General features: G+C 38.3%; 2 protein-coding genes across 2 annotated transcripts; both read left to right on the forward strand.

Moving 5' to 3' along the window:
* Positions 1-245,017: 245,017 nt before the first annotated feature.
* LRP1B (LDL receptor related protein 1B) lies at positions 245,018-832,373 on the forward strand. Its single transcript, XM_059820081.1, has 91 exons — positions 245,018-245,132; positions 362,457-362,594; positions 452,234-452,353; positions 453,738-453,866; positions 461,730-461,987; positions 483,972-484,134; positions 526,615-526,837; positions 529,744-529,915; positions 532,496-532,639; positions 534,068-534,304; positions 542,469-542,649; positions 545,545-545,764; positions 548,441-548,630; positions 554,891-555,013; positions 556,617-556,757; positions 560,961-561,086; positions 562,975-563,091; positions 567,128-567,208; positions 568,486-568,653; positions 570,481-570,663; positions 577,461-577,661; positions 580,055-580,300; positions 587,454-587,651; positions 589,313-589,517; positions 593,619-593,783; positions 594,715-594,959; positions 607,269-607,400; positions 608,618-608,845; positions 612,100-612,274; positions 612,586-612,680; positions 618,258-618,407; positions 631,332-631,472; positions 633,640-633,765; positions 635,674-635,805; positions 641,865-641,999; positions 642,423-642,552; positions 647,545-647,671; positions 647,825-647,976; positions 648,268-648,392; positions 651,454-651,825; positions 667,412-667,601; positions 668,963-669,167; positions 683,069-683,261; positions 683,727-683,852; positions 689,369-689,497; positions 692,196-692,315; positions 693,360-693,473; positions 693,671-693,820; positions 697,675-697,797; positions 699,606-699,725; positions 701,987-702,115; positions 703,085-703,207; positions 708,137-708,277; positions 709,401-709,588; positions 711,020-711,203; positions 713,240-713,325; positions 716,837-716,959; positions 718,734-718,915; positions 722,301-722,500; positions 738,445-738,633; positions 739,429-739,577; positions 742,677-742,770; positions 744,376-744,492; positions 744,659-744,778; positions 747,318-747,437; positions 753,706-753,822; positions 760,837-760,943; positions 761,591-761,720; positions 762,762-762,868; positions 763,771-763,903; positions 767,195-767,317; positions 767,859-767,981; positions 768,240-768,377; positions 768,869-769,003; positions 770,039-770,158; positions 772,405-772,646; positions 779,229-779,452; positions 779,719-779,825; positions 783,098-783,214; positions 785,632-785,805; positions 786,321-786,446; positions 793,433-793,597; positions 805,193-805,354; positions 809,778-809,952; positions 811,043-811,147; positions 813,202-813,315; positions 823,685-823,761; positions 825,891-825,981; positions 828,377-828,521; positions 829,562-829,660; positions 832,233-832,373. Exons 3-91 carry the CDS (start codon positions 452,257-452,259, stop codon positions 832,371-832,373), a joined length of 13,545 nt encoding a protein of 4,514 aa, XP_059676064.1. The 5' UTR covers positions 245,018-245,132; positions 362,457-362,594; positions 452,234-452,256.
* Positions 832,374-978,298: 145,925 nt separating this feature from the next.
* LOC132317401 (von Willebrand factor D and EGF domain-containing protein-like) lies at positions 978,299-1,152,482 on the forward strand. The gene is made up of 29 exons (XM_059820504.1): positions 978,299-978,395; positions 1,017,119-1,017,303; positions 1,027,279-1,027,507; positions 1,030,072-1,030,304; positions 1,037,829-1,037,918; positions 1,039,210-1,039,345; positions 1,042,660-1,042,877; positions 1,045,554-1,045,627; positions 1,052,406-1,052,676; positions 1,055,681-1,055,859; positions 1,059,932-1,060,860; positions 1,075,980-1,076,116; positions 1,077,014-1,077,175; positions 1,081,713-1,081,817; positions 1,084,146-1,084,260; positions 1,087,720-1,087,970; positions 1,089,199-1,089,418; positions 1,094,987-1,095,124; positions 1,097,192-1,097,344; positions 1,098,807-1,098,971; positions 1,113,877-1,114,758; positions 1,122,933-1,123,028; positions 1,123,802-1,123,897; positions 1,126,823-1,126,918; positions 1,128,486-1,128,581; positions 1,143,091-1,143,186; positions 1,144,459-1,144,554; positions 1,151,664-1,151,761; positions 1,152,297-1,152,482. Exons 1-29 carry the CDS (start codon positions 978,299-978,301, stop codon positions 1,152,480-1,152,482), a joined length of 5,829 nt encoding a protein of 1,942 aa, XP_059676487.1.
* The last annotated feature ends 951 nt before the right edge of the window (positions 1,152,483-1,153,433 follow it).

Consider the following 1,153,433-nt stretch of genomic DNA (forward strand, 5'->3'; position numbering starts at 1 on the left):
TCTCCATATGAATGGCATTTCAAAATCGAATTCAAACGTTATGCTGTAATTCCCTGTGAAGATTCTCTTTCACATACTACACACTGAATAATAACCAGAAAGGACTCCATATTTCTAAAACTAAACTGTTTTTTTTTATTGTGATAACTATTTACAGAGAAGCTGCGTGCTCCACATACAATACACTGACTTTCTGATTCGGCCTGAACTTCTTTTCTCTGCTAACCTATGCTCTTGCTTAAGCTCCTTGTTGGCTGATACAAATTCCTTTCTAACGTTTGCTGTTTGAATTTCACACAAATGTCTGCCAGGGACAGAAGCTGTATGACTCAATAGGATTCATCTTCTAAAGCCACTGACTTCCCAAGTGACAGAAGGGACACTTGTGCCTAAAATTATTAGTTTCTTTACTCTTGAAAATTCAGTTTTGTACCTCTAACCTTTTTCAGGTTGCATTATAATGTGCATACGATTGTGTTTGTACCAAACCCATCTGGAGAGTAGGAAGGAACCAGACTCCTTTCATGCTTTTGTCTCTGTTTTCTGGACTCTCAGCACAGCCCTTCTGAAGTCAGAGGCATAGGAGGCCTCTTTAAGAATCAAAATAATTTGTTATTATATTCCTAAATTATATTCTGTTTTCCTCACAATCAGAATGACACTAACTGTAGCTTGAACTACAAGGGAAGTAGAAGTCCTCCCAGCACAGAGCTTCTGCAAGAGCTCCTGGACCCCATCGGCATGCATGCTGAAAGAGACACCTTGAAAGATGCCGTCAAGTGGCTCCGTGACTCCAGAAGATCAATATGTCAGAAGTCACCAAGAGCAAACACATTTGTTCTGCATAGGTCAGACAGTCTGTCCGCCAAAACTGATAATGAATAGTCATTTCTGTTTGCTCTTTGTTCAGTGATAGTGGATGAATTCAAAACCAGCCTACCCACAAAACTATCATCTGGTTTGCAATACCTTCAGTAGACATATTTTGCCTTTCCTTGCAGGTTTCCAGCTTCCCTTCTGCTGGATTTTACTAGAATTGGTAGGAGCCTATATTTCAGTTGTGTGTCAAGTTGCTCTTGGGAGGCAACTGCAGAGGGAAGTTCGTTGTTTCTAAGTGTTGCTTGCCCTCCAGGAGTCCCTGAACCAGGTGCGTACTTTCAGTAGGCTCGGCAAAGGGTGACTGCTCTCTCATGTTGAGAACTGTATGGTATAATCAATAAACCCCACACCTTATATCGCTCTACTGCCACACGGTTGAGTAGACTCTACTCTTGTGCATCTACTTCAGGCAAATACGTGTTCAGACGAGCGGTATATATTACACTTGTTGGATTTTTCCAGGTAGCCTCAATTTTGTCACTAGTCTCAGAATACTTTTAGTATACATCACTGCTACTTGGCCATATTTCTTCACATTGCTTCTGGGATTGTATTGTTTCTTGCTGCCCAGTAGAGCTGGAATTAAATGATTTGAGAATAAGTAATTGCAAATACTACCTCCAAATATCTAGCAACTTTTTTTCCTGCATTGTACTTATTACCTATGTCACTTATTACATTGTTTTTGTCAGTCACTGCATATTTTTTTGCCTTTCATGTTACTTTATGGAATGTATATACTTGACATGAGTATCTGTCAGTGTGTCTAGCTCTTCACCGAATATTCTAGCCATGAGCACAGAAACCAGCTTGGGGAAATATTTTCCAAACATTTCCTTTCCGGTTTTCTCTTGAAGTACCACTTACAAAAAACTAGAAAGAACTGAAAGCAATCGATCAGGAAAATGGACCAAATGTACTTGGACAAAAAGCCCTCATGATTGGAGACATTGGTATCAGACTGTTGGGGCTTTAGTTATGTACCCAGGCAGAGTACATGCCCTAATAAAGCAGATAAAGCAGTGAGGTTTTGAATTATTTCATTCAGGTAACGATTTTTATTGGTATGTGCAATGAGTTATGTGGTATTTTTTCTGTACTAATGAAGAACAGCACTTTCATGTACATAGACAAGGTGCTTTTGCAAAAGAGACACATGATGACACACATTGGGATTTGAGAATATAGCGTTAGAGTTTCATCTCTAACCACACTAAACCTACATTGTAGGACACTTTTTTCCAAGATACGCATTAGTAGTATGTCCTATATCCTCTCTGTGTACAAGTCAAAAGTAGGTGATAGCTCCCAATCACAGAGAAGGAAGAATCTCTTGAATAATCAAAGAAGATTTGTGACTACTTAGTATTTCAGAGTTGTTTCTAAGTAGGGGAGAGCACTAAGAGCCGCTCAGGGAAAGGTGGCATACTGTAATACACAAGCAAGATAAAGACTCATACCTGGTTTTAAATATATATAAGAACAACTGCAGATAAAATAAGTATTCACACATTTAATGTATTATGCTTGAGGGCATTCAAGCTCCTAGCCGATAGGTATAACAAGAAACTTGCCATTTAGCTGTGATATTGTTGTGCTGTAGAGTGTTTTTCCACCTTTCTCTGAAGCATCTGGTATGGGTTATTGTCAAAACCCTACTTTGAGCATCGCTTTGGCTTAACATAGTAATTTCTATGTTTCTGAAACTGGGACATTCTAATTATCTTTCAAAATTATGGTACTGTGCTACTTAAACCACTTTAATGTAAAATAATAACAGAAAAGAATCATAAGCCAAAAGACTGTTTACAAGTTGACACAAATGACCTAATCTTTGCAAAGAGCCATAGTGGAAAAAGTGTGAAAAATGTACTTCACAGAAGCATCCTTGGCAGAAGAAGTGAATTCAGTGAAAAGGTTTAATACATTTTAACGAAAGCCTGAATTGGATGACAGAGCTATAAGAAGTGTATCTTGTACCAAAAAAGTGGCCAGAAAAGATCTTGGAAAATGTAGTACATATCTGCTATGTTACTGAACTCAGTTTAAAATAGCAAACATAAAAACCAGACAAATAGCAAGAAAATGCCTAAACACAACAAACTAACCTCTGCAAGATTCTTCATGGCTTTATCCCCTTGTATATGACCTGTGATTTGAATGTATATCAATATTCTTCTAGCAGTTGTAGAGGTCCATTAGCCAAATGCTATTCTTCATAACAAAACCATTATAAATATATGGCCACAAAGTGCTTTTGGCCTGATTCCAGCTGATCCCATATTTCAGCAAGCCATTTCAATATAGGGAAAAGAGAAAGAAAAAGGGAAATCTTTTTTTGAGCATGTCATATCTCCAAATCTAATAATGTGTAGTGGGACAGACTGGGCAGATTTCTGCATTGTCCAAAAGTTATAAGTTAAACCTGGGAGAAACTGTTTAATGACATATGAGTGCTACCTGGCTTCAGCACAATATGAAACCATGCTGTTAACCTCAATACTGCTGTCTCAACAGCATTTAGTTTTCTCTGTGGAAAGAGAAGGGAGATTTGAAATTCCATACTCAAAGAAGAAATGCCCAGTAATACTGCAAACTAAAAGACGACAAATAGAACTGATTATTTTATAAAGTCTTATCAAGAATATTATTATTTTATTTTTATTTTGTTTAAGTAAGAGAAGGGAGAAAAATTACTGTCACGTCACCCTGAAGTAAACTGTACTTACAAGAGAGCTTAAAGCAAGCCCAACACAGTTCACCAATACTTAGTCTCTGAGAACCGATCTTTCTTAGCAAAATAAAGGGGAGGGCTGTCTCAGGCAGCATCTGTTATGGCACAAGTATAACTTAAGTGCTGGAAGGAGAAAAGTTAATGTGGGTAAAGCAAAAGGCCAAGGCCACATTTTCTTGACTATCGTTTCCCAGATGTATTGTTGTGCCCTTGTGCAGATTCCTTAATTTTTACTTCGCCTCCAACTTCCACATCTATAAACTAGGCATAATTTGCCTGAGCTGCCTTGTGTATCTATTCAGTCTAACTCATTTTCACTGAGTACCCAGGTACACAGAGATGAGTACTATCAGCAGAAGCCTTCTCTGCCTAGCTGATACTGTTTTGTCACTCACTATTGAATTTTTTTCTCATTTCCATAGGAATTGCTGTTGAGCTGTCGAGCTGTTGAGCAAGTCTTCTCAGAAGGTTGATCTGCAAGACAGCGTGAGCTTCTGCACACAGCAAGCAGCAGCTGACCACTTCTGGTGGCCTAATGGCAGCAAGACTGTTGGGTGAGAAAACCCTCTGCTACTTTAAAAGAAATCTGACAATCAGAGCCAGGCTAGGGAAAATATTTATTTTTGCATGTTAGCAAACATATGTCAACATTCTAGCATAAGCAGAATGTAATTCTAATTGCAGACTCGTTAAAGTAAAATATATTTATATGGGTTTTGTTTGGTTGGTTTTTTCTTAGAACACAAGGTACAATGTGAAATCAAGTAATTCCAGTAATGGTAATGGGCTCATGAAGAATCAGCTGATCAACAGCTGGGATTTCCCCCCCCGAGGGTATCAGATGTAGCATGGATTAAGGCAAAAAAGTGCTAGCAAGATGCAAAAGTTCTTGACAGCATATAGACACTATGTAATATAACGATAAACAGATGTAAACAAACAATTGAAAATATGAGGAGATTAAAAAATCAGGCATCCCTACACTTAGGGCCACAAAAATAAGACTTCTAAAAATGGAGAACTTCTTGGAAAGGTCTTGCCTTTCAAATTGCTTGAAAACTCCCTAATTCCTTTTCTCTTTCCCTAGCCCCTATGTTTGTTCTCCCTCCCGCCAAGAAAGCCGAAAAAAGACCAATACACGGAGGAAAAAAATCAACACAAAAACAAATAGCACAGATGAAAAAAATAACTCGAGGGATTGAAATTTATCTTATACAGTTGGAGCAAAGCACAAATTCCATGATTCGGTTCAGCAACAAAAGGCAGGTATCAGCGAGGGCTTAGCTAGCTCCATCCAAGACAAAGACACTTTAGCCAGAGGTCTCAGAATAATGAGAGATTCCACAAAAGCAATCACTGGAAGTAAACAAATATTTGAGCCTGTAGTAAAAGGGGCTTTGCATACATGCGTGACAAGAAAGCCAATGAATAAACAAATTACATATAAACACTGCAAAAGCCCTCAGCTCTGCAGAAGTTCTGAAGCAATTTGTGGTTGCCAAAACATTTAGAGAGCAGGAGAGCTCCAGGGCCAAGACACCTTTCCCTGTTCCAGTTTAAAAGGTAGCTTGGCACTGGGAAAATAAGGCTCATAGGCGTTAATCACCCCCAGAGGCTACAGGTCAGCTGCTGGCTTGGTCCCTGCCAATTTAGGTTAAGAGCATGACAAAACAAAGCCACTTTAACCCAATCTGGAGTGTCCAGGCAGCAAGAAATTCCCTGACATAGGCTCTCCTCTGGCCCAACCATTATGGTACTGGGCTTTATGCAATGCAGACCCATCCGTTTCAAAGTTGCCTTCCAGCAAACCAAATACTGCAGCAAAAGTAAAAACCAGGTGTGCTTGCATAAGGGCTCCAAAGTGCCGAGCACCAAATCCCCACCACATGATGAGAGAAAGTGTCAGGTTTTCAGCTAAAAGCCTATTTTTATTGTCTGAACCATCAGGTTAGAGTTACCTTAGCAAGGCACTAGCATATGAGATGAGGAAGATAGGAAAAGAATATGCATTCATTTCAGTTTATGATTTTGCAATTTTTAATTTGGTTTTAAAGATTTCTCATCAATAGCATATTCCCTAATTTTTCCAGTGTCTGAACCAAAGCCAGACCACATGTACTGTCTCAGATTAATGAAACAGGTGAAATAAGAAAGTTTTGTTTCAAGTAAACCAAATAAGAAAGCTCTGTTGCAAGTAAAACAAATCCACAAGCAAAACCCAAGCAAGCTGAATGCATTCTTAACAGTTCTGAGAATCACATATTTTAAAGAAAAGCATACAGTTTTCAAAAAATATCTCAATCCTATTAAAAAAAAAAAATAAAATGCTTTGGAGCCCAATTCCCAAGCTCCATTGTGGAATTAGCTACATTGAGTAATTATATCCACGACCATAAGTTCAGCTACGGTGACTCAGCCGTGTTGCACCAAATGAGTGGGCCTTTACGCCAGCTGAAGATAAGGCTCAGTTCAAGAGACGTTTATTTTTCTTTTAGAAACTCGTGAAAACATGATGCTTAGATTGAGACACTCATCTTGAGAAACAGCACTTTCTTTTCAAATCTGCAGAAGTTATTTGGGTAGCGTGTACTTTCTGGCCCTTCATATTTAGTGGCCACAATACTTCCATTGTACAGTTGTCATTAAACATAGCATAGCCTTCCGACCTTTGAATCACCACTAGAAGCCACCATGAACAATTTATATGCCAATCTTGATTCCCAGAGAGGGCTCAGGCACAATTTTTTGTAGCCTCTCCTTTTAAAATGTCCAGACATGCTTTGTATCAAAATAGAAAGGAATATATTTGTGAAGTGCTTACCATCGATTACAAATATCTGTTGCAAAATTAAGTTGGTGGAAGGTTCTTTTATGCCCAGAAACCTTCAAGATTTGCCAAAAGCTGAAATCTGTCAGATATTTTAAATAGGTTTATAACAGAATACCGTGTCTTCAGCTTTAGCATATCATAAGTATAAAGCTAAACTGACAGAATTAAAGCTATTCATACTGGAAAAACCCACAGTGTAGTTATCAAACTCCAGGACTAATATGCATAATGAAAGAAGTCTTATAATCAGAGGGGAATTAAAGAAAAAAGTTTGAGGAAAAACTCATTAAAGGACTGATCCTCAATGCCGATATGTCATTAGTACACGTGGGTGCTACGCGCCTTTCCAGACCAAAGCCTATAAACATTAGATGCTTCAAATGCCTTTTATAATCAGGTAAGGATATTCTGTACTTCACAAATGTGTATGAACCATTCGCTTTGTGCAGGATTTTGATAGTGGGAAGTGTTATGAATTACTTTTAATAATTAGCCTTATTTTTTAAGCCTTTAAAATTGCTTTTGTGCCATTTGCAAAGGGTTTTGTCTTTTTTTAGTATTTCTCCTCCCATCCACCTACCAAAGCACTTTCAATCCATTTATTCTAAAGAACAATGTAGTAATATCTTCTGTTTATATGAACAAGCATGGCTCTTTTAAGCATCTTGAGCTCTTGTACAGACTCCACATCTTACTCACCGAGTACCAGGAGAAGTGAGATGGGTGTTGATGCATGTACATTAGGTATTACGTGCTGCTTGCAGGATCCCTTTCAAATTAGGAGACTGGGAGATGTTCCCCATGGGCCCATGCCTTGAGACAGTGCTGCATATGAGCACAGGAATAAAGTAGTTAGAAGAGCCAAAATGCCCCTGTGCTCTGCATATTTTATGTGGTTTAATTGTATTATATTGATTTGAGTCCATTATAGTCTGGTTTGTTACTCTAATAAATTACATTGTTCTTTGAAACAATGATGGCTTAAGATTGAAATATTACATTAAATCTTATATCTGACTGGCATGCTTCAAATTTGATATTTACCACTGGCTACGGAAAAAGTAATCCTTGAAAGATTTTCACTCTTTAAATAAAATCTCTAAATAAGAACCTAGAAGATTAAAAAGGGTCCCCAAGCATTGGTTAGAGTGGGAGGAGAACAGCAGAGGGAACAGCTACTTTTCAGACTGAGGTTTAGAAACAGGACATGTAAGCAAAAGGAAAGAAATAATTTCTCATTTAGAGCTGAGGAACAGAAAAGTTTTAGCTTTTAAACCCCAAATAAAGCTTTATTTAAAGAATTGATCTCCAATGCTAATGCCTTTTTGTATATATCTTAAGTTGGAGCTTCGGAAGAGTTAAAAACAATTTTCCAAAAACATATCTGTATTAAAGATATAATTTATTATTGATTGCAGGCTTTATGTGGCAATTCACATGAAATCTGAAGCTAGAAGAATTTGCATAAGACAGCATATAAAGATGAATGATTTTTATGACCGGTATTGATTTTTATTAAAAACACAACCAAAAGTGAACATTTTCAAAGTAAATACCAAAACAAGGCTGAGAAATTACATTTTTTTAAAAACCTGCTAGGCAACATACATTCCACTCAGTCTATGTGTTTTTCTGGAACTACAAAGTTTTTTTAGGTGAGGTAAAAGGGAAATGGGGTATTGCTGGAATGGAAAACAGTGTAAGCAGGAGCTCAGAGTAGATTAAAAAATGAAATTTTCTGACATTGTAGGTATTGATAAATAGTTAAATAAATTGTTAAATAGTGAAGGTGAATCATCACCATGATACCTTATCTTTTAGACCCTTTGGGACTCCTCTTTGATGAGCAGCAGCATAGTCACTGCAGGTAGGTGCATGTTGAGAGGCGAAGTGCTGCATTGCACTAACTCGCTGTGTCAGAAATTCCCACCATAGCACTGAGGTGATATTCTTGCGGGATCTAGCTCCTGGGATGCAGCAAGTCTGGTGAGGGGACCCTGCAGAAGGAGGTGTTCAGTGGCAGAAGTGGAAGCTGCTACTAAATAACGAAAGTGTCTCTCTACAGCCCAGACAAATTACTGAACAGTACCCTCAGATGTGCAGAATTTTAAACTTTGTGTAAACTTATTCACAAAAATGAACTTCATTTCAAATACTCATACACCTCTTTTAAAAATACCATAAAAGGTGTAACTTACAGAAATGGAATTTCTGTAATGTGTTCAAACCTGTTCATATTTTGGTGCTTAGTTTGAAAACACATATATAGTCATCTTCTTCGTTGATTACTTATTTTGCCTTCTAATGAGTTTGACAAATACACGCATCACCTGACAGCAAGTGTAAAAGCAACTCTACATCCTATCTCTGAGCCGGACAAAGTGGGACTGGATTACTTGCTCCAAGCTCCTCCACTTTGAACTGAAGCAGGACTGAAGCCGAGGAAGTCTGATGTCCTGCATTACGCAGACAAGAGGGGCTGATGCCCGTAGTCCCCCTTGGTCCTCTCCCCAGCTAGCTTTGCAGACAACCCGGGGTTTGGTGTGTTGTGCCATTGCTGGAATTACCACTGGGACTGACATTACAGAATTGGTCATTCATCATGCTTGACACCGGGGCTATTTCAGAAAGTACTGCTTTGGCACATTCAGGAATAATTATATCAAAGTTGGTGCTGCGCATTGCTTCAGAGGGAGGTCATGCAGACAATAATAATGCATCACATTTTTTTCTTTATTGTAATGCTACATATGTCTTATATATGTCTCTTGTTATTCGTCTGTAACCTTCTGGTTCTGTGTGCCCGGACTGTGTGACTTCAGAGAGAGCCTGCATGCAGATATCAGTCAAATAGCAGAGAAAAGCAGAGAGCAATACAGATGAAAACAAGAAGAAACAAACAAGCAAAAAATATCCAAAAAAGTAGGATTCTTACACAAAATAATGTATGTTAAATATATTCAAAAGAATTCATAAGAAAAGTCAATGTGACTTGCATACATCTAAAACTTATAGAACAAAATGCAAACTACCATTACGCGTTCAAAACAGATATTGTGTTTCATTTATAAAGGCATATTTCACAGTCACAGGAACAGACACTACAAAATGATCTGATTTACACAAAGTAAAATATACACAAACCCAATTATCAATATAAACCAGAATATTTTAAATGCAATCAAAAGGCCTATCTGTACACCTTTCGTACTAATAGCAACAAAATTGTGTTTCCAGTAGGCATAAGATTGGCTCATAATGGCCTAATGCCGCCAATGTTACTTGCCTTGGCATAGTCTGACGTCAGCCTTATGAATAATTCTATGGGTGTCAGGAAAGATGCAGTTGTTAAAATCATTAGATTAGCCTGAAAACAGTGGCTTAAAAAAATGGGAGTTCTCACAATTAACTTCTGATGTTAAACCTTTAGGATCACAGATATCTTTCTCAAGCTTTTCTCCACCAAAACGTAAAATTAGGTTTTCTTCTTTTTTCTTTCTCACTCTCTTCCCTTTTGAAAAGCTCAATTTTCATCACTAACCGTAACTTATATGGGAGATTTAAGGGGAATATCAACCAAGACAAGATTAACAATAAACAGGCAAGAATCAGCAACATGGAGTTTGCAAGACATCTCTTCATTTACTGAGTACTGTCTTAAGGAGACACAAACTACTCAGTACCACACAAATAACAATATTATATCTTTCCGTATTAGTACAAAGTGACCTTCAAGCTCAAGAAACCGTATCGACCTGGTTATATTATGACCTGTTCACAAAGATTATTTACTTGACAGCCAAACCAGCAGAATCGAGACGATTTCAGTCCTCGCATGCATGCAGTACCTCAGTTTTAACAGTCAGGGTGCATCACAGACAAACACCTTAAAACATAGTTAATTATACCTACTGCTGCGTGCTTCAGATGATACAAAAATATAAATCTGTTTATTAGGAAAGGCATTAGGACTTTGACCTACTGGCAGTTTACACTGAAAATAAAGGCTCAAACAGCCCTCTAAACACTTAAAGATCAGGTATTCTCATGTCAGGTAAGAGCAATATTAAAAGTGCTGGTTATTATTTATACTTTTATCTTCTTTATAATGACGATGAAAACAGGACATGAAAATAGTTCCAGAAAAAGCCTTAAGAAATATCTTTATGCATTTTATTTTTACAGCTGTAGATTACATATTGAATATTTCATCATTACTGTCCTTGATTTCTGATAAGCAAAGCACTCCCAGGAGTTAAACTGCACACAAAAACCTAACAACTGTACTTGCTTTCACTGCACTGGCATGACTGCTTTAAGATTTCGTAAAGGATTTTTTTACCCTACAGAGTTATGGCTGAACATACACCACTGCATCATAAAGTTACGTTTAACATTTTAACCACAACCAAAATATTCCATTTCTGACACAGGAGCCACACAAACCTTCCCGGAGAAACACAGAGTAGCAGCTGATAATGAGGATAACTCTTTGTTTTAGGCACTAGTAGCTCCGAAAGAGGAGTCACAAAGATACAGGCATTAATGACAGCGAAAGGCAGAACCGGGAGCGGGAGGAAAGGTAATGTCTGAGGATGAGGAAGGAGGAGACGATGTAGCACTGCAGACAAGAACCGACCTTCCTCCAGTACGTGTGCTCCTCTGGGACCCTTCAGACAAAAGGAGAAAGGGTTTGTTCTAATTTAAGAAAACTGCCAGACAAAATTCCACGTAGAGAAAATATGACAATCTGTTTGAGACCCCGGAGAAACTGAGCATGATTTAGTTTCCCAATGAGAAAATGTAGGAAGTCAGAATTATGGCTATACCTGGAGAAAACCATGAAGTTTGAAACTACCCAGTTAAGACCAACAAAACAATCTCCGTACTACATCTCAATCATTAACTGAAAAACAGTCTCCGTACTACATCTCAATCATTAACTGAAAAACATCCTTAAAAAGGCACTTCTTCCCCATTTCTGGTGTCAGGAAGCAATCTGCCTAACTTGCTATCTGGCTCCACTGCTTCCAACTGACTGTAATAGTCGGCTGAAGGTGTGCCTGCACCCATCTGTTCCTGACACTTTTAAGACCCTACATTGCTTTGACAAAATGAAACGGTTTTCCTTTTTTAGCTGTTTTTTTTTTTTTTTTACCATTTCAGTGCAAAATCTGAGGATAATTATCCTCAGATAAAGGAGAGGTGAAATTCAAATCTGCTCTCATGTTTTGAGACTTAACGTGTACTCCTAGGTATCAACCGTGGGATCCTATCTGCTGGGTGGTCACCCTAACGTACATTGCATAATAGATGTTCAGCATAGCAGTGACGATACTTGGCAAGCATCAGATTTCCAGCTGAAGTTACACATCCCAGAGCTTGTTAGAACCATATCAAATTAAATCAAACAAAACTGATTCAAGTATTGTGTAAAAAGCCTCCTAAATACTAAAAACCCCTCCTAAAATATTAAAAAATATACTATGTAAAATTTTCCTCTGAAAGAAGGGTGACAATATTCTTTGTCTGACCTTACCTACAAGGATAACCCAAAGCAGGCCCCGGATTTTCACTTTTGAAAATAAGCCCATATTTTGAAATAAAACTCTGAGAAAAAATGTGAATGAATACTTAGCAAAACAAAAAGTCCCTTTTAGGTCGATTCTTCCCAATAGCTATTAAGAAAGGCAAAGGAAAGTTTTTGGAACATAAATAATACAAAAGCCCATTGCTTACACCACAGGTTTTCCTGGAACAAAAATGAAAGTCTTATGTTTGATGAGCACCAGGAGCTTCAATGTCTATGTGGCATAATTCTTTTCAACTCTCATGTCAAACAAACAAAAAAGAGGAAAACTGGCATAAAATCCTCCAATAATATACTGTAACACTTTGAACTTATTCAAGAGGTACCAGGTAGAGAACCAGTGACTTTGCTGAAACTGAAAGAAATTAGCACATATATTGAATAGTAATGCCAGAACTTCATTTGGATGAAATGCTAATACTTTGATGAAGCATCCATCGACTTATACAAGAAGGAATTTTTACATATAGATTTGCTGGCTCACACATTTGCCCAGAGTCACCATGAACCACCATGCAAAATTGCATCTGTAGCCTGGAATTACCCTGTTTTACCCATGATATTCCACTCACAAAATCAGAATATAATTTAAGCTTTCTTACCCTTATGCTAATCAAACTGACACAGCTCTATTAAAATGTATACAATCTAATAAGAGCATTTCAATGGACGGGAAATACATTTGCTTGTTTTTCTTAAAAGACAAGAAGGGGGAAAAAGATATTTTTGGGTTGACTAAACATCTATTCCCAACCCATAATAAGGTTGTTATCAACCAGAAAAGCCTATTAAGCTAGAAAATGAATACTGAAAGCTTTCTAATTAAACACTTTCCACTTACATGATACTGAAAGAATAGAGTGGGAGATGGTGGTACTGATACTGTATTAGTCATTGTATCACTCATATCATGATGTTGTAATCAGCTTTCGGGATAGTGTACATGAATAGCCCAGGTGCTCAAGCTGTGCTGCAATTTGTAATTGGAAATATCTTTAGATAATAGGTGTCTCATGAGTTGTTTTCTCTTCCTGTCATATTTTTTAATGATATGTGACTTATAATTGAGTTTTTTATTAACTGTCATGGAATTGTTTTTTAAAACTCTGAGTCTGATCCTGCCAAGCTGCTCTGTGCAGATTTGTTCTGGGCTGGAGTGGAGTATCACCATGGAAATTGTACGGCATGGGTCCTGTCCCTCTGAAGCAGCCGGTAGGATTAGGGCAGCAAGCTTTTCATTCTTTGATGGGTGATAGAATTTTCATATCTATCCAAAAAGATCCCCACAATGGGGTGTATACCCTGATATTGGTATTAATTTATTCTAATAGCAACAAAGCTAAACCAACAACTGCACTCCCCTTCTTCAGATGGATATCTCATATCACTTCTCACCAAAATTTTACGTAGCAGAGGATGCCATGAGTTACAAAGATTTCATTACATTGAAAGAGTAATGCAATATTCCAAAATGTTACCAACAAGAAGTGTAACTTTTGCCACACCTGCCAATAAGTTCATGATTCTACATATCTGGTTTGTTTAAAACGTTGTCATAACTTTTGTCATTACAAGACTTCCAAGAAAGGGGGAGGATTTGGTGGCCAGGCTGAGTTGAAAGAAGCCTGAGAAATGCAGAAATTAAATTTGGTCTGAGTGGAAGGTTAAAAATCATACCAGCTCAGCTACATGAAAACTGCTGGTACGTTGTAGATTCAAAACAGAGCCACAGTGAAACCCATAGTGTTTCAATTTACATAATTTATATCCTTCATATTTTTTGTTAGATATTTCCAGAGATCTGCTGCATACTCTTCATGCGCTTTACCAAGACACAGCACAAGTCTATACAACAAATAATCTTGATTGAAACACAAAAATCATGATTAGCTTTAATGTTCTCAACCATAAACTGTTTCTAATATATATTCTTCTATGTAGTCTAGTCAAAAGTTTTTAAATTATGCAATAAATAGGGTACTACAGGCATACTGGTAACGGCATGGATGTGAGAGCACTTGATGCATTACTTTCACAGAGGTGAAGCAGATTAAAAAGTTGGATATAAATATACAGTCAATCTATTAAATACATTAACTATGGTTCATTTTAAAGCGCTTGATGCTTTGTGGGAGAGTACCCCTACCACAGGAGCGCATGGCAGCTTGCACGCAGGAGACCAACGCTCCTGCAGCACAGCGGCCTGCAAGGAGAGGATGATTTAGAGAAGTTCCTGTCTGTTGTGGTTCTTCCAAATCCCTTTCTAGGGATGTTTGTCCTTCAGTTTTAGGAACGTGACTGTACTCGGTGGCTGTTTATTCTCTTGGCTTTCCCCCACAGCCAGTGGTAATTCTCCAAGTACACATAGCAAGGATGAACAACGGTAAGGGCTCCTTTTTGGACACAGAAGAAGTGGAATTGGCTGTGGTAATATTGGATTATGGTGATTGTTGAAATCTTTCTGAAATTTTAGATAGTGGTTTGGTTTTGACCCAGAAGAACAGCGGCTCTCTGGCAGTGCTGCCCTGCAGAGAAGCCTGTTTGTATCACCAGCCTTTCTTGGCTGATTAACTACAGGGTGACATGTAAAACTGCAGTCCAGGTTTTAATTGCACTCTCCTTTGGAGGAGATGGCTGCGGACTGTTGAATACAAGCCTCATGGCTTCCTCACCCGGTTTTGCTGGATTGACTCCTTTGCTTCACTCCCCTCTATGTTTGGTTACATGCAGAGATACATCTAACACTGCCTTATGCTGTACAGTGGCAGAGGCTGCCCAAAAAATTATCCTCACTAGCCAAACAATTTCTGTGAGGCAATGTAGCTAATTCTTGTTCTAAATTCTATCATCATCACACCCAAGGTCGCTATCTCCATCCCTGTGAATCAATGTACAAGATGGGAACCAAAATACATTCTGTTGGCCAAAACATTTAGATTTAAATTGTAAATGTGCAAGGAAAGCACCAGCTCAGTTCTTTAATTGTTGGTAAAATAAAGAAACCTACATTGTTTCCCTTAGATGCAAATTCTTCAGTGTTCAACAGTGCAAAAGGTTCCTTCCCTGGGAGTTTGGAAACTTAGTTAACCATGCAACCATGTGGTCATTTATTCTAATTAATGGGAATACATTTGCATTTGCAGATCTATCAGCTTTTGCAAGCCCAGAAACAGCCCACAGCGGTTTTACACAATGCACACAAATGTGCCGGTGGAGCACAGGACACAATGGTCAATGTAGGTACCCCGTGCTGGAGGCCCCAGACCTCCTCACACTGTGGATCAGTTCTACGTCTTAGGCACCATAAAGACAGGCACTCTTGAGATGCATTGCACTTGTGTCACCTGGGGAATATAAAGGTGCACACACATGTGCACTGTTCATCTGTTTGGCATACCGAAGAGCTTGGCAGCCCTACAGCTCACTGCTCGCACCGGTAGAGCGCTGGGCTGGGCAGTGGCATCTCACCAAAAATCACTAATCGCAGCAGCAGAACTTGGGTCTTTAGTGGTAATGAAACTGATTTGACTTTTTATTAGTTCATTAATAGCTATATATTTTATTTCTGGTCTGTTAATGGTGGAAAAAAATTTAAACAGACTTGAATGTGAGCTGAAAGAACAAATGATAGACTAGAAGGGCGGTGGAAGGACAAACAGGGTGGTGGATTTGAAGAGTGGGCATTGACTTGAAAGAAGCATTAGTGGGCAGAAGCTATAGTCTCAGAAGCTGAAGAGGAAGATTTTGTGCAATGTAGAAGGTTGAAATACCTTGTATAGGCAGCAGGCAAGAGCAGCCCTATGATCAGTTACAACACCTGGTCATCCTTAAAAACTGTAAATGAGGACAAGCTGGTAGAAGAGGTGGTATGAATTTGATAAAAGAAATACACGTACTGCTATAATACAACTGGGCTTTCTGTGCACTTCCTATGTACTTCCTATGCACTCCGTTCTCAGTAGATGTTTCCCAACATCTTTGACCCATGAGAACCTGAAGTTACTGTGTAACAGTAGTGGAAACATTTTGTTCTGACAGAGGCAGATATCAGAAACTTGACTTAATTCTTCACATTTAAAAAAAAAATAAAAATCAAGCACACAGATGAGCCTCCTTGAACCTGTATGAATTAGAGCTGGCCTATTGCTTTGTGCTTTGTTCCCAATTGCTGTTACTTTCTTCTAGAGACAGGATTTTATTTTGGAAGTCACAAGTTCTTAGTTAAAACAGGTTTAACTATTTAGCATCAGATTCACCCACCTACATAAAACTCTCCAACTGTTGGAGTTGTTAAAGGGACACTGTCAGTTTTAAAACTGCACGTCTGTTTAAAAATCGTTTACCTTCTGTTGTTAGGAGGGAGCCCTAAGGTTGTATACTTGACAGGCATTAGAGAGAAAATATCTCCTTTGACAGTATTTTGGGTGTCATTCATTTCACTGGTTTTCTTCTTAACTTGCCTAGGCCAGATCCTGCAACGACATGCACTGGTGTCTCCATGTGGCACTCAGGCTACAGTGTAACTGCTCTACCTTTAAATAGATTTTTTTTCCCTAAGTGATTGCCTGTCGAGGGGATACTCTTCTGTTAGTTCAAATGCAGGATGAACTACAGTGCAAACTTTTAACAGTGTCAGTTAAAAAGATCTGCAAGAGGCAAAGAGTTAACTTCAATATTGCACCCGTTGCTTGATACCGCATCCTCTCTGAGTCCCTACGGCTTGAACCCCGCCCTTGATCAATGACTCCACATCTTCCGATACTTACCAAGAATTAATTCTTCTACTAGTACTGTGGGAGTTATATTACCGATTAGAAGGGCAGACATCTAACGAGACTGATAAGGCAGTGTTTGAGAAGGCTATATGACAGTGTGAGAGGTCAGCAAACACCCATGAGTTACTGGAGGCGGCGAGACACAGGCTGCGGGATGAGAAGGTGGACGGGGTGGAGAGGGACGGGAGCATAGGAGAGGAGATTTCGGTGGTTTCAGGGATGTGGAAGAAATAAGGAGAGAAAAGTAAAGGTGAATGAAGAGGTAAAAAGATTTAAGGACAGGGAGACTAATACTGTGAAGGAGTGAGGGAGAGGTTTTCTGGAAAAAGGTATGAAAAGCTGTTGTTAAAGACATTATATTTCATATGCAGAAGGAGGCTTAATCTGAAGTGGCATGAGGTAGCAATGTTTTTCTATGGCATTTCCAAGCTTCCAAGTGTTTGACTTTGCTAACTTAACATTCTTTTAATGTATTTTTGTATATGCAATATAGAGATTTAGGGTGGTTTATTTTTTGTGAATGTGATGTATAATTCTGAATGACTCAGCTCTTAACCAATTTCCTCTTGATAGTTCACATTAGAGGACTTAAATGGAGCTGTACAATATAAGTGAACTTCCTATCCTGTAACTGCAAAGGCATGGGAGATTTTGGCAAATATAGCTTTCATACAGTTTTATCTCTGGCAGAATAACCAGAAAGAAGCAGTGTGAAACACTGAGGAGATGCTGGCAGGCGGTCAAGGAGCACCCCACACCACCAATGCCGCAGGCTTCCTGGGCAGCACAGCAAGGAGCAGCCACTGGAGAAGCCAAAAGAAACTCCCAGGATAAATTCTCTCAGCGGTTCATCTCCATATTTTTGCATACTGATGCGTGCTAAAGGGCAGAGAAAGTTTTGTTGCTGCTTTGAGAAGTAGAACTGGCTCCCAATGCATTTTAGCTGTTGTGTAAATTACCTAGGTAAAGCTGTGTTGTCCTCATGTGACCCTTTGAATGTTTCTAAATAAGCAAGCCAATGTGTCTCAGCAGTTGCATTTTTGGAATGAAGTCTAAGTGGGCGCACATCATTGTGCTCCTAACGTGTAAGAGAAGGTAGGAAGTGTATTCAGAAAATGAGGAAAAAGGAGCATTTGGTTACTTTCTTGTCTTTCTAGGATGTTCTGTCTTTCTAGGATGTTCTGTCTTTCTACAGTTTTGTATTTTTAAGCATTGTGCATTGGAATAATGAAGACTAACGTCCTCTTCCACTTCCTAACTTTAACTAAAGAAGATATGAGTAAACTAATATTGACTCTGATAGACAGATGGATATAATGGCTATTTAGAGGAACAAGAGAGAGAAATAGACATAAACACATATTCACAATCACAGTTCACTATCTGTCAGTAAAACTGCCTGAATAAATGCAAGCATCTAATGGGACTCCTCTTCTGAGCAGAATGACTTTCTCTGTATAAACACCTGAAGAAAAGGGATATCAGCTACCTGATACTTCTCTTCAGGACCATAGCAAGGGATCCTCATTCTGATTTCACTATCCCAGTCTACAAGATAGCAGAATTTTTATCAATATCATGATGTTTTTCTAAAAGACCTGATTTTAAAGGTGAAATATGCATACTTAGAAATGCAGGAAAAAGGAAGACTGACTGTCTATGTGAAGAACTTTTGCTCGTATTCTGCCATAAGCAAGAATATTAACAAATTTTCTGAATAAAGGAAAGAAGTTCTGTATTAGATGACATTCATTTTTCCAAAAGATATAACTGCTTTATTTAATGCCTGATCTAAAGCCCTGTGAAATTTTACTCACTTCATTGTACTCCCATCTTCTCTGTGGAAGACATATTTGGTCAAACAGTTAACAATTAATTAAGGAAATTAAGTACTTTGGCCCCAACTTCTTTCCAGTAAGACTTGAGTAATAATAATGGTATCAGTGCGTGACATATGTGCAGTGAAGTCAGCATTTGATATAATGCTTCTAAAGAAAATTTTAGTGAAGTATGTATCGTTAATGATGATAAAGCTAAGAGAATAGGCATAAAAACTGCATTCTCTTACTTAGCAGATCTGATCCTGATGATCACCGGGAGTCTGTTAGATATATGTTTGACTCCAAAACATATGTGCCTCACAGTTGCTGAAAGGCAATAAAAAAAAATGCTTAATGCCATTTTTTCATAGTGTATCTTCACAGGGACTTCAATGAGAATGAGGCAAGTTTATGGGAATGGGGAAGTTAGTTATTATCACTTAAATATGGCATAGTTTTAGTTGAAAGGGAAAACAGAATCAAGCAGAAAAAAAATCCACAGAAGTCTCCAAGCACAACATAATGGAGTGACAGACATTTCAGATGAAAGAGATGGAGAAAAGTATTTTCTGAGCTATAATATGAATGAGAGATATTCTAAATGGTCCAGAGAGAGTTGGAAAGAGTTGTGTTGCTTTTGTCGTTGCCATTTTCACTCAAAGTAAGATTTGTGTATTTGTAAATTAAAACAGATTAAGTTAATGTGAACATTTTTCCCTGTTGTAGCTTTATGATGGCTGCTTTACTGGTGAAAAAACTGAACCTGCTCTGGAGGTTTGCTTAAGAGCTGTTAGTGTATACGGTAATTTACAGCTACTCAAAACTATGCATTGAGTTACTAATTGATTGTTAATGTTGATGGGCTTGATTGAATGTCAAGTTACGTGTAAAATTCATTGAAAATAATTTTGTTTCTTTCCTCTCTCTACACCTACAGTCATTAAATCGAGACAGATATGCAGGGTAGTTATATCTATCTCCTCAGGCCTGATCTTTTATAGAACCTCCCATCAGCTAAGACCTTTTCAGACTATACAATCAGAATATCCTAAAATATGTTATTAAGAATAAGCAAAATATAATATTCTTGTGCCCTTTATTCCCCCACTATTTCTCACAAAGACATGAGAAATGTCGATAGCACCCAGTGCCAGAGGAACTATTCCGAGATTTCAAATTATATTCAGTTTAATAAAAGAATAATGAAAAGTCAACAAAATTATGAATTGTAACATGCCCCTTTCATACTAATTTTTCTTTTGTTTTTCTTCTTGGATTTTAAGTGAAAATAGAGCAAATGTGCGGAGCATTTAATTCAAAGATCCAATGTGCCGTCGGGGATTAATGAAAGGTGTCTAAGGCCTCTGTGATAGGAGTTTCTGCAGTAAAAACCCCAGAAAACAGTACAGCTTTTGATTTTCTCAACTTCCATTGACCTGTCTTCAAGCTGCTCCATTACCCATATGAGCGGGTTTAACCTACTGTGCTTTGAAATCAGCTGGAACATTAACTGTGATACTTCTCCTTCCTCTGCGAGCTACTCAAAGTCCCCACGGTCTTTTAAACTGGGAGTTACAGGTGCTGAATTACCTGTGCGAGATGAAAGAGTGATACATCTGAACTCTGTCAGCAGCTCAGGAGGCAGAGAGTATGGCACCCTGGGGAAAAAGCAAACCTGAGAAGCAACGGCATTGCGGATGCCACGGTGTGCTACCAGCAGTGCCGTTCGCAATAGGATGTTGCACGATTTTTTTCCTGGCTTTGGCTGTGCTTCAGGACATGCTGAAAATGATCAACGGAGCAAAAAATTTTTCTAATCCCAGAAGAAATTGCAGCTATGAATGCATATATGTTGACTCCACAGTTGGAAAGCTAGCTCAGGATCAAAACATCTCAAAGTTTACTTTCTCTCTAACTGGTAGAGGGAGAAAAAAAGACATTTTCAGACATTTTAGAACAGTGTTTGTTTCAGTTATTGAGCATTGAAATAGCACTACTAACCATCTAATAAAAGGAATAGTTTAAAAAAGGCTGGACTTTGTGCTCCCTGGCGTGCTGAAAGGCAGGGAGGATTGGAGAGGGGATAGGAGGGACCCATTATTTGTGACAGAGTTGATGCAGAAGCATCGACAGCATTGTTTGCATTCAAGACTGTAGAAATACTTCTGTGTTTGGATGTTCGTGGAACAGGGTACTTTTTAATCTAGAGGGAGGCAAAAGTACAAGAAAAATTTGACAGTGCTTATATCAACTTTTTCCTTTCCTTTCCAAAGATGGGCTAGACAGAAGCGAAGGACTCATAAGAAAAATGAGTTGGGAGGAAAAAGAACAGATTTGATTAAAGTGCGATAAAAAGTGCCCTGCCTTGGAAGAGATGTGGGATGATCTAACCAATACTTCTGTTTTAAAGATTAACTGAAGCATTATTATTACTAAGGAAAAACCAAAACATTTCTTGAAGTCTATGACTTGAAGAGATTAATATTTCTTTTGGGGACTTTTTTTTAATGTCCCTCCTGAGACAGCATCAGGTTTGGAGCACATATTCCCTGTTTTCACAGTAACTTTACACTTTTACCTGCTGACGGCCGTGCTGCTTGTGCTGTGCAGATCCCTCCGCTGCAATGCAGAGCGACAGCAACTCCCCATGGTAAACATTGAAGAGGTCATGCAACACCAACGTACTTCCCAGGAGACCTCCCAAAGGAAAAGCCAAGCTATCCTGTGGAGCCCAATTGAAGACTTTCCCTGAGTTTAAAATGTGTTTTATTTAAGGGATAAGTGATACACAATTGTAATGTAAAAGAGAGAAACTTTACAGAAGTAGGACCCATGTCTGTAACTTATTATTTTAAAACAAATTGCAATATTTTAGATGGATATTTTGAATGAAACATTTTACCAGTTACTGTTGCAGTATTTTGCTGTCTAAACATTCTATTCTGTACTAGCATCCTATCCATTTTTCAGCTTTCAATGGCAAAGACATGCAAATAGCAAAATAGCGGCATGTCCAAATTAGCTTGTATAATCATGAGTAGAGCAGAGTAAATAATTTAATAGGAACTAGGCATTTGGAAAAACTAGCTTTATGTTTTTCTGTTAAGAGTACATTTGAAAGAAGTTCAGAATTTACATGAATTAATTCACATTCTGGTTTTGTATGGAGAATTTTTAGCTTGCAGTCTCATCTTGAATAGCTCTTCATTAGGCTTTAGTAATCCATGTCTGAAAAAAGGACTGCCCCAGCGCTCAGTGCTGCTGCATGGGAACTGGGAGAACAGCATCACATCTCCCAGGGATTTGGCCTTAATTTCTCTGTGCCTCTAATATCCACCTGAAAGAGGATGAGAATATCACAGTCTTTTTCAGAAGCGCAAAGGAAGCCTCTTCCCTTGCAAAACGCTTCATATTCTTGGGTACCACCTAGTGGCACCAACTCGGTTAACGATGGATGTAACTAATGTGCAGAGCACTTTGGTTACCATGATTCTGAGATGAAGTTTATGTCCTTAATAACTGATCTGTTCTGTGTGCATAGAAAGTGACCAAAAATAGTAACCTACTGAAAAGAAATAGGGCGGATATTCACAGACATTATATAGCAATAGTTATTCCAATCTAATCACAACAACCCATGTCCATCACTTCATTATAGCGGTCGCTGCAATTAATCCCGAGTCTTTTTCCTTAAATTGCAACCGATTTACTAGCAGCTGAATAACTTTTAGATAGTTTGTATCAGTTTGCTGCTGCAGACATGGAGAATACTCTCCCATGGAGAATAGCTTCTAACTAAACAGGAGAAGCACACCAGACTCTTTCTGTGGGTTTGATGGTACATCCACCAGCAGTATAAACTATTTGCAGACAATGCAAAATGCCTTCATTTTATAGATTCTTTCCCCGGCGTCCTGAATGAAATGCATATCACTAACCTATTAAGTACAAATCGCTTAAAGATGTAAATTTTTTATGACTTGCTAAATGTTAATGTATGACTTGTAAAATGTTAAAGTAGTAAATAGCTTCTTTGAGCTCATACACACTAAATTTCATTTTGTAGCCCTAAGCATTTAAGGTAACAGTCACAGGGTATTAGTCAGAGAGATTTCCATAATCCTCATTGACTTTAATTTATTATTGTTTTAAAAAAAAGATAATTAAGAGTTAATGTTGGTAGAACAGAAAAATAGGCCATTGTCAAAGGATAATGGTCTTCCACTAATAGGAGACTGTTGAGACATTCACTGAGAATAAATGTTATGAAATATGAAACACATGATACAATACCACAATGTGTAATTATAGCTATTTTATGTCAGCTGTTCTGAATTACTCTAGAAGACGTTATCAAAATCTGATTAATGTTTCCACATTTGATACTTCTTGATTTATTGATGTAATAACCAGCTGAGAAGGACTCCTCACAAACCCAATTTATTTAAAGTTTGCCATAGAAGCTCATATACACCCTGCTTTCCATCTGCTAGAATATTTCCTATATTTAGAATAATATATGTATATAAATGAAAGCCACCAAGTGGATTTTGTTCTGGCTGAAAATATCAGAGGCTGATATGGTTATTTGTTGAGAAGGGAGCAAGCCAGTTTCCAGAGACTATTGATGAATGGTCTCCAGATACACAGCAAAGAGCGAAATTCAGAGGTGTGAAATTAATGTGACTGCACCTGTGAAAACTAGCCATGAATTTGATCCAAAATGATGTATTATGAGTATGTGGAGATAGCAATGATAGCCAGGGCCTTGGAACAAATACTGTAGTAAATCACAAAGATCCTAGCATTAAAAAAAAAAAAAAAAAAGAAATACAGTTGCTTTATCCCCCCTTTGAACAGCTATTTCAAAGTTATTTAGGTATTTAGTAGCAAAGTTTGATTCTGTCATTCATGGAATATTTTAATTTTCAGGGACTGTTTAGGAATTGGTTCTTGCTACCAGTACAGGTTTTCCCTTCAGGTTCCAAGTGAGTGCTAAATACTTTCATCTTCTAGAATAAAGATCATTCTGTTTCAATTTTTAATAACATTTTGAGATCTAATCCAAACAAGTTTCATTTAAATAAAAATCAATAGGTTTAGCCATTTCTTTTGAATCATTTAGGGCAACATTTTTACATTGGCTCTTCATCAGGGGCCAAATTCTGACCTGATTTATGCCCTGATTTACACTGCAACCCATTGACTTTAGAGGATTTGCACATTGTGTAAATTAGCACAGATTTGACTCCAGGGATCTTTGGTAAGTGGCAGAAATTAAGAACAGGGAAATTCTGCTCTCTTTTAAAACCCCATAAAGGTCAATACAAAATTGAGAACAAGACACAGCCCCAAGTCTCTTAGTTAAAATGTATTAAAAGGTTTCATGAAGCCTTTTTATCCTCCCTATTGCAATCTGCCCTCATTCTCCTGTCCCGCGGTGTCTCATTTCACACCCACCCCGCTGGTATGCTGAGAATAATATGAGTCAGATTTTGTCCCCCAGAGAAGCATATTTCGCATACTGTGTTGACTTCTGAATTGGCTGATAGCACCTGGCATCAGCTTAAGTAAAGGTGACTGTGGCTGAAACAATCTTTTTAATCGGCTGCGATCCCACAGGCTGAAACTTCCGTCTGAGGAAAGGATTTATGCAATTGCTAATCTGAGCATTTCATTACAAGTATTAATATTTGAGGACATTTGAGACTTTTTCTGCAAGACAACTGCATAAAAAATTCAGCAATACCAAGGAGCCTTATTTCTTCTGGTTTTTTTTGCAGAGGCTTCCTTCTGGCAAGAGCACCTTCTCTCTCCTGTACCATACAACATACAGGGAATGTTGGCCGGTGCCTGACATCGTGCTCTCTCCAGGTAATCAATCACTTCCCCTTGGTCACCAGGCTGGTCAGGGCAGATTGCCTGCTGCCGTTTGTGCTGACAGGGGCATTTTGGCAGAAGCAGGAAAGCCACTAAAGAAGGTGAGATGTGGACCTTTTGAACTGCGCAGCACATAAGCAGAATGAAAGCTGTGCAGAGCTGTATTGGAATTATTTAGGTTTTTCTTAACAAGCACCAGCACTGTTCCCTTGTAAGACATTGGGTCTCTTTTACAAAGATCACCAACGGCCAAAGCAATGCCCAGCTGTAGACCATCCACTATATATATGAGAAAGACTGGCTAAAAGAATCACTGTGCAGTTGTGATATGCAGTAATCTCACATGGCCTGACTCATGACCGTACCCTAAGTTTATGTGCCCTGTGAAAATACGTTCTACTAGAACATTTCATGTGAAGCTGTAGGTTGCGCATGAGCTTCATATAAGATAAGCAATATCTTTCACCTTTTCTTTCTGAGTATGGAAGCAGTGACTGAGGTGCATATCATGAGATCCCGTCAATGGAATTAATAGGATGAAGAAAATATTTTGGCCAGTATAATCTACAATTCATGTAAAACAAGAACTAGGGGACCAGACATCAAATCTGAAATTAAAATTCAATTTACTCTCAAGGCTGCAGGGAACTAGACTTTCTGATGTGTGAACAGGCACAGCAAATAGTCCTGATGGACTGGGCTGCTTAGTGTATTGTGGACAGCGTTAATCACAGTGAGGTGAGGATTTTTGTGCATTTGATGAATTCATAGAGTGATGAATTCTTTTATGTTTGCTAAGGAGAACTTTTTTTGCAATGTTGAGAGAAGTACAGAGCTTATTACTCACATGATAAGTGATGCAAATAAATGCAAATATTTTGTGTGGGCCACAATAGAGAGAATTTTACCTTTAAAGAATAAGATAAATCCCCTTTTACTCTCAGACATGCAACTATGTGTAAGCATCCAAAGCACTCAGTATATTGACAAGTTCACAAATGCAGGACTCCACAACAGTCCATGTAGTTCTCAAAAGCTATATCCAGTCCTCCAAGGAATGAAGTTAAATTTTCAAACAGAACTGAGAATTTTTGTCCCTTCCTGAGTCATGCTTAACACCTCACTGCCTGGCTTTGCAGGAATTAGCCTACAAAAATTATTTCAGAGGATGCAGAGATCCATTGTAGCTATGGTTTCCAGCATTTGATAAATTAAGTACCTGGTTCTTCTGCAAACAGTAGTCAACAGTAAGAATTGCAAACGTCTTGCTGTAATACTTGAGTAATGGATCTATGAAAATTGCATATTACATCTACATGTATACCAAATGCATTTATAATGAGTATTGTCATTGCAGTGAATAGCAAAACAATGAACTGTGATTAACCTCTTCTTGTGAAGTGTTGCCATTAATTTTGGCTTTTACTATGGAAATACTTTTGAAATTTTACAGGCGATTTGAATAATTCTATTGATATTTTCACGGGCTTTTTTGATTACTGAGAAAAGAATTATCTGAACATTTTAAAGTCATGAATATATAAGAGATGAGGAAATGTGACAATATATATCAAAATGTTCTATCTTATTCATTAAAATTGGCTTTAAGGCACAGGACATAGGGAATTAAAAAGCTGGTCTAGCTAAACTATTTATAACTATCTGATACTCTTTCAATCAATTTAGTTAACATTACGCTATTTTGACAAAGACATAAAATAAAATCCTCATCATGGTTAAATTCACTGACTTCAAAAGCTTCAAGATTTCAACTATGTTCTGATATTTTTAAGGAATAAAAATTGAGTGAAGGGTAAATTAATTAATTCAAGTTCAGCTATTCAATTATACAAATACTTGTCTAGTTTCAGAGAGTTTCCCAAGCTTTTTATCTGGGTTCATTTTCTGAGCTGAAACTGGGCTCAACCAGAGTGGACTTTAGAGGTCCCCCACTTAGGTCAATTAGACACTCATAAAAATTGGCCAATGGATAAGGGGGTAAGGGTTGGGGCTCACATGTTTACAAGAGTCTGACAACATTTCTTATCTGCACTTACAGATGGACTTAGGGTAAGAATTAAGTTGTTTGTTTCTAGTTTGGATCAATGTGAATTTCTAGAAGTTTATACCTTATTGATGTATTTCAGAAAAAAAACCCAGTAAAAATAATCTTATCTAGAGAATAATTCAAACAAGATAGGAGATTCCAGTGTCAAAGAAGTATTTATGACAACACATAGCATTTTATTCAATTAAGGAAAATGTGGATTTGTTACCAGCACTTATAATTTATTCATACAAAGTAAAGGTCCTTTTGGCCTCATGAGTTCGAACGTATGTCAGATGTTTCAGATGGAGGAATGAGCCCTCCATCCTCCTGAGACAAAACACACAAAAAAAGACACTAAATAGATCAGCTGGGAAGTGAGCAATTAAAAGCAATGAGCACATCTCTACAAAACAAACACAAATCAGGAAGAAGACATGTAAAAAGTTTTCTGAACTGACTGCCAACACATTTTACAGTCAACTCGTCCTCTTCAGAGACCCAGTGACCACTGTAGATGAACCAGAGGCATGGAGGGGACAAAGCACTGACAGTGACAGTGATGGGCCACCGGCTGCAGAGCTACTGAGTAGGGGAAGGAAAGAGAGACAGTCTTGACCAGGTTTTCAGAGACTCCAGCTTTCAGACCAGTTCTGCCTCCAGGTTGATAACCCAGAGCAGACCACGCAGCGTAGTGGAAACAGCAGAGTGGGAGCATTCAGTTGATCCTCGTAGATTAATCTCATTTGAGTGTGAGGGTCAGATTAAATTTCTAGATAAGTCAAATGATAATTTAATAGAGTAGATAGTTAGGAAGAAGCAATTCCTGACTTTGTCCTAAAAGCCACTGAGTAACAGGAAGTCTAGCTGTACTAAAGTACTAGCAACTTTATTAAATTAATAAATCAGCCTAATTTTTATACAGTAGTTTTCAAATTTATATATGACATAAGGAAATCTATAGAAAGTTGAAAGAACCTTTTAAAAAGTTGCTAAAAGGGGAAGTCAAAGGGGTGAAATATTTGCAGTAGACAAAAAAACCCACCTTGTTTTTGACTTAAGGTAAACTCTCAGCAAAAATATCTTTAGAAAGGTCAAGAAAAAAAAATAATCATGGGACTTAGTTAAAGAACACTGCACAGGAGGTAATTAGAAAGAATAAGACATCCTTAAAAAAAGTCAAATCCAAATAAAGGAAATAATAGAAAACAGTATGAGCTCTGTCAGTTTAAATGTGAAAGCATGGTCGGGCAAACCTGAGCAATATGAATGCCTTCTGCAAGGAGTAGTGAAAGGATTTCACAGTGCTGAGTAACAGAGCAATAAAATAGCTAAAGAAATTATAGGTGTAGAAGTGTTATGGAAAGTCAGCACTCAAAGTCAGAAAAGCAAACAAAATGCCAGGACGTGTTAAAGAAGGCACAGAAAGTGGAACAGCAAAGTCATACAGCGTTGTGTCACTGCACAAATCCATGGTACACGCACATCCTGAACAAACAGTGTAAAGGCACAGCAGAATGGAAGAGTTCAAAGAAGATGACTAGAGATTTTTTTAAGAATGGGATGGCTGCTATGTGAAGACCAACAAAATGGAATGGCACCTGTGGTCTGGCCAAAAATTCCTTTTTATCCTCTTCTACTCTTGGAAAAGGATAGCAGCAGGTGTCCAGTCTTGTTTGGAGTGTTGGCATTGTTATTCAGTATTTTTTTTTGTATGTGCGATGCCAAACCATTGATAACATATAAAGCAGAGGTAATATACGGGAATTTTCAGTATCATAGCTTGAGCAGAATTTAAACAGTCAATTTGTATGATTCATGATTTAAGGAGCCCTTACATTATCAGCTGGCCTCTGTGGTGTGAATTTATGTTTTTTCATACTTGCACCTCACTAGTAAACAGTAAGATGTAGGTTTCCAAGTTCTCTGCCTTGGTCACTTTGAGATTAGATTCCCGCAAAGTGCTCTCCATGCAAATGCACCTTCAGTCTACCTGGCAATCAACTGAGCTGCAAAAGGCACATGTGGTCCTAAGTGATACCAGCGTTTTACGAGTTCTTCTAATGGCTTCTGGCTTGGATCTGGGGTGGAATTTTGTCATCTATTAATTCCTGAATGCCACATGATCTGCCTCTAGGAAAGGCTGCATCTCCTCCTGAGCAATATCTTCTTGAGGATAGTAAACCCTTCAAAAGTCACTTTAAGTGGTCTCATTCAAATAAGAACTTTCTAATATTTTTGTGTTTATGAACATCTAATCTACTCAGATATTATTCTTCACGGGTAACCGAAAGCATGGTCTAACACTGATTCCCTTGATGGGTTTATATTTGCCAAAGTAAGTACTGCTGTTACCAGAAAGACATTTCAGTGATGTTTCATTCTACCCTTAATTTGCAAACCAGAATAGTCATGCCTAATGTAAATTAAATTGCAGGTTACCCTGAGAAGAAGGTAAACAACTAATAGATTGAACATTTTATTTAACACCATCTCCTCACTGAAAGAACAAACTTTTTACTGCTAACCTCTAACCTGTCCTTTGATTACGCATCCCTAGGTTCCTGTCACACATTAATGAGAGTTACAGGAGTGAAACCTGGACCGTATTTGACCCTTATACACAATATCGATGCACTGTGATTTCTTGTAATTTCAAACACGTAAGAGAAAAAGCTGAATTTTAGACTACCAGATATTTAATTTGAACAAGCAAAGAATTAGTAAGCCCATCAATTTCTGAATAACATTAGGTAATCAAATGAGAAACAGAAATAACGTAATTTAGTCAGAGGGGGCAACACTTTGCAAGCCACAAGTTCTCTCTTTTAATAGCTTTTATAAAGCTTCACTTTAATTTTGTTTCCAAAAAGCAATAAAGCAGAAGTTGTTTTCACAAAGCAGACAGAAAATTGATTTACTAAATGTTGATCATTTTCCAAGGGTAGTTCAAAATTTCTAAACTCTTGCATATTTAATAGTCATTTTGGCTTTATTTTAAATAAAAATCTCAATAAATAGATCAACAGTTAACTTGCTTATGATGTACATATTGATATGCGTTATTGTTTCTGGTACAATTATCCCTTATGTTCTTCTGTTTGCTCATATTTAAAAGTCAGATGTGGGACATTTTTGTCCTTTTTTACATTGATTGCTCTTTTTGCTCACCTCAAGTAAACTACTGTATAGCTGAAAATAAAAATCTGAATATAATAGCATATTGCAAGCAATTTACTGCTTGTACTGCTCATTTCAACTTTTTTTCGGTTCTTTGACAGGAATGCAATTTGCATTTTCTTATTAATACTGATAAGAAGCCGGACATTACAGTTATTGGAAACACAAGTCAATTTGGTTTGCCCTTCAAACAAAATACTCCTTTGTTACGAGATTTGGCAGCTCTGTGTGAGAAGATTGATAGGTCTGAATGCTGAATTCTTTGTAACTGAAAGGTTACCAGGAAAGACTATTTATACTAAAGCTGAGACAGAATCTGATGCTACCTGAAGGAAAAAAAAAAAATTAAAAAAAAGATAAATATGTGCGTGTGTTTCAATTCTAGGTATTTCTGAAACAAATGTGACTATTAATCAGTGCATTCAGTGTACAAGAGAGTGTCATCTCAAAGGAGGTATTAGAAAGATGCTGGAATAGAAAGTACAGATGAATGAGCTACAAGAACAACACACAAGACCTGTTTAAGGCAAGGGGATTTTTTTATGTAGTTCAGATTATAGGATTTTTATAGCCAAGGTCACATAATTTTATAGATAGTAAAACTAGTGCCAAGCAGATAATAGGCTGCTCCTCTCAGAATGTTTGCTTTTCAGAAAAATTTAAAGCATAGTGGTTCCAGTTCTCTTGCCAGGAAACTGGATATTTTATTTGGTACATTTTGACAGAGAAAGACACATTTATTTTTTCACGGGAAGGTTTTCTTCTTATTTCATACCTAAGGACATATCTTGATTCAGAAGTAATATTCACTTAAGCTTCTTAGTATTTTTTTTTAAATTGTAACCTTAAAAATTAATATTTTTATGTCTAAAGAAAAGGCTGAGAGGGAAGAAGGAACAACGAAAGAGATCACAAGAGAGAATGAGAGAAAACTGGAGCTGAACATAAAAATATTTTTTCTTTCTCCTCTCTTTTTATTTTCGTTATTATTAATTCTTCCACCTTAAACTTAGTTTCCTAAAATACTGGAAGAAATATTCACCTCAGAATAGATGTCTCTTTGCCCTTTCAAAACAACCTGCATGCTTTCCCCCTGGATAAAAAAACATACCCATTTTAGGCTGCTTGTTTGTTGGGGTTTTTTCTGCATGCAAAGCAGGAGTAATACAAGGAGTGGTCCGAGCCCATTTCCAGCAATAACATTATGAGTCTCACTACTGAGTTTTTAGGATTCGTATTTTGCAAGACTGTATGCATGAGTTGTTTTCCTCTTGGTTGGAAGTATCACTCAGTGTAAGAGTCAGGTGGGACAATTGAATGACTCAGGCTTTGCACTTCCTTACGACTTATGAGCAGGTCATTTATTAGGGTTTAGCCTGGGCTGTACATCACCATGTGAAGAATGCCTTTATTGATAAAGATACTCTTTTTATTTAGATGCACGCCCCCGGCAAATGACAAAACAAAAAGAAGAGCCAGCACATAGTCCTTTGGTGCTTAAAATAGAGTTTGCTTCTAACTTTATAGAAACACATCAGGGCTTGGGGATCATATGACACCAATTTGATTTATATAAACTAGCTCCAGCGTTTGCCTTTGTAGCTTGTACTAGACTTCAAGGACAGTTTTCATGTTGGAATGACAGAATGGCAGGATTCAAGTAAACAGAACAGTCAGGGTTTTTTTTATTTTGTTCTCCTATTTAATATAATTGCTAGTTTTTTTCTCAGAGTGACCCTCAAAGTCACCCCAGTGGTTATGAAATCGAGCTGCATAAACAAAGCTGTCTGATTTGAAAAAAAAATAAAGATCCTAGTTTTTCACAGCTAAGGAGCCCTTCACAGACTGACGATTTGTTTTTAAATTGACCATCTCCAACTGAATATATGACTTTATCACAAAAAGCACTACTGTTTTCTTGATTAGTGGTTATAGAAGAGAGAAATATGTCTTGATCTACCATGTTTAGTTAACTTAATATATGCTTTCTAACTTCACCACTCCCCTTCATCCTCCAAGCCAGGCAAGTCAGGGCTGGTCCCATTCATTGATCAGTGTAGTGAAGCTCCCACTTAAAGGAGGTGTTAGGAGGGTTTGAATCTACCACGCTGTACATCCAACACCTAAAAGGAACATTAACTGCTTTTTACGTACATATGTTGGACACAATAGGATTTACCTAGTTTGCTGCTTTCAGATATGTGCTCATTGACCTAACAATGCTGGGCATAAGGTTTATGGAGAATGATGGTGATAGGAAGGTGGCTGTATTCTTGCTAGAGTATTGTCACTGCTCCTTTTTAATTCTGCCTTTTATGAAAGAATATGGAGGCATCACCTAGGTCATTCCCTATCTATGATCACAAGGCATGGGAGTGAGAAAATACACAGCTCAGCTCACGCACTTAGTTAATAAGTCTCCATGGGATAATCCTTTTGTAATGGGAGAGAGTTCAGAGTTCCCAAACAAGGAACTCTTGAGTTCACTCCACAGAAGACCTTAAATAAGAACTAACTTGTACACGGGGTAGGGGGCTGTGGGACTAAGACAACACAGAAGGAGGAACTCATTAGCAAGATCATTTTGGTTCAATATCTGAGCTACTAAGTAAAGTTAAAGCCATCACTTCACAAAGTCTGAAACCACATTCGAGGCTGCACCTCGAATACTGTGTTTAGTTTGGGGCTGCCCACTACAAGAAGGACATTGAGGTGCTGGAGCGTGTCCAGAGAAGGGCAACGAAGCTGGTGAGAGGTCTGGAGCACAAGTCTGATGAGGAGCGGCTGAGGGAGCTGGGGTTGTTCAGTCTGGAGAAGAGAAGGCTGAGGGGAGACCTCATCACTCTCTACAACTACCTGAAAGGGGGCTGCAGAGAGGTGGGTGTTGGTCTCTTCTCCCAAGTGACTAGCGACAGGACAAGAGGAAATGGCCTCAAGTTGCTCCAGGGGAGCTTCAGACTGGCTATTAGGAAAAATTTCTTTCCTGAGAGAGTGGTGAAACACTGGAATAAGCTGCCCAGGGAGGTGGTGGAGTCATCATCACTGGAGGTGTTCAAGGAATGTGTGGACGTGGCATTGTGGGACATGGTTTAGCAGGCATGGTGGTGTTGGGTTGATGGTTGGACTTGATGGTCTTACAGGTCTTTTCCAACCTTTAGTGATTCTGTGATTCTGTGATTCACACCCAGTGCAGGAGCTACAGGGACTTCTCTGTCCAATCACAGACATCATCTTCCAAGGGTCCTGATTCCATCTGGTGAAGCTGAAGGAGACAAAGTAACTTAACTGGTTACGCTGAGTGCCTAAATGGAGTGGTGTGGGAAGCTGGGATGGTGGCTCCTGTTTCCCTAGAGGTGTGGGCACTCTCAGCCCTCTCTTCAGCACATTTGCAACACCTTCACTCTCTGAAGTTGCTGCCTTCAGTGCGCTCCTAGGCCACCTTACAACATTAAGACATTTTCATATAGATAAATCCATAATCTCTGAGGAACTAAGCATGTTGTCAAGATGCGAGCGTTCATAAGATATACCTTATTAAAGCTATACGATGTAAATAGTATAGGTTACTCATCACACCCAATTTCTCTAACTTTGGGAAGAAGGACTATGCCTCCTCCCCGCTTGGTCACTGCTGTCTCTTTACCACACTTCTGAACTATTCCTTATCTATTCTGTCATTCTCATATCTGAAATGTTAACAAACAGAAAGTTTGATGCTCTTAATTCTGAAGCAAAGGGATGCTTCACTGCAAGGGATGCAATCAGCTGTAGGTGAATTTGGTCAATTATTTGTAGATTTTTTTGACTTGACTCTCTCCTAGCATTAAGTTTTCATTAAGTTTTTTTAACTGAAAGCAGCCGTGTTGTTTAAGTAACAGAGCCAGTTTGCTTTGGGGTGACTTTTCCAAATTCTGACAGTAGGTGCTACACACGCTCTCTTCAACACAACACCATATCCAGCAGTTACTTCTGTGTTAAGTTTCATCCAGTAATGATTTTTTTCCAGTATCAATCAGAACCATGAAGCAGAATGGCTAGCTAGAAGTAAGAGTCAAGATTTTGATTGGCAGTGAATAGCAAACAATATTTCCAGCTCAATAAATGTCAGTGAGCTTTTGATAAGCAAGATAAACTATAATAATCTCCAGAGTAGAATGTAGTACAAGAATAGTAAAAAAAAAAAAAAAAAAAAAAATCTAAAAAATTTAATTTAGGTGAAAGACGCAAACCCAGCTATTTGAAATGTTGTGATCGTTTCTGTAAAATGTGTTTCACAATTCCATATTAACAGATGTACTTGAAAAAGGAAAGGTAAAGAGCTCATTTTCATGAATTCTGTAGATATAATGAAATGACCTAAAATAAAGGCAGGAATGTAAAGAAAAAAAAAAGGTTAGTTTTATATTTCCAAAATTAATGTTCACTTCTTATACAAAAACTATTAAAAGAGTAAGTTTAATCACCATGTATAATATGTCTATTATTATACCTGGTCTAAATATAAGGGTAATAAAATATGTAACAGGAATCTTTAAGGATCATTCTCAAAAGCTAGAAAAATAAAAAAAAATAAATAGAAGAAACAATAGAAAACATTTCCAAACAGTGCATGAAAACCCTCTTTCTGTTTGTTTGGTGCAGTTGACTAAGTTTGCAGGTGGATATATGTCTGATCTCTGAACATTCATTTCCGTTGTGCATATATTATATGTCTGCAAAACTTGTTAGAGTTAAGTATTGTCATGTATATAATTTTTCTTTCCTTTTGGGGCGGTGGAGAGGGGAAACATGGAGCATTGATTTCTTATGCTTAGAAGTCATCATGTCATCTTCTCATTAATCAGGGGTATGCCCAATCCTAGATGATTACAAATTCTGTAGTCCATCCTTATATTTTCAGTCTCTAGAGATCTTTTGAGGGAGCATGGCAAATCAGCAGTCAATACTCAGACTTAGGTAGACCTAGATTAATAAACAGGATATCTCTTTGCTTTCTGAAACCTGTCATGCTGCACCATAACTTGCTTCAATAACCAAGCACAAAAAAATAGAACCACATCAAAATTTTAAAGCAATTCTAAATCTTGCACTTCTACATGATTTCTTGAATTTATTTAGTAAACCCTTGATTTAAGTAGTGGATTCACACCTTATTCTCAGCTGAATAACAGTTTATATTTTTCCCCAACATATCTTAACAGATTGCAGATAGGAAAGTTTTGGAGAATTTCCCGTGCCTATGAGGAGGTAGGACGTAAGGTGTGTGTGACTGAAAACTAGTTTTTGATGTATAGTAACTTGTATAGATGTTTTGGGGGTAAGAATACATTATTTATTTCCTGATAGAATATTTTTGCACAGTGCAAACTATACTATGATTTATCTGCCTGGTCAAAGTCTAGTGGATATAAAAATCCATAGTGAAACAATGATGTTGATTAGGCTTCTAATGACATATTATTATTTTGGTAGATTCAGGATCGTGATGAATCTAGATCAAGGCTTAAAAGGATGTTTTGTTTTGGTGGTTTTTTTTTTTTTGTGTCATGTATTTCATTTTCTATAAGAAAATGTCAATACTTAGGAAACAAATTTTTCTGGGAGACACAGATTACAGCTATTTAGGAAGCTGAAGACCTTCTGAATTGTGAATATCCTCCTAAAATCTCAGAACCTGTACATGATCTTGACCCACATAAGTTGATAATGTGCCGTCGAGTCACATCGGAGGCTTCTTTGCAGCCTCATTTGCTGCGTTGCTTTGGTCTGGGCCTTGCTTGTATTTAATCCTGTCAACACCTGTGTGAAACAAAAGTGCCTTAAAGCCTTTGTCAAAAAATAGACTACAAAAGAGAAGATGGCTAAGTGTTCACTGATTTCTAGTGCCTCCATTTTGGGGGGGCAGGGAGGGATAGCCACTCATCAGAGACATCTAAAACTTGCTTAGAGATGTAAAAATTACTATGATCAGCCTCTACTCATAATCAGTTTCAGTGAGTAAGCATGCAGCTAATCTAAAAACTGATCTCAAGAGTATGTCTAGCTGCATGTTCAAATGGGACCCAGAATAAGTGAGCACCCTTGGGACTCTGGCTGTGCTGCCTGGCCAGGGCTGGCTGTGGAGGCTTCGGTAGGACGGGGAATCAATCTGCTCCAGTCCAGCCTCATTCTGCATGAAACCCTCCACCTCAATTCAGATCAATTTACATCAGAACCAACTGCTCCTCTATGGAGATTTGCTCCGGGTTGTCACTGCAGGCTAATGCAGATACAGCCACTAAACGCATGCATAAATCTAGGGGGGTTGCATTTACAGCTGTGGTTCTGCACCCAGCACCGGCTATGTATCCTGTTCCTTTTCATTTGGAGAGAGTAGGACGAACAAGATGGTCTTTTCCTCTGACCAGATCATAAGAGATATGATAGTCTGACAAATGCCTGATATATTTTTTTCCCCCACTTGCGGGAGTGTTACAGTTTTAACACATATTTTTTACTAACCAAATTACCATATTTGGTCTCTTATTTATTCACTGTCATCAACTTACCTCAAAATAAAATAAAGAAATCTAACAATTAGAATTCAGTGTCTGGGAACGATGTTGCCTTGACTGAGAGCCCTGGAAATGGCATTGTCGTTTTACCACAAAGAATAGCAACAATTTGTTCAGTGACACTGAAAGGCCACCCAAACTCTTTTACCTCTCACAACATTGATTTGATGGGATCCATCTCAAAGAGAGAGAAAGTAATTTTAGCAATGAAATTCTTGCCTTTTCCCTTTCTGCAAGGCTGGCCACCAGTGATTATTTGGTGTAAACACCTCTCCATCATAACACAGGCTGTGAACACCAACAGAGAGCGTGGCGGATCAACTGGGATGGGGTAATAACAGTCTCCCCTCAGCAACAGAGGTGACCAGATTTAAACAAGACCTCAAGTGAATTGTACCTATATAGGATTGAACACGAATATCCATTTTGGGCTGCTATTAATTTACATTAAGGAAAGAAAAAAGAAAAAAAAAAGATAAGTCTTGGAGTAACCAGAGTTTTGCCTTTCTTACTGTAAGTCACTGAAGTTGAAATTACCTAAAGCCTTTCTCTTAGCTATCAATTTGACAGATTTCTTACATTTTAGGATATCGTCCATTGTAAATAAAAAATGTGGACATCTGTTACAAGATTAAATACTTCTTATCCTGTTACCTATCCCCTCAACTATTAACTGCCTGCCCAGTTCCTTCACAAGTGTCTCATACTTGCACTTTTCCCCTTACATACTGAATGACAACCCTGTATTGATCTGGCAAAAAACCTCTCCTAATTTAAATCTCCTTCAAGCCTTTCCTCTGTCGTGACAACTTTGGGAAATCATCCAAAAAATGGAAAATTATTTGCATGAGGAGAGGCATGAAAAAGAGTATCTCGAAACACGAAGAGTGTATGCAAGCCCCATGTTCTTCCTCTTTTCCGATCTTACGCTGATAAGCCGGCAGCAGAACTGCCTCAATTTCAGAAGCCACTTAGGCAAACTTCAGGGGAGGAGCTCTCTGGCCCCATCCATTGGGAAAAAAGAAGAAATAGGGCTATGTGGAGAATATTGCTTCCATAGACTTTCTGCCCAGAGCCAGCAGTTCCTGCGCTGCAGTGCTGTGGCTGTGCTGCCACACGCACCCACTCCTGGCCAGATGTTGTAACATCTGCAGCTCACCACTGAGTGACGAGCTGCAGTGGGCACGGGGAGCAGAGCTCAGCTCATCATCTGTCCCCCTATTCCCAGTAGCCATTCCCCAACTCCTGTTGGTCAAAAAGGCCAAGCCAAAAGGGACATCCAGCCTGAGAGCCCTGAATGAGGCCAGCACTGCTGCTGGCATTGCTACACCACTGATTCTCGGGAGCTGAATGCAATATCGTGCATCAATTGGGCCGAATTAAACATTTCACAGGTGCCTTTAATGACATCATTCAATCAATTTGGAGTTTGCTTACATTTTTAATGACTCCTAAGTAATTGCCAAGGTTATCTGGGGACAAAGGTTCATATAAGTAACATGGTGCACATAGGCCACTGATGGGGGTGGAAAGCTTCTCCTTCTCTGCGGTCTCTCACCATCTGGAACTCTGAGAAAATAAAGCTTTTTTGTTGTGATACCGTGCTGTAAAAGTTATTTGGGTTCCACTGGAAAAAAATCAAGGTGGGGTTTTCTCTTCTTTTACTTCCTTCATTCTCCATCCCAGAAGATGCTGGAGGCATAGTCTTCTTAATGGAAATATTTCAGTTCCCTTGATCATAACATGCTTCTCTTGCTTTGCATGTTGTTGTTCTTAACTGGACCATTAAGTGCTAATGTATTTTTCTTTTTTTATTGCTTTTTACCACTGTGACTGAAGGAAGAGTCAGATTCTAGAAGAATTATTTTAAATCTGACTTTAAAGGACCTTGGAAAGGATCCTGAATTTGAAATACATCATTCTGCCATCTTAAAAACACATTTTGGCACTCCCTGTTTGAAAATAACATAAACAGCATATATGATCTTTTATTCATAATCTACTGTTGCTGCTGATACAGTTAGATTTAACTATGTTTTTTCTTCATAAATAAATGCATTCTTTAAATGGCTTTGAACCTTTTTAAAGTATGAATGTACCATAAAATATGTTGTGATAACTGGTTAATTAGACCTGGTTTCTTTTTTTTTCTTTTAGAATTTTTCCTTTTGTGTGCACACTAACCTGTGAATTACGTTTACTTTCCAGCATCAGTTGGAAAGTTGTTGTTGGGTTTTTCTTTGTTTTTTTTTTTTTTTTTTTGCATTGGCTTGGCTACCATTTCTGATACATTAAAGAGAGAAATTTGTAGCTATTTATGCACTCCTGCCCTTCCTCAGATGACTTCTGCTGCTCAATGGAAACCATGATAAGGTCCGAGCTAAACTGCTGACTCTAACTACAGCCACAATAATGTAGACTAACACTAAGTTATTATGATAACTGTTATCCTTGAAATCTAAGAATCTGTGGGAAAATTATGAGTTGTGAAAGCAGTTACATACATGAATAAGACAATTCATTTGATCAATCCCAATTTTAGTGCTATTGACTATATATTCCTTTGGAATAAGAAAATCCATATATCGATAGTCGTCATCTCCAAAACCCACCAAATTGAATTAGTGTTAATTCACATTTCATTATAATACTTTTTTTATCTATCATCTAGAGCCTGTTATGTAACAAAGCCTACAGTGTACAACAGAGAGAGTGCCAGGAAATTAAATCAGAAAAACTTACAAAATACATTATCTATATTAAACCTATGATTCTGCAGATATTTAAATTAATCATAAAATTGATCCACAATATGCCAGAATGAAGAAGATTGCATTTTGGTCATAAAAGTACCCAAACTGGTCTCTTCTGTGTTATCATGCAGCTCTTATCTTCCTCTCCTTGTAGGTAAGAGGCATGAGGGATGACAGTAGATGTATACGTCCCATATCTTCCCGAGTACCTTTCGAAAGCAGAAGTACATTAACCAAAATAGTAAGGAATTTCATACATTCTCAGCACTTATGTATTTTGAAAAATAATGATACATCATTAAATCCTGAAGGTGTTTGGGTTTTTTCTCAGTGTATAGCCAGATAAACCCCCATTCATACAGCTATTCACCAAGCCCATGAACTAGTAGTTGCAATTTCTTGCCTTTGACTTATGGATCCTAGAAAGGTCAATTGTAATTTCAATTTTAAGAAAGTTTCTATCTTCTCTTATGTATAGTGATCGCTATAGCTCTGAGTTACCAATTTTACCTAAAATTAGCTCTCAAAAGTTTCTAAAATTTTGAAAAATATGACCTTACATACCTTGATTTTCTGAGAGTATACCAGCTATGAGTCATTTCACCCCTGGTAAAACTGGGGTGGACATGAGCAGTCCCCTGTATTCTCCTGTCTTCCTTGCTTCAGGAAAAAACGTAGCTTGATGGGATTTCTGAGAGCATGAGTTAGAGAGGTGGGCATTGAACTCAGACGCTGTGCCTGAGCTCTTACCCGGGAGACAGTGGGGTCCCTCTCCTCCATATCCTGCTTTTATTTGTGTGGTCAGTTGTACAAATCAATTGTGCAGTTGTGCTCTTGAACTCTCCTTTTTATGACGAAGTTTTGTGTTGGAAAACAAGTTCAGTGAATGTGTTCGTGGTTTCTGGTGGCTTCATGCACCGAGCACCAGCCCACGGGGGGGATTTCACGGGCTGCCCCAACCTTGCAGAGATGGTCATGTAGCAACTCCAGCTACGCACAAAAGGTGTTACAGGGAGGGAGGCTGCAAGGACATTTACAAAGAAATATCTCCTTCTTCTGTTTTCCCAAATATAACTAAATATTCTTGTCTTGCTCAAATTATCTTGAAAATTAATCATTTACAGTGGGTCTGTGTTGTACAATACTGCTCTCTCAAACCTCCACTGCATGCACACACATGCTCACGCACACATCCACTACAAGTCTTTTTGCTGAGAACCCCACCAGCCAAAAAGCATTAGAGCCACTGCTGCTGTGCACATAATCGAACACGTCTGAGTTATAGCAGTTTAACAGATTACACTTATTAGCTGAGTGACTGTGGTTGACTTTGTACATAGTTTGGGCTTTTTTTTACAATGACAAGCATAACACTTTAGCTTAAACCTCTGTGGAGGTGATTTAAGCAAGGTCTACTGCTTTATGATTTCAGCTTTGAAAGTGCCTTTCTGTGGTCTTGGACAAATAATTTAATTTTACCCCATGATGTCTCAACCACTTTCCTCTAAAACAGGGAGAACACTTACTTGACACAAAGGACCATAAAATAATTAGACCTGTTTTGTTACCTGTGTATTTAAAATGCTAAAAGGTGATCAATATGGTGATTTGCGTGAGCAGATATTGATTTGCATGAGCAGATATTTGAGAATGTGAGCAAAGTGTTAATACTTTCCTAACTAATTAATGCCTGCAGAACACTAAAAAAAAAAAAGTCCTACAATTCACTGAATATGGGAGTATTCAAGACTTGAAATTCCCTTCAGTTTATTCAGGCAATTACTGCCAAATTTTTTTTTTTAAAAAAGGCATAAAAGCTTCATCATGATGGAGTCAATGTGGTTACCAGCCAGGACAACCTAAAAACTATTCAATAATGGTACTTTGGGTCCAATTTGAAAAGTAGCCCAAGACAGGAAGTAATTTCCTCATCCCATAAACCATTTTCACATTACAAAAGTCCTATTCTGAGGTGAGGTATAACCAAGAGGCTTCAGAAGTTTTCAGCATAAAGAAAAATTATAAAAACTCATTGTTGGAGGCATTCGCCTAAGGTGAGCCCGAGCCAAGTTCAGCTCTCCCCCTGTCTGGTTCAGGGACTTCAGTCTGGGGCTCCTCCTGGAGCGCGGTGCCTGCCAGGCTATTACGTATGCCTGTGCTGTCCTTCTGGAGGACTCTATTTTTTACAGATAAATAAATAGTTTTTGAACAAGTAGAGGTGTGAGTGTGAGGAAAAGAGGCTGACTAACTACTTGACTCAAAACAATGAGATGATCCTTTTCCCAGCTGGCGACCATAATGAATTGTTCAGAAAGTCTGAACAGTGGTTCCTCTTTGCATAAATGCTATTTTGGAATAGAAAAAAAGAATGAGGCTATACCCCAATGGGGATACATGCTTATATGATATTTGGGGAAGGGTGGGTTCAAGTCCCTAGTTTGCATCAGATAAAAATGGACACTTATTTCTAGAGGCAAATTTATCTCTATATTACCAGAATCAGGATTTTCACCCTCAATTTGTAAAACATTTGAAACAAGAGTTTTCTCAAAACTGGTACTTTTCCATGAAACACTTTGCTTTACTACAGTGAGTCAGAATTTCCTGCCTAAAACATTCTGCTTTAAAAAAAAAAAAAAAAAATCCTGTCTGACTATACTGTAGTTTTTTCTTTCCATCACTAATGCTGTGAAGTGGCGTTTGGTGCATGCTGGAGCCGAGGGTAGAAGACCATTGCCCATATGTAAAATAAGCCACCTAAGTACAAAGTCTGCTATGTACTGAAGTCATGGTGGACTGACTTGACTTATCTTCACTGCAGAGAAGCAACAAACTATTATTTTTCCCACCTCCTGCTCAGTCAGCCATCTCGGCTCCTATTGATTTCGACAGATTCACTTGCTTTAAGGTTTGGTTTCTAAGTTATACATTTTGCATTTGACTGATGACCAAGATACATTTTTACCCATTTTCTCCATTTCTATCCATGCATTTTAATCCAAACAAAATTTTATGAAGGAATAGAGCATCTAATCATAAAAAAAAATCCTTCTCTTTGAAAGCCAAATTAGAAAATAAACAACTTTTAAAATGTTCACAAGGACCCATCATTTTCTTTGTCATATTCCTCTTTTCTATATCATGATCAGAAAATAATTAGCCTTGCCTTCATAACTGAGGAGCATCTTTAGAGAATGGGGTAGACTTCTAATTTTCTTCTTCCACTTATGGCCTGACTTAGGAAATTATTCAGTGTGATTGTGGACAAGATCTAAAAACGATGCAGGTGCCTGAAGTGTGACTTAGGTGAAACTGAAGCATCTAAATCAAAGGTTTTGCTCAAAATGTCCTTCTGGCTGCTAGGCACCTCCCTGGGCATGCAGGGTTTGGCCTCTGCTACTGCCCACAGCTTCTCTCCTCTTGGCAGGGTGGTGCCTACTTCACCCATCAGGCTGATCAGGAATCAGAAATCAGCCTTCTTTCCCCTAAATCTCTTGAGGAATTTGATCTAATAGCTGTTCACAGATCACAGCCAACAAACATGTGAAGAATACAGATGAAGTCACTTTATTTTTAAAACTTGGCCCTCGAGAGCATGATTGGTAGTAGTGCTTATGTGTTATATATGCTAGCTATTTCTTACAGCGTTTGCCCAAGAAATGGAGAATATATATTTAATTTCACCTTCTGCCAAGGAAAGTTCAAGCCCACATTTGCAGCCCCACAGTATAGTTCCTTAACCATTGCACTACAAGCCGCTGGTGCATTTCTGATCTCAGGACCAGAGGTATTTTTCAAAGACAGTTTAATCTAGCAGCAGAGTTTAATTGCTTCCGACCGGGAAGGGAGCTGCACTCCAGGCTTCTGCGTCCGTACAAATGATCAGACCACTTGGCTGTTTCACAGGCGCTGGACGTGACTGCTGGCCCTTCCTAAAACAAACCATGAACCTCGGTTGGTCTGTGAAGGGATGGTCAGAGGTACCTCTCCCAGGCCGAGGGTATCAGATGGACAATTCACCCATCACAGCTGTGGCCTCGCCAGCAGACAGCTAAGCCTGGATGTGGGCAGGATGAGAAAGCCTTCTCCATGCTCAGCGTTTGCTACCACCAAGCACCTCATTGCCCTTACCAGGCTCCTTTCTTGAATAGCCTCTTGGAGACTTTCCACATGGTGTGTTCACCATCCAAAAGATGTTTCATGCAAAACTAGTAGCTCTCAATAAACTGCATTTGTTGAAACACTTCTCTCTGGGTTTTTTTTTTTCCTTAGTTATTTAAATAGTACATTACTATAGCAACTAGTCCCTCACTATCTTTAATGTATTAAACTTCATTACACCATATTGGTGTTGGACTTGATGATCTTAAAGGTCTAAGTGATTCTATGGTATGAGGCAAGGGAATATTATTTCACTTTACAAAGGTGGGAGTGAGATATAGATACTAAATGGGTGTTTACATACAAAAGCTAAGTTAGGATTTCAGCAAGAACGTGTACCCAGGTTAACCCTAATTTAGCAGTCACTGGTAACAACAGCAGCAAAGATGAACAATCTAGTGTGGACTAGTAACTGGGAGCCTGAAACTCCCAGCTCACACTGAAACCCACGCCGTCATCTGCACCCTGCTCACCTGCTATGGGTCCATGTGTCGAACAGACGAAGGCCAGGGGAAACTCGCATTCATGCACTTTTTGCAGCCACGTATTGTTTTGCCTGGGTGATCAGGGGGCCAAGTATGATGGGCATGAGCTTTCCTTTCATGAGTCATAATTCAATATTTCGATCCATTCATTTCTGCATATAGGAACCCAGTTCTGGACAAAGCTGAAGCATCACTCAGCTAAGAGCCGCAGTCCCAACACCACGCTCCATCCCACTCCTGGGTCAATATTGTATTGAGTAGGCAAGCACTATATCACACAGGGTTTTTTGTGTGTGTGTGTGTGTGTATTGTGTATCATACAGCACTATACAATTTAAGACATGTCACTTCTTGAAGTCAACAGTATTTAACTGGGAAAGCACATGAATTGATAGCACTTTATTAGTATTGCTGGCACATCGCTCCTGTAAAGCAGAGTGGCAAATGAGGTCGCTCCCTCACGTGAAGAAATGCGTTATATTATTCCAATACTCATTTTGATCTTTAATTTATTTGCTTCATTTAAAAAAAAATCACTGACAGATATGTTGATTCAGAACATCTGCTAACACTAGTGCTCTGAGGCTTATCAAAGAAAGACATGTTTGAAAAGTGAGCTATATTTTGAAAAAGAAAGAAAAATCAGAAGTCAGATATAACACAAGGGTATTTTTTCTTAAAGCCCTGTCTGAAAATTATCCTCAAAGTTTTAACAGCAGCTGTTGCTTCAAATAGATTTTCAATTTTTTTTTTTTACTTTTTCCATTAAGTAGTTAGAAGAACTAAGTTTAGATTTAGATTTAACTTAACCAGTGAGCCAATAATTGTAAAATACTGCACGTGATCAGGTGATCTAGGACTAACATGATTAGAAGTTGGCCACTCATACAGATAGCTAATATATAGAGGCTTGAGACACGGTCTGCAGAAGTCACCTGAAGTCTCCTTACTGACTTTAGCAAGCTGCAAACAAAAATATTAAATAGAATATTGCAAAGCCTGACTGCGCCCTGCCCCAGAATTTGCATGGAAAACTGTTCTTTACTATGAAATCATATTCTGGAGTCTCAGGTTATGGGTTTTAAATGCTCTGCTGCTAGTTGTGATGGTTACAAAGAAGGGCTTGAAAAAGCTAGCTGAAGGAGATGCTACAAGAACATATCCCTGAGTTTTCAAAGTCTGAAATACTGTTTGTGAAAAGCAGGAATGCAGTGTTCATCTGAAAGGCTTGTTAAATCCCAGACCCTGGGGTAACAGCAGGCAGAGAATTGAATGTGTGGGGACCTGAAGAAACAGTGAATTTCAAATCAATATAAAAATACATAACACAATTGTTACTGTAACTGAATGTTGTTCTTTTTTTCCATTCAAACTCCTCTTCCCCTTTGGCCATATTCCTGTTATTATTCAACTAAGCAGCAGAGATTTCATTAATTTCACTGCCCCAGTAACTAATCTATAACCTGAACTACTGCCACGTACCAGATCAAAATTTGTGTTTAAAAACAGGTGCTTATTACTAGTTTTACCAAAAAAAATTATTATAATTTGTGCAAGCATTTCTTTCCGCATTACAAAGGAAGAAAAGCATAAGTAATGAGGGAGAGTCAATGCTGATACTAGGAAAGGCCTCAGGATGTGCCTTGCTTTGCAGCACACCGTAACACACCGTCAGGGACGCTCTCTCTTTCTAAGGATGCCTGCGTGTGCTTCCCAGAGAGACAAAACCTCCTTTCACAGGCAGCAAGTCCTCTGCTGATAGCAAGGACATAGGACAGAGGGGATTGCTATGAGGTGGAGAAACGTAGGGGAGTGTTTCTGCAACCCAGCTGGGAGGTGAAACAGATAAACTGCTTGTGCTGTTTCTCCTAAGGGAAAAACTCAACACTAGTGAGCAGTTACGTGAAAAGACCTTAATGCTCTTCTGAAGCCTCCGGATAATCTTGTGAGATGTCTGGGGGCACCAGAAAGGAGCCCTGCTTGGAGAACAGGGTCCTGAGGTTGCAAAAATTGTTTCAGCTTTCTTTTTGTAATTTTAAAGGGTATAAGCTGAGGCGGTCTTATTGGTATGTTTGGGAATATTTTTGAGTTTTTAACAGGATTTTTTTTGAGTTTTTAACACATTCAGAAGTTGTCTTCAAAGTATAAACAGGATTAAAAAAAAAAATCTGATTGCGAGGTTTGAAAGGGAATTGCTGTAGGTAGCATGGTACGGCACAAGCAGAACCTACGGAGCCGCTGTCCTTCTTACTCCTTTATTCACCTTATGACACGACCCAGCTAAGGCCGAGTGCTCGACACTCCTCTCACACTCCTCTTCCTCTGCTCTGGCCCTTTGAAATAGTCTGTTTACCTCTGTGCACTGCCTGGGTACTCCTTGTCCACTATATCCATCTTTTGTTGCTTGATATAGAGTGATGTGAACTCTCATAATTGCTGGCTTAAAAGCCCCACTTTTGGGAATCATGTGAAAAGCATTTCTTTTAAAATAAGAAAATGCAAACAAACAAATTTTTTTTTTTTATCAAGGCTATAGAGAAGAGCATGGAAATATGTGAAAGTAACCAGCTTATTGGTGCTGAAGGTGTCTACTTTGGATGGAATATAAAATCCATCTTCAGATATTTCAAGACGCATTTTATAACAGACATTTTACTATTGAAATAATAGTAAAAGCAAAAATAATGGAATAATCTTTTCTTTCTTTTTTTAATCAGGTTGTCTCTTCAATCTGTGACAATATTCCAGTTAATGACTTGACCTATTATATAGTTCTGTTATATGCTAATAAACTTAATATAGTCCCATTTCAAAAGTGCTTTCCAAGATTATTCTATCAATTATTCTTGTTAAAGTCTTCTGATGGTCCTATGGGGTGGATTGTGCAAATTCAAGGTATATTGTCATTATGCCTCCCTAACCTTTTAAAACACAGCTAGCGTAGATGCTGTGTTTTGAGTGTTATTACACTGACGTGTTGCTTTTGCGTATTACCAAACCCTTTCGCAATAACACTGTCAAAGGAAAGTAATGCCATGGTTAGCTGTACATTGAGCAAACTAATGGATCTGAAAGAAATTGCAACATGGTAAATAATCTTCTGTCTACTATAATTAAGGATGTAGTTGAGGAGAGGAAGATTACTTATCTGCTAGCATGAAAGGAAAAGGCTGTGAATGAAAATAAATTGCGTGCAGCCCTCTCCAGCAAAGAGGACTGCCCCTTGGCGCTCACTCCGGGAGATTTATGTATTTCTGCCGACGTTCTTGCATCTGCCCCCTCCCCGGAGCAGGCAGCTGCTCAGGCAGCCACTCCTGCTGGGTGTGAGTCCCGCAGGGCTGGCAGGAGGATGGGGGGGAAACCTGCAACCTGAGGGCTGCCACTGCTCCTCTTCCCTCTACAGCAGGAAAAGGTAACGCCAACGTCATCATGGCACCAGCCTCCTCATGCTGCACCAGTGACCTAACACCTCATTACATGACATTAGCAAATTATTCTCCATTCAGATGTTGCAAGTACTGACACGACACTTCTTTGGCTGACATGACCTGGTGTATGCCTATGTATATATCATGTCATATTGAACCATGGTAACTAAAAGCTCTTGAAAACTGGGAAATCTTAAATGATTCAATAGCAAGTACTGTTTACAACATGTACTATCCTCCTCCTCCCTGCCCTGCCTTTTAGAAGTGTTTATAGGATGTTCATTTCCCAGACCCCTGCTCACAGCACACATTAGGTTTGACAGCAAAACCAGCAGGTAGATGGAGAACAATTTCACTTGGGGATGATTTCACATGAGATTATTTGCAGGGAATGTAGTGTGATGTGTTTTGGAGAGTAGCAAATGACCTATCTACCTGCGTGCAAGCCAAAGAGACTGACTGTATCAATACAGTGCCAAGACCGAACTAAAACAACCATTGCATCTTATCTCCTCTTTATTTGTGGGTTTCCTCCCATCTGCAAAGATAAGGTCCTGACTACCTCCAGTGAGAGAGAGTGCTAGTGAGGAAAGAGCTGGGAGGAATAATTTTTGGAACAAATGGGGTTCAGGGATCGTGTGCAATGTTGCTAATACTTTGGATGCAGAAAAAAATCAAAATCACTTGTATGATGTTTCAGGAGATGTTGTAATCTCACTATGGACCTTGGCATTGTCAAAAAAGCAGTAATTTTCTTCTCTCTAGGACTTGCAAGAAAGACACAAGGACACCTCAGAAGGGACAACAAGGTCGCACAGGGAGTTCTTTTCTAACTAACTCCAGTATGTGGCTGGCTAATTCCATGAAGTGTGAGCATTTTATGAAGTTGTCACTATACATTTGATGGTGGATGCACTTACTATATATACAAACCCTTATGCTTTAGAATCTCAACACTGGGATTCTAAACGTTGAGTTCCAGAGGTTAATAGCATGAGAAGAAGGTGGGAGAGAAGATGTATAATTTTATGTTTTCTTACATGTTTCAAAGGAGAGAGCTTTCAGTTTTATTGAATGTTTTATCCCTCTTACATGAGGAAAGTTTATATGATCTCAGCGTTTACCTCCTGGTAAGTAATATACAGCAGTTAGTATTTTATTTACTGCTTCCTTTTTTATCATTTCTGCACAAGTTAAACCATGTTATTATTTCCTATCTGTCCACATATAAAACCAAAATTATCTAAAGGTTTCTTTTTTTAAAGTTTGTATCTTCACTCAGTATAGCCCTTTATTAGTGTTACACATTCTATGAAATAACCAAAATTGAAGACATAATTACAGGTGGGGCCATACCATTCAGATGATTTGTTGATACTATAACCACTACAGTAGTAAAAAAGGCAGCAGAAAGATATCCTAGTATTTTGTTTGCCTTTCATTCTACCATTATGGCCAGATATAGTATTATACATACCACTACACAACTCAAAAAATCTGAGAGAATGGATTAAAATAGATATGTTTACTTTTACCCGCAACTGTAATGCTTTTAAGAGGCACTTTCTGGTTAAAAGGTGAAGGCTTAGTGGTTCTTTTTGTTCTTTTGCAATCATAGCATCACCTAGGCTGATAAGCATCCTGGCTCTCACAGACCTTAGGAGTAGAAATACTGGCTCATAATCATTCTGAAAGCTCCTGGAGCAATCCAGAGGCCAAACTATATTACTCTGCATTGGTACAATATTGCTTCACAGGAAAACCTGAAGAAATGTAGTAATTTGAATGGATGGGAGTTCAGATGGAGGCTTTCATTGAACTTATTTTATCCAGAAAATCCAGCTGTGTAAACTCTAAGTTGTGACTCCGTGAGCCAGTCTGGGGAACAAACATCCTCTTTAATTGCAAAGCTCAGTTTTCTCAGCGTTGCCTCTTCCTTTTCTCCTTACAGGTTTCCAGATATCCTACAGAGTGCCCCCTCATTGCTGCTTTCTGGAAGAGCAGCACAACACAGAGAAAAACGAAGTACAAATCCCTTCTCTACCTCCAACTTCTCCCATTAGTTTGGCCAAGTTGGCAAAAATTTGGATCTCGTTTCTGATTTCAGGCTATGCCAATGTGTTTTTCTACAAAGCACTGACTGCATGAGGACCCATATGCTGCACATATATGTATATACACACAAACACATATAGATACACAGTGTCAGGTCCTCTGGTCATGCAGAAGCTACACAAATAGCCCAGAAAGTTTCCCAAGAAGGTGAGCTCTTATTTTACTGGAAGTACCAAACTAGTGTTTTTTGCTGTTATTTTTCTCCTCAGTCTAATTTCTAATTTTGTTTACTTTCTTGATAGGACCACTGACATCTGAGGAGAAGAGATTGCTGACTGCAAATACAGCTCTTTTCGTCGGAGTCATCCCAGTAATTTGTGCTGACCATATGAGTATCTAGGTAGTTAATGCAGCAAGGCAAGATTTTATTTTTTCAAAGGGGGAAAAAAAAGCTCTCTCTACATGGTGTTGGGTGAAAATATGGGATCTCCTTGAACAATTCAGTTAGGAAGAAATGTTGAGTTCAAGTGAAAAATGCTTATATTCACTCTACTCCAGTATAGATTTGAAATCACTTTATTGAAGTAAATGAATTTATTTTTGTGTTAGCTTGGGCTAAACACTCAGAATTTAGCCACACTGCACCAGTATGCATTTTTCCCTACTAAAAAGGCAGAATATCATAACTTACTTTTTAATGGTGAAGAAGGAGGCATTAGCACCGTATTTGAAGCAGAAGTTTTAGCTCCTGTGTCACACAATTGCCAGGGAAATGTCACATATGAGCACAGGACTGCAGCCTGCCTACCTCAGGCAGAAATTACTTTCCTGGCTTGCAGTAGTCTGCTTGTGGTGTATTTCCTTTAAAAGAAGGTCTTTTCCATATAAATCTGGAAATATATCTATATACTACAGATACATATACATACATATATGCATGTGTATATATTCTGGCAATGAGAAAAAGCAGTGTAGGAAGTATGCAGCATAAGTGGCATCCCTCCAGTAAGGTCAAGAACGAGACTGAAGACAAGTCTAAGCACACTGAAAAAAACCAACCAACCCCGCAGAATCATGGGACTTTCAGTGCGTGAATTAGCCTAAAGTCAACCGAATTACTGTCTCTCCAGTGTTGATTCTAATTCCTTCTGGATATTTTTATTCATTTCCTTGAGCTTCCCTCAGGCTGATCTCTGAGTTTTTAAGCTAATTTTTAGGTTTGGGGTTGTTTGTTTTGGAAACTTTAGAATATTTGTAGTCTTCATGTAGCAGATATCATGGCTTAATAGACTAAGACCACAGCTCTCTATTTCACACTAAATGAAGGGAAAATAAAAATCTATTAACCACTCATTTTATAATAACCCCTAAATTATGTGAATTATATTTTGGCATAAAAATAGAAAGGTTTTTCAAATCAAAACTAAGGAAGCAATCTCTGTGTGTTCATAATACCTCTTAAATCAAATTATTGTTTTGGGTTTGGGTTTTATTACTGTCGTTAACATTTTCATACAGAAAATGTATGTAAAATAACCCAGTATTCCATTTCAAATCTGTTGAGTTTTATACAAGATCTCTTGTTATTGGAAATAAGCTTGATGTAACTCTGAATGTCCATTGCGGTGTGAATGCAAAGTTATTAGCCTAGCTAGTAAGATTATTTGGATTTGGAGTTTCTTCTAAAATCACTACAAACAGAAGGGAGCAGTAAAAGAAAATATCCTGAAATCTCTGCTTAATAGACAGGAAAAACAAGAGGAAAAGGGAGAGAAGGATGGAGCTGATGATAGATTAAAAACCCTATTGTCCTAACAGTCAACTTTGAAAAAGTTCAAAGAAACATAAAACCATTATAGAGAGAACTTTAAAGAGAAAGGGAATAAAAATTATCGTTCTAAAATTGCTAGTATATTCACTTGTGGCTCTATTACTCCAGCAAGACACCCACAGCTTCCCTTCATGCCAAATGGAGTCACACACATGCATCAGCAGACTGACAAGACAAACTAACAACATTTTATGGAGGGAGCTATATTTGACATTGCTCAATACAGTCTTTTATAATTCTATAAAACTACAGTCATGGTTTTTCAAAATCACCATTACCAAACCTACCTTCTCCATTTGCGCATACTCATCCTGTCCAGGAAAGTACTAAAACTATGTGCAATGATTGTGGGTCCCTTTTTCCTACTTCTAAATTTAACATTGTACCACCAATAGAATCCTGTAGTTTTGGCCTTGTCCTGAAATTCAGACTTACATGAATTCAATGTTACTATTAATGGACGACATCTATAAGGTCCATAGAAGCAAGACCTTGCATAAATTTAAAATATGTCAATAAAATTGGATCCATGCTAATGAAGTAATAATTTGCTAACATTTTCAGGTTTTCTTAATGAGCAGAAGACAAAGGTGTAACTTGAATCATGACTGCATATCGCTATTGCAATATTATTTCATCTTATTCCTTTAAACAAATTGGAGCTACATGAGTCAAAATGAGATTGCATCAGAAATGGGATGGAAGGAGAAGCAGCAGCTATTTTTCTGCAGCATAATCTCTTACAAAATATTCTTGCTGATAACTTTGGGGTGGGTTCTTTTTGTGCCGATGCACACAGTTTAAGCTCTTACCTTGAAGTTAATTTTATACTGCAGTAGGCAGAGCAGTCATTATGTAGGAGCAGAATGAAATTCAGAGAAACTGGTTTCACATGCAAACATACAGGACCTGTGAGTGCTCTTGAGTGCTGCTACGATGCAAAGGTCTGTCTTCCTGAGATGGTGAGGGAGGATGGCTCCACAGGAGGACACTCCTTTATGACCTGTGAAAATGCAAATACATCTTGCTAAACAGTTACAAGTAACTCAAGTCTAGAATTAAAAATAGTGAGAAATAGCAGAACCCGAAGCTGTAGGTATTAGGAACTTGGACTAAAAGTTAAATGCCTCAGAAGTATGAACCAAAAAACCCAATGCACTGAGCAGGGATGCGCTCTGACTTGCAAAAAGAAATACCGATGACAGAGGTAAGTCACTGGATAAAACTGTGAGGAATTCAGGTTTGAATTAACAGTATTTTTTTTCTCTCCTCTCAGTATTTTTTTTGTGAGGACAGGGAGGTGTTTAGGGGAGGAGAGAGGCAGTGCTGTAGTGACTCTAGTTTTTCACCTGGCATTTCTCAGGTGAGAGACAGGTGCTAGGAATTAACCAGAACTCCTGTGCCAAGGTTGCCATTTTTCTTCAAATAAAGCTGCTTTTGCCAATATGCTCCTAATTCATGATATTTACCTTGACCACAACCCAGTTTAGATCTAGTAATTCTTGGCTCATCAGGACTGAAGAAACCAACCAAACTAGTTTTGACATATACAGAGATGAACACCAATACTGGCGTGTGGATTAAAGCCTTATTTGCAGGTTCATAGCTTTGACTGTAGAAGCTGTGGGTGGGATGTTTTTGGCATTTCTGGTGGGCAAAGTAGAAACCAGTATTTATGTACAGGTGCTGCCTGACTGTGTTCCCCCACCCATAGCCTTTTACATAGTTTATTGCTTTTACTGGTATAGGAGTGGAGCAATACTATGCTGGGTTGCTGCCAAGCTAAGGATGCTATTAAAACTGCATTTTAAGGTTTATATTTTGAGTGCTCTTTTATGCAACTTTAGATTTTGGCTGAAATGTTGTAATGCTGGAGAAATGTCTAAAAATAATACCTTATAATTGCAACGTATAAATCTTACATAATGCTGCCTTTCAGCTGAGACAGGTACATTTGCAATGGGAAACTGAAGCCCTTGGTGCTTCTGGCTATAGCAGAGATTCAAATGGTGAGGAAAAAAAGAAAAAACCTTATTCTTTCCTGTAGACTTGTTAGTTATTACTGTCAGTATTCACGTCTATTATGAGAGGCATCTCAAGACCTGAACAAGATGCTAACCATGGCACAAATATGGAGTACATGAATTTACACAAGGACATGGCAGACAGGACTGAGTAAAATGGCAACAAATCTCTTAGGGCTGCAATCTTTTTTTCTCTAGGCTTGAGTAAGGGTTGATCTAAGTGAGTAATGGGGACAGGCTGGGGCAGCAATAGGAAGGTGTGAAAATAGGTGCCAAGGTGAAGAGGCTGAAGGAAGTTGGTAGGATCCTTCGGTAGTAGGACAGGATCAACAGAAATTTTGCATGTCTGAGCTATAAGCAACCAGTGCAAAGCATTTAGCAAGCAGCAGGCTCAAGTTTAAGACTCAGGATTTCCTTTTTCTCATCCTCCGGTTCATACCTTATACTAATTTCTCTGAAATTTAAAATATCATTGAAGTAAGGGAATTATAAGTTAACTAATAATCATTAGACCCAAACTAAATAAGTTTTGTCTGCAAGAAACACAAAAATAACCAAGTATATCTCTGAATATGAAAGAAATTTCAAAACAGAGCTATTATTTAAGCATCTTTAGACTTTAAGCAGAAACACCACTTTTCCTGGTTAATTTGGGTGAGGTTTGAGATCAAGTTTTTACTCTTCTGGATCCACTTTTTAGTACACTTAATTTTTTTGTTTGGTAAAGAAAAAGCATATAAATGCCATAGCTATGGCTATATTTTTGCAATTTAAGGATCAGAACATGCAAATTCTAGCTTGACATTATTGCACATTTTAATCTTCTCATCTAAGGCCTTCAGTATATGATTATACAGGTGTGTACTGACTTCCTAACAAGGTCCAAAATGCAAATCCCTCGCAGTAAGCTGTTTTTCATTCAGGAAAGAAGTAAAACTAATAATTAAATGAATTTTTTTCTCACCATCATTAGGTGGGAGAGGATAATACTGGGCAAGAATAAGACACCTGCTTATTACATTGTAAGATATTTTCATATTCCCCTGTTGAGCATGTTATGAATAACAGCTTTTGATAAATTTCTCCAGCCTTATTCAAGGAAAAATTGTTGTCTTCATCAGCTGAGGCAAAAGAAATCTTTTTCTCTTTTTCCTTTTGCCCAGATCTCATATTTCTGCGGTTGCTATAGAAGCTATTACTGGAACTCATATCTAATAAGTTTTCTTCTCCATCACCAAATAACTCTCTAATACCCAGTGTTCCTAGGTGTTTGTTTTAGATATTGTTCTCCGTGATCTCTTTTTTCTTTTTTTAACCTGTAAAAGGGTCAAGGTTTTCTTGTCTCTCCAGACACCTTCTAACTTCAAAATTTCTGAATTTAATGTAATTCCTCCATTGTCAAGTGACAGCCACCAATATATATAGCAAACCACTCTTACTTGTTTTGCTTTTGCTCTGTTGTGAAGACAGTGTTTCAGATGGATGCTGAATGTTCATGGTTCCTGCTGTAGCTGACAAGGACCACCTTTGGTTGCCTGACATTTTCAGGTGGACTAATTTATGCAAATTTTTGCATCTTTCTTCCATACTAACAGGGATGCTGTTAGCCTCTGCTGGGCCAGTGAGAGCCAGCATGGGAATGGGAAGTGGGGTGGGCAGGAAGAGATTAAAAAAAAAAAAGAAAAAAGTGGCAAAGCACAGAACTAATGTTTTTCCCATTTTCAGACAAAATAGCCATGGCAGCAGCCTTGCTTCTGAAAAACAGATGTAACGTGGGTGACAGGAAAAGGGTGAACTTAAAAGTCTTGAGAGTAGTTCTTGCAAAACATGCGGCACCCGTTTGTACGGGTGACTGGTAAAGATGAAGTTTTGCCTCGGGCAGCAGAGCCCCTCCAGTCTGACCGTGTGAAGGGATTATTCAGGAAAGCTGCTTTTCAGTCAGTGTCAGGTACGTGCAGCAGATGATGCATAACTTGACGATGCATCATTTATACTATTGTCCTATGAGGGTTATGAATTCCAAAATGTAAAAAGCACTGTATGACACATCTACCTTTTTCCACTCCCTTTAGTGAAATACAGGAGTAAAGATGTACCAAAAGCAGAAATTCTAGCTGAATTATACCCCATCAAAAGAATTTTATATATCAAACAAAAAAGATTCATACTTTTAATTATGCAGAGTGAAATGCAATAGTAAACTCAAAGACTTTATCTTAATGCTTAAATGTTAAGCTAGCTATAAAAAGGATGCATAAATAAATGATATATTGTTGATTACTTTGAAAGCTTATTTGAAATTTGTGTATTGTATTGCTAACAGTGAGTGTCCTGAATTGGTCTAACGGATGCAACTTAACGGAGAAAACACCACGACAGCATGTATAGTCACCTGATACCAAGATGGGGGGTTGGGTTGGGGTTCAAAGCACTGAAGTTATTCTGTCCACATGAAAATAAAGCCATTACATCATTTGTTACAACAAGGTTGTGAGATTTCTAACCGAGGAACAGTGAGGAGGAAAAAATAACTCTAAATTCAGCCATTAAATCTGTCCTGGACTTGAAGTTTGCATACAAAAAAATGACCTTGATTTCCCTGTGTTGAGTATTTCAGCGTAGCATAAATCTATGTTTAGCTAGTTCCCCACTCCCTGCCTTCATTTCTACCAAACATTGCATTTGTACAGATGCATGCTCACACTTCACCATATGTACACTCATTCCACAGCATCTTTTAAGGTGCCTGAAATTGGTATAGCAAGTGGCAGAGCATGGGTTTAATGGTCTGACTTCAAAATTATACCTATGCTTCACGCACTGTGCATTCACCCACTTCAAAGAGGGAGCTACTACCCTTAATTGGTCCTTTTCTTCACGTTGTCATCACGTCTTCTTCAATCTGTCCTGGTGTTCTTGCTCAGGTGCTGGCATTTATAGGCTCCTGGCAAGCTCACAAATCCTCTCTCTACCACCCAGCAGGATGAGCATTGTCTTCAACAGCTGAGGGCAAGGCAGGCAGGCAGGCAAACAGCAGCATGGTCCTTCTTTCCACAGCCTGTGGACAGGTCCCATGTTACTGAGAGTTAACACACCAAGGAGTGGGATGTGAAGCTGGCATCTGAATCTCTGTTTGCTTTTACAACTCTCTCTGCTGTTTGATTAGAAAATCAGGGTTAGTCACTTCCCTTGGGAAGCCCCACTCCCCTCCAAGGAAATTGCTGTGCTCTGGAAGTCTACGTGAATATTGGCTTGTGATGCCCTTCTGGGGATATATCTATCTTCAAGCTTTTGTGCGTTTCATGGAAAAGCCAGAGGAACATACTATCACAGCCCTTTCCCTCCACAGCTATTTTATAGAGCCATGCAGGCATTGAAATCAGCTGCTCTTTGAAAAAGCTCGGACAAATGGAGAAAATTTGATCCAGTGATGCATACTTTTCACTAGATTAATTTCGTGCTATTTTGACCTCTCCTGGAGGAACTGGTACACGAGTGGGGCAACCAAAGGCAACACCTGACAATTTTAGCACAAATCCAGCATCCAGTGGAAGAGCAGGACCTTGCCCCATAGGTATTGCCCCATCCGCATTCCCCTTTGAATGACCTTATAGCTGGCAGTCTGGCTCCATCTGTGTTACAGCCTTAGCGGGTTGTGTGCTTCCTATCAGTGCTCTGCAAAATTAGGAAGGCAGTTTTACTTCTGTCTTGAATTGCCATAATTAAGATGCTTTTTGCATCTGATGCCTCTCTGCGTGCCGAACACAGATCACGTTTCCTGGATCGTCCCCCCGCTTCTTCCCGTGCCATCCACCACCCACCTCTGCTTGCGCTGGCTGCCTTCTGCACTGCGGAGGGAAGGGCAACATATGCTCCATAATCAGGAGCATCTTCCCTCCAAAATTTGGGATGGATGGGCGGCCAGCCGCAGTATGACAGGCGACAGACAGAACACAGCTCATGCATAGGACCTAAGGGTAGGGAGAACAACACGTGCCAAAACCTCCGAGGTCTGGGTATGCTCCTGGCGGGTTTTGATGCTGGGACAGACTTGCTGCCCCAGCTGCTTGGCTGCTCTGTGCGCTTACTCCCCCACAGAAAAATGCAATGGGGCTGCTTCTTTAGGAAACTCAGATGAGCCCCAAAGCTGGGGGTTTCACCTTGTGCTGCCCGCTTCCTTGGAGAGGAGCAAACGCTTCTTCCTGACGTGGTAATGAGGAACGCGGGTCCCAAGAAGTGGGATCACGGTGCTGAATGCCACGGCTGACATCCCGCAGCCCTGGGAAGGAGGCCAGCGCGTCTCTTGAATCTGAATTTAATGCTCTAGGCTGCCAGGATTTTGTTAGATATGTCTCATTCTCTATGCACCAGACCAGATCTTGCACTTTGAGCGTATCACTCAAGCTGCTGACAACAGGGTTCAGCGAGCTGAACCTGTAGGATCAAACTCTGCCCGGTATGTAAAGTCTGAGCTCAGGCAGCAGGCTGGGCTTTAAAGGAAGGAAATCTCATATTTATTCATGATTTAATTAAGAGAGATCAGGCTTTTCAGCCTGTTTTGAATATACATGAAAACAAATATATAGATAAGGCTATCGTTCCTCGTATCAGCCCTGTGCTTCTGAACAAAATGTAGCAGTTCCAAATACTGTTGATAGAGTGATTTAATCCATCACCGGGGTCAGACCCTTCTTTCCCATATAGGGATTTAGAGCGTGGTACTACAGGTTTGAATCCTGAACACCAAATAAAAGACACATGAAAAGCAAAAATCCCTCACTGAATTTTGTTCAAGCCTTGTTTGAACACAAACCTCCCTGTGCTCTGGGTTTTATTCATTAAAATAAAGCACACAAAATAACTCTCACCTACTATTATTAATCATAAGGATTTGCCCAGGAAAACAAATATACTTGGGCTTGCAGAACAAATCATTTCAGAGAAAGGGAATATTTTGGCTGCCATGGCAGCCCAGAAGAGGGTAAAAACAAACATCGTTGCTGCTGTTAGTTTGCAGCTGACTCCGAGATGGACTGTTGGTGATGTGTGATGCTATTTTTAAACAGCAATTGTTTAATCACTTCTGTTCCCCTGGGCTGAGACTAAAAATGATGCCTCCAGAGCACTTTGTCTACAAGCAGGTAGAAATAATTTGATCACATCCTTTATGGCTGCAGAGGAGATGGAGCTATATGAAGTATTGGCAACACGTTTAACGGACTATCTAAATATTGAGCAGAAGTGAGAGTGTGTTGATCATGACATCTAAATGGCTTAATGTCACCAAGTGATCTGCTATGAAACATACAGAAATTTTCTCCAACAGAAAAGGGAATAGCTTGCTTAAAACTGTATATTCTTTGCTGACTTTTTTTTCTGCAGAGTTAACTCTTGGGGCTCATGCACCCACTTTACATGAAAGGCATAGATTATTCTGAAGGACATATGTAATTGATGTAAGCATTTCAAGTGTGGGTATTTCTGAAATTGTTTATTGGACTTGCTGTTGGTTTGTAATAGTTGACAGCTCTATTGTGAACTTCTACCAGGGAAGGCATAATTAAATACAGCTGGACTTGCCAGGAAGACAGTGTGACAGTGTCTCACCAACAAGATGTGAACGGTAGCCTCCTCGCAATTCGTTTTTAAAAAAAAAAGTGTTTCTACATCTGGACTTTTACAGCATACCTGGATCTTACTTGTGATACAGAAACAATTCCTAATATTAATGTTAGAGGCAGTGACTCTTGCAGAAAAGCATTAATTTCAGCAAACTGGAGATATTTCCTTGGTCAAACTGTGATGTAACTGCGTGAATCAGCAGCATTATGCAAGCGAGAAACTTGACCCCATAGATAGAGCAAATGCTTAAACCTCCAGCAGATAGAGTAATAGCCCGGCTTCACAGATGTCAATGGGAATTTTACTATTGACTTCCATAGGGCCCGGATCTCACCCATATCTGCATAGATGATTAATAGCTCCCCTGCCTTTCAATATCCTCTCTGGCTAACAATAAATTATCTCTGCCAGTGATTACTTTTAAGATGTAGCTCATAAAAATGCTTGTGAAAAGCAAATAGTTTAGCCTTTGGGACAGACTATATTAAAGTAAGTGTTGGATATTTTTGATATCTTCCCCAGATGGATTGCCATAGGCCACTACAAGATTTTCTTTCCTTAATTTCAAATAATCCCAGCCACTTGTCCTGCTATAGCATTATCCTTGCAGATTTTTTCAGAAAGAAGGAATCAAGCTTTCTATCAAAGTGCATTTAATATGAGTGTTTGTTAAATGGTTTTGCCTCATTCTTTGTTTATGGGTTTGCAGAGATACTTTTGTTTACTTTGAGAAAAGACATAAACACCGTCCTTGGCATCTGTTTTGTTGGGTTTTTTCCATACGCACACACTCCTAAGTAATAGTGCTCAGTACAAGTTGATGGGGGGAATCTGTTATGGTAATTTCATTTTCATTGTCTTAAAGTATCGGCCAAGTGCCAGCTTCAGGATGTATGTGACTACAAAGAAAAAGCTTTACTGATAACAAGTAAATAAGCTCTGATTTTGAAAGCTGTAAGACCCCTTAATTCAATAACCTTCTTGTGGGTCACTGGCTCTTTAACACCTCTTTCTGCCAGATAAGTCATTCCCATTCCTGCCTCTCTTCCCCTTTTTTCATTATTTGAATAAGCTTTTAAGATCAGCTGGAGAAGGCTTCCACCAGGACCTCTGGTCTAACTGGTCCAGCTGCCAGCAAGTTTCTCTTTACTGTTCATTTCTTGGGTTACCCTTTCTGTCTTTTCTTGCTCCCTGCATCGTTTACTCACTCTTCTTCAATCATCTCCTGCATTCTTACTCAGACGAAGGGCACCAAGTTACCGTGTACACAAGGCTTCTGATTGTATTAAGATAGACAAAGTGTAAACTGCAATGTAAGTGATGTCTTCTTGGCTTGTATGTCATATTGCAGAAATATTCAGTCTCCTTGGGGACTCTGGTAGTGACTTCCACTTTCTGCACTGAGAAAATAACAATTTACTGCTACCCTTTGTTTCTTATCTGTTAGTTATTTACCCATGAAAGAACTTCCTCTCTCATCCTGCTGCAATTTTCTTTGAAGACTTCTTTGGCATGAATCCCTAAAAGCCCTTTGAAAATGAACACGCAGATGTTGAACTGTGTCCCTCTTGCATGGAGAAGAGCAGCTGAGCCCCATTTTTCTACATGTGGGGAGAAGAGTTGTCATGTAGTTATCAAGGAAAAAGGGCTGGTGAATAACAGGTCCATATTCATATCCTTGTGATTAGACCTGAAAGTGAAGTCTCAGTATCTCAGGCCAGGTCCCTCACAGTCACAGCCACACACGTGCGTTTTGATACCACCTGCCCTCTTGTGTTGAACAAAAGTTTTGAAGCCCCTGAAGTTATTTTGCACACATAACTGCCATTGGATATTACTTAATATTGAGTGCCCTTTTATTTCTGTATGAGCGCACAGCCTGCTGCTGCTTTCTCTTTAGAGGGGCATGTAGCACACAGCCATGAAAGAGCTTCGCAGGTTATTGAAGTGAGTACCCATATGAACCAGGATCACTGGAACAAGGGATCAGTTTTTCCTAAAGGTATTTCATCTCTCTACTCTTCTCCTTTTCCTCCAGTACCACTGCCTGTATCCTCATCCCAGGTAAAGAACATGGCAGAATTTGCACTGCCCAGAGGAGGAGGATACCCATCCTTTAAAGGAGGGAGGGAGAGGGGAAGAGGAGCAAATCAGCATTTTGAATTACAATCACATTTTTCAAGAGGAATCTAAAGCCCTAAGCAGTGACTGTGAAACTATTACCAATGAACACCTACCTAGCAGCTTGCTTAAGGAACTTTCTTGCAGATCTACTCAGGGTACACTGCAGACCTTGAGAAGGAAAACAGGCTTCTGAGTGTCCCCCTAGATCAGCCATGTCAAGTGAGCAAAAGTCCTCCCTGCGAGGGAAGGCTAGCAGCAAATGAGTTGGACTTCAAACCCAGGAGAGTCAAAGTCATTCTATGGGAAGAGTCACTCTGCAGTTTCAGGACAGGGATTGAATTTAATGTACAGGGTCATGCTATTCTCATTGGTGACCTCACACAGATAGCAGATCTACCTGCTTCTGCTATAAGGAAGAAGAGTCATATAAAGATGAATGTGATCTTTGTTTAGAAGTTCAATTTGAATTTTCAATACCTTGTTGTTTCACTCAGCATCTTTCACTGTATTTTCTCATTTCTAACTCTCTTTCTCATCCACGTAGCATTTTCTGAATTTCATCGTTATTCCATCTACTGACATGAAAGAGTAAATGCTGTGATTCCCTAACAGCATTAGCCGAAGGAGCCTGGGGGAATTAACCCCTCTGAGGGTTTCTGTTCCATTGTGAAGCACCTTGTAACATGTTTCGCAATGACTGCACCTCTTGAACTTCTTTGTTTCATATCACCGTTGAATTTTTTTCCCCAGTACTTTCCTTTGCCCCTTCTGCCACCTTCCTTGTTCAAGCTCCATAATCACATTTATGCAGACATAAGATGATCCAAAGGTAGGCAGGTATTTGACAAGGAGGTATTTGACACTGCCAAGGTCATATGCGTGAAGTTTCATTAGCTATGAAGTGCAATGTTTACTCTAACATCAACCAGCAGATAAAAGGACAATATATTTTAATGTCCTGCCAAAGATAAGTGGAAGGCAGTTATAAATAGAGAGAATATTAACATAACTTTAAAATTCCTACTTTTTAAGTATGTATCATAATTAACTCTTTTTTTCTTGTCTAATAGAATATTCGAATTTATGTCAATTCTGTCATTTTGAGAAGTATATCACTGCAAGTTACAATATCCTTTTGCAGTTTCTATTCCTATAAACCTTGAATTCTTTGTTAATACTGTTGCAAAAGTAACTATTCTGCTTTTTAAAATACAACATAACTACGAGGGAAGACAATTTATCAATTTAAATGAACATACTTAAATAAGTTAGAATTAACTGAAGCCTTAACCCCCTCTATACACACACAGCTCTCAAAAAATAAAATATAATGTAAAGAGTGATTGGCGTCAGAGTTATGTCAACCAGTGTAATTTTCCTTTGTGAGCTATATCTTGACGGGGGGGAAGCTGTTTGTTTTTAAGGTTTTAGGCTCTTTTTCCCCGAGATTGAAAGATTTTCGGTTTCATGCCTAGTTTAAAACAATTATTTGAGCAGTAGCCTATGGGGGGCACTCAAGTACTGCAAACAGAGCCTACTCCTCCCAAACTAGTCCGATTATGCTGCGATGGAATGGGGCAGACCCTGGGGCACATTTTCACATTACCTTTTATATAGAGAACAAAAGTGAGTAAAATAAACTAAAACATTTTCTGTCGCAGCCTTACTATTCCCCGATGAAAGACAAAGTGATATTAAAAGGTGCATTTAAATGACATTCAGAGCCTGATTATGCTAAAAGCGTAAAAGCATCATGTAGACTGTGGAGCTTGTCTGCATTTTTTAAAGTCTAAACAAGGTACCTTGTACATTATGTTTCAATGGTAGATACAATTATTATTCGCCTACTGAGTTTTTGGGATTGTTTTAAACTTTAATGGCAGTCACAGGCTCTGTTCTTGATTTTATGGAGCAAAACAATTATTTATTCAAATTACCTTTGAAAATATTTTTTTTTTGCTATGAAGGAAAATTTTGCCTACTGTTGTAGTCGCGGCTGTTTGCCACAGCAGTCATTTGGACTGCTACTGTAAAGCCTTTATCTGATGGCAAAAACCTTGTACCAGATGTTCCTTTATTTGATCTGTTTTATGATTAATCAGATTTAGCCCAAAACCAGAATGAAAATCCTGCTATGGCACCTGGCTGTCATCCCGCAATAATTTGCTCTGGAGTGGGGGGGAAGGCTCATTTAATCTTTAAAATGCTGTGGTGCAGACCCATAAGTTTTCGTTCCGATAGGTTTTGGAGGAAGATACAGTAAAAGTGAATATAATAGCTGTTGGCAGGATAATTTTCCAAACATCTCAAACTGGTAAATACTACTAATTTCTCCTAAAGGGAATGTTAAAGGAAGTTTGGATAGTAAACAGTTACACATACAAGTGCTCGTGCCTGGCCAGGCGGCACTGATACCGCTGCAATGCAATAGGGCTGGGACAGGGGCTGGTACGATGCACCAGTAGCTGTAGGGCTAAACCCCGGCTAAGTAATAAAATGCAGCTTCTCTTTAGAATAAAAAGTTGTGCCAGAAGGAAAGTGTTTGCACAGGCTTCTTCAGTAACGCATGTGTCCAACATTTATGAAGAAGGGGAAATTTTATGAGTTTATAACGCTGATGAATCAAGCAACATGGAGATACGTTTGGGATGGAAAGGGAGCACTTCCCTTGCGAAAATCACCTGTAATATAACCCCACAACATCAGGAAATGTGAAGTGATATCACTGCTTTGCTCCAAACCAACAGATAGTGGCAACTTCACTTTTTTATAATAAATAAATTTATTAGAATTGATTTTATTGCCATAAGGAGAAGTGATTTATGTATTTCCAGGGCTTGTTAGATAACCACGAGCTTCCCAGGTTTGTCAGTATAGGCACACCTCCTTGTGTGGTATACCATCTTTTTCTTCATGATATGCTGCATGACTGTGAATATGTGATTGATATATGTCATAACAGGATCCATTTACAATACCTATTAAGCGGCACGAATTCTCTCCGATTTCAGTACCGCCAGATGTAAGTCTTAAAAAAATACCTGTTTTTTAAATATTACTTCTAGTTTCTGCGCTTCTGGCAAATGGCAAATATATGCTCCCAGAGAGCAGTAAAATATGGAAACCTAATAGAAGATTGTGGAAATGGATAATGACTTCTGTCAAATAACATTATGCATTATGTATTATTATTATTATTATTTTAATCATTCGCTATCACTGAGAAAGATCCCACTAGGTTATTCCTGATGCCGTGTTTAGGAAATAAAAGAGGTAGATAAAGCTGTACACTTTACTTCACAACACTTACGTGATGAAATTGAAAATTTCATAAATTAGTTGCATTGAGATCTAATAAAAAAAGGATGAATTCTCTCCTTAGGCAATTTTCCTGTAGATTTCTGAATAGGTCCTGCGTGAATGTTATAAACTATGAAATTAATCTAAAGATACTATCGGTAGGACTGGTTACCTCTGCCACCCTTTGGTAGTACTGTAGAGGTACGTAGGTGTCCGAATCTCAACCATTTCAGTAACTGGACCTTCAGGACTAATGATGTAGAATATTTACCTTTGTGTTTAACTTTAAGCATGTGCTCACGGGTATTTGTGTGATGAACTCAAGGTGTCCACTGTCTTGGAAAACCACATTTTATTAAACAAAGGTAATTTTATTATGGTACTCAGAGCTACAGAGTATATTTATTTTGGGATTAACTGGAAAAAGAAGTACTTTGAACTGGTTAATATGTCATATGGTCTTGACACAAATTTTACCACGGGAGTTTGAAACAGATTTAACCAGGTATTTTTCTCTCTTTCTTTTACTTTTCATATTTTTTCTCAGCATTGACCATAAACATTATTTTTTTGGACAAGGAGTTTCTACTCCACTTATTGGAAATACATCTGATCTCTCCCTGCACGTTGGTGTAGCACCTCTGAGTGCAGCAGTGTGCCAGGTAAGAAAGTTGGCTTGTTTTATATAAGCAACTTAATTTATTGGGCAATAGAATAATTTGGAAGTTTCTTTTGAAAGAGATTTTTCTTTTTTTTTCCTCAAAATTGTCCTTTAAACAGACTTCAGAAGGTGATGAGTTATCTTCTGTTCTAATAACTTTCATGAGCCTATTTTTATGAGAAACAAACATTGCAATCAGCATTAAGATCTCCCATTTATGTCTTCGCTAAAGCATATCCACTAAACTGCAAAATGTCACTTGTCCCAAGCAGATGTCTGGGTACCATAAGCTGGCGTTTAGCTGCCTTGTCTTTAGCAGACTTGCATCAGTTCACTGCATTTCCCCTGACCTGGAGTATGGTCCAGTACCACCTCTCAAGAATTTGCAAGCAAAATGACGTAACGGAATTTCTTTATGACTGCTGGAACATGGAGATTAGGAAAAGCTCAAGATCATAGTTTCCAGGTTTAGGACTTTGGGTTTTTCTCGCCCCATTTATTGTTGCACTTTTGAGGCAGGGCTTCACACTGATCCATTTTCATGTGTTTTTTAATACCTCCCAATTTATATATTAAAGCCATGCCAAAACATCTCGAATGCTAGGCAGCAATTTCCATCCATGGCACTTGGTATGCAAATATACACATTGCAGCTCACACATGAAGAACTTTTTCAGCAGCTGTTGAAGATGCACATTCAGAAAGTCTTTAATAATGAAACCACTGTTGCACTGCAGTAATGAAAAATTCCTTTAGGGATGTTTTCTCCAGTAGGGACAGCTTGTAATGCAAAACCCTGAATTCAGATAGGGTGGGTTTTTTTTTTCCTTTTTTTAATCTTTGGTCTTTCTTCCCTTCTTGTTCCCCTCAAATACTTTCTTCCTTCTTTCTGCTCCTGTGTCAGCTGCTGCCTGGCAACTTTTCTCTATCTGGTGGGACAGGGCAAGGCACCCGACCGCCTTCAGACTGGCTGCCAGCACCATCCCCTAGCAACCCGGCCGGGCGCCCGCGATGCTCTCCAAAGGGTCGCACACATCGCCAGCAACCTTTGGACCTACTGCCCTGCGTCCGCAGCATCCCTTAACTCACCCCCTTTCACATCGGGCAGTGGGGGAATCATCAATGCGACCGTCCCTACCTACCTACGCGCCTACTCGAAGGCCATGGCTGATAGACAATGAATAAGTAACGGCATAACCCAATTTTCAGTGATGCAATCGAGGTAGTTTCATAGTGACTAATGTCAGAATTACCTTTGGATGATAATTAATATTCCTGTGTTGTGTTATACCAGCGAGTGCAAATGATTGGTTCTACTTTGTTTAATTTATCTCAATAAGAGATTTCATAATATTCTATAGCTTGATGAATTAATTTATTTAACCTGTCAGTGTTAATAACTCTGATTAGGTGGAAGAAGTTATAAAGCACCATAGGAGCAAACAGATCTCTAACAGCATTTTTAACTTTGAATTTTCTGTCCAGCAGTACTTCACTCTAGTCTCCTATATAATTACCTTTTTTTGGTTGTAGCGAGGAAAAGATATTTCTACACGCTCAGTTCCTTTTTGTCTCTCTCCTCCATATCCATTCTCATTTCAACACCCCAGTGCTTCTGGCTTCGTTGTTTCAAATGGGAGTGGCTGGAGACGTCAATAAATATTTGACAAACCGATCTGGTTCCTGATCTGTGTATCTGCCACCAGTCCTGTGTCTCTTGATGTTCACCCACCACGCAGAGATCCAGATGAAGTCGCGTGCATACAAACAACAGCAAGGAGGCTGGAAGTGCAGCAACTGTATCCAGCTAAAATCTCCATTTCCTTTTTTTTTTTTTTTTTTCAGGGCTGAGGTATAGGAAAAGCATGTTATACAGCAGGTGATTGTTTAAAGCGTTTGAATTATAATATACATACAGATACCAGCTTGGATTCTTTCTCTGGTCACTTCAACTAACATTTTTAGGTTTCTTCATAGAAGATATACACTAAAACTTTCGCACAGCTCTTGGTGCTGCTTTTTTTTGAGGTGGAAAGGAGATACGAGAATGACAGTTACTTGTACACGTTTTCACTGTATTGTTGGAGTCGTCCCCTCCCATCATATAGAGACGTCCCATCGTCCCATCACTTCATAGCGAGGGATGTTTAATGGAAATGGAGCTGAGGAGAATGATTTATCAAAGGTCAACTTGTATTTGTCCAACAGCTTGCGTTTTAAAACCAGGCTTCTATAATAATTATCGCCTCATAGCGCTATCTTAAAGCAAGCTACACTTTTAGACAGCAATTTGAGAAATGATTACTTACAGGTAGTTGCACTTTTAGTCATAATTCTGACTGCTGACTGCATACTCCGTATTGACACTTTATTTCCTGTAAACAAGGAGACCATTGACTTTAATTATAAATATTATTTAAATATTCTAATAAGTTTAGGTGCATATGTGATCTGCAGTATTGAAAGCAAGATCAATTAATTCTTCAAAGACTCTCATAAATGTTAATGTTTAAAATGGGCAGTAAATTGCACCGTTTCATTAAAGGAAATTATTCAAGAAGAGTAGTGAGGACTGTTGTTAAATAAGTATGGAATAAGACTGAAAAGGAGCAAATTAGAACTAAAGCATCAGATGGTTGAAAAGAAGGATTTTAGTCGGGGTTTTTTTGTGAGAAGGCACGAAAGGGCAGCATGCCAATTAACAGATAACGTTTGGGGGAAAAGCATGACCACTTGTAACCTTGCAGACCTTGAGACTTTTGCAGAAGATGCAAGAAGTCAAGATGAAAGAAGACTATTCTGTAAAGATAATTCTGTATCCCGAGAATACAGGGATGGCATGTTCACTTGCAAATGTGTGGGTTTTTATGCCATGTGACTGTCCTGGCATGTGGGAAATGTCACTGATTTAAGCAGGAGTTCCTCACAACTTGGAATTCCCTCGTTTTCCTTCGCACATTTTCTCATTTGGCTCTGGCATCTATGTATTTTCATATTTGAAATGTAAAAGGTTGCTCAGATAAAATCATAATTAATGCGTAAGAGCCATATAGGTGGCTCTGGCGGCTTACAGAAAGACCCAAAGCAGTCTCACCTGTAAATGTGGTGGCATAATGTTTCAGTGTGACATTCAGCACGACTTCATTTTGGTTATAAAAGCAACTGATTTCCAAGACCATGGACACTGCCAGATTTTTTCACCTTAATTCAGATCTGCTCATTTCTGTATTAGCAAAGGTTTTCTACACTGGGATCTCTAATTCCGCTCAGTTATGGCCACATAAATACTAATTGACTGTGGGGGAATTACATAGGCTTTATAGACAGTAGATAAATGCAGAATTTGATCCAACTGGATTTTTCCCCTCAGCTGTAAATTATTTGCAGTAATAAAGCCACCAGCAACCCCCTGTGAGTCCTGCCAGGCCCCGACCCCAAAGGAGTCCCTGGGACCAGGACTGGGCTTTTCAGTTCTTGGGCAACCGTCTCACAGGGTCCTTCCCTCGTTTCAACAGAAATAATGAAGTATTTCATATTTCTCCTAGGTTGTGTATTATTCCGTCCTTCAACACCGCCTGATCTTTCCACCCCTGGAAGTCTCTTGGCTGTACTGCTTCATATAAAAGGCATTTAGGTTGTGCGTTGGGGAATATAAACATTAAGTTAAAAGGACTGAGGCTTTACCCTTGAAATGTAAAGGTCTCAGTAGTCAATTTTAGCACCTTGCCGTCTTTGGAGAAGAGTAGTATCTGAGGGTGATGTAAAAGCTTTACCACCTTCCGTCTGTTAAAGGGCCCGGTTTAAAAAAAGCAAAAAACGCGTGGAAATGTGAGAAGCAAACCGTATTTGCGTTATGCGACAGTTTCAAGGTAATACGCTTATGTCAAGTGAAAGTTACGACTCCGCCGCACAAAGCGGGGAACGAAGACAAGACGTGAGGCCGCTGCCCGCGTGGATGTACTTCGAGAAGCGCCATTACCTGAAGCCAAGCATGCGAGAGCGGCTTTGGATGTCAACTTTAGGTCCAGAGGCGGAAGCGGTACGTGGCCTTCTCACAGCACGCTCATCCCTGCGGCTGAATAACGCACGAGGGGTTGTGGGGTTTGTTACTTTTTTTCCTTTTTGCTGACTCACCCACCGTGCCACCCAAGCCTTCCTGAGGTTTCTCTTCGCGGATTTTAAAAAAATTGCCTCAAATCTTAAAGAAGTACCCCAAGCGCGGCGGGAGGGACCGAGGCGAGAGGCGCTTCCCGCCCGCCCGGGGCAGCCGCGGCTCCCGCCCTCCCCCGCGCGCGCCGCGCGGCTTCGCGCCTGGCGCTCCGCGGGCGCGGGGCGGGGGCGGGGCGGCGGCGCGGGGCGGGGCGGGGGCGGAGCGCGGCGCTGCCGGCCGCCGGCGCCCCGCGCTGCCCGCTCGCTGCGTGAGGCGAGCCCAGCCGCGCTCCGCGTTGAAAAGTGACGGCGCGGCGGCGGCTCCCGCAGAGGCTCCGCGCGCACGGCGGCGCTGCCGCTCCGCTCCGCACCCGCGGCCGGCTCCTTCCGCGGCGCGGTTCGCCGCGATGTCCGCCCTCCTCCTGGTCCTGGCGACGCTCTGGGGATTACCGCCCGTCGCCGAGGCGCTGGCAGCGGGAGCCCGCGGAGGTAAGGCGCGTCCGCCGCGGAACGCGGAGCGGTGCGCCGCACCTCGCCCCTTGCGCGCCGCTCGCTGAACTTTCCGCCGGCGTCTCGCCGGGAAGTTTTCCGGCGCCTTGCGCGCCTCCCTGCCCCTCCGCGCGGCGCGGGGCGGGCGGGCGCGGAGCGCTCCCGTGAACCGGGGTGCCGGGAGCGCCGTGCTGGGCTGCGGCTCTCGGCGGAACGAGGACGGGGCGAGCCCGGCAGCGGCGAGAGGTAGAGGGGGACGGGGGGAGGGATGTGCCCGCCGGCGCTTCGGGTTGAGCGCACCGGCTCCCGGTTAGCGCTCGGCTGTAAGAAAGCCAGGCGGGCGGCAGTCGCGGGGGTCCAGCCCGCCGCGGCAGCGGGAGTTCCCGCTGGGGACCAGCGCCTCGGGCGCGTCCTGGCGAGCGGCACCGGCCGGGGGCTCCGGGGCGAGCGCCGGGGCTGGGCGGCGATGCGCGGCAGGGACGGCGGACGCCCTCCGCCTTCCCGAGTGTTTCCAAAGTTCCCTCGTGTAATTTGGCTGGGTTGCCACCCGCTTCGTTCCCGAACTTGCGTGTCGGCAGCGGGTAGCTGCTGAGCGCGGTAGGGCCGGAGAGGGAGAAGGGGCTGAGGAGCCCTCAGCCGGGGTGCGGGAGGTCTCAGAAGTTGCAACTCTCCTCTCCTCAGAAGTCTCTGACCAAAGCGGCTCGCGGTCCTCCTGCCAGAGTTAGTCTCGGGGTTCCTTGTCGCATTTGGTACCGCTACCAGACCTCGCTTATTTTCCTGGGAGGGGTTTGAGCCGAATATTTTCTCGAGTACAGGTGAAGTCCCCCTTCTGCGCCGCTCAGGTGCGGGAAGGGCGGTGTGCGGCTCTGACTCGGGTTTTCCTACCGCTGTAGAAACCACTGCTAATCAGAAAATAGCCTGTCGGCTTGTTTGTAGCCCTTTAGCTTCAAAACTGCGTGGTCTCAGGAACGAGACTGCTCTGAATGTTGTTGTACCCAATCTGCGAGGATTGAGCTAGATTTCAGTAGCAATACAACTCTGTAAAGCATTGAAGTCTCGCTGTTAGACATCCAGCTCCTCTCCATCACGTACACGCTACCCACTAAATTGTTTACTAACTGCTTACAACTCGTTTGGGTGAGTGCGGATGCCTCTAGATGGTCAGTCTGGGGTATAGATCCCTGCTTCAGTCAAACTACCAACCCTCTCCGGTCCCTTTCCCACCTAGCTATCAAAATTACATAGGTGATTCATGCTGTAAAAATGAGAAATAACTACCTATCCAAGAGAAAAGTATCGCTGCAGCATCACAAACTTGCATGTTTAAAACACTGCATCATAAGGTACAAGGATATTGCAAAGAAACGAGGGTAGTATTCAATATAATGGCACCTGAGCAGCCAGATAAGAAAGGCTCTTAGAAAAATCTATCGGTTTTTATGCATGGTACATATGTTTTTTTACTTTGATACATGAAGATTCGTGGTCGTGATAGTGCTTGTTTGGTGGAAAATATTTCAAGAACTTTCCATGGTATTCACAAAATGGTCAGATTACATTTCAGCAGCTGTAGCGTGCATCTGATCTTATGAATAAAAATCAAACTTTCAAACATTTTGTGGAATTGTTCTGGAAACTGATTTGTCACTCTCTCTTCCTTGATGGAGATAAGCAGGTGCCAATTATTCATGAATAGTAATTTCTGGTGTTTAAATTTTGCTTCCTTTTCCCTTTGTTTTGTTTGTGTAGTTACCTTGCTCTGATTTAGTGTTTCACAAAAAAAGTGCTGTCAGCTTACATTAAAATCATTCCCATCTTAAAAGGCAACATCCTTGTAAATCATACCAGCCCAAAAAGTGGGATAAATCAAATTTACTTAGAATCAACTAACTCATCATATCATAATGTCATGTCTTATCAAAACCGAATGGAGTACAAATTAGGACTTAAAAGGCATTTTGTTTAAAAAATGTCAAGTGGTCTCAACCTAAAAGGGATTCAGGATGAGGCATCCAGAAAGAGAATTACATTTGCACATCAGATAAACTTTATGATACACTGCAAAAATTATTGACCCTACCAAGCTGATTTTCCTTTACAGGAGGAAATTTGGAGTCACTGGAGCATGCTAAGCTTAATGTATGTGAAAGGCATTGAAATTTGGAATGCACTGAGGCTCACCATTGGTAATAAGAGAATTGGGAAAATGTCACGGGTTGTGTTAATAGCAGTGTTGTGGTAGCCATGGTAATATAAAATATTAGTGAGGTGCTGTAGGGAGAGGTAACACCTTCTGTTAGACTGGTGGATAACATCAGTGTCTCCCCCCCCCCCCCCCCCCCCCCCCCCCCAAAGTTTGAATTATCTAAGCCTTTTCTCTAGATTTGAAACACAATGAAATTCTTCCAGTCTATCAGGTCTGTCCTCAGCCAGGTTACAACTCCTCTAATTTTATATATAATATCTATAAAAATTGGGAAGAAAAAATGATGTGGAGCTGGAAATGAGATGGAAAAAGGAAGTGAGGAGAAAGGAATCCATCCAGGAGGGTGATAGGGTAAGGGAGAAGTCCTGTGGTTGAAGTTGTGCTATTTAAGCCATGAAGAGGTATTATGTCCCTATGTTTCAGTCGGTCTCCTCCTGAGGAAGCTGAGGGACACAGATTCCCTTGCAGCTATCCTGTGAAGGCGTTGGCAACTGTTGCAATAAATGAATTTCAGAAGCCTGAGAAACACCATGCTAACAGCTGAGGAAGCTGGGAAGACTGCATTTGTTACCTGCTCTCCCTAAAGACATCCAGGTGAACTTCACTGGTCCCATCTCCACCTCCTGAGTGCTTGAGATGAAGGTGCCTGCAGCTCTGGTGGGCGTATTTCTTTCCCACAGCTTTCTCCAGCCTCGGAGCTTCACCTTGGCTTCATGCCTAGGCTCCTACACCCCTTTTTTTTGTCACACTTCCTTGGTTTTTGTCTCTGCTGCTGTGGAACAGCATTACATGAATCCACTGTACTAACTGGCATGATTACCTAGAGGTTATCCAAATTACACAGATGCCTCAGATAAGAGAAGCTTGATTTGGATCATCTTCACAAATGTGTGGTGTTGTCAGTAAAATGTGTATCCACAGTAGTATTAATGAGTGCGTTGCTCGTTATTAATTGACTTACTGTCTGTGGTGAAGCTGCTGGTTTGTTTGTGTTTGATTTTGGTGGCAGATCCTTTCTGTTGGCAGTACTGAAGTGGGCTATGGGCTCTTTCATGTGAGGTTTTAGTATATGGGATCTGCTGTTCAGGTGCTGGTGTGATGGCACAGCTCGTTAGCAAAGTCTTGCAAGGGGTCCACCTGTAAAGACAGACTTCATACTGAATGGGGAAATTGTTGTTAGATAACTTAAAACTCAAGTTCCCTGGGTGCTGGCATATCACACATTCAATTTCCTCTTTTTTTTGGTAATTTTTAAGCTGTTTTAAAGAAGGAAAGACAAATTTTCATGAACATTACTCCTCTCTGGAGTCACAAACACTTCCAAAACTTCTGTCTTTATTCCACTTAGCAGGGAATTTATTGTTTTCACAGTGTCCTTTGACCATATTTAAGTGAAGGCTGGAAACAAATTACTTTGAAATGGAATTTTCAGGTTTAAGGTTCAGCTGATGTGAGTTTGGATTACTCACCCTGGTAGCAGAAACACAAACCAGGTGAAATAAATCTGTCTCCTTGTGATGACTGCTGATGGCCTTCATTCCCTGGTAAGGTGTCACAGCAGGCAACAGTGAGTACATCACGAGGCTTTACAACTGTCTTGTTATTAGTAGCTAAATGTTTGAAACCGGGTGTACGAAGCACTGCTGTACTTCACCAGACTGAGCTCCAGCTTGGCCATCCGTTGGAAAGTATTCTCAAAAAAAAGCTGTTTCTGTGCTGTACTACAGAGGTGTATGTTCTCATACTTAAGTTATCTAGGTTCAAGACATAACAAATAAGTATTAGTATCTTACATGCAAAAGAGATGCTTCCAAGGTCACAGTGACATTGCCATTTATTTATTCCAAAGAACATTATTACTTAAGAAATTACCTATCATTGGTGAGGCAAAATTACAGAGGAGGGTGAAAATATATCGAGGAATGTAGGACAGTAGTTAGAAGGATGTGTGATAAGAGGTAATTAAAGCCAGAAATTGTGGGAGATGTCCCCAAGTGCAATTTCAGTGACTGGTTTTATAGGCAATTGGTGATGTGTATATGTCCTCATTTGAGTATGTGGTTGCATGCACAAACCCCTGACGCTTCTGGAGACTGAACAAACTGTGTGTGTGGTTTTCTGTGAGCCGACACGCATGCTCCTTTTTACATGGATTGTTATTTCAAGTTCAGTGGTTTTGGAGAGCTTTAGTATAATAAAAGGAAAAGTGGTAGAAACACAAAGTATTTAAAGGGGTAAAATGCATTTTAAAAATCAAAACTAGGTGTTAGATGTGAAAAGACTATGTGTAAAGTTGATTTGTAGCAAACCTTTGACTAATTCATCATAGAGTTTCTGCTGATACTCCTGCAGGTTGCAGTAGCTGTCCTCCAAAGACTTCGAAAGGCTCTTACTTCACATAGTGGCTCTTTTGAAGTGTTACGTGACTGCCTCTATGTAAATTTGAGCATATACATGTCTGTAAGGTTTATATGGTCCCCATTTTTTCTCCACTTAAAGTGGCAAAACTCACATTGACTTCAGTCTGCAACTCGGAAGCACGTGTTCCTCTGTTACATCTCCTTTTATCTGTTGTTTGCGGTTGAAGATAATAGGTTTCTTTATCGTATTGACTCTAAAGGATGTTTGTAATTTTAATTTGTGAATTTAGAAATATGGCTGTCTGTGGAAATGCTAGCAATTTAGATAGCAAACATTGTTTTTGTTACAGTAGCATATTTTGAATCCCAGCATGTTGTTGCTTTTTCCTAGTTTTTATATATTAATCTGTTCTTTAATAGTCTTGTTCCTTCAAATGCAATTGAAAAAATTTGCTTAGAGAAGTCTTTTTAATTGCACTTACCCAAAACATTCTTAATGATGAACAGTGAAGACGAAAATATCAGAGCTTGGCTATTTTTATGCAAGTCATGCAGACTATTGAGTCTGTATTTAGTGTGAGTTTGGGCTAAGCGTAGACACTGCAGAACTAGGTCCTAAATTTGTAAGTGCAATTAGAAACTAATTGGATTCTTTAAATATAATTACTCAAATAATGACTGTGCACCTTCTGTCCAACCCACTAGTTTGTGTTTTAATTAAACAAGTTGATTTTTTTGCCCTTAAATTCTATCTGTTGAAAAGATGAAAATATTTGTAAATGTAGTTATATTCCAGCTAGCTAGTCAGTTGTTGACCATAATGCAAAAAATTCCCAAGACCTATCAAAACTCCCTAGTGCTGTAAAGCAGAATTTTCCTTTTTAGGTAGTTAATAAAGTGAAATAACCAGGACTTGTTACTGTAAAATCAGTCACCCAACCCAGCCGTGATCCTGGTGACAGGGCGCGTTCGCTTTCTGCGTGTGAGGATGCTCCAGAGCCTCGGCGAGCAGGGGGAGGGCTGTTTCCCGTGGGTGCCGGGCTGTGTGTGAGCAGGATTGGACCTCGGTAATGGAATTCCACTAAAACTCAGTCAGTGCCTTTTAATTCGATTTAGTGGGAACTGGGAAGGATCATTAGAGAGACAAACACGTGCTTTTGCCGGTAATATGTTCACTGTATTATTAATCTGATTTAATTTGTAAGAACCTCATAGCAGGAGTAAGATCTTTCTACGTACCTGGAAAGTGTTATATGGGTCTATTATATTTTGTTATTATATGTCATTGCTTCCCAAGCAGTATGTAAACATAAAGCCCAATTCCATGTATAGTGTTTATGAACCCTACCAATCTGAGGATAGAATTGGATGCTAGAAAGAAGGTTGTATGTCTCTTTAGCAACCACATTTTTATTGACCGTTTTATAGTAAATTGCAACTGTGTATTAATAACAAAAGACTGCCGTACCTCAGTGTACTACTAAGTAATAGGGCTTTTTACAGATGATGTAATGCCGGTCTGGAAGTGAGGTACACTTTGAGATTTTTATTTCTATTCAGTTAAAAATACAGTGTAATTCTCTGAGGTGGAAAAATAGAGATTACAGTATTAAGAGTTCTAGATACAGTATGTTGAGTCGTGAAATGTGCTTTCAACAGCTGCCGGATGTTCCCAAACCTCTCGCGTGCTCCATCCTGCTGAATGGTATGGCCTTCCAGAGGAGCCAAACTGTTGAAACTCAGATTCGCTTCAGAAATAAGATTGTACCTATTTCCTTTTCTTGATAATATCAATGTATTTTGGACTATCTATTGCCTTATTGTCAGTAGGACTTCCCTTGGTAACTTTTGTGCGTGACGCTATTGAATGACTTGCGCTTCAACTGTGTAGGGTAAGTGCTGTAAGATAAATGTTCAGATCTGAGAATAAGAAGAATATGTATGATTCCTCGAGACTTCCACTGCCATGGAGCTCTTTTTTAGTAGCAGTTCATAAGCTTCACTATTGTTTTTCCTTGAATGAACAAAGAAAACTTGGAGAATGCAAAGGTGCAGTTGTGTTTTTCAATGATATATTGGAGGGGGAATGGACCATGTGCAAGACAAATGCTGATGCAATGCTTTGCAAATGCAGTATTTTTCATGTGAGGTGTTATATCACGGAGAAAGACTGTTCTGTTAACATGTACGCACACTCCCACAGAACAAAAAATACCCATCCATCTTTTGTATAATATTTAATGATTGCAATTTACCTACCTGCAAACTAGCAAAAAGACTCTTGTCAGCAATTTTTAAAATACAATCCTGATACTGTCAAATGGTTTGTGCTGCTACTTATACTATTCTCAGAGGCTGTGATATGGTGGAGAGCACTTTAGTTTCCACCTGTAGGTCCCTTAACATGCAGACAAGTATTTTTCCTTAAATGTGGAAGCATGTTTTTCTGAGTAATTCTAAGGCACTGGAAGTACCACAACACTGCCATTCCTAATATGTCCTTGTTCAAATGTACTTTTTTGGAGAAATGCTGTAGTGTTGTGTTGTCGTAAAAATACAAATTAAAGAAAGTTACACTAATGCAAGAGGATCATGAAAAATCACAGTGATTATCTACATGATAGATAGGTTTCCCCAAAACACCTGCCTCTCTTCGCTTGCAAATACTGTGAAGATAAAAGATGAGAGAGCAAAGTAAGATCATACTAGTTGCGTGCTCTTTTGCATATGCAAACACACACTGATTTACCCAAAGTATATTGGTATTTGTGTAAAACTGTGTGCTTATGAAATGAAAGTATGTCATTTGCCAATGAAACTCTTTCTTCTCTGGAGAAGAAGGGTTTTTATTTATGTTTTGCTGTGCTAACAAATAGATTACAGACCTGAATCTACACTATTGAAGTCAATGGATTCTTTGTTTTGTCCTTGGTGGTTATAGGGTCAGGCTGCAAGTGTAAGGGAACTTTAGACCATTTTATTAGAATTAAGTCTTAATTAGAAGACAGTTAATTAAATTATAGTCTGTATTGTCCTATGGCTTTTAAGCAAGAAATAGCTATTTCTTGCAATATTTTTATTCCAAACTTCGATTCACTTTTGCCTGGCTTCCTTATATTGAACCCAGTTTTATATTTCCCACATCTGATTTTAAAATATATGGATAAAAGTCTTGATTGTTTTTCATTTCTGAGTTTGTAATAACCCTCTAGAAGATGAGTTATTTAATAAATTATTTATTTTTAATAAATGATAAATTGATAATTTCTCATTCAAAAAAATGAGTTTTTGTGAAGAGACCACCTTCTCATGAGGTCAGAAAACCTCCTCAAAAAGAGGAAATTCTAGGAAGTGTATGGTCTACTACTTGAAGTCATTAGGTTAGTTAAACCTAGTTCTGTGTAATACAGATGAACTGCTGTTTTGTTTAGATGATGTACTGCATTTTTCATTGTGGAAAACTTTCTCTTGCTTTTGGTGGGTTTTGGTTCAGTTCCAAAATGCTGATCTGGAAGGAATGTCCAGGTGGTACCTTCTCATGCAGCACATTGGTGCCCTGTGAATCTTTGCAGACTTATCCAGGGATGAGCATGCTTGAATTTCTTTTGAGACCCATCTTAAAATAGCTATTTTCCCAGCAGTGTTTCATAAAGCATTACTAGGGATGGGTCAAGCCTGTGTGTTCTCCAGTACTGATACTCATGTACCACCTGGAGGGAAACTTCCAAGTTCATCAGAAACACTTGGTTTAAAATATGCTTATTTAGTGTAACTGTATTGAAGTGGTTTTTTTGAGGGATGTTTGTAGGCAGTGGGACTTAAGAACTGGAAGCAAGGGGAGAAGACTGCCAAACTGAACTCACTTCTCTTGGGTCCCATGTTCTAAGCCAAGTGGTTTATTCTTGTATTTGGATTACAGAAGGAACAGTGAACAGCAAATGGTTTCTTCATAGTAGTGTGTTACTCTAGTAGTCTTAGGCAAAACACTTGAGGCTGCGATAATAAACAAGGGAGATAAAGCAAGTCAAGACTACAAAAGTGTGAAAACTGAGGCACTATCCCGTGCCTACAGCTTGTCGGGTAAAATTGCTGTTACGCTTTTGATAGAAATAAAGCAAGGCTACATCAGAGCAAGAAGGTATTTTGCAGGCAGTGTCTTGGAGGTTAACTTGAGCTGCAGCAGTTAACAGTATAGGGCTGCTTCTATGAGAATGCGTTGTGTGTTTATACATGTGTATGTAAAACATGGGGTATATAGGGAGAGCTGTGAAAGGTGGGATTGCTAAGTAGAGCAAAGCCAGGAGTGCCAGGGGTTTTTGAGCAGACAAAATCCTATGCCCTAACCCAAGTGGCTCATTATCACATTTCTTCAAGTTGGAGCAAGCTATTCAGGTCAGCGTGTACGTACAGCCCCATCTGAATGAATTCCTTGGCTTGCACTTGCTAGGTTACATCTTTCTCCGGGTTTCAAATGGCTGTGACTTGAACAGAGTTGACAGTACACAATATTACCTATTTACTCTGTAGATTATACTCCTCTAGAGAATTGGTGTCAGCTAATCTGCCACTTCTACGTTTTCAGAGACCTGTGAACTGCATCTCCAGTAATATTGCAGGAGAGTGTCAGATCTAGGTTTCTGTAATTTTCTTACTTATTTCCCCCAGATTTCAAGGTGTCCAGCCTTTGTCACTTACTTTGTCCTGTGAATAGTTTCCTTTCTGCGTAGAAATTCTGTCAATACCCAATTTTGGCCATTCTTAGGGCAGTAAGAAGTTTGAAGCAGATAGTTGTCAACAGATGATGACTAAATTCTGAAATACTGCTCAAATGCAAACTGTGAGGCTCAGTATTTAAAGCATATTTGAGTGTATAAAACCTGCTTATGTTTCTAATGTCATTACTACCTTTGTTTTGGAATATTCTTGTTACAATTGGTAGGTTTCCGCGACAAAAAATTGTTTCTTTTGCTGAAAACAGCAGAACTCCCCTAACTAGTTAGTGGTATTCAGTAATGAGTAAAATAACATGAACCCTGTTATGGTTTTGTGTCAGTTAGAATCGTTAAATGCTCCTCAATGAAACCGCGCTGATTTACATTAATTGGTGGCCTGGCTTCTCACAATAGTATCGCACTGTGTCAAAAGTGCCTTGCGAGAAGTTGTAATACAACTAAACTCGCAGTTTCTTACGTTCTGCTGTCGGCTGGTGCGCTGAAGACAACCAGTGAAAGACTTGAAAATTCAGCAGAACTTAATATGTGGCTGTGACTCTTAGGAGCGTAACTAAAGCTTTTGCATAAAGTAAGCGCTGAAGAGCTGGTAGGTATGGCGCAACTTGGATTCTGCATTGCGTTTGCAAATCCAGCAACTCGAAGTAATTTAAGTGCATTATAAAAGGCTGTTTATGTGTCTGCGAAAAGCATGATGCAAATATGCACATTTAAGAGACTGTCTTCTACAAGTTTATATATCTTAATGAAAAATGCCAGAGTGTAATAGATCAACAGTCTGTTTAGCACCATAGTAGCCGTTTTTTTTTAAAGCCAGCACAGCAGGTCCTTGGTGGTCACAGGATTAAATTAATGCTGCAGAGAGCTTTCTCTTGATGCCAGCTAAATGGCGCTTACTTTGATTTTTGGGGAGGGAATACCTGTCTGAGGATGGTAACTCTGAAGTGGTCACCACTGCCTTATTGTGTGTACATACAAGTAATTTCCCCTTACTAGTTTTAGAAAATCCCTTTGTTTCATTCCATTTGCTATCCTGTTTTATGTTGAGGGGAAAAGTTACCCCACCTAAGTGGAAATCTTTGAATATTTATCTTTCATGTGACGCTTGAGAAGTGTATGTTGGCCATGGGCTTTGTGTTCGTACCATGGGCAAGCGGAGTGGTAATTCTACTTGTTCGCTTCTGATTTCACATTGGCACCTCGAGAAGGATCTCTCATATTTTTTCTATCAAAATTACAAAATCTCATGCCTGGGAAAATCTCTTACAACTTCAGGTGAGCAGGTGCTGCAGAGCTTATCAGAGAGTAACAGCTTTTGACAATACAGGTGCCTGTTGAACACTGCTTTCATTTGGGATTGCAGCCTCAGGGAGACAAACAGACTAGCAGTGGATAATGGAAGCAAAGAGAGGCAGGGAGGGTTACTGGTTAAATTAGAGGATTATTTTATTTGGTAGGGAGCAAGAAAGGCCAAGTCCAGTACAAAAAAAACCCCAACAGCCTTCCACAGCGCTTCTGAACCAAAAAGAGCTTGTATTTCTGAATAGGTGAGGAGGTAAGCAGCAACATTTGGCATGTGCAAGTATTGTCTTTTTATAAGCCATGGGGAAATCAAGCTTCTTTCTTTCTTTCCTGAAAATACAGGAGCCTCCTTGAAGCACTTGCTTTTGGGAATGAATGTATTACTGAAGAATTCATGGATGATTCGAATCTAATTTTTATAGAAATGAGTGGTAACATGCTGTGGGAGTTCAGGTCTGCATGGGTGTATTTTGCATTCGCCTGCCTTATTCTAGACTTAAAGAATTATTTTTTTTTTGCGACTCATAAATAACCGAAGGCTTAAAGCAGCTCATCCCAATAGAAACTGCTACCACTGTAAAGAAAATAAAATGTCAGCAGTAGTGTAGTGATGTTTCAATAACATGAAGTAATCCCCCCATACTTTAGTAATAAAGTTGCATGTGTTACAGTTAGCTTTCTTGTCAGCATCTTTCTATTGACACCTTTCTGTCAAAAAGATCAAGTGAAGAGTAAAACTGAACTCTGTTTTCTCTTATGTTAAATGTATTCTGCAAAGCTTTTGTGAAAGACAAAGCATATGGACTTTGCAGATAGTGTTTGCATTTGGGACTTGTGGGGAAATTTATGTGAACTTTGTGCTGTGGAAATCGTTGCCCTTTAAAGCGTCTGGTTATATTAAAAATAAGCACATCGCTCAAAACTGTGTTTTGTAGAGTGGTGTAATCTTTGGAGCTCTCGTTTTCTAGGAGCAGGAGCATATAATTATTGGTATAAACTGAGTTTTCAAAATTGGCCACTTTGAATGCATAGATAGACCTACTGTTTTTTCTGAGAAATCTGTTAGTGTTTAAAACCAACAGACAAAATCCAAAGCCTGGCAAACTAAGGCAGAGTACTTTGCAGTTGTGGGCTGAAACTGTCTAATAACATAGTCCAAAAGCTCATTAATATTGATCTTCTTAATTCTCTCAATAACCTGAACATTGTTTCTAATTACAAGAGGAATAAAAAGCAGACTGATATGTTCTTAGATCTCCAAGTCTGATGGACCACAAAACATCCAAAAGGATATCCTTCAAAAGCAGTAAGTAGGAGGTATGCGTATGAATTTCATTAGCTGGTAACAATATGCGTACCCATACTTGGGGGGGAAAAACACTACCTAAAATATGTACTTTCTGCTAGACCAGTGGGGCTCATAGACTTCCCAAGGTTAGACCTTCTGCCTCCCCTTTGCAGCCTTTCCTGTGGAAGTGGCTGAGGCAAGCATTTGCAAAACTGTTCAAGTAAGATTTTTTAAGGAGTCCCTCCCAACCGGAGTGGTTGGGAGTAGGTAAAGGACTGCAGGAAAGATTGGAGTTGGGCTTCAGCTGTGACCATGCTGGTGGTGGAGTGGGGTTGCTCATGGGCATGTTCTTCTAGTATATTGCGTGAGCGAGGCAAGTGTCAGGAATGGGGCAAGTTCTTTGAGCAAAGATAAGTATGCATTTAAATGCACACTCCTTAAGAAAAAAGGAAGCATTTGTGTTTTTCAGGGCAGTGATAAGGGTTATAGAATGGAGAAGAAAGTCTCTCTCCCTTTTCCTTCCTTCTTTGACCTTAGTAACCCTTTGGCTAGATAATCTGATCTGCGAGCCAGAAATGCCTCTGTGCTGGTGATACTGTGCCTGGAGTGTGGGGTCAGGGATGCACTTCTGCGACCTGCCTGCCTGGGCCATATCCTGCCTTTTGCCCGGAGGAGGGTGCCCACTTCTCAAACCTCTTTCCCTGCCAGGGCCAGGCAACCGACTTTGATTTATGTTAGCTTTGAACCAAATAATGAGTTAAATGGGGAGGGGAAACCTGAGCAGACCTTGGGCATGGCAATATTGCCCTTGGGACTGAGGTTGCTCTTCTTTCCATGCTCTCATCAGGTGGATGATGCTAAAGCTTGAGATCACTCTTAAATTTCAGTGGCAGAGATTTGGAGAGGACTGGCTAGTAATAGCCTGGGGAGGAGAAACTGTGTCCCAGAAAAGGCAAAGATATTGCTGAAGGAAAACCCAAGGGATTTCCTTCCCTGAGTGCTCATAGCTGGGCTCTGCCCTGTATGGAGGAACAAAAGGAAAGGCTTCATCAATCTCCCTGTTATTAAATTGGCATGGCTAATATATTCTGCTAAAATGTGTTCATCGTGCTGTTTAAAACAACCAGGTTAGAAATCTACTGACAATAAATGAAGATTTATTGTTTTTGATGTCATTGGGGCACCTAATACAGGTTTGGAATACTAAGTGGAATTTGTGAAAGGGGAAAAAAAATGTCCTGGTGGCACTTAATTAACTATCTGGCCAATATTTCTCCCTCTTTATTGAAAAATCTGTAAGTTGCAACTGGCTGTAAGCACACTCTTGTACAACTCTGCCAACAGTTAGCAAATAAGCACATTAAATACAGAAAGCCTGTACAGCTCCACATGTACCACATAAAATCATGCCTTGAACGGTGGAGATGGTCTGTTGTAACAAACCAGAATATAATAGTTGCATTTTGTAATGAAAAGGAAGCAGAAAAAATTAGTATTTCTTTTATAAGCATAACAGGAGTATCTCCTGGTAATTGTGTCTGTGTGGGATAACTAAGAGATCAGTGCAAATGTGAGCAGTGCTTTCTTTTTAACTTAAAACATACTGTTAGCCTGATGTAAATAACCTATTTTATGCAAGTAACACTGCACAGGTATTTTTATTACTTGTTCTCTATGTTACATTTTTATTGTAAGTGACACTGCAAGCTTTGATCAAAATACAGGAGATGCAAGTCTTGAATTTTCTACAAGAGTTTGAATCAAGTTTCGGGATTAATGCCTTACAAGATTTAATGGAAAAAAAAAATACTGTGTGTATTGTCTTTTTGGAGAGCTGATTTAAATAAGCTTTCATGTAATTTGTCCAAGCAACCTTGAGAGAGAACAGTATGAATTGTGAGTCCTAACTCTCTCCCTGGGATGCCCCAGAAGTTGGAAGTGGAAGCTTCTGTGCTTTGCTGGTAGTGGTGCCTCTCCTGACTCCTGTCCTGGTGCCGCTGCAGCTCCCCGACCCTTTTGGAGATTGTTGGGGGAACTATTAGTGTAAAAGAAAAATTGTGGATTTGTCACTCAAGGTAAAAGCATTGGCATAAAAGGAATAGTTTGGTTTTTAGCTTAAAATGCTGCAGACAGCATTTTGTGGGCACAGAATAAGCAAAGCTCAGCTTCTCTGTAAGATCTACCAAAGAGGAAAAAATCTAAACCTGTCTGGTGACGCATTAATGCCATGTCAAGGGACTGTGTTTTGGGAGATGGAGACCAAGTTTGGAATAGTTTAAAAGGCAACTAAAAGAAGTCTAAAACTACTGAATTTTATCTCTTGCAGTCCCTCTGGTCAGGCTTCCAGCAGTAGCTCTTGGGTTGAAAGGTTAACGACTCACTCACTAAGCGGTGCAGTTTGCTTTCATTTCTCATTTACAATTATCTTTACTGCTTTAAAAACTGAAAGGCCCTTCAAAAATGTATTGTACTTATGCATTATTGCTGTCAATTAAAGCTATTAAATCATAGATCCCTAAAAATGAAATCCAGATATGCAATAATATATTCAGTCTCTGCGTAGCCACTGTGTTATAGAAATGATAAGTATCGTATCGAGGCAGCTCTGGACATTGGCAGATGTTTCTTTCTGAGGATCGAAGTCTTCATTTGAATATTCATTTTGTGGGGTTTCTGGGGGAAGGAGAGACATGGAAGGAAGAGCCTCAAGGATGGCAGAGTAGGAGCAGATCCAGCTGTAGTATTGGCTGTGAGCTGCTGGGCAGGAGCTCCGTGTGAGAGCCAGAGAAAATTAGGATGAGCAGTTGAGATGGTGATGCCTTGTGTGTAGGGGTAATAAAAGATAAGAAAAGAAGAGCTGCATTCTGAGCCCTGGTTAGAGGAGGGATGAGGAGGAAAGAGGAATTGCCAATAGCTTGCAAATTATAGGCCTAAAAGGCTGAAATACTGGTGGTGGTTTCGGGGAATGGAAGATGACAAGGGCAAAAGCCAAATTTTTCACAGCCGTTTGATATGGTATTTGTGTTCGTGCTCTTTTGTGAATTCCTTAAATTAGCAGTTTTACTTTTCTGTAAGTCTACTGTACTTTGACTCTTAACTGAATTAAGTCCCATTATAAATGACATCTTTCCAACAGTCGGAATACAGGTTAGCGCTCCCACGAGGGGTGCTTTAATGAGGTTGTTGCTATGACAGCTCAGCTTCAGGAGGCACATGTGCCACTTTGAAATGCCCTCTCTCCCCTCAAATATTACAGCAACTTCTGTGAGTGCATTTTAAAACTTCCCTTTTAGTGGAATTTATGACCAGCACTTTGTATTTCTATTCTCCCAGTAACGCAGCTGAGGCTTTGACAGTCCATGCTGTTTATTTCTGGTTTTATTTCTGAAATGTTAATAGCAATGCATAGTTTGACAAGGTAAAGAAACAAGGTGTTAACTCTGCAACAATTTCAAAGGATGCTCTAAGGCCTAAGTCAAAAGACTCATAGAAAGAGCAGTGTTCACAGTGGACATGATGGGGCCTGTGTTTCTCAAATTCATGTTGGAGAACTTATCAGTGGATGGAAATGGTTTATATACTATGGCAACTGGCAGGAATACAAGCGTTCCCATTACGATGCAGCCATGTAGGTGGGTGCAACGATTTGCCTCTTCAGAGAGAGCTGGCTTGTGGTCTACAGCTGTGCTGCGTATAATGTCTCTCTATCTCAAGGATGTTAAATCATGCAGTTACGTTTCTCAGAAAGGCTTTACATGTGAGTCTGAGAGGCTAGTATAGAGGCAGATGCCGGGGTAGAAGCCAGTAGTCAGGGGCTGTTTCTGTTGCCCGCAGTGCAAAAGGTGACAGCCGTTGGGATGCCTGGATGGGCGCTGAGGTTGTGTTTGCCTTACCATGGCTGCCTGCCCGAGTCTTGTAGGCTCTGTGGGTAGGGGAGAACGAAGCCTGTCCTCTCAGAAACCAATTCACCCCATCCCTGCCTTTCTCCACTGGCTCTGTTCTTGTCCAATACCAGCTTTTGCATGGTTAAATGTGGGTAAGGTAGTTCCAAGGCCAAGACTTTGAACCTCAGTATGGTCCGGAATAATGTTAATACTAGTATCTTAAATAAACGTAGCAGAAGTCTGAACCACTATTTAACAATGTTATTCTGTGAAAATGTTGTGCCAGCCTTCAGGAAGGATGGTGGCAGGGTAAGCAGTCAGTACTGTGAATAGTTCTCTGTTGTTGCTTGCCTATGAAATAGCAAAATGTCATGTTTAAACTCAAATGAGCAGCTCTCAAATGTATTTCTGCTGCCTCAGTGTTTTCCAGTTGTTTTGTAGACATGAGCAACTTCATTGTTCAGTCTCCTCTTCCTTCCCAGCTTTGAAAGTGAGTTTTTAAATGTATGACTTTGGCATATAGAACGGAGTCATACTCAATCTGATGTGACCTATATAAATATTGCCTGAAACATGGGCCTGGATGAAAAGGCTTATTCCCTTTCCATAGGTGTTCAGTTTTATTGTCTGCTTAGCTGTGACTTGTCGCAGTCGCTTCTCATCTGACATGTGCCTCTACCCACCAGTCGGTGCTCTGCCACCTCACTACCTGTTGAAAACATACTACTTTATCACCTCTCATCTCAGTGAAATTAAACCCAGGGAGATGCTCAGGAACTGTGTGTTCAACCCCAGAAAGCTCCACCTTTTTGAAGTTAATTGGCTTAAAATATTTTTTTGTTTGCTCCTGCTTTTGAAACAGTGCACTATAAAGATCTGGATTTATTTATTTGAGTACTTTATTGTAAGCTAAATACTTTGGTACTAAAGAGTAAAAAGGCTAGCTATATAAATCAATGCTTCATTGTATTTATTATGCTATTTACTAGGCCTCCACGTATGCTAAATTTTTATAAATGCAAAGTCATTCAGCTGCATCCAGATTGGTTCAAAAGATGCTAATGAGAACATTTAAGGTTTTTGCAGGTTCTGATAATACTGTTTGCCATAAGTGTGCTTGTCCCGGTTTCTTTTTATGGCTGAACTGAAAGTGCAATTTCTGTATAATGTTAATGACCAGTAAAGAGGTTCAAACATTCCACACATTATATTCTTTTTCCTAGTCTCTGTTTGGCTTGCTAGGCTGTTAGTGCCACTTATTCCCTGATCATAACTTTGTCCTCTTTAGAAAGAAGGTGAGATGGAGATTAGCAGATGTCCCCCCAAAAAAAACACAAAAGGAAAAGCAAACTCAGCACCCAGGTTGCATCGACAAAAGCAGACCAGATGCAGAGTGAAAGGCACATGGTACGGGTTCTGGCTTCTCGCTACAAAGATTGCTACAAGAACAGAAAACACGCTGTGATTTATTCTCATGGTAAAAAACTGCAAATGGAACAAGAAGTACAGAAATCTCAATATGTTGTTGCTAATACAATTTACATTTAGAACAGTGTGTCCTCCTTCGCCATTATGCTCTGTTTAAACATAGCTAAATTAAACTAGTCTATAGGCAGAGCTTCTTGAACTGCAGTCAGAACTTTCACTAAATGAACATCTAACACTTAATTTAATGGTAATTATACAGCTTCTCAAAAATTTTTCTCATGTGTTATATTTGTTCAGTAGTTATCTCCATGTATAATAATATCAAATTATTATGCTGTCTCTCAAAGTCATAAATCGTATAATTTTTACAGAGACCAGAAAATGACTTGCACTTAAAGATATGTTTATCTCTGTGTATATATATGGTAGATTTTAAATCGAACAGTTCCAGACATAATTTTCCTAATATTGGTTAATCCATCTTTAATTAAAATGTTAATTGCTAATCCAGATATTACACATAGAAAAATCAGCCTACAGTAAACTGTGCCTTATTTTCACAAGGACAAAAAGCATGCAATTACATGGTAATCTGCTCTTTGGAATTGCAATGTAGTCATCATTCATCTGCGATAACCAACTAAAACCACACTGAGTTATTGTACTAATTGTTTACCACCCAAAAAAGGAGAGAGGGTGGGGGAAAAAGTTAGTTTAGTGCTAGTTAAAAATTCCCACTTGGGTCAAATTAGGGCCTGAAATACTCTTCTTAGGGGCGTTTTTGCACAGAACGGGTTATGCCGGTGCTGCTGCTGCTGCCGAAGTTGCCTCTGACGGTTCCTCGGCTAGAAAACACTGCTGAAATCATGTCTCCTATGTAGTCCGGAACAAAACTCCCTCTGTGTCTGAGCAATGTATTTCAGAAGTCAGACCCAGTCAAACTTGTCTTCCAGCCAAGGGTTACAGAAGGTAAAGTTAGCTAGATGAAGGTTGTTCTTGTCATGTAAAAAGCGCATTAAGGCTGCTAACTTGCTTCGGAGGGCTGCGGTGAGGAAGACTCACTTTTGCTTTTCATCGTTGAGATACAGTCTGTGTGCAGCTCAGTTTACAGATTTCCTTTTTTTGTAACACTCTGTACAGAGAGTTAAGCAAGTGGAGTTACAGCATTTCACACTTAGCAAATAATAATCCTGAGATTCCCTGTGCGAAGTTGCATGTGTAACTGCAGCCAATAGGTCTTTGGGGGGCCTTGAATTAAATGATCTTTTTAACAGAAGATAATTACAATCCTAGTGGCTGAAAACTTGTTATTCATGTAAAATATTAGGAAATACTTAATTGCTGAATGGAATGACGTACAGTGCTTAGTACCTCTGAAATCAGTTCATTCAGATCTTTTGGCTTGTGCGTATCTTTTTAATTTGTCAATAATGGCATTGTTAGGGACAACACAATTTAAACCTGTTTCACGCAACTTTTTTGGAGTAGTCATGTTCAAATCACAAACTCTTCAAATCACAGAAGACTTTTCAGTCAAGGCCATCTATTAAATGAGGAAAATAGAGACTTGCTTATAGAGTGCCATCTGTTGATTTTTATTTAATTAGAAAATAATTTTCATAAATCTGTCTCACTTATACAAAGTGTATGCTAGTAGATAGGCTTTAAAAATATCCTCATTTCTCTCCTAAAATCTGAAAGGAAAAACATTCCCCCCAAATAAGTGTAAAGATATTAACTATTGCTAAATAGTATTTAACAAAAATCATGTCTCTTAATTCCAGAAATCTTAACAATCTGTTCCTATTTAGGGCTTGTCTGAATACCATTGGAAAGGCTTGAGCTTCTGGGTTTCAAATGTGCTCTTTTCATATCTTTTTAACCTGTTCATTTTTTTATCAAAGGAGGTCACCTCTTCACCTTTCTTTTTAATCTTTCCTCCCTTTCATTCCCCTTATTCCAGTGTTCTTTCCAACTTGTGAAAGTCACTTAATCTCTGTTTGAAACTGTATCTGATTTGCTCCAGCAGCACGGCTTCTCTTAGCAAGTTCATCCAAATGGATAAAGAGGAAGATGCCTTTGACATTTCTGCTGTACCAGGAGGATGCAGCCGCTCCTTGGCCAAGAGCTACAAAAGAGAGGTTATTTTAGGAATGGTATGGATTTGTATGTATCGCTTTGGCTTGGTTTACAGTCACTCTGTCTTTGAGACGTGTTTGAATATCTGCTATTGATGCATGAATAATACTGCTATTTATAACTTCTTTTCAGGCAAGAAAACTGGCCACTGCCACCAGGAGAGGCAGTCTGCCTGCTTGCATGGAAATTGCCTTCGTTTCGGTTCCTTACAAGGCCAGAATAAATCTTAAAAAAAAAAAAAGTCCAAGCTCCACCACTTTTTCAAGGTGAGGTGGTGTTTTGGAGCTGTGTTACTTGGCCAAGAATAGCTTATGCCAGTTGACCTATCCAGGGAGGTCCAAAGCCAGGCTCTTGAGGGAGCTCTTGTCTTTCACTTTGCCATGTCCTTAAAAGGTCTCTAGTAATAAATGTGAAAATGTGCCATCCTGCCACCTGGTATCCTTATTTCTGCAACCTGCTTGAAAACTGATCTTCTTCCCCATGGTCTCCTAATGTCTGGTCTAGTTAACACAGGTGGGTAGCTGGGGCTCTGGAGCCAGTTTGCTTGTGCCTCAATTATATCATTTCCTTTTCTTAGCTAGACAGAGCAGATTAAGAATTATTTCCTTTTCCTCTTGTGTTGTGTTGTAGCTAGGACTAACAAAATCTAAAGACAAATCTGTTATTACAGCAATTGTCTGTGAGAGAATGGGATGAGTGATAAGGTTCAGGATTGGCGAGGGTGTAGAAACTAATAGACACGTACAACTGATCTTCACAAGATATTCCCAAAGTCATTATTCAGTGAATAATCTTATAAATGAGAGGTTATATAACAACAACTACATTCTCAAGAATACTACGTTTTTCACTTAATTTGCCTTTGCAAGCTGATTTTTCTTGAACCTGCAAAACTGAGTTCTTAAGTGGAGGATCAGTTACAAATAATTATGAAATGCATATTGGATGTATATTGAGTCAGGGGTTATCTGGTGTAGGAAAAGGGATGGGTTTAGGAAGAGAGCATGCAGATAAACCTAAGTTTCTCTTCGAAAGAGATCAGGAGACCCACTCCATGAGCCTGAGGAACTACCAGGCTTCAGATGCCACCCATTAACTGGTGATGAAGTGGGAAGGGGGATGCAAAGGTGAGCTGACTGGAAAACAGTTTAAGTAGGTGTTTAAAATAACCAATGAACAACAAACAGCAAAGGCTGCTGTTAGCCTGATAAAAGGGAAGGATGGGAAGTCTGACTCAGTTGCTTTTAGTGGATAAAGCTGCCAGAAGAGTCCTTAAATTTTGAAGCAAAAAAAGATTAGGGTGAGGTAGGTAGTTCAGCGGAAGAAAAGGGCAGATGAAAAGTAGGAGGTGTCCTCAATTTCTCAAGAATGTTTTCTTTTTCCTTCATTGATCTACATAAGCAGATTCACTCTGGGTCTGTAAAGCTCTCGCATTTATCTTGCAATAACCATCCCCAGAGCTTCAACCTTTTTACTAAACTACCTTTAAAAAAAGCTCTGAGTGAAAGTTTAACAACCCCTCTCCTCCAATAAAGATTGTTCAATAAAATCATAACTGTGTATTTCTTGGCCCAAATCCATGTATCTGATTCTGCATAGATCCGGGGCAAAACCTGCTGAAAGACTAGGAGGACATCTGCCAGATTTACACTGTTTGTTTTTTCTTTGCTTATTTTATCTCTGCCTGCCCCCTTCCCACCCCCCCTTTTCCTTTATATGCTTTTGATGCAGCAGGAGTTTCTGAGACAGCATTGGTGTCTCCAGTGTATGAGCCCTATCTTCACACATTCTTGCCATACGTATTTTAAACCAGCTTTAAAAAAGATCCCTTTCTAATACGGCGCCCATAGTTTTATGATTGGAAAGCTCAGTGTGAACAAAACCCCATTACGTACTTACTGTCATGCAGTTGCTCCTGGACCAGTCTGCCATCAGTCGGGGTTGATGCACTTCTATCCTATGTGGTTCTCTTTGTGGTTAGCTGTTTATTTCCCATTATAGTCTTTAAAATCCTACTAGCTTTGTATTTAATACGCTATGCTTGTCGTCACCAACTTAGAATTTCCTTGCAAAGTAAGCACAACCCTTCTTTTGCTCAGGCAACACCTTAAGACCTAAAGCTGTGAGCGCAGTTGTAGAAAATCATATAGGAGAGAAGTCCCCCTTTAAAAATACATCTAATAACTGTGTTTGTATTTCTTCAGTGGTATAGCAATAACTTCTAAGTGCCTTCCCACTGTGGTGATTTCTAGTTCACTTTCAAAAATCCAGCTTATTGAAAATGTCACTATTAATAGCCTTCTGCTGGTACAATAAAAGATAATTCAATAGGATATCCCAGTTAAGCAGGGTACCATGTTTACATTGGGTTTCTGCCCAGCGGCTGCTTAAACTAAAGCTCTACAAATAATACAGGAATTAATCAAGGTGTAACCATGGGGACAATTTTGTGTTGATATTCACCCCATGCAAGTGTAGTCACCATAATGTGACCTGTGAAGACAAATTACATAATTCATCTGCAATTTGGTGTCATCATAGGTAATAAGCTACAGATCTCTTGACTGCCTTGGGGATATGGTAATGCTGTTGTTGCTGATGCTTCCCAGAAGAGTTGAAGAAAATGGAAAACAGTATGTATTGAATTAGGGCTCCATTTTTTTAGAGGTGTGTCCATAAGGTGTGAAATTAGGTTCCACGTATGGGCATATACAGCAGCATAACCATGTTTCTGGGTGCAAATTCCATGATAAATTGTGCATGTTTTCTGAGGAGAAGGTGCAGGGAAAAACAACTGGTCAGTATTAGTAAGAATAAAGTAATTTAATTGGATTTTTCATACTTATTTTTAGCTTGTAAGATAATTGCCTCATTATGGCCAGTAGATTCCGCTTTTATTATATCAATGTTTATCGGAACTACATGCAGTTCCCAGAAAGCTGTAACCAGTCACAAAAACCTTTTGGATGCTCAGAAATGGCTATTAAGAAAGGAATCGTTCAAATATGTAAAGATGGGATATCTAGCGAAACAGCTGTTTTGGTGAGGGGACAAGGACCGTTATGTTATGTTAAATTAATAGTCGTATTTCAGTTAACTTGGACCTACGTTTAGAGCTCAGACATCTGTGGGAACATATGAATCAGTTTGTTTTAATTGCATTATTTAATTTGATTGTTTAAATTGCTTTTCTATTTTTATATGCAACCATTTTTTACTTGAAAACACTTTCTGATGTGGATTTGCGTGCATGCTTGTTGTGTATGCTCGCTACTTTGGTTTTCCTCCAAACATCTTTTCTTTTTCCTCAGAAAAATAGTGAGAATTAATGTGTTGGCAAAATCCAGCCATGACTTCAGAGAGAGTTGTGAATAATGAATGCAGGATCTTTCTCTTTCCTTGCAATGGCAGTAAAACATTAGCCAGCTTTTTATTAAAAATGCTGCATTTGTAATTATGCCCCAGAAAAGAACAATTGAAGTGCAGAAAACTCTTAGACCCTGACCCACCAATATATTCTGTGCGAGTGGACAGATGGGGCCTGATGTGATGTAAACAGAGTTTGCACTGGTTCAAACAGCTCGGTGTACGTGCTGCTGGATCCGGGTTTAAATATTCCTGGAGAAGAAACAAAGTTAGCTTTCCACCAGGGCTAGTTAAAGGATAAACATGGGAGGGGATGACATGGGGAAAGCTTTCTGACTGTATGTTTCCTTAGTTTTACAGCACAAGGTTGTGCAATTCTTGATGCTGTTCTGTGTCAATCTATAAAACACACTTACCAGACGTGGCTAATAATTGTTTAAACGTGATTCTGGCAAAACCAGGCAAAAGTTTGGTTTGCGCAGCCTAAGGGAATCCTCCTAAACCCTCCTCTTGAAGTCAATGGCAGCTTTGTCATTGACTTAAAGATTAAAGGGTTCAGTAAGGTGAATTGACTTAAATCAAAGCGGTATTGCTCTGATTTCAGCCAACAAGCAGAAAACTTCGATTTAAATAATTGATTTTCATCTTATTGTGAATTTATAGTGTTAGCTGTTTTTTTAGAGACAAATTACACTTGACTGGTGTATCAGTTTAAATGTACTGATTTGTGACCAAAGAGAAATTTAGCAGATATATTTTTGGCCAAACAGTGAAGCACTCCTCTCTTCCCACTTACATGGGTCTTTTCCTGACCAGGTCCGTATTCATCCTTAACGCTACATAAATTTTTAGCTCCTATTTGAAATGTGAATGGGTGAGATTTAATTTGGTGTCTATTAATTCAAGCCATGTATTAGTTTTTATATGGCTTTATTTTAAAACTGGATATGACTTCTTAGCTCTGATTCCATGCACTTTATTGCCGTTTGGAGTGGATTTTTGTGGACACTAGAGGGAGCACATATTGTTTCAGGAACTTAAAATTTTAGTCCCGTCAAACCAGGATGATCTAATCGGGCAACAATATATATAGACAGAGATAGATGATAGTAGTAGTAGTCAAGTCTGTATATCTCGGGTGACTTGTCAAGGGGAAAGCATGCAAAAGATAAAGGAAACTTTTTTGAAAAACCTTCTCTCAAAAAAAAAAAAACCCAACCAAAAGTATTTCTTACATTTCTCTAGGATGCAAGAGTGGTATCTTGCGTTCTCCAGCATAGTTTAGAATACAGATCATGCACAAAGTGGCAAGGCAATACAGGCAGATTTCAGGCATATAGTGCTTTTTCAGTCAATACTGCTGCATGGTTGGGTGTGAGAGGGAGGTACCGGCAACATCTGCCTGCTCTTCTGCCGAACTGTTGTTTCTCACAGGGCTCAGTGTTTTCCTTGCCCCGTCACAGGAAATCCCACAGAAACCATAGCATCCAGGCAATACAGACATGAATTGGAACGTTTTTTTCCCATGAAATTCCTAAAATATGTAGGTAAATTAAAAAAAATACTGAAAAAAAAGGATGTAGTGCAATGCTCTTCACACTTCATCCCTCTTTCTGTATTAAGGAAATCTATTGTCTGACTAAAATGAGATTGCTATGATCCAAAATATCTTTTGGGCAGGGACCTGAAGTTGTTGATACTGCATTAAATTGTTCAAGATGAATGAGGTTAGAATGTTTGGTGATGAAGAAATAGAAAAATTTTGTGTTTTCTGATACATAGTAAGGGTTGGAGCACTGGCAGTATTTTTTGTCTGTTTTTTCTTCTCGTTAGCCTTTTTTAACCAGTTTTAACTTTGAGTTCCAATGACTCTAGGTTGGTTTCAGTAATGTTACATACACTCCAGTGAAAATGTATAGGTTGTAATAAGAATATTTCGTCTCAGTTGTAATTTTATTGGCTTGTGTTAAAATGCATTGATTTTTTTGGCTGAAATATTTGGGCTTCAGGGTAGATACATTTGTTCTGGTTAGGAGTGCACTGGAGTCAGTAGAGCTCTTTGTGTTTCAGCAAATACATTTCCATTTAAAAGCAAATATAACATTTGAAAAGATTAAATGGACATTAATCAGTCAGGCATCGTATTTTCAAACATGCCATTCTTTCTAACATGTAGAACATTATGACACTTGAAAGAATGCTTTCTAATCTTACTCTATTAATCTCATTTTTAATTTATGTAATTGTAAATCTATTGTGTAATGTGATGTTTGTCTTACTAAAATGTGTTTATATTGGTGATTTCTGTCTTTCTGTCTTAACTCAGAGATAATAAGGTTAGCTGACTAATGCCTGTTTAATTTCTCTTACCTCTGCAATGTAATTGAAGTGAGATGTGAACACAATGTCTTTAACCTACCATCAAACAAGAGCCTTCAAGTTTCTGGTCTAAAGCAGTGCTATCAACATCATCCCTGATAGCAGGTAATCAGTTGCACCTATTGATTTGACAGGGATTTCCGTCACTTCTGCCAAGTGTGCTGTAACCCCTCCAAAGGCTCTGCTAGTCTAAAGCTATTGTTTTCTCTTCTGTGCCTCCTTTTCTGTATTTAAAATGGAGATACTTTCCTATCTTGCATAGTGAAGAATAAATAGTAATGTTTTAAAAGCATTATAAAGTTCTAGAGCCTTCTGGCACCGTCAGAGTCCCAAACTTTGTCATTAGTACACAGAGTGAAGATCACTGGTGCTAGTACTGGAAACCAATACCCCTTGCATAAGAAACTACCACCTTTGAACCAGAATCGAGATCTAATATTGAAGCTCAAACCAATGACTATATGGCACTTTTCCAACAAATTACTCTTCCTTGTGTACAGTTATTATGCAAACTGTTTGCTGTGGCCCTTAGCAAATATGTACACACGCTTACATATATATGAGAAATATATATTAAACACATACATAGACCTGTATTTTCCCTTCCCCCACTGAAATCCATGGAAAAGGCTTTACCAGAGTTTTGGGAGGAGCCTGTCCCCCCGCATTTTTTTTCCTCCTTGTAATTCTTCACCAGCCATCTCCCATTGGGAAAAGTTGCTCTTGCTCCTTTCTCCATGACTAGTCACTAGCTCCAGATTTTTGACAGGTCTCTGCCAGAGATGAAAGATCTGTGGAAAATCATGGATGTGTTAATTCCGGATCAGCTTTGGCTGAGTTTGTTGTCCATGTCAGCAGATGGAGCTCTGATGGACCTCAGCTCTGTTGCCAACACTGAAATTGCCTCGCTGGCTGGGCAGCGCAGTTGTTGCTCAACGCCTGGCAGTCTGGTACCAGCTTCACAAATAAAATGCATTATTTTTGTTTGTCATGTTGTTCTTTTCCACAATGGACATGACCAGCTATAACACAGATGGAGCAAGCAGGCTATGGTGGAAACAGCTTATGAAGTCATTGCTTCAGTAAAAGAAATAAACCTGTGTGTGGCTGTAGACTGCTGTGATCTGTGCTGTTTGGCCATGTTGGGGAGGGCAGAAAAGCCTTCCTCCTGCCAAGTACCCTTTCCCCTGATAAATCTGTGCACAGAGTATGAGGAGAGTGACATGAGATTCAAAGATTGCTTAAAATGTGCATCACTAAGCCAACCGCAACTTTTTTAATGAAAGTATGTGTCTGATATATTAATATTGAATACCTGTGAATAAGATATGCAACACGTACCTGTTATGGAAATGTTGTTTTACATACGTACGTCTTGTGAACTTTTTCCACGTTTGTCTGCTCAGCTATCCCTAGATCTCATGCAAGTAGTAGGATAATGTTCAAATCCTGTTACATCTGCCTTTAATTCATGTAAGTGTAAGAATATTTTTTAAGTACTGAAAGAGTCTAGGTACATAGAGAAGTCTTATCAACTAATGGTTGTTACTCAACCAAACAAAGGCAAATAGACTTTTATGTTTTTAAATCCAACTAGTACGTCTATCAACAAATTAATGACTTACAAACCCAAAAGCAATTCTGCTACATTTAATATTCTGCAACTGCAAGCCAGTGCATTATATACATTAATCAATTTGTCATAAATGAACCCCTATTTTGTATATAAGCAAATAAAATAGACATGCTGGAATGTATTTTATTCATAAACCAATATGTAACAAAGAAATGGACATAGATTTAATCTCTCACTTTTTAAATAAAATATGCATACATCAATCTGCTTGTTATATGAATTTATGTAGCCTATATGAATCAATATGTGAGAGAGAGATATATATAAAAAACCTACTTTTAACTCTGACATGTTTGGTACTTCATAATTATCTCAATTTAATGAAAAATTCCTAGTTTTAAGACAGTCCTAGAAGCAACTCAGATTTTAATTAAAAGTTTTACCTTGGTTTTATAAAAGGTCATTTTAGCCAAGGGGAGATAATGTCCTTTTATAGTAGCACATCTTGCTTCTGTTCCTAATTGATGTTATTTGCTGGCTGCTGAAGAATAATTCATGCTGCTGTTAAGGAAGGGGGGGGGGGTGAACAACAAAGAAAAGAATTTCAGTAGTGTTGTTACAATTTTTTTACAATAATGTTTTTTAGTATCAGAATGTTCATGCTCTGTCTTAAGAGGTAAATAGTGTTTAAAAAAGAAATGCATAACAATGTTCTTAATTGGTGGAAAAATGTGATATTTTGCTAACGAAGTTACAGTGACTGCCAGGCTGTGTTTACTGATGAGACAGCAGTGTGCGCTGTGGCCCACTGGAAAATTTTATGTTGAAGCATGTACCTGTCCTTTAGCTTCCACCCCAGTCCTGGCATTTCTTATCTCATTTCTTTTAATTTGGGATGGGAAAGTACACTGTCTGTGACGTTCACTGTGGAGTATTTGCTCCAGCACTATGAATGTATGATTACAGAAAGAGACTGCTAGGTACCTTTAAGAAACCTGCAGATTATTAAAACTAAAAAAAGAGGAAAAAAACCCCCAACAAAACAATGTAACAGTTTGAAGATAATATGTAAAGCAAGAGCTGAGCATAATTAAAAAATCAAAAGGGCCAGTCTTTAAATCCAACAATTTTTTTCTGAAAAAACATCCCCTCTGATGCAAAATACTTTCTTTAGAAGAGTAAAAACTAAAGGGGACAACAAACACTAGAGTGACAAAAGCAGTCAAGGGAACAGTGAGAAAAATAAGGGGAGTATTTCAACATCTTGATCTTCAAGAAATCTCTTCCTAGTCCTCCTAGGGTCTGTAAGAGTGGTCCCGCAATTGTGGTGTGGTACCTGTTTAACTTAAGGGAGACCCAGGGTTGGAATACCAAGAACTTGAAGGCAAAAGCTGATTCTGCTGATACACATCTTCACTAGCCAGATCATAGCCGATAAGGACAAAAAGAACTTTTTGAGATGTTACTTTTCCTTTGCCATGTGCCTGGTAATGTGATGCCCAGCCCAAAGACACAGAGGAATATTTCAGTATAATTCAAGAAACTCGTGCATATGGCTGAATTTATTTAATTTATTGACTCAATCATTACTCCATTACCAATAGCCCTTGTGTTTAAGCCACTTCTTGGTCCTAAAATGCTAAAAAGAAAATTCTTCTCATACTTATTGAAGAAATTGGGTGACTACCTAGCTGTTATTTTCATAAAATTGTAATCGCAAGGATTGAGCACTGCAGTGACAGATGTACATGTAGATTTGTTAAACTTTCAAAAGATAAATTTGGTAAAAAAGAGCTCAGACACCTTTTGTTAAGGCACTTACAATTTAAAAGACAGATTTACAAATACTCGCCTTCGGCTTGCTCTGAGAATCAAGGATCCTGCTGAGCACGAAGAATTATTGAAAATCAATGCATTCTTAGTATGCAGAAGGTCAGATGTGTTTCTAAAGTACAGAGATGTACAATTAAAGTATTACAGCTCATATGTGCCTGGTTTAAAAGATCTCTTTACGACAGATTGTTATTCCCCTCAATCTATCAAGTAGTTAATTTTAAATCCTAAGGAAACAAATATCCATATGTATGTTACTTTGGAAAGTTGTTATGTTGCTTTGAGCATGATAATGCATATTTTTAACGTTGTTTGTGCTTCTGTTTTCATGTCAAATGGCTTTCAGAGCCATTGTTATCTTTTATGCTAATTACACAGTTATCCCCCTTGCTGTTCTATAGTACATCTCATGGAGTTTTACATTTCAACCTCTTTTTCCTTCTTTCTTTTTTCCCCCTAGACAGTATAGTGCTCTGTCTTTACACCCCAAGGAGCCTGACTATTCGTGTATTAACCTAGATTCCTTGATTTACTACCTGATTCACTTGATCTGGAGCCTGGATTTTCAGAAATCTACTCTAAAGCTTAGCATATGAATTCATGCTTAGTTACCAGAATAAGCAATTTGTTCATCAAAATTGCAAAGTTCCTTGCACTTCCCACAAAGTCAGACAAGAACTGCTTGTTATTCGGGGGGCTTGAATTTAGTGGACTGGGGGGGGGTTCTGGTTTTAAAATCTTGGTCTAGGTTCTCACTTTTGCTAGGCCAGTAGAGTTAGGTAGTCTGTCTGTCTGCCCATCTTGGCAGGTACCTGCAGTATCGGATGATGTTGTAGTGTGTGATCACGAATTTTCAATGTATCGTGGAACCGACTGCTGGCACTATGTACTAGAAATCCTGCAGAGTCTGTTCTTATTTTATGTTGACAGTATTAACAGTCATTCTACCACTGCACGTCAATACTCCTTAAATTATCCTAAGAAGTTCTGAATAATCAGTGTAATAATCAGTAAAGAGCTCATTTAAAAAAAAACGTGTGAATTGATCTAAGGGCTTTCCCAGTCTCCCTCAAGGATAGCAGCAGAACAGAGATGGTTCATCCCAAAGCTGGTATCACCACAGTGTGGTTGGTAACCTGTGCCTGGTCTCATTAAAAAAACCAAACCAGCCAACAAAAGGCAATAAGCATGTGTTAATCCCTCTATATGTAATGTGCATGTTTATCTGAAAAATGAAGTTCAGTGATTTGAGCACTGCCCCTGAGCAGTTAGGGGCTGGGTAGAGAGGAGTAGTGTTTCTACCCAGTGGGTGGGAGAAGACTTTCTCTGTTTTTGGCGGTGCACAGCAAAATGACATTAGGAAATGGTCATGAATTGCAGCAAGGGAAACTCCAATTAGGGAGAACAAAATTTCACCATGAGAGGATGTTGAGCGGTGGTACCGGTGCCCGGAGGGGCTGTGATATCTCCGTCTTTAGTAATATTCAACAGTATACTTGACGAGCTCCAGCGCAAGCTCATCTAGTTCTGAATTTAATTCCGCTTTGAGTATGACAGTTGGACAAGGACTTTCAGAGGTCTATTCCAACTTACAGTAGTGTATGATTTCCAAAACAGGAGGGTCCAAACAGTATTATAGTCTTAAAAGATTTTGAAGATTTCCCAGTTAAGTACTTAAAAAATAAAAGGTAGGTTTGTCAGCCACTGAGAAACACAGGAGCTGTGAAAGAAGCCTTTAAAACTTACTTGAAAATTGCACCAAAATAGTAGGCTCTGTGAAAAGGCAATCCCATAGTTGAGGCCAGATATACACGTATTTCAGGTTTGCTTAAATCATGGTTTATTTCAAAAAGATTTGTGAAAGCTGTAATATTTGAGCAAACCATTACTGTTAGATAGCACAAAATATCAAAAGTTCAAGAAGGAGCCACTATGTAAATTTGCAAAGGAAATTTTCAGAATATAAAAGGATTTTCTTCAGAAAAATTGTTTTGTCTGTGAAAGCATTTCTAACCAGCGCAGTAACTGCTACAGGACGTACGTAGGGTAGCTGATAATACAGTGATGGCATTGTAATGTAATGTCAACCTCAGAGGTGCGTTTTCACTGAAAACCAACTTTTGGGTTTCAAAACCGGTTAAGGTAGATATGATGAGCAGCTCGATAAAGTGGTGAAAGACAAGTATTGCTTTGCACAGTGACGTTGATCATACTTGGAAATTTTGCGAAGAACTCTGAGCCTTGCCGACACAAAGCAGCTGGAAAAAAAAACTAGCAGGAAAGGCTCAGCTTCAGAAAGTTCACTTCAGCCTGAGCTAGTCAAAAGTTGTGTTGATCCTCAGGTAAAGGTAGCCTTGACTTTGACTTGTCAAGACCCTGAATGTGAAGTAGAGGACATGATGAGCTGGCTATGTATTAAAGGCTGTATAGCAAAGTTTATCTTCTTGGACTTGGACAACTGTGTAACGGTTGAGCCAACGCTATGGAAGTGTTATTTGGACAACACACCTAGAGCTTTTTTCATCCATAAGGGACCTTCCGAGTGGAAGACGGAGGTCTTTTGACTCAAGTAAAGTGCAAACAGCCACTGAACATATTCAGAAACGGCATTGATTTGAAAGTCAGTGTTGGAATAGGTGGATCAGAGTCAGTCCCAGAGGTCTCCCCCACACCAGTGGTCATTCTTCAATGTGTTTGTCTTGCTCTGTGAGGTACAAACATTTTAGGGAGAAACCTTTTGAAGTGGTAGTATGTGTTCATGGAGCTAGTTGGGACGTAAAACAACCTCACCAGTTATACTGCAGACTATATGTGTTAACAAATTGTTAAAATATCCCATGTAGAAGTTAGCCATAAGCAGAGCTGAGAGTCATCATGACTCTAGACTGACTTTGAGGACCAACATCCATCCAGGATGTTGTGGTGAGAAATAGATACCACTGTGCAGATGCACTGAAGAGACTATGATAAGCCAAGTTACTCATGGGTTACTTCCTACTTTGATTATCAAAGACACAAAAATAGTGGGACAGAAGTAGCCTGTGAGGAGGTAAGAGTCATAGTGACAGCAGAATTAAAGTCAAGTCACTGAGCTTTTGCAGTGGCTATGAGTGATGAAGATTAAGAGAGTCTTAATTATGGTGGTTTAACACAACGATGAGGCCAACAGCCATGGGGGGTCTAATAGGTGCCCTGACCAGGTCCAAGTGACTCGTTACAAAGGTTACTGATAAATACAGCCTGTTCAGGAGGGAATCTGTTTTATGGGTGAAGGAAAAGGCTGTTTTGGTTACTAGAGAAGTAATCAGAAATTGGTCAAAAAACGTGTTTTGCAGCTGTGCAAGTACACCCGGTCTATATTGCTGGCAGAGCAAATTACAGGAGTAACATGGAAAAATAGAGAAAAAGTGAATTGTATATTGAGAAGGCAGGAGTAGAAAGGAAAATTAAGGGGTCTCTCCAGCTTTCTAGCTGGACCAATGGTTTTAATTAACTTGAGGTTTAAGAGGGGGAAAATAAAAAGAGAAATTTGAGAGTAAAACCAAACTATTCTGAAATAGTGCTTGGCAGGGTCAACAAATTGCTGTAAGATACTCAATAGCTGATAGATGAAAATTCTGCTTAGTTGCAGGGGCTGCTTTAGGGACCGCAAGGTTTGAGAGGAGGAAATGCTTCTCTGGGAATGGACAGTAATGTGGAAAAATGTCTGTAAATGCTAACACTCCTCCCGGGGCAAGAGAGCTAGTGAGAGGGGCAGATTTTAATAACTGTTTCTCTGAAAGTCTGTAGAGGTTAAGAAATAGCAGCTTTGTGTTCTTCTGGAATAGCCTGGCTTTAGCAGTGACCTTGTTTTGACTTCTTGTTTTCTTCTTATTTTATATTAGAAAGAAGTTGGAAACTTTATCTCATAATTAATATGTCTAATTACAGAATTTACCTGTTTGAAAATGTTTGTTCTCTTGTTTAGACATCCCTATCGTAGTTTATTATTCTTATAGCCATGGAAAAATACTTAAATATAACCAGTAGAAATACGTCTTGGTAATGGCTCTGGTAATCCAAAATAATTGTATAAAATTGTGCTGTTTAATGAGTGATGGCCTTACCCCACCCATATGGAAACTACTGTTCTGCTGGTTTCCTCATTTTGGACCTGTAATCTCCTATGAACAGGTTTTATTTTCTTTTTGGCTGTGAATGCAATAGGGAAATTCAGAAGAGCGCCGCTTTTCATTAAATTGGTATGTTCATCTAAAAGTTCAGGTTTTAAGTTTTTGACAGCACTTTGGGCCAATTCCTGTTTTTAGTTAAATTGGTTCAGTCTTCCCAAGCTACACTAATATGAATTCCTGCACGTATAAAAAAGCTTTGTGAAGCATAACATGTCTACGGACTTCTCTATAAATGTAGCAATGAAAATCAGACAAGATGGGTACATCAAGGGGAAAAATCCAGGCTAAGCAGTCAACTTGCAGTAAAAATAAGAGAAGTAAAGGCTGTGTAGATTAATTGCTGAAGTAGCACAGTATCCTTTTTGAAGGTGTAGAGGAGAAATGTGAAGGACAAGAGTGACTCAGCTGAGATGTTATAAATTGCAAACTTTAGGCATTCAGTTTCTTTTCAGATTCTGACATATGTACTAATCCCAACCAAACCACTGTTCGTTCAATATTCATGAATGAAAAGCCATTTTGTTCTTAAGTCTGCTTCAAAGAAAGTGTCCCAGTACTGAGAACAGCCTTTGGAAGTTGAACGTTTTGGATGAACAGGTGAGTTTTGAGAGATGGTAAAATAATAGGAAAATGAATAAATGTCAGCCTCAAACATAACTGAAGCAGTTTCCATAGGAACACAGATGTGTGGCTTCTGTGTGTGACATATTTAGCAGTTTGATTGCATGTTTGTTCTGACCTTACAATTGAAAAAGGCCATTTAAGAATTCTAGCATTTGAGGATCCTAACAAGGGATCGTTATGCTAATGGCTCCTGAAATATCCCTAAACTCCTATGTTAAAGATCATAGCTGCAAATGGCTCACAAAGAATCTGAAGCATAAATCATTAAATGACTGAGTTCCACTTTACCCTCAGCAAAGTACTCTACTGACTGTTAGTACAAAGAAAATGTGCATGGAGATGTTTTTTAATGTATGTCATGGTGACCTTGAAAGCCGGTGTAGAAGTAACATTGAGCAGTAACCTTTATCCAGTAAGTACCGTGTTTTTGTAGGTTACGACCTCATCGCTCTCTACAATTACCTGAAAGGGAGTTGTGGTGACGTGGGTGTTGGTCTCTTCTCCCAAGTGACTAGCGACAGGACAAGAGGAAATGGCCTCAAGTTGCGCCAGGGGAGGTTTAGGCTGGATATCAGGATAAACTTCTTTACTGAGAGAGTGGTGAGACACTGGAATAAGCTGCCCAGGGAAGTGGTGGAGTCACCCCCACTGGAGGTGCTCAAGGAACGTGTGGACGTGGCATTGTGGGACGTGGTTTAATGGGCATGGTGGTGTTGGTTGACGGTTGGACTTGATGATCTTACAGGTCTTTTCCAACCTTAGTGATGCTGTGATTCTGTGAGATTCTGTGTGGTGGAGTCACCATCACTGGAGGTGTTCAAGGCACGTGTGGACGTGGCACTGCGGGACATGGTTTAGTGGGCATGGTGGTGTTGGGTTGATGGTTGGACTTGATGATCTTACAGGTCTTTTGCAACCTTAATGATTCAGTGATTCTATGAAATTTACCCTAAGGCTCTTTTTGTGGTAGCCCGCCAGCAGTCGCACGAAGCCCTTCTTGGAGGTCTGCAGCCTCTCCTGCCTCTGATACTCCTCTCCTTACTGCACTATACATTAGAAAAAAAAAAAGTCTCCCAAGGCAAAAGCTACATTTGTAGAGATGTGTAACTCCGTAGAGACCTTTGGAAATATAATTGATTACAAATAACTTACTGATTAGCGTGAAACATTTCAAAGTGTCTAATAACTTAGCTACTTAGGCTGAGCTTTGTAGAGCTTATCGAGTCTACGTGAAACTTTCTAATCTGCGTAAATTTTAGCTTCTACTGATTTGAACACATAGAAATGTGAAAAGCTTTCCATGCTAACTCGTGTGGCTTAGGATTTTTTTTTTGATGTGCAGATTCGCAGTCACAACCTGAGGAATGGCCCCTCTGTTGTGGCACCGTGCCCCAGCAGGTGCTGGGGACACTTAATGGCCTCGAAGGCACCATGCCATGACTTACTCACTGTGAAATTCTCTTATTTCTGCTGTAGTTATAAGGGGTATCTAAATTGGAACATAAATTGTCTCTAGTTAATTATTCCATTAAATGAGCAATGTGGACTGCTAAGCATTATTATTCCCATTTTACAATTGAAGAAACGAAGTTAGCGATGTCTTAGTGATACGGATGTGAGTATTTAGTTGCATATCTGGACTCTCATGAGTATCATAAATAAGACCAAAATCTGGCGTGTTTTGACTGTTCTGGTCATCGAAAACAGACTGATAATGAAGATGAATTCATGCATATGCTGTGCTTGTTCTGAATGTACAATTGCTGCTCATCTCTGCAAGAATCAAATGCGAGGTCTGAATTCTGGCAACCAAATGTTCCAGGGTAATTAGCAAGCCCAAAAAATTAATCCTAAAATGGGCTGATCCCTTTGTTCTAGGAAACTCAGGTGCTCTAACAGAGATCTCTACGTTTAGATCCTCTCTTTCATCTGGCACATGATTTTTCTGGAGATAAGGATACACATTACAATCAGTTTTTTGAGTATTTTTTCAAGGATTTTTGTATGATTTTTTTTTTAACTGAAAAAACCAATTTGTTTTGTGGCAGATCACTTCTTTTAGCAAGATGTACGTTACCTTTCAAAGCAGTGGGAGTATGTGTCCTGTCTGAGTGCTTGTAAGGATTTCCTTACATTCCCGGACATTTTCTTATTAAGTCTTGACAATATGTGGGTTTTAGCACTTATTGCAGTTAATCAAAGATGACTGAATAGAGCATCGAGGACACTTAGCTCTCAGGTGGGTCTGTGACTGCACTTGGAGTACTTGAGTTGTGAAAGAAAGAAATGGATTTCACTAACTTCAACTTTCATGAGAAGACTTATTAAAATACTTTATTTTGGCTCATCAAATCACCTTACAGTGCAAAACCAGAATGTAAATTACCGGTGTAAAATGAGACTGGTGTCAGTAATTTTTTTTTTCCTCCGTTATGCAATGTTTTTCCAGACCCAAATTTTCTTCTAGGCATGCCAGGCTTAGGTGGAGTGGCATTGCCGAAATACCTACATGGGGCGTGCTTATCGTTTCCTTCTCTAGTACAGATGGAGCGAACACAGGGTGTCATATAGATTCAAATGACTATTTTCTCTTAAGGGTCGTTGTCCACATAACATGATGTTATTATTCATTGCAACACATGATTATGTTATTAAAGTATTCAAGGAGTAGAGTATTCACATAGAGCTTTTAGGCACACATACGCTTCGGTGTTGTAATTAGATAGTTGGGCGTTTCTTCTTTGTGACCTACCACCAGCGCTGGGGCACTTGGAGGACCTCGTAGGAAAATGTAAACGTTGTCGACTTGTGGAGAGCCAAGTTCCTCGGCGAGATGTATTTGTGAGATCCTACGGGGAGCCAAGGAAATCTATGTTTCAAATACGCTGTGCCTGCAGAGAGAGCTTTCACGTAGGCACGTGCGGCAGATCTCAGAGAAAACGCTGAACTTTTAAGTACTCACCAGTGTGTGTCTCATCCAGCCCAAGGGAAATAATTGGAAAGTGTTTATAAAATACAGCCTTACCATCAGCATTCAGGAGAGGGTGGGAGAAAATGGCATCCCGTGTTGTAGCAACTGTACTCGTTATTGTAATAAAACAACTAAAGAAAGAGGATTTCTCATAACTAGAGCGAAGATCAGGAGCTGCCACGTCTGCAGGCTTGTTGTGGAATGAATGAGGAATATTTTTATTTCTTATTTTATTATCATTATGCCAATCCGTTAAAAACATTCCTGAAGAGTGGCTCACTGTTAGGAAGACTTACCACTTCGCTGCAGTCAGTTTAGTATGAACATGGGGTGTTTATTTCACATTACTGAAATGTTTGTCATTTTACCTTCAAATCAGAGGCACCATGTATACTTCTGTTTATAAACATACGACTTACAAACTGGCATGTAAAAATGTGATGATTATTTTTAATAGCAAGGGTCACATTTGGTTACAAAAATCTGTCAGTACTTCGTGACCAGCATAAGATGTTTTTGCTTCAGGGCGGTTGAGTTGAGTGGGGCTGATATAAATGAAAGCTCTCATTTATCTGGGTAAAGATGCAAGCTCTGACTTTCAGCCTGGAAAGCAGAAGCAGATAGCTGGAGGGTGCAGGGTTTGGCCTATGCCATTTTGTGGGGTGGGGTGTTAGTGCCGGCGGTCGCGTGAATCTCGTATGTTCTTACACTTCAGATGTGAAAGCCAAGATGATTTCTACAGAGTCCCCGTGAATCCTGCTTCTTCCTTCAGTTCCCCGTGTGTAAATTAGGGGCAGCTCAAGGAAGCTGCAGGGTTTCAGTAATGCAAAATGAGTGCTTCTTTCCCTGAAAGAGTTCCCAACTTCAGTAAAATTTTTCATGTAGCAATATCCACTCCTCTTCACATTCCCGAAATAGAAACAGTCACAGTCTGGTGCCCTTAGCCGAGCTCTGCTGACCATGCTCAGAGTGGTTATGTTAATCACCATGGGAGGGATGCATTTCATGAGAGAACAGAAAACATTTTTTCTTACCATTTTCAGAAAGCCTTTCAAGAAAGACTTCTTCCTTTCAGGTGCTTGTACTGTGTAATCTTGGATATTGTTGAATGTCAGATGGATCCAAAAAGGGATGCTGGGTGATACCAAGAGTAACTGCACCCTCTGAACATCTGGGACGCTTCTGTATGGGAAATGTGCAGATCCCCACCCTGCCAGCCAAGTCTGTGCTGTAGAAGCACGATTTCTAATGCAAAGTAAAGCAAACTCAGAAAAAAAAAAATTACACAGCTTTCTACTTTCATCCTTGCATCTTGTTTTTAGCCTAAATAAGACAGCTACGATTAAGCGTATGCAGATGAATGGTGGGTTTTTATTCTTTGGGTATTTGCTTCATCTACAGCATCTACAGCCCAAGTAAAACATGCCTGACAATAAAAATATCCAAATGCACTAATGCTGTCTCCCACTTACTGAGTTTACAAGCCAGTTTGGTTAAACCCCATTACCAAAACAGCAGTGGCTTAAGGCAAAGCAAATTAGGTGGGAAAAGGCAGTTCTAAATAAACATTTTTCACACCCTCATGCGTTTGGAGTTTGGTATACTGACCTAAATGGTCTTTCCAAGGTAGCTGAACCTCCTCTTGCCCATGGGACAGTAGGCAGAGGAAGGGGTCATGGCTGGTTCGGATGGCAGGAAGCATCTTTGGATTTGCCAGGGCCACAGATGCCCTCCCTTTTCTTCCTCAGAGCTGTGTTTGCTTCACTGTCAAGCTTTGTGTGAGTAATGTTTGAAAGTATTGACATCTACAGAGTAAGGACTGTGATGTATGAAGGGCAGCATTTTGCAAACTCAAGAAGATGCATCTTGCTATTTAATCACAGCTTCAAAATCACAGACCCAAATGTGTTTATGTTTTTTTCATCTTTGCATACAATTATGATAAACTAGAATTTCTTCACAAGGTATTGTATGAAATTCTGGAAAAGGAGGCAAAGGGGATTGTTTTGCGGCTCCATCAAAGTGTTTAAAGAGCATAAATTTGGCTTTCAGGATTTTATCAATCAAATGTTTATTTTGGAGTTGTTGCTATCATCGAAGTCTAGGTTTGAAGATTAAATGAGAAGGTCAAAATTTCACAGACATTTCTCTCCATGGACCTCTTCTGTGCATATGGGTTTTTTGATTCAAAGATAGATGGCTGGATTTTGAAAACTGTTTAGTACATAGCAACTGCGAATGATCTCCAAGGGAAGATTTTTAAAGCCCCAGATGGGCACAGAGCAGCTATACCCTTTAGCAACTTTAGAAAAGTTCATTAAGCGAATGGGTACGACTCCGCTCAGATAAATGGCTACCCTGGGTAGGTGCCTGGCTGTCAGCTAACGTGTTTTTTAATGTCATGGCCAGAATAATACTTTCGAAGTTAGTGAGACTCTGCTTTGAGTATATTTGAGATTACAAGCATATGATCATGGTAAACATTTACCAGTGTCATAGAAAGAAAAATCCGTCTTCTTCAAAGAGAGACCAGGGCACAGATGAAAAAAACCTTTCTTTTCTCTGACATCTCTTACAGGTGTATTGTCATGGTGCTATTCTTTATCCAGCTTCACATTCAGTTAAAAGGAATCTATTTTAATGGTTTCATTATATTTTATTCTTAATTTTTTTAGAATGGCTTTTAGACCATTTATACTTTGTTACTTTTTCAATCTCTTGGTGAATGCAGGAGCAATTTTTTTTAAATTAATAGTGTGGGATTAAGTTGGCCTACTATAAACCAATGCCGGATTGCTTACTGTCCTCTTAGACAAAGTACTGCATATTCCCAGAGGCTTGGTTTGTACATGTCTAAAAAAAGAGGGTGGTATGCTGCAGTATCAACTGATAGTTGGCTTTAAAGTGTGTTCTTTTTGTCTCAAATGAAATACCTTTCCTTTTGCAGTACAAAAGGATGATGGTCTTTTCCTGCAGTCCCTTCCCGTAACACTGGAATGTAAAACTTGCTACCAGCTAATATACAAAGCAGCTGGCACTGAACAGAAAAGACACAAAAGAGTGACTGGAATTAAAACTACCACAAAATGAAATGAAAATAATCTCCTATCAGAAGCATCTCAGAAGTATAGTTTCCTTTCAACAGTGAAAACTAGCATTTAAATTACATAACAGACCTGAAGAGAACCACAGAGCATTAGAGGGAAATATATAACACTTAGGTCAGCTGAGCTCCTCTGAGCTTTTCTTGTCTAAAAGGAAAGGCAATGGCAGATGAATGCACTCAAATACTGTAAAAATAATAAAGCTTTCTGGTATTTAATGCCTTTCACTGGAAGACCTCCAGGTTTTTTTCTTTGAATAATAATTATGCATTGCAACTAATTTTAATATCCCATTAAGGGAGGCTTGATTATGTCCCTTTATAAGTACTAGAAACAGGGTTCTATCCTCATTTATCCCAGGTTAGAAATACGGCGAATGGTAAATTTGAGAATAAAATCAAGGTGTTGTAAGCAGAGCGATTGAACGTTTTCACTCTGGTGTGTCAAAACAGGAGAAATTAATTTGCTTTCCCTTTAAGTTCAAACACCATAAATATCACAGGCTGTCTGATCTTAGATTTATCATGTCATTTCCCAAAGGGGCTCTTTCCCTTCCCGGCAGGTGAGTGCTTGCAGTGGGCTGCTCTTCTGCCCTTTCCTGCCCGGGGGGTGCTCTTCATTTTGCAGAAGCCTAAATCTCCCCAAAAAAGTCATACCTAAATTCACCTGAATATATAAATCAATAAGTTTGAAAAATGGCTGTAATCTGGGTACCTGGTACCTTTTTAAATCACTAAACCATATAATAGGCAAAAGGAAATTAGAGCAAAATGAATTAGAAGTGAGGAAACTAGGTATTTTTTCACCTCTGATTTTTAACAGATGAATTTAATTGAAGATCAATAGTGCTGGCTAGGGTCAGCTTTACTTTAGGAAGGTAGTATGTGCAGTTCTCAACATGGTCTTCTACAGCATCCCAACCATGACCATCAATACCCTTTGATTCCAGTAGTGCACCAGTTTGAAGCAAAAAATGCCAATCATGCTGTCTTGTGCACTGATGTGTGAGGAAATCGATAATAATGGAATTTAGTCATCAAAGCATGTTACAAGGTAGTGTACAAACATTAATTAACCTTTAAAAATAAGTATGAAAAAAATAATATTGTTCCTGTTTCAGAGCTTGTGATAACTGGAATATACGAAGATGAGCATGGCTGGGTCTTATCGAAGGTGAAGGAAGGGGAAGTCTGCAGATCCTGGGGTGCAATTTTTCATGTAAGACATCACTAGAAAATACCAAATTATCACTAAAGGCACCTAGCTTTCCCACCTTCCCCTGAACCAACGGTTACAGTGGAGTAGCACAAGTCGTAGATGGATGCAGAACCCGTGCTTTGGCTTTCCCGTGTGTGATGCAAGACCAGATCGTAGGGAGCGGGCTATACTTAAGGAAATTCATTTTAAAGGAGGTTTTGCTGATAACGGGAGAGGGGTTTAGGTTATTTTGTATACATATTAACAGTGTGGATTTATGCTGGTGTCCAGTGCAAAAACACGGTGACATAAATCCTGAAATAGAAGCTTTGCATGCCCCATTACAACGTATTTTTTTTAAATTGGGTGTGGGTGCAACTCTGTAGACCTGTGGCAGCGTCTCTCCTGGAACTGGATGAACTTCTTGCTTTTTTCCTAGTATATAAAATAATATGTCCTTGTGACATATTATAGGCTCTTTCATTAGATTTAATTTCTCCTCTTGTTTATTTTATTGCACTGACTTAAGAAAAATATGATACCATGCTTGTCTATATAAATATTATCTTTTTGATGATTCCGAGAATTCTGAGGAAAAAAAAATATTGATTTCTCTATGTCAAAAGGCTCTTCTGTATCTCATAAATATTCTTTTTGTCAAGATTCAATAATTCGTTGTCCAAGCCAGTGCTTAAGTGGAATAGATTTATGTTAATACAAACTTTCTTTGGTATTAAGATGATCAATTTTTCAAGTGAGGAAAAAAGGGAAGGTGTCAGGAGCAACAAATGATCGTATGTGCTATGGTTTCCATGTAACCTCAGGTTCAAACCAGATGATTTTGAGGAAGAGTTCAGGGGGTAGATGTTAAAATGCATACAGGGAAAGAGGCGATTTTGCATAGCTACCTGTGGGGAAAGTACTACTGCTCATCAAAGTCAACAGGCGTCAAATCAAAATGTTTGCAAGATGGTATTCCACAGTCGTCTCGGAGAGCAGCTGGGAACAGGATAATTAGAGTAAATATTCAGATTTCAGTAAAGCCTGACAAACCCAATCCAGTGAGCTTAAAAAGCAGTGGGACGGTTTTCCATGTTGTCCGCTGGGCTCGTAGCCAGGCTGCAGGGAGAGGCTCTCCATGGCCTTGAATAGGAGTCCCCGTAACGAGGCAAAAGCATCCCTTCTCCTTACTAGAGGTAAGAGTAATTAGATTTTAAAGGACTTCATGTATCAATGAAACCACAGCGATTCCAGTAGAGTGGATGAAAATGAGACAAGATACTCCATTTTACTAAGTGTGATAAAAGCCAGTTTGGGACTGAGGAGATAAAGATGAGTGTTACAGTATTAATCTTTTTGGGCTGTTTGTGCCTCTTAAAGAAAAGCACTTGATAAATGATGACTGTATGCATATTACAGCCAAGATGAACCCTACAACTTGTGTGGGATCACCTCTGAAAAAGTTAGAAAGAAAAAAGCTGGGTCTGTTGCCTGCCTTCCCTGGCCTGCTTTATTAATGTGTTTTTTCTTATGGGCATTCTTTCTAAATGTAGGCTGAGTTTTGTTGCTGACTTTCTAACCATGAGGAATACAATTTAGAAATAAATCAGTTTTTAATTTAATTACCTGGGCTTTGTTTTTAATTATGTGCTTCTACTAATAGAACAACAAATCGTGTAAAATTGAGAATGGAAAAATAAATTTGCAGGATATTTTTCTCTGTGGTTCTGGTGAGTCATTATGTTATGAAATCCTACCTCATTCATGAACTGTGTTGGGAAGGGAAACCAGAATGTAGGTATTTTGTTACATGTGTATTGATGTTTTGTATTTTAATACGACTCAAAGTTTGAGTTGCTGCCTGACAAAAATAAGAGAGTTCTATTTCTTTCTGCAGCAAAGTTTCAGACCAATGAGCCTTCTGGCAGGATGATCAAAGTCGAGTTTCAGCGACGGCTGTACAGATTGCCAGATTATATTGTATATAATTAGCATATGTTGTTCAAAATTCTTCTTGGTTATACCAGTGAGAAGCCAGAAGTACTCTCCTGAGATCAATGCATTTTCTCTGCTATTTACACTGCTGAAATCACAGTTTAGCTCATTGTGTGTTTTTATAATATGTGGTACACAACTGTGAATATGTATTTGATTATAATAGAAATGTGATTAAATTTCAGCTTTGTTCACTTCACCTGCTTTTGCTCACTATCTCTCTACTGAGATTTTATCCATCATTCGAAACTCTTCAACTGCTTCAGATAGCTGCCAGAAAAATGAAAACAGCAAACAACAAACAAACAAAATCCCTTCTGCCAAGACCTGCATTCCTTTTCCTCCTACAGACATGGGTTTCATCTCTGCCACTGTGGCAAATTTATACATCGGATATTTCTATTCTCTGTAATGACAGAAATAGAGGCTCGCAGCCAAACTATAGGAAGTAGATGGGTCTTCAAATACTAACTTTAAAATAGTGGTCTTTTTACGTAACAGATAACTTCCTGGATTTCACGTGCAGTGGCTTGTTTTCTCGGAGGAAAAATTAAAATTATTCTGATAATTTTAACAGCATTGTAATCTCTCAGAAGAGGCTTTCCGTAGCGCACGTGGCGGTACTGCAGCGCCTTATCGGGAGGCACAGAGGCTGCCTGGCGTGAGTCTCAGCTTTGTCATTTATGAGTACTTCTCCAATCCCAAACACCAAGTAGCTCTAAAATGGTAAATAAAACTTGGCCAGCATTATTGTCCTGTCTTTATACGCGAGAGGCAAGCTCTTGGGGTAAATCAGCACTGTTGCTTTAATGCCTGGCAACATGAGCCAAAGTTCTCTTGCTGCAATTTTTCCTTTAGTATTGCATCCATTTTATGAAGTAAGCTGGTGTTTATGATCATCTTCTCTCCCTGTTTGAAGAAGAAAAATACAAGATATCTTCTCGGAAAAAGAAGGGCAGATGCGGTCACAGAACTTGCTTCTCTGTAGTGCCCTGAATTTGCACGACATAGTTTTCCTTTTTGTTGGAAACAGTGTGCCAGCCACTGACTGGATCAATAAAAATTGATTTTTGAATAGTGAGTAGAAGCAAACAATTGCATAAAAGGGGAAATAATCTTATGCCGAAAGCAATTGGATAATACACATTTTACCAGTAACTGATGGGTGCGCAGAGATAAAAAATAAAGCAGAGTGTTTATGACCTGGAAAAAAGAAGTTAAATGAGGTTTTAATTCTGATTTGTGATATTTTTATGACTGATATAGAACAAATAATCTAATTTTATTCTAAGCAGGGTGGTTTGTTGGGTTTTTTTTCATCTTTGCTGGCTTATTTCTGTTTAGTTGTGAGAGAAGTGTGCTAAGTAGCCCCAGAAGGGCTTTCAAAGGATGGATTGCTATTGCTTTCGGTTGTACAAAAAGGTTAATTATGGAGGTTGGGAAAATGTTGCTGCTTTAATGATAAGGGACTACTATACAGAAATGACTAACTGAGCTAGTTTTCACGGTCATCTTAATTTTAAAATAAATGACAAAACATCAGGCTCCTTGAGCATTCTGAGCATTAAAAATGAAAGGTCCGACATGCATGAGAAATACCTAATGACCAGAAAATCTGGGATAGGTAACAGAGGAGGAGATCAACCAAAAAAAAATTCATTAGAATTCCTATGTAGCGCAGTCTTTCTAAAAACTAATTAAAAAAATGTACAAAACCAAAGTTGTAGAATTTTTGCCAGAGTTTATAGACTGTTAAATAAAAGAGAATTTGTAATAAATTAAACTGTAATGTAAACCCCTGTTTGTTACGCTTTTCTTCATGGATCTTATTCTGCGATTCAAGTCAAGTAGGTACTGCAGGATTTAAAAGGAGAACAGAATTTGGATTTTATTGTTGACACACTGAAGTTGACATATTATCACCATTTTTGCTTTACTGCTGGTCCTGTAATACAAGTTTTCAAATAGAAAATATGTATTTCCCCCCATTTTTTCACTAAGTGACTGAAAAAGGAAAAGGTCTATTCAAGGTTTGTGCAACATTTCTTTGCCAGGGATATGAAGACCTGTAAATAGCAGCGTTTACTAGAAAATACGAGAAAGACTGTACCTGTCAAATTAAAGAATGATTGCTTAAGAGCATCGTCCTTGAAAAGTGTTGAGACCAATGGTGGGTAAACTTCCATAGGTACCAGAAATTCACATTCTGCTTAAATAAGTGTTCTTACATGAATTCATTGAGTCCAATGAAAATTCCTGCGGGCTAGTGAACCTCTGAGAAATCTCGCAATAACCAGCTGTCTTCTGAGATGGTCTCAGCCAGGTGCCCTTGAGGATCACCTTTGGGAGCAGCACTAAATACGGGTTGTTGGGATGCGGGGCTGTTCTGCGTTGGGAATGGTTGGTGCTCTGCTGCCAAGCCAGTCCTGGGAGAATTTCACAGCAGAGGGAAGTCCTCTAGGGCTTAGATGCAATTTATTTTTTAACACCTTCTGTATCTATTACCTTATGGCTTTTGACTACTGTCATTATTATAAGTCATCTGTTAGACTCTGAGTTATGTTTGAGGACCAAGATAATGCAGCCCAGGCTGCAAGAAGTTTGAGTTTTGCGTGTTCCACTCTGTCTTTGGAGTTGCAAGAATTTGCATTGAATTTTGAAGACAGACGTTTTAGTCCTATTCCACCCTACACTGTACTGACTTGAATGAATTGAAAAGCATCCTCCATCTGCCTACTGTGCAAACAGAATATCCGTAGGAAGTGACCAAGCAACATTCTCATCAGTATTCCCAATATAGTTTATTTGGTTTCAATTCTTCAAATTCCAATACCCCAGTATTTAAAAAATTTATAATCCTAGCCCGTTGCTGTTGCAGTCAATGAAAAAATATGTTCAAGTAATGAAGAACTGCTAATACAGTAGAAATTAGCAAAGGTAGGTGTTGGGAAGTTATTGCATTAATTTATAATTCATAAAATTAATGAGTTTTGTATAAAAGTTAATATCTAGAGATACTTAGAATGAAAACAGTTATTAGAAACATTATTAACATTGAAATGAAGAAACATTTAGCTTTTCATATTAATTTTTTGCACATGTCTTTTGCAGTTCCGAAATGTGTTTGTCTTCCAAATTGTGGCGATGCAGGAAAAATAGCTGTGGAAGTTTAGTAATATTGGGACGGTAGTGAAATATGGGATCTCAGCAAAGCATTATCTTTTGCATATTTTACTTCTGTTTGTTCCTTTATTCGTTCTTTAATGTAAGTGAGAAAGACGGTATTTTCCCAGTGTTTGAGAACAGGACTGGCCCTCACTCGGGGTGTGTCTGTGGTAGGTTTTAGTTCAGGTCAGCAGTGGCACTTGCCCCGTGGCATCACGCTATTTCCCTGTGCAGGCACAGACTGAGCTTTAAACTATAGCGGATATCAGGAGGTTGTAGCTATTCCTCCAAATTGCATGTGTATTAAAAAAATAGGTACGTTTGCGAGCTTTTGTGCTTCGGTGGTTTCTTTTCCTGTCTTGTTGATAAGAGCTACAAGACTTATTCCCAAAATTATGTAGAACATTGGCTGCTATAATCTACAACTAAAGAGCAAAACTCTTGCTCGTTCCGAAGAGTCATCGCTGAGACCTTGGCATAGACAAAATGTTGAGATGATGTGGAGTTACAGAAAATACTGCTGGTGAAATAATGTGGGCAAGTTGGTCCTAGAAGCTGATGCTCGTTGTGATGAGAGCAGGAGCTGTAGCTGCAGCGAGGGACTGGTTGGTGGATAGAAAGGGCCATTGCAAACTAAAATAGGCGGCACTGCAAACTAAGACAGGCAACTGAAAGCAAGCCAAAGACCTGGAGGAGGAAAGCATTTAGTAGGAAAACACTGCTGAGCAATGGCTTTAGTGGCTTGTGAGTTTGTAGTTTATCCAAGAGAATCTTGGATGCTGAGAGCAATAAAAATTACAAAGCATCAGAAATGAAAATTGTGGAGATTGAGAGTCTAGAAAATTATGGGGATGAAAAAGACTGAAAGGAGGAAAAGGATTGGGAGGAAAAGCAGTTTGGTGTGACTGTGTTTGCAGTGAATAGACCAAGCCATTAGTGAAGACCCCCCAGTGCTTGAGGTTTGCTTGGGGGAGTAAATACGGAATACCTCTGTGCTCCAGAGATCTCTTGGGCATTAGAGGCCCCTGGCTCGGGCTGGCACTTAGCTCCTTTCTGGTAGACTACATTTCATTTAATTTGTAAATTTTTGCACATGTGAAAATGTAGTGTGTATATAGTCAGTATATAAATGCAGTGTGTCTTTTATTGAAATACCTTCCCCAATAAATCTAAAATATAAGCGGTTGGCTTTGTTTATTCTGAAACATGTAGTTTTGTTATGACAAATAGCTCCATTTGCTTTTGTTTCACATAAATACAGGAAATAAATATTTTTATTCACCGTAGTTATTCCTGACTAGTATATGTTAGTTTGCAGCATAAGCAGCATATATAGATTTAAGAGTTAACCAGGACTTAAGTGTAATTCCTTTTGAGCATTTAGCTGTTAACTTCATGCAAGTAAAACCATTGAGTTGCTTATTTAATGACTTATTTGTTTATATGGAAAATCAATTAGCCTGGCCCCTGTGGTTTCCTTACCTTTTCTCTTCAAGGATTCGCACCAGGAGAGGTACTGACACAGCGTGCTTTTGGCACCCCCGAAGTCCCGCGGTTCGCGGGGGGCTCCCGCGGCGCAGGCACATGCCAAGTCACTGCATCAGAGCAGGGTAGGAGCTGGGGAGTGAGACTTCAGGGCCTTTAAACTCACTCTTAAGGCTAGCATTAATAAATACTGGCCACAGGTATCGATGGGGAAGATGATGTTAATGGAAAGGGAAACATCATTGTTTTGTTCGAATAATTGTGGCTCAAAAAGGCTTGGTTCCAGCCTGTGCTGTATGAGCGCTTGCAGTTGTTTTTTATGGTTTTTTTCTCCTTCCTTCTTTTCTTGAGAGATGGATGTCCTTTAGGACATGAAGTCGTGTATGTACTGGGGAGGAATCTGCTGGAATAGCACCATATACGTGTGGGGATAGAGACGAGAGGCACTGGGCACATCTCTCTCATTTGCTGCCAATTCAGCTGGTTCTGGGCTGTGGTGGTTCCAGGTCTGGGTCTCCTCGGAGCAGGAGCAGCCAAGAGCCAGTGCTTCCAAGCTGTTTGCTGGGCCTTTCTGTCACTGCTTTGAAGCAGGCGTGTATCCTCTCAGGAGTCTCTCCTGAAGCCTCCAGCATTTTTTATGCCGGTGACTATGCCTAAATTGGCCCAGATTTACAAAGAGGTCTGTATATGCTTGCTACGCTGAGATAAATCAGTCTTTTTTTCATGGAAAGTCAATTGTATTCCCATTTATCTGCCTGCATATGGTTATTGATAGGAACCCTTCCAGCCCGGGAAAGCACAAAGCAAAAAGCAGGTGATGGGCAGTGAACCCCATACCTTTCTTCTGGCGATAACATACTGAATCAGCACCAGCATGCGCCAAGATAGCCTTGGAGAATGGGGCTGTTGACAGCAACACGTGCTCGTAGCCACCGAATCCCAGATTAAAACCAAATTGCAGTGACAGCATGAACGAGACATGTGCAATAGTATTAATAACATTATTTTGATACAGCATGTGAAGGAGTGGCAGCGGGGTTGGGTGAATAAAACACAGCCAAAGCACCCGCAAGGGCAGCCTTCGTCTGGCGCAACAAGCCCTCTTGGCCACATCACTCTATTTTCAGTAGACATTCAAGAATACTTGATTTTTAATTCCAGATTCCCTAAACAATCGCTGCAGTTAATAAAGGAAACTCTGGAAATAAACCAGAAATGCCTGATCTTCTAAATTATTTTTAATTTTAATCATTGGTATCAGAGCTTCCTAAAGACCAGGAGATGTTTTGATGGTTCTATTTAGCTTATTTGGAGTCTAAATCTTTAATTTTTTTATTGTAGAAATGGAGAGAGAACATTTAGTTTTAAGAAGGCAGTTGTTGAAATAGTCTGCTTTTGATAGTTTATAATACGTTTGGTGACTTAGAAGGAAAGTGAAAAAATAAGGACTATTTTAACCTGGTTGGAAATACTATGCCTCCAAGTGAATATTGATTTATTTAAATAATTGTGCTCAATTTTGAAACTAAAAATTTTAAAAGGCAAAGAGATTATTATTCATAGAAAGGATGTCATGAGTCATTTCACAGTTTATTAACCCCTGCTGCTCAGCAGAGGAAAGGCGGAGGAAATATCAGGTCCCCGCTGAACAGAGTTTGATCGTTGTGTTGGGTGTTGATGAACTGAAACAGTGACATTCAGCAAACAGGTTTTAAGGCTTTTGTGGCAGATATGAAACGGAGAGTAAATATTCCTAGTGGACTGTATAAGCTTATACCATCAGCATCTCCGATTGCCTCAGTCAATCATAACCCCCCCGAGATAGCGCTGGAATTGGCCTTGTGTAACGCAGGCTCATTGACTTTTATTGTGTAATGTATTTCATCCTCTGCAGGAGGAAGACAGAGGGGCAAACATAGTCTTTGCATTCAACTTGTTCTTAATTGCGAGGAAGGGAGTTTGTTGGAAAGGAAATCAGGACAGCCACTTGCTCTTGGTAGAGGAGGAGATGCTCTGCCTATTTTAGGAGGCATCATCAACCTGAAACCCAATTAATTAATTATATTTTTACAAAACTCCACACATACTTTCAGGTGTTACATCTGTGCCTGGGGTGTCAACAATGTCATTTTTTCTACTTATCTCAATTTTCGGTTCTACAGCACCATGAGAGCCTGACACGTACAAAAGTCAGCCAGACTGAGACTTTATTCTGCTGTCTGCCCCAATGGGAATATGTGCACGGTACCCATTAAAGTGAAGGGTTTTCAACACAGGAGCAGTGGTCTGCTTGGACACAGCTGGAAAAACTGGAGCTTAAAGATACTATTTCAGAACAGCAACTGTGAAGCTGGTGACTCACTGCAAAAAGTGCTGACAGTATCTTACTATGCATGGTTTTTTAACATACACAGTAAAAAATACAGACTATTGGATTACCATTAAAAGAAAGTGCCGTAATTACGGAGCACAGAATTTCTGTAGGAAGGATTCAGGTTCTCAGAATTCCCAAAAGACAAATTAAATAGGTTGCATCACTAATTTTGTTTAAGCTGTGGAGATCCTGGGGTTGGAGATGGCTGCAAAAGGGTGAACAAATGAGAAATTTTGAATGTCCTCGAAAGGGGGAGGTTGGAATAAGTGCTCAGATTCAGAATGGAACGGTCATTTTGAGTGCAAGACTGAGGGAAGCTGGTGGGCTGGGGTAGAGGAACATCATTTTGGGGGAAGCCGTTTTTTAAGCGCTCTGTAAGAAGATACTTTCTTTGTGGGGTTTATCACAGAAAAGAGAGGTTATGCTCATAAATGAGTATGTCTGACAGTGAAAATACCCAATTCTGTGTTATCTGCCTCTTTGCCAAACAGGAGGTGGACCTGCAAGGCCTGTTGGCAAAAGGGTAACACATTTCCATTTAATGGAAATTAAATGATGTCCCGTGTAAGAACTTGGGTGCAGTTGACCAAGAGAAGTAGAAGAAGTAAAAGATTATTTATCATTAAAGGCCATAAATCACCGTGGTTAGATCTCTCTAGAGGGGAGTAGTGCCTCAGCTGGTTGGATGTCGTCCCTGGTGAGCAGTATCTGAGTAACGGCATTCCTGCTAGGGCAAGTTGAACCCAAGGAGAATTTTATAACTGTTCCCAGTTAATTACGGTATTACCAGTTCAGCAAAAATAATAAAAACATTAAAAAAAGGAATGAGTGTAGATACAATTAGCATGTTTTAATGGATTCGTTCTTCGATCATTTGTCTCCTGGTCAGCATTACTTTTAAATACAGTAAAAATGGAAGAGATGTGGAGTGTAACTGGAATAAGTGTGGTTGTGAACGTCTCTTGGAGTGGTGCAGTGCTAACGCTCTTGATCACTACTCACACCTACATGCTGACACCTTAACTGAAACCACTTGCAATTAAAAAATGAATCCAGGTGCCTGTTGGTGTCAAGGAAAAGAGAGAGAGATGTTATATTTTCAAAATATCTGTAAACTTAAATATGACACATCTGGCAGCAGGTGGAAAGATTTGCTACCTGAGTTGTACGAAGAAAATCTTATTTATATTAGCTTTCTTACCTTTCCGATGCTTTTAGAAAGGCTGAAATGCATAGCTCAAAGGAAAAGTCTTCTACCTGAAACTGGGCGGGGGGGGCGGAAAAGTCAGGCCCGTTCCTCTTTCATCTTGCTACAATTAGAATAGAACTGTAAACGATGTATTTCGAAAATTGTTGATGAACTCACAGATCTGAACTGAATAACCATCTGTAAAATTTTAAAAATTAAAATCCCTTTAGGAAATAGTGACCTTGCAGAGCTTAAATTGCTTATAAAATTCTGAAGGCTGAATTAGTTAGGAATAGCGGTGAACTAGATAAAAACTAAGTAAAAAGAAAGTACGAGTTGTTCCTCTCCATCTATCCAAAGGGCTTGATGAAAAACCTGACTTCTCGCTGAACTGTGTATACTGTTTCTTCCTGTTTGCTTCTTATCGTATTTATGATCAGACCCCAGCAGCTTTAGCAAACGACTCGCTCAGTAGCTCAGCTTGGCGTGATGAACTAAGCGTCTCCTGCGACTGCGATCGATGCTGTCAGCGGGATGGACCGGCACGTGCCGGTGGGGAAGGATGAATGCAAAACAGCGCTTACACAACAGAAGCATTTCTTGCAAACCGTAGGTCGAAGCTGGGTTACAGAAGTGGATCCATCCTGTTGAGCACTGGAGAGGTGCTGGTGTTGGGGCTTGTTGGTGTTTAGTTGTTTCCTGTATAGAATTCAAGTCTAGATAAAAGGGGGGACGCTGAATGCCAAGTCTTGCAAACTCAGCTGAGCTAAGGTAATGTTATACCTACTCGTCTGCGTGTTGCAGACCCTACACTGTTAGTAGTAATAGGGTAGTTGTCTTATCTCGGGCGGTGGTGGTCTGCTGCCGTGAGAAAGGTCTCGCTCTACTCTTTCTTCTCTACCTTTGTGGCAAAGGTGATGCTCCTGAGGAAATTTTTGGTGGCAGTAGAAAAGTTCCCAGTGGCCTCCGATTGTCAAACATTATAAAGGAAAGCCATAAAGAGAGAGATCTTGGCCAAAATACCATGCTGCAAAATGGTCTATAAATTAACATGCTGGTTAACTCAAACACCAGCAGAAGCAAAGAAGCTTATATTGGCCATTATGGGGCACTTAGGGGTTTTTACAGCAGGCTGAACTTTCTGCCAGTTAATTTTTATGTTGTTTTTAAACTTGATCATCTTCACTACTGTTGTCCAAATGCCATTAATTTAAAGAACTGTCAATCAAAGCTGATTATTAGTATGCAGGGGTTGTGGTATGGTGCGTATATAGCAGAAGGCATTGAAGGCTGAAATGCTTTAGTCCATTTTGCTTGTGTACAAGATGGAGATCATATATGACAGTGGCTGTTAACAAAATGATGAAGAACCTCACAAAAAGAACGATGTATTTTAAATAGTACTTTGAAGTTGAATTTGGGGTTTTAAAATTCCCTTATTTAATGTTTAACCATTAAAAAAGTACTTTCTAAAGACTAGGTAGCAGTGAGATGATGTAGTCAGCTTTTAAGAGTTTTTCTTTCAGATACAAACCAGAACTTGCCAAATTAAGAGTTTAAATCGGAAATGGACAGAAAGTTGTTCCAGTGGTGGAAAAATAACAATTAAATATCTGTAAGAATGAGCATTACTGTAAGTAGGGAATAAAATGCTCTGTAGAAAACCCCAGGTATAAGATTATTCTACTAGTTGAAAACTTTTACTTGCTTTATCAGAGATCTGATAAATGGCTGAGCCCTGTTGGTTACAAGTTAGGTCTGTTGACTTTCTGCTCTTCCTTATAGGTAGTGTCAGATTTGTACCTAAAACAGAGCATGAAGCAGAAATAAAACTCTGATATAACCATCACAAAATCTCAATAGTGTACAAAATGTCACTTAGGAAGCTCTTTGATGTTTGTGGAAACAGGGTATTAGCTTTATTTGTCAGTTCTTACCATTTGCATTTCTGTGCTCTTTGCTTCCTGAGGAAATCTTTTTCCATTTAATTAGAAAGAAAAGCTAAGATACATACTTGTTAACAGGCTTAATTTGCAGTGCTATGCCAAAGGTTCTTTGCAAGTCTTTGCAGGGAGTGTGGGAAGGGAAGAGCATTTCATATTGTTCCTACTAAGCCTGAACAATAACAGTTATTGCTGCTTTCGTACCACTGTCTCCATTATCTCTGCTATTGAGTTCCACACTTTTTTGCTCGTAATCAAATTTTAAAAAGATCCTGTCTCGTCTGCCTCACCACCTCATGCACCTGCAGATGTGTCTGTAACAACACCAATTCTAGGTGTTGTTAAGCCTGTGACTGTCAGAATCTCGTCACTTCAGTCAGGTACATATATTATCAAAATTTGGGATATAATGTCATGGAAAAAAATTTTAAAAAATTTCCTAAAATTTTAAGTTCACTTAGGATTATGGTCATCTTTTGCCGTTGTTGATTTTTAGAACCACGTGAAAAACAAGAAGGGTGAAATATTATGACATGAATTTCTCTTTTACACAAAAATACATACAATATGAATGTCCTAATTTGCAGTTGTACAAACTTTCATTTGTGTGTGGACTTTCTATACCAAATCATACCGTGCTTGCAGCATGATTTTTCATGCAAAGTAACTTCTTTTTGACAGTTCACATGTCCTGTTAAAAGATATTTTCTCTCTTTTTTATACAGGTAGATTGCATACCAGTATTTTGCAAATAATGGTAAAAAAATCATTTCATCCATCAAGAAGGATTAGGGAAGCTAGAGATTAACAATGACAGAGACAAAATTACGTTCCCCTTTAAAAAAGAATCTATGAACCAAATTGAGTCCTGCTTCCATCAGCTTGTTGATTAGTACTCCAAAAAAATACCATACCGTTGACTGATGTAGAATGTTACTATCCATGGAGAAATTGCCATATTGCAACGCAGAATGTCTCAGCCTGAGAAAGCTGCCCCGTGTAATTCACAATATTCCACCTAATGAAGGACTAACTCTCAAAAACCCCACAAATCTCCACTGTCACAAGCCTGATGGCCAGCAGTAGTTGCTTGTAATGCCAAATACTTGTTGCCGAGCACATTTGTTGCTTTAAACTAGTCACCATCCTAAAACAACAGCAGCGTAATCCCAAAAGGTAGCTTCTAAATCATACAGATTTCCAAGTGCCGGCCAAATGCAGCTGGGAATTTACTCACTTCGGGTGTTTTGTAATAGCAGAAGAATTGTCAGAATTGTCAGAATGGAAACATTTAGCAGCAATAATTGGATTTCAACAAAATGGTGGTGGAATTGAGACAGAATTGATTGTTTTCTGCCAGTTTGCTCACGAATTTCCTTGCAGATCGGCAGAATAGCTGCTGGCTACCGGGAGCCCAGTCAGTCCCCCAGCATCACCCTTGCTTTTTCCAGCTGCCGTCTCCTCTGCGGACATGCTTAGGGAAGGGAATAATTCTTCAGATTTGGACAACAGGCTGATTAAATATCATAGTTCATCTTCCAGCAAAAATTAATGACTTGCCAACCTGTCTGTGAGTTTTCCTAAAACTTCTTTTTATTGCCACACTGAAGGTTTGCAAAACAGCCCCTTATAAGTTTAAGGACCGAGGCAGGCAGCCTGCGGGTCGCTCGCTGTAGCAGCATCCAGCCCGGCTGCTCCGTACAGCACTTCTAGGTGGAATTAGTGTGCAGGTGTAAATTAAGATTAACTCGTTTCTGTTTTGTGTAATCCCTGGCGTTTTCAACACAGTGGATATATGGGCTATTTAGACTATATGTATAAGCTTGGAAGCAATTTAACTCTTTAACTACACATTTTATGTAATGGCAAGTTACTAAAGTATACAAAAGTAATTTACGCATTCAGCAGTAAATTGCCCTCATCCTCTCGTCTTTTTAATTCCCTTCTTAAAAACGACATCTGCAAGTAACTTCTTTATAGGCAAAATCCTCATGTTTTCCAGGATTTGTTGCAAAATAAAATTTGACTATTTTATTTCATCCCTTTAGTTGGTTACTGCCTTTTCACACTCTTAAAGCGGTGATGTATACTGTAGTTCTTGAGACTTAACTTCACAGCGGTCCACTGTACCCATGTTCCCATTGAAATTCCCTGTGTTTGGTGCAGATAAGAGGGTCTCTGCCCCTGGAAACAGCTGCGAGACAGGAGGCCTGGCTTTTCAGATCTTTAAATCACCAGATAATGGTTTGTATTTTAAAGCCCAATGTACATTTATAGTACTGTTTACATGGTAAAGAACTTACAATCTGCACTGAATGTCCTGGAATATGCTAAATGAAAAAAACTACCAAGCGTAAGGACCGTAAAAAAATTAAACTCATTGTATCCCAAATAATTGGTATAATTAATTCTATTTAATTTCACTCCACTGCTAAAAGCTACTCCAAAAGCAGGTTTTATAGCTACTAGGAGTGGAATAGTTGAATTTATTTCTCTAGTGACGCTTGCACTGTGCGTGAAGCGGTTCAGGCTCATGTTCTGGAGACCCGCGATGCGGGCCCGATCCTTGGTCCTCCGCCTGCGCAGCAGCTCGGGTTCAGCGTCTCTCCGTCTAAACCTGAACACCTGCAAACTTTCACAATTTCACAAGCAAAGACTGGGAGTTCGCTTCCATGATGGCAGTTTTTTCCCTCGGTCGATTTTGAATAAAAACCTGTTACTCGTAGGCGCGACTGGCAGTCGGCCGCGCGAGGTGTGATTAGATTCGCGGAGACTCGCAGTGCTCGATTCAGTCCTCTTGGGTTGCCTCAGCAAGGCTTTGGGGAAGATGCTTGCACATCGTTAACACGCCGGTAGCTACAGAGAGAGGTTTCGGAAGCTGTTTGGCAGCCTGGAGGAGTCGTCATGTGTTCCACATAAAAAGCTAATGTAGCCTTCTTTTAGAAGTAACAGCTGGAAATGCCTGCAGCAGGTAGGACAAGCTCTACTTGGACTGGTTTTGCAATGCCCCAGGAAAAATAAACGGAGCATCTACGCTGAGACCTGGGGCCACAGCTCCAGGAAAGGGGATTACAGGGCTCGAGTTCATGGGATGTCAAACTGCACGGGGAGAGGCAGAAATGCCAAGGGGACACCCGTGTCCCAGTCCGCCGGGACCGTTGCAGAGAAGCCACCAAATAACCTTCCCTGCGTCCGGTCGCCACCGTCTCTGCTGGCTCAGTTAGGCCGTGTGAAGTTATCGCATGTCGGGACACTGTTTCAGAGGGAAATCCTGGAAAGTTTTTCCATGAGGCAATGCTGAAACTTCCCATTTGATAATTTTTTTAAAAATGTTTCTGGATTTCAATTTGAAATTATTCTTCTTAAGTGGTTTATTTTGCATTTACAAGATGATACAACACAACAAGGACAGGCCTGATTTAAAATAAATTCTTTGGACCCGCTTAATTTTTTTTTTAGAATGTTCGTTTATGCATAGTTTGAAAATTTAGAGCTTGTCCAGAATTGGAACAAAAATAAGACTTCAAGTATCTAGGTTATGTAGGGTATTAGTTATGTGCTTTGTATCTGATTTGATTAAAATTATACTGTGCTGAATCCAAATGATACCATGCCCCCCCCCCCAAACCAAGCAAGTTAATAAACCACTTTCATTATTATATATTTGTAACATTGTACTGAATATGCTATGTAAATTGAGTTTTTTTGATCAAGAAGACAAATCTTTGGTCATGTCTGACTTACATCTACGCTCACTGTAGCATTTAGAGCTAGGACTGAATACTATTTAATTGAAAAACCAAAAGTATAAGAGATTGTACATCGAACATTTCAGAACCTTCCTATATTTGAAATAAGACTCAATTGTCTGCTGTATCAGGCAATATAATTAATTGCTACTATCCTTTGACCTGTACCGTCACAAATTAGTCATGATTTATATGTGAAGCTACAGACGATGAGTCCTTAACAGTGGCAGTATATCCTATTGTGTATGATATGTATACACTATACATATAAAACACAGAAACCAAAGTGCATACAGATGTATACAAATGCAGAGTTATAACAGTGTATGCATCAGGACGTACCGAATCCACTCCATCTGGAAAAGGATGACCTTCTGCAGTACCAAATGAATTACAAAATCTTTTCTAGCTACTACAAGTGTATAGATCATACTCTTCGAGCACCCATAAAAGTCATAGTTACTGTCAATTTGAGAAATTTTATCTCAGTGCTCCTGTTTCTCTTTTGCTGTCACGGGAGAAAAGAAATCCTTCTTATTAGAAGGACAAGATGTACTACTGGATCATCCCTTGACAAATGACCTTTTTCTGGCTTGAATAGCTCTAGGCAGGGTATCCTTGAAGACAGGCGGGTGTTTACATTTGCCATTTGAATGGGCGAGCATTGCATGTTTTGCTTGGCCTCTTCGGGTAATGTGGGTGAGAATTGCCTTTTGACGTGTTTATCCTATATGTTTCTCCTGTGCTAAGGAGCAGCCTGAAACTTCTCCTGCTGCTTTTGTTTTACTAAACTCTTCAGTTTCGTAAAAATAGATACGGAGTATCTTGAGGAAACAGATTCGTGCAGTATTGCTTGTTGTAATGTTGCATTGCTGCTTAAAGTGAAAAAAAGGCATTATTGCAACTTTTCACTAAGGAAGGACAAAATACATCCTTCCTTATTCATTAGACCCTTTCAGGCTGTGACCGTTCTGTCACAGCTGAGATGACAGGAGGCCATCCTTCACAGCGATGAACATGTCAGCCCGTCCTCTTCTCAGCTGTCACCGTACCATTATGCATATGGCAGAGAAAAAAAAAAAACAGGGTGCAATTTGATTGAAACATGGATTTGTGCAGACATAAGTATTGTGGCTCAACAGATGTGATCCTTACATTTGAAATAGGAATGAGAATACGAATCAGCCTTTATTAAAGTTTGCGCAGCTGCCTCTTATTACCGACGTGTTGGGTGAGAGGGTTCTGTTTCTTCAGCTTTCCTGCACGAAACGCTTTCTGATGCCATTCACTACTTGCTCCCCCACAAACAAGCTCCTTTATTTTTAATAAGACTACAGCTATGTCTTACGGTGTTTGTAATAACAGATACAGCTCCTAGTCCTAACCTTCACAAATTAAAGTAGGAATACCTGTCTGAACCTTTAGAAGGCAAAGTCATTACTGGTTGGAGGAAGAGTTGGTCTCTAAGGGGAATGCTGCTGTACATTGCTGTGCTGGAGCTGAATGCATAGCTTGCAGCAGGATCTTGAGTAAACGGCTGAATCTTAAGAGTCTTTTCATAAACACAGCTCAGATAATGCACATTTTATTTTTTGTGTAAACAATACAAAGCAGCTATACAAATACCTTAAATTAAAATCACTACTGTCGTTAGAAATCTATATTATTCTTAAAATTCACTACATACTACTTTGACTCAGACTATTTATGCAGCTTCTTAGCTTCTTAACTATACCGCTGTCTAGAGAGAATAAAAACATCCCATGCAGATTTCACAACTGCCTGGTGTCAGAAGCAGTGACACTGAAAGCCATTATATTTGAAGTCTGTTTTAGAAAGGGTTTTTGATGCAGCAAAATCATACAGTGAATATACAGTCATTAAGTTATTTGAAAACATGATGATAATGTGACAGAAAAAATAAATGTGAAAACATTGACCTGTGTAGAAAATAAACTGTTGAAGGGAAGTAAATCAGACGTGGTGCCTGTGATGACCACATCAAAGCGTTTGACAATGTGATGTACGAAGAGGAAACAATTTCTGATTCTGACTTTATGCTTTTAGATTAGATTAAGGAAAACCAAAACCAAATCCAAACTCATGACTCCTGAAATTCACATAATGCATTTAGTCTGCTTTGAGATTCACTAGTGATAAAAAAGCTTGCTAGAGGATCCAAGGGCTACCTGAGAAGAAGAAAAAAACCGTGATTCAATGTCCTGGCCTAAACTTGATCTCATTTACTCTAGTTATTGCAAATTAGTGGAAACTAATTTAAGCCTTACTTGCTGCAGAGGTGCTACTCTGGTCTACAGAATCAGGAGGGGAATGTGAACGCCAGTATCAGCCATCTGTACAGTGCTTTTTGTTGAGGCTCTGAGAAACCCCCATACTCAGTACTTTTTTAACTTACATAATGTGTTTCTGTCCCAAATGCTCTATCTATCTATTAACCTATATACGTCTATACTGGGAAAAAGAGTGCAAATCTAAGATGCCATTTGCTATTTCAGTCTGTCCTTGAAACTTCAAAAAAATCAGATGGAATAAGACCACTCTGGTTTCCACCAGCACCACACATAGTAGGGTTTAACAGGGAGTAAGTAGCAGGGCTCTCACTGCAGTAACTCAGTATAGCTGCAGTTATTTAGAGAGGGGTTTTTTATTATTTTCAGATTAAAATGTAGTATCAGTGATAATGCACTTCCTTGTAACCACACTCCAGGCAATAACCCATCTTTTGAGGTATGATCAGTGCTGTATGCAAAGCTTCTTTTTTGAAGAAGAAGAAATGCTGAATATTTTTAACTATGACATGCTTTTAAAATACTACCCTCCACTGTCACTAGGCTTTAATAAGGGCAAACATCACAGAATAAAATAAAAGGTCATTTATGACAAGAATGTAAATATATGGTAAATCCTTAGCAAAGATGTGCCTTGAAGTTTGTTGGGGAAGTTAATTCCAGTCTAGCCTTCATAAGGGTAGAGTATCTTCAGCTATTTGTTTATCAACAAATATTACTCTTCATGAATTTCATACTATGCTCAAATCTTTCTTCCCTGTTTGCTTGGACTGCAAAAGCACACACCGTCCATGGCGTCTTTAAGCTGCTCCTATGCAGTCCCTAGCATAAGGGGCGCTGGTCCAGCTGGGTGTTGGGTTTTTTGGGACAGGTCGGAGTTTTTTAGTTTGTTTACCTTTTTTTCAGGAGCACTTATTTCACTCAGTGAGCCAATATGAGCTATGTTTGGAAAGAAAGAACAGCTGAACAGAAAAACTAAGGTGACTTCATCTGATGTTTAGAGGCTTTGCTAGCAGAGCTGCAGCACTGTGATTGCTGCTGACAGGGCTCGGCAGCGGAAGGCTGGCCCAGCCCAGGAGCAAGGGCACGGGAGCTGCGCAGCTTCCCTGTAAAGCCCTGAAAACTTGCCTGTGGGTCCCTCCCACCCGCTGGTCTCAGGTACTCAGTGGTACCCCAGGGATTAATTACATGGATTGACAATTAGCAGGACAAAACTAGATTCAGCCACACTACTCCAGATTTAAGAATTCCTGCCATTCCCTTAAAATGATGTATTTCCTCAAAGGCTTGGAAATTCATCTGAGTCTGAGCTAAACAACAGATGGGACTAAGAAAAGTATAAACCAAAAGAAAATCCTTGGCCTAAACCCGACCATTCAAAGTTTTACTTTGTGCTTGATTTCATTCATTTCCTCTGTGCCCCGACGGAGGACTTGGTTTTCTCCGTGCATATTAATAACGTCATGCAGGGAGACTAATAAGGTGCAGTGAATGCTTGGGGGAGCAGGTAGGGTTACTTTTTCAATTCATTTCCACAGCAATTACTGTTTTTTTGCTTTTTAGGCTCTGTTCTAAGGCTTTTTTTTTTAGAAGCACTTATATCCAGGTGTCTTTTTTACTTTCCTACCATTCCCTTTAAATAACAGAGGTGTTTCCTTAAGGACAAGTAAGAGGTGCTGGGAGGGGCAGTCATCGTGATTGAACTGTAGGCTCCAAATTGAAAAGACTTTAAAAGTTGGGCGTTATTAGGAGCGCATTTAATCAAGGAAAGTGACAAACAATTTGTTGCAAGACACATAAATACTAGTGGGAAACTAATTTCAGGGACATAAAACAATCAACTCTTGCATGTAAAGTAAACGGGAAGAAGGTACCCCTGCGTGGTATTGCTCCCGCCATGTACCACATTCATTTACAGCAATTGCTCTCTTCTCTTGACCAAAACAGCCTTTTTTTATCCACAAAGTAAAGAAAGCGCAGAAAAATATTCAGAAAGCACAGTAATAGGCAAAAACAGCCACGGGATTGTCCTTTTTTCCTTCTTAGTTGGTCGTATTCAATAATCATGAACTGCCTTGTTGCTTAAGAGCCTGACCTTCTCTGTTAGCAGAGCTCGCACCTAAAAATCCTGCAAAGTTTCAATTTCTAAATGTCACAAAATATCAAATGGGTGCAGAAGACAAGAAGCAAGTCAATAAATGTTTGTATTCTTCTCTTGATGCTCTTTCGTATTTCATTTCATATGGAAAAAAAAAATTAACCCAAAGTTTAATCTCCAAATAAAAGAAAGGGAGCAGAGCCTGGGGTAACAGTCAGTTAAAATATTGATTACAGTGCATAGCAATTTACTGAAAAATAAATAAATAAACCCGAAATGCCTTCAAACGATTTAGGAGAAAGCATACTGTTTCCTATGGTGGGAAGAAGTATAATTAAAAAGCTATCAACAGTCTGGGATTGTCAAAAGTACTCTGTCACCTGAAGCACATTCCTTGTAATTATCTTTCGGGCTTTAAGCTAGATCACCATTAACCTCCAAAGAAGAAGGGTTACTATGCTTTCTGGTGTGAGAAATTGTATCATCATGTAAATTAAACCCTGTTAGGTAGTCAAATTGGATTTGGGAAACGATTGAGTATTAAACCTAGTCATGTATATTATCAACTGACACAAAGCATGAAATGCTAAGAGGAAAACACACAGAAAAATACTTTTTTCCTTCCTTAAAAATGTCAACACTCTGGTACAAAAAATATTTTTTTTGGTGAAGGTAAAAACAAGAAAAGGAAGGAATATGTATATGTATATACATTTTGGTTACATAATTTATTTTTTTTTTTAGATTTCCAGAGAATAGAAAATAGAGACAACCCAGTGCTAGCTGATAATAATATAGCAGTACTTGAAATCACACTCCTCTGTTACTCAGGTTCTCATACCCTGACACATAATTACCAGGGTTGATAGGCAATGGCTGCTTCTACCCGTATAAATCCAGCTGCCCAAATTTCCTGCTGATGCATCTGCGGCAGTAGTGGCTGGATAGAAGGCAACTTTCTTCATCTCTGCAACTTAGTCTAACTGGTATTATGGAACACATGAAAAAGTTTTAACCAAATGCTGAAAAATTACTAATATTCTTTAGAACATTGAAGGTATTATTTAGGAAAAAAGGAAAGGAAAAAAACCGAATGAATTTTCTTTTTATTGTAGTCAGTATATGCCTGAAGAATTTGTGTTTTGAATGCAAGGAGAATAAATGCCTTTCAAGTATAGATTTTTTTTTCTTGTTAGCTTTTCTAGCTGTGTTTACAAAGGTGCAGTATTTCAATGACCAGCATAAATTAAAGGGTGGTTACACTCTGCTTGATAACAAGTTAGTACTTGGCAGTGCTAGAGGTGAGGCTGCAAAGAAGCCAAGTCTGTGAATAGGTTTAACGATTACATGTTCCTGCGGGTGTTTTAGATGGGGCAAGTTGAGGTCTATTATCAACATTTCAGGACTTCACAATTGCTTGCGGTGGCAAACTTGTTTATTGTCCTGTTTCATGCCATCCCCTGTGTCCGCTGCCTGCTCGCTGAAATACCATAAGCCCTTCCAGAAATCTCAAGCTCGTAAGAAACGTCTCCGTATACCAAGCCCAAATGCGGCGATACGAGCTCAATGTGTCCATCAGATCTCCCAGTTCACCTTCGTGAGAGGCCGTGCTCCGCTCGCGGCCAGCGCGATATTTGCACCCAGCACGGCGTGTTCAACAGGCGCCGTTCAGCTGTGCTTAACAAGGCTCCGCCTTGACGTAGGCTTTTTAACATGTAAAAGGAAATCTTTTCCCTTTTGCAAAAACTGGTGTGCAGAAAGGAGAACGCTGAACTTCAGTTAATGGCAAGGGAAGAGCGGATAATATATTTTTCTCAGAAACGAGCGTGAAACCCAGAGCTTTGCAAATTGCTAACACACAGTTCCATCATTAAGGAGCACACGCTGCTTTGTAGTTGCTAAATATAAAAATAATTTGCCAACAATCTCCAAAGCTTTCCGAGAGTTTAAATATTTTTTTTTATTTTGAAGAGAACTTTGTTTTTAAATTTTAATGCCAAATTACTGCGTGTTGACAATGGGCTGTATCCAGCATTTATAGTCTTTCTGCTTTCAACTTGTGGAAAGTGGGTAATTGAAGTGGTGTGCACAATAAATGAGAACATCCATTGGTTCTGTATGAACCTTTTAAAAGCCTCGGAACGGAAGGTAAGGCAGGCTAATATGAATTGCAAAAGGACACAATTAATTTGTACATGAAAGAAGATTTTTAGTATGCCATTAGCCTCTGTAACAGCCAAAAATAAAAAGGCAATCATGTCTAACCTTGCCAAAAGTATGACAAACTGCTTGTCATGAAAAAGTTTTGTCTTTTAAGCAAATGCATAATGTTTTTATAAAAAAATATTCTGTTAACCCTTACTTGCTGCCAATGAAATTAGGTTTAAAAAACAGTATTACAAGGTACAATCATTTCAGGCTAGTCAAAAATATCAAGAGCATCTGCTAAAGCAAGTGGAAGTGCTGTTGCTGTTCGGAAGACTTCTGAACTTTCAACAGACCAATTCTGTCACATTTTCTTTGTGTCCCTGCTCCTTTTCATAGGTCTCATTAATGGAAGCATAAGTTAAAAAAGTCATGAGGAAGTTGTGAATCTCTGTTCTACATCCCATATCTTTAAGAAGCTAATTTTTCCCATCTTTTTTTTTTTTTAAATGAAATGCTCTATTATTCCCCTTTCTTCTCCCTAAATTGCTTAATCTTTTTCAGCATATATTATCTGCATATTATATAGCATGCATTCTATTTTTAGAAAAAGTATGTAAATTCTAACAAATTATTAAGCAGTTTTATTTCTAGATATAGCTAGCCAAGGTCATAAACTGCTCTTGAAGATTCCTGCTAACAATGAAAGTTAAATTACGCTACAGATATTAAAAAGACAAGATTGTGTGACTGATAAAATTATTTTCTGCGTACCGTGAAAAAAATGCATCATGGGATTTCTGTAGCCTGATTGACTCAATAACTCTGTAGTTCCTAGTCAATCATAGCTTACGTTTATCCATCATTACAAGGGGGCAATAATTATTAGACCTCTATGAAAGTATCTGACATCATTAAATAATATAGGTAGAATAGGAGCACTATTCTGAGGGAGCTGGTGTCTTGTCAGTGACTGTGAGCAACCATCATTTATGTTAATAACACTTAAAATACCACAGTAGCTGGAAGAGAGACCCCTGAATCTTACAGCAATAACAGGGATTACAGATTGCGTCTACTGGAAATAAGGTGAGGGATATTTGCTGGAAAAATGTATTTCTCAAATATTGCATGGTTTGCAATGTTTAGTATGTATTTATTTGAAAAAATTCATTATGATAATTTATGGTACAATAAACTGCGGTATGAGTGAATTTTATAAGCCTTTCTCGTCTGCCTGCTAAGGAAGAGTCTTATCGATTATCAGTCTGACTTTTTCATCAGTGCAGCTCATTTGTAACTCCATTCAAAATCATTTGGTAGAAGGGGAAGGGACAGTTTCTCAATGCCTGTGGCAATCGAGACAATTTATCTCCAGGCAGAAATCTCCTCTCTGAGTTGCAGTGCTCCCGTGGCGTCTCAGTAGCTTCTGTGCAGAGTCCTGACCGATCCGAATCTGGTTCCCTCCTTGCTATTTACTCACCTTCATACTCTTCCTAGGCAAAGGTTTCTATCTTTCTTTTGATTTCTGTTTGGTTGCACATGTCTGCACAAATGACTTCTTAAAAAGATCCAGTCATGTCTCTTTGTGTTGGGTAGATGTATGATTGCCTGTGATAGCACTGTAGTCTGGCATGTTTTGCCACATACATATATATATATAGATTAAGAATATTAATTATGTCCTGGGTTTCCCTCTTTCTTTTATCTTCTTTGATGCTGTAAATCTGTAGGAAACAGGACTTATGAGAAACTTGTAGTCAGTGCATCTTGTGTAGCGGAGAATCTGTTTCTCACCTTTACACCCAGGTTTTTCTTCTTCTTCTGTGAACCTTCTTTGCCATTTCTGACAAATTTCTCCACTCCGCCATGGTTTATTTCTCTCATTTTCCTTCCTCTTCTGGATAAATGCTGCCTTCTTCAGCCTCTCGTATTTTCTCCGGTTGTGTATCAATCAAGGCTCTGCTCGGCCCCGGGCAGTATTTCTTCTATCCCGCTCTCTGCTACTGTCTGTTCTCCTCACAGCCGTGGCACAGATTTTGCGTTTCAGTTTTGCAATAACTCACATTTTCTGCCACTTTTCCAGCTGTGGAAAATACCCCTCTTGATGAGCCAGCCGTTGCTATAAAGCAAGTAATGACAGTTACAACCCCATTAAGGATTCCTTCTATATGTTGGCTATCTATAGTGCTAACCCCAGGATTGATTGAATGGCATGACAAAGATCTACAGCCTGATCTAATGTTGAAGTCAGCCCTTGTATGAGCAGGGGGCTGGGCCTCCTGAGGTCCTAACAACCCAAATTATTGTATGGTTCCAAATACAGCCTTTTTTCCCAAAGAATTCTTTATAGAGACGTGTAAGGCTCCCTAAGGATGGGTGAAGCATCTTGTCTTCTTCCCCATCTGGATTTCTGTGCTTCATTTTGTCTCCCAAAGAATCCACACTTGAAAGCACAGCCGGAGTATTAGGCTTCTTTCCAAAAGAGTTAAAGAAATAACAAGTTCCAATTGGTCTTAGATTTCTTGATTTTTTTTTCTGCTTTATGTCCTGAGACAGGGGAAATTAATATTGACTGCTCCCTTATAGAAAACTGGGAATTATATACAAAAGGATAATAGTAATAATCCTGGATTTTACTTGAATGATTCCCTCCAGATCACTTCAATTTTCTTGGCTTATTTATTTAGAAGAAGAAAATTGGTGAAGAATTGCACCATTTGCAGTATAACTTTTGAGAGGACATGTGGCAAGGCAAAGAGTCAGACTCACCCTGGCATAATTTGATCAGTTTCGGTGAAGTTACACCAGGGACTAATTTGGCCCGAGAAGTTGATAATCATGTACCACAGATGTTACAGTATTTGAAGGCAATGGTCCATAATAGCAGAAGGAACAATATTATGCCCCAAAGGCCCTATCAAGTGAATGAGATGTTAGAGAGGTTTTTTACACAAACACTGAATCCATACTGGTTGCAAGATCCAAGTATGCCTAAGAAAATGAAACTTTACTGGATCTTAACATTTTAGATCAAACCTGCTGATGTCTGTTTTAGAGCGACTGGAGGGCACTTTAGTATCATCCCCTGACTGCCTATCTAGAAGTGGACAGTTCATTATGGAAATGGCATTTCTATTTCTTTAGCTTAAAAATTTTGAAGTAACATCTTCATGTATAGCTCAAAATCCTGCTGAATTTTTGTCAATAGAAATGCCTTATTTAAGTTCTTAAAATATTTTCAAATATTTATTGTAAGTAAATGTATGTGAAAGTCCACAGACATTTATGTATTTTGAAAACCAGTTACATAGTTTATCATCTGGAGGATAGAGGTCAGAGACGTATTAGAAGTAGAATAATTATGGTTTGTACTCTGTGATTAAATATCAGAAGCATTAACCAGCCACAGCATTACAGTCATAATGTTAGAATAAAAATGACAGTTACTCTTGTAAAAGGCTAATGAGGTTGTATGTGTATATAGCTCTTCTGTAATTTAAAATCAGATACAGACCTGCACATACTGCTTCATTCCTCCCACTCAAAAAAAGAGGAGACTTCCCAAGTCTTTCGTATGCCCCAAGGTAAACATTGAGTCCTTTCACAGAATCACAGAATCATTGAGGTTGGAAAAAACCTGTAAGATCATCAAGTCCAACCATCAACCCAACCCCACCATGCCCACTAAACCATGTCCCACCATGCCTCGTCCACACGTTCCTTGAACATCTCCAGTGATGGTGACTCCACCACCTCCCTGGGCAGCCTCTTCCAATGCTTCACCACTCTCTCAGGAAAGAAATTTGTCCTAATATCCAGTCTAAACCTCCCTCGGCGCAACTTGAGGCCATTTCCTCTTGTCACTTGGGAGAAGAGACCAACACCCATGTCTCTGCAACCCTCTTTCAGGTAATTGTAGAGAGCGATGAGGTCTCCCCTCAGCCTCCTCTTCTCCAGACTGAACACCCCCAGTTCCCTCAGCCGCTCCTCATCAGACTTGTGCTCCAGACCCCTCACCAGCTTCGTCGCCCTTCTCTGGACACGCTCCAGCACCTCAATGTCCTTCTTGTAGTGAGGGCCCCAAAACTGAGCACAGTATTTGAGGTGAATATATATAATAATATAATGACTATATATAATACTATATATATAAAATATATATATATAATTATGATCCAGCCAAACTCTGAATCACTGGTGGCTCGTTCCCAGCAAACCAGCTAGTTGAAACAGGCAGCTCAATAGCTCAGTCCTTTTGGGTTTCCTTCACCATGCAAGTCATAAGGGACAAAGAAGATGAACCTCAAAAGAAGCTTCAGTTTCCTTATTACTGCTTTAACTGGCAGTGGAAAGAACTTCCCAGGCAGCTTGAAGTATCCGGTAGAGTCCAATTACTTCTCCTGGTGACTGAGTAACAAGATGCTCTATATTCTGAGAAAATATCTTACTGCAATTTCCTTTTTTTTAGCAGTTTGGGGTTTTTTTGCTGGTTTGTTTGTTTTTTCAGAATTGCTCCTGAAAGGTCACGTGAGTCTCAAATTCTGCTCGTCTTGGCATCAGCTCCGGACTTCTCCATTGTGGCTGGTTTGCTATGTGTGTATTTTACTTAGATTAAAAGTCAAAGTACATTCATTCAAGGCTTAGGCAGTTTAGCATAATTAATTGTACAATACAAATAATTCAATTAAGTTTAAACATTGCTAAATTAAAGTTCTCAGAAACCACATTTGCTGTTTTTATACTGCCAGACATACACTCTTCATCTTCACTGGAGATTATTTTTTTCAGCATACTCAGTGCAAGGAAGTGCCAGGGAATAGGCACGGTCCAAAAAAAACCCCAAACCCCAGTGAGGGCCCCTTGCACTTGCAAGAAGGGGGTCAAGTGCTCTTACTGAAAGACAAGTGATTCCCCTTAGCTGTTGGATGGCCATTGCATTGAAAAGGCTGAAATGATTCATGCCTCTCTCTGCCCCTCCAATCCCTCTCCTGGAAAGGTTGCCCTTGCCCCCTGTAACAACGTATATTGGAATACTGCGTTGCGTTTCGCACGTCTGTCCTACAGAAAATGGATTGAACGTGTCTTTCAGCCCCATGCGGTAACCAGACAACTATGATTTCTTCATTACTCTTCCCATGACTGGATGTCAATTAGTGACTTAAAAATAAAGTCTTCATCAAGTTAGCAATCCCTTGGGCTCATGAGTCTCCCAACGCCTCAACCATTTTATCTAATTTATTATACGGATAGAAATGAAGTACTGCTGTCAGGTTGCACTGGGGAGAAGGAGCAAATGAGCTCCTGCATGCTGTGAGGTCTCGGAGACCCAACCTCCATCCAGAGGGATCACGGCATGTCCTCCAAGAGGCTCATCCTTAAACCAACGCACTCCTATCGGCTCGGTGACTGTTTTCACCTACGTAATACGAACGCTGCTGGATATGCCTAGCACTGCATAATTCTGCCTTTTTGCTACGCAAGAAAAAGGTTAAGAATGAAATTTTCTGCCAACTGAGGTCTTTTCAACTGGTTTTTCAAGATAGAGTCCAGCTGAAAGATTTTGTATTGACAGCTAGTGAAACGTTCATAGAAATGACATCTTCCCATTAAAAATATTCCTCTTACTTTTCCGTGTCCTCAGGGATTTCAAGACTGCAAATCATTTTCATGAGAGATGTAACCTTAGATCAAGTTATGTAATAATACATCACTTCCATCAAGTGAAATAATCACAGTATGATACAGGAATATTAAACAACTGCCTTCCCGCATGGTATGCACAGGAATTTCGGGAGTTTCCCTCTGTGTGTCTTCGGTTGTTATTTCGTATTGTGACACCTGTAATTGTATATAGCAATCTAGATTTTAAAATCCTGACAAGGCTGCTGTGGGTTCCACAGCATACATAAATCCATCACAGCGTACGAGATAGATTTTAAATTGATGGTACTACACCAAGCAGTGAAATAAAAGCACTAGCAGCACTTATCCTTGTAGACTAATAGCTGCAAATGATTTTATGAATCATTAGTTCAGATCCTATAGTCCTACCCGTTTTAAACCATTTCTAGATTAATGCTTTTTTGTCTGTGATACGATATTAATAGTCTACTGAAATGCATGCAGTTTCTAGCGGTGTGTCACAGCAACATTTTAGTGATGGAAGGGAGTTTGTGGAATTGCAATAACTGATTAATTGTTCTGATTCGGGTAGCCGGCGCTTTTTCAAGAGACCGTCTCCCGAGAGCTAGTATCCTGTGAACAGATCCAACTTCTGAGCACAGATTACCTGCTACTGACTAGTTATGCCTGGATGACAACATGGGACAAAACCCCCTCAGATTTTATACCCTGAAAGTACTCCCTTAAAAAGCAATCCAGCAAACAGCGTTTCGGCATTCCCCTGATTTTGCTTCGGGTTATGTCAGTAGAGCAGGGAGGACACTCGAGCATCAGTTGTTGCATAGTCTGTTGTTGCTCTTCTCTAACTTCAAGGCAACAGGGACAGCTTTCGGCCAACACGGCGCCAGCAGAACTGCCTTTTTTTGCCTGTAGCTGATGGGTGGGAGCCGGGGAGGGACGGGACACAGGGCCGGGTGTCGCTGCAGCAGGTCCCCACGGTTTCCTCCTGCTCCCTCTCCGAAATGGAGTCTTTCCCTTTCTGATCACATTCAGGACTTTCTGTACGTGCCACAACAAAGAGGTGCTGAGAGATGTTTTCTTCTTCAGCGAGTAAATCAGACCATGAATTCTCAGTTTTGTGGAGGAAGCATCATCTCAGGCCTCTGCTCTTAAGTCTGCAAAAAAGATCCCGTTACACAAAGGTGGATATTTTTTCTGTATGGTAACTGTGGAGTTAACCAGTCATTTTCTTGTTCAAGTCAATTAGTTTTCTCCAGTATTTCTCTGAACACCATGTGCTAAATGTCATCGGGGGTTTGCAGCAGTTAGCTGTGTAGCTCTCGCTAACGTGAGCTGTGTCGTATTGATGAATCCTGATCCTGCTTGAAGTATTTAGCTGCTATTTTCTACCTATTCATCTCTCCAAATGTGGTGAAAAGTGCTTGCTCTGAGTAGGTTTTTTCATAAATAGTGTTTACTACTGATGACATAGGCATGATCCCTACATGATATGTAGGGATGGGCTTTACGGATAGAGTCAGCACAAGGAAGGCTTTGCATTCGGATGCCGGAGGTTCACTGCCCAGCTTTGGAAACTGGGGGTGCGTTTCCCTCCAGGGTGTTAGTTGCAAAATAAAGGATGACAATTTAGAAAATCAACGTTCATCACCCTTGTACTTTACTTTTTCCTGCAGCTAAAGAAGATAGCAGGGGTCTTCCAATACTCCTTCCACCCTCCATACGAATGCCCTTTCCTTGGTGAGCAGCAGTGCCCTGGCAATGACTGTCCTGGCCACAGCTGTGTGGGTTTATCTGCCTCCCATTAGCAGGGACAGTGACCACAGGCCTTCAACTTACGGACTGTGGAAAGGCCATGCGTCCCACTGCCTGCCTAGGGCTTTGTCTAAGCTTGATAATCACAACAGTTTCAAATACAGCTCCGTAAGAGTGATCAATAATTACACAGAATGAGCAAAAGTATTTAAGTGGTTATTTTAAAGTAAATGAGTTTCAACTCCTACCTTTTGGCTTAATAGGTATTTAATATTAATGATACTAAAAAGGTGAAATAGAATTGGGTAGAAAAACAAAACCCGGTGTGCCTGCTCCTACTCAGGCAGGCAGAACAACGCTCGTGTTTTCCACCTCCCTGTCGTCCTCTCTAGAGTAGTCGGGGCGACTGGCCTTTGGAGGAACCTCTCTACTCTCTATTAAGGATACAGAGCCAAGGAGATTAGGCTTTTCATCTTACATATTTAGACAATGATGGTATGATGTCACGTCTTTAACACGATGGCAGAAGAAAATCTATGGATCCGTTGTTACTTAATTGGCTTGCTTTATTGTGCTGTTGAATCCAGGAGGATCAGAGGTTAGTAATAACAATGTGATATAAGGACCTGGAGTGCTGGAGGGCTGACACTTGAAAGGGATGCACTTTCTGTAATGATAAGTTCTTGGAAACTGTTGCAGTTTTAATGTTGTTACTGCTGCATTTAATTTGCTTCTCCTTCTACAGTGGGTAGTAAATGATGTTGAATATATTTTCTTCTGTATCCCAGATGAGAGACTGACATCCATCTATACCTCATTTGAAGTGAAAGTTAGAACCGTAACTTTTTTTTTTCCCTTTTCTTCTACTCTATTCTAAATTCATAGGTTATAGTATCTGGTTTACAGTACTAAAAATAACAGAAGTCTGTGCATTTCCCAGACATCTGTAAATAAAACATGCAGGCATGATGACGTTTTTAAGTCGCAGCTTATAGTGTTATCATATATTAATAGGTGCAAAAGTCAGATTCTGCTATCGACATGTTAACACTTAACTTCTTAGGTAGGTAGATAGATAATTTCATATTTAGATCATGTTACCAGACACATTATTCAATCACTGCACCACAGACCTTGAACACACACACACACACACACACACACACACACACACACACACACAGGCTGACATTGATAGCTGCTGAGCGTGCTGCGGAGGTTACAGGAGAGTTATCTCTATCTTTACGTGCCTCCGCGTTTTTTAAATAAGCTGAAGGAATAAAAGAGGGAAGAAATGCAAGAACAAGATTTCTAGAGGATGACTCTGTAAACCTGGGAAGATGGATGGGTGTTACATCCAGCCCACACGCTCGTGTAGGAGGCTCCTTCAGACCAATGTGACCCACATTCTCACTGGAGGAGAGGAGAACGGCACAAAGTCAATGTTGCTCCCCCTCTTCCTAAGTTTTTTTTTGGTTTTTTCCCTATTCAGGGTTAATCACGGAGGGATCTCATGCCATACAAATTAGAATAACCCGTCAACTTCAGTGGTGCTACCAGGATTTGCAGCAGCTGAGGATCAGTCCTCGAGCCCTTCCAGGGGTTAGCGGGGGGTATCGCATACCTGAGTCAGCCTTCTCTGTCTAGTGCCTTAATCAATTCCTGAACGCTGTGCTCAAACATATCATGATATTCATCAATTCCCCTCTCCAAATAAGCAAGAAAAATTCCAAGAAGGTTTTTCTGTCATTACTGATGTTCATAATGTAGTGAGATTGATGGATTGCACTAAAATCCTCACTGTGGCAATGGCCCATTTTGAAATGCGTTGGAAAACGGCTTTAGTGCAGAGGTATGCAAGAATATTTCAAGGTGTTTTGGTGAAATGTGCTGGGTTTAGAAGGAATATGGGAATATAAGGAAGAAGTTTAAACAAATGTGTAACTAACTCATGAGATCAAAACTTGTTACTGAGCTTAAAAAAACCTGCATTTTTGGAAATGCATCCCTTTTATAGCTTAATTTTTGTAATTTGTAATAAAAAATGTCGTGTGTTGTGGACAGTCTTTGAGAAAACCTTAGCGGTTCTCTAACACACAAAAGCCTTTACAGGAGGTAGTTAAAGGGCTTGTCAGTAAATTTAAAAAATGGGGTTGCATGGAAGTACTTACAGTGAACATCATACATGCAGACGTTTTTGTAGAAGGAAAATTAGCTTTCATATATAATTTGTATCTAAAAATGAGAAAGGAACAAATCACAGGATCAAAGTAAATGAGCTTTTAGATCATGCAGTATGTTGGTGGCAAATGTAACATTCGACAATATTCTTTGACTCTGTATATTAATTAATTAACATGTTTGTGGAAAATGTGCATGTAACCATAAAAAAACCCTCTACATTTGATCCACAAATGACCACTACACAACTGTCCAGTTTGCCTTTATTTGTCACTAAAATTAGGAGAATTTCTTATACAGTAGAGAAAATGATGTCTTTAAAAAGATAGAAGGCATAGATACTAAATCCCAGCAAACATCACTGCCAAAACTAACCCGCCACTTTCATCCGAGAAACAGCATTGCACCTTGAAAACTATTTCTTGGTCTCAAGCATTTGATACTCAGTCCAGCTGTCTTGTATGGTCAACAAGATGAAACTATCAGGGACTTCCATGTAAAATGTCACACAAGGCTATCAAGTCTGCTTTAGCCAAATCTGAACAATCACAGCAAATCAAGCTCCTGAATCCTGTATCGAAAAATTTAATTTCTACCTCCAGGATCATATCTGCCCTAGCTTATTTTTGCAGGAACGTATCAAGCTTCCTTTCAAATCAATTTGCCTATACCGGCGTCTTTGGGAGGGCTGCAAATTGTCAGAAATCTCCTAAATTCCAGTTTAAATTTATTCATGAACAATTTATAACCCCTCGGTCTGGTATGAGTATCAGCCTTTAAAGTTAAATAATTCTTCTCCCTCCCTGCTGTTTACTTCCAAATGCACCTATAAAGAATAATTGTATCCTCTCTCAGACTTCATTTTGCTAGGCTAAACAGACCAAGCTCTTTTTAATTTCCTCCTCCTTAATCATCCTACCAGGACTTAGCTGTACTTTTTCAAACCGAGGTATGGTTTTGAAATGGTTCACAGTATTCTACACTGCATCTTGCTAATGCTTCATGTGGTGGTCTTGTCTCTGCTTAAAACCGACCTTTGTTGAGTTATCTATTGCTAAATTCTGCAAATAAGAGAATGTACTCGCAAATAAGAGAATGTACTCGCAAGTTAATTTCAAAAAACTTATTTGTTATCGGAGTCAGGAGTTAGCCGTTTGATTAGGCTGTTACTGCCTAATTGCTTGAGTTGGACTCAAGCCTTTGCATTCAAACATGCCAAAGCTGCTGAGAACCCTGATTTCTCTAACTAGTTTTGTTGTTGTGTGTTCAAGAAAGAGGCATCTTCACTGTAGAGATGCAGTTTTTAGGTTGAATCGTAACTGCTCTAAAGCCATTGTATGCAGGCTTCCACTTGCTATAAACAGAATAAAACCTCATGTGCCGTCCTACCTAATTTCATCATCTGTGGCATGGGACAAGGTCTTCAGCATGTGCTAAGATCCATAAACTCCCAGTTTCACTTACGTGTTGCTTATTTTTCAGTTTCGGCTCCTTTAGACACCTCGCCTGATTCATCAAATTAATTTAACACTGTAGTCCTTCTTTTGTCCTCTGGGATTTTCACCCAGTGCAAGGAAATTCATTGTTTACGTTGTTCCAGATTGTATAAATATTTGTGAATGAGTATTGCGATCTCAGATGTCAAGTACAGTGCGTAGTATCAGAAATGCAAAAAACCAGACTCGTAAATCTCCTTCCGTGATCTCATTTTGTGATCATTAGGTGACCTGCCAGCCAGCTAGATGGCCATTCAGTGATCTTACAATTTTCTGTCTGCTCCTGAAAGACCAAACGGATAAGAGGCGAGTCTGTCTAGCAGCAGTGTGGACTACCTTCCCAGGTCTGCCTGCCATGACCTGCCCAACCTCTTCATCACCGTAGCTATACATTTGGTAAATTACAGTTCTCTGTCCCCCGGCAGGGACTGGGGACCTTGGTTATTAAGAATCATAAAGAGCAGAGAAATATTACAAGCAGTCAGCAGAAGAGCTGAGATGATAACTCAAGGTCTCTTCGCCTGGACCTCGGTGCTCTTTGTGCCCAAGTCGAGGGTATTGTGGTGGGTGGCTTTCGGAGCAAACGCATGGCATTTTATCAGTTTCTGCAGAAGCACATTGCAGAGCTACAAAATTCATGACACTCCCCCAAGACACATGGCAGGTCTGTATATAAGTGTCTTCAGACTTCCAGCCCTGTGCTTTAACCTCTGGCCATGCACCTTCTCGGGGCTCCGTTCTGGCTAAGATGAGGGTTCAAACGAGTGACCTCTGGGATAAAGAGAGTGAGTTGGTACCTCCTCTGTGGCAGGTCGGGTTCGGCGGCGGGGAGGCGTGATTGACTGCCTGCCCCTGTGCACTGGGCCGGGGGGGTCATCGGATCAGGTGGTGGGAGAGAACCTGGCTGTGGACAGCCACGAGGTCACCCACGGACGGGCTGGTGATAGAGGGTGGCTGAGTAAAGAGGTGGTACAGAAACATAGCATTATCCTGCTGAATGAGTGAGATTATTCTTCTAGTCTGTCAGAGATGGGCAATAAGTGAAGCACTCCTTTGTATTCATGCTCTTACAGATATAAAAGACTCATGAAATCGTATTTATGTTTTCAAAACTAAATGCTGCTTTGTCAGGAATAAAATCTAAGGCCTTAACATTTCATATTGGACCAATAGGTCTCAATTAATATCAATACAGTATTGTACCCGTGAGAGGCCACAGAAGACGGTGCTCCTGAACTGTCCGCTGTTGGGAGCAGAGACATTTTCAACATCAGACCAGCATTCCCTCTCTGCCTGGCTTGGACACCACCGTTACGGCAAGTGGCCACTTCTGTGTCTTCCCCTGTCCTCTCTGCTGTGCCCAGCATCGGTGGAAGGATGCTCACTAATTTCAGTAGGCTTCAGCTCTTGTCCTAAATGATCAGAAAGAAGCCACTTGACTGTAATTCTTTTGTAGTAGATGCTATGAAGAAATTGAATCCGCTCTTGATTATGAAATTCCCCCCTTATCCCTTATTCACAGTATATTAGCTGAACAGAACATGCAAGTGAGGCTACTTTCTAAAACAGTGGGTTTCTATTTTTATTAAGTTAATAATGCAGTACATACCTCAAGAAACATGAATTTCATATGGGATAATCAAACTAGTTTTGGGAATGCACACCTTGGTGGAATCGCACCCGAAAAGAGCTGGTGGATTTTTAAGATTGGAAATTGTATTTCCTCTGCGATCTCCTAGGTAAGGACAGAGCAGTTCTGCTCTCGGGATGTTCCTTGTGCTCTTAATGATGTGCTGCTGGAGGGGCTGCTGATGTCCATGGATGTCAATATGGTTTTCCCACATCTCATCAAACTGCATGTTGGACTTCTTTCTCCGGGTTTGTGAGAAGTTACCTGTGCAGGGGTACCTGCTCTTCCATGATATGCAGAAAACTTGACATTTGAAGACAGTAGATGTCATCCTATTTCCTGTAAATGCAGGTTAGAAGGGTATTAGAGAAACATGCAGGGGATTAGGTGTTGGTTGAGCAAAGGCAGTTAGAAAGTTCCCTGTAAGAACACATACGTGAAGGTGAGATATGTAAGAGATGGAAATCACCGTCTTCCAAACTCACCCAAGAGGCTACCCAGCTTGATTCACTTGATGGGCGGTTCTGTTTTCTGCGGCATATGTGAAATCTTTACATGTGCAGAATAAGAGAATATCTACCATAGGTAATGATTATGTTATTTAAAAACAGTAAAATGCATATTTCCCCCCTGTCCCCCCAGATCATAATTGCAGTCCCTTGAAAAAGGCAAGCTGAAATCAAGTCCCCACCAATGCGTGTAGATGAACATGTGATTTATATGTCTGAAGGCTGCATTGCGGAACTACGACTGGAAAAAACCTACAGAAAAGCATATATGCATTAGGTGGCAAAGACTTCAGTCTGAAAGCAGCCTTTGGAAATACTTTTTTGAAAGACCATATTGACAGGCTGAGTTCTAAGGACAGTTACACTGATTATATGGAATTATAGTCTCCTTTGGCCTAAAATGCGCCGCTATTAGATGGATTTTTATTCAGGTGACATGCGAGTCTCAGAGAATGACAACCAATATACCGGAGCCGTTAGGTTTTCTTTTCTGTTATTAGTGGCAACGTTCTCCTGAATATTGAAAGAAGTGTGCGTATTCCACTGAAAACCTCATGGATAAAAGACAGCAGACAGCAGGGGCTGGCGTGTCTGGAAGAACACATCCCAACAGCAGAGGAAAATGGGGTCACCAAATACCAACTATTCATATTTAAGGGGTTCTCCTACTACCCATATGCTGTCATTGTCTCTTTTGCCACCATGTATGTCTTTAGTTATATGTCATTGCCCGCGAGGCTTATTCAATTTTTCTTAAAGCAATTCTCCAGTTTTTTCTGAGCTGCTCTGTAGAGCTCCTGCCACAATTAGAACTTCACACTTGGGTCCTTTCCTCACACTTGCTTCTGGTGTGGTATTTACAGCATCCTCAATAACAGCCGTGCATTTGCGTGCTCTAGGTGCTGGCTGTGGCACTGATCCTCATCATTTCGCTGTCATGGTGTGCGGCTTTAACCTTTCGTTGTACCCATCTGTTGTCTCTGCCTCACCTTATGCTTTGGTTATGAAATTGTTGTTGTGGGGATTGTCTGTGTGGGATCGCTGTTTGTACAGCACTTAGCATACTTCAGTCCGAATCCCAAACCAGAGCTTTTAATTGTTGCTGCAATACAAATACATTGACAAGGTCAGGCCAGCTGTTATAAAAATTAAAGGTACCTTTTGACTGTCTTCCTCGATGCTCGCGCCCTCCGCTTACAGAGAGAAACACTATTCCTGTGCCCTCAGTTGCCCTCCAGTGCTTCAGTGGGCTTTTACCCACTTCTCTCTCCCAGTTAGGTTCCTCCTGTAGTTTATTTCTGGTACCGTACATTGTGCAACGGTGCCTCCAAGCAGGGAGCACGGCTGAGATGCGGGGTGGTTCCTGCACAGCTCAGGAGACTCCTCGGGTACCACTTTGGGCTCCTTGTCCTAACTCTTCCACACCTTTGGGAAGCCCCATGGAGATGTCTTGGACAGGCACAGCTGTGATGATGGAGAGCCCTCATGCCGGCGATCACGGGTAAAGAATTCATTTCCCTTTGTGCATCTGTGAGTGCTTAGCAACTGTTTTCCCCTGGGTTTTGAAGAACACTTTGCAGGCTACCATGATTTAAAAGGTTAGGTGAAATGGCTGGTGAATTTAAAACTGATAGCATTGTCTCATGTAATTTCTTTATGCTTGTTAATGAGCCTTCATCTCCTTCTGTTCGTATTAGAGGGGTAAAACAGTAGTGGAAGTTGAGATACATAGAAAGGCTTTGACAAAAGCCAGTCTTCCATGAAATAGAATCTCAACTTTAAGGAAAAAATGACCCACTAATAAATTACATTCCAAAATGTGTCTTCAAATAATGCATGAAGCCTGATTTACATAAAAACATGTTTGGGAGCCCTTAAGCTCTCATTGTTCTGCAGCAAGCCAGGATCTCTCTCAGAAAGGCAAATGAGAAGTGTCCCCAGTTGCAATCTTAGCATGGAAAACTGATGATTTTCCTATGTCCTCTGTTCCAAGGAAATTGTTTTCCTAACGTTATTGTGTTGACAGAGCAATGCAGATGATGCTTGGAATATTGGAGTCCAGGTATATTGTATATATCCCCCTAGTATCGCAGAAAATCCCGTGCACCTTTTGACATGTGTGGTCACTGGTAGGGACCACACGTGCAGGATTGAGCCCTTAGAGAAAAGAAGGGGAGACTTTTTTTCCCCGGAGGAATATCGTAGACAGCAGAAGTAAGTGATGATGCCAGCTAATGCCAATTGTGATTAGGGTTTGTAGAAGAACACCCGTTATGGGATTAATCACGCTTCTCCTCTGTGCTGCGAAGGACTCTGCCTGCCTTAAAACTGATGTGTTTTCACTCAGCGTGTGCCCGGGTTTGGGAGCGCTGCACCGGGGCTGTGCACACAGGTTAGCTCTGGGGGAGCTCGTCAGGCCACCTACGGGCAAAATAGTCGATTTTTAGAAAAGCGTTGGTTTTGAAGATCTACAGGCAATTCTGCTGAAGAGCAGCCTAGTACACAGCATTACGGATGCGATGAAAGGTCGTCGTGTCCCACTTTCAGAGGGACTCTTGTTGGGCTCTGTGTTGAGCAGGATTTCTCTCCATGGGCTCTGTAATGCCTAAGTGGCACCCATTCCCTCCAATCTCTGCTCCTAGCCAGGTTTCCGTCAAGTCCATATTGGTTGATTAGGCTCATTCTGTAGAAAATAGCAGTTACGGAAATACTTCAAACCCAAAACTTATGTTAGTTACGGAAAGATAAAGTAAAGAAATCAACAAAAATAAATTATTTCCTTTGTTTTTCTTCATGATTGTGCTTTCCTGGGGTAAGATGCTTTCAGAAAGAGGAGGGACAGCAGCTTAAGCTGGCAAATTCAGATGAAACCTCAAATGAATTAGTATTCAGTCTTGGTATCAGGGACTTTTTAATCCTTCCTTAGCCTAACGTCTCCCCAAAACAGTCTTATGAGAAAAGCAGGCCAGGAAAAAAGGAGCTTATAACAGCAACTTAAAGGTTTTCTTTAAGGTTAATTAATTGCAATTAATTGTGAAGTATTGTAGCAATGAACAGTAGCTTTGAATTTGATAATGAAAACAAAAAAAAGAAGGAAAAAAAAAGAAAGAAACAAGGAAAAACCCATATGGAACAATCCTGAGCTTGCAGATGTGGTTTTTTCCTCCCGTCTCGGTAGGTTCAGTTTGCAAACTTAACTCAGACAATTTACAAATATAATTACAGCGGAGAATTAATTTAGGGGCTGAGCAGCGTGGTGGAAAGAACAAAATGTTTTCATTAGGAAAGTTTAGACTGGCAATTCTGTAAAGGATGTGGTGAGCAAGACCATACCCATGTGCTTCACAAAAAAAGGGTGACTTTAAATGAGTTTGTCCCCTGATTTTGTGTCACTTCTGTTTAGATTAAAATAGATTTTGAATCAGTAGTAAAAGGAATGGAAGGGTCTTTTTTTGCTTTCAGTTGCACTAGAAGAAGAATCTTCTTGGAAAAAGACCTGGCTGGTTTGGGTGGTTCCCCAGAAGGGTGTGCGTCGTGGAGTGCAGAAACAGGACTGGGATAGTCACTGGGAGGGACTGGGATCACTTCTTCCATCTCCTTTTTCTCTTTCCAGTTCAACGCTCTGAAGAGACTGTTGTTTGTTAGCATTAAGGTAGTGCCAAGAAGCTCCAATCAAAATTGTCGTGGGCAAGTAGTTAGGAGACTGTTTCTAACCCAGACAGCTCACCAGTACACAAGGTAGGGGATGGAGATGGTAGAAGATGAAGTGATTTGTTCAAGGTCAATGTCAGTGATGGAATTAAATACAAACCCAGAACCCACTACCTTCGTATCGGTGTGCTGTTCCCTCTCTTATCTCTCTCTCTGCCTCTTGCCTACTGTGATCGCAATGCTTGAGCCGGTGGTTCAGATGAAAGCCTGGTAGCTTGAAAACGCGTGGCCAGGAGCGCCGCATCGCTGTCACACCTCCGGGGATGCAGCGGAGCCCGCGGTGAGAAGGCTCTGGTGCTGATGAGTCGGAGGAATTCTCGGCACTGACTCCCCACTTACCTTGGCCCGAAACAAGAGTCTCACCGTGCAGGGGAATTAATTTCACTTGCTTTCTCATCTGCTGAACTAATAGGGTCAGATCAGTGGGGAAAGCAAAAAATTACTTTCAAGTTTCCCGACTCCCTAAGAAGGCTGCTCTCTGTATATGATGTGGTTACAGCTCCCAAACTGATGTGTTTATTTTACAGCTGTAGCTCTGAGTGTACAGAGCAGGGTTACACAACAAAAAAGTTTACAAAAAGAAGTACTTACCTAGGAAACCTAAAGCTAAAATAGCAGGGTGCAGGTACACTTGGAGATATGTGAGATATAGCTGGTAATGTTTGTTCGTAACAGACTCATCCTGTCATAATAAAGGATCCTTTGAGACATCTCAAAGTCTTATTTCAAAATTTATTATACTATTTAGCATATACAAGGTTAAGAAAATCAGCACCACAGCCAGATGGCTGGGGAATTGTATCATCCTGTTGCTCTCTTCCCTACTGCCAATAAATTTGGTGGCCAAGGCAGTCACCAGATGCAAGATGCTGCCAAGGGGGCCAGCTGTGGGAGTGAGCGCCCGGAGCTCCTCCGGTCTGCTGCCGGTCCCTGGGGACTGCCTTTGTGGTTTGGCTGGATGGTCGCAATCACGTATGGAGTTACTGCTGCAAGAGGAAAGTGCAACAGGGATGGATCAGAGGAATCGGCACTTTACCCACCCGTTAAAGAGGAGAAATATTACCAGTGCCACAAGGTTGTTATGAAATGAATTAGATAAAGAAGAAAAGTCATATTCAATTAAATCATGCCCTTTTTCTCTTCTAGACAACGTGACACTGAGGCTATGCTTCACAGTTTATAGATTTGTATAGAAATTGGTGCTAATAGTTCAATTTTATGTAATTATCATGCTAGTAACATTGAAGATTAAGAATCTGGGTAGAGGGAGGAGGAGACAATACTTTTATAAATAGTTAATATCCAGAGGAGGTAGGCAGGGTAAAAATATATTTAGGAATTAAACTGTCAGCAGAGAAACTCTGCGATCTAATTCCAGCTCCGACCCAGAGATTCTGTCCATCATGAGATGTCACTAAAGCTCTCTGGGTTTGGCTTATTTTTTTTTTTTTTAAATCTTTTACATGAAGATAATACCTTGCTATCTCACCGGGGCTTTGTGACAATTCATGTCTGTATAACGCTTTGAAGCAGAGCTTGTAAAGTGCTAAGTATTATTAAGATGAGATGAGGAGAATCTCTTATCTCAAACATCAAGTTCTTCAGGGATGGGGAAGGAGGCAGCGATCTATTATCCATAATACATCTCTTCGGACTAAGTTTGATCAGCCTTAGTGTGATTCAACAAAACCCTGTTCAACTGTGGACAAATGGACATCTCTATTATAAGTGATGAAATGGAAACCTGTATAAAGGGAGGAATCGCCTGACAGTGTGTCTTTGATCATAATCTATCAGTGCCTCAAAGGAGAACATAATAATACAAACATATTTGCAGGAGAAAGCCAAAAATAACTCGTACTGTTGTTCTGCCTGCATAAAGCCGTCAGGAATGTGCACAGACAGTTGTTGTTGCTGTCAGCGTCGCGCGGTGTTGCCGTGCCAGGTAAGAGGCTGCCAAGTAGCTCACTATCGGGGCCGTATTCTGGTGATGTGATCCCTCTTTGCGAAATTTGTAAAGCACTTAAGCACTTTCCAAGAAGGAAATGAAGACTTATGATAAACTGTCACTTGGTAGTGATAAATGCCCGCTAGACCACCTCTGGGTTAATTTAAAAAATAAACAAAGCCATGTTTTAAGGCAAAAGCTTATTGCAGAGTGAAAGACGGGACAGAGGCGGCTGTGGGGGCAGGTGGCAGTAGGATGGATGTAGATGATTTTTAAGCAGTAGCACAGATTCTCCTCAAGTCTTTGAGGAAGAACAGGAGGGAGTAATTTTGTATGTAAAAATGCTCTTACCTGTCAATAACTGTGTTATGAAGCAGCCCAGAGACACACTCTAACATTCAGAGGCTATGCTTTGCTCTTTCAGCAATTTGAGCTTTCTGGACATTATTTCAAGGTCACACATCACTGTGTCCCCTTTTGTCAATCAAATATGCAGCATCTGGCTCACTCCTCCTCACTCTTTCTGCCGGATACTCCGTTCTGCATCCCCATGCACAGGGTCAGCCTTTGCAGCCTTAGTGCCTTTTACTTATAGGATACCTTTTACTTATAGGATGCCTTTTACTTAAAGGATATGGTGGTTCAAAAAATAAGTAAGACTTTGAAATCTTCTGATTTGCAAATCTTTGAGTATTATGCTTTTCTTTTTAGAAAGAGGGGGGAAAAATGCAGATTCCTAAACTAGCTGTTATTCATTTGTTTTCCTTGTGAATCTGCAGCACCTTTCTGTGAGACATCACACTTGATGAATATCAACATGGAAGTAATGACTGCCCATTGCCACAGTGCCACTTGCGTTATCTGTTCGAACCAATGCCTTCATTATTTCATAAAAATAAACTAATAAAATCCATTGTATCTATTTGCAAGGTGACCTATAAATTGTACCATAAATTCTTATCTTAAATAATCGTATACTTCAAAGAATGAGTGTGCTGATTGGAATGGAGTTTTTAGAGTATTTGTACTCCTTGAAGGATATATTTCAACCAATTTTCATTAATAATTAATCATGACGTACTGGTTCTAGAAGGTTAACAAGAACATAACAAGTATAATACTCCCAGAATTACAAGCTTCGTGTGAACATGGCATGATATGTTGGCATCCTTTGCTGCTTTTATCTGCTGTGGCCACTACTTGGGATGGGAATGGGGATGAATAATGGACAAGCGTATGTTCTGTGTCCTCTCCTGCTGTGTGTCTCTTTCTTCCCAAAGACATTTTTCCATGTCACTAATGATGGACTCATATACATGTTTACTTGTGAATCTCTTGTTTGTATGTAGGAATATATATCTATAGGAAATATATATGGGAAGTACTAGTAGGAGCATCTTCATTTGAGTTTTTACCTTTAAAGGCTTAATCTACTCTCTTCAGAACCCTCCATCGTTGTGAGAGATGGCATTTTTGTATTTCCTACCAGCATAGTATTCCAGGAGTCTTAATTGCGTGCTTCTGCTTTTGCCATGCAGCCTGTGAGCTCCTCCATGTTTGCTAACTAATCCTTTCAGGATAGCTAGGATGCTCCTTGTTATTGATGTATTGTTTTTTCAATATGCACTTTGGAAATTTCAACATACTAGAAGGTGAAATTGCGTACCATAGAAGCTCTTAAAAGTCAGATTTTGCCAACCACAGACTTGTCAAAGGCAAGTATATAAGGCTAATGAAGGAAGAGTAATGGTATCTCGAATCTCACAGTGCTTTATATTAATTGCTCGCAAATGCTGACTGCTGGCAACTGTTCCACAGTCAAAGCATAATGGACTTGAGAGGCCAAACTTGCATTCCTGCAATGTAGCAATTTTTTATAATGCAGTCAAAATAATGGCAGAGGACACCTAAGTGCCTCTGCCCGCCCGGCGTGGTTTGGGAGGTCTGCAGGAGGAGCAGCCTTCCTCCGAGGGCGAGAGAGGAGGAGCAGGGGATGCGCAGCAATTACTCTGCAGACCACCTTTGGTGGTCTTGAAAACCAGCAATGGGCTACTTGCAGCTGGAGAAGGGACGGTTCTGCGCGAGGTCAAAGGCTTCGTTTTCTCCTAGCCCTTGCCTCCCATCGGGTATTTTTCAGACCTGTGCAAGGGCATATCACCACCCCACTGGCGTCTTTTCCATTTGGTACCTGGCAGCCATTAACACCTATGTGGGCAGGTTTTGAAAGCGTGAATTCCCGTATCGGCACATGGGAGGGTGAAAAAGCGTTAAATTCTTGGGATGGTTTTAATATTTGAAATCCTGAGCCGCCAGAGTTCAGGTGAAGAAGAAGATAGATTGATGCTTTTTGCCAGATGGATAGACTAAGGAACACCAGGTCCCGCTGTTACGGTATTGGCTTGCTATTTTGAGACTTAAAACTGAGCGTTCATGCTTATTTTCATACAACGACTTAAAATAGTCCCAGTGGGGAAAGCAAATAGTGTTTTACATTTTTTGGGGAGGTATGAGGTTTCATATTAAGAACATTTTTATTCCACTAAAATTAAAGCTTGTGTTACATTTATACAAACACGAGATCGTACAAATGATACATTATCAAATCTAGAAAACAATAAACAACAAATAATGCTTTTGATTTAATAGTAATAATAAAATAATTGTATAAAGTATTGTAACAACTTACGTAGTGTGTTATGTACACTTAAATTAGCTCTTACCACATCTTTAGATAAACTCTGCAGAGATGCAGGATACGGAAAAAGAAGGTCCAGTATCCCAGCCCTTCTGCTGGCTGTTAAAGTAATTTGTCTCAATTTACCAGCATAGTCATAGATGATACTCACACAAAATGTATTAGTTCAAAAACCAGATCAGATGAATGGAGTTAAAATTCTCAGCTTCAGCCACTCAAAATATATTGTCTGTCTTTTTCAGAAGAAAAAGTAAAAGATGTATTAGGGACAGGGAAACATTGGTTATCTAGTCTGAGAGATTAAAAAATGTTGGGAGACGAGGAGGGAAAAAGGCATGCCTAGCACACAGACTCTGTGAGAGCAATAGTTTGGCTTTATTTGCCTCCTTTTTGTGAGATAGTTTCCAAATTTTCAACAGTCTTCATTAAACTAAGGTGTTTTATCTTGTTTTGTATATCATGGCCTACTTTTAGTCTTTCGTTTTACCCTGAAACGTGTGTTCTGCTACCTACATCAACAAAGTGAATAGGCAGAAATGGAAAGGATAGGATGGCACATTATAACGTGTATCCTTTGCCTTCCTGACCTTTTCCCAGCTCAGAATGTTTTTATGTTTTGCCTGTAGAGGCATGTTTGCAGCTTTTTTGCATATGAAGCCTCAGGAGTTTTTAAGAGCTGCTGATGGACAAGTTAAAAATAAACCAGCAACCATTAAGACTTTGGGGAGTATTCTGTTTATGAAATGTGTTTCCAGCATTTCCCTTTATTCACTGGGAAGTGTTAAGACATTGCGAGTGTGTCTGTTCCAAAAAGCTGATATTTACTCGTAGCTCTGTGCTGTGGAAATGATAATGAAAGAGCCGTCATAACTTCTTATTGAAAGACATGGGGAAAAGCATCAGGAACAATGAGGTTTTAAGAAACTAAACTCCATTTTCTTGCACGTGTGTGGTTAGCAATGGAAAATAAAGGAGAATTTCATAATTACAATAAATTACATTAAAACCTTGCTTCTCCCTTAGGTGTCAGCTCCTCGTAACTGGGTGGGTTAGTTACTAAAGTGACTTGCCGTGTTTTTGGGGTGCCAGCAGTGGAAGGCTGGGGAGGTTCACCACGGACCCACTGCGCGTTGTTGGGGGATCGGCTGCAGTGGCCCCAGCACAGCTCAGTGAGAGTTTTCCAGTTTGACAGGTGACTCATTTGGCTGAAGCCGATCCCCCTTTGACAAATATCCTCTGCTGCCAAATTGCTTCTGTGCAATGCGGGTGCTTAATAACACTGCACTAAGACTTTAGGAAGATGTACGGGCTTGGAAGGCCCTTGTGCAGCACCCATAAAAATCATTCCCTTGACATGGGAAGAGGTGTCTGTGTTAATCAGCTTGTGCTCATCTTTATGAACAGGCTTGACATAGCTGCAGGCTCAAGGTTCAAGGCACGGTTTCAGTCAAAATATGGACCAGAGGATCTGTCTTTACCTGTGGCACGGAGCATTCATAAAAGCCTTTACAAGCATCCTGCAGACCAAAGCAGAATGACTTGTAGCTCTTGCAGAACTAGCCAAAAGATGGATCGGGACAGTCTTGTGCTTTTCACCATGCCTTGTGTACCCAGACCATTGCCCTTAAACAAGCTGGGTGGGCCCCAGGCTTACCTGAAATTTAAGTGTCCCCATAAATAACAGAAGCCTATTACAATAATTCTTTTTTTAAACATTGGAGATTTGTTTTTACTCCAAAAACACTTAAAGGTTTTCTTAAAAGTTTCTAGAAGATGTATGTAAAGTTATTTTTGCTTATGCTAACAGTAAATATGTGGCACTGTGGGACATGGTTTAATGGGTGTGGTGGTGTTGGGTTAATGGTTGGACTTGATGATCTTACAGGTCTTTTCCAACCTTAATGATTCTGTGATTCTGTGTAAATAAGCTCATATGCAAATTAACTTTGAAAAGATCTGAGCATTCCTAGGATGGTTTATGTTATTTTGCCTAAAATACCTACACGAAACCAAGAGTAAATGTTCCTTCCTTTTGTATTTAGATAGAAATCAGGTAGGTTTCCACACTAAGCAGCAAAAATTATGATTCTAGCAGAGCGATGGAGATAAGCTCATTCAACCCAACTAAAATGTTGTCATTTTCAATAACTTTTCTTATTCTGCATGAAGAAAATTATGTTGAAGTCTCAAAAAAATTAAGCAAAATTACAGTTGCATAATGAAGCTAAGCTCTTTATGGCTGGTAATAGAGGAGCAAGAATTTAGAGTTTAGTAAATGCACAGTGGCTCAGAAATGTTATGACAGAAAGAGGGCAATGCAGATACAATAACAGAAGAACTTTCCATCCTATGACTTCATGCTTCCTATGAGCAGATTGCAAGCTCTGGCACAATCTGTAGCAGAAAACATATCTATTTTTCATTTTGCAATTATCAGAAAGATCAGCAGTTCCTATCTTTGTAGGTTTTGCTGGGGGAATTTGGATAAGTAGTTCAGAAGCTAATCCCTAAGTGTTTTTCTAAGTCGCGTGCCCATACGTGCCTCTAGTCGTGGCAGCCCTTTGCTCAGTAAGCAGCCTCAGGCAGATTCACAGTGACAGGAGGACCTTCCCCACCAAGAAGGACCAGCAAAGTGTCACTCTCAGCATCTCCATGGCTCATCCCAAGTTCCTTCACAAGTCCTGGGCTCCTCTCTGCCTCTGCCATCTAACTCACCTGCCTCCTACCTGTCCTGCAGCCTAATCCAGCCACAGACCGAAATACTGTGCAGTGAGACTTGTGCAGTCATTTCATCCCTTCTGGTTCAAAATTGGACTGGAAGGCATAAATAAATAGAATAATATTAATGGATCTTTTCTGAACAACAGGATAGACGTAAGTTTGATTCTGGCAAAGAATCGTGGTCTGAGAGGTACAATTCACCACATTCATTTATTTGTTTCGATTTGCTTATGCATAATCTTGTCAAAGTGATTTTTTCCCTCTGTGAGGCTGTTGTATGAATGGGAGATTCAAAGTCAACAGTACAGAAAGTCAAACACGACTTGGTGTATGCCAAGTCATCTATAAGCAGTAGCTCTTTCACACACAGAGGAGAAAATGAAAACAAATGAAAACATCCTTCAAAGACGGTGTTACTTCTGCATCAAGATCACTGGCTGTGTGACGCAAGGGATGATTTCTGAGATATATTCACAGAGAACAGCGAGAGCTTTGATACCGAACGTACATGGGCTACGGTGATTTTGACATGGCAAGTGCGAAGGAAGCCGTGTACTGGGATTGTTTTTTTAAATTAAGGATTTTAAATTAAGGATTCATTATACTAATAAGCAAAACAGATGCATGGGAAGAGGTGTCCTGTAATGAATGTAGAAGGCTCTGTTACACATAACTTAGCAGAGCATTTGAAAGGCTCTTTGGCTTTCCCTTTGTGGATGCTCAGCTACTTAATGTCAGGCATTTTTATAACCACAAAACAAAGCAAACTCTTCTGTAGTGCCTATTGCCTTGCTGTTCAGAAGACATGCAGAATGACAGAAGGTTGCATATTTCTTACTTTTGTCTTAGCCCGTTCCTGGATGAACCGTGATTGTCACAACTTGGGGACCACTCTGATTTGCATTGAGGACCATCAGTCCCCTCTGCTTTTGCTGAGCAGGCACCAGCAATCCATCCATCGCCATCCTTTTTTCTACAAGCTCTACAGAGATGAGACAGCAGCTCCCGTATCCTCCTTCCTAGCAGAGAGAACAATGGGTTGCCGTAAGCATAAAGAGCGCAGATGGTTTAGTTCTTAACATCTCGAGAACTTTTGATTTCATTTGGGCTAATGACAGAAAAGACAATTAACCTTTCATCATGAGAAGAGTTTCCCTAAATAGCTGCACTACAGGTAAAGTTCAGGACAAGTAGGAAGAAGAAATCTGCTTCACGTCTTTCAGGCCAAAAAGCATGCATACTTGTGCTGAATGCAGTTGCAGTATTTTTTCATGTGCCCAGGCCTCTGGATGGATGTAAGTTGTGGGAAAGTGGTGGGGTTTTTATTATTGCAAGGCACAGAGCATCTGGATGCAGCCTCTAGTAAGCAGGCAATACCGTCTTCAGTTACGTATCATCCATCCCTGGAACGAAATACTGAAGTGCAGCGCTGGTGGTGGTCGTTTCTCTTTTACATCTTTCTTTGTGCAGGTTCAAACAGTATTTACTGCTTCTCTAAAACAAGGTGCTTATAGGAAATCTAAACCTCTGCTATGTTTTCTGCAGAGCATAGAACAATATCCGCAACAAACTTCTTCAACGTTACGTGCCTGAAAGCCTGGAAAGGAGTTGGCCCTGAGGCTCACAATACAATCTCTCACTGTTCCTCCTGCCTGAAAATTTCTCTGTATCTATTCCTTCTGACTGGTCCGTGGCAGAGCTGCTCTCAAGGATTGCTTTTTCAGGTTAATTTTCAGCTCGTGTCATCTGGAGGCTTCATAAGAAACAGCGCAGGCATTCAGGGAACAAAGACTTAACCCCAAACAGGCAGGTAACCAGACAGAGAAAACAGGAGAAGACAGCACGAGATGATATTCTTCACCCAAAGCGTTCAATCACACTACGTCTGACAGTCCATTTCGTAATCCAGCCTGTCCCAAAGCCAGTGCCTCGTGTCCTGGCATGCCCTCCGCTCCCACCCCTTCTGCGGGGTGGCAGTGGTACCAACCTCTCTGTCGCCCATCAACACTAAGTGATGTTTAAGCACATGAGAGAGAAAAGTGGGAATGCTGTTACAAATATGAATGCCAAGTATGACGAGATATTTAAGAAATGGACAGGCTGGATGAGGGAAAGGCTGTCAATGTTGTCTACCTGGACCTTCGTAAAGCCTTCCACACTGTCTCCCACAGTGTCCTCCTGGAGAAGGTGGTGGCTCATGGCTTAGACAGGTGCACTCTTCGCTGGGTAAAAAACTGGCTGGATGGCCGAGCCCAGGGAGTTGTGGTGAATGGAGTGAAATCTGGTTGGCGGCCGGTCACAAGTGGTGACCCCCAGGGATGTTTTGGGACCGGTCTTGTTTAATATATTTATCGATGATCTGGATGAGGGGGATTGAGTGCTCCCTCAGCAAGTTTGCAGATGACACCAAGTTGGGCAGGAGTGTTGATCTGCTGGAGTGTCGGAAGGCTCTGCAGAGGGATCTGGACAGGCTGGATCGATGGGCTGAGGCCAATTGTGTGAGGTTCAACAAGGCCAAGTGCCGGGTCCTGCACTTGGGTCACAACAACCCCATGAAACACTACAGGCTTGGGGACGAATGGCTGGAAAGCTGCCCTGCAGAAAAGGACCTGGGGGTGTTGATCGACAGCCGGCTGAATATGAGCCAGCAGTGTGCCCAGGTGGCCAAGAAGGCCAACGGCATCCTGGCCTGTATCAGAAATAGTGTGGCAGCAGGAGCAGGGAGGGGATCGTGCCTCTGTACTCGGCGCTGGTGAGGCCGCACCTCGAATGCTGTGTTCAGTGTTGGGCCCCTCACTACAAGAAGGACATAGAGGTGCTGGAGCGTGTTCAGAGAAGGGCGACGGAGCTGGTGAGGGGTCTGGAACACAAGTCTGATGAGGAGCGGCTGAGGGAGCTGGGGTTGTTCAGTCTGGAGAAGAGGAGGCTGAGGGGAGACCTCATTGCTCTCTACAACTGCCTGAAAGGGGGTTGTGGGGAGGTGGGTGTTGGTCTCTTCTCCCATATATCTAGCGACAGGACAAGAGGAAATGGCCTCAAGTTGCACCAGGGGAGGTTTAGACTGGATATTAGGAAAAATTTCTTCCCTGAAAGGGTTGTCAGCCAGTGGAACAGGCTGCCCAGGGAGGTGGTGGAGTCACCATCCCTGGAGGTATTTGTAAGACATGTGGATGAGGTGCTTAGGGACATGGTTTAGTGGTGGACTTGGCAGTGTTAGGTTAATGGTTGGGCTTGATGATCTTAAAGGTCTTTTCCAACCTAAACAATTCTATGATTCTATGATTAAATTCATTACTTGCGAGTGGAAGGTTGCACAGCCCTGTGTGACGCAGATAAGAACTGGTACTAGTGCCAAGCCCAGCTCGGAGCTTGTGACTTACGAAAAACTTTTGTCTAATGGGGAAAAAAGCTGAAGCAATCAGTGCTGCAAAGTGCTGACTGGAAGAATAAACATTAAAGAGATAAAGCAGACCAGAAGGCAAAAGCAATCAGATTTGTAAAAGAGAACAGATTCTGATTTTATCTTATGGAAATAAATGCAATAAAAGCTTTCTAACTGGAGTTGTATAGAGTTGCAAATTTTTTTTATGCAATAGGAGAAAAATTGATGCCGGTGGTTGTTTTAATATTTTATGGAAATGCTTCAGCAAATAAATTGAAGTGTTTTTTATTTGCAAACAGAAGGTAAATGGGAGAACTGAAGCTTTTTGCTAAATATATTTTTTCTGTTAGACGACTTCACCCTATGGTTTGGTAGCTTTTTCAAATAGTTTTTAGATACCATTTAAACATCATCTCTGAACATCCAGGACTGAAAGTGTTAAGGGCTAGAAATGGTCGCCTCCCTTTTACTGCAGCGCTGGACTTCGTAGCCACGAAAGCCCATACCAGTGGATCACGAGAAGAGCAGTGCCAGTCGCATCAGGTATTTTGCATTTTGGTGTTCGCTGTCCTGAAGTCACGTTGGCATCCTGGTGATTTCAGAGCCTCTCTGAGCACACCGAGCGTGGACCATCAATCTGACCTGATGGCCAGTATTCAGATCCTGTCTTGACGTCGCTAATGTAAAGCCTGTAGTATAATAAAACTGACGGCGAAACTGCAGCACATACAGACATATATGGCTTTTCCTTTGAAAAGTAAGGGAGCCAGCCCAATGCATTAAAACAGTCATTTCCTTTTATCTGATGGGGGAAAAAAAATTAACCCAACTAAAAATAGTCAGGGCATTTTGCCCTATGATCTCTCTTCATCCTATGGATCAATATGTCCTGAGCTTGCATCCCATACATAAATAGCTTTCATGGGTGAGATGACCTTGCTATGGAATAGATGGATCTTTAATCAACAGACCTGCAGTACAGTAGTGTGAGTAGGGTGGAGGCTAAGGGAGTTTATAAATAACCGAGTTCAATTAAATACAAACCAAGATAAATCAGAAAATATTTCCCCCAAACCTCAATACTTAATGGTCACGGAGACGTCTTGGCCCCATGCGAAAACTTTGTTGATAGTAGCAGGACGTTACCAAAACCTGGCAGTTGTATTCAGTGACTATTGGGTTTTTGGAGGGGGGCGTAAAAATACGCCCTTCTTTCCTAATTTGCCTCTGTCAGGTGGAAACCGGAGGGGCAGGAGAAGCGCACAGCACGCAGGGATGGTGATGAAATAGGAAACTTCGGGGTGGCTGCGAAACACGTCATCACACTAAATACCTTTGGTATTTTACTGTGCAAGGAAGGTTTGCACAGTTTTTATCTCTAAAATTAGTAATATTTGAGGACATCTCTTTCTTTTTGGGAAGTTGTGCTTCTTTCATCAGTAAAGTGCTGGGCACGGTGTCCCACATGAGTCATCAGAAGAACACTGAGACTTATCTGCATGATTTTGTACTTTGGTCGCTTGGTTGTATGCTAGGAGAACTGTATTTATTTTTAAAGTTAAGAAAGAATTATTTTATTTATTTTGAGATTTTGTTACTGAAATGCAGGCTAGGCCCTAAATTAACAGAAAGAAGAACCATTAATTTATTTTATTTATATTATTCCCTTGTCATTTTTCTTTCTTCATAATTAGGAAACAATTTTCTTCAGTAACATAATTCAAGAAGTTCGTAGGAACTGTAAAGTTCTCTGTTTAAGAAACAGAGAGGGCAGACAGGATCGGCATGCCTTGTGCACACGTGCAACGTGTGAGGGTACATATGGGGTACCTGCAGGAAAAAACCCCTTTACACATTTTTCCTTCCTCTGCAAGACCGCACCAGGTTAATGCAGCCAGCGGTGAGGCAAGTAAAAAGCACTTGAAGTGGGGAAAAGCTGAGGGTAATAAATACAGAAACTCTGCAGCAAGTAGTGTCAGACATGTTCCATTCTAAATTACATCTGGAGTATGCCGTGGCTGCTTTGTGAGAAAATACAAGTGGTTGAAAGAGGATGATATGCTTTACACATTCAGACTGCACCAAAGTATGCTACAGAAATGGTCCGAGAGTCCGCAATTACATTGGTACTCCAGCATTCAGCACTGCATTGAATTTTTATGATTTCTGTGCTGTTTGTGAGTCTCAGACTCTTTGCCATTCACAGTGCGTGCGTCAGCCTGCCTGGGGAAAGGGGGACCGATAATTAACCCAGGCCATTAGGACAGCCAAATTCAGTCCAGTCTGACGGGTGTTCTGTCACACTTGATTTATTTAATATCTGCCTTGATTAATATCAACTTTTATTAAAAGTTCAATTTACAATTTTCATATCAGTTTTAAGCAAAGTTCAAGTAAAAGATGTAAAGAATTAGAATTAGGTGAAATCCTTCGTGTCCTGATTTGATTTCTGCCGACAGGAGAGTTGTAAAGGAGAGGAAACATCCATGGAAGTACAGAATGCAAATTGCTCAGCACGCAGCGAGTCCTGACACAAGCTGGGTGTTAATTTATTTAAAGCTCATGATATTGTAATGAATGCAGGGTTTGCTTGCCTTTGAGGGAGAAATTGTGCATATATCAGGTAGCAGTAGGATTCAACCGGTTAGTCTGGCCTCTGCTATTGTGGATAAAGCCCATGCTGCTTCCTCCTTCACCCTTTGGAAGCAGCAGCACAGCTCCTCAGGAGTTGGATCAAATCCTTGTAAAACTGTGCCCTGGAAGGAAGGCAAGAAGGAAGGAAGTCCGTTACGTAGGTGAAACAACATCCTCTCAATGTCGGGCATGCCATGTCTTTTCGTTCAGGTGAATCGCAAACTCGGAGGAGTAAAGGCTGAGCCATTTAAATTTTATAGCCATATAAATTATAGCTAGAAATCACTTCGGGAATAGGGTGAATTACAATTGCCATGTTCAAACCGACCATTCAAATGGCAGCTGACGGTTAAGTTTTGCGAGATGGTGATCACTGGTAATAGTCGCTAGTAATAATTTTATTTAAATTTCAACAATGTCCAGAGACTTCAGTGGAGCTCAGAGCCACTGTGGAAGTCTTTGCGCAAACGCCTGACAAGAGACCTTCACAGCGTTTTAGAGTAGGAGATGAGAATTGTTATTATTCTCATTTTAGAGATTTAGAGAGATCGAGCAATTTGGGAAACGGCTCCTGGGAAGTCTAAGGCAGAGCACTGCACTGCTGTTAGGAAGCAAAGAAGGAATCCAATCGATACTTTGGTGGCTGCAATTTAACTATTGTGCTTTTTAAAGCCATGCCTTTTCTGCCTTTGCTTTTTGGAAATACTTGGTGTTACAGTTCAACTCATGAAAGACTCCTGTTTAAATCCTTTGGCAATTTTTTTCTCGTGATTGCAAAGTTTCCTATATATTAGTCCATAACCACTGTTCAAAGGGAACTTTCTCCTACTTAAAATGCTTGTATTATGGCTTTTGTTCTAGTGTTCTCTTTGAGTTCGGTACATAAATTCTGAAGTTTTCCACCCCAAGTCCATATAAGCAGAACAGAAGAATATAAATATAACATTAAATTACGTACGGCCCAATAGCGTGTTAACCACTTTCATGTTCAGCAAGTAAAATGGAGAACAGCAATTTGTGTCTAAACAAGGGCAGCATTTTTACATTGTGGAGGTCACTGGAACACATTGTACTCATTAGAAATACAGCAACCTCAGTCAGAAGTTGAATCCTAGATAAGCACAAGCAAACCTCTAATGGATAGTCTGCGAATGTATCAGCTGATTTGTAAAATGTAAATGTTTTATGAGTAATAGGGTTTTAAAGCTGATTTTGATTAATGAAATGCAATCTACTTACTCCTTCAGCAGTCAGCCTACAAGCATCTAACCAACTAATTAGTCAGTTTAGGTAAAGTATTAAATCTGCCTTTTGTTTAAAAATAGGAAAAAGAAAAACATTTCAGACCTGCTGTGGAAGGTAGGTGCAGTAAGGAAAAGGCTTCACTGGTGTGAATGACCTCATTAGAAAAGTACAATACTTATATAAAACTTTTCAAGGCTTTGTAGTTCTAAACATAATGACTATTTCAATCTCAGAAGTGAAATTGTTAAGTGGAAAAAATGGGAGGAAAAAAAACCTGCATCTTTCTGTTTTGCAGACTTTTGCGGACTAAGGCAAAGATGGTTTTGTGAAATCAGGTGAGGTCACAAATCTTATAGTCAGTTTAGTGGTCATTAAGTTGGGCAGGTTCTGAAAGTCTAAGGAGTCTTTTCTCATTTATTATTCTAATTCACACCCATGCCCCAGATGCATATAGTGCGATCAGTTATGAACGTTGCAAACTATGGCATTGGTGACTTGGATTCCTTAGATGGTGTGCTGGAGAAGACGCTTCCAATGAGAACTTGCTGAAGGCCATTGACACAGATGTTATCCATGTGGTACCACTGGTTTTGAAGTTCGTGATATTCTCAATGGGAAGCATTAAAATGGATTGCTGGATTTTTGTTCCGGTCTTACCATTCTGCCTACATTTGTTTTAACTTGGTTATACCATTAAAACAAGAAGAGTAATTCCAAATACGTTCAGTTCCAACATATTCCTTTCACAGGGATACAGTCACAAGACTGAAAACTGCAGGCAATAAACACCAACAATGCCTCAATCAACTGCCCACCCTGGGGTTATATTGTTTACATGCCCTGATTAATAAAAAAACAGTCAGAGGCAGAAAAGTGATACCATACTTTCATCCTACACCAATATCCATCAAATATGGCGACTGGAGAGCAAAAGTGCTTTAAAAGGCAGCGAGGTGACACATTCGCAGGGAGAAGAGGCAGGAGCATGGCAGAGACAGTCTGGAGAAGGCAAATGGAGGCTCATCTCATTCCCAAGAACTCTTCAGTTTTCTGAATTAATATACTGGTTGGGCTGTTCCATTGCAATTCACGACGTTGTTCTCTCAACCAGAGCTTGTAATGAAGCCTGAGATTAGATGAGACCAGATACCTGCGTATTGCTGTTAATATGATCATTCCCCAACGCTCAACGTTGGAGCTGTTAAAACACTTCAGAAAGATGGTATTTCATCTCACGCATGTTTGGCCACTGATGATAAGTAATTGTTCACCTACTTCACTGAACTATTGCTCCTTGCATAATTCTTCTTTCACATTTGTTTACTTACTATACCGACAGCTGCTGGGGAGAGATGGTAATTTTCACAAGACATGATCTGGAGTGATAGCAATATTTTACTAAACCCCAATGAAATTGTGCCTTCCCGACTAACTAAAGTCTTCTTTGGGTACAGCTTGAACAAATGTAAAAGCTCTGGTTTGTCTTTAGTCTGGTAAGGTCGTACGTCTGAGTGACAGCTCCTCTGCTGCAGAAGGAAGGTTCAGTCCTTCATCAGTGGTAGAGACTTTGTCGAGAAATTTATCTTATTCCTTTTCACAGCATCTCAAAAATCATATGACTTTTTTTAAAGAATATCTATTTTCTTTGTTAATATTTCCTTTATTTCAGATATATTTCAGATACATCTCTTTTCCTCTGCCTTCCCATTTCCCACTAGTTCTCGCAATACCATGTGTTGATTGTGCTTTACTGATAGTGCCAAGATCACCCTGGCAGTACATCAGCTATTTCCCTTAGGAAACGCATTACTTCTTCCTGGAAGAGAGGAAAGTAGGAAAAAAATATTATATTTCCATTTTATTTCTGAAATAATCTAAATTATCTGCTTCAGTACATGTGCAGACAGTACAGCAGAACAGAGTCAAACCTGTTTTCTCTTGTTTCAGAAATTTTTCATTATTGCACATCGTGATCATTTCTTTAAGTGAAGAAACTTCTGCAAAAAAAGTCACACAAAGTCCCTCTATTTCTCCATTTTGTGTGATTGGAAAGATTTGATACATAAACACCATTTCATGCTGGAACTGTACTAATCCACATATTATTAATTTCAGTGTTTCCTCAATCCTACTTAGAATGACTTTGGTAAAGATCCTCTGGCTGTTATTCAACATGCTTATCCTGCTAATATTTTCATGATTATCCCATTCTCTCTCTTTTGGGTGAGAATTAGGATTTACTCTTCCACTACTCTGGAACCTTCTCACCCTTTCAGATATCCCAGGGGGATCTTTCATAATTCAGCTACTGTTACTCCGCAGCTCTAGCTGTGAAAGCTCAGGCAAAGCTGCTTAGCAAGTAAGTGAGCTCACTTTAGAAAAAAATTGCTGGATTCACCAGGCTTTTATGTTTGACATATCAGTACCACATGTCATTTTACTGGGGTCTCCAACTCCTTCGCTTCCTCGTAGCGTCTGCGTCAGCAGAAATGGGTTGTCAACCAAAAAGTGACATAAGCTATGTATCTTGCCCTTTGCTTTCTGTCAATATATTTATAAAGTCTTTTAGTGCGCTTCTGTTTTATTTCCTGCGAGATGCTTTTAGCACTTGCCCTGTTTAATACCCTCTAGGCATTCAGAACACAACAACTTTACATCAGAAAAGGTTTGTAACTAAGCCCAAGAAGTGAAATGTTGCCATCTTTCCACAGCGGAGTGGCAAATCCTCAGACCAGGACAATGCTTGGAAGTCATTAGTGGTGATGCAAGTGGGAAAACTGCTGCTTTTATTCCCAGCTTTCTGGCGCAATGATATTAAAAAGCCTCTGACCATTGCCCCAACAACCTACAGTGTTTTGGCACTCTTTTTGTGTTCAGACAGGGCAACTGATGCTGCCCATAGAAGCAGTATCCTCCTCTGCAGATGCAGAAGTAAAGGAATCCCAGGAATACCCATGGAAACACAGGACAATTAAGGTCCGTATGAAAATGGAATCCTAGCCAGCGCGCCGTGGTTGGTGGAGAGCCCATCTGAAATGTAGGGATGAAAAAGCACTAAAGGCCCATAGTTAGTTCATGTTGCTGGTCCATCACTAAAATTACTAAACACATTCGTCATTGGGATACATTTATTTTAAAAAATGGACAAATGCTTTTTGCTGCGATGCCGTTAGACCATTTACAAAAGTCAAAATGGTTGTACATTCTGTTAATGTGTTACTGGAATAAAATCGTGCTGCACATTTAGCGCTGGATTATGTGGAGAGCAGCCAATACTTGTAGCATTGATTACGAGGTCTATGCCTAAGTAGTTCTCTTCCTGATTTATGAGCAATGCATTATCATTCATTGAGTGACAGAGTAAGCTACTAGATTTGTTAATTGGACAGTAAACCGCACTTTCATTCTCATGTTCCAGCGTTTTTCATTAAAGAAGAGACATAGCTAACATTTAATGAAATGCTTAAATAAATAAATGGATACAGAAGTGTTGAATATAGACCCTTTGCTTGTTTCAGCAGAAAGGAGTAGTGTACAGTGTACTCATTAATTAGTCTGGCAAAACGTAATTAAAAGGCTGTAAACTCTGTGAGGAAGTGAACCAGCCTTGCAATAAATACCTTTTTGTAGGTACAGTAGCTCAGCTAGCATTAAGTAAAGAGGTAACCTGCACAGAAACTCATTTTTAGCATGGAGACAATATAAATAAGTTATCATCGTGAAAAATATAGCTGACCTTGCAGATTCAAAGGCAGCAGATTGCAATGTTTTCACAAGTTCACGTAGTTTTTTATCTCCTAGCAACTGTATGTCATTTACATATTTTGCCACATCGAACATCTTAAAGAGATTTTCTGCTGTCTGTTGTCGGAAAAAAGTCATTGTAGTGTAGTTCCTGGAAGACTGTTGTTTTTTATAACTGTGCTTAATGTCTTTATGGGAAGCTCTGAAGCTACATAAAAGGTTTTGGTGTAGGAATTTGATATTACAAGCACTTTCAGATATTTTGTGCTGTTTACAGAAACACTGGGGTCTGAGTTCAAGAACTGGTGCGGCTCCTGCTGACATCAGTCTGAGATTCACCAGTATAAAGTATACATATATATATATATGTAAAGTGTGTGTGTATATATATATAATTGTATATACACTTTTTATATATACGTATATATGAAAAGTATAAGAATTTTCTTCATTAGGGTTTTTCTTCACTAGTTTATCAGCAGAGTTCTGCTCATTAATTATCTTATGGCTTCTGCAGTAGCAGGGCTTCAGGTAACAGAGAGGGCTCCCCGCAATGGCAAGGGAAGGGGGCTAGGGCCGTGCTCTGACACATGTAGTAGTGTTTCTGTCTGAAAGGTTAGACATGAATTAGGCTGTACATTTTTATTTGTGTAGGAAATCTTTCATTCTTGTACCACTAATGGTAATAGATAGTGAAATTTCAGAAGACCGTGTAAAAGGCTTGTTCTTTTCCATGCTGATGCCAGGAAAATACTGGATCTAGATGCAGACTTAATCCAAAATACATGAGAAGAACCAAAAGTTTGTTGCTGTATCGTCTGTCCAGTCTTCTCTTTCCTGTAGCTGAGAAGCAGGAAGACTCTTTACAGGACTTGAGCTGCCGGGGTGAAATAAGGGCAGGATAGACCCTCTCTCGCTGTAGCATATGGAACATCATTTGACCTCCTTTGAGCCTCATCACCTGAGCCCATGAAATCACAAGCACTCTGCTCAGTTAGAGATAAATCTGACAAGAGCTGAACTCAATGGCTAAAAATCTCATTCGCTCACAGGGAGAAATGTTTGGGAATTTAAAAGCAGATCATGTGTTTGCAAAAGTTTGTCCAATGACTGAGGGCTGTACCTCCCAAACGAAGTGAACAGGAGAGTAAAGATGCCAATAGCAAAGCTGGTACCAGGCCGGCATCACTCGCAGAGAGCCAGGGAAACAACTCGGGATTCAGCTTCATGGAACGAAACGCAGGCGTTTCAATGCCGAGCTCTGGCTTTTCCCTGCGATACGCACGGGAAAGCTGTGCCATCCTGCTGGAAGTTACCCTAGGCTGATCCGCTGGCACAGTCTATCCAGAATCACTCCTTACGTGATCTGTAACTTAACAGTGAGCCTAAGACGTGAGTCTTGTACCTGTCCCTGCCATTAGGAGTTTAGTTGTGGTTGCTATAAATCACTCTTCGGTCCCACCAGTTTTCTATCAATGATGTAATTGATAGTGTGCTCATTTCTCTATCCTGGCAATTTTGTGTAATCAATTATAGCACCCCAGTCAGAGCAGTTGCTTTGTGAAATTTGTGAGATGACACAGACCTCATGCAAGCAGTACAAAATTACCAATTATGGAGCTACACAATCTTTTCTAGGTTGCCATAAAGTGTCGTTATTTACCCTAGAAAGAGAATGTCTAAACAGATCGGTTTCTCATCAGATGCCATTGCTCAGGGATCTGAAAAATATGGAAATGCCAGAGTTTAAATCATCCGTATGCCTTAAACAGCATAAGAAATTAGTTTCTTGAGCTATTTTTATGTTTTTCTAGCTTACAGCTAAACCATGTATTATGGTGAATCATTAACTACTGACTTTTATAGCTAATCCTTATATAGCCCATTTTTAGCTTCGATGATATTTTTGAAATACAAGATTTTATAGGCTACAAATATGCATCAGACAATGCAATTATCTGTTTTCAACATGTCTCCAAGTTTAGTTTTTCTCTGGAGAAAATATATAGAGAGGCTGACCTTTATTTATAGTGTGCTTTGTACTGTACTTTGATTCCTTCTACAGCCTCACCTTCATGGGGAGTGATTTTCCCATCTTTTGGGAGAGATGCACAATTCAGTTCCTGCTACACATAAAATCCCCGCCAATTTGCTGCATGGACTGAAATAGCCTACATACCAAGCGCTCTGCATTCGCTCCCTGTCACCAGGGAGGGGACAAATCAGTTCAAACTGATTCCTGTCAGGATAAGATTGGAGGGACATATCTGTTTGCTTGCTACATTTCAGTTGAGAATAAGTCAGGCCTTTAAACTCGAATGCAAGTTCTCTTGTAATTTCTTTGTACGGAAATGCAGATAATCAAATCTTTTTCTTGCCAGAGACAATGTAATTTTATGCTTTAATTTATTCTGAAGCATTCGATTTGTAGTGCTCCCTAGTCCTGAAGAGTCCTTTTGGAATTGAATAAAGCAGTGGATAACATCCCAATGAGAGTCTTCTGGAGGGGTATAAAATAAATAAAGGAAACTGCCAGAAAGAGATCCTTGATGAAACCTGGGGCTCGTAGGTGTTTTAGCACATGTAACTCTTGGTGACGGTGACAAAATACAGATAAAACTGGGGATGTAAATAGACAAGTATGTGGGTTTAACTCCATATGTGTACAAACTCGAAGTATGGAGAGATGCAGGAGCCTCATCTGGGTCCACATGAGGTCCACGGGGCGTGGGATCTCCTTATGCTGCCAGCAGAAAATCACAGAATCACAGAATCACTCAGGTTGGAAAAGACCTGTAAGATCAATTCCAACCATCAACCCAACACCACCATGCCCATTAAACCATGTTCTGCAATGCCATGTCCACATGTTCCTTGAACACCTCCAGTGATGGTGACTCCACCACCTCCCTGGGCAGTCTGTTCCAATGCTTCACCACTCTCTCAGGAAAGAATTTTTTCCTAATATCCAATCTAAACCTCCCCTGGCGCAACTTGAGGCCATTTCCTCTTGTCCTGTCACTTGTCACGTGGGAGAAGAGACCAACACCCACCTCCCCACAACCCCCTTTCAGGCAGTTGTAGAGAGCGATGAGGTCTCCCCTCAGCCTCCTCTTCTCCAGACTGAACAGCCCCAGTTCCCTCAGCCGCTCCTCATCAGACTTGTGCTCCAGACCCCTCACCAGCTTCGTCGCCCTTCTCTGGACACGCTCCAGCACCTCAATGTCCTTCTTGTAGTGAGGGGCCCAACACTGAACACAGCATTCGAGGTGCGGCCTCACCAGCGCCGAGTACAGGGGCACGATCCCCTCCCCACTCCTGCTGCCACACTGTTTCTGACACAGACCAGTATGCCGTTGGCCTTCTTAGCCACCTGGGCACACTGCTGGCTCACATTCAGCCGGCTGTCGATCAACACTCCCAGGTCCTTTTCTGCCGGGCAGCTTTCCAGCCACTCGTCCCCAAGTCTGTAGCGCTGCATGGGGTTGTTGTGACCCAAGTGCAGGACCCGGCACTTGGCCTTGTTGAACCTCACACAATGGGCCTCGGCCCATCAATGCAGCCTGTCCAGATCCCTCTGCAGAGCCTTCCTACCCTCCAGCAGATCAACACTCCTGCCCAACTTGGTGTTGTCTGCAAACTTGCTGAGGGAGCACTCAATCCCCTCATCCAGATCATCGATAAAGATATTAAACAAGACCGGCCCCAAAACTGAGCCCTGGGGGACTCCACTTGTGACCGGATGCCAGCCAGATTTAACTCCATTCACCACGACTCTCTGGGCTCGGCTGTCCAGCCAGTTTTTTACCCAGCGAAGAGTGCACCTGTCTAAGCCACGAACCACCAGCTTCTCCAGGAGAATACTGTGGTAGACAGTGTGGAAGGCTTTACTAAAGTCCAGGTAGACAACATCGACAGCCTTTCCCTCACCCACCAGACGGGTCACCTGGTCATAGGAGGAGATCAGGTTGGTCAAGCAGGACCTGCCTTTCATGAACCCGTGCTGGCTGGGCCTGATCCCTTGGTTGTCCTGCATATGCCCTGTCAGCGCCCTCAAGACGAACCTCTCCATGATCTTCCCCGGCACCGAGGTCAGGCTGACAGGCCTGTAGTTCCCCGGATCCTCCTTCCAGCCCTTCTTGTAGATGGGTGTCACATTGGCAAGCCTCCAGTCATCCGGGACCTCCCCCGTTAACCAGGACTGTTGATAAATGATGGAGAGCGGCTTGGCAACTCCTCCACCAGCTCCCTCAGCACCCTTGGGTGGATGCCATCAGGCCCCATAGATTTATGAGTGTCCAGGTGGCATAGCAGGTCGTTAACTGCTTCTTCCTGGATTACAGGGAGTTTATTTTGCTCTCCAAAATGAGGCAAAGAAGGCATTAAGTACCTCAGCCTTCTCCTCATCCTTGGTGACAATGTTCCCCCCCCCCCGTATGCAGTAAAGGATGGAGATTCTCCTTGGCTCTCTTTTTGTTGTTAATATATTTGTAAAAACATTTTTTCTTATCCCTTACTACCGTGGCCAGACTGAGCTCTAGCTGGGCTTTTGCCTTTCTAATTCCCTTTCTGCATGACCTAATGAGATCCTCGTACTCTTCTTCAGTTGCCTGCCCCTTCTTCCTTCTTCTGCCCCCTTTTTTCCTGAGTCCCAGCAAAATCTCCCCATTCAGCCAGGCCGGTCGTCTTCCCCGCCGGCTCTTCTTACGGCACATGGGGACTGCCTGCTCCTGCGCCTTTAAGATTTCCTTCTTGAAGAAGGTCCAGCCTTCCTGGGCCCCTTTGCCCTTCAGGACCGTCTCCCAAGGGACCCTCTCGACCAGTGTCCTGAACAGGCCAGAGTCTGCCCTCCGGAAGTCCATGGTAGTTGTTTTGCTGCCCCCCCTCCTTACTTCACCAAGAATTGAGAACTCTATCATTTCATGGTCGCTAAGCCCAAGACGGCCTCCGACCACCACTTCTCCCACCAGTCCTTCTCTGTTCGTAAACAGCAGGCCAAGCAGGGCACCTCCCCTTGTAGCCTCACTTACCAGCTGTCTCAGGAAGTTATCTGCCTTATCTTAACGGTTGGACTTGATGATCTTAAAGGTCTTTTCCAACCTAACCAGTTCTATGATTCTATGATCTTCCACACAGTCCAGGAACCTCCAGGACTGTGTCCTCTCTGCTCTGTTATACTTCCAGCAGATGTCCGGTAAGTTGAAGTCCGCCACAAGAACAAGGGCTAGCGACTGCCTGCCTGGCATGGCCTGGCCTGGCCTGGCATGGCCAAGGGTTGAAGTCTGGGTCTCCTGCTGAGAGCTGTTCTTTCACATAGCATACTGAAATGGTTAGTAAAATAAAATAGGAAAGTGAGGGAGAGTGGGAGTGAGACTGACGGTGCGGGTGTCAGCTTCATCCCTGGGCTTGGGCAGGAAGGACAGCTTGGGAGCTGCCTGGTCTGGTGCTCCCAGAGCTCAGAGTGCACTGGGACCTGTCTGAGCTGCAGGAGACACTTGATAAAACTAGAAAAATGACGATAAAGTGCTTTGGAGAAAGAAGTTTGTGCTGAAAATGGACAACGTACTGGCCCTGCAGCAGGGCAGGGCAGCAGTGAGGCAGGGAGTGAAAGCTGGCAGGGCCGCTGGTACTTTGCCAGATACAGACACCAGAGGGTCCAAGGGGGCTTCATCCAAATCCTGCTTAAATTTCTCTTTTGAATCTACCTTCCAGATAGAAAAGGACCAGTAAAAGTATGCTGAAAAATATAGCTGTGTTTTTGATTGCTCCCTTCCTAAGAACCTCTCAGCATTACTCACAACTCAGTTCATTCTCTTCATTATATTTAGAAACATTTCACAATATTTTATTTTTTAATGAAAATGAAGACGCCGTGGCGGTTCAGACAGGTTTACGTTAATTTTGAATGATTTGATATAGATTGTCAAATTGAGATGCTTTGGTTAAACTTCAGCTATCTGGAACAAAATTATTTATTTCCATTTTTCAAGGAAACGATGGCAAAAATCAAACTCTATGTAAACTTTATTTCCCTGGAAACTTTACAAGTAGTTCTGCTTTCAGCTGAGTTTCTGGGCTTCACATCTAGGGTTTGGTCAGGATTAATCTAAGTCTGTATGTAGATGATACCTTGGAACCTCATTCTCTGTGCCAACACCACCACGCGCTCCTGTGTGGTAGTCAGGGAACGAAGGAATCGATCTGTTTGAATCCATCCAAAAAAAAGGAAGAAAAAGAATATGAAAAAAAAGCAAGAGAAGATTTCAGCTGGGACAGCTTCTGGATGCGGCTGGTTGCAGAGGATGGGAGTGTGGAGCTGGAGGCAGGGGCAAGGCAGGATCGCTGCAGCAGCTGCAGGGATCCAGGCTGGCGTGGGATGAAGGTTAAACTGTGTCCTCAGACTGGGAATGGGATGGAGGGCACAGGAGTTGGGTGAGAGGTGCTGGGTTGACATCACTTGTGGTATGTGATGGTAAAGAGATGCCAACTCACCTGTGTGTTGGTACCCAGGTGTTGCTGGGCCAGTTCTCAAAAAGGTGGTAACTGGGCCCAGAAAAGTGAAAAAGAAAAATTGACACATGCCAAAGCTGAAGTTCTAATCTTTTTGAGGTGGCGGATATAAAACTAATAAAAAAGGAGAGTTTTGAGCTTAATTTAAAGCTAAGCCTCATCATAAGCACTTGTCCTGCCTCATAAAGGTAAGGCAGGCAATTCATTCTCATATGCAGATGCACCAGCGAGGCTGGGAGCATTATGCAGTAGATGGTAGGTAACGATGCTTTAAGGGAGAGAATATAACATTTTTGAATTTTTCACAGCTCTGCTTTTTGTTCTTTGTGGATAGGAAAACAATTAGACCTACAAAGCGCTGTGATGAGGCACTGGGATGGGCAGCGACATATCAAATGCCTTTTCTCACAGGGAGGTTAAAGCATTGTGGGTGAACTTTTAAATAAACAGAAGATTTATTCACAGTAGTTGGGTGCCTTTCTTCCAAACTGAAGGCATCCTTTTAATAGAAATTATCCAGTTCTCCCTTCCCTTGCGGCCTCTGAGGGTGTGCGTCCCAGGGGCAAGCGCGGGGAGCGCGTTCCCGCTGGCTTTGGATGCCTCACAAGTCTTTCTGTGTGTGCCTTAATAGCCTTCCGAGGGAACTGAGGTCTCATTTTGTGCGACTGTGAATTTAAATCCAGGTCACAGAGATGTTAAATAGCAAATGACACATTTACTGTGCCACCCAGCTGCCTTCTGTAATGCCGCAGGAATGCTTTCTGAGCAGGGACAGTATGCCAATATTAACTTACATACAGGTTGTTTTGTTGTGGATGCTAATGTTAAAAAATAAGGAAAAAAAAAGAAGGGGATACTGCTCACATTTAAATAGCTACTTATTCCCTTTGCACCTTCTCTCCTGAAGTGCTAATGCTCTTTCCTGACTGAAGAATTCCTAAAACATTAGTTCTTTTCAGTTCAGACCTTTACATTTATGTTTATTATACCAAAAAAACGATTTCGGTTTCCAGGTCACCGAAATCAAGATGATACTGTCAATATGCTATTCTAACTCCTCTGCTTAGTTAAAAACCCAAATTACCTCTTCGGTTTATGATACTGTCTGTAATATTCTTCTTTTGTAAAGGCACATACTTTATTTCTCAGGGAGGAAATCGGTTTGTCAGAGGCTTCTCCATTATTGCAGCCTTACGAGCAAATAATGAAGTTGGACACCTGCATTCTGTACAAAAAGGCTTTTATCAGGCAGATGGAGAATGTGCTCCAGAGCATCAAAAAGGCTCATCACAAGATAGAAAAGATAGGGATATTGGGGTATTCGCTACACAGATGTCCTTTCTGGAATAGTATTGCAAAATTCATACCCAAACGTCAGCTAAATTGACTTTTGACCAATAGATGGAGACAAAAAGTGTTTTTCTTCATTAAGCTCCCTGGTTCATGGCTGCTGAGCAGGTCAGTTTACCTGTAGTTCCCTCTCTGGTAGTGAGCTTGTTCAAAGCAGGTGGGTTTCTCTCTTTTTTTTTCCCCCAATAAATATTATCTGATCAGGAATTTAGCTCTGCTGAGTGCTTTCTCAAGCACCACGGTTTCTTTTCCCCGAGTTCGTGATGCTGTGGAACAGCTTTTCAGGTTCAGGACTTCAGGTTTGCTTCAGTCTTTTTAACCTCACGCAGACACTTGCTGAACTTCAAGTGTGGCAGTTGCCATCTTGCTAACCATCAGGGAATTTTCTTTGCGAACTCCAGGACCCGGAGCATGTATCTCCTCAAGACAGGGGAACCCTCCAGCCCCTGGGCCTGACAGTTGGCCTCCAGAATGCTTCGGAGTACACCAGGGTCACCACCCCCCACCCCAGGGGCATGCCCAAACCTCTTAACGTAGGTTTTAGGGGATGAACAGAAGGCCATAAGGACCCGGTACGGGCTGCTGGAGCAAACAGCACCTGACTTCAGCTTTCATCTTGTTAAGCATATCTGTTTGATAGCACCACATATTTGCGATGAATTTCACAGGTGTTTATTCCTAAGTATGGAACAACTCAGCCACCGAAGCCGAGAACGTGCTTTACTTTATGGCTTAAGGCATTGCCCTTGACTGCAGAGGTGTATTTCATACCGGCAGTTGAAAGCACAGACGTCTGTATGTATATGGGTGTGTGCATGTGTACGTGTATTTATTGGTGAGATTTTTAGCTCGCTGTTTGACAGGGTTGAAGGTAGAAAATCAACTAGGTGCTAATCCAGCAGTGTCACGTGCGAAATGCAGCTTCACAGGCTGGACTGGAGCAGCACTGCCGAGGACACCTGGGAGAGGTACTAGCTGTAGCCTCAGTGTAAAGAGTTTGCTTCCGAGGATCTTTTCGTTGTACACTTCAGCTGTATTTCCCTGAATTAGGGAAATGTGGGCAATCATTAGGCTTGGCTTCAGGTTTTTTCTCTGCTCGTTTGCCAGGGTTTTTAATTTAAAAGTCAGTCTCGTGTTGCAACTTACCCTCTTCTGAATCTCTCTGCCTTCTAGGACTGAGTTACCCCAATATCTAAGTTAGAAGTTTCTTCTTCTAGACATCAGGTTCATGGGTTAACCTCTTTCTTCTTTCTTATGTGTTCTAATTGCCACATTTTTAAAACACACATTCATTCCCAAATCCTTATTAAGCTCTGACACCGTTGTCTTATAAATCTAATGTAGATAAATGTGTGCTAGGAAAAAAAACACCAAAAAAACCCCCAAACCCCATAGTGTTCTGCCATCTGTTGATGGTGTTTTGATATGCTGTAGTGAATCAGTACGTATTTCTGATCCATGAACCTAAACATAATTTCAGTTTAGCTCTGGTTTCCTCAACCCTAAACTACTGTGTTTAATTTATAAATGGCTTCTTATATATTCCACTCATGGCTGGTGAATACAATTAACATTTTCTTGCGAAAAACCTTTACCTATGAATATCAAGGCCACAAAACACATTATTAATAAAAAAAAGATGGGGGTTGTTGATTTCGCAAATATATAAATAGCTTTCCAAACATGTGTAATAAATGTTCACGTCCCCTTTCTAATAAGTATAAATATATTTATTTTATGTTTATTAGGAAGAGGATGTGAGAATGCTGTAGTAGTATTTAAGTATCGCAGTAGGATCAAGTTAATGAGACCTGGAATTACGGCTCAGTACTAAAGACCCTTTTCCATGTATACAGCTGATTTCACAGAATCACAGAATCACAGAATCAGTACGGTTGGAAAAGACCTGTAAGATCATCGAGTCCAACCTGGGGGGGGGGGGGGGGGGGGGGGGGGGGAAGAAAGAAAAAAAAAAAAAAAAACCACAAAAAAAAAAAACAAAAAAAAACCCACAACACAACCACAAAAAACCCACGCCACACAACAACAATAACAAGCCACAACCCACCCAACACCACACAGCACCATGTCCATCAAGCTACATCCCACAATGCCACATCCACACGCTCCTTGAATACCTCCAGGGAGGGTGACTCTACCACCTCCCTGGGCAGCCTATTCCAGTGTTTCACCACTCTCTCAGTGAAGAACTTTTTCCTAATGTCTAGCCTGAACCTCCCCTGTCGCAACTTGAGGCCATTTCCTCTAGTCCTGTCACTAGTCACTTGGGAGAAGAGACCAACACCCACCTCTCTGCAACCCCCTTTCAGGTAGTTGTAGAGAGCGATGAGGTCTCCCCTCAGCCTCCTCTTCTCCAGGCTAAACAACCCCAGCTCGCTCAGCCGCTCCTCATAAGACTTGTGTTCCAGACCCCTCACCAGCTTCGTCGCCCTTCTCTGGACACGCTCCAGCACCTCAATGTCCTTCTTGTAGTGAGGGGCCCAAAACTGAACACAGTATTCGAGGTGCGGCCTCACCAGAGCCGAGTACAGAGGCATGATCACCTCATTCTCCTTCAGTCCTGAAGGAGGGCTGCAAGAAGTTTGCATTAAAATATCATTTCTGTCCCCGGATCAAGGCAGTCTGACATCTATACCCTTTCACTATTACTTACTTCTCCTTTGCAAAAAAATACCCTGTTGCCCTTGAAATAATGTTTGTGTTTGGTGTCATTAGAAATTGTCTTTAAACCAAAAGTTAATCAGTTAAAAATTTGTTGGGAGTTTTGAATCTTTTGAGTGACAGTGAAGTGTAAATCCTCAGCATCGGTCTGTCTCAAACAAACCATCAGAAGATGGACTTTAATTAAAACCATACAAGCCAGAGTTTGAATTTCAGTGCAGTCTTCCGTTTCTTCACAGGTTGCAAAATAAACCAACTCATTTCAATAAATTTGAGAAAGCAAAGCCAGAAATAATCTGTGCAACAGCGTTTATAATCGGGACCCTTTGAGTGAATTTGTAAAAAACTCTCTGTGACTGTGATGCAAGCCAGCTGTTAGTGCTGCTCCTTTTTTTTAGTTGCTCCTGGTTTCTTTGGTTTTTTTAGACTTGTCATCTTGCCTTTTTCTCCAAGACTTTGATCCCAGTATCTATAGGTATTCCTCAGGCAGCTGGTATGGGGAGTTCACCTCTTACTGCTCATCTTTTCATAATTAAACACATGAGATTTAAACACAAAGACACAATTTTGAAAACTTACATACAAACAAGCCACAAAAGTCCCTTAAACACCACTATGTTTTAATTACCCGCTTACTATTGATCTTCTCAGGCTTTGGTGGTGGTGCAGAAGCAGCAGCATGCTTTTCTGCCGGCTGAGGCTATAAGTTTGGGAGGATGAAGCGGTTTCAAGTGTCAGACTCTTGCTCCTGGGACTGCATATTCCTCTTTTTTCACTGGCGAGGAGTTCTGATAGATTTTCTTTTCTTGGCTAGATGGCAGATCCTTGAGACCTTTGTTTTCTAGCGTGCACAAACAAGGCTTTTCTTCAATATGAAATATTCATAGAATAAAACACTTACAAAGATGTTAAAGGACAAATAGCATTTAGTCCTGGTCCCAACCCTTCCACCAATTCATTTAACCCCATAAAGGTGAAATTCTGCTGGGAGTTAACATAGACCTATGACGCAGAAATAAGGTAATGAGCTTCAAAACGGGTTGGAGTAAGCATGCTGAGTATGAAATTGCTCATAATTTAGCCCCAAGTACATAAGGGGTTTATTTATAAATGCATTTTACTGCAGGTAAACATGATAGGCTGGGGTTGAGCAATACGAAGTTTTAGCTCCTATTCTAATGTACCCTGCACCCAATTTTCTGCTTGTTATCGTGCCAAACTAAATTTGGCCATGAACAAGCCCAGATCAACTAGGGATTTGATTAGGACAAGAAAATTATTTTTTACTGGGATTTAGGGTTTATTTGAACCTACTAAAGAGCAGGTAGCCCTATATTTCACCTTGATTAAAGAAAAAAAAAAAGTCTGGTATTATACAATTACACCAAAAGTGGCATCACGATTTATTGTGTCAAACCTTTCTTCCTTCTTAGAACACCACAAAGGTCAGTGACAAAACAAGTCTGCTGCATAAGATCAAGGAAGAAACTGATAGCGTACATAAAAGCCAGGAATGTAATTTTTAATTTTCAGTTTCCCTGCTTTTGTGGCGGGGAGCCAGACCATAACATTTCACTAGCTTTTAAAAAAATTATATGCAACGCTTTTTTCAAAGGAGTCCAGCTGAACTCCCTGGAGAATCGGGGTCAGGGCTAGAGGTGTAGTTAGGGGATGTTAGAAAAAAATATTTGCAAACTTTTTTTTATGTCATAACCTGCTCCGATGGGATTCCTAGTCATTAATTTTTTAATGCAGTTTTATGGCAAAACGGGGAAAGACGTTGCTTAGAAAACCTTGCAGTGGCACACGTTGTCATTGCCCTGTTGTGTCATGAAAATTGTTTCTAACTATTCCAACTTGTCATGCAATTAGAAAGCAGAAAGAACGCCAGCCACTTCAGCTGATGAATTTTGTAAGTCAATAGTATTTATAAATTAAGAGTATAAATAGCAGAGGAAATAAACGGCAAACATCCAGAAGTCGAAAGATATTTGCGTATGCAGTGTTCATTGTTGAGTTTCTTCTGAACTGAATTGTTCAGTTGTTTTTAAGACTATTAGTAGTACGATTTTAATACAATCTTAGTGACACTTTACAAAGAATTACAGAAGACACTTGATCATTAAATAAGTAGCTCACTTTGATTACTTTTGTCCACCTCTAATGGTAAATGCAATTATCTTTAATGTGAAGACGCTGTCTTTGGGACGGAGAGCAGCTCGATTCTCATACCTCTTTTTTCTAATCTTCCAAAGTGTTTTATTAAGCGGCATCTTTACATGTCGGACATTGGAGCGCAGTAAGCACATACGCAGAAGATCACCGAGGTTAATAGTGGTTTTTCAGCTGACTGCAGTGATCTTTGATGTGGCTGGCAATATTTAACTAAGTTTTCAAATGCTGTTGTTCCTGCAGGTTAGGTTCAGAAGCCACAATTTGACTAGCTGCAACTAGTCAAATAAACCGATTGTTCTATAAAAACAAGCAATCAGCAAAGTGCTAGAAAATCCCATTCTGGCAAGAAAACACTCCAGCTTTGTTCTTCTGGTGTTATGATGTTATGAACGGTCCTCAACAGACCCATAAATTTGTGTTCCGTGAATGTTTATCTCCGGACCTCTATGCATGTAGTGTATAATTTGAAACACTACCCATGCTCTTTTCTTGCGCATTCGTTGCTTTGCCTCTCCTGGTCTTTTTTCACAGGTCTCCATTTCGTACAGGCTTAGGTGATTCAGATAAATTAAAACAAGCGTCTCTACAGACAGTGTTATTTCAGTTTATATGACATATTCCATTTTACCACAGATTGCCTGTGGTGCAGAAATCTGTTACTCATGGTAACGAGTACCTGTGTCCGAGACTTTAATATCTTTTTTTTTTAAAATTGATTTAAACCACAGTAAAAATGGTTTATGAGGTTTACAAAGTCTTTTCACTAGTTTAGCTAGATTAATTTAAAATCATGCTAAGTCAAATAACAACTTGAGGTAGATAAGCCCTTATTCTTTTCCTATCTTTCTCTTTCACATGTCCCTTGTTCTTATAATCTCTTATGACTATGTATATTACATGACACGTTTTGGTATAATTTAACAACAAGAACTTTTGAGCTCGTTCCCCGGCAGCTGCAGGAGATGGCCAGGTTTTTGAAAGAAGATAGTTGCAGCTCACTGTTGTAAAAATAGTACTTACTATAGTACCTAAAGATCATGGAAACTAACCACATGCCTAGTCAGCTAACTGGCTAGGAAACATCTCAGTCTTTGAAATCCAAAACACAGTGCTCTAAATTTTGTTCTTGTTTTGGTAACTGCGTGTAACTTGATCGACTTCAGTAATACCACATTTGGGAATGAAAATAGGTTGGCTCCATACTAATATTGCTGCACAACTCCCATGATCTCTGGATGGAAACTTAATATACAAAGTTCACATTTCTGGGGATATTTGCACATATATTTTCTCAAGTCAGTGCCTGTGTGATGGGAAGAATGTGGCTGTGGTACAGATAATTATTGACTTGCTCGTACGGTGAAAATGAACGGAGGGACACGAAATCATTGTCAATTGAACCTAGCCAATTTCTAGGTAAGCATATTAAAAAGAGGTAATTTTTGAAGAAATCTTAACTTCAGGGAGTTGCATATAGTGGTATCAGTGCTCAAGAGAGCTTATTACACCATGCTCTGCTCTGAAAAGGGACTTCATTTAGCTCAGCCAGCAGCGCCAAGGTCAGGTCTGCCTCTCAGCAGCATGCGTGTCCAACCTGCAGCGCTGCTGTGACGCCCGCCAGCTGGGTTCGCGTGGCAGGGGGTACCTGAGAGGTGCTTCATGGGTTTGAGATAGGTACTGTACAGTATGTGGGAACAGCGGAGTGAAAGCAGGCAATAGCATGGATTATGTAGGGAAAGTGTGGGAAAACTACAAGAAGGACATTGAGGTGCTGGAACGTGTCCAGAGAAGGGCGACGGAGCTGGTGAGGGGTCTGGAGCACAAGTCTGATGAGGAGTGGCTGAGGGAGCTGGGGGTGTTCAGTCTGGAGAAGAGGAGGCTGAGGGGAGACCTCATCGCTCTCTACAACTGCCTGAAAGGGGGTTGCAGAGAGGTGGGTGTTGGTCTCTTCTCTCAAGTGACTAGCGACAGGACAAGAGGAAATGGCCTCAAGTTGCGCCAGGGGAGGTTTAGATTGGATATTAGGAAAAATTTCTTTCCTGAGAGAGTGGTGAAGCACTGGAAGAGGCTGCCCAGGGAGGTGGTGGAGTCACCATCCCTGGAGGTGTTCAAAAAACGTGTAGACATGGCAGTGTGGGACATGGTTTAATGGGCATGGTGGTGTTAGCTGATGGTTGGACTTGATGATCTTACAGGTTTTTTCCAACCTCAATGATTCTGTGATTCTGTGATTCTGTGAAAACTATTACGGAAGGCTGACTAGGTAAGATTGGTAATCCTGCGTTGCATTAATTGTGTGGTACGGGTGAGTGGGATAGATTAGCATCCCTGGATTAGCATCCCTGTCTTCTTTTCGAGCTTCTAAAACCAGACTGTGATGCCCCTAGAAAAGACAAATACAATGGCATGACCCAAACACTCTTCCTGGGTTCAAACACTGCTCAAGTTAATGTTGAGGAAAAAGAAGTTCAGAAATATTCCGTGAAAAGAGTAGACTCTTTTCCAGAAAAAAACTTTCCAAAACTTCTTAAGTAGTGACTCAACTCCAGGCTCTTTTGATGGGATTCAATACGAGGCTAACTTAAATGTCAGTATCTACATGCAGACAACGTGTCTCATCTGCTGCGCCAGTGGAGACTTGGTCGATAAAGCCAATGAACCCTGGGGAGTGGCTGGGCTCTGGCTCCCCATCGCAGTGCTCTGCAGATTCCTCTGCCCGCATGCGCTGGATCTCTGGTGGTGATGGGGTTTTAGGCATCTGGCTCATATACAGGCATATGCATACTGGCATGGAAATTCAATCTTCTTGTACTGCGGCTTTCTTGCCATGGCCTCAGACAGTCATGCTATTTTTGAGCTTATAAACTTCTGACTCCATCTTAATGAAGTTGAGCTAGTAGAAGGTCCCATATAAATAATTTAATAATACGTCTGAATGAAATGACTGCTATCTAACTAGTAGAAATAACAGAAGTGATTAAATTAAATTCAATATACACATTAGCCACTGAACTACATAGCCATAAAAGAAAGAAGAGTGTGGTCTAAAGAGTTGTCTCTTTTCCTCCCACAGCTTTATAATTATATCTTCAGGGAAATGCCACAGCTCAGCATTTAACGATCTGCCATCAGAGACATTTATGAGGAGATTTTCAGGGAAGGAGGGAGTTGATGGTATCTTTTTCACACAAAAAGCAGTCATTGAATAGTCTGGCAATCTTCTGCTGAGAGGAGCATTGATCTATATATTTACATATCATGTGAAGTTAACAATTGTAAGTTTTTCCCCCAAGAAAATCCACAAGGTCGTGATCTCCCAGGACATGTTTGGAAAATAGAGCATAAATCTTGGATAATGTCAATCTGTCACTGCCCTACAGCAGATCTGTATAGTTCGAAAGAGCACAGCTCATCAATTCAGTGACTCTGAGTATTTTTCATGAGGGGTGGCTCCGGCAAAACCCAGCCCCTTTGCAACGCTAAACAACGGGGTATACTGGAAAAGGGGGAGACATTTGCAATGTAGGAAACAGTGGAATTAAGTATTCATGCAGAATTAACAGATGGCACAGAGTAAAAAATGGAAAAATTAGCAAAATACTTTTCCCATTGCCAGACTGTAAATGAAATTAAAATACCCTTTGTAGCTGTAGCTGGTACGTATATGCAGGTATTACTGTTACTTTTGAGTCTGGATGAAGACTAATCTATTAAGTGCTCAGCATGAAAAATTTCCAGCTTAAATACATATCTAGTTTCCCAAATGGACAAGAAGAAGTCCAGGTTGTGGCTGTCAGGTGTTTCTTAGCCATGTCAAAACATGGCTTGCCTAACTGCTCGTCTCTCTGAGCAGATTAGGTTGTCCAAACAGATTCTGAGATGCAAGAAAAGATCAAGTACCCTTAAGAAGAAGAAGACGACAAACTTAAACAGATCTGTGAGTGCATTTATTTGACTGACTGAAACACTCAATAAGAGTTGAAGAAGTCTCTTTAATTAACTTACATGTGCTCCTAATCTAATGAGACAGGAGTTTCCCAGACGATATTGTCAGATTCCAAGTGAGGTGGTAACAACATCTACTGCTTTGTCATTTATAGTGACCGTTTATCACTTGCGCTTGTTCCAGCATAAGCGATCAAATAGGTAAATCCCAATCATTTCTACTTACAGCAAAAATCAAAATACTTTATTACATTTTATCCATTTTTAAAGTGGTAGCTCCTACGGACGTCATTCATGGACCTGAACCTCGCAGGGTAGCACTGCCGTATGTGTGCGAGTGACAACAGTGTGCTTTTTTCTTTTGGGCATCCTCTGCTGCAGCCCGTGAACAGGCGAGCCCGTCATCGCCGCTGGGATTTTGCAAAGCAGGAAGTAACCAAAAAAGCTGGTTTAATTTCAAGCTCCATTAGACACAGTCTTTGCCAAATGGAAGAATACCAAATTGGTTGGAAATCTTGCCCTGAGACCTCTATGTTGGTATTAAAAATCAGAAAGAGTAGGTAGTAATAAACAAATCACATAATTTATCATCTGAATCATTTACTTTGAAATCACTTTGAGTCTTTTAATGTTGGGGGTTTTTTTCCCCTCATAGAAGTGTAATTACTCTGGGAATATTGGTTACAAAACTGTAGTATCAACCTGGGTTTTCCAGTACCAGGTTGTTGAGATCAGTATTGGAATGACTTAAAGATAATTAGACGTTCTTTCTTTCTTTTATTTACTTTCTTTCCTTTACTTTTCTTTATCCTTCTTTTAAAATGTTGCAAATGCATGCGTAGCAATATATGATTTGAACACTGTAATTAGAGGAAGAAAACAGTATAATTAATAAAGAGTAGAGCTGATTTTAATCCAATCTATTATTTTTACTGTGGTGATTAGTTTGAGTGGCAAGATTTATTCCTCTCTCTGCATACTGAAGTGCTTGTTTTCATGCAGAACTTTTCCCCCAGGAAGCTATATGTTCAAGTCTCATCCGATGCACTGCCGTTGCGACGTTGATGTGTTATTCTTCCGCAAATGTCGCGTTACCACCGATGCCGGGGATGGTGGGCTCCTGCCCGTGAACTGCGAGCCAGGTCCTCTTGAGTAGGTTGAATGATACGTTTTACAATTTCACGTTTACGTTGAAATGGTGAAGTCATACTCAAGTTTCTAAGGTTGGAAGAAGTTGCCGGAGTACCCTGAAATGACATCCAGGAGAATGTGGGCCACAGAAAGTCATCTGCTTGTTTTGTGTCCAGCTCAGGTATTTGTAGGGGAGGTTCGCTAGCTAATGTAAGAAATATCTCACTGGCTCTAATAAGAACAGGGTCGGGCCTCTGCTCTGATGTATTGGCCCAATTGATTCAGCAGCCAGGATGATTGATACGAAGGTATTCGAACCCGGCCCTGCAATTTGGGCTGATAGTCATTAGCTGCGCGCAGAGGCCCTGGCGTGTCATTTGTAGGCCTGCCAAGGCCGGGCGTAGCTGTCAGCCATCTGAACTGTGCGCCTCTATTCTCCATTTGTAAAATTTTCCCCTCGAGAGCAATTACCAGAGTTGCCAGCAGAAGGTAGTGTCAAATATTAAAACTATCCTTAGTTTGGAAAATAGGGACCCTCGAAAGGCGATAGCGACGCAGGATCCCAAGTCACGTCCCCGTGAGGGAGAGGGGGCTCAGGCTGGGGGTGCTGCCACAGGTCGGGCAGAAGAGACGAGCAGGAGAATGAAATTGATTCGACGGAACCGATTTAAGTTGAATCAAATTTAAAATGGATATACGTTTGTGTGCTTGTTTGCCAGGAAAGATGGAATCAGTTCTCAAAGCCACCCTTGGGGGCTGCGCCTGCCGCCCAGGCGGGTGTTGATATGCAGTGCCAGCAGCAGCCTTCTGCCTCCCAGTGCTGGCGAGTGAATGTCAGCTCATTTAATCTTTGTCAGCGTGGTCCTCCCTCACTCCATCCTCCGAAAAGAAACTTTAAAAGGACGCATTTAAAGAAATGTTTTCAAGATTCGGTCAGGGAAGTGTGCTTCTTGGTATCTCTTGGCTTTAGTTTAACCCATTCCCCTCCAGACAAGTGATATCAGAGTCACCTCCAGCGCCGGAGCTGGAGCAGTGAGTTCTTACTGAAGCTCGTAATACAGTGATTGCTCTGTAACTCAGGAGGGACATAGCTGTGTGTATGCTGGGCACTGTTTAAAAAGTCAGTGTTTACCAGGAGGTAGGAAATTCTGGGGCTTGCTGTAGTTAGAGTCAGACCCATCCTTCTCTCTTGCTGAAATTTTGTATATATATGTTGGTGTGCGTGTATGTGTGTATATATATATATATGTATGCCAGTATATCTATCTGTCTGTCTGTCCGTCTGTCTATCTATCCATCTGTCTGTCTATCTATCTATCTATCTATCTATCTATCTATCTATCTATCATCTCTACATGTATATCAAGGTTGGTAAGGAAAGAAATTGATGTGGTCACATATAAAGAACTTTACAATAAATATTTTCACATCCAAGTTTAGCATGAAACAAGCGATTCTCAATACTTTAGTGCTTAAATGTTTTAAGATCTGACTGGTCGTTTTGAGAACATGCTGAATATATTGACGCATTCGCATTTGCTGAATCTTTCGGATGCTCTTTGTCGCTGCGGGAGGACAGGAGACTTTTACAGCCGGGAAAGAGCAGCTCATATAGTCATTCCTACAGAAGCCTCCTCTCCCATACCAGAGATTTCTACTTCCCAGGGAGCGGAAGACGGCACACACTGCTCGGCTTTATTGCAAGGCACTGCACCAGCTGAAGAAATGGATCCACTCATTCAGGACAAGTAAGCAAATTCAGCTGGCTGATGAAAGGAAGCCTAGACAACGGTGTTCAAACACTCGCTCCCGTTTCCTCCCAACACCCCCCCCCCCAGATGTCTGGTTTCAGTTTTAAAACATAATAACATTTCATTAAGGAGCCATAGCAACCCTTCACTAATTTGTGAAGAGTACATCGTGAGCTACATTCTGTACTTATCAACGTTTGAGCACTTTAGATCTTGTTTCATCTCATTAGTGGATGTTTATGGGACCTGAGGGTTTCAGCACTCTCTGACTCATTAGTCAGCCTGTGGTGGTGCGGGTTATACTCTACAGGAAACGATTTCCCCAGCCTTTAAATGCTTGCACAACCTTCAGCAGAAGTTCAGTCGGAAATGTTTTCCCACATTAAACAGTCAGTCAGAAAGGAATGTGCAAAGGTGTGGTGTTTTTCTTTAAAAACCACCGCTTAGTATAACACTGTGTGTATCAAAGTCATACTGTGCTCGGTCGCAGACAGCTGCACTGCCGAAGAGATGTAATTTCAAAGGGCTGGGTATCTAAATTGCTGGCTCTGGAAAATTTAGCCACGGGATGGCATTTACAGGAAACAGCGAATCAGATGAATGTGTCGTGTTGGAAGTTGCTTGGTGTTAAGATCAGAAAGAGTAGGAATCCTGTTTTCCCGCTCATTTACTGGACCAAAGCCTTTTTTTCCCCAAACGCTGCAGTTAATGTAGGTTCATGCATGATCTAATTTGTATGAAAATAAATGTTCTTTTTCCTCTACTAAATTTATTAACCAGTGCCCCATTTAGTAAACTGTCAGTAGCATCTGTTGGAGAAAGGCAAATAAAATACTGATGCAGGAGGAGGTAGTTTGTCCGGATTACTGGCATGTAGTTTCACGTACTATGAAAAAATTCCCTGGGTGCATAATTTAATAGGAAATAATCCACCGATCTGCTTTTCATGGCTTTGTTTCTAATATTGCTTTTCTTACCCATCATGATGTATAGTTTTCTCTGAAATGCACCAACAAATAGGAAAAACAAATACAAGTGTGAATTAACAGTGTGATGTAAATGACGGAGCAGGAAATGGCATCTTAAATTTGTTTACAATATGCTGCAAGTCAAAGCATAGGAAACTGCTTTATTAATAAGCAGTTGATAGTCATGTTAATTAGGAAATCACAGAAAAAAATGTGCCGCTTGCATGATAATTGCCTTATTAACACTGCATAGACTGTATCCATTCTGTCAAGGATTAATGTGGAAGTCAGATTCACATGTTGTGCTTTTGCAAAGATGGTAGGGGTTTGCTTCGTTATAGGTGCAGCTCTGGGACTGTAACTGGGAGATTATAACTGGTGAGGTCCTTAAAAATCTCTGCCAAAATGGAAACGCCATGAAGATCAGTATCAGATCCACTCTGAATAAATATTGCTGAATTTTACAGTTGCTACATGCAAACTGTGCTTATGGAATAATAACTTTACAAATTGGAAATCTCTAGCCTCGCTCGTCAAGTATACCTACACGAGCATTGCATGAGTTTGCTACCAATCTTTTATGCATGAGTCACTGTGCACATTGTGGTTTTGATGGGAAATGAAAAACTGAGGGCTCATTGAGGGGACTTGGATTTGAAAGAAAAAAAGCAATATTTTGTTTCAAAAGGCTGAAATACAGATAGAAGCAACACCAATGCTTTTCTTTCATGCCAATGACGTGGCTGAACAGTTTGTAGAACAACAAGCTATTAAGTTCCAGCACGTTGTCCTCCGAGAGCCTCGTGCTGCTGAAGTTGTCAGAGGACATAGCGGCTCGGCCCCAAAACCCGCTCATGTGAGGCAGAGGCTGTCGGGGATGCTGCAGGAGGACGTGCTGCCGCTCCGGCATCGGGGCAGGGTGCCGGGGCAGCACCAGCGCTTGCTGCACCTGCGGCTTTTCCTTTGCTCGTGTGAATCCAAAGTAATTTGCGGGCGCTGGATGGTTTACAGGAGGGTGAGACCGCTGCACTTAGTCCACATTATATCGTTTTCAGCAATTAGTTCAAGATGACGCTGGTAGTTGTGAGGACCGAACAACTAGTTGCTAATTGAAAACAGCCCAATTCAGTACCTGTGTGCCCGCTGGAGTGGCTGTGCTTGAGAACCAGGCGGCACTTGAGAACATCTTCAAGCTCTAGTGCTTGTTCCATTTTATCCATATTTCTTGATTCATTTCTTCAGCTGCAGATGTTTCTGTAGTTACACGAAGGGTAAAAGCTGTGTTCATAGAGCTGTCTGGCAGCACAGCTTTCCAAGATTTTTTTTTTTTTAATGTTGCTTGAAGCAAAGTGCTTGCTTTTCTGCCGTGTAGAACTGATGCCTCTGTGGCAGAATGGCAGCATCTGCACACACCTGGGCTCCTGCCGTTGCTGTATCATCCTTGTAGAGGTAGCCAGGTGGTGGGCTTCAGAACAGTTTGAGAGGTCCATGAGAAACCTTCTCAAATGGAAGCTGAAGGCTGGAGTTCTCTGGCAGAATTTGGGATAAATTTGATTTTTTCATGGTCAAGATGTAAGCTTGATAGGAACAATTGTAGCTCTGCCTGGAAGCAAAGCGTCCTCTTCCCGTGGTGGGCTTGGAGCTTGACGGAGGGTCATGAGGCAAATGAGTTGAGGAAATCACGAGGGAAAGGGCTGGCAGGTTAGGGAAGATTTTGGGCACTGCTCTATCTTTAGACTTTTGCCCTGGGTTGCCACAGATTGTCCTGTAGCATTTTCTTTCAGAACAGGACAATTCTGTGACTCTGACTTCATGGCCTGACATAAATCTTGTTTAGGTGATCAGCCTTGAAGAACGAAGGGAAGGTGCTCTTCTCTGAAGCATTTAGGGGCAAGAGCGTTTGCTGCAAGAGCATGGAGGACTTTAAAGGACTAAACATTAAATGCTGTCTTAAGCTTGTGCATCTCTTGTTAAGCTTCTTTCTCTGGCTCCTGGTGACATAGTCCTGGCTGTGTTTGTCAGATATTTCCAGTAGTCCAGGCCAAGTTAATAGAGTTACTACAGCTCTTTGCTTTCTGTAGAGGGCATTGAGGCCCCGGAATTTCTCTTTTAAAGGCTGTGGACTTTTCTTTGGCCAATAACCTGAATGAGTGGAGTGTTTAGTCCCGGGCAGCAGCCACCGATTTTTGCTCTTCATGTTGATAAGCTGTGTCACCTGATGACTCAAAAGGGATCTTCTCTAGTCATCTGTGCTGCCTTCTTTCTCGCCTCAAAATCATACCTGTCTGCCCCACCGTCCTTTTCCTGTGTTGCTCTTCTTGCTGTGTCCCTGGTGGGTACCCTCTGGAGGTCAGGATGGGTCTGCAGCACTCTCCAGAGGCCAAGGAGGTGTTGCCAAGAGATGCCTGGAGGATCATAGCAGGCATGTGCAGGACGTGCTCCAGATCTGTCATGCTGGTGGCTGTTGGGGCTATCCTGACACCTTGAGGTCCAGGTGGGAGAAGCCAGTGGGCTGTGCTGGGCCATGCTGGTCGTCATCTCCCCTCCACAGAGAGTCCCACTGCTGGACTTCTGCTAGGAAGGATTCATAACTCCTTCAAAAATACTAATTAAAAATATCAGTGTAGGTAATTTGCCAGAGATTTCCACAATACAAGCATGAGTTCTTATCTAGAATCAAATTTAAACGTTCTTTTGCTAAGTCTGCCTTCTTATGAAGCATTTGTCCTTGGCCATGGTCCATCCAATGTAGTATCCTGGCTGTGGCCTCAGATTTGATTAAGTAGATTACTTACATCTTCTTTACTATATAGTGATACATCTGGACCACAGCTCAGCAGACATTGAAGCATTTTATTAACATCAGAGACATTAAAAATGTATTGCTGAACTGCTGTAGACAAAGTTCTTCGGTGAACTACAAAATGAAGAAGAAGGAGTTGCCGCAGGGGTCTGCTTCGCCGCTCCGCTGTGATTCAGTTGGAATTACTGGAGTCACAGAGGTGTCCGACTGGGTGGCACGGTGCTGAAACTGGTCCCTTGCCTTGCACTTAGAAACGCAGGCTCTGCATTTTCCAGTTCCTTTATGATTTTACCCCGTCAATGCTGAGCAAGGGGAACGGGTGCAGAACTCATTTCCTGTTGTTATCAATAACAGTGGCAGTTCATAACTCCCCGGTGAGTTAGATAATGTTTTTTTTCATTTTTTACTTTTATATAAATGAACAAAAAGAACTAGCAATAAGCACACAGTAGTCAAGAGCATCCTGATGCTCACCATGTGCAAAATTTATACAGTGATTGCAGTAGTAAAAATAAGTGAACATTCCAGTTTAAATCCCCTCTTTACTTTGGTCCGGCTCACCTACACAGCAAAAAATACTTCCCTTAGCTATGATACAGATGGCACTTCCTATAAAGGTATGAGAAAAACCAGTAATTGTTCTAGTCAGCGATGACATTTGTCATATCCCGTTTAGTGAACTCAATCTCTTTACTGGTTCAAAGTGTTGTTTGTGAAGCCCTTGATGTCTGACACATTGATTTGTCCGTGTAAAAAGCAGAAATACCTCACATTTACCAAAGAACAAAGTTTCTCAGCAGGTGTCCAAGCTGGAGGTCCTTCTGGGCCACGTGGTGAGAGTTTGTTTAGCTGCAGCCCAGAGGACGCATGGAAGGGGAGAGAGGAGGCTGCATTTTGGCCTCATCCTGCCACATCCATCCCAGGAACTGAGAACTGCTACCAGGTTCCCGTGTCTAAGCAAAGCCTTAGAGATTACATCTGCTGCTTTCAGCATCAGCTCCTGTAGTCCCTTACTTACAGAGAACATTGTTTATAGAAGGTGCTGTCTCTCAGGTTAAAAAAAAAGCTAATATATAAATGTTGTGATTTTAATTTAATAACATAACTGACACATTTGCTATTTAATATCCTATTCTACACCGAACAAAGTCCCCAGACTCATCATGCACTGTTTATCTAAAGTAATAGCAAAATACATTATTTTCTATTTTAAAGGTCTATAAAGCAGATATTAGCTGATTTAAAAATACTTGTATTCATTCTCTTGTGTAAAGAAATCATAGTCTTCCCAGTTCTGTTTGATTGCAGTTGTACAGAACGATGTTTCTTTTGCTCAGATAATATTTTTTCCTGTGACTGTTTAATCTAGGGATGGGATTTGACTTCTTTCACCATTTAGGGCCCTAGTACAAGTCATGCTGTGCAATGTACATTTTACATGCTATTCTGCTTTCACAAAAAGCTAATGAACATGAGCATTTGGGATTCATTGGAAATGGTCTACTTAATGTGATGCTTCTGTAGCAGATATAGTACTTTCCAAAAGTTACTGCTGCTCCAGTCCTTGCAGCTATTCCTATCACATACACGGGGGAGCACTGGCAAGGACATGTAGTACACTAGCTTTTTTAGTGCCAAAATGACTCTAATTGATCTTAATTCTTATTTATTCTTTGCACGAACATTCGACAGGAAGACAAGCTCCAAATTCTGACTTGTGGCAGCGTCTTCATTGAGACATGAGTGAGGAATTCGGAGAACTTCAGTGCTTGGGACACTTCCTAATAGATATTTCTGAGTATTTCCATGTCAACAGGACCCTAACCTGATCTTACTCTTTCTGAAGCCTACGATGATTTTCTTATTAAATGCGCTGGCTCAGCATTGGCTGGTAATAAAGAAGAGGGCGATTGTCCTTAATACTAAACATTTCAGCCCAGATCATTGTAAAAGTGGTGTTAGTGTGATTAAGAAGAACCAGGCCAAGACTATTTAACTGCTTAATCTTAGAAATGAGATTGCACCGATTGCAGTGCAAATGCCCGGGCTGCAAGATCAGCACAAGATGTGCTTTTTTAAAAAATATACATGTGAAATTGTCTTGTCTGTCCATGAAAAACCTTGGATGAATGTATTTGTCTCATATCTGCTGCGAAGGCAGCAAGAATGAGGGAATCCCTGCCGTCATGCCATGCAGAGAGAGAGACCCAGCCATCCTCCAGTGGGAAGTTTTCTGGGTCCCTCTCAGAGGTGGTTTGGGGGACAGAGATATAACGCAGCAGTTATATAGCTACTATGCCTTACGAAGGGAGCAGACCTCAGCCCTTCCTCTGCCCTCTTGAACCCATCATTTGTGGAACCAGTTCAGTTTTAGGTCAGAGGCTTCATTCACCCAGTCCCAGTTTCCATCCACTTTAGATACCAAAGCCGTGTGCTGCCAGCTCCCTAATGAATCCCTCGCTCTTTAATGTATCAATCTTGGTAAGTCCTCTGTGAAGTTAGGAAAAGCACAGAAATTTTAATTGTGGCATTAAAAGCCACCTAGATCCTTGTACTGAATTCCAAAGGTACCTGTGAGATTTCTAAAAAATCTCGTATCGGAAAATCTGACAGGGAACTGAATCTGCATCCTTTTCATTACAGACTATTGCTGTAATGATTCAAGCATCTTTTCCTCATTAGGGACCGCATATTTACTGTGCTATCCATTAGGGAGACAATTGTTCCTGGAAGATATGCCAAAATACCACTTTTTTGATGTGTGAATGTTCACAGTCACCTGTATAAATAGCAGTGGGCTGCTAGAGAAAACTGTATTGATGCTTTTGCCTTTGCTTCTGGGATTTAGTTCATTTGCCTTTCATGATCAGTGAGAATTTTGTAGAACTGCTTCCCCAGAACAATGCCTGTAAGGAGCAGGGGGGCAGCGGGCGGGTGCCGTGGTCCTGGGGGGCCGAGCCGACAGTCAGAGCTGGTATCTGGCTGAAACTGTGAGCTTAATTTACAAAATCTTCGGCGTTTGCAACAGGTTTTATTTCTAGACCCATACTTCGAGACGAAGAGGGGCAGGGATCGGAGAAGAGTTATCTGTTGTTGTTGCCCCGTACGCTGCTGCAGCAAAGCAGCAATAGATGCCAACAGATTTCCGGTAGATAATTCAATGGTAACTTTCTTTTGAGCGCTGCAGCGTGGGAGCCTTTGAAAGAAAGAGGTTAAGAGACAAGTAAGTAGGACTGGAGTGCTATTATTACAGCTATTTTTCTTTACTTCTAATACATGTCATCCTCTTTTATTAGGAGCTGACTGCTGAACCAGGAAAACCGATGCCGCAGTATAAAAATGATACATAGGCAAGGAAGTATCATTGATAAGTGATCTGAACGGTACTGACCTTTCAGAAAAATTGAATAAAAATATACATGCCTTGAGACTTTCAAAAGTAAAAGATCACCTGCATCTTCTCATTGTGCTCAGAGAGCATGAGTACTTCTAGCAGTGACAAGGAAAACAAAGCCGCCATGATCCCCACCTTAACCTCCCAGCCACGGGAACTAGTACATCAGGCATTGTGTATCGCTAAAATCACAGCTCTCACCACACCGGGGAGCTGGAAAGAGAACTGAGAATACCAGAGATGTCAAATTTGAGTGAATGCTTCCCAAATCCCACTTGTACAGCTGTTACACTCTCAGTATGCTATTCAAATATCAATTAATTAATGTTTGCTATTGTGTGCGATTTAACCATATATTCAGGGCTTCTTTGTTCACTTAGCAGCAGTAAGATGTCACTGCAAGATCTACTGAGAGACTGAGGAGGAAAGTCAATTTTTAAGTGCAACCTTGTGAGCTTTCAGTGATTTCCTATAAATTTGTACCGACGTTCTCCCAAACTCACACTCTCATCTTTCCTAGTTCTCTGTACCCATAGGCACCCAGCCTTCCTCTTTCACATATGAGAACACAGTGTTTGTCTTAAACATTAATTTTTCATAGGTTAGATTTTGTAAATATGTTGTTTTTTCTACTAGTTTGTTTATATGCATTTGATGTGAAACTCGCCTACTTTTCCTTTTCATCTCCATAAACAAGGTTTGTGTGTCCTGTCTGCAGAGGCTGTTACTCTCAGCCTTCCAGGGCTCTGAACAGGGAGTTTTTGGCTGAGATGTCTTTTTGTGAGCTTCTGCTTGGCTGCAGCAAAGAAGTCTGGGGAAAAGACATTAGGCAGCTAATAGCAGCTCCCCACGTCTCAGCTTTCTGGTACTTTATGAAAGAATTCTGTTCAGATTAGAATTTGCAGCAGTGGAGGCATCCTTGATCAGCTGAACATAGCTTGAACAGAGGAGGTTTTAGTCACATGCACCCCATTCTCTAATGTACCCTGAACATGTACCTACAGAAAGAAAATGTAGGTGATGAGGCTGGGGATGAGTACAAGAAAACTTCTTAAACTCCTTTGTGTGGACATTATGTAAGTAGAGTATACACTCACACATATATGCATTTATGTACACTTAGATAAGCTTTCCATTAAGGAATATAGCTAGGGAGATTGGTCAAATATGGTCCTTTAAACCCTCCGTTTGAAGACGACCAATTGCTTTCCGCCTGCGTGTCAGCACAGGGATACCTGCGCATCCATTCGCGGGAGGCTCGGAGGAGCTGGCTGAACGCTGGTGTGGAGCTCCCCGAGGCATGAGAGGTGGCTGCTGGTGGAGAAAAATTATTTACACAGAAAATGGCATTACTCAAAAGACATACAGAAATAACAAAATAGGAATTAAGGAGCTGTAAATCATTCAAACATGGATTTTCTTCTTCTAATGCTCAGTACCATTGGAGAACTTAAGAAGAGCTGATTTCCAGGGAGCGTGCAATGCAGTGTACTGCCAGGTAACTTGGAGCTGCCTGATTTCCCCTTGCTGTTTTCTTCATTTCTTTTTTACACACATTATCCAAACCAATATTGAGACACTGGGAATGAGGAGAGAATGAAATAGCCCCAATGTCACATCTGAATTTGGCTATGCTATGGGCTTTGTGTTATGCTCATAAAAAAATCAACCAACTGAAGCGTTAAAAGATGGATTTTCTTTTAAATGAATTAGGTTGGATTTAGCTTGATGTTCCACATCACAGAACTGTCAATCTTTCTTCTGTGAACCTGGAAGCTGTCGGTCATATGGAAGTGAAAGGCCATATGCATGTAAGGGCGGTGGAAGTTTTTCTTTTTGACCTTCACCAGTTGTTCTCTGGGCAACACAGAACAAAACTGCTGAGGTCTTGGGGGTGGCCAAGGTCTTTGTCTCTGCTGGGATCTCTAAAATAGGGACAAGAACCCTATTTTAGGGACCTGTCTTTCTCTAAGCAGGGGAAAAAAGCTAGCAAGGAAACGGGAAGGTTAAGGGGAGCAGATAAGTACGGAATGAAAGGAGAGCCAAGAGGACTGTCATCAGCCCAGGCTTGACTGTAGTGTTGACTTGGCTCGTCGGAGATGGTATGTGAGTCTTGGCCAAGGAACGGCTGGAGGTCGCATTGGAAATCTGACTTGAGGCTTTGTCCTGCTGTGTACAGGCCATTCTGTCATTTTCTTGGAAAAAAAAAAATTCCTTCACTTCCAGATTGCTAGTGAAAAAAAAATAATTCTTTTTCTACCCAAACCCTCCCCATCAGGACGTTGGGTTGGTGAAAATTACTTGGCAGCAGAGGTCTTGTGTAATGACATTTCATAAGGCATTGGCTCTTCAATAAAGTGGAATTAAAAGCTGATTTAGGGAATCATCACCTAAAGAAGCAGCAGCAGAAGGTACTGACACCTACACGTGTGATATAAAACGATCCCTTCCCAAGCTCCTTGTACGGAGGAGGTCTGAGAGCACCCTAGCAGTTGCCTTACCCCAGGTGTGAATGCAGGTGTGTCAATAGCATGCTGAGAAGTAGAGAGAGAGAAATGGAGAAAACCAATTGTGTTTCTGGGCACAGGTGGTATTTTCAGGAATAGAAAAGTAAGTCAAAATATACCATTTCCGCTGCTAAACAGGGGACTACGTGGCAGTTGTGACTGTTGCTCCAAGGCAGTGCAGGGTCTGACCGTCGACGTTCTCTCATCTCTCCTCCTGAGTAAGCCACACAAAAATGGAGCCTGTTCATTTACTTGAGAGATTGTAGTGTAAAATGAAGGTAGAAATGCAAGCCTTTAGGCCAAGTTTTTTAATCTTCAGGTTCAATTTAAATTGTTGCTTAAAATATCCACCAAAATAGTTAGGTGAGTAATTAGCAAATTAATAGCTTACCATGTTGTGCAGAAATGTCACCCCCTAGAAATGCCATTGCTATTTCTTTATTAGCTTAACTTTTCATTTTTAGACCAGTAATTTTGTCTCTACTGAGAATGTGCTGTCTTGCTGCTGAATAATGGAACAATATTTATAAGAAAGCTAGAATTTCAGCATTTTAAAGACAGCTTAATTGACATTAATTGACACTTCACGTACATAAATACATTTTTTTGCTAAGGTGATGTTCTTCAGCCTGCTGGAGGCAGGGGAGAGGTTCGTATCCCCTCTCCTGCTGCCACAGCTCCCAGATGAAACAGAACGTCCTGGAGGTTTGGATGCTTCAGCCGTCCTCAGGATCTGAAGCACCCAGAGACGTGACTGGCACCTTGTGGAGAGACCCGCTATCGGCCGTCGGCCACGTCTGGGGCTGCATGAAGAACAGGCAGCATACGGGAGTAAGCCATGGCCTTTATTCAGAGAGCTCACACACGGCATGTTCCTCAAGGTGACGAAGGTCCATCCATTTGTTACACACTGGCAATATTTTTTTTCCTTTAGCCACTCTCAGACAACCCCTTTAAAAATAACGATTGGGGTGCGGCAGCACGGATCTGGTGGCACCTGTGAGTAACGCAGCACTTAGTGCTTTAAGTGGCCCTGCGCGACCAGTCAAGCAGCGCTCGTACGGCCCCGCGGACGCGCGCGTGATGTATGTGCCGCCGTTCCTGCCGCTCCCGTGGAATTAATTAGTTCACCCAAAGGGCACGTCGCTGGGTGCGTTGGCTGCACTGATTGAAGAAGTAACAAGACATCTTATTCTCCTTTAAGCCATAGTGATGCGTGTTACAGGTTGTGCTTCTCTGTTACGTGCTCTGGGATGAAAAAGTCAGCTTTGGTTTGCTGTAGGAACCCAGTTGCGGAGCTGGAGCAAACTGGTGAGGGATGAGAGCCTGGACTGTGTCTTCAGTTTCGGGAGAAATCTGCTTTAACTCCATTGCAAAAGACATACTAGAATCTGGTAACTCCGCAAGGAATTCAACTCTGTTACAAAGTGCGCAGCATTATAAAAAAGCAAATGGATTATGAAAATACTGTATTGCATTGAATTATACCTACAGGAAAAAATGCAAAATGAGGCATGATTTTCCATCCTGGTGCCTGCCATTTAAAATTAGTTACCCCCTAGTTAGCATTCATTCTTGTTGGGCTGGATAATTAGATGGCTATTTCGTCTTGTTAGAGCAAGTGCAACAAATTGATGACATTATTTTCAAAATGCTTTGCTTTCTTAAAAGTAATTGAAAAGCTGGGACCAGAAAACCACTATCAATACCTATATTTATCTAATTTAAAGTTGTACAGAAACTTTTCAGGAGGGGAAATGTGTATTAAGATGACTTTTTGATGCAGATGAAAGTAAAACTGGGATTTTCTTTTGTGTGTTTTTTTAAGCCAAACCTCTGTTATATACTCTCCTGTAAGAAGTATATGAAGGTTACCAGGAGATAAACACAAATGGTTGGTAACTCCTTTTTTCAGTTGTTTTATCCTAATTAAAATCCAGAATGTTGTTTACTGCATAATATTTATTTAATTGAGGTTTGCAAACCCCAAGTAACAATTTACTTTTATTGTTTCAGCAGTTCAGCATAGTTTCATTTTGATCACAGAAGAGCTACCAAGTAAACAGATCATCTGCATACCATAGATTATTTTTGGTTTTCCTGGTGGGAATTTTTCCTGGTGGGTTAACTCTTTCAATAGTGACTTTGACATTATTGTAATTACACCTCATATATAACCTAGCACGTCAGTAGGAGGAAAAAATTAAGAGAAACAGCCATTAATTTTGTTCATTCAAATTGTGTTTGCTCGCAAGAAGACAGGCTATTATTTCATCTTACAAAAGCCATAATGAGAAATTTTCTGAGCTGATTGTTCAGATCAAGCAAAGGGCAATGTGCATTTGATTAAAGTCCACCTGAAGCCTTGAGCCCAGGCGTATCAAGTGGGAAAGCAAACTCGGTTTCTAAACCCACGAATTGTGGGATTTTATCAGGAAAAAAATTTGTAGGGCTAGATTGGCTGGACAGGTTAAAGCCAAGTGAGAAGAAAAACCCTGAACCCAAGAAGAGCTATTGTGAGGACTTCGTACCTTGAAAAGCACTGTTGATAAGACCCAGATGAAATCTTTTCTTGTCTAGGGTAAATGCCATTTAGTTTTTGTAAGTTCATTTTATATTCACTTTTTAGAGATTATTTCCCTCCTCCATTGTTCGGACCTCTGTTTCCCCACATGCAGCACCAGGAAAGTAACAAGCAATATGAAATTTGTAAAAATATCAGGCAGTCTGATGCCCCATACTTGATTATATCCATAATCTCCCTGGGTAGACATGCCATTTCACAGGATCCGATCAATAAGGTAGCAGCCGCAGTCTGCGGGCTCCGGCAGTGTGTTAATAAATCCCACTTTTCCGGTGAGCTATATATGAACTCGTGTTGAAGTCACTTGGAGTGTGGTGAGCTGATCAATGTCAGGATTGGACTCAAAAGCCTAATGAAGAGGGAGGAAAAATGTTCTGCCATGCCAAGTATCCTTGCCACCAGGAATATGAGAAAGTTTATGCTTGCGTCGTATGACTTGCCGCACAAAGCAAAGTATTTCAGTATCGACAGCAGAGTTTTGTTGATGCTGAAGACTGCGTGAAAGTTACAGAGAATAAGTTAAGGTGACATACCTCAATCCCAAATGTTTACTGCCACTTACATTTGCAAAGACAAAGGCAAAATATTTCACGTCGCAGTGCGCGCAGAGGAGCTGCTCACCCCCGTCGGGTTACGGCCCTTGTCCGTCAGCGGTGCGGCAGCCCCGGCTGCACGAGCAGTTAAAAGGAGCAGGCAGCAATTTTAGATGTTCTGAAGTGGATTTTTTCCCAGGAAAAAGCTATACACAGAAGTTGAGGGAAAGGGTGACTAAAGAAAGGGTGTCTTTTCAATGCTAGCTAAGCAAGCCATCGAGCGGTTTCACAGTGCTGCACTTGTGCCCTTGCCTGGTGGTACCCTCCCTGCTCATCGAACAGGGCTGTCGGGTAAGACCTGGAACAAAATCTCAAGAAGTAAATTGGTACAACTGTAACAGTGGGATCATGAGCACCATTAGCCATCCCAGTACCCTTCTATTTCGTTTACTTTGCTATCTTTACTTTGTCTTGCCTACCCCAATTAAGTCTACAAAGATTAACCAATGTCTTGGTAAAAAACAGGTGTTGGAATTCGCAGTTAAGTGTGCTGTATTTGTTTTCTAAAGAAAAAACAGAAAAACTTTGCAAACAAGCTAAAGTATCAGATGGAGAACTGGTAAGATTGCTCTCTCTTTAGTTAAAAACTTTCCTATCTATGAAAAGGCTCAGAGGGTGGTGCACAATCTAGGCTTTTTGGTTTAGAAGGACTTGACATTACCATTCAGTACAGAAAAAGCAGTTTAGTAGAAAAAGCAGCTACTGTAGCATCTGCTTCAGCAGAGAGTACTTTGGGTATTTTTTGCGCTGGTCCTAGCATGTGCAGCCTACGCACTGGATCTGCATTGGAGCTCTGATGGATGGCGCGGCAGGGCTTTGTGCGGACGCACGCGAGCTCCGTTAGAGGTAAATCAGGAACTTCACCATATTTTCTCTAATAATACCTGTTATTAGACCAGGTGGCGTTGCAAAGGCTCGGGACTGAGCTCCTGTGTTTAAAAAGGAGCGATGGAAACAGTTCCTCTGAGTTACGCTGGTTGCAAGAAGAGGTGGGAGTGGAGAAGGGCTCGGCTCAGAAGGCTTGCTTGGTGGTGATGGTTACACATGCTGCTTCTTGTTTTCTGGCTAGTCTCTTTCCTGGTGGAAAAGTATGTTCTTTTCAACTTGACCTGCCCGCGATCATGATATTTTGCTTGTGTTTAAATCAAGGATATTTTGTAGCTGAGACTCTATTTGGTGAAAACCACAGTTTTATATTTGTGAAGCCAGATGGGTTCTTCTAATACTTCCAGCTATTTCAGCATAAGCAATTTTGTGTGCATGAAAGGAAGTTTTGGAAACAATAATTAAAAATGTGAAAATGTCAGGTTTCCTGAAGCTGTCTGTGGCCTAATAACCAAAAAAGAAAAAGGACGCAAAGCGGTGTGTCTAGTTGTGATTTCAACATAGGGCTTTGTCTCAAAGCTGTTACGGCATTTGTTACTGACTTGGATATCTCCTTGTACGCTAACAGAAAAAGATGAGAATATATATGTGTAACTGCATCATTTTGAGTTTCTGCCCTATGAGTTTAGTCATTAGTATTCATTGCTCTATATTCTTTTCCCAGGGATTTTTTGCAAAGGACAGTTAGTGAGAAATGTTGAGTGCTTTTGTAGCTTGATATTTGAAATACAAGCAGCTTTACTTGGGTGCACCGGATCATGTAGTACATTTTATTCTCTGGTTAGGTGTCTGCTCCTGTGCCCAGTGAAGTCAAAGAAAGAACTTCAATTGATCTGACAGAGTTTATTATCAGGGTGAGATTATTATGAGGAGGTAGGTGAGTGAAACAAATTGATGATTATTTTTGCATAAGCATGATTATAAATTTAAAATTCACATCCTAATGCTATTCTGTTCATATTCTGGAATATTAATTTTAAATTCACTGCTTCAGTGATTAATCTTGCCTTAAACAAATTTGTTAGAATATTGAAATTTAGGGAACACAAGGGGACAAGAATGGAGTCAAAAGAAATTCTTTTAACAATCTGGATATTTCTAAAATGGTTACTGTTCTGGTACTTACTTAGCACTGGGTTTTTCTCTTTCTAATCTTTTGTTTTGCCTTGTTTTTGAATTTGCTGATTGATTCATAAGTGAAGGCAATGGGAGTTTTTCCATTAACTTCATTGAACTATGAAACAGGCACCGCATGTCGTTGTGTACATCAACCCATCAGTTTAGTCTTAATGTCTTATTTTTTTGAATGAAACAAAGTAATAACTCTACAGGGCAGCTGATCACCTTATTATTTTCCATAAATCTACATTACTGTCACACACAAAACTGCCTCTCTGCCAGAGAAGAGATTCGATTAAAAGGCTGCCAGAACAAACGTACCTGCCCTGCATCCCAAAGTCAGCCACGTTTGGTTCCAGCAAAATACAAGAGCAGCTTTCTCAGATGAAGGCCCTGCACTTGAAATGTCTCGCTTCCATTTTTACAGGGTTTGCTTGAGGAATCAACAGCTGAAGTGTCTTTTTACTGCCCTGATGGATCATAGCTCACTTTTTCTCTCTCTAGACAGGGATCATATCATCGTAGGGTAGAGCTTTTCACTACAGACGATAATGTAGTTTTGCTTTGCCAACTATTTAAGAAAACCTAAATGTGTTACCTTTTGTTTAGTGTAGAAGTTTCCTGGTCCCTCATTACAAGATATCGTAATCCTAGATGGGATCATGGTAGGTGATAATCCAAAAGATACAAAAAGTGAGTTGCTTTTTTCAGGAGCCACCTCTAAATATGGAGAATTTGTTCAGGTGCCCTCTGCTTCCAACAAGGGTCCATTTCTAACGCATTTCTCCAGTCTACCTTGGAAATAAAACCAAACCGAACAGAACATCTAAACCAAGAATTCTGCTTAAGAGTTCCCCATATTTGTGGCAGGGGAATTATGTTAAAGAGCCTTGTACATTGTAATTAGTTACTGGCAGTATATTAAAACTATATTGAAGTCACATCTTTAAAAGCTTGTATTTAAAAAGAATTTCAACTTTCTATTTATTTATGTGTATGAGAGTTACGTTCTTGCACCTGAAGTCAAAACTTACAAGACCGAGCCAGGGTCTGATTTTTTTTTAATTATTACTTATTACTTCTACCTGTTAATAAATTGGCTTTTCCAGGGTTACAGACATCAGCCACCTCTTTCAGTAGCCTTTTGTTTCTTATGTGCAATATCTCAAGGCAGCATAAACCCTCATTGGAATCTCATACTTAGGTTATCACTTGGGTGTATTTAGTAGGCTTTTCAATGCTTAACTTTATTTTTTGTCTTACAGCAGCAAAAATAGATGTCATCTGTCGTCTACTTTCTCTGCACTAAGAGGTCTCATACTTTTTGGTTCTGTAGCTCCTTAGCTATATGCGTATGCAATTTCTGCTAACATTTCTGTGATGCAGTTAGTAACCAGCTTCACTCAGGTGTCACATTATTATTCTTTCATTATTTCTTCTGGTCGTAGTTTATTATTGGTTCAAGTTTGCTCATTTTTTAAGTTGTTGGTGACATTGTAGAAGTAGTTTAGTTTCCTTCTGATGCAATTACTTGTACTACTCATACTTTCCTGACTCTTAGTGAATTTTTTGGGATGAGAGCCATCGCCTCTTCCCTGTGTTCTAGAAGGTGTGGTTGGTAGGGAAATCAGTCGCGTGCCGCTGTACCTTCCAGGTCATCAAATAAAGCTGCTGTTTAATAAGAAAATCTGCCTTTGCGGATTCATAGCAGATTCGTATCAGTACAGAGCTCATTCTGCACCCGTTATTGGTGCAAGTGTCTGAGTGCAAAAAATGACAGGGGTTGGGAGTGGTTGTATCACTGAAATATAAAGAAAAAACACAGGTAGATTTAAAAAAAAAAAATACTTGCATCAGATGCATCTAGAATTAGGGTATTTAAAGGGAAAGCGTTCTGTAATGTCCTACCTTAAGGAAAACTTAAGGAAATCCTTCTGCAGCAATGCGCATCAGCATACAGCAGAGTTTCACGGCAGCAGATGCCAGTAATTGTAACATTAGCTATGCGGCGTGACAGGCAATTTAAGGCTAAGCCCACATATTGATGGTCTTTGCATGTGAGCTTCTGTTCCCTGGGTACCTTGGGGGAGGATGAAGGTATGAGAAATATCCTAGCCTCTTCCCTGAAGCACTCTCCCTCCTGGGAGTAATTAAGCACAGGGAGGCTTGGCGAGGTGTACGGACCTTTTTGTCCCCCTGTCCGCACTAACACACCTCCTGCACCAACGATTTCCTATGCGGAGCGTGTATGCACAGTGTAGGAATGATTTTGCTCTAATCAAAATACGGTACCTAAGGAAGCCTTTGAGAGGTGGCGTTTCCAGCAGGGAAGTCTGCTTCAAGCCTTCCAGAAAGCCTCTGGACACGGCAGGTATTTTATAATGTTTGCCAGCTATCTCATCTCCAAAGCTACAGCAGAATTGGAGGCACAGTTTGGGGAAAACCAGTTTGGTCCCAACAAGCCAATTTAAAATAATTTAAGGGTAAAAAGCAGTGAAGAGCCTGTGTTGATCCTGTTGTAAAAGGCATGTATGTCATACCCGCCACGAGCTCCTCTAAGTTTTCATTTCTCTGAACTTTTGGAAGTAGTTATTACTACGGATATGGTAAAAGAGCAGAAAAGCTCCCCTCGAGCAATATGTAGATATTTTCTGTCCCAGCAAATAAGTAACGATACAAGGATTTCTTTGATGATGTAAAAGATTTATTTAAAACTGCTTTGTCCTTTGGTAGCTCATCTAAAGAAAACGAGACTGGTAGAGGAATACTGCATTTGAAGTCTTTTTTTTTGCCTCCCGAAGTGCCATTGCAGAGCGTGGGCATGAAGCTGTAGCGCTGCAGCGTGGTGCGTGTGCTGGACCTCAGTTACCGTAAAGCAGAGGAGGTGGTAGCAACCGGGGTGTAGTCCAGGAGTAAGTACTCCAAGCTCGCAATTATTTTTTGCATCTTCCTAAAATAATACAGAAAAGGGGACAGTATTATTGCAGAGTAACAGCACATGGCAAACCTGCAAGAGTGAGTACGCTAGGGTCTCTTTGGAGCATGATCCCCTTTACCCCTCTCTACAAGAGTTGTGCATGAGCTTTGCCTCCATCTGAAATCTCATCTCCTGCTCTGGGGTTTCTCTGCCAGCGAGCTGCAACTCTGCCAACTGTTACAGAAACAAAAGCTCTTTCCAGTTCACTTCACCCAGAAACAGCCTGCTGTCTAAATTCCTTCCTAGCCCAGCTTTCTCCTCTCTAGTTTAAAATCCCCCCCCAATTCTGTGGGGAGGGTCCTAAACCTGCAAGGTATTTTTTCCTGTAGGTCTGGCCTCGAGCGCCCTGCGGGCTGGGCTGCAGGGTGCTGTGCCACGGCCTCCTTTCAAGGCATAGGGCACAGAGGCTATTGCAGAGAGAGGTCAGAGCACTTCGTGGCAAGAGATCCAAGGGAAATGCAGCTTTATACACTCTCAAAGCCAAAGTCTTGCAAAGGCTATCAAGAAAACGGATATGTAATATCTCAATTCCATTGTAAAGCTGCCAGACAATAAAATAACACCGGATCCCTGGCCTGATAATCACATTCCAGCCAGAAGGAGACAGAGGAAAAATACTTTTATTTCTCAGGAAGAAGCGTGGTTATGCAGGCTGTACGCTGGTGCCGTGGTTTAACCCCAGCCAGCAGCTAAGCACCACACAGCCGCTCGCTCATGCTCCCGCAGTGGGATGGGGGAGACAATCAGAGAAAAGTTAAAACTCATGGGTCAAGATAAAAATTTAAGAGTTAATAGGACAGAAAAGGAAGAAAATAATAATAATAATGATAGAAGAATATACAGAACGAGTGATGCACAATGCAGTTGCTCACCACCCACTGACCCATGCCCAGCCAGTTCCCAAGCAGCGGCTGTGCCCCCTGCCCCAGCCAACTCCCCTCAGTTTTATTTTTTTTGGTTCAGCATGACATCATACGGTGTGGGATATCCCTTTGGCCAGTCTGGGTCCGCTGTCCCGGCCGTGTCCCCTCCCGGCCTCTTGTGCACCCGGCAGGGCAGTGTGAGAAGCTGGAAAGTCCTTGGCTTAGCGTAAGCACTGCTCAGCAACAACTAAAACATCAGTGTGTTATCAACATTATTCTGTTATCAACATTATTCTCATCCTAAATCCAAACCACGGTACTATACCAGCTACTAGGAAGACAATTAACTCTATCCCAGGTGAAACCAGGACAGCTGACATCCAGAAATGCTCAAAGAGCAGCCAACAGACATTACAGGGCAAAATGTTAGATCACCCGTTTAGTTTACAGATAGCTGGATTTAAAACAAATAGTTATATGAAATGTTACACACTGGTGTAGGCACAGCACAACGGACTGACAGGCTTCCCAAAGTGTATTCTGCAGCAAATAATTTGTGTGTGTTATCTTTGTGTTGTAGACAGAACGGGGTGTCCAGATGATGTGTCGCTCCTGGATCTGGCTCAGGGAAATAGGTGCAAGAATTTTCTTTGGGCAGGCCCAAATTACTGGTGTAATCACTATTATCTGCTTAAATGCGAGTTTGCATAGGAGCTGACGGATTATTGTTTGATAGGAAAAATGGATGAATTGCTGAAAGTTAATTGAAAGTTTGAAATGTTATTTTATTTCAACCTCCTCTGATCAGAAACAGAGCTTTTAGGGGATTTTTTAATGCATTTTCAAATACACCTTTAAGTGTTTCCCATTTAGTTTTAGCAACTAATTACATTAGTTCCACCAGAACAGAATATATCTACCAGATATGGTGAATCCCTGAGCAGCCCTCCCTTCTACATCGCTGGGAAACTTTCTCTTGGAAACTTGGAGATCACGTATGACACTATTCCAGCTACCTACATCAAAATTGCTTGATTGCTTTACAGACTTGGCTTACTTTGCAAATCCTGCAAGTACATTTCAATCAAGCTTGAATTTGACTTAAAAATAAAAATATTTCATCCAAGAAATTGGATTTTTCATTTTATTATAACTTTAAAAAAGATTCAAGGTAGTGTGGATGACCCAATATAGTACGACTATGATGTTTTAAAAATCATCAAAGCAATTCTTTCTTATCGCGTGACTTTGCTTGCAAGTTTGACCTTACTTGCTACGTTTTCTACATGTACTGCAGTGCTTTAACCACACGATTTCCAGTAATCTTTCATGGCTATAGCTCTGCTTAGAAAGTCAGATGGATAATAGCATTTCAATGATGTCACTTTTCTTTATATCAACTTAATCTGAAAATGAAATGCATTGAAATTACAGGGAAATTGAGGGTGAAGCAGAAGCTCTTTTTTCTTATGGAAATTATTTCAGATTTTTAGATACATCTCACCAGCCTGTTAAAAGCTGCAGTAGACAGAATGGTGTTCCTCTCTTCATCTGTGAAATTCAGGAAACTGTAAATGATAGTTCTTGTTTGTGTAACCTTAACGTTGTTGTAAGGAAACGATTACTGTATGTGCTGTACATGTAACCACTCTGGCATTTCCTAGACTGATAAATCAAAATAAGCCTTTTATCCACATTGAAGTGAGACTCTGAAGAACAGATGACTGAACTTACTAAGACTCTGAATCAAGTTAGAAGGGGCTGTGATTCCACCAACACACGGAGAAGTGGTTTCTGAAGTTCCCGGGGAGGATTACTACTTGTTGATCAAAGCTCCAAAAACAAAGTAGAAAAAATAATCTCTTCTTTTTTGCAAGTGTTGTGACTCTTTGTCCTAAAATTATTCTTCTTATGCTCTAGGCATTGTGTAGGACCCCAACACTAGCGGTGAAAGTCCTCCACTAATCAAGGATCTTCCTTTTCAAAGCCGTAATAAAGAATAGTAAGGAGTGTGGCATCGGAAATTCAGATTAACACAGCCTTGAACATCTCCTCAGATATTATTCTCTCTTGTCCTGGGTGTTACTGGCACCAAGATACAAAAAATACCAGTCTTTTTGTAAAAGTCAGATGCAAAGCACAGTGATTAAGTGCTGAATTTTATGAATTAGGAAACTTAAAACCATGAACTCTATCAAACAATCTACTCTCCGTACAGTATTTTACACTTGCTGATTTTACTTAATGCATGGAGTAGGTTTCAGTGTTATAATTACAACTCTGCTGAGTGCATTGTGCTTAAGGTCACAGCCCTTGAGCCATGGTACCTATGAACCTGATGTTTGCAGAGGTTTTGACCCCATTAGCTGGGCAAACCTGAGTGCATTTGAGTCACAGCCGTGCTTTGGGGAAATCTTCGTCTTATTGCAATACAATTAAGGAAATCCAGGCCACAGTAGATCAATGTAGAGTGTTTTATGCTCACTCAAGTAGCATTACAGGGGACTGGTGAAGAGGTGTATTAAGATCTCCAGGATTGTAATCTGTGACTTCGATTGCCAAGAAAAACGCTGAGACAGTTATTTGATGTCTTGAATGTCGCATTTTTCTACTTGTAAAGACTATATTGTCAAACAGGGTAATTTACACTTCTGCAAAAACAAGTTCTGTAAATATAGTTTGGATATAATAACTATATAATATGTCAAATCTTCCAGTACTGCATTTTCTTGGCAGCGTAGCTGGTGCTGCAGGGACAGGCAGCCACGACTCTGCGATGTGAACGGGCAGCCTGTGCGTCGTGACCAGGAGCACACATTGGCCACACACTCCACATCACGAGCTGGAGTTTTACTCTTTGGATCTTTGTGCAGCAAGGGAAGAGTGAAATTTTGCATCATTTTCATGTCTCAAAGGACAGAATTGAAATTCCCACTAGAACAAGGTCAGAATGATAAAGGCGACATGAAAGAGGGTCTTTTTAGAAGGATGTCATTGAAAAACTTGGGCTTTAGAAGGAAAAAATGTCGCAGGGAGTTGGTAATGGGATACGGATTATATTTCCTATAGGTCACTGTCTCTATTCCTGTATAGATCAGTAGTAGCGGCTGAACATCATAACCCGCTAATAGCTGAATTAGGCAGGCGATGTGAATGTACTGACTGTTTCGGTCTGTTTTCTTGCGTGATTATTCACGTCTCAAAAATGCCATCTTGACTCTGAGTAACTGCTGTCCCCATTAGCACTGTAAACAGGGAGGTCAAGGACCCAACTGGAACAAAGGCTGAGCTATTGCCTCCTTTCAGGCTCGACTGAGCCTGGAAGCTCACAGGGAAGATACAGTCTCTCTGTAGTGAGATTTCCCTCTGCAAGAGGCTCTTCTTAAAGTGCTAAAATGTCCAGCTATATATATTTATGCCCTGACTGATTAGAAATTAAAATAATGTGATGGATAGTTTAAAGAAGAGTATTTCAAGCTCACAGAGAGAACAATGAAGGTAACTTCATACCTAAGACAGAAAAATTGCAGCATTATTTTGAGGATGGTTTTCTGCCTCACTCTTGTGAGTAACCTTTAAAAATTGTAATCGTCTTTACATTTCTAATTTTATACATTTATAATCCCATACATTTCAATGGATGTTATGCACTGAAATACGTTTAATCCCATTCTCTCCTCCCCAAGCAGAATCTCCGCTTCAGGGCCCAATGTTTCCCTGGTGGAGAGTTGACTGACACTTTTTTAAGTGATAACATCAAAAAAACCACAATGAGTCTTCCAGTCTCTAAAGCTGTATTTTATTAGAACACAAATCCAATAATCTAGAAAAAGGTAAACTCTGGTTTGCTGGATGACACAAATTGCACGTTAAAAATTAAAAAAAAAAAAAAAATTGGAGGGAACACCATCCCATTTATTTCCAGCCCAGTGACATTCGTAGCTCTGCAGGTTGCTCCAACAGCACATAGTGAGTAAAAGGAGTGAGTAAGTAACGAGCACCTCCTTTCTGCCCCCGAGTTGCACCCTCTTACTGAAGCACGGAAAAAATGCTGCTTATCCACTCAGCTCCGAGCAAGCAAATTAAATGCTTCTACCACCCATCTTCGATGGTAATATTATTTATCTCACAGGGATGCTGATGAAGACATTGAGCACTGCGAAGGACTATTAGGTCTTTGGAAAGGACCTGAGTGCTGTACAGCTCAGCACGGCGGTAGCAAAGCACCCCACCATCTTTTAGTATCCACAGTCCCAGGGAAATGCTTGCCGTCCTTATCGATTGCTCAAGGAGAGCTAAGTGCTGGAAATGGAGTCGGCGGCGCTCCCGCCTGCAGCGAGGGGCCGCGCTGCTCTCTTGGCCGAGGAATAAATTGGTACGTGAAGGCAAAGGTGTCAGCAGGACCCTGCCGCTTTGCAGATGTTATACAGTTAAACAGGGCTCGGGGACTGAGCGCAGGGATCCCCACCTTGCTCGCTGATGAACTCGGTGATCACAATTAGCATTTTGTCTTCTTTATTGCAGATAGCACTTCTTTTCTCTGCTGTCATGGCTGTAGGGTCCAGATGTGCTCTGAAAAGGCATGTCAGGTTTACCTCTGGAGACACGAATATCAATTTTTTAAACACATGTGGCTATTTCTGATCGTTACCGTGCCTGCGCAGTTGTAGATTATTTGGGCAGTTTCATATGAGAAATAAAAGGTGGGTTTAGGATTTGTTTGGACCCGTTTGTGGATCTCGTTCACAGCTGGTGTGGTGACAGACGAAGCCAAGGGGGATGTGGGACAGGGGAGATCTTCCTGGATCGTGGCATGGCCGCATAATCTCTTTTATTAATTAATCAAACTCCATTTTAAGCTGATTGGGTTTATGGTGTACTTTTGTCTCTGCTGTCCTTCCTGGGAGGCTGTCCAAGAAGATAGTGTCTTATAAGGAGCTGTCAACTTCTTAACCTTTGCTATTCCTAGATAAAATACATAGTAACTTCCTCCTTGGCAATGTAATCCTTAAACTTGAATACTCCTGATGTCTACTCCTTTTTCTCCCTATCCCATCCAGCCTTACCTCGGTGTTTAAAGGTATATGACATAAACCTGATTTTTTGGTTTCAGGGTAATTAGTAATATATTGGACCTATTTTTTAAAAAGGAAACCTCAGGTAAGAAGTGTAATATCAACATAAAGTCTAATTTTTATGTCAGTGTTATTTTGGAGTGATTCAGTATATGTGTCTGCAATGTGACTAGAAGGTTGATAAAGTAATTACCGTTTTTATGAATCTTGGAGTTATTATTCCCTTAGTACAAGCCCTTGTAACTTGTCAGCTTCAGGGGGGAACATTCATCACAATTTTTTTTATGGTGACATGATATGAAAATGGCTTATGCAAGAAAATTCAGCTTACATGTTCTAATAACTGCTTTCAATTTGTTCTTCCCATCAGCACCATTAATATGCAAATACGATACAAAATTATGATGTCACATTATAGACCTATTCACTATATTCTACTTTGTATATGATACTTGCTCTTCTGGAAAAATACCAGGTATATGGAAAAAAATAATGATGAACCTAATCATTGTTCACCATAACCATGACAAAAGAAAGGTAGAATAGGAAACATGAACATTGGCAAAAAGAATTGGATCTTTGGGTCAGCCACTGGCAGGCGTCCTTCTTAGACAACTGAATTCTATCAATAATGTCCCTGGAAAGCATTAGTTTATTATATGTTGGTTTTCTGTTACCTGAGCCAGAAGATCATATTGACACTCAGATTTGTGATTTTGTCTGATTTGCTCCGTTGTACTATTTTGCAATATATTTACATACAATTATTTTTAACAATAATATTCCTGTTTGGCTGCAGCGGTAATGCATAAATAGGCTGTTACGATATTTGTATTTATTTGTAAACTTTAACATCTCAATAAGTATGAAACTTTTAAAGTATTCAGATAAATGCTAATTTAGTATCCATCTTTAATCAGTGAAAAGAAATTTCAATAAAACTGTACAGGATGTGCACAGAATCAGCGTGTGTTAAAAACCAGAAAAATAGAAGAAGAAGAAAACAGTGTTTCCAGCTGCTAATTTGAGATGTCCATCCCTGGTCTCTATGAATCCACAGACTGTGGTGTAAAAATAATTTGTTGGAAATATCAATAGGCAGTAAGAAAAAGTGATGTCTAAAACAATACTGGAAAACCAATCTTTAACCGCAGGTTCTAGCAACCTGCTGCTTTTTAAATTTTCAGGACCACGATACCCCACCCGATGATGCGTAACTTTGACATGTTAGTTAAAAATGTTTTTCTTGGGATAAGAAAAACAATGCAAGAAAGGCAGTGCATTAGGTAATACTACAGGAAAGTTGCGTGAACTTAGAATCAATTTTATTTTAAAACCCTATATTAATATCATGTGCAGTCCTGCTTGTTTTGTTCTTTAATAGCCCCACTGGCAGGTGAGCCTGAACATACCTATCATTTTCTTCTAAGCTTCATCTGATGGCGGTGATTATAACTTTCTAAACTCCATCACTGGATCCTCCCTGCAAGACCTAGACACTAATGTGAGATTTATGAAGTATTTAAGTACTCGGTCTAGAACTGAGATCCAACAACCACCCTTCATCTGCTCATTTTTTGGCTAAAGGTTACCCAGACATCTGAAGATCTGCAGAAGCTCCTTGTTCTTCTGGAAAGAGGTACCTGGCTCAAAGCAGATACAAGCCTCCCCCAGCATTATAAAACATGCGGGTACTGGGATCGCACCATTATAAAACACATGGGTACTGGGATCATGCCAGCAACTGGTTTAGTTGCCCTTTCTCCTGCCAGGCAGCCCCAAGGGCTGCTCCTGGCCGGGGTGAGGGATAAGGGCCAGGAGGCACCGCGTATTCTGAGCAAAACACTGCAAAAAGTAGGGATTTCCTCTAACAGTCCCATAATCCAGAAACAGGTACAATTGCTATAAAGCAAGCTAGTTCAATTTTTTTTAATTTCATGTTTATTTACCTTCCCTTATACAGTTTTTAAAAGACCATAGGTAAAGTTACCTGGCATCCTGTAGGATTCCAAAATACTAAGGATGGTAAAAGTTCAGGTCAGGTGCGATTAAAGCGAAGCAGAGGTCAGGTCAGCTGTGATTAATCGGTTGCCTCCTCGTCGGACTTGGTGGAAAACACCTGGACCCTGTAAGGATTCAGGAGGCAAGGATGGAAAGAGAAAAGCAGCGGCTTTTATGGTGCTGTAAGAGAAAGCAGCTTCTGGGATTTAATGTGGGAAGAATGAACAATTGGAAATGCAGAGCTGCACAGAGTGAACAGGGTGAGTGGTAGAAGCTTAACAGTGTTTAGATAAAATACACAGTTGTGGGGGTGAAAGGAGAGAGCCGTCTTAACTAAGGGTGGCTTAGGGTCTGGGAAAAGAGTTGGTTTTTATGCTTAGTGAGGCTGGTCAGGGTCTGGGAAGTGAAATGGGAAAGGACACTTCTTTACAGAAGCCTTGAGGCACTGATTACACTGAAGGAATAGCAAATTTTGTGAAGATAAGGAAGGTAAGGCAGGGGATATTGCCTCTGGGGTAGGGCTCCGGCATTCATGCCCTGGGCCCAAAAACCAAGGGGGCTCCAGTGATCTCAGGTGTGAGGGCTGTTCTGCTGAGAATTCAATGCACTGATACTGTCCACGTTATAAATGATTCTTGAAAATAGGTCTCAGGTTGAACTTGAAGGAAGAGCAAAGATTATTTTCAGTGTTCAGGAAAAGTAACTTGTTGTTCAGGTCTGTTGGTGGGAGAAATTTGCTATTTGCTCACTTGGGGTCCAGGGAAAATGGATGTGGGGGCTGAGGGGGGGCTGGGATAAAAGGGAATGGTTTCTTTTTATGGAAGACCCGTGCAAGCAAGTTTAAATACAAAACAGAGAAACATTCCAATTGTGTCTTATTAGCCATAGTTGAACTGCGACTTCTGAGTGCTGTACAGAAGCAGTGGCACAACAGCACTGTAACAACTGGAGACACCTAAATATGCAAAAGGGAAAAAGGAAAAACCTGCCCAACGTGTCGCTGGGGAAACTTGGACTAGAGCTGGTGTCGACCCTGGCTGATAGAAGTGGCTTACAAAACCTTGCAAGGCTGATTAGGTTTGCAACCTCAGAAATGCTTCTTGATAGTTTCTTTGAAGTGGGCTGTTAAAGCACAGTGCGTTTTGTGTGACACGGAACCGGCTCTGAAGTTTACTTGTGTATTGATAAGGCTCCTTATGAAAAACAATACTGTCTTTCTATCATTTGGAACAAACCATATCAAACAGACATAACTCTTAGCGCAACTTGGATTGAAAAATACCCGTGTACGTTGTTCTGCTGTGTCAGAGCGCTTTTGCCAAGCCAGACTGTATCCCTCGTCAAAGCAGAAGAGAATCATTTAGGTTCTTGGATATAAATGGATAGAGAAATGGGACTGACTGTCTACTTAAAAGTGATTTGTGTGTCTGGGTTGTATCAATTCTGTTTCCTGAGGCTTGATGCAGCCACTTTGAAAAGCAAAGATAGCATATTTCTTAGCTTCGGGCACAGCACGCTGTATCCCTATACCTAGATAACAACTATACAAATTTCCAGCAAAGATCTCGCTCATATTTCCTTTTATTTTCGAGAAGAGGGAAGGGTGGAAGGCAAAGAGGGTGCTGGTGTAGCATCATTTAGTCGATCTGGAACATGCATGGACCTGATCCTGAATTCGGTTAGGTAAGGGTAAATCATGTTGACCCCCATGGCTGAATATTTTGGTTGACAGGTGAACTGCTTTCATTTCCCTGTACTTCTGAATATATATCCCTGCATACCCAGTCTACCTGTTGCGTAATATTTTTTTTCAAGGTCAAACTTAAATTTGCCTCTGCTACTTACTCCATTATATTAAAATAAATGTTTCTGGCAATGTCAGCAAAACGTATCAGTCTAATCAGCATCACAGAGTGGATCCCTTCTTAATATGAATTGAGAAGCACTATCTGGGGTTTGAGGCTGACTGACAGCCGCAGTGCTATTGCGCGATTTAAAATCCCAGGGTTACGTCTCAGGATGTTGTAGTGTTCCCCTGAGTCCCAGAACAATCTAAATTGCCCTTCTCTTTTTCTACCTGTGCTATTCAGCACTGAGCTTTGTAGGCCGGGGCTAATCAAAAGTGTGTTAGCCCAAGGGAGAAGCACTTCCTTCCTTTTAAAGAACTTCAACTGATTGAAATATATATAGATATATATATATATTTAAGCAGATGTAATGGGGGAATTCCTTCCCCAAAATACCTGAAAACTTCTATGATGTTTCAATTTTGTGCTCTGTTGACAAAAAACCATCCTTCAAATGTAGTCATATTTTTATTTATTTGAAAATGGAATTTTGTCAAACTTCCAAAGCCTAGTTTTCAGTAAATGGAAACATAAATATTATTTAAATTTTAGGGAAAAAACCCCAACCTTTGCCACATACTTTAATTTGAAGTAACTTGGTTTTTAGGCCGCTTCTGACCTTACTTATCTGTTGCAATTAATACAAGTGTTGTACCCAAGAAAGCCAAGGTGGAGCATTGAAAGTGGAAAAGGATCACTCCAATTTGTGCAAAACAGTTGTTGTAAAGGATGTGATAACCGCCTTAGAGGTATTTAGAGATTATTGGGAGTGTCCAAGAGAAGGCCCGTGTCTCTAATCAGAATTTTAATTAACAGATGATTATCTGGCCTGTATCCAGTGGCATTTACAAACAGGGTGATAACATGATGCATGTGTAATGCAGTTATGTTAGAAAACTTTAACTAGATTTCCTACCAGCCATTGTCACATAGCTAAACTGCTAAAACCATTTTTAAAATTTATTTTCTAAAAGGCAGTTATGAAAAGGTCAGATGAAATATGTTTTAAAAAATCAGACTGAATGGACTAAATGGTCTCAAGATCGTTGCACCAACATAATAGTTTTTCCTTTGTCTCTGCTTCTCTTGGAGTTGTTTCTTCCTTGCACGTAGCTCGCGTTTGAGTCTGGTAAGACCCTATTAGCCAGTGAGAAATATCAAGGTTTCGAATGCAGAATACCGAGACTTCAGCTGCAGAGTTAATGTAACAAGAGGCTGGCAAGTGGGAGTAATCCGGACCTCCCTATATATTGGACTTCATGATAACGCTGTGTTTTAAAATTCTGTTTCCCACCTCAAAACCTTTGTCCCTTGGTTGCGGAGCTAATGTGAAAGATGCTTTAATGCAGCTTGTATAATTCATTGAGCTTTCCTCCTTTCAGCGGCTGCCAGAATCTTCCATCATCTAATCCTTGGGGAGTAGAACGTAGCGTGAGGGACTGTGTTTCCATTCGCTGATTACAGCAGTTCTGATGTTACTACATTATCTGGACCTTGTTCTGAAGTGTTACGTGTTGCACGTGGCTCTCTGTGATCATAAGCTGTAGGAGGCGGGTCAGCGGCGTGCTGCTGTAATGCGTGGGAGATCTTTTGCTTACACAATTTGTTTCCTGAGGGCTTAATTGTACAGGAAAGTGGCTTTTAGTGAGGAGCAGAATAATTTCATAGAGTTGTAGACTCAATGGTGACTTACCACCAGCTGTTTTTAAGCCTATGTTACTTGTTGGTATTTTCACCTTAAGTTTTCTTTATAAGAACAGCCATGAGTGAAAGATTTTTTTTAAAAAAAAAAAAAAAACAAAAACCCAAAGCATGTGTGTGCCGTATTTGTTGAGTTTTATTTCATTACAGTTAGCTATTGCTAGTGTTTTACTCATTGCAGTGTCTGAAAGGACTAATCGAGTATCTCTTTTTGCAAAAAGTCTGTAAGTGCCATGCCCAGGTGATTTGTTCCCTTCCATCTTTAACAGAAGATGATTTTCTTTTGCAGTTAATTCTTCTTGATGTCTCAAGATAGATTTTGCAGGTTTATTACACTTTTCCATTCATTTTTCTCAGGGAGGTTTGGGCATCCTCCTGGAAAGATGATAAAGAGGTGTAACTGGAAAACACGTTAGGCTTTTCAATGTAGTCGTTGGGTTGTTTTTATTGTTATTCAGTAATTGTTCAATGCAAAACGCTCCTAAGCAGAGGCCAGAGCCCAGTCCTGACAGATGGTTTGTGGTCTGATGGGCTCCTTGGTGCAAATGCTGTCTTGCATAAGGGGAAGCTTGTGTTACCAGCTGCGTGGTGACATGGTTTCACAGGGAAAGCGCAGAGTCCCTAGCCAAAATTTCTAGTTTGGGTGCTGCCCTGGGAGATGGAATTTTTGAGTTATGTCCTCTTCAGGTCTGGAGTTTGAGATGTATGTCAATTGCTTTGACCATTTGACTGCTGTAGAAATGGCCCGTTAGCACGGTTTGAAAGGACAAGAGTAACGCATCTCTTGTTGCTTCTCTAATGGATGTTGATACCATCCTTGAGCAGAAGGCTCCAGTCTGTGGCTCTTGTGTGGATGGAGGCACGTACCAGTGTATTCGATCAGAAGTACCTGCTCCAGAAGGACCAAAGCTTCAAGCCCATACGGATAGCATTTTTCATTAACGTTAATCCTAGGCCAGTCTTTCTACAGTGTGCATCCCTTTAAGCACCAGCACTGGAGTTACTCAGGTGTCCCTGTACGCTGTAAAGAGACCTGCTCCCTCAGCTGGGGATTTCTGTCTCCACTGCTCTGGACCCTTTTTGCACTGCCCTTGATGTCACTAGCAGAGACTGAGATGGCATAATGCAGCATCTTCTGGCTCGGGGCATGGTGCTGTTACCAGTTCAGCATGTTTTTGTTTCTCTGCAAGATCATGAGCAGTGCTGGCAGCATCTATCAGAAGCCAATACACTCATTTGAATGTGAGCGTGTTTGCCCTCTTCATATCCTTGATTTCCTAAAGCTTGTAACAAATAGCCTGAGTGGCCAGGTCTCTTTCTCCTCCTTCCTCCCCCTTTCTTTTGGTGACTGATTTCTCTAACATTCAAATACCGTTAATCCTGTAGCTTAGTTTGGAAAGCGTAAGGCATTTACTTTCTCATCTCCCTTTTTTTAACATATTTTTGTAAAGCTACTAAAACGAAATAAGAAGGTCAGTTTGCTTTTTCACCTAGCTGTAACGGTAAAGTCATTCTGTTAATGAAGACAGTGGTGATGTCAGGAGCTCAGTAAACGTACATGGTGAGGGATGGATCCATATGCTCTGTTCACCGTCGTTTTCTTAGGCATGTTCCAGTGCACCTTTACAAATAAACCCTCTGGAAACATGACGCTGCTGCTCTTGCACTGGAAGCTGGCAAGTGTTAATGTCATCTTGAGCGAAGCTCATTGCTTATTTTCTGCTAATCTTATGAAAGTTTTATAAAAGTAACAACTCCGTGGTTCCTTTGTGTAGAATTTTGCTAAGGGGAAGATCCCAACCCTTTTGAAGTTGGTGGCAAAATGCCATTGACTCGTTCAGCCTTTAAATCTTCAAATCAACAAGACCGTTCAAGTAAATAACTTTTTTCCGTGACTTTGCCTAAACCTCACTACACACGCAAGTTTTGCAGAACGTTAAAACCAGGCAAAATGCAGCACTTTATATGTTGAGGAATTCCAATTTTCTTCAAAGCCAGATCTTCTGCAGTATCATACAATTACTTTCACCTGCATATACGCTTTTATTTCCAGGACTTGCCTTAAATGTGTTTAAAAGATAGGAAGGAATTTCTACCAGCAGATAGCGTGAAAGATCAAATGTTTTCCCTGTCTTCATTTTCTTTATCTCTTTAGAAGGCTTAGAGACAGCAGCAGGTAATTCGGGGTCTACGTTTTTGAAGAACTTCAGCCCCTAGCTGTTCCCATTATCAAACCAAGCCTTCAGAAAAACGTGGTCACTTCATAAGGATGTCTAACAAGAGCTGTCTTCTTTTTTTTTAAAAAAAAAAAGCTGTTCATCCTTAGCCTCTATTTAAATAAAAATGGAAACAACCTAAAAAGAGGAAAAGCAAAAAGTTAATAATATTCAGCAAACATGGAATATATATGATAAGGGAAGTAGCCCCTCTGGTAGGATTATGAAAGAGAGAGGAAAACATGTTTTTGCCTGGCTTCCTCCTGGTGCGCTCGAGTAATTAAAAAGGGGCGGCAGGCTTGGGTTTGGCGAACGGGAGGAATGTGTGCTAGCAGCACTGAGGGGGTTTAATCCTATTTTTAGAGTTCATAAAAGTCCTTTCCTGAGTCTAGTTGGAGAAAACATTACCTGATCCCTTTGGTGGCTCATGACAAATAGCTGCAATCACAAACAGGTCGCTGGTTGTTTAAAAACAAGACGTGAAGTTTGTGTGGGGCAAAAATAGCGAGTGTCTGCTGGATTGTGAAAGTTGGATTTGGAGGAAGTGAGGTTTTTCACTCTGAATGTGTTGTCACACCGAATTTCTCACATACCACGTTCCTCCTCTTCATCCTCCCCTTCGTCTTTTCTCTCAATGATACTAAACAAAACACCATCAACATTCCTTAGAACTAAAAATGTTTGCTACCGCTCCAGCATTTTACTTAAACAAGAAATGTGGTTTATTTTCCTTAGATGGAGGACTTGATTCCTTGCATATGGCTCCTTAAATTTTCCTGTATTATCAAAAACCTATTAAAAATTAAGTAGGCCTTTTAAAAAAGCAATCTAGCTTTTCATAGCTCTATTCCCCGCATTCATCCTCTATCCTCAGCAGCTCCCAGCCTTGCGTTGCTGGCATCCCTCGCTGCTCGGCGCTGGTAACCCTGGCTGCCTTCGCAGCCGAGGGACTGATCATATGGTTCTGCATGTCCCGGGCTCTGTAATGCTGTGTAAATTCAGAAAAGTGGGATAATGAACAGATTTAATTCTGTTTGTTTGAGCTTCGTTTGTGTCTTTGTTAGTATGCAAAACAATGTTGGAAAATATCTGCCCTGTAAAGTGTAGTCCAATAAAGCCATTAAAATCACTTATATTCACTGTGGGTATTAAACGTGTAAGTTTGAAGCTGGTGGGAGGAAGAGCGAGTGAGGTTGAACTTTTCTCCTCTTCTTTCTGAAATGGCACCGCTCAAAATTTCCAGAAGGCTTAAGGAAGAAGCTAATATTTTAATTGCTTTGTATTTCTCCAGCTGAGATTAATGGCTCTGTCAGCGCATGAGATGACGAGAAGCTGAAACACACGCAGGAAAATGCATGGCAAGAAATACAGAGCCTCACTGATTCACTCTGAAGGGCCAAATCCTGCTCCTTTGAGTACGCTGCTGGCTGTGCGTTGCGGAGATTTAAGGCCAGCTGGTCACGGTTGTGTTACACTGCAGCTGGATTAGCTGATTGCTGTAGGTCCCTTCCAACTGAACTATTCTGTTCTATGTCACCTACCCGCAGCTATAATATAAATGTGTGCATATACATAAATACAAGAACTTGCTCAGTAATTCCTAGTGGAAAATCCGTAACTTCTGCAGAAGAAAAACAGATTTATAACTGGGTCCCTGTGCCTGAGTCATCTGCCAGGGCACTGAGGAAGGGGGGAACCGCTGCTGGAGCCAAGTAGCAGGTACGTGCTGCTGTGCGGAGGGGGCCTCCGGCGGGTTTGAAGCTGGCTGCGGGTTTCACTTGTAACCCGGCTTCTAAATCTGGTGCCTCCATTTCTTATACTGAATGGTTCCCCCTGCCAGTTACTGGTCTGCTAGCACGTGTATGCATCATTGCTTACGTTATAAGCCTGAAGGACATCACAAGTAAGTGGGAAGAGGTGTTGCTCTTAGATTTGGGTTTTATTTCCCTTCTAATATGGGTACAAATTCTTCATGTTGACTTTTCAGTGTACACTGGGAATAAAAAAAGAAAAGTCCTATCGGAAGGGAAGAAATATTAATAACAGAGAAAGAAAACATCAAAATGTGGTGTTTGCTCCTCTGAGTGTTTTTAAGGCTGTCAGCTGGCAGGGGGTGTTCAGCCCAAACAGATGTCCCTTTTCTCAACTGGAGACCAAAAGCAGAGGGACGAACTGGATTTTTCATTGCTCATATTTCTCATGAGAAAGAAAGTGATGTGAAACTTAGTTTCTACATTACCAGAGAGAAAACAGCTGTTTCTGCGAGCTTCGGCTACAGATTTCCAGTCGTCCTTCTGCAGAGCAGTGTGTCTAAGCCTTGCTGCCAGCGCGTGCCAGCGGTTGGTACGGCGCGTGGTATGTGCAGAAGGACACAGCAGAAGGTGGGGAGAGCCGGCATTTGTGGGTGCCTTATGGCCTCAATACAGGGTATGAGATTTATTTGTGTAACTAATGGATTTTGTAAATTGAACTTACACTTGAGGTAATGCTCATCTCAAAGTCTTTAGCAATGATGTGTAAGAGGGATGGGGTTTTTAATAATATGTGCAACTAATTTGCATCTCTTACTCAGAGGACTAAACGGCTTAAGATATGGCACAACCATTTCTGTACTTGCTCTTGGAAATGGAAGTTGTCAAAGATCTCTTGGAACAAAGGAGGAAAAGATAGGCTACTTAGAAATAACAAAATATAGCTATGTCTGTACTTTATTGGTCATTTTAGGACATGAAGGGATGAATCTGTGGAATAATGCACATTATTGTGAAGAAGTCCTAATTATAGACTCCTGTTTTTCTGCAGTAGGAGAGATGGATGTGAGCTTAGTCTCCTGCTTTTATTTACCCTGGTGAATTCCAGTCGTGATTCATTCTCACTAATGAGATCAAAGCACAAAGCTCCCCTTGCACTGACACACTACCTCAAAGACATTAATTGCTTCTCCAAAATAAATGTCTGTTGGCAAACCCACACAACTTCATTTTGTTTTTGCAGGTGCTTAACCAACCTTTGAGCTTGGAAAAAATATTATTTATTTTATTGCACTTTAAGCCAAATGAATCGATGAGAGATTACTCTCCAGCTTAGCTGACGTGAAAGCAAACCCTGGCAGATAGCAGCTCTCCGCGAGCGTAGCCAAAGGTCAGTCCCGGGCTGGGTGTGGGAGCTGAGGTAGGACATGCTGATAGAGGCAAGGGTGATGAACTTTTATTTTCTAGCCTGAGAAATTGATAGGGCAATAGAAGTGATAGAATAGTAGCGTAATGCCTTTCTCAATGGGCTTAAATAGGATTGGTGCTGAAAAGGTGTTGGCAAATTACGGCGTATTCACTCCTACCTTTGTGAAATGTATTCCAGTTCCTCTAAATTGATTTTTGACTGCTACCGTGAAACAAAAAGGTTGACCTATAGGGCAATTATTTTCTTTAACTTAAACAGTTCAGATTGTGGACACTGTTATGCTTAAAAGAAAAAAAAAAGGCTGATGTGTATTGCAGGTGTAGATGATCAATGCTTTATGACAATCCTGTTTCTAATTTTCCTCTAATTTCCTTGATTGCTTATGAGTTAATTGTGTGTGTAGTGATAGAAAGACTTCAGAGTGCTGCTTCATCAGTTAATTAAGAATAAATCAACACATTTTAAAAGGTGGTAAAATAGTTTTAGACTTTTATTTATCTTTTGTTGAGCGGTAACTGCTTTTTAAAATGTCTTTTTCTTCTTCTGAACTCGGTGCTCCGCAAACCTGCGGTGTAATTGGCGAGTGGCTACTGAATTGGAAGTTAAATGATCAAACAACTGTTAGCATGCTAATTAAGAGATACTTTCATATTTCTGAATCTCTCGAATACCTTTGCACTGCTTGTGTAAAGAATGCTGAGACTGAGTGATGCTTTGGGTTTAGTTCGCCAAGGAGTTTACACGAGTATAAATATAATTGCACCTCTTTTTGCCAATTGATTTTATTACAGTACTTAATGGTTTGTTGAATAGTTTATAGGATAATGAATGTCATTTCCTTGTATTATACTATAAATAACTTGGCAAATTTTTAATTAGGATAATCATGGTAGTTTTCTCTACTGCTGTAATCAAGCTTTGCTTTTTGCATCCAAGGACTAATGTACATCTATATCGAGTTAGACCAATTATGTTTTTCTAGAGAGTACCAGTTTTTGTTGATTGTATGTTTGGGTTTTTTTAATACCGCTTCCCTTCTTGAATCTTGGCTCTGCTTCTGTTGAAATGATAATTAGCTCCATTGGATGTGTTTTAATTACTTTTAATATTCTGATTAGAAGAATGCAGAGGACAGAAGTTTTGTTCCATGAAAGATTTTGAAGTTTGCCTTTCTGTAGCATGAAGAAAATCGGGCATTTCCTTGTTTAGTGTATAAAGAAATTTTAAAAAACACTAGTAAAGTTAAATGCTTACTTGGGTTTCAGTTGTAATCTTAAAGCTTATTAACAGTTCTAAAAATTAAAACTACAAAAAATAGAAGCAATTCAAGCAAAAGTTTGAAAGTGCTCCAAGTACCACGTGGAACACTCTCCTGTTTGGGCGAACCTGATGTGCGAGCCCGTCTCTCCGGCACAGCTCGGCCATGCCCAAGGGCCCCCAGCTCCGAAGGGCTGGCAGGACGGCATGCCGTGCCCACAGACCCACCCGGCGCTGTTAGCCTGACTCTGGAAGGCATTCCATGGCCACAGCGCTGTATATTTTGAGGGAATAGTTTCCATTTGCTTCTCTGGCCACCTCCACTTTATTTGTTTATTGCCTGTATAATGTTTACTCCATCTGTGGTTAATTAGGGTATGACTGGTCTTTACAAAAAAGGTTTGGTACCAAGGTAGTGCTGTGGATCTTACACTGACAAAAGAGTCACCCAAAAGGGAGCTTTGGCCAAGTAAACACTGCAGGTTGATACAGATACTGCACTATTTTTGTGCGGAATGGTACGCTGTCAATTCCGAGGGATTCTTCTTTACAGCCAGGATTTCACGAGTGCAGTACAGGGCAGATCTGAACCGTGCCACTGTACAGGCAGGTGGATGAAGCCTTGAAGTTGGTGGGAAGCAATGTGTAGCTGCAGTCGAGGGTTTCAGTTAGTATCTCGATTTCAGTTACTTTCTTCTGCTTTCAAAGTTTGGAGATCAACCTGAAGAGGGCAAAAGTGCTCAGGGCTTCTTCAGTGCCTTGAAAAAACTACTTTTACACCCTCAGCTAAGATTGTCAAGAGCTGAAAGCCTTAGAAAGCTGTGTTGTGATTGAAGAGTGAAATATTGTCCTGTGTTTGATGACTTGTTATCTTCTGGAGCTCTTCTGGAGGGATGAGCTAATGAGTTGCACATGAGACAGCAGGACAGACTCTTGCAGTTATTGTTAAATCCCCCCTGCCCCGTGCACCCCTCGTGCTGCTGTACGTTGAGCATTCTCTCTTTGGAGTGTTTCAGAAGTTGCTGGTAGGAATTTTTTTCAATTAAGTAGACTTAATCAGAAAAAAGCCTATTTTTCAAAAAGCGAAACATCTTGCATGTGTGTGGAAAGCTTACCACTTCCTAGTGAAACTTTTAATTAAGAAGAGGGTCCTTGGGTTCATGAAGGAATTCTTGATGAGAAAAAGATTCTAACTCTAATTTTGCTCTTTTGAGCAAGAAGCAGTTTTCTACCACCTACAACTTCATAAAACATTCATGAAGTTTCTGTCTTACCATATATTGCTGTATTGTAAACGATGATAGATTACAGAAAGGCCAACTCCCCTTCTCCACAGAAACCAGCAACTCGGACAGATTCAAGTTTTCTGTTTCCTCTATTACTTTTGTAAAAGTAACAGAGGGACCTAGTTTTTATTAAGGGCTGCCTGATTTCATGCTTCTACTATAGCTGACAATATAAATACCCATTTCCTTGGTAAGTTTTGTAAGTTGTTAATGTGGCTTTCGCTGCATTGCAGAAGGTTTCTTCAGCTCTGCGGCCACAACGCAGCTAACGTGCAGAGCTCTAGCTGCTTGCTCGCTGCAGTTTTGCAATTATGTCATCAAATACAAATCTAAACATATGGTCATTTCTATTAAATACGGAGCCTGAGAAAACTGGAGAGAGCAATGATGAGTCGGAAAAAAATCCAGTGGAAATACAGAGTTAAATGTCAATGTCTGCATTGTGCCTAGTTAATATTTCACAGGAATGCTGTCAACTTGTTATAGAGCCCAAAGGATTTATACATTTTTCTGACAGATGATCATGATTCCCATCAGTACAGTTAATGCCAACATCTGTAGGGTTCCACCTAATTTGGGAAACAAATATATTCTGTCCTCGTCAAAAAAGAATACTTTGTATGTTCCAGGAAATGCTTATTACTTTAGGGTCATTGCAATTAAGTGGAGGACAGAGATTTTTAAAGCGGTACGGCACGGTAACATTATGCTTTCCTTTTGGCTGCTGTTTTTAAATGCAAGATGGCTGATGGAACCTTCTGGTCTTTGTAATGCAATGAAAAAATGCTATGGATAATAGCTCTGAGTAAACACATTAAGTTAAAGTGTAAACATGCTCGTTAGAAAGGCCCGTGGAAAGTTTTGGTCATACGGTCTGTGCTTTATGGATCAAGAATGTTGGGAATGTATTATATATAACAGCTTTATATCCCATTCATAACTTTAAGCGCCACTGTAAATTTATTTATTTATTTATTTTATGCATTTATTGGTCATTAGGGAAAGTCTCTCAAAACCTAGCTTTTCTAACCTTCTTTACATTAAATTGTGGCCAGTTTAGATACTAAAGCAGAAGGACACCTGTATAAACATTGCTTTTTCCTGTGTCTCTTCTCACGTCTTCATAGATGGTGAAGATATTCCTATCAGCCCTTGTTTCGTTCTGTTAAATAAATTTGCTAAATTCTGCTAAATAAATAAATCCCTTCTCTTGGCAATCTTCATTCCCCAGATCACAGTTCAGCAAGCGGGATTTCTTAATTATTTACGTGAGTGTTCGAATACTCAAGGAAAAGTTATACTTCGTGTTGTGCGCGAATTAGTTTCGTATATACAAATGTAGTTGTATGATACCAAAGTAGCATTACTGCAAGTGGAAATGAGGCTTAAGTGCTCTTAGGTCCTTCTGTGGAAAGTGGACCAGAAAACTGAGGGAAGACATGCCTGTCTGGGTTACTGATACAATTGCATGCCTAGAGGAGGTAAAGCATCACCAAAAACTCTGAAAAATTATAACAGACTTTCTCATGAACTCTTTGAAAAATAATAGCAACTGCAGACAGGGGGAAATGTTAGTTTGTATCTGGTAAGACAAAAGAAATGCAACTTGAGTTTATTCAAAGAGGTCGTTACTTTTGGAACACTCATAAAATTACTTTCCTATAGTCTGTGTAGTTCTGCAGATTTTTCTGTTACTCATCACTTCGAAGTTATGTAAAGTAACTATCTAGGTTAAGTTCAGTGTTGCTGAATTTTAATTTATGCAGTGCTTCAAGCAGTTACCTTCAGGGTTGGGGGGAAAATAGGAATTTTTCATGAAGTGATCTCCCTTATGTTGGTGGTATTCAACCAAACCATGATTAGAAAAACTGAGAAGGATTTTTACCTGCCACAGGATGCTAGCTGGGATATTCTTTAAATAAAATGTTCGCTTTTGAATGATAAATGTACTATTTTGTACTGAAATGTCAGCCTTGAGATTGTCTTGGTCCTGTGTTCTTTTGACAAGACAAGGAAGCACAGCGGTGTCTATCGGTGAATCTGATCAGAATAAAAATGAACTTGCAAGCCAATAAAGTGAGTCTAAACCACTTTATTAGAAGCAGCATTGAGTTAAACAGGAGTGATACTGCATTTGGTTTTGAATGATGAATAGGACTTCAGTTTTAAAGGTTATTTTCTCTGTCTACTTGATGCAAACTTAGTGTAGCACTGATAAAAGGTTCCTTCTGACTCACCTGATTCCTCTGCGGATTTTAGATGTGCAGAGGTCCAGTTTCTAAGTGTGTAAAAGACATTTCACACAAGCTAGTAACTCCTTGGACTGCTCTTTGTTTTGCCTTCATCCTGCTGATTTTTAATATCTTTAGTTGTCTCTCTTTTCATCTCTTTCTTGTCTGTCTTATCTCTAACACAATTTCATCTCATTTTTGCTTAACAACAGTCCCATGGTACTGTTGGTCTTTTCCCTCTTCAAATGAGAGAGACTTCTTTCCCGCTGGTGGCTTTTCTGGGGCATCTTTAAGCAATGTCACTTGGTAGAAATGAGAGGGGAGATGGTGTCCGGTGACGTGTTTGGGCCAACACAGAAAACCACGAGGACCAGACAACATCTTTGTTGCCCTTGCTGAGGTCAGGCGCGGTAGGGGAGTGAAACCACTAAAAGCAGTTCTCATGCAGGAGTCCGATAAAAGCCTTAAAGACCTGATTTTTCTGGGGTAATATCAGTGGAGTTTGGAAGAGTCCTGTGGAAACATGGATTTATAACTCACTCGTCTTTGTAAAGCGTAAGAGATTTTACTTTTCCTTCCTAGTGCTCACAAATACACAAGTATTTCTGCTGCAGAAGGTAAAATGCATTTGGACCGGCAGACAAATCTCTGTGGGAGGTTAAACTGGTCACACGTCTGCCCAAAGAGGGAAACTATGGACCCGGCTCTACCTCCTCGCTCCTCAGACTGCCTTGTGTCCTTTTAGCTAAAATGGATTCCCAGCGTGATATTTCTGCTTGAACAAAGGCAAGGAAAGAGCTGCCCCAGGTCCGAGCTGGGGTAAAGTGCTGCTCTGACGCGGATCTCCATCAACACGGCAGGAGAGGGAAAGAGACAAAGTGATCCGACCGGCAAATGTAAGGCAATGGCCAAGGCAGTTTAAAAATTATTTCTTTTGTGAAGCATAACATAGATAGTTTGCATGTTTATGCCTCAGTCTGTGGGGCTGACGGGAGCGGTGTGCAGGGATCTGAGCAGAGCTTTGACTCTTCAGCTACTGGGGCCGTGAGTTACAACTGACCTGGCGCGTCCTCAGGAGGCCTCACGCTGCCTCCTCCAGTGACTGCCTAAAACACATTAGTGTTCCTGGCTGGAGATCTTGGGAAGGTCATGACCACCTATATTTGACTCACCATCTTCTCTGTCATATACTGATAATAATGACAAAAGAGTCCTCAGTCCATTTAGCAAAGTGGTGAACAAAATAATGTGAGACTATGGCATCTTATCCTATTTTTATTCCGAGTTGTGTCTTGGGCTTCAAAATTGTGAATGTTTTGATCAACTGTTTGCAATATTACAATATCCTCTTCTTTCTATTTCTTCCAAAGGCTGGTTTCCAAAATTCTTTCAAGTATCCAGTCATTTTAATGAGTGTCTCAAGGGATCCTCAAAATAACTTTATACAGGTGGTGTGAGTTTAAAAAAAAGTCTTCACGTGTGTGTTCAGCTGTATTCATCACCTTAGGTCTTCTTCAATATTCATGTCTTTTATCTGGAATACTATTTTTGTCCTTAGTGATAACATGTGATTTTCTTCAAAATGAAACATATGGTTTATTTTTCTTGTCAAATTGGCCTTAAAATCTCTTGGATTTTTTCTGGTATTTGTATCTTCCAGGATTTGAGCACTTGTCGCTTAAACTTTCTTTATATTTATGATAGAGATCATTACTAGGTAGCAAATAATAGAAAAAAATATTTTCTTTGTGCAGATGCACAAAGCAGCTGTGAAAACAGCCTGTTTATGTTGCTGGATCTTACCTAATGTTTCCTCTTAACCCATCATAAATTACTTTAGTCTCACAATGAGGTCTTCGGAAATATATCCGAAACCGTTGCTGCTTTTTTTTTTTTCTTTAATGGCACTGCAAAAAATGAATCAAAAAAAAAATGTTTTAAAAATATGTCCTTGAGACATAGAGTGGGATTGGATGGAGAAAAACATATCCTGTATTGTTATCAGTCAAGTAGAAGGTAATTGATGAAAAATTATTAATTCCTAAGCCTCAGTTTAGTTAGACTTGGTTCAATCAGTATCAGTCTTCTGGTATCTGAACTTGTTTGCTTATAGTTTAAAGAAACTCATTGCAAGATGATAATTGTTCTTTATAATCAGCCCTCAATGGCTTAATGAGAAATATATTTGAATAACTTAAAATAGTCACTGGAACAAAAGTCAAAATCTGTGTGAGGGAAAGCATGGACTTCTCTTTAGATGAGAAGATTAATTTCTCTGCTGATCCTATAGTTTAGGCAGATGAAAGGCATGGCTGAGATGGCAAGGGAGGAGTTCCTTCCAGCCGTGGTGGTCTGTAAGGGCACTCAACAATGAAGTCATACAATGTGCTTAATACCAGTTTGACACAACTTTGCGGGCTGATTTAATTGCAGTCCACAAGTGATGGTGTAATAGTATCTCCAATTCAATTGAAGAACAAGGTTTTTGCCACACTTCTTAAGTGGAAATAAATACCCCAGTCTTTGGAGCTATCTTAGGCATTAGTGAGCCTTAGTTAGTGGTGCTTGAACACATTTCAGTGAGCCATATCTATATTTTTTTAAATTTTTTTTTAGATTAAAAAAGAATAGGTGCCACCATTCTACTACAGGTGTGCTTTCTTTGAAAGGGCACTTTAAATCTACTGGAGCATCATTATTGAAGAGACTCAAACAGTTTAGATCTTAATTGATATTAATAGGAATAACCCTCAATGACATGAACTTGGCAAGCCAGGAATTGCAGCTGTTCTCAGCAGTAGTGGCAGTAACAAAGATAATTAATTGTTTTTCCCTGGGAGATATATTTAGATTGTACAATCTAAATATTCCGTTCCCTGAGCCCTAATTCAGGCTTGTATTTGTTCTGCAAATACAGTAAGTGAAACTAAAGTTAATAGTTTTTGAATGTCACACCATAATATGAGGTATTGCAATTATTTTTAAGAAATAAAGTATTTTAAATACTTATTACACAAGTCTTCAAATGATGACTTAGATGATTTTATTAGCATAGAATAAGTACTAATTTGATTAAAAAAAAAAAAGCAAGCTTTGTAAGAGTTGGTTTATAAGAGCCAGTACTTCAGCTGGCCCCAGCAGTAATGTAAAAGGGGTATCATACTGAATATAGCAGAGCATGTGTTCCTGGCAGAGTTTTAGACAAAAGATATTCTTGAGTGAGCACAGCTTCATTTGCTAAGAACTCGCAGTCAGCATTATAATCCTTCTCGGTTATTAAGGAATACGTCAAGGTTCAGTCTTGAAGTGTTAAAGTGTGCAAGGATGCGTTAATGGCACTGTAAAATGTTAAGACTCATCGTGCAAGAGACCTCGTCTTGGGTTGTTGATTGCCAGGCTTTAAATTTGTTACGTTTCGCTTAAAACATTGTTCTGGGTGGTAAGGAATCTTCGTGGGTATTTCCCCCAAAGATAACCCCAAAGTGCAATGACCGTTGAGGTGCTCGGGACTGCGCACACCGCGGCACCTGGCAGGGAGGGACACCAAAGCTGCGCTGCAGCAAACGCCTCCTGCATCCCCTTCTTCACGGGTGTTGTATTGTAAGCGGGCTGTGCGCTTGAGGAGTATTTACTTCTCGTCCTGGTTCTTGAAGCACTAAGAGGTACACTCACAAGAGTGTATATTCATATGCTTTAAATGTGTGGGTTTTATTAACACTTATTTTAATAGGGGTTGTAAAACTCATGCATTTAAATGCTGTTCTATAAAGCGACGTCGTTCTGAGCGAGGGTTTCTTTCACCAGTTATTTATTTCTACAATACGAAGTTGCTAATGTAGGTATAATTTTGTCTACGCTGATAACATCCACCCTGAAAACACAACATGCACGGGATGCTCTATTGCTTGCTACAATAGTAATTTCTATTACAGGTTTAAAATCTGTGTATCTTAAGAAGCAGATAGCAGCCCCTGGGTGGGAGCTGCCGCTGTCGGTGCTGGGCTGGTGATGGAGGCGGCGGTGTGGGCACTTACTGAGGCAAAGCAGGTGCCTTCCAGCAGCTCCACAAAGACATCCCTTCATAGTCAACATATAAGGCTTTATTTCCCCCTAAAATAATATGGCACTAAACCACCAAACTAAACATTTACCTTTGTGATGTAAATATTTCCTAAGCTGAGCTTCTATCAAATCGTGCATTTATTTGCGTTGCTCCGCGAGAGATACAGACTTTGCAGCAGGAAAATCTGTCGTTTATGAATGGGATGAAGCCCTTTTTTTCACTTGCATCTTAAATGAAATCTAAATTATACATCATGCCTTGCATACAGTGAAAGTAATAGGTATAACGAAAAAATGATTGCATGTGATCAGTAGTAGTAGTGATTTGAATGTTTTGTCCTGGATCTTTCCTTCAGCCTACTGCCCAGAAAAACGACTTTGTTAGTGTATTGAAGTTACTTGAGTTCATCAGCTGAGTTATTTGAAAACCCCATTGCTCTGAATCTCCCCGTGTTATTTTGACCATTATATGGGTGGCATATCAATTGTTTAGGTTGCATACTAAAAATATTGCACAATCTAGGTTGGCATTTAGTTCTGCATCTTCTTAACAACAGTGGATTTGAGAGGTACAATTGCTTTTGCGGGTGTCCTAAAGTAGAGTGGACTGCTTTAAGTGAATCCCCAGCTGGGGGAAACTTAGAAATATGGTAACATAAATAACAATACGTTTTAGTGCTTATATATATTTTTATCACTGTGATCATAGATCAGGCCAAACCAGCTCTTTCTGGAGTGTGTGTACGTACACATATGATTCTGAGGAATCGTAAGGATTGAGTTTGCTTCGGTGATTTAGCGCAGTCACTGAGATTCTGTAGAGCAGCTGCAAAGAATAACTAGCGTAGCGCTAAAGAAACAGCCTTCTCACTAATTCCCTGACTTGAAATCACTTGCAAGTAAAATTGTTCTGCTGCAGAGCTCCAAAGCCATGTCTGTCTTCTGGGGAGAATTGCCTGGTTGTATGGTTCTGCATCTCTTTCTTTCCTGCTGCTAGAATATAATTAAAGTTGCTAAAAATACATGCATCCTAATATTGTTTTTTCTGTGTAGGCATCTGCTATTATTCTATTCTCAAGGGAGGAGATGGTATAAAGATGAATGCTACTTAACTCTATTAAGTAGTCCATACTGCATACAGATATGAGAGTTCCTTATTTATGGCCTGATCCAAAGTCCCCTGAAGTCTTTAAATGAAAATATATATATATATTCAGAGGAACCTGCTGGCTTTGTTAGTTTTACAAAAGTATTTTTACCCATCAGAAGAGAGCAGACTTCTGAACTGTGAACTACCAGTTTCATGCTAGCCTGTTAGAATTCACATTTTTAGTGCTGAGGAAATTAGTAGAACAAATGGGGGCATAATTACTGTGCTTTTACAATACTGACATCATACCTAATTATGGTTTAATCTACACAACATACTGTTTGTTTAATAAGTCCCAGCAGAGATAGTTCAAGCATATGTTTTCCCATCACCTGGAGGTAGCTGGGAAGGACTGTGGTAACACTGTCAAGAAAGTGACAGTTTACAAGGTTTTACGTGTTTTACAGTATACGGCATGGCTCACCTTCGATATGCGTGAAATCACTGAAAGGTAAGCAGTAATAAGCATTTAGAGCCAAAGTGGCTCAATGCAAAGAGAGCCTTTGTTCCCCTTTATGTGTATAAAACCAAGGCATAGTTTTCTTAGCCCAATCTCAGCAGCTAGCAAAGCTGATAATAAAATCCTCAGCACCCCTCCTGCTGAAGTGAGATCTAGTTATTGCTAACAAAGGTTAAACATCGATCATCCTTTTGACCTGCTAAAACGATGATATCTGCAGGTTTTTTATCCTGAGCTTACTTCGTGAGGATGTCTTTTCTTGGTTTTTATTTAAAGCTGGTCAGTTTTTCCTGGCTATGAAGCTCTTGGTTTCCTCTCCTGTCTCCTCAGCCATCACTTGACTTTTAATTATTGTTCCCCACATGTGGAAAGTCTCAAAAGTAACTTAAAGATTTTTGGAGAGAGGAGAATAGGGACCTGAGTTTGTATTTGTGATGGTTGTGTTGTAAGGTGGGACCTTCCTCTGCAAAAGCCGTGGTATGTTGTATTTATTCAGGTGCCCGCTAACTCCTTACTCAGCACATCAGGCTTAGGAACCCGATTTCCCTGGCTGCCATGGAAATTTTTAAAAGTTAGGATTGCCTTGGCTACCTTTCAATCCTCAGATACCAGGACAGTTTTAAGAAAGCAGTTACATTAAAAATTAAGTTATTTCATCCTTGCTTTCCATACAACTAAGAACTTCAGCACGTGTGTGGAATCCTGCATACCATCCTATTAATTCTGTTCTAGATGATGTCATTAGTTTTCTAACAGACTGTTTCCATCCTCTTGACCATCCTGTGTGACACACATAGCCCTAGGGATGGCAGTGATCTGAAAAAGCAATGGCTGATGTAAGCCTTCCCACAGGAACACTGCCTTTGAATCCTCCATAAGGATGTGGGTCTCTTTGTTTGTCAAGTGTCCATATGTGTTAGCAGTAAACTTTTTTTTATTATTTCTACAAAGTTGCTTGATAACTTTGTTTCAAAAATTTTTATTTTCCCTTATCTGTTTTGATATCTGTCTTTCTACAGTATTTTTTATAAAGTACAAGTTAACATTTATGAAGGATGATAGAATTTCACCTTAATAAGCCAAAGAAATAATTATCTAAACTGATAGTTCTTTGGTTCTGGTTTTCCTTTGAATAATTCAGTACTTAATTTATACATACGATTGATTTTCAAAAAGATGTTGATGTTTCAAAACATTCAATGAATACATTTTTATGATAACTTTTTGTATAACATTAAATAATTGAGAGCGATAGCACTTGGTCTTCCTTGCATGATGAACCCGACGATCCTAGATGCAACGTAAGACAAGAGCTCCTTCCTGCAAGAAAGGAGATGGGCGATTCCTAGCTTGCTTTAAAAATAAAAGTTTTTGCTATCGGTCCGTCCCTGAGGCCTGTGATAGTCTTCTCATCCTTTTATCAATTCAACTCTTCTCCCTAGTGTCAGAGCTTTGACTGTTTCCTTCTTGTTTCCAAGGAGCAAATGGGTATATGTGCTCATTAATCCTGTGTGTTGTTACTCAAGGCTCACATAACTCACCCAGTGCTATTCCCACTCTCCTGGGTGGGATAATAAATCCAAGCAGGGGTAGTTTCAAAACTTGTTTGTAGGCAGCTGGGTGACACTGTACTGTTCTAGGTGATGCAATATGCGTATATGTTGGCTATACTTTTCCAAAGCGGAAGGGTGCTTCAGGTATGGAGTCCATCCATTATTTTGATGTGATCCTTTGTAACATTGCTGTTTCAGACAGAAAACAAGCTGCCCTTGTAAATGCCGTTTAAAATTTTCTAATAGTAACTTTTTACTAAATATTACATCTTCCTACCTCTAAATAATGTTTGCCTCCTCAGATATTCACATTCAAGGCACACTGACAGCAGCAGCTAAAATCACAATACATTGTTCTCTAGTGGTGTGAGAATTATTATTCAACGAATACATTTCTAAATTACACCTTAAATTATCAGTCTTGGATCATGCTATCAAAAAAGTCAGACCTGAACTGCAGAAGATCACAATTTTAACTACTTCCCCAACTGTTAAATTGCAATTAAGCCTATATTAGGCGACCCTTTGGTATGCCATTGACTTCATTCTTACAATTTAACTTAGAACTGTTGATTGGAGTTATTTAAAATAATGGACATGACTTCAGTAGGGCCCAGCATAAATATAGAGCCATTTGTAGGATTGGAGTCCATTTTAAAATGATTTATATGAAAAATGGATCTTATTTTTTTTGTTGTTGCAAGTTTCTAATGTTAGTACCATATTTCTAATACTCATTCTGAGCTTTTTTGGTATTAAAGTTATGCAGCATCCAATTTGAATTGAATACTTAACCCTGGTATTAAGACTCTCCTTTTAGCTGTTTATGTAGACTGTACTTAGAAAGGAATTTTAGCTTGGTTTTCTGCTAGCTTTTTCATCCTTTTAGTTATTAAGTTTAGTATAAAGTTATCTTATAGTCTTTAACCCCATTTCCCTGTAGATTAATTATTCCAATATAAAATGCACATCTATTAAACATATGTAGTTGCTTACGGTAGCAGATTCAGCTGTTTCATTTCATATAAATCTCTTGTTGCACAAAACCAAACCTTTCTATTTAAGACTTCTCTGGTCATTAAAATGGAATTATGTAATAGGCTTCCATCTGCTATCGAAACCTGTTCATCATGATTTCATGTCATTTTAAGTGAGATCTTTCTGAGATCTGTTTAGTGGCCGCAGGCTTGCCCCTCCTGACTATGAGGGTGTGGTAGGACAGGGCTTCCTTCCTAGCTGCAAAAATACCTTCATGTTTGTTGATAAGGTTTTCTCCAAGAGTTTGGTTCTCACTTCTCCTGCCTTGCCATCCTCGGTGTCATTATGTACTATATTCATGTACTTAAATTGTGTGCAAGTCACAAGTTCTTCCATACATCTCCCCCAGCCCGTTACATTAATCGCTGTGGGATAAAAACCAGCTTTGCTATCCATCAAACTCGGCCACTATCTCCATGACACTCGTCATGGTTAGCAGAGCAGTTAGTATTAAATGACTGGCAATGGAATGACAAAAGAGTGGGCAGAGAAGATGGATAGCCCCGTGTTACTGCCCTTAAGTGTGAGCTGTAAGCGGCAGTTCAGAGCTGGGTAAATATTATCTGATTGCTGTAATGACAGCTAGGCTGCCCGTTATGGCAAATGTTCTCTCCGTAAGAGTAGCTGAGTACTGGAATAGATGAGCTAAGGAGGACAGAAATTTCACTGCAGGATTTAAGAACTGCTTTGATAACTATGTGCTAGATAGGCCTTAGGAAACGAGACTGTGGTTTACATCTAAGGAGCTGGACTGGATAACTTCATGAGGTCACTGCTAACCCTGCGTGTTTTGAGGTTCTCTGAAGTCGCTGTTGACTCCTGGTTGTTCCGCAAGCACACGGGATGGGGGGAAGGGAGAAAAGCCCACTGAATCCAAAAGAAGTAATAGAGTATAGGAGCTCTTGGGATTTTTCATGAACAAACCATTTAGTTGCTGGAAGACTGTACAATTTTGGGATTAAGCTATCTGGTACAATATTGAAAACGTAATTTTTGGCAAACGGAACAAAATTAGCCCTTGAGTCCTAAAACAAAGCAAACAAGCATATCAACCACCAATGATAACAAAGCCTCACGTCCTTCTCCAGGGAAATAGAAAGCAAAGATGATGGTTCAGTTCAGTCCAGATACTACATAGTTCCTTTCATACTGCTTTAGGTTTTGTTCATCCTTTAAGATAACTCGCTGGTTATAGTTCCTGTTTCTGTTTTTTAAGTATAACTTTGTTTTCCCATTATACAGTCATCTGAATTACCTACATCTTACCTAGCTGCATCTTTCCTTCATGAAGTTACCTACACTTTAAAAGAAGACTTAAAACTTTACTTTTATTCAAAGTGATGATAAACAGAGCAGATTTTTTTTATTCCCACAATGTTCCTGGTATCTTCAAATATTGCAGTAGTTTAGTATGTGCTTTTCCTTCTTCACTTGGGCAGATGTCATTCTATTAGAGTTTGAAAAATTCAAAGGAAATGGTTTTGTTATGTTTTACATGGTAATAAAAGTACTGAATTAAAACAATGACATCACTGATTACCCTTTGATATATGAAATTTATCTAAATTAATTATCTTCCAATATTTGCTAAAATGTTAGTATGTGAAAATTCACAATGATAGAACATCTGCTCAACAGAAGACTTATCAAAGATATTGTAATAAGCTATGTAATGAATGTTTTCAACTTTCAAAAGAGAAAATAGTCTGTATGGCATTTATTTAAATAATTTGTCTCAAGTCGGGATTTCCATCCTCCTTTAAGAAAAAGAAGCAATTTTGCTGTGAAAACATTACAGTTAAATTCGGAAGCTTTACAACTAGCAAAGTTAAAAGTGTAACTTGGAAATATCTAAGTTAAAACAGCTAACACAGTAGATGAAAAAGATTTATTTCAGGTCCCGCTTAGGGGCACAGTAAGTGGCACACTGCATCGAATTGGGTTTGAAATCAGCTCAGAGTGACTTGTTCGCAGTCCCAATCCTTCTGCTCATTTCTTCTGCTTTTCAGGAGTTTGTCTATCAGACCTTTTTGTGAATTGATCCTGGGAGGAGCTGAAAGCCTTAGTCTTTTCTCCGTTGAGCCTCCTGAAGAAGCAGCAAGCATGTATGTGTACAAAAACTGTATTATGCAAGTCATCTCTCCTAGAATTTCTTTTGCATGTGAAAGTTTGTGTTGCATGGAGTAGGAAGCGCGTAGTGTCCTCATGTATCAGCTCTTGGGTTTCCTGTGAAGGTTCCTGCCAAGATCCTCAAAATTCCTTATCAAGACTAATTTTTTATGTATGTAGTATTTTTTTCCTTAAGTCTTCTGTTGCAACCATTTCCTTCTTACGCCAGAGCAAATGAAATATTATGAAGATGTTACGATAATATAGATCAAGGTGGAGAGGCTCAGAGGTTTTCACATTCCATATAACTGGTTTCTTCAAAGACATTTTGTTCTGTGATACGGGAAAGAGAGAAGACTTGTTTCAGTGGAAAACTTTGAGGGCTTTCCACAAAGGAGAGCGTTTTCACTCATGTTCACCCTGGCACTGTCTAGCTGTCAGCAGCTGAAAGGGCACGTTGTTGACTCTGTTATGGGGCTTGTCATTCTTCATACTTAGCGGGATAAGTGATGGTCACTTTGACCCTCCATTCTGACATTAACGTTCATTCTAAGTCTGGCTGTTTGGAGAGAAGGACAACTTCACCCCGGGGAACGTGTTTGCATGTTTCCTCCAGTTTTCAAGGAGATAAAAGATAATTGTGAAGAACTGATACGTAGTGAGCTTGTTGGGACTTCAACTTCCTTTCTGTATAGGGCTACTTGGGGTAGGGATTGGCAAATGACATGATTACAGGTATTGCTTTTCTATTAGTATATCTCTATTGTATTAAAGAAGGCATATCTGGCTATTCTGTAGTATTTTTGTGTCATTAGAGAACATCACTATCATGTCATTTCATAGTTTGCTGAGATATGTATTATTGTGTGACCCTTTGCTGATTAGGTAAAAATTGTCTCAGGAATATTTGGGTCTTTCTCATTATCTGAATGTTTCTTAGATTTCTCTGTCCATGAAGTGTGCCAAATTAAGGCTGAATAATAACGTTCTCTGGTTCAAATCCACAGGAGGGGACTTGGGGTCAGCCCCCTTAATGGAAATACTTTTTTGTCAAAGGAAAAGCAAGAATGAGAGGAACAAGGCTGCCCCTAGACGTATCACCTGCCCACCTCCAAAAATACTTCAGGATTTGTACAAAGCAGTGCATGTTTCTAGTAGTCTTGTTAATACTGATCTCTAACAGTATTTGTTCAGCTTGATCCAGAAGATATAGTAGCACTAAGCAAGTCTGAAAAAATATGAAGAACTATTGTAGCTCTGTGATGTAAATAAGGAATTTGAGGGTGAATATTTATGGACTAGGTTATGGGCTGAGAAGTAGGATGTCTGATGGCAATCAAAAGGCTGACCAGACTCTAAACAAGCTATCTATGATCTTGTTGGGGGGATGATGTGTAGACTGAGAAAAGCTTGCATGTGGCATTTAAATGATATGTAGCATAAACTGAACATACGGTGCTTTTAGTGACTGGTACCTGTGCATGTGCTTTGCCTATGGATAAAGCAATTAGTTGGTTAGTAAGTGCTGAGTAAGCGATAACTAACATGCCAGGAACTGAATAAATACACACAAAACATATATATATTCCTATTTAGGAGTGCTACATGTATATGAACATACCCACAGCTGGTTAAGGCCCTTTGCACCACAGAAGCCCAAACCAGGGACTGGTAGGTCTTGAGAGAGACTTTTGAATCCTGTGAATAAAACTTTGCTGTCTGACTTTGAACGCAGTGTCGTACTGAACTGGGCAGGACAGAAGTAAGCGGTAACATTTTTTTTATGCTCTGAATGTAAAACTCTGTTTATTGTTTCGCAAGACTCATTCCAAGGATTTTGTCTGTAGTTTAGTGTGGCCAAAACATAGATCTTTTACTGTATGCTGGGCTCTAAAAATGTAGATTTAACTCAAAAGGTATAAAAGGTTGGAAAAGTATTATATAAAAGTCTGAAAAGTCGTAAGTAGGAAGTGCTGTGCATGCTCTTTCTTCCCATCTCCCTTTCAGTTACAGTAATTTAGGTTTTAGCATATGATGAATTCTATCATAAATTACTACTGGAATATACTTTTCAACTTTTGAGTAAATTTTGCAGAAATTAATCTGCAAACCCTCCATGTTTCAGTGAGAGATCAAAGAAAATCCCAAATGGAAAACATGCTTTTGAGAGGGGGGAAAAAAATGTTCTGGGTTCTTAAGCTCTTGTAATGAAGATAGCTTAATTAAAATCAAAGCAAAACTAATTAAGAACTTTAAAAGTGCAAGTTTTTGGTTGCATAATGTCCCCGAAACATGGCAGAATGGGTTTATTATCATCGGTAGAAGTTCCTGCTCATGCGGACAGGTGATGCAGTTAGCAGTGATTCCAAATGAAAATATACAGCTGGATTACAGTTTTCTGACCGCTTATTGGCCTTTCGGCTCTTTCTTAGTCTCCGTGCTCTTTTGCTTCTGAAAAAAATGCTATTTTGGCAGGCAATTCCCCTTCTTTCCTGGGAGTTTTGTCTGGGTACGCAGTTGGGGACAAACCAGCTGAGCACTTGTATGTGTTTCTTTTTTATTCATGGTTTTCACGGCTCTTTCCTTGATCTTGCTGTTCCCAAATTGAAAAGGAAAGCATGTTTACGCACACATTCCCCCTATTCTATGTGCACCTTTTCTTGCCCTTTTCTTTTCTTGAAAAACAAGAAGAAATAGAAAATTCCAGAGTTTTTTGTTTCACTTGAACCATGGTAAAAATATCTTTTATTTTTTAATGAGTGCAAAATTTAATGAAATTGAATTAATGAAACATTCTTACTTCAAGTTAATCTTAAGCTATTTTTATAAAAGCTTTTAAAAATTATGTTATGATGATCTTTTGTCCCTAAACATTCATTCATATAGTGCTATATCGCATCATTCAAAAGCGTCTGTTTGAATGTGGGTTTTGAATTAGTTTGCACACGTGGTTTTTGAGACTATTTAGTGAAAGCCTAATGAGCAGACTCCCTGCCATAATGGATCAAGACTTTTTTAAGCTGAGTTTTGTTCACTTTGAAGAGTGTTGCCATATGGGAGATTTGTTTTTTTGGGCCCTCAGGTGCTCTTAGCAGATGGAGACTGAAGTGCTCTGAAGACAGCACACCGAGCAACTGCCATCTAAGCGAGGTATGGGGTCACCGAGGCTGTAGTGGAAGCCTGGCAGATCCATAGAGCGCCCAAGCAATGGACTTCTGAAAGTGGGGACAGTGCTGATGCCTGCAGAGAAAAACAATTCTAGAAATCACCAGCTTCTCTGCGCGTCTGGTTCCTTGATGAAGGCAGATATTAATTAGATTCAGAGTGAATAATTTACATTTTCATGATAGAACTGAAGAAGCACTCAATTATATAAATGTTATCTCCTGTATAGTTCTTTTAAAGAACCCTGTTGACCTGCTTTTCATAATTGCATTCCCTCAAATAAGAAGGATCCAGATACCTTTGGCCTCTACTAGTCAATGTGATCACGGACAGTGATCTTTATCCCTTGTCATTTAGGAGCTGAATGCATGTTTACAGAGGCAACTGCCTTATTAAACTAGGAGTATTCCTGTTGTAGGCAGACATTGGCCACTGTCTTGTGTGCTGGGTTTTTTGTTCCTTTGTTTGCCTTTTTTCCCCCCTTGTCTATTGACAGCATAATGGAATTTTGGTTTTCCAAATTTAGTGTAATTGCATAAATAATAATTGTAATTACTTTTCTAATGGAGATGTAAAGCTTTGTCCTCTTAAATATGCCTGTCTTTAAAAAAAGAAGCACAATTTTGGCTCTAGAAACATTGACTTTAAAACAAAGGCACTGGTTTTTGGGTTTGTGGTGTTTTTTTTTTTTTTTTGGAAACTTTCCTTGTAAGAGGCATTGCCAGGTGTTTGCAACATAGGATAGGAGTACTGTCCTTAGGGAGGCCAAGCTTTCATTTACCCATAGCGAGATAATTTCTAACCATCTGCTCTGTATCTCAAAGAATTGGTATGTTAAAAATGTGAATTTTCTCATCCGCTGGGATCCTGCCTGTGCAGCACATAGAATACAGAAGGAAACTGTATGGAGAGGTGTCGCTGAAAAGAACAGTTTTCTTCACTTATAAGGCCATCTTAGATGACCATTTTTTAGGAAGTGTGTTTGTTTTTTTTTTTAAAAAAGCCCACTAATTACTGTGTGTTTATGATTAACTGCTGCAATTAATTTTGTAAAGATGCAGCTGAAAATAAAGGTAATTCTATAGATACGTGAAATAAAACATTTTGAAAAAGCAGTTTCAGATTCAATAAAACCCTGAGCTAATATTAAGCTGCGTTATTCTAAACAAGATTTATTTTTTCAAAGTGTTTCATAAGTCAGTGTTATTTTCACTCTGCTAGGTTTTTCTCAAGCTAGAGAGTATAAAAAGCTTAGATCTCCTTAACTTCTGTACTGTTGCATAAAATATGAACCACGAATTTAATTGTATGGAAATAGCTAAATTATTGCAATTTTTTAAAAAAAAGTAGAAAACAAGCCTTTTTTCTAAGCACACATGCTCAAAACTAAGCTGTATACAAAATAGCTTTTTAGAACTTGTTTATGTCCAGGTAGTCAGGCTATTTTCATAATCTTTGCCCAAAATAAGAACAAATGTAAGATTTATTTGTGTAGACATATGTGACCACCTGCAGATTTAGAAGAACCTGGTGCACTAATAGCAGAGGATAATCATCTACAGCAGTGCTTGCTGACTGCTGTATCCATGTTCCTCCTCCAAAAAAAAAGAAAGGTTGATATCTTATTTCCCATCAGCAACCTACCAGTTTTTTGTGTCAGACTCTCATTACCCTTGAGCACAGTGATAGGATACTTTCCTGTTCCATATAGCTCCTTGTTTGAATGCCATTTACTCAGGCATTTGTGGTGTTACTCAGAGGTTTCTGTTGGATTCCTGTTCATTCCAACTGGTGGTAGCACTGTTTGGATGCGTTTTGACTGGCAGTTGACATTGAGTAGTGAAAAGGGATTTTGTTACGGATAAAAGTATAAAACATAAGGGAATGTTGCAGAGGAGAAAGGTCTTTAAATTAATGGTAGTGTGGCTTTACTGGTTGTCTTTAGCTCTGCTTTAAATCTTACATTTCCAAGGGATTGACGTTACGGACTGTGCAGAATGGGGATCTGTTCCTTTCGTTTCTTGGGTGACAGCCACAGGACTTATGGACAGGGTTTGATATAGACATTGCACCAAAACGCTATAAAAAAGAGCAGTTCTGCACATTTCACTGTGATTTCATTGGATCACTGTAAGGTTTGTTGATAAACTTGAGTAACTAGACTGAACTTCTTCATTGGCTTCAAAAGTGATTTATTTAACGCTGGCCTCTGCTTGCTGCAGTATATAATTAGACTTGGAGTATTACATTTTGGCATAAATGACAGCATTGATTTCTCCTTTTACCCAATTATTGTCAGTTAGGACTTAGGAAAAAAATTATTTCTTTTCCTATAGGTATTTTGCATGTAGATAATTGAGTAGGTTCATGTAGAACTTGCGTAAACTTGACTGTATAAGTGTTTTCGCAACTTTACATTTTTTTATTTATTCATTGATGTTTTTTTCAATTAGCTGCCAGTTTAGAAATCTATAAAAAAATAACATTTTAGAACAATCATAATTTGAAATAATTTGGTCTTACGAATCTTAATTCATGCAAGTTAGCCATTTCAACTGTTTTTTTTCTTTGAGAAATAATTATATGCAAAAAGAAGAAAAAATATTGAATGGATACTGTGAGCATTTAAGTCTTTGTACTATGGTTCTGATACTTAAGACAAGGCCATCAATTAAAATAAAAAGTTCTTGAGTGGCCATGGTAGATAATTGGTTTTGTGCTTGTTTTAATATTCCCAGGTCTATTACGAACAGTCATGTAATACATGGAAAATAACAGTTCACACTGTGCTACAAGGTTTCCATAAGGGAACCGAAATTTATTGTGGATTTCAAGAATATTATAAAAACAAATATTAAAAAACCCGCCCTTCATACAGATTTTGCTCATACAACTGTGTATCTATGAAATGCTGAAGCTTGCCAAACTCCCTTCCTCTTTCTGACTTCCAAGATGGTTTTTCAAGAAGCTCTGTCAAAGCAGGACCTTTAATCATCTCCCTGAAAGATTTAAGCAAAACCACTTCCGTGTGCATGTAAACTTAAACTTTTAATTACACAGTCACTCATTTTTTTCAGAGCAGGTAAACAACTTAAATGACTTAAATGTTTGCTGTTGAAGTAAAGGCAAGGAATTAAAATACAACCAAAATGCTTTGATTGCTAAAGAGTTACAGAAGCCACGTTGCAGCTAGTTTAAGCAATATGAAACATATCTAAATAGCAGTTGCAACTGACTCATTTGAAACTGTAGCCGTCAATAGTTTTAGAGACTGACCTTGAAAATGAGGTGTACACATAAGAAAAGGCAAGTTGATTTTAAGTGTTATTTCCTAGCGTAATAATACATAAATGTCCCAAAACCTGTGCCTTAAGCGTTTTCCTTTGAAGCTCAGAGTCAGCTTTACAAGCATGTTTAGGAACATCTTACAGTGATTAGGCAACACAATATACACATACTGCCTGCAAAATAGATATTTTGTTCAGAAGGCCAGTTGAGTTGTTCTGAGGAACAGTGGTTTTTTGTTATCGTGCTAATTGCTAGTTGACATACCAGGCTAAGAAATGAGTATTGTAACGTTTCTTGAAGAGTCAAAGCGCTTAATCACAAGTTGCAGCAACAAAAGTCCTTCAAGAGAGCAACTCAGTTCAGCAGGCACTGAAGCTAGCGGTGTACAGAGCACCGACTTACAGCATGCTAGCAGCAATAAGGAAAAAGTAACGGTATCAGTTGGCTTTTGGTATGAACTAAACCAATGGATAGATCTACAAGGGGAATTGGGGTTTTCTCTCCTTATTTATACCTGGTTTTATATCTTTGTAATAGTGTTGACTCCAGTGAAGTTATTTCGCCCTTGTATCAGTGTAAGAATAATCAAGAAACCTTTTCCCAGCCATCTGCAATGTAGCCTTGTGGAAGGCACTACTATAATTTATGTGTTGATAAAATGAATATAATATATTGCACAGAGGCTTTGTGAGCTTTAATTAATGTTAGAATAGTTTTACATTAATTAATGATGGAATAGTCTTGAGTTAATTAACTCTAGATCTCAAGGACATCAGACTTCAGTGGTTGAATCCAGCCGATAGTTTGGGTGTGCCAGGCTTCCAAAATTGCCCTCTTTTTAACACCGTTGTTTTCAAGGCGCCTCAGTTGACCTTGAATAAGTAAATCCTTGGTTTGCAACTTTGTCACATGAAATATAAAATAATTTTTATATAAATATGAGATAGGATTTGGTTGTTAATATGTAAAAAAAAAATACATATGTTTATTTAAAAAGACATTTGACTGCTTACAAAAATACATCTTTGAAAATTTGATTACTTGAAGCAACAATTTGAAAATATTTTCTGGGGCAGCGGAGGAGAATGGGGTACCTCCCTGCTGATAATATGAAATCAAAGCTTGTTGATTTCTATCTAGTGAACGAATTTACTTCATGATGAAATAGTTAGAGAAAAATAGAATTCCTTAAATTTCTATTTCACAGAGGTAGTTTATGCTAATGCTGTTCATGTCTGGTTGGAATGGTTATGGGATGCTCCCACTGCAACACTGCAGCTGGATGTTAGGGCTCTGCAGCCTAAGTAAGGGCATTTCCATTAGAGATCTCATTAATTTATTACTTCACATTGTTTGTATTGTTTGCTTCGATTTCTGATTTCAGAATCACTTTATTTTCACTTTTCATTTTCATTGTGCCACTTTATTTTCCTTCATTTTTAATCATTGCATTCTAAAACATTCTCGTTTTCAGAAGAACATCAGTTATGTGACGTAGGAGAGTTTCTGTGTCGTGATGGCGTGACTTGTGTCTCCCAACACTGGCTGTGTGATGGAGAGCCTGATTGTCCTGATGATTCAGATGAGTCTTTAGACACATGTAAGTAAAGAAGGAGCCACTCTTATTTTCTCTTCCTTTTAATGGTAAGATTTATAGTTGCACTTACTATACAATGAAAGAACGGATTCAATTTTTTTTATAAAACCTGAATAAATCTTCATATCAAGGGGAACAGCTTACATTCACTGTGTAGGTGAGAGACAAAAGAAATGGAAGAGATGGAAGGTGTTTTGTTCACGTGCCACTTTGTAATGAACGCTGTCGCCAGAGCATATGTTCACTATGCTCTCTCTGAGCTGTAGATGAGCTGTAGAGGGCAGAGACAAAGTCAGACACAGGAAAAATGTATTCCTCTAAAACGGGGGGAGGTGGGGTGGAAATGAATAGTGCTCAATGTTTTCAGTGAAAGTATGAGAAGCATGCAAACATCAAAGGGAGGAATGAAAGAAAATGTAAAATCTATGAGGGAGAAAGAAGCAAAGAAAGGAAAATGAGGGAAAGCTTTAATAAACCATGTTTAATTATAGTAAAGACCTTGGGTTTTTTTTTTAATGTGGCTAAAAGCTTATGAAGACCAGAGTAGCAACCTTACAGACTTTTTTCTTATCAGCCTTGTAGACTACTGATGAGGTGATATTAAATCTTAATGTTCCCTTGTTTCCTGCGTTCTGAGGAAAATGAGGGAATTTCCTGATTTTATCCCCAAGATAATCACTTAATGTGAGAGAAGAACTGTGTATTTTGTATCAAAGCAATACTGACTATCAGGAAGGCTAGAAATGTGGTTTAGTGCTAAAAGAAAAAAAAATCAAACATCAGACAGTATTTAGGAGTCTAATCTTTAAAATGGGGGACAGAAAGTCAAGATGTCTGGAAACCACTTCTGTCTGGGCAAACATTGCACAGATGATTGCAACCTTCCTGCTCCAGCATTTGTTCTCTGTAACAGATCGGAAAATTGTCTCCGGGGCTGTGGTGAGGGTGCTTTGATTAAGCGCCTTTGAAACACTTTGGGATTCTCAAAAACAAAATGCTGTAGTTGGAAGCATCAGGTACAGTTAAGATTTTATTACTGCATTGATGATTGATTACTGTCGTCTCTAATATAATATTTTCAAGCATAGTGTTAGTATCTGCAGTTAAAAGTTTTTCTTCTAACTGATGAGTATTGTGATAAGAGCACAAAAACGGACACACACAGAGTTTTTTCGTTTGCCTCCTGATATTTAGCACGTAGTTCCATATCTAGCAGCTTGCTGGATGCCTATACATTTTCCTCTCAGGAACTTTGCATGTTTATTGTACCGGACCATATGATCTGTGTTCAGTAATGCCATTCAAAGGCATGGCATATTAGAAACATAATCTTTGAAGTTTATTGATGACTTGAAGAAAGGGGGACGGGGTGGGAAAGCAAGCCTACATTCTTCCTGACATCAGCCAGCCTGGTCCTCTTGGAAACACCCCCTTTGCAAATGCCAAGAGGTTCTGTAGGCTGTGTTACTTAGGCTGTCTTAAGTAAAAGGTAGGAGTTAGCATCATTGCTTTTCTGGTTGTAGAGCAGGGAGATGTTTGAGCCCTTATGCATGTACAGGTTATGCAGCCCTTTTCTGACGAGCTGCTGGTTAATGAGCTGCCTGGGCAAGACCTGACTGTACGGCCAGAGATGTTAATCATGTCGGGTCTGGTGCCCTGTCTCATCCTTTCTGTTCAACTCAGCCCAGGCCTCTGCGTGAAAACTAAGTGACAGAGCTGGGGTGCTGGGTGAAACTTGCTTACATGTTTGCTCACAATTATGTTTTGGTCTTGATGGTTCTGTATTCATTTAGCCAGCGTAATTTAATGTCAAATGTAGTATTTTTTGAAATATGTGTATGTGCTCTAGCTTAGTCAAGTAAGTTGTTTCTCATTAGAGGTGAATACAGCGTTCCTGAATTTTCCTTGCTTTGCATCACGGTATATGTAAGGAGTTATAAACTACCTTAAAAATATTCTTATGAAATATTTGAGGACTCTGGTGTTAATGCGAGGAACACAGCACCTTCCAGTTTTAGTGCACCAAGTCACGTGTCTGTTTGTTTATAGATGAATGCAGCCTGTGTTTGTCAGCTCTTTGCTGACTTATGTACAGTGAATTATTTGGTGTAGCCTGGCAGATATTGCTAGTTGTTCCTATAGCCATAAACAAATGAGGTTTGATTGATTTTTCTGTGGATTTGTGCCTAGTAATAGGGTTTTCTGGGTTCTAATAACATACAAGCATTGATCAAAGCTTTTCCTGCAAGTGGAAGTTCTTAACTTATCTCCTGTGGGGATTTCAAGGTGTCTAAAAGGAGAGAAATTCTCATGCTGCAGCTTTTCCCATGGTGAGAATATGAAAAGTCTTATTAGTCTCATCACTCAACCATCTATTTGCAGAAAACTTTTAGGAACTAAGTACCTTTTGGCCTCTCTCCTGGTGCCATTTTAACTAGGTTTTGCAATAGCACCTGAAAGTTATTGGGCTGTGCAAACACATATGATATGACTGTATAAACTAATTTCCTCAGGAATCCACCTGAAATCATCCAATCTAGTCCCTTTATTAGTGTTAGTAAAGAGATCTAGGATTGGACAGAAAGGAGAAAAAGGTGGCATTCTTTGTTGTCGTTGAGTTCAGTCTTTGCATTGGCGAAGGTTGGGTGGGGCTTTAGGCAGGCACAGCTTCCATGGGTTTTCAACGAATGTGATGGAGGTGTCCTGTCACTGCCTGTGTTCTTTTGAGTCGACAGACAGTTTCCATCACCAGCATGTTCCCCTTCTAATTCCCATCTTCCACCAAATGGTCTCCCAAATAGCTTTGTAAAACCTGAAGTGAATTCCTACAGCACCTATACCTGTGTTCTCTTCTGTTTCTTAGCAGCTGTAATTCTTACTGTTCTCACTGGAGCTGCTGCTTTTTATAGTACCAAAGAACCTGGCTCAGTAATTCGTAATAAATAATTTAGTGAACAAATTTTGTTGCTTTTCTGTGAGTTGTTTGTGAGAAAATTGATTTTAAAAAAAAATGTATTAATAAAGCTTGTGACCAAGTAGTTTCTATCCTTTCTTGGGTGGTAAGTCTCTAGGCTGCTCGTAAGGTTTTTGCAAATAGTCAGGATTCAAAAATCAATTTACTTAACCTAATCGGATGATGCTAGGTTCTTCAGTAGGCTAAATCAGCAAGCTTGCTTGAAATCAATAGAATTCTATCAGATGCCCCAGAATCTGGTCAGATAAGTTTGACTTTTTCAGATAGCTGTTGGTCCGGGGGTTGATGCAAATGTTTAGAAGACTTCCTTACTGTAAAAAGAAGAAGAGAAAAAAAAAAAAAAAAAAAAAAAAATTGCTGTCTGTAGACTCATCTGCCAGACTAGTTTGGTGGGACAATTACAAAAGTCAAACATGCTGTTAAAACTCATAGAGTTTAAAAAACAGAAATAGTGACAACCTTTTGTATCACCTAGTGCCTGTTCACTATTGCCTGCTTTAGGCACTCAGTAGTTGGAAACATCTGTTTAATACTGTTTTTCTTGGGGTTTTTTTGGTGTTTTGTTTTGGTATTTTTGCTAATTTTACCATTCTTGCCACTAGTATTGGTCTTAAGCTGTAAGCATTTGCCTTTCTTAGCAATTTTTATAGGGGCTTAAGTACGGAAGGTCACTAATTGTATCTCAAAGATCCAGTGTAAAAGATTGTCATTTTGGGGTACCAGTGTGTGTTGCGTTCCACAGTTGTACCTCTGAATAACACATTAATCTCTAAATAAGCCATGCAGTTGCCTAAGGAATGTCTAGATTTCAGAAGCCATTGATACTTGATTTGATGTACTACGGCCCGGTTTCCTCCTCAACCTCCTACTAAAAGGATTGAGACGCAAAAAGTATATTGGCAAATGACTCCATTTATTACTTAAGGATTTTTTTTTTGTGTTTGCAGCTTCAGGGTTTGTATTGGCTTGCGTATTGTTTTCTAATCTCAGTTCACAAACTCTTCTCTGTCAGAATACATTGTGCTAAGGCAAGGTGAAACAAAGGAGCAGGAAAAGAAATTGCTTATTTTCTGTATCTTCTTTCTGGAACTGTACACATTGATTGTGTTTGGGTTTTGTAATGCTTGGTTCAGCAGCGGTTCCAGAAAGGGCTCATTTATTGTCTCTTAGCCATGAAGTAGAGGAAGATGCTATCATACCGCCTGATACTTGCCCTGTGAAGTGAGACTTGAGGTCTGCCACAAGTATACCCTGAGCTCTTCCCCTATCCTTCTGTGGCACGCTGCAGGCAGCAGTGCTTTGCTATGGCACAGTTACCCATTAGAACCATCTATGACCCTAAGTATTGTTTAAATATCATGAATATCTTACGAGAGGGGTAAAAAACCACAGTACAATATGAGATCTCCTGCTGCCAAGACATGAAAGCATCAAAATTCTGAAAACAGTTCACTCTGCACTGCCAGACTGCAATTCTGTCTCTTGTATTGTCTGCAACTGCACTTTCTTTGTTATCCTGGCACTGTTGTTCTTGTATGTGAGCTTTCTTAAATGGTATCCAAATGGTTGTTTGAATACATGCCACACACACAATTTATTTGTTGCTGACTGGTCCTGTATTGAAAGAACCCCAGTTTCCATTAGCAAATCATCAAATTTGAATGGTCCCTGTCTCTAGATGTTTGAGTAGATGTAGGCTTATCATAACATGTTGAAATTATCTCTGATAATAATGTTTCTCTGGGATTTTGAGGGAATATCATCTTCTATAATCATGATTAAACTGAAGTTGGAGGAGCAAAAGAAAGGCAGCAACCAAAAAAAACTTGTTTAAAAGCTCGAGTCTCACTTTGTTTGTTAAAATAGCTTCTTTCATTCTCTGGATGCTAATTATGTGAGACTTGTTTCACAAGCTTAAAAATTGTTAATTGGATACCTCAATTGTAGTTCTTTTACCAGCAAAGAATAAGATAATTGGATGTCATGTTGCTCCTGTGGTATGAAACAATAAAGATAAATTTTCCTAAAGCTCCTAATTCTTTTATGAGTGGATTCATTGAAATTCAATAGAAGCCAGGTTCCCAAACTACTGTTAAGTAGCTTTGGAAAATCCCATATCAATAAATAACTTGCATACATTGAAGATGAGCTGCCGTGAGGCTATTGAAGATAAATGAAGAAAACGATGGACATGAGGGAAAAATGTGGTCTTGTGTTTTCACTCTTTATAATTTTGCTGTATGCAGTTACTATTGAACAAGGAGTCTGCTACCTAAAATACCCGCTTACACCTATTCTTCAGCAAGATACTTGACCGTGTTACTGATCATACTAATTTAAACTGCTGTGAGGTGATGAATGTATACTCCCTTTTTCTCTCTGAATTAGGATCTTTCATATCAGTAGCGTAAAACTTAACTTCTAAAGCTCTTGTAGGAAATGAACCACAACCAGATGACAAATGTCAACAAATTTTATGAAACTGCTGCTAGTTTACATAAAATTAAGTTAAATGCTTAATGCAGCAATACAGTATTGCAATGCTTTTATGTTAGCTGGTGAAAAGAAGTGCTTCTGACAGAACAAGATGAATGTTTTGAAGTAGGATTAACTTTCCCAATACCATTTTTACAGACCTGAAAGAAAACACGCTTCCCACCGAGGGTGTCCTTGCAGTTTACCCTGGCAAAGCTACTGTGGTTGGTAGCCGCTGGTAAAGAAAAGATGTATAAAGATGTATTTATTATGGCCAGTGTTTTTGCCATCCTGTTTTTCGGCATACAGCCTCTCAGGTCTGCTGTGCTTGATCCTGTTCAGATAGTTTGCCGTTGCCTGCCCCCTTTACTCCTTGGTGAACATCTGCGTGACTGCTACCTGGGTTTCAGCTTCTGACCTCTGCTTTCTCCTTACTCCATCGTTTGGGAAAACTGCCGTGCTCGGCCCCTCCAGGAAAGGTCGTTTTGCTGGTGTGATGGGATTGCTGATGTTCTGGTAGTTAACCGAATATTAGAGCAAACAGTCTGGAAAGGATGAATGTCGATGGTGCACGTACCCTCTAAGCCTTTTGGAAAGGTTATAGAGAAGCACCCCACTGAGACAAATCCTGCATTGCAGTCGTTCTGGAGGTGTTCAAGTTGTTTCACTGGGGTGTTGATGAGGGCCAGTTGCCGTCCTGAGGGGTTCGTACTTTGGGGATGTTCCCACCTTTCTCCCCACTAACTCTGCTCCTTTTCCCTCTGGACCGCCCCATCCTTGGGTGCAGGGGAGCACCCATCTTGGGCCAGGGAATAACCTGTATGGTTTTGCACTTACTTTCTGTCACAGCCAGCATATAAGCAATGGTATTGAGGCCCTGGAGAACATATAGAGGCAATTCCTTTTTATGATTTCCCAACGGACGGTAATACTACTTCTGAGACGTAATTCATTGTCAGATTACTGGAATATGTGCGTTGTCCTTCTCTGAATAAAACTAGTTCGTTCATTTTGTGTGAGTGCCTTTGAATACTTGTGTGATTAAACCTATGGCTGTGGCCCCTGATACGTGACGCTTCTTCCTAACACCATTGGGACTTGCAGCGGGTGTCCCCGGGCGTTGGCAGCCAGGGCTGTGGGGCCTCCCTCAGGGGAGGCCGGGGCTGCCCCGTGCCGGACACAGCCGGTTCCAGCCAGTTCCGTAATGGCCCCAGGGCAGGGCACAGCTGGGCCAGTCAGAGACACCGGTGGCACCTCTGGGAAAGTGTATTTAAGAAAGGGCAAAGCGCTGCCCGGCAGTGAGGAGTGAGGAAAGAAACGGCCCTGTGAACACCCGGGTCAGAGGAGGGGGTGGAGGTGCTGTGGGCGCCGGAGGAGAGATTCTCCTGCAGCCCCTGGGGAGACCATGGAGGAGCAGGGAGATGTTTCGTGAAGAAACTCTGGCCTGTGGAGAGGAGCCCACGCTGGAGCAGGTTCTCCTGACAGGGACTGCGGTCCAGCTCTGAATTAAATTATCTTCCCAGCCTGTGACGGTAGCTGGTGAGTGATCCCCTTGTCTTTATCTCCACTGATGCACTTTGCCATCTTACTTTCTCCCACGTGCTGTTGAGGAGGGGGAGCGAGTGAGCAGCTGGGTGGGTGTCTGGCAACTGGCCACAGTCAGCCCACCACAGGACTATCTCTAGCTGATCCCAGTATTATGTGGGCTGTGTCTATACAGCCTATATACAGACCTAAACTTGGAACGAATGAAAGCCAAGCAAATGTGCTGGCATAACACTGAATGCTGGTATAACGCTGCACACGAGCTGATGGGTCCCACCCATCTTTTGTGCGGAAGGTTATATGGCTTGGAGCTGCATTGCATTCTGCCATCTGAACTATGGAATGACTAAGCTTGTGCCCTTGGAGTAGGGTACGAAGATCAGATCCACAAGAGGGAACGTTTGAAAGGATAGATAACAAAGTGCTTGAGGAATGCCATGGTATGCTGAACACCTATTGTATGTATCATATACCCTGTCATCCAGTTAACGCTGTGGGAGCTAAAATTTACACCGTACTGAACACAAGGACCTTGCAAGAACAAGGTGTGAGTCTGTCCGATGTATCAGGAATAGAGTGAGTCTCATTTCTGACGACTTGTTGGGCACTGCTGCCTTATCTGTAAAGGGTTAGCAACAGGGGCTTGGCTTCCAGCAGCGTTCCTTTTGTAGGGGGCTGCAATTTCAGTTTTGAATAAAAAATGTTTTTTCTTAAATGATTGTTTTGAAAGTGACATGCTACAGTCAGGTAAACATCGAAATTTGTCAGGGAATAGAATTACTTGCCTCAGCTAATTTTTTTTTTAATAATTTTAAAAACTAAAAGCATTCAATAACTTTTTTTTATAGTTTATTTTCTATTCTGTGTACATTTGTACTCCAGTTTCCAGTCTGAATGTTTTTTAACATTGTCCTTTACATAGTCCATACACCCAATCCTGTTTCAGCCAAACATAATTGCCTTAAAAGGTAGTTGAAGACTTTGCAATGGATTTTAATTATAATTCTGAAGTTAGTGTAAGTGTTATATATGCAGATATGTAAACAATTATTTATAACTTACCAATACAAATAGTCACATTAACTTTTATTACAGGCCAATAGGATTTTGTAAGGCTAGCTCGTTTCTGGTTTCTAGAAACGATTCACGCCTTGGAAATGTGTAGCAGGAGATCTGTGTGGTGCACAAAAAGTTTAAGAAAGAATTCCTTTGTTTTTTAAATGCTTTGAGTTTATGATGTGAAATGATCTTTAGACAAGATTTTCCCTTGTACTCAGGAAAGTGCTAGAGTTTATGTGACCATCTGAGTAAATAAAATGCAGCATTAGATTTCTTTTTGCCTTTCTACATGGGGCAAATTTTTCAAAATGTTTATTTATAAATTTGAGGGTGGGGTGGTGGTGCCAAAATCACAGGATCTCCAGTCTATGTGAATGATGAGAACTACATGGGGAATCACGGTGTCGTTATTGCACAGAAACTTGGCATCCCTGGCAAGAGGTCCAGGTTCAAATAGGTATAATTTCTGTAGCTCTCTGACTGCATATTTGCTTTTGGAGTAAAGTTCAGGATTGAAGGACTTAAAGGTCATTGTATCTCTCAGTGACATGGTCATTAGAAATACTACCTTTTTTTTTGTCTATGGCTGATTATCTTGTGCATGGTTTTCCAAAAGTGGTTCACAGGGAATTCAATTAAATGATTGCTGACAAAATGAGCGTCTTTTAAGTTCTGTGGAAACATGTAGGTATAATACAAGGCCAGGACAGAGCCTTTGAAGGATGATGCCCAATACCTAAAACTCTGAAACAGCTCATTTATGGATTAATTGCTTGCTAAAATTGCACTTCCTACACAGAAGCAGATCTAATGGGATATATACTCATAAGACAAGAAAATGAAAAGATCAGTCTTTTGAAAAACCTATAAAAGTAATTCATACTTTGACCAAGACTTTTGTTTTCAAGTTTTTAACCCAAAGCAATTTTGTTTTCATAGCTAAGCTATAAATTACATCCCCCAAAAAGTGCACATGTGGAGAGAGAGATGAGATGGAAAGACTTTGCACAGTTTCTTTTTCATGAGATTGTGGTGACTGTTAAGCATAACCTAATGACTTCTTTTTGTTCCCAGCATCGACCTTCTTGACAGTATTTGGCCACAAGTAAGACGGGTGTTTCAGAGTTAATCATAGTTTGGCCATGGGGCGTCTTCCAGGTACAGATGCAGTCCTCCCTGGTTTCACAGGAGGGATGTGTCTCCTGCACTGTCAAGGCAGGAGACCCCAGTCAGGGGCTAAACAACAGCACTGTGGTTGAAAGAAACTACACCATGGAGTCTCCAAGATACACTGGGGCAAAAAATGCCTGTCTGCCTGAAAAAGTGGGGAAGTAACTGATCATATAGGCAAGTGACAGAGGGGAGGGATGTGAGGTTGCAGCATGTTTTTTTGTTTGGTTTTTAGAAGCTTTTTATTCAGTTGATATGTACTTTATTTAGGTTTATGTGTACTGATTTGAACTTTTTTTTTATGACATTTTTGTCCCTATTGCCACACACATTTATTTGGAATCCATTTAGTTTGCATTCTCTTTTACAGCTTAACAATTTTATTACTTATTTTCTTTTCTCCTCTTTCATATTTATGTCCTTGCAACTCTTTCAGAGCCTTCTCTATTTGAGTTGTCCTTTCACTTCAGCTCTGCATTTTCCCACAATTATTTTGTTTAGCCCTAATCCTCACTGTTGCTTTATTCATTGTTTTCCCACTTTTCTTGCTTCTTTTTTAGTTATGCTGACAAAACTACTAAAATTACTATGAAAACTATTTTTCTTCCTCTGAGTTCCTTTATTTTTCCCCTGTCATCATCCTAAACAGATTCCTTTTCCTCTCTCATAGGTCTCATCCTTTTCTCTTCACTGACGTCCTAATTCTTATTCCTTCATTTTCTGTCTTAGTTTTTATCTTCCTGTTAACAGTCCTTTGTCTCTTGCTATCTCGTCATGCTGCTGCTGTTCAGTAGTCAGCATCAGGAAAAGAGAGTATTTTTGGAAATGAGGAATGTACCTTAAGCAGGATAATTTAGCCAAATATCAAGATGATTGTGAGAGAGTTGGTTGCTAGGCTGTCATTGCACTCTTTAGCAGCAATAGCTTTGGTAAAACGGAGGTAGAGAAATTACTGTATCACAGCATTATCTATTGATTAGGAATTGATAAAATTTAAAAACATATTTAGAAAAAACCGTAAGTACATAGCATCATCAAAATCCTTTTTGGCTTTGCTGGTATAAAAAGGTAATTTTTGATAATGCAGGGATTTATAAATTACAGCAATCTTATGTATGAAATTTATTGTTGGAAGATTTTTATCTGAGGTGATGCTACTTCACTGTGGGTCCCAATTGCACTGAGACTCATTACAATTGTTTATAATTATAATGATATATCTGGTCTGTAGATCCTGTACTGGGAGAAATGTATTGTATTTAAATAGTGGGCTGGATGGCATCCTTTATTTGTCACTTAAAAAGTGCTAAAGTGCAATAGCCATTTTTCTTCTCAAAATTACTGATGAAAACAACTCTCGTTAGCAAGCAGATGGCTTTCTGGAAGAAAAGTAAAATTGCTCTTTTTGAAAATAGGGCTGTGATTTAAAATAAGAATTTAGATGTGTTATTAGTGATAAAATGCACAGTAGTTTTAGTCAGCAAAGAGGGCACTTTGCTATGGACGAGGAAATAATGCAAGACAAAAACCTTTGCTCACAAAGAATAATGCATAACTATGACAAAAGAGTGTAACTCGCTGTAGCCAGCAGTCTGGATTCAACTGTTCTACATTTTAGCCTTTTAATAAAGCAGAAAAGGAAATGATGGAAAAGATTTCATTTCAAAAAGTATCCTTCAGGGTTTAGTTCCTTATGTTAACTTATGGATGTACAGGTCTAATCCAGACAGTCCATGTTTTAGCAGCTCTTACTCAAGCCCTAGTACTTCTGACTTTAAAATGTTTCATGAAACGTTTTAAAGTCTGCATTGCTTAACGCCTTCATCTTACATTATTCAAAGATGCATCAACAGCCACGTGCACCTACTTTGTAGGACTGTGAGCTGTGCCCTCAGAAATAGGTCTTAAGTTGTATGCAAAACTTGGATATGCCCAATATGAAATAATTTTGAGTTAGTTCTACTCATCACTACAGGTGTTTATAGGATTGGACCCAAGTTTGTATATATATTTCCTCATGGAGAATGCTCAGTTAACTTTTACCATCTGACATTTATAACCTCGTTAAAGGCACAGCTTCTTAGAAGGTATAGCTGTTAATGGTGTATTTGCAATAACATGAGTTACTCCAAAGTAAAGATGTGGTAAGCTTATTTTTCATTATTTACGTGTTGAAACAAAATTGAGGTGGAAAAATATAATTTTTTTTCTTCATCTTAAAATAAAATTACCTCTAAAGTGTTTCTTCTCTTTGTTCCACTTCTTAAGGACTCATAAGTATGCCAAGGCTACAAAGAGTGTCTCTTGCTGACTTTATGCTCAGGCTGTAGAGAATATTGAGATGGCATTTTCTAACTCATTCTGACTTTTTCTGCTCTAATTCTGTACCAGGCTATTTGATATTTTAGGTAATTTTTTAAACTATTTAATCTAAAGTTGTCTAAGGTACATCTCTAATGTGCTGCCATCTTTGGTTTTCTAGCTTCTTGTTGCAAGAGGTAATTTAGTTTACAAGCATGCTCCATAACCTAAAGCCACTGATAAGTTCAACTACAAAAACCAGGTACAAATAATGGATAGTATAAATAATAGCTATCTGCTCTACTATTAAGAGGGACGATATATAGTATTATAATTGTTTGGTACGATAACAAAATAAAGTACTGAAATCTATCTTCTCTGACTCTATTTTCAGTAAATTAAATAGCACTTGTTGTTGTCTTGCCTTTCAATGCATTTGTCTCCAAGCGCCTCTCCCCCTTCAATCCAGAGTGTTGCTCGTGGCCATAGCTCTGCTTTCAGCCCCTGGGAAGTCACGTGCAGGAGAACATGCAGTGAGCTGGGACCACGGGGGCAGTGTGCACTTCGTCCAGCTTATAAAATTAATAAGGGAACCTACTCAGACATTGGATTTTCCATAATAACAAATGCGTTGTTTCCTTGATTTGTAATTCCCTGCTCAAAATTAGACAATTCAGTTTAATAGCAGACTTATTTTCACAGTTGGGTTTTCATTCAGTAATGCAGCAGTAAGTTCTCTATCCAAGATAGAGAATAGTCTTCTCTTTCTCCACCGTACCCAATGCTAGGTTTTTAGTTTTTATTTATTTCTGCGACCTGCACGCAGATGTAAGTGTACTGAAGGCTCACGGTTTTACTCATTAGGCTTCTATAACGCCAAATCTCATTTCACTTTGGCTGCACTGGAGATGCCTCTGAGGTCAGCCAGGTCAAAACTGCAGTTGCTGCAAGGAACTGTATAATTTCTTCTCTGCTAACAATCCTGGGGATTTGAATGCATCTGATGAATAAGGTCAGTTGAACTGAACTATTTTTGTATTTACAAAATTATTTAATTTGCTTTGTTCTTCTCTTCCTTTGCAGTGACTTTGGCCTGGCCTTCCACCCTAGTCACTTCTTGATATGTAGTGGATTTCAGGCGTATCCTGACTATGTGACTTCATAGCAGGAGGAGGGAATTACAACAAGATCATTAAAGTGTGAAATTAAATTCTTAAAGATGAAACATCTAAAATAGCTAAAACAGTACCCCAAAAACAAACAGTGCAATTGATCCTACTTAATTACATGCTTAATAATTTTATACCAATGTAAAGCACATTGATGATGTACTAATCCATTTCACTTTCACTGCCACCACAGATTTCCTCCTTCTTATTTGCTTTGAATCTCATCATTATCCTACACATAAAACTAGTATTCTTAGAATTTTTATAGTATTATTTCCATATAAAATGAGGGAAAGTCTAATAGATGAATACTAAACAGCTCATTAAAATGGTTTGTAATATATCTGTTAATGATAAAAGCAGCTGAGAAATGCTGATATAAAATAGTACTTCAGTCCCAGAGTATATCCAAGATTAGAAGAATCATGCCTTGGATAATAAATACTTAAGGGAAAACAGGAAATCTTAAATACAAATAACATCAAATAAAGAGCTTTGTATATTAATTAAGCATGTTAACAGATGCATTTATTTAAGTTAAATAATTAATATATTACTAGTACTGGCAGCAAGAAATTTTTTGACATTAAAAAAAAATAACCTGAAAAGGTTTTAATTTCAGGAGAAAAAATGCTGCCTTCAAAAGCCATTAAGGATGTTTTTATCTGGAACTGGCACAAAGACTGTTAATGATCGAATTACGCAGCAGGCAAAATGCATGGAAGAAGAGCCTAATCTACCATGTCAAGAACCCTGATCTTTAAATTTGCTCTATATGGGCAAGCCACTGTCTCCAGTCTAAGAAACAGGATGGGCTTTGAAACAGTTTAGGTGATGAATGGTTCCTTCTCTACCCATGTGCATTAAGGTTTGGTCCTTGAAGCTGTTGTCTCTGGCCTTTTAGCCGTGCTTCCTGTGTCCAGGCCGCAGGAACAGGCTGTTGTGAATTACCTGTCCAAAACTGTCCATAGGTTGTGTGACAGAGAAAAATTCTGCATTCACGGCAAGTGTTTGTTGGAGGTTGGAGCTCAAATTTAGGAAGATAAAGTGCAGGATGAAATGATGTATTTGGGGTTTAAGTTATCATGAATTTATATTTTGGTATAGATTTAGCTATGTGCTCTTTCCCTTTCTGCAAACTTTTTGTACTGTCCTAAACCAGACTAGCTTTGCTACTGTTTAGTTGCAGTTGTGTCATAACAATTCAGCTTAAGTTTCGTATTCAACCCCAGGATTCTAACTTAAGAAGAAACACTGCTGACAGCTTTATAAAGGGAAGGGGTCAGGTGTGGTCCTTAACCTTTGCTTAGATACCAAATTATGCAAAATATAAGATCAAGATATAACAAAGTTTGGTCATCTGAAATGTCAGTAAATAAATGTCCCACAAATTATTTATACTGGAAATGCATCTGGTATTGTTGAAAGAAAATATTATGCAATACACTTTCTACACTTCTGAATATTGAGCCTGAAATTGGAAAACTCCCACTGATTTTTTTTTTTTTTTTTTTTTTTTTTTAATGAACGAGAATTTCTCCTGCAGTTTTCAGCATGGTTTGTCAGGGACAAGTCACCAAAGCAGGAAAAATGGGAGATTGCTCAGAGGGAGAATGAATTCATATATAAGCAAGGTAGAATGCATACTTGTGCAGAAGATCAGTACAAGGACCATTCATAATGTCCCTTTTTGCTTCTGATGGAGAGAGCACAATCCTGGTGCTGGGCTTGGGCACAGGGCTGCCCTCCAAGCATCCCTTTCATCATTCATGAGCATTGTTCACAATAATGGTACAGATAAGCAAGAATATTTTAAAAAAAGCCATTTCATAACACTATTCTTTAGTCTGCCACAGAAAAGGATGCTGGAAGAAGGGACTTGGCTAATTTACCGTTACTATGAAGTATGGTGATTTTTTGCTTCAAGTCTGTATATGGATTTAAATGTTTTGTTTAACATTCTTTTTTATTTCCCTAGAAGTACTGGAAAAATGTGAAACAGATAAATGTTTCTTGATAAGCTAGAACAAGGTTAACTTTAACTAAGCTAAGCTTAAAGAAAAAGAGGTTTGGTGGTTGGGGTTTTTTGAGCTGATGATAGGTTGAAATGACGCATATAATATTCCTTGAACTTTAAGACCTGGTCTCTTTGTTTTTTGGCTTGCCGCTGTCAGGAGTAGTACCCAGAGAGATGAGAGCACACAGTAGTTATACAGCCAGCATCTATAATGCAGCCACAGCTTAGTAATGTAGGAAGCACAGCTAATGCCGGTGCACTGATCTGCTGCAGCTGCCCATTTGAAAAGCCTTGGAAGGCTGTGTGGGACGAATGGCTGAGGAAGAGCCCTTGGCCTCGCGAGGGGAAGGTGTAGATGGAGGAGCAACAGGATCTAATCAGTTCCCAAGTCTTCCAGCAGCCTACACAGGTCAATGCAAACCGTGCAACCTTTACACCTCAACCCAGATTACGAATGGCTGCCGCCAAACAGTGACACATGTAGTCTCGCACTCGTGATTCACCTGTCCCTGCCTGATCTGCCAGACACTTAGTCACAGGCTATTGTTGAGCGCTGTTCAGCTCCTTTTCTTACAGTCAAACAGCTTTATCTTGTGGTCCTGTCTGCAGCGTACAGTTTTTTTAAAAAAAGAATTAGTTTTCAAAGTAATTGAAATACTTGGCTCTAATTGGGAGTGATCCAAGCCTGGGAAGGAAGAGAAAATTGCAGTGATCCAGACAGCTCAGTTGCTTTTCTATGGTAAATCAAAAAACTATAAATCATGGGATGTTTATTCTGTTGTTTCCGTGAATCAGCTGTATTTGTGGCCATATTTTAGTTGCCACAGTCTTACAATTTTGAATACATAAAAAATACTCTGAGATTCTTTAAGAGACTTTTTTTCAGTCTGGTTTTTGTATGACAGTAAGTAGTTGAAAAACTTCATGCACAGTCAAGGGGAATGTTTCTTTTCCATTGTGGAGAAGAATGCTAAGAGATGTGTAAAATTGCAACTGAGGAGTCAATCGTGTAGAAAAAGCAGTGATGCAGCACCCATAATTACCTCAAACTTTCATTTTTTTAATCCAGATTTGGACTCCTTGCATGTATCTAAGGTTGCAGAAGACCTGTAAGAACATCAAGTCCAAAATGGTATGAAGGTATCAAGTCCAATGAGGTATGAAGCTCATTGGAAGGGCTTGGTAATTTACTAAAAAAACTCCTAGTGCTTGGAAAACCCATGTGAAAAGTTACTCAAAGCAGAAGGAGGTGTTGTATTTAAGGTGCTTCTCTATGGTTGTCTCTGCTGGGGAGCTCTGTTTTGCGATTGAGCTCTCTTTATATTTTTCTGGCTGTGCAGGGGAGAACTGCATCAGACGTGCTTTTATTTATATTTGAATTTAAAGGTTTCTTTCTATTCTTAGAGCAGTGCAAAAGAACCTTCTTATAAATGTGTGTGTGCGTGGGTGCATGTTTCTATGACAATCCTACTTTTAATTGTATATCGCACATAAGGAGCTCCATGATTGTAAATGCACAGGTAAGTGTACGGATTTAGTTTAAGCCTGAAAGCAGATCTTGTGCTACTCTGGCACAATGCTGGGCTGACACTGAATCCTATTTCTCAGGAAGCGCGTCTTACTACCTTGAGTAAAGCTGTATATGTACGTGAACCATCTGTATCGCTGCAGGTCAGTAGTGTAGTACTAACCTGGTATTACTCTGGTATGGTGCTGTATGTAGTTTTAACAGCTGCGATCAAAGGGTTTGCTCAGGGTAATACTGTTTCCGTGCACAGGGGTAGGCAGGACTCCTTCTCAGGCATAGGCTTATTAGTAGTACAATTTAATGATATTGGGATGTTCTTTGAAGGGATTTTGTCTTATACCAAATATATGCGTCAAGTTGACAGTGAGATCTCTTTTAGCAACTGAAATTGCCAGAATAAAAAGTATATGCAAAAACCTTAACCATTCTCAGCATAGAAACCTGCAAAGTACCAAAGCTAATTCCTACTGCCATGTGATGGCCTTGGTAAACGTATTACACTGTGTGCCTACTTTACTGTCACTTATTTATAATGACAGGTTTGTTTTAGCAAGATGTTTTTAGCTTGTTAAAGCTGCATTAGTTAGTCTGCAGACAGCAGTAATATTTGGACAGTGATCCATGCCTGCCCCAATAAACTGCTCACGAGGCAGTGATCTTTGGTGTAGGCCTCTGTGCATGGTTGCACTGAGCTCATTAAGATGTGTTTGCCTCGTAGAAGGTATCAGCTATATTAAGTACGGAGTTCTGGGAATAAAAACAAATGCGGCACGGCATGGAAGTACATTAACATCCCCTGGTTCACTGTAGCATTGTGTTTTCAGGGAAACAAACAAAGGTGATATAATAAACTGAGCTGGCATCAGCCCAGTTACTCTCGGTGAACTGTAATGGCTTTCACAGGGTTCAGGGTTGAGTCTTCTACATCATTAATATTCCTCTAAAGGCATACAGGATCTTTTTATTGAAATAAGGAGTGAATAAAATAAAAACTAGAAATTGTTGAAGGCTGTATAGGACCTTATGCTGTTGTATTACAGAGAGATGTTTAACAAAATAAAAAGCTCAGAAGCAGTGTAGAAGTTTCTTCTGATAGTTGTTAGGGCCTCCTCCAGCCACCCGCAGCACAGCCAGTCGCTCACGCCACTGCAGTGCTTACTGTGTAGCCACTACTTGTTATTATTGACTGCTCAGACATTAGTTAAGACCAGTATCTTTTGCATGTCTACTTTGCTCAGTGCCTAAGCTCCTGAGTGCTCACTGAGGCTCACTAGTAAACTGTGTAACAGCAGTTTTACATGGCCAAAACATATCAAAATAATAGTCCTCTGTCTTGTATTTCATCAGACAAATGTAATGGCCTGTGGACAAATCAGGAGGAGTGTGGCTTGTGCCAACTAATGATAGCTGGAGAGGGACTTTTTACAAGGGCATGTAGTGTTAGGACAAGGGGTAATGGCTTTAAACTGAAAGAGGGTAGATTTAGATTAGATACTAGGAAGTGATTCTGCACCATGAGGGTGGTGAGGCACTGGAACAGGTTGCCCAGAGAAGCTGTGGATGCCCCAGCCCTGGCAGTGTTCAAGGCCAGGTTGGATGGGGCTTTGAGCAACCTGGTCTAGTGGAAGGTGTCCCTGCCCATGGCAGGGGGGTTGGAACTAGATGATCTTTAAGGTCCCTTCCAACCCAAACCAGTCTATGATTCCATGCTTCTCACTTATCTACGTGGCACCCTCCGTTGCCACCTGGATAGCGGATTTCATCCTCCGCAGCAGCTCTGGCAATCACTGGCTGCTTTTTAGTTGGTGTTGGAAAAGATTTTATATATATGTGGAGTCTGCTTCCAGTTTGGGCTCCAGGAATCCTTTGTCTACAGAGCTCAAGTGCTCAATTCAATGTTTTTGAAGTTCAGCTTGTAAATCCTTTAATGGTAACTAGGTTTTTTTCTTATTTTTTCCCCCCTCTTCCTCCAGAGGGGCTTTTGCAAGGCTGTTCTAGCAAGGATGATACGAGGCTGATTGTGAAGTGCAGCTAATTCTGGCATCTTGTAAATATCAAAACAACACATTTTGGTTTTACAGTAATGCACTAAGGTCAAAATTGCCTTTCTATTTGAATAGATAAGCATTTCATCTTTGGTAATACTTACAACTTAAAAGCTGCAGGAAGAAAACAGGAATTTTTAATACTGATATGTTGATGTCTCAGCTTACTCTCCAAGGAAAACTTCTGAAGACAAAAATATAAAATGACAGTATATCATTCTGGCGTATGCCAGCTCGTTTTGAATGCTACGTATGGAGGTATGTGTGCTGCTTTCTGGCCATGGTACTGTGGAAGGACTGGTTCTTAGAGGTGTTCTTAGCTCTGTGCTTACTCTTGTTTCAGGATGTAATCCCCCTTTAATCAAATCCCTTCAGTTTTCAAACTGTCTATTGAGATTGGAGTTTGATATCCGTTGGACATTTCTGAACAGTAGCTTTTTCATATTACTGACTCAGTTGGCATTATTCCCCCAATATCATTGTGTCTTACTTTATGTGCGCATCTCTTTAGATCTCGTATGCCCTCAGGGCATACAAGATCATTAATCTAAGTCCTCAGTTTTAGCTCACTACTTTCTTATTCTTTCAGTTTGATGTGCAGCATAAATATTGTTGCTTGAGCACTAATGTACAATTTAAAAACAATAAATACCCCATTTGCTGAAGGCTAATAGTCTATTAATTTTGTGCTGTAATATCACCCGTTAATTCTGTGAAGAATTTTTCTTCTGAGGAGGTGATTCTCTTGTCTTTGCTATGCCATGCAAATTCTCGCAAAGTGATATAATTTCAGTTCTTTCACCTCTTTTTTGGCAACCTCAACTGTCTGCCTTTTCATGGATTTAGCCTGATCGCCAGAGTGCCTCTGGATGCCAGGGCAACCACTTGCCCCAGGGCGATGCTTTGAGTGGTGGAAACATGGCAAAACCTGACTCTGGCTCTGGAGGAATTGGTGCTAGTGCTGCCTGGACCCCTGCTCAAGTGGAGGTTGCCTTAAGATAAGGGATAACCGTATGCTGTGGTTACATCCTCAGGTATAAGGCTGGGGCACACAAGCTTTGCCTTATACTCAGCATAGCTTGATTGAATGTTGTGTTACCTCCAACATGTTAATCAGTGCTGTCCATCCATGTGAAATTTAGTCCTTGAGTTTGCCATTTTTATTGTTCTTTTTACTTATTTACCTACTATTTAAGGGCTAATTCACTTTTGAGGAGTGTGGTTCCTCATTTCAGCCTTGCATTACCTTGAATCTCTTCCATGTTTCTACTTTCTTTTTGTACCCTGTAACACAGGAGAAATATGGCTCACTATTTTTTCATCTTTAAGTGGAATGCAATGGTCCTTGAGTTTCATAGTTTGTTTTTATAATGTGAGTCAACTGGAAATTTTTTGCTGTTTTAACATGATTTCAACCCCATATTTAAGAGGCAGTATAGCCTGTAATGGGCTTTATTTCAGCCATGTCATTAAAAAAAAGTTATACAGTTACAAATGTTATGCTTTAGTCACTCAGCCAGGAAGGGTCTGAAGAAAGCTTGGTTGGTTGTGGCAATAAAAATGTGACCAGTATATTGCAATATTAGCTTTGGCATAAAACAACAACCACTTTCACACTCTTCCCAGAGACTTTTAAATGCACAGATTCTCACAGATTCTCACATGCTAAGACCGGTCTGAGTTCCAGGTGTTGTGAGAGAATAAAAAATGTTTTAGCCCCATTTTTTTTAGCTTCAATCTGTGAAGCATGTTGTAACATGAGTAGAAAATAGGAAATGTAAATAGGTGCAATAAAATAACCTTTGCTTGATTTTAAAATGCAAAGTGGGACATAAAGAATATAGGGCTATCTAGAAGGGAAATTTTGAGAAAAATATATGATATTTTATTATTTCCATGATTGTCTCTGTTCAATAGTGAGGGAAAAAAGATTTTTTTTTTCCTTTTTTTTTTTAAAGTAAGGTGAAATAAAGAATATCATCAGCTTTTGTGGTGAGCAGTGGTATAATCAGTTTATCAGCCTATCAGCACTTCATAAATATCTATTGGAGAAGATCTACATATATGAAAAGAAGCTTGTATTAAAAAAAAAAACAAACAAAACATAGCTATATAACCTCTGTGGAGTTCTGTCTGTTAATAGATGTCGCAGGTATCACATGGTAAATGTAACTAAAAGATAAAGTATTTTAACTTCTTTTAAAGGTAATAATCCAGATAAAGATTGACACATACATACACACACGTGTGCAGTCATACCTACATACGTACAAAAAATACCTCTCAGAGTGGTAGGTTATTCTGAAGGTTTATAATGGTGCCAGAAGTGAAGTATGCGGTGAACGTCATGGGTAGGGAAACAAAAGATTCTTTGAATGGTGTGTTAGCATAGTTCTAATAGAACACCAACAAGAAAGCATGGTGTGAAACCTGTGATGTTGCTGCGTGGGTGAGCTGGAGAAGCTGAGCTACCACTGAGGATAAACCAGTTTCTGAGCTTGAATCAGCAGACTTTGGGAATGGCGGTATCTCTTGGTGACCAGTTATTTTGCAAGTAAGTCACAATCACTTAATTTTTCGAACAAATTCAATATTTTAAAAAAGATAATATTTGATTGCCCGTACCCATAGTCTGAGTCAGCAGCATGACTGTCAAGAGAGCACTGAAGTCTATGAACCAAGACAGCGAAAAGCAGCAGTGAAAACGTGCACTTGGCTAGACAAATGGGGACTATTTCCATTCCTTCCACAGGGTCCTTGTACACATGTACCTTGCTCCTGTAGTGTCACTGTAAGCAGTACTACTCTTTTTAAGGCAGGTTTTTTTTCCTGAAAATTTAATAAACAGAATCAGTAATACAGTTAGCTGGTGTTTTTCCAGTAAGTATTTTTATTTCACACTTTAATTAAAAAATTTATGGTGATACTTACGTTATACAGTGGCCTATAAAACAGTATTCAAAATGTTCTAAACACATTTAGGATAAGAACAAAGTATATTGAATGTCAGAAATAGTGGGCAGAAGTAGAGCCTATGGTGACTTCATATTTGGCAGGTATCTATCCCATTTATATTTGTTTATAGGTTTACATAAACATGTTGGGTTTCTTTCTTTGGATTTCAAATCTGTGTTGATTCTGGATCAGCAGTTTGTTAGATGATGGCTTTGCAACAACTGCCAGGCTTCTGTCATGTTGATGACAGAATGATATGATAATTAATCTATTGATCTTACTGGGAATTCAGTCACAATTTAGTGAACTTTATTCACTAATATTCTAGTCAACATATTTCTTTCTCTCTTGTAATCATTATGTACTTCAAGATTCATGTGACAGATTTTGGGATAAGGGGTTGTTAAAACTGTCAGCTAAGAACCACTGCTTTAATGAGATGGTTGGAAACCAGTTGCAGTTTGTAACAGGTAAGAAGTAAATTAAGCTGCCTGCTAACTTGGACAACTCCTTACTCTCTGTATCAGTTAAAAGGGGCCTCACACTATGAGGTGACCTACGTGGTACATTGTGCAAAATATATCGAAAGAATTGAAAAAACTTTTTTAATTTGTTATACACGATTGGTTAACATGGTATAGAGGGTGACTATAAGGACCATTTAATGATAATGATTAATGTTAATGATTTAATGATAATGGTTATTAGTGGTGCACATAAATTGCTAATGAACCAGGAGACACACTCTTAAGTTTTCCTAAGCTTTTTAGAAAGTCTTTTATTTACAAGGTAGCAAATACAGATGCATGCATTTCTTTCACTGATCACGGCAGCATACAATTATTAAAAGAAACTGCTGCAGTATTTGTGGTGGCCTGCAGGCAACCTGTTTCAAAAAGATGCGAGACTCATGCCATAGTGATTTGCCAAAAGAGAAAAATGTGAAGATGAGTTCTCATTTGGAAACCTACACAAGAAAAGTATATGATGGATTTGAGCTTAGGAACAGAAAGGGAAGAGGAGACCAAAGCTTTGATTGGTGTCCCTTTAATCTGACTGGAGGAGTCTGTGTTTGTCTGAGCATTAGGAGTGTTAGAGCAGTGTTGTGCAGAGCACATTGAATGGGCTTATTGGTACAGTTGTATATTTATCTTAATTTCCTCTTATATATGACAGCAAAGGACTTCTTTCCTCAGTATACCAGACTGAGACATTATCACACCTACACGTGTGTTTCTCAGGTAGACAGAATCTATAAAAACGTATTTCAGAAAGAAAGCAAGATGATTGTAGTTATTTAGGGCATTGCACAGTGATCATAACAACACTGAGCTTTCTTTAAAGGCTTTTCTAAAACCTTAGATACTTTCAATGTAAAATATAGTTTTGCTGGTTGTTTACTTTTTTAATTGCATTTTTCACACTAAAACTCTTAAATGCCCTCTTCAGCTTTCTTCGGTAAAGTATCACAAATAAAGTTGAAGACTTAATCTACAAATCCCTTTTTCATGTCCTATAATAAAAAGATGAGCAGAAGGTAGTTAAAGCTATTTATCATCGCATACTTGGCAAGTCTGGGATGTGTTAAGTTAGATAAATTGGCAACTACCTGTTCTTCATTCTTTATCTTTTAAGACAGAGCTAAAACCAAATGAAGCATAGAGCCTTCTTGCTTTAGGGAGATAGTGGGGGTTACTACTGTATTTTTTTATTTATTAAACTCAGAAACTGCTAAAGACAACTTAGGTCACTGTGCCTTTGCTTCTATTAAAAATTATCTCTGTATAGTATCTTTATTTTACAAGTATAATTTGCTTTTCAAAGTGGGGTTTTTTTGGGTTTTTTGGTTCTTTTTTTTTTTTTTGAACTATGTCTGTCAGGAAATTATTACCTATACCTGGTCATTTCAACCACTTATAGTGCATGCTAAATACACTCAATAAGCATTTCATTTAGCATTAATGGGCTAATTATTGTATGTGAAATACTGATTTATGATAAAAGACACATTTACTAGGATCTGACATTTGTTCAATTCATTACTCATGTTAGATAGTAATTAAATTTTACAAGGTTATTTTAAATTGATCAGTACAGAATTTTTGTAACAATAGTTACTATAATACACGTGCAGTGATACATCATCTACAGCTACAGTCCCATGTTAACCAAAGATTAATTTTAACTCATGTCTAGACGTTCAGCTGCTCATTATTTACAATATGTTGTAGCACAGAAGGCAGAGTATCGTTAGTAGGTATAATGGGTATTTTGGCCAAGAATGGTTTTAAACTAAATTCTATTGAAACCAGTGACATGGTGCTTTTGGATCTCTTAATTACGTAGCAAACTGCACACAAAAGCTATGTAGTAGAATGGAAAATACATCAGAAATTTTGTTTCTCTGAACAACTGTGCAGATGGACATAAAGCCATGTGAAAAACATAAAGGTTTTTGTGAAAGGCACTTTTAGCACCTCCAGGTTTACTCTTCTGTTTCCTTAACCTCCTGTACTTTTTGGAAGAGCCTTGGGGAGTTACTGTTTCATTCTAAAATTCCTATTAAATAATGTATAAAGTCCCTGTCTGTCCCATGAGAAGTCAGAGAGAGTGAACACTAAGTTTCATTTTAAGAATAAGGGTGTGTTAGACAAGAAGCTGACCTTCGTGTTGATCACGGCCTTTGAACAGTGAAAGTTCTCAGCATTCCCGTAGAGAAGAGTAATACTGGACTGGGAGAGGGGTATTGAGCTCAGACAAGGGAGGCAAATGAGCAATTGTGTAGCTTGTATGGGACTCCCCAGTGCCTCTAGAGCTTCTGCCAAGATTTCATGGTGGCGAGCTCCCTGTGGCTGTTGAACATCTTGAAGGGAATGGGCAGCTTCAGGCTCCCTATTGCCACTGACTGCCCCAGCAAATTCTTGCTCTTCCAACCAACGGTGACAACAGTTGGTTCTCAGTAGCTGGGGAGCTATAAAACTCCTTCACTTTTGGCTTGTTGCTTGCTATTTCTTTTCTTTCATGTGCTTAGTAGCTGTTGAAATTCCACTACTGCATTGCTTTTTTTTTTTTTTTTCTTGCTTTTTTTTTTTCCCTTCTCCTCCAAAAAATAAAAGGGAGGTATAAAAAGAACAGGATGCTGAAATGCGAGGATACTCCAGAGACTAGAAAAGAGAAAAAAGGGACCTGACTTTGGGAAGGAGTTGAAAGAAAAATATCTTCAGTCCAGCATTAAGTTAGGGCTTTGAATTCAGACAACTGATATTTCCAAGGCTTTAAGTCTGTTTCCTACCAAAGATGCCTTCCTTCTACCAAGATAATTGCTCTTTATTAGAGAGAAAAAGCACAAGCAGGATTTGCAGTATTTGATTGTGGAACCAAAAATATATACTTTTGGGAAATGGTGTGAATAACCTTTAGTTAGCTGGCAGCTCTGGTATCTAAAGGAAATCACTGTTGCACACAGATTTTTAAGTTGCTATTTTACTGATTAATAGCAATGGGATAATGCTACAAATTGTTGAAGACTTGTGGAAAATAGTTAGGAAAATAATACCGGGTACTTAATCATAATTGGCAGGGTTTTTTAATATTGTGTTTTGATTTTAAAAAGGGGGAAAAAACCCAAACTTTTTTTGGGCAATAAATTGGAGGAAGGTGCTCACACGTAAGCCCTAAGTATATAGAGAAGAACAGCAAAGTGCAACATGTTTGTAAGAAGTGGGTCTGGTAGAGCATCTTCATGTAAAGTGCCCGAATTAATTCTGTATGTGAAAAGGGAGGACTGGGAAGGAGAGTGGTTGTCATCAGAAAACTTGGATTTTGAGGTCAACTCCTTTGATCACAATGCATTTTCAGTTGTTCTATTAGAACAGTTAAAGAAAATATATGGGGCTATATTCTTAAATACAGTACGAACTCTTTACAATTACTGTGGCTGACCCTTTGTATTGCTCTGTTTTTTTAGGAATGTTTGCCATAACGCTTGGTTGTAATTTTGTTGTAATCATGATGATATCTAATAGATTAAGATACAAAAACAAACCACAGAAAGGTAAATGTGCATTTAACTCTATGCACTATACTTGCAATGATACTTACATGCAAATATTTACAAATTCTAAGCATTTGAAGGAGGTTTTTTTAAGTGAGTATTTTCTTGATGCTATGAAAGACTGTATGCCCATGGTTTAGCATGGTGTGGTATGCTAACTTTCTTACATTATTACAAGTTACTTGTCTTCTAAAATTTCCCAGGATTAAAAAAAAAATAAAATCTTTTGTCAAAGTCAGATGGCTTCCTCACAACTTTATGTATTAGAGAACTCCCTTTTTTGAAGCACTTGGAAATTGGAAAAAATTCTTGAAGAGAAGAACTCTAATCTCTTGCTCTGATTTATGTAACATAGAAAATGTATCCATTCTTTTTAAACTTCCAATTAAATAGATTCTCACTTACTGTTACAATGTTCCAAGGAGGAAAAAATTGAAATCATATGGAAAAAGAAGAAAACCTTTTTCAAAAGAGAGACTTCCTACTGCTCTTAGAATTGGAAAGTTAGATTTTATGTAACAGCCAGTGACTGAAACATCAGTTCAGAAATTAAAACTCTTCTGTAGTTTTGAAATGTGTCATCAACTTTCCTATCACTTCTGGTTTAATGTTCTTGTGATTCCAGAAAGAAATAAAAATAAGAATTTAGGACAAGAAGAGCACTGTAAAGAATTTTATTTTGTGGTGTTTTTTTTTCTCTGATGCAAACAGACAACTTAAATCACTTGTGTTGATAAACACACCCCGCCCCTCCGTCAGTTTTTTTATTTTTTGTCCTGTTTTAATGTTTAATGCAGAAAAAAACTTTAAAGTAAAGAGACAGAACACTTCAGATACAGCAAGATGAAACAGCTCAGGTTTTTGGAGTTCCTGGGGAGCCTGACACCCCCCCACCCCACCCCCCCCCCCCCTTAAACTTGTGCATCAGATTCTACCTAGTGTTAACTCCAGGCTGTGATTTTTCTTTTTTCCAAACAATTTTTTTTTGTCTGAAACTCCTTTCAGTTATCAAAATAGAACTTGTTCTCATCATTATTTTTATCCCAGCAATACACTCCTCAGAAGAACCAGTATTTACAGGGTTTGTGCTGCTTAAGATTGGAAATAGGTGCCTGCCCTATGCCACAAAAACTAAAAATGAGTGTATATCGCCAGTATTCTGAGCCCATGTGCTATTATGGGAGTAGATATTCCTAATATAAAGCCAAAACTAATTATGAGCCGGTCTGATAAACTAAAATGGAAAAACAGAGTTGGGAAAACAGAGTTAAAAAAAGGACAGGTATCTGCTTTTGGATTTTTTCAGGTTTTCAGTACCTTGAGTAACGCTACACATATAGCATGTTTCAGTAGAATTAAAAGCAGCATTTTCTCCCTTGTTTTCGTATTTTTAGTTTTCAAATTTTAGCTCATATGTCTGCAGAACCTTCTAACATAATATACTAGGATGAATTTTTGTAGCTGTATCATATTTGATTGCATAGGTACTTTAGGAATAAGTAGACTTTTTAAGCAATTAGAAAAAATGAAGTGATAGTTAAATTAAAAAAAAGCTGGCATATTTCTGATTTTCTATTAGTCAATTCATTTGTTTAACTAAGTGGAGAGAAATAAAATGCCCCAAAGTATGTCTGTCCTACAGAGGATTACTCCCACAGCGTTACTTAATTTTGTCTGTTTGTATGTATCCTACTGAAAATGCCTGTATTCTTTCTTTCTCTATTCCTGTTCGTACATAAAGAATCTTATTAGCACATCAGTAATTTGCAATCTAAATTCCCTTGAGGGACTGTATTTTTCCTGCACTTTTTATGCAATGTCCCAGGTGTTGGTGTTCAAAGTACAATGAAGAAACCTCAGGTTCGCAAAAGAAATTCTCCTGTATCATCAAGGCACTCATTCTTTTTATATTGAAGAAATGCAAAGGCTAATGTAATTGAAAAGAAAGTTATTGCAAAAATTGCTTTCTCTTGCAAACTGGTGTTCTAGCTCCAGAAGTAATAGCAGATTGAAATGGGAAAAGTGAAGTTCTGCTTGCAGCACTAGGCCATAATGGGTCATAGGATCTAAGTGGTTTTACAGGTCCGCATTCTGTAACTTTACCTTCACATTTTTAGCACATCTCTCTTTCTTATGCTGTGTTAATAAGTTCCTTATCTCTCTGGTTATAAAAGGGGAGCAGTGGGGAGAGCGTTACCTCCAGAAAATAGCTGTTTGTTTTTTCTCCTAACAGAATTCTAACTTGAGCTGTGGTTCTGCTTCTAGTAGTAGTAGAGACTACCCTGCCTCCTGAGGCAAGGCACTTGCAAGGCACTTGCCCACGTATCCAGGATTCACTTTTTGTGTTGTGTACAGGTTAACAGTTCAAACTGACAGTGAAATTCTCTGACTATTTCATGCTTGGCATGCTGTGCTTCACAATGTCATCCATAGCACAGACTCCTCATGTAGAACTTGGTGTTCGGTGGGAATACGTTGTGGTTGAGCAGGACATTTACACGGCTGTTTTCTTGTCCGCTTGGGCTGCCAGACACCAGAACAATTAAAGGCTACATCCACAGGGTTAAGACAGACGCCTGTCTCTTAAGAAGTGTAAGTCCAGGCTTTAGATCTTCAACAAGCAGCTCAGCTGCCACTCAAACTGGCAGTTTCCACCAGCCGCTTACGCTTTCCAAGGAATTGTGCTCCACTACGCAGAGTGTGCGTGACGGATTGGGTTATGTAGGAAATCCTGGTGGCAGCCGTAGATTAAGTATTTGGCATTCATTGTAGCGGGACTGCAGTGAGGCGGTCGTCATTAGCTGAATGTCCTGACCAACTGGTTCTTGAATGTGTTTTTTGACTCAGAATGCGCTTTTGATTCTGACCCAATGAATATTATACGTTTAAAATGGAGCACCGCCAGCAAGCAGAATGAGATTGCCTGCTGCACCGTGCTCAAAGATGCTGCTTAGGGCAGCGTGTGGAGTCGGAGAAACGGGAGATGCTCATTTATACCCTTCTGATGTGGTCTGGGACAGTTTTTGAAAGACAAGCTATCGCAGAGGTGTGGTGTTAGGGCACTGACTTGTGAATGAAAGCAGCATCATGCTTTCATCTTAATCCCACAAAGTAAAGGACTGTATTTCATATCTGCTTTTTTGTGTTTTAATTAAAGTCAAGGAAAGATGAAAAACACAAGATCTTATTAATCATAAATGGCCTTTCACCTGCTTCAACACCGCACTTCACTTTCTGCTGTTCTTCTTTTAGGCTATGACAGACTTCTAACTTAAACTAAGGCCTCTCTTGATCCTGCCTTCCCCTTCATCCTGCCCTGCCAGGGTAAGGGGATGGGAATGGACCAAAGGGAGATTTGAACTTCAGTTTTCGGAGAATAGCTTGGGCAGCCAAGCCGCTGCTTGGGCTGGTGAGGCAGAGCCATGTGGAGGCTGCTGTGCCACTGCGGACCCAGACAGCATCTCTGCTGGGGGCGATTACTGATGGTCACCATTTCCAGCAGCTGCCATGCCTGCAGCCTCTGAGACTGAAAGCCCAAGTCCTGCTCTTCTACTGACTGTGGGTGATACAATCTGGTTGCGGGGTGTGGGAGGAAAAAGATGAAGTATAGCAGGTTCCACTCCCTGTTCTTTCTTAGTTGCTGTCCACAGAGGCCCGGGAAGGCTTTAACACTGCTTGAAAATACTGGCAGTTAACAGGCAAAGTAAGCCAGGGGAAGCTGTGGTATAGCAGTAGGAAGGCTGAGACTGCTTTTAAATACAGAGATTTGGTACACTGCACCTTAGGAACAGCTATCCTCATGTTGTAATGTAATCAGAATTTGTGATTCACTGGGGAGGAAGACCTCGGAGACAGCGGTGGAAATAGAAGAAGGGGGTGAAATCTTAAGTGATTTTGTTGCTTATGTTTGCCCCTTTGCACTGTGGGTGGGGAAGGGAGAATAGGGTGTGCTGTGTGAGTGAGGGCTAGCAACGTGCCGGTTTGCTCAAGAGCCTTCCCAACCTGGTGCCAGTTGGCAAACTGGACTTGTGTTCAAGCATCAGTCAAGAGATTATGGGATGAAATTGTTTTGCAAACAGTGCTTCTCCATGTGATTTTAATGATAAGCCTACAACATCTGGCTGTGGTTTTGGAATCAGAGCTCATACATTTGCATGCCGTGGTCCCTCCAGAAATGATTACACTCTTGGAGGGTGAACAGTGGACTCTGTATAAACTCTATATCAGTGGTTCGTAATGTCGCCTCTTGATTGTTTCTTAGCAGCCCAGAACAGATATTTTGAAATTGCTTAGGAACATGTTAATTTTAAGAGTTTGCTGGAAATTTCTCTATTTAATTGTGCCTGAGGTTGGTTATTTTGTTCTTGTTGTTTTCCGACTCCATCATAAGTTTCTTACTGGTGTTTCAGCCAGTTCTGTTCCACCAGAACATGCAGCACTGCAGCCTTTCCCGTGCAAGCCCAGGATGCCAAGCACTGTGCTTTATACAGCTGACCTGAAACATGGACACAGAAGTTTGCATCTTGTATGGACTGAGCTCCAAAACTACCAATTCTGATGGAATTGAAATGCTTCTGTCAAAAAGACTTAGAATATACATTCTCGTTTTCATGATGTATTCAGATTTCACTACTAATTCATTTATTAATATTTTTTTTATTCTTACATTTTGGGGGTGATTTCATTATCTCAGTGTTACCATTAAGGATAATAACTGGAAGGTGCGAGTAGAAGTAGTTGTAATTGTGCAAGAATCAACAGAGACAGAAAAAAGGAAACAAATACAGAAATAAAATACCCTAATGTTTTAGAACCTAAGTAAACAGCAGTGTTATTGAATGCACTGAATATAATCACTGAAATTTATATGTACCGTGGGTGCATGTAGTGTTTTATTTAGAGAATATTTAAAAAAAAATAATGTTTTTGCAAATATTTTTAATTTGATGTAGTGATTGAATAAATAAGAGATTCAGGATCTGCCTTAGGCAACTGATTGGAGATACGTTTATACTTACCAACAAAATGCTTTTATGTGGACTCCCTTTAACTTTCAGTTATGGTTCTGAGATGTGGATTGCATGTTTCCATGGAAAAAAATGAATGCTATTGCTGATACGTGAAGAAATGCAGGGAAATGCTCTTTTTTGTGCTGCAGTTTTGTTACCAATAGCACATTTGTTTGTGTGGGAATGTAGCATGGGATATCGGAGCCTGCGGCTTCTTACCTCTGCTCTTGTCCCATTCTGTCCCTCCTCTTCTTGCCAGGATACTGGCCGTGCACCCACCAGTTATTTTGAACTCATCCCAATGCCCAAAAAACCTGCTCCATGAGCAAATTTAACTTGCTGAAATGGGAGTAATTTTTTTTTTTAATGAATGTTTACCTATGGAGCTTGGGAGTTAACTGATTCAGTGGAAGATCTGACAAGTGCCAGTGTTTTGGGGGAAGGGAGGAAGTAGAACCCTGAGGCCAGAGCAGCAGAGGGAGGAGGAGATGGGCAGGGGGAGGCTGCCTTCCTCCTGACAGCACTGGGCTATGTCCCATAAAAAAGCGGGCTCTGACCCTCTTAAACTCCGTGTCCGCACTGTGGGAATAGAGGCCACAAACTGATTTTGTTTTCTTTATCCTGGGGGTGAAAGGGATGGAAGTGTGAATGGAGAAAGATTTGTGATTTCTGCAGGGGAGCCGGCTCCCACCAGCGTGCATGGACTGCCGTGGTGGGCACAGCACGGTGAACACAGCTATTCTGCTCCATGCATGATCTAAGTTGACAGGTCTCTGCATGGTCATCCACTTTGTATGGCTTTAACAGCAGAGTCTCTGGTAGCTCAGAACTCCTTGCAGAGGATTACAGTTTTGGAAAGAGGCTGGAGACTCTGTATGAGTGGGAACAGTTCCGCTTGGGATGGCTGTTATGCAGTGCTGGGGTTTTATTCCTTGTTTGTGTGTTTTTGTTTTGAAATTGCACTTTTCCCTATTCTGAGTTTGGATCTGATATAGCCTTCCTTGCAACTTCTTTTTGCTTTCTGAAAGTCAGAAACAGATAAAACACAATGATACAGTAAAAATAATCCTCATCGATAGATAAAACACTAATAGACACAGAACACTCCTGTAATGACCAAAGTGCTTCCAGTGTCCCTCTATGCAATGTGAAATACATTTCTCGTCCAATGTCCAACTTTATTGTCAGTGGGCAGTTCCTAGGAGTCTGTGCTCAATTTGTTTCCCTTTGGAGTTTGAAAGCTGGAGGCGTTCTTTAGAAGTGTAATGGCTGACAGTCCTATGGTGATGGCTCAGTACACCTCCAGCTGCACCACAAATTGTCACCAGGAATGAAGTAAGAGAATAAAGTGGACTCACTGAGAGAGGCAACAAAAACACCAAACTCATCCATACAACGTGACTTCATTTCAGTGGTAGCCACGTGTTCAGAACATAACTGACTTTGAGTCACAGTCAAATCAACACTTGTAAAAGGAGGAGCAAGAGATGGATTGTATAGTAATTATACTGGGGAAAAATATGTAAAAGTTGTGGTGATAGGGCTAGAAGTGACTAATGGTTTCTTTATGAACAGTCCTAAACTAAGTCTTTCAAGAGCATGCCAATGTATGGGAGATCCAGAAAAAAACATATCATTTAAAAGGCACTTCTTGTAACGGCCCATCTTGCATCAAAGATAACTTCTGAATTTTTGTGTGTATCAGACAAATGAATTGTTCCTTATTTATTGTATCTCCTAATTTTCTTTTTGTTTATGGTAGCACATACAGATTTTTTTTTTTTTATATTCTGTAGAGTCTTTATTTAAAACTCCAACATATCCCAGATTTGACAGGAAGTTTGCACCTTACAGTTCTGTGATTTTTATTTTTTTTTTTACTGTCAAACTACCAAGCATAAGGGACTACATAGTGTGATACACGATGAGCGTGTTATTTATGGTTGGCTTTCTACCATTGCCATCACTCATTGCTTCAGCTGTAAGAAGCACCCGTTGCAGGCCTGTGAGGTTTGATGTGTGTCCTGAGAGCAGAAGCTCAATGGATGCGTTTTGCACTTTGCTGTCACTGAAGTCAATAGTAAAGAGTTCATTGATTCCAGTGGACTGGGATCAATTAGTCTTCAATTAGAACATGACCTTCATACTCTTTCTCTAATAAGCATTTCCCTATTACATGAATGCTGCTTGGCACTGTCCTAGCTCCAGTCTGAGTAATTTTTGTTTCTATGGATCTATGTTACTGCTTTTAGATTGAGGTAAAGTAAATTGAAGTAAATGTCTTCCTTTGCTTTATGCCTGTACCAATACGAATCTTTTACTTAATGCAGACCGTTAGTTGTCTTTCTCATCTATTATCCATTATTTTATTTTTTTAATTTAGAAGCTATAGATTTGCTTCATTAGTCTTTCAGTTTTCCTATAAATCCTATAGTAATTGTTTAAAAAGAAAGAAAAAAGAGAAAGAGATAATATAAAACGTACATGGGCAAATACACCAGTTGTTAATCTCATGAAATTTATTTATTACCTTTTAAGAACCAGAACTGCACATTTCCATAAACTCTTTAAAAATGCTGGTTAATTGATATGTGATCTTTCCTAAATGTGCCAGATCACTTCAGCCTGAGTGCCATTCAGTGTTGTAAATTTTGTTTTCTGACTCTTAATCGTTAGTGGTTATTCCCCTGATGATCTTATTAGCCTTGAGTACAAATACTTCATATATCCCACTGAATAACTAAAAGTCTGTGGAACTCCCCAAGTATTGATATCCAAAGATATTTTTAGTCTTTTTTTCCTTCACAGGAAGTAAAATGAAGCAACACTGTCACTTTATAACATCATCTTCACTAATTCTACTGTTACAAGGCTGAAGACTGTCATATTTTGTAGGGACAGGCAACGTCTCTCGTTTGATTGCTATAGATGGAAAATACAAGCTATCTGAAAAAGTTCTATATCTTATATGTTTGTTGTGGGTTTTTTCCCCCCAAATTATATTAACTAGTCCAGTAAAAGATGCTGCATTTCTCTACAAATTTTGTCTCTTTCAAGTCTTTAGACCTTAACACGTATTGTACCTTTTCAGTGCTGTTTTAAGAAGGGCTCAGTGTGGTCCAAGGACACATTTTCTTTATTGATCTATGATGACAGATAACAATACATAACTATGTATTATATAAAAATGATAAACTAGAATGTACTAGTGTTATTTTGATGATAATACTTCTATATAGAGACTGTTACTTGAAAACTGAGGTGAGTGACTAGCTGAAGTTTTGATAGTACTTTTGTATATTTTTTTCAGTTTACTCTTAAATGTTCATCAGTTCTGTCTTTTTGTGTAGTCAGTATGTGAAAATGGTTTCCTCTTCTTTAGTGATCTTTGCAGGTTTTTAATCCTGGTATCCTAGACCCTGCTTTTACAGGGACTCTGTGAATTGCTAGTATCATGAGGGTAATTACAAATGTTACCTCTCCTTAGAGTTTGAGAGGCAGGTTGAAATTTCTTCGGCATTTATGTCTTTTTTTTTTTTCTTTTCTGGAGTTAGGATTGTATTACAAGGTGATTACAAACTCCGGAACAGCTGCTGACTCTGACTGCTTATGTCAGCCTATACAGGTTGAATGCTTTTCAGGCTTCGGTTTTATGTTGTTGATGGTGGTGGGGTTTTTTGTCTTTTTTTTTTTTTTTTTTTGTCCTTTTTTGTGTGGAGTGGTTTGTGATTTTGGGGTTTTGTGGGTTTTTTGTGTTTTTGCCTCCCCCCCACCGCCCCGCCCCTAGGTTCCCCCCTGCTAGCCCCACTTAGAGACCCTGGTGTTCTGGTTCACAAGTAAGGGTAAGGTTGGCTTCAACATAACTAAGTACAGTGGCAAGTATTCCGGTCACAGGCAAGATTATTCCGAGTTTACATTATCAGGGTAAACATTGTTTTGGGTTTTATTCACAGAATCATTAAGGTTGCAAAACACCTGTAAGATCTTCAAGTCCAACCATCAACCCAACACCACCATGCCCACTAAACCATGTCCCGCAGTGCCACGTCCACACGTTCCTTGAACACCTCCAGTGATGGGGACTCCACCACCTCCCTGGGCAGCCTGTTCCAGTGCTTCACCACTCTCTCAGGAAAGACATTTTTCCTAATATCCAGTCTAAACCTCCCCTGGCGCAACTTGTGGCCATTTCCTCTTGTCCTGTCGCTAGTCACTTGGGAGAAGAGACCAACACCCCCCTCCCCACAACCCCCTTTCAGGTAGTTGTAGAGAGCGATGAGGTCTCCCCTCAGCCTCCTCTTCTCCAGATTGAACAACCCCAGCTCCCTCAGCTGCTCCTCATCAGACTTGTGCTCCAGACACCTCACCAGCTTTGCTGCCCTTCTCTGGACACACTCCAGCACCTCAATGTCCTTCTTGTAGTGAGGGGCCCAACACTGAACACAGCATTCGAGGTGCGGCCTCACCAGTGCCGAGTACAGTGGGACAATACTTTCCCTTGTCCTGCTGGCCACACCATTTCTGGTACAAGCCAGAATGCCGTTGGCCTTCTTGGCCACCTGGGCACACTGCTGGCTCATCTTCAGCCGGCTGTCGACCAACACCCCCAGGTCCTTTTCCGCCGGGCAGCTTTCCAGCCACTCGTCCCCAAACCAGGCGTTGCCTGGGGTTGTTGTGACCCAAGTGCAGGACCCGGCACTTGGCCTTGAACCAGTCTGCTTCTAATGGGACATGGGAGAGAATGGAGGAGCTGGGACCTGAGATAAGAAAATAGCAGTAGGGATTTTATTAAAAGATTTAATTGTAAGGTCACATCAGGGAAGGTGCAGTTTCTTGAGCTGTTTGTTTAAACTGCCAGCCAGTTGCTTTTTCTCTAGGTTTCTGAGGATTTCTAGTCACTGACGTCTCCCAGCATACTTCAAAGTTTTATAAACATATATTATCCCTGCTTTTTTCAGATGATACACTGAGGCACAAAGGGGTTATGTGGTTTCTCCAGTGAAAATGAGAATACTGGAACACTGGAATTCTGTTTTTTAGCACTAGATATATGTATAGTGTGTTTGTGTGTCTATAGATACAGTGCTTATATATATATATATGTAGTGCTAAAAATATGTATTTTATATATATCATTGTTTCCTAACTGTGTTGTTTTGCTGGTGACAGTTTAAGTTGATTTTTTTTCTTTTTCTAACCTACTTTAACTTAGCCTTTCCTTAAATATTGCCAAATACTATGAAGCATTTGTAGCTGTCCTAATTCTGGCTCATAAGCCGTGCTAAAAATTCCTCCTTCAGTTGACAGCTTTCTTTGCCAGATTATAATATTCCCAGCTGATCAGTTATCTTAACCGCAGGGTTTTTTTCTGAAAAGTACAATTAGCAGAATTTGTTTCAAGCTATGACCAGCAGTTTGCTGTAGAATGTAATTTCTTTAATGTTTTCTGAGCAATTAATGTTATTTATGTATTTTTGAAAAATCTGTTGCTAAGACTATATTTTCATCCCTTTCCTTTCTGTCCTCCTCCCCCAATGCCAAGAAATAAAAATTAAAGTCGTGAGTAAATCTGGAACTAAGAACAGGCCTGGCATTTAATTGTGTGTGATTCTGGATATGCAGCAGTGGTTATGTTAAAATACAAGTATTTACAAAAATAATGCCATGTAGAGAGGTAGCTGGGAGGAGAGGGGGAAAGCAGGAGGGTTAGGAGCTTTCAGGAGTGCAGAGTTGGGGATTTGGGTACCTCTGAGCAGGGTGTGCACCGCTGGGCTGATTTAGAAGAGGTTTCACCTCATAGTTGAAACTAGGGAGAGTCAGAAATGAAGGTCGTGCCCTTTGCCAGCACGGCCATTTCATTTTCATTCATTAGGAAATTCAGAGTCTGTAAGCTATAAAGCAGAAAGCAATTGTTTTATACCTCTTTATTTATCAGAACCGATTGAAAAGCCAGACAGCAATCTTCATGTAGCTTTTCTATAACTTTATAAAGATAAAAACCCTATAATATATCCTTCACTTCTAATACGGCAGCTGACATTTGCTGAATGTCTGCTAAAGTGTGATTCAATTCTTGGGAGAAAAAAAATAGTTACTGCAAGGAGCTGTTAAAAAGCTTTAGAAATAAATGCTGAAGACTGGATGTGTCTGGTTTCCGTCGTGGGCAGAAGAGTGTGGTGGGAGGTAAAGCAGCAGGTCTAAGTGGGAGAGGAGGGATGCAAGAAGAGACTAGAGCTAGTCCCAGATTTCACACTGTCGTGGTCTGGCTGTTTTGCAAGGGTTTTTTGGAAGTTGAACAAAAATTTGAAGAAGTGTTATTAAAAAAAACCCTATCTCAGTGTGCATTAAATACATCCCATGTGTTCATAAACTGGAGCCATTGGACTACTGTGGTAAGAAAGATATGCAGGCTTTCTGTTGCTCAGAATTAGGAAGGCATAAACTCTGTCTATTTCTGTTTATACTTAATTTTTCTTACTTCATATTTTATTCAAACAGTGAGCAGGCTAAACTGCTACACAGGTAGTTTGGAAAATGCCATAGATTGCCCTTTTAGCTGCATAGAAAATCTAGATTTTTTTTTTTTTTAAATAACTGTTAATAAAATTAAAGGTTTTGAATCTACTATTATTGTAAACTTTCCGTTTTATAAATCTCTTCCACAGATATGTTGAATTTAAAGATCCCGCAATAGACATTAAGTGAGAAGCTGGACTGAGTATTTCTAAGACACAGGTAGAATTTTCATAGAATAGGGAAATGTCAGTTGTGCACATTAAACCATTAATGATCATTTTCACATTTACCAATTAGTGGAAGCCAATATAGCTATTTAAACTCAGGATAATATTTATTTTAAGTTGAATGGTTATTTTCAAACTGAAGACATAGGAGATTGCAGCCTGTTTCAATCTTTGTTTCATTCTTTTCTTCCTTTTTGTTTGCTTTTAAAAAGAAATAAAAGACTAAAGAGATTTACATTGGCCAGAGTTTAATTTGTATTGACATTTATATCTTACCTCTGAGGTTTAGAAAAAAATGGAATCAAATTAGGTCAGACACATACAAATGAGAAGATATTGCTTAGAGCTGCGTGAGCACTGAAACACCTAAATCCAACTTAAGCAAAAGTGATCTGGAAACTCAACCCAGCATGCGAGACATGGTGTGGGGGGCTGCAGAAATCTGTTTTATGTTTTACTGAGTATTTCCTGAAGGCATGAAACTCTGGGTTGGAGGGAAAGAATTCAGAATACCAAATTTATTTTAATAATAATCTCATTAACAATATTTGTATGGGAGAAAAATATCGGTTTATCTGCCATCCTATAGATGATAAAGAACATACAAACTGAACTAGTTTGCAGTAGTAATGCTGTAGGTCTTGCTCATCCCACACAATTTAGCCCAGCATGTGATCACAGGCATTTTATATTACAAAATAAACTTGGCTTTAGGGGATTATAACTTGTATATAGGACAAACATACCATATAAGGAAGTCGTAAGACCATACACTGAATTGTTCTAAATTATGATTGATTTTTCTTCTCTAAGCAATTATTTACATTTTATGAAAAATTAATCGTACTGATTGGTTCTTATTGCGATACCTTTTGTAATGCTGCCTTACCTGGTGTTTTGAGCAGACCTTCATGAAACAAATTTTATGGGAAAAGTAAGATGAATTCTCACTACTTTTTTTTTTTTTTTTTTTGGTAAAGCCGCTGCATAAATATCCCAAGATTTCGTTCACTATCACCCTGCTATCTACCAATTTGTGGTGTATGTTCAGTGTTCTCAAAAGCTTTTTTTATAAAATGTCTTTGTGATTGTGTATTGAGTACAGAAACATTTTTTCCACAATGTATGCTTAAAGTGGACCAAAGGGAGTATCAGTTGAATTTCAGTTGTAGGGAGAAATTTCAGAACTCAGCTTTCTGTTAACTATAAATTTCTACCCAGAGTCTTTTACTGCCAAGAACACTGTGTTCATATCAAGTGGGATAAATGCTTTGCTATATACATGATAATACTTATGTGATACTTGGTGTTCAATCAAAAAGCTGCACCTTACATATTCTATCACAATGATGTTGCTGATCGTGTAATTATTACTGTTATTTTTGATCAGCCAGGTACTGCAGTAATGCTGCAAGGAGCAGGGAAGGCACCTCCAGCCAAAGAAGCATAAGACCTTAGTCAAAGGAGATATTGTTGAAATCACCCCAGGATTGTCAATGAAATGGATGCTCTGAACATTATCTGCTGACCCTGATGACTGATGATATTTTAAAATCACTAATAAAAAGCTGGTTGTGATGATAGGAGTTCTTGGCCAATGGGGAATTACCTGACCCTTTTAAGGCAAGCTGTACTGCCTCTGTATATAAACTATCTGTAAAATGCACTGCTGGAAAATGATGAAGTTAGGTATGTTGTCGTGAAGATTTGTGTGAGATGAAAGGGTTGCTTAAAGAAATCTGTTTAAATAACTTGAGTTTCTTTAACAGAATGTAGATTGAATCAAATTCCTTACATTTCGGTATTAATGACCCTAAAAGTAAAATTACTTTTTTTTTAATGAGCTTTTATATCAGTATAATTGAGAGCGTATTTAAAACTGCACAGCTGTGCAGTTTCCTGCGCAACCAGGGAAACAACCTCGATGTAAAGCATCATAATGCGCGACATTTGTCCTCTCCCTTCTCTCACTGATGTTTGAGCATAATAAAATGTGGCAGTATGACAGATACCTTTTGGGAGCACTTAGCGCTTAAAATGGACTCTCTGTATTGCAATACTAAATTGTAGAGTTACTAGCATAAAACACCCCAAATAGATTTACATTTAAATTGTAACAGTATGAGGAAGACGATATCGGAACGAGGCAACAAGACGGGAAAGCAAATCCCAATATACATCAGCTCCTTATTTCAGTCTCCAGTTAATCGGGAAGTTAGGAACTTAATTTTGAATCACACCTTGCCAAGAAATAAATACGTTACATAGTTCCTCTGAAGCTCTTTAGGCTCATGGATGAACCCTCTCCAATGACAGCATGGCCCAGGGTGAGGGTAGGACAGGTCCTGGTGGCTCACTGCAGCCACAGTCCCTGTCTCCCAAAGCTCTTCTTTCTCTTGTCTCTTTCTCTCCATATTGTTTAGAATCTTTACTTTTTGTAGTTTTCCATTATTCATTTTAAGACTTTTTTTTTTTTTTCTTATCCATGGTGGTATATTTTTTTCCCCTCTCTCCCTTTTACTTATACTTTTTCAGCTATGGCCTTCACATAGTATCTCTCTATCTCTCGTTCTCTCTCCCAGGATGTTATTTCTTCAGGTTTTAGGAATAATCAAAGTGCAACCTGGCTTCCTTGATACTGTGGGTGTATTAGTGTACAAGTGGCATTTAAACAACTGGTTCTTGAGAATATGGAGTAGAATAGATCTAATTTTTCCTCTGGTCCATAGAACCACAGTGGATTAAGTCAACTCCTAATACTGAATGGAGTGATAGTGATTGTTCTGCAGCCCATCGTTGCGACATGGAATAAATACTCAGAACCATCAGTGGAGCTTTTTTTGAGTTAACTTCTGCTTAGACAGTTAACTCCATGAGTGGGCCGGGGGTTTGATCTCAGAAGTGTGCTTTGTGAGGATGAGTCTTCTCTCGATTCTTAAACTTGTGTGTTAGGCAAACTTGTTCAGGTAAATTCTGCTTTAGCAAAAAAGCATGGCTTTCCTGCACTTGAAAAATCAACTTTTCCATTGCCTGAATCTGTGGGTTTTCCCAAAGTCTAGTTAATTCATTTAGAAAACTTTCTAGGTAGCTTGTGATTTATGAATGGACTGAATTGTGCTTTGAAATATAAGGGCTTTTTTAATGCTAAGAAAATAAACCACACATCTAAAAAGGGACTAGCCTGTAATAGTATTTTCCGTGACTTACATAAAATGTATTTGTCTTAATAATAGCATTGATTTTTATAGCTCTTATATCTACGAAGATAATTAAGAGCATGTCACTGAACTAAAGAGGGATGTTTCCTATTCACTTGAGAGTCAATTTAAATTACAAATGAAATAAGGAAAAAGTGCCCTAAAAACTGATGTGTACATATTCGTACCACAGTGAACAGATAGCAATTAGTGATAAGTGATTTGCCTCAAAGTTGCTGTGAATAACACATGACGCAAAGCTCAATACACAGCAAATAAGCTTAGACTCACTGGAGAGAAGACAGAGAAGTTAATCTTCCCTCCAGGGCAATAATGTTCCAGGTGATGTATTTACGATGGATTTTGTCACATTGTGTTTTAACGCTCTCAAACAGTGGGTTTCCACTCCTTTTTTCCGTAGGAGATTCTTTCACAAATGATCTATTTAGCAAGGCTTAGACTTCCCTTGGAAACTTGTGTCTTTTCTTTCCAAATGGATCAATAGCATCAATTAGAATTGATTAGTAAGGCCAAACTTGGTATTGCACAGGGAAGATACGTAACCAGAGAAGGTCATGGCATGAGCATACGGTATTGACTCATTAGGCTATCTTAGTGGAGCATGAGAATTAAAAGCAATTGCTGCATCTGGGGAAAACTAAAATACATGTTACACAGAAAATGTGTGAAAAAGCTAGTAACTGCCCCAGAGTTCAGTCCATCTGAATTAGAGACTTGTAAGAAAGAGTCATCTCTTGACAATTGTTTATTGATGAAATAAATAATTTTCTAATTGATAGTTGAAGAACATTGTGATGTCTGTTAAGAAGTCTCGGCTATTTTGCTCCTGCCACTATTTATAAATAACTAAAGTTATTTACTGATTATGGACGTTTCTTCTATTATTTCTGTCAAATTTACCACCCTTCGTGATGACAGCTTTGAAATCTTTTAGGGATCCGTATAGATGTCTAAACTTATACTGTATTTTACTGAGCAACCTGTCTCAATTATATTTCATGGCAGAGAATTATTTCATACATACGTTTTTTTCATTGATCAGTTTTGAATCTACTGTGTTTTATACTGTTCAGCTATTTGTGATTCTTGGGGTTTTTTTTGATTATTCAGTTTGCTTCCTGAGAATTTTATAGTACAATTTGACATTACCCAGCAGAAATATGTTTGAAGGCAGATTTTTTTTTTTTCCCCTGCATTCTAGTTTGACAGAAGTAGGAATACTGCCTGTCTATATTTCCCTGAATATGTTTATTTTTCTGATGAATATCTTTTCTGGCTGAATTGGAAAACTTCAGACCAGACATCCTGTAGTGTTGTCATAGCCAGTGCTTTGGTTAGACTGGAAAAACCCAGGTCTGCTCTTGAACCACAGCGGGTCAACAGATCAGCTCTTGTGCTCCACACTAAGCCCAAACAAATAAGATACACTAAATATGACATGTGCAGGTGTGTATGCATTTCTCTCTGGGTAATCCAGGACAGAAATATGTGAGTCTTAATGACATAGTAAAAATAAAAATAGCTGGGGGCCTTAAAGGATTATTTTCTGCCAAGTCTCTCCTCAGAAGCAACTTTTATTCACCACATTGTTTATGTGACTGATTTCTTTGATGTATTTCTGTCTCAGAGTGGAAGATAGGGTGGTAGAGACTCTTGGCAAGTCAATTAAGATGTTGTGGGAAATATGGGTGACTGGTGTGTATCCTTAAATTGCTGTCCACCTCCCGGGGGGGCAGAGGCTTGCCTGTCCTCTGCTGGCACGGCACTGTGTTAGCAGCCAGCCCTGTTTTTTCCAATCGGCAGCGTGCTTTATCGATCCACCTGAAATCAATGGGGAAGTGCTGTGCAAATAATTCATGGCAAGGTTAGGTCTTCACACTGAATGGCAAATGTGAAAGAAACTTAAAAAAGGCAGAAAACCAGAGTATGGCTTTATTCCGGTATACATCTTATCACAGAAGGTCCTACAGGAAGGTGAAGTAGTCACTTATGCAGCCAGCACCAGCTCATTTGCAAATCAACATGGCATGTTTGAGCCATTTATAAGCCCCTCCATCCCCTTCAGAGTTTACCAAGGGTATGTGCTGAATGCCAGATATGGACTGCCTCATTAAAACAGAAGTTACTTGTGTTGATTTTGATGATGTTAGGCTTCATTTCAAAAGCTTGAGATGTTGCTCTAGTGTGGAAGTTGAATAAAAGGACTTCGAAAATAAAAAATAAAATCCCTGTAAAACTCCAGGAGTAAGCTGGCAATCAGAAAAGTACTGGCACCTTTCCATGATCTGTAGTCTTATTGGAATAAATGCAAATCATCTTTGGGCTGAAAGTTGCACATGTGAAAGCTTTTAATTTTGTTAAAATAAATTACCTGTGATTATCTTGTTGTTAATACATAGAAGTAGACTACTAAAAGACATTGAATATTCACAGTAATTTACCATTAATCAAGGAAAAGAACTGGAAAGACAGGTTAAAATCACAGTACTGCAAAAACAGCTTATATCTTGCATTAGTAATTTGCTGTGTGAAATTCAAAACAGAAATAACAGGCAGTGTGTGAGACTGTTTATTGACAAGGTTTGTATGCAGGTGTTTCTTACAGCAATAAGAGGTCAGATAGGCACTTTGCAAGTGAACGTAAAGGCAAAAGAAATACTTGTCCCAAAATGTCCATAATCAAACAAGCACATATGAAAAATTGTTTTGCTAAGAGTTGTACCCCATATTGGGGCTGCTCATTGTTCCGAAGCGGTGCACAGTCTGTCTTTCCAGCAAGTTGATATCAAGTACTTAGAGGTGCTGTGGCAAAAAGAGGGGCTATGCATCCGTCTTTCCTCATTTTGGTGTCTTTCTTCCAAAGAAAAGGAAAGCAAACACAAATCACTTGCGCACATTAGAGCGAGCACAGACTGTACTTCTCTGCATGGTCACGTGAAGGCAAAGGAGGGGTATGTCTTTAGCAGGTGTTGCAGTATCATGGCCACCCTGATCTTTCTCTATAGGTTTAGTTCACCTGTTGTTTTTATTTACGTTTCCTCCTTCCTTTAACAGTGGATATTCTGGACATAGAATTGTTTAGGTTGGAAAAGACCTTTAATATCATTGAGTCCAACTGTAAACCTAAACCTCCTAAGTCCACCACTAGACCACATCCCTAAGCACCTCATCCACACGTCTTTTAAATATCTCCAGGGATGGTGACTCAACCACCTCCCTGGGCAGCTGTTCCAGTGTCTGACAACCCTTTCAGTGAAGAAATTTTTCCTAATATCCAGTCTAAACTTTCCCTGGTGCAACTTGAGGCCATTTCCTCTTGTCCTATCATTTGTCACTTGGGAGAAGAGACCAACACCCACCTCTCTGCAACCCCCTTTCAGGTAGTTGTAGAGAGCGATGAGGTCTCCCCTCTCAGCCTCCTCTTCTCCAGACTGAACACCCCCAGGTCCCTCAGCCGCTCCTCATCAGACTTGTGCTCCAGACCCCTCACCAGCTTCGCTGCCCTTCTCTAGACACGCTCCAGCACCTCAATGTCTTTCTTGTAGTGAAGGGCCCAAAACTGAACACAGCATTCAAGGTGCGGCCTCACCAGCATCGAGTACAGGGGCACGATCCCTTCCTTAGTCTTGCTGGCCACACTGTTTCTGATACAGGCCAGGATGCTGTTGGCCTTCTTGGCCACCTGGGCACACTGCTGGCTCATATTCAGCCGGCTGTCGATCTGTACAGCCTGGAGCTGCCTGCTGGGAGCAATGTGGTGCTGATGCTTAAAATGTTGTGTTTGTTGTACTGTGTATAATCAAGTTAACCTGGTTTTTTGAGCTATAATTATTACACAGAAGGGTGAAATTTTGCAAGGAAGGGTGACTTCATTCTAATGAGCACACTTTTGTAAATATTCTGTTTATTCTCATTCTTGTGATTTCTTAACAAACAAGACAAAGAGCAACCTTAGAAAGTCCTACAGCTAAAATTACAGCAGACATATATTAAGTTTCCTTGAAAAGCCAAAACTTCAAATTTTCTATGTTTTCAAACTGTGGAAACCTTTCCAATGGATGTCTTGAAGATACCATATCTTTACCTGCCGTTGACATCTCCGTTACTACAAATTATGGTTGATACTTAACCATAACAGTAATCCCTTGGGAGTTACTTAGTGAACCCAGATGTACTTAAAGTTGTCATGTGCTGAAATAGGTTTTTTTGAATCAGGTTGTAAGTGAGAAAGAGGTGCAAATTCTTTAAAATGTGGTAAGGAGATTTAAACAACGTGATTACAGCACTGCTGCAAGAATGTGAGTGCATACCATTAGGGGGAAGGTCTTCCAAAAGCACCTCAGTACTGAAGACTTAACTGCTTGCGTCACGAAGGAGCGAAGGTGTATGCTCCTAAATCATTCTGGTGCTCCTATAGGCTGTAGAAGCTGCTGGGACTTCAGATGGCCCCCTCACATTTTCCTCAACTTTATGTGTTGCTGTAAAGCTTTGATCTTTGTACGAAGCTGATAAGTGATGAGAAGGTTTGTGGAGTCATGGCCTATTACTGTATGGTTTATCTTGTCAAGTTAGCAGAAAAAGAACAGATACTCCACTCAGTCAGATGGGTTTTGCAGGTAGGATTTGGTTACTGTAGCAGATGGTGTTCTGTGATTTAGCCTGTGCAGTTTCACAAGTCCTTGAGTGTTTCTCATTGTAGTGTTTTAAAAAGAAAAGCATAAACACATTTTTTAATCTGATAATGTGCAGGAATGTTTCATAAATTATATATGAATGTCAGTGTTATATGAATGTTCATGCTAAACTGATGGAAGATCTTGAAATATGCTACATGTTAGCATATAACATTATTCAGTTCTCATTTTTATAGTTTCAGATTAGGTGATCACTTAAAATTGTACTTCAAAACTGATTTTAAAATATTGTCATTAAGATAAAATATGTTTTTATTCACTACTAGTATATGGGAGCTGCCATGTACCATACCCTAATATATATGGAATTTCAGAGGCTGGCCCACCACTCTTTCATCTGAAGTCATTAATAAATTTTCATGTTGAGCTCAGTTAGGTCAATGCTGAGAGTTTATAAAAAATCCTTAGATTTTACTGTGTAACTAAAGGTAGACCATGGAAAAATTAATTGATGGCAACTCTTTGGAAAGTGTTTTATTGCTATTACATGCCACTGAAATAGGGAGGGGCAAGATACACAAATTCACATACAGGCAAACATAGAGGTTACATCCAGAACACATTTATCAAAAAAGACCGGTAATAGAAAGCTTCTTGTTAGCTCAGTAACATGCTCAAGTTTCTTCTCTCACACAACTTTATCTGTTATTTTTTCTGTCCATCAAAATGAAATATTTTGAGGCTCAGGATTTTATTAATCAAGTAAGGTCATCCAAATTAGTTTAATTTACTTAAACAGTGATCTCACTGTTTTTAACCAGGAAGGGAGAATCTAGGTGAAAATAGAAACTGCAACTCCTAAGTCTTGCTAATCCTTCTGTTAAAGATCGGAACAGAAACCTAAATGTTTCTCTCTGTGGTCACTGAAAGATGTGAAGTCAAACAGGTAACATGCTTCACAGCCAAAGGAGCAGAAGCTTTTTGGTTATTTATGCTTATTTTCCTTTTGCTTTCACCCTTCCAGATGTCATTTTTTCCCCCCAGGTTTGCATATTTCTCCTTATAAAAATACACTTAGAACATATGGGTTACTTGTACCACAGCATGGCCTAGGAAAATTCAAAGGGACATAATTAATCGGAATGCTTGGAAACAGCATGTTCCCCAACCACAGTAAAATTCAAGATAAGCATTTTATCCTAATTTGTTTCAACTGTTTGAAAGATAAAGTTGATTGTGAGAGCAGCTGGACCTTGAACTGTTGTCCTTAAGACATTTTTGAGGATTTATTGTGGAAAATGAAGGAATGAAAATATAAATCAGTTATGTAGTTTAGTCTCAGGAAAATATATACGTCAAGACTGAAAGCATTCATGGGTATTGCACTTTATATTCTGACTGCTTTATGGGCAAGCATTGACTTGTGTTGCTTATGCAGCTGACCATTCTAAACAAACACACAGATCAAAATTACTTTAAACAACTTTATAATTATTTTATTATTTATTGTGCCACGTGGAGTTTTCATTTAAAATTTATGTTTCAATTAGGCGTTATATTTAGATGGAGGAGAGGCCACACTCGCACAGTGAAATTTTGTTGTAGGTTTTAAAATGGATTAGTGTGGTGGTGTCTATTTAATGTTAGCATTAAATGCTTAGCAGTATCAGTGCTGTGTATCAATTTGACTGGTTTTGAAGCATTTTCATTTTCTGTTCACAAATGCAATTAATGTTAAACTACTTATTACTTTCTACTGGACTTTGAGTAAGATGTTTACGTGAATCAGTGAATCAGTTCTTCCATTTTTCATATTGTTACTAGACAGTAAAAAAAAAAAAATTATTCCATGTTTTTAAAAGCAGTCTTCCAGGAAAGTTTTTCAATCAAACTCCCCATTTTCAGAATACCTGGAAAAATTCCTCAAATATCAGTCAAAATGAGGTATATCATAGTAGGGTAGATTTCCCCTTCGCTCAAATACTAGTTCTTCTCCTGTTTAGTGTCCCATCTTTAGTACCACAATTATCTGATTTAAGCTATGGCCGTATGGGTTTTTTTCTTTCTTTTCACGGTTCTTTTTGGTTTTGTTCTTTATTGTTGATGCTGATAAAATTGTGTCATTTTGTCCAAGTTGGAATAGTTACTCTCTTCAAAGCACTACACCTGCAGGTTCACTTTATTGAAAGGCATTTTTAGAGGTAGACTGTAAAACTTAACAATTCTTTTGTTAGATTTTTATATGGAATACCATTAAAAAAAAAAACACAACAACAGAGAGTAAGAAAAGGAGCACAGGAAGAGTTTTTTTCATAGGCTCTATCTTGTTCTAAAAGACTGACCTGTATTAAAAGCAGAAAGACGTTACATTTTAGATCTTGTAGTCTGTTTATCACAACTATTTTGTTCACAACATTCGGCAGCTTGCAGCAAATGGAAAGGAAATCTTTTGAAATGTTTAAAAGGGAGAGTAATTTAAGTATCAGGAGTGCATTCCCTGATCACATTGGGATTTCTTCACTATGGGAGTGGTTTTGTGTGGTATAAATCCAACTCCAACACCATTCTCACCAAACCTCATGAGAATACGGTTGGATTTCATGTGGGATTATGGCGATTTACACAAATTCTTTACTACAGTGGGTCTTCAGCTGTCGGGAACATCTACACTGACTAAATAAAGGCTTGCAGGTAAGCCTATACCACTCCTTTTGGGCCTGTTTTAACCTCTTTCTTTTTTGCAATTGTAAGCAATGTCAGAATTTTTACGTGATGTAATGACCATGAGCCATTAACTGTTTCTACCATGTTAATGGTGACTCAGTTCTTAAAGTCGAGCTCTTAAAACTGACTTTTAAATCAGGAACCAGCTAGTATGAGAAAACCTGGCCCTAGGGTGACCTGCTACCAAGACTATGGAACTTCGGCTGTCATATCTATATTTATAGTCATTGGTAACTTAATATAGGAAATGATTCACCTATTAAATCTAATAAGTCATTTCTTTGTGAGCTACTGGCTAGCAAGGTTGTTGGCAGTAAAAAGTGTCTGTTCCCTTTCCTTAGTAATGTAAGTAAAAAGGAGTTTGCCAAAACCCAATTTCTTTCTCTATCCTTTGTCAGCATCTTTCTCGGGAGCCTTTTTGCCTTTCCAGGATAGGTCCTTCTATAGAACCCTGAGCTCTTCGAGGGGGAAGTCTGTCCCCCTCTCTGATCCTTAGACGCTAGGTAGTTTAGGACTTACCTGTGGTGCAGCAAAATGCACCGAAGATTCTTCAGGACTTTTGAAGTTTTGTAGACCTTTTTTTCATAGAATCATAGAATCATTTAGGTTAGAAAAGACCTTTAATATCAAGTCCAACCATAAACCTAACCCTGCTGAATCCACAAATAAACCATGTCCCTAAACGCCTCATCCACACGTCTTTTAAACACATCCAGGGATGGTGACTCCACCACCTCCCTGGGCAGCCTGTTCCAGTGGCTGACAACCCTTTCAGTGAAGAAATTTTTCCTAATATCCAGTCTAAACCACCCCTGGCGCAACTTGTGGCAATTTCTTGTCCTATCACTTGTCACCTGGGAGAAGAGACCAGCACCCGCCTCTCAACAACCTCCTTTCAGGTAGTTGCAGGGAGTAATAAGGTCTCCCCTGAGCCTCCTCTTCTCCAGGCTAAACAACCTCAGCTCTCTCAGCCACTCCTCATAAGACTTGTGCTCCAGACCCCTCAACAGCTTTGTCGCCCTTCTCTGGACACGCTCCAGCACCTCTATGTCTTTCTTGTAGTGAAGGGCCCAAAACTGAACACAATATTCGAGATGCGGCCTCACCAGCATCGAGTACAGGGGCACGATCCCTTCCCTAGTCTTGCTGGCCACACTGTTTCTGATAGAGGCCAGGATGCTGTTGGCCTTCTTGGCCACCTGGGCACACTGCTGGCTCATATTCAGCTTACTGTCAATCAACACCCCCAGGTCCTTTTCCACCAGGCAGCTTTCCAGCCACTCTTTCCCAAGCCTGTAGCATTGCATGGGGTTGTTGTGACCAAAGTGCAGGACCCGGCACTTCGCCTTGTTGAACCACATACAACTGTCATTAGTCCATCAATGCAGCCTGTCCAGATTCCTCTGCAGAGCCTTCCTACCCTCCAGCAGATCAACACTCCCGCCCAACTTGGTGTCGTCTGCAAACTTACTGAGGGTGCACTAGATCCCCTCGTCCAGATCATTGATAAAGATATTAAATAATTTTTGTATCACTGGTTTCTTGACTTTGGCCATAACTCTGCCAAATGGCTTCAGAAATGGTGTTTATTGTGTCAGGAAGTTTCCTATCTCCGTTCACCACAAATACTGCCTTTATTCCCTTGGGGATAGCCATGCTATTAATGAGTACCCACCTGCCTGCCTTTCAGAGCCAGATAGGACACAGCCTTTACTCTGCAGCTCCATGAGCCTCCACATAAATTCACCAGACAGAAGCTTTTATTCAGACCTTCACCCCACTCTGATTCCTTGGGACCAAAATCCCCTTCTCAAAGCAAAGATTGGCCTACCCAGGACCATTTCCACCTTATCCGTTGTTCCCAATGCTGAGTTTGTTGCTACCTTTTCAGTAAAGCTCTGGGACATAATGACTCAAAGCAGCTGCAGAGGAGGCTGACTGCATCCTTTCATGGAACAATAGCTCTCATCTCAGTTCATTAAAGAAAAAGGTTTGCTGAAAAGAAGGATCATAAAATAAAATGCTTATGCCTGGTACTTTTTTCCACTGTTCTTCCTGAGGCAGCTAAGCATTTGCAAAGAAGAGCTTTCAGGAAAAAAAAAATATGCTGGGTATCTCAATTATTTTTACCTACGCTTTGTCTTCTGGTCGTAGGCAGAAGGATGCTGGTTTGTTGGGTGTTTCGTGGCCTCCTGTGGCCTCCCCTAGCCCCACTGCTGTGCGATTCTGGCTTGTTGTGTTAGGTAGAGTTATCCTGCTGTCCTCAATTAAAGAGTTGCTGAGGACCAGCCTCCAGTTGTTCATTTGTGGGTGCCGCTTGTAGTCAGCAACACTGAGGTGGAAGGTAGAGAACAGGTTACTGTTTTCCTTACTCTCCCTGCCTCCATCCAGAGTAAAATCTAATTAAAGGACTAAGGGGACATTGTCCCTTCATCACCTGATCTGTGACGTGTTCAGGAAGGTTTTGGGGTATGCCACCAAATAAAAATACTGCCATAGTACCTGCATAACACTTCTTAAAGCAGCACAATTATGAGTAAATAGCAAGGCTTTCTGTATAGGTAAGATATTTTTGGTAAGGTATATATTATGACCTGTTAAGTAACAAGTATTATTGGTAGCTGAGAATTTCAGTTATGGATGTGGTTATTGGCTCAGTCACAATAATGGGCTCTGGCAGAAGTGAACATCCCACTCAAATTTCATTACACCCAATTGAAATTAGGGGAGAGATTATAATTACCAACCCAAATCCAGGGTTAGGATAATATCTGCCTTTCTGTTCATGCCTGTGAAGCAGGTTTTTGTAGACATGAACTCTAGGTGGTTTTGATGATTAACAAGAAGTCTTAGTTGGGGTATGCAAGTATGAGGTGTCTTTCTGACAATGGCTGACAAGCAGTAGAAGGCTGTGGGGTGAAGGAGGGATCGGTACATTTAACTGTATGCCAGGATACTTAATCATCGGGTTAAGGGCTAACAGTTCAGGCCAGGCCCCTTGCAAGGATGACTGATCTCACTTGGCAGCAGCTTTTCCTGCTGTTTTCTCCCTTCTACAGAGCACAGGATGTGCAGAAGGTCTTCTGATTTCCTACTTTATCCATGGAGACCTGCGGGCGAAGGGGGTCATGGGAGCTCAGAGATGTCAAAGAGCTACTGCTTACTTGCTATTCCTCTCTGCGTATTACTCTTGATGAGTGGGTGTACAAGACTCCATAAAATAGTTCATATATGCAAATGAACAAACAAGTGAATTATCAAGAACTATCAGTTGGGGAGGGAAAAAAGTCAAGTGTCTTATCTTTCCTGGAGACACATGCTACAACCAGATAAGCAGTTCATCTTCCCAGGTATGTTCCATTAAGCATATTATCCAATCAACTAGGTTATATAAGACATATTGCAACTCTAATCTCCTCAGGCAAGTGGTATTCAATTATACTTTCCATTTTAAAAAGAGAAATATCCTGAGCATTTAGAGTGCTTGCATTTTTGGCACTCAGTCTTGTTGTGTGAAGGCTAATAAAGCACATTCCAACTAAGAAGGCATAGGACAGGCAGATGAAATATTGAAAAAATAATATTATATAAGTCCTGAAGTGGAAATGTTCACCATCCCTCAAAACAGTTTCCTGACATCTTATCTAATGTTTTGAAATTAGGTCAAGGATGGAGAATGAGAGAGAATTGCCATCCATTTCTATGCCTACGGTATGTGTTTTGTGTATATAGTTATAATTAAAATAGACATGCTGCTGAATACTTTGTTTGCAAGTGCCCTTTCTGTTTTAAAAGTGCATTCAATGATGTATTTTGTTTTGTTATGTAAATTTCTTTTTGGACTGAGTACTGTTTAGACAGATCAATTTTCTGGTTACTCTTCTAAGCAAATATTAGAGATGTCAGAAGTCTATCTGTCGCAGCTCCTGCAAGCTCTCTTGAAGAGATGTGTGCTCTACCACATAGGACGTAGCAAATTGGCAGGTAAGTTCAGTCACAGGCAGGTTCATAATTTGGTAGGAGTCTACTACTTCTGTTGGTTTGACTTGAAAAGAACCTAACATAATATCTTTGGAGGGTTATGGGAAAAGCTCTGTTTCATATCTGTTACTGGAAGAACCTGCAGCAGGGGTTACAGTTGATGTTGTTTACTGTCTTCCCATATTGAACTTTATTTTCAGTTTTTTATCTTCTGCTGAGCTTTAAATATATTGGCAGAAATTTCAATGTCAGTTATATGAGCTAAGCTAAATACTAGGGTATTTCAGTCTATGAAATATGTCCAGTATTTAAGAGAAAGAGAGATTAAGCGAAAATACGTTGTTTGGCTGAATATTACATATACATGGTACAGCCTTTCACTGAGATGCTCTAAAGACTCAGTGAAGCAAGGAAGCATTTCCCAAATTCCTTTATCCCTTCCTTTGTGAAGTGACCCACGACCTTCTTCATTCAAACTACAATTAAAAAAATGTATTCTATCTCGCTCCTGCCCATGAAATACACCAGTATCTTTGTTCTTCATATCCATATTTGGCCAAGGTATAAACATATACAAATTCATGCATATTACCAGATGTTTTCTTACATTTTAGCATCTACTTTCTTTAAAGGTCCTTTGCTTTTTTGCACAGAGCATGCTCCATACACATGCAGTGTTATTTCCCCCCCTCTTTCCTTTTTGTTTCCTGTTGTTCCACCAGCACTGAACAGATGTCATCTCTGAACTGAAAAGAATGAGCCAGCCCTGCACTCCTCCTTTCTCCTCTTGCATGTAGGTGCAGCACAAAAGGTGAGGCTGCTTGTGGCCAAACAGATTCTCCCATATGTCCCCTCTAAAGCCTTCTTTTTGTTCCTTTCTGGTGATCTGACCTAAGGAAAGTAATTGTTTCCTGGTTCAGTAGCAGAGGTATGAGATCCAATGCAGGCAAAGGAATGGTGAGAAATACAAGCATAGTCTTATGTGTCATCCCAGGGAAGGTCACTTGGCAGAACAGGTTTCTTAATCAAAATTAATATGCATTAATCTGCATATTAGATAGGCAGATTCTGCCTATAGATATTTAGTCTTCACATATACCTTTCAGTGTAACTAGTCAGAGCTGAAACCTTGCAAAAGTAACAAATCTTTAATAAGCCCCATGTGATCTGGAAGTGAGCAATGCACAATATATAGAAAGTTAATTGCACAAGAATTTCGGTGTTTGCAAGCACAGAGAGAAACTGAGATCTGTGGATATGCTCCAGAGGATGTGTTTGGCCAAATTTAGTCTTAAGATACCTGGCATAACATCCATTTACAGAAGAACTAAATTTGATAAGTAGACAAGTTAGTAAAGATACGTAAAAATATATGTACTTGAGCTGAAACTGGAAGCTGACATCAGAGGAGTGATATTCCCCTCCCTGCACCTCTCCATACCCCATAGTTGTTTTCTATTCCATTTATATTGTTCTTAGAGCAGTTCTAACCTAATAAAGTAGAATACATCTCCCCCTCCCTGCCCTGCCGCCCCCCCCCCCGGGCTAGAGCACAAGACTATTTGTAGATTAAGGATTTTGGAGACTGGCTTTTTCCCTCGCTTACAGCTTTTGAACACAAAACAAAAACGAAAGAAAAACCCTAATGTGGTAAATAGGGCTTATTACTTAGCGACATTGGCTTTTATTTCTAACCTCAGGTTCCCAGTGGGTCCATACACTTACCTCGCTTAGCTAACTTTGCAATGAACTGTTCATCTCTTTCAAAGAGAAATGGCTTTTCAGAAGATAAGCAGTTAAGACAGCATTAATAAAAACCTCTGTTGCAACACTTACCTTCTGCTGGCCACTTGGGAAATGCTGCCTTCTTTTACATTACTTCTTTCCTGTATTATGCAGGAAAGAAAAGTATTTGTCTGGTTGACCCCATAGCTCTTGCAGTCTAAATCAGGCTAGTCACAGATACTTAGGTCATGCTACATGTTTCCTCCTGAATTCCAGTTTTTAGAAAAGTTCAAGACTCTCAGCAGATCAAATTAATTGGGCAGTGAACTCTGAATCAGTTTCTTGACCTTCCTTCTCCCTTAGTCTTTGTTTCTTTTGTCCTCACTGAATAAATAGTTTGCAATGATCCAAATGTCAGGAATTTCAAATAGCAGTTTATAAATAAGCACCCTACGCTATCAAAAAAATGCTACAGAAAGATTATTTCACTTTTTGTAGTAGTATGTTAGACCAAGAAAAGTGTCATTCATGTTAAAATCTCTAATCTCTCTCTGAATGAGTTTTAGTGGAAGTCTGTTACATTACTTAACAATGAGGCCGCTGTTATTCAAACGCGAGTACTACTGAAGGAGAAGTGAGATTATTTGAAGTAAACAGGTCTGAACTGGTTCTGTCACAAAGCCAAAAACTTTAATTAAACTTTCAGAACTAGATTTCATTCTTTGTTCACAGAATGATAGCTGTAATGATGGATCTGTAAGGTGGAAACATTATGGAAAAATGAAGGAATTTTTTTCTTAATTTTTTCTCCCTACATTTCTATTATATCTTCACCATAAATATGGTAGAATGAATACTGCGTTGTATTGTTTGCCCTATGGCTTTGCTGACCAGAAAACATTTTCAGATGTCTCCTATATAATGACTATATAATGTCTCCTGCCTAAGCAGTAATTCATACATTTGGTAAGCAATTCCTGGTACTGAACTAAAAGTCCAACTATTAGTAAGATATTCGAGTTTGACAGAGTTCACACTTTCTACTAAAATCCATATATTGAACAGTTCGGTACATTGCAGCATGTAAGGAATACTACTGTCAGGAAGAGTGAACAAGAGCTAATAACGGGAGTCCAATACAAGCTTGCAGCTGAAGGAAACCATACCCTCTGCTGTGAGACTTGGTTACTCTATCAAGAGTATGTGCCTGTCACTATCTCTGCTAATTACCATGGTTGCAACTTAAGAAATGGCTGTTTTGCAGATAATAATATCCCTTGATCACCTGCAGTATAGGTCTGGGCTTATCTTTTCCTGCCTCTTTAAAACCTCAGTATAATTGGTTGTGACTAAATCTCCCATGACAAAATTTTGAAATGATTTTTCATCTTGGCATTTCAGATGCATACTGTGCCTGCCATACTTCCAAGCATTAGTTCAAAAATTGTCTGAGGGTAGCTTATAGGGTCACTAACACACCTGAATGGCATATTAGAAATTTCATGAAAGATAAAAAAAATCTGGCCCTAATGAATATTTAACACTGATGTTTTTTATTGTTCATCAAAGCTTATTGTTCATCATCAACGTAGTTTGTAAGATTAAATTTTACATAGAATGTAGTATGCTACACTATGGAGGCTTTTTTTTTGGTCAATCATAGAATTTAGGAAATATTCACGGGTACCTCTGTAAGAGATTTACTGAACTTTGTTATTATTTACTGTCAATTCTGACCTAAATCTCTAGGCTTTGAGTTTAAAGAAAAGGGAGTATGATCTCGCACACCAAATACTTTTCTTCATTTCTATATTGCCTTAGCTAAATATCATTGATGTATGCCCTTAGCCTACCACTCAGTATTTTGAGGTCGTGGAGGAAAATAAAGCATGGTATGGTTTTGATGTCACCAGAAGCTGCTCCCTCCAGAACCAAGGTGCTGCTGTTGATAGGTAATACCATGCTTCTGTGCCAAGCAAACCAGCCTGTAGCACTGTCTTAGGTGTGAAAATGGTGATCAGTTCAGAGTAGCAGCTCCCTACAAGTTTCTGCTGCTATTCAGAATGCAGGTATTTGCCTAATTAAAGGTAATGATAATGAGGATGTGTTACTGCTCAATATTGTAAAAATAAAGTGATAGTAGAGATAGTTTCATGATGATCACCGCTACCAGCAGTTCCGTCATCTTAATGAAATCACCTTTTCAAGGACAGTTGCTCATTTTCATATTCATATCTTAGACTCCTGCGATGAAGGGAGTGATACTATAGTTTCTTGCTCTATGTAACTTCATACCAACAGCTTTCTCTTTTGGTTTTGATTGCATAAAAATCAGGTGAACCTAATCCAGAATAAATACATTTAATAGAAAAGGAAGAAAAAGGTAGAGAAGTCAAAAGTGTAACAAATGCAAAGGCATTTACTCTATGTGGATTTTGCATAGATGCCCAGCAAGTAGAGGCTCTTTAACTTTCTGATTAGGTTTTTCAGATTCATGAAATATATGCTGTTTTAAGAAGTAATGAAGAATATTGAGGAACAAGATTTGTTCTTTTCTCCTTTCCTCTTTCAACAGCAGTTTTAATGATACATAAAATCAGCAAGCCTTTAGAAAATCTTTTTCTTTTTAGAGAAATAGAAAATCTTAACCTAAAGATTTCTCTGGAAATATTGCCTGGGGATATAAAATTTATTCTGCATTTTAATGAAATCACAAATGAGTCAATTTAAAACTAGTATACCATAAACTATGCTTCCTTCCTACATCTGTTCATAAACATAGAAGGATGTATACCTAGGGGAAACTTGGTTCCTCTTACATGCAAGGAGGAAAATTTCTAACTAGGAATACATATTTTTCCGCATTCCCTGTGGGTAAATATCACAGAAGAAAACCTAGTTAAGTTTTGTTTCTAAGACACCGAGTTCCTTGTCAATCAGAGTTGTTAATAAGGTTTGGTGGAGACAGAAGTGTGTCACTATGTATATCCGTGAAGTGTTGCAATTTGCATCAAGTCAGTCGAGTGTAACTCTTGCCTAACAAACCATACAAACCATAATATCAAAATATAAGACCAAGAAAAGTCTTATTTACTAACACCTTGTTTTGCAGAAAGTCTCCTGGATTCTGTAGCAAACAGCAACTCTCTGTTTAGAGAAACCTTAAAAAGACCAATAAGAAACAAACTTTGAAGACATGTTTAGTAATTACATATAAATGAAATGCATATATGTAATTTCTAGGTCTTATAAATGGACATTTTTAGAAGTTAGAACGGACACACGCAGGGAGATTTTAAATGAACCCTTGTGTAATCGTTGTCTGCTTTTGTCAAAGCTGGATCCCCAAACTCTGCTGAATTGCATTGTGTGTATAAGTATTTCAAAAATAGTATTTGTGCTAATTGACATCATCAGACATCAGTGGTTACAACTGACATCTTGGCTGTCATCCGTTAAGTCACACGATGATATACTGCTTAGGTTGATTGTTCATTTTGTTTACAATGAGTGGGACATGAGTAGGGTAATCATCGTTTGTCAAACTTGGGTCCTAAATCCATGTCTCTTTTGATAACAATGACTGGTCATAGTCTTATTTGATGAATGGAAGGTATGTTTTGACCACTGTTAACTTTTTTTTTTGGTGACTCTTTGAGTACTATTATTCTTACATTTCTCGTATTCTTAACATTTCTCCTAAACTAACCATCCAGAAGTAGAACTTAGGGCAAGAACCTCAAGTTTTTTATTCAGGTTAAGCAGTCGCACCAGTAACTCTATCAAATTAAATAGCACTGTAGGTGTACTTAATAGACACATGTGGTATTACCTGTGCTTTAATAGAAATATTATTTGAAATTTAGTCTCGTTGATTCAAAACTGTTGCTTCATTGTTGTATTAGGGGATTTCCTGGCTTTTTGAGCGGTGCAGGTCAGCATAGCATGTAGTGTATGGACTTCACATGCTCAAATTACATAAAGACGGTGTTTCATGAACCCAGCCACAAATAAAATACACAATGGGGTTTACATTGCAGTAGCAATCTTGAGGAATTCTTCAATTGGGTAATCAATCTTGAGCAATCCTGAGTAATTCTTGAATTCTTTTTTGTTCCTGAAATGCTTGAAGGAGTATAATTATCTGAAGTGTAGAAGGAAGATTCAGACTTAAGACTATGAAGGTGGACTTTAGTGCTTACCGCATTAATTGTGGAAGTTTCTTGTCCCTAAAAGTACATATGGACTTAATTGGCCCATGAAGATACTGCTACATTGCTCATTGCCATAAGTAGCAGTAGAGAAATTAAGCGATCTGCCATCTGACGTGCTGATCCACCATCATCACCATATGATCTCCAGAAGGTGTTTTACAAACATTACCATGTAGTGGGAATGCTACAGTGATACATACTCTCCTTAATTTCTGTAAATTAATATTTCTTAGCATCTCTTAATTTCTGTACTGAATCAGTTAGAAATGGTCACAATATTTTAAGAGCTTTTCCTCTTCTAATATGACACTTCTGTCTGAGGTGAAAGTTGTGCTCTCCTCCATCTCTAATTAATTGTGCCAGCAGCCATAACATTTTATTATGTGATTCATACAGCTTTTATTTGGCATGAAATAGAAGTGAGCTAGCTTTGGGGTATGAGCTGTTCCAAGAGCAGAGCCTTTTATTTAATTCTCTTTAACATCAGTTAGAAGATATTTAAAGATTCCTTTTAGTCTTGCCCAGGTATTTTTAGGGACCTTGGTTGTTGTTCTCTTCAGAAGTTGTTAGCTGACACGTCAAACATCAGCCATCCTGGTGATGTCCCTTTTCTTCTGCATAGGCTATGTATCTCCAGCCCTGCAGTATGTTTTTGCCAGTTGATACCTGATCTCTGCTCACTGCAGCATGATGACAGAGTCTGCCAAAAGAGTTAGTATAAAAGTAAGCTTAATCCATAATCCAGCCAGTTGTCATTCACCGTTTCTCTTTACTCAGCTCGTAGGTATATTAATGTGTTGCAGTGACATCGGTTGTGGTCAAAATGCTTATCAAGAAAAATAAACAGTGGAAAGAGAATAGCAGAACAGGCTGTTGATCAGCTCCTTTCTCTCTAGCTTTTGTATAGGGTATTGACGCAAACCACTGTGTCATAGTGGATATACCTCTTCGAGTGCATCAAGGGAAGGAATACGTTCCAGTTACAGAGAGATAAAGAACTTAAGGTTACAGTCTAGTTTCTCTGTAGTTGTGGTAGTGTCATCGTTAGTCATACATTATTGCATGGCACCTTAAATATTGGTTTTAATTACAATTCAGATAATGGTGTTTTGTAATAATCTCATATCTAAGATATCTCTATCCAAGATTATAGAATAAATTTAATAGAATGTTTTCCATGGCAGCAGCCTTTAACTCATCAAGACAACTATATTAGATAAACAGGGTGAAGGTTTTTTGGTTCGAGTGGTTGATTAGCAAGGGCTGGATCTATTTGATTTAAACATAATAAGAAGCAAGATGAAGGGAAAAAAAAAGAATATTTTATGATGGAATCATTTGACATAGCTTCCTTAAACCTCTGCTTTCTACCTAATGTCATGTTAGTTCGATATTAAAAAATCAAAAAGGTTCAAAAAGTAGATGGCGTTAGGTCGCTGTAGTTGCTGAAACAAATGGACAAAAGTGGAATAGCAATCTAGCTTTTTAACATGTAGTAAAGCTGAGGTCTTATTTCTGGTTCATGGCAGGACAATACAAACAATCAGGCGAAACCTGGGAGTCTGGGTTGGCAGTTTTAAGAACTCATCTATCCTATCCGTGCGCTTCCGTAGCAACCAAAGGGGAAGATTAATCGTCAGCTCCTGTGACATTGACACCTATATACAAAAAATAATTTCATTGGAGAATAGTTAGTATTCACCCCTGTGGCCATTACATGAATATTTAGCATAAGATCAGAATGCTATAACCATGTTCTTGCTTCTGATTCAAAACACACTATCAGGAGTGATTTGCTGTTAATATCAGAGAGCCTCTAGGTGACAACTGCCTCTCAGAAACCAGCCTTCATAAACTGGCATTGAAATGCTGTCTGATTTGCAAATGCATAATTCTACAGGGCTTTCTATACAATAACCTCAGATACTAAATACAGTTTTTTCTTCCCAGAAGTGGCTTTGGGAGGTTCTGTGCTTGAAGTTTGTTTTAATCCTGTTTTGTAACTTACTGATACAATTCTTCAAATCAAATTACTTAGACCTTTTTCATTTTTAAGATCTATTGATTTACCAAGAAACAACTTCAGAACAAAAACCAAAACCCAAACGGTCCAACGCATTAAAAACTGAGAGGGGAAGGAAGAACAAGTCTGGCAAATGTACTTTGATTTACAGTAACACTTGCAAACTTAAAACCTTTGAGCAAAGCATGATCTAAGTTATGTGTATACAATCAGTTCCTGATTCTTTTCTTTCTAGAAAATTGTGTAAAAAAAAACCTCCACCCAAAATACAGACTTCTCAGAAATCTCTGTGCTTCAGCAGATTCCAAAAGGTCAAAACTGTCATTCTGATATTTACGGGGTAACATTCAAAACCCTAAGCTGGATGTTGTGCCTGTTTTCCTCTCTTCTGTCTATTTTCTTTTAAAGGTTGGTACTTATTGGGAGAATTAAGACTAATAGGATAACATCACATCAATGTCAGTGTCTTTGGTGGAGGGCAGCAAATCTTTTTTTCTAATCCAAACTAATTATCTCTCTAACACACACAAGCACATGAAGTAGAGTGTATCTTATAAGATGCCTATCTGTTTCGCTTCAGCTTTTGCAGAGCCAAGTGTATGAGGTGCAAACACATTTAACTGTTTAACAATTAAGTGTTTAGCCATATTCCAGTGAGGATTGTGTGGTGGAATGGACTAGAAATAGAGGAAAATTACAGCATTCACTCTCAAGACGGAATATCTCATACTTTACTTTCTTCTGTGCACTTCCCTATCTGTATAGTTTATTTTAATGGCTTTGAATATAGCAAAACTACTAACTCCTGAGAGAAGAGTTTATAACATTGAACAGGAAGAAGAATATTTTACAAGCATGGCAATGATTTAAGTATTTTGTAGGCAATTTCCTTGCTTTTAAGCAAAACTGATGGTAATACACGTTGCAGTTTCTCAAATGTGTGTGCGCTTTCAGACTTATGCAGAAATTCATAAGTGATCTGCTGAATGGGGGTCAGTGGCCTGTGCTGAACAGAGATGGACTTGGCACATCCTTAAATGTAAGCACGCAGTTATGTGCTTTGGTGATTTGCCCTAAATACACTACATTGCTAAATGCTACTTATTACTAAGGAAAGATTGCTAGGATAATGAACCATAAATGGTGCCTTCCCAAGGGTATAATGCCCTTTATAAGATCTTTTAATGCATGTGTGTAAAGATAGATAGCTTTTTGCTTATTACAGTACACGTACCTTTGCCTCTGACTTGAATGGAACATGTGCCATTAAGTATGTTTACACAGAGGTAAAAAGGGAGAAAGTTTTGTCAAGAAATACTGTAGATTGTTAAATGAACACAAAATGACTGCTAAAGTTTGTGGTCTGTATAGAGGAATGTGTAAACTCAAAAATCTAATTTATTCCACGTAGCAAAGTATGATTTCTTAATCCAAATGAAATATTAATTGGTAGAAAAATCCCACACTAACCATCATTTACAGGCTTTAAGAAGAAAAGTAACCATTTGTTTGCTGTATTCCCAAAAGCAGAAAATCAATATGGTCAGATATTGCTGTTAGAAGGAGGGTTATCTTTCTTTGTAAGCATCACTGAAATATTTGCTGAGGGTTTGCTCCATGCCTGTCAATGTTTAAGAGGCATTCAGACTGTGCCCCTAATAATATGCTTTAACATTTGGCCATCCCTGAAGTGGTCGGGCAGTTGGACTTGATGATCATTGTAGACCCCTTCCAATTGAACTATTCGACTTGACTCTACTCTATTCTTTTCTTTCTATTTTGATGCTTAAAAATCTCCCCAGAAAGAAACAAGAACATCAAAGATATGTGAAATAGTTATAATGAAATGTTGTAGAACATTTACAAAGCCTTCAGTTCAGGTTGGGAATCAGATTTGGTCAAAGGCTCACATTGAATTCTCTTTTCATACTATTATTTTCTATTTTCTAAAAAGAAAGTTTTTAACCACTGTAGGAGTTAGGTTCTTGAACTGCCTTTGATAGAAACAAAGGTAAAAAAAAAATAACTAATTCTAAGGTAGAGCCATCTTCATCAGCTTATTACACTGATTATAAAACTTGGCCTCAATAACAGAGACTGGCCACATGACAGAATTTTCCTTTGAAGTCTTGAGTACCTATATGAGAGCTATTTGGAGATAAATCACCATTTCAAGTATTCTAGAACTTCTCCATCTCCAACTGTGACATGCAGTCAGCATTATCAGGCTGACGTTTTACCAATAGTATGAGCAAAGCTTGTCCACTGTTACCCTGTCCTCCATGCCTCCTGGCACTGGGAGCAGCAGAGATGCTCTCTGGTCTCTTCCTACTGCTGCTTTACGATCTGTCTGAAATTCATAAATATCTTGGTCTCAAAGGTTGCTGGATTATGCCCACCTCTCTGTCCTGCCTGTGCCTTCAGAGTGAAGCTACTTGGTTAGTCCTTTTCTTTCCATTGTAGAAACTCTCCTAACTATGGGTTTTCTTGGGAACAAAATTTCAAAGGATTTACATCAGCTGAGACCAAACTATCTATTAAAGTGCTCTGCCAAATCAACTCCTGAGCTTTACCATCCTCACCTGCTACTTCTTGACCCTTTTAAGAACACGAGCAGAGTAGAGGTTGCTCTCTGGTGCATCCTCCCCTAACACCCTCCCCATCTAGGACCGTAGTGACTGGGAGCACTGGAATCAGTCTTGCACCTGGACACCAGGAGAGCCGAGCTGTGTATCCTGATCCTAGGATCACACCTCACCTCACGTTCGTATTTCTTAGTAAAAGAAGTTCACGACTGGACTTAATACTTCTCTCCAGAGTGTGATCTCCTATTGTTCTCTCAGAGTAGCTATTAAAATGGAAAAACTGGGTTTGTTTTGCAGTTACCTTGGAATGCCATTATTTTTGTTATGAAATGATTTTACAGGTAAATGTATTAATATGTTAGCTCAGCCTTGACCTCCTTTTGTAAAGAAAGGCAAAACAGAAAACTGGAGTTAAACAATCCTTTTACTTCTAAAAAATCCTTCATTATCTCTATCCCTTCTTGGTTCTCTTGATATTACAACATATGCGTACATACATATAAATATGGATAAAAATAAAGGAATAAATTGTACTAACCTGTGCATGCAGAAGAAAAATGAACCCAAATTTCTGTACTGTTTGCTTTATTGAACCTGCCATTTTGTTTTGGAATAGAACGAAAGTTCCAGCCACGGGTGTGCAAAGGCAGGATCTAGCATCTCATACCTGATGAGAAACAGGTATGGTAGGCTGTTACCAGTATTAGTTTGTTTAATTTGTTTAACAACATTTTTGTTTACTGATACTCGCACATGTTTAAGGTCAGCCTGTTCCCATCAAAGCAAACATTTTTTAATACTTGTATTGTAAAACTGAAACCAAGATCTGGGCCTCCATTTTTGTCTCCTTTCTTTTCCTCAGTATGAAAAATCTTGTATTTGCTTTTGTTGAGTATCAAGGCCTTTTATGATTCTATACTGCAGATGACCTGCAGTCTTTTGCCATAAAATAATGTAACTTACTAGTTTATCAAGAAGTTTTTTTTTTTATTCTAAGTAATAATTAAATTAGATGTAATTAGTGTTTTAGTAAGAACACGTTATATTTCTCACTGATGGTTGGAAATAAGATTATTTTCTAATTGTACCTAGTAAAATCATTTTGCTATAATATCCTTTGTAATATCCTTTTCACAACAGAACTCGATTACTTCCCCTGGAGAAAATAAAAAGAGGAAGAAGTGTAATCTTTCTTGATTTATTTTGATTAAAAAAGCCAACCCATTTTCATTTATATTCATGTACATCTAGGTCCACCTTAAGGAAAGTAGCTTAAAATAGTTCTCCATATGTATATTAGGATATTTTTCAATACTACATTTGTTTTCAAATGTGCTTCAAATTTAGTGTGTTACGTGTTGGACTACATACATGAAAATCTCAAAGAAGTATATCATTAAAGCAATTTGTGAAGGATGACTGAAAGATTCCTATGATCATGTGAAGTATGATCAGCTCTAATAATATTCTCGGCAGTACTTGGATTGTAAGTGAAGCCAGCAGTGTGCTAGCACTAGTATGGTGGGACACTTAGGGGTATGCAAGGCAAAATTATTTGTTGATACATCTTACTAGTGAATAAATACAGAAATAGAATTTCAGTGAGATATGAACTTGAGACAGATAATAAATATATGTGTCAATATACACAAGCTTTGTTTATATACTGGACTTGGAAATTATTTCTAACAGAAAATTACCCTTTTTTCTAGCTAGATTTGAAAGGAGATTTGACAGGATGCTGGCTTGCAATAGAGCACATTCAGAGGTTGGACCCTTGTCACCTCTGTGTTATGCATACAATTGCACTTACCTATTGCAGCTTCTCTTATTTTTCAGCAATTCCTGACTAAACAGCAATTACCTTCAGTGCAGGACAGCAAGGGATGTACAAGGAAAGAAAGACAATTTTATACTCCTTCTGTATTCTATGGATTTGCACTTTTATTTCACTTGACAGGAAGAAGCACAGAAGATAAAACAGGCAGCATTAGGTTTTGATTTGGGTTTTTTCTTTTTAAATGGCCTGAGACACTAACGTTGCTCAGGCTGTGAGATTCAGATTTCGAACACTTCTATTCCAAGTGTCATTGCTTATCATTATGATGAAAAGACATTGCAACTGAGAGAAAGATAGTCGTCTGTGTATATTTTCAGACCCTCTTTCCAGTGGATATTTTCAAACACAAAATCCTGTTAAATTTGAAGTGCACGGAGGTTGATTGATGCTGTAATTGATTTAAAGGTGATTTCTCTTAGAACTGTTATTGGAAGACTGGAGGTGATAACACCGCTTTCGTGATGAGCACTGCATATGGTTTACTGATAAAGAAGTTGGAGAGGAAATACTATATTTAAAAACCTTCAGGATGGAAGGAAGAGAGCAGGGAAGAAAGGAAAACACTCTGCCAGTGTTAAAGTTTCTGCTGGATCCAAACCATCACGGAGTCCTGCATCAGGGCCAAAAGAATGCATGCAAATAGAACTGGAACCCAGATCAAAGCACAGCAAAAGAAGTTTTCAAAACAGCAGCACTTATTTAAGAAAAAATGCATATAAAAACCCCCAACATAGTGGTAAATTATTATAAGACTTGGATATTCCTCAAAATGCTGTGACAAATTCCTCTAATGTTACTGTCTAATTTACCTTCCGCAGTCAGTGTAGCCCAGCTGACTTGAAACTCTGACATACAGATTTATATATACTTGTATGTGATTTTGCATTTTAAAAAGCATCTTATTTTAGACTTTGCTTTCTAGTTTTGATAGCTCTTCAGGTGCCTGAAAATAGCACTTTTGTCTAATTTTTTAATTCTCATGGTTCTGGAAGACGCTCAAGTTCATTAACACCTTGAGAACAGATTGAAAAATTCTTCCCACTCTGTTCCTGAAATGTTTCTGATACCCAAAATGGGAAAATGCATTAAAACTGGCAGGTACTTTTAGAGATATTAAACTGATAGATCATACTATGATTTAAGTGCAAAGATCATAATAGTAAACAATTCATACACTGTCATTTTTAATTTAATTTTATGATCTTTATTTGGAAGATGAATAGCCCTCCCAAGATTTGTGCTTTGATTCATGTATCTGTCTTAAAAACTGGGATTTCAGTTGTGGCATCTCTCTCCGAAGTGCAGTTGGACATATGTAGTACCAGCAGGGGCTATTCTGCCTCCAAGGTTTTGATTCTTTGTAGGTCTGCCAACACTTTGGAACCCATATATAGAAATACATGAGGTAAGCAAATGTTATTTATAGCCTTTAATATGTGTGAGGTTTTTTATTACTTTTTTTTAGTGGTGATATCTCTTGAATCTTCTTTGGCTATAAAATGAAAGAACAGTGACGATTAAGTCTATTTTATGCAAATGTAGGTAATGATCCATTAACTCATGGTATCAAAGCTATTTTCACATTCATCATTCAGTGACCTTCTAATATGAGGAAAATAAATACAGTTCCAGCCTATTCTGTTGAACTAATTCATTTTCTAACAGTATAATAAGCTTGTAGTAAAATAATGAAATTTTGAATTATAGGTGAGGAATGAGGAGCTTAGTGTTGGACCCACAACACTCTCCCCAATTAAAAAAAAACCAACAAAACAGGAACCTTTAAAAGTGAAATGTTTTACTTTTGGTTTTGGCACTTGGATATCAGAGTGTAAAGAGCAGCAGTGAATAACAATTAACTAACAGTGATAAGAGAAAAGCTGTTTTAAGCATAGTACATAGCATTAACAGACAATGAAATCAGGGTCTTTTTTTTTTTTTTTTTAGTATTTTTCTACCCATACGCATATCTTTAGAATACTTGTGACTGGAAAAGGTACCTGCATCTTCTGTTTTATCCATATGGTCTCATAGTAACAGATGCCTGAAATGGCTTAGGAAAGGTGTGACTCATACTATCTGCTGGATTTTTCCTGGCATTTTTTCCCTTGATTTGTCAAAATATTGCACAAAAGAATGTTCATTTATAGGATTACAGACTAAAACCTACATTTAGAAATGCTGTCATAAATGCCTACATGCAGTCTGGCTGTCTTTCCTGCCAAGGACTGTTAATGCTTAAATTAGCCACCTGATGGTCTGGTGCCTTGTTGTTCACAAATGTCAACTGCTCGTGAAAGAAATAACAGGTTTTTTTCCATCAATTCACAGAATAACATTCTGAGTGAGCTCATAAACCCCACTAATTGCTGGCTAAAATTTTCATGTACTTTCTTTTGCATTGTTTAGTGCTCTGTTGTAGGTTAAATGGCAGCGCATAGAGCTGCCACCAAGACTGCAAGTAGGACTCTTCAAACTTCGCCTATTTGAAGGAAAAAGTGGCTGAGACAAGAAAGCAGAAGACTTGAGATCAAGTCTTATTTCTTGTTTCTGGTTATAATTGTATATAATTATTAGGTAAAGAATTCAAATTACAGGCTTTTCCTCTATACAGGGTTTATTCAGATAAAAGCCATATTAATTTTCTACAGTTTTCTTCCCTTGAAGTGTACTTAGTGTTTAAGATGATTCATTTCTCTTTTGTCTTTTCCATCTCCTCTTTGCCCTCTCCCCTCTAGCTCTGAATTCCCCAAAATCCAGAACCTGTAGCAAAGTCCAAATGAATTTAAAAAAAAAATAAAAAATTAACTGTTTCTAATTTTGGAAGCAGTATTTAAGAAATTTAATCTTCTAAAAACTTTTTTCTTGAGTTGTCAAAAAAAACCCAAAATCAAACTGTGACTTATTTCCTATAATGCTATTTAATTTCTAAAATCATGTTACTAAAATAGCTATTTAATTTGTACTTTTCAGCAATTTTAAACTAGTCCTCTACTGTAGTCTTAGGAACTGTTCCTTAGAACACATTTTACTTCAGACATATAACTTGAAGCGCAGACTTCCTCAGTCTGATTGAAAATGTGATTTTTACAGCTCTTTACCAAACTATTCTATCTGTTTGGGTAACTAAAAATATCTGGAATTCCCATAGCTCACTAGCAGTTTATTTGACAGTAAGCAAATGGAAGTATGTTCAAAGAAATGGAGGCTTTACTGGACAGACTGAGAAAACAGGGTGCCCAGATGGAATATTGTCACCGTTGATGTGTTTGTATCAGGCATGAAGATAAGGTTTGCCTATGTAGATTTCCAACGGCAGAGCCTCTGGAGATGTTCTTTAAATCTCTGCCTCCTCTCGACCTGTTCCAGAAAGGTTAGTCAGTGTATTCTAAAAAGAATGTTCTTAATATTAGTTTAACAGTTTCATATATCCAAACTTTCAAATAATCAGAACATTGTGAGAATATACGCCTAAAAAAGAGGTAGCTGATTGAGATGGAAGTGCTGAGGGGTCAGGGTCACCTTGGAGGTAGGAAATGACAGCAGTCCTTTGAGACTCGCTTTGTTTGCAGTAGGGTTATGTTTCCCAGAGCACCCTCTCACAAGGGAGGTAAAAGGGAATTTTTTCTTAAATATCTACCCTCTTGAACATTTTTATGTTTCCAAAATTCACAGCAAATAAGACAAATCATCTTTCTGATTCCTCCTCTCAGAGCACCATTGCTAGGTTTGGTTTTGTCCTGTTCTATTTACAAGGCCAGGTCCCCAGAAAAGGGGAAGTGACCAAGTGTGACTGTTCCCAAGGTGCATAATGTACCTGGGACAGGCCGTGAGGATTATTGCAATACACTGTGTTATTTGAAAAAGAAGATACCTTTTTTTTTTCCCCTAACTGACAGTGAAGGAACATTTAAAGCAGTTATTTTAGTTACCCAAACTGAATTTGACCAAGACAGGCCACACTTTTTTAAAACGGGTAACTGGTTAGCCAAAGTCAGCAATTAACTATTCCATTTTATTTCCTGCATGTTATCTGCATGCAGGATGGTAAAATATCTTGCTTTCAGATGTTCATGTATGTGAGCCAGCATTTGAAAATGAAGACAAGGGCACAAGGAGATCTGGTATTCACAGCAGGAACTTTAAACCTTGCGTCTGGCACGCACTACTTACTTTTAATAGCTTGCGCTCTGAAAATCTGTTAAAAAGTCCTTATGCTAGTTAAAACCAGGCAATAATGAGTCTAGAAGTAAGTATTTGCTTTGGACCATGATAGAATATGGCAGTTCCCTGAGTAGACTCAACCTGATGAAAATGTTCAAATATAGACGTTGTGAGCACAGTAGGGTAACAGCTAAGGTTGGCAATATAAACTATTCATTTGATATGAACTGTGCACAACATGGCTGTATCAAAACATAACCGATTTGAGAGTTTTGCAGTATATTTAATCTGTGTTTGAGCTTTTTTTCTTAAACCATATCGATTCCCTAAGCTTGTTAATGTGGTAACTGATCATAATTAGCAGTAAGCTTCTAGGCTACTGTTGCAATAATAGCGTACTTTCCTTTTAAAAGGCTACAGGACTTCAGATATAAATTATATATAGAATTAGGATAAGTAGGCTTGGTTAACTTAAGCTACACCAATGTTTCTAAGGAATGTCTTATACCTTTTTTGGTTTTCTGTGGATTCAAGAAGAGGTTCCCAAGGCTTTCTGGAATAAGTAATTTTCTTCTTTTTTCTCCCTCTTTCCTTGCCTGTATTTTTTTGTGGCTAAAAATCAATTGAGTAGATGACTCCTTTTGTTTCATTTTTTATTGTTGGGGGTTTTTGTGTTTTTTTTTTTTTTTTTTTACCCCAGCCCTACTTTCTAATGCTCTTAAATTACGTATTTTTTTTTCTTTTTTAATTACATGAGAGAGTAGTGTAGTCTAGACATGGCTTCAACTGGTATTTTGGTTTGGAGGAAGGGTTGAGTTTTTTGAAAATTTGCTACGTATTTGTCTGTGGTTTGGTATCATGCAAAAAATAGCTAGTCATCTCCACGTTGGCTTGTGAAAATTGTCCTGCTTCTGCTACAAGACATCACTTTCACTTTATTTAGATCAGCAGCTATGCTCCAGCAAAGTACTCTGTGAGAAACTAGTAATTTCATTCTGCATTAAGAATTAATATACAAAACTAGTTAACATGGGGCTTCCTTGGAGAATCTTGATATTGTGATCTTTTGTTATGCATTATTCATGTATATTTGTTATAGTGGTGAGTGAAATGGATAAGCATTTGGCACTTTAACACTGCATAGAGCACGCTAATGTAGAAAAGAATTCACGCGTGTTGAAATTGCTTCTGGGCCGCATGTTCACTTAAATGCAAAAAGCTCATTGTTATATAGGGTGAATGAAAAGGTTGGAGACATGCAAAATTTTCCTTTTTTATAGACTACAGAACATTTCTTAGAAAATAAACAGAGTTCTATTACTTTGAGAGACATATCAGGGAGACTTTCAACTCGCCTTATGTTTCTTTGAGATTTTCTGAGGCAGAGTTGCAAACAAGTACAAGTTTCAAAGATGATTGTATCAGTGCACAGCATTATTTGGTGTGGTTGAGGGCTATTATACACTTTTGCTGCTGTTGTCCGTGAACTGTCAATAAAAGAAATAATAAAAAATTTAGGCACAGATTAGCAGTAACTAAGAATGTGGTTACTTTTAGTGGCGAAGTTAGAAAGGCAATGAACAGAAACTGCTCCTGTGGGTATTGTGTACTCTGGTTTACTACTATTGCTGCTTCAAAAGCTTTGTAAAGAGAAAAAAGAAATCTGCAGGGCACTATATAGTTGAATGTCATAAGCAAGTGATATTCCATATTTTGAAAAATTAGCTGATAAAAGAATGATTGTAATTATGTCACTGATATTAACATTTAATGGAAAAACAGTTAAATAATTTGCACTGATTTGAAATACTGTATTGTTTGTGGGAGATGGTTTACCTCTCAGAAAGAAGTATTTTTGAAACAAAAAACATGTTGAAAGAGATATAAATAGTAAAGCTCTTACACCAATTTTCTAAGCCATGTTTTTGACCAGAGTATGAACTTTTCTCAAGGTCTAAAACTTTTATTAGCTCCCATCTGTATCACTGCTGTCTTCAGTTACAGTAGGTTTACATAAGCTCCTCATTTTTTTGTTTTGTTAGTTTTGTTTTGTTAGTGTCAAAACTTTTCATCTTGACATCTGCAACATTTCATTTTTGCTTCATAATTTTGATTAATTTATCTTGATGTATAAACTATGCTAATTCTATATTGTAATTACATCTGTTTTAATAAGATACATGGGTGTGTATTCTACATAACACTGTGCAGTATAATACCTAGAAGCAGAAGGAAAATGAAATGGCATTTCATTTGCTTCAGAACTTCCAATGCAATTCATGTTCTATAGGGATGTCAATTTTTATTTCACTGCAGTCTTTATTTTTAAATATATAAATATATGTATGTGTTTGTGTATGGATATATGAATACATGAATATATCTATATGAATATAGCTATGCAAACATAGTTTAAGAAATTTTAGGAACAATTTCCTTCTGGATGTTTTTAATCAATATCTTTCTGTTACTATGTGCTCTGCAGTAATTTTTGGCAATATCTGACGCTGTGTTCTTCAATCAATTGGCTACATTGCTCTTTAAAAGCCTCTTCTCAACCACTAGCTCACTGACTAGAGCACTCCACCAGCATACTGAATGGTGGTCGAAGCAGGGCCCGGAGGTGTAGCTCTTCCCTCCACCCACACTGTAGCGTCAGGTTTGCTTTTTCCCTCTTTTTAGCTCAGTGACTATGTACGTAAATACAAAATGTGATAGCAGAAACAGATGGAGTTGCATAATACCCGACAGCATAACAGTTGGGAACCCTCCAAGGAGGTGTGAAACAGGGATTAAAGTCTCCTCAGCTGGAGGAGGATATGGACTGGGATCTCCCCTGGGGAATGTTTTGTCAGCAGGGTAGGCAGTAGTAGGCAGGGGGGCACCTTTTTTTTCTCTTTTCCCTGAAATAATCAGAGCTCATCTACATGATGAACCCGGCAAGTGAAAGAGCTGAATGTAGTCTTGCCCTGATAAGTCTTGACTATAAACTCGAACATTTTCAGATCTCATTTCTGTGCCTGCTCTGTAAGAGGAGCTCTGGGTACCCCTAAGCCCTAGAAAGTTGGATGTAAGCTCTTACTGTTTATGGATTTAGGTGCCTAAGGCTTCTTGAAAATGTATTCTAGAGTTTTATACCAAAAATGTCAAATTAAAGTTACTTCAGCAATGGCATTTTTGTTGTTTGTATAGAACTGTTCTTTGTAATAACTAAAATAACTCATCTGGGGAAGGTACAGATGCCAGACAGAAGGATAATGTTGCACCAATATTTAAAAAGAGTAAATGCAATGGTCCTGGTGATGGCTGGCCTGTTAGCCTGATATTGATCTGGAGCAAAATAATGCAGTGGTTAATACAAGGCTTGCTTAATAAAAATTTATGGAAGGTAATGTAATTAATGCCTAACAGCATTGGCTGTGGGAAAATAGATCCTACAAAGCTAGCTTGATACTGGTTTTGATGAGATTACAAGCTTGATTGATAAAACAAAGATGTTGACATTAGTTATATGTTTTGGAAAAAATATCTGTAGCGCGTGAAACCTTAAGTAGAAGAGCAAAACAACATGGTGCAGCAAATTAAAAATAAGCAACTGGTATATTTTAAAATAATTTTGTTTAAAAAAATTTTGGCATCACTGAGTAGATATGTTTTGATTTTTTTTTTTTTCTGTACTATTTAACACTTTTTATCACATGTAATAAATATAAAACTCGTTTTCATAAAATTTTCAGATTACACAGGGGTTGGGGGTGCGGTTAATGATGATAGTGACTGATAAGATGCGGAGTGGCCAAAATGTCTTGTGTGCAAGCAAGCAGCATGCAAAAAAGCCCACGCCTTTAAAAAAGTCACACTTTCAGAAAGGAAGATCCTACCTAGGAAGTCATTACTCTTGCAGCCTGTTATTTTGATAGAAATGAATTAAATATGAGTTCTTGGTGCTATCCCCTCGTATGTATACACAAGATAGGAATGGAAAAACGGTACCTTTGAATTTTGTTCATTTATAAACACCGTCAGGAAGTCACCTAGCTCTGTCCACAGTTCAAGGCATGTGTTAACAATGTAAACAATATTCATAAAACTCTTCCTTCCAAGAAAGATGAGAAGTCTATGTGCTTTCACTGTAATGGAAAACTGGAAGAAACTAAAAGATCTTAATTTGTCCAAATTGTAGAAGTGGAAGTTAAAGCCTGACTTCGGTTTTGCATGGGGGACAGTAATTTGATAGAAAATTGGAGGAGAGGGGGTACTTTCCTTTCAAACAAATAATAATAGCTAAAGGCTGAAACCGTAGGTGTATGGTTTTGGCTGAATTTCTAGATAGTGGAAAATTCAAACCAGTTTTTAGCCTTAGTTACAGAGCTGACTGAATTATCTCACTGCAGTGATCCTTTCCCTTTTACACTGAAGGATTATCATCGTCATGGTGATAGTGGTGTATTTGTGAGGCCAGCTGAGCCACTGTCCAACGAAACATTCCAAAGTTATAGAACCTGGAGTTTTGCTTGGTGAGGGCATCAAAACTTGTTCCAGCAAAAATTTCCAAACACTATAGTGTGGGTAGATATGCAACTCTCACTTACATTTCTGTCTTAATAGCAAAGAAATGGCAATTGCTGATAGCTAAAGACATATTACAAAATTCTATGCACAAATAGAAGAGCAGGTAAATATTGGCTGTGCGAGAGCTGTCTGTAAGAGCAGGGAAACCCTCTACCAAGCTAAGGAATCAGCAGTTGTCAAGAAGAGCAATATATACCTTACTGGTCTATGTTATTTTGAGAAGCGTCAAGACAGAAGTGACAGTAAGTGGATTTTTGGAAGGTGAGAAAGAATAGAAGATAGACAGAACAAGCCTCATACCCGAGTTATGCAAGACAAATTCCCAATTTTATTTTTAGCAAGATAGAACAGTCGTAGAGACTAGAGCAATATGCTATAAATGAAGAGTGCTGACAAAGCATATGTTGTTAAAAACTGAGGAAGGATAATGAAATAGGACAGAGAAGGCTGAAATTTTGTCAGCATTCCATAATGCAAATGAAAAGAAGCCATTGCAGTTGATTTTCCTTGAGGAAGTGGTCTATGTATATTCATTTATTAAATCAAAAAAGAGATTAAGTGCTTCAATAAAAAATTCTGAAATTTTACTTCAGTTTATTGTAAATATCGTGCTAGAACTATATTCAGGGTTCTACAACTAGAAGAGATGAAATGGAGAATGATTCTCAAAGAATTTTTTTTTTTATTAGTATTATCTTTTGTTAAGTTTTGGTGTAGAATTAAGAGAGGTCTAAGTCTAGTTTTTGAGTACAATTAAAATTGCTTTTTTTCTCTGCTGCTTCTTTGTGAGCACATAAAAATGAAGAGTTCACTCACTGTTCATATGCTTAAATAAAAAGTGTTATAAATCTGTGTGCCCCTATGTGTAGTGTATATCCTCAACATAGTCACGCTTTTGATATATATATTTTAATTATATTATTGTTTAGTGTGCATTACTCTCTCAAGCTAGATAAATTCTGATTGTCTTGAGAGTAGACAGGGTAATAACAGAAGAACATTAATAAACCCCAGACTACAATTTCAGATAAGCCTGAAGCAAATATGGTTAAATGTTCCTAAATACCCATATGCTTAACATAGCAATAATATATTTCGTTTTTACACACCTATCTACTTTTGGTGCATGACCTGGTTTTGGGGTGAGGAGGAAATTGCTGAAAATAATCTAAGGCAAGCTTTTCCTTGTGCTATGATTAGAAGTATGAGGAATGCTATAAATCTTTCATTGGAGGCTGCCTTCTGAGTTTCCAAATCTTCTGTCTTAATAGGAGATTCTGTCAAGCATCTGAAACACCAAGGACCTCCACATAACTGAGCCTCAGGCTCAATTAGCTCCATATCTTACTGGTATTGAACAAATATTTTGTTGAAAGCAAAAGTATTTTTCAATTTTCCTTCATTCTCACTAAAAGAGATTTAAAAAAGTACGGAAGGTTGCTGGTGATATCATATGGTTCCTATATTAATCTGTTTTTTCCATCCCTGTGGTGTAATTCATCATCAATATGGCTTAAAGATGATCACATATTCATCCTGCCCAGACCTGGGATCCTTGTAATCCCCTGATCCAGGCTGGCTAGCTGAACAAAAGGAAGCCTTAATTAAATTATTGCACAAATTCCCTTTGGAGAAGCTGAATAAAATTCACTAGATGTAGGATATCCAGCTCTGAGCAGATGTGAAAGGAAATCTGCAAGCCTAGTGGACTGGTAAAGAAATCCCAAATCTAAGCTACTGGAATGTGGTGCTTCAAGAGATGATTATTTTTTAAAGAATTGCATTCCCTTTTGAAGCATTCTTGGGTTTTTGTAACCTAGCTAGTGTCTGGGAGGTTTGGATGGATTTGATTAAATACATTGTACTTACGACTGACAGTCTAGTTGGTGCAAAAGCGGGGAGCATCTAGGTTTGCTGCCTCATTGCTGTGCAGTGTACAAACTTGTCAGAAGAGAAACAGAGAAACATATCTGTTTCTCTGATATGACAGGGTGCTGGAGCACAGCAAATCTGTGTAGAGCTTGTTGGCTTTGTGAAGCCAAAATATTTTGCACAGATCTGTCAGTTTGATATTTTGGGTGAAGAGGGGCAGGGGAAGAAGGACTTCCCAAAATACTGTGTTAGTAAGAACTGTGCTGAAAACGTTTAAACCGACTGTTTGAGTGCCCTGAATCAGATGCTGGGAGAGATGGAGAGCAGAACCTTGAGCATGGTCTGTGATGGGCTGTATGCTCCTCCCAAAAACCATCTTACACACATGTACAGTTCCTGAAACCAAAGAGTGCAAGTATAAGTTTGAAACAAGACATTTCAACTTGTCAGTACCGGGTAACCATTCAGGACACCTCTTATTTTTCTCAGTTTAGAACAACCGCAGGGTTTGAAATAGTAAAACTGCTGCACTAGAGTATTGCTACAGCCTTGCAAGGCTTTAATTGCCTGCCTATGTTTGTGGCTTTCTGTCTAACAATAACTGTTAAGTGAACAGATTTAAGATAATGTTATAAACTGTGGTACCCCATGGCTTGTCAAGAGTTTTGATGGCACAGTCGTCTCTTCCATTTCAGGATGGAGCTCTATAGCTCAAACTCAAATTGCTGTCTGAATCTGAACCCCAGCCCACCAAAATGTGCCAAAGATGACATGCATGAGGACCAAGAGTGTTACATCATATTTAGCTGCCGTATTATATTTAGCTGCCTGACAGCTGGGATGTTCCTTAACAAGATGTAGTCTGGTAATAATACTAATAGTACAAAACCTGACGTGATGCCTTAACAATAGCCTGTTCTTGCAGTTCTCCTATGCTCTTATGAGTAGCAGAGAGAATTATTCATTGACCAATTCAATTATTTTTGTGTAGTTGGACATGTTGCTGATGCTAATCAATTTGGATCTCCTTGTACTACTGGGACGACTTTATTTATCTATGGGACTGAAAGGATTTTAAATCTCATTTGAAAAATATCTTTCTAGAGAGAACTGAATAATTATCTGAAAAGATGAGGAAACCTCCCACTTTTCCCTCTTTAGTAAGGACTTTTTTTCAGGGAATAGGATGTTATGGAAGTATAGGCTCTTGTTTTACACTGAACAATAATAATAATGATGATGATAAAATAGAGTGAATCAGGCTTTTTGCATATGGTTCCTCTAGCAGCACTGTTTCTGTTGTTTCCTTCTATGCTATCACTTAAAATCTGTTAATCGGCACAGTGAGCCATGTTGGGAGCTGATCTGTCTGCAGACTATTCAGTTTTTGATCAGCAGGGTTAGCTTTTGCACATTCAAGCTTTCTAAGCAGGCTTGGGTTGTGCAAGTGGTGGTCTTGGCACACAGGAGGACAGCCAAGCCTGGGTTACAGAGGAAGATCAGGAGCAGGTATTTCAAACTGCCCTGGGACTGTAATCCTGGTGTATTGTCTGACTGATGTCTGTCTTGAATGGGAAGAATTTAGCAATTTGCTGGGTAAGTTGTTGTTTTAGAGAAAAATACTGGATAATATTGTCCAATGGCTCAGGCAGAATCTCTTTCTGTTGATTTCAGTCCTTGACCTTTGCCATTAAGTTGTCTTTAGTTTTTGTGGTACAGCAAATTTTTCATAGAATCATAGAATTGTTTAGGTCGGAAAAGACCTTTGAGATCATCGAGTCCAACTGTTAACCTAACACTGCCAAGTCCACCACTAAACCATGTCCCTAAGCACCTCATCCACATGTCTTTTAAATACCTCCAGGGGTGGTGACTCAACCACCTCCCTGGGCAGCCTGTGCCAATGTCTGACAACCCTTTCAGTGAAGAAATCTTTCCCAATACCCAGTCTAAATTTCCCCTGATGCAACTTGAGGCCATTTCCTCTTGTCCTATCACTTGTCACATGGGAGAAGCGACCAACACCCACCTCTCTGCAACCCCCTTTCAGGTAGTTGTAGAGAGCGATAAGGTCTCCCCTCAGCCTCCTCAGATTTTCAGCTCTCAGTTAGCTTATAGTTCTGCATGAGTAGGTTCATGCTAGTTTAAATGTTGTCTCACTGCCGACCTTTTGCAGGGTGTTCTCAACCCCCCCTTTGCACAGATACAAATTTTTGAGAGTTGGGCAAGTAAAACATTCCTTCTGTCACTTCATGTAAAATGGAGTTTAAAAAATGTTTTTGGAAAACTATGAGAATGCAAAATCAAAAAAATAAATTAAAAATAAAAAGGAAGGCGAGAAAATGTTTGATATTGGGAAATAGCTTTATAGTGAACTCTTACCTCCTAACTATTTCAACTAGATACAATAACTCTTACCCAATAATAAATAAAATGGTAACTAAATCGAAGTTCAGTTGGATCAGGTATACAGTAATAACAAATAAGCTTAAGGGTTCAGAAGCATAGTCCAGAAGCATAAGAACAGGTAAGCTGGTGATACCAAGAGTCTAACCAATTCTTTTGGGACGTGGCCACTAGGGAAACATAGAAGATACAGGACAAATGGAGACTTATACAACCTTGGGATATCTCACAGGTTTTAACTGATGACTTAAGGAGAAAAGAAAGGCACTTAGCTGGAATTTGTATCTGTGCCATTATAACTGATAGGCAATGACAGACTCTGCCCCTGACCTGTTTTTGAACCCATTGGCTTCTATCAAATCCTACAACAGTGTGTTGCAAAACTGTGGTTTTAGTGGTGGCTTTACCACACTCTTTCTTTTTTAAATTTATCCTCCTTTTTTGTATGAAGCACATGAAATAATAATGGCTTTTTTCAACTTCATCATATGGTTCATTATTTTATAGACTCTGGTCTTGTTCCTGTTTCTTTATCAGACTGAAAAATTTCCTCTAATTGTGGTTTTTTTTCCTTTTTATTATTTTTTTTAATTTAGAAACTTCTGTACATTATATCTTAATGTTTTTGTACTTTTCCATAGTTCTGCTCTAAGTCCTTCTTGAGGTAAGATGTCTAGGATTGCATGGAAAATTCCAGATGAACATCATGAATTTATACAGTGGCATAATGATGTTTTTGAGATATTCTTTATAGTTTTCTATTTGCCTTTTTGAGTGTTACCGAGCATTAAGCTGACACTTTTAGAGAACTGTCTGACATGACACCGGATGTCTTGTATGCATGGCAATGTATTATCCAGGGTCTGTTATTGAGCTAGGTAGGGTTATTTTTACTTGTGTGCAGCTCGTTGCCATTGAGCTGTATCTACCATTTTATCACCAGACATTCTGTATTGTCTGTGCCTTTTCAATCAAACTTATGTACAAACATTCAAACTTGCCACATGATTTACTTAAATGTTGAATATCATGGATCTGAGCACTGATCCTTGAAATAACCTACATCTCCTATTATGAAAAAAAGGAAAAAGTAATTCTACCATATCTTTTTTATCTTTTAAGGACTCTTTAATGCGCAAGATGACCCTCTCTCTTATCTCATGATGATACAGCTATTTTAAGATATTTAGGTAAAGGACACTAGCAAAAAAGGTTGTCGTATAGACATAGTTTATATTTAATTATTCTTTTCCAGAAGCTTCTTGCCTTTTCAATGGATTTGTATAGACTTGAGAGGCACTTAAACACTGTTTTAACTGTCTATGTATTCTATTCTCTTATCTGTCTGTTAGCTCTTTATTTGATACAATTTCCACCTGTTTTCTAAGATCAGAAGTCTCATTTTGTATCTATACCAGCTTGCTTCTGTTTTATGTAGATAGTAATAACATACTAATTGCTGTAATATTCCACCTACTAGTAATACTTCAAGGGATGCAGTATGATCTGTCACATGTTGGTTGTTCATTAGTCCTATAAAGGAAAAGAAATGGAGTGAAATAATGTATTTTCTTGTAGTGTGTTGATTTTGCTTTGGGGGATGGAATATTTAAGAGGGATGTGGAGGAGTTTTTATTTGTATTTACATAAGCACAGAGCTATGCATTTCTGCTGGAGAGAGCCAAGGTCAACCGAACTAATATACCTGAATGTTTAACAACACTTCATTCTGCTGAAAGGGACACGGAGATTCCTCTTACCTTGAAGACCCTCCCTACAATTTCTGATCTGGGTTAGACTCAGTCCTGGTGTTGAAGATACAAAATGCTGAAAATGGAGGTCACCAGAGAGTTTGGAATACAGGCATAGAGGCATATTAAATGACCGTTAAGGACAGATTAGAGGTATAGAATGGATTAGTGGTATAGAATGGAAATACCTGAACACTTTTATTTGCTCTTTTTCTTTCTTTCCTTTTTTTCTTTTTTTAAGTGATAGTGACCAAGGTGATAATTCCTTTCAAGCTGAAAACTAAGACAATTGTCTGTGCCTGAGCTGATACTGTAAGAATCTATGTACAAACCTAGAATTTTTGATGATTGTGGTTATTTATTTATAGGAAGAGGGGAAAAAAAAGGTTCCCTTAGCAATTTTTTTTAATCTGGATTTTTACTAAGCTCACATTATGAAAATGACTTGCCTCTGAAGAATTGTTCTATATAAATTTAGCCTTCCTGATTAAATTTAGCAATATAGTGAAACAGAATTGTAATTCATTTAGAAAATCTCAATCCATCTCTTAATGAAGTTTCCATAATCAACTTATATGGGGGGAAAGAAAATTAAGAAAATTTAATATTTAACAGTTAAAATGTGACACTGTGCAGACCCTAAGACACTAGGAAGAAGAACGTCCTGCTAGGCTTTCCTTTAAAGAATGTTTTCCATTGTTGTCTACAAGCTAATTTTCAAAGTTCATTTTCACCAGTGGAGTAGTACTGTGTTTTGAATAGCAAAATTTGATGTTTTCTTCTATTACTGCTAGAAAACTTACTCAGTTTAAGCTAAAAAAGATGTTTTGATACATTGTCTTTCTCAAATAACTTCCCAGCAGCGAGAAATTACAGATGAGTGTCAAATGATGATTCTCTGTCACTGAAATATGTTCTAAAACAGCAGCTCTCATGACACAAAGCTGTCTGGAATGGCACTATGTACTGCCTCAAAGACAGTGCGTGTTCTCGACTTGTTCATGGGAAGATGTGAGGTAGGGGAATTAATAACCTACACTGCTCTTGAAAAGATGTAATTTTTCTCTTTTTTTTCTCCCTCATTTTTCCCCATGTAAGTTCTACAATAAAGCCAAAAAATGAGATTCGGTATTAATAATGTTTCTAACCTTCTGAATGATTAATATTTAGATGATAACTTAGTACGAACAAGATTATTCAGTTCTTCTGATTATAAGGCTTAATAGTGATAATGAACTCAAGGTTAAATAATGCTTATATAGCACCTTTCAGTGGGGGAATTCAGATGTTATATACACACGATTAATTATGCTTTAGAAGATTACTATTACAAGCATGTAGGTAATATTAAGAAAAGCAAAAGTTATCAAAACGAGTATTTTGTCCCGAGTTCACACTGTAAGCCAGCAAGACAGAGATGGGGGCAGAACTGAGCAATCCCTAGTTTCAGGCCCTCTCTTAATCACTGGACACAAATACTTTATTAAAAACAAAGAAAACCACATTAAAAACCGAGAAATAGCTAACTCTGCACTCAAATTGCTGTTCTGTTAGCTTCAATTAGCTAAATGTGGGGGAGGAGTGAGTAAATGTGAGTAAAACTTTGGGGGAGGCAGATTTTTTTATCAGAAGGTCGCTTCAGTGGCACTGTGTTGAGGTATGTGTGATGGACACAAATAGACTAAGCAGCGGAGCACATTTAAGTGCCAACAAAAGGTGAGGTTGCAACTCAAATAGAAGACGGTGGCTGTCGAGGAGACTGAGAAATTGCTGCAACTTTGCTGTTCCCGTACATGAACAGGTCGCTTTGTTTGGCTCAGGTTTCCCTGCTGCCTTTGCAGTCAGACAGCCTTTAAATGTGAACAAAGAGGTACGGTTTGGGGTTATTTTATTTAGTTTAATTTTATTTTTATTTTTATTTGTATTTGGTTACTTGGGAGCTTTATTAGTGAACAGGATTTTAATTATTCAAGATAGAAAAAATATGACATACAGTTCACAGCATGGATACTTCTTCCCAAAAGCAAAAAAAAAAATCTGAATTACAAAATATTTTGAATTACTTCTTTTAGTAGATGTAGAACCTTTTGCTTTGAATGTACACTTTTTTTTGTTACAAGAAGTGGAGAGGAGAAGGGGCAGGCATGGAAGACATTTGTCACTAGGAAGAAGAGATACGGCACTACCCAAAATAATGGAGAACCAAGTCCCACTAAAGGTGTCTTTATGAGTGTCAATGCCACAAAATGTTGTCTTTTACCATTTTGCCCCAGAACAAGCTGTGAGGTGAGAAGTCAGCCAGTGCCCATGCAGTCCTGTGACAGGGATCTGGGTCTCCATCAGGCTGAGGGTTTTACACCTCTGAGCTATGGGAAGCCCTTGCTCACAGCTTCCTGAATACTTGACCTGAAGTGCATCCCTGCCAGTGGAAGACCAAGGAATACAGCATGCACATGCACACAGTCACGTCAGGGTGTGTTTACTGCTGGAGTCCAGGAGCTCATCTGTTCTGGCCCGCACCTCCCACGTGTCTCCAGGGCGAGGGAAGGCTTTCTGCACTCCTTAGTTAGCTGAGAAGCAGAACACATTCAGCTCTGGCAATTCAAAATGAGTGCAAATTAAGGTAAATTAGAAAATCATGAAGTATTTAATACTCCTATTTCCACATTATTTATTCAGAAGAAGTTTCTATTAACAGTGCATTGGACTCACAAAGCAGTTAAGTCCATCCCTTTCACAGATCCCTCTACAGATACACTGACATGCTCTGCAGAACAAAGGATTTGATCTTTTGGGACTAAGATGCTGGTTTGGGTTTTTTTTTTTTTTTTTTCATTTGCTTATCACTGTGTTTACATGTGAGGGAAAACGATTACTTACATTGCTGCATTCTGTGAAGATGTAGAAGGTCAGGAAGATGTACCTAGATCTACATCCGCTTCAGAAATATTTTCCACTGCTAATATTCAGAGTATCCAAAATGATTGTCTCTTCTTCCTTCAAGTCTGCTTTGCCCTTGTCTCCCTGAGAAATAACGGCTGAGTACACAGCTTCTGATTTCTACATTTAGTTTGGTGCCTGACAGAGATACAAAACACAGATAATGGTTCCTCTCAAAGAGGACAAGTGTTGTTAGATAAACTATCAAGTATTTCGTTGACAGAAAGACGCATTCTTTCTCAGTTCCATGGGGTTCAGGAGTCAGTTCTGGGATTGTGGATGCCTTTGTGCAGGATGGTTTGTTTTCTGCGTAGCTCTAATAAATACCATAAAGCTGAAGTAAATGCACACTTTAATTATTCTAAAACATAATTTATACATTAGTTTCCATAGTAACTTGTCATTGCTGTGGCATGGTTGGAGCTAGTGACATTTGTGAGTGTAGAATGTCAATTCGTGCAATGATTTACAATGTAGCATTTGATTTCTCAAGTAAATACTGCTTTTGTTGGTTATGGCTAGCTGCATTTATATTGAAATTGTTATATATTCCATAGGTATAAACTAGATGGGAGAATAAGTCAATGAATTCACTGTATTTTAAGCATTAAGAACTGTAATTGAAATCTGTTTCTGCAGAAGGCTGTATTTTCAAAAATATACTACTTTGACACATGGGAATATTGTTTCTTCAGGGCTTGCTCCACTGTTAAATAAAGATTTAAGTGTTTAGCTCTGAAGGAATCATCACTTTCAACCAGGGACAATTCACTGTGCCAATAAAAAGGTTGTGTACAATTTAGAAAGAACAAGAAAACAATGTTCTTGGCTTTAATTAGTTTTCTTGATATATAAGGTAATATATTTCTCAGAAGGATATAAATGATACTAACACTTTTATTTTGACATAATAAGCCTTCTAAAGAATTACTGAGTTTAAATGAAAAATACATACAGTACTTGCAGCCCTGTTTTCCACTGTTATGATTGCAGCTATCGTTGCATTTGTCTGTACGTGGAGGAAACTCTCATGGATTAAGCCACGAGCTATTGCTGCTGCAAACTTCTTATTTTTTTAATAGGCATTTCTAATAGTTTATGGAAATCTGCAGCAGTAGAACGTCTTGGAGAAGAGCTAATTTATCCCAGAATGGGTTTGCTGGTGTGCAAGAGAAGTCACGCACAAATCTTGTCTTGACTACAGAATCTGATATCTGCAAAACCACAATTTACCCAAGAATGGTTTGACGAAGACACCACCGTCGATGCAGATAAAGTTAGAATGCCAAATTCCTGTGATTTGATGCAGATTTATCTGTGATTAGTTGGCATTATTGTGAATATAACTTGAGCTTCTCTGTACTGATCTCAAAGTTAGGGTACCATATGGTAACGAGTTTAATTCTTCAAAGCTTTAAAGGTTTCTTTTGATCGTAGGTTCACTAGATTATCTGCTAGTACATGAAATAAAAAATGGATATATTGGAACAGTAGTTTTATATATGATTTTTTTGTTATAATGTCAGGTTTTAGAATGTAGGTGACTAGGTACTCAGTTTGAGGAGGACGTACTGAATGAAGAATAGAGGCAAATGTAACTTATGAATATTTAAGCTAAGATAATACAAACTAAGGAGGAGGGGAGTATTTCTACTGTGCAGGCACCCTGGTGAAAAGGCCTCTATGGAGTTAACAGTACTCTGACAGTAACACAGACAGCAATACCAACATGCACAGTTACAGGATTTGGTGTGGTCCCATAGGTGCCTTCACTGTTGTGTGGCTACAGGCCTTGCATTTGCAATTCTCCAGCCTACCTTTTGCTTTTAGCTGTGTAACCTCTTGTGTAGCTGCTGCAGCTGTGTTTTCCAGGCCCCTGTGGCACCAATGCACCTTTCTGTTGTTACACTGTGGTTCATGCCATCGCCCCCATGCAAACCTGTGGTGGGCTCTCATGGGAAGCAACTGCTGCTGGGATGAGAATCGCACCGCTCCTCCCCTCCTTTCACAACTGTTTCCTACCTCTTACTTTCTGATTTCTGTTTTTCATTAGTGGAAAACAAAACTTTGCACATACTGAAGCAGATAGCAGTCATTTAAATATCTGCTAAGTGTTACCCAGTAATACATGTGCACAAAAGTGTAGTCACTAATCACACCACCACAGTTGTGCCTGGTTGCACTGGTTGCTCCCCAGTCGGCACTAACAGCATCAGAAGTAGTAACTACTGTTTGGGAGTTTGAGCCAAGTCCAGTGAAAACTGTATCAAACTGGGGGAAAGCGAAGCAAAAAGTCACTGCTGGCATCGCCAGCTGCTGCATTGCAGAAGCCTGTCTCAGCATCCTCTCTACAACAACTTAATGCTTAAAACAGCTCATCGGTAAATTACTGCCTGAATTACAGACCATAAGTATTGCAATTGTAACTGTGTCCCATTCACAAACAGGTGTTGCATTGTAAAGGGACAGGGTTAGAAGTGGGATGAAGCAGAGCAGATTATCAGAAAACATCCATTCTCTCCTGTCTGCCTGAGAAATGTTTGTTGTCTGTTGCTTCTATTGTTTTCATTCTCCTTTTCATTCTCATTTGATGACGGAGGAATAAGAAATAGATTTGTTCCTAGGAGGTCAGTCAGAACTCTGATGGAGAAATAGATTCAGATTGTGTTTTGGAGGAAATTTTCTAAGGCATTTGAATGTGGCTTTCCTTTTTCATTCTTCCCTCCCCTCCACCCCCCCGGTTGACAGAAACAACTGGCCAATGGAAATTATAGAGAGACTGCTGGACTTCCACCAGCTACAAATTCATTTGTATTTTTATATTTACCCATTCTGTATGTTTCCAGCTGCTGATGGAGATAGCAAAAGGTTGAGCATAGCGTTTACAAAAATCTGCCCTGAAAAAGAATTGAGTTCGGAGAGGTAAAATCACATACACAGAATCACAGAATCATTAAGGTTGCAAAAGACCTGTAAGATCATAAAGTCCAACCATCAACCCAACCCCACCATGCCCACTAAACCATGTCCCACAATGTCACGTCCACACGTGCCTTGAACACCTCCAGTGATGGTGACTCCACCACCTCCCTGGGCAGCCTCTTCCAGTGCTTCACCACTCTCTCAGGAAAGAAATTTTTCCTAATATCCAGTCTAAACTTCCCCTGCGCAACTTGAGGCCATTTCCTCTCATTCTATCGCTAGTTACATGGGAGAAGAGACCAACACCCACCTCACCACAACCCCCTTTTGGATAATTTTAGAGAGTATGAATAAAATTGGAAAACAATAAAAAGTCACATCAGTGACGTTTCTCTAGTATCTGACATGCTTTATTTTAGTAAAGTTTCTTAATAATTTTATTTCCTACACAAGATCTACGCATACATATATTGCAACTATTGCAATACTAAAAAGATTGTAAAAATTAACTTGAAAAAGGCAAAGCATGGAAGACTGCTGAAGACTGGCTATGTCTTGAAGACAGTGTGGAAACACCAAGGGCAGATTAGAAATGAAGAATCAGAAGTTTATCTGTCACCATTTTTCTATTTTACTATAATGTCTCAGTTATTTTATCTGTAAAATGAGGATGACAGGATGGCTATTGGGTGGACTGGTCAGAATACAGTCACATAGACAAATTGCAGTAGTTCAGGAAGTTACTGTTTGTCAAATGAGCAGCAAAAAATGTATGAATGCTCCATCTTGTTTCAAAGTAAAGTGTGGTAGCTTAACCCAGTGCATTATACTTGGGAAATGGGTGTATTTTGCATACACACACATACTCACACACACACAGAGTTAATGACTGTGACTTGACAGATAAACTATAATTTAACTGTCATCACATGAACGTGACCAATGATGCGTATGCAGAACTGTAACACTCCTAACCAGATTTGTAATTTGTGTTTTCTAAATATACAGACATACACCATATGCGGATATTCTTATGCCAGAGGAGAATGTTTAGGCTAGAGTACATAGATGCCGTTCATTGCTAGTTAGTAGGTTTTATGCACATGCTTTTTTGCAATCTTAGTAATGCTGTTGTTGGAATTGCAGCCATTTATCTAAGTGACTAAAATGTTTTCACTGTGGCTGGTTGCTTGAGATGTTTTGCTCCTTCACTCTGCTTTTGTTAACGGTGAACCTGAAGGAATCCAAATGTTTTGCTAGTACTCTGTCAATACTGCAAAAATATTTTGGTAAACCAGTGCAATGTACTTTTCCATACAGTAAATTCATATGTGTTGTGGGCCAAAATTTTGGGTAGCATGTATTTGAAGCACTGGGAGGAAAATTGCCTTTTTCCAGACTATTCCATCAGTAGCTTACCTGTGTGTGCAATCCCATCTGCCCTCATTCAGCAGCTAACTGAAGGTGCAGGCTCTTGAAGCTTTCTGAACAGTTCTCTTTCTAATAGAAAGGTGCACCAGGCTTTGCTTTTCTGTGCATCCAAAACCCACCTTAGCTAGAGAAATTAGGGATAAACTCTCATCTAAGCGCAGCAGATCTAGTCTGTAAGTAAGACAAGGTGATAATTAAAACTTCAGGGACACTTTCATTAACTTAGTGCTTGAGGTACAAGAACTCATGGTGTTCCTGCCATCCCACTCAACTATAATGGCTTAGCAGTCAGAGCACTCTTTCTGTTCCCTTTTCTTTCTGAAGGATTCTTATCCATATCTACCCCACAGGCTATGAACTGGGGAGTGCCGTTTTGTTTCAGTCTTAGTTTCCAATTAAAAGACCTCTAATACGTAGCCAATGTTTCCCTGTGCCTCCTTGCTCTATGTGCACGTATGTGTTCAGAAGATCCTTTGGGAATGTCCCATTTTGTATGATGGAGACTGAAGTGCTTAATTCCTGGTTGTTGGTTCTACACTCCTGTTAGATCTAAGATTTGTTAGAAGGAAAAGGAAACTCAGGAAAAGAACTGAAGCAGTGCTTAAGCCTAACAACTACGTGCTTTAGTAACAGAGTAACAGTCAGCATGAGCTGACTCTCAGGGTATTGTGTCGTTTTCATCTCACGATCAGCAAGGACAATGAGAATTTCCTCTCTAGTTTCTCATCATTTCATATCCACAGTTGCAGTATTTTTACTTAGTTCGGGGTTGGATTCTGAATTGTTTAGATTTGGACTTCTTAAACTCTGGATTAGATTTTCATTTCAGTGAACTGCATTGACATCAGTTTCCATCACTGTACAATTCTGCTATGTACTTTGTCCCCATTTCTGTATAAGCAATGTGTTCTTCAATTAATATCTGAAGGGATTCTCAAAAGCATCCATTTGGTGACTGAAAGACTTCTATAATTTAGACTTACTTCTAGAAATTAATGAAATACAGCATGTGAGATGCTGTACTATATAACACTCAGGGATCACTGGACACCATAAAGAAGTTTGTAAAATATCGCTATTTCAGCTAGTTCAGTGTTGTGAGCCTACGTAGTTATCTGAAAAAAGATTTAAAACAATGAAAGGATTTTAATTTAGTAAAGTATTTATTGCACCGTGATCAGTAAGATGAAAAGAATTTTAATGCATGTTTAGATTTCCATTGAAAAATTGGTGCAGCTTTGAAATGCATGCACAACAGAAATGAGTAGGTCTTCGTTCTTTTACATGATACGTATTCACATTAAAAGCATACATAGTCGTGAAAATCTATCAATTTTCACCACATATGTCTTTATACTGCCATGCTTTGGTGCTTGCTGCATTTTTTCACTACGAAAAGTGGCATATGTAATTATAGGGGAAGGCACAATTACAAATTGCATGCAATTACATCCAAACAAGTAAACAAAATAAAACTACATTCAGCAAGCTAAGGACTAGCTGAAAGCCTTTTAATGGAGATGCCAAAGATGAGCTTTTGCAGCTCTACAATTTGCCAGTCAAATTGTTGTCATTTAGGAGAACTTCCCCACAGAAGCTCAGAGTAGAGCAAATGATTGGCAAATTGTCTTTCTAAATTACTATATACTGTTCTGATTGGTTTTCCCCTACTATTCTTTGACACGATCTTAATATTTTCAAAGTTGAGAACTTGCAGATTTTTTTTAAAAAACTGAACTTTCCTATTCTGCATGTCTCATGAAGTGAGACACATTCGCTGTGGGGGGCACATCTCAGGAAATAAGTAATATTTTGAAGGTGTGATTGTAATAAAAAAGCTTTATTAGTTTTTAAAAAGATTGCACAAAAGAGGGTAAATACTGCGTCTATATTGTTCAGAAGTTTATCACTGAAGTACATTCTGTCTTCTCGATCTAAATCAATGGGAGAAGTAAACAAAGCTGCAGAGATAAGGTCATATTCTCAGGTATAGACAGATCCCATTCTAAAGAAATTAAATTTTGCTTGTAAATGACTGCTGAGAATTTCTTTGTTGTCTTCTATACAGTTAGTAAAGCTGCAGTATAATTAATGCTGGTTAGCACTTCAGGACACGCAGATCAAACGGATGTTTTCTCTTACCTTTTCTACCGTGACATGCAACTGCCTTTCACATAGAGCTACAACAGCCCTAATGTAATTTCTGATACTTTCTTGCGAAAAGGGACAGATTCCCATGCAGGGCACTTTTTGGTTTATCATTTTTTGAAAGATTAAAAGTTATTGAGGGGTTTGGATAAAAGGGAGAGCTGGCATAGGGATTCTTCCATATCCCTTTAACAAAAGAGAGTAATAAAAAAAATGTTCTTCTGCCTATCCAGACACAGTCAGATTATTTTATGACATCATGGAATGCGTTCTGCAGCTGCACCCTCTTGACACATAATCCTCCCTCTCCACCAACAGCAGACTTCAAGATAATTGGCTGAAATTTTCTTAGCAAATAATTATTTGACCAATTAAAGCTATTAGTCTGCAGAGTAATGAACTGTGAATAGATTTTTAATTCCTGTGAAATCCTGCTTTTTTACAAATGGAGGGAAGATAAGGAACATCTTAAAGTTGTTGAACAAATAATTTCTTTTGAAAACACTGAAAAGATGCAGAAGTTTTTCTTTCTGCAAACACGGAAACCAAATGCTATTCAGACTGATGCTTATGGGAAAAAAGCAGTAAAATGAGAGGTGAATACTGACATATCAGATTTATAGAGTTTCTTTTAGACAGGGTTTTTGAATCCTTTTTTTAGTTTATTTACCCAGAATCATATAGTAAAAGATTATCTCTAGAAGTCAAGACCTACATAAAAGGGCTTACCCTGTTCTGTGAAGAGTTTTCCATTTAACTCTTACCATGTTTAAGCTATTTTAAAATATTCAATTAAATGATGCATCAAATAGAAAGTATGTATGGCATATTTCTCCTGCACCTGTGTAATAAATAATGAAGTGATTTATATCAGTACTAGATTAACAGTCTGTGTTCAAGCTGTGGAGCATGTCACTAACTCACTGCTTTGTCAACTCAGAAGAAACTAGCAATGGAGTTTCTTTGAGATGGAACATCTTTAAAAGGACCTTGTAATTGGGCAGTAATAGTCTCAAACCTGAAATATTTTCCTTTGTGACATTTAAGCTGAGTGGGCGAGCTACTGCAATGACTTGGATTAGAAATGCTATTGGCAGCTAAGAGAAAAAATTAAGAAGCAACCAGGAACTATAGGGAGAAAACCTGCTTGCTTATATATTAAAGAAGAAAGCAGATAACTAATAAATGTAGGTGGAAAAACCCATCAAATCTAAGAGTATATGACCAAATGAGGAAAATTTGAAAAATAAATAAGATAATGGGCAAAGGAGTATTTGCAAAAGCAGCAGGAGCTAAAGACTAAAGTGAAAGTATTTTAAGTGCGAGAGCAGAAAAAGTAGCTGAAAGCACAGCATTTATCAGACTGAGACAATGGCACATTTGCACCATCATGTTTGGAAGTAATTTGCCTGTAGGACAGAAAAATATCTTGTTTTGAAATCAGGTGGAAATTAAAATGCAGCACTGTCTCCCAGTGTTCTTGTTTAGGTAAGTTTTTCGACAGCTACCAATGTCAGAAAAAGCTTCCTATCTTAATGTCTGTAATTTGGGATAAGAAAAATAAGCAAGAAGTAAGACTTTGATGAATCTTGTGTCAGTGTGTACATGGATATAGATTTGAGTTCTCTATTACTTTCTGGATAGTCTGCAGAGAGGTTGCTTAGATTTCAGTAGTATGAACTTAATTTAAACTAAAGGTGGTTAGAAATTTGAACGTATGAGAGAGTACAGATTTAAAATCAACATGCACTTTAAAATACCATCAAAAAATGTCACCTCACTAGTTTTACTCAGTGTCACATTAAACAATTGAGCTTAAAAGTTTAAGAAATGAAGAAAAATATTTTATATTTGATTTCTGCCTAACTTGCTGATGCCTCAAATTAGAAGTGTTCACCAACTTGTCCCCAAAGACCATCCAGCTGAAGCCCAGCATTGGTTCTCCCAGGCTTTGAATTTGCACACTTCTAAAATATTCTGCAGCATTTGCTCTGACTGCAAACGGTTCTGCCACTGAAATTGTGAAGAACAGTGTCACACGTCACGTACACAAGTTTAGTTAAGATTTTAGCCTGTCCAATGTGGCACTGATGTGATTCCTCCCTAAATGCCCCACCATCTCCATCCTTACACTGGCGTTAGCTCTCACTCAACCTCTCTGGGAGCTGACACGTCTGGCTGTGGTTAGGACAAGAATTCATCTTTACAAATTTTGTTTTCCCTGTATCTTTGCTCAATGGAGAGAGCAATGATTCTGCCTCACTACCAGGCTGTCTCTACATTACTGTTTTAGTTCATCTCAGGGGTGTGGACTCCTGAAGTGAATAAAGGAGATCTTCTAGTCCACTGAACAAACTTCATCGATTAAATATTAGCAATTTTTCAAGACTAGTTCTTTCTATTCTGTCAAATTTATATCCTTCTCATGTGCATTTGTTCAAATAGCGAGAGACCATGTTGAAAAGGTGCAAATTTTCTTAGTTCCTCAAGCTAATGATATTTTGTGATTATCATATGTAATAGGTTTTACAAAATTTAGGAGGAAGGAATGGAAGCAGGGATGCAAGGAGGATAGATACTTTTTTTCTGTCATTTCCTCTTGTTAATCTGAATAGTGTGATACAGAATCTTTCTTCAGTCTCAAACTCAAGGTTAATGGTGAAGTGCTTAACCCTGTTGTAGAACTACAGAATGAACAACAAACAGCACAGGGAAGTTTGAAAGCCAATTCATCCAGCAGTACAATCTTTCTTTCACCCAGTCAGTACTCAGAGGCTGCAGCTTTAATTTGAACTGCAAGTAACCTTGATTTGCTCTTTAGTTTAAGTAAAAAAGTCATTGTATATCAGCACTTAGACCAAAGCAAATATTGCAAATAGTTATTTGCCAGTCCAAGTTGCAAGAAAATCCATTTTTTTGTTTTTATTCCTGGGACCTTTTATTTTCTCCTTGCAACATTAGTAAAAACATACTTTTATTCACAAAACTGTGCAAAAGAAATTATAGATATACATCTGTGAAATTATGTTCATAGCTGGCTTGGTTGAAGAGAGTTCAAAGCGGGGAAGGAATGTCACTGGAATTCAGAAACCAACTGTATAGCATCACGACATACATAAACAGTCAAATGGCTACTAAGAAACTTATGCTGGCAATTATATCGCATAAAAGATTCATCTGATTTTTGAATAATAACTAAATATAATCAGTCCTATCAGCTAAAGGGTTCTATATCTCTTGGATACTTTGTTCATGGGAAATAGTCCCCCCATCGTCAATCAATTCTTCCTCCTTGAAAAGCAGCCATAATGAACCTTTATTCTAATGGGGTAGGTCATCTTTACCTGCATCTGTTTTATAGCCCTGTAATTGCCTTGGTTTCTCTGAACTTACTTTTGATTTATGTTGCTATAAATAAATAAAGAAAAAATATTAACTGATAATAGCCACACAATCTCCATGTAATTATATAGATGATAGCTGTATTAGCCTATTAGCGTCATACTTGAAAGTCTGGAATAAAGAACATCAGCTGCCTTACAGAAAGGTTAGAGAATATTAATAGCTCCAAACAGAAGAAAAATTTCAATTATGGGTCTAATAAACAAATTGCTCAAAATGGATTGTGCATGCGCTTAGTATGTAGTCAATTATGCATGATCTTGCATGCATTTTTTGCTTTTCCTCTATATTCGATTACTTGAATTTAATAATTTACATCCTGTCTCTTCATCAACATACCCTTGAGACCCTGATCTGATGTTTTTCAAATTAAAGCCTCATTGGTTATGTTAAATGGAGCTAAATATATATTTCAGAAAAATAAAGAGGACATATCAATATTGACACCTCTTCCTGGAATTCAGGGACTGGAATGAAAATAATTTTGAAATCTTGATCTGAACGTTATTTGAAGATTTTATTTAAATCAAACTCTCACATTTTTTCATTAATATTTCTCGATGATTTGTATAAATATATGTGTTTCTGGAGAATTACAGGGTCCCATAGTACTGTAAACTTTTTTATATGAAGCAAATGGTGACTGTGAAGATCATAATTATATTAAACCACATGAATAGTTCTTATTTCATGTGTGAGGTTAGTATAGAGGGTTTATGTTACATAAAGATTATGACAGAGTATCTGTTAGTTGCACTTACATACTATATAATTAGTAGCAATATTTAATTTAAAAGTGACGGAGCTGTGTTTCTGCTACTGTTCGGTTCTTGTCTGTGTTTTCCGCATGTGTTTGTGAATGATTTGTCCGGTAATTATGTATGTTGCTTCAAACTGGGAAATTGTCATTTTAAAATGTTTTTAAGTAGTTCTGAATAAATAGAATAATTAAGGAGACCATCACACAGGTGGTGTGTGCAGGATTCCCAGCCTGGACTTTACTTTCTGATGGCCATCCAGTCTGTGTCCCTATATTATGCCTAAGCTCATATGTGAAAGTGTTTATTTGGTGTGAATAATCAGTGTCATACCTAATACATGTCATGTGCTCTTCTTAATGTAGTGGTATTACTGAGAACTGCATGTGAACTTCGTGCTTTTGCATTTTAGTGAAATAATTACGTGTCTCAGAAATAGTGTTATTGACAAGCACATCATCATCTAGTTTGTGAAACCCTAGGTGCTTGCAGCAGACCCGCATCAGATTCTTGTGCAGTTTTTTCCTATATTTCGTTGCTCTGTCTTCTACTTGATACCACTATGGCTTTTTTTGGATGTTTCATCTGATTTTTATTTTTATCATTGTTTTTCCCAGCTAGTGGCTTTTGTCATTTGATTACGTTATCTGCTTGCTCAGATCAAAGATTTTGTTTACCACCAAATACCCAGATCAGGTGTGTCTGTACAAAAGGATGAAAAAAATCAGGTACAAATCCATGAGGAGGGGCTTCTGCTGAGTGACTTAGTAACAGTTTTCAGGAAAGACTTTTCTGACTAAAAGTTGATAGCACTTCATTAAAGGGTCAGCAACATAAAAGCAGCTGTTGCTGTTGAAGATGTATCCACTGAAAGATGCATCAAACCCAGAGCTCTCAAAGCTTTTTTCTGTTATAAATGTAATTACTGTTCTTCATCCTTCCTGTTCTTGCTGTTCGTCATCCTCTTAAAATGATTTCACATATATTATTTTGTATCTTTTTACTGACATTTGCCTTTTTCTTTTTGAAGTCTGTCACTGTAAAATGGTGTTTTCGCATGCTTTCTGTATGCCTCATCTAATGCAGAAAGAGAAAAATCAATGATGGGTATACTTCTCTATTCACTCTGTGCTCTCCCTTCCTTTCATAATTTCGGTTCTTCTGACAGAAATTCAGATAATGTAACAAATAAGCAAAATATCCCATCTGTCTACCTACCTGCCTACCAGTCTGTCCACCTATTTTCTGCCTACATACCAGAACGGACAAGATTCTTTCCATGTCCTGGAGACCAATGCCACATCCTGGCCTTCACTTACTTCTAGTTTGCAAGGATTAACATTTGGCGTACTCATTTCATAGGGGACGGACAGAGATTTTGATAAAATTAGGATAATGAACTCAATCAGAATCAAACCTCGTTGTTCTGCGAGAATTTGTGAGAATTTTGACTTACCAAAAAGTTTGATAAAATGCACCTGATCTATAGAGTTGATGTGTGGCTTTTTAGTTTATTTATCTTTGTTGTTTATTTGTTTGCTTGTTGGTGAGAGTGTAGGTTTTAGATTGGAGAGGGGTATGTATTTTTTCCCCTTTGCCTTTTCTTTTAAGGTTGTTTTTGTCTTAAGCACCAAAACAGGGTCAACACCTGATTGTTATGCTGGCCTAAAGAATAAATGTCAGTGAGCTCATGTGCACTGAGGGACTTGCTCTCCTGAGATTATATCTCTGTTCAGCAGCTCACTGAAGCTCTACAAAAGACCGATTACAGTCAAATCTGACAATCATTTGAATCTGTGTGCATGTCAACAACTGTCCTCAGATCAAGGGTGACGCAGAGATCTCTAGCTGTATGGAAACAGATGTCAAGTCACTCAAGCAGCCTTCCTGGTTGTTGAACATAGATAAGTTGTAAATCACTTTAGGTCAAGGGAAAAAACACTTGTGAGATGGCACAGGGAGAGCTAGGTGAAAAAGTGAGATAACAGCTGGAAAAGCAGCTTGTAAAAGCTTCAATTCCTTCAAAGCATCAATAACTATAAACCCATTTGGATTTTCTACTTTAATTAATGCAGCTGCTTGTGATAATGCAGCCTTCAAACAAGCAGTCTGGCTTTAGAGATTTTCATCTAAGGGACTGAACTAGTGGTTACAGCATTGCCACCAGAAAAAAGATACAGGTTTGAAGGATGGCATGCTTGGCTGAATAGGAGACACTTAAAAGAATCAAAAATGATAATCCGTTTTTATAACATGCAATGCACTGTTGCGTTCTAGGACAAACGTGAACAGACTTTGCCATGCTCAAGGGATGTCTGAGGTTGCACTGACTTCCCAGCATCACCACACTACTGGATTTTGGTCCTATCAAGTTCCTGTAAAATAAAACAGAACAGTAGTCATAGTGTCTGCAAAAATGCATACAGGAGGGAGAAGGGGTTTAATTACCTACAGCTTTCTGCTGGGAAGCTCTTAGAAGGCATAACAAGAATTGAGGTATTTGGTTGCCAGCTCTGTGAGTGCATACATGTGACTGTGCCTCTAACTTTCAGACAGTCTTTGGTAGGAAGAACTGTCCTTCCATAAATCCTGGAGGGAGATAGCAGAAAAAGAAAATTGTTTTAAATCATTTTCAAAACTTGGAACAACAACAAAAAAATACCCCTTTCTTTATGACGCAGTTTTGCCAAGTTCAGCGCAGGCATAAAATCAATTTCTCCCCATTGAAAACTGCTTTTCATTTCAGTGAATTGTAACGTGTGCATGACGGGCCGGGGGGTGGAGTTGTCTGTCAAGGCTGAAATAACTCTTACTGTATCACTTGTTCCTGGTCTAAAACTTGCCTACCCGATGACACTACCCACGGTTCATATGAGAAGCGATGGGAGGTAGCAGAAGGTTCCAAGCCCTTATAAAAATTGATTATTTGTTTTCTTCATTTCACATGCATGCTGTATTTAAAACAAATTGTAAAGTAGTCTGTTAAAAGAGGATGATTTCCTCCAAATGAAGGTAGATATGGTTATAAACCAGAAAAGACTTGCAGTGTAAAAATACAGAGCCAAAGGATGAATTTGACAATAACAACCAAGTCTCTTTCTGTAAGTATTTGTCTGTCTGTGGCATGTGTCCAGTGCAAACCAGATGGTATCTGAAATGCTAAACAATTTAAGCTACAGGCTGAAGAAGTCTCAGCTTGCCCATTAAAGACAAAGCAAAACAAAATTATTTTACTTACTGGTCTTACTGACGTTGTCTAAGAGCTGCAGTAATGGACAATACAGACGCTTAACGTATAGCCTCAAAAATATGAACTGGTGCAAGACAGAGAGTTGGATTAAGAGTTATGTGGTTATGTTGGAATATGTGGACTTCGCTGGTGAACAGGAGATGCTGAATGTTGAAACAGACACACTGCAGTTTTGATTAAATGTTATTGAGAAAGTTATGATATCAGAGAGCACAGAATAATCCAGTGGCTAGAGTATTAATCAAAGATGTGGAAAATTCAAGTTCATGTGTTTCTTCTGCTCCAGTTGAGAAATCTCAATGAGATTACAACATTCTGGGGACCATTTTCACAAAATAAAAACGATTTCCTTCTTCCCATTCCATTTCTGTTTGGAAAGGAAAAAGTAAGCTGTAGCAAAACAGCTAATGAAGATTAGCAATAGAAAACCTGGGAAAATTCTCAATAAAAAAAGGCAAATTAAAAAAGGCATAAACCTCTATGAATGATGAAAGGGGTCATTCAAAAGTCTGCCTGCATTTTGTTACAAAAATCTTCTTTGCTTTTACTTAAATCTGTTGGGAATTCTACTTCTCTAGAAGATGAGAGAAGGTTGGTAAAATGTACAGTCTCCCTGGAATTGCTATGGCACAGGGACTAACGGAAGCTGATCAAAACAAAGATGCAAAAGTGTTCAGAAAAATGAAATCTTGGTGGTAAATAGAGTTTTAGAAGTGAGATGAAATTGGAAGTCTGAAGGAACAAAAAAGACTATTAATAGCGTGTGGTTGGTGGACTAAGAAGACTGAGACGCCGTTGTGAATACACATCAAGAGGAAAAATGTGTTTAGTTAACGTTTAGGTTTCCTTCTTCAGATATAAAAGCACACTAATTGTATAATTTGCAGTTCATGTTCAGAAAGGAAAGAGATTTGCTGTGAACTAAAAGTCATGCTATGAAATAGCTGTGCAGTAGCGAAATTGGCAGTTCTGCACAATAGGCCAAGTGTGAATTCCATTACCCCTATGGCACGGTTGCTCTGAAAGCAAAGCTTGCTGTACACTACCCAAAAGCCGTGTAAAAGTCCAACTGTGTAACAGGAAAGAGGATGTTCAGTACAGCAGTTAGTCATCAAATAATGTAACACCTCTGAAAAAGAAGCTGAATGATGAACAAAATGCTGTGCCTGTCTCGTAATCCACTTGTTAAACCAGTTAAAACTCTGGCAGTGGAAGTACAGAATTTCGATAGTCAGATAAACTGATTTGGTGGATGTAAAATTTAAACTTGGAATAATTCATTGAGAACAAAGGATTTTTGGAAACTCAGAATGTCTCAGACTTTAAGTATCTAAAAAATAGGTTTCTGCTTTTAGGCACCTAAGTCTATTGACTTCTTTGCTCAGAAACCATGGCAATTTCTGTAAGAGCTTAACTGGGAACTAGGGAAGTTAACCTAGATCTCTGATTGAAAACCTTTCATGAAATAGTTCTTTATGTCTGCACACCAGTAAATATACCAGGGAAACAGTGCGAGTACTGATGAGGTTTTGGAACTTCCATGGAGCTTCCTCTTGTTTATCTTTCTATATATAAAGATGCCTCCATGTCAGTGAATAAAGTATCTATCTACTTGTTAGACGTACAAATACATTTATTGAATATATGAAGAGATATGTAAGACGTTATTTTTTCAAATCATCAAAATTAAGGAAGGAGCTATTTTCTTAATCATCAACCAAAGCCTTTCAGCAAACATTGTGGGTCTTTGGGAAATGAAGTGCACAAAAATGTTATAGCAAATGTAGATCTTGATGGTTTTATTTTCTTTTTTCTTCCTCCATTTGCTGCATGCATCTGTTACCTAATTTATTGTCTCTGATCCTGTTTTATATTTCCAATGTTACTTTGACTATGCAGATACGTTTGTACTAATACCATTTTTTTTTAATTTTATTTTTAATATCTATACTTACTGATGGACTCTGTAGCTACTCTGTAGGCAGTGTGAGGGAGAGAAACTTCGTAAACTAATATTCATGTTCCAAGGCACATACGAGCCACTGCCTGGAGCAAGGAGCCTCACAACTGTTGTTTTACGAAAGTAAATGGGAAGAGCACTTCTGCTTAACCATAAAATAAAGTCCTTGAAATTTATTCGGATACTGGTTCATAGGCCAGGAGGTTTACTTGTTACTGTTCTTCTGATAAAAGAGAATTACCTTGAAGCAAACCTGATACAAGCAAAGTTCAGGAATAAGATTCCAAAGAATAGATCTGAAAATTAGGCGATATATTTGCAAGGAAAAACGGGGCCAATATTTTTATATTGTGATCTCAGCTTCAATACCTTTCTTCTAATGTGTAAAGTAAATGCACCAGTGTAAATCCAGTGACTGTTAGAGTAAGGAATGAGCAGAAAATGAGTCAGGACTAAAGAAGCACTTAAAAGTGGTACTTTTTTTTTAAAATAAAACCTCAAAAAAACAAAGACCACCAGGAGGCAGAAATAGCAAAAGATGGGAGTAAGGTCCCCCAAACAGCATATTGATTTTTTTTTTGCCATAAAAGCATCTACCGGACAATAGCAGAGAGAAAGGGATACTCTTCAAGTATTTGTTGTAGTTAAGAGGTCCAGAGGCTGAGACCGTTCTTCTTGGCATGGCTTTCTCTTTTTTAATCATTCCTGGCATGGGAAAAAGCAAAAAGCTTCTGTGAGAAAGAGCAAGAAAAAAAGTTACATTTAAAATACTTCCCTCCAACTCCATTGTTTACTTACACTCTTTATAATTGAGACATGTAGGTCAAAGATCAGGAAAAAAGAAATTTCCTACATTCTTTTAAAACTGAAACAAATTTCAATAGCGCAAGAATGAAACATCATTTTTGAAACAGCAAAATGGGGATAAAAAGTCATCCCAGCTACTGATCTTCTTAACTGATCTGTCTTGGATTTAGAGGGGCATCAAAAAATTCTCAGCAAAATGGGCAAATCAACTGCCACAAATTGACAGTAAAACAAACACTATCGGTTTTGGTCTCTTGTTTTCAGTCAGAGAACAAATGCAGGTTTCACTACGGAGAGGTTCTGACATTTCTTCTTTTTTAAGGAAGACTAACAAGGCGAAAATGGGTATTTTGGCACAACATTGGATCCCTGCAGGCTTTGTACTAAAATATCATGCACGTTCTAACAGCGTACCACTGTAGAATATTTGTGCAGCAAATGGAGAGCTCTCAAAAAGACAACTGTGGTAATGTACATACCTCCATCTTTTTCCAGTAAAGCACAAAAAAGGAAATACAAATTCATCAGTCTAGTAGCAACTCCCATCCTTCTTAACCTGCAATTCAGTTCTCTGGTTAGGAAATAAGAAACAATATTCCATTTCCTCTTTGCCTTAGGGCTATAAGAACCAGCATTTGTATAGTTGCAGCACTGAAAGCCCAGGCTGATCCCAGCTGGAGATAATGATCAAGGTAAATTAATTTAAATCAATTTAAAGTTTGTTTGTGGCAGCTGAGCTAGCATCTCTACCATGACGCTTCAGTGTGCTATGCGAACACCTCTGCTTTGAGCTATCTCAGGTGTTTCTACATAGTGCTGCTTGGAAGTGAAAATGGGTGTCAGTTACTGAGCTTAGCGGACTTTTCCAATCTCAATATTGAATTCAGTTGTCCAAGTTTCACCTAATTTCACTCCGTATGCTTTACATGCTCTGAATTTAGACCCAGAACTTTTGAAGGTGTGGGAGGTAGTGAACAAACACAAAATCAGATGTTTGCAAAATGTTTTTAAAGCAAAATATCTGTGGACGCCATTGATTGCTTTGCTTTGGAAGGAAATAAGAGACATTAAGGTGTAAGAAACTGAAGATTAAAAAAATGAACGCACGATAACTAAAAATGGGTAAGGTTAATAGGAGTTGAACATCGGTGAAAGCTAAGCAATGCTAAGAAAAGGAACACAATTATGTTACTTTTTAGGTCCTAACCCAGAAATATACAGCACAAAGGCAAACTATTGAGATTAACAGGATAACATTGTCAATGCAGCAGTCTGTAAATGGAATCCTTTAAATACATATGCCCTAGAAGTCCTTAAGAATGTATTCAGGTAAAATATGAATATTACAATCTTTTCTTTCTGAGCTGCTTTCATCAGAATAAAGTGACTTTTGTGCTTCACCAAATGTCAGAGCAAAGCAGATAGGTTCAGTGACCACAAAAGGAATTTCTTGAAATTATACTCAAGTACATGAACTACTTCTCCTATAATCTGACTGTAAAGAGTGTAAATAATTCTGACAGCATTCAAATTCACCCATGCATCTTCTGTAGTTATCAGGTATATGCTTTCTGTCATTATTTAGTCAACCATCGTAGACTTTTTTTTAAAAAACCACAGGTACCCCAACAGTATCTGTTATGTACTGGCACTTTCCTGGAAAATTTCCACTTTTTATTTAAAGTGAACAATAAAAGTCCTTACTCAAAAGATACTTACATTGCAGCACTTACTCAGAGCTGCAGTAAGCCTATCCATTTTATAGGCACTGGTCATTCTCAGCAAGAATTACTGAACACTGATTCACTAGTAGTATTTAGGAACCATGAGTTAAAGTTTTTGTTTGGGTTTTTTTTTTAATATAATAGAAAAATAATCGGTTTGATGTCATTAGTGTCGCTACTGTCTTGAAGGGCAGGATTCTGTGCCCATACATGTAAAGCTCAGTATAGAATTGGAGTTGAAAATAGCAAGTTCATACCAGAAAATTCAGGCATACCAAAATGGCCTAGGTCTATATCGTTCCAGGGGAATCAGTGGGAAGGATAATGCTTCTCTACTCAACACTTGGTAAAGGATGTTCTATTTTTTTTTTTTTTTTAATCATCATGAAATTACAGGGACAATTGTATACTTTTCCTGTCTAAATCTGAAAAGATTTGTTTATGGAGCTGTACAAGAATTTTAGATTGTTTGCTAAATATAGATCCAGTGTTAAATAATGTTTTTTCTATATTGAATTTTCCTGTAACCGTTGAGTCATAATGTATTAAGACAAGACAGTAAAAAAGTTCTAGACAGAAACTTCACTCTTATTTTGACAGAGTAGCATGTTCAAAAGTTTAGAACATTATATATAAAACCAGCATAATATACATCTTGTTTATAAACCATTTTGACAGTTTCTTGAGTTTGATGTTTGAAAACATTACAACTATTCACCTGAATACATTTTTAAATCTTGATTTTTGACAGTTAAAGCCCAATATTGGGTCAAATGGTCTTAACTGTCCAGCTCAGCACACTCTGTGGTGGTTAACGGGAAATCTCTTCACTACTAGTCCTGTTGTGAAAGAGATTAAATATTTCCAATAAACTGTTTTTATGACTGTTAAAAATACGGGTATATCTTCATTTCTTTCTTCAACACACTAATTTTACCTAATTAGTTTATCACCATAAACTTCTAGTACAGATACATAAAACCTTTCTAAAAATAGTATGCACAGATGTTAAGATAAATTGTGTTCTGTGTCCATTTTTCTTTGTAATTTTTTACCATTTCATATAGATTTATGTGGAACAGGTTTGATTTTATTTCATAATTTCATAACAAGAAGTTAGTTTGAGGGTTTTTTTTCATTTTGAATAGATTGTAAACCTAGTATTTTAATAATGGCTTGGATCCATGGAAATATATTGTTATATAAAACAAAAAGTTTTTTTCTTATTTTGGAGTATAATTTTTAAAGAGTTTTCCTTGACACACACCTCTCTGCTAGACCTTGATGAGTACCAATAAAGGCTGGATTATTTAGTAAGCACTGTCTCAAGCTCCCCTTGATGGAAGTGATTTCCCTAATCACAAATGATGAATCTCGTGGCTTAACAACACTACTTTATTGAAAAGAGAGGACAGGAGAAGGAGAAGGAGAAGGAGAAGGAGAAGGAGAAGGAGAAGGAGAAGGAGAAGGGAAGAGAAAGAAGATTGAGAAGATCATAGAATCATAGAATGGTTTGGGTTGGAAGGGACCTTTAAAGATCATCTAGTCCAACCCCCTTGCAGTGAGCAGGGACACCTTCAACTAGATCAGGTCGCTCAGAGCCCCGTCCAGCCTGACCTTGCATGTTTCCAGGGATGGGGCATCTACCATTATGAAGTACAAGATGAAGTACAAAACACAACTACTTCTCTTTCCTCATTTGAGCTCCTTCTTGGGAGTAGGTGGTTTTCTTCTCTCTGTACAATACCTCCTAACAGCATGCCTTGCCAGGTAGGAAAGCCTCAAGCAAGTTGCACCTGAGATTTGCACGAGTTGCTCTTACTCACATTATACTGACCATTCACATTTAGGCATAGCAGGTTTTGGTCAGACTTTACACATTGCAACTGTATCATTTCCTCAGTTTTACAGCATTCTTGCTTTTAGAAGTAATGCTGCCAGATATAGTAAAAGATGAAAAACTGAACATGTTTTGGGTTATTGTCTTCCAGCGTTCAGAAAGTATTACCGTTCAGGTATTACCATTCACTTCCCTTTGCCTCTACCAAAGCCCCTGTGCTTCTGGACTCCCTTTTTGTCTTGAGTTCTCTGAAGTGTTCAGCTCTTCCAGGACATGGTGGAAAGCTTAAAATACGTTATAAGCAATGAAAAGTCTAAATGTTCCACTCCAAAAAAACTGTGTCACTGGCTGATGGGGGGGGGGGGGGGGGGGAAGCTCTCCTTGGGGACCAGAACGCAGCAGGCAAATAGTATTTATTTCCCACTGTTTTTTCCTCTGTGTTTCACATGAAATTATTCTTGCTTCTTCAGACTGACAAGACTTTAATGCCCCTGTCCCCTTCTCTTGGTGAGTATTCTGTTACAAGCCAGGCACAGGCTCCTGGAAATTCCAGTGTGCTGGTCTGTTATTTTAGTGGTGAACTACCAATTTTTGTTTTAAACAACATTATTATACATAATTACGCTGAAACTGACATTTTAAAGCATGACTTGACATAAATCATGAGCACTTCAGCTCTTTGCAATCTTGTCTGTGCACCAGCAGAAGCCCCCAGGAGTTGCTGAGCAGGTGGATGAGGATCACGTCTCTAGGTGTTCGTATTCAATTGCAGCTGAGGTGGCCTGGCCTTGAGTTTGGCAAAATCTCGTTTCAAAGGGAATGGAGCTGAATGAGCTGGAACTTCCCCATGAATTTCATTAGTACATGCCCATTAATGGGGGAAGATCTGGCTTGAAAGGGCTAGAGTGTGTTGGCTTGTTCACTAAGATTTACTGCATTTGTGTCTAATATGGGTTCTTTGTCTGCTTTCACCGTGCTGTCATCTGAAGGCACTTCGGGTTTTATATTGTGAAAAAGACACAGCCAAGGCTGAATCGTGTTGAATAATGCCTCTTTAGAATTATTCTAGGAATACAAAAATGGGGAGGGAAGGTTACCTTCTTTTGTATCTGGTAAACATACAAAACTAATTCTCTCTCTGAATTGTAGTACCTATCACACTGCAAAGCTTTTTAGAAGTCTCTGAGAATTACTAATTTAACATTTCCTAGAAGTAATACAGGATTTTTTACCAGCTGTTCTAATTTTTCGTCCATATGAGTTTTGGTTCACCTATGTTTGTTTCTAAGGGAGTAGGGAGGTGGATATGTTGTGAGAGATGGAAACTTTACTTTGATATGCACTGCAACATATGTTACTTTTTGTTTGAAATTCAGTGTCTATACAACATGAAGCCCTGTAATTTTTACTTTTTTGACATAGTGTATGCTCCAACAAACCTTATTAAATCTTTTATAGTGTTAAATTTTGTACTTAGAACAATTAAAATCGTTTCTCGTCATCTCAGTGCATGACTGCATAAGAAGAAACAAGTCACACAATTTATTTTAATTAGATGTAGTTTACATTTATGTGTCTGTGTACAAAATAAAAATGAATAACTTTATGATTGCAAACTACCTAGCTCAGTTTAAAGATGCATATGTATTTCTAAGTTACTGCAGTAAAGTTGAATAGAACATATAAGATAATCTTTAAAATGAATAAGTAATGCAGATTTGATAACTTTTTCTAAAAAAAATCTCAAATACTTAGAAAATATTAGAAAATATTGGCCCTCTCAGCTAAATTAGTTATAGAACACAGTTATGCATTTTAATGGTAAATTTCTACCCCAAAAGCATAAATAAAACATACATGTTGATACAAACGTCATCTACTAAAAAGTCTTAATGCATTGCAAACGAGATGGAAACTTCATTTTTTGCTGTTTAAAATAAGAAGTTAAGGTATCAGTGTATGTTCTAGTCCTTTCTTGTTTTTAAAACATTTGTGTCTTATTTTATAAATCTCATCAAACCCTGTGAAATGTCATGTTATTTGGGACTTGAGTACGATTTCTGGGTTTGAGTTCCAGTTCTACTGATGCAAACATGAACTTAGTAAATTCTGTCTCAATCCATAGACATTTCAGAGGTTGTGTGTGGGTACATAAATGCCCATAAGATGTGGGCCATAGAAGGATTGCCATCAGAATTTCCAGACCTTGTTACAGATACAATCCAGTAAATAACTCCTACTATTCCTTTATTTTAATAGAATTTCTGCAGTCTAATGAAAAGCCAAGCTGGAACAAGATAGAATAGAATATGTATAGATGGATGATGTGTGTAATTATAGTCAAACACATTTTTATAATGTCTAAAAGAGCTAGTAAGCTGCAGAGATTCAGATGTATTCTGTGTTGTATCCAGCCTTTCCATTACACCACTATATTGTTCTATGAAGAACATCTACACGTATTTTTCCATTGACATTTATACACTTTGGATATGTAAATATCTATAACATAAGTGTTGATGTGTTACAGTGTTGCTGGTATTAGGTACTCTAATTGTAAGTAATTAACACTTCTTTTGTTCACCTCATTATCATTTTTCTCAAACACTTCTTTTGTTCACCTCATTATAATTTTTCTCAAACTGAGACTCTATTAGCAGCCCATTCTGTATTGCACATAGACATCAAGTCATTGCAACAGTTGACACAAGACAGCCTTGAGATGTGTGACACTAATTAAGTAAAAATCTCCAAATTAAAAATAGGTTTCTTATAACTAATGAGGAATGACCATCTACATGGGACAATATTCATTTTTTACTTCATTGATCATAAAGTATTGCTTTGTTGTGTTGTAGTAAATCACAAAAAAAAATCCATTAACAAAGCTTTTCTGTCTCTGCAAGTACAAAGAATATTAATTATTTTTGCTTGAAAATTGATAGCATTTTTTTTCTCCTCTTCCTACAGTCCTTATTGACAAATGTTTGCGAATTCATTCTCCAAAAATAACCAGGGAATATAAATTTGCAATGGTTTTGCTTACGTACATACAACGATCTTCCTTTATATTCTGATATATCCTGTGTACAAGAGCTTAGTAAAACTGTGGTTTAGCTTTTTAATTTTTAGGGACTGTAGCAAAGAACATAAATTCTCTCTTTCTTGTTGTCTATGTGGTAAGTTTTACTGCACAAGTTGAAGCTGCGGTCATTGTGCCAGTATATAAAAATACTAAAACTTGTTGATGTGTAACTGTATTATTCAGGGCAGTTGTGATGGATGATTATGATGGTGAGAATTGTTTTTTTTGTTGTTTTTAATCAAACACCACTGGCACACTGAATTTTGCAAGACAAAAGAGTGACTTGATTTTAAGAAAAGTCTTAAAGATTTTTAAGAAATAAAAATTTGTGGGTTCTTCATTCTTCTTGCTTCCAAACACCAACCTGTTTCCTCTACAGCTAGATATTTTTATTAATATTTTCTGACTGCAAAGAGGGTTCTTTATGATAGTTCATGTGAGATAATGCATTTTCTTCCATACTATGTAATTTTTCAAGGTTACATTTCTTTCATTTATGAGAAATGAAAATGAAAAGTTTAAGGATGATATTTAGTAATATTTAAGAAAAATCAGAGGCTTAAAAACTATGTGAGACCCATTTCCAATATTTATATTTCCAACTCCAGTTTATTATAGAATGGGGAATGGGAAAGTGTGATTTACTGTATTAACACACTGGTAGTTCATTTATGGTCTTTTTAAGGCACTATATATATGTACATATGCACATATTTATAGACTCCATAAAAAAAGGGTAGTTGTTAAGTCTGGGACAATGACAGTCAGATACTATGTACAGAAAAGATGAGATGTCAGCATCTAATGAAGCAGTAAGAGAATAGAAGGTTTTGATTTGAGCGATATGCAAAAATTAAGGTATTTACCTTAACTTTAGTAAAGACCAGAATTCTTTAATCTGTTCTATAGGGACGGAAATGTCTTAGAAATGTGTGATATGCAAAGTACACTCTGTTCCCCTTATTGCGTAAAGATGCAGCCTTGCTGGTGATATCAATAGAGACATTTTCACTAACATCTGAAAAAATGCAAGCGCGAAGGAAAAAATCACATTAAAACATATATCTCTTTTGGATTTTAGTTCCTTGTCAGTTCCTCTATAAAGTACAGTTATGTATCTGCATTACCCTCTCCCCTAAACTAATTTTCATTCTGATACAATGTGGCAGTCTTTAAGCACTATATATTTATTAATTGATTTAGTACATTAATCTTCTGACATAGTCTATGAACTCTTTGGAAAGAATCTGGAACACTCTGGGTGACTCCAGTCTCATTTCCTCTCCCCTTTGCTTTGCCTCTGCCATCGTTTGTTCTTTGCTTTTTTTCTATAACTAGAGAGGCTGCAGAAAAGTTGGTGGGCAGGTAAGGTTTGGTGTTCACTTTGTGGCTATTGATTTCTCGGGCCACCCTTAACCTTGTTTTAAAAGAAAAAATAAAAAAATAATCATATTGTCATGCTATTCAATCCAGAAATGGTTAAGTTTAGAGCTATTTGGTGAAAAACTACTCCAGCCTTGTAGAACTGTTATATTAGATGGTTTTGGCTGAGGAGATGGTCTTTTCTCCCTTTCACCAGGTGAGTTTTCTATTTGAGGTAACTCTTGGATGCAAAATGTCCAACTGCATTTAGGAATTTAGGTGGATTTTGCTGTTATGAGCTGATTTTACTATTATCAGTTGCATTACCTCCATGGCTTTTACAGCTTTAGTAGGTAGGTTTATGTTAGGCAAAATCCACTTTTAGTTCAGGTCCCAGTTTGGTGGCTGCTCTCGGCCTGATCACCTGAAGACCTGTATTCTGACTCCAGACCCGTCCCAGCCCATGTGTGCCCAGAGGGATTTTTGGATAATGACCCAAAGCTGAGCTGTTTTAGAAAGATTTCCTCTACCTTTTTTTTCCTCTTCATCAGCCTTTGTGCAACCTTCAGTGTAGTTTTTCAGTGTTTCTCCAGTGGCTATCAGCTACATTACAGTAGGAAAGATGAGTCCTGTGGCTCTGTTAATTATTTACATCTGTGTAGCGAAGATGAGCAAGTGTCTGACACACAGAAAGCAGTGACCAGGAAAAAGATAGCCAAAGGGAAAGTGTTTGCTGGAGAGCCATGTCAAATAGAGCTCTTGACAGAGTCATTATAATGGCATTATGCAAACAATGTTCATGGTTTTAAACAAAAAGACATATTTAAACAATTAAAGTTATTGTATAATATTAGATTTAGACTGTCTGCTGTTTGCTTTTCTCTAGTACTTACAAAAAAAACACAGACACAGAGGAAAAGGCAAGCAACTGTAGAGCATCATAAACCAAATATCCTTATGCTGTGTTTTGCACCTGTGAGTTCATTTCTGTGTAATACTAGTGCCAGTGCTAAGAGCCCATCACAGGAGTAAAGAAATTGGAGTTTTGTGTGCTGCTACGAGGCTTGTTAAGCTTTACAGATAGATAACCTTTTGAATTATTTTGTCTACAGTAACACGCAAAATTGGAAACCATCCTTCGGAAGTGAATTTCAATTTTTTTTTTTAATATGAGTTTTTGACTGACTGAATTATATATCATAGAATCATAGAATCGTTTAGGTTGGAAAAGACCTTTAAGATCAAGTCCAAACATAAACTTCATCCTGCTAAGTCCACCACTAAACTATGTCCCTAAGTGCCACATCTACACATCTTTTAACTATCTCCTGGGATGGTGACTCCGCCACCTCCCTGGGCAGCCTGTTCCAATGCCTGACAACCCTTTCAGCGAAGAAATTTTTCCTAACATCCAATCTAAACCACCCCTGGTGCAGCTTGACACCGTTTCCTCTTGTCCTGTTACTTATTACTTGGGAGAAGAGACCAACACCCACCCTTCTACAACCTCTGATACAGGCCAGGATGCCGTTGGCCTTCTTGGCTACCTGGGCACACTGCTGGCTCATATTGAGCCGGCTGTCGATCAACACCCCCAGGTCCTTTTCTGCGGGGAGCTTTCCAGCCACTCGTCCCCAAGCCTGTAGCATTGCATGGGGTTGTTGTGAGCCAAGTGCAGGACCCAGCACTTGGCCTTGTTGAACCTTGTAAAATTGGCATCGGCCCATCGATGCAGCCTGTCCAGATCCCTCTGCAGAACCTTCCTACCCTCCAGCAGATCAACAGACTTGCCCAACTTGGTGTCGTTTGCAAACTTACTGAGGGTGCAGCACTCTAATCACAGGCTAAGATCAGTGCAAGTCCTTGATTGGATTTGGGAAGCATTGGCTTGGATAGCTGTGTTTCTTCTTCCTGGACAAAGTGAGCCAAAGCCTGTGCTTGAAAAGCGAGGTACATACCAGAGCGCTGATAGTGTCCACAGTCCTCTGTTTATAAAGAAAGAGGAGAGATGAGACACTTGGCGATGGATGTGAAAGGGCTGTGAATCAGCACAGGTGACTGATTTTCAAACTGTGATTACTCAAAGCCATCTTTTGATTTCTGAAGTTCTTCATTTTCTCTTCTGTTTCTGTTTCTTTCAGTATTGCTTTCTACAGTCCTTAGCTCATCTCTTACGTTTGGTCACAAGTTATGAGGGCGTACTACAACTATTTTCATTCATTTGCGCACTCACAAACCTACTGGCTGCCACTGGTTTATTCTTTCTTGTGAAATATTATTTTGGAGACAATATGCTGTGTCTGTGAGGTCAGAGATTACAGCTATTGTTCTGCTGCAAACAGCACAATACTTCGCCTGCTTTCCTTTCCTTTTCAGTTGTCTACATCCTACCGTAAGTGTTTATTATTCTCCTTTCATGGACAGCTGAATACCTGATTTAATTGAAGGTGACTTTAAATTTACATTCATTATCAGTCTATGTGGTTGAATAAAGCATATGGATGAAAGTAGTAATGAATAAGGCATTACTTATGATACATAAATCCTTATTAAATATGAAATCCTTTCTTTGCATATATAAAAGATACCAAAAAGTAAAGATTTTAAGTAATTTCCGTAAATTTATCCCATTGTTTTAAAGTCCTGATATTAAAAGTGTGGTGCATCTAGTCTGTGTGAAAAATTACTTTTTAAAGCAATTATGATACCACAGGATACCGTGTTTGTTTAGTTTATACTTCACACATTAACCTGTAGCTACAGAAATTAATATGTCATATTCAATCTCTTGGAAGTTTTCAAACAAAACTTTTTTCAAAAAAATTAGTCATGGGAGTATAGTCTCTTTTTCCCATTAATCTCTAACTTTCCCACAAAAGCAACCTCTTCTAATGGCCATAATTTAGCCCTAAACCTTAAATATCTTTAAGCTACAGTATGTCTTATCTTGGCAGGGTCAGCAACACTACTTTAAGATGTTGTGATTTCAAGTTTTGTAAAAGATAAGCACTTTAAAATCCTTGGTTATCGATGATGAACTGGACAAAAATAAACTTAAAAACCATCTGTGAGGATGACTTCTCACACTTCTAAAACTATATCAGATATTTTATGTTACTTTGGCTGCATGTGGCAGGTTGTTTCTTGTTGCCAAGAGATAATATTAGTAATATTATATTATGAATATATATTAATTCTATATATTAATAAATATTAATAATATTATATTATATATAATATTAATAAATATTAAGTTTTTTAATCAATTCTGCAATCTTAAATATCCTGTACTGTGCTCTGAGTCCACAGTAGAAACAGGGAACCAGCAATGCTATGGAGGTGAGTTAACACGGAAAAACAGGTCTTACAATCTTATATGCGTGTTTGACAAGCCACATACTGTATTGTACCATAGTGGAGTATTTTCATTTAAGCCCATATTTATCCAGAGAGATTCTACAAGTTGTGTGGATTATTCTTTCTTAAACCTTGCTATTTTGGTTTAATTACAGTCATTAATCGACCTCATTTGATAATACCGTAGAGAAGACCTAGGTAGTTGCTATACCAAAACTTCTGTAGACAAATGTGTGCTGCAGTGAGAACAGTAAAAGACATTTTTTGAAAACTCTTGTTATTTGCATAAAAATTATCAATTTTGGTTTTGGGTCAGATTCCATCCACTGCACGTTGGTGCTTTTGTACCTGGAAAGGTACAAAATACCTTTTCCAGGGTTCCCACCTATGCGTGCAAATAGAGTTGAATTCAAAGTCCACTGAACCAGTGGAATAAGGTTTTGTTCAGGATAGCTGCTCACTGTGGAGAAGGTTCACTCCATGAAGACACTTAGGAGAGCAAGATGGATCTGTAAGTCAGTGATGTACAACACAAATGGGAATTTTGAAGGCATCCCACAGTTTGGTATAATTGTTTCTTGCAGCTGAGGACAGCTCAGGATTAGAGCTGCTAGAAAATTGGTGGTCTTCACTTCAGTTGCTGGATGCAGTGATGTAAAAGGGATGTACCACATTTGGCTGCCTAGTCTCTTATTTAAAAGACTAACTGCTTACCTGAGATGTTGAAAGAAAAAAAACACTTTGTAAAAACTTAGCTGAGAAAGACAAAGGTGAAAAAATAAACTCAGAAGAAGCAGCTTTGGTGCTTTTTTTGTAACAGTTGTCAAATATAACCATCTCTAAATGAATTTTCTAGAAGTGGGGAGGTGTGTTTTACTGTTATTTAATAACTTTTTGTGGACCTTGAATTTGTGCTGGACACCCTAGCATGTCTCCTTTTCTGTGGCTCTCTCTACAATCTTTGCAAATAACTTTTTTTCATACTTTTTAACTCCTTAGTAAACAGCACACAAAGTTGTACTGTAATTTACATTGAATTAGGGGGAATGTTTCTAGAAGAAGGAAACATACATAAGGAAATAATGTTCATCCATAATTTTTGCTAATAAACACTTGTATATTGCTTATGATAACAAAAACTAGTGGAAATAATCAGCTTGTAGATTCTCAGTTGCATTCTCTAGTTTGAAATTGAGCATAGCATGAGCCTGAAGTGAGGCAGGTACAGTTTTGGTTGAGCACAAATTCAAGACAGATACCATGGGAAAAGTGCATGCTAAAATGTCTCTGGTAATTTTGACAGCGGCCTTTAATACTTTCCCACGATGCTTCTCTGGTGGGAAACCAGAGTTTGTGTTTGATCGATCGCTGGAGGGTCTCACAAGGACTCTAACCTCTTCTCAACTGCCACCGAAGTACGGGCACTTTTGTTGAAGGGACTTCAGCTAGGTTCACTGTACACTGCACAGCTATTGCTACAACACGGTGCAGTTTTCTTCCATGCTTTGCCAGATGCTGGGAAAGTTCAGTGGACCTTGACACAGTGTGACCAAATCAGAAATGGCCATCCCAGTCAATTCAATAGCCAAAGAAATCTGCAGGCTGAAATGAATGTTTTCAGCCTGTCATCTCCTGGGCACAGTCTGCCTTCTGGGGGATTTGGAACAGAAGCAGTGACCCGTCCCCCCAGCCTCGCCATCCCAGGGCTGTGTCTAACCTTGGTACCCTCACCAAGCCTGATCCTGACCCCCACCCACAGGCCGACATCGTGGCTTATCCCCACGGAGGTGCCCGATGTCCCAAGCTGGGGCTGCCCCGGCCACCCGCCGGCTGGGTGGGGTGGCCATGGCTGCCAGCCGTGGGGGGATCTCCCATGGCCCTGGCTCACCTTTCTGCAGCTCTGCTTGTTTGTCCATTTCTCATTTAGCCATCTGTTAAGAGACAGTTATACCAAGGAGGCAGGTAGATACTCTGTTTCTTGAGCCAGACTCACTCAAGCTGCACAGCACTGCGTGAGCAATGCTGCTTCCATCCTGTGTCCTGGTATAGGTGTTTGAAACATCGAGATGGTGTATTACCATAATTGCAGCCAGTAGTTTTGACTATTTTTCCACCAACTGGCAAGGCTAGGAATTATTGTGTCTTTTGAAGGGAAGAAAAGACACCATCCATCTTTTATATTCTTAACATTCTTGCACTGATGTAAAATACACTGAGATTATTTTGAAGAACAGCACTTTTAAATTCCTTTTCGCAAAGTTCACTTGGTAATGCTGCCAGAAGTGGCTGTCTGTTAAAGGGGAAGGGAAGAGGAGTAAACAAGATAAAAAGCTACTCATCTTTATTTGCATTAGACATTTCAGACAGTGCAGCAGCTGGGTAGGATTCGGTGGGGAAAGCATATGCTGCTTTAAAGGCATCGCAACGTGCAGCTTTGTTCAGCTTGATTTTTTTATTCAACAAAGGTGGTAGGAATTGTGGGCAGGGAAGCCTTGGACATGCTGTCGTGTTCTACTGACGTTGGATGATTGAGACCTGTTACCTTTTAGAGTCATTTTGCAGACGTAAGTCGTCTGCAAAGTAAGGCACAAGTCTTCTATGAAATAGGGCTTTTTTGGATTGAAATTCATCTTCATTTGTAAGTCAAGTTGCCTTCCGTAGCATCATGCTAGTAAGGAAACAGAAAGTACATACGAGTTTGTCTTAATCACATGAGTAAATTAATCACTTCTAATCTTAAACTTTTTGTTTTCATGAGTGGTGCACAAAATTTCTCTTGAAAACAAAACATTGTGAGTAATACTTCTTGGAGGAAGGGTTTCTTCAAGTACATCGGAGGCAAAAGAAAAACTAGAGAAAATATGGGCCAGCTGTTGAATGAGACAGGTGCCATGGTGACAGATGATGCAGAGGAGGTGGAGTAACTGAATGCCGCCTTTGCTTCAGTCTTTACCACTCCGGCCAGCCCTCAGGAGCCCCAGACTTTGGAGGTGACAGAGAGTCTGGAAGAAGGAAGACTTTCCCTTGGTTGAGGAGGATCAAGTTAGAGACCAATGAAGTAAACTGGACATCCACAAGTCCATGGGTCTTGATGGGATGCACCCGTGAGTGCTGAGGGAGCTGGCAGAAGTCACTGCTGGGCCACTCTCCATCATCTTTGAAAGGTCCTGGAGAACAAGCAAAGTGCCTGAGGACTGGAGGAAAGCCAATGTCACTCCAGTCTTCAAAAAGGGCAAGAAGGAAGACCCAGGAAACTAAAGGCCAGTCAGCCTCACCTCCATCCATGGAAAAATGATGGAACAGCTCATTCTGGGCGTCATCTCAAAGCACCTAGAGGAAAAGAAGGTTATCAGAAGTAGTCAGCATGGATTCACCAAGGGGAAGTCATGTCTGACCAATCTGATAGCCTTCTATGATGGCATGACTGAATGGATAGATGAGGGGAGGGCAGTAGATGTTGTCTACTTTGACTTCAGCAAGGCTGTCAACACCATCTCCCACATCATCCTCATAGGCAAGCTTAGGAAGTGTGGGTTAGATGAACGGACAGTGAGGTGGAGTGAAAACTGGCTGATAGACAGAGCTCAGAGGGTTGTGATTAGTGGCACCGAGTCTAGCTGGAGGTCCGTAACAAGTGGTGTTCCCCAGGGGGTCAGTGCCGGGTCCAGTCCTGTTCAATGTATTCATCAATGACCTGGATGAAGGGATAGAGTCTGCCCCCAGCAAGTTTGCTGATGGCACAAAACTGGGAGGAGTGGCGGACACAGCGGAAGGCTGCGCTGCCATTCAGCGTGACCTGGACAGGCTGGAGAGTTGGGCAGAGAGGAACCCTATGAAATTCGACAGAGGCAAGTGTAGGGTGCTGCACCCGGGGAGGAGTAACCCCAGGCATCAGTACAGGTGAGGGGCTGACCTGCTGGAGAGCAGCTCTGTGGAAAGGGACCTGGGAGTCCTGGGGGACAACAGGATGACCATGAGCCAGCAATGTGCCCTCGGGGCCAAGAAGGCCGATGGCATCCTGGGGTGCATCCAGAAGAGTGTGGCTAGCAGGGCGAGGGAGGTTATCCTCCCCCTCTGCTCTGCCCTGGTGAGGGCACATCTGGAGTGCTGTGTCCAGTTCTGGGCTCCCCGGTTCAAGAAGGACGGGGAACTGTTGGAGAGGGTACAGCAAAGATGATCAGGGGACTGGAACATCCTTCTTCTGAGGAAAGGTTGAGGGACTTGGGTCTTTTTAGTCTGGAGCAGAGAAGACTGAGGGGTGGATCTTACTAATGCTTCTAAATACTTCAGGGGTGGGTGCCAGGAGGATGGGGCCAGTCTCTTTTCAGTGGTGCCCAGTGACAGGACGAGAGGTAACGGGCACAAACTTGGTCCTAGGAAGTTCCACCTAAACATGAGGAGGAACTTGTTTCCTTTGAGGGTGGCAGAGCACTGGAACAAGCTGCCCAGAGAGGCTGTGGAGTCTCCTTCTCTGGAGATATTCAAAACTCACCTGGACGCATTCCTGTGCAACCTGCTCTGGGTGACCCTGCTCTGTCAGGGGGTTGGACTAGATGATCTCCAGAGGTCCCTTCCAACCCCTGTCATTCTGTGATTTTGTGTGATTCTGTATTGCAGTTTCCCCTCATATACTGTTCCCCCTCCAAAAAATCTGATTTAGGCAGCTCCCCTACTACTGATTGTAAGTTCAATAATGCATTTGAAATTGCAGTATGTTTGTGTGCTGAAGGAATCTTGTATTTTAAAAGCAAGAAGCATTAAATTCAATCCCAAAATCTTTAGACAGGAGCATATCAGACTAGTCCTATTGAGATTTTAAATGTTACTTAAGAGTTTCATTCTTTTCACTCATTACATTTAGAAGATAAATATATATGCTTATATATTTTTGCTCACAAATCTCACTTTTCTGTTTGATAAAGTATGAATGCTGAAAGCCCTCGAGCAATTTTGAGTTCGTATGGAAGTAATGCAAGTACATGGCTTACAGCCTTCACAGATCTGAATTTTTTTTAATGAATGTTCTCTATTTTAGAAGAAAAGACCTTTTTTTACTCCTCACACTCTATTCGCAGTTGCTGTAATGCAATGAATAAGCAAGCTATAAATGGCAAATCAGAAAATTAGTTTGGTTTTGTCAAGGAACGTGTGGATGAGGCATTGTGGGACATAGTTTAATGGGCATGGTGGTGTTGGTTGATGGTTGGACTTGATGATCTTACAGGTGTTTTCCAACCTTAGTGATTCTGTGATTCTGTGAAATGTTAGGTGCCTTCAAGTCCTGATGCAACTGAAATGGGAATCAAATTAAACTTTTCAGTTTTACATGACCTACACTACATTGAGCGCTTGGGTATCCCAAGCTGCTTTATTTATAGTCTTCTTTGAAAGCTCTGCAAAGTTAAACCAGTCCTGGAGGAACGCTGGGCACTGCCAGAGGCTGTAGGTACTGTAGAGAGCTTTATGTGCATGTGTGCATGGGATGCTTCATGGGATGATATGTCCTATCTCCAGTTAACAGAAAAAAAAAAAATAAGTAAAAGGCCTAAAGGCCAAGTGAAACAGTCCCCCCTCCGCCCCGCACCCACCGCAGTGGCCATGCTGCCTGGGAAGGGCATGGACCTGCATTGCCCCCACCTCTCGTTTTCTTGCATGGTGCAGGGGTCTCTGCCAGCACTGCAGGTCACACCTCTCTGATTCCTATTACTGTGTTCTTTGAGTCCTGACATCTAGGATAAGTTTTAATCATCTCGACTTTCTGTTGTTAATTTTCTCCTATATTTTACTGGAAAATATAGGAAAAATGTATTCTTTGTGAAGTGTTTTAATACCTCTACATTTGCTAAGCAGTTATTTAACCTAGAACATAGTGAGAATAGTTTTTCTCTGAGGTCAGAAGGTATTTTGAGCCCTTATCCTTAGCTTAGGAACGCAGTTTTCTTGAAAAAGTGAAAGTAACACATGGCCATCATAAAAAAATATGGGTTTTTTTTTCATCCTGGAAGCACACAAATTGTTTAAGACAGAGTACATTCATCCCCATATCCATTGCCTTTTTCTCCCTAGTACCAGTGTGCTATGTTTCTTTTAATCAGTGATACATCAAGGATGTAATTGGTGTCACTCCATCGGTGCAAGATGTGAAGCTGGAGAGGTCAGAGGAGGGAAGCAGGACGCTGTACATCATGCCTTCCTGCGCAGTGGATGCGGCCCTTTTAGGGGCGCGTGCTCTGCTTGGGGAAGGGGAGCACCTGCCTTGTGCCAGTGGGAGCTGCATAAAAGAATACAGGCAAAAACATTGTAAACCACTGAAAATTGATATTTGTTGTGCCCACTGTAAATGGTGGATGGTTTCCTGATATGTATCACGGCAGTGGGAATTTTTAATTTATGTTTGCTAATTGGGACAAGTTTTTTAAGTTAGGATTTTTATTTAATGGGCTGAGCTAAGAGCTATCTGTATTTGTTATAGAAATCGTAATTCATCCCAGAGCTCTCCTTTGCTTTCTACTGCTGACTTCAAGAGACCAGACCTACCAAAGCTGAGATTTTCCCACTTACGAGGGAGCTTTCAGCTACTGCCTGTGATTTCTGTCCTTCGTCTTGGAGTTAGTGCCTCAAAGAAAGTGGAAGCATATTGCACTTGAGCACAGCGCGTCCTAGGGTATATTTCCCTTGAGGACTGTTACTAGCTGTCAGAGTTTAGCACAGACTCAAGGCTCCAACACATGCAATCAAGAAGCTTTAAGTTGTTTCCTGAAAAATTTCCACACCTTCAGTCTCTGCAGCTAATCATATACTGTGTATAAATGATGATTCATCCTCTAAATGATCTAAACCCTTCAGACCCCTAAATGTTCTTTACAGTATGTTAAAAATCTCAAAGTCTTTATGATGTGAAATTATGTTTGTTGGGGTTTTTTATCAGTCAGAACCCTCTCTAAGAGATAAACAAAAGACATCCTCAAAAATCCCTGTACTTCGTCAAAAATCCCTGCACTTAACACTTCAGGGATAAGGGGACACAGAGTGATTGCAGCCAGGATGGTATCCCAAAGGGAGCAAGCACAGTATCCTTAGTTTCTCCCTACTACCCTGTACTGCACAGTTTCAGAGGCAGACTCCTGGGCTGCAGAAACAGTTTCTCTGATCTGATGCAGCCATAAATATGTAACATTTATATGTAATTTCATAAATATGTAAAATTATCTGTATAGCACAACAATGAATGTAAATACTGGTACCTGTTACTCTTGATATGATTCTTGATTTGATATGATATTCACAAGGCAATTGAAAATTTTATGATACTCTTTAATGTTTGCAAAGCTTAATTTTAGCAGCTGTGAAACACCTATATTTTGGGAAATAATCCTCTCTGACCCATTGATTTCCTTTTAATTGCACTAATCATTTCTTTATTTTAATTCTCCTAAATACAGCAATGATAATGCACAAAAAAATCTGCAAAATGGACTAATACATGGAGTGTTGCCCTTAGCTTTAAAGTGGAAATGCAATATAGAACTTTCTTTGCTTTATTGTAGATATAAAAATATGTATAAGAAATTTTCTGTGTATTTTTTAGGTCCTGAGGAAGCAGATTTCAAGTGCACCCCGAATTATGTTAGCTGCATCGGTACAAACAAATGCATTCACTTGTCCCAGCTCTGCAATGGTGTTTATGACTGTTCTGATGGGTATGACGAAGGAGTACATTGCCGGGGTAAGTAAATTTGCTGAGGAAAAAATTCTTTAACCTGAAGTCTTCTGCTATGCATTTTTTTTTAGTTCAAAGAAAACCAGAACTTTCTTATTCTTGGGAATACATATAAAACAAAAGTTAAATGATAGAGGCATATTTTAATGTATGTTTCAAGTTCATTTTAAAAATATGTTGTGCGAAGTAAAGGCAAGTAAAAAGCCCCTACAGGTTTTCAGACTTTTTCTGTAACTATTACTAACGTTGTATGATGGAAATGGTTTATACCAAAAGAAGGATGAGGAAGCCCTTTCTTAGGGAGCAAAGGTTGGGCAGCATACTTTGCCAGAATATTTTTTTCCTTGTAACTTTTGTTTAAACAGAAAAGCCAAAGAAAAACACTGAAAGATACATCAGATTTGCTGTGAGCACTATTTTACATTGAGGACTTGCTTTTGGAGGGATTTTATGCTGGTGTATAAGAGTGCAGTTGCCAAATTCTGACAATGAGAAATCTTAAGGAGAAATTGGTTGAAGTCAACGTTTTTAATATCTCAGCTCTACTACTCAGAAGACTTATTAAGGTCTGCCTTGGGGATAGTTATAAGGCTGCCATATTAAGCCCAAATCTTGGATACCATTAGTCATTAACATGTCAGTTATTCTCAATCAGTAGACCTCACTGCTACGGAAATGATTGTTGATGATCCTCAACAGATCTCATGTTCAAAACCAGAAACTGAGGGACAGGTCCTGGGACTTCTGCTACAATCCAATTGGCAATATGCAGTAAAAGCTACAATTAATGGTATAGTTCAGAAAGTTAAATTAGAATATAAGTTCATGTGGACAGATTTCCAGAGCTGTCATAGTAAAATCTAAGCCTGCATGAAAAATGAGCCATATGAAAAAAAAAAGAAAAAAAAAGCCAGCTGGAATTAATCAATGGAATGCTGCTGACTTCACAAAACTACAAATAGTTATTTTTATATAACCAGGTGAGGATACAGGCTGTCATAAAATATATGACAATTCTTGTTCACAGTGATAGGTATCATTTCTTTTCTGAAAGGCTCTACTTTTGTATAGTCCTTGTTCAATGATCACAACACAAAATCAAAATTTGTGTCAGCATATTGATTTTAGCACTGGTCTCAGCATCCAAAAAACCCCAAAAGTTAAACTGGCCAAAGCAGTATTTGGCCGATACTGGAGCTTTCTGAAGTTGTAGGTGAGTGTTTTTCAGAGAACAGTATTGATCCATTAAGCACTGTTTAAATGTATATTTCTTAATAATTCATATATTTATTTAAATTACTATGGTTTAAATGGCAGAGGATTAAAAACTTCCAGTGCTGCATAATTATTGTATTATAACTCTCTTGTATTTTATTGTATTTTAACTCTTTAAATTAGGATTTTAATGGAATCAGAAAAAATGAATGAGCTAAAAATAAAATCCTATGTTAGTGTAAATTAAATATGTTTGGTATTCATAAGTATCATTTTGTATATGTAGTCTGTACTTTGGAATGTGATGGCACATGAAATACCTAATCTTTATTCATGCCCTTTTAATTTATGCCTAAATACACCTTGTAAGGTTCATGTTGATTCCCACTCCTTTCTTTATTATCATATATGAATATGAAAACTTCCCAATGGTAAAATTAATGTCTGCTCTAATAAATTACCATAGAATTTAGTGAAATATACTAAAAAAACATTTGGTCTACACCACACAGAACACATAGATAATGAAGTTCTTTTATATTGTATTTTATTAAGAATTTAAAGTTGTCTCCCAGTATCTTGTCTAGTAAATGGTTAACAACTCATTAATATTGATTTTTGTAGCAATTATGTATTTTGACTTGCTTGTTAGAGGCAGTTCTTAAATTATTAGTGGACACATTGCTATCAGCAAAGCCAAAGAATACAGAAAACAGTAACTTTACATTATGCTCTCTATATCTATATATCAGAACAATGCGTGGGTAACCGTTGAGTCAAAAGCTGCAAAGTTGCTTCAGAAACCTAGCCAAATAGCTTTTTCTCGATATTAGTAACAAAAATGGCATTCTAAGTATGTTCCTCTTTAATTAATACTGTTCGTATGAGATTTTTGATTGATCAAGAGGATAATAGCAGTTTTAAATATTTAACTACATACAAGTCAGTTGGTCACAGAGCTGACTATGTTAATATAATCTATTGCTAGTGACAGTGATAGTGCTGTGTAAATAAATCACGGCCTATGCACCAGGAAAATAAGTTATGGTACAAAGTATGGGGTGTGTGACCATGGCAAAGACCATTTCTGTGTACAGGTCACAAGTCCACAGGGGTGACAGCTTCTGATAATGTTTAAGAACTAATGGTGTATATGCATTCAGTAACTGGAATTTCTTTCTCTAAATTTAACATTCTTATGTTAATTCATTATATTATGATCTTTTAGAGATACATTCAGGCCTGCACCTTTTTCTGGGCAAGTAAAAATATGATTATATCTGCAGTGTGAGATGGTAATGTATGTGAAGTTTCAAGGAAATAGTAGTAAATACAATGACATTCCTGTCTCATCATCTTTTATTTCTGGCACATATGCATTTTTGCTGGTGAATGTAATGCATAAATTCAGGAGGGGTTGTGGCAATATGAAATAAAAAATGTTTTATTATGTATGGTTGTTTCACATTATGTGTTTCAATGTCCTTCAGAGGAGAAGGGGTGCATGGTTCACTGAAACTGAAACTCACAGCATGTAACAGTGATAAGATATCTGCATTTGGTCATTTTGGATTCTTTGCTGTTTTTTGACCTAAGAATGCTTCAGAGAGGCTGAATAAGCAAGGGATCAACATATATACTAACCCCTCCTATAAAGTGTAGGCTGGGGATGATCAGCTTTCTGAGATTCATCAGATAATTTCACCACGATCCAATCCTGCTGAATGGGGGAGTTGGTGCCCATCAGCTATTTGGAGGCTTGATAAGGCTCAGATAAAATTTACCAATGCCAAAACTAGACCCAGCTGTGAGTAGTTCTGGTAGAAGACTGATCCAGAGCTGCTCTGGACAATTAAGCTTCTTTCTTTAACACAGTTAAAGGTTTCTTCTGAGAACGAGGTCTTTATTTCAGTTGCATTTTCAGCCACTTTTAAAGCTCAGCCATGCGATGAGCTGAGAAGTCTTCTGCCACAGGGGAGTCGCTGAATTATTGCAAGCTGAACTATTTATCTTTCCTTCCCATGGTTCATCCCAGTCCCATATTGGCAAGCCCTCGATGAGTTTGCTGAGGGCATCGCCAGGACAGGACTGGGACTGGCTGTGCTCAGTCAAAGCAGGTGTCATGTGGCTACAGCTTGCTCCAGCCTCTGATTTTGTTGTCTTTTGAAGGTTAAAATACCTCTTTTTTTTTTTTTTTTCTCTGAACGTTTTAGGAACAGCTTGGACAAATATCCGTCATGGATTAGATGGAGTAACCTGGCCTTGAGTAGGTAAAGGATTAGATAGATCCTTAAGATAATTTCTAGGGACTTACAATCACATTCCCATGAATCTTAGAAAAGGGTTTTTATAGAGCTGCAGAGGTGATCTGCACAGTTTTATAAATCAGTACTTTTTATATAGATATATATAAAAAAATGGCAAAAATATATATATATATATGGCAAAAAATTGAAGGTGATATGCCAAAATTAGTTTTTGGTCTGTTTCTGAGTTGCAGCTATAGAGAACTAGAACTTTTACAGAATGTAGAAATGTCCTTTTTCACTTAACTAACTTAAGGAATAAGTTATTATTAATAGCTGCAGAAATAGTTATGCTAAAATTCTGGATATTCTAGCCAGAAAATACTAAAAGATTACTGAAAAAAATGCTAGCACAAATACTCTGCATATCTTTGGCTTATGCCAATTTATCATAAAAAGGAACATTTTTTGAATAATTACCAAGAAGCAAAACTGACACGGAATTAAAAGAGGCCCAGGTAAGAGCCCATGAAGGCCCTAATTACACGCTGATGCTCTGACTTTAAAGTTGAAGTGTATTTTCCATTATACTGCAGTATCCATTGCATTTCTATGGACTGTGTTGTATTATGCAGTGGGAATACTGCAGCAAGTTTATCCATCCTAGCTGACAAGACAAAATAATAGCAACATTAATAGTCTGAATGTACTCTTCTCCAACAGGCACATTAATGATAGAGTACATTGGGATCTCATTAAATAGTCTTCCATCACAGCCTTGACATGGCTTATGCTCTGTACTTCTTTGGAGGATAGACAACCCAATTCTTTGGGAACGGGAAAGCAGGAATGCTGTGGGGATTCCCTGGAAGTCTGTACTTGCGCTGAACCCCTGAAGTTTATTTGATCAACACCCGGCTGAATATGAGCCAGCAGTGTGCCCAGGTGGCCAAGAAGGCCAACGGCATCCTGGCCTGTATCAGAAACAGTGTGGCAGCAGGAGCAGGGAGGTGATCGTGCCCCTGTACTCGGTGCTGGTGAGGCCGCACCTCGAATGCTGTGTTCAGTTTTGGGCCCCTCACTACAAGAAGGACATTGAGGTGCTGGAGCGTGTCCAGAGAAGGGCGATGAAGCTGGTGAGGGGTCTGGAGCACAAGTCTGATGAGGAGCGGCTGAGGGAGCTGGGGTTGTTCAGTCTGGAGAAGAGGAGGCTGAGGGGAGACCTCATCGCTCTCTACAATTACCTGAAAGGGGGTTGCAGAGAGGTGGGTGTTGGTCTCTTCTCCCAAGTGACAAGTGACAGGACAAGAGGAAATGGCCTCAAGTTGCGCCAGGGGAGGCTTAGGCTGGATATTAGGAAAAACTTCTTCCCTGAAAGGGTTGTCGGACACTGGAACAGACTGCCCAGGGAGGTGGTTGAGTCACCATCTCTGGAGGTATCTAAAAGACATGTGGATGAGGCACTTAGGGACGTGGTTTAGTGGTGGACTTGGCAGGATCAGGTTAATGGTTGGACTTGATGATCTTAAAAGTCTTTTCCAGCCTAAACAATTCTATGTTTCTATGATTCTAAGTGCAAAGGAGTGAGCAGGTTTTTGAGGATGCTTTCTCTCATTCCAGTCACTGCTACTATCAGTAGTATCTGGCCAGTATGCCGTCCCTGTGACTTGCAGGAGGCGGTGGAACCGGGCTCAAGGGAGCTCAGGACGTTGCTCTTCCTGGCTCTGAGTCACAGCAGCTCCCCACTGTGGTTGGAGTTGCATGAAAAATGTGACTGTATCTTTTCCCATCTGAATTACTGATTATTCAGATTGCTTATACCATCTCATATTGAAATTAATCATTATAGCAAGACTGCAACATCCATTCAAGCCCCTTGCTATTTGGCGAGTCACCATACATAAGGTAATTGCCTGCCTGTCTACCTGTCTGTCTACCTAGCACCGTTGACAAGACCAGCCTGGGTATACAGAAGAATCTCCATTACCTTCAGAAGACTAAATATCTTCTGAAAGTAACCTCAAATTTTTGTTTGATGTATTGACTCGATGTAATCCAACGTATTTTTAAGTTAATTAATACTAAGAAAATCTAGGAGACATCACAGGGGTTACTTGAGATACCTTTTTTTAAATTAAAACTTAAAGTTTTACTGAACTCAACAGATCTCATAGAAACCTGCCAAGTCTTTGGATTATTTGGATCTTTGTGAACCATGATCTGAGTCATGATCTCTAGTCAATAAAATACATAAAGGCAAACCCTGGATCATTTAGTATTAAAAAACTGCAAAACACACATACAGAAGATTTGGCCAGCTAGTTGTTATGTTTGTAGCAGCCTATAATCAGAGTATTATTTTTCTGTTTAGGCTTTTTCAATGAATTGTTATCATAAGATGAAGATAAATGGTGCTATTACTGAATCATGTTTTTGTCTGGCACTTCTACAGATGGAACACTGGGAAATTTTAAGTAGTGTTTACCAGAGGGGAAAATACAAATTTCAGAATTATATGGAAACTTCAGACCATTCAAGAATGAGGCAAAATTATAAACTTGAAAGTTATCAAGCTGCATTTAAATCCTAGTCTTAACTTTTTTTTTCTTTATTTTTTTTGTTTTTCTTTCTCTGTCATGAAGTCGTGTAATAAGCTAACCAAGGAAATCTAAAATAGTGTAGAATTATAAATGTTCCCAACTTTTTCACATGAGACTGTTTCTGGAAGTAGTGCACACCTGCTAAAGAAATCCCTGTAAACTCGTTTAGTTTATTCTGACCAGCTTTAAATCAGTCATCCTTTAAGACTCTGATGTACACAGTGTAACATCAGGCTAGTGAAACCTTGAACCCCCAGGAGATCTCACAGTGCTTCTGCCATACCAGTGGGGCTGCTGAAACCATCAGGTAACGTTGAAAATTATTCCCTCTGCAACGGCTCTGCGTTCTGCATCAGGCTTTTTACTTGTGGTTATAAGACAGAAAAGAGGTGTAGGCACTAAAATAAGACGATCATAGGTATTTTTGATTTGGAACAGAACTGCTGGTAAATAACTAAATTTGTCTGGGCAAAGGCTTATTTTGCCTTTTTTGGTTTTATTGTATCTCTGTCTCATTTCACCATCCAAATATCCAATTTCTTGTATATTACTCTCTTTCCCATCTTTTTGCCTTAATAGAGCATGATGTGGCTCACTGAAATTAGCCAAGGTCATTTAGTCTATTCTGCTGTCAAGACAAAGAAGTCACGGGCTTGGTGATTTAATAACTTTCTATCACAAAATCCTATTGCAGCGAAGCAAATTAAAGGTGGCTGGCAGGGGGAGAGAGCAGTGGAAGACATTTGAGTGATGTAATTTCATCCCACCTTTTATGGGCTGTTGCTGAAGAGATTTTTTAGGCCAGAATGCACAAATGAACACCATTGTTAAGGTATCGGCATTGTCTATGTGGCAAATTAAGTGTAGCATTTAAATGTTTGACCATAGATGATAATATTATATGATAACAGATCATTATGTAGTACATAGTTTGTATGGAGTGTTGTGATCCTGTCCGTTGAAGGAGCGATGTATGTCGTGTCTGCTCCCAGTCATTTCAAGTTGCAGTATTCATTTTCCTGAGAGAAGACGTTAGGTAATGTTCCTTACTGGCAAAGTCAAGTGTTGGTCAGTTATGGCCTCCCTGAATACAAATACTGATTAGTTTTCCTACTTAGCGCAAGTGTTTTATATACATACACTTTCTTCAAGGTCATGGAAAGCATGTTTACTGTAGGAAATGCAGTGTTGAATGCTTGTACCGTGGAGTTCTTTCTGATCTTCCTTATGAGATAGAGGATTAAAGATCATAACTCCAGTATTTCAGTTTTTCTATGATCCTGTTGCCTAATAAAATGCATGAAGTGTAGTAGTCGTTTCGTATGTCATATTGTAAACAAGACCATGGTAGTCAAGAGAGCCAGTTAGTCATGGTGGTAGTTAACTGGCTCGTGTTCAGGGCTACACAAACCTGATGAAAAGAGCTACAGTCAGTGTTGTAGGGGGATGCGATGGAATGATCTGAGAAAGCTTTGTTCTACTTTCCAGGGATTTAGGTTAAATGGTATTTATTGTTGCCTGCTGTTGTTTTTGCCTGCTGTTACTGTTTTGAGGCTGCCCTCTACTGAGAAAAGAAAACAAACATTTAAGTTCTTACTATGAGCATCCCCTTTTCAGTTTCATTCAATAACTTTTATTATCTTTCTGTTGATTAGTGCGTATAGTTACCTGATTATTTTTCCCTGTTACAGCTAATAAAACTCTTTAAGGAATTCTCTTACGTAAGAAATGTAAGATGATTTTTGTACAAATAAATTTCAAAGTACTTTGATGAAGATAAATATTCTGGGCATAATCTCTGTAGCAGGAGTTCCAGATATATTCACATGGCAAAAAATCTGACACTCATAAACTCATCCCGCAAGCAGGAACTGTAGCTGCTGCCTGGCTCCCATTAGTTCACATCACAGAGTATATCTTAACTGCATTTTCAATATATAGGCGTCGGGAGACAGCTTTTCAGTGAGGAGAAGCTAGGGCCTGACACCAAATGCTTATGAAACACTAGTAACCTTGAGGCATAGGGAGACCGACAGCACAAGGTTTATTTTCAGCTATTGTCACTAATATTTGGGGTTCGGGGGATAGCTTAGACATACTGAAATCTTATTTAGAAGGAGTACTGCTTTTTTCAGTTTCCTTTTGAGCATTTTTTCTTTTTTCAGAATATACAGGAACTTTTACATTTAGACCTATAGCAATTAATATTCAATTAATATTTCTTACATTATCTAATAGTAAAATTATATCTAATGAGGAAAAATGCAACTGAGGCACCTGTCTATCAATAAAATGCATGATTATTAAATTTCCGTGACCTCTTACTCCAGTGATATTATTTGCCTATTCATTGCTCATATCAACAGAGTTTTAAAATAATTGGGCAACCTGGTGTTTGAAGTGAGGAAGAAAACGAAGTGAAAGGCACGTGTGCTGAAAAATGTGGTATTGGTCCTCCTAAAGCTATTCATAAAGTCGACCTAAATTTACAGAATGGTATCAAATTGAAGATGGAAAAGAAGAATGAAAAGAGCAAATTCTGGGGCTCACATCACGTAATTTGTCAGAAGTGCAGTTGTCAGTTTTCTGCCCCAGGAGTCCTCAGCCAAGCTAAATTATGAGACTCAAGTTTTTTCACTCCCTGCCTGAGGGGATTTGTCTTCCCAGCTCCTTATCTTCCCAAGGTGAATAAACTAGCGAGCAAACTACAAGATGTTCTGCATGGGGGGGTGCTTTTGCTCCTCGTGGCGCTCTTCTCTGTGGAACAAACAGTTAAATGTTTATTATAGCAAATACTTTAAGCTCCAGGAGCGTTGATTTGAATTCTCATGGCAAAGAGTCAATTCCAGTCTCTCACTTGTTCCCATCTCAGCAATTTGTTGTGTATTGTTAACCAAAATGGGTAAATTCTGGGAGTTGGGGTACTGTAGTCCCACCTGGAATACATATGCCTCTACACAACATCCACCTGCCTGGCCATGTATGTTCGGCACACACCGTATTCTACAATTTATAGCTGAAAAGAAGAGAACTAACAATTTTTTCTTCTAGACAAGGACTTTAATTTCTTACCTCATCCCACTTCTTGAATTTTGCAATTTTAAGCTCGTGAAACTGTATAATCAAAAAGTCCAAGTCATTTTCAAATTGTGTAATATAGTTTAAAAATTAAAAGTTACCATCATTTCTTAGACTATGATAAACAAGTCAAGATGTCACCAGCAATTTTAAGTGAGATTGATAATATGCAGTGGTGTGAAGAAGTTCACTTTGACACTTTGAGAAATAACTCTTGGTCTTCCACTCAGAAGCAAGAACATGCACAGAGCATACAAAAACTGATTTTCAGAATTCATTATATCCTCTCTGGAAGATTTCAGTCATCTTTTCTCCACAACAATCTGTGTCAGGAAAGTATAACTTAGTCTTTAACTCACAGGGGTAATGTCTATAATTTGAGTTATCTGTGAAATGTACAGATTAAAATACTGTGAGATGGAATGAAAAGAGTTAAAAATTGTAGGAGAAAGAAAGGAAAAAGAAGTGGTACCATGGGAAAGTACAGGCAGTAAATGGCAAGTAAAAAGAATCACTGGAAGCAATCAAGTAAGAACAAAAACTGGGAAAATACAGAGACCGGTCAATAACAAGGTTCACTATAATCCTTTATACGAGGGCTAGTAAAGCAGACCTGGTTTAAGTCAGTGCTTTCTGTTTGGAAATACGTACATCAAAGAGTAGGACCGTGTTCCCACTGCACTGACTCATGTAAGAACCGTAATCTAAGAATATTTTCTCTTTTGTGAAAATGGGTGTATTGAAAGTGTCATTGCTTTGCATGCAATGGTATCAATCTGTATGGCTCATCATCATTTCGTTGTGGTAGTTACTTTCTCTGCCCTTTGTGTCTCTGGTTGTTGGTACTGGTCCTTTAGAACATCATAGATCTTACAGCAGTTGCTCCACACACCACTTGTCTTACCAGTGAGTAAGATAATACACAACATATGTTTTAAACAGTCAAAAGTTAGGATTGGTCATCATGTTCTTACAGTTTTTGATTGAAGAAACAGCCTACTTCCATACTACACACTACTAACTGCCATTCCCTGAAATTTGGAGGGACATCCAAAATTCACCTGAAACTGTGAAGTTCAGTAAATTTTCAGATGATATAAAATGATACTGATATATATACCTCAGTACTGTTCACTAAATAAATGTAATAGAATTGTAATGCATGCGGATCACATATAATCTGTACTGTTGGCATATAGCAGAATAGACAGATTAATATTTTCTAGTAATATTCTTTTTTAAAGGACCGGGCCTATCAAAACCAAAAAATGTGCTTAATTTTTTTCAATCACTTGTATTCAGGTGCTGTTTAAGCATTTACATAGGCAAAAGGATTTGGGTTTGTGTTGGTTTTTTTTTTTAAGACACTCTGGGAAAATGCCACATGTGGAGAACGATGAGCGATATTTGAAGTTCAGGATGTGACCATGATCCACTCTGGGCAAAACAATGTTTTCTGGCATGCAGCTGTTGAATAAGGCTGCTCTCTGAGTGTCTCTTTAACTGTGGGATATCATGGTAGAACATATCCTATGAAATCCAACTTTCCGAGACTGTATTTAGCATCTTTATAAAATAATTTTTATCTATCCAGTCATTCTTAAAATCCATTTACATTCAGCAAAGTATTAAAAATGCTGTTTGGAAGATAAGATATCTTATACGTGGGATGGATTAATGGAACAATGGACAATTGTCAGCCTTCCCATTTTCTCAAAGGAAGTGATGACCACTAAGATTAAAAAAGAGGAGGAATTAGAAGCAGACCAGATTATGATTCCAAAAATAGGTTTATCCGATGCACAATGACACTTTTCTGACCCCTTCATGATGCAGCTTGGTTTCCACACTTGTGTGAGGTTCCATAAGAGCTGATGTCACGTTCCCAGAGCCGGATCAGCCAGAGAGAATATGTCTGTGTTTTAAAATAAAAGACTCATTTATAGTAATTTAAGCCCCAAACACATCTCTTCGTCCTTCTATAGAAGGTCAGAATCCTCACTCATTAAGAACTGTATGTGGTCTTTTAAACAAATGTACTTTTTAATTACCAGCAGGCAATTCAGCACAATTTGTTGCTGTCTAAGGTACTTTTTATTTTCTAATGGTCTTGCATATTTGATATTCTCTTTCAAAATTATGCATCAGATGTAGGACTTGCCACTTGTTTGATTGACTTTTTCCGTCTTTTAATGATGTGCATCTCCTAGAATTTTTGCAGAAGTGAATCCAGCTACATATGGGAGAGGCAGCTCTTTGTATCGGTTCCGTACACTTGTAACACAACTCTAAAGGTGATGGGGTCCCAGCCAAAGCCTGCTCACCCACAGAGGATCTTTTTGGAATGGGGACATTGGAGCTGTGACCTACGTACTTTTCTGAAAGGGGATATAGAAGAGAGAAAATGCCCTCTGCTGAAGGACAGGAGCTGTTCGTTGCTCTGCCCCCTTTTTCTGGGAATCTGGAATACACTCTGCCTATTCAGAAACTATTCCTTGCCGTTTTTTTTTTTTCCTGCTTTTAAGGTAAAGCTCTGGTACTTGAAGGAACAATCTCAATCTGTCTATTAATTTTAAACATGATAATAAGGTACCACCATGGCATGCTGCCTCAGTGTTATTCTAATAGCTTGTGCCCTGGACTGGTTGTGTCATCATTTTCATCATCATTTGCTTAGTTGCATTCTCTGTTATTGACTCTTATAATTTAGTTATTACAAACAAACATCTTCATTTAATGAACATTCAGATCTTGATTTACTTGCTAAAGAAAATTCTTGAACCAAAATAAAAACAATGTGAAGTCACATTTTATGTTCTATTATAAAATATTTATGGTAGAACAGTTCCATCTGGGATCAAGGCAGAAAGTGACAGACTTACAGATTAAAAAGAGAATAGTTCACGATTCTGAAGTAGCAAAACATTTAGTTGTCTTAGCAAATTTGAGGTTTTTTACTTCATTGAAAGACAATGAAGTGATTGAAGAATGTCATGAAACATTTATGTGCAGGTAATTTTTAGGTATAAGAGTTGATTTCTGCAGGAAAGCCATGAATATAGTTTTAAATTCTCAAACTAATGGCATGAAGTGGCATCAGGAGGATAAAACAGGTCGCGAATAAGTTCTGTTCTGCAAATTGTTACATAAAATGTCCACAGTTACATAAAAATGAAACTGTTCTGACATCCTAAGTACTCACATTTAAGGTACATTGTAATTAAATATACTTTTGCAAAGTGCAACTGTTCTGCTTTCAGCCATGAACTGACACTAATATTTTATGTTAAAAAATAATGAGAGAATTACTCACAAATATAAGTGGACACAGTGTGGGGCCCATAATTCTGTGTTCTGGTAAACTTGAATGTCCTATGATGCATAAAAATGTAAAGTGCTATACTAGCCCTTCAGGAAAACCTGGGCTTGCTTCCTGCCCTTAACGTGGGAGCTGGATGTTTTGATTTTTAGAGAAGGGAAGAAAACACAAACTCGAACCAAATCTCATGTTGGTCATAATGTCTGATATTGGAGGAAAGGATAAAACACAGTGATCTTCAAACTGTAATTTCCCCCTCTTGAGCTTAATGGAAAAATGCTTTAAATAGCAACACACCTTTTAGAGGCATGTTGGGGATTACTGTTCAGATGAAGTAAAAAGGGGATCATGGATGCTTCCTCTCTTACTGAAAAGGTTACTGGTTTCTACATATGTGTCCTATTTGGGTTTACAAAGGAGAACTAGATGAAAGACAAAAAAATGCCCTTACCTGATCCCCACAGAAAATCAGGCTTTCTTCTATTTGAAAACTTTTTGTTTTGAAGTCTACCAGTATGTGCCAGGTTTCTCGATATTGTCTTGAAACCATTGTAAAGTCATGAACCATTCCAGTGCTAAAACTATTAAATTTGCGGGACCTAAGAACTAACAAACATTTCCTGTTAAATGTAGAAATTTGCAGTCTTATGATTCACACACCTTAAAAAGTCCATACGTTACATTTAATAAAAAATTGTTCTGCCAGTCCAGGAAATTTTTCCCTGTTGATGCTAACGGGGTCTATAGTTGGGAGGAGCCATTTGCAAAATGCCTCAGATTTTTAAGACTCATCACAAAGTCAGAAAGAACCCTTGCTGCATACCTAAGGATATTCATAATACATATGATACATACCTAAGGGTGTACATAAATCATAGGCAAGTTCCTGGCATGCAGCAGGAGAGAGAAGCTGGGTCTAACGTAAATTCACATAAAGCTGCCCAGCAACTGGGCTGTTTTGAACCCAGCTCTGTAAGTGTCCTTGTCCACCCCAACATGCTTATAAAAGGAACCGTAGTGCTTTCAAAGTATTTAGCCCTCCAGTACTTGCGTAAGGCAAGTCAGTCTGTTGGTCTTAATAAAGCCGCTATCAGTGTTCACCGAAGGATCCAGGAAGCCCTCTTCAATATGTGGACTGTAAATGAAAGTAGAAATTGCTGGTGGCTTGCGTTAGTGCGAGTTACAATCATCTTCCAAGTAAAAAGTAATGTGACTGAAATACAATTCTTGTTAACGGATACATCTGCAGGCCTTTGCTTCTGACTTCAGCTGTGAAAGTGCTTCTCGCATCTTTCTTTTTCCCCTAATGAAGGCACAGCTGTGCATTTAGGGACTTGACAAAGAGTGTGATTAGACTTCCAAAATAATTTCTCTGCCTTCAAAAAGAGTTGTTATTAGCAACTAATTCTTGGTGAGATTTATTATAGTCTCATGTTGTGGGACATTTTGGTGGTAGAAGCATGGAAAAGCTGTAGCAGTTTAGTATATCTTTGCATCTTCCAGAATTTATATGATGTTTCAATTTAATTTTGAAGTCTGGATGAACAAGTCACTGACCCTGTAAAATCTGAAAACATTTAGTTCAAATAGAAATTACTGGGTTTTTTTTTTTTTTGGGGGGGGGGGGGGGGTTGGTGGGGTTTTTTTTGTCATTTCTTGTTCATTGCCACAAGTTTTACTGCTTTTGTTTTGGCATTACTGCCTCTTGTGGGATATGTTTTTGGGGCTAGCTGCATGATTGCTGCGAGTGAGAAATCTCAACAAGAGAACAAGAGCAGCTTTTAACTATGCTCATTCTCTCCCAGCTTGTATACATACCAGCTGGAATTTTTTCATAGTCATACCCTATTGCTGACCATGGGAAAAGGTGAGTAGGCAGCCACAGACTTACGAACTTTCCCTTACCAGCTCTCATCCATGGTAGTGGTGATTGCCTAATGGAGAGGTGGACTCTACTCATCCATCCCATGCTGATTATGTGCAGAGAAGTTACTGTGCTGCGATCTTCTTTAGCTGTAATACATGTTCTATCCTGAATTTCTATTCAAGAGCTTGCCTCCCTGTGTGAAAGGATTATTAGTGTAGACGAGAAGTCTATTTGGGCTATGTAAAATGTGTCAGAGATTTCCAAGGAGCTGACAATGCTGATGTTCAGCACTGTGAGTTCTGCTGGCAAGTAGCTTGGAAATGTTGATTGTAGTGCTAAACATACATCAAGAATGTATTTCATGCTTTAGGTCTAACAGAGACTGTTTTCTATTCTAAACTGACCCCTGCTGTAGAAAATGTAGTTTTAATTTTAAAAAGCTACTGATCATTGCCTCTCACTCTGGGAAGCCCTGTCATACCTGAAAGTGTGACCATAACTAAAGCTTGGGTATTTGTAACTCCAGTATTTGGGAAACTATAATCAGAACAAACTTTAGCATTACTAGTAAACTGATAATTAGGATTTTATAGGTTCTGCTGCACTTATACCATATGTATTTCTAAAGAACTGATCTTTTATGGACTTAGTGCAAGTAGATGCTGGGATGCAGCTGTCGGTCTGAGGTACAGCCTAAGTACTTACTCAGTTTTTACTTAGATTTTTTCTCAGGTGAGCTACCAGTGAGCAAGACTCTTACATAGGTAGTTTTGGCACACTGAGTGGTTTTCTTGAGCATAGCCAATACAGACATTTCTTATTTGCAGCACTTTATTGCTAGCTTTGTGGAGGAAGGTACTTGCATCTGAATGTTAAAAATGACATTTGAGGGGGGGGGATGGGGGGGGAAACATTAACATGATAATTGAATTTTTTCTTTCTTAATAGACATTATCCAACAACTTCAGGAGTTTTTAATACAAACTCTAATCTAAATGGTTTCAAATTTTGCTGTATACAGAAGACTAACATATTTGTAAATTAAGAAGTCAAAGGGGAATTTTTAAAACAATTTTGTATTAGCTTTTTAGTAAAACATCGCAGAAACTCTGCCCTTTTAAATACGAAGAATATACGCTTTGGGGTTTTATTTCCCCCATGCTGATGAATTTTAAGAAGAGAGTTGCAGAAATCTCCAGTTAATCCATGCTGTACATAGAGATGTTTACTTTAGAGAAAGGTCAGACAACATATTATAGAATTAGAATCTAGAATCTTGGAAAAATAGATTTTATTCATTGTGATAAAGATTTAAAATAAACACTGGAAATCAAGAGCTCACAAAACATGAAGTATTTTAAGAATTTGAAGATTCCCAGTATTTGGATCAGAGGTGCCTTGTCTCTGTGATATTCTCATGGTAACTTTTCTGTGCAACTTTGCAAGTTGCAGTTAGTTGATGAACTTGGGAAAACAAAAGAGTTGATCAAGTACACTCTGTCTGTGGAGGGAGTGGAGGTGGTGCTGAGAAGCAGGAGACCTGTGGGTCTGAGCTGGAAAACGCCTGGGGGAGGAGAGCGTTGTGCTACCTGAAAGCACAGACTTCAAATGGGGAATCTTCTTCCCGGTGCATCGTTATTCTTCCTGGGGTGTCTGCCCCTTGTTTGCTCCGGACAGACCATTCAGTGGGCAGGAAATAACCACTGATACTGATATACGAGTATGACTGGTAGGAACCTTTGAAAGCACATCTAATGTTACCTGGGAATAAATAGCCATGCCACTGTAAAGAAGCTTACTAATTCTTTTTTCTTAAATCCATATATGCTATTTTTAAAAAGATGTGTGTCACCAGCTGCAGTGTAATTTGCTTTTAGAATATAGTGCTAAAATTTCTCTAGTCTCCTCAGAGAGTCATCTAAAGATGGATGTTTTCAGGGAAAAAAGAGATGCAAAATCCTAAACACTGCAGGAGAAAGCTTTTATTACTGTTTTGAAGTTAATTAGAATACAGAATATTTATTCATATTTCTTGTCAAAAAGGTTTTAAACAATAAATTTTGTGTTAAAAATTGTGGGTACTTGATATCTTTAAGAAAATCAAGAGGCGTATTGATCTTCTGGAAAGACATGAAAAGGTCTAATTAGTCTGTATGAAATTGAGTCCTTGGCACATCAGGCAATTGCCTCTCATACTGGCCATCGTATTTGCTGTCATTCATTATTTCCCTTCCTATTTCCCTGCATAGCTGGTTGGTCAAGGATTGGAATGTTTTCTGTCACAAAGAAAACTCTGACTTGATAGAGGGAATCCTGTCTGTGGCTTGAACTCCCGGGTACTAGGGTAATAACTATTACCTTATAATAATTATAACTAGTCACTCCAGAGACAGTTATCACATGCATAAGTATGCAGGTAAGGGAAAACCAGTTGGTTATTACATGGAGTCAGGATAGATGAGCCTGTGGTACTACAGTGTAAAATATAAACAACGTGACTGCTATATTCGGAACACTCAACAGGCCTTCCTAATGAAAAAATATACTAACAAGAGTAGAGAAAATGTTGCCTGCTGTGCCTCAATGAACAGGCAAAAGAGTTTCTATGAAATTTGATTGATTTGCAAACTAAAAGAAGGTTTGAGGGGGAAAACATAGCACAGACTCCACGAAAATGTGAACAGTGCTTAGCATTTAAGTAGGAAGAATCACAAGTTAAGGAAGAGATTTTAAAGGAATAGTTTAAATGTTTGCTTTTTCTCCCTTCCTTTAACAGTTCGTGTAATAAGAATCAATGGCTATTTGCTGTTTTAAGTTCCCGTAATCTCTTCACGGAATGAAAATTTCAGAATGTTTCCCCGGTACAGTCAAATGCTTTGTGGATTTATATTGATGAAGATCTGTAGCCTATTTGCAGTGGTGATATGTGCTCCTTTTAATCCATCCATCTTTCAACAGTGACAAAAGGTAGCTGTTCTCTTTTTAGTCATAAAGTTAGCTTCAAATAGGAGATGTCAGTAAGTAAAAGAAAGTGATTTTCATCTTTTAATATCACCACAAACCCATTTTTTATTGATAGGTGCCAAAAAAGGTTGCAGTCATTTTGCATGGCTTTAAAGCAGTGATAGCTTTACTTTGAGCACATTAAATCTGCACCGGTGATTTAAAGAAGGCAGCAATTGCCACATGGCTGTTGTTGCTCACAGGGAGAAAATGATGAAATTTGTAAGTACAAGAGTTAGGTATTTTAATCATTGACAGGAATACTTTATTAATCATTTTGTTGTTGTTTGACTAATGTTCTATTGTTGGGCTTGATTTGCCAATGCATTCATTTGTTGCTTGTTATTTTGTCACTGAATTATAATTTCATTATTCTCTGACCTTGTTTGTCCTTTTCTCACGCAATTGCAGTGTAAGGGTGGTTGAAACCATTTGGATAAAATAAAAACCAATCCATACTTTTGTTTTTGAATGAAACTGTGCGGAGCATAAATCTTAGTTAGGTTCAGCTGATTTTCTGCTGTGGTTGCAGCCATGACTGCTGGCAAAGGACCAAACACAGCGAGACAGTCCGACCTGGAGAACACCCGGGTAGGCCAGGAGCATGGTAAACTAGACATCTCCGAAATGTTTGATGGTCTACCATAAAATCTTATAAACTGCAGGTTGGCAACTGCTGAAATTGTATTTTGAATTGTTTTAAAACTAATAAGCCAGATATGTTGTATATATGTATATTTTTATATTTCTATTATTGCTTCAGAAGTTATTTATAGCAAAATGAACTGACTTTTGTTTAACAGCAAAATATCTGCAATACCTTTCCTCTTCTAATTTGACGCTATATATAGAAAGTACAAGACTACTTTCATTTTAGAGTGTTCCATGCACTAAAAAACTAATAGGGTCGATTAGTAATTCATGGGGGGAGGTGAACATTTTTATGCCCTAGTTTCCAGTATGTAGGGAAAAGCTGATGTAACATTTTGAAAACAAGAATTTGGTGTACTCAAAAATGTTTGAATTCTGTCTTCCCCAGAGTTCAAGGTTACTCTGGTGCATTGATGTAATTTTCACCCGCTGTTTATATTTTACACTAGCGTGGAGCCAGAAGTACTGGAAAGCCTGCCTCAAAGGACTGCATCTTAGGTTGCAAATTAAATTTCCTGAGCATTTGTATATTAGCATGTGTATCTAAACCCAGACCGAACTAATCAATCTTTCTACCTGTAACTAATGTTATGATAATGAGAATTAATAAGATAATGGATCTAACATTTGTGTGATAAACTTTTCTTTGGGATAATGGGACTGTGTAGAAAAACAACATGAACTTTCACTTCTGAGGGATTTTGTATCATTTAAGTTGGAATCACATGAGAGATTAGGAGAGAAGAGAGACTGTCCTTCCCTGCTCTGATAGCCTCCAAGATAACACATTTTTATGATTACAGAATTCACCTGTTCACCAAGGTTAATAGCTGTTTGAAACAGTGGCTTCTCTTTGGTTTGTATCCTGTACTGCAGCAGGCATGTTAATAAATGGTTCTGTCTAATAGCTCTGTCTGGGCTTAAAGGCTTAAACAGAAGAGTCCATCCCCAACTGAAACAGTGAGCTTGTGCCTTTCTTACATTCTGTGCTAGTGTTCTCACTAACGATCAGGGCACTGACTCCATGCCTTAAAGTCTCCCACAGCTCCTCACCTTAGATTTGGATTCAGCTCTAAGCCTGTCATGGAGGATGATTATTATTGTTGCTGGTTAACTGCCTTCTCCATCTGTGCATCAGTTGAGGGGATATCCTCCCAAATGAAAACAAATCTGGCGGCTGCCTGGAAATTTAAAGCAGCTGTGTCTTACGTAGGTACGGTTTTATGTGTGCTACTGCTGAGAGATCTGAAAAATACACCACCACTGAGACTATTGCCTTGCTCAGGGTGGATTGGGAATGTGATCTGTTAAAGAGAAAATTAACAGCACAATGAAAGAAGAATGGTTGCTTTTAACAGTTCGTCTTTTATCTTCTTTGCAGAGCTTGTTTGTCCTTTATCTCCTTCATGTTATGGCAGAAGTTATGAATGTTGATGAGCCAATGCAGATCCTTAAGTACTTCGTCTAGGAACCATTTACCCATTCATACAGTGGAAGCTTGAGTCAGATTCAGTCCATTTTATACAATTTATTTCCTAAAAGCTGTCTACAGAGTGTTTTGTGTAGCACGGAGGGCAATTTGGCTTGAACAGGATCATGTGAGTTTTTAGTTTTAGCCTATGTGTAACTTGCATCAGTGTCCTTGGCTGTAGAAAGGGCACCAAAATTCATGTGCTCCTAAATGGCAATAGGCTACAGGTGAAAATGTGGTACACTGGGTGGGTGAGTAGAAACGGAGAAAAAAGGCCATGCCAAAGGCCTCGGGAATAGCCAAGTGATGGGCCTGGCACTGCTCCTTCTGCCTCGCAACTACTCTGCGTGTGTTGAAAACAGAACTAGACCTCCATGTCTCAAGTTAGGAAAGCACTTGGTATTTTATTCCAAGGTGCAGGTGTACTGCGTTCATTATTTTGACTGTATTTGTTCGGTGAGGTCTATATGGACTTAATTTTGTTAGATGCTGTATTTTATTTTATCCTGAGTTATCACTATTAAAAGGACTAGGGCTGCTGTAACAAATTCCTTGCCTTCCATCCCAGACGTGGATGCATTTCAGTTTGAGGACGACTCTTAGATAGCTTGCAATTACTTTATGATCCGTTTGCATGGAAGATTATTACTGTTTAGCACTGACCTGAATATTTTTCTTATGTGCTAATACAAGTGCTTGACTCTTTGAAGCAAAATAGAGGAAGAAAAGCATAACCTCCCACACCAAAAAGCTGTGGTATGAAGTGGTTATAGGAAACAGTTTTGAAACCCTAATGTCCTGCCCATACTTTTGATTTCTGGGAGGCTGACACATTGCTCCTGTGCCCAGCTGGAGGATTTGTGCAGCATGGAAGCTGCTGTTCTCCTCCTTGGCAGCCCTTGGCATGTGTGGGAGGGGGGAAGGCTCAGCACGCAGGTCTCTGAGGTTGCTGCACCTTTCCCTCAATGGCTTGTCAACATCAGTGTCTGCTCGGTCCTCATGCTTTTTCCCAAAAGACATTTAAATCTTCTGCATAGAAATCAAATAGAAAAGAAATTGCTTTCATTATGTTGGTTTTATTTGTTTTGTGACTTAGTCTAATGCACAGGATTATTCTCACCAAAATAAATTACACATTAGAAGCAGTACAACAAAGGTATGTAGTGTTTCAGTGGAAATAAGTTGATATCGGCAAAAGTGCATAAATATGAGAGAAGTCCAACTGTGCATGTTAAGAAGACAATAAATGAAAGTAGGATGTTTTTACACAGTTTTTAAACAAAATTGTTACTCATTACTGCACTGTCTGTGCTTTCGTCCCTTCTTCTGCGTTCTCCACCTCCTCCTTGGTACTGACTTCTGGAAGAATAATAATGTTCTACGGAATTTGTGTAATTTGTGATTACAATTCACATGCTTGCCTAAGAACACTGCACTCTGCTAGAGTTATGCCGCCCTGGCCTCGAGGTGGAAGCAGACTTTCTTGATCTTGCACCCCATTGAGCTGAGTAATGAAGGTAGTGGAGAGCAGCCAAGGCATCAAAAGCAGCCACCATCCACTTTGCTGTCGGATTTCCTGACTTTTTTTATTCCTTTTTTTATGCAATACTCAGAAATAATCAAGTGTATTGTTGTAAATATCAGCATGTTATTGCCATGGATAAGTTGTACTGAAAAATCTATATTTCATGGCTTCTAAATTGTGCTGAATATCCAGAGGTATTCACTAGCTACTTCTACTGTTCCTGCTGGTTTTTTTATGTACTTCAGGGAAGTCATTTATGATGCTTGAGTCACCAAAATTTAAGGTGACGTGACAACCCATAAAAGCATTTCAGTCTCCCAGAGACTCTTACGTGCCATAAGAAAAGCAGTTAAATGACTGAGAATCTTGATGTTGATTTTGTCAGTCTTCCTTACTGTCTACTTTCGAAAGAGGGATTCGCAAGTCAATATTTCACACTGACTAACCCCTCTTTGCCCCTGAATGACTGACATGATGATGCCGTTCACTCTGGTGCAGTGAAACCATCAGGCAGCCACCGTATGTCCTGCGCAGGAGTGCTAACCTTGTGAGTGACCCCTGTAGCACGAAGGCAAGAACAAATGGGGAATGTGCTGCTCTAATATTCCATACTGCACAAAATTAGAATCTATTTTAATGATGTTCCATTTTTCTTGTGTCCACCCCAACACTTACTCATATCAGATGTACCTTCTTTAAGGACAAGCTGCAGGGTCTTTTCTGTTACAAATTCTAACAGTTTTTTCTACAAAGATGGGACTCTAGAAGGAAAATGAAAACTGTTTAGCTACTGATTTTCCTCCTGTATGGGAAAAATTGCAGTTTGCTGCTCATGCTAAGGGAAACTCTTTGGAGCAAGGACACTTGATAAAGCACACTATTAAGAGCACTCCTTGGAGTATGCCTGTCTTCTTGAAAAGAGAACTACTTCATTACTGGGGCATATATGCTGGGTTCATTTTCCAAAAAGAAGACGTTTTTCGAGTCCATGATGGCTAGTCTCAAACTGGACATGATGCCAGGCATTGCTTTCACAATTCCAGACCATGCCTACTGGGTGCTAACTGCCCAGCAATTCTGATTTGAAGTTTATTGGCCATCCTGCCAAACCATGGTGAATAATACATTTTTCACAGTGAAAAATACATTATAATACATTGTGTTTTAAGTTTTCCAGTTGGTTACAAAGCAGCATTGTGTACTTAAATCACAAGCAAATGCAAGTCTCTCTCTTAGCGTGCGTTTGATCTGTGCCTTCTTGTCATGTTCGGAACTGACTTACTTTAACCGGATAGGGTATGCATGTGTGTGGAAATGCATACAATGACCTATAAATGGACCTAATTTTAACTGGAGGTTGTAGTCATTTCCACAGCACTACCCAGCACCGCTTAGGCATGTACACTGCCCCGAAATAGGTGACTGCTTTCCTGCTAGCTTTAACACATAATTTTTATTGTCAGTTAAGTCCAAGTCCACATAGCAGACTCCTGATATTTCCCTCAATCTCTTCAACCATTGAACTCCAAAGTGGGTTTGACTAAACAGAGCCCATTTATATATACTCTTATTTAGTCCTGGCTGCATTGTAGATAAACAGTCTGCCCTGTCCTCCTCATCTCTAACATCATCTTCATTGCACTTCAAGACACTTGAAGCATACTTCAGTGCTGTAGTCATTGTGACTCTATATGGTCACAGTCACTTCTTTTACTATTAGTCACTATTCTATTACTACTTTTCCTTTAAAATCAGCTTTACCTCCTGGGAGAGTTACATTTTCTTAGTTTTCTTAGAAAAAGGACACTTACTGCAGTGTCCTAACAACCTGAGTGTTTCTTTTGACCTCTCCCAAATGCATACATAGGGTGGGTCAGTTCCTTTATCCAGCGTATCACCTATGCAATTACTGCTTCTTTGATCAGCCCCATCACAAGTACTTCACCTCTCCTTGTTGTTTGTAGTGGTACTCTTTGCTATGTATCTGAAAAAAAGTATGTCCCTTGCAGTGTGTTCAAACTAGCACTGAAATTGCATGAGTTGTCCTGTTTTCTAGTGAATGGCCCCGACTTAAATAACCCCTGTTTTGCTTACTTTCTCTTCTGTCTTTTAAGTGGGTTGTCCTCTTCTCTTACCACATTTCAAGTTCTTCTGCCTCTTTCCTGATGAGCTGTAATGCTTCATAGCTCAAAAGCTTCCAGACTATAATCCACTGAAGGTTAATTAATATATCTCTCTCTCCATTTAATCATCTTTGGAGTATTCTTCTTCTTAGATTGTTCCCAGTAGTCTCTCATTAGGAACCACCAGTTTCTCTTTTTACTCCGTAAACTTTAAAAAGTCATGAAAATAGCAGAATTCTTCCTTGAAGCTGCCCTTTCACTTCGAGGCAATTTCTAAACATTTAGCCTTTGCTTTCTCCAGTTTCTAAAATTGCCAATGATTATAAGCAGACTTGCAGTCATAGGTGAGTCTTGCTGAGTGATAGCATAAAGGTGGCGTTGAGAATCTTCTCATATTTTCTTGTCTTTCCTCCAGGTCCTATCTATCGGTCTCTTTGCAAACAGCTTTTCCTTCTAATTAAAACTGAGTTGGGTGAGCTAGGGGGATGTCTACAGAAAATCATCAGAAAAGTTCCTGACAGCTGTGTGTTTCTTCTGTTCTTGTCATACACGTGACAAGAGGACACTTTGTGTTAGTTTGTTGTGATAAACATAAACAGAAGGATACAGACACATAGATGCATACAGGTGAATCGCTCCTTAGGTCTTAAGCCTCAAGACTATCACAATCAGTGGGATATCTGCTGGCTTACGTGAGCACCCATTTTCTGTAGTTTCTCATATCCTCGACCTGCTCAGATAACTTCCAGTCTTTCTGTTGGGTAGGTCAGATGGATCTGGAAAAAAGGCTTTGACTGTCTGCTGGGGGGTGAGTTGTGTCACATTAAATTATTCAGTCTAAAAACGCTACTGAGTTATTCCTAAACTGTTATTTCTTGAGTTGCGGGTAGTGGGCCAGATCTGGTGCTTACTTTCCCCCTTGAAATACGTTACATTTTCAAACTTGGCACAAGATTTTAAAAGCAGAAGTTGTTTTTGCTAATGGCCTTATGTGTGGGTATAAAGGCATCTGTAATGATGCCTTGGTTAATAACCACCACTTGGGAGGCTTTTTCTACTGGTATTCCAAATCAACTTTTTTATGTAAGAAAAAGTTTTAAACTTTTTTCTTGCAGATTTGCCTTGTCCCATACATTCCAATACTATTTCAGTCTTCTCTGTTTTCCTCCTGATGTATTTAGGGTTTTATTTTGATCAGCTTTGTTTCATGTTCCAGAATTTTTCTTGTCCATGATAATCAACTTCTGACACTGGAAGCTGATGAGAGCCAACAGGAGCAGTAAATTCATTTAAGGGAGGCAGCAAATATGTATTTAATGCAAATGTTAATGTTAAAAATCGGATCAAGTTTATATACTTTGGTTGTGGAACCAAGGCTGAGACACCTACAAAAATCTCCATTTAAATTCTATTTTCATTCCTATTAGCATGTAATAAATACCACACATAACAGTGAGGAAACTGACTGAACAAGAACAACAAAAAAACACCCATCCTGCACAGCAACGTTCTATTTTAGCATCTCAGTTTTTGGGTGGGGGGTGTGTGTGTGTTTTGTTTTTTCAGGGTTTTTTTATCTTTTTTTTCCCCCTAAATGCCATATACAGGTATATAAACTAAATATAGTTCATTTCCACAGCTTTAACAGATGTTACACTTTTGTCAAGTATTCCCCAGCCAAAAGTCTGTGCATTTTAGTTATTTTAATGTCATTTAACTGATTAAAGATGCAAAGGAAAATAATACAGACATCTCCTTTGAATCAATAGATTAAAAAAGCATTCTGTCTTCCCAATCTCCTGCTTCTTTCCTTTCCTTAGGTTTTATAGTTCAGCCATGCATTGATTAAAAAAAATTAGACACAGGAAGACTCCAAGGAATAAAAATTAAATCTGTAATGGTCTCAATGATTCTTAAATTTTGTCAGAATTTAAATTCAAATTCTTGGCAGCTTTGAGTCAGTGTAATTCAGATGATTTCAGTGAGATTATTTGAATTATAATTGTCAGAACTGGCTTCTGAACCTACCAAACAAGCCTTTCTTAGAAGAGTTCTCCAGTAAAATGCAATCAAATATACCTGCCTGTGTCCTCGTTCATGCAAAGAGAGCTAGATGGACAGCCTTTACCGCATGTTCTATAGTATGAAAGATAGTAGCTCTAAGTACTTGGAAAATAAATGTATAAATGTTTCAGTCTGACAGCAGACCCTCTGAGCATCTGAAATTTTAGTTAAAATAAGTGGACTTAAGTGTTGTTCTTTCTGAACTGATTTCTGGAGTTTTATCACATGGTCAAATGTACTGTCATATTCAGTTGATTGTATTTGCCATTTTTCTTTAAAGTCTTGATAGCATTCCAGACGTAACTAGACTAATTGTTGTAGCAAATTCAAGTTTACGATGAAAAAAGTATACTTTTTTTCCTAAAGCACATCTGCATTTAATGTAAAAGGAGACAGCAAGTTCCAGGATACGGAAGGTATTAAGATAATGTTAGTTATTTACTAATTGTGTAGTCTAGAGACGTCAACAGTGCAAAAGGTCATGATAATATTCTGATGCTACTTTTTGAGATTTCAGAAAGGTTTCTGTTTTATGTTAGAATGGATTCAACACTCTATGTTTTTCCTCCTCACAAAACACAGGAAAACAGTGATACCCTGAAATACCCAAATGCCTGAATTCGTCATTCTCACCGGTATTGTCATTGGCTAGAATGAGATTATAGTCAGACCGTAGTTTCAAATGACAGCTAAAAAGGTGTCAGACGATATTGTAATTTCCATTTTACAGATAAGGAGGAAAACCAAAAGAATTTAAGTGACTTATCAGGAAGTTTCTTGCCTCACCAGGAAATAAAATTACATTTCAAAGCACCTAAAACATGTGTTTATAGGTCCTCTCTGTATTATTATGGCACTGTAAAAATAGTGTATTTGCTGACTTTCTTTTCCATTGGTGCTAATGAAATTAATCACTGGGTTAATTCTAAATACAGTTTTGCTGAGTTGCCCAAACTCTGGTGTCATATATTATTATAACAATTTATACATGTTGACGGTTTTATACTCTTGAGGTTGAAGTTTCAAAAATACAGTATTATTTATACTAACATGTTAAGTGACAAGAAAATTCACGCAATATAAAAGCATGGTCTAAAATTCCTCAGAGCTTTCCCTGCCTGAGTGACCAACTAGTGAGATTTTATGTATCATTTCAGGTCCAGTTAGAGAACTTGTCTTCATAAATCTCTTCAGCATCTAGCCAGGTGATAAAATTCATGTCAAACATGACTACGCTCTTTATCATTTTATGTGCAAGTTTGTACACATTCCCACTCCTTCCACTACTATTAGATCCAAGTAGACAAATATGATATATATATCATCTCCTGTGAAAAAGTGCTGATCAATGTATCTTCCAATGCTTGAACGTAAAGGTTTCAGGTTAACAAATTAATGGAACTCCACCAGTCTTTGGGAAGAAGAAATCTTCATTGGTGGGTAGATTGTGAATTTCCCATGAGAACAGAGTAATACTGAGAGATTATCAGTATGATTTTTCCTAGACCATAAACTATCAATTAGTGTAAAGCATTGCCAAGAAGTTTCTGTCAAAGTTTGTTCTCCTGTTATTACAAAAGATTCCCTGAACACTCCAGAAAAAAAGATGGGGACTTGTAACTATGGAGAAAAATAGAAGGAAATATTTATTAAGGACTAGGGGGACTCTCCCCACCTCCCCTTTCCAAGGTAAATAATAATTTTCCCCTTCTTGACAAGTAGTACTGAATATCAAAATTTTGTGGCTTGCTTCCAAATGAAAAAAATGAGCACTACACAACCAGAGCGTTATGCTCTTTGTCTGATGAGTATATTTTACACTACATGTGTTGGTCTTTGAAACAAAGAAGCCAAAAGCAGCCCACATGGGCAATTGCCTCTCATTGGAGAACTTAAACCAGAGATCTCAGGAGATCACTCCTTCTCTATTATTGATTCTAGTTAGAGAAATCAAGATGGACAGAAAACTTCCTAATTAATTGTCAGAGCTTCCTCAAAGATCCTCTATCCAAAAAGCAACACAATAACATTTTCTTTTAAGACTAAAACCTTGCTCATCTAAAAAAATAAATCTTTATCAGTTAAATCTTTAAATGTTTAACAGTGCCATCTGGTGACCTTTGCCATAACAACAGCAGTATATTTCAGAGCATCTTTCTTTTGAGGATCTGAAGGGACTGCACAAACAACTGCATATTACCAATTGAAAACCTGAGACATTTGTTATTTCTATTCGTCTTCCTTTACTCCACAGCTTCCAAAACTGAGATAAGCTGATACATAAACTCAAATTTTCTTCCTAATGATAACACAATTGAAATAATAAGTATGTAATATTTTATAGCTATAAAGCTACCTGTAGAAAGGCACATGCGATTATTGCTGGGTAACCAGACATCAACACAAATAATAGTCCCTTATTGAAAGAGTCCTATGAACTATGGTAGGATTGCACGCAAGGTCTAAGACAAATCACTTAAATCACCCGATATCCAGTGACGAACCTTAACTGTGACAGTTTCCCTTCTTTTCTCATCCATACTGATATTTTTAATATTATGGTTTAATGTAAAACTCTTAAAGCTTTCAATGCCGTTTTTCCCCCAGTGACAAGATAGAGGTAATGTATATTCTCAATCCTTGCCTGTTTTCTGCATTGAAATTTGAAACATTGCAGGACAAGGACTCTCTAAATGAGAGTTGTGGGAATCTCACTATTGATCTCTGGAGACTGCTAGCAGCAAAACAAGCTGTTAGAAATATATTATATTTAATTTAAAAATTAAATTTGCATTTGAATGTAAATTTTCAAAATGGTTTAGGAAGAGCAGTAATTAAAAATGCCGTTGAATGTTGTTCTTCCTTCATGGTTACAAAATTCGTGCAAGAATACTCCTCCCTTCAGAAGAGGAGAAAAGAAAAATAAGCAGTTTAAGTGGTTTATAGAGTTGTCCTCAAGCATCTACTAAACATAAGGAAGCTTTTCATTGACTGTGGAGATGGTGGGAATACCTTTCTCAGACAAACATCGAACACCTGCTAAGCTCTGAGACTTTCAGTATTCATTGGCATGCAGCATGCTTTGACACATTGGATAGATACAGGTAATAGAACAGAAACAGAAAACCTACAAACAGCTTCAAAGTTATATATATGTCTTCTACCTCATGAAGATGCACTTGTCAGTTTGTTGTTAACCTAATTAAAGGAAAAGTGAAAAATGGAAAGCCAGACCCATGCAACAGGAGACATTGCACTACATGTTTCCCTCGATGCAAACCCATTTTTTCACATCTTTTAGTGATAATATTTCTCAATTTTCTTATTTCAGTTGATTCATCACTAAGTAATTATTGCCTATCCTGCTCACTCCATCCATCAGTTCTTTGTCACACATTATTCAAAACGCAACTTTGACATTTTATTCCCTTTCTGAATTTCAGATTTAATGTGTTGTTCCGGTCTAGAGATTGTGGGAGGGTGTGTGTTTGCATACTACGCTTGGCTGCTGCCTTGCAAAATACATTGTGTGGAAACATTTTCTTCCTGCACGTGAAGAGAAATGCTGCATGTTACTGAGTTATGTAAAGGTCTAAAAACATTGTAGGGAATAGATCTACTGAATTTTAAAAAATAGTACATTTTTCTGGAAAACAAAGGTTGGTAACAGACTAGGACTCGGTGAATGGTTTTGGTGACATTTTAATTGAAATTTCAGGTTTTACTGAACAATATGAAAGTGATGGTGAATTTTAATCACATTTTCAGAACATATTATCCTGAGATGCACAGAATTTTGGGGGGAGGGCCCTTGCTCTGACTAAAAAGTCTGTGCTTGAATCATTTCATCAGGAAGCAAGAGACACTGGTTCAGACTCTGTCTGCTTGGGTCAACGTGGACTTCTCCCTGCCTTGCTTAACACAATTTGCTAGATCATCATGCTGCAAGGTATTTTGAGTGGGCAGCTCTCAACCTCTGTTGGCACTGATTTTTCATTACATTACTGAGATACCATTTAGTGAAAAAATGGAGCCGAGGTGTGTACTCCTGGAGGATGAACACCGAGTTCTAAAGTAATTATCTTTCTATCTTTTTTGTTAAAATATATACTTAACTTCTTAAAGTGGAACATCCTAACCAAGATTTTTCCTGGGAATACATAATTTCAAGTCAGGCAAGTGGGATCTCTGTTTCAGTCTCCCACAAACTGGGTATCAATGAGACTAGTTAGGGAATGAAAGGCAGTTTCTTCCTGCCTGTTTTGATAATAAAAGTCTGAAATTGTCCTTAAGTTTTATTGGCTAACTTTATTAAAAATGCCCACGATAGAAATAAAATACTTTGTAGAACTGGGGAGAAATTAGTGAAGGGCAACAAGTTTTATTGAACAGGGATGATGGAGTAACTGTTTTATTAGGAATAATGGAGCAAGCTAAGACTCTTCATCCTCAAAAATGGTTGTCCATGTTGGAATATTTTAGGGGTCTATAAAAGCGTGAGTGATATGGATAGGGATTGTTGTTCAGTATCTCTTCTATAACAAAAATTACGGAGCATCAGACAAAACTGATGGGTGGCAGGTTTCAAAACAATCAGTAGCAGCTATTTCTTCAACACGTTGGATAAGAAGCCTATGAAATTCTTCACCAAAGAATTTTGTAAATGCACAAGTTTACATGGGTGCAAGGGCAAACTAGTTAAGTGTATGGAAGAAAAATCCACTGAGGGTTATTGAATATATAGCAAATATAGCTTCCTTAGAAAATCACTGACCTCAATATAGTTAGAGTCTGAGGGACTACTAAAGGGGAAGCGTCACATATGTGCCCTGTTCTTACTCTTCCGTGGGCATCAAATATGGTCATTGTTAGTAACTGAGCTGGGTCCACCACTGGCTAAATGCCTTACTAATTCTGAATTAGAAAACGTATGGGGGAAAGGTGGTTCTGCCAAAAATAAATAAATCAATACTTGTGAATATACATTTTTGGTTGACCCAGACATTTTTTTAATTCCTGTTTTTCAGTTTGCTCAAGGGATTTGGCAAAGGAAATAGAATTAAAATAATATAGTCACGGTTGCCTCATTTAAACTTATATACAGTCTTATTGGTTCCACATGCAGATGCGTATCCATGAATAAATAAGACATATTAATCACAAGAAAGACACATAATTTGATATGTATTTCATTTTAAAACTGGTCAGATCTAGGCCTTATTCCAACTACTATGTTTCTCTTTGGTTTTGTTTTTCTTTCTTTTTGATATCATCCTTATTTTATCCTTGGATTAGCAATAAATCTCATTTCTAGAAAGAAAATAGAGTATACTCTACCATATATCATTCCTAAACCTCAAAGTGAAAAGATCTCTCATCCTTGAAACTCATAAACCCATGCAGCGGAGACAGAGTTTGATACATACCAGTCGGAGCAATTAACTGTGTCCCAGAGGATCCTTCCGTTTGTGCTAACACTGATCCCTTATTTTGTACACAGGTCATGAATGCTCTAATGACCACAATTCATGTTGCCATTTAGAGACCAGGAGAGCACGCTGTGCCCCCCCTTGCTTTTACAAGGCTAACTGACACAAACAATCAGGGCAAAGTCACAGGATATATGAAGTTGCTTTTATCATATCAGCACAACTAACAATGCAACACTTAAATGTGTGTAAGCATTTCCATTATAAATACAATACTTGGCATTTAAGATCTCAGCTGTTAAAAATGCCCATAGATAAAACACTGTTTTCTAACTTGTTTTGAAAAAAAGTAAGATAAAAATCAACATCTATTAAAATAAAATACGTCACGTTGGTCAAACTTTCTTTTAAATGGGATAATGAAAAATTTCAAATGTTCTAGGCCACCTGATCAACGCTTTTAAATGGTGACACTGCTTTATGTTGTGTAGTAAGTTACATTCACACATAAAAGCAAACCTAGGGAATCAGTTAGTTCAGCTTAAGCCAGGCAGGAGTAGCAATGATGTACACTGGACGGTGTTTTGCCTGCAGAGTTGCTCTGCAAGTGTGTGAGGGAAAGGAAGGTGCAAGGAGCAGGATCCTCCCGGTGTGCCTTTCAAGAGCTTTCAAGAGCTGCTCCACTGCCATGTTGAGGACAGGCTCGTTTTGCACGCAAGTATGTAATCTCCTTGACAGGAGTGCTCGGGAAATGTGGTTTAGAACCAGCTGAGGTGGGCTCATGTCTGCGTGGGTATGTGCAATCCCCCCTGGGCAGCGGCACAGCTCTTGCTGGTTGTCTCGTCATTCTGGTTCCCATTCAGGGAAGCTCTAAGGCATGTATTAAACATGATACACAGTAGTAGTTTTAGGCGTCAATTTATGCCTTGCTCTCTTCTCTTCTCTATATTTCCTGCAATTACAGTGTTATTTACAGAATTAGTGCTGAACTTGGTAGTTGTTTTAAATTTTCTCATTATAATATTGTTGTGTATTTTGTCCTAAACTAGAGCACTGGGACCATAATTTTAGCAATTTTACATTCGTCCTTATTAAGTCAAGCTGGAGCGCATCTTTGCTGAGTGTCTAGCTACGTTAATTACTGGGTGGATTACATGGGACCCTTGTTAACAAGTTAGAAAACAGCAAATATGAAAGAGGTATATGAGCTGGTCATCGTAAAGTGTGTTTGCCAGGCAGTAACATTTATGCAAATGTACTTGCCCGATCTGAGCTTTGGAAAGCTTTGATAAAGTATAAAGCAAAACATTAATTGGTGACTCTATCAAGAGTGGGACCAGGAGGGACTTCAGTGGATAAAGATATTGATGACAGATGGGTCTTCTGATGCAAGATAGTAACTGAAGGGGTGTCTTCAGACAATGTGGTTTTCTTTTCTGCATTTAATTTTGAAAGAGAACAATGCAGGGAGATGCTAAAGTTTGCTAATGACATTAAACAGTTGGAAGAAGTTGGTTCAAAGGAAATTATAATGTTTCAAATTACACAGGGAGGTTAAGGGGATACACAGAGATGTAATGAAGATACAGAAGAAAATTAATTCTGAAACTAAAGCAATAGTCAAGTTATAACAAGGGTGTAGAGTCATCCTGTAAATATCTACATTCTGTAGCATCAGATTTGTGAGCTTGAATGATTAGTTGACTTCTTTCTTCTTCCCCCCACTCCTTTAGAAACCTAACAATCTTAGGTATTTAAAATACTGAGACACAGAGGCCAAAGATTGAGACTTTGCAACTGCTTATGCAGCTCCAAGAGGTTTGCTCTAAAAATGTTCCTTTGAGCCAAGAGTGTTGGCTCCTTTGTTCTTTTGAGCTACTGCTGAAGTATATCAGCCTCAGGTTGAGTATTAGCCCCAGCCTGAGAATCAGCCCCAGCTTAGGTATCAACCGTACTGATGGAAATGACAGTATGGGACCTGACTCATCAGTGCTAAGAAAACTAAATAAAAATAAAAGCTCTGTGTCAAAGCACGAGCTAGGAAGGAACTGAGATCACAGGCAATTTTTTTCTTTTTAGCTGTTCATTTATCCCTGTGGATGACTGCAGGAATTCTAGAATAGGATTTTTAAAGCATTAGGAAAATCGTAAGGAATGCATAGTTTATAGTACACAGAGAGTTGATGAGGCATCTGCTAAGTTAGTTTTGTTCCCTTTTGTTTACTTTGCTTTTGATCATTAAAGAGCTTTACCAGATCTTACATAATTATTAAATTATGTCAGATATATTTATTTTTTATTTTATGGAAATTCAGTTCTCAGATTAAAACAAATTCCACGAAAATACTATGCCTGTTGCTTTGTCTAAATTGCAATGAAAAAATAATTACTATTTTTGCAGTGTAGATTTGCATATATGAGGTTGCCTCTTTATTAAAGTTATGCAAGAGTGGAGTTTTAGCACACTTTATTAAATGCAGAACTGTATATCGTTTTATGTGTACACACTGTGTACATTCTGTAGGCTGCCAGAGAATCCGTACACCATTTGGAGAGAGGTTCGAGGACTAAACATAAGTGTCTGATAGTTTTTATATGCTGTAGGATACCCAGTCTTGAGTTGTTACTTACAGGCATAAGTCTCCCACAGGTCCTCTGTCAGGTGTGCCCGCCCTGTGCAAGGGCTGTAATTTGTTTTGGAGATATGTTGTTATTACAGGAATCATTTACCCTAAGGAGCTGAAGTGCTTTATCTCTGTTGATCTGTAGCTTGTCTCTGTGAGATACTGATGTCCCTTCATCCACAGAGTAGTGTGTGTAGCTCATTGATTTGACGAAATACTTTTATATTTGTGATATTACATGATTTATGTAAGATTAAACATCCCCATTTAAATGTATACATGCTATTTCTTTTCCTAAGATGGAATGAACCTAAAAAAATTGAATACCAGGTGCTGGTACAAGCTGTTAGAATGACTTGAACATTGCCTTGGCTGGCTTCCGATTTTGGCAGATAAAGAATGAAGATTTCTTGTATTGGTAGTCCTTCTTGCTCCACCCTGAAAAATGAAACATGTAAACTGAAGGAAGCCACACCTAAATATGTCACAACATCAAGAAAGTTAAGTGGGAGCAATTTTCCTGTATAACTTTTTCCCACATCTTCAATTCTTTTGTAATTATTAAAATATGTGAAATATTTTGCTCTGTGGTATTCCTTGAAACATTTAACAAAAATATTGGTCTGTTGTGACTGCACCTGTTACATTTTATTGTTCCATCAATTTTTTTGTCACAATACATGATGCACATGCATCATAGATCACACAATTGATATATGCTCCCATTCATCTGATGTGCCACATAAATCACTTCAGATAGTGATGTAATATTTTAAAGAATTGACAGAACCGGTTCATCCAGAATTGTTTTTCTTTTCTCTTGCTGAGGTGATTCGGTGGAAATAAGAGTGGAAAGATTGTTGGTAGGTCAAAATTTTATGGTTCTTAAGAGAAGAAAATGGTGCAAGTGATCAGTAACCCTGCACATAATTGACCTTGACATTAAAATCAATGTACGTAGATAATCTATCAATAGAAGCAATACAGAAAGACATACTCATAGTGCTGGAACAGAAAAACTATGCTTAACCTAAAACTTCTCATGGCAAACAAAATAAGAATCGAATATATTGCATTCTAGAGAGCATTGTATGACTAAGTTGAACAGTACATATTACCAGTCTGAAGGTATCTGAGATAACCGATGAAATACCCAGCCAAACCTTTGAACAGACATTGAATAAGAAAGCTTCAGACAGCTCTTCTCTAACTCTGAATGCAGAAATTTTCCAGGCTAATGATTTGACCTTTATGTTGTGTAAGAGAAGCACATAATTTTTCAGGAGTGCACAATATAAATGAAATGTGATCTCCTTTATAAAATAGTATTTAGTCACCAGAACTCTCTTGAGAGCATTGCTATATTAAATACATATTATAGGCCAGATACAGCTAAACTTTGGGAGTGGGTGTGCATGTGGTTAAGCATTTTGTTTCCTCTATGCCAGTGGAACATACATCTGAACTTAATGCTTTCAACAGTTAGGACGTTGCCCACTGAATTAAATACACATTGCAAGTACTCACTGGCTTCCAATTCTAACAGGGTCCACTGTGCCCACTAAGGGAAAAAAGTATTGTGTTTGCTAGTAAGACATTTCCATCAACTTTATTTTTTATTAATTTTTCATTTCTCCTTTTATTCGCCTTTCAAATATACTACACCTTTGCCTATTTTATTTTAAGATCCTAACCTTTCTTAATTGACCTTTTCATCATGTTTGGATTCGGCAGGTGAGATACTGCTCATCGTCCTAGTAGCACTGGGAATTTCGGTGCATTCAGCTGTTGCTGTATATTTCTTAAAATTATGAAATACGGTCTTTTTGGAAGAAAAAGTTGGAAATTTATAACCTTGCTGAATACCTCATGAAAATAGTTGTAATAAACAATGTGTATGACTAAGCACATATAAAACAGGTGAAGATGAGCTTTCCTAGCATTAGGAATCTACACAACTCCTAGAGCTTCTCTACCTACATTCTCAACTCACACAAAGTATTTGGATGTGGTCCAGGGTCTCAGCCAAGTTTCCTAACCTGCGCAGGAGCCGTATCACCCTGCCTGCATGTCACACATGAGGGAAGTGGCTCGTGAAATTCAGCAAAGGCAAGTGTAGGGTGCTGCACCTGGGGAGGAGTAACCCCAGGCATCAGTACAGGTGAGGGGCTGACCTGCTGGAGAGCAGCTCTGTGGAAAGGGACCTGGGAGTCCTGGGGGACAACAGGATGGCCATGAGCCAGCAATGTGCCCTTGGGGCCAAGAAGGCCGATGGCATCCTGGGGTGCATCCAGAAGAGTGTGGCAGGCAGGGCGAGGGAGGTTATCCTCCCCCTCTGCTCTGCCCTGGTGAGGGCACATCTGGAGTGCTGTGTCCAGTTCTGGGCTCCCCGGTTCAAGGACGGGGAGCTGCTGGAGGGGGTACAGCAAAGATGATCAGGGGACTGGAACATCTTTCTTCTGAGGAAAGGCTGAGGGACTTGGGTCTTTTTAGTCTGGAGCAGAGAAGACTGAGGGGTGGATCTTACTAATGCTTCTAAATACTTCAGGGGTGGGTGCCAGGAGGATGGGGCCAGTCTTTCTTCAGTGGTGCCCAGTGACAGGACGAGAGGTAATGGGCACAAACTTGGTCATAGGAAGTTCCATCTAAACATGAGGAGGAACTTGTTTCCTTTGAGGGTGGCAGAGCACTGGAACAAGCTGCCCAGAGAGGCTGTGGAGTCTCCTTCTCTGGAGATATTTGGAACTCACCTGGACGCATTCCTGTGCAACCTGCTCTGGGTGACCCTGCTCTGTCAGGGGGTTGGACTAGGTGATCCCCAGAGGTCCCTTCCAACCCCTGTCATTCTGTGATTTTGTGTGATTCTGTGATTCTGTGACCAGGTCAGAGAACAGCATTGATTCCCAATGCAAGTTTATAATAGATGTTCAAATGGGTGAGATTTATGAGATGATAATCAGATCTTAGCTAAAAGATGTAGTTCATTTGACTTCATCTTTCACTTATGGAGGTCTATGGAATCTGTCTTAACTGTGCGGTTTTAAAAATTTTCACTACTGTTGTGCTTTACTCCATTGGGAATCATGATTCTGACAACAGCTTTCTATATTTCTATGGCAGATTTTTTTATAAAACCAAAACTTTGCAAATTTAAAAATATAATTATTTTCAGGACACATAATATATATTTTATCTTAATCAAGATAGCAGTAACTTGACAACATTTTCCTTTTTTTTGAAGAGTGGAGTCCTTCACACTCTGTACCTCAGTGTCTGGCCACAGACAGTTCTACAGTGTCTGCATTTTCATTTAGCGAGAGGAAATTCTCACTCAGGGCTTACATTCACCGTGTAGGTTAGCTTTCTGCCAAATTATTCACACGTTGCATACATTTCAAAGGTTTTAGCATGCAACAGAAAATAATCTATTGCCTAATATAACAAACAAACTGATGAGGCAGGTCATGCACTGTCACCACCATTAGCCTTTTTAATATGGCCAGGTTCAAAGGCCACGACTTTAAATTACAACAGCCCTCGGCTTGGTCTGCAAGCAGTCTCTCCCGCTCCTTCAGATCCACTTCCAGTTGCCAATACCTTCCTTTTATGTGGTGTGGAAAAAACGATTGAACTTTCTATTGCATCTAGGACGTTAATGAATAAGAATCCTTTAAAAAGATGTTGACCCTATTGAGATTTTTAACTTTGCAGAAATTCAAGCAGAGCAATTTAGGTGCTTGAGAGATGTGCTTAATTAGAAGTTTTCCTGCCTGACCTAAGTGGATCGAACTGTGGGAATGCTGATATAAACAAATTACTCTATAACCCAGAAAGGTTATTTAAATTGTTGGTCAGGAAATAAAACAAATGTAAGAAATTATGCGGATAAGTTAATAATAGAAGAAGCATTGAAGCTGATTAACATATATATAAATGAATCACTCATATACTCAATAGAAATGAGCACCGTCATACATCAGTAAATGTAGGAAAGAAGTATTTGGATACATAAATTATTAAGATCAACATGTAATGCCTGCTCCCTTGGAGTGTATCCTGAGTGAAGTTTTGGGGTTTTTTTTGGAACTGGGTGGAGACTTACACAATGGCCCAAGGCTCAGTTATACCTGTGATAAATGACCAAACAGCCTGGAAATTTTCTTCCTTCATTACTAAACATTCAAGTAGAGCCTCAAAGAAATCTTTCTTTCATTTTTTTCCAATTTCAGTTTTTGACTGGACCAGTTAAGTTTGTCTTTATTGAACAGTGCAAGTGCTGTCCCAAACTGGAAAGTGTCTTAAAAATGGACTTGCCCATTTGAAGGGAAGCGCCACCTTCTTGTGATTTCTTCTGTCTCACTACTTACTAAGGCTTCTACTTCAGGTTTGCACCAGTGTTTCTGTCTTTACCATTTTCTGCCAGTTCAAATATTCAGCAGGCAATGATAGGTATGGCATTTCTCCTCCAGAGCCACAAGACCTTTAGCAGCTGATATTCCCCCAGGCTGGCTCAGTGTGTCTGATCTGGTAACTATTAAGTTTCAGCAAATATCTACTATTCCTGTACGTAATTGCATTGCTAACATTAGTAGTTCTTTGCAGTAAGCAAAGAAAAACAGAGGTCCAGAGGTAAACAACACTTACAGACTGGTGCCTCCAAGTTGTGTTGCCTCTTTTTCCCTCAACAGGGAAGTGACTTTCAACTAATGTTTGGTTTATGTTTGTTACTTGGTCTGCAGTATAACTGGACTTCCTAATAGTTGTGGTGCATTGGGTTTTGTGGCCATTCTCTTCACAACTTTTCTGCTCAGGACATAGTTAAATTGTCCCTACAATTCAAAAATAGTAGGTGCAGAAAAGGGATTAGTCACATTCCTGGCAGTGATATCGATCAGTAGGCAGTACACCTGATACAACCATCACTTTGAGATGTTCACTGGCCACTGGCTGTCAGTACCTGGGAAGATAAACCAGAGGAAAGATGACCCTGCACATGTCTTGTTGGTAGTATATTTCCCTAAGCATTTGCTTCTGGCAATTTTCAGAAACAGGACACTGAGCTGATGGATTTTGTGACTGAGCCAATGTGGTATTACATATATCTCCCTGAGCTAGTTTCCTCAGTCTTTCCCCTACCTTTTGTTTTTCTTGTTTTACAAACTGATCATATTTGTTCAGGAATGTCATGGAGCAGATGAGAACCCTCTATCCCATGGACACCTTAGACTTCAGGATGTATTGGGGACTATTGCAAACAGTTTTCTTTCCCTGCCCTGGTAGATGCTTCCTCTCCTGGTTATCTCTGCAAGTTCCATGACAAATTTCAAAGGAGCTAAAATGGGTCATTTCTGGTTTATCCTAGAAGCAATTAATCTGTTATGCCACGAAAGTGAGTCTCCCAAGGTCTTCTATTAGCTTGGATAGAGTTTTTTCTTTGTATCGCCTTTTAGCTTTCAAATGTGCCTTACCCATCTCTGACAAATGGCTGGAATGAAACCTTGTAAAAAGACCGGACACTAAACTGGGATATTTGAGTCACATTAGTGATGTAAGTTCTAAGTTCTTTAGCACCATTGGTTGGTTGCTGGCAATGGGGTTGGGCTTTTTTTCTGTCAATATTCCAAATATTACCAAGGAAGCACTCTGCAGTCTTTCCAGTCCCCTCTCAGGTGCTTAAGTCCTTGCTGTGGTTCTTTTCTATTAAGAAATTGCAAGTTTCCTTTAACTTCTCTACCCTTTTACCATGAAAAATATTTTTGTCAGTAGTAATTGCATTACTAGTCACTTCGTCCTGATTTGTCTTACCATTCCGAGACAAATGGACTTCATAATCTGTCTAGACAGTCTGGTTGTTACTTTAACAGATGTTTGATCTCCAAAAGCAAGACATCCCTCAGCTGTTTGATAGAAACCTTCCAGACACTGCTTTAATTCATTTTGATGTGTCCAGCCCTTGTTTTAAATCATATTTTTCATTTTCTGAGACGTCAATGAGCTGTGAAAGTGCCTACACTCTTTGTTCCATCATGGATCATCAGGGGGACCAATTCCTAGCTACTTCCCATGGAAACTGAATTCCATATGTAACATTTACATTGCACCTTTTTCTTTAAGCAGTTAACCAAATTCAGGCTCTCAGAGTTTGTTTCAGGTAGGAAGAAAAAAATGATGCTGTAAGAAATTTATTTTTTTTTACACGATCTTATTTAGTCACAAAGAATATCCAAAGCTCTTTTCCCTCGGCCAGGAATTGTGACACAGATGATGTCTCCGGCTCTCCGGCATTCAGTGCAGGAGCTTTCCTTCTTAGCTTTTTCTTTTTTAAGGACAGAGCTTCCAGAACCTCTTTGGCTGTGCCCCAGGCTTATTTGCAGCTTTTTTTCTCTGCTTCACTGGTCTTTCTACTTCTCTCTCATTAATAGGAAAACAGTCACAAAATAATACTCAGTGAAACTCCTGTTCCCAAATGTCCTGTGCATATCCTGTCAAGCTGAACAGTGACGGTTGCCAGAGTTTTAAGGAAGTCTCAAATTGTTTCAGCTACCTGGTTCCACAAAGGAGCTTACAGGCTTCTTACCAGGATCTTTAATGAATTCACACAGACAGCTAATTCTAAGACCTATCATCCACTCAAGGAGCAGAACATAGCGAGCTTATAATCAAAGCAGCTCACTTTTGGATTATTGAGTATTTAACTCCACTATAAAGAGGCTGCAGACAAAGAATTGTTCAAAGAAATTAGAGAATGATTTAAAACAAAAGATGGTTATTTTGGAATGTTGAGAAGCCAAAAGAATTGTTAGGCTTCATTCTTAATATATATTTACCACAGATTTTTTTTTTCCCCTCTAATTTTAGCTATAGAAATGGGGAAAAAAAGCTTGTCTTAAAAAAAGGACTTTTTTTCTGAGGCTTTCTTTCATAACACTGTTTATTCTCCAGAAGCATTTCACTGTTTCTTCTTTGATGTGTTAGTATATCCTTTTTATTTCTGGGTATTTTTCCCCTATGAAATAAATGTATGACTCCATATTTAGCAGGAGCTGTGTACGTGACTATTTTTCTAATTCTTTTGATAAGTGAATAGTTTTGCACAATTTCAGTTATCTAGCAGTATTCATAACATGCTCTGTTGGTAGATAATTTTTTTTTTTTGTAGTATTAGGATGAGTTCAATATTGTGGAATTTGTAATTATACGGCTTGGAAAGAAGGGTAGTCTCCAGGCAGCTATTTTTTATAGTGCTATGGTTGTGGTATTTTAATAATTAAATATAGAGTTAATTAAGTATGGGTTAAATTCATTCATTGATAGTTCTTGCTTTCCAAGAAGCTCTCTGAATTTATATATGTGCATATTTTCTAACCTATACATGCCTGCATATCCATATCTTTATTTCCCTCTTATTTTCCTTGGTTTCTGGACAGACTAAAGACTTGTGAAAAATATTAAAACCAGAGGGAATAATGTCTGAAACAGAGAGGCGCATGTTTTATTCATGTAGAGAGCTGTTTAGGTCCTGGAACAAAACCATTAAATATTCTATACATTGTTAGCAGAGGATGCTTGCTTTCATTCTTTGTCAATTCCGTATCTTTTTCTGTTCTTAACATAGTTCCTTACTCCTCCCTACCGATCCCAGCTCTGGTTACTTGCGTATTGAGATTTTTCCCTTTTTACTTTCATTCAGATTCCAGATCTCAGACTGGTGTTTGACTCTCTTGCCCCTGAGGCTGGAAGAGTACCAGAACAGAAGCAACCCTCAGCGAATGCAAGGATGTATCTATTTCCTATCTTACTCTCTAATGACATTGCATAAAGATTGCAAACCACTGTTACACACATAATTTTAGTACTTCAGATGAACATGCTTTTTGTTATATTCAAACCATCTAGTAGTTTTAGTGACAAGAATGCTTATAGAAACTTAGATTTTAAAATAATATTGCAGAAAATCTTGCTTCAGATGCAAAAATTTAATATTCACATCAGAATAGTTATTGCAGCCATCCAAATACATGACAGAAATATAGTATGTGATCTATGTGGTTTCAGGCAATTATTTCAGCCTCTAAGTGCTGAATAACAAATGCGCCAGAGGATCCCTTACAAAACTAGAAATTACAGACCAAGAATTATTGACAGAAATAGTTCACAGGGTATTTCCAAAGGCAATAATAAAAATATTTGCAAAAAAATGGCAATCCAGTAAAAATTGGATCTTAAATCGTCTAGTAAATTGTTAAGTATTTATCCATCTCTGCTTGGGAGTTCAAGTAAGTGTAATTGGTTCGTCCCTAATGAGATGCGGTGAAGATTCACATTTTCCCCGTTGAGTTGATATAAATCAAATTAGAAGAACCTCTGAATATGTCTGTCAATGTTGTATATGCAGATAGGCCAATTTCAGCTGTGCTCGGGAAAGGTCTGTAAGGGCAGCCGGAGAGGAAAAGAAGGTTGGGAGCATGAGGAGGTGCTAAATTGGTGGCAGTGTTCTTGTCTTTTTCTATATTGATAGAAATGCAAATTGGATACTTACTATCTGAATTAGTGGCTGGTCTCTAAACAGACAAAGTGCCATTGATGTGTGCTATCCAGTTTTCCAAAGTATCAGTAAGAAAAAAATCCCAAACCTAGATTTAATCATTTGTAGAACTGGGAATAGAAAAGTGCATTTCTACAGAAAAATAAAATGCAACTTAAGATAGGAGCTCTAGTCCAAAGTCATGCATAAGAATTCCGTCTTACATTGGGGCATACTTTTCCTTAGGTTGCTGTGCTTTGAGCCAGGGCGAATTATCTGCATGCTGTGTTATAGGAAAAAAACCCAAAGCAACCAACAACGAGGGTTTGAAGTGCCTTAGATAAATTTGCTTTTTTATTGCATTTGTATGATTTTCATTGTAACAAAATAGTGCTGTTTTAATTAATTTTAAAACCCTAAACTTAAAGGGCCTCACGTCATTAGTATTTTGCACTGTATGCCTCACAAATGATATTCGATAGGGGAATGTTACCTGTGCATTTTCTTTGCCTCCTTTCATTGCTTTCCTTGTCTATATGTCCTATAGCTCGTGTTTTGATGGCTGTTACAGCCAGAGTGACTACATAGTCTTTAGCAATACTTTTCTATTTCAAGTTTGTACAATTAACAGATGTTTATTTCAAGCAGGGATAAAAATAAGATACTCTTGTAATCCAACAAAAGATCCACGTTTCTAAAAAGGCATTGCTGAAGTGTATAGTATTCAGGTTGTGCTGCGTCAGTTTAATCCCACAGACTGAAGTGAGGAGGAAGGGCTGGCCATGCCTTTAAAACGTCTTAAAAAAAGACGTTCACAAAACCCAACAGGTGTGATTAATGACTTGTGGTGAACCAAGAGGTGAAGTCTTTCTGCTGTTTGATCCTCTTGCTGATTACACAGAGCTGCCCTCCATGCCCTGGCCGTCTACCGATAGCCTGGGGTTACCTTCCCACCGACCTGCCCATCTGCTGCCCGTTCACTGCTGCCTGCCTGCTATCAGCTCTCCTCTGTGCCTGCTGGGGATTCACCTCGAAGGTGTATCAGAGTCAGCCACCTTTTTAAAAGTCCTGGGTTTGGAACAGAGAGTTGTGGCTTCCTGCACCTTTAGCTACATTGAATGTAGAGTCATCAAGAGCAGCCTGTCTCTCTTCTTTCCCCCAGCTATAGCTGCCTTCAGCAAATTTTCAAAATACTGATAGCTATAATGACAAAAACCATTTCTGCATTTGTTACATGATGATTTAAACTATAGTGCAAACAGCATGTCCTAGTGCAGACTGTCTGGTCTAAACACCCAGGCACAGCGTTTCAAGGGTGCGTGCAAATCTCACTCCAGAGGTTTAGATTTCATTTGTGATGGGAGCTGCCAGATGGAAGAAATTAAAAGACCTCTTGTGACACAGTCAAGAATCAGACTGTTCCCTGTGGAAGGCTTCTGCCCCAAATGCTGCCTGCTTGTGTATCTCAACATACCTGGTGATCATCTCATGAGGAGCGCTCTGGCGGAGGATTGAACAATGCCAGATCGTTATGAGCACATTCAGCTAAAAATCTGAGTGTTGCATACAATTGTGTAAACAATTCATTTTCAAAAAACATTTTGAAGCATTGAGCAACAAACAATGAGGACCTTGATTTCCTTATTGTTTCTTGGTTTGGTTTGGATATGTATGTGGAAATGCTTAGTTTTGTATTAAAAAATATAAATGACATGTAGAAGACTGACATGTACAATGGAGTCTAAATTAACTTCATTCAAAAGGCACAGCACCAAAATATAAAGCATAAAACCAATTTTTTTTTTTGTATTGTAGTATAAATCCAAAGAATTAATCTTGATTTATATCAATGTAAATTAATAGAATTTGACCCAAAGTCACTGTCTTATTACAGTATTTGTTATATTGTCCTTGGTAAATGTATTAGAAGATATTTATCACTATGAAAGCTCTACTATAATTAGTGTCAAATCCAAGTAAATAAAAGATTACAGTTAACTGATAATGAGATTTATTTAGTTTGCTGTGGCCTTAAATTAAAGCTGTATTAGCTACACGGCCTTGTAGAAACACAGCAATCAGATCTGCTGCATCTGAGAAAGATCACTACCTCACACATTTCTTTTCCCAAATACATAAAAAACAGTCCTTAGAGAATAAAATAATTGGATATGTATGTATGGAGCACTTGTGACTAAATTTTGTTCTTTAACACAGTTGTCTACTGAAGGTAAGAACAGAGAGAACAAATGGTTGTATTCTCTACTATAGCTTCTCCTAAAACAAGCTCTTTTTTTACATGTTTGTTGAATGTAAAAATTGCTATCAATTCCTACTGCTTTGTGCAATTAGGTTAACTATGCTTTTGGCTAGAAAAATAGGTTATACTTAGGAGTTTGTGAACACATTCAATTCAAACCTGGATACTTATACAATGGATCAAAATCCCAATGCAAGTAAGGTTGGTGGCTTGGTTTTTCTTTGCACTTCATGTTTCATAGCACCGTTTCATAAAGTTGTTTGCTATTGCGTTATTTATTGTAGCATCAAAACCAATGGAAATTGAGTCGTCAAAAGCTTTTAGGGAGAAAGGTATGGTATTTTCCCCAAGTATTACAAGTCAGAGTAGGTCAAATCCTGCACAACAGTAGTTGTAACTTCCACTGAAAGCAACTGGAAGGGCAAAGGGGAACTTTGGTGTATTTTGAGGGTGTGCTGCCAAGGCTTTTCAAAGGAGCTCTGATAGTGTAAAGCCATCTGGGTGAGGTGATCTTAAATAAGAATGGGAAATAGTTAGAACATATCTCTTTCTCTTCTGGTAAAGTCAGCAAAGGTCCACTTTTTTTCCCTACCTTCAAGAGAAATCCCTTCATTCTACCAACCGGTGAACAGAAAAATATCCCTCCAGTCTTTCCGTCTTTAACTGCTAACAGTCTAACAAAAGTTGGATGGAGGATCCCTCTTACTCAGAATTTCCTTTCATTTTTGTAAAACTTTTACCTAACTGTGATAACATGTTTTTTGCAAGATGACTGTGCACTTTTAACAGTATGTAAGATACCAGTTTCTAAATTAGTAGTTGAAAGTAGTCAGCTATGTTCAATTTTATCCTGTGACTGCAAGATCCACTGACTGTAGCCTTTTTCTTCTTTGTTAGAACCAATCATATATTGATATCTTTATTTCCTACTTTACTTTGGCAGTAAGGCATTTTCATCAGCTACTTTAAAGGGTACTAATAGTAGAGTAAAACTAATTTTCATCAAATTGTGGGATTTTGGAAGTATTGCTCAATAGTTCATCCAATAATAGTTCATCGGTATGAAAAATGAATCTTGACCCTGCTCTGTATCAGAAATACTAGATACTTAATGCTCGCATTGTGTAACTGAGAGCTACAGATGGGAACATTATTTCCTCACTCCTGTAACCTCCAATTAGATGTTCAGATACAACCCTTTCAGCTTCAAGGGGACCAGACTACTGTCCATCTGTCAAGGCAGAGATTTATTTAACTAAAAATGTGTAAGATCTGAGCAACCAAATCATAATTACCCAAATGACTTCCCTATCAATTAGCCGTTCCTTTGATCAGCTGGCCACCGCAGACTTGGGTGATCCGCGCTTCTCCCCCTGCAGCAGCCTTTCTACTGCAGTGCAGACAAACCCAAAGACCCTGCCTTGATCTTCTTCATGTATAAACTTTTGTGCCTCACTGGATGCATGGGATGATCTCTTTCAGCTACTTGATTGCTAACTTTGTTTGCTAATTTTGCTAAATATATGCTCATACTTAGCTGTAGCAGTCTGATTGCTAAATTCAAACAAAACAAAAAGCTTATTATCCCATTCCTTGATTAACATACTAATGGACGTAAGCAGCACCTTGGCTGCTTCCCTATTTCTCTTTTTTCTATAAGCTTTTTCAGCCAGAGTTTCCATGGCTAAGATGTAAGGCTGTACATCAGTTAGACAAAGATTCGGGCCTACATTCAGCATCTACATAACATCTCTCTTGCGAGTAAAATTCACTCTTTCTTGATTCAGTTCAGCAAGTTTCTGCTGATCTGCATTCTGATATCTGGTATGCAATGAGGCTGAAATCTGTAATTGTCCTGTGTGCAGCAGAGGGAGATTTGTGTTGGTTTTTAGTTATTTATGAAATATCAGAGATGCATGTAATTAGAGAAGGGAAATTTGGTTGGGCAGTGCCATTAGTATGTATGTAATATTTTGTTAGAGAGTTTGTTACTCTCCTGTTCTGTCTTCGTACTATATGGTGTTTAAACCATCGTGAAAATACGATCAAAACAGACATATTGACCAAAATGCTATATGCTGCCGTAAGAGGAATTCCCTACATTTAAGGCTCTGTGAGTTAATTAAAAATTAATTACCAAATGGGAAACCACTGCAGACTCACAACACTAAAACTATGTGTTCTGCATTGCTTAAGCCCCTGAAACGCCACCGTTTAAACAAGAATTGGACTAACAATAAACACGCTGTTTTAAGTGGTGGGGCGAGGGGATGATTCTGTTTAGTGATGAACATATGAGATGTCTTTCCTTAATGTGGTTTTGGATGCTCAGGACTGATCAGAAATCGTCAGCTCTGAGGGAAGGTGCTGTGTTATGAAAAGCTCCTTGGAGATGAAAGATACTGTTTCTTATGGATGGCAACGCTGAAGCTAGGTGGCCACCAGGACAGGTTTTATATATTATTGCAGCTAAGTTTAGGAGGTGATGGTACTTTGTCTTAATACATCAGCATTCTAACAAGACCTCACCATACGAAACAACAATGTTCATAGCACACTATAAATCATTCTTAGCAGTACAATAAGTTTTCGTAGGGCGTCCTGATGGGTGTCAGATCTCAGCAGAAAACTTCATACATCTGAAAGAGAAAGACTTTACTACCAGATTTCTTCTTGTCTGTTTATGTGAAGTGATAAACGAAACGTAGTATCATTTTTGACCAGCTTATGTCACAAAGAACTCATGTGCTGAGTTTCAGTTTAAAGGCCTAGAATTTGCATTTTAATTGTAAACAATATTTGTACTTTGTAGTCATTTCTAAGTCTTTTTTTCCCTGAAAAATACTGATAATAATCTGTCAACACAATTACCTTTTTTTCTTTTAATTGGGTTTGGATTTGTGCAATACAACATAAGAGTGAGATAAGAATTAACAGTTTTAAACAGGGAAAACCAGAACCATTTACTAAGAAGATTTTGTTAAAAGGGAGCTGGTAAATGGATAATAGGCTATCACAAACAAGAAGCGATTGTAACTCTTTTATAATAGAGAATCTATGGGAGAAATGATGAATAGCTGAAAAACAGGATTTTGGCATAATGCCCACTGGTTTTCATGATAGCAAGGTTAATTCCTAACATTTCATTTTCAAACATGTTACAAATATTAACTGAGCTTCACAACATCGTGCTGGAGTATCTGCAACTTAATAATTTGCGTGAGCAGATACTGCAGGACTGCAGTTAAATCTCTGACATTCCTGATCTCATCTTGGACTCGGAAAACAGACTTTCCCCTTCACAGCTTGTATCTCCCTCAGAAGCACAGAGCCATTACCCTTCTACAAACTTTTCCTCACCTGTGTAGTTCGTTCAGTTTGATTTGCAGTTAATCTTTCCGCTCTGTTTCTCATGCTCATCGTAGGCATGGCATGCTACTAGAGACAATCGTGTAAGGTCTGTACAATTCTGAAACTTGACAGTTGTAATGGAAACACAGCAGACTGTCACTCTTTAATAGCACCAGGTCTATTACTACAATTGCAGCAGAGCCTGTTCATAAAACAAGCTGATTTTCTTTATGTACTCATAGTTAATACTGAGATATATGTGCTGTCAGTTGAAATACGGCTAATATTTTTAATGCTTCTTAGGTTTTTATCATGCCACCACAGTCTACAAGCAGAGACATATAGATCCCTGAACAAAGACAGCCGTCAGAGACATCAAATCCACATTTGCCTTTTGGTATAGAAGAGAAATAACTGACTCCAAGCCATTCAGGCTGAAGGAAATTGTATTCACTTTAACACCTCAAGACATTTGTAAAAGCAGTTGAAAAACAGCTGCAGGCTATTCAAGAAGTTTGATGACCGGCAAAGTCCTAGAGGTGGCTATAAACTGCTGTTAGACAATGAGACTGGGGACACCGTGTTGGTCCTGTCTTTCCATTCATGCTACAGAAATAAAGATAAGACAGAGGGGCAGAGGCAGGAAAACTGGATGCCTGCACTTTGCAGTAGGTAGGAACACACTGGGGATAGGTATTGTAGGAGAATATGGGGCTAGGACTCTGAAAACCAGCGAGAGGAACATAAGATGTGAATCAAAGCACTGTAGGAGGATTGGAGAGATTAAAGGCAGGAGTCAGCAAGAAGAGCTGCTGTTGTTGAATTCTCAAAGTAAGGCAAGAATGCAGCCTGCTCCTGGAAAGGGGGAAATGCAGGGTTCAACTATTGGAAACAGTGAAAGACCAAGAAAGTAGTGAGTCAGAAAGTGAAAAGATCCTTATTCACCAAGGACCAAGATAAAAAGAGATGTTTCATTAGCATAAATTATATTAAAAAATGGAATAGTATCTTGCGTCTCCATCCATCCACCCCAAAAATGCCAGGTTGCTGTAATCTTCCCTGAAACCCACCAGTGTACCTTTCCCCTCCCTGTGCTAACCCAAGCTTTCCTTCCAGACCTGCCTCTGCTGCCATCCTTCCCACCAGAGCCTGCGTTTCCCCATACCAGCTCTCCAGCTCCCTGCCTGCCTCCCTGCCGTGCTCCCCAAAGCCGTGCTTGTCCCCTCACTGTTCAGCCCTGTGAGCTGCACCTCCTCCGTGCTGGACCCCTGCTCCTTGGCAAGGCAAAGGATGCGAGGTGATTGCCAACCTCGCTGGGACAAACCAGGAAGGGAGTTTTTTCACAGCTTCCCTGTTAGCAGAGGCAGGGAAATAAGTTTCTCACATGCCAAGATGCTGATTTTCACAAATCTCATCAGGATTTACTACCTTTAAAACTCCCAACCTTCAGTTTGGTTGAAATAGGCCAACAGCTTCAAAAATTGTAAACTGACTGTTCAAGTGGAAAACCACTTGAAAAGTATAGCTGTGTTTTGAAGAGGAATGCTCTTCTTTTTTTAACGTTGTTCTTAAATTCTTCATTATTGTGAGTGCCTAACTGCACATACAACGTGTTCCTTTCAGGTTGAATTCCCACTCTGAATTATACATGAACAAAAATGAATGTCCGATGGCTTTGCCATGAAATGATGTCATGTCAAGTCCCAGCATTTCTCTTGCACATTTTTATATATGCCTCCTGATTTTGGAGATCATGAGACACACAACGTTTGCTCTGATAGCTGTATTATTCGAGAGGACAAGAGCATCTCTGCGGGACCCAGGGACAGGAGGTTGACCTGAACAAGTGGATGCAGACAAAGTTGGCTTTACATCCAATAGAGATCAGTGCAAGATACATAACGTACTCTTATATATGCACCTGTGTGTATGAATATGTGTATGCGAATATGTATTAGTTCAGTACCACGTAAAAGCCTGCCCAGCTGAACTGCGCAACTGGAGCAGATAAGCAAATTGAAGTCTGCATAGACTTTCTGCCTATTGACAGATTATTTTTAAACCACCCCCTGTATTCCCACAGTGCAGTTTAGTTCCACGGATACTTGCTGCACCTGCTAACAGACACAGAGGAGCTGGATGCCAGTTGTTTGGCTGCTCCTCCTCTTAAGCACCACAGATAATTATCTGTGTGGCTCCCGCATCCTTTATCAGTGCTACTGCTGCTTTCTCCTACGTTTCAGTGCCACCTGGTCCCATGGCGAGGTGATAGACAGTAACAGCCTGCCTAAGAGGAAAGGCAGAAGAGAGAAGGTGAATGTGAAAAAATGTGAAAAAAAGCATAGGGAGAGATAGTCACATATGTATTTACAGTCTTTGGAGCATATTTGCATTACAGCCCAAAAGGATAGTATAACCGCTTCCTCTCCTCTGTCGCTGCTTACTTGTCATGCAGTTTCTCCCGTGTCTTTCAAACCTGCTAAGAAGGACAGGGAAAAAGGTCACTTTTTCCTTGGCCAAGAGAAAAGCTGATGCATGGAGCTTCTGGCTGGATCTCGCCTGCAGACAGAATACTCTAAATCTGCAATGCATGCACTTCCCCTAGGGACGGGAAACTTAACAACTCTTTTGCATTTGCAAACAATAATACGAGACTTTAGCGAGATACACTGAATGTGACAACTCCAGAGCCCTGAATTATACCAAGGAGTCTCAAGTCTACGTTCAGATCTCTGTGTAAATGGAATTATATACTGAATTATTGTTGCCTACCTGTTTCCTAACAGAATCACAATGGAAAAAAAAAAAGTGCTGGAGTACTGCTGCTTTATCTCAGCAAACATTTTAAAACCTATTACTTTAAGTAGTCATTCCCATTCAGCTATTACAGAAAATGGATGGGCCTGGGGTTCCCTACTGAAGGTATTATTCCCTTGGGTGGAGATGTTGATACTGTGCTTTTTATTTTGTTTGTACTAGAAGAAAATAACCTCCAGCACCCAGATCAATTCTAAATTGTAAATATGCAGAAGAAAAATATCAAATGCTGAGTAATTGTTGTACGCGAAAACGTAAACCTTGTGCTAATAATATCCTTGGGACCCTTCTGATCAGAGAGGCTCAGAGCAGTAATGGCTTCAGCCAAGGTTTGCGTTGTTTTGTTGCTTTTGAAGAGCGTTATCGTTAGTACTCACACAGGAGCAAAGCTGAGCAGGAAGCTGGAGACTTACAGTGACATTACTACTCTGTGAAGTTTTAGGACTTCTGTATTTCAAGTATCCTTGATACTCTTGTGTTACGTTACCAAAAAAAACCCCAAAACATACTACTGAAAGGCATATTGGTTTTAAATGTATGGAAATGGATTTCTACTTTCATTGAAGACAGCATAGGTAGCATTTGCTGCGCTTGAGCATCCTGGAATAAGCAATAGAAGAGGCTTTTTTCTCAACTCTGTGGTCCTGCAGTTTATATTACTTTCTTCTATTGCTACACAACGTGGTTTTGTTTATTAAGAATCGAGTGACATAGCTGTTAACGTTCCTACTAATTGCAACCCACAGCTATTTATGTGTTTATGTTTATGTCCTTTTTGGCTTTTATTCAGTCTTTCTAAGAACAAGCGTAATTATTCCTATATGGAGAGAAACTTAGAAAGCAGTTTGCAAATACAAAACCTATGGTAATCATTATTCTGTTTTAATCCTTAGCACTGTGATTTACCACCATCACACTCTGTAGTGATATTGCTGTGAAATAGATCTATACTACTCACTGGATTATTAGCAAAAATAGTGTTAGATTAGGTCTATTGAGCTCTACATAGTATGAATCTGTGGTAAAATTTAAGAAACCAAAGTTAGGATAATTTTGGCTGGGTGATAAGATATTTTAAGGGATGGTGGCAACACAGTTTGGGATAGCATGTTTGTTAGAATACAAATTGCAGCTTGCTGATGACTTTTTCAAATCATCAATAAAATATTGCACTGTCTCTCTGCTTCTCTGTCACACAAATATATGTTATCTTGGTCTTTATAAGCCACCCGGGAGAACTGCTTTTAGATGACAGAATTAAAATACACCTCGTTTATTAAGGTTTATAAGCCACAGTGCTTTTGTTAGAAAACGTACTACCATGCAATGGTAGTTGTATAGCTCTGTGCAGAAAGAACTATGTTTTTAAATCAGGCTGTAAACTTGCAGAGAGAGCAGGAGGGGTAACCATTTGGCATTCATGTGTCATTCTGTTATCTTCCCTATCGTTTGAATTCAGTCTAAATTCTTCTTGTACATGCATTATAAGGGCACATTAGAGAATTACATGCACTAGCTTGGCCTACTAGTGCAAATTATTTGGTGCAGAATAACCATTTTCAAATATAAATTGTGACATCTGAAGCTAGTTTATGAATGTAAGAATTATAATAGAAGAATAAGAGAAAGACATATTTATTGGTAAAACTAGAGAAGCCTTCCATGTTCGTGATTCTCTGAAAAATCCTGCGCAAATGATTGGTGATTTGAGGAATATAATTTTTTTCCAAATAATTCCATTTACTTATGAATAAATGCATTTCTTAAGTTGAAAATTTCAGAAGCATTTTAATACCATGTTCACATATTGCAAGTATCCATTTTTGCTGGAGGAAGTATTACTCTCTGGGTTTTTTTGAGCCAGTATGGTTGGCTTCTTTTCATCTAGCTACATCTGTGACTTTTTATAAATAAGCCTTTCCTCCCCTAAGAATCAAGCAGAACTTCTTCCAAGCCTTCTATTCTCAAGTGTAACTTCAGCAGTGCAGAAATAATAGCTTTAATACTTGGCCTTTATTGGCTAATTCAATAGCTTTATGTACTGTAACTGAGAAAGGTAAATGTAAGGGGGATTATAAGGCAAAGGGAGAAACTTTTCTTGTAATTCTTACCCCCCCAAAAAAACCTTCTCTGCAAAGGTCCATCTGGCCAAGGATCCGGCCTCTGCCAGGAGCCAGCAGTCAGTGCTTGGGGAAAATACAAGACATAAGGCTGGTGGAGAGACATGGCGTGCCCTCTGTTTTGGTAAGACTTGTTTGGTAAGACTCTTCCAGAGTCACGTTACATCTGGATCACCCTTTTCTGCCTAGTTTTATGAATTTCTTTCATCCATTTTGAAACGTTTTGTACTTCTTCCTCCATAACAGTATGGCCATGATCTCATCTATTAGCTATTAGCTCCTAGTAATACATTCAATGATTGTAACGAGAACAGACATAGAGGAGATCTGTATTAAATGTCTTAAACTTCTTCTACAACCACCATCAGAGTTCATGTGTTAAGACATGAGACCGCTCAACCTGATAGATGGATTTTGATGAGAGAGGTCAAGCCTCGTGCTCTGCACTGGTGTCATCCCGGAGGTCGGGGAGGATTTGTGGAAGGCCCCAGAGAAGCTGGCAGCTCGCTCTGAGCCAGAGTGAAAGTCCTCCTCCTCCATTTGCCTTGTCTTTACTTGGTGTCACTTGTGAAGGAGTGGATTTTAGTCACCCTCGGAAGGATTGCTCTCATAACTTATTACCGCTGTCGAATTCAGGGACTGACACAGGGTAGATCTGACTCTTTCCAATAAAGCAAGCAGTAGCTGACAGCTGTTTTGACAAACAGTCATATATTTTGCTATATTCTTTGAGATTCTTAGCAATAATGAAAGTCTTCCTACAATTAGCTATAGTTTATCATATGGAAAAATACACAGTTTATTAATTTTCATTTTCCACTTCCTAATTACTCCTGAAGGCTGTAAATTTCAGCTTGTTTAGTGGCAGACATCTGGAGTGTATAATAGATAGCAATGTAAGAGCACTGGGGTTACATTGTAAAAAATCCGTCAGAATGAATGGGGGTTATTATCAGTGACCTGAATTCTATTACGATTTCAAAAATAAAAGTGTAAGCTAACAAAACAATGATGTACTAATAAATGCCAATGTATCCACATTAGTTCCTTTCTTCAACAAGCACATTTACTGAGTGCTGTTTATGACATCTCCATAATGGAAAAGGTTTACGGTGAGGTCAGCGAAATTCGTCCATCAAATTCAAGTCTTATTAACACAACATTCTGAAACATGCAACTTTTATTATTGGTTGTCAAAACCACTTTTCTCTGACTTCAGATAAAGTAGTTTATTGAATGAAATGGTCTAAGTCAGTTTTGAAAACATCTCTGTGCTTTATGGTGCTGTAATACTTATAAACTTTCTTTGGATTTCAAATTGCACAGAAAATACCCTTCTTTTGAAATATAAAGATAATTCAAAAGAGCAGAATATTCTAAGGAAAAGTCAATCTGCCTCTCACCCTACAACTCATGTTTTTCCTCAGCTGCTGGCAAATGTGACAGCCACTCATGTGAGTAATGTAATCCCGGATTTGGAATATGCTGGTGGTTGGACATATGTACAGCACCAGTGGGAGTCCTGCTACTGCTCTGAACCCAAGAGTTCATTGTCTCTTTCTGGTCTTTGTTATTTTACTTTCATTTAAGATGGTGTGAGATGATGCTGATATCAAATAAGCATGAGCTTTTGAAAGAGTAAATGTTTTATTTTTACCCAGTAGAATCTTACGCAATCAGAGCTATGAAGGTGGCTGCAAAATGAGAGTGATGGTGACAATTCTAGCAATCCAGATACAGCCCTCTTTGCTGAATTCTTCTGTGCATAAGAAGCCTCAAATCAATAAGGAAAAATATAATTCCAACACCTGTGCGTGCATTCTAAGGACAAATCCACGATTTGGGAGGATTTTCCAAATTGCACAATACACAAAGTTAGAGTAAAAATCACATAGGAACAGGCTTTGGAGGGCAAATTCACAAAATGTTTTGATTTTAGTTAGATCAATCCAAAGAGCATCCATGATTAACTGCTAGTAAAAACTGTGCAGTATATTTTCTTGTGAATTATGTAGGGGAAGGAAACTGTAAATTGATATTGTAGATTAAAACAGATCTGTAAGGCTTCTAATTTATGATGATATGTATATTGATCTAAGAAATTTCAAATACCTGTCTTTCCTAAGTAAACCACAACTTTGATCTTTATGTGTTCAAAAAAGTCTGGCTTTTTTGAGGTTGTCTTTAATATTCCAAGTGAGTTCAAAAGGTGTCTTTTTTATTGGAAGCAGTAGGTCCTGTGCTTTGAAACTCCAGATGTATACTGAGCAACAGAGATGGCTATATATTAATGTTTGCATTCTTTATTAGTTGAAGCTTGATGGAATTTCAGAGGGACAAAATAAAAATGGAGAATTAATATGCATAGAAGTTGTAAATGTAATTAGCTGTTATTATCAATTAGGCACACTCAGCAGAACTCCAGTATGAATTGCGATTTAGTGGATCTGCCGAAGAGTTGGACAAAATGCAAAATGAATACTCAATTAAAAAATGAAATTGATCAAATATTCTTTTTTTTTTCATCCAGTAATCTACTCGAACCAGTACAGAGGTAAATATCTATTCACTGAAACACTCAGAGTGGTAATGACCAGTTTTGAACAAGTAGGGTGTGATCCTGTAGTTCTCCCTAATAATTGCTATTAAGCCTAAACCAATTTCTGGGTTTTGATCTAAGGGTGGAGAATCTTTGACTTTTATATTATGGACAGAGTGCTACTGAGCAGTCTATTTCTCATTTATAAAGCACTCTTAACAATTATTATGATCAACTCACAGAGTTATTTATCAATGAATCGAAGAAATTAGAGATGAAATATTTATGTTCTATCTTCTGGTCATCCCTCTTTTAGTTCAGAATTGCTCCCTGTAGTACAATTTTGATGAGCCTTCCACCATTTCCCTTTGAAAATGAAGTAGCCATTAATGGTATACAAAAAAAACCCACTTTTTCTTTAGATTGTAAAATATGGGCAGGAAGTTTAGAGGTTGGGAAAGTGAATTTGCTGGAGTGGTTTCACTCTAAAGCCTTATTTCTTCAGCTCACTGCTTATTATGGGCCAAATAAAAAAACAGGATGATATATACATTTCTATAATCTTTAGCAAGGTGGGTTTTTTTTTTTTAAATATAAGAGAAGGCCTTCCTAAAGAGTGTCATTAGACAGTCCTTTTCCAGTACAATCAAATGGATATTAGGAAAAATGTCTTTACTGATAGAGTGGTGAAGCACTGGAAGAGGCTGCCCAGGGAAGTGGTGGAGTCACCATCACTGGAGGTGTTCAAGGAACGTGTGGACGTGGCACTGCGGGACATGGTTTAATGGGCATGGTGGGGTTGGTTGATAGTTGGACTTGATGATCTTACAGGTCTTTTCCAACTGTAGTGATTCTGTCATTCTGTGATTCTGTGAAATGAAATTGAAATGCAGTACATTTGCTCATTTGTCCCAACATTAGATAGTCTTATTACTCAAACGTACCCTTTTCTTTGTAGTTTTTATTTCTTTTTATGTCACGATGTTTTTTTGTGTGAATGGGAAGAAAGAAGAAAAGAGGGAAATTAGGCACCTTGTCTCCTTTCTTACTAGGTTTTCTTCTGGTTCTGTTTCTTCCTGTTTTACTCATTCATCTTTAGTCCTAACCATTTGGGGATTTGGCCAAAGTTCTCAGTTTCCAGGGTCCAAACACCAAACTAGAAAGGAAATTTTAATGTAAGTAACGTTTCAAAAACTGTAAGTAAGAAGAGGATAAGTAGTTATGTTTTCTCACTGGATGTAAACTACTAATTAAGCTAGTATCAGACATCTAGGCAAGCGGAAGAGCAATTTTAAAGTGTAGCTCTGGTCTGTGTAGCACTGTCAAGCATGATCCAAAAGCCTTCTGAAAGTAATTTTCTTTATCACTAAGGCACTAGTATATTTATATTTCATTAACATCACCTTTGTTAATTAACACTTTAATACTTCAACTTTTGGTAGATTGAACTTAAAAAGAGGGTTTGTTCTGAAATCCAAGTCTGTAAAAGTGGAATCTGATTACATGTTAAATCTGCTGCCTACCTGCATTCAATACAGTCAAGAAAGAATACCTGCTGCTTTTTTTAAGAGGCACATCTCTGCTGTTTTTTCAGTGTGAGCCAGTAAGAGAAATTGAGCTATTCATGAATCACCAAGAAAATAGGTGAATTACAGTTGTAAGGAATTCTGCCCTCAGTTACTGGCTAAAAATAACAATTTGTATAATGAGGTTATATTTAGGTTGAGTAGCCACATGGTAGCACACATTACACAGTTAAAATATTTACTCTACAGAATTAATTTTTGAAAGTGTTCATTGGTGTCTAAGTACAAATTAAAATGTAGAGAAATGTAGATAATGAGTTATAGTATTCTTTTGTAGGAAAATATATTTTGTGCTGGTGAGGTTCCTACCACAGTATCTGAGACCTTAATGGGAGGACCTTAAACTGTATGACCAGCGTATCTCACATTTTATTAGTTATTGAATCTCAAACCAAAACACCATCTCATAACAAAAGACAATTGTCTTATTAGAAGATAATTATTCAAGTGACACTAGCAGGGAAAATATTTTACCACAAGGAAAAACATAAGCAAAATATTTTATAGTAAAAAGAGTTCTAACATGAAGTAGTAGTGTTTTAAAGAGTATTTCCATGGGTTTTTTTAAGCTCAAATACTAATCAAACACAAGGCTGTACAATAAATCTATCAAAATCAAATATCAAATAAAAAAATGAAATTATCATTAATAGTATTTAGTGATTTATCCATCTTGGTTTGGAATCCACTGACAAAGAACACCCTGTATAGACAGCAGCTTTTCCTAGTAAAAGCCGGGTCTTGGCACCCATCTCGGTTGCTTGAGCTGATTGTACCCGATTTCAGCAATTGTGCAGTGAGCAAGCAAATATTGCCTGACCTGGCTTAGCTTTAAAGTACCCTATTATTATTGAGGCTTTTCTATGTTAATTCTATAATTTGGACTAGTGGACTTGTATTCTATAAGCAAGAACTGGACTAAGAATGAATTTTTTGTTCCATGTATATGGTGTGGTCCTTTTTGCTCAGAACAAGACTTTGAGCATGACCTTGCAAACCCTTACATCCGATTCCTGGAGGCAAGTCAACAGCACATCCTGATCCGCTCTCTCGAGACTGCTGGTAGAACTCATGTGTGGCCATAATGTTAGCAACTGTGCAGTAGACAACATTTTGATTTATTGCTCTTAAATACTATAAACTAATTTCCAAATCCTTCAAATTGTAGAAACAGAATTAAATAATCTGGGTATATATTTCCCAGTTTTATTTGCCTCTAATTTCTATAGTGTTTCAAAATTAGACTTGAAAGGAACTGTTTTCCTTCTTCCCTGGATCAAAACACACATTTTGAACAACTTAGAAATAACAGGTGTGGTCAACATAGGGCTACGTGCTACTTCATGGGTAGGGCAGCTATTTTTATTTGTTCCAGGTTTTCATGTACCAAGTGTGAAATATGAATGTTCATATTCGAAGAAATCTTACTCTGCATAAAAGGCACCGAATCAAAAATAAGCAAGTTGTTAGAAAAACAGGGCATGAGTCTAAGCTAGAGCCAATTGCATAAATGCAGAAACAATGAAATGGGCAGAAAAACATAAAGTTGGGATAAGATTCTTAGAACAGTAGCTAGGCAGTAAAAGACTTGGCATTCAGCATGCCTGAAATACAGAGGGAGAAAACAATAACAGCTTGCAACGAGGAGCATAGCAGTTCTCATCAAGATGAGTGACAATCATCACCAAGATACAGAAAAGAGCCACTCTGCAGGAATTGTGGTTTTTAGTTTAATTTGCATTATGCAACTTCTGTAGCTTTGCAGGTGGGCTCAGCACCCGCTCCTGTCCGTGCCAATTTGCTGCTCTCTCAAGGTTTTCCTTTTGCACAGCTCCCAGAGGAACAAAGCTGTCATACAGAGCATTTCTACTGTCCCAAACCTGAAAATCCTAAGAATGGAGATTCCTATGAGGATTGATTCTCCATGTTCTTTATGATATGCTCATGTCATCAAGAGGCACTCGGGCAAGTATCAATACACCGCAAGGTACACAGCTGTTACGTGTATATATAAAATGCGTCCTTTGCCAACTACATTTTTTTCTGACTATTCAAGTTGTCCTTTCTATCCTCTAAATCTCTTTTCCCCCCAGTCCTAATGCACCTCTACCTCAACCTCTTATTTCCATGCATTTTCCATAGGCTTGTCCAGCTTCTCATTTTTGTAGGTTTCTAACAATATTCCAGCTGCAGCTAGATGGTGGATGCCATTTTTCCATTCCAGCCACGAAGGGTAGGGTGTTCTGATAGAGAACAAAAAACATATTGCAATCTTAATATTAACCTCATATTGTGATACTGAAATTACAGCTGTTATGGAAAATACATGAGCTGTCTGCCGTGCCTTATGAGACAGTTTACAGTGCAGAACCTTCAAAATTTCTGGTGTTACAACAAAAGCTTGGGAGCCTGCAAACTTCCTAACAGAGGGAAGCTGCTGGCTGTGAAATCATACTTTTTATATTTCTGATTTAAAAAACTCAGTTGTACAGAGTTCTGGAGAAGTAGATTTATACCAATAATAATCACTGATTTAAGAATAAATTTGCACGGTAGGTGGCTGAAGCGTCACGGAAACAGTAGTTTTTACACTAGAACTCAAATTGTGTACTAGATCTCCCCAGGCAGATCTTTCTTCATTTCTAGTCTTGTGCCAGGACCGCTATTGTATCTTCAGCAATAATTACTCTTCTGTGGTATTGGATAGCTCTTATAATGTGATATTCTAGATTTCAATGAATGATGTTTAAGCAAGCAAAGGACAATCTAAAGAAAAATTTGGAAGATCAAAAAAGTGTGAAAGATGGTGAGCACATGAACCAGCATACCTGCACAGATGTTATATATGCCGGGAGTGATTTTAATTTTAACAGGACGGTTTTTGAATACATGGCCACGGGCAGATACGCAGAGGTGAAACAGCTCTGATAGGGTAAGATGCTATCGCACTTTACCAACTGGCTTTGCTCTGAAGTAGTTGAGCAGTGCTCATGCATTTGATTGACTCCACAGAGAGCAATGACAAATAAGTGAAATAACGATAGTCTTCTCTTATTTTCTGTGCTAGCTATTTACTGTGTGAATGTGCCTCCACACTTCGAAGAATTTGGACTTCTCCTTCTGCAGAATCTTACATGTTTAACTGGAGGGCAGTTGGTCAATACTGGTCCTAGTTTGACTTTAATAAGTGAGCTGGACAAATATATTCCATTTACTTAGAAGTTTTCTCTGATTTAGAAGATTTTGAGCAGATGTAGACATATTCCCCATCTTTAAAAAGTATATTCAAACCTAGACATCAGAACTTACATTATTTCTGCAAATACTGTTGTTCTTCACATTGTTTTTCTATATATTTCTTTTCCTTATTTTCTTTGCTACTGCCACAAAATTGTATGCATATTGTTTGCAGCATGATTCAGATGTAAGAGAACAAAAATTCTAAAAAAGTGAAAAGATGTGGTTATGTGAAGAGAGTTTCTTAGAGTGATCCAGTACTCTTAAAGATTTTTACCAAAGATTATATGTAATTTTTAAAAAGAAGTCTTAATCACGCAACCTCATAGTATATGTTAATTTTTTTTCTTTTTTTTTTGTACCTGGTAATTAAGGAATAAGTTCTTGAAAATAGTTTAGAGTTGGCAATTAAATATTGAAGCATCGCATGGAAGAGGTGAGGGGGTTTGGTTTTTTTCTTTAAGGATGAAATATGGATCATAGTAGTTCTGCTCTCAAAGTGTTGGATATAAGGAACAGGGGTCTGGACCTTACCCATGCCCAGGTACCATAACCCCCTTTTTGAACATTTTAGCACCAAAGACTCAGGGATTCAATCTAATCATACCACTTTAATATGAAACATTGCTTTTATCAAGAAGAAACATTTTATGGGTAGTGTTTGTGTAATCAAGTAGAAATATCCATAAAATAGTATCTAACATTCAGTACATGAAACAGTGACTATCACCGAACTGTAAGGCTCTGACAGTTAGCCTGGCAATTCGGTGATCTGCTGTTCATTTGGGTGCTCTGGAGACTTTAAGAGTGTATTTTAGAAGTATCACCATTTAGACAGAAGCAAAGATTTTGAAATAGATGAAAACTGGGTTGGAGCGGAAAAAAAATTATATAGATTATTGCCCACAAAAATTTGTGATGAAAAAGCAGAGGATGTTAAAGGAAGGGGCGTGCACACAGACAGCAGAACATAATTTATGATACTGAACAGTAGAGTGTAAAACAACTTTCTTCCCTGTTTTTCTATTCTGAGTCCATCACTCAGGAAGCCTCTAGGCCTTTCCAGCTCTTCGTGTGCTTTCTAAGATCTTACCAAGTCTGATATCATTCATTCTTGTTTGTTATCTCTACTTCCTTTTCTTATTATAGATATTCAGTGGTGTTTTCCACTCAGTCTCTCATTCTGGTTTAATGTATCATTTTGTTATTTCTTCATCTTACTTAAAGTGGATTTTGTTCATGTAACACTTTTGTGGAGTTCTTTACCACGTTAATTCTTCTTTGGTTTAGTTCAAATCAAAACTAAAAGTAGATTAATTCTGAAGTTATTACAGCTCTACATGTTGGTTTTTTGGTACTGTTTGCTTTGGGATGCACAAAACACCGAGTTTTAGATTTGTCAAGTGCAGCATATTCAGTTTAAAAAAAGATTCATGAAAAAGCGTAATAGAAATTCTTTAAAACCTCAGAAGATATGGTAGCCAAAAAGACTCGACAATAAAAGACTCACAGAAAGTAAAAATAACAAGAAGACCTAGAAGTTGTGTTAGTAACTACAAAGCACTGAAGGTTAAAAGCAAAAAAAAATACTGGAAGACAAAGTTTACTGGAAGACAAAGTTATGAAAGAAAGAATTACTGAATTACAAAGCTGGAGAGAGAGGAGATAGAAACTGGCGACAGATTTTTCTTATTACACTGGTGGGAAAGAAAAGAAAAAAGTTGTTTAACTAATTAGAATTAGAAAGTCTTCTGGACAAAATTTTTCTTTTCTTTTTTTCTTTCTTTTTTTGATGGGGCATCCTAAGAAATAACTGACTGCTGGTCCCTCTAGTGTTCAGAGTGCCTGAGGATGGAGAGGATACAGCAGGGCGGATGAAACTTGAAGTTGTGCAGACGAAGAAGAGCAGGATGTCAAAAGGCAAGGCAGAAGATGTTCAGAGCTAGAAAAAAGTATCGCAGAGGGAAGTGAGTGGGAGATGCATTGGCAAGAGATAAAGACTCTGAGATTTGAGACAGAACTTTCCTTGGTGACATTGAAAACACTCTGTTAGGCATTTGGAAGTAATTCGCTGTATTGATTCTAAGCTCAGAGTGGAAATGATTATCGTGTTTGTGCACCAGCTACTAAACATGCTAAGCTGTTTTATCAGCATCTTTTAGTTTTAATATTCTGAACGATAGCCTTTTGCCACTGTAGTCCCATGCAGAGAAAGGAATTCTAATCCCCCCTTGTACCTGATTTGATTTTATTAATACATTTGCTCTCTGAAACACAGGCTCCATTCATTAAATTATGAAATCCAAATTAACCCCAGGCTCTGTGTTCTGTGTCATTCTTGTCAGGGTCAAGGGAAAGTAGCCCAAATTATGCCGTTGGCTTTTTTTTTTTTTTTTCTTTTTTTCCCTTTGCAGATCTTGTTATTTAAAATAAGGACTGAACTGTATCTCCCATCTGTTCTGAAATACTTTTATGTTTCATTACAAACAGCTTTAAACAGATCAAAATACAGATTTATTAATACACGCTGTAGACTTAGGAATACCGGCCAGTTTGAGAAGAGCCTGTGGATATCCACACGTGTTTGTTTCCCGCAGAAGAGGTATGGAGTTCTCCTTCTCTTGCACAATAAAACCAATATGGCTGTGAGGAGCTTCTGCAGCATTAGTCAGCCAATTTTGCAGCCCTTTCTATTCACGAGGGGGAAAAAAAAGCATCCAACTTCTAAATTCTCTAAATGAGGTCTACCTCCCTTTCTTTGAAAGAAAATAGAAAGCTTGTTGCCTGGTAGAGCTCAGCTGGGGCCTGTTACCTGACAGTGATTAGGAGAGCATGCTTTCTGCCCACTCTTTTCTCAGTCAGGGAGCACTTCTCCTTTGGAAAAAAAAAGATGGGACAAAGCTATTGTTGCTGACCAGCATTTTTCAATCAGGTCATCTTCTCTCTTTTTCAAAATCTAAAGAAGAATATTGCAGCTGCTGCCAGTTGTTCTTCCTGAAGGGCTTTTTGAATGTCATTTCATTAACGAAAAAAAAGAAGATTTTATCTGGGGATATAGTCATTCTTGTAAGAAATGGGAGATCATGAAAATACATTAGCTTTTTATTTTTCAGCTGTAATTGTCCTCTTACCAGGTCTCTTAATGTGGGATTTTTGGTGTTCTACTATTCATTTTTTTCCAGTTTTCAGTTGCTTTTCCACAGATTTTTATCGATGTCTACCTTTTATATTTCCTGTCTCTATCTTTGAAGAATGAAATTAAATAATTTCATCTGAATGTAAATTAAATTAAATCAGTTAAATATGGAATGAAATGGTAAATGTAGCTAATAAATACTTGCTCATCGAGGTACACAGCACGTGTCCATGTAATTGTGGAAAATACAACCAAAGGTGAAGTGATTGCTGAAAGTCTGGGAGACATCAGTATCTTAAATATGAACTTAATACACCTATGGATTTTTTTTCAGTATTGAATCATGTTTTGGGTATAAATAGCCGTATTTTTATAGTCCATATGGTCCAATAGTCCATTATATTAGTCCATTGACTTGCCTGACACAACAATGCTTGGACTGTTGTGCCTCCTGTCTTACTCTTTCAATGAAAACAGGAATATTGAGTTCAGTATAGCCTTTCCCATATGATTATGCCTCCTTTGGTTAATTTACTTTGTGCCTGCTCTTTATGAGTTATGTCAGGTAAGTGCTGTTTCTGGGAGTCCTGCTTTCTGACACCGAGCTCTAATTTGTTAGTGCCACTGAGAAGAAATTTTTATATGTCAGCTGTTTTATATAGAATGTTGATAGTGAGATCTTCAATTTTTCAGAAACGTTTTCAAGAGTGACTATGAATTTTTCATATGTAAAAGATAAAATACACAGCAGACAACCATCCTGTAGCAAATGGTACCATCTGAAAATGTGAAGTTATGATTGTCATATTTTAAAGTGCATGATTTTATGCTGAGTTGGAGGCTGCACAAATCGTGTGGATGTGGATGCGGGTATGTGCCGTATCTCAGGTTGCTCACAGAAAGCGGTGACATTTTGCTCTGAAAGCTCCTTTAAGTCATCCCCCTGTTACATTGCAATGGCTGTGGGAAGTTGTAATATACTGCGGCTGCAGCTACCTGGGTGGAGCACAGGAGCGTTCAGTTAATAGCAACAATCTCCTATGCTAGAGATATATTCTGCTAATGAAAAAGATGGGGCATTCGCATACTCCCTATTTTCTAAACAATCTTTCTTCTTCTGACTTTACCAATGTGCCTAATGGTACATAGACTTCGTGACTTTCCTGCGATGCCTTCTTGATGTTTGACAGTGCAGATCCGAGTTCATCAGACTGCCTGAATTGTGGAGCAGCAGTAGCAAAAGAGCAACTTGACGCAGCGGTATCAGCCTCATTAGCAGCAATAATGGGCTCTTAGTGCAGTCTTGATTCTCGTATGATTTTAATGGCACAGCTTTCTCTGTCATTTTTTTTGTATGGAGAAAGCATGAAGTCAGAGAACTTTTGTAGCCAATAAAATATGGAGGGTTGCAGATACACATTTCTTATTCTCAAGGTGTAGTTCTCTTTGTTCTGAAGAGCAGACCATTGTCAATAAAAAAGTGTTTGATGGGAGATTTTCATTAGGAAACTCTGAATTTGAAATATTCAGGTCAGGAAGAACACACTGTGATAGTCAGCATTTGGTTTGAACTTCTGAATGTTGGAAGGGTTTTTGGAGGTACTGCTTGAAAGAAAGTGAATCTCTGATCCTGGATGGTCTCTCAATTTATTAAAACCGTGAATGAACTAATAAAGGCACTTCAGAGAGCATTATACATTGTAAAAAGTCAGTAAAAATAATACTGGTCCCTTAAAAGTTCTCCATACGAATTTTTGGAAATAGTTTTGGATGTAGTTGTATTTTTCTGATAGTTCAGCCTGGTAAGCAGCTGGGGTCTGCAGAACAATTGAATTTCTTACTGGTTGACACGTTGCTGGATTTTGCTGGTGTAATTTTAATTGGAAGACTTGTTAGGAGTCCTTACATCAGAGTATAATCCCAGTTTTGTTCTCATTTGTATTGAAATAAGGATCTGGTTTTGCCTTTAGGAGATGAAGTCTGAATTTTGGAACAGCTCTGCTTGATACTGTGCCTCTTTCTCAGAGGGAAATCGACTTTCCTGTCTATTTTATCCTTACTCCAAGGAGCCAATAATGTTACAATGATTAGCAATTTGTTTAAATATATCTGAGTAAGTCCTAGAGGCCAACCAAGGTCTCCTCCCTTATCAACCGAGTGGGTCAGAATAGCACAGTAACAAATGGTAGTAGGGAAGTGTTTCTTCACGAGCCCGGTTTTCATGCCTGGGTAGCTATCGTGCAACTTGCTATGCTTATTAGAGACATGAAGAGCTCTACAAAGAGAGAAGAACTGTTGGAATATGTACCTCTTCACTAAAAATGGTGGGAGCCCAAACCTTATGTGTCCTTTACCTATCCTTCAGTAAACTGATGAAGGGGAAGTGGTAGTCTGTTCCTGTATATATTTTGGGACAGAGAGTAACTAACAACATCGCATCCGCAGGTATATAAAGCACATAAACTGTCGCAATCTAACCTCAGAGTGAACAGCCATCATTTTAATACTGTAGCATATCAGCAGAGTGTAAAGATATATTCATTTGCTCAATCAGTGGGATGTTTTTCCCTTCATGACTGCGGTGCTTGCGTCCCCTCAAAACAATCCATACATTTCGGTTTTATACCAACCATTCCATAAACAAAGAACTTGATTATCTCTAATTTTAATCAACTTTACCATCAGAGTCAAGAGTATAAGTATGAATCTTAACTTCACTAAACTTAAATTTGTGTAGAACAAAAAACCTGCTAGGTTTGACATTTTTAATAAATGTTCCCGTTATCTCAAAATAAAGAACTTTGTACTGGGGGGATTACTAGGAGGATCATACTTGTGTTTTATTAATACAGCAAATTGTGTTTGAAGGAAAGCTAGAATTTCTCTTTCTTCACTATTTTCTTCAAGGTTCTTTTTAAAATGTAAATTTTCCTTGGCTGTACTAAAAGCTATTAAAAAATGGTATTTCCCTCCCCGCAAAAAGAGTAGGGGGTGGGATATGCTGATACTACTTAATTTACACAACTTCTTTCTTATTAATTTAACAATTCAGGGTTGTTTTATTCCCCAAGTTTTATAGTAAAGGTCATGTATGTGAAATGAGTCCGAAGCATTATTGTAAAACCATGGCAATATTTCTTATACCAATAGCTAACATCCTGCAGCTCATCTGCATCCTGTAGCTGAATCACCTACTGCAGAGACAAGTAGAGCAAATGGAAGTGAAATAAAATGTAAAGTAAATGAAGTTGTTTACTGAGGTTGACAATATGACCTAAAATAAGCATCACTTCTACATCCCACAACAACGTTTATGTCACCTGAATAATAATTACGATTTTCTATGTAAATATTCCATAGGATTTTACTTTTTTACCGATAGCCAGATATGATACCACAAAATCTGAATCAGGTCTGGAGCCTCAGCTGTACTACGAAAGTACAAGTCAGTGCAGCAGCATGTGGTCTCTGTACTGAAAAGCCTATTTTCAGGAGATACTGCAATAAAGCCTTGTGATGGGGTTGAGATTTTTGTGTCTAAGGTGGCTTCAGATTAACTCACTAATATACTGATAGCTATGTGCCTGGGCCAGAAGGTCTCAGAACCTGGGAGCTGTCCCAGCCACATTGTTCTGTGCAGGTTTTGGTGCTGTCATGAGCTGCCATGGTCCACACAGCAGACGAGCTGCGTTAGCGATGAGTATTGCCTGTGCCAAAATAACCAGCCCAGGCTGAGCACGGTCACCCTCCAGGGAATTTTCAGAAGGATTTCTTCGAGTCTGCTTTCACTGTCTCTTCTGTTTCAGTCGGTGGATGAATGGTTCTGGGGAAGGCAGGCAGCTGGTGAGAAATCATTTCTACACTGATCATCCACAGACATATGTGTGTAAGGATACGTGCAAATAGTTCTACAGCCTGTTGACCTGTAAAATGTACATACAGGTGAAAGCCTATGCATGAATAGATGTGCTAACATCTGATTATTACCTGCTTCATATGAGGCTATGTGGGAAATGGTTATATTTTTGCTTCTTTTTTAAAATATTTTTGGTTGGAATATTTGCTTTCTTTGCCTTGTAAATCTTTTTCTTATGGAATAACAGTGTGTTGTACAGCACTGGTCTCTTGCTCATTTTTATTTCCAGATTCCTTTTTTGGATCAAAACCACTGTTTTGTAGATATATTTCACATTCCCATAATAATGAGATTTTTCAAGGAAGCCACACACATAACTGCTTGTACTTAAAAGTATTCCCCAAACCAGAAAAACTTTATGTAAGTCAGGAAAAGGTATATCAAATAGGAAAAGGAATAAATGAAATAAATGTGCAAATTGTAGTAGCACTGTAAATATGGCTTATATACTCATGTGGCTCTTGCTGCAACTTGTGACATCTTTCACAGAAGTGTCACCTTTAGGGGTCTATTTTTGGCAATGATGTTTCAGCATGGGATTTTAAGGGTAACAGTGGGTATTGGATATATTCTTAGGAGATCACCTTCACATTCCCTCAAATATTTCTAGGCGTATTAAAAAAGTGAGCAGTATATATTGCTGAATAGCTATGCACACTTGTTTTATTCTTTCTCATAAAACCAGATTCAGTAAAAACTTCGCCAATATTACGGTGTATTTTTCGACAGGATTCAAAGCCAGTACTTTCTTTGCATAAACAGTGGTTAGTACAAAGCTTAAATATACATGTAGGAAAATATTCAGGGTCTATAACATTTGTCACTTGCAGAACAGCTAAAGCAACCTTTATACCCAGGGAGTTTGAAATTAGCCACCTTTCACTTTCTTTAGCCATGAATAGGCAGAAGAGGAGACATTTATGAAACTTAACTGACTCTTAGTTTTTCTTCTTTCTTCAAAGGGTATGAAACTGTTACATGTTTTAGGAACCTGCAGGTTCCTAAGGGCTCACTGCGTATGAGCTGTTCAACGGAGCTCTGCAAACTCTGCTAGCAAAGGCTTTGACATTTTCATGGCTTGTAGAGAAGTCAGTCATCACAGAGAGACTGCTAAATTATGGAAGCAATTTTTATCTTCCAGTTCTTTGCTACTATCGCTTCCTATAAACTTGGAGGACATTTGAGGAAAAAGTATTGGTATACTTGGTTGATTGAGTGGCTCCTTGAGTTACTTACAGCCATTCATTTCTAGGCTGTTCACAGATTTCTTACGTTGGCCTGCACCCTTTTTGGCCGTGCCAGTGGGTAGGCTGATCTCCAGCTTGTTTTACAGCCAGATCTAGGAGGCTGCAGAGAAAAGAAACCTTCTTTCACTTTTCCTCATGCCAGATACATTCTGAGGATTCCTTACAGAGCTCTGCTTCTGTCATTGCAGTGCTCTCCATACACAGCCTCCAGCCATGGAGCAGATGAAAAAAGACAGAGAGACAGAAAGAATTTTTAAAAAGGGGAGGCAAATACTGCGACTTTCTGCTTTGCTGCTTCCTTGGTATGTTCCCTGTCAGAATTTGACTTAGTAAATAACTCTTTGAATCTATATTTAGAATGGGAAGTATTTTAGCAAGAAATAAGACTCAGCACAACCAAATCTATTTAAATGCAGCATAATTGAAATGTCAACATCGTCATGAAATGCCTTGAGGTGTTTCTTCGGTGAAGGCTGGATATGACACAAAATAGATGCCTGAATACTGTGGTACAGAATAAAGGCTTTGAGTACTCCGCAAATCTAATCTCACACTCACCTTACTGAGTGTTTGAAAATGCTTGGCTGAAGCCTGACTGCCGCTGTGGTCCCTGCTCTTCCCTTCTTTCAGGGAATCTGACAGTTCAGAGAAGGTTTTGATCTTGGAGGAGAGAGAAGTTCAACAGCTCGCGAGCGGGGAGCCTTTCCTGCAGGGACACCCGGCATTTGCTTGGAGATCCTGCTCTGCTTTGCAGTACAGATCTTATACCTTCTCAGTGAATGCTGGCGGGCACGCTTCACTCAGGAGATGTATTGGGAATCTTGTTTTTCTCAAAGTGGTGGTTGATTCTTCATTCAACTGCTGATGGAGTGGCTTGAAAGAAGACAGCACCGTTTTACACAAGCTGCTGTCCTCCCCTTTTGGGAAGGGCCAGTAGTCCACTAAGAACAGAGAGCAGAAAGTACCATTAAAGCGTCTTTTCATCTGTCATATTTTTGAAAATTAAACAGTTACTGTGCATTCCTTTTTTCTTAGGAAAGCCCTCTACTTGGTGACCTGTAACCTTGAAGTATGCTGCCCTGCTGGCCTTCCAGTGGAAATAAAACCTCCGCGATAAATGGTAGTCACAAGCAAAAGTGGTGCCCTTGCCATTCTCCCCCAGCCTCCTGGCTGGTGCTGCTGGAGGAGGATCAGCCATGGGGCCTAGCGCGGTTATCATTCTACCCCGTTTCAGTTGTATGTCTGTCCTAGCCAGCGGTCTGGCTCTAGATTTCAGTCTGCCTGTGCGACACGTCTTTTTTTAGCAGTTGATAGGCAGAGAAGACTAATCCATCTGACTCTTGCTTTATGAGGCAATACAGTTTTTTTTAAAGAGGTTAAGTTCAGCTAGATCTTTATCAGTAAACTGTGACTTCAGAAGGAAAATGAACTTGACAACTGTTTTAACAACCTGAATGTTTATGTATGTCTTTGGTTAATGCCTAAAGTCAACATTTGTTAAGTCTGATTGATAAAAATATGTGCCTTTCATCAAGGTTAAATTAATTTGTGGAAATTTGCTTTTGCTTACCATGCTGCTTTTGCACAGAATCCCTGTCAGACTTCGCTAAAACTATGCAGACATTTTCTCATTTAAATTATGATTATCTTCACTGCGAACTTCCCTGTGAACACTACCTCATTTGAATGTGTCTTTTTTAAAGGATGTTTCAGATTGGATTCCAATTCAGTCAGGTGATGAATTACCTGACTTGACCTAATTCATTAATTTTAATGGTATTTGAAGTCTTTATTTTATTCAGGGCTCCTCTGATAGACCTATCTTATAGACATCTTTTTAATAATGGCCATTCATCAGCTACTTAAAGGACATTACTTGAAACTGCTTGTGACTGCTAGGATGCCCGCTGTCTGCTTGTTTGGGTTGTATTCTGGCTCAGGTTTTCAATGGACGTTGCAGGTTACATCAGACAAATGTAAGGCTGACTGTGCATTAGATAGTGAAGCTTGGAAAGGAGTTCTGAAACTGTGTGTGTGTTAAATACGTATGGATGAATTTATGTATATGCATATGTTCATGTAATTAAACTGTGTTTAAACTGATGTTTTCACATGGTACAACCACACCATATGTTGTACCATAGCTCTTAAGTTACACTATGTAGTGTAGTATAGTAAATGGCATAATTTTGTAACTGAGGTCATTATAGTATAGCTTTATGGTATACAGAGATGGAGGATTTTTTCCTGGTATTTTAAGTATTATTACAAATACAAAAGGCAAGCTATGCAATAATGAAGTTAATTCTGAAAGAAAAAAATAACCAAACAACCCTCCGTTGCTATCATCTTCTTAATGCAGATTCGTCTCGTGATCTACTGTATTATCCTAATGTCTGTGTCTGTTATCAGTTGGTTCCCATCACATCTTTCTGAAAATGGTACATGCCTGGATTATAAAATGCAACTTATATGTGTTTGCCTATAATTAACTATGGGGAAAAAACAGGAAGGAAGGGTCGATTTAGGGAAGGGAAACATGGCAAAGCTGATAAAGCAAGTTAGCACCAGAATTGGAATAGGAAACCAGCAATTTTTTGTTGCCATGCACAGAACAAATTTTCTCATATTAAAAGAAAGACACATATGCAAATAGTAATGCTACACCAAAGAAATCATCAGTGCTGATAATGAACTGAAGTTTAACCACTGAAGGCTGCTGGAGTTGCCTTCTCCTTTTGAGTTTGGTTAGAGTTACGGAGAGATGCGTGGAAGGACTGTGAAAGAGCTGCTGCAGGAGATGGTACTTACTCCTCATCGCTCTGAAAAGTTGCTGTCACTTACATACAGACAAATTCTGATTAAGTTCATGAAAACTCTCTGCATTTGCAATGCTTCAGATGATGGCAGGATGGAACCGTTTGGTGGTAACCTGCCTGGAGGGGAGGGAGGTGCTGTCCACAGCTGCCGGAGGGAGGCTGGCAGCAGGTACAGTTGGAGGTAAGGAAGATCACTCACAGTAGTCACTAAAGCATGAAACAAAAAAATACATTACAGATTTAATGTGTATTAAATAGCTTCAATTAATAGTACAGTTGTAGTCAAGTAACAGTGAGGAGCTTTCAAGAATGAATTTTCTATTCTGACTTGCCCTACAGCCTCATTACCAGGAACGAGAAAGGAAAAGTGCTGCAAAATTTTTTTGCCTTCTGAAACCTCTTTTCTTTTAAATGTGATAGTAGAATTATTTTCCATGGTTGTGTAAGTATTGCATATTATTTTTTTAGTTGGAGAGACTGTGTCCGTTAGAGGCAGTTGGAAAGAAAAGCCTTTTGTTTTTAGTGTCCTTTGTTCTGTATGCTGAGCTGAGGACAGCTAAACAGGTTGGGAGAAGTAGAAAATGGTGCTTTTTGGAGAACTATGGAGCATGTTGAGAATGGAGAACTTTTGGTGGAGCACTGGGGAGACAGAAAATGGGGAGCATGCAGCCAAACTAAAAACTTGGGAGATATCAAAAAGAGGGCAGGACTTGCTCACTGCAAGGACTAGACCCAGAAACCTGGAATCAAAAGAAAAAAACCTCCCTTGGACAGAAATGTCAAAATTTGTTCAACCCAAATGCAATTGCAAGTTGCTGGGGCTGCAAAAGAACCCTGAATAAACATGCACCTTGTTTTCCTCTTTCAGCACACCTTATTTTTTCTTTGTTTGTAGAGATGGCAGCTAAATTAATCACTTAAATTCAGATTTAGGTGTGCAAATTAAATACTTTACTGAGATACGGTGAGCAGCTATAGTTCCCATCAAGTCAATTCCTTCTAGCAGCTGGAGTTAAAAAATGCTCAGTGCTTGTGAAATTCAACTATCTAATTTACAACTAGCTCATATGAAGGATTTAGTTAGAAAACAAGAATTATTTTCTAAAAAAAAAAAAAAATCAGACCCCTCAGTTCGGCCTGTAAGTTTTATTTTGTATCTTGTTTGGCAACTAACAGATTGTTGCCAAACACAGGTAACAGCTGATTCCGTATTAGAAGTTGTATTTATAAGTTTTTAGACTCCATCTCCAATCCTTGGCTGAAAACCAGGCCGTTCTATTGTAACGCTAGAAAAAGGGACATCCAGCTCTTGTTCTACAAGATCAATATATTAATATATAATATATTGTTCATATATAATACCGTATATTACGTATAATATGATACATGTGTTGCATATAATATTTGACATATAATACTGTATTATCATGTTATACAAAGTGAATATATAAATATAATCAAGCCATAATAAATCAGTTACCGGTGCGTCTTCAGCAGCTGCTGTGGGTAGATGAAGGAAAATTTGACCCGTAGCCAAAAGAAACTGAAAGCAGATGAATGCAGGAGATACAAAGGTGCAGCAGAAATCATGAGTTCAAGGAGCAGGGTTGAAACTCAAACTGCTTAAGAGTCAATCTTCTACTCAGCAGCAGTATTCTAGAGTTAAGTTTCCTAGAAATTAGAAACATCACTTTATCCAAAGACATTTGTGTGTGTTTTGGACTTCTTTCCTAAGAAAGAAGGAAAGCACAGAAATGCTGCGTTGCTCTTGGCATAGACCATCCCCTTCAGTTACCTGGCAGCAATGATGGACCGATCAACTCTAATAAAAGAGCCCAGCACATTGGAACAGAAAAAAAAATAAAAAAATTGTTTGTGCTGATAGGCATTACAAAATAAAGCAAGACTTTTTCTAAATTTAAACAGAATTTTTATATCCTGGTTATTAGAAAAAGTGAAGGTGAGCTGCGGACGCTTAAATTTAGCTGCTGCTGAAAATGCTTTCCCAAGTTAATTTTCAATTTCTGTTTTCTTCATGAAAAAATTAATTAGACTGCTATTTTAAATCATTAATTGCCTTTTTATTTTCACAGTAATCATCTATTCAGATTTTCTACTGTACTGAAATTCCTGTACTTAATGGCTTTTATTAAAAGACACTAAATAAATAAAGGACCTTTATTTTTTTCTTTGTTCTGAGCTACTCCAGTCTTATTTTTATCTTTGGGTATACCTAAGCTTTTCCACTAGGCTTGGTAAGAGGGAATACCAAGAAGATAATTAAGGGCCGTATATAATGTACCAAGTTTGTTTCTCTGAGGTTTTATAACTAGGTTTGTGCATGTCACTTCACATGTGTGCATAAGGACATAGCTATCACCAATATGTAAACAGTGTAATTTTTCAGGCACAAGTCCAGCAGTAATAGTACAAATATAGTGTAGGCAAGATGCTTGCAGCCTGTTTTTATTTTAATATTAATTTTCAAGGCAAAAAAAGTGGTTCTATAACTGCAAATTTCTTGTAATTGCTATTCAAACTCCTAGCACGATCGAATTTTCTAGAAATTGTGGGAGTACTTATCTCTGTGGAGAAGAATTCTCTTTGAAGCCTGAGCATCCTCTAAGAAGTTTCGCTACTAAGTCGAGCAAAAAGGACATCTAATCCCAACTAAAGATGTTCCACAGTTGTGAAAGGCTTCCTGCCTTCAGAGAGCTCTTCCGCTAAAAGATTTTTGTTACTCTTGACAGTGATGAAAGCTGCTATAGATTTCTTTGACTGTATAACTAGTAACCTACCAACAAACAAACATAGTTGAGGAGAAAGGTTTGCTTCTTGTTCTTCGATCTGGTGAAGACTACAGAAAATACATTAATAATGAGCCATTTTGTCCAATTTCAAAACCATGTTTTATGAGGGCAAAACTCAATTCTTTATGAAAGTCTTCAAATGACATGCAAAATTTACAGCATACTGGAAACAGTCTCCTGTAATAAGTGTTTACAAAGTAAATGAATCTATTCTTCATTTTTCCAAATGATAAGGTCTTTAACTTCTGATGATATGACTAGATAGGAGAACCTTGTAACTTAGCTCTTCAAAAAATACCGTTAACTATATATTATACAGTATTTATTCTGTATTTCATATATAGAATATAATTAGGATGTATACATAATTAACAGTATTTTAAATATATTTTTACATTAGCAATTTGTTACAAATAGTTATTTAGAAGCATTAACTATAAATGTAACTTGTACTTATATAGAATATAGAGATAACAGTATTGCAAAAATGTTATATTGTTATATTGTTATACTGAATGATTTTATTTCTGAGAAATTTAATCTTGCAAAAATCCATTCTTGTAATGCTGAGATGCAAAAAAAAATAGCTACAAATATAAACTAAGGTGATGAATATATTTATTAACTTCCTAATTTGGATGTAGGTGGCTCTGTTCACTGTGTCCTCCATAGCTGGAGCATGATAGTTCTGTAATGAGAAAATAGTCAGGTTCTCTGCCAAACTTGGCATGAGCCAAGAGCAGCTAGAGTTACATCCATCTCCTGCATTTCTACTTGAAGAAGTTGTGAAAAGCTACGGTGAGAGATACTAGAATTGTGCTCTACTTTGTGAAGAGAATATATCAAAATAGAGTTTGAGAGAAGCAGCAATACGCACCAAACCTGCCGCAATATTCATTGTCTTAAGCCAAGCACTTGGCCCAGTTGGACTGTTCTCTAAAAAAATCAGAAACTTTAGAAAAGAAAACTGGAGAAAAAAGAAACATATGCTTTTTCCCCCTCCTTTTGCTTTTTTCTCCCTCCAGAAGCCAGGGAAGAGCCAGGTTAACTTTTAATGTGCCAGAATGTAGTAGCCAAATGTTGAAGCAATGCATGAAGCCCTTGTGTAAATACCATGGCAATTCCTTATTTATTCTCAGTAGCTAGAAATAGGGCTGATCTTTGTATAACAGTTTAACCTCTAAAGCACATCACCCAAGATGCTCATTTTCAGTGTTAGCCTTTGCAGCTGTGCCTCTAATAATCTCAGGCTCTGGCATGCTGAAATTGGCATTGAGAATTTTAATATCATCTTTTATTAACTTATTTATCAGTCTTTTTTGCTTACGCCCTGGAGAATGAATCTAAAGGGGCAGGTTACAAGCACGATATTTATTTACACTATTCCCACTAATAAAATGTATCAATGACATCTCCTGTGAAAAACTGCATTTTTCTTTTCCTATACATGCAAAGGTACGTACAGCCACACAAAGATATAACATTTTGTGTAGCTGTATACATTGTATACATACAAAATACACATTAGCTATCCATAAAAACTACACGTGGCTGAAAAGATTCATCACTGGAGTATGCTACATGCCAGTTGTTTGATGTATAGGATGGGCTAAGAGAAGGGGTTTATTTTGGGCTCTAGAGGCTTGTAGTGCTTTTAAAAAAAGTACTGAAACAACAGCTGGGGAACTCACAACGAAAAATAACAAATGTGTCCTATGGAATATTGTCCTATGGAAAATAGTCAGTAAAAATTAAGCTTTCCTATGTATTATTTGTGCCTATGACAATAGCATGTATGGGCAATAATGATGCACAGTTTTGAGCATTGGAGCTGCTGCACTGGGTAGATCTTACAACTAAATGAATCTGTGAATGAAAAGCAATTCTTGTGCTTCTGTTGCTTTCAAACTCAGCAACACTGAATCAATTACACATTGCCAAAGGCTGAAGTCTCATTAGTTGGATAAAATATAAGACAAGCAATGAGGAAAGATGAGTCATGGTAAAATGGCAGCAAATGTTACCATACTTCACAGTGTTATTGCTGATTTCATGTTTTCAGCTGGTGCTCTAACTGTATTTAGTTCTTCCGGAAAAGTTACCACTAAGCAGTCCTAGCTGGATGCAAGGTGAGATGACGACAAAACACCCAACATACAACAACTGTGCACCTTCTCCCAGGCATCAGGAGACTAGGTTTGAATCACAGTGATTTTCTAGGCTTTGGGATTTGAAGGTTCATATTTTCCAGCTTCTCTGAACGTCTGCGTTTATGTGCACTAACATACACGTGTGAGACAAGACTCAGATTCGTAACACTCCAATAAGTGAGCTGTTAAGAAAACCACTTGCAGCAGTAGTTTGAGAATTGGCAATTGTGAGTCTTTCCAGACACCAGCAGCAATATACAACTTTAAGTGGCATTTGTCATGAATTGTGCATCTCCAATGGGGCAAACACACTCCAGAAGCCAACTTGCAATCCAACCCTGCTTGCTGCAGAGAAAAATTTAAATGTTCAGTCTCTCTAGCTGGCAGACACTGTAAATGCTGCTTGTGAAAAAATGTATCACTTATTCTAGCCCCTGCTACAGTTCAGAAGTGTGTATGTCTGTCTCCCAGGAAAATAACAACTGAATAAGAATTTTATTTCTCCAGTATAATTTTTCCTTGCTACCAGTTTTTAATTCTCTTCTACCTTTAAGTCTTTTCTCTTACCCTTCACTGGGTTTAGTTGTGCATGTGAGAGAAGTTCAGTTACTGAATCGCACGTTTGGTTCTCTGGGATCCATTGTTGTTCAATCCCTTTACGTAATTGATTCCAAGTCCTTGGCTGAGTTTCCAGGAAGGCACTGCCTTGTGAGCCTGAGGTTTCTGCTTGGCAATTTTTTGAGGATTTTATCTGTCAAGTGAAGTTGTATTCATGAAGAGAAGCAATTTCTGAGGTACTACTTCCATGAAGAGGCATGAAATTGGACGTTGGAAAAAGCTATTATAGGTGTCTTTTATGATTTCAGAATGATTTAATTATGTTTTTCCACATAACTGAGAACTGAGCAAAGTAAATAAAGACGCTAGCTTCTTTCTTCCCAGTATCAGGAAAAGTAATAATCTTTTGGCCTCTCTGGAATGTTTTAAAACTCCCACACCCTTCCTAGCTCTATTGCAGCATTATATCTGTAGCACCAGTTGAGGCAACAGAACAAAGACGGAGGCTAAACTTGTCATTTATCTCTGCAAACTGTCATTCCAGAAGAGGACCAAGACATCTTGGTGTGCCACATAAGGGGAACATGACATTGCAACTGGCAGGCTGTACCTGCCTGAGGCACAATAGAGATTATCAATTGAATTTACTGGGCCATTGGACTGGACACTTGGCATATATCAATATATGAAACCACACAAATTCCTTGCTTTACATTGTCACATTGCCTAGGGGCTTCTACACATGACAGCTTCTGCACTCCACAGAGCACTTGTGACCATGCGCAATACTTCCCACCATTATTAAAGCTTGTGTGAAATGCCCTTTGGATCCTGCTTTGCTCATGTAAGAGTCAGTCAGGCAACACTGCCATCCCATTTTCTTGCAGTAGTGAATTAAAGTGCCAGCTAATAGTACTCTACTCCTTGCATGCACCTTCTCCCAAATCTGGGACTCTCAATGGGAGAGAGCGCTTGTAAATATGACCATTTCACACAGAATCACAGAATCACTACGGTTGGAAAAAGACCTGTAAGATCATCAAGTCCAACCATCAACCAACACCACCATGCCCACTAAACCATGTCCCACAATGCCACATCCACATATTTCTTGAACCCCTCCAGTGATGGTGACTCCACCACCTCCCTGGGCAGCTTATTCCAGTGTCTCACCACTCTCTCAGTAAACATTTTTTTCCTAATATCCAGCCTCATTTCACAGCAGTCTGTGTTCTCTACAGTCTCACTGATTTTATTTTTATTAAAGGCTTGATATTTGAAAATACTTTGATTCTGATTCACAACATAATGAAAGACTAAGCAGCAATTTACTGTGAAGACAGAACAGAGATGTAGGAGCCGGGAGCAGAATATGTCCTCTTGCTCAGACGGATTTAGTGCATGATAAACCGTGAACTGAACATATGTTTGTGATACCAGATCTCAGAGCTCTGGGGCTCCACTGTTCAAAGGTACATGTACACAGAATAACCTGGGATATTATCAGTCCTGAACAGTGGTATTTTTTGCATTTCTGAATTATCTTTGAAAAACAAGTATGCTGAGTTTTTTTCTAACCTATGCTACTGACTTGCAGGATATCTCATTTCCACAAAGTTTATTTGCTACTGAAACTTGGGCACTTAGAAGCCAGTAGACTGTAATTAGATAATAGGGAAAGTAATTCTTCTTAAAACGCATTGCTTAATGGATATTTAATCTTTTTTCTTAAGCTGAGTACCCAGCGGAACAAGCAAACTATGTGCCCCACAGCATAAAAGTATAACACAGACTTCAAGACACATCACTGTTATCCATATAGATGGCACTTTTGTAAATTGTGTCCCTGTAAAATAATACATGAACTAGTTTACCACTGTCTGTCTGCATCTCACCACAGGTGATCAAAAAGTGATCAGTGATGGCTAAAAGGCTAAAAAGATGCCAAGGAGTATCAGGCAATTATTTTTGCCTGATTTGAGGAGAATCGATAGGCATTTGTGACCATTAATGCTGTTGTTTCTATAATGTGGGCAAAGGTGAGCCATTCAAAACCTAAGAAGATTCATGTGACTTACAATGACTTCATATGCGGCTCCCAAGTTGCAGAAAACATCAAAAATGTAACTTTCTTGGAACTTGCTGAGTGGTTGAAATGTTAATGCCTGTAGAGATGGTGTAAGGTCCAAGGACTTGGTCCTTGTGGTCCAAGTGGTCCAAGCCACTGGGACTAAAAGAAACACTTGATATTTATTTCATTGGCTATAGATAGCAGTACTGAAAACTGCAGTATTAAGAATTTCAGCGGAAGCATTTCATACAAGAGAATTGACTGAGGTTGGTTAACCGAGAACACCTGTGACGATCTGGGTCTGTGGCTGTAGCACATAGCATCAGTTGCTGTTATTTAAGTATGGGAGAGGGATTCCTGCTTTCTAGTGTCTTCCCTTGGTCACTGGATCTAAATCAGTCTTGGACCAGTGCAAGTGCTGCTCTTTACTCAGCTTGTTCAGAGCTGCTGCAGAGGTCCCTTCTTTCTGAGAGGTGGAGGTGTGGCTGCTGCTTCGGGTTCACAAAGCAAGGAGAAAGGTTACTGGTGTGGAGGGCCTCCCATAATTTCAAAGCAAGTGAAACATGAGTTAAAAATCTTCAGAGTAATATTCTGCTCTATTTTATGATAAAACTCTGATTAGTGTAAAATGGCAACAGACATTAATTTGGCAACAATGCTGTCAGTCATCAGCCTTCATTGATGAGATTTTCGAAAGTTTTGGTTTAGAGCCTTAATAAAAAGATTTTCATTCTATTTTGTGGCTTCTAAATAAATCCTATTTCAAAGCAGAAATATTTCCCTTAAGTTTATAGGAAACTCTCATCAGAATTGCTTTCTGGACTATAAAAAGTGTTAAGATATGTAGTACGACTTTGGTACTGAAGTACATTTTAACAAAGGAGGGTTTTCTTGTTTCATATGTTATATGATGCTATACAACAAATTCATACGAACTTTGTATTGCTTAATGTAGATGCGCTTTAACACAATTGGTTTTGAATGAGATCTGCATGAGGAAGTTAGGTGTTTCAGTCATCTACAAGAGACTGTTTTAAGAAAGACATTGAACAGTGATGATGACAGACTGTGAGCTGGCTTCCCATTAAATAGAGCTGGAAAGCATGGATAAAACTACAGTAACAGGCACACTTCTTCCACTTAGAAGTCCATGTTATCCAGTGGCTAGATGAGCTAAGTGGAATTGTATACAAGAGTGTGCATCACTGCTGATCTTGCACTGATTCTGTAGTGGGCAGCTATTACAGCAGAACACTGTGGGGCTTCAATTATTAATTAATGTTGTTTCCAGGGCACTTGTGAGGCTCTCTCGGTAGTTTTTAGTTGGAGGTTGTTGTATTAAAAAACTGCTTAAAATTATTACTTCTGAAATGACTTCTTAAAATGCATTCAGTAAATGTTTGGTGTTACTGGCATGTACGTATATGTGCACATACATATATATTTTTATAAACAAAAAAGACAAAAGTATAAAGCATTATTAAAAAATGAATGCTGCAAAGATTCAACAGGGGTAGTTTGAGCACATTAAAAAATATCAGCAGAATGTGAAATAAGGCTGAGTATATAAATATGGGAGTGAACAAGGTCATTGAAATACTTGATGGTCAAAATAAGTGGTATTTAAGAAGCTGAAGTGGAAGATGTTGTTTCATCAGGGAGAAAGCTTATGTATTACCTCTTCTAAAATTTATAACCTTACTTTTTCAGACAGCAGTCTCTGTAACTTTATTTGGTTGACCTCATACCAAAGCACGTGAGGAACACTTGTACAGCCCATGACGACATCCAGACCTTGCAATTGCTTTCAGTTTTAAAACATAACCAGTGCAAGGGCTATATGAGTATGCTGTATCGCTCCTGTCACTGTGTTATTTATCCTCCACAACAGCTTGCTACTTTTCACATCCAAAGGTTGTCTGTACAGTCTTACAACAGCACTTGTACGATAGCAGAGAACAGCGTCATGTGGGAGTTTACATCTGGATGTCTGTCAATTATGAAATCTATATCCCTTTTTTCCTTCATTTGGTGAATATAGCATGCATTTCGATGCCCTAGTGTGTGACTTTGCTTTTTGTTGAATTAAGATACAAGAGCTGGCTCTATTTATTGCCGAAGTAGATAGCTGACTAATGCAAAAGTCTCGAAGGTGACATGCTGTGTGCTTTCCCTGAAGAAATGGAGATTTACTATGCAAGGATGAACAGCCTCCTGTGTCCTGCCAACTCTGTCCAGCTGTTGCTGCTGGAGGGTAGTTAGGGGTTAGAAGAGACGTGGGAGAGGGAGGCGACTGCAGCTGCCACAGGAGCAATCAGTGCCTGATCTGCCTTCCCACCACCGTCTTGTCTGCAGGAGAAGGGAGAGGAAGAGAAAGCTCTTCCCCAGCTCTCCATCTTGACCTTATTCTCTTCCCATTGCCACCTGCCCTCTGCAGATGGTATTTACTTGCACTCCTTCACTGTTGCATGTTTCAGGCTGCTGATGGATGATGCTGATGACGTGATGGTAGCAGGTCTTTGCAAGGAAGGGACAGCCTGTAGGGTCCACAGATTCCCGGAGGTTGGCAGGGACCTCTGGAGACCATCTAGCTGGTGAACTCTGCTGAAAGCAGGGTCACATAGATCAAGTTGCCCAGCACCATGTTCAGTCAGGTTTTGAATATCTCCAAGGATGGAGACTCCACAACCCCCATGGGCAACCTGTTCCTGTGTTCAAACATCCTCACAGTGAAAAAATGTTTTCTTGTGTTCAGATGAAAGTCCTAGAAAGATTTTTTGGTGGGAGGGGAATAGGGTTCATACCTCTGGAATGTGACTAATTAAGGGCAAGCCTTAGTGAAGGGACAACCCAGGAGAGAGGACCTGCCTCATCAGGGACAGGCTCCTCAACCATATTTAGATTTCCAGAGCACCCCTTGAGAGGCTTTCTAACATCCCTTACCTTCCCAAGACATTACTGAACCTTTTTCACACCAGACCCTGCTGTGCCCCTGCCACCAAGGTGCATTTTTTCTCTCCAAGTATTCCTCAGGCACTTAAATGCAATTTACTCAGAAGGCTGAGAATTCGTGAACTAACTCTGTAAATGCATTTTATATGACTAGGTCCAGACTACTAAGCAGCCCAGGTGGTCTGCTCTTGTCCACTGCTGGTCCTCTCTGTAGTTTATCCATTCTGCCAGTCTTTGTCACCATCCACAAACTTTATTAGTCGCTACTTTCACTTCTGGATTATTAACGAACATGTTCAGTATTGTCAGGCTTCATATCTCATTAGACACAATTTAACGATGATTCTCTGTAACTCAGTGAACCTGCTTCAGTATGTATTCAATAATGTGAAAATACCTAAACTATAAACTGGTTTACAGAAACTTAAATAAATGTGTATTCTTCTCACATGAAGGATATCTATTCTTTTAAATCTGTATCTTGTATCCAGATTAATAACTAGATAAATTACTCTCTTCTCTTTAGCAATGAAATCACTTACCCAGTTTAAATTTTCCCATGTGAACTTCTCTTTAGCTTATGCTTACGCTTGTGCATGGCAGCCAAGGTATAACTAATACAGCAAAAGGTCAAAATAATGAGCCGTTTCCACTGGTGAAGCTAATATTTTACTACATGCCTACTACCTGCTGACCTCATCTTTTCAAGTGTTTTGTGATGCTATGGTTGAAGAACACCACATAAAACAAATTGTTTTGAAGCTCAGCCAAATAGCGTAGGTCAAGATTTAGGCAGGAAGAAATTTCAATAGTACATCCTTGAAAAATAAATTTATCCATGAACATGGTAGGGAAATACTGTTAGGTAATATTTTGAAGATGGGTATACTCAGATGTGAAAAGGAGTGTTGACTGGAGTATGGATTTGGAAGATTTGATTTGCTTATTTAAGCTTTGTTCTTCCTGCAAAATTCCTTCTTCTTTCTTTCTGAATGCATTATGTTGGAAATCACAAAAAAAAAAAAAAGAGAGAAAAAAATTTGTCTTTTTAAAATAATATCTTGTTACTCACAACCAGCCTGAACTTATTCAGCAAGACGTGCCCATTTTCACTGAACAATAATCACAGTAAGCCACTTCTGGTTTTCAGCAGACTGACAAGTGCATTAAACAGGATGTGTAATTTTCTTGTAATCATAAAATGGACAAATACGTTGTAAAGTCTACTCAAAATAATATATTAAGGTGTTCAGCAACTGATTGCCAACACATAGACAGTGATGTGTAGAAAGATCCAATAGAGCGTTGAAATACATCAGGTAGAATTAAGTACAATCTGTGTGCCACCGTGCTCAGAAGGGCTTATCTTGAGCAGACACTGTCCCCATTTCAAGTCAAACTTTCTGCATCGCTTGGTGTTACGGACCGGGGTTTCCCAATGTGGAGACACCTACTCATGGGGATGGGCTCTGATACAGTAGAGTTTAAACAACTTCTTTTTCTTATAAATGATAACTAATATGACAAAAGCTGGTGCTCAGGTTTTACATGTCAGCTTTGTTCTTATAGCACTTGCTTAGGAGGTGGGAGCCTGGATTACCCAGGTGTGCCTTCAGCCTCAGGGGTATTCACACCTCCCACCCCACCAGCTGTTCCCCCATAGGATGCATCAGTCACTACGCAATGTAAGGCGTTGTCGTGTTGAATCAATACTGTTAGGAAAAAGGGAGTTCTGTGGGTTCAGAGAATGCACATTAGAGTATGACTCTGTTGTCTGAGGATTATAGAAATAGCAAAGGGTGGAAATACAGCAGTCTGTTAATAATATGCTTTATCCACTAACTGTTTTATGGAAAATTCAGGAGCAGCCTGGTACCCAGGACAAAGCACCATTCTCCAGCATCATTTCTCTGCTTATGTCCTAGAAATATTACTGTAACACTCTAGCCTTAGGAAAAGATTCCACACTCCAGAGTTTAAGCAAATGGAGTTACCAACAGCAGTCCAGGCTTAGACATCTGAGCTCTGTGAAGGAAGAGGATTGCAGTTATACCCAGGACTTCGAGTTTGCTTTCACTTGCTATAGGCGGTTCAGGATGCGGGGTTTTTCAGTCATCATTCTGGGTTATTGTTACCCTGTCTCTGCATTATACAGAAGTTGTGTACTGCCTAACGGCTCTCTGGGGTTAGGCAGCTGGAGGCTGGCTTGCAAACCCTAACTGCAAATCTCTCAGTCTTTAATGCATCTAAATTTTAGCTAATTTTTCTGAATGGATGGGGGGTTTTTTTGGGACTAGTAAAAAACAACTTTAATCCTGTGTTTTCCCAAGGGTCCTGACTATGGGTCGGGAAGCAGCAGTGACTCGGCTGGTGCCCGGACGCAGAGGCTGCAGTATGACCTGGGCCGGCCATGGGAAACACGAAATAGGTGGAGGGCATGTTCATCTAAGCACTTGTCTAAGGGCAAACAGGAATCTTTTTTCTAGCCTCAGGTGTTGTTCCCCGATTTGAGTAAATGGGGTGCATCTCCCATATATTGTATGTTTTTTGAAATTTGACTTGTACTGCTTCTCTGCTGAACTTTGACTGAGGTCACCCGCAGCGGGACTATAAGGTTATGAACCTGATCTCTGATTTCCATCTCTCTTTTTCAGTGGTATATCTACCATAACAGAGTTATGGGCCGAGGTGTGTGACAAAAATCATTACGCTTTTGTCTTTTTTTTTTTTATGGTACGATAGTCAAAACTAATAAAATGACCAACAAATGTAAGATAAAAACATGCTGCATTATTTCAATCCAGCAATTGAATTCTATCAATCAAGCTACCCTTTCCTGTCAGAGAAGCAAACCGTAGAGCTTTATATTGCGCATATAATATCAACAACAAATACACAAAAAACTTAGGGTAGATTACATTAAAGAGTCTAATCTATAAAAGAATTGTACTTCAAAAACTCGGAAAATGAACTCGAAAAGAAAAATAAGGCTTACAGCACATGAGTGATAAGAATAGTCTAGACTTCAGTGTATGAATATTGAATCACAAAACCTGAATGAATAACACAGTGATAAGATCAAGTAAATTCATGAAACACAAAGCTGCCAAAAAGAATACGAATATTTAAGAGAAATAAGAATATGTATGGAGTACAATTAGAAGACTAGTTCAGTAACAAGCTCCCCTAAGCTTTCCTTTGGGTACGTTCCAGAGACAAGGAAAAAAGGATTAATCTTAGTTCCATAATGAAAAATGATGCTTTAGCATAAGATAGTGGGTTGCTTGAGGAATATGGTAGTAGAAGGAATTTCCTGGGTCACGAATGCAGTTTCTGGTATTTCAGGGGCCTTTCCCTATGCTGTCTTTTGTGAATCTATCATGATCCATGTCAAAAGCATTTATTTATTTTCTGTCCCTGCTGTTCACATTCAAAGAGGAGTTTCAGAACCTGATTACTGTAATAGCTAATAACCTTCTCATTTTCAGCCAGAATTTATTAATGGGCAATTTATACCCATTTGTACTTCTGCCAATAGCCCTTTAGCTTAAATTGTCTCTTTCCCCGCTGTTGATCCTCTGATACATTTATAGACAGCAGTCATAATTCCTCTTCGTTTTCATCTCCTGGCACTAATCAACACAAAAACTTGCAGTCTCCCCTCCGATCGCAGCTCTCCGTTCCCCTGCTAATCCCTGAGGCCATTCTCTGATCCTGCTCAAATCTGAGTTTATCCTCCGGATATCCATCGGGGTGGGCACAGCCACAAACATCTGCATCTTGGAAGAAAAGGACTCACGAACATCCTGAGCCTTGATATCAACACTTTCTCCATGGGAAATACTTATCCCAATGCTCCCAGTGATGCATTTGCCTTTTTCCCGGGCAACATTGCACTGGTAGCTCGTAGTCTTTCTCTGATGAACTATTATTTGACAAAGATCTTTTGTTGTTTCAAATTGTGAAATCCCGAACTGACAGCAGAAGCTTTGCTATTATTTCCTAATCATATTATCTTGCACTTTGAACTATTATACGTCAGCCAATTTATTTTATTTAGTCCAGCTCTGTATCATTGATGATTATCAACATTATGTAATTGGTAAATTTAATTTACAGAGTACTGTAAAGTTGTCTATACTCTCCAGCATATATTGTCATTATAAAAAGAGCAGTACAGGATTTATATATTATGGATGTACTTACGAAACATAACTGGGAACCCACTACAGCCAAAAGGCCTTATTATCATCCAAGTGGCTCAGGAATAATGGCATCTGAAAGCATTTCGCTGGGTGGGAATCTAGTCCTCTTTCATCCTCTCAGGAAAGGCAAAGATAACTGAGATATCTTCGTAAATCCACTCTATTGGTTGACAATCCCCAAGAGCCAAAAAAGTTTCCAGTGTAAAGAAACTGCAAGCTGAACTGCTTTTCTTGTTAACAGAAACAGCGAAAACATCTAAGCTTGAGAACCTGGTGTGAGCCTATTGTGAACCTCATGTCAGCTCAGGAGGAACTGACAAAAAGGGTAGTCAGATCAACTGGTTAATCCTTTCGTTAAAAAGCCGTTCAAGAGACGATAGTTCCTTATATCATTCATCTTGGGTGAACTATGATAAGCAGTGTATTTCCTTGAACACAGCAAGGATAAATGAAGCCAGGATTTTATTACTATGAAATCCTGTGGGAGCACTTTGTCCAAGAAGCTTACAGCTCCTCCGAGTCGTTGTCAAAGGTATATCACTTTAGGGGAGATGAGATCAGCAGCATCTTTGCCTGATTGACTACTCTCCTATGGGACTAGGTACCTGGGAGTTAGAGGAATATGAAAGTCAGGAAGCATAAGACTGACATGTGTGTCTTTGAGAAAGCAGGGTGGCTTTTGTGGTGGAGCTGGGGCACAGATTTAGACAGGAAAAATACTGCCCTTCATGTCTTCTGTGGAAGAAAGAAAACACTGAACAAAATGACCTATATCAGAGCTGGGCTCTGGAGAAAATAGATCATCCTAAAGGCACTCACAACTACTTCTGCTACCCTGTATTTCTGAAAATCTCACGGCTTGCTCTGCAGCTCCAGGTCTTGAATTGTGGGTCTCCTTGCAAGCTATAAAGCTTTCTCCTGTTGCTTTCCCTCGGTGCAGCTTCTTCCTTTAAATCTTGTGGCAGAAATACCATGCTTTGACAAATTCAGAGGTTTCTGGAGCTGTGATAAAAGTGGAAAGCTCAGCGACGCTCATTCTTCACTGCCTATGTACTTTGTAAACCAATTCACGTTGAGGAAGGGAGACCAATGTGGGTGCAGAATTTTACTCTGATCTGAAAGAAAGGTAGGAAGAACAAGAAATGCGGATCCCTGTTGTTTATCTCTTTAAATTTCATATCTGGAGCATTAAAAATATCAGTGTTCACTGCTTCATGATTCTTCTTTGCCTCCTCACCTCTTCCCAAGCAGCTTTTTACAAATCTAACCAATCCATAAATGTATACAACAGCATGTCCTTCAATACTTCAAATATTTCCAGAGGCGAACGAACTCCATTTTCTTCCAAAGGTTTTTCAGGATCAGTTACTTAAACTGAAGAAAACAAAAGAACTGATAAAATCGCAGATATATTTGCTTACCCTTGACGTTGTTGTATTTTTCGCTTTTCTGCTTGTGGATTCCCCTTGGAGGTTTAGCAGATCAGCAGTAGAGCAAAAATGTTCTGGGGCACGAAGGTGTCTCTCACACAGGCAGTAAGAAAGCTTGTCACTGGAGCTCTGAATGGAGGCAAATTACTGTTGTAATAATATCTGATGGACAATTTAGCGGGGGGGGTGGGGGGTGGAAATGTTAGTTTGAAGTGAGTGTTGCTTCTTAAAATGGATTTGTGGGAAAGCCTGGTGTGTTTGAAGGATTCCCACCTGGCATCCTGGCCAGCCGTCTCCCTGGTAAAAGTAATTTTAGTGTAAAACTTGAGAAAAGTGATAGGTTGCTTCTTTTCATAGCCAGCTAAAATGAGGGATGAAATTTTGGTTTTTTCACTGGTCAGGTTTTAACTGTCTCAAACCATTATTGACAGTGGAACATGAAACATGTATTTTGAGAAAACAAATTTGAAATTAATTCATTAATTGAGCAATATTCACAACAAAGTGTATGTAAGGACCTGAGTAAGAGAAGGAATTACTAGAACACCTTCTCAGAGAAGCCCTTTCTAAAAGCATAGCAGATGGGATGAGGATACCAACGAAGTTGTGAGAGACAGTGTGAAAAATAAAAAAGTGTGGAAAGAATGAGGGTTGAGATGTGTGACAAGAAATATTTTTGGCAGAAATGGTCTATCCACAGCACTTCAGTTATCCTTACTGTAAGGAAATTGCAACCCTTTGTTGTTAGAAGCCACCCACATGATACTGCAATGATTTAAACTCAATGAAATGCAACAGTTTTTGTAAAAAATATGAGCAGATAGACTGTTTTTATTCATTTTCCCTTAGTGGATCTCACTTGCCAATTCATTGTTGCTGTTCTCCAGCAGCCTTTCCTGGCTGTGTGCAGGTCCCACGGTTCTGGTCTAAGCTGCTGGCTGTCTGCGTCCATTCTGGAAAGAGTGCAAACAAGCCAAGTCCCGTTTGTGAGTCAGTTATCATCCGGTAAAAGCTCCTGGCTGTATAGCATAAGGCTAATATTTGAGGAAGAAAATTATAGCTTGTAAAGGATTGTTGATCCATGTTTGCTTAGAAAATGAAAAGTATATGTGGGTTTTGTTCAGATAGAAATATTAAATAAACAGATAGCACCTAATCAGCCTTGGTTCCAGCTCCACACCTTGGCGTGCGGTCCCATTTTAGGTTACCTTTAGGGAAGTTTCCTGGTCTGCATTCTGCGTGGGACTTGTTGGAAAGGTGTAATAGATTTAAGGGCTGGACTAGGGACAAGAAACCAACAAAGCAAGCTACGGCCGAAAAACATATTATCTTCCTATTCACAAGGGCATAAAAGGCAGAGAAATAACCCACAAACCACTTGGAAAACGGGCAGATTTAGACAGCGGATGGTTTATCAGCCTATAGTCAGTCTGTAGATTGTGTGGATTACAGAATTCTAGGAAATGCCCTGCAATAGTTGTGTGAAACCTCTTTGAGTTTAGAATAGTTGCATTATATTAAGTGGTAACTTTGGGTGCCAACCACATCCACTTTTCTCCCAAAATCTCAGCTTCATTTTGACACCGGCAGACGTTGCAGAATTGAAGCCCCAGGGCTCAGATGCTGATGCAGACTCTTCTTCATATTAATTTTCATTCTACTCCCAAGTAGAACTTGATGAATAATGATCAGACAGATTAAAACTGCCCACATATTGAACTACAGATTTCTCTTTTTCTTTAGGACATACCCAGTTACTTAAGGCCAACACAGAACCTTTCTCTGTCCATTTGCAGGTTATTTTCTGATCCATCTGCATATAGGTTTGAAAAATATCTTCAGATCAACTCCTTAAGCTGTTTTCCTCAATCCTTTTCTTATTTCCTGGAGGGAAAACTGCTGTTGCTCATTAAAATACTATTTTTTTGATCACCAAAATTATTGATACACGTCATACAGCTTGGGGCTGGGAAATGTTAGAGGGTTTTTTGCTTCATTTTCATGTTGGAAATCATTACAGTGTATAATTCTACAATGTTCTTTCTGGTTGTTAGCATCATGCCTTGTGCTGATGGTATGTATTTAAGCAATAGATTCTATGAAGGACTTCAGTAGTAATGACATAGATTATGTCCAGTTTGTCCAACATCACGTGTCCAACGTTAAATTATTGAGTCAGAATGTATTTCCATTGATTGCTGTGAAGGTTATATGTGTATCAGTAAATCAAAACAAGCTTTAAAAAGATAGAAAATCAATTGATATGAGGAATAGGAAAGACATAGATCTTGACACATTTCTTATAACCTTGGCTGTTTTTTATAACTGTAATCTAACTGTTTGAGCTTTGGTGTTTGTTTTTTTTTTGCAAATCACTGCTTTGACTGAAAAAGACTGATGTGCAAAAAATGGATGCCTAAGCAGAGCAACAGTGCACCTCGATAATAAACTTGTGAGCAACTTTTGATAGAAATAAAATGCTGATTTCTATTTATTAACTAGCTGAAATGCAATTTTCAAAGCAAGCATTTTGCAGTGTATTATGTGTCATAAGTATATTTCCAAAAACAGCTAACGTAAATGGTGGTGGTGTTTCCTTCCTGAGACGTGCACTTACATAGATATAAAAGTTTCTGAAGTTTGCAATTTTGGAATAACAAAAATAGTTAGTAACATTTTGCTCCAACTAATATCATTTACAGAATTGCTACCCAAATGCCAACAGATGAATTGCCAATACAAATGTGCCATTACCAGGAATGGCACCAGGTGTTACTGTGGCGATGGATATGAAACAAGCAGTGATGGAAGAAGCTGCACAGGTAAGCAAGAAACGGGCTGTAACATTAACACCCAGGTATCCTAATGGTTCCCTGACGGCTGTCAGGTGCAGCGAGCCGGCGGTGGGCTGCCCGCTCTGGGCAACGGCAGGCTGGCCAGCACAGCCGCTTCCTCGCCCATCTTCAAAGGTGTTCGTCAGGAATGAGCGTGGGCTTGTGGGGCAGGCAGGGGGGAAGAGAGCCCCTCCAAAATGAGAGTCAGGGCCTCCCTGCTGACTCTTTGGTGCTCCTGTGCCCCAGCAGTAACCACGTATAAGCTGCTGGGAGGAGAGCATCCTCAGCCAGACCGGAGGAGGTGGGGAGTGTTTCCCACTGCTCAGACAAGCTTACAGCTCATTTGTGCGAGCTGCTCTCCAGACCTCACTACCAGGAGACTGTGGAAAACTTGTAGCGTTTCGCCTCATGCCCATAAAGTCACACCTAGATTAGAATTTGATAAATGAACACTCCCAGATCATACAGCTTCACTGGGAATGTTATTTCAGCATAATTAATTGTAGACTGAAATTGGTGTTCTTTTCCATTTTTGGAATATATGACTTCTTAATTCTCTATCCAGGTATTTGTTTCTTGTTTTATTTTTTCTCTTTTTATAAGCAGATTGGAGTTCTGTTGCCTTATGTATGTGCTCAGTACCAATCACTCCTCTCTCCAAGTAATAGTGCTAAGCCAGATTCTTCATAAATATAATTTATTATAAGTTCTTTTGCTCTATGGTTGTCATGTTTTGTGATCGAAAATATATCTGAGGAAATAATTTCAACAGCAGTTTTTTAAAATGTCAATTTCTTACTTAAACCCTCAACCGCTGTTAAATAGCATATCTTGATTTTATGGTATTATGCCTATATACCCTAGTTGAGAAAATTGTTCTTTATATTTATTAGACAAATATATAGTTTTTGATGTAGTGGATGATGGTTTAATGTAGAGGTTGTGACAGTTCATTTAAAGAACTATAAGACATTGCCAGCATAAATAGGTTGAGAAGGGTAATCAATTATTTCCTGTCTTGAAATGTTGCTTCATTCAGCGACCCTGATAACTACTGGTCTCTAGTACTAACAAGAAGCCAAATGTCTCCCTAACATGGTGTAGGCGTTGGATACTACTTGAACAAATGAACATTTCATCTTTCAAAATTAATAGCTATTAAGCTTGAAAACTCCTGGTCTTCTGTTTGGTTACTGGAGTAATTTCAACAGCCAACATCTGCGATAAGGTCATGGCTTGAGAAGGGAGAAAACATAAAGCATCATACCATAATGATATAATGACTTACACTTTTCTCTTAGAATTCTGATTTTTTGCTGAATTTCTTTTTTTTTTCTAATCCTGAAACAAGATCTCATTAATGTCCCTTTAGATTTGAATGAATGTAATACGTATGGCAGCTGTAGCCAGATGTGTATAAATACAGATGGATCATACACTTGCAGCTGTGTGGAGGGGTATGTCCTTCAGCCTGATAACAAATCCTGCAAGGCCAAAAATGGTAAGTTTTAACCTCGTTTTACCTTAATGAAAATTTTTTGTAGTTTGGTCCTATCTAGAGGATAGGTATGAAATGATAGACCGAGACGAACACAGGAGAGATGGTTTTTCCTTCAGTCTACTACAAAGAGCCACACAACAACCGTAGAACAACTCTTCACATATTAGAACAATACTCCAAGGGAAATATTAGAACTTATTATATGGTTATTATTAATTAAAGTGAAAAACTCGGTTCAGCCAAGATTAGAACAGTTCCCAGTTTCCCTGTTCATAAATAAATCAAAGATTTTCCTCACACAAACAAAATAGACTGTTTACTCTGGGAAGACGAAGGAGATAGTGAGAAGACAGAGGAAATGATTGTGAGGTAATTGTACCCTTAGGATAAAAAAAGGCATGAGGTTGCTTTGTCCTTGCAATATCCCAAGAGGCAAATTTTGTGATATACATATTCACACTAGGCTTTTTCTTACTTAGTGCATGTTTTCATTAGTAACAGTAAATTGGGTATTTGAGGAAATTAGTGAATTGTGTTTAATGAAGTGACATTGTACACAGTATTTTCTTACTCAGCATATTGAATTAACAATGCTTTTATATTAAAAAACCCAAAAAGTTCCTTAAGCAATTATTCGACACCCAAGTATAAAGCCGTGTTTCTTACATATATTTTGAGTCTTCCTTTTTGTAGTTATTTTGCTATCAGAAAATAGGAAGTTCTACTGTGTTTTTTGAGACTTCCTCACGTAAAGAGTGTTGCTAGTTATGTTCTGACTTGAGCACCAGTAAGAGTTACAGAGTTTTTTACTGCTTGTACCAAGTTTTGTATTGATCCACACAACATAGCTGAGCAATTTTTTAAAAATCCACAGGAAAGTATTGTCAGATAACAAAGTCCATACAAAGTAAAAATATTTTAATATTCTTCCTCCACTACATGAGAATCAATAAACACAATTCTAGGTCAGGAAGTCCTCATGGTGCCAGTACTGGGCTTGAGATGAGCCTTTGAGTTTCCTTTCTTAGATCCAGCAGACCGTGTAACAACAGAGTGGTGTAGTGAGCTGTCAGTATCTTGATGGTGTTGATGAAATGCATCAGATGATTAACAGAGAAGAATTACTCCTCTGTCTTTCTTGATGCTTCATCATGTTTATTTTATGCTAGTTTTCATCTTTTCTGTTATTTTCAGAAGGGAATTACTAGTCATTAGTCAGAGAAGTCACTGCAGGACAGTACCAATCAAGATCATGCTGCTGCAAAGAAATGAGTGTTGCTCATTACATTGGTTTTGTGTGTAAACACAACTTTTCCTTTAATTAATGCTGGAATGAATTATCAATATCACAGAATCCTTAAGGTTGGAAAAGACCTGTAAGATCATCAAGTCCAACCATCAACCAACCCCACTATGCCCATTAAACCATGTCCCACAATGCCACATCCACACATTCCTTGAACACCTCCAGTGATGGTGACTCCACCACTTCCCTGGGCAGCCTGTTCCAGTGTTACACTCCACCACTTCCCTGGGCAGCCTGTTCCAGTGTTTCACCACTCTCTCAGTAAAGAACTTTTTCCTAATATCCAGCCTGAACCTCCCCTGCGCAACTTGAGGCCATTTCCTCTTGTCCTGTCACTAGTCACTTGGGAGAAGAGACCAACACCCACCTCTCTGCAACCCCCTTTCAGGTAGTTGTAGAGAGCAATAAGGTCTCCCCTCAGCCTCCTCTTCTCCAGACTGAACAACCCCAGCTCCCTCAGCCGCTCCTCATCAGACTTGTGCTCCAGACCCCTCACCAGCTTCGTCGCCCTTCACTGGACATGCTCCAGAGAAACCACAATATGATGAATATTCAGGCCAAATACTTCATAGGGCACAGAGGTCAAAAAGACGCCTGGCACAGTAATGAAGGCGCTTTTATCGCAGAGCTGTGCAAGAACTGCAATGACTTGTAATAGCTTCTGTTGCTTCTCTGGGCCTGGCTTACAGTGTGGGAAATAGTGACGTTTCCACGTACCGGCAGGTTGCTTTCCTGCACTACACCCTTACCCTTACATGCATAGCTTCACTGATCATACAAGCTGCTTTTCACAAGTTTCTGCCTTGAACGATAAGCTTTGAGCAGGGACAAAAGCAAAGTGTGGCCCTGCACAAATAGACTGGTGAAAAGTATCTAAGATGTATAATGGATCACCAGTCAAAAAGGAGTCCGTGTCATCTCGCGCAGGGGGAGAGGTACTACCCTGGTGTGTTTAAGTAGGATTATTGCTTCCAAGTCATACGAAGTAATCCTGCTACTTACTCAATGCTGGGAAGTCTTCAGCTGGGCCAAGACATCCAGTGAGGGGCATCACACAAGGCAGCTTTGGATCAGTAGAACAGAATCCAGGAAAAAAACCCGAGCACTTTTAGAAAGATTATCAACTTTTTTTCCTTAAAAAGCCTAAAGAAAATAAGGATGGGAAGAGCAAGCTATCTGCTTTATCTACATTTGACAAAAGTAGTTGTCAAATAGATAGAGAAAATGAGCTAAGGAATATTCTGTTCTGTGTGTAAAAGCTATGAAAGATAAGAAGCAGCAGTAGAGGTTTAGGTTAGGTTAGGCATTATGGAAAACTTTCAGTGTTAATAACAGCAGCTCTGCTAAGAATAGGAATTACCATCCACGTTGAGATCCTAGATACGGCACAATGCGCACCACCAAACTATCAGCCCTTCGCCACAGCTTAGTTTGTCTCTGTACATTGAGTCAAGGTTTCTGAATATTTATGAGTGGAGAAGTGGGGCGGGGGTGCTGGAGGCCCCAGTTACTGAAGGTAGCTACTCCTCTGTCTTTCTTGATACTTCATCATGTTTATTTTACGCTAGTGACACGTGTTTGTGAGAATGGGTCTGGAGGAGCCCTGCCCGGGTGCAGGGGATGGCTGCGGTGGCCGCTGGAGATCACCGCAGCTCTTGCAGAGCCTCGGAGCCCATCCCCACACAACCATCTTTCCGCGTGCGGTATGGTACAATTAGCAATGAAGTTCACAGAAGCTACTTTTTTCCTACCCTTCAGGCAGCCAAATGCTTGGCTGTGAAGGTGGTGAAGTTTATCCCTCATTAAATTCTGCATTTTCTTCCTCAGCTTATTTAAATAACTTTGGAGCCGGAAACTTTTAGCTGCACAGTACCTTTGGGAAGGATGTTAAAATAGGTATCAAAACAGCTGGGGGCACACCATGTGGGTTTTTCCAGACTTTTTAACCACGCTTTCTTTTTTGAATAAAGAAGCAGTTAATGACTTCTTCCGAGGTGAAAATGAAACAAAATATAGCTCTGACGAACAGAGTTTTAGAACTTCTTTGTTTACCAAGTTTGTATGCCTATATTGCAAGGCTTGCATGTGATGAAAAGAATATTTAAGGAAACAAAATGACAAAATTGGAAATCTTTAGCTGAAGAAAAAAACCCTCATCTTTCTTCCAAAAGTTCCTGGTAAGTTTTGTATCTGCCTAGCCTATCTAGAGAGAAATGTCGTGTGATAAGGAACATTTGTCACATAGATAAAGCGGGATGAACTGACAATGATTAAAGCGAAAAGCTTTTTCTGATATTTAGTAAACATTCATTGTTCTTATATTGATTTCACAACACAGTTTTCTTGTCAAATCTCACAGAACTAAGTTTGGAGGTTTTAGAAATAAAGTAGCCCGTTTGTGGCGCATATTGTGGGTGAACACTGAAAATTAACTTCAAAATAAAATTGGACTGCATTTTATTCAACACTACTGAATATTTTTCAGACTTTTATACAATACATGTATTGGTAAGAGCAAAGTACTTCTAATTTACAGCGCATACCTCAGGAGAAGGGGTTTTAAGCTGCTTCTAAACACTGAATTCTGTTTTTTCATCCTTTTCAGATCATTGTAGTGAATAAAAAAAAATTGTGTCCATTTCTGAAGCTTTTCTTCCAGAGGAGAAGTAGGACTGTTGGCAGAGCAAAACGCCTCATTTCTGATTTGTTGTGACATCACTTATCGATCTGTATTTTAGACAAGATCAGGGAGGGGGGAAATGCAAGTCTTTCATCTTTTCCACTACTCTGTCTTAAACATAACTCAAAGGAAGATGCTTTCATTTTAGTCAAGAGGGATGAATCATAAAACTTTCCCGGATTAGAGAGCTGTTCACTTCTTATCTTTCCTATAAAATGAAAAATAAGACAAACAAAAAAAAAACTTGTGAAAGAATAACACACATGAAGTCCAGTTATTTGAAAAGCTGCTGACAGCTCACTGTAACTCATCCTAGATCTGTCCACTAAACTTTTAAGCTTGGTAGATTCTGTTCTTGAGAAACAGACAAGTTTTTGTGAGGGAGAAGACATGATTATTTTTTTTTTAATCTTCTTTTTTGTTTTTCATCTGGATTATACAGGACAGTAAGATGCTTTAAATATTTTTTTTATTTATTTTTGGTAGGAACTTTTAATATTTTTTGTATAGTTTTATCATTAAAATAATTTTACTCTTTTTTTTTTTTAGTAATTAATTATGAAATCAGCTTTATCTGAGCACCACTGAAATAAGCAGGTTACCTACCCCACTGTGCAAAAACATGATTAACTGATTCAATCCATTGAATTATTTCATGTATTGGCTGCTTGAAAAATATAATTTCAAGCTTGGTAATCTAGTTTCTGGATAAGTTCTGCCAGAACGCAGATGTATTTTTAATGTTTAATAGTGCCTGCTGAGCAGAACCTCTTAGCAGTGCCACGAGCCCTTACGATCCCTTTGTCTGCAGCCAGGTTTGATTACAACTGTGGCTCGGGAGGTTTGACGCTAATTCTTTTTTCAGAATTCCCTTATGTCTTAGACATTAATACTAAAATACAACCTTTCGCTGGAGTTTGGTGAGGTATTAAATCCTCGTTATAGTTGTCAATAGGTCAGTTCAAAACAGTGCGAGAAAGGATATGGTCTTCTATTGCGACCTTGGGCGATTGAACAACCATGCTGGCTTTGCACCTGCAAACAGCTCCTGTGTAGCTGCCTCCTCTTGAAGGCTTTATAGATTGCAGAGAGTGGAAATATCTTACTTAACACAAAGTATAAGAGCAAAAATAATAATAAAGGATTTTTCACACTGCTGCTGGTTGGGAAAGGAGTGATTGAATCCAGAATTAGGCAGTGGTATTATTTTGTGGGAATGGAGAAGCTGAGCACAGAGCTGTTAGATGGGAAAAAAATCTCAAAACTTAGCAGGATGCAGATGGAAACACACCTTTTGTACCAGTCTGGAAGCTCTCAGGGGTGAGTGGGTGATAGAGACAGAAGCTCTTAAGTCTGGCTCTCGTCTACTGATGGGTGGCAGAAGTTGATGAGAAAGGGGGGAAAGAGAGATTTACATACACCAGCCACCCATTGACTGCAAATGGACCTACCTGGCAGATTTCAAATAAAATTGATGAATGAGCACCCCACTGCCTTCTCTTTTTGAAAAAGCAAGACTAGGGAGCTTCACTCATGGCTTACACCCCAGGCGGATTTTTCACAAATAAGTTAAATCCCTTCAGTTCTTACGTATCCCCCGAAATTTTATAAAAAATTCTTTTGCATGGATATGACTGATGTATTGGTGGAAGTGAATTTGAGGCAGATGAGGACAGTCACTAAGTTCAGAAAATAATGCTACGGAAGTGTGGTTTTGCAGATGTCAGTGTGAGATTTCCTGGGGAGTGAAAAAGTATGTTAAAAGGTAGAATATACATTATGAAATATGAAACAATAGCAAAAGAGTAAATGAAATCCACTTTAGGAAGAATACATGATGATCCCTTAGAGAAAAGAAGTTTCTTACATGACAAAATAGAAAAAAACCCCAGCAAACAAGATGTCTAAATAAAAGCAGATGATAGTACCAAAGAACAGAATTTAACGCCTACTTCTGTGGATTCGAGTGAGACCACTGAGCACTGTATTCACTGAAGCATTTTTTGTCTTTAATCAGACTTGCTGATGAAGTATTATTTATCAAATCCTTTTATTTATGCAATTTTTTTTCTCCTTTTAGACAGCTGGAATTGCTTAGTGAAATTCTGAAAACTTTATTAGGTAGAATGTTGATTGAAAGTACTACATGTCAATACAGCATTTAAACATTGATTTAGTCCTTTGAATACAAGCAGATTACATTGGGGTGAGAGCTCTTGACTTGGCAACACAAACATTTTTCACATATGCTTGTAACGGCAGTGTGGGTTTCTATGTTTTAAGGTAATTTTTTTAAATACAACATCCAAAAGTTTGCCCACTTGACAAGATTATTTAATTTAACAAATTAACGGGATGAATAGCCATGTTGTGGTGTTGACCATGTTGCAAAGGACAACTTTCCGTTAAGTGATTCACATGAATGTACCTCATTGCAAAATTAGACATCACTGTTATTCCGGTTAAACCTGGTGCAATTTTTAGTGTCACCGTATCTTCCTCTCTCAGGGAATCTTCTCATAAGGTCCTGCATCAGCTCAATCTCGATTGGAGCAGGACTCTGAACAACATCTAATAGGAAGGGGATTTTTTTCTTCATTGTAAACTGAAGCAAAGCAACATTACCCTACTGTTTCTAATGAAGGAGTTTTTCCCAGGAAAAAAAAAAAAAGAGAAACTGCTGGCATATGGTTTTGATGTAGATGTCCTCCCGATAGTTCTGGATTAACTGGGACCTTACTTCAGTTTAAAGTACTAGTCTAGATCTAGAACAAGATGTCACTCAATTTTGGCCTTGGCACCACGTATAACAGACTCCTCCTCATATGGAGACTAATATTCATTTGCAGTTGACTAAATCAGATGCATAGTTTCAAACCAGCCTGGATGTTCAAAACAGGAATGCAATTAAAGATACACCTAAAGCAAGAACAGCTGCTTTTGTGCCCAATAGCACTCATCATAATGCTAAAAATATTTTGTCTCAATGAGAATTGTTTCTTCCTCTGTGTGGATAATGTAACTTTTTAAAATTTTAACTTGAGCTGGAACATTCTGTATTTTGATACACATATTCTTCACTATTGGGGTATTACTGTTTTCCTTCATTATTCACACATTGCTCAAGTATTTTTATAAATTACTGGCAGGATTTCTAGGCAAAGTGATTCAGGTGAATGTGACAATACTTTAAGTTGCATGTAGTATCTTGATATGAATTGCTTCTTCGTATTTTTTATTTGTTTGTTTATTGTGACATTAATGGTAACCCAATGGAAACTAGGCATTCTCTGTTCCCTTTGTGCTGTCAGGAGACTCCATTGCATGACGCTGTCTTCTTTATAATGCACGGCATTAGGCCCATCATGCCTGAAGCCAGGCTTCATTGCATGAGGTTTTTTGTTAGGTTGGTTTTCCTTTTTTTTAGCAGCATCCACTGCTCAGTTTTTGTCTTATTTTACAGGCTGTAATATGAAAAGTACCTTACCATTTCATGTGTACTCATAAGTTCTGCAGGTTTTCCTGGCCTTCATTCTTTTAGAAATACCAGTAATCTGGATAGAAGTAATTTGCATAAGTTGTATTTCATTTTATGATTTAGGCATGAAAATTGTTGCAGTAATGATACTTGGAATTAAACAGAAGCTGTGGGGCTAGGGTAATTAATTTTCTTTAATGATGTGAACCATTAGAACAGTGGGATAAAATAGACTAGTAATTTGGAATATATGATAGTTATGAAAATAAAAACAAAACCAATTTGTTATATCTCTTAAAACATGCAGGTAAGAACATTAAAAACTACATTAAAACTGGAAAGATAAATATGGTGTACACAGTCTGTTAACCCTTTAAATTCTCATCACTTTGTTTTTAGAGCCTGCTGATAAACCTCCTCTTCTTCTGATTGCAAGCTCTGAAACAGTTGAGGTATTATATCTTAATGGAAGCAAAGTGTCTGCCCGAACTCCTGTAAAAGGATCTGCAATTTTGACACTAGACTATAACTACAAAGAGGACACAATTTGCTGGATTGAGTCAAGAGATCTTTCAAGTCAGCTGAAGTGTACCAAGATAACAAAAGCTGGGAAGTTAACAGATGAGTGGATAATAAACATTGCTCAGTATCTTCACAGTAAGTATTTGACAGTGTTTTAGCAAAACAGTGGTGTTGGTCGTGGCGAACTGTTGCAGGAGCCTTCAGAAGTATTTTGGGGCTTGCTGTTGAAAATAGTCTTAAGGCATTAAATATTGCAACTCATACTGAAGCACTTTCATGGTTCTCACTCCTATATCGTGCTGGTTTTGGCTGGGATAGAGTTAATTTTCCTCATAGTAGCTAGTACGGGGCTGTGTTTTGGATTTGTGCTGGAGACAGTGTTGATAACACAGGGATGTTTTATGAGCAGGGCTTACACAGCATCAAGACCTTTTCTGCTTCTCACCCCACCCCACCAGCGAGTAGGCCGGGGGTGCACAAGAAATTGGGAGGGGACACAGCCGGGACAGCTGACCCCAACTGACCAAAGGGATATTCCATACCATAGGATGTCATGCTCAGTATATAAACTAGGGGGAAAGCTGGCCGAGGGACCACTGCTTGGGCTGGGCATCGGTCGAAGGGTGGTGAGCAATTGTTTTCATTTGCATCACTTGCCTTTTTGTTGTTGTTATTTCCTTTACATTACAATTTTTATTATTATTATCATTATTATTATTATTTTATTTCATTTCATTTATTAAACTGTTCTTATCTCAACCTGCGAGATAACCACTTTTACTTTTCCGATTCTTTCCCCCATCCCACTGGGGCAGGGGCAGAGTGAGCGAGTGGCTGCATGGTGCTTATTCGCCAGCTGGGCTTAAACCACTCTATATGTATATATGTTTTTTTTTTTTTTCATGATGAGCCGCAATATTTGTATCTATGCAAACTTTTTAAAGATGTGCATTTTTATAGACTAAATATAATGTGTGGAAGTTACGAAAACGGCAGTGCAACAGAAGAAGAAATGTAAAATGCTTCCTTTCTTCTGGCAAAGTAGTGCTACATAAAGCATGAAAATGATTCTTTGCTACTGGGACAATATTAACCATGAATTAGAGAGACACATGCTTATCACATTTGCTCTGTACTATCATGGGTATGTTCTTGAAAATAACAAAGTATTTCCTGACTTACTGGAAATAAATTGCTGCCCTTTTTTGCAGTTAAGAAAAAAAATTTAAAGAAGACCTAAACTCATCATACTGAATTAGTCTTTGGCATTACAGCTTTACTTCTCAATCAGCTTTTCAATTTGTGGAACACTGTTATTTTCTGAAGGAGGTGTTCATCTACTTACACATTCTTATGTGAACAGACTGCAAAATAGCATGCAGTCAAAAAAAAATGCAATTTTCTTCATCTTTCACAGAAGAGATGTCCACAGATCAGCTTCTAAACCACAGCACTGAGGCGCGCATTGGTGGTGTTAGTAACAGGCTTCGAAAGACTCAAAACTGGAACCTAAGATTTTTAATGAGAGGTGGGCATCAAAGAATAGCTCTGAACGGATCTCAAACTCTCTGACCATCCAGTTCAGGAATATTCAAATCACAAATCTGGTTATAACTCTTAGAGGTACATGTCAAAGTGATAAATTCTTCATAGAGATTGTGCTTTAGACTATCAAGATAGCTGTTGTAAGATGTGGTCATTTCTGCAGAGTAAAGGGCGGTGCGGTTTGACCTAATTTCCTAATTATGTATTTACTAGAACAGCAAATCAAATTCTAAAAAAAACCCCAAAAAAGGGTTTGGGTTTTGGTTTTTTTGTTCACCACTCATTGTGGCTATTCTACTTTTAGAGGACTATCTTATCCTAGCTGTAAAGTACAGTTGGTTTGGGGTTTTTTTTGGCCTTCTTCCTATTTTATTCAGGGGTTTTTTTAATGTTGTGTTTTAGAGGCCTTTTCATACTCTAGATATCTAAGAGCCCTAAAATCTTGGTGGTAGGAGGATTTGATTGTGGTTTTTTAATTCACTCTGTTATTGATATTTTATTTTCTTTCGCTTTTAGTAAGTACAATCAAATTAACGACAGTCCTTAGCAAAATTTGTTTAGTATCGAACTGTAGGTGTGTCTGTTCTGTCACTTATCTTCCTCATCAAAGTGGGCCTTAGCACTGTGTTTTGTAGTTCTGCACCAGTTCTCTCCTGCGTTCCTCTCCTCTCCCTCTGTTCTCTGCATGTTAAGAGAATTGCTAATCTCTGTGGTGTTCAGATCTGCATCAGTGCATCTGTTTGCAAAATTAAGGCTGTATGATGGGTTTGAAATTAATACAGTGCCTGGAATTAATGAGCTAATCATTTTTCATAGTGCTAGTAGTACACATCAGCCTGTGGTCTCTAATATTTTTCTGAAACTTCACTGTAATCGTTCAGTCTTGTTTAAATGAAGAATAGAAATTCCCATGGACATGAATCGACTGCAGAGACTTCTTCCAACTTCTTGTTTAATTTTGATTTGGGAAATAGTGCTTGGAGGCTTGGAGAAGCATTGCTTGGAGTCAGGTTTGGAGCTCTGACTGACCAAATCTAGCCCATTTAGCTGTGGTGGTGTTTTTCCCAGGCACACACATCCACAGACGCTCTTCTTGGGTTGCTGTGGCGTCAGTCCCCGTGGTCTGGGCATGCCTTCTCAGAGGGACAAGTAGTGTGAAAGCTGCTTTTGTCCCGCTCCTGCTCACAGCTCTGCAGTGGCCGGTGTCAACAGCCTGGTTCACTGGGGCATCTGAGGCATGAGGCAGCACAGACAACATGCGGCTCCTTATGGGAATAATAACATCCAAAGGTTCAATCAGAACTCATCTGTTGCAGATTTGCTGGTTGTTTTTTTTCCCAGTACTCCATGCAGAAATTGTCCACCTGATTAATATCTTCTCTTACAGACATATGTCAGGAGTTATGTCTGCAAGGACATGGCAGGAGTCTGGTGGTACTGTGCCTGTTATATATGCCTGCACACATGTATAGGTCATTTTGTGGCTAATGCAAAATTGAGTTTTAATTTTAAATTATTCTTTTTCTTCCTTCCACCTTCTGTTACCCATCAGGTGACTTCTGCTATTTTTCTTCATTATATAGCACTACATCTGATGAGGCAAATTAATTCATTTTAACTCTGTCAAGAACTTCACCCTGAGCATTTTCAAGTGCAATTGCATTCTCTGACAGCTCAAGCCAAATAAATGGTCATGCCGATGGAGTTATTCACATAAAAATGGAAGGTCTGTTCTTCATAGGAAATTTTCTAATTGTGTTTGTGTGTAACCCAAAAGGAGGATAATCCTAGAAGTATTAGGAAAAAAAAACGAAAAAGTGTTCTTAGCAGTGTTTGTGGAATTTGAATTTTTTTTTCATCCCAGTCTTCTAATCTGTTCTTTTTGTTAGTGGAAAAAAAATCTTATCTGCATATGACACAAGAAGTGGTAGAAAAGTCAGTTATACAAAGTGATTGGGACTGCTTGAAGTGGACTTACTCAAAGTGTTTGCTTTAGTGAAGGCAAGTAAGTCTTGTAGTTAGGAACAAAGAATGTAGATCAGATTTTAAGACAAAAGACTACATTTAGGAAGTCAGGGACTATGAAAACTACTTTGTTTTCATGACGGGTCATGTAGTATCAGCTCTAGGTAGTGAGCATATGATTTGGGTTCACAGAAGAACAGAAATTACAGTCCTTTAGTATCTAGCATTCTCCCTCAAAAGACAGTCCCATATGACTTCATTTTGGTATGTATGTGTCCCAGGTGGATACAACCAGATTCTTTGGAAGAGCAGTGTTAACTTGGTCTGCACCTGTACTTTATTCTGCATAAGGTTAAGGAAGGCGGAGGGGCTGATCCTGCACTCGGGTGTCGCTTGCTGTGGGAGAATGGGGTGCGACTCCAGCGATGGCATTCCTTGTGCTTAGTCACTAAGCTGGTTTCAGGCTTGCAAGGTTTATTATATCATGGGTAGGTTTTGTTAGATAGGTTTATCCCTTTAAATAAGGGTAGGTTTCTGTAGGCATAGTAATGTCAGCACAGGCATTCTTGTCTTAGCTAAGGCCAGGCATTGGCATGTTGTTTCATCTTTGTCTTTTTAAGACCTAGAAGTTTTTAGAAGAGAAGCTGGAAAATTTCCTCTTCGAAAGATTTATGCAGACAGTGTCAGAGCCAAAGAGGCTCTCGGGGAAGATTCTCATATAAGGCAGGCTTGTGCAACCACTGCCCATGATATCAGCCGTGCTTCTTGACACTTTGCACTAGCTTACAGTTAGTAGAGTAAGACTTCCAGGAACAATCATTTATGTAAAGTGCTACCCCTAGCACCAAGCTAGCAAAAATTCTTTTTAATGGCACGAAGGTGGAAAATCTCTCACAATTTTCTGCCCTTCCAAAGCCATGATATGCAATCTTATTCTAATGCTTTTGTGCGTTGGAGTGGGGGCGCAGCAAGAGCAGCATCTTCTGGATAACAGTCTCCTCCTTCCTCATTTTAATAAGCATTTTGTGTCTTCATCATTGCAAGTACCAAGCACCTTACATGCTCTCCAAACAAGCACCGGACAGCACAGCCTGGGTTTTAGCCACTATTCTTCTGCAGAATATAACAAAGTCTCTTCTGGGATGATGCTTCAGGGCATGATATTTTCTGTTTGGCTGATAGTTGTTTCAGGTTTTCTTGGCATTCAGTTGTCACAGTACACCAGTACAAGTCCTGCAATGCTTGTGTTTAGCTTTGCAACCCCCAGAAAGTCGATCCTGCCTTGCCTTGAAAGGAAACACAGGCTTTTCTGTTGGCAGATGTGCTTGTGCAGGACCGATCTGGATGAAAAAAAACATCTTGCTTCTTCCGTACTAATTCAGTTTTAATCTAGCTGCCTTCCCTAGTCTGCCCTACCACAGCACAGAGGAGGAGTCACTCCAAGGTTGGAAAGAAGTGATGGGCATGGGGGGTCAGTAGTCTCCGGTGGAGAGAAGTATTTGTCTATCTGCTTGTGGAACCCAGCAGCTTCTCCTTGCCCTCACAAGCACAAGTCACAGCTGACTTTTTGGCTCTCGCACTTTTTGGATGTGGTTGCTGTGAAGACCATCAGACAGGGAGCCCAGAGGATTTGACCAGGATCACAGTGTCTGTTTGGTTACATTCCTGTTTTCATCCATGGTTTTGGTCCCCCTAATTTCCCCCCCCGCCCTGACCTAAAACACTTCCCAGTAGTGATTAACCACAACTACTAGTGCCGTCTTCAGAATAGCTGCAATCATTTAGCTTGGCACTGATGAGGCTCAATCATTGAAGGAAACACTAAGCACTAGGGATGGGGCTTCTGTCAGCAACCTTCCTGTGAAGTTCCTGTGAATGTTCATGAAAAATCAAAGCAAAGTTTGGCTTACTCAGGAGGAGAACAACTGTGACAATCTGGGGGGAGGTGTTTATTCCTACATAAAGTCTGCCCCAAGTTTGTCTCCAGACAGGCGTTATAAGCTGTCATATAGTTATGGAATGGGATTTTTCTTCTTCTTCTGTGAGAGACAGCCCATGCTTACAGACCTCCTAGAAGATGAACAGAAATGAGAAGGCTTCATGTCAAAGGTCATTTACACCTGAAATGGCACTTTAGTAGTGTTCAGAGCATCTGATACAGTAAATGGGAGACAGAATGGGACGTGAGAAGAGTATCCTAAAGAAATATCACAGCATACTTGTCCTGTGTATGGCCTCCACTTGGCAGTCCTAGAGCTCTGGCTGACCTTGCATTGTTGTTCTAGCATTTCTGGGAAGACTTGACAAATGCTGTTGCTGGGATAGTGACCCTTCTTACTTTGTCCAAAGGTTTTTGGTTTTTTGTTCTTTTATAGGGTCAATATCTCATTCTGAAGTGCTCTAGACAGAGCCATCATTAAATATACAAAACTAGGATACTTTTCTCATGAATTTCAGGTTTCTTCAGCTTGAATTTCCCATCTCCTTTTACTGCCTAGTCACTCAGTCTCCTGAGGTCCTACAGTTCTTCAAATCTGACCCTACTCTTTACTATTTTGGAAACCTTATTTTTATTATTATTGGACTTTATCACCTTGTTATTCATGTCTTCTTTCAGGTGACTTGTGAATGTTATCTCATACAGGTTGCAGCACAGACCACTGCTGTGGAACTCGGTGATGCTTAATGGGGAACCATTTTTGGCCCTTATCTTAGGTAGTTCCATGGGTCCATCACTGTCATATGTGTAAGACTCTATCTCTCCCTAGTCTTCCCTCATGTCTTCCTGAATGTCTCTTGGGATTTCTGTATGTTTCCATGTTTACATTTTGTTTTAATTTCCATGTGCTTTTACCTATTCCCCTTCAGAGCAGCCATGTCCAAATCATTAGTTGGATGTCCATATCCATGGCCTGATATGGGCAATGTTTTCTTTGCATCATCTTTGCATCTGTCCATACATTCATTCCTTATTCTGGTGTACCCAGACTTACAGAACTTTTGATCTAATATTTGATAGAGCCTTGATGAGGTGCTTTCCCGGTGCAGTGTGGACTTTTATTTAGTGCAGGAAACAATGCTATCTGATAGTTGTCCTTTTGTGTACAGTTCTTCTGCCCCCTGTAATGACAAGACTCCTTTGGAGACTCAGGCCTGTACAGAAACTTCCTTTTATTGATATGCTCCTGTCTTTAGCTCCTGGCTGGTCTTTTCTGATCATTGGTTACACACAGCCTCTTTGATGATCATCAGGTTTACTAGAAGAATATGTGTAGTTCATATCTTTACATTCAGCCTTTCTGTTCCAACAGTCATGATCAGTTGGATCTTATCCTTTAACCATGGTGGGTATTGTAAATCCATTATCTTTCTGTATAAATAGTATTCATAAATTTGGGTGTATATCTCAATGCTTGATGGTTTTTGCACAAAAATTAAGATCTAATCTGTGTATCAGAGATCCTAAGAGGGCCTTGCATGTATTAGGAGCTTCTAAATGTTAGCTGTGAAGGATATGTCTGCTTTTGGTGCATCTTTTGGATACAGTCCATTCAATTTGACTTGAGGATTGTGCTACCGGCTTCAATAGTGTCCCTTTAACATTGCATTATGCCATTCTGAGGCACAAGCTTCCATGGCGGATGGTCTTAATTGGTGGCATTTCCCTCCAAAGTTAGGTTACCTGCACTTAATCCTTTTTGACACAAGAGCTATTTATTAACTGCTTGTTAATTGCCAAGAGTGGAATTTTTCAGTCATTCAAAGATATAATACTACTATTTCTTCAAACTTTGTTACTTATCCAGCTTCCACAATTAATCTTTCATTCACATCAGTCAAAACCCTGCTTCTGTTCTTAGCAAAGCTGGCATGCCATCTGTTTTCTTTTTGTATGCTTTTCAGTAGTCATGCCGTGGACAGTTAATTCTCAGACTGAGTACGGAAAATAAAATGTCTTATATCAATGGCATTTCTCAGTGACAATTTGTGATTACTTCCCCCCCCCCCCCCCCCCCAAACTCCTAGGCTTTGCCTGGGACAGTCTCCTGAACGCTGTCTCTGCAAAGCCTATGTCTCTTCATGTCCTTATTCTCAGTGCTGCGTTGTCAGATTCCCTTTTCCCTGATTTCTCAGGTTCCTAGCTGACCATTTTTGGACTTCCATCTTAATTAGCTTCATTATTGTCCTAACAGTGGGACATGACTGTATCTTTTGTGTGTCTTCCGTACATCCCAACTCCTCCTTGATAGAAAAGCTCTCACCAGGGAGGAAATCCAAGAGCAAGTAGGCTATCTCCCGTGGCAGCAGAAGGATTTTGTAAACAAAAAATGGACCAGGTAAATTTATCTTTATCAGGTACAATGCTGAGGGACTCTTCCTCTCTGTTAAATTTAAATATTACACTGCTTGTAAGACAGTAACATTTGTATTTTGTTAACAAGGTTTTGAAGATCGAATAAAATAATTGTGTGGGCTGTAAAGATCTAATGTATAGGTTGCCGCAAATATAAAATGCACAGTTTTGTAGTGAATATTTTACAAATGCATTTATCTCCCCAGATAAACGAATAATGAAATGTCAGTTTAAAAAAATAACCCACAAGTAATTTTTTTCTGAAATGTGGAATTAAATAATGCATGTTTTATGGGATAAGACACACAGTTTCCCATAAGCCTTTGAAATCCGTATCACCATGTTGGCTTCATTTTGGTTTTTACTTGGTAGCCACTGGAACTTTTCTTTGTAGTATGATTTTCACAAAAGCTAAACTTGTTCTGCCTCTGTAAATTCAGCATGGACTTCAGTAATGGGCAAATGTCCAGGGAGACACAGTCATTTGCATAGCACAGCCTTCTCAGAGATCAGGAAAGATGCTCCCTCGTTCCTCTGATTCCAGTGTTTGTCGGTTGAGGAGTTTCTTTGCTGTCTGCTGAAACCAGAAAGTCTTTTTTATTATAACATGCTGCAAATGAAACAAGAACTGAATGGTGTTGCCTTTTACAACCAAAACTTGTACCCTCTTCTGATCCTATGCAGGATCTAAGCAACTGTCTAGCTACAGTAATTGCTAAAAGTCCTCTACTCTTTATGTACAGCTTTCAAGCTCTTGAGATGTCCTCAGTATTCACAGAAGCTTGTCTTCTGCCTTCCTTCTAAGGAAGGAGATGTATATAGGAGATATCTAGGAGACATATAGTTGTAACCTGCCCATTTCAGTAAAGTTGGTTATGAACTTGAGGCTTCAGGTACACACTCAGAAACTCTCTTCAATGGCAATAAAATATCTGATTAATATTTTAGTATTAGATACCATCAACTAATTATATATGCATGAACTTTTTTACATTTTCTACTGGTACTTTATTATTTGATTTATAAATGTCACATTTTTTACGACATAGCTAGTGGTTTTCTTCCTAAGTGGAAATACTTCTTTGTAAATTCATGTCACATACAATGCTAATCAAGTTTGCATCAAATAGACTAATTGACAGCAAATTTGCCACTACTTCCAGATATTAATTTATTAATGCAAATATTTCATTCAGACTTCATCCAAAAAAACCCACTAAAGTCAACTGAAGAAGTCAAGAAACCTTTCTTTTTACATAATGTACTTCGGATCACGTCACTAAAATTGGTTCTTCTGCCTCCTAAAGACTTTTCTCTGAGACACAGATCATAGAACGCAAGTTGCACCAGCATTGCAGTAAAATTAAAAAAGAAAAGTCTGTGGCTTCCCCAAAAGTACTTTTGTCTTTATAGGAAAGACGGGGACATAAGAAAGACTACAAACCCAAAATACTGTTTGCTTACATCCAACATCGTAACTGGTATCATATTGTGATACTAAAATATGGTACCAGTTATGAAGCACTTGAGCAATTACAGACCGAAGTCCATCCCAGATAGAGATTTATCCAATAGCTAAAACCGTAAGGAAACAGTATGTTTTCCGCAAAGAGCCTGAGAAGTTTTAGGAATGCACTGTGCTGTATCTGCCATATACAGAACTGGGTCTGCAGGACATCCGTGAAGTGACCCATAGTGAATTGGCACAACCCCTGTTAGTTAGGGACATAATCACATGTACTATGACTTTGCCCTTCTATATCAGATGCATCGTAATACAAAAACTCTGCTGGCTCTATGCTTTTGGGGAAGCAGCAGGAAGAAAAAAAATCTGCTTACATATCTTATGCAATGAAGACAGTATTAGCATAAAACCACAAGTATTACAAATTGCGATCTAGCTGGTGGCCTCTACTAATTGCTGTGTTTTGCAACTCATATTTTGATCTAATGCTTTCTATTGCTACAGGGAAAAGGGTAAATTGAGATCATGCTTTTCATAAACGAATAAGAAATTGCATTAATCCAAGTAAAGCTGAAATCGGAAGCTACATATCTGATAAAATCAAAAACAGTTGCAGCATCTTTGTCACTGGTTTTTAAGATATTATGTAAGCTACATCGCTTCAGGCTCTGGGCTAGTCTGCTTTCAGTACTCACTATAGCCTGGGTGTTTCTGTGCTGTACTGTAGTCTATGATGGAGACGCACCAACGAGTTCGTATGGGTCAGAATAAAGTAAAGGGCATGCTCTTTACTTAGCACTTTATCAGGAGCTTTTACGGAAAGAGGAATTGCATGTTTGCAAAAGTTGATAAAACCGTGATTATTATTTGCACTGTGGTGGACATGGCAAATTAAAACCACCATCTGATTTGGGGGTTTAATATATGAATTCTTTTTTCAGTTTTTAACTTCTGTGAATGGCAGAAGCAATAGCTAGCTCAAAAAGTATTATCTCCAGTTCATAGAAATGTTTTTATCTTCTCAATCCACAAAACTTACATTGTGGATTTCTGCTTAGTATGAAAGAAATTTGATTTAAAACTTTATTTTGACTTCAGCTTTGGAGTAGAACCTGAAATGCTGAAAACCTTATGGATCATGTCAGCTTTATGAAATAAATAAAATGGAAGAACAAATCCTATCCTGCTCACTATTTGTCAGTTAGGTTGAATAAAATAAAATCTTGGGTTGGCTTTACTATTTTTAATGGTGGTTTTGGTGAAGCACTTATTCTGAAATTGAAAAATTACATGTAACAAATTTTTTAAGCAGAGTAAATCACTTTTGCTAAAGCCGGGCTTAGGCTATATAAATTTCTTAGTTCTGGAAAAAAGCATTTTAATCATTGTAAGTAATTAAATGAGAAGAGAAGGACAGAATATGCCAAAGGGTTGGTCTGTTTGTGTAAAGCTGAAGCCCTGCATTTTATCAACATGTCACAGAAGAGCTGCAGTTTGATGTGTTGGGTTAGGCGTTCACCGTGACAGTTCTTGAGCTCACGATAAAGTTTGGATACTCTGCATGTGTAATTGCGTAAAATCTCTGTCACACTATATAAGCAAAAATAATGAGCTGATTGAGGAGTGTGCGGGGATACTTGCCGCAGTTTGCATTTCCAGAGACTCACTGTTTTTGGCCTTTTTGGACTTGCTTGAGTGTCGTATGTTGCTATGTTACTTAAGTATCTGATTCCATTTTTGAATATGGGTATTTTTAGATTTACATATAAGGAGATAAGTATAATATGTTTAAAAAGATCAGTGCTGTGTCTCTTCTAGTTACGAATATACTGAAAGTATGTATTTTCATTTTAAGACTCTTTGGAGGATATATTGGTTAGTCATTCGGTCTGATCAACTGGTTGCAAGATTCAGATTTGTTTTAAATAGTCATAACCACTGCATTCGTTTCAGAAACAAACCCACTGGGAAAAGGCAACTCAAGTAAGTTGAAGTAGTGGAAAAATGTCTTTTATAACAGTATGTGAATGCACTGTAATTCATGTTCTTTATCTTCCAAAATAATTGGTCACAGTTTGAGTTTTTGGGGTTTTTCCTTTTGCAAACATATACTTGGACAGACAATTATTCTTCCATAAAGTACACTGAGCAAAAAAAATATTTGAAGACAGCTGCTCTGAAAAGAATTGAAATACACTTCTGCGTGAATGTCAAAAAGCCTGGAGAGCCTCATGCAAGGCAGAGCCGACGGCTGGCTGAGCGCATGCTGGGTAAGGTGAAGGCAGAGCCTGGGCAGCACCCGGTGCCATGCTCCGGCTCCATTCTTATACACAGAGAGCATTAACACCGTGTAACTTGCTGCCTGTGGGAGCACTCACCGCACAAGTAATTTAACATTGGGGTAGGCAAAAAATATTACTACAAGGAAGACAAGAGCATACGTTGCAGAGGGGACCTGGAGGAGGGATGCAATGCATATTCATGTCTCTCCTCTGTATTTCTTTGCAGAAGTTGGGACAAATTCTTTTTGCTGTTTATGAGAAAGGAGGAGTGATTTTGGAAGAAAGGCAATATGCTGGTAGTCAGGAGACCACTGTTTTTCCCAAGACTTACAGGATGACATTTAGCAAGTAGTCTTGTCTTTTCCCCTCTAAATGTAAAATGAGAATAACAGTATTTCCATATGGCATAGGGATGCTGTGAGGTTTAAAAACCAAAATGCTAAAATGATAGGGGATACACAAGGTAGAAGGAGTTAGCACAAAGTACACAAGACTTCTGTAGTTGAGAAGAGGTGGGATTATGGCCTCATATCTTTCCAAAGTGGCTACTTTTGGAAAGGGCTGGAAGCTTTCTGAAAGCAAAGTTCAAGTTCTGCAAATATAAGAGCATTGAGTTTGAGCCATATTACCAGAAGCAACAGCTGTTTGAGTGGTTTATGAGACTTTTTAATGGAAACTACAGTGGTATTCCATTTTAAGGTAATGCTCAGGTAGACCAATACTTGGATCCCACCACTATAGTGATGATGAGAGAAGTAAATAAACAACAAAAAAAAGCAGTGTCCTGATGCCTGGTTGAAAATGGATAGAAAAATGATTAAAGCGTAACTCTAAACCCATGTTTTATTTTTATTTCTTGCATTACTGGAAATAAGTTAGCAAGAGAAAATAAGGGTGGGTTTTTTTTTTTTTTTTAAGTGCATCAGTGACACCTTTATTTCAAGTCTGGGCAGTTGTCTGCTTTGTTGGTCAGGTCACATATGATAAATAACAGTCTTCTCCTCAAAGGTTACTATTCTGATATTGGAAAGATGTAATAAATGGATGAAAAAAAGAAAAGGACAGATAGGAAGAAAGGGAGGATGAGGTAATGATTACATTTATATGCGTTTGTTATAGTCAGTTGGCAGTCAGCGTTCATAGACATGAAGGGTTTTATTTGTTTGGTTTGCTATAATATGAGGCAAGGGACATTAGTGGGTGCTGTACAGTGGGTTTGAGTGTTTTGCAGAAGTACAAGCATGCTGATGGCATCAGGTTGTGACAGTAATTCCTCTGTTAGAGGGAGGGAAAAAGATGAAGAAAACAGCTTAATGTCCTTTAATATAAGCAGCAATTTCTTTTTCTTTCCTTAGCAACCCTAAAAAAAGAAGCTATCTCATCTAGTAAGGTACATGATATGGTTTTGTTTCAGAGATATTATGTGGAACAATAAGGTATGTATTTGCTAACTGTGCAGGGTATATTTTTTATAATTGAAAACATTTTAAAATTTTCTAGTATTCTCTTAAGTTGTAATTCTCAAGCTGGATTTAAATTGGACTCCTTATGCAGATTTTAATTATATTATAAACAAGTTCTGTAATAAAATTTATTTCAGCAAAAAAATTTTTTGGAAATGTAATGTCTTCTCCTTTCCCCCTAATATGTTTGAGGTGAAGATAAAGACTTTTGTGCCCAATATGAGTATATCTATATATCAGAACGAAATAGTCAATGGTCACTATTACCCTCTGATTAAAATTGGATGTAATAATGCCCTTTGGGGAAAAGAAACAGATTGATTTATAGCACTAGGTCATGCCATGTACTGCATATTCATATTGTCTAGACCATATATTGCTGATAGCAACTATAGTGGGCTCAAAATGAAATTATCCTACAAAATTATGACCTGCATTTTACCTGCAAGATCCTGTGAACCAGTGTTGTCTGGCAAATGTTACCTCCTACAAAAAATGTGCAATACGAGTTTCCTTTGTTCCCTAACCCTTTCTTTAAGAGCTGACAAAGATAATTTACTTTCACATTATCCCCCCAAAAAAGTGTTCTATAAAGCACTATATCCTACCTCTGGTATTAAACTGTTCAAACTTTCTCTGGAAGTCATTTTCCTTAAATACTTTGTTTTGTAAAAGTAACTCCGTATTTTATCGCTGTATCTTTAAAATTGTAATAATTTCCTGCTTAGTGTTTTTATGGGAAAATGTTTAAGTGACCTGATTTCGGTGTGACAATGGTTTATGAAGTTCATAATACGTGTGGCAGGCAGTCCTGGGAAGGTGCAGGGTTGTAGGCTTTTGCCTTTGATGGAAGGTGGTTAAACGAGGGAAGTGATACAGCCTAATGTAGCCACGTCATTTTCCCCGCAGCAGTTCCCTTAGTCCACATGCTTGACGGGATGCCTATTGTGGCTGAATTATGCTTTAATTTTAACAGTGGATGACTTAACTGCTTTGAAGTAAATAACTGGGTTTGATTTACAGTCTCAGCAGATTTATAAGAAGCTTTTGAATGTGCAGTTAAAAAAAAAAAGACTCTTATAGCTATGTACCTCTATAAATCTGTCTTTATTGTTCCGCATGTACGCAGGCTACTGGGACCCCATTACAAGTTTACAATCACTGGGCAATGTGTTTGAAACTCAGTAATGCAGAAATTAGAAACATTATAGTTTTCAACTATTCTTACTTGTTTCTGACATGAGATTGATGTCAGAAAATCCACTCCTAAAAATCGTAATACTCAGGATTAAAAGACAGGGCTGTTCATAAGGCCCTTATTTCCTTGTTTCACCCTTTTTCCTTGCTCATTTAATCTGTTGGCATCACAGCCAGCTCTGTGACTCAAGACCCAGTAACAGAAAATTTCACTCATTTTATTCATTCCAGAAACTTGGTGCACTGTGTGGTAGTATCATTCTATAACAGGAGAAAAAGAAGAAATATGCTAAAAAATTTAGGACCAGATTTTGCTACCCTGCTTTAAAATTCCTGGCAAAGGCACAGACCCAAGCATACCTGGAGTATGCCATCGTCACCTTTCTTCTCAATGCTCTGTAAACAGAGGGATTTGTTAGAAAAGGAAGATGCGATTTTTTGTTATTATTGATCTGTAGGTCCCAGGGTTCCCAATGGGAGGAAGAAGTTTATCGTTAAACCTGCGTTTCTCTCTCAGTACCTGCTCAATGTTCAACCTCAGCCAATGTACTATAACATGTCTGTCTTAATAACGCTCCGTTGCCAGACTTCTATCTGTAGTAACATGCCTCATAGCAGCCTAAGAAACTAGGCCATAAAAAACCTGAAAATGTCTAGCTTCTGTAGAAACAGTAGTGTACAACAGGACTACTGCAAGGCAAGAGGTAGGTAGAACAGGGCCACCGGGTAGGCTAAGACTGTATTTTGAGCTGAGCAGCAAACTTACGTAGCTATCTGCTCTACTGCTTCAGAGGCCCCAAAACTGGCTTGTATGACCATATCTTATCATCAGTGCTCACGTATTAATTCATAGATGTGAGGACTGACAAGGATCTTGTAGGCCAGACAGTGTCACGGTCTTCATGGAGTCCTTTGAAAGGTATGGAACTGCTAATTTTAGAAACTCCTAAATCGTGTGAAGTTTCAGGGGTTGGATCTTCTCTCCTTGATAAGTGGCCTGCATCCAGTAGAAAGATAAAAGTCTGATTTTAAACAGAAAGAGAAATGCCCATAAGGAATAAGTGCCTAAACGTGTTCTCTTCTGTACCTAGCTGGCAGCTGCGTGCTTCAATCTCTGAGTGACTGGATAGGCTACGTCTCTGAGAGACTAGGTGTCTTCCTGAGCTATCAGAATGCTTTCGTTAAGTATTCATAATATTTAGATTAGGCTCATATTTTTGAAAACTCTTCAGCTTGGGGAAACTGCTATTGTCTAAATGTTCACATTTAGAGGTTTTTTAAGCAGTATCTTCTAATATCCTGTAGGGTTGGAAAAATACCAACTGTATTTTCGACAGTAACCCAATTTACTAAAATTTAAATCATGTTACTCAGCAAACAAGAGGAAAAGCTTCCTTTTCCTTTGAGGAACTTGAAGTCTGGATTCTTTAAAGTGCTTATTTAAATTTAATATGTTTTCGGTTTTGCATTATACTCTTTACAAACAGTATCTGAGAAGGCTGGTTTGATTCAAAGGAATTAGATATTTGAGGATGAGTCATTTGGAAAAGATAGATGAATGTTTTTCATTTGATTTCTCATTTTTAAACATATGCAATAATCACTCAGGATGTGGCTGTAAAAAGTTTAGACACCAGTGTGTCTAACTTATTGAATGGTGACATTTTAAATAAAAACCGTATTTTGTAAATGGCATTGCAGACATAATTACGGCAAATTGCTGTCAGTAGAAGGGGCACAGAAAAATCTATGCTCGCTTAACTTTCCCAAGCCACAGTGTCAGGATAAGGTTGTCTGGGCTGCTAATTAGGAACATTATTCTCAGAAGAGAGGCACGGCAAAGGCAGTGCTTCTGCAAGGTTTCACAGCCTGTCATTTAAGCGTGTTTTAACCACTGTTTACCTGGGCTCACCGCTACTGGCTATTTTAGAAAAAGAAAGGCTTGCTACTCTTGTTTTTCAAAACTTGTCTTTTTACTTAGGTGGAGGCAAAAAGCCTATTCCCAAGCTGCTTGCTCTTCTTCTTTGGAATAAAATTTGTTGGTTCCTTTGCAAACACGTAATTTTATTTCTTTTTTTCTAAATTGATAGTAAATTAAACTAAACAGGTCTCTCCATGCCTGGCATGTGTATCATTTACCTACCTTACACAATTCACAAACTCTCACCTGCTAAATTCTCAGCTTTCAGTCAAAAAATTAAAGCAGCTTTCTAGTTGTGGAGAATCAAAATGCATATATGTGGAAAAAATGCACCCTGAAGATTGAGAAAACAGAGGGGAAGGCAAAATGTCTCAAATATGTTGTCCCATTTTTACATATATTTTATGTTATCTCATTTTTTGTGGTTTTGGCTTCCAGATTAATCTTTTTTTTTTTTTACCTTTGTTTCTGTCTCACCGCTTTTGACTCAGCAGGAGGCAAGAGGTGCTTCCTTAGTCAAAATACAGTGAAGCAAACTCTACTTTACTCCAGGCTGGTTTATGAAAGCGAGTCCCGGAGGCAAACAGTTACTGACATAACAGGTTGTAGAGTACGTGGGTGTGAACATGCTAGGAGATCTGCAGATCTGTTGTCCTGGCCTTTGGGGAGAGAGGGACCAGAAGGTGACTCTTGCTGGCACGAGGCACTTGAGCAGTACTACCCTTGCACTCCTACACTGCACAACCATTAGGGACTATACTGACATCTTCCATGTGTTAGGATGCTCATTACAGCAATGTTAAGCTCCTGAAAGTTTTATTACAGCGATCCTGTGTTGCTTCTCCAAAGCGTTTATTCCCCTAGCATATGGTCAACCGTCCAAACAACTGTTGCACGGTCCTCAGAACTACCCTGCTTGTATAATAGAATAAATTAAACAAGTGACTCTTAGCAGACCTGACTACCTGTGACAACGCTCAGCTGCTCTCTGCAAAGTGGAAGGATTTCTAGAAAATAAACACTTGATGTTTTGGTGCAGTGGGAGTAGCAAACACTTCCCTCCCCGCAACTGTGATTTTGAGGCTGCAGTCAGGGGGAGTCCGGGTACCTGCCCACCCATGATCTCTCGCTGAAGATACAACCACCAGGTTTTAAACCACTTCCCCTTCTCTCACCTCCCCCAAGCAAGCCCAGAATACTTTCTGTGTGGAAGTCTGGATGTTATATACATTCAGAAGCGATGTATATGGGTTATGGAAAAAAAATCAGTACTTTTTTTTTTTAGCTTTTTGGGTAAATCAAAATAATTCTTCCTTTAAGATCAACTTTTGCAAAAGAGAAAACATTTTGTGACAAAAATAAATATTATTTTTAAGCATTTTCAACTATATACATTAATTTTGGGAAAATTAAGCAAGAAATCAATACTGTATTGCTATCTATATATACAAAAAAAAAAAGTCCAAAACAATGCCCAAAGAGAAAGAACGTATCATGGTTCTAATTTCCCATAGTAACTGTCAATGAATTCGTTGCAACTTGAGTCTTGAGTAGATTTCCAAGTTCCTTTAGGCAGTCCTCATTGTAGTCATGTTCAGAGCAAGGAAAATTTTAAGTATATAAGGCAGTAGAAGCTAAGTTCTTTCCCTTAAAATAGAGAGAGGTTGTCTCTCTCTTTCATTATTAACCAGAAGCATATGGAGAGTGCACTGAGCATTTTTAATTTTAATTATATTTCATCCAAAATCATTCCCCAGTTCACTGAGAAGCTTCTAAAAAAGACTCCAACTCCAACTACTGTAAGTTCCACCGAGTAGTTTGCTTAGATAATTTCTCACATTAAAAACAAGAGATGCTTTTAATGAAGTGCATAAATGGAGAAAACTTAGTAATTTTTCTGTTTCTGGTCTTTCTTCAACATCTGGAAAAAAACAAAATTGTTAACTTAATACTGATTTTAATAGCCAGTGCATGTGTTGAATCCTCAATTACACCAGCAGTATAAATACAAGAATACGGCGCTGCTTTTCCCTCTCTTCTGTTACTTGAATCTTCTTGTGCTAGTCCTGATTTGAAATTGAAATAAATATAGTAATGCATACAGTACAAGAGACGTGTTTGAAAATTAAAGTGAAAGAAGACAGTCATTCAATATGGCTCTGATTTTCATAAACTATATTTTGGCCATAAGACATATATTTCCAGTACCCTTTAAAGATTTAGCCACCCTCATATAAAATTGCTATTTTCTCTAAAGGTATAATAATACTTGTGTGTTTAAAAAAATAGAAAAAGTATACTTGTAGCCACTCTTTTGCTAGTGCCCATGGTCTACATAATGTCATTAACTAGAGCAGGATTTAGACTATATGATGTCTTAACTGTTCTTTCTGAAGTCCTTAAGAGGAAATCCTAGTTTTTAGAAAGTAATAAAGGAAGGATGATCATATTTGGCAGAAATGCTCCAAGGAAACTGTTATTAAAATAGGAAAACCCCTCAAAAATTTATACAAGATTGCTCAGAATAAATATGTGTGTTTTCAGGGGGAGGCATTTCCTTCTAGAGATTTCTGAAACTGTGTGAATGAAAGAAAAAAAGATCAATTACCTTAAAGATGTGAGTGAACTAGACATCTGTACATATCGGGTTTTAATATATGAATCCAGAAATAGGCATGAAGTTAATTCAGTAACTTCTTGAGCACAAGAACACATATTTTAAAAGTCCCCAGTGCAACCAAAACCTAATCTCTGTGGTATACAGTGCATTTGACTTGTGTGATAACTGGAGAGCCATTCACAGCAGCTTAATGCATAGCTGCTAGCGAACCACAGAGATTAAAAGTTTGATTCATAAAAACTGTTCTCTGCTAGCTAAGTAGATTTTTCGTGTAGAATATAATTTTATGGGGGAGTGGACTTGGACAATTCTTTATAAACAACTTCTCTTGTGAGAAACTGGATGTGTCCAATTCACTGCAAAGTGCATGGTACAAAAAAAGGCAAAACTCAAACCGGATCAATGGTACCTACAATACACAACGTGTTTGTAACTGCTAAATGCAAATGCTGCTGTGCGTTGAACGTCCAGGTTAATTACTAGAGAACAGTCATGTACTGCCCCAGAAGGTCTATTATTTTTGAGAGAAGTGTTCTTTGCGTAGTGGGAGATCTCTCCTCCATTTCATGCAGTAGACTTCTGAAGAAAAATGTGAATTAATGTGCTGCTTTTTCTGGAAACTCTGGGATTAAGTCTTCAGGCATAGCATGTTTTGTAATGAACAGCTTTACAAGGAATGCAGTTGTAATGAGCCTGAGTCTCTCAAACAGCCTGCGCTGCCGGTACCTCCGTGCCCTTCCCAAAGACAACCTGCTGGGGAAGGGAAACCAGGTGAATAGGTGTTAAGAGCTATCCATGCTTTTTGAAGCCTTTGACACAAAGTTCATGGTGTGAAATTGCTTCTGGATGTCTCACTTTGCCTGGATTGCTGAGCAACCTCAGCTTTAACTGTTTGATGCCAATGGTTATCCCTAATACGACTTTCAATTAATTATCTTTGTTTTCCATATAAAATACCTGTTTAGTTTCATTTTTTTGTGATATGTTAATGAATAGCTAAGAAAAAAATACAGCCAACATTTTATAAACGTGAGTATTGTTATGTCAACAGATTTAATAATCTGTGTGTGTCATGCCTTTCAGGTATATATCACATTTATGTAAAAATTCCCACCTGTTAAGAAGAAAACAGCACCCTCCTCCCGCGGGCTGCTACTTAAGCTTGTTCCTCTTCCTCCACTTCCCAACTTCCCAACAATCTTCCAGAGCTCTCATTGCAGGAATTTAATTGCTAGTTTTATTTCTGCAAATATTTAAAATTGAATCCCTTTTGTAACTTTCATTCTTTATAAATAATGTTTTCAGAATTGCTTCTATTACATGGAAGCCTATGTTCAATTTTCACAAGTCTCATTGAATCGGTGAGCCATAAACCTTTAATTCCATGAATCCAGCTTTGGAAAACGGAAAGCAGGCATATTGAAAATGCTTAAATTATTACTGGTTTCTAGACGGACAAAGTTTTTCTGATATTTTTAAAAGCATATGCTATCTTTTGTTTGGATAAGGAAAAAAAAATCCTTTTCCTCCTTATTGTCTAAAACCGATGAGTGCTCACAGTGCGCCTGACATTGGCCTCCTCTGGAGGTTGGATACTGGACTAAATGGAGCATTTCTTTGTTCTGGCTCAGCATATCTTTGTAATAGGAGCTATCAGAAGGGCAGAGGCATAATATTCACTTTGAATTGAAAGGGAAAACGAATAGAGGAAGGGGAGAAATCTGAGATAGAAGAGACGGCAGTGAACTGTGTAATGGGGTGGCTGAGATGGAATACAGCTGGAAGCTCTTCCTGATATTTTATTGAGTAAATCTTGTTTATGTTACCTGCACTTTGAAGGACAACGCATGGGTCTCCATGTCTGTTTTAAGTATTTAGTAAATGCATGACTCATAAGCCCTCAGTTATTGTCAAAAACTTAATGACTACAATTTTTTTCTGAACGAACTTTACTTATGTTCTCCAGTGCAGCATCTATGTGATGGTAGCAACAGGTTCTTGTTGGAGTGGGGAAAAAACCCTAAAAATTCAACTTGTGAAGGATGATAGAAATAGAGAAAACTGAGAGTAACACAAAAAAAAAAAAAAAGCTACTATGTGAAATGGTATTTTATTACATCTGGCTTCTGTCATCATGAAAGAATTGCAACTTACGTTGGTAGTATTTTGAAACCATTGTAATATAATGACTATATATTTTTAAACACAAAATCATTAATATTTGACATTGAAAATATTTAACAGGAAATATTGTTATTGAGTTATTGATTTAAGAATAACTAATTCAAGCTTACAGAGTGGTATCAATACAGTATTCTCAATAAGAATAGGAAGTAAAAAAATCTTAGTTAAAGCTATATACTTTGCGTTTCTTTATACTTTTGCTTACTGTAACAGTAAGACTATGTATGGACAGGCAGATTGACTTATAAGAAAAATGCAGGATTTAGAAGACGTTTACAAAAAGTGGTTCCAGGATCCCACAAGAAAAAGAACTGACTGTTTTAAAACACTTGTGTTAGGTAGTTGTGAAGCTGCCCTAGTGTCCCGAGAGGGAAAACTCCCGCTGTCATTCTAAAGAAACTTCTCTATAGAGAGTATCATGCAGACACTTAAATTTGATGCTACTTATTGTGGCAGTTGAATCAGAAATCTGGCAGCATCCAGATTTCTCAGAGCTACAAAAAAAAAGGAAATGAAAATGAATGCGTGCGCACGCATGTCTGCTATTGCATACAGTGGGTTTAGACATGCATATCTGCACACAGTTTTTTTGAATTTCTGTGAAGTATTGATTATCTGGTTTTAGTCCTCTTTAAACAGAACTAATAAACCCCTATGAGCTTTATCAGCGTAGCATCCCCAGGCTGTAACAGGCATCCTAGAGTACTAACTTCGGACCTTGAGTGGTTTCAGAGGCTGCCTTCCCACTGCGATCTGCTACCGGCAGCGTTTCGGACCCCTGTTTCACAGATGCACCGTCATTCAGTGATGTTGCTTCTGAATATACCATAAAAAAATTCACAGTGACAAAATTTAAAATATTTAAGAGAACTACAAACAAATGTGTATCTTTCATTGCCCGTGAAGTTGCAATCAGACTTTTGTACTTCAAAAGGAAAAATTCTCTCCAGCCAATAACTGTGTACTGAGAATTGGATTCCTTATTATATACTGTATAATACATGCAAAAATAGCTTGAGCTCTTTAACTGAGTAGAGCATCTGCTTGGTGAAGCAGCTTCCAGTTCAGTTACTTGTATTACAATTGCACTTCTGAGCTTTTTTCCCTTTCTTTTTTTTGGCAGATGTGCAGCAAATAGCAATTGACTGGATCACCGGCAATTTTTACTTTGTGGATCACGTCAGTGACAGGATCTTCGTTTGCAACCGGAACGGCTCAGTGTGCATCACCCTCATCGAGCTGGATCTTAATAATCCCAAGGCCATAGCTGTTGACCCAACATCAGGGTAAGATTATTTATCTGCATTAGGATTTATTTTATATGATGTGTGCTTGTCTGTGACTGCGTATAGTATTTCTGTTTCATTCAGGTGTTTTAAAAACTATTTTTTCATTGCTATATTGAGTTACTTGCATAGTTGCTATAACAAAACAGTAACGTGTAATGAACTTGTAGCAAGTAGTTAACTGTATTAATTGCAACGTGTGCCTTGTAACTTCTCAAAATGGAATTGAAAATGAAAAAAAAAATTATCCCTACTTGTCATAAGATTTTTTTTTGCCTCAATTTTTCTGTAAATTGTGTTTCTAACCACAGTATGTGGAAAAGGAACTTTTGAGGGTTTTTTATGCTGTATCTCCTGAGGTGCAGGAATATTGGAGACAGCTTTAACAAGTTTAATTACCTAAAAAAGTGGAAGAATTTTTACTCTGCTTTAGAGGGTCAGCTATAATGGTAAAATTACATTGTATTTGCTTTTCCATAGATACATTCAGCATCACTTGGGAATAAAGCCTTGCTTAAAATACAGGGTACTAAAAGTCTTCCATTCTATAACAGCCACCAGCTGGGAAAAGTTTTCAAGTGAATGATGAAGTAAAAGCACAACTAAATAGGAATAGGAATAGGACCAAGTTAATTTAAAAAATAAATTTTGGTGAGAATTTTAGAACAGGGAATTTATCTTGGTTTTATTAGTCTGTAAGTAGTTTAGACTGAAATGGCTGGTGGAATGTATCCTAAACTGCCATAAGCCCCTTCTCAATAAATACAAAAATATTTACTGTAGAACAGCTTGTCATCCATATGTGGACTTTTGTCACTCTTTATTTAAAGCCTGATTGAATATTAAGATGCATTATCACAATGACTTTAATTCTGACAAGAACAGCTTGCATGTAAAGTTTACAAAGAAGTTTTATAATGTAATTCTTGATTATAGCTGCATTCCTGTCTTCAACAGATGGTAAACTTGACTTGATCTGACTGTAGAGTTGTTCTAAAAGAAAAATAAAAATTCATGTATAAATTGATTTTCTGCAAGTTCTGATCTGAAAGAACTTGAAGCTTTCAAATTTGCAAACAGCAGCCTTTTTTCTGTATGTTTGCTTGTATATTCTTTATGGGATTTATTAGATGAATTCAAAGCTTGTCATTAGCTAATCTTCTCTGTCAGGAATGTACGAACTGTACCAACCCCTTGATTCTGTGAGGAGCGGTGGAATGGGAAAAAAGCGACTGTTTTTCCGTCGTTTGTTATCTGCTAGCTACAAACCATTCTAATTCAGATAGTTGCCTTTTTCAGTGCCATATATGAGAGTAATAGTGTCTATTTATTGTAGGTGTAAGTGCTGGCCTGTAGGAAAGACCAGAAGTGATTATGATATTTCACAGTGATTCTTCAGATAGCAATACCAATCTATTTCATGATGGAAACACTGAGTGGAAAATTTTCTCAAAATACATGGTTTGCACTTCAGCATTTATTTCTTTGCTGGTTTTAATGCAGTTTTATTCATTATTTGACATATTTGTTCTGTTAATCGGATATCTAACATACATTTTAACTGATAAGCCCCATCATATATTAGTTCTGCTTGTTTGTGACTGGGTTTTGGTACAGAATGCAAACAGATAACCAAAAAGCATTCTGCCTACTTAAAAATGCTTTGATCCTTTTTTTTTTGGTCTTTTTTGCTTTCTTTTTACTCTTTCATGCTGATGGTAGTTGAGACATTTCTGTGTCAAACTATTAGCATGATATTTCTGTCTAGGTAACTTGCTGGTTTTATTTTAAGCATCACAAAAACATCCATACTAAAAAAATACTGCAAGTTGAGCACTGAATGACTGAGTTGCATAAAAGTGTGTGTGCAATGGCTTCTCAAGGCAGTTATGTTTATACAGTGTAAGTGTATGATCATAAATCACGTTGTTGGGTTTTTATTTTTATTTAAATATGAAGCCCAGGCTGTTCTGGGAGGTTTTATCTCCTGTAAGAATTACATATTCAGGTATTAAATGTAATTATATTGTAAGGTGTTTGCTCTTGTAACATGCATTGCTGTCATAGTATGTTCTTTGGCCCCAGCGTTCTTCTACAAGGTGAAGGTACACCCGCACAGAGGAGACCTTTTCCTATGCTAAGGAATTCAGAGCTTGATCACAAGCCTTCATGTCTGTGATAAACTTCCTGTAGCAGCACAGGGTCAAGCCCTGGTATTCTTACAGGTTCACGTCTGGGCTGTTATGCGTTTAGTTGTTTTGTGAACCAGAAACCCTGCATTTATCGATAGAACACAGCGATAGAACTAAAGCACCGGTGGAAAATTTCTTGATTCCAAATGGTTCCCCTTGCTGCACTCAAGAATATATGTTGAGCGTGATTAATTTTACGTCTCTGTGTCTGCAAGCTTTCTAAGATGTTTAGTAGTGATGGGTTTATATATTCTTCTATGAGCTTACAATGGAACTTGAGCTACTAAGCTTATTTCACATCATACAATGAATGAAAGAACTTTTGTTATTTTTCTAAAACTGAACTTTAAATTGAGAGAAGAAACATTCTGCTATTCAAAAACCTCTTGAACAAGCAAGTTTGTTATGATTCTAATCTAAGCATCTTACTTTGGTTTAGGATTTCAGCACTTTTATCAATCCGAACTGTGTTCTATTTTTTGGTTATTCCAGACTATGTCTAATGGATGCCCACCTGAAAAATTCTGCCCCCCTCCCAAACAACGAACTAATAATTTACCCAGTTAGAGGTTTTGCAGTACTAATACTCATCTTTTACGTCAACTAATTGTCAGTTAAAAGTAGCACAATGTAAGTCTCGGAGCTGTGTTAGGGATGCCATTACCAGATGTGTCTCCGCTGATCACTGTGAGTACTTCAGAGTCCAGACTTGTCAGTGAAGCACATACTGAAGGAAAAGCTAGAACAATGCTGGTAGGAAATAAAGAGGCAATCAGAAACAGAGAGGGAGAATAAATTGTTTTGCAATAATATATTATCTATCAAATATCAAACCCTCAGCAAGTTTACAGATGACACCAAGTTGGGCGGGAGTGTTGATCTGCTGGAGGGTAGGAAGGCTCTGCAGAGGGATCTGGACAGGCTGCATCGATGGGCTGAGGCCAATTGTGTGAGGTTCAACAAGGCCAAGTGCCGGGTCCTGCACTTGGGTCACAACAACCCCATGCAACGCTACAGGCTTGGGGACGAGTGGCTGGAAAGCTGCCCGGTGGAAAAGGACCTGGGGGTGTTGATCGACAGCCGGCTGAAGATGAGCCAGCAGTGTGCCCAGGTGGCCAAGAAGGCCAATGGCATCCTGGCCTGTATCAGAAATGGTGTGGCAGCAGGAGCAGGGAGGGGATCGTGCCCCTGTACTCGGCACTGGTGAGGGGTTGTTCAATCTGGAGAAGAGGAGGCTGAGGGGAGACCTCATCGGTCTCTACAACTACCTGAAAGGGGGTTGCAGAGAGGTGGGTGCTGGTCTCGATAGAACGAGAGGAAATGGCCTCAAGTTGTGCCAAGGGAGGTTTAGGCTGGATATTAGGAAAAACTTCTTCACCGAAAGGGTTGTCAGACACTGGAACAGGCTGCCCGGGGAGGTGGTTGCTTCACCATCCCTGGAGGTATATAAAAGACTTGTGGATGAGGCACTTAGGGACATGGTTTAGTGGTGGACTTAGCAGGGTTAGATTTATGGTTGGACTTGATGATCTTACAGGTCTTTTCCACCCCAAACGATTCTATGATTCTAAATGTCTTTGAAATAAGATGTTTGACTCCTTATGTCTGCAGTTCATAGTTCTGATAAATTCTAATACGGGACTTCTTTTTTTCAGCGGTCAAGAAACAGGAGCTATTACTCCTACTAGTCCTTGAAATTGGTGTAAAATTGATGATGGTGGTGAGGACTGTCACATGAAACAAATATGAGCTGAGTTAGAATGATTTTATCTCTAGCTAAGGTCTTCAGTGTAGGTCTGCTATCCTCCTGGGGAATGACTTTTTAAAAGATTCTAGCTAGTTTGGCAATCAGCTTGCATATTCATGAGACTTTGATCACCACACATAAATGTATCACCTTCCCTATCATATAAAACTCACAAGAGGCTAGATCAGATTTAGGTTCTGTCCCAGCTCTGCCTCCGACCAGCTAAATGTCTATAGGCAAAGCATTTTATTTCTTGTTAAGTCTCTGCATCCCCTTGTATTTAATAATTAATAAAATGCATGTTGTTTCAGTTATCTGATACTTGGATACATTCAGGAACATTAGGAATTAGTATTGTAGAAAGTACTGCTAACTGTGTACATCTACATATTTATACTGTAAATATGTATACTTAATTACCTGCAGCATTCAAAGTAAATTGTTGCCTTCCTCTGCACCACAATGGCAACAGAGAATGTACAGCAATATTTTACAAAGGAAAAATGCATTGGAGTAGGGACATATTGCAGCTCCCTCCCAACAGGAGCACTTGAAATGTTCAGTCCAGATGGTACTGCTTAGACATCTACCATACATGGAGTAATATATGCTGTCAGAGTTACTTAATTTCTCATCAGACCCATTTTCCGATTGCTTTGGGAATGCCAGGAAACGGGGAAAGGCAGGAATAGCAAGATAGGGCTGCTAGCTGAGGGCTACTCCAGGTTCCAGTAGTGTGTGACTTGTAATGATGGCTCTGATGCTATTTGGGATGCTGATCTTAATTTTCTACTGTATTTCACAGGCTTAGGGAAAAAGATGAATTTTAAGGAGAGTGTTTGAAATGCAGAGGGTATGGACCGAGCACCCACTTACAAAACTGTTCCAAACAGAAGGAGATGTGTAGAGAAAGGGCGCGTAGGGTGAGATTACAAAGATGTGCAGAGCAAAGCTGGTGTGTGGGAGGATTCGCGGAGCAGAGTGTAGAGAAGTACTGGGAGTGAGGAACTGGGTTAGACGCCGCCGACATGAATCACTATAAAGGCAAGGCGTACTGGAGGGGGAGAAGAGGAGGAGAGAGAGAATTGGAGAGGATGCACAATTAGAGTCTCAAGTCATTGAAACTCGTAACTACCATTTAAAAGTTGTATTAGTAACAATGGGGAGGAAAGACTTACTGCTAAAGAGGCTTGTAAAAGGAGCAAGCTCACACTTTAATACTGCAACAGTGTGTGTCATGTAAATATTTGAATAAATCTTTTAATCGGCTTTTCCTTCTGCTATGTTGTAGAAATAAAAAAACCCACAAACTCTGCTTATTTCTTTCACACAACATTTGTAAATGCATACAGGAAGAGATTGTGATATGATGATGTTAGAAGATCAACGTCTATTAGTGAGTTACGGTGTTATGTACCATTTCTTGGTAATGTTAATAAGTCAGGAAAAAAAAAACCCAACAACTGCACAACAGCAACAAAAAAAAATTTATTCTGTCGCATTTTAAGTCTGTAATAGCAATCAGTTGATAGCTTTCTGATCCACAAAGGTGAACAAGGGAAACAAGGGAAGAATTAATAGCTTGAGTTTTCCTCTTCCTCATCTCAGACGTTTGTCCTGGGGAAAAAAAATCTAAAAATATTATTCCATTAACTTCCTCTTCAATACTAAGGATTCTAAGCACAGATTTTTCTGTGGCTAAAATCAAAGTCACAGTGTGAAAATAATAATAATAATTAAAAATACATAATGATATTTTTGAAACACAGTAGGGAAATTTGCCTCAGTGTAAAATTTCGGAAAGTAGGAGAAAGCAAGGGGTAAGATAACATTTTGAAATGCAGCCTTCTGTATAAGGGCAGAGTTGAGCAGCATCTTTAAAATACCATATTTGAGAGAAGATCTAGAAAAATTGTAAGAAACAGTTGTTTCTGCTTTTTAAAGTTTTTCTCTTTACTTGTAAATTTATTCCACTTCTGAAATAATCCTGGTGGGCATAAGAAGAAGTTGGAGGTTGCTCATGTGAACCCTATTATCGTCCAGAGTGATTAGCTGCTGTTGAGTATATTCTTACTCAAGCTGTGTATGATTATAGTCCTGGGACGTTTGCGTTTATCAGACAGACTGAACTGCAATGGAAGGTCCACTGAGCAGTTCACACTTAGAAGCTAAGGGAATGGGAAAGGTTTTACACATCATTAAATCAAAGGTTTTCCCTGGTAGAGAGCTCTGCGCAGGAGACAGCGCCTGGGCTATGGAAAAGCCATCCCAGAGGATGGAAAACAACCCTTAAGAGGTCAAAGAGATTTTCTCTTCTTTTTCTTTTTTTTTTTTTTTCCCTATGAAGATATAAATAGAATGAGTTTGGGGCTGACAATTCAACCTGTTTGGCAGCATAGGAAGACTTGTAAGGCAGTGAGAGATCTCCGACTTGGTGGGATCATAGAAAAAAGCTAAGAGAAACTTTCGCATGGGTAAGGTCTTTGATGGAGCATCTGACTAGACAGAGCCTGAGGCCAACCCTGAAATCCTGTATTACAAAACCTGCAATAGCCAGAAAAGAGCAAGTCAGCTGATGAGGAGGTGGAGAGAGACCTTTCCGAATCAACTTTAGTAAAAGTAATTTAATTTTTCTTCTTTTCTGTACCTATATCTTTCAAAAAAGCCAAATCATAAATGCACCATCTTTTAGACATGATGAATAGAGTTTGCATTTACCTTTTATTTGCCTTGAGTTAAGCATAATATAAGGTAAACGGATGGGTAACAAAACACCCAAAGAGTACAGCAGGGTCCTGGGCTCCACCAGGAGGCATTTCGGCTTCCCCACAGATCCCCCTTCCCATTCAGAGGGCGAGAGAGTGGGTGCAGCTCTGGGACCCGGCGACAGGAGCGCCAGCACCCGGGGTGCTGGGTGGCACTGCCGGCACTTTGGCGTGTAGCCACAGACCGGGCTGTGCACGTCAAGATTTTGGACCTTAGTGAGAGTATTAAAAATACCTATATTTTAAACCTCTACATTTTGTTTTCTTTTTTTTTGATGTTGTTGTTCATTAGAAATGCTTTGATGTCAATTGTTTCTCCCGTTTAGCCTGACTAGTGAAGGGGGACCCTGGCTCCGGGCTGCGGAGGGGCATGGCCTTTTGCTTCTCACCTGTTCTTAGACAGTAGCTGGAGACGGCGCGATGCCCGAGGGGTTGCTTGGGTAGGCAGAGAGAAAGAAAAACGTCTTCAGCCTGACCTGGCAAAATGCCCTGACAGTGCAATAAATGGCAATTGGATTTTGAGTGATTTCTCAGGCAAGGAAAAGGGAGAGAAAGTCAAGGAATTTGTTATCAATGAGGAGATCAACTTCCTTACAGGGGAGGAAAAGAGCAGGAATTCAAAAAGCAGGGGAGGTCAAACCAGTATACATTTTTCTTTATTTGCTTCATTGTTATTTAGACAGGGGAGTTTTTCAGGATAAAAATAGAACATCTACACTTATTGTCTGCTGCCTTTTTTATACTCTTTTTACTCCCTTGTCTCTGAGCTTTTATAGCAGCCACAAGGCTTGGGAGAGATCTCTGAGTCTTAAAACTTTTTTTTTTTCCCCCCCTCTCAGATTAGTCACCATTTTCTGCTGATCAAAGAGGAGTGTTATAATCATTAAAGCTCACTTTTAAACTGCAAAATCATTAGTATTTTAATAACATGCCATTATTAAAAGAGCTCAGTTCCTTTTCTGGTCACAAAGCAGTTTCAAAGAGCTGTAAGATACATATAAGACACACTAACTTCTAGAAAGTTTTAAAGGTGACCTGAAAAAGAATCTTCTTTATAAAAAAAAAAAAAAAAAAGAGACTTGGAAATAACTAATCATAATATGAAAGTTTTCGTTAAGAATTCAGATTTTGTCGCACATCCGCCCCCTCCACAACCTCTTCCAGGCTGTGAACACTTGGAAGTGGTATAATAGTGGAGCCAAAACAACTGAGAGGAGAAAAGATACTTAATCAGACTAAAATAAATCTTTTAAACTTATGTTTACCTTTGTTGTCATCTATTTAGCTCAAATGCTTGCTAAACATTTAGGAAAAGAGATGTTCTTGTCTGAGCTCAGGTTTTCACAAAACTGCTTCCAGTCCTATGCCATTCCATCTTTTAATTTTAATTGTTGCTAACTATACTGAGGCATAAAACTGTGTCACCTTTACATTTCCCCCTGGACCTAATCTCCTTTGAAAGTTTGTTTGTTGTGCAGCAGTACAGATCTGCTTGCTGGGAAACCTTGCTGCTGCTGCTCTTAATAACAAAAAGGAACTGGGGGTAACTTCATCTGCTCTCTTTCCCGAAATAACGTGATAAGAGTTTGCATGCATGTGCAAATAGAAAATAGAAGAAATAATGTTATTTCTTTAGTAAACTAAAAAAAAAAATAAATAATTGGATTTATGACCATAGAAAGATACAAGCTTGTATGAAAAAAGTCAGCTAATACAGCTGAAAAGTATTCACAGTCATTGACAAAATTGAAGGAATCAAAATATCAAACACATTACATAACTACCTTAAAAGGGAACTCATTACAACATCAAGTTACAGAGTTGAATCTAAGTGACTACTATAATCAAGGCAATAAAAATAGAATAAGCTTGGACAAGTTTGGTAGATGCATGTTTTCAGGTAATTATGTGAATGCATTTGCTTTTGTGCATAACTTTTTATTAATCAAATATTACTGAAATTAATAATTGATGACTACAATTAACATCCTATCTTTTGTATATACTGTACGTATATACATACTGTATGTATATACTGTATGTACTGTACTCGGTACCCAAACCAAGTTGCATTCAAAGAAAAAACAGGTACTAATAGCAATGATAATCTGTGAGTGATAACCAATATATTTTTCCAGTGATCATAAAACTTTGTGAAAGAGTTGGCAAAGCGAACACTGGCAGTCTTATTAGAATCACTTACTGATGTTCCGAGTGATGCTATTTTCTAATAATCAGTACTACTGTCTGGAGAATGAAAAGCTAACTAGTGTAACATTGATGGAATATCCATTGCAACACAAACTTAAGAAAGCTTTTTTCTTATGCATCATGTGCTTGGTAATGGATTTTGTAGCTACTACTTGTTGCTACTGGTTGGAACAATATTTGAGCAGTATCAATAATTATGGAAAAAATTCACTGGGAATAAAAAACATTGATGAAATCACAGAACAGCTGTAGTTTGTAAAAAAAATGGCAAAAAATAAAATACGTTCTAAGTCAGTAAAAGTTTTTTCACTTACCAAAAGCTGCCTTTAAGCTAATTGGTCCAGGAGATCTTGAATCACAGAATCATTAAGGTTGGAAAAGACCTGTAAGATCATCAAGTCCAACCATCAACCCAACCCCACCATGCCCATTAAACCATGTCGCACAATGCCACGTCCGCACGTTCCTTGAACGCCTCCAGGGATGGTGACTCCACCACCTCCCTGGGCAGCTTATTCCAGTATCTCACCACTCTCTCAGGAAAGAAATTTTTCCTAATACCCAGCGTGACCCTCCCCTGGCACAACTTGAGGCCATTTCCTCTTGTCCTGTCGCTAGATATATGGGAGAAGAGACCAGCACCCACCTCTCTGCAACCCCCTTTCAGGTAGTTGTAGAGAGCGATGAGGTCTCCCCTCAGCCTCCTCTTCTCCAGACTGAACAACCCCAGCTCCCTCAGCCGCTCCTCACAAGACTTGTGCTCCAGACCCCTCACCAGCTTCGTCGCCCTTCTCTGGACACGCTCCAGCACCTCAATGTCCTTCTTGTAGTGAGGGGCCCAAAACTGAACACAGGATTCGAGGTGTGGCCTCACCAGTGCCGAGTACAGAGGCACGATCCCCTCCCTACTCCTGCTGCCACACTGTTTCTGATACAGACCAGGATGCCGTTGGCCTTCTTGGCCACCTGGGCACACTGCTGGCTCATCTTCAGCCGGCTGTCGATCAACACCCCCAGGTCCTTTTCTGCCTGGCAGCTTTCCAGCCACTCGTCCCCAAGTCTGTAGCGTGGCATGGGGTTGTTGTGACCCAAGTGCAGGACCCGGCACTTGGCCTTGTTGAACCTCCTACAATTGGCCTCGGCCCATCGATGCAGCCTGTCCAGATCCCTCTGCAGAGCCTTCCGACCCTCCAGCAGATCAACAGACTTGCCCAACTTGGTGTCATCTGCAAACCTCCTGAGGGAGCACTCAATCCCCTCATCTAGATCATCGATAAAGCTATTTAACAAGATTGGCTGCAAAACTGATCCCCGGGGGACTCCGCTTGTCACCTGCCACCAAGTGGATTTCACGCCTTTCACCACGACTCTGGGCTCGGCCATCCAGCCAGTTTTTTACCCAGCGAAGAGTGTACCTGTCTAAGCCACGAGCCGCCAGCTTCTCCAGGAGAGTACTGTGGGAGACGGTGTCGAAGGCTTTACTAAAGTCCAGGTAGACAACATTGACAGCCTTCCCCTCATCCACTAGGCGGGTCACCTGGTCATAGGAGGAGATCAGGTTGGTCAAGCAGGACCTGCCCTTCATGAACCCGTGCTGGCTGGGCCTGATCCCTTGGTTGTAATGCAGCATCACACCTCCCTCACTTGGGTCAGGTTCTCGTGAACCCACCTGAAGAACTCAGCTGCCATCTGACCACCGCATCTTCATTACCCAAACCTGCTTTTTTATGGGATGTCCCTGGTGCTTTTGGTTACTAACCGTTTGAACCGTCGCAACAAACCAGGCTGAACACATGAACAGCAACAACACTAATAAAACTCCATGAGTTTGATTGCTTAGGGCAATTCACAGCTGATCCAACACTTGTCCTCCCACTTTTGTTTTAAACTGCCATTGCGTAATTAGTGTAGTTACTCTTATGCCTGTCTTCAGATCCCTGTCCTTTAGTCCTTAGCTAATTAAGCCTCTGATCAAAACGCTGATCTTTTACTGAAATTACTATGAAACTATGAATTAGAATTTGTTATTTCTGAATATGGAAAATGGGCATATTGTTCTGACTAGTTTGGACATCTTGAAGTATTTTTTTTTTTTTTAAGTAACTGAAATGTCCAGGCAAAAGCTACATGATTTAAATCACCCTATCAATGATTTTCTTCAAGATGAAAGCAATTAAGTTAGAGAGAATTGAGGCCACTTTGTTTCTGAACGAGAATATAAATGGGAGTTTAAGGCTCTATAATGCATGTACATTATGTTCATGTCTATCTGAATTCTCCTTTTATTTTATTTTTTATTACCTGATTGTCTTATTATGTAACGAGCTTCTGTAAGGTCATTTATGTTGAAGACAGGTTCTGATATGAATTAGAGCACTGCATGAGTGGAAGCACAGAAAAATATCGTAAAAAACAACTATTTAGGCCCCATCTTTTTTATTGTACTTGCATTATCGTGGACTTAGAGAGTGTGTGCGTTTGTGTGTGTGTGTATAGATATATTTGGAGAGACACTTTAAAGTTTTTTCTATAAAATGAACAAAACGAAATGAATCCAGAATGTTCATATGTTTAATACAGGTACTGTATTATGCTATAAAGTTCCCCAAATCTTTTTTCCTAGTGATGACCACACATTTCTTGTGTTATTTTTACACCAGTTTTTGTATTGTAGCCGTACAAAATTGTGTAAACCACAGGTTTTCTAACAAGCTATTGTCATGCCATTCATTTCCTTCCTCACTGACAATAAATCACCACCTGTATATACGCACGGTTTGAAGTATAAAAATGTTGGCATTACTCTTCTTCTAGATTAACCAGAACCACCCAAACTCGCAAAAATTATGAAACCCATTTGGTTAATTCATCAGCAGTACGATGTTATCATCCTGATAGAAACTGCTGTTCTCTTGGGACTGCTTCCATGGATAGTTGGGTTTTTATATTGTTTTTCCATATTTTGTTTTCTTGAGGTTTCGTGTATGTCAGTGCCCTCATTGCTATGCTCAGCAGCGTGAACGTGCCTTGCTAAAGCTCAGCTGAAATGTGTCCCCTTTTGGTGGAAGATGTGGAAAAGACGGAAATCTGGAGATAATAATAAGAAATAAAAGATGTAAAAAAACCATGGTCTGTGTAAAACTTGCAGGAACCGTGGTAATCTAAACCAGACAAGAGCAGCTTGAGAAAATTCATAACTATTTTCTATAAAAGACTGGTTAAACAGAAAGGTGGTTTATTATTCTCCTTGTTAAAGAAAGGACAGGAAAAAAAAAATCTAATTAGCAGACAGTTTGATAGATACAGGAAAAATTTACAAGGCTGAGGAGACGTTAGCATATGACTCATGTAAAAGTTGTAATCTCTGTCATTAGGGACGTTTAGGACTATGTCTGTCTGGCAGTGACATTCTAGCCGTGTGTTACACTTCCTCAGTATGGGAGGCTTTATATTTGTACGTGTCTATAAGCTTGTAATGTCAAAGAATGGGATGCTAGAAGAATAAATGTGAATAAATGTATTCACTAACATTTCAGTGTTGCTATTCAAAAAGTACAGATGAAACATTAACCAAAGTAACGATTTGTTTTGTTTCCCCACCTGGAGGGACTGGAGAGCTGTTAAGCAAAAAGGGTAAAAAATTTAATTTTAGGGGTTTTTTTTTCCTTTTCTTTTAGAGGTGGTAGGATTTACTGCAAATGAAACTAAAAACTTCTTTTTTGAAGGATTTTCATACCAAAATAAAAAATGTACAATGGAATATCTACAAAAGTTGCTGTCCACAAGCTGCATCCTTGCCTTTTAAGAATTGCTTTGATTTTCAGAGACTGCGATTGAGTCGTAAGTTTAAAAATCGGGTTTAGTTTTGCATCCATAAAGCAGCGTGAGCGGCTTTCTCCTGTTGTGGTTGAGAAGGGTAATTACTGCGTTGGGTAGAAGGTTATGGGCATTGTGGGTGATGAGCAGTTTTTCTTTAAAGATGAGTGTTTCCAAGTTATTGACAACATTTCTTGTTCTCCTGTTTGACCAGTTATGTAGCTGTTAAATAAGTTGTCTGAAGTTATCTATCACGATACACAACTATGTCAACCCACAATGGAAGGAGAATCCATTACTGCTTTACCATATTGAAAATTACAGCAAAATAATTGAAAGTGGGGGAGCATTTGCTTTCTTTAGTTTTCAAAATGAATATGCTTTACTGCTAGAAACTTCCTTTGGCTTTAAGTTTGCTCATTACCAGTTAGCTTGAGCTAATTAATTCATTTTAAAGAGATAAGATAACACACGTAGACACAAAACATGCACACACACAAAAAAACGTTGTGCAGGTTCGCAGCTGGCCTCAGGCTTAGTGTTTCTAAGCTACAGAATTGATGAGTTTGGACAGTGTCCAGATTGTCACTTGAAAACATGTTTACCTTGAATCATTTGGTAATTAGCTCACTGAAGATGCAAACTTTTAGCAGAGAGAAGTCTAGAAGAAGGCCGTCAAGAAAAAAAGTGGTCTCATTGACTCTGCTTCAGCTTGATTTAGATAATTTTTATTCATTAGGATTTGACAGCAAATCTACAAACCCCAAACCAGGGATTTATATTTAACAGATTTTACATAAGAACATTATATTAATAGTAGGATATTTGAAACTCACTGCCTTTTTCACCTGCTGAAAAATAGCCACTTATAATCTTACAGTTTTGTAAGTTTTACAAATGTACACTTTTGCTTATAGACTTCTTCAGAGTCAAAAATTGTACCGCACCACCTCTTGGCTCATCTTACCCAGCAGAATGATACATGGTGCTTTCTGCTGGCACAGCTCATTTGTCTGAGCATAAGGAGAAGAGAATAAGCAAACTGCTTTTCCAACAGGGATTACACTGACTTCAACAGAAAATCAGACCTCTAACCAAAATATTTAAATTGGAACAGAAGCTGGTTGACTACACCAAGCCAAGCCCTTATTTGTATGCCTGAGTGTTTGACATGGTTTACTGATGTGAAAGTGTTACATCTTCAGGAAGTTTAAGGATTTTTTGTTTGTTTTTTATGCATTAGGCTCCCTGTTAAATTACTGCTTTGTTATTTGTCATGCAGACAGTTTTCTGACTGTAGTAATATTTTAGTATATCATAATACTTTAGTATATGCAGCTCACATTTTGAAACTTGATATATATTCTAACATTTTCAAAAGTGAAATCTTAACACTAGCACTTAAACGCGTGTTTAAATGTTCAATATACTGGCAGCTTTATTTTGAAAGATTTGAATGCCTGCAGGTCTGTTCAGAATTGTGTAAGTTAGGCTGCTTATATAGTATGTGTGTGTCTGTGTATGATGTACGCATAAAATACACGTGCACAGACATTCCTTTCTCTTACCACAGCTGGCTTGCACATTGTAGACCATCGTAACTCTTAGGCTTAATGAAGCTTTCCTCATTTGTTATCTCCATTTGGTAGGAAGGACACGAATGAGGTAGGGAGAGTATGAAGAGTAAATATTTTTTCCTTGGGAAAGAAAACTGAATTCTACTTAGGATTTTGTCCAAGATTTTAGGAGAGGATTCCTGTTTGTTGCTGATGAATCATTTTAGCCAAATGTTCTACAAGAGACTACTGCTTATGTATTTTCTATTATATGAATAGCTGGCGTGAGCCACCTGTGTCCTTGGTATGCAGAAGTTTTGACTGTGTTCAGCTGTCTGTGATTTGGAATAAGGCTTCAAAAATATAATGTCTCAGTGTCAAAGGCAAAATCAGGCTGTGCAATATCAGGCTTAACATATTTTAGGTTGAGCAGTCATAATTAGTGGGTAGGTTTGAAATTCTGGGTTTAAGTTCTATGGGAGATTACTTCATTTAAGCTTGGGAGGATTTTGTGAAGAATTCATTAATATATGGTAAGCAGTAGGAGATAGTGGTGCGAACACTGGTAAAGTGCCCCTTCAGAAATGAGCAGCTTTGTATTCAGAGCAGGATTTGAACAAAATGCATTTCTGTTGTAGAGCACGAGGCTGCACATAATGTAAGAAATCAATAGTCACTCTTCAGGACACGAGGCAGGGTGTTTTGAAGTAATAATAAGCACAGATATAATGAAAGAATTTTGATTGGTCGTATCATGGGATAATTTAAGACAACACAGGAATTGTAATACTTGCTAACATTTGAATGCTTGAATTTGCGCTTGTAATGTTTTTGATCCAAGTTTTTCACAGTGTGGAGACAAGTTACATAGATCCACACCCGCTCTACCTTTTCCTGCTTGTTTGGAAAAAGGGTAGAGATTAGAGTTAGAGGTTGAGGGGTCACCTATTTTATCACCTTGTTTGAAGGCAGAACAAACTAGCCTGCAACATTTCTCAAGGAGGTTTTGTCTAACAGTTTCATAATACTCAGAGAAGGTATTCCATGAACCTATACGCTCCTTGCCTCTTACAACTTAAGGTTATTGCCTTTAATTACACTGCAAGCTGACATGAAGAATAGTTTATTTCCCTCCTCTTGGAGCAACTTTTTAGATACTTCAGGACAACTAACAGACCTTCTTTTAATCTAGACTAAGAAAAATCACTTCTTGCAACATTTTTCCATATATTCCCCACCACCAGCACCTCCTTCATCCAAACTTGTGATTATTTAGTGGCTGCGCTTTGTACAGTCGCTGGTCTCCATTTTCCAGGGAAGATAAGGGGAGTAGGAAAGTTTGTTTTTTTCCTGTTGTAAACACTTCAGTATAACACTTGCTATTTTTCTGGAGATTTTGCTTAACACTGTGATATAACTGACTTGGGGCTAGAGTCTAGGTAAGGTGTTACCTTGATAAAAGTGATTTAGTCATTCTGATTTCCCTCTTCCAGTTAGATTTTTCAGCTCTTTCCGCACCCTTCCAGCCAACACTCCCTCAACTGAGGGAAGCCAATAGAGAGCAGTTTGTGTTGCCACACTCGAAACTAGACCTGTAAAAGAATCCAAGGTAAACAAAAACCAGTTTTAAAACAGTGCTTAAACAAGGTCACAGCAGGAAGCAACTTCACAAAACAGAGGGGACAAGCATCTACCAGAGGAGATGCAATGGACTCAGGCTGAGAATAAGACCAACTCAACATGTATCAGCTGCTGTCAAAAAAAGACTTAACAGGACTGGGACCTTTATGTGTGCTTTGAGATCCTCCCACCCCTTAGACCCTTCCCTGAAGACCTATTGCTGAGCCAGGTGTTCCCTATCCTGTACCTGTGTAGATGATTCACTCATCAGTGAAGAGAGGGTCGGGGAAATTTTGCACAGGGGTGAGCCATTAGGTTGATTCAGCTTCTGTTGAAATCAAAGTGGACATACAGCTTTTCCTATGCATCAGTGTTCAATTACACCCTATTTCAGTTGGAACAGTGTGATGTCTAATTCTCTTCTCCACGTTGCTTGTCATCCCTTAAGTTTCGGTGCTGTTTTTCAAAGCAAGTTGTGTTCTATATTCTGTTACCCATTGTTGATTATTCTGAAAGATAGTTTTCTTCTGCCCAGCAGAACTTCAGAAACTTATTTCTACAATCTTTCCACTTACATTTTTTTCAATAACATTGGAAGGTACAGAGAGGCACAGCTGCCAGAGTGTGGGAGTGCAAACTCCTGCTTGTCATCACCTTAATGTTACACTACTTACAGGAGAGTGAAGCTGGCAGCGGTTGCCTATCAGCATGATAGCGTGTGAGCTGGCTTTTGACCCTTCTATAAAAAGGAAAAAAATAAACACATACAGGATAATACTGTTTTTAGTAGGAGTACAGATGCTGAGAGATACAATGCAAAAGCTTTTTGACAAGAGATATATTACTGTGAATATCCACACACAAACCATGAGACTGGATAAGGATATTCATATCTTTCATCTAATGTACTCCTTAGAGATATGGCTGTATTATCTGCTTCCCTGTTACCAGTTAGTAGCAGGAAATATTACTTGACTAAATTCTGTTAATAGTGTTCAGAAACATTAGCTTCAGAAATATTTCCATTTAGTCTGTAGCTAGTTAACCAAGTCTATGGTCATCTGTCCACACATGCTATAAAGTTCTGCAATGAACATCTAATTATAATTAACATCATTGACCAGTTACAAGGCGTAAGCAGTAACTTACCCACGAGTGAGTGCTCTATGCTTGCTGACAATACAAGTTACACCAGATGGGGCCCTTGGTGCTTCCTGCGCCCCACGGCGCTTTCTGTGCTATGTCAAATGGTGCTTTTGCTTTCTGTGAGATCATTTTTACAAAATGTTTTGGGATTTTTTATTGTCCAAAGACCAACTAGCTATATCACCTTGAAGGCATCAGCTTTAACAGATGAAGGCGGCAGGTGATACTGCATACGAAAGACTTTACTGTAAAGTTTTGCTTGCATCTAGGATAGCAAGAATATAATTAAAAATAGCAACAACAAAGTGACTCTGTACTTACTGCAGGCACTCCCAGGCAAGCTCCAGTCATCTCTCACAAAGTACTGCTCCTAAATACGGTCTTTTTCCTCATTTCATTGTAAAAGTATGAACAATCATTAACATCACTTTAAATATGGAGTGTATACATGTCATGGTATTCAGTTTAAAACATATTGTTTAGCCCTAACAAACGCATTAGTTAATAGGGTTGCAGGAGAGTGTAAGACCTGGAGTCAGGGGCTAAAGTACCACAGCTGTATTCAAGTCACTGACATCAAGGCAGTGGTCTTGTGGGGCGAACATTGTCATGGAGACCACGAATGTGTCTTATGGACAAAACAGCGTTGTGTTTTGGCTGCCTGAATTTATACATATAAGGCACCCCAATACGCAGTATGCATTCTGCTCCGTTTTTGCAGCAATAGGCCTGACCTTTAGGCTCCTGCGGAGTAGAGCTCTGAGTTCCACAAAGCCTAGGTACCCTTAGCACAAGCAAGGTCCAACTGGGATTTCAATAAGCTGACAGTGTTCTTTCTTTCTCATTAGAGAAACGCAATACTGATGTGTGTATTAATGCTTCTTTTCATAGAATCATAGAATCGTTTAGGTTGGAAAAGGTGCTTAAGATCATCAAGTCCAACTGTAAACCTGATCCTGCCAAGTCCACCACTAAACCATGCCCCTAAGCGCCTCATCCACACGTCTTTTAAACACCTCCGGGGATGGTGACTCCACCACCTCCCTGGGCAGCTGTTCCACTGTCTGACAACCCTTTCAGTGAAGAAGTTTTTCCTTATATCCAATCTAAACCTCCCTTGGCACAACTTGCAGCCATTTCCTCTTGTTCCTTTTGCCTCAGCTGGCTCCAACATCAGCTAGTTAAAAAATTGCACGCAAACAATTTTGGGCATTTGCATTCGAGTAAACGTATGGATAAAGGGGCTGTAGTACTGACTGTAATGCGTAATAAGCTACATAAAGCAAAACAGAGAAACAGCTGCAGTCAGAATCTCCAGAAAATTCTGCACTCAGCTTCTGCAACTGATTGAGAACATTGCAGAATAAACGTTCCTGGATTTTAATGTTCCGAGTAGCACAACTAAACAAATACAACATGGATTATCCTCTAATATATTAAATGGCAAACATTATCTTGCAGAAAGATAAATAAGTTTGAGTATCCTACAGAGAAGGATTGGAATCTCAGGCAGAAATACAAATGTACTTGCTTACACATACAACAGATAGTACACCTCTGCAGCTGTTCAACATCTGTCCCCTGAACATAATGATGTAAACACATGACAAACATCATGTAAATACCTGGCAATTAATATACCTAGAATCATGGGTGGGGGAAACAAATCTGAAATCAAGTTACTGGAGCTGGACCACAGATACATGACAGTATAAAACTCCAAAAATTACTCCTAGAATATAAATGTGGTACAATCACAAGAGTTTATTCTCAGTCAGTGCCTGATCCATGGGTTTTGTGTTTGTTGCACTGGCTTTTAACCAGCAGTCTGCAGAATTTTTTGAATTGCATCTGAGGGTTTGTAAAAGGTGAATGAGAAAAGCGAGCTCATATACAGACTATTGTACCATACATAGATGGGATTTTGTAAGACAGCTGCCTTAGAGGTCCAGTTTTCCACTGGGAGAAAAAAAAATGCACCTACAAATAAAACCCTGTAGTTATTGCTATTAGTGTCCTTCATAATAACACCCCCCCCACACAATTGTCTTTGTATTAAATCTCATTTTAATAATTCCTAGGCCTAGAATAGCATACAGTTGGATAGCAGTTTGTATAACTCCTTGCTATTTATCATTTGCACATTTAAATGCACCTTTAATGCTCAACTGAATAAATACAATGCAGATTACCATTTAATATATTAAATGCCAAATACTGTCTTGCCAAAAACCAAATAAGCTATCGATTTCTGTTTTGGCTTACCTCCACGTTCACACATACTGGGGCTTAATGATGGGTACTTTATTCTATCATGTTATTTCTTTTCAGAGATGTTTCAGGGGAAAAGAAACTGTAATAAAGATGTGAAGTTCACAATTATGGAGTCTTCTCTGTGATCAAGTTTAAATGTATGGGTTTTAGTGTCTCTAGACCATTGCTTCTTCAGTTTTGAAACATCACTTTGGAAAGCTCCAATTCCTTTCTCCTATCACATATTGTAGAAAAGAAAATACAATTTAGTGCTTAAAATGAATATGGACAGATGTGGAAAAGACAATATGAAATGCCAGGTCGTACGCGGTGCCGCGAAAATAATCTGAGATCAGGCAAGCAGATACAAGGGAAAGTGCAAAAGGAGCAAATTGGGTGAGGTGGGACAAAAGTATGTGAGGAGGATGTGGAGAACCTTATTTGGAGAAGAAAATAAGGAAACAGTCAAGGGAAAGAAGGAAGAAAGTGAAGAAAGCTTCAGGATGAAGACTAGTACTAGGATGTTGCAGATGCAGATGGCATGGGTAGGTATTAGGAAAAAGAAAAGGCATGATCCCACACATGCATAAAAATTCATGCAATTTGTGGATTGTTCCCAGGGCACAGGTTTTGTTTTGGTTTACAGCGTTTAAGATGAGTTGGCTGCAGTTCGAACCCAGACTGTCTGCTGTGGAGAATCCTGCTCTCGGGATGGCCAGCCGGCCACCTCCCAGGGAGTACAATTCCATTTCTCTGTGCTTTCTTTACTCGGATTTTACTCGTTATCAGAGAAGTACCACTGTAAAATCAGATAATGAAGTCTTACAGGCCTCTTAGAATAAAAAAATATGACAGCTAGTAGTAATCAGGGGCACCTGGGCTGCATTTTCTCCTCAGCATGTGGTGGGTTTGAGAGCTCCTATTAACAATTCGCCATGGATGAGAAAGGTAATTTAGCCATTTTCTCTCTGCTGAAAGAGAATATGGTAGATAGAAGAGCTATAACAGTAGCTTTCGTATGTTTATGAAGTTTTAAGTTCTGTCTTACTGTCATGTAAGTAATTATGTGCAGTTATAAAATGTGCATGTATTAAATAACCCTTGGTAACATTTTCAGTCTTCCAAGCAGCTAGAAAGCAACTATGACCCTGTGTAAATGACATGTTTACTCAACGCCTTCCTAGATAACAGTCACACAGAGAGTTTATATGTTCCTAAATGCGTGTCTATCTGAACACCCAAAGGAAAATGAAGGGAATATATTTTTGTGGTGGGAAAATACCTTCTCCAGTGCTTTGACACAACTCTCCATTTGTTAATCATCTTTAGTTGAACTGCTTATTGGTTTAAGTAACCTACTTTTGTTTAGGTAAAGAGAAAATAAGAGCAATGAATGGGCCACTTCATGTAAAACAGATTTTAAAAAACTGTAGAATCTTTGATTTTCCCTTACGCTTGGGTGGGACCCAAATCTTTCTTGACAAGCCAAATCCTAGCTTTTTCACATCTGGTGTCCTGCTGGTATTTTATTTTGCTGTTGTGATGCTGCAGAGAAGTAGAGCTCCTAATTTGCAATTTGAAATCCACAGGTGTTGATAGGAAGCTTTTGCCACTGCAATGTAGTATAGATTTCTACAAATGGTAAGAAAACCTCAAGATGAAGATTGCAGAGACTTCCTTTTCTAAGTAGAGATCTCATGGGTTTTGGAAATGATGCCATATTTTAGTATTAAGAGTAATGACTGTCACTGTCAGTGCCAAATGTCTGGGGAAAGATGTGTCTATTTGGGCTGGGAAGATTGGGGAGAAAAGAAAGTATACATAACATTTCTCAGTCACTACTTGTTTGCAACCACAATGAATAAAATGAGAGCTGCTGAAGCACTTTTCCTAACAATAAAATGCTTTACCTGACTCCTGGAACTGGTACCATCATGAAATAGATTTTCTCTGGGAAGCTGCAAGCAGGGTAATGCCAGGCACTGTGAATTATGGAAGGCAAGGAAAAGTAAATTAGCTCTTATGGTGTTCAGCAGCCCCTATAGCCTGGGTAGTACTGGCACTTAGTCTAGCTCTAATGGCATTATGTATACATCACTGAACTCAGTCTGATAGTTTCCATATTTTGTTTACCTTTCTGTGAAAGTAAATAGTATCATTTTAAACCCAGTACCGTCAAGGCCAATCTATTGAAGTGCTAAACAGACTAGCGCTGTGGATGTAAGAGCTAACACTCAAGCTTCAAGGGATATTGATGGACCATATTTTCTGCTTCCTCCATTTCCCTAATCTAATTGTCAGGCAAACTGTACTTCAAATTTCAGATTCTCTGTAGGATTAGGTGTTTTGGGAAGCTGCTTTGGCAGGAAGTAGGCCATAAAACTAGAAAAAAAATGGTAAGATGCTAAAGTTCTATCTGGGAGGTGGCTCTTACTAACCATTCTGAGTTTCTGCAGGTACATACTTTATCTTGTCTGTGGCTACGAATTATTTTCCTAACTAGGAAATCTGATGAAACTTTACACATCTGTGCATAGCCCCATTACTCATTCATTTGTAGCAAAAAACAGACTTAAAGAAACCTGGAAAATTCCCTGTGGAGAACCCTTCCTGTGTGGCAGCTGGGTCTAGAAGGTTGTTCCAGTTCTGGTTTATGATGTGATTTTTTTACTCCTATTTTCTGTTTCTAACATCATTCTCCCAAATAGGATACGTAAAGCAAAGGTCAGACTGCAGTTCTGTTAGCACCAGGGATGTGTTGCAGTGCACTTGTCAGAGGCCATTGGCTCACTATGGCCTGGCCTCTATCGGTGAAATTCTCTATGTAGCGTGCATATTTGCATATATGGTAAAAAAAGAAAAAATTCATACACGGGATTTGTTATAAGATTGAAGTCTTCTCTAATTGTATTTTAAATCATAAGATTGGTGACATTTACCTTTCACCGTGTCATTTTATTTTTCATTTTGTGCTTCAAGCCAGTGTTCCCCAAGCACAGTGCTACTTAAAAGTGCTTAATCAAATAAAAATGCTTATTTTCCATCAGTGGATTTATAGCTACAGTCATGATAGAGTAAAGAAAAAAAAATTGAACAGCTTTGTGACAGAAATGAAGAAATATTCCTAATCATTATATGCATTTTAAAATTCATTGTGTGTTTAAAATACAGTGAATTTATCTATGTGCAACATGAGTTCTTTTCAAGAAATGCAGTTACTCTATATTGAATGTCAAACTCAAAATCTCAAAACCAAGCTGAAACAACTGAGCTTCTTATCTCCCAAATGGAGACAGCTGAGACTGCTTAACCTTTGTGGCTTTCAGTCAAAGGGCAGTGCTTTAAAACAGGGAGGTGACGGACTCGAGTAAGGATAAACATCTAGTCAAGGAACTAAGTGTTAGTATGGAAGAATAGATGGCTAGAGAGACTTAGAAAGAGGCAGGAATTTAGCCTAAAGGAAAAAATAGAGTAGGTCTTATTTTATGCTGGGAGTAGATATAAAGAAAGACTATGAAGAAACTCCACTATTTTGAAAAGAAGCCTCAGGTAAGTGGTATAATCTTAGTCTTTAACTTAAACCTACAGGTGTTCAACACTCATGGGGAAGCTGCATTACATGTAAGTATTGGTGGGAGAACTCACAGAGAGTAGGTGCTTTTTTTTTTTTGTTTCATCAAGTGCATGTCCTTAAAAACTGAACTATGAATCCAGCATGCAAAAAGCAACTGAATCTTGGCAAAAATGACTCTAAGGACTTGTGAGTATAAGGCAGTTTAGTTGCAAAATCTCAGTGTGTTGAAGTGAATCCTCTGCACAAAAGTATGACCGGGAAATTAGTCCGAAAAAGAGGGGAAACTGAAGAATACATGTGCACTGTGTTGATAAAACTAAGCATTGTGTCTTAATTACAGCAGCTGCTGTTGTGGCTATGCAGTACTGCCTGTGGTAGAGACCTAAAGCCTTTGCTAGTAAGGTAGAGAAGGTTGTAACAAAACCTTACCAAAACTGATTTGGTATCAAGTTTTGTAGCTGTGTGTTCAGGAGAAGGCAGAACTGAGCACTTACTTCGTGTTTATAGATTTTTGGCGTATGTCATGGCCATGTAGAGTCCTCCTCTTGTTTTGTAGCACATCAAATTAATTTTGTATGAGCCAAATGATACAATTTTGAGGTTTTTGTACTCAATAGATTTATAAATTATTCTACAGCAATGCAGGGCTTGGGGAAATGAAAGCAAATATTTGCTATACCTAGCAAATAAGGTAATGTGACTATGTCTTTGTCACTTGATGATGTATTTAAGCTCTAGGCAGGCTGCCTGATTGGTGTTTAGTAAAGACCCAACTATAAACAGATGGGTAAAGCACAGGTGTGAGAGCCAAAAAAACCCTGAGTTTGTCTCCTGTTTTAGTACTTGACAATTGTGTGGGCTCGCTGCTCTACATCTCAACCTCACCACCTCTAAAAATACCTTACTTTTGCTGAGTGCTTTGAGAAGGATGAAAATTAATGAATATTTGTTATGAATGACTGATTAGTGACAGGATTTTTATTAGGAAAACTTGAGGAGAGGCTTAATAAATATCATCCTTTTCAGTCCTTTTACCCTGTGATTTTTCTTAGCTTTTTTGGATCACTGACTTTATTATGTGACATTAGAGAATGCATTCTAAAATCAACTGCTAATAAAACACCTGTGTATTCTGCTCTTACTGCTTCCATTTCTGTACTTCAAACAGAATGCATTCCCATTCAAATTGAAACAAAGATTAATGAATATCTCACTAAAGTCCAGTGATCTGTTATGAGTATTGAATAGCTTTATGTCTAATTATTTTTTCTATAAATAGCTAATATTTTCCTAAATATGTGGTGGTGGCGTGCAGTCTTAAAAATATTGAGCATTGATTTGAAACAGCTTATCTCTTCCTGAATGTGAGAATAGTTGGATATCTTTAACAGATCAGGGAAGCACAAAATATGTCAAACAGCATACCTACTGCCCTTCTGAGCTGCTTTCTTCACTTTAGGCTACATGTAAGTATGATTCAAGGAAAGCATTTCAGAATAAAGAATAACTTGATAGCTAGGATTTCTAGCATCAAAATGGCTTGGATTTTTTTTAGGTTTTTTGAGTTTTTTCTTGCTTTTTAGTTTTATGAACTGTTTCCATGGCACTTTCTGTGAAATGGATGAGAAAATACAGAATGTGATTTCATGACTTCTTGAGACACATGATCATAAAGATGGAAGCCTCTGTACCTGAATACGTTTTGGTTTTCAACATTGCAGGATGCATACTTCAGCAATGTAAGCATATGTAAAGAAGGTCTACTTATTTTCTATCTTTTAGTGTTTCAAAAGTAGAGCTGCTGCGGAAAACTTCTTCTGTCCTGCAAAAGATTTTTGTGTTCTATATTGAGGTGAGCCTGGGAACTTTCAAAGTTACTGTGAATAAGGAAACATCTTGGGGAAAGCCATGGCCACAGGAGATACTCATGTAATACCTGAACCTGGAAGTCCCAGACATCTCCACTCCTCCAATACATCAGAACAGTGTTTAGCCACTGGATATTCTCTCTCATTGAAGCTTTTTACCAATGTATAAATAGATTATTTTCACAGGCAATGAAATAGCTGTCAGAGCAGAGATGAGAAATTTTTTGTCTCATGCATGCTCTTATTGCTTTTGTTCTGCATTTTTAGTTAGTAATAGAAAGCACAAAAACTTCAAAAGGAAATGCTGGGACAGGTTCTCAGATACTGAAATAGGTGCACACACATTTGAAAAACCCATATAATCAGTAACAGATTTAACCCAGCCAGTGGGGTATCTGTTACACTATGCTGCCCTTTCAACAGAAAATCTCATGTGATGCCAAAATCACTGCTTGATAAAATATTCAACCAAAATTCCTAATAAGGAATAATGTAACTAATAAAATAAATGTTCTGCCCTCCCTGATCTACACTTCCTTTTGATTGAATTTTTCCTTGACTTTGGAATAGTCCTTAGGTTTTCAATTGTTTTGTAGATACTGAGCTGAGTGCTGCCTTTTCCAAGATACAGTTAATAGCATGATGCCCAGGTGGTAATTTATTTCCTGTTTATAGCTGTCTGGTACTGGCAGATTAGATGTTCCAGCCTGGACTTGGAGTGGCAGAGTTTGGAGAGCATGTTTTGTGCATACCCTGACATATTTAATTGAGTTCAGCACATAGGACAGCCTCAATTACTAGTTTAATTAAAAAAAATAACAGAAAGGATGTAGTTTTGCATTATAATTGAACAGTGCTACTCTGAATCCTAGTTCAAAGTGCTCCACTCCCTCTAGTTGCTGTGCAGGGACTTGGGGTTCATAACTTGTGTTGTGAATTCTTGTTTGAATCTGACTTCCCCGGGATGAAGACTAGATTTCAAAGATGTTTAGACACGGGAAGAAAGCAATCAGGATCTTCAAAAGCATCTGTGCAACTAATTCCCAGGGGTTTATTCTTTATATTGCCATGGGTTTCATTGGGATTTGGGCACCATATGATCTGCTGTGCTGATTGTCACCGCTGCTCTCTCTCCATTGTGCTTTGACAAGTAAGCACATCCCTTGCCAGGTACTATCAAGAAGCAGTCTGTATCAAGCAATTACTGGTTGCTGAACACAGGAACACCTTTAAAGAGTATAAAGTAGTATCTCTTACCACTCTTCTCTTGTCTCTCTTTTGGTATAAAAAGTGAAAAGACCAGGAACACATCTTTTGATAAGAAAGGAAATAACTGTTCTGCAGCAGGTGGTGTCTGTACGTCCCAACCCAGGCTGTTTTCCACCTTGTCATAGAGAGCAGCGAGGAACTTGAGTGATTAAAATAGTGCTGGAGATCGTAAGATTATTCGCTGGGGTTATGTCAGAGGAGGACAATTATGTTGAAACAAAGTGTGGGGGGGAAAGCCTCAAGTTAATCTGTGCTCCCTTCACCTCAGGCTGATTAGAGTAAATTAACTGCTATTGCAATTAATATGCAAAGTAGATATTCATTATTTTTCTGACAGCAAATAAAATAATATGTAAATATAACAAAAGAGTCTTGAAATAAAATTTTGTTAATTATGCCTGTAGCCAATTGCTTTCGTTTTGTAAAACAAACAAACAGCCCTCTGTCCCCCTCTCCAAAACCCACAAGGCTGTTTTCTGATCCACTCTCCACTCATGTCAGTGTGTATCAATTTTCCTTTAAAATAAAGAAGTTTAAACTTCCTGACACATGGGCACACTGTTATATGCTTTCAGATTTGAAGGGTTGCTTACCAGAAAGAGAATCTTCTCCTCAAACTGTATCAGTTGCTTTAATAAAAGATATCTCCATTGATAAATCTTGATCTGGTATGTGTAGCTCCCTTCCCTACACAGTCTTAGAAATCTTTGCCTCCTCTTCTGCTGTCACCACAGCACATGTGATATAATGTACTCAGCATTATCATTGGGGTTTATATTGTTTCTTCTCCTAAAATTAAATAGCTAATTAAATAATTAATAAAACTAATTTGTTAATTAGCACTAAAATGCAACTGTAGGCATCGCTGTGTGCCTGGAGGCTGAGGGGAGCAGTACTGCTTAGAGCAGAGGAAAAGGGAGTTAGTGACCACTTACGCAGATAGGTTTTATAAAGGCCTGTGAGACTGGGTGGGATGCATCATAAATAAGCTGGAATCCCATTTTTCATATACTTTTAATGATACAAGCTATAACTGTCACTTCCTTGGGTGTGAAAATTGTTTTGGAATTGGTATTAAAACTTGAGGTGGCTTGGAGAGCTCAGCTATCAATGCATCAGTTCATGCTGGCGCGATCTGCTTGCTTTGCACAGAGTATAATCCTATACTTGGCCAGAAAAGTATTTCTATTTTTCTGCAATTCTTTCTTCATTTTTTCCAGTTCAGTAATTTTCAGAAATTGTAGAATTCAACAGGAAGACATAGGGTAGGTTGGTATTTGAAAGAATTATTGCAGAAATGGTGTATGCAGGTATCACTGGGGTGTGCTGGTTTCCCCCTCCCTTCCAAACCTGCTACCTCTTCTTCCTCGTTGTGCTCAGGAGTCAGCTCTGCTAATACATCTCTACATTTTCTGTGTTTCAGTAGAAAAATCGGGAAGTAGATTTGTGCACTTGTTTCAAAATTGCTGGTGAAATTTCTTACTTGAGTTGCTAATCCAGGAACTGGATCATTGCAGATTACGAAGTGAAATGTGGGGTGAGGAGGTACGGCGTGGCCCCGCTCCTCAGTAACGTGCGCAGCCTGGTGCAGACCCGCTCGGGTGATTTTAACCTGCGGCTGCATGTCGGAGCTGCTCTGCTGATGGAGGTTGCCTTCTCTGGGGCAGGTCCTCCCTTTTCCACGAGGCCTTCTGGGTGTGGGCATACGCCAGGACTGTGAGTGGACTAGAGCAGGAGGGGAAAGGAAGTAGTAAAGTGGCCTTTAATTTTCTGGTTTATGAATTCAGTAATGATTTGTGACTTTCTGGAGTTCTTTCTGTGCTGAATGTGCTGTCATGCTGTGCTTTTCCCCCTGGAGAAGAAGCAGGTGTGGAGCAGGAGTCAGTCTCATACATGAAGGTGTCTGCCAGATACAGATATATACAGAAACATATATAAACTTGTCCAGTATTTCCCTGAAATAGTCTTTTTTTTTTTGGTCTTACATAACTTGGTGAAATTTTCCCATGGCTGGGGTTTATTTTTGTTTTATCTGACCTAAATCCCTTCAATTGTTTCTGTAAAGGAAGATAATAGGTAATTTTTTGCTAATAAATTTTACGAACATCTAAAAAAAGTGTGTTTGGAGCAGAAGTGGCTGCTATGCCTCTGGGTCGGCTGACGGTCTCTTTAATCCCATGATTCCCAGGCTGCTTCCTGCAGTCTCTTGTTTAATTCATTACATATGTTCAAAATTCTGTAATAAGTACGGCAAGTGTATTACAGATACGGTTTTTCTAAAGTACTTTGTCATGCCAGCACAAGTTTTCACTGTTCTTGAAATGAGACAAACTTCATGTGGAAAATAGTGGCAGATGATTCAGTAAATAAGGCTTAGAATGATCCACTCAAATGAAATGGGAAATTTCAAGCCAATAACTCACTTTGCTTATATATACACATTTATTTATTTAAAATTTCAGAGGTCTTTTAAATTTTAGATATGCCATGCGCTCATGGCAATTAGCAACTTCCAAAAAATCTCAAACGAAATTCATTAATTCTGAGTACTAATAGTTTCTGAAGCAAAACTTGGACAAAGGTAGCATTTGTAATCCTTAGGAGAGGCGAGAGAACACAGGATTAGAAGTTGCCTGTGAATAATACGTGAATAAAAGCCACCAGTTTGCTTTGCTGATATCTTAAAAATCACGATATGTATTTATTAGCAACATCTTGGGTCGTATGGTTTTGGTTGAGAATATTTTTGCAAAATATATTTTGGAGTAACCGTTAACACTGTATATTTCAAGATTATGTAAACTGTAACTACTGTTACAGCCATTTGTAAAACATTCATCTTTGGAACTGTTGTAAATGTTTTTGAATAAACGGGACATAGAAAAGGCCACTAAAAGATGTAAAATAGGTTAAACCCTGTTTGTCATGAACAGTAGAAATTATTTATCCGTTTTCAAACTATTCTAAGATTTATCCACATACTGTTCATTGAACAGCTATGAACACCAACAAAAATATTAAAAAAATTACATTGATTGACAGGTTCTATGCCTGTGGTTTGTACATATTGGATCTTAATCAGTATTGTACTAAGAAAAATCAGATTTTGTTTTCTTCCAGAGGGGAAATTACCTTATTAAGTGCCTCATACTTTCAGTTGATTATCTGAGTGAATGAAATTTAAGTCTGACTAGTTGACATTAATACCAGTCCTGTGACAAGGTGTAATTTTGGATAAGGATTTAGTACCCACTGACCATATTTTACTTATAAATAAAGTCTGTATAAATGCAGGATATTAAATGTTTTCATTCTTCCTATGGAATAATGGCTTATGGTCCTGCAAAATTCTGCTTTTCCAACGTTAAAGTAGACACCATAGCTTAGCGTTTACAAATGCATAAGTGAAATGTGACTATTCTGATCTTTGTCTACCAAATCATTGCTCAAGCATAAAGAGTGAAAAGCAGGTCCCCCCGTATGTCCCATTCATTAAGGGGTCATTAGGGAATGAGCCTCACCCTAGAGTGAATCAGTAACTTGTATCAGAATATAGTTCATCTAATGGGTACCAATGTGCTAGTTTTCTGAATAGGAGACTCAACAAATATGAATGAAGAATCAATTAATCTCCCCTGAAAATTGCCAGGGAAGACAAGACTGTAAGCTGTTGAAAGCAAACTATGTGTGACTGTATACTCTCAGGAAAAAAATATTTTTATGGTCACTGTCATAGGCAATAAAGTTGTTTTTAATGAGAGGATAATGCAGGTTTCGGAAGTTATGTGTATTTATCCGTTGTCATGAATTTGAAAGTATTAAAAAGCCTCAGGACCTAAAAATAACCTCTTATCATAGCTTGGCTGAGCAAAAGAAAAGTGACAATACTGCAGATTCCAAGCAGCTGCGTGAACTGCTGAGTAATGCCTTAAATTATGATTATGTGGTGGTAAGTGTTAGTGAAACAGAAAGATGTGGAAATATGCCTAAATTCTTCCCTAGCTGTACTGTAACTGTCTACTTTCTGATCTCCTGAGCAGGGGCATCCACCTTGGTGTCAATGCTCAGCTGGGGGAAGCTATTCTCAGCTTGGTAAGAGGCATGAACGTGTTTTGGAAGTACTCCCAAGAAAGGAGGGGCTCTTTGGTTGGACCGTAGTGTGTGGCTGCAAAAAGCATTTATTGCCTCTTGTTTTCCTGTTCTGGTGATCTCATTTGGAACAGCTCTGACCTGTTCCTGCCTCAATATTTGAGCTTGTGTTTGTCATATCTATCTCTCAGTACAAAAATGTGGACAAGAGAATGAATTCCATATGCAGCATTCTTTAACAGGAAATGTTTTAAATCTTGTTTCATATCTTGGCACTTGCTGTAAAATATCAGAGTAACATAATTCTTCCATCCTTTCACTAATGTAGGTGCATAAGTGCACCATATGTGATACCATGTTTCAATGCCCCAGCTCAATTAAAATCACTTCGAGCATCAAAATACACAGCCTTTGTTAATTTATTGTTATGCTCTTGTCAGTATCTGCTTATTAGATACCACTCTGCTTTTTTGTCCTTGTATTCTTCATAGCATTCAGCAAAACTTTGAGGAAAAGTTTATGAAAACATTTGCAAACTAGAGCAGCACGCATGAAAATTGTTGGATGATTATTATTTGTATAACTTCTCTTGCACACTGGAAATAAAACAAGTAATATCACAGGTTATCGGTAGGCTTTCAGTTGTGGCAACCTTTGGAAGTCAAAATTGAAATACTTCTGTTTATAGATTTGTGTTTCAAATCTACATTCATTGGCTTTAAATCCTGCATATATACACCAATCAGTTTTCTAGCAGTTTCATATTAGTTCTAGTGATTAGGCACTAGTTAGTAGTAGTAGTATGAATAATTCTGCCTTCCCACTAGGACTAGCTGCTGAAAATGAAAGGTTAAGAGATCAAGACTAGAGTAACAACAGCAGAGACACTAGAGCTGTCTCCATGGTGGAGTACAACCAATTTAGTTGTCACTTAACCAAAATTGAGTTCTATTTTGTAATGCCTTAAGAAACAATATCATGAAGATTTAGTCTTTGATCACAGAAGAGAGAAAATGATGCAAATACAATACTTCCAATCTGATTTCAAATATGATTCTGTATAAATCACGCTTTGCTTTTTCTTTCTATTAACTTGATAATTCCTTGTCTATGATCTTTGTTTCAGACCAGCCTTTTGGTTTTGTTTGTTTTTCTTCTTAAATTAACTTCTAAATACAATTTTGGGGAGAAAATAACTTTAGTTGGCAGTTAATGGGGAAGCAGAACTGGCTGTTTTTCTTGAGGTGCTCTCAAATGCCAAGGTGAGGCATGGCATCAAATAATTCGGTTGTTGCTTATGTTAAATTATGCTCCAGCTAGGAATCTGTAGTGGGGAGACTATGGGCTCTGCAGACCTGCATAGAGAAGTGCCATTAACAAGCCTTGCATAGACTGGCAGTGTCCAAACCAATCTCTGCTGCAGAAGATACTTGATCAGAAACTCAGGATATAGGGCAAGTTCTAATATTCACTTCAGAATTTATTACCTTAGAAGAAACATTAAAGAAAGGAGATTTCTAAACAGGAACATGGAAGTCCTCTAAGAGACTCTTGTTTTTATTTCATTTTGAACAGCTGGTATAGTTTGGGTAGATAATTTTTTTCTCAGTGAGCTCTGAGTATCTCCTTGTTGCTGTTCAGACTGGAATCATCAATTAGATTGGAGAAATTCCCTAACCTGCAAACTTTACTGCTTCATCCCAAAGGAAAGCTGCATGCTGAGATAAAGATCACTCTGTCTATGGCTGTCAAATACAGACTGTCTCTTTTCTATTCTACACTGCTCTAAATCGCCATATGCACAATTTAAACTAGCTTAAGGATTCATTGTGTAAGCAGTGTTTGCTTGTGTAGATCAAATATGAAATGTATTTGTTCCCCTTTGTCATAAGGTGAAATTATTAGCATGTATAAAGATTGCTTTAAAGTATTTTTTAAATTAAAATTATATATATTTAAAATATAAATTTTAAATTAAAATTATATATTTAAAATATAAATTTAAAGTGTAATTTTTGAAATGAATTATTCTACAGCATAGTCTGTCTTTATCCAAAATCATCTTCAGCTTTGTCACTGATTATTTAGTAACTTAAATCTAAACCAAGAGCTTTGAGGACAGTGATATTGAGGAGCATACTAGCACATAGCATCCTAGATGTGAGAGTTCATAACTGTAGCAAAATGAACTGCTTAGATGAGAAAGTAAGACTTAAACCAAGCATACAGTAGTAGTTCCCACAGCAAACCTGTCAGCTTCCAGCGGTGTATGATATTGTGATTTTTAGGGTTAGAAACATCATTGGATTTAATAGCCACTGATATATTCTTCTTCTGTGAATTTGTTGGAAAGAAGAAATCCCCATCCTTGCTGTTGACTGCTAATTCATCATGACCTTAAATCATCAGTTTTCAAAACTGGGATCTGAAGCATTTGGCATCTAGAGACTACGCCTCTAAATACAATCCGAGCCTTTCTTCAGGTCTGCCTGTGAAATTGGAGCCCTGAGAGTCCTAAAGCTTGCAAACTGTGGATTTTTGACTAAATTAATGTAATCCTATATAATGATGATTATTGTAGCATTTTCTGTATAAGATGGATGAGACAGGTTCTCAAATGCCAGCTATTACTGACATTTAATCTGGTATAGGTCATAAAATACCAAGGTGGAAGAACTGCTATAATTTATTTTTCACATTAATAATAAATTTTAAATAAATTAATATTGAAAAAATGCTGCCTTTTTTCTTTCTCTGTAACTCTAAATAGAAAAAGTTGGTTGACAAATCACAAACTTGAAGACAAAGCATTCTTAGTTTAAAGTAGATATCTGTATTGTGATAGATGTAGGTGATGTAGAAAACGTGACTTCAAATCTCTGACAAACTGAGTGGGTACATTGTTTGCATTTCATAGTGCCAAACAGTCCATATAACTAACATTTCTCAAACTGGGTCGAAAGGGCCATGTCTCAAATCCTGGGGAAGAAAAGCCACTGGAGAAGTGGAATTGTGTTGGGGACATAACAGCCCCCTGTGTCTAGACAGTCACTTTTGAAAAGCGAGTTACTGCTGGTGCTGTCCTGATTTGTTCCATAGCTGAACTTACCTCTACGACAAAAGTTAAACCTACCAAGTTCCAGACTGCTCTCCTGTTAACCTGAGTTTTATCAGGCTGCAAGTCAGACACATTTGCAGGGGTGGTCTTTTTTCTATATTTTTTTCCTTAAAGTACTGAACAATTAATGAAAACTTTCCCCTCCCCAAGTCCTATTTTTAAAAAGTAATTTTTAAAATTGTCTCTTTTCAACTAAAGGAAAAGGTTGTATATTATGTGGAAGAAAAAATAGTCTGCAACAGTAATACATTGTGAAAATTAAATGGCTTTGGGAAAAGTACTGTGTTTATTTTTTCTGTGAAAGAGCTCCAGTACAATACTAATTAAATAAGTCTTTGAATGTGCATATTCTGCTATGTACTTGGATCATGTAAGCATTATAAAAGGTCAAGTGGCATCATTTTGTTGTTCCAGAAATCGTTCAAAGCAAAATAATAAAAAAATACTACATTAAAAATACATATCTCTAGTTGAATTTGAAGGATAGCATATATGTCAGACCCTGAGTTTCCAACAAATAAACAGAGTTTTAATTTTCTATGGCAAAACTATTTCACTGCATCTTGTATATCTGATAAAATATACAGCAGCTGGAATTAACCATCTAATCCTCAGAAATAATTACTCGTGATAATCCAAGAACTATATTCATCATCATGTTCTCTCCAGGCTTGGGGTTGCAGACTTAAGTATGTCTAACAGTGGTGTGTGCATGATTTGAATGTAAACACCCCCTCTATAAATATATAAAAGTCTGTTTGTGAAATAGTTTTGGTTTTATATAATTTTAAAAATATTATGACTTCTTGGTACCATTTGTCTGTCATGTTAAAAGACTACTTAAGTGACAATATAAAACCATGTTACATGGCAGTTTGAGTGTCTTTAAAATATGAATTTTCTCCGTGGATCAATGCAGCAGTTTGGCACAGCTGGTGTGTGATAAACTGAGAATAATCAATGTTTCTTCATTCTTATTCTAACTGATGAGCTTGTAGGAACACAAGGGGAAGTACATGTGTAGTCTGAAAGGACTCTACTTCCAGATTCCTGCATCTGATTTAAATCCGAATGCATGCATTTTGAGATGAATGGCAATAACTGGACAAATTAAATACTAATGTTCAGGGCCCTTAATGAAGCCATGAATACATCTGCAATGTGTGTTTCAATTAAAAATAGCAGTTATTGAAACTCTGAATAGATTTATGAAAAAAGGGACATAAAAGGTAAAATTTGATTGACTTCCTATAATTTTATATTGAAAATAAATTTTCAAAATTCAGACAACGTCCTTCTGTTCAGAAGGAAGAGAAATACAATGAAAATACACCATTGCTGCACAAAATTACTCAAGGTAATTACATGGCTTTAATGAAAGGATATTGAATTGTATTGAGACAGAAAGCAGATTAAGCAAGTATAAATTTGATACATGCTAAGGGATGCAGTTTTTCAACAGTATGTCTCATAGCTGTAATCTTATTGTTGATGGGGAAAAAATAGACTTAACTATTATGATGACAATGAATGCAAGACAAACTTTTTCATTTTTATCCTCTAGCAAAACCTATGAATTGAATTTTCATTTCTGTGGGTGTTTGTCTTTGATTTATTGGTGTTATATTCCAGGCATGCATTTTTTTAGCATGTGCAGAAACTCACACCTATTCATAAGTGGAGCAAGAAAGAGAATGTGGTAGGGTTGATATGGGTTTGCTACATATTTACTCTGAGTGTGAAGAAGCAGAGCTTGTGAGAGAAAATTGAAACTGTGAAAAGGTATCATAAGATAGAAAGTTATCTGTACATCTTACTATCTCATATTATTCCTGCTGCACCCAGAAATGGTAGACAGGCAGACTGGAGTGCCTTTTGCAGTTCCATCCCTGCAGAGGAAGCATATTTGGGTGGAAAAGGGAGGGCACAAAACTTTTTAAGGGTCATTATGACCTTTAAAAAACTTCATTTTATGTGTATTTGGTTGCCATTCCTGAGACAAAAGAAAGGGAAGGCTTCTATCCCCTCAAAAGTGGACAGGATCAAACTTGAAAAATTCTAGGCAGGATTTTGTTTTGATAAACTAAAACAATAGTAGTGAATAGTTGCAACAATGTATCAAATCACAGTCCTGAATTATCATATTACATTCACTTTAACATCTCTGAAAATGCATATTTTTGTGTCAAAGGAAATCATATTGGGGGGGCTGTTCCTGTTGATGCAATTTGCCTTTATACTAGGCATATTTTTATAGAGGGACAGTTTTAGTAGGACAAAAAAAAATAGTTGGAGGCTTTTTCTCCTTTCCCAATGTTGTGCTACTCTGTTCAATAAGCACTCTACAGATTATGACAATTTGTAGCTACTTTAAAAAAAGAGCAAATCCAGTTCACTGCTAATCGGTCCCGATTCACAGCTATTTACTCTGCTTGCTGCTCAGATTGCATCTCTGGTACTGCAAATAAGAAAACCTTTGTTTGAACTGGTTATTTCTGTGTAAAGAGAAAGGTATTTTATTACAAATGTCCCCCCTAAGGCATTTGGGTTGAGCTTTTGCTGATTTTGCCCACGTTCTGTTGTGCAACCAGCGGTGCTTTGAGCTTGGCTCTGTGTGGTGAGAATGAGCTATCTAACTGGGGTTTGCTTTTTTTCTGCATCTCGGCTCTGTGCTGCTTCCTGCATGGCATGAAATCTGCAGCTCTCTATGAGAAGAAACCATTATTATTTTACTCTTATGTACTTACTGCCAGGATTCCAAAATATTAGGAACATATGTCCTCCTTTACATTGCAGAAATCATGGGGGAGCTTTAACAGAATTTCACTCCTATGTAGCCCAAAAAACATCCACCCGATATTTCCTTCCAAAACCAGTTACAAAAAGTAAGGCACGTTGCTGGAGAGCCTGCTGGTTTCTAACCCCCCTCAAGTAGTGTGGATTTGCAAGGAGAAATTATCCTCAGGGTGATGGGTGCTGCAGTTGCACTAGAAAGAAGCAGGGTGGGGGAGGAACCCAAATGCCTGAATCCAATGGCTTTTACGTTCCTGCCCTGGGGAAAAATTTACCTTTGCCCCAAACCTGGCAATTGTTTTAAATGTGGGTGTGTTAGCAAGTAGTACTCTTCCAGTACCTAAGATTTGTCTGGTACACTAAGGGCCATGGTTCGTTTACTACCAAAAATGGGATAAATCTGAGTGTGGCTGATTTCTTTTCCTTTAGGTGCAGATGAAAAAGAAAACTACTGAACCCAGAAATCAACTTAAACATCAGCAGAGGAGAAAATGTTCCTGGACCATGCTATAAAGCGTGCTATTAATTAAATGCAACATAAATTAAATCATATTCATTTTCATTAAATGCAATAGAAATCAGATACGGGACTGCATGCCAGTCCCCTTCTGAGAATCCAGTAAGCAGAGCCATAAGTAGTAAGTAGGTCCTGATACCATAAACTTTAATTTACAAGCAGAGCATCCCACAGATGTTTTCACACTGTCTTTTTAGTTAGGCGTTTTGATCGCCTCCTCTGAAGAAGGTTCCCTGTTCACCACAGTCCCCATAATTTTAGTTATCCTACAGTGTATCTTTCTGTGCTTACAATTTGTCCTACAGTATATCTGGCTGGTGCCACTCAATGCCAACGGTCTTCTCATTAGGTTTTAGACTGATTAAATTGCACCCCATTTCTGTTACTTCAATTCAGAGTTTTTTCCCACACCATAATCCCTCTTCTAAATTAGAAAAAAGCCTCAAACTTGTCACTCAGTCATTTTCCCAAGATCAACAGAATACCTTCAGTAGCTTTCTGTCTTTATAATGATCCTTTCAGTGTAATTTTTGGAAATAAAATACTGCTCTTTCTACGCTTAGCTCCTGTTGAGGTATGCTATCAACTATTTTACTGTAATCTAGATAGGTCTGGTGCGCGGCAGTAACTTTGTCTAAGAAAGCAGCCTTTCTTTATATACTGTATCAATTTACCTCTGATAAATTTGCATTGCAGTTGACTCTTCCCTGTGAACTGCCAAGCCCTCTGTCATTCTTCCATTCAAAATCTGTCCCAGCAATTTTCGCCTTCTTGAGATTAAGCTAGTGGACCTGTATTTACTTCAGAAGAACATCCTTTCTGGTTCTTCGCTGAAGTAGAAGGTGCTGTCCTTTAAATGTGTGTGTATTTGTAACCTTTATCCTTTTCCTACCAAGTAGTGCTTATGCTAACACATCTTTATCCGTGATAAGAGAAGACCGGAGGAAGACAGAAACAGATGGAGGGGCAAAAGATGGTATTAGCCCTGGCGTTGCCATTTGACTGCTAGGTGGCACAGGTTGGGTCACGTTGACAGTAGTGTTAACATACGAGCTTTAGGTAACTCTGTAGGATACCAGGTCTTCCCTCATGTAGAACAGGGAAGGTGTGTAATTTGGGTACATCTGTAATTAAAGTGGTTTTGTACCTGAGTCCATTTAGCCTCCACTCTTGCATTTCATCTTAAACCACACTGTACTACCAGATGTGTGATGGTTTATCTTATGCACCTCTGTCCTGTTCAGGCATGCCTGAAACTGTGTTTTGCTTCTTCTCATCAGGATTTGAGGTTACTGTACAATAATGCATTCCTCTTCCATCGGTCCACTGGAGGAGCACTTGAGGTTTAAAAGCCAACCTGGGAATTAAAGGAGCAATAAGAGGTGGGAATAGGCTGGTTTGTGAGTTATACAGGGAACAGTTTAGAGTTTGAGGCCTGGCAGCTCAATAAATGAGCTTCTGGACATGGTGACAAGTGTACCTCTTCCCTATTACAAAGAGTAATGAGAGATTGAGGAGGGAAATAAAGAATAAAAAATAATAATAATGGCATATGAATACACTCAACTGTGAAGCGCATTTGTATGTGTCAGGAAAAAATTGAAAACTACTTCATGATACCTTATAATATTGTTTCATACATGGGTGGTAGGTTTTTTGCCAAAGAGTTGCAGAATTGTGAAATTTTGCACCACAAACGTCTGATTGTGCTATACAGTATTTGGCTTCTTAGGTGCATCAGAAATTAAGAGTTTTCAATCATCCAAATGCCCAAGTGTAGCTTTACAAGGAAAAGATATTTGTTTCTTAGCTAATTAAATAGGTGGATTATGAATGTGGTGACTGAAAGCTTGGAAAACAAAAGGAAGTGGCAAGAGAGAAGTTGCTGGACAAAGCCAGTGGTGATAAGGGAGGCTTATAACGTTGGCAGCTGAACTAAGACAGTAAATATCTGGGTCTGAAAGGAAGTTTCTGTTGAGGACAGATGTCTTCTGTCAGGAAAGAACAGCAGACCTTTTGAGGCCCTCCTTACATGTTTTCGGGGTCTGATAATGAAGGAAAGATGAATCTGTGAGCACTGACATGAGAAGAGGGACTGGGAAGTTCACTGTCACTTTTGTCTCGTGACGGCATTTTTCTCCTCTGGAATTAGTTTTATTTGGTAACATGACTTTATTGCTATTTGCAGTCAGTGGATTTGTCAGCTGAGGGTATTTTAAAATGTTACACACGTTTCATTGCTCAGATGCAGGGGGAATATACCCTGTGTTTTCCTAATTGAAACCAAACTCTTGTTGGAAAAACTCCAACCATAACTTTTTAAGACTGAGTTGTTAAGTTATGAAACAGGTTGTATTTCATAGACTGGAGAAAGTTAGCTAAACTCTGGGAAATCAGCGGAAGGAGGAGGATGTATGTAATAGCTGGTGAGAGGATGGCTGTAAATCAGCAGTGTAATAGAGCTGTGAAAATAGCAAATGTCTCCCCATGGTGGCTGGATCTCCAGCTGGTGCAGAGAAGTTACAGTACTGTTGTGCAGACACTGGTGAACTCCTCTCTGGAACAGCGCATCCAGTGCTGACCATGCTTGTTCAATAACATGACCTAAAATTGGAATAACTGCACGGAAGGGCAACATAAAGAGCCTGTCTTATGGGATGAGAAAGATTTACTTCCTTTGCTTATCTCTACCTCCTAGGTAGAGAGTGAAGGAATTTGGTGGCCCTCTAGAAATATCTATGGAGGGGAAGACAGGTGAAAAGAACTTTTTAAGCCAAATAGGTGTGCTGCAGAAATCAGCAGGCAGTAGGTATAATTTAGCCTTGAAGATACCGTCATTAGTTCTTAGATGCAGATTCCTAACTGTTGGAACAATGCAATCATTCTGGAAGAGCTTCTGGATGGAACATTGGTTCAAAACAATTAAGTACTTCTCTGAGTTTAAGAAGTTTGAAAAAAGAGCAGTACAGGATGCCTGCAAAGCACCTGGACTTGATGAAGATGGTCCTTTTTGTTCTTGATTAACAATGGGCAGAACATGGGGTTTGGACCAAAGAGCTAGGAGAATATTCAGAATTTCTATGCATGAAGTCTTTAGCTTTCAAAAGATAACACGCCTTAGTAAAAATTTTGGCACTAAATTGAATTTTATTATTTTATAGCAGCCCCAATTAGCACCCATGTTGGCAGTCTCAGGAAATAAAGGCTGTAAGGAGCACAGCTCTCCCTGTCCCTGTTAGAGCTGGCCCCTCAAGGTCGGTACGAATGCATAGTGCTTGGGCTGTGCAGGGAAATGCGCATAGTCAGTATTCCTGCTGAAACGGCTCTCTGAATTGATAAAAGATTTCACCACCCTCTGCTGAAAATGGATAGGCAAATCCAGCACCATTTGTGAGCAGGAAAATTAGTCTTGAGCTGAAATAAATACTACTACAGTGTACCCTTGAGAACTCCCAAGGCAAAGGAGATACAGTGTAACTGTAGGTCAGTTCATGTGTTATAAATGCAATTCCAATTTAAACCTCATTCTAAAAATCTGCATTAGTCTTTAAATACAGAATTGCATTTCAAGATTACGCAGTGAAGTATTTAATTGTCTTAATTTAATTTTCAGGACGCTTTGATCATATGGCAGCGGTTAGGCAACTACTTTCTTGTTCTGTCTTTTGCCTCTACGTTAAAAGATAACGTTTTATTATTGTCAGTCTCCAGGAGAAGAGTAATTATTTTTAAAATTAAAAGTATGTCATTGACACATGAAGTCACACTAGCTTCCTTAGCACAAATGATGTTAATATAAAACAGATATTTAGAAAACAAAGAAATTACCCCCCCATCCCTGAAAGCTGCAGAAGCATCTTCAATTAGATACTCTTTACTGTATCTGTTTGTTACTGACATACAAACATTTTTATTTCTTGTCTGATCTGAAAAGAGAATATAGTTGTAAAAGGCAAATAATTATTGTTTCTAACTTGTGTGTTAGTCTGTTTTGTGATATCATGTAGAAATGTTAAGTCTGTATAAGAATACAGTGCACTAAGCAATTAAGTAAAGAGTCAGTCGGAAGTCAAGCTCCAGGTCTTTGTAGTTGCTGTGTATAGGTATGTGTATTTACATATATGTGTGTGTGTGTGTGTGCCTGATCACAGCACAACCCATTTGGTTCTATGATTACAAAATGAGCTTTGAATTAACGAAACTTGAGATACAAAGTTCCATTAAATAGTCTAAATTGAATCCCCAGAAGTACAGATTGTAGACTAGAGTACGTGTAACTTTTTAACAATTTATTTTAAATGTAATAGGTGTTGGCCTTGTTACTACTGATGAAACACGTACATGCATATGTATATACGTAAGTGTATATACCTATATACACACACAGTTCTCTGGCTGTTTTCATTCCAAATTAAACATTTGCTTTGCAGACATAATTTTTGCTTTGCAGACTTAATTTTTACTTTGCATATCATCTGTAGTATGCACATTTTGATTTATATGGACCTGAATGTTAAGTATGTGTTTTTTAAAATGTTCTTAAAGTACAGCTGGGATACGGAATTACAATGAAGGACAAGACAGGAATTCAAAATTATTTTGATTAATAGAAATCCCTGTCAGGAATGGGGTTATCCCTCAGGAATGTTGTAGGTAAAGTTTATTCTGCCTTATGGCCTGGTGACGGACTACATGACCTTTCAAATTCTCCTCAAGCCTGATTTTATGATTCTGTGATCAATTCATTTTGTCATTTGACAGCTGCTGTACATATACTGTAGATAATCCTACTGCCTTCAATACTTTCAGTGATTTTTTAATTTAGGTATTTTGCACATGAAAAACTTTAACTACATTTAAAATGTATTCTTATTTATTTGAAGATGATAATAATAAAGGATATGGGTCTCATTTTGGATATTTAGCAAACATGTATTCTTTCCAGCCTAAAACATAATACAATGCTGAATTTCTATGAGAGGTTACAAGGCTGTAAATTACTAATCTTTAACATAAAGATATCTCAAGGTTTATCTGCTGTTGATCCACTGTTATTCCCATTAGTGGTAATAACTAGCAGATAATTCACTTCATTTGGAAAATAAAATCCTGACTCTCAAAGTAGTTTTAGTAACATTCAGTCTAGAATCAGACTATTCTTCATGGCATATTAAAGTCATGGCAAGGTGGTCTTCAGCTTGCAAGTGTAACTTAGTCTCATAAATAGGTAATCCTGTTAAAATATTGTCAGGTTAATCAAAATTGATTTGTGTGTACTAAATCCAGTGAATGCTAATCAAGTATCAGTTTAGGAAGCTTTAGTAGCAATTTTAAGTCTTTTATAGTTTCCCGTTATTCTTGGATGGAATGACTCATTGGATTTGTGGAAACATTTTAAAGCCTGAACATCCTTCCAAGACTGGATACGAACGCACTACAGACTAAAGCGGCTTCTTTAGAAATATATTTTTAAAAACTTAACAGTGTAGGTCGCTGTATTTGTTATACCTTGTATGCAATGAATTGTGCTCCAAACCTTGTAAGTGCTTTGTGGTTTTGCCACTGTTTGGTATTTGTAACTATCTTGCCATTTTTTACAAATAATGGTTAAGGAGATATTTAAGATTGTAATGTAGTCTCTGTACATATGGATACCATCCATTTAAAAGACAAGTATTACGTGGCGTATCTGTGGTGTAAGGAAGTGCATTTAGAACCTCTGTGTGTTCCGTCTGAAAGAAAATTCTGTGTAATTGTGAATTTGTTAGAAGATACGGTGAATTTTTTTGGTAATTATACGATTAGCAATATGGGTTGTGTGGGTTATTGATAGATGAACCCCCTGAAATGACAAAGAACAAAAACTTACTTTGCACAGAGCCACCAGGAGCTTTGCACTCTTCTCACACTCTTTAAAACTTACAACATCTTATTTTCTTTCAACAGAAAGCTTTTCTTTACAGACTACGGGAATGCTGCCAAAGTTGAGAGATGTGACATGGATGGAATGAACAGGACGTGGATTGTAGACTCTAAAATTGAACAGCCAACTGCTCTTGCACTAGACCTCGTCAATAAATACGTGTACTGGGTTGACATATATCTGGATAGCGTGGAAGTTGTTGACTACGAAGGGAGAAAGAGGCATACAATAATTAAAGGCAGACAAGTAGGTATTTATTTGCAAATCAGTAAAAAGTAATGGTATCAATAAATGAACGTACATAATGCTAACGGTTACAGTAGTTTCAGGGTTTTTTCTCTTTTTAGTTCAAATGTGTTAAACATTGAAAGGTCCATCTGCATGTTTTGTTTTATTTGCAGTTTAGCTTGTTTTGCAACCTATGGACAAGTTTCCCTGCAGTGTCTCATTAACAATACACCATCTAAGTCACGTTGCCCATTGTAAAAGATTTTGGGAGGGAAACTGCGGGGTGATGGAAAGATACTAGGGGATAAATTATTGATGACAAGAAGATGTCCTTGCCAATTCAGGAAGAAGAGACTAACAGGCAGAAGAATGTGAAAGAAACAGAATAGCAAAAACTATTCACACCAATCTGGATGCCCTTAAATCATATTTTGTTGATGGCAATGATGCTTTTCCCAGTTGATCCAGACATAGTCATAAATACAAATGCTGAGGCTGTATGAGTCTTTGAGCAGGAGTATATCAATCCATTATCGTTGCTTCAGCTTGGAGAGTGGGGAAGTAGGTAGCAGGGAAAGGAAGGGTTCCCTGGTAGTTGCGAGGCTTATGTAAGTCAAGGGAAAATTAGCAAAGACCAAACTGTTTCTGGTTGCTACTTGGACTTGCACAGCTGGTGTGGCTACCATGGGTACATCTGCTTCTGCCTGAGGTTCAGCAGGGTGTCTAAAAATGTGTGGACAGAATAAACAATTTTACCTTTTTAGCTGTCATTCTTTGCTTGCTTCCAAGTAACCACTGTTTACCAAGAGACAGCTAGTTAGCATAACTACCACTTAAAAATAGGCAGAAAATGTGACAAAAAACAGTCTAGGTCACCTGGCTAAATAGCAAACACCTTCCTTTTTTCCTACCAAATTACTCCCAGTCTTTAGCCAGTTGTTCTGGAGTAACAGATCTTGTAAATACTTTTATTTTCAGTTAACATTTTGGAATAAATACTTCAAAAAAGAAAGCGATTTTCAGAAGCAATTAATACTTTTACAGGCTTGTAACTGAGTTGTGCTGGTGTCATAGGAGAGAAATGCTTGTTCTTTCTCCTTCTGAAATTTAGATGCAAAAGAGGATCCTTTATCAAGTTCAGAGGGATTCTTTCTTCTCTAAACCAGCTAAGAATAGACAGGGATGTCTGTTTCTTTCAATATGCGTAAAGGGTATTAAAAAGTTTGGCCTTTCAGTTGGTCACTGCTGTCACAAAAGGAGAAACATATTGGTTGTCTTTCCACTCAAATGAAAAATTGGTGATTTCACTATGTTTTGTGCTTGCATTTGCCAGGATTTAGAATGATTGTTACTCCAAGTTACTCCTCATTAGTCCAAGGAAAGAGCAGACCAGAAAACTGTTTTCGAGTAATTTTAGGGATTAAAGTTTATTTCGTAAGCACAAGCATCTAAAAAGACACGCTTTCCAGGTGATACAGGCTTTTATGATTGATAAGCCTGTGTGGCTTTCGAAGGACTATTCTTTATGGCAAGCAACACTTCCATTCATGCGTAAGATAGCTGGAAAGCTTCGTGAGACATAAAAACCAACAAATGCATAAATTAAATACAAATAATTAAGTCATTATAAAATGCATTGTAAAAAGAGTCACATAGTTTTAATAGTGGAAATGTAGAAAAGCTCTCATGGGAGTTTAATAAAGCTTTAAACTGACTGCAAATGGAAATAGGGAAGAAAGGATTATAATGCAGAGGAGAATTCAACAATTTCATACAGATGCATTCTTATTTTCAAGGCTGTTTTCTTTTCCATCTTGCTATAATTGGATTGAATTTCTATTGGGTCTTAATCAAACATTTCCATTGATCTCAGCTATTTTTTTTTTTTCTGGGTAAGGAGAGAATACAATAGCAAGATTTGGCCAACTGGGGGGTAATTTCCAGAAAGGACTGAAATATTTGATGCGCGGCAGGGGCTTTTTGTTTGTTTGTTTTGTGACATATGTCTGAATTTGTGAGTAAATGAGCTAAGTAAATACTTTGTGGTGAACAATTTATTGATTAAACTAATAAGATATTCAGCCTATGAATATCTAAACACCTGCCAACAAATTATCTTTAATTAGTTTCAGCTTTCAAAATTGCTCAATGAGATATTTTACATTTTCTAAATCTATAAATCAAGCACAACCTGTAGATTATCGAACGCTTCGTGTTTGAGCTGTGATTGGCTAACTAACTAACTTTAGGTGATTTTTTTAATCAATGTACTGAGACACATCACAGATAAATATGATTTTAGAATTAACTTTTTGAGAAACAAGCAGTACCATGTGACCACAACCAGACTCAGACAGCACTACAAAAGGAACACAAGCATAGCTGAGGGAATTTGTTTATTAATTCATTTATTTACTTAAGAAAATAGTCAGTGGGTATATCTTGCATTATTTGCCTTGCTTTGATTATAACATAATAAAAAGTACATCAATTCAACCTATAAACTGTGCTGTAAATATATGTATTTGCTATATTTGTTAGTTAATTTAACTAATATTAACTAGCATTATGTTAGTTGTTATTAGTTAATTAATATTAGTTAATACTAATATAAGCTGTTGCATTTAACAAAGTAAACAGGAGTTTTTAATTTAAAAGACAGAGAAACCGGGAAATTCAGATGATAAATTGAATTTGGATTTTGAATTTTCTGCCTTTCTGGTACAAAGCTTTTCTAATTATAAACTTCAGACTATACTTGTAGCATAGTTTGTGTTTATTATTTACGAATATTTATCAACATATTCAGAAATCCTTTTTTACAGCTTAGCATGTACATTTCACAGTAATGTTTGATGTTTACAAATCACAGATATACCTAAAATATTCAGCTAAAATAATTATATCATTTTTTTCTTTTCCAGGTTAGGCATCTTTGTGGTTTGGCAGTATTTGAAAACTACTTATATACAGTTAATTCGGATAACCTCAGCATTTTACGAATAAACAGATATAACAGCACTGATGTTCAGTCTCTTGCTAGACTTGACAATGCTAAAGAGATCCGTGCATACCAGAAAAGAACTCAAACAGCAGGTAAGATCAAAATTCCTCTTTCTAGGAAACATAAAACCAGGTATTAGGTGGATGTGTCCTTAAAAAGGTTTTTCCAGCAAAATGTATCAGAAGATGCAGTGAAAATTTGTCACTGCGGCAAAACTCTCTGTTGCTTCTTAATCTGCCCAGTTTTCTATGTGCTTACTGCCAGTTTTCCTGCGTCTCTAAGCTCCTAACACAACTGCTTCCTGAGCGTTCAGCTTGGAGAACCACCAAAGAGCCCCAGTCTGCAAGTTTTCTGGCTCTGCACACTTAACGGTTTCAGAATTTAACACCTTCAAAATTGTTAGATGTCCAATACTGTCCACACGCTTGGCTCTCAGACCTCAGAGATTCCTGGTTTCTCTGGACCAGCTTTTCAGACAGACTGCAAACCTCAAGAGAGCCTCTGTCTTTGGGGTTGCCTAAACAGCATGGAGATGTGGGCAGCTAGCCTGCCTAACTGCCAGCACAGCAACTGGTGAGATAGGAAATTGCTGTTAAGTTTTCCTTGATTTGTATAAATACCATCTTTGCCTTTTGTGAAAGAAATGTTCATTTTCGTCTAGGATGAAAAACTCTTTATAATCCCAGAATTTTTGGTAAAATAGCCATTTCTGAGGTCCTGTATGACTCTAATCATGGATCTTTTTGCACAGTTTCTGCATTCAGAACAGCAGTGTGATTTGTGGGAACTTTGTGCAAAGATAGCAAGATCAAAAATGTTTACAGCGATAACTTTGAGAATTTTTTGATATGACTGATAACAATAAATCCTTGCCGTGACTGCTTGGACAGAAAAGCTGTGTGGTTTAAGCCCAGCTGGCAACTAAGCACCTCGCAGCTGCTCGCTCACTCCCCTCCCTGCCCCAGCGGGATCGGGGGGAGGATTGGAAAAGTAAAAGTGAGAAAGCTCGTGGGTTGAGATAAGAACAGTTTAATAAATGAAATTAAATAAAATAATAATAATAAAAATTGTAATGAAAAGGAAAATAACAATAACAACAAGCAAGAAAGGCAAGTGATGCAAATGAAAACAATTGCTCACCACCCTCCGACCGATGCCCAGCCCAAGCAGTGGTCGCCCGGCCAGCTTTCCCCCTAGTTTATATACTGAGCATGACATCCTATGGTATGGAATATCCCTTTGGTCAGTTGGGGTCAGCTGTCCCGGCTGTGTCCCCTCCCAATTTCTTGTGCACCCCCGGCCTACTCGCTGGTGGGGTGGGGTGAGAAGCAGAAAAGGCCTTGATGCTGTGTAAGCCCTGCTCATAAAACATCCCTGTGTTATCAACACTGTCTCCAGCACAAATCCAAAACACAGCCCCGTACTGGCTACTATGAGGAAAATTAACTCTATCCCAGCCAAAACCAGCACAAAAGCTAATGCATCAATTCTGTTGATCAGCCTCAATGTTATTAAACAGACTGAGTGCTTTTAGAAAAGTTTCTGAAGTGGTTACAAACTCGAAATTGATGTAGACTGCGTGAACTAATTTTCACCCTATAGCTGAGGGCATTGATTTGCAGATGTCAGTGTCTGAAGGAGGCTGCAAAGACTCTCTCCTTGCTATAGGTACCCCTCTTGTACCCCTGAGGGAGTCAGAGAGGTTGAGTAGAGGAGAAACATGAGCACAGTGTAATCTTTTGTTATATCCTGTGATTACTCTGTTCCTCTTGCTCTTTGTTCACTCTACTACTTCTTTTGTTTTGAATGGACGTGCTTGTTGCTTGTCAAGATTTGCTGAAAAGGCTGTCTCACCTTGGTAGATTTTCTGTATACCTTTAACAATATTGACCTTAAACCACATGATTACTTCTTTTTTTAAAAAAAAAACAACTAAAAAGCTTGAGGGAAAGGAGAAAGAAGAGAAAAAAAATTTTTGAGCTAAAATACTGTTGGCCTGTTGTAAGCCAGCTTAGTAAATGTAGCATAGCAAGATAGATTTTGTTTTCTCATCAGACTTACCTTCAAGAGTTTAAAAAAATATATTTGATATACTAGTCTGCTAATTTAGAACTGTGCATTTGAAAATATGAAGTCAAGGGAAAGGAATTCTTTGGCTTCTTCAGCTGGATTTATGTCCCAACTGTACAAATATGGAAAAACACTACAAGGCTCGTTCTGTTCTTTAGTTTCTGCGCAGGCATCTGCCCCAGAAAGCTGCTGTCTAATGGAGTTGAATGAATAGCAAACTGCGTTGTCATGGGGTTCACTCTGTTCTCAGAAAGCCAACCAACCAACCAAATGGACCAAAGCAACAAATAAAAACAGGGAAAAACGTCAGCTATCCCAGGGGAGTGGTGCTTCCAAACGCTGTGCAGAGCTTATTCAAAAACGGGTGATTGCATACAACACAGCAGGGTATGGCTTGATAGCCACAAGATGGCCCTTTGGATTGCCTGTCTGTTTTGGGTATCATCTTAAAAAAACCCCACCTTATTTTGTAGTTATATACTGGGGAAAGATTTATTGTGGCACAAATTCCCTTTTTTCCTGTCTAAACTTTCTACATGCTGATGCATATAATTATCTTGCTTTAAATGGATTTCAATCGTTCTGTTTTTCACTCGACGTAGTCAGAAGCCATGCATGTGAAGTGGACCCATATGGAATGCCAGGGGGATGTTCGCACATCTGTCTGCTCAGCAGCAACTACAAAGCACGGACTTGTCGCTGCAGGACTGGCTTCATCTTGGGGAGTGATGGCAGGTCATGCAAAAGTATGTCATTTAAATCAAAGAGTCTGCCAGCCACTAATATTTCAGGGTATAGTTCTGGGTGTTATTTAACATGCTTATCTATTACAATAGAAATCACATGGGCTGTTTTTGGGTAAAATTTGTTTGCAACGTGTACCTGACATGTATTTATATATTCCTTTCATTCCCTTAAAATTATTTGATTTGGCTTAGGTCATAGAAGTGACAAATTAAACCTGGGATGCTGTTTAATGAATTCTAAAAATTATCACAGGTTTTAATTGGTCTTTCTCTTTCCTTATATACTATGTATTCTCACAGCACCTCAGTACTGAAATGCTGTTAAATAGTTTGTCACTCCTAATTTCTACCCATACAAGCAACTTGTAACTCAGAAGCAGACCATTCATGTGAATAAGTCAAGCAAGATTTTTCTCCTAATACTTTGTGAAAGCAAATTTGATTTGTGTAACTGTGGTTATACCTAACATTAGGTATACCCCATCTGTTGGTCACCTACAGCCAACAGGACAGTCCTCAGTCCTGAATGTTTTGGGCGATACCTATTTTTGCCTGTTTTATTGACCAAATGGCATTCATTTAGTTCAGATGAAAGGCATGCAGTTAGATACTTTGATGGATGCTGGTACATTGATATATTTGACCTCAGTCAAACCTCATATGGTTTTCACTAACAATTCCAGCAAAAAACCTTGAGAGGCATTAGGAAAAGTATGTATCTCAGAGAATTTTAAAAGGTATATTGATAGCAGTAAGCATCTAAGAATATTTATGAGTATCTTTAAGGAAAGAAAATCACCTTACTAAGCTTCAGTTATTTGTAATTAACCTACTTGATTAAATTGTAATTCCCACAAATAGGAAATATTGGTATCTATGTTTTGTATCTCAGTATGAAAGAACAATGTGTGTTGATTTGCTGTGTTCTTTCCCATTTGAAAGAAATTTACTGTAATATTTTGTTTTGCTTGTTTCTGAGAAACTTCAGGTGAAAAAAATGGTGTTTTGTATTTGCTGGAGTTTATGGTCTTGTTAGATTTAATGATTACTTCAGTCATGGTCTACATTACCCTGATAGATCCTAATGAATTGTAAAATTAAATGTCTACAAAGCTACATATGTCCATTTCACAGTAGATGCAAAGTTATTTTGTGATCTAGCATTGCTTTTCAGTGTGAACTTTTATAGAAAAAAATAATTAGATGTAAGCAGCTCACTGAAGTAATTTGTATTTTAATTAAGGTAATGTAATTAGCTAGATTTCTTGAGTTTAGATACCTTCAGAATATATGAAAGTTTAATTTTTGGTATTGAATAACGCGCCTACTTCCCCACTAATTGTGCCAGTTAATTAAACAGTGACATTATGCACTGTAAAGAAGATTAGGCAGCATCAGTTGTTTATGTTTGTAATCTTTCTTTTGCAGGACCAAAGAATGAATTGTTTCTTTTTTATGGGAAGGGACGCCCAGGAATAATACGGGGAATGGACCTGAATACCAAAGTATCTGATGAATACATGATCCCTATAGAAAACTTGGTCAATCCTCGTGCTCTGGACTTCCATGCCGAAACCAATTACATTTACTTTGCTGATACTACCAGTTTCCTAATTGGACGACAGAAAATTGATGGCACGGAGCGAGAAACAATCCTCAAAGATGGTAGGCAATGCTAACTGATAGTGACATTCAGAGAATCTCACTAAGGAGAAGTTGAACTGCCATTTACACATAATTTAAAGCTTTATTTAAATCTCCCACAGAAAACAGACCCAAACTAGACCTTGAACAGAGTTGGAGATACTTCTTTTTTTACAACTTCCTGTTTGTTTTTTTCTGAGTGCAGAAATGTAAAGTTTGGTTAAGTTGCTCTGTTAATTCTCACATTGTCCATTTAAGCTCATACCTGCCAGTGAGTAACTCCTACACCTCCACTGTATTTTTTCAGTAGTTAGATACAATGGATCCATAATGTAGCTCTTTGTAATTGTTCACTGAGCCATCCTGTATCCTTGTGGACTTTATAAGACCTCTTCACTCCAACCTGTGTCACAGTGTGGATTCTGGAGCTTATTCAAGCAGTTTGGCCGAGTGAGACTTCCTGTAGTGCTTGCAAACTCGCTAGAAAAAAAGGAAATGTAGGTGATTTAGCATTGTCTTTCCTGATGCATTTTCCATTGTATATGTGGAAGCAACAGGAAGACTTAAACATTTTTTAGAACCTGAATTAAGATGTTTGTAACATTTACTATGGCAATGAGAGAAAATACCAGCAGTTCTCTAGTTTCTACCTCTCCAACCACACTTCACTCTAGAATCATATCTTGTCATACTAAATGCTGTTTCAGTGATAAAACCTCCAGTTTGTTGACCCATATTTCTTTTTCTTTTATGGACCCTTTTCATGAAAGACTGCTTCAGCAGGAGGTAACAACTGCCTCAGTGGAAATCCATTTTACAGTAATTATTTTCTAGTACTCAAGAAAATAAGCAGTATGAATATTCATCTTGGCCTTCAGAGAGCTTAATATCTTTACTTGTAAATTGAAGCTCAAGACAGTGAAAGTAACTAAAATGCCATTGTTTTAGCACAGGGATTTTCATTCCCTGTCATTCATAACCCATGTTTTAATCCACCTGTCTCAGAGAAGTTATCTCCAGTTTGCAGTGGTATGATGCTGTTTTGGTGTAAGGTCTCCCCACAGACCTCAGAGTCTGGACAAAGATCCCTTCAGCCGTAGTTGCAAGGAATAGATGGCTTTTTACCCTATATTGGTGACTGCTTAATGAAAGGCAGCTGTCTGAGTAAATAATGAATACTCAGCTGTCAATCTGGTAATTCTTCTTTGCACTGCAAATATGGAAATGGATAATATACATCACAGAACTTCCATTGCTGACTTTCTTTTAGTAAACAACACGCATTTCATTTTACAACAAAGTAATCCAAATGTGGAGTAGAGGAAGGAGCAGACAGTAATGTAGATGTCAACATTATAAGGCAGCACCAAGGAGCATGCTTGCTGAAAGGTTCCAAACAGGTTGAGGTTACTCTAATCAAACATGCAAACATGAATAAAACTTGTATACCAAACCAGAAAATTGAGGAGACTTTTTTAAATAATGCTTAACTGGAATTTTCTACTCTTTGTAAGTACAACATTGCAAAAATACCAATGCAATACCAAAAGAATTATGGATTATCCAATGATATGTTATTGGTGGTCCTAATACTTACAAAGACCAAAAAAATGTCACTGTCATTCTCCCTCAACTCCTTCCCCAGAAGCTTATGTTGTTACTTAGAACTTGGTGTGATTTCATAACTTTAAAGTATGCTTAAAGAACACTTGTTAATGTATTTTTCATGATTTAAAAAATTAATATGGCCTCCAGCCATACCACCTCAGCTTTTATTCTTGTCAGCTCTCAAGAACTCAGCAGGGGCAGATTAAATCGTTCCTTGGTGGAAGGCTACTAGAGAAAATCAGGTGTGTCAGGAGATGGTTTAATATTTGCTCTGAACAGCATGCTGCTAACAAACTCTATCTGTGGTAGGTGTCACTTCTCAGATTAGAAGTTGTCATTTTTTGTGACTATCAGGTTTTGCAAGAACAGATATGTTAGCTCAGACAACACTAACTCAGATAATTACAGTTTGCTTACGTGCGAGCCTGATCCTACAAGCTGTTGACTGGGAATTGAGAACTCTGAGCACCTAACACTGCTGGAGTTTGATTTCCCATATAGTTTCAGCTGTGATTTATTCTTCACTTTGGGAAACAAACTGCTGTGTTGTATTGATAACTATTTGACAGTTAAACATAAACTCTGGGGTTTTTTTACTTGTCTTTGTCCCCCTTATGTTGTTTGGGGTTGCTGTGAGCCTTAAAGTGTTATATTATTCACTTGTAAATATTAGCAAAGATGGTCAAGGGCTAACTTTCTGTTTAAACAAGGTCAAAGTAAGTCTGTAAAGATCTTTGGAAGCTGTTCAGCTGGTTGGTATACAGAAGAATTATTTTTTTCACCTGTTTTCATGTTAATCTAGTATTTTAGGCACAATTAGTGTACATGATCTAACTGACATTGAGCTAGGCCATTCTGTACTAAATTACACACTGTGCTTATCTCTTGCATATTTAAAACCAATGTGGGAAATTGTTGCCTCTAGAAATAAGCGTTTTTAAAAATCTTGTATCTATATTCAGTGTATTTGGAACCCACATATTACTGCTGATTGTAAAATTCTGGTAGTATTTCCAGAGTTATAAATGTTAATTTTTCAGTTATTAAGCGAACAATGCTCAAAATGGTATTTTATTCATCTCATCCTTTTTATGTTGAAAGGGCTTCACTGCAGAAAGCCTGGCTTACTGTAGTCAAATCAACTTGTTTAGGCAGAAGGGCAGAATGGCCATTATGTTGTTCCTGTTTACTACTTGATGTGAATCCCACCTAAAAAGTAAGGAATGTATTTAAAGGTTTTAGACAGTTAAATAAAAGTGAACTTTAAACCATAACTTCACAAAAATAATATAAATTGTCTTTATAGGATTGTGCTATAGAATTCTCCTTTACTTTAAAACTTTCTGATATATTTAATATCTAATTAACATGAGTTTTTTTGACTTAGATTGTATTTGGTCCAGAAATGTAGATGCTCGAAAATTACCGCAGAAGGCAGGGTAGCTCAGATATGGTAGCTATTAATAGACTTGGAGCAATATGCTTGTAAATTTTAGGAGGTATCTAGCATTCTAATCTAATATTTAGCTTTGCTGTTGATATTAATATAGTCCATCTTTGGACTGTTTTGTCTCCCAAAGAAGAAAAAAACCCCAACATCTTAATTAAAAAGCTGATCTTATTAGTATAAAAACTGTGCTCAACCCAAAATGTCTAGGTCAGTCAGGATAAAAATAAAATGAGTTTTGAACAAATCACTCCTTCAAGCTTTATTTTAGTCATGTCAGTGTTAAGAATTCTTGAGTTGAACAAAATCTGCTGAGACCCCTCTGAGCCCTAAAGGACTTTTCTTTCATTCCTGAAGCTTGTCTTTGTTGCCTGTTCTGTTCAGCAGTCTTTCTCAGTGAGCCTTGGGCTCCCAGGTCCTTGGTGAGATGCCCTCTTCTTTTCCCTACCATACTTTGCATGTCTCTTCAAGAGAAGTCACTCCAAGACCAAAGGCCGCCCTCCCACTTTCGGAGAGTTCCAGCTGACTCTGACATTGCATTTTTAAAAGAATGTAGCAAAGGCACTGAGAGACAACAAATAAATCTGACAGTGTCCATCAGCCTGGGAGACCTGGGTGAGCTGCCTGGCACTGATCTCACCCGCTCTGACTGATCCACAGTTGTTTTGTACTTTGACTGGATCATTCTTGTCAGACGAGGTGATTGCTGGGTTAGGTATGTCATCGTACTGTTGTTTCATATCCTCCCTCTGGAGAGTGAATTTTGACACCATTGCTTCCTTCAAGCTTTTTAGATCACAAGGAAAAATAGGTTCCCAAAAGTATAGTAATGCTTAGGTGTATCAGAAATACAGATAAAAATGTTAAACACATTTTGGAAAACCCCTTAGCATATGTCACTTTTTTCCCCCCATAAGTTTCTCATCCAAGTGTAATTAAAATCCTAAAAATTTCATAAAATTTAAATATAAAAATCCTTAAAATTTTGTAAAAATAGGGAGAGGTGGTATCAAGGACTGATGATTTGGAAGTTCACTCTTTATTGATTTCTGCAGCTGGGCATAGCAATGTGAACGCAGAAATTGTGAAATGGAATTATAATGGAAGAGAAGAAAAAATGTCACTATTCTTCAGCTAAGTAGTCAAAAAACTAAGGAACACATGAATACAAAAGTAGTCAGGCTTCAATTGTTCCCGTGTTCAAAGAACTACACATTTAGAAATGGCCATTGGAGATGTTATTTACCCTTAATTCCTGTTACTGTTCAGGTCACTGCAGGTGGTAGATTATACTTGGCAGTTCAAGGGTTAAAGAAGAAAAACAACAAACAAAACCTACCAAGTGTAAAATACATCACAGCTTTATGTATATCTCCATGAGTGTTTAATTTAACATAATCAATATGCATGGGATAGGATGATTACACTTCTGGAATTATAGACAGCATTAAAGCTAGAAAGAACCTCTAGTTTGAATCCTGAACTATTCTAAACCTTGTTAACTTCAAGACAAGAAAACTCATTTCTCAATTGCTTTCATATATAATTCTATGTTTTTGACAAGAATTGCTTTCATGTTAAAAAAAAAAAAAATCTCATCTGCATATTTACTCATCTGTGCTGTTTGTCCACTGCTATTGTGCACAGACAGTGGATACTGGTAAGGGAAAACAGCAGTGTTAAAAATATTACATGGCTGTCATGCTATGACTTTCAGTAGCCACCAGCTTCTTTTAATTTTCTGTTTTTAAACATTGAAAGCATACCAACTGAAATATCTCTCTTAATAAGGGGATCCTTGTTATTTTTAAATTTTAGTATACAGTGTGAGTTTATATCATTGTCTTAATATACTTCAACGTTATATTTAAAAGTATTTTGCTTTTTTTAAAGGAAATAGTTACAAAATTAAGAAAAAATGAAACATTTTGCAATGACAAGGTACTTGAAAACATTAGAGCTCTGCTAACTTGATAGGGGATATGGTGATATTGCAGTCACTAAAAAATACTGTTCAAAAATGCTCTGAAGTAATTCATCATGTTCCAGTGCTATTGAGATTGTAACGGCACCTTTTATAGATGCTGTTATTGCATTCAAGTGTATAAAAAGCTCAATATTTCATTTATTGGGTACAACTGTTATATTTTATCTTAACATGGTACGTCACCAACAATACATTATCTATGGGTTATAGGAAGCAGAAAGTTTTCTGTACAGCACTAAATAAGTTATGTAGAGTGTGACTTGGTAAAAGAGCTTTGCATTCCCATCCATCACAGAGAATTTTACTGGTTTCTTGTAGGGAATTAGATTATTAGAGTCATAGTCAGTAAAGTTGTTTGGACTCTAAAAAATATTATAGCTTGTCCCAAGGAAAACAAATCTGATAGGTTGCAGAAACTTTGTAGATATGCTGAAGTTATGAATGTTAGCAAGTAAGACCTTTCCATTAGTACTTACTGATTGTATTACGGGGAGGCATCTTGGTGGAGAAATCTGAGGGAAGACTTAGATGACGGAACACAGCACCACTGCACGATGCTGTTGCGGTAACAATGACTCTGATAACAACTTGAAATGTCCCAAACCAGCACTTCAGGAGTTCATGTGAAGTCACTGTCTGGAAAGCTGACAGTTAAATTACGTATGTCTGGCAGCACAGTTCAAATAGTAAACAGTTGTCTTCAGTTTAGCAGATTTTCGCAGGCATAGCTGGTGTAAATGAGATTTAAGTAGGATCAGTGATTTTGTCACATCAGCATTTCTTAAAAAACTCATGATTTTTTTTATATACTTTCCAATAAAAATCTCTCTGCATCATACTTGTTCTGAGAAAATCTTTCAAAAAAACGCCAGTGTTGATCAGAAAATCACGTCAACACTGGTGATAAAGAATGAATCTGATGAAAGCTTGGGTCTAGGTGGCATTACTGGTGTAAATGTGAACAGAAAAAGCAATTTACATTCCTTTTTTTGGATTATTTCTGTCATGAAATTGTACTGTAGGATTGTATATGCAAGCATGACAGACAAGTAATACAATCCATATTGTCAAGAAGCATTGTTGTAAGGAAGGGGGGCTTTTAGTGTGGTTTTTCCCCTCCACCCTTTTTTTTTTTACCTTTTCAACCATACTGACCTTCATTTTTATCACAGCAAAGGGAGGCACCAATTTGGTGCTGTGAATTCTCAGGCTCAGTGGAAACACTGGAGTCACAGGTATTACACTGTTACCTCGTTATCTTTTTTAAACCAGGTGCATGCACTGGCTGCCTGTGACAAGATACCAAACAAGGTAACTGTAAAATGAGTGTTTCCACCCCAAGTTTTACCTCAGAAGGGATACTAAAACAAAAAAATCACGGCTTCCTCAGCTTTAGGAAGGTGATGGGAGGCAGCAGCAGGTAACTCAGCCCTCTGAGGCGCCGCTGCTGGGTGCCACATTTTGGCGCCAACCACCCCGGTCTGGTCAGGACCGGTCCCAGCCGCCTCTGAGGGAACAGCCAGTCAAAGGGCTGGTGCGTGTGTCAGGGGGTTTTGTGGGCGCTGCGGGGCCGGGGCTGCCTGGGAAGCGGCGTGGAGAGGTGGCGCGGCACTGCGCTGTGTGAGCTGAACCAAGCTCCTCAGGAGGGGCTGGGGCTGCCAAGCTGAGCTGGGGAGTCGAGCCCAAGGGCTCAGCTGCAGTAAGGGCCTGCTAACAGGGCTGCTAATGAATGCTCCAAGCTGGACACAGGCTCTGCCTTGGAGGTAGCAGCCACTGGGCCTGTTACAGGGTGCAAGCCGAGCTGCTGCCGGCGCAGACCCAGGAGGGTTTGGGCCTGTGCTACTTGTAAACACTGCCCTGTGCTCAGGAGGGCTTCGATGTTGGCTGGTGGAGGGGTGTATGGAGCAGTGGCTCCATCCTGCCCAGAGAAATGCTACCCCATTTTCCCCAGTCTCTCTAAGGAGTAAATGGCAGGTGCTTGGGCTGCTAGAGCATGTTAACAGGTGAGGGAGAGGCACCAGAAAAGGTGATGGTCACCAATGTCGTCGCCCAAGCTCCATCACTCCCCTCTGTATTAACACCCCTCTGGTATTGCCTGAGAAATGGTGGGCTGGGCTCATCCTGTAGATGAGGAGTGACCACACTGGGAGGAGCATGCCAGAGGGCCAGTGTAAGGCCAGCTGCGTGATGAAGGGTGATGCCTAAAGTCAGGTAGTGCCTCAACCTTCACGACACTACAAAGGCCGGGAGAGAATGACTGGAAATTTTCTGTATTCCACCCCGTGCGCTTGGACTTTGAGATCTTTCTGAAAGAAAAGGGAAAGGGTATGATGGAAGAGAGATGGAAAACCTTTTGGAGACCTTATGCTGTCAGTTAAGGAATTGGGATCATGTGGGGAGAAAGCAGAGCTCAGTTAGTGTTACAAGTTGTTAGGTAAGCTTGAGGGAGAACTTGTTGCTTGGGGAATTGTTTTACTGCTTCTCAAATGGGAAAACCTCCACACTGTATGGAATGAACATTGTTGACTTGTTTTGGTTCTGGATGGAGCCCTACCGCTGTCAAACTCATGATGCCATTGCTACATCCAATGGTAACCTTGCTCTTAGCTCGTGTACTGCCTACTATGTTAATAGCTTGCTCATATACTTAGCTGTGGAGAATAACTTGGACTGTTGTGATGTTCTTCCTTAGGTGTTTTGCAAGGTCAAGGGACAATGGAACAAATGTAAATTGAATGCCCATTTTGCTTATTTTTTAATAAGAATGAAACTTGCCATTTGGGTAAAAGCAAGATAATTTAGAGTATTACAGCTGATCCTGGAAGCTGTTTCTGACTTGAGTGATACCGCTATTTAAAATTAAGTAGGGTTTTGTTAAGTAGAGATTTGCCCAGGGCCAGCGATGATTAACACAGGAAGACTTATGGTTTAATACACAAGTTTTATGACCAGTCCTTGTCTTTTGTAGGTTGTTTTCAGCAAAGACTAATTCTGACAGATGCAGCAAATATCATTCAGATTCAAGGAAATAATATAATTTAGCTATATGGACCATATATTGTCCATTGTTTCTACTAATGGATAATCTTAGAACTTAAACATATAATAACAATCTCTTATTACTGTCTTCTGTCTCTCAACAGATCTTGATAATGTAGAAGGCATAGCAGTGGACTGGATTGGAAATAATCTTTATTGGACAAATGATGGCCACAGGAAAACAATTGCTGTAGCCAGACTGGAAAAAGCTGCTCAGAGTAGAAAAACTTTGTTGGAGGGAGACATGTCCCACCCTAGAGGAATTGTTGTGGATCCTGTCAATGGGTATGAAGTAGACTAATTTATGTTGTTTAATGATTGTCTTTATAGTATAAATATAGGATTGAATTTTGCTTAGGATGGGGTTTGTAGAGTCATGTAGTAGTCTGTACTTCTACAGTAGTCTATAGTGTCTGTAATTGCTGTCCAGCATTCTTGCCTGAAGCCTTCAGAAGAATGTGTATGCCCAGACACCATTGAACGTATATCTAGTTAATCTGCGTGTGATTCACGTTTTTCCTCAAACAAATTGAGTGTATCAGACCTGTATGTATTTTTAATACTAAACGAATTTCATAATACTGTCTTATTTCTCTCTTTGTAAGTCTCGATTTCTGAAGATAATTATAACCATATCCTTGTATACATTGGTTTACAAAACTAAGTGAGGCAGGTACTTTTCATTATTTACTAGCATAATTAATTGTGATAGGCTGCATAATAAAAAGAATATTATATTAGTGTGGTATAGTTGTGGTTTACCTAAAAATTCACTGTTACATTTATTCAGGGAATTGTCACTGGAGAGTGATGTAGGCAGGTAATTCTGGTGTGGCTGGATTGATTGCTGTTTTCCTAGTACTAAAATGTATTTACACTATCAGGTTTTCACTTTTGAGCTTGAGGAATGGAAGTGGCTGTGGAAAGGCTACAATTAATTAAGGTCAGATAGTAAGGATGTAAAATCAGACCACAAACCATAACCATACCTACAATTACTGTGTTAAATTTTCCAGCTCAGTAAATGCATGGCACAGGAAATAGTGTATGAAGATATATTGTCTGAAAAGGGCTATTATATAAAACACTTTAATAATAAAATAGTGTGCCCTTCATTATTATACTTTCATGGGAGCTTTTCCTGAGGGATAGCATTTATTATGGCATTTTAATTATGTTTAGAAAATATTAGTCTTGATTTAACCAATGTAGAAGCACTAGCTGCTATTTTGAGATACAATTAAAGCACATTAATGTAAATGTCTGTTACTGTAAGCATGTTTTAGCTTATGTCATGATAACTAGAATAAGTACAGACAAAAAGTTAATGGATAAAAGCTCAGTAATTGCTGTTGAGCAGTCATGTAAATATTTGTAAAACATATTTTGTCTTCCAATAAAAAAATACCATACTGACCTGCATCTCTGCCTGAGCTTTAGGGTGCACGCAGGTTTTATAATTCTGTGATTAAACCTAGCCTTATTTGAGTCAAACATGCAAGGAAGTTTATAAGCCTCATGGATCAAAAATTGGTTAATATTCTTAGCAAATATTTACAAAATACTAAAAGAACCCAAAATAACCTTCTTGTGGGTGACTTGGAAAAGACAGAAAAGAAACAGAAAAGGTGTATTTGCATATCTGTAAACCTGTGTAATGATGGTGCAATTTTTTCTTTCTTTTCCAGTTTCTTATATAAAACCAAATTGATCAAATTATGCTTGTACATAAAAGTGTATTTGAATAAAATTTTTGATGAGTAGATTTGGCATCATTTGCACAGATTTGATAACAAAACTGGTTTTCACTTCAGTCTTTCATTCCTATATAAATTCAGAATTTAAATTCCAGGACTTTATTCTTCGAAGTACAGTCAGGTTAAGTGGGTTAGGATCACACAAGTTATTTCAGAAACATAAATCTGGTGAAATCAAAGGTGAGGCATGTAAATACCAAATAAATCATGACAATTTTAACAAGTAGGATCCATTTAAGATCCATATGATGTTTTTCCTCTGTTTAATGCTTAATAATTGAAATCCTACATTTGACTTTAAAAATAAATATCTACTATCTAGTAAATGCTTTCAGCATGTTGAAGTCATCGTGCATCATATGATCTGAAATGCTGTTTAGATGCTTCATAGATTACATACAGGCTTCTGTGTGTTTCTTCCTATGAACCCGTTTTTCCTTTGGGGGAAAGAAAAAGTAAGAAAAAAGAGAAAAGTGGTGTTCCTTAGCATATTTGCTACCCTCTGATTTTGTGTAAGTTCAAGTTCTGTAATTTAAATTGTTGACATCAGAGTTGTCACCAGCAAATTCTGTAATAAAATATGATAATCAGATTAACTCAATAAGGAAAAAAACCCAACATAGGGTGTGTTCTGTAATGTCCAGTAGAGAACGGTTCAGAGAACTTGTCTGAGCTAATACTTTTAAATGACTTATTACAATGCTTGCTTAATTTTTCCAAAGTAGCATAGGTACTTATTTTTCAGAGTTGTTTTGTGTATCTACATTGCTGCACTATAAACCATAAAACTATGCTAAAATTGCCTACCAGATATTTTTCAAATAATTTTTATAGCCATCTATCTTTCTAAACATTTTTGTGAGGGACAGAGTGCTCATAATAGTTTTTTGAGTAATTTAGCTGTTTTCATGTGGGATGTGAAGTTCACAGAATGTCAAGGTTATCCTGTAGCTATTAAACTAGAGTGCAATTAATTCATATATTGCTGCTTTTTTGATAATATTAAGCATAATAAAAGGCAGATTTGCATCATAAAGGCAAATTAGACTTGGCCAAAAAGAAAGCAGTAAAGCTTGAACTTTGACAAAGTTAATAAAATTTCTGGGTTTAAAAAAAAAAAAATCATAATTCTGGTGTGATTGAATAAGGTCTTAAACAATTCTTTCACTTCCCATGTCAGCTAGCCCATTTGGTATTCATGTAATTCATTACAATATGAGCAAAACACTGTAAGTCTCATTTCAGCAGCATTCAGTACACAGGGAAAGTAAATATAGTTGAAGAGATAGCAGTAGAAAGAAACACACAAACATCAAAATCGCTTTGGCTTGTGGATATGCTGTTGTGAACTTCTGCTAAAAGTCTACAGTATAATTCAGATTATTAAAATGGTATCTGAATGTTCATTTTTATAATTTTATAGCTGGATGTATTGGACAGACTGGGAAGAAGATGAAATAGATGACAGTGTGGGAAGAATTGAGAAGGCATGGATGGATGGCTACAGTCGGCAGATTTTTGTAACATCAAAGATGCTATGGCCAAATGGTTTAACTCTGGACTATCATGCCAATGTGTTATACTGGTGTGACGCCTATTATGATCACATTGAAAGGATATTTTTGAATGGAACTGACAGAAAGGTAAAAGAAAAATACTGCTGTTTTGCCACAGGCATGCTCTTTCTCTGGATTTTATTGTGTTATGTTAAAAGTACTTTCCAAGCTTTTTAAAGTCTGCATAACCCTGCGGCATGTCCAGTGTCATCTCTGTTGAAACAAGCGATGTTGGCAGTCTCCTATAAGAGACTACAATACAGCTTAAAATTTTCATCTTTAGAAAGTGACACAAAAGTTGATTTTTATTTTTTTTACTGTTTTTCTCATGTGGCAATGAGTTACATTTTGATTGAGCCACAAAGCTACAAAGAGCTTTTAAGTAGAAAAAAAGCCTTCTCTTGGCTCTGCCAGAGAGAGGCTTTCATTTAGCTTCACTGGGTAAGCTGCTTTTGATGAATCTTAGCACCCTGTTTGAGCATTTGTGGTAATATGCAGAGAGGAAGCACTCACCAAGTGCAGCTGAAGATGGAGAGCGCTTGGTTTAGTTGTTACTAATGGCTATACTAGCTAGATACAAGTCTGTATAGAAGTTCTGTGTTGTTCTGTAGAAGTAAGAAGCGCAGAACAGACATCTGGAAAATGGAGTCTGGATATCTGGAGTCTGATAATTTGGGGAAGGTTTAGCATCTGCTTCATAAAATCAGTACCCTGACACCTGAAACTTCACTGTTAATTGGGAATGGCGGAGCATTAAGTCCTTCTGTGGGAGGATTTTGTCACAAAATGTACATGTTTGTGACTCCGCGTTTATCCTTCACTCATGATTCCCTCCGTATGATGGCCTTGATAGGACCAAGTCACAGATCTCTACTACTGAAAGTAGTAACTGTAGACATAGTCCTCCCTGAAACTCATCCCTGTACAAGCTTTTAAAATCCTTTATATTTAGTGATCTCTTATTAAGCCTGTACTAATGCTGTAGTGTTGCAGTTTGTCATAATGGCAAGGTCAGCATTTACATTTAGCGCTTCTACTTTTGCTCCAAATCCATTATGGTCCTGCAATGGAGGGGAGAAGAGGGTAAGCACATTGGCAGAGAAACATTTTTTTAATTAGAGATTCTTGTCTTACTAGCAATGCTAGACTTCCTGAGAAGTTCCTGGACAGAACAGGTCTAGGAAGGTTAAATACAGCTGGCATGGATTACTAGTGAGAACTGCTGGTTTTGCCTCCCACCAGAACTGGTGAATAATAAGAAGCACCTGTCTTTACAGGTCTTATTTTGAAGTGTCACAGAATGGTTCTGGTTTTTTAAAAAGTGTTTTTCTATAATTCTGACTTAAATAAAATGCATAGCCATTTGAATAAAATTTACATAGCCAAAAATAAATAGAAGATACTTGCTTTTGATGCTGAATAATTTGTTCTTTATTATAGGATATCTTGGTCAAAATATAACTGGGTCAGTAGCATCTTTAATTCTGTGAGTGTGAGTATAGTGAAGATCTCGGGGGGGTGGGGAAGTCCTACAAAAATTCCAGCAGTAGGTGCGGGATGATTGACTGATGGATTAATATTTATCAATAGCAGTTAACTGAGATGAGGAGGTCTGACCAAAAGAATTCCGAGCTCCAAAAGCAAATTTGAAGGGCAAAAGGGGGTGATGTTTGTCACCTCAAAGTAATTGTGTTTTAGTTGGCTTTATCTCCTTGTTTTCTTGGGTTTGTGTCTCTAAATAGAGACAAGGTAGGGCATCCCTTCTTTCTAGAGGCAAGATAGAAATACACTGTTGGGCGTTAGTTCAAGCAAGGACTCCAGCCAGCAGAAGACGACTGGAACTTAGTCATTCCAAACTGCAACTGCTTTGATGAAGTATAAAGGCAGGGCTCCCAAAAGTAGATGATTTAAGAGTTCTGCAGTTCCCTATGTCTTTTTAAAGTAAATCATTTGATTTATTGTAATTTACTTGATGGTAAGCTTAGACTCTTTTTAAAGTTTCGTTTTCTATTCTGTAGGGATTGAGAATATTTTTAAACTGTTCCTGTTTATCAGACAGCTCTTGTGTAGTGGTAGTTGCAGTTCTTGTGAAAGAGTCTTGAAACTGGAGCTATAGCAAATGACGTGGTTTTAGAACATTTCTGCAGCCAATAAAATAAAGACAAGATTTGGGGTGTAATTTGTAGTTTTATGTGAGTTAATAAACCAGAAGTAGAAGGTGCATGGAAGAAAGTTTGTGGTATTTTGGGAACAAACTGGCATGGTTTTTTGTTTGTTTTTTAAAGTTATCACAACGCAAACTAGAGAGGAAGTTCACAGAAATAAATAAGCAATCTCTGCACTTTACTTCACACTCAACAAAAATAAGCAACTCGTAACACTATTCTTTGCTTTAAAAGACGCAGATGTTTGATATACTTGACAGATACTCAAAGTTACATGAAGAACCATGCTTCCTTGCTAGGGGAGAAGGTGGTATTTATGGAACATAATGACTGCGTGGCTACCTACATTCCTCTGCATTATCTGACAGGGAACACTTAAAATGAATTTATATGAAGTTTTGAAGTTAGATATTGGTGCTGGTACATAGAGCGGCTTTACACTCTTTATTTGATTTTATTGCATTAAGTCTTTATGTTTGGGCGCAGTGCTTGTCTCAGGTTTCCTATTTCCCGTTTTATGTTCTCTGCAGTGTATGCAAAGAAAAATTAATAATTATTTTAACCTTGGTAATGCTCATCTACCACTAATTAATTGCAGGTAGTCTACAATGGAAAAGATTTGAATCATCCTTTTGGACTATCACATCACGGAAATTATATTTACTGGACAGATTATATGAATGGGTCAATTTTCCAGTTGGATCTGGTTACAAGGAATGTGACACTGTTAAGAAGTGAGAGACCACCTTTGTTTGGGCTCCAGATTTATGATCCACGTAAACAACAAGGTATTTAGAACATACATTTTCTCCAAAGGTCGGTTATGAAAGGGTATTTTCCCGTACAGTCTCCTAGTGTTTTGAGGTGACTAGATGAACAACAATAGAAAAGAAAATACAACTCTTGGCATGCAAAAGATACTTTCCAATGTTTCAATCCATTGATGTTGGAACTGATCATCTCATACTTACTAGAAAGTGACTCGTAGTATTATACCTGTCTGAATTTCTTCTGTGTATTTACACTGCCTTTATTGCCATTTTTCTTGTGTGTCAAAGAGATACTGTGAAAGTATAAAATATAATCGATAATATATACACATTGGCTCATAGACATAAAATAGATTATTGTATTTACCTTTTCTTAAATAAGATCGTAGATCCTGTCTGTCTTTTCCTTTTTGTAATTTTCTGCCCCATCTTGGTCTACATCAGCACCGCATGACTTAATCTCCTGAAAGTACATGGTGCTGTTACACAGAATCAGAATAAGTGGCCTTTGAGAGTGGTGGAAAAATCTGTAATTGTTGTTACTTATATAGATAGAGAAATGAGATAAAGGCCATAGGTTTGCATGGGTGGAGTTTAGACATGTAGAGGTGGTGCTTGGGGACATGGTTTAGTGAGGTGGTCTTGGCAGTGCTAAGGCTAATGGTTGGACTTGATGATCTTAAAGGTTCTTTCCAACCTAAACAATTCTATGATTCTATGAGTCTATGAAAATACAACTGCTACTATACAGGTAAATTTACAAATGTATTTTACTGAAACTTTGGAATCCATTTACTGCATACAGTGTTCAGATGAGTTGAATATTTGCTTTCTTTAATGAAAACAGTTCTGCTTAATGTCTGCTACCAAACATAAAACTGAACATCAGGAATTAGTATAAATAAAATACTGTTTAAAAGATAACCATTGTAAATATTCATGTCTATAGATCTCATTAATTTCTATAGATCATCATTTTTAACATGTACATGTAGAATGTTTCCAGTTCAACAGTTCCTATGTAAAATAGGAAGATGTTGGCAGTCCTGCTACATTTGATGCTGTACATGAACCGAAAAAGTAACAAAACATAAATTTCACCATTTATCCGAGTACTACCTAGTACAGATAGAATGGTAAAATGTGCTTGTTAAAACAGTGATTTTTTTTTTTAAAAAAAGTTTACAGGACCTATTATGAGTACTTTGTCCCTGTGCATAAAGCCCAATTTTATTTTTGCAGTATCATCACCTTCAGATCTGGATGTGGGTACAGTGTCTTGTTCATGTCTATTCTTAGCGCTTGGAAGATTTGACTGTGTCTCTATCGTTTGTAGTCAATGAATGGCTTGGAGAGCAGCTGATAAAATTAGCACAGAATGGAGAGAATCAAAACATCAGAAAAAATAGTTAGCACTCATAGATACAGAGAAAATATTTAGTCTTTATATTGTTATAGGCATATATCTATATGCTAAGTGTGTATATGCACGTTTCTCTGTATACAGAAATGATACATGTATATATGAAAATAAAGTATAGTGGATATTTTCCCTATATATACTGACTAAAAATCTTGCATAGGTTTATTTCAGAGGTTTTATATACCATACATACTAAAAAAATTTTATTGTTTTTCTTCCATCTAGTCTTACCATTTTTTTCCATCCAGCAAAAAAACAACTGGTGGTTTACAAAGAGAAGAAACAGTTTAGTTTTAAAAATGGTGGTAAAGTATAAAATGGGAAGTGCATATGTGTATAGGCGAAATAATTGGCATGTAATATCTGCATGTATAGGGTTGTTTAATTTTATGTTGCATTTTAAAATTTACTAATTTTGAAGACTTAGATATGTAGTTTCTTTGGAGAAGACAAAGACTTCTACCTAAAAGTACATCTTCCAGTTTCTTTTTCCTTGGGAAAAGCACTTTGTCTCACTTATGTCACTAATGTCTCACTTAACCATCTGAGGCCCTACTGAAAAGCCTAGTGATTTTTCTTACAGTAGGTTAATATGAAGTTTTCCCTTTCTTGATAAATAATATTTTTATATGTCCAGATAGGCTTTCTTAGGGAAAGCCATTGAGATTAATACTTGATTATGCAGTGCTGAGGTCCAGACAGCCAGCTTTTAATTGGTTATATGAGTATGGAGGCAATGTTGAAAGTTTCTCCTTTCTGATACTGTAACACCTAAATTTTCAATACCTAAACTAGCCTGTAGTATGTCAAAGTCATTGTAACAGTGCGTCTCTTGTCACAGATGCTTTTCAGGGACTTTCACTTCCAAAGTCATGTAAAAACATAGTGTGTTTGGGGTTTTTTGTTGGGTTTGGGTTTTTTTTAATGCAAAATCTGCCCCCAAATCTACCCTCAAGTTGGCCAAATTTCAGAATACTTTGAACTGTGTCTGCTAAGAGAAGCTGTGGTGATTGCTTTAAATGCTTACTACTTCTGCTTTACTCAGTACTCAGAAAGTTCCTCTGTTTTTTTAAAAAAAGGAAATTTAAAAATGAATGCAATTGCTATTAGCTTCCAAATAAGCTAACACCAGCAACAGAAGACTGAAATATTACCTCTTAGACATTTTTGGCTGAATAAGCTTAAATCTTGAGAAAGAGAGTTTGGCTCAGTAATGCATTCTTTGTTTGAAATTGCAATTGGAATTTTGTTAAGCTAACTGGAGCCTTTAGGATCTTCCCTTTTTGTCGTGCTCAGTGAGGTAGATCTTGCATTTTTCCTTGTCACCTTTTTTTTGGTATGTTTCTTCTAAAAGAGCAAGATCAAGGCTGAATCATGTGGTACAGAGAAAACCATAATAGTTCATATTATGGTATGAGTTGTATTTTATAGCTTATGCGCACATACCTTAGAAACATTTGGCTCTGATATTTTGAGGTTACTGTTTTGATGCTGTCGTTATTGTCACTGCACAAGCAGAAACCATGTCAAGTCGTTTTGGCATAGTTGAATTGAGACTGGCATTTTTATTAGGAGGCCTTTTACAGGATACTTGATTGTGCCAGTCCTGCTTTGCTTAGTACTATGGGTAGCGACATTAAGCTTCTTTTGTTATCTCCTTAAGAAGAGGTGCTTTTCACTCTTTGTGTCTCATGAGGCATGATCCTCTTGCAGAGGAACGTTTTTTTCTTTCTTTCAGAGATTACAATTCATCTTACTTTCTTAGGCATAGTCTTTGGGTCTGTGTGCTTCAGGAATACCTTAAAAAATGGGGAGATGGCGGGGAGCATAGACATCATAGGAATGGGATTTACAGTCAGCATATGAAACTGCCAAGACCTGTGGTATTTCCACTGCTATGAAAGGGGAGATTGCTATTCATATGTAAGTAATTCTTGTGTAAGTCCATTTACAGCAGTTAAAATAGCCTCTGTTGAAATCAGCTGATAGTTTAACTCCTCAGATTGCAAAGAACTGCTTGAACCCCAGGCTGCTGCTCTTCATAAGTGTAGTATGATCCTAAAAGTAGGCTTACACAAATTTAACAGTACTTTGAGTTAGGTTTATGGGAAGGTACAAACATAAACGAATACTCATGAAAACATAGAAGTACAATAATTTCTAAGCAGCAATAAATACTTCACAGTATCTTTTAAATTAAACGATTAAATAAATGCATATGGTTTCCATATATATATATATATTTTTTTTTTCCTGAGAAAAATGACTGAGATGCAACTACCTTGTTGGTTTAGCTCTGGCCTAATTTTTAGCAAATTAAAATGGAATCAGCCTAATTTAATCATATGCAAGTGGCAGGGCAGCAGCTGTTTTAAAAGCTAGCAAAAATATGAAAACTATGATAATAGCTTTGCAAGTAGATTTAAAATTTTGGGAATATTTTAAGAACACCCATATAAAATAGCTATTATGAACAGCAGTTGAGGAAATTGGATTTCATAAGCATTTGGTGGCTAAATGAGTTCCACAGCTTACTCAGTAAAGAGACTTAACCTTTTTGTTGTACTGCATTTCAGGAGACATTTTAGCCTAGGAGTCTCATCAGCAAGACTGATGGAACTGAAGGTCTCATTGCACCTTCATGTTCAAGACTTCTTTAAAGCTCACTTTATAAACCTATTTATTAGGATCTTGTTGCTTTAACTCTTGGTATTTGGTATTTTCCTTGTTTTCATCCTCTCTTTTATCACTTGCTTAGCAAGTAACCTACTCTACTGTAGGTTGTCATCCCAATTATGAGGTTAAGTAGGAACCTTTCATCTTCAAGATGGACCAGTTGACTTTGATCTAGTGTTTTAATTTTGATTTTATTTATTTTAGGCTTGCATTGGGCGTCAGAATCATTGTGGGTTTTCAAAGTGTTTTCTATATTTTCTTAAATAGTCTTTTATTCTACAGCCTTTTCCTTTTTTAGTGATCTGACAAACTCATGTATATTCTTTAATTAAATAATTGCAAATATCCTCGAGTTGTGCTCTATAATTTTGGATTTGCTTTTGAAGATTGTCTTGTGGTTTGTTTGTTTTGGCAGCTGCTGATATCTTCTTAAATCTTTGCATTACTGACATCCTTTGATTTGAATCATGGGTGCCCCTGTAAAGATGTAGAGAGTTTCAAGGCTGCTTTTTCCTGAAGTGGTGGTGTATCTGAGGTTTTCCAAGACTTAGATGCAAATACATCTCTTAGTCTTTTAATGTTTTGTTCAAATTATTTGGGTTTTGGTGAGCATAGACATTATAAAGGAGTTGATTTCTGTACAGAGTTTTAGGTTATAGTCTAAAACATGAAGTCAAGATCCAATAAAGTATTTTAAGTGCCCAGTCTAAGTTGGAACTGCTCTATCTAAAATGGTGATCCAGCCCGCACACTGCATAGAGACTTCCAGTTTTCCCTGTTTATACAGCTATGTTCTTGCCATCTCCCTCACACCCTGCCTAATGAAAGCACAATTACCACAGCAGCTTCCCACAACATTCTGTCTTAATTATTTTACGCAAATTTGTTTGAAATTCAGTGGGGTTCTAATGGACTGTAGAACACATTTGCTTCTTAGGAGTGATGTATGGTCGGTCAGAAGAGTCTGGGAATAGATTATTATGAAATGCTCAGGGACTGTATTGTAAGATGTATTGAGATACATCTTAAAACTTGAAAATTTTCAAAATCTTAAACTATTTGCTCGTTATCTGATATTCATTTCATAATTTGAAAATGTTTCCCTGCACTTGCAGGTATGGCTCTGACAGGACAGTTTAATATGTGTCTCCATAGCTACCTCTGTGAGAACTTAATATTATATTTTCTGTGAAAAGAGAAGTGGTAGTGCTTTGAGGAGAGGGAATTGTGTGGAGTCTGTTTTAATCCAGGCAGTTGATGAATGCTTTGTACACCTAAAAAGGAGGAGCAGAGGAAGGAACACCTGCTTTTTGCTAGGACAGGAAGATGAAAAAAAGTAGTTTTAAAGTTTCAGCAGACGTGAAGTTTTATAGCTTGCCTGATCATAGTCAGTTCTCACCAATGCTTGGCATTAACAGAGCTTTGATCATGAGAAGTTGAATGCCCTCAGCAGTTCATATCTAAGCAATTAGGTCATGACCAAAGTGACACAAACAGAAATTGTAACATTTGCTACAGTGGGCTTTGGTTTTAAGTCTGCTTGCCTAAGAAATGAGGTAGTGAGAATACAGTAGTCCTTGGTAGATGATTAAAACACCTGACAGCTGTCAGTATCTTCACGTGAACAGCATACAGCTTTTGGGAAGAAACAATAACACAGAAAAAGAAGGCAGAGAAATAGCAGATGTGTTCAGAAAAGAGTCATGGAATACCCGCCTTTATTCTGTCTGCCATAGATCTCATTATACTTTTAATTTATATTTCCTTTCTCTTTTTTCTTAGTCTGCATTTGTAGTCACAATGTTTTAACATGTGCAGATGCCAATCTACTTCAGAACATTCCTTTATATACTGTTTAATTTCTTAAAACTATAACATGCATGTAGCTGCATCATATGAAATACTTTGTAGTATTTGTTCCGCTCATAAAAAAGGGAGAGAGAATATTGTGAGCTGATGGTGTAGTTGTTTTTTTATTCTTACAGGTTATTGCAACCTGTAACTAAAATAGTTTAAATATCGTAACCTGTAGTAACCAAACTATGAGAATAATGTGTCCCTAAAATAAGAGGAAAATAATTGTAAAAAATTCTGCATGTGCTTACATTCTAAAAAAAGAAATCTTCTAGTTCTAGTATGGCTGTTAGTTTTAAAGTTGCACTTTTTTTTATTTTCACAGGTGATAATGCATGTCGTGTTAATAATGGAGGCTGCAGCACTCTTTGTTTAGCCATTCCTGGAGGCAGAGTTTGTGCCTGTGCTGATAATCAGCTCTTGGAGGAAAACAGTACAACCTGCATGAGTAAGATTTTTAAAGAATATCTGAATTGATACTACTGTTAAGGGATCAAGTCAAATCTGAAAATAAAACAAGAAAGTGCGATCTCCTAGAGGCTTTTTGCGGTTCTATAAGACAAAAGTATTTTGTGAATAAAGATTCTAATTGAAGACAGTTTATTAAATATAATAAAGATTTTTCAAAATAGACAAAATATTAAGTACTCAATATTTGAGGATAAAATTCATTGGAAAATATTTCAGAATGTCTGATATGATAAAGGGCTTAAATATTTCACTGACCTCTTTTAAAGAGTATCAGAAGTACCAGAAAATCTTGTGACTGAGTCTACATAAACTGGTTTCAGATTATTATATGGACTAAGCATCTTAAATTGAACTCTGGCATAGAAAATGTTCATGCTGAAACTGTTCATAAAACATGTCAAGCAGATATATTTGTATGTAATAGGTTCTGACACAGACTACGCAAATTTTGCTGTCTTTTTTTTTCCATCTCTTCCTTGGATATCTTCATTGAAATGCTAATAAAAAAAGTGTTAATAATAAAATGTGGTATTTTCAATTAAAAATAATAACTCATCAGATTATACAGGGGTTTTTTTTAATATTTAGACTTGATATTTGTAACTTACTCAAAATTCCCTTTTTTTTCCTTTTTTTAATCTCATTGATCTATTTCTTAAAGTGTAGAGTGTAAAAATTTACATAGGCCTCCAGCAATAAGACTAGTAGAGATGAATATGGATTATTTCATAACATGATGAACATTATGAGCTTGCAATTACCTTGAATTTGACCCAAATACGTGGCTGGCAGAGCCATCGCTGTTGCTAAAGAAAACTATTTTTCTTTTTAGCAGAAAATACTGGAAGGTGGACTTCTCACTGGTAAGATGGAATGTAAGCATTAGGAAGAGAGGTTAGATACTTTCAGATCTGAATGAAGCAGGTTTCCTGCTTTTTCCCCAACACACTTCATTGCCCAGCTCTTTCCAAGGACTTTGGTGTTCCTCATAGGGTCATAGAGTGTTGTGTTGTATTTACACGTAAAGCATTCTGAACCTTATGTTGAGAAATGTATCTGTCTGGATTTATCAATAAGTTTGTAGCTTGCTACTTAATTCTACCTCAGTAGAATTTTATCCTTTCTTCTTTGCCGAGTCTGTACCAGTGCATAATGCAGGTGTTTGAGTTGTTGCTTGGATACAAGAATCAGCTTTTCAGTAATCATTTTCTAGCCCTTTAACGTGCACCAGAATTTGGTCTGTGTCTGTAAGAATATTTTCTTTTCACTGTTGATGAGGCATTGCAATATTTTAAACTGATATTTTTACACTATCATCTAAGCAGCAATTTAAAAAACAGTTTGAGTGACATTCTGTTCTGAGTTCTTCCATTTATTAAAAATACATTACCTCAACCACACACTCAGATATGCATGCTGCTACAGGCTTCAGGTGGAATTACCTCAAATATGCTAAGTTTACTAAAAAAATGTTCTGAAGAATGATAACAAGAATTTCTATCTATTTATGTAGAGGTAGTGTTGCATTCTGTATGTATCAAGCTGATAAAATAGATGTGCTTCTTGGATATTTTTCCTAGTTAAACATGGAGAAGTGCTACCACAGTTGTGCAAAGCTGGACAGTTTCAGTGTAACAATAAACGCTGTATCCAGGATCGCTGGCGCTGTGATGGGGACGATGACTGTCTGGATGGCAGTGATGAGCATTCTGAAATTTGCTGTATGTATGCTTTTTCATTTTAACCCACAATTCATACTTTATTTAAAAAAATTGAAACAAAATAATGTAATTCTGAGGGAAGTCAAACAAAAGCAATAATCCTTAAGTCATTCATGTAAATCTTTCATTTTCTTCTTTTCCTGCATATAATAATAGCAGTCCTCTCAAATAACACTCGTGTACTCATTTCATAGCATAGCACAAGAGCAGTCATCTTTTGTTTTTGACATCGCCATTTCTAATTCTTTAAATGTTGCTATTTTTTGCTTTGTTTCCCTCTATTGCACTTTTTGATAAGGGTCACAGGATAATTCAGGTTGGAAGGGGCCTCAGAATATCTCTAGTCCAACCTTCACAAAGCAGGGCAAGTCTTACCTCAACCTCTAGGAAAGTGATAAAGCAATTAGTCCTGGAAACCATTTCCAAACACATGAAGGACAAGAAAGTGATTGGGAGTAGTCAGCATGGATTTGTGAAGGGGAATTCATGCTTAGCCAACCTTATAGCCTTCTACAGTAATTTGACTAGCTTGGTGGATGAGGGAAAAGCAGTGGGTATTGTTTACCTCAACTTTAGTAAGGCTTTTGACACTGTCTGACACAGCATCCTCATAAACCATCTGACAGAGGATGGGTTAGGTAAGTGGACAGTGACATGGATTGGAAACTGTCTGAATGGCCAGGCCTTGGGGCTTGTGATCAGTGGCATGATGTCCAATTGGAGCTAAGTCACTAGCCGGGTACCCCAGGGGTTAATGCTGGGGCCAGTAACCTCTTCACTAATGATTTGGACAGAGTGCACACTCAGCAATTTTGCAGATGTTATGAAGCTGGGAAGAGTGGTTTGTGCACCAGATGAGTGTGCTGTCATTCAGAGGAACCTTTGCAGGCTGGAGAATTGGACGGAGAGGAATATGGTGAAGTTCATCAAGGAGAAATGCATCTGGGGAGGAGTAAATCCAGGCATCAGTATATGCTGGGGGCTATCCATCTAGAAAGCAGCTTTGCAGACAAGGACCTTGGGGTCCTGGTGGGCAACGAGCTGATGATTAGCCAGCAATGCACCTCATGGAAAAGAAGGCCGGAGCATCCCGGGCATCACCAGCAGGTTGAGGGAGGTGATCCTTCCACTCTACTCAGCCCTGATGAGGTCATATCTGGAGAACTGTGTCCAATTCTCAGCTCCCCAGTACAAGCAAGATAGGGACTTACTGGAGCTAGTCCAGGAAAAGACCACAAACATGATTAAGTGACTGGCACATCTGTCCCAGAAGTTGGGAGAGCTGGGATTGTTCAGTCTGGGGGGAAGGGAGGGCTCAGCAGGAATCTTACCAATGTGTATAAACAGCTGATGGGGGAAGGCGGAATGAAGAACAGGGAGTCAGGCTTTTCTTAGTAGTAGTTCTCACTAGCAGGACAAGATAATGGGCGCAAACTTGCAAAGCATGAAATTTTATCTGAACACAAGAAAACACATTTTTTTTCTGTGAGGATAGCCAAACACTGGAATAGATTGCCCAGAGAGGTTGTGGAGTTCCTGTCTATGGAGATACTCGAAACTTATATGGACACAGTCCTGGGAAACCTGCTCTAGTTGGCCCTGCTTGAGCAGGGGATTAGACTAGGTGACCTCAACAGGCCCTTACAAATTTAAACATGTCTGTGATTCTGTAATGTATTTCTTAAAAGAAAAAACACAAATGCCCCAAAAAACCAAACCAAACCAAAAACAACAAAAAAAGAAAAAAAAAACAAAAAACCAACCCCCCCCTCCAGTTTTAAATTAGATGTACTTTGTCTCTAAAAATACAGTTTTACTAGAGCTGTATTTTTTTGCTTGAAAGGAGTCCCGATGTTGAAATGAAAAATAATAGAAAACATACCAATTACGCCTCTGTGTCATTCCTGGAACACACTTAGGTAGCCTGCTATAAAATTAGAGTTCAGCAGTGAAGATTCCTTTCCTTACTCAGTTTGTCACAATGCTTCCTATTTCTATCATTAGATCATTTTTCTAAACCAAATCTCCTTTACTGAAATGAAAATACATTTTTTTTCCTATCAATTGGAGACATGAAGAACTGATACACTCTTCTACTGTGCAGCATTGTTCTACGTGTCTGAAAACTCTCATCATAGTCTCTCATTCTTATCTCATTGAGACAAAACAGCTCTAATCTGTTCTTTTTTCCAGTAGATTATGGGTGGTTTTTTAGATTTCATTGCTCTTTTCTGAACTTTGCCAAGAGATCCTTGGGCTTGGATGTCCAAAACTGGATGTAGGTACTTCTGCTGAGGCATTAATGAAGCTGGTTAGGCTGAGAGAACGTGTTTGTGAGGGTTGATAGTCCTGTTTATACATCCTTGGGTAAATCTTACCTGCTTCACACTGGCCTGATGTTGCTGATACATACTGGGCTTGTGATCCTATGTAATGCCTGGGTCATCTTCTGTGTGGCTGTTACATAGCCAGTTTGGGGTTTTTTCCTGCATTTATGTATTTTGATAGCTCCATGTAGTAGTCGTTACCGTTTTCACTCCTAATTCTTTTCAAAACATATGCCCAGATCTGAATTGTAGTGCTTAGTAACATTTTATTTTAATACTAGGGATTCTTACACTTAAATAAGGAACTCAACTAATAAGGACAGTGAGAAAGAAAATCTTTTGGCAGAGTTGACTTGATTCTCATTTAAACCAATTCATTGATCAAAGCTTTTATTTCTCAGAGGATTTATACAGATACAATTTAAATCATAATCTGGTCCCAAATCTGTGTGTGATATACAGTTTAAGTGGCCAGTATAATAACAGTAATCTCTTTTCAGTAGTTGCTATAGTAACTTCAATAGTTCTTCTTGAGTTAGTCTGAAATATTTGCAGTTATGAATAGAATACACACACAACATGTCGGTAAATATATATGAGCAAAAACCACTACCATTAACACTATCTGTGTCTAGTATTGAGGTCAGATTTTAAACAAAAGTCTTCAATTTTTAATTTTATTACATGGATAATAACAGTTTTGTCCTCCAGTCACATTGCAAACTAGGTTGCTTCATAGGTATTATGATACTTGGAATACCTTTCTGCTCAGATTATTAATTAATCTTTACTTCCAGTGCTCTTGCATCTTCCACGCAAAACAGTCATGAAGAGTTCATATACTATTGATAGCACATTCGCTCTGTGTTGTTTTCAGTAGGAAGAATAGGTAGAAAGGTCAAAGATAAAAGCTACTGAAATGTCAAGGATAAGCCTGCAAGACGTCCTTTCATTTTAAATACCGTTTGTTTCCAGGTATATGTTAAACTTTAAAAAAAAGACTGTGGATGACTGAGTAGGTAGAAAAAAGCTTGACATTATTTTTAACCCAGTATTTGAAACTGTGTATAGTTTACTGCTCTTGTGTAGATCAAGATTAGTAAAATCTGCTAATAATAAATCTTTTTATTAGCATAAAAGAAGCAGAACATATATACTTGCTACAGCTGCAAGAGCAGGCCAGTAGTATTTACATAACTTCTGTGCATTCAGTCTTCATCCTTCCTATGCTACTTGGTAGCTAGCAAAAACATGTTTGTGAGATACTTTGTTCACCCTTGAATACCAGATTTTTTTTTGTCAGTTTTACACTGTGTTGCATATTTCACTTTTTGACACCTACAATTTCATGGTAAGTAAACAGCAGATCTATATGTAGCCATTGACAGTAATGTGCATCATTTTAGAAACATTTTATAACCTGCCCAAATCCCTACTCACTGTGGTATAATATTTTGGATATGCACTTAGCAACTTGCATCTGTTTCCTTTGGTGTTTTCTTTTGTTTATATGCACTTCAGTTTGCAAACCTCGTCACATTGGTAAAACGTGATTGGGGACATTTTTCTTTAAGGAAATAGCAACATTGTTAAAATGCTGCTACCTTTTATCATCTAGTAGTTAATAGAAGAGGATCTCCATATTGACACTAGTATGATAGGAGAATCTTTATTATGTGTTGTTTAATTTATGATTGAAATATTGCAATATTTTTTAGCTGACTGGTTTGCTGAAAAATTTTTATATCATGGTGATTATATATACAGGATAACCATGCTAACTGCATCACCAGGGAATACTATTTAATGTATTATTTTCAGCTGGTTTTCTCTGATTATTTTCTTAAGAAAAACACTCTCTTTTTTTTCTCCCCAGTCAATCATAGATGTCCTGATGATCAGTTTAAGTGCCAAAATAATCGCTGCATTCCTAAGAGGTGGCTTTGTGATGGAGCTAATGATTGTGGTAACAATGAAGATGAATCAAATAAAACCTGTGCAGGTAAAAATTTTATTTGGTTGTGCATACAAGTTCTCTAACTCTAGTTCCATAAACAGTTCAAGACTGCTCTGAACTGAACTGAACCAGTCTGCTACTAGTAATCTGATTATTGCCATTTTAAATTAATTCAGATTTTGATGCCACTAAGGCTAGAATATAAATTATATTATCCTTGTGCTTGACTGTGCTTTCCAAAGTAATTCAGCACTTAATCTATCCATATGTGTTGACTGTCAAAGCACTGCTTAGGTACAAACTTGTCCCTGCTAAATCTTTTTTGGCAGTTAGAATTTTGTTTGTTAACGTGCTGTGATGAGTGCCATGTCGCTAGTAAATTTTATTTTATGCTGACAAAAGCATAATTAGTTATTCAGTTTCCCCTTGGTAGCTTGAAATTGTTTTCATTTTTAAGTTATTAACTGTAGAGTGGATTTTTAAGGAAATACCAAGATAAAGATCGTTTACTTACTCCACTGCAATAAATCATGGAGTTCCAATTCTGTCCTTCGCTTGTTTGGAAGTGATGTTTACTGCTGGTCAGTAGAGTATACTAAACAGTCATTAAATATCTGATGTACAAAATATCAGACAACAAGAAGCTGATGACTGTTTTAAACTGCAGTGCAGTGATAGACAGCATACCTTGTGTATTAAAATATTCCCTGAACTCGTTTTCCTTGATTTAAATTTTCATATGTGTAATAATCTGTTCACTTTGATACTTGTGCGGTTTGGCGAAAAGCCCTCTAGTGCAAATGCAGACCTATAGTGTCCATGTCACAGCTACAGTATTATTGCAGATTATAAAACATCTTGATATCCTTTGGTATTCAACCGTTTGCTCGTAGGACCAGAGTCTGATTCGAAAACCATATTTTGCATCCCTATGTCAGTTGTCTGTGGGTTGAATTTTGTATTCTTGTTTTTCCTTTTGTTCCTGCAGTGGCAAACACTATTCATGTTTTAAAAAATACTTCTTTGAAATTTTTTAAATTTCTATTCTTCTATTTTATTTTGGGTTATTTTTATGAAGAAAAAGGAAAGTGGTAACTGAGAATAGCAAATGAAGAAATGTTCTTTTGATTATTGGGGTTTCTGATGTATCAGTCATTTTTTTAAAGTGTGAAATCACATATAGATGAACTATAAAAGCTTAAATTTGGAATCGGAATCTGTGTCGCTGGCATTGTAGTTATGAGTTCACATTTTGAATAAACAAAATTGTAAGTAATTGTCAGTTTTATATGTTAGATTTTTATTGAAATTTTACTCTTTGTCAGCTTTCAAAGTAATTTGTGTAGTTACATAACATGATTTCTTTTAGTGATCTTTATTTCTCCAGAAGACAGACATACATAGTTTCTTTAATGGATCATTACAGTTGCATATTTGCAAAGGCAAAAGTTCTAAGAAGAGTGAGGCCAGGCACGTCACACACATGCTGCATTACCATTTTTCTTTGTAAATACGAATCACTAGATCATTGTTTATGTTATGAAATACATTTTTTTGATATTACAATTGTAAGTTGGACATTTTTATGCCCTGATTTTTGTTTGCTTCAACTCTACCATTAATATGATTTTATCAAACATTAGTGCTCTTCTACAAACTATTTTTGTATAATTACATACAGAAGTTCATGTTCTCATATGTTGAAGAAACCACTAAGAATTCTACATAACAGAGGTAGAACACAGTCCTGCAGATGACCTCAATTTTCTCTGAAATCAAAGCAGGTGAATGGTGTTTAGTCAGATCAGGTAAAATGAGCAGCAGGACAGGAGATGCCTTCTAGACTTGCAACTTCTACATACAGACATGCCCCAAGAGACCTAACAGATTTAGTCCATTTCCCTTGCATTTTTGGAGTGTTTTGTCTTGACAGCAAGAACGTGTCAGATTGACCAATTTTCTTGTGGGAATGGACGCTGTATTCCAACATCATGGCTGTGTGACAGGGAGGATGACTGTGGAGATGAAACCGATGAAATGACATCCTGTGGTAAGTAAATTTTCTTTTTGGGGAAAAGGTAAAATAATTCTATAAAAAGTTAAACAGATAAGGATCTCTTTTCACATGAACTGACCGACAGAAAAAGTATGAGGGACGTTTTTATTTTTATATGAACTGATAATATTCTTTCTGAAATGGCAAATATAATTTAATTGATTAATAAATAAACCCAAAGCAAAAGCTGCATTTTCTAGTAATGAGTTTTTAACTACAATACCAAATATGCAGATCAGTTAACTTAACACTTTTATGATTTATAGCCCATTATCAAATACAGCCACCCTCAAAAATTGGTATTCATTTCAGCTGCATACCGCTTCACATGTCTGAACAGAAGGATGTTTTGATGTTGTATTTTGCAGAAAAAACTAGTCTTTCTTGGTTATATCATGAGAGAGTGTCAGCAACTCTGCTGATTGCTGCTTTACCAAGATACTACAAATAGAGGTGCACTTTCTCTAATCAGCTGCTTCCAAACAATTAAGGTTTTTGTAAGTCAGCATGACTGCCTTCATCTATTTGGTAGGTCGCAGGTAACTGCAGTGAGTCTGAGAGCAAAAGGGTCAATGAGCTGTCTGCAAAATATTGTATTAGGGTGTTCCCTGTTTAGAGTGTAATACTTGTTATATTATTTGACTTACTAATATGAATTAGTAGATGTGTCACAACAAAATAGGATATGTTTCTGAAATTACTTTTCAAGAGTTTTCAGGAAAAAATGCTGCCTGATTATTTTAGTAGCATCAACAATGTAAGCGTAAAGTGACAGATTGTGCACGAAAAAAATTAAAGTCTAAAGTATACTTGTTAGGGTACTTAGTAGTTAGACCTGTATTTTTCTCAGATATAGTCGATATTCTAACTTGATTCACTGTTATAAAAATACACTGTTTCTTAATCAAAATCAAATTATGAAAGCAATGTAGTTGATAAAACTTTACCTTTTTTTTGCTTTATTGAAACTTCTTACTGCTGTAAACCTTTTCAATAGAGTTATTAGAGTTCCATTACTGATAACAGGTTTTTCTGCAAAAATCTCAATACCTATGAAGTGCTTTCAGTGGACAGTGAGAAAAAAAACAGAAAGTAAATGCATAAATGAAAGTCATAGGCTGGCGCCATGATGCCCTGTGTTCCATAAACATAAATCTCCAGGACTTCAATTACCAGAGGATCTATGAAGGCAACATGTAGGATCCAATCAGTAAATTCTGTTCATTCATAATCCCTTAAGTTTGTTTAATTTTCAATTATTCATGACTGGCAAACAGCTAATACCCATTAGTTGAGTTTACATTGTTACTTTTTAGGTCCATATGTAATTCTCAGCATCTCCTTCTTCTATAACTGCATTTAAGACTTTTCAGGATTTTTACATGTGAATACTTGTTATGTTTCCTGCAATATTCACCTGCTTTCTCTTGACTTATTTCTTATTATTTCCTTCCTTTTTTGTCTTTTGATACTGATATAAACCAAAGAAAAAGAAAGCTAATTTTATATTGACAGTAATTGGTATCTGATCTGATCTATTACTTCAAAATAGATGACATATTTGATAAAATATAAATCAAAATAAAATCATTATGTGATTAAAAATGAGAATATTATTAAGGTAGACTTCTAATTGCCATGCTTCAAGTCAAGTAAGATCTGTTGTGTACAGAGGTAGAATAGGTGATCCCCGTGGACTCACTGTATTTTGCAGTCTGTAAAATTGTAACATTCTGTGTAATGGTACAGCATGGCACTTAGTACTAGAATAGTTTCTCTGACTAGCTGTACCTTGTGTTCTTAGACACCTTATCAATATGCAAATCTTAATGTCATCTTTGTGATTTCTTCCCATATGTTTTGTTTGGTATCCTGTCAGCTGATCTGGAGTATTTTTTCAGATCACTTAATCAGCATTTATTTCACCTGCTGTTTTTCAGTTTAACCAAACTTTACATATGTTTACTGTTTTAGAATCTTGTTTCTTTATCCTCAAGCACTGTGGTTGTGCAAATGTGTCAAATATTTCATTTTTCAATCTGCCTTACAATTTGATGGCTAATGGGCATGCTAATGGCATTTATTTAACTATTCCATTTAGAGGTATATATTCTGTGAAACAGTTTAAAAGTCTTGTATTCACAAGTTTTTATAATAAAAGTACAATAATGGTTTGGGTTTTGTTACCATTACAAATAGTTGATTTTTAACTGCAGCAGGCTTCAGCTATGAATAACTTTTGGCTCCTATTGATTCAAGAACTTAAGCATACTTTTATTGGTGTATAGCTGAGGTGAGCAGGACTGGAAAGATGATGACCAGTATCATCATGCATATACTTAAGATACAACCAGATTTACAAAGAAGCATGACATTTCCGAAGAAGATCTGAAAAGACATCCTCCTTATTTTTCTACTGCTTTCCTAAAGGAAACAAGACTTGTGGTCATTTTTTTGTGTCCGTCTATTTATCAGGTCACTTTCATACCATTTGCACTCAATAAGAGAACGATCAGTGTTAACTTTTCTTCCCACCCTTTTCTTGTGTTGGAGAGAAGAATAACTACTTCTTATGATTTTCTTGGTGATCTCTAAATTTTACTATTTGATGCAGCTGGTTTGGTTTGATGCTTCATGTGTGACTTCTTTTTAAACCAAACTTTCCCTGAGCTTCTGTTACAAAAAAAAGGCAAGATTTTTAATTAACTGTGAAACATTTTCTGCACCAAAGACTGCAAGAGACAGCAAACCTAAGTTAGAAGTTCATTGACTAAATATTTCAATTCTTTTCCTAAGGAAATGTTACATTTATTCAGCATGTTTTAAAAGTTTAGAAAAACCCTTCAGTACAGACTAATTACATGGCCTAATTGTCAAAAGATTTGTGAAGTTTACCTTTGTCAGCTCAGTTATAACCACACTAGAACAACCCAATGTAGTCAGAGCAACCGAATAAGGAATATACTTGGAGATTTGTTCTAATCTTGGGCAGTTTTGGTGTGGCTGACAGGACTATGGTGACATTTCTTTCTGTTGCATTTAGGATGTGCTGTGTAGGATCTTCCCACCTGAAATCCTTCATTGAAGGGCAAACTTGCCTTTAAGTAGCAGTTCAGGCAGATTGTTCACATATCTGAGGTATCGCTTCCTCAGAGGTGTCTTATTCTCTTGGTGGTCTGTATAGAGAATTTAGACTCCTCCTTACTCCTTTTGAATCAAGTTAGACTTTCAGATCGTTTCCTACGAATTGCCAGGTTTTGTAAAGTACATCTTGTATTTTCCAAACTGCATGAGTGCAAGCACTGTTTAACATGTTAATGGTATGAATGCACATACCTAGCTATGTCATTGTTTTTAGAAGAAAAAAGTCTGAAAAAAATCAAGTTGTTCTGTGCAGAAGCATATTAGACAATTATAAAAACAAATCTCTGTGTGTAGTGTAGATGAGTATCTATGAATTATATTGTCTCAGTTTTCTACTACTTTTACTGGAATGCTTGGAGAAAATGATTGTAATTTTAGATCTTATTATGTCAGTGTATAGTAACTTTATTTCTTGACTGTTCTTTTGCTTGGTACTCAACCTTCTCATTTGGTAGTCTTCCATTTCCTGAATTTTACTGGCAGTGTTATTGCAGTTGGAGAGCTTTTTTTATACAAATAAGCACTTTGAAAATATGGTTTGTATCAGTCGTCAAACTATAATTAGTCATAAATATTAGGATGCTTAGTGGCAAAGACAGCACTGGTCTGGTGGGAATATAGGACTATGTCATATGACACAGAGTAATGCATTTCAATGGTCCGTGTTGAGGAAGGATAGGGTTTGGACTACTATTTTCAGTTAAAAGCCTTTTTATCCTCTCTTTTTGGTGTCTTACCTTTTTCTTCTCTCTAGATTAAGTATTTGGCAGGTGCAAATGTTTGATACAATATAATTGTGTAATTTATTCCTATAGGAGGGTGGAAGAATATTACTAAAGAGGATATACTTTAAATAGTTTTTATTTCCTTTTGAACACTTTCACAGAATTCCCAACATGTGAGCCACTGAGTCAATTTATATGCAAAAATGGAAGATGCATTAGCAGCAAATGGCTATGTGATTCAGGCAAGTATCAAGTGTTCTATATCTGAAATGAGTATAGTAGAGATTACGTAAATATTGCTTTGGTACTCACTCTTTTCTTCTGAGACTGATATTGCCAGTTTGGCTTGTAAGTTGTCAGACAATAAATACAGTATTTTTAAATTACTGATCTGACCTAGAAAGCAGCAATATCAACGCTTCGTATAAGGAATGATGCAGTGGATATGGTAATAGTTACAAATAGTGTACTCTGTAGAATGATGTGTGATGTAAGCTTTCATTATTAAAAAAAAAAGAAGCTAAGCTATCGCATATGAAAGTATTTTCTACTTTTAGAAAACAAAAAAGTTCCAGTGGCCAAAATACGTGATTTTTTGTTGTTTGTGGCAAGTTCAATTTAATAAATAGCATCCCTCAAGAGGGAAGGCCAGGAAGACTTTGTAATGTAGTTATTTCTTTTGTCTGAAAGAATACATATTGGAATGACAGCTGTTCAAATGAATCTTTTCTCAGAGCTTGTGATGTGGGAGTGATGTCATGCCAATCCTAATATTGGGTTGGTTCTTGGTCCACCATAGCATTTGATATTGCTATGATTTTATGAGGCTGACAGGATTTCATAGCTGTAAATGGACAAATTCCCCAGATTATCACAGTTTGCTTACTGAAATTCTGTGCAAGGAGACCCTTTAGTGTTTACCTAACATATTTATCTTTTCCTTCCCTTGGCGATCACATTCAAATTATGGGAATTGCCTTAAGATTGTTGTGATGACTACAGCATTAGAGTAACGAGAAACTACATTCCTTATGTATGTGGTGCCATCTTTTTCCTCCTTGCACTGTTGCAAGTGCATGGAAACAACATTTGTAATACTATTGAAAAGAAATTTATGGTTTATATGAAGCTTTTTGTGTGTGTACTTAACTGTCTAAGTTAACAAATCACTGAGAATAAAGTAAAAAACCCACTGTGTTTGGAAGCCTGTGTAGTTACACATGACTGAAGAAATCTACAGTCTTCTCATGCTTGCTGGTGTTTGTGATTGAATAACTGTGAATAAGTGTAAGGGGTTAGACTATCCAAAATGACAGAGTGCCAAGTGCTGTTGGTAAATTAGAGTTCAGGAATTACTTGCATCAGAAATAATTTTACCATATGCCTGTGGGTAGTGAACATACTATTTTATTTACTGCACGTTATTTTTCTCTTGCCTTTTTGGAAATACCTTTTTCTCCTCACAGGTTTTATGCAGATCTTTTATCTTTTAAAATAATAAAGAAATTAATATTTGCAGATGACGACTGCGGTGATGGAAGTGATGAACTAGGCTGTGTTCACTCATGTTCTGCTGATCAGTTCAGATGTTACAATGGTAGATGTATCCCAAGCCATTGGGCGTGTGATGGTGACAATGACTGTGGAGATTTCAGTGACGAAACCAAAACAAACTGCAGCACGGAAGGTTAGCTATTATTTTTCTTCCCACATTTTTATACTTATAAACACAGAGAATACCTTATTATAAATACAGAGGATCTGTCTTCAGTCAATGGAAAAAGAGAAAATGCTTTTCACCTTGGTAAAGGTTGGAATGGAAAATGTCAAGTGTAATATGATAATACAGAAATGTATCATAGAAGGATTCATTTGAAAACAAGATGGGTATTATACCGAGATAAGTTTTGTAGTTTACTGAATTATGCTAAACGTTATGCTTGTCCTTTTAGAGATGCATGCTGCCTAGATAAAGAGAGAGTAAGCAGCATTCCTTAAGTTGCCATTTATATTTTTGGGGGGGTTTATGCAGTAACGCTTTGATTTTTGTGTGATCCAAGTCTTTGAGTTGGGTTTTTTTTTTCAGTAGTGTTACTGAAGCATAAAAATGTTTTAACAAACTGCAGTCCAATTTAAATGCCATACATTGTATTTATTTGGGTGGAGAGAGAAGGGGAGGATGCTTGTAGCAAACAGCAAAGAATAATCAGGCAAGAATGAGGGAATATTTTTCTCGTATTTTTCTTATAGTGTTTTTTCCACAGCAAAGTAATTGCACATGATCTTATTGGTCCTTTTTCATTATTTTATATTCTAAATCTAGTTGCAGACCTCATATAGATGAATTAGCAGAATGCTCTGTTAATGCAGAATGCATTGTATTAATCTTTTTACAAAAATTATTATTATTTATTTGTATCAAAATATTTGGTCTGGAACTGAACTACTCACTCCCCCCTGTTCACGTCCATTTCAGAGCTTAAAGTCCCGCTCTACCTTTTTATACAATTCCATGTTATGTTGGGATTTGCACCACTGAAATAGCACTGTTTTACACAGTTCTTGTCGGTTCATACATCTTCTGTGTCCTGCCTTGCTACATGATGCACACTTTCCAGCAACTTGTATTTGCTTTATTTACGATAGAATGCAAGAATGCAGATTATTCAGAAAAAAAAACAAGGCAACTTTTAATAAAATAAACTGTATATTTATAGACAGTGCTATAAGAATTTATTCAAATAATGCTTTTTGGTACAAACAGGAATGTGTAAGTTTATCATTACTTTAAAGTACATGTTATTGTCCTTAGTATGTCATGAAATACTAGAAATGCTCACAGTGGTAATAGTTTGGGAAAAGGAGGGCAAGGATAAAGCTGAGAAGGCCATCATCTAGAAAATACTTAGAGAATTAAGTATGTGATGAATAATTAAAATCACATCATTACTGTGCTTTGAAACATTCAAGACTGATTCCATAGCTGCACTGAATTGCAGTTCATTGCTGTGGAATTTGGAAAGGCTACAACTAGCCTGCCAGCGTGGTAATAGCACAAGCCAGGCAGGTGTCGGGGCCTTGTGTCAGTTAGAGCAGAGGCGTCACCTTTCACGGCTTATGAACTAGGAGATGGACCTTGTTGGAAAAAAGAGGAGAATGAAGGAGGGAATGTAGCTTGAGGGTGAGAGGCAGGGCTTACAAAGTGCCAGGAAAACTTCATCAGCCTTGGTCCTCCTTACATCTCCAAACTCATTCTTGTCTGACAGCTGTGCAAAAAAACCCACTGGTATTTACCTTGAGCCTGTGGTGGAGAAGGGAGTGAGCAGGACAAGAAAGAGCTTGTCTGAAGCTTGTGTTGGAGCAATGAGTTAAGAAGGAATAGTGAGTTTTGAGCGTTATACTTGGGGACTCTGATTTTGGCTTTGGTTAGAAGGGGGTTTCTAAGTCATTGTAGACTTGGCATGGGAAAAACTCACATGAGCAAGTTGTTCAATGTAATTCTTATTTTTCTAAGAAACTCCCTCTCCTGGAAGATGCAATGGGAAGGAATTTCAGTGCAGTCCTGATGGGAACTGTGTTCCTGAGTTGTGGCGCTGTGATGGAGAAAAGGACTGTGAAGATGGTAGTGATGAAAAAGGCTGTAATGGAACTATACGACTATGTGATGATAAAACAAAGTTCTCCTGCAAGAGTACAGGTATATGCTTGCAGATGCGTTTTCCTCTCATTTACTCATTGTGTGTCTGTCTTTGTGGTTTGATCACATATCTACTATTTGAATGTTGCTTTTAATGTTTAATACTGCTGAGGTAATGGTGCTTATTATACTCATACCAGGAAAATAATATTAATATACTTCCCCTAACCTGTTTTCTGATTTACAACATAAAATGGGTGGGTTTTGAGATTACTTAAAGCTGAAACTGTTCTGTATGATAATACATCAAACCAAATACCTAAACATAGCATTTAATAGTACTTTGAAGTCCAGGTATTTTCTTCTATTTTCCATCTTTGGCCCTAGAAGTAAGTTGATTGAAATGGTATAAAGTAGTTAGCTAGAAAACTTCAAAGAATTAGAACTACAGCACTGGAAATTTGAACCTCAGTATTGAAAGAAAAATACATTATTTGAGAATGTTTAAAATCAAATTTTGCTAAGTATACTTCATTAAAAAATGTTAAAAGAATGTGACAGTCTTTGCAAGAGGATATAGTGCAAAATAATGCTTGGATGGAACATTGTCTTAAGGGACAGTGCAGTTAAGGAAGAAATTAATGTATGTCAGCACTGTATTAATCTTTTTACAATTTCTTTCAAAGCTTGATGAAATATTGGGGATAAAATAACTTTCAAAAGCAAAGTTCAATTCAGGATATAATGACTAGTAATATTGTTGCCATTAGGCAGCTATCATTATTACAGGAAAGAACAATGCATTCTAATGCCTGTGTTATAGCTAAGCATGATAAATGTTGTAGTCTAGTTATGTGACCTCTGTCCAAAAGTATTTGTAAACATGTATGGATACAGTAAGATACTTTATGCAAATCTACAGTGTGAACAGATAGTTCATTTTTAATACGGGAACTACTTTATGATGTCTTAGAAATGCTTGGAGGTTTGCTGCTACTTGACTTTTAAAGTTACAGAAGTCATCATGTCTGGATAGATAAATATGCAATACTGAATTTCGTCTAAACAAAACATTTCCTTTTGTGTTCTTACAGTTTCCATAAAGATGTTTGTAACAAGTAGCTGTTAGATGAAATAGCTTCAGTAAGTAAAAAGGGATTATTCCTTTTTAATAGAATCGTCTATTCCCTGAAATAAACTGATGAAATCCCTGACAGTATCTTCCTGATACTGTCTTATTCCTAGTGCATAAATGGTGAAAAGGTCTCAAACTACGCTGCCTCATTGCACACTTACCTATGTTTACAGTCGTGTGCATGGAGGGCAATATCTCAGCCAGTTTACAGGACGAAGGATGAAATGTGACTTCTCTGGCTGCCACATATAAATATAGCAAAAAAAAAAATTACTTGCATCAAGCATTTGCTAAATTCAAGGGTATATGGCTTTGATTTAGAGAAAAATGCAATCATGCTTGTTGGTTGTGTGGAACCATCACTTTAAGAATCAGTTGTGACAGTTTCATCCATAATTTTTTTTTCTTTCACTATTTTCCTTCCATCAATCCTGGAAGGAGCAAAACTGCTCTTCTGGAGGAGGCTCATTGGTAGTGCATTGGAACAGAAAACAGCAAAAGCAAATTTTTGTTTAGCTACTTTTCCGTTTAATTCCAGATGGTGTGACAATTGAGTAATAATGGTTTTATAAGAAATAGTTTCTGTCATGGTCCTCTCGGGTTTCAGAATAAATGTCATCTTCTCTGGGGATTATCCTAAAGAAATAATACTGTCTGGCTTCCACATTTATGAGAATTGTTCAGATGAGGAGAAACTGGCTAATTCTCCCCTTAGTTTGCTAGGTGGCGTCATCTGATTTCCCAATACAGAATATGATGGGTCTGGCTAGGAACGTGAAACAACAAATATGTTTTGAGGGAAGTGACGGTGAGAACAATAAGAGTGAAATGTTACTGCCCACTTTTTTGCTTACTTCTTTTTTGGTTTATGGCTCTAAATAGTAGCTGCAGGGTCTTTCCTTACTGAGGTTTTTGTTGGCTCTGATTAACCTGTCACAATGCCACAGGCATGAGTGTCATGTAACAATTACAGTATTTGTCAACCTTCAGCCAAACGTGATTTTTTTTGTTTAGAGTAATGGTGGTCTCAATAACCCATCGTATCCAGCTCCTTTTCTGATATGCACTTAAGACTGTCCAATAGAGGATATTCTATAACTTACATAGATAGCTTTTTAGTAGTTTGCCTCTAGTAGTTGAACATTTTTTCCCACTAAGTCATCAGAGTCTGTTGTAAGCTTAGTTGATGGTCTTCATCTTTTCACCGGTAAAAGAATCTTTTGAATGTTGAAAGACTTCTGTCATATATGTCTCCTTAACCACATTTTTTGTTGAATAAATAAATACATTTTTTTCCCCTCACACGTCTTCTATTTTTAATTTATGTTTTTAAACCTTTACTATTTTTGTTGGTCTTGCTGGAACTGTCTGATGTGTGCAGTTCTTGGGCTGCGGTATCCAAAGTCAGCCCAAATGCTGCAGGGCACTTGAGTTAAAAGATTTCAGAATGACATTTCTAATTTTAAGAACATCACACAGTTGTTTGTGGTGATGTGCGATGAAAAGTATACTAGAGTTTGTGCAGCAGTAGGCTATGAGATGCAATAACTACCCGATTGAGAGTGACTACTGTTGGGCTGCTTCTAGCCAGTTATTTTCTGCTTTTAAATTAGATTAGACTTCTTTGAAATTAGACTGGACTAAATTAGATTAGACTAAGACCCAACTTCCTATTTTAAATTCTGATTCTGTCCTCCAAAAATTATTACAGGCATGTACTTCAACTCAGTTTTATGTGCTACATAAATCTATCCTTTTTATTCCATCTTCCTACTTTGCAGTTAGTAGTACTGCACCAAGAGCAGAATCTGTGCAATCTCACTTAAAAAGTCATCTAATGACTCTAATGATCATAATCAAGTACCTCTGTGAAGACATGCAAAAGAGCCATGAATGCTTCAGTTTAGTAAGCAGGAGATCTGAACTGTATTGTATATTTGTCATACTGCTTTTTATATTTCTTTCAAGAAGCAGTTAATTTTGTATCTTACCATTTTTAATGCTACCTTGTGGGCTATTATTTTGTACGTCTTTTTTCTTATGTGTTAATAATATATTAGTGGGGGAAAAAAAGATGAGGGAAGAAGTAGGATTTCTTTGGAATGGAAAATAAGTACTGTAGATAGGAAGGGAATAAAGTCAAGGGGTGATCATTGCAGTGATACTGGAAGAGGAGGGCAACAGGAATAGTACTGTCTGAATGGGGAGTGGAAGTCAAGATACAAAGGTGTGACAAGTAGGGAAGATTAGCGATAAGTAGATACTGAGTAAGGCTGGGAAGGAAGTGTTTTCAAGAAAGATGATGATGAGGAAATTGGTAGGGCTGCCCTACAGATTCTGTGAGGACTGATGAGGAAGAAAGGGTTACAGTGGAGAGATATGGCATGAGAGGAGTTTCGGAAGAGGAGATTTCGTAAAAATGTAAGAATGGGAAGTATGGAGGAGTTCAAAGGGTGGGTGGAAAGGATATCTGCCATAAGATGGGTTTACCAGCATTGCTTCCGCTTGTTCCCTGCCTGCTCTGTCTCCTCTTTCACTTTTACATCTTCAGAGCTGCACATCTTGTACTTTAATAACCTTTTTGAACGTAATGATGGTTCAGAATGATGAAATTTCTGACTTGGAGGGGTGTATTCACTTGGCATTAAAAATGTAAATAAAAAGAAACCACCAGAGCAAGTAAACTAGAAAATTATGTATGTTGTTCCAATACTGGTTTTATCCTCAGTTCATGTTATCATTGTTTTCTGTGGTAACAGCTGTCTTCTTTAGGCCCTGAAATTTTTTCTTCTGTGTCATCCAGGAGACATTTATAAACATCTGCTTTCTACTAAAAGCTTTTAAATGCCAGAGATGATCTTGTTCTTGAAACAAAGTAGTTCAGTCTAAGTCTCAGGTTTGTTCTACAAGACAAACAAGATCATTGACCACCACAACATTTTGTTTAATATGTCAGATTACAACATCCTTTCGTTTTGATGGGAATGAGATTGAGTCCATTCTATAGTTTAGGATGGCATTACAGCTTTAGGCAGTAAGAAGTAACTGTAAGAGGAAACTGAATGCAATTAATGCTCCACCAAAGTACTTTTCCTACAGTTGAATATATAATCAGTCAAAAAACTTCCTGAGCTCAGTATCCCAACAAAGACTGAACGGTATATAAAAAGTTATTCTGTTGTACTTGCTAGTATTTGTAGGAAATAAAAAATGTTGGAGAAGCATTTGGATCCAGTTTTCCCACATACTTGCTGCTTCAGAACATCTTATTCACTGCTTTACATGTATTCTTCTGTGTTACGCAAAAAAGCTATGGAAAAGAACAGGTATATCCATTGAAGCAATTAATTTGTGATGGAATTGTACTAAAAAGGTTCCTAGAAACCAAAAATGTGAATTTCAATAAGGGACAATAAAGCAAAAATACTTCAGTGAATTTTAAGTAATGATTTCAAGACAGTCATAATACTTCATTAAGTCCATCTCTTTAGAATTTTGGCAAAGATTAATTCCTTGTAAGTATATTCTACTTAAGAACATGTCATAGCTATCGTAGTGGAAGATGAATCTTCTATCATAAAATATATCTTCATTAAAGTAAGAGAAAGGCAGGAAAACTAATTTGTTCTGTAAACATTTGTGTGTATAAAAGATTAAAAAACAGATTAAGAGCCCTACTGGAAGCAACGTCAATTTACTCTGAGATCTGGTTAGTTTGCTTGATGTTGGTGTTTTTCATTAGCTTCCATTCTACTGCTGTGTTATAATAATATATAAAATCATTGATCATTTCAAGATAATAATGAATATGGACGCTTTTTTGAAACACTTGTGAGTGCATGTAAGGATAAACTGCATACACATCATGCATGCAACTTTGTTTCTTTGTGTCTGTGCAAGTCTGTCTTTTCAGTGTAGGATATTTGGGACTTAGACCACTATAGAAAATGGTGAAAGCTTTTCATTGTAATTGACACCACTCCCTGTTTAAGTTTTCCAGGTGATTTTGCACTGGTAAAATTATGTTCTGTTGTTTGAAACCATACTCACTATAATATGATCCTGAAGTTTCACTTCTTGCTTTTCTTCACCAGAAGTGAAAGCAGTCTCACATTTGCCTTGTGAGATGCTTCAGAAACATATTTTTTTCATTGTTGTTGTTTCACTGTATTTTATCCCATTGTCATTCCGTGAGGACGACAGCACCCTTCCCATTAATAGAAGACTAAAATATCAAACAAAAAGCATTACATTAATCTTAAGCAAATATTTCCTTTAAAGGAAGTTGAAATCTGCTACTGTATTATGGTAGACAGTAGAGTTACAGTTAGAGACAGTTGATACATAGTGTGGACAGCTGTACAGAATCTATTTTGAGGCGGTTTTACATTGAACTGTGTCATGGGTGATACAGAGTAAAAGACAGCCTGTAGTGAATTTGGCACTGACATGTATTAAAGAACCAAGGAGATTAGAGTTTTACCCTAGTAGATTACTTCACACACTCATTCACTTGCTTCCCCCACAAAGTCATAATCAGTCTCAGTTTCCCACTGGGAAGATTAGTGCTAACCTGGGAAGGTTGGGCAGAAAGTTGTGTCAGTTCATGCTGTGCAGTAGTTTGCAGTTACCACTCTCAGGCATCACCAGTCAGTCCCTGGGCATCCACCAGCATTGCTGTCAACAGATCCAGACATTTCCAGGATCTTCTTTCCCATTCCAGCCTGATTTTCTCTACCTAAATAGTTTATAGGCAGAAACACAGTGCAAGATCAGCTTCCTAACCCATGGTTCTACCTGTTGTCTCTTTATTAATTGGAGAATAAAGTGCATGCCACTTCTGTTCAGTCCAGGTATTATCAAAATTTACAACTAGCCCCTATTGGTTGTAGCTAGCAAGTCACAAGTTTATGCTTGAGAGTTGAAGAACGGTTTGGGACAGGAGCACACACGCATGCCTGTAAGTGGTACCATTCACAATCTCAGTTATTTGTTCACCTTAAAATTCCTGGCTTGAGTGATTCTAATTTAATACCTTTATGCTTTTTCAAGATCATAACCCCTTTCTCAATCAAAAGACTATCTTGCATCTCTAAACATTGATGGTTAGCATGAAAGTGGAAACTTTTTTTTCCCCCCTTTTAAGGAGTGAAGGAAATGATCTGAAGCCTGGTTTGATAAAACTGAAATCATGTAAGAAATTTCATCTGCTGTAGTTATTTTGTCTAAAAGCTGATAATTTATCTGGCATAATCTGGAAATGCATTGTGTCTGCTTCCTAGAAAGATTTTTGTTTCTTAAACCCATGCTAATAGAAAGTCATATGTTGAAACATTGCTCCTATGGTGGAAGGCTGTTGGAGTAGAAGATAGAGAGACGAAGAAAAGCAGAAATTAAAAAAAACCCAAATAAATAAAAAAGATTTTAGTGTAATTTGGTATATTTAACAGATTATGAGGATGTGTCCTGCCTGTGTGCAGTTCTGTTCAGCATAGAACTAATTAGGTTTGATGTTGTTTGGAAAATTAGACTGTCAACACTGATGTGGATGATGCTTCAGAGTATAAGTACAAGTTGGTTTCTTTCTCCTCATCTAAGAGAAAATTACTATTAATAGAAAAGCATAATTAAAAACAAATAAATCTGTGTAATACTGCTGAAGGGTTTTTTTGAAGTTTGCTTCCAGTCTGATTTCCTGTGTTTATTGTCTCTTTTCTCCAAGGGAGATGCATTAGCAAAGCGTGGCTATGTGATGGCGATATTGATTGTGAGGATCAGTCTGATGAGGATAATTGCGAGGGCTATATGTGTGGACCACCAAAATACCCTTGTGCTAATGATACCTCCATCTGCCTACAGCCTGAGAAGCTCTGCAATGGGAGAAGAGATTGTCCTGATGGATCTGATGAAGGCGATCTTTGTGGTACTTCTTTTAGACATATTTTCCTGATTATTCTTGATTTTGTCTGTCACAATACTTCCTGTTGAAAAAACAGTTTTCATGTTAATCTTACCGAAATTTTACCACAGTAGCCTATGTGGGGATTTTTATTTAATTTAGATCATACTGGTTTTCTGCTTGAAGTCAGTTTTCTTCAAATAAGGTAAAGCATAGTTCCTTAGGTAAGTCTTTCATTTCCTAACCCCTTAAAATTCTCCTTGAGGTAAAAAAAATTAAAAGACTCTGGTATATATTAAAGGACATAAGCTAATTTGCAGTTTTCTCAAACTACGAAAGCTTGAGTTGATAGAATCCTGTCAGTAGCTGTGTAGGAGTTCATAAGAAATGTGTTGGGATGACTAGGAGGACTTAACATGTCTCCCTGATGGTGGTGTTGAAAGGATTTTGTGGCATATCAGACAATGTAGGTTATCTCAGTAAAATTGTATTCAGTAAAGGATGTATAAAAATAATTTTATAAATCTGACACAGAAGTGTAACCGATAACCTAACTAAATTACTATAAAATATATGCAAAGAGGAAATTAATAGATTTTAAAAGATAGGGTTTTAAAAGATTAGGGTACTATAGCAGTAGTATTGTACTATAGTGATGGTTTAGGGATAAGAAGTGAAACATAGTTTGTAGGAAAAATTTAGATAATTTTGTAATTCTTTTTTATTATATCAATAATTTGCCTCTCCCCACTGACCTTGCTTTGCATAAAATGTTTTACTGTCTCCAGCATTCTGTTACAAAGCATTTGGAGATGTTTGCAAGCATTTTCACCTTCTAGGATCTATCTTCACTAGGAGACCCTGCACTGGGCTGTGCTGGGTCACTTGAATCGCTTAGCACAGTAGGCAGAGTTCACTGGCTGGGCAACAGCAGCTGCAGGCTATGGCAAAGAAATCTTTACGCCGTCCTTGCTCTTTTGGCCTGCAGACTGTACTGTAGGAGGGGTTCTGAAATTCAGAGTTCCTCTGGAATATGTTAAGATTATGTTGTAGACCTAAATCCTCTGAAAGTGATATATGAATCCCATGCTGTCTAGGCTACAGGTGAAACGTAAGGTCACTTACATTATTTCTATGCTATTCCTGTGTTTGGACAATTATCTTCCTACTAGCAGTGACACCTGTATCCTGTTGGATACTGTATAGGGCCAAGCTTGGTTTTTAACAGTTGTTATAACTTTTAGATTGTGTGTTATTAGTCAACAAGTATTTCAGCAGTTGTTAATAATTTAGCTTTAAAACATATCTAAGCATAAACTGAAGGAGAAATATGGGATGTTTGGCAACACGTTTGCATATTAGATACATTAAGGAGCTTGATGTTTTTTTGTCATGACAAACTACACAAAAAGCTAAACTTGAAATCTGAAAGAGGGACTGTTAGAAAGCCATTTTTTTTATTTGGGAAGGAAATAATTCTTCTGTAGAAAACTGATGTGTTTTATACATCTTATCACAAGTGAGCAAGGCTTTCAGAGACTTGTTAGAAACAAACAAAATAACTAAAAGATACAAATAGATTAAAAAATAAAAGCGAAGCCTACTTTCCAGTGTAACAATGGACCACTTTGGCCCTCCAATTGATTCCCTGGATATCAGTAGTACTATGCTGTAAGGAGTAGTTCTATGCTTTTTTTGCCCCAGAGGTCACAGAATTTCTCACAGACACAATTATCATACTTTTAATTCAGATGCTTTAAAGGTTTCACAAATCACCTTCAATTCATTTAGCAGAGCTTTGCAAATCATTAGTTACCTGCAAAATATGATGTGAGAGCACTGACACAGAGAATGCAGAAGTAGTGTTCTCTAGTAGCTCTTATTGGAAAAGGAGGAGGAAGAAATCCTGATTCTTACTTCCTATTTGTACATGTTTCTTTGACAAGTTGCTTGTGATATAGATACATAGGACTAAGAGTTGGAGCCTTCTCCCTGAAAGCTCTAGTGGCTAGAGGCAAGGGAATTATTTGGGAAAGTATGCTTATTTCTCTGTGCATCATCTTTTGGTCATCTATAGGTGGTTGACCTATATTGGTCTTTGGACTGACTCTGTATGGACACTCTTTAATTCTTAAGTGAACGAAACAACATGCATGAAAGTCTGTAAAAATGTATATACATTGTACATTTGCCATTCTAAAGTCCTGAAAGATTGCCGTAAAGCTACCATGCTGAATACTTACAAATTAGACAATTTAAAAAATATAGGAAGCTGTTTAACAAATGCAAAATTCAGTTTGCGCTTCTTAGGGGCCTTTTATGTGTTTTAGTTGACTTGGTGACTTTAAGAATATGCAATATGACTGTCAGCCCTTGTGGCCCTTAATGGTTTGGAGTTTTCTTCCATGTTTTTTCAGATGAATGTTCACTTAACAATGGTGGATGTAGCCATCAATGTTCTGTGGTTCCTGGAGGAAGAATTGTGTGCTCCTGCCCTGCAGGATTCAGTCTTACTATAGACAACAAAACTTGTGAGATTATGGATTACTGTACCAAGCACCTTAAGTGTAGTCAAGTATGTGAACAGCATAAAAATACTGTCAAGTGCTCATGTTACGAAGGCTGGAAGCTCAGTAAGGATGGAGAAAATTGCATTAGTACTGGTAAGTTGAAATTCAGTGTATCTTCAATATTCCAGATGTTAAAAGCTGTTACGTCCATTTAGTTGAGAGGTTATTTCCTTTTTTTTTTTTAAATCAGAAATATAGGCTTGGATTATCCAAATGTGGGACTGATAGCAATCTGAAGAACTCATTAAAATTGTCCCTATTCTTGATGCAAGATGAAGGGGTATTGCAATATTAGTTCATTGCTTAGAAGACTTTCTAAGAATGTTAATACCAAATAATTTTTAAGTTGTTTGAAGTTTTATACAGGTTTTCATGTATATTTAAAATGTAGGAGATAGATATATATGTATGTAAGTGTGTGTGTATATATAAACAGAATATGGGGGATTTACTATGTATTTTGAAGAAATTAATCAATCTGTGACATTATGATATTGATCAGTAATACTTGAGGGTTCGGAGGTTTACTTTTGAGTGTGCATGCACACACATATAGTCAATTATCTGCTGCCTGTTATGTTCACAATTTAAGCTATTTTTCATCTACAACACACTGGTACTTGTTTTTTTGATATCAGTAAGCCTGTTTAGCTCACTAATCAAGAAGAAAACCAACATAAGCCAAAATGGGAGAGGGGAATGCATTCCCCTCATTGTTCACTGTTGATATGTACTGAAGTATGATTTAGAAACTATGTCTTTTTCAAGTGCAGTGTGAATATGTGTGTGAAATACAAACATGTATGTGCAATATAAACTGTCATCACATCTTTACCCTACCCTCCCTGTAGGGAGTTGAAAATAGCATTGATTTTGCTGTTTTGATTTTCAAAATTTCAGTTTAGGATTCTTTGATATTTTTTCTCTTTATCATCTGTCTTCTTTGATAGTATCTTATCAATTCTGAGTAGAAATATCTCCCAAACTGTCTGTCATTTATTTGGATATTTCATAATTCAATAGATACCATGATTAAGATATTCTTGATTTATTCCAGATACTCAGCATTTCCTGAGATGAATCACATGAAAAAATTCTGAATCAGTAAGCTACAAATAAAAGCCCAAGTTTCCTATTGCTAGTTACCTGCAATAATTTAGTAGTTAGCAGCAAACTTAACGGTCCATATTTCAGAAAAGACAAATTCTAATCTTTCTGCTTTGACAATGTTTGAGCTAATTTACAAAACATTTTAGAACTTCGTTACAGTAGTAATGAAGCCCATAATTTACTTATGGCCAAAATATCTGTTGCATATAATAAAAATTATGTTTCTCTCTGCTGAAAAAATGAATAATTAAAATTTAGTTTTATGTCATGGATGTTCTCTTAAATTACACATCTTGCCTTTGAGCTATTTTTTTTTAATTCATTAAGAATGTTGTTTACATTCATTAGACTGGGAATAACTGTTGTTATAATTTCCAGAATGATCTCCAAATTGAGTCATTGTGTCTCCATAATTGTTACCATCATATGTAAATAGTTGCTACTACAGTATGAGATCAGGAAGGTATGTTGTTCAGACATTACTGAGCTATACTGATAGTAGACTCTCAAATCCTGCTTCACGGGCATATTACTGTGGTTCTGTATATCTGAACTTTATTTTATTGCTGTTTAAAATTCTTATTTTATGACACTGCTTTAGTCTTATTCTCATTTTGATCAGTCTAATTTGTTTTATTATGTACATATCCAATAATTGCATTCTTACTGAGTTACAGAAATGAAAGAATTAAAAGCATTTAAGACAGTGTTAGTAGCTTGGTGGAGGAAAGCTTGAGACAAACTTTAAATTAAAGCAAGTAGAAATGACCAGTGTTTGGAAGCTAAGGGAGAAAGCCCGGAAGTGTAATGTACTCACTTGTGCTAAGAAGCACTAGGGTTTCTCATTTTTTCTTAAGTCCATGAGATATTTCTGCTTAATGCTTACTGATGTTTGTGAGAATCTGAAGTCACAAATTGATTTTTACAGATTTTCTCAAAGAATGTAGTATTAAATATATTATCTGAGACCAGAGATGTCAGGTGGTATGAAGAAAAATTATACCTTTCTTTACAAGCTGTAAAGATACTATTCTAATGCCCTCAAAGCTGCAACAAAATTGTTCCATATTAAGTATGACATACGCTTTTATAGTCACTAATAATCTTGGCCCCTTTCAGTTAATTTCATTTGAAAGGCATGATAAACACTCTGAAGGACAGATCCCCTGATACTTTAGTTGTTGACTGTGTGAACAGCATTTTAGTAAAATGAGCACAATTTTGGTCTCATTTGTGAATCTGTTAGCCTCAAAATGTCCACACCATTTACATCTCTGTGCATGAGATCTTAAATGAACATAAAATAAAGAAAAAGGCTTTCATAGAGTACTATTACGAGTAGAGTCCAAAGTGATCTTGTGAAGATAAACAGCACCCCAAATGCCAAACTACTTCTTCAATAATACCAGTTGGTATAAAGTAGCTTATGAATATGAATGAAGTAGCTTAGAATAGCCATAGTGATTTAAAATGCCTTTAACCAGGAGTAGGTGTGTATTATATTAGAGCAGTAACTAATAATCCTTTTTCCAGGAGAAAAAAAAATCGCTTGGAGGAAAATTATTACTTTGCCCTTGGCTACATCTTTTTGCTATCTAAAATAGCACTTTCCTATATACAGTCAAACAGTTCACTAGTACGCAGCAATAACGTGTAAAGTTAGTATGCAGCACTTCACTTTTTCAAAATGTTGTAAAGACATTTACTTGAGTGTCCATCAGAAATCTAATGGGAATAGGAATGCTGAAGATGTGGTAATGTATGTGATTCTTTTTTTTTTTTTTTGGATGGCATATCAGAATCACATAATGTGATTGTCAGAGGAACCTAATGAATTACCAGAGAAATATAACAAGTTATAGAATAATAAGTATATACAAATAAATTGCTTAAATTGAGCAGTTCTTTTTAGTTTCTCTTTCAATGTCTTTCTCTTAATTTCCCCTGTTTGTCCATATTTCTGTTTAAGTTCTCTTCATTTCTTGAGGGTTTTAAGTGTTGTGTTTTTCTCTTTCAGAGTGCTCTTCTTTACATCTAGCTTGCTTTTTGCTGTTCTGGCATGTGTACTGTTAAATTACTGACTTCCCAAAGACTAAATGTTTCATTCATGTTTAAATTTGTATTGATTGAACTAAAAGTATGCTACAGAGCTCCATTATTCAGATTGAAAGTCAATATAAATTACATATTTTGATACTCTTCTTCCTAGTTTCTCTTGGAAGACATTTCAAAATAAGTTGCAGTGATAAAGTTGCACTTAAACTCTATTAGATGATAATAAGCACACAGGAAAAAACCTGTTCATGAAAGATATTTAAATTTCATGTTTATGTTCAGCATTTCAGATTTTGGTATAATAAAAGATAGATGAACTCAAACACTTAGTATAGATTTAGTTTAAAAAAATGACTGTCAACCTTTTCTAAGCTGTGGGAACTCTGTTATATCACTATATTATATATTTGGAAAAGAAGATGATGTGTCTGTATGTTTGATCTGTTTTAGCTCGTTTAAATTCCATTTTATTATAATTTCCAGATAGTTTTCAATACTAAAATGGAGAGAAAAAAAAAAAGGATGGTCCCATCCTCTTTAAGCAATGTCAAACTTTTAATGAAGTTTTTTTTTTTTTTCCAAACACTTTATGAAGTTATCATTTTCCTTTGAGGTAAATTTCATAAAAGCACAATGTAGTTTACTTGCTGTGCTATTGTTGTTACACTAAGCTTCAATGAAACAATAAGCTTCAGTTCGCATTTTTCCGAAGAAAGAAGAAAATTGCCTGAACAACACACTAAAAAAAAGACTGTATACAAAGAATAATGTTTCACCTTTTCCAGTGGTTTTAATTTAATATTCTATCAGAATTTTTTCTTACAACTGTTAATGCAGTTCATGCTTTATATTTGTATCATATATTTTATACACTTACCTATATGGTAAAAAAGCTTGGTGCAGTCATGAAATCAGGAGGTACACAAATGTATGATTTTTCTCTAATAAATTGTTATCAATTACTTTTCTTTAAAAAAAGCTTGAAAGAATGGAATCAGTAACCATTACATTGAATTGAGTTAAGGTGGGATTTTATGAAAATACTCATAATCAATGGGTAGAATAAAGAGTATTTGTTCTCAATTTCCAGAAAAGGAATCAAGTGTGAAAATAACATCAAATTTTTGTTTTATAGGTTGATGGAAGCATAACCTTAAATAAAATTGATTCGATTCAGTCTGAAAATTCTAATTCACTATAATATAGCTCATTTAATAGTCATTGAATGATAAGGTTGGAAGGAAAATCAAAGGCTATCTAATACTGCTGTTGTTTATATGCTTTCAAAGACCTTCAAGACACCTTTAGTGGTGAACTCCAAGTTTCCCAGGTGTGAGATGTTTCAGTGCCTCACTCCCCTCAAGATGGTTTTTTTCCTAGTTTTCTTGAGTCTTCCTGCTCCAGTTTAAACCTTTAATCCTTGGCCTACTTGTTATTTATATAGAAAACAAGATTTTTCCCATTTTCAATTCATCAGCCTTCTATGTCTTTGGAGAATTTTATGTGCTTCCACTTACCATCTTATTCCGTCGTTTTTTAGACTAAGCAATTCCTGTTGGTTCATTCTTTCCTTGCAGGCCATGCTTTCTAGACCTCTTACAACACTTGCTGATTTCCTCTTGCATTCCTGTAGTTGATTCACATTCTTCTTTGAGCCGTGCTCAGAACAGGCTACAGTATTGTAGACTGTCTTCCCCAAAGCTTGGTGGGAGGCAATGGAAGGGTTTGTCGTATTTATTTCAAGTGCAAACCTTGAGTTGATCTTATTTACAGTGCCATGCCATTGTTGATCTAATTTTCTAGATTCTTTCCTACAGCTCTGGTATCCTGTCACTTATGTACTCAGTTTTATGCAGCTTATTATCCTTGAATTGTGGTACTTATCACACAAACGATAATAGGGGGTGTCAGGCAGTAATAAGTAAAATTCTAGACTACTCCAGTCATCCAGGCTATGGTGATGGATTGCTGCATTATGTAAAGTTAAGGGGTGGCTGGACTCTGGCTCACAACTCACCAGCCAGGCAATAATTACTGGTATCCATTTGGCTAGATTTAAATAGCCTTATCAGAGAGGAACCTATGTAAAACAGGCTTCTGTCTGCTTTCTACATTCTTTCCAGAGAAATTTTGCACTGCGATACAGTGTCTCTTGTTTGTCGCAATATCAATCATTCTTTTGTTTTATGTAGTATCACATCTGTGACTTGACTGTATATCAGCCACAATAACTAAGGATCTGAATTTACATCTTTGCATTGTTACGGGAAGGGTAAGAAAAAGGGGGGGAAAAAGCAGTATATGACCTGCTCATTGAAACCAAAATGTCCAAATAAACAAAATGGTATTACTTTGCCTATGCATATGTTCTTACCCATTTCTCATTGTTGATTTACATTATTAAGTATTGTACCTTAGATTTGTCCAGATCCCATTGAACTCTAATCCTTTTCATCAGTATACTTGATAATTTGCACTGTAGGTTATATAGCTTAAGCTAGATTTCCTCTACTTTGCATGAAAAAACCCCATCCAACATAGCACAGATTTATTAGGTTTCTTTTCTTCCATTGTGGTGTTAATTACTGAGAAACATAAAAGAAGCTACTGGTCCATCTTATGTGTTCTTGTGCATTGGAGTTGCCTAAAAAACAGTATGTTAGTAGCCTGTGGTCTCCTGCATAATAGCTGCCAATTTATCAGAAATCGGGAAGTGCCATTAAAGTGTTTCTCAGGTTCAGATAACTGGTACTTGTGAAATAGCTACTAATGTCAGTGATCTTGTTCTTCATTAAATTATTTAACTACTGCAGAGCTTTGAAAAATTGGCTTTGCAGAAAGTCATTCATTGCTTTAGCAAATAGGAGGATCATTTGGGAAAGTCCAAGCGAGATTATGAATAAGTACTTCAAGAGCAGAAACATAGCTCTACTGAGGTACCTGATTAACTTAAAACATCATAGATAATTTAATCTGTGTGTGCAATGGTTATCAAGAGAAGAACATGAAATTAATCTTTTTGAAAAGAGGTATATAAGCATCTATTTGGTGATAATTTGTGGAACCTTTTCTTTGAATATTTTAGAAGAACAAGGCAATATTGCCTATTGCCATAAACTGCCAATAATCTGTATTTTGTATAAAATGGAGGTTTAATTGTATGGAAAACAAAAACCCCAGTATCATTTGTGTTTTGCTCTAAGAGAAGGAACTGCAAAAAATAATAAAAGAAAGCTACTGTCCAACAGAAGAGGATTGGTGTGAAATGCTTTCTTTGTTAATGTTGATTCAACAGTTTACAGAATCCAATTTTTGTCTTTCTTGTTGGTTTTATTAACACAGCTACTTGTTGGAAACTTTTCCTCATCTAAAATATTTAAGAACTACAATAAAATCAATTTTGTAGTATGGTTGACCTATGCAGAGGGTGTTTACAGATATTTATATACAATTTGCTATAAGCTCACAGGCACAAATAATCTAGCATTAATTAAGTAACAAGGGAAGGAGAACTTTAGTGGTAGTTGGATTTGTGATGGGGTGTATTGATAAGCATATAAAATGTTCATTTCCTTGCTTGGTAGTTTGGGGTGAGGTTTTTTTAAGCACTTCAATTGAAAACAAAAGGTATATTATATATTCAAAGGGTGCATTATATATATTTTAGTAAATTATTTCAACTAACTGTCATTTGAAACAATGTATCATTTAATGGATTAATTTTTCTGAAACTTTTGAGAAAACAGATTTTAATTTTGATAACATGCAACTTTTTAAAGCTCTAATTATGGACTCCTTGTGGTAAATCTGCAAACCACAGTTCAATAATTGCATTTGATATTCCTGAATTTAATGTTTAATATTTCTAGTTGTGATTGAAGATAATGCTAGAAGGGAGAAGTGAGAAGTCTGTGGGACTAAAAATGTATTAGAAAGACTCCTTATCAGAACATGAATTATTTTAATCATCTGTTTCTCCTGATAAAGTATTGTGGTGTTCTTATTCCACTTGTCATTTATATCAATATGTAACAATATCATCTTTATTATTCTGTTGAAATGTATAATCTTCTGCTTCCAGATCCATTTGAGGCTTTCATAATTTTTTCTATTCGACATGAGATCAGAAAAATTGATCTTCATAAACGTGACTACAGCCTCTTAGTTCCTGGCTTAAGAAATACAATAGCACTTGATTTTCATTTCAGTCAGAATTTACTGTACTGGACAGATGTGGTAGAGGACAAAATTTACAGAGGCAAGCTCTCTGATACTGGAGGTATGAATTTAATCTTTAATTTCTTAACAGCAAGAACAACTGCAGCTACAGGGTGTTAGACCTGATAAATCATAACTGAGCTACCATTCATAGAAACAGAATTTATGACGGTGTTCTGCCTTTAAATAGGTGTATATGTAGATTGTACTTGATGTAGAGCAAGAAAAATACTTTTTGTTATAAAAGTTTACTTTTGCAATAGGCTATAGGGGGAAGAAAATGGCAAATGCAAAGGGCTGATATTTCTTCCTGGTCCAATGAGTGCAATAGTGATATTTTTTCCCCTCCTTTTTTTTAATTTACCTTCATCTTATGAAAAAAGTGTAAGAATTTATCAGATGTCTGATAAATTATCTGCTCTCACGAGGTGAAAGATTTTGCTTCCTAATTGTATAGTGTTCAGAAAGACTTTTGTTCTTTGCCCTGATGACATAATTATGGCCTATAACTCAATATAATCTCATAATATGTACAAAAGTGTTTCTACAAAATATTCTTTGTTGAAGAGTATATTCAGGTACTTTCATTCCTGCATGAGCTAACAGGCATAAGCATGTTTAACTTGCTTCTGTAAAAGTTCACATATGCATTCGTGCATATGTTCTCTGACACGTTTGGGGTTTTTTTTCCTGGGTTTTTTTCTTCTCCTTAGTAGTTGGTATTTGTGAGTATTTTTATATCCACAGACACAGACCAGGAAAAAAATATCATAGACTGCTAAGTATGTAAAGAAAGCCAAAGACTTGTTACTTTCCATTAATGGTTGTGGTGTTTGTATGAAACCAATAAGGTAGTCTGTTGTCATTACACTGTATTATAATCACACTGTACCAGAACCCAAGTGACTTCTGTGCTCTATTAAAAAAAATAAATAATTTACTCCCTCAGTCTTGCAGTTGTCAAGAACTGACTTGCATCTGTAAAAAGCACTGTGCCTTCCTGGAAGTCCTGAGGGCTAACAAAGTGCTTCTGTAGTTGTCCTTTTTGTGAAAAATTTTGAGACCCTCCAGAGGAGGAAGTATTTGGTAGGGAAGAGCTGTTAATAGTCAGCAACAGTATGAATTGTGCATGTGAATTCGAAGGAACAAAGTAAGGCTATTTTTTGTAGAGTTTTTCAAAATGTGTAGTCCAAACAGGGTTCTCCCTGCCATTTCTGTCTTCATCACAATCTTTCAGTTTTCTCTTTTTCTGATACAGAAAGAATTGAAATAGAGCTGAATTGAAATAGAGCTGCATGAGTTTTGTCTTAATATGTCTAGTCACTGGGAGGTGAAGAATAAGCATGTCCTTCACAGATACCACAAAAGAGGTGGCTGGTAATAGAGCACATGTAATCTCTGTTACTCTGTATGTGATCTCTGACCTTTATTGGAAGTTTCAGAGCTTTACTTACTAAAGCATCAGAGAACTAAAAATTTGTGTTACTGTGGAATGAAGTTTACTTGTGTACTGCCAAAAGTGTACTTATTCACAGCAGTCTATCGCCTTGTAAAGAAAAAATGTCACATGGAACAAAGTACTATCATCCATCAGATTAATCAAGAATTCACTCTAAGAGCATATGATAGACTTGTATGTCCATGTTCACTATACCAGACTCTATATTAGTTCTTTAAGACTCTTTCTTTTTTTTTCTTTTTTTTTTCCCCCCTTTTTTTAAGGTGTTAGTGCCATTGAGGTGGTAGTACAACATGGGCTGGCCACACCTGAAGGTCTTACTGTAGATTGGATTGCAGGAAACATATACTGGATAGACAGCAATTTGGACCAAATTGAAGTAGCAAAACTAGATGGCACTTTGAGAACAACATTAATAGCAGGAGCTATGGAACATCCAAGGGCTATTGCTTTGGATCCCAGATATGGGTAATTATAAAAAGATTACTTTTTCATGTTGCAAAGTATTTTAAAGATACAGGTTTAAATGTGAGATTGTTTGATTACCTTTTTTGCTGTAACTTATAGTTCCTAACTTATATCTAATATTTCTTGAAAGTATATTTTGAGTGAAATACCATCCATTATCAGTGTGTTTTGCCCCAATTAAAGGGGCAAAATTAATTAATTAAAATTAATTAATTAATTAAAAGGTTAAGAAAAGGCAAGTCAGGAGATACAGGAATCTATTTCTTGGCAAATTACTTCCCTTGATATATGTGATTGTTTCATTTAACTTTTTCATGTGCATGGTAGTAACTGGAGCCTTTGGTCTAACCTTCCTGTGTGGTTAATGGACAGATTTAGGTATTGCCAAGGTAATTCATCTCACTCAGTGATTGATTTTTTTTTTTTGGTGGGACTATAAAAATATAGCTTACATGTTACTGGAGGACTAAAAGTTGAGTGAGGTAAATCCCACCTTTTGTGTTTGGTTCTCCATCTTTAAAGTGGAGATAATGCTTGCCAGCTCTGTCAGTATTTTTTCTACCTATTCATAAGGGATATTCTGTAAACTGGAATAATCTTAATCATAAGCAACTGAGTCTAGGAGATTCAGCCTACTACCATAAATATGTATTTTCACAGAATCACTAAGGTTGGAAAAGACCTGTAAGATCATCAAGTCCAACAAAAAAAAAAAAAAAAATCACCCCACAAACCACAAAACACACAACAACACACACCAAAACAACCCACCCACACCACACAGCACCATGCCCATCAAGCCACATCCCACAATGCCATATCCACACTCTCCTTGAATACCTCCAGGGAAGGTGACTTCACTACCTCCCTGGGCAGCCTGTTCCAGTGTTTCACCACTCTCTCAGTAAAGAACTTTTTCCTAATATCCAGTCTGAATCTCCCCTGGTGCAACTTGAGGCCATTTCCTCTAGTCCTGTCACTAGTCACTTGGGAGAAGAGACCAACACCCACCTCTCTGCAACCTCCTTTCAGGTAGTTGTGGAGAGCAATGAGGTCTCCCCTCAGCCTCCTCTTCTCCAGACTGAACAACCCCAGTTCCCATTTTATCTAATGCCTGTCATAATTAAATGTTTCTAATAAATATTAGAATATTTTCATAATATCAAACAAAATATTTATTAAAGCAGGCCAAAATTTTATGTTTATAAAAAGTATGCTTAAATTAAAATATTGCCTGATTTTGGTAATATGCTAACACAATAAAAACTGTTTTGCCATAAAATGTAATTTTAGCAATCATCAAACATATAAATGTATTTCACAATTCCATTTTAAAATCTTCACATTAAAAAAAACCACCAACATTAGAACTTTGCGTAGGATACTTTTCCTTCCTTTTAAAATTAGCCTCTCATTTTTTAGCAGAGCAAAAATGACCCATACATGCCATTTATATTAAAATTTAAGTCAATAGACTTAAGTAGTAGAAGGTGAGTAAAACTATTCATGGAACCCTTAACTCCCTCTTGAGCCAGGTGTCAGTTCTGATTCTGTATTGAAATTCAGTCTACTACTACAAAAATTTTATGATTCTTGGAGTTAGAGCAGTGTTTTGAGGCTATATGAAATTGCAATTTCATTATAGAAACCTCATTACCCAATATTGTGTGTAGCTGGATCCCCTAAGAGAGGCCAAAAGGTAATGGTCAGTAGCTACATCCTCTTCTCATAATTGTGGTGCTTTCAGAGAGTTTAAAAAAAAAAAAAAAAAAAAAAAAAAACCAAAACACCACACACACAAAAAAACCCCCACAAATTAAATGTGGCCAAAAATAATAAAATAATATAAATTACGAAGAGTTTGCAGAGTCATGATATTTAATTTTGTTTATGAACCTGCTATGGTCTATCATGTTTCTTCACTGAATATTTATTTCAGAAACACAGCTGTGGACATAAAAATAAAAGTAGATAAAGGTCCCAGATTCTGTGACCTGAGGTCCCTGTGGGACCTAAATACTGAATTAGGGAAGTACATGCTTTAATGAGTAAGAATGCTGCCTTGTCAATTCAGATGCTTGAAAGCTTATTTATAAAGTGCATTGCTTATCTATAGAGATCTTTAAAAAGGGGCATCTTGTTGGCAGATAAGTTGTTCAAATTAAATGGTTGGGAGGAAAAAAAAAATCAAATCACCACTCTTCCTGAAACTGAAGGCTTAATCTGCGTTTTGAACAGCTAGAAGCAGTTGTGTGCTACATTTTCTTAGAAGTGAGGAAAGAATAAAATCTTTGAACACAGAAGGGAATGGCTCCTCAATCTTTTCACAAATAAATACGAATAAACAAACACTGATGATTCAAAGTAGATGGTTGTGTTAGGATTGCACAAATCCTGTATCCCAGTGGAGGCGCGGCTGCCATAGCTCTGTTCCAACCTGCAGTGAGGCTGAGTGTGTATTCTCAGTCCACACACACACAGATGCACATCAACACAAGCAGAAACTCTCAGCACTGAGACGAACAAATGGCACCAGTGGTCTCATCCTGTTAACCTCTCTGGCTGTTAAGGATGAAGGTCTTTTAGTGGGAAATATATGTGTGTATAACATGGATTCTTCCAGTAGCTGGGTTTAGACAGTCAGTTTACCCGGTGGCTGGCCCCAGGATCGCTGGGCTGCCCAGCTGCTGGCTCCAGGACGCGTGAGCACCCGAGGCTGCAGCCCCAGACCAACTGCTGGTAAGGATCCCATCACGCACAGTGCTGTAGCTGGGCATAGGCACCCAGTCCCACCCAGTCCATCCAGTAGCTCGCCCTCAATCCTCGCTGTCCCCAGCTGCCTCTCACAAAGAGGTGCACCCAACACACACACACACAAATGGGTGTCTCAGTCAGGCCCCAGACCTCACGGTCTCTCTGTCACTTGGCCTGGCCCCCCGGTCTCTCTGGTAGCCAACTCCCCCAGGTACCTTGCTCCCAGAGATGCATGCGTACATCTGGCTGCCAAGCCAATTAACGCACTCACCGGGTAGTCTGGCTTCACCTTTGCCAGCGATCACACACTGGCATGCACACCTTCACTTGCTCCAGTTGCTGGCACCCCAGCTGTACAGGCCCTGTGACCTGTTGTCTGGCTCCAGCCGCTGACACACAACTGTCTATACACACAACGCACACATGAAGCAGAGGCCCTCACCCAGGGAGAGAGAAATGGAATTTGGTAGAAAGACAGGCCTTTTTATACTCTTATCCCTCATTATTTAACTATAGCATGTACTACCGTTCACAGGCACTAAATGGAGAGGCCTTATTAGAATATATGTTCAGGACTGAAGCTGTCCAATGTTACTTGTCAAAAGTTTTGTTACAGTCTGACTGTCTGCAATTAGCTCTTTACAACTAATTAAAAGTTTTCATATCAAAGGTATTCTTTTCCTTTAACAAATACAAAAAATATTGTGTGTTGTTGAAAACTTCAGAAGCTAAGAACAGTTAGAGTGTATTTTTGGTCTTGTGGTGACACTGCTTCTGTTACTTAACAAGAAACTTCTTTGGTTATACAGGTGAAAGCCCTCCTTGTTGGAAAAAAATGGGAGATAGTACATAACTGAGAAAGCCTACCATAAAACACATCTTTTCAGTGACTAACCTTTGTAGAATTCATTAATGACATCCAAAAATCCTAGGGGTCTTCACTGGAACCCTCTTAATAATAAATGGAAATCTCTAGTTTATCATGTTCCTTAATCCCTGCTACCTCAAATCACCTTTCTTCCCTTTCTCCCCTCCCCATCCTCCTCATCTGTGGATTGCTTTCAAAGGCTCTCATTACCATTTTTTTTAATGAGCTGAGTTTCTAATTAGAGGAGGAAGACAAGACAAGCTGTTGTTTATATTAATAGACATGAAAAAGGGAACGCTATTGAACTTCTAGTTTTTAAAAAACTTCTTGAGTTTCATGATTGCTCTAACACTAATAATGAAATATTACCATTACATGTGAGTGTTTGAACTTTTTTCCAACTATTGTCTTATTGAACCATATGAAATTATTCTGCATGCTTTAATATTTTATTATCTCTTTTATTTTCCTCTCACCAGAATTCTATTTTGGACAGACTGGGATGCAAATTTTCCTCGCATTGAATCCGCTTCCATGAGTGGAGCGGAGAGAAAGATCATATATAAAGATATGGATACTGGAGCCTGGCCTAATGGCCTTACTGTAGATCACTTTGAAAAAAGAATAGTATGGACAGATGCCAGGTAAAGTGATAACAGTATTATCTGTTTCTAAAACCTTATTCTTGCATGCAAAAATACGAAATACATTGTAAGTGGAGCGTAGTTATGTACGTTATATACGTAAAGAGTCTTCTGTGCAAATGTACACTATGTACGCGTCTTTCATTGCATTACTATTATACATAATTTCTTCACGGTCGTCGTGGTCTGTACCAGCAGACCTTAATGGCCCTGACCAGGCTTCTCAGGGACCTCCCTCCACACGTCCTGCCCACGATCCCAGGAGCCCGTTTCAGCACAGCCCTGGAGCTCAGCCCCTGCCTGAGTGACACCACTGGAGCACCAGTCTCCAGCCCAACCATGGCACTGCCTGGCAATGGGCCCTGTTGGTCCAGACCCCAACCCACAGAGTAGCTTTCTGGTCTGACCCTGTCTTGTCAGCACAATTTTTTTCTGGTGATTTGGACTCTAGGTTGAACCTGCCTGCCACCCTTGGGGCCTGCCTCGCTCGGGCGCAGAGGGATATGGCCCTGGACAGTGAGGCCTCTGCCCTGCCAGCTGAGGAATTCTCAGCGGCTCCTGGCTCCCTGTGCTTTGGAGAGCAGTTGGCCATTAGTCCTCCCTGACAGTTACATATGGATGACCCAAGCTATTTCACTATTTTTTCTGTAAGTTCACTGGAATGGAAACCGATTTTCCTGCTGTATTTTTACAGCATGGAGGTAAATTTGACTTTTAAAAACAGTATACAAGCAAACCAGTATGTCATATCCCTAGTTAAATTAGTAATGTGAACTAAATCAACTCTGAAGCTAATGATTGCGCTGTAAACATTTTTTGGTCTTACCAGTATGCAAGAATAAGGTTTTTATACATTCTGCACCAATGTCATAATGGTTGTGTAATTTTTATTTTATTTTTATGTAATCTTAAATTTGGGGTTATCTTGTAGATCGGATGCCATTTATTCTGCATTATATGATGGAACCAGCATGATAGAGATTATACGGGGTCATGAATATCTTTCTCACCCTTTTGCTGTTTCTTTGTATGGGAGTGAAGTATATTGGACAGATTGGCGGACCAATACACTTGCAAAAGCCAATAAATGGACTGGCCAGAATGTCAGTGTAATACAAAAAACAAGTGCTCAGCCATTTGATCTTCAGATATATCATCCAAGTCGTCAACCACAAGGTGACTATTTATAGAATAATTAATTATTATTCCTATGAGGGAGGAAAAAAGTATTATTTTTATATACAAATATCTGTATATGAATTTGCCTTGTACTGACAATTCTTAATTAAATGTCATATTCATCGCTAGTGTTCCTTGGGTGGTAATAGAATCTTTATTCAAACCAGAAGCATCATGGGATCAGTGTCTGTGAATATTGCCCATTTGGACTCTTGATCTGTTACAAATATAGTGCAGAACCACATTTATTTAAAAGGCTTCCAACTTACTTATTTTTTTAACTGGAGTAACTAGTCTGACAAAAGTAAACATAACACTGTTAGTTGTCTTTCTCTTGCTTCTCTCCAGAGGAAGATGAACTTCTCTGTGAAATAAACTGTGTATACAATTCTTAGTTGTAAATATTCACTTTGTGCTATAATTTGCCTTAATTCACTCATTCACTTGTCTGTCTCTATTTGCTTCTCGGTCATCTTGTTCACTCCTAGGACTGAGTAACTTAGCAGTCTGCAGTAGTGGAATCTATTTTTCTACCTGAATAGCCCCAACTGGGTATTGTCCATAAACTGATGCTTTTCCAAAGCATATCCTATTCACTTAACAGCTTTTATCTTAAAATAATGTTTACAATTTTCAATTTCAAATTAACACAGTATGTCTTTCATGGGAGAATGAACTCAAACTGCTGGAGACATGAGTTTGGAGTTTAAAACTTCAAGAAGCATCAAAAGTTCTTTTTGGTGTGGATAACAATCAAAACTGAAGAGCATATGCATTAATTGAAGAATAGGAAATGCTTTAATTATTTCTTGATACATTATTTTGTAACTTTTCATCTGTATAAAGCTTACCTCTTCATGTGTATGTATTTCCATTTCAATTTTTTACCATTTCAATTTTTTACCAGCTTTTATAGTATAACATCTATTTACCCACAGCACTGCTGTGCAATAATGGTAAGTGCATTGGCATTGTCATTACATAGATAGTCCAACCGTAGTTGTGTATTTAGTAATCTTCAGCTACTATAACTTAAAATAAAACTATTATTCTTGAAAATGAAAACTGACCAGATTTTATCTATCTTGTTTAATGAAATATTCTATTTAATTCCTAGTGAAAAATTCAGGAACCTGCTAAAACCACTTGGTGGACTTAGCGGGGTTAGGTCTACGGTTGGACTTGATGATCTTAAAGGTCTTTTCCAACCTAAATGATTCTATGATTCTATAAACTTAGCTTCTTGAGACATATTTACAATGTTTGTGGCATAGGTAAAAGATAATGATTTTCCTATAATTCCAGCTGAAGCTTCAAATGATTTTATCACTGAATAGTGAATCTGTCATTCAGATGGTAAATATTTAGTCAAGAAGTTTAAGTTATTGATTTCAGTGGTCATACGTGTGAAGGTTCATGAGGACCAAGAAAGAATCACAGAGCAGCCCATTAGTTGCACATCTAGTATTTTTCTAGAGTATAACTAAATTTATTACTTTTTTGAGGATTATGAGGATTACAAATACAGAGATCTTATTTAACTAGTGTAAAATTATTTTCCACTCCAAATTTTCTGGCTTTCGTTATGGCAATATATAGACTGTACCTAAGCATGTTGCTAATAACATAATTAATTTGGATTTAATTATTGCTTATAGAGAGACTTGGCATATTTTGCTGTGATTTCGTACTGGTACTTACCTGTTGGTAGCACTGTCAGCTGCTGGTCCAAACATGTCTTCCTGGCTTCCTTCATACTTCCTTTTTTCCCCAACTGCCGTCCAGTTGAGGGTAGGTGAATCCAAGATACTTAGTACAGGCAATATTTTTCTTCTTCCTAAGTTATCTCCACTTCTACCATCATGAAAAAGAGAATTTTAATTGGGCTTTATTCCTCCTTCTCTGACTTTTCATACGTTGAGCCCTTCAAAGTCCCTGTATCCCTGGCTTGGGAATCATAAACGTTAATGGAAATACTTGGAAAGTGTTGTTAGATTAATTTACTAGGAGTCTTTGGACTTCTGAATCAAATGCTTGACTTCATTCAGTATGAAATAATGAGGATGAGGTGGCTAGTGTAATTAGTAATGAAAGGATATGATAGGATGCTGAGCAGAAGAAAATGGTTCTGAATAAACTTCGTCAGTTATTTTGTTGGAAGGATACTTGGACATCAGTTCTCTCAGTGGATCCCCATGCAAAATGAAGAACTGAATAAAGTGACATTTTTCAATACAACTATAGCTACGTTGATGTTTCGAATAAATTTGAAGTTACAAAACCAAGTATAGGACAGGAAGACATTATTATGCAATTGCTGACAATTTCTAAACCCATTCTTGGAAAGAGATGCATTAGCGTATTGGTCAAAAAGAGAACAGAGCTCAGAACCTCTCAACCGCAGCTGGAATGCCAGCTTTCTCAAGATAGTCCAACTCTTCAATATAGCTTTCCCATCCACACATAGCCAATTTTTTATTAGTTGTATCAGCTATTGGAAGGGAGAATTAAGTCTCTGTAGGCATTTTATATTTTTATATCAATAACTCATGGGTTATTTGTAAACAACAAACCAGATCATCCAGAGCAGGACAATTAATGAATGAGGTGAGTTGCCCTTTTATTGATTATACATATGTTTAAGTTTACTCCAGAAACCATTCTTCTGCAGTGGTCTGACTGTTTCCTCTCTCCCATAAGCTATCCATTCTTCCCCAGTAACTTCACCATCTCTAATTCTCTATCACCTGTCTTTGACTTTCTTTAGGTCATTTAGTGTAAATGGGCGTAAGGATACAGATTATCTAGGGTGTGAATAAGATATATTTGATAGATATCACATCTATAATAATGCATAGTTAATATGTGAATATATACTTAAACATATACATGTGTACTTATACATACTTCACATATGCAAATGTATATATACATTTTTCCCCTTATTTTTATGGTTTTGAGTTCAATGTTACATTCTGACATGCTTGAGATACCACCAGGTGCATTTTCTATTAGTAAATTAAGTTCTGTTGTTATAGGGCACATCTGGGCCATATCTAGCTATAGCTATATAGCTAGAGCTTCTAGCTATAGAAGTTCTTGGGATGTGCCCTGCAAAATACTGATGCTGAAAAAAGAACTGAATATGTGTGTTTATTGTGAGATATAACAAAAGATAGTGACTTAATGTCGTGGTTTAAGCCCAGCCAGACTAATCACCACACAGCTGCTCACTCACTCCCCTTCCTCAGCTGGAGGGGAGAGAAAAAATATGAGGAAAAAGCTCGTAGGTTGAGGTAAGGACATAGGGAGATCACTCACCAATTATCATCATGGGCAAAATAGACTTGACTTGGGGAAATTAGTTTAATTTATTACCAATCAAAATCAGAGTAGGATAATGATAAGTAAAACCAAATCTTAAAAAAACAACACCTTCCCCCCACCCCTCCCTTCTTCCCGGGCTCAACTTCACTCCCGATTTTTTTTTTAATACCTCTTCCCCCCCAGCGGTGCAGGGGGACGGGGAATGGGGATTGTGGTCAGTTCATCACACATTGTTTCTGCTGCTCCTTGCTCCTCACACTCTTCCCCTGTTCCAGCGTGGGGTCCCTCCCACAGGAGACAGTTCTCCACGAACTTCTCCAATGTGGGTTCTTCCCACGGGCTGCAGTTCTTCATGAACTGCTCCAGCATGGGTCCGTTCCACAGGGTGCAGTCCTTCAGGAACAGACTGCTCCAGCGTGGGTCCCCCGCGGGATCGCAAGTCCTGCCAGCAAACCTGCTCTAGCGTGAGCTCCTCTCTCCACGGGTCTACAGGTCCTGCTAGGAGCCTGCTCCAGCGTGGGCTTCTCACAGGGTCACAGCCTCCTTCGGGCATCCACCTGCTCCAGCGTGGGGTCCTCCACGGGCTGCAGGTGGATATCTGCTCCACCGTGGACCTCCATGGGCTGCAGGGGGATAACCTGCCTCACCATGGTCTTCACCACGGGCTGCAGGGGAATCTCTGCTCTGGTGCCTGGAGCACCTCCTCCCCCTCCTTCTTCACTGACCCGGGTGTCTGCAGGGTTCTTGCTCTCACATATTCTCACTCCTCTCTTCTCCGGCTGCCGCTTCCCGGTTTTTCCCCCCTTCTTAAATATGTTATCACAGAGGCGCTACCACTGTTGCTGATTAGCTCAGCCTTAGCCAGTGGCAGATCCGTCTTGGAGTCGGCTGGCATTGGCTCTACCAGACATAGGGGAAGCTTCTAGCAGCTTCTCACAGAAGCCACCCCTGTAGCCCCCCTTGCTACCAAAGCGCTGCCACGCAAACCCAATACACTTAATTTGTGTGTAAATATGGGAAAGTAAAAGATACCGCTGGAGGATGACCACCAATTAGTTCTAGAATGTTTCATGATCTCTGGATAAATTTCAACTCTTCTGCCAAAGAGTTGATGGTAGTAGAAACTACTTCAAAATTCATATCACATATACTTGGTTTTTTTAATATTGAGAAATGATATTTTGTTTTTCTTCTCACCCAGGGTTTGTAGTGCTCAGTAAGCTATTCAGACTTTTATGTTAGTAGGTTCTGAGAAATCTTTGTTCAAAAACTTTAAATCCTGACAATTTTGTATGGCTTTGTAAATGTCTTAGTACCCAGTTCTGCATTAGCTGTACATAGAAGACTATGGTTATAGCTCTAATGTAAATGAGTACCAGCAAGTAAAATTCTTCCTGCACACTAATAGTCAAAAGATTTGAAGAATGCTGTAATAGCATGCATTGAAAAAAGGAGAGCATTGAATACAACTCACCGTTAGTTTGTGAGTCTAAGCGTGATGACAACGGCGGTAAGGACTTACAATGAACAACTCCTAATCTACCTTGCAATGTGTGACACATGCTGTCAGGATACATTTTTTTGATGGTTTTATTTTAAAATAATAATGAACTTACATTAAAGAAGAATGTTACTGTTTTTTAGTGAATGTCGAGTTCCTTGGGTTTTATTGCTTTTTGAAATAAGCCTCTTACAAGAACTTACTTTTTAGGCCAGGGTACTGTTCTAACAAAGCTGTCTGACTTCCAGACAAAAGTGTATGTCTGCCCAGGATTTTAAAATACTGGTGGAGTAAATAAGCATCTCTGCACACCCCTTTCAAGTAATGGTTTTTGCTATTTTTTCTAATTAGCCACTTCCTGAACTTTGGGATTGGAGGAACTGTTCTATATTTGGAGTTTTCACAGTAGCAGTAGAGTTCCCATTAGCCATTTCTTGCTGTCAGAAAAAAAAAAAAAAACACAACTATTTTCTGTTTGGAGTGGGGCCAGGCAGGGTCTTTAGAGAGAGACTATAGCCTAGGGAGACATCACTCAGTATTCCATAGTCACAGATAACCTTGGCGTCAAGGCAAGGTATAAGCTGTAGAAGAGGTTTCAGCTGTTATTTCCCAGAATCAAGAAGTTCAAATATCAAGTTGTGTAACTCCAGCTTTTATTTTATGACGTAGAAAACAGCAGATTCCAATTTATGATTGGCCTTCTGGGTTTGCTCTAAATTATTCTCTTTCAATGGAAGCAATTTCTTTCTACAAATCTCCAGTACCTAGCTTTATTGGTGTTACAATGTGATTACTTCTTATTTTTTTCTTTTGATTTTGTAGCAATTTTGTAATAAATGAAACAAGACAGCATGCAGTTTAGAATCCCAAAATAAAATTAACAGTAGATTTACATTGCAAAAAGTCAGTATAAATATAGCACTGAATGAGAACCATTTTGTAGTCTCAGCTCCATAGGTATACGTCTGGGTCACCTATGTAGGTGAAAGGTTATTATCTTTTAAAATATTTCATCCAACTTAATGTGATTGAAATGAAGTAGAGCAGAGTTAATAAATTCCTGTAGCCTAAAGCAACATTATTTCAGTTAATCTAGGACAGATGCTAATTTAAGGTAGTGAAGTTAGAGCGAGATATTTGTATGGATGATAGGTTCGTCTGTCAGTAAACCACAGGGAGTTGTGGAAGGCTTCATGATCTAATGCAGAATGATGTCACATCTCAGGAATATGAGTTTGAGGCCTACTCATCTTTACAGAATCAAAGTTGTGTGTTGGGAATGCTATTAACATAGCAAAAATAGGTTTTCTAGGAAGAATATTCTCTCAACTACCATTATATTTTAAAAATCCACTTGCTGCAAAGAGCAAGGTCTTCTATTTTAGGCACAAGAAATCGTACTTGTACCATGAGGTGTACTACTGAGAAAAGTGATGAGAGGAGTAAATATAGTGCATCGGAAGGATCACAGCTTGAAAAACAGTTAGAAAGGTGTGAATGCCTCTACACATACCCCAGTTTTTTGCATTTCTCAAGGGTATTACTTTGAATTTTAAAAAAACCATGGCCATGGCATTATTTTTCTTTCTGGAGACTGAATTTTTATAGACAAAAAAATCAGGACAAGCAGTATAATAACTTCTGAATATAAAGTATCTTGGTACCACTGGGCTCTTTTGTAGTTAAAACATAAAAAACATTTAACTTCATAGCACTGTTTTGTTTCAATATTCTGTTAAGGCCTGGATTGCCAGCTGTTTAAAATAAATAACTTTTTACGGAAGTGTATCTTAAAATGCACATGAGTAAAGTTTTGGCTATTTTATTTTGGGTGGACTTAAAAAATTTTATTAGTTTAAGATTTTATCACAATGTTCTTGTGTACATTCTTCATACTTCAAAACCAGCAGCAAGATTGGTATATGTATAATAAATCATGCAAAATATATACAATCTTTCTGAACTTTAAATTGGATTCCTTTGTGCCTTGTGAAAGTTCCATTTTTGATCCAAGAATTATAAAAGCAGTCTTTTCTACGCTGGTCTTAACTCAGCATCCTGTCTTTGACAATGGCTGAGCAGTGCCTACAGGAAAGCATGGACCTAAGGGACGATAACAGCCATGCTCCTTCCATATAGCCTGTCAGCTTCCAGTAAGCTGTTACTCAGTGATGTTTTGAACCTAAAATGGTATCTTTGTGCTTCAAAGGCTTTAAAGCCTTTGACTGGTTCGTCTTATATGAACTTTTCTAGTTGCCTTTTGAACTTACACAAACTCTTGATGTCTACAACTTTTTGGACAGAGGGCTCTGGTGCGTAACTATGCACTGTGTGAGAGAGGACCTAGTCTTCCTTATTTTGACCTTAATCTGATAATTCTGTTCAGTGTGTCCTAGCTCTTGTAATAAGAGGGGTATTGGACAGCAATTTCATAAGTATAAATATAATCTGTTGCTTCAGAAAAGGATCTTTTATGTATGGATGTCATTTCAGTGCTCATCCCCATGTTGGTAACTTAAGATTGTTTTTTTCCTTGTATATTACTATATATGTATTGAATTTGATCAGACACTGTATTTCTTGGTCACTTTGTCATGTAACTCTTGTGTAGCTTTTCACACTTGGATTTAATTTAATCCTTTGTTACTGCTTTTTTATTACTTAACAGTAAATTTCTTTTTTTGGAAGTTTTTTATAAAGCATAGCACCCACTCCTAAAAGTGCTATTGCCTTTGGCCTTTCCACATGGTAATACCCTAGCATTATAACAGTTACTCTTTTACACCTGCGTTTCTTATCTTCCTATTACATCAGTATGGTTTTTTTAAGGTCAGTCATTCCAGGCAGTCCCTTCTTAGTTTTGGACTTGTATCATTAATTATGTTTTTCTCGATTTTATTTTTTTTTGCAGTACTCTTTCATCTCACACGGTACACCGCAGAAGGGTGGGAAACAGAGGGATTCATTAACAGGAGCTTCAGAATTACCATAAAGCTATCATACCGTATACAATAGAGTATCATGAAGAATTGTGCTAACTTTAAACTAGTAACACTTTTGTTTATTTTGTTTCATGGTGAATATGTAAATTTTTGTTAGATGATATACTAATTCTTCAAGTGAATTATTAAAAACTGAAGTAGAAATAGTGAATATAGGAAATAAATATGTATTTTAAGACTGATGCATTCTCTGATCAGTCCTAACTTGCAAAGTCCAAAGATTAATACTAAAATAATCAGATATAATCAGGTAGTATAAAGATTTTAACTTGACTGAGTACAGCAGAAGGATCTTTGGCCCTATGAAAAGCAATACGACAGAAAGTATTGACAGTGAGCAGAGGATTAGATCTATAACTGGTTTTAAATATGAGTGGGAATAGATTGTCAGCAATTAAAAAAGTATCCTTTTGATGTAACTGTAGTGCATATATTTGAAGGTGTAGGCAGAATTTAATCATGTCACACACCATTAAAGTATAAGATTAAAATTTTGACTAGCTAAAATCTGTTGCCAAGAAGGGACAGGTTCAATATGAAGTTAATATGGAGGATAAGTTGGTCCATAGTGAATGCGTATTCAGAGGTTGTCAGAGTAACTGTTAATTTGTCAACTGGTGATAGAATGTCTGAGGGTGTTTTTAAGAGTTTTACTGGTCAAGAGAAATAAAGATTTTTGTTTAAATAATGTTTTAGAGAACAGGCAAGAAGAAATATGATGCCGAAGAATGAAATATGTATATCTGTGCACAGTACTGTAAGAGAAATAGATTGACAAGCAATCAGCAGTGGAAATCAATTAAATAAAGCAAAAGGCTGGCCAGTTGGTGAAAATGCCAGTTCTGTGGGTTGCCATGATCAAAAGGAAAATAGATTGGTGGCAATGATTATGAAAGGAATAAAGAACCACAGATAGTGACCTGTGACGCTGTATAAATCAATATCACTCCAGTATCTTGAATACTGTATACAGATCATGTAAAAGATACTGAGAAAGCTTGACAGGCTGATTAAGAATATGGGAAAGGTTTTTGGATGAGGAGAGGTAAGCTGATGCTTTTTGAAATACAGCTTATAGACAGGCTTCTGTATGATGGCAGTCTGTGAAACCATAAATAGCACAAAGGCAGTGAATAAAGCATGGTTATGTGGTTATTCACAATAGAAATAGAAGGAACTGTTAACTGTTAGAACTAGCACAATGAAATAAAAGAGCCAAATTTTTGAGAGTCAAAGCAGTAGCATAAGTATTTGCCTTCAAGAGAATTAGTTTTTATTAAACGTAAAGAATTGGCTTAGCTGTTATTCATTGAAAACAGTATGAATATGAAAGGAATATGTGCATATGTGCTGGCATAAGTAATTTTTAGATTGCGGTAGTTTACTCCTCCATTGTGCGTGCGTGTGGAAAGAAATACGTCTGCTTTATAGCACTTCTTTTACCACCAGTTTTGTATTCAGTGATGTATGAAGGGAACAGTGATGTGGACAGATAGTACACAAATTGTACTGTCTGCTCTTTGATGCTTGTAGCACACTTAAACCACAACTCTTTCTTTAACATAATCATTAACCAGCATGCCTTTTATTATTTTTTTCCTGTGTGTTTTTCTATTTGAATTCCATATTCATATAGCAACTTTGGTAGAGAAGAACATAACGCACTCCTTGCACAGGAAGACAAGATGGGGATTAATACTCTCTAGGCCCTAAGTAGATCCTTGCCACAAATGGTTGTATGCATATAAAGACGTTGAGGTTCCACTGAAATTACTGCTTTGTATTGGCAAATAAATTAAAGGAAATGCTGTTTTACAAAACGTATGACTAAATTTTAAATCTCACTGCAGCAGTGTTAAGAATGACAAAAAAATGCAGGAGGTTGAATCACTAATTGATCTCCTTGAGAGCCCTTACAACCTAAACGATTCTATGATTTCCTTCACAATATTGTCAAAACCCTAAATTGTGTTTCATTTTTGATGTGTAGTTCATAGGGATACATGACTTGTATTTACTAATATTAATAGTCCATTAATAATTAATTCTTATGCTGATGGGCTCCTGGAACCTTCTTAACTTCAGTCTCTTTTCCTCAGCTTCACATTTTTTATCTTCCACATGAAGTTGTGAACTTGTTAGAAGAGATCACCCCAGATTTTTTCACATTGTTACAACAGATACAAGAAAAGTGATGTTAAATAAACATTTCTCTATTGTAATTTTTGGGAAAGGCAGAATCAAATATAGTCATCACATAAGGATAATAAGGTATATATAGTCCATTAACAGTCAAAGAAGACATTAAGTCATTAACCAAGACTAAATATTTTTAAGCTTATTGGCCCAGCTGACTTTTTCTCAGAGGTTCAGAAGAGCTGACAGGATATGGGATGCTTCTTTGTAATAAACCTTGGAATAGTAGGAGAAACTGGAAAGGCTGGGAGAGTGCTGAGTGGCCTCCAGTGCTGCCAGTGTTTGAAAGGGGCAAATGGGATGACTTTACAGAAAACTGTAAAAGCCTGTGGGTTTTTTTGATAGAATGATGGAAGATGCTGAATTTAATTTCATTAACCTGTTTATCCAAGATTTTGAAAGTTTCATTCTTCCTGTAGTAGTGGTCAGGCAAGTAAGTCGTTAGACGATTCAGGAGTTAATGGATAAATTTGAAGAAGCATGCATTGATGAAAAAGAAATGGTTCAATGAAGCAAACCTTGAGTTTGTCTTCAAATATTAGTGCTTGAGTTTGAGCTAAATTTATGTTGCAAATAAATTAATACATCAGATTTCTCTAGCTATCTAATTACTTATATTGCAGGCTAGCACAGCGTTGGAGGAATATATTATAAATTAATTGATTTGGTCAATTTTAAGTTTATCTTTGAGTCAGTCATTCCCACTTCCCCTTTTATCACTGTTAATTTTCTAAGGTCTTTTAGTAAATGGGAAAATCAACATTACTTTCTCTTCATGCTTGGAATGTCTCATCAGGAGTGCTCTGGAACTGTGTGTTTAATAATGAATGAAGATAATAAGACTAGTTTCTAGGTTTTTTAAGACTAAGAGGTCTTCTCCAGTCAGATTTCTTTCTGCTTTTTAAAGCAAGTTTAGAAAATCTTGTTCAATCAGTGAACTATAGGAAGCTACGTGAAAAAAGCTACACTTAAGAGAGGTTTTTTTGAGAAAAGTAGAAATAATTTGCATGTTATTTCAAATTATCTTTGCATGTTAGATTTCCAACTAATATTCTAGTAGGTAGATCAAATTGAAAGGGAACATAGAATTTGCCAAAATTCATTGCATAATCTAAGCTTTGGCTCTTCACAAAATGTAATTTATTGTTCAGGTCCTCATCATATTAACATTTTTTAATCCCTTGTGTCCTGGTTAGAAGTGTACAATTGTTTTCATTTAAATGTTATAAATAGACTGCAAAATTAATACCTCACTGGGAAAATGAGGCTGGAAAAGACCTGCAAGATCATCAAGTCCAACCATCAACCCAACACCACCATGCCCATTAAACCATGTCCCACAATGCCTCTTCCACATGTTCCTTGAACACTTCTAGTGACGGTGACTCTACCACTTCCCTGGGCAGCTTATTCCAATGCTTCACCACTCTATCAGTAGAGAATTTTTTCCTAATATCCAGCCTGAACCTCCCCTGGTGCAACTTGAGGCCATTTTCCTCTTGTCCTATCACTTGTCACTTGGGAGAAGAGACCAACACCCACCTCTCTGCAACTCCCCTTCAGGTAGTTGTAGAGAGCGATGTCGTCTCCCCTCAGCCTCCTCTTCTCCAGACTGAACAACCCCAGTTCCCTCAGCCGCTCCTCATCATACTTGTGCTCCAGACCCCTCACCAGCTTCGTCGCCCTTCTCTGGACACGCTGCAGCACCTCAATGTCCTTCTTGTAGTGAGGGGCCCAAAACTGAACACGGCATTCGAGGTGCGGCCTCACCAGCGCCGAGTACAGGGGCACGATCCCCTCCCTGCTCCTGCTGGCCACACTATTTCTGATACAGGCCAGGATGCTTTTGGCCTTCTTGGCCACCTGGGCACACCGCTGGCTCATATTGAGCTGGCTGTCGATCAACACCCTCAGGTCCTTTTCTGCCGGGCAGCTTTCCAGCTACTCGTCTGGATGCATTCCTGTACAATCTTCTCTAGGTGAATGTGCTGTGGCAGGGGGGTTGGACTTAGATGATCCCCAGAGGTCCCTTCCAACCCCTATCAATCTGTGATTTTGTGTACTAACAAAAAAAATTGTAAGAAAAAAAATGTTTGGACAAAAGTTGAATATTGGCCTGGGAGAAGCGATTAGAGTACAAGCTCAGTGAATCAATGAGGCTGGGTTTGTCTTCAGATAGAATTTTCACCACTTTCTCACCAATGTAGCTTATGCTAGTTTGACAAACCTTAGTTCCAAAAGGGGTTTTAATATTTTGTGTATTTCATTATTCAATTTTAGCTTCTAATCCATGCGCTGCTAATGAGGGCAGAGGTCCATGTTCTCATATGTGTCTGATCAATCATAACAGAAGTGCTGCATGTGCCTGTCCACATCTGATGAAACTGTCTTTAGACAAGAAAACATGTTATGGTAAGTTTTCCTCCTAAAGCCTGACAATTGTGGTGATTTTTAAATTTTGAACTGGACAAATTAAAACACATGATTTTAAAAACAATCTCTACAGTGTGTTTTAATGATATATTTTAAAGGGGCATCTACTTTTGAAGAATTGATAACTTATTCTAATATATGAGGTGTGTGAAGCTTTGATATTTATTACTACAGCCATTTTTTCTGTTGCTTATGTGTATGATATGTTAGTAAAACTTATCTCTGCAAAACAGAAAGATTTATACTGTAAAGTGTGTCATCAGAAAATGATGAGTTAGGTAAGCTGAATAACAAAAAGGTACTTAATAGCTTAAATCTCTACCTGTTTTTCTAAAGTCGTCTTAGTTTCATTTTCAAGGATTATGAAAATAAAATTAAGAGTAAATATTAGACATGCAGCCTCACAGGGGAGTTTTATAAAAAATTACAATAAACACTTTTAAGCTCTAAAAGCCCTCAAAATGTCAAATAATTGTGTCTATTATCTGTAAAACCTTGTACTACATTACTCTTTTCAGTGTTGATTAATAATGTTTAGGAAATTAAAAAAAAATTTGTTGCATCAAGGATATTGCGGGGGAAAAAATTACCTTTACTGTTAATTCACATACATTTGCTCCAATGATTTTAACTTTTGAGATAAAAAAATAGAGTTCTGTTTTGCCTTTAGTGTATCACCCTTTTTCATTAGTAGATTTCTAAATTATTGCAATCAAGGTTTTCTTTTCTTCTGCCTGCTTGCCTTTCACTGATTACACATACTTTGTGGAACTCCTCCTGAGTTTTGTTGTTTGAAAAACTTCCCTGTTACAGTGATAGTCTGTTCCCCTGAGATACCAAATGTTAACATTTGTTATGATGTACAAATGAAACAGTATTTTTTTGATTGGGATAAGTGGGGTAAAATTTTTTAAATATCATTTAACTTTTTTCCTTTAGAATTGTACAAGACCATGTTGATTTAGTGGTGTAGTAACATCTTGTCTAGTGTCCAGAATTAATGTATTTTCCCTGTGATTTTTATGCTCTGTAACATACTTTATTTCTCAAGTGTCACTAGGCTGCAGGCTTTCTGGAGATGTTAAATCATTCATATAAACTTTATTTACACATTTGTGAAGTGATCTCAAATGAATGACTTCTGTTAGCAATGTTGTGAAGAGGATGAGGAGTGATGTTTTCCTTTTTTCTAACAGAAAGAAAGAAATTTCTTCTTTATGCAAGGCGTTCAGAAATAAGAGGAGTGGACATAGAAAACCCATACTTCAACTTCATCACAGCATTCACTGTTCCTGATATTGACGATGTGACAGTCATAGATTTTGATGCTGTTGAGGAACGCTTATACTGGACTGATGTGAAAACGCAGACCATCAAGCGTGCCTTCATTAATGGGACTGGCTTAGAAACCATTATTTCAAGAGGTAAATAGCATAACATTGAAGTAAAAATAATTTATTATAGGTAAATGTGTGTTACAAGTATGCTAAAGTATGAGCGTGCAAGTTTTTGTTAGGTATAACTTCCAACGGTATTGGATAATTGATCTAAACAGTAAGAAAGCATAATTTTGTTTAGGATACCAGTTCATTTTATTGATTCATAATTAATTTTTATTTAAATAAATTGGGATGTAATTGTGACATTGCTTTTATACAAGATTGAAAGGTGTAGAAAACAATGGAAATGATGACTTCTGGGGATGGTAGATAGAAAAAAAGATGAAAAGCAGTAAAATAACAGCATCTTGATATAGCTTTGCATTGAAGAATTTCATGTGGATTTCCTATGCCCTTTGGCTGTCTGTGCTGACCTAGCAAAGAAATTAGCTCCATCAGAGTTATTTATTCTTTCAAGTCCATGTAGATCTTCTGGCTTTGGCACCATTGGTGAAACACACAATATGGTAGCCCTGTAGTTTCGGTGATACTGGTGTTAATGCATCTACATGTTGTCTTCTTGCAACATGTGTCATGTTCAAACTGATTGCCATCAGGCTGTTTGCAGTACTTGAATGCCATGAGGAAGTGGAGTCTTTTGATTTTGTGTCTTTGAATCCTGTATACGTTTGTTCTGTCATTGCTGCTTCAGTTACTTAAAATACTACAATTCAGGTTTTCCATTTTACTGACCTTTTTCATTATAGGTAGGTTGCTTACAGAAATAAAAGGAAACTTAAAACATCGCAAATGGAAAATCATGACTGGCTTTTTTTCCTGCAATTAACACCCTCATTGTTCCAACACTTTTGCTCTGTACTTTGACTACAGAAACTTAATGGATTGTAAAGTCTATACCTGATTGCTTCAACCCTATGTCAGTAGCTCTGGTATCAAAGTGATACCATTTGTTTTCCTTGCTAGTGTCAGTTTTTTGTTTGTTTTTTACCAACCACTGTCAGTTCCTCTTCTGGCAGCACATGATGTTGTTCTCTGTCGTAATATAGCTGCCTGCTTGAAAACAGGAAAACTGTCTGACAGGGACTATCTGGAGGCAAATTTAGTAAACTCCAGTTCCTCAACTGTTAAATATATGTTTGAAGGGGAAGAGAAGAAAAGAAATAACTCAATTCTGTAAGATCGGACCTTTTCTGATCTTGAAAACAAATAAAAAACCCTGTAAATACTTCTTAAGTTGATTATTTTGGGACTCCAGAAAGTGAATTAAAGCTCTGCCCTGGTGTCGATTTAGAAGAAATTTTTTCTGTAGTAGCATAATTTGGGAAATCATTGGACAAATGTGGTAATATCCCCACTTGACTATGCAGATTGATAAAGTCATTTATTTTGTGTGGATATCTTTATATTTGCCCTACTATCTCAGAGATGACTTTATTAAAAATTGGAGACGTTTTTCAGTACTAGTAATGAGAACATGGTTTAGAGTGCCTCATAGAGCTCTGCTTTACATCATTAATTGGGGTGCCCAAAAGAGAAAGAGTTGTTGTGGGTTTTTAAATGGTAGTAGAATAATAACATTGTTTTACTGTATAAAATATATAGTGAAAAAAGACAAAACATGTCAAGAAACTTGATGAAACTGAAAGAAACATAGTACGTGTTAGTGTTTCTGTTCATCATGCATTCTTTCAGATTGTTTTTATTATGGTAGTTTCTGTGGTGGAATGTTTTTTTTGGGGGACGTGCCAGGTGTAACTTATTGTACATAAAATTTGCAAAATTACCATGTTCTGGCACATCAAAACATTATAAGGACTGCTTATTATGTGTAAATGATCTCATTTGCTTACAGTTATATTTTTATACTTCTTATAAGAACACAAGACGCTTTGTAAGCACATACTAGTGGGATTCTCGCTGGATGAAGTCTTATGCCAATGTCACTAAGATGCCAAAGTCGTACTTTAATCTTTTTGAGACTATGAAATGCTTGTTTTCTAGTTCCTCCAACCAAAAAACCCAAAAAGGCAGGGGATCACTTTAAAATGGGCCAAGGCTATGTATTCAGGGTCTTTTGTTGCTTTCTTTAAAATTGGCAAACTGCCTAATGCCTAATCACTGTCTGACCTTATGTATATGCAAACCAGTCTACAGCCACATCCATGTTAGTTTGTCAATGGCAATAGTTCTGTCAGTGGAAGTAACCACATTAAGTTGACGGAGAGATAGTGTACAAACTATGAACTATAATGAAATCATTAAATCACCCTTGGCCTGTTTCCTCATCTACAAAGATGCTGGCCAATATGAACCATTGCTATGCCAAGGCAGAGCAGCATGTTAGTATCTAGATCTTGAGCGGTGATTTAATACCCAGCATTTAAGGCAGGTATTAATATATATTAACTTTTTTTAATCAAGATCTTGCTAAGGAAGAGTATTGCATATAAAGACACTTGTGAAGCTCCCAAATTAATCCTATCTTACTCATGTTTTGCTACCTCAGGTAATACTGGTGGTGTGGGTTAACCCCAGATGGCAGCTAAGCCCCACACAGCTGCTCGCTCACTCCCCATAGTGGGATGGGGAAGAGAATCAGAAGGGTAAAAGTGAGAAAACTCGTGGGTTGAGACAAAGATGGTTTAATAGGAAAAGCAAAAGCTGCATGCACAAGCAAAGCAAAATGAGGAATTTGTTCACTGCTTCCCATCAGCTGGCAGATACTTAGCCATTTCCAGGAAAGCAGGGGAGTAAGTTGGAGTCTTCAAACTCTTCAGAAATAAAACCAAAAAACTTCTTCAGTGATGTAGCTACTTACCTACTTATGTGCTATAGAATGATGCTGTAGACCAGTGGTTTTAATTCAGATATTCTGTACTGAGCCTTCCTGGTGCTAAAGAAGGAAGTAGGCTTTTAAACTTCAGTTTTGTTTTAGAAAGCCACTTAATGTTCTATGTGTAAAGTGTAACTCAACTAAAGAAGTATGAACCTTCCTCTTATGTCATAAGTAAGGTTTTATGCTAATTTTTTATGAAGGTATTTATGGAGGATTTCCTGAATCTTCAGTGCAATTTTAATGTTCTTATTGCAAGTGTGTCAGGCTCAAGAAGAAAAATAATGATTACTAATTTTTGGCAACTATTTTATAAATACATCTTGATAGAATATTGCACAATTTTGATAACAAAATATAGAAGAAATTGTTGGGTTTTTGTTCACCAAGACTGAGAATAATCTGGAAAGAAAATCAAAAGAACAACTGCTTTCACTTTTTGCAGATATTCAGAGTATCAGAGGCCTTGCAGTGGATTGGATATCACGTAATTTATATTGGATTAGCTCAGAATTTGATGAAACACAAATTAATGTGGCACATTTAGACGGTTCCTTGAAAACCTCAATCATCCATGGAATCGATAAACCCCAGTGTCTTGCAGTTCACCCAGTAAAAGGGTAAGATATCTGTAGTTGTAATAAATAAACTATGGTAAAGCTTATCAGAAGATTTCTTCTTCGTTCAAATTTTGAGTTTGCTCATTCTGTTTTCTTACAAACTTAAAGTAAATACATGCGTTTGAAAGATCTTGCTGAGAATTTCTTAAATGAGTACTGCTTCCCTACCAAAGCTTACTGTTGATTAAATCATGTAATCATTAGTTGTATGTTTTGCCTGCTTCTAAACTTAGGAATGTTTTCATTAGTGATGCATTAAAAATACTGTGTACACAAAGCAACATTTTAAGTAAGTTCATTTTTGTCTTCAGTAAGCTCTACTGGACGGATGGAAACACAATTAACATGGCAAACATGGATGGCAGCAACAGCAAAATACTCTTTCAGAATCAAAAAGATCCTGTTGGTAAATACTTTTCTTCATGTTTCTTTTTTATTTGATAGTGCTTTAATATGGACATTATCTTAAAATGCTACCGTGATGTACCATGATGTTTTTCATATCCTATGTAACAGTTATAAGAACAGGTATAAAGACATGAAAAACACTGATGTACTTTTGTATTTCACAATTTAAGATACTGTTGGCCCATTCTAATTGAAATTGACTGTAGTGGGTTAATTATAGTATTATTAACTTCTAGGATTACAGTAGTTGTGTAGACTGAAGGTGAAGGAGAACCCATCTGTATTTCTCAATCTTTAGATCTTGAGTAAAAAAAATGTAGGGTTTTAAGAAGTTATGGATATATCTGAGAGGATACATTGACTGGAAATGTAGAACGCTCCTCATCAGAATCCTAGCTGCATGATCAAAAGATAATTTGGCTCTTAACTTTTCACATACAGAAAAGAGCAACAGTTGAAGCATACATTTCATATAATGACTTAGTCTCAGTTTTAGTATTTGAGAATTAATACAGTTGATGATAAATTATGGCACTTTCTGAAAAAAAAAATACTCTGTCTATATGCACTACTTATTTTTTTTTTTTTGTTCAGGTCTCTTTCTTTTTGTAATTTCATTTTTTAGGGAGTTAAAGTGGTTACATCAATTGTTGCCTTATTAATGGCCCATCAATAAAGTGATTACACTTTAAAGTATGGGTTTTCATAACTGAATGCATTAAGCAAGCAGAAACATTTTAGACCCTAAATTCAAATAATTTCTATAAAATTATTTGATAACTGCTTTATTGTTGATTTTATTTTCTATCTATCCACTTGAAGAGACAGTTATCTATTTACCTGGAGAAAAAGAGTGGTAAACCCACTAATTCTAAGGTGAAGCATAAACACATTGAATAATATTACAACAATATTAAGAAGTAAGGCTGTGTGCAACATTTTGCACTGAATATCCTGTGATCAGAGGTCACAAGGTCCTAAATTGCAGAGATTATGGTTTCTGTCATTGAGTTTGTTCTGAGTAGCAGTAAAGCCACTGAACCAAATACATGGTAGAATGTTAAGTACTCCTTTTTTTTTTCTTTTTTTTTTTTTTAAATCTGTAAGTATATCGGTACTGTCAAGGCTGCATGTGCAAATCCATGTGGGGTTTGTGATGTTTTTCTTCATGCACATCTACAGTCTCACTGGCATCAGTGTTCATGCAGTTAAACATTCCTGTAAGCCTTGTAGGAATGAGGATTGTGACGTAAGTTTTTTACTTCATCGCAGAGCTGCAACTGAAACAATTTGTTTTCTTTTTGTAGTATTGGATTAATTTTAACACCATTGACATCCAGTAAGAATTACTTGAAATGGGTTATATTCTAGATTGAAGGTTCTGACTGGATAATAATGAGACCTATTGCATAATAAAGAGACCATAGAGATTTAATTGTTTTTCCCTCCTTCTTGGCAGTCTGAAAGTGTGCTAAATCATAACGTATGTAAAGTGTGGAATATGTAGTATGTAAAGGGGGTAGATGCATATACATATATAAGTATGTATGTAAAGGGAAAATTAAGCTTGCACCCATCTACTGCCGAAAAACTTTTTTAATTGGTCGGCATCTTGGCTCAGTTTCATTGTCAGTCAGGATGGACATGAAAACAGGTTCTATTGCATGTCTGAGGAAAAATTATGAGATGCACTATAGATAAAACAAGTATTAAATTTCCAATATCAAACTCTAAATTCAAATATATGCAAAATACCTGCTTTAAAGCTTTAAATTATTCTTACCGTTAGCATAAGACATTCCCATGCTAAGAACAAAAAAAACTGCTGAAGAGCCAGAGAGCAGCAGTCTTAAAACTTTAATTTAATATTTCATTTCTAACTGAGAAACTTTCTTCATAAGTGAAACTACTTCATGCAGTGCTAATTTGAGTATTTGGGTGAATGATCTGATAAGTGAGTTCACAGGTGGATTACTGAAAAAGACAAATATATGGCTTATTAGTTGGATGTCCTGATAATTGATGGGGTTTTTAGTTTTCCTGAGACATAATTTCAGAATTTGAAGAATGAAGGAAAGTTTTCCAATCTGTGACCTGAAGTTTGCTGATGGATTTTTTTCTCAATTTGAGTTCTATCAAAAGAAGGAAATTATTTCAATTAAAATATTTTATATTAATACCAAGACTATGTAGTTTGGAGATCTTGGAAACTGATAGTCTTAGGACGACGGATCTTATTATCTTATTTTTTATCTTAACTAGTACATACTAGATATGACTTTTCAGGACATGGTTTAGTGGTCATGGTGGTGTTGGGTTGATGGTTGGACTTGATGATCTTAAGGGTCTTTTCCAAGCTTACTGATTCGGTGATTCTATGACTTGACTAGTCCATTCTGCAGTTCTAAAAGGGTCAAATACTGACACATATAGATCGGTTGAAAAGGGAACGAGGCACTGGAGTTCCATTAAACTGCATTCTTAAGGATTCAGAATTAGTGTTTCATTTTATACTTTGTGAGGCAGGTCGTTTGAACATTGGTGTCTTGAACTTATTTTCAGTTAAGCAGTTGTTTGTTATAAAACTTTAAAAATAGAAACCATGCCTCCATTGGATTGTTTTTAAGGAAATGGCTATTACTAAATTGTAGAGTATGGTACTCTTAGCAAGTTTGGAAATAGCTTTGATAAATAATCTTTAAAAACATACTGGATCACTCTCTTAGCTATATTCAAAGGACTCCATAATTTATAGGTTTGGGGGGTGTTGTTTGGGTTTGGTGTTGTTTTTTTTTTTTAAAATAGATTTCGATCCTTTCTTCTGAACAAACTTAGAGTTTCCTTTTTGCTCATGATTACGGTACAGCCCTATTTGCTGTTTCAGCAGTTCTTGTTTCATTTTCTTGGCTGACTCTCAACTTGAATATCCCTTGCTAGTTTTTTTCTTTCTTTTGAATATATAGCAGAGTTTACAAACAAAATTATTGCAGATGTGAACCAAAAATCTTCGAGACTGGCTCTTGAAATTTTCATCTTAAATTTATTTTATTTGTTTAAAAAAAGTTATTTCTTAAGTATGTATGTGCACTTAGCAGAGAAATGGACCTAAGGATTTCCTAATTTTAAGCACTGTTTTTTCACCTGAAATGTAATCAGCCATGAACAGTTCAAAAAACCTTTCTTAAGTCACTAAGGTGGGAAATGTGAACAAAAATTCCAAATGCTGTTCCTATAATCCATCTAAGCTGTAACAGCAGTGTCCAGCATTTATTTAATTTAGGTCGTAAGAATGAATCCCATCTTTAATGTTCTTGGAACACACTTTCCTTAAGCTTCCACTGCTTTTTAGAGAACATTTCCACAGGTACGGGAACATACATCATTTGAACAATTACAAAAAATGCTACCAAGAGTCATTTCCTTGAACTTCAGGGATGCTCTGAATTAAAATATCCAAGTTGATTTTTCTGGTAGTGGAAGCTAAGATCTCATTACATATATGGCTTTAAGATTGGAACCTCTGTGTATGAATTACTGGAATAACCTTTGTGATATTCTTTTTAAACAGTAGTATATTTCTGGAAATTTGAGTAAGGAAATTGAAAAATGCATGTGAAAACAGTAATGATCTAAGTCACGGTAATATTTTTGTTAAAACTCAATAGAATTCTCCAAGACCAATATTTCACAATCCAGATGTTCAGGTTGACTTTGGCAGCTGGGACATAAGGTGTAAGCCAGTCACCCACGCTAGAATGCATCATGAGTCTCTGTCATGCTTATGGCTAGTAAGTCACCTTTTTTCATTAGGAAAAACAGGACAATTCCTGAAAAAATCTAAATAAACATGCTCTGCCTACATTAAAAATAATGTTTTCACAAAGGTTGGTAATAGGTAGAATAACACAACAGGAAAATACTTTGGGAAGAAAAATGTGGTAGACTGGGGTAGAAGGAGATAGGAATGTTATTTCTGTCAGCTGCTGCTGTGTAATTGGAATACCTATGTGTAGAAACACCAGTTTAATATCTCAAAAAGTAGAAAACCTGACAAGATAACACTGTAATTGCTGTGTAGATTGCATTCACAGCAACCCCATAAATAGATCTGTCTAGGTGAAATCGGTGAGTGGTTGACTGGTAGCAGTCAGGAGTTATAGAGAATAGCAAATGCTACACATTCCAGAGTAAGGAAACCTTTATACTTGTGTATTACCTTTGTAACCCGTAGCAAGGTTCATCTATATTCCCAGGAAAGTTTCCTGTGCTAGACCCCTAAGTACTGGAAGGTGCTGCTCGTCTCCAAGGTCTGTGGCACTGTCTTTTTACTTTGAGCAGTGCTGCTTGTACAAGCATGAAAACATGTATGTGCAGAGAGATGCTGCAAGATCAAGCTCTCCTGAAGGCACTACTCAGTATCTTTATCCTCTCTTGAGCATTTGTTGTTTTCTTCTGGGTGCAGAGAGGGGAAAAAATATCAGTAACTGTAAAGGAACTGGAAAGCTGTTTTTCAAAAGCTTAGAAAGCGGACAGCTTTTGGCCTACTATGTCAAATGTGCGTAAAGAAGTAGTGGCATGATGCCAGCTCTAAGTCCTGCAGCACATGGCACTGCTTTCTCCCATCAGGATTTTGAAAATGGATCTGGCTTTCCACCGAGAAGCAGTTTACAGGATGGAAGAATAGTACTGTACAATATCTAGAGGTTGCCCTATGGAGTGAAATACAGTATTTTTTGGCAACTTGCTGCTAATACCTAACATGAGTTCTGGGAAAAGTCTAGTACCAAAGCAAATTATTATGGCATGTACTGTCACCATGCCAAGCATATTTCACTGTGGAAAATCTCCTGCTACAATTACTTGAACATTTTTAAAGGCTTATAGAAGTCTGAAATACATTATCTCTTAGTTCTTTACTCTTACTTCCAGAAAATTATATGCTTTGTTCATTTAGTAAGTTATTTTGCAAGTATTTTTATTTCTACAGTTCTCTTGCTTCTAACTCCAAAGAACCAATCATGAGGTCAGTTCACTATGAAGCGAAATTAAAATTAATACTGTACATTTATTGAGAATTAGTATTAGGTTTGGGTATTTCACCATTCTAAGCAGAGGGCTGCGCGTGTAGGGAGAGAACGGACTTTTTATAGATCTGAATCACGAAAAATAGCTTTTTTCCTAAGTCTTTATGTATTCATAATTTTAGAATATAAACGATGGCTTCTGGTTCACATTTACTAGTAGTTAATGACCTTGCTTAGGACCTCATTGTAATCGTTCATTGCCAGAAAATGCTCTTTCATTGGTCAGTCACTGATTGATTTCTGAAGATGTTGGGAGAAATAAAAGGCAGAAATATTTTTAAAAGCATGGGTTTTTTTCATGGTAGATGGCTATTTTGTTTGGTTTTCTCAATTGCTTTTTTAAAGTTTGAGTGGATGAGTGGATAGATAACATAATTGTGTGTGTGCGTGTATATATATTTCTTAAATATACTTTTATTATGAAAACAGCTGAACACTGAGTGTATATTTTCTATTCAAGCCACAGTTAAAGTTGTATACATTAATTACAGGTTTATCAATAGATTATGGGGAGAACAAACTTTACTGGATCAGTTCAGGAAATGGAACCATAAATAGATGCAACTTGGATGGTGGTAATCTTGAAATAATAGAATCAATGAAAGAAGACTTAACAAAAGCCACAGCTTTAACCATTATGGGTAAGTCCAGTGGTAATAACTTAGTTTTTAAATGATTGGAAGCTGATTAATAATTAAATATCAAAAGCTTGGAGAAGCTGTTGTTGGTTTTATGTAAATAATACATACAGTACATTCACTAGTGAGACTGTTTTGTTTGAAAAATTTTTTTTATATTTCATTGAACAGACATTTTACAATCCATATTACATGTTTCTAAACATAGTCTTGCATATATATACACAGGATGAAGGTAACAGACTGATGGCTTATATTTACTATAGTTATTTGTAAAGCATGCTGGAAGGAGGTGTGCTATGCTCTTTATTACAGAGAATTATCTATGACTTGTTTCTTCTGCTGCTCGCTACTTTCTGCTATCAGTTCAGAATAACCCCAGTTTGTTGGATTGGTTTGCACTTTGTGAAGACTTCTTTTGGTTATGAATTGATGATTTGGATAAACTGATGATTTGAATTTTCAGATGTCTGCTAATATTCTGTGTTTAAAATTGGTTCAAAAAAAATGTTGTTCTGTTTGTTATACTTTGCACATTAGAAATGTTTAGAATGTTCAAAAACATCTAAATTATATGAAAAAAATCAAAAGAATGGTAACATAAGGAAAAATTCCTAAAAAATTCAAGAATCCTTTAAGTTGCAGATTGCTGAATATTATGAGAATATTGCTTTGAATTGACTGTTTCTCATATGCATCTTCAGCTCTTGGCCCTTCCTGAGCTACATTACAGTGTGTTTAAAAAATTCCAGTCTGACTCAGAACTAGTATTTATATTATTCTAGACATCACTTTAGAGCTTTCTGTATTTCCTCTAAATGCTTTGCTGACCTCTGTTGTGGTTCACTTAAAAATTATTTATATTTATCTTGTATGTTCCAAAAAAAAATTTCAGTTGATGAGTAGACTTTTGTTGAGATAGTTGACTCAACTGCCAGAGTCTTTTTTATAAAGTATTTTATTTGATTGATTAAATACATAATGTACATATACATGGTGTGCTTGTGAAAGTTATGCTAAATGAACTCCAACGACTTTATGCACATGGTGTAAATTAAGTCATATTTTAAAGTAGTAACTTCTAAAATAGTTTTATTATACACATACTTGGCCAGTATTGAACTCTAAATGTCAAAATCTGTTGGAGAGGAGATGCTTTTATATATGCATTCATAAACAAAAGCAAGTTTTGTGTCAGAAGGAGTCATGAATCTTAATACAGACAAATTGCCTTTCGTTGATTTGATTGTGACTAGAAATAGAATGAATAGATGACCTTTACCTTAGGGAGTTACTGGAAGTCTTTAATATGAGATGTTGTAAAGAGTATTTGTTCATACTGTCACTGAGATGTCTGCAGTATCAAGTCTTCATCTGTGATTCATAGAAGCTACAACAGTGATGATCCATCTGGGACATTGAATAAAGAGTTTATAGCTGTCATTTAAAGAAGGGTGTTTCATGCTTGTTTGCGCGATAGTAGTTGAATTTTTGCAGGCATGGAGATGCGAGAATTTCTGCTACGTAGTTTTTAAACATATAAACATCTAATATGCCTAGTTTGGGATGATTTGTTTTCATGGGTGATGATGATTCTTCCTACTCAACATTGGTAAACAAAACATACAATGTGTTTAGGTTTTTCTGTTTGTTTTGCTTTGGGGTTTTTTCTTTGTTTTGGAGCCATAGTTGTCATAAAATGCAATATGACATTGCAGTATGATTCCATATATAAATCTGCTGGAGAAAAGTAAAAACAAACACAGTTTTAATAACAGTACTGTATCTGCTGATTGAAAAACATGAAAAGTTTCTGTATTCATTTCTCCTGTATGTTTTTATATTGTGGAACATACTGTAGCAACAAAAATGCCATCTATTTTCCTGAAGTGCTGGTGGCTTTACATCAGCTTCTTATAGTCAGGCTTTTGTGCATGTAAAACGGATCAGAACAGAAAACCCAATGTGATGTGAAGCAAAATAAGAGCTCTGTAATTGATAAATGGACATAACTAGTAATATATAGAAATGAAGAAAAATGAATAATGTGTTCTAATGTAAGATTTAACATGATAGTGTGTGAAAATTTAGTACCCCATTGATCTGTTTGCCTACAAGTTTAATAGGAAGTTTTAGCAGGTGAATCACAGTAATTATGATGTTTATTGCATCATTTTTGGTCCATTGCATAAATTTTCTTGACTGCTTTTATCTAAAAACACAGTAAACAAAAAACCAACATGAGCTGAAATGTTTCTTCTCTGTGTATACTAAGCTAACTTTTTTTACCATTTGAATTCATCAGTGACTGAAAAGAAAACAGATATGATATCTGTGCCCAAACTCTTAACTGTTTTGTGGTGTTTGGGTTCCACTCAGTGCTACAGAGTCCTGTAGGCTTCTGCTGTCTTTTGCGTTTTTCTGTCTTTTGCATTTAGTGTCTCCCCACGTAAAAGCAGTATTTTGGACAGCTTATATTTTTTGTTTCTTTATTTTAAGTATATGATCATGTCATATTGTTGGGTTACGTTTCCAGTGAGGCAGATAGAGGAGATAGAGTTGGGGATTTTGAGACTCCCGTTGTACAGTAGTCTCACCAGGTCATACATTGGTCAGTTGCTGTTGATCATCAGAAACTTTATTGGTCTGAAAAGCCAAGAGAAGGAAACGGTGGAGGGAAATTCCGTGTATTGAGGGGACAGGTTAATGTGATCTGAGATAGCCCTGGTTCCCATCCCCGCCCCGCACCCCCGCCCCCCACCCCCCCCCCAAGGGTAGGTGTGCTGGGGGAGAAAGGATTGCCAGAAAAATTGCTGAATTTCTAATAAATTTGCTATACCGGTGATCTCTTCTAGCACCTCAGTCCGTCTTGCTTCTGAAATTTTTTTTAGCTGTTTGTGAAGCATCTCCTTACTAGCATCTTCCCCAGCCGTCAGAGTCTCCTTCTCAGAAAGCATGAGCTCCCAGACACCTGAGGATAATCCAATAGTCTGCATGAAGAGCTAGTGTCTTCCATTCTTTGTCTGGACCGTCTTTTGCACAGAAAACTAACGGATCTTCTGACGGTTTCCAGTGGTTTTTGCTATATCTTATAGTTTATATTCCATAAGATTTTTCAGAACTATAAAAAACTAATGACTGACAGAGGCTTGGCCCAAGACTGACTGACTCCTTGCTTTGGTAGTCTCTGTGCTGTTCTGATATCTCTGTGTTATCTTGATTTTTGATTCTGTTAATTTCAAAATGGGAAAAGAAATGAGAAGCAGTTAGGCACTCCATGGTTATGTACTGTGATATGAACTCAATAAGTAACACTAGCTAAGTCAGTAAAGTTTTGTTTTGTTTTTTAATGTAACTTATGGAGTAGTTCAGAGCTTCACCAGGCGATGACAAATGCCTCTCCCCTTTAGTACTACTACTCAATCTCTTCACTGTTTGTACTTCATTGCTTTCAATCCCTCTATTTTAGTATTGCAGTTTAGCCATTGAAAACTGAAAGTTACCACTACTGTTTCAGATGTTTACTGTTGTTTAGTCCTTTCCAGGCTCCTTTTACCATTTTCCTACTATTATATCCTTTAGTGGGAGCATATAGAAGGTAATGATAAGACATGAAAAAATAATGTTAGCAAAGAAGTTGGTACCAAAGTGACTCTCAGGTTTACCTTTGAGGGAAATAGAAACAAGTTATATAATTCACATCTTTCTGTATTTTGGTTCTTTCATTTATTGGTTTTCTACTCAGTAGTGTCAGTCATTCTTCTTTTTCCATATGCTGAGCTCCAAAATCCTTTGGTGCCTGCTTTTGCTACATATTTTTGAGCATGGTATAGATGGGATGAAAATTATATTCCATTTGAAAGTAAAGCGTTTCAATATATACAAAATTACTATTTTCCCATGCCTCCAAGAATTTATTTTTGCTGTTGCCATTATGTTTTACAAAGATGTTGCTATAAATCTGTGATGTAGTCACGTTTGCTTTTCTACTCTTCCCACTTTTTCTTCAAATACACATTCACTATGTGAAATGTAAGTGCATGCAACATCAGTCATTTTTGGCTAATTTACCATTCAAAAATGTGTGTGAATGCTTTGTTTAGTACCTCCCACTGTTTATTGTCTTGCATTTGGTCAATGGTAATTTTCTTCTGCTACTATGTTAACTGTTCATTTTACTTTGTTCAAAAACCTCTGAAGTTTCTTCTGGTCTTTTAGAAGCTTATCTAATTCACAGCACCCTATGCCCCACATGATTTTCAACACATACTACTGACACCATTTACAAGTTGATAACAAATATATCCACTTTTTTGGAAACTCAGGATGTTCTATGTCAGAGAATCTCTGATTTTCTTATACGGTACAGTGATACCCTTTTCAACATTAAGAAAATGCTTCCTATGCTTGTGTTAAGGTTTGAGTTTAATATATCATATTCAGTATCTGATTTTAGAAGTTTTCCTGGTAGCCAGTGTCTGAGCGTCATCATATTATATAGATGTATTTGGCAGTCTGCATTGTCTCATTTCCTGCCTTCCAAGTTACTTAATGAAAATGGTTCCTTGACTGAAACTGGTTGGAAGTTTACCTTTATGGTGAGAACTGTATGTATTTCTGAATTGGTGAGCAGAGACATTGTATTACAAGATTTGGGTTACGAAGGAACTTGCAGCAACATCTGATGCATTTCCAAAGTGGCATATTCTTTCTTGAATGATATATGACTCTGAATCATAAAGTGAGCATTAGTAGGAAAGTATTGATTAGTTACTGCAAGTTGAGAAGAAAAAGATATTGAAGGCTTCCATCAGCAGTTTTGGTGGAGGTATTTGATTGGACTTTTTATCAGGTCTTCACAGAAATATAGTTTACACAAAATCACAAAATTCAGCTAATTTTACTACAAAATAGGAATATGATATAGATTGTGTAAATTGTATAATGAGGATATAATTTGTTGTGCATTAGTGATTTTTTTAAATACTTGTGGTAGTAAGCTCAAAGGAAATATTCCATGATACTGAGTAGTAGCCTTTTTCTAGTTGTTGTTTACTACTATAAAGTAGAGTAACTTCATGTAGTGAATGATTCTATGTATAAGTGCTATTTCTGTTTAAATTCATGTAAAAAAAATTCAATCAGCAATACAACAACATCAGACACATATAATAGCTTTTCAAAGGGAGTGCAGATATTAGAACAATGTCTTTTGAACACAAACTGTATATAATACAGCCATCAAGGTGTATTATCAAACAACCAAAATAGACAGTAACAATTACAGTATTTCATTTTAGACAGAAAATGTGGGTTCATATTACCAAAATATATCTATGCTACCTTTTACTTTCATCATGTGGTTAAATGATATATCGGTTATTTGATTTTTGTTTTATCCTAAATAAAGTTTCAAAAATAAAACCAGAATAAATTTCTAGTAACTCAAATGGTGGGAGCTGTGACTTTGCTGGGTGTAATTGCGAAGTGAAAGGGTCTGCTTAGATCTGGAAACTTCAAATACATACACCTTAATTTTCCAAGTCATCAATCTCTTAATTGCCGTAACACCATTCATTACATTAACATTAATATATGAAGTATCTCTAGGCAATTTGCCCAGTTCTAAGTACAGTACATAGTTGTCTTCCATAAATACTCAAACCACCATTAATGAAAACTAATGGCCCATCAAAATCTGCATTCAGAGTACTGCTTGAAATCTCCAAAGGACTGTCCGCAATGCTAGTGTAGCAATTTTTGGCATGTGAAATTGCTATTTCCCAATATGTTGCTGTGCTTAATGCTAATTACCCAACAAAATGGATAAATACAACAATTTTAATGTATGTTATAACCCAGTTTCAACAACAAGATTGTAATTAGTGATTGAACAATGCTCTTGTTAGCATAATCAAGCAAATAAATCATTTAACTTCAGTTTGATATTTAAAGGTTTCAGATCGCATTATTTCTTCCCTAGTTTGTGAAAGCAAGTTGTCTTTATGCTCAAGTCAAGTGGTTTTGTAAAATCATCTAGTATATTTTAAAATTAATATAGAAATAGGTAAGTTCATCCTAATAGTGGGAATCTGGTTATGTACCCAGAGAATATGTTATAAACACAGAGATAAATATTCCAAAATTCTGCTTAGAATTATGGTAAAAAATAGCTGTGTAACGTGCTGGGGATTTTTTGGTATGAGACTGTGTTGTGGTGTCCATCAGTCACCCAGTAGACTCTGAATGATTAAAACCTGTATTCATTAGGTCTTAGGGCATAACTGGCCAGCTGTGACCAGTTCATGTTTTTTGGCAGGTAGTCATATGAGATTTGACCTCAAGATACCCATACTTCAGAATTTGTGGGTTGTGTTTTTGGTTTGGTTTTGATTTTGTTTGTTTTTTGTTTAGGGTAGTTTTTGTGTTTTGTTTTTTTGATTCTGGGGTTTTTTTTGTTGTTGTTAATATACCTGAAATGTCAGGATTTGCATGAGCTTCACCTTACTTAAATTTTCAGGTTGTCTTTCTCATTTAACTCCCCATACTGTATCCATATCTCTTTCTAAAAGGCGTAGTGCACCATATAAAGCCTCCACGCAAAAGAAGAATAAATACTAGTTCAGTAGGTTTTGTAAGTTATATTTTTACTTAAATGTTTATCCAGGTTTCATGTTAACAAGGATGGGAGAGGAAGATAAAAGAAGCATTATTAAGCACATTTTGAGTTTTCACTTGTGATTTGTCATGATTTGTCCTTTTTTAACGGTATAGGTGGTGTCAGAGATGACTCAGCCTCTGTGTTCACAGTCAAGTACTTCAAGGACTAGTAATGAGTTTATGTTGTGATGATTTCTGTTTCTTGTGTTGTGAAGGGGGAGGGAAAGAAGAACTCTGCGATCTGACATGTCTAACACCATTGATGGAAATTTTCTAGATACTGTTAACTGTATATGAAAGCAGCAATTGTCTCATTTAGTAGCTCGGTAAGCAAAAGAGGCACATGATGGACCATTCAGTTGGTGACGTAGAAATGGTTTGGCTCTATTCTAATACTGAAAGGGAGAAAGGAAACTATTTGTCATGTAGATAATTACTGGTATTTGAACTTCTTGATTAAGCACATGCCATGCCTTCATCTCTCAGTAAAAGAACACGCAAAGTTGGTTATTTGGATTTTTTATTCGTTTCCTTCCCCTAAAGAGATGATCAAGTCAGCAGATTGCAGTTTTGGGAGGCTGTTGAAACCACAGCCAAGCATAAGTTTTTACACAAAATACCAAAGAAATGCCCTGAAGAGTTTGATCGCTTTTTTGAAGTAAATAATGCAAAACACCAAAACTGTATGTGTTTTGCTTCTTTCCTGTACTCCAGTCTTAACAAAATTATTTTATGGATGGGTTTGGATATGTAAAACCGTAAGTTCTAGTATACTATGCCCAAGACAGCGGTCATTACCAAAATTATTTAATGAGCCATTCTGATTCGTGGTCAAATAAAGGTTTTGAAGACTGAAATCACTTCACAAAAAATCATTTTATTGAAAAAGTTAGCCTAAACCTTTAGGATAGGTAATTCATTATTGTGGGTCATAATGTCACAGGGAAAAAAGAAAAAGTAGTAAAACTCCCATGATTTCACTAATGGATTATATCACATAGTTACTTTTCTATTCTTACCTTGCATCTGACTTTTTGTTATAATTCACACCATCAAAATTGAGCACAGGAGTTTCTTTTTCTAAGGATGGTCTGATAAAAGAATCGTCATATGCAACCTACTGTTAATTTAACAGATTGATCTCATGGGATGATCTTTTCACTCAGTCAATTCTAGCACCTTTGGATGCATGGGATGGTAGATTTCTTTTAAATTTTACACAGGTTTCACTGGAGAGTTCCATTTGCGTCTCCAAGTCTTCATATTCAGAATATTTTCATTCTGTAGACTGTTGTCTCATCATATACCTGTGACGACTACTGAGTAAATACCTTTTTTCCTTGATACTTTCAGACTTTTTTTTTTTGTGAAGTAATTTTTTACAGTTACTGCAATGGAAATTATTTTTTCACATCTGCAGCTTTTATCATGAAACACTCAACTGTCTGGCTCTATGAGTTATTTAAATATTAAAACTGCAGCATAGGCAACAATTCATTTACCTGAAAAGAAAAATGAACTAGAAATGAAGTTAATACACAATATTTGTTGGAAAGACAGTGTTCCCAAAGTTTAATTTTTTTTTTTTCGATCTAGGGTTTTACTTTTGGTTCATCTACAATAATAACTTTTTCTGTCTAAAATGAAAATGCTGATGATGTTAAACTCTGAATTATACAGAATTGCTTCATTTAATTAGTTTATTTAAGATGTTTAAAAGACACATAACTATTTGGAGAAAAAAAGGAAGCGCTTGTACTTTTTTTCTTCCTGTAGAACATTGCTGCAAGATTGTATTTCGCAGTAATTAATACTTTAAATGTAGTCATGAGTGAAATGTTAACTCACTGCAAAGCAGTAGTTTGTTAGTAACCTAAGCATGTGGTACTGTCCATAGCCTGCCATTTACATTGTTGCAGTTTAAAAATATGTATGACGAACTGAAGATAAAGTTGAATTCAAATTGCTGCTGTAATTTCTTTTCCTTTTTCTGTTGTTTTCCCTTTCATGGTTAAATTTAACATTCACACAATAACTACATTGTGTTGCCCTTGAGACTATTGGTCAAATCTAGGTCTGAGGTAATATGGTATTAAAATGTTAGCTATTTCAGTTTGTTTTAAATGGTTACTTTTCCAAAAGGCTGAGAGCAGAGGGAAGTTGCTTGCACTTATTTTTATACCATTTTGTTAACTCAGAGAATATAACAGAGATGGGCCAATGAAACCTTGTTTCTTTACTGAAACTTTCTAGAAGGCTAGTGCCAGAACTACGTTTTATTTGGTTGATTAAATTTTACTAACAAAACAGCTTACATTTCTTTATAATATAGGAATATAGGAAAACTATAGGTTGTGGATCCTCAGAAGTATAATTTTAAATTCGTAACATAAAAATCCTTAACTTCTTTTCTGAAGTGGTGAGCTACAGAATGTTAGCCAGTCACTAAGGAGAATGACTTGACTAAGTCAAGAGAAACTGATAACCCACGATGAGTTGGAAGGAGGCCATCATACTGTTTAAGTCTTGAGAAGGGAGTAAGAACTGAGGTAGGGTGCTCTGGCATTCAAAGAAAATGAGAAACAGACACTGTGAAACCTATTATGGACTGTGGAACTTGTCAACCTGGACATCGAACATCTGTGTGTACTCTAGAGACAGCGAGGACTAATATGTTAAGAACTTGAAATCAGAAGATTGGCTATGGTTTCTGTGTCAGTGTTTGGCCATTAGTTCACTGAAGTTTGGCTTTGATGTTAAAGCTGTTTAAAATTATATTCTGATGCATTGGGAGTTAGAGCCTGCTTTTCATTTTTTTTCATGATTTCTTAGTTATTGATTGTAATTTCTTTTTAATCAAAAATGTGTTTTAGCATGACAAGCAATTTTGTTCACTTGTGAAAATTAATTTCTTCTCTAGAGTAAAGCCAGGAGAATTTCCTTATGTAACTAGGCATTTTAATTTAGGATTTTCTATGGAAGTAGCCTCAAATCAGCAGTTGCTGCTGCAAAAGCGGAACTGCTGAAGACTTCTTTCATGTTTCCTGAATCTTACTAAAACAGTACCTTCAGCTTCTCTTTATAACTTCTCTCCATAATACCTCCAGTACAATACCCCACATCTTTCATCCTAAGACCTCACCCCAGTTTCTCCCCTGCTCTTCTGCACAACAGATGTCTCTACTGCAAACACTTGCAGAGCCTTCCCCTATTCACAATTCCACAATTTGCTATCACAATACCCCATTTTCCTCACGTATTCCTTAAATTTCCCTTTTTTCTCTCCACTCCATTCCCCATCTTCTCTGTGTCAAAACAAAGCACAGGCTGTTGCCACTCTGGAGCTACACATGAAGTGATACGCTGGCCCGTACATGTGCTGCGTGGCCATCTGGCTGCCAGCAAACTGAAGGGATTCAACCAGTCAATCATTCCGCTATTTTGCAGTATATTGGGGCTCAGTCAGACAAGAGTTTGTATGGGTTGCTTTTTGAGTTCCTCAAGGAAGCATGGCATATGTGTGTTCTTGGTTTCGCTTCAAAAAGAAATCTGTATTTTGACAAAGGTTGTGTTAGCTCTGTGCATTGATTTTTCCTAAGGTTTTACATAGTTATCAAAAACTAGCAGAAGTATCTCATGCCTCTACTGTGAAAAGTCGAACACAGGATGTTGTTGTTCCTGTTACACTTGATAGAAATAGCCGGCAGTGCTTTGCATTTGGATTTGTTTGTCTACAGCTAGAAACATCAGGAGGTTCTACACTGAAATAATGCTTTTATGCAATGTCTGAAGGATGACAGTAAGAGTTAGCATTGGCTAAGTGTTTTCTGTATGTTCGGTATGCTCTGTGTTTCAGTCTCACCCAGACAGGAAAGGACTGATTTGCTTTGCTTCACGCAGCCATTGAGATTCATGAATAATGGGAACAAGCTGGCTGAAATTAATTATGATAAAAATGAAAACAATATGTTATAAGGGAAACAGCTGAAGGACTTGGCATTGGTTAGGTAAGGAGCTCTTCACTGTGAACATTCAGTCGCTATGAGTTAGCTGAGTTCTTGTTTTGGAAGCAAGTTTAAGTTCTCAAGTGTTTAGTCTGTTAAAATTAGACAGTAAGCATCATTACTACATTTATTATTCTTTTGGATCTCACAAAAGTTTGCTTGCCTTTCAGAAATACACTTGTGCAATTTCAGTCCATTCTTTCCTTTCCTCTAGACTGAACTGTCACTGTGTACCTCATGGAAGATATTTATGTAGAATATGTTAGTTTGCATTAAACAAATGATCCTACCTTGAGTGTGTAATGCTGGTGCCTGCATATGTGAAATTTAAAGGTTGGGGGTTTTTTCTCTCTTGGCACATGGCAAGTCACAAAAGCATGTCATGGCTGATTTCAGTGCCCTGATTCCCAAGTTGTGATAGTCTCAGATGTGATATAAGGGTAAGCAGTCCTTGGGCACCCCTAATTTATGACACTTGACTGTAGTCCCTGACAGTATGGCCATTACGAGTAGCAGTGCCATACTACAGAGCTTTTCTGTCGTCACCCGAGCGTCTTCATCAAAACACGTGGGACGTAGCTGTTGTAGAAAGCAGTCCTATGATCTTGATGTCATCCTTCAGAGCTACAGTAAGCCATAGCTGTGGCCTTTTGTATGCATAGGGGTATAAAGAAATGCCAAGAGAGCGAAGGGCATTTGTAGTGTTCTTTTGATTTCCCCTCATTTTAAGGTCTTCTGTCTTCCAAGTATTAGCAATAGGGAATACAAATTTCCTATGAGAGCTGCTGTGAAGGTTTTCAGAAGTGTATATTTAATAATCTTTTCTTCTGTTTGCATTATTTCTTCTTGCTCTGTTTCCTGATAGGCGGTCTTTGCTTTTTTTCTTTTTGCTTTGTGGTTGTTGTGACTTATTTTATACCCCATTTGTGCAATATCAAATGATGGCATGAAACATGAAATATTCAAAACTTTGTAGGAATACCACCCCAATACTGGTTTGAGGACAAGTAGTAAAGATTATGACCTTAAAGAAATTATAAACCATCGACACTGAGGCATCTTACTAGCTTTCGTTAGATGAATAAAAGACTAACAAGCTCTTTAACTGAAGACATTCTTTCATTAGTTCCAGCAGGTCATGAGTCAAAGTCTCAAAATGACAAACTGATATCACTGATAAATGTTGTATATTTCTGAACAAAACTAAAGCAATCCCTAGTGTTGGTATTTAAATTATGTTAATGGGGCTTCAAAAAGTAACGTTTTCCTGAAGTGATGTAAGTGAAATGAAGTACAGAATATACATCTCATGTACAACTTTCAGTTTCTTGAAATTTCTTTTAAATTGCTTGTCTTCATACACTGTTTAAATTGTTATGAAGATTATCTTTCCAGTAATACTGACATTTGTATCTTAATTACTTTTTTAATGAAAATTTACATTCCACAGTAACCAATATGGCCACAACAATATGATCAAACTTAGTGTTTCTATCCTCATGTCACTTGGAATCCTGTCTGAATTTAAGTGAAATCTTTATGACTAAAGTCACCAGAAATCCAGCCCTTGAAAAATATGTTGCATATACTGCAATTGTGTATCAAGTGAGAATTCTCTGTAATAAATTTTTGACAAGTCCTACATACTAAGATTTAAGTAATCTGCATGTGTGGATTGACAAGGATGGTGTGAAGTTGAATGCTAATATGTGCATAGCATGTGTCATTTTTTCTGTTTTTTTAAAATCTTGTGTAAATTGTGAGGAAAAAGTTACTATCAATTTAAGTTGGTAATTTCAATAATTTCTTTAAGACAGTAACAAGATTCTTAATTATTTTTATGGTCATTGTCATACTTACTAATTTGAACACCCAAGTCAAGTAATGAAAAACTGGAACCAGAGTTCCTGTCATCCTACGTATATAATGAACAGCCATAGCAAAGTGAGAGAACAAAGTGTGTGTTGTAGTAGTATATGAACTATGAATAAGGTTTTGTAACTATCAGTTATAAATTGGGCATAATTTAGTTTTTCCACTTAAAAATGTGTGAAAATCTATTACCTAAAGAGAAAAAAGTAAATTTATAAATCCAAAATTTCTGTTTCTGACATAAAAAAACCCCAACATTATTTATTCTTTGAGCAATTTTCCTTCAAATTTATCTGAGAATTAATCTCAAAAGCTTTTTCCCACCTTAAGTTTCAAACATATATAATTTCATAGTGATCCTCTTAATTTTTAAAACTTGAAAATTTTACAGATAAAAAGCTTTGGTGGGCAGACCAGAACTTAGCTCAGATCGGTACCTGTAACAAAAAAGATGGAAGAAACCCAACTGTCCTGCGAAACAAAACTTCAGGTGTTGTCCATATGAAAGTGTACGATAAAGCAGCACAGCAAGGTATGTTAAATTTTAAGCACGTTTAACCAACTTTTAGACTGCATAGTATCTGTTCCCATGTTACTCTCCAAATGTGGCTAGAACGAAATAGTATGTATTTCATTGTAATTCAGTGATAAAATACCATAAAGTATTTTATTATTGAATAAGTTACTGAATATAATAGGATAATTGATTTAGAATGTCTGCTGGATATATTTTATCAGATGTTTGCCAAAATCTAAACTCTAGTGAAGTTTGAAGTTCCTTTAGAGAATCTAAGTTTAAAATTTTTAGTCAAAAAAAAACAGTTAGTTTGTGAACTTCATCTCAAATTATTGACATTTTAAGTCAATGAAGTATTATGAGAGCATTCATTAATTTTCTTTATTATCTATTTCTTTTAAGACAGTTCAATTCATCTAAATTGACAGAAGTGACAGTACTATAAATCAAAAGTAAGACAGCAGAAAAATGGGGGAATATTGCTGATACTGCCAAACTTAGTTGGCTAAGTGGGAGCTAAGATAATATGAAAAAGTGTAATCTGGGGTCATGCACACAGTTTTATGAATTTGAAGATCAGAGATGAAGACATTTGGGAGATTCTTTAGAAAGAGATTATTTCTGGTTCCAGCTGCTTTCAATGTGTTGATGGTTGCACTGGAAGTGATGAGCATGGGATCCACATGAAACAAATTATTTAATTTTGTGGAGAAGCTTCCAAAAGAACACAGGATAGAGCTAAGCTGTCTGATAGCTGATGGTCAATAAATGCTCTATGTTCAGAGTATTCAGCTCCATATTGGGTACTTCTGAGAACACTTGCCATTTTACCTAACGTAGGAAACACCAATGGTGCTTTGCCAGTCTTGCCCTTAGTATTAAATGTGGTGGAACAGTAAGTAATAAAAATTTAGGCATTCAGTAATGTTTCTATCTTTTTAAAATGCTTGAACTCCCTACCATGGAGACATACAGATAGCCTCATGAGTGCCCAAATATTAGCAATATCTGCTGTCTGTAGCATTAATATGCATCTTCCATTGTACAAAAGTCAAGAAAAGGAATGGTTCTGGCTTTTTGTACTACTGAACTTTAACCATAACAAGAGCACTGAAGTTGTGTAGTGAAATGTCACCTTGCTGATCTGTATTTTGAAAGAGCAATGTCAAGGTTTTTGGATATAAGAATTAAACACTGTAGGTGGGATCTGGCTTTGCATTTGCATGTTTTTTTTTTAAAGAATCTTTGTATATTTCGTATGCATCTTGTGTTTAATTAAGTCAAAGTGATGTGAGAGCAAATGTGATGTGAGGGCACTTACAGATTTCTCTGTATACAACCTTTGTCGGAGGATAACTGAGACTTTGAAACCTCACCTTTCTTTTCCATTTGTATGGTTGGATCATTAGAATGCATCTATGATTTTAGATGAAGAAATGCATTCTAGTTCAAAATTAGGAATGTGACAATACGTGTGACAAGTAGTTCTCGGATTTATACGGGCTTGGTAACTTGTAATCAACTAATTCCTTGAATGTCTTACTAGGCTTAAGTGTTTCTTCATGAAGCTTCAAATTTCTGAGATGTGTTTATTGTACTGTGTATAATGTTTATTATAAATCTTACTAAAAAGTGTTCATCTATTACTTCAAAGTAAATATTGTTTTAATTAAGAAGTAAGAGCATGGATCTGTGAGATCACATTGGAGCATATCTTAAATATACTAAACAAATAGTGGTTCATGAAGATATGAGGTTAATACACCATTTGAATGAATACAATATGATCAATAATTTGCTCATGGTCTAAAAGAAGGTACACCTTCTAGACTAATGTCAGTGAGATTTCAGCATTGCTACTCACAAACAATGTAGTATTTTCAGTTTTATCATATGCTTTTACTTTAAAATAGGCAGATAACGGAGTTAAAAAAAATATTCTGAGGAAAAAAACCCACTATTCTAAGTGCGCAAATAAAATACTGTGAGAGTGATGCATGGAAGAGTATATGAATAGTAGCATAGCCTGAAATATTTTGTGTATCTCAGTTTTTCAAAGAAGTTAGCTGAACAAAATTTGCTTTTGGTAATATTAATAAATTGATGCCAACACTAATTTTTAGTCAGGATAGTACTGTTCAAATGTTTGTTTCCTCTTGTCTCTTCTACCATCATGTTATAGGTAGCAATTCCTGTCAGTTAAACAATGGTGGATGTTCCCAGCTTTGTTTACCAACATCAGAAACCACCAGGACTTGTGTGTGTACAGTAGGCTACAACCTTCAAAAAAACCGCATGGCATGCAAAGGTAAAATGGCTTTCAATATTTATTTTATCTAACTTCAGTTTTATGGGAACACTGTAATGAGTAAATAAACTTTCTTTATTAAGTTCAATAACCATACTTAATATGCTTGATTAAAGCAGAAACAGAGAAATGTCTATTGTGGTTAGAACAGAATTTCAATTTAGCTTTTAATTTCTTTATTTAGTTCTGCATATCTTTTTGTGGAAACTCAGAGGAATATTTTTTAGGGTTTTTTTTAAATGTAGGCAGAAAAGCAGACCATTTGAGCGGTCATTAATAGCAGTACATATTTGTTTTCAAGGTCAAATACCTTAACTTTAAACTAAATTATAGACTACAGTATCTGAAAGGTTGGGTATCTCATCTTATGGTATTGCCCTTAATATAAAGTAAGGCCTGATTTTATGGGTTTTTTTAATTGTTATTGTTAATTTTAAATCTTTTGTCTATTTGAGTGGGGAAAAAATCAAAGCATAGCTTACATCCAAATTCTTTTTTGCCTGAATAATACAAAACAGCCTTATGGTCAAGGTACCTTATAGTTGTAGAAATTTAATATTATTTATTCCTATGAGGGATTGCTACCTCATCTAGTTAATAGTAGAGTATACATGGAAGCAGAATTAAGCAACATAAATGTGGCTTTTCTACTTCTTCAGTGCTTTTCATATGTGACAATGATATGTTCTTACCTTTTTCCTTTTTTTTTAACATAATAATTTTTACTTTTACAATTACTCCTTCAGATACTTATAACTTTCAGTAGTGGATTAAGGTAAAACTGGTGGATCTTGTGTATTTGAAATATATTCCTCCTTTATGTCTAGATACACTGCTTTCTAGGTCGTAACAGCTTTTTACGATTAAATTTTCCTTCAATTAAAAAGAAATCATGAGTCAAAACCATATTTATTCTGTCCTGAATATTCATGGAGAAAATCTAACAAGTACTATTCTGCACATATATACTTGTTTATAATTTCTCTTCATGTGCTAGCTAGATTTCTTCTTGCTTAGAAGAAAATTTTGTAGTTCTATCTAAAACTTTTTAGTCCACATTTTTACCGTCTTCCACTAGCTAGCTCTGTACAAAGAAAGAAATTTTCAAAGAACTGATGGGAAGAAAAATGAACTTTTTGTGTATGGTAGTTAAAATTCTTCAAGAATGTAAGTTACATATTGTCACGCTGCATAATTTCCCTTAAACTTAGAAGTGTTCTGATATATGAACAGATTAGGGCAACAATGTATTTGTTCTAATTTTGGTTGTCAACAATTAGGTGTGATTCATCTCAACTGGGAATGACTGCATAACAAGATCCCTACACAGTAGAATTTCTTCCTTCTTAATAGAAATAGGTGCATCTGGAGTGTAATTAATCTAACATGAAAGTAGATATTTAACATGCATCAACTGCATTATTCACTAAAACTATGTATTTCTCTCTATTATCTAAAGGAAGTGTGCATGACTAAATGAGGTGAGATATACCCCATGCCTCAAAAGACAATTTACAGTCTTGAGTCCTGCTTTCCACAAGTTCTTTTTAAAATTGTCTCTTGCTAGATATGTACAGAAAGTTCTGATGTGCACAGAAAATATTCTTAAATTTCTCATAATTCAAAAATATTTTCTTCTTAAGTTTTAATTTTCATTACTGCTAATTACTTAATTCTAAGGTAATGCTTGAAATGAACAGTGATTCCCTTCTCTTTATAAGACTGCATTTATCATTTAACTAGAAATACACCATAATAATTCATGGATGTTTTTTCAAAGAGATGGAGTTATTCTGGAAAACTATGGAGCAGTATTGGAAAACTATGCCTAGCACATGTTAATTCCTCAAGTCTTGTTAATTGGGAAAGTCTCCACTGCTCTCATTGGCTATTTTATTTTTGCCATAGGTATTGAATCATTTGTTATGTATTCTGTTCATGAAGGAATTAGAGGAATTCCTCTTGATCCAAATGATAAAATGGATGCTTTAATGCCCATATCTGGAACTTCATTTGCTGTGGGCATAGACTTTCATGCAGGTAAATATTATGTATAGTTTATTGTATGTATGGTAAATATTGTATACTATTCTTGTAAATGAAATAAAACCAGTTTTCAAACCTTCTAAATAATTACAGCTATATTTGAAGGAATTGGAAGCTGATTGTGTGTTACAGTGTTAACCTCTAGCTATGTATTAGTTATAGTGAGTAGAAAACCATATATTATGTATATGTAGATTGCACTAGCAACACTAGCTGCTGTTTTTCAGTGGAGACATCACTGAGAACTTGAGTAGGAAACTGATGGTTTTAGAGAAAATGGTCATAAATCTGTAGGAAAGCAGGTTTCATTAGTTCATTTTTCACAGAAAAAAGCTTGTTCGTATCACGACATTTTTTCCACTGAATTTTCTTAGTCCGATGTATTGTACCTAGCAGATGGTTTTGACAGCTGAGTGGGATAGTTTTCTTCCTGTCCAGTAAAAGCCACTTCACTGCAGTGTACAAGCCAACTCCATATCTGTTTCTTCCTTTTATAAGTGGATGCTCTTAACAGCCTGAAGATAAGCATTCCTATCTTAAGTACACTGCGTACCTTTCCACTGCATGGGGTAAATAGGAAACAGTTTCTAATTTAGATAGCATCACAAATTTCCTATGAAATTAGGTGGTTTCTGTTTTGCATACATGTGAAAGAAGGTGGAAAGACATTAAGGATTAGATCCTGAAAAGCAGTTGGGTACGTCTTCCACTGGTACTAAAAGGTGTCTGAATATCTTCAAAGGCATTAGGAATTTATGGTTACTTTACATAGCAATATTTTTTGCAGACATGAAAGGGCTAGAAAATAAGTGCCTTTTTTCTCCCTATGTCTTGATACTTCTAAATTTTCATTAAAGAACTACAAGAGTAGCTTTGACCTACGGACTTCTTATAGGTTGTTGGGGAGTGGGGTTGCCAGCATTATTTAAGACATAGATTTATAAAACTGAGTGTGAGCCTAGTAGCCTTTAATTTCTGTATTGTTAAAGATAGTGGCATTGATTCTTCCCTGCTGCCAAAGACAGGGAAGTATGTCAGGCAAATGCCCATTGTTTTTTCCTCTTTACATTATTCCAGGAAGCTCATCATACTTTTTACCTTAGTATCTGCTTTGCATTTGTTGAAATCATTATTTCACATGGTGGGAGGTACTCTGTTCTTAGGCTTGGTCTGCTTGGAGAAGAATCTGCATGGCAGAGAAACACTACTGTATTTGTGACATCAAGGGCATTCTAAGTATTTAAGAAATGAGATCATTGTGTTTATTTGCAGAATGATGGTCTTCAAATTGATGGGTAGAACTATGTCTCCAAGAAAGTGATCCTGTTCATCAGGAGGCACTATCTTAACTCCTGCTGACCTAGAGGGCACAAACTACTTAATGAGTAGTAGTATTTCTGTCTTTTTGAAGTACAACAATGCAGAGCGGTTACATGAATGTTTTCATTAGTGCCAAAAAGCCTCCATAAAGGTGCAGTAATAGTTAATATTGTTGATAGTTTTGAAAGAATACAGTGTTATTGCTGAGCCTCTTCCAGTTCTGCAGTAGTTCATCTCAGAAACAGCTTAAGATTTGCAAGATTATGCCTCTATGAAAAGCAGAGTCTTCCCAATCACTCACTGAGTTTTGCTGAACTTAGTGGAAGCTGGGAACCCAGAGGTGTTGTGTCACATATTTTTCCTCACTTTTGTCTCCGTTTTCCGTCCCCCTCTTACTCATGCTATCATTGTGCCTCTAGGCATTTGTATCTGTGGTGTACGTACAGGTGTGTATAGGTGGGAGGAGAATAGATTTTACCCTCTTTGTTGAAATAAGCATTTTGAACACTTACAGACTAAGGTGACAAGGCTTGGCAAAAGGGGTAATATTCAGCAGATACTTTGTATGGTGAATTTTTATTGACAAAGTACTAATGCATTAAATGGAATTAATTTTCAGTGTTTGCTGGTAAGCTGCCTGTGGACTGTAGGAGTCAATGTGAGGTCATGGTTACTGATGCTCACCATTTAGCAGCTTCTACAAGTATTTTGTGTGAAGTTGCAGACACTTGTTTCCCATTTTGTGGCAACTGTCATTTCCAGGTAGTAATTCTCTTCTCTTCAGATTCCAGCAACAGAATAGATAGATACTGACGGCTCCAGATTGAGTATAGGCCACCTTTCCATCTGTCTGAAGCCAGAACTGACTTCAGGAACCAGATGCAGAAGGAAGTTTTCATCTCTAGCCCTGTTATTTTTCAGAGTAATTGGGAAAATAAAAAAGGTTTGTGCGATTATAATACTAATAGCGCTACCTGACAGAGACAGCATTGACACACAGATCTGTGAAAACATCATCCACTTTTATAAGTGAACAGACTACATCAAAATAAAGGCCAATTGCTTAATCTGAATTCCTATTAGCTTGTTCTGCATGGCATGGGTCTTCAGCAGTTGAGCCCTGCTGAGAAAGAATGCTGTTTTATTGAGATACGGAGAACTTTATTCTCAGAAAAGAACCCCTAAAAATTACTGTCTCCATAAAGTGAGAAGGGTTTGTCATTTGGATCATAGCATCTGTATCCGAGTGCAAACTGAAACTCAGCAAATGTTGTAGTATTATCTGTATTTGAAACCCACAGGGATCTTTATTACAGAATCACAGAATCACTACGGTTGGAAAAGACCTGTAAGATCATCAAGTCCAACCTGAAAAAAAAAACCACCACACAACAACAACAAGCCACAACACACCAAAAACCAACCCACCCAACACCACACAGCACCATGTCCATCAAGCTACATCTCACAATGCCACATCCACACGCTCCTTGAATACCTCCAGGGAGGGTGACTCTACCACCTCCCTGGGCAGCCTGTTCCAATGCTTCACTACTCTCTCAGTAAAGAACTTTTTCCTAATATCTAGCCTGAACCTCCCCTGGCGCAACTTGAGGCCATTTCCTCTAGTCCTGTCACTAGTCACTTGGGAGAAGAGACCAACACCCACCTCTCTGCAACCCCCTTTCAGGTAGTTGTAGAGAGCGATAAGGTCTCCCCTCAGCCTCCTCTTCTCCAGGCTAAACCCCAGCTCCCTCAGCCGCTTCTCATAAGACTTGTGTTCCAGACCCCTCACCAGCTTCGTCACCCTTCTCTGGACACGCTCCAGCACCTCAATGTCTTTCTTGTAGTGAGGGGCCCAAAACTGAACACAGTATTCGAGGTGCTTAATGAAAACTAATTCCGTAGATATTTTCACACCGTAGAGCATGAGTGTATAGTTTTTTTCTTTTCTGAAGCTGTCATGAAGTAACTGAAAATCAAAAAAATATTCTCCAATGTAATGTATAGAACATAGTGACCGAAAAGTTTTGCATTGCTGTGAATAAATAACCTTTATCAGTACTTCAGAAAAAAATAGGTCTGTCTTTTTTTTGCCTTGGGGCATCTTTGAACAATTACATCAAAATTTCATAGTCAACGCACTGTACAGCTATGTTTAATGAAGATTTAATTCAGAATACAAAAGTAACATGTAGGACTGTAAAAGAATATGAGAATTTTAAGGAAATTATGCGTTAGCTGAGGTTTAATATCACTGTGTGGTTGGGTAATTATTATCTTTGCATACTCAAGCTCTTAGCATTTACTTTTAAGGACACTTTCTAGCAGCAGTGAACTGCATATGCTTTGTTAACTTACTCCAACACAGCAAATATTACTTGAGTTTCCCCAATTAGTTCCAGTCCCAAAACTACTTCCATAATTTTTGTTTGTAGAACAGATTAATTCTGCTTAAAAATTCTGGTCATTTTACAGGAACACTACCAACTAAACAATAATCCAATTTGACTGATGTTAAAATAGTATTTCCTGTAATATTTGTCTTGAAAATGTGTTTTCCTTTTACTATTGGGAAGTATTTTTATATCTCTGAAGTTACATCTGTACATATCTATTATTTTGTATGTCCTCACCATCCTTTTTTGTACATGTACATAACCATTAGTTGCTTTCTACCTGTTTAAACTCAGGTCAGGTATAGTGTGTATTAAGGAAAAATGTTGATCATTAACAAAACAAAGCTGTGTCACAAAATACTGTATTTTACAGAAAATAAATTAGTAATTTAGGTAGACTTTTAATGGTTGTTGTGTGTAATGATGTATTGTAAAGAGAAATATGATTTTTTTAATTGGTTTTAGCTCTTTAACATGTGATTACCTGCAAGCAAAGCCAGGTAATTCAGCTGTTTGAATTTTTGGATTACTGAAAAAATACTGTTTTAAGAAATAGTCATTTAAGTCTTTAATGTGGGAAGACAGCACTACAAAGTCAGTTGTGCTGTATACGTTAAGATTTAGTCATGGAAGTGAAACCACAGAGATGTCTGTGTTCTTATAACTGAGTTTCTAAGCTTTTACATGGGTTATTGCTCACGTGGCTGACTTAAATGGTTGTAGTATGAATACAAAGTGGTTTATTTTTATGGAGATAAACTGGAATATGAAATACATAAATTTCACTTGTAGAATGTGTTATCCGGCTGGTAAACATAATAGACAGATTTTTATTTTTTTAACTATGTACTTTCAGATAAGACTTTGCAGTAATTCTTTATCTCTCATATTCCACTGAAGGGTATTTGGTATACCACCTGCACACAGTCATAGATTAGTATTTTACTGTTGAATGTATGTGCAGCTAGTATTAAGATGTGTGTAATTTTCATACTCATTTAAAATAAGTAGCAGAATACATGGCTCCAGTATGTGATAATCAAATTATAAGTTTGGGATACTCGAAGTCAGAATTTGTCATTTATTTTATTGTATGCCATTTCTTCCAAATATAATTTGCCAAAATAAGGGGTGGTGTGGCTAGGATTCTTGAGCATACTGAACTGGTTTGGTCTTGGAATTGACATTTATCTGTGTAAATTTTGTTTCTTTTATTATTTTTATGTCTCTCTGTATATAAAATGCATATATGTAATATGCATATATTTGTATATAGAAATATATATATATGCACACACACTCTTATGGAATTAAAAGCAGCTATATAAAGTATGAAAAAATAAAGAAGGAAAAAATATTATTTACCTCTGAGCAATGTCTTTCCTAGAGAAAATAGCTCAGTCAGGCAGTCCCCAGCTGATGACTTTGAGACCAGAATGTGGGTTGCAGCATGGCTGTGTTGTTAACTCGGAGCTCTGTCAATGGAAATACAGAGAATTCTGCTTGAGGGATGTCATCGCTTTGTTTGCTCCATCTATTTATCAAGAGTACTTAGTGGCAACAGAGGGGAGTGCATGTCTGTGCTTTGGCCACTAGAAATTCTGAGCCTGGCCAACAAGTTTAAATGGTCGATGAAAAAAGATTTATGCTCTAAGACTACATAGTGGTCCTTCTCTTCTGCCTTACAGACAGCCAACTGCAGCAGAATGGCAGGGAAGACAGCTGAAATACCGTAAAACACCAAAAAATAATCGTAGGAAAGTTTGTCAGGGCCTTTAAAATAAAGGATGAACTGTGGATAGAGTAATTTTTTTATTCTTTTATCAGTATATCACTTTTGAATGTCACACTTTTTTTTTTTTACTAGTTAGATTTTTTTTTTTAATACTGCCAAAAATCAATCTGTATGATCACTGAAGGAAAAGACTGTACAGGCAGTTTTACACTGAGTTTTTCAGACCTCTAAATATTTTGGAATGGTGATTAATAAACAAAATGTTTTCAAATAGGTATCACATTAGGAAAAAAACCCCACAATGCAAGACAACATATTTATTGTCTGATTTTTGACGGGCATAGTGGCTTCCATCTCTTGTCATGGCCCTGTTGTGTTACATGTGCAGTACTAAACAACCAGTAGAAAACCTAGTATTCAGCTTTATTTAAAAAAAAAAAAAGAAAAAGGAATTCAAGATGGTAGTGTTGATACCGTTCTTCTATTTACTCTGAGACATATTAATAAAGTTATAATTGGCAGTTTTTACAGTTACTGATGTAGATACTTGGACTGAAGGAACTGAATTAATCCAAGAATCCTTGCCATGTATTTTATAGGAAATGATACAATCTATTGGACAGACATGGGTTTCAACAAAATTAGCAGATCTAAACGAGACCAAACATGGAAAGAAGACATTGTTACAAATGGTTTGGGAAGAGTTGAAGGTATTGCAGTGGACTGGATAGCAGGTAGGTCTTAACCTGCTTCAGGAATTGCCATGATTTCTGACAGTACGCTCTTGCATCTTCAGCTCAAAACTAAATAACTTGGTTTGCTTTCAGCTCTAATTTCTAATATTCCAAATGTCTAGATATTTTTCTTTGAGATACCACCACTCTTGTTTTCAGTTTTACGACAGACAGAAAAATCATTTAAATGTCTTGGACGCTATTTCTTATATGGACAGTCTCAATGGTGACAACCACGTATACAAGTTTATACTTTAAAATGGAAGGCTGAATAAGGCTAGAAATTACAAATATAAGAGATATATATATATATATAAGTTAAAAGACAGCACTTAGCTTCTGGTCCTAACTTACACACTTAAGATTTAAACACTTTTCAAGTAGTCTTTTCTTTTTCCAGTAACTTCAAGGTATTTTTCCTAGGTAACATATATTGGACGGATCATGGCTTCAACTTAATTGAAGTTGCCAGGCTCAACGGCTCATTCCGTTATGTAATTATATCCCAAGGTTTGGACCAGCCAAGATCTATTGCGGTACACCCAGAAAAAGGGTAACATGACCATAGCTACTTGCATTTCTTTTAAAGTTTGCATGCTAGCACTGAAGCTCTTAGATGATAAGTAAATCAAGGCCTTCATTCTAATAGATAAGCATTCAATAAAACCCAAAAGGATTGTATTGGAAACTACTGTACTATGACTAAGCACAGGTGGAAGGAAGTGTTATTCTTATCATACGCTGAGCTCTTTCATTGGTCTCTGTATACATGACATACTGTACTTTCTTTGCAAAACAGTTTTCATTTTCTGAGGCAATCATTTCAACTGAAGTTTAGACATTGCTTAGAAGCATTCCTAAATCTCCTCTTAAGTTTCTGGCAAATCCAAGGAAGTCAAATTAGCTAAATGAAGACCTCGATGTCATGATGAAATTGTAGAACAGTGTAAAGCTTGGTAGTTCTAAATTCTAGTATCATTATCTAGTATCAGTACAATAAGCAAGGAGGTTGCGCAGGGTAGATGAAAGTAATGTGAGATGAAGCATGTGGGTGAGAGAGTAAAGGTTGTCAAAAATGACATCTGTATTCATCCAACTGTTTGTTGAGAGTAGGGGCTACACTGCAGCATTAACAGAAATAGAGAATGTTTTGTCCCCTTTCAGCTCCAAAGCTATTGTTAGCAGAGCTACAACTAAAACAGAAGCAGTAAATCCTGCAAAGAATTCCCATCTTTTTTTCATGGGAATATGAAAGGTACTTTCTGAGGAAACGGCATATAAGGAAGATATACGGAAGACTCAATTGATTTAACTGCTACGCTTACCCTGCTAAAATGGAAGCACTGAATGGTGTGTATCAAAATCTTAAAGAAGTATTTGAGCAACTACCTGCCCCCAAAGCCAGAGATGACACTGTAGCTCATCTTCCCCAGGTTCAATCAAATCAGTATCTCACTATTTTCAGGAAAGCATTTTCTGTACTCAGAGTTCGCAGCAATACTAATGAAGAATTCTGACTTCTCAATGAGACCAGATTGATACCAGTGAAGCAAAATGCCGTTTGGATCTTTGCCATGATTTCTTGTATGAGAATTTAGACATAGTGATCTGTGTATTTTGCAGACTAGAGCACTGCAACTTAACGTATTTAAGAATGAAGGTGAAAGCAATAACTGGTTTTATTTTCTGCATAATATAACAGCTTTTGCCACAAATCATGACAGCTGTGTTCGGATAGCACCTCTGTTGCTTGGCAGTATCTGTTAACAGTTTAGGATTAATGCTTTTCTTCAGAGTAGGATCTTCTCCGGATCCTAGTCAGGATCTGGCTGAATTAATTATTTTATTTTTGTCTTTAATGTACCAGAATAGCTGTGCTCTTCTGTTAGAAAAAATTTAAAAGAAACAAACTTCTGAAAGTAAGTATGCAGAAACCTTATAAAATTCTTCTGACCAGAAGGGGAGACCAAACTTCTTCAAAACAATTGTTAATTTACAGTATAATATTCCTCAGCATGTATATAATGGATTTGCTGTACACATATACAGATAGTTTTTTCACCCCTTACTTACATCAAAGGAAAGGAAAAGCCCCCATGAAGTCTGAGGACTAAGTGCAGCAGGTGCAGTTTCTCTGGAGAATCCTTAGATATTAAAATAATATGAATTATATACATAAAATTCGTTCTTTTCAACTAGAAATGGTAAAAAGTGTAATCAACTCTTCTGCGGTATTTGGAGAGGGAAGATGTATTGTAGCTGAGATCCAGCATTTAACAATTGTTATAGGGAAGAGTAAACGCAGAACTCTTGACAGAATAATATTTAATCCTGCTATTGATAGAGAAGTTGCTTTTTTACTAAAGTGTGAATTTTTTTATTTTAATGACAATATTTTCACGTGATGCTTTCTGACTCAGCAGTTCATGGGTTTATTTTACTGAAATGATAAGTGTGCACATAAGCAGATGAAATAATAGCCAACAATATTAACAAGATTCTTTGGAAAGAAACAGTTCCTGCTTTTAAGTTAATGGATATTTAGAGATGCCACTGAACCATCTTCTTAGGTCTTAAAATAGAATAGTGTAATGCTACCAAAAAGCAGATATTAATAAAATGTGGTTAAAATATAATTTGGAGGAGTTTGAGTTATTGCACTTGAAACAAAAAACAGTACAGAAAAGAAAGGCTAAATGTAAAATGAACTCAGTTGTGAAACGTTCCTCAGATGTTTTGATCTTGTTGAGTTTTATAGTTAGTTTTTGGATGTGTTTAGAATGCTTAAGAAAACATAGACGGATGAGAGGACCACAGATTAGTAATTGTTTTACGTGTCTGGTAGAACAGTGTATCTTCTGTGAAGGTAGGTAAGCTTCATCTCTCTTTTTTTAACACTGTGCCACAAAATAATATCTTGAGATGTCTCCAATCAAAGTTTCTTCAGGAGAAGGATTATCAGTGTTTTGCTAGTGAAGTACAGGTTATACCTTTCTGTGGGAAGATTAAGGCCTTTTTACCCTCTGCGCTATTGTCATATCTCTTTCCTTTTATGAGGCAAAACTTTCAAAGCTATTCTTCCCTCCCCTTGCCCTGACTTCACATTCTTCATTTCGCTTGAAGCTTGAGTTGACAGCTGTAAGAATGGAGAAGAAAATAGCAGTTATTGGATCTCATTGAATCTGCCAGTTATACCAAGACATGAAGCAGCCAGCATTTAGCTGGTTGGTAACGTTATTTATTGTTACTAAAGAAGTTAAGAATCTGTCTTTGTCCCTCATCAGGTATACTTACTCATATAACATATACTTGGCTGACCTTTTTTTTTTTTCCCCCCAATTAAATAATGGTTTTCTGATCAAGCTCAGACTTGTGATTGAAATATGGATTTAAGCTAATACTGAAATAATTCTTACGCTTTGAAGATACTCCTTCAAAAACTTTTTGGGAATTTCATTTGTGTTTAGAGTTGGGGCCAGGGGGAGGGGAGGGGGGTTTAAACTCTGATTTAATTTTTTCCAAACAAGTTTTTTTGCAAGTTGATTCTAGGCTAGCATCAAATTTCTGCCACTTTCATCTCTGTGTCAGCTATGTAAATTATATATGGGATAGTTCCAAAACAAGTTGAGTTGTAGTTATTCTAGCATTGCGGTATATACACCAAATGCATCGGTAGCATGTTGCTACCTACAAAGGTCCAGGAAACAAGTATTTTAGATGGTACTTCCCAGACCTTTTGGGAAGATACGGGAAGATCAAGTTTTTCTATACTAATTAATAATTTATGTAAATTTTGTATATCAATATATTTATAATCATTAATGCTCTAAGAGAGTATTAAGTAATGGGCCTTACATTTTTGGCAGCAATTCAGGATTTTCTTTGAAGGATTCTAGATTCATTTAACATTTAATTATGGGTTTAATTTTTTTTTTTCTCAGAGTAACTAGTCTAAGGGAAAGAGCATAGAACGTTTAATTCAAGTCTATTGAATGCCTGCCTTTCTGTAGTCAACATTTAGTTGATGTCCTGTGTTAAGAAAGTTACCTCTGTCTAGATGCCCGAAAGCAAGTTCAATTCTGTTTAGAGGTGCTGTTAGTGATCTGGTTAAATTTGTATTAAACTTAAGCAGTGATTGTTGATGTCCAGCTGGTTAATACTTTCTATTTTAACATTTCTAAAACTTATTTTTAATTTAGCTAATGTAGCAGTTCAATTTCCTACTGTAGTATAAGTTTTATAGTTAGTATTCATATTACTGTTTGTTATGTCAAGAAGTATGAGAACAAATTAATTTTTATTATAGCCAGAAAGCCCTACAATTAGAGCCAAAGTAAGGTGGACATTGTTTCAGAAGCTAAATTTGATGAGCTAATTAAAGGATCCATATTTGTTCTCCCCTGTGTCATTTTTATCCCTCTTTATTTCACGTATCTGCAGTCATCCAATCAAGTATAGCTATTTAACAACAGTTTGGTATAATGATATCACCAGACCCAGGGGCAGAACTGGTTAGTAATAAACAGAATACTTTTGTGATCTTTAAGAACAGACTAATATGTACGTTCCACACAGAGAAAAACAGTGGAGAATGGTTTTATATTTTTTTGGTAGCGTATTACAAAACAATACGTTAGTGTGTTCTTATGAATATTTCCTATGAAAACGTTTCTCTTCAGGCAGTTAGTAATATGTTAGACCTCAATGAGGTTATTCTAGAAGGAGATCTCTTGCTGAGAATATATATATATTTTGTGTGTGTATTTATAATATATTTTAGCACAAATATATATACATATATATATTTGTAGACACATAGACATTTACTTAAAGCTATTCCGTAGGTTACTGCTCAGTAATGGAAGTGCTCTGTGTAGATTATCTGGCCTCATTTCGCTATACCTAAAGCAACAGATTGAGAAGTAGGAGGTCAAGGCAGAAATTTGACCTAGGATCTTATCCCAAAATAGTGATGTTACTGTGCCAGTAAGTATAGAGTAATATAAAATTAGGTAAGAAAGATGCAGATTCTTCCCATGACCATTAGGGAGACGGAAAAATATTTTCTTCCCAAATAATATCCCTTTGCTCTACATTTCCCACGGTGCTCCTCACTGCTTCATATTTAAAAGATGTCTAAGTTAGAAGTACATCTCTCGTATTATCACAACATTTGTTAGTAATTAGATGCAAGAGCTTCTGCTCCAGTAATTTTTTTTTTCTAATTTGCTTTTATTTTCTAAAGCACAATGATGAATTCTTTAAGGAATAGAATTGCATATTGACTGATCGAATACAGTTTTAAGAATTACTTCATATATATCATTTGCAAAAAAAAAATAATCTCTCAACAAAGTGTTCTATGAAACAAGTATTATGATACGTTTAATCTCTTAAGATTATTTAGAGAAATGAGCCTTATGGTTTTTTTAATACCTATTTAATTACAATGGTGCATTTTGTTTGCAATTGAATGACAATATTACATATTTTTACCTCTTATTTTGATGAGAAATTTTAATTGGTAATTTCTACAACATTTTAGGTATTTATTTTGGACAGAGTGGGGACAGACTCCTTGCATAGGCAAGGCACACTTAGATGGGTCTGAGAAGGTTGTGCTTGTGAGCCTGGGGATTGCGTGGCCGAATGGGATTTCCATCGACTATGAGGTTAGTTCCTCTGTCTTCCAGTATATGTTAAAATGTACAGTATTTTTGATGTTTCATTAAAGCCAGCTGGTCTTCCACTTTTATGTGACTTAATAACTCTTAATTAAATACTTGGACAAGACTGTTGATGTTGCCTTTAAAATTAATCTTTAGGAAAATAAATTATATTGGTGTGATGCTCGTACCGACAAGATAGAAAGAATTGACCTTGAGAGTGGAGGGAATCGGGAGATTGTGCTGTCAGGGAGCAATGTGGATATGTTTTCAGTCGCAGTGTTCGGAGCTTACATCTACTGGTCTGACAGGTAATTTATTTTTCATAAGTATTTGAGTCTCAAAATGTTATTTCAGTGCCAGGTGCTTCACCTTTGTAGGATTAGCCATTCCTTAGCAAGGTCACAGAATGGATCATAGAAAGTTATGCAATTTCCAAAGAAAGGGCGTTTCTGATGCTGAAAGCTAAAACGTATCAGTGTCATAGATGAGAACCGGTTTCTTCACCTTCTGTTAGGTGAACTCGCCACTGCCCTTCAGTCATTTGTTTGGTGTGAATTAGTTGAGGATTGTTGATGAGACATCTTCAACTTTTTTGGCAGAGCACATGCAAATGGCTCTATTAGAAGAGGCCACAAGAATGAGGCCACGGATGCTGTGACCATGAGGACTGGCCTTGGAATAAACCTGAAGGAAGTGAAAGTCTTTAATAGAGCACGAGAGAAAGGTTGGCTGTTCTTAAGGATGCTATTAATTGTTTTAATATCATCTGCTACTTTTTATGTATATTAAAGCATACCAAAAGTTAAGTAATCACTGATTTTTATCTCCACTTTTTACTCTTGAAGTAATTTTTTTAGGCTAAAATCAATGTACTAAAGAAAACATAGTACAAATTCTACTAAAATTCTTCTGAGTGTTTTAAGGAGAAAATCTAAAACCAAAACAGTCCTATCATTCCAGGTTTGGTGGGTTTTGGTTGCTTTGTTTTTTCTTTTAAAAAAGCAAAATTATTTTGGGAATGAGAGGGACCTTAAACTGTGCTTTAAAGAGCAGTAATCTCAGGCAGTCTCTGATTTCTATTGGAAAGCAAACCAGATTTTTTTTTTCACAGCTAGAAATTCCCAGCCTCTGTCTCTCAAATATATTTATTTCCTGAAATTACTTGGGTTTGAGTCCTAGATTTTTGTGTGGGAAGAGACCTTGTAAATAATTGCATTTCCTTTATATTCAATTTGTTTAGTGAATTGTAGAGACAAAAGTTATCATATACTCTTTGTGATTTATGGTATCCACAGTTAAATTTTATTCTCCACTACCTAAGAATAATCTTGCTTTTAGCTGTCGTCTTCCTCCTAAAATTCTGGTTTTGAAGAGACCTTGAAAAACCCATTTCAGTGAGCAAAGGTGGTTAGAAGTCTACCAAAAATGATGGTGATTTCTTCGGAACAAACTGCTACCATGCCATCCAGACAAAATTTGCTATAAATATATTCAAAAAGAGAGAAAAAACCCGTTACTGTAATACAGGCTAAACTTTTTAATACAAAATATATCTCTGGTGTTGGTAGCACTCAAAAATTGCTTTAATCACAGCATTACATACCTGAAGATCCTGTTTCTTTTATATAGATCTTTCCTAAATAACTGCATTAAATATGACATGTAAAATAAATCTGCATTGTGAAAGAAAACTTATTTAACAATCAATAAGAAAAACTGTATTTTTTTTAAGGGAATTTTAAATAGTTTTGAGAAAAATTACTTTGAAAACATATGCATATTAATTTTACTAAATTTCTGCATGTAATTTCAGAGTACAGTGGGCATCATATTTTGTGGATAAAAATAAAATCCACACAAAAATTTATCGTTTCTTTTAACTAGGCTAGAAATAGTTAATGTCTGCTTGCTTGGAAGGGCTTTATATCATAGAATTAGGAAAATAGAACAATGGGATAAAACAATGCTTCTTTACATGTAGTGATTTTTTATTGATAGCTTTAAAGACTTGATCGCATTAGGAATAGAAGAAAGGTTACTGAGGCTAAAAATCTTTTGATGTTAGTTTGAAAAACATAACTGAATGATTTTTTAATACGTTTTTCAAATTTTACTAGGGTACAAATGGTTAATGTCTTTGGGAGGGGCTGTCAGTGAGCCAGGAGGACAAAAGGGAAAAAACAGGTGAAAAATGTTTTTGGAATGTTTTTCTATATCATACTATTATATATTTTTTTAAGTTCATTGAACTAGAAGTAGTTAACACTGTTTAAAAAAAATGTAATTAGCTAGCTTCCTGACCTTCTATTATTAAAACAAAAATCCCATACAAACAAAAAAGAACCCCAAACAAAAAACCAACCACCTGTGCTGATTATGATCAATGCTTTTTTTTCAAACACCTGTTTTACCCTTTGTGATGAGCCAGTCCCGCAGTGCTATCTGCAAGCTGATTCCTATCCTTCAGTGCTATTTTACATGTGTGCAAGGACATGCCCTAACTACACTGATTTCAGAATTGGCCATTTTTAAGATATTTACATCTGGTGAACTGTGGAAGCATTGAAGTTTTCAAAGAGCGATTTTAGAAGCTTGAGGATCTCTTTCATATATTTTCCTTTCTCTTCTCAACCTCTCATCCTTCCAAACAGATATTAACTTTTCTAGCCTAACAAAACTTTAAAAAGAATCTTTAAAACAAACCAAATGTAAAAATGTATACAGCTAAATCTCCAAATATTTTTACGTAACTATAGAGAAATATGTCTCGTGTAATTTTGTCTAGGAACACAAAATTCAACTTTTCTAATTTTAAGAGCAAGTTAACTCTCATCCCCCATTATTTTTTTTCTTAAAAGTATCTTCAGCTTGAAATGTAGCAGTAAGAAAATACAATCAACAGTACTTTCAGACACTACATATTCCCCAACAATTATTATGGTTTTCTACCTGAAAACAGTCTATTTAAAATATTTTCGTCTCCTTCACTACGTGGAAAACTTTCAGAAATGGGAAAGAGCTGAATTGTTATATGGAAAGTGCTGTCAGAAACAGAAACTAAATTATCTAAACTAACTATAATAGTAATTCATATGTCATCCAAAAAAGACAAAGGAAAATAGCTCCTAATTATTGACAATTACTGTAATTTTAAATATTGCTTGCAACAAGTGTAGTTTAAGTCATTGCAGTTACTAATTTGATGATGATTTCTTAATGGTATGCATTTGTCAGGGAGTAAGTTTTTAAAGTCGGGCTTTAAAGGAAATTAGAACAAAATGTTAGGAAATGTCTTTATTGAAAACAGGGAACTGGATTGACACAGTTTTGTACCTGTCAATATATATGTTTTCATTCTGATAGAAGTTGTCTAAAAACAGTACTGTATTCTAATAGTATCTAAATTTTACTTTTTGCCAGTAACAGGTGTTTTTAAAAAAAAAAAAGTTAAAGAAAAATAATCTTTCCAAGCACTTGAAACAGTCTCTAAGTCTTCAGCTGATTATGGAGGAATAACCCATTTTATCATTTTCTATTAAGAAAATACATACTCTTGTGTATTGGAAATGAGCAAATTATATTTGCTCATTTTTTGTAGTCTTTAAAATTGTCTTTAGGTTGTGGTTAAAGTTACATTCTTTACTATTTGGTCTTTGTTTTATTTGTGAATATTGTAGAAACAGTTTTAAAAGAAGATTCTTAGGATACATAAAATTACATTTTGATTTAAGTTAGCTAAGTGTAATATTGTAAAAGATAGACTTTTTTTTTTTCCCCCCCAACAGGTACTAATGTTTGTGCCAAGAATAATGGTGGATGCCATCAGCTTTGCCTTTATCGGGGAAATGCACAGAGAACGTGTGCTTGTGCACATGGCTATCTTGCAGAAGATGGAATTACTTGCCTGAGACATGAAGGTTACCTGTTGTACTCAGGAAGGACAATATTAAAAAGTATACATCTTTCAGATGAAACCAACTTAAATTCACCAGTAAGGCCATATGAAAATCCAGAGTACTTCAAAAATGTGATAGCTCTTGCTTTTGACTACAGTCTGAAAGGAAGAGGTACGAATCGCATATTCTTCAGTGATGCACACTTTGGAAATATACAAGTTATTAAAGACAACTGGGCTGGCAGAAAAGTGCTAATTGAAAGTAAGTGAAAAAATTATTTCCCAAAATACGTATTTGAATTCAATAAACTTTATTAAGTGAAAAGTTGATAATCACTTGACTTTATAGACTAAAAACTGTCAATAAAGTTTTACCATACTTAAGTATATAACACAGTTGTATTTTATCCCTATAAGATACATTTAAACGTTATCTTTAGAATTACAACTTCAAAATAATTTATTTCATAACAGTCCTACAGTATGTGAAGCATATTACTAGAAAACAGAAGTGATAATGATGGTGCTTAATTTGTATTACTGTGATTTTAAGGAGCTTTACTGTTGAAACAAAATCTCATTGTGCAATGCTTGGAAATGAAAGAAGTCTCCTTACCCCATGAACCTATTGGTTGTTTATTTTTCTAGCTAGTGGGGTTGAAGTACTGTAAGATACCTCTGCTGACATAACCATTCCTCAGTATAAAATATTAGGACACTGGTCAGTATGCCCCATTGACTCACTCTTCTTGTAATGAGCCCAAGAAAAGTGACCTGTCCTCAGTGATAATCAAAGGCAAATTCCAACCTACAAATTTGTCTGGTTTTAGTAGAGGCTTACTCAGTAGCTTTGCATGTTTATTATGCCTTCATTCACCACACCATTAGGAGAGTTGTATGAGACTTGACATTTTTTTAGTCTCTGAATACTTGAAGGCTGGAACTACTATTAAGGAATCGATGCCAATATCATCACCGAAGTCTTTAGGGCAGGACACAAAACATATCTTGCAGCTGAGGCCTCAGTAAAATCTTCTGAGGGTCTGGCACCGTAGTCTTTATCAATAGTCTAACATAATTTTAACACAAGGTGTACATAAAAAGTTGTCATGGTAAAAGTAGAGTTCAAGGAAAATCTGAATGCAGATGTGTAAGAAATATATCCTTAATGCTAAACATCCAAAAATCTGTTTACAAAAATCTAAATTTTAAAAACTGCAGTCTTTCATTTCTGTTTCAATTCAATTGTTAAAAAATATGCAATAAACCCCATTCATCTGTAGTTAGTTATCAGATGCATATATTTACCGTGTTTCTTCTGTTCCTTGTCATTTTTGAGTACAGTCTGGGTTTTTTGGAGGCTGCAGTTCATTTTGGTAACCATTTTCCAAAATGTCTGAAGTGTTGTATAGTTTTTGCTCCTTATATTGTGGATAATTCTCGTCTGAATTTCTGATGTCATGTGTTATGTTATCTGTGGCATTGCTACATTTAGCTATTTGTTTGGGTCAAACAGTTTTTTAACAAGACCAAAGAAAGTGATTAGGAAAAATGGAAGTACATTTGATGGGGAACGTATCACCCTTTGCTGTTGGATATTAAAGGAAATATTTTTAGAAAAAGAATTTAAACAGCTGCAAACTGGTGAAATATTATTCTACAACTGAAGTTGAATAATTGTGTCATTATGTACCTCTGTGCTGTGGTTCCAGGAAGGTATTCGTGGTCATGAAAACTGTTGATGCTAGTGGATGGAAAAACATTTTTTACATGTAATACAAGGCTTTTTTTTTTTTTTTACTTTGAGTTGTGATGTGTGCATATTTTAGAGGAATTAATGATATGTTGTCAGGATGTTCTCATTACTCTCAGGAAAACATAAAACCTAGGGATTGAGTTGAGGTTAGCCATACAAGAGACACAAACAGCTCACAGAAGTGTATAGTGGTGACATATAAGCACTATTTTAACTCTGGTGTTACAGGAAGAGATTAAAAGTATTACATGAAAAGCCACAGGAAATTTTTACATTTAAAACAAAGAGGGGAAAGAAATCCTGGTGAAGCACCAATGAAGATACAAATTGGTTTTTTTAAAAGAACAATAAAGTATTTCTCATTACTTTATAATAGGTTGTTGTACAAGAGCTAAAGACATCCCATAAAGCATAGTTGAGAATTATACTTTTAAGAAATTGTTAGGAAGTGTTTCTACTCGTAATCTTTATATGACCAATTTCATTTTTCGTTAGCAGAGTCAGCACTCTGAATAATTGAATGTCAGAAGAAATTTTCTATCCTTGCAGAAAATTTACTATATATGCTTGGGATGTATTTGTGAACAATGGTGTTTGTTTTCTAGAAATGCTTCAGGTTTTTTTTCATTGTAAATGAGAAGGGATATCACATCTCCCAGTATGTGTTAGTTTATTGTTCTCCCTCATGTGTTTTAAACCTCTTTTCTTTATGTTGAGTCACTGATTTTAAATTGGTTTTTTTTGTATACGTATCCTTCCTTTCCACAGTCTGCACATGATTTTCTCTCACTGTAAACAGGAAACAATTAATGACACTGCTTGATAAAGTGGAAGTATTTGACCAACAATGATACCTGTAAAGGAAAAAGCAGTGGTAAGACTGGTTGACACCAGTGATTCCATTCACTGGAAGTCATAAAATTATCTGATTTCAATGTTATGTGATTACACATAAATTATTAAATGGAATCCATCTGAGAGATTTTAGTAGTAATGTTTTATTGTAGGATTAGAAGATAACATCTTTGACATTCATTTTGGTATCTCTTTCCTCCAAAATTATTAGTACACATCTGTAACAAGTTTTACTTTGTTAGGAAGAGATTCAAAACCACATTGGAAATATCTAGTGTAGTTCTAACAATTCTACAACCCCTTTCTACCTCATTAAGTTGAAGTCTACAAATCATGCAAACCTTTACTCGATATTTGACTCAAATAGTGAAAATAAGAGTACATTATATACAAGATACTACTGTTCCAGATTTTCAGTTCACTGAATGTAGATCTGCTCATAAAGAATCCATTAGCTGATGGATTTCTCCCTCACTGAAATCAGATATGCCACTCAAATCTAACACATTATTGAACTTTTCTGCACACTAAAAACAGAGTTAAAGATATATAAAGAGCCCTTTATTAAACAGGTTTCCAGTTCACTAAAAACAGATTTACAACTCACGAGCAACCCATTATCTAATATGTTTTTAGCACACTGAGAACAGATTTACTACCCAGAAACAACCCATTATCTAACATGTTTCCAGTTCACTGAAAACAGATTTACAACCCATACGCAAGCTATTATCTAACATAGTTCCGACTCACTGAATATTGATTTAGAATTCATAAACAACCCATTATCTGACAAATTTTCACCTCACTGAACAGATTTGCAACTCATAAACAACCCATTAGCTAACACATTTTCAGCTCAGGGAAAGTAGATTTACAGCATATAAACAACTTTATCTAACTTGTTCCAGTTCACTAAAAACAGATTCAAAACTCACCAAGAACCCAGTACCTGATAGGGTTCTGTCTTCAGCAGGTAGAAGCAATAACAATAGAAAAGACTGTAGCATGTGCATCGTATGCCATACCCTAACACCTTTATTTCTTGTGCAGTGTAAGTTTTTGGAGTGGATTCTTTCTTATCTCTGAACTCTGCTGATGAAATAAGCATTATTTCCTTTGGTCAGTCAGGAGGGACATTTTCTTTCTTATTTTTATAAGTAACTTTGTGGGGTTAATCTTTCCTGATAGCCAATTTTTTAAAATTTACCTTGTTCTTGGCTGTGATTTCCCACAAATGTTCTTTTGGGTGATGAATTATCTAACGATTCAGTATCTCTCATGATTTTATTGCTATAGAATCATGTACAGTTTAATTCAGTCTGCGAACATTTTAAAAATTAACTTATTGATGCAGCAATACCTACTTTAAATATGTTGTGACATGACTACCATCTATATCATGTGTTTTGATCTCAGCCTTTCCTTCCAAAAAGGGTGTAAGAGGTTATATTTTATTGTATTTCTTGCTTTAAGTACAGACTTTGAGAAGTATCAGCTTATGAAGGAATGAGTAGGTACTTACTGTGTGGTCCCACCCACCCACTAATTTCTTTTTAACTTTCCACTTTTTAGTTGTAAAGATCAGCCTTGCAGTTCACTTTACACAGGTGAGACTGCTTCTGCGTCTAACCTGTAACCTAAGCTAGTTACACATATGTGTACTTTTGTATCCTGTTGTGTTGTAAAAGCTTCATGAACCTGTTGAGGCAAAATGTTTGAGAACCTTGATGACGTTCCTATATTTCATTGTCAGTGGTAGTCCTTTGTAAAACAAAACACAGTCACAGGGATTATATTTGGAAAATTCATGCTATATATATACTTCCTCTGTTCTTCCAGTTTGAGGAATCGTGCAGGATTCACTCTCCAAAAAGGAGTATTTTTTCATTTTGCGTAGGATTTCTGGAGCTTTAGATTGTGAGAAACAGTGCCTCGACAAATCAAATCCTAACTCAGTATTCTAGACAAGATTTGAAGAGATTACATACACTTTGGAAGCTGTTTTTCATTTCATTTTAGCCCCTGATGGACTGTAGGCTTTGTAGAAAATTGAAAGAAGGCATTAAATACAAAAGGAGGTAGAAAAGGTAACAAATTTACATGGAAGAGACACTGAGTTTAAATCAATATATTGGGGTGGCTATCTCCAAATAATCTTTACGACTTCTGTTCAGCCTTACCAGAAGTAGACCCTCTAACTGTTGCCAGTCTTTCTGGGAGAGTTTGTTACTGAAAACCTAGGTTAAAATGAGCTAATGAAGCAGCATACAGAAAGTAAGAACAGAAATCAGTAGCAGTTAAAGGCACAGAGTTATGTAAGAAGGTATTTGGAAGTCCGACTTGTTCAAAATTGCTACAGGTTATCAGTTTCATTTGGAACAATAGGGTCTATTCTCCTCTAAGAGGGAATCCAGGGGAGAATTTTACTCTTATTTTCTTTGTCGTTAATCACTTCTAGACAGAACAACAGCATTATTTCAAACTTCTGAACCAGTTTCTGTAGTATTCAAACTGGAAGCCATTTCAAAGGCACTCTGATATATGAAGTGCTTTAAATCTTTATAGATCTAAATAGACCTATCTTCCATCTGCAAGTAATTTTAAAGTAGATTGAAATGACTGAAAATGAAAATGTTTCAACAGAAGCAAGCATCGATTTGATATATGAGATTGTTAATACTATATGCTTATCCCCTCTCATACCACATCTCCCGTTGGCTGTTGTTTGTTTTGTCAACTGATAGACAGGGAGTTGACTTTATTTTTAATGATGTGGTGATCTGAACAGAGATTTCTTCTACATGGATTTAGAGGTCTCAGTCTGACGCAGAGAAAGTCAGTGAAAGATAGTATATTATTCACGAAGTAGATTCTTTGTGGTTTTAATGGAGCAAACAACTAATGGGAGCCTAATTAAATCAAAATCATGAAGACCGGTATGATAAACATTTTGTTTCCTGTTACATGTAAGATGATTACCACTGTGGATTGACCCATTAAGCAAAAAATACATTATATTGGATGGGATAAATGTATGGGGTTTTTTCTTCTATAATATCCAAGATTAAGCCCTAATTCACAAACCATCTGCTAAACATCTTTACTTCATCATCCTTCCTTCTCTGCCTGCATAGAAGCAGAGTGCCAGGGGAGTGTCTGTTTTGCTTCTTCCTTCCCTGGTGAACATGACATTGTGGATCAGCAGCTCTGAAAAAGTCTAAAATTTCTGTCAACTGAGAACGGAGAGAAGACCATCTTAAACCATCTCTCTGATAAACCATCTGTGTGAGCTGTCTTCCATCCCAGTAAAAATGCAAATTAAGATTAGCTTTAGACAATGGATGACATGCTAGTTGATGGCTAATTTGTGGTGGGAAACAAGAAGCTGCCTCATAGCATTTCTGGAGACTGCTTTTGGTTTTCCTAACTTGTTTCAAAGCTTATGTTTGTGCAAGATTTTTTTAAACTAAGTCTCAGTTTCTGAGCTAATAGTGCAGTCTCCTTTTTTTTATCATAGGTCGAAGTTTGAGCTAATATATTCATTAACCAAAGCCTACCTCAGTGTATATGTAGGAAAACGGTGCAGTGTTCAAGTAGGTCTAATGTAGTGGTACAACACTAGAAAGAAGACCAATGAAGAAGTCGGAAACTAAAGAGAGGGGAGGAAAAAAGGGGGGGAGGAAAGGCAAAAGAAAGCAAATGAGAAAGCAGAAAAAGTGTTAAGATAAGATCCTCTCAATGAGCTGGTTTTTTTCGTAACTGTGTAAACAATGGCACTAAGACATTTTGCCAGTGTAACATCTTTCACAGCACAAAAGGAAGTGTTATGTGAAAAAACGCTTCTTCTGTTTTGCACTTTAGGCACTAGTGTCTATAGAAGGCAAAAATCTTTTCACTGCTAACATAAAGTGTCAGATCCTGTGATGTATTGTAAGGCTTTTTACGATCTGAATCTTTTAAAGGTGTTCCAATGTGTGCTACTATTCTTTCTGACTAAATGGGTCCAATTTAACTGTCAAAAAGGCATTTATGTTCCCATTTCTCTTACAGAGCATTAAATTTGGTACATTGTATGAGGTCCCTTTTTAGTTTTGGAGCTTTCTTCTTCAGGAAAGAAATTTTTAATCTCTTAAAAATAAATACTTTAATATTGTTGGTTTTCATTTCATAAATGAATTGGATTCATTATAATTGTATATGTTGGAATATAGGTCCAGTGATTTTCACTTTTTAAAGGAGTGAAAGTGAGAGGCTATTGTTAAGTCTAGGACATTTAAGTAGGAAAAACTAAGATTTATTATTACAACTGCTGCCTTGTTAGTGAAACCCAAAGTGTCTGGTTTATCACTGTATTTTGTTTCTGGATGTGGCTGTGTATTATAATTAGTGGGTAAAATTTATGAGCTGTTCAGTAAATAACTGTTGCTATAGGTGGATAAAGTTTACTAACTTTGTATTAAACAGTTGTTATTCTAGAAATATGCATGTTTCATGCTTTGTTTAGCTGTTACTGGTTTGGAAATCTAAAATGTATTCATGACAGGAGCTGACATACACTGATCTTTCAGTTCAGCATGTCCCGAGCATTTCCAACCTCAGAATTCAGGAAAGGTGCTTCTGCCTATTAAACTTGAGATTATTCATGAAAAATTAATACTGTTTGTGACTGCTTCAAATTTTCACATTGCCCTTAAATTTTTATTGATGTAAATATTTTCAGTGGTTTAGTAGCATAAAATGCAAAACTATAATTGGTGAATTGTCAGGAAAAAGCTATACAGAGGAAATCTCTTCACGTTTCTCCTTTGTTTTATTCTAAAGATAATGTGATCCAGCAAATATTAATTGGTTATTAGGCTATTCTGCCATTAATGTTTCTAGTATCTCTATACTGTTTGGTTTTACTTCAACAATAACAAGAAAAATGTGTGATTATATGTATTTATTAGAAGACTTATTTAGTCTTAAGATAGGCATTGTAATGGTAATTTATATTGATTTAAAGGTGGTAAGGCTGAGTAGTAATTTTTTTTTTTGAGAGTCTACATGCAAGGCATAAAAAGATAATGTGAGCTCTTGTAATTAGGAAAAAAATTTATTCCATGACAATTGTTGACATTTTTTTAAAACTTAATAAAACACTTCCATATCTATATGTTAGCTTTCCATTCTAAAAGTATTTCTGCTTTTAAAGCCTCTTTTACATGGATACTTTTAACTATTTTGAACTTAAGATATTATACTACTTGTTAACTAGTAATAATATATTGAACTATACTGGGAGGGTTACAGTTTACAGTTATACAAAATACTATTGTTTTTCTAATTTGTTGAGTTCCCTATATTTCCTTAAGTATATGATGTATCATTATTCCTTCGTTGCACTATTCCCCACTGACCTGAAGACAGTCCCTAAACCTAATCAAGGAGTAAGTTATATCTAGGATAATAGAGGACAGAACATTGCAGATTTACATTTCTGTTGATGTGGTGTTCTTCAGTGAGCTGTATCCATTGTTGGGAAAAAAAGTAATTGGAGGTAGATACAGATTTCCTCATAAAAAGTTGTTGGTTATTTTTTCCCTCATGATAAAAGGGCTAAATCATTCTTTGAAGAAATATTATGGTCCACAAGAACGTAGACATAGAATTAAATACATAATGGTTTTATTTAGCGACATAAACCAGACTTGATTTTTAAAAGCTGATTATCATGGCAAATTACGATGCTACTATCTACTGTATTAAATGCTGTTAACTGGGAGCCAGAAAGAATCCCAGCATGTGTGCATATATAAGCATAGTTATGGAACAAGCTTACTGTTTTCAAAGTCACTTTTTTCCTCATTTTAAAGAGTTGATTACTTGTTCCATGTATATTCAGGTAAAAATGACAAAAAGATAGTGGTGGTGTTTCTGTTCTCTCATTGTGAGTTTCTGAGCTCATCTGTTTGATCCAGAAGTTCAACTATATAAGCTAAGCTATAGAGTGAAATGTAGAAAAACCACCAGTACTGATAGGGAATGAAAAAAAATGAATCCAAATATCTACAATTTGAAATGCTGCTATTAATTATCTATTTCTTGGCATAAAAATTTTACAGAGCTCTTCCTGAATAGCTGAAAATGTTTGTAAGAGTGAATAACGTTATTTCTGTTAGTCTCCATAATGAGATTAAAACCAACCAAACAAAATGTTCCAGAAACACTGTATGTCTTGCTGATTGATCCTTTCAGGATCAGCTTTTCCTTCTGTTATCTCTGTCCTATTTACATCATCGGCACTCTGTAAGTTATAACCCCATATTAGTGACAGGTCACCTGCTCCCAAAGGTCCGGCTTTGCCCAAAGGTGCAGACATGCCTCGTCTAGCTCCAAACTGGGCTTCACTAATGTACCACAGGTACATTGAATCGGTAATGCACTTCATTGCACAGAAATATCATCCATCTATCGTATATTATTTGGTTGGTTGGTTGGTTCATGTAAGTATGATTAAAGTCATCAACTGCAGGTTAGGGTCATGGTGGTTTTCATGCTAAATTTTGATGTCTCCTACCCTGAATAGTCTCATCGGGTGTTTTGTATAGACTTTCATAAGCTCACTGGTGGACTATAAATATTCTACTGCTTAGGCATCTGCCTATCTTTCTTTCACACTGTACTTATTTCACAGAAACCGTAATTACACACAATATTTGATACATCTTTATTGACATAAACTAAAGCAGTGTTATAAATCCAAAAAGATATTTACCTCATACTTTCTTTTTGCTGAATGTATTAGAAGTGTTTCTTGAGCAATTATCCCGTATTTGTATTTTCATAGACTGAATTTTTAATTGTCATTAGGAAGACACCAAATGTTTTGGAAGATGTGAGATTTCAGTATTATACTTTCTACATAAACAAAGGGGTTTTTTTTTTTTTGGAATCTAAAACTTGTTCATTTCTCTGTAGATTATTCCCAACAAATGTTCATTCTTTCCAGTACTGGCTACCGCAGTAAGCTTGAAGGAATAATAAGGTTGCAACCATGGAGATGTTTGTAGTGCCTTGAGCTTAAACTAGTTGTTGCCTTGAAGAACCCAAAGCCTTTGTTTATGTTATTTATTACATTTAATCTTTAATGTGCAAGAGCATATAGCATGGTTTTTATATTTTGGAGATACAGCAAATTATTCATATGTTTGCTGATTTATGGTATAATTTTAGCAAACTTTACATGTGCTGTAAAATAAAATAATATTCTTAAGCTATATAGGATAATGAAATAATTGGTTATTACAGTTCAGAGTTGTTATGCCATATTTGATAGTTAAGATTTCTGTTATAATAGAATATATGATGGCTTTGTTTTACATGTGACTGACAGAAGCAATGAAGAAATTAAATCACCCTCTAATTTTTGAGACAGATAGAACTCATCTTGCTTTTTGTTTTATTACAACTTACCATTGGTTTAGCATTTTTGTTTAGCAGAAGGACTTCCTATTTTATGGCTACTTGAAGGGCAAAGTAGAAGAGTAGAGAATTATTTAAAGTTCTAATCATGCAGTCAGTTAGATAGGTGAATGATAAACCCTTTTCTTCAGGTGCTTTATTGCTTGTGAGGCATTCTTTTCACCTGAGATCAAATGGTGGCCACCTGTTACCTAGCACCATAACTACCCAGAGACTGACAGAAAGCAGTACCATCTCCTGTGAAAAGGAACTGGGGAGAATATGAAATTAAAGGAAAAATGTAGTTGAACTGGAACTGTTCAACTGGAAAAGTTTTGACTGTAAACTTTCTAGAGAATTTTAAAAGTAGTATAGGGGGGAAAAATATAGGAAACTGAGGAATAGTGTATATATTACCAGAAGTCCGTGGCAACAATTATTGGCTAATTTAAACTTTATATCCTTTAGTATTTTTATTTCGCGTTTGCAATAATGAGGGAGCTCTAATCTGAGTTCTTCAGTTATTGATTTGTTGCTTGTCTGTTCCCTGGGAAAGTCAGATGAAGATCAGCATGACAATATTTATAGGCTGCATCTCATCTGTGGGATGCAATCCATCTTCGTTAAGTTCAGTAAAAGTGATAGATAGCATTTGGCAACGTAATGATGTGATCACTCTACCATTGCCTTTGTAAATCATAAGCTGTTGCATTCTCTTGTGTAGATATTTAATCAGTTATACACCCCATTACTGATTTAATTCAGAATGTCAGTGGCAGGTGAATAATGTGAGTATTTGTATATTAATATCATATTGTATTAATGTTCCTTTCATTTAAGTATGCTATTCATGTGAAAATCATAAACTGTTGCTTCATGGCTAGAATAAATTTAATCAGTGCTGTAGGCATCTAGTGCCATCAGTGTTTTAATTCAATATGTCAGTGAAACAAATGTGTTTCTTTCCATTTTCAGTTTCTTTATGCTTTACTAATTCAGAATATTATATGATGCTGTGAAAATATGAAGCTGAGAGTAAACAAATTGCTAATTTTGATCCTGTCAGTAGATTTTGGGACTCAATCCCCCAATTGTAGCACCAGCTAGGATGAGTACATATTTCTGATCTATTTTAATGTACCTGAATATCTAATGATAAATTAACTTTTAAAAAAAAAAATCTTCTCTAGAATATTTCTTAAGGAAGTGTGAAATAAGTAAATATAAAATAATATCATTGCAAACTGGTAATATTATAACACTAGAATGCAGTTGCTTTGGAATCTTCTCCCATGTCCTGTCTTAGGCAATAGGAAGTTACTAGAAGCTTTTAGTTTTAAGGAACCACCTGAAAGCAGCTAGAGGACCATTTCCAGGTCCATTTCTGTCCTCAGTTGGCACCTGCTTTATCACTGAAAAAAGAATTTTATGAATTTTGGGATTCTTGACTAACCTCTAAAACAAAAAGTTTATTTTAACCTAGAAACAATATAAATTAACAAAAAAATAGTTGTGTTAGCACTGATGACTTACTGTACTGAAGATTTGCCTGAGTAGTGTACTGATGGTATTTCATCCAGCTCATGCTACATGCTAATAAGAGCAAAGGTAGTTGTATTTTCTGTTGTAAGAATTTATCTAAATCTTGGATCACTTTAGCGCCTACTCTCTAGGTCTTATGCATTGACTTTAAAACCACCTTACAGATTTCTAAAAGTGTTAAATGATCCTATTCTGTATTGGTGGAGTTCTCAATTCCATAAGTAAGGAACATGATAAAACAAGAAGTTTATTGGCAAATAAAAGGGACTGCTTGGTATAAATCCTTCTGATTTTATACTTTTGGTGGAGCTAAGCAAATGCACTTGGCATGTGTTTGCAGCAGACAGGTTTGTATTTAGTTTTTTTTTTCTTGTCTTACCTCAAGGCAATTGAATTCCTCTGATTTTTTTTTAACTTTTTTTTTAAGAAAAGCATTTTTTTTACTCTGAGTTTTTGTGTTTGTGGTCTTTATGAAACCATTATCATCCACAGGCTTATCACCCGAACCTTTTGATAGTTTCAGATTTACTTTGCTCAAAGATCTGATCATCTAATAAGGAGCTCTCTCTTCTTATTTAAAAAGCATATCTTCTTATTTAAAAAGCATCTATATCAAGCAGTTCCTGAAGTTTTATCTCTGATAAAACATTTCCTGAATTGGATATCACGTATTTGATTTCCGGCAGCTTTCACAGCTTGATTCTGTTGCTGGGTTATTTTCAGATTATTATTTTTTTCTTTACAGTCACAGTCTTAATCTTTGAAATTCCCATTAAGATAGAGATTTTTTGAGGTTTTTTATCTTAGCTTCTTTATTTTCTTTTAAAATTGTTGCTGCTGTTCTCTTTTAAATAAAATGTTTTATTGATTGCTTTGTTTTAGTTCTGCTACATTCAGAAAATATGCATATATGGCAAAGTTTTTAAAAACTGTATATTTTAGGTATTTTATTAAAAGAAGAGGGAGATGCATTTTTCATCTGTATGCTAAATGTCTGCTTGTCTCCATATATGGCATAACTTCCCATGACTCTGTTTTCTTAAGATTTAGAAATTACCGTTTTATAAACAGTAATGTTGAATTGAACCTTCTTTTGTCACCATTTATAGACCTTGGTATGGAGTTGCAGTGTGATGTGTTGGTCCAGTTTAAGAATGTGAAGCTATACTTTCTGATTTCCTGTAGAAAAATGGAGTTCCTCTCTTAAGAATAGAAATTACAAGTAAACCTACACTTTTTGTATTTGAATAGCACTTTCGTCATTCTAGTTGTGTTCCAGTTCACCACATCTAGCTGTGGCAGGAACAACATCATCATCATTTGTCTGCTACAGAAGAGTTTTAGGCTATGTTCTATAAACAGTTTGCTTTCAAATTTCTTGACAGATTCAGACAAGAAACAAAGCTAAAGTTGATAGAAATTCAGAAGGTTACAGAAGGGAATTTTTTTTTTTTTCTTCCTGGTAGTCATCTTTCAAACAAAGAGCTTGATTTGCAGCAAATTTTAGTTAAATAGTTACCTGCTAAGGACTATGTCTTTAACCACAAGACAAAGGCTTGATTTCATTTTTCTAAAAACTTCCATAATAAAGATGAGGAAACACTCAACATTCACAGATATGAAAGGTAAAAAGTGCAATAAATGCTCTGATGGTTTGTTCATTACAAATAAAGTGCAGAATTGGTCAGAAAATGTCACTACATCTTTTGTCATTTTTTAGTAGAATCATAGAATATCCCGAGCTGGAAGGGACCCACGAGGATCATAGAGACCAACTCCTGACTCCACCCAGGGAAACCTAAGAGTTAAACCATATATCTAAAAGCATTGTCCAAATTATATCCAAGAGCTTTGGGTTTAGTTTAGAGAATTGTAAGCACAGTGGTAAATTGGGATTCAGCATATAATTTTAATGGAAATCAGTAGATTAAGTTAGAAATGTATTCCTGGCTCTTTATTTTAATATTCATCACACTTAACTAAGTTTTCTTTTAATTTCACAGTTAGTGGAAGATTTGCAAGACGTGACCAAGAAGTATATCAGAGCCTGTATCTAAACTGTACAGATTTCTGTCCCTGGGAGCGATCCCTGGGCCCAGACCAGGGAGCAGAATGGTTCATGTATGCAGTGCTTGGCCTGGTGCCTTTAGGATGATTTGGGCAGTCAAGGTTTCCTTTGAATCCTATGTTGTGTTTCTCTGGCTCTGAGATACTATCATTATTTTCAGGATTTCTTCCGGCTCATGCTGCTTAAAATTGTGTGCTGGCTGTATGTCAGTGCTAAGAGTGATATTTTAATGTTATGATCAAGGATATTTTTTGCATGGCCTGAAGCATGGTGTGAGAAAGTTAAGGTGTGTTTCAGGTATAGAGATTTTAGTGGTTGGGAGGTCTCTGTACGCAAAAGGAGCAAAACGTGATGTGGTCTTGTTTATTCTCCCAAAAGAGCATCTTTTCAGAAAGATTATTTTTGCCAGAAGAATACCTGGGTTACATCTCGGAAGGAATGAGTTGTTTCGTTCCATAAGGTTGCCCTGGTATAAAGTAACATGCATGTGGTGTGGATGCTCAGGGGTGCAAGACCCAAAAATGAAGCAACTGACTTTCTCAGTTCAAAGTATAGACAGACATACCCCAAAACTTCAGAAACCATAACTGACAATAAGCCTGAATTCAGGCATCTTCTAACTGTTTTTAAAATACTTCAGTAAGTGATTGCACATCTCTGTCGTGATGTTTGAAAGAACTGCTTACCTTTGATTTCAGTTGGTGAAACCTTTGCTATGTCTCAATATGATTTTGAAGCTTAAAATTCGAAATAAATTAATAAGGCAACTGAATATTGCATTTAAAGAAATACTTGTAACCCATTCATCTTTTTGAAAACCAGAAACCTTATCTAAAGGATCATCTTTGCAATGGTCAGAAGAATTTTTTGTAATTTCAAGTTGCCTTCAATGCCATTTTTAAAGTTAAACTCGGTCACTTTTTTGAGTTACTTGTGAGATGAATATATCTTTTCCCATAATTTCTCCTTCATAAATAGGAAACCCCATTTTACATAAATTTACGTCCATTTAAGGAGTGTCACCTAATTTATTTTTTCTATTCTTTCTTCTTTAAGACAAGCCATTGAGACTTCTCTACAGATATGTCATGAAAATGTAGTCAGAAGATCTCTAAATGCTTTAGAAAGAGAAATACAAAAAACTGATAAATAATTATTTGCCTCATAGTTTTGATTTTAGTGTTAGCACTTTCAGTGTGATCCAACTTATTTGGGGACTTTATGTTCTGTGTATATGAATTTCATGGTAAAAATTACATCTTCCAGCAAGCTGAATGTAAATTGTAATAACCAGTGTAATGTAATCCTTATTATATTTCTAGATTTTTGCCTTCTGTAGCTCATTAATAAGCTGCATGAACATCCTGGTCTAAAATTATTTGTTTCTAACAAAATAGTAAGTGAAGTAATCAACGTACATTTCTGTAGTAATTCAAAAACAATGGTAAGAAATAATTACTCCTATTCCTCACAGTCTGTCACTTTTACGTATTGGAATCAGATACAATTTATCTTTTCTGGATGTTAAATATATGCTTTAGCTGCTTATTAATATTTGCTTTTGTTTCTAGCTCACAATTTTTTACGTAGAATGAGTGTGGTATTGTGTCTTATTAAAAAAAAATGTATTGATGCCGAGACCTTCAGAGTCAGCCTTTTTTCAGTATTTTTCAGGTGTTTAAAATAAAGCCTATACAGTTAATAACAACAGGACACTTTGATCCCTATTAATGTAATTTGTATCTGTGTTAGAAAATACATCGAAAGATAATGTTAAATAATACAAGTAATTAGTGAAAATATGCCCAAGACTTGGCTTACATGATGTTTGAAGTTGTGACTAAATTGTTCCTGTCTTGAATAAATGTTTATTATTTCTAATGTATTATCCGGGGATACTGTGGTGAAAATATTCATTTAATGAGTGTTAGAGTTGACAAATATAGTACAGGGATATTAATAGTGATCTTGCTCTCTATGGTTTTTTCAATTTACATTTAAGAAAAAACAATAAGTCTTTGATTCCAATAAAAACATAAACAGGTGAAACGTTAAAAGAATTGACAGAGTCAATAGGCTGAATTACTCTGTGATTCTGCAGGATCAACTTTGAGGAAAAAGAAAAACAAACATCTTGTTAGAAGGAGTTTTATTTGCTCTGCCTGTAACCATGTCTTCCAGATGTTGGGTCAGTGGAGGGACTTGCTTACCATAGAGCTTGGGACACTCTCTATTGGACCAGTTCAACCACATCCTCAATCACGAGACACACTGTTGACCAGAGACGTCGAGGAGCTTTCAACCGGGAAGCAGTAATAACAATGTCTGAAGATGATCATCCACATGTGTTAGCTCTAGACGAGTGTCAAAAGTATGTATTATATCTTTCTTACCAGATTTTAATTTTTGCCTAAATTCAAGGACACAGCAGCACTTCTTTATTTCACAGTCAACTAATACTGCTGAACTCTATGAAGGTTAAGTAGATGTCTTCGTTTAGGAGACAAATGTTAGTATTTTTTTTTAAAGCAATTGCAGAATTAAGATACAACATTTTATATGTTTTGATGATTCAGATCAAATAATCATTAAATTTTTATGGACTATTAAAAAATTCAAGCTGGTTTCAAGAAAAATGAGCTAAATGCAAATTATCAAGAGCGATCATTTTACTGATTTCTTTTGTCAGATATGTTACTCTTATTGCTTAATAGGAAACAAAATTAATTTAAGCATCTATGAAAAGAAATCTGAGTTTCTTGTGTGGCAAATTGATAAGCCCCTGTGTTTATCACAAAGATCAATGTTGTATAAAATTGTATAACAAGATATGTACATTTACGGTGCTTGTGGACGACATCCTGGAAAGAAGTCTAATTTAGTTCCCCTCCTGCCACTCTCAAGAAAACTATGTTCCCTAGTAAGGTAATAGACAGCTTTATAATTTTACTTCAGCCTTTTGCTAATAAGTGTCTTAAAATTTGAGTTACTTTAATCTTCTCTGTTAATTCTGGAAGAAAGGCAACCTGCTTTTTCTGCTTCTTGTAATTGTCTCCCCTTTGGGAAGGCGAGGCTACATGTCTGCCTTATTATGTTCTATTTTTAATTTGTGATAGCTGAACGCACAATGTTTCATGGGTAGTCAAGGAAGGTATTTCCATGTGTGACTTCCTGTGCAGTTTATGCAAATTAAGAGTTTATGCTGTATTATAAAATACGATTTATCTAGGTATCATAAATAAACAGACTAAATACTGATGAAGATTGCAGTGAGAGAATGGGCAGATTCTGATCAGTGTGTAAATTACATCCACAGCTCATCTTGTCCCCCATTGTTTAACAATAGCAAGGGGCTGGTTGTGCCTCCTGTGGAGAATATTAATGTTAGAAATTACTAATATATACATTAGCAGAATTAAGTTTGTATTGTTAAACAGCTTATATCTATCTGTAATAGTATATTAGTACAGAGGCATGATCAGAATTGAACAGACCTGTGAAGAGAAAAAAAGTCTGTACTCATATACAAGACAATGAACTAGGAAACTGCTGTAATTTATAGGATGTTGGCTATCACATTTTCTTATTCACCGCTGATTATCACAATCACTTATAGATGCCATTCATAATTCTCCATGAAGGCGTATGTTTTTTTTCTGTTGCTCATTTTATAGAGAATTAAATTATAAAATGTATCTTATGGTTTTGTTTGTTATTTTGATTTTAATGCAGCTTAATGTTTTGGACTAACTGGAATGAGCAGCTCCCAAGCATCATGAGATCTACCCTCTCAGGCAAAAATGCACAGGTTATCATTAGTACAGATATTCTGACACCAAATGGACTTACCATTGATCATAGGGCGGAGAAACTTTACTTTTCAGATGGCAGCTTGGGAAAAATTGAGAGGTGTGAATATGATGGATCACAAAGATATGTAAGTAAAACAAAAATCCCAAACATATTAATTGTAAATCTGTTTGTTTGCATTTGTTAGCATCTTTAAAATGAAAATGTTACAGAATGATCATTAGTTGCCTAAGTTTCTCCTAATAATAGTTGTATATTAGATTTAAAACTGAAAACACTTCTGAACTACAAGTAATGTGCTGTTTACTCAACACGTTCCAGTTACTGGATGACCTTCTGGAGATGCAGACCTTTACCACAAAATCTGTTTGCATTGGTATTGAGCCTGAAGCGTCGCTGTCCTAAATGATCTATATCAGCTTAAAAAAAAAATTTAGAACTTCAGTAGAAGAGGTGAAGAAATGTTCTGCTTTACATAGGATGATTACAGTTTTCCTTCCAGTGCCAAACTTTTCTGAATGCACTAGAATTTTTTTTGTAATGCTTGAGTGTTACTCTACAACTCTTTTTTTCTTTTTTTAACTCTCCATTTTCAGATATATTCAACCACACCCCATATTACTCTTTTATCATAATACATTTTGGTCCTTGAGTGCTCTATTAGTTTCAGCTCAAGTAGACCTTTTGCTTGGAATATGCTGAAGGCAGTTGATCGGTGTTCATGATTTTGTTGCATGTTTAGCTCTACATTTCTCATACTTCATGAAGTCTTCCTTTTGGGGATTTTGTACCTCCCGAAGTGCATGATAAAACAAATGAAGGGTGTGTTCTGGCTTGTATTTTCAGTTCCCAGCGCTACAAGATAATGTTTGGTACATCAGCTCACTTTCATATCTATTAATGTAAAAAAATCCTTCATATACTGTATAAAGGCTTTGAAGTGTTTTTGCATCTTAAATGAGAATTACATGTGTTCCTGCAATCTTATCCAGGAGCAGTTCCACATACTTTGTTTAGTCAAAATTCCTTATCAGACCAAAATAAGAGAGCCAAGTTTGTAACAGCAGAACTGAAGTAAAATCAGCATGACTAGGCATACAGTTTTGCATCATTTCCTTTCTCCTTTTGTTTTCATTTGTGTAAATTAACTACAGCTCACTAATGTTTTCAGATGCAGTAACGTTATCAGAAACTGGACAAACCAAAGATATATGGATTCTAAAGTATACAATCTCTGATGTTTGCTGTGAAAATGGATTGACTTTCTGGTATTTTTGCTCAGTGAATCCACCTGTGTATCCGAGAATAACATAGAGAAGGCAGTTTGGTGATTTTCTTTGGGTTTGGGGTGGTTTTTTTTTTGTCATTTGGGAGTTAAAAATGGAATTACTATCTTTCCTTCTTTCATATTAGTCCTTGGATTTTATCCTTTAATTATATCTTGATTCTAAACGTTAGACAAAATCTGCACTTTCTTTTTATTTAAATTTGGGTCATACTTTCAGGGAGGATTCATATCATTTAGATCTGAATGGGGTTGTTGATTAACAGCCGGCTGAAGATGAGCCAGCAGTGTGCCCAGGTGGCCAAGAAGGCCAACAGCATCCTGGCCTGTATCGGAAACAGTGTGGCCAGCAGGAATAGGGAGGGGATCGTGCCCCTGTACTTAGCGCTGGTGAGGCCGCACCTCAAATGCTGTGTTCAGTTTTGGGCCCCTCACTACAAGAAGGACATTGAGGTGCTGGAGCCTGTCCAGAGAAGGGCGACGGAGCTGGTGAGGGGTCTGGAGCACAAGTCTGATGAGGAGTGGCTGAGGGAGCTGGGGTTGTTCAGTCTGGAGAAGAGGAGGCTGAGGGGAGACCTCATCGCTCTCTACAATTACCTGAAAGGGGGTTGCAGAGAGGTGGGTGTTGGTCTCTTCTCCTAAGTGACAACCGACAGGACAGGAGGAAATGGCTTCAAGTTGCACCAGGGGAGGTTTAGACTGGATATTAGGAAAAAGTTCTTTACTGAGAGAGTGGTGAAACACTGGGACAGACTGCCCAGGGAGGTGGTGGAGTCACCATCCCTGGAGGTGTTCAAGGAACGTGTGGACGTGGCATTGTGGGACATGGTTTAGTGGGCATGGTGGGGTTGGGTTGATGGTTGGACATGATGATCTTACAGGTCTTTTCCAACCTTAGTGATTCTGTGAAGGTCCTTCAGTTACTGCTGCATCTTTTGTCGAATAATGTGACAGAACAGCACGTGGTGTTCCAGATGTACATGATCTATATTGAACCATATAACAGTTCCATAGTATTTTCAGAATTTTTTATTATTCTATCTCTTACATTACTAAATATAAGCAATCAAAAGTTTTAACTGGGTTGTATGCAATGATCTTGGAGTTCCTACTTAAAATACAAAAGGATATAACTAGTTCAAATGATCTCTGCTTAATTTCTACCATTTGATGTTTTTCTTAAATCCTGCTTCATTCATCAATTCTCCTAAAATATGTCCAGTCTTTTCTGTTCTTATTCCTGACAAATTTGAATAATTATGTATCTGGAAAGTACCTCAGTTTGCTGTCTACCACATTAAAGTACTTTTCAAATGGAATCATGAGGGACTTGTTGCCACATTAAAATACAGGTATAGGAAATATACCTGTATTTTGGTATACAGGAAGAGGAGAGAGAGGGAGAGGAAATTACCTGTTTATCTCATACTTGTCAGCTTTCTCAAGTATTTCCTTTGTAGGAATTTGATCACAATTTGAAAGTTCTAATACATTACATCATCCTCTTCTTGACTTCCTGTCCCCTTTATCTTCTGTTTTGTTGTCATTTTTGAAGACTGACAGTATATTAGAGAATTTTTAGGGTATTATTCCATCATATGATGTATTAATTGACATTATTATAATTGCAAATGACAAACTCCTGTCTTGAAGTAAGATTCACTGGTCAATTAAAAATGCCTATTTAAACGACACATGCAACTTTTATTTCTTTCACAAGTAGGAATGTGTGCTAATACTTCATTGTGTTTGCCTCCAGGTTTATTGCAAATTCAGACACATTCTTAAGTTCCTGGAGCTTAAGGATGTACATAAATAGTTACACACTTGCCATTTTATTCCAGTGATTTGCTTTGCTTAAGTACATTGCCATCTCTATCTACTAATTATTTGTCTGTCACTACTATTTTTGTTACATTTATTAGGGAAAAAAGAAAAATATCCCATTTACATCATCAGTAGTCAATAATTTTTAAAGTAATTTCCTTTATCTTCTATGCTTTCTTCAACTGTTTTCTCTGAAAATAACTCTTTCTAGACTGGATATTCTTTTGTTCCTCTTCTAGTTCAACAGGGATTCTTTAAATTATTTTCTTACACTTTTTTCAGTTAGAATTAATGGTTTTTTTCCTATTCATTTTGGCTGCATTTCCACTTTCTGACATATGTCTGTCTTGTACTACTGTTTCTTTTCCACTTTGCTATCATGTTTAGTTTTACTTTCCTGATCCAGTTTTACTTAAGGTTTTGAATATGCTGGCAGTTAAGTACAAGGTAATTAGTAGGTTATGTGGAAACGGTTTAACTTCATCTATGCACAGTGTATAACAAAATATGTATCACAAGCATGAAATGGGAGATGATGCAACTTAGTTGCAGAAACCATTGCTAAAATCCCACCTTTTTATCAGACCTCTGGCTTTCAGTTCGCATCAGCAAACTTCTCATTCAATTTTCTCAGGCATTGAATGTTGAAACTTCTAACTTTCTTAGTATATTGCCTCTTGGTTTCACTTTCTGTCATTTTAACTCTTGCCCATTACAGTAAACAAAAAAGCTCCTGAAAGCAGTAAGTTCAGTCCAGCATGCTCTTCTGAAGGCTTTTTGGGAGCTCTAATGTGTTACCTATACAAAGCTATAGTAGTATTGGTTGTCCTACACCGATACCTGTTTTGGGAGAATCAATTTGTCAAAAATACTGATCTGAGTTCTCACATCCTGTGAGCTTTGAAACAGAGTTGTGTGTGTTTCCTGGGTTCTGAAGGTACTTTTCCTGCGTTAGTTAGATGAGGATTGTCATACCGGAAAAAACACCTACGAGGCTGCTTCATTCAAATCTGCACTTAAACAGTACTGGCCTCACTAGCAGTGCTTCAGCAGAGTTGCTCATCACTGTGTAGGTGCATTCTTACAAGAACGCCAGAATCCAACCATGAAATTGTATTATTGATCTGGTGAAATATTTCCAGGAAAGTTGTTTTTCTTCATTCATGTGCTGTCCAGCTTGCCAAGATCTGTGTTTCTGTAACATTAGGCTAATACAAGTAATAATCATTCTGACATTCTGGTGATCTGAGATTCTTTAGGGTGTTCCGTCAAGGTCCTGCCGTCAACCACCCCTCAAAAACAGTTTAAAAAGATTACCCTTTTCCTCATTATCTCTGCTTCATTGCTTTCTAGTTTCTGTTAGGTTAACAAAGGTAGAAATTGTATAGTAGAACATGAAATGCTTATGTAATGAATTTTCTTCCAGGGTGGCAGCTTCTTTCTTCATTCCACTCACCACAATAATCTAGTACAATGAATGGCTAGAAAATAATTTATCAGTATTGAATTGACTCTTAAGTGGATTGTAAGAGTTTATTGATTTTGTGTTAAGCTGATATTTTAATACTCGTATTGGGTTGCTGGAGTGTTCTTTCAAGTTTGGAAAAATTTTGTTGTTGCTTTTGTTCCTTTTTATTACTTAGAAGATATGCAGGGTTTTTTTAGACATTTCTTCTTCTGCTCTGTCAGATCTTCCTGTTTAGAAAACAAAATTGGCAATTGTTGTTTCACAATCCCTTCCCCTTTTTCTTCTGTTTTTGCTCCTGCCCTTAGTGGGATATAATATTGTGGCCACAGCTGTTTTTAGCTGCTTAGTGCTTTAATTATAACATTTTGTTCATGGACTCAGAGACTAAGCCAACAGCAAATAAAGCTGATTTTATAGTTTGGACTTATTTTTCCAATAAATTGTGAGCTGTTTTGGTTTTTTCCTTTACTTCTTCAGTGTTGAGTATTCTGTAACATTTTATGTATCAAGAACCTAGAAATATAGTTAAATTCCTGTAAACAGAATTCTGGTTATTTTCTAACATCCAGGTTGGAATGTTTTGGTCTCAGTTATGGTTTTGTGGGCCTACAGGTGCGATTGTTAAAATCAGTATGGCTTTAGAGGTGTCTCCAGTAATTATAACCTTCGTGTAATTGCAACCTTTTGGTAATTATAACTTTCAATTTCTAGAATATATGTTTCTATTTTGTTGGCATTCTGTATTTAAGCAATTAAAGAAGTTCTGAAGTTGGTATTCAACTGCTATCTTCAGTAACATTTTGTATCAGATCTGTTCTTCAAACTACTAAATGCAGAAATGGAAGTTAAAGGTTTGGCTGTGCATTTATGAAAACCTTGAATTTATGATTGACTTCTGAAATTACTTTTCAGACATGTCATTGTATTTACTTGTAGTACAAGTAAGATTGAGGACAGCAGAGTAATTTTGGTCAATTCTTGGAAGGTATTCATGATGACATCGTTACCTTGAGAAGTGGCTGAATAAATCACTAAGGCAGGATAGAAGTGAGATCAGCCAAGGTAGCCAGATCAGAGATAAATCGTGCAAAATACTAATAATTAGAAATATAGAATGTCTAACCCCATTAAAATCAGAATGTGCTAAAAAGTCTTAGAAAAGATTTTTGCTAAGATCTGGACATGAGCAGTTACAAAAAGATGCATGTCCTGAACGTCATTCTGAGTTGAAGAAACACATTGCTGTATTCTCTGTATACTAATAAATAATCAGATGTGAAAACTAACTTGAAGGAAAATAATGTCAACTGGAAGGCAGGTATTTTAATAAGCTTAGATGGTTGTCTAGAAATAAAATAAAATTGGGCCTACTCTCCATAGAGAAATTATTTCGTCAGTTTCTTGTGATTTTGTTAAACAGCACTAGGAGCAATAATAGTAGAGAAACAAGAAATGCTAGTAAAAATCTATATTGTTAGCACAACATGCACAGTTTACCACCTAGACATTTAAGTTCATCATGTTTTGCCTCTCCTATTCCCTCTATTATGACGGTTTATTGTTAGGTTCCAAGCTTTTTAATCAATTTATTATTTCTGTATTTGAAAAGCAGCTAGAGTAGTGTGGATAATCTTGGAAATTAATGGTACTAGCAGTGAAGTTGTGGTGGATTTTTTAATTTTCTTTGTTCAGCAGTATAAATATATTAGTTCTAGTGGGAATGTTCTGTTCTTGATTCTTTTCTCTTGCAAATCTGATCAAAAAGAATCTTTGTTTCTCAACTTCCCAAGTGTCCATGTTTCCCATTAACATATGTCTGAAAAAGTCCATAACCAATATAAAAAGTGAAATATCCCCCCTGCTTAATTAGCTGTTTTTCTAGGGAGTGCACTCCATTGACATTGATGAGTTACTTTCTTTACGTAGTTCTGTAAATTAATGCTAAGATCGAACCTAATGAAAGTGATTCCCTAACCAGTGGCAATAAAATCCTCTAATCTATGTGAGCTAGGTAGCTGGTTGACACAGATCCAACACTGTTAGTTTGGAACTGGTTGCTGAAATATCTTGATGTCCATTGTTGGTAGCCTGCTAGAAATTAACTGAAAGAAGGAATTAATGAAAAGATAAAAATAATCTCTAAGGCTATGGAGAATAAGATTAATTATAATACCTCAGGATCCCATGAAATTCGAGGAGATGGACATAAATGTAACATTAAATGAAGTTTGTCTTTGTCATTTATGATGATTAAAGTAAGTATCGTGTAATTCGTATGCATGTAGTTGCAAAGAACCTGGTTAATATAGTAATAATCTACAGAGATTTATACTTTCCATTTGAATGGCACTGAAAAGTACAGGCCTTCTATAAACAGTTTCTTAATATATCATTCAACTGAACTGCAACTCTAAGTAGCAGCTGGAACACTGCAAATTTAACATTGTGGATTGGTTTTCAGTGTCTTAAACATGTTCATTTCTAGCACGGAGAAACAAAAATTAATTCTTGAAGAGGAAGCACTTCTGATTTTGTTACATCTCACTTGAACAATTCTATGGAAACAGGTCCTTACTGTTCTTGGTAAATGTGATATTCTAGTATGTCCTTTGTATCCTTTGCTATGTGATTGCAATTCAAGTTATTATGAAGGTATTTTTGAAAGATACCATAAATGAAAAGAAAATCCATGTATTAAAGATATGACAGTGATGAAAATACAATCTTTATTCAGCATAATTGTGACATTCAACATCAACAACAAAGAGCATGATTATTTTTAGTAGGGTATAGCAGTGATAGGCACTGTTCTTCCACAAAACCCAGCTTAAAAGTAGACTTTTATTTTAATTATTTTAATTTCTTCTGTGGCAACAAGAATGAGGAATTGGTAAACTCACAAATGTTCTCTTCAGCACCAAATTTCTTTCTTCTTCTGCCTTTAATGTCTCCCCCCCCCCCCCCCCCCCTTGTTTTTTTTCTGGTTGACATAAGATTTTTTTGTCCTGATATCACCACGGTGTTGGAAGGGCAGAATTTGGGTACTCTAGATCAAGCTTGATAAATTTGTTTATCCAGCAAGAGACAGCATTATTGCTTTTTATTAAAGCAACCACATCAATTACAAGCAGAACAAGAAGTCTGACTTAAGTGTATCTTTTTTAGATGGCTAAATCAAATAGATGAAAGTTATGACTTAAATTATTTTATTTTTTTTCCCCTGGCTGTGCAACTGGTTTCCCTGTATCACAGTCTCTTTTTTCTTTTTTTTTTATAGGTTACTTGTTTATACTCTTTTAAAAAAGTATTCATAACTGAATAATATAATATGGCATACTATTTTATGTCTTCCATTCTAAAGAATTAAATACATTAGCTAATTTTAGATTAATGTGGTATTCTGTAAAAGTCAGTTCTGTCAGACTGAGTTTTCTGATATTCATCTAAAATGTTTATTATTTTTAGATTACTGATATTGCTTTATACTTCTGTAATGATTTTATTATGCAATTGACTTTAAATTCTCATTAATTTTAATCTTTTTAAGTGTAGGTTCCTATACTAGCTTTGTCATTCTGTTTATAGACCTCTAAGTAGATTTGGGTATCTTTAGAAGAGTTAAAGAGCCCTTAAAAAACTGCTAAAAGCTTTATTAGATGGCTCTGCCCATTTATTAAGCATCTTGAAAGAGAAGTATTATCAATAAGCCATTCATTAGAGTTAAAATACTTAAAAGCAACTCTCATTTTAAGCTGATGCATTAACTTTATGCACTCATCTTTAAAAAAACCAACTGTCTTTCTATAAAAGTTAAGCATTGTCATGGTAAGAGTTGTTATGAATCTAATTCTTACTGACAATCTAATAAGAGTTTTATATAAATCATTCAAATTATAGTATTCTAGCACAAATTCTTGTCTACCTGACTGGCTCCTCCCCTTTTTCAATCATGTTTTTCTGGAGAAACTGCTACACATAGCTCAAATTTAGAGCAGCTATTTGTTAAAACGGAAGCTGTCTGAAGAACTTAAAAATTAGAACTTAAAAAAGAAAGGATCATAGTTAAAATTAAATTGCCCTGCTACTTGTGACATTCCTCCCCCAGCCTCCAGTCTCCTTATCTCTTTATAGGAAGCAGAGACAACTTTTCATCTGTTATTCAGAGCTCGAAGTACATGCTGTGACTGAATGTCAGTATCATTCAGTATTAAAACACGTGATGTACTATTGGATGTGTCTGACTTCACTGGTTCAGGAGAAGGGGTGGTAGGGATGTCTTGTTCAGGTTTCTTTGATGTTTTAAAATTGTACATATACTGTTGCAATTTTTGGTATCGATTTAGACTTATGATAAAATATGTCAAGACAGGGTCTTTATGTAATTGATTTTGTTTTATACTGTTAAAAAACCCTCTTTAAAAAATTGTTACTGTAAAAAAAAGTGTTCATTTCAGATCTTTGTATGAATGGCAATGCATTGCTTTTTTTCAGTGTGTGCACATTCATTCAGTACCACATTTCCCTCTTCTGTGGCCCAAAACATTGCTGATGACCATGATTTTTTTTTTCTGTGGCATAGGGTGCTTTTTGGCAGTTTCTGTCCTTTGTAGAAAAGGTCTTAAGCATTCATACAGTACTGCAGTAGTTTGTGGGACTTCCTGAATGTGGCCTTTGTGAATTAAATTTCTTTGACATTGTGATCTATATCATGCTTGACCAAATTTGATGGTTGAGGCTGTACCTTCTAGTTCTCTTTACCTGTATATTGTCTGCACGTGTTAAAAAGTTATTCCATGTATAGTACTCTGTGTAACATAGATGCTCAATTTCTTGTGGAACTGTGTCCTTTTTGTCCTCTGACATGGCATACACAATGGCTCTCTGATTCCAGCACAGTTTATGCAACCTTAATTGAACAACAGGCAACATATACTGCAGTTTTTACGATTGCAGATTAACTGGGCATTATGCTTCTGTTGATATTGTGCTTCCAGACTGGATGTGTAAAGGGGTTTTTGCCTGTATTCTCATAAGTGGGAGCAATGCTTTGGGTCATTTGTTGCTACCCAGCCACCAGTTTATATAAAACTTGCTGTAAGTTGATTATCTTGGAGTTTTTACAATTTGAAAACTTGATTTTTCTTATGGTTGAATGATGATCACTGATTCTGCACTGACTTTTTTCTCTGTGTTATGTATTTGGGTACGCGCACTCCCTGAAAGGTTGTGGCAGTCGTCTTATGTCTTGATCCAAAGCTTGTCAGATTACTATCAATGACTCAGAGGAATAAATCTGCAAAGTGCTTGTATTGGCTTCCATCATTATTTTTATTAGAGACAAGTAATCAGCAAGAAAAAAGGAAGCAGCAAGTAGTGAGCAGAGTCTTTTGTGCTTCCTGCCCCTCCTGGGCCAGCCAGATGGGGCCACCCAAGGAGAATTTCAGTAGGGTTACAGTGTAAGAAACTGAATTTTCTTTACATGATCCTGCTGGTGAGTCTGTGGGTATCTCTGTCTAGAGCTGCAGACACTGCTGGGAAAATGAACGTGCAAGCTGTACAGAATACAAGATTTGGAAATGTAGATGACTTACAACAGGTTTGATACACAGCAAATTTGGTTGACAGTGAATCCTCAGGACTTAAACATGATTTGGCAGGTAACAAAGGATGAACAGACTTTTAAGGAAGACTTTCATTTTCAGTTACTTCTGATCATCCAGGACTGCTATAAAGATTTAAAAATAAAATAAAATAAAAAATTGTCAATCATTTTCAGCATTATTCTATAAACTACAATGTTAAAAGAGCTGTAAAGTTGCCCAAAAGCTGGCAGAAATAGGAATTCTTTCTTTTCAATGCTAAAATAAAACCAGTGTCCTTGGGGAGTGCTGTGACATAATAAGAGGAGACCCTGGTGAATAAAATGCTATGAGCATTAATGAACAAATGTTCCTGGATGTTAGCTTTTGTGGCCTTATATTTGGATCTCAAATCTCCCAAGGTTGGAGAATGATGATAAGTTCTGTAATGAATTTACATTCCTTTGTTACAATTTGAGAAAAATTATGACAGTGCTGCGGAAGACAGAATGCTGAGCAGAGTAGTGCCTTCCTTGGCATTGGTTGTGACAATAAAATCCTTCAAATTGGGACAGTTTCACATTATCATGGAGAACAAATATGGGGTTGCAAAATCCGCATGGCCAGATTTTGTACAGATCTTTCAGAAACATACAAGATTGATTTTTTTTTTTTCTGAAATATGTCTGAATATGAATAGCATAGGCTTTTAAGAGTGTATTTTGAAAAGTGTCTTACAGTAATGTGCACAATTGCAGAAGAGGTCTTTTTGCCATTAATACATCCCCATCTATATTTTAATACTTTTAATTTTGAAAATAGGTTGGTTAGAAAAAAGTTGTCCTCCTGGGACATCTATCACTGGAAAAAGTCTTTGCTGGAAAAAAGGATTTGCTGGTCAAACCTTCTTAAAAACATGCAGAAATATATAATGTGCATAGTGGTGCAGAATTTGCTAGAATTATCTGATTAATAAGTAATTTTGACACTATATCTGTATAAGTGAATTTAAACATGGCCAGGAATGCTCCTGTGCACTGGAATACAATTATTTATGTTATCAAATTGTTGAAATGTTCACATGTCTCAACTTTGCCTGTGCTAGCTAATGCTCTTTCCAGACAGTTCTTGGGAGTAGTTTCGCACTGAGTCAGTCCAAGGACATTCCCAAAGGCATTTTGCAAGCTGCTGTTTTGGAGGCTGTTCACTGCCTGGCCCTGAGCAGGGAACTGGCAGAGGTGTGAACAAAGTGCCACTGAAGCATTACTTGGTACCCTAACTCTGCAATATTCAATACCTTCTTAATCTCCAAGGCATAGCTGTAGTGGGGAAAAAATGGGTTTTTTTATTCCACGAAATAAAATTTGCATGTCCTATATATTAGGCGAATTCTTTGTATGATGAGAAAGACTTTTTTTTTTTTTAATTAAAAAGGGGATTGACCATTACTACTTCACCCTCATTCCAGCATTTTAGGAAAAAAAAAGGTATACAACATCCGCTTGCAAGTAGGCTGGCTAAACAGTGTACCAGCTGGCTCTGCATGCACAGTGCAGCCTATGTGCATGTGTGCAGTCAGCATGAATAGCTCAAATTCATTAGATGTGCTGTTTATATGCAGATAATTATCCTCAATATTTCAAGTTGATTTCCATGAACTCACATTGTTATCAAAAGGTCCTTTGGGAAAGAGGATAAAGGACAGAAAGCAGATGGAAAACTGTGGTGACCTAAGTAGAGATATAGGTTGAGGACTGATGATTGGATGGATGGTTACGCTCAGAGTTGTGGTCAGTGGTTCGATGTCCAAGTGGAGACCAGTGACAAGTGGTGTTCCTCAGGTTCGGTATTGGAATCGGCACTGTTTAACATCTTTGTCAGCGACATGAACAATGGGACTGAGGGCAGCCTTAGCATATTTGCCGATGACACCAAGCTGTGTAATGCAGTCGACACGCTGGAGGGAAGGGATGCCATCCAGAGGGACCTTGACAGGCTCAAGAGGTGGGCCTGTGTGAACCTTATGAGGTTCAACAAGGCCAAGTGCAAGGTCCTGCGCATATGTCAGGGCAATCCCAAGCACAAATACAGGCTGGGTGGAGAATGGATTGAGAGCAGCCCTAAGAAGAAGGACTTGGGGGTGTTGGTTGAGGAGAAGGTCAACATGAGCCGGCAGTGCGCACTTGCAGCCCAGAAAGCCAACCGTATCCTGAGCCACATCAAAAGAAGCGTGACCAGCAGGTCGAGGGAGGTGATTCTCCCCTCTACTCCACTCTCGTGAGACTCCACCTGGAGTACCGCATCCAGCTCTGGAGTACCGCGTCCAGCTCTGGAGCCCCCAGCATAAGAAGGACATGGACCTGTTGGAGCGAGTCCAGAGGAGGGCCACGAAGATGATCAGAGGGGTGGAGAACCTCTCCTATGAGGACAGGCTGAGAGACTTGGGGTTGTTCAGCCTGGGGAAGAGAAGGCTTCAGGGAGACCTTCTAGCAGCCTTCCAGTACCTGAAGGGGCCCTATGAGAAAGCTGGAGAGGGACATTTTTTACAAGGGCATGTAGTGATAAGACAAGGGGTAATGGCTTTAAGCTGAAAGAGGGTAGATTTAGATTAGATGTTAGGAAGAAATTCTTCACCATGAGGGTGGTGAGGCACTGGAACAGGTTGCCCAGAGAAGTTGTGGATGCCCCAGCCCTGGCAGTGTTCAAGGCCAGGTTGGACGGGGCTTTGAGCAACCTGGTCTAGTGGAAGGTGTCCCTGCCCATGGCGGGGGGTTTGGAACTAGATGATCTTTAAGGTCCCTTCCAGCATAAACCGCTCTATGATTATAAAAAAGAGTGATTTCTGTTGGGTGTTAGAAGAAAGATGATATTTTTCTGGTTTTATCCCAATTTCCCTATGATAAGTAGCAGCTAGATACATAAATACAGGGGTTTTTTGCCAGCCCGGATCGGAAGAACTGTTCCCACTTTATATATATGCATAAGTTACTAATTTTCCCGGAGAAACATGGAAGAATACAATGCAATAAATATGTTCAGTATATTATTCATTTCCATTATCTCTCAAAAATTCTAATGTAGAAATAATGACCACCTTATCATAATTCTGCTATTCAGCCAAAATTAAATTTTCAACTAGAGAACTGATTTAAAATGTATTATATTCTTCAGAACAGAAACTGTATATGTTAAATTTTTAATTCTGATACACAGAAAGAAAGAACATAATATGAAAATATTTTACAGGAGCTGTGATTTAGACTGAGATTAAATTCATTGTATTTCTGCAATTTTCATTCAAACCCTACCATATAGTGAACTGCAATTCATATTTTCTTTCTAGGTTTTAAACTGATAATTAGTATTGTGACTGAGGAGATTTTTTTTAGTTGGAAAACACAATATATTTATTGTCTTGGGTTCAAGTTTCTAATGTGATCATAGTGGTGGACGCTTTTCAGTTCTGAAACATGCTTCTGGCTTTGATTCATAGAGACTCAGAATTTTAGACTTTCAGCCATGCTACAGTCCCTCTTTTTCTCTATTCTGTTCAGGCTATTAAGCAGGTAGTGTGCTGAGTAGGTATTTTTACAAGCACATTTAGATAAACTGTGGTTTTTTTACTTAAGGAACAGATTCCTCCATTTCTGAAGTTTGGACCTATCAAGAAATAAAGTTAACCCTTGTAGCATCCTTTTAACACATTTTAAGTGCTCTTATCTCATTTTTCCAGGTCCTGTAAGTGTAGAAGAATTAGGTGTTTTGTCTAAAACTAGAAAGTGATGTGATTCACGGTTTGCACTTTTAAAGCTTCTTATTCAGAGACAACATTCCTTTTCATGCTTCTCTTCTGTACTTACGTATTCTAGGTAATTGTCAAATCTGGACCAGGTACCTTTCTCAGCCTGGCTGTATATGACGATTATATTTTCTGGTCAGATGGAGTGAGGAGAGCTATTCTGCGTTCCAGTAAATATACAGGAGGAGATACAAAAGTTCTTCGTTCTGATATCCCGCATCAGCCAATGGGCATTATTGCTGTTGCCAATGATACTAACAGTTGTAAGTTACAAAGCGAGAGACACTTTTGTTAATATCCAGTATCATTCATTTCAAGAATTTTACTTAGTTTTTACCAGGTTAAAACCTTTCATGGTATTTCATAAATTCTTTTTGTTGTAGGAACTGTTAACAAAAGATGGGATATAACTTCTTCCCCATGTAACTAAATGTTATTGAATGACCGTTTTCTACTATGGACATTGTGCTCATTTCATAGCGGTTAAATCATTTCCTGTAAAATATGTATGTTGTGGGGTTTTTAAATTATTATATTCAAGATAACTCCATTTGTTTATCTTTAGTATGCTAGCATCTGAGACATGCTGACATTTTCATCTGACTGATAAAAACTTGAATCAATTGCCCATGAATCTGAGATATGGTGATCTTTGCTCTCTCAAAGACATTGGCCATTGAAGCAAATTTAATAAAATAGAGTCCATCTTTTATCATTTGTTTTTTCAGGTGAGTTATCTCCTTGTGCACAAATGAATGGAGGTTGTCATGATTTATGCCTTCTGACTCCTGACGGACGAGTGAACTGTTCGTGTCGAGGGGATAGAATACTGATAGATGATAACAGATGTGTGAGTAAGTAATACCGGCTGACACAATGCTTTTCTATCTTGTGATGCAGTTGGCTATCGTAAGCAAAGACAGTTCGCCCAAGCCATTAATTTTATTACTTCTATATACTGTAAAAATTGACCTGGCAATTCAGCATATACCAGGCTTTTATCATGTTATGTCTTATAAGGTTTTTGGGGGGTTAAAAAGCATTAATGCTTATAGTTTCCTTAAAATCCAGTTTGGGTAGTTGTGTTCTACTGAACATTGCCTATTTCCAATTTGTTTCTGTTGAGCACAAATGTTTTCATTTTGTGTCCTTAGACATATAAAATAATTGTAACTTATTAACCAGCTGTTGTATTTAATCATGTAGAATTGGTGGTTTAGTAATTCGGGAATGTATTACTTTAAGTTGGCAGACTTGTTGGAGAATATTCTGTATTACACTGTTCTAAGTTCTCCTCTTCTCCCATCTTCCCATGCTTCCTCTGAACCAGTATGTCTCAGCACATGATAAAGAAAATGTGAGAAAACTATTTCTTCAGAGTTCAGAAGTGGTTCAGAATATATGGTCATCCATTGTCACTTCTTTAGATCATGCTGTCCCGGTGCAGAATTGATGTTTATGAACATGGAAGTATGTGCTGGTAATTTGGAAGGATGTGATATATATACACATTCTGCACTCTTTCAGCTTTTCTAATAATTTGGAGAAAATCTTTGTCACTTTGCTAATGCTGTGCCTTAGCAGGAGTGAATTAACTGGAAAGCTTTGGGCTGTTTCCCCAGGGATGACCCACATTCATAATGTGGAACATGACTTTGTGCTTCTCTACTCAACAAGTGTAGCTGGCTGGATTTGGAATGCAGGGGGAGAAGCGTGCGGTTCCTTATGTCTTTGTTAATGTCACTGTATTGTAGCTCTTCTGTCATAGTTAGAGACCTCTTCCAAATTCCAGTGGTTTATTGGACCTTTACCTCTGTGGGGCAGAAATCCCAACTCTTAGGTCAAGTTCTCCACCTCCATATCTATCTGCCAAGTATGCCTGTTCTGCTGCTTCAGTTTCATAGCTTTGACCCACCTGCTTTCTCTAAATCAAATTTTTTGATCGTAACAGTAGAGAGGCACTATAACATTCAAGAAAAACTATATTTGTTTTGTATATGATTTAGCAAGATTTACCATCCTGCTAGAAGCTTAGACAGTTTACCTGCTTCAGACTCTACTGTGGCAATCTGTTGCTACTGAACAGCCTGACAAGTGGCTTCTCGTCTACTGATACAGAGTCGCTTTTAAAATGCTGGTCTGTATATGCAGAGCTGTGTTGGTGTGGGATATGAACAGATGTAGTCCTTCACTGACATACCTGTACTGGTTATTTTGCAGACCTACTCCTTTGCTTTTTAGGTCATGACACTGATATTTTTCTTGGTAGAATGATATTAGGCTTTCCTGGTACATCTGAGACAACAGTATTTTCATAACAGGAAAGAATACTGTTGTTTAATGATCAGTTGAAGAAGTGTGCTTCTGCTAAGGACAGTCTAATTCTTCCTCAAACCATAAGCCTTTCATCAGCAATAACAGCTGTGTAACTGAATGATGACTCAACTAACTTGCTTGTCTGGGTATCAGGATTTTTTGGTTTTAGACCTAGTTTTGGTGGGATCATTGAGCAGAGCTCATTCAACCTGACGCTGCAAGATCACTAGAGCCAGCTAAAAGAGAACTCGTGAGAATGGAAGACTGTGAGGAGGGAAAGGGTAGAATTAGACCTTTAAGTATTGATGTGATTTTAAATTGGGTTAAGGCATCCTTAGGGCTGGACCCCCAGTCTTTTAGAATCAGATTCTTAGGTGTGGCAGCTCAGCTGCGTAGCTTTGTGAGGAGCCTGTAAATAGTTTTATACCATACCAAGCTAATTGCTTGGTTATAGTGTCTAAGATTTTAATCCTAAAATTTCTTTTGCCATGTTTACTTTGGATACATAGCTTTGCCTTTTGCTTAATTTCCTAAAATGTTGCTATTAAATTAAACCAGATGCATACGTTAATTATGCACATAATCAGTATAATCATACAGTAGCTACCAACATGCTCCAAACAAATACGTGAATTGCTACAGTTTTAATCTGCACTTTCGCACACTTGATAGTTTACCTTTGGCTCACACGTACATGTTGTTGTTAGATGTTAACTGAGTCTTTACATAGTGCATTATAAGTCAGTGAAATTTCTAGATCTAGACTCAAGATGCAATAGTAGTGTACAGCAAACCTGTATCACATTTACAGCTCTTACTCAAAAACCACTTTGTTGAGCTGTATAATTGAGCTACAATGAATTTTACAGATGATTTGCAGTGATAAAGATTTCAATTTAAACCATAACACTGTTTAAGAGTAGCAGTCCTTTAGTCTAGTAACAGAATCCAGTGATCAATTGAGATTGTGTGGACAGGTATCTGATTGTTAATGGTTCAAAGGTTTAATTAAGACTTTACTACTTTACAAAAAGGTATTTTCCACAAGAGCCAAATGTTTCTGCTTCCTGCATATGGAATATTACCACCAGGCTTATATAATCACCTTATTTCACCCTCCCGTACTGTCAGGTTTTATTGATTTTGATCATTCAAGAGACCTCTTGGAGCTGGAAATTTTTCCAACGTTCCATTGCCGTCTACTATGCACTTGGTCTTGTGGGTCAGGTTCGTCACTTGCTCAGCTAGCATTCTCCCATCCCTTTACCCAGGAGAAAGAGTATGGTAAAGTACAGGAGTTGCTAAGGACTTGGAATTAACTGCCGCTGCCTTCTCTGAATCTGGCAAGGAATTTTTCCTTCACTGCTGGCTGGCAAGAGCCTAGTGCATTTTTTTACTTCCTCACGGTAGGGAAGAAACCTCAGTGACTGACAAAGAAGACGGGATCAAATTGTAGCAGGTTAAAAGTTTTTCAGTGCTTGGTTAAGATATTTATATCATAAACATTTCAGTTTCCTAGATTAATTAGAATCAGAGAAAATACAAAGAGGAGTTGGAATTCTTAGTGTCTGGAGCAGTAAGGAGATAAATCTTTCACTGATCCTCATTTTACCTTCATTAAATGTAAAGGACTTTATTTCATGTAATGATTTAAACTTGTTGCATGAATGCAATAAAAGTCTTGGTTTGTTTGGAGGTGGGGGAGAAAGATGGCTGCTGACATCCCAAAGAGGTTGAAAAAAACCACAACCAAGATGAAAAACATAACTGCTATTATGGTAGTATGTAAGTAGTAAGAACTGCTTTCTTAGTAATAGTTACGTTTTTTAAATATCTATCATAATTACTACGGAGATAGGTAAAAGTATCTACATGCGTCCATTGGGTCTGTCTAGGGCTATATCAGATGAGTTACTGAAGTTGAACCTTAATTAAAACACTTTTTCTTGCCTGTTTCTTTACTTTGTCAAGGCAGTGATCAGCAGTGGAAGTGAAAGAGGTTCAGCAGATAAATTCATAGGTCTCGTAATTTATTTTATAATATTATATGGCATTTATATCTTCCAAAAGCATTACAAATCTTAAAATTGCTATTAGGTAAGACAGTGTTTAAATCCTCATCTAGACCATGATATAAGATTCCATCTTCTAAATTATTTTGTAGAATGTTTGCAGAAAATGTTGATCTGAGTTATTAGTTAAAAAAATACAAAAAACAAAAAAAAAAAAAACCAAAACAAAAAAAAACCAACAAAAACTTACACATTAAATGTTGGGGTTGACTAGCAAAGGAAGGATGGAAACAAGACAGTCTTTATAGTTTAGCTGCGAGATCAAAAGTTTCTTTCTTTGTAACACAGTTGAAAGGGATACTCAATAAAATTGAAAGCAATTCCAACTGATAAAATGAGTTAACTGCCCTTTCAAAGTGTAGTTAGACTATATAACTTACTGCCAGTCAAGATTCTTGAGACAAAGCTTCAGTAAAAGTCAAAGAGGGATTGGATGATTATATAGGTAATAAGACTACCCAGACTACCTGTTTCTAACCAAATAAACAGTTTTGAAAGGCATTAAAATGCTTTGTTTCTGAAAGCTGTGGTTTTGAAGCAATGTCTACAAGGGTTTTCATTTAGACTTTAACTGAGGGCAGATTATACTATACATAAATTTTAATTTTTTTCCATCTTTCTCTAAAGATTTCTTTTGAAGATACTGAGCTAGATGAACTACAAATGTAATTGAGAATGACTTTTCCTAAGATCGAAGTTCTTACAATGATAAAAAATGGGGGAAAAAGGAGAGAAAAACAAATGCTGTGATAAACTTGATTAATATTTAAAGGACTGTATAAATCATATTCAAGATCAGACTTCACCCTGTCCAGAATCTATATTTTCAGCACTTCTTTTATATTATTCTTCATGTTTTAATCAAATAAAAAAATTTTTTCAGTTTACATTGGCTTTTGCATATAGCAGACATCAGTTCTTCCTGAATTTGTGCTGAAGTAATTATAATACAAACAAGAAAAAAAGCATAATAATTAGGTATCATTTCCCTGTTCTTCCTATTGAGTTGTCCTATATATTTCTCCTTTCTCTCGTTTGATATTTTGTTTAGAACCATACACATGAAATAAATGTACTATCACGAAGTTCATAACCAAGTTGTTCTGTGTACATTTTGTGATACTTTTTGCTATTAGTTCAGTTAGAAACAAAAATCTATATGCAAGAGAAAGCAGGAGTCAAAATTTTAAATGTACATCTTGTTCTCTTCTGAAATAATAGATAAAACATCCACTCTGAGAAGGCGAGAACACAAAAATTCTGCGTGTCTACCAATGGGTTTTTTTTGTGAATAAAAAGAAATAAGTAAAGTACAAACCAGCAGGTTTTCTTCATTGTGTGTTAGGCTATATCTTCTACATTAGATGTAGTACATTGATGCTGGTACCTAGGTACACACTGAGCAGGTACACAGTGCCACAAAACAGAGTTGAGAGTTCAAATTAACTGCTAGGTAATGGTAAGTGTTTACTTCTTGCTCTTGGATGTGCTCTGTTGAAGAGGTTTTTTTAAACATCTATTAAGAAATGGTTGCATACAAGCTGGGGGTTGTGGAGAGGCATGTGTGGGTAGAGGACAGCTGAGCACAGTAGTTACGATGCCATCATCTTATCAGAATCGCTGCCTTTAAGTTGCTTCACTACATGTTCCTTCATAGATATTTGGCTATGTATTTTTCTTTCACAGACTCTCTCTTACCTTGGTTTGGAATTCACCCCAACGTAAAATTTCTGAAAATTGTTTGCTCTTTAGGTATCTGTCCTCAATCCTGCATAATATCAACAAATTTACAGAGAAGTATAGCAGTCTTGCAGGCCACCACTCTGTAGAAGCTTTTAAGTTCTGATGCCATGGTGAGGTTTTTTTGTACTTAGGTTTTCAAAAATGGTGTAGGAGATATTTTAAATGCAGCCAACATTTTTCTCATTTTAACTAAGTGTAAAAGCTATTAAAAATTATGTGTTAATATGTTTTATTTTTAGCTAAAAATTCTACTTGCAACATTTATTCTGAGTTTGAATGTGGAAATGGTGAATGCATTGATTATCAGCTGACTTGTGATGGCATTGCTCATTGTAAGGACAAGTCTGATGAGAAACTTTTCTACTGTGGTAAGTATTTCCACACGTTTCACCTTGACATTCTTATTTTGGTTATACATGTTTATATTGGTTCCTCTGTGACTTTTCTACTTATTCATACCAACTGCTTGCCAAGATGCACAAGAAGAAAATGCCAACTCGCACATTAAAAAAACCCTGACATACAGATAGAATTACTTATACCTGAATGTATTTTCCTCCCAAACATCATGTACTAACTGACTTATATTTTAAAAAAAGCGTCTCAAATGTTCTCATATTTCTGTCTCTGAAAAAAAACTAATTAAAACCACAGCTAGCTGCTTTTTCAAATTTGAAAAATTATTTTCAGCTTTAACTTAGCAATTTTGATTTAGTTTTCTGTATTTAATAAGATTTTCTCTGATCGTGAATAGAAAACACCATAATAGAGGTATTACAAAATACAAAAATGGCTGTGTAATAGAAATACTTCCACTGAATTATCTGTTTAAGTTTATATCATTATTCTTTCCACCAACAGTCTGCATCGTGCAGCAAGTTAGATGCAAGGGTGTCTACTCTTTTCTTTCATATTTTTCCCAAAGGATTCTATCCTTCTCCTTTTTTTTCTCTAATAATCACTAACTGAATCACTTACAGGTTTTTTGTGTCCAACTGCATTTGCCTGCTGCAGTGTCTAAAACACTACTGTTCAAATAATTTTCCTAAATCACTGAGTCACCTTAGTGAATTCATGTGTCCTGCATGTTAAATGAAACCACCTGTGTGCCTGTAACTCTTGGCCTTTATCTTGTTCTATATATTCATATCACAGCCTTGGTATCTCTTCTGTTTCCCATAAGAACACTTTCATATCTTTTCAAACCCACCCATTATGTTTATACCTGCCACCTCTATAGTTTTATGAAAATGTCTGCTTTAATTCCTGGAGTTCACCTCTGCCATTTTAATAGAATCATAGAATATCTCAAGCTGGAAGGGACCCATAAGGATCATTGAGTCCAACTTCAAGGTTGATACTGGAATAATAGCCAAGGTTGACACTGGAAAAAAGAAATGGAATATCTTTCTTCTGTTTTCTTTTTCCTTACAAAAATTAACACCATCCATCTGAGTATAGCAACTGATACTATGTATTTTTTTTTTCTTCTTTCATCTTCAATTTGAGCCCTGTTAGCTTTCAGACTTCTGTGTGATAATTACTTTGATCACGTCATGTAAAACTAACAGTAACATTCCATCAGATCATCCACAAGTAGATAACTAAGGAGGTTTGTTTGTTTGAATCTGAAAAAAAAAAACCCCACATCAGACAAGGAAGTAAGAATCTTACCGGGGGGAAAGGCCCTTGAATTACAAGTGACAGCTTCAAATCACTGAAAAGTAAATGACTTATGTCTATTAATTCCTTCTTAGGTTTCCTTACTAAGTATGTGTTGATATATTTGTATTTATGTATGCATCTTGCTTAGACATAAGAAGTAATTTAAAAACAAAACAAAAATGACACCACCAGCAAAAAAACCCCAGTTAGCTATATTTTTATATGGATTAAAACTCTCTGGCTTTACTATTAATTTTAGTAATTTATTTCATTCACAGTTCATGGAAGAAAGCTTAAGGTTTCATATAGTTTCTTTTATTTTGTTAGGAGAGTAGGTTGAAGGAATAGAGAGAAAGTCATCTGGGAACAAACAAGAAAGTTGTAGATGGTGAGGAATCTCAGAATAATCTTTCTTGTCATTCCAGAGAAGTTGTCTTATATGTCAGTAGTCTGTTTGAGGTTTACTGAGCTGCTAAAACTGTTTTATGCTTTATTCTACAATACTGAGAAAATATAAATGCAAGATCCAACAATTTGTCTTTCCATGGATTTGCCATGTAATTTTATGAAGGACATGATACGAATTTGCAGTGTGACAGTGTACATTTTGCCTGATTTAAATCAACCATACTGAACTTTTTGCTAGACATGGGAAAAGCAGGAAGAACTGTGATTCTGTCAGGGACTAGGTCATATACAGTACAAGTTGTTGTTTTCTGTTGTTTCTGTTACAAGTACGTTGTTTTCTGACTCTGGTAAAGTACAGTATGCTGGACTCATTATTATTAACTAATCCAATGGACATTATTTATTTATTATCATAGCTTGACTTATACAAGGGTTAGGGCTTTAGTGAGTAATTCCTGAATTTTCAAAGATGTCAACATACATAAAATTTATACATTCTTCAACAGTGTACCTACTTGAGCAGAACACTTGCAGTGTTGGTATTCAGAAATCCAGAAACTTTTCTGCTAATATGTTTTGTTATTTTACTCTCCATTTATTCCTAATTTGGTTTAGGACAAATATCATAGAGTTACTAATGCTATATACAAACATTGTCATACAGCAGACAAAAGTGTGTCAAAACAAATGCATTGAAAGCGTATGGGCTTTTTATACCACAAGATAATGAAAATTGGGAATTAGGCTTTCCTTTTTCATTTTTGTCATTCTTTCCTTCTTTCTTATCATGCTTCATTTATTATTCTTCATCTGTTTAACAGTCCAAGTTCTGCTGGACAATAAATGAACAATTTCTGAAGTTTTTGCTGTAGCTTCAAATGCGTTTTCATTTAAAATATTTTTCTGGAATGTTTGTCTGGTTTTGATGTAAGGTTATTTCTATTATATATGAAGTGTCTAAATGAAATGACGTGCTTGTACTTAACTTTCCAGAAAATAGAGGCTGTCGGAAGGGTTTCAAGCCATGTTCTAATCATCGCTGTGTTTCAAGTAACAAAGTATGTGATGGTGCAAATGACTGTGGTGACAACTCTGATGAATTTGACTGTAAAGGTAAATGACAGTTACTTCCAAGGTGATTTCAGAATATTGCTCTGTAAATACTTAGTATGTAAATAGAAGTAGCTACAAAATGCATATAACTTTATTGGAATTACTGGTGCTGGGATTTGTTTTATTAGAATTCAAAAACAAGCAGGTGCACAGTGGTGTGCTTGAGAAAGCATATGTTGGGATTGATATGAAGACTGATTTTGGTTTACACCTACAGTCCTCTAGCAGGAGAATGGTTTTGGCTGTGGAAAACTCTGAAAATACAGTTGCTGCTTCTTCTGTGAAGTAATAAATGAGAGAGTATCTTTACCACAGATGGAAAGGTTGAAAGATGGGCGATTTCTTCTCCGCATCTGCTGCACTGTTTCTTCTTTGAAGTAGCTAGTATTCTATTTCTTTGCTTCTTAGATGCATGGCAATGTCTGTGTTCTTTGCAAAACTTACCAGGAGTGTTCTCCTTTTAATATCAGAATTGTTTTCTTTTTATGTCTTAAAACATGAATATTTATATCTGTGCATCAGCCAGTGAATAAAGGCTAGCTAGCAGACAACACAAATCCTTAGTTATAATTCAGAAAGATTGGAGGTAAAATTATTCCACAATATACAGCTAAAACCTATGTAGCTGTGGTAACTAGCATTTTGTTGAAAGCACTGCATGTATTTTAATCATTTAGGTGAATGTGAGTAGAGGGAAAAGCATACAGGCAAAAACCCCAACCTGGTGTTACATGAAAGAAATGTGAGAGATTCATAGATGATCCTGAAAGTGCTTCTTGCTTCCTCACATGCGATTATCTCAAATTGAGTTGAATTATCTAGAGAGATACTTTTAGGCTCAAAATATAAATTTTAAAATTAGAAATGTAGGCTTTCAAGTTTATTAGACCTTATATTTCTACTGAATATTTAGCTATGGAAGGTTCAGTGTGCTCTGAATGCCTCACCCTAAAAGGTAGAAGGTTTAAACACAATACATATAATATGCATCTGAAGAGTCTGTTTAGTACACAAATTTACATCTTTTATAATCATATGTTATAGATGCAACGTGTGCTTCAACAGAATTCCATTGTGCAGATGGGATTTGCATTGGAAAATCAGCACAGTGCAACCAGATCATTGATTGTGCAGATGCTTCAGATGAAAAGAACTGTAGTAAGTTTGTGTTTGTGCTTCATCGTAGCATCTGTTCCATGATTATTCCTTGTTATATAGCAGTTAATTCATAGTCATTACTAGTTGGATACCAGCAGCTGCATGGTCTGCGCAAACTCAAGCTAAACCTGGAAACCAAACTATAAGGCTCTCAGTCTGTATTAGATGTGATATAGTAATTTACTGCCTCTTTTCAGATAATACAAACTGTGCTTACTTCTATAAACTCGGAATAAAATCTTCAGGATTTATTAGCTGTAATTCAACTTCACTTTGTATACTGCCAGAATGGATATGTGATGGATCTAATGACTGTGGAGATTATACAGATGAACTAAAATGCCCAGGTAACTGTGAAAAAGAAAAAAAAAGTAAAATTAATTTACTTTTTTTGAAAAATATATTTCTGTATTCCTGCTTCTTTTTTCTAATTCTGTTGCAAAATGTTTATTCAGTCAACACTGTTTTATTTAATACAGAGTTTTAATATAATGCTGAATGCTGTTTTTTCACCAATCTTTATTTTGTGTTTCATTAGATTATGCAAATTATTACAAATTACTAATGCATTTCTCTGAAGAAAACTGTAATGTCTGGCTTTCTAGTTCCTCAAGGTTAGGTCTGTCATTAATCATTTTTATTTAAGTAAAACATCAGTTATTACAATGTCAAGCTCATCAAGCTTCAGCATAACCACTCGGGAACTTTTATTAGCTACTACTTTAGTGGATGATATTTCTTTTTTTTTGTTTACTTTTTTAACTTTCTCTTTTATTTTGTTGAAGTACTTGGGGTAGGCTGCCAGGGTAGAATCCAGGATTTTGCTTTTGTTGATTGTTCTGGTCTTCAGCCAGTACAAAGAGATCATGGTACACTTGAATCCCAGTCCCAGGGCTGAGATTATAGGCTTCCAGAAAAGGAAGAGGTATTTACAGCTGGAGATTGTGTTACTTTTCTACGTTTTCCCTTTTTCTGCTCTCCTATGGGAAAGACATGTAAAAAAACCCAAAAAACCAAAACCACACCATAATCTTAGTGTCTTGGAAAATGAATTGTGAAAAATTTGTTAAAATAGAGATGGGCAAGGAACCAATAACAACAAGAACAACTGAGAAATATCTTACATGGAAGAAACAAGAAGCAAACTTACTTGATATTTGAAAGTCCTATTTTTTTAACTTCTCATCTGACAGATTTTCATGTGAAGGCAGAATACTAACACATTAGAAACATACATTTTAAAGATATATGCATATATGAATTTGAAGGAATGCCTCTACTTTCATGAGACTTCATGATGCAATTTTTATCAGAATGACCGGAGTGTTAATAAACTTCAGAAGTTAACATAAAGTTTTTAATGTTTAAATACTTCTGCCCTCTGAGCCTATCTAGTAGCAATGGAGGGAAAGATCCCTCATGCAGGAGTATAGTGTTTTTCTGAATGTCTCTTCTGCAGTCTTGAGAAATGCTCATTATCTCATAATCACAATTTTAGAATCTGCTTTCTATTATTTCATAGGTTATTTGGATTACCTAAATTTTGAAGTGTTGTACAAAGTCAAATTCTTACTGATGAATGAGTATTAATAGCTAGCTGTATTATAAGTAAATATTTATTTTCTAATCTGTTTGGGGTTGTAGGATTTTTTTAGGGATTATACAATCCTTAACCTCAATCCTTGAGACATGTAATACCATATTTAATGTTAACTAATGAATTATTCACAATATTAAATTCTTACTTAGTGAAGGATGGCATTTATGTGTTTGCTTCTTTATTATTCAGAACCTCTCATTTGAGAATATTAACTACAATATGTAAATGTACCTATAAATAAGTGATAAACTGTATTTAGAATGAGAATACTTTAATGAAGACAGGTTTATTGATACATATTTGTAGGATTAAGCCCATCCTATGAAATTCTGATCCAACTGAAGACAGTGCACTAGCAAAAAAACTCTGGGGATGTCAAGCCTATATCTCCTCTCCTGCACCTAGAGCTTTAATATAAAAATTTATAGAATTAAAAATTAGTAGTGGTTTTTTGCTCATAGTATTCCTATTACTGTCACCTTCCAGAACCTCATTCATTCTTTTAATTTCTAGTTTACATGTGTTCCAGTTTATAGCTGTTCTTATGCTGAGAAGGGCCTTGTAGTCCTTCAGTAATCATATCCTTCCTCGTTACTTGCAATGGCAAATAAGCCAAGGCATTTTAAAATTCCTGCTTTCAAGATAAGGATATCTGTGTCATCTTAGTTGTCTCAACCTGCATCTCTCTTGAATATACCAGACTGGTATCCAGTATATCATATGAAGGCTTACTTTTGCTTTGTATCAGTGAAAACACATTTTAAATTTTTGTTTATGTTTGTTTTCATAACTGACTCATTCTAGATTGTAATTGCTTCCTGTGACCAGTACCTCTCTCTTTCTTCTAAGAATTATTGTTGAGTAAAAATAAATATTTACTACTTAATAGATGTTAGTAATAATAAAACTTTTGATTTTGTGTTATGTTCTTACCATCCATTTTTGCTAGACTACTAATTAACATCATCTGATTATTCCCATTTAATACTCTCTTTTTATGTGTGATGAGCCCATTGTGTCACCAAAAGCTTCTGTTAGAATTCTCAGATATTTTGTGCCAATTTTATTGATGAAATATTACCAGGATCCAAAAGGAACCTAGAACTTCAGCACTAATGTCAATCAACCTGACATTAAGAACTTTCATCCTCCCTATAAGCTAGATGCATATTAAATTATAGTTTTCATTCTAATCCTCCATATTCTCCAGATTATCTAATTCTTTAGAATTTGCTGTATATAAAGGTTCACTGAGCTCAGAATAGCTTAATTTACTGTATTTCCTTTGTCTATAGGGGTTTCTTTCCATACCAAAGATGATTTTGAGGGCAGTGTGCTGTAGCTTCAGTAAACTAATGTTGCATTTTATTCCATCGTCCATTTATTTGTATTACTTTATCCTGTCTTTCAAACGTGTGCCTACAAGTTCCATCATTTTGATGTGTGACTAATTGCCTGGATCATTCCTCCCTTTACTTGGAAGCAATACCATTCCAATTCACCCTACATGTGATTTCCCTTTGCCATTTCATTCAAAACTGACCAACTTTGGAACGTTAAGTTTTTGAGTGTTGTTTCTATTATGAATATGATGGTTCCCATTAACAGTCTTTGTTCAGTGTCATAGTTCTTAAAGAAAATTAAGGCAAAATAGTCATTTAGGGGTGGCTATACTTAGACAATCTTTAATATCTACCCAGTCATCATAAACATCCCACTTCTTTCTTTTTTTTTTTTTTATTCATACAGCTATAGAAGCCATAAATATGGTAACTTTAACTTTCTTTTTAAGAGGGGGCAGGGGGAACAAAATCAGTGTCGACAGCCCCAATACATTAAAAGAGTAATAGAAACCTTGGCAGTGATCTCCAGTGCTTGGAACTAGTGTATATTGCCTGGGTTTTCCCAGGCAAAGACCTTGCTTGAGATTTTGAAAATAACCTGTGCCACTCATTAGACTTATACTTGTGTGTAAATCATGAAACTAAAATACATGGTATGTTTTCTTTCCTCACATCTATTTTCCAAGCATTCATAAAAGTAAGATCTTAAATTACTTTCCTGCTCTACAAAGAAAAAAGGCAAGGAAGAAGAACTTTTGCATTTGTGACAGAGTCTAAATCTCTGGCTTCAACATCAGTGGTATAACTCCAGCTAGTCAATGCATGCATCAGATTTGTAGCTTATCCCAGTGAATGTGACAAAAATACTGCCCCAATTAGGTTATCTTGTAGATGCTAGCAGATAGATCAGAAGGGCAATTTCTTCAGCTGGTGCAAAACAACCAGCAATGTTGATCTACCTGAGCTCAAAACCTGTAAACTGAACTACTTTCCTCTATAAGTCCTTTTCATCTAGTTTGAAGCTGTGCTCTGATCCTTCTCTAAATAAATGAAGTGTTTCAGTTCCCTTAACTACTTAGCTATCACTATTTTTTTAATTTGTATGAACACAATTAAATAATATAAATAGTATTTTTTTGCATTTATAGTTATAAACACTTTGTTGTCCATTAGTATTCAGAAATTAAGCAGAAATATATTAGGCTCCTAATCATACTAGTAGAGACCATTTTACATTACATTCTTTATTTTATCACAGTTCAAAACAAACCCACATGTGAAGAAAATTATTTTGGTTGTCCTAGTGGGAGATGTATTCTGACCACCTGGCTTTGTGATGGGCAGAAAGACTGTGAGGATGGAGTAGATGAATTGCACTGTGGTGAGCATTTTATCTTATCTGTATTTCTGTAATCACTAATGAACTTTGAAAACAAAAAGAATTGTGTGTTTATATCTCAGATATTGAATCTAGAACTAAAGAAAAAGGACTTTAATACTACATTTTTCAGATTCAACTTCCTAATACTTCATGCTGCCAATATCTTAAACCCTATCTCATGCCAGAATGAAAGTCCTATCAATTTTTTTTTCTCCTAAAGATATATTTGTATACAGATTTTTCTATTGCTTTAATATATAAAAAAATCAGTAATTCTTCATAATTCCTCATTAGCACAGTTCTATAGATGTAATTAGTTCTTATCACTGTCTTGTGACCCCAACAAGAAGTAACCAAAATAGACCTTTATGACATAAAAATAGACATTTCTTTGCATCAGAGCCCATACAGGTATAATTATTTAAAGTAACAACAAAAGTGATGTGAATAAAATACAGCATAAACTGTGAACCAGGTTAAGGGTCTGTTCTGACTCAGATCTTTTAAGATACTTAGTGTCACAATGAGGTAGTGTCTATGATAGACGCTATGATTGGCTCATAGTGAGAGATGGTCTTTTAACTTGAATTTGTATGGAATACCTGAATGGATTATTTCTGTAATTAAATTGAAGCAGAACAGCAAAAGCATATCAAGTTTTCCTATTCCTCATTGAAATAAAACCTGAAATTTGTTTATTCCTTTTTTTATTTTGCTTTACCACTTAACATGACTGAAGGGTATATGTTACTCTCTTCATGGCCCTGTTTCCATTAAAGTGCTTCCATGCTTGGTTTGCAGTTTACATTATATATATACATCTTACAACTTCAACATTAGGAACTACTGTGCGCTGTGGAAATCAGAAGGTTTCATGTTGACCACACGATGTGATGACCGCATTCATCAAGTGTAACTCAGTGTTTCCATTTCCAGGTTTTATTACACATACATACTTGTATGCAATATTGTAAAACCTATTAGCTAATTTTTGCGGGAGAAAGGGAAGGGGGTTTAGTACATTCTTTTTTCCCTACTCTTGCCCGTTTTGAGGCAGTTGTTACAACACTTTACTTTTAAATTCAGATTGTATTACCTAAAATTCTTTTTATTGTTAATATTAAAATTTGTTGTCATCAGTTAAAATAAAATAAATTTTATTCTTAAAGAAGTAAGTTTGGGAAAAGCAGATAATTTGAGCTTTCAGGAGAGGTCATAATAGTAGCACTTAGAACAGTTGTGCAGACTGATTTTTGAAATGAAGAAGTGTGTTGTTGTTTTCAATGTATACAAAAGTGTAAATGGGACAACAAAACGTAAATACACAGCAAGTTTTCTTGTGAGAGAAAAGAACATGAAATCTTTTAAAGATGCAAGGAAATACTGCAATACAAAGAGGAAGGCTGTGTTGGAAAATTTGGACAGCGACATCTCTGCCCTACTACCAAAACAAAGCAGTTCACTATAGCTATAACAACATCCGTGTGAAATACACAAACCGGATTTATGTTTTTAAAGTGTTTGTCCTCATCCCACTAGCAAGATGTTTTAAAATATTAGAATGTAAGCATTTTGAATGTTTTACTATTTATTTATTTATTCATTTTTATAAATAAATTGGTCAATGCAAACTCTTAGACAAACTGGTAACATCCTGAATACTGAGATTAGGATTATACTGTGTTTTAATACACTAAAATTGGGAGGCAGAAAGGAGCAGTGTGGAGATTCCTGAACTATGCTAGAAAATGCAGGGAACATAGTGCTGTTGTGAACCTAACAAATGCAGTGGCTGGTGTCATTCCTAGATTCGTCTTGTTCATGGAATCAGTTTGCTTGCTCTGCAAACAAATGCATCTCTAAGCAATGGACTTGCGATGGAGAGGATGACTGTGGAGATGGTTTAGATGAAAGTGATGCTATTTGTGGTAAGTAGAATAATTTTAGTTCTGTATTGTGTCAGATCATACATACTGAAAGAGACCAAGTGATCCAGGAAGGTGGTGGAAAGGGAACAAGTACAACGACTCCGAAGAGCCTGTGCTTTAAGGATAGGGTATTAGAGGCTATCCACTCCAACCGGCAGCTAGATGCCTTTTTATGGGGACTGTATAATTTGTGTGTAGTCTACCAGTGAAGACATGGGCATGGGCAAAAGGAAAACCAAACTTTTCTCCAGTTCTCATCCTTGAGGTAAAACCCCTGTATAGCTATTTGAGTTTTACGTTTCAGTGGTAGGTGCCTGAAGACTCTAAAGTTTTTCTTTTTTCCCCCATTTCTCCTATTGCTTTTAAATTTTTGTATATGCAGTCATAAGCATTGCTGCATAATATTCCGCTTGAAATCCCCAACCCTTCAAATTGCATAAGGAATTGAAAATTTTATTTTCATTCTGGGGCTCGGTTGATTGGAACAGTGTTAGTGAATTCTTTTCAAAAGAAAATCACATTGTGTCATCAAACTGTCATGATTTCATGATATTTTATACTTCGTTTCCATCTTTATCTATGCTGTATTTCAAGATTTTCTTTTTAAAATTTCAACTTTTAACTCTTAAATATTTGTTTCTTTTCAAAAATCCTCTTACTTAAAGTCCATTCAACAAAGAGAATTTTCTTCCATATTTCATGTGTGATACCATAGTAAAAATATTGTTGATAACTTTACTGGAAGTATTAGGTAGAGAAGAAATCTCTTCAGCTTATGTTCAGAGTTGTGGTTTGTTAAAATGGTTTCTTAATCAAACACAGATGTAGAAGTTCCAAAAATAGAAAAGGATGAAGGTGGAAATTACACTGTTCTAATATGGCAAAATATGAACGAATTACTACATTATCTTCAAGGTGACATCCATCTACAATATATTTTTTCATGGTATTCAGGTCATGCTGAGGACTGGGGAGTTGAGGACAATGTCTGTTTGAAGGGGAAGATTTCTCTCTGCCTCTCTCCCCTAGGAAAAGGAGAAGGTGTGAAATAAGGAGACAAGCACCTCATCTGGGACTGCTATGGAACAATGTGAAACCCTAAAAAACATCAAGGCCTGAAGTTTAATAGGAAACTTAGAGCAGAAAATAGAAAAAGGGAGGGGGGAACAAAGGCCAGCAAATTGTAAAGTGTCACTACAACATACCTTTTTTTTTTTTCCTTTTAAGGTTATTTAGAATTACTTCTTTTGATATCTCAACTTGCAATACATTGTAGATCTCTTACTAGAAGAAAGCCCACCCATAAAATTGTAGGCCATCTCTTGAAGAGGGAAAAATCCACACCAGTTACGAAAAGTGCGGAGTTAAGCCTGTATTTCTGCTTAGGAACAGGAGGCAGATCTGAACTGTAAGAAGAAAAGAGAGATCAAGATGACTTGAGATTTTTCAGTCTTACAAAATCAGTATTTTTTAACGTAAAGTTTAACTTCAGAAGTATCAAAAAATGGCAAATGAGTATAAGTAAACAAAAGTTGTCTTTCTCTTGCATGAATAGTACAAAAAATACATTTTTAAAATTTGTTTTACTATTTATTGATTTCTAATTAAAATTAGTAGAAAATACACTTTTTAGTGAAGTATATTTAACTTATCTAAGAGAATACATTAAGTGATGGATTGCGCCAAAGTTTATTTTCAGAGTAAAATAAATCCTAGTATATAATATTCGTATCTGGAGAAAAGCCTGTGAAATAAACAATATGTTGAGTTACTTGCATTAGAACTGTCAGGCATCTTCTCACTCCCACTGCTATTGTACTTGGTGCACATTGTTCTTTTCTGCATGGGGCTGACTCATGCAAGTTTTGAGTACCTTTAGCCTCCTGGCATAGAGTATAGTGATGTGAGGATTATGCAGTTTACAATATTAGTTCCTTTGTTTGGTCAGTCCAAACATGCAGTCAAACATAAAGACTGAAATTGGCTTGGAAAGTTATTCTGCTGGATAGTTTTCATCAAGTATGGTAAATTAAATTTACTTGCAGAAAATTTAAGAGATTGACTAAATGAAAAGAATGGAAGAAATTTTACTGTAAAATACAGTCTTAGCCGGTATGTTTACCATACTGTGCAGAACAAAATCTTCTTTCAGCTTTATTTTAAAATAAAAAAACCTTATCCAGTCATTGTCCATTACCTTAAAAAAAAAATAAAAAAATCAATAAGAACATGTTCAAGACTCACATGTAATATTTTTTCAGGTTCAGTGACCTGTGCAGCGGATACGTTCAGTTGCTTAGGCTCCCATGCCTGTGTTCCCCAACACTGGCTATGTGACGGTGAAAGAGACTGTCCTAACGGAAGCGATGAACTGTCGACAGCAGGCTGTGGTATGTTTGCATGTTAAAAATGTGTAGTATTTCTTTTGTTGGTAGTTTTGGCTTTACAATATCCAGATGCTGTTTGTGTCTGTAATATCAAACCCTTATACTGTAAAGGCGGATGGACCACGTGAGCATACATGCCAGGATCCTTCAACGTTTTAATCGGCCTAACACCTTCAGGTTTTGTTAATATATATACTGAGGCATGCCAGCTGAAGATCAGTATGTGTGTCATGTCGTGTCATAGACATTATACAGCATGTTTACTAATGAAAATTAGCACATTATTGACTATGCAGTTTTATTCCTAAAGATAATGCTGCTGCGTGTCAGGGAGGTTGTACATCAAAAAGGGAGGTACAGTTCTGTCTCCAATTTACTGTGGCTAATTGTTCAGATCTTGACATCTCTGGCCCTATAAACTATTACTTCCAGTCTTATGAGCTAGATTTCTATTAAGTGTCAGGAGTTCAGTAGTAGTTTCATTAGGGGTTTTGTTTTATTAATGTATATAAAAATGGTATAGGTTAAAAATATTCAAATATATTCTGTCCACTGAGTGCATATTCTATCACCATTTCTAGGCTGAATTATATTTTGAGTATTTACGGATTTTAAAGAGCTGCTTTTGTTCAGGAGCAGGGTAACATAGGAGGGACATCTGCACTTCCCAAATGTTCTTTTCCTCAGAGGCAGACCTTAAGTTAGTTCTAGACAGCGTCAACTTCTGAAGCCTTTCTGTCTTGGATTACATGAGATTTTAGCTATCCTTACTTCTTTAGCTATCTTTGCAGTGATGAATAGCTTTTTCTGCTATTGAATTGTGTGGTGCTCTTTGTATGACTCAAAAGTTATGGTTATTTCCATTGAATCCACTCAGATTAGCTACTTCTTATTTTATCTTTCTGTAAGAAAACGGCTGTATATCTTACTGTTCTCAATTTCATTCATTTTTATGTGTTGTGTTTTCCTTAGCTCCTAATAACACTTGTGACGAGAATGCTTTCATGTGCCATAACAAAGTCTGCATTCCCAAACAGTTTGTATGTGACCATGATGATGACTGTGGAGATGGATCAGATGAATCTCTGGAATGTGGCAAGTATAATAAAACCGGAGTAAACAGAAAAATTTCAGACTGTTAACTGTAAGGCCTTCTGCAAGGTCTGTTACTTGAAGTCACTATTGAAAAAGAAAGCTCTTTGCTTTTTAAAATTGTTTTCATGTTAACTATGCATTAATGAATGCAACTTGGTATTAACTTGGAGCTGGAGCTACAGTGGCAAATTATTTGCTGTAGTTTTGACTTACAGTTGATAACATTTAACAGAATTTAAAATGTACAGTCTATAATTTCTTGTTCATTATGTATATCTTTTTTATGTATTTTTTTGTTCTTGTCTCTATACACGTTTTTTTCTATTAAATAGTGAAACATCTGTCATTATTATCACTGCGGTTAAATGATATCAACTAAAGCCATATGTGAATGTTTAATTTTCACCATTCATATGAATGTATATTATTCGCATATGTGAATGTCTGTACAGTATATCTAGGCCATAGTCAGAAACATTCATCTATATAAAAAATATTTATGGAAAATACAGAGCAAATATTCTGCCCAAAAAGACAAATTATTGCTTATCATGGCTGTTTTTGTGCAGTTAAAATCTATATTGCCTCTATGAAATGTGCTCAAGTGAGGAGAACCACAGCAGAAAATAGCTAGCTATGTATTTTAGGCATTTCTATTGTACACACCACCTGAAATAGTGTATGTGCATAAAGGAAGTAAGTAGACATCCAAAGATTGTAAGAAAAAGCATGTTCAGTATTTGCATTTAGTAAAATTTGTCATGTAAAGTATGAGTCGAACATGTAATGGAACATCCTAGGAAAATAATATAATGTAGCAAATAAGAACTTTGGTGTTTGCTGGTCATATAAAGAACAGATTTCATTAACATCACTTAGAACTATACATGACATGGAAAAAATCTGCTCCTGTGATGAGTTGGGCAGTCATCAAATCATCCTTTCTCTCTATGCTCACCAGAAGTAGGCTGGTACTTAAGTGACAACAGCCATTCCTGACGCATCATCATTAAATAGGTCAGAATCAGGAGAGCATCTTTGAAGTGAATCCTCCACTCTCCCCCACGTACTGTGTTTTGGCTCACATGGAGCAGTGTTGAAGCAAGTGAACTGATAGGAGAAAAGCAACAAAAAACCTCTGAAGCTGAGCCAGCTAATATACTTCAGCCAGTAGTGGGCATGAAGTCCCCAAGAGCAGAAGAGAGCTAGTGTGAACTAAAATCCTGAAGTGCATCTAGTGTGGATATTGGGTTCTCATTACCAGCTGTTTCATTCTACTGCTCCTTCCTTGCTGCGCTACACCACTTGCCAGCGTAGACTTGTAGATCCTTGAAGAAGGAAGGGGACAAGCACGCCTTTCCCAGCAAACTCCATTTGCTTTTCACTTATATAAACTACGTGGTGTTTTGAAAGGAGCAGTTTGCAACAATAAGCTATTGTAGGGAAAAACTGTTTAGTTCATGTCGTTTAAACCAAATCAGGATCAAAGCGTGTCGTTGATTTGTTAATGACAGATAACTAATTGGAAATCAGTGAACTCTACATTCAATATCAATAGCAGCAATGCAATGGGTAAATCACACCTGCAAAACATTGATATATTTTATGCATTTTTAAACACCATTTTATAACTAGTCCTAAAAAGTTCTGAACACACAGAACAGAGTTACAGGCACCTTCTGCCCCAGCCTGGGACAGGGGCTTACTAGCACACATGGCCACAAGTCCACAGAGGGCTGTAGCTCTCCATGAGGTCAGGTAGGCAACTCCGCTTGGTGTGCCCATCCTGCCAGGTTCGACGCACATGCTGTTACACTCGCATTGCTGTCTTAACAGCTCTGGTTCTCCAGGCCATTTTGCCGAAAGGAGGCCATGAGAGGGGACCCACACAATAAAGAAACTGTAAACTATTTCCTCCGTTAGTAATAGCTTATGCGTGCCAGAACCCTTTGTAGAAAGTGTCTCATTATGGGTTTGTTTTTCTATTTAGCACTATATGATCAAGTTGAATGGTGGGGGGAGTAGGAGAACATTTATGATCAGATTTTACTTTGAAGCAGTCTTCAATTCTTAAATTTAGTATTTAGAACTAAACAGTCACAAACTTGGGAAATAGGTGCATTTTTTTCTGCATGTTTATGATTTCTTGCTGTTGTATTTAATTTGTTTTCTATAGCATCATATACATGTGTGGTCCCTTAAAATACTAACAAATAAATAGTGATAGTTTGACAGACTTTTGGAAAGAGACAGAAGGAGGAAACAGCAACAGAAGCAGAAGATGTACAAACTCCTGATCGAATTGTAGTATGGACCTGCCTTCAGGCACTGCTTCTATTTAATTTCTGCTGAGTAAACTGAAATCTACAGCAACATTTGTTATGTATTGCACTGCTTTAATGCAATTTTCTCTTAGCTGGTAATCAAATACACACCTTAGTGTGTGACTAGTGTGGTAAACTCATTATACTGTAATTTTAGGAAAGGGTTACATTCTTTTATGAGAAAGGGAACTATTTGTAGAGAGTAGGGATCAAATTCCAAAACACACTTTTCAAGGTGTTGTCAGGCTATAAAAGTAAACTGCCTAATTCACCAAGATTTTAAACTTGTGATTTCTGATCTGACTGCAAACTAGGTAGCCTGATCATAGCTCTATTAGATTCTAGACCTTTGCATCTTGATAGCAAAAAAAAAAAAAAAGATATTCTTCAGCAGTCAGTCTACTGAAGGGGATGAAATTTGATTTGAAATATATTCCTAAAAGCTGAATTAAAGGAATCCATTTAAAAATCTAGATATTTTTTTTTCCATCTGTATCATTGAAAGGTATATTTTCTTGTTTTTTGTAGAGTATTAATCAGCTATAATATAAAAATGGGACTGGTGATTGGAGTAACCAGTTTTTACTTGTATCAGAATTTGCATCTAAACAGATTTTAAAAGTTCACAGTCATCCTAATCCTTGAAAATTTCTTTGATACAAGTTTTGATTCCATTGTATAATCCCGTCTTTTTAATGAGATTTTAATAATTAATTATTTGTAAACAAAAAACCAGCAATAATTCAAGCTGGGGAGAGCATGAGAAAAAAATACACTCTCCCTAAATTGCATCTCCTATTGCTGACAGAATACTGAGCTAGATGAGCCACTGTCTCATCCTGTAATGTATTTCTTATGTTCTTGGAAATTAAAAAAAATATTTATGAACTCTATTGAAGAATATGAAATATCATCAAGATGATGAAATACTTTGTTTATGTGGCTCATCAAAAGACAGATACAGGAATAGGAAGGATTTTCTTGTTTCAGTTTCCAGTTTCTTTATGTCCTGTCATCCAGAGCAGAGGCAAGTTTAAGCAGAAGCCCTTGTTCTGCACATTTGTAATGACCTTTCTGATGATGACATACTTGTGAAGTGCTGCAGACATGAGGTCTGTAAAATCTTGCACTCAAAGGTGTCTCAGACAACCTAAAACCTTCACCATTTTTCTGTATCAAGCCAGCCTATCTTCTTTCAAGCATGGTATATGTAAAAAAGAGGAAAAAAAAAACCACCTTCAGGAGACCACAGAATTATTTGAATTCCAAGTAATGTTTGTAATTGATATAATAACATATTGCATTTTGAAAGTAGTACATTAACACATTTCTAAATGACAACTAAAGCTATCTATACAGGAGGTTTAAAACTCTTGATGGAGACAGGTATCTCACCCCAGACAGTAAAATGTTACGTCTCCACCTGCTATCAGAAAAAAAGCTGTACGAGATAGCAGGAAATACAGTAATTAGGAAAAAAAGAACAAATACTAACTTTCTACTTCTAGAGAGTAGCAAGTTATCAGTTTTAGATGTTCGCAGCTTCAGTAATTACTATAATTTGGATATATTTCTTGGAAGAATCAAAATTTTTGAGCTTAAAACCGGCATTTTTTTTTTCAAGGGGAAAGAATGTTAAACATAATTCAACATAATTTGGATTTTTTTCAAAAAAGTTGCAAAATCATTCTTCATAATCAGAATGAGTGTTGCTATGTAATTCTTAATTATAACCAGATTTACTTCATTTTTTTTCTTGAGTTTTAAACTAAATCAAGGCTTGCTTTCAAGGTTCTTTTGAAGGACTACAGATTATTTGAGGCAGAATTTGTACACATAGAATACAGGAAAAGTTACACTTTTCTTTCTCAAACAGGAATATAAGGTTTTTCTAGTAGTTGGTTTAGTGTAATGAATCTTACAAGTAAATATTTTACCAAGAGAAGGTGATTTTCCCTCTGGGAATTTTTCAGCTTTTGTGTTTCAAAATTGAATAGAAAAAACAAAATTTGTGCTCACTTTTCTAAATTTTTCTACTGCTTTGTTTGTTCTCAGCTGTGTTCTCAGAAGCAAATGCCTGTCTGTGGTTTCTTTACTTCATTATATTTTAAAACTATCTGTTAGAAATCCACTTTAACTTTGAAAATGTATACATTTTATATATATTGATTTTGTGGCCCTGTTAGAAAAAGCATGTTTAGTGTGGTTAAAATGATTAGTGTTCTGCATGTTTTAAAGGGAAAGTGTATAGTAGTAAGCATATCACAAAAATATTTGCTAGGTATAGTAATTTCTAAAATGTCTCTTAGAAAGCTATTTCCTAATAATAGCAAAAAGTTAAATTACACCTAAAAAAAAATGTATTTATGACCGGGAGCTGCATAAATATGTTTTACGTATGTGGGAATTTTTTCATGACTATACTGTGCTGCCTAAGAGACATTTGATTTCTGTCTTTGTTGGTAGACACCTATGTATAAGCATATAATGCTTTGTATCTTTTTACGGAACAAAAGATACTTTTACTTACGTTGCCTTGTATATGCAAAATTTTATGTCGAAAGTACGAAGCAAAGTATGAAGTCATTGATTGCTGTATTTCTAGGGTATCGTCACTGTCGTCCTGGAGAGTTCACTTGTGCTGATGGAAGGTGTCTGTTAAATTCCCAGTGGCAATGTGACGGTGATTTTGACTGCCCAGACCATTCTGATGAAGCACCTATAAACACAAAATGCAAAAGTTCAGGTTCGTATTTAATTTTTTGAATAACGTGTGTGACCTTTCTTTTTTGAAAGCAATGGTTTAGGATTGTAGATAGGCAGATGTAAAACCTCGTCACTTAAATCTCCAGTGCTTTCATGGGGATATTCCTTATGTCTTGCAAGGAGAATGTGTTGTCAGTCCTCAGCATCCAAAACCTCAGCTCACAAAGTTCAAGCCATCTGTTCCTATGGTGTAAGATGGCTGCTAGTTCATTAATGCATAAATTCTGTTAGTACTAAAATGAGATGATATTAATGTAATTATTGTCAAAGTTTATAGCTTGGCCTGATAATGTTTAATATATTTAATATGCTCATCACACAGAAGGAGATCATACAAAGGGGGATGTTAGGTTGTTCTTGCTATATTAAAAACGGGTCAATTTTTATTAGCAAATTACTGACCAAATGTGATTTGTTTTATTGATATTTTCTACTGGCATAAGTTTGCTGAGGTCTGACTGGTTTTTGAGTGGAAAATTAATCCTGGTGTGTATATCATATCCTAGTCTGTGGCTTTTTGAAACACCAATTCTTCTGTCTAGATCTTACAACTTGATTGTACAGTAGCCTAGTCCTTTATACCAATTTTTATGGAAATCACTCATTTGCTTTGAGGTAAGGCAACATACCTGCTTTAACTATAAGTGTTCTGATTCTGATTTGCAGAACCTGAATGTAACTGAGCTGACGTATTCAAGTTTTGCCAAAAAGGAAAAAAAACATGTCCTCAGACAAGGAATGCGTCAGAACTCAGTCAGTCATGTTACTAAACACCTCAGCATCCAGAGGGGAGAGAAGCCATGCTTTTTAAGTTTTGTAAACTATAGAACTATGTTTTGTGCAGAGATAATGTAGAGGATTCTCAATTAAATGAAAACAAATGTGTAGGAGGGAATAAGTATTCATGCATTTTCCAGGAGAGAAATAAACCTTTAAACACTGAAATGTGAAAAGGTATTATAATACCATCAATAAGAAATTAATATTCAGGTTTTATACAATTGTTTCATCTCATATGCACACATTGCAGCTGGCCCATGAGAAAATTCATTCCAAATATTAATAGACTACACAAAGTTGTGTTCTCTTTTTTTGTTTTCCAGAGCAGTCATGTAACAGCTCTTTTTTTATGTGCAAGAATGGCAAGTGTATTCCTCAAAGTGATGTATGTGATAACAAAGAAGATTGTAGTGATGGATCTGATGAGAAAAGCTGCCACATTAATGAATGCCTCAGTAAGAAAGTTAGCGGCTGTTCTCAAGATTGTCAGGATCTTCCTGTTGGATACAAGGTGAATAATTACAAAACGTGGCGTGGTGTAATGCAAATTCTTAATTCTTAACTGTTTCTTAAATACTGCATGATTATAATAAAGCTCCAGTGTAATGAAGTAGCTTACCTACCATAGTAAGAACATTCAAATTTTTATTTCCAGTAAGCAAACAATTGCCAATTGTATAAAAAAAACGGGTAAAATGCATACTTTAAACCTATGGAAAAGAATATACAATCCTTTAAATACAACAAATCTGATATATACAGAGCACTGAAATCACTTGTGAAACAGGAAAACACATAGGCGTGAATAGTAGGAATAACAGTTTTCTTCATTTTTTTTCCTAAGTCAAAGACACTTACAGAAATACTTAAACAAAGTATAATTGCCTGAGTTGCAGAATAAAACTGTTGTCTGCATGTGATGGTGTTTTCTGAATCACCTGAACCTGTTCTTTGGCCTTGAGACATAGAAAGGAATACTTCTTGGGTATTATGTAAACCCTAACCACTGACTGCAATAACCTGTACATAAAAACTGAGAATAGAAGACAGATTTTTTCAGGGTTTTAACTCTGTAGTAACCCTAACTACACTCCTAAATGTTTCATCTTTTTGAAAGAATATTGTCCCACTGAGAACTAAATAAAATCTGTCCAACATGGCTTAGCTCTAAAAGTATTCAAACCTCTGAAACCATGTCCTGATCAGGAGGCCATAGACTAGAGAGCTGGAGAATAGCTGGAGACTAGGTTGCGTGCAGCAAAACCCTTGCTGAAGTAGCATCATTGTGGAGAAAGCATGTCATGGGTCTCTGCAGAGAATAATACAGAGAATAAAGGAGGGAACATGACACGAAGTTTTCTATTGATGAAACTGTGCCCCTGTTTCAAAACCCCTCTACCCAGTTGTATTTACATCACTCACATTGTGTGTGATAAGCTTTCCACGGTGATCATCAGGCCCCAATAAAAATCAGCTTCAAGATTCACGTTACTGTAACTGTTACACAGAATGCTAGATGTTATCAATGCTTCAGGAAAATTTATTAAAAAGTGTATTTCTTTACCAAGAAGCACATGCATACTTGGAAATAAAGAACTCCAAAGGGTCCGTCCATCATTATTTTCATGGAGGAATCCTTTCCATATTTTTGAGAAAATGTGTTTTACTTTTTCTTCAGTTAAAGAAGAAAGAATAATTACTTAATCTACAGGGGTATTTGGGGAGGGAATGGTACTTAAAATCACACCAACGATAGTTGAAAAGAAATGTAAGTATGTCTGCCTGTAAACAGTATAAATAGCAATGTAATTAAGATATTAGTTGAAAAACTGTGACTACATGAAAAAGTTTATGATGCTAACGCATACAGAAGAAAGTACATAAGATAACAAACAGAAACAATGAGTAATTCAAAATGTATGTATTTGTTTTTCTTTCCCAGTGCAAATGCTGGCCTGGATTCCTGCTGAAGGATGATGGCAAAACATGTATAGACATTGATGAATGTTCATCTGGGTTTCCCTGTAGCCAGCAATGCATCAATACATATGGAACCTACAAATGTTTGTGTACGGATGGGTATGAAGTACAGCCTGATAACCTAAATGGCTGCAAATCCCTTTCAGGTATCGCTTCTGTTTTTTTTAATCAATGGCTGTATCCAAATAATTTGTGAAATACCTTAGCCCCAAGGTCTGTGTTACCCTTTTATGCAAGATAAACAGAGTTACTTTGAAGCACACTACTTCTTCAGGAATGTGATTCAATGTCTGAATGTAATAATAAGTTCTATTTTTAGTATGTATTGTGCTCAGATCATTTGTAGTGAATAGTTACAGTGGAGTATGAAAGTTTGAATTAGTAACTTTATTAGAAAAAGTATTAGGAAAGTTAAAATACAACACTTAATTCTACTTCTGAGTCACGTGATAATAGTATGTTTATGATAAGTGTGTAAAAGACTTCCGCTGTTTTATTTCATCAACTTTAGAATATTAGCATGTACTTCAAACTTCCTGGTATGAAAAGGAGAACAGGAAAAAATAATAGAAATTGCAAAATCCGTTTTTTCTATAGCATATGAAATCCTCCTGTCTGGTACATAATACACAGTAAAGTTCAAGGTCTATAAGAACATTGGTTATTTCCTCACCCCTCTGTGTATGCCACTGATGTTATTTTTATGTGCTTCAGTGAGTAGGATTTGCTAGATCAGTGAAAGGAAGAGCAAAATGTCAACAGGAAAGAAACAAAAACCCCATTACTGCATTCTGCTGGATTTCCTTCATAGTGCAGGCAATCTTCAGCTTGAGCAGACTTCTCCTTATTCCAGTCTTGCACAAAGTTGTTTGTTTGTGTTTTGTTTTTAAATATCAAAAAACTTCTATTTTCTTTCCAAATGAGAAGACTGGAACCTCTGCCTGCCTCATATTCCTGTCTCAGGTGCTTCCTTGAGTAATCAGAGGAAACACAGGAGAGGGCAGAAATACAGTGTCTGTTTTTTGCTTCACTCCTATCTCATGCTGTGCAAGCCACTTGTACATTTAGAAGCCATAGATCACTCAAATGAGAAAGAGAGCTGGAACACATCATTGTACAGTTTATTGGATTTGTAATACATCAAACTTCAAAAATGATCATGACAAAGCTCTTTGTGCTGTGGCAAGTATGGTTGTGCTGCATGGAGGTGCCACCATGAGAATGTTTGGACTAATGCTGATTTCTTGCATAAATTGCCTTGAACTCTTTACAACAGAGCAGAGCATTACAGCTGTTCTCCACAAACCACTAACAGTCAGTGCTGGGGATGATGTCTCAGCTTATTTAAGAACTGGAGAATGTCTTGTGTTGAACATAAAATGCAAGCAAGGTGGTACAATGAATGCAGTACAAGCTCAGAGTAGGCTGGACAACACATTGCATTACAGAATGTATGAGCAGTAGATACAAGTCTTACATAAATTTTTATTTATTAGTAGTAATTTTTTTTTAATTTTAGCTGAAGTCTCTATTAATAGAGCTAAAATAAAGAGGGCTTTTTTTAAAATATAAATATTTAATTTTTTTAACTATTGTGTATGTCAGTCTCAGAGATGTTTCAAAGTGATGGCATGAATGAGTATTTGAAGGAATATTTTTTGATAAACTTGAAAATCAGGGGTAAAAAAGCCGAATCTGGCTTCAGTTCAGAATTAGAGAATCAAGGTTTGTCCAAATACTTGTTTCTTTATGTCTATAGTGTTCAGAGTATTGAAATCTCAGAAAGCAATGGTCAAAACATGCTTGGTTTGCAACCATAACAAATAATAGTCTTAGTGATAATTTGAAAGTGAATGTTGAAATTAAAACAAGTGGTATGAAATATATTTCAAATTTGATCTCTGACATTAACATAAAATACAATATGGTTCCCACATTGCAAAGGCAAAAAAATTGAATTACATTGTAAGGTATACTAATTGATTGCTTTGTTCACTTTTATACTGCATCATTGATCTTTCTTGGAACATTTGAATGTTTTAAATATTTCTTTCATCCATAACATTGATCAGAGCATGTAACATTTATTTTTCAAACCCATCTGTATTTCAGCATTGTATTCCTGATTTTCCATAAATTAACGTAAAAGCTAGTCTAATATATTCTTTCTCCCGGGGTTTAGATGAGGAACCTTTCTTAATTCTGGCTGATCATCATGAAATAAGAAAAATTAGCACTGATGGATCCAACTACACTTTGTTGAAACAGGTATAATCATAGTACCATGCTCTAAGTTTAACTCAATACTTTTATTCTTTTCTAAAGTGTGCAACTGACAGAAATATTCTCCTACAATTGGCATTGCGTGCACCATAGAACAACTGCAGTATTTTCAGAGTTTTTATAATGTTATAAATTGACTATTTTATCTGAATTTGACGTGATTAAAGCTCAGGCAGTTGTTTCGTCAGTCATTCTGATGTACTAAAAAAATTGTTACTTGTGATCCTCTTCCATCACAATATGTTTTGCGCAATTTGTATATTTCAGTTTAAAAAAAAAAAAAAAAAAAAAAAACAAAAAAACAATCAGCCATGTACTGTTTGGGCTACTTACCGTCATAATCCAAATCTATTTTTTTGATTTAGACAGACAATTCCAAGATTTACAATATTATAATACACAAACATATATCTTTGGCTAAATCTAATTTTTTTAATAATTACTCTAAATTATTACAACAGGAAAAAAAAATTATTTGAAAAAAATCTACAAAAATAGAAAGTCACCCAGTAAGTACAGAGCTGTCATTTTTAGCAGTTTCTGCTCTGCTTCTATGCTTCACCTAAGTGTAGTTACTTACCATAGGTTAGAGTTTCAAAATATGTTTTATTAAAAACATCTATTTCCCTGAGTACTAATTAATCAGTTGTAGAAAGACTAGAAAATCAGTTATTGCCAGTCAATAGCATTAGGCTTTTTGTGACTTCTTGTGTCAGTAAGCTGTGCATCTTAATGTCACAAGAGAGGTGCTCAGGTCTTCACAACAGTAATTACAGAATTAACCATCCTGCATTAAACATTGACTTTATTTAAGCATAGCAAGCATTATCTTAAAGTCTGTTTGTTCTTCTGAAATCCTTCTGACTACCTCTCATTGACATCTCACTGCCTTTCTCCTCTTTTGCTGGTATATCTATTAATAGAAGCCTGTGAAAAGAGGGGAGCAATAGTAAATTTTCTTTATGGTTGGTGCTGACAGATTGGCTCAGAGCGTCATCAGTCTTGAAATTAATGGACTCCTCTTCAGTATGTTAGAGACCGTATAGCTCCAGCCATTGAAGAGAACATGTGTTTTCCATATCACATTAATTCACTAGTCTAATAAACACCTCTGCTATTCAACCTACTGGCCTTTGGTCCTACAAATACGGCATTTTTAAAAGCATCCAGATTTGAAAGCAAAAGAGGGAGCTATACCAGCAGAACAGGTGGGCTGTCTTCTTCATAAGGACATATTTTTGTCCTTGTAATGTTATGATGGGTCGTCTCGTAGACATCTACCAGATGAAGGCAAATACCAGAGCTGCTCTGGCAAAGGAGCAAAACCACCCTTCTCTGTGTATTTGATCTGTGCTTCGCCATTCTAACAGTTGTTCATATAAACTCAGAGTAAAGGAGCTGAAAGTAGGTATTCATTCAGTCTTCTCTGAGTTGTTACGTGCCAGCTTTTTCCTCTTTTTTTTTTTTTCCAAATATACATAAACAGTACAACTGTTTGAATTGCATCTCATGTATGTTCTTTGCCTTCCATTTCCTTCACTCCTAGTCATCAAAATTCTTAGGGTTTCCATAGACAGAGTAGATAGAGAGAAACTTTCTCATGATTTGTGACTTTACCTGCATTTTTTTAATTGGGGCACTAAGGGAATGCAAATCATGGCCTAGGATACCGTGTGCTGTGTGTAAGAGACAAACAAAACCACAGGTTTAAGATGAGAGACTAATGCAGCTGATGCCATTTGAAAGCTTCCCTATTCCTTCTAAAAGCAGATTACATGAGAAATGAGAAAGAATTATGCTAGGAGGACTTAAAAGTGACAAGTAGACCATGAAGAGGAGATGTTGTGTGGACAGAGAACTCTATTGCAGATGTACCTGCAGTTGATGTTCTGATAAATATTGGAACTGAACTGACCCAAAATAGAACACTTGAAACCAAAGACTTGCAGGCAGTCAATTAATCTGGATACTTAAGAAACTTTTACAGTGTTGTGGAATATAGAGATATAAGGTTAATTTTTCACAAATTACTGACTTTGATTTCTATAGTCTGTTGTGTTCATTCACCTGTTGTCTCTGTTAAGAATTTGGGGTGAGGGTTTACCTGTAGATGCATTTATACTAATAGTAGAAGAAGAGACAGGAAAAGTGTTTTGCGGCACAGTTATGACTGACAGAACTGCAGTTCATTTTGTTAAAACACAGTGTGCATGGATACGTGATTTCTGAAAATGCGAGTGGTCCTCCAACACTGTAGTGTTTCAGGCTTTCTTTAATGATTGTTTGTGCAGCATAATCACTCTTTTCCTCCACATTTTGATCAAAAGATAGATTTACCGTATTACGCTGTAGTAGTTGGCAGATAAGCCATATGTCACTTTCTGTACAATTAAATATTGTTGTTCTAAGTTGTTTATTTTAGACCTAGCTAGTCCAGCACACCCCCTCTACAACTATGAATTACATTAACAAGGGAGGTTGCTGATCTACCTGAGAGTAGAATGTCATTGGGCTGATAACAGAATTGATAAACTGATCTTGCGGCTTTAAAAGAAGTGCAAACTGCATCCCTTCTTTTTACCACTGCTGCTCCATCTTTGATTGATAACATCATCTTTGTATATGAAGAATAATTGTGATTTCACTACATATCAGAATATTAAGCAGATTATGGGGCAAGGCTTTCCTATTCTCAGATAAGGAAATAAGAGCCATCATCTGAATGCAATACCTCTCCTTCGTATCTGCCATTTGGGATGTAAAGCCATTATTATATGACTGCTCTTTCCAACCTGTAGGACTACCTCCGATATGATCACCAGTCTTTCTTACAACTTCTTGGCTTAGTAATTGGAGCCATGGGAGACTTCCAAATCCCTGCCAGATCTCTAACTTTCATGCTTTATGTATATACTGCCTCTGTGTGGGTGTGTATACACATGTATCTATGTACGCAGTACCTACAATATAGCATCTACGAATTGAAAACCTCCTTATTCAGGAATTAAAGTGAATGCTTTTTTGAACATCACAGTTTTGAATTCCTGATTAATTTATATTAATGATGAAATGTTTTCATTTAGTAAAGCTAATAAATTTTATGCTATTTCTGAATTTATTGTTATAAAATGAATGTCATCTAGTTTGCCAAAGTAATGCCAAAGGTAGTAATTAACAGGGAAATTGAGCAAAAGTTAAAGTTTGTACTGCTAAAGGTCATTTTAATAATAGGAAAGAAAAACGCAGACACTTCATGTAGTTTCATACGTCATCTGCATTTTTGAAATGAGATAGTTCTTTGTCACCATATTTATTTCTTTTACAATTTTTATCTTATTCTAGTGTATGGAAAAATGAGAGAGGTACTTCAAAAACACGCAGTCAGTAAAATAAAGCATTTTGAATATTACATGCAAGGTATTTTGCATTCTGAATGCTATCAAACAGTTCGTATTCAAACATTTGAATAAATGGACTTTTTTTCTTCTTTTTGTAGGGGCTGAACAATGTGATTGCAATAGACTTCGACTACAGAGAAGAGTTCATCTATTGGATTGATTCCAGCAGACCAAACGGCAGTCGCATAAACAGAATGTGTTTAAACGGAAGTGACATCAAGGTAATTGGGGATTAATAATGTCATTACTAGAATTAAATTTTTTGAGTATTTTGGGGAAATGCTCCTTCATGGTTTTAACCCAGCTTGTGAGGTTTCAGTATATGCATACAAACACAGCATGAGCTAGCAAGTCCTGGTAAAATTTAATTGCATTTGTATCTTATTTAAAATAGAGATAAGGACAATTGACATTTGACTGAATTGGCAGTTCAGTGTGGTTTAGAGGATGCCAAAGAAAAAGAAGAGGTATAATTCTGTGTAGGCTGTGTAAATACACTGATGTATTATTTCTTCATATACAATTTTCTGTGGTCTTCAGTTTGTTTTTCTCTCTCCTTAACTACACTGGTAATGAAAATAACTCAATGTCTTTGCTGTGAATAAAGTATTTTATTAATATTAAAAAATTGGTGCATGCCTGGATTTAATTTTAAAAAGATCTTATAAGGTGATAAATAATGTAATAACCTGAAAAGGTGTTTTTACATATTCATAACTATAAAATTGGTTTAAAATATTTCAGTGTCCCTTCTTATCTTGAAGGCTTTTCAGTATCTTCGAATGGTAAATAAAATTAAAAATAACACATTCAGTTATATGTAATCAGGTTTATGTGTAAAGTTTATACTCTATTGCACATACTTTTAGTGGTAAAGGTGGTGATAAATTAGAATGTACACAACAGTAATAAACCCATTATTAGTACTTAAGAAATCTCAAATATTTTCAAGTATTGCTCTCTCTGTGTTTTTTTTTTTCTTAAGTTCTAGTTGCACAGGCCTAATCAGGAATAGAATAGATCAGAATTAGACCTTCTCAGGAATGGAATTTTTAAGCCTAGAAGAAGTTAGACTCTAATGATTGGGAATATTCAAATGTCACTCAACACTTAACATGGAGTACTCCCAGCCAAGCAAGATTGAGTCATACAATCACGATGAGATTTGTAATCATGTATATCTAGAGGCATTTGTTCAAGTCTCAAAATTATTCAAGTCATCAAAAACCTTGAGAATAACACATCCCTGTCAGTAGAGCATAGGCTTTCCAGTAGGTCACTAAATTGCTTCTGTATCTCAGTTTATTCCTTAATAACATAGTCCTTTTGAAATTTAACGAATTCTTAGAAAGTTCCTCTTTCTTATGCCATATGAATGTTGAAAATAAGGGAACAGTATTTATTTTCCAACTAGGTAATTTTTTCCTGTTTGCTTGAGTTGGGTGCCCTTATGGCCTCTCTGTCATGATGACATATGGCACCACTGTGATATTAAAATGAAATATATGCCAATGTAGACTGATGAGAGAACTGGTGAGCTAATAAGCAGATATGTTTGAGGGCACGCTACAGGTAGAGAAGCCTTATCTCCATTCTGTTCTGTGAAAAATAAACAGAAAAGTAAAGGGAAAAAAGTCTTTTTTTTTTTTTTAATTAAGACAAAAGGAAGATTAGAAACTTAAGAGGAAAAATGAAAGATACAGAATTCTTCAAATTTAGTGCATAATGCAGGGGAGTTGGAAATTTTATATTTACTACATCATGGTATTCTTCATTCTCCCTTTTGTAAGCAAAGTGGCACGTTGTCTTAGTTACTTAAGAAGTGTCGTTACTTCAGAAGCGTCATTGTTTAACAGGGGATAATACCTATTTTTCGCACGTCGTGTGTCACTGCATCATATATCCAACCTCTCGATATTGTATTATTAACTCTTGAATTGTTGTTCCTTTTCCTGGTATTTAGATGAATAATTTATGTAATTTTTGCTTTTCTAGGTAGTCCACAATACAGCTGTTCCCAATGCACTGGCTGTCGATTGGATTGGGAAGAATCTCTATTGGTCTGACACTGAAAAGAGAATTATTGAGGTGTCTAAACTCAATGGCTTGTACCCTACCGTCCTTGTGAGCAAAAGAGTGAAGTTTCCTAGAGATCTGTCCTTAGATCCTCAAGCTGGGTATGAAGCAGCCATTTTGTAGTAATTAATCTTTAATCCTAATTTTATATTTAAATATTTTTATAAAAACAGAAGATAGGGAATACTAATTAGTTTTTCATTATCTAACTTTCAGTTACACTGGATATCAGTAGTCTAAAATACATTAACAATGCTTGCTGTATCGTCATTACATATAAAACTGGTATAATAGAATGGAGGTACTAAACCATGTTTTGTTATATTTACTACTCTGTAAATGTTTTATTTTTGTAGGAGGAAAGCAGATATTTCAAAAAATATCCCTATGTTTTTTTAAGAAGTGTGTTACTAAATAACAAAAAGTTCATATTACATGGGAGACAATTCTTCTGTTTTGTTTCATTTATTCACTGAAGTGAACTATCTTGTCAGCATTCTTTCCTGTGTTTACTAGTTTCCAAAATGATTTAGGCCACTCAGCTACCACATATTTGAAGACTTTTTTCTCATAGTTTTTGCATGTTAATCGAAGAGTGCAAATGTTTAATCCCACATAATTTGAAGATAGCTTTTGCCATTTTTATTCTAAAATTGAAGTTTTGTTTTGCACAGAAGTCTAATAACTGGACTGATTAATTATTAGGATACAAGGCATTTATTTTAGGAGACTTAGTTTCTAACTTCAGTTTTCAGAAATTTGAAATGACCAATATGCTTGAAAAATTTATTGCAACAATGATAAGAAGTGAGAACTGCGTAGTTAGTTTAAGTAGTTTGTTAACTGGTACCTTTAATTGCTAATTTTATTGATTATTGCATGATTTATAATTTATTTTTTAACAGAAATCTGTGCTGGTATTCTGAGTGCTGTTTTGAACACCACTACCATTTTTGATTTCTTGACTGGTGTGAGAGCTATAGGAACCATGGACATTTTTTATCACAGTGATATTCTAATTTTAAAAGATTATAATTTTTCCTATAAAATGGATGTCCTTGAGAAAATTAACCTAATGCTATGAATTTTAAAGAGAAAGAAAGAAAGAAAAGAAGTCATCTTTCTATTAACAAATTTATTTACTATTTGATTTTCACAGAATCTCAGAATGGTTGAGGTTGGAATGGACCACTGAAGGTCATCTTTTCCAACCCTAAGAGATAGAAGCCCTTTTTACTTTCTTCTGTTTGTTTGTTTTGATTTGTTTGGTTTTTTTACCAGAAACTTTCTAGCCATTTCTATTTGATCAAAACCAAATAAGCATTAGAGAGACTCAAATAAACCAGCTAACCATTTCATGCCAGCGTCTAATTCAAAAGAAGAAGAAAGATTTTATATCTTGAAACAGAAAATGCATAAAAACATAAAAAAACATTGAGGTATTTCCTGGTTATGTGACAATAAGTGTAATGCCACAGCCAGTGCTTGCTGGGTCTGTATGTCCCAATATGCAGTTAATGCCTCGAAAACAAAGGCCTCTCAGTTCACAATAAACTATCATCTCTATTAACACTATCCACTAAAACATCACAGTACATTTAACTGAAAGTGATTAAAACCTGGTGGATTTCTAACCAAACGTATTCTCTTAAATAAATATTTATGCTGCACATAATCTTTAAGAAAATTAATACTTCTGAATAGTAATACTTAAATTATTATCTAGTCTCTGAATAAATAAAATATGGACTATGGAAATTTTGCCCTATATCCTTTTAGATCTGAATTCCATATTCCATTCCATTTTGTGGAACGTTAGGATACATCTGCATAAATTGGATGTATAAAGCTATTGTAGTGTCTTATAACACTATTATAGTATCATGGCAAATTAATGATTTGTTTCCATCTCTAAATTCTAAGGTTCAAATAATCATCTCAAATGTCAGTGACAGGAGAAAATTGTTGAGTTGGTCTGGACTCTACCAAAACAAAGAAAACCAGTGTGTTTCCTAGCTAAGAAATGTAACCTATCTATTTTACTATTTTTAAGAGAAAAGCCGTTTTCTACCAGTTCTTAGAACTAGCATTGGATTTTCTTGTAACTGTACCTTTTATTCCCTGTAAAATTTGGCAGGGAGGATGAAGAAGTTTCTTAAATGTAGTCAAGATACTAATACATGGTATATCTCTCTGGTTGGCTGGACATCCAGAATGTGTTCCCTGTGTATGCAAAGATCAACTCTAGAAAGTTTGTACAAAGAGCCCCAGTGTTCCAGGAGAGTTTGGATATACACAGGCATAATAAACTTACTGTGCTGCTGCTCAGCGCACACTATGTGTACAGACTTAGTTTTCTGAGGCCAAGCTATTTTTTTTTTAAATGTATATATTTATTTGTTTGTTTATTTTAATAAGGAAAGCTGCTGGAAATAAAACCTGTGTTTGCATTTCAAATTCAGAGTTGAAATAGTATTAATTGTATCTTTTTTGCTCATGAATGAGAAATGCTAAATCAACTATATTGCTGATGCCATACAATAGTAATGATATATTTCCAAAGAAAAAGTTTTCTGTTGGAGTCAGTGGAGAAAGTTCCCTTTCTCCACTGCTTATGTGGAACAGGCTCACTGCCAACATATTGCACCTGTGTTTTGTAGGATACCTGTATCTGTTCTTAGGGCCACCATTTCCTCCCACACACAAGTAGTATTGCAGATGGCTATTAAGAATATGAGCTGCATCGGGGTTTTTGAGAGCCTGTCCAAGACCTGTAGAGTAGAAGCATATCAGCTTCCCAGCTGGAAAGATCTATCCTGAGGTTCTAAGTAATGGCATATAGCAGAAGCAACATGCATCTATGTGCCAAATAATAGGAGTTTTTCTTTTTTTTCTTTTAAAACGTGCTCTGTACTGTTGCTAAATAGCATATTGAAGAGAAAATTGCTGCTCAGCTTTCCAACAGTCTTTCTCAGTGCTTTGCCCATTTTTAAGCCCTTTATGTGAGAAACTGTTCTAATGTTTTGGAACTAGTACTTCTTGAAGTAATACAATTTGCATCATACTACTATTAACAACAAAACAAGGTTTTGTAATATGTGTTAAAAAAAGAAAGGTAACTGTAATACAATATTTGTCGTAAGTTTAGCAGTGATGCCATTTTTTGAACGATGGGAGATTTGCAAAGTCCAGTCTGGGCGGTGCTTCAAATTCTAAGGTATCAAGACTAAGCAATTTAAATGCACTTTTTACTAGTTCGTAATGAATTTGATGAAATCACATCTAACGTGAGGACTCTGCTATTCAAATCCTTTACATTTAGCACGCTTATTTACAGACAAGTCTAGAAAAATCCAAAAATCTACCTGGAAAAGGGAAACATTACAGAATAATTACTGATTTTTTTCTTGAGACCAACTAAATAATTATTAATTGTTGTTATTTTTGCATCTCTAAACGAAGCAGCTGTTGTATTTTGTTTTATAGATACTTGTACTGGATTGATTGCTGTGAGTATCCTCACATTGGCCGTGTTGGAATGGATGGCTCCAGTCAAACAGTTGTCATAGAAACACAGATATCTAGACCTATGGCTCTTACAATAGATTATGTCAACCATAGACTGTATTGGGCTGATGAAAATCATATTGAGTTTTCTGACATGGATGGATCTCATAGACATAAAGGTTGGTCAGCAGCTTTTTTTTATTTTCTTTTTTTGATAATTCTTAATTTGAAGGTGCTTTGCGTGTTATGTATAATTATGTAAAAACTGTACGTTAAAACATTTTTGCAACCTTTATTGATACATTTTTTCCTTTTAATCAGTATTTTAAAAGTTGCTTTCCCTATTCCTTCTCTGTTATGAATATAAATAATTTTTAAACATGCAGTAATAAATGTCAATGGAAAAAATGTCGAATGAAAACAGAAACTGTAGGAACAGCCTCAGCAGTCAGAGGCTGCCCTATCAATTCCATACTCTAGTATATATTCACAACACATGTTCTCAACCAAGTTACAAAGCCAGTGTCACTTGGCTGTTAAAAGTGGAAGGGATATGTCCTCTGTGCCGTGTGTCAGAATGCAGCTAAAAGCAGCCTCTTCTCCAGCCTGGAAATACCCATTAGTCTGCTCAGCATGAGTCAACAAGGCCAGTATTGCAAATGTAATTTGGGGCTTTCCTGGTAGATGGATAAAATAATAACTTTGGAAATACTTATGTAATGAAGTAATTTTTATCCCTGTGTTCTGCTTCTCGCCTAACAGATAATTAAAAAGCTAGTATCTTTTCTCTAGAAAGAGTTTAAAAAAAAAAAAAAGTTTTACAATATGATGAATAGTTCTTATATTCCAAATGGTATAATTAAAGATCTTTCACTTTAATTAGAATATATGAAATACTCAGTACTGGTGTGTAGGTGGGTTTTTTTCTGAGAATGAACAGTGTTACTTGAGCTCCCTTCCACAAGCTTTACCCAAACCTCAGAACTGCTGCTATCCTGGTAAAACTTCATGCATTTGGGCTTTTCTAGGCCTTTATCTCATACTGGGTGCCTCCAGGTTTTCTCCAAACCAGAGTTCATGAGATAACTACTTTATTTTCAGATTGAAGCTTTGCTGTGAAATAAACAAAGAAAAAGTTTTCTAGCCCTTCTATTCGTGAATAGTGAGTTGTAAATAGATAATGAACAATTCAATGGCACTTATTTGAGATGGTAGTTTGGAGAGACTACGGCAATAGCTATAAGAGCTGTAAACATTGGCATTAATCTCAGCATTAACTTCCAAGGTTTTTGCAAAGAGCACAGGACAGTCATAACCTGCTCACCTAAGCAGTACTTGCCCAGACATACCTCCAGTGCCGGCTGGATTCCTGCTGACAGTCTATTTTTCTGACAGATGAAGCAAAGCTCTGTACTCCTCTTGATGTTATTCCCTGTGCTGCTATCCTTCTAGTTTGTTCTCGTACAATTATCCTTTTACTTTTCTTCCTGTATCTTTTAAGGAAAAGAAGTAAATAATGGCCAGTGTGTCTCTCTTAGCACTAACGAGACTGCGGTGATCAAAACTTTCTCGATTTTCTTTTTCAACCTGAAAGTTTCAGAATTTTCCTTTCTTGGAAAATATCCTCCTATCACTGAATTTCAGAAGATATCCGCAAAATTCCAGTCACGCTGTCTTTGGTGTCCGTTGCTTCGGTCTCCAGCCTGTGGATTTCTCTTGCCCGAGTGGGTAAAATCAGCTTCAAATGCTTTTATATTGACAGAGTAAATGTCTTCCCCTGAGGATACGTGAACCTAGAGAAGAAGGAATTTTGTCACAAAGGTGAAGAGCAGTGTTTCATACAACAAATTCTCTTCCTCATTCAACAGAGCACCACCACTGCTAGTTTTAGACAGCTGAATGCGTTCATGACTCTCTTAGGAGCATGTCTGACTCTCTAGGTATTACAGTGAAAGTGTTAAAAGTCAAGTATTACGGGACATTCTGTAGGCTTTTGTTCCTGATAGTTTAACCGTTTCCATTTATGAATGAAAATTAATGAAAATTTGGTACCAGTTAAATATCTGAGGGAATCTCCAAAAGTGACAGTGACTTTGTGTAAACCTGGTATCATACTACTTCTGAGATGTCTGTTTTAAGTACAGATGATATACAAATAATCAAGCAATAATAAACATGCTTTGGGAGAAAGATCCTGAGGCATTTAAATTATGTGGGAGGAAGATTTTCTCCTTAGCTAATGTTGTTTGTCACTTTCTGTTGTCAAGAGCTTCACTAAAAATGTTATTATCAAACCAAAATCAAGTTGTAGAAAAGTTTCTGTGGATTTAACAAAGAAGTGATAGAATTCTTGGTGTCTGAAAAGGATGAAACATGCCTCTAGGTGCTCCAAAGGATGTTTTGAGAATTTTGCAAAGCTCCTACATAATGATCAATTTATCTTTAATCAGAATCTTTTCCCTGCCTCCCCCCTTCTCCTGGAACAAACTAACAAATTTTCACAGAAACATTAAGGCTGGAAAAGACCTGTAAGATCAAGACCAACCATCAACTAACACCACCATGCCCATTAAACATGTACCACAATGCCTCGTCCACACGTTCCTTGAACCCCTCTAGTGATGGTGACTCCACCACTTCCCTGGGCAGCTTATTCCAGTGTTTCACCACTCTCTCAGTAAAGAAATTTTTCCTAATATCCACCCTGAACCTCCCCTGGCCCAACTTGAGGCCATTTCCTCTTGTCCTGTCAGGCATGTCAGACATGTTGCATGTTTTCGTGTTTCAGCACAAGACTAGAACTACTTCTGGAAGATAAAATTTAACCATTGCAAATTAAGTGTCCTAATAAGGGAAACTTGGGGAAGTTCAGTGGTTGGGGTTAAGAGGAAGTGAAACTGTGATCCCTTCCAGCTTTCTGGTATGAGAAACTGTAACCCATGTTGATAAGCACTTAAATGAGAAAGATCAGTTTTATATCTTGTGATAACTGAGTTTCTTGAGGACATATTTTTCACATGGATTTCATGGTCCATTTTCCTTTGTCATTTTGAGACACTTTGTATTGTCAAAGTTAATTAAGGGATGGTTGAGTTTATTCTGTTCTTTGTGTTTTCAAATGGAGAAGGATAAAGGCACAGATATGATGACCATAAAATACATAGTCATGGAGCAGAGAAAAGATTCTAAATGGGAATCATGTAAGTTATGCAATGTGAAGTGCTAGTTATCGTCAGCTAAGTATTTTTTTCACCTGTTTCTGTGACATTTCACAGAATCACTGAGGTTGGAAAAGACCTGTAAGATCATCAATTCCAACCATCAACGCAACACCACCATGCCCACTAAACCATGTCCCTCAATGCCACGTGTTTTTTTGAACACCTCCAGTGATGGTGACTCCACCACCTCCCTGGGCAGCCTGTTCCAATGCTTCACCACTCTCTCAGGAAAGAAATTTTTCCTAATAACCAGCCTAAACTTCCCCTGGCGCAACTTGAGGCCATTTCCTCTTGTCCTATCACTAGTCACTTGGGAGAAGAGACCAACACCCACCTCTCTGCAACCCCCTTTCAGGTAATTTTGAAAAGCGATGATGTCTCCCCTCAGCCTCCTCTTCTCCAGACTGAACAGCCCCAGTTCTCTCAGCCGCTTCTCATAAGACTTGTGCTCCAGACCCCTCACCAGCTTCGTTGCCCTTCTCTGGACATGCTCATTGAGTTGCTCTCAATGTCCTTCTTGTAGTGAGGGGCCCAACACTGAACACAGCATTCCAGGTGCGGCCTCACCAGTGCCGAGTACAGGGGCACGATCCCCTCCCTACTCTTGCTGGCCACACTGTTTCTGATACAGGCCAGGATGCCGTTGGCCTTCTTGGCCACCTGGGCACACTGCTGGCTCATATTGAGCCGGCTGTCGATCAACACCCCCAGGTCCTTTTCTGCCGGGCAGCTTTCCAGCCACTCGTCCCCAAGCCTGTAGCGTTGCATGGGGTTGTTGTGACCCACGTGCAGGATTCGCCACTTGGCCTTGTTGAACCTCCTACAGTTGGCCTCAGCCCATCGATGCAGCCTGTCCAGATCCCTCTGCAGAGCCTTCCTACCCTCCAGCAGATCAACACTCCTGCCCAACTTGGTGTCATCTGCGAACTTACTGAGGGAGCACTCAATCCCCTCATCCAGATCATCGATAAATATATTAAACAAGACTGGTCCCAAAACTGAGCCCTTGGGGACTCCGCTTGTGACCTGCCACCAACCAGATTTAACTCCATTCACCACGACTCTCTGGGGTCGACCGTCCAGCCAGTTTTTCACCCAGCGAAGAGTGCACCTGTCTAAGCCACGAGCCACCAGTTTCTCCAGGAGAGTACTGTGGGAGACGGTGTCAAAGGCTTTACTAAAGTCCAGGTAGACAATATCCGCAGCCTTTCCTTCATCCGCTAGGTGGGTCACCTCGTCATAGAAGGAAATCAGGTTGGGCAAGGATGATGATATCCTCAATATCATTTGAGGAGAAGGCTAGCTTGCTGTGAGTTTTTTCTGAGAATATGTTTTTTCTATCTTAAATTACCTGTTAGAAAATGTATTAGAAAATGCCACAGAGATTTCACAAGACCCAGCAAATAAGTATCTTATCAGAATGGGTGGATCTTGTATCATAAAGATATTATCATATGAGATAGACTTAAGTGTTCTGTGCTCTGCACTAGATACATCTGGTGGACAAACAGAGCAGTCTTAGGCTAATTATTGACATGCTGTATGTTAAACCAAGGAGTGTTTATTCCATGCAATGGGAGTTTACATGTATTTAGATCTTAGTGTTAACACCTTTTGAAACAAGTTGGTTTTTTTCTTCCTTTCTGACAAATCTTAAAGATTTTTCAGGAAAAGAGAACATCTGCTGCTTTTCTCTTGTAAAGTTCCTCTGCATTTCAATAGAGAAATGGGCTTTTATAATTATCAAGAGAGTTCTAGTAAGAACTTTGAAAACATGCTAACTAGGCCAGAAATCTTACAGTACTTGGGAGCTCTTCTTGGCACTAGGGGCAGCAATGACCTTGCTTATCTGTTTGAAGTTTAATGCTTGATTATGTAAACTGTCTTTAGAGCTTAGCCAATTTAGCACTGCAGCATTGACGAATGTTATGCACAGTAAATGATTAAGCAAGCATTGAAGTACTAATCTGGCTAAGCACTAAGCTGGTTTACTTCTGTGAGCTTTAAAAAAAAAACATTTAAGAATTTGTCAAACTTAACAGCTGCTTTTGGTTCCCACTGCCCAGAGGAGATGCAAGCTTCGCAGGTCCCTAGGTATCTGATTGCCTCATGCAGGTTTTCCTATCCTTCAGAGCTCTTAAAACCCAGAGGTGCCTACCATTTTCCCATTTCACTCTTTGAAGATGAGAATTTCAGTATAATGAAACTATAAAAGTGGAATCTGATAGTCCAGTTTAGGAAGTACAGAAGCTTCTCTGAGCTGAGATTAGTCCTTAACTGTGTCAAGCTCTTTGATGTTTTATACTGTAAAAACAGAAGTTGAGCACTGTGTTGCTTCATCTTACAGGAGCATGAAAATTAAGCAGTGGAAAAGTGTTGAACCTTAAATGAATTCAGTATTTGTAAATGACTTCTTCAGCTGTAATATAGTTAACAGAGAGAAACTTTCCTATAGTATCTCAGTTTGAAAAAGCCTTTTCTTCAGAGTTGGCTTCTGCCTGAGTGTTTACAAACTTCAGAATTGGTGTACATATATGCAAGTTTTAAAGTATCAAGTATAAGGGGGTTTGGAGATTATAACCTTTTTTTGTTTTTAGCACCTATAATTTCAAAAATTGCTATTTGTAAGGGCTTTGTAGTTAGAAAGTGAGTATTTGTGTCTAATTCTGAACTCTGCCACCACAGTTTTATAAAAGAGTAAATCCAGTTATTTACTAAATTGTTGTAATGTAAAAGTAATCTAAGAGATTATAGTAACCAGTTCCTTCCAGTTTTATACTGCAGCTTTCATAGTTCAAAAATTAGAGAAGTCTAAAAAGAGGGTTTCTCACAGCAGATGAGAAATAAATAGTAGTTCTGATATTGCAACAACTTTTTCCTAACTTTTGAGTCTATAGAATCACTCATAGCCACATCTGATAGCAGAGACTGGTAATTGCTTCACCTCCACTATTGCATTCTAGATTCAGTTTTCATAACTGTTCAGATAAAATTCTCCAATTCATATGTCTTCCTAAATCTGATTATTTTATTTTATTGTATTCTATTTCTTTTAAAGGATAATATTCAGGAAAAATACACAGATTCACCTATATTAAAGGCAATTCACACAGTTACATTACCTAAGGTTCCACAGTCTCCAGTTTATGGAGCCCAGTTTATGAAGATTGCCAACAGGTTGGTTTCTGTATCTTCCACTATTCCTGTGATAACATGTCCAAATCTGATTAGATTATAAACTTCTGAAAACAGTTTTTCTACATGATCATTAAAAACTTGGCAGACATTCACTGGTAAAGTCTATGAAGTTTTCCTATGAGCTGGATGTGTTCCATCACGAATTTTAAGGGATGGGCATTACTTTCCATGCAGTTGTTCCTGTCAGAAAGCAACCAGAACAGAGAACATAAAATACAGTTTTGCTTGTGTCACAGCGTCTCCCCCTGTTCAGATCAACGCAATCAAAAATGGGAGGCAAGAGGCAGCCTCCCGGTTTTGATGAAGAAAGTTGCAGAGTGTTGAACAGCTCCTGTAGTTGTGGTAGAAGATAAATGAGATAAACCAAAGGGCCTTAGCAGTTTATGTGCTCAGCTGGATGATGGCAGGAGATAATCTGGGCAGGAGCATGGAGATGCAAAGATGAAGGAAGGAATAGCCTGGGAGGCAGGGAGGGATGAATATTGAAACCAAGGGCAAGACATGGGTCTAAGGTGTAGGGGCTGGTGGGCACGTAAATGGTCTCTATAAATTTGAAAATGAATTAAAGAATCTTTGAAACTCATTAGCATGCTATGAGTCATTCTACTCAAATAGTGGCTTGTATATATTTGAGAATAACTTAATCACTGCTGTGACAGCATGGTACGCCATACTACTGTGGGGTAACTGACATATAAACAACTGCTCGCAGTAAAATTAAAAAGGCAATAAAACATTTTAAAGTGGGACAATAAAATATTTCAGTCCTAGATTTGATCAACAAATTTTATAGGCAGATTTCTGAAAATTTATTCAACTCTTCTCATGGTATCACTATAAGTCATATGCTATTGTCAGCTTTAATACCACAGATATATTTGTGCCTTAAGATGTTTAGATTTAAGTATAAATTTCCTGCTTCTTTTGTGATAGTAGTTTTGGGACGTATAACAATTTTTGTATGAGTTTATTATACTGAAATATTCTCAGATTTCACTATTTTAATTACGTTTTTTGACTGACAAAATATCCTACCACATAATGCTAGGACTTGAATCTTCCATACTTACCCGGTATGGATGAAATTCGACAGAGGCAAGTGTAGGGTACTGCACCTGGGGAGGAGTAACCCCAGGCATCAGTACAGGTGAGGGGCTGACCTGCTGGAGAGCAGCTCTGTGGAAAGGGACCTGGGAGTCCTGGGGGACAACAGGATGGCCATGAGCCAGCAATGTGCCCATGGGGCCAAGAAGGCCAATGGCATCCTGGGGTGCATCCAGAAGAGTGTGGCTAGCAGGGCGAGGGAGGTTATCCTCCCCCTCTGCTCTGCCCTGGTGAGGGCACATCCGGAGTGCTGTGTCCAGTTCTGGGCTCCCCGGTTCAAGAAGGACGGGGAACTGTTGGAGAGGGTACAGCAAAGATGATCAGGGGACTGGAACATCTTTCTTCTGAGGAAAGGCTGAGGGACTTGGGTCTTTTTAGTCTGGAGAAGAGAAGACTGAGGGGTGGATCTTACTAATGCTTATAAATACTTCAGGGGTGGGTGCCAGGAGGATGGGGCCAGTCTCTTTTCAGTGGTGGCCAGTGACAGGATGAGAGGTAACGGGCACAAACTTGGTCCTAGGAAGTTCCATCTAAACATGAGGAGGAACTTGTTTCCTTTGAGGGTGGCAGAGCACTGGAACAAGCTGCCCAGAGAGGCTGTGGAGTCTCCTTCTCTGGAAATACTCAGAACTCACCTGGATGCATTCCTATGCAAAGTGCTCAGGGGGGTAGGGAGGGGTTGCACTAGATGATCCCCAGAGGTCCCTTCCAACCCCTGTCATTCTATGACGTGTGATGCATATATTATATTTGCAGAAAGAAATATGTATGCATGCACATGTTGTTAACTATATTCGATGAATAATGTTTTTTTTCTGTCGATTGAGTTTGACAGGTTTGGCTTTTTAAACAAAGTGTCAATTTAATAAAAGTAATAGTGATTATAAAATGTCTCATCTTTAAAAAAAATCAGTGTTTTAATGTGTTAATTAGTGTTTAAATTTAATTACATCTGTCAAAATTACACACTTTTTCACAAGTTTAATAGACATTATCATATTGTCATTATTCATTATTAATTTTATTGTCTAAGCACTTCAAATCCTTTGTCAAAAAGGAGCAGGTATCAGGAGTATTATACAGAAATAAAAAAAGTATTGACTGTGTCTTGAAGAGGTTACAAATTGAATGTAAAATGAGACAAAAATGGTTACAAGAGGGTTCAAATGGAAAAGAGGACAGTATGGACCAGTAACTGCAGCACAAGAGAAGATCAGCAATTTCCAACAAGTTTATTTGGTTTTGTAGGTATGAGGGCTATTTTTCTATTAAGTGTTGTTCTTCCTTGATGCAGGTTGTCTTTGGAGTACTCTTAATTCTTCCCAAGAGTTTGTCACTGGTTCCATTTGGGTCAAGATGTCAGTAGGCTTTTTATTTTATTGCAGTTCAGGAAATCAAGACTTTCAGAGAGTGGAACACAAAATAATGTAGCTTGTTTTTTAAGGTTTTATCACCGATGTAAATTTTCTGTCTTTGGGTGCCAAAATTCTTAAACAGAAACTCCTCTAATGCCACGGAGAGGGAAGAAGGTCATTTAAAATGTTGCTTAACAACAATTAATTACCTTTAGCAATTACTTACCAGCACTGGAGCTCTATCTGGGTGCATTTTTGGGAGGAGCATAGCAGGAATCTTTCACCCCTTCTCTTCTTGTAGACTTTGCATAGGGGCGGGGCAAGGTTGCACTCCCTTGTTTTTGGAAAGGAAAGGGACAGATCTCTTTCTATCTCGGAAGTGATCAGCGAGCTTCAGCTTGAACAGCAGCTGAACACCAAAGAAAATCTAACCTTGGTGGACATGATGGAGTACAGATATTTTTGTAGTGTTCCCTGGTTAGAAGTAGTCAGCATTTGTCCTTTTTAAGGACACTTTCTTGGCACATGGATTTTACTAGCTGACAAGAGCTAGTAAAAGAGAGAGACTTTTTTTGTTGTTTGTTTTAGTTAGAGTATATGCTTTTACTTTGGGAAATATTTATGTTTCACTAAGAGCTGAGTGAGATTGGGCTTCACTTCTGTATGGCTTCTTCAGTAGGCGTGTTTTGTAGTTAAGAAATCGTAGATGGCATGATTTTCACCCCTGAAATCAAATGAACATTTTTTTATGTTTGAGTAGATGTACTCAGAAAATATAAGGGAAACAGAGTTCACACAAGAGAAAAGTAGACATTTTTCTCACAGATATGACTTACAGCATTTTATCCAAGAATATAAATTCATAATTAGTACAAAATGCAGGAGAGAGAGACATGTACATTTTAAGTCTGTGCATGCTTCTCATATGTCTACATAATTGTGTTCCCTCTTACAGAGTTCTGTGGCTCTTCTTCCCTTAAGTTCATGCAGCACTTTACCTCCCTTTAGTGTGTCATCTATTGTCATTTTTATTTGTGTTCAAATATCTAATAACTTTTATTTTCCACTGCTTCTGATCTGTTGGCAGCCTCCCCTTTTTTCCCCTTTTACTACCCACCTGTATTTCTTCCTCGTATTTTCTGCAGCTTTCTGATAGGCCTGGGCATGCCTTCTCTTTTCTGCCTTCTCTTTCTTATCACATTTCTCATCATCTTGTTGTTGTTTAGTCAAGCTCTGTTTGGGATTAGCATTCAGTGTAAGAGAATCCATAATCTATGTATAGAATGAAACCTCAGTAGAGAACTAGAGGTGGCAGTAGAAGGCCTGTTAGAAAAGGAGGGATTGCAAGGGACTCGCCCATCTCTGGCAGGAGGAGGCTGTGGTAGGAAAAGGAATCACAAAGGCAAATTTCAGGTGAGGCTTTCCTTCAGAAATTACTCACGGTTGTGATTTTGCATTCCATGTTTTTTGTCCCTCATAATTGTTGAGTAAGTTGTTGAATATGCCCCCATAATGCATTTTATTACACAAATAAGAAGAGCACAGTCTTGAAAGTCAAAGTAATTATCAGTTTGAATTAATAAGATTGTATCACTAGCACAAAGTAAAGCATTTTTTACTCGTATATGATACATAGTGTACATTGCAGTATATGAAAACTGGCATATATGTTCTGAGATGTACTGTATCGTAAGCTGTAAGAAACTTGAGTCACTGAAATAGCTAGTTGGGACTCAGTGGAAGCAGTCAGCGGAGTAATACTGTTCAGGCAAGGATTTATGAAAGGGGCTAAAGGCACTCCTTGCCTCTTCCCTTATGCCATAGCAGCTGTCCGGTGTGCCCATCCATGACGATGGAGTCTGAGTCCTACGGCAGTTGGGCAGTTACCCCTTTTCTCATTGAACTGCGCTTCAGTTATACTTGTTGAGATTTCTTCATCTGAGAGAAAAGTAAAGTAATATGCATGGGTTGCAAGGGATTATTTAATGGTTTGAAGCTCTAATAATTAGGGGGGAAAAGCCTGTGTAGTAAGGACTGGTCTAGTAAAATACTTAGGGACTGCTAAAGCTGTATGCAGTGGATTATTTGTCTGCAGGTGGGGTGTTTTATTAGTTATTTTTGCTGAGTGTTTTGAGATATGGATTGGGCTTCAGCTTACTTAATTTTGGAAGCTTTCATAGAGGCCATAGGGTGACATTGTTATGAGAAACCTTAAAAGAAAAAAAATAAAAATCTATTGAATACATAGGTAATTCTAGAAAGTAATTAATACTAAGTGAGTGCAATTCTCATGGCTCTGTGTTTAAAATATGACTATTTAAATTTTCCATGAATTTGCTGGTCAATATCTGACACTTACGGTGGTGTAATGTAATTTTTGTGTTTAACAGAACATATTACTTTCTTACTAATGGATTGTCAAGTAGACATCTTGATCAAATGTTTTCAAATAAGTGATGCAGGGGAAGCAGAGGTACTTACAGTTAGGACTAACCTGGCTTTAATCTGAATTTGCAGAAAGTAGTCCCTTTTCACAGTGCTTGCCAAAGAAAGGAGAGCAAGTAGTCTTGCTTTCCTGTTTAAAACTGCGATTCACATCGTAATGTATGCTGTGAGGTTAGTAATTAGTATTGCAACATGTAACTAATGTATGTCATTTATGACGAGGTAGATCAGAAATGCAGCTAAGGTTGTCTTGAAGTTAAAGGAAAGACTGAGGAAAGTAAGTGGGTGTTTCTTCTACTACATACATCTATGATAAATCAATAGTTGTCACCGCCTGAAATTTTGGAAAGCTTGAAACACTGATGTCCTCAATGGTAAAGAATAAAGAGCATGAGAGGCTATTTTACTGCTCCATCAGAAAATAAGATGTAAAAATTCCCTCACGCTTTTGTGTTCTTTTTTTTGGTCATTTATAGTTTATGTGAACTGTAGATTTTACAACCTATTACATGTCAACAGTTCTGATGTTCCATTGTTTATAATATACTAAAAGTTAAAGAAAAATAATATTCAGCTGTGATAAAACTATTCCTTAAACAATAAAGTAAACCAGAATTAGCTGCCATTGAATGCCTGTTTTCAGAAACTTCTCTCAGTCTTTACAGATGTATCAACTGCAAGAAAATACATTGAGTTTTATGGTCAGCTTAGAATAATTTTAATAAGATATTTTATATTATGTAATTATTATTAATTCTTATTTTATAAGAGCTTTTATAAAAATTATAAGCTGACCAATAAAAGTATAAGAAATATTTGTATCCAGTGATACCAATTTTCTATGTGTTTTACTTTATGTAGCTTTTTATTTACATTTATTTATTTGTACTATTTTATTTAACACAGTCCATTTATTGCTTCCTTGATTTAATTTTTTTTAATAACTTTCTCTGAGTTTCATAGTCACAACAGAACACATACAGCTTTTACAGCTATAAACGGTACAAGCTTCTCAAAGCATTTTGATCAAGTTTGTGTTGAACATGACTTAACGAAAAGTTGACTTTAACGCAGAAGCCCATTAAACTTATAAAGTTACTCAGAAATAAGAAGCAGTGGCAGGACAAACTACAACCCTAATGTTGGGGTGTTTACACCATTGACAGTTTCACCTTCTGACCAATATGTGGTATTAATGGAAAATCCAGCTTTTAGGAACAGATATACTCTGTCATACTTCTTTTAAAGACTGTAAAAAAGAGAGTATAATACTCTTTACATTGTGTTTGATACTGTGGTTTTGTTTTTAAGATAATTGGAACATTTAAGCTTTTAAACCTGGTGCTTACAGAATTGGCTTTAAAAAAAAATCTAAGAAAAATGTACTTGACTCAAAGAACAGTTTTCTGAAAGGCAGTGCTCTAACTGTAGTATTTAACATTTTACGCCACACATTTAACTTAGATATTCCCTATTAATAAGGTGCGATGAGACAATACAGACGGTATGTGTTACTCTCCTGAATCTTCTTTAGTTCATGAATATAAAGTTTCATCTGGATTCTGATGTAGATATAATCTGTTGAAGCTAGGATAAATTCTATGGCAACCCACAAACATACACAGAAACAAAAGTAAGCATTTACTGATACATCTATACTCAGGTTATGGTGTTTACTTGTAATTCCTGGATGGCCAAAAAAGAGGATGACTGCTAGACATATTTTTCATTGGTGGGGAATAATAAAGATGACGAAATCAAAATAATTTTCCGATGTAAATCCTCTTCATGTGCATTAAGGCTTTTACATGCCCATTTATTCTTATTTTAATCCTAACTGTGATCAGAGTAAGAGAAAACAGACGATGAAAAAAGCACATTTGTTTTATTTAGAAAGACTGGAGTAGTACCTTTGACATCTTTAATTTGATGTCAAAAGTAGCAGCAAGGGTCATAATTTAAACGAACAAATATTTGTCCTGAACTCAAGCAAAAATAAAATAAATAGGTTTATGGATAGCTTCAGGGTTTCACTCAGAGTAGCAGTTTCTCTTTCTGCTGTTCCTTCCTGCTTCTTCTATCTGCCTGGTTTGTATTTCTCATTAGAAACTACCCTTTAAGATCAGTGGAGAATTTCCTGCAGTTTTGCAGATGTACCTAAAATTCCTGCTTGTCTTTTAATTTTTGTGCTGTGGCACAATCACATGACTTAGAAGTTACAAGAAAACTTTCAATAGGAAATGTTTATAATCTACCTAAAATAAAAAGTGCTGAGTTTAATGTACCTAAGTCTCCATCTATAAAGATAGCACAATGGATTGTGCCCAGATGTACTCAAAATCCCATGGTAAATAGAATAGCACAATAAAGCAACTGAATGACTTAAATTCAGTGAAGTAACTAACTGGAGGAGAGTGGCAACAGAGGAAGTCTGAGAGAGTCAGGTTTTTAGGGATCTGCTGAAATATTGGATAGTGATTCAAACAGAAAAGTGTTTCTTTTACAGAGCATGCATGTACACAGATTTTGATGAACTTTTTCATCAAATCAAAAAAAGATAATTTCCTTTTTCCAAATGACATGAATGCGTAAATTCTCTGCTTCCTTAATTAATTGCAGTAATCTGGTAATAAGCATATGATATGATAGTTAGTATTCCCAATTAATAATTATGCTAAAGCATTTTAAAGCTCATTCACTTTTTAAAATTAAAATTAGAGATACGTGCCTTGTCTGGAACAGTATTAAGTTGAATTCATCTTTATCAAAGACGTGTGCAGAGCTTAAGGAATCTCTTGAGAAGGTTCAAGGAAAATCACCCATGTTAAGCAAAAGAACATTAAAAAACCCGGGTAAGGACTGGGATTTGACTGCTTATGCTCAGTTGTGACTAGGGGCAGGGTTCCTTTCACTGTTTGCAGTACTAGAGCTCCCCCCACTCTCCATACTACATTGAGGGTGAAGCTGGGTACTGTTGTGTAGTCTACAGCGTATTTTCCCCACCAAGGGAGTTATTTAGTTCACTCCAGAGCAGAGTGGGGAGAAAATAAACATGCAAGTAGTTGATCTAATTAGGTAATAATACATATAGGTCTTCCAGTAGACAGACAAAGCCTGCTCTAGCCTTTGGGTGTTTTCCTGAATCTAGGAGGTTTTTCTGGCAATTTATTCTGATAAATCCAGTGGTGAGAAAATAAGGAAAAAGAGGAAAGAAGAAAAAGAATCAATATAATGGAAATACCTGTACTTATAGTTTCTGTATTCTTATTTTGTTGTACTTGATTTGTTACTTTGGCAGCAAAACTAAAAGTACTGGTACTTCAAGAATTCTTCCCTTCCTTGCTCAGAGGAACAGGATAGCAACAATCACCATGGGGAGTGATTCACTTCTAGTTTGTAGATTCCCTTTTCCCAATAATGTTCTACAAATAAGGGAAATTACAAAAGCTTTTCTTGGGGGTACTATACTATGTAAGGAACCATGCCAAAGTTGCCTAAGTGCCAAAATTAAGATTTCTTTGCACTTTGCCTAATTTCTTAGAAATGTTATGAAACTCTTTCATACTGTTATTTCAGTATGATGGCTATGGTATATGTAACATACAAGAAGGGAAAATAATTTCAGGTCTAAGAAGCAAGGTTTCCTTGCACAACAGGCAACGTACCCTACACTGGAGTTCACTATCGGCAAGGCTATTGTATATGAAGTTGAATTTGCTAAGTTGTCATTCTGCATACTCGGTATCAGTCATCAATTGTCAGTGAACTATGAAATGTTCCAACCAGAATTTGAGATTTGCCAACTCTATTTAAGCACATTCCAGTTAAAAAGATGAAGCAATTTTCATCTAAGAAAACAAGGTAAAGGTGTTCAGGATGTACTTGCTAAAAATGGCAGACTCAGCTGTTCTGATCTGTCTTTTCAACTCTATCAGTAGTACAGTGATTCAGTGACAAAAGATTATAATTTACAAATTGACCATGTGGTCAGATATTCTCCTGTGATATTTATGATTACAGCTATACACCTTAAAAGAAAAAAAAAAAGGAGTTCAGTTTTTGTTTACCAAGAACAAATAGTTCAAGATTAAAATGTATACAGTACGCTAAAGAACGCTCCAAAGCTTTTTCTCCCTTTTGTCCTTCCACCCTTTTTAAAATGAAGTTGGCTCATAATTTTTGTGACATTGCAACAATCGGGTATTATCATCGCTTTGTTTATTTTTTTAAATTGTATGGTTACTTAAGCTAGGAATAAGCAATAAGCCCTCTCACTGCTGTGTTTGTTTTAAAGCAAAACTTTTTTTTTCGCCCCTCTCTCTTGTCAGTATATTTTGCCGAAATAAAATACTGTTAGTTGTCTTAAAGAGTGTTAAACACAGTGCATACACACACAGTATATACCTTACATTTTGGATGTTTTCTAATAACTTTTATTCCCCTAAACCAGCAAATGAATATTGGCCTTCTGTAAAGAGTGGGTTAAGTTGTATTTATGTTATGTACTATTTTAAAGCTTAACATGTTATTGGTTTAGAATCTGGAGGTGATTTTTGTTAACTGAAATTCTTTCATTTCCTTGACACTGATTGGGCCAACTAATTCTAAGCAAGCAGAGCTCGTAACCCATCCATCTTTATCGTAACTGGTAATAAAGAACCCTCTAGGCTTGACATATTGTCATGACAATTATTCTCAAGACATTATATAGCAGTTGTATCTGTCAGCCCATTCGGTATGGAATATTTTAACTGGCAGTCTTCCAAGAGTGAACATTAATCTTAGCATCTCTTCTTACAGTCCCTAATCAAGATATTCCAGGGGTGATTGCACTAACATTGTTTGAAGACTACATCTACTGGACAGATGGGAAAACCAAATCACTCAGCCGTGCCCACAAAACCTCTGGATCAGACAGATTATCACTGATTAACTCATGGCATACCATAACAGACATCCAGGTGTATCATTCTTATAGGCAACCTGATGGTAATTATTCTGTCTATGCTTTCCGTACAGCACGTTGATATATTTCACTTAGTAGCCAGTTGCTGCGTTAATGGGAGCTTGTTTATCTGCACTGATTTATCTTTATTTCTGTTTTGTTTCAAACTGTGGAAGTTTTCAAATTAGCATTTTTAAATATAAATCTGTGTTTAATGTATAAATATATCTGGTATTAAATAAATGTGATATATCTTGTTCAGTGGCGAGATACCAATTTGGGTGCTTAAAAATTAATCTAGATACTGACTGGAAGTTACAGAACTGTTAAGTGGTAACTTGGACTGTAATGCAACTTATCAAGATGGGAACAGTGTGTTATGAAAATATTTAACCTTATTATTTGAAAAGTAAGAGAGTGTTAATAATACAGAAGAATACTGTTATTTAGAATCTTGTTGGACTGAAGGAATGTCAGAGAATGTAGGCGTTATGATTGTGTTTGATCTCCTGATGTCCCTGTATTTGAATTGTAACTGGATACAATTTGGCACTTGACCTAGATAAGCTAATTTTTTGTCTCATTGTAACAAAAACGTAATGCTTTTTTCTTCCTCTCATTTTTCAGTATTGAATCTACATCCATAGTAATAAATTTTTGCATACAACTGAGAATAGCTTAAAGGCAAAAGATAAAGGGTACCTCTTGCAGGTTTTTGATTTGAGACGTTCCATTGTAAAAATAGTATATGTAATACATTTTTTTTCTTCTATAAAGCAGATGCTCTAATGTATACTGAAATAATAGACTCTGATATTCTTTTGCTATTCTGTCGACAGTGTCTAAACATCTATGTACAATAAACAATGGTGGTTGCAGTCATTTATGCCTTCTAGCCCCTGACAAGATGTATACTTGTGCCTGTCCCACTAACTTTTACCTTGCTGCGGATAACAAGACATGCTTATCGAACTGCACTGCCAGTCAGGTAAGTGCGTACGTATCGGGGAAGGGGGAGTGGGGATTACATTTTACTGTGTTTCCACCTACTTTTAAATAATGGATGCTGGTGCCCATGAAATGTGGAAGCATCAGTCAAAGGAGCTGAAGACTAGGTAACTCATGGGTGCATTTAAAGTGTTTCATCTTCAAGGCTATTAGTTGAAAATAGACTTGCAAATGCCTTTTTTCCAGAGAATGCAGAACTTGTTCCCTTTCAAATGTGGATGTTTCTGCCAGTCGCTAGAACAAATACAGCTACTAAACCCATAAAAATTGCTTTGAAAAAAACATTTGTGTAAAATATGAAACATAAAAATAAAAAGTGTATATAACAATGATTTCAGAGTATTCATGCATGAACGAACTTTACATTAATACAAGAAAGCAAGCTCAGTCCAGTCAGCTAGGTAGGTAAACGATAGGGTTATATTAAAAACCATCCAGTAGCTGAAATGGAAATGGTAGAATATGCAATTAATTAACAACTGCATCAATTAAAACATTGAATTCTTTATGGGAGGTGGATTCCCTAGTACTAGAAATTAATATTTGGTAATTTTTTTTCTTAAAATATAAGGTAGATTAAGTAGAACATATTGATTTCTTATAAGAGAACCACTTTGATAAAAGTCTTTGGACTGTTCTACCCAGACAATTAATTGGTTGATTGTAATAGTACATATGGCCTTTAAGATCCTCCTAGTAGTCCAGCTTTTCTAGTCCTCTGCTTTTATTATATGTGTGCTAATGACCTCTTACAGTGTTCTACATCATGATGCATTTTGTCTGTACTCATTAAGGGGTTTACACATAATTTTTAGGGAACAGTGGTCATCTTAATAAATGATGTACAGTTTCATTCAAGTAATATTGTTATTTAAGAAACCTTCCCACTGTCTTCCTCTGTTCCCTTAAGGTAGTGTTTGGTGTGATGTTATTATGTTCATTGTATCTTTTCTGTTTAGATTGTCTGCTTGTTACTTCCCGTTAAGTGATGAACAAAAAGAAAGTGAAAACACTTGTAAAATGAGGAATTTCTTAGCTATTTTTCCCCCATATCTAGCTTCTCAAATTTGTTTGGTTAAAAAAATAGCACTTTTTGTCTTTTTTCCTTTTTTAAAATTTTCTTTAAATGGCACTGGAAACTTACTCCACATTGAGTTTATATGCTAACAGTTGATTGAATGGCTCTATTCCTTTCTAAATAATTCATTGGTAGTCTGAATTGAAGGATAACGTCACATCTTGGATCCTCCAGAAGCAATAATTTATCACTTGTGGATTCCATAGGAGGGAGAGCAGGGGTAAATAGAAGAAGCTGCTTCGGACAGACAGTTACAAGCTGACATTGGTTATTAATCATTTCCTTCCAGTTTTGAAATCTGTTTACTGTTTGACAGTTTGTCAGTCTGATGGCATCAGCTGCAGGGATCAGTGGCAAAAGAATACTTTGCTACTTAAGATTTTTAGATGATGCTGTAAAATCATAGCTGTTCCTATGATGTAATTGCTCTTGACAATACACCTGCTGTTAGCTATTTCTGCTGAAAAGGAGTTGGATGTCTGATACGGTTGTCTTGCACATCTACAGACTTTCAGCCATCTTTTGATGGCTAATCTGACGTGAGAAATTGTTTAGTACAAAACGCATCAGGCTCTAGAACGCCAAAACTCAGGCCATTCCAGGCACACCCATACGACTCTGACCCCTGATTTTGCTAAGTGTCTGGCTCCCCAGTTTAGAAGGGAATGCAAGCATTTTCATGCAAAGCATAATAGCATCTAAGAATACCCATGTCCTGGAATTAAATTCATAATGTCATTTCAACAGCCTGAAGTCCCTTGTGGTGGGCAGAAGGAGGCTGGCATTTAACAATTAAGCCGCAGGAAGGCTACACTACCACGTAGAAAATGCTAAGAATGAGAATTGTCTGAGTTTCTGTTTGTCTCCTACATTTGGAGGCCTTCTGCTGAGCTACTCTGGGATGCATATCTTTGTGGAACAGTTTACCAGTTTAGAATAGCTGCCTTTCAAACCCAGCCTGTTATACAGCATGTCCCTCAACGTGATGCAAGAATGATGTAGCTCCAACTATAGGTCCTACTACATAAATAGCCATGAAACCCTAAATCTTCTTGGCAGGAAAGAGAAAACTGAGCTAATGCACCAAATTTAATATACCTTTTAAATACAGCTTTATTGAATAACCAATGATTTTTAAAATGGGAAGAAATGAAAAAATTATGCCTAGTCACAGAAAAGAAAATGTCTTGCACTTCTAAGCCTGTCGGTTTCCTTCCTTTCCGTGCTCATACAGACACCAGATAGGAAACACAACATTTCTTAAAAGTTGCTGATAATCCATCCAGATTTTTCTCCCTAGCATTAGCCACATGATGAACTCTGATTTTAGGTTTAGCCCTAGAAGATTGCATCGAGTAATTTCTACTCTTTGTTTTGTTTGCATTCCTCTTTCAGTCAAAACAAAGGTACAGTGTTGCCTGAGCTCAGAGTAAAGGCACTGCCGAGGTCTTACAAAGGATTTTTCTTTTTTGTTCAACTATTTTATCCTTTTGAAGGGTTGGAAGGCCTAGCTTCTGGTTTTCTCATTTAATTCAAACAATATAAGCAATACTGTGTACAAGTACAACACTGCACGTTAAGGCCCTTTTCTGTAACTGTGGGTGTTTTGATTTATCTAGAAAAATTATATTAAGTCTGCTTCAACAGCCTACAAAGACAGTTTAAGAATTGAAGTGGTTGTTTTGAAAAAGATCTTAAAGAATCAAATCATAAAATGCAGCAAAATGCAATGAGTGGTTTCTATCAGGGACACTGTAAGTCAGTGTTGCAATGTCATTGAAACGACAACGATTTGTATCAGTGGAAGTCTCGGTGCAAAACATCTTCAAAAAAAGAATATTTAAAAAATAAGTTTTATAAAACTAATGGCCGAAGTTGATTAGTGGAACAATTACTTAAGCAGTGAATCTAATTTTTCATAAACTGTGCTATTTCTGTTTACAAATAAATAAATAGATATTCATATCAAAGCTTTTCTTCCTTCTTTCCTTCCTTTTACAGTTCCGTTGCAAAACTGACAAATGTATTCCGTTTTGGTGGAAATGCGATACTGTCGATGACTGTGGCGATGGCTCTGACGAGCCTGAGGAATGCCGTAAGTGCATTCTGAATTTGGAACCCAGTTTTGTCAGTAGGGTCCAAATCAAATATAATGCTTTATAGATGTTAGGAAGAGGATTTTTCTGAATGCTTTTCTTTGCAGCACTGTTTTCTTTTCCTTGGTCTCTGTCCACTTTACAAAGGGTGCAGGCTCTTGTTTGTCAGCCTGTGAAAGATTTTCATTAACTCATGTCTACTAAGGGTCTTTTAAGGTCTTTGGAAAGTCATAAGAACATGTTTATCATGTTTTAAACTTTTACTTGATCCCAGTTACGTTTTTGCTAAAGATTTTTATTTTAAAGCTATGTTCTGAGATTGCTGATTTTTATGTATTAATACAAAATTCTGCCAGGTTTATAACAGAAATGTGGAATTCTAATCTCATCTGCTTATGTTTCATTGCAATTATACAAGTTTAGCTGCACATTATTATATAGTGCAATATTCTGAACAACAACAATGTTCTCCATGTGATTCCTACTAAGATTCTGTGTATTTTTCACAATATGTTCTATATAATTTTTTTCATTTTATAAGTATTGTCAAAGGAAAGTTTGGAGAGCTAAACCTCACCTCTCCAGTATGAACAATTTTATGCAATGAACATTTTTCATGCATCCTGTGTAACTTTGACACACTATCCTGAAGGTGGTGCAGATACAGCATATTTCTCGATAGCCTCCCATAGTCCAAAGAGTAGGTTACTGGAGTATTCCCCCCTTGAATTGTAGACTACTGGAAGTCAATTACAATGATGTTTGCAGCATCCCAAAGGATGGTTGCTGCGATGGTAGCTGACTGCAAGTTTACTTGTCAGAAAAGTACCTTTCTAGTGTAATGGATTCATAAACAGTAATATCTGTTGATGATGCTGTTTTTCAGTCCCAGTTACTGACTGCTTTATTGCTATTATATTAATCTACATAAATCAAAAGTTTCTTGCCTTCTTTACTTAAGCTAATATACACAAAATGCTCTACTATGTGTTCTACAATATTCCAGTTACGTAACAGTTAATGTGATTTTTTTGTATTGAACTCATTCACTCATATTTTTACAATTTTATCATTAGTTCTCTTTTTCTGCTGTAGAGGCCTTTGAAGCATGCTTTAACATATGTAATCATTCTACATAACATTACATTTTAAGCTACACTATGTTTATATAAAATTTTACTATAGAGGTGTGTAATTGCTCATTCACTCAAAATGGCAGTGTCTGTGAGAAGGAACGTTAGACTTTTCATGGGAAATAGAATTAGAGTAGGATAGTGAGTTTCTTAAAAGCAGACTTGAACTCAAGTGTTTAGATCCTAAATTGCAAGCCTCTGAGCTAATAGTAAGCATCAGTGTGTAGAGGGTTGCACTCTGTATCATTAGTAAGGTATAACTATAGTTATGCAAATTTAAAATCTCAGATTTTGAAATTAATTTTGCAATAGTTCGTGTACATTTTAGTTACTAATATCTACTGAGATTGAGATTACATAGGCAAATACAAAGGTTTATAAATTCTTTTGATTAGTCCATAGAGGAACAACATTATTGATAGTTTAACCATTCTTCTGATAGTATTCGTAAACAGTTTTCTTTTTTCTCAGCTGAATTCAGATGTCAGCCAGGACGTTTTCAGTGTGGAACTGGACTTTGTGCCCTTCCAGCCTTCATCTGTGATGGAGAGAACGATTGTGGGGACAATTCTGACGAACTGAACTGTGGTACGTCATTATATATGTTGCAGACTTCAGAAACATGCTAAACTGATCTAAATGCCATGCTTTAAATTCTGTCAAGAAACTTTATTTTTATACCTTTCAATTTTTAAATCTTTTTATCTTTAACGTTTCATCTTTTTAACTTGATATTTTTATTCTTTTAACTTAGACACACATGTGTGTCTGTCAGGTCAGTTCAAGTGCACAAAGAATCAGAAGTGTATTCCAATAAATCTGAGATGCAATGGACAGGATGACTGTGGTGATGAAGAAGATGAAAGAGACTGTCGTAAGTTATGTTTAGAGAATTTTACACTGACAACTGTAGCTGGTTTTAAACAAGGAACTGAAGTAAAACATGTAAAATAGTGTAAATGTTCTCTACATAAAATAATTTGAGGAACATGCAAAACAGTTTCACAGGATTTGTTGATGTGCAATGCTTCATATACAAGAGAACAAACTTCATTTTTTAAAGTCATTGCAAAGAAGACAGGTGTGTAAACAATTAATTGCAAGCATTTAATTGGGATTCTGACTTAGGCTGAAACATCCGTTTTACTGTTAACCACCTCACAAGTGACTCATCTTGAGGCTTTCATCTGCCATGCCTTGCAGCAACACATTTCAATGGAAAAAGATATTTTTCTGTGTCTTTTGTTGGAAAAGATGTAGATCCATAGCTCTTTCTAAATCCTTCCTTTGCTGGAGTTTTCTGCCTTTTCTATTTCTTTTCCTCTGGGGACTTCTTAACTAATTTGCCTATGTAACTTCATTTCCATTCACTCAGCTTTTAATACATCTTACTTTTCATAAATTCATTTTCATTCCATATTTCTTAGATATAAGTAGAGGAAATATTTTCAGATTTAGAATGGAAATGTATTGAATAGCTTGCGTCTTTGATCATTTCGTAATTAAAATGATGGTGCTGTATTGAAGCACATCTGTCCTTCACGCAGTTCATTATTCAGATCTACTGCTGATCCTAAGGTGCTTATTCCTATTTTCTGAATTAGCTTTCTCTAGGTTTGCATATGCTGCATTTCTGCAAAGAACGTGGCCTTCTGCAAAGGAAGGGTTGCTAAGGATACAAAGGCTTTTTGATGGTCATGTTTAATGGCCGTCTTCCAAACAGCTCAGCAGAGCTGTATCCTCTGACCGACAGTATTATACGTTGGTTTGCATATTACGTTTCTTTAAAAACTGATTAAGTGGGGTCAGGTAAACTCCTGTGAAAGTTAGGGGAGATTGCTTTTTTCATTATAAAGAACTGCACATGGTATATGGAAGGTTCCCAAAACCTTGAGGAGTACCTGACAGAAACGAAATGCAATCAGAGCAGTGGAGTCTGCAGCACAGCAGTGCTCAGGGACTGTGGGAGGGATAGGGTCAGGGTCAGTGGTGATGGAGTTGAAAACTTCCTAGAGATTAGTGGGGATAGGACAGTCTGCTGTGACATAAAGCAAGCTTTTGAGTTGTCTGAAACTCAACCATCAACCCACCTGCAAAGGCACAATGGGGAATGAGGGAGGATATTTCAAGTTACCTTGAAAAAGTCACATTTCATACTTAAGGCTTTCCATATGTAAAATGGAGGTAATTAAGGTGGTCTTCCTTGTAAAGCACTTTGAAATCCCCTGGTAAGATGTCCTACCTGAGAATCAGTATTATTTTTTATAAGTACAGTTAGCAGCATAGCCAAGCCTAAACGCTTTTTAATTCTAGTGCTGTAAATTGATGTATGGAAATGTGACACTGAAAGAAATAGTACACCAACTTTTAATAAACCTAAAATTTTTCATCTTGCCAAATCCAAGAAACAAGAATGATCATATCAAGGAACAAATTGCTATTCAACAGGGGTAGGAAAGTTTGTTAAAAACTTCATGGAGTTCACTAAGTAAAAGTGGGACAAACATTCATGTGGGAAAACATTATCAGAAAATAGGTCATACTGTTTTCCACCTATGTTCAATTCAATTTAGAACAATTTGGAGGTTCTCATACATATGCTTATCTCTAAATAAATCCTTATGTATCTGATCACAAATAGATTGCTCATAGTCCAGTCCTTTATTCATCTTGCCTCTATACTCTTAGTTATAAGAGTTTAAGAAATAGTAAGATCTGGCATATACACTTGTGAGGGAGTCGGTGTAGAATCACATGAGTGCACTAAGGATCTTTTTTGTTGTCAAGTGGCTGTTCTAAAGTTAAAGCAGTTAAGCTTTAACTTACAGCATCCTGAAAGATATAGGATGAAGGTTAGCTGCATCTTTGCATCTTTATCTTGCTATAGGATTCATTCAAAAACTTGTTCTGCTAAACTGATAAAGTGAAATAATTTTCAAACTTTTCTCACCATTTACTCACGGACCCTTTTAACAGAGAGAAAAGAATTTCACCAAAATTGTACCTAATTTTTATTACCTTTTCAATCAAATGATTGAGAGCTGCCTTAGTCCTTTAAACTAACTGACTTTCAGAATTTGATAACTGGTGTTTTAGGAAGTTAGAGGGAAAAAAAAAAATCTGACTGCTTTTTACTAAAGTGTTTTGATTGTATCAATGTTAAGTCTATTTGTTGTTAAAAGAATATCACAATAGACAGTTTATTAGATTCATTTGACCTTACATAGAATATGTAAAAAGAAGACAAAATCATAAACAATATAAACCTGAATGCTGTTCCCTTACAGATGTTACAGAAGTGATGCTAGAGATATCCAGTTTCTGAATTTTGAATCCTTTTTTTTTCTTTAAAACAAATATTTTGAATATAAGCAGAAATTTCTAGGTTTAATTTGGAATCCTTTTATTTAAAGCTGAAAACAGTTGTTCTCCAGACCATTTCCAGTGTAAAACAACAAAACACTGCATTTCTAAACTGTGGGTATGTGATGAAGACCCAGATTGTGCTGATGGATCAGATGAAGCTAACTGTGGTGAGTAAGACAGTGGTTTTGAATCTATTACTGTAGCTTGACATTTTTGAAAAAAGTAGCAAAAAGAAATAATCATCCTACTTAATATGTCCTCTTTCAATGTACGATAATACCTACTTGCTATGATAGCTGTATTTGGCTCATACAGTTCTTGTTGAATGGTAACCTTTATATGAGTAATCTATAAACTCATATTATACTACTACTTTATTGGCAGGAGATTTAAATTAATATCTTATCTGGAATATAGTGACATTCTTGATTTTTCTTACCGTATTATCTAGTTTCTGTCAATTTATTCTGCATACTTTGTTACTGCTGCAGTTCATAAGTCGTGAAAAATACAGTAATTTGCAAATCGTGTTAGTTAAGACTGGCTGTGTAGAAGGGTCCAGAGCAGATTCCAGCTTGACATGACCAACTTTTGCTTCTCTCTGTGAGCTCCAAGGAGTTATGTGCCCTAACACACCGCTCCACAAACTTTGCATCCGCATAGGACTTCTCCAAGAACCCCTGATACTTATGAAACTTCTGTACTTAAATATGATAGTTTTAGGAGGCAGATCCTCTACAGAGAAGATCAAGGATAGAATCGCACCATTACCAAACCAAGCCCTAATTTCTGTCAGATTTTACACAAGATCCAGAAACACAGTGTTCTACCCCATTGAGGCAGATTTTTTAGAATGTAAGTACTAGCTTTGAATCCAAGAATTTCTTTCATTGCTTTTTTGAAGATTCATTATTGGATCACAAATATAACTCTACAGTTTTTAGCATGTTTGTTATTGACAGAACAGATGAATTGATTATATTTCTGCAGAAACAGTTAAAATTATTTTATCAAGAAAATGCTCATAGAAAGTTGAAAGTCTAAGCAGTTTTCACATTGGTCTGTATGTGATATTTTGTTGTATACGCCTAGTATGCTATTCATCATCACTTGGAAAAAACCAGATCACGCTGTTTAGTAGTAGTAGGAGCTGTTCTCAGTCATTGCTTGCATTGTTGGAAAGTACCGAGTCAGCTCCTTTCTTGTAAATGAAAGAAAATAATAAATATAAATATTCCATGTGGGAAATGGATTACAGGTAATCAGAGTCAGAGTAAGTGGGTCAGTATAGTTGGAAAATCAGTGAACGTGGATGTCAATACGAGATGCACACTCACCAAGTACAGAAAAACTTGTGGAAATTTCAAGACAGGCCTACAAAGGAAAAGATGGAAAAATATTCTGAGATGGTAGAGAACAAGAAAAACAGTTGTACAGAACATTCAAAGCTCTCGCCGTTAGTCATCCATGCATCAATAAATGGTTTGATGAAACACATGAGTCTGGACAGGTTTATGCTACCTCTGGGACAACAGAGTAACAAAATTACAGGCTGTAATCAAGAACAAAGCATTGAGGGACAGCCAAATGTCCATGAATATGTTTCAAGCAATTGACACAAGCACATATATGAAACTGTTGGAGCTGGTAAATATGCCTAGGAAATTGAACTCTTCTTCAGCACTGAAAATCTCAGACCATCGTTTGAATTGTCAAGAAGGGGAAATTAATTTATCGTATCAACTGGAGAGAAGAAGTCCAAGAAATCATTTGGCTTGAAGTCACAGTGAATGCAAAAGAGTTGAACCTTTGGCATAGAGACTCATATTTATATCCTTTTCTGGGCTATTACAGAACTACCCCCCCGCTGCTCACCTTCTGATCCACTTCATAGGTGCTATCTCCTGCACTGTCCCCCATCACCTTGATCTCCAACATGCTGTTTCTTTCCGATTCGGACAGCATTCCAAGCTTCCGAACTGTGGATTCACATTTTGAGTAACCCATGCAAGCCCAACTGATATGGCACAAAGGGTCTTAAAATAATTCATTTAATAATATCCTCAAGACACAAAGTTTAAAAGCAAAGAGGAAAAAAACCCAAAACTAATGCTGAACAGGAAAAAATTGTATTTATAGTAGGTTCTTCACTATGATTCATCATTTTAGCCAATAGAAAGAATAATGTCCAAAGTAGTCGAACAATTAAATAGTATAGAGGTGCAATGCGTGCAATCCCAAGTTACATAGGCTTTTTCAGTCACAATGTATACAACTGGTTATGCTGGTTCATATCTAAGACTCATTTGGCCTTTTATTCTGTCTCTGTCAGTGACTGAAAGCTAGTATCTAAGGAAGAATATGCCAGTAAAGCAGGCCTGTAATGAAACTTCCCTGGGATACTCTTCCAGCCTCTAACAATTTGAGAATCAGAGATATCGCGAATCAAATATGTCTCTGTATGCAACAACTCTTGGTGGATTTCAGTCTCCTTTAGCCTTTGTAAAGTTTTCACAACATGCTGCAACAAAGAGTTTCACAGCTTAATTACACACCTCCCTGAAAAAACACCTACGTTTTTATTTTAAATCTGTTAACTGCATATAATGCTCTTAGTTTTTGTGTTGGAGGAGCCAGAACAATTTATCCGTATTCACAATCGCGATGCCACACACAGTAATGTACACATAGAACAACTAAGCCTTGACAAGAACAGGGATTTAAAGTTTTCCATAATTTTAGCATTTGAAATATGTTTAAATGACCTTATTATAGCAGTAGTTTTAACATGGTTTGGTCTTCTGCATTTTGGGGGGGGGTGTTAATTTAAAGATGGTTGTTATTATGAACAAAGTTTGATAGAATTAAATTCTAAAGCTGCAAGCTGATTATAATAAAGATCTGCATATGTTGATGCTAATACTAACTCGTTATCGCTTACAGTTCATTTCTAAAATGCTTACAGTGCAAAACTTGTATAAAGGGTAATCTCTTTTGCTTAAGTGCTGCATAGTCATCTATATTTTGCTTAGTCAACATCTGCTACTGTGTGTTATTGGAGATATTATATTGAGTAAATTTGTTAGAAGTAGTCTGAATGTATTTAGTCTTCTGTGGTTACTTTCCGACTCAGACAATTGAAGTAGAATTAGGAAATGTATGTTTATTAATGAATGTATGGTGTTTTGCAAAGAACAGTAGGTAGAGTTAATTCATGCTTTCTGTCCAGGCAATTAAAAATAGCCATTAGATTATGGTAATCCTTGCTCACAACTTCAATACTTTACATCAAAAAAGGCCCTGTTTGAGTTAGAATCTCAAGAAAGCTTTGTGTGGTCTTGGAAAGCGATTATAACCTGCTTTAAAGGTTATATGTTTTTCAGGTCCTTATTAGCATAATGTGTCAACATTAGTATGACTGCTTTCTGCTTCCTCACTTTTCTTAATATTAATTTTATTTTTAGCCTAAAGAGTCAGAGTAGGTTTTTTCTGATGATGAAGAATATGTTTTTTGAGACATTTGAAGGATGCATTATATAAACTTAAACTTCCTTCAACAGGCTTATAATTTCCTCTATCCAGCATCAGTGACAGCCTGCCAAGCTCTAGAATAGCTAGCTGATCCTCGATCAAAAGACAGTTTCTTTTCATTTTGGATTTTATCCCTCTCAGGGACACACACACACACAAATGCACAAACGTCCCCATATATGGAATGAAAATTCCCCAAACGACAATATAGTGCAATTAATGACAAAATACTGTTTTAATGCATGGGGATTGATATTTGAATCAAAATGCTTTTAGGGTGCATATGTAATATTTTGTGGTTTGGTTTGGTTTCCGTTTAAGCCTTCATCCTATTTTCTTCATGCTCATTTGGAATTACTTCTAAAATAAATCCTAGTTCAGTATGCACAAAAGACAAACCCCAACCAACCAGCAGCTACCTCAGATGGTCACACAAATTTCTGAGAAGGGGCCTTTGTCTGTTACAGTAGATCAATGAATCTCTTAATAATCTGAAGAGAGAAATATGAAAATTATCACTACTTACTTCTTTACCTTTGTACCATTCCTATCTGAACTTTCACCTTTTAATGGGATGTCATTTTAAGAAAAATTGAAAGCAATTTAGTGTTGAAGACAGAAATGACAAAATGTGTGTGGGCCTGTGTGTGCTTATCAGGCTTCCACAATTCAAAAAAATAAGGTCTTGCATTATTTCCATTGAGTTGAGTAAATCAGCCTTTCTCAAACATTAGGTAGTTGTCACACAACTTTCCCAGATCTTCCTCTTTGTTATATCTTAGTCCTAGTATACTTGTGTTTTCCTCGACTCTCATTAACGTGAAGAAGGAAATACAAGACAAGTAAATCTGTTTTGTAAGACGTTGTCAAGTGTAAGCTGCTACGAGAGATCAGTCAACCCAAAAGAAGAATAAAGCTTTTAGACGTGAAATGAAGAAGAGAGAGCCTTACAAACATGCAAAATATTTTGTGTTTTTACAAAAAAAAAAAAAAAAAAAAAATTCCTTTGTGTTTGGTAAAAATAGAGTAAGAAGAGAAAGATTAATACTCAAGTGGTAACCATAAGGTTAGACTACAGTTGGAAAAATTGAAAAAAAAAAAAAAAATCCAGCCTTTCTTCACAAGTGTAAAGAGGCAATGCTAGAAAATGGATTTAGCATCCTTGAGAACTAGATAATTCTTTATGAAGAATAAGAAAAGATGTATTGCATGTTCTCTTCATCGTAGCAGGTAGCTGAAATGAAGGGATGTCATCTGTCTTCTGTGTATTACTGATTAGATCTTGGTATTTCTATTGAATGTGGAAGAATAAATAAAATATAATCTGCCATTAGTCTTTAGGACTCATTTTGTGGGCAGATAGGTTAATGGGAGATTGTAGACTTTACTAGAAGTACTTTAATAACTATAGGATGGATTTCTGATTTGAAACTCAATCTTTTGCAGAGCTACAGAAACAAAATACAAGAGTGTCTTATTTGGGGGGTGGGGTATTTTTATGTTTTGTAATGTTAAATATTTTTTAAGTGCTTGCCAGTGCAAGTATTTGAAATGTCATGACTGAAATGTTATAGACTGTCATCTTGAGAAGCATCATAGGAAAAAGTATTTTGGGAGAAAACTACTTACAATCACAATATTGGCAGAGAATAAGGAACAAATGCAAAAGGCAGTATTGTAATTACCAAATTTTTGAGTGTACACAACTGAGCTGCAACACCATTTACCTCCACCTTCTTGATATTCAAATGTAGTTTTGATTTATCGCTCTAGTTCCAGAACCACACCTAAAACAAAGCACAAAAACCAGCAGTTTTGGCCATAGCATCAAATCTAATACCTCTGATATGTGGTCCTTTCCATTTCACAGGCAGAGAAAGCAGGTTGATTTAAGCGAGTGTTTCAGTCCTCCTTCATTCTGTCAGTTATTAGAACTCATCGAGTTGTCATGATAGCAGTATGAAGTCTGAACTGACATGCTAAGAAATAGCCTAATGGAAATTTTAAAAATTTCTATTGAAATATCGTCACAGTGACATGCAATTTTAAATATGTCATTGAGGCTTTTACAAAGCAAACCTTTTTTTCGAAGAAAATGTCACTGATAACTTTTTAATTTACTTCATTTCATCTCAGTCCTTAGAACCTGAAAGAATTACTGAAGAAATAAAAAATATAAATCAAACACAGAGGCAGCTCCTTCCTGCTGGAGGAGTTCAGGATGTTCATACATCTCCAAGAGGCTTTGCCTACCAATGCTACTCTGTAAACAGGAAAGCTCATTGAAAATTTACTGCATGAAGAAAATTAATCTCAGTTTAGCATTATATGCTTTATAATGTTTTACTTTGTGTAAGTAGACTTCCAATCCAAGACACGAGAAGGTGAAAATGTAAATCAAAATGCAAAGTTTTTCTGTCAGGTATGATTAGTCTTAAATTATTATATGCAAACATAACTTTTGAGAAATATATTTTGTACATTTTCAAATACATACTCTTATGGTTTACTGTGATCTGATCTTTTGTAAAGCAATCTTACAGATAAATTCAAGGAAAAGTCAATGCAGTTTTTGAGATTCAGTTCAATAATACCCTCTCTTCAAACTAATTTGTGATCATTTCCGAATTTCATACTTTTTACCTTAAATGGCAGTGTATACAGTCCATATTTTAATTTTATCATCAAATTCATAAGCATATCTCTTTTATTATGAATGAATAAATAGGATCTTGAAGAATGTGATATGAGAAATAAATTATTTCTGAAAGTAACATTTCAAGTATTATGGTTGCTCCTTCTTAAAGGTATCCAGCAATATTGTTGTGTCACTCTTAAGTAGCAGTCTTTCCCATTTTGACTCTTTGTCTGCCATGATGTGAATGATATTCATCTTAATTACAGATAAAAAAACTTGTGGGCCTCATGAATTCCAGTGCAAAAACAACAACTGTATTCCGGATCATTGGAGATGTGACAGCCAAAATGATTGTGGTGATAATTCTGATGAAGAAAACTGTAGTAAGTAACTTTTCCTAATTACATGTTGTAAGGAGGGGGGTCAGTTTAGCAACATGTAAGAGGAAACTTTTCAATTTTGATAAACTGCACGTGTATTTTTTCAATCAGCACCATCTGATCCGTTGAAAATCAGTTCACCAGAACTGAAAATGTCCCCTTGCTGAAATTCTCCAATTTTATTCATTCTTATAAAGAGCTGTAATTCTGTATTAGCTATGCAAAAATTCCTGACTTCTCAATAATCTGAAAAATTAAAAATAAGCATTACAATTAGTTTACCTTTGTCAATAAGTTACACATCTCATTTCTTATCTCTAGATAAGAATCATAAAAACTGCTCAGTGTTAAAGGGATAAACATTTGTTAACAATAAAGTTTGATCAAACACTACCTGTCCATTACATTCATTCTATTCCTGAGACGATTTGGCTTGTTTTCTGTCATGAGAAGTCCATTTCTATAATACTTAATCACATTAAGAAGTAGACATCATTATTCAAAGTAGCTCAGTTAGCCTAGTTCTCTCCTACCTATGAGGAATCTGAATGTCTAATAAATCTCTGTAATACCACTTTCAGTGGTATTTCTCAGGAAGAAATGACAAATTCTTAATGACTTTATCTCATAATCATTGTCTTTATAAAATATTTCAAGAGGGAAATTCCACAAATAGTTCTGAAGTGCCTTCTCTTCAGTAGACAATTTCTGTTCTTTTTTTCTTTTGTACTTAGATATCCAAGAAATTAATATGTTGTTCTGTAGATGATCTTGAATGCACATTCCTGATTGTATATCATGAATGCATATTTAGTATCTTCAAGGGTAATAACACAGAAAGCTTAATAAATCAGGCATTCTAAGCCTGAGTACAAGCTGTCTGCCCCTTTCTCCAATTTGAGACATGGTGTCCATAGGTACAGGATGTCTGAAGACTAGCTCATTCTGCTTGAAAGGTTTAAGTGGATTTGCCTGCCTTTTAATTACTATCTACATTTGAAAATGTTGTGAGTTACTGCAAGCAACAGTGCTGTAGTTTTCATATGCAAGTGTTTCATCTAAAGGGGAAAATGTCATGTGGCTCAGTAATCACTCAGAGCCATTTATTGTTATAACCCCGGGGGGGGTTGACACACAAAAGCTTTCTTAACTTTGTGGGAGATTTTACTTAGGAATTAATTATTAGTGCCAGTGGGATTTTTCCATTTTCATTTATATTATAAAAACCAAGAAATTATTTTATGTTCTTTTATTCTCATGTAAAAATCAAATAAAGAGACAGTTTTGCTATAGTAGTGTTAATCTACATGACTAGATAAGCTTTTGAAAAATTAAAAAACCCAAATTCCACAAAACATTATTGCTGTCTGCAAAATAAGCGTCAAGCATCTTATTTGAAATCTGCCATGTGTGAAGTGGGATTTATTTATCACCCAGTATTAATAATTTTCTTCCTTGAAGTGTAGGTTATCATAGGACAAAGTGATTAAAAAAAAAAAAAAATCGAATAATGAGGGAGCAATCATCTATCCGTGTTTTTTAAAAAATATTTATTAAGCTTGCCATCTTTGTGTTCACATCAATAGTTAAGATGTATATTCAGGTCTTGGCTGTTCTCTAGACTTGCAGATAAAGAAATCTGTAGTTAATTGTAACGGATGGAATTAGTGAGTTGAGACTACCCAGGCACAGCTGGTGCATCAAGCCAGAGACCAGAGTTGTGAACTGTAGTTTATGTTAGCTTTTTTTTTTCATTTTCTTTTGCTTGTCAAATGCATATTTCACTGCTAACTGTTGAACCCCATATTCTGCTGTTTTAGTTAAATACAGTATGCTGACACAGTTGTAAAATTCAAAATCTTGGAAGCATGAATATACAAAGGGCTTGTCAGGCAACTATATCAGAAAAGGAGTTGTTTCTCAAGAATGCAGGGTGAATTCATTGAATTATAGAAATTCATCTCAAGTATTCACATTTCTCTATATAGTTTCTTCACATGCACACACAGCATCCTGGTGAAGTTATCAGAAGTGCAACAGAATGCATGTTAAAAAATATCACATATGGGTGTGAAAATTTATTAGTGGTATAATGCAAATGGTTGTGCCCATTATGACTTTGTTGTTTAACTGTATTTGTCTTACAGTCTATTGTTCTTTAACTATATTTGGACCCTCCCAAATAAGTAAGAGTTATTAGGAAGGTTAAAGGTCCATACTGAGTTAGCACTAAGCAAAGTAGAATGCATTTTTAACTCTTCTGAGTTAATACCTTTTTGGAGGGGGAATTTGCTTTCAGAGTTTATTTGGATTTTTAAAAACAAATCAGAGCAAAACCAGTGTTTTTTCTTTTAGGGAACTTCAAAAAAGGAAAATTCCATAGTAATGACTATCTTATTCCTGCTGAAAAGAAGTCACCAGTAATGTTTTATTGAATGTAAATAAAGAAAATGTGATATACTGTAAACACTGAAGCAATGCAAACATAATAATGCTGTTGAAAGACATTAATTCAATCAGCGTAAAAATATTACTATTGCTAGAGAATATTCTCAATGCTGTTTTGTTGCTGCGACAAGTTGTCAAGAAAACAAATCAGTTAATTTTGTCCTGGGATAACTTTGTATCACAAATGGAACGAGAACTAGCAATTATTTAATGTTTAAGTGAAAACGTTTTAAACCAGCATATTGAAAGAAACTAAGCTGGAATTTCTCATAATGTCATCTTGAGTAAGTTTTGAGTGGACAGTGCAGTAAATTCATGTTCTTTACATTGCTTAAGGCTCAGCTGATTTGGTGCAAGTCAGACAATGGCTAGTGTCAGTTTTCAAAATGCAGCTAGGTGTCAATGCTAGCCAAAGGCAAGTATGCTACTTTAGTATGATAAAATGATGCGTACCAAAGGTTTCTTCTTTTACGTACACCTGCCAGTCTTATGCCTAGATTAACAAAGAACGAGTGTCATCTTTGTTTTGGTGAAACACAATCCGAAGTAAAGTTTTTGAAAATAAATAAGTAAAGAAAATCTGCATGTAGTGCCACATTAAATATATGAAAAAACCCCACCTATGACCACTTTAATTATCTTGTGTTTACAGGCATTCATTCTGCAGGATTGTCCATGTTACCATTTTTAGCAGTATTGTAATGGAGAATTATAAGGAAGGGTGGTTTTGGTTTTTATTTTCCACCTCTTGCATTTTCCCATCTGTACTGGTTTTGGCTGGGATAGATTTAATGTTCTTCATAGTAGCTCCTATGGTGCTGTATTTTGGGTTTGTGACCAAAACAGTGTTGGTGACACACTGACGTTTTAGCTGTTGCTGAACAGTGCTTCCACAGCATCAAGGCCTTTTCTGTTTCTCATGCTGCCCCACCAGTGAGTAGGCTGAGGGTGCACAAGAAGTTGGGAGGGCACACAGCCGGGACAGCTGACCCCAGCTGACCAAAGGGGTATCCCGTACCATAGGATGTCATGCTCGGTAATAAAAAGCTGGGGAAAAGAAGGAGGAAGGGGGGATGTTCAGAGTTACGGCATTTGTCTTCCCAAGACCATTACACATGATGAAGCCCTGCTTTCCTGGAAGCAGCTAAAAACCAGCCTGCTAATGGGAAGTAGGGAATGAATTATTATTTTGCTTTGCTTGCACACGCAGGTTTTGCTTTACCTATTAAACTGTCTTTATCTCAACCCACAAGTTTTCGAACTTTTACCCTTCTGTGAGCTGTGTGTGGCTCAGGTGTCTTCTGGGGTAAACTCATAACATTGTGATAATACTGTTTCACTGATGTTATGTGGATGCGTCATAGTGGATACTCTGGCTTGGCTTATTGAAAAGTTTCATCTCCAACACAACCATCTAGTGGTAGATCTGATGAATACTTACTCATCACAAGAAAGTGTGGCCTAAGTATGTCTCCTAATTCCTCTAAATCTTTGTGATCTACTTCCAAATGCCAGGATGAATCAAGAGGTCAACGTACACTTCTAATTCATTTTGGTTGAGGTGCTCCTATCCCATGTTTGTATTGCTGTTACTTCTTTTTCTATGTACAAGTTCCACCTTTCCTGTTATACAGATTAGTTTCTCTAAGATTTTGCTTTGTAACAGCTGTTACAAGACACAGAATCCTCACAAGGAGCAAACATATTTATCCTGTACAAATACAGGCTAAAAGTACATTACAAGTTTGTACTTCATATCCTATTTTAAGAAAAAAAGTTACTTTTTTTTCCCCTCAGACTCGTATATCAGTAGAACGCTCTCCTAAAAAAAATCCTTTCAATTCATGACTTAGTGCAATATCTGTGCCTATTAAATGCAAAATTGAACCCTAAATAAGAAATCATTCTAAATGTTTCACATGAGATCCTTTTCTTGCTACTATTTAAGTTGATGACAAATGTCTGTTGGCTCTACAGATTATTTTCAGACTTTAAAATGTGAAAGTATTAAATCATTTTATATGCTGTGTTTCAAATAAAATTCTTTCGAATAATTCAAAAACGCTTTTCTCGGGAAGGAGTTTCAGTGTTTTTATAAAGCAGAAGCTGAAAGATGCTGCCCTTCATTGGTCATATAGAAATCTATTAATACTTATTCCTTTCACTAACAGTCTGAACACTGATGGGAAAGTACTCTTCTGTGTTCATATGTAAATCACAGAGATGTATTCCAGCAGCAGAAGAAACATTTCTTGCAAACAGAGAATTGAGAAGTTAGCTCATTGTGTACATTTTTCCAGAATCAAATCTCTGTTTATAAATAATTCATTAGCAGTATAGAAAATGTATTTGCTTATATTTTGCAACTCAATATAGAAACATAACAAATGTTTATTTGCGTGTGAATTATTTTTCCACAAATTATTTCCTTTACATAGTTTATCATATCGTGAACTTCCTCTTCCTGGCCTGTTGACAAGACAAAGAATCGAATGTCAGTGATTTGCTAACGTTTATAAATGAGCTTTTGCTTTGAAAAAAATTTGAAGTAGTATGTATATAATCTAAGAATCCATATAAATGCTAACCTTTGGCTTGCTTAAATATAACATTGCTGGAGAACTGATGCCATTGCTGTAGATCTGTTTTTATTATGACTTCCCTACAACTTCAAAATGAAAAGTTGTGTCTACCTGGAAAATGAAATTTCTCTTAAAAACTTTCAAACAGGGTCATTTTGACTTTTTTCATTAAGTGAAGGAAAAAGAAAAAAAGTAGCTGAAAGGTTCATTAAAACGATTCCTTTCTTGAAACAGTTTTTGATTTTTTTATAAATCCTGAAAACCCCCCGAAGTTTAACTTACCTTAGATCTGTGCAACTCGTATCTAGTATATTCTTATGCTGGTATTTACCAAATTCTTCTCAATTGGAAGCCTCTAATTTTGTGTTTGCTCTCCTTGATCACTGTGGTATGTTTTTCAAAAGTGTTAATGCTTCCACCTTCCATAACTAGCTAAAGGACCCTTTGGCTTTACCCAGTCTGTTACTGTCCATTGCTACTGTCTGCTCTCATTCTCGCCTCTTCCTTTTTTCCCTTCCTCCATTGATTTAGTCAGTCATTTACTATTTGCCTGAACTCTTTTCCCGTCTCTCTGTTTAAAAGGTCTTACTAATTAATCCTTATTCTTGATTTTACATTATTTAGATAATGCAATGTTTACTGTGATGGAAATAATCCCACAAATAATCCTTGTTTGCTTTTTCAGTCCTGCTTTCCCAAAGCTCTCTGACTGGCAAAGTCTAAATTGCATGTAGAGACTTGCTTAAATTCTCCTCAGTCCTCACTACTTCTCTACCTTTGTTTAATCTAATGGTCCAAAGTCCGGACATTAACTCCATTTTTTCCAATGTCTACATAGTATTCTGCTGGGGGAATCTTCCACACGGGTCCCCTTGCCGGCGTTTTTGTGGCAGCAGTAGCGAAAAGGCAGAGCTGTGCAAAGGGTGAAGTAAATAGGCTGAAACAGCCAATCTCACCTTCTCAGGATTACTCCATCACTCCCTGCAGCCTGCTTCTCCTGTTTGCTTTGCCTGTACCTTGAATTAATTTTGTATCTACTCTTCCCCTTTATCGTGTCCACCTTTTATAATGACTTCAGATCTCCCTGTGTTTTGTTTCTTCCCAGGGAGTAAAACAACATACCCATTTATCACAAGATATCCCGTTTACCTTCCAACCTTTACTGTTTCCTAGCCATCTGTAAGCTCCTCAGATTCTTTTTACCTTTTTGTCTTATTTCTGTTTTCCTAAAATTACTTGAAAATTCTATGCTTATCTTTACCTTTTTTTCCCCCTTTTCTGTGTTTTCTAACAAAATGACAGTAGTGTTCTTCTATGGAAGTATACTGTCCATTGACTTCTGCAACTCACTGCATTCTCAGTTTGTTACATCTCTCTAACAATTTTGTCAGTATTTAAGTCAGTGGATTATTGTCATGCTTTGTCCCATACTTAATTTCTGGAAAACAGATTTTGCTTGAAACTCCAAACCTTACCTCTTAGGCATTCCATTTACCATCTCAATGCTGTTCCCCTGAATGCTTAGCACAGGGGAAGCTGACTCTTGACACACGCACACATATGTTAAAAGGTATGTGATAAATGATACGCTGTTGCGTGATGGAAAGTCAAAGATCTAGTTAGTTCTAATTACATTAGAATAATGTACAAAATTAATTTCTAATCTGTGGTACATATCTCACAATACTTGTAATAACACACATGCATTGAAATAAGTAATATTTATATAGTCAGCATAGCATAAATTTCCACAGAAATTTGATAGAACTAAAATGAAAGTATTTTCAGTACTATCTTCCTATGTGTATATGAAACTTAGTTATAAAATGTTATGAAACAAAATCCTACAGGAAAAAAAATCCTTATCGTTTACAAGTTAGTGGTTTTGACTTTGTTATGGTCATTCATTGATTGATTGGAGCGTTTAATGTATAAATATTTTATGGAAATGCTAATAAAGCTAGGTTTGTTACTTTCCTTTATTCAGAGCCCCAAACATGCACTTTGAAGGACTTTCTTTGTGCAAATGGAGACTGTGTTTCAGCAAGATTCTGGTGTGATGGAGACTATGACTGTGCAGATGGCTCAGATGAGGTAGGCTTCTTCCAGGAAAAATACTTCTTTAGGAAATTAGTAGTTTTATATTGTTGGAGAATGAATTCCCAGATATGAATATTTTAAAAAGCAGCAATGGGAATTCTACACATTAATCCATATATGCAAATATCTTTACTAAATTAAAACTAAACCTATTGAAATAGTTACCCTGAAAAGCGAACATGCAAATAAAATCAAGTCATGTTTAACGGTCGTCTACATCTTTTTGTTCCAACAATGATCTGGACCCCTTCCTATCCTGAAAATATTTTGTGTCCTGGTTGGGGCTCTTTCTACACACAGCAGTGGTTTGGTTTGGTTTGGTTTGTGGGGTTTTTTTGAGAAAACAATGTAGACTGTTTGTTGTGTAGAAGTTCACTGGATAATGCTTTGCTGTTTTTCTGTTCTTTCCTTTCGTCCCTTCTCCTTTCCTGCCAGTGCTGGACCTCGGGTGCTTCCCACCTGCTTAAAGGGTGCAAGCCACCTTTACGAATCATATCTACAAATATATCTTATTTCACAAGGCATTACTGTATTTCATAGTGTGGAGGGGTATAGGCTGTAACTTCTCTGATCAGCTGTATATTTACCAATGTTTCTATTGAACTCTTGATCTTGTGTATGCGTTGTTTTTATTGTACCAGAGGTATTGTGAAACAGGCTGTTCAAGAGATCAGTTCCAGTGTTCCAACGGTCAGTGCATATCAGCGAAATGGAAATGTGATGGTCATGAAGACTGCAAACTTGGGGATGACGAGAGAAACTGTGAACCAGGTATTGTTTTAAATAATGCTGAGAAATAAAATGAAGCAAGGAATAAATCAGAATGAGACAAGGAGGAAGTAAATCAACAAATCAAGATTCCTTGTGCACTAGGTGTAGGGAGGAGTGCAAAGAAATCTGAAATACTTTGTTTTGAATGGGTATCCTTGTGTCTTCCTACTCATGTTTTGAAAAACCCACTTACGTACAGCTATGCAATACGAAGCTTGTTGGGGGGAATGGTATTTAATTATATTGAAATATAATTTGATAATATATACTCAGCTTATAAAATTCTGCTCTGAAAAGTGCAGTAATTCTTAGCATGTTGCTAAAGTGTCTCTGGGTATTTTTTGCTTTGTGGTATTCATTCAAATTTCTACTAGTCCTTATGCAAAGGTTTTCTCTAGCAAATTATTATTATTGTTGTTATTTTTTTATTTCCTTATTACTGTACTGGAAAATGCAGTTATTTATTTTTACAGGAATTTTCCTACATTTTTGTAAGCTTCATCTAGATGGGTGCAATTGATAGAAGCCTATGACAAAACTCCCCTGATTTACAATGTGATTAAAATATCCATCTTTATTTTAAATAAAACTGCTTAATATGTATTTATTTTAATTGTAATAATGTATACTTTCTAAGCCCATGCTTTTTTATAAATTAAGCTTATTTAATTATAAATGCTTACATAACTTCAGCTAAACTCTAAGGCCATTTTAAAGAATGTGGGGGTTTTATATATACTCATTCTATGAATATATGTATGTGTGCAGTTACCATTTTTACCAAGCATAAGGAAAATACCAAAAGGAATTTATCAGTGGTAAAAACCAGATATCCTTTCACTATCATTATACAATTTACTTAGGATTCAACAATTCAGTTTTGTCAAATATTTTGTGGTAGTTTGCGAGTGTCTGGAAAAGCTCTGGTCAGCTACAAGTAGATGTTTACGCACTATGTTAACCAGATGAAAACATTACGTTACAAAGCAACTATTTATAAATTGTCTTTTTCTTAATGCTAAAATATGTGTTTGTAACCAGCATCTCCAACCTGCTCTTCAAGTGAGTACGTGTGTGCAAGTGGAGGCTGTATTTCGGCATCTTTGAAATGTAATGGAGAGTATGACTGTGCTGATGGATCTGACGAGGTAGTTGACAAATTGACGTTGATTCCCCCCACCCCGTCTGACTTGAAGCTTATTAACAGTTTTAGATCTGAAAATAATTAAAAGGGCAAATGGGGTTTTTTTGCATCCATTGAACACTGTCAGATAACTTAGCCCCATGACTTTGGTTCCCGGGTAGTTACACTGCGTTATGTTTGTTTGCTCTGTGGCCACCTTTTGCAGTAGACAAATTTGTTTCCCCTAGATCAAATCCTGAGCCTGGCTCTGAGGGAGTTTGCTTCAGGGACTGCTCCGTACTGCCAGTGTGGACAAGTTTGCGTCACATTTGACTCCCTCTGTCCTCTAGATTCACCTAATACAATCCTAGCAGGCACCTCAGCCTCCCTGGGCCTTCATGCCATGCGCTTCCTACACGTTGCACTGTTGGTATCTTTTTAAAAAATTACCACCTTCGTGAACAACTTGACGAAAAAAAGACCAAAAATAGTTGTTACTTCTCAGTTGCAAAGGTGCCAGTTAGAATATGAAGGATGCCTGAGCCAAATGCTACACAGTGCAGGTGAAGACAGTCCACTCTGGAGGTTTCTAGTCCTGATCAATGTGGATATGAGCCAGTTTGCACTAACTGGCCTCATATCCAGGGTTGTTTCTTGCAGGGCGGTTGACTTCAGAAATGTAAACGTAGCCATTGTTTCGATTGCTAATACTAAGCAACATAAAGAAGTAGTATCAGAACATATATAACATGTGGTTACAATTTCACTTAGACTTCAGTAACTACTTAAATTTCGCATTCTGTTGTCAGGGACAACTTTATTGTATTAAATATTTAGGGTGATAAAAAACAGTGGTGGTAAATTTTGGTAGGTTTGTATTTAAGTATGTTGTTGTTTTTCTCCTTCATTAATTCTGTATTCACACAGATGGATTGTGTAACGGAATGTAAAGATCATCAGTTTCGATGCAAAAATAAGGCCTACTGTATCCCTGTCAGATGGCTTTGTGATGGCATCCATGACTGTGTGGATGGCAGTGACGAAGAAAACTGTGACCAAGGTGAGAGACGCTTTCTTTAAAAGGCTTACTTTATTGGGTTTTGTATTAACACACATTGTAAGTTAGTGCTACCCTGGCCGTTCCGAGTGATGAAATGAAAGTTCTGTGACCTCTTTCAACAAAGACAGTATTATAGCAGCTCCACAGGCGATTTGCAGGACGAAGCAAAACTTACATTGTTCATAACTCACAGCTCATTGTTCCTTCGTTGCGTTTCCTTCCCCAAGGACCAAAACGTTGTGTTATTACTGGAAGCACACTCTGTCTCATCAGAGAAATCGGTAGTAAGTTCAGTTAATTTACAGTGTTATAGCCATCAATAAATTACAAGGCCATGCAATATAATGAAAAATTGCTAAATAAGTATCTTAAGACCCCAGTTTTCTATTTATTTCCATGGAGATGAAATGTTGCAACTAACCAGAACCCATAAAACCACATTTTGAATTCTCGCTCTCCTTAGAGAGCAGAACTATGCACATAAGTTGATTCACATGAAGCTAAACACTACACTCAGACTTTCATGCTCCTGATTAAGTTCCCAAATACGTTTCTGAGAAATACATCTGTTGGTCTAGTTCTCATAGTTGCTGCAAATTCACAAATCTTGTTCTAATATGTCTTTTCAATTGAGATTCATACATATTTACATACATATCTATCTATACATACACATGCATAGATATATGCAATTAAACATTATTAAACAAGTTCCCTGTGCTATTCCTTCTGAGGTAAGACCATGCAAATGTATTTATTTCTGATTTTTTTTTTAACTGAACCTTGCTTCAGCTCTCGGGCAGTAGCAGTGTAACTCTGCACAAGATTCTTAGTAAGTGTAGTAATACAGTAGTGACAAACACAGAACTTCTCACTCAAATTGAAGAAATTTTACTCAGCATTTTGTCAGCTTCATGCTTTTTCCAGATTTTTCTTTTTCTTTTTTCTTTAAAATGAGTAGGTCTATTCGTCATCTACAATCCCATGACATGTATGTAACTTCAAAAGCATAATGAAGTACAATAATAAATAATAATAATTAGAGATGAAGCGAGCAACTGCGGAGTTAAATATCCTTCCCTTATTTTGTCATAAGTCTATTAAGCATCACTTACCACTAGGAAAAAAAAAAAAAAAAGTTATATGGGATGATTAAGTTTGAAAGAGAGACCACAAAATGAAGCAAATGGGAAGAATGTTACAGAGATGTTTAGATGCAAAGAGAAAAACATTGTATTTGGAAGTGTTGAAGAATGAATTGTTTTAATAAGACTGAGAGAACAAAGTTTTAAAAATTTCTAGGCCATTTTAAAACTGCTTTTAAAATATCTGGACTATATCTCTTTAAAAACTAATGAAGTGCAAGTAGGTAGAAATGGTCTTATTTTATCTGAAGCCCACATTATTCTTTGGGTAGCATAATGGAGCTTCTGTGAACTGCAAATTGCTTGTAATGCAGTAAGAAGACTTTTGCCTGGTTGGTTATTGCTATAATACTTTGTATTTATGTCACAATTATGATTTCTGTTATAGAAATCTATTCTATAAAGGAATTATGACAGGCAGAGCAATCACATGAAACAAATGCCAGTTTATCTCACTGATAACTAATTTTTTCCTCTTTGGAAATACAGCAAACACAAATGGAGTTTTATTCTACAGCATTCTAAAGCAATCTCCTTAATATTTATCTGTAGCCCACTGCGCATATTTATAAACATAGCTCTTTTCTATCTTATTATACAACTAGAATTATGGGTTTATTGTGATTACACACACAATTATTTATATTCATGTCTTTCATCATGAAGAATACTTGAATTTTATATATTTTTCCTTGGATGATAGTAAAGAATATTTCTGTTAATGTTCATAAGTTATATTTGCAATGGGAGTAAATTATATTTGGTAACGTAGTGTGAAAGTTCCCAACATCCTCTTACACAGTGGATATTTCATGCAAATTAATTTCCTGGAAAAAAAACCTAAACCATTCTGAACCCTTTATAGTGAAAGAAAGCCTTCTGTTGATTTTAATGGGGTGTGAACGGGCCACTGAATGAATAAGTAAAAAGCCACTGGAGCATGATCTAACTATTAGGATGGGTGTAATGCATTGAGGTAAGCCACAGTGAGAGTTTTGGTGTTACCGTATAAAATTTCATTGTCTCCTCCTCTGCAGATACACAGCTTTATTTCTTTTATATTCTACTGCTCTCAGGAAACTGATAATCCATTTACCATACAAATGTGTTATGCAGAAAATTAATTTCAAGAAGTTTCCGTAACTTCGTTGACTGGCAGTGGTAAACTTTAGTCACAATTTTGAAACGAAGTGCCTTCTTACTGCCACATGTATTAAAACTGAATCCAGCTTGAACCAATTTTTAAAGCTTGAGCATGCCAGCTTAAAACATTTTCTCTCATCCTCTGTTCCATTTTGTTAGATGATTCAGAGTTCAAGCAATACTGAAGTTACATGGAAGAATTTATTCTTGCTGCATCTGTGTTCTGAAATTTCTCATTAGGATATTTACTGAAGTTACAAAAAGGAAGAGACTGTTAGAGGTCACCTAGCCTTATCTACTCTGTGCCTACGTGGCTAGATCTTCCCTAATTACAGATTTTATAGTTGATGGGGACGTTGCAAGCCTGGTCAAGCCTATTACTCCTCAGGAGAAGAAAAAGATGCTACCTCATGGCTAAGGGACTGCAATCATTTTGTCTCTTCTGAACACGATGTGAGTCTCAGGGAGTGTGACTAGGAATCGGTAGAGGATCAGACATTCAAGTGAAAGAAACCTGGACTGAAGTGGCCTTTCACAAGTTTGACCATATTTCTGTCTTCTGGTTTGTACTGTTCTCTGATAACACAAATTACTGATGTAGCCAGCCAGGTCTTTTCTGAAAGGCAGCATCACCAAAGGAAGTTACAGACAGAAAGGTAGTTGAAGCAGCTCCTGGCTAAATGAAAGGGGAACATGCCTAGCTTCTCAGCGTCTTTCTCTGATAACGGCCCTTTCCAGTCAGGCCAAATAGGTAATTCCTAGCTAACAGTCATGAAAAGAAAGGGAAAAAAGCATATGGTCAAGGAAGAGGTTTTTAAATGAGTATTTCTCTCTGCCTCTCCAACCCTTTCATTTGGGCTTGTTCATTCAGTTATGCTACGTGTGTCATTCTCTGCAGATAGTATGTGATAAGTGGTTGTACTGGTTTTATCAAGAATTGATGTACTTTCTTTTGTCTTTCTGTTTTCCTGGGTTCTTTTCTGTCGTCTTTTCATCCTCCCAGGGGGAAATATATGTAGAGCTGATGAATTTTTGTGCAACAATTCCCTCTGCAAACTACATTTTTGGGTTTGTGATGGCGAGGATGACTGTGGAGATAATTCTGATGAAGTTGCTGAAATGTGTGGTATGACATTAAGTTTTTCAGTGCTTTTCATGTAGTAAAGCAAGAGATGACAAGTAACATACATAAATATATAAGGACATACACGTCTAAGTTTTCTTTATTGGACTTTTAAAAGATTAGCTTGAAATGTGGAATATAGTTTTCTGTTGTTATTGCTATTCATGTAATTTCAGATATTTGTGAGAAATTAATTTTTTTGTAGAAGACACACAGATGGGAAAACATTACTTTTACATTGAAATATTGCTCATCATTAAATTTCCTACTTACTTTGTTTTATTTTCTGTCATATTTACTGATTCTCAAAAAGAAGTGTAATTACCCTTATCACACAAAATAATTTCATACCGTAAATGAAAAACTTATACTGTAAATATTGTTCAAGTGTTATTCCATTAGGTACCAAAAGTTAAAATCAAGTACCATTCATATGTCAAGTATAAGTGTGTTCCATGCTTGCTTATCGCTTTGATAAGGAGACATTAAAGAAGATTCAAGAATACTAGCTGGGTAATAGCTGATTCTTTTTTTTAATGTACAGTAAAGTTCCCATGCCCTCCAACAAGGCCGTACAGATGTAGAAACAACAGGGTCTGTCTGCGACCTGAGCAGATTTGCAATGAGGTTGATGACTGTGGTGATAACTCGGATGAAGATCACTGCGGTAGGTGATATTACCTTTCAAGGCATTCAGATCAAAGAAAACAACTTGAAGGCAAACTTTGTTACAGAGATCTGCTTGTCCTTCAGTAAAGCTTGACTGGAGGTTAGTAGATCAGAATTTGAAACTGAAAGAAATCAAGCTTGAAATAATTTCCAATTGCTTAATGCTTCATGGTCATTCCCATTTGTATGTGTCTAAAATAATCTAAGACCCTTAAATGCTGATTTATTTTTCTCTTATTAATTTGTAACTATATAGATAAAATCACGTATAAAGCAAGACCATGTAAAAAAGATGAGTTTGCTTGTAATGATAAGAAATGTATTCCAATGGAGCTACAGTGTGATTGGTTTGATGACTGTGGAGATGGTTCAGATGAGGAAGACTGCAAAATAAGTGAGTTTGGCTGACAAGATACGTTTTCCTGATTGTAGCAGAAAAGAAATAATTAACTGCAAAACCTACTCAAAACCACACAAGTTAATTAAATTTAAAGTTAATTTTTTAGTCAAAAAAGTTAGTTCTATTTGACATGCCACAAGAGGAAGGCAAATTTTATAGCAATTCAGGTTGTAGTACTTTTTAGAGTAGTTCTTGAGTTTTTGAAGTAGTTTCGCTATAAGTTGATTGCATTTTATTTCATTTTTTCAGCAAGATAAATTTTAGTATTAAATTCTTGATGTGAAATGAAGTATCTTAATTAAATACTGTCAATTTATATGCATATGTAGGTAAATACTGTAATGTCATATATTTGCTTAACATTTACCTGATACTCTTTTAACAGAAAGATAAATTTGTTATTTTTTATTGTTACTTTAGATCTTATTTTTAACAGTTTAAACAAATCTATCAGTGTTTTTTTTAGACATTTTTCTTATGTTTAGGTGTCACTGAATATACATGTCAAGATAATGTGAATCCTTGTGGAGATGATGCATACTGTAATCAAACGAAAACATCCTTACTGTGTCAATGTAAACCTGGATTTCAGAGAAACAAGAGGAATAGACAATGTGAAGGTACGGATCTTTTCTGTGATCCCTTGGTGTAAAGTATTAAAAGTCAACTGCGTAGTCAAGTTTTCTATGCTGAAGAAGGAGGTACATATCACACACTTTTTTCCGCAGAGTAAAAACTGCTTCATAGCTATGGGATAAAGAAATCAAGAAAAGAAACTGAAAGGATTTACAGGATGTAGATTTATGCATTCTACCTGGAGAGGTTATCAAAGATTAACACTGGTTGTGAATGTGGAAAGGTTCAGGTCAGGCCATGAAATGGTTTTATAATTTAAGGGGTAAATGGGTGTTTTAAGGTCCAATAGATTATTTAACTGGCCAATTGGGATTGGTGTTTAAGTTGGTATATGAGACTATTTTGAGATGCTTAAAATAATGAAGATGCACAAAACTGAAAATTTAAATGAAAATAAACAGATTGAAAGTAAAATGCCTTAGAAAATGTAGTCTTAATATATATGATGCCACACCGGTCAGAAAAAAAGACATGGTTGTTATAATAAAGGAGTTGATCAAAAAGATAAGATAAATCTACCTTCCCAAAGAATGCGTTGTGAATCCATTACCTTACTGGTGAGCAGTAACTTACAGAAAAAGTGGAGATCACCTCAGTGGGACTGTCAAAGTGAATATATACTTGCATACAAAAACTTCACTGTTTGGCTCTTAAGAAAAAGGTACGCACATGGGCTTTCCCAGTAAGGGGTGATCATGTAGGTTTGATTCTAACAGAGATAGGTATATTGGAGATAACGGTAACAGACATTTTCATTCTCAAAGTTGATTTCAAGCTCTGATGATAACAGGTTGATATAAGAAGGGTGGAGAAATAATATAAAATATCTTTCTGAGGTATGTAGATTGCAAGCAGAAATAACTAGTGATAATTGCAAAAGGCTTCCTTTTACTGTTGCAAGATATACCAATGCTTACGAATTCCTTTTGTTCATCTGCTTTGTTTCACGATGTTCCGAATGTATTAAATAAGAGTGTATTAAACTATAGGTATATAAATTACAATTCTTTTCCTCATAGATATCAATGAGTGTATGGTATTTGGTGCCTGCTCCCAACATTGCAATAATATTAAGGGGTCATACAAATGTGCATGTGAGAAAAATTATAAGGAGAGGAATAACAGTTGCATAGCAAAAGGTAAGGCTATAAAAATCAAAATAAATTGATGGCACTAAATCATTTGTTGTGTACATGGTTGGTAACACTAATGTGTTGCATAAACAATTTATTTTTAGATAACTATTTCTTGAATAGTGCACAGAAATAATTCTCAAAACCACTCACATTTACCTTTCATTTTGGTAAGCAGTAAATTCTTATCACTTCCATGTAAATGAACATTCTTAATATGAAAGTCCATTTCCAACTCCAGCTTTCTCTATTTACAAAAATATATACACAAATAAGAAAAACAGACATTATATATTAGCAAGCATGTAAGCATCCTTGTGAAGCTATAGAAGCCTGAGAGAAGAAGCAGTTATTTCACAGAAACACGTTTTAGAACTTTAGGAATAAATTAAGTAGTATTTGGAGTAAACATGTTTTGCTTTGTCTTGTTGAGAAATCTTATATAAGTCATTTAAGTGGAGTTTTTCTTCTTATAGTCACCTGAGAATATAGTCCTCATATAAATCAGCTGCCTAGATCATGGTCCAGTGAAGGTAAAGAAATATGCATGCATAGGTGTTATTTCTGTCTTTCATAAGGCAGAGGTATTGCCCAAAATGGAGGTAACAGTTAAGTCTGGGCATGATGAAACTTTTAAATCATTTTAGAAATGAAACAACCAATAATCCAGCTGCCTGAGTAAAGTTGACATAATCTTTGTGGATCTGTATCTGAATAACTGAAAGTATGATCCTAGCAACTTACCTGCAAATTAGTGAGATTTTGGTATGAATTTGACTTACACCTACACTTGGAGTCTTCAGTGCAGAACCAGTGTTGAAGTTACAAGGTGTGGCTCCTTATATATCTCTGTGCATGTCTGGTGCACAGCTATGAGCAGTACCTGATCTGAACCTTACGGCCAGTAAGCACATGTTGTGGACAGACGTCCTAAACCATGACAGATTGTATCACGTTAATTCTAGTTCTTCTTTCTTTGTACCACACCAGTCAGTAATGTAGGTACACCCATGCTGGGTAGCTAGATGGTGGTAGTCAGGTTTCTTACATGCTTTGTTCACATTTTCTTGAAGCAAACTTACCATGGGAGGATCATATTCATGCGTCATTAGTTTTCCTCTATACATAACGTGGACTCTATCAGGATCTAGCATCATTACTTGTTATTGAAGAAGCAGTCAGATTATGACATGGGAACAAAGTTGCGGTGGATAGTGGCTTGTTATTACAGAAACACAGGCACAATTCTGAGGGCTTATAATTTAAAAATCCAGGAATCACTATCCTACCTCTGAATTTTTTTACAAGCTTCATTTCCTTTGTAATACAGTTAATGGTTCCCTCTTTCCCTCATTGCTACCTGCTTTTATGGAACTCCTCTCTCTTCTGGTATTTAGCAGGAGTGAGGGAACAAATCATTTTTGGTATTTTATACTCATAAGGAGGAAATATATTGGACAGACATTATTGTAAGTTGTTTCTCTATGGAAAATGTGATATAGATTGGGAGTCTAAAAAATTGCAAATGTATTCTAATGTATCCAACAAATTTGAAACTTTCTCAAAACTTAATGAACAGATACCAGAGAGCATTTGCTTATGAGTAATGTATTTTACAACGTCTGAATCAAGATGGTAACTAGGTATCCATAAATACCACCCATTCACAGGTATCCATAAATGTTCACTATCTGAAATGAGGAGATATAAGGCACAGCTGCACATGTTCTGTAGCAGCTTTGGTCCAGTTTGCTCATGTTGCAGTCAGTTTCAAAACTTGACTGCCTTCACTAAAGATAGGATCATTCCACCTCTAATTTCCAATTAAGCATTGGCAAGTTTGCTTATTGGCAAGTTTGTGTTCCTTTAAGATACATATTTAGGACCCTCTAGGCACAACATGCATATAAAAATATGTAGCGATTCATATGGGCTTAATGAATAATAACCCCTATTTTTTTTATACTGCTTGAAGTGTTCAAATTCTTATATTACATACTCCTTAAAATATAGTCTTAGGTGTCACAGTGTGAGCTTGGAGAGCATTGAAAAATATATATTGCTATCAGAGTATGAAGAATTGCATTTATTGCCCAGAGTGTGAGTGTTTTTGCAGTCTTCAGCAATCAGAGAACAATTTTCATGTGAGAAATTATATCAGATAAACACCAAAAAGCTACTTGAGTGAAAACCACTGATTTTTGCATTAGTTGACATTTACCTTATTTTTGTTTCATTATAATAATCCCTAGGCTCTGAAGATCAAGTTCTCTATGTTGCTAATGACACTGACATCCTGGGTTTTGCATATCCATTCAACTACAGTGATGTTCATCAGCAAATATCACATATTGAACATAATTCAAGGATAACTGGAATGGATGCATATTTTCAAGGGGACATGATTATTTGGAGTACTCAGTTTAATCCAGGAGGGATTTTCTACAGAAAACTTCACGACAGAGAGAGAAGGCAAAGTAACAGTGGCTTGATAGTAAGTGATCAAAATCAAAGATTACATGATACAAATTTCTTTCCTTTTATTTTTCTGTTCTGATTGGCCATAATAACACGTGCTGATTTAGTAAATTAAAATGTCTATCTGAGAACAATTTTATTCAAATGGTATATATACTAATGCTTTTCCATTCAAGACTCTGTGACAGACTTGGTTGAGTCTCTAAGAGAACACAACTACAGTATTTAAAAAAGTTTTCTACAGATAAATAACCAGTATGTTAGAGACTTGGAAGGATTGTATGCCATCAAGATTTTTTATTTTAAGAGAGAAAAGAGAGGATATAATAGACAAATATGAGCAACACATGGTTTAAAGAAAGGCATGAATTTCAAGTCCTTGGAAAACAGAAAATGTAGGTAGGCCAAAGACAGGCTTAATTTCTACAGTGACCATATAAACAATAATATTGGCAAAGCTATGACAAACATTCAAAAATTAGAATAATAACCATTTTTTCCTTTATATGTTGAACTGTGTAGTATCTTCTTTTGAATAAGCATAAACGTAATTTTGCACTTTACAGGAGAAATGTGGAATTTTATAACCTAGGGTAATTTCAAGTGGTCTTTCCTTGAAAATAAAATAAATGCAGATTGATACTCATTTTGCGTAATAGACTTCTACAAAATTCTCAAGGAAGTGTTAGTGCTGAACAGAAGATAAAAATGTGATCTTTACATTGGTGTTTCTATAATGCTGTAAATTTTAGATTTTTTTAATATTTATTTTTATTTTTTGTTAAATGTGATGGCAGAGGAGAGTTTTTCATTTTTTCTTGGCCAGTAATAAATGAGGTGAGAAATAACGCCTGTCTGGCTGTTTCCTTAAACTTAGGAGAGGTAACGGGGATGACCTTACATCACATGAATGCTTTTATATGCCCAGTAGAATCAACAGCAGTAGCAACAGTAGACTAATCTTTCATCTATCATTCAACTCTTACACATCTGAAACCACTTCTAAGTACCTTTCATCCAAGGATATTTCCTTTGCAAACGAATGACATTCCTGACCTTTGATGCCAGCAGGGCAAAAAGCCTGGGGGTGTAGACACCAATGGACACTGAAGATACCTTATGTCTGTGATGGCATATGTATGGGAAGAGTGGTTAAAATGCAACGCTTCCATCTGCCCAGCAGAAAAGGGTCTAGATTTTGTTGACAAAGTGTATGTAAAGTAGATCTAAAGTAGAAAATTATTCCTAGCATTTCTAGTAGGTCAGGTATCTCATTTGAGTTTTGGGGAAGGATACTTTGAGAACCTAAGTATGTGTTGAAGGTGCGGAGTAATTCTGTGACATTTTTCTCATTTAAATGTGGCAGGTACCTGTGCCTAAGAAATCCCGATAGACACATCTCTGTATCGTCATTAGAAAATAACGAACTTGTAAAGTCTTGGGAAATTAAAATGTTGTGAGGTTTTTTTTGTTAGTTATTTATTTTATTCATTTTTGATTAATATGTGGATGCCTTCTGTAAGGGTAAGTGTAGTCTGCTGACCCACAACCTCTCTAACGGATATACACTTTCTTACAGGTCCATAAAACTGAACATAAGCATCCTTGAGACTACTTCACAGTCCAGGGATTAAAATTTTCATAGCTGATTTGACATTATCTTCCTGTTTAAACTAATAAAGATAAAACGTTTTTAGAATTACTATTATTTTTCTGAAGTACTGAAGTACTTCTCACTTCTCGTATCTTTGTTTCACCACTATGCAAGTATACTGTCGAGTCACTGCCTTTTAATTCAAGATTATTGAAAAAATTGTTTTTCTTTATACACCGGTTTCCCCTAACTCTTCGGTGTGGGTAAGTGCTCGTGAAGATGCTTGATCCAAGACATACAAAGCTTTCTTACAAATCTGTATGTGGAAAATGCACAGACTGTATCTGAATATATCTTGGACACATTTCATTTATATTTGTGAGGTGTTTACTTCTCATTGTGCTAAACTATTCAGAATATTTTCCCAGCATTATCTCATTAATACTCAAATATTATTGCCTTATATATAACCGATGAGTAGGTTAATTGGTTTTAAAGTGTTGCTTTAATATTATCACTTAAATTTGGTTTTGAAAAGCTTGAGAATTCCTTAATTTTAACTCAAGTTTTTTAATGGATAAGTTTTCAAAGGTTACATTATAAGTTTTATATCTAGATTTTCATATGTAAATCAGGACAGTAAACTTGAACAAAGTCACCTGCATTTTCAGGTAATTACATTAATGCAAAAATCCATCTCAACTGAAATTGCTCCACGGAATTAGCATATCAAGAGCCTTCCTCAGAGAATTGCTTTAAGTATCTCTTGTATTTTTCTGTGAAAAGCTTGGTACAAATTGAAGCATTAAAGGAAATAGTAAATACCAACTCTTCAGAGTTTATTGACAGATGCAGAAGAGGATTGCATTCCAATCGAGTTAAGACAGTGTAAGTGAATTGGTGATAACCGGTACAGCTGTTTACCGGCATAATCCCTTGAGAGAAATGTGTAAGTTTTCTGAGGTGAATATTCAACACAGTGACTTGCCACTTAAACTTAGGTGCTGTTTTTCATGGAAGAGGACACAAAGCTGAACATTAAAATGATTGTACCATATGATAGGAAGAAAAACATAGGTTTTGTAATGTATCCAGCAGCTTGCTCCAGCCCCACTGTTCTGAGAGCATAAGGACCCTTAACCGCTCTTATGATACATCCACGAATATGCTCTCAACGTGAGCATGAGGGCCCAGTGAAATTCAATGCATCACTGTGAATGGAAGCAATTTCTAGCCTGTTTTCTCTAAATACACTTTTTTGCAAAATATGAAAACCCACTAACTGTCATTTACTAAAAAGAGGAGGTTTTGTATTTGAAAACAATGACTTACAAAAGATGACCAAACTCTTACAGTTTCTACCAACCTCAGCTAAAATAGATCTTAGGCTAAATTTGTTCTGTTAATACACACTATATAAATTAGGTAGGTTAGTTAGTATTTAACTAATGTTGCAGATAGTAGTTTGAAATCTGTAAAACGTAAGATTTGGTTTACAAACGTTTTCCAGGTTACCCTTAGAAAAGTTTTCTGTCACTCCCCTGTTTTATTCTGTTAATCTAACCAGCCTGTGTATTTTTGCCTCATAGTGCATTAATTATGCAAAAGATGTTCTCCAAGGACAAAGAGATGCTATTTTTAAGCAATTCTTGCTCAGATCCATACTTCGGTGCCTAGGTACACACCCTGATACCATTATTACAGGAGAGCTCCTGTATGAGTGCTGGCTGATAATAGCAGGTATTCAGGCCCAAGGAATATTTAAGGAACATCTGCACTGCTCCTTTCAGCTGTTTGCTGATTTAAACAATATGCTTCCAACAGGTTTACTGCTTCTTTTTCGGTTGTGCTTATCATCAAAATATTTTTACTGTTCTTAAAGGTAATAGCATTACTTTATGTTTTTACCTTAAAGCTATAGCTCTCTATGGATGAAGTTTAATTATGTACTTAGGAAGCCCTCTCTGTCTGGAATCATCTAGTTGGGATTTTTAAATAACCCTACTTACATAACACAAATGGTGGTTTGGTGAACCATTGCACCTACTGGGCTGCTCATCAGTTGCGGAAAATTTTCTGTTTCAGCGAGTAAAAGTCTAAAAGTTTTCTAGTATTATTGTTTCTCATTTATTTTTACTGTTCTAGTAATATATCATTAGATAATGTATTATTTTTAATGAAGATATTTTAAACAACAATAAATAATTCATTTACTTTATTCCACAGCAATGCCATACCAAAAACGTCTGTAAAATAAATGGAGAAAATATTGTTTCAGATGTGCTCATGATATAAATCAGATTTGTAATTTAATCTTCCTGTGTTAAAACGCTAAGCATTGCAAGGTGGTGGGTTCCTGCTGCATGTGTAAGATACATTTTCTCCAGTCAAACTCAACTTTAGGGATAGAAAATTCTTCTGTAATCTACCATTATATCAAAATGGTTTCCAAATCCAAGCTCTTTACTGCAGCTTCTTTTGTTGTTTGTTTGGTTTGGTTTGGTTTTTTAAGCCCTCTACCTTTAAAACAGATTTTGCAATAGGCAGCAGTCCTGCTCAAAAATCTTCAAGCTGACGTGATCTGTAGTTGCGCAGAAACTACCATACTATAAAAGGTGATTAGGCTTCAAACCCCAATTTTTCAAATAAGTTGTAGTACATTATATTTAGCATCAGAATAGACTAAAATAACCGTAGAAAATATTAATGTGATTTTGTTCCTGCATTTTCATCCTTAGTCTGTATGCAAAATCATTCTTTAAAATTAACATAATCCAAATAAGCTATTAAGTAAAAGCTCATTTACAGTAAGTAATTTTCCTAGACAGTATGAAAAGATGCATAAGACATCAGAAATATGATGTAGCTAGGCTGAAACTTAATGAACACAACTGAGAATTACACAGCTGTAGCATCAGCTCGTGTTTTTTATTCTCTTCTCTTAATCTCTTATACCAGATGGCTGCTTTCCATTTCTTCTGGTTATCTCCTTGTTCATTTGATCTTTAATATGTGCCCCAGCATTGCTGGAATTTCATTTCTCCTCTATATTGAGAAGAATGAGAAAGGGTCAGTGGTAGTAAGCAACCCAACCTTGTTCCAGAATCTTTTTAGGACATCCCTTTGTCTCATCTGCTTCTACTACAAGCTTTTTGGGAACCGTCTCTCACTCTGCGTGGTAACTCCCATCATGTGCTTAATAGGTTCCAAAAAAAGCTGTCTTACTGTAAACAGTGGTTCTTGAACAGTCCGAAGAAAGGTAAGGAAGGGACTGTGCTGTCTGTAATAGCTGTTCTCCTTTTAAAAGACTATTTGGTTCTAGTCTTGTAGTCCAATGCCATTAACCCTGGCAGTCTCCAAAGTGGTAACTGGACATCTCCAAGTATGAGAGGCTTCTTGACACAGGTGCCTGAATATTACCCAGAATTAGAAGGAATTTGGATTAAAAATACAATGATGCTTATCAGCAAATACCCACATTTTTGGGTATCTTGTCATTTATGTGGATGTTGCTTGGGTAATGTAACAAAGGAAAGAAAGGTTGTTGCATGTAAATGCTACAGTTTTTGAAAAAAAATAGTTTCTCTTTGTGGTAATTCTGGAAGCATGTGCTCCTAGTATCACCATTTTATAACAAAGAACTATGATACATTATTTTGTTTAACTTTAAAAACAGGGTCATAGTCATTGTTTAAAGAAATACTGTTTTGCAAATGCAGTGATTGATTATGCTGCTTTAATACTCATCTAAATAGAAAGTCAGGATTCTGTATATCTTTAGAACATGCATTCTATGACATTTTTGCAGAATTAAAGGTTTATGAACAATGAACTATCTAAATTCACCCTTGCAGTCCTGTTATTCCACGTAGAGAATGAAATGACCTTTATTTTATGTTTAAAATAGTCTACAAATGTTTTGAGGTATTAGGGGACTCGGACACCTGAGGAAAACAACTTATTTTAGGATTTTCTTTCCTGATTTTTAGTTACATAGTTTAGTAGCGTTCCTTTACTGCATTTGTCAAAGAATAGACATTTTTTGTTCATAATTTAACTTGATGATATTGCAGGTAAACAGGCAAATAATTGTATATGTACTTAGCTCATGCAAATCTTGAATTTGTCATGATATACTGCATTCATGTAAGAAATAGTTGGGTAGTCCTATTTTACAGCTTCTCCTCCTCTCTGCATGAATTACTATAAACTTTAGAGAAACTTGTTCATATATATGTCCTATTTGCAATATGAACTTCTATCCCTAGGACCATTTTTAGGATCTAGGCCTGTGAAATCATAATAGAGATACTACAGTTTATAATTTTAAACTTGTAATCAGTCAAGCCTCTTTTATATGTGAAGATGAATATTGCACTAACTCTAGTTTTAATCGTTGGTGGAACACAGGAACAGTTAATAGCGAGGGAAGAGAAACATTTAAACAATTTCCTTACAATTGTGCACTAGTAGTGGTCAGAATACAGAGGTAATTTTACGCCGTTTTCTAAATGCAGTGATTTTATTTATCCTTGGCAGACTGCTGAGCCATACCTTGGGATGGTCTCAAGCACCATTTTCACTGAGAGCTTTGGAATGGGACATCGTACCATAGTTCTGCATGGAGTATAATAGCTGTATAATCTTAAATTCTTACTTTTCCTTTCTTTTTGAATTACAGTATGTAACATTTATTTGCGTCAGTATCAATAGTTCAAGTAGTTCATGCCTAAGTGCCTTTTTCTTAATGTAGGTAGCCTTAGATTTGAGGAAAGTTTTGAACCATTGACTTATTCTTCTGCAATGAACAGAACTGTCAGCAGATCCTTTAAAGCTTATCTACTACAGGTGGAATATATCTCTTTCCAATGCAGCCTTTTTAAATATTTCACCATATTAAAGGTAAAAGTTACTTAACTGTAAAAAGTTACATGAACCTGTGACTATGCAGCTGCTGTGAAAGATCATTTCCGTAAATCTGACTTTAACGTCTGTTCCTTTTAGTGTCCAGAATTCAAAAGACCTAGGGGCATTGCTGTTGACTGGGTTGCTGGAAACATTTACTGGACTGATCATTCCAGAATGCATTGGTTCAGCTACTATACAACTCATTGGACTAGTCTGAGATACTCCATCAATGTAGGTCAATTGAACGGACCTAACTGTACGAGACTCCTCACAAGCATGGCAGGAGAACCATATGCAATTGCTGTAAATCCTAAAAAGGGGTATGTATGTTTGAACCTTACTCTGTTTTGGTAACTCTAACAAAAATGCGAAGTAGAGTGAGAGAAATAAAATGGTAGCTACAAATGTCTAAACTTTTCCAACTCATTTACTTAACTTTCCTGCTCAATTTACCTGTATGTAAATCAGGATCAGTTATCTCCTATCTTTCAGGTAGGTTGAAAGGCTCACAATAATTTAATATCAGTGAAGTGTTTTGAGGGTCTGTATACACATCCAGCTTATTTTTTATATTTAATACTTTTAGGATGATGTACTGGACAGTTATTGGGGATCGCTCTCACATAGAGGAATCATCTATGGATGGTACTCTGAGAAGGATATTGGTTCAAAAGAATTTACAAAGACCTACAGGTATACAGCTTATCCGTTTTTCCTGATTACATGGCACTTGCTAACTCAATGTAGATTTGTTGGCTAAATTCCAGTTTCTCAGTTTGAAAAAAAAAAATCATATAATTTTTAAAATATGTGTTCTGGTTATTCTATGCAGTTACTAATCAGAATTCTTAGTTCTGTTTTCAAATGATACATCTTAATATGACTTAAACTTTTGGAACAAAGCTTAACATGAGGATTTTACAAAGCAGTACCAAAGGACTATATATAATCAGTTAAAATATGATTTGTTCAATAACACTGAACAAGCAAAATCAATTAAGGGAACACGATTTAGTGGTGAGACACATTTTTTTAAGAATGCGTATAAGATGTCACAGCCTATTTTAGTTACTTTCCTGAAGACACTGCAAAATAGTATAAAACAAGGTTTAAGTATTCAAAGAAGCAACAACTAAGTTATCTCAGTATTTTACAGAACTATTTTGAAGCTTGACAGTACATGTTGAGATCTTGTGAATTACCATTGAGACTCCATTGGCAAGATAAAAGTAATTTTTATGACAAAGGAAATGATAAATCCAGAATGAAATGTGCCTCTTAAATAGCAGCATCCTGTCTTGAAACCATAAATGATTTGTTCATGACCCATTTTCTCATGCAATATTTGATGTTTCTCCAGGCTTACAATGATAATTTGTTGTTATTGCATTGCAAATTAGGGGTTGTCCAACTTCGGTATGCATATGTGTTGAAACATAGGCATCTTTTAAGAGGATGCTATCTGCATATCTAAGCGCCTCAGTCAGAAGCTGCCACTATCACAGCAACAAGTAATAATATTTTAACAAACTGTTACGTCCCATGCTAAGGTGGGCTTATGGTGTTGCATATGCAAATTACACTTATCCCTGAAAGGAAACACTCTTTCTTTATTGGCAAGATTAGGCTGAAATATAGCAACTTAAGAAATTACATATGTGATAAGGAAGGCTTTGAGGAGAGGAAGCTTATGCTCCCTAGGTAAGTAAGAAGCACAATAATAATAATAAAAAAAATACATAGTCAATAGTAAATTCAGTAAGAAGGTTCTGATTATTCAGGCTGAAAGAGAACAGAATTTTATGTTTATCAGAGTTGTTACATACTCTTTGCTGAACTTCTTAAATAGAACTTTGTGAACATATCGGATACACAAATCATTAGATTTAGTTCTAATTGCTGGAATTGTGCTTTTTTTGTCTCTTACTGTCGGTCTGGTTGATTGCCAAGGATATGTCCTACAGAGCCAGTCGACACTTCCTTTGTCATGAAGGGCATTTAAACCCTTTTTTTTCCCCATCAGCATTGGATTATTGAATTTATTGAATTTTGTAGGCAATAATGGTATCAAACTTTTCTGAAAATGCAAGTATTTACTTCTTCCCTGACCAGAAGCAGAACTTTAAGAGCTTTTCTTTTTAAAATTTTCCTTGATATATTTTAGATAGAAAACTTTCGTATAAACATTTAACCAGACCTCTGACTCCCTACCAGGATGAATAAAATGAAAATTAGCAGAATTACCAAAAACGAGCAGGCTTTGCAGAGAGGGCATTTCACAAATGCCTCACCACAGTATTGGATTTTCCTGTACGTACTGCCTGAAAACACTTCCGTGGCGTCTTTCTGTTCTTCTCTTCCTTTGCTTCATGGTAGAAACTAGACTTTTATGGAGTCTTTTAGTTTTTTGTCAGGTATTTCACATAGATCTGTGTCTGTAGAGGAAATGGAAAAAAAAGCCGACTCCAAGCCATTTTTTCCTATGTCTGTAATATTTCCTCCCAATTGACACTTTATGACTATTGTTTAGATGAAGCTTAAGATGTTACTGATCATCCATGTTCCACTGCTCTTAAATTTATTACTAAATACGCCTTTCCTCTTTCAAGTAAAGTAGAGTGAGAGTTTGAACATTTGGGCTTGACTACGCAGGTTTTGCATAAAAATTACTATCACAGGAGTGCTATATATATAAAACAGAAATAAGTACTTTTTTACATTGTGTTATCTCTGATACTGTGAAAGATATATTGAGAATGTTATTTATTTATTATTTGATATTTGAATAGTCTTACTAAAATGCAAATAATTTAAAGCTGGAGACTGGAGACTGCTTCTAAAATATTCCCCCATACAGGTACCATGTATCACACAGAGCTGACACATTGTGATTATCTTTTACCAGAAATGATTCTCTTTAGCTGTATGCCTGAATACCAGTGTTTCTTTTAAAGAGGTTTTTCTAATGGAGTTGCAAATGTAAACATATTTCACTGGTCTGTGCGTCAGACTTCCTCCACTTCTCATCTATCTGTAGCTGATTAATTTATGACCTTAAGATGAGAATTTTTGCTGTTGTGTATAATTTCTTTTGATGTATTTTTTCTGACTTACCTACTTACATAAATAGGAATTCTTATTCTTATTAAAAATAGACTACAACTTCAAAAGCTCAGAATTAAATTATTTTATGGTTCTAGTATTTTTTCAGGCTGAAGCTTTTGGCATACCTAAAATGGCATATTAATCATTTAATCATCATCTGATGAAACATGGACTGCTTGGTTTAACTATTCAGTTATTGCCTAGAGGCTGGGTAGTCACAATATTATCTATCTTTTATTTTCATTTGTGCTCTCAGTCACTCACTCTTGTGCTTTCTTTTCATATATATGCGAATATATACATCTGTCAATATTGCTGTTTAAGTCTTGCAACACTACTTTAATTAAAATAATCTGATTTTTAATTCTGTAATAATTACTACACATGAAGTATTGGTGATTAAAAAACCCCTACAATTATATTCTTGTGGAAACAGGACAGGTTAGGAAGGCTCTATGAAATCTGAACGCCTTGTTTTTAACGTGTGGTCACACTGGTGCTACTGCTTAGAAATCTATTGACATAATAGATTTTTTTTGTTGGTAGAGCAAATTACAGGATTAGATTGTATATTTAATTCCCACCTGGTATGTAACACTACCTGCTGAGGATAATGGGTTTGAAAAGGTACTGACCTTGGAAGAATAAGTTAAAGAAAGTAAAAAAACACGGTTGCCTCAGGGGGAAGGTTTAAGCGGAAGGTGTTATATTTTATTTTCCTTGATTTCCAGTCATGTTTTTTCATTGTCATTGTATTTTGTGTTCACAAGAATAAGAACAATATAAAAATGTACAGTTGCATAAAAATACTAATTTTTTTTAGGTTTTATATACCTGTTTGAACTTTATTTTCTTTGTAGGTCTCGTAGTTGATCAGTTCAGTCAGCGTTTGTTCTGGGCTGATTTTGAATTATCTGTTATTGGCAGCGTTCTTTTTGATGGCTCCGATTCAGTTGTGTCTGTGAGCACTAAACAAGGTATGAAAAGCTTTTATATAACATGTTTTCTGTTTTGCTTTATTTGGCTGAAGTGTCACAATTCAGAGAAACAATGTAAGCAAAAAGCAGTGATTATTAAATAATATACATTGCTTTTGCTAGAGAATACTTCAGATATTATCTAAACAAGTAGATATTTAAGCTTTAAGATAATCTGATAAAGTTTACTTTAGGGGAACAAATATTCAGTGGTATGTGTGAATCTCCAAGATTGTTATCTAATCATTAGCTTAGGTATTATCAAATAACACTATGATTAATATTCATGCTTCGCCTCACTTGGACTTACATAGCAACAGGAGGACCTTGACTAGTTAGAAATCAGAGCTGTCTGTATAGCACAGGAATTGTATGGTTTATAGAACAGTTGACCTGAATCAGTTCTGGGAAAAATAATGGATTTGGCTTTCAGGTCAGTAAGTAATCACAGAATTCTACTAACAGAATGTGAATGAGGAAAGTTCCTTTCATAAGAAAGAGATTCTGGTTAAACAAACTTTGTTTTTATAGAATTGCATATTGGCTTTTTAACAATGTGATAATATATGTAACAATTTATGAAATGTGAATACAAAAGAGAGGAAACATTAAAAACAAATTTAAAATTTGAAAGCAGGCTTTTTCAGGGGAGTGCTTAGTTGGCAGTTGGTATTGGAGTTTCATTAGGCTGCTACTACATCTAGTGCTCCTGAGCGTTTTAACCAACGATCTGGAATTCAGCAGGAGGTTTTGGAAGATACTAGGAAAAATCTCCCGTAATCGAAATTGAGCAAGACCAGATTGAAATAATCTTATTCCGGTTTAACAACATTTTATTTCACAACTTGGATCAGTATGCATGGAAGCAGTCATCTCAAGAAGGATCACTTAGCTGAGTGTGGGGATGTGACCACCACCTCCTGTAACACTGAACCATACCATGCAGATGCCTGACAAGAGATTTTAGAAGACAGAAACTCCTCCTAATAGCTTTGCTTGCACCTCCTTTGGTTATAGTATTTCACAGTGGCTAGGCTGTAATCTATCACAGAATACACACTCAGTGCTTGTGCTCAGTGCTTGTGGCTGGCACGAAGACTGACAGGGTATCCTAGGTTGTGTTTTAATGTGTCACAATAGTAATTTCTATTTTAAGAATAAATGTGAGGTTATTCTTCAAAGGAAAAAAAGACATGACAGTGCTACAGGATAGAAGGCATGTAAGTTGATGACTTTCAAAATATTTTATAGCACGGAAGGGCTATACTACACTGTGCCAAACCCAGCAAATTTAGGCTTTATAAAGGGGAAAGTTGAATGTGGACACTTTGTTGCTTCCATATGTAGCATTTAATACTGAAATACAAGATCAGTAAAGCAATGTCACCTTTTGTCTCCTGCTGACATTTGTAGTGACTATGGAAAAAATCAGAGAAATAGGACCAAAGGAAAATTGAAGGAGTTTAGAAATTGCTTTGCAAAGAGACTAAAAACTTCATTTAATTAAACAAGCATAAAATAATGCATTAGAATTCACAAATATTTTGTTGAAACAAAATACAGAGTACCAACTATTGATAGAGTGGAAAAACAGTAGGAACAAATAAAGGCTGATGATTGAAACTGAATAAATACAAGTGAAATATAAAACCATTTTTACCGTAAATGGGGATAACAGTAGGAACAAGTTATCACCAGGAACGATAAGTTCTGTTTCTTTATGGCTTCAAATCAAGAAGAGATGCATCTCTGGCAAAGAAGTCTTCGTCAGAAGCTATTGCCTTGTTACATGGGTAAATGTGTGGAAGTCTACAGCCAGTTGTGCGTAGGAGGTACAACTATGTCATCTAATCAGCAGTCGGAGGTCTTAAAAATGAGGAATTGGTAGTGGCTTGGCATTTTATTTTGCATTAATTAACTATAATTATGAATTAATTATGTAGTATGAAATGTATGTAGTATGTATTATTAATAACGTAGTATGAAAACAAGCATTTCAAACATGTTAAGAAGGACCTGAAGAAATGTTTTTTCAGAATAGTTTCTTTTATGTAAGGCAAAATAATCTGTTTCTTTCTTGTCACATACTTCTAGCTAAAGGGTTGCAGCTAAGTATGCTCTAATTAGCTAGTTGTTACTGTGGGATTTCCCTGCTTTTCAATATTCAACCAGTTTCTGAGGCTGAGTTGTATGGAAAGCTAATACAAAGCTTGAGATTTTAGTTGCTTGTAATGTGGGAAGAGTTCCTTTTAAAAAGATTGCTTTTTAAAAGGCAATTCTGTGAGTGCAAAACAGACTGCATCAATAATAATGTCTTTTAGCTGGTAATTGCAATTACATGATTTAAGTTATTCATAAAATTAAGTTGGTTATTATTTGAATATGAATATATATTTGTATTTATTATTTACTTTAAGGTTTACTGCATCCACACAGAATTGACATTTTTGAGGATTACATATATGGAGCAGGTCCTAAAAACGGTGCATTTAGAGTACACAAATTTGGCAGGAGCCTTGTAGAATATCTAAGTGTGGATGTTGATAAAGCAAAAAGTGCCTTGATATTTCACCGCTACAAACAAATGGACTGTGAGTAAGCATAATTACTTTAAATTCGATATTGAGCAAGTTCACCTCAGGGGCGGGGGGGAAACGTAACCACGTTGTACAAATATAAAACAGAGCCTGATTGTACAAACTGAAAATAGATTTAGTCGTATTTCTTTATAAAAGTTAAATTCAGATTTTTGATGCATTTTCTCTCCTTTGAAAGGACATTGGACAAATGCTTGCCTTGTGTAATGAGGCACTGTAAATGAGATATAAAAAAATTAGAAAGGAGCTGAATACAAATACCTCTAGCCACAACCATATGAGGGGGTTTTTTACCAATACATTTTTTGTTACTGGAATAAATTCTATCCTGGTGTGAGTCTTGCACTGCCATTTGGGTGAGTGTGTTCACTGACTTCAGGCTGTTGATATCCTGGAAACTGGCAGTGTATCAGATTTTTTGTATCTGATTATTTATTTTTTCCTAGCTGTATAACACAGTGTAATTCTAAAAAAAAAAAAAATTTTTTAAATTGTCTCTTCTTAAACAGTGCCTAATCCATGCTTGGACCTGACTTGTGAATTCATTTGTTTACTCAACCCTTCTGGTGCAACATGTGGTTGTCCAGAAGGAAAATCATTGGTGAATGGAACATGCATTGATCAGAGCCTCTTAGGTAGGTATTGAAAACTGCATGCGAAACAGTGAATAAATAAATGGCCAGGTTTTGTCATTGCAGAAGGCTAGGCTGTCTGCAAGTCAAGAGTTTTGTGATGCTGTTCAACATAAGTGTTACTTATCGGAAATGGAAACTAAATATGAAGAAGCAAAATCCCTGATTCAAAAAACCTGTTTATATTAATCAAAATGAAAAATGTGCCTTCAGGCTGAACTGATACAAGATGATATTTAAATGTGAATGTACATATATATTGACCAAAAGAAGTTTGACAAGCTCTGAAGCATTTTGGATTCCAAATCAAACATTAGCCATTCAGGAGAAAAAAATAACCTTAAAGACCATCAAGAAACACCTCTGCTTAGACTACAGCAATAGTCAAAAGGCAGTAAGAGCAACATGGCAAATAATAATGACTTTAAAGTGACAAGCAAAAAAGAAAAAAGCAACTGAAATATTTTTATCTAAAATTATATCTTTCAGTAACATCTAATAACGACTAATATCAAGACACAGGAAACCAGACTTCGTGGTAAAAGAGCTACTAAGTTTTTGCCATATTTTAGGGGAAAAAACATCATCTTTTCCATAGAGAAAGGTTATTAAGTACTCTAAAATGATTCCCACTCTAATTCAGGCCAAATCTAAACCAGGTTCTTTTTTTTTAGGCAATTATACAGTATGGAATTAAAAAATAGCAGCTGTAGTCTTCCTTTCCTTTTCTGATGAAGAGCTAGAAAATGTATGTGAAATATTCCAAACCACATACATTCAACTTGTTTAAATCTAGCATTATATTGTCATCGTTGTCTCAGAGCATTTTTGGCATAGTTATGGATGTCAGTAACCCAAAACAGCAATTCCTGCCTTACATGGCTGTCAAAACCTGTATATTGTAGAACAGTGACCTGACATTAATCCAAAGGGAGGTTACATAGTCATATTTTTTGTTGGTCTGCAATAAAATCCTGATTCAAAGTCAGTTGAAATATTCCTGTTGATTTTGGTGGTCTTCTGGTTTATCCCTAAAAGAGTGAAATCCAGAAAATTTTAATTTGAGACATGAGTCTCTGTGAAACACTTTTTAACTGAGGTATTCATTTGGTTTTGTTACTGGATTGATCATAATGCAATAGTTGTATAGTAGATAGATAGGTCACAATGATTTACGTACCTTATTTTGTTTTGCTATTTATTTTTATGTTTTCAAAATACACTACCACTAATTACAGATCAGAAAACGCAACTTTCTAAGTCTCTTCTAGTGGACATCATTCATGTAGCAATAGAAGTTGTTTTGTACTTGCACAGTAGCTATTTCACAAATTAGTAGTAATTGTGGACATCAAGAACTAATGTGACTAAACTGTGCTTTTTGAATAATATATAATTCAAGTTACAATTGTAAACGGTAGTATATTGAACATTCATATTACTTTTTAGTGTCTCTTAAGTGGTTTGGGTCTTTTAAAATGTAGTAAGGAAGCTAGTAGTAGATTTCCATGGCTTGACAGAGTCAAAACGGGACAGCCATTTCCAGTTCCCATCCATCTTGAATAGTGCCCTCAGGAAAGTCTGTGTTTGAAGATTCTGTTTTGACAATGCATATGTGTCTATCCTCGTGAAAAATGCCTTCCAACCAATAATGATTATTTTCAACACTATTATGCTATTCATCATTTTGGTAGATTTTGGCATGACTCTCCTAAAGATGCCTTGCATGCTTTGTACAATTTCTTATTAGTCAGTCTACCTTAAGGTTGCTGACTGGGAGGTAATCTCAGTCTTGCTCTGTTTCTTGTGACTATATCCCAAAAACTGACTCAGATTCTGGTTCATTGGGTTGTTGTTTTTTTTTTTTTTTAACAAAAGAAAATTGAGGTAAGTCTTGAAAATCCGCATAATATTATTACTAGCTTGATCCACTGAATTGATTTTTCTTCATGAGTCTATGTGAGGAATTCTAAATGCTGAATCCTCAATGGCTTTCTGTAAGACTGAATCCAGATTGCTTCAGACAGCTGTTTCACCAGCATCTCACACAACTGATGAGAAACAGCTTTTGGGTTTGATTTGGCTTTTTCAAGCCAGAGTTATTACAACATATGTGTGTTGTATCATTCAGAATGTTTTTATAACAAGATGAAAGCGAGTTCCTGTGTGTTTTTAGATAAGCTTCAATCTCATTTCTCCCTAGATGATTACGACTGACAGAGCACAGTTCTTTTGTGGTTTATTTATTGACTATAGCAGGCCTGACTTTTTCAGTTTAGAAGCTACCCTTTAGTTTTCAAATGGATAGAGTACCACTTCATTTTCCTAAAAGAGACCACTGGCTTTGCATCCATTAGGTTTATTGTATCTAATTGTCTGTAGCACAATGAAGCTAAAAACATACAAAGAGGATGAAAATACGGAGACTTGCACTGGAGGAAGATGGTGCGTACCACAGCTGAATGAGCAAGAGTAATGAACGCTTCCAAGAGTTCCGTAATTCTGGAGCTGCACGTTTATCACTTTCATTTTAAGAAGGGAATATTTGTGCTTTCTTGGCTGCATGAAAAGCCTGAGAAAAATTACAAAGACTCAGATCAGACGTTGCTTCTGAACAGAGATGAAACATTTAATTTATTACGTTGTTTCCTTCAACACATTTCTGTGGGGACTTGCCCACTGCACACACAGATTGCAGGCAGACCAAGTGCTTTGGCTGGGGATGTAGAGGTTAATCCCTATATACCTTCTTTTTCACCCACAAAGTCTGCCTCAGGGAGCTGTACTAGCAAAAGCTATGGCAGTTCAATCCATGGTATCTTCTTGGGTTTTGTCCTGCTTACAGTCTTTTTAGATATCAAATAGAATAGAGGTCACACAGAAATCTGCTTCTGGTTTGAAAAAAATCTTTTGTTTACAGGAGTATCTTCTGTATTTACAAAGGGGTTACCGTTGGGATTGCTATTTATTTCCCGGAACAGAAGAAAATGGGTTACATTACAGCAGGTGTTGGTTAGTTTTTTCTTACTGTGCATCCTTTTCTTAGCCCTTCTCTTCCATTTAAAATTGTAAAGCAAACAGATTTTTAAAAGAAAAAAATGTGACAGAAAAACAAAGAGGAGGATCTGTCTTACAGCATTCAGACAAAATGTGGAGATTATAACTTTTTCTGATAAATTTCAGCATATCGAAAACTGACAGATAGCAAGACCCTCACCTGGAGGGACAGGAAGATTTATACAACCATACCATGTTTTATACCAACCATACCTAGCATATTAAAGACATCTGCACTCTGTCTTTAATAGGTGCATTCAGCTCAGTAATGGATGAGCTACACCCTTGTTTGAAGGATAGGCAAGAACAAATACCTCTCTGCCCCGTGAGATGAGTATTTTCCACTGGGGGGGGAAATTGTTCTTGTCCCAAAGAATGTAGTTCATTAACCTTGTGCTCCATAGCATCACCTGTCCACTTAACTGCGTAATCCAGAAATCAGTGGATATTTCAAAGGGAAAAAAATAGCAAAAAGTAAGATGCATTTTTCTCGAGAAAGAAAGGGTTGTTATAGAAATGCCAATAAAAGATGTGTGCGTGTGACTGGGGGAGAGGGATGGAATATCAAAAAATTGAACGAGTGAAAATACCAGTAGAGTTCACAAACCTTTGTTTTGCTGCTTTATCAGTGTTTCTTCTGTGTAAGATTTTCCTTTTACTTTCTGTTAAAGGAAAGAGTCAAAGATGGAGCAAATACGCCATAATTCCTTTAATGTTTGTGTCAAACAGTCATATCAGGAAGAAAAACATAAGAAAAACTGCAAATCAAACTTACTTGATTCTTTATTAAAGATATGTTAAGATTGAAATAGGCAAATCAAGGCAGCAGAAGACTGAATAAGCAGGCTAGGAGAGAATATATAAAATTACATGACCTGTAACCCTTTCCTTTCTTTCATGTTGGAGAGATCCAGTAGCTAGACTAGGAGTAGTATAACAAGTGAAATTATTTACTTCTGTCATTTCAGAGGTCACAGAGCAGCTGAGAGGTCTTTGAGTCCGAGTTCCAGCAAGCTCAAACCATTATTGAATTGACTCCAAATAGAAATTTTTCTGATTTTATTTTTTTTTTTTAAAGTTTGTTCCAATAGTGGGTACTTACTAGAGCTGTTCCCAGCTCTTCTTTCAGAGGTCTTTATTCAGCAATTCAAATTAAGACTATTCAGCTTTTTCTAACAATTCTTCTATGTTTCTCTCCTGTATTCTTTTTCTTCCTGTCTTCTCCTACGGGACCGTTCTGCTCCTGTCTCCCACACAAAGGCATCTGATCCCCTTTTGTACTCAGTTGATGTGAATCAGCAAGAGTAATTTGATTCTTGTATTTACCTTCAGACAACAAAGCAGCAGCATTAAAATCCCTATATTGTTAAAGTCTAACATAGATTTTAAAACTGGCTTATTCATTGCACCTGTCAATTCTATTTCTTAGCTTTTTTTAAAGTTGTTGTAGTAACTTTTTTCTGTTTCATTAGACTTGTGTTGAAACTCTTGACTTTTTATAGAGAAGAAAATCAGAAGCAAATTTTAATCCTGTGATGATACAAAATATTACAATTTATTTTTTTACAGGAACCTTCTCAGTTGACCATTGCATAAAGTTATAACTTATATTGCATTTTAAAAGAATAAAAGATGAGACTCCCAATCGTTGAAAGCCAATTGGATTAGAAAATCTTTACTGTGGGCAATTTTTGGCTCAGTATGTTTTCCTGAAAATATGATGGCATATATTTCTTGGTGTGGTTAGGGTAACTTTTAAGTTTGCAGTTCATGTTTTATAGTTCTAAATATGCCTTTTGATACTCTGTTTTTCTCTTGAACTCATAGTCTGTCTTAATTTCCTTCTTTTTTACAAATTTTATACCTTAATCCTGCGGAATTGCTCTAGAAGATATATGCAACATGTTTTTAATGTGCTATCAGAAAGGTTCGTAAAAATGAGCGCTTGTCTGTACTTCAGTGTTATTTATTCCATTTTTACCAAGTTCTGCTCTCTAAACTCATGACTAATGATAACTAAAACAGATAAGATAGGCAGAACAAAAATAGACCTCTCCAATAAGATATGCTACATTATCCATTTAAACAACTTCTATAATGAGTAACTGAAGAACGGTTCATGGAACATCAAAGGATTTAATGAACCACCCAAATAAATAAAACACTGAGGCATCCTCAAACTCCCAAATACGAAGTCGCTTTGTTGCAGCAGATGTAAATATCCAGGGTGGATACCAAAAAATTAAGAGCATATTCATATTTTTATTGTTTACACCTGAAATAATGATGTGCCAGTCAGTTCCCCACAATAACTTTTAGATTTGTTGTCTAGTTTCAGCTTAATTTGAGAGGTGCAATTTCCCGAAAGATGATCAGTTCCGAGAAGTTTCGTTTAAATAGGTTTGTTCCCAGGTTACGTGTCTGCACCATCTCAGCGCTGGCCATGAACGGAGGGCAGGCAGACCCTGCCGAGGAGGGGCACACATGGGCAGGAAAGAGAGACTTGGGTGCGTCCAAAGAAAAGGCTGCTGCATAAGCACGCTTCTATTACTGAACTTTGCAGAGTCTGTGCTGGAGAGAACTATTCAGCAAGAGGATATCCGTCATTCCTAAATTCTGCACTTACAAGACAAACTGTTTTTTTAAACATCAAAAAAAAGGAGTTGGTGTGCCTGTGTCAGTCAGTGTCAGTCCTCAATGGGACAAATGGGAACCTTGACTCTTTCTCATTAGTCGTTTAACTAAAGCAGATTAATTCAGCAAAACATCTGCAGCTGGTGGATATATTACTGAAGAGTTCTCAGTGCTTGTGGTATCCCTCTTGTTAAAAGCCATGTAGGCTCACATGCTGGATTAGTTAGGCAGCAGTCTGGCTTCACAGGATTTATTTTGCTATATGAGAAATGAAAGGTTGTATTGATGAAAGCATGTTTGGGGCTGGAAAGGTGCTTGTCAATTTCTTTAGGATTACAATTATTTGGATGTTTGAGCATTGTATGCGTGTTAGTTTATAATTAATTTCTTGTTGGTGTCATTGAATGATTTTATATCTTGTTCACTGAAACGAATAGAGATTTATTTTTCAAAGTGTTTCCAAGACAGGCACAACTCTAATTGCAAAACAGCTTTGTAGAAAGATTGAATCTGGCCTAATCAGAATTTGTGTCACCTCGTACCTCACCACTAAGGCGGTGGCACTACTGCCGCAAGCACTCGGTGAATGCAGAGCAGCAGGCAGTATCTCTTCTCAGTGATTTTACAGACTGAGCAGACAAGAATAAGAATAAATCAGAAAATATGGTTTAGGAGCAACAAGTTAGTATGCAATTTTTGAGGAGGATTTAAAGGCTGAATAATTTCCTTTTAAATATTTTGGAAAGGGTTTAGTTAAGAAGGGTGTTAGTTAATAGAGAGAGTGGAAGAGAGATCCAAAAAATCAATTCGGAAAAGGCTGAGGTCACCAGAAAATGACTGGGAAGTTTTCTGAGATCCCCCAGGTGAAACCAACATTCATTTTTTCATTTCTTAAACTAACTAGGAATGATTGTTTCAAGCAAGAACCCATACTGTTATTACTAACATGTTCGAAGGAGGTCAGCTTTCCTGTGGCATCCTTTGGATGAAGCGTAACCGCCGTACACAGGCCCCCAGCTCGGTACAGTACAAGCTCACAGCTCTGCTGTACAGGCTAGTGCAGCCCCCTCCAACTCTGCAGCTCACAATGAGGGCTTGCGGTCTTCTAAGTGTGTCTTTTCTTCTAGCACTGTGGAAACAGAAGTGATAGTTTACTTTCTCCATTTTGAAAAGTGATTTTTTTTTTTTCATCGATTGATAGAGATCTATAGCTCTATTTAAGATGCAAACAGGTTCTGTTTTGCCAGTTACACGAAATGGGATTGTTGAAAACAATTCTGTGTGTGCTTTTGCTGCAGATGATACCTGTAAATTAACCTGTGAAAATGGAGGAAAGTGCATTATAAACGAGAAGGGGGATCCTCGATGTCACTGCTGGCCAAGTTACTCTGGTGAAAGGTGTGAAACTAACCATTGCTACAACTACTGCCAGAATGGAGGAACTTGCGGAGCCTCTCTCCTTGGTAAATATTTCTAGAGCTGCTGTATCTTACTACTATACGTGCCTTAATTTAAGTGTTTGAATTTATTCCTTCCTTGTGATATTTTTTTCTTTTCGTAACGTCTTTGCTTTGTCCATACTTAAACTATGTGCAATATAGCAGTATATACCATACATATACTGTATAATCTGTTGATTGTAAATCATATAAATAATAATTTCATTATAGAATCATAGAATCATTTAAGTTGGAAAAGACATTTAAGATCATCAAGGTCAACCGTAAATGTCCCTAAGCGCCTCATCCACGCGTCCTTTAAATATCTTCAGGGATGGTGACTCAACCACCTCCCTGGGCAGCCTGTTCCAGAGCCTGACAACCCTTTCAGGGAAGAAGTTTTTCCTAATATCCAGTCTAAATTTCCCCTGATGCAACTTGCAGCCATTTCCTCTTGTCACTTGGGAGAAGAGACCAGCACCCACCTCACTACAACCTCCTTTCAGGTAGCTGTAGAGAGCAATAAGGTCTCCCCTCAGCCTCCTCTTCTCCAGACTGAACAACCCCAGCTCCCTCAGCTGTTCCTCATCAGACGTGTGCTCCAGACCCCTCACCAGCTTCGTCGCCCTTCTCTGGACACGCTCCAGCTCCTCAATGTCCTTCTGGTAGTGAGGGGCCCAAAACTGAACACAGGATTCGAGGTGCGGCCTCACCAGAGCTGAGTACAGAGGCACAATCACCTCCCTATTCCTGCTGCCACACTGTTTCTGATGCAGGCCAGGATGCCGTTGGCCTTCTTGGCCACCTGGGCACACCGCTGGCTCATATTGAGCCGGCTGTCGATCAACACCCCCAGGTCCTTTTCCGCCGGGCAGCTTTCCAGCCACTCGTCCCCAAGCCTGTAGCGTGGCATGGGGTTGTTGTGACCCAAGTGCAGGACCCGGCACTTGGCCTTGTTGAACCTCACACAATTGGCCTCGGCCCATCGATGCAGCCTGTCCAGATCCCTCTGCAGAGCCTTCCGACCCTCCAGCAGATCAACACTCCTGCCCAACTTGGTGTCATCTGCAAACTTACTGAGGGAGCACTTGATCCCCTCATCCAGATCATTGATAAAGATATTAAACAAGACTGGCCCCAGTACCAAGCGCTGGGGGACACCACTTGTGACCGGCCGCCAACTGGATTTGACTCCATTCACCACAACCCTTTGGGCCCGACCATCCAGCCAGTTTTTTACCCAGCGAACAGTGCGCCCGTCCAAGCCATGAGCAGTCAGTTTCTGCAGGAGAACGCTGTGGGAAACGGTGTCAAATGCTTTACTAATGTCTAGGTATCTTGGTGTTTCAGCAGAATTAAGCTCCATCCCACAAAAGGGAGCATCTAAGTAAGTATTCAGTATAAAGACGCACGTGTTGAGGTGTAGAAATGGAATTCTAAAGCGTAAGGTCCGCTCAAACCACACCTGGAAGAACCTCACACATCTTGCTCTCTTTCTATCTCAATTCTCCCTCTAAATTTTTCGGTACATACACAGAAATACTTCTTTAAATTACAGAGTTGTGTGAGCTCAATCTTTTACATTTGTCTTACTGGAATTCACAAAGTAGGCATTATACTCATGTAATTCTCAGTAAGATTTGGTTGATCAGAGTTCAGATCCTTTGTTTTCCTGAAGGAATTTGAAATCACATCTCTTATCTTCAGGGAGATTATCCTAACTGTCAAAACGCAGGTATTTGGCAGTTGATCTCTGTCCCTATCATGTAGGCTGTTGTAACTTGTATAATGCAATTAGTGTTTGGGTTAGAGAGGGAAAGTGTGGTAAGAAGTAGTCTAAAGTTTAGTAATTATGTAAGAAAGGAAAAGCTGAATTCTCTTTTCTGCTCCAAGGAATATTTAAATATTTGATTCAAAGTAGAACAGCTGGAAAAGAGTTTGCTGTCTCGTTTCTTCCCAGAAGCCTATCAGCTGCTGAAGATGGTGTGAATCATTTTCTCCTATGTGGTGAAATGACCAACACCCTGATCTCTGTAAGAAAAGTACAGGCACCTGACTTTAGAACAGGAGTTTGTGACTCTTGAGCACAACCAGAGAGAGCTCCCTGTAATGCAGAATTAGTCTCTATGACAGAGGGGCCTTAGCACTCCTTACTAATTAACATGAGCTTATATAGTTTAGTAATTTAGCTTCACTTGCTGGCTTCTCTGGAGCCTCCTCTTATTTACTGAGATGCGGTAGCAAAAATGGAAGTGAATGCAAATCTAGTAATCTGTTGTGTGCCAAACAGAGGATTTTCCAGTTCTGCGTATTTGAGGGTTAATAATTTTATTCATAGTTAACATCACTAATAATAGCTAAATATTAGAAAATTAGAATTATTTGTACTTGAAGTTGATAAATTATACTTGAAACTGTTTCTAACAGCTGGTGGAACTACTGACGCAAATGGTAAGCAGAGATTTTTATCAATGTAGTGAGATCAACACATGTTTAGTGAGAACATGCAAGAGAATGAAAGTAAGTCATGGGTGATTTAAATAAGGTGCAGAACTTCCTTGTCATCTGAGGAGAGGATGTTTACTCCCACATCTTTACATGTCTGGCATTTAATTGACACTTCTGTGGGGTTAAAAGGCTTCATAAAATTAATAACTCAGCTCCTAGAACTCAGGTCCATTCTGAATCCTGCAGAGACCCCAGGTTTTTATTTAATCCTTTTCTTTTGGCAGTAGCCATAGGGCTCACTCACCTCCAGCAGCTCGTGTTTTCTTTACCAGGCAGCTAACACTTGCTGTGCTCACACAGCTATGCTATTGCCTGGATATTATTATTTTTTTTTCCTCTGCTAAATCCAGCCTCTGAGGTCTCTCAGCCTTGCTGAAATAATTAGTGTAGTAGGTTTGGTCACCAGTGAGTAAAAGAGAGGTATGAGCAGATCCTACAATATACTTCTGCTAAATTGTTAATCATGGCCCCAGCTGCTACAGAATGCCTGGAGAGGCAGGCATTAGCCTTATTTCTGCTTGGTCTCAAACAGGATAATGTGCCTGCACCAAAAAAGCATCAGGAGAGCCAGCATGGATGTCACCACAGTCCACATTTCATTGTTCAATTGCCTGACTTTTGGGAAAACGAACCTTTCACTACAACTAAAGTTTACTGTACCACGCACGGCCAAAGTGTGCCAAGCCTTTATGAGCCGAGACCAACATAGAGCTGGTTCTGATGACTCTTACAGGGCATACCTGCTGATAGGAATATTCTTCCGCTGTTCTGTGTCCACTTTCCAGTTTCATCAAATTTTTGATAATCATATTTCAAGTTAACCAGATTTCTCATCTGCCATTTCCAGTTCATGAGGGTAGCCGTGCCTTGAAGCCCATGCCATAACTTTGATGTGCTGGAGATGTGGAAAAAAGACCCTATATCTTTCTAAATCAAAATTTCTCCATCCAGCATTCCAGATAAAATTTTCAAATTGATCCGCATCTCATCTTCCTTGCATGCCTAGCCCCTGGACCCTGTAAATATTCTATTAAGAAGTGATGTCTATTTCTTATCAGACTGTATTTCTATCTATATCAGGCCATAAATCGTGTGTTACTGAAACAAACTATCATGTCAGTGAGATGTCCCCTTATCCTAGTTTAATCTAATCCATGATATATGAAGGCCATTATGTATCTTATAGAGGGAGGCTAAACTGGACTCCCCAAAAGCATTGAAAACTGTAATTAAGTCCACAAAGCTTAATTCCTCAAGTGTTTTTGCAACAACCATTTCCTCTTTCCAGTCAAATATACCACTGTGCAAAGCATGTCATTCAGTGAGCGCACGTTTAGCTGCAGGGGCTGCACACACCATTACCAATTTGGTCTGAGGGTGTGAAATCCAAACCAGAGCAGCGTTCACTCACTTCCTTCTCGTTGTCTCAGCCTTCAAGGCAGAGTTGATCTGCCTTGTCAGGTTCATATGAGAGTCATTAGTGTATATCTTACTTTATTCTTGCACGTTGCTACATGTAGGAATAAAAAGGTTCTTTATTACCAGGAATTGCTCAGTTTTCCCTTAATGGTTATAGAACTTAAGCATAATAACGTGTCTAGATTTAGAATATTACGTCCTACCAGGTTGACCTGTCTGCTAGCAATAGGTACATTGCACCCTTTTTTTTTTTTTTTGGTAGAGAATTCCCTCACATTTCTGGAAAGTATAAAATTACTATTTTAAAGTCAGCTCAATATCATTTTAATTTGATCTACTCTGGTATTGCTATCTGTGCATACCACCTCCTGTACTACACTGCTCACAACCAGTTCCTCAAAAAGCAGCAGTTATACTTTTGATCCATTATGCAATTGTCTCATCAAACTGTCCTGCTAAACTGATGTAATCAAGTTGCACATATTTTTCCCAATTTTCTCTTTTTTTAAAATGTGTTTTTGTTCAAAACAATGAACTTTTTTCCTCTGGAAGTTGCAGAAGCCATATGTGTGCAATTGCCAATCCAAATCCTATCCGCCAAATATAAATGACCTGTGAAAATTGCAGCTTGCTTGACTCTGTCTTTCGTAGAAGATCTGACTGCCCTTATCAGTTCTCATATATTATCCAACTCAAACAGTTTTGAAGAAGTCAATCTAATGAGTGTTGTTCTACACACATACCATTTGGAAAGCTTAGGGACTGCCAGTAAATTTAGCCGCACAGGGAGATGAGCTTCTGCAGGGTCCCCACTGCTAGGAGGCTTCCCTAAGAGTCAGGGAATTTCCTTAATGCTGACTTCTGGCTCAAAAACCAAGAAAAAGATATCCTGAAAACAAACCTTTCATCGTATTCTGATATAAATAAAATGGCACAGTATATGAAATACTCTTCTAGTGAACGTGTGTGTTCTAGTGAATGTGTAAATCCTGTTCTCTTTCACCACCTAATATAGAATAGTAATGTGATAACTAATTAAGTAAATTGCAGAGTATTACTCATTTTTTAAAACATGATTTTGCTAAATCTTTGCTGGATGTGTTAAGTTGTAGAACCTCATTATCTGCACACAAATGTTAATTTGTTAAACAAATCCCACTGGCAATTCGGGGATTATTCACTGTTGGTTTACTTACTGCTAAGCCTTTTGGCAAATTCCTATGTGAACATTATATAGCTAGAGATTGGGGCAGCTTTAATTAAAATTTATAAGTTTATGACAGTTGTATTGAACTACAGTAATTGAACAAAGAAAATGTCATCAGTTAATTAAAAGTACACATCTGAGATGTGTAATTAAAAATTTGGGTATAATAATGAACACTTTCCAGTAAGCCAAATTAATGGGAATTTGGAAAAAAATTAAATGTTACCATAAAAATGCACTTCCTTTCCCCTTACAGTTTAAAGTAAAAATGTTGGAGCAATAATTTTAGTAAATGTCTTGAACACATCAACTGGATCTAACTAGTTCAGAAAATTAGATAAATACATATTTGTATTATATTTAGAGTACGAAGAGTATGTCTAACCATATAGAATTGTGATGTTTGTATCAAAATGAGTAAAAAATTATTACATCTTTCCACTAAATGAAAATTGATGAACTGTTCTCCAAAAATAATTATACGTGAAGTAGATACTATTTTATATTCTATTTTATAAGCAAAACAAGTTCATTTTGGGACACGATGGTGCATACTGAAAACACTGTCAGCGAAGAACCTGTTTACTTTGCTAATGTCATATCAGTCCCAGTAGTCTCAAAGGGGGATGCTACATCATCTTGTTACCAGGACCGGACAGCGGGAAGGAGGTAGGTAGTGTAGAGAGGTGGGTGCTGGTCTCTTCTGCCAAGTGACAAGTGATAGGACAAGAGGAAATGGCCACAAGTTTCTCCAGGGGAGGTTTAGACTGGATATTAGGAAAAACTTCATCACCGAAAGGTTTGTCAGACACTGGAACAGGCTGCCCAGGGAGGTGGTTGAGTCACCATCCCTGGAGGTTTTTAAAAGACGTGTGGATGAGGCGCTTAGGGACATAGTTTAGTGGTGGGCTTGGCAGTGTTAGGTTAACAGTTGGACTCAATGATCTCAAAGGTCTTTTCCGACCTAAACAATTCTATGATTCTATAAGCAGAGAGGGGTTAGTATTTAGCTAGATGTCGAGGCTCTCTGGTCTGGTGCACAGCTGATCTAAGGGTCCCAACAGAACCACCACAACCAGCCTTGGTAAGAGCAGCCTTTGAGACTACTCTAATATATTGAGAGATAGTTCTTCTCTCCCTTTCTTTCACAACATGGAGAGAATGTGTATCTGTTGGGATTGATCCCAATCATCTCACCTACTAATTATGTAGAGTAATACAGCTTCTCTCCACTACTGTTGGTTCAGTAAATTAATTATGGTTCATCAGCCACACAGAAATGAATTATTGTGATTCCCACAGACTGCTGATAACTACTCCAGAAGACATGGTACTATTTACAGTAGGCTGGTGTAGTGCCAATTGTTTTCTGTAATAGTGACAGCAAGTGAAATATGCAAATTAAATATGCATATTCACACATAACAACTTAAAAACACACATTGCTGCTAGTGAATTTACCATTGACTGGAAGAAATAAATAAACTATGTCTTGGTGCAGGCATTCATGTGGATGATCTTGTTTTTTGAAACTTTCAGAAAGCTTACAAAAATAGAGCTATTTCCCTAGAATATTTTTTTAAATTGCAAACTACATTATGTGGTCATACAAAATACATAATATTTCTCTGTTGTTTAGGCAATACCATGAATCAAAGTTGATCTCCTTAGAGTTCTGTTCATTACAAAATAAATGTAAATAGGAGTTTAAGATATGTGAGTAGATTCCCAAAAGAAATCACGTAGATATTACAGAAACAGTGCACTAAAATATTTATTAGCTATTTTTGAAGATGATTTGAAAAGTTATTTGCTGTTATATAGCAAATTAAATTGGCAAACTATGAGTAACTACAGCGTCTGTCATCAAAACCTAATTGAACATTGTAGGATTTTGATCCCTATCATCTTCTCATGGATGATTTTTCTTTGTAAGAAAAGGGGAAACCGCATTTCATCTTCATGCCAAAAACTTCACATATTTTGTTCATGTACTACCGCCAAAAATAACTTCATATGTTCTAAGGTCACCGTAAAGTATTCTCCTTTAATATACTAAATTCTGTGCAAAATATTTGAAAAAATGTGTGAGAATTTTGTAAGTTTGTTTCAAGTTCTATAATTTCTAGAATTAAGACAACAAATTCTATAAATTATTATTCTTATATTTTGAGTAAGAGGCTACTTGAAAGTCACTATTCTCTGAAGAGTCTTTAAGTACATTGTTTTCCCAGAGAATTTTCATTATTATTTTTGTTACTTGTTTTATATGTCTTACCAAGTACACTTTAACGTATTCTCTGCTATTCATTTCTTTAGAATTGTTATTTAGAATTATTTTAAATACAAAATACTCTCATCAGTATAGGGACGGCATGCATTATGTTTCCATTTGCATATACATGTAGTGAGAAACTCAATGTATCCAAGAATTGGATTACAAATAGCAAAGTGCATGCACATTCATTGTAAATCACTGAGAGTGGAGAAATCCTGCACAAAAAAAAAGGTGTGCTTCTTGCTCTCTAGCTCTTATTACTGTGGTTTTGAAATTGGAATATTAACACATGAGATGCTGACAATGTGCTGCCACGTTATCCTCCCTGACACTTTAACAAACAACATTTTTCAACACAGGTAATCGAAACAGGATTTTCTTGGGATTGTTGTGTTAGGGAAGAGTCTAAAGAAGAGACTAGGTGAAAGCTAGGATGCTAATCTGTAATAGGCAGAGGAAAAGAAGACAGTGTTTACATACAGTAAATCCAGTTGAGGATTGCACTGGAGAAGGAAGAGCTCGAAATGAAAACTTTTTTTTGTGTTTTGTTTCCAAAAATGATTTTTGCTCATTTTTGCATAAAATACAACAAAAGGTGGTTATCTGAATTTGAAGCAGTTAGCATTCCATAAACTACTTTTGTTATTAATATTTTTCTATACTCTAATGTGTTGTGAACATTTCTGTGGTGGTGAAGGTTGGGAATTAAGAGGCAATTTTACTGTGTCTGTACAGCTCTAATCCTGAAACTTCACTACCGGTGTAAATGCTGAAGTTCTCTGTGCGTGAGAATACCATGTGATGTTTGTTAATTAGGATATGAGATATCTTGGTTAACATGACTATTTCTTTTGCAAACATAAATCAATATTCTGATTCTATGATACAAAACCTTATGGCATTTTTTGTCATTGTTTAATACTACAGTTTTATTAAACTGTTCTAGGAACCATTTTGTATCAGAAATAATTTGTGAGAATAAGGCAGATTAAAAGGTCATTATTAGTATTATTTTATGTGCCATCAATCTGTGTATAAATAGGCAATGAACTATTAACGTTACTAAAAGTCATGTTAAAGTGAGTGACCAAAATTGGGGTTTAGGCTATACTGTATTAAATTTTCATGTAACTGTCAGCAGTCTGGAATATTTATCAGCCTGCATTAGCAAAGAATAGAATAATCTTTTCTACAAACTAGGAAAATATCATTGCCCCATAATTTTAAAAAATAAAGGAGTATTAATAATAAAAACTGATTTCAGACCTCCAGATCTATGCTCTATCACTATTTTATTTTAACTTTTTTATTGAAGCACTGATTCAGATGAAGGATTATGTGAAGCCTCCTGGCTTGGGGGCAGAAATTTAAATACAAGTGTATACATGGGGAGAAACAAAAAGAGTCTGTGCTAACATCTGAGTTCAACATCTTTGATTTACTGTTTAGATCACAGGGGACAGATATGAATAACCAGGCTGATGCATATTAATCCAGTTGGAGCTATTTTTAAGTCAATGGTTTTGCTCCTGCTGTACTCATTAGAGGAAGAGACTAACTGATCTCATGGTCTTTAGGATGTTTTGCAAAACACTTTAAATTAGCATAGCTTAAAATAGAAAACATAGAAAATAATTATGTGAAGGGTTTCATGTAAGAAGAGTAAGAAGTAAGTGAAGGAAAAAGAATAAATAAATCATTCTGCATGAATCAGAGGGAGTAGAAAAAATGAGGGCACTTCACTTGCATTGAAAAATTCTCCAATGAATATGATATTAAATGATTACATAGTATTAAAACAAAGGCAGACCAGAAGAAAATTAAAATTGTGGGATTTATGGAATATTTAGTTTAATCTACATTACTTTAATGAGACAGACAACTAAATAGAGAAAAAACAAAAAAAGAGGTAAGAAGAGTTGCACGTTTCAGAGTTTTAGGTGCGGCTGTGGTAAAAGGCATCAGGAAACAAATGTGAACGTAGTTGTGGATACCTACACCAGACCGTATTAAAATGAGGAAACAATGACTGAGACAAAAGACAGCAAGGAAGGGACCTAGTCACAATGCATCACTAAATCAGGCAGTGGTAAGGATTTTCTGGTAGATCAGTATGAAGATGAGAGATTATTATAGAAAAGTAACCCTTAAATATTATTTCATTTGACTATTTAGGATTTTGGCTCTTCTGTACATTTTAATCCACGTCAGGCCCAAATCAAGCATAGCTTCTCTTGTGTGTACACTAACCCACCCCTTCATGAAGTAGAATTGTTCATATACAAGATGTTTGTTTCTGCTTTATGGCGTGGCATGAAGTTTTTCAAGTGTAAATGGAGGGATAACTGGAGTTTCTCATCATTAACGTATTCCCTGACTTTCTCTGATCTCTTTGGGATTCCACAGTCATATCATTACCTTGATTGGGCTGTCAATAATAAAATCTAATAGGCTATTTTTCCTGTTTGTGCCTGTAATTCCAGTCCAAAGGACTTCTGCATCGCACGTGCAGTACATTATGTAGTTAACTTGCTAATCAGATTGACTTTTAACACTTCTTAACATGTAGCCCTATTCTATCACAGGCAAAGAAGGTATCAAGGAAATGTATGTTAGTTTTACAACAGCCCATTCGTTGCCTTCCTTTTCCAAATTTTCTATAGCCAGTGATATTGATGTTCCCATTCAAGACTAGTCATTTTGGTTCTCCCATCTTACATCTATGTAAAGCATGTGTGTTACTGTTTTGGTTTTCTATCGTCTACTTACGAGGCATTCCTTTTGTTCTGCCTGATACCTATTTACTCTTTGACTATTGCTAGCCCATGCACAGACCCTTACTCAGAGATATAGTATTTCTGTGACCTTACTCAAAGGGATGAGTCTTTGCTCGTCAGCTATCCCTCGCTCTGCAGTGACCCAGTGAAGCTCTTGAATGTACTTGCCGTCAGGTTGGGTTCATTATGATTCAAATGAAGACCATCCTGTCTGCCCCTTTATTTCAGAAGTGTCCTCACGTCCTGATTCATCTTCATCTCCTTCCTTACCCATCTTGGAAGCCAGGAAGACGAAAAGTGTTAAGTGTTTTCCCTAAGTTTAAGAAAACCCTAAAGGCTGAATGAAAGCAAAGGGAAGGAGGGTGGGGGAAAAATAGTGTTTTGTAAGACGTAAGAATGAGAATAGATTATTAGGGAGTGAGAAGGGGGATGGCTAGTTGGACACATCAGGTCATTTACTTGAAGAGAAGATTACAAATGAGATATAAAAGGAAAGTCAGGAGATGGAATAACATTTATGGGATCTAGAAGTTAGTTTTAAAGAAGATAAGCCTTAAGAAAAAAGTCAGGGAAAAGCAGAAGAGTTTAATAAAACAGTGGAATTGTAACAAAGCTATAAATCCTTTAGACATAAGATTTAGATAAGAAAAAAAAATAGGGAAAATTAAAATAGGGAAGAATCATAGGAGGAAAATGCATTGGTGTTTAAACACTATTTTAAAACCTTTTGAAAAGAAGCTATAGACTAGGAGTTCATTTTCTGCAAATGTTCATCCGTAGGTGTTCACTACTTTTCAGACATTGAATATTGACCTTACAGGCATCTTCGGTGTGATGCAAGACAACAATTTTTGTTACACTATTTATTATATGAGAGGGATGGGATAACAAGACACGGACAGATATTTGTGTTTTAGTAAAAATTGTTATGCAAAGTTGGCTATTAACGCATTAGTAAACATTTGTGTATTCATGTGATTACATGTAAAGGTTTGTAGATTTGAAAATAACAGAGTGTATTCTGAAGAGCAATCGATGTTGATTATACAAACATTTATCCTCTGCAACTGGAAGAACCCAGCCTGGCAGGACAATTTGAAGAGCTTAGTCATATCTTGAATTCCTACTTAAGACCCTCTTTTAAAATAATTCCCAAATAGAGTCAATGACCATACATGCACCAAGTGTAAAATGCATAGATGCAGTTTTTCAGGTGTCTATACCTTACAGTGCTGACTTGCTTTTTAAAAAGTTCTGAATTCAAGCAAGGTTTGCAAAAGCATTTTTTATTAGTCTCTAGAGAAATGTAGTTGGGCTTATACATTAAAACATGCTACTCTTATGATAAATGTATCTACCTTTAAAGTGCTGGTTATTATTTTAATGTTTATTTATTTTTATCATAAAATAGTTTCCTTTGTTTTGAATAGGGAGGCCTACCTGCAACTGTGCACTGGGTTTTACAGGACCAAACTGCAATCAGACGGTCTGTGATCATTTTTGCCAAAACGGAGGAACCTGCAGTGTCACTGCTGGGAATCAACCCCTTTGCAACTGCTTGCCTGAGTATACGGGAGACAGATGTCAGTATTGTAAGTAATCTTCACAAACTCTTAAATCTGGATATATAAGACTCTTAAGTCTGGATTTATAACAAAACTTCTATAAAATGGAGGTTTACCATGATATGAGTGATTTTTCTATGACACACATTTGTAAACTTAGCTCCAAAATTATTCGTACTGCTAAGGGAATGGAATATGTATTCAAGTGATCTTTGAACATATTTCTGCAATATCCATCTACATGTATAGGTGAAGAAAGAGCTCTTTCAGGAACAATTTATTTTTGTATTTCCATGAATGAATACATACAATGGAGCTGTAAAAGACAGCTGAATTTGTCAGGAGAAATGAGATAATTGTGTCAAAATTTTCTACTCCAACTTCTCATATTTGTTATCTTATGCTGGTGGAATACCTGAATGTAGTGAACTGACATAGTTGGTTGAAGAATTTCTCTGGTATGACATATCTTTGCAGCCCAACACATATGTCTCGAACTGCTACCTTACCTTTCGTTTTTATTTTTAACCCCAGTAAGTAGTATATCGACAATTGCTTTGAGTCTTACGCCTCTGTATTCCTTCATTTTGCTCAGTCTAAGATAACCTTGAGTATGGTTTCTGCCCTCTCCTGGTATTGAAAATCAGGATTTCTAAGTATTACTCTTCTTTAATTCTCAGGACTTATCCTCTGCATCTGAAGTTCTCCATAGTTTTTCATTCCACTGACCCATCAGTCTCATTGAGATACTGTTTTCCAAAGGTTTCCATGCCTTTAGAAAGGCTCTTCTCGCATTTGAGAACTTTCTCTAATTTTTTACTTCTTTTACAGAGGAGAGGGGAAAGAAGGTTATCAACCAATAGGCCTTCGGTTCTTACTCCATTTATCTTTCCTTTCTCTCCATGCTTTCCCTTAGCACAGATCACCATTATCTGTTTTCCAGTGACTCAAGACATTTGAATATAATCTTGAATTTCTTCTTTTGGCCACTCATTTCAAAATTACAGTTTGTCGTCTTCATGTCTCTTCAACACAATGACTCACTAGCAACCCTAACCTTAAAACTGATTATTTTTTCTGAGATCGGAATTATTTTTTTAATCTCCTTTTTTCTACCCCTGCTTTGCTTTGAGTATAACACTCTAAAATAGAGGAGTGTCGTAGTGCTTGTTATAGAACAGAACATTAAATGCGAAAGCCATCATCTCTTTTGTACATAATTCAGTGAATTTGCTGAAGAAGGCTGGATTTAAACAAAATGGAAGGGAAATTAGCAGTTATAAAGGTCTGGTTTAGAATTATCTATAAGACACAAAAAGTATTTAGTTTTAGTGAAAGGTCTGTCAAACAAGGAAAGGGTTAGTGTGTATCTTAAATAGGATTTATACTGAAGTGAACTGAATGTATTTCCAGTTGGGAGACTATGAAATAAATTGAAACCTTTGAATGGAAAACCAGCAGTAATTGTGATTCTCTCCCACTTGGTATTAAACAAACCGCATGGATCCACAAATAACTATCTGCAAACACAATTGGGTATTTGAAAACAGTATAGTACATAAATCATGCACAGACAGACACATAGATTAAGAAAAAATATTTACTTGAGGCTTACCCAAAACCAAACAAATTGTTTCTAGTTGAATGCTTCGGCAAACATGATTTTTTTTTTTTTTTTTTAAAGAATTAATTTAAATGTAAATCTAGGGGTACTTTTTAAACAGTGCTTATTATCAGATTTGGATTGTCTGGTGACACTTTGGAAAAATGCCACAATACAGAGACTCGAACACATTATAAAATACAAAATAAAATTAAGCTTTTGTTTATTTAAACCTTAATACTTTTAGAAAAAAAAAAGTCTTACAATCCTTTAGAGTATTTTTTTTGTGGCCGATAACAGTTATATGAAATTATACAGGTGTACAGTTAATAATGTGCATATAAACTCACAACCATGATTTTTTGTTTTATTAACACATATATGATTTTTTCTTTATTAATCACATTCACTTTGTGGCTTGTTGGAGTATTTTAATATAGCATTATTGCAAAGATTGCTTGCCTCTAAGATATCTTTTTCAGTCTTTCTATGATGTGATTGAAACTAGTTCATATGCAAAGGATGATACATGAATGTGCATAGGTATTTTACTCATGCTCCCAAGCTGAAAATATTATTAGTGGTTTTTATGGCAGGGAGAAGACATTTACTTGCAGTATTGCCAGATTGCAAAGACCTTATTTTCCTCATACTTATCATCTCCAATTACCCAATGCAGAGTTTCTCCTGTGATTAGTTCACATAAGGGCTAATAACCAAAATGTGTGCTCCATGTCAAGGCACTGGTACTGCTGAAATAAATTTAAGTGAATGAATTTACATAGAATTCTACTAACATTGTGCATGTTATTATATACCCATGTATTTGATGAATTTGAATATAACTTCTTATTTTAAATTCCTGAAATAATACATACAGACTAGTTAAAGTTCATTTCTTGTATCATTTAAGGCCCAAGCAACCTAAAAAATACAAAACGTTTTCACGCAGCTACAATCATTCAAAGTGGATACAGTGATCTCACAAGCTGTTACTTTCCCCAAAACTTAAATTCCATTCTTGGGCGGGGGGGGGGAGCATTAGTTTTGTGTCGTTTCAGTCCAAACGTAGCATATGCATTTTAGATATAGCAGAAGATTAAAGGAGTTTGTGACTACAGTCAATACTAAAAACCAACAGTTGTTTTGGAGTATGAACTTCCTATGCCTAGGTTTTGTGGTGGGCTTTTTTTTGCCCTAATGTGCATGGAAACATTCCCCTTCCGACGCTTTTTTCATAAAATGTTTCTCAATATTAGCTTTCAAACAACAGAAGTTTTAGTTCAAAGAACAGCCCCTCTGCTGCAAAATACTGTTCTGTACCTTGAATTGGTGAATGGCAAACAATGAACTACTTCATTTAGTGTCTTTTAAGCCTCTCTGGTTGCTTAGTAGTGATTCCATAAGCAGATGAGTCTACAGCCTGCATAGATAGGTGGAGACATACAAGGAATAATCAAACAGAAGTAACTCCTCCAACAGTCATGCTTTGTCCTTTAGCAGAACTCCTCCAGCGTGGTGAGTACCAGTGGTGTGGTAGTCAGTACATACTCTTCTGAGAGGGTGGAAAAACTAAGCACAGAGAAGCATAAGCAAAATGTTTCCCGCTTTATGAGATACCCTCACAAATCACCCATCCTGAGCATATTCGGTAAAGTATATCAATTTTAGTCTCCAATTTGCTGCTTACAACGTGCCCCCAGTCAAACGGCAGCTTGAGAGTTTACACTTCCAGACTCAAGGATGAAGTTGCCATTTGGCCAAGGTTTTGTTCTCCAGTGAACAGCTTGATAATGCCCTACTTCTAGCTGCTACTGACTCACCCTTAGCCAGATCCTGAGATTCAAAGGGCTTGAATTTTTTAGTTTTGTCAGAAAGGTAGTATTTTATTAATACGGACCAGGTTAACTATAAACTAATACAGATGCATAGTTCGGAATTGATACACCTTTTATATCAGTTTCTTCATCTGTCCATCAAGAACACCACTAAAAGCTCAATGCAACATGTTAACTACACAGAACTTGGAGAAAGTGTTAGAAATGGGGAGAAATAGAGACTTTGAATGATTTGGCCCCATTAAGAAGCTTAAATGATGACTTTAAAAAAAAAAAAAGTAAGTTGAACCTAAATGTTAAGATACCAGTATTTTGTAGCTCTGGAAGATCCTTCAGTCAGGCAACTTGGTTTTTTTAAAGGGATATGAAAAAAATGAGACAGTTACTGGTGCTTCTAAAGAGTTAATGAATTCACTACTTGAAATCTCAGTCCTGCTGATATTTAAGCAGTTAAATACTGGCATCTTGCACAGTCTATAAAGCTAAGCATGGATGTAGTTTTTTGTAGAACTTATGGATTATGTCTTTATGTATTATTATTAGAACTTCATGAAATTTTAATATGTGAATAAATGAAAATAAAACTTAATTATTTCAAAATACTGTTTCCATTTCAGTTTAGCATAATGCTGTTAATGCTAATGTGAATGTGCCAAAAGATTTTTATTCAGCCAATGTCCCATTAGATACATTAAGATTGCTCTGCTTTTCTCATCAGTAGTCTTTATATTATGTGAGATGATGCCATAAATGGTTAGACATCTAGAAGGAAAAAAAAAAATCTCTTATGAGTTTATCCTTCTATTTCACTTCTCAAGACTACATCATTAATATATTATGTATCTGTTTATGCGGTATTGTTGATTCTTGTAGCTTCCAGTGAGCCACCAGCTTCATTTATCATTTTGGTTTTATTATAGTACCGTTTAAAACACAGAAAAGTAAGGTATTATTTTTTATATGTTACTCCTTAATGTCTTTTAGTAATTAGCTTTCATGTTACTTGCAGATGTTTGCCACCATTATTGTGTGAATTCTGAATCATGTACTATTTCTGATGACGGAAGTGTAGAATGTGTCTGTCCAGTAAGATTTGAAGGTCCAAAATGTGAAGTGGACAAGTGTATCAGATGTCATGGGGGACACTGCATAATAAACAAAGACAGTAATGACATAGTATGCAAGTAAGTGTGTGTGTGTGTTTTTGGGGGGTTATGGTCAAAATGATATATTTTAGAGCGATTATATTGCAGTATCCTTCAAATCTCTTACACAGTGGCTAGCCCCTGAACCAGTCACATCAGAACAGTTCCTTTGTGTGGTTCTTGCCCACACAAAACCCACTGGCCTCTGCCTGTTTAAAGCAACTTTTGGAGCACTCCTCACTGGGGGAAGCATAATGTAGCAAGAGACCGAATGGGTCTTCAATTGGAAAAACTGGAACATTTGATAAAGTTAACAGTCAAGTTTTACCCCAAGTTTTACCTTCACCAGCTTTGTCACCCTTCTCTGGACACACTCCAGCACCTCAATGTCCTTCTTGTAGCGAGGGGCCCAAAACTGAACACAGGATTTGTGGTGCGGCCTCACCAGCACCGAGTACAGAGGCATGATCACCTCCCTGCTCCTGCTGCCACACTGTTTTTGATAAAAGCCAGGATGCCATTGGCCGCCTTGGCCTTGTAGGCACACCACTGGCTCATATTCAGCCGGCTGTCGATCAACACCCCCAGGTCCTTTTCCGCCGGGCAGCTTTCCAGCCACTCGTCCCCAAACCTGTAGCGTTGCATGGGGCCAAATGTTAACCAAGTGTAGGACCTGGCACTAGGTCTTGTTGAACCTCATACAGTTGGCCTCTGCCAATCGATCCAGCCTGTCCAGACCAAGACAAAACTGAGTCCTGGGGAACACCACTTGTGACTGGCCGCTAACTGGATTTCACTCCATTCACCACAACCCTTTTTTGCCTGGCCATCCAGCCAGTTTTTTACCCATCGAAGAGCGCACCCATCGAAGCTACGAGCAGCCAGTTTCTCCAGCAGAATGCTGTGGGAAATGGTGTCAAAGGCTTTACTAAAGTCCAGGTAGACTATATCCACAGCCTTTCCCTCACCCACTAAGCAGATCACTTTGTCATAGAAGGAGATCGGGTTAGTCAGTAGATCTTATACATATTATTAAATCAATATTTTAACATATAGATAATTATAAGGGAATTCACCAGATTTAATAAAACACTGATTGCTGTTTGTATTTTTTCCTTAACCATGACAGTTGCAGTAATGGAAAGATTGCCTCTACTTGTCAGTTATGTGATGGCTACTGTTACAACGGTGGTACATGTCAGCTGGACCCAGAGACAAATATACCTGTTTGTCTGTGAGTATCCTGCATTGTGTATATCATTAAAATATCTGTGTGCCAACAAATAATAAAATTATTATGCATGTGTCTGTAGTTTTGATCTCTCTAGGATGTATATTGTGCTGGTTGCAGTCATAACTTACAGTACTTTTTCTAGCTATTTCTGTAACCTGATACTTTGTCTACCTTTTTTGCAGCATGTATATTTAAAGATATAACTCAGGTATATATTGTGAATGCATATAGATGCAAAGATACATCTTTTTGAGACTTCTAATAATTTCAGGGCAGATCTAAGGCCTATTTAGGCATTGTTCCAGAATGGAATCAGGAGATACAGGATGGTTGATCTCACCTGCTTGTAAAGGTGGATTAAGTCTTTTCTTAGATAAAGATGGTCAGAGGTGGGGGTGATACACTCCTCCTGATGGCTAGAGAATAGGAAGAATGTCGTCAGTGTTTATTTCCTTTATGGGTCTGAGGATATGCTCATGTATCTCTTGTTTCTGCCCTAACCTTCACACTGCCCACAGTAGCTTGGCTGTTCTGTGGTGAGATTGCTCTCTCCCTCCTGCACCATGGTTGAGAAAATAATTCAGGATTCTTTTCTTAAGCCCAGACATCAAATACCAAAGGAAATGTGATTCTGCCTCTAGACAATGAAGTACTGTCTTAAGAGGCAGAAAAGCCTACATTCTAGTCCTTTCTTGAGAGCTATGGTGTATCTTCTTTTTCAGCTGCTAAATATAAAATACAGAAGTAGTCACTGTAGCAAGAAATTAATTTCTTTCCTGCTTTCAGTTACACTGAGCTACCTAGTCGTGCTTGTTTTTTTTTACTTTTGCTTATTAAAAGATCCGATCTTTTCTGCACTGCTGAAAAGCTTCATTATGGATAGTCTTCCACTTCGCAACCTGGAGGTCAGAGCATCCTCCAGGAACGTACGAGGTGTTGGAAGAGAGAACTGGACTTGAGTGTCTCATTTCCAGGGTGACATAAGTAAGTTATTGTCCAAAGGGATCTGGCATTACAACTTTGTAACTAACAGGTACAGCCATCCCGTCATTTTGTTGATGTGTATAAGGTAGGTGATCTTAAAAGAAAGTGCCTGTTGTATTCAGACTCTCAAGGAAGTTACATAGAGAAATGCCTAGATTTTGTAGTCTGAGCAGTGGAAGAGAGGGATCAACTGTTCCTCCCTGTGAGAGCTCAAGCACTTCTGAATGTGCAAAGGGGCAACACTGTAGTTGCTGTACTATTGAAAAGAAGTTGTCAATAGGTGTTTGCATCTTTGGGGTTAGAGACAGTGGAATGCACTTCTGCATGGTAGTCCTTATTCAGTTGAAAATACTTGAAGTGCCTATGCCTCTTTTACATTATTATTTTGATCCAGCCCTTTTTACCTGTTATTTGTATCTCCTTAAATGTCCTTAGTTGAGGACTAGAGAATACTCATAAATCTCAGCAAAAGGAGAATATTGCAGCTATAATATGTCAGGCCCAAATATGATGATTAAGTCTGGTGATTCATTTGCTTAAACACCTAGAAGGGCTATTTTGGAAACTTATGCTTCTTCCTTTATTTCCTTATAAAACTGGCTTATTCTTTTTCAAATTCTTATGGAACACCATAGCATCTCAAGGAAAACAAGTTTCATACATTAATTTGTGTATGGATTTACAATACAGAAATGCTGCAGCATGTGCTAACACTGTTAGCAATGCTAAGAAAACAGTCATGAACATTTTTAAGGCCGTTGCACTCTGGATCGATCAATACAAACGTATAGCACATTTGACAATAATACTTTGTTAAGATTGTTAGATTCCTGAACCCATCAGTTAGTATAGGCCCATTGTTTTAAAAGTGTTTGATCAATGCTGATGAGCAAACTTTTCAGTATAGTCAGATTGGACCTTCCATGAGAAACAGAGTATTAATTTTGTTATCTGTGGGTGTGTGCCTGTGTATGTGTGTGTGTCTTGCCATCCTTATATACAATGCGTTTAAAATCTGTTTAGCAAAAGGTAGAATATTTATATAGGTCTATTTTACTGAAATTCTGCAGATGCTCTGTGGGGTTTAAAAGTCAGCGCTGTGACCAGAAAGTGAACCCTTGTGATTACTACTGTCAGAATGAGGGAATTTGCACTTTAACTGCGTTTAATGAACCGAGATGCAAGTAGGTTTAACCTTCCACTTAATGCTGCACATTCTGTGACATCATTTCAGGCCACGGTTCATTGGTTTAAGTCATGCACATTCACATACATTTCACAATATATACTTAATCTGGGGGCTCATTTCTATAATACACACTTACCCTTTGATAGTTGCACTGATGAGTATATTTAAACATACTTTTGGAAGATCTATATTATTGCAGGAAGAAATAAGAAGCTTTATTTTTAATAAGTAAACTGAAAATACTGAAAATGCCACTTGGCTTTTATTGTTCGTATTTTGAGATATTTTACCAAGTTAATCCTACGCAGCATAAAGTTTAGCAAACAGTGACGTTGCGCATGTTCTGTGGTCCAGACCTGACTTCCTATTTCTTATCTATACAGGGAAAGGAACAGAAGAGCTATTTAGGTACCACTTCAGGAGTTAAGCTTGTATTCATAAGTCTCAATGTTAACTTTATAGAAATAATGCTGTAAAATAGAAACTGTTGAACAAAATTATGTGAGCTACATCATAACTTTGACTTCTCCTCTGATAAAAAAATTGTATAAAATAGATACATTTGTATGCTGTATTTCTCTGAAGGATTTTAGGTCTATGTCTTAAAGAGAAAATTTTAATCCTCATCAGGGAAAGAAATAACCTTAGTCTTTGAAAATGCTGTAAGGCAGACATACACAGAGATATGAAATACCAGGCAGATGAACATAGCTTTACTCAACAATTGTGATGCAAAAGTCAGAATTGAAATCACAAGCCAAAGACCTAGACTTGGGATAAAATATGAAACTCCAACAGCTTTAATCTTATCTCATCTAAATGCATGGTTTATGAAAACATAAAATGCTGTGGGGATGTGCTGTGGTTGTCTGGTGAGTAGCAATGACAGTGACTAGGTATGGTGAATAATCTTCTAATTTTTTTGAAGAATACGATCACAATTCCTTTGTCAGTGTTCTCAAGCAATGAAACTCTATGACTTGAGCTATCATAAATCCATTGTAAAGTAGATTAGTCTTCTAACTACCACTTCTTAAACTTTGAAGAGTATGGAGTGGGTCTGTTGATCAGCATTTGTGTGGGACATGGTTGCTTGCAACAGTTTGTATCTCTGTGCATCATACCTAAGTACATAATTCACTTCTTCACATTCAGAACTAGTGTTCCTATTGTCTCTCCAGACTGATTGTTGGGTTAGTATGGCCACCACTGCCTGTGTCTAGGAATTGTTAAGAGAATCTTCTAAATTGTTTCTTTTTGTACAAAGCCAAGGTGGCTTGGAGGAAAGGGAAGAGAAGCAAATAGAAGTTGTTTGATGGAGTGGAAGACAGTTACAGGGGTAAAGAAGAAGTGTAACCCTGTATGTCTCAGTTCTCCATGCCAACCTCAGTTCAAGCTCCACTTGTTCCCAATATCTTGTGTTTTTCTGGCACCAAATTAGTTCTTAACTGGAGCTGTTTAAATTTTACCAACCTGATACTGGCACATAGAAGACCTCAGGAAGGAATGAAGTAATCCCATGCTTCATGAGAGTCATTGTGTCAGCGAACAGAAGTCTCAAAGATTTTCTCTGTAAGTTCTGCTCCGTTGTTAGGGAAAATGGTTTATCCCTCCAACCCTCGTGCCTGGCCACGCTATGTATGACATCTTTCTCTGGTCTCTAAGAGACACTTATCTAAGGGCTAATATTTTTGTTAACCAGTCTCCAATTCATGGGTGGGTGATTTTTAGAAGAGATAGGAAATGGCTGGGTTTATTGTCATTCAGCAAGAACTCCTCTTTTTCTCACAGCCAGATCAGATGAGAATGCAAACTTTATACATAATCAAACCCTTATTATCATTCAGTAAAGGCAATAGAGTATAAGATTTATCTGTTCTAAAGGGCAATCCTAAAGCCATAATTATACAGAGGATCTATAAGCCTGTAAGAACATATTCTCCTTTTACCAACCAGTAATGTTAGGGTACATTTTTATTTTATCTTCCTATGTCAAGGTTGTTTTTTTTTTTAAACCTCAATGCAGTAAATATTAGGTACACACTGGAAATAGAAGTTGTACTTTTCACCTAACCAGTTTAGGAATTAATTAAGGCCTCACTGTGGCTGCATATAAGCCACCAAAACAGGAAGGTTTTGTGAAGTTGGTCTCCAGTTTCAATGAATGCTCTGTCAGGTTCTAAAAGAAACAGAATATACTGTGATATCTCTTCAGATATAAGGTCCTACACAATCTAGATTATTAATTCTTAGCATTATTTTTAGGAATAAAAAGAATGTTCTCCCCCCCGCCCCCCATTGTCCTTCTTGTTCAATAATAAAGATTGCGAGAGAATTTAATACCAGAATGTTAAAATTTGAGGTACGGACCTTTTCTGAAAAACGTACCTCTGGGAGTGTATTTTAAAGAAGTATTATCTTACATATAGTTACTATCTTTTTAGTATTTACATGCTAAGTTTTTTAAGGATATCTTTAGTACTACTCACTAATGGGTTGGGTGGGGGAGTGATGTGTATAACACTAGAAGCATATGAGATATGTCTGAATTGCTCCAGTAACTTCACAAATCCATTGAAAACAGAATGAACAGGAGATCAGATTCAGATGGGAAATAATCAAGAAATGCTTTTTCTATTTATTTCACAAACTGTCAGTTCCATCTGTTCTATCAGTCTTCTCAATAATTACCTAATTGCACACATATTCATGCAAGAAAAGCAAGGTTTAGGGAGATATTATACCTTGTATGATACCAATGAAGAGAGATGGAAAAAATTAAACCTTTCAGGTAGAGCAGATCATCACTGGTTGTTACATAGGCAATGCTGTATCAATTTCCATAGTATAGAATATTACCCTCTCTCACCTTTGTTTCTTTCATACATTCACCATAACTATAGGTTGCTATAATTCTGTCTTTTTATTTGTATTACTATTATTATTTGCATCTGCACATAGATGTGGTCTATTTGTATCATTATTATTATTAGCATCTGCAAATAAATGTGATCAAATTGTAACCCCCTTACACTAGGCATTATACAAATATAATGAAGAGTAGTTTCTGTTTTAAGTTTACAATCAAAACCTGTAGAAGATATAAATCATATTGATCCTTATCTAAAGCAAACAAAATTTGAAGAGCTTTTAAATGCTCTAATGAGCTTTTGAGCAACGCTGCATGACTGTGGCTGAGGACTTTAAGGTGGAACAAGTAAGAGTGTGTTATCCTGGCTAATTCAAAGGACAGTAATTTATTCCTTCTTAGGTTACTTTCTGCATAGAGGTGTGTTCAATTCTGTGTATCTACAGTTCGGAGCCTCTGTTTCCTAGGTGTCATCAGAAACAGAGAGGGAAATTCAGAGGACAATATACAGCATTAAATTATTTGCCTGTGGCTAGATATGTTGACTGTTCAGAGGGCTTCAGGTTGAATGTGTTGTATTTCTACATTAGAATGAACATAATTTCTTCTATAATGAAGAATAAGTCATCCTGGATAGTTTAATTGCTTGCAGTAAGTAGATGCATGACTTTGAGAGCATTAGATGGAGAAAACAGTGGTCTTTCAGATCAATTAAAAAGCACATACCATACAGGAGCTTGAAAGAAAGCATTGCTTTGGTGGCAGAAGAAACTGAAAAATGAAGGGTGGAGAAGGAATAAATTCATTTCTAAACTGACAATTTTGGTGAAGTAATATGTTAAAGACAATAGTGAACAAATGGGGAGAGAACAAGTTGTGGAATTGCTTAGAAGTGATAAAAAGAAGCTTGAACTTGGAAGTGGAGACATGGATAAATAAAAAAAAAATAATTCCTTCAGGAGTGAAATAAACAAGAGAGATGTTCTTGCCAGCTCTATTTCTGGTAGAGAGACACTGCGTGTGTGTCTGTGTGTGTGGGTACACGCACGTGTCCGCACGTGCGCATGTGTTTATGCCATGGAAATTGGAAAGAAAAGAATGCATTCCTCTTGATGGAGGAACTTCCCTCCAGCTCATATTCCTGTGATGCTATACCTCCCTCTTGACATTCCTTTTGTGTTGAGAAATCTTCAAATATGAACAGTTTTTATGTAAGTATATGTATGACTTGTACAAATACTGTAAGTACATGCAAGTTCATAAGTAAATATAAAATTCGTAACTATGGCACATCTCTGTTCAAAAAAAGGTTAAGATACCCCCATAGTCCAGTTGTGGAGAAGAACGAGACTGCACCATGCAGTCGCCTGACTGGCATTTTCTGAAGGCTGAGTAGAAAAAGCTACTGCAGCTTAGAACAATTGCAGCACTGAGAAGACTGCCCAAGAGTAGAAGGCAATTGTAACCATGACAGGCAGAGAACAGAAAATTTTATCAAGTATCTTGCAATAAATGTTTTCCATATGATTTCCTGGGGTATATTTAATGAGCTCCCCAATTACAATTGCAACAGGAATTTCACAGTATTATGCTAGTTCTTTGAGAGCTTTCTTTTTCAACTAAAAATACCTTTGTTATAAATGTCTTGAATTTGAACATAATCAGCAGGTTATAACTTTATATTATAGAAGATCTTTCATTGGGTTTGTATCGCAAACTAGTATTAGTTCAAGAATTAAATGCAAATAGATGTGTGAAGAGTGGTTGTCAAAGGAAGAAATGAGAAGACCTCGGAAAAGAGGAGTATGTATATTTTTCATTGAACATTTACTAGCTAGGCTGTAATGCAGATATCCTTTGTCCATGAGTTTAAAATTGTTCGGATAAAACTTGCATAGTAGCTACTGCTGTGCATCACTGCTTACTTTTCCTCTGTGAGAAGGAGAGAAAAACATGGTTTGTCATATAGCTATTGATCCAGCCATTTCTCATTCTTTTTTTTACCATTTCAATCTTTTCTTTTCCTTTTGCTTTGTTGCTCAGTGTAATTTCAGCTACAGAACTAGTCATTGAGACATGCTTAATTTTTATGTATTTACTCTATGTTAATAATATTAATACTTGTATCGCATATGTACTGTACACATATTGCTAATAGCATGAAGTTTAATGACCTTCAATTAATTCTTTTTCTTACAACTCAGCCTCTATCATCCCAAGGTATCTGAAGACTTGTTCCTTTGCAGTGAACACCATGCAGCAACTGTGAATGATGATTTGTGTATAGTAATGTCATGCACAAACTAAATTCATGTTTAAAGTCACATTTTATTTTTTCATGTACGTTGTTACTAAATTTAAGATTCTTTGCATTCCTCAAAGGTAATTTTCTGTTGTTTTGCCTGCCTTTGGATTGTGCAGTTTTCCTATTCTTAATTTGTACAGGTAATCTGTATTTAATTTTCGAGTAATGTTGCAGAGTTTCTATCCCTTAGCTTCTACATCTAATTCTTTCACTTTGTTTTTCTTATAAAGATACCAAGTGATACTCATTAGACAAAAGTATTAAAATGTGGTCTGTTATTTGAAAATAATTAAACCCTACGATATAGGAGAAGGTACCACATGTGCTATTGATCAAAGTTGGGGTGGGTTTTTTGGTCTTTCATTGTTATGAAAGTTCTTTGTATCCTTGAGGGTTTATCTGTGGGTATAACTATACCATCAGCTCCCTGTATGAAGAAAGCATACTTCCAAAAGTATTGCTAAATTTATTATAAGAAATAGTTTAGTGATTTAATTTAGTGCAAGGATTTTGTCATCCCATGTCATGCTACAGAGTTTGGGGGGAAAAGGGAGTTATTGTGATTTCTGTCTTTCACTGCAATTTAATACGGATAGTAAATAACTGTAATCCAGATGTCCTCTTGTCTCGTCTTACACATAGTTTTAATATTAATGATAAGAGATGTTCCAGTGGAATTTTAATGTAAGTGTTCTCAAAATAGTGAGGCTGGATACTTTCATTAGGATGTTTTACTATACATTACTATCTATGCTGTGACTAAAAAGAAAAGCAAAGTTAGAAAATTACTTTGTATAATGAAGAAATATCATTTATAGGTAAGAAACATTTTCAATTCCCCTTCCACCTCTATTTTGTAATGACTGTTTCACAGATTCTATTATACTTCTAGAATAATCTTTCAATGCTGCTTTCTGTCTTTTTTTTGATACACACTGGTATATTGAGTTGGAAAGCAGTTGTCTACAAAAGCACTTTTAACTGCATGTTAATGCCTGCTGTATTATATTTTTATGACAATGCCTGTGGCACAAAAAAAAAGGGAAAAAAGAGAAACAAAAATGAAAAAAATGGCACACTGCCACTAAATTAGCCTTTTTACTAGGGTTTTTTTTCTATTTGTTCAGACATTTCATAGTCAAATGGATCCTTTTGGTCAAGTGCCCGTATAATTGAGTTTAGAGTGTTTCAGTGCACTGATCTGTAAGGGTTATATAAAAATAGAGGACAGAGACATTTTCTCTCATGAATAGATTCTGTAACAACAGCATGATCAATCTCGGAAATGTATGTCTTAATTCTAAATATTCCTCATTACAAGTGGGACACCTTTATAATTTCAGTTTAAAGTTTTTAAAACACCTCTCTTCTGTAATACTATTTCCTCAAAATAAAAAATTCCTGTCACATAGGCATTCTGTATCTTAGAACATGTGTTTCCCAAGCAGTCATCTATTTCTAAATGTAGAACTAAACTGTAACAGAGAGAGCTGTAGCATAGTTTTATTGATGACCTTGGCAGCGGACCATGGACAAACCTTTGTTTATTACATTTGCTTTCAGTTTTTATGTTGGCATTCTCTACGATATTGTTGCTCTTTGATCTGTTCACCGATTCTGTTGGGAACTGGAGATTTACACCTTAAGATGTTCACTGTAACACCTTGCACCACTCAGCTGACTCCAACCTGTCCTTCACTGTCAAATTCCCCATCTGTTTCCATCTGTGTTTGTTTATGTGTGGCTCAGATTAGGAATTATCACTGTTCTTTCTTCACAGTTCTTGGTAATATGAATGTCTTCAGTGAAACCAGAGGCTTTATGTAGTTCTGCTTCATTAATGCCTTTTTGTTTGCCCATACTGCAAAAGTCCTAATTCTGACCATACAACTTTTGGCAATGCTACAGAACAAAAGCTCCTGGTACCAAATGATTTGGAAAGGTACAAAATACTGTGCATCAAATTGAACTAGAAGTCCGTTCCTATGCTAGGTACTGAGCAGTCTGAGTTTTAATGTCCTAATATCAGAAAATGTTATTATTAAGAACACTTTCTGTCTACGGTATCTGAAGACAATTGAAACTGGTTAAGACCTGCTCGTTTCCCATGTTGCTACATGAGTTGTCCATGTCCCAACCCCATCATTATTCATGTGCCTGCTCATGGCTAATTTTCTGTGTCAAATTCCCTTGCAGACAACATACCTTTCCCCTGGGCTTTATTTCTTTTTCTATTCTGTCTGCCCAAGACAAGTCTTTACTAGCTTGCTGGACCATGAAAGGGCAATCATTTTACCTCTTGAGTATAGAAGGAAATGACTGCCATCCTGTCAGCTTCAGTCCCTTTGAAGTTTATTGGAGACAGCAAGCATTTGGGAAAAATGAAAATGAAGTGGCAACTAGCTATCATGTTTTTATGATACTTTTATCAAATGCCTCAGATGTGGTTCAATATTGCTGACTTTTACAATTAAAATGCCAAGATAGGTAAAGAACTGCTAATATTCTGGCCTTAATTTGTGCCTCTGTTTACTACATGTGTAGCTGTAGGATTTCTTTCTTCACCAGCTGTTGTGGTGTCATATCTGCTGTAAGATTTTGAAGAGCATAATTGTACATTATACACAATTTTCTCATAAGCTTGTAATTGCATGCTTCATAGTGATTCTTTTGCTAGTCTCACTATCTTATATTCTTTAAACTGTTTTAAGACAGATTTATAGAAATGATTCTCTTATACAGGGAAGCATCTGAAACCTTCAATATAAGGATTTAGGTACAAAGTTAAGATATGTCTAACTCTCAAAGAAATCTTTCCTGTCAATAGTGTAGTATTAAATGAAAATTGCCTCTCATAACAAGCTTTAAACACATGGGCTGAATCCCCAACAGCAATGATGCAAAACTTGCAATAAGAAATATAAAGACTTTATTTCATGGTTGTCACATGCCAACAGTTTGGATCCCAGCAGAATATTTTAAGTATAAAGATTTATGGTGTTTCTCTACAAGAATGGAGATACTTATTTTGCAGCCATATGTTGAATAGTGATCTTTTTGAAATAACAAGTTCCTTGAAGAGTATCTTAGTAAGGTAGGCTGTCAGTGTAATCATTTCTGTTTGATACAATTGCTAAAAAGAGATCTGTAAAAACATGGAACAGATACATCTCTTGAAAGATTAAAATCATGTGTTCCATGTGACTTAGAATGTGCTAAAGTGGTGGTAAGCAGGAGTGGAAACGTCAGTTGGGTTCAGTTTTAAAATATATCGTTGGGAACCATAATGTGTGTAATTAATTAGTAGTTGGGGGGTTCCTTTGCAGTGAGGAAATTTAAGTGTGTATTTACCATGTTTATTTAAGTGAACAATCTTATTTCAATAAATATGAAGAACTGCTAAATTATAATGCAATTTATCTACTGTGTGAAAATTTTTGAATCAACTGTCAATTAATAAACATGTTTTTAAAGACCGTCTATGCCTTACCTCTGTAGAGTTTGAGTTAAGCACCTTCATAACATATCCTACCAAAAATGAAATTAGTTCCCCCCAAAAAAGTTCAAACTTAATACGAAACCCAGTAAAGAGATTTATCTGAATGTTGGATTGTGCTGGAATAGGCTTAGGAGCAAAGAGAGAAACTACCCATTCTTCTGTAGCGATCTGCAAAGACAAAAGAGGGTCAAAAGCATCACCAGCAAAGCTGGCCATGGCTCTCCTGTAAGAATGCCACAATTTTTGTCTGGAACATTTTGTACCTTTCCAAACCTTTTTGTATTATAGAACAATGTCAGTCATTAAGCATGTCCACCTCTAAACTCTGCAATCTGTTAAATCCTTAGAAAGGCATCAGATAACAGTAGTTCTTAGAACTGCATGCAAGGTAATGCTCTATTGCATTTTCCTAAAACTAACCCACATTGAAAGTCATAAATAATACTTAGAAAAAATATGATTCATTGCACAATATGTGCAACAGAGGCAGATGAAAACTGACTACTTCCTGCCATTTCCACAAGGAGAGTTTGAGGTTTTGTAGTAAACTTAATCATATTTACAGCAGGATGAATAAGCCATTGAATTTCATTCAGGTATTTGTTTCCATTTTTGATGGATTTGCTGCGTCTGCATACACGGAGTCCTTGTGTTTGCTTGTGTGCATGGAGAGCATTCTGAATCCTGATTGAAGAAATATTTGCATATTGATATTCACACAAGGAAATCATAGCAGAATAACTGTGTACTCATCCAGGCACCTGGCTCATGAAGCATATATTCTGAACGTAAACAGTATCAGGGCCCTCCGAAGCCAGGAGATACTCCTGTCCCTTCAGGACAGCTCTTTATGCTTTAACTCTCACACCTGCTTACACCGGCACGCACACACTTCTGCAAATACATATCTAGTTGTATAGTTCAAAATTTACAACGATAAAGCCATTAAATTTTAGAAAATTCAGGAAAACATTTAAATCTGAAAGCAAACAAAAGGGGAACTTCATTTGTGAATATTAGTCAAAGACAGGTCTTCATTTTTCAAGTAAATTACTACACCCAGGTCTGTAAGAACTATTCTACAGTAAACTTTGCATTATCCAGAGCAATGGGGGAGAGCAGAACTGTGGAAGGAGCCAATTGCTATGGATACTGCAGGTTGCTGGATGCGTGTAGTAGTTTATGCCAGTCAGATATGCTTTGTGCAATACGGATGTGGCTGTTAGAGCTTCTAGATCAAAGCTGACCCTAAAACAATCTGGTGCAAATACAGTGCCTTAGCAAATAAGCCTTGCCTGGACTAAGTTGGCTACGCATGGATCCAGCTCAAGTGTTCCTTCGTTATTGCATTGTAGGTGGTAGCTGGTTTAATAGGATGTTAATATACCGTTGATTATGCCTGTTGTTTTATTATTCAAGAATTTTAGAAGGGGCTCTGGAATGAAGATTGCAGTGATAATGATAAGAATTGAAGATACAAAGCTGTAGTTTTAAACTAAAAATGTACTCAGAATATTATAAGTGCCATGGCAGAATACTGCTGAGTACTTCCATGAAGCTTATTGTTTATTTTGTAGAATCGTTGTTGTCATTCGTGTAGCTCTTGAGAAGATGCTGGTGGTCTCTTTAATAGGTTAGTGTGTTAATGGCTGACATCTATTAACTTTCCCATCTTAATTGGATCCTTTTAGATGTTCAGCCAACTGGTCAGGCACACAGTGTGAGAGGCCAGCTCCCAAAAGCAGCAAGTCTGACAATATCAGTACAAGTAAGTACTTCAAATAACCGCTATCACTTGTCAAATTTGGCTCAGTTTAGAAATTCTAACCTGGTGATATTTCAGAATGTGAGTTTGTGTCATGAAATGTGCTGGTTACCTGTATTTAAAAACAAAACAAAACAAACAAATGTAGACCTCTCTCAACTTTTTGATTGACGTTCGGTGTTTCCTGAGGTGGTTTGGATGCCAGACATATGCTAACCACTCACCGCTTCAAGGGCTAGCCTGCACTTTTCTTAAAGAAAGTGTATTGAGTGGCAAGTGCTTGGTGATACCACTGCTGTGCAGAGAAATAGTACAAGACCTCCAACCATTTAAGTCCTACTGAAAGCATCAAAAATAGAGTTGTAAGTAGTTCATAACTTCTGCATTGGCTGTCTGCAGAGGTTTGAATTTTACCTACTGTGAAAATCATCCTGAAAATAAGAATAGCTCCTGTCGTATCTTTTTAAACATGTCTGTAAGCATAAAAGGATGGTGTTGCTACACTATTGGCAGTTTAAACTGGACAAGGTTCCCTGTGGTGCATTGAGTATGCTGATGGTAGCCTGCTGTACGTCTCTCGGTCACATTTAACCCAACCGGAGCAGTAAAATGAATTGCCCACTATTCAGGTCAGCTTGATGCTTAGACGAAATCTTCCTAGCGATCCAGACAAGTGAAGTAACACTTAAAAGCTGGAAATGGGCAAAAAAGCAGCAGTATTTTATGTTGCGGGAATACCTGCTACGATTTGGGAAATGGGTGTTCGTCTTGTGCCTGCTTCTAGACCCCAGGCTACACCATGGTCACCAGACGGTGATTCATGCCTGGTGGGCTGTTTTTCAGGTTTTTTTCTTGAATGATTGATTACCTGTCAAGACAAAATCAACCTTTTTTTTTTTTTTTTCCTCCTAAGTATCCAGTTATTTATCAAATGTTACCTTAAAATAGCATTGTTGTAATGTGCTTTACATGGTGAATCTTCATAAGCTGAAGTGAACTCAGGATGGTTCAAGTTTTTAGTCAGTAGTACTTCATTTCGGGCCTCTGACAACCCGACTTGGCTTTCAGTAAGCCTTCAGGCAGAATTCAAGGCATCTTTTTCAATTCTTTATTTAGACTGTGTTTAATGTCGAGCAGAGACTGCCAGCAGCTTATTTTTTTTAATTAGTCAATAAATGTAACCAATGGAACAACCAGCAATATTTTTGTTTTCCACCAGTTAAGGGTTGTGATATTAAAGGTAATGCATGTCATCCCACATTGGCTTTATCCTGAAGTCCTGTAGTTTATAAGGGCCAGTTTTTGTAACATAAAGTTATTTGTTGCATGTATTTCTTTATTGCTAGATACTTACATTAAAGCAGAGAAATTCCTAGCAGGATACAATTGCTGACTTTATTTTTGCAGGTAGTCTCATTTCAGTTAAGTTATCTGCCAAAATAATGTTAAGCCCATTTTCTTCTTCCGTGTTCCCTCCTCTCCTTTAACATCACTGTCTGATCTGTGCACTGTTTTTCTGCTGCATTAAGCATTATTGTAGTTTCCTTGATTGCCTGTATCAACATAACAAAATTATTGGCTCTTGAGTACAACGCAGTAAAATGCACCAACCATCTAGAAATGAATATTGCTTACTACTTTCCATTTTCGCACAAATGAAAGAAATAAATACATAAAAATGCTAATAATGGAATTCTTCAATCAGAGCCATGCCTACTGAATATTTTAAATTAATAGTTGCGTGACTTAAATAAACCATTGAAGATGATGCTGACAGTTAAAGTCAGTGGCCATGCCACTCCAATCCAAATTGTTCAGCAATTCCACACACCGTCATATGGTATCGCTGCAAATGAGGGCAGGGAGTTAGTCCAAAGTATATTGGTATCCAGAAAGAGGAAGCTCTTTGCTGCTGTGTTGACAAAAGTACTTGTGTGTACACCATTATCTGTAATATTTTTTTTTTATCGTTCAACATTAAAATCTCAAATCAGTGAAGCTCATCACATGAAATTGCATTTGTTGGTGAGGGAAACTTATTCTTTTAAAACTAATTTAACTGTTCTACAGCTGTGAAGAAATTCTTAGATGTAGCTGTGAGTATTCAATGATATTTCCTTTTCCTTTTTTAGGAAGCATTGCAATCATTGTTCCTCTTGTTCTACTGGTGACTTTGATCACTACTCTGGTAATTGGACTATTTCTTTGCAAAAGGAAACGAAGGTAACTAATTTTATATTGACGTATGAAGTAAAAAAGTAAATCTTTAAAGTATGTGCATCTTTTTGATATGAAAATTTACTTTGTATATGTTGAGCAGGTACTTAAAAAAACCCACAACAAACAACCCAAAACTTGTTTTTGGATGCAGTGAGTTAGTTACGTTTTGGTTCTTGCTGGAACAATCATGTCTATTATTTATGCTTATATTCCACATACACTAGATAAGAAAATGTAGTTCTGTTCTCATCCAGTTTGCTCAATCCTGCCGAGGCTGTATAAGTGTTAATAATTTATCGAGAGACTTAGTGAACTTAGTAAACAGAATTCATGTATTTCATTTGAACCATGTAATTAATATTATCCATGTCTATAAATACTTTCAGATAGATCCTGTGCAGAATTTCCAGTTTCTAGTTACAGTTCACTTCCATTTATTTACTTTAATCAGTTCTTTTCAATTTTATATAAATTATAATGAAGATGTAAACAATGTTCAAAGTATTTACTGTACAGTCCCAAGCCTTGTCATCTTTACTGTATTTCTTTAGTGTCTTGCATAGGAAGCCAAATTCCAGCACTGAACAGTGAATATTTTGTCTCATGAATTTAGCTGCCTTAAAGCTGATAATGAACTTGGGGAATGTAGTAGACATTTTGACTTGGGTCATTTTCTCAAAGGCCGTGTTGGGTGGCAGGGGAAGCAAGAGTGTTTCTACTGTATGCAGACCCCTGAGAGAGCTGCTAACGTTCTCGTGTTCAGAGAAACAATAAAGTTATGTTAGTGGCGATGCAGATTTAACAAGGAAACATTCCTAGTAACAAGGACATGGCCAACTAGGGAAGACCTGGAGTGGGAAACACACAGCAAACCATTTACTTCAGGCCTGTAGTTGGCCTGCTGGTTGGTCTTGAGCAGCTGTCTGCCGTTCTCCTGGGGCTTGTTACTGCACATCTGAAACCAAGATAAGGTCTTCTTTTGTAAAGTCCTTTAGAAATATGTGATGAATCTACTGTTTCTGCAAATGTGACCATTTATGAGACTATTTCTGTCCTCCAGACTAAAAGAATCTTTTAGGTTACTATCATCTAGCATCATACATAACATCTCCCCTGAAAACTCTGGTGCTAACAAGTGAGCATTAATTTTTAAATCATTTTTGAAAAGCCAAGAAGATAAATGCATCCCCTGACCATACGGTTAGTAACGCTGACCCTGCCAGGCTCCATGGATGTCATTACGTGCTGCTGCATCTAAAAAACAAAGTTTAGCCAAATCCTGAAAACCAGTTGCTGGGCTGTAAATTGTTTAAGTTATTGAGAATAACTTGTTAAATAATAGACCTTTAGTAGAGAAGTAGAACTAATGTCAATAAAGAAGTTTGTTTTGGTTTTTTTTTAAATTCTGTTTGAAAACGTATTTTAGGGGGTTTTTATCTCTTCAGAGACGACTGTCAAGTATTAAACTAAGTATAGATGTTCAATGCTTGTATGCTACAGATAAGTGCTTATTTTAGGAAATACTTTTTCTATGCCATTTCTGAAAAATACAGATCCTTTAGTGTGTTGGATTTCAGACACGGACTGCATCATTCTCAACGAAACAAGGGGACTCGACTATTATCATCCTGGCTGTGACCTCCCTATTATTCCCTTGTAATTCTACAGAACATATTGCATTGGGAAAAATTACCCTCTTGAGATTATTTCAATTGCTCAGACTAAAATCACCTCCTTTGCTAAGAGAAATGAATTCAGCAACTAAATTCAACTCAATCACTTATCGTTACTGATATCTAATTCAAGGTTAAGAATAAGACTGTATCTTTTATTAAAGCTTGAAAAAAATTCAAGTTGAACTTCAGCTTTCCAATAACCACTGGCAGGGAATACAAACTGGAACTATGAGAAGTTCATACATTTTTAATGTATTGTAATGAAACCATTTGCTTGTCCTCAGATTTCAACTGACTTTGGGCAACAGATTTCAAATGGAAGTTAAATGAATGAGCAAGGGAACATGACTCATGTTCGCTCCATCTTCGTTACTGCAGGGAATCTGCAATGAATTTGCAAGGCTTTCCTTGGGAAGTGAGGGAAATCTGGAAATAATAGGAGGAAGTCAGGGTTACAGACAATGAGTGAGCACTTTGTATGAATTCATACCACTACAGCCAAACTGAGAAAAACAGTAAAAAACGACTTCCAGCTTATGTGAGATCTACACATAGACTCAGATTGCTACTTTGTTTGAAAAATGGAAGGATTTTCTGTTTGTCTCTGCAGGAAACACTTTTTCATCCTGTTGGTCTTAATGGTTAAAGAGAAATAAAATGAAGCATTCAAGAAATTACTTGAAAAGTCACTAACTTCTTTTTCTTGTGTTTATTGATTATAGGACAAAAACTATCAGAAGACAACCCATTATAAATGGAGGAATCAATGTAGAAATTGGCAATCCATCATATAACATGTATGAGGTGGGCCATGATCACGGTGAAGGTGGTCTTTTAGCCTCAGATTTTACTGTAAATGCAGAAAAGGTAATTTTTTCTTTTTCTAGTGGCAAAACCACTACTTATTTTATGTCTTACAAAGGTTTTGACTTTAAATGTAATTAATAGAAACATAAAACAATAACATTTAGATTTAGTTAATGAATATAAAGGCAAGTTAGATTTCATTAGAATAAATGTCATGTATATATTAACAGCTGTTTTGCAGTCTGATGCTTGCTGATGGACATTTTTTCCTAGTGCCTGCATTTTACCAAACTAGAATTAGAACTAAACTACAAAATGAGTTTTTTGTCACAAATCAGACACATCTGCCTTAAGTTGCCAAATCGTAACCTATCTTTTTAGTCTAGTCACACATACTGAATGGAAATACATGTTATTGTACAGTCTACCGTTTGAAGCGTGAAAGAGTGTATGCATACATATGAGACTAACATTTCATGTATGAAAACTTCCAAAGGCATAAAGAATTCAGAGTCCTGGCTGGATAGATAGATTAAATGTTTACACAAAGCTAGTAAGTATTATCATTTTCTTGTAAAAGATGCTGTCACTTCTGCAGCACCACTCTTCAGTGATTGAACTCCCTGAGTGATGTGACATGGGATGAACGGGGTAATGCTGCGATATCTTTCCTAGAGCTCCGTAATCAGACATACACCAAAGGGCAGCTATCATTCTGTGGCATTTCTGACAAAGCAATAAATGGATTACTGTTAGCTCTAGGAATGTCATAGCTGAATCACATAGTCAGTGTGCTGAATACAAGTGGTAAGCAGAAAATGGAGTTACTCACTGGAGGAAGAGTAGCTGAGCCAATGCTTATTGTGAAGCCTGGCTCTAATCCTTAGCGGAAAATGATTTTAAAGTGCTGAATTTTATTATCTTATTGAATGCAAGAATTTTTCATGCTGAAGAAAACCTTTAAGTAGATTTTTTTTTTTTAATTGTAGATCACTCTAAAATAATGTTTTTAATCGGTGCACTGTTTATTCAACAGTGTTGATTAGTACACATGGAAAATGCTCTGTTAGCACAGAAACTAAAATTTTCTGTTTATACAGGCCAGATACATAGGGGGAGGGCCCACTGCATTCAAGCTTCCCCACACAGCTCCATCAATCTACCTAAACTCTGACTTGAAAGGACCACTATCAACAGGGGTGAGAAATGATGATTCAAATCCATTTCATTCCACCACAGCCCCTTTCTAAAGAAAGTTTGTCTGTCATTTTAGAATAAAGGCATTTTCTGTTTGTTTTTAATTTTGTTTTTCTTCTTTTAATGGCAAGAAGAATGACAGTAAATAATACATTTTTCTATTTGAAATAAAGGGTTCCTCTCTGCATACAAAACTTCATCTGTACCCATCATCGTAACATGATCTAAAACTGCAAATGTGTCTTTGCAAAGGAATGCAAAACTAGTAAGCAATGTGATGCTTTTCCATAGCATTATATAAGTTTAGCATAGCATTCAGAGCCATGTATCTTGACATATTTGCAATTTATATGTAATCACCGGCATTTAGTGAAGTTTATCAAACTGAAAGTAGTTCCCAAATAAATGAAAACAAGTCCTTTTATTTTAGAGGAATTTGATACACACTAAAATGAACAATTTCCTTCAACATTCACAATGTATTTTTTGATTGTTCAGCTTTCAAACAATTTTTATCATAAAATAGTTACTTCTAAAACATCAGATTTTTGACTACAATTTAGCATGATGTTTGCAAACATTGAAATTTAAAATATTAAAAAGAGACATCAATATGACATTCATTTTCATGTGCCTCAGTATATATATTCATCTTTTGTGCCATTTGCGTTCTTGCATGATTGTAATACGTTGTAATTGGAAGTTTAACAATTTGTATAGGGTATGATATTTCTGATGGAGCACAAAACCATGGATAATGAAAGCTAGAATATATGCCCATGTCTAACTCTTTCTGTTATTCAAGTCACTCCAGTTACTTTCTGTACCTCACTGTACTGCATTATGCTGTCAGTACCTACACAAAAAGGTATCATGAGACAGAGCCTACTATTATATATAATTTTAATATCTCCATAAAGCACTATCTAGATGCCAAGTGTCTCTGTTCTGTTGTGGTTATCATCCTTAGTAATGATTGTCAATGAAATAAAAAGTCCTGTCAGTTGAAATAAAACTAAATTTCTGTTTTCCTAAATTTCTGATGATAATCGTTACAACAAATGTAAAGAACTTCAATTCAATGGGGACAGACAGGTATAACTGAGAGCTTGCTCTCATAAATTACCACAGCAGTTGATTGCATATTTATGTTCCGTTAATATAGAAGAATAGATTCTTCTTTCTTTCTTTCTTTCTTTCTTTCTTTCTTTCTTTTTTTTAACTAAATGTGACTCACCTTTTTCTGCCTCCATTCCAGGAAAGTGTGAAACACCAGGTAATCACTTTGTCATCTGGAATAGATGGAATAGGCAGCTTCTAACTAACTGAGTAGCTGCCGTAGCTAGCCAGCCTAAGGAATGTCTGAATCCTGGGCTCTGAAATGGTATTGATCAACAGGGAAAGGAAGAACTAAGATTCTAGACATCTTTTATTCCTTGTTACTCAGGGTGTACTCAGGATATTTGCAAGTCAAGAAAACCTGCCCACTTCTGTTTTGGGTAATTTAAAGTTTAGCCACTTCTTACGTGCGCCAAACAAATTAATTTACCCATTTTATAGCTTACTGGTGTTCCACTCGGTATCTGTGTAAGCAAAGCTGTGTTGTTTTGTTAGTTATAAGAAAGAGGAAGACTTTGACCACAAGGTACCCTTTCCAGTTATTATAGGTAAAAAGCTGAGCCTCTAGTTGGATAGCAAAGGTCTTCTAGGAGACAATAAAGGCACAAAGTATGAAGGAATTAGTGGAGATGTTTACGTGATAAACCTTGGATAGTGCTTTCTCCTTAGCATGAGTGATAGGGGAGTAAGTTTTCATCCATGTTATACAACCTTCTGTGCTGTTAGACTCAGGAGATTTCTCATATACTGAGGTGCTTTGCAGAAGGAAAAATGGACTTGTCCGATGCTGCAGTACCACTCATTTCAATGGACTTTTTCACTACAGTCCAAACTACCAAAATTGTTGACAAAATACTTCTCAATCTGTAACTACTATGATATATTAACAGTTATGCTGGTTTATTATTAAAGTTTAATTTACATTACGAAAGTATTGAATTTTTGGTCAAATCATGTTGTATATTTGGGCCACAGAATTCGAAAACATGGTCAGCAATTGATGGGATGCTGATGTCTTAGAACAGGTAATATATGGAAACTGTTGGTTGCAGTTTTCTACTGTTAAACTTGTCACATGGTCTCACAGTGCACCTTCTCTATAAACTTCTTCATACCTATTCTGAAATCTTCCAGTGTAATAAGGTGGACAAGTCAACTTCAGAGACATATTTCAAGGTTTTTGTTTTAATTTTTGTCATTTTTTAATGGTTTTAATATCATAATATGCTGCATGCCATGTCATTGATTATTTTAATAGCATGTCTCATCATGAATTTAATTTTTAACTAAATAATTAACTCATTATCAGGTTTGCAGAAGTCCAGGTATCTATTAAATATGTCCAATTATATTTTATGTGTACTTGTTCTTGCTTTAACAAAACCATTTCCATTTCCATAAGCGCTTATCTTGGTTTAATCCAACTGATCTAACATATGCTTAATTTCTCTGCAGCCAACAAATTACGCCAATCCAGTATATGCAAAGTTATACATGGATGGACAAAACTGTCGAAACTCCTTAGCAAGTGTTGATGAAAGAAGAGAACTCCTTCCAAAGAAAATAGATATTGGGATAAGGGAGACTGTGGCATAATCTGCTGTTACCTTTTATACTCTGTATAAATGTATAAAATATAAGGATTACTTTTCTATGTACCAACAGTATTATAATTGTTTTGGCATCAGCATTACCTCTGTTTTTTGTTTGGTTGATTGTTTTCTGGGTTTTTCTTTTGCTGATGACTTTTGACTGACCATTTGTAAGGTATTTTTATGAAAAAGAAACTGCACTACGGTACAATTTACAACAATGCTGCTGGAATAACACACCTTTAAATTTGTTAAAATTGCAAACAACATATTCGTTTGTAGCGTGGAAATGAGCAATCTATTTTCTATGAACTTTTTTGGTTCTACTTAATCGATGAAGATGGTATCTGCACTTTTTCATTATGTAGTCTGGAAGCTGTAGTACAGTGTGTAATTTTGTTTATTTTAAATGGTGAAAGAATGATTGAATGGTCTACTCTCTTCTTTGTGCCCATTAGAATTTCTCTTCAGATCCTGATAAAGCTAGATAACTTTTCACAAAAAAACATAACTTGCTTTTGAATTAGCTTTAGGTTGCCAAGAAGTAAACAAGACTATAGAAATGAAACATCTAATGATCTGCATGAACACAATGATTATGTTTCAGAAATTCAGTGACTGTACATGATATACTAAACATATATACCATGTAAACAAGCTTTGTATTTATTAAAACCTTATAGATCATAGTAACGATATATCTTGGAAGCTGAAACCTTACTTGCTGTGGGACAAAGCATATAAACTCCAACAGTCCTGTAGGACAGTAGCCACCCTAGAGCACAAGAGGGCATTGCCAACACATGCATTATATGTTTATTCACTTAATCACATGCATTACTTACGGATTAATAATTCCCCAACACATACCAAGCAGTAGGGAAAAAACCAAACCCCAAACCTTAAGCACACACAGATGATCACAGCATTCAGTTTTGACAATCACAAAAACGTCATACCTGTTTAGAGATATAAAAGAATACAAAACACAGCAGTTTCTTTAAATGAAGGTAAACTGTGATATTGCGGAGGTAAAACATAACCAAATTGCATATTAGTGAAACCTTACCCAAGACGAGTTTCGATAGTCTGGGTTAAATATCAAAATCCAATTATTGAAAGTGAAAAGCATCAGTATCAGTTTCCAGCACTTGCTCTGACCTGGTCTGCTTTCTGTTGTTGCTAAGAGGAAAAACCTGACTCACCTTTTTTAATTTTGATGGAAATAAAGAATACAATTTCTTTCAGGTTTGAACTGGATCGAAATATTTTATACATAACTTTAAAGGCACAAAAGACTTATTCACACATATACTGTGGAGGACTCTTCCTTCCTCTGCTAGACATGACTGACTTTTAGCTATCATAATATATTAACCTAACAGATTAAATATGTTTGTGGTTGCTCTTTATTCCCTTTGTACAAGCATTACAAAAATAACTGCTGTTTTATAAAAGATTTTTGTTGTACTATTGTGCATGCATACTACCTATTTCTAAACTTTGCCATATTGGGGCCTTTATAGAACTCTTGATTTATGTAATACTAGTGCAATTTTGCTTGAACAATGTTATGCATATCATAAACTTTTTCAGGTTCTTGTTTAAGTACATTTTTTTAAATTGAACAGTATTTTTCATTTTGGTTATAATAGTCATTTTGCCTATGTTTCTACAATGAAGTGTTAAATACTTTATAAAAAAATTGTTGACTGATTTATTTAAATGAAAATCTACATACTTAATTCAGTGTGTTGACTAATTTTTAAATTTAGCTTATAAAATGAAAACTAAAGGAGAGCAAATTGAAGAGGAAGAACATTACTTTGTACAAATGGCTAAATTCCTTTTCTTAATGATAATTTTTGCTTTTTATACAACTTCTATTTGAATGTTTTTGCAGCTCTGCACGTTTGGATAACTTAGGTGTATAGCTGTATATTATGTCAATAGAATTTTAAAACGATTTTATTTTCTATAAAAATACTGTATTAAATAGTTTAATACCATACAGCTATGATTCCACAGGTTCTGCCTTTATTCCGCTGACATCATCAGAGATGGATTTGGCCCTCAATTTTTGCATAATTACAGTTGTTACAAGGCGTAAGTAGTTGATCTTCTCAGAAACATTACTGTTTATTTTCTGGCAGAGAATCGCATATCTTTAATACTCAGGTAGAACTAAATTTTAACTAGTGGGTATACAAGTAACATGAGTTTGAAATAATGAACCTCTTGTACGGACCTGATGAAATTTATTTATTGTGACGTCTCATGTTTCCTTTCAGTGAGACATTTTTATTTACTTTACACTTGCTTAACTGTAAATTGCTTTTTAAAAAATTAAATTTATTTTCTTAGAAAGACACAGTTGATGTCAGTGGAGCTATTAGATATTGGATATTAGATCAGAATCTGGTCTTAAGTTTATAGGCAGAATTTTGATGGAGATATTGAGCTCTACCGCTGCCATGCCTTCAAGATCTTTAAATTACACATTGGTGTAATAATCCCCAATGGATTTTTTTGTTTGTTTTTTACTTTACCAAGGTTCTCCATAGGAACTGTTTCTTGCAATCCTTTAGCAGCCCCAGAATCCCCAGGCTCTGCCGCTGTGCAAAACACGCAAGGAGCTGGAAGGTGAAAGGTTGAGAACCTGATCAATAACCTATACGTGCATCCTCATAAGTTCAGTAAATTATTTTTGGGCAGGAAACTCCATAAACTTTTACAAGGAACAACAAAAATTTTTAACTTTCTACGTTTCCACAGCCGCCTTGCTGTTATTAATGCCACAGATTCATGTGTGTTTTAAGTTGATATAGGCTTAGAAGAAAAAAAATTGGATAAATGTGCCTGTATCGCTGATTAAAACATCTGTCTCTTCAGGGTATAGTTGCAAGGCTTTTTGTGGTTGCTTTCCTGAAGATACTAATGACATTTCATGTGAAATGCCAGTACTATACTATTTCACTGAATTCATCAGGGTAAAATTTTTCTTCCACAGTACTAATAATTTTTTTTAGCAATGTGGAGCAGTTTGTGGGTTCCATAAATATCAGGTATTAAAATTATTCAGGGAAATGGAACTTCTGATAAATCCAACCCTGAAATACACTGTTCATTTACTTTTTATTCTGAGGCTAAGGAATGGTTCCAGGTACCTGGGTGACCACGATACAACTCTGTGTCTCTTTTTACTTTCATTACCCACATTTTCATTCAACAGAAAAAAAAAAATACACGTAAGCTTGAAGGGTGACATGATGTGCTCCTTCACAAACTAGGTTCTTAAATTCTTTGCTGAATGGAGAAGCTCTATGCAAAACATATGAAAAAAAGCATTTGTGCCAAACTTTATGTAAGTGTGTCTAATGGATCTTTTTTTTTCCCACAGAGATCATACTAGTATATTTACACGTAACCACAGTGCAGTGGAGTCTCTGCCTTGTGATAGGCCTCTTGTTCTATGCAAGAGTTTGCATAAACCCTGAATTATGGCAACAAAAGTTCAAAATGACAAATTGAGATGGATGATGATCTTGCTACTTTGACTAGTCATTCCACACAACTAAGATTGCCAGCATGAATACAGTCCTGTTGATAAACACACTAGGAAGCACATCTGAGAAGATTTATTTTGATGTGCATTTTTTAATTGGTCCTTCATTTCCAAGACAGTCATGGGCTTTGATGTTTGCAGAAGGAAAGCTCTGTAGTGGAATGCCTTTAAAACTTCTACCTAAGTTTATTATCTATCAGTGAGATTGTGGAGAAGGTCCTAGTATAAGAGTAATTATTTTTATCAAGCTTTTAGTGACCAGAATCAGTGCAGTCACACATGTAATAAAATTCTGTGTAAACACGTTTCAGAAAATGTTTCACATAAAAGCACATAATGCATCAGAATAAAACCAAGTATGTTCTCATGCATCCCCCTTTTTAGAGGATGAGAAGATGATAAAGGAAGGAAATGTCAGTGATAATAAAAGGTCCTCAAAGTAATCAGCCTTAAAAATAAAGACATTTTTCATGTGGAACAAGCAGACCATCAGTGAATCTTGTGTGTCTAGCCCTGGGCATCTCTACAAAGATATTGAAGCATTTGGATTTTTTCAAGTCTTAGATGGGCAAAAGTATGGCTGATGGAGGGAATGATAATTTATCATCCTAGTGCTGTAATTTATCGCGCTTACCATCTCCACATGTGTGAAATACAGATCTGATGAAAATAAGGGTTTCTAATTTAGTGCCCATATTGTAAGTTGACAAAAAGGAGCAAAGAAGCGTAAAGCATCTTTTTGCTTCCCTATGCCAGCTGCACATCACTTCGTACATGTTGTGACTCTCAGGACTTCTGACAGTGGTCTTCAAAGTAGTACTTGAATAGAGGGAACTATCTGCTGGCCTCGAGAAGATGTTGAATGGGTTTTTTCTGGAAAGAAGATAATGATACTACTACCTCCACTACTGCTACTAAACCTAATAATGATCCATTTTTGTCCAACCAAAAAAAGTAATTTTGAAGTATCAAGATATGTACATACACACAATAGGTATAGTGTCAGAACGGATGTGTAGTTACTCTGAGTAAAAACTCATTTTCACAGGTGAGTAGAAGGGAAGGACTGAAACTGCCATGGAAACTCGAGGGATATATTAATTTAGGATTCCTGTTAGGCCCTTTTAAAGTGAGTGTTCAACCTGGAGAAAAAAAAGGATTATACAAGCTGGTCACAGAATTTCTCTGAATCTTAAATAAACCAATTTTGAATGTTACAAGAGCTGGCACCTCAAAAGATTTCAGCAAAAACGCTGCGTAGTCAAACAGTTTCTCACTTGTGTTTCATGTTGGTAACGCGCAAGCAGCAATCTTGTGTCACATAAGTAGGTGTTTGATGATTCGTTAGAGATAAACAGAATAAGATAAGCTCTCGTAGATTCACAACAGCACTAGCTGAAGAGGTGATCTGCTCAACAGCTTAGCATTCAGCCACCTGAATAGTTCAAGAGGTTGGGAAGAGATTGCACGTGAGCCTCAGGGAATGGGTTTCCACCTGCATCAATGTGCCTGGATGTGCTGATGTCTAAATCCGCTGACCTGTGTGTGCGCGCTGCACACTGAGCTCTGTAACAGGCCAACACATAAATCAGGCCAGGAGCCTCAACGGTCTTGCTCTGTCCAAAGAGCAAGACACAATGTTAAGATACAAAGTTTTGATTCCATTGATGACCGTAAGGTTTGGGCATCACCCACATGGCTAATAGGGTATCCCAGTCTAGGGGGGGTGGAGTCCTGGTCTATTAGAAAGGCAGGAATGAACCTTTGAAGAGCACATTGTTGCCCGGGCTGAGAGCAGTCACATCTCATAGGAAAGTTGTAGCAGGGAGCATGTCAGGTGGAGCCTTCTGTCTTCTGTCCCAGACCTCATGCCCTGCTGGTGGACGTTACCACGCACTGCCTTTCTTTCACAGTGTTCAGAAAGTAAAACCAAGCATCTGTATCTCTCACTGAGAGGTTACAGGGTGCACTGTCAGCTCGGAGACTCTTTCCCTGGATAATTGACTGTATCTGGGCTTGTGTGTCAGACTTGAGCAAAATGTGTCAGCTCCCACAATGGTTAGAGCAGCTGCTTGGAGCTCCATTCACACTTGTAACGGGTCTTACTCCAACCAGGAGGCTGCTTTTCCCCTTCATTTATGTGAGCAGCCTGCACCTTGCCCTGAGAAACTGATACAGATATGGATAAACTCTCTGGTTTTCCTCTGGGGCGTGGTGTCTATATGTAATTTACACCCCCATCCTTTTATTTTTCAATGCCAAGAAACAGGGTGTGGAAAACATTGTGAATTCATTTGAGAGTAAAAGAGAAGGTGGTTTATTACCCTTTTCCTTTCATGAAATCTTAAAACATACAGTGAAAGCTTAGACGTGTCCTTACGGAAACTGTGCTTGCAGTGTTGGCACATAGACATGCTTCCAGGGTGAGTGTACATATAGACAAAACATCTTCAAGAAGAGCAGCGCCAGGTAAGTGACCTTTCTTTCCGGAGGGGAACTATGTTGTTGTTCAGATGCAATGAGTGTGTCCTGCACCGCATTTTGCTGGAGCAAGTCTCTAAAATGGCTTCCTGCCTGTGTATCTGAGGGGATCTTGATAATCTAATGGAGAGAGCTTTCCCTGAGATACCACAGCGATCAGTGTTGTATGGTGTCTGACAACAGCATGCTGATAACTCGGTTTAGGTGTCCTCTAAGGTTGGCAAATAGCATTACACAGGTTGTAGGTGGCCCTTTTTACCGGGATACACGTTTCCTGGTGACTCGAATGAGTCCTGAATTTCAAACAGTAGTTCCCAACGTCAGCAAGTGTGAAGCACGGCAAATAGACCTTTGCTGGAATTATACACTGCCACTGTGAGCTTAAAATGGATTTTTATCTCTTGATTCTGAAGCCCAGATCTTGTTAAGAGCTTTGGTTTTAGTTGCGTAGCTGACATCCTTGTCCAGAACTTGCTGCCATATAGTTAGCAAACCTCATCTCCTGTGGGAGCTGGCTCCTGTAGTCTACAGGAATTTGATAAATATTCTGGAAGCCTTGAAAAAGGTTGGAGGGAGGAGCTCAACAGCAGTTTGGGAGTTGCCCAACAGAAATCCTGCACACTTGGTGAAATATGATATGAAACTGAGTATTTTGTAAATCAGGAGCCTCAAACTTACAGAAGTATAAGTATAGCAGCTAGAGTCACGTTATTATTTTGAGCTGATAGAGGTCCGTAACCAATTTTCTTTTTAAAAGGAAAAAGGAAGCAATGCTTAAGGAATGTTCCCACATACTGGGAGGGGGTCTGCCGCATCTTATAACAATATGTTGGAAGTGACGTCCTTAAGGAAGAACGGACTGGTGAGAGTGAGGTGGGATGGAGGGTCTGTCTTGTGTATTAGGTTAAGGTTGCCCTTCTCCAGGCATGTCTGTAGATCCTAACATCTCTCTTCTCCTCCTACCCCACCCAAACATGTAGTGTGTGCAAATCCTGCACTTGCAAGTGCGTATGCTCATAAATGCTCTACTTTAAAAGTCTGATGGTATTTGCTGGTTTTCATAGTAGGAGGAGTGTAGCATCCAGGTAGTTTTAAGGTGGCCAGTGCATCCTCCACCGATCAGAGCCCAGTTGTTGAAATAGCATAAGGTATAAAAGTATGCAACGCTGCACTGCTCTCCTTACTGCAGGAGTCCTACTATTCCAATTATAGATCCTTTGCAGTAATTATGTAGTAAGACTATACCAGGACGCTTCACACAGCATAATCGGAGTCGCTGTGCAGTAAGAGCCATGCTGCATGTGAGCTCCCCAAGGCTGGTGTGCAGCCCGTGCTTCCCTAGGCTGCAGATCCCATGGTCTTTTGGTGGCCTTTCCACTGGCTGCAGTGAGCTACGGTGGTTCAAAAAACCTTATCTACCGTATAGGGTTTTGTAGTTCAATAGGTAGTCTGAAAATAGGTCTGTCATAAAAAGACAATGACCTTCTTCGGGTTTTGTCTGTGTGTGTGTGATTGGGTTCATACATCGTACTGCCCTGATGCGTCTTTTCTGATACTTTTCAGAAGATGTTAAGCCTTAGCTAATTCCTGAAGTCCTAGTAGTTCATTGCGCTGAACGGTATTTTAATGTAAATTATTTTACAATTGTAGCTTTAATTAATTTTTTTTAGTTTGTTTCCTATATTGCAGAATCAGATATCTTTTTCCCCTATTCTTAATGAACATGAATAAAATAAAACATAGTAAAATGGCTAATTTGAGATTACTGTTATATATACTACCAAAGTTGTGTATGACAATATTAGGGTGTCCTTTTTTCTGCTTAAAATTAAAACATTAATGTAGCTTTCAGTGATAGGTACTAAAACATCTTTATAAATATTTGAAAAGATGCTGTTCAATGAACTGTGCAAGACAGGAGGCTGACCTCGCACAACTAATTAATTATCACAATCAGAGGAACTCCAGACAAAGTACCCTCTCCAGGAATTTGAAAGCTAATTAACATTCATGTCTCGTAAAAGTCACTTGACTTCCAATTATGATTAAATATGCAAGGTCACCGGGACACAGCAAGTGGAAGAGCTGAAAGTAATCCCCTAATACTGTGGTGACAGTTAAAAAGTAATGTCATGAACTGAAGGACTGTGCAAGAAATACGGATTACACGTCGTCGTGTCCCACTGTGCCGTGAAGGACTGACGGGGACACCACCACCATCAATGTTTTTGGCCCCGCTTCTGTAGACCGGCAAATGCTTAAAGTTTTATTTCCAAAACTGAATCACACTGGACGGTTACAGTTGTCCATAGGCCTAATCAAAATATTGTCTACCCAGTTTTAAGAATATCTGTCAAACTATATGAGTGCTCTTATCATGCATTTTACTATAAAGTTAATAAGTGTTAAATGATTGAACAGCATCTCTTGTCACTGAATAGTCCTAATTAATCACATCTGACTGGACCATAGTACCCTTTATTAAGGAATATCAAAATTGAAACAAACGACCTTACATTGCTTTTAAGGGACTATGATCAGCAGGGCAACCCCCTTTTTTTATATGAAAAAGTTCATACATCCATTAGCATTTGCATCTACTGCTATAATTATTTTAAGATGTGAATACCATATTTCAATATTTGAAAATAACGTAAAATAATTTTATTCTCATATCTTATAAAATAGACTTTTTAAAATATATTTTTTGAAAAATTAATATTTTCATGTAGGAATAAAATAATTTAGGTTAAGAAACACATTAATGCTAAATGAAATAGCAAAACATTGACCATAATGACAATGGAATCAAAAAGCAGCAATTATATTGTCTGTTTAAATAGCCATAACCAATAAATACAGTATGACAGCCTGAATCTTGTCACATATTACTGTATCACATCCTATTTTTGTGGACGTTGTTATTATCGAACAATTGTAACAGACTACCAAAAAGAAAAACGTTGAGGTCAGTCACCCCACACTCGTCACTCCAGTGTGTTTAATTGCTATCACGTCAGCCAGGAACAAGCAATAACCTGTGAACATTGAAACGCCATTCAGATGCTGCATCAAATGTGTTTATTTGTGCAGCATGATGTAAAATATGAAAGTTCACTGAAGAGGACACTTCACACTGAGATGTGCTCAGTGACTCTCCAAAGGGGAGGGAGTAGGAAACATTACCCTTCACTGGGACAAGGAGCAGTTAATTAGTCCATCAGGAAAGGAGATGGCTCTTGACCTAATAAAGCAACAGTTGTGTCTCAGAGGAAGTGAAACGATCCACTTCTTAATTAAGAAAACCACCTACACAATCTTATAACAGCAAGTTTCAGAGAGCAAGATTAAATCTGGGACGAGCCTTTGGGGGACTTGCAAAATATTCTTGGCTACATGAGCAAGTGTTGTGCACTGAGAAGGGACTGTCTCCAAAGGTGCTGCCTCAGAGGTGTGCAAAAGGATGGAGACTCCAGGAGGTGCGTGGAAGACTACATGCAAGTTCCCTAAAATTAAAAAGGAAAAAGAATGAGACTACCATTTGGGGTTTTTTTTCATTTGCAACTACATGGTCTATTTTGAATGTTGGTATAATGAAGAAATACTTCTCTTTAGATTTTCCTCTAGCTGGCTGGAGCTTTGAGGGAGGTCAAGGTACAAGATAACAACTAAGCACTCCACACAAGAAGGTATGGCAAAACTATAAATCAGATGATTAATACCTCTTAACAGTTGTCTTGGCTTCACAGAGTATCCTCGAGACACTCCACAGAGCACCCAAATAAACCTCCACTGATGACATATCACCCCTGTGAAGAGACTCAACACACACATCAGGAGAGGACGGTCTCCTGCCCTCCATTGGCAATCCAGAAGGTTTCACCAGCACATTGAAAAATACTGAGGACCACACTTGAACCCTGAAGACTTCCAGGGACTCTTGTTACAATGATTTTGTGATGTGTCACTTTCTGTACAAGGATTACAATAAGAAATAATAGCGGTTCTACAGAAGGAAGGCTGAATCCAAAATTTGGTGCCCGAGATTCTGCCACTTGCAGAAGAAAAATATTAATAGTATTCCAGTGCAGCAAGTGGAAACAGAGTTATACCCTAGTATTTGCCTATTTACTAGTCGGTTTTGGTGAACTTGGTATTCTGTTTGAAGTTGCTTGGACTATTTAAGCAAGAAAAGGAGTCTAGCTGGTAAATCACATTATATATTACATATATTAAAGAATCAGATGGCATTCTTTTAATTCTCGTTTTCAGCTATTTCAGAAATTATCTATGTTTATCCAAAGTCTGTAGGACTCAGTGACCAGCAGAATCTTATTTGCTAAATTGTTTTCAACTCTTTCTGATTCATATTCCAAAGTACTCAAATGCTCTTCTATTTCTTTATGTTTTCTTAGGGTTTTTTACTTCCTACTCTCTACAGAGCAGTTCACTGACAGGTTGAAAAAAATCAGGGAAACTATCTGGATTTCCATGGATACAGATAATATGAAATAGAGTTCTTTGAACTGAACTGTTCTTTTTATTTGTACTTATTTTATTTTTAGAGTTTGAATTGCAATTTAAAAACTTCTGATGTTTTTGCAAGATCTGAATAACAGAAAAACAGAGTCATACTCATTACAGATGACAGAAACTCTGTAGACAGCACTGAGGGAGGGAACTATTTAATTAGGAATAACAAATACAGAATCACAGGGCTTTGACAGGACCGCAGGGAGCCATCTTGCCCTCTCCGTGTTTCCCAAACAGATTCAGCTATAGCTAAGCCAGCCTCTATAGGCGTTTCGCCAGAATTTTTGAAGAGTGACAATGATGCCTTTAAACAACCAATTCCAGCACTTGCTGTCCTTTTTTTTGGTCGTGCCTGTGTCTCAATTTCCATTGCTGAAGTTTAAAGCTGCTTGTCCTATCCATCATGGACAAACCATACATCTTTCTACAGCCTTTAAGAAAGTGAAGAGCTAAAACGAAGCAGAGAAGATGACCCCGTTGGGAAGTTTGCACATCTCAGTCCTGCTCCACATCTCATGAGCATGGAGGAACCTGCTGGAATTACATCTCCAACTAGACTATGGGTGGCAGCACGAAGACCAACAGTGTCATGTTGTCCTCTTTCACTGCAGCTCTGGACCATGCTTACTATCTGAAAATGTTCATGAGCGACATGGGACTCGTGGAGCCACTTTCCTTCCTGTCTCCTTCTTACTGCAGTCCAAATGAACACAGAACTCTAAATTGTCACTTCTTTGTTTATAAATCTTACTCTGTAAATGAAGACATGCATTGATCCCTTGCTGATGCTAGGCGCAATCTGTAGAGAAACTAATCCCCAAACTGAAGTGGCACTGCGAGCAAATGTCTTCATATTTCAGGAGAAAAAAACAAAGCTATATCCATATCTAAAAAAGGCAAGAGGTAATTTCTCTGCAAAGCTCTGGACATCAGAGAATCACATGGGCAGTATCTAATGTATCTAATATGGCCAATATATCTAATTTCTTTATATCTATACCTATGAAAACAAGACATGGTCCTATAAAGAATTCCTAATCATTTCTGCAGGAGAAACGTCTGAGCTTCGTTAGCTTGAAAGAAGGTCTCTGCTGACTCCCCTGCCCTGCCTTATTTCACAGCAGCAGGCTGAAGCTATTGAAGCATCAGGTCAGTAACACAGATAATGAACCAGTAATGCCAATAGTGCAACAGAACCCCTAAGTGTAATAAATTTAAATACTAACTCTATGAAATTTAAGAGTATCTTGAACAGGGCTGCTGAAGGAAGGGCATAGCTAAGCAATGGGACTGGAATGGGTCGTTGATAAAAACAATACCTACGGCTTTGCAAACTTCTTTGTTACCACAAAGAACAGCTTAAAGGGTCATTTGATCAGAGTCTACAGAGCCCTCCATGCGACAGGATAGAGGAGTATGGATGAGTCTGGAATCCATGGGATTAATTTAGAATCAGATGAGTGAAATGTGATGATGTTCAGGATAGAAGTGTATTTTTGTTTAGTTCTGAGATTTTGCTTTTGATCAATGAGGATATTTACCATGCAGTCAAATTACCAAGGGCCATTGTTTCAATCTCCATCACTGGAAATCTTTAAATCAAAACTAAATGGTTTTTTCTAAACAGATAATGCCGTAATTCAGCCAAGATTTAGTTCAAGTAGTTCTTATGTTATACAAGGGGTCAGTCTAGAAGTTCATGACATTCAGGCCATGGGGCCTATGATTCTGTGGGCTTATTACACAAGCAATTAGTAAGTGGTTGAAAACTTCCTGAAAGGTGCGACATTCACCACAAAACCCATCCACCAAACACCACTATCGTTCGTTTTCATAGAATCATACAATCTTTTAGGTTGGAAAAGACCTTTAAGATCATCAAGTCCAACCATTAACCTAACACTGCTAAGTCCACCTCTAAACCATGTCCCTAAGTGCCTCATCCACATGTCCTTGAAATAGATGGTAACTCAACCATCTCCCTGAGCAACCTGTTCCAATGTCTGACAAACTTTTCGGTGATGAAGTTTTTCCTAATATCCAATCTAAACCTCCCCTGGAGAAACTTGTGCCCATTTCCTCTGGTCCTATCACTTGTCACTTGGGAGAAGAGACCAGCACCCACCTCTCTGCAACCTCCTTTCAGGAGTAGAAAGCAATTGTAGAGAGCAATAAGGTCTCCCCTCAGCCTCCTCTTCTCCAGGCTAAACCCCAGCTCCCTCAGCTGCTCCTCATCAGACTTGTGCTCCAGACCATTCATCAGCTTCGTCGCCCTTCTCTGGACACAATCCAGCACCTCAGTTTCCTTCTTGTAATGAGGGGCCCAAAAACTGAACACAGCCTCACCAGCGCAGAGTACAGGGGCACGATCCCCTCCCTGCTCCTGCTGCCACACTGTTTCTGATACAGGCCAGGATGCCGTTGGCCTTCTTGGCCACCTGGGCACACTGCTGGCTCATATTCAGCCGGCTGTCAATCAACACCCCCAGCTCCTTTTCCGCCAGGCAGCTTTCCAGCTACTCTTCCCCAAGCCTGTAGCATTCCATAGGGTTATTGTGACCCACGTGCAGGACTCGGCACTTGGCCTTATTGAACCTCACACAATTGGCCTCAGCCCATCGATCCAGCCTGTCCAGATCCCTCTGCAGAGCCTTCCGACCCTTCAGCAGATCAACACTCCTGCCCAACTTGGTGTCATCTGCAAACCTCCTGAGGGTGCACTCAATCCCTTCGTTCAGATTCTTGATAAAGATATCAGACAGAACTGGCCCCAATCCTGAGCCCTGGGGAACACCACTTGTGACCGGCCGCTAACTGGATTTAACTGCATTCACCAGGACCCTTTGGGCCCGGCCATCCAGCCAGTTTTTTACCCAGAGAAGAGTGCCCCGTCCAAGCCATGAGCAGTCAGTTTGTCCAGGAGAATGCTGTGGGAAACGGTGTCAAAGGCTTTACTAAAGTCTAGGTAGACAACATCGACAGCCTTTCCCTCATCCACTAAGCGGGTCACTTTGTCATAGAAGGAGCTCAGGTTAGTCAGGCAGGACCTGCCTTTCATAAACCCATGCTGGCTGGGCCTGATTGACTGGTTGTATTGTACGTGCCGCATGATGGCACTCAGGATGATCTGCTCCATAACCTTCCCCAGCACTGAGGTCAGGCTGACAGGCCTGTAGTTCCCTGCATCCTCCTTCTGGCCCTTCTTGAAGCTGGGCATCATGGGACCTCCCCAGTTAGCCAGGATGTTTTATTTCAAATCAGGACCACTTCATTTTCTAGGATAAAAATTATGGTGATAAGCTGCAAGTCACATATTTTACACATGTAACAGGCTGCACTTAATGGGCACAACATTATTCAACCTTATTTTGAATGCAGAGCCACAGGTACGTGTGTGATTAAGTTGTCTGATGTTACTCATAGCATCAGCAAGAAAGCAATGATGTGCTCCATTTGTAGTTCCTGAGATGAGTGAGTCCATTAACAGATTAGCACTAACGACTGACTGTAAGAAATACAACTGCAGATCGGTTGGCTGCAGAAAACATTCAGGCAGTGAACCGAGAGGCACAGCTACTAAAAAAGGTAGGTATCCAAGTCCCATCTAGCTCCCACTACATGCGCTTTGGTTCAAAATCTATAGGGTTCCCCTTCAGCTGCCACCTCCCTTCTGCTGCCATTAAGCTAAAAGATTTAAAAAAAGGAAAGAACAGTTAAAGCCTGGACCAACGCAGACATACTTCGGTACAGATTCACAGTCAGGAAAGGCTGAGGAAGAGCAATCCACGGTATTTACCGAGCACACTGGGACGGGTGGTGGTAGAAAGTCAACAAATACCCCAGGAGTTGGTGCCCCACTGAACTGTGGTTGGGGGTGTTAGATTTAGGAATTGGCTGAGTACTATTAACCTCCAGGAAAAAAAATAGCGTTGTATTTGTACAGTTAAAAAAAATAGCGTTTTTATTATTTCTATACAACTGATAATGACTAATTTTCCTGTGGGTTCAGAGACTCAGGCTGTAAGACAGCTGGAGGAAAGACCTGTTTTCTTTAACAGGCAGAGGCTTTCTCTGGGATGATGGTTCAAATAGCTGGTGTCTTGTCGTGTTCCCAGGTCTTATAGTGAGGTGGTTTGGGTTTTCTGTTGTTGTTTTTTTGTGTTTGTTCCCCAACTCCCCCTCAGCATTTAAGCACATTCACTCCCTGCTGAAAAGAGGATTTCAGAGATCAGAAAAGAAGGCAAGAGAAGCAAATGTGGGTATGCAGAGCAACCAGGAATGCCCCGACCACGCATTTCCTTCATGAAGGGTGGAAAAATGCTTTTATGTAAATGCTGTAGTTGTATAAAGCATTAGGTCTGTTCTGTGTAATCGCAATGATCACACCCTTTTTCTCTCCAGCTGGCATTGGGGGCCCTTGCCTTGAACTCCAGTCTCTTCTTCTCCCTCTTCACCCTCGCCACCACTTTCACTGTTTCCTGGCCCCAAGGAATTGAAATTCTGCCATTTCTCCTCCTGATAGCTCTTGCACTCACTCTTGCTTCCGCTTCGTGCGGACCTCCTCTGGGGATCAGATGCAGAAGGGACAAAGGACAGCAGGCTCAGCTGGCTTCCTTCCCTCGTGAGGAACGGGCTGCCTATCCATTTTGTGCAAAGGTATGTATTTGCTTCAAGGCTATCAGGGGACCACGGTAACCTTATAGAGTACTGGAGTTCCTGAAAAGTTATATTTCTAAAGAATACATAGGGAAATACAGAGGTTTATGATAACAGACATCTTGCATTTTAGTTTTCATTGCTATGACTTCATAGAACTTGTTTCCATTGATAACATTTTCTGACCTAACCTACAGCAGCCTTGCAAAGCAAAGTGCTCCATTATCCTACCTTTTCTCCTGTAATTTCAGTTTTGAATGTTCTTAAGCATTCTCCATACCCATTCTGCGTGCCAAGCTGGGGGGAACTCAGCAGCGATCACCACGGAGATGGACCTGCTATACGTAATACTGCTCGTGGTGCTGCTTAGCTTTGTATTTGAGTATCGAAATGCCCTTCTCTAAGTATTTCCTGTGTCAGTACGAGATGTGGTGACACTCACCTTTTTAGGAATTCTTAGGAATTTAAGAATATTTGGGGCTATTGTGCCACAAAAACACGTGGATGACTTTTAAAGTCCAGGCACAAGGGCAAGAAACAAAATTTCTGGTTTTCACAACCTGGTCTCACGTAATTAAATTTCTAATAGGAAACGGATATGTACATAACCTGCTCTTTATGAGTACTCTGAATTCTAAGTTTGCCAGGAACTGAGCAGTTATTACGGTATAAGTAGCATGTATTCAGTGTACATAACACAGCTGTTTGTGGTGCTTTCCTTAGACTATGGCAAAGAAAAATGCCTCCCATAGGACTAAACAGTTTTGCTCATAAAATATTGTAAGTGTGGAATTTTAATCTAAAGCTACTTAACTATTTTATCAACATGCTTTGAGCTGATTAAATTGGTTTCTTTATGCTCTAGGATTTAAAATCCTGTCTCTAGATGTTTTTTGTGTGAGCTTGGAGTTCACCATCCAGCGTGTGTGAGAACGTACAGTGGAAATTAAAGACTGCTCAAAATTCTGTGTAGCAAACCTGCTTCTTAATGTTCATTTTTTTTTTTAGGGTCACTGTGCAGTCAGGGCACATGAGAGATTTTTTTTTCCTGAACCAAGTTTACTGCTGAACGTAACACTGTAGTTCGCACTAAAGCATAAATCTGCAGTCCGAAACCCTTGTAAGAACACACAGTATTGCTATTGAGAGTACTCAAGTGAAAAAAAAAATGAAAAATTACGTATTTTAAAGGGCTTGTAAAACCCTGTTGACCTATGGTTTGCTGATACGTAAATGCATCTTGTTTACTTTCGTTTTTCAACAACAATAATAGTAAAGCTACTGTAATGAACATTGTTTGGACACTGCTGATGGGCGTATGGATGTAAAATGATACTCACAGGCCAAAGGCCAAAAAGAGAGCAGATCTTCTATCAACCTGTCAGAGCAGCACCGTCTTCTCCACAAAGCCTGGAGAAAAACTTATTTTTCCCACATATACCTTGGGACTTGCCAGAAGTAACAGCATGGCCATTTGCTGGTCCCATGGGCTCTTCTGTGCATTGATGGAGCTTTTCGCTGTCCCATAATTAGTATTACCCAAAGGGGAAAGACTGGCAATACCCCACCTCCCAGAGCACAGACTGGTCTTGTCAAGGAGCACTCCTATACATATACCAAAATTTCACAGAAAAGAATTTCAAACTGATTGACACCATCTCTACTTTCCCATATTCTTCATTCTAAATAGCTTTTGCTCATGAGAATATTTTAGACATTTGTAGTGTATTCAGAATAGTTTCACTAGGAAAACATGTTGCTCTGAAGTGGATGTTTAGATTTAACCAAGACTACGATATATAGCATATATCCGCTGGAAAAAGGAAAAATCTAGTACTTGGGAGATGGAGAGAATTTAATTAATTTGAGTTACATCACTTAATGCCATATTCATGGATCCAAATACAATTCTCTTTGACATACCTTTTAAAAAATCCATTGTTATGAAGAGTAAAGTGCAGCTTCATTATTAAAACTCATTTTGAGTTGCTGCTTTTCTCTGTTACTTTTAAGTTCAGCACCGATTTGACAGGGAGCCCTGCTCGGTTCCCAAGCCTGGAGAACTTGGGCTGTTAGCTGAAAGTAGCACAAGGTCATTAAAAATGTGTCCCTTCCTTTCCACCCATCCTGCCCCCTCACTCCTCCTGGCACAACCAGATGGTTTTTATCCTCCTTCAGCAATCCAGTTCATATACAAATAATAATGTTTTCTATATCTTATCCATTCATGAGGGATAATTATCTTTGTCGATGAGTTCCTGTATCCAGCAACTTCTCTTGTCTTTGTTGTCAATCTTCTGACACCAATACGCAGCTTGCATTGCATTGCATTGCATTGCACTGCATTATATATTCTATTCTATTCTATTCTATTCTATTCTATTCTATTCTATTCTTTGCAGTTCTCAGCTGATATTTTGAGCAGAATTCCTGTGATTGTATTTCCTACACTGTTTACCATGTAGATACATCTGGGAAACGTGGTATTGTCTCTTAACAGAGAAAGAAAATGCCTAACAAAAATTTTGCCTTACTACCTTACCCTTTTGTGTCTGGGCTGTTATGTCCTACCCATGGAAATATTCTGTAAGGGTGGAACTCTCAATGAGTTATATAAACTATGCTCACCAATCCTGGGCTAACAGTGTCACTGCTGGTTGTGGCATAGCAGACAATAGAGCAGTGAAAGGCACAACTGGTGGCACTCTCACGTAGAGGGTTAATCGTACTTAATGAGCCCAGTGAGGTGGAAAAAAATTCACCCACACCTAGCTTTAGTTCTTCGTGGCCCTGGTAAATTGTTCAGTAAAAATATCTGCTGAGGAAAAAAGGCTGGAGGAGGCTGTTGTTAATGGCAGGGCATTGTGAAAAGCATATTATGCTCCTCTTGCTTTTCTATTGTTTTTTCTTTGTCTGTAAAAACAAGCTGGGGTAAGGCACTGTGCTATTGTGTATGCGTATCCTGACTGTCATATGGCACGTCTGGTCGTTGCTGAGGGCGATGGCTGAAAGCTATGAACTACGAAAGCCAGGCGCTCTAAGAATGAGTCTCTGCACTCCCAAAGTAATTTTTCAGCTCTGGCATTTTTTTTCTCTGTCTAGAAACCAACGGGAGCATTTGTGAAATGAAAGAGGAAATGCCAAACAACTGCAACGAAACGAGTGCCCATTTCCAAACACTTTTACCTGCTTTTGGAGGCCTGGCTCGGCTCTGCCCCACGCATCAGCCACTTCCCAAACTCATTCAAGACCACATCCAACCTCGCTGAGGTCTTACCGTTGCAGGGCTGTGATGATAATTTATTTGCCTGTGCACTCGCTGCTCCTGGTTTGGGGAAGGTAAACTGAACAAACCTTCCTGTTCAGAACAATAATACCTGTGACTCTGAGGTGTATTTATAGCAAGTATCTCCTGTGCCAATTTAAAAGCCCCAGCCTTTGCTGTTTAATCAACTGCAAAAGCTGTTTATTGCTTTCTGTATATGAATGTCTCAACGCCACACTTTAATTAACTGCGTCGGGCTTGCTTGTCATTCGACACAGGTTTTCTTGGAATAGATGTTAAATCCCATCTTTCATAACTGTCTTAAACACATCTGTACTGAACTCTTTTAAGCAATAATTACTTTCCATCAGTTGTCTTTTATTCATTTCACATTTCCTCACGGACAGCCTCATTAAAGTCCAGCACAGCTTTCTTACACGGCAACTTCTTGACCTCCTTGGCTGGGGCAGGGAAGCTGTGGCCCAAACTTGTTCGCTCCTCTCCTGGGGAGCATGCCCAGGGCTGATCTGCACAAAACCAACCTTCTTCTGGGGTTACTGCAGCTCCCTAAAAGTCGTCTCACACCGGGGAGCCCTCCACAGTGAGTCCCATGGTGACAATGCAATGTCAAATCTGGGTGCGCCTGAGAGCTTGCAAGTTATTGCAAGTCTGTCTTGGTCTTGCAAAGCCACCTCTTCCTCCTCACCTTGCCTGGGGGTCCATAGTCGTGTCCTCCACCCCTTTCTCTCTTTCCTCCATGCATGGCTTTGGTGTGGGTGCATTGACCAAGCATGCAGGCTGCAGCATCCCGGGCAGGCAGCACATTCTCCCTCCCGTCCATTTCAGGGTTCTGTGTGAGACCCAGCGCTCCTCCCTCCCACTGGTATGTCCTCCCAAATGCACTTCATCACACGAGATGTCATTTTTCTGGCTTTTCAGCCTGATTTAACCAACTGCTTACCCACCACCACAATATTTTTTATTCCTCTTTGTAAATGTCAGGTTAGAGCTTTCTAATTTTACTGTTGTGGATCCTTGGGGAGTTTTTGGAAGGGAAAAGGATATATTTCTCTCTTACTTTAGCCAGGGTTTTCAGAAGCAGCTAGCGAACTGGAGGTGACACATCTGAGGCACTGCCCTCTCCCCCAGCCTTGTCCTGAGGACAGGCGGTGCTCTCTGAGGAGCCCCCAAAGTGCTTTTGCTCTTCACAGCCCACAGCGCAATCCCCTGGAGGGCTCCAGTCCCACCTCCCACACAGAGCAAGGCTGCTGCTTTATTTGCTAACAAAGGTGCTTTTATGCCTCCATTACCTCAGTGTTTGTTTTTCTCTATTTTTCCCTTCCTGTTAGCGTTTTAGACACTCGCTGTATTTGTCAGCTAATACAGCCCGGCTGTTTGTAAGTTAAGCAAGGTGGCCAATTCCCTCTTCACGACTCTTCGTTAAATATTTAAGAGCATTTAGATACTAGCCTGATGCTTTCTCATACATGCACTAGATCACTCACAAATACATGTTGTCTTCTGTAGTGCACAAATCCAAAACCTTCTCCTCCCGACATCTAAGCCACCAGCCCCACCGCTGCCTGCTCTCGGGTAGGAAGGTGCTTTGCTAATGGGGTAGGAGGAAAACAAAGACACACAAAAAAAAGGCACATTATGTCTGACCCAAAATTGCTGCTGATTCTGTGGTTTTGCGTTCAGTGGTGAGGCTGAGTCAATGCACACGCCTACAAATGTCCTCTAGGGCTTTCGTTTCAGTGTGAATTCATGGTTTACAGGTTCAAGCTACTTTGACCTTACAGATCTCTAAACAGAGGATTGGAAATTATCGGAATAAATTTGCCCTCACAGGAGAGACCCAGATGGTAGGTTGTAAGGGGAATATTTAATGTGCAGAAATGTACGTACCTATGCACTGTGATACTTTTGCTTTTGTAATCGTACTTGAAGTTTTCCCATCATTTGTAAGTACTTTTGGGAGATGCTATGAGACTCATCTCTCTGTATAAGGATATTTATTGATGAAGCTGACTTGAACAACCTTGAAAGTGTCATGCATTTGTATTTAACATTTAATTATTGCTACTTTCTCAGGCCTTTGGGGATTGATCAATTTTAGTATTCCTACCATGTCTACTGTGAACTTAACTACTATTGCTCATAATAGAAAAAATAATTTAAAAAAAGCCAGTCTTTCTTTTATGTATTTATTAGTTTAGAACCTAACCAAAACCACACAGCTGGTGGCTGTCTGTGCTGAGGAGCTATAATACCAGAGTGTCCCTAAGAGCTTACCTAGAAAGATGGTTGAGAAGCTGTCAAAATGGCTCATTTAGGGAGGAGGCAAACTACTTGTGGGAAAACCTTGCCACTAAATGGTTCCCTGTAAAATCCTAATGTTTGGCCTTACTCCAAGGGGTACACATCCTAGTGTCGGGATCAGGCATGTTTTGAGTCAACACATTAAATGCCAGTTGGGGGGTGGGGATGATATGTTTTATATCTTTTCTGAAACACAAATTATCTACCCTAGGTGGAGGCTACTATTAAGAAAGGAGAAATTATTTTTCTTCTTCTTTTTATTTATGTAGGATGTCTGTCCCCTGTTCCAGTGAAAGTGGAGCAAAGTTTGCGGGTACCAGCTGCAACACCCTTGCGGAGGTGCAGCCAGCACCACTGCCTGCCATCGCATCGTGCAGTCTTTGCTAGACAGGTGTGTACCCAGGAAAAGTAATAGCTCTGAACGCTGTCCTCTCTCTCACAGCTGAAATACATCGGTTTTGTGAGCTCTTCCTCCCTTGCCAGCATACATTATGTTTTCTTCCCCGACGCTTACACTTCACTAATGCTATCAATAATGTCCTTCTTCTTCTATATATTTCTTTTTTTCATTTCTTCTGCTCCATTCCTGGTGTTTTATCAGCACTTTCTCCATATTCACCTCCCTCCACCCCCAGCTTCCTTTTCCTGCCCGAGCACGCTGCAAAACCTTTATCGACAGTAGTTCCCCCACGCATTTCCAAATGCATCTGGGACATAGGTGGTGTTGCCCTGGAAGGTGGCCCTTCCCCAAATGCTGCCTTTGCCCCACACCCCCCAGCCCTGTCTCACGGGCAGCTGCCCCCAGCCCTGCCTTGCACCTGCAGCAGGGATAGCGCAGGGGCAAAAGCTCAGCGAGGGATGGGACACCTTCTCCTCCTCCAGCCATGGCATCCCTTCACTTGGCCAGGCTGGTCTCCGTCCAACAGCAGGAAGCTTTTAAAGGACAAAAGAGAAATGTCCCCATTGAAAAAAGGGATGAGTTTGGTTGTTAATAGAAGCAGCTCACCTCTTCATCGGCTGGAAACTACATGGAGAGATGTAGTGACTCTTCTTGAAGATAAAGGTGGGGAAAAAGCATTGCTGCTTTTCCATAAAATCATGCCTATATCCCAGCTGTGTGAGAAGGGGTTTGTCACACACATCTCCCAGCAGTGGCCATTGGGGTACAGGCTGCGCTGCCATCAAAGCTGCCCGTGTGCTGACTGTGTGATGCTTCAAAGCCACCTTTGCCTTCCTGCCCGGGCTTTTACCTTCATTCCCCTCCGCTTTGCAACTCCTGGCCCAGGTGGAAAGAGCCAGCTGCAAGGCCAGCGCTGAACGTTTTCATCTATTTTCAGCAACTTCTGTCAAAGCAGAGGCTGGTGGATGGAGCCCAGAGCTCTCAGGAACCCATTTGCTGCTCGCTGGGGTTGAGCCTGTTCCTCCTTCTCCAGCAGCCGCTGCAGCGCTGGCCCGTGCCTCGGCTCAGCCTCTCCCTGCTGCTGCTACACTGCTATTTTGGGGGTGTGTGCAGTTGTTTGATTTCTTTTTCTGCAGCAGCCCAGCTGGAGACGTGAGATAATATCCAAAATAATTAAGCACTGCTCACAATACAGCTCCTGCTCCGAGACATCTTCAAGGGGAGGTGTGCAAATGAGAGACCCAAGTGTCAGGAAGCTGACAGCTGAGGCAGACACGAGAAGAATTATAGGCATTCAACAAACATTAAAAGGACAATAACACACTGGCTTATGGCTATTTATTTTTTATGAGTGACTTTGGCAGTATTTTGTTTGAAGTTTTGATGGCCATATGTTTTCCAGGGAGGCACAGCGCTGTTTGTAAACTGTGCTATAATTGAAATTGAATTTTTATGAAATCTATGTGAAATATGATAAGACATTAAAATACTTTCCTTTGGAGAGTTTCCTCATTGATTTTTGTTGCATTAAATCTGTTTACACATCAAAGGAAAATATTGCATTCTGCCTGTCTTCATTTCAGTCACACCCTTCCTTTTGTTTCCTGGAGACTACACATGGCAAAGCAAAATCCCCTCTGTTCAGAGCTCTTCCAGCACTCACACTTCTTTTAGTGAAATGATGCTTTACGCTATAATTGGCCTTCTTTCTCCCATCTGCTTAGCAAACCAGGAACTTTACGATGTCTTTTTCTTCCTTCATCTTTCAGCAATTCAACTATATTTATACACCGGGACCAATCCTGCCCTACTGAAAATATATGGGATTTGATGGCTGACTTCGCTAGGACCAGGATCAGTCTGCAGACGTATCTGCTATGGACAAAATCTGTAGCTGGAGTACACACAGTCATGGCTCAGTTCACTTCAGAGGAGCTGTGCTGATTTATCTGAGCATCTGTCCCTGGAAAAGTTTTTTGTTATGGCAGAAAACATTGTAAATTCAACCAGCATATTTTATCTCGGGCTTCTCAGATGTTGCTGTAAAGAACTGAGCTTTCTTTAACTTTTGTGTGTGAAAATGCCATTTTGTATATATGTATGTGTGTGTGGCAAACTGTTTCGTATGCTTTTGAAAAGTGTGTACGAAGAACAGAAATGGTGTGGGTGAAGGGAAAGCATTAGCTTATTTTTAGCCTGGCACTAAGGAAAGCCTTGCACAGTGAATCTATCCTAATGACCAAACTAAAATGGAAAGTATTCTTCGGACTGATAACTAGATCTATGATGATAAACCTCCCCTTGCTTTACTCACAAAGCGCCTTGTCAGAGCATCAGTGCCACGATAAGGCTGGTTGTATTATCCAGTCCAGGTTGTGCGTGTGTGCAGCTAGGACAAAGGCCTATTTCAGACACAAAGGAAATGATCTATTTTGATGTTTTTCTCTGTCACTGTAGGGATAATAGCTAAATGCTATCACTAGCGCCTGTTGGATTTGCCTCTGAGTTAAAGCTGATCCCTAGCCAAATCTTGTTTTCATTCCTCCTCTGCTAGTTGCAAAATTGTCCTGTTTTTAATTCTTCTCCTTGCACTTGCCCGACTTTCATTTTCTTCTGTTTTCAGAACAAAAAATGTGCTGTACTTGGTTAGACCCTGGGCCCACCGAAGCTGCTCCTGCACCCTACCCACAGACCCTCCCACCGCCTTCAGGCATCCTTCCTGGCAGAGGTCCATGGGGCAGTGGGAGGCACCTGTAGCTGTCTGCACTGCCTGGAGCGTGGGATTGCATTGTCTTTGTTATCTTTGCTTTCATGGTTTGGCTACAAACACTTTTTTTAATTAGAAAAATTAGCTAACTCCTTTTAAAATGCAGCAGAAGCATATACCGTCATGGCCTTCTGGATTGATACACTCCATGCTGTCAGCCGGCTACTTGATATGTTTTCTCATTGTTTTTCTTTGCTGTGTCTTTGCTTTGGTTAATTTTTTAGGTGTAAAAAAAATTTTGTTAAGATGAAGAGCATCCAGAGAAGAGGTAACTGAGACCTACGTATGGGATTACCTTCTCTGACTGAGATGTAGGAACATCAGCTTGCGATGCAATGATGGCTCGTAAGGACAGAAGGTGAAATAAATAAAACTATAACCATGTGTATTATCATTTAAAGGCAGTACTCAGATGCTGAGGTCACCTCTAAAATGGCTGTCCAGGCACTGAGAGAATAGTTCCCATTTTAAGTATATTTGCAATGAGAATAATATCTCAAAATGTTAGCGACATTTACTGCTGTGAAATCTCCTTTAAGGAACAGCAAAGTTAACACAGACACTTGTTTAATTGATTTATTTATATAATAAATCAGCGTTCTAGAAAAAGCTTGTAAGTTGGCAAGGTAAATACTGATATTTATTTTCAACTCACTATGTCTTCAAAACCTAAATTTGAACCTAGTGCCCTCCATGAATACCATGGTGCACCAGCCTCAGCAGTTTCTTCTCCCTTTCTCCTCCTGCCCATGTGCATGGCAATGTGTATGAGGTAAGAAAATCCAAGATTTCAGGGTGCCAAAGACTGTGAATTTTGCTGCAAAGCCTGATGGAGACTGTAGCAGCAGCAGCAGCCAAGCACTGACTTTTCCACCCACAGGCTGCTGGTCCAAAGGGGTCAACTTGGCTGCGTGCTGGTGGTGAGAGATGCATGGGTGATTGTCCTGCACCTTATAAAGAAAAGGTGAGGTCTACTGTGCCTGGGTTACTGCTTGGAAGAGTGGAAATAGAAAGAGGGAGTGTATTTTAAAGCTAAGCCATAGCTATCACTAAATACAAGTTGTAACACAGTGCCTGGGCAGGTACCTGAGTATGGGAAAGTTTGAGGAATTTATACCCCTAACCCTTACAGGCATTAAAAAAAGAGAAATTATTTTCTGACCTGACAAAATTGGATCTCTTCCACTGCCTTGTCCACTAACTGGGGGACCAGCTCTGCCCATGCCTGTCTCTGTCTCCCAGGGCAGATGTGATGGGACCCCAAACCAGCTCAGTCTGAGATGGGTCTGTCCTTGCCTTTTCCTGGTTGTGAACTTCCAAGAAAGAGCAGAGTGCTTTAAATTTTGAAAAAAAACACCAAAATCTGGGGTTTTTTTCTAAAGTTAAAATTTGCCTAGTTACCTTCTAAACAAACAAACAAACAAAACCTCAAAGAAACGAGCTGAGGCAGAACAACAGCAAAAAAGGGTTTCTGAGCACCTCCTCCTCCCTTCCCTGCCATGCACTTGCAAGTCTGTGCTGGCTTGTGGGATTTGCTTTGGTTAATTCAGAGTTTCTGAGCTGCAGCAAACTGTGCAGTCCTCTCTCTCATCCCTGGGCAGATTTATTTGCTCGTCTCCTCCGAGGCCAGGCTGTTGGCTCCCCATGCTTTACTGCAGCTTCTTTCCTGGAGCTACAGGCTCCCTGTCTGTAATTTTTCTCTTTCACACCCCTCCGCCATGCGGCGTGTGGAGCAGGAGGCTCCAACCTGCCAGCCCTTGTGCTGCCTCCCTGCCTCTCCACATGTAGGTCCACTCGCTCCGCTCCCTCCTTTATTAGCCTCCAAATAAAATGGAAAAGAAACAAATCAAAACTGCAGCCCGTCAGCGTAGGTAGAAGGAAATACGGTGAGTTAAAACCAGCAAGGTGTTATAGGCAAAAGGAAAAGAGAAAAAATGAGATAATTTTTAAAAAAAGGCAGGAGAAAGTGCTGGAAAGAAAGGGCAGAGAAAATCCATAAAACAGAATAGAAAGGTAAATTCAGAGGAAGTTGTGGTGCCCCAGCTGTTGTGAGACCAGGTAGACAGGCAGGTTGTGACGAGCGGGAAATCACAATTTGTGTGTGCTGCGAGCAGAACTTTTAAACAGCTTACTGTAGCGAAACGGCATGTACATTCTGTATTAAAAATTAATGATAGTGCCTCCTCCTATGACAAATTATTAAACAAAACATTAAGAATTGCTCGGGCTGAATATACAGAGTACAACTTCCCCATTCCATATGTCAAACCCCATCGGTGCAGGGGAGCAGGCTGCAAACCCCATGCTGGTAAATCACACAGTGCCCTCGACATGGGGATGCCTGCGGAAAGCAGAGATTGTCTTAGCACGGACACCCTCCACGCCAAGCAGCGGTGCAAACTCCTCTCCTCTTTCTTCCACAAACTGTGATCATGCCCTGCAGAAATAAGAATAATCTGTATTTCTGATGTGGGAGGAGGTGGGGGGGCAGAGGCTGGAGGCTTTGCTTCTGTACAGATTCTGCGTCTGTCTGTGTGTATGCGCATATAGATAGGTGTGCGTTCACATGCAAATGTATATGTTATGCATATACATGTTAAAAAGTTCATGTAGATATGAGTTAGTACCTGGATTAACTGCATTTAATATAAATTAGACTAGACATAAGGAAGAAATCTTTTACAATGAGGGTGGTGAAACACTGGCAGATGTTGCCCAGGAAGGTGGTAGATGCCCCATCCCTGGAAACATTCAAGGTCAGGCTGGACGGGGCTCTGAGCAACCTGATCTAGTTGAAGATGTCCCTGCTCATTGCAGGGGGGTTGGACTAGATGACCTTTAAAGGTCCCTTCCAACCCAAACTATTCTATGTTTCTACTCTAAAAACAGACCTCCCATTTACAAAAAATGATGCCTATTTTTTCAGGGCAGCCTCCATGGCACTGATTCCCAGTCAGGAGGAGATGCCAGCCCCGGGAAGAACTTGTCCTGCACCTTTTTATGGGGTCCCCAGTGGTGTCCAGCACACTGCCCTGGATGCTCTACCTGCCCTACGCTCACCTGGAAGCCAGGTAAACACTTGGAGTCCCTTTCTGGGTATTGAACATTGGCTGTATTCGATGCATAAACTATTTTATTCATGTTTAGGGTGAAAAATCTCACTTGATGGTGTTCTGGCGCCTAATTCATGTGAACCTCAGTGAAATCAGTGGGTCTGAGTCACAGATGTGTTGTACAGTGGTTCAGATACTACAGGGGAGACTGCCACGGCATCAGAAATGTTCATTTTAAAGAATAACAATTGCTTATCCAATTACAGCTGTCCTAGGGGTATTCCACTGCTTTTGGTAATATGCTCAAATTGCAGTCAGAAGTCCCAGCACATGCGGGCAGGCGCATAGGCAACCGGAGCAAACGTTTGGGTGGGAACGGGAGCCCAAGCTGTGGGAACGGGAGCCCAAGCTGTGAGTCAGTATGGACGTAGCCTACACTGAAACAGGATCAGTGCTGAGGACTAGGTTGAACAGAAACCAGTGCATTTCCTGCAGGAAACTTGGCGTCCGTTAATTACGAAGTAGCGTTAGACTGAAAAGTCATATAACAAAAATAGCAACAGCACACAATTTAGGAAATAGTATTTCACAAGTGGATTAATTAGCTAGTCGCACTGTGGATGATAGTAAATATATGGCTGGTGAGTTTTGGCATGATACAAAACAAAATGTAGACACCAATAAATAGTTATGCATTTCTGCCAAACTTTGGTGTTAATTGCAGATTATGTGATATACTTGTTAAAATGAAATCTATAATACATGAGCTGTTTTTCTATTAAACATATTGCACAAAGTATTTATTATGTTATCTGGCTATTTATAAAGAGAATAAAATGCAATAGCTGACCAAAATATTTCCATTTTTTAAATAAAGATGGAAACATTGGTCTATACTATGAATACATTGTCAAAAAAAATTTTTTTCTTACTTGTTCCTGTTTTGTCTCTGGGTATCTCTTAAGCTTTCAAATCTTTCTGGAACTATTTTCAAAATAATATGTAACGTAGAGAAAAACACTAAATATTTCATGATATAATTAAAACTTATTAATGTAATTGTCTGTGTAGTTTATATTAAAAATTTACAAGGACCCTTTTCCTTTTCATTAGAAGTTATAATTTCTTATGAAATTTCATAAATGTTTTGAGCTTAATCCTCAGCTGTGGGAAGCATCGGAAGTTTTCTCATGATTTGATGTTGAATCCAATTTGCTTTACTCATATTTTTCTTTTAGCACAGCCAGAGACACTTTGTCATGGAATTAGTACTCATGTAATTAAGGCACAAAAGATTAAGTATTTGCTTTAGCAATTGTAGATCTAGACTCTGGCATTTAATGTTTTCTAACTTTTAGCATTCTATTTATTGTTTTTCTTGAGCAGACTTTTTTAAGGACTGGGTACTTAATTTCTTATATTTCTGCACTGTGCTACCTTCAAGGCACGTACAGAACTATATACAATTTTAACTTTAAACCAAATCCCTCTACACAACCAACAATGTTTTATAACCTAAGCAATTTCATGCAATTCCATCTTACTGTTCACTTATAACACCAAAGAAATTGTATGGTAGTCTATGGATACAGAGGAATAGCATGTAGTTACCATTCATCACAACACGTTGCTTTCCCTACTAGTATTCTGGAAAACTTCCTTTTCTACCTCAAGCCCCCTGCCCCAAATGTCCCTTCTGCTGCAGTCAGAATCAATATTTCAGTCCTTCCCTGAAGACTGACATCTCTATAGATATAGAGCCTGCACACTCACTGTTCCTTGTCTTAAAAAATTTCATATAGTTGGATTGAAAAAACCCACCACAATTCCCTTTAAGCAGCATGAAGAGAACACGTTTCTGTCTTTCTCTCATTTCCAAGACCTTTTTAATGAAATTGAAATCCTTGTGAACTTGTCCTGAATCCATCAAATATTCATCCGAATGGTTCTGTTTATTGGCATCTCCACATTAGCATATTGGTCTGTTAAAATTCATGTAACCGTCCATCTGCCTAGTGGCTCCACATCTAAGCAGACTTCTACTCAGCTGCTAGTACCACTAAAATCAGTTTTTTCACTTGAACTTGCTTTCATTTAAGCCACTGCAAACATAGAAAGGAGCTCATTTAGTGATGCTTTTTCACCTTTTAGGTTAACTCTGAATGCATCATTAACAGAAGGATGTTGACTAATTTGGAGGGAGTTTAGAGAAAAGCTATAAAAATGCTTAGCGGGTTGGCAAAGCATGCACTGTGCGGAAAGATAAAATGAGCTATCTATGTCTAGACTGGCTAGAAAATCATGATTAGAAATTTTTAAAGGATATAAACACGGGTAGTGGAAGAATTCAGTGTCAAAACTATAATGAAGAGCTGACGCAGGTTATGTGGGGACAAAGTAGAAAATCCCTCTTTAGACATTTACGGTGGCCCGGTTGGGGATGGTCAGGACACCACAGTGCCAGGGGACAGACCAAAGGATAGCAGGAGCTCTTGCCTAGTGCATATGTGTGTGTTTCAGTAGTTAAACACGGAAAAATGCCACCAAAAAGCAAGAGAAAATGCATGACTACACGAAGGAGAGAATCACCACTTATTTGTGGCAACATTTTTTCTGGCAGGACATATATTAAGTCTCCCTTCTGAACTGCTGAGGGGGTTTAGCACACAGGGCTTTCAAAATCACAAAGCAGTAATATGAAATAGGGAACAATCCCACATTTCCAGAATTTTTTGACCCCGTTCCCCACAGTGGGACAGCTCTAATAACAGCTGCCACCACTTGACAGCGTTACTCGATCAGAGGGACTCTGGGTGGTCTGAGATAGTATCCACTTGCAATTTGTTGCCTCTTTTACTTTGATTTGGCTCACAGCTGTGCAAGTCGGGGACTCTGAATTTGCAATTTCAGTATCCCTGCATAATGGTGCACGACTTCACCTTGCACATCATGCAGACTTAGGGTTACATCCACTTTGCTTCATCTGGCCTTCATCCTCACCAAGCAGGTTATAAAGCAGGGCCAAAATTAGGTGGCAGAGTCCCATACAGGAACTACTTCGCACAATCACAAAATACAATTTAATTTGTGGATAGACTGCATGAACACTGGATGATGGAGTTTAAAAAAGAAATTAAGTTGGGAAGAATTCAAACGAAATATCTTCAGAGAGTGAACTCATTTGTATTCCAAAATGCAATTATAAACTGGCCTCAGGAAACTCAGTACTCCTTCTGGTCAGCAGCACTGGCAATATCTTTGCACAAGATCATGGATAGATTTAATTTCCAAAGAGGAAACTCACTGAGAGGAATGCGAAAACCTCTGTAAACATTTTAAAAGCCAACTGACAACCACCCTAGAAATATTAAACAACCTTACAAAATGTTACTGAGTTCGCCTACAAATTGTAATGTGCTTGGAGAGAAAAATGTTAGCTGACTGCATCACAGGGTCCAGTGATGATTAGGAACTGAATGAGACCTAAAGACCATATATCTCAGTAACCTGTCTCTGTCAGTGGTGAGACACCTGAAAAAAAACTAATGAAGCTCCTTCCCTAAACACAGGATACAAAATGCAATCCAGCCCACTAATATCTGAAACATAAATGTTTAAATTCCCTTCCAGCTTCTTTGGAGGTACTAATTATGTCTCTGGATACCTTGGATGTCCATAGGATTATCTACTCCCTTTGAAAATTCTTGTCCTGTGGCAAATTTAACCTACAAGTAAGGCTACAATGTAGGTACCACTTCTGCAAAGGGATTAAGTTCCTGTTTGACTTCAAGCAGGGATGTATTTTAAACAGTCCTGCTCATTTGCTTATAACCAAGTTTCCGTGTAAGCTTACAACACCTAGACCAACAGGCAAAACTTCTAATAATGTTTCTATAAAAAAACCCAAACAAACCCCAAAAACAGAGGAAAGAAGAAACTTTGTTGAGCTGTACTTAGAGCCTTGGAAGTTGGACACCCCTCCCTCCTCGCTCCGTGGGAAGGAGGAGTGGAGGAGAGGGGTGGCTTGCTGCCCTGACTACATGATGGATCAGGAGAGTAAATTATAGCAGTTACTTAAAGCAGATGTTCATGCAACATGTGCTGCCAGGATTAGGGTTTGGCTGTAGCTTTTCATTGCCAATACATTACACGACAGAGGAAAGAAGCTGTTGAGTCTGGCTTGACCTCGGTGTCCAGCCATCCCAAGCCACAAGCAGGCACCTTCATTCAGGTGGTATTTAAAAAAGAATCAAGGTAAGTAGCTTTGTCCACTCCAGTGGTTGTCTATGTGTCTGTCTGTGGTTTATTGCTTTTTTTCTGGAAACATTGACCACCGTATTCCTAAGGAAAATTTCCATAATGTAGCGATTTTGCAGTAAATCCATAATACACTCTACTGTTCCAATGGGTATTGCAAGTGACATTTGATCCAAAGGCCAAAACTTCCCTTATTAAACAGCAGAAAGGAGCGTATACTTTCAAGGGAGTGATGTGTGCAGGGTAGAAAGCATAATGTAATATCCTCTCCTGCAAGCTGGATTGGCTCTGCTATGAGACGGCAACCCTGAGATTGCTTGTTGTGCTTAAAAAACTGGTGAAGCATGAGTTTAGCTTGAGGGAAATGCTGATGCAAAGGATACTACAAAAGAAAAATGATAGGTAGAAAATGTAATTTATCTTGACCTTCCATCCTAATAGTTGCAATGCAAAAAGAAAAAAAAACCCCAAAACCCCAACCACCTGGAAAACCTCCAAAAAAACACCGAACAAAACAAACCAGAACAAAAGTACAAGAGAAAAAGGAAAGATCTACTAAATGGCAGTAAGTATCTCCTTGTGGTTTATACACTAACAGAAAAAATAGCAACATTTCAGGACCATTTTTTTAATTGTTTTAAAAAGTTGTTGATACTTTCTAGCAATATTCTCATGAAAAATTCTCATGCTAGATATGGTCTTGACGAAAACCAGGCTTTTTTTCAAATTTTAATTTGGAAATAATGCACTTTGGAGTCAAAACAGCCCATAACATGGTCTGTCTATAAAAATCTTCAGTGTTTTCTGGAAGACAGGTGGTAAACTGAGATTCACCAAAAATTACTGAAAATTAGGCTGTCTGCCTTCATTATACCAAAGTTCAGTGAAATCCGATGAATGAACAAGCAATGCCAAAGGTGAAAAGTGTTATTTCACTATGAAAAGCCTGAAGTATTATCACTTACAAAGGTGAGAAGATAAGACATGTTTATTCTTTCCAGTGCTTGTAGCTCTCTGCATTCAGCAACACGTATCACCATAATTAGTTTTTACATAAAGTGCAATGTAAACGTGCGCTTGCAAGCAAATTTAAGCACATGTGTTAAAATCTGCTTGGTATTTCTTGGCTGAAAAACCACAGAAATATATGGCACACATTTGATCTACACCTGTATAAGATCAAGCTGGAGTCAAGTGAATCGCAAAACAGCATCCTCCATTTCAGTGCCTGATCCGGTCCTATCCTTATCCCTCTCTCTTGTTTGCCTTTCAGGTAACACCAGCAATGAGCAATTTCGCAGCCCCAATTAGCGAATTTACTGACAGCTCGCGGTAAGAGGGGGAATACAAGCACTCTTCTCTTAGCAGGCATGTTAAACTTGACAGTGCTGGTACCCAAACACATCCTGTAGCTTCCCTGAGTGCTTCAGAAATGAGACATTCAGCGCATAGCTTTGTTTCATCTTTACATCCAAAGTGCTTTATAGGAGATCACATCGTCTCCTATTGATATGTATCCAGGTATCTAACAGTAATAATGCACTTCACAGAAAAGAAAAGAGACAAAACAACCTTATTTTTCTGAAAGCGGTGAGGGGTTTAGATTATGTCTACTCATTGAGAATTGCCTGTGCTAGCTATAAGTGGAAAAGCTTTATTTCAGGGCTCTGCCTGGATTAGCTGATGTGCCTGAGAAACAGGGAAAGTTGGAAGGAGCTGAGTGCTGCTGTGCCATGACCACAGCACTCCCACTATCTATCTTAGTTCATATTATAATGCTACTATAATATTAACGATGATGATATTATAAGCAGGTATTTTTTTTTTCTTCCAGGGAAGATGGTTTTATTTAGGCGTTCCAGTATTACAGTACTGCCAATATAAACATCTAAATTAGATGGGATTAGCATCTGTTTTTCAAAGATTACCAGCATATGCTTTAGGAACAGAATGATTAAGATTTGAGATGAAAAATTCAGTTAAAAGACAGACATGCAAAATCCCTCCTTCAAGTACCATGCCTTACATTGAAGCGGTGGTGACTTGGAGGAAGAACGTCCGACTTCTCCAGGACCGTGTGTCACAGAAATCTTCCAACCCGAGCGCTGCTGCTCCCAAAGTAACTTTGCTAAAGAGTTAAGAACTCAGTACGGTATCATGTAGGCAACACTTAAAGCTGCTACTATTATTAATAAGGATATTGTGACTTTTGGCAAACCTAAGACAAAATATCAATAAACCCAACCAATGTCTGAAACTAAATATAGTTCACGTTAAATTTTAAAGCTTTGAATTACATGAAGAGCTTCACAAGTTCTTAGTTCAATCGACAGTAATTGCAATTTGCCTTCAGCTACTGTGTCTCTGTGTTATTTTTCCTTGTTGGTGTGGGAGATAACAAATGTGTGAATGACATTTCAGCCTGGTAATTGGGCCATTTATAGTTCCTTGTTAGTTCTTGCTGGATAAGGGCTGTGGTGCTGATTTTACATAAGGATCAAGCACCTCATTAAAACCCCAGCGCTGAAAGCATGCCTGCGATACCTGACTGCATGACAAGCGTTGCCATGTAATACATGAAAAATAAGTGGCTTTGTGCTTGCCATTTTCGTTAAAAGATGGCATTTGTGACAACTAAGGCAATCTCAGTCTTTTTCTATATTGACCTCGCCTTTAGGGAAGGCTTTGTTGGTTCAAGTGGTGTTAACCCTCCTTGTCCCAGCTTTGTTTTTGCAGGAGCTGAGCCAGGGTGGCCAGTCCTGCTTCTTGCTGTTTGCTGGGGATGAGGCTAGTGCAAGGAGCCCAGAGATGTTGACGATTCCTCTGTGCAAAGCCCTGACTGCAACTAGCTCATCTTCGGCCTCTGCGTTGGCACAGAGCTTGCACAGCACATCGTCTTTCTTGGGGGTTTTTCAGCATCTCCCATGGTATGGTTTATTCCTCTTTATGTGTCACCTACCTCCATAGGTAAGTAAGCAAGGACAGAGAACTGCAGCCCTGTGTTCCTCTCCGTCTTTTTTGGACAATTTTCACCCCAAAGGCTGTGGAGAAGCTCTGGATATTGCTTTAGAGTGAGATTTTTATTGTCTGTCTGTGGCAATGCCAGAGATAGTGAAGGTTAGAGGATTCCCCAGCATAGCTGGGGGAATAGCTGGTGTGAATTAATTATAAGTGGTTGTAGGAAGAAGACCAATTGCTCTCAGGAGAGGGAAAAAATCCAACAGATATTTTCAGACACAAAACTTTTACCAGGGGCACAGTGTCGTCATTCTTCCAGCTACGTCAACTGGCTTAATAAAAGGTATTACCTCTCCCCCTGAAAACCTTGTTTCTCTTATAGTGTCAGGCCATCACAGCTATTACAATGCTACTATGATAATATTAGCAGGAAAATATTAGCAGTATCTATTCAGCTGCAAGCCATTCCCTGATACCATCAGGGAATATGAATTTTTCACTTGGATATATAAAAGCAAGATGCTCAAGTTATAAATACAGTTTTTGTAGAAAAAAGATATTTCCACACAACTATCCACTGAAGGTTTGTAGCACAGTTTTATGTTTGGTTTTGGCTGCATTGTTTCACTGTGGCGGCTGCTGGAATTTTTCAGTAGCAAAATGGTTTCAGTGAACAAGTGGGAGAAAAAGTCTGTCTAGACTTGTCGAGATTGTCACTTAGGAAAAAACCTACGAGAAATACTGGTTGCATTTAGCACTATGCTAGCAGTGACTTGGAACCCTTTTTATTATTAAATTCATTGTGTTCACAGTGCTCAAAAGTGAGTGCAAAATGTGCCTGACTTCTCTAATGGGTTTTGGAATCAGAAAAATATGTAAATGCTTGAAGATCTTTCCAGTGATGTTGTCATCATCCATCTGCATTACATTTTTGCCTTAAACTAGAAGATTCCTTCATGGTGAACAGGATGCTTAAAGGGGAGACTTTTATTGCCTCTTTTATTGATTATTAATGAAATCACAGTGTTCTCAGTCTGTTAAAGCTGCAGCCCTAAAATAAGGCTTAGCAGTGATAATTGCTTCCCTTAAATCATGAATGTATTAAGAAAAGGAGTTTTCTGGAATATTTTATGATTTGTGAAAATTGTATAATAATCATTGCCTGATTTTCCTGGAATTTGGAGAAGTATTTGAAGCTTCTTAGGAGAATCAAGCATAGTTCATGTTTCTTGAATTTCCAGGTATTGTGTCAGGAGGAGTAGCTGAAAAACCCCAACAGATAATGATGTAAAATGTGACTACACTGAACACTCTTAATAAAAGGACACCACAGAAAGCCATTGTCTGGCTTAGTAGCTAAGAAAGCAGAGAGCAAGTGATTATAAATAAATCATATATGTGTTTTTACTGTTTTTCAAAGAGCGGTGGTGTGCCAAATAGCAAATGAATTTGCCACATGAAACATGAAGGCACATTGACAGAAGAGATAGATGCCTAGGTTGTGAAAGCACAGGGGGACACAGGCCCTACAACTGTCCTCTCAAGAGTCCTCAGAGCTGAGGAACACCCTCTGCCCAGCTGCTCCAAAGCATGTTTGGTGCAACGGGTGCCTTGATCTCTGCATATTTTAGTAACAAATGCTCATGGGCAAGTCGCTTGCATTGAGTTCCTCCACTGTCACACTCCAAGCAACATTTTGTATCCTGGACCAGGAGAAGTCCCTGGCTTGCAGCGGGCTCAGCGTGCAACCATATCTGTGGGCTCATCCCATGGACACGCAAAGCAGATGTGCTTTGCACAGCCTCTTCTATGGCTGCAGGGCATGTTCCCAGCTAAACCAAATCCCTCTGTGCAGGCCAACACTGCAAAGCCTGAAATGTTTACAGTGGTTTCCATACAAATTATGAAATGGTACCCATGGCTTTTTCATTACTTTTGTCAACTCATGACAGTGGTCACACCACTGCATTGGAGCAAGTACAAGTAATGTGGTAGATCTCATCTTAATGCTTGCTTCTTCGTAAGTTCAGGAATGTGTCTTAGTCACTCATGTTTCTTTGCTCTGTCTTAGCGTAAGCCATCTAGTCACATCAATATTTTCTTTCAATAAGAAAGAAAAAAGGAGCAAAGTGGACATTACATCAGTTACCACCTCTTTTCTAAGAATCTTATTGCAGAGCTTTTGACAAAGATTGCAAATTCCCCAGTGGATCTGTGCGTGGCCAGGCATGTGTCCTTAGAGAGACAAGGCTAAGACGTCTTATGCCACAGAGAGTCTTGTCCTGATGTTACAGAGAAAACTGAAGCTGGTTATAAAGGGATAGAATAGTTTCCTGTAAAGATACAGGAACTATGCTTGATATAGTAAACCGTTTTAAGTAAACAATTTTAGAATTGGTCAAAGCTGATTATTCAACTAAGTCATGTGGGATCAAAGAAAATAATGAAAACGATTATTCAAGAGTTATTGGAGGAAGTGTTTGGAAAAGCCAAATAGGTTAAAATTTAAAATTTTAAATTGCAAATGGCATAGCATTGTTTCTCAACATTTATCAAGATTAACTCTCACCTCCTTTCTGGTTACATAATCCTACATCAAGTGGACAGAAGTGTATGGTAGAGAAGCTGATGATATTTTGTCTTACATCATCCTTTAATTATTGCATAAAAGCATTACAAGACACATTTGAATGTAACTCTTTGGCAGAGCATTGGTCCATTCAGCCTCTTCCAAACCAGTGAAAAAAAGCAGCTGAAATAGCAGGAAGGTTTGGGCAAGGCTGTGTCCAGGCATCTCTGCTGCTGTGGAGCTAGGACTGGGAGGGGACCGACCGTGCTCTTCCCTTATCTGCAGGGACTTGCGCTTGCCTGGCATCACCACACATTATACAGCGTGAGACACCACCTCTGCCAGGCACTGGCTGAAAAAAGACCTCATTCCTTTCATTTTTGTCATTTCCCCAGTGTTTCCATGGCATTACCATGCCAGCGGGATCAGGTCATGACTGCTTAACATGCTGCAACACGTGCAGTTGGGTTATAATTTTTACTGAGCTGGATGGCCACGTGTCCTTTGTCTGGGCAGAAATTACTGAATATTGTAAAAGTTTCTATTTTATTTTTTCATTCAGGGCATTTCTTGAGCTACACCTTTAAGTTTCTGAGGGTTTGAAAAGGAGCTGAAATGCTGTTTCAGGTCAGTTCATTCTTATTTGAACAAAGAAAGACTTCCAGCTTTAAGCGTGTCTTCTTAAATTCAGTTCTCACAAAGACTTTGCATGGAGTGATCACCAAAGCAGGTATTGCCTCTTTTTAAGTATCTTTGTAGGGATATTTCTTTCTAGTTTTGGCAAGGAAATTGCTTAAGAATTGCCAGATAATGACTGCCTAAAGAATATTAATGTTTTTTAGCTTTTTGACTCTGTAGTCAGTTGAAGGAAGATCAAAATGACACAAAACAAATTTTCGGAGCTATCATTTTAAAAAGCTTTGTAATTTTGGTTGCCGCAAAACACAAAACATAGACATATCAGAAGAATGTATCATTTTGGGGCTGTTAAGAAATGTGTGTAAGTTTTCACCTTTAAGCAGGATGATGGATTTAGCAGTAAGAAACTTTTTCTACAAAACATTGCTCAGCAGTAAATGTTCTTAACATTTGAGGTATTAAGAGTTTAGAATGCTTATAAAAAGGATTAATTTTACTAAGAATTTTTCAAACCCACACAAAGGTTTTTGGAAATGAGATCTTTTCCTGCAAATGGGCATGATGGAAGAGCCCTGGATGTGCCAGTTTGGGGGTTTGCTGTTCTCCTGCTGTTGGAGCAGGAAGGGCACCTCGAGCTCCCTGTCACAGGCTGCTGGTGTCAATGCCATGGGGGGGGGGGGGGGGGTGAGAAGACATGGAGATAATATCAGGGTAGCTGAGGAGCTGCAAAAGGCCATCTGCTTTGTAAAGCATAGATAAGACTCCCAGAGTCTGGTTTTACATGATGCACGGTGGAAGAATAAAGTATGTGAATCAGAGACTCACCTCACTATGCAACTTCAGCTTTACATCTGCTCTTCTCTGAGCTAGCAACATCATCATTAGTGTGCTCGGCCAGGGGTAGAAGCTCAACATATCTCACACAGTGCCATTTAGATTTTTCACTTAAGATCTTAAGCAGGTTTTGTTTGGGATTTTTTAGTTTGGGGTTTTTCTTTGCGTTTTTTTTTAAACCATCTCTTTCAAAGCTTTCACCATTCCCACCCAGGAGACCAAATCTGTCAAGTGAAGAATGATTTTACAGATCCATTTTACATCCAAACCCAACAGAAAGGCCATGTGCCCTTTTCGTCTAGCGGGTAGAAGTAAAAGCCAAACAAAAACAGTCCCCAAGGCCATACCTAGTTCTTTCTCTCTTTGACTTTCAGATTAAGAGCTCCACCTGTGTGTCTCCTGCCAGTTCTCACAGACACCATCTTCATCTTCTCCTATCTGCTCTGCCTCAAAACCACCTCCCAGAATTTCTGACTATGCCCATGATGTATTAGAAGTCCCAGACTGATGAAGGGTAACTGCCCAGGCCAGGCTTTGGTCTTTTCCCACCTTTCCTGCCCTCTCCTTTCCCTCTTTTCGTCACTAGTGCTGGATGGGTCTAACCACCCTCTGATTTCCTCTGGTTTCTTTCTGTCCCAGCTGTCCCAGGCCAGGACACTCCTGGTGGCCCTCCAGGGTCAAAAGGAGAGAAAACAGAAGGAAATGTAGGTGCTTAAAGCCCATCTCACACTACGAGGACACAGGTAAAGAGCCTACCCCCTCACTTTATTTTTACGGTTCTCATCTTCAAAGGTCACCTTGAGCTTTGCCTGGATAATTGTGAGCCTTTCCAGAAAGCGGGGTAGAATTTTGCATATAAACTGTTAAAGATTTATGGCTTTGCTGTGTCTGCACAGTCTTTTGTAACTTGGAGTTTATTAGGTTACTATCAAATGTAGCATTCCAAGAGTATAACGTTGCAATATTTGTTTTGCATATGTAATGCATATAATGCTTCTTTTAATGGAATTTTTACAGAGATATGTAGAGTAAAATATGCTTATAGATAATCACAATCTCCTTGTGTGTTTGTTAAAGATTGCTATCATTTAATTTAAGTACATAGGGTTCTTTTTCTAAAGCAAAACAAGATTTTCTAATTGATAAAAGGGATATATACAACAGTGCATTCCCTATGTTTTACAATATCTTTCAGCAATAGTCTTCGAACTCAAGTAGTTATTACAATCAAATATAAAAAAAGTACTATAGACGTTGTCTGAGTCATACAGACTGTGATTTAATAAGTACTAAGTTATTCAGGTTTCCAACTCTACTAAAGTACAGTTCTCTGAGAATCAAATCCTTCAGGTTCCCTTGAAAATTTCTGGCCTTAAAACTTAGAATGAGTTTTTGTCAGAGCAAAGTTAATGCTTCATCTTTTCTAGGTTATTAAGTTTTAGTCTTACGCTACCAGTAAGTACAGCAATAGGTACATAGAGAGGGCAATTGACTGTCTCAAAAGGTTAACCGTCTTCTGGCTGAAAATGAGTACAATTACTCACCAAAAAGCAAATTACTAAAACCCTCATCTGAGGAGTTTTCAAATGCAACTGGAATGGACACTGTTCAGCTGAGGAAGGACGGAATTTATAGAAAGAAATAAAAAATATCTCAAGAACGGAAAGATTGAAGTGATTCATGGTAGTGTTCCAAAAGAAATGTAGATTATTTTGGCTTTGGAAAGAGAATACACCATTTACTGTCCTTTCTGAACCTGTTTGCCTTGAAGTTGTATTAATTTGTTTAGCTGCATGGCGGAAGGTAGGGGAATGAGAGAAGGACATGGGTCACTGCATGGATCAGTTCTTCCTTGTTTGCAGCATCACGGGAAAAGATTATTTACCAAATTGAACAGAGAATTAATATAGCTCTTTTCAGGCCAAGCCTGGATCTGTTAAAACCATTGAAAGGTCTGCTATGAAAGCAGTAGCAGGAGGTAACCGCATGGGACTGTGTGGGAGTAAGAGAAGCAGAAACTGCCGACTAACTCCGGCGAACTGCAAGCTTTGGTGCGTTGGAACTAGCACTACAGAGAGCTTCAGCCATGCTCCTGCATCGCCAGAAGCACTGGAGCACTGAGTGGTTTTTAAACCAGTGGAAAAAAATATAAATGAAGGAGAATAATTAATAGTGCACTGTTAAGAGAGTTTGATTTTTTTTTCTTCCTTTTTCTCTTTTTCATTTCTTTCTTCCTGTTAAAGAGGAGTTCAGCATTTCATCCTGCTCTAACAGGCCAGCCCAACTCCATCTGAACACAAGTGATGATAATTTCAGAAATGGATGAGTTTTCTGGCTTTCTGGGATGATCCAGCAATGGGGAGATGAGAAGGAAAGTTTGAATATCATAAAATAGTAACAAGAGGGAAACACAACATAACTTGGACAGTCAAGAGCGTTTAATTCAACCTAATGTGGTAAGTCTTGTAGCATTTTCAAGTTATGATTTTTTTACCCTTTGGTGATTTTTTTCATTGGAAAGAAAAATGGAGTCTTGTCCAAAACAAAACTTTTCTTTCTAAAGTACTGAAATGAAATCTTTTTAAAATGTTCCACCAGATTTAAAAAAAAAAAACAAACCAGCTAATTAAATTTGAGTAAAAATTACAGAGGACTTTCCTCCCCCAGACTCTGTGAACGCTGTGCCCCAAAATCTCCAAAACCACCGTGTGCAAGAGCCTACTTTTCTTCCCTTTCTTTTCATTACACCCATGATTTCTTAGGGACATCTCATGTTAATAATTGTGGGGAGGTTGCATAACACTGATGCTTGTCCTCCAGCATTTGATTTTTCTTGATTAAAAGCAAAGAAAGTGGGGAAAATAATTCAGATAGATAGCTTTTTTGCCTTTTTGCCAGATAAAGGCAGAAGGTGACCAAAAAATATTTGTAAGTCATAGTAGTTGCTGGCCCTATTCAGTAGCAACATTATCTGGGTATGCGCAACTCAACACGCGCATGTGTGATCTGTAGAAATGGAGCACTTGCAGATGCAGCTAAGGGCAATGAGAGGTGCACTGCACATACCCAATGTCACATAATGCTGAGCACTTTAAAAAATTCAGATCCCTGAGGTCCCAGTCTGGACATCCAAAATTAGCAAAGCGTTTTGACCTTCATCTGTTTAGACTTCAGTTTCCTACAATAAAATTAGCAGGCTACTGTCCTGTCATTGTGGCATTGATGTGAAGATCAAATGGTTGTTCCACACAAATCTGGGGAAATAATGAATGTGGTTTGAAAGTCAGTGAGGAGTTTAGCACGTCTGTCCTCAGCACGGTGTTTAAACAGTATTGGTAAACATAATACAACCACACGATTAACAGTGGGACTGAAGTAAAATATTGACTGCCTCTACTCATTAAAGGAGCCCTGGCTGATCCATGCACCAAACGAGTCAAGGGTCCTACGGAAATAATAGCATGTCACGGTGTAATTACAGATTGCGTCAATGTAGTGCATGAGAGTGCAAAATAAAGGTTGCCCAGACAACCTGGCTTGTGAATGCCTGACTTTACAATATTAATGACAAATGTTAATAAATTATTAACACTTATATTTTGTGTGTAGTGGGTGTGAAATGTAACAAAAATCTTAGCTAACCTTTCTGTCAGGTGTGGTTTGGCAAGACACAGAGCTGGTTCAATAGCTAAGACACATACAAGTAGCATTCACCCAGTCTTCCCTAGGACCCTAAACTGCCTCACCTGAGCTTCTACTAGGCACAGTTTTTCTCCAACCACAGAAAACAAGCTGAGGGATTTAAACCAAAGGAGACTTTGCTAGAGGGGGAAAGGAAATCCGGAGAAATGGTAAGTTTGGAAAAAAATCATGAATAAGTTGGTAAGTTTGAAAAAAAACCCATGAATAAGTTGATTGCAGATAAACCTACCCTGCCCTCAGGGACTTGGGTACCAATCCTGAATGCTGCGTTCCTCCTCACCAGGGGCTGTGAAAGCACGCCTTTTATACGTTGCTGCCCCCGGTTCCCTCAGTCTTGTAGTTAATAAAATTGCCAGCAATGGCTTATAGAGAGTCAAGAAAATTAACATCATTAAACATCATTAAAAAATAGAAGATAATGTCAGGATATCGAAGAACAATAGAATATGTGGCTGCATCTCATGAAAGCATGCTACCGCTCTGTCGGTTGTCCAGAAATGCATTTTTCAGGGCTAGACCATTTCCTCAGCCTGAAAACTAAGCAGAGAAGTTTTCTTCAAATTCCCCATAAATGCAAGTGCAACAGACAGCCATGAGTTTTGTAGGGACACAGCCCTCATGATTTGGAGGCCAGATAACTCCATTGCTTGCAAAGCTCCATGCACTGTCGGAGAGGACGCATCGTGACAGCAGTGGGTAACAGCAACAATTTGGACAATCCACTGTGCCGCAAGCTACTGTGCTCCGAGAGGTAGGGAATTGCTCATCCAGCTGCCCAGCATGAAATGAAAAGGGCCTAAGATCAGTTTTCATACTGAAAACTATGTTTTCTAGTGAGCAGTAAATAACTGAAGTTAAACATATTCCAGTACTCCACTGGCAGCAGATAAAGTTTGCTGGTTTTTCTCCACGGAAAATACGCTTCAAAGGTTGCTCTGCGAAAAGGCATAGGTTAATTTCTCTCTTAGTTTTCAGGCAAAATTCTGAATTATTAGTGCTGTTTGCTTAAGTAACAATTGACTGCTGGTTTAATATCCATAGGTTTTTGCTGGGTCTAACTGATTTAACTTATTTAGGCATAAACCATGGCAGTTAGCTCTGGTATAGACCTGCCAGCTTCAGTTCCTTTCCTCTGAGACATACGCAGTCCACCAGAGCTAGTGGGGGGTACCATCTGGATGAACAAAAGTTGCAGCTGATTTGGAGCTACGTCTTTGTATCTTCTGGCTTTTAATAACAAAAAAGTTACGACTTTTTCCTTTCTTTTTCCTTTCTACTTTTGATTGATCTTAACTGACCCACAGCATTTTATATGAAATGCAAGCTTTTTCCTAAAGCTTTTCAGAGCATATGTCCTGTTGTTTCCTAAACTCGTTAACAGCTCCATCTGTTCTGCAATCTTCATTTTCAAACATCATAAGATATTCAGGAATAGTAAAAGGTCATTTAGGCCTTGCAGCTTTGTTCTCTCTATCTCTGAGAGTTTTGTACCCAGCCATTTTACATTCTGTCTGGTCTCTTGGGCAATATATTTTAATAAGCCTGTAATGCAGAACTTAATTATCTGAATCTGAAAATCCAAGCTCCTAAGCATCCTTTTCCTCCTCTTCTTCAGAGAGCCTCAAAAATACGGAGAAGTACATAAATTTCTTAATTACAGTTTGTTTTCTTTCGGCCATTAGCTGAACTTTAGTAATGTGTTTAGAAGCAAGTAATTTTATAGTTGACGTGACCAGTATTAATTATCGCTAGGTGGTTGCTGCCTGCTCAGCACTGCACCCTGGGGTTTTCGCTGGTGGGATATGACTGCCCTCTCCTGCCAGGGGCTCCGGAGTGGCCAGGGTCGGAGCTGCCCGCTGAGAGACCTCTGTGTACAGGGAAATCTCAGAATATAAGACATAAAGCTGGCTGTGCTAGACTAGGCTATAAAGCCATCCAGTTCCGTATTTCATCTCTGGCAGTGGCTATTAGCAAATGCCTAAGGAAATGCAGGTGCCAATACCTGCAGTTTGGCACTTCTGCTCTCACCCTTGCAGCTTAGCGGGGTCTTAAATGAATGTTGTATCCGTATCTTGTGTAGATTAGCCCCAGAAATGTGTTTCTTCCCTGTATTAGTTTAATTGCTTTCGAACCTTTTTATGATTTTAGCATCTGTAACACCCTATAATAATCAGTTCCACAGTTTAATCGTGAATGTGTAAAAAAACCGCTGCCCTTTGCCTGCTCTTAAATTGCATAAATTAATTTAGTGCACCCTCCCAAACTCTTCTGTGGTAAGAAATAGTGAATAATTGCTCCGTATTAACTTTTTCTATGTTGTTCACAACTTTCCCCTGTGACATCGCACCTCAACCATCTCTTTCCCAAACTGATTACATACCAACCTATTTAATCTCTCCCCACATATAGGCTGTTCCCTATATCTAATAGTCTTTACCTTTCTTCTGTTGGCCTTTCCTAGCACTACTATGTATCTCACCTTAAATAACTACCTACTTGGTTTCTAGTCTGAGTCGTACTAGTTGAATTGTATAAAGTCAACTCTATGTAATACATGTGAGAAAAACTGTTCTAAAATTATTCTTTGATGTTACTTCAGATATAACTTTAGACTGGAGATCAAACTAAAGCACTAAATAGGGTCCCAGTGTGAGTACATACATTTCCATGGAGCAGTACTTAGGTTTCTTTTACAGAAGACAGTTCCACAATTCCTGTTTCAAATAAATCTGAGACACGCAAGGTGTGAGCGGAATGAGAGCAGGACCCTTGAATTCTATATTTGTTCCCTTTGTATGAGCAAATACAGTCCTTTCCCTTGTTCGTTGCTCATTATTGTGGGTTAGGCAACAGGCCTTGCTGTTGCAAGAGCAGGAAACCCCAGATCTGCGTAACCAGGAGCAAGTTACAGGATTGTCCATGGAGCAGGAAGGGGGAGTGACTCATAAATTGCTTTTACAGAAAAGAATTTCTGAGGAAGGCTTCTGAGGATTTGTACTAATTATATGTGAAACATTTACTTATATTTAAAGATAGTTCAGAATCTGATCTCACAAACCAATCACCCCTTGGCACCCAGATTTCAATTTAAATGGGTTATACCTCTTATGCAGTCCACTGCGATGATGCTCTCAGGCTGTTTCTCTGGTACGTTTGCAGTTGGTGGAGCAACGCCACAAGGAATGCTGCTCACAGGCACGAGTGGTGTGCTTGCAGACCCAGTTCAGAAAATCACTGGGTTTTGTTATGTTGTGTGATTAAAGGCTCAGCCCCTTGAAGGGGCCCAGAACAGCACAAGATGTATTGTGGGATGTTGAGGGATGAAACCAAAGGTGGGGAAAATCATGTCAGGGCTGGCTCTAGATACCAGTGGGTCTGTGGGATGGCTGTTGAAGGGATGGGGGGTCTGCATTGGCTACAGGGAAGTTCATAAGGTCTGGAGGTTGGCTGTGAAACCTTCTTGTATGTGTGTGTGCCTGTGCGCGAGGCAGCGTGAGATAGGAGCATCCAAGACTAGCTACTGGGTGGACTAGGTGTCCAAGTCCATCTGGCGGAGGGATCCACACCGCATATGTTTATGTGCTTCCCACGAATGGACCTTCATCCAGATCAGCCAGAGAGGGAGATGAAACGAGGCCATCTGTGTTTGCATGAGTGTTACTGTTCGTGTCCACCTGTCTATGTGTGTTTGTGGTGTGCCTGTCAGGAATACGTGCTCATCCGCACTGCTGGTTGGGTCTCAGGGCATGGAGCTGCAGCAGCCTCACCTGCACGGGGCTACTGGATTGGGGAACTTGTAAGATTTTTACAGGGGAATTAGGAAAAATAGCTTGTAAACAGAAAATCGCTAATTGGCCCAGTAAGTCTTCCTTTCTTCTGTGTGTGTATTCTGCTTTTAGCTGTTGGAATTTGCTTGTTTGAATCAAAGCATTTAAGTAATGCAGGTTCTTCATGAGAGTGCCGATGGCTCAGGCGTCAGATTTCTGGTACGTTTATTCAAGATTAAAGAAAATTCAGTGATTTACTGAAGACGCATTAGAAGTTAGGTCAGGCCTACTGAATTCATATAGCTTTGATGGAATTGTCTATGATGTATCGGTTGGCCCAGATACCAAAAATATTTTTAAAATGCAATCATGGAGCTTTTCTTTGGTTTTGTTTCTTATAGTCTACAGCTGTATGTTTAAATATACAAACCAGTGTCTCCCCTAACCTCCCTCTGCATGTTCCTAGATAACCTGCTTTAGCAGAACGATCAGGCTTGCTGTGATTATGTCAGAGATATGATAAGTAAATTACAGGCTGCATGTTACCTTTTATTTTTACCAAATAAGAAACCTAGAACTGAGTGATAATTACCACACTGATTATCTCTACGTTTTTTCTGCCTTAAAGGTGGTTAAATAATATGTTGTATTTTCTTGTGAATAATAATAACATACTATACAATATTGGTCCTTCACCTTAAGATCTGTCTCATGGGAATCACTAGCCAAAGTCATAGTTTATGGTGAAGGTCTGGCTGGGTAGGACAACAGCCACCAGTGCTAATAGTTCTCTGTTGAGAAAATTACTCTGAAAATGTAAATGTGAAAGAAGATGCATTTCAGATAATCTTAGAAAATGAAGGAGGAATAAACAAGCCAGCTGGGACTCAGTGGCATTTTTTGATTTGTGTAGGTCCTGTTCCCCTCTTGTTACCAGCATGTGTGCAAACAGTGGCCATGCATTTTGTACTGATTAGCCTGACGGTTTGAAAGATTAGCTTGGTTTGACGTGTAACAGTGAATGCAATTAGGAAAATAGGACCATATGTTATAAGGACCTTAGCTGGATAATGAGAATGGAGAGAGATGAAAAGTGTGTTCCAAAGTCTCAGTGAAGTGATACGTTTAGCAAACAGAGGCTGTCAAATCTCAACTGACTAGACAGAAGGGCTGTTGCATGTAGTTATTACTGCAGAGGATTTGCAGAACATGATGAGTTAATGGCAGATAATTTCACAAAGAAAAGACAAATAAGTTAACAAAGACAAAGTCATCAAGAGTCTGCTTGAACTGAAAACAACATTCTCACGGGCACTAATTTTCTTTACTTACAACATCTAAAGTTACAAATAACACTTTTAAAAAGAGAGCCAAACCACAAGATGATGGTAATTTATAAGTTGTTTTGAAAATGAGGATCAAACCTATCTGAACTTTGCACACAAATTTTTCTGTGGTGGATTAAGTTTTTCTTATTCAAGATACGTGGTTCCTGCTTATCAGACACACTGAGAAGGCTTCTTCCCTTTTCCTTTTCTTACCAGCTTTTTTTTGAGAAGTGCAAAAGCTGCAAAGGAACCCAAGAGCAAGCTGGTCAGGTGCAGTTAGAACAAATTGTCCTCAGAATCAGTCTGATCTCAAACATTTTTGCCCTTGTCTTTATCTATGAAATCACTGTCTGTACCACTTTGTCATTTAGTACCATGCCTCTTCTTTCCCCAAAATAAAAGATGGTAGCCATGTGTACAGGCCTATGAGAGTTGCACACTTTGTGAATTTCTGGTCATAGCTTCTGCTCTTCTCAGCCACGGTTGGTTGAGCTCCACATCTTTTTCTGATTTGCAGCACCCCTAACTAAGTGCTTTTCACCATCCTGTATTTCTCGCTGCACTCAGCGTTGGTGCGGCTTCACCTTGAGTACTGTGTGCAGTTCTGGGCCCCACAATTTAAGAATGATGTGAAGGTCTTTGAATGCATCCAAGGGAGAGCAACAAAGCTGGTGAAAGGACTGGAAGGAATGTCCTGTGAAGGGTGGCTAAGGACTTGGGGTTTGTCTAGTTTGGAGAAAAGGAGGCGTAAGGGAGACCTCATTGCTCTCTACAGCTTTCTGAGGAGGGGACATGGAGAGGGCGGTTCTGATCTCTTCTCCCTGGTATCCAGTGACAGGACGCATGGGAATGGTTCAAAGCTGCATCAGGGGAGGTTTAGAGTGGACATTAGGAAGCCTTTACCGTGAGGGTGGTCAAACACTGGAATAGGCTTCCTAGAGAGGTGGTCAATCCCCAAGTCCGTCAGTGTTTAAGAGGCATTTGGACAATGCCCTTAATAACATGCTTTAACTTGATCAGCCCTGATTTGGTCAGGCAGTTGAACTGGATGACCATGGCAGGTCCCTTCCAACTGAAAGTCTATTCCAGCCTGTTTGTGCAGCTGATTGTTCCTGTTTAAACTTGAAATTTGTTCCTGTTGAATAGCATCTTTTTTTTTTTTTCTTTCTTTTTTCCCCCCAGGTCAACTCCACAATTCATCAAGACCATTTTGAATTTGTAGGGTTTTTTATTTTCATGTTCCAGTGTGCTTGCAGTTCCCTTCTGCTTCATGTTAAGTGTAAATTTTATAAGTCTGTGCTCTGACTTTCACCAGGCACTGACAAAACATGGATTTGCAGGAAGCTGAGGATGCAGCAGCTCTCTCAGGAGCTGCTTGCCAGGTTCTCCTCTTCTGACACTCAGGCCCCTCCTGCCTTCCTTCTCAGTGCGGGTTTTCTGACAGTTTTTCACTATCCACCCTAGCAAGCTCATCTAAGCCATGTTAGCATAAGAAAATTTCACTGAAGTAGCACAAGTCTCTTGCCTTGTGATAGAAGAAAATAATTGACACAATTCTCGATGAAGAATGTCACAATAATGTCACAATTCTTGATGAATTGTGTTGGCTGTTACCCGTTTTCCTACTATCTTCTGGCTATTTGCAATTAGTTAATTTAACTATTTGTTCTAACATTTTTCTGGTAAGAGGGGTTAATTTGACTGGTTTGTAAATCTCTGACTCTTCCCCTCTGCTTCCCCCCTGCTAAGGGTGGTTTTGAGTTTTTTTATATTTTACAGATCTTTGATATTATCCAGTCTTCCTTTTCTTCACCCATTTTCAATGCATTCTAGCTGACAGACTCAATGAGCCACCCATCATAAAAGATTGTGTTTAGAAAACATTTTCTAAAAATGCACAATATATTTACAAATGTTCCTCAAAATCTGCATGCTTCATTTTTCAAAACATCAACAAAAAACCCTCTGGGAGCAAAGAAATGCAAACACTGAGAGAACAGATGAAAGCCACAGAAAATACTGATGTGTTACAGTATTAACCTGGTGAACTTACCAAAGGTTATCACACATTTTAAAGAGACCTTTTCCCTACTCTGAGTGATTGTACTTTTTCTCCTGTGATGCTCTCATTCCTCTTACACACAGAGAAGACAGGTTTTTTCCTAATCTTTGCTTAATTAAAAACAACAAAAAAGATCTCTAATAAAATAATGACTACTACTTGGGGCCATCAGGTCTCCCAGCTAGTCATTAATCCCAAGGAAATGAGCCAGGCTTGATTGTTATTACTAAAATATATTGCTAATGTAATTTAGAGCTTCCTAGAAACAGATTTCTTGAATATATTCTAGTCCTCCTGGTCCACCTAAGAAACTGTGCATGAATTTATCCATATACAAATTAAAATATGGTTGCAATAAAGAAAGTTAGGGTGCTTCTCAGAAAAGTAAGACAGAATTTAAAACAAGCAATGGAAATGAAAAATTTAATTTTAACATCTTTATCTCAAGGTTGAGTGCCTTTCTGGAAGACAGATCTTAGGTACACATTACGGAAGGTCGGATACATCGATCTAGAGTCCCTTCTGGTCTCAAAGAAAGAATAAGAAAGAAAGCAAGCAGTCATTAGGGAGTAGTGGTGTGTGCAAAAAGAGGTTGCAACATGATCAGTGTGAAGGGTGCAATTATTTTGGCAACATTTGGAAGGAGAAGAAGGAAACCAGAGAAAACAAGTGTGAGGTGGTTTAGAGATGACTAAGACATGACTAACTTGGAAATATTATCCCAGGGATCGAAAAGGCATATTTTTAAAAACGCAGCACAGACAAGTACCACAGGCTGAGAGGCCGCTGGTACATTCTCCTGCATGTACGAGGCATTTTGCTTCATTCTGGGAGACAAGCTGTGCAATCAGGTGTGATCAGGGTGTTTTCCTGGGTGATGACCTTGCTGTGAAGAGTAAGTGTCGGGGTGACATGATCCTTCTTGCCAGCACGGCACTTGGACATGGTCCTTGCATAAACCTCCCCACAAACATGAGCAGAGCTGTTGCTTGCTCCTGCTCAGTTAGTCTCGCAGGTTAATCAGCACTGCTGGCTTTGCTTGAGGGGCGGTCAGGGCCATGGTGAAGGGACCTTTCCAACCAGAAGAGATCTCCAGAGGAGGGGGGACAAGTGGTATTTGACACCTGAAAGCACCATGCTGAAGCCTTCTGTCTGTGCTGCCCTCAGCTTCCAGCTCTGTTTTCTTCATGTGTCAGAAAGTTTGTGAGCAGTTCCTCTCTCTTTTTTTCTTTTTTTTTTCCCCCCTGATGTGGTTCTTAATTGCTAAATCACGTTAATGTAGATGGCTAAAAAAAAAAAATCTAGTTATATAATGATATTAAGGATAGCTAATTACGTAATTAATCTGAAACATTTATCCATTATTACTAAGAGATGCAGAAAGAAGTCCGTCACAAACAATGAGACTTCTTAATGGCTATTGAACTTGGAGAGTTTAGTCTAAGATGAAATAAGAAAAATTAAAAAATTCATATATGCCAATAAATTCACTCAAAAATTTTGTCAATGCTTTAGAGACAGTGCAGGCTTCTAAATATTTCCCCATTTGCAGATGAATAGTGTTTCAGAAAGACAAGAACACCAAAACTACCTCTTTGTAATAATATGAACACAGATTCAACATTTGAGGCCTGATAAGTTCTTTAGTTTGAAATTCTGTAAAAAGAACAGCAGCCAACACCTGCTCCAGTCTCAGTTTAAATAGTGTAAGTGCAGAACTCAATGAGTAACTGAGACTGTAATATGCTGTACAAATGGTAAAGAAGATACAGCAAACCATGACGTGAAAATGTTTTATTTCAGTCTTCTGAGTGATTAGAAGACGCCTCTGTCTTCTTAGAGCTTTATTTTGTCAAGCTGGAAATAAGTCTAAAAAGATAAGGATTCAACAGATGGGTTGTGAAATTGATAATGTATGTACTGCACCTCTGGTGGACTGTTATGCCCTTTCTTTCATGATTGTCACCTCCTAAACATGTATGACAGCAGTAACCCTGAACTTGACCTGTGTTTTGCAGCTGGAAGTGCTGTGTTAAGAACAAGCTTCACAGCTTGGTGGAAACCCTGACCTCGCTGTCATCCACGGTTATGTGCTCAGTGACTTCACCGGCTATCACTTTTAGACAGATGGAAAAAAAAAAAAGGCAAATGACTGAAACCACCTCAAAACTCTTTTTGGTCTCTGGACAGTAATTTCCAATGCATTGTGTACGTACAGAAGATGTAGCTGTAGTACCCCGGTGTACTTCTTGCACTGGCACCCCGATACTGGAGGGCTCTGCTTGCCTCAGCCCCAGCCCCTTGGGCATGATGCTGAGGTTTCGGTGCCCGCGTTGGGCCAGCAACACGGCACGACTGTCCCACAGGGCTCCCCACCCCCTGTGCTGTCCAGGTTAACCAGGATAAAGGTATGTCCTCCATCTGGTTAGCGTCTACAGTTGCACTTTTATTTCAGCAATATGTTTATGCCAGTATAATTGCCTCAATAAACAACAGTGCTGTGTCGACAAGGTCCGAGGATTCCCACAAAAAATGGTTTTGCTGTGTCCTCGATGCATTTCATATGCTGTAGTTCTTTTATTATTTTTTCCTCCAAAAGGAGAGCTTTTGGGTTGTTATGATACATATTTGATGATGTTGGCTGATTAGTTTGAAGTTCTGTCACTGATGTTCCCATGGATGTGCGATGGAGCTGATGCCTCCCCTGTGCTCTCCCTCCAGCAAACAGCAAGGATATTTGACTACCAAGTCGCCAAAAGATGAATGTAAAGCGTCAGCCAGGAAAAGCTTAATATTACAACAGGAAGACTGTGCATGCAAGATCACATCACAGTTACCTTAGGTTGAACGGAACAGACTGACTGGTGGTTAGCAATCAGGAAATAAGGAAAATACCCGTTTCTGTGCTAAAGCCCAATTGCCTCTGAGTGGTCATCTACAAGCAGTGCACAAACTACCCTTGCTATGCTGTCTGAAATCAGTATTTCTCATCTATTTTACAGAAGTCACTTTAAAAAGTGTTGCTGTAGCCGTGTTCTCAATGCACACGTGCACGCCGAGGAAGGCAGCTCGCAGGGTGGAGGGCAGGACGAGTAGCCATGCTCCCTTGGTGTGAACCCCCCTGCAGCAGGACTGCCACTTCACTCCTGGCTTTTGTGAGCCCCACTGCAAACTTCTGACCCAAACCATACTGAAGTTAAAGGAAACTCTTCTATGGGCTTTGCTTAACTTTGCCGCTGACCCTAGCAGAAAAATGAAAAAGTTTGCCATTGAGGAAGGATGCCTTTTAGTTGGTGCATTAAAGCATGCTTCATTACATTTGGTTTATTTATTTTGTTGCTTTGAATATAAAGTTAGAAATTGGTAAGTCACATTGTCTGCAGGGCCCCAGTGAAAAGAAAACACCTTAGAGAAATTTTGATTTGATGGATGGAGTAATTGCTGGACGCTTCAGGCTACTGATGTACCCAGCACCTAGATCATGTGCGAGATGGGGGATCTTTATACAGCGCAGTTCCATCTGCAATTAGTTAGTGACGGGGTATTGTTTTCTGCCTTTCTGGTATGTACAGAGTGATTTCTGCCTCGTTGATGACTGTAAACATTGTTCTAAGTACTATTTTATGATCCCTGTAGGAATAGCAATGTAAACAGTGTAATTATGTTCACCTTTGAGGCATATCTAGAAACTTTGCTCTTCCAGAAGAGTGATAACAGAAATGAATACTGCTGGCAAGGTAAACAGAGACACCACAACCTTCTTGTTAGAGACAGCTAATGCTTGAGGGAACTACGCATTCAACACTATAAAAAATAGTATTATATATTTATTTTGTGCACATGTTAAGATTTATTCATAAATGTATTACTACATGGGAAAAATATTAAAAGCAATACATTCTAAGATCTTTCTTCTTCTTCAGAAAGCATGAAGACTTACTATTTAGTAAACCATATTTTGGTATATATTTATTATGGCTACCATATATCGCGTGCATATTCGTGTCTATTTTTACCCACACTTTTACAGCACTGGCAGGGTTCCTCCAGGGTAGATCTATATTTGGAAGATGCACATTAGCTTCAAACTTCAACTTTTCTTCATCTAAACACAGTATAGCAAAGCATTCTGCTTTAGCCTCTCAGGTTGTTAGCTCTTCAGAGCGAGGAAACCTCAGAAATATTTCCTATCCCTTGGACTCCTCGGTGTAAAACAAATAGATCCTTCTTCACAGCTGCAGGTGTTTTCAAGGGGTTTTGATACCTAGATAAACACATAGATATGGTTAGGGTCACAGAGCATAATTCAACCAACTGCTTTAGATTTAGCTACCATAAACCAGTAAGATCGGGGAGGGGGGACAAAAATGTCTATATATAATTCTGAGAAAATTCTCTACAACTTTCTCAGTTTCTAGACCAAGATTGAAATTTTTTTGCTTTCTGGATGGAGACGCTGAAAGACTCTTGGGTCCTTGCACATAACTTTTATTCCTTCGCTCACAGTTTCCCTCCTCCACAGCTCAGAGCTCAACTGAACAGCAGAGACCGTACTACAAAATCAAGTTTCTTCCTCCAGCTCAAGCCTCCTGCAAGTTTTTTTTGAAGCTGTCCTTTTCTTCCCTGGCTTTTGGGAGAAAGGCTAACATCTGTCTTCTTTTTAACATGTGAGTCTGTTCCACTCTGCAAATCCAAGTGCTTTGAAAAATAAATTGGGATGAATTGGTTTCTCGATTTTGTACCAAGGTATCATCCTAATTTGAATAGGAATCCTAATATCTTCATGACCCTCCGTTATTATATTAATTTGGGTTAATTGCAGTTGGGTGACACATTTCTGTTGACAGGCCTGAGAACAAATGCTGGATGCTAAACTCACGCAGGCATTCATGATACAGTAGTTTCATAGCACTGAAGACAGTTTCATAACGCAAGACAAATTCTACAAATAGATGCACCTGCTTATCTGCAGATGGAGCATATAAAGTGTGTTATTACTGTGGAATTTCTGAATGCAGTTTATGTATTTGGCTTATTCATAAATTATATTCACAGTTTTAGAATAAACATCTTCAGCTTCCCACTGCAGAGAGAATTATTCTTAGTTTTTAAATACTGCTTTTCAGCAGATTAGTCCTGGTTGTAAGATATCATAAGGTAATAAAGGTACATTTTCCACCTAACTGCATTTGGGGATAGAAAATATACCTAAAGATAACAATAACAACAATTCTTGGCACTACTATAGCAACTTTCATCCAAAGATCTCCAAATGCTTTCCAATAAGTAATTAATTAGGCCTCACAGCACCCTGGAGAGTTAATTACAAATTATCAAGCATAATCTCAAACTGTTTCCATTGAAACTATTCTTGTACTCTTTCCAGAGGAAAACAAAATATGCTGGCTATAATACTATGACCTTTCCCTCCTCAGCTTCATTTTGAAAACATAATTAGATGAGAATTTGAATGTATCCAGTTTTAGGGAAAGCTAATATAATTACTGCCTGACCACAAAACTCATTACAATTTTCAGTTTCTTCAGTGAGATGATACATTTAAATCTAGCTCTGTTTAATAAAACAACAACAACAAAAGAAAAACTGCTGAGTATTCCAGGGGAATTCCAGCGAGATTTTAAATTGTGGGTGTCCATCTGTTCTTCTGTCACAAGGGTGTTTGGTTTTCAGGATATTTGATCCAGGCTTTAGTTATGACACAGCAAGAAGACGGGGACATGTCTGTGCTGCCTCCGGACTGAGTGTGCCTCCTGGGATGCGGCAAGCTCTGCTAATCCAAATGGCGGAGTTTGGGCTTGAGAAGGTATTTGCCGGAGAGCATTGTGTCCCAGGGAATATCAGAAGAGAACAATAGTATTTCATCTCACGTTTTCAAAGTGGCCCAGAATATAGGAACTCAAACACATATATAGAGTGAGATGCTTAAGCTGGCCTTCTGAAGAAATTAAATTCTAGCTCTTAATAAAACAGAAAAAAAAAAAAAAGGGAGGAGGCAGAGAAAAGGAAGGAAAAGATTGAAATCTAAAACAATACTGCAAAATAGGACAATTGGAAACGTCATGGATTTCCACAAATGAGAAGTAGAACTATAACTCCTGCCCATCAGAGAGCTGAAGCTGTAATTTTACCTTCATCTCATATAATCATAGGAGTAATTAAACCCCCTTTTATTTATGCTAGGTTATGTCTTTTGTTGCAACATAGTTATTGGCTTGCTTTTGATATAAGATGAAACCAGTTTACTTGGGCAGTTATCTGAGGGCAGAGTTTTCTCTCTTTTCATATACTAATTTTTGAAAAGAAAAAAAAAGAAAATAATGATGCTCTGCTCTGCAAGGACAAAGCTTGTGGACAAGTTGCACTCTGAAAAAGTTCCAATATTTTAGCAGTGAAAATATGGTACACATTCATGTTCTTAGCAAATATGTACAAAAATCATACAGACATTTCTCTGCTTAATATGTGAATTTTCCTCTAGCACAGGAGTCTGAAAGCAGTGAAGAGAGAAAACCTGGTACTGTGGAACCTAATTGAAAGGTTTCCTTCCTTATCAACTGTAAGTGGTGAGATACATACGTGTAAGCAGTAAGTATTTAAACATGCATATGACATATCAAAGTAGTACAAAGGTAATGAGGTACCTCCCCTTTTTTGAAAAATTTAGAGAGAATTCATCAATAAGAAAAGAAAAGGTTACGAAATTTTGTAAGAGCTACCAGAGGGATTTACCCTCCTAGTACATTCACAGACAAATAAAGATAATCTTTGGGAAAATAAATGAGGGCTCTGAATTGTAATTATGTATTTACAGTTGATTTTGTGCCACTGCTTTAGCCCAGTAAAAAGGAGAGCTAATTTTCTGAAAGCATTATTTTATTACGCGTCCAATGATCTCGTTGTATTCTATTTTCATATCTGCACATGCAAGCCCAGCGATGTCAACAGCTTCATCCAGGTGTGAAAGATAATTTGATCCCAGAAGCGATTCCAAAGTGTAATAGAAATGAATGTTATTTGTCTCTACAGTTTTTTAAGTGTAACCAAACTAATGAGAAAGGATGCAGAGTCTGAATTCAGTTTGATTAAAGCTCTAAACATTGATTGGGCCAAGAAGATAATTCAGAGGCACACACAGAGAAGTTTAGCACTGGTGAAGACTTAATGAGAAGGAGAAGAAAGCCCTAGGAAAAAGCTGAACTGATATAATTACATAAGGGAAGAGGGTTGTTGGTGTGTGCTGTAAAATGCCCATATGCAAATAAGCATATTAATTCAGACATTCTGTTTTTCAAATAAAATAAGGTGTATGGTAAGAAACAAGAATTTGCAATTGCACTGTGGGACAGAATTGAACTGAAGAATCTTCTTATAAACACTTCCAAGAAACCATGGCTCTTAAACAACTCTTACTAGCACAGATTCATCCATCTCCTGGAAGTGAGTGCTTGATTGGCAGTCCTTCCTACTGAAATATTGAGCAAATAAAATCTATCCACTCAGCTGTATGTACAAGTCAGCAAAAGCTGCACAGGAGAACAAGGGTGATTTTATCTGCTGTTCTGGGAGACAGCAGTTCTGTTTGTTTTCAATGGATTAAGCCAATTAGAGCATCTTGAATAAAGTTTTCTCTGGTTTACGTTTGCCATTACTTTTAAAAAGAGTAGCAATATTTTTCTATATCAGAGACGGGCTAATGCTCAATATTTAGGGGACGCTTAGATGATGAATACTCCTTTAATGTTGAAAGTTAAGTCTTGAAAAGAACACTAAAGTGGGTCAATACAGTGTTAATCTTCTGCCAGCAAAGCTCTTAATTTCTCTATAGAATTTAAGCCACTCTTCTTCCCTTTCCTGGAAGTTATCAGATAAAAATTATTAATAATACAATGCAGATTCAATGCAAAGCAAAATATCTTCTATGGGAGCTCAAAAAGAAAGCTAAAATCTTATATGTGCACTTTCACGCAACCTAATAAAACGAGAAAATTACGCATCCTGTCAAGATGAAATTAAAATATTAGTGACCAAGTAACACTTCTAGTTTATTTTAAAAATATGCATCATCAGCATAAATTTATGTAAAGCTATTTAGGGTCTGCTCATCATTAAAAGGCTGAACTGTGACTTTATCTCATTTTCAAATTAACAAGAGCGTAAGTCCAAATAGGGACCACCTCTCTTTTAGGTGCTCCAGAAATAAATGTCCACATCTTATTCAGGCCACAGGGAAGGCAGGGGGCTCTGGGCAGGTCCCCAAGGTGGGAACACCAGAAGGACAGAGGGAGGTGCAGGCTGGCTGGAAGAAGAGCACCCATCCCCAGAGGGTCCTGAACCAGCTTTCTTAGGGCTACGGACACAGAGTAAAGTAATATCTGGGTAAGGTAAAAAAATCTGAGCCCCAATGACCCAGAGTGATAAGGAGTAAAAGTCAGTGACTTGTTGAAACTTGGGTCATGGTAATGTTGGATGTTCTAATAATTAAACAATGAAAATAAAGGTCCACAGAAAACTTGTTTCTGAAGCCAAATCAATCTAGGTTTCTTCTGCACTCTTTTTATTTTCCCTTTTTTTTTGGGTGAGGGGAATCGAGGGGAGGCCAAGGAAGCATTTCTAGGTACACTGTGAATGTTAAAGCTTTATTTGCTTCTGGACTGATGCTGTCAAGGATGGAGGTTGGACTAGTGACATTTTCCAGAATGTGACTCTTCCTGGGAAAGGTGCTGGTTACATTCAGCTAAGTTTTACTCTGTGTAAACCCCTTGATATCAATGGAAAGGCTAAACAGATCAGTCTAGGTGTGTGTCTGGGTTCATGTCAGTACTATATTTTCTCCCTGGGTCCTCATGTGAACCCCAAACCACATTAATCCAGTTCTTCGCAGAGCTCTGTTTAAAAATAATAGAACGAGCTTTTTAAAAAGTTCACCCAGAGAACATGGGCTATGAATTATTTTTAAATGGAGAAAAGTTGAATGATGGTAGGTTTAAGAGAAAAAGGTGCTTCATGTAACAGCCATGGCAGAGTCTTTCCCTGAGCGTGACAAAGACCAGGCAGAAGCAGAAGCATGCAACTAAGAGCAGAATTTAACTCCACTGGGCTTGAGTGACAGCAGAAGGGACTTCTTTCTTTTACTTCTGCTTTCTATGGGGATGGGAATACTGGGTATTTCCGAACATATAGTGTTTGACAGTGGTAACTGAAACCTGGATAATGTGAAATATTGCTCTTTTTTTCCTGATGAGTCTTTCCTGAAATTTTTCACATGGTCAAAGATACATGGAGAAAGGGAGTTGGTTTTGCTGTTAATGTAATTATATGAGAAGAAAGATAATCAGCTGTTTTCATGCAATCTGATAATAAACTACAAGCTGTGCGAAATCTGCTTGCATAGTAATAAGAAAGATGCACAATAAGCAGTGAGTGTGATTAATTATCTGAGTACATTTGTATCCAATTTAGCATCAGAGTGACACCATCGGAATATTTGGTATGTCTGGAGACCGGAACAGAAGTATGAATGAAAGACACCCAAGTGCATTCAGGCAAATGCTGCACTTAATATATTCAGTTTAGAATATAAAGCCTTGGAGGTAATTAGTAAACGTAGTTCTGATAGCAGTACGTGCATGACTCCCATTATTGTTAATGGTGAACATGTGCTTAACACCCTGAGCGCTCTACCAAAACTTTATTGAAATAGTTTCAAAAGATGTCCAAAATGCTGCAGAGCCTGAAGTAAAACAGACTGCTAATGCCAACTAACGTGTACAATAAAATCCATGGCAAGAGAGCACACTGATTAGGTGATGTTTTTCAGAATCTTATGTTTGCAGCACACTTACTAATCTTGAAAACCCAGTCAGCGAAAACCCAGTCTACACTATATAGAGCGCCTATAATTAAATAAATCTAAAGTATCTTCATACAAGTCAGACTTCTAGAACCATGAGAGAATAGACTTCAGTCATTTCTCAGAACAGTGATATATTGATGCATTCTTTTCTCTCTAATTTGCATGCAATCAAAGTTTAAAATTCATCATCCTGTGATTTCTGCTTAGTGCTATGGGCAAATCTTTTTAAAATCTAATGCGTACTGTTGAAGAAGGGTGTAATTAAGAAATGGTAGAGCTGAGTGAAAATTTAGAGATTTGGGGGGAATAAGGTCAAAAGTTTTGCAACAATAACTACTGCCAACTGCACCAACTAGATATGTTACATACCTACCTTGTGTTAATTTGCCTGGCTTTCCAAGGGTGTTGTTTTTTTTTTTTTAAAGCTTCTGATGTCATATCTTTTTGAAACAGAAATTATGATTGCCATTGCTTACACAGTGGCAATTACCCTCTAATTTATTCTGTTACCTTAGGACACCCCAAGCTTCTCCCCTGTCCTGGTAGAGTCTCACTCCTTCAGCCCATGTCTTTGCGGTGAACAGGCACCCGAGGGAAGTTACAACCATTATTCTGTATCTATCTTTGAAAGCAAAACCCCACAGAAACTATTTATTAAGTTTTACTGAAATAGCAAGCAGTGGAAAGAAGTTAGGATAAGATGGGAATTATGAACAGAGTGGCTTTCGTAATGGAGCATTCGATACTTGGAAGCATGGGTAAAAAAAAACCCTCTCTGCTATTCCTATTTATTTGCCCAGAACCCTACTATTTCAGAGTTATTCCTTGTGATCAATACCAGCTTAAAGACCCGCCGAGTAAATCCAGATGACTGGTGCTCAAAGTCTTGTTAAATGGTTGGTAATTTTTTTTCTGAAACTGGCTCTTCCTCAGCTTGCAAGCCAGGCTTTGCAGAAGCTGCGGTAGGAAGAGGAGTGATATATGCAGGGAATGACTGGGGCTGTGCACACTATTGAACAGGAGAAGAATGAGCGGAAAGCACAAAGAGAGGAAATTGGTTGTGCATGGGTGTAATGAATATGTGGCGCAAAGAGGTAATTAAATGGAGAATAGTTTAGCGAAGGAATAAAGGTATAGTATATACCTTCACAGAATAAACAGGCAGGGGATTTGTGTAAAGTTCACATCCCTGTGCACATCTACTTGCTACTTCTATGTAAAAACATGCACTAGAGTAAAATTGCAAATACTAGAAGGGTGCTTTGCGACTGCTCTCAGCTGTGGCCTCTATGTTTTTGAAAATAGATACTGTCATGGAATAGCCTGCATGTTCACCTTACGTGAGACTACCTAAAAGCTGCCTAAAGTAGATAACATGAGTGAATAAGAATATTTCCAGATTATAAAGCTGAAGTTTGTTCTAAATGCTGAAACACAGTTACTTAAGGAAACAGCAGTTTCCTTATGTGCAAGAGGAAAGAAATAGTTTGGAGCAAAGTCAAAACTCTGCAAGATGCTTAACAGTTGTTTATATCATTACAGGTGAGGTGCGTATAGAAATGTAAATACTGCCAGAAAACATTCATCTAAAGTATTCACACACACACACAATACACACAGAGTAGGCTCACAAAGGAAAATATTTACCAAAAGTGCAAAGAGACTTTATAATTCAGATGAGTTTCAGCTTATTAACATTGAAAGAAAAGGTGTTTATTTTAGTTGAAGGGCTGAGTATTTTAATAATTATGATTTATCCAACACTTATGCAACACTTCTGTGCATGTATCTTATTAGGAATGGTTTATTAAACTGGTTAAAGTGGTCAACAGGCACTGCAAATGCATTTACTGTAACTTTAATGTTGCATGTTACATTAGAAATGGCTGGATAAACATATCTAAGACATTTAGCAGTGTGAAGTGCAGCCCTAAAATTCAAGTAAATGTGGTTTTAATAGTGGTTGATGTGTTATGACTGTCCTGTGCCATAAATGTTATGCATACTATATTTGAGATATTTACACATTGCTAGATTCCATCTATAGTACTCCTGTGTTTATTAAATTATATAAACAAACATTAAAATAAGTGTAACAGTCAAGTGTAAAGTCCCCTCTCAGATCTACACAGCAGATACCGGTTTGGATATTCCAACACTGTTAAGTGTTCAGGACTCCCACTGAAAGCAGTAAGATCAAAACTACAGTTCAAACAAACAGTTGAAGTATTGGCATGTTTATGTGAGTTTTGTTGATATGGAAGTCAGAAATGGAAGATTTGCTTGTTTCCATGCATTCTCAGTGAAATCAGATAAGATAGAACTTAATATGTTAAGGTCAGCTCATGAGGACTGCAAACAGCTTATGCTGGAGTATTTCATTAGATCGAGATTTCTTTATAAGTGGTATGGGAACCATATCTATAGTGAGAAATATGATATGTTTAAGTTACGGTTGCCTACAATTCCCATAATCAACCTCTAATTTTCAGTTGCTTATAACTCTCTCCACACATATGTTTGCTATTGGCTACATAATTTAAGCCACGTTATTTTGGGTTTCATCTCCAGCTATACCTATGAGAACATGTTATTGGACAGCAGAGTCCTCTTGTATCAAAGAGGTGATTCTTGCTGACTTCGTAATAAAAACTTCCCCAAAGGGGAAATCTTTGCAAACCTCAGTCCCCCCCAGCTTGCCAGAGAGGTGTTGCAGAGCTTTGCACTTGCCATGCATGGTCCGTACTCCCACCACACCTACTGAGGGGTGATTCAGCCCGCTCATGTTGGGTCTCCAACTGCTGGAGCAGTCATATCTTTGCATTTGGGGGTTTCTATCACAACAAGGCTCAAACTGACAGCAAAAAGCCTGTCTTATCTTTGCTTTTAGCTGTGCTGGTGCCAGAGGTAGGTTGGGGATAAGAAAACTTACCTGACTCAAATTCTGAAGGCTAAGGACTCGGATGAGTGGAAAGAAGGGAAATGAAAGTGAGGGACCAAATGATGTCATAGGAAATGGATGGGACATGAGGTGAAAGTAAAAATAAGAAAGCTGATGAGACTATTAGGAGTCATAAAGAAGAAGGGACGGGACTGATGACGATGGTAAAGGGGGGACTTGAATCAGTGCAAGGGCACTAGTCAGAGCAGAAGTGGGGCAGGAGATAGGAAAAACAGCAGCAAGCAGAAGGAGCTAGGGGAAAGGAAATTGAAAATGTGAAGCGAGTCACATCCACTTAAGAACATAAGCCAGCCGACCACTGACGCACCCAGCTCAGCCGTGTTTGTAGAATGGACCATTTACCACCTGGTGCACTGCTAGTAAGGGTCCTTCTGGTAAAATGTGCTCCTGTACCTATATATGGTGTACAACTATGCAGCGCGTTGTAAAGCAAGCACACAAAGAGGACGCTGCAGTTCGTAACTCCTTCAGTGTTTGACAGTCAATCTAAACATGCTCTTGAGACACAGAAACAAACACACTTACATAGAAGGTCAGTCACAAGATGTCCCTCCCAGATGTGTCCCAGTGGCTGTATGCCTATGCTTTTATGTGTGCAATGAAAAAGATGAATCTGGGTAATTCAGTTCTGGAATGGATAAGTGTCAGAAAAAGGTCTCTGTCTGTGCAAGGCAGAGAAGCCTGCAGTGAGCCCTGAGAGGATGCCGCGTATGGGGAAGCAGGCTGGGATGAAGGAAAGGATCCACTGGGTATCACCTGTGGGGCAACAAGACCTATTTCCCCTTCTGTGGGTTTTTTTTTTGTGGGGGAGGGAGAGACGGGTGTTGGTGAAAGGGTAGTGTTTGGAAGCACCTCCCTTTCTCATTCCCATCTTGGCAGGGATTGGGAAATGCTGAAATCACCAAAATCACCAGTCTACAAGCACACACCCAAAGCAGTGTGCAGCTCATCAGATGGCTGAGATGGGAAGGTTTTATGTCTGTAATTGGGAGTGCCCACAATTCTCGGTTGCATAAATGAGAAAACAGATCTCCTTGTCTGGACAGAGCGTAATCATTTTCATGACTCTACACACCATAAAAGCCCTTACCGCATTGCCTACAGTCTGACTTTCCTTAAATGAAACTTTTACCTCAACAGCTTCTATTATTTGCAACCTGGGAGGAGACCCACTGAAAAATTAGTATTAGAGCATTTCAACGCTGTCCACAGCTCTGTTTAGCTCTAAATTATACAATTCTTGAATTAGCTACTGTCTGTTTTCAGTAGATTTCCATTACAAGGGGTCAGGCACCAGAGGAAATAGTTTTCTAAATCATAAAAGGAATATTAAATGACACAGCTGATAAGTATGAACAGTGGTGCAGAAGATTTATTGAGTAATGTGTTAGGTTGATAAATGATAACATTTATTTGCAATTTGAGGATGTGACCCAAATGACACTCATTAGCTCAGCTTGTGTAGAACCGATTAGTTTTGTAAATTTATTATTTGTCTGGTGCTATTGGAAGAAGAGTCTGTTTTAATTGATTGGAAATCTGTTTTATTTCAGTGAATATTACGTATTCTGTTTTTAATTGTATTCTGTTGTTTCCTCCTGAATGCCAGCGATATTATAGTCTATTACTTGAGCAGGGGAGTGCTTGGCATCTTGCTAAAAGGCTGTTGTGAATGCATTAATCCATACATAGAAGCGTGGTAATAAAGCAAGATTTCTATTACCCACTGGGCTTCTTAGGAGTATACCGGGAGTGAAATGAGGAAGCAGCTGGCAAACAGACAAGTTGCTCTCCTTCTCTTGGTGGAGCTTGAAAGACAGATGTTCAGTTTCCCATAAAGGTTCATGGATCTAAGAGCATGATTCCAATTACACGGAGTTTTTTGCCTGTGCCCATCACCAGTGCCAGATGAGGACACTGAGGAAATGTCTCTGATTCTCTCCTGGACCCCCAATAGTAAAGTGTAGGGGTTTGGAGAACCTGAGAAGAAACTGTTGTGTTTGGGGCTTTGCTGCAAAAGTCCAGTGAATGTTAAACAATTACAATTTTCCATAGGTCCCTCTATTCCAGAAAATGGAATAGAAAATGGTGCCTTTGTTTTAGGAGGGTTCAAAAAGCCTAAAGAAAGTAAGAGGGTTTCTGGGAGTTGGGGTCTGTGCAATAGTCTGAATTAGGCAAGACTCTTCAAAAGGTATTTTAAGGAGAAACACTGGCCTCTTGAAATCAGAAAAATGTTTGTTACCACAAAGATATTGATGTAAAACTCTTCAGAGAGGAAGGCTTGCATGTTATTGAAGTGTTCCATTGCAACCTTTTCTAAACCCATTTAGGTGTTTTCTGAGGCTGGGAGTGAGTTTTGTTTTGATACTTTGTTATCCCATATTAAAGTGTAAACATTAGAAGATCAAAACTGAAATGAAACCTGAGAAAACCAAAAATTTTGACTGGACTCACGAGAACTCCCTCAGACTCACAGCCCTCTTCTAACAGGGGGTGAGACTTCAGCCCCTCACCCACACTCGGCAGCCACAAACATCCAAGACAGAAAAAATTCTGCTGAGACCAGAAAACTATTTCTTGCCTAGTTGTCACAAAGTTTGAGGTGATTGTGGATAAGTTTTTCATTTAGTTTCAGCTAATTCTTGCTTCCTTCAAATAAGCTGTAACATATTTGACAGAGCAGACACAAAAAGAAGGCTGTCCCTTTGTTTCAATAGGTGCTTTGTTTATTATCAGAAAAGATGGCAATATTTCCTAAATGTCAAAAAAGACCACCCTGGATTTTTTTTTCCTCTGTGCCCAGGTTTTTAGGACACTGCAGACTAATTTTAGAGTGAGGAAAGCCTGCAAACGCACAGGGCACAAGAAATAAATCCGCAAATTTAAAGGCTTCTGAGAACTTCTCTGCCTATTCACATTCAACCAAACTTGAAAAAACTTCTGCAACCTCAGACAAATATATTTCATTATATCTTATTTCCCCTGGCTCTTCCTGTGTTTCCAAACTAGGGTTAAGAGAGTTCTGCTGAAAGGTGGTAATGCAACGCAGGATGGTGTTGTTCAAAGAAAGCACAAAGGAACAACAAGCACTTCCTTCCTAAAAAGAAGCATTGCCCTCATGAGAAGAATTTGCCCTTCCTAGGAAAGCCTGAGACTTGGGAGAGCTGAGGTCTGGTGTTTGGAGGCATAGGATGCACACACTCGTGTCCCTGCACGGCCGTTCCTCCATCTTCCAAGAGCAAGCCCTCACCATGGGGGTTATTGACCATTGTGCAGAGAGAGGGCTTTTACTCTCTTTTATTTGAGCCACACTAATTTGCAGAAATAAAGGGGTACTCATGGGAAAAGGGACCTTTCCTAGCACATCCCTGTTGACTGTCCTGGGTATCAGTTTGCTGGTTACTTCAATGGAGGCATTTTTCATCCTGAACAGAACTTGCAGCTGAAAAGTATTTCCTGACAAAAGGGTTTGCTCAGCCAGTGTTTCTTACCAAAAAAGGTTCAGCTATGATAAATTATTCTCTGCTGATGGCAATTCATTTTGTCAAAAAAATTCCAAAATGTGGCCGGTACTGACACGACCTCCTTATTTGTTTGTGCAGTCAGTGCTCAAGGCTGGGTGACAGCAACCCGCTCTGTCTCAAGGCAGGACAGCACGGCTTCTGCTGTATTACCGAGGGAGCCTGTACATGCACAGGGCACGTACATCTTTCTAGTGTGTAACAACTACACAAGCAGCCTGCTTTTTCACACAAACAGCTACATAAAACTGCATTGTAACTTTCTTTGGTTGCATTTGCTTCCTTCCAAATGGGATTCAGACCCAGCTTACGGAGAGATACTAATGTTCTCAGAGAAGTAAGGAGGGGGGTCAGCAGAACTGTTACCTTGGACTTCTGGAGGGCTGACTTCGGCCTGTTTAGGAGCCTGGTGGACAGAGTCCCTTGGGAAGCACTCCTGAAAGGCAAAGGAGTCCAGGAAGGCTGGACACTCTTCATGAAGGAAGTCTTAAAGGCTCAGGAGCAGGCCGTCCCCATGTCCTGGAAGACGAGCCAGCGGGGAAGACCACCAGCCTGGCTGAACAGAGAGCTTTGGGTGGAACTCAGGGAAAAAAAAGAGAGTTTATGACCTTTGGAAGAAGGGGCAGGCCACTCAGGAGGACTACAAGGATGTTGTGAGGTACTGCGGGGAGAAAATTAGAAGGGCCAAAGCCCAACTAGAACTTAACCTGGAGACTGCCATAAAAGACGACCAAAAATGTTTCTACAAATACATTAACCACAAAAGGAGGGCCAAGGAGGATCTTCATCCTTTACTGGGTATGGGGGGAAACATAGTAACAAAGGATGAGGGAAAGGTTGAGGTACTTAATGCCTTCGTTGCCTCAGCCTTTAATAGGAAGACCAGTTGTTCTCTGGGTACCCAGCCCCCCGAGCTGGAAGACAGGGATGAGGAGCAGAATGAAGCCCCTACAATCCACGGGGAAATGGTTAGCGACCTGCTACACCACGTAGACACCCACAAGTCTATGGGACCAGATGGGATCCACCCCAGGGTACTGAGGGAGCTGGCAGAAGTGCTCACCAAGCCACTTTCCATCATCTACTAGCAGCCCTGGTATGGTAGATGGTAGGTTATGGAGCAGATCATATTGAGTGCCATCACGCAGCACGTACAGGACAACCAGTCAATCAGGCCCAGCCAGCATGGATTTATGAAAGGCAGGGCCTGCCTGACTAACCTGAGCTCCTTCTATGACAAAGTGACAGGCTTAGTGGATGAGGGAAAGGCTGTCGATGTTGTCTACCTAGACTTTAGTAAAGCCGTTGACACTGTTTCCCACAGCATTCTCCTGGACAAACTGGCTGCTCATGGCTTGGACAGGGCACTCTTCACCAGGTAAAAAGCTGGTTGTATGGCTGGGCCCAAAATGGTTGTGGTGAATGGAGTTAAATCCAGTTGGCAGCCAGTCACAAGTGGTGTTCCCAAGGACTCAGTTTTGGGGCCGGTCTTGTTTAATATCTTTATCGATGATCTGGATGAGCGGATCGAGTGCTCCCTCAGTAAGTTTGCAGATGACACCAAGTTGGGCAGGTGTGTTGATCTGCTGGAGGGTCGGAAGGCTCTGCAGAGGGATCTGGACAGGCTGCATCGATGGGCTGAGGCCAATTGTAGGAGGTTCAACAAGGCCAAGTGCCGGGTCCTGCACTTGGGCCACAACAACCCCATGCAACGCTACAGGCTTGGGGACGAGTGGCTGGAAAGCTGCCAGGCAGAAAAGGACCTGGGGGTGTTGATCGACAGCCGGCTGAAGATGAGCCAGCAGTGTGCCCAGGTGGCCAAGAAGGCCAACGGCATCTTGGCCTGTATCAGAAACACTGGCCAGCAGGAGCAGGGAGGTGATTGTACCTTTGTACTCGACACTGGTGAGGCCACACCTTGAATACTGTGTTCAGTGTTGAGCCCCTCACTACAAGAAGGACATTGAGGTGCTGGAGCATGTCCAGAGAAGGGCGACGAAGCTGGTGAGGGGTCTGGAGCACAAGTCTTGTGAGGAGCGGCTGAGGGAGCTGGGGTTGTTCAGTCTGGAGAAGAGGAGGCTGAGGGGAGACCTTATCGCTCTCTACAGCTACCTGAAAGGGGGTTGCAGAGAGGTGGGTATTGGTGTCTTCTCGCAAGTGACTAGTGATAGGACAAGAGGAAATGGCCTCAAGTTGCGCCAGGGGAAATTTAGACTGGATATTAGGAAAAACTTCTTCACCAAAAGGGTTGTCAGACGCTGGAACAGGCTGCCCAGGGAGGCAGTTGAGTGTCCATCCCTGGAGGTATTTAAAGGATGTGTGGATGAGGTGCTTAGGGACATGGTTTAGTGGTGGACTTGGCAGGGTTAGGTTAATGGTTGGACTTGATGATCTTAAAGGTCTTTTCCAACCTAAATGATTCTATGATTCTATGATTTCCCTGTCTCTTTATATTCTCACGTTTTTCTCAGAGCCATTTTATATCTTCTTTTCCTGGGTGTGACTTTTATTTCCTTCAAAAATCACATCTTTCTTCATGAAGTTATGAGCTACTAAAACCATGGAGCTCACTGATAGACCCATGCTATTGCATGTGCTGCAAAAGGCAGCTGCATGGAGCCGTGAGTGCTTTCAATACTTATTGATATAAATCCTAGCAGTGGGGTTTGTGCCAAAGTTTTGCTCAAGTAAAGCATACAAAGTCAAAACACACATTGTCTCATGAAATCTGGCCAGCGCTGCCATCTCCAGGGTGGGCTACTTAAATTATACCTCTCGCTGTTTTGACTCCTGGAGCAGAGAAATATAAGGCTTAAAACCCATCTCTACTCTAGCTATTTTCTTGGGTGTGGACGATCCATATTAAAAGCACAGCACAAGATGACACTTAAATGATGTGTTATTAATTAGCATAGAAATATGTTTAATACAGATTTAAATTTCCTGAAACAAATTTTTCATCTGCTATTTTAAGCAAACACATCAGTTACTGCACTCAAATCTTTGGTGCAGAAAATGCTGTATGGCTTTGAACGAAAACATAAACCTGCTCATAACTACAGAGCTGCTACTTGCACCTCCATAATGACATTATCCCTTTTGTTGTTCAGACATTATCATTTGCAGTGCAAAATAAATACACAAGGTAAAACTGTTAATGAGTAACACTTGGATGCAATTTCTGGAATATATCTTAGGCATGCTTTGGTGGATGTGAGAAAGTGTAGCTCTATGCTCATATGATCAGCCAGACTTGAGCAAGTCAAGCCAATGAATCACAGCATTTTTTTCCTGGTAACTATCATCTTTGGCCAGTTCCAGTCTGCCCGTATTAAAAAAATTGCTTGTGGTGCTTTATCTATTACATGGTCCTTTTCTGCTTAGAATTTTTTCCCATTTTTATATAAACACCAAAGAAGGATATACAGCAGTCAAGCAAAGCAGCTGCAACTCAGACATGAAATTACAGCTAGGAACAAATAATTTAAAGTGCTACACGGTGCATGTCTATTGTGCTAGCCTTGCAGCAAATGATAGCAATACAGACATTAGCCCACTATCTTTCTTGCACTTGCATGACCTTGTCCTGGGTGGGCTGCTGCCTGTCCTAGCTACTGATCATCAGCTCCAACACTCTTTTATGTGTCTGACAATTCCTGTCACATCTACCTCCAAAATCAACACTAAAATGTTCTTATTTATACAACTACAATAAATACACACCACACCCCCACATCTCTCCGATTATTTTTTCCTTCCTTGCAAGTAGAATAAATTATTATCTTTCCTTGGTACAAACCACGCCAGCCCCATGCAACTGTAGACAGTACTGAAAAATAAATGCAGCATTTCCTCTGGACTGTCTACTTATGCTTTCCACATAGCTCAGGGACATAGGAATTAATATTGCTAAACACTGAGAGGAAGGGCATAGTCATTTCATCACTAGCCCACTGAAAACAAAAGAACTAGTTATTATTATTTTATGCTGCAGCAAAATCCATGGGTTCAGCGTTTCAGTTTGCTCTCACTGATAAGTCTATAACAAAAAAATACCTTTATAAGAGAGCAGTCTGCATGTACCAGAGTGGGCCTTGGGTTGTTTTGCTGAGGATTTACTCCATTTCCTACCAAAGCTCTGTGGTCTGCATGGTTTACAATAAAGGAGCAAGAATGCCTTGAGTCTTTATCCTTACCTCTATCTGGTGGGCTGGGTGCTGGTAAGGACAACCATCAGGCCCCAGTATAACCAGCAGGAATAGCCAACACGTAGGAATTAGCAGTCACCTTTTGGGTTTTGGGGTTTTTCTTCCTTTTTTTTTTTTGACCAGTGCTCCTAAATGGCAGCTTCTGTAACACTCAGCAGTGTCCTGGAGGCAGATCTTTCTGCTTAAGAAAGGTGTAAGAACTGTACCTAAGTTGGACCCACCATATTTTTAAAATGTTCTATTAACTCAAAAGTACAAAGATTGAGATGCCACCTACAGCTTTGACACTTTAGTCAGTTTTTAGAATAGCACAGGAAAGGTAAGGAGTTAAATTTATGCCATAGATGAGAAAAAGACTAAAAAATGTAGCATATTTAGCCTGAAAGAAAAAGCAGACTGGATGATGATCTCATTACAGTGTCTAAATATATAAAAAGATTATAGAAGAATCTGGTCATGACCTACCTGGCTGGACTCTGTGAAAATTAAGGGAAGATATATTGACCATGACGGACAATGAAATCTGCACAGAAATGAAATGGGAAAATTCTTAATAATGCCTTTTGAGCTGGACTGGAGCACAAAGTCTTGAAATAGAAAATGCATATGAGAGTTTTACAGATAACCCAAGCTGAGGTGTGAAGAGTAGATGTATACATGTGAACATAGTATTCTTATTACTGTTTCTTAAAGTTTATTAATATTTTAAGCGTTACAAAAATTACCAAGACAGCCTGGAGGAATGTTTTTGTAGAAGCTGTGTTCTCATCTGTTGATGGTTGACATAGTAGAGGAAGGTGGTTTAAAATATACAATCCATAGAAAAATGGGAAAAGACTAGTATGTTGGGAAGAAACTTGCCAAAGCGAGCAACTCAACTCAGTGCTGTGTTTCTCCGACCCACGCCCAACCCTGGTAATGAGCCCCTGCTCTATGTATAGTATATGTATGTATAGTGTAAAAGTAAGGTTTCTTAAAACTTTTTCCAAACTTACAGCTGGCATAAAAATGTGGAAAAGGCTGCCCACAGGTCTTTTAGTAAATGAACTTCCATTTAAAAAACAACATAAACCAACCACCTTTTTAGCTAGTGAGAAAAAATAAACATCTATAAATATAATGCTCATATTGGTGAGGAATTTAATAACCAGGGAGGACAGCCACACAACCTCAAAATTAGAAAATTAAGACCAATGAGGGAATTCACTCAGGCAGGGCTTTTTACTCAGGATGGAAAACACAAAGAGTAAGTTATCAAGTAAGGTCATAAAAGGCAATGGCATAAATGAATTTAAGAGACAGCTAGACATTTTTATAGAGAGAAGGGATTGAAGAATTCAGAGCCAGTGACAAATCAGGGAGATGGGGTTAAGATAGAATTAACGAGGACGGGCTTGCTTGTGGCCAGAGGCATTTTACTGTCCTTATGTCCTCTGTCATGACATCCTAATCGGACGCTGACATCTGAAGGTAGCATGAAATCTTTTACGCCTCTTAGTATATTAAAGAGGAAAAAGTGCTTTCAGAGTTTTCCCCCAAAGGGAAAAACATAATGTTGCTTATTCGCTTTTCAACACATGCACATAGTCACAGCAGATGCTGAAAGGGCTCAGTCTCAGGCAGTAAGTACACAGTGGCCTGCTTATAAACTCAAAGTATGGTCCCTTCGTTGCTTTAAATTCTCCATAGAGGGATTTCAATCATATCTCCTTCCATTTTCAAGCAAAATGTTGTTTATTTTCTGTAGTTTCTTCTTTAGATCATGGAGAGCAACCAGAGATTCCCACAGCAGTGTCCTGCTTCTCGGGTACTGGGTTAACTCCTCTTGCCGTTGCATCAGCTCTGCTTGTAGATGTGTTGCCATATGCTGATGAGGCTGTGGCATAATTTGACAAGGTCCCTGGACCACCAGCAGACAGGCACTGCATCCAGAGGTGTCTGATGACTTTTTTAGTCCCCAGACTACAAGGGCTTGGTGCAAAAATCCAACCTTGAATAAAGGGAAGAGCAGCTCATGCTGTTAATTTTATCCAGAATTGGAAGAGAGAGTGGGTTGCTAGTCAGGAAAATGCATGTATCCCACACTGTTTAGGAGTTAATGCTCATGAAAGGAAGATTGAAGGAAATGGGCCTTGAAGTTTTGGAGAATATAGATTTACATTAGTTCAGGCTTAAAAGTACAAAGGACAAGTAGGAGGCATGGACAAGGACATCCAGGATAACAGGACATCTTCACAGACTGACATGAATAGCAATGCTATTGCCAGCAGGACACGGTGTAGAAGGACTTTTCCAGGCATTAAACAAACCTCAGGTAACTCAGAAACCTTTCTGAGAGCCTGCTGGCCACCTCTGGGACACCAGATCCACCTGGCAGCCCAAACCTTTCCCTGCGACCAAGAGAATTTTCCAAGACCAGAGAGATCAAGCACCAAATAATGTGTATGCCATCCTCAAAAATTCATGCAGGTCTCTTGTAGCTATGCTTTGAGGGAAACATGTGTCTGTGTTTCCAATGTCTTCTCTCAGCTGCTTCTTTGCAGGAGGGGCAGGAAAATGAGCCCAGCTCTTCCAGGGTGACCATGCTGAGAGGAGCACATAGTGGTAAAGGACATGTGCCTCTGAATATGAGAGGCACTGAGCCCAGACTCTAGGGCAACGCCAGGGGTGGTGAGTTTTTTCAATATGGATATTCTAAAGAAAATATCCAGCTACAAAATGTTTCCATCATGCTGACAAAATGCAGTGATGCTCCCTTATTGGCAGAATCTTTTTCCTTCCTGCTAATAGCTTAATCTTATTCATATAAATTAAATTCACACAAAAGCATGTGTGTTTTTTCCTTTCTAATCCTTTTAATGGATCTCTATAAATATATAGCCCTTAGGCCTCTTTGTAGAGAAGATTAAGAGATTTTTATGGTATGGCATTTAAAACAAAGCACATCCCAGTTTGTGTAGGGTTTACTGTAACCAACTGCTTAATCTAAACTGCTCTAATGAAGGCTAAACACAAATAATGCTAATTTGGAAAAAATGCCTGATGTGATTAGACTTCCGTTGAACACAACGGCAAGACTAGAACGTATTTTCCTTCCTCTTTAGCTACTTCCACCGTAATCTGAATATCAAGATCTTAAATCCTGCAGGAGCCCAGCAGGCAGCCCACCTTTATGAAGAGCTTTACCCTTAAAAATAGAATGAAAACAGCTATTAGGAGCCATCAGGGGATGCGTAGCCCTGCAGGCTCAGTGTGTTTAGCTAATATGGAACAGGAGGAGGTGGAAGTTCTTGGATTTGTTTTTGTTTTAAATGGCCCCTCTGCTTCCCAAGGAGCTGTATTGATGGACTCTGAAAGAAAGCTGAGGTCAACTTTTTGTCTTGATGAGTTAGTGGAGAAATATTTAACTGGGGCCTTATGAAAACTACTTAGCTGTAATAATAACATCAAATTGCTGTTAAATGTGTTTCAGGAACTGTCATTAGCAACATAGCTATACAACCTAATTCTATTTGTTTAAATAAAGATCTCCTGAGGTCACATTATTCTAGTATAAATTTGAAAAGCTCGGCTGCTGACAACAGAAAACTGGAGACAGAAAGCAGGGTTTGGATGTTATCCAAGATTTATCATATCCATTCTTTAGTGTGGGCATGTGGGGACACAGATCTTGCTAGCACTTTATGAGCTCTATAAGCAGTAATGCCGTACTATTCCTTTTTGCCATTCTGTGATGCAGCTGTAAAATGAAATCACCAGCTCCATCTTATCATGGGGGTCCTGGCAGGAAATATTTATGATGACTCAGGGGAAACTGTCCATTTCTCTCTTCTTTCCTGCTGATCAGAGAATCGCTCTGCAGTGAAGACAGGAAACTTAAAAAAGCTGTTGCCCAAAGACAGGATGGGAAGCTACTAGTACAAATGGTGCTTAAGACTGAAGCCATGAAAAAGAACAGAATAGAGAATAGAGTATTTTCAGTCAGGAGGGTCCTACAATGATCACCTAGTCCAAATGAAAGAAAAAATAAAAAATTTTTTAAAAAAAGTAGATTTCAGTTATTTGCATCCTAGTCTTTCTCTAATGTATCTGGGATCTGGGATCCAAAACTGTACAATAAGGAGGCATCCTCAACTATTAGAATCCTCAACCATACAATTAAGGAGACATCCACTTAAAAGAAGTAAGTGGAAGACATAAAAAGAGAAAAGTCCCTTAAATGCTGTTCCCACTGCAGCACAGGTTTCTCACTTGGGACTTTGGAGATGTGCCATTATCCACATGCATCTCACTTGAAAGTATTGAAGAACCGATGAAGGCTCACTTAAGAACAGCATCCCTGGCTGAATGTGGAACAGAACTTTTAGAAAAGAGGTAGTTTTGCACTTTTTATTAGTAGACTGAGGTTAGACTAGTAGCCTTGGGATGGGGCTGAAAGACCTCCTCAGCCAGAGGTGGGATCAAATTTATGTCTCTTTCTCACCTGTTTTTGGTGAGGATGCGGTCACCATCCCTCTCCTAACTGTACTCCACATTTCAGAAATAATATAAGATTCATTAGTCCAGGAAAACTGGACACGCAGCCCAAAAAAGCAAGTCCAGCTGCAAAAGAATCATCCTAAAGAGGGTACAGGAGAGAGACTTTAGAAAGAAACACAGTTAAGACTAGTATTTATGGACTAATTTTAAAGTGAGTATACAAAAGTGCAGTTGATAACAGGGGAAAAAAACAGGTCAAAAGTGTCTTAAGTACCCTCTTCCAGCCAAGACTGGCTGCAGTGCCCCTCAGTGCACTCAAAAGCTCTGCAAGAAACACTTTAGACCGATATATGCAAAAAGCACTTTCATAGAACCACTGAGAGGAGGAGATAAAAATGGTAAATACTGTAGCTATTATCTGGAATAACATACTTGAAGTGAAAAGATGAAAACCCAAAGGATCTTGAATGTACTGTCAGGATCAGAAAGAAAAGCTTAGCTAGGAAAATATTCCTTTTCAGTCTGGAAATTATATTAGCCAGCTATACCTCTCCTTCTGTGGGTGAAACTGAAAAAGGTCATTCTGAGAACCAGTTAAAAACATTTTAATTTGTGGATTATTGCTTTGAGTAAAATTCTTTAGAAAATCAATATTACATTTCTTCCTCTAGTTTCCAAATTCCTTCACTGTGCACTCAGAATGAGAGCATATTGCAGATGACTGAAGTTCCCTGAGCCTCCATTCAGAGAAGGATTGACCCATATGAAGAGTTCTCTGAGCAGGGAAAGAGACATTGCCCAAAAAACTGTCAGAGCAGGACATGATCAAGATCTGCTTTCAGTCAAACCAGTCCTGAAGTCAAAGATATTACTGTGACTTTATCTGAAAGCAGAATTTGGTCTAAAATCTTCATTACATGTGAAGTCCACCAGGATATTTCATAGTTAAGGTCTCTGAACACATTTAAAATAATCCTCTTTTGCTTTATGTAATGAATAGAATAGATGGAATTGCTTTCCCAGACTTTCTGGGGAAATTGAAGCTATATGTTAAAGACTTAACAGCTTTTATTTCTGTTTTCTGATCTTAACCCAGTGTCATATATTAAAGCACTAATACATTTAAGGAAACCAGAATTTGCTGTTATAATTAATTTCCTTTCTGAGAAAAAGTATTGCTGACTTCTTTTGAAAGAATGTGAGTGATCCTTTAAAAGAAAACCAGAGCAAATGTGTGTGCATGTATGAAAGCCTTTTTCTTCTTTTCCCTAAATCTCAACTATAAAGGTACATTGTTTATGTTGTACATCAAAGTAAAGACACATAATCTGAAATGAGCACATCAGCAACATAAAAGTGAAAAATGCATTTAAAATATAAAAAATTCAGAACCTGCAAGACACATGGCCTCTAACTCTGGTGGGAAACAGGCAGAGGAGTAAAAACTGAGCAACCCTGAGCCCACTGAAATTTCTACCAAACCTCCACCTTCCTAAAGAGGAGTATAATTTCAGCACAGGTAACTAAGGGTTATAAAATGAGCTTAAACTGAGCAATGGGTTGGGAAGTATAGGAAAGGGAGAGAAGGCTGACACCAAAATATCCAAACAATTATTTCACTTTTCTTTCAAATGCACTGTTAAAGTTACAGGCTTCTATTAATAACCTGGAAGAGCATGCAATGGCTTCATGAAGCAGTGCTAGTGGTAGTCCATGTGTATGTCTTCATTACCCTCACAGACATGCCAAATGTTTTCTTTCTATCTGGAGACAAAGCAAAATGAGTCTTGCCAAGTGTCTAAACCAGCTTTTTTTTTGTTCTAATGTCAATATTGTAAACAGCCCTTTGTTTATCTTTTAAGTTTATTTATGGATTACTCAAAAGACTAGTACTGATTTATAAAAGTTTCTGGTAGCTGCTGATGATAGAAAGAACTCTACAACTACATTGGTTACCTCAGAAACTCTGATGTAAAACCTGTGAACAAAGAAGGAAGAGGAAAAGGAAAATTTCAGAGGTGAGCAATAGAAACATTTTTAAATAACTATTTTTCCATACAGTTCTTCTCATCACCAGAAGGGTTACCACTTGAAAACAGGGCTCACCTCCTTACAGAGACCCCTGGAAAAATGGACACCGCATTTGACACATAGCTCACCATCCCACTGGAGAAAAGGGTGAAGCAGGGTGAGCTCTGTGCATCTGTTCAGGCTCCTTGTGGCAATGCATCCCTCTCTGAAATATGGGCTGGAGAAATCCTTTGTGTGGTCTCAACAGCACAAATTGAGTGTGTGAGGTCCGAGGTGAAGATCATGGCTTGGGGTGGGCTGATGGCCCCACTTTTGCATCCACGTGCCCTCGCTTTCCTCAGTGCACACAGCCACCTGGCAGGATGGAGAGGGAATGTGTTGGCTTCACTCCTTTTGAATAAGTAATCTTCAGTTCAGTGGATCCATACCTGTCGTCAGCCACAAGAATGCATTGCTTTGGGGCGTTGTTTTGGTGGGTTGGGTGTTGTTTATTTTTTATTTTTTGCAGTATAACATTTTGGAGCTAAAAATAAATCTCAAAGAAGAGGATCATCCTTTACGTGTGCACTATATGAAGGGTTTTAAAATTATTATTATTTTCTAGTTTGCTTGTTTATTCAAGAAGTCAATGGAGACATCTGGTGCTTTTGCAACTAGATAAGCATGCCAAAAATACAGTAATAATAAAAAAAACCCTGAACAAAAACTTCCTCAGGGCCACAGCTGGAAGACAAATGATGTCTGACATAAAAGTGACTAACCGTGTCACCTGTTTTCATTTACCCTTTGGTATGCTGCAAAATAAGTATGTGACAAGGTAAACTCATCTAGTAAAAAACGTGTCTTGAATATATTGGTTAACTTATTTTTTTCCTCTCTCTTGTTCAACTTCATAAAATATTCATTTAAAATACTAATGTTCTTCAGTCTATTATTTGAATTTAAAAGAAGCATATGGTGCTTTGCGACAAAAGATAATTAGATTTCTTGTCTGCTTTCAGTATTATAGTTTGTTAATGCACTTTAATGGAGTTTACAAACAGAACAGGCAGAATAAATGATAGAATAGATTAAGAGGTTTAAAATGATGAGTTTTGATTTTCTGGGTTTGTTTCCTGGAATATCACAACTGTCCTATGGTCCATCTACTGCAGCATCCTTTGCTCCTTTAGGCATTGGTTGATGTTTCAGAAGAAAGTACAATAATCCTGTTGGTGATGGAAAGACACAGTCATAACAGTATTTTCCTCCTAAGCACTGCAGTTAACTGTTATGGCCTGAAGCACAAGGGCTCATAGACCCTTCATTATGTCCTTACTTGATGTTCGGTCAACATTCACTCTATCCGTACCAATGGCTAATCATTCATTTGAATCCTTCTAAACTCCTTCCCTGTATAATATCTGACAGCAATGAGTTCGACAAATTGTATATTCATGGTCTAAAAACCAGTCCTTTCAGTAGCCCAATTTTAGTTTGCATTTTGCATGCTCAAAGTGACATCAACCATGTAACTAAGCAATAAGTTAAAGTCTTAAGTCCTTTAAATCATCATATCTATTGACATGCACCTTCACACAAGCATTGTCTAGACATTTTGATGTAGCCTTTTCAGCTCCTAGAAGGACGCCTTGAGAAAAAAAGGTTTAAGGCAAGACGTGAAACCACTGTCGTACATCTGCTAGGCTCACCTCCATCTGCATTTGGAGTGAAAATAATGCATATGAGGAAATAGAGTAAAATGCTCCATGAATTTACTATGCCTAAATCATCATGATTTTTTTAGGCATTACATATTTTTGAAAAAAACAAAAAGGAAAAATAAATGGACATCTTGGGCTTTGGCTTTCAGCAAAACATCTGACTTGGTACAAAATGGAAGATTATTAGCTCGGTAGAGAAGATGGTGATGAAATCATCAGTTCGACACATGCAACTGCATGCTGCATATGAGCTGCTCTGTAGGGCTGCAACTGCAGCCTCTTTCCAGTGAATATAATGACATATTTATGTTACTGAATAGGTCTCTGAAGTGAGTTGCTACATACATTGCCTGTTGCCCATCTTCAGATAAGGTGAATCCAGACTGGAATAGGTACAGAGAAGGAGTAAAGGATCAGCAGATGAGGAGAGCTTGTTTACAAAATCAGCTTGTTTCTGCTAAAACATTCAATGAGGGGGATACGATTGCCCTTGATAATTTCATTTGTTGAAGTGACTAGTGGTATAGCCTTTTCAAATAATCCAAACTCAAGAATACATGGGTCACAGTGGCAAGGTTTGCATTCAAGAGGAACAGCTTTCATTTACTACTGAAATGACAGTGAAAGATAACATTCCTCTGTGTCACATGTATCGCTAAGGTGTGGGTGTCAAATAAACTTCAGTCTTCTCTAAAGGAAGGGAAAATATAGTCCTGCCTATATAATGTCTTCCCTTATTGCAGCCTGACCCCAGCCTAAATTAATTTAATCATTCAAATAGTATTGTATCATTTCCCTTACTTCTTGTCTAATTTCATTTTATGCTAAGGGTTTTGCATGTAATCATTATTTTTGCATCGGCATACTTTTCAAAGAGAGTTTGGTTTATTTCTTAAAATAAATTTGTAAGATAAAACATTAGACCTCTGGCCTCCTTGGCTAACAGGACATAGGCAAAGTGATTTTTTATACTTATGTGGTAATTTAGAATATTAGACAGACATTGGTTATAAAGTTTTATGCGTCTTCTTCTTTTTAGGCAGACTCGCAGCTGATACATTTACACTGCAGCATACTCTGGGTTATTTGATATTATTATTCTCCTATAGCATAATATGAAAGATACATATGACTCTTTTCTTACTCACTAGGGTTTACATAAATGCTTGCTATAGGGTCTTTGATTTTTAGACATCAATGAATCCCAAGGTCTAGTTATGAGGCAGTATAAGTAAACAGCCACTCATAGGTGATAAAACAGCAGGATTTAATCCCTTCCTTGGACAACACAGCATAATTTCAAGGCTGTCCATGACTCATCTTGTCCATCTTGTTTTCTTCATTTCGGATGGAAAATAACCAGATTGGTCTAAAAAACTTCAGAAATGGGTAAAGTGAGAAGCAAACTAAGAAGCAATAATCACACTGCGGTTAAGCTTTAAACTAGTACAAGCATCAACAGAAGAAGTCGCTGCATTCAGCGAGTCCTGAACTATATATTTAAGATGAACTCTCCAGAACAGATGTGTGAATACATCTGTTCAATCTATTTTTTCTCCTATATAATAGTATTAACAATATGCAGGATTTTCATTTCCTAATGTTTACACAAACACTTGCATTGATTACTTTGACTGCTAGTCACTACTGATTCCCCAAGTTTTAAGTCCTTCCCAGACATTGACCCTCCAACAGAAGGGGAGACATGAGCACAAGGGAAGTGAGTGTCCAATCTTCTGCAGAGCAAAGCCCTCAAATTCCCCCTCAGAAAACAAAGAAGAAACCAGAAGTTGGCAGGAAAAAAATCCCAGGGCTTAAAAGGCTGTTGTTGAAACCTGGCAACAAGGATCTTTTAAAACTTGATTAAAAAAAAAAAGGAGAAAAGAAACGTAACCCTCTCTTGCCAGCTCAGCAGCATGGAGGCCAGATTTGTTTAAGCTGAGGAATGGGTATGTTTGCCTTCAACTCTTTTGAAACAGGTGACAGATATTGTGCCAGAAATAATTTACTGACACAATTATTGTTTCTTCGAGTCAATGTTTGACCTAGACCTAGGGCTAAGTGTGTTTACTCTCCTAACATAATCTCAAGCCATTTTTTTCCCCAAAGGTGAGGAAGTTTACAGCAAGAAAAAGAATTAATGTGCACAGGGACACAGAAAGTTTACAAGTTGGTGGCAATCCAAAGCTAAAAATATTTGAAACACTGTGCAAGCACATGCACATACCTACTTGAGAGTCAGAGCCTGTTTGCACAGCCAAAAACTTGTGTCCTAGCAGTCCAGCCTAGAAAAATCCTTCCTTCTGCTTCAGCTCCTTTCTAGCTGAGAGGTTGCATATAAATGTACTGTGACCATCAAAACAGATCAGGGTCTTTGACTGTTAACATTATTAAAATAGATACTGAGGATATTTTTTTAAAATATCTCTTGAGATTGTGGAAGATGTGTAGACCTACAGGAAAGCACAGGTTGATTTCAGGATTTGACCGAGTTGCAAATACGCCTTTCCTCTGAGAAACCCTTTTATGTAAGGTCTTTGACTTCTTTTCAAATGACTTCTGTATTTGCAAGAGAAGCTACTAAGTATCCCAGTCTCTCTCTTTTTACTAGTTTAAAATCCTCTTTCTCACTGTCTGCTCCTTTTGTTTGCTAACTTTCCCTTCTTTTCCTATGTACTTATTAAACCTCTGACCTTCTTTCATCGACCCACCTAGAAAAAGTGTGATTAGAAAAATATATGGAGTCCTTTAAATTTGAGTAACAATTATGAATGATACACATTCCCCAGGGGAAGGGACAGTACAGTTCTCGACACATGTTCTACTTCAGTGAGTAATGCTAAATCTTCTCGCCATATGTCTTGCATGATTTCACTTTGTGTTAATAATTTCAGATATAATTTGCAGCTCTGTTTGTGTTAGTCTACTTCTTATTAAACTATTTGATCCAATGTCCTGCTTCTCCTTTGTACTGATGCCATTGTTCTCCGCTCCATTTTTTCCCTCTCCTTTGGTGGCTTATTTGCCTCTCCTGTATATCAAAAAGGATAGACATAAGTATCCTCTTAGAAGACCATCTTTGTGCTGAAAATAAATATTCATTAGACACCTTCCTGATGTCAAAGATGAACTATAGTATATTTTACCATAATTGGTTTTGGCCTTTGTAAAGAATCTTTTTTCCTATAATAGAAGTAGTAGCTTCAGTTCAGTTAGATCAAAATTTATTCCCACAATTTCCCCAAGTCTGCTTGTTTCTTTCCAACAGTGCTCTTGAGAGAATTACAGGAGTCTGCTGAATAACTGGAGTGGATGCAGCTCATATGTACTTCTCTGGGTACTCTGAAGTGTGCTGGAATAGTCAGACCTTTGGTCAGAAACACATTTACATTATGACTCAGCCTTCTGACAATTGCTCCATTAGTAGATATTTAAAAAGAAAGAATAAAGATTCCCATCTGACCCACTCATTTATATTCCTCTGAACAAGTGAGGTGAAAATGCGCAGTGCTTTTGCACTCAGAAAATACTTAATTGTTTTGTGCGCAGTCAAATTGTTAAATTCTCAGCCATGCAAGGATTCTTCTACAATCCAGATGTGTCCACCCTCACTGAAATTGTTGCAGTGAAATGCAAACAAAAACAAATTTTAAATTTTAGAGTTTTCTTTCAAGGTAGTCAGGAAAACCTGAGTCCATGATATCTAAAAGAGTAATTAAAACTTAGTGAGGAGCACTATGACTGACATTTTCTGTCAAGATGCCATGAAAGATGCAATGAAACTTTCTGCTGTAACTGTTTATCTCATGTAGGTAGGAAACAACTTTCTTGGGAGAAAGCACTGTCCCAAACCCAAAGCAGGAATAAACTCCAGAAGGAGCTAAGAACAATAAGTAACTAAATCACCACTTTGCAAGGGAAAAATGAACTGTTTCAACCTGGTTGTCTCAAATACAAATGCAGGCTAACATGAAAAATATGTGGCTTAATGCAATGATTTGAAGCTTATAAACAGATGGACAACTCCATGCAACAGTTGAGGTCATTGATAATGAGTGGAAGAGAATAAGAGAAGAAATAAGAAGGTGTTGTAATCCTTTATAAAACCTTCCAGCAAGAAATATATGGCACCAAGGATTCTTAATCACTTACAAAACACTTCTTGTACTATCTGAAGTGGTCAGTCACAGTGATGGGCTGGTTTGTTGTGGGATTCGTTTTCCAAAAACACCCCTTACTTGGCACCATGACATTGCTGTGTGTGCAGTACTGGACTCTGCTGTGTCACAGATAGATCAAGAGCCTGAGTATATATGTATATGTCTAATGACTATATGAAGCAAATCTACGAAACTTTTTGAAAATGTGACTGTCAAGGGCAACCAGCTGATTTTGCAGTGAGAAGATCTGAATAGCAAAACCCAGTTTGTCTCAGAAGAGCAATTATGATTCATTGATATAAGCATTTAAGAGAAGCTCAGTCATAAATCCTAGCTGTAGTCAATGATAGTGAGACTAGATTTAAAGCTTGACTTCTCGGTTGTCAGGGTGAATAATCTGAGGGCCTGAGTTCATGGCAGCAGCCTCAACTGGACCATATTGATGTGAACGAGAATTGAACGCAGATTTAAGACATGCATGTATTTGGTATTTTTCACAAGGTAAGGATGGAGAGTATTTTATGGGTTCAAAATGCAGATTTGTGACTACAAGAGCTGTGGGACAGGGAAACTTTCAGAAAACACAGAAAAATTGGAGATGCGATCTTACACTTGTGAGATCTGCCAGTTTCAGAGGTAAAGCAAAACATGCAGAGAAGAGACATTTTTGAAACCTGGATGGAACAGGGCCTTTTTTTCTTCTGTTAAAATGTCTGATGTTAAACAGGAAACAAAAAAGAGAATTCAGATTACAATGAGGCATATTGTGCCTGCGCCAAAGTAGGATCAAAGGAAGCAGTATATTATCCTGGAAAGCTTTAGATCTGGCAGTTGAATAAAGTGGATATTCTTCAAATAATTTCTTGGAAAAAAATTAAAAATGCAGAATTTGAGCTTTATCTCATATGTGACCCAAGAATGTAGGTCTTTTACTTCTTATTCTAGATTAAATCCTGTTATATGGCTGCCTTTTGAAGGATTTAATTGCTCCAAGGACTCATGCTTATACAGCATTTTTCACCTCTTAAAATCAGCCCAAGTCTTAGTTCAGCGGTGTTACCCTTTGATGGGAATATTTCATGGCCTGTGCAAAGTGGGTTAGGACTTTGCTCATTCCCTTGTCAACACATATGAATCTTGGCCAAAATAAATGTCCTGCCTTATTCACAGGGACCACTTAAAAAAACTCAGTCTTATTGAGGGGATTACAAATGAAGGGCTTTTCCAGCTCCAGCAACGTTTTTATTCCAAAGACTGGAATATTTTGGAGCAAAATGTGGAGATCATGACAACAGTTATTGGCTGCTGCTGCCTGTATTATGTCTGTTTTGTGGGCAAATAATAGCTCCAAATCTCTGCTTTGCAAATAAGAAGGTAAGTGTTGTCTTCTGCATTACTGGACTGTTAAGAGACCAGAGCCAGAAATGTGTTCATAATTTCCATGAAAAATAAGCTGAAGGTTTCTGAGGGCTCACAGAGGTAATAATAAGAAAACAGAACAAAAGAAAAAGTGTTTCAGTTTTCAAGGTCTTAATTTTAAGAGTGCCACATTTTTCACCAAGTGTTTGATTTTACTCCAGCAAGGGATTTTTATTTTTTACTATGGACTTCAGTGGAGCTAAGATCACACTGCAAAAGCTGACAATGTAGTGGAGAACAGAAAAGCAGGAATTGACATGGATTTCTCCCACTATTACTAAATATTTTTAAAGTGAAAAATACATATTTTCTCACTTAGGTTTACTCTAAGTATTTTTGCAAATTTGTTACTTCTCTGTTCTGCTTTGGGTAACAAGTGATTCCACTTGCAGATCAGCCTGAAATGCATGAAATAAATGTGAGCATCCAATTTTCTAAATTAACATTTTGAAAACATTCCATACTTCTTCTCAATGAAGTTTGAATCCATTATATATTTTATTTTGTAAGACAAAGGTAATTTGTTATTTACTGTGAATTTATTTTCTGTTGAGCAGATTCAGGTAGTTCCATCTCAAACTGTCACTGAAATAAAGATTCAGTCGTTACACTATCCATATTCTGAATATAATCATCCATGAAGCAAATGAAGAACAAGCAAAATTGGAGAGATACAGTGAATTCTTTCTCTGGAAATCAAACTCTAGGTAACAGGTCGATTTTTTTCCATGAAAAAAAGATGTATTTCCAGTTCCACAGAAGTAACCGTATGATTAATAGACATATCTTTTGATATCATTATTTTGATACTGTCAGGGTGCAATGACAGAGCTTTTATAATATTTATGAGTCAGTGACTGTACAGACCAGCACTCCCTGTTGATTAATTGTGTTAGACAATGATGTAAGCAGAGGTGAGAAAGCTGCTGCCAAGAAAAACACAAGATAGCAATGAGAAATACAAAAATAAAAAATACCTAAGGATGCACTGATGCACCTAAAATCATGTAGATGCCAACATATTTAATATCACTGATGCCAATTTCAATGAGAAAGTATCAAAGAAGATAGCATGACTTTATGTATAGCAGTTTGGGTAGGTGAGAAAATCGAGATATTGTGTTGGTTTACAGACACTGAAATCAAAATCTCTCCCTGTAAAAATAATACAAAGATCATAAAGAAAGTATAAAATTTGGCTAGATTTAAAGTTTTTAAAGAATATGTCCTTCAAATCTGTAAAATATACAGTAATAGATTTCTTTCAGTAGAATTTTTTTATTTTATAACTGACTGTAGTTAGGACCGAAACCCTCTCAAAGTCAAGTTAATTGCAGACCAGGGCCTGAAATTTTCAGTGTGGCTCATGGGCTGCTGCAAATATGGATGTTAACTATTGGGACTGCTGTGCACTGTCAATATGCTTAAAGGTTTTTGAACAACTTTGCCCAAATTCTGTCTTCAGACAAATATGTACTAAATCCAATTTTTGCTTTGAAGATTTATTTTAGTGTTACTAAAGGCATAATGTCATCTGCTACTTTATTTGTTTATTTTACTTACATAAGCACTTACACTTACCCCCATATATTCACAGCTGACTTAGCAGTGATGGTTCAGGGAATCTGTTTATGCAGAATTTATGAATTCTGGGCAGAGGTCTAAAATTGTCCCTTAACTGGATGCTTGGATATATACTAAGTCCTGTGCCGTCTGTCATTGGCATATTTTTTTCTAGAAATAACAGAAAGTAGTTAAAGCTTGATGACCATTCAGGCACGTGGACCACCATTAGACCTGAAACATAGCCACTGTTTTGGGACAAAATCACAGTGGAACACTTAACTCCCCTGCTGAGAGGGATCTGGGAGTTGTTTTTAAATGGGCCTTGAAATTATAAAAGGGAAGATCCCTGTGTGAGGCATTTTAAAAAAAGCTTTAGATGGGAGAAATAAAAGAAAAGGGGTGTTTTAATAATAGGTAGCTCCTGTTCAACTGTGAGACCAGTAAGACAAGAAGGAAACTCATAGATCAGTGAGATAGCAGATCCTTGTTTAGCAGAAGAGAAACAGGGTACAGGAAGGACTGTTAGCATCAAGGTCTATCTATAAAAGTAATGGGGAAAATTAAGACAAGAAATATCTCCAGGATTTCATTACTAAATCCAGATTGATGCCTTCATTAACCCAGCCAAAGCAAAGAGTGACTAATGAGCATCAAAGCCAGATATCTGCTTCTTTTCAAGTGCTGTGTGTCCGTCTGCAGCCATTCATTTTAGAGGAGTTACTTTGAAAAAATCAGGTTTAAAAATTCATCTTAAAGAAAGATATCAATGCAAAGAGGGTTCCCAGGCTTAGGTCCTAGGAAAGATGCTTTTATGGCAAGCCCTGCAACAGTTCATGCCGCATCCTGGTTTGCAAGGATGGGGGGCCAACAGCAAGTGTCCAGAGCAAAGGTGAGCTGCTCGCCCACCTCATTTTGATATAGAGAAGCTTGAAAACATTCATTTTTGATTGCGTGAGCCCCAAATGCTGTAACTTTGTGACTGTCTATCTGGCTGAGTCCTAGCGATGAATTTGAGACCCAAAATTGCAAGGAGGATTTCTTCTAGGCAGGGCAAGAGGGTCACGGTCTCACAAGCTTCCTGCTAATGCTTTGCCCATATTGTTATTATCACCATTGTTGGTATTATTAAACAGAGCTTTAAATACATAGAATATCATAACAATAAATGACACTTTTGGTATATTACCTGTTTAACACAACAGTAATTTCTTGTGATTAGATATAACTAATAAAAAGACTTCTTGCCAACACAATGTTTTTAATTAAGTATTTCACAGCTTCCAATAAAAGTAAAATACGTTCTGAGTTGGTGTTATATTAGCTTGGGACCCCAGCCCTGATGGTGTATTTTTCCCTAGGTTTCTCAAAAGTTATCTTTTCATTTTGTTCCTCACGAGAACTAAAGGCTGCTGATGTCACTTTCTTCAAATAATTGTACCGACTCCCTTTTACTTTAGATGTCATCATTCAGATTTTGATGCTTTGCATGTCCCCCTTCCTGTTCCTTCTAAGGGTGTTCCCAAAGGAGCTTAGGATTCAACCAAGTGACTCCCACCGATTTCATGACCAATAGCATCAGACTTGCTTTTCTTCCAAATTCTTCAGGAAATGAGCTTGAAAGCTTGAAGAATGTCAAAAAATCCAGTCTTTCTCCACTTCTGAATTACATTCTGCAATTGCTAACATACACGTTTGATATTAAATAGATTAACAGGCACCAGGGCTCTGACCAGATTATTGGCTCATTTAGAGGTTAAGGACATAGGCAGAAAGTCCAACATTTCTGCCCAGCCTTCACAGCTCCCTCATACACGTGAGCCCTTACAGAAGTTGTCATAGTTTGCTTATCAAAAACCCAGGTTTCTTATTTCCATTCCATTCACCCCAAATTAAATCTTGAGGTTCAGATCTTTATCAAATATTAATACCTACTTGAGTAAGGTTTTATTTAATGACTTTCCTAACATTCCTAAGGAGATTTTTCAAAAGCAGTGATTCCCATTTCTGCTTCATTTAAGCGCTGTCGGTTTTTATTCCCTCACTCTGTGTCTACACTCACTGCTGATGGTTTTTAGGACCTAAACAACCAAAAACGTTCTGCTACTGCCTGTTTGGAGCCTCCTATCTCCCAGCATAGCCCACCCTGATCCAGAGATGTGATCCTGCCTACAGCAAAACCAGCTATAAGCAACATAACCTGCATCTCTAAGACTCTAAGTATTAATTCCTTGCATGTATTAGTGCGTCCCAGAGCTGGGATAGGGAATTATGATTTATTTTTTTTTTTTTAAGCAAAAGGGTTGAGGATGGCAGCCTACCAAGAACCAACCATAGACTGAAAACGCTCAAGAAGATGTCAGCAGCAGGAGATGCTGCCCAGCTATCTCGTTAGAGTACCTGGTCTAATCAATCACTGGAATTCATCCATAGCTTGGGTGCTTGATCAAAATTTTCAGATGTTCAATGGTTGCAAAGGAACTGCAGGCTGAGTTTCAGCCCATTGCTTATATTTATTTTGATTGTGCTGATTTTTCCAAGCTAAGACGAAAGAAACGAGCAAATCTTTCCCCATCTGTAGCAGTAGGAAGAAAACACTTCAAGTACACACATATCTCCTGAAAACTGCTTTTTTCACAGTTCTTAGGCCACAGCTTTCAGTTCTTCAAATGATTCATTTCAAAGTTGTGTTGACATGGAAAGCTGAGCAGATATTGTTTGCAGAAGGGAAAAAAACAATCTTAATAGAAATGCTCGATTTTTCCAGGGTCACTTCATACAGTTTTACAGTAGGGTTTCAGCCTCATGCTGGCCAGCAGAGACTCCTTCAGGGAGATATTTAGGATATTTGTAGATTATATGAGAGAAAAGAGGCAAAATATGTAATAGAAATACTCTTGTAATTAGACTATTTATTATTTTTAGCTGTAGACTGGTAGTAAATAAGGTTTTTCTGGGATCGCTCCTGGCAAACAAACTAACTATAGAAATGCAAAGTTGTGGAATTTCCATTTCATTTCTTGCCTCATTAATTTAATTAACTTACAAATAGATGAATACATAAAATTAAAAAGTAATTTCCTTTTAATATTTTTAAATTACTCTCTCCAAGTGTTCAAACATTTTAATCTGTTCTTTTAAGGTCTCCTTCTAATTGCTTTTACAGAGGCATAATTGAGCTTTTGTGAATCAGATATCAGTGTGATTGATTATAAGAAAGCTAATCAGAGGGTGCCATTCACAAGATAAATGCAATTGTTTCTAAAATATTTGCTTGCAGTCTGTGGCATTTCACTAACTTGGCAGCGTGTATGAAATGATGTGCGGGTGGGATGTGTGAAGGTGTGGATTTATGTGGGGAATCAAATCTAGCCATGGAGGAAAGGCTATTTCTTCGTTTTTTCTTATACAAGGACAAATTGCATGGGAATTATAGTGTTTCCCTTCTAATAGAAGTAGCCTTCATTTTGATGTTTTTCACAACAGTGACAAATGGCAGCTAAAAAGAAAGGGGGAGAATGTAATCAATCTTTATGCCTTTAAAAATAGTTGAAAACTAAGATGAAAACTAAACCATTTCAGAAAAAAAAAATAGTTTGAAAAAAAGCAATTATCTGGAAGATAAGGAAAGTGCAGAAGATGATTTGGGGCTAAGTGCCGGGTCTTGGAGGAGGCAAAACTGCTGTTCTGTATTTCTTGCCTGTTTGGGACTCCAGTTTCCATGGACACAGCACTGTAACATGTATGTCCAGAAAGGAGAATATTTCCCCAAAAGGCCACAGAGTGAGTCTGAGAGTAGAAAATGTGTAAGGGAGAAATTAGGAAGAAAAATTGAACTCTATTCCAAGAATTCCCAGGTATTAATGGCTGTTACGTAGCAAGAGTGCCGAAGGCTGCAGGTGTAGTTCAGACTAGAAATCATCTAGCTATTTAAAATTTATTTACTGCTAATATTTTAATTATGCATTAACATAATGTTAATATTTATTAATATTACTGGAAAAGGGACCAAAAAAAAAATTAATCCGGTGATATTTGAGTGAGATTTCATAGATATTAAAATAAGCTACAAAAACACATAATGCAAAAACTTCTGCTGTATCCTCAGGAATCCATTCTAAAAGCTCGTATTATAAACAAAAAATGAAAATAGGAGTCTTGAACATTTTGCTGAACTCAATGGAAATTAACTCCAGGATTAGATCAGACTCTGCTAGGTACACTTTCGATGATGGAAGACTTGGAAGGGAAAACTCGGCACTTCTCAAATTATGTGAGTTGAGCAATGAACAGGTCAGAATTGGAAAATGGTCACTTATTTATTCTGCTATTCAAATGACCTTCACACAGCTGTGGGCCTCAGCTGGATTTGCAGACTTTATGTTAAGGCATTCTTTATCAGGCTTGGTTTTGTGCCTGTAGAAAATGCCAACCAAATGTTTTCTCAGTGACACAGCTGAGGGTAGAAATTCTGTTATTGCAATGCATGGTTATTGGAAAAAAGACATGTACAGACGCTGACACCTCTAGAGTTTTACAAATCTTACCATTCTTCCTTTTTAAATCACATATTGATTTGGCCTAGGTTCAATGTGTGCTTTAAACTAATGCACCATAATGAAAAGTCATGGCAAGATTACTTAGGGATAAGTTTTTTAGATTTAGCTGAACTGCACTGTTTTCATAATTTTAATGAAGACACTTAGGAGCATATTTTTCATGTAATGCCTGGCAATAGTCCAATGTGATTCCCATTAAAATCACCTGGCCTGAAATTTAAGGCCCTCATGCTTGAAAACTGTAATTTTCAATTAACACATTATTTATTCTTAAGTGAAATAAAAAAAAACCAAGCAGATTATTTATACATTTTGTATTTATTATATCAGAATGGAATGTCATTCTTTAAACAGGTGATAGAATAGGATAACACAAGTTTATTTTTAATTTTTACTGTAGGTGCAAAGGGCAAGTTGGAACAGAAATCTTTGGATAACCACACAAAAAAGATGTGACAGCTAAAATATACCTTGATTTTAAGAAACTACTTTTCAGAATACAGTAAATACTTGTTTCCTTTGGAGTTTTCACAGCCAAGGTTTTCTGCACATCCAGCCAATTACTGATTATGTATCCCTCACTTTTCATTGTAATCCCATAATACAATCCCATAGTCACTTCCTAAAATCCTTTTATGATGGTGTCTTGCTAGAACTGTCTAACCCAAGTTGCAGCTTCCCCACATGGGATATATGAGGCCTTTTCTTACACTGTTTTCTTGGATTGGGGATGAAGGTCTAATTGTTGCACCATGCCTGAGATGTCTCCTTTGTTTCTGACTTTGTCTCTGTACTTGCTCACCCAAGACTCCTAAAGCTCAGCACTAGCATTTTGAGGAGAGCTACACCACTTACAGATACTTGTATTAGTGCCTTCATCATCGTGCTTTTGCAGACGGTTGAAACATGACATGGTTTGGCAGCAGGCTTGTCTTTCTGCTGCACACAAATGCACTATGGAAGCTAAGTTCTCTATTTTCCCTTTGTGTGAGCTGCTCCTGTTTCAGCTCCCGATACCCAGTTTTCTCTCTTTGAGACATCGAAAACCTATTAATGTCTTACCACTTTCCCTAACTTCTAAATACAGGCCCAGCTCTGACCACTTTTTTTTGTGTGTCCTTCTCTAGCAAATTTCTTTCCTGCATTTCAGGCATTACACTTGCCTAACACAGACTTCATAAACTCATCATGCTCCGTTGCTTCTGACACCTTAATTTACTGCTCCACCTCTTTGGTCTACTTTTCACTCCATGCTTTTCCTGTGCTCTTGTACAGACTATTGAAAAGGAGATAAAGTCTAGAGTTGCTGATGTTGATATATCTTCTATTCGTCCTTTCCCCAGAAGATACTTCATAGGTTGATTCCCTCAAAGCGCTGTTTTGTACCTGCCAGTCCCTGAACTGAGAGTAGGGTTGTCCAAATTACAAGGTGGTGGTCCAAATTACAAGGGACCATCCCTTTGAAATAGAGTGGAAATACCTTCAAAAATCTGGCTTGCTCCTGGAGAAGTCAGGACCTCAGGTGGTTCATGAGACAATACAAGCAGCGAGCCAATGCCCAAAGCAAAATTTAAAGGGTGGATGTTTCCCTGCTCTGCCACTTTGAGACAAGAAAGGCAGTGAGCAACACGTGCTTGGAGTGCACAAGGTGACTCTGGCAGCCAGAAAACCTCTGCAAGTGAGGTGAAAATTCAGTTTGCTGGGAACATCTTTGTCAACATCGAGACTCCCAAAATAAAGCTAGAGTTCAGTGAGGGTCAGGGAGAAAAAGTAGTGAAATGCCAGCAAAACTGGGAAATGCTGGTAACCGAAACATTAAGGAGAGCGAAGCAAATGGTGGTTTAAGAATTGATGAAAACAATTTAAGTCACAGAAGAAAACATACCGTGTCAGATGTCACGGTGCTTTTGCAAGAAAACCAGTCTACTAGCAAATTAAATTAACTTTCTGTGCTGGAAGAAACTTGCCAATGACTTCTCCACATTTGCTCCTGAATTCTAACTGAGACTCAGCGTGAGGAAATGGTGCAGTTGTTTTTGCAAGCAAATGAGAAAACACATCCATCAGGGCACAGCACTCACTGTGCTGCCCAGAAAGCTTGATTCTGCTCCCTCATACTTGTGTATGCTAATTACCATGCTGGGTTTTGTCATGTATCCAATAAGCCATGCATCAAAACTCAAGATTCAACATTAAAACCTCATGCTAATAGAAAAAAGAGGTATAAATTAATAATTTTTCAACATGGTGAATGATGGAATAGATTCTTGCATGTGGGGAACACATATTATTTAAGATTAGGAAGAGAAAAGAGCTTAAATATTGTTACGCACAAATCCCTGTATCACCTTAATTTTCTACCAACTGCATGTCTTTCAGAAGTACATTAATCAGTATACTAACATCTGACATGTGAAGTTTATTCTTTCTCTCCCAAACAACTACATGGCAACGTATTATGTGGCAACAATTATAAATGCAATAAAAGGCAGAATTTCCAAAAACACTGAAGCGAAAGTCAGTAGGACGCCTGCTTCCCAGTCATGTAGACCCAGATATTTAACTATAATTAGGCACCTTATTTCCTTCTTAAGAAATGGACCATGACCTGCACCACTCAAACTGATGCAGGTTATAGATGTTACCCAGGTTATGGGAGTCTACGACACGCTGAAAATTTCTCTGAGATAACAACGTTTCAGTAATAATTTTACTAAGGGACAGTCATAGTAGTACAGAAAATGTAGCAATCCCAGTCACTCGAAAAGACAATTTTATAACATACTCCACAATGAAAGATATTTTGAGTGTTGCAGATAGTGTAAACATTGAATGAACAGAAGAGAAAGAGCCTGAAAAAACACCATATTTTAACTTCCTGGAATTTCCTGTAAAGAAAGCATTTTAAGTGGGTACCTGTGCAGATTTGTTCATGTGTATGTTCAGTGGCATATCTGAAAAGTGTTAATATTTCTTAGGCTAATATTTTTGATAGACAAGAGCTAGTAGTCATTTCTACTCCAGTCGAAGTGCCAATGGGGTTTGAAGGTTTTGGCAAGTGTGTGCTCAAGTGTGAGGTGCAATTGATGTGTTGGCTGGGTGACCTTGCAGTACATACTATTTTTATATCACAAATGTTTATTTGATTTACATCTACCACCCCTTCATCTATTTATTTCTCAGATTGTCTTCTGGAGCACACATCAATATAACTTCTTATTTTTATTTATTATTATCACCACTTTCTACGTACTATTGTTACGGTGAGCAGTGTTCATTTTCCCACTCAACTTTTATCTCCCTTATTTCCTGTGATAAAGTGGCCATATTTATCTTTAGAAGTAGGTTACCTGAGTATACGAGAAGTGTATTAACTGCATTTTTCTGTAGTTTTAAAAGGACATTCTTCATGTTTCATCGAAATTATTACCAGCTACTCTTAGGTATTGCTGCTTATTTATCTTTTCCTTTTAAGTACACAGAGAGGACAGGAAAACTCTCTTAAAGCCTTGGGCTCTCAGTGACTTCAATCCTTTAACCTTTCTTATTCTTGCAATATTTGAATGGATTTGAACCAATGACCTGGTGGTGAAAGATCATTTTCCATCAGGAACATTTGTCTTTCTGATATTGCTTTTATGGCTTTGCTTTACGTGGCATTTTCTTTTGCGCTGGCCCATCTGTGTATGTGTGAAGGTTAACTGTAGGAATCACTCGCTGGCTTCTTTCCTCTTGTTAGCGTGAACTACCAGTATCCAGCAATGATTTCTGACACAGCGGTGTCTTCATTCGTTCATTTACTGGCATCGAGGAAATTGATCTCCTCAGGAGAAGACAATGGCATCTGACCTGCTAGAAAAGCAGAGATTTAATGTTCTGGGACGGGAATCGGAGCAGAGAGCCTGGGAGCTGCACACAATTTGGCGCACCCTTCGCAATGACCTGTCAAAACCAATCAAGGCATTCCTAAATGAGTAAGATTGTCAGTATTGATAACTGAGTGAAAATGATTCCTGGGTGAAAAATAGAGGCAACTCTTACTTAAAGCATAGTCTACCTGAAAGAAAATGGCTTCTAATTTTTTTCTGCTTTTCTGTCGTAAGTGATTCTCTTTTGGGGACTTTAGATATCATAAAAGAACCAGAAAAGAGGAGGCCTCCTGAGGAAACACTAAAGCAATATTTTATTTATTTTTCTTTTAAGTCTTTCCCCAGTGGAGGAAGAAACAGACTGATGCTTTTGTAGTAAAAATGTATTATACCAAGCACCTTGCTGAAAAACAAACATTTAAGCTCTACTTTAAATTAATTCTACAAGAACTTTTTTCCAAGGAATGGATTTATTTTCTTTCTGGTTAAATCTTGAATTACTAGAAGTGGTAGAACTAGTAATAAAAGAAACACTCTTGTAGGTGAGCCTGAAAATCCCAATAATTTAGTTTATTCAGGCACTCATGTTAGGTTTTTTATTTGCAATCTAGCGATCTTCATGCTCAATCTAAAAGCTTTAATTTTCTCTCTAATGTACATCCCCATGAAAATGAACAGCTCAGAAGACTTAGAAGCTACAGAAACGATAGAGGACAATTAGACTTCAGCAGTGCCTTTTTAAGAGTTCAATGAATCAGCCTTTTCACTTGAAAAGGAAATTATGTCAATGGGCATTAATCATTTTTGAGGCTTCATATTGCCTCACAGATATTTATAGTGTCAACGAGATCAGCAATGTCATTAGGATCTAGCATGTGTATCAAAAAGCTCATCTGCCCTGATAATAGCAGAAAACAGAAACTGTTTTCATGTAAGGATGTTGCAGCATTCTAGATTGTCTTCCACAGAAAATTTTGTGTGTATCATGACATTCAGATATGTCTATTTCACAAAGCATGGTATCAGTTGGATAAGAGAGAAAGGTGAACCATGCATGCATTTCTTTACGTTGTAAATTATACAACAGCAGTTTTTCTGCTTCCATCCACAGTTTTCTTGTGTTTGTGCTTTGCTTAACCAAACTGGGCAGTGATAGAGTTTTCAAAGTTCCTTGTGTTTTTATGATTTTGGTGTTTTCGTAAGTCTGGGGGATAAAATAAACCAATCATTTCTGCCTTATTTGCTTTACTATTTTTTTCTAATGTAAGCAATTTCATTCCTGACTGTTTATAATGATAAATTATCTATACCTTAAAAAAAAGGAGCGAGATCTAATGACAGAGAGAGAGCGACAAACTCAAACACTCTAAAGAATAATGATTTAAAGCTACCCAGGCTTTTTTCTGTAGGGTTATGTGCTCTGTGCGTGATGTTAAACTGATTGGTTGTGATCATTGTGGGCAAACGGTTGAAAATGGGATTATTTATATTATTAGACATCTCCTGTGTAATGCCATTGCTGTCAAGGGTGATACAAATGTAGACTCCGTTTCAGAGTCTGCCATCCCAGCAAATGGAGCCCAGCTACAAAGAACAGATTTTCACCTACATAATTTCCTATTTTAGCGCTTTGGTACCTAAGCCTTCTGTGAGACATCCTTCTGTCTCCAAAATATAGTTTAGCAGGTAACAAAGCACATTGTTTCATTAGGGTCGTGTTACGTAATTGGGCCCTAAATATAATTATTCATAGTCAAAACTCAAACACAGTTTTAGAAAGTGGTTGTATTACTGACTTAGCGAAATCAACAAGAGGAGTGCTTTTTGCATATGTTTTCAACATTCACTTCAAATATTTGTTAAAGTTTTCTAGAAAGAACTTACTCAAAAAAAGAACAAGCGCTGAAAAAGTTGTGAAAAACGGACAGAGTGCACGTGTGAAAGAAAAGAAACCAAGGAGGAGAGAAAAAGAAATTGAGAAATAGAGAAAGAACAAAAGAAAGAAAAAGAAAGAAAAAAAAAACAAAGAAAGAAACTTACATATGGTATTTGATAGCTGTACTTGCTGTGCTCTGTATAAAGGCTTCGTTTCTTGATTAGAGACTTTAAGATAGTTCCTACTGAAAACAGTATTTAAAATTCATTCTTTTCCTCCTTTTTCTTTGAATTCTTCATCATGTAAAACATGCACTCCAGTGCTCTTGAGATGTTTTGTTCTCTTCATTAAATTGCTCCATTTTTATTTTAATGCCCTTGTAGTCTGGATATTCTCTAAAAATGCCTGCCTATCTGCTAAGAACAAATGTTCTTTCAGACCCTGTTTCCCATTTCCTTTCTTAAATTTCTTTTCTAACTGAAAATGTAGTTTTGTTTGCCTGCTTGTTTCTTTTAAATACCTGCCTGCTTTTGTTTCTTAAACAGATTTCTTACACCAGCACAGGTCCACACTCACTTTACTTGCCCAAATCTGGCCAAAGATGAGGGCAGTATGTGATTACTAGATATGAGAGATGCAAAATTGAGTAATCATTATATTTCTCTGATAAGTATTCATTTTTATGCCCTTGACTAAAGGTCTGAAAACGAGCATTTACAAGAATGTTACTAAAGTGAAGTTTGGTATTCCTGAAATGCCAGATTACTTAATCAGCATAATACATAGGTACAAGTTCCTGTCTCCATTTACCAAGCATCACCCACCTTTGGGTATGTTTTGTTAGACAGCAGAGGAAAGAAAGCCAGAGAAGCTGCTCAGACCACTGAAACTTGAAGCCTTTCTGCTCCTTTCTGCTCCCCAAAGTGTCTTGAGCAAATGGCTATTTAGTTAGACAAGTTCTTTTGGTATAGGTCTTCACTTAAGGAAACATTTTTATTGAGGGAGAAAAGCCTCATGATGGTACTTGTTTTTACTGTGGGTTTCAGCATTGCAAGAGTTATGGACACCATCTAACCAGTGCTAATGTGCAGAGGCAATATCAGGCTGATATACTGAGCATCATTACTTACTGTGGACTTTCTAAGAAGTTGGAAATTGAAGGCTGAAATCTCAAGACAGTCCTCTCAGCAGCCCAAGGACTTGGGTTTAGAGTTAGCCATAAATTTGGTTTATGTTTATCCAGTAAGAACTTAGTCAGTGAATGCTGCGAAGAATCATTTACTTAAAACATAAATGGGAATTAATTAGTCTATCAAATGAAAGTAAAGGAAATTCTGAGCCAGTGATGCACTCATAGTCTCAGTAACACATCACCTCTTTGCTTGATGTGTCTAAAACTTCTTTTAAGGGTGGCTGCCAAATAATCTTGTTTCTTTTGTTTATTAGCCAATTTACACAAACATCTCACTTCAAATGGGAAAACTGCCAGCCTTTTCTATGTTAGGTATGACAGCTATTTTAATGGATGTTTTCTTATTGGAAAATATACCTCTGAAAAATGCATTTTGCTGTTTATTGATTAATGATCATTTTTACTGGAGCTTTTTTGTAAAGATTCAGTATCAGGTCCATTTCTAACCTCCCAGCCCCCTATTCAGCACATCAGTTGGTTCACTCATCAGTTTGCCAGTCCTGCACTAAAAGAAATTAATGGACTATCCTACTTTATTTCATGGCATCTGGTTGATGGAGTACAGAAACTGCTATAAACACTGGGGTTCAGTGGGACTGCTGGCATGAGCAAGGTGTACAGCAGTTGGCCAGCATTTTGCATCATCATTGACCAGGCAGAGTTAAAATTATCACAGCAGCCTGTCTTGAATGAAACAGAAAGAGTCATGCAGGCTGTGCAACCTCCTGACTATTAAATTGCCCCATTGTCTCTTTTATTTTTTTCCTTAACTTAATTTTGTGCTATACTGAAATAAATGAGACTACTTATATTGTAAGAGGAAGGACTGGTTAATCTGGCCAATATAGCATAATAAAATTATATGTATTCCACAGTTTATAATCAAATATGATGCTCTTCTTGAAATAAGCACTATCTGGCTGTAGTGATAATCACCAATGGGTCAACTGGGTACAAGAGCACTGTAAATTCAGATGATGACTACACACGGTTGCTGTAGATTTTTTTTGCTTTCGTGTTATTTTAATAGAGAAAAGAGTGAGGCAAATAAGGGAAAATTTCCTCTAAGTTACACCCATAAAATCTCATTTAATTGTATCTTATAAATCTCATGCTAGTTAACATTTTCTTAAAGCTTCAACACTTAGAATCACGTTCTTTAAAAATGGATTTCACTGAATGGGAAAAATGGCATTCTTCATAGACAGGAAGAAAATCTTGAAAATGACACTTGAAGCTGAAAAAGCAGGTGGAAAACAGAAATAAAAGTAAAATCTTTTGCTGCTGAAGCCTGTCTCATGAATTCAGAACATGAAGGTTAGCGCTGCTGTTATATAGTCCCTATACCTCAGCAAGGCTCCTCAGGATCCCTATAGCCACGAGCAATGGGAGGACAGGGTGGAAACAAGTGTTCTCTGAATGACAGCTATATTTTTAGAGATATTGGGTGTCACAGGGTACTTAGCTACAGGCCTAAGGATGGACATAAATACTCTTCTCTGCCCTTTCAGATGAAGCAAATGCAGCAGATTGGAGAATTTTGCACTGCAGAAAGAGTGATTCAGCATTATGACTTATAGTCCACACCTTGTAAAAAAGAAAAACGGAGGGACAGGGTTGAAATCACAGGCTGAGTGAGGTCAACAGAATAACGTCCTTAGAGCAGGACTCCATGCCAAAATTCAGCAGCAGACAGATTTCCAAGATGTCCTGAGTTCTTGATCATCAATAGCTTTTGTTAATTCAGTAGAAATTACAGGTGGGCACTCGATATTTTGAAACTCCCTTGGCATGTTTTCCTTCCTGTTCTATTTCTGTCTGGTTTTTATTCCTCGATTGATTTTAATGGACTTCATTTAAGGTCTCTTGTCTCTGAATCTTTAGAGCTTTATTTATACAGAGCACAGACTGCTAGATCACTAGTCTCATGTTTCCCCCCCCCCCGCCCCAGACTCCTTAAAGCACTATTTTTTTACACTGGTCTATTATTTTAATTGGGCTAAATTTAGAAATGTTTAGATACCTTTCAAACCATCTGCAGTTTCACTGCTGTTTAATGACTTTGTCTTTATGGATATATTGCGATAATTGACAATTACATCTTAACTGTGTGCCATCCAACTCTGATGTTCTAAAATTCGTTAAATTCGTGGTTTAGTCACAAAGTAAATTCACAAACCATTCCATCATTAGCTACAGCAAATGGTAAGAGAGTTTTAGAGCGGGAGAACATTATTCCCTATTCATAAATGCAAATCACTTCCTCGTCCTCATATTTCATGTTTATGGGAATGTAGCTTGAATTTTAAGTTTAGCAGCTCTGACTATTGAAGTGTGAGCTGCCAGCTCCTCCCCTCATCTTTCCAACCATTGTAAATCTTCTGTACCCTCTGCCAATGAGACACAATATCAATTATGTACAAATAAAACCATGCAAACCTACTGCATAATTTCCTTCTTGGGGTATGATAAAGCAAGAGTGATCGCAATCAGTGCCAGTAACCAAAAATCTTCAGAAGTGGACATTTTAATTCAGATTTATGCTCTCACTAATTGGCCAGACTTTCAATGTCATTCTAATAAGTTATGTGCATTTGAGGGCTGGAATTGCCCTTAGAGGCTCCCAGAGTAGCTGTCAGGGAGGAGAGTTCACTGAAGCAGAGTCTCGCTATAGTCTGAGTTTAACTTACTTTGAACATACACACATCAATCTCATAATAGGAAAGAAGTCATATGCAGGCAATCCATAATCCATTCTTCTGAAAACTTTAACCCCTGTATCACGGTTCAGTTCCCAGAAAGCTACTCTCTCCTGGGAACTGCCTTGAAAGACGGAGGATAAAATGAAAGAACAAGTTCTCAACTATCTGACAATTTGTCTCGAAGGACTGAACTTTTGGAGAACAGTGAACAACATTGTGTTTTTTCCAGACAAAAATTCTGCTTTGCCTTCTCTCAGAAAAAAAAAATTAAGACTGTCCTTAACAAAACTGCCTGGTGATTCCTACCACAACATGATTAATCAGTGGAGCTTTTCACAAAAATGACAGTGAGAACGCCAATTTCTGCAACCAAATTCCTGCTTAGTAGTTAAAATCTACTCTCTGACGTGCCTATCCAGTTAAAACTGGATAACTTATTCTTCGTTATACACCAAATGACTGAGGTGGTTTGACACACACAAAAAGTTTCTCTTCTTCTATCACAGAAGTGAATTTCCTTTCAGTAAGCTTACTGTGTAGGGAAATGCCCCAAATAAATTTTAACTGTGTGCTTCTCAGTTTGGAAACCCACACAGCAAAAAACATTTTGAAGCGCAATGTCTACCTGTGATTAAAATTCTGCCTCATTAATCTGTATTTTTACATTCTTAATTATGATCATTCATCCTCTACTCCATGTTGAGTGAAGCGCGCCTTGCCAAAGCGATCTCCCCACCAGGAAAGCAAGGGGCGCCGTTGGACCTGATTCATGAGCACAGGTCGGACACCCGCGCCAGCTCGTGCGCCTTTCAGAGACCTTTGCTTTTTGGAAGTTCACTGTAGTGGCTCACTTTGGCAACAGGGGAAGTTTTTTGAGGCAGCCTGTCTCAACAGCACCTCTTCCCTCCCAGCAAGGCAAAGGTAGCTTTAAACAACACAGCCTTTTAGCAGCATAATATATTTCCAGGAGCAATACTCTTTGGTCCACATCTTTGTTCATGATGTGAATGATGATCTGAGTAGTAATAATGAAACAGGGTCATAAAGGTTTTCCATTGTGAACTAGTATTAATCTAATTTCCTACAGGATGTTTATCTAAGTCAGAAAAAAACAAGCGGTTCAAAATACTTTGGCAAGCCTCTGATGAAAAGAAGCCTGGGAAGTGCTAAGGAGTACTGGAGAATGCTAAACTGTATTCACTCAACTCTGCTGAGAAGGCTAAGCTGATTCTGGCAGGGTTTTGCTAGGATCTACCCAGTGCAAACTGGCTTCTTATTTTTATGAATGTAAAGAATTGTCAACATTTAAAAAAAAAAAACAACCATGAGCATACAGGACTTCCACCCATCAATAATTACAGTTTTACTGTACTGCCAATTTTGCGCAAATATTGCAAATTCTATGGGGCTTTTTTAAATTAAAAAATAAAATGTAGCATTAATGTAGGCACTTTGCAGCTTTGTACGTCCACCAAATTTCTGTGCTTATTTTTAACTACAAATGGTTCCCAACATACAAAAAGGCATCAGTTACCTACTCTCCCATTAACATACTTTGAGGCTGTCACCAGAACAGTTTTTTCTGCAGCTCTGTTTCCATTTGGATGCAATTTCCCTGCCTTGCCAGTATAAAACACAAGCACTGCTGGGCACAGGCTGTAAAGATTTGGACACTTTCAGAGATGAAGGAACACTGGTCTCCCTTCCATATATGTAGACTTGAGTCTTTCCAAGAGAAAGACAAGCCCGACCACCTCTCATTTCTATTCCTAGCAATTTTTTGTCTATCTTCCCCACTGAGATTGCTTCCCTTCTTGGGATGTGATCCAATGGTAATTAAGTTAAGGTTTTTAATGACAATGGTAGAGCAGACACCTGCCTGGGCTTGCCTCCCTAATCCTGCATGCACACCGATGGGGTCTGGGCTCAGCTGGCTCTCCCAGCTCCTGGCTGTAGGCCAGGCAGACATGGTTTGATGTCTCAGTTGTGCCTCTCTTCCCGTGAGCCATTCCCCAAGGGCACGCTAACGGGAAGGATGCTTTTCTGTCCTAAGAGCAGGACTTTTGCTTTGTGGTTGGTGCAGCCTGAGCTGGTGCTGGCACTGGCAGGTCTGCGGGGCTGTGCTGCGGGGTAGGGTGGTGCAGCCACGTCTACACCACGCCTGGACACAGGACTCCTGAGCAAAGTCCTTTTTTCCATTCTTAGAAGTTAAAAGCAGGGGTGACCCCCTCCCGGTGAGCATTGCCACTCTTTGCTGTACCTCTTTGCAGCCAGAGAGACTCTGGGAACTGGAGCTGCCATTTGAGAAGCAATTCCCTAAATCACAGCATGGGAATGTCTTACATGATGTGTAAAATGGCTTGGGTGAATTAGCGTATCAGACAGGCAAGGAATTTAACTAGCATTCAATCTCGTACTTAATGAATAGTCCATATGTCCAGAGAAGCAGGTAATTTATAGTCCAACATTTTCTTTTGATCTGTCATTTGCTCTTTCTCTTTAGAATTAAATCACTTCAAAATGCACAAGGGAAGAAGGCAAAGGGAAGAAGTCTTTTTATTTTTAATTAGAATGTGCTAAATGGTACTAAAGTAATGTGAATACAGTGGAGACCTCTTAAATCCATAACAGTAAATCTATTGCTGCAACAGGTCCATCCTTTATCTGGTGTTCATTTAAGGAGGTTTCACCTGAAGTGTAACAGTGACATGAACTGATGCTAATAGAGTAATATATTTAAAGAATTCAATAAAGCATCTGTTGTAGATTGTGATATGCCTTGTAATTTTATTGACAGAGGTTTGTTTTGTCCTGAGACATATAAAATGCTTGGTTAAATGGTTTGATTATATAGTACTTTTAAAAAATATGCACTCAACTGATTTCTTGTACTGTGCAGCTTGTCAGTGATTAGCCAATAGGATTTTTAAAATACAAATAATTGGATAGGCTCTTAAAAATTAGGGCTTCACTCACTTGGGAAGGAATTCTAATGTGTATGGCAGAAGCAGTAATTTGAAAATTACATTCCTTTGTGTGCAAGTGTTAAGATATTAGGTAAAACAACACGAGAGGATGTTTTAAAGCCATGTATGTAAAACAGGAGAGATACAGTTCCCAAAATCTAAATGAAACCAAAAAGTTATTATTTTTTCTCTATTAGTTAAGGAAAATATGCAAGAGTTTAGACACATTTCCATGAAGCTTTTTTTTTCCCCTGTATATATAGACACCTTGCTTCTACTTGAGTAAAAGTGGATTTCGGCTATGACTGTAAGCTTCTTTCACCTGAAAGCAATTATCCCCACTTTGTGTATGCAATAGCCTATTTACTCAATCCTCTCTGGTCCCAAGAAGCTGAAAAAGGCCCTGGTGACATGAGGCTCTATCTGTACCATTTACTCCTCTGGCTAAGGGGACACGTGCGGTGTTTGGACATGGTACAGATTAATACGGGAAGATTACTTTATTTCCCAGTTAGCAGGAGGCTTGTTTTTGGAAGCACTACTAATTCGTGTTAGATAGGATGGCTGCTTGCTTTGAAAGGGGGTTATTTTCCTAAAACAACCATCTTCTCTGCTTCTTTTCTAAGCATTTGATCCCGGGCCAGGGACTCCAGCAGCTCTTCTCTGCCCAGACTCGACACTGCATAATGTCATGGGTTTTGTTAACAATTCTTGTTCCCTATTTCTCTCCGTTTTAGAGCAGGTATGTTTTCCTCTTGTCAGAAGGAGAATTTATGACTTCATGTTTCAGCATGCTTTGTGAAAAGAAAAGTAAATGATTTCTTGGAGGGATTATTGGCCCCTGAGGACAGGGCTTTGAGGTGCTTATAGGATGCATGTGTGGACATATTGTGGAGATCTTCTACTCAGTGTCTTGATTTATTTATTGGTGGTGCACTTTGTTCTTTTGTTTTTAACTGAAATATTTTAAGAGATGTTGCTACTTTTGCTTTGGTAGAAACAAGCGTGATTGCACACATGGTAAGGTTTTGTACCGCCAGCTTTTTACTTTAATCTTAAATGACAGCTACATCTGTTGGAAGTTTGCTCCTACCTCCTGGGTTTTTTTTTAAACTTGACAGGTTGAAGGAGCCCTTTTAATGACAGTCTTGGTAGTTGCAGGTAGTTTTTGAGATGCTCTTCCCAGGCAGTAAGCTGGTTTTGCTCTCCAGTAAAAGTTCCAGGTGACTCCAGAGCTTTTGTACCAGCAGTCCCCAGGGGGAAAGGCAGAAGCAGCCACTTATTTAACTTAACCTAATTGTTCTTTTGGATTCTGCAGGCCAGGTTTTGTATCTTGTCACATCATGGTTAAACTCAGTGGACACACACACAGATTGAGGTGGTTGAATATGGGCACAGCCTGTCACAAGTTACAGCAGCAGTTTCGGTCAGCACCATTCCATTTTGCTTCTTCTGGAGCCAGGATTTGCTTCACTGTTGTAATTTGATGTCAGATTTTCATTGATTCTTCACTGATGGTTATAGGATCATGGGCCGTGGTAGCACAGATGTTACAGACATTGTAGTTAAAGGTCATTGATACGATTCATTCTGTACATAGTGTTTTTTGTAAGGATGTGGCATTGTTACAAGGTTAGAAAGCATAAAAAGGTGCTTGAAGTTTTTGTGTTTTGAAGTCCTTGAGCGTTACAGAGCTGGGTAAAATATCCCAGAGAAAATAGAAAAAAACTGTTGGAAAGTGTGTTCTCCTTGCCAAAACAGACCAAAGGTGCTGGGTGCTAGCTGAGACTTCTCTGACAAGGCAGTGCCAAAGGTACATGGGGTACAAATCCACCTCAGGTATGCAGCTCCCCAACAGTCCTGCTGAAAGCTGAAAGAACAGATGTCACCAGTCAACTACGAAGGCCCACAAGCATGTGTGAGAAGCAATGCTTGCTGCACCTCCTTCAGTTCCCATAATTTAAAAAATAGTCAGCATTTAGCTTTTGATGTGTTTTCTGCACCATACATCTCAATATTTCCACCATGGCATTCTCATTTACTATTGGTTTAGTCAACTGGAGGCTGCAATGGAAGCTACTTGTCCAATTATTTTGAGTTTTTCTAGGTTTATTCATGTTGACACATTCATTTTTAGTATGACACTCTTGATAAAACAACTGAGACATCGCCCAGTGTTTGCATTAAGCAGCAGAGAAACCCAACATTACAAGATACGCGAGTGCAGTCTAAGTAAGCCAAATGAAGAGAGTGCTTTAGCTAGAAAAAAATATTTTTCATAAAATTAATTTTTAGCTCAAAAATTCATATTTTGAGCTCACTTAATATGTTTAAAAAAATCACTTATATCTTCTTTTCTCTGGACTCTGGTGTGGCCATTCGTTTTGCCTCAAAGACTGCCCAGAATCATGACAGACTTGCCTCCAGATATTTCAGTCCAAAGCATTTCCCTCCCAGCTAGTAGCTTTGATCTAACAAGTTTCGGGGAAGACACTTCTACCACCTTTGAGATGTTCTCGATGTCCCAAGCACTCTCCTTGCTGTAGGTCTGCTTGGGAACTCCAGGTGCTCACCCTGCATACCAGGAGGTGGCCACAAGACAGGATCTCAGGGTTTGCCCCAAGTGTATACCCAGAGCTCAGGTCAGAAACATCTCCTGAAATTGTGCAAGCTGCCTCTTTTACCTGTTCTATAGATTTTTTCCTAATTCCAAAATATTTTCAGATACAGTAAAAATCAAAATGTTATTGCAGTAACTGCATTATAATAAATGTAGGCTGGGCTTTCAGCTAGAATTTTAATCTTTTTAAGCTGTTGCACAATCTCAGGTCATCAGCTGTAGATGGGGAACATTTAATTTCTCTTAAGCTTCTGCTCTTAAGATTCAGCTAAGTGTCATTAAACCCAGGACATCAAAGAACCCAGAACAGCTCCATAGATACAATTCACATCCTTATTAAACCATTAGCTATGATTGCTCTAATTATATAACTTCATTAGTCTTTTTTTTCCCCATTTAAAAATAATATGGAATCTTTAGGCAATTACAGTGACTAACTAGCATTGTCCAGAAGTAACGCTAAGCCACTAAAATTCTTTAAACACAATCTGATAGTAGTTCAATGTGAAATTAGCTACAAATATTGCCACTAAAATACTACTTTTAGTGAAAAGTTTTACCAAAGATGCTGCAAAATTAACCTATATTCAGCTAAAATGTACTTAGGTGAGGGTAAATGTTGACCTTATTAACCTTATTGACCTGAGGATAATTTCTTTGTGCCGTACTCGCAAGGTGTGCCTTCACTAAAACACTATTTTACATACAAGAAACTCTCTGTGCTACTTCTCTATCAATAGTTACCTGAGCAACCTTTTTAACATCTGCAGATTTTTTTCAAAGATGTTGCTATTTATATTTTAATTAGATTACTCATTTCTCAAACATGAAAAATTTTTACAAATATCCATATTGATATATATATATCTGTACTGATATCAGTGTTGATATCTATTTATGTCTACCAATATAGATATTGATATAGATATGTTATTTTATATGTATATGTATGTGTACATATGTAGTCTATAGAAGTAGTATAATGATATTATATTTTGTAATAAAAAGAATGTACCAAAAATTGTTTTGTTAGTAGTCTTTCTTTATAAAATATTTTATGAACTAAAGCAAGCAAAGAAATGCATCACAGTACTAGAAATAAGCCATAGTTGTAGACTACTGCCAAATAACATTAGATCAGTGTGCTGATCCCCAAGTTAATATAGTTTTTCTCTTCAAGTGAAAAAGCAACTTCAACACATCTGCATCCACGTACTCCCTTCCCAGAGCACATGGCTATGTACAATATGGGAAGAATTACAACATTTCCTAATCTGGATTGTTGGAAAGAGGTTGGATTTGTGGCTGAAAACACATGAAAGGCAACTGATTTTCCTTGTTCCTTGACCTGTCCCATAACCGCAGTTTTCATGTCACTTCAGCTCCTGATACCTAATCTGTACAGTGCAAAATGCATCATTTCTAATCTAGCCGAGGGCAGCGTAAAGAGCATTGGCAGTGCTACTTCTCCCTCCTCCTCCAGCTTTTCTCCCTCCTGTATTTATTTTGTTTCCTGTTCAGGCCATTTCAAGCTTCTCTGCTCTTTCAAGGAGTTCAACATGCAAATATATTAGAAATGCAATCCTCTTTCACAGTCATATTACGTTGGTTTCCTAACTACTTTACGAAGCAGAAAAAGGCTCTTCTAGTTGTGTGTGGCCATTAAATTATGCAGCATCCGAGCTGCAAGGACTTAACCAACATTTCCTGCTGAGTTTTATTTTGGCAAGGTTTCCCAGCTGCAGTGCAAAACCAATGTCTCTGTGTGTGGCACGCTCGAGTGCAGGTTCAATCAGGAAGCGTAACACCAAGAGATGTACTGTAAACAAGGTACAAGGCTGTAAGTAACAGATTTGATCACAGCAGTTTTGGGGGCTTTTTCAGTTTATCTCTATTTATAGAGCTTAAGTCATGCTTGTCTTTTAACATAGGCAGGTGCTGGACACAGGAGACAGTCAGGGAGAGCAAAACTGATCTCTGTTGTGATCCTGTACGCACAGATGCACCCAAGTGTTGCCTCCACCTCGATATCTGTTCTCCTCTACATTGGGGAGGAGGAGAGAGCAAAGCAAAGCTGGCCTTGCACCGCCACCACACAATGCTGGAGCCTGCCCTTGAACGCTGAGCTGGGGAAGCAGGGAAGAGGTGACAGCTTCTGATTTTCCAAGCCATTGCATGGGTCCCAGCTGACCAGACCATCCAGAGAAGATGAAACCCAAAGCAGGAGAGATGGAGGGATTTTACTTGTTCCTGTTGAAGAGAGAGCTCTGCTGGATATGGTCAGAGAGAAGATGTGGGAAAAATGTCAAGATTACTTTTTTAAATGAATGAAAAAATTTAATTACAATTTATTTATCAAAGACAATTTACACAGAGGTGCATATGCTTAATTAGGTACCTTTAAAAAAAAAAAAAGCTGTTTTATTTGGCTACTTAACAGTGCTCTGCCATTTAATCAAATCACTATGGCACTGAACATGGTGATACCCTTTCATTAAAGTGCTAACATGGGATCCTTGTACATAAGAGATGCAACAATAGCCTGACTATTTTCACGAGATGGTTTGGACAAGCAGATGACCAGATGGAGGAGAGCGAGGCAAACACTCGACTGCTGGCAAGCACCCAAAGCTTCTTGAACCTCATGTACTCTTCCCTAATAAATATGTCATTTCAATACCAGCCATGGTAATGTAGTGATAGCAGCAGGAGAATAACTCTCCTTATAATTGTGTGAGACATCCAGATATATTCCCCTTTCTCCCTGAGTAATGTTTCCAACATGACTTGTTAGCTTCTGCAATGATCAAGCTGCTATTAAAGATAAAACTGTTTTAACCTTTTCAAAAATTAGAAGAGCATGACTGTAACTGGAACTACAATGGCTTCCCGGAGACTAGAGCAAAAGGGTGAAAGATCATTCTGCTGAGGCATTAGTAATGGACGTATTATTTATTTAGTATGTCTGGAATGCATATGAAGGATGTGGCCCCATGCAAATGCCTCCTTCTCACAGTGTAACTGCTCTAATCAATGTAGGTAGGTAAGTAGAAAGATCCTGGATCAGATTTTATAAAAGAGGTAAATTATGTCTCTGTTTAGTTTCCCTCCCTGACACAGTCTAGCAGACTGATCATAGAAAAAGAACTCTTCAAACTCTGAAATCAACCACATTTTTCTTAATTTTGAGTTTAAATTGGCCCCCAAACCATCTTAATCCTAAGGAACTTGAGAGAACCAGCCCACCCATCACAGTTTGTTCACATTTGTACCTTCAGTCACAGATCCATGAATTAGACACTAACATAATACTTAATATATCTAGACTCTCAACAATGACAACAGGGACGTCATGTCATCCCATGGACTCACAAACTAGAGGTGCAGGATATTCAGAAATTGGCTTGTCTGGTGTCAAAGGTAAGTAAAAAAATCATCCTTGACATGCATAAGCTATGATAAAAGACAGGTCTTTGTTTACTGATAAGTATAATCTGTAGACTACAAGTGACAAACAGGCAATAAATCCCAACTAGAAATAAGAATGACTGACAGTCCAAAAATACACTAACTTAGTCTACAATGAAAACCTTTTTGGATTTGTTTGCTTAAATAAACTTTTTACTGAAGCTATCAGAGGTGCTGATAGAATAAATTTCATAATAAAAATAGATAATAGCTGTATGAAAATTGCGAAAATGCAATATACAATCCCAGGCACATGGAATATTTATAAGTTCTCACTTCTATTAAACTAGCATCTCAGTCGCATTTTTGAGATTTTAATATCTGCAAGTAATTCATTGTCTTCCCACAAGGATTCGTAAAAAGATCATCTAAATGAGTGTGTCCAAATTAACTGTTTCCCTCTCTCAAGTCAGGTTAGCAAACACTTCGAACCATCCCTTTTGGAAACTGGGTCTGCTGCCTGCTTTGGTAGAACAAAATAGAAAAAGCAAAATCCATAAGGAAATACATGAAGGGCTAAGCTGCCCTGTGTGAAAATGTTTCATAATGTAGGAGCTGCTGTTCTCTCAACAGAGCTAAAATTCAGCCCTTAAAAATTTAGGCAACAAAAGAGTGGATCAGGCAATGTTGAAATGTGCCTGATTTAGAAATGAAAGAGAGATTTCTCCCTGAACTTGGTGGTAATTTCCAATATCAGAAATTCACCCCAAATGGGCAGTTCAGCAATTGTTGACCTCCTTGCCCTGATGCCGACCAGCAAAGAACGATTGACCCCAGAAGTCATAGAAAATATAGGCAGTCTCCAAGAAGGAGTGAATCTCATGGGGACTCTCCCATTGACCACACAGCAAACAATGAGCAGTGCAAGTAATTTCTCACCATTCTCAGTTTATTCTTTTTATTTTATAAAGAAACTTAAAACCAGAACAAGCCTAAACTCTTAAACAAAAGCATTTTGAGATCTAGGCAGGAGTATATTTTTCTTGTAGCATCTTCTTACCTCAGCTGCTCTTCCCACGTTTAGTCATGAGACAAATAAATGTGCTTCTGCCATGTTACACACCTTTCTCATCTTGAACCTCATGCAAAACTTCAAAACTGCAGGACAAAATAGGCTTCTCTCATATCAGCATGAACAAGGCAGTCAGGGACATCGAATTTTACATATCTTGTCGGATACTGGAGTATCAGAGTCCCATCTGCTCAATAAAATATTTGCCTATGAAAAGAAACGAAGGAAAAATAATCTCCTGGTTTTCCTCACGGAGGATAAGTATTAACATGGTATTAACAAGTTAATGTTTATTCTGAACTACACTAATACAAAACGATGCTGTTTGCCCAAAGGGGGACGTGTACTAGGTCATTCTCTTCCTTCACTCAATTGGTGTAGCTTAGAGGGATGATCACATAGGGATGCATAAAACCTCAGCAACACCCAGCCCATGCTCTAGGAGATTTAATACCAGAAAGAGATGGAAAGGTAAAGTTTGCTGGAAAAGGAAGCTGAAGCTAATAATAAAAAACACTTGAGAGCTAAAAGAAGTATCAGAGCATCTTTTCTCAGTAGGGCATCTGGTTCCACCTCTAACCTGAGCAGAGCTGTGAGAAGTTGGTGCAGAACCTGGGAAACTCTGACCTTGTTCCCAGCACTGTGTTTCAGCTGAGGGCTGAAATATTGCAGGCATAAAATTTCTATTGAACTGGGACTAAAATGGAGTACTGTAATACTTGTACGTAAATTATTAGAGAATAAGAGGGCAATACTAAAGCTATCAACTAGAAAATTACTTTAGTACTGTAGCATATAATTTTTTTCAAACATAAACTTTGTGAAGTCAGAGATATTAAGAAAAAAAATTCTATAAATCCCTCTGGTAATAAGCAATGGAATTAAAATCCAGGCAAAATTAAATTCGAGAAGATTAATGTTCCTTTTTATATTTTGATGACAACTATAAACATAATGTAATTTTGTGAATTTACAGCTTTAAAATGCAAGCTGATACCCCACAATGGTGCAATTTAAGTCACAAAGCAAATAAGTACTTTTATTCTAATGTCCCCACAGATAAATTTCGCTGTAGTAATGAAATGGCTTTGAACTTCTTAAGTACCATTTAAAATAACACAGAAACAAGAAAGTAATTTATAACTGAAGCCCTGTCATACTTAAAATATATGTAGTAGCATGTTGATAATAGTTGTATATCATCAAGGTGCATGTCCCAGATGCCTGAATACAAAATCTGGAGGATTCTTCTCTAAAAAGATTTTGTAAAGTTCTGTGGTTTAAACTGCATATTTCTTTTCCTCAGTCCTCTGAGATATAAGCACTTTAGTGGCAATAACCTTGTTAAGTCTTTTGAAAAATCATTAAATAACCTATGAGGACTCTGAGTTCACTGGAGAGTGGAAGAAAATGGAAATCCCAGTGGACCAGTTGGAATATGATGTCCTGAAGAAAACAGGGAGGAACTGGAGGGCTCCTTCACAAAAATAAGGAATATTTTGCATTATTTGTTTTGTAAATTGCATGCACACCACCACCACCAAAAACACATGCATACACACAATTAAAAAAGGAGGAAAATTACAAAAGAAGCAAGGGAAAAGATGAGGTAACATAACCAGAAGACAACTGTAAGAGAAGGTACAATGTGAAGGAGGTGCTCAGACACTTTATGGAACTTCAACTGGAAGTCAAGTGGCAAGGGACAACTCATGCTGTTTTCCTCAGTGTCATACCTGTAGTCACAGTACCGTGAGGGGTTTCACAGTAAGATTAAGTTGTACCCTTGTTGAGTGAAAACAAGAGTTCTGTACAAATAATAAAAAGGATGCCCCCACCTGTTTTCACACTTAGAAATTGTGATAAATTTGCCCTAGCTGAAATTTTCTCTTTAGATTTCTTCTACAGAATATTTAGGGAAAATGGACGCTTTATATCCACTGTGTCTCTAATTCTTTTTAAAATTCTAACTATGCTTTAAAAGGAACTTTAGTGATCAGATATCCCCATTTCTGAAGTCAGACTTCTGTTATTGTTAGATAAAATGCAAACAAAACAGATCATCTAAATTTTTTCCATATGTATTCGGCCTACCTGCAGAATGTAATGCTAAAAGGACATTTTAAATCTATTTTCCTCAGTGGTATTGTTTCAGAAATCAGTTCTCACAAAGCACAAATGTGCATAATAATCCACTTGTATGAATAAGCAGTCAAAACAATTAGGAGTGAACAATGTCATGTCGTTGCCATAGAAGTGACTTAGTCACGCTGCAGACTAACAGGTTTCAGAAAACTCTTTAGGGAATTTCACAATTTAAGGTCCTGTTTCCACTGAAATTACAGTAAAACCTCCATTAACTTTGCAGAAACAGGTCTGGCCCTATGCCAGCTGCAGAGTGGGTATGACAAGGAGAAGAGAGGAGATCAGGACAGTGTGAGCTACGAAGGGCACGGAGAAGAGCGAGCCTTGGCACCTGCCACTTGCTTTCAGCTAAATCCATCGAGTTTTGCTAGCAATAGAGGGATTTTGCTGCCTCTTGCAAACAGAGATAATGGACTGGAAAAGGAGAGTCTTTGAGCGGCAGGTCCAGCATCCCCAGCTCCCCAGGGCTTGCCTCAAGGGCAGGGATCAGCCATGGGACAATGTAGAAGACTTTGGCCTGACCCAAGAGTGCTGGGTCTCAGCACTTCTGGGGCTTGCTCGCGCCTGAGCTAGTTTCCCCTCGCTTTGGCAATTGCCTCGCAGCCAGCCTTGGCTAGTTTTTGTCCAGGGCTCACTCACAGTTCCTCTAGTTTCCAAACTAATGAACATATTGCTGGTCCTATGAAGAAGAAACATATGCAGTCCCCACCACTGACACCCCTACAAAAATATTTTTTAATGCAGAATTATAACAGCCATTAAATATTTAATATTAAGTAACCTGTGGGAATTTTTATGTATTCTACTTGAAGAGAGTACGTAAGGTAATAATAAAAAGGTGAAAAGAAATGCAATAACTGGTTCATCTGAAAGCATGTAGCAATTTTAACTTGTATTTTATATATGAACCCATAAAATTTATATGGAAGAAATTAAATGTATAAAATGATTTATAGGTGGATTAAAAAGGCTTGCAATTTTTTTAGTTTCATACATCTTCATGAAAACAGTTATAAATCTCTGCAACTTAAATTGTGTATCCAAGTTCTACAGAAACAGCATAAACAGGGCAAGCAATTATCTGTAATAAACTTTTTCTTTAATATTGTGGCATTCACCCTTTTGTAAAACTACATATCATAATTTATCTTGTGCTGTATTAGAAAATCAGATTTTATTTGCTAGGCTCACATGTTTTTTTGCAATTGTGCAGTAACTGTCATCTTCCTGGTAGGGTGATCCAGTCATTAAGTGTTAATAAAGTAATAATGCTATATAATCTGTACTTCTGGAAATTAATGTGTATATATATCTATAATGATGTTTTCTCCTTCATACACCACAGTATTCTCAAAACTCTAGAAAAATCCCTCTGTAAGTGTGCTTCTTGGAGTAGTTGAAAATTCAGTTTTCGTTATAGCCGGTGCTGACATTTTAAATGATAATTTGAGCAGTGTTTCCTGGGGTTCAGGCATTGACTTTTACACTCAACAGAAGAGTTTAATGCTTTTTGTGGCAGCCATCTACAAATGTTCAATTTGAGTTGGTGTCAGCTATGTTGAAGAAAAGATGTGGGATTTTTCAGAAAAACAATCTTAGCCCTCAGTCTACATCCTAAAACACAAGTAAAGTGTACATTTGCCTGGAGTAATGCCTAGGATGGGGAATCAGGGCTCTGTGAAGCACAGAACAAAACTCAGAGTAGAGGTGATCCAGGAGCAGAATGAGATCAATGCTTACCTGGTTTGGAGAGCAAAACCACTCAGATTAATTGCAATAAATGCGGAGTATATTGTTTGCATATTATGGTATAAAAAAGCCCCCAAAGTCTGCTTTGAATGGAAAAAAAGACAAGCTACAGAGATTTATCTCAATATAGAAAGAGTTGTACTTAGGCTGTATGAGGCTTTCGGAAGAGAGGATACTTATATGTGGGATGGAGATGTGCCAGCACTGTGGGTCAAGCCGTGAGGTGTGCAACCCAGATTTTCACCTAAGGAGATGTCACATTAAAGGACAAGGCAATTTGGCAGAAAATAAACCCCCTTGCGTTCCAGCTTGTCCTCAGATATCAGAGGGGCTGGGGGCGGCTGGGCTTAGATTCTGAGTGATGCCCACTTTTTCTGTGTTACAAGTCCGGTCGCGTTCAATGTATTGAACTCTCACGATTACGGATACACTCGTAACACTGCACACTTTCAGTCTAGTCGCGTTCCATGAACTAGCACGGCCACACTTAAGGGATTTGGTGGCGTTCAATGAGAACTCTCACGGCTAGATTAGTGAATAGTGCAGTTTATTGAAGCAACAGATACACAAGTTCTTTTGGATTGCCGGTGATAAAATTACTGCTTGCAAAGCATGTGCAAATACCAAGAATATGAATAATATAACCTGGCTACAAACGCGTTAAGTTATAAAGCAACTCTGTAGAGATTTCTAAGTTTCCTGGGGAAGCACTCTGTATAACCAAGTGTTCGAATCTTACCCAAAGGCGTCCCTGTGGGGGGGAAGAGAGGCTCAGCCCGTCGACTGATCCCAGGTGTCAAAGGTGGTCTGCGATGGTATCTTCCCTGGCATCCTTCCTCTCTTAAGCCATTTTATATTATTTGTCCTTACAGGTGGAGCCTGAGTGACTCTAGTCATACATACCTCTATTGTAATTGGTGTAAAAGTTTCTCGTTTACTTTTAAAGGTATAGACTAAGAAAAATTCAGAGCGCAAGCTCAGTGAGGGGTGGTTGCACCTTGGAGGTGGGTAGCTTTGGGATGGTGGTGTGTTTTCTGGTATTATAATGAGATTATAATGAGCAAAGTTCACCCAAAGGATAGTATTTTGTCAAAAAATGACAGACTGTTGGCTCAGGGTGGTAAATATGCAGCTCAGGGTAGTAAATATGCAGCTTGTCAGTTCCATAGTACCTTCCAGTTCCCATCTTATCACAGAGTCTGGCCGCGGTGTCTTCACTCCACTCCACCCTCCGTGTAGTTTGTCTTAGAGTCAGCGCACCAAGCTCCCCTGGTGTTGCCGACATTTAAGGTTGCCTAGGGAACTTCTGTGGGATGGATTCCTTGCATATTCGCCACACTCCACCCTGAAGATTTCTTCAGTGCTGTACCTTTAATATAAATTTAATTCCTAAATTACCTCCAGCAATTATTCCACAGGAGATTACAGCCAGAAATAAAATTTCAATTCAGCATAACGCTTTCCTGACATATTATTATATGCAGTGGCATTTCTACGCACTGCTTGCTCATTGTCGTATTCCACGGCCTGAACTGCATGTGTTAAACTTCATGTAAATTGCTCAGATTTTGAGGTTGAGGTAGACAGTTTTGCCTTGGGTAACCAAAGCTTTGAGTCAGCTGCTTCACGGCCACACATCAAGTCGCTGCTGGCATGGATGGTATCAGAGACAGACCCTAGAGTCTGCAGGCTCCAAAAGGCAGCTCGTAAATGAGGATGTCTGTTACTGTTACCGGTAGCTGTAGACAGCTTTTAATCTCTGTGGGCCTTCAGTAGCTCAGACATGTACACCCTGACTGCAGCCCACACAATGCGTCACCTTAGCACGAAATCAGTGTTGGCTCTTGACATGAAGATTTTGGCATAACTGATGGCATAAGTCTGTATGTCTAATACCCTGCGTACTGGATAAATTGGAGCAAACCACATGTCTATTCAGTGTAGCGTCTGCTTCGCAAACAGGGAAATCAAGATTATAGTTAACAGCTGTAAAAACATGCTGGTTGCAATTTGCAGATGTAGGCAATCTGTGGAACCCAAACTGCACAGGCTGGCCATGTGTCCGAGTTTGACTGCAGCTAAACCTCAGACAGCAGTAGGTTAGACTTAGCGCCGTCATTCTTGTGCTTCACCGCAAGACCGAGGCTTCGTAACCTGCATTGCAAGAAGCTGAATTTCCCAGGAGCCCTGGGCTCTCTCCTTTGCCTTCATTGTCTGTGGCGTGGGAACGTCTATCTGTCACCAACTCAGTTTACATCTGCAATGAAGAAGGCAAGACAAATTTCTCTAGTTGATACTAAAAGAGCAGTCATTTATACTTAAGAGATACTGTTGGTTCACTCTGCTCATTTCTGCCTTCTACCCATGTCAAGAAACTTCAGAGCAGTGTTAAGTTTCCCATGTTTCCTCAAAGTAGAAGGATCAACTGGACACTCATCCCAATTCACTTTTATCCTTCTAATTAAAACAAACAGATGCAAACATCTTCCACACCTACTTGCCTTTAGATTTAGTCTTTCAAATACCACTGTTAGCAGCAAGGAGCAGATTGAAACAACAAGCTGATCTCTTTAAAAGAAAACTACTTCTGGCTTGAGCAGCCTCTGTGAATTCCTGGGATTAATAGCATTTTGCTAAGCCCTACCTACAAACAGTGAAATAATTGCACTAAACTTGGGATGGCTACACAGTTAAGGCAGCTGGTTAAAGCTTCTTACCTTGATGCCTTCTGTTTCACCACCTGTAGAGGTTGACCCAACCCATCTTAAAATATATCTGAAACATCAGGATGGCTTAGGCTGAATAACCTCAGTGGTTTCCATCCCCAGCTGGGGCTTCCCTGAGTCATTGCCCCTTTGTAGGATGCTGTAGATGATGTGGCAGCTATTGAATTACCAATGTTTTCTGTCAAATGCATTAAGTTAATTTAATATCAGCCTCCCCTGAAGGTAAGTGACATGAATTTTTCTCTGGAGGAGTGTTTTTGCCTTAACTGATTGGGTGATGGCTATCTCATACAAGGCAGCTAAATTTCAGTGATATGAATCCCACCCTGAGCCTGCGTACAAAACAAGGGAAAGTTTTAGGGGTAAAAAAGAGTGAGCAGTCCTATTAGGAAGATGCTAATGCCATATGAATCACAAGTCGTATTTTTCCAGTGGAAGAGCATTTCCTCCAAACAGGTGGTCCATCTTTAATCTCTCAGAGCTGATCTTCACAGAAGACACAGGAAAATTCCTTCAAAAGACAAGCCAGGATCTAAAAGCTTAGAAGTCAACTGTTTAATACAAATCTGTAAACCCTCTGGTTTTGCAGTACATTGCAACCTTCCTCTCACCCACTCTACAACACTGAGCACCTTCATATTTCACCCAAACTAAGGTGGTGGTCCCTGTCCCCTGTTAACAGCCCTCACTGCACCGAGGTGCCAGCTCCCTTCTCTGCCACAAAGTGATTAACACAATTAGCTTGAATTATGAGCTGTTGGGTCTGACCTACATTAGGTTGAATATTGTTCTTCTTGTCAGACTGACAAGTCTGACTCTGGCTTGAAAGTCTATCTGTTTTCTAACTGTATTAGTTGGTTTAATAAGGGATATTACCTTTCCTTATAAAAGTTATTTCTCTTAATGTTAAGTAACGCATTCACTCGCAGAAGCATTGTCAGTATTTCATTAACTCAGTTCCCCCAGACCAAGTGAAGAGCACATGGAAAAATGTCACTTTGGATATCACTTCCCCCCTCTTCTTCCTCGGCTACGCTGTGTCCCTGCTTTGGTGCCAGGGAATATTATAATATCAGAGTTTGGGTGCAACCAGCCTGACCTGTCTTCCAGTTCATTTGCCAGGCCTGGCCTCTCTTGAGGCACCTTAATTCAGCTCTAATGATGTGAGTCACATTCAGAGGATGAGTTGGTGAGAGCTCGCCGGCATTGGTTCATCTCCACTATCCCCTCCTGCAGAAGGGCTTTACAATGCATCTCAGTGAGATGTAGGCTTTCACCGCTTCCCATCAAAGCCTCCTCCTGCCAACACAGAGGGGCCAGGAGCAGAGAAAAAGCTCCTTGACATAAAATAGCAGAAGCTCTTTTTGCTCCACTCCTCAGTCTATTCTGCACTTCTTTTAGGCAGGGCGAGTCCTGCTGTTTCACTGCAAATGCTCTGTATAGAAGGTATATGTACATTAAACCATCTCTGTGACCATGTTTGACTTCCACTCTACAAATAAATGGGAGTAGATAGCTCCTTTCCCTCAGGAACTTCTGTCTGCCAAAAATTGAAAATCACTGGGATATGCAGATGAAACATCTCTTTTTCTCCACCAAGATATGAAAGCAGAGAGCTCTTTACCCTTTCGAGTTTCAGGCCAAGGGGCTTCAACACACACAGAGCAAATGGTGAGATGTATGATTAGGTAACTTCCAAACTTCAGAAAGATTTTCATTTAAAATTCTGACTTCCTGCCATGCACACACTCTTCTGTAACCAGACTCCGAGGCAATTTATTAACAACTCCGGAGGAGTGATATCTGCAGAATCTGTTTTTCAGCTTTTGACAGCCTAGCAGGGCTAATGTTACTGTTTCAGAGTGCCATTGCTCAAGTATTGTATATTCTGTATATTCAATGAAGAAGTGTCCTTTGAAGGTGCAAATGAAATAGCTTATCTGCAGCAAAAAGCTAAAAAACCCATTTTAATATTTTAGATCATTTTTCAGCACATAGGAAAAAAATGGGAGGAAATAAAAACTAGACTGTATTTTCCAAAGAAGATTTTTAACCACAAAATACTGGAAGTTTTAAGCTGTGCCTCTTTTTGACTCTACTTAAGTAAATATTTTAATAGAATGTACTGCATTTCAACAACAACAAAAAAAAAAAAATCAAAGTTAAACACTTCCAGTATTTTAATTTTCTAAAATAAAAAAGACTAGTGAAGACACTTCTACAGCCTTGAAAGCTAAAAAAACCATTCAGACCTGAGCTCTGAAAGAAGGGGTTTTAAAAAATACTCTAAGTATTATGTAACGAAAAGTTACAGACATGTTCAGGGAAGGAATAAAGGGAATTTTGATCACATTAGGGATTGAAAATGAATGTGAAATCATGGAAGTCTTAACATTGTTCTTGAACTTTGCCAGGACAGAGGTCTTCCTTGGATGAATGTTACAAGGAGGGTGGTAGAAGGAGTTAGACTAAAGCAGGATTGACATGCATGATGAATTACAGTTCATTAATCCAATTAATAAGTAATTCTGGAAGCTTTAATCCCAGATAAAGCTCTTTATCATAGCTCTGTTGGCTAGTGCTACACTAAATAAGAGCCCGTCAGCAACTCCATTGTAAACCTCTATTATATAAAGCCTGCCATCCACTGCCATAGCTTTTTTGGTAACATTTTGTCAAAAAATAATGAGAAAAACAGAGAAGGGAGTGGTCTCTACCCTTATTTGACTGGATTCACATCACAAAGGAATTTAAGGCACATTTAAAAAGACACAGGCCAGCTGAATATAACTTCAAATATTTATAAGCACTCTTGGTTTAGAAGACAAATGTATGTTCCCATTTCTGATGTCATCTGTATGCATGATTTCTTCATGTGCATCCTATTGACTGATTGGAACCAATAATATATATCAAGCTGGTTTTGAAAATAATCTCTGTTTGATTTTTACTCTGTTTAATTTTTGGTAGCACTACCTGCAAGTGTTATGCTTTCTGAACACTTCAGAAATACAATCCCTCCTCTGCAAATCTCACAGGCAAAGGGGGATAAAGAGAGGGAATAAAGAGAGGGAATAATATGAGTTTACATACCGGTTGCCTTTATTCACTACAGACAGCACAGAAGAACAGAGCACATAAGAGGGAGTTAAGTGTGAGACAAGCATCTGAACTTCTACTGTGTGCCTAAGAAGGTCAAACCATGAATTAAAATCTATGTAGCAGAAAGGACAGTGTTCCAGGACTTCACAGAAAACCAGGAAGACTCCCTTCTCAAGAAACCAGTTCAAATTCCCACCTAATATCCCTGTTGCAGCAGCCCTCTTCCTCCCAGCAGCTGGCCAGCTCAAGTATTTGTTCACCCACTGTGATGGGACTAACAACAGCTGGGCCTTCACCGAGACCCTTCTGAAAACGGTCAGGTTGGCAGCTCTGGATGCTGCTGTGCAGTGACTTTGATTTCATGAGTACTTGGCTACTCAACACTACAACCATAAATTCATCTATTTTAATAATGGAGAAGACTTGCAGTATCATGAGAGCCTGTGCAATACACTCAAAGGTTCCTTCTAACTTCTTTGAGCAGCTATGTCAAATTATCTTCTGCATTCTCAGTTAGTAAAAGCTGTATTACCAAGAAATGAGATCCTGCTATGATGACTATTTAAGTAAAAGGGCATCCTTTCTGATGTTGCCAAAGTGCCTGTTGTGGGATGATGACAGTTCACACCCAATTACACACTGTGATGGATTCATATTTCTTGATCAATGACTTTGAAGCCTTCTGGAACAACATTGCACAATGACCCTTCATTTTAAAGACCAAATAAGATGATTAGTGACACGCAGAAAAAAGAGTCAGAATTTCATGCATGTCAGAACTAGTTTTAACCAGTCCCTGTCTCCAGCAGTGCTCCTGAACTGGAAGAAACTTCAATCACTTCAGCACAGTGAAAGTTGTTCAGTGGAAACAAGGAACTGCAGAGATTATTGGAGCAGGAACACAATTGTCTCAAAAGGACTTCCATTTAGCAAAAGCAACATCACAATTTGAAATCAAAGGCTACATACTTGTGCGCCTGTTGATAGAACTTCAGAATTCTGGAGCTTGAAAATACAATGGAAAACATGAACTTTGATGAAGACTCGGTGTACTTCAGTGTGGCAAGGCATATTATTACAGCTGACAGGTTTTTACTTATGTGATTGAATCAGGGTCACAAAAGAATATGGTATTTAAAATGGTCTTTTATACTACTAGAGCTATAAAGGCCTTTTTATTAAACCCCTAAAAGTTCAACTCTCCAAAGGCCAGATCCGCCAGGTCATTTGGTTTTGCAAAATCCATAGGTTGAGCTGTGAATTTGGGCACCAGTGATGGCTCAATCTGTTGGGAAAGGGAGGAGGAAAAGGAAGCTCCCACCTCTGCAAATCCGTGAGGAAGAGCAGATGTTCCCTGGGAGCATTTCTGTGGAGTAGGAGCCGCCGTTGGTGCTGGCGGATTTGCTGGGTCCCACCTTTCGCCCTCTTTCTGGGGGTGCTTGGGACACTTCTGCTGCCATCAGAAGCTTTCACACCCACAGCTCGTGGCCTCCCAGGGCAGCAGCAGCATTAGCATTTTCAGGGACACAAGAGGAATTACAGAACATATGGAAAGTCACGGGAACTGCAAGACTTTGACCTTGAGTGTTACAAGAGCTGTTGCACTGGACAGCTGCAGTGCATTTCATACCTCGAGAGGGAGCGGGGAAGTGAGAGACAGTAAGTGTGTGCACTTAGAGGGGAAGAAATGGAAGAGAAGGTGAAAAACTAAAACTGATAAAAGCACAAGATTAAGACAGCAATGGAAAGAAGGAAAGTCACCAAAAATGACCAGGCTTTTTTAATGTGGGGAGAAGACAATCACGCTATCGTCTTCCAAATACTTTTAAAGCTGAATCGGTATTTATTTCTTTTCTTGCACTTTTGAAACTTCAGTGGTAAAAGCTCTAAACAGTTATCTGAAAGAAGCAAAACAAATACACCCTGTTCAGACCTTCTGATATGTTACTGCTCATAAACTTCCTTAAAAAATGTCTTTTGTAACTAAGAAACTTGCCACATGTGCACTGGTTTGTAAATGGGAAATGAAAGATAAGAAAGCCTGAATAAAGAACGACTACTTGATATTTGCATTCAAAACACTTTGCAAGTATCAGTCAATTACCTCACTGCACTTTCTTACCATCCCCAATCTGACTGAAAAATGCAAGCTCACAGCTTCCTTGTGAGATAGGTGTTATTAACTCATTTTTCACAGCTGGAAACAGAGACACAGGAGAGGTGGGTGGCTCACCCTGGGTCACAGCGGTGCTAGTGGCAGAGCTGGAAATAGACCTTTGGTCTAGATTATAAGGCAAGATACACGGCAGTTCGTTTCAACAGATGTTTCCATGTGGGAAATTTTATAAGAATTTTATAAGCTTCCATCATAGGGATGAACTGAAATTTCAATATCTCCAGTCACAAAAAGCCTCCTGCTGCTCACATAACTCATTTTTCTTCTTATGCTAATTATAATAAAAATATTTCTCCTTTATGAAATCCTACTCTTAGCTCAGTGTTTTCCCCCATCACTTACCCTCCACTGTGTCAGGACAAGAGTCTCTGTGTTTTGATAACTAGACTACTCTTTATTTTAGGCAGGATTAAGATGAGCAGTGGGAGGACAGAGGTATGGTCTGATGGTATTTATCAGTATCAGTTGTCAGTTTACAAAGCATTATGTGATATACGTGTCCAGCTTTCACTGTTTGCACTGCTGGCAGATTGTATGATTCCTCTTTATTGCCTTTTGCCTTTTTCCCTTAAAAACAAACAAACAAAACATCTACTGTTCCCTGGGGAAGGACAGGTAGTGTTTTTTACATTCAATAATGAGCAAAAAGCGAGTCCATTCTGGGACACTCATTTCTGTTCTGATGCTGGTCATAACAACAATACTTCTCTCCTACGTGCAGTCATTCAGTCTGCTGTTGCTACTGAAGTATTATATATGTTATTTTCTGTCTATAGTTAAATCATATTTTATTTATGATATTTTTTCCTGATGACAGTTTACTTCATGCCCAGGCAAAAGTATTTTGGAGTCAGAGGAAGATTAGCTGGTTTGCATTCACTATCAGAGGGAACTAGACACTTTTTTCTCCCCATCCAAGCAGGGAACAGCGTCCAAGGAATATTTGGATCCCCTATCCAAATGCCAGGCAAGTCTCTGCTGACGACAATTCTAATGAGAGGTTGTAAATGGTTAACTAAAATGGATTTAGATTTTTCCGTCATTAAGGTAGTTTCTAATATATGGCACATCATTTTGAACTTGAATACCATGGTGATGTGAGTTTCCTGTTAAAGACTAAGGATGAAATAATTAAAAATGGCTACGTGACCTTGAAAGTCATGTCTTTCTGAGAGTCAATAAGGGCTGTGCACATTAATTAGTGTTTTTCAAATTCTACTCTTAATATTTACCAAAGCAGAAAAGCTTTCCCTCAGTCAGTCAAGGGCAGGACTGGCTAGCCCATGACTGCTGACATATTTGCCTTTATAATGATTTTTTTTATACATGATTTAATTTGCAAAAATGCATTCAATATTTTGTTAAAGAAAGCTCCATTGAAAATAACAAGTTTATGACAGCTTCATTTGAAAACATGCCTATGAATAACAGATTTGATTGCTAACATTATAGGGTAGCTATTTCTTATCAATGGTAGAAATATGAGATAAAGGACACAAAAATATGATTTATTAGAAGGGACATTAGCTCAAAGGTTGCAAATGCAACTAGTTAAATTTTATCAGTCATGCTCATAACCAAATCATAATTTTAGTATGACTTTTAAAAAACCTTTGTTTTCATTGTATTTAATAAAAAAGCCCTGTAAAGAAGTGCTTAGTTAAAAGTTACATTTATTCACTTCTGGTTAATAAGAGGAGAGTGAAATGTCTGGCAAATACTAATACATAGCAAAGAGAAAATTTTAACAGTAGTATCTATTTTGTCGCTAAATTATTTCAGAAGTCTCATAGTCAGGAACACTGGAGACTAGAGCAGACAAGACACTGAGGAAACAAAAGTCAAAACAGTCTTGTGCTAATAGAAAAGTGAACAGGATGAATGTTTTCCATTTTATTTAGTGTTTTTATGCCAGGTCAGTAATTATTGTAATCAAACTATACAGAGAAAATCTCTTGTTGGGCTTTTGCTGTTACATTTTACCTACCTGCCATGGGTCTTTTAATATTACTTTATTAGATTAAGTGATGACATGATTAGACTTTTATGAATTATAAAAGAAGAAAATAATTTTAAATAAGGAACTTTAATATATTTGTTCTTTACTTAGTCAAAGGTTAAGAGTACTGTATTTGTTGACTCTGAAGACAAATAACCTTGTCAGGGGATGCCTAATTGCCAACCAATACCATATGTGCTTGCAGAGTTTGAAATATGCACTTGTATTTGTAAAGGTAAGTCAAGGCCAGAGTCAACTCTCCACGCACAGCCACATTTCGATTTTCTGGTAGAATTTGCCTGCCTGGCTCTTCTGGGGGCTTGAATTACTGCTTGGATGAAATGAACTGATTCAGTTCCACCAGGAGAAACAGAAATTCCAGCTGTGAAGGACTTCTGAAATGTAACCATTTTCCAACACAGCTGACTCCAAGTGCTAGCTCATATTCTTTCCCTGTACGGGGCAGTAAGCTTTTATGAGCCACTGATTGTGCTCCAGTAGAGGCTAAGCAAAGAATGATGTTTTTTTGCTCCCATCATACAGAAGATGTTGGGTAGCACATGCTAAAGGGCAGATGGTCCACAACCAGAGTAGTGTGTTGCAATGCCTAGCAAGGGCTGATAAACCATCCAGGACAGATATATATAACTTGTTTACAAATTTACACTTTAGCTTGGGACACTACTTTCTGCTGCTTCCCTTGATCATCACTGAATTTCAACATGTTATCACAAGCAATCCAAGTTGAAGAGTAATAGGTAACTATGTGTGAGTAAAAGTATTTTCAGTAAATATTTTTAAAGCATTAATAACATTATTTTTAATTAAACATTCCTCTACATAGTAAGAGTTCCAGCACAAAGCTGGTCCAAAGACCAGCTAGATGAAAATGACATTTCCTCATCTCATTATCTAAGGTAGCTAATAGTTTCTGTGGATTTTAAATGGGCAACAGTCAAGATATGATCTTGCTTAACTTTATGGACACAAGGAGCAGTTACACTGGAACTGCATGAAAACAAGCATGTAAATTCAAGCACATGCATTTGCTTATCCTTTCATATGCATAAATTCACTTTAATCTTGACAGTTCTTAACAGTATTAAGTTAAGGATCACCAGCTTGTATGGGGCTGGTTCTCAAAATGCCATCAGGAAATAAAGACACTCTTTGCTTTAGATTGCATTATAATATAAGGGCACTGATTTCCCAGTACAGTAGTAGTATTTAAGCCATACCTTGTTATTACTTATTTCTTTGGTGTCACGCACATACACATGGTATTATTGGTATCTTCATACATTATTTCAGTTATTGCCAGTCACTCGACATATTTCTTTGCTGTACTTGATTTTTTAAAATAAATATTTACATAGCTATGAATGGAGTAGCTACATATAGACTTTAAATCAATTCATATGGATCTGATAAAGGTAGATCTCAGCACTGATATTATCCTGCTGCTGCATTTGTGACAACTGAAAGAGTTTTACTGAAAATGAAGAACCAAACTTCTCCCAGGCTGCTACTCTTGCATTGGCAGTAGCTCAGAAAGAGTTGTCTGAGACAGAAAAGCTTATTAAAAGTCAACTATCATCTTACATTGAAAATATCTTTTATAGTATCCACAATTCTTTTTATAACCATGTTCCACCATCTCCCATTTACATCAGTTGTAGATTTTGGATCAAAGGAAATTAGAGAGAAGCTATGAGTAAGACCCAAATCCAGGCTTGCGCACCTGGAAGAGTTCACAAATGAAAATCGAAGTGAACTCTTCAGGATCTCCAAGTCCCTGAGACAGACTCTTAAACAGGTTAAAGAGGCACCTAAGGCCCAGCTGTTGCCCATGCTCAGAGATGATGCCATCATGCCTAAGCTGATTTTGTACCACAAAGCCAGCAGGACCAGGGGAGCCTAGAAATGTCGGCTGAAGAAACATCTGAAGGGCAGCTACTCCAGCCTGCTTGAAGCAGGATGATCACCAAGACCAGATCAGGTCAGCCAGGACCAATGCTTGAAAACCTCTGGAAGAGGAGCTGCAGTCCACTTCTGCTGCTGAGGCAGGTGAGATGGCCAGACAGCCTCAGCTCAGTGTTCAGTCTGGCAAGGAAATGAGGGTGAACAGAAATGTATTTCAGAGGACTCCTGAGCCTCCTTCTCAGAGGCAGACAGAGCTGGTCACCAGAGGCCATCAGCCACATTAATGCAAAAAACATGCACAAAGTGCTCAAAGAGCTCCAGCTTTGCCAAGGAAATGTGAAGAAATGGGTTTAGTGTCCACTTCAGGCTGAAAACATTTACACCTCCCAGTTGGGATCTCTCAATAGGGCCTTAATTACCTGACCAGTACATTACCTGTAGCGTAACGGGAATGACTATCCCCCCTGGCGAGACTGTGCAGTCAACACAGGATAAGTAAGAGCGAGCATACAGACGAGAGGAAAAAACCCAGGTTTCCAAGCCTCCTTAGCTGTTGTGTGCAGGACCTCAGTGTTACAGGAGACAGCTTAAGCATCTCGTGATAAGTTAACTGCGGCCTTTATATAAATCATGTCTTTTGCCCACTAACCAGCTACATTAAAATTAATAAAAATGTAAAGAGAAGGGCTTAGATTAATTAGCAATTGAGTATGGACCGCACTTTTATTATCTGTACATTTTAGGCAGTCACTAGAAGATTTCTTTAGTGTATAACACACAGCCAAAAACTGAAGGCATGCATTCATAAATCTCATAAATTTATATTGCACTCTGTGTATATATAGAATTGTTGTTTGCATGTACCGCACACATTACAGCACTAAACAAAACTGGCATTACAAAATTATGTTTTTTCCAATTTACCTTTTTAGAAAACACTGCTATAAGCAATGTCCAGTTTTCACTCTGGCTCTATGTTACCTCTAATTTTCCAGCTGGCTTGAGTGAAGCAAAAGAAGGTCAAGTGGTTGTTCCAAAATTACACAGCCACTCCAAGGCTCAGCTGGCTACCAGGGCTTGCTTCATCCATTACACCACACAATCTCCTTACACCTCACAGCCTCCCACAGGGCAATGATAGAAGATGACAGTGAGATTGCCAGTTATTTTTCCCTATTAAAGCCTTATGACGCATTATTTCTTATATTCCAGTTTTAATTTAGAAACCTTCCAGGCTGAGGCTGCTACACAGACTTAAGAGAGGAAATACCATGGAAGTACTTGGAGTAATATGAAGTACCTAACCCTTTATCATGACCTGCTTCTTACAGTTATATTTGTTTTGTAGTCTTCATGATCTGAATTTGTTAAATTAGGTTCTTGACTTGGACGAAGCACTGCAGAAGGGACTTTGAAAGTAAGCTGACAAAGAGATGGGGGGCTGGAGTCTGTTTCCACAAAATCAGCAATAAAATCCTCATTGACTTCAGTAAGTGCATGGTGCGGTAGGGAATGACTCGATGCAGCAGCACACCCACCACTGGTTGCAGTAACCCTTCTTCAGTGGGTTTGAAAGCCAATTTTTGAGGAAGACAGACTCTCTATCCTGGGTTTGCCATCAAACTGAGGTCAATCAGGGCCAGTGGAGACTAGAAGATCTGACAATGAGAACATCTAAGTTTTTTGGAGGCTGATGACATTTTTCAAGTGCAAATGTTGAGGCACTTTGAAAGTGAATTGCATATAAGCAATTTAAATAAATTAAGATCTGTGGCTTATTGGTATCCCAGTATTTTTTAATGTAATTAATAGCATCTCAAATGGATTGCTCTTCTAAGACAGGTGAATTATCAGAGAGATGGCTGTTATCTACTACAAATACTTTTTTTGTAACATGATAGGTTTTCTGAAGGTCAGCCATGCTGTGATGTGAGTGACTGTTATAAATATTAGAGATTTCTGTCCTGTACTGTTACTTTTATTATTATAAGAATTGTGTGAATTCTCAACCTTTGACTCTTAGTTTTGACAAAAAGTATTGTGTGTCCCCAACACTGATACAGCAACTGTTGTATGTGGGAAACCAGAGAAGTGACTTTTTTTCATTCATTGAAACTACAGGGTGAAATGACTTTTTGAGAGGTTAAATCCCAGTTTGAGCGGCAAGTCTAGTGAAACAAGGAAAAATTTTGCTTTGATGAGTCAGATTTAAGAATGTTGCTGTAATGAAGGATAATTATGATGATGGAAATTAAGGACAGAATTAGGATAATTGAAAACTCTGTTGTGGCAGATATTAAAAGACCCTGGAGTTCTGGGGCTGTTAAACATTACCATTAAAATCCTGGTAATTAGAAATACTTGACAAAGGATGGGTGAACATTTCGTAGAACAAAACCTTAACTATTACTTTCTGATAATCCTGTTAAATTGCACACTGTATTACATGTTTAAGTCTTCTGTGACTGAGACTGCTTGATGGCATAGTTGGTTCCAGCATCTAAACCTTCCATCTTACTGCTTTAGAAATAGATTTAAATAAAAAACACAGGTAAGAAAATGCTAGAAAACCTCTTGCACGTCAACCCACTGCTCTAATCAAGCACAGACCAGATATTAAAGGTCTAATTCCCATGACAGTTAGCTTGTGACCCTGTTCTTTGCATTGTATGAATGAAATATCCCAATTCCTACATAGCTGTCTAAAGTTCATTTCAGGCTGAGCCTGTGGCTCTATGGTATGCACTAATTCCACTCTCTTTAGTGAATTTTTTGGGTGCTTTTTCTCTAAGCAACGGAACTGCTTATGTTTTCTACTTTGAGAGATCTCCTTAGTTTCTTTTTCCTTGGGTTACATGAAAAGCTGCTTTCTGACCATCCATGTAGAAATCAAGTGCAGTAGAAGGTCATCCAAAAGACCAGGGACATGTATGATCCAAAGGCTATTTTCATACTGGGGTACACCAAGGTAATTAGCTAAGACTTGTCTAGTTTATGAATTATTTTAGACAATTTGAAAATTAAATTATTTGCATCCTGGAACACAAAGAATTAAAAAATAGCTAGAATATTCCTCTTTGAGCTAATTTAATAGAATTTACCACTTGACCAGCAAGTAGCTCCCATCGTTTTAGGGGCAGTATAGGGTCCGACCCTGTAAACACACAATCCTGGCAGCCCTGGTGAAGAAGTCATTGTGTCCATAGCAACATGCTGCAGCGTGAAGTATTTCTGCACCTCCTCAGCTCCTATCCTGGCACTGCTGGGGACACAGACCAGCTGTGCATGACTGATCCTGTTTATGTCACCACTATTTTAACTCCACATTACAAACCTTGTTTCCCCTGCAAAGAGCATCTGCTCTCTGAGTGACGTGTTTTTAATGTGCTGATTTATCATTGTCAGATACAGGATTTTTATTGCTGAAATTTGAATATTGTATTTAAGGCACTTTTGTGATTACAGATGTTTTACATATAAATTGCCTTATATTACAAAAAATATATTCTGTACTTCTCAAGCAGTCTTATTCTCATGTGTTTTACATTTTATACCTTACTCTGCATGGCTAAGTGGATATGAATAGCTGTCTGCTTGGGATAACTGCAACCCAGGCTACAGTGCTGCATTAGCAACTGCCCCTTGATTGTGCACGGGATGTGGTGGTTGAGGAAACACGCTGGAAACAGAAGTTTGGGTCCTGCCCACAGATTTCAGCTGAATCTGCATTGTGGGTGCCCCAAAACTCTGAGATTTCTGGGAGCCCCCACTAGGGCCAGAAATGCCAAAGGCTGCAAGTGCACCGCTGTCTGTGCAACCTGGCTTGGACGTAACTAATGCAGCCGCAGGCAAAGCACACTGCAAGTGAGCTGCTGACTTGGAGCCATCTCTGCGCTCCCTGGGAAGGGGCAGGGACTGGGAATAAAGGCTTGTGAGACCTCCTCCAGGGTGGTGTAACTGGTGGAGTGCTCCTCCCTGGAAGCTGTCGGACTCTAAAGGATGACGAGAGGAGGCTGACTCCTGCCTTTGGCACCGCTCAGGGGAAACAGCACAGTGGTGGAGAGGTTTGCAGCCACACGGCAACAGCCACGGTCTCTCGGAGAGATCAGCTGCTGTTTGCAGTCTGTGACACCGAGGATCTGCCAGTCTGCTGTGCAAACAGCCTGGTGTGCAGGGGTCTCTGCGGTGCCCAGAAGAAGCAGGGTGCAGCAGCAGCACAAGACCTCCTGGCTGGGGGGTGGCCAGCCTGGCCCTACCTTCACCTGCACCCAGCCATGGGTTTGCCTGGGCTGGTGGCCACTATGGATGTGAAAAGTCCAGCAGGTCAATTCATGATCAAAGAGTGGAAAAAATAGTATTATCAGAAGTATGTTGACATAGATATATGTCTGTGTGGAACCCTATTTTACTGTAGGGCATTAAGGGCATTCATGTCAAAAGTTGCTTGGACCCCTAGGTCTTGTTAAAGGTTTTGCCATATCTAAGAAACCGGTTTGGTCCTAAGCTTGCTTTTCTAGTTATTAAATAATATTTATAATCAGTTATTGCTTTCTTAGCATTATAATATGGAAACACAGACCTAAACAATTATTACAGATTTCCACTCTTGCTGGCATCAGAAAAATTGCTTGCGTCATGTTTCAGACTTTGAGTTCATATAAAGTATTCATGAAGATACATGCCAGCTAACTAAATACACAGAGCAACTCAAAAAGTATGCACTGAAACATGTCATACCTCAAATATAAGCCAGTGTCCCGATATTGTGTCAGACCATAATTGATTGAATACCATCAATAGAGGAGACAAATTTCTCAAACTGCCTTTGGATGACCATTTCCAGCTGGTGACTGACCATGTCACGCTGCAATGGCTGTAACAGTTTTTAAAGTAAGCAAAAAGATTAAGTACAACTTGATTTAGTGCTTGTAGAGAGAGACTCCACCTTAAAAATTCTATTTCCCCCTCTAACTCCCGCCCAAAGGGGGAAACACCATCAAATCTGTGATGGGGTTTACTACTCCTTTGTGGGATCTTACTCCATGAGAGCCAAACAGCCAGAAGCTGAGCTGCTGTGTTTTAGGTGTGGCCAGTAGCTTGAGAAGGAAAAGGACACAATACAGACCGTAAAAAGAGATGCAAGAGAGTCAGCAAATCTAATGAAGTATCTGCTCAGGATGGGACAAGAACAAAGAATAAAAATGTTACAAGAACTGAAAAAGAAAGGAACAGGGTATTGCTGGTAAAAAGCACGAGTAATTAGGTTATCCCACATAAGCTGCAGAGAAGACTGGAAATCCCAGAAGGAGGTAATTACACTACCAGACCAGGGCTGTAGCGCATCTTGCAGCAGACTGAAATTTCTGGAAAAGAGATCCTTCAAAGAAAGATTTCTTCCTGCTTGTGAGAAGGGGCCCTTCCTCTTGTCACCAGCATTTTCATCAAGACAATTGTAAGAATGTCTAACACATAGATCAGTAACATTTATTTCTACAAGAAGGCATAGCAGGATGCTGCAGGAAATAGCCTATAAGTGCAATTCTAGGAGCTGCAAAATCCTAAAGCAACTTTTCCGATAGTTGTTCTGTGCAGCCTGGCCGCTTCCCAGGGAGTGCAGAGCAAAGTAGTTGAAATAACACCACCATCTACTGGGCAGCTGGTTAATACAGCGAACGGAGAGGTCGTACGGCAGCGAAAGCGTGTGTGACTCCCAGCCACCGCTTCTTTGGTACATAGCAGAACATGCTTGATAAGCCCTCATCATGTAATTCTTCATTATTTTTATTATTAATGTTGACTGATGCTTTTCCAGGCTGTTATCTGACATAGCTAAATAGATGCCTAATAAAAACCGACTGCCTTGCATGGATGTACATGAGTAGGGAAATGGGGAACATTTTTCATAGCATTTCTGTGCACCAGTAAAGCGGCTGTGCCCTGTAAAAGAGATATTAATTTGATTCCCATCAGAATTGATATGATTTGCTCTTACAGATCTGTTGCTAGGTCACATGCAGCTGCACACATCAAGCTTGCAAAGCAGAAACCTAGAAATAGCAACGTCCACTGACAAGTTGAGATGTGTGCCATGGCCAGATGTGGGAAACAGCATGTGACAAAGACCCAGAAATTATTCTTGCAGGAAGTATAAATGCTGCAGGTTTTCTTGCTGTTGGGTGTGTTAGGCTTACTGTAGCTTCCTTCCATGCTTATTTCCGATACAAATAATTTCCAGTAACAATGTGGGGTATCTGTGATACACAGGTGGTATTCTGCCAAAACGAGCTGAAAAGCCCCAAGCCTATCAACTCAGCTAACATGGTTAAGGCATATCATTTTCTATAGCCTAAGGCACAAACAAGGATGATGTGGCTGGTATCCCATGGAGCATTTTTGCTGCCCCAGCCTCCCCACCCAGTGACCAGAGACTTGTTAACTGGATCAGTAGAGAGAAGCTTTCACAGAGTCAGAAACAAGGCTAAAACATACATCCATTAATGTGGGGAGACAATCTGTTACTGTCCCTTAAATTAAGATGAGTAACAGCCCTCACATGAAAGACAGTGGGATTTCCTCCTTCTGCAGAGGAAGAATTGCTGGAGCTATGCAAACCCACCCCTGTTCCATCAGCCCTTTAGGTTTCCACAAAGTTATAAAAGCTGTTAATGCCTCTAGCTATTGCAGACCCCCACGGGGTAAAACAAAAAAAGGATGAAGTCATTAAACCTCCTCGTGCTCCTGCTAGGTGCTGCTGAAATTTGAAGTGCTTTCCCTTTCGGGAAGAAACGTCCAGAGGAGATGCAATCTGCTACCTGAGCTGCAAAGATTTGCCTGGAGGCAGGACAGTGCCACACGCAAGGAAACGCTGTTGGGTGGGGATCGTGAGGCTGGGTGAAGAACTTGGCCATTTTGTTACGGGATATGTGGAGACTGGGGAAACAGTGGTTAACGCAAGGCTGAGGATTGGTACAAGCTCAGGCCAGGTCCTATAGCAGTATGGGCATGGGTACAGCTGCAGCAACCCTGCTGGGGGCCTTGCCAGGGCTTTCTCCTCTAAAGATCAGTGCAACCACAGCTGAAAAGATTCACTGGGGATATTTACGGGGTTTTTCTGGGTGGTTTTTAGATCAGATTGTTTAATATTAATGTACATTTTTACAGCTGAATGGTGGTAAATTCCTAGGCTCAGAAACCTACTTTCCCTCTCAGAAAAAAAATGTCCTTCCTTCTAATATATTTATTCTCTTATATTTACATATAAATGAAAATTAATAGCATCAGATAGCCAAGGTGCATTTTCTCCATCAGTAGCAGGAGCTACAGTAGACCCTGTGCATTTATTATGATTAAATATTATCGGTGTCTGACACACATGAATGAAGCCGTATCAGGAGCTGATTGTCTATCTTATACAGAAAGAACTTGGAAGACAATTTTTTATGCATTTTTTTAAACCTGTTACCTATCCCCAAGCGATCCACTGGTTTATACCAAGGTATCTCTATTGTCACAGAGAGGCATTTGCCTTAGCACAGTTTTTTTAATACTATGCAGACAATGTACCCAGCAGCTTACCTGAAACTTCTAAGTTCTGCAGAACTATGTAGGAATTCTTTTCAGTAGGACAACTGAGAGCAATCACATTACTTAATATCATAATGTCAAATGAGAGATTATTGTAATATTGCCAAAATATTTATCAAATAATGTAGGGAGTGTATTTTCAGTTCAGTTGTGAAATGACCGCGTCTGAACACCAGGGATCCTGTAAGTATTTTTGATGTGAATTACCTTCAAGCTGTGATGACTCTGCATACTCTATGTGTGTAAGTAAAGGAAGGGTATTGTTTCTGCTGAGGATACTGCCTCACAGAACATCACATGGAGGAAAGACACATGTTTTAATGAAGTTCTGCAACTGGATCATCTTAAAAGTTTCTGTGTGCTTTGCAATATCTTCCTTGCAAAAACCAAGTGCCAGGTGTTTTTTCCATATCTTTCTTCAACATTTTTTTTTATTTGAGGTGTGCTGTTTATTTTGACGTGTCAATTTAGCTCTGCCATCCTGTTTATATCATCAAGGCAAGTTGCTTTAGTTAACCCAGGAAAATACTCTTTATTGGGAATACAAACACTAATAAAGTTATTGGTGCAATAAATTATTTTCTTCTGTACGGAGATCAAGTAATTCAGTGCTTACTTCAGAAAAGACAATACAACTTATATTGTGAGTCCATTAGCAGCAACAACAGATCTTTTCTGGCTCTAGAGGAAGAATTAATTATTTACATGTTTCTCATTAACTTTTTACCTACTGTTAACAGTAGGTTTTTGAAATAATTCCTTTCTGTCTGTGATCAAAGTTTTCAACAAACCCATTTACAAGCAGAATATTTAGCCATTTTTAATTATTTGCAGTCTATCAGAAAATGACATTTGCAATTTGTAAGCATTGCTGAAACACTGCAGGTATTCCAGAAATTCCTGACAAGTCTTTTTCAGCGGCCAGTGCTTTTACTCACTACCCTTGACATGCTGTCAGATCTTGTGCTAATGTATCAGATACCATGTATATCTTGTCTTCACCTTACAAAGTAATGCCAAATCTCACGAAAGACTTGAAGTTGTCTGTACACACTCATCCATGGAACTGATGGTTATGTATTTCTCTGGAGTTGTATCTCTGCTTTAGCACAGGCTGGTAGCACTGTTAATGGGATTTAGGGCAACAGAACATAGAATCATAGAATCATAGAATCACTAAGTTTGAAAAGACCTTTAAGATCATCAAGTCCAACCATTAACCTAACACTGCTAAGTCCACCACTAAACCATGTCTCTAAGCACCTCATCCACACGTCCTTTAAATACCTCCTCCCTGGGCAGCCTGTTCCAATGTCTGACAACCCTTTCAGTGAAGAAGTATTTCCTAATATCCAATCTAAACCTCCCCTGGTGCAACTTGAGGCCATTTCCTCTTGTCCTATCACTTGTCACTTGGGAGAAGAGACCAACCTCCTTTCAGGTGGTTGTAGAGAGCAATAAGGTCTCCCCTCAGCCTCTTCTCCAGACTGAACATCCCCAGGTCCCTCAGCCGCTCCTCATCAGACTTGTGCTCCAGACCCCTCACCAGCTCCGTCGCCCTTCTCTGGACACGCTCCAGCACCTCAATGTCCTTCTTGTAGTGAGGGGCCCAACACTGAACACAGCATTCGAGATGCGGCCTCACCAGTGCTGAGTACAGAGGCACGATCACCTCCCTGCTCCTGCTGCCACACCATTTCTGATACAGACCAGGATGCCGTTGGCCTTCTTGGCCACCTGGGCACACTGCTGGCTCATCTTCAGCCGGCTGTCGATTGACACCCCCAGGTCCTTTTCTGCGGGGCAGCTTTCCAGCCACTCGTCCCCAAGTCTGTAGCGTGGCATGGGGTTGTTGTGACCCAAGTGCAGGACCCGGCACTTGGCCTTGTTGAACCTCATACAATTGGCCTCGGCCCATCGATGCAGCCTGTCCAGATCCCTCTGCAGAGCCTTCCCACCTTTGAGCAGATCAACACTCCCGCCCAACTTGGTGTCATCTACAAACTTACTGAGGGTGCACTCAATCCCCTCATCCAGATCATTAATAAAGATATTAAACAAGACCAGTCCCAATCCTGAGCCCTGGGGAACACCACTTGTGACTGGCTGCCAACTGGATTTAACTCCATTCACCACAACCCTTTGGGCCCAGCCATCCAGCCAGTTTTTTACCCAGCGAACAGTGCGCCCGTCCAAGCCATGAGCAGTGAGTTCCTCCAGGATAATGCTGTGGGAAACGGTGTCAAAGGCTTTACTAAAGTCTAGGTAGACTATATCCACAGCCTTTCCCTCATCCACTAAGCAGGTCACTTTGTCATAGAAGGAGCTCAGGTTAGTCAGGCAGGACCTGCCTTTCATAAACCCATGCTGACTGGGCCTGATTGACTGGTTGTCCTGTACATGCTTCATGATGGTACCTAAGATGATCTGCTCCATAATCTTCCCTGGCACCGAGGTCAGGCTGACAGGCCTGTAGTTCCCCGCATCCTCCTTCCGACCCTTCTTGAAGACGGGCATCACATTTGCCAACCTCCAGTCCGCTGGGACCTCCCCGGTTAGCCAGGAGACATGAGCATGGATCCATATTGCTATTTTAGGGCAAAATCCCAAGTTTTTTCCAACTAAACCTCAACTCAGTTTTGGCAAGACAGTCTCAGAGAAACTTGTCATAAAATGGTCATCTTATTTCATCTGAAATTCTTATAGAATCAGGAATATTCTCAATAATTTCAACAAAAAATAGGCAAAATGTTACTGTCTTTTGGTACCGTTTTGGATCACTTAGATCTTAAAACCTAGAGAAAGCCATAACATATCCAAAGATATTTCCATTTATTGTTCGATTTATTGAACCACCCGGAATCTCATGTCTCTGTGAGCTTGTAAAATGGAATCCTTTACTAATCAATTCACCTTCCAAACAATTTAAATAAATAAAAAAAACAGAGAGGGGTAGTATAATATGAATTAGGTTCTTAGATTTATCAAGTCATGCTAGAACATGGACCTTGCTTCCCCAAAATAGCTGTTGAGTTTTCTTTGCATCACTGATGTGCTTTATACCCCATTTGTTCATCCCCAGCACCCAGTGTATGGCTCTCTAGGGCCAGGATACTTACTCAGGGAGAGTAATGTGTTTTTTACCCAAAGACTGAAAATATGGCTAATGCAACGGTTCCAGCACCATGAAACAACTGATTTCTGTTCTGTGACCCACTCAGAACTTGAGAGACTTATTTGCGATGCGACAAGCAAAACTGTTGTTCATCTTGTCGAGCACTGCTCAGCACCAGCTGCTTCTGAGGAAAGTTCAGCAAACTTGATAATGAGCACTCGGGGAATAACAGAAGTTTCTTCTTCAGCTGAACAGTGGTTGGCTTATGTCTTAAATATTTTATGTCCATTTTACACTTAAAAATGCTGTAAAAGGGCTTTGCAGGCTCTTGATTTTCATATAGATATTTAGCCTGCCTTTAAACACATATAGTAAATTCAGTGTTGTGTAATGCTATTGAATATCACAGATTTAAGATTTATTACCAAAGGAAATTGCACTGAAACAATTTATTGGAAACAAAACAAAACCTGTGACTTGATGATGGATGACTTTGTTCTCTAGTCTTAGACCAATTATTTAACAAAGCATTTGTTACATTTGACTTTAGGCCAAGCAACGATGTAAGTTGACATATTCTAGAATAATTAAAAAAATGGACAATTTGTAATACATTAGAGAGCCTACAAAAGAGCAAAGAACGTTTAGATAGAGTTATAAAAAAAACCTTGATAACTTAGCCAGTGGTATTTAGTCATAATTTAGCCATTGATATTTAGTCAGGTCTACTAAGCATATAACAAAATGCTGTAACAAAATGAATCATAAGCTCCATGTCCCTTAATGCTACTTATTGAGTTAACTCTTCAGCAAGATGACATTACCTGCAGTGAATTACTTCCATTCACAGCATGGAAGTCAAAAGCAAATTTGGCAGGTGCAAACGCCTGCTTCTTTTTTTATAGCTGAAGAGGAAAAGTGTCCTGTAACCTAGTCTGCTTCAACTTGGTCCAGAGTTTTATAAAGCTCTGTGCATGCTGGGGAAAAAAAGCTTTCCTTCCTCCTGTGCCATTTTCTGAGAACTTATTTAGCTTCATCCAGTCTGCCCAGCTGGGTAGGCAAAGGGTTTGGCCCAAATTTTGATAATTTTGAATGCTGAAAAGAGATGTGCAGACCATTATTTTAGGTTAATAAATAATTAGACTAATGGTATATGCTAAGAGGAAACAGTTAGAGGAGTGTTTTATTGTGGATAATGTACACGGAGCAAGTCTGTCTTATTTTCACACTTCAGAAAAAGTGCCTTTGCACTGCTCTAGCACTGAACTCGAACCAAAAGGACCTGGGCAGCCCCATTAGGCTTGAGGAGAAGAATCAGTCAGGATGAAACAAGAACAAACATCACCTTTTCTACAAAGCTATTAGAGAAATAGCTGCTTTAATGGGCTTTCAACCATTAAAAGGTAGAATTAGAGGCTGAATAGGAGTATTCAATTAATAGGCAGTCAGCTGTGTAAAACCTATCATGTGACATTGATGCTCTAAAATCCAAACAGGTTAATGTAATTAAAGTCCCTAATAAAGCAAAAATGTTTTTCTTGATTTTATATAAATAGATACCGTAATGCTTATATGAGATTTGCTGTGATAGAATACTAATTTGAAGTACCTGCATTGAATCAGTTTGAGTCAAGATAAAAAATAAAATTGGAAAATGAAATATTTTCTCTGCCGCATTTGTATTGTTTTCATGAACCTTCAGAAGCAGTGATTGCGGAATTGTTGGGTGGTTCATAGCAAATCTCATGTTGCCAGTAAAACTGAAAGGATAAAAAAGCAACTGTGGAAGGGAACAATGGGAATAACAGAGTGTAGGCAAGATCTGAATTTTATGAATATTAGAAGCCAAGGGCTGTTGTACCCAAGGTGGAATGTCCCTTAAAAAAGTGGCTAAGAACAGCTAATCCAAAATGAGGTCATAAAAATGTCCATGCTTGTTGAAATGGACAACAACAGAAAAGTTGTGCCAGAAGAAAGGAAGCATTCAAAAAGTAGCCTGAGAGAGGTCTATGTATAGTGTGAGGCAGCAACACAATTATTTAAGAGCAGTCCATTATCTACTGCCCAGAAAGCCAAACAGGTTTGTAAAATAGAGTTATGATGTCAATTTATATGATATTTGGAATGAATGCTTACCTTAGTGAAACAAACCTGCACAAAATAAAACCTATTCTAGAACCTTCATTCCCTCTAAATTGTTACTGGTCTACAACAATAAATATTATTCTATTAAATTTATATTACTAGCTTTTCAAAGGTGGGTGAATTTGATGAGATCTCTTCACAAGAGATGAATTTATGAGACAATTGTTATTTATAAGAGCTGAAATAATGTGTTTGGAGTGCTTCTGTTTTCATTTAACACCTGCTTTTCCCTCCATACAATTTTCTTCAGAAAAATTCAGTAGCAAATTGATTTTCACCCATCTCAAAAGACGAAAATCTGGAATTTGCAAAATGTCTGGTTGAGAACAGTGAACGGAGGAAGCCTTGTGGAAAATAAATTTTTGGGCTGGCTATAAATTGCCCCTTAGCTCCTGTGAGGTCTTTCTGAGCCCTGTTGGAAACTTGCTTTTCCTGTGGGGTGATATGTATAAATCAGATCAACTCCATTGAGAGCAATGGAGTAAATACATCTGAGAGAATCCAGTCCTGTATTTCCAATGTTTCTCTAGTTTCAGTTATTTTCAAGATGTTCTAAAGCCTGTGGCCACTTAGAGGTTTATGACAATATTAGCAGTAAAAAAGCTGAGATTTTGAAAGAACAGTTTCTGTAAGAGGTGAAGGAGAGTGTCCCACCCATGGCTGGAAGTACGCTGTTTATGACCTGTATTTCAACAGCTCCTGTTCCACCTTCCAAGGCAGCACTAACGACCAACACGTGATATTCCCCACATACCTTTTCTAATATAAAAAGTTGATAATTATTGTTTAATACAGAAAACAGAAGCTCATGAGATGTACCACCACCCTCTTTTTTTCTCGAAATTGATGTATTCTGTAAAGTCCCTAGAGGAAGAAGTTTTAGGAAAAAAGCAAAAGAGAAAAGCAGGGAGCAGCAGGTCTCTGTGGATGATAGTTGAGGTGCCATGGCTGATTTATAGGTCTGGAAAATATTTGCAATGCCCGTATTATACTTGTTCCGGGGATAAAGAGAGGATTTAATTCACTAGTACTATCAATCTGTTACCTTTCAAGGCAGTAAATTCACTAAATTCACTAAAAAAAGCAATTCGGCTTCGTGGAGTTGTTGTTGTAATATATCATTTATCATTTACTGTATGTAAGTACCAATAGCACAAACATTTAAAATCATCAACAGAACTATAAAGAGATGAAAGAAAAATGTTTCAGAATAAATCTCTGTCTTTTCCAAAGCAACCTACTCTGTGATAAGGTTATGGAGTGAAACATATGTCACTGGCAGCTTGAAATAAAACTCTTATTTGTTCCATTGCAGATGTTTTAACAAAATTGTTAAAACTCATTTCCTATTTGTGTATGATACTGATGGCAGGAAGAAGAGGAGGAATTTTAAAAGTAGGCTGATATGCCTTGGTTTCCTCTACGGTGATGCAGTGAGGTTTCTCCAGGGGATTTCTCAGGGACCCTAGAACTATATACTATGGGGAGCATCCTATGGGGGAATATAACTGTTCTTATTAAATCTGTTGGGATCCCTGTCTCTTAAAGCTAATCTTTAGAGTTAATCTGATAGTGATGAATATCTCCATTAATACTTAGATTAACCTGTCATCACTGAAAAGCAATAATATTTGCAATATTTTTCTTTCTTGAATGAATGTAGAAAGGCAATTGAATCAAATTAGGGGAGTGATCTACACTGCAATACTCCCATTTCTCTGCCACTTATTTTCATTCATCCACTAGTTAGCCATATTTGACATTTTGATACCATTTATATGGTATTTTTGGTATAGCTATGATTTTTTTTTATTTACTCCTAGCATCCCTTGATCGTTCAGCAGTCTAAAAGCCTTGAAGAGGCAACATCTGTGTTGAAGAAGTAGAAGCAACCATCAGGTCCGCTCGAGAGGAGCCCTGCCAAGGCCACTTGCAGTAATCGAGCTTTCTTTGAACACAACATCTGCTTACATAGACTCTCTTACAAGATCAGATGGTAACAGCCAAGGTGGAAAAGGAGGATGAAAGAAGAGATGGCAGATATATGGATAGTCAGCTTTAATGCCAGTTTCATGCTGTTTTTAACCCAAGCCAGGTTCCCACCTTTTGTTATTAAACCTGGTGGTTCTGCTCTGATTCTCATTATTACTCCTGGCTAGAAGATCAGGGGGGGATTGGCCCTGCACTGGTTGCCCTTTATAATTCTGGTTTCTTCAAAAAGAAAAGTTCCAGAAAAAGGAGGAACAAAATGGTTCAAGGTAGGAGCAACACCTTTTCACTTCATGCCTTTCTGCAGTTAAAACTGATGAAAAACTCCCGTGAAATGTCTTTCTGCTGTCATTTCAAAGGAAACTGTTTCCTAAACGGAAAGTTCACTCAATGAGAAAATTCAGTCTGCAATTTTTCTGAGTAATAGTGATTTTTGTATTGGTGTTATCTGTCCATAACCAAGGCTATGAGTAGCCATTTTTCTTCCTCTTTCTTTTTACTATCCTTTCCTACTCTTCCTTTTTACTGTCCAGTCAAGATAAGTCAAGACTTAGGGAGAACAGGCAAAGCAGTTTTTCAGAAAAAGTCCAATTCCTTTTCCCTACTATATCCTGTGTTACAGGACTAATCCACCAATGTAAAAGTGTTTTGAGAATTTCCACTCCGTGAGAGCATTGTGATACTTCCATACTTATTAATATTAATTTTGCAGAAGAACAATCAAAATGCAGGATTTTTTTAAATCGAGTAATTCATTTCACCTAAGTTGCACAGTGAATATTATCAGAAGCTGAAGCAGTTCCTTGTGGAAGACAGGACCATGACTGATTCAGGCACCAGAGCAGCTCACAAAAAAATGAAAGAAATATTGAGCTGACCTAAGAACAAACAAGAGTTCTAAAAAAATTTATCTCCTCCTACAGATTTTGTGGAAATCATATACTTTTCTGAAAATGGATTCTGACGAGAAGTCCCCAACCAGTTCCAATATACACAGTCTGGACATTGGTGTCCTCTTTTTATTAGTATTTGCTAATTGCCAATCTTTTCACATAGAAAAGTCAGTTTTGGTTTTGAGCTGCTGAGCAATGACAACCATTCTCTTAGGGTAAGTTTTAGGGCACTCTGGAGCAGAGGTGAATTGAAGATGTGATTTATATTGGCATCTCTGCAATAGTTCGGTGTTTTCCAGTAAAGTAAGGAACTTGTATGAAGAATGCACACCTCAGTCATGACCGTGCCCTAGCACACACAAGTTCACAGGGTGCTCAGCTCATGTACAACTCACCTGCCCTGGCCGAGGTGTCCATCCGAGAACGGCGCTGACGGTGCACACTGCAAATTTAATAAGGGCACGCTGCACCCAGCTAAAGTTCAGATGGCCGCGGCAACACGTGTGGCAAAACAGTGAAGAGAGCAAAACAGAGGTTCATCCCCCTGCACACCCAGAGCTGTGGGTGCACCACATCAGGTCAGGGATCACATCCAACTTTGATCCACGCCAAGGGGCCGTGCAGTCACAAGGAACTGATTTAATTCTTCTCTCAGATTCACTTATGCTGTCTCAGAGCCCAAGCACTCATGCTCTGTATATCCTTCAAAAACCTGGAGATAATGAATAGGTTTCTTCACTTTATCTCTGCTTTAGGGTTTGAACTCCCATAGTTTGGTCCACTGTCTAATGAGGAGTGATGCACTGAAGGCCATCAGAGTTCTCCCACAAGGGAATTAGAAGCTGAAAGATAAACACACCAGACGTACAAATCACTCGCTATACTCCCAGAGCTGTGCAAAGGGGGATATGCTTTTGTATAATGAATTCTTACCCTAAAAATCGTAACTAGTCCTCACTTAAATGAAGAGCTTGGTCCTGTAAATTACATGTATTACTGCTTGTATTAATAGCTGAAGAACCAGAAATGGTGTGTTCTATACACTAGAACACAAAACAGAGGAAAACACAAGCTCTAATCACTGTGTGACCACTGTTTATTTCCCCAAACGAGGCATAAGCTGAGATTAAGTTCTTCCCATTTAATGTCACTCACCTATGCAGTCTTGAAATAAGAGTGGTGAGATAAGCAGTAGTTGTTTGGGCTAACAAGGTGTGTGAGTACCGTACCTCGGTTATAATAAGTGTGCTTGGCATTTCTCTAAAATATATGGACAGAGATGACTAAAAGAAACTAGGACCCAACAGCAGAGAGAGAAAATCCCAGACCTGAACCCCTTTTCACCCCTTTTAGGAAAATCCTTTTGGGGGGGGGTGTGCTTGCTGGAGACTGCTGGGACTCAGATAAAATCCATTATGCCAACCTTTCCACCTGCTCTGAAGCTGCAGAAAGGATTGCAAGAATCAGTGGACACAGTCAGCCCATATCAACAGAGATGGGATTGCCCTGGGAGCACAGCGAGTTTATTCTTTGTCACTGGACTTGGCAGGTATTTTCGATCAGATAAAACAAGCAAACAAAAATGCACAGAGGAGGGTTTTGGCATGCATAAATGTGTAAATTCAGACTCACAAAAAAATGTATACTACTTAATGAAGATGTCTTTTCCCTCTGAAGGACTCTGTTGTACTTAAAAAGCATGTGCACAGGCAGGGTCGTGCTCTCTTTGTCACCCATGAATAACAAATCTCTTCTATGCCTAGAAATCCACCCCAGGGGATAGCCTCATAGTGGGGGTATTCCTCAGAGGGAGCAGAAAGATATAAAACTGGACTGTCATTTTAAAATCAGTTTCTAATGAGTGTGTCAGTGCTTAAAAGGACTGTACAACTGTCTGCTGGCTCAAGTGTAAAAGGAAAGTGCTAGCCACACTCAATTTTTAGAAGAGGAACACGGTATTACCCTCTCTTCTCCTTCCTGGGTAGACGGACACTTCCACATGACCTTCAGAAGATACCTGAGTGATGGGATTCACCCCTCAAAACTTCACTATTGCCTCGGACTTCTGCAGGCAACTCTTAAACCTCCTACACTGACTTGGAAGCCTGAGCATTTCATACTTGGAACAAAGTGGCAAAAAGTCACGTCTTTGGAGGCCTTCAAGGTATTTGCATTTTTATCATCATGTTATCGTTCAGTCCAATCATGAGTTTTGGTTCTGCATCTGAAGAAAAAAGCAAAAATTGTTGTTCTTAATACTCTTCCCACAGCCTTCCTCCTACCTCTGCTACCTCCCCGTGGGCTGCCCAGTTCTCTCCACCCCGAGTCAGCACAGTTCCTCCAGCCCAACCTCAGCATTGCAGCACCAACTTGCTGAGTGGGATGTTTCAGGCAAACACTGTCTCTTTCTTACAAAGTGATCTGAGTACCTAACATGCGTATCCATCAAACAATTTTTGGGCAAGTCTGAAATGCTGCTGCCAGCTTCCAGCTGTGACCTTTGGCTTGTTTTAACTCCCTGTATCCACCCCTACCATTGAAAATTAATTTAATACAAGAAGGACTGGTGTCAGGCCTTCAGTGTTGTGTTGTCTTTTTGTACAGACAGTGAAGCTAATTGTTTCAAGTCTTCACTACCCACACTTCACAACACCAGCTTTCTGGGGAGTTTCAGTTTCTCCTCTTACTGAGGTTAATGGTGTGGAGAATGCGAGAGTATTTTGCAATATTTTTATGCAGGTTCTCCATGGTTTTAGTTTCCCATGATTTTTTTAGATCAAAGTTTGCGGGGGGGGGGAGGGGGGGGGGGGAGGTGTTTTTTGCTATTTTTCTGACTTCTGTAAGGTCTTCTCTTGGTCTGGGAGAACGGGAAATGGGAAATATTTGCACCTCATTGTCTGACCTGGAGCTGGTTGTCCTCCCGAATTGAAGGGAGGCATATCCAACCCAGGGAAGCTCCTTGGCTGAGACAATGGGAAGCTTCATTTCATCTTTACCAGAAGTAACCACCTTCAAAGACCCCCCTTGATTAAAACCTGCTTAGAGAGACAAAAGATAAGAGGATAAGCAAGTCTACAAAACTATCCCTTTTCTCCTGTTGTAGGAGGTTCTGAATACCTTCAACTTACGCTTTTTGCTTGGTTACTTTTGCTTTCTGTATCCAAAAGATCAACAAAGGATGGGTTGTTTGTGGAAAGCTCTCTTGCTTTTTTGTAAATTGTTTTTGGTTGCCAATATTTTGGCAAGGATAAATCTCAACCCACAAAGATTAGGGTCTTTTTCATGTTAAAACTTGAATATTAGAGCTATGCCTTTTAGGCCAAAACTTAGAGTCAAAGAAGATTGGGCCCCCATCATTGTGTAGAAACTGCCATAAATAAGTTCAAGCATTAACTGAGAAAGCCATGTAAAGGTAGAAGTTGTGTCCCATTTAAAATAAACAGGAATTTTGTCATTTGTCATACATTTGTACTCAAGAAAGGGATGGGGATCTCTTAGGAAAAAAAATAATCAGAGATACTGAGCTTGGAGTCTTAATGAGCTTGAAGGAATATAATCTAAACATCAGTAAAATCAATGGAAAGACTCACAAAGGCTCCCAAAGGGCTACAAATCAGGCCTATGAAATAGCCAATCCAATGGGACTGCTAAAAGCAGCTATTTTGCAACATCAAAATCCAAAATCAAAATTAAGAAAAAAGTTTGTTTTAGAAGATTCTTCTTAAATAACCTGTATTTCCCTCAAGGAATCCAGTAGTAAAACTCCTCGAGGGATGTAGTTAAGCCAAATGAACAGCATTTGAAACTCCTTGGCTGTCCTGAAAAATATTTTTAATGGCTTTGTTGATGCTTTTAGATTAAATGCTCCTCACAGTGATTTGCATGGAATGTTTACAGACTTGTGTATTACACTGTTATCAGATAATTCCCAATATCCTCACTTAAACAAGCAGACACAAAATAATCAAACTTGACAAGTCAAAGAAAAGAAGTGCTGGCAGGTATGGAAGACACTGAACAGTGGGTGGGGATACAATATTTTCTAAATAAAATGCCATGAATATCAGTGTATAGCCTGCGATTTAATAGCAAATTCGTCATACTATGCATTAAGCTGGCAATATGCGTTGTCATACAATAAACATTGTTCACATTGACTAGAAGTAGCACAAAAGACCCGTGTGGTAGCAACAGGGCACCTTCCAGTGGGACAAAACTTTAGAAAAATGTGATTGAGCAACACAAATGATGGAATTCTTTCACTGCCGTTTGCTTCTGTTTTCTATTTCTGTTATTATTGCTGGAGAGCCGACCTTCGGAAACGTGCATCTCATTTTTCAGTATGGGTTGGCAAAGCAAATGCTGCCACACTTTGTTTCAGCAGCAAAGAGTTATTCTCTAAAATATCGAACAACGATACATCGACCCAAGACACAAACCTTTGGGACTGCTGTTTGCGCTGCACAGACCGCTTCTGTAACAGTTTTGCATAAATGTAAACTCCAGCAACCTGAAGCAAAAAGCTGATATTTTAACATTTTTTAAAAGCCCCTCATATAAACGCAGTGCCAGATACGACTGCAATAATCTGAAGTTAGTGTTGTCTGCTCTAAAATCCTCACGAGCAGGCATGTTTGGTTTACAACCCTAATTTCTCCAGGATCACCTCCTACCACTGACACTGACGGTACATGCTGTTCTCACCCTCCATGTGTGCGCGGGTGTGTTACGGGGTGTGTAAATCAGAGCAGCTGCAGCCAGAGCAGCTGCAGGGACACATGCGCTCCGCTGATCTGTCTGTGTGTGTGCGTATGTGTGTGTGAGTGTGGTTTCTGTATAGCTGGAGGGCTTCCCTCTTGGAAATTCTGGGATTAATGACACATTAAGCCCTTTCCAAGAAAGTAGATTGAAAAGGACGAAAGAAAGAAAAAAAAAATTAAAACAGGCGGGCAGGCTGATGGCTTTTCCTGCAAAGTTTAGAACTTCAAAAGTTAACTTCTAAGCAACTGCAGATGCATGGATAAAACCTATCTTGGACAACATGCAGCAGCCCTTTCCTTTCCATCAGCATCTCCAACTTGTTGCCTACCTCTGTTGGATTCCCTTGTTGGCCATTAGCACTGAGTCAGCTCCATTAGGTAAGGATTTTGTACTTTTTAATTATTTGGTAGTCATTTGGGGGATAGAGTTCATGTGTATTTTAAACTGAGATGATCTTGCTTACATTTACTTTTGTATGTGGGTTAGAGTGATAGTGGGCTATTATTAGCAAGAGCCTCCAAAATAGAATGGAAGTAAGGTTAAATTAAACAACTTCTAAGGTAATGAAGAAGGTCACAGTGATAACCAAGCATGCTTACAGCACACAATGTTTATTGTCCACTGTCACTTTTCTTTTTTTTTTCTTTTTTTTTAAATAAAGGAATTACAAACCTCTGAAGATTCTTACTTCCTACTAGAAAAAAAAAATCAAGTGATTTAAAGAACATTCGTAACATTTTTCCCATAAATGGAATATAAGAAATGAACCATAAAAGAAGAAAGTTTTAAAATAAGAATCTATTCCTCTACGGAGAGAAGTATATACACCATATATCAGACCAACCTTACAGATTGGTTAATTACACATATAATAATACACAGCTATACAGTCTCTGGCAATAAAAAGTTCATGAGTAATTTTTCTACTGCTGTACACATTAAATGTAAGGCTTGTTTCACTCGAGCGTAGAGTTTGAAGAGGACATAGATTTTACATACGTAGCTTGTTTATACAGCTTTATTAATCTACTGCAAGAATACACTGAAAATCATGTTAGACATTATTCAACTAGTAAAAACAGAGCTAATAAAAAACCCTGAGAAAAGCAGTAGGACCAGAGCATAATGCTGTGAGTGATTATGGATACAGCTCTGGCAAACTGCGGAGCACTCCCCCCTTACTGGAAATGCATTGCAATATTTTACAAAATTTAAGTCCAGTAGAGTTTCAACTAGTCTTAAAAATGATTGTCAGCCAGCACTCATTAGCTCTATGAAGATAAAACAATTTAAAACAATTTAAAGCACTCTTCATTTGAATATCAAAGGGTCACCCAGAAAGGTTTGCAGGACTGAACACACGGCAAATGACCTTATCGCCTTTATCTTCAAACAATGTCTTTAATTTCTGAAACCTTTTGAAGGGTTGCCAGTTTTATGGAGTGTAGCAGCTACTTATCTGATAGAACAAGCTTTTCGTCAAGGTGAAATGACCTTTTAACTCCTAGTAACTAAGTAACTGTATTTTCCACTGTTTTTTTGTTACTGAAGGTAATATGTATAAACATACTTATTAAACTGGGAACACAAAACAAGAATTAAGAAATAGCTTGCTGTCTCTTAGGTAATGCGGAAGGATTCATAAGGCTTGTTTGGGTTTTTTTCATAGTGTGAACTTGAAGTAAATGAAACTGCTCAAAAAAGTTTATATTCTGACAGATTGTGTTGTGACATTACAAGGATATTAACAGAGCCATATGCTGTTTACTTTTGTACTCTGAGTATAACAAACCTACTAATCCCATAAGAATTTAACTGTGAATGAGGAACGTCTGACCAAACAGCTTTTTGCAGATGGCTCGTTAAGAAGGAGAGGATGAAAAAGTCCTTTAAAGACCAAGGAAGAACTTTATCATCTTCTGCAGCCTTATTTTAGGGAATGAAGCTCCCAGTGATGGAGGATATTCTCATTATTTGGGGTTTTTACATCATTTCCTGGGACTGAGAATCATGAAAGGGTTACCAATAACATCCGTAGCTGCTCTCTGTAGAAGATTAAGTAAAGCGTCAGGGACAAAAGAAACTCAGTGAATCATAGATGTGGGAGGGCTGACACAACACAGAGCTTGTCAGACTTTTCTCAGATGAAATTCGGTAAATAAGTCAATCAAAAGAAAGAGACAATAGATTTTTTACAGAGGTATTTTAGGCAAAAGTATTTATCTTAAAATAGATAGTTGCTTGTAACATCACCATCGAGACAGATGCTTCCCATCCTCTATGGAGCCTTTTCATAATGTACAATTTAAAAAGTTTTTGATTTGGATATGAGCTTCCTGCAAAGGTGCCAGCCTTCCTCAAAGCTCACAAAATCCACTGGAGCTGAAAGGTGTTACATATATAGTAAAATCAGATAAAACTAATTGTTTGCAAGTTCACTCCTGTGGATTTTCCTCAACTTTGAAACACGTAAGAAAAAAACCTGAGCATATCCTGAAGTGAAGAAAGAGGAGAAGAGAGAGGACGGTGTCAGGGCAGGGCCAGGTGTCTACAGCCAGCAGGAAAAGATGGTGCATCCTCAAACGATCCGAATTTGATTTAAGAAAGTAAACAGGAATAGCCTAGCACGGCAAAAAATGTTCAGTATGTCTTGCAATTTTATAAACCCTGGTCTTGCTTTCACTAGAAGAATGAAGTGGAAATCAGAGTATGTAATCTGCTTTGTGTACTACCCACAAACAACCCATGATCTCACTTCTGAGCTTCTGATGTAAAATCTGAGTGCCATGGACTTTCCGTGCTTTAAGCAAAAATCTACGGGAGCTGAGAAAACATTTCACCATGAGTATTTCAAAAGGAATAAATCAAACTCTTCAGGACCTTCCTCACCTACTTCATGAATCTACTGCAGATGCCAAACCCTCCCGTCCCTTGGTCAGACTTTAACCGTGCTACTCAGGTCCCCAGCAACCTCCTGGAGCTCCAGGGCTCCTGCCACCCTTGGGGTCCCTGAGCACAGGAGGGTGCAACCCCCCCCGGGAAGCCCCAGGGTATCTGGCTTGGCAACAGCTTGCAGGGGTGAGGCTCTCAGGCCATGAGTGGGTTCGGTCAGGGACATTCCTGTGACTTTAGAAATTACACTGGGATTATTCTGGCTCTGTGTCTTCGCCCTGTGGAAAGCACAGCACACATTTCTACTACTGTGCAAACAAAAAATATCCTGCTGAATGCTTTCCTACAGAAATAAAACCAAGAATCCCTGGCCATGGCAAATAATCAGTAACAACTGCCAAAGGGAGAGGAACAACCTTTACAGCACATGTCTCTCCCAATATAATTTTTAATTATCAAAAGCTGTTTACAACTTAATATTTTATTTCCCTCTTACTTAAATTTTTGTCAACGTCAAGTAGCTCCAGTAGCCTCATTGTCTGGAATTAATCCAGTTTCTATTGTTTCAACTAAGAGAGAAATCTGATCTTATCTGATAATGTGTGGTCAAAGCAAAGCTGGTAGCTGGGGTTTTACAATGATTTCTGTTTGCTGATAACTTTTTTCTTCCTCTCCTTTTTATCTGAAAAACAACAGGATTATGCTTATTGCAGGAATAGTTCTTGCATAAGGAAGGCAAAATCGGGTGGCTGTTGCAGTCTGGGGTGAGGGAGCCTCTTTCACCTTATAACGAATGTGTTTGTGACTTCCTAAGCAGCATCAGTATGTCACTACTGGATCTTAGGACTTTGAAATTTGCTAGGGAAATAATTTTTAGCTCATGCATTTGTCTTCCAACCTTCTGATGAAATTTAATAGTTGTTTTCAAAGTTATACAGGCTTACAAAATAGGTTTGGTGTGAGAGGGCTGCCTTTCTACTGCAGCTCTCAAGGATTTGCCTATTTCTCATTGACCTGCCAAATGTGTATACTGTTTAAACTCCTTAACAGCTATTTATTACTCTGTGTTGTACTAAAATTGAGGATCATTTTATTAGACACTGTTCATAACAGTATAGGACATTCATGGCCAAAATGTTTGCTTTAATGGTCCAGTTCCTCAAAGTTATTTTGTCTCCAAATGCCAAATCCGAAGAAGTATTGTGTACATCTAACTTCCTTTGCAATCGATAGGAGCTGCAACTAGTCAAGACAAATCAGTATTTGTTCCTAAATTGACAAGACAAATTGCTGCGGAGAGGAAGCATCATCAGTCTGTTTTACAGATGGGACGGAGACGTGAAGTGGCTCAAGGTCATGCAGAAAATCCTTTGGTGGAGCTGAGATCTGTGCCGAGGCCTCATGAGTCACAACCCAGCCCCGTTAACTGCAGCACAACTCATAACTGAAATGAAAGCCAATATAGTAAATAGGAGTATAATAAAAATGCTGACCCTTTCTCCATCTTCCTTGTAAACTCTGAAGTCAAATGGCTACACACACAAACTCAAGGGGACACAAAGTATTGTTGGTGACCAAAACTTGACATTTCACTCAAATCCCATTTGATTTCAATCAGGAAAGGATCCAATCACTTCCAAAATGCTCTTTCTACTTTATCATACAAATATAGTTGAAGAAAAGAAGGAAAAGCCTTTCCTGCACTAACTTCATTAGAGACAGAATTTCTTTTCTGTTTTTTCCTACTTCTTTCTAGACCACTTCTGTAGCCTAATAAAACATTTCTGGCTTTGGAAATGGCTCTTTCATTCCAATATATTTCCTCCATTTTTTTTGTGAACTAGACTTGCTGCTTCAAAAGGCTGAGTATATTGTGAGAAGTACCATTTTGTTTCTTTTTAACTGGGTTTGTACTGTACCCCTTTGAATAGTTTGTTGGGAAAAGTTCTCAAGGCAGCCAGATCACAGAATCACAGAATCATTAAGGTTGGAAAAAGACCTGTAAGATCATCAAGTCCAACCATGATTACTGGTTTGCCTGATTTTGTCTACAACTTTGCCTCCTTGGACATTTGTAGGTTTGTTCTGACTTTTTGGCTACTTTCTTCCTGGATGAAGTGTCTTTCTTGTCACGCCACAGATGGAGGTTTTAGTGTTGGACATTACTGATGCCCAGTCCACTACAAAAACGTGTATTGTGTTTAACGCTTGGTTGGCAGCATATATTGCTTGTTTAATGATTCTTAAGTTTTCTTCAAAGTAGTGTATTTTACCTTCAGTTATGACCTTTATTAATTTTGTTGTGGCAGCTGCACTATGTGTTTTGCCCTAAGTAGAGATTATTTATGGTGAAATCTGAAATAAGTGGATTAGTTTGAAGGATATTTTTCATCTGACTTTGAAACACCAGTAAAACCATGTGTTAGTGCATGCAATTGTTTGTACAGCTTTTCTGGAAAGAGTTTTGTGTGTTAAGCTCTTATGAGATTTACTTAATGAATGTATGTACTCATTTGCTTCTTTCTGACACATATTATTTTGATTATTCTGACGTCTATTACTTTGATTGCTGTGTTCACACTGCATGGCATCCACAGGGAGTCACGAGGGAATATTCTACATATTGCAAGGAAAAAAATTGATTGCCTAATATAGTTGAGGGATTGTAGGAGTCTGCTCTGCTCCTTTTGCTGGTTTTATATTAATTCATCGATTGAGAGGAGTTTGTCTTATTCTCCTATTTTGTTCACAAAGCAGCTTCCATGAGCTGGATAGCAATTTATCTGCATACTGCAATAATGTAATGCATCTCCTGTGGTAGCTGAAGCATTTTACAACTCAACTGTCCCTTGACAGCTTTGTGTGTTGACAGTTTCAGTAAATGGTCCCTCATGTAGTGTCTTGGTAACGCCTCATCAGCTCAGCAGCTCTTGCACTTTCCATGAACTGGTGGATACCCCAACTTTTCCTCCTCCTTATGCTAATAAGAAAAGGCATAACATTTCCCATCCCGGACTCACAGTCTTACTTTCTCTTTTTTAAATGGCTGATCAAGTTGTATTTAACTTGTGTTCACTAACTCTCAGATGGCAAAAGTCTACAGAAAAAAATCTAGAAGATGACATAGAGATGAGAGGGTTCTCAGAAATTCCTGAACTAATAGCTCTATAAATAGTTTAATGGTAAATGTGGAGAATGACTTGGGATCTGAACTAGACCATTCCTTTAATGAAAGCAGCCTGTATTATGTCAGCTCCTGCTTGCTTCTCATCTCAGTTTAAAATTGTATTTTGCTGATGTTTGACTGTCATGCAAACTTTTCATGGAATTTTATCTAATTGATTTTCTACAGACCTATATGAAGACCAAAGGGAGTAAAAACTCAGTCACTTGTTTATTTAATAGCTAGGCTAATGTTTTGCTATTCATAACTTAATAATTAAAAAATTTCTTTAGAATTAGCATTATTAGACCTCACCACATTAGTCAGAGATGTTATTTGTTGATCTGGTCCAGCTACCAGAACAGGAAGATTTGCAAACATCTTTCAGAGATTATTTTTTAATAGTCTTCTTTGTCCCTTTCCTCCAATTATTTGCTTTATAATCTACTATGGTATGCTATAAAATTAGTTGACTGTGACTCAGCCTCCCTCAGTAACACAGCATAGATACTTTGATTCACTCAGGCTACCTTATCACCAGCTCTGTTCTTTTCTTAATGGACTAGAGAAAAAAATATATAAAAATTCAGAGAGCCATTTGCTCTATTCTTTTATTAGATGTTAAGATTAGAGCTAGCAACTAAGACATAAACAGGGTGAAATCTAATTAATTCCTTGTTTCTCTTTTGCAAGAAACACAAGGAAAATGAAGAGGAGGCTGTTTCCTACCCCAATGTACTTGCAACTCATTCTTCAAGCGCTAAAATATGTGGACATTACATTTTCTGAATGTGTATAAAGCAGAATAAAAATAAAGGTAAAAGAAAGCTATCCTTCTCACTTAGCTAGCCCATAGCCACCCCAGAAGTTGGGTTTTGCTCCAACAGAATCTTGTAAGTGCCAGTGGGACTCAGCCACCCACACCCCATAACATTTCTGAAGTATTTGGGCTTCTTCTCTCTTATAATATTCTTTAAAAGTCTCAGTCATAATTGCTGAACATAGGAATCCTCCAGTTTCAAACCATTTTCAGTCCTTTGCCTGAACTAGTAATTTCAATTGATCCTGTAAAAGAAATCCCTAATAAACCACTGCGAACAGTTACATTGGGAAAGCTGGAGTAGCCTCTAGCATTCCTGGTCTGGAGCAAAGATGCATTTTGTCCATTCTCCGGTCGCTGCATGGGGGTACCTGTGCAGGGACACGACCTACCCTGCCCGCTGGGTCAGCATCTGCCGAAACGGCGGCAGGCAGGACTCGCTTGTGCCCGCCCAGTGCGTACCTCCCAGCACAGCACCGGTGCGATCCTGCCCACTGCAACACACCTCATAGGAGTGAAGGTCTGATATATCCTTAAGATATCATACTCAAAGACTAGAGCCGTGTGGGAGCACTCGTGCTTGGATGTGGAGGGCTGAAGTTCGACTTAATCCCTGTCCCTAGCGTGTGCTTGTGTGAGGGTATTAGGCTTAAAGATACTGATGTATTTCAGAATAGCTGAATTCAAGCTGCAGACTATGATCCCAGCACAAGCTATACATCTCCCAGGGGAATTTTACAACTATTTTCTCCTCTTGACATGATTGCTGCCTTGCAATACAAATAGCTTTGACATAAATCATAAATCTACTACCCACCCCCATTCCTCCACTTCTTCCTTTTTCATGTTTTCCCAATAACTGATATTGTAGTCATGAAAATCACCCACAGTTATTCCTGCTGCTTCATAATGTCTGTTATCCACTAGCATTTCTTGTTTTGTTTGCTATTACCTATACTCGTTGCACGAGTGTGTAGACACTTTCTCTCATTAATACACTCCTGACAATATTATTCATCTGCTGTTTCAAAAACAACTTCATCTTCTGTCTTAGGTCTGAGCTTGCAGATTGCCTCCAGAGAATACCGGGCATCCTCATTAAGTGTCGGCGGAACGCGAGGGGGCCTGGCAAGCCGTGCCTGGTCAGCCCCGCGCAGCTCCCAAGGATCCCGGCACAGAAGCACTCACAAGGTCAAAAAACTGTGCTGGAATGAGTTTCTTTACCAGTCAGAAAGGTTGGCGGCAGAGACACTAAATAGTACTTGTATATACCATGATTAGCTGGAAAACAAGCTGCCTTCCAAAGTCTCTTTTTTGTGGTGCTATTGGATTTTATTTTTTTAAGACCCTTGAAGCAGACAACTTTATTCTGGCTTCTTTTAATCAGGTTTGCTGAGAAATCCTTCCCTGGTAGTGAAGCACAGGTTTTCTGAAAGACCCTTTGGTGAGGTTCTCAGATTTAAAACCTTGCAGCTGGTCAGCACACAGGGAGAAGTTATGCCTTTGACAACCTTAACATACATTAATACTTACGTTGCTTGCAATGCAGCTAAACTGAATATAAAACTAAAATGTTGTTGCAATCCTGTAAAAGGTAGCACAGATGGCCTTGTGTGTACACAAACATAGGAAACGCTGTTTTGGCTACCACTGTTATCACTGCTTCATGTAATTATTGCTAAACTTAGTGCTGCAGAAATGCTGCAAGAAAAATTATGGTGATCACAAAAAAATACACCGTACAAATCCACCCATTAAGTGGGATTTTTGCTTCTGAATTCCATCAGGGGCCCACCGCTGTTATAGCCCAACTCTGCACTCTGTGATTATCTGCGTAACAGTTTATAGACCATACAACTTCCCAAAGATAACCCACTTCAGGTTGAGTAACTGTGGCTGATCCACATAGGAAGGCTTTGTTTCTATCTGTTTGCTTTAACTATTGAAAACAATTAAAAATTTACTTTCCCACTGAGACAAAACTGGGAAAAAACCAAAGTGCTAACTGATAGCCTGATACTTTGTTAATCACTTCTGACAGGAAAGATGTTGTGTTTTAGGATACAGGAGCTGGATCAATCTCTTCTGTCACAGTCAAGTGCCCTCAGAGCTGGTCTATCGATTACGCCGGGAAGAATATCTTTAGATCTCTTATTTGAACTGTTTCACTTTCTATTAGCAATTAAATACATCTTGGAATAAGGGCTTCAGTGTCAGTCTCCCATGTCTACTGTAAAGGTGTAAATAACTGTGATGGACAGCAGGTTCATTCATTCTATGGTGTAATGTATATTTGTTATTTATAAAAAATAAAAATAAAAATAAAAATAAAAAAATAAAAATAAAAATAAAAATAAAAATAAGAAGGAAAAGGAAAAAGAAAAGGAAAAGAAAAAGGAAAAGAAAAAGAAAAAGAAAAAGAAAAAGGAAAAGGAAAAGGAAAAGAAAAAGAAAAAGAAAAAGAAAAAGAAAAAGAAAAAGAAAAAGAAAAAGAAAAAGAAAAAGAAAAAGAAAAAGAAAAAGAAAAAGAAAAAGAAAAAGAAAAAGAAAAAGAAAAAGAAAAAGAAAAAGAAAAAGAAAAAGAAAAAGAAAAAGAAAGCAATGCCAGGACAGAGTTACAGAGGTAGATAGACTGATCATTCGATTGATCAATACAGGCTTTTTGGTCAAAACCGTACACCCAAGTGTGTGAGCCTCCAAATGCTTCCTTTCCTAAGATGAAACCTGTACAAAAAAGAAAGTATAGGTCTTCTCAAAACTTGCACATTTCTATGAAAAGTTTCATTAACAACATATAAAATAATCAACACTTAAAATTCCTGACCAACTCTAACCCAAGCGTACATTTTTAGAAGAATGGACAAGCTAAATAAAAGGGGCAGTAAATTTCAGTATTAGTAATGATATTTGTTTGCGAGTCCCCAACAATTCAGAAAGAAGTGATTTATGTTCATTTGTGCTTACGAAGCAATGTTCTAACACACTGATTTTCAAAGACTTTTTTAATCAAAGGTCCTTTTCTGCAGAAAGCAAGCCAGGGAGTATCCTGTATCCCCTATTGGTTTGTGCTTAAGAGAGGGCATAGGGGAATTGGTATTTTGCATAAAGAAAACAAGATAAGGTGAACTTAATTTATGCTTTACAAAAATCATGGTTTTACTGAAGGCAAAAGCATCCTTAATTTGGGAGGCTCTGACGAGGGCCCGGGAGCTGGGGCAGCAGGTACCCGCTGGCACACAGCTAGATGGGAATATGCTTCAGTAAATGCTGCGTATGAAGGGCTGGGGGCTGTTGCTCTATTTGTTACATGAACTGAACTCTGCTGTCCTAAGAGCCCTCATAGCCGAAATAATATTTCAGCCAATAAGGTATGCCTGGGAACACCTGTCCTTTAATATCAGAGGGTTTGAGCAAGAGGCTGGTGAGACCTTCCTCCCCGTCCAGTGCGTGCAGCTGGGGGTGAGAAAGGCTGCGCTGGGTCTTGCTCCATACCCATATCGAAGAAATTCTTCAAGGCCATGAGATTATTCCGGCTCCTTAAAGCCACCTTCATTTTCTAAAGGGTTGTCTAGGACTAAAGTGCGCTGTTAAGCTGCTGCCATGTTTTTCCATTCTGGTAGAAATTATTGTTCTATATAGTTTGATTTTAAGAGCGCATTCTGGCATCCATTTGGGGAAAAGGCACTATATAAAAGCAAAATCAATATGAAGGACAGTTATATTTCCTGAGCTTTTTCATTAGCTATAAAATATATACATTCAAGAAAGGAGGGGGAAACAATGTCGGTTTTACCTAGGCTGAAGGAGGACAAGACAAAGCATGGAAGAATATGCATGTATGTGCACTGGCAAGAGCACAAACTACGCAGATTTGCTGGGCACAGACAGATCTCTGCTCTCACTACACCCAAACACTCCTGCAAGACACTGGCCTCTTCTGTGACAGCCATCAAGCCACTGGAAAAATAAAGAAATATATGTATTTTGGTAAATTAGGTGTTTCTCGACTCGTTCTCAGTTTTTATTAAAGCCAAACTGACCATCAGCTGAATATTCACAGGGAAACTTTGCCTTTGCTCAGCACTAAGAATGAATACAAGAGCAATAAAATAGTGCTGAGTCAAATTCTTCCTCAAATCCCCACTGAACTCTACCCATGCTAACTTTGTTCTCTCCCCCCCAAAGTATACCAAAAATATTCTTCTTTCTAGCTGAGCAGGCTGTCCTTTTAAGCATCCTTGGGTAAACCTCTCATCACCTCATGCAACGTATTTTCTAAAATTTGCAAGCATAGAGCTGAAACAAATTCTGAAAAACTGTAATCTATATTTCTACAATTATAAATTTAAAGATATTGCAATGAATTTTTACTGAAACCAAACCATTACTGCTTTGTTTGTTCAGCCCAGCTGAAAAATTAAAATACATACTGCCATATTAACCAGCATTCTAATACAGGTTACTAAACCATAAGAGCAAGCATCATATTTTAGCTTGGAGCAAAATTTCAAATCACACTGTCTTTTCAGTATCAGCATGCAATTAAGTGAGTGAGAAATTGCACACAAGCCTTTTTTTCTCTTTTTAACATGGGCCTTCTATAATGCCATTTTCATTAGTGGGAAATACCTGTCTTCTGTAGAAAAATAATTTGTCTTGATTTTTGAAAACTAAATTATCCCCTAGAAAAGATTAGCTGAAAGCCACTGTGTAAATTTATAAGCATTCCAGATTAAATACAAAGTTTTGCTTCTTTCTGGTGACCCCTAGTGATCTATTTTGTGAGAGAGTTCAGGAATGAACCCAACAAGTTATTTATTTCTGAATCTCAAATAAGACATCTGGAAGATTTTATCAGTGTGATTTTGCCACTAACCCATAATTCAGGGAACTGTGAAATAAAGGCCCAGAAAACTTACCGGCCTTGTTTGGTAAGTAATCACCGACAGTGATTGTTCATTTGAAACCCAGTGAAGCTGCGAACGAACATGCGAGCTGACAATAACAGACAGCACCAAATAGCAGAAGAGCGTTTGTAGGACAACCACTCCGTAAAATTGGTCTCTTGGGTTTAGTATACCACTTACACTATGTGATTACCGTGGAGAAACTTTACTTATATCTTCCCATGTTTTTCTTTTTGCCTCATTTTCTCAGATTTGTTATTCACAGAAACTCCCATCCTGTTTTGGCTTCTCTTAGGGCTCTCAGTGAGGTAAGATAGTGAAGCAAACCAGAATTGGGCTGCAAAACTAGGGAAAAAGTAGCCATTAAGTGGAATTTCATTTTTATTATCACAGATACCTGGCATACAGATCAAAACTTATTTCAAACCAATTTCATGAAGGTACATCAGAAAGATGTCTCTCTCCCTGTTTGCACGACCATTATATTATATGACTGCGAGGCGTAGCTTGTTGAACATGTAATTTCATCATGAGAGAGTGCTCCTTGCCGTGCACACACTGCTGCATTATAGGAAAGGTTTGGATTAAAAAGAGCAAGCCTCCAGCTAGCACCACCCTGCTTCTGCAGTTGTACAGTATGTCTCATACATATAAGAGACATTTGTCCACCAGATTCATTCCTCTTGAGTTCACGATTGTAAGATGAGCTATAGCAAGATGTTTTGGTGCCGTTGTGCCATCCATCACTGTCCCAGAACTCTGCCTTCCTCCCACCCTGCCCAGAGCCCACCTCGTCCCAACATCTGCTATTTCCAGTCTCCAGCTCCTGCTCAGTCTTTTCCTGGGCAGCGGTTGGAGCTTAGACATTTTGTCTCCCCCAGCACCCTTCTTCCAGGGGGAAGGAGTAGGAAGGCATTTCTTGCTTCATCTCTAATTGTAGAAACAAGGTAGAACTTTACATTTTTAGTAGTCTTTTTGCACATCTCAGTGTCCTGCTCAAACTATCGAGTTTTGGCTTGATACCAAATAAAATGGAAGAGTGTGTCTAATTTCTTACACAGGGATCTCATGTTATGAACCCTGTAATACCATGTTAAATTCAAGGCTGTTCGTCCTGTCCAACTCCATTGATTTTCCCTGGGAATAGACCAGTCATATGGAGAGCAGAGTTTGACTCATTTTTGCATTGTAACAGCTGCCCTCAAACCCATTTTCATTAAAAAAACATTGAGACCAGCCTTACATGTCACAGATTCCCAGTGCATATTTTTTTCATTGCTTCTCCCAAACAAGACTATTGAAAAAATAACATTCACCATCTGAATATTTTGATTGCTAATGTGACGACAGGCAAGAATATTTCCCTTCTGTTTTCATAGCAGAAAGATTTATCACAGCTTGCTAAATTCTGGAGTGATTAAGTCATTTTAAAGACATAACTAAAACAAGTGTTTGATTTCTGAAGTTTTACACTTGGTTCAAGAACACGTTTTGATTTTGAATGTGATAATATTTCTTCACTGTAATACAAATATTGCTCTCCTTCCACAATTGGTCACAATGAAGTCAATAAAATATGCACAGAAGAAATGCAAGCAGCATTTGGCTCAATATAAAGATTGATAATGTAACCACCTAAAAAAAATGGGTTTTATCATCATAAGTCTCTCCTGTTTTTTTATAGTTTTCATTGAGCGAAACAATCCATCATACTTGAACTTCATGCATATTCCTGAAACCAACAGTTAGTACAAGTCAATTTTTAATTATGGTATTTTTATAAAACCTACAATTTATTTCCGGATTTTGTAAAACACTTTAAACAGCAAGTCATCGATATAAATTATGTAAATCTCAAGTGACCCCGAAGTCATTAATCTGACTGGATTTCACAGTGAAATATAATATAGCAATAACCCACTAGCTCTCTGGCTGACACCACAGAGCAGCAAAGATGGCTACAGCAGTGATGAACAATGGGAAATCATAGTTTTGTTCTAGACTCGTGTGATTTTTGACCTTTTAAATAAAATGCCCATTGTGTTTAGAATACCTGTTGCACTCTCACATTTAGGACCAAAGGAAAATCGGTCTGTTAACTCTGAAAAAGAGAATAAAAAGTTATCATCCACAGCACTGTGCAAAGAGCAATGAACCCCTGCTCCAAAATACTAAGCTTCATAGTCAGCCTGCCTGTGAACTTGTCCCCATCCCGTTCCTACAGAAAACGACAGCAAATCCCATTGTCAGCAACAGAAGGAAACCTGCCCAGGAGGACTGAGAGAACAGCAGCACCAGCCTCGTGCTGGTTTCCAGCAGTCCTTTCTGCTTTGAAGGAAAACCAAAGAAGTCTATTGTGCCAAACCCCTTCCCCATGGCTTTTTACTGCCATAGGCAAAAGGCTGCAGAGCTGCTAGAAAGGTATTTCCCCCAACATGTATGAAGCACAGACTCCCCCTTCTCCTTTCCATCTCCCGTTGCTGCTCCTTCCCCAGGGTCCCCCGCCGGCGAGGGCTCCTGCAGCCTGCGAGGCAATCTCGCCTCTCCAGACCCGACCCCTGTTTCTCTCAGTTAAGCCAGTTTGTGTGTGCCTCCTTTAAACCCTCTTTTTTGGTTTTCCAGTTGTTCTCCCTTTTGGTGGCCACCTCGGTCCTTTCCAGCTGCTATCTTTTTAGGCACAGCTGTGCTGGCTCCATCCTCATCTGCTGGCAGCAGCCTTCTGCCTACCCTTCGTCTGTGTGCATGGACATCGCCTCTATCCTTGTGGACTTAATGCTATTAAAATACCATTGAAGTATGTAAGGGATGAGAAGATGGCACAGGGATGAACGAGATTTTTTTTTGCTCGTGCACAAGAGAGAGAGACACAGGATTTAGCTTGTATTCTTCACTAAAAAAGTACTGCATGCCTCTTGATTTTTTTTCTTTTAAAAGTAGGATGCGGTTATTGTCTGGGTCTCAGTCTACATGAAATAACATCAGCCAGGTTCATGTAGACCGAAAAGAAGAGGAACTATTAGAAGGCAAAATATCCTGGCAGTTAGACCTTTCCACCTTCTCTTGCTTTCTATGCCCTTTCTTTCACTTTATGAAAGTTTGTGCAGGAGATCAGCAGGTGAGAGGAAGCAACTGCAGCATTTTAGGATGTTTGCTAAAATGTAGTTGCAAAGTAGAGCAAGATGGCTTAAAAAAATCCAATTACTTTTTTACCTTTCCTAGGGGACAATTCCCACATACTCCATTCTTTCTTCAGCACTTGAAATGGTTTCTCTTCCTATTTACAGAGTAAGATACACAGTCTGTACTTCAGTTTATATTTTTTGAACTTCAGATGCTCTTCTCCATATTAAAACATCTCACAGGCAAATGCATATCCCTATTTATACTTCTTATATTAACCCAGTTACACGGTGGCAATAAAATTCCATAATAAGAAATAAGAGCTCTCATTGTACATTCACAAAGCCCTCCAAAGAACAGATGAAGAACAGACCGTAAGTCTCATAAATCCAGCTTAATTTATTCATAGTAAGAGTCTACAAATCAGACATTTTTATATTCCAGGATATTTACGATAAGATGGTAAATGTATAATCTCCCCCCAACAATAATTCAATAATTGATGATACCATAACAAAATAGATAATAGTTTTCAAAATTTTTTTATCAAAAAGTGAAATATTATAAACAATAATGTGGCCTGTAGGCATTAAATCAAATCTGCAGTGGGTGAGGGCAAGAATAACATTTCAAAACTTTCAGAGCTCTCTGATCCCCTGAACCAGAACCTTCCAGCTTTGCTGCTTCAGTAGCTGCAGTAATATGCAAATATTTTCCCTTCATTAAATATACCCAAGTAACCTGTGGGGGAGATGCTATGCATCATACTCATTTTCAGTCTCCAGAAGGTTTTTCAGGCGTTACATCCACAAAAGTAAGGGGGTGGTCTGCTAGAGCTGTCAGCCCAGCCAGCGTGGTTGGAGGTATCTGTCTTTTTGCAGGCCACACAGAGGAGGACTTGTTTTGGTCACACCCAGGTTCTGAGAAAATACACTGGAAAGAGGATTTGGCAAATGCCACCATGCAGAGCTCCTTCAGTTACGCTATGAAAGGCCCTCCTGTACGAACCACGTCATTGCTCTTGCGCCGTCCAAGTCCCTTGCTATAGAGGCAGCCATCAAATCCATCTTAGAAATAGATGTTTTGCTCAAGTCAGCTAGATCTTTACCTTTCAGTGGGTAGAAATTCCCTATTTTCCACCCCAAGTGTGTTCATAGACATTGCTCCTAAAGCGGATGTTCTCACAACGTTCTCCCTTAGCCTACAGAGTGCCCTTCCCCGCTATGTACGTATCAGCAACGTGAAATGCATCCTCAGTCTCCCTTTTGCTAGGCTAAGCAAATTAATTTTAATCTGTACTTACAAAGCAAGCTCTTCATTCCCCTGATTATCCTAATAGCCCTTCCTTCTTCTTGCACAAATCTGAACATGTACGCAGGGATCCAAATGAGGTCTATACAGGGGCATTAATTCAACTGTTGCGCTACTGTATTTTCAGCAGTGAAAGTAGATTTTCACATTATAGTGGAAACAGTCACCCTGTGATCAGATAGTATTTCCTTCTTTTATTAACCCAATTCTATTGTTAATTCTCAGGCTTGCTAATGTACTGCTCTGCCTTGGAAGTATTCAAGTCTTATTTGTATGTGAACAGGACTTAAAAAGCGTTTTGGAGATAATTCTATATAACAATGTATAAGACATGTGCATACTCAATTCAATGGTATTTGTTAGAGAAAGGAGGAAAACGAATGTGCAGCAACAGAGGAAATTCTGTGACTCAGCTAGAAAGGTAAAAAGCAGGAATCCAGTAAATATCAGTCTTTTGAGATAATAGCTTTCACTGTTCACCTATTCTTCACCGGTTCCTTATCTAAAGCCTCTGTGGCACATGCTGATGAGAGAGAACTCGACCTGCAGAGCCTCACAGGAGAAAGCGATGTACACTCTAGGTCCACTTTTCAGCCGCTTGACAATTATGAATGCTTTTTGTTGATCATATAGATTAGAAATCGAGCAAACAGGACTTTCCTACCTAGAAGGAAGGTTCTGATTTACAGTATTTCTGCTTATGGAACCTATTTCTCCTGTTTAAAATTGTTCAAGTGTGTGTCAAGGTCAATTTTCTGTGAGGACAGAGTGGTCAACAATGCAAAATTTGTACTTGCGTGATTTTGTGTGATTATGAAATTCTCTTGCTGCTCTCAGGAATTCCCTCACAACCGATCATTTCTGCCTTGCTCTTTCCCGTTTAAGTCATTGTGAAACACTCCAAAAAATGTAAATGCAAACGCAGATCAGCCTGCTTCCCTCCTGACAGCAGCTTACAAAACTGATGGTGAATCTCTTCACAGCTCTGCCTTTTTTTTTTCCCGGGCATCCTGGTGAGCCTATCTTTCTCTGGGAAAGATTAGGCATCCAGCCTGGTTTGTTTAAAGTCAGTCTAGTGAGTAACATGCAGCACCGCCAAAGCCCATGTGTTTTTCCTGCTTCCACCTCCCAGGAGAACGTGCCGTCTACACTCCTAGGAGGGACCAACCCTACCTCATTCTTCATAGTCACAGAGGGCTTTTCTAAAAACAGAAGGCGCTGCATGGGGCTTGAAGAAGCAGGACAGCAATCCCATAGCCTGGATGGCCTTAGCGGCCGCTGCGGTCCCCTGCCCCTTGTTGTGCATGGAATACAGGACAGTCGGGCAAAATATAGACAAGTTGGAATCAAATGGCCTTTTTCTAGAGTGAAAGGAACAAGTACTTAGATACCGATTTTATCCAAGACCTGTAGGAGAAGGTTACTTACTGCTGTCTGGTGGCTGCAGAGAGCCACAGTCTCGCTCTCACTCAGCCTGATGACGCTCTGGGGTTTACGCTTTATTTCAGTCTTCGGCAAGCATTCACAATTAACATAAGGAGGGTAATACTTATGTATTAGTTTCTGTATTTGGCTTGAGGAGGCAAATGAATAAAACTAAATAAATGTCAACTGTTAGACCATGGGACTTAATGTGGTTTTGGAAACAGGCAACAGAAGTTTTAATTGCGTACAGAAAGATTTCAAGATCATTGAGATCACTTCCATCTGATGCTAATGACTGTGGTTTTCCAAATCAAACCCCAAAATTTACAGCCAGGCTCAGCACCCATTTTGCTTGGATCACTTCTTATAAACAGTAATGACCAGTAATGAAACAGCCAAAAGCCCAGGTGGCTCTCTTGCAAATGTACATTTTAGAGCCTTGAGACCTGATCCTGCAGCTGCCAGCTTCACCCTGTGAAAACCATTAGCAGCTGGCTTCACGTCTAGAAAAAGAAAATGGAATATGCTGCATTTTCACGGCCATCAATCAACAGATGCAGTGCCAGGAAAGCTTCATAATGATGTAGATATTGCCAATTGACTTTGCAAAAAACCGTTCTTTTCAGGAGAGAAACATGCAGGCAAAAAACAACAGACGATCTCAGGGTACACTTGTGTGCATGCGGTAGTGATCCCTTTCTTATTCAGACAGGAGGGGACTGAGACCAGAAAGCAACTCCCCTGCCAGAGGTACCAGCGTTCACCCTTGTACCTAAGGGCGGTCGCGGGAGCAGGAGAGCCCATTTCTCAGCACCATTCTGCACTACCTCCCTGGAGCCGTGGCAGCAGACTTGTCCCCAACCTTACCTGATTAGATGAGTGACTTTGCTTGCCTTGCTGAGCTTTCTGTTTTCCTTACCAGGAAGAAAGTTCTGAGAGCAGAAGAACTTAAAATGAAAAGTAAAGTTGGAAATCTTGGAGTTACATAACAGATGCAAATAAATGCGGTGGGGAGCAATACAAAAGTATTAATGAACAAAATGTTACTTTTTAGGTTTGGTTGCTGTTTTTCTTAATGTTCTGCAAAATGACTGAAAGCTATCAGCAGCATCGCTGCTCTTAAATGTTGTATTTCCAAAGATTTGTCTGCATGTACCCCTTTTTATTATCTTTATTGACTTCCTGACAGAGATACTGAAATGTCTGGCATGACTCATGCTGTGAGCAATCCTTTTGTGAGAACTGAACGAAAACAGGCTGATAAGAAGGGCGATTTCATTAAAAAAACAGCCAGGTGACTGGTTACATGGGACGTTATTGAAATTATGCATGCAGAACTCTAACACTATCATATTGTTTTAGATCATGTTTTTCCATGGCTCAGGAGAAAGTATCTTTGTCAGCTCAGTGGAGAAAGGTTGGAGATGATTGAAGTAAAACAGCAGGAGGAGGCTGATATGATTAAGTCACATAGCCAACTGCCCATGTATAACACACTAATGGAGGTGAAAGTAAAGGGCAAACTAAAATTAAGTCGAAAGGACACAGGAGACAAAAGGCTACACATATAGGACAAGGAGAGGACGTACAATGAGCTGATTTGTACAGCAGGCAGAGTGCAAAATTTTCATACCCCATATTTAGATATTTCCTGTTAATATTGATGGAAATGCTGTACTAACTAGTGCTGGAATGGACAGCCTGTTTAGCGAGCAGGCATGGAGAGAGGCGTGTTTAATTAATTTTACAGTCGTGGGCAGAGAGGTCAGATGACAGCCTGTGAGTAAAATCCCCAGCAGCCATATTGGACAACAGGAGAAAAAAAAAGGGTATTTGGGAGAAAAGTGGGGTCAGCTCTGGACCCACGCTGGTGATTGTGCACACCTCTTCAGCAGCAAATAAGGTCTTAATTTTGCTACAAGCCACGAGGTAAGAATATCATTATTGTAGGAAATCTTGGTTGCTACAAAGATAACAGAGTCTACTTTAAATTCTTCCCTCTGGGTAGAACGATGCTAGATACAAGTCACAAAACAGCTGGTCGTATAAGCCATAGGGCAACCAGGGTATCAGCACTGTAGTGCTCTCCAAGGAAGAAAAGATCCATAAAAAGTCATTAGAAACTTCTGCAGTTTGGTGCAGAGGCTGCTGTGGGTCACATCATGTCAGGTTGTCATTTGGTTCCTAGTAATCTCAGGCAAATAAGTTGGGGGAACTGAAAGCTTGCAAAGATCACTTTTGCTAGTCATCTTCATGGTGCTGTTTCAGTTTGTTGTGGTGCTGTTTTGGCCTGAGGCCTGAGTTCACTTCAGAATGATTTCCATCGACAATTTACATCATCATCATCGTGTACGCTCACAAGGAGCTGTGTGAGTCACAGTTACCACCTCCAAATGTTTCCAGGAGATGGCAAGACTGCCTGGTACAATCATGCAGTCATCAGACACTATAGAAGGGGGTGCTAGAAATTCCTATAAATTTATGTAATCACTGAGAGCATATTATTCTCTCTGTCTGTGGATAAGGAACTGCTAAAACAGAGAACAGTAAGAGGGTGCTAGCTACCATCCCAGGCAGGAGTGAAAGATCAAACTTCTTCTGAGGCAAGGAAGCACTCAGTGCTTTGAAGAAGTTGACAGGACACGACACAGCACTTGGGCCAGAGCAAATATTTCACCTTCCATCTATTGACACACAAAGTTGTGATAGGAAGTTCTCACAAACCAGGAAACCCCAGAGCTACGGTTGTTTGTGCTGCCTTAATTTGCTCCTTGTGCTTGCAAATTCTAATCCAGTCTCTGTGGCATGACCATGCACTGATTTGCTCGAGGACAGGCACTTCCTTCAGTGCCCAGGATAGATGGCACTTCATTACCAAGCAGTGAGCCAGTATTTCATGTCCTTATTTGTGAGCACGTGGCTTTAATGCATGTATGCCACAAAGTAGCAAAAACCATTTTGGAAGTGCCATTCATTTCCTGATAGGCTTTTTCCTTCTTTGTTATAGTAACTGGGTGCTTAATGCGCAGTCATTAATTTACTTTCTCAGCCTTTGTGGGGTGAAGGGCGAAAATTATTAATGTTATCAAGGCAAGGGAAGGTAGTGCAGGTCCATTAACAGGGAGGAAAGCAAGTAAAATGGCATAGGGAATACAGAGGCATTCAAAGTCTTTGTTACTTCAGTTGTCTCAGAGAAATTTAATTGCAATCAGATATTTAGCACAGTTAATTTCAAGACAGTAATAGGAACACACGGCACAAAAAGAAGAGAGACAGCTAAAAATTGGCATATCCAGGTTGTCAATAACTGCTGAATCCACCTTGAGTAATAGCCAAATCATTATTTGAATCATTAAAAATTATCTTCAAAAACTTATGGAGAACCTTTGAGATCTAAAGATGGACAAAGACAGAAGCACAAATTCAGTACTTAACATCAAAAAGTGAAGAAAGGATGATTTGAGAACCTACAAACCAGCCAGACTACCTTCAACGCAGGTTCCTAGTGACTCACAACTTGCAGAGTTATTAGGAAAAATTAACAAGAATAAAATTTGTTACTGAGGGTAGTGCACATAAAGCACAGCAACTCATTAGACCTGGGCACTTGGACTTGAGAGGCCACAGCTGGAGTACTATGTCCAATTTTGATCATCATACTTAAATAAAGCTGGACAAATTAGAGGCAGTTCAAAAAGGGAGCAGCAAAGCTAACAAGGGGCTGGAAATGTGACCTGCAAGGCAAGTTAAAAGAAATAAGCTTATCTTAGAGAAGAGAGCACTGAAATGGGTTGTGTTTAGTCTTCTAACATGGGGAGTAGAGAAGGCAGCAGTTGGTTCTTCCCCATATCCGCGCACAGCAGAGGAAGAGGGAGACCAGCCTGACCTGGGCACCGGCGAAGGCTGGAGACTTTCTAACCAGGAAAGAGTTAAGTGGTGGGACTCCTGATCAAGGGAAATTGGTGTCCACAAAACTCCCTTCAGCTGGAGCTGAGAAGGGGATCGGCAAACCCCACAGGTGAGTGGCTTAGCAGTATTAAATCCTGCCTCAGAGAAGGGGAAAATAAGGTGATGGGAAAAAGCTGGTGTGGATTATTAAGAACAAATTGCACCGTATGAGCCGACTTCTTTCTCTGGCAGCATTACTGGTCTACTGAGTAAAAGGCAAGTGCGAGGTGTGTGTAACCTGACTTCACCAGTTAATGGTTTCAGAGACAGGAAAATGGGGCTAAAAGTATCCCATCCGCTGAGGTCTCTGATCTCTGAACCCAGAGCTGCCCAAAGGGGAGCCAGGCACGGAGCTGCTCTCCCCTTCCATGAAAAGTACAGAGACTTTTTTTTTCACTCTTTCACACTGGAATGAAACAAACCCCCTTTGAAATGTTTAGTAAAAACACTTAGAAAGAGAGGGAAAGGGAGAAAGATCCTCCTCTCCTTCCCCTCTCCTCCCCCACCGACCCCTAAGAACTGAGGACCCAGGAGATAACAGCATTAATTTGGGAAGTTGTGCTTGGGCAGACCCAGAGCAGAGCCCAAGCCTCTCCTTTTGCGGTTTCTCATGTGCTTTGATTATTCCAAAGCTCAGAGCTTCCTCCATTTTCTCTTCTCCATTTTTTTTCTCCAGCAATTCCATACTAAAATCACACAATGATAACTTCAATGGAAAAACATGCTTCTGTGAAAATCTCAGCTGTGGAAAGTCAGTGTTTTCCAACAGAAAAATTTTTCATCAGAAAGCTCACAGCCAGCTCCGACATCGAGACTTCAGTAGCAGCTAAGCTTTAAGTGCCTCATATTTCTGCATATCAGGGTCATCAGCCAGGCACCCAGAAAACGAGGAGCATAAAAGTGATGATCACCTCTGACACGGCTGGAATGGCTTATCCGCGTGACACAGGACCCCATGGCAGCCATATCAATCACCTCCTTGGGGCAGCATTCTTGGAGTATTTTTTTTCTCCGAAAGACCAATACTAGCTAACATTTTTTAAACACTGTCATCCATTTCAGTCAATCTTATTCTTCATAATTTCAGTCTCTTCTATTGGGAAATTTGGAGTGTATTTCATAATATGAAGTGTCAAGAGAACAACTGCATCAAGGAACAACATCCTTTCCCTTGCCACTTATATTTGTTTGCCTGAGAAATATGTGCAGTAGCAAAATATACACATCCATCCAAGCGAGAGAGTGAGTATCAATTCTGATGCACCACCACATACGAAGTATCTCTTAGAGAAGCTAAGAAGTTTAGCATTCAAAATCTCTGCACAACCAGAGATCAGATTTTTAGTTAGTTTGATCTTGTGACCCAGCCTTCTACTTATTTTTTTCCTCCTTCGTAACATTTGGATTATTTAGATAAAATCTTAATGGGTAACGCTACTGCTTTTCTAGCTTATCCGTGCAATTGCCTTAACTTATTTATATGCAATAACCTCACAAAGAGCTTATACTCTTCACTTTTATCAGTCAAAAGGCATACTGGAATTAACATATGGTATCTCACTCTATTCACTTTATACTGATTCCAAATACTCCGGGGCAAGTTGTTAGCAGACAGAGTAAAACAAGCATGTAAAATCCATGCCAAGCCCTAAATAGACAAGGGTGTGAACAAGTCCCTCCTTGTTGTTGAGCAATGGGGGACTGCTCAGAGCCCTCTCCTCAGAGGGAACGCTGCAGCTATTCCCCTGGGCCACACCTGAGGCCCTGAGCAAAAGAATTTGCAAAGTTTTAGGGAATTTCTGAGGGCTGCTCAGAAAGATAAGTTCTGCTTCAAAACGATACGCTGTGCTAAGAGCACAGACCAAATAACAGTAACTCCTCCAAAGTTCGCAAATGTTACCCACGTGAGGAAAATGGGATTGTGTATAATCCATGGTGTACGTTGTTGAATGCGGGTGGATTAGATGACCTTCCCCCGTCCTTTCCTGCCCTGTTTGATTTCAGCTTCTATTGCATTGCCCAAGTGTCCCAAACTTCCTTGCTCCTGGCCCAGGCTCGACCTCAGGACAACAGGGACAGGCAGTCTGTTTTCCCTAATGTATTTCGCTCTTTCTCCTTCTCCTTTTGTCTCATAGACAGGGATTTCTTTCCCCTGTCAGCGTAAGAGGGGCTAACTCAGCTGTAGTGTTCATTTTATTTGGGCCAGAAGAAATGATTAATATTTTTGTTTATTCTCTTTAATCTTAACGTTGTTTGTTAACAGCTCCAACTCCTACTTGGTCTGCCAGAAAAAAATCAACCTTTATTTTAGCTATTATACATATATATACCTATCTTATAAAAAGACTGAAAAGCAGACTCTTCCACTGTCTCCACATATACCATATGCACACACAAATATGATCACATCTCAGTTCTTTACATCTTATTCTCATGGGCAAGGAGACTTAGCTTAATGACTATTTGCAGAGCTTTTTGCAAAGAGATGGACTGCCATTTGTCATGAAATCACAGCCAAAATAACCTGCTGCTGTAAGAAATCTTTGAAAGGATTTTGGCTATGCAAAATTACTGCAAAATATTATTGCAAATAAGATTCAATCTATATAAAAATCTATGTCATTCTTGGCATATACCCTTGAAGTCCACGGACAATCCGAAGAAAAGGTTTGCCTTGAAAGAGAAAAGGTCATTTTTCCTACCTTAGAAGAGGATTTTAAATGATGGGACACATTCCAAGAACAGGTCTGAGAAGAAAATATGAAAGCTGCAATCCTATGATCAGAGTGATAATGTTTTTGGTCCCTGATTAAAGAGATATATTCAGCTTTGATGTACCCTTTGTAGTCAAGGAGTCATAATGAATAAGTAACAAATATCAAAAAATGAGTTTGAGAGAAATACAGAAATTAACTGGTTCAGATGACCACTTGAAGCCAGACCCACACTGTATTATCCATATCAGAAATTGAGACCCTAATGGCAGATCAGACTTGCTGGCAACATGAACAAATTTGTGTCATGGCTAAGAAGAACGGCGACCTAAAAGGATGCAAAATTTAGGAGGGGCAGCTGTCGCTCAGGACAGATGAAGGAGATGACTGTGTCTTGCTGTTGAAGAAATATGTAAAAATATTGCAGGTGACATGAATCCAGAGTGTTTTGGATGCATAGCTAGAGGAGTCATTCATTTATGTGTCTAATCACTACAGTATGGGAGATAAATCAGAATTAGACATCCTTGCTTGAGGTAGAGGACAGGGAAATACATCTATTACAGAAGGCCCGTCAAGAGACTGAAGTGGTCTCCCCGCCTCATTTTCCCATGCAGATGCTGTAGCAATAGTTCAGAGATAAGAAGGATTATCATGAAAAGCAGTAGGCTGACCCTCTTTTCAGCACTGCTCGTGCCAAAATGCTTCTGTGCTCTTTACACTGGGTAATCAGGGTTGGGAGAAGTGCCATGCCAAGACACCCTTCATTCTCCTATATATTTATGCTGTGTGCACGCATTACTTTCCTGATGCCAGAGCAATAGGAGCTGTGTAGCTTCCAGCTTGTAATGTGATGGGGGTCTTGCAGGAGACCTGTGTTTTGGATCTGGCTGTCCTGCAGTCAGAATAAAAAGAAAAAAAAATAAGGGCTCATCATACAGAGCAGTTCATGTGTATGAAGGCAGTTGAGATAAGGAAAACAAACGCAGATACTGCTCCTTGGAGCAAACCCAACTGATAGGAGCACCCTCAGGAGCGTGTTTTGGGTGAACGGAGCTCAGTTTAAAATGGCATTGGTGACACTTTTCTCTGCATCAGCAAGATCTACCATAGTTTCATTTTGAACGTGAAAAACTATTTCACCTAGAAAAAAAGAGGCATATTTTTCTAAGAGTTGAAATATTTCCTTTCAACGTCTTTGCAAATGAAATGACTCAATGTCTCCTGTTTCCAAGATATTTAATTTCACGTTTAAGGGGAGTTTAGCCTGACTTTCAGTTATTATCAGTCTTTCTTCTTGATTTTAGAGATTCTATTTCTCTCTAAAAACGGAAAGGTTTCATTTTAGATTGAAATAAGTCACTTTTCCTCACTGGACCAGTGAATTGCAAATCATCTACTTACTAAATTTTCCATGCGCCAGTAACATCTGTTCAACAGTTGCCTTTTTCAAAATTTACTACAGCATAGTGTTATAACTGTGTCTCTCTGTCCCTCCTACATGCAATCTTTTCCTTTCTGCTTTGCTCTGGGTACTGTCTGTACTCATATTATTGCAGCAGAAAGAAGTAGAACATTAACATCTGTTAATCCTTTTATACCTCAAGTCTTCACATGTTTGGCCAACTCTGCTTTTCGTTGTGCCTGTCTGTCTCTGGAATAGCCTCAAAATTCCAGATACAACAAAATAACCCAAAGTGTAGCCTGGCCCCGTGGTACTGCTGGAAGGCTGTTTTAGAATTAATATAATTCAATGGTTTAAGAGTGTTTGCTGGATCCCTGGGAGCAAACTTTTATCCCAGTTTGCAGGGATTTAGCCATTCATGGCTGCTGAATCTACATGTTCTGTAAGGAAATAATCCAGATTTTACTGCTTTCCTTTACACTAGACACATATTTCAGCAAATAATAGAAAAGATGAAACGAAACTTGTCCTTAGCCTACAATTTTACAGTGGCATGACAGAAAAGGAATGAGAGGCTAAAAAATAGCTCGCAAAGGTGTTCACAGTAAATTTGGATCCTGGCTTTTCTTTCACACCATGTTTGAAAGTAGTACGTGGGGTAAAATAGAGAGTTGCAGTTCCTGCCAAAAGGTTAAGTTGGAGGTAGTTGGGTAAACAGTGGGGGCTAAAGTGAAAAAGGGAAAAATAGCTGCATCTCGGTCCTGCGATCCCAGAGTGATTCACCTTGGCAGCCTTGAACATTGGGTCTTCTGGTGTTCATCAAACAGAAACACAGATCTGTCTGCAATGTGCTTTGAATGAGAGACAATGAGCCTTGTGCTGCATACTTCGGTTGATGAAAATCTGATTTTTGGACTGCTGAGACTGAAACATGCCAAACATGATCAGCTGCAGAATAAGTCTAGCCAATGCAAAAGACTCCAAAAAAAGAACCCAAACCCTAACCTGAAAACCAAAAAAGCAATTCAACATCAATTTTTCAAAAGAAACAGAATTAAGTATGAATCAGGCAGGTAGGGAAATTCTTCGAGAGGCACAATGATGCTATTTTTGACCACACTCTGTCTCAGTAAGTAGATAACTCTGAACTTTATTCACAACAAATGTGATTTTAAGTGTAAATGTTGCTTAAATAACATGGGGTGAGAGTGAGGGTTCAGTTAGGATGTTTACTCATACCACAGTGCAGAATAAAGTACCTGGCCCACCTCTAAAACAAGAGAATGCACTTATCCAAAGCTGTTCAGCTTTGATAGTCCACAAGGAGCAATTTTCTTTTCTGCAGAGCATGTGGACCAGAAAGGGAGGAGGGCAGGAACCACCACACCGGGGAGGCTGAGCAGGGAGATGCCTAAATTCCCAGAGTGAGACTGGAGCAAGTGACAGCAGGCAAACCTTATCCTTTAGGGACTTTGCATCTATCTCCCCCTCCATTCGCAAGTCCCATCTGTGAAACCCTCTCCCACAGCTAAGTGCCCCTGCCAGAAACTCTCTTGCTTAGAAAAAAAAGGAGACATTTTCTGTCTCGTTATAGTCAGTAAGCAGAGTTCGGGGCAAAGAAGAAACTGGATTTAATATCCCACTCCCTGGTTTCTGCTCTGCAGGGATATCATGAGGCAGCAGAATATTTTGGTATCAGACCTGTAGATTTTCTTGATGAAATTATGCATTTAATAAGCGTAATTGAATATGCATTGGTGTAAAGTAAACAGCTTCAGAAACAGCTTTGGAAGCTGGCGAAGTTGCCATGCTCTTATTTATAGTTAAATATACACAGTTAACAAAACCATACAAAAGAGAGCAGCTTCAGTGGGAGGGGGATCTGCCAGGGAATACCCAAGTGCTCAGGCTATTGCCCCAGTGCGTGGCAGACATAGTTTCGAGTCGGGGAAAGCCAGCCAGCTCCAAATCTGCCAGCGGAGCCGAAACCCAGCAGAAGATGCCCCCAACTCACTCCCTCTAATCTCGCCTGTTGGTTTGCCTTTCGTTGCTCTTCCACCAGGTCTATTCTGCAGACTGTGCTCTGAGCACATCCAGTGCCTCCCAGAGCATATCCACTGCTTGCAAACAGTATTTATACAACTCAATTTGACGTCAAGGCTGAAAAAGGTTAATGGGATCCTCATTTCCGAATGCAGAAAGACAAACATTGTGGAGGATAAAAAATAGAAAGCCTTCTTGAGGTCACCTATGAATAAATGTGAACAGGTGTAAGGTCTGCACAGCAGCATGTGGCACCAGCACTTCTCAGCCTATCACAGGCAAAGCCCGTTTTATTAATGGGCTGACAGGCGTGTTATTCAAACCGCAGGCTTAAAAACATCAGTACATTTCTGTAATATTCCACCCACATGGTGGATATTGTAGGAGATGCAATAGTCAGTCTTGCACGTGGGACCGCAGCTGACTCATGCACTGGTTTGGAGATGTATGTCCACAGTGTGTCTTTTGAAGTGGCATATACCTGCTTTTGTGGGAACTAAACCTTCTCTGAACTGGGTTAACAGTAGAAAACAACAGAAGCAGAGCTGCCAGGGCTTCCATGCTAGCTTTTAGCTATGTGTGCTTGTGCGGGATATTAGCAGATGCCAGGCGGATCTACCTGTACAAACTCTCTGTTCGCTGAACAACACATAAAACATAACAGAGAAATGACCAAAGCCTGACATTCACCAGGTTTCACGTAATCAAATTTTACAAGTTTCAAAAGCAACTCAGCAATGACTGCAAATTGCTAAAGAATAAAGTAGCAAATGATAAATTGATTGCCTGCTGTTTCTTTGTGTACTAATTTGTGTTATGGCTTTCCAATCTGAAATTGCTTGAGTAGATTTTAGCTGTTTGGTTTTTTTAGCTCAAATTGCAAATGAAATGACTGTGGTAAACTGAATGCATCAAGTGTAATGAAGAATTGATCAATTGTTATGTTGTAGGGCTTTTCTGAACAGCGGTTTCTAGCCTATCTTCTTAAGATTAAAATTACAGTTATTAGCCAATTACCAAGTAAGAATGCAAAACTGAGTCTGTTTTTGATAAGAGAAAGATGGAAGAAAACCTGAAATAGTGCATGTCTGCCTATAATCGCCTTGTTTTACCTATGGATAGTGATACACAGATAATGTTTTCTGTTGAATTATTCCCTAGCAAAAGAATCAAGCTCTGGTTACTTCCTCCTTCACTAATGGTGGTTTTTAAACCATCTTTTTCAACAAAAGGTATAACTCTATTTTATAAGCTAAAAGTCTACTCTCACTGTTATCAGGCAAGAAGGAGGTGGAGGAGTAGAATTGAGCTCAGCATGGAAAGGGCTCCATGGAAATAAAAAATTACTAGGATTCGTCTTGCCTGGTGAGAAAACTATTCTGCGTTATCAGTGTCCAAGACAGAAAGAGGGTGGTTCCCATTGGGAATACTCCATCCGGCAATCTGATTTTCTTTTATTTACTTTCTAAAGAACTAGAAAGTGCCAGCGCTACACCTCCTGTAAAAAGCACCGGCATCCTGTCGACTGTAGCGAGGGAAATCCCCATCCCATCCCAACCCATCCTGGCATGGGAAAACCCACACATAGTCTAGCCAGCCACTGAGGAACGGAGCTCGTTTCCTGGCTCAGAAGACCTTCTGAGGACAAAACTCTCCCCAGCCCATTTGGAGTCGGTTTTAAGTGAGCATAAATTTTAAAACACACAAACCTACACTGTGATCAGAGTTAGTTCAGTGTAAATGAGAAAAAATCAGTCGGTTTACCTTCTGCACGGCTGATCCTGATCAAAACACATCTGCCTATAATATGCACCATATGGGGCAACAATTGTCTCATGTTTAGTCCTGTGCCTCCCTAATCCCCTGTGTCCTCTGTAAGCATGCATATCTGTATCTGCAGCTCTAGCTGGATGGCCACAGAAAGGCATTTTGCTTTACGCACATATAATTATGGAAATGTTTTTTCTTATTATGGTAATTGCATCCCAAAAGATAGCACAGGTAGCAGCTGTAAATGTAATGAAGACTCAGCTGATACCAGCTGAACTGGATTGATTTTCTTTTATATCAAAAAGCAGCTTATAGCTGAAGTTCTTATAGTTTCCTGAAACCTTGCTATTTTTATGAATGCTTCTACTATTCCTGGTAAATTAGCAGAGATCTGTGGAGCAACCAAAGCAGAGATGACCCTAAACAAAAAGGAAAATTAGTACCTATTAGAACAGTCAATGGGGACTAAATTCCTCTAAATAAAAATAGTAAATGCATTTATCTGGAGGTTTTCATGTACAGGAACTGAAAGCCTTGCTTTTTCATGGCATGAATAGGCATCAACAGATCTCATTCAAGTGCTAGACATACAATGGGCGGCATTTTCCACAACCAGACGTACAAGATTCCCCTGAAATACCACCGTGGCTGAGGGAAACTGCTGGCTGGAACAGTGACCATCCTGTTTCTATAGGAGGAAGGCACTGATGCATTTTAATTTTGAAGATAATTATGACTACATGTACAGAAACCGTGTCTTTCGAATGTTGAAGAAACAAACACTGAGGATTGCTGATAAACTTGGTTTCTAGAAATCTGTTAGACTTAATGTTCCACTTCCATGGTTGGGAGTACACAGCTTTATCTTATCACACTGGCCAGGCAGGCTGCTGGCTATTTCTAGCTTATGACCTTTTATTTTAATATTTTTAAATCCATCCAAAGTGCTATAATGCGTGAGAAGGGGTTTTGCATCCGCAGCAGGAGCTGCTATGTGCTCGAGCCCGTTCTGCATCAACTCTCTCCAAGTCTCAGAGAGTGGGCAGCCCACGGGAGGATGAGGACAGGGTCAAAGAAGACCTGAATTTTGGTAGGAAGGTGGTGAGATCCTTCCAGGTTTGTGCATTAGTTGGGAAGTGGAGCGTGTCCATGTACATTGCTGCAGAACAGTAACGAATAAAGCCTTATTCCAAAGGCAAGAGCAAACCAAACCATTCTTCCGAAATGTCAAAACCCTGACAGAACAGCCCATTCTAAACATGTGAGGAGTGTGAGGCTGCCGAAACCACTATTGTGCCAGTGAATGGAATGAATAATAGTGGTGAATAATAGCAAAACAATAGCAGGAAAAATTGCCTCGTCACCCTACATAGATTAGGAACTAAATCACACCCGGGACACATGCAGGAATCTGGCATCTGGCAGCACGAAGCTGCCTTCAGTCGGAGTCCCCTTATCTTTCCACCAGTCTCTGCTGCATCCTGGATGCACTGAAAACAAGTTGGTGGTGACACTTTCCCCAACACTATATCATCTGTATACAGAATTCAATTGAAGAAGTGGGGGGAAATGTGGCCAAAATTCAGCATTTGCCATGGGAGCAGTCTGGAAAAATGTGTGGCTCGCAAATTGTAATTAGCCTGCGTCGCAGTTGAGGCATGGAAACAGCTCCAGCTCTCCAAGGGGTAAACCACGGAAATCAAATTTCCATCTGAATAGAGCCCACTGGGTTCTAAAATCAAAACATGTGAGTACGTTTTTGCTACTGCTATTTAGGAAAGCTACATTTGCAAGTGTATGTTCATCTGAGATTAGGAGGTAAGAAAGAACCTTTACATTTTGTTTCACTTTTTCATTCTGAGGGATGAGAGCAAAATAGACCAATCAATAACAATAATTATAATTTTCTTTTTATTGATTGCTCAGAAGTCCTTAAAGGCATCATCATTAACTTAGAGATAACTTGAGGAAATTTATGAGGTTTTTAATTCTCTTCTGACACAGCAGTAGTAAGTGATTTCTATATTGAGATGCTCATCCTCCCTGGCTCTGAAGCCGAGCCAGAATTAGTGAGGATGACACTTGCTAAAATTTAATAGAGTAATCGACACAATTTGGCTTTGTTGCTTTTTCTAATTGGCACATTGAATAGATGAGGCTATATTTCATGAAGCAGGGGAACTACAGACTTCACCTGTCCTGTCCAGCTGCCTGTGGCTTTTTATCCATGTGATCATGTGTCGTCCCTCTTGTACCCACAACGCTATTCATGAGCAATTCTCACATTGATGAGAGATGCCAGATAGTGAGTGCTGGAGACCAAAACATTTTAAAGGACAGCACTGCTGCTGGAAACTTCTCCGCTCATCCGGGTCAGTTGGCCACACATGCGTTGTTGTCCCAGAAAATAAACACCCGGTTCCTTCATCCTCTCTATTTACAGAGAGCTGAAGAAAGCGCTTTTCAGCACATCTCCTTTCACAGTGCTCCAAACTACACATTAAACTGCCCAGAAGTCCTCAGACTTTATTCACGTTTCTTGCAGGGACCTCTTGTTGTCACCTATTTTGTCAGCCCCTCTTGACACCTCTCATGGCCCCGTGCAAAACGCATGGCTGCCTCTGGCTGCACCCACCTGTGCGAGCTGTACGTAGTGCGTTATTCTGCAAAGCATCCTGGGGAGACACAGACTAGAAGAGACGTTTCATGTAATCAATTCCTCCTTTCTAAACCACAAGTTAAAAATAGAAGTGCAAGCCAAGATAAGAGATACTAGTATGAATAAATAATTATTTTCTCTGGAACTGAACATTGGCTCTTGGTTTGTCAATAGTATATTGCTTTGCTTCATAGAAAGCCAGGATGATAAGTGACCTTGTTCCCAGGCAAATGAAACTCGGATACATCATACAGACAACATCTTGAGATTGTAGGAGGATTTTTTTCAACTACAATTTCTCTCAGGGCCCTGTGTTATTGCCTTTGTGCAGAAAAAAAAGAATTCCCTAAGAATTAAGCAATAAACTCACTAATCCTGTCTGATGGGAGCAATCTGTAGTAAGAGTTTCAGTTACATATACTGTAAGTACAAAATGTCAAGGGTGTCGTATAGAGCATCCATGGGACTGAGGGAAGAAGGAAAGGGATCTCTTCCCACATCACTGCCTTTGTCATTGGCACTTGGACCACACTTGGGCAGTGCAGGAGGATGTATCGCAGGCTACGTTTTGTTTCCAACAAAGATCCCTAGAGCTGAACAGTCAAAAGCCTGCCTTGAAAGAATAGTGTTTACTCTATAAGACATACATGTGAAAGAGTCTTTAATTGTCTGCTGAGTTGCCCAGATTACAAGAAGACACCTTATTTTTGAAAACAGTGTAATATCTAAGGGGAAGCATTAAGCAGCAGACTCCTAGAAAACCATGTTCCTGCTTGGCCTGATTTTCCTTCTTAATTCTGTCTGTTATTCAGCACAAATAATATGTATGAAAAATGTCTTATTCTTTTCAGTGGGTGCTCAACCTCTTCCTGGGTCAAATTTTCTATAATTACTTTCATTTTACACAATGTTTCATCTATTTCTATCAATTTTGTCTTATGAACACATTATGACTTATTCAAGACCTGGCCATTATGAGTATGCAGTGTTTACACAATGTGCTTCCCTATCATTTCAGTTCCATAGGAGGTTCTTCTGCTTCTGAATTTTCTGAAAATAGCTTTATTTATTAGCTATCAAGGTTTTTATAAAATTATTATGTTTTACCTACCAGAGGAGCATGCATGGTTCAAGCATTTATATGTAGTGATCATATTCACATTCACAACAAATTTCTGCCTCTGTATATTCTTAGGAATAAAATTTTTGTAATCAGCGTGCAGAATAATTGCATTAAAATTTTAGCAAGTATTAGTGAAATAAGGCAGCAACTTTCATCTGTAATAAACTGTCACATGTTTCTTAGCTACAACTGCCTTATCTATTAATAGATTACTGTTTATCTGGAACTTGGATCCACCAAAAGAAATTTTTAAATATTGTCAGATCAGAGTCTTCTGCTGTTATTTTGGACACATCCGTTAAGAGCTTGGAAAGAATTTCCCTTTCCCAACATCTGCCTTCCTTTTCTGCCCGAACTCTTTTTCAACGTATGGTAAATCATAATACGGCCAAGTGGATGACACTGACACACTGAAAGCTCCAAAAGCTTTCACCTGAGCTTTGCTTGTCAGTGAAATGCAGCCACTGGGCATGGAAGTGGCTAGTGATTAAAAGGTTTCCTTCTGTCTCTAAAACAGTAAAAGAAAGAAAACGCATCCTTTGTCTACAACTAATTTGGAGTTATGGCTTAATCGCCTAGGCATTTCCGACTGATTTTTCCAAATGAAAATCTTTCATAATTTTCCTGTGAAGAGAAATTCAAACACTCTGGAAAATGATTTGTTCTACTGTGGATTTTAGAGTAGGAAACAAAAAGTGGAAATCTGAAAATCTGCCAGGGAGGGATTTCTAAAATTTACTATATGTCATACAAATGGTGAAAATCTGAGTGTTTTCATACATAATTTGACATATATATATATTTGTGTATATATACACCCATTCATATACACGTACGCATACTTAGATATACTGAGGTGTGCCTATTTTCAAAGGTCATACTTCAAAAGGTCCGTAGCCACCCCCTCTCTCTGCCTTTGAGCGAAGCCATGTGAAAGCCGGCGGCAGCCCTGCTTCCCCAGCCCTGGGGCTCGCTGAGGTTTTGGGGGAAAGCTCCAGCTGGGCTCCCACCATGTGGGGGACAACAATGAGAAAGAAATCTGCACCTGGGAATATCTCTTTCCTGGTCAGGGAACAATTACAGCACATCGCCAGCTGGTGCTGTTTGTTATTATTACCTGGATCAGTCACTGGGTTTTCATTCACCCTCCACACAAAAATTATTTTGCGATCCACCAGCTATTTCCCAGAGCTTTAGAATGCCCTTTAAATATATTGCGTGGCTGGCACCACTTTGCCCAAAACAAACATGCACCTCAGGCTTGTGGACTATATTTCTTTCAGAGTTTTCTAGCTGCCATCACCTATTGGTATTATTTGATTTGCAGCTGCTGTTCAAAGCAAACAAACAAAATCTCACAGCTTCTTAAACCTTCCTCCACATAAGCCACTGATATTTACTGGGAGCAAGAGCGACAGATAGAGCTGTGTCATACTTGTGCTCACCTACCTTTAGAAATAAAAGCAAATGTTTAGCAAATGATTTCCTTTCAAGTTTTCAGTCTGCCACTCCAATTTTCCTGGTGTCCCTCCCCAAAGCATCTGATGCTTCCTCCCATGGCCATGAGCAACAGCCAGGATAGACAAATCCTTTGTGGGTGCCTGGCGGTCCCCGCAGCAGCATCTTTCCCACCGAATCCACTGCCCAAGAAGTGCATGGTTGGCTCGGTTGCTTGCAGACCACCCAGTTACCAACCTGCTTGAAATAAGTTCCAGCCAGAGGACGTTTCAGGAGTTAAATGTGTGGGCCTGTGCCGGGGACATCCCAGAGTAATGCCCTGAAAACGTCTTTCCAGGCTCTTTTTTGGCTGGTCCCTGGTATACCCCTGAGGAGCCTCCGTCTTCCCCAGTACGATATTGAGCAACTCACCAAGAACAGGCTGCTGGGCTGCTGCCCTCAGCACCTACTGACATGCACATCTTCTTTCAGCCATGGTCACATCGATGTTTCCTTTAGCCAAAAGCCAAACTCCAGGTCCACAACTGTATTTCAGCATGAAATACCAGTTCAGATACTCACTTTCTGCTCATTTTCCATCAGATATTTCTGGATGCTCCTGCCTTCTGCAGGAGGGTCTCCTCTTCCCAGAGAGCCCACGGGCTGCCCTTCATTTCATTTGCACATAACAACTTCCCGCACATTAATGTCAGGTGAATCTCAACCTCCAGGCATTAATGGCAACTTTCCTTATGGCTTCAACAGAGACAGACTTTCCCCACAGGACTTGCTTTATCATGCCACCAAAGTTGTTCAAATGCCATTTTCACTGAGCAGCTGCAACAGGTATTGCTAGTTGTTTACTTTTGTGACAAAAAGGAGCCTCTCAGTGTCTTTTTGTAGCAAGTTTCTGGCACAAAATTGTTGAGCTTAAAAAAAAAATGCTTTAAGTCTAGTGAAGCGAACAAATCCTTATGTCTTAGCACCAGCTACTTGCTTATGTCACAGGTGATGGTGGTTCAAGAAGCAGCTCTTTGCAGAAGACTAAAGCACCTGCTACCGTGCAACATTTAATTCCAACACTGGACCGAGAGCAACAAAATCTCACTGCACCATTTAATTTCTTCCTGAAGGAAATCTGAATGGTCATAATGATGATAAGCACTCAGCTCCTTGAAAAGCCAACATTTCTTTCATAAGTCCTTTTCATGCAATTATAGGACTAGAGCTGGGTGATTAAATTAAATGTATAGGTTTCTCCTACATAAAGAAATAAATATATCCTTTTAAAGGCAATCTAACCTGCACACCACAAAGTAACAGCAACTCCATACAAGACATGGGCATGGACTTTTACTGTTCCCCACAACAGGGGCAACAATTGTGATACGGAGCACTTCATCACTGTACACAAACTTGACATCTGCATCTGACTTTGTCATGAATTAAAAATTAAGATGAAGGTTTCATCTGATGAGAGTGTAGCTGCAGTCACCAGAAGGTACAGGCGGGCATCCCTCAGGTGAACAACCAACAGGGCTCAACTGTATTTTCTTGGGGTTTTTTTAAATAACATTTTCATAATATAGTCTGATTACAGTGATGCTTTTACTTATTTATTTCTGCGGGAAAGGCAGTAGTAATTAACTTGTACCATGGCCTGCGATTTACATGTTGAAGTTTACAATGATGCTGTCATAAGGCCATAATAAGCACCATTTTACAAGGGAAACTCAATAACTGAGGGATTGTTTTGCTCATGGCTTCCTGGGTGAGCTTTTATTCATGCTCCCTCCTGCTCCGTGCTGGCGTGCCGCCGTCGACTCCGGTGTGGTTCGGTCTGATCTGCATTAGGGTGAGAACAAAATCCGTCAGTCTGGCTCCGGGGGAGCTGACAGCGGATCAGTTTGCCTCGCTGCCTCCTCGATGACAGCCTGCAAGCATAACTAAACCCGGTCACAGGTATATAAACATATTCTGACATTCACTACAGAATAAAATATACCTTTAGAGGTGGCGGCTGCTTGAGCCAGGGCTCAAGCCAGGGCATAGATGCTCTTTAGGGAGTGAACACATGGCGTTTGTCCTAAATACTGTTAAATTGAATGGGTGAACACCCCTGTCCTTATTGGCCTTGCACGCTTCCCCCAGCTGCTCCTCCGTGGCCCTCCCTGCCCTTCGCAAGTCCCATCCCCAGCGTTCAGCTCCCCCAATGTTAATATGCGAAAACAGCATTTTCTAAACTACTGCAAACAAAACTATGCGAAGGATGAAAAATAATTAGCCATGTCTCAGTGTCTAATATATTTGCATTGTTTAGACAGAGTAGTTAATCATTGGTAAGACCACAACATGTTGTGTGAATTTGGATTATCACTAATACATATCGAGCAGAAGGTTATTAATTACATTTAAAGGGAGTATTTGATATTATTATTATTGAGAAAGTGAATGCAATTAATTATATTACAATGCTCTTGCAGGATTCCTGTGGCAATACTGTGCAAAGAGCTGTTTACTTTTAGAGTCTTATGTCTTTTGTTCAGAAAGCAGGCACTCAGGGCAAGCAAAAGGCACGACGTGCCAAAGTCCTGATCCCATTAACACTCCTGAAGCACTGAGCGATATTGAAAGGGTCAGCGAGGGTCTGCATTTTTAACGGATTTTAAATATGGGGTAAACTTTTCATTTGCTTGCAATAGTTGGTCTCCTGAAATGTCATTTATTTCCGTGGGTTGGGAACTGGCAAAGGACAGTCTCCATGTGGTTCCCACCGCTGGGCCCAAATCCCCAGAAAGGACACCTGAGGGAGGGAATCAGATCCCAGATTTAATGAGAGGTGCAGTATTTCCAAGTGTTTCCCCTGTAAAATGGTTCTTACCTGTAAAAAGAAAAGCTTAGGGCACTCCTTTTTTATTTAAAATGTAATTGCATTAATTCAGCTGAGTTTTGCATTGGAATTGCACCATCGCTTTGACAGCTTAGTTCCCTGGAAATTGCAATAAAGGCTCTGTTACGCTACATTTTGTCCCCATTTGTCTTGTATACCATTGCCTTGCCTTTGGCACAATAAAAATAATCTTTAAAAATAGTACCATAAATGGATTGTCTTTGACCTTCTGAGTATCTTGTCAATAAAATAAAAATGATAAATCTGTTCCAGAGTGCCACTGGCGTAATATTAAAGCAGAGTCATAATCTGAAAAGTGACATTTGAAAAATGATATTATGGGGAGGGGTCTTATTATCTGTCAATGGTGTCACATAAATATGCTCTATTTACAGTGCAAAGAGGTGATTTTTCTATCTGCCAGGCTCGCTCCCGAAACCAGGTTGTGCAATTCCTGCGATGTGCTCTCTGCCTCTTACATCATCATTAGCAATTAAAGATTACTGCAGTAAGAAATTAGCTGAGCCTTCTGTTGCCGATGCATAAAGCAGAGCAACTCCACTTCGGTCTCCTCTGTGACCCACTCTGCAGTGCTAGCACAGCAAAAATGGACTTTGCCTCATGGAGACATGGCTAAGTTAACCAAGAAAAGGCCCTTTTTTCTACATGATCAGCTTTTTGAAAATAAACAACTTCTAAAAGAAGGCTTCTTTTTATTAGGTGATAAGAAACTGCTGAATATTCTGTAAAAAATCAAGAGACGTATGAAAATAAACAAGCCATGTGTGTAAACAAACGTACGTCAAGAGGCAGCAGTGTTGATTCAAACTTTGCGAGATGTGCACAGTAGCTCTGCTGCATTTGGCTTTATGGGTACATGCCTCAGGCGAGTCTGACCTGTGGCTTGAATATGTGCAAGCCTAACTCGAGCTTATTTCTAAAAAACCATAGTACTGTTGGTTTTTCACCATTTCTTTTTCTCTTTTTAGCATTTGTTTTCAAAATTCTAAATAAGTATTTAAAAGTATGTGAAGTGCACTTTATACTTGAGCATCATTTTATATCGTGAGTAAAATGCTTATGCCTATAGTAAACTAAATTAAAAAAACATATATTTTGAAGATCACAGGGCTTTGGGACTTCAAAACATTACTTGATTTCTGAGGAGGAGCGATTCAGATGTTAATCACTAAAACTAGACTGAGATCACATTCAAAGGGTTAAGGTTTCTGGTTCTGATTCAGGTGTGATGAAAATCTAGGTAACTAAAATCTTTATGTTACCAAGTTTCCAATTTTATATATTTCATTCAAAATTTGATCTTTTCCCAGTGTTTGCCTTGAAAATTAGCCCAATCCTAAACTGATTCTGAACATAGGAAGACGTACCAGCCTTTAAGCGGTTATTAACAGTATCCACTTGAATTAACTTGAATTAACTTATTTAATCAGTGTCCTTTTTCACCCCTTCCAGCTCCCGAGTGCTCCCCGGAGGGACACCGCATCCTCCACAATCCCTACCGCAGCACCAGGTTTGACTCCCTGGAGCTGCAGCGAACGGCGATTCAGGACCTGGTTTGTGACCACTCCTTGCCACCAGCATGGTACCGTTTCATGATCAACGACAGGCCCGCAGAAATGCCAACGAGATGTGTCGAAGTCAGTAAAACTTAACATCTAATCCTGGTGAACTTGAATAAATCTTTTGATGTGATTTTCCTTTCCAGCCACCTCTATACTCTCATAGGCAGTAGACTGCAATGGGGATAGGTGAGTGGCAATGGGAAAATCACTTTTCCAATAATAATAATAATAATAATAATAATAATAATAATAATAATAATAATAATAATAATAATATTGTCATATCCAAGGCAGTAGTCAGAGACCAGAATCCCTATGGACTGGGCATTATTCAAATATAAACCAAGGTGTTTCCCAACTCTACAGATCCTTAGTAATCCACAGGTCATCCTAAGTTATGCTTTTGTCAAGCAATTCTGTTGCTTTAAGAATAGATTCTGGAACCTGACTCTTTCCCCATATAATTTATTGTGAATTAGGAATATGTCCTTATTATGAAATCAGAAGGGAAAAATCAGAAAAATTAATATGAAAGGAGGTTCTTTAGTGATACAGAAGGAAAAGCTAAATTTGAGTCTTTTTCTGCTATTACCATTTCTTGTGTTACTTAGTTTCATAAGTATACTTACTGCTTTCTAGAGCAAAAAAGCTCCACCACATAAGACTACTCTCTAAAAAAAGACAAAACAATAATTATTTGTTTTTATGTGTGTTTAATATGTAAGACAATGATGTTTAACTTGCAGTCATTGCTGCCGGAGCAACTTGAGACCCTAACAAAAGTCATTGCTGTCTCAAATAACCCAGCTGCAGGAGGTTAGAATAATTTCAAACACACTGTTAAAAAAAAATTATTCAGAAAATAATAAACTCATTACCATCAATGACTTTAAAGATGAAATATTCAAGCTAGAGTGTCAGAAAGTTTAATGTTAGGCGATGCTACCCTAGCTGGAGAACCTTCTTGAAATTAGCAAACGTTTCATATCCATTCAAAATGGACCTGTGAACTTGTCACGATAAAAGTATATCTTAATAATCTAACATTAAATGACATGTTAAGAGATAATTGTTACTTCTGTGGGATTTCTGACTCTCTGCATACACAAACCATAAATCTAATTAACATGAACAAATTGGCGTGGTTATTATTGAAATATTCATTTCATGGCAGGTCATCCTTGAATATCCCAATGCATTATGTAGTTTATTTCTACAGGTTGCTTTATAAGTGTATATATATTCTATTAAATTATTTAACTTACCATTGTATTTCAGTAATTTTGAGTACGTAGTAATGCTTGACTGTATGAGCTTTCTTTCCCACAATACATGCTTTGTTTCTTTTAATCTCTTCTCTGGAGTTTTCTATGCAGGTTTGTAGAGCTATATTCATTAGTTTAGTTTCTTATCTTGTAACATAATTCTTGCCATTGGTTTCTTCATTATCCTCTGAATGACAGTAAATCTCTGCTTTGCCATGCTGATGAAGGATTACATCTGTTAGATGTCACAACTGGAAGAATATGCTTCTTTTAGATCTTCACCTTCTAAATCTGCCTTTACGTTCTATCTCTTCCACTTAATTAAATCATTGTTTAATTTGGTTTTCCATTTAATTTGAGCAAAACCTCTGGAACAAAATAATTTAAATTAATAACTGCACAGCTTCCACTCCTTAATAAGCAGTTATTATTGTACATTCCAGCTTGGCTGGAGTGAGCTGATTTTAATTAAACAAGTCAAAGACAAAATCCTGAACAGATAGAAGAGAAAAGAGACCAAATAAAGCCCGATAACACAGCCGGAGAGTTAAAAAGTACATTACTGCAGCACCTTGTAAAATATATGCCTGGTGATATCTTGTTGATACTGGCCAGATACAATTAGCTGGCTATCGATGGATAAGATTAACTTCTTAATTCAAAGTAATAATAGGTAAGGATTCTTGTCACCCAGTTGAGCCCAAAAGGGTTTTAAACCATAATGCAGGTTTAGAGGTCCTGCCCAGCTTGGGAGAGAACTACGGCAGGACATATGGCACGTGGTGGGTGGGCACGAAGGAGGTGAGCTCCTGAGATCTGGCTGCGGTGCATGGGCAGGGGTAGGTGACTCCTTCAGCCGCACTCTCAAAACATGTATTCTGAATCTTGCCACAAAAAAAGCTCCATAATAAAAATGTGTCCCCATCTCCATATAGTTTCATAACCATAGAAAGTATTATATTCAAGAGAGCAGAACTAAGTCACATGCAGAGCCTCAGTCTACAACCATGTCACAGCTAAGATGCACAGCAACTTTTGTAATGAAAAACAAGCAACTCTTAAGAAGCTGCTTCTTGTCCACTAATTTTAAAAAAACAAGTAAAAAACAAAGGGAAAAAAGGCAAACAAAACCCAAAAGCTCTTTTGACATAGCAAGAGTGAAAATATGAATTGTATTCCTGAATCCTCCGTCCCTTGAATCCAACTGCTGTCCAGAAACCTATTCCTCCAGCGGCAAAATACTTTTGATTGAAACAGCTTTCCTATTTAGGTATTGCCTGCTGAATTTCTCTGGGGGGGTAACAAATGATCCTGACCTTCCTCCTATTCCTTCCTCGCCTCTCCCCCTGCGCTCCTGAAGGAGGCCCAGCAATTACCGGATCCTGGGCATGCACTCTTGGCCACAGCCACTTCCCCATCCAACAACAGATCCTAGCAGAAAAGCAACACAAATTTGCAAATTTTATATCCCAAGGTATTGAGGCTGCTGCCTACAGATCACAAACAATAGTTTGTTCTTCAAGAACTGCCAAATTCACTGTGAAAGGCAAAAACACGAAAGGAAGAAAGCGTAGAGAAGCTTTTACTAAGATTAAGGCACTGTAGTAAGAGCAAGAAACAATGCACAGACATGGCCAGACCTAGCAGTAAAATGACCTTCAGAGGAAGAACAAAAGTGACATAAAAATTCAAGCTCAAGAGAAAATCTATTCAAAATACGGAGAAGTATTTAACAGTCAATATAGGAGATACATCCGTTACAGAAAGAACTAGTGTTTTAATTCATGCTTCTGAAGTAAAATAATATAGGGTATACAAATACATCTGTATATATGTCCATATGGGCAAGCCCCAGGAAAGGAATGAATACTAAAAAGAAATGAGAGACAACACAACCTGCTAATGTTATTGAAGATCTGCTCTACAGTCAGATAAAAGACCAGTCTGTGGATTCAGAAGAGCGGGGTACGCTGCAAACCGCAATGCAAACCCAAATGCCACGCCAGGCTAACGACAGGCAGGCCTCGCGAGGCTGGCTCACGGCTCACGGTGAAGCCAGGAGCAGCGCTGGAAATGCACTTCTTCCTTCATTCCTTCCCCTCGTTTACACGGGGGGAAAAAAGCATAGATTATACTCTGCAACCTTAAGGAAAAACGACCTTTCGGAGCAGCCACTGCTTCACTCTTGGTTTCCTCCCCGTCTTAAGGCAACGCCTCACTTGGGTTCACTTTCTTTCCGGCAGTCCTGTCAGCATGCATGCAGGAGCCTCCAAGTGACCTCTTGCACCACGGTGGAGGTCCCCTGGCCCCAGGTGCTTGTCCTTGCCAGTGGCCGAATGTGTTTGTCTGGAGGGAAGGGCAGGAGCGGGGCCATAGTTTCAGCTTTGCACGTTACCAATCTCCAGCACCCCGTGGTTCAGGGGCTTCTGGAGTCAGACACGGGTTGTATGAGACTTTAAAGCGATTTCTCTCCCATGAGCCAGCCCAGTCACTGTAATTTTTTAGCATCCACAATCCTGCAGCAAGGATTTCTACAGGATAGTTAGGGATATGACACTCTGTTTTGGAAATGCCCAGTAATACCTGCCTGTGACGGTAGACCAAGATTACTTCCAATATCCTTCTTCAGAAATTTCGTTCTCCAAATGAGCAAAACCGTCTCCAAATTTGTATATGCTCTAAATTCATGTACAACTGTAAATGTGGCATAAGAAGGACACGTTATGCAGTCAGGGCTGGCGTTTTCCTAACAGTTGCATTTTTAACAATATAAATTTTCTTTTATATATATACACACTAGGCTCAAACATAGGCTTAAATGCTAATCTTTGGTGTATAAAACAAGGTCATGTTAAAGTGTTTCAAATCTAACCTGCCTATGATGCTTAGTATTGTAGCCCCTGGAGAAGAAAATGATTTACTTTTTCCCATACTCAGTTTAATTTCCTCCTCTACTTAACCTCTTGTAGAACATCTTATACTCACAATCAAAATACAATAGCTCAACTGCATGCTCTTAATTTTTCATTTTGTTTCAATTTTTATTTTGCTCTGAATCCAATCCTACTTCGATTTGCAATTGTTTTATGAACTTAAAAGCAAGTGACACTTTCAAGGTATTATTTTATGTTTTCATCTGTAATTCTCTTTCTCGCATGTAGACGTGAATACTCCAAATCATAATGGTAGGTATGAATAGGTTTTGTTTTTCTTGTTTGTTTTTCAGACGTACAAAAAGCCTTCTGTAGAAATTACAATTATAGCCTCTATTGTTCAGAAGCATGTACTTAAAAGAAACACAAGACAGGCACCGGTTTAATTGCTACTACACATATTTCTGACGTAAACTGATTTCTGGGGAGTTCGGCCCCAGATTGAAATAAAAAAAATCTTATTTACTTTAACTTACTACAAAGAAATACAAAAAACTAAGACAAAGTAAAGTTTTGAGTGGATAACAGATGCAAAATGACAATGCTTTAACTGCCAACCAACAGTATACCAAAAAGCCTTCCATCTCCATCTAACTAAAACAATGCATTTCTCACATATGGTGCTACTTATTTTTAACAGCATAATTTCAGTGCAATACCCAAGTGACAAGAACAATCAAGCTTGATTTCTTTGTGCAATTATAAAGAACCTTAGAGGGTTCAATCAATCAAACTAGTTGATTCTCCAAACCCCAACTAAATGGAAGGAGACATCATTGGATTAAACAATAATGGATTGTCCCATTGTTTTGGCAAAGGGGGAACAAATTTAATTTTTTTTCATTTAGGTTTTCTGAACTGAATTATTTGAACGATTAGCTGGTGCCTAATTATGAATCAAAAATACTTAATGAATGCTTACCTGCCACATAGAGGTGTTGCGAAGATTAATTAGGCAAGGTTTATAAAATGCTTTGAAGATTAAAAACACCACTTAATTATAATTGGATAAAGTATGAAAGGCTACTGAGCACTAAAGAAGCCTGGCAACAGCCTAGAAACTCCTTTTTGTGTTAGAGAAGTTCTCCTTTGTGCAAGCTGTGTCACTGGATACCAAATGCAGATGCACTGATTGACCTAAATTTAGGGTTTACAACAATATAGTTTACTTCACTAACTTGCCATTACATCGACCAGTTGCAAGTCCAAGTAAACATGTCAACTGAAGTAATCAAATGCTTGTGAGCTCTTATATGGGGTGTTAATCAGATGTCCACGGCAGCTCACCATTGAGGACACTGCTTAAATACATATAGGGGAGGCAGGATTTGTAGGGAGAGAGACAATTTCTCATTAGATGTACCAATATCCTCAGAAATAAATGGACGGACTATGGGCACACAGATGTTTGCCAGTGTCGCTGGGATTGTAGCTTATTTTTCTTCCTGCTGCGTAGCTTCCATTTTGAGCCAGAAACGCAGCTATTTTGCACGCCGCAGCAATAGTGCTGCCGTGCAGTCTACGTTATGTAGATCACCCGGAGAACCCCAGCAAAGCCATCGTCTGATCCTCACCACTGACTTCCCAGCAGACGAACTCCTGCCCGCCGGAGACTTGCAGGGTTTGCTCTTCTGTGGAGGCAGCTGTATAATTCCTCTTCTTCATTTTGGAAATGCTGCTGAATTGTGGTGTGAGATTCCCACAGTTTATGCTATTCTTAGAGCAGCAATGACTGTAGTTATTGCAGGTAAATGATGTATCCTACATGCCAATCATTTGCTACCTCTGTATTCAATTTTCTGGTTACTCTCCCAAATGACTGCTACAAAATTTAAAGCTAATTATGCTACAGTTGGGACTTGAAAATTTTGGGTCTTTGAAGTCTCTTCTCCTAAACTTCTTTTTTTAAATATTTTTTTCTTTATTTTTTCCTGTTCTTATCTGTACCGCTGGTTGAATACATGAATATACATTTGCCCTTGCCTTCCCAGGTCTGTTTTCCAATTCACAGAGGCCTCATGCAGCAAATCCTTTTGGCTAGCATGGGGCAACTTGCCTGACTCAGATGGAGAGCATGTAGCTCAAAGCAGAAAATAAATGCATGTCTGTCATAAAGCTGCCAGGAAAACAGAAATATTTGATTCATACAAAAATTCTTCCTTGACCAGCCTGTGATATTGTATCCTAGTTTGTTACAATAACTTGCTTTCTCACCGTCTGACTTTTCCTGGGTGCAAAGTCAGTCAAAAGGGTTCATTATCGCTTGTAATTTGTCCACATTACATTATAAACTATTTTGCTCAAACGGTTTCAGTGCAAGATTCGCCAGAACAAATCCGGGGTGCTGCAGATCACAGCGGGGGGTTATCAGAAAGCCCGCACACCACACTGGTGGCTGACGTCAGCGGTGCTAATCCGTACTTTCTCGAGCACTGAAATGGCTCACGGACTTGTGGCGAGGATAAACACAGAGAGGGAGAAAATCACCATCCTTTTATTTCAGCAGGTTTTTTCTCTCTGTGTTAACAGGGGATACAGAGCCATTTTTATGCACGGATTGCATTTTGTCTTTTTTCACAGCCAGAATGCACTTGCATCTGTCTATTTATCTACATGGCCCACAGCACAGCAGATTGATGGGTGTCTCATTAATTAATTTATCTTTTCAGCACTGCTGCAAGGCAGAGAAGTACTATTACCACCTCAGCCTCCTCTACCTCTGGTTTAGAGATAAGGAAGCGAGGCGCACAAAGAGTAAGTGATTTGCCCAAGGTCAGGTAGCAGCCAGGGAAACTGAGGCACCGCGCGTGCCTGGCCAGGGGCAGTCCAGCGGCTGCACTCCCGCTGGAGCAGCGCTGACGTGTTGGGGTCAGTTACACTGGTAAAGGCAGCAGCGAACAGACGCAGAAGCGAACAGACGCAGCAGCTCATTTTGAGCAGCAAAAGGTCTTCTACAGAAAATTGTTAGAGTATTTTTTCAGTTTGTGCAGCTGCGGGTGCAAACGTTCCCCGAGACACAGGTATGTACATGAGATCGAGCCACCTCAAAGCAACGAAGGTCACTTTTCAGCAACCAAATGTCAGTAAATGGTGGCAACAGCCCTTTGCAGCGGGTGTTAGCAGCACTGGGAGTGCTTCCCATGGCATGAGCAGTGTCGGCATCCCTCCTCCTCCTCCTCGGGCAGCGAGCACCGGTGCCAGCCGTGGGGTCAGCTCTGCAGGGGAGCACTCCGGGAGGGGTGGGTGGGCTGCACTGTGTCTCCTTACCAAACCATTTTCCTTCAAGGCTTTCTGCGAGCTTGCACACAGCCATTGAGCTCCAGTGCTCATCCATCTCTTCTGCTCTGCATCCCCCTACTCTAATTCTTCCCAGTTTGTGGGCCTCAAAACACCCGCGAGGTACACTCACAAATATCTGTATTTCAAACACAATTTAAAAAATAATGATTCATTCCAACAATCTTTACTCACAAACGCAGAGGCGCTGAAGTCACTGGTTAGCTGGAGTAAGAGGAAATTCAAGGTGCAAGTACCTCATCAAGAATCACAGAATCACTACGATTGGAAAAGACCTGTGAGATCATCAAGTCCAACCATCAACCCAACCCCACCATGCCCATTAAACCATGTCCCACAGTGCCACGTCCACACGTTCCTTGAACACCTCCAGTGATGCTGACTCCACCACTTCCCTGGGCAGCTTATTCCAGTGTTTCACCACTCTCTCAGTAAAGAAATTTTTCCAAATATCCAGCCTGAACCTCCCCTGGTGCAACTTGAGGCCATTTCCTCTTGTCCTGTCATAACATGATAACATGAGTATGAAGCAGAGACCACTGTTGCCATCCTTCTCGCTGCGCCCACCCTTCTTCCTTTGCATACAGCACGTTGTCTTCTCTGGATGATGATTGCTCCACTCTTCTGTGTCATTACAAGTGTATGCTCACAAACGTGCTTTGGAAACACATTGCTTCACATCAGATCTCGCTCTCTAGGTCAGAAATTCCCCAGGATACAACAAATTCCCGACATCCACATTTTGCTCAGCACTGAAAGTACCAGTGTCCCTTAAAGCTGTAAATAAATAAACAGAACAAATCCCTTAAAAAGTTACACACAACATGGCTTTTAAATAAAGGAAGGAAAGGGATTAATCTAAAATTCACATTTTCATACTGATATCCTCTTCTCCTTCACTAGCACACTGCCGGCACGCTGTTCCTCCCTGGGGACCTGTTGCTCTCGGCTCCAGTGCCTTCCTCAGGGACACGGGCACCCGAACGGGAGGACAGAGCCAGCCCCTCTGCTTGGCCGCTGCTGCATTTCTGGGGGAAAAAAAGACTTTGGACAATTTTAATGGTGTCTCTCTGGAATCCTTCTTTTTAGAAGCCTGACAATAACTAGCTCCAAATGGAAATCAGACTGTGTCATGCCATATGCTTTATTTTCTTCAAATACCTTTCTTTTCCTGGGTGTGCAGCCCCCACTCGCCCGTCCCTGCTTTCTGGCTTGTATAGCTCCCAGGTAAAATTCAAACTACAGGAGGGCACTGGCGCGTGACTTAATAAATTTATCCTTTGACTTTCACCGTTTCCCCTGCTGTCACAAATGCTTTTTGATCTTAAAAAGTGAAGCAGCAAACCCAGGCCAATGGGAAAAAATGGTGGGTTGGGTTTTTTCAGTGTGATATATAGCCAAATGTTCACACCAGGAGGAAGAGCGTCCCCCCAGTCAGACTATTGGAGATAGTTCAGTGTTGCTGGCTGAAGAAATGCAAAGCAACAGCAGCAGGCACGCTCTGCGGAATATGACTTGATGTCCGAGAGCAAGTTATTGTCAGTATTTGGTAATAATTTTCAAACTTTAGCTCAAATATCTGTATGCTTTGCATATTGGCAAATGGTAGGTAATGGTGCAGAATAACGAGTTACCATTGTAATTGGCTGTGTGTATTTTATTAGGCTCTGATTACACCTCATCTCCTCACTGAGGTACTTAAATTAACCACAGCTTTGCATAATCATGTCCCTTTAGTGAGTGGGAAGAGCCTGGCAGGTACAGAGGGCAATTCAGATCTGAGATGCCTGAACATCTATCTGTAAGTTGGGAAAGGTAAATCTGGTGCAGCCTCTCCCAGCTGCGACTCAAAATGCCGTTGTTTAAACCATTTAGGACCAACCCCTTCTGCTTTGGGATTTCCTGTGTTCAGGGTATTCAGGGAATCTGTTAATAGATAGAAGCCTGAGGGTCAAAAAAACCAGAAAATTTGATCAAATCATGTATATCCTGCACACGTGTTTTGTATATCCTGTACGTGTGTTATCCTTCCAGAATGAGGGAGAGGCTCAGGCCCCAAAGATGTGCTGGAGGAGTAGGGCAGCAGCTGTCAGGACAATGGAAGCTGACGCTGTTTTGGAGGAAGGTGCTGGTGTGGGTTGCTCTGAGCATAGCTATGTCCTGCTTCTGGATGGTCCTAACATCTTCTTGCCCCTCGTGCTCTGTCAGCCTTTGCTTTCTTCTGCCACAGATGAAGCAGGGATGGGAATGGCCGGCTGACGTGGCACAAAGTGTGCTTCCTAGAGAAGACCTAGCCCGTTCACATGCTTTCATCTTTTTCATACAAACCAATCAAAAATAGAGGAAAACACTTTGGAATCCAGTTATCATGTTCTTTGAGAATTTTATCTGCATAAAGTCACCTCTCTAAACTGAGCAAGACATTTTCATCCCCACCTACCCAGCTTTTTCACTGATTCTCCAAGTTCACTACACTCAAATTCTTGGGTTTTAGTGATTCTCCACAGAGTCTTACTGCATTTGCTGTAAACAGTTTCTCCTGTGTGCATCCTCAGATGAATAAATGCGGGACGCAAGCTCCGGTGTGGCTGTCGCTGAAGTCTGAATCCCTGCCGGTGCCCGGCGAGAGCAAGCGGCTCACGGCCTGTGCTACCTGGCAGGTCTTCTTCGGGGGCACCAAGGACTGCTGCTTGTTTCGGATACCCGTTGCCGTCAGGAACTGCGGCGAATTCTTTGTGTATCTCCTGCAGCCTACTCAAGGATGCATGGGCTACTGTGCAGAAGGTGAGGATCGGTGAAGTATTTATCAATAAGATTGCATATGCCTCTCTGCCTGTGTGTTCAAAGGTTCTGGTATTGCAACACAGTGACCTTGCGAGTCAAGCATCACTCCCAGTAAGATGCAGACCTTGTAGAAAATAAATCAGCAGCGGTCCAAGGTGTTCCTGAGGAAGAGCTATTATTACCAGTGCAAAATGTGATCTGGTGTGTATTGCTGAAGTGTTCTTTGCTTGGTTACGGTTCACATGAAACCTTCCCTACTGTCTTTGGCTCCACGTTGGCTTGAAGTTGCACAGCTCATAAGTGGAGGCATCTCATTTTTATTGAGACACTGTATCCAGGATACTGTATCTAAGGTCGGTTCTTATCTTCAATAATCCAGTATCCCCCTGAAAAAAATAATTCTGAAACTCTGGAATGAAAAAAAACCCCGAACTGATAACATCTTTTTCACGACATTTATATAATTACTCTCGTCAGAAATAATTTTCAGCCTACTACAAGATATCTAACCTCTGTTCAGTAGCTAGGAAACAAAGGAATAGCAGAAAGCAATTGCTCACTCAGTTAAACCTTCTGAACTCGGGAGCATGTTCAGGTGCATATAGATTGAGTCAGAAAAGACAGCTCTTTCTCAAAAGGAAAAAACTACCTTTATACTTCCCTTTCAGCATTTTTGGACAGAGACATGACATGCTGAGAAACTAGGGTTATCACCTTTCAATCAGGCAAAACTCAAGTTTAAATAAATTTTAAAGAGAAAGATATCTATTTTCTTATCTTTATCAATATTTTAACATTCCCATACGAAGAAGAGGGAGGAAAAAAGGCTCAAAGAAAGTGAGATTAATTTACTATTTGAAATAAAAAAATCCATTAAAATAAATGAAACTGCTCTTTAATTTCCATGATTCTTTCTCAGAACTTTTTTTTTTGACTGAATACAGTCATTTTGCAGTTTAAGCTCGGCTTTTTTTAAACTATAATATTTCCACTATCTTTGTTTGAAGAATTTTTTACCAATACCTTTTGGGTGATTAATTTTGTCCTTTCTGTTGATCCATACTTGTTTAGTAACTAAATCTGCCTGCATTTTTCACAGAAGAAAGTTTATACCTTCCCATCTATCCCAAACTGACGACCTTCTGCCTTTTTCCTTCCGCTGTTGTTGAAGCATTCACCTTTTTCCTAGGCTTTCCCGAGTCTTTAACTTCTTGTCTTTCAGATGTTTTTGCAGTGTGATGTATTGGAGGGAAAAGAGTCAAAGCTGAAGTATTTTTACTGGGGGTTGTTAACTCACTGCATTAAATTCAGCTGTGATCATTGCACTGCAGGAGCCTCTATGCAGCCCCAGAGCTGGTCCAGCTGGCATCATCATGGCTTCTTGCCGGGGTCGATCCCCCAGCCCCAGCTGCTGGAAGCTGGGGAACAGGACACCGGTCAGCACTTCTGAGCTGCAAAACAAAATGAATTTAAAGCTTCGTAGCTTGGCAGAAAGGACACAGCTGGGAAAAGCGGTGTACGTGCTTGCAATTCAGCTCACCTCCTCCCATGAGCTGGTTGCCTAACTTTGTCCTTCTGGAATAATTTCCTGCAGAAAGTCATGATGAGAGCTACAGTTTGAAGGAGCTTCCCTTAGAAAAAAAGGAGAAAAATATATAAACAACTGGCCCTTACTCATATTTTAAGTAACTTGTTTCTTTTTCTTACCTCTTGTTATTTATTTGCCCTGGACAGATGTTAACATATTGGTTCTTCATTCTGTTGTAACAGCCTCATACCTTATTCTCTTGGGCTTCCATAATATTTTCTACACTCCTCCAAAAAAGTTTCGTAATTTATCCTTTCAAAACATCTGAAGCAGCTTCATGTTCCATTTGAGTGCGGGTCTCTAGAGATGAAAGAACATCGCCTTACAGTATTACACATCTTTTTGTTTCTACTTTCTAGGTGAGTTTAACAGGCAGAAAAGTTTCAGACTTCATTACATGTTGAAGCCTATAGAAAGCAGGCTGTGTTTGTAGAGCAACAGCATTATTCTGGGCAGAGGGAGACTATACTGAGCAAACTCAGCCTAGGTATGTCCCACAACAGCCTGGAAAGGCTATTCACAGGACGGCAATACGGGCTGGGTGCTCCCTGAGAGTCAGTTTACCTCTGCAACATAATTATTTCTCATATCTCTTCTGTACTTATTGCAAAACTTGGATCAAAAGGCTGTGCTTCAGGGGAATACAAAGCTGATGGCCTTTGCCAGAGTAATTAATTTGTATTAATATGAGTGCTTCGTTTCAATAACATTTCTCTTACTGCAAAATAAAAAAAAAAACAACACAAAAAGCCCAGGTCAAATATAACAACAATGGAGAGTCAGTACACAATTAGAAATTTTTGCATTTTATATGAAATACATTTTCTTGCTTGCATAGTTAGTAACCAAATCACAAGAATAAAAAATGTAGCATTTCTCCCATGTTTAGTTATACTGAAATCTTCCTGTTGAGTGAACAATTGCAGCATTAAAACTACATTTTGTGCTACATCCTTCTTTTGTTTTCTTCTTCCAGACAAACTCACAAGCTTGGCTTTGCAACCCGTGATAACTCCCGAGCTTGTGCAAGGTCGTGTCCACCTGAAGTGCGCTTACAGCCTCCCTTCCTCAAAGCCGCCGCTGCAGTACGCGGTGGTCTGGTCGCGCCTGTCCACCTCTGGCAAGAAAGAGCAGATTCAGCGTGACACCACCCTGCAGTCGTTTTCCTACGTAGAGATGAACGGCGTAAATCTCAGATTGGGAGACACGGTAATGCCACCCCACCTTCAGCAAAAAAAGTCAAACGCTCAGGGGGATCAAATCCTTTTCTTAAGTCTTTGTTGGGTTTTTATTAGTACTGCTCCTCACTCATTATACTTACAACTACTGCAGAAAAAAATACGGAAACGCTTTCACAACTGGATTATTAAATAGCATTTACCAGATTCAGGATCTGTAACATTTCTTTAAATTGCAGTGAGTTCACAGAAGCTATCCATTTTACTATTTTCTAAAGGCAACCCGAATATTTGCACTTACATTACAGCTTGGATGCCGTGAAGTTGTATGAGTGGTAGGTACATGTGCCTGAGCCAATTTTTGCTTAGTATTTTTTGCATCTTGCAGCAGTGAGAATTTGCAGTAGAGGCAGGCTCAGCTATATGCACTTAGTAATTTTTATACTCATGGACCAGAGACACAATAACATCATTTCACAGAAAAGAAAGACTATACATTTTAAAATAGAGGGAGGTTTATTTTATGGTCTTTTTCATGGTGTTCTGCTTCTCTGATTCCAAATTCTTGGTTCAATAGCGTACTGAAAGGTAGAGTTCATTACAAAACAATCTTTAAGAAGTATATTTGATGGCTTACATAGCAACACAGATACAGTTTCAACAACAATAACAAAACAGAAGCCAATACAAGATGTGAAAAAAATTGACTTGTGTATGAATTCATGGCCTTTCATGGTACAGAAACAAGACTTTTAAAGTTAAATTAGGTTTCTAACTTTTATAGGCAGAGAGCCATCAGTGATGCTACAACAAACTGAAAGAATAGGCAGGGACAATGGCCTTGTGTTAAAAGTAGGTTGGAAATAGTCTTGGCATTTTGCAGCTCTTCTTTGAGATATTTAAGATGCTTCAGAAATGTGAATAAGCTTCTTCCAGTTCTTGAAAGGATGAGTCATTTATAACAGTAGCACAATCTAGATAGTTTTTTCTCATTTCTCCTGGTAATTATGCCTCCTGAGTTCAAAACCTGACTGTTGCTGCCCTCACTTATATTATAACATGAGGCAGACAATTCTGCCAGTTTAAGACAAGTTTGTGTTACGAAGAGATACTTTTATCAAAATAATTTCACTTGCAATCACTTCAAATCTAGTTTTAACAATCCAGAGGGATTCAGAGAAAATATAGTTCTGCTAACTAGTAGCATCACCCAATCTTTGTAAGTCCATTTTTATTATATTAAGTTTTCAGTAAACCCTTCTTTGTCCTCTGCTGAAACTACATGTTTAATTTAGCAGGTTTAGCGAGACTAAAATGTTCTCTTCCTTGTTAGATTTTTTTTTTTTTTAAAGGTCTTTATGGCCTGTTTGCCCAGTTATAATTATCTATACATCATCACTGGTGAAAACCAAGCCATGAGCCTCAGCTGTACCTGGGAATTCAGTTTTACATAATAAAGATTTTAAAAAAGCATCTCGCCATGTTTGCCATCCCACTCTAGATGTCTACTGAGAGTCGCAAAGGGGCAGACTCTTCTTTCACCTCCGGTGGTGTAAACCTGAAGCAACTTATTAAGCGTTGATAGGGCTACCGCAAAGGAAAGGTGATGCCACTAAAGGCAGATTCAGACCCCGGGGACCAAACTCAGCCACAGAGAGGCAGTTCGTAACCTTCCACCCACCCAGAAAAGATGCAGGTGGAAGGTTTTTTTCTCAGGCAGCTTTAAAGCGAGGCCAGATTCCCACTGATAAAAGCCATATTAGAGAGGAGACAATGAAACGGGAGGACTGTCCAGTTCTCTTTCCCCTTCTCCGTGTACAACCCACCAGTAGCATCCCCGTGGCTGCGCACTGCCAGGGTGCATGGGTGGCGTTCAGAGCAGAATTTGTCCCCTATGATGCAGAATTTGCAGCTTTTTGAAAACTGATCGCTTTTGTTCATCCTACTCTTCCTCTGCCTGCCCTTAGCCTGAATTTGGCCCCAATGCTTTTATAGTCTGAAATCAGCATCTTCTCTATTCATTTCTTGATAAAAAACTACAGCCAAGCAAAAAGTTGCTTTTTTTAAATCACCTTTTAGGTGATTGATATCTACTCTATTTTTTATCTGTCAGAAAACCTTCAGGTAATAGACTAGTGGCATAATAGAATATCTATTGATATATTTTAATATTCAGTCAAACCTTAGAGAAGAGTTGAGATTTACTGGCCAACATTTCTGAACTCATATTGATTAAACAGCCAGTTATTTTTTAATAGCCATCATGTGTGCTTTTCTCCCCCATCTTTGGGCTCCAATTTTGTTATTTCAGACAGTAATGTTGGCAGCATAATGTTCGTGAAACTATTGCAGCCTTAAATAAATCTATAACATGCCACTATTTCTATATAAATGCTGAAAGAAGCCTACTCCATCTGATATGAAAATCCTGGTATTCCTAAGACTTATTTATGTGATAGTGACAGAGGTCATTTCATTCCTCGAGGCACAGCCATCTATAAATTATAGCGGCACACTGTGAGTAATGAGTTATGCTAAGAAAGAAAGGTGTTTAGAAGAAAACCAAGCGGATTTTGCTCAGCACAGCAATCCAAAAGTTCATATGGCGAGGAGCAATTGTCACTGTACATAAACTATGATGTACATTGTAAAATAAAAATGTTTCAGTAAAACCGGCCTTACCAAGCTCTGTGCTAGAAGTGGCCGTTTCATGTAGCACTCTGCAACAGCAGAATATTATGCCCCAGCCAAAAAGGCTGTAAATTAGTGCCTCAATATATAAAATAACTAATTTTCATTCACAAGGGAAAAGGAGTGAAATTTCCCCCTGCTTAAGTACTAATCCCATCCCAACCACTGGACTTGACAAAATCAACAACAGAAATAGGAAGACCTGCCTATTTGTAGGTCACACCCGAGTTTACAATTTCTTTCTCAACCTTCAGGTAGAAAATGAGGAGCATCCCCACAGAAACAGAGCTCTGGGTGGACTTGGAGAGAGATTTTAAAGCAGAAAATGTCAAAGAAATGATGAGCAAAACTCTGCGGCTGATAAGACACCTTGTTACTACCCTGGGAAAATTTCTTAGTAGACGAATGACCTACTGTCAGCCTCCACATACTCTTTGGCCATTTGGCAACTGGAAAGAGCTGCCTCCTTTATATATAGCGAGTAGCAGAGTGACTAGAGCTGGACTTCCCGCAGTGTCAGGTCACACTGCGGCACCAACTCCCTCCCTTCTGAAGCCAACAGCCCATCAGAGGGAGGGAATTGTGTTCAAACCTTCAGGGTCTAGTTTATTCATTAACTCAAAGTCAGATTCTCCCTCCTTCCTCCTTCCTGCTAACCCTTCTGGAAAGCCTTTCCAGAGACTTTGTTCCTACCCCTTTCTGCAAATACCTACAGCTAGATCATGTCCTTGAGCTAACGAGAACTATTTTTTTCCTCCGGCTTCCCTAGGAATGCCATCCTTCAGCTCTGCTCATCCTTTGCTCTTTTCATCAAGGCTGTAAACCACCGCTCCCTCCCACAGGAACTTCCCAGCAGAGTGACTCCTCGAGGCTTTTCTAACCCCAGCCCATTAGCGTTTAACAGGGCAGACAACAGCAGCTCGGAGGCCTTGATAGCCATCACGAGACACCCTTTCCCCTGGCATGATCGATTCCCTGCCCAACGCTTCACCTGCAAGCCATGAGTGTGGCTGAGTGACTCTTACCCTTGCAGCCCCAGCCTGCCCTTTGACACGGGTGATGTAGCTAGGAGGGTAGATCCAATCCTTTAATAGAGCTAATAGAGTTAATCACCCACACTTAGGCACCTGCACCTTATGAGCGCATGCAGACTTCCCTGCCCAGTGAATGGGAAGGAGTGGCTATCCCAAAATGGTACCTTATGTCGAGAAGGGAGCTTCCCACAGGTGGCCAACATAAATTACTGACCCAAGCAGCATCCCTGAATGCCCACACATCTCAGGAGATTGGATGTCCGGGTTGGGAAAGTGCCTCTATCTACTTTGTAATCCAGACCTTCAAGTCCTGCTCAGATGTACATGGCTGTATGTAGTCTTTGACTTTTGACTACCAGTAGAAGTAAATATTTCAACTTTAAACCATCGCTGTTGTCACTGTGTCTGGCACTACAACACAGCTCACGTGCTTGCTGGATGTGGCAGCAAGCGTCCGCCTCCGCGCCCCCACGTCTGCACATGCCGCCTTTGAAGAAGGCAACAAACAAGAATGCAACTTTTTTTGAGCTTTTCTGCCTCTGTCCTTGGCCCCGCACCTCTCACCACAAGCTCGAGCTGCCACAGATGATCCCTGCGCTACATTCAGAAGTAACTAGGGGCATGGAAAAGGGTGGAACTAGAGTGGTTTTGTGCCCAAAATGAGTGTAAACAACTGATTTGGGGGAGACTTGGATTCTGAAATCTCTGGAAAAAAAAAACATTTTGATGTGTAAGTTGTTAGGGGAAGATTTGCTGGAGATGGTGACAGGTCCTAGGATTAAAATACTCTCGCAAATTGTTTCCCAGAGCTACCGACCCCCACCAAATTAATGACAGAATTCTCCTTTTAGCTGAATACGCTGCTCACAGGGTTCATATCAAAGTGGGAAGGAATCTGATTGATTCCACATAAGGGTGGGAATCTGCTCCAACACACAGGAAAGAAGAAACTTCTTAGCTACCAGGGTCTTTTTTGATCAGAATTTTGTGTCTAAAAGTAGTTTTCCACCCTATGGGAAGATCTGCCGGCATACAGGGGAAAGGGAGCAGCCCACGCCCAGAAGCAATACAGTCATCCTGTCCGAGGGCCCCCTTACATTTCTGTCCCTTTAAAATGGACAATGAAAGAATATAATTTGATTTTTTTAACAGATCCGATGAGTTTGTGGAAAAATACTGCCTAACCTGTCATGGCCATCAGCATACTGCTGTCAGTGATGCTTTTATCTCTTTGCTTTAAAAAGGCTGCATCCTGAGATCGGGCAGGGCGGGGGGTGAGAAGAGAAAGAAAAAGTTTATTACTGAACTGGAGAAAAAGAACTAGTATTTAGCTGAAGGCAAAAAAACCTTCTCGGAGTGACTATCATAATAATTATGTGACAGACTGTCAACCTGTAGCTCAGTAGCCGATGAACATATCTGCTGATTGTGAAGTGAAGTGCACACCTAACAAAGTAAAGGCACTACAAGGAGAGGAATGATATAAAAGACAGAAATAAAATGTAATTCATGACGGCTGTCCGTACATTTTGAATTTGCAAAGTTTGTGCTAATCTCCAAAAGTGCTGAAGATAGAACTGGAACGGACTGATAGTGTAAGAATATCTCAGTGTATTGTTACAGAATAATTTTCCATTTTAGTGTTCGGTGCTTTATCAATAAAATATACCTCTAAAATATATATGTGAGAAAATACTATGCTTGCAGGGAATGAGGCTGGGTTCTGACATTTCCCAGGATGTCACTTTGGGGAAGATCACCGGGAGATGCCTCCGTCTGCACAAGCATCCTTGTACACAACCCTGCTGCCTCTCATTACAGCTCCCTCCTTGGCAGGAACGCTCCACATGGCATGCTTAGAGGGTTGTCTCCCCGTGAACATTTTTGGTAAAAAGCATCAAAGCCAGAAGTGCAAACAGCCCGGCAAGTGTAAATACAGTATCTGCAACGCAGGTGCATTGGATCTGCTCAACGAGCTCTGCAAGGGGATCATTGGTTTGGGGTTTTTTCACTAGGAGGAATATACGTTATCTGAACTCTTTCTCTGTTGTCACCGCCTTGTCAGATCCCAATTTTGCAGACTCTCCCCGCGGCAGCTGTAGGAGAAGCAGCAGGAGGAAGATCAACGCTCGCCTTCTGCCTTCCCAGCAGAAGAACTTTTTTGAAAACTTTCTAAGCTGAACACAAGCCTTCAGGGAATGCTTGGAGATAATAAATATCTAATAACAGGGGCTTATTGCCTTGGGGAGACAACGACTTGTTCTCCTTTGGAGGCAAACTGGCTAACTATGAAGTATCTGAGGAATTTTAACTGTAAAGTGGCTCTGTGAGGCTCGTGGTTTTTTGTCCCCCAGCACACCCAGTACGACCTCAAGACTTCCATCTAGTTAACGTAACAAATAACACCATTTTCACTGGACCAAACTGGCTGGAGCTGTCAGCAGCAGAGTGAGAAACTTTGTGAAGGTGAAAAAAGGCCCCAAAGGGACATAAACCTGGGACTGAGCTGGACTGGAAATAATCCACCTGAAGAGCACAGAAAACACTTGATTTTTCCCAAAGCTGTACAAATGACGCTGTATTGCTGGTGGGGCATTTTTGTTGTGTGCAAATGAGTTAGGAAAGAGGATTCTTCAGTTTGGAGGAAACTCATGAATTGATAGTAATGAAGAGGGATTCTTAGGGTGGTAAAAGAAATATTCCAGAGTGGTATGCAACTCATGCCCACATGACCATATGAATATGGGAATATCCTGGTTTTGAGCCTGTTTTGCTGCTACTGGTGATGAGGGTCGTGCCTGAGCCGGCAGGTGAGAGCTACCGAGAGCAGCACGGCTGGTGGGTGGTGCTGGAAAATCCGTCCAAAGCAGTTTATCACAATGGAAAATAAATTAGATTGGCCTGATTCTTCCTCATGGTTTACTTGAGGCTTAAAAAAGGCAGTAGCTATAAATATGCCAGCTGACTATTTGGAATTGATTTAGTATGTCACAATCTGTTACTCCATTTCCGAGAAGAGGCAAAAAAGAAAAATTCAGAACTACAGTTTCAGAGCCTATTGTCGTTTGCTTTAAGGAAAATTTCTGTAGTTTAATCTTATGATCCTAGAAATGATGTTAGTAGTTTGGGTTTTCTGAAACCAATGAAACATTCAGATGGCAGATGGTGTGCGGGCTCAGCAGAGATAAAGGTAGCATGACTGTGCTAGGAATAAAACAGAAATGGCCGGGTACATTGTGTTTGGTGGAGTTTTTTTGTTTTGGGGGAACTTTGTTGCTGTTGTTGTTACAATATAAACCCTGTAGGCACATCTACATCATCTTTTATAACGCAATAAGAAAAAAAAGGAGCTTCTTATATTGCTAACACAGTTTCTGAGACCAGATGACATTCATAATATAAATGAAAAAACTGCTTACAAACATGGTACAGAGAGAGGATGTTTGATCCAGAGGACAGACTGAAGTCTGGGATCCCAAGGGCTAATGTCCTAATCCTGACAGTAACATCTATGAACAACGTAATTCTCCCTAACTAAAATGAATTACTATCACTAACCAAGGTGATTGAAAAACTGCAGAAGAAAACACATTGTAAGCATTCGGTGTTATTACTTGTTGAGACAGAAGCCATGTTTCTTTGCTTGTTAAATGCATCAGAAATTCTTCCAAATCTCAATATTTATGCATAAACATTTTCAAAGCCTAAACCCCAAAAATCTGTTTCAGCGGCAGAAAAAAAAGTTCAACGACGCAGATCAACAGGAAGGTGCATAATTGTATGATTTTTCTTCAAGAAAAGCTATCGCATACACTGTTTATTTATCACAGGTCTTTTGCACTGTCACTGCTTTTATGAGGGACGCTCCAGAGCAGCAGTCGTTGCCTGAAGAGAGCAAAGGTTTCTATGCCGGGATTAAGGTAATGCTGATGGCCCTCATTTACTGAGTTATCTAGCGTACCCCCAGGGAATATTTATGCATTTTCTGACACGCTCTGAAAAACAAGACACAGAAACATAAGCCTTGATCATCATAACCAGTGCTGCTTTTATGTTCACTTTGAGAAAATGTCTTAATAAATTATATGGCTTTCAGTCTGTTTGTAAAACGCCCTAAAGCACCTACCAGCACTGCGTGCAGGTGTTGACACCACAGAGAGTGTGCAAAACTACATCTTCTAGTAAATACACCCCAAAGTACTCTGGTGGTTATGTATAATGGGAAGACACACCTACAAGGGTACAGAATTTTGTTGTAACCAAACCAGAACAAAGTGAAGACAAAAATTAATTTTTATCCATCTTCTTCTTCTGGTCAGACACTGCAAAAACCAAATTGCTGAAGATAAATTCACATAGTGCAAAAACCAGGTCTAATCCCACTAAAGGATTAGACTTTCAGTCTGGCAGTCCAGGAGAATTTGAGATCTTCCAAGAATCTAAGCTTCATGGCCCCACGAATGGTGTTTGAAAAATCTGTCAGCCCATTCTGTGTGACGTTTGAAGAACAGTTCCGGTTTCTTTGGAAATGTCAGAATTTCCCAGGGAATGGAAATTCCCATTTCTGACTAGCCCCGAGTGCTGTCTCTGCTCTTGCCCCAGGAGAACAGACTGACAGAAATGGCACAACCTGAGCTTTCTCCCCAGCACACTAGCCACCGAAGCCATAATAGAGTATGTACAGAGAAATCCTTCTTCCTGCCATAGAAGGGAAGAGGAATCAGGCAAAAATTGCACTCACTTTGCAGAATACAAATATATAGTCCATGACCATGAGGTAATGCCATACTTTAGGCAGTGAATATTGCTGGTATTTCTCCTAGTGCATTGGAATAGAAGCTCCTTTTAACCAGGGGTATTAAAAATTAATAAATTCTATGGTATCACACTGTTTTCAGGCTTAGTAAAAACCTGTTTTAAAATTAGGAGATGAGAAGCAATTAGACACTATATATGACAACCACAAACATTTTCTTAATTGCCAAGAATGTTAAAGTATTTTAACAATTTCACCTTATAAAGTTGAAGATCATTATTATGATGATGATGATTATTATTATTATTATTATGAGGATTATTATAAAGATTATTATTATTTTACAAGCAATTATATCTTTTCATAATTTATTAAAAACACTTTGAATTTTATAAATATCAGTATTGCCTAATTAATCCATCAAAATGGTCTAAAAATTATTTTCTTATTTCCAGTTTTTACCAGAATCGTTACAAATTGCAGAGGATGGCAAAGAGCATGTTTTGACCATTCTGAGCACTGTACCCATTGCCTGTCCTGGGCATGATGATTCCTGTAAAATTACTTTTCAGCTAAGTACTGAGGATTTGGGTAAGAGTTTTATGTCTCATCATCAAATCAATGTGATCACTTTTTCCTGTATTTAGGTTACAATGAATTCCAATAGAAATTATAAGACTTAAATAACAACAAAGGGCAGAAGCCATAAAATCAACAAGCTAGGCAATATATTTCTTTGCAATATAAAATAGGTGATAATATCACTTGGGTTTTTTAGGAAAAATAAAAAAAATCTGACTAGCAATAACCTGAATGGTAGTCCATTGAGATTGATAGATGAAATAACTATGAGTAGAAGAACTTATTTTAAATGCCAGAAGTATAAAAATCCATTTTAAGATTTTGTAGCAGCAATGGTCTTAGGTAGAATAATTTCATTAATTATCAGTAAGAAGCTCACCTGCAGATTTATTATTTAGTAAATGTGTACTGAAGCCTTTTTTCTTTCTTTTGCTGGCTTACAGGTTTTGTTTAACTCAATATAGAAGGAAAAAAATCATTCTTATGCTTATATATTATTCTCTTTCTAAAGATATATTTTTTTTACTTGAAAACATTGACAATGTCACTTAGAAAATTCTCTTGCCTTTTTAATCAGTAAATGTTTTCCCCAGATTTATCTGGTAGAATATCACACCTAACCAAGGGGGGCATATAGCTATATATTTACTTTCATTTGCACTAAATAAAACACCCAAGCCTTTTTCTAACAAGGCATTTATTTCTCTTCCATAGATGACTCAATGAGAAAAATGTTTAGAGATAGGATTACAGCCATAGTTTCTCTACCCACAAAAAGCCAGCTCAAAAAAAAAAATGTTGGCAACCCCAATAGTTCCTGATATTTTTCCCTTTCTAAATCCCTCTCCTTTCTCTCCCCATCATCAGCCAAGTGCTTAGACAGAAGAAAAAAATAATTCAAATGGTATCATAACACAATGATCTTAAACTGAACGGCACCTTATGGTTCCAGCAGCTGTGTTGGCTCTTGTACGTGGAGTACTTTGCATTTCTCCACGGCTCAGTGCTGCTCTGCTCTACATATTGCTCTTGGCTGAGCTCATGGGAACAGATTTTCTTAGATATTGAGGTGGCTAAGAAGGCAGGCTGGTGTGTGGTGGGAGATCCCCACAGCCTCCAAGAAACGTTAAGACACCTACCTTTCATGAGGATCAAATGAGAATTAGATACATAAGCCATCAAAGTCATTTTTTTTAACTCCCATTTTCTTAGGCATTGATAAAGCCTTTCAAAATCTCACTGATAATGAATGCATGGGCCAGGAGTTCTCAAGTGGGGGAGGCTGAGTTCCATAGATCAGACTGAGGCTGACCCCTTGCCAGGGTCTTCTCCAGTCCCACAACGTGCATTCGACTGGAAGAAAGAGGGGAGGTAAGACTTGCAGAAGCAGCTTTATTTTCAAGTTGTCAATGGGCTTGACGTGTTGGTGCCAAGAGGTCCCAGGATGGAGGCACAACTCGACCAATTAACTAATCTTTGAAGGAACTTGTCACTGAAGTGGAAAATTTCAGTTAGTTTTAATCAACTCATTTCTGCAGCTTAAACTAATAACCAGCTCTAGCCCTTGAGTGCTCCATCCTGAGCCTATCTCTTTGGATGGCACTAGGGCCGTTTATGACCAATTGAGTTATCCATATATACTTAAGGTTGACTATCTGCTGCTGTGTGTTTGCATAACTGCATGTCTGGTTTGTGCCTTTATTGTCTGTAGGGTCCGTTGGTTTATCTGAAGGAACACTGTGGGCTTCTGAAAAACGTAATGTTGGCCACAGTGCTATTAAATTGAAAATAAAAACAAGTTTAGCTGAGATTCGTTTATACAGAATAAATTAACTGACAAGCTCCTTGTCTGACTGAATCCATATAACAACACTGTTGTGCTAATTATGTAGGGAATAAGTGATAAGAAAGCTAATTACAAGCACAGAAATATCTCTCTAAGTTCAGACAATATCATAATGAATGCCAAGGCACAGCAGAGCCACTGGAGTTTGGCTTCTGTTAAGTTTATCATTACTATTTTGACAAGATGATTTTCTTTGATTTTAAACTTTTGTTCTGGGTTGTGAGCACAGCTCATGGGACTGTAATGACAATAACTATTCCTCACGGAAACCTCCAATTTAATTGAATCAAGAACCTTGAAAATAAGCCAGGACTTTTCTATAAGATGTGAGACAGCCTTTAAGGATTTGGTATGAGAGATAATATGCTACTAATGTTTGTAGGGTTTTAGTTCAGTTCCTATAGAACTCTACAGGGTTAATTTAAATTATATTTTATGAGTCTTTTCCATAAGGAATAAAACATTGATTATTTGATTGCGTTAGAAATACCGTCTTAAAATACTTGAATGCCATCTCCTATAAATTATTAAGCAGTTCTACAAATGGGAAAAATTATATGAAAATTCGGTATTTTCATATTAGATGAATTCTATTGACACCATTTCTAGAACTTTCGTCTTTTCAGATGATAATTATTGGTCTGGGACAGAAAGTAAATGCTCAGCACGAACAAGAGAAGTGGACACTACTAGTCTTGCACCTAGAAGAGGTCCCTTTAGGAAAGATACAATGTGCAGAGGCAGAGCTGAATGAATGACTTGGGTTGCCATTGCCATATTGATTTTATCACCACCCATCACTTCTCTACCCATCACAGATACTTACATAGCCAGTACCACCACAGCTTATTACTTTTCCCCATTCTTTTAATGAATTATTTGCACAATGTCTCTGTGAAAGATAGAAATAAAACCGCCATCATTTTACAGGTTGGAAAGTAAAGCACCATAACCTAGCCAGGCCAAAAATACAAATACAAATCTGCTGCATTTGCCTTCCTGTTGAGTCTGAAGTTCACCAAAAACTGACTCGAGAACCCTCCCTTTCCAGATCAAAAATTCTGTTTATTTTAAATTAAACAACTCGCAGCAGATGCCTCCTTATAATAAAGCTAGTGAAAGATAAATGTTTTCCAGAAACACAGACTCATCTCTTTCTTTGTCATGAGAACTACTCGTCTTCATTCCCTGGGCATGGACCCATAAAGATAAGACTGTCATTCCAGAAATATTAGCACCTGTGGAAAGAAAAGCACCACTGAGTTTTAGTAAACTGTCTACTGCAGGGGAAAAAAAAAAGCACGGTAAAATGTGCGGAGGTATGCCAGATTGAGTCAGTCAACTGTCTTCATGCAAACCCAGCTGGTTTCAAGGCATGTGTGTCATGGAACATGAAATATTTGTGTTGGATGGTAAACAGGGTACGGGCAACTGTTTGGATAGCTCTTGTCAGACTCGGTCTCCGTGTTCATTTTAGATAGCCAATTACTGGGGCCCCCAAACATCGCCCTTTCGGCATGCCAGGTGGATCTGCTGCGGGCGCCCTGCTCGGAAAGCAGCTGTGCAGCAGCCACGCTGACAGTGACAGCCGTGACAGACTTCGCTCAGGATGGGAACCGCATCAGCCGCATCCGAGCGGAGCCAGTCGGACGGAGGGATTTGCTCTGGAGGGCTTACACACCAAAGGATGTGAAGGTCGGGTCCTAAAATAATTTGGAAAGCATGTCAAATTTAAATGGGAGGTTTAGTATCACAGAAAACAACAGCAAACCTTAACCATATAAACATTTGGGGACTGCTGCCAGCAGAGTAAACCAAACCAGCCTCTTTATACACCAAGAAAATTAATGTGTAAAGCCTTTTGCTTTAACAAATTTAGGTTTGATTATTAGTTAGCCCATCAGTAAGGCTAACAGCTGGATTATAGATGTAACCAGGCGTGCTTGTGGATGCTGGAAGAGAAGAGAGGGAGAAGCCGGGTTAGGGAATTAGCACCTTTGGAAAAGGAGGGAGAGGGAAAACTGGGGACCTAGGGAACTGTTTCTGACAAAGCAGAGGAAAGGCAGTGCCTCGGTAATGAGAAAGGAGAACTCAGACTCAAAGTGCCATGTTCAATTTGTGACTGTGCCAGGAATCACCAGGATACCTCCGACGACACACGCGGCTGCTCCGTCCCTTCAGTTATCCCTGTGCAAAATGTCCAAAATCAAAATAATAAGAATCAATCAGGGAAGCAAGCCATGCTCTCCCTGCAGAAAGCTTGGCCAAAGGAGCGCAGTGAACAGGGAGGGACTGGCCCGTTGTCTGTGAAGTTGTGTCAGGGCCTTGCTTGGGAGGTTTGAGAGCCGTAATCCCACCACCCGAGAGAATAAACCAGAACACAGATTTGACTCAGCTAAATTTCTCAGAGCAGTGGCACATCCAAGCTGGTATATTTTAAGTAACTGAAAACAACCCCCAATGAAATCTATAATTTCACTGCCCTGATTTTTGTGGATTTGCTCATAAGAGAAAGAGATTAAACCGGACCAAAAGAATTTTTGTCTTCAGAGGTAAAATGCCTAGCACGTGACTATAACCTTTCCTCTCCAGCATAGGCTTCTTTGAAACTTTTTAAGATTCTTAAATCGCAGCTAATTCTATGTAGTACACTCACATACCCATATTTTTTCTTGAAGTTACAAATGCTGCCATTAAAATACGAAAATGTAGCAAGTGTAAGATGGAATTAATCAGTTTTTATAATAAATTCTATCTATCTCAGTTAAAACTTGATCTATGGAAACATAATAGACCTTACCTTCCCTCCTCCCCATTTCCCCACTGCTGCTTTGCAGTTAATTAGAGGCGTTAATGTAACCCAGTTCCTGCAACATATCAAGGAAAAATCCATGTATTAAAATCCACATGATCTTTAGTCCTTCAAACTCATTCAAATATTTTTAATTTATCTGAAAATTGAAGGGAAATGGTGGGCAGAACATCCTGACACATTCAGACACACATGGATTTGTTTGTGCAAAGGAAAGTTTCAGCCGTGGAGAAAATGGGAAAATTCTGAGATACTTCTTGATATCACATGGTAGATATAAACGATACAACTGACCTCAGATCAAAATGCTGTTCAAAGTGGTGTTTGGTTTTTCATTCCTCAAGACCATCACTCTAACATTTTGGGATGCCAGACACCGGTGGGTGTCTAAGCAGTATCTCTGTGCGATAGTTAAGGGGCATTTTGAAATACAGCTGATGTATTGCAGCAGGTGAAGAATTTTGTCAGGCAGTGTGGTTCTATCTTCACCCTCTTATTCGTTTATTTAATTTCATCACTGTTCCTAAAAGCTAAGTTCTTCTTTGTCACTGAAAGACTGCACAAGGGTATAGCGGCCATTCTTCTTCCCCGCTCTGCGGATCATGGCAGAACTAACTGAATTGCACCTCCGGATTCTCATGGGCAAAGAGCGAGCAAAGAATTAACAGCCCTGGCCAAGAAATCAGCCTGGCAGGCTGGATATGGGAAAATCATAATACTTCATCACTCCCACCAGTATGACTGGGAGCTCTTCACATCGCAAATCACTACACAACCCAGTCTTGCATTCCTGAGAGCTGGGTAGCGGAGTATGGAAAAACACCACCTTGAGCAGACATGGCAATGCAGGCCCAGCACTGCCCGAGATTCAGGTATTGCAACTCCAAAGGGAGTTGTCCTGCCTCGGGCTTTCGCAGGCATATCTGAGACCCAGCTTGTGCCCCAGCAACCAAGAGCTGATGCAGCCAAAGATCTCTGTTGCTATGTAGATCTTTTTCTCTTTTATTCACATGCCGAAAACAGACAGCTCCAGCAGCCTGATTTGGGCCCTCGTCGCCAGTACCCGATCAATAACCTGCACAGCAAATATATAAATCAGCCATTCATATGCTGTATCAGGAAATTTAAGGTCAAATTGGGGGACAGGCAGTGACTACTACTAAAATATGCTAATGCTACTTAATTACAGCATACTTTACACCATACTTCACACCATACTTCAGGCATTAAAATTAGTACAATTTAATGAGCACTCTACTCTCTTGATAATTTCAGTGAATGATCTACTCCTTAGCAAAAAAGTTTAAAAAAAAAGCTTTGTTTTTTACCAGATAACGAAAGACAGTGCATTGCATCACTTTGAACTCCCTTATTGCATGTGATTAAACTCCATTGCTTGAAAGCAAAGCCTATTTTGTACCCATTCGCAATCATGTTTTAGAAGTCTGATTTTAGTTTGTACTTGACACATGAATCCTGCCCCTAATGTTTTGTGAGGAGCAGTAATGAAGAAAAACTGCTGTGTAGACTGTATTCATTACACATTTCATTTTAACTAGGTCACAGTTCGAGACCTCCCAACAGGGAACTGCTACTCTTTCACTGATCCGCACATTATCACATTTGATGGATGGTGAGTATTCTACTTTGAAATAATTTGGCTCAATTACTGCAGTTTTCTGTTTCTGGATGTAGCATGCATTTGGTTTTACATTAGAATATCAAAAGAGAGTTGTACTAGTTTGCTTATAGTGATTAATGTAGTGCTTCAATAACATACATGGTTTTCTTCCAGCTGTTTATGCTCCTTTTAACAAAAGGACTAGGGATGGATTAATCTGGAAGCAGCAATGGTTTTGAGTCTGAATAATTTTTACAAGAAAAGGTCAGATTCCCAAATGTTTTTCAAACAGCACCATCATTATTGACGTTTAGAGGGTGTCTACACCATGTGGCATCGTGTCAGCGACACCCCCGTGCCACCCAAGAGAGCCATTACGTCCCTGTAGCAGCACAGCATGCAGGGACAGCCTGGTCCTTCCCAGCAGTTCAGTAACATCTGATGTAAAGTCACTCAGCCCAAGGATGCTCTTGCATTCTTTTACTTCCAGAGCTGGTTTATGCACAGCTACATCTCTGCATGGAGTTCACAGTAATAGCCACAACCAAAAAACCACGAAGATGGCCGTACTGTCTCAGATAAAAGAAGTCCAGGTATGATAAGTGGCAAATATCAGGGAAAGAGTGCAAAAATAAAGTTGTCCGTCCTCCTGTACTGTCCAGATGTCCTCCTATATTATCCAACAATAAGTTGCTTAAAGACTTCCCGAGCCAAAGGTGGTATCTTTGTGTTTGACAACTGTATTGTACAGAACTTTTCTTCAGTTAACCTCCCTAATCATTCATGAATCTATTTACCCCAGGTATTTAACATAACAGAAAGTTTTTAAAGTTTGCATCTGGCATGTTTGATCCAAAGTTGCTAATATTTCAGATCACATTCCAGGTTTGTCATTCCACCGTTAACCTCCTAATGGCACAGATAATGACTTTAGGCGCACAGCGTCCACAGGGGCTCGGCAGGCGTGATATTCTAATTTTGATATCCTAATGTCCCAATTTCAGTCCAGCATGCTCTGGAGGTAGCATGTGAAATGACGTCAAAGCTGGAGAAATATGATGATGAAATGAGGCATTAAAGGTTATATGTCTGCCTCAAAGAAAGATATCACTTAGACTGGGTAGTCTCAGCTAGGAGATTAGCTCTGCACATTTAGGGCTTTCCAGTTTCTTTCCGGCTTTGCTGAATACCATTTAAAAAGTGGTCAGGCACTTGTTTCATGCAAGTTTGGTTGCTCGAGATGTAGAAGCTACAGAAGAGCTATAAGAGGCTCAAAGACGTTCCCATGCCTCATGGTATCTGCAATTATTTCAACTCTGGGATATTAAACTACATCAGAATATTATTTCAAAACTCTGTATACATTTCCATTCTAAAATATTCCCTTCTGATTTAGGGCTAAGAATGGACAGTGATCTGCCAGCTAGTTGTTTTTAGGAGGTCATAAATTACTGAAAGGTACCTGTTAGAATGGGGGAGTGCTCTCCGCCACATACAAAAATGTAGTACATTTTTACACAGCTTCCATAGGAAAAAAGGTCTAAAATAAAACAAAGCAATTTTATTTGAATAACTCATTTTGCAACCCTGTTATTGACAACACAAAGAAATGCTTCTAAGCAATTTACAATTATATTTGAGCACAGGGAGTTTGGAAAAGCCCATCCTTCTGTGGCACCTTGCTTCATAGTCACACAGCTTTGCCACAGAAAAATCCCAGGATTAGCTTGGCCCGTCGATAACTGCATGTTTCTTCCCTGTGAATGGACGTTCATTACTGCTCTGTCCAGTGTAGCTTTAAATAAGCCAAGTTGATGGGGCTTCTGCCATCTCAATAAGTAGGCTATTTCACAAAGATATATCACTTCTTGATATTCAGCCAAGTTTCCTACCCATCATTTCACAATCCCATTACTCCTACTTATATTCCCATTTATTATTGTAAATAATTTCTCTTTCAATTATTGTAATGATTATGCCACCCTATTACACGTCAGTTAAGCAACTTCTCTGTCTGCCTATCCAAAAAATGTTAACACATTAGCAAATGATTTCAAAGCTCTGTATCTGAGGAGTGGGGAATGCAATTTCTGCTTCTGTCCTGATACAAACCTATAACCTAAAGGCAAAGAGTGACACAGAGGTATGGAATGGAAGCATTCTCCTTTGGTCGTAAAAGGTATGTGGTGGAAAATTGTGTTTGAAACGAGGTGTGCATTAGGTATTATGAATGGAAGAATTATACACAAAGCTTGTGGGCTCAAGTAAGACACCACATGACTGTCCCTCAAGAATAAAAAAGTGTCAGAAAGAGACAGATCTGCAGATTGTAAACAGTGAAGCAAGAGAAGAGAAAAAGCTAAGAGAAATTTCTCATAGGGACTATGAAGCAATAGGCTGAGAGGATGAGTGGAGCACCAGTTGGTTGGTGAGTTGGGCATTAGGAGCTACGTCGACTATAAGTGATCTGTAGACACAGGCTCGGGTGAGAACATTACACAGGAAAGAAAAGAAACATCCAAAATTAGTCAAAGAGAAGTGAAGAAAATAGCAGCCTTTACCCACCTCTATATGGCTACAAAGATGGCAGCAAACAAAGCTTAATAAACTATCAAAACTGCTTCTGAGATCAACAGCAGAGCATCCATCAAACAATATAACCCAAGGAAATCCATTCGTTCCACCACAAAGCCTATAGGTCAGCTGACCGGGAGACAGCAGACTCTAAGATCAAAATGTTGTAGGCAGAGCTGCTGTGGGTGGGTGGTGATCAGTTGTCTCTTTGGCACCCACTCAAGACCTCGGGGTGGCTTACTGAAGGGCTGTCACATGAAAAGCAAGGGCAACTTTGAAGAGGGGGAACATTGCCAACAGCAAAATGGTAGGAGTGTTTTCTACGTAAATGGGCATGCACATAAACATACTCCTGCCTTTCACAGAGTTGCTTATCTTTTTGGACTTTCCCATTAGCAATGGCAAAGAGAAGGAAAAATGCCCAACGGAGAAAAGCAAGGATGAAAGCAGATATGAAAATAGAAATTTGCAACCTTTTTGATTTCCAAAAATTAAATGAAAAGTAAAGCTCATGAGAATTTAATTTAAAAATACTGATTCTAATAATTTCTTTAGCAGATTTGTTGGAAAATAGAAAAATAGCATGAAATTCAAAAGACTGGAAGATATTTCTTTTTTGGTAGTAAAATTTTCCTACTGAAACGGTCATCTCCAACATATAGGTTGATTTGTCAGGTTTCACAACAATATTTAATTTTGTAACTTCTATAGTGATACTTCCAATTATTTTTAATCTGACATACTGAGCTCACATTGCGTCTGAGGTAGTTAGCTATTCATTAGATAACTAAAATACCTGACTTCTAATGACAACACTCTCCTTTGGTATGCCTCTTGCTAATATATTCTGTAGAAATATTTATCTTGTAATCTTTTCACTCTTTTGACCAAAGGAAGTGACTGAAAATCAAAGAATGTGTCATGTTTTACAGTGTAAGCACAATCAATTTGTGTATATTGGAGCATAGATGTGAAATAGCGTTAATTATACTAGCTAAAATCCAGAGAGAGCACTTCCTTTTATAGCAAAGTACCTTCTAAATTAAACAAATGTGAAAGCCTGGTAAAGCAAAAGTATAGCCCTCATTACTAGTTACGGCACATTATAAATATAAAAGCTTTTCATGCCATAAATTGTAGATTCTTAAATATGAAGTACTAGCTTAAAACTAAATATGCAGAAAATCCTTTTAAGGCAAAATATAAAAAGGGAAATATATCCCGATTGGTGAACTGTATAGATCATTCATATTATTTTGCACTTTAACTTAAAAAAAAGAAAAAATATTTTTGAGATTTCTCAAACATTTACGCTAATCTAGCCATCAATATCATCCCAGGGGCAATGGCACAATTTTGTGCACAATGACAAAAATCCCTCAGCTTGCACAGCTTCACGCTTGTGGTGGGTTTTAATGGCATTCATCAGAGTAGCCCACAACTAAGTTCTGGGCATGAGTAGCACTCCCGGAGGTGCTGTTCTTTTTGATAGTCTGTAGAAGTTTATACACCTCTAAACATCCAGTGACTGCTAAACATAACCCAACAGCTTCGCTCCCTGAGAACAACGCAGTCAGTCCCTAGTGACGAGCGCTCTGAAACCAAAGGACATCCTCCAGCGTCACTCAGCACTTCCTAGGGTCACAACTAGCACAAAATAGTTCTCACTAGCAAGGAAAGAGGAGCCTGGAGGGACATGTCAACAAATCAAATTATTCGGTGGCAAAACTGGTGGAAAAACTTTAGGAGCAGCCACAAAAATAACTGAATTAATAAAAAGATGAAGTGCAGCTTGGTGAATAGTAAGTGTATTGTGTTAGTTAACCTAAAAGTACTAGTAGTAAGTGTTTACATACATTTATATTCCTTTCTGTCCCTCTCTTATCTTGAACCAACAGAAGTGATTCCTGTAGCATCTCACTGTCATAACCAAAGACTTAGAAGCATTTTAGAATTCTTGGATTAAGAGCACAACCTGAGCCATGACTTCATGCTGGGACAAGAACTTGCTGCACTCCTTGAAAAACAACCCAAACACATGGATGGGGAGGGAGGGAACCGCTTTCCACCCGGTACCTCCATTGCTACAGACTATTAGGGCAGCAGGATGGGGAAGCGCGCTGTGGAGGGCAATTTAGACACAAGCAGTGGCGCCTGGTTCACAGAGAACACGCAGAGTTCCCTCATGCAAGAGCTCCAGTAACTCCACGTCATGCTTTTAGCGCCTCAAGGATGCAACCTGATTTCTCAAATGTTGTCCAAAGAATCATTATCACAATTACAGTTGTAAAAACATCAGAAAAGTTTACCTGACTCTACTTAATTATCCATTCAAGTAATTCAAAGGCAGCTGAAAGTTTCAATTTAGACATGTTGCAGTTTTGTTATGTGCTATGCAATCTATGCCGCGACTTAACTGAAGGACTCTAAGTGACTTCCAGGAGAATTGGACTGGGTCCACTGCCAGTGCTTATTAAGCAGCAAATAGCTGCCGTAGCTGCAAGGATATTTATATGCACATGCTAACACAGTCGTATTTACCAGATACAGCTGATTCATCTGGGTACAGCCATTCTGAGGCATTATTTGCCACCAAGCTCTCTAAGCACCTTTCCTTCTAAGCTCCCCCTGTTGAAGGAAACTCTGGAAGGTGATTCTCATAAAATATCCTGTCTCCTCTGTCTCTCCTGTGAAGATGTCCAAACGGAGCTAGTACTTGATGTTAAAAGAGATTATCTATTTTTTATGTTGTCCTTAGTTCTAATCAATCTTAGCAACAGCACCTGCGCAGTGTACTTAGGATTTATGTACCTGATAAGAAAATAAGATGAGATGGAGCCATTCAAAATCTTATCATTTTATGGCCAACTTCACTAAGTTTTTCAAGATGAAAGATAAAGTCAGATGTGTTTCCTAGCAGAGAGAAGCAGTTGGAGTTTAAAACCTCACTGTATTTTAAGCTTCATACATTTCTATGTCTTTTATTCTGAAGAGAAATAAAATGCAGATATACACATGCTAAAAAAATCTTGGTTCTTTAGCCATTTGTTCCTCTGTTTAGGAAACATTAACAGACAAAAAAAATATCGATGCTTGTATGACAGTGCTTAAAAATAATCCTGTTATTTAGTTGAGGTATTTTATACATTCCTTTTTACATTTTCTTTTTTTACTGTAGAAAAGAATAAGTGATATGTTTATTATTATAAGCTTATAGCTTCGTTTCCATATTACTTAATTGATAAAAATCGTGTTTAAAACTAAATGCAATGCCTTAAAAGGAGGCAGAAGAATCCATCACTTTTAAAGATGGCAGCTGTTGGCTGGTGTGAAGATAAGTCCAGCAACATCTATAAAGTATGTAGCTAGTCTTTTTTTTTTTACTTTTATGCACCGCATTAGAATAAAATAGAGTAAGAATGAGACAAGCTTATGGAGTGAGAAAACAGAGAAGCACAAGCAGAGGAGGATCCTAAAGCAGGTCCCTGTTGTGGAAACCCATCTGGCTGCAGCTGGGAGGAGTTTTACCTGGCTCGTGCCGAGGGCAAGCGCCTGCAACGTTATTCTGCTCATGGCCTCAGTCAGGGGGAGCAGGGACTTTTTGTACAGAGAAGAATGAAAGTCCCAAATTGTTCAACACACTGCAATGTGCTGATTGCCAATCCCTTTAGAATGAAAGTTGTGCTTACAGTGAAGTTGTTGAGGGGGGAAGCAACTTCATTTTAAGAGGTTTTCAGTAGAATTCCGCTTTTTCATATGAAGTGTTCGCTTAGCCACAGTCAGTCTTGTAAAAGTTAGTGATTAGTCACAGAAGAGGTTGTTTGAACACTGATTTTGCTTTGAAGAATATCAGGCTGTAAAGCATCCGGTTAGAACCAAAACATATTTATTAAGGCCTGGAGGCAGGCACTTTTTCCCATTTACTTTTATCAAATGTTTATCCTTTTCCTCCATGCCCGTTGCCATAGCAGCAGCTGGGAGACAGCTACCCGCTTTTCACATGAACTTTTATGCACTTCCAGCTAATAACTGCGACGGCGTTCCCTTGCTTACGGTGCCGGAGAAACGCTTCCCCACATGTTGATTCTTGCCTCCTTCAAGGCCAGCCACCACGCTGGCCTAATTAAGGAGCGCTCTTGCACGAGTACCAGCAAACAGCCGTCACAGGTGGATGCTCTGGGTCTCTAAAGCCTCTTTTTTGTTTGTTGCTGTTTAGGCGCTACGATAACTATAAAATCGGCACCTTCCTTTTGTGCCGGAGCGTGTCGCGGGCGTTTGAAGTGCACGTTCGGCAGTGGGACTGCGGAGGCCACCGCTCCGCCACCGCCTGCAATTGCGGTGTAGCTGCGCGAGAGGGGGGTGACACCGTGGTGCTGGACACCTGCAATGGCCATTTTCGGGAGGGCAGACCCCAGCTAGCCATCAAAAACACTGAGGCATCGCCACACGTCAAAATCCTAAAGTCCTACGGAGGGAGGAAAATAACAGTACGTGGATATTTGACTACCCTTGTTGTTGTTGTTCTTTAAAAATGTGAGTTTAATATTTCTGAATTATTAATGAAGTTGCTACAGAAATATCTATCTGAAGCCATAAGAGCGCCTGCAGCAAAATATACCAAAAAACGAGATGCAGGGAAGAAGCTAGTTAAAGTGTTAGTTTAACAAACTGTAAAACAAAACAAAACAAATATCTCCGGAAATTTCTGGGAGACATAGTGGAGTGCCAATTGCAGTATGGCAATCCGCTCTCAGTTTGTTTATGCCAGGCACTACCCAGCCGCATCACATACAGCAAACTTCTTTTCAGAGTTTACAATATAAATATTCAAGGAAAGATCACAGGTAGCAGAATAATGTAGTTTTGGAGTGGAACAGTAAGGCAATATTCATCAGACCCAGATAGCCCCCAAAAGCCATGAAAATGGGCTGCAAATGGGCAATATTTGGCATAATTTACAGTATTTATCTAAAAAATATATGGCCACAACATACTTTGCATGAGTATCACTTATGCACACTAATCCAGTGAAATGACTGGAAAAACAAGAGCAGGCTGCACCAGGGGCTTTCGTGAAGAGAAGAGCCACAAACTACAGCCAAGAAGATAATTTTATCCTACAGTTGTATTATCAAGATTTATTGCCAGGAAATGTTTTGGGTGCAGATAGGTCCACAATAGAGCCAGAATGATGCAGGGAGTGCCTGTGCTTGGCTCTCCTCATGATCTCGCTTGGAACAGACCTTGGTAAGGCAGTAATTGAAAGTCTGTTAATTATAGAATCGAGAAAAAGCAGGAAGCAAGCTGTCATTTCATTTTGCAACTGAATGCAATATAATTACTGTTTTATTACCGGAATAATCTTAGCAAGGAATCCCTTTTCTCATTTACACCTTGTGTAAGTTTCAGTGAAACAAATCAGGACACCTCTGGGACATGAATATGAATCCTGCCCTGATCTGAATGGGAATCTGTAGGAATTGTGCAGCAATGAATACAGTCGCTGATCATGGTAGTGTGCACGGTGCTCAGCAGTTGCCCATCGCCAACCTCGCGCTGCGCAGGAGCCGGCTGCCCCGCCGCTCCCGCACCGTTCAGGGCTGATGCTTTGAACGGGGTTAACTCACTCTCTTTTCTGGGCAAGGTGGCAGCTTCCAGCAGCCAGTGACTACATATCTGCTGACTGAGGTCCCAAAAAAGCTTCTTCAAAGTCTCAATCAGCAGTGTTAAATCCAGGTGGGTTACAGAAAACCTGGGCAGTTGTTAAGTCCTCAGTGGCAGATGGGACACCCTGCCTGGGGTAGCAGGAGAAGAAAGGGTTACAGCCCTCCAAATGCCTGAAATAAATCCATACCTGGAAATATTAATGCAGACAGCACAGAAGACTGAAGCAGCTCATGCAGTCCCGACTGCAAGGATTTTATACACAGCCTTGTAGGAAATGCTCCTCCCTGTAGTAAAGCATGTAATTAGAAGGCACCTGTTTATCTAAAGAAGAAAATCAAATCCTACCCAGCACTGTGTCAACTGCAGTTCTCCTGCTCTACCTACTAAACCACTGCAAAAAAATTAACTTTTCAGGCTATTAGAGCTTTATGTTGAGGTACCTTTTTTTTTTTTTTTAATTTACCTTGGGAAGCGAAACATACAGCCAAGGTGAAGGTACAGCCAAGGCAGAGGTACAGCCAAGACCTTCTGATGTATCCAAAGAACTGGTTTTATACGATGACTTCCATTATTCACCAAGGCCAATAATTTTTGAAAAAAGGATGCTTTAAATGCCCTGATCAAAACACAGGGGGCCTGAGTTCAAACATCCTGTCCCCGACTGTTACTGCAATCAGTGGCACTTTGCTGTTCTGCTCAGCTGGATGAGGAGATCACTCATGGAGAGCTCCTCAAAAAGTATTCTCATGCCTGAAATGATGACTAGGAAGCTAAAATGGGCAAGGTTATTATTTAGTGCAGCCAAAATGTAAACTCTGGATTCCAGCACAGAAATACAATTATAAGCTAGTTGCTTCTTCACAGATATGAATAGATTTGGTGGAGAGGAACTTGTAAGGGACCAAAAAGTCCCCACTGAAAGAGAGAAAAACAATGGACATCGTTTGGCTGAATAAATTATACTTAGGCAGGGATCACTTAAAAAAAGCAAAATAATAATTTTGAAATTATTGTAGTGAGATGTTTCCAAGTATTTAATGTACTTTTTAAGATTAACTGAAAACATTTAATTTTGCATAAAAAAAAATATTAAGGTTACTTATCATGATAGAGTGTTCCTGTTCCCACTCCTGGCACAGATCAGTTTCAAAATCATTTCCTATTTACCTGTAAAAATAAAGCAAACAAACAAAACTACATTTCAGTTGAACAGACTTTTTTTTTCCTCTTATTATTTGGTTGAAACACCAATCTGAAAAATCCATTATCCACACAGTTACTTCTTTGTCTTAAGATTTTTTTTTTTTCTTTTAAAGGTCATTGTAAGCCTACCACAAATTCTTTAATGAGAAAATTGCTTTATTCACTTTAAAACACAATCATTTTCTGGGTAATCTGGCCTTGGAAAACAAAACGATTTTTCAGAGGGAAGAATGCTGTTTTTCAAACTTGTCAGTTTATCTGAAAGAAATAATTTCCCAGGCAAAGACACAAGGGTGGCCTTATTGTCAAAGAAGTCGCTTCGATATTTAGCTGGTAACTTACCAGTGGGAAAACTTCAATGGATGTAATTATTAATTTAAAAAGAAAGTACTTGTGTAGTTTTATATTTACGTAATGCTATCAGGTACTAGTACCATAGAATCTGAAAGCAAGCTAAATAACAGCACAAATAAATGTTTATAGTGTATCTAAGTGATCTCAAATTACCCCCGCAATCGCCAGCTCCTGCTTTGCTATTTTCATTTATAGAAAGGGGCAATTTTATTGCCTAAAAAGCTTGGTTACAGCTTCAGTTCACTGGGGTTTTTTCTGCCTCTTCAGATCCTGTTCCCTTCGGGAGCGTTTGTGCGAGCCGACGTGAGCGAGTGGGGAATGGGTTTGACGGTGAGGACGCCGGGCAGCGACTTCAACAGCACCAGAGGTTTGTGTGGCCTCTTCGATGGGATCGGTCACAACGACCTGAGCAATGTGCCCGAGGAAGACTTCATAGAGGAGTGGAGGTACAAAGTGAGAGAGGATCCTGGCCTGGGAGATGCTCTGTAGCACTGTTTGAAGGGGTGTTGATAGGTTTATTTCATTACATACTCCCCTCGTGACCTGACAGAGAGATCTTCTTAATCTAGCGAGGGAAGCCTGGAGACCCGTTACCACCCAAACAGCACGGGGGCTTAATTTTCAGTCGGCACAATACACATAAGCAGTTACTGAGAGAGAAGTTTTATATTCACAAGTGATGTCATATTAACAGCTGTGTTAAGATCCCACTCAGCTCTTAAAAAAAATGCAGTTCTCACCCACACTAGAAAATGTAGATAATTGACAACAGGGATTAATTAAGGGTTTGGTATTTCCCTTGTTCTTTTATTCCCGAGCGCTAATTACAATATGCGAGTATAGATTTAATGTTGCATTTTGACAAAGTGTGGTAATATATGTACCATGCTAAAACTTAATATCTACTCTACTAATGATGACAGTGAGCTCTAAAAACTTGCACTTTCTGAGACAGATGGTCTGGAACCAAAGCCAGGAATCTGGCGCTCTGACATATCCCTGTCCCTGTCCCTATCCCTATCTCTATCCCTGCCCCTACCCCTATCCATATCCATATCCATATCCATATCCATATCCATATCCATATACCACATTTTAATTCCTGTTGCTGAACTCTAAACGTGCCTAATAGGTGTTCCCAAAACCAAACTGGGTTTGGTTGACTGTAGGTTTGTTTGTGAAGGATGTTTTGCAAATAAGGAAAAAGAAGGTGAATCACCTTAACATACCACTTAATCTCTACGTGGGAACTTAGGCAGTCCTATAGGAACAATAAATTTTAGAGAGATTGCATTTCAGAAAATAAACAAACACCTTTACCATATTCTAGTTATATTCAATGGGCCTAAATAATGGCTATTTAATGGCAATTTTGACCTGTCATTACAAATTGCACTATTTAGAAGTCAGTAGCAATCTTTAACAGCTTAATAAAGTGATAATCAGTCAGAGCTTGCTTCTGGGAAGGCAAATGGAGAAACAGTTTGGTGCAAGAACAACCAACCACTGACTACCCAAAGAGGGGTTAACAAGATCCTTAGGACGACCTGTTCAAAGCAAGTTTGTTGAAAGATCAGAAGCCAAAGCACGAGATATATATAGGAACTTACTTATAAAACAGTGAGGAGTTTTCTTGGGCTCGGCACGTATGATGGAGATACCTCGGGAAAGGGAGGAGAAGCTCCTGCTAAGTGAGAAGGGCAAGAGGGGTGATGAGTTTCACCTTGCAGTACTCCCAAGGATGGGTTCTCAAGGACCCTTCAGAACCTGGTTAAAAAAACAACTAAGACAATGTAAAGGCTAAGGCCACCTCCGGAGGAGATTGGATCAGTCTCTGATCCACCCACAGAGAAGTGGCGCAGTAAAAACCAAAACCTAGGGGGTGATTTTTCCGCTGCTGTTTTTAATTTCATTTTAAATAACGCTGAAAGCAAGTTAGGTTTTCTTCAGCACCTGAAGCTAGTCTGAGTGCTCACCATCTGGCAGTTCGGCTCTTTTCCTGGCTCCCACCTCTCTTAAGCAGCTGCAGGGCTCTGAACGGCACGAATCTGTTCTAAACATCAGCTTTCCAATGTAACTTTTAAACAATAAAACAACATCAGAGCCTCCCAGACCTTAAATAGCATCCGGGCAACAAAGAGCTGAATTTTGAAACATGTATTTTAAGTAGGTAAAACAAATTTCTCAAACGATTTTTCAAATCTTTTGAGAAACCAGCAGTAATGTCATTCATTTTGGACTCTCTCTTTCTAATAGCATCCAACTCAGTTTGAAAAACTTGTCTCTAGTTCTTCCTTGATTAGAATGGGCAGCTAAGAGGAACGATAGTCTAGTCATCTTATGCAGGGGACAGAAGGCATACACTAGCTTACCGAGGTGCTGTCAGGATGTGCATGCCTGTGAGGAAGAATGGGGTTTCGAGTGCCTCCATCCGTTCCACACCATACACCCCCATCCTGTTGACCAGAGCTGATCAAAGGAAGGTATTTGGTTTCACGTAGGAACAGCGAAGGAATTTGTTTCAATAAAATATCAAAGCAAAAGTGTTTCATTTTACTGAAATTTTCATTTGTGTTTTAAGTTTCTGTTCCAATTCTTGACCAATTTATGTGATTATTATTATTCATTAAATATGCAATATTTACCTACAGCCTCTAGTTTATGTAATGTTCCCTCAAAGAAAGAGCTAGTTCTGCTGCCTTACTTTAGGTTTACAGTTAGTTCATGACGCAAGTCTGGGCAGCTCCAGCTGCAGGTAACACCACCATGCAGTGCCAAAGAAACAGCGTGTGCAGGATGCCCACTCGAACACCAAAGCTGCCTTGTCCAAAGGACTAGAGGTCATTTCAGTACTTCCTCAATCAGCAAATATGTTTTATTGTCCTAGCCTGTAGGAAAGCACAGCATAGCTTGTGCATTTCTGTGAGTACAAAAGCTCTCCTGTCGTAGCATATTGTATTCTGCTGTGACCGCACATTGAGTAAAATGGTTTCATAAATGTCTGGGCTCCTGTTTCAGAAAAAGAAATTGGTTCATTTCGCCTGTGTCACCATGATGTTTTATTTAAAAGTAGTATTGTATCAATAATCAAAATAATAATATCATATATGCCATTTTCAATATACATTGGAAAAAATTGGATAAAGGCAATTACGTTTCCTACAACAGTATCTAGTGTCTGGCGCCAAAATATTGACAAATGCTTACACTTTCCTGAAATCTCCACATTCTCACTGCAAGATAAAATTAATGCCAAAATAATTTAATTTTTTGGTGATATTTCAAATTTGTCTGGAAATAAAGTGCTGACAGCTAATGGGACAAGAAGAACTGGGGTTGTTTAGCCTGGCGAAGAGGAGGCTGAGGGGAGACCTTATCGCTCTCTACAACTACCTGGAAGGGGGTTGTGGTGAGGTGGGTGTTGGTCTCTTCTCCCAAGTGACTAGCGATAGAACAAGAGGAAATGGCCTCAAGTTGTGCCAGGGGAAGTTTAGATTGGATATTAGGGAAAATTCCTTTACTGAGAGAGTGGTGAGACACTGGAATAAGCTGCCCAGGGAGGTGGTGGAGTCACCACCACTGGACGTGTTCAAGGAACGTGTGGACGAGGCGTTGTGGGACATGGTTTAATGGGCATGGTGGTGTAGTTGATGGTTGGACTTGATGACCTTATAGGTCTTTTCCAACCTTAGGGATTCTGTGATTCTGTGATTCTATGAAGCTCAAGGATTCCTCTTTTGCTGCCCAAATAAGATCAGTAAGAGATCTTGTGCTCATGAAATTTCTGAAGAAACTTTAATCATAGCTGTTTATTCAAACTGAACTCTCTAAAAGTTCATCCATCATTAAAGCTGGACTAAATTAAAAAGGGAAAAATATCACCTTACCTTATGTGATAGCCTAGCCCTATGATGAATAGAAAACTGCTTTGTGTCAAAAGAAAAGCTCAAAGAAAGCTCCATTAGAAGACAAGAATGAAATGAAGCATGCATAAAAAGATTTTAAAGGAAAAATACATTTCAAAGGAAAAATGTAGTGATCCAAGTCTTAGAGGAAACACCTGGTAAGGAGAGCACAGGCAAATAGATAAAGATGATTTTCGTAATAAAGTATTAGAAACAAATATGTCTTTTTTTGTCATTCCCCAAGCTGTATCTGAGTCACACCAGGGACAAATCCAAGGCCTTGTTTCATGTGCAATATGCAAAGGGTAACCTGCACCTTAGAGAAAGTTCTGCAAAGAGGAGTCAAGCAGTTAGGCAACGCTCCAGCAAAGCACTTAAACATCTGTTCCTAAAAAGTCCCAATGTAGTGCTAAAAAATGTACATGACAACTCAAGAAGGGCAGTGCAAAAGTGACTAAAGAAAACAGAGATTAAACTTAAGCATTTTCTTAAGTACTTTGGTAGCTTGGGAGTTTATACATTCCCCAGCCTCAGGGAAAGAAAGTTTGCTTGGTATTGTAGACTATTTTGTTGAAAGTTTCCTCCCTGTAATCTCTTTCTATTTTTAAATCAGAATACCTCCAGGGAGGAGTTTATTTGACAAGACTCCAGCACCTTCTGAGGGGAAGCAAAGGAAAAATTACTGCAGATGTCAGAAGGAGAGCACTAAGTCCGTGCTGAATGCCTTTCAGACTCCTTTCCCTCAATCCTCTGGTTGCCATTATGATCATGTGGATTACACGTCTGCAATTCCGTTTCTAGATGTTACGTCAGAGTTTGTCACTCACTCAGAAATAGAGCCTACTTTAAGAAAAGATGAGAAGCTGTCGACCAAGTCTTTTGATCAAAGGTATCTGCCTAAATCAGTACAAAAGCGGGGTAGCCCCGAGGACCGATTAAAACCTATTGCACACAATGTTTCTAGGAAAAACAACAGGTCCATTAACTCTACCAAATCAACAGAAGATGTAAGGAGAGCAAAAAGACAAGACGACTATTATGAATACTCATCCCTTCACCCATTGCATAGCCTGAGCCAGAGCGACTCAGAGAGCTTTGCATATTTTTTCCCAGAGGATTACTTTGAAGGGATTCGGATAAAACTTCCACTGGCATGGCCTACTCCCAATGGCCTAACCGCTGCCAAAGCTCAGGAGATTTGCCACCACATTCTTGCGAATTCCACCATTGGCTTAGTATGTAAAGGTCTTCTTGGAAAACAGCTGGATGAGGCAATTGATATATGCCTTTTAGATCTGCAGCTTAAGGAGGACGTGGCTTGGGTGAGGGCACTGATAGCCCTTCTGGAAAACGAATGTGAAAGAAGAGTGCTAGGAAGCAGGAACAGAGCGTTTCATGTAGGAAACCAGCCATCTACTACCCAGGAGGAAATCCTCACCGTCCTCCGGTGTCCTGCTTTCTGTAACGGCAATGGACAATGTACTGAACTGGGCTGCCAGTGCTTTGAAGACCACAGCTCCTATGATTGTAGCATTGCCAAAAGTAAGTAAAACATTCTGTTTGATCCTACCCTAGCCATCTTTCCATGGTATTAGAGTTATTAGGTAGAACATCTGCACAGAGTTGTTTGCTCTTCAAACAGTGCTACCAGTAAGATATATGATGAATTAGTAATCAGTTTTGACCTTGAAGAGCCGATCAAAATATCTGGTTGGCTGGTCCTTCACTTTTTCGCCTCAGTAACTTTTTAAAAATGGATTTTACAAACCCCTTAGCAAATTGGTTTTGCAGAAGTGATTTTCTTTACATCTGATCTATCACCGGCATGCTGACAAGCAAGCGTCTGACAAAAAAGAGGGTCCTGCTCACCTTGTGGTCAATATTCATGTTAACACTCTATAGATACTTCTTTTTTTTTTTTTCCTGATCAACAGAGAATAAAATTTGAAAATTAATTTCAAACACGGTACTAGTAACAAAAAAAATTTTAAAGTGACAAAATGAAGAGATAACATTGTCAAAGCCACAAAATAGCTACAGGACATATTCGAACCTACAGACCTGATTCTGCAAATGTTTATGAACTGCATTTACACAGGAGACTACCCCACTAGGTTTGTTTCTTCTTTACAGATCAGCCCCTCAGTGGAGAAATCCAAGTCCAATGTGAGTACTGACAGTGCTTGAAACTAAGCACACTCATAAATGTTAGCATTAATTTCAAAATGTAAGCCCTGCCTCAGCAAACCACATAAGCTTATGCTCAAAATTACAAAAACGTACTTTAAGGCTCAGCCGTGCAGTTGAGTTCCTGCAGCTTAAGAAGTGACAGTATTTCAGCTAAGCTGAAAAGACAAGGTATGCTCTCTTAACCCATCCCAAATCTGGGGGAAAGCCTTTTTCGATGATGCTTAGGCTAATGGACATTATTCTCTATTTAGGACAAGTAAAGCTCATATCTAGGGTCAGTCGCCATGGCTTAGCTGAGACATCCGAATCGCAGCCAGCCCCGGGAGCTCAGCGGCACATCTGAGACCCCAACACGTTTACTAGCCGGGATGGGATTACCCACGTGCTTCACAATAAACGTCTCTTCAGTGCACTGATTTAACATGATTAAAATACATCCTGACATTTGTTTTTTGTTAATGGCAAGGTAAAATTTGCAGGCTCATTTCCTAAATTTGGAGGAATTCATTCTGTTTCGCACACAGAACAACTGACACCAGTGACTCAAAAGCGAGTTGAGCAATTTTGCAGTAATTGTCCAATATACAATTCAATGTTTAACTTCATGTCTCTGTGATACAGTCAGGGCAGGAGGGTTGCTTAGACCAGATTTTTAAATTTTATTTTACTTTGCTATGGTTGAAATCCCTCAGATTAGAGGAAAATAACTTCAATATGACCTTTCAAGTAAAAGCTAATGGCACCTTGTCTTCTTGCTGCGACATCAAATATAAACAAGGACAGAGTACAGAGCACACCCTGAGATGGCACAAGGAGGTGAGAAGTGGAAAACAAACACACATCAGCTGTTGCAAACACACCGTAAGCCATTACTACTCCCGGGTCTGGCTGCTTTGTCTGTCTCTCACCGCTTTTGCTTCACTTTTCTCCAGTTGAGGAAAATGTGGTAGTTGGTCTTCGCTTCAAATCACTTCTCTTTTGGGAGTCTGGTTTATTAGAGTTCAAAGTACATTAAATTATTCCCTCCGGTTTTCCAAAGAGTCACTAGTATCCCCACTCCCCCCAGCAGACTCCTGCTCCCTCCAGCACCATTCACCTGGAAATCTGCTCCACTGTGCCGGGGCTCCCGGGGGTCTCCGCTGAGTGAGAGACACTCCACAGAGGCTGGGTTTTCAGCACAAGCATCCTCGTGCTTACCCTGGTCCCTGGGGGACACGACCTTGGTGTTGGACCCACAAAAGAGCCGCACTGTTGCAATTAGGAAAGTATAAATTTCTCTTACTCTTTATGCTGCTCCATTTGCTGGGGGTGAGTTTGTTAGTGTCGTGACAAAATTAACATTGACAGCTTCAGCAGTTTTCCTAACACAAGGCAGAAGGCCCTTTTCCAAAATTCCCATGCAGTTTTCCCAACATTTCAAGGGCAATAATTCATTTAAAAAGTGAATGGCCCTTGTTCTCTCTATCACACAAAACCCACATTACCTTAGCTGCAGCTAAAGACTTCTATTTTTTTAAAACTAATATCTGTAAATTATTTTCTGTGGGTGTAAAGTTTAAGTATAAATATTATTTTTTATTTAAGAAAATGTACAGAATATATTAATAATTACTACGCGAGGAGAAGAACGCTTTCTAGCTAAGTAAAGTGAGCTCAGAAGAGAAAGCACTAAATAAAAATGTAGTAGAAATTGCCATTTTAGCCACCAGTATTTTTTTTTCTTCTGAGGAAAAGGTAGTAGCATAACTGTCTGATGTGCAGTGTATATCACAGAATCACAGAATCACAGAATCATGGAATCAGAGAATCACGGAATCACAGAATCACGGAATCACAGAATCACAGAATCACTAAGGTTGGAAAAGACCTATAAGGTCATCAAGTCCTACCATCATCTAACACCACCATGCCCACTAAACCATGTCCCGCAATGCCACGTCCACACGTTCCTTGAACACCTCCAGTGATGGTGACTCCACCACTTCCCTGGGCAGCTTATTCCAGTGTCTCACCACTCTCTCAGTAAAGAAATTTTTCCTAATATCCAATCTAAACTTCCCCTGGCACAACTTGAGGCCATTTCCTCTTGTCCTGTCAAGGGTGCACCTGACCTGGGGAACATTCACCGTTCATTTTTCTTTTTTCCACCATGCTAGTGAGATTACATGCTGCTCTCTCATCAACAGCTGTCCAGCTCTAGAGGTGTAAGACAACAGTCACCCATGGTATATTCCACACCATGAACACACACACTGGGAACTTACACGTTTGTACAGAAGGAAAAAAAAAATCAAAATGTCACAACAGGCTGTTATGAAGGCTAGTGGAATTAATTTAATCACTAAAATCTCCTCTGCAAAATGCAGTTTTATTTTTTTCTATTTGTAATCTATCTACCAGCTTGTACAGGGTAAAACCCTGAACTTGCAGCACAGTTCACGGGGATAGACTCCTCGGCCCATGGAAACCTCTGAGCTGTTTTATGCATGACAATTAGAATCTTAAAGAGGAACTGCTGTTTCCCAAATATCTTTATAGACAATAAAACTACTTAACAATTCATTGTGTGTTCCACATCCTAAAGAAAATATTTATTCAAAACATTTGACAATCAATTTTTCATTAAAATGGGAAAAAAAAGCAGCTGCTTAAGCAAATATAAATTAAAAAAAATTTTGCCCACAGACTAATGAAAAAAAAATCCATTAACATTTTTGAAAGTTTGTTAAAGAAGGGATCCTCCTTCATATAAAAACCTGGGGTTTGTTTGGCTGGATTTGGTTTGGATTGTCGTGGTTCTCCCCCAAAATGAAGACATTAGCAAAAAGAGGATCCATTTCCTGGACAAATTTACCTAACACTTCATAGTATTTACAAATAGGAAGAGCAGTGATCCGGAGAGTTGCAAATACCTTCTGTAACACGGGTTCCACAAATGAAGAACATTTCAGAAAATATACCTTTGAATCCGTATATCGCGATCACTTGACTCTTCCCAAAGCATGTTGCCAGAAGAGTCCTCAGCTTCTCCATGTGATGGGTGAGTGGGAGGCACTACGAATTTCCCCTGATGTGAGTGGTAACGGTTTGAAGATTGTCATCGTATCAGTCCCTTTAAAGAGAAGGGCTTCATTTAGTTGGGGGAACATAACATTGAAAATAAACTCCTCAGCATGCTCAGTGGATACTCACCAGGTTTTTAGTGAAGACCAGTGATTAAAGCTACCTTGTCCCTTATACTAGTTTCTGAGTATTTGACCTTATGCCTTTGCAACAATCTTTGCTTGCTACTTCTGCATACGTAGTATGTACCTGCAACCTCGATGTCAGAAAACACCTCTTCACCTAAATACTGACAGAGGCCCATAATCATTAAAAACAACAGACTCCAAATTCATCCACAGCATCTCATTTGCTTCAGAAGGTTTATGCTTATCTTATGACAGCCCAAAGTAAGAGCTTTGGACCCTGGAAACTGAGCTGACTGTAGTGCCTTGGGAAAGCAGTGGTCCGCAGGGTGATCGAAAACACAAGGGTCTGAATCCAGCCCCCTGGAGTAACCTTCTCCAGCTTTAGGATCCCTTGAAGAAGCATTTGAAATGGTATTATGTCCTTACGGGAGGGTCAGTAATTTAATCTGGATAATTTGGTTTTAATTCCTGATAGCAGACATAAAATCATACTTGATAAAGAAGAAATTAAGAACAGGACGCGTCTTCTGGTACTCATTCCTCCTCCTCTCCCAGATATCCTGGTACCAACTAACACTGGACTGGTGAAACACCAGTATGTGCTGGGAGGGCGACAGCTCAGCCAGCCACACCAGAGCCCAGCAGTGAGCAGCTCCTGGCCTTTGGGTTAGTCCATCCCTTGTACTACTCGTACAGAGATAATGGGAGAAGCCTTTCAAGTTCAAGCTGGCAAACTGGCAAAAAAAGCATTCCAGAAAAGTGAAAACAAAACCAAGCACGCTTAACTTGCAGAACCTTCTCCTTTGTCTTTGGCGTAACTGTAGAGAAGCTAAGAGAAGACTTCGCACAAGAGGCCAGTTTCAACTTTAACTATGGAGAGGGAAAAGCACAGCCACAGTCTAGAGCGAATCAATGTGATCAACTGCAGTGAGGTCCATATATTACAGACTATCTATGAGTGATCTAGAATATTCTTTCTCTATACACAAAAATACAGAAACCACGTATCTATAAAAGTGCCTGATCTTGGAAATGCAATGTAAAGCAGATCTATACATCCAGCCAGAGGTCAGATCCCCTACAAGCAGAAATAAAATCTTAGGTCTGGCACGCCAATCACTCCAACATTATAATACTTAGAAAAGGTCAGCTAGTTAATTTGGTACAGGCAAGCAAGATAGGTATTAGTGTGAGCTTTGCCTTTAGCTGTTCCTGAGTTTTGAGTTTTAGTCACAAGATTTTTTAACGATATTTGCTTGCTTTTACATTTCATAGGCAGAAATGTTCTACATAGACAACATGTGATGTAACACCTATTTGCAGGGAAAAGTATTGCAGCATCACACAATATTGATGTGCTGCTTAAACAGCAGCCCCAAAGACTGCAAGTCCTCAGAACTGAAGTCCTGTTGACGTCACTAAAGCCAGGATTTCACACCAGAAAAGGCTATTAGAGACGAAGAATTAAGATCAATCTCAGAAATAAAGCTGCGCGTTCCAACGAGAACAGCTTGAGCCCCCTAACTGGCAGCTCAGGCATCCTGACCTGGCTGGCAGCGCGCAGGCAATCAGCACTGTGCAAGCATAGGCGGGATAAGCCTTTGGGCTTTTGTACTACTAAGCCAAGGTTCTGTAGGAAGGGAAGAAAAGGAGAAGAAATTAAGAACTGAATTAGGTTTCTGCGGGACATACAAAACTGCTGCCTCTTTCACCTTCTTTTAAAAAGACAGGACCGAAGAGACTGAAGAATGTATGTTGATTCTGGAAATGCTAACTCTTCAACACCATTGTTAGGAAAAAGTTATTTTCCAGGAGAAGTTACATGAGTAATGAAGGAGAAGGCAACTCCTTTTGCTGGCCATGTATTTTCCCATTAGCTCCAAAAGAAATCTCTGCCTAATTTTCTCAGGCTGGAATTATAGACGTGAATTAGAACTCCCCCAAGATCAAGGAGGCCATCAACATAATTCAAATATCTTTTCCAAGGTCACCCAATGTCAGCTACACTGCCAATACGTAATAATGTATTCTTCCACTGGGTTTTACCAGCAGAAACACACATTAAAAATGGCCGTGCAGTATTTTTAGGGATCAGAATACAACCCATAACATATTTGGAATAATTTTAAATGAAAACATGTAGAAAGAGAGAAGATGCGAAATGTGGCTTGCAGACAGGCTTACTCCTCTTGTCTGCCTGACTCCAACAGGAGCAGTCCAGGTGGCCAGAGCTATAATTATCCTCACGTGAAAACTGCAATTTGCAGTTGAAAGGCACCTCTGAAATTTGGCAATGCTCCAGAAGCTTAGACTTTCTTAATGTTGCTTAACATTTCATAAAACCCCCCCAACACCTGTATAAGGTGCTTAAAATGTCATTACCACCTGTAATTAAATGCAGAATCCAATTACCGCAGATAGCAAATCAGGTTGGTGCTTACCATTTGTATATATTGACCATGTTGCTTATAGAAAAAAAAAAAAAAAGGACTAGTAAAGCACACATAGAAGGATGTAATATGCAGATTGTATAAAGCTCTAAAGAGCAATTACAAGATAAAAGGTAATGAGGAATAATAAGGACAAATTGGTTTCAGTGAAGTAATGACACTTGAAGTTTAAATTTCTGTGTGGAAAGTTCTGGGAAAAAATAGCCAGCAAAGAAATCAAAGAGAGCAAAAACAATGGTGAGAAGGTGAGAAGTTAACACTTACCTAACAGACTTATGGATATCCCATTTTCATATCAATACATTTCAGTAGTGTTATTCAGAAGTTCCGTGAACCCAACCGCATTTTCAGAGCTGTGAACCACAACCACACAGGTCCCTCAGACCCATCTGCAACAGCAGTTACATGAATTACACCCTGTTATTTTTAGAATGATTAAATAGACAAATTGAAGATGAAATATGTATTATAGAAATCTCACTTTTTATATAATTGTGCTTTATTTTTAAGTTTAATTCTTTTTAAGTTTTCGGGGCCAAAACATGAGGGAGACATTTAAAGGAACAATTTAAATTGTTTCAAGATCCTCAGGTGAAAGAGGACAGAGTATTTCAATTGTCTACACCAAACATCTGCTTTGGAGATTTCATATGGGAACATATTGACTTCGTAATAAATACGTTTCTCCCACTTCTATCAGTTCAGTGGTCTTTAAATTCCAAATCATGGTGCTATAATGATTATTTAAGCGCTGTTAGTCTGTCAAGTAAACGGATACTTTTTGGCACATGGACTATGTGTTTTGCTGACGTGAAACATCACAACAGCATAGATGGAGCCATCGGGATGTATTGGGTCAATAGAAGCTCTCCACACATAAATTACAATATACAAGCAAAAAACGCAAACTAGACTTTTCAAAGAAAAACCAGGTAATTTCTTAAATCACCAGGATATCTACAAAGAAACATACCACTCACTGTATGTAAAGGTGGCAGCCTCTGTCCCTGCTGCCAGCCAGCGGTGCTGGGGTGACCAGAGCTTCGAGGGGGAATTACCTTTCATATCACCATAAAGGGCTTCAGAAAGAGTTAGCTAAAATTGCGGAATTTCTGTCTGATCCTCTCCACAGGAATTGATCAGGTTTTAAAATTGGTTTAGATTAATAAACAAAGAAAAACCACAAACAAACCTTTGGCCAATATGGCAAAACACTTTATATGGTGGTGAGGATGCAATACACTTTAACAATTAATTGTATCATTATTTCAAAATTGGATTTCAAAAGAGGAGTCAAACATGCTTGTGAGAATAGCAAACACCATACTTACTACTCTTAAACTTTTCTGGCCAAAACAGAGTGCTATTACTATAAAAAAAAAAAGAAATTACTAAATGGCATTATTTTTTAAAAGACTTTTTTTCTTTTCAAATAATAAGTCATTGGGCTTAATTCTCCTCTCCATTCTAATAATTCCACGGACTTTGGTGGACGTAGTATTAGCAAAGTCACAGTTACTATTACTTTGATGAAGTTTACATTATCAAGAAAAAATTAGGTCTCTTTTTACAAATTCTCTTTTCTTTTTCCTTTTTTCTCATATGAATTATTGCCTTTTCCATTCCACAATGTTGAGTTTTCCTATCTAGCCAGCTGAGGGAGGTTTGAAAATTTCCTATGCCTATGCCCTCCACATTCCCTCGCGTATGTACTTGTTCGCTTGACAACTGATGGACAGTAAGTGAGGCAGTGTTATTGTATTATAGTTTAGAAACTAACTCAACTGTTTCTATCAAATCCATTTTTCTTCTGTAATAATTTCTGTAAAGCAGGGAACATTTCACGCAGATCTCTATATACTGTTGCGACATAAAACACACTTTAATATGCTGCTTCCATTCCACTGGGATTGCGTTCTTTACGTAGACCTTAAAGGTATTAAGAATAGATTCTTATTTCCTTCAAGCTGACATTAAAGAAGTTTCACTAAGATATCAATACTTTGGAAAACAGGTTCTATATAACTTGAAAGTGAAAACCTTTCTTTTGAGACCTGTTATTTCCACTTAATATCAAATTTTTCCTTACCTTACTGGATAATATTGGAAAATAGAAAAAGAATAAATATGAAAATACATATTATGCAAGTCAAGATATTATTGGTTTCAGTTATTCAGCTTTTTCCTAGTTAAACCAATTTATGATTTAATACTGAATGCAAAATGGAAAAAAAAATCTTTTAGAAGTCTATTTACAAAACGCACTGTTTCTTTCTCCCGGACATCTACAGAGGAGCGGTCCTCATCTGAGTGAACTATGAATCCTAATAATAATGGCATCTTATATGAATAAAATTATTCTACACTATCGACAGATCCAGGCCACAAAAAATTTACACCAATATATTCTTTTCAAGCTAAAAACAAAGGTGGCAATGGTGGTCATAATTACAAAAGGCATAATGAGTAGGCATAATGAGTAAATATCATTCTTGAACATAGGACTTACCTGCTTCTGAAAATATCACTCTCGTGCCTTTAGAATGAATGAACACCTCCAACCACAAAATTTTAGTAAGAAATACAAAAGTTACAAAAGAAACAAAAGAAAAACTATTGTGAGCCTAATCTACCATTGATGCATCCTGATTGGCACTTATGTACTCTGTTTTACATTGATGGAGACAGATTTTTCCCAGTCACATAAAACGTATCTGTGGGTCATTCTCAAGGACTGACAAGCTTCATGCTAGTTTTGCAGCTTTTCTTCTTTTCATATCAATTTTAGTTTACTTTTTGATGGTGCAGATGCAATAAACACACATCTGAAAAGGCAAACATCAATACCAGCCCTAATCTACCGTTTTAACTCCCAGTCCTTTCCATTCAAAGCACAGACCTGGCTGAGCGGGAAGAGGGCTATTAGCTTGATAGTTACATAGTCAATAGAAACCGAATTTTAAAAGGATATCAAATCCTCATGATAAGGGACATGGAAGGTTGCATGCTCAGTGATCCGTACTATTCCCTGCAAATCAGATCAGGGAGATTAGTCTTTTCTGGTGATTAGTTTATTTGCTTTAATGCAAAGCAGTGAAAGCAGTTCAGTGAAACACGTAGCTAAACAAAACCATTTTCTGAAGTATATAGAATTATATGCTAGAAAGTTTACAAAATTATAGGTCTGATTTAAACTGACCAAAGCCAGACACTCCAGATGCATGCCTATAACTTCTTTACATCATGCTGTTTGCAGGCACTGTGGGAAATTTCAGCATTAAATCTTGTTACATTCAAAACAAAACAGAAAGCCCTGAACAAACAACCTCCTTCCCCAAATACTCACACACATGATAAATAACAAATTCATGACAGTTCATGAGCTATAGAATTAAAACCTGAAAAACATTAAAAGGTCTGATTTAAACTAACCAAAGCCAAAAATTCCGAGCAAACCTACAACAACTTTATATCATACTTTATGTTGTGTAAAGAACTCACAATCTACCAGTGCAGAATGTTCAACCAATTGTGAGTAAAAACACAAGTGTGATAACCAGGTCTTATTCCAATTCAGTAACTGTAACAATGAGAAAATCCCTGAAAACAACCAAGTGGGTACTAGTGTGGACATAAGGACCACGATGACACCCACGAGCACCCTTGTGCCCAAAGCCTTTGAGTGGCATCACTGCAGTCACTCGTGGGGAGCCACAAGATGCTGCCAGGGCTTCTGCCCTGAAATGCCTTCGACGGACTGAAACTGAGACCTGCTTTGGTATGCCAGTCAACGCCATGAATGTGCAACCAGATCTTACATATTACCACCTATCAAGGCCATCTAGAAAAGAGGCAATATTCTATAGTTAACAGCGCACTTCTCTTCCCTTCTATTGCTAAAGTAAATTGCTAGCAAGCCTTTTAAAAAGAGAAGGATCAAATAGGCATAAAATGTCATAGTGAGATTTCTACAACAAAAATAATCTCCCATATTGTTGCAGCACATGGATGCTTTCAGTGTGAAATTGAGTCAGTCCATTTCTCGCATGCAGTGAGCATTTGTAAAATGCCTTTCCCATACTCTCCCAGGGCTCACTTCTGCATTCCTCCTGGGTACCAGAGACCCTCAAAGCAGAAAACCAGATTCACTCCATGTCAGTTCAGTACTATGACAAACTCTGGTTCTTTGAGAACTGGTTTTGGAAGCAGGGACAAATACAGTCTTCATCTACAAACCCGGGAGGTCACAGATGCACAAAAATCCTGGCAAACAGCATATAGCTGCTAATACTTTTTCTTAGGAAGGATTTTCAAATGAGCTTTGGGTTACGGATAGCATGAGTTCCAGAATAATGCATTCGATAATTGTGAATACAACTACTGTAATAACCCTACATATAAAAGAAAGAAATATAGTATTTGTGCATGTATTTGAATGGAGGCAGATTCAGACTCGCTCTGTCCAAGCTGTGAAATAACTAAGCACCAGTCTGCTCTGATCCAGAACCCTCGTAGCTGCAATAGCCAGATGTCCATAACCATACCAGAAAGCTCTGGCACAGCAGCTTGCTCAACCAGCTATATGATTTCAAGGATAGGGAAACTGGACAATCTGGGGAATTTTCTTTTGTACTTCAGCGAAGCTGTGACCATAACCCAGCACTTATGATCTGGTTCTTGATTTGCTTTTCATGACTTAGGTTGCTTATTTATCATCCTGATCAAGAAAAGGAGGGCAGTCCATTTCCTTCTCTTCATTTGAACAAAATTCTTGCCAGTTTTAATCTCAGATCTGCTGCTCCAGCCCAATGTTGCATGTATAGCTTTCAAACACTGCAGAAGAATGTTTATTTGTGCTAGGATATTTTTCTGATCAAAAGTAGAAACCCAACATGAACCGTATCTATCCATCAGTAAGACTTCAATAAGTGTAGTTTTTACAAGATTCTTGATTTTGTGTCAACTGTCTCCATTTCACTTCTACATCTGTGCATACTTATTATTTACATAATACACTACAACAAATATCTATAAAACAAATCATGTGTTTATGCAGGGGTTTTTGAAGTCTATTATGTAGCCGGTGCTCATTGTCAGGTTTGACTCATGTAAGTGCTTACAGAAAGAAACTGCCCTGTCAGCACTGCCAGCAGCTCTGAATTTACCATTCTTTCCTGCAAATTCCTACTGGGGGTAAAGCAGAGGGACTGGGAGGGTCCCTGTCTCTCGAGGGAGGCACAACACAAGCATTGCAAACCAAACAGGACAGACCCCTTACCTTTGTCTAGTCGCCTGAGGTCTGGAGGTCTGTCAGATGCAACCTTCAAGTCCAGATTCCCCTCTACCTTTTATTCCAAGACAGTTTTATTAAAACTCAAGATTTTTTTACTTTTTTCCCCAACATCTCCTGCTGTTCATCCGTGCCCCAATGCGATGCTCCACCAGGTGACAGACACATCTCAGGTGTGTGCGTGTGTGCTGACCAGGCACTAGAAATGCATCGAGGTGCCCATGCTGGATGTGAACACAGAGGTCCTTAAATCCTCCTCCACAACGTGACTGCACCCTGCCACCCATCCGAGCCCCAGGTGCTACCCTGACCTTCAGTTTTTAATCTACTAAGTAAAACTCAAAGCACATTTTTGGACTACAGGTCATACAGAAAAAAGAAGGAGGATGTTCTGTTCCAGATTTTGTTATATTTTGGCACTCACACTCCTAAACATAAATTATTAACGTTCAAACAGATCATATTTTTCACCAGCTTGTTCCATGCACTGCCTGATTTCCTGCAGATTTCTTTCCTGCCTCTTTAACTTGCCGCTCCACAGACATCAGACATCCATCCCAGGTCTCCACGACCTCTGCTTTCTCTGGATATCTGCACTTTTGCCCTAACTCACCTTTGTGATATTTCCCAGCTCTTTCTTTTGGTCCTGTCTTTCTCTCCTCCAGTCTTCCACTGAACTACTTGCAGCTCTTTTGCTAAGGTTTTTCAGGCTCTCCAATATTTTCTTCTCACGTCTGCACCTCTCTGGCCCGCGAGCATATGCCATGCACAGATTTTTTAAATGTCCATCCACTAACACAGGGAGTGATGAACAACAGCCGAACCTTGATTGTGTTTCCCCCAGCAAGAGCAGGATCTGTATGGGTGAGTACCCAGCTACCGACTGTCATGAGACTTTTCCAAAGCTAATGTCATTGAGATTTCACCTTCCATGTTAGGCTGAAACTGGCCAATATATGTCAAAACCAGAAGGCAGAGGGAAAGACAGACAGAAAACCACATTACATGAATGCTTAAAATTCCTATGCCCATTAAATGTGATACCTCATTTTAAAAACCAGTTAGATAAAAATAATGACCATTTTCAAAAGTGATGTACTGCCTGTACTGAGGTCTAAGGTCTGAACTCTAGTATCCACTCATTTAAAAATGAGTCATTACAATTACTTTCATTTTTCATCAGACTTCTTCCCTCTTCTTCTTCTCCTCCCAATATCCCTTGCGAAAGGCCTTAGTAAAAACCTGCATGGGGACTCCACCACCTCCTGGGTACCACCGTTCAGCTGGCCAGAAATAAAGGAATAGAGCATTAAATTAAATACGGTCTCCCACACAACCGTGCTGTGTATTCCTCCCGTTAGAGCACTCCCAGCTGAAGATGGCTTGACACGGCCAGCTGAAGTGACAGAAAAAAGCCCACTTGAAGAACAACTCAGTCCCCTCCTTCTTCCCCACCCTCATCAAACTACAAAAAATACAAGGTGCCTTTCTCTTCCATAAACCTTTCACCCATTTCACCAGAAAAAAATATCTCATTTTCAACCCAATTAACCCATGATATGACAAGTCTTGAGAGCAGATATCCGAAGCATATATGGGAACATATTTCCTCCAGATTTAGATCAATTTAAAGATGCTGTACAAAAATGTATACAGAATGATTTGAGATAAATAAATACGAGATGCTATGCTGATACTGTAAGTCAATTCAAAAAGCACTGAGGCTGGCTGATCTTGGTGCCGTGGCAGTGTCAGGATGCTCATAAGGATGTAAGGAAGCACTTGGGGAAGCATGTGCGGCTCATCGACGAACAACCAACCTGAGAGTGCCCTCCTGGAAGAGGAACGGCTGCAGGAGCACACTCCTGCACCTCACTCCTTCCCAGGCTGGGAGATTTTGTACTTCACCCACAGAAGCCTGAAAATCTGCAATGATAATGAAAATGTTAATGCAATCCCAGCTACCTCAGTACTAGTGGGGCTAACTATTAAAATCTCATGAAAAACATAATGAAGCATTTTTTTTTAATTTTTATGCACTAACCACAGAAGAAGGCAATTTATCAAAAGCGTTCACTACATCTGACTAATAGTTTTGTACATTACAGGAATCCACAACTAACTGATGAATGCTGATAAGCTGTAAACCATTTCTCTTCTTGTAAATATTGCAAAGTGTCCAACAGCGCTGCTAATACTGCTGCAATAAAATCAATAAAAAAATAAAAGAAAGAAAAGCTAAAAGCATTTCAGAAGTACAGAAAAAGTCTTTTCACTATTTTTCACATTTATGTTGCTTTCCTTCCTCTCTCTGGAAAAACGAGAGTCACGCAGCTATGTTGTTACGGGCTGCAATCTGGTGGGATCGCAGTGTTCAAACTGTGTTCATCCTAGTTACACCTTAAATGGCAGAGCCCTAAAGGAACAGCGAGATACTGGGGAAGGTTATCAACTCAGCTCTGGGCGTTTTGGCCCTTGAATCAGGGCTGAACCAATGCACCATTAAAATATTAGGCGACACAGAGCTTCTGCTTTGGGTAAGCTGTGGCTCAGAGAAAACTGATGTGCAATATGGCTTTGCCAGAGCAGTGGTGATGGGACAGGGAAGAGGAAGAGCTAAGCAGCCTCCCCCCACCACCTAACAGAGAAAACAGCTTGCACTACACTGTGCGGGTGCCGATGCAAATACCTGCCCAATTATATTTTTTCTAAAGTAAAGATGTGAGTTGTGCCATGCAATGAACTTGCATTTGACTCTGTAAAAATAACCCCAATATGGAAGCAATGAAGAATTTTAAATGGTGAATACGTAAAGTACAACAGAACACAAACGAACCTTTATCTGAGAACCATAAAACTTTAAAATCAGTAATGGGCGAAATTCAACCTTGTAAGGGGGGAAGCACAAGCTGTGCACGACTTAAGCCCTGCCCAAGGCCTCAAAATAGGATTTCAGTGAAACTTAGCTGGCGCATGACATTTGTGCTGACACTTCGCAGAGCTGAGTGCCATCCACTAAGGACTTAACCCTCGCAAGCAAGCATTCCTTTGAGGATCATTACTTTTATTGCACCCACAGTTTTTGAAAAAAAGGGCTCTCTTTTGCATTGCTGTTACACAGTAGGAGGAGCCTGGTGGCACGGTCATCTTCCAGATACTTCCACTTCCCACTTTCATGTTTCTCTAGCCTATGACGTGACACCCTGTCCTCTCAGCTGTGCTTCCATCCCGTTACCTGGGTCAGCAGAAGTATTACCACTGAAGACCTTTTATCATGAAGCCACAGCTTCAGTTAATTGATTCCATGAGCCGTGTAACACTCACTGATACGTCTTGCAGTACAGAGTGCACAGGGCAATTATTCAATGGAGGTTTGCTGCTTCCCATTTTGACAAGAAATTCACAGGGGAGAAAGGAAGACCCCAAGGAAAAGAATTAAACCGAAACAACCAGGAACAACAACAAAATCCCTGATAGACCAGAACAAAACAGCATGTAAGTGCTACTCTCTAAAGCTTTGTATCTCTCTCACCCTTCCAGAGCAAGCTTTGGAAATCACAGGCTTAGAGAACAGCGGTCTCTGCGACATCCGTGCCTCCGACTGCACCAGGATTCGGGTGTTTGGCCTCGGCTTCAAAGAGTCGCCCAACCTGCGCTGCGAGGTCACCAGGTTAATTGTAAGCAACTTCCCATGGGCTCGTAAAGTATTGATGATACAGTCAAACTTTGACATGTTTATATTAAAGTCTTTTACCCTGAACCGTGACGAGTGCCATCATCCCTAACTGCCACAGTGGGGTGCAAATACCTTCAAAACCCATTGCCAATATGCTTCTACTAACGAGGGGAGCTGAAGAGGCTCAGCCCTTTCCAGGACTGGTTCCTTGGAAATGCACAGCTATGTGTTCTCGCTGTTTTTCTCTTTGGGGTTTTGTTTAACTTTTGTTTGATTCAGCTGCACTGTAGTCCGGTGAAGCCTGAAATCACAATATTATTTCTCATTTTGTGCATCTGGAATCGGTACGCTTAGTGGTTTTCCTAAACACGTTTGAATGCTAAGTTTTGTGGTGAAATATAAGGTTTCTCCAGTATAGTTACAGAGGCTCTTATTTGAATTTTCTTAGTCATAGTTCAATACCAAGTCAGAAGTTTTAAAGACTATTAAACCCATCTCTTCTGCTAACACTGTAATTTTGTTATAAACAACTATACACGGGCAATGCTAGGACTGAATTATTTACTGTATCAGCATACTCAGATAAGAAGGGTTTGATTCCTCTCTTAAATCCACCTCATAAAGATGGTCAGCCTGATTCCCATTCAATGCTAACATGCTAATGAGGCATAACTAAGATTTGCCCACATAGGGCTCAGTAGGCTCTTAACAAGCAGTGATGTCTTGTGCAGCTGATCCAGATAAGTAGCAGACATCGCCTTCGAGGAGCAACATTTCTTTTAAATAAACCATCTGGAACTGCCTTATATTATTAATTAAAAATATAAACATATGTTGACAACTGGAATTTCTTTATATGAGCCTTCAGTTGCTGCACTCTCCTTCTGTTTTACTGTAGCATCTCAATGGTGAATGGATATCAAGAGAACAAGAAACCACAAAAGCAGATTTTCTCAGCTCTGAAGCTGTTGACTGCCAGATTCCTCTCCTGAACATCACAGAGACAGAGGCTGTGCACTTTGTGGCCGGTGATGAGCCGTTTGCAAGATGGCAAGTGAAAGTAGGAATTTCTTATGTTTCTAAGAAATGTTTTAGAAGGAGAAAATCAGTTGTCATGGTAAATTAAAATGCAAAGCACAATTTGCTTCCCTTCAGAAATGAAAATGCTTGTAGAAATACTCACATTAATGTCATGTAGGGAATAAAAAAAAAACACCAACCAAAACAGTATGAGTTAAAAACAGGTGTCTTTGTAGGCAAGCTGAAAGTGCAAATTACAATCACTTCTTGAGGTAATCACCCGAGATTGATGCAGTTGTATTAATCAATTGTTAATCATTAGTATTTCATTTCTGGAAACCCCAGCTCAAACTCCTGATTAGGCAGCAAGTATAAGATAGCTTTGACTCTCTGCTTGCAAGGCTGATGCTTGCACAGAGCAGGAGCAGAGCACTGGCTGGCTCCCAGGCAGCAGGTGAGGGCGGCATGGTGTGAGCAGAGATATCATGGTCGTGGTCATAGTCATGGTCATGGTCATGATCATGGTCTTGGTGTTGAATGACTGCAGGGAGAAGCGTGTGCAGTACCTGCTCATGCTGGGTTCTCTGCTGTGGTTTTCGCCCCTTTTGTTCACAAAATGATACCTGCTTTTTAAATATTTCCAGGAAATCATTGCCTTACTGACCCTGTGCCTACTACCCTTGGTCTTGCTCTCAGCCTGGATAGTTATTTTCTGCAAATTGGTTGGGTTTTTTAAGACTGAGATCATTTAAAGGCTCCATAGCTGAGAAAAATATATTGCCATGGTAGAAAGACTGCAGATGTGCTTTGAAAATTGCAGGATGTAAAAATTAAAAGCGTAAAACACTCACTTCACTGTGGCGTTATTGCCTGTCCTGCACCCCGCAGCTGTCTGTACCCCAGACTGGGGACATGTGCTGCCATGTGGCTTAAGGGAAACAGAAGGATGTTTGGCGCTCCACGTTTTCTATCCGGTAATTTATTTTAAATAGATAAGGATTTGTGTTTTAAGAGATTGGTGTAAGATCTCTGTAGGAGCAGAGCTTGACTGGCAGGTGCTGGGGTGAACCTTGAACCTTCCTTCTGGAGAAAGCCATCAGAGCGGGCAGACACCGAGGCTGAAGCAGGAGGGCAGTTCCTCTGCTTAGGGCTCCAAAAGTTCTCTAAGGAGATACTGAACTCTGCCAACTGTGAGATGAAATGCTGCCTCATGGTGGAAGGATCTGAGAGAGAGAGAGATGCCCTTGAGTTTCCTGGCCCAAGAGGACAGCTAACATTTTTGCACGTGCACAGAGCTTTCTCCAGTTTGCAGCTCGGGTGTATTGTGATAGAGATTGCTTTCAAGTGCTGCCTTTCAGCCCTGAGGAGGCCCTGTACCATTTTTCTTATTTTTCCTCTCAAAACACATGTAGAATGTCTCTTTGCTTGCACTGGAGTTCAAGAAAACCTCTGCACCTGTAAGACTTCTGCCCCTTCTCTCTCCTTGAAACCCTGCAGAAAAAACAGGTTCATGGCTATGTGGTGAACGGACAATTAAATCGTCTCAGTCCGGCCCGACTGGCTGCATGTGAATCCTAGTTCTCCTGTGGATCTTTTTGTTGAACGAATTGGGAAGGCAGAGCTCAGCGCTCAGTTTGAAAGGCAGCTGGCCTTACACGGTGGCACAGAGAACAAAACGATGGAGCTTTTCAACATAAAAAATTTTAAATGAATTCCACAGATGTTCAAAAATTTGTGCTCCAGAAAATTCCTGATAAGACTTACTGCAACACTGATCTTCTGGGTTATGTTAACAGATATTTTTTAAAATGTAGGTAAAAGATTTTTCAGAACCAAAACTCCAAACAATTCTTTCTGGAAATATCACTGTTCAATATTTTCACAGTCTCTCCTCCCTCCCAGATCAATTTCAGAGGAATCAGCAAAGTTTCACGTAAGCTTTTTTCACCACCCATGTTGGGGGAATGGGGGCTTGACAATCTCTTCCCAGTGCTCTTTCATTTTATCTGCTCTTGTATTCATGTTTCAGATTTCGCTCATTCTTTCTGCGACACGCTGCCGAACGCAGATAAGAAAGTACATGGGGCTACACCAGAGCGTCTGGTATAATTAATTTATATATCAAAATACAAACTCCTACTTGGGCAGCAGATGACTTGGGCTGTCCACACAGATGCCTGGGTGAAGAGGTGAAAGAAATTGGCAGGCACTTATCTAATTTGGGAAGCAGGTCTCTCGCTTATCCTCAGTTTGTTATCGTTGCCTGTATTTGTCAAGAGCAGGAAAAATATTTGTTAAAAAGTCAGTGAGGCAGAAACTGAATTTCAATTCAGCAAGTTTTTGCAGCTTTCATTTTTCATTTACAAACATTCGTACGAGTCAAATTGTATGTAGATTATGAGTGATACAAGTAGCCAAAAATTGTTTCATGATGAATGAAATACTTCAGGCAGAAGCGACAGACTTCCTGATTGTCCTGACTGCTTATCCAGAAGAAGTGGCTCTTTCTTTCCAGATGATACACATGTTCAAGCAATCAAGGCACAACTCGAAGCGCATCTTTGGCTTTTAAGGGCCAACCGAATTTGAAGAGAGGTTTGCTCAGCTTAGGTCTCATTGAAGTATTTGTTCCACATCACTAAGGTGACTAATGGAAAAGCAATTAAAATAGCTATAAAACAACCCCATTCTAAAAAGACACCAAAATGGATGTTTATAATAGAATGTAGAAAAAAATTCAGATTAAAAAAAAAAATCAAATTGGCAAGAGTTACATTTCATTCACAATGCTCACTTCAGACAGAACAATTAGTGCAATTTTATAGCTTTTTATACTTTTCCCTGTCTACCCATTTCTTCATCCATTATTAGTGCACCGGTACTGAGACAACATTGGATGCTCTGGTAAAAGAATGAAATGAAATGTAAATTGCATCAGAATAATATATTCTTAATGGAAGTCTCACTGCCAATAAGCGCTGCCTTTCAGTGAAGAGCAGGTCTTCAAGAGGGTTGCCTGTTTTATTTTCTTTGCCTCTCAAACTGCAGCGTAAGTTCTTTACTTCTTTTAAAAGAGTTCTTACCTTTAGTATAACACACAGTAGTCTAACATCTCAACTGACTATGATGTCCAGGAAAAAATTATATTTTTCCTTAAAGCTATACCAATGATTTTTACCGGACCAATGAATTTTCCTGATTTTTTGGACCAATTTAAATTAGTCCAAAGAAGTTGTTTCTCTTCCACAATTTCTAATCGTGACTATCCGTGAATACTCCCTGTTTACCTCCTGTTTGTTCTGTAGAAACAAAGACTCTTAGCTCGCAGTGCATTTTGAGCTGAGAACCATCACATGTGATATTGTGGAAGTATCTACTGTGTTATGTTCCATGAGCTTTCAGATCATTCTTAGTGAACTTATGATGATTGATGCTCTTTATGAAACTTATTAAAGGCATTTTTACTCTGGGTTCTTCCAGTTATCTTAGTTCAAATTAACATACATTCTTTCTGTGAACTGAAATAGTTTATTAATTGATCAAAAAACTTGGTACTTTTGACCTTGTAAAAGTCCTTTTTAAAGGGACTGAGGATGTTTCAGCTCCGGGGTCACAGGAGAGATGGAGGAGCGCTTGGGGGTTGTTTTTACAGCAAGAGGACAGAAGGGGTACCTGACCGATACAAAGCAAAGGACTTGTTAGATTTGCTAAACAGCAGCTTTAGTTTGATTGTGAGAAGCTGGAATCTAAAAAATACCTGACAGAGAGGGCTTTGCTTTCCTGCTGGTGTTCATCAGTGTTCACAGCACGGCTCTCAGCAGTATTTTGGGGTGCTCTTCAATGTTCACACATCTCAAGAGGTGTCAGAACCCTTTCCACACTAGTCTGGTATCTTTTCACTTTTATTGTAGAAAAATTAAAATATAAACTCACTTAACCCTTTCTTATTGTGTAAGCATTCATTTATGAAACATGCCATGCTAACTTAAAGCTTTCCAAATTACCTACGTGTACAGGGAACTGAGAGCTGGGACAGGAGGTGACTGTTCTTCTAATGTACCATCCTATGGAAATGGGACTCTTGCCATCTGGTATTATCCACTCTAGCACTTTTTTTTGAGGTTAATTTAAAATTACCTAAATAATATGCATTCTCTCTTTTTTTTTTTTTTACGCCAAGGAGTTTACTTACTTACTGATTTGCCATTAGTAAGAAAGTGGTCCTGAATTTCAGCCAAAAATCTTAATATCATTTCACAGCTCCTTGAAAGACACCCTTGTAGTACTTGAGTACAGTTTCCATAAGGGTATTGAAAAAACCCTCAGAAAAAGCCTAACAGCAATCAGAAAAGTCGAATGCCAGCTGAGCCAAAAGATCTTTTAGTTATTAATGAATAGTTTCCAGTTTGGAGCATTAAGCAATTTGTTAGCTTGCAGTAGAGCCACTCACAAGCGGTTTAATTTATCTTGCTGGCAAGAATCCAGTTCAAGGGGGCAATGGTATATGCTCCAAAAATGAGCAGACAGTCTCCATATGGAACATTATTACTTATAAGGATGATTTTTGCATCATTTAGATCACTAACGATGGCTTCCAGTACAGTAATTCCAGAGTGCTGACCCTGTACGACGCAGTCTGCCAGGCCTGCCAATTCCATCCAACCGGACTTTGTAAATTAAAGGTAATTTAAAGAGCATAAAGGTTTAATATGGATCGTTCATCTCTTCCTTAGCCCTCTCCCTCTCTTTGATGTACTGTGTGTAATAACTGCTTTAGAAGAGGAATAGCTATTTCATAGGTCAGCTGCACAGCCTAATGTTTTGCTTTTCTCTCTTTCACAATCTCCTGTCTGTGATTTTTATTTTTTTTTTTCATATTTATTGGGGTATGCATACCTGATAGAGCGTGCTTTATGATGGACCTTTCACAGACAGACACTTCCAGAAAGACCATGGTTGACAATATTTATACTTTGCAGCTGTTAATGGAAGTAAATAAGACGGAGGAGTCTCCCCTGAAAGGCAAATTAACTTCACTTTTAAGCGTCTCTGCTAGTAAGCTATTTTACCTCTCCTAGCCTGTTTGGTGAGGGCACTGTAACTGTAAGGTATATCATTTCTATATACATTTTCTGCCTTAGCAAAAGGTATACTAAAATACCTGTTATACAGTTTTTGTCATGTGAAAACACCCTTGAGAGAACATAAAACATTCTTGCTTACATTAAACACTGCTAAGTACAAACATCCAGTACTTTGACAGTTTCAAAACTGTAATCAAAAGCCTAGTGCTACACTTTAAACTGCCAACATGCTAGAAACTGCCTGGAGAGCACTATAACCCTCTGTTTTCCTGTGGACTTATTAGTGTAACATCCCCCAATCCCTTAAAAAAGAGCTTCCCTGCTCTTATTTTTTAGAGGGTTGCATTAGACAGCTTTTCTGTTTTTCAGTGGGGCTATAAAAGAAACTTTTGGAGGGTTTGGGGATATTTGAATGCACTGGTCCTGCTTTCCTAGCCTGAGGCAAGTATGAATGAATAGGAGAACACCGGTCTGCATTTTTATAAAATGAATATAATCAGGTATATCTTAACTCATTTGCCTCGCTGTTCTCATTAATGCTAATGGGAAAATACAGTTTTCAAACTTGCACTGATTGCAAGAACATAACAGTTACCAAAATAAAATGAAAGTTCACATTTTTTCAAATAAATCGGTGAATAGGAATTACTTTATAGGCCCAAATGAGGGCAAAACCACTTAAATTTCAGATTAAAATAATTATGTCAGAACCATATTAATGCTAGGGGGTCTTTCTGTCAAAGGCTTTCCTTATTTTTAGATTTTTCAAAGTCAGAAATATATATGTTTTCTCAATATGCTGGTGTTCTCTAGGGATTATAGTAATTTCTATCTTAAGATGCTTCAAGGGACGATTTGAACTAGGCTTCCAATTGCATCAGACCACATTCTAATTACCCCTCTTATAAAATTACTTTGTAATACCTAAATTGCTTTCAGAAAAGGTGTTTTAATTACGGGACATTTTATATCAGGCCATTTCACATTCTGTGTTCCTCTTTTATGGACCCCATTCTCTACCATACTATCACATCAGAAAAAGCACCTTTTTCAGCAGAACATCAAGCCTTTGAAAACAGTGTAATAAAATCTAATTAATATCCAGATTTTAATGCTGACGACGTTTCACATTCTATCATGTCGGGGTAATTATGAGAGTCCTGTTTTGTTTCTCTACCTTACCCATTACTCTTAAAGTGGTATTATTTAAAATATTGACTGATATACTTTGCAAAAGAAGTCTGAGAAACTTATAAACCCTAACTAGGAGAGGACCAGGTCAGCCTCAAAGGCTGCTGTGCCCACAGTGCACCGCATGGACTTCTGCTGGGATGCTCTGCCTGACCTAGGCACCATCGATGTGTTTAGCAGTTGTTTACAACTATCTTATGGAAGCCTGCAGTCTAATGCAGTACTTCATTCTGCTTTTATATCATTGCTTTTTCATATTTTTATGAAGAACCTCCAGAAATAATTAAGTTACCACAACAGGATTCCAAAATTTCAAACGGAGCTTTTATCCAGTCTCACTTTTTGTTAATCTCATGGAGCTCACATTTGAGCGTTACCTAATAATCATCATATTAGTAGTCACAGGTGGGAATAATGATCACATACACTACATAAGTGTGGAAATGCAAAAAAAGAATCATGTTCTGTCGCATTCATCTATAGCAAGCAACATCGCATGTTGCCTAAGCTAAAACATTCACAGCTACAAGGATGTCACACTGGAAAACTCACATGTCCTGTTTTCTCCCTGTTGGGAGAAAGTACCAGCATTTAAATTGCTACTATTTTATTGTTTCAAGAGACAAGCAAGTTTCTGCTTATCTCCAGAAATTATTAACTGCTAATTTCTTATCTTTCTTATTTCTTTTTTCCTTACTTCCACCTCCCACCCATTTTTATTTCCTTTTTTGGCAGGAAAATACTTGTAATATAGATGGACTTTGCTATGGTGAAGGAGAGTCAAGCCCTACCAGTCCTTGTCTTCTCTGTGAACCTGACATTTCTAAGTTCACCTGGTCTATTAATGAAAGTAAGACAGTTTTTTCTAAGATTTAGAAGCACGTAGCTGGGAATTTATGGCTCGATCTATGAAATACATGATTCCTTCATTTGGCTAACATGAATCTATCCTGCATAATAGTGTGAGTGGACTGTTTGCAATGGGAATAATTGGGTGCACCAGAAATGCCGACTGACCAGAAGCAGACAGTACTCCACCGTTTGCACTATGCGTCTGGGCACTTATCTTGTTCTGGCTGAAACCTGACAAATCTCAAATTCATAAAACCAAAATAACACCTGAAAATGATATGGCAGTGCCCCATGCCGTGCCCAAGTCCGTCAGCTAAAGGTGATGGACCCTAAATACATCTGTCATCATCTTGCAGGTACGAATCTTTAAGGTAACAATTTAGGGAAAATACTGTTTTTAGAACACTAGTGTATATTTTTGGTATCTGGAAGAATTGTTTCCTTTCCCTGAGCCAAATTCTATGAAATGCCACACAAAAGACCTTGACTGGGCAGGGAGTCTTAGTGGTAGGGATCAGTCACTCATTACCATCAGTGCCACAGAATCTAAAAGCTCGTTCTGCAGCCCGTCATGGCAGGGGTCGTGGAGAAGGCTGTCTTTTGAAGCACCTCCTGAATGCTGAGGACTTAATCATAGCTTTTTCACGGCTACATCCCAAGCGTAAACAACAACAATTTCTTAATGCTTGCTTTACAGATAATCCATCTTTCTAGCAGCATTATCCTCACAGCCATCTCCCCACTTACATGAGCACATTTCCATCTGGTCAATATAAAGATGCCACTTTTATGTAGATTCATGAGTTGGTTCTAAAAAGAGTTTCTCTGCACTTTTAGGTTCTGTAAACACAAGCGAATTACAGAGAGGTATGTATGTGAGTGACAGGACCAGTTTGCTTTGGTTTTTTGCAGCTTTGTATTCCTTTAGGGTGACTAGGTCAGCAGGACCCTTCTGGATGGGAAGGAAGATTGCTCTTGTCCTTGGGGAACAGCTGGGAATGCTCTGGGACAGAGGCTCCTAGAGAGTGTAAGGCATGGCAGCAGAAACATTGAGAGCTGTAACACAGTGGCTGGAGTCCATAGCTCCAGTGGAGACGCTGCCAAGGAGACCAGTGAGCGGACATGCTCTTCTCAGAGGTGACAGAAAGGCCCTTGAGAAGCATCAGAAAGGACCCAACAGTTTTTAGCAACGCAAGAAGTCATAAGTTGTCTGAAATCAGTTTTGGAAGCAGGGACACAACAGGAAGGGAGAGAGTTGTTCATAAGTCCTTTTAATTTCTGTTCCAGCCTAGCCACTTTGAATTTTCTCTATTTAAAAACATACACCTCTAGTTTATGTCCTAAAAAACACGGCTTTTGGAGTTTAAAACTCCCCGTCAGGAAAAGGTGTAGGCAGATCCATCCCAAGTGTTGGCCAACTAAAAATCCCATTGCATGTTACTTGGATGAGTAGTTAAAATGCCTAAGGGTAAGCCAGACCTGAAAAAGAGCTTGTACACCTGAAAGCTGTGGGTTTTCCCCCAGGGATATAGTTTAGCCTAACGAGAGATGATATCTGTGACTCACAAACCTTGCCTCCTTTCTGTCCTTCCATTGTGGTGGCAGCAGCAGTAGCATCTCTAGGGATGAGCTGATCCTCATTGTTTTATAGACAAACTGATTACTAACCATGAGATGGTTTGATTTTAAAATTCAGAAAATGGCCTAAAAGGGAAAAACTGCATTTGTTCTGGAATTTATAAAGCTAGAAGTGATTTGGGAAATCTGAAACAGACCATGGTTCACTCTTCAATAATTTCAAAATTTAAAAATATTGAAAAGAAAAGGTTTGTCAGACTTGTTTTCAAAATTGCAAAAACCTTTTTAAAAGTACTGCAATAATTGGCAGTGTATATATATTCACTGGATGGCAAGGAGGTCTCTGTGGAATTAGAAACACTCTTGTTCACAGACTACTTTCAGAACTTATGCTATTTTTTGCCTACAATTTCTCGTTACCCTCCATCCAGTTAACACCTTTGTGTTCATCTGTAAATGCATACCCAGCATCAATATTTCATTGACTACTTTGGGCACAACTTTTATGGGCTCCATGGTTTAAGTGTTTGGGAAATAAAAGGTAAATTAATATATGGAAGTTTTCAACAGTTATGCCAGGCCAATCTGCTGGACAAGCAGTTTAGAAAGCTCTGATAGCACAGCAGCAGTGAGTGGAGAGACACATTTAAATAATTGCATAATGTGAGACATGCTATGGAAAGCAAAGCTTGATAAAAGGATATGCACCACAAAAAAACCCTAATAATGACTTCCCTAATGCAAGGGATAATAATGCAAGGACCCATGCAGTCTTTATGAGAACACATATATAGTTCATAGTTTTAGAGCGTGACTTGAAACTAACCCTCAGTATTAGAAATGTTCTTTAAGTATAAACATAGCTATGGTCAAATTACATTATGAGAAGATTCCTTTAAATATCAATACATGTCAATTTGTACTGCTGGTTAAAGAGGAAGAATGGCTTGAGACTGAGGATGCTTAGGACATGAAAAAGAAATTCCCGGCCCTGCACAGAGCTGCTGTCACCTCAGGGTACTCAGTCCATCTTACTTTTCCTTGGTTTCTAATTTTAAAATGTAATACTTTTTCTCTACCTTGTCCTCCTTACCTATTTATATTGCAAGTATCTTCAGGTAGCGTTTGTCTTCTACTGTAAAATAGCCTTGTACAATTAGGCTTTTCTCTTCATTAAGGAAATACTGAATGTAAACACCACCACTAGAAATAACAATGCCAATGGTGACATGGTATGCTCTGCTGTCACTGAGGATAGAGAATCTCAGCAGCACTGACCTACCTCAGCTGGCACTGAGAAGACCTTTATTCCCGACAAAACGTCCAACTGAAGTCAGTCAAACTGCTCAGGCTTAATAACTACTCATGTGTAAGGGCAGGAGAGTCTACTCAAAGGAAGAGTTACACAATTATTTTTTTCTCCCTGAGAGGCCCACCCAATTCATTTGTCATTCATCATTTTGAAATTTAGTTTGCTTGTATTTAAATGGATAGATAGATAGTGTGGTAGACAGAATAAATATATATATATAAGTATTAGAAATACAACTAATTAAAGTTTTAGTAAGAACTGGGGGATTGGTGGGAGGTTATAGAAGTCATGTCTGATCTCCCATGTATCAGATAACACATCAAAAGTAGTCAAAGTTCAGTATGGGAGAAAAGTTCAGTATGGGGCATGAAAAAAATAGGAGGAAAAAGGAATACTTTTTGCTAAAGCCATTTGCTACCTCTAACATCTAAGTCGCTTCGTCCGTCATTCTCAGGGTACGTTCTGTACCTTTTTCTTTGAGAGAACTCCTACAAAGCCCCACGCTGTGAATCTTTACATGGGAGAAACTGGAATTTATGTAATCATGGTTTCATTTTTGCTGTTTAGACAACCTGCCTCCTGTGTTCCAGGCCCCCTCCAGCCAGCTGCTGACATTTATTGGTGAGAATTTTGTTTACCAGTTAATAGCAGTGGATCCAGAAGGGTCAGCTGTACTATTCATCTTAGAGGCTGGGCCACAGGATGCCAGGCTCTCTCCTGCTGGCCTTCTTATCTGGAAAGTTGATTCAGAAGAAACGCAGACCTTTGAATTCACTGTGTCGGATGAATGCAATGCACAGAGCAGATACTCTATTGAGGTAAGGAAATGAACACTTTAAAGGAAAAACAAAACAAACCTGTTTATCATGTCAGTGCTTTGGTGCAATTGTCATTATAGCTAATAATTTGTTACTGTCTTGAAAACTAAGACTTCAGCTATTTCCTCATAAGTGTATATTATCCAGCACAGCAATAATGATCAATTAATGGAATAAATATCCCCGAGAACATAGAAACTATATATACAAGGGACAAGAAAGAGTGCTATTGATTGCTGTTTGAAAGAACACTCTTGCAGAGCCTTTTAATGGTTCATTAATCTGCTTTAAAATTCACATTCTGCATTTGGATCACAGAAAAAAGCATATAACATAAAAGACCAAGTTTTAGCTATAAAAGGGAGATTATAACTAATTCTCAATGATATTTTTAGAGGGTGTCTTGCTCTTATGTCATTACTCCACTCTTTAAGTCTCTTGGCAGAGCTTGTGCATTGCTTTGTCTTTATTGTATAGTCTAACATTAATCCTGTGATAGGATGAGCTAATAAAGTGGCATGCAGACTCTTGACATAAGAACAGTTTTGTGAAGGAAAGATTTTTTTCCTAAAGATTCCAATTTTTACTCATTCAAACCACTATCATCAAAAATACCAATCTGCTGAACCCACACAGCAAAGGGAAAACTGGAGTCTAGATACGGTTTTAAACAGAAACATTTCAAACTAGACCTATGTTTAACCAAGTGAGACAATAGAGAGGTTTGAATCTGTTGAAATGCTGTTCTTGTACATATGTACAATAAAACTATGGACCTCTCTTTCCTGAAGGGAGAGACCAGATAAGGAATTCCACAATCATGTTCCTGCCTGGGAGCCATTTGTAATGTGAAACAGTAAGGAGGGCAGGCAGGCAAAGAGAAAAGATTTTTCATTTGTTCTTTGAAGACTAAGGAACAAATTCTGCCCTCAGATACTACGTAAAAACTGCTGTTATAGCAAATAATATTTTTTTCTTATAAGAAGTTAGAATGTGCCCCTAAATGATGAAAAAAATCCCTTTAAAGTTAAGCTTTCAGTCAAATAAATAAGTATGCTGAATATGAGGCCGTCTATCTAGAGAAAGGAATTTGGTCAGAAGTAAGTTTTCATAACACTAGATAACATGGTTGCACTGCAAATCTGTCCCTTCCTAAAGGGTAACAATATACCTCTCAGCTGTGCTTATTTGGAGGAATCTCACCACAACTCCCTTTTGCCTTCCTCAGGTTGGAGTGAAGCCCTGCAGCTGCATCAATGGTGGAACGTGTGTTACCAATATTAAATTCCCCCCAGGCCTTGGTGAACACCTGTGCTTATGTCCAAATGGATTTGGTGGAGAATTTTGCCAGGAAGATATTAATGACTGCAAATCAAACCCCTGTGGCAGCGGAACATGCGTGGACGGTGTGGATAGCTACTTTTGTAAATGTCCCCCTGGTTTGGGAGGTAACACCACACTGTTTCCCTCTCTGATTTAACTAGAGATATGTTGTGCTACAGGATTTTTTGAGGGCAGCATGACCACAAGCATCTGTCAAATGGACTACATAAGTCTCCTCTTCTGCTCCCATGACTTAGCTTTAGACAGAGAGAAAATGTGCAAAACCAGCTATCTAATTATCCATGCTCAAGGAAGAAAGAATGACCTAAAGCTCTGTGGTCCTGAAGTGATCCCTCAAGGAGGCTGTGAACCTCCCTGATCTCAGTTTCCACCTGCTTATTTCCCATGGATTTGTCAATCCATGCGATGAGCTAGGAGAAAACTGAGTGGAAGAGGGAAAAGGCAAAGATCCAGGACCCTTTTGCTCTCCACAGGATTTTACTAAATTAAGCCAATGAAAGAACTGGGAGTGAATGATTTTTCTAGATCTAGGAAGGAGAAGTAGATATGGAAAACATGCAAAAATAAATTGTTCTTTAGCCCAAGTTGAAGCTTTATTAAATTTAAGCATTAGAAAACCACAAGCCCATTGTCAGACATGCTGATGGAACAAAATCTAAGTTTTTAAACTGTTCAGGGTGGCCACAATATGATTTTAAGAGATGCAGAGAAGAGGGATCATCACTGCACCAAAAAAAGATTCTTTTAGAAAAGCAGAATGAAAAGCTGAAGAGGAGGAGTTGGAGAACAAATGCAGTGAGGCCAAAAAGGTGGATGCAAGACCTACAGTGCAAACAGAAAAACCTGAAATGTGAGGAGAAAGAGAAGCATCTAATAGACAATGCAGATGAGGAGAGAACATATTGGTACCTATCATGCAATTTGTAGCAGCTTCACTGCACTCAGGACATCTGTGAACGATCCACACATGTGAAAAAGCACTTGTGACAGCACGTGGACAACGACTCCCCCATGCTCTACACACTGGAACTGGCAGAGCCAGCCATTAGACTCTGCTGCATTAAGCGTCTGGAGCTTGGCTGGGCTGAGTGAGGATTTCTAAACCTGGCTCTTGCTTAGCTTTGCAGACAAAGGGCCAGTTAAAATAACAGCCACTCACTCATCCAGGTCTCTGCGCAGCCATTGGAAAGTAAAGACATTGTGTTGCTATCCATTCTTGTCAGAGTCAAATTAGTCTCCCGCAAGGGAAAGGTGCTAACTGAAACTGCATTAAAACATCTCTTGGATCAGAACCATTTCAAAAGCAGAGTAAGAAAATACCACCTTAAGCTGAGCCCAGATTTCTGTCCTCGAACCTGTCACAAACCCTACTCTGTTCGCATATGAAAGTGTGAATGAATTCATGCCACCCATAATATTGGCTGCTGTGCAGTGCTATAGGTTTGAAAAATTGAGTAGAAGTAACTCCAAATGCACATAATTATTACTGCTTACAGTGTGTATATATACAAGAAACTCAATTTTAAACAAAAGCAATGAACAAATTTTACTCAATGGGGTCATCCAGGCAGTAAGGTACCCTTTCTGCCTTTCAGCAGTTTATGAAACCTTCTTCGTTTTGGTCATGTGGGACTGCAAGTCCAGATTTCATTAACCGTAAAATTCCAGCAGAAATGAACAATAAAAACCATTCAGAAGTGGAAGTTCAGAAAAATGCCCTAAAAGATGTCTGATGCCTAGATAGTATTGACTCCAGGTAATGCTGCCAAATAGCCAAAGCTTGCTGCTATCCAAAGTGTTTATGCCACCAAAACTCTACTGATGCAAGAACACACAAGCCTAAGCATGGAGAATAAAGTTAGAAAATGAAAGTTTGATCAAAATATAAAAATCCCCAAACTGAACAAACGTATGCAGAATGTTTTGAATCCCCTGGAAATAATGTTCCCATGAGCGCAGGGAAATTTGGAAACGTTTTTGGCTGTATTTGGTTAAACGCTTGGAAATATACAATGAGAACAATTCTTCATTTCCTGTAAGGAGGTGGATTAAATTAATAAAAAGCGATATAATTCTATGAGTTAATAACATCAGTGGATCTGCTCCTGTTGTTTGATCTTCTCCACCAATTTCACACTGTTGCCCTTCTCATTTTATGCAGTATTGCACATAGATGGAGTGAAATCAAGCTCTATTATTCCACATAAAATAGTCTGCCATAATTACCATGCATTGTTTATAAATTCACATGGAACTTATTCTGAAATGTAGTTCTCATTCTTACGCAAACAGTAAAGAGTGAAATATTCAACACTTAAAAATAACATGCTTGAAAGCAACATACAGCTGACTCTAGAGATAAGGGCATAGGACACCTTGATGGCCAGAGAAACACTAGGTTTTCCTGAACCCTTAATTCTTGCCAGGTTAAATAAATGTGCCTTGGTTTTGCTGTACTTCCCTGGCCAAAAATGCTAAAACACCAGCAACAACAGAAAAAAAATACATGATTGAGTGAAACAGGAATACAACTCAAAGTTTTAATAGCGGGTGAAAAATTATAAGCAAGTGGAGCTGAAAGCCAGCTGGGAAGTAGATGATTTTACTTCAGGGCAGGTTCTGTGACAACAATAAAAGCTCATCCTTGATGCTGTGTTTATGTCTCAATTCCCCAGAAAACCATCAATAATCTAATGAGAAGGCAATGCTATGCTGCTCAAGTGACAGCACCACTTCACCGTCAAATCTTTACAAATGATAGTGAACAGGTAGTAGAAACAAAAAGTTAACTCTTTTGAGAGCTTCCCAAACACCATTACAAGAGAAGCAGCAGCAGAGGGAACAGTGTGTTGCTGAGCGGTAGCAATTCAAGTGCATCAGCGTGTCTCAGGCAATGTTAGGGTGTAATGTAGGAATAGGAACAAGGCAGGGAGAGAAGCCATTGGAAAATCTGAGAGAAGGATGACTCCAGAATTATTACTACTTTAAACTTCTGCAGAGACTTATATGCCTTTATCTCACTGAGTGTTCAAATCTCATTCATTTATCTTCGACATTGTTAACAAGATAACAAGAATTCCAGTTGTTTCTTCTTTTGGCCACTGAAAGCAAGAACACCACCCACCTGAGAGCAGAACTCATCCTTGAAAACTGCATCTCAATCACAAAACCATTTTTTCTTTCCCCATGTACAATTGATTAATATAAAATTGGGGGATGGGGGAGAAGGTAGAACTATAATTTCATTTTACTTTTCATGAAACTGAAGAAAACCCCAAGATTTGTACATGGTTTGTAATAACCAGAGTCCCTAAATGAGATTGCCTGTTCCTTTAGAGTCAACTTGATGTGAACACGGTCAAAAAGTCTTTCTCTGCATCTGTAACTGGTCAGCTCCTCTCAAGGCATAAAAGGATTTTATCTTCTCAGCCAATTTCCCATGCAGGGTTGGAGAAATAGAGCTGGCACAGAAACAGACATTTCAACCTTGCAAACTGAAGATCTTTTATTCCTATTATTTTTGTTTGTACTGTAGCAGTGCCAAGAGAATTGAGAGTCCCTTGTGTTGCAGTGCACTGGAGGTCGTGCAAACTGAATAATTGACACTTCTTGTTGCAGGTTTCTGTCCATTTCTGCTGCTTTTTCAGCAACCTTCAGCCAAGTTTCAGACTTTGCAAACATTTGTCATTAAACTCAGATTGATTATCAGTATGCCCAAATTGATCAGATGCTGTTTAAAAATCAAATCTCTCTGAGTGAGAAATGCTTCCATAGTTCCACCTTTACATTACAAAAATCAGTCAAGTGACTGAGTTTTAAGATTTAGCTGTTTACTTACAGTGCTCCTTTGCTTTTTGCAATTGTCTCATCTTTGAGAGTTTAAAACCAGCCCTTTGCAGCAAACATTGAGTATGTAGGAGGGAGGAGAGGGGACTGCGGGAGACGTGTCTGTTCTTACTGAAACTGGGAACTTCATTCCTACTTTCATTGTCTATGGTATCATGCTTAGTCTTTATATGATACTCAGAGAAAGAAAATAATTACTAATCTAATCAGAGGGTAACTCATTCAATATTTTCCAGAATGTGTTGTCTAATAGTTTTCCAATGTGTCATCAGAAAGCTGTAACAGAAAAAAGCAGCCTGATGTTACAAATGTGCTAATTAAATTATACAATAGAAATAGTAATCCAAAATGTAACAAGGGAGGAAAAAAAGTAAGTTAAGAAGCCCTGCAATAATATGTGATGTCCAACTTACATGAAAGAAGAAAGCAGCATGCAAAACCAGAACAGCTTAGCTTGAGATGGCACCAGAAAAGTGACGTGGCTTTTGTGTTACTGGTTTTCTTTTCCCACAAGACAAAGCAGGCATGAGAAGGTGATGTCACTAACTTTTTTAGACAGCTCAATCAAGAGAGACTTCAATTTGAGTTTTTTACATGAAGATGCTGTTCTAACTTGAAAGGAGTAGTGGAAGCTATCTGAAATGCTGAAGCAATGAGAGATTATGTTGTAGGAGATGAATAATAATGTTCTGGTTTTATCATCCTGTAATTTGTTCCACTGTGACAAATTTCTTTTGTGAAAATATTCTTTTATCCTTAAATCTTCTTTCATCATAAAGCTGGCTATCTGATACGCAACAAGCCTTTCTGTACCTTGTGGTATGTCTTGAAGCAGGCACCTGGACTCTTGAGAAGGTGTCCCAATCTCCTTGGGTATTCCTACAAGGGACAAAGGGCATGCCTTAATAGAAGTGATATGGGCTAGTTTACGACCTGCTATCAGGGCTGCATATTCTGGTAACCAGCAACAGCCAAGCAAGTTTTGTCAAGTGCACAGGGACAGTAGCACACATATCTGAAGCCTGAGGGAGTTTTTAACAACATTATATGTGATTATTCTGCATCATTTGCTTTTCAGATAGATAGTAATTTTAACTTGCAGGTCACCTTCCCCTATAGGTATCTGTTAAATCACCCAGAGTTGTGAATTTGAGTATCAGGTGCTTCAAGGGATTTTTAAAACACCATTTCCAAAATCAGCAATAGCCAAGACATGTTGTTTTGGGTTCAAATCCTATAGCAGCTTATCTTCTGTACACCAGCACTGTGGCTCAGAGACATTTTCAGAATGTTTCTTCAAATTTTAATTTTAAATAGAAAAAATTGTTTTCTAAAAGATCTCATCATTTTGTAAGGTTTACCTTCAGCCAGACTCTATCAGGTTGGTTCACGATAAGCTATTAGTTATGTGAGGTTCACATAGAAACGAAAAGCACAATAGGTCAGTACACAGTTCTTCATACCCTAAAGCCAAAATGGTGACATTCATTGGCTTCTTCCGTATATGCCAAAGATCTCACATAAACAAGACAAAAAAAGCAGAAGCAAAGATGTGAAATGCAGGGGAAATAATTTATTGAACATGCACAGTTTTCTACGAGCAGTAGTCTCAAATTCAGCACTTCTGGTACCAGTAACGACAGCAATAAACAGTGTGATAAAAGCAGGTTTAAGTGAGACAGTGGGGAATTTGGCTCAAACATGAGCAACGTACCCTGTAATGCGTTTACAGCTGAGAAGTAAGCCTTAGTCTGCTTCAACATTTGAGATGAGGAATAAGCAGGGAATCTTTCCTGATGATTAACCTCCCCTTTGTTTTGCCACAGGGCTTACCTGTCAGGAAGACAGGAATGAATGTGAAGAGAGGCTTTGTTTTCCTGGAGTGTCTTGTATGAATACCTTTGGATCATATGCATGTGGAATTTGCCCCAGTGGGATGGAGGGAAATGGTAAAACTTGCAAATGTAAGCGTTTTGCATGATTTATTTTAATAGATGGGGAAAAAAATGGGTTCAATTCTACTACTATTATCCTTAATTGAGTACTTTGCCACTTGCTTCAAGTACGGACCTTTAAATATACAAAGCAGACTGTTGTCATGTTATATTAATATGGATAATTGCAAATTGGTCTCTGTTTGCTATTTTTCACTGCAGTTGAGTTTCACTTTGATTAGAATGAACACCGTAGCATACAAAAAAGTATTTTCCAGATGCCAGCTAGATAATTTGCCAAGGACATTCCCCCTGTTCTCCATTATTTCACTCCTAAATATACCGTCCAGTAACAAGTACTTGGGGAAGCACCCCCAGGATTACTTTTCTTTTGGGCGAATGCTGTGTAAGCAGGGTGCAGGGCAAGGGGAAGAAGGTCCATGTGCAAATCCTTCACATCCTTTCACCTCCATTTTCAAGGTGTGCTTTTGTTAGAGGATGCAGCCCACAGCTGCTGAGCTCACGCTCATAAAGTCATGCCAGAGATCCCAACTAGTGAAGGAAGGGGCTAGGAACAATTTGACACCTGCTCAGTAGTTGTTTTGGGGGCAACAGACTCTTTAGCAAGGAGACTACGGTGACTTTGTATTCTGCTCAGACCTTCCCAGTGCACAAGATGTGACCTACTCACACACTGTTTCAGCCTTATACACACAAATCTTCTCTAAAATAACATTTAGTTGGCTGGAAGGAGAGAAATCAACACTTGAAGTGTTTCCCATTTGTTTGTTTGTTTGGTGGTGTTTCCAAAGAAATACGAGAAGCAAAAGATACAGATATTAACTGTGAAGGTATTAACTTTTCCTCATATTGACTACCAAAAAGAAAAAAAAATATTCTGATGTAGAAAGGCTCAGTTGTAACTGCAGGATCCTGGCACCAGCAGGACTGCCTTTGCCAGGTTTACCAAATATCCCTTCAATCATATTGCCAAATGTCTGGGCAGAATGGGGGTTTTTGCTGTATTATTTGGCCACATTGGTTATTTCAAAGTGATTTTGCACCTGTTTCACTAATGCATATTTTTGTAGTTAATTTGACCAATGAAGGAAGGCTATACAAAATAACGCCCTTTTTGAAATATATCAGGAAAGTTATTTCTTCATTTGCATTTTTTTAATTACAGAAAGATATCTCTATGTCTGAAATGCACAGTTATTAAAAGGAATATACATGAGGTCTTCCTTGTCCACCCAAAATAGGATCGAAATCATTCTTTGAGGTTCTGATATACAGACTTAACATACATACCTCTACCTAGTATACCTATACCTACCTATACCTAGTATAAAGGCTTCTGTGAGGAAGGAGGAGAAAACTGAAGTAACTTTATAGCTGTTAGAGTGGGCTGTAGCTCACTGCATTATTTAATATATATAAAGAGTCATAGTCTCAGGCTTTATTAAGAGTATAGAATATCCAAGAGACCCAGGGCAGGGTTGCTTAGCTCACAACATATATGCATGTAAACTTTACAATCCCTAATTCATTCAAGAAATTATCTTAAAATTATGCAGAAATCAGTATTTTTAGAGCCTCCACCAGTTTTCCTCTTTACATCCATGTATACTTTGTACGGGTATTTTGACACATACGAAGTTTGCAGCTGAACTAACCACAGCCAACAAACACGCACAACATAGTTTCGGAAAGAAGCTTTCAAGGAGAGGCAGGAATCAGACAGGTCCCAGTGTGTAGTGTAGCATCTTCATCCAAGTAACAATGCTGTCTAATACATGGGGACCTGAGGCCTTCTTACTGCCCTTAGCTCAATAAAAGGTCACTGTGCATATTAAGTATGTCTCTCAGGTAAGCAAAGTTCAGTGAGTTTGGGCATGGTAATTTTTTCTATATTTGTGATGAAGCTTTGCTGCATGTCAGCAGCTGACTCACCTGATTTGCCTTTATTCGCTTGATGGTTGGCTTCCAGAATAAACTTGTCAGGTTATCTGATTTGCTGTTACTGTTGCTTTTTATCATCAATCACAGCTAAGCTCTAACACCTTGTTTCCTTGTCTCCATGCTTTCTTTTCACAGCTGTGCTTGCTGCTGATGTTACAAAAGCTTTAAGCATTGAAAAAGGCAATAGCAAAGGTGATCTGAACAAGACCGAGGTTAAGCAGTTACTGCAACCTGTGGAGGCAAAGGATTCTCCTGTAACTAAGAATTTTAACATAAGTGATAGACATGGTAGGTATACAAGGATATGAAATCTTTTTCAGTTGCTGCAGTTTACATTTTCAGAAATCATCCATTTTGTCATCTTAACAGTAAACATAAACTAGCCGTTTCTAATACAGCACAGAAAGATAGAGTTAAAAAATCAAAAACCGCCTCAATACATCAGACTGGATTGCTGCTAAACAATTTTACATGGGAAGAGAGCCATTACAGCAATAGCAATCAGAGTGGTCAGGCTTAACTAGAAATCACATCGGTTCTGAGTGAGGTAGAACAAAATCACTCCAAATCTTAGTGATCACAGGAAAGCAAGATGATAAGAATGACAGCTTATGCCAACTTGCCATCGCCAAGTGACACTGACATTTTATTTCAGCGTTTGACAGGCAGCTGCCGAATTAAGACTGAGTTTTCAGCATAAGCGAAGATCAGCTCTCGAAGTATGAACTTGACTGTGGCAGCCGCTTTTCCCAGATGCGGAGCACTGCAGCGCTCTCTAACAGGGGTGTGCACCTACATGCTGCTTAAGTCAGCCCAGTTCTAAAGGGTATTGCATTTTTAGTTGATTTTCTAGTGAAAGCGGTGAGCAGAAGAACTGAAGCTGGACATACCTGTTGTGTAGGGCCACATGTAAAAGAAAAGATTTTTTTTTCTCACCTTCTTTTGTACATCTGTACCAGGCCAGCCAACACCTAACCAGAACTTGCCTCTTACAGATATCCATCATAATGTTGTAGGCAAGGTGAGAGAATAATGCTGAAAATACTTGAGAATCGTGATGGAGACCTCACTGGAGGCAATTAAAAAAGATCTACAACCATCATCAAGATTTTATTCATCATCTGTTCTCTGTCTTGACACTATTAGATACTTCACAGGCAGTTCATATACACTTGCTATTCAGTGACATCATAAGTGATAAAATATTATATACTACTGGAGTGTTAAATTTTGCATGTAGTTCTAAGATAAAGTAGTCTCCTGTCCTACAAGGTTTGCCACATTAAGGATGATTTCTAGATCAAAGACATATGTACTGGACAGTGTATTTTTAGAGGTAGATTATATGTGCTATAAGGTTTGATGATTACCTTCCCATTATAACAGACCAAAAGGATGTCTGAATAATACAGTTTCTCATTCAGTTAATCTCTCACTTATGCTGAAAATTACAGTTTCTATATTATCCATGATAAATGCCAAACAACTTTGAGTAATAAACTTGAAAACATGTAATTAGCAGACTAATAAATCTTGCTTTAATGAGAAACAGCTGTTCTCTTACACTGTGCCTACAGGACATTCTCATGTTTGGCTCAAGGTTTGGGAACATTTTGCATTAATTAGACTTTAAAAGAAGAAAAGCAGTTATAAAGCTTTAGCTGGGCTCAGGCAGTCACGGATTAATTTTATATATGCATTTCATTTGAGAAATTATAAATAAATATGCTTGAACTTCCTTCTTTTTTAGGCCATGCAGCACCACTGTCACATATTACTACCTGTGCCAACAGGCCATGTTTTCCTGGGGTGTTATGTTTTGATCGGAAACCCCCTTACATCGGATATGTCTGCGGCCGATGTCCAGCAGGGTTTTTTGGAAATGGCCGAATCTGTACTAAAGTCCCCAGACCAGGTACTTTCTAATTTTTAGAATTTTAAAAAGGTTTTGCAAACAAAGGCTGTAAGAAAGTCTGAACTAGTATGGCATTACAATACAACGTACTTTGTAATCAAACACTGAAGGCTTTTTTCTTTCACTCTTAGCTGACGAGCAGCTAGCAGGTCTTATTTCAGGAATACCTGGCTCATTGAGTCAAAATTCAATAGATTAACCACCTCATTTGCCACTAGGGAGAATTCTTCACAACAGGACTTCCGAGATGGTATGAATCACCACACCTGTATTTCTGCCACAGCACTGGCATAGGATTTCAAAACACGTTTCCTCCTCAGTAAGATCAGAACATGACACATGCCAGTATCATTCTGCTTTCCTTCTTTCCTCGTTCTTTTGCTGCAAGGCAGCTGTTCTCCAAGGTGACATGTGAAGATGATGATAAACAAAGTGTCATGTAAGAACAACTATGCTAACAACTAAAGGCAACAGATAATTAAAGCATTTCAATAGTATCGTTCGTGGCCTGAGCAATAATCTTCCTTAGGGAGCTCTGAAGCTCAGCTGGTCCCATTAATCTCTGAGGAATGATCATTAGAAGAGGTCTTCTGCTGTGATAAGAGAAAAGCTGGGTCCTGACCTCAGGCAGAAAGTGGCAATAGCATAGCAACCACTCATCAGTCATCCGATCCTGCTCTCTCTCAATGAAATTCTCATAATTCAATGTATGGTTCTCTAGGGACAGTCTGGATGGTTGTCCCCTTTTTAGTGCATAGAGTGATTTGCCAAGAGAACTCATGTTTATTCCTTAGTAACAGTAGTTACTATGTCAGATTCCTTGGTTTTCTTCTAAATCTTTTTCTAAAGTATTCAAAGACAGACTGGCTTGAAACCTGTCAGATTGTTCCCCAACCTCCTATCCTTGACAAACCCACCTTCACTCCCCATTCTGTATCCAAAACAATGACCATTACCTTGCTGTTATATTTTAATACACACTATCAAAGCGGAAGCAATTTTACTGCTTAGTGTAGGTAGCATCCAATCTCTTTGAACTATAAATTGATTTTAGCCAGTTCTCTGAATCTAAAGGTCACAAAAATAAACCCAGCATTTTTCTTTCTCTAGCAATGAATATGTACAATGTATTACTTAGTTTGTCAGAGTCATTAAGTCAGGTATTGACTCTTCTGTAACTTGGTGAAGCTGTAAAAGTAGTTGAGCCAAAAAAATAAATCATTGTGCATATAAATAAACGAACATTTCTGCTATTGCCCAAAGCTGCACCTTGTTGCTAATGGGATAATGGGATCTACATTGTACTCCCCAAAGGTCATTTAAATGCTGTTGAGTAGAACAGATGGTCTACAGCTGTAGATACTGGTACGGTAAATCAGACACACTTACATCGTGCTTATATAAACATTAACAAATATATTTGTGTATGTTCTAAAAAGGGAAGCGTAGACAGTAGTTGCCATTTACTGTGAATCATACCTGTCATACACAGCTCCAGGCAAGATTTAAGAAATATATCAAGTATTAGGATCTGAAACTAATACTCACTTCTTTCAAAAGCGAGCTGTATATCAGCAGCTGAGGGTTGTTTTTTCTTTCAAATATTCAAACCGAGTCCCAGACTTCATGCTACAAATGTGGCCATGCAACCAGCTTGAGTACTTCAGGGAGGGAATGAAGAGGAATTATTTTTTGTGTTCCACTGGAACCCTATGTTCACTCATGTGAATTATATCACAAACTAAACGATGAGAATCTTGTGCCTCAAGGTGAAACAAGAGTAGTCATTTGTTTTAATATTTAGAAATAAAAGCAATTGCTGCAGCTGTACAAGTGTCCTAATTTATGACCAAAATGATGGGTTTAACTTTCTTTCCCATGTGCTTTGCTAGTTCAAGCGGAAGTATTGTATAGCATTGATGATTAAAAGATATCAGACAAAAAAGAATGAACTTGCAATTAAATTTATGTACAGTTATGGATTATGATTATTGTGAAATCCTCCCTGTTAGAATAATAGCTTCTCTCCCTTTTAAGTTACGCTATCAGTCTTCAAATGAAAGAGAACAAATCCTCTTCAGCTTGCTACAGTGCTTGTGAAGGTGCTGAGATTATGTGCCATTTCTTTCCAACTCTAGTAATTTTAATCTAAAAATACTCTTGCTAATCCCTATTTTGTACTTTTTTTGGCTGCTTTTGACATGAAGTTATAGTCAATTGTTGTGATTTAAGGATTAAAGGATAAGTATTTTTTCATACAGAAACGGCAAAAATTACCCAACTGCCTTTGTAGACTACTGAGGAGAAAAAATATGCCAGAAGAAAATTGTTTCCTAGGTCAGTGTTTGATGAGCTGCACCCAAAAGTCCTTCAATTGTGATTTATAATCAACAAAGTACCATTTCCTCAGCATTGATATGTGACAGGTATTAATCTTTTGATGTACTTGACTTACTGCAAACTATGTAACTCCACAAATAAGTTTCTGAGCTATATTTACCTGTGCTGCCAACAATGCAGGGCCTGTTCTCACTTACGCGTTTTACCTGGTTTATATCAGTAGTTTGTACCAGTTTAAATCAACCAGACTTGGTTGCAATTGTTTTTGAACTACATGAGATTAGTCTTAAGGAAAAACATCACCAGTATCAAAGTCAGTATGGAGTTTCATATAGAAAGGGAAATTATTATTTTTAAAAATACATTCTCATATCAGAAACAAAAAATTACTTCTCTCCCTTCAAAATCCATAAAGCAGGTATCCTACACTCTTTAAAAAATTTACTAGTAGGATCAAAAGTCCCTTAATTTTGCTGGCATTGCAATAAAGAGGAAAGTCTAAGGAATTTAAATCTCTCCAGGCTTCACTGGGCACATTTCATATTTGTATCAAATATCTGTTACCTTTTTGTTAGAAGAGACAGATCTATCAAATCAAACCATGCAGCATCATTGGTCATATTCTTGGCACAAAGAAAATGAATATATCCTAATGGGGGATGCTGGTGACGTTCCTGCATGTTGCAATATTAGTTCTCGTCAGAGGCTGCTGGTATTTCTCTAGACTGGTTTCATCACTCACAGTCACAGAGATACCCATCTGTTTGCACTTTCTTTAGCAGGTTAGAGAGGTTGGTGTCATCACAAAAGATTTATTTTTTGCCTATTAGTAAATCAGCAATTTTACTGGACAAAGCAGTGCCACATCCATCACTGATAAAAGATTGTTCAGAGCCAGCTCATTCTGTCTCTCCTGGTTTAGGGAGCCGAAGATCAAGGGAGAGGATAATTTTATGATCTCTGTAATCGCGTTCTGCTTTTCCATTCTGAACACCACTGCTAGCTCTCCTGCCCTGGCAGTTAATTTGCAGTATTGTAGACATTTGGCACTTGATATACTTTTGTATGTGCCAGCTATTTGTTATGTTTATGTACTCTCTGTTTTATACTATTCCAGTATCTGCACTGTGCTTCTGAATTCACTTTGATTTTACATCAGAGACCTCTGTGACCTTCTCATTTGCACCACTGTCAGACCAACATCAAGGTGTGGATTTAAAAGGAGAATAAAATGTTTTGAATTAAAAGAATGTGTGTGTTTAAACACATAATGCTCAGTCTAATACCGGAGGAACATATTAGTCTTAAGTTTTACATTCTTAACTTTTAACTTTTGAAATCACTGCTGTCATTATTAGCACTCATCACTGATCACTGGCCATGAAAAATAAATAACACCAGTAAGAGCTTTGGTCGCCACCCCAAGGTTTCATCTCTGGAGCTAACTGCAGGAGCAGGGACCTTTTACTGCCTGGAACCAATCAAATGATTTTGCTTCAAGAGATGACTGAAGAACATAATGGACTCCTTTCATCTCTCATCTATCAGAATTGACGAATTTGCATTAAAAAGATCAAGGCCCAGATTCCAGTCTCAGTTACACCAGTGTAAATCATAAGTGATTCCATTAAATGAATAGCATTACCCCAATGGAGTGAGCCGAGCACTGTTCCTGGAAGACAGATCTTAAAACCTGTTAAGGTAGGCACATCACACACAGAGCTTTTAGATACGAAATCTATATGTACCAATAGGTATAGATAAACTGCACACAGTTTTCAGCATTCAGAGGGTGCTTTGCAATGAGTAACTAACGAGTCTTGACTTGGTTTATGCGATGAGTTACAAGGCTCACTTGAAGGCAGGAATATTTTGATGCTGCAGTCCTTAGCTGTGAAGTTGTCTGAGACCCTTGCAAAGAGGGCATAACAGAAATACAAAATAAATAGTAAATAATTCTCTGATTTGCCTCTGTGTGGTAATAGCTCTCAGCTATTCTTGTGGGCTCCAAAACCGGGAAGCGTTCCATCTCAGTGCCGTGGCTTCCAGCTCCTAGCTCTGACTCAGACCATTGAAACTCTGTCCACAATTCATCTTTGGAATTTATGGTGGAAGTTGCCAATGCCTTTGGTAAACTATGTTTCAGTGTTTCTAGTTTGTGTATTTCAGGACAAAATGTACATTTTTTTCAGACTGACCAGTTATGATATAATGATGTCTCCTTCAAGGGGTATGTGATGAAATGGCAACTGAAGTGAGGTTAGAAATGCCACACAAAGACATTCCGTATAAATTTGGACTCATGAAAGACACAGTTTTGCAAATGGTATACCAGTAATCTTTGCACAAGGCCAGGATCCGCCTGGCATTTTGGAAATAAGCTGTGACCCTTTCCTGCCCTCTGAGTATGTAATTGCCACTGAAAATCCACTCCCATACCTGTCAAGATAGAAAGGGAATCTGAGAGTCTTTCTGATGGCTTTCTCCTCCTTAGGGATACCTAATAAAATATTAAGTATTTTTGGAAAATATCAACAGAGGCCTGTATAGTATATGCTATGACCCCAACATAACAACTAAAGTAGGCACGGTGGGAAGAATATGTTTAGACAATTTAAAAGATAAATGGTTTCCAGCTTTACTGATCCATATACTCTGTCAATCCAGAATTTAAGTGCTTCCAATCCAGATAATATATTTAGGAAATGATGTAGCTCAGCAATAGAAGACCAATGAAGCCCAAGCCATAAAACCACTAGGGAAGAGGACTCAGCTGTATGCCATGAATAATATTTACATTCAATCAGAACATCAAGTACAGATTACATTTCTTTCCTACCAAGAATGTGCCACCTTTTGCTTAAGCAATCACTGTGCCATCATGAGTTTTAAGTAATAATAAATCAGTCTCCTGCAAGTAGTTTTTTACATTGACAGAATAGAGAGCAAGATTATCTACTCTTAAAATTTCCAAGCTCATTTAATCATCTAGGTATAATAGCACACAGCTTTTAGAGAGAGCCAACCCTGTTTCCACAAATTTGTAAGATTGCTGTTTTGCTAAAGGCACTTAGAAATCCTTTAAAACTGTAACTAACTCATACTGGACCAATATCGTGGCCCCATTAAAGCAACACAAGTGTTTCACCACTAACTGCAAAAGCAAAGCAGGAGTTGAAGAAAAAGGATTCATAAGCAATGCAGAGCACAGTACAGTACAGGGGGGGTAAAAATAGGTGTGAATACACAGGCTCATCATTGCTCAGGACAAATTTAGGACTAGTTCCTTAACATCTTGCTGTTGTTGATGAACAGGTACCTACAGATGTAATGGCACTCACTTCACTGAACTTGCTTGCAAAATCAGGTGGTATTCACTGCCAAACCATGTGAATTTTGCCCCCAAACTTACATGCCACGTGTATAGAGCTAGTTCATTTCTGAAGGGACACAGCAACAGCCTATAGCTAACACAACACAACCGATCCTCTGGAATGCAAGAGAAAAAGATATCTCATGATAATTTATTAGATGAAGAATTTCATGGAATCATAGAATAGCCCAGGTTGGAAAGGAGATTGAAAGATCATCTGGTCCAACCTTTGATTTCTCAGAGAGAATTTATCTCATGTATTTTGATAAAAATACAAAGACTTTTGTTTTGTTTTAATTTCTATAGGACACAGTGGGGTAGAACCACACACTGGAGAGCATCACCAGATCTCTCTGTTCTGTAAGTGGTGGAACAGCTGATAAATCTTTTATAGTACTACAATATAACAGTTCTCGCTAAGAGTTTCTCCATGTTAACATGTTAAGTATCTTACAGTACTTAGAGATTATTGCCTTAAAAATCTCAGATTTGGATCAAGCTATTGCTTTATGAAATTTTAAATTCTTCTTAAGCTAATGTAATACCTCACAGGAAAAGTAATCTTTAAGCCTTCTTCCTTCCTTCTCCTCTGAATGCCTCTGGTCAGTTCATAACACCCCCTTTATATTTGTTTGAATGCAAAAAAAAAGGGGACCTGTTATTGTCTTCACAGCTATTTCTGTCACAGAGTTAAATCCCTAAGTGACCTCGGCTTGCCTCAAAATTTTTGCTCAATTAAAAACAATAATTTCCACAATATACATCCTCAGAGCCTAAGAGAGGAAAAGATTAAACACAACACTGTTGCTAGCTGAAGTGCCACTATCAAATGTCTCTACTTGCTCATCCCAATACTCTTTCAAAGAGAAAACTACAAACATTATAAAGGCAAGTGTCATGATACAACTGTCGCCAGCATGCCATCATAGAATTCAAAGGGCAGAAGTAAGTTTTCTCAAGAGCTGATGACGCCTACATTAGCAGTGAGCATAACCATACTTCAGGAACTGTTGCATTAACAGCGTATGCGGTTCAGATGGAAGATAAGCTTTGAATTCTGCACTAATGCTGTTTGCTTAGCTTGGATTTAGGGATGACGACCCCTCTGCTAAACTGCAACCTGAATTCAATGCACACTGTTCATAGTCTTTATGCACAGCTAAATGGACACATGGTTTTTCATTGCTAACCTGCTGGCAATAGTGAAAAACCCATTTGGTTAAACTAGATGATAGATACGAATTAGCAGAAGTGACTAAGAACTTTTGTGACATACCGTCTGAAAACTTATTCTCGAAATTCCTTGCTTATTGTTTTTCATATCAGAAAGAAACTATAGATAGTTGTCAACCTAATCAGTTGAAATTGTAGCGAATTCCACAAAAGCATGATTTCACTGAGGGTATTTATATGTGCTTATATGGTATTAAAATAGATTCATTGCTGGTCTCCAGCAAGGCATAGTTCAGATTGTTTCTTGGCTTTCATATGTAAAGTAACTCATTTTTATGTGTTTACAGCCCAAAACAACATAATTATAGTTTTAGACCATTTACTTCTTGAATCGAATAAAAGGAGAATTTCAGTAAAATATTCAAATTTAAGCTATTTTTTCTTTGAAGAAATATTATGGATTTTCTTTTGAAGAAGTGTTATGAACTTTCTTTATAACCTATTATTACAGTTGTAAAGGATTCTACATAGATGTTTCAGAGAATTAGACAGGAATGCTTCAGAGAGGATCTGTCTTGATCTAGCCTAGTTTGTATATATCTATCAACCTGTTAAGCCATGAGAGAGTCTGAAGGCCCATGAGGCATCATCAGATAAGAACACAGTTTTTATTAATTTTTCCATCTCTCACAGTGATGAGAAGTAAAATATACTGCCAATTCCTGAATAGAGAATATAATTTAGTTTTATGAACTCTATCATAATGCTGTCTTTGTAGCTGATGAAATAATGCAGTTACAGACTCAAATAATTGGAGAAGGTAAAACACAAAGAGGAGAGGTAAAAGTTCAGACCTGAAAGATGGACAAGGGATGATGAAAGAAAGGACAATAAAACAGTTACGAAGGGGTTAAGTGGATGATCCATGGTGTTTTGAAACACAACCATACCTCTCCTTCGCTTCCTGTTTTCTTAGCTGGATATTCAGGGAAAAAAACACAGGAAGAGCACTTCTGCAGTAGAGAATGGGTTAGACCCAAGGAATGTAAAGAGCACAGAAAGAGATCTAGTAACAAAGGAGCAAGAGGAGCAAGGCTCCTGTGCCAGGGGTGAGAGCACATCAAACATGGTGAGTTTTTCCAATCCCTAGGAGAGAACTTTTCAATTAAATCTTGAAATAAACTGGAAGGTAGGAGAGGCCTTTGAGAAAACATTGTTTGTTTGTAAAAACATAGCTGATTTATAAATCTCCATATACAATCCAAACAAGATACTGATAAAGAAAAATATTGATAGAATGAAAAAAAGTTCTTCTTCGGCGAGCATGCTCGTATCTTTGCAATCAGTAATTCTTACACTATTTTTAAAAAAACTGTCTCTGGTCACCCTGACTTTAAAATTTCTATTGAAAACTTACAGAAGACATCACAAAAGTAAAAAACAAAATCAAAACCAAACAGAGTCTGCAAACAAAGTGTACAAAATGCATTATTTTCCTCAAAGGCACATTTTTCTGTACAGCTATCATTGTGTTTATGACCTTCTTGCAACATTTTTGACCTTTGCCTGCATATGATGCCTTGTCCCAAGAGTCTTACTAACCAAAAGCTGATGGATACCTCCTTGGAAGGCAGATGCACATATATAATGTGAAAGTGTCATGTATTAGGATAAGTTTCATATTTAAAACTGCTTTGTTACTTTCAGACTTGAGTGTCATTCTAGAAATCCAGCTTATAGCCTGATCCTACAATTATCTACTCAGGACACCTAAAAAGGAGCAGATCATTTAAAGTCTAGGGAGAAATCTGGTTAAATTAATATAAACTAAGGCAGTATTAGTGCCCCAACTCTTTGGGTTTTTTGTTTCTTTTAATCTCTAAATTATAATGTTTTCTATTGAAAACTTTTTATGAATAGAAAAATATTTCATAGAAGGAAAGGACTATACCTAAGCAAAATCTTTCTAAGGTGTTGTTTTGGTATTTGTTGAGTATGAAAGGGATTATCTTTATCTATTCTTTGACATATCTATCTAAGACTGAAAATGTTTTCTGACATGTAGTCAGTAATATCATTTCTATGTTCATGAACTGTTTGCTTCCTGACCGAGCATCTCAGAACCCCCATTTTCTTTATATATATCAGTTAATGAATTGAGATGTTAATTATATTGTTCTGAAAACCTAGAGGCAAATGACCTATACAGTGATGCAAACAAATACAAAAGACCTTTAATGCTACATAAGCAACACACTATTTCTTCTTGAGGTAATATTTTCTCCTATGGTCACATAGGATTTCATCATCCCAGAACTGGAAAAGGACCTCCCTGATGGCAGAGTCTAGACACCATTCCATTTGTGGGAATCATTTACTCTGAACACAGGGAGATTTGTAAACCAAGTTTAGTGGGTGAGCTGGCTGAAGATCCCAGGTTTTCTCCTCCACAAAAAGCATTGTGTTAGAGCAGAACGGTTTTGTATTTCATACACATAAAACAAATTTGTGTTGCAAATTATGAATGGTGTTACAGAATTGTGTATGTGCAGCTGCAGCCACATTGACAAACAAAAGAGTCTGAAGCAGAGGAATAGTTATAATCAGAAGTGGCTGAGTGATGCAGACTCCATAGAATATTCTCTATTGCTCATGATTTTGGTAGGTGAAGGGGAAGAAAATTGCTCACCAGGTAGCAACATCAGCAACACAGTCTCATTTTCTATCAGGCTGAAACATAGCTCAGGGACAGTGAACTAGATGTTCACCTTTTAATTTCATCATTAAAGCAACAAGTGAGTAAATTTACCCATCACAGAAGTGGTGGCTTGAGAGCACAGATTTTACTAAGACTGAATGTGCCTGTACAGACGGGTAGAGAGTTGTGCGGCTGCTTTGCCCATGTGCTGAGCTGTCTGGATGTAGGGCACGCTAGGTCCACAAGCCATCTCGCTCTGTTAGCCCAGCACAGCTAGTGGCTCGCACGCAGCTTCACATCTTTTCCTGATTTGCGAATTCCAGATCTGGGCACCTCTCATATAAAAGTTATTACCCATTTCCTCTGTTTCCACATTTTTCAAAGTGGGGATTAAATTTTGCCTGTGCCTACTTCCAGTGTATTGTGTGTTCCTAAACTCTTTTACAACACATTTGACTTTTCAATTTTTGACATAAAAAAATACGTAAAAGATCATGAGCTCTAAACTTAAGTTCCTATCTAAATTTAAGACAATATCTCAGTCTCAATGAGTCTTTAAAATGCTCTTGTTTCTACAAAAATAATCCTGGAAGTACACCCTTTGTAAAACTTGGGAACTTGAAGCTGTACCTCACTTAAAGGAGCTGAGGCATTTATTCTGGGAGTTACTGCTTGTGATTGTAAGAGAACGGACATCGGTGACTGGGAAGTTCAACCAGCATCTGAATGTGGAGAAATTCCGTATGCTTAAGAAAAAGGAAGGGAGAATCAAAGCTATGTTTCTGAATATTTGGGAGAGGGAAGATGGTAGGGTATGCTTGGATGGCTAAAGAGAAGATTTAGGAATTAAACACACTCTGACTAGAGCAGAAAGTTATGCCAGAACTTAATCAAATAAAACAACAGATTAAGAATTGATGGCAAAAAAAAAATTTCCCTAGAGCTTCCTATTGACATCTGCTCCATTTCCCCTTTCTCAACAAGTAAATAAAGAAAAAAATATTAATGTGAAAAAAATATTAATGTGGAAAAAAATACTAATGTGGAAAAGTAGAGAGAGAAAAGGGATGATCCCTAATACTCTGGTAACAAGACTTCTTAGACCAGTGCAATTTTTTCTGTTCTCTCTTGACATTTTAAATAAGATTTATGTGCTGGTAGCTGTTTCAAATTTTAAATGATGACCCACACAGTGTAATATGTCAGAAGAGCATTTCTCTGTCGACATTCTTCCAAATGAGAAATGTGCTACACAGCGTGTACTACTAAATGTTAATAGCTCTAAAACTACACAAATTGTAAATTTATTGAATTGTGTTAATAATGAGATGAATTCTTAAACTATTTACAGAATTCTTCAATAGTTGTCCTGATCAGAATTAAAAGTGCCCATAATACTCTGAAATGACAAGCAGAAGAGACCACAGCCAGATGATCTTGCTAAGGAGAAGGAGCCAGTCTCCACCTGAAGAGTAGACTGGTTTGGGGCATTTTCACAGAATCACAGAATCACTAAGATTGGAAAAGACTTGTAAGATCATCAAGTCCAACCATCAACTAACACCACCACGCCCATTAAACCATGTCCCACAATTTTATTAGATTAAAGGAGAGAGCAGCACTTGAGATTGCATGCAATGCTCATAGTGTCTCCCTCATCTCACTACATAAAAAAGTTACGCTTACATTTAAAAAACAGAATGCAAGTTTCTAACTAACTCTAATAGCTGCAAAGAGAAGGATGGCAATGAAAAGGTAATAACTACTCATGTTTACAGTTGTTAAGCAAGTGTTTGAGGTGTCAGCTGCTAGTTGTAGGTCAGGATGGGGCTGTCTCCAAGGCACATGGCTTGGGAAGAAAGGTATGGAGGTGCGTAAGTCTAAGACCAGCAAAGACTTGGGTGAACGGCACAGAGGAATATGGTAACCAACCTGGTCCGCCCTGTCCCATGCAGAGTATGAAATGTGTGCTGCTTCTCTGGGAACGGAAATGGTTACAGCCGGAACGGGATGTGATTTCTCTTAATTCAAGTCTGGATGTGGCCTTTCTCTGAAAGCTTGTAAATGCAAAAAAAAAAAAAAGCCAGAAACTCAGAAGAGAGAAAATATATTAGATTTCTATGTTTCAGTGTTGATATCTCACCCTGGGTTTAAGAGACTGTGGAGTGCCTGCTCTGCTTGTGAACCGCTGTTTTCACTAGCTTATATAGTCATTTTATTACCTTCAGAATGTACACGATCCTCTTCAACTACAGATATCTAGTAGTTTGCTATAAAATGCTATTCAAGTGAGAGAAGAATCAGAATTTGCTGTGCCTTAACAATGCCGTGATGGCACTGGCAAGCATGAACCAGAGACTGGTTATGACAATTTTGAATTACGAGCTTCGTGTAAGCAGCACAAAATATCTGAAACACCAGGCGAACCGAAGGCTGGGGGGTTCTTACGTAGGGGAACTTCTGCACCACATAGACAGAAAGTGTCCTGGTGTTGAGCTGGATGAGGGATGTTAAACTTCTGTCTCGGAAATTTGCCCTCTGTCCCCCTTGTTCTAATCTTCCCCAGATAGGGGGACAACAGAGGAATCTATCTTCTTGGGGCCTGATCCATCCCAGCGTTACGCTGTGCTTACAGTGGTGTGACTCCAGCGATACGAATGGAGCTCCTACCATGCACAGCTGGAGCAAAGCATCAGGTTTCGGTCTTTTATCTACCTCTGTGAAAAATAAACTCAATCGTTCCACTGCTGCACATTTCCCTGTTAGTACAGGCAGAAATACTGACAAGTAGTGAAAATGTATTTTTGTACCGTCATATAACCTTGAGCACTTTGCCTTGTCATTTTTTTGTTATTTTCATCCAGTCCAATATGTAATCATACAGTGGCATCACAGAGAAAACCAGATTCACGCAATCACAATTCTGCATTGATAATGGGTTATACATTTGAAGATATTGATCGACTGCAAGGAAAATAAATTGAAGTAATACAGGATTTGAGAAAGCTGCTGACTACAGACAACTGAGTCTGCAGTCTTTTGGTATACTTCTTTGTTTTAGCTTATTTAGACATCTGGAAAACTGCAGAAAGAAATTTTCAGGTATTGCAGAAAAAAATCTATCATATTCTAATCCTAACTAAATTGCACAGTATCACTATGAGTAAAAATCTGAAATAATGAAAATTGAGAGGACACTGAAGTTGCCACATTTGAACGATATCAACATCTTATGAAGTTTAGTGGCCTGTACAAAGCTGGTGGGGTAGCTTGATCAGTATATATCATAATGAACAGACAATCAAAATGTATGACTACCCTTCCTTGGTAGTCTTATTTGAGATGTAAAAACTGTATTGTCATAGATACACTCCAACAACAGTATGCTCCCCCTTACAGGGAAGGCTGAAGCGTATTTGCAGGATGAGTATATCACCTATATCACCTGATAAAGAAATAAAAGCTGTCCCTTTCTCAGGTAGTCAGTCTGATCCCCTCACTAGTTACTAAAATTTAGTTAGGAGGAAAACCCGTTTAATTATGACACAGTGGAAGGAGCTCAAAGCTATAATCAGGGCTCATTTTGGAAATTTGTCAGAGAGGTCATTCAGCCCTTCACTGTCATTCCTGTCGATTTCTGGTCCCTGAATAGAATTTTCTAAAGGCAGCAATGATCATCTATTACTGATAATTTTCTATGGAGATATTTCTTTCATCTTTCTCTCATTCATTTTTAAAAATCCTTTGACTTCTCCTATCCTTGCATGCTCTTTTTGCTGATGTCCTCCCTGCTTCACCATCTCTTTTCTTCCATTCTGTGTACCTCATCATTCATCAGCCTTACTTTGGACAGTAAAATCCATGAATTTACCTACTGCTCTACTAAATACCATGTATTTACCTACTGATGTCCATAGCTTGATCCAGTACCATTGTAAAACTCCAAAGCATTATGCTTCAGCGCAATAAAAACTCATCAGCCACCAGTAGAATGACACTGTTTACCAGCCAAATGAACACAACTTTGGATGCCAGGATTTGCGCTGATCTAGTCAATGCTTTAACTTTCATTTTGACCTTTGCCAAGCATCTTAATCTCTTTCCTTGCTAACTATAGATAATTTCTACAACAACAGGAGTTTTAAGAAAGTGATTAATATTTATATTTAAAAGGAAGAGGTACATCCCGCATGGGGTTAACCCTAGAACCAAGTGAGGTTTTTTGTTCAGGTTCCAATATATTCTGTTTCCAATGGAGTGAGTATGCCAGAACCAGTTAAAAATAGCTTCTTCCATTCATTAGAGTCAGCAGATGGCCATTAATCTTCCTGAAAGTATTGATTCAAAGTACTCGTCTCCACTTTCAAGGCCCTTCACAGACTACCCTCTCCCCATCTATCATCCCTCCTTACACAACTGAAAAGGTGGCTGGCTTTGTAACAAGGGGGTGACAGTTACAAACCAGCATTCTCTCTTACATGCTGCCCCTCACATCTGGAGGGAGCTGTACACAGCATTAACAAAGCTTTTCCATTTGTCTCCTTTAAATGCTTTCCTAAAACTTCCCTTTGCCATAAGCACTACAAAAGCATTACATAGTTATACACTGGTGTGATGGGATTAGAGACTCTCTAGGACATGATCTTGCCAAGAACCGTCTTAACATTTGTTTATTTCTCCATCTCCGGTATCTATCTGTCCAAAACTGCAATGTCTCCTCTTACTCCTGGACTGCAAGAGCTTGAATGCAAAGTCTCTGCATTATATACTGTCTAGCAGAACATTTCCCAGCACACTAGTGCGATATTGACAGTTAATAAGAAATAAATGTTAGCTCAGGTGGTCAAGAAGTGTAGGGTGCACCATGGAGAGGTGCACAGTGCCAAAACCTCACAGACTAGTGTAAGTCAAAACTAGAAAACCAGCATGGCAAGTGTTTTTGCCTGGCTGCAGTTTAACCCCTGCAAGGCCAGTGCTGCACCTCAAAGAATAATGCCTGAACTTCACTGAGTTCTACTACCTTAAGCTCGCTCAATAGTAAGCCAGCATAAATATATTTCATCTAGTTCACAAACCACCGCCCTGTAGGTTGCGGTATTGCAGTTCCCTGTGCATCCAGCGCTGGTGTTGCCCATAGCAGATAACACCATGCCATTTCTACATCAGCCAGCATAAACATGCCCTTAGCCTATATGATAGATAAACTCTTTTATTTCTAGAATTGATGTTCTGTTGTTTGCTCATAAACTAAGTGTTCATTGCAGTTCCTTTAAACTCCAGACCAGAAAATTTGACAAATATATGTCTTCCTTCTGCCCTAGTTTCAAGATCTTCCCAAAGCCATGTGGATATTGCTGGAAGATATAATGAAGATGCTAGAGGCTCTCATCAGGAAGGCACTTCAAAGACATCAAGAAACACATATTCCCAAACCCAAATTCCAAGACAAGAGTCTACATACTTTTTGGAAAGAAACCCCACAGTCATTAACACTCCATCCTTTACAATGAAAAGGAAGACTTCCCAAGCTCATACATCATCAGCAAAAAAAACTGATATGGAGTCCACAGCACTTGAGAAACAATCTTATCTTGAAGAAAGAAGTGATACACACAGTTTCCTTTTGCATGAAGAGCCAAACCCCAGAGTCACAGCTGCCAGTGTGACAATCCATACCCCTCTCCCTTTTAAACAATACAAACCAGGTACAACCCAAACCATTCCTTCTCATCACAACACAAATGCAAGTTCATTCTTTGCAAGGCCACATGCTGTTCAGCAACCTCGTTCCAAGTACGGCTATTCTCCCAGGACATGGCCTCGCCGAGTCGCAGTCTCAAAGACTAAACCATCCCAAGATTTCCCAACAGAGCAGCAGAGAGCATCTCCTTTGGCAACACGCCTCACCTCCCCTTTCCATTTAATAGGTACTTCCCTTGATACAGCTCCCCAGAGTGCTAGCGTCTCTCCAGGGTCTGCTCCCCAAGCAAAGCTTCCAGCACAGACCACAGCAGCCAGAAAGGTGTACAACACAACGACAGATCATGTGGAACTGCCAAAACCCAGTGGTGGGACGCATCAGAAAGCCATTTGTGCTAATATGCCGTGCTTTACTGGTGTGCAGTGCGAGCCGGATGAAGGTGGAGGATTTAAATGTGGGCCTTGTCCCACTGGATACAGCGGTGATGGAATTACATGTGAAGGTAAGGGGGAAAGTCCTCTTTCAAATTCTTTTATAGCTTCAAATCTAATGACTCTCCAAAGTAAAAATTAATTTTTCTTATAAATTTGGAGAGTTTTCTAGCTGGAATCATTCTGGTTTTCAAAGCCAATTATATTTCAAAATAATAGACAAATATACTATAACTTTGAAAAAGCTCTTTCTGCTTAAAAAAATGACATATTTATTTGATAATATCTAATCTGTTGAAACCAGGGAGAGATTGCAATCTTGCCTACCCTTGCTTAAGGCCAGATTCATTCTACTGAAGTCATTACATTTGAAAACATATAAAACTTCGGTGGGAAAGAGTAAAATTGACCCTGTTTGTCTATACAATACATATTCTAGGAAAAACTAATTGTTCTACTAGCTTAAAAATAACTTTTAAATATCTATCTAATATCTTAAATACAAAACTGAACTTGTGATCTGAAATGTATAGCACCAGGAGGGTTTTCACAATATATTGACTTATTTATTAGACAGCTTAGAATACCTCAGTAAAACAATAGTATTATGCACATTTTTTGAAACAATGAGTTCCCTGACTTAGCTATCATTAATTATACCTTTTGCTGAGATCCCTCTGATAAGTTGATATCTTAATTGGCCTTTCACTATACAAAGCAAAAGTGTTTGCGTCGTTTCTTTCTTTCACGTACAGTTTTTCATGCTCTGCACACGGAGCAGAGAGGCATCGGGGGGTCTTGGCTGCACTGTGCTGCACAGCTTGGAGGTGGACCTCTCAGGGATCACCTGGTGCAAGCAAGGCTTCACGGGGGTGTAAAGCCCCCAGCAACGCTGCAGCTCTCTGAGCTCAGAGCAGTCCTGGAGATATATTACAAAATGCATGAGAAAAGGTTACTGCAATCTTGGGTGCTATAATTTTTGCCTGTTTACACATTTTTGAAATGCCCCTTCTAAAGGACGGACGTAAGGTTACTTGGCATGAAAGACTGTGTCTTTGACTTCTGTTTTACGCCTGGAGCTGGAAGAGTGCCACATAGTACTGGGAAGCCCAAAGCAAGTTCGACCACAGAATGGCCTCCCCTCAAAGACCAGGCTCATGTACATAGGAATATTTAGGAATATGGGCATACGGCTGCTTTGTGTATAAGTATATTTAGTATGCCCATCAGTATAGTCCTTAAAACATAAATCTACCTCTGCCTTTTATTGTCTCGCAAGACGAGATGTTTTCTTCAATTACTGGTATTACTGCAAATCTCTCTGGAGAGTCCTTAGGATGAAATGCTTTATTACCAACATCATTCTCTGTCTCAGGGCTTGATGACATGATACACAAACATCCTTTATTTGTCTCTTCTCACTGACCGTGTCACCTGACTCAATAATAAGCCTGTCAGCTCCCTTCTGCTTCATCCTGAGCCCTTCTGTGCACCTGCGAGCACCCTCCTGGAGCATGGCCAGATGGGTGAAGAGAACCCATTGTACCTCCAACCGTTGATGTCTCTTCCCCTGTCTGATGCAGCTGATTCATCATGACAGATGAAGTTGAAAGATGAGGATAATTCCTTGGATTAAGGCCTGTCATAACCTCTGCTCTCAGCACCTGACAATGCACCCACGACTGTACTAACATCCCTCAAAACAGTAGTACCCTCTAAGAACAGGATGCAGCAAAATTGAGCAAGTGATCAAAGCTCAGATGAGACCAGCATTTGTAAAATCTTCAGGCTTTGAAATAACATCCGTGACAAGTGAGCAAAACTGTCGACAGCCTCAGACACTATTGATAGTTGTCACCATCCTATTTGATATCAAAATTCACCGAGATACAAGAAACAGCCCAACGGTAGCAAGTTTTAATACCTGTGGAGCTTGAGGGGTCATGACCTTTGTTTAACAAGAGTATCTGAAAATACTCTAAGATAATAAATACTTTAGCGAGTGATATTTGTCTTGTGACAGAATGTAAATTTTTTTTCCAGTTGTGAAGTTCAAAATGAGGCTCAGAAGACTGGTAGAGAAAAAATAAGCAGCATCTTGAAAATTAATTTATCTTCTAAAATAAATCATGCCAAATTTTATTTCTGTAATATTCTTACCCCTTCGGACAATCCCCTCACTCTGCCCATTATGATTTAGTTGGAAGTCCCCTCCCTCTACTCTATCTTCCTGCTTTGGGAATCACAGACTCACAGGAGTCAAGGCTGGAAAAGACCTCTGCGGATCATCAGGTCTAACCTCCTACCTTCTTTTGGAAGAACATAGCTAGATGTCAGTGTGTGTGGCTTATATTGAGGCACCTAAACTGAGATATGTTCAGATGCTCTTAACAACCTCCACTTAAATCACTCCCTTCACTACCGACAACTTTGTCATCTGTAAAAAGTAGGACCTTGCTTTTACCCATCTTGCTTTGGCATAACAAGCATTACAGCTTCTTAATTCTCTTACTTCTGGCTAATTACTCAGCAGAAAAGCTGAGATGAAGTAGTTCCTCGAGGCTCTACTCATCACTCCCATGCCCTTTCCTACAGCTGGCCAGTTTCTCAGCTTGTAGAGTTCTTTCACCTTCCTGCACAAAGGCAGTATTACCATTTATTAGTGGCCTAACGTTAAGACTAGTCTGCTAAACAGGCAAGGCCTTGAAAACCATCTTTTCAGAGTAGCATTTTGGCGATAGCTAACATCATCTACATAATAATAAAAAATAAGTAGGGGAAATAAGGCCTACTGTAGTCCACTGGATTCTCCCACACATTCTCTTGAAAAAGATGCTTGCTGGCATTTATGGAGTAAACTTAGCCAAGAGTTCCTCTGGTGATGAGGGTGGCTACTAAATACATAATTTCCACTCTGAGTGTCCTTTTCAAGGATATATACTATAAAGCCAACGCATTACTACGGTACACTCCTAGCAGCTTTATGGGACAGCACCTATCATCTGCCAGAGCGCACTGCAGAAGTGTCATAACACTGACAGAGCTTTAAACGTTTCCGCTCAGTATGCCAATCGAATAAAACCCTAGTAATTTAATAACGCATAACTAGTCCAAACAGGATTGTTTTCAGAATGTTTCTGATATTTTGTCTAGTGTATTACAAGTGGCACATGTAACGCATCACTCTGTAACATTTGAGGGTAATGCTCTGAAATATTTGTTAGTGGTGTTAGTCACCTTAGAGCAATTACTCGTTGTCCTGCCTCTGTTCCTCACCCTACAACAGGGACATAAGCCTGCACTTTCAAAGACGTTGTATCCACTGGACAAGGAAAGAAATGCTGTCTTTTCCCTGGGCTCGGTTTATTCACCAGAGTCTGTGCATATGGCATTGTCTGAGAGCAGCTGTTGTATTTCTTGAGCTCCTTAGGGAGCCCTGAGGCAGAACACGTCCTTTCCATTCGATAACAGGGTTGAAGTTAACAAAAAATTCTGCTCTGGGCATCGTTGTTGTGTTTCTTTCTGAGAGACGTAGACCTGAAGACTGAAGAAAGATAAGAATTTAAGCCAAATTCCTGGCCATCCTTGTTTTTATTTCTCTAACCCCAAGTTCGTTCGATAAGGAGTGGCTGGTTACTAAAGCCGTATGATTAAGAAGTCAAAGACTCTGTTCCATAAAATACAGACAATTATTTAAAACTATTTTGGATTAGGTGACAGTTAAGGACTACTATCTTTCTTGGTTTTTAGTATTCATAAAAGTTCCTCAGAATTCCTATGGAAGATAAAGTCATGCTACTTTAGAAATATTTTCTTAAAAATGTTAAGTCAGTAAAACTCTGGGATGTTTTACAAGTTTTCTGAGGGACAGGAAAGTCTAGAATGGTAGTAGTCATGCTTTCTGCTCAAGAGTTAAAAATACAGCATTGCCTTGACATTACAAAACCACTGTTCAAACCAAATAATTTTCAGAATAACAGCAAAGATGGAGTAGTTGGGAAAATATTATGATCTCAGGACGCACAGCTGGATGAAATAAGGCAAAAAAAATTCAGGCAGCTGACATTCATCTGTTCTGACATTTTTACACCCAAAAAGCTCTACCACATCAGACCAAAAGTCCTTCCCCTATCTCCAATAGCTACCAACAGCTGATACTGTCCAGAATAGTCTCAGCAAGTTACGGATCATGTGCTTCAAAAAGCCAAGATGATGCCTTTGAACAGAACCCTGTTCAACCTTTCCAGGCCACATCTGATTTTGCAGCTTTCTGTCCTATCCCCCCAAGTCGTGTCTTTCCCAAAGACCTAATCTATTTACTTGTTCTTTGTACAAAAGCTCTTCTATAACTTTGGTTATCCCCGTCACCTTTTTCTGCATCTTTTCCACTTTTACTGTATCTTTTCTGAGCTGGGGGATCAGACCTGAACACGGTATTTAAGATGCAGCTCACCATGGATACAGACCGTAATAAAGTCTGGCATTTTGTACTCTGCTCAGTTCTTAACAATTCCTAACACTTTACTTGCTTTTTTGACTGCAGGTGAGCACTCAGCTGACATTTCACAGAACAAAATCCATTAGTACAAGCTAACCAGAACCATTGTCTGCATTTGTATTCCAAATTTATTCAGTCAAGTTAATCTTGTTAATTTTCTATTTGCTATGATGGATATTTATTTCATAACTCAACTTTGGACTGCTGGACTATTTAAATATGCATGAGTTATTTTAATTACACTAATACATGCTTTAACCCTATGCATTATTTCCTTTATCTGTGTATCTTACATGGAAAAGAAAGGCTTCAGTGAACAACTTTTCAAAAAGAAAACCAATAACCTGGTAACTTTCTTCTCCATTTTTGTCGCTCCCTTGTGCTGCATATATTCTAACTTCATCTGTACATTTAGTAAATTAGATTAATGCATCTTTAAAAGAAAATAAATAATGTACAATGATTGCATGAAACAAGGTAGACTGCACTCCTCCTGGTGAAGTCTGTCCTGACCTGATTGGTTTTCAAATTTTCCAGTGGAACTGCAGGTAACGCTCTCACATCTCTGAGCCTTGCTTTAGTGGCGCATGCCCAGGACTTCACATGCCGGACGGCACAGGGTGTTTACTCGCTGTTGAAATGTTAAGCAATACCTCTGTCCTGGAAGCCATTTGCCGATTAGGCTATCGAAAATGGAAGAAACAACACAGCATGTGATATTCCTGAGTACCCCCAAAGTTATCGCAGAGAAACTTATAAAGAGTGCATGATCTCATTTTATTGGAAAAAAGAAGTTTCGGGATATTTCCCAAAAAGCCCTTTCAAAGAAAACAATAATGGACTTCTCCATTTTCACCTCCAGATTTTAAATTGTACACATAAACATACGTATATTTGACAGCAAGATTGACCATTTCCAGCAATATTTTCCTCTTTGCTGTTATTTTATACCATCCAAAACCGCTTAGTATAAAAACACTGCAATACCTTTGTACAATTGAGAAAATGTTTATGGAAAAAAATATTCATTCCAGAAGATGAAAGATAGAAGTTTTGGAAAAGAATTTGACACAAACAGTATATTTTTATTACGGAGGGAAATGTCTTTTAGGTGAATATTACTCTTGCTCTCACATTGCAGCCAGTGTTCAGTTTTTATCTTTTGCTATTCACCAGTAATAGAATAGTTTTAAACATTTTACTATTAAATGTCACCATAAGAGCTAAATGTTTTAATATCCAAAATACCATGTTCTTTTCTGACAGTTCAGATGCATCTCGAAATGTGTAAAGGCCAGATGGAAAGTACTCTATTCAAATGGACACATTCGCTTTAAGTGCTACATACAAAACACGCTGAAATAAAGCATAATATGTTTGAATGTCACTGTGCTTGGCATAGCACTTAGGCACCTGGAGGCTTTATGCAACCATCGTCCTACAGGAAAGGCAATCATATTTTACCTACTTCAAAAAGAGTGGTACATTTTTCGCAGATTTTGTGTTTCCCTGACTCCGTGCAGCAAATATTAACCAATTCTACCTACCGTTAATTTCTAATTGCAAAGAAATCCCTTTATGAACAAGTCCTGTCTTACCCAAGCCCAGAAGAATGGAGATGTTTCAGATGGACGTGTGTGCGGCGGACGGGTCAGCACCCTCCTTTCAAAGCCCTATGCCTGTCATTGACTTCAGTGAGATCTAGCGCAAGGCCCCCAACACAAATGGTGGCTTGTAAATATAGTGCTGCAATATTAAAGGAACAACAAAGTTCTTTGAAAACAGCTTCAATTTCTTTCCCTTTCTTCCACTTTCCATTTCATCAAGGTCTGCTACCTGCTGTTCACCCTAATAGCACGAGACCCCGAGCTGCCTGAGCATCTGAGCTGTTCCAACAGCTGCTATCAGTGGCTGAATTAGAAAGTCTTTGGGAAAGTTTAACACTAACTGCTTAAATGAGTCTAAATCAAATCTATTTAGTTGTCCAAACAATGTTGATTTTTTTTATTCTTTTTTTCTCACACATGTACCCTTCAAATTTCAGCTAAACACATGCAGAATTGCAAATGTCTAAGCCTTACAGCCCACCAAATCAAAACTAAATTTAGGTTAATGTCATTCTCAGCATGTATAGTATGCATCTAAACTATATCTAGCGAGTTTCTGTTCTCAGGCAGGTCCAATCCTGAAGTTATTTTAATGCAGCATTGAAAATTTCACAGTTAAAACTGTATGGTAACAGGAAATGTAAATACTGAAGTACCTGAAGAGCAGATCTAATACCAAATATATTTCTTTAATGTTATTTGTGTCAAAATGGTTTATTTAAAGGTACCTTCTTGGAGCTTGTCTTTTTAACTGCGATTGGAAAATGTGTGGTGGCTTTCATTACTTTTTTGGATGGCAAAGTTCATATGCAATGGCTTTATCTGAAGGCTTGGTGATAATCACAAGAGGTGAGGATGCCTTCAGCACATGAACTTCGTTTAAATTATGCGGTGCCACAAGTATTGGTCCCTCATTTAGCTTTCCAATTACACAGTCCATTTTCCAGTTTTAAGAACAAAATGTGGTACATTAGGGTTTTTTTTCCTTGTAAAAATACTTAAAATGAAAGATGCTTTGTTTCCGATAGCTTTAGCTTCATTTTGCATTTTCCTTGGAATAACCTTGCTTAGGTTGTTATCCATTATAAAAGACAAAACTCTGCCAGTAAAGTGTGCCAAAGTACAACATTTTTCTCTGTATTCACTTCCCAAGCACAAGGAAAGATATTTTTCATTCTGTTATGTGAGGTGGCTTTTTTTTCTAAAGGCGTGAGGGCCAGCTGACATACCTGCCTTGCTCTGCTCCTGCACACAGCACCACTTCTTCTTTGAGTAAGTGCCAGTGGTCATCTTCTACCTTCAGTGGTCTTCTCTCTTCCTCTCCTGCATTTGGCATACAAAACTACCTCTTGCTAGACGGCTACAAATAGAAGTGTTAATGACATCAGATGTCAGGTATCTACCTTAGATGTTAGGTTTAAGAGGCTAAACCTTCCAGGCTCCCTGCCCAATAAAGCCATTAGGCTCATAATGATCAACATTTAAAAAACAAACAAGTGTCTTCAGCAAATAGCCTGCTTCAGGAGCTGCAGTACTTTCTAGCTTTACGCAATACACCTGCTCATCCTCTTTCTTCCACAGAATGACATTGCATATTGCAATATGTCAAGAAACCATTGTCTACCTTGCTTCATTTGCAGACCTCACAATACTTATTAAACATTAAAAATGTTGCTTAAATGTTTGTCATTTTGCTGACAAATCCCCACACAACTCTTTTCTACACAGAAGAAGCACTTCATCTCTGCTTTAGTGTAACTTCCGACACCTGTTAAGGCTTACTGAACATCCACAAGACAAATTTGTAGAGAGGGATGGGCAAGGTCGTTAGTATTAACTGTATTTGTACTTGATCCATCTTTAGACTTCAAAAATACATATTTAAAAATGTGCATGCTCAGAAGTTAAATATGATTATGTTAAAATCATTCCCTTGCAGGAATTAGTTAGTAACTCATTAGTTAGTGCTGTATTACTAACGTGATACCTACTTTTACCCTGCAGTGTTTTCCTCAGTAGCCAAATTATTCGTTGGATTAATAAAATGGTATGGGAAAAATAGTTACAAGTGCTGTGCTTATAACCACACAGAATGTAATATTTGAAGTGTATTTTTTTTCCTCATGGTTTATTCTTGCAGTGCAGTGTGATCCACCATGTGAGCATGGAGGAACTTGCCTATCTCAGAATACGTGTTCTTGTGCTTATGGATTTGTTGGTCCTCGATGCGAAACAAGTATGTATGAACTCATTCAGGCTTTTCTCCTCATTACATGTTTGAATTTGCAGAAAATTAGAAGACAAAAAAAGCCTTTTTATTTTTCTATATTTCCCCTTAAAATGATGATTGAATACAGCAAGGAAATCAAAGTATAATGTATTGAAGTAATACAGTAGCTGAACTACTTCAGAGCATATATTTACCAGCAGCATAGTTGTATTATGTAAAAATATGCACATCTATATCAACATTTTCTACATAAAAGTGCTTCTGGAAAAACAAACAAATAAGCAAAAACCTCCATGTTATTTACAGTAACATTTATGAAATTCAAGGCTGTGTGAGTGAATGCAGTAATACTAATTTTGAGCACACAAAAGACAACCATACCTATTAGGAGTCACGTTATTGTGCAATGCAAGTTGCAAAAGAGGTTCAATATATAGAACATCTGGGAAAAAAATTAGCCTTCAAACCCTTCTGTATTAGCTGAATGGCAAAACATATGCAGTTTCATTATTACATTCCTCACTGCTTATTTAAATATCAGGTTGCCCTTGACAGGAATATAATTTTATCTCTGAACCAGAGTAGCTGGAATACTTAAAAAGCAAAGAATTTTAGATGCAGGACTTCTAATAGAGAAAGAAAACCAAGGAAAGGAACAGATACATCCCTCAGTTTACTTCTTGGACTAATACCATTAGTTATTTGCTGTAATAGAGCAACTTTAGGATCTGCATCGGTGTTACTGATTAAGAGATTTTCATCCTTTGTGCATTTTCCAGTGGTGTGTAACAGACACTGTCACAACGGCGGGGTCTGTGTGTCACCAGATGAGTGCAAATGCAGAAATGGATGGAGCAGCCCTTCTTGCGAAACAGGTAAGTGGTTAGAAATAAATGACTGGTCTCATTTCTTTTGCTGCCTGAAATCCATGCGATTCCCACAGTGCAGTGGTCAGAGTGGGAATTGCTTGAGAATTAAAACATAAGACCTAGTAGAGGGCAAACCCTTGGAAGGCTTTGAGTTTATGTAAGTATTCTTAAGTTTAGATATTTATCTAAATCTCAGCGTCTTATAAAGGAAACCCACAAACAAAACCTTTTTGTAGATTTCTAAACTTGTGTGAATCTGGTGTTTATTCTTAGCATGCAGAAAACCGAAAATTTCAGACGTTACTATTTCAGAAGTTACAACCTGACTAAGTAGCTTCTGCAAATGAGAATAATTCTCACTGGGATTTTGGAGATATGTTGATTTACAGTCTCAGCTGCCATGGACATAACCTCACTCTTTGTGGGTCTTGTTCCCGGAGAGCTCAAAGAATGAGCCCTGTCCCACACCTGCAGTGGCAAGGATGAGGGCAATGCAGCCATCTGCACTGCTCACAACCTGGGCAGCTTCCAGTTTTCATTGCTTTTAACCCTACACATTTCTCTGAAGGTACGATGGTGGAGCAGAAAGAAGGGTTTGGCTCTTGGTGATTTTTAACGGTATGCAGTCAAATCTGAACTTAAAAGTACAGTTTATGGAGACAGGAATAGAAGGAGGCCAGTTTAAGTTAGGACAAGAAGGTAAGCAAGCAACCATGACTTCTGGTGCTAAGTCAGCAACTACATACACACTTCTAATACTGCATAGTCTAAGGAAGAAAAGCGAACATAGAAGGGTAAGCTATCAGAAACTGAGACTAGCTACTCAGATTTTTGTGGTCCAGTTCTCGGATTCAGTTTCGCCGTTCCAGAAGATGGCTTGTGACTGTACAAGAAAAAGCCAAAAACAAGTTCACAAGGAGAACATAACCATTCACGCACTAATGTTAAACATCCTGCTGCTGCCAGAATTCACACTGCTCCTCCTGCGTTTCATACCTCCAGAGTACCTACAAAGGCATCCACAGAAGTGTGCACGCTCAGGGAGAAGCCACCTCCACCCGTCAGTACAAAATGACGAGGTGAGGATTGGAACTAGGTACCTATTTCTAGTCAGGACTCACAGTTTTGAACCCTGTTCTGAATAGGTACAGCTCAGACCTTCCTCTCAGGACCTAAGCACTAAAAGCTGGAGCACATATTTTTCCTCCAAAGGCACAGTAACTACAGCACTCACCTGGGACAGGCATGCAAAATAGTGAAATATTAAAAGGAGCAAGAATGAGGAGTGCCTTAATCAGTGCCAAACCTCAAGGCTACAGAGGCAGTATGCCTCTGCCATAGTGCATATTAAATAACTAAGACACCTTCAGCCTACATTACCTTTCCTGGAAGGTGAGAGATGTCATTTTAACCTCCATCTCCTGGAGATTGCTCTTCCTGTAAGTGTTGAATTGACAGACCTACTGAGGACACATAAATTAGCCTAGCTAAGATCCACGGTAAATGACTGGGATTGCCACTAGCTATCCTGGCTCCGACTATCTCCTCTTTTTCCTGACGGAAATTACTCTCCTTGAGTTCTGCAAATTTATTTTGGGGTGGCTTTAAACAGGATTATTCCAAGAGAAGGACAAGCAACAGCAGCAGAAGCAGTAATTTCCAACCCAGAATAGCAGCAACAGGATTTGTTTGTCTGCCAATACCTTAGGTGAAAGACTATCAGGCTCACCTCTCCGGCATTGTTTTATGTGCACTACGCAGAGTATTTTGCAGATACTGTTGGGGTTTCCTGCCTCAAGTGATACGACAGGAGTCTCTGGAGGAACACAGATATTGAAACAAAAAGAAAGGGAATTAGGGTACTTTACCGATGGAAATATAAACACTGACAGAGCGGGGACATCTGTGAACTAGCTAGGACAATGAGGCAACTAATCCAAATTCACCATTAGGAATGAACGAAGTCCATTTTGACTTCATAAGTGATTGCTGCTTAGTGAGAAAAGCCTCTCATCTAGACTACAATTTCACTTTTTTTCTCTTTCCAAATTGACATTTTATTTCTCCTTTAGTTCATCTGAAACATTTTAGTAACCCTTAATTTATTGAAGCTTAAATGTATTTATTTAATGGGCTATTCTGTAAGATACTGAAAGACAAAGGGAATAGAAGGAAAAAGACTGTTTTAAAGTGTCACTCTGCTTTACAATGAGAAGTTTATTGGATTCGTTATTCTTCACACAGTGACTTCCCAGCTAAACTAATTTGCAATTCTAATACCTTTTTTTTCAACAGTCAGGTACTTGCCGCATAGAAATATGCAAGACAGCTTTTAATTCCTAATGCCTGTTATATCATCTACAGTAATAACAGATAAATGAAGAAGTAAAGGGAGCTCAGCCAGTGGCTTTGCTGGTGATGGTGATGCACGAGCCAATATGTGGTGGGAACTGGCATTTAAATGAGGCAGAACAAACAGAGGTTTTGCGGTGCATATCTATTCAACGTCATGGAAATGCCACGATGCTCTGCTGAACTCAGACAAAGCAGCAAATGGTTACTATCTCATCTCCAGGTTATCCAGGCTGTATGCAATGTGACTAGATTTTACCACCTTGGGATCATGTTTGGTGAGGATACTGGAATGGAAGCAAATGAACTGTGCAAATCAAAGGAAGACATCAGAAATAAACTATTAAATTCTATTTTTTTTCATCCCTCAAGCTATGCTAAACCACCATTGAAATGCTCCCACGGTGTCGGCAATAAATAAATGCCATAGCACACGTGACCAGCAAGGATTGTGTGAAATTTATCACAGTAGTACTAGAAATGTTTGTTCTAATGACATGTGCAGCAGCAAAAGAGTGCCTACTCTAAAAAACTCAAAATTATTAGAGATTCATAGAGTTATCTTATATTCACATACAGCTGTGTGCAATCCTGTGTGCTTGAATGGAGGAATCTGCGTACGGCCAAATATGTGTACATGTCCTTATGGTTTCTATGGGCCACAGTGCCAGAGAGGTAAGAAAGTTCTATTTATCACCTTGATAAAGGACCCAGACTTAAAATATAAACAGCAGCCTATATCATTACGTGACCCCACACGAAGTATAGCGAGAGACTTTCCTTGTCATAACTCCCCCTTTGATGTTATAGTCTGTCTTAAATCCACGTTATGTTGTTCTTAATGGTATTGCGAAGGAGTAAGCGCTTATTTATGATGGTATGAATGATAACTAACAATTAATCTAAAACTATCTGAAGTCAGTGCTATTACTAATTAGTAATGATTCAATTAAATGTTAAACCATGGCTCTACTTTGTTCATACTCTATAGCGTGTACTATAATGTGTTTCAGGGCCAGATGATAATTTATCTTCAAATGAGGCTCACAATATCACCTACTTCACCATCCTAGAGTGTAGTGGATGGGAGACTTGTATAGGACTTCTTCAGATCCCCGCTCAAAGATCTGATCAAATATCGCTCTGACTGACTTAGAGCAGGATGTGATTTTGAATCCCTGTCCTAAAGAGAAGAGCTCTAAACTGAGGCTAACAGTATCTTGGGCTTCTTGCTCACCTTGTGCTGCAGAAGTCAAATTAATGAATACTTTAACTACCCATTAGCCCAGGCAGAATAGACAGGAGAGAGGAACTTATGTTTAGGGCTCCTGTGCTTATACTACTTGCTTTTCTTTTTTTTGAGCATGGCTTTAATAACCTCTCCTGAATCTGGGAATATAAATACACTCTTATTACCAAACCTGAACTATTTCAATATTAAAAGTTCTTTTCTCTTTCTCTCTCTCCCTTTTGTTTCCCTGGAGTTCCTAGATGAATGCAATCCCAATGCATATTTTTGCAAGTGAATGATTCACACACAAAAATCTAATTGGAAATGGAGCTTGCTGGAAGCTCTTTGTTTTTGTGATGTTGGGGATGAAGGAGAGAGTGCAAATGATACAGACTCTGTAATTTGATGATCTTTCTCTTGAGGTTCAACGTGGAAGGGGATTTTCAACATCTAGGTGATTTGGAATTTTTATTCTTAAGTGTTATGGTTTAGACAGAACTAAAACTTGAAAATAAATATCCACATTTGTAGGATATGGAAGTGATATGGGGAGATAGTGGATGGATGCTGAAAAAAAGCAAAGTCCTTCCTTCTGTTTCTTTGAGAAGGGGGGAAGAAATAGCACCAAAACCAAGTTAGCAAATATCAAACACTGATCTATATTTCAAGGGCAAAAGCCCTTGAAGAAGCCCTTCAGTTAGAGAGTTAAAATCCTAAGAGATTCTCAGGAATATTCTGACTGCTTAACTGCAGGTATCTGAAAGAGAGCCTAAGGTGCTAGGAGTCATGTCCCACATTCTTTCCCCAAACAAGAGAGAATCAGGATCTCCAGCTAGGCATCTGCCTGAATCACCCTTTGGAGAGACACCTTCCTTCTCTACCCCGACTAAAGAAAAAAGCCTCTGCAGACTGGTCTCCCAACACAGGCACCTAAATAAGGAGCCTACATTTAGGCAACGTTGATCCTCTGTGTGATTTCAGTGCACAAAACTTTTGCTTTCCTTTCACTAGCTGTTTGCATTCCCCCTTGTAAGAACGGTGGTCACTGTGTTCGAACCAATGTGTGCTCCTGTACCGAGGGTTACACTGGAAGAAGGTGTCAGAAAAGTAAGTTACAAACTTCTCTTTGCTTTCCAGTGTTCTCTGACTCATAAACAATTTTTCTCCCTTTTGTGCAAGTTCAACAGAATATTTAGTCTGGATTTATGCCATGATCTCCTATATTTCTATCAGAGCATACATAGCACTATGTTTTGTCTAAAACCAACCTGTTAATTAGAATAGCATTAAGTCAAGTCAATGTTGGGAGTAGAACATTTTGCTAGAATCCTCTCTAAATATTTCATGCATTCAGAATGAGTAACACTCATATTTGGAGATGAATTATTTATTCTGCATTAAAGGTTTTTTTGGGGGGGGGGGAAATTAAAGCCAAAGGCAGAGCAGGTGGCTGAGATCCTCAGAAATATTAGAACATCATACTTCTAGCTTAATTAAGACAGTTGGTTAATAACACTTCAGTCTTGCCTTTGTTCTTTGCACTGAAAACTCCCTCTTCACCCTAGCATCGGTATTCATATTCTATTCTTCTATTCTTCTGCAGAAATAGGTTATTTTGGCACTTTTACAGGCTCTATTGCTCAACAATATCTGTCACCCAGGGAGTTTAGGACATGTACGTGAAAACTTTTTTTTTTATTATTATTATTTCTTAACCAGTTTGAAATTGGCAAAAGGGGAGCTGTGAAAACAACCATTCTTGGCAGTAAGAATCTGTACATTTCCAGAGCACTTTATGTCTCTCACACACAGAGAAAAAAAGCTAGTAAAAAATTCCTTCCAGCAACAAAAGTCCTCTCAATCCCCATACTACAGCTCTCCCCTCCTTCAGCAGGGAGAATCACGATGCACAGTTCTGCCTGGCTGCAAAGTACACAATTGAATAGTCTGCTCTGGCAGGAACAAGCTGGAGGGAAAAAAGGAGGAAAAAAACCTTATGTTCAGCATCTTGTTTTTGAGGTTAGAGAACATTAGAGAAGTGCTGTTTCCAGCTTTAAACATACTACCACATCTCCAGACAGATCAAAGGAAAAAGAGGTGATCATGATTGCAGTCCAGCAAAGCACTCCCCTAAATGCTCCAACTGCTACTGCCAACCCACAGCGTGTTTCTTTCCATGTTCAAAAAGTTTATGAGTTTTTGTTGCCCATCTTGGTATAATCTTTTGCAAAAAAAGCTTTCTGATATGATGAAAATATTTTTGTTCTGTCCAATCTCAGCCTACCTTCTAATTCAATAACCAGTATATAGGCTGGTTTATTTAGCCTAGTATTATAAAAACTTAAAGACAGGTCCTGTGTCCATGATGAATGAAGAGAAACATGATTAAGTAGAAGAAAAATGCTACTATTTGCTTACTCTTACTGGCCACTGACTGTTAATAGGTAAAGAATGTTGAGTAGTGTTTCTTTTTTCTTGCTTACAATCAACGGCACGTGGGACAGGTATTATGATCCATAGAAAGAAATAGTTTATTCACAAGCTCTTCATAGCAAGCAGTTGCTGTCAGAGCCGTGTGTCATCTTGTTGTTGTCATACGAAATAGCTTCTCTCTCCTCTGCCAGAGGATCCAGGTTTCTCCGCTCCTCTCAAGCAAAAGACTACCGGGCACACGGCAGAAGTGTCTCAGCTGAACTCCTCAAACCTTCCCCCACAAACAAAATGGAGAAAACTAATGCTCCCATCAGTTGGAGGCTGCTCTTCGTCCCATACATCTCTGAGTTCAATGCCAAGGGCATTTCATACCTTTTTTTAGGTAGGATTTTATATCATTTTCAATCAGGCATTGACCTGATTAGTGGATCAGCTGACATACTTGGCGCACACTTAAAGGCTAGCAGTATATATATGGACATGTGTTCCTAACTTATTTACACCTAGACAAATAAAAAAGTGGAAAAAAAATTCCTAGAATGAAGAAGTTCCACTACCCAACCCCTTCTTCTTAAATAAAATGTATAAAAAGTACCACTATATCCATTCTAAGTTCCCAAAAGAGCTCATTCTTTTGTCATTAGCAGTATCACAAGCAGTGTAGATATATACTGAGACAGTGATTAAATAGATTTCGATAATTCTGCAGCTGCTTGGGCCGCTGACTCTGTAGAGGTGAGACCAGCCCCATGGGCTGTGTGCCTGAGCGCTCAGAAAGCCGTCTGGAAGACGAACTGTGCAGTGCTTTTGCTAACCTTCCTGGGAAGGGTATGGCAAGGAAGGAATCAGAAAAAAACCAGTAGATTTCTACCTTACAGAGAGGGTTTTATCTGGATTTGAACATCTTTTCTGTTTGCCTTTAAGGACCTCGTGTAACCCTGCTGTGCCCTGGGTGAGACTTATGATTTTATTCTGGATGTACTACTTGCCATGGTAATTGCACAGAGTTGTAATATCCTTACAGAAAGAGTAAGGAAAATAAATACATATATGACAATAGCAAAGTTGTAATTAGAAACAAAGTTTACTGGAAGTTTAATACTGCAGCAGCTCCCATTTGCAAATCACCAGGCCCACGTACCACATTTTCAGAGGAACTGCTTGAGGTGAACCTGTGGCCCAAATCATAGCTCAGTGGCATCTAACCCATTGCTGCCAGGTTACCCCACGCTGGCAAATGCACAGCTGGCTTAGCCAAAATGAGAAAAACAATTCTTCGTGAGGGATTTTATCATTATTTTACTTGTTTTTTGCTCTCTGAATATGAGTTTGCAGTGTCCTTAACTCCTTTCATACCTCTAGTACAGTTTCAAAAACCTGTGACAGCAAATTAGCTTTACTACGTACTTACACGGAGTCTCTAATCTTAGAAATTTTGGGTGGATTTATTAGCTGCCTAATAAAACCTATCAAGATAGAGTGAGTAAAATTAAGACTAAGACAGACAAGTCTGAAGAGGTTTCCCACCCATGTATTACATGCAGAGCAGCCTCTCATTCTTGATCTGTAGTTTGGGAAAATATTTGTGGGCTTGGGAAATTTCCCATAAGCCATAAAAACTAAGAAATACTCTTTTCAGAAATAGTGATCTGAACGAAAATATTACCTTTCTGAACCTGCAGTGAATGCTTGAAATTGGCAGTCTTTTCAATTTTGTCCTTGTTTATACACAGCAGTACACAGTTTTTGCACGCTTATCTCTGAAACCTACTAATAATCATATAAATTGCATCAGTAAACCCTTAGATTTCAGCTTCAATATGCTCTGACACAGAGTTAGAGCAAGGGGAAAATTCCCTGCCATGAACAGCCCTGATTACAGTAGGGATGCTACAGTTTCCAGGCTCATGGTACCATAACACACTTCTGGGTGACCCCTTTGATGGAGCTACGCGAAGCCAGGGAAGCCAGAAGCACTTGGATGCCCATCCTGGAGGTAATTCGCACATTAGGGTTGTTCCTAATGAGTGAACCCAAGTGTCTTGCAACTCAGATGTAAGTAGCAGCCAGTCATACATACATTTGTCCTTGTGATGAGTCAACGTAATAAGAATAATAATAGCTGCGGGTGTCTATTTCTCCAGTAATTAATGTTCAAAAGTACTTCTTTCATCTTAACAAATATCATAAAAAGGCACCTTAATATCTATAATTGAAATAACAGAATAAAGAATTCACATACTCTAAACAAATTGCGTATTTGTCATGACACCAGCTTTATGAAGCTTTTTTTTAGGTAGGAACAGTGTTTAGAGGCAAAGATAAAAATAAGCCCAGTCATTTTTTTTGATCACTTACTCCTTGGATATTTTGGCATTGTTTCCACTGCTTTTAGACATTTGTCTTTCCTTCTTAATATCTCACCAGCATGGACAGAGAAACAAAAGCTTCTGTTTGCTTTTGGCAGCTTCAGATCGCAAGTAAAGGAGATAATTAAAACTAAAAGGCATGGCAGCCAATCAAAGACAGGTTATTTCTAAACCGAGCCCAAATAAGCTACTAGTTTATTCTAAATACCTGGCAACAGGCCTTAGGATTTTCACTTCCATCCCTGTCTGTACAGTTTGGCATTTCTAGCACTGTCTGCCTGACAGCTAAAACAATGCAGGACAGAGTGGCAGCACCATGGCTTTGCTGTTTGGGTTTACTCTTCTTTGCTTCTTTAGAATACGGAGAAAGGTATTCACCCTGGAAGTTTATGTTTGTTTTGTATCTAAATAAATATCGTCTCAAAAAAACGCATAAATCAAGCAGGTCTGATTGGCTGCCTGCTGAAATATAAGGCTTTGCCTGGTGTGTTTACTGATAAATAACTGCCTGGTGGTTATGCAAACCAGACACCCACACCCAGGACGAGCGGGTGTCAGAGCTGACAGTGAATTGTATGGTTATGCCTCAGCAATTGTACAACCTTGTATCCTCACTTGCTATGCATTGTTTTCAGTATAATCAGTCTTGTTGAGCGGAAAGAGGCAAATGCTGGCAGCACCTCAAAATAAAATATCTTTCTGGATCAACTTTGCATCAAACAAACATACTCGGCGTTAGTACGAAAGAAAAGCTATTCGCGCGTGGATTTAAATTCCCTTTTGAAAGAAGGCACAGCTGTAACAATCCTGGGATATCACTCCTGTTCATGAGGCTTTAAGGCAGTGTTCACACTGATTTCTACTACATCCTTACAAAAATTATAAAAAAAGAAAATAGATTCGGTTTCATTTATTTACTACATGTATTTTCATAGGACTGCTTTATAAACAACTCTTAAAAAATGAAAGCTAATAAAAGCTGAGTTTTCTTGTGAAGGGTTGGAGTGAAAAGAAGGGGAGAAAAAGAGGAATTCATGGGACCACACGTTTATCCCTTCTCCGTTGCTGTCTGCTTCTAGTGAGTTCATCTCCGAGCAAAAAGGCAAGCCACAGCTCCCTCTGGAGCTCATCAGCAAGCAAAGGTCACAGGAGAACACTGCTGAACATCCTCCTCCTCCCTTCTCCAGAATACCAAGCACATCTGCAGCCTGACCTCGGCCTCTCTTACGGCAGTGTACCTTCTTGCCACTCGTCTCGCAGCCAGCTAGCCAGAGTTTACATACAGTTTGAAACGGAGAGACCGTGTTTCTGCATGCATCTATTTTATCGTGTCAGGCTGAATCCTGCCGATGTCGTATCACATAAATCATTGCACTGACATTGGGACTTTGCAGATTGGATCTCAAAGTTAGTAGATAACTATTTCTCCATTTCAGTAATTCCCGCAGGCAGGATTTATAGCCAATACACAGTGCGCAATATAATTCACGCTCATTCTTCCAGATCTGCTCGCTCCTCTTCCCTCCCCCTCTCTTTTTCCTTCCCGGTACCATGAGGACTTTACTTGCATGAGAGCTAGAGGCAAACTAATTGGAAATGTGACCACTGGGTTTCAAAGGCAGCTTTTTGCTAAGCAATGTCATATGGTGAAAGTCACCGATTTCCCATATTCCAGCCTTCCCATGTAATGTTTCTGCAGATTACTGCCTTGCCAGCTGCATAAGCAGGACGTTTTACTGCTCAACAAATTAGACTTCCACCAAGTTATCATCTTGACAACAGGTGATACATTGTCTGGAACATCTTCACTGAGTAGGCAGATTGACTCAAGCCATCTAAAATCAGCCAGTTTGCAAAACAGAGGTCCAGCATATGCTCCCACATAACTGAACGTGGAACAGTCCACATATCTCATCTAAATGGATGGAGTAATCATTTGCGTTAGACTTGCTTTTCATATGTCAAGGATATGCTCATAAGCAACAACTATTTGCCTAAGACTTCTGGATGGCCAATATCCTTGGACAGGGGCTGTTTGGAAATAAATAAACAGCTGCTTATAGCAGAGAGACTTGTAACTTACTGATAAAAGCATTACTTTTGCAGCAGAAGTAGAAAAACTGGTAGGTCGGCTTGTTGACTGGTTGGTGCATAGTCTGGAGACACAGGAAAAGGAAACACTGGTCCCAGTTCTTGCTTGATTTTCCAGCCCATGTATCAGAATAGGTTCATATTAGATGTTGTCTTCCTTCCTTGGGCAGGAAATACAACAGAAGACGAAGAAAAAAAATCAGGCCTACTATTGTCTTATTCAGCTGAACACAACATGATCCGTGCGTCTTGCCTGCAGGGAACAGGGAGAGCTCTGACTTCCCGCAGAAAGGGAGAGAGCCAAACGGGAGAGAACGACTCAAGGTACAATGCAGAGCAGTTCTCCTTTCTGCTTACTTTTAGTAAGGATATGTGACAAAGCCATGAGTTGGTCTTTCTCAAAAGCTACGTTCTGTTCATATATACGTAGCTGGTGCATTTATTTTAATAGGGGCTTTAAGCACATGCAGTTGTCTCTAAATTTATTTTTCAGGAAGAGAACAAGTATATATATGGATAAGAACTGAACATATATCCTAAATAAGCCCAAAAGCCTTATTAAATTTTTACTCATTCTGTAAGCAAAACATGCACAGACTACAGCATGAATTTTCCTAGAGTAGAGAATCTAGGTTTTGAGCCAGTCTTTCTTTACTTGCATCTTAAAAGCACTAAAGAAATGTGTCACATCTGCTGCTGTATGTAAATGCATACTTAAATAAAAGAGCGGGGATTACTGAATTACTGCATTTCTCTTTGCAGTGGACTTCTGTGTGAGGATAAGTGATTTTTCCACTAAATGATTTAAGAAACAATATTTTTGGGGGTCTACTTTTAATTAAAATATTTTAAAAATGTCTCTTCTTAAAAAGGGGGTATGGGATATGCCACTTGAAAAGCCCAGAGGACGGACAATTCTGGAAATTAACGTTGGTCTGTTTATCCACAAAAAGACACTGGCAAGACACTCCTCTCCAGCACCGATTCCCAAGTAAGCCTTAGCTTATTTTCTAAGATGGATAATAACAGGGTGACTAACAGATTAGCGCAATGCCAGTGCAGACAGCAGTCCTTCTGAACTCCCTGACCGGGCTCCCACCTGAGCTCCTCGCTCTTCGCCTGGGTTATCAGTGGGACCACAGTGGCCCTCGGCTGGTCATCTTCTTGGCTTGAGACTGTGTCTCCCATGCCACTGCGGTTCTCTTCGGTTACTCTGCCTAAATCTCCCTTTTTCTTTGTACAGATGAAAATAAACCAAATTGCATCAAGCATAGGCGATGGCTTAGCACACTCCGTGCAATGAAAACGTGCCTAAATGGCAGGTCATACTGCAAGCACAGAAGCTGCAAAAACAATCAACAGGGAAAACAATGTATATGAGAATCCTCTTTCACTTCTTATTCAGGCATGACAAGAAAGCAGCTCAACAGAACAATTTATACACACGCTGCAATGGTTCACTGACCTAATAAAACACCGAGCATTCTTCAATGAAGAGAAAATCTTACCAAACCCAAGACCCTAACAAGATGGGAATATAAGCTGTGCTCAGAGTATACTTTACAATTCCCCACATTAATTATATACTAACAGCTACAAAGATGAGAATAAAGTATAGCTATAGTCTTTTTCAAATTAATAGTGTTGTGATCAGACTAAAACCAATTAGTAAATGAGAAAAAGGTTTTGCTAATGATCTCAAAATCTGACAGTTCCTAGCAGAATATTTCCCAAATATATAAATGTGCACCTGCACATGCTTATTTTGGTTATAGTGGCTTTCATTCTGAAAGATGCTGGAATATTTTGTAGCTATCCAAACATCATACCGTTGTATCACTAGAGAGAGTTTCACCTGACAAGAGACAATAGGCAAAATGAAGATCAGGAGGCCCAGAGGCAGAAATATTTCAGTCAAAGGAGAGTAGAGAGTCCCCTGTTTGTATTGGAGTGACAATCACTCATTAGTTTCCACAGCTTCATGAGGTTTAAGAGTCTTGCCCACTGCACACTACCAGGGAATCTTCTGGAGGTACAGATGGAGAGACCAGGATCTGCTTTAACTGACAGAAAATGTTATCATCTGATGAGAGTGACATGACAGCAACCAGGAATGCAGTACATCATTATGCACCGACGCTCGGAGTTTAGTCTAGCATCTCAGGAGTTTTGCCATATGGTATTAATTATTTTTCCCTTTTTTCCTGAACTAATACCTAGATTAGATTTATTTCCTGCTTTAATATCTCTAAAAGGCCCCAGACGTATATCAGAGCACACATCAGAATGAAGACCAGACATAATTAGGCAAAGCACTGGCATTGCATTGCTATCTATATGGTCTACAATTTTTCAGACCATTTTTTCTTCTGAAATGTGTGCTAGGTCATGCAAACTAACTCATATTGCTAGACCCGTGTGGTAAAGTGAATATATTATAAATGCAAACTGTCACCACACCCATTCACAATTACATTTACAGCTCCCTCTGTGTCTTGTAGTAATTTGTTCTCCCGCACTGCATCCCTCAGAGGTTTCTTCCAGATTATTTTTGCTATTCAGAAAGGTAATTTATTGAAGAACTGCTTTGCATCTCTGTCAGAGATACGTGAAGTGAGAAATGGGGATGAGCAAACCTCAAAATGATCGGTAGCTTGATATGGATAAGGATCCAAATTTTAGAAGAACCTTGCACAAAAATTGCAAACTATTTTATTACATGACATATATTCCTCCTTCTTAAAATTTCATCTGTGGCTATAATTACTGACATTCAGTGGATCTCACATCCAAGGTTACTCTAATAGAGAAAGTTATTTCTTTATTTACAAATCCAAATCAACATAGATGAGAAATTCCAGAGAAAATCAAGCTCTGGAACAACATACGTGCCTAAAAGTCAACACAGGCAAAACTAGTTCCTTACTCCCCTTGGAAATAGAAAAAAAGGGACCAGAAATTGCTCATGTCCCGAATCCATAACACGTTTTTCAGAGCTATGTGCATTTGGGACCTTCACAGCAGCAGATATATTGGTACATCCATCTCGCTAATGATCTGTTGAGTATCAGTTATACCCTCTAAAGGGGAGAATGACATTTTTTACCTCAACTAGTTTCTGCTACTGTCAAGGCAGTAGGATCCAAACAACGGTGCCCTGTGTTAGAAACACCCTTTTTGGCCAGAACACACCAATTTTGTGATTCATTTTTTCAAGGATTAAAGATCATTCAGCAAAATCAAATCTTTACGTGGAGCCTAGAGCATCCAACCAATTGTTTCCTTACTGTAGTCAGGATAATGTTTCATTCGAGCAGTGCTGCTGGGATGCATAATGCACCCAGAGAGATGGGGAACCTTCTTTCCAGTCGATCAATTGAACTGTGCTATTTTGTGAAACTGCTGACCTGACCTTCCAGTTCTCGTCCTATGAAAAAGATCAGCAATATCCCTAAATTTTAAGGCTGCAGTGTCAATATTGTCCCGCTCCTGGCACAGAGCTTCTCCCCGGTTTTCGTGTTCTATCAATAGGTGATGTATATTACCTATAAACATTGGAAAAGGACTAGAAGTGCCAGTTTTAACACAAAACCCCATTGTTTTTACATCTACTGGTTTCATTTTTGTTCTCAGCTTGAGTTCTGTCATCTGTATTTTCCTGACAAGACCAGTCGATGTTATTTTTAAATCTGTCCCATGCTCTGTGTCCTTACTGTGTCATATCTCCCCAGCTACAGCTCTTTGTTTTTGAGAATGTCACACCAAATCAAGATAACCACTAAGCAGAAAGGAGAAAACAAACATTAAAACAACATTTACACATACAAAAGCCAAAACTGCAACTGATCAAGCTTTCTGCTCCTCAAAAGAGCTATAGAGAGAGCAAGTCAAAATACGCACTAGACCCACAGAGAAGTCAGTCTGAAACCAAGCCCAGCCAGAAATAAAAGCAGTGCCTGTGAATCACATATAAATGACAGCACAGGGATGGTGACTTAAAGGATACGTTGAAGTATATATCTACCAGTAGGTGTTCTTTTGGCCACATTTCTGTGTTCTTTGTCAGTAAGCTGTAGCCTGATGCATTACCTTAGCTGGCCCAAACAGATGTTACTGCTTGAGGCTATTTTCTCTCCGATCCAAAGGCAGAAGGCATCCAGAAGCAGGTCAATTTTCTCAGCTTCTACAGGGCATATAAAAAAAAAAGAAAGAAAGAAAAGTTGTCTTGAAAACTACATCTTCTAATCAGCACTGCAGCGTGACGCATTGTCTCCTCATCAGCAGCATGGCTCAGGATACGTGATGACAGGTAATTTTTGATTTAGAAAGAAATAGTCTGTGCAGTCTCATTGTCAGGAAAGGACATGGATATTCAGCTGCGGCAAGGCATATTCCTGAAGCATTGCAGAGGATCCCTTTCTGCCAAGATTTTAGAAGCCTGATTTAATATTCCCTCTGTTTTGACTTTATGAGGGTGGTGATGAAGACTGTCCTATTTCAACAAAATTACAAGCTTTTCACTACTTATTATTATCTACTTCCAGCGAGAAAAGGTGTAATGGGGTACTTGGATCAAAAAGTGGCTTAGGTTCAACTTGCAAAGTTTGTGTCTGCTAATCCACAGAAGCAGTGGGAGTCTGAAGGAAATGTCTGCCTTCTTTTAAACACTGTAAACTAATCAGCAATTACTGCTGGCTAATATTGTGACTGTTTGTTAGAACAAGAGATTACTCTCAGTGGCTTCTAGTATGTGCAGCCCAGCAAAGCATGCCCAGTGCTTGACTTTGCCCCCAGTTCCTCTTGGCTTTGCACAGCAGGCGTATTTTGCTTAATACTGTGTATGTTTTAGAGGAACTGTTACTGTAAATCAATGGCAAGAAGGGCAGGCAAAGGAAGACACTGGGATTGTAGATGTCCATCGCTGGTGCACCAGGAGGACCTGCTTGAATTTAGACACAACACTTAAGGTGTTGGTTGGGGTTTTTTCTTAGAATTTTAGTGATATCTGGAAATATTTATTTTGCAGGAAAATTCTTCCCTTTGGCTTTCCCCAAAGCAGGAGGTCTGACTACCCTAAAGATGTTAGCACTGAACAGTTGAACTATGGAGCTCCACAGAGGTTGATAAAAGGAATTGCAAGAAGCACTTCACTGGGTCAAGTCAGCCTAGAGGGGATAAGCTATGAAAAGGGTCACAGGAAATCTTAAGTGATTGTAAGGTCAAAATGCATTAAAGCCATGAAAGAGAAATCGCTGCTGCATAAAACAGAAAACTTAGCAACTGTGAATGCCTTTCAGTGCACGGAAGAATTGCGTACATTTGGTATGTTCTGTGCAACACCTATGTTTTATCTTAACACCTTCAGCTGCTTGTTACCTTATCAAAATCACCCCTCATCTGAAATACAACACGTAATCGTGCTTTTTCTTTAACCTGCATTATCAGCTTCAACATAGGCTTACCTTATCTAACTTAACAGTTTTGGAAAACATAAGATCATGGTAGTCCTTTCTAGTTTTAAATGGTGGCCTTATAGAATTGTGGCGCGTTATAGAATTGAGTAACTCTATTGCATATGAAATTCTGTACTTCAGTTCTCACTGGAGAGCATGGAAATGTCGACACGGACAGCAAGGGGAGTGGGATTATGGCTTTAGTGATACTTATTGACTGCCAGCAAGCTTGCACCCAGGATGTGTGATAGTACAGGACTCTCCCCACCCCCAGTGATACACCCTACAAAACTGCAACAAAGGGGAGACACGAATGTGTTTATATCCGTATCATTAGGGCTAGTCCTCAAGGCAGGTGGAAAAACTATCAAACCACTGTCGTCTTTGGGTCAAGATGCCAGGCCATTTTTAAGGGGGGGGGGGGGGAGAAATGTGAGTCTTTTCAAAGTCATGCCAGTGTCTGGGAGGATTACAATAATTCGATTTGCTCTCCTAGTGTCTGATAATTTATTTAGTTTTCCTGTGAGAGGCTGTAACATTTTTGTTTGCTATTTTGAAATTGGAGCTCCTCCACAGAGGCCAAGGAGTGGGACTAGCAAGGATCCAAACTAGTTATCATCAACAAATGTTGAAGACTGCCTGATGGGTATTGAATTTAAGAAAGGTAAAGAAATGGAGAACAATGTGGAGATGTCAGACAGGAAAAAGGGAGAGATAACACTGCATTCATTTACATAAAGGTGCTCGTGAATTCTCTAGCAAGAAGAGAAAGTATCTGCCCCAGAGGGCAGGCAGTCAGAAGTGCCCCTCCAGTTCAGAACAGGTTTGGTACTTCCCTTAGTTCACTTTGAATTGAACTCCTTTGGATTGATCACCGAAGTGAGAGATGCCATAAGCAATGAACAACATAAAGGAAGTTCATGCTGTATTTTTGTAGTTACTTGTTCATTTGTAAGGCAGCTAAACAAAGAGAGAAATAGATCCCAAGTTGAAAGTCAATTTGAACTGATATGTTTTGCTGAGACCAAGACTGGACCTCACCTGTTGCTTAAAGCTTTGCTGAATTACAATGCAAATTGAACTGGAACAAGTTCAGTTATACACAGACTGAAAAGTAAAGGTTAATGAAAAATCACACTAGTCTGACTCCCTGTAATTGAAGGAAGAGTCTGTTGTTCTACAATTTAAAAAATCTGCTATCAGTACAAAACAACCAGGAACATCTTAAAATGTAATTGTTTGTATAAGGTTAAAAATACACAGAAAATATAAGGGACAAAAAAAAAAAAAAAAGGAGAAATACCCATTTGAACAAGTGCTACTGTGCTTCTAGTTACTTTTTCTTGGCTTTACTTTTTAAGGGGTGGTGGGAAGACATTGTCCAAGTTTCATATGATCTCAAAATCAAATCTCTAGATTTTCAACTGATTTTGGGACAGCAAGTTAGCATTGGGGACACTGTGGTCCATGAATATCACAAAGCATAAGGTCATTTGAAATCTACAACCAAATTTTATGGTTTGGGGTCATCTTTTCTAAATTCTGAATATCTGAGCTGTTTTATAATTGAAACAGGAAGTCAAATACAACACAACGTAAGATTGTAGGTCAGAGGTCCGTTACCGGAGACGTGAGATCAAAAGGGAGAGAAAAAGGAAGAGGGAAAATAAAAGATTAATTTATTTCAGCGTTATGGTTGCCATGACACTTTGAAATCATCTAGGTTTTAACTAGTGGTTGCAGCACTTTTTGATAGATCAGCAAGAACTATAGATCCCTGTTAGCCTTAGCAAGCAGAGGCCAAGATTATAGCATGGATCAGGAGAGGCAGAGAAAGAAGGAAAAAGATGACAGTTTAAGGGCTTGCATCCAAGAAGCCCTTATAATCGTGGGTTAGTTTGACCTGCCTGAGGGCAGGTCACTATGCTGAGGGATCCAGGAGGTCTGGCACAGAACAAAATGCAAATGTAGCAGCCAACCAAGAGCAGCAATGTAGCGCTGAAAGCTGCCGGTGCAGCAGCATCTGCACTGAAGGAATAGACCAGGACACAAAAAGCCTCAAAAGCAATACTTTGATAGTATACGCCTAATAGAATAATTAGGGCATCTAAAGCTACCTATCTAAAAATGCCTGATCATACCTAAGAGAGGAACAGAAGGTTATTCTCCCATCAAATAACAGTTGCTGTATTTTTGCATGCTATTTTTTAATAACCGTTCCTATTTTGAGGCTCTTTGCAGTATTTCACCTTCTACAGTGAAGGTCTGAGGGGGGGTTGTGGTGCTTTCAGAGCCCTGTACATAGTGATGGCTTGAACATCTGAACTGCTACAGCATTAGTATTCAAGTTCTGTTCTTGCTGCTGATGTGCCAAGAGACGTCACAACCTTAAGGCTAATAAAGGCACTGTAATGCTACATTTTAGCTGTCAGCCCCCTCGGTGCCTGCGGAAGCAAGTAGCCTGCTCCCTGCTGAGGATGGCAAGGAGAATCAGAAGATGAGGACTTTGAGTATCTCCCTATTTCATCTACCTAGATCAAAGCATGTTGGGATTGCAGATGTTTGACTTGCCAGAACAGTGAGATTTTACTGTTGGATGTTGTAAAACAACAATATTGATAAATAAAGGGCTTAATCTGAGACACAAAAATTAGCAATTAGATTTCTAATGAAATCTAACAAAAAATCATCTCGTTCCCTGTGGTTGAAAGAACAACTTAGCTTTCACATCTTATTTATGTGAAAGAATAAAGTAAAAAGGTAAGTACTTTAACAAATAGTGGTGCAACAAGGTGATGGAGGAATAGATCTATTTAATCTTTAAGCTTGGTTGGATGCAAAAACATTCCCAAAATTGTGTGAAACTGATCTATGCTCTTCAAATCTTTTCATATCCAAATGAACATCTGAGAACATGTTTTCCAATCACAAAGTGAAAGCTCTAACAAGTATTCGGTCTGTCCACAGCTGCCACAGAAAATTTCTTACTTGTTTTTCTGAGAATCATTGTAATTAATGCCTCTCTCGTTTTTCTGGTGAGGCAGCTCTTACTGGAGCTTCCTCGAAAGAGCTTCCATGCAGGGCACGACATTTTCCAGAAGGATTTATAGGAGCTATCAAGCCTCTGAGTTGCAGATTCTCAAATCCAAATTACTTTTCTGGTTTTTAATTACAAGCAATTGAACCTTCTGAAAGGAAGCATACAAGTATCTAGTGAAGTCTTCCTTTATTTCCCAGCTACCATGTTCTTCTTTTGATATGTATCTGCAGGTGTCTGTGATCCCATGTGCATGAACGGAGGGAAATGCGTACGCCCAAATGTCTGCGACTGCCCATCTGGTTGGAGGGGAAAGCACTGTAATAAACGTAAGCACCTCTACTGCCCATCAAACAGATTGTTATTACTTAGGCCAGTCAACAACAATTCTAATCTTCTTTTAATATTAAAAAACAATATAGTGAATAGAATCTGTTTTGCTACTTCAGCAGTTTGCAGAAAAACTGTTTTATGTACAGGTAATACAAAATGCTATAAACATTCGATGTTTGCAAAGGGAAAAAGCGGTGTAGGGGAACCCTGGTTCTGCTTCATGCAGCTGTCTGTTACACAACTTGTTATGGAAATTCATTTTTATAGCATTAAAAGTGAAGCATTGATTTTACATTTTAACAGCTTCTCAAATTTTGTTGTATTTTACAGAGAAATGCCATATATTTCAAAATACAGAACTATTTAAAGCCTGCTATAAAGCCTTCTAAACTGATATACTCTCAAGGTCACCAAATAGATTTTGGTGCATAATTTGGAGAATTATGTATTCTTACTCTGTAACTCTACCAGAACTGACTACAGTTACATAAAAATGTAATTAAAAACCACCTCTCACCCTAAAATATTTTCAAGGAATATTTTTCCTTGCGTGACTATTCATTACCATGATGTTGACAGATAAACTGAATAAATTTATAATCAAGATGACATACTGTATGTAAACCAGATTGAAATATTGGCTTTTTACCCTTTGGGTCCTGATAGTAAATATGATTTCAGAACCAGTGTTTTGAAATTATAATATTAATAATTTATTCAGAAATTCTGAAGTCTGTGTCTCACACACATGTACACCAAAACATGCATTCACTCTTTCAGGATCTCTAAAGAAATAATATATGCAATAAACATATCAAACTTTACTAAGAGAATCTATTTATTTATAACAGAGAATACATAATATGCATATAACAGATATGAATATATCATATTGTATGAATATTTCATATATTTAGTGGTGGACTTGGCAGTGTCAGGTCTACAGTTGGATTTGATGATCTTAAAGTTCTTTTCCAACCTAAATGATTCTGTCATTCTGTGATTCTATATGGAGAGTATTCTTAGCTGATGGTGAGCTGAGCATTAGAAATAGGAAAGGTACCAGTAGACAGTCGTCAAAGATAAATTTCTTAAGAAGCAAATATCAAAGAATCATGAATACTGATTATCTGATGAATAGAACACATTCACTTCTTTAGCAATTAGCCATATGGAATAAAACCTAGCAGGTCACTCTTTCAGACAGATCTTGAACATCCAGATGTATCGTGTACACCTTCTCACTGGTTTCATGTCAACCTGTTCAGCTGTTTGCCTGCAGAAATGTCTGAATGGTGGAGAATGTATAGGTCCAAACATCTGCGAGTGCTCTGGAGGATGGGTAGGAATGCTGTGCCAGATCCGTAAGTGCTGCTTTAATTACTACAATTTTGTAGCCACGCACATTGCACTCAAGACCTTTATGCATTAAATTTTCTACTAAGTGTATGTTACATGTAAAAGTCAACTATGACACGATTAGCACCTACGTTCTGCCTCTTATTTGTCAGGACTGTCTTATGCTTCCAGTAAAAACTATTCCTTTCGAAGACATTTCTGGAGTTCACATCAGCATGAGAAAGAGACCTGCCTTGTCTTTTACTTATGTGGACCTGTGCTCGACCTGTCAGACAAAATTAGTAGTCTTTAAACTAAATAATTTGAAATACAATATAAAAAAAGAAGGGTCAGGGACAAAAGGAAATGGAGTAGCCCATTCTGCCTACCCAGATGCCATTAAGCACAGAAAGAAATTCTATGTATCTGCTAACCTAAGAGCCCGTTTCTGTAAATGCTATGCATTCAGACTGACCACCAAGATAGCTGGCAGTATTTGCATGTGGAGGGACTGGAAGATGTGGAATAGGAAGAGATCCGTTATTGCCTGTTACATACAGGGTCACTTCAGTTTGTGTATGTTATTAGCTTTACAGTAAAAGGGCATGAGGAAAATATCAAGGCATTATCCCCTTTAAAGGGCAATCTTTCTTTCCTCTCACACTCACAGGGCGTAATTACTTATGGAAATCTTTTGTCAGTTAAATCCCAATGGCTGTGTAATTGTTTCTTTGTGCCAGCTGTCTTCTAGTTCAAACATGGTAATGTTTAAAGTTATTTATTAGTTGATGACACATTCTTGACTCAGTTTATTAAATAAATAAACAAATCGTGCTTGTTCCTGTGAAAGGCAAGTAAGGCTTACTATCATTAACAATTTCTGCTGTCCTATGCAGGCACACAAGCCTAGGCAACTTTTTACATATCTATTTATCTAACCTTTGAAACACTGCTCCAAATCTATTCATTTGCTGGTCACCCTGTTTTTACTCTTTCTTCCCGTGTTTTCACTGTAGTGGGGAATTAAATCAGCTTTTTGTCCAAAAGGAGCTGGCTGAAACTCCTAGGTCCCACAGCAAACCCAAACAATCACCAAGTGGTTGGAATTTCTGGGTTTTTAAACAGGAGAGAGGACTGTTGTCAAAGAGCAGATGGTGAGGTCTTATAATGTTGCTCCAGGGTATTCACAGTGAGGCAGGGAGGAAGCAGGGGAACAAGAAAGTCTTCATCCTCACAGATGTTAGGTATAAAGTTCCACATAGAAGTGTAACCCCTGAAAGCAGGTCTGGTTTTGCGTTTTAATGGGAATCTATTCACCCAAATCCAGAACTCAATGAAAAAAATGTATTTATCTGCCTAAACATAAAAAGCCTTCTAAGTGCCTCCCTTGCTCAAAGAAGTGCTCACCTTCACCTCGGCTCTGGCACTGATGAGCAGGCTGCTAGCAGCAGCAAAGAGGGCTGCAACCGACCTCTGGTTACATCTTTTTGTTCCTCTTGTATTACTTTGGCCTCTTTCCCAACTCCCAGCAGCACACGAATAGTGGGCCAAATCCAGACACTCTGCCAGAACCAGTGCATTTCTGGCAAGGAGGCATTTGGTTCATCACATTACTCCCCTGTGCAAAACTGCTTTGGCAAATTCAAGCCCCTGAGGTTTCCCTGTGCTCGACACCCCCTTTCCTGCTTGGATGCGTATGCCCAGATTCTGTGCTTCCCTATAGTATCAGCAACAAGGCTGAATACAGCCTTGATTTGCACCACTTTAACTACAGGCTTTGGCTGTTAAACTCAACAACAGAGCAAAACATTCACATTATAAGATAAGAAAGTAGCAACATATTATTTATAATATTCAAATATAATTTCATATTCTATAATAGTTTATTCTGTTACATATTGTATTAAAACATTATATATTGTTTATTATGTTGTATATTTTTCATATTATTCGTCAAAACTGTTTCCATTTCATAATGCAAAAATTCCATCTCATTCTACAAGTAACAATCCAGATGATAACTTGTCTCAGCAATCACTGTGCCTTCTCCACTATGCAGAAGCAATTAGGGCTGGATCATTTCTCTGGGGCTTTTTCAGGAGGTTCGATAACCCCAGCTTCAATCTTTGTTTTCAGCCTGTGAATTCACGCAGCTGCCCTTATCGGGATGGCAGCGATGGAAATGCAGATACAGGTTTTGTCTATACACTGAACCTCATTTTTTCCTCATTAACTTCCTAACACACATCCAGCAGGGTGACTAAACCAAAGGATCTATGGAGACTTCCACTATTATTTTCTGGATATTTCTCAGACAGAAAAAATTGTTTCAGTCCTCTACACTGAGATACCTAGCCAGAGTTGGCCATTAAGCCAACAAAAAAGGCAATGGCCAAGTACTGAAGATTCATCTTGGACATCTACTTCTGATTTATCTTTAATAAGAAGTCACAGATCACCTTCATCTGTGCAGTTTCTAACTCTAAGCCTATCTGGACAGTTCAAGAAGATGTTTGGAGGCAGCAGTAGATAGAGCTGCCACAATAAAATATTTTCTAAATCTTCTCTCTTCAGCCTTCTATAAAACCAGAAAAAGCAAAACATGACATTCTATACTTTCAGATCCCTAATAATTAATTTAAATACTTAGAAGTGCAAATACTGATGCCTCAGATTTTCCTGCCAACTTTCACCAGGAAAAAAGGGCATAGATAGATCTCTATCACAAGCAATAGCCCACAATGCTTCAACCTTTTCAGAGGACAACACCATTGACAGTAACCTAGAATAGATTTTCAGTTCTGTTGCAATGAAGATTGGCAAAGTCTAAATCAAAATAATTTTATGTCTAAAGTATTTTGAAAATGTCTCAGAGAGCAAGACCGGACTGTGTTGTCAGAAGTAGTCACTGCATGTTAAAGAGCTTATATCTAACTTGGAACAGATCTGTTACATTTTGGAGGTGCAATCATACAAGCAAAAACTTTGCCTCTTTTGCAATGATGTGCAATGAAATTGTATGTCCGTGTAATGCAGTGAATTATGAATTTCTTAATGCTACAATCAGTCAAACTCACAATGACATTCCAAAGACTTCCATGCAGGCTGTTTTTCTTACAGTTTCACCAGTCTCTGGATACAACTAAACTGCAGAACTTGGCAAGAGTAAAAGTAGAGACTTTTAGGAGACGTTGGTAATGGGTAAAACAAAATAGCCCTCTTTTATCAGACTGTAAATAAAGAGCTCAGTCAAGAGAATAGTTTTCTTCCCCAGTCATCTGTAACTGAACAGAATAGCTTCGGAAAGAGAATCAATAAAATAGGTCATTTGTCCCAACAAATAAGGTGTATGGTGGAACACACACATTATCCTTGATAAATACCCATGACTTTGATGGTCATAGTTTAAGGAATAATGGTCAAGGTTCAGACTGTATTGCAAATGTAGGGAAATTACCTTTTGGAAGGACAGGTTAAAAAATGTTGTTTGAAATATTCAACACGTCTCAACTATAGAAACCAGCAGCTTTATAGATTAGGCTTCTTCCATTAGAAGCTTTTTCTGCCTGACTGTTTTTAGCTTTCATGACAACAGCACAAATATTCCAAAAAACTCCCTCTCTGAACACAGAGAAACAGTATCCCAGGATCACCACGTTTTCCCATCAGGGATTTCCTTCCCATTCCATACTAGATACCCAGTCTAAAGCTCTGTGCCTATGGCTTCCCCTTTCCTCCTGCGGTGTTAACCCACATGTCTCTTTTTCTTGAGCTGGGAAAGAAACATTAGGCCAAAGCAGTGAAGACCTGACAGTACAATCTGATTACCCTGACAGATAGAGCCAAAACACAACCCCGTAAAGTCAGAAGGCTTCTGGCCAGGGATATAAGTCTGTTGTTTAAGGCTCTGAATGCAGGATCAAGGTATAATTCTAATAATTAATTATAAAATGTAAGAAGGTTATAGTTGTGAAGGGTCTTCATCATTAAAATTCATGCTGCTATCTTCTGTTCTAATATTATTGAACCCATACTGGCTCCTCATTGCCCTTCAGAATGTCTTCTCTTTATTTGCATGTTATAAGTGTCTAGCTTATAGCCTTATAATTTCCTCAACATTCTTCCTTGTTCTCTCTCCCTGCCTTGAACAACATCTCAGACAAGCTTTCTCCTAGCTTTCCTATGTAACCCTTTCAAACCTTAAAAAAAGAACAATCTTAAAAAAGAATGTAATTCGCATGCAAATTATAGCTCTGTTCTTTTAACACTCAGGGATAAATCTCTTTCTGTAATGGGCATTTATTGATTATAATTTTAACATAAGCTTAGCTTATTAAATGACTTTCTTTGCTGAATCTGTACAGGATAATGCATACATAGCCTGTGTCATTTTTAGTGTTTAGTGGCTTAGCATCCCTTGTAAATACATTTATGAAATATTCATTTGAACTTCAGCTATGTTATTATCCTCTGTGATTTCAATCCCAGTTTTCTTCCAAAATGTTTTTAACTTTTCTTCTAACTAAGCTCTTGTTTTTCTGAGCACTACAGCAGGAAGCAGTGGGTGGGAGAGGGAGAGACAGGCAGGTAGCAAAGGATAAAAAAGGAGGAAATTTTTTCCTTTTTTTTTTGTCTTTGTTTGCATCAACTGCGAATCAAAGAAACCACACGTGGAAAAAATGTCTGGTACCTTATCTAATGCCTATTCTTCTGCCCATGCATACCAGTACAGCCCCAGCCGTCTGTACAGTACAGGGGTCTCCAGAAGAGTCCACCTCTCTTTGCCTTACCTGTTCGTATTTTATCCACTACCAAGCAAAAAGGAGAATCAACTTCCAATTTTCCCCAGTCCAGGTTCATATCAAATGAATAATGGTAGTATCATACACAGTTCTCTGTAATATCATACACAGTTCTCTCCCTTCCAGCTTACTACACAGGGGAACAAAACTGGTGTGGGCACAAGGATCGCCTTCTGCTGACAATGCACTCCTTATTGGGAAATGTTTTTGTTCAAGTGAATGAAACTCCGAGATTTTTCCAGTTATAAATCTGAGTTCTTTCAAAGCTCATGGAGGATCTGAAGTAGCAGCCAGCAGATGATGAGCATCACACAGTTCTAGCTTGAGCATGATTTCATTCCTCCTCTGCCCCATCCACACCCAGGATTCAAACTTGGGCCTCCCCCTTTCAGAAGAGGGAGAAATTCAGAGGTTTGCAGCTGCCCATTCTGGGGCTTAAGGAGTGTTTTGCAACAGACACCTAACAAAACCAAGTTTGCTTCATAAAAACTTGTTCCAACAAAACAGCACTTTTACCTTTTCAAATAGCAGGAATACATCAACTAGCTCATATGCTAGGAAGGCAAGTTGTGAGCTCCAGGTCACTGGAGTCCTACAGCAGATAACCACCTGACACAACTGGCTTTTTAAAAAGAAGCACCTGAAGGTCACCAGCACATCCAGGTCTCTGTGTGTTCTTGTTCTGGACATGGTACGGGTCAGTAGTTTTGACACAGCATGAACCCTCGCTACCTGACTGTATGTAGCAGTTTGCCAAGCTGTTTACAGCCTTTCCTTTTTAAGATGTGTAGAGTGGCAGTAAGTCTGGTTCTTCACTCATCTGTCCCGTAGCTGTCAGGCCTTAAGTTCAGTATACATATTTAGATTTTAATATTCCCTTCTCTGGCAAAATCTCAACCTCCTCACTGAGTGTTAGCTGCCATGATAACCTGATAGAACAAAACCAATACAAATTCCAGATGTTGTTACATATCTTGTCCCTGGCCTTCCAAGGTCACTATAACAATTAATATAACTCTGAGAATCACATTTGGATGGCTTCAGATCGTAACACAAAGAATTTGCATGAGCTTAAATCTGTGTCAAATCAGAACCTAAGTCTAACAAACTGAAATTCTAGAATTTGTTCCTTCAGCCCCTGAATTTGTTGAAGTTGATTTTCTGTGAAAGGATACATTAAACTCTTTCAAATCTGATGGAACGCTTCGCTCCATGATGAAGGAGGTGGTATTGGATCGTAGACATGTGTCTACTTTATTTTCAGATCTGTCTTAATGGTGTATGGTTTGCAGCTTCCTATATGCCTCTGCCATACAAGAAAATATAAGAAGCCACTCGTTGATTCACATCTGACCAGTTTTGAAGGCATTTAGTTTGACTGCCTGTAACTAGGATACAATATTCTGGCAATATTTATAGAAGGTTTAACTCATGAGATCTAATTAAAATACTATGACATGTGTGTTCTTCTTGAATTGGTGCCCTATGAATTGGCTGTTCTCTTTCCTCTATGCCAAAACAATGTCATAACAATATAAACTGCTAATGAGGATGAAAAACTGGCTGAAATTTGACAAACTCAATTGATTATCTTTTTTCTCTCTTAAAAAAAAAAGAACACTGATTCTGTTAATAACAGAATATCTTCAAACGGATGGGCCTCTATAAGTACACTGGTACTCTAGATAAGATAAAAAAGTTTTTCTGATTCCTTTTTACTCGCAATAAGTAGCTCATTACTGATTCTGTGGGACCATGAAATTACATGTTCTTATGCCCTGGTTTCCAGAGGTGTAAAGTCTGCAGTTCACCAAATTCTCCCTTTTATTTATTGTGATAGCATCACCTTTGGGAGTACATATTTAACATACCTTTTCATCGCAAGTCAAGAACAGATCTTTTAACAGCTGTTCTTTTATTTCAATTGGAACAAAAGGAAATCAATTTTGGCACAAATCTGACCCAACCATCAATGCCCAGAATATATCCTGTCTTTCAAAATTAGGCCTTGCACTGATCAATTTTCGACAGAGCCGAGGCGATTACTTTGGCACAGTCTTCTCTTTCCCCATCATTGGGGAGAAAAGGAAAAAATATTTACAATTAAAATTATTAATTGTAAACAAAACAGACACACAGGCATGAAAAAGCCTATGGCAAACCATCTTTAATGCCTCAATATCTTTTTGTTTATCGTCCTTTACTCCTTCATATGAAACTACAGAATCATAATATATTTTGTCACAGTATTTTCAAAAGCATCTAAATATTCGCTTTCTAATTATGAGACTTAGAATAAGTTATTTCTAACCAACTTTATCTTTCATTTGTAGCACTTTGTGAGCAAAAATGTCTGTTTGGAAGCATATGCATAAGACCAAATGTCTGTGCTTGCAGAAGTGGCTATACCGGTTCAGCGTGTGAAAAGAAGGTAAGGTCCAAAACCACAGCTTCTTATGGTAAGGACAAAAATAAGCAAATGTAACTGAAATATGTAACAGGAAAATGGATTAAAGTCTTGCTGACCTTATGAAATATGTAAATAAGGTTATAAAATAGTTTAAAGGAAGTTAAATGACTGCTCAGCTGCCAAACTAACCCTGTATCCAAGTTCTATACAAAATTTTCCCTTAAGGAACAAGTTTGATACTTCAAATATAAAACCCACAAAAGCTGTGTCTATTCTTGTAGGTAGGGTCATCCTTAATACAGTGCTCCTGCCCAAACCCACTAATCATCTGCACAGCAAACCCTGGAGAAAAATACCTGGTTGCAGTCCAGCCCAAGCCTGGAAGATTTTCTGAATTGAAAGGGCAACCTGCTCCTCCCCACCAGATGCCCTCCCGCTTGCTTTTAATCCCCCGGCCTTCCTAACTTTGCCTCTTGTTTGCAACATGAAATCGCAAGCCTTGCACCCAGGAGGTCTGCATCAGCCATTACTCTTGTGCATTCCTTCGCCCTTCCAGTTCCTGATGTCCACAGACAGCCCGCTTCGTCTTGCTGAGCTTGACCTCAAACTATACATTAAACGTCACTATAGCCCTAGCCAAAAGTGGCAAAACGCCAAAACAATTCTCCTGGTCAGAGAGGGATCCATCTCTCTCCTCCAAGTAATTTTGTTAGAGGCTCTTTTCCAAGATGAACTCTCCTAGCACCTGTTAACACTTGCTACTCCACTACCAAACCTGTGTTCCTGCCTATAGTCAAACAGAGCTGATGGGACTAAATCTTCTGTGCCCTTCCAAGGTGCATGACAGCCAAAATAGGTGGCACCCTTCCTGCTCTGTATCTTTGTGCTGTGGTAGCTGTTCCTGTTGCTTTATGAAGAAACAATGATTTCTTTCTTCCTGGCATTGACCAAAGCAAACTGAAGTCCAGTTCATGCAAAGCTTTTTTTGCATGAATTTGAGAAGCAAATGAGTTGGGCAAATACTATCCTCACCCCCCAGAAAAACCCCAATAAGCCATGTCCAACTAGCAGAATGGTTTGCGAGGTTATAGTACATCCAACAGCTGGGCTTGACCTGACCATCACGTCAGTGTATGTCTTTGGGTCCAGTTTCTCACCCGTGCCACCACTAAAACAAAACCACTTTTCCCACCTTGCCTGCTGTGCCTAAACACTGTATATATCAACTTGAATTTCCCTTTGTCTTTTGAGTACTGCTTTATTTCATATCCTGCACTCCCTGTTTCTCAGAGTGTCTTCTTCCTTCCAGAGTCATAAACACCCAAAACATTTTGCATGTTTGCCATTTTTAAGGGCCACATTTTTAAGCCACGGTCGTTTCCCATAACTCAAACACTATTACATTCAGATGTCCTAACTGGCCCAATCTCCAGCTTTCAAAAAGGCAGGTTGCCCTGTCATTTATCTATACTGAAAGGCTAGGGGCAAAAATCAACATATTTTCATCTCAATTATATAATGCATTAAGAGAAAGCATGAAAATCTATTCAGATAGTCACTCTATTCTGTTAATGATAATTAGATTTTAATATCACAATTAAAGTTCTGTATGGATTTTCTTAACAAGTACATTCTCATACTAAATTACAGCTCCTACACCAATACTGAAATGCAGCTGATGTAGATAAGATGA

The sequence above is a fragment of the Gavia stellata genome, chromosome 8 (assembly GCF_030936135.1).
Source record: "Gavia stellata isolate bGavSte3 chromosome 8, bGavSte3.hap2, whole genome shotgun sequence".
Taxonomy (NCBI): domain Eukaryota; kingdom Metazoa; phylum Chordata; class Aves; order Gaviiformes; family Gaviidae; genus Gavia; species Gavia stellata.

Excerpts from the sequence above, each read along its gene's own strand:
- LRP1B (XM_059820081.1), top strand. The coding sequence starts at position 452,257 with ATGAATTGCCAATACAAATGTGCCATTACCAGGAATGGCACCAGGTGT. Across the intron at positions 594,960-607,268 it reads TCCAAGTCGTCAACCACAAG|CTTCTAATCCATGCGCTGCT; the intron begins GTGACTATTTAT and ends ATTCAATTTTAG. Across the intron at positions 770,159-772,404 it reads TAACAGTTGCATAGCAAAAG|GCTCTGAAGATCAAGTTCTC; the intron begins GTAAGGCTATAA and ends AATAATCCCTAG.
- LOC132317401 (XM_059820504.1), top strand. The coding sequence starts at position 978,299 with ATGCAGCAGCCCTTTCCTTTCCATCAGCATCTCCAACTTGTTGCCTAC. Across the intron at positions 978,396-1,017,118 it reads CACTGAGTCAGCTCCATTAG|CTCCCGAGTGCTCCCCGGAG; the intron begins GTAAGGATTTTG and ends CACCCCTTCCAG. Across the intron at positions 1,143,187-1,144,458 it reads GGGAAAGCACTGTAATAAAC|CTGTTTGCCTGCAGAAATGT; the intron begins GTAAGCACCTCT and ends CAACCTGTTCAG.